General features: G+C 35.6%; 4 protein-coding genes and 2 long non-coding RNA genes across 17 annotated transcripts; 4 read left to right on the plus strand and 2 right to left on the minus strand.

Annotated features, from left to right (window-relative positions):
• Positions 1-4,360: 4,360 nt before the first annotated feature.
• LOC129117947 (uncharacterized) lies at positions 4,361-11,328 on the plus strand. The gene is made up of 2 exons (XM_054628962.2): positions 4,361-4,626; positions 11,215-11,328. Exons 1-2 carry the CDS (start codon positions 4,588-4,590, stop codon positions 11,308-11,310), a joined length of 135 nt encoding a protein of 44 aa, XP_054484937.1. The 5' UTR covers positions 4,361-4,587; the 3' UTR covers positions 11,311-11,328.
• A 297-nt stretch (positions 11,329-11,625) lies between these two features.
• On the plus strand, positions 11,626-18,104 carry PTP4A1 (protein tyrosine phosphatase 4A1). The gene is made up of 5 exons (XM_054628961.2): positions 11,626-11,764; positions 13,339-13,431; positions 13,806-13,936; positions 15,531-15,605; positions 16,683-18,104. Exons 1-5 carry the CDS (start codon positions 11,660-11,662, stop codon positions 16,798-16,800), a joined length of 522 nt encoding a protein of 173 aa, XP_054484936.1. The 5' UTR covers positions 11,626-11,659; the 3' UTR covers positions 16,801-18,104.
• A 7,498-nt stretch (positions 18,105-25,602) lies between these two features.
• On the plus strand, positions 25,603-78,530 carry PHF3 (PHD finger protein 3). 11 transcript variants are annotated; one of them, XM_054630576.2, is made up of 17 exons: positions 26,489-26,577; positions 46,378-46,494; positions 46,748-46,823; positions 47,082-47,243; positions 48,340-50,158; positions 60,729-61,053; positions 62,076-62,253; positions 63,753-63,924; positions 64,051-64,207; positions 65,240-65,356; positions 67,399-67,530; positions 67,952-68,084; positions 68,583-68,775; positions 70,393-70,540; positions 71,656-71,745; positions 72,908-73,103; positions 74,225-78,530. In XM_054630576.2, the coding sequence occupies exons 4-17, from the start codon at positions 47,102-47,104 to the stop codon at positions 76,393-76,395; spliced, it is 5,973 nt and encodes a 1,990-aa protein (XP_054486551.2). In that variant the 5' UTR covers positions 26,489-26,577; positions 46,378-46,494; positions 46,748-46,823; positions 47,082-47,101; the 3' UTR covers positions 76,396-78,530. The 11 variants fall into 11 exon arrangements, with proteins under 11 accessions (XP_054486555.2, XP_054486550.2, XP_054486547.2 ...); XM_054630574.2 differs by lacking the exon at positions 26,489-26,577 and adding an exon at positions 37,564-37,675; XM_054630572.2 differs by lacking the exons at positions 46,378-46,494; positions 46,748-46,823 and adding an exon at positions 37,407-37,675 and having other exon boundaries at positions 26,445-26,577.
• LOC143693507 (uncharacterized) lies at positions 28,796-35,638 on the minus strand. Of its 2 annotated transcripts, none has more exons than XR_013181238.1 (2): positions 35,487-35,638; positions 28,796-30,986 (listed from the first exon to the last, which is right to left on the minus strand). It is a non-coding gene; the product is annotated as an uncharacterized LOC143693507 (long non-coding RNA). The 2 variants fall into 2 exon arrangements; XR_013181239.1 differs by lacking the exon at positions 28,796-30,986 and adding an exon at positions 31,498-34,311.
• Positions 78,531-78,814: 284 nt separating the features above from the next.
• EYS (EGF-like photoreceptor maintenance factor) lies at positions 78,815-870,937 on the minus strand. Its single transcript, XM_054630570.2, has 49 exons — positions 870,800-870,937; positions 782,440-783,297; positions 780,177-780,290; positions 737,330-737,523; positions 735,377-735,504; positions 730,390-730,504; positions 716,404-716,563; positions 703,626-703,730; positions 703,225-703,364; positions 696,496-696,662; positions 688,562-688,815; positions 677,303-677,407; positions 604,320-604,433; positions 601,945-602,067; positions 589,432-589,536; positions 572,864-572,986; positions 571,581-571,694; positions 570,301-570,414; positions 569,734-569,847; positions 553,468-553,665; positions 550,981-551,102; positions 525,388-525,509; positions 506,476-506,735; positions 498,857-498,953; positions 497,619-497,726; positions 496,906-497,051; positions 488,322-488,493; positions 487,723-487,801; positions 474,942-475,141; positions 419,505-419,629; positions 415,754-415,878; positions 412,208-412,460; positions 342,547-342,737; positions 340,753-340,844; positions 324,968-325,118; positions 295,414-295,526; positions 270,909-271,138; positions 226,222-226,386; positions 218,739-218,892; positions 186,046-186,154; positions 182,973-183,193; positions 131,450-131,622; positions 121,963-122,145; positions 116,702-116,868; positions 116,367-116,511; positions 109,773-109,947; positions 101,844-102,016; positions 91,691-91,852; positions 78,815-81,603 (listed from the first exon to the last, which is right to left on the minus strand). Exons 2-49 carry the CDS (start codon positions 783,194-783,196, stop codon positions 80,405-80,407), a joined length of 8,856 nt encoding a protein of 2,951 aa, XP_054486545.2. The 5' UTR covers positions 783,197-783,297; positions 870,800-870,937; the 3' UTR covers positions 78,815-80,404.
• LOC143693506 (uncharacterized) lies at positions 694,457-729,328 on the plus strand. The gene is made up of 3 exons (XR_013181237.1): positions 694,457-694,591; positions 707,652-707,714; positions 729,256-729,328. It is a non-coding gene; the product is annotated as an uncharacterized LOC143693506 (long non-coding RNA).
• Positions 870,938-1,153,433: the final 282,496 nt, after the last annotated feature.

Below are 1,153,433 nucleotides of genomic sequence, written 5' to 3' on the forward strand. Positions count from 1 at the left end.
TATCACTCCATCTACTTTTTGAGTTAAACAGGAAGAGTTCTCCATATGCCTCACTGTTTCCAGTCTTTGAATATTTTCTGCAAATTTGCATTCTCAAAAACATATCACTTTCTCTTCTGTGACATGGCTGTGGACCTACCACTCAAGCACAAATTGACACTGCCCTGCAGTCCCTTCCACTGCATTATCCTGTTCACCAGAAGATCACAGAATCCAAGAGACCCCACAGTACTGAAGCTAATCTGAAGAGGGAGGCAAAAAAGGGCTAAGAGGTGGAGCAGTAAATATGAACAAAGAAGTAGGTAACAGGGCACATGAAAAATGCCACACACAGGCTCCAGATGCATTGGTTGGGATTTTATGTATATCAGAAAATCAAATAAGGTCTGTAAGTTTTGCACATGGTAATTCATTAGTGTTGATGCTATTAAAAAAAATAAATCCCTCTATTCCTCACAATTTCACATTAGATATCTCAGGATAACAGAATGATCATTCTTATCATTACCAAAGCACTGCCCTGGGAGTTCATATTGACTTGTCCATTATCATCCCTATACTCCTTTAAGAGTAACAAAAGTATTCTTGAAAACATATAAATCTTGCTTGTGTTCCTTGTTCTAGGTGTATGACTTTGCAAATGCCAGTACTAAACTGCATTTTTGAGTGAATAAGTTACTAAACAGCTTAGATTACTCTGAAGAACTATGCTGGTATCGTTGCTACTAGCTATTCATCAGTCTTTTCATCAGTCACACTTGTTTTTTAGACTGATCATTGATTACACTCCTTTGGTAAAACTGTTTGAAAACATGAACATTTAGTGCTACAGCTATGCAGTTACTTTTTATGCCAATCTTGTAATCTTATCAAAGCATTAAGTCAGCTTTCTTGGAAAACACTGGCTGTTTTCCCTAGAACTACATTGATTTGCATTACTTACGTTCTTTTTCTTTAATTATACTTTGTTTTAATCTGCTTAGTCATGTATGAGTTTTCTATTAGATGACAGTCTAACCCAGTGATAGTCAACTCACTTCACATTTTTTACAGATTGGCATGACATAGGCATTAGCACTACCTTCAGAAACCTCTACACAAAAGGCTACAGTAAATATCAGCAGATCAAAGATCTAACCAGTAGAACCTTAAGTGTATACATTAATTCTATACATACTGACAAGTAATAGACATGACATCAAGAACTATATAAAATCCCCAATTATACTAAAATTTAAAATAGGATTAATCCATATAGGCACAGTGAAACTAAGTCCAACTGAATAAATTCAGATTCTTACATTTCTTTCCAGTAAAAAATTGTCTGTGAGTTTTTGCCCCAATGTTATGTTACAGAAAACCCAGACAAACATTAGGAACAACTGACTGATTTTTAGAGGGACTGAAGAAGCTAAGTGTCTCCAAAAGACAAGGGTATTAATAACCAGTAATTTTATTTAGTCCTTGAGCAATATTTTTATAAGTTGTTATATAAAGATATATATTTAAAATATAAGACTAATGTTTTAAAGTTTAACTTCCATGAATCCCATAGAAGTAGCATTCTCAAAAAACAACATACATAGTAGCAATGAATTAAAACCACTTCAAAGCAATACATGGTCTTGGTGTGACTGCACGTTAACAACTACTTCCTGTTCTGGTCCCTCTGACTAAAAAAATAATATAATGGAACTTTTATAAATACAGAAAGGTTGACGAAGATGACCAGAAGTAAAAAACTTTGCCCAAATTATATTGATTCCCCTTCTTTACAAAAATGGCTAGCAAAGCATATAAAACATTTACACTTTTACATAAAGAATGTGAATAAGGATTTTTTTTCACTATTTTCACTATTCTTAGGAGAAAATAAAGTAATCATAAGGTATATTTGGATTTCTGAAACTTTGGTATTCTTTAAATTGACTGCTTTACTGCACAACTGCCTATTAAAACTTTCAAAAATTCTCGAGAATAGTCAGCAAGGTAAGGACATTGAGTTCATACCCACATTTTGTTTTTCATTGCCACTGCTTCAGAAATGTAATTCAAGCTTTTACCTATTACAGCCTCTTATCATAAAACTTGCATTAATCTTCCTAATACCACAAGAGGGTCATGATCACATCTTTGTTTCTCGTACTGGTAGCATCAGCCTCTTCTGATTATACCCCACAGATTTCTCTTTTCAAGCATTTATTTCTTTCTTATATTTAAAGTTCCCTTGGAGTGTCATCTCCTTCTGTTTCCTCAACCCGTTTTGTCTCATCAGTTCATTAACTGGCACCTTGTAACTATCCACTTGTCTCTCTCCTACACACATACCTCTCATTCTCCCTGTATTATATGAAATAGGAGACTATTGCAGTCTCCAAGTATCTCTTGCCATTTCAGATCACAAAATTCAGGAACTGCATAGTAAGTGACAAACTACTATGACATAATCAATCACAACTAGGGGGACCAGATAGGGTCAATCTAATAAAAATTATTAATATATTGTTTAAATGATCAAGGCATTCTTTACTCAAGAAGAAAAAAATCCTTTTATATCAGAAGTTTTCAGAGCTAAATCCTTTCTTCTTTGTGTATGTAATTTCAGAGAAACTGCCAGACTTATTTTCAGTGTAAACTACTGTGCTAGAGCACTCAAAGGATGTTGCAGCAGAAAGTAATTTGATTTTAAAATCCTGATCTGTTTATTGTGCAATGAAGCAGTAAACAAAACCTTGCATTGTTGGAGAAAAAACCCAAACACAAAAACCAAACAGCATGGATTAAATCAGGTAAAGAGCTGTTTAATCACTGACTCTGTGATTCAGAGCAAATTCCTGAAACTTTACTAATGGTAGAATTTATGTTGACTTTATTTCTTTATTCCCAAAACCTTCCTATCCTAAAGTAAACAATATTTCAAGCACCCATTCACCTTGGGATCTTATTTTATAGTATTCTGAGGACATTTTCAAGAAGTTTTATGTGGAGAAGTGGAAGCAGCTGTGAGTTCACCAGACACGTGCTCTAAGCCAGTAAATACTGACACAATGTAAATAAATACAGCCCAGATCTATTTATAGCCCGGAGAAGCTAAGTACATTATCCTAGCAGAGACACGGCTCCTGGTTAGATTAGCTCATGGCCTCCCGAAGCCAGGTGCAGTGAAAGATGGCATAAACATGCTGTGAATAGCACATCGCTCACGTGTCAGATACCGTGAAAACCTCCTCTGGACAAGCCACGGCTTATGCAGGTTCTACAAACCCAGGACATTAGGGCAGAATCACAAACCAGCCTTTGTACAAGGCAATAGTAACTTGAGGAGACTCAGATCGGGGCTGTTTATTTTTTATATAGAAAACCAACTTCTGCAACCTCTTGCAATCTGTAAAGCAGCAATAAAAGATCACGCAGAAGAAAGACTTAACTAGTTAAATACAACTAGAACATTTTCAGACGAACCCAAGCTAAAAATAGGCTGTTATTTCACAAAGCTGGCAGTGACCCACATGGAGGTGTTTCCCGGGCTGCCGGTGTCCAGCCAGGGACTGCCGGCCGCGCCGCTATCCCCGAGGCGCGGCAGCGATAGCAGCGGCGCTTCCCGCCGCCGGCTGCACCCCGCCAGTCCGAGTCTGCCTTTGGGGAACCCCCGGGAGCCGCTTTCCCAGGAGCGAGAGGGAGCACGAGGCCGAGCGAGCTCTGGTGTTTCTCACACCGCCACTGGCCTACTGGGCTGCGCTCCCGTCTGCAGCACCAGAATCGCTGTTTTCATCTCGACTTAAGAGACACGGGGTAATCTGCGGGCAGAACACTCTAAGAGCTTCCTGTCGGTATTAAACTCGCCAGAGCGGTTTTGCAGCCCGAGGGCGAAGGGGCCGACGGATTAACCCCACGCGGGGCCGGCGCTGCGCTGCGCCACGCCACCCCGCGTCCTACGACCCACACGGGAGCGGCTCTCCCTCCTCTCCTCGCCCCGCCCCGCCCCGCCCCGCACCGCCCCGGCGGGCACAGGGCTGCGGGGCGCCAGCCGGCCGGCCCGGCCCGCACCGCGGCGTGGCGCGGGGAAGGCTCTGGAACTCTGCGTCCCGCGGGAGCCGGGGCTCGCGCCAGGCGCTCCCCGGCGAAGCCACCGGCGCGAGCGGGCGGGGCGGGGCGCGCGGGGTGTCCCGGCGCGGCCCCGAGGAGCGCTCCCCGCGCCGGCCCCATTCACCAACCGGTTCCCGCCGGCCGCCTCCGCCTCTCGCGCCCGCCCGCCCCGCCTCCGCCCCGCCCCCCGCGGCCTCGCGCCCGCCCCAGACGCGCCGATGGCGCCGTTGATTGGGTGGGCGCGACGCTCGTCAGTGACGCGCGCGAGGGGCGGGGCCGGGGCGCTCGTGCGGGAGGCGGCGCCGAGTGTCGCTCCTGGTGCAGCCGCGTCCGCCCGGCGCCGCCCGCAGAGCCGCCCGCCCGCCGCAGCCGCTGTATGGTCCTTCCCCGCGCCGCCGCCGAACCCCCGCCGGCAGCTCCGCGGCCTCCAGCGCCTCCTCCTCTTCCTCCTCCTGGTTCTGCTCCTCCTGCCCCCGGCGGTGGCGCCCGCACCCCGGCTGTATGATCAGGCTACAGTCTTCAATGAGTAACCATATTCCTGTGAGTGCCGCTCGCCCGCGCCCCCCGCCCTGGTCCCTCGCCCCGCTGGCCTCCCGGCTTCCGCGCCTCTCCCCCATCTCCTCCATGTTGTCTCTTTGTTCTGTCGCCCAGGCCGCGCCGACTGCGGGCGGCTTCTCGAAACACCGGGCTGCGGCTCCCGTCGGGCGGGCCGCTGGGGAGCCGAGCCCGCCCGGCTGCGGCACGGCTCGGCCTCCCTCCCTGCCGGCGCCCCTCTCCTGCCCCCGCCTGCTGGCGCCCCTCTTCCCTTCTCCACCGAGAAAGGAGGAGGTGGCGACCTCTTCGCGGCTCCTGGGCGGCCCGGCCCGGGCACAAAGCCGCTTTGTGAGCTTGGCTGCCGCTTGCCCCGCCCGCCGGTCCGGCCTTCTCCCCGCCGGGCTCCGTGCGGCGGAGTCCGCCGGTTGGTCCAGGCCGGGCCGCCCGCCGGGAAGGGCAGCGCCTCCGCGCCCTGAGCCGCGCCGGGAGCCCCCTGCCGGGGGGAAGCCGAGCCGGGCGGCGGCTCCGGGGGACAAGATGGCTCCGCGTCGGGAAGCCTGATCGAGGCGTGATGCGAACCCGTGACCGCCGCAGTCGGGGCGACGGCCCGGCCTGGCCCGTGGGGCGCTGTCACGGCCGGGACAGTGTCTCCGCACCGAGGAGAGGTTGGGGCGGACCGGCCGGGAGCCCGGCACGTCGCGGCTGCGGGGCGGCCGTAGCCCGGGGCTGTCCGGACAAGCCGGGGCTTGCCCGTGGGCGGCTGGCTGCCAGACTTGGCTGGCGCTCGTCCCCTGCCGCGGCCCCACGTGCGCGGCTGCGGCCGGGGCGAAGGCGGCTGGGCGGCTGCTTTGTCTCAGCCGTACTCGGGCGGGGAGTCAGAGCCGGCTGCGAGCGAGGACGTGAGTCCTTTCCAAAATGAGCTCTATGCAGTAGAGGTGGGGTATGCCCGAACTCGGGTGTGCAGCCGGCATTGTTCGGCAGGAAAAGTCCGCAGACGAGTCATTAAGTACGTGTTGAAGCGGATGTTTCTGTAACAAGCCTCAAAAGCTTACGAATACAGTCAACTACCTTAATTTTGACCGAAACTGCTTTCAAGATCTTGCCATCTGTATTTTCAAGCAAGGCATTTCCTTCTGGAGGTGGATCGCAGTTCAGCTTTGGAAGATTTCGCTTGCCGCTTTTTGTCTTGTTTTCCTTTTTAAAGTCACCTAGTAATCTCGGTGCCTGTGCTGCGTAACATCTGTGACTACAGGGCACAGTGTGTATTTAGGCAGAAAAAAATCAAACAAGGCACGGCTTGCTGGTGGTACTATGCCCTCCGAAAGCAGGGAAGCAGGAAAGACAAAGAACAAAATCAAGTCGTCTACGACAATAGAAGCAGGATTGTTTGCTCACTGTTAGCCAGCCATGCACATTGCAAGTATTATGAGCTGACAATTGTACAGTTTGGGTGGCATGAAGGTCCTGTAATCTGGTGTTTCTTATTTCTCCTGGAGACAGCTTTCCAGTATGTCTACCTGCATCTGCTGAGTCTTTCGAAAGCAGTGACTCAGAAGTATGAACCCTGTCTCTGTAATCTCATAAAACTGCCAAATCAGGAAACCTGAAGATTACACCTAAATGTCAGCTCATATTATTCCATTGATGGAATAGCAAAGGGTTTTGAAATTGTCTTAACAGAGTCGTTTCAAGGGGAAGAGGTAATACAGAGGTGCTGTTTTTTAATTGCACAGCCGTGAAAGGAAATGTGAGAATGCGAAATAAAAATGTGTGATAGATATAAAAAGAGCCAAGGCAACAGGATGTCACTGTTTTACTGAAACTAAATGTGTCAGTAAGACAGTAAATAAATAGAAGTAAATCTTATCTAATAACTTCTATTAAGTGAAACTTTCCTGTTCTGACAAAATCCATGCCACATAAGAATGCCGGATGTGTCCCAGCGTGTAGGCTGACTGTAGGCAATCACTTGTTTTAAACGTTAACCAGAAGACCCTGATAAGGATATTGCTGAACCATAAACAACAGATTGTCACCTTCTTCAAAAAAAATTAAAACTCACTCTATTGGATGAATACAAGAAAAAATTCTGTGTTAAATGGAAGTCCATATTACTTTCTTCTCAGTTGAACTTATTGCTAGGCATTCATTACTTAATTAAACTTGATGAAATACATGCAGACATTTATTGCTGTATGTGCTATATTTCTCATGTTATTGCTTAAAACATAATGGAATCAGTTTTTGACAGGATTTATGTAGTTTGCTATTGAAGTGACAGTGTTAAGTCATTTGGAGATTCCTTACTTCTAGAAACTCAGGAGGAAGTGCTAGACAACAGGATGGATTAGTTTCTGTGATGTCTAATTTTTTCCAATATCTGTTAAGGCTTCTTTGCATGTTGTTTTTGTGGTCCAAGCAGAAGAACTTTGAACCAAATCACATGGCCTTGGTTTCATCATCTCTAAAAGTTGCAATGACTTGTTATACAGGAAGTTTTGAGATAATTTTTTCTTCCCCCTTCTTGAACCGCAAGAATATGCTTCCGGCACAGAGCATGTCACAGCAAATTTATGATAAACCTTTGGATTCTCCCTCCCCATTGGTGAGATATGAATGTATTTTCATAGGCAATGGGTCACTTTCCATGGCCTAAAATGGACAGTGTTATCACTAGATATCATAAGGACAGGCATTTATGTGCTCAGTAGATAGGAGGTGCATCTTGTCAAGAGTACCTTATGAAGGTGTGCCTCTACCTTGTGTAATGGCTTTGCAGTTTGTACCCCTTACCCTGCCCCTCTTCCCTGTCTGCTTTGGCAGTTGCTACTGAGGCCTTGAATAGTAAGAAGAAGTTGGAGGTATTTGTCATTCAGTATTTTTTTATTGGGTAGTAAGTTAGAACACTGGACTTCCTCACAGGTGTTCTCAAATTGTTGTGAAACCTAGTTTATTTTAGTTTTATAGTGTTAGTCCTGTGGTTTAGTAGGTGAGTGTGTGTAAGGTCTTGACTTAAGAGATTGTGAGACCACATAGTTGGTTCTGGGTATAAATGTTTTCAGACTGTGAGCAGGTGGATTGAGTAACCGTGAACAATCTTGCACATCTTCTGAAGGTAAAAGTGTCATTTAACTGTGTTAAGAAGTGCTTTTGTTTGCATGCTTTTCAGGACACTACTGAGTTGTGAACCAGTGTCAACAGCATGGGATAACCTTGCATCTCTCTGCTTTCCCCATATCAGTAATGAACAAATAGATTACTTTTGTAAACCGTTTTTGTCAGACATGAGTGGTTGTTTCAAGCCCCAAATAAACAGCCATGTGAATCTGCTTGTCACTGATGACAGATCTGTCCTCGAGAAGGGCATGAATTAAAGCCTTCCTTTTTCAGATGCCTTCCTTCTGCTCGAACAGTTTATTCTGTAACTTGTAACTTGAGTTGTAGTGGATCATACAATCATAATTAATGCAGCTATAATTGACAAGTTACCTTCTCTCAATAGGGGGTCCTGGCATATTAACCCTAGTTTTGTTTTCCAAATTTATTTTGGTGGCTCTAACAAAGTCTAAATGTTGGGCTTTTTGTTGGGATGGAAACTGCTACTTTTTCCAAAATCCCTCAGTATTAAATTTCCTCAAGGAAAATTTATATGTAAATTGAAAAGAACCTACTGGTTCAGCATACACAACTTGATGGTACAAACAATGAGTTGGTGTTACTCTGTTAAAGAGCCTTCTGCCTTCAACATTACATGTCTGAATTTCACTTATGCAACTTTTTGCTTTCATGCACTGTCTTGACTGTTTTGATAGCTTACTACCAAAACTGTATGAGACAATATAGTAATTTTAAAGCTGTATTTCTAGGCCTTTTAAAAGCTCATTACATCATTTGAGTTCCCTAAAAGCCCGAGGTCATCATAATTACTGCAAGATTATTTTTGTAGCTGATTTCTTGTCTTCCAGGTCTTTTTGCTGTAGCTGGGTGAAGCCTTGTACTCTGGCTTACCTGCATAACAGAAACAGCGTGCCCATGTACTACTCATCTTTAATTTTCATTTGACTCCCAGAACAGAATGAAACTAGGTTGGCAAAGCTGTCTTGGGATAGTACAATGTGTTTCTGCCTAAAGGTTGGTCTGTCTGTGAACCTTTCCTGCTAGATTGGTGAGAAGTGATGGCATTCACATCAAAGGAAACTGTGAGCTTTGGTCCTCTGCAGTGTGGCAGCAGTAGTTGCCAAGGCAAACAGCGAGGCTTAAGTACATGCTTGGTTAGGTCCTTAGATGTGTGAATTACTAAGGTTGAGATGTGTCTAATACTGACTGTTAAGTCAGTAATTAACAAAATTAATTCCTTTGTAAGGGTTAATAACACACGGAACTCAAATGTAATGTTGCATAATCTACTTGCTTCTGCTTTGTATAAGAATTTGAACTGTGCACTTTGTTTCTAAAATGTCATTAGCAATCTGCATTAAAAAGAAGGATTTTTTACTTAACTAATAATTTTCTGCCTGCCCTTTTCTGTTTTTACTGGTTTGTCTGGTATCTTGGGTACTCCTAGTTGCAGACTAAGGATAGCCTGCCTAGAGGACTGGATGAAACCTGGTTACTTCTTTCTTCCTACCTGCCCTGGCAGGGTGACATGTTAAGTGTTCTTTTCTCCCCAAAAGCTCCATTTTGCCAATTGAAAGGTTTTTACCCTAATGACTCCATTCTGTGTCCTCAAGCTCACTTGCATGCATTTGTTTCTGACAGCCTTCACTCCCTCATCCTTTAGCAGAGCAAGGGTCTGTCTATGATTCTTCTTAGCAGTCTTAAGAAGAGATCGACAGGAGATCTGCCAGTGCAGTGCAAAAAGCAGCACAAGACCTTGTGCAGCTATATCTGCTTAAAGCTGTCCTGTCCCTTTCTGTCATTCTGCTTCTTAAACTAATTGAAAGTGACTTTAAATAAGTTACCTTCAGTTCTTTTTTTCAGTTGCTATTTTAGCTGTTCCCTAGATCTGGTCCTAGGAGGCTTTTAAATGCACTCCTGCTACCTTGCTGGGGCATGCATGGCTGGTGAGTCAGATGATAATTCTTGGAGTTCCTCCAAGTCTGAATTCTTCTGGTTCCTGTTACTCTGTTGACCTTTGACTTAAGAGGATCCTTCTTACTCCTTTTCCACACCTATTATGTTTAGAGTTCTTGCTCTCTGTCAAGTTGTTAAAGGTAAATACTGAAGTAGCTTTTTTTACAAGAAGCTGGCAAACTTAATCCTGTAGTCTGCATCCCTACCAGGTGATAGTAGTATCTCTGAAGGGGCAGCAAAGTGGATGTGAAATTGTCATCTTAGTTTCTTTCTATTAACTTCATTCTCATGTTTGTTAGCAGCAGGTTGGGGTTTTATTGTGTGCTTCTTTGTTTTGTTTGTGTTTTACTAGTCATGCCTGTGACTTAACACACACGTTAAAACTCTTACCAGGAAGCTGTCTGAAAACATGAAAATAGGTTGACTGATCAACATAAATAACTTCTTCTGCTAAATATTTGTAGGAGTGATTGTGTTTCTCTCTAATACCTAAGTATATTTAGTGGATGTGGGGTTCAACTTGTACCTCTATTTTGGAAAACAGAACTCCCCTCTTCCCTCCTGTGCCCTAGGCAGGTATAAGCAGTAATACTGGTAGAGTAACTGGGCACAAAACTCATCTATCTTCTGTAAGGGTTTTACAGGTATAAAAAGCACGTATGGGTGGTTCATTTGCAACATCTGCAAATAAGTACACGACTTGGAGCAGTTCATTTGCTATCTTAATTCCTGGTTGCTTCTTCCAGTAATTATATATATAAATTCAACCATAGCTGAGCAGCATGCCAGTGGACAGGAATGACCTGTTCAAGAAACTTGCCTGTGTATGTTTTTAGCTAGAGCATCTCTGCTTTCTGTGTATATTAATGAAGTCATGGTGTAAAAAAACTGTTGAGGCATATGAAGGTTGCCATTGGTCTTTAGCCTTTAGTATGTGAAATGTTCCTTAGTTAGAAATATGTGTGTGTCAAAAAGCCCACATTTTATTGTTAGGCCACAAAGACTGCATTTGCTTTCAAGGCCTACTGTTTGAGCCAGGTGGGTTTATACCCATTTTTTTCTGTAACTTAAGGTACTGTAACTTTAGTAGATGTTGTGATGTCTCTCAATTCAAAGTGGAGCAGGCAGTTGTATAGGTATCCTGGAAGAACTATTCTTTTTATAAATACTGGGGTTCTTAAAACTTGTTGCTGTGTTTAGCAGTTCTGAAATTGGTATTTTAATACATTGCAGGATTTGCTGTTGCAAAAACCCTACAGAGAAACTTTGTAATAAGTAAATGTATTTGTTTTCTAGATTCCTAATTTTTAATGCAAATTTTTTAATTTGTAATCCATGCTAAAAAAGGTAACAGGATTCTTGCACAAATCTAATCCTTGGAATAAAAAATAAACCTTGTGAAATAAGGTTTATTAATAAAGCTTAGTTGTTGTGGTTTTATTTTTTCATTTGTTAAAGCTTGATGTCTTAAAACCTTGTTTCACCTGTACTCATTATACTTTCCCCCCCCTCTCTTTACAGCAGTTCTGTGGTGTTCTTGGTCACACATTTATGGAGTTTCTGAAGGGCAGTGGAGACTACTGCCAGGCACAGCACGACCTCTATGCAGACAAGTGAACTGTAGAAATCCATTACTACTCCACCAAGAAGCCCCCCTAAGAGTGGTTGACCAGGATAAGAAGTGTTGAATTGAAATCGGCAGAGCATTTACCAACAGAATTCAGACCTGGATGGGGTAAACCTCAGTGCACTGCCTTTCTTTTGCCTCAGTATTACTGGATTGAAGAATTGCTGCTTCTTGTTAGGAGGTTCATTTCATTTCCCATTGCTCCCAACATCATACTTCCAAGCACTGAGAATTTCACGTGGAGTATAGTGAAGTAGACTTCAGTTTCTCTACATCACTTCTGTATTAGAATTTTTTTTAATCCTTTCATAATCTTGTTGCATGTTAAACTAAATCAATATGGCCCGAATGAACCGCCCAGCTCCTGTGGAAATCACCTACAAGAACATGAGATTCCTGATCACACATAATCCAACCAATGCAACCTTAAACAAATTTATAGAGGTAAGGCCAGTACAGAATTCTTACTGATGTATTTCTTTAATCCCTGAACAGCATGCTATATTTATAGATAAATAAATATATATTTACTAGCTAATAACTACTGTAAAAGCCATATGAGGAGGTACTGAGACTGTATATTGATTTTTCCTTTCAAATGCTGGTGCTTTGCTTTGAAGATTTGTAGACAAATCTGTAGATATCTGCAAATCTGCAGACAAATCACATATACTTTGGCCTTCACAAATGTAATTCTGAGAGTGAACTAATAATTATACTGTCTAGTGCATAGTACATTAAGTACATTGTTTAGGTCTGAAAACAGGAATTACCTAGCAGAGTTATGTACAGAGCAATACAAACAACTCTTAGTGGTAGGAGCTCACATTGAGATCGGGCTGAAGTGGGGTAACATTTCATTGCACTTCCTGCATAGTGATACATAGTGTGGGTCAGAACCTTAGGAGCTAGTAACAGGATTGCAATATGCTTTGACTGCCTAGCTTCCTTCACTATTAGCAGATCGTGGTTTTTGTGTAGCTTAAGAGGATCCTCTGTGTCATAGCGTCTTCGAGAGTGAAATTTGTGGCAATAGGCTTGGTCTGCACTCAGAGCTGCTGAAGCTACTTCAAGTGCTTTGGTGCATGCTACTGACTGAAGCCAGTGGCTTGGCATAGATTGCTAGTACTGAATTCATCAGCTAAACCACGTATTTAGCATGTTGGAACTATAAAGTGCGTGGTTGTATAAAGTGAGTGTGTATGCTAATAAATTGCTTGCAGAGCTACTTCATGGGAAGGTCCAAGTTTGCTAAGTCCCTCCTTAGCAAGATTTTAGGTGTACTACACCTCAATTCTGTATTTGGTGCAGGATTATTTACCGGAAGCAGAGTGAGATAACATTTGCTTGCCTTTATATTCTCAAAAGCAGATCAGGTCTGCTTAGGCTGTGCTTCAGTCATTACCCTGGCAGTTGCAGTCTGAATGATATTTGTTGCAGGGAGAATGAAGAGGGATTGCTTTTTTTTTTTTTTTTTTCAATTTTAATGTAGGGTAATAGCAAAATGGAAACCTAAATTTTGTCATGACAGCTCAAGAATTGGAATAATTTATTGTCCTGTACTTTTAACTCTTAAGAGTAAGTGGTCTAACAAACCTGTTGTTTTAAGCAGAGAGAGAGGGGGAAGATATGAACTTTGCTCAGAATGCTTTTAGTGAAGTATGTAGCTTTGCAAACCAGGAAGCTTCATGTTCCTTTAAGATGAATGATCATTTGGAGGTGGACTACTTGGACTAATCAACGTTTATCAGGATCTCATTTTAAAAGAAAAAAGTCTGATTCAACATAACCAAACTTAGTCTGCACATAAGACTATGTTTGCAGAAAAGCATAAAGTATCTGGTGTTAGCACACGAGTTTTTAGTCATTTCAGCTATCTGTGTCTTTGCAGGATGGCAAGCATTTGCATGAGTTTTGCTACTGGGAATTTTGGAATGAGTTACTAAGTTAGTTTATTAAGAAAATTAAATGGTTAAGTGAAGCTGGTTTACTCTTACAGCATTTTTTCCACTCCTTAGGAACTTAAGAAATACGGTGTTACCACAGTGGTGAGAGTGTGTGAAGCTACTTATGACACTGCTCCGGTGGAAAAAGAAGGCATTCAGGTTTTGGTAAGTAGTGTAGAAGCAGAGTTTGGAACCAACACATTTTGCTGTTCACTCTACCCCCTTCCCCAAAAAAAAAAGATTATTTGACACCACTTTATGAGTGTATTCACTCAGCAACTGATGGAGGAAAAAGATGTAGAGACATCTTTTCTTGTCAGGAAAAAAAGTTCAGTTTTGAGCTAAATCATGTGATCAATGAAAACTGATTGAGAGGAATCTATTTGTAATATTGCTGTAGTTAGACTATTAGAAAATTGTAGGTTTAAGTGGTTTCCTCAGCTGTCAGCTCTTCGTCCATTGTGTCCCCTCCTTTTTTTTGCCTGTGCATACAGCTTACAAGAATTCTGTCTTTATGTGTTTGTCACCCTGTGTTCTAGGACTGGCCCTTTGATGACGGTGCTCCACCATCCAACCAGATTGTTGATGATTGGCTAAACCTCCTTAAAGTCAAATTTCGTGAAGAACCTGGTTGTTGTATTGCTGTACACTGTGTTGCTGGTCTTGGAAGGTGGGTGAAGTTTTAAAGATTTGTTGAATTTGTCATCCCTTGCCAGACTTGTTAAGATCTAGTGCAAAAGTTTACTTGAGGCAAATGTAAAATAGGCACGGATCCAGTATTGGAATGACCTCATGCTTAAAAGGAGTTAAGATGGCAGGAAACTTGTATGTATTTATTGAAGATCTTTAGGTCAAGAGATGATGCTTCAGAGCTCTCACAAAGTCTACAGAATTAAGTTAACAAGTGTATTCATCAACTGAGTATGTTGATGAGTGCCCCATTGAGATTTTTTTGTCTGTTTTTCCCTAATAGACTTGGGGTTTTGTGACTTGTCTGCTTTCTCTCCATCTCCATTTCAGCAGTATTGCCAGTCTCCTTGAACCAAGGGCATTGTAACTGTTAACCACAAACAAGTGGGTGGTTCTGGCACATCAAGACCAGCTTTCATCCACAACCTATCTGGGGCATGAAAAGTGTTTTCTAAAGTCCCAAAGCTGTTTGTCTCATTTCTAAGTGATATGAAAATTTTTAGGGATATTGCTAAATATTCTCCTCTTAGTCGGGTTCCTTCTGTCTGCTGCCACTATCTTGAATAGACTTCCAGAAGTTGTGAGAAAATAATAATGGTTTTACTGCTGTTCTAAACTGCTTGGGAACTAGATCTGTTCCAAAAGAAGTTGCTATATTCTAGCTATGGATTACAGCATGTCCAATATAAAATGAAGGTTTCTGGTCTTGTTGTCCCTAAACCTGGCTTATCCACTGCATTATGGCTTCACATAACAAGATTCACTGTAGTGAACTTTGTAGAGGAATGTTACCAAAACAAGTCTTCTTCTGCTGCTTAGAATGATAGAGGTTGGTTTTTCCTCAAAATGGGGTAGTTAATTAGTTGAAGACAGTCCTAGCTTTCTGTCATGTAAGTTTCCTTATAAATCCCTGAACATACAAAACCACTTAAAGTTACTATTATATGCACTAGTCTGTTGCTAGTTTGTGGCGTGAGGTTTTGTCTTGTGGTTTTTGGTGGGGTTTTTTAAATTGCTAATATATTTGAGTTTGATTTAAGTCAAGCTTTTGTAACTGAAAATTGATTCTGTCAAAGGAGGAACACCATGGCAAACAAGTAAATCCTCAGGGGAGTGTAGTAGCCTGTGGATTGCATCTGTTCCCAAAACTTGTGACACTAGTGTAGGATTTGTCACTTCTTACTGAACTCGACCTCTCTTCTGACTTTTGTTTTGGCATCCTGACTGCTTCTAATGGTGATTCATTTTGGAGAATAAAAACCCAAATGCAACTCTTCCTCAGAATCAATTTATTTGAAACAAATGGTTAAAGATTACTTGCATTTTGCTTCTATTGTCATCTCATGTACCTAAAATCAGATAAACGAAGCTAAGGTTGACCAGAGTTAATTTAAACCCTATTTAATGAGAATGGCTAACTCAAAATCAGGTGATATGTCTCAGTGAATGTAGGAATGGCCTTCTGCCTTTTCTGCTTTCCCAGTGAAGAAACATCAGATATGCAGAAAACAGAGTAAATGGTTTTTCTGAGTATGCTTTGACAAAAGCTAAACTGATTTTTTTTTTTTAACCAGAGCTCCAGTCTTAGTTGCTCTTGCACTGATAGAATGTGGAATGAAGTATGAAGATGCAGTGCAGTTCATAAGACAGTAAGTGTGACACTAATATGTAGCTGTTCCCAAGATTCAGTATGTTGATACATCCTTGGCCCTGAAGGAAATTCTGAATTACCTTTGATGCCTTTTTTTTTTGGTAAGGTTTTTAATTTAGTACATCTGAGATTGTAGTGCATACAATCAGTGTTGTAGGATTTGGATCTATGGAATGGATATTTTTCTGCTGAAACCAGAATCCATACATAATTACTTGAGGAGGTTTAAAAAAAAACAGAACAACCATTAACAAATCCCCTAATGTTCAGTTAAATTTGCAGAGTTCTCTTTATTTATTTTACATATGAAAGGCAGAATACCTTTGTCTTTTCTGGTGGTCTTCTGAAGGCAAATATGTCCTTGGATTTTTTAATCAATGTATGTAAGTCAGAGGAGAGAGTTTTAGTCTCAATATTTTAAATTCTCAGGTTTCAGCTATATTTAAAAAAAGCTGCATCCATTATAAACAATAACAAAACACTTCTTGCATAATTGCCAGGCCTTCGAAGAATTAAATTTAGCTTGTACTGGTTGTATATGAAAGGAGGAATAGGTAGCAAGGTACATACTCCAGTCAGCCAACATGTACCTTTTTTTCACATACATACAGTTTGAGAAAACAAAAGAAGATTAATTTCTGTTCAGCATCTTTATTATGGGGACTTTAAATGTTTATGTACCTTCTTACTATTGTCATATTCTTCATAATTGTTTTAAGAGAATGCATGACTTCAGCTCTCAAGAAGACAATCTTGCATCTTCTCTATAGCTTCCTTTTGAAGTTTCTTCCAAAGATCTTAATGTAAAATCTCTGGCTTTTGCTTATCATAAGCTAGAACACTGTCTAAAATGTTATGTACTCCTTTGTGCATGTGGTCCAGTGAGGTATTTATGAAAGGAAGCTACCACCCTCTTTCCTGGCACTTAACTTCCAATTATCCCTACTTTGGTTACAGCCTTGACTTAAAGGTGGCTTTTTTTAAGTGACCTGAAAATATTTTTCTCTGGTTGGTTATATTATTTCACTGGGCAGTAGATTAATGTTCTGTTTCAAATCTGTTTCTTTCCATCTAGGAAGCGGCGTGGAGCTTTCAACAGCAAGCAACTTCTGTACTTGGAGAAATACCGCCCCAAGATGCGTCTGCGCTTTAAAGACTCCAACGGTCACCGAAATAATTGTTGTATTCAGTAAAGCTCAACAGCCTATAGTACTTCTTTGGAAATAAAGGATGGAAACAGGAATTAAGCAGACTGCATGCCAAAGACATCAGTCTGGTATTTTTTAGTAGTAAAGGAAGCTTCCTTAGGAGTATTTATTAGGCTAAAGGCTCAGTAGAAATGCAACTTCTATGTTTAGATAAATATCTGTCTATTTGGAGACCCAGTAAATGTTTTTGCTGTACCCTGTTTCTGAGCTGTCTCCTTGTTCATTAATTATCAGATCAAATATCCTTTAATCATGCCATTGAGTCTTACTGACCTAGTTTCAACTACTATAAATTGGGGTACTAAAATAAATCTATCTGTAGAGAGATTAGGTGCCAAAATACCCAGCATATCAGCTACATGTTTTTCCTTAAAATGGGCATAGTTCTGATGATGTGAGAACTACCAGCTTATCTGGACCTTACTATCTTTTTTTCTACAGTCATTTCAATATTGAAGAATATGGCCTCTAAAGTAGTCTTGCCTGCTCACGGTATGTTTTGTCTCCCACAATCGCACTAGAATTATCAAGATTTGCACAGTCTGTCTTTTTAATACTATGAATTACAGCAACTTTTTACCCCTGCATCTGTACTTTTCTGTTACCTGAACCTCTCCATATTACAAGTCATTACTCTGGTTATTCATGTAGAAGATCTTTTAAATTGTACAGAAGCACACAAGTCTTTAATGTCTCCAGACAAAAAGCCTTACAGTAAAATTAATGTTGGCACTTCATGTGCAACTTAACAGAGGGCCTGAAAAGGTTGGGAGGGGCTATTTAATATTTCTAGTAAAATGTTGCCTTTGTCTTGTGCAGGAAGTATAGAATATGCCCTTTACTTTAGTAAATATTTTTTTAAAACGTAGAAATGCTTTGTTATTGTAGCTAAAAATTCTTAATCAGAAAATTTCTGAAAAATCTTGTAGTTTTCTTTTACTGTACCTATTGAGAGTTGTTTACCAACTATTGCTTTGTTGAAAGTGTGATCTTTTTCTTTTCTTTTCATTTTTCCTCCTTGAGTTTCTGCTATGACTTGGGCAGACCTCTGTAATATTTTGTATGCCTTTCAAGCTGCGTAACTTAATATTTGGATACTTGATAATTTGTTTTATTATGTAATTGATAAAATGGTGATGTGTATTAATGTTAGTTCAACCATATATTTATACTGTCTTGGGAATGTGTGGTTATAGTTCTGTGGGAGAAATACTTTTGCCAGTGTTCACCAGCTTGTAAAATCTAGTGCGAGAGCTTAAAACATCTAAATAAAGACTGAAATGCACTTACGAAGTTTGCTGAAATGCTCATCACTTTCACTTACTTTTGTGTACTGTCAGCAATCTGGAGGTGCCTAAGCTCAGAATCTAGTCAGGCATCTGTTTTCTTCTTTTTTTTTTTAAATCTGGGCCTGAATGTCCCCTTTGCTGTAATGTTTGCTGTTTGTTTTACTCATAAATAAATGTGGATAAAAATTAATGGTAGAAAGTACAGTATTTTTTCATGTAGCTTACTTGGGACTTGCTGTCCCCAGTACTAAAGCAGCTTACTTACTTAGTGTTCTTGAAGCTGTTTTTGCAGTAAAACAGAAGAGGATAAGCACCAGTAAAGCTTAGAGAACACTTGAATCAATACCATTAGAATTCAGGTAAAAATAATGTGATAGAATGCTTCATTGTCAAGACTGAAGCTATGTACAAACAAGATGTTCCAAAAAATGCGTGAGCAAAGACCTGTTATTTGAGTTTCCAAAGTGGTGACTAAACTTCCTGACAAGTACTAGAAGGTGCTCTTAGTAGGCAGCTGAGGTGATTGATGCTCATATCTGCTTAGAGTTAAACTTTGGTTAATATATCTCTTCCTTTCTAAACAGTGAGGTGGGATCATAGTATCAGTCAATGAGATTTCTGAAGGATTGCTTTTGGAGAAGTTATAGCCTCATTATAAAGAACACTGTATGATTTTAAAATGCCTAAAATAATATAATATAGCACAATCTTTAAAGCAGTAAAATAAACTTCGGATCATCTTTCCTGTGGAAGCTGAATGTGGTTTAAAAGGTATTTTGTTTAATAGAATACAGCTTCATTTGACTGAAGAAATGAGATGTTATGGAATGACATCCAAAGTCATCAATGTTTCTGTTGCCAAGATGGGCATGGAAAACAGGCTTTAATGTAACACTTAATTTTGGATGCTTTCAATGTGTAACTGCTTTGCCCCATCAAGAGGTATATTGTAGTACATTCCTGTCATCTGCTAGACTGGTTTGTGCTGTGGACTTAATGGCTTATGTAATGTGACACATAAATGGTGGCAGTGTTGACATCATTCCTTAGCATGTAGCAGAAATGTTCATGGGAAATGGGGTGAGAGTGCAATTAGTGCAGCAGAAAACTGATTAATTCCCTATATTGTTCTGTCATATGGTCCCTTAAAAATTTGGAGGAAAGGTAGTCAAACAAGGTACTTTGTTACTGATTATCCAAAATTAGGTACAAAATTGAATGTGATTTTCTTGACTCTGATTCTGAAAAGTGCTGAGCAGTCAGTTTCCACTTAAGTCTGTAAACACTTGTACTTAAATATACATGAAATTATGTGGAACTCTTTCTCAACAGTCCTGAGCCACTTCAGACTGTACTCAAAAGTAATTAATACTTCTAATCTCCCTGTCTTCAGTTCTCAGTGTATAAAAATCCATTCCAGTCCTTAAATTAGTGGGGCAGTTCTGGAGATAAGCAGTAATTTCTGAAGTAATCAGACCCATCAGCTTTATTGCAGAAGAAACAATGAGAAAATGAGTAATTTGGTATTGAGGCTGAATCCAAGGTTAGACTTAAGGTCTTTGGCAGTAAGAAAAGTAGTAAGGCTCTGCTCATTTATGTGAGCATTGTTTGTCCTTACAAATGGGATGGGGGAAGAAATCTTCTGTAATTAAATAAATGTATTTGAGAGGGCCAGACTAGGGGTTCATATATGATCTTACCTTAATTGTTTTTAAGCTTCTGAGTGCTTGACTGCAGTATTAATAATACTCTTTTTCCTTTTTTTTTTTTTTTAATATGTGCAACATTATTTAAATAATTACTGAGAGCACTCAAAACAGTATCTTAGATTTGCTGGGCTTTTGCTGTGTCTTTGTTAAGCAAGTATTTTCTGTCAGTATCGGGAAAGTTATCAAACCAGAGATAGTATTGTCCCAAGAAGATTACTATTACCTTTAGTATGTATTTGTGTAATCCCACTGTAAAGAAAAAATCAATTATGCTTCACAAATTGAATTCAGCTCTTAAAATCAGGCTGAAATTTGATGGGTTTATTAATAGCTAGGAGGGACTTAGCTGAAGAAATACAGATCTTTTAGTGAAAGGAATTTTGCTGTTAGGTATGTCTCAGCTCTCCTATGCTAAGAGATACCTAAAATAGGTTAGCTGAAGAGCTCTCTAAAAATGAGAGCATATTCTGTAAAGGGAACATGGGATGGCAAATTCAGCTTTTAGCATTGGTATGTACAGGCAGATTAAATAAATTTCACCTAACTTCGTTAAGTGCAATAGTTCAAAGTGTCAGGTAAAGTATTTCTTTCCGCATACTCTGCTCTTAATGTGTAATAACCATTGACAATTATAACTCAATTTATTCTTACTGATATGAGTTTATGCTATGTGTAACCACAGCAAGTGGCATTATTTTTGTCTTGATGGTCACCTGCATGACTGCTGTTAATTTTGATACATACTGTCTTAATGCATTGATAATTATCTCAATAACAACTCAAGTTCCCTATCAGTTGAAAGCCTCTTTGTGAGGTAATAGTGTTTAAATAGTGATCTGACAAGAAACGATAGGGACAGTGCCAGAAGATCAAGTTGCCTGCTTCAGTTTCTGATTCAAATGAGAACTCTGAAGAAAATCAGATACCAGTGTTTAGATACATAGGAATGCTCAAGGCAGAAATACTCACAAAGGAGAAGACATTCAATCTCAATACTACATGTAACCTGCGTCTGTAAGAAAACCTAGATGTACAGAATGGGTATTTTCTATTGGACTGGAGTCTTAATCTCACTTTATTGGTGGAGTAACGGCAATAGCTGATTTTTATCCTTTTTATAAATTTACACATGCTTTATCATTAAGTTCCACTGATGCTTGTTCTGAATAGGACAGAGCTTGAATTACCTTTGGACTCTGGAGGAGCAAGAGTTGCAGGTGATGAACTCTTCTTCCCCATTCATATAGTTTGATACAATCTGAACAGGACAGTGCTGCTCAGCATTGTTACGCACGTCCACAGTGCTAGTAGGAAGCTACACACATCTTAGTTTGCCTTCTTCAATTCCCCAGTAAATCTGTGTGTCTTTAGGTAGGGCATGCAAACCCTGAACTTGCATTTAAAATTTCAATTCAACTGTGACAAGTTTCAGTTCATCATAGTAAAAGCACATAAAGACAAGAGGGCCATAGCAGATGCGCAAAACCATGGAGTTCCCTCATACTGCAAGTACACTCATCTCTTTACACTTGATGTACAAGGTTTTCCAGAGTAACACGTCCCCTGTCTGTCCCAGGGATGGGCTGCCCTACTCTTCCCTCCCTGGTTTTGTACAGCAGGATTCTTCTCCCTGCCTTCAAAGTGGGAGTTCCTTGCAGGATGCTGTGGAGGATGGGTACCTGGCAGGAACTTTATACCCCTGATGCTCTCAGATGCTGCCTCAGGCCACCCTGCATGGAGTGTTTCTGCACTATGTCTTTATTCAATAGACAGAATTTTGCTAATGGGCAGACTTTTTTCTAGGCAGATGCTGGCTGTTTCCTATATTAATCTAATCAGTGAGACAATTTTATAATATCCAATCACTTTGTGTTGTTAAGGTTATCCTTCTGATGGAGAGCATGCAAACTTTCCCATATTTGTGTTAAATCACACCCCTTTTTACCTCTCCTCTCCTCATACTTCATTCAGTTGCCTGATCTTGAGTTAGCCTTTTGCTGCATAAGGTTTATTTCAAACACTGAGAGTCTTTACCTCCCAAGTTCTTGACCTTATTTTGTTCCTGTTTTCCCTGTCTAGAAATTCTTGGTCATTTCTATTTCGCTTGTCTACTTCTCATCCAAACTCCTTTCTGGACTTCTTTCATTGCTACCTGGTTTTCTTCACTGGAAAAAAAATAGGTACTGTTCAACAGCACTCGATGTTTATATGCCTGTCTCAATTGTCTTTCAGCACTACCAGAGTATTTATACTACTCTGAAGTTGGGTCTCAATAAGTTCTATTCCAAGCCCTTTGCCTTGGAAGCAGTTCTGAGCCAAGTCCAGGAAGGGAATTTGAGAGAATTATCATATATTATTGGGTTGAAGCATTAGGATATTTTTGAAGGAAATCCTCTAATTGTGCTATTAAGAATATAGAGTAATTTAGATTGGACAAAACATTAGAAGGTGATCTAGTCCAACCCCATGCTCAAAGCAGGGATAACTTCACAATTGGATCAGGTTATTTAGGAGCCTATCGAATCTAGTTTTTAATATGTTCAAGGATAGAGATAACAGCTCCTTCCCAATATCCGTCACTCAGCTGAAAACTTCCCTTGGGAACTATTCAGAATCTTCCCAGATGCAATTCCCCTGTTTCTCACATTTTTTCACTGTGACCTCCAAGACACTCTGTCTCTTCCTCTCTACATTCATCTGCCAGGTAACTGACAGAGGAAATTTGCCTCCTCAGTCTCATCATGAGGGTGAAGAAGCACAATACGGTCTATGCTCCAAGCCTCTAATAATCTCAGTGACCTTCTACCATGGTTCCTTCCAGTTTCTCAATATTTTCATGTACTGGGGAACTGGACACAGGCTACCAAACAATTGCCTTCATAGAAGCTAAAAATTAAGGTAAATAGTACTGGAGTGAAATCTCAGGTATTCAGAGAATTCATAACCAGCAGCAGTTCCATAGATACGCGCCCAAATTAGTTTGGGACATAAGTCTCAAAGGCATATTTTGTGCTGGCTATCAAAGTTTGTTTTCCTCTAGCACTAAAAAAGTTCATTAAAGCATTTTTTTCTGTTTTACACCAATCTCTGCATATAACTGCATCTCTGTCTTATTTTCTGGGATAAAATGTCTTTTTTCAGTCTTGAATCTGTGTATTGCATTGGGTAATTCTTAACAGCTTGTAACTTCTACACCTTTTACCTCTCTACAAAAACCTACCCTTAGTCATAAAATCAATGGCTAAACATCCTTTGTCTTCAGAACCTTGCCTTTGTCCACCTAGCTGTATGGGTAATTTTAAAAGCCTCAGTCCCTTTCACCTGTGGAATTGAATGTTTTTCTGCTGCTTTCTAGAGTAGGACACGTAATTTCTGTTTGATCCAACAACTGTCAGCTACTAGTGAGTCTTTTTGTGGGGAAAGAGAATGATCATGTCATAAATTTGGTGAAAAGTGCATACATGTTACTGTTCCTATACTAACTAAAGCAAGGAGGAGGTAGGAAATTAAAGAAAAAATAGTGTCAAATCAGATATTCTTAACCAAAATAAGTGGGTTTCCTTTATATGATTAGAAAATTTTAGATTATTGGTTGTTATTGTTCTGCATTTGAAAAAGTCAATTCTTATTACACAAGAAATAGAAAAGATCAGAGGAACTAACAGTTTTAAAGTTTGCTAAAGATATAATTCACAGTGACTTAAAATCAACTTCAAACGAGCTAACTATGGAGCCTCCTGAACAAGTGATACTGGCAAATCCCAGGTATTGTGAGCAGAGTGTCTGCTGCTCTTCCTGGAAAAAATCATGGCAGTAAGCTATGAAAAGCAGCTATCTAATTATTAAGGGGTCCCAATGTAGTATTTCTGACTCTTTCAGAAAACAGTAACCAGAAAAAAAAAAAGAGCTTGTTCAATATTGTAAATTCAGCAGATAAATGTAACTGGTGGTGTAGTACATATCAATTTATTTCAGAAGTCTAACTCTGCTTTGTATAACATTTTCAGTTATGCAATTCACAAAATAAATGCAGCACTTGGGTTTTAAAATCATTTAAATCAAGTATCTTGCAGACAAAAGAAAGATGTTCCTGTGAGACACTGTTTGAATATTTAATGGCCTACTGCTGTAACATATCTCAGCTTTTTGACAGTAGCAAATACTGCCCTACAGCAGGGCACCACCATACCCAATACATTCTTTATCCAGATAAGCACATGGAGCAATCTAACTCTTTTCCACATTTTGACAACCAAAGCATAATTAACAGTAAAAAGCAAGCCATGTTTATGACCAGTTTGATCATAATCTGACTGCACAGAGTATATTTTCAAAAATTCCATTTAGACCAAAAAACATGGGGAGACTATAAGGAATATAATTCACAAACCTCTTGGGAAGAGTTGTGGCTAAATAGAGGCCTGGAACTATAAGCAAAGAAACTGCCTTCTGCTTCTTTTTCTTGTGTTCAGGGCACTAGAAGACTTAAAATAAATAGGTAACTTTTCAATGGAAACAACTCGGAAGATCTGGCCTACTACCAAGTAGCTCATGTATAAAGGGATTACATGATAAAATATTGCTAGGGAAGAATGGCTGTTATTACAGCTGTAATTGTGTACACCTGGTGTGTCACTGTACACAAAGGCCTCTGTAATACCTACAAAATTTGCTATTGGGGTGCTCTTTTTTTTTATGCTGAACTGCAACACAGGTGCTTCAGATGGTCAAGTTCATTACATAAATGGAGCAGCACTGTATGGCCATGGCAAAAGAAAAGTGCACATACTCTTAAACTGAGATGGGTCACTGGAGTTCTGTGACTTTTGACAGTGTAAAGAAAAAACTGAATAGAGCAATGAACAATGATCAGATTACCAGCAATGCTTTGCCTGCTGCTTGTGTCAAAAGAAATGAAATCAAAAGGACTGAATGCTGGAAAATTTGTGCAATGCAAATTCTACTTAACTGAATTTTGCTTCAGAAAGTAATTTCATTTCTTTGTATAATATCAACAGTATTTTAGAGGGTTAGCACCTTGTTGAAAGTTCTGTGCCTAAAAAGCCTTTGAAGAAGTTCGTGCAACCAACCCAGTAGCTCAGTTCTGCACCATCATAAGAATTCAGGGTTTTTTTAAAGATGCTTGTTTTGGAAAGAAAAGAGTCCTTCTGAAACAGAGGAAGTACAGGAAGAAAACTGGAGAAAACCAACTTGTGGTAAAGTGCGTAAGTAGCTTTGGAAGGGCAGGGAGAAAAAAAATGCTGCATAGGTAAAAAACTGCTCCACTCCAAAACTGTTCTGTTGCAAATACCTTGTGTATTGCCTGTAAATATTGCTGTGTTACCATGCCTCCAGTTTAATGCTTCCTTTCTTAGTGTCATGGCAGCAAGAGATGCATTCAATGTATTTCAGCCTTCATGGCACCACAGAAAGCCCTAGAGAATACAATCTCAAAAACTCAGAACAGAACTGAAAAAAAGGAAACTAAAGGAAACACAATCAATTTTTTTGTCCTTACATCATGTTTGTATTTCGTTACAAAATACTAGGAATATGTAATGGCAGCGTTAATATAGTAATATATAAGGTAATTCCAAATTCGATTTTTAGAAATATTAAAAATCAAGTTTCTCTTTTGGAGGTGCTGAAACTTGGCATATGCTAGAACCAGCCTGCACTGCACTTCATGCCAGCCATCACAACTGAAGGCAGCGTAACGTATGCTGCATTCAGCTAATGCTGTAACACAAATTAGCAAAGAAAGTCCTGCTCTTTAGTAACATCATGTGGAAACCAAATTACTCCAGGTTCTGATGTCCCGACAACGCACACCGCGACAGTCCCCCTAGGTGTCGATTCGTGCGGATGTGCGCCACAGGTCCTGCAAGGCGCGTACACAAACTGTTACCAGGAAAAGAGAAGGCGAAAACGCGCCTGCACCAACAGGCAGCATGAGACATGTCTGCCCGGGACCGACCGACTGCGGAGATTTTTCTGTCCAACGTGTAGGAACCGAAGAGCTTGGCACATCGGGAGCTGCAGGAATCCGCCCGGGGCCGACGGCGCACAGGACAGATTAACAAACAGGTTGTATAATGCGGGCTGCACCGAGCAGGGGGGGTGGCAGCTGCTCCCCAAAGACAAAAGGCCACATCATTACACACGCACTAGTCACACCATGCGTGTCCTCAGCCAGGGTCTTACGGGAAAACCCGCGGAGCCGGCCGGCCGCCCTCCATCCACCCTGCCCTGGGCCCGGGCAGGCCCGTCAGGCCCAAGGCCGGGCCCGCGGCTGCCACCGGGCGCCTTGGGTACTGCGGCCCCCGACTCCAGCGAGGGTACCCAGGACACGCCCGGCTCCGCCGCGAGGGCCGGTTCCGCTGAAGAGCCCATCCGGGCCGGGGCCAGCGGCGCACCTCAGTCCCAGCCCGGCCCGGGGTCCCGCGGCTCTGCCCCGCCCCCGACCCCTCCCGCCCGGCGCCTGCGCAGCGCGCGCGCCCCCGCCCGTCCCCCATCCCTTCCCTCCAGCAGCGCCGTCACGTGAGCGGCCGGGCCCGGCGCGCCGGACGCCGCGGGGGCGCGCACCGGCGGGGCAGCGGGCACGCGGCCACCACCGGGCCGGGCCGAGCCGGGCGCGACCACCTGGGCGGGGGCAGCCCGCGCGCGCGCCCCCGCGGAGCTGCGCGCGCCGCCCTCCCTCCCTTTGGCGCGGCCGCCGCGTCCCTTCCCCCGCGGCCGCGGGGCAGCGCTGGGCGGCGGAGCGGGTGAGTTATTGCGGCAGCGACGGGGCAGGCAGGGAGGGCAGCAGCGGGGGTGGAGGACCCCGCTGCGCTGCGCGGCGCCCTCCAGCCTTCCCCGGGCCGGGCAGAGCTGGGCCGGGCCTGCGGCGGCAGAGCCGCGGCCTATGCCGGCCAGGCCCGGCCGGGTGGCGAGGGGCGGCCCGGCGGGACGCGGCTGCTTCCACCGCGGGGCCGCGGCACGGGCTGTGCGCGGAGGCGGCGCCGCCGCTGGCTCCTGTGCGCAGGCGACCTGCGGTCCGGCCGCGGACCCCGGGGGCGCTCCCCGGGGGTGCTCCCCGGCCGCCTCGCTCTGCCCGGGTGCGGCCCCGCGGCCCCGGCGCGGTTGTTGCGGAGGCTGCCACCCGCGGGCCCCGGGCCGGCCGGGTCCGGCCACCTGACATGGCGCTCTGGCCCCGGCCTCGCTGCCTGCGGCGGCCGCTCCCGCCCCGTGTCCGTGCGGGACCCTGCCGCAGGCTCCTTGCCCGGAGTCGTGTTGCTGCCGAGAGCTCTCCCACAGCGCCTTCCCTGCCCTGCAGCTGCTGCGTTTCGATCCTTCTACGTTTGCCTCTTCTCACCCCTTGAGCCACCGATGCCTTGTTGTCCCATACCAAAGAGAGAAACAATCACCAATTTAGACCCTGCTCTTCTTGCTCTTGGTCTGACCTGTTCCGGGCGCCTCCTCCCGTGTTTTAAACTTAGCATCACCAACAATTTCTGTGTTCAACTCCTGTGTATAGTACCCACTGTAGGAAGTGCGGGAGAAAATGTGGTCATCAGCAGTGCTGTGGGATGCAGTGGCCTGGTGGTATTTCCAGATCCTTATCTGGGATGAGGTGCCGTTTCTGGGACAGTGCGTTTATTGCTTGCTACTGGGATGCACGTAATAACTCTCAGGCTTTAGAAGAGGCATCGTTCATGTGATTGCGAGTGTTCATTCTGTGTGGTGTGCACAAGGGAGACCTGTTACAGCCGTGCAGGGTGCGTTTGGATGAAGAGCAGTCTGCGGCATAGTTTAAATTAGTAAAAATTGCCAATGGAGTGAAGCGTAAAAACCAGTAAGGAAAGACAGGAATGGGGGCTGACAGGAGCTACGCCATGCAAATTGTAGTTATGGTGTCTTTCATGTAGTTGTTAATTCATTATGCAGTTTTTATGCATTTGCTTTTATCAAAATGAATATTAGCATCACTAAACAGTGGAAATATTTTAGGATTAAACGTAAGGATGGTAAACATATGGCATCTCTTTATAACCACTAATTCATGGTTTGTTTTGCTTAATAAATTAATCTGTTGTGGTTTGGGACACAATGTAAGGGAGCCTTGAAAACGTGGGTTTTTACATTTCTTGGAGTAATTCCACTTCTGTTTACAGTTAGTGCGTGTCCTGCAATAAAACTCTTCTTTTTCCATAACAAGCAGCTTCTACTTTTAATTTCTATAGTTGGCTTTAAAAATTATGCATATAAATATGGAGTTCTGAGCACCTATATTTGGTTTTTTCAGCTATTGTTGCCTGTTACTCAATCATTCAGTTTTTATGTGCCTTTTACATTTGCAAAATGAAGGGGCACCTAACTACAAACCCTGTTGGCTAGATTTAATTCAACACAGTGGTAAGGTGCTTTATGGAAAACAGAAACTCTGAAAATGCTAATGTACTGTATTTCTGCAACCACTGTCTTAAAAAGAGGCTTACCTCTACCACTTGTGTTGTGCTCAGAGTTGAGCTGATGAATTTCTTTAGTTATTTTAATTTTTGCCATTAATTTTTCCTAGTCAACCTGGATATTGTTAAATACAAGCTTTAAGGAGAGAGCCATATTATATTAGAAGCTTTTTTTATGGTAAGGGCATATTTTTGAAAGGTAATGCTATGAAGTAGCGATGATAAAGTTCACTGAATTGGGGTATGAGAGTTCATTTTATAGAAGCAGAAAGTGAAAGATTCAGACAGCTTGTCACATTCTCCTGGGTGGTGTCAATATAGCTACATGATGGATGGCATATTTCTGTGAAAAACTTCACAAGGGTTAACTATTAAGCTTTTAACTGTTGCTAATAAAAATCCCAACAAACAAACTTAATTCTAATAGGTGTTTCCAAATGAATCTGTATGAGAGAGACACTGACAAAGGCAAAAGGTATTACAAATGAAAATATTCTCTTCAGTGACTGACAAATAATCAGTGTAACTTGCTGCACAGTTTAACATTTTTATTGTGTTCCAGCTGAAAATACTTGAAACAAGTATTGAGAAACCTGAGGGTGGAAGAGTTCAAAAGAATAGCAGTAATAATGGAAATACAATCTCTCCTCATCTTTTTACTTTCAGTGAAATGCCTCTGGGTAGTGAACTTACAAATTCCAAAGTTATATACAGCAATGGAGAGACTCAAATGGTCTTTGATTATGCCTAATTTCTGTGGTATTCAGGTGTATTCATTGGTGGGACAGTCCAGCAAGGGAAAACAGAGTATTTAATGTTTCACAATGTAAAAAAATTGCATTTTTCATTTACATACTCCACGTTTCACACTGTGAAGGTGTTTTTTGACATAACAGAAGTTTTAATGCAGCACTTTGTGCCTCTTTGAGCTATAAAGTAAGGGTGAGAGAGGTATTTTTTTTTAACATAACTGCTAAGATGATTTTCAGTGATACAATTTCATATTTTGTGATTAAGAAAAGGTTTCTCTATTCGTTCTGTATTTCTTTGTCTTCTAAATAAATTTTTTTTTTAATTTACTTTTCCTTTCTGTTCACTGAGGTACACACTGATGTACAGTTATGGCTGGTGAATGAGTTATGAATAGAGAAGGTTTAACAAAGTAAGTATCTTGAGCTGTCTGCTCTCTTAAATACCATGATAGCAAGTAGTAAGATACCTGCTCTGTCATTGAGGGGAGCAGCACATAACTTTAGATTTTAGATAGATTTTGGGAGGTCAGTATTATTATTATGTCTGTTGAGATTTTAGTAGCAAGGGGTTTGTGTCAGTTGATGTCTGAAGACTTCAGAGTGAGGTAAACACAAATATAGTATAGAAGAGCTTCTTAACAATTAACAAAATGCTCAGATTTACATTTCTTGTTTTTTAGTCTTTAGCAGGGCTTTGTTTTGATGGCACTAAAAGCTAGATCTTAAATTTTAAATGAGGAATTAAATTAATAAATAATAAGTAGGGGGTTTACATAAGGGAACAGGTGGCATATGGATACCTAATGGGTCGATGTTTCAGTGTGTAAGTTTGTCAGCAAAGTGTACCTGGCCCTCCTTTACAGCAGTATCGATGATTCAAATCAGCCTATTTGCATACATGTTCCTGTTAGGCAGGTTTTTGCCAGTGTCCTGTTTTTTTGGGAGATAAGTGAATGAGGAAGGTCAAATTTGATGATGCTTAAAGATTAAAGCTCAGTAAACCATATTCTATACAAGTGTTATACAAGTGTTATTCTATAAGTGTCAGCATCCTTTTGTTTTTTTGACAAAGGATGCTGAAAGCTTCTTTTAACCCTTTCCAAACATGTTTTTGTGGCTAGATGGCCATTCATATGCTCGTAGATCACATTGCTTGTTCTGTCAAAAATATTTTGTGAGTTAATTTAATTCTTGAAGACTGCCCCAGGTGATGGGATTTGAGCCAAAATGAACCAGAGTAGAAAGCACATTGGTGTGAGATTGGTAAACTCACCAAAAAGTTGTCAAGTTGATGTCTTCTTACTGATGCTGCCTCTGATGCACTGCCTGATATTGATTTTTCTCTTTAATCCCATGATGTGTTTGGACTGTGAACCCCATTGGGTAAAATCTCTAGCTGCAGATGTGGGTCTCTGTTCTGGCTTTTGATGCTGTAATATCTATGAACATAATGCATACAGCTTCTGGTGCTTAAAGCATGGCAACATGGATACATGGCTACTTAGCCTTAATTTTCCATTAGATACTTGGGAGCTTAAACTTAAAAGTTTGTCTAGGAGGAAGGAGGAGGATGGTAGTAAAACGTGCATCAGGGCTTTGAAGTAACATTGTTTGGTAGATGGGTTTTAAGTGTCAAGGTATCAGTGAGCCCATGGAGTGGTCTGACATCACAGCTCCAGTGAACAAAGGTAGACATTTCATACCTTGAGTGTCCCTTTTGGGTTCAGTAGTTGCCATACAGCAAGGAGTTGTTTGTGGTTTTTTTTTTTTTCAAGGTGCTTGTGTTCATACCTAATTGCATGCCAATTAAGATGCAGTTCTCCTCTTCTGATGAAAAGTTTTTGTCATTTATTGTTACTTTCTAATTCTTCTGTAACAATGCTGAATCAGCTTTTCCCATTTGTTTTGATGTCTAAGGTGATAGTTGTCCAAATAGTTTGTTCCTTTCATTTAGTCTCCTTCCAGAGTTTACTGCTTGAAGAAATAAATATAATATGGATCTTTTTAATGGAGTCTGGTAGAGTTATCATCACTAGTGCTTGCTGTTGGTCATTGGGTGTGCGTAAGCACAAGGTCCAGAGACCAAATGTCGTATCTTGAACGTTGCAATGTCTCCCACATAGTCCAGTCAGTAACTAGATGTACAAAACTTTTAAAAGCACTAGACAGATTCAGCAAATTGGAAGTGACAGACACTATTCAGAAACGTACTTCAGTGAAATGGAAGGAATTGTAGTATTGCTGTGCTATCTTCAGCAGTTTCAGACTCACTTATTCAGGCAGGTCAATAAAGTAGATAGGCTATTCAACATCTAGGATTCTGAATATCCTAAATAAGCAGTGTGAGGTTGTTTTTTGTTTTTTGTTTTTTTTTTTCCCCTTCATTAGGTTCCCTCATGTTTTTGCCTATCCTTGTCCCCAATTCAGGCAATTCTTTTTATGGCAATATTTCTTTGTAGAAATGGGTTTTTTTTTTAAGTCCAACTTTTGAGAACTTTAATAAACCAGATTTATTTTTAGTTTGACAATTATTAAACATACAGAAGCTTCTCTTTTATATTGCTAACTTTAAAATATAAGCTAAAATATGAAAGTCAAGTTTAAAAGGTAAACAGATATATTAAATTCACCCCCTGGCCAGAGAGGGAAGGAAAGAGAGTAATTACAGTGAAGCCTAACATTTGCTTTGTAAAATAAATGATGTGTGAATACTGTAAAAAAATGAACAAAATGAATGTAAAGGAAAATAAAGAAAAAAATAAAATATCAAGACAAATGTATCTAACATATATCCAAATATATAGTTGGAAAATTAAATTTAACATGCTACTTTTTAAGGTAGACTTAGTTTAAAATGCAGTCAAGAGTATGCTTAGCCTGTCACAGAATCAGAGAATCACAGAATTTCTAGGTTGGAGGAGACCTTTAAGATCATCGAGTCCAACCCATGTTTTAACACCTCAGCTAGATCATGGCACCAAGTGCCACATCCAGTCTTTTTTTAAACACATTGAGGGAAGGTGACTCCACCACCTCCCTGGGTAGATGATTCCAGTACTTGACCACTCTTTCTGTGAAAAACTTCCTCCTTAATTCTAGCCTGTATCTCCCTTGGCACAGCTTGAGACTGTGTCCTCTTGTTCTGTCTGTTGTTGCCCGGAGAAAGAGACCGAGCCCCAGCTCACCACAGTCACCCTTCAGGAAGTTGAAGAGAGTGATAAGGTCACCTCTGAGTCTCCTTTTCTCCAGGCTGAACAACCCCAGCTCCCTCAGTCGTTCTTCATACGGCTTGTGTTCCAAGCCCCTCACCAGCCTCGTTGCTCTCCTTTGGACACGCTCAAGCATCTCAATGTCCCTCCCAAACTGAGGGGCCAGAACTGGACACAGCACTCAAGGTGTGGCCTCACCAGTGCAGAGTACAGGGGAAGAATGACCTCCCTGCTCCTGCTGGCCACACTATTCCTGATACAGGCCAGGATGCCATTGGCCTTCTTGGCCACCAGTGCACACTGCTGGCCCATGTTCAGCCGACTGTCAACCAGCACGCCCAGGTCCCTTTCCTCCTGAGCACTGTCCAGCCACACCATCCCCAGCCTATAATGCTGCAGGGGGTTATTGTGGCCAAAGTGCAGGACTCGGCATTTGGACTTATTGAACTTCATCCCATTAGATTCTGCCCATCCATCCAACTGTTCCAAGTCCCTCTGCAAAGCCCTCCGTCCCTCTAACAGATCGACACACGCTCCCAGCTTAGTGTCATTTGCAAATTTGCTAATGAAAGACTCTAAACCCTCATCCATGTCATCAGTAAAAATATTAAACAGAACTGGCCCCAGCACAGACCCCTGAGGGACACCACTGGTGACTGGCCCCAGCTGGATGCAGCACCATTCACCACCACTCTCTGGGCCTGGCCATCCAGCCAGTTCCTAACCCAGCACAGAGTGCTCCTGTCCAAGCTGTGGGCTGCCAGCTTGTCTAGGAGTGTGCTGTGGGAGACAGTGTCAAAGACCTTGCTAAAATCCAAACAAACAACATCTACTGCCTTCCCTGCATCCACTAGGCGGGTTACCTGGTCATAAAAGGTGACCAGGTTGGTTAAACATGACCTACCCGGTCATGTGAAAAACATAAGGAATGCTTAGTGGTAAATAGAAATTGTGATCACCTGAGGTGGGTTTTAGATAAGATGATAGAAACATGTGGATGCAGTTGGAGATCTCCACTAAATTATTTTTCTCTGTTGTGATTAAGAAAATAATATAACAGGAACTGAAGTAATTCTTTGCCTCTTTCATAGACAAACTAAGCAATGAAAAAGCTTAAAGATGTGCAATATCTCTTGTCCAGTTTCTAGTCTTCCTTCCCTTCTAAGATTAGTTTGGAAGGATATGCTTGTTTGAGATCTCAGTTTCTTTTCTTAGCAAGTGATCATTCTGACTATTTAACTTTTAATTTTAAAAATTCATGTAGAACTGTTAAAGATGTAATGAAAATATGGTAAAGGGGGAGAAGATAAAAATTGCTGTGGCAGATTCTACAGCGTGTTTATTTCATACCAGATTTGTTGGGATTTGAGGCAATATTATGGCACACCTGGCTTAATAAACTAATTCAGCAGTGGAAGAAATTATTTCTTTTAAACTGAAAGAATTAGACTGTAAAAGGAAACAGTGTTGAGAGTGTGAAGAAATTTTATGGTAAACATAATGTGGGGAAAATTCTAGAAGTCATATTTGACTGTGGTCCTTTCCAGCAGGATTTATAGTGTTGGATCACTTAATGACAGGTATTGGTTGGTGAGTTACTTTGTAATTGTTGCATTGTTACTTCTGTAATTGTTGCTTCTGGTTTTGCAGTGGGGGGGCTGATAGAAGCAAAGAATTTTCGAAGGTGTAAGAGAAATGTATTTAGTGAACTGAGGAGAATGCTGGCCATACTTCAAGCTTTCCTTGATGGTGAGCTCTTCTCTTACCCAGATTCCTCCTGTATGTTGCTGTGCTCTGATGCTCCAGGAGCCAGTGGGTGGGAGTTTAACTGAGCCTGACTGGGACTTGCTCCTTTGCCTCATTTATGAACACTCCTCACTGGTTCTGTGTGCATAATACTTTTCATATTCTGTTGCTTCTGATTTTCCGCAGCGGGCAAGCCCTTGTGAATTGCCGTGCGATGGGAGCCGGCTCGGTGTGTGCGCGTCTGCTGGGAGCCTGGCCGAGGCACCGGCCGCCAGGGTTCAAGGGGAGGGCACAGCTGTGTTCCAGTGCAGTAACGCATTCTTCCTTTGAGGGGTTAGGATTATCTTTGGAAATAAGTCAGCATGAAAATCTTAGCTGTGATTTTACCTCTACCTCTGGCTATTTTTCCTGATGTTCAAAGTGTTTCAAATTCAAAATTCATACACTGAAGGCATTGTGCAGGGGAAGATTTTTTTTTTCTCGCAGCGACTGTTTTTAACAGCTGTCTAGCTAAAAAAGTTTATCTTTCATCCTCAGTCCCACAGATTTTACACTTCTTATGATAGGTAATCTAGTAATGTTAGAAATAACTTTAAAATAGCTCGGTAGTGTACCAATTATGTAAATAATTGCAGAATGGTTTTTTGAACTAGGCAAAGAAAAATTTTGATTTTGCTGGCATAAACTTTGTATTTTAAAAATGGTAGAACAAGTTCTTTAAGATTAGATTTTGTGCTAGTAGTATTTTTATGCAAGCCCCCTGACTTTTTGATGCAAAATTTGGGTAGAACTTAATACTTGATCACAGGCTCATGCTCCAGGAATAAAGCTTTCAGTAAAATTCCTCTTGAATTTTCTCTGCTAGCTACTTAGGTCTCATTGAAGGTCTTTGTGGCCACTGCATGCATAGTTACTTTGACAGTTACTTCTCAGTGCTTTTAGTGTTTCTGAATGGCTGCATGGTAGTCTTAAAAAACTGAAGTTATCTTTTTCTTCATCACATCACTGAAGACAGGTTAATTTCTGTCAGGGATTTTTGTAGCAAGAGCTTTGCTTCTTAACATTGCTTTTTATGAAGTGGTCATCACTGCTTTGGGAACCACAATATTTGAGTAACAAATATATAAATGTTCTCCTATCCAGAAAAAAAGCTTGGGATATGTTATTGTGTCTTGAAAGCCAATGCCACTTTTTAATGTTGGATGCAAAAGGTTTCTTGCATTCTCACAATGTGTAGGTATTCTATTGCAGTGTAATTGCAGTGTCAATAACTGACACTTGCTAATGTCAGGGTTCACCATAATTTTATCCTGTGGCTGTTACTCTTTTGCTCATGTAATGCTAATATGAAAAAATCTGTCATTACAGAAAGGTACTTTAAAGTACTGTATTGGGGCATTTGTAATTATTTTCTTACTTGGAGCCATTACATCTCTTGTAGGTTATCCTGTTGTATCAGATTGTGTAACTACTTGGTATAATAATAAAAACAGATTATACAGTGCAGCATAGTACTTACTCCATTAGTTTGCTTCTTCATTTGTTGCCAGATTTGGAACTTCAGAAACCATGTTTGCTGTTATAGATGCTGGTTTGCGTGGTGTATATGCAGATGCACTGCATTGCTTGATAAAAGAAGTCCATTTTTTTGGTGAGAGTGCTTTCAAATTACAACTTGCTGCTGAAGTCTGTTATCTCTTTACTAAATGCACGTGATTCCTAATTTTGCTAAACGTCACTCTGGCTGCTTGGTCAGTAGGACCTCGTGTATTAGACTGCTTTGTTGCGTAGAAATTGTGTGTAGAAATTGGAAAGATAACTGTGGCTCTGCAGAGACACAGTTCTATACCTGACCATCACTTTCTTCTGAGCTGCCCTATGGGAGAAGGAAGAAAGACTGGCATGTTTGAAAATAAAACCCCAACAACCCAAAACCCAACAAAACCCCACAAACAAAAAAAACCCTAAGAAACCCCACCCAAACAAAAGGAAACACCATTCGTGTTAAACCTGTAGTTTTTGTAAATTTGTGAAACAAAATGCGCAAATAGGGTCGAAATTGTAGCAGAGCCCTTATGTGTCTCTGGCTAGGATATTCCCAGTTGATTGCTAAAACAGAAATGCCCCATTAATGTGTCTAAGGAAGCATACTTAATGTTCTATTAAGCATGAGTAAGTACTGGATTTATTTAGTGGCGGGTTGCTGGAATAACCATCTAGAAAGTAATTCAAGCACTGCAAACTCCAATTCTCACTTGTCATTTTCCTCTAATTAGTGTGTTCATTCTAAAAAAATAATTATCTCATGTGGGAGAGGATGATGAAAGAAGGAACAGGATACTTATTTGTGTCCTTTTGCTGTTTCCAAAAGCTTTAACAGCCTTGTGTGCCAAAAACTGGCCTTTCAGACTATCCTGTTTGCTAAATTAAGCCAGGCAGTACTGCACTGCTCCATTTTCCTTACCTGTCTGATCATATTTATTATGGTTATCTTTCTCCACTTTGAGGATATGCTAAAGCAAAATTTCCAAAGTATTTTGCTGACTTTTTTTCCATTCTTAGTTTCCATGTTTAGTTATACATACTTAATAGTTGTCTTTGCTTCAGTACTTCCACTTCTGCTGCATTGCAAAGAAGATCTAGAAAATAAAGAATTCCTTGTAAAATGCAATTGCCATCTTTGTATACAATTCCTTATGTAGACTTCTAGACATTCATCTAAACTTCTTCAAAATTGAAATTTCAAAGGGTCCTCCTTTTGATGCCAGCTCAGAATTCTCATGTACCTGATTGAAATCAGATTTTTCATATAAAATTGATGTAATTTTATTGACTGTATTGATGGATGAAAAATAATAGAAATAAAACCTTGCTGTTTAAAAATACTATCTTGCTATGAAGTATCTGGTAGTTGCTCTTTGAACAGAAATATAGTTCTTCTCAGTAGTACACCATATTAATAGTATGGCAGGCTCTGGAACCTTATCAGCTCCATTGATGTTAGTGGAAGCTGACCTCACATTTGTACGTTTAAAATTAAGAAAGTCACGCTCACAGTGCTGCTATCTCCAGGTTCACTTGTTCTTGATATCCTCCTCCTCTGGTCTCCTATCTGCTTGGGCTGGTTAAGAGTTAAACATTTTAAAAAGAAGCTGTTTAGTTACCTTTGTTATTCACACTCTGTAGAAGTGTCAGCATTCAGATGCTGATGGAGGAGATTAGCATGGAATTTCTTTTAAAAATAATTAGGGAATTGATTTTTAGTTATGATTTTTAGTGGGCCATACTAAGCCATAAGCAGTTTTTTATTTGTTTTTATAATTCTTAAATACCTTAAGCATTCTTTATAAAACACAAGAGCCAAAAAATGTGCTGGTGTCTTAGGTGTTTTACAGTTTGTAGCTTATTTTCTTATGGTATTTTTCTTGTCTTTCTATAGGGCTGAAAGACACACAGGAGTCTTCATGGATGTAGTTGATACATTTAACCATTTAATTCCTACTGAACAATTAGATGATGCCCTATTTCTAGAATCCAACCTGGAGAATGAAGTCTGTGAGGATTTTAGTACAAGTCAAAATGTCTTAGAGGATTCGCTGAAGAACATGCTCAGCGATAAGGATCCTATGCTAGGATCTGCAAGTGCCCAGTTCTGTTTGCCTGTTTTGGATAGCAATGACCCCAATTTCCAGATGCCTTGTTCTACAGGTAAATCTTACAATTTTCTAAGATTACAATTTAAAATATAGTTTCACTCTAGTACCAACCCTTTTTCATAACTTAGAAATAAGAAGTTGGTATTTCTGTCACCTTGCTGCCCTTTTTCAATGCACTTCATACATGCCTGGCATGTAAACTATGTGCAGGAATTGTTAATTTTGTAGTGTAACAATCGAGGAAAGCTCCTTATGTGGATCAGAAATAGCCTAGGCCTTGTCTGTCAGTTACTTCCAACGAGAGTCAAGATTTGTTTAGTGTAGGTGGTGAGCCTGATCACTGAAGTCACTGGTTGGCTCAAAAAATACCATATTTCTGGAGTAGCAGTAGGTGCAGGAGAGTTATACAAATTACTGACCTCAGGGTTGCTCTGTTAATGCTAGGCCTTCTGGTAGTGAGCTGTTTCTGGATTCTGGGTGCTTCTGGTTGGCTTCAAGACCCTGGAATGATCATAAAATTATTTTTTACTGTTTGGAATACCTGATTTGGGAACAATTTAGACCAAAGTTTTAAATGAAAATAATCTTAGAATTTATTGAGTAATTTTAGAAAATTAAAAAAAAAAAAAGGGATGATCCAATCCCTAAAATGATTAATTTTTATGAAGAATTGGAATAATTACACTGAATTTGATGCTACAGACAAAAATATACTCTGTTCTTAGTAGTGTTCTTTATTTGACTGGAAGTTTAAAAAACAAAACTTTTTAGCTTCATTACTAGAAGTGTTGTAGATTATTGCAGAAAATTTTGCAGAATTTTGCATAAAATTTGCAAAATTAATGCAGAAATTGCAGAAAATTATTATCTCAATATTTAATTTTTTTGAGTAAGTTTTATAACTGCTTCTGAAAATCTTCATCATTTCCTTACGTATATTTTACTGTTACTAACAGACTAAATTTTCACCGTCACTAAATTAGGTGGTATTACATAATGGAAAACTGTAAATCAAAGATTATACTGTTTAAGGTAATGAAAAAGTGAGCTATCAAGCCAAAACAAGATATTTGGCATTTTTTTCCTACTTCAGAAGAACATTTTTGAGGCCATCCTTAATGCTTTGGTATACTCTTGCAATAGTCTGAATTCCTACACATTTTTCTCGGTAGCCTGCCAAAGAAAAATCGTATCCCTTTTAAAATGCATAAGGCCATATAATGTACATAACTAAACCAAATTCCCCCTCACTTGCAAATTTGTTTGTTATATTGCATCCTGTGCATCCTCCAGCAAACCTGTACTGCATTTAAAATTCTTGAATTAACTCATAGGGTACAGCTGGATATTTTGGAAGGTATGGACAAACTTTCAGGTGCTTCCTGGCATGTATTTGTCCTGAAAGTGATCAGTAGTGCAATAATTAGTACTATTACTACTTAAATAATCAAAATTAATCTTAAGGTCCTTAAAAATAGTTGAGTGAATGCATTTATTTGGGGGCTGCTTTTTCAGGCTGTCAGAAGACTAAGGGATTCAAAGCTGATTTGATTTATGAATTTAATGTTTTCTTTTTAAATCTGAAAGCGCCAGTAGAGCCACATTTCAGTAAAGAAATTAAAATGTGTAATTTGGCATTAATGTAGGTATCCAAAAGAACATGAAATGTTCTTGTTATTGCTTGCTCTTTGTAGGTCTTGATAAGAACTGTCCTTACTCTGACATGGTAGGACTTCAGTATGTGCTTAAAATTTTTTAGTTAAGAATAACGAGTATCAGTTCAAAGTATGGTTTCTTTGCTTGTCTTTTTTCCTTGAAAGTTCATATTTTGAAAGTTCATAGTTGTGATTTATTTGATTTTTCTGACACTGTTGGTGATCTAACACTGCTGATGTAGTCTGCTGGTAAGAATGTGGTTATTCAAGGTGGTAGTACCCTCTGTATGAATTAAGCCATGCAAAAGCTATTTTTCCCAGTTTAGATGGAAGCTCATCTGTATGCCAAGTTCAATTTGTCTAAAAAGTAAAAAAGCATAACTCTCCTGACAAAACTTGCTTTAATATATTCTATATTTTGCATAACCCATGCCTAGACTATTAAACAGTTTAACAAAAGGAACAATATGCTCATGGAAATTAATTCACAGACCAGCAAAAGATAGATTTATCATATTTGATGCTTCTTGTATTGTAGAATTCTGTTTTGTAGAAGTTTTAAAGTGGTGCATATTTCATGCTACGGCTTACTTGACTGCTGTGAGCAATCAGGAGAGATAAAGGTAGTAATAGTTAAACTGAGGACAGGTGTTGTAGCTAAAATAGTAATCAGGTCTTCTAGATAAAATGGAGGAGCAGAAGGCATGGCTCCCTAATTCTTCTTTGAAAGCAGATTTGAGCTGAGTTCAGGAGTAGAAAACCTAGGCACAAACAAAATACTATCTTTATATGCCTTTAACCCAGCTGTGTAAGTGTGAAATTTCTTATGTGGGTATATGAGTATATGAGCAGGGCTTGATTCAGGCCTACTTCTTACCCACATGGCTACTTTCTCAAGATTGTGACATTTTCTCTGCTTTATTTTGGAGATCATGTATTTTTGTTTTCAAAAGCAAAAACTCCTCTCTTGCTCTTAAGTTGGTTTTGAGTGTGGGTTTGCTTCCTGCTCTCTTTCTTACTGCTGCATGGGTATCAGTTTTTGTTGGTAGTTTTTACTGGCCTGATCCAAAGTTGTTACTCATCAATATGTTTTGCTCAGCTTTAGGGTTTGGTTTATTTTGTGCATCATTCATCAAGAACTAAGCTTTTTGTTAATACTAAGCTCTGGTTTTGGTGAGTTACCTCTTACCTGACTGTATGTGATGGATACTGGTAGCAATTGATTGTACGTCCTTTAGACAGTTCAAGTGCATGCCTATAAGAAATACAGAGACATGTATCCAGAAAACACATTTTGTATGTTGAATTATAACTATATCTCTTGGGGTGAATAGTAGCATAAGATCATAGAATGATGTGGTTTGCAAGGGACCTCTAAAGGTTGTCTAGTTCAGCCCCTCTGCAATGTCTGTGTTCAACTAGATCAGGTTGCTCATAGCCCAGTTCAACCTGACTTTGAAGGTTCCCAGGCACGGGGATCCACTGCTTTTCTGGGCAACCTCTTTCAGTGTTTCACCACCCTCATAATAAAAAAGTTCTCCCTTACATCCAATCTGAAGCTACTCTCTTTTAGTTTAATACCATTACCCTTGTCCTGTCACTACAGACCATGCTAAAAAGTCTGTTCTTATAAGCCCCTTCTAAGTATTAAAAGGCTGCAATGAGGTGTCCATGTATTCTCCAGGCAAACAACCCCAACTCTGCCAGCCTTTCTTCAAAGGACAGGTGTTCCAGCCTCCAGTCATTTTTGTGGCCTCCTCTGGACACGCTTCACCAGGTCCATGCCTTTTTTGTACCGAGGGTCTCAGTCAGCAGTACTAGTATATGACAAATAGAAGGACTGTGACAATGGATGTTTGTTGCCTATCTGTTGATAGGCAGAACTATATCAGTACCAATAAAGTAGTCTCATGTTTATCTCTTGGCCTGAATCTAGATTGTGCTAGATTGAGATAGTTTCTTTAGTTAGATGACAAACAAAGTTGGTCAGACAAAGACCAGCAGAAACCAAAGACAGAGCAGACCAAACTTGCTGAGCTTGCTCTGTAATTGCCACTGAGTAACAGAATGGGGTCAGAGTAATAATATAAGGTTATTTTTCAGCTTTGATTGAATAATTACATATTTAGAGAAGGAACAAGATTCTTTGTGGGTGATCCTGGTTATAGCTTTGAGCAGAGGTAGAGATAACTCTATGACTCTCACAAGCTGAATAGGGTAGAGGTCAAATTATGCTGAAATCCTTTTAGAATGTGTTAGTGAAGGGTGACTGCTAAACTATAAAGATGTAGTTAGGTTGCTGGTTTATGGAGCTAGACTGAGAAGAATATTGGTCTTACAGCACAGTTAAGAAGTTCTACTACCTCTGTGAATCAAGGTACAAACTATCCATGTCATATTCACTGCAGCTCATAGGAGCTTAGCAATTATGGAGGGCTCTTCCTGTCCTGAGGTAGGTATCAGCAGAACGACATTGTGTCGATAGTAGAAATTGATATAAGTGCTCTCCTTGTCACTTAAAGGACAGAATTGGACAAAATGAAACTTTTGAAAAATAAATGAAATCCAAATTCTTGAAGCAATCAGAAGTGTCCCAAATAATGTTTTAGGTGCCCCTCTGCTTCTTTTTGTTGGTTTGCTTGGGTGGTTGTTCTTACAAGCTGTGCATGAGCAATGTAGAAAATTATATTGAGTAGAACAGCTCTTGGCCATCTTAAATGTTTGAGTGGTGTGAGTGGGTGTGGAAGCATGCTTTTGGTGTTGTGTTGATTTCTTTACCTTATTGAGCAATTCATTGATAAGAAGTGGAAACTCTGAAGTTTAGAATATTACAGAATTATTTTAAGAGCAGCACACTTATTTCAACTTTGAATGGTGCCCTAGTGACAAGTTTTCTGTTTTGTTTTGTTCTTGCTGGAAGACATGTTAGAAGCTTATGCACCTGTGAACATAGCAGGTCATACTGGTTGCATGCCAGTGAGCTAAATAACTTAGCATTCATAATAAATTGGTAATTCTAGGTAAATTGAATTGGTATCACAAACTGTGTAGCTTTTCAGGATGTCATTTACTGGGGTAGTTTGATTTGTTATATTTATAATACAGGGAATGGAATTTTAATTGCATATAATCTGGAGACATTTCTAGATTTCATATTAAAATCAAGCTTTTAACTAATTTAGTTTATGGGTATGTTTATCAAATCAGGTACTTACCATAAATGATAAAGACTGCTGCTGTAAGAATCACAAAATGTGTTAGGGACATGTTTTTAATTGCCCTTTTTTTCCTGTCCCTCTGGATTGCCGCTGGGAAAGTGTTTCCCTAAAGTGCAGTCTGTTTTTTCTAGTTTTAGCCTGTGTTTTCATGTGTATTGTTAAAAGCAGCATTACCTCTGCTGAAATCATTATTAGCTACTGAATCTTCGAAGCCAAACCAATTTTTCTGACTACAAATACTCTTTTCTTTAGCTGGCGTGATGTCTGGCTGTGTTAGGCATTTTGGGCTCTTTTCACTAAAGCCAAATGTACATTTATTTTTCCTCCTACATTTGAAGTAATTTTGAATGTAACTTTGAGATTCCAAAATTTGGTTTACAGTTATTTCTCTGTTTTCTTACCTCTTTATGCCTTCCTTCTTCCAAGCTGTCCATATGAACAGCTACACAGTGTTTTATGACCAAGGTAGTAACTTTTCTGTATAAAATTTAAATTTATTGTATTGGTATTGAGAATCTGGAGAATATTTATCTTGTGCCTTTTTCTGTTTGTGGGTGGCAAACTACCTATATTCCCCAGTGTAGGTCCTTCTGAAGTATTTAGTATGCCTTTGGATCAGTTTCATGGGTGGAGAGAGGTTGGATCTGTACTAAGATTTGCAAAGCAATTTAGATTAGCTCTCTGATTTGTAAATACATGAAGACTCTTAATAAAATTAATTAATTTACATTAAAGTGCTTGGTTTGATGTGGTGTTTTTACTTTGTTGAAATTTGTTTTTCTGCTCTTTATTTCCAATGTAACAGGCTTGTGTCTCTAAAGAACCGCTATTCAGTAAGCTTGGGATGTAACTCCGTCTTTTTAATAAAACGGGCATGCAGGCCTCTGTCAAGATACATGCTGTATTAAGTTTATTTATCCTAGTTGATTTTCATATATCTTTATTCTAAAGACTGTAAAATTACCTCTTAACAACATAGACATTAATGGAGAGTGGGAGCAAGTGTTTAGTTAATATTTCCTGTTACGTACTGTGATTCTTTTCTTGCACTGGACAGTCAGCCCAAAGTACTTGCAGGCAAATTCTCATTTCAATAGATTACAGGCAAACTTTTGTAAAACAGTTGGAATTTGATGTTTCCTTATGTAAGTTACATCATCAGTCACATAATTTCTCTTGAAAAATATATCTTCTTTTAACAGAAAGTATTTTTAATCTTGTTTCTTGAACATATGCATCACAAATGTCAATAGTAAAAAGGTTTCTCATAGAAAGTATACCATCCTCATTTATGATCTTGAGACTTACTGACAAAATATCACTATCTTCATATGTTTTGTTGTTTCACTGGAGTTTATTAGCTCTTCTGAAGGCTTACCTAGATGTGCTAGTTACTGCTTTAGACTGTAATTGTTCTTTTCATTGTAGAATTATGTTACATCTCTGTGTTGTTATTCCCATGTAATGCAGAAATTTTACCATGTTCAACCATTTCCATATAATCTGTGATGTTTATATGGAATCTGCTGTGGATTTGCACATTCCTGCCATTAGTGTGATTCAGCTGGACATAGTGCAGAGCAGTGCAAAGCAGGAGCAACAGTGATCTTCTATTTGGTGTGCTTACCTAAGCAAAAGAAATCTACAGAGAAGAAATTTATTTGTACACTTGATATTTACCTTGGTCAGTGTGTCAAGAATCTGAGTATTTCTGTCTTAATTGTGGCTGAAAATAATGAAAGAAAGTCTTATGTTAATAAACATAAAGATTTATAAACATCATAGTTTTTGATGATGTATTTAGGGGTTTTTCCTTCTCCTTACCTCCTCTTTTACCAGAAAGTAAGGCTTGTTTTCTTAAATTTTACACTGCTAAAAAATTAAAAAATGGTCATACTTTTGTTTTAGCATAGGGAAAACATTGCTTTAAATTTGCAAGTGGACTGTTTTTACTGAATGTTGTTCTATTATGATATAACATATATAAAAGTGAGTCAGTAGTACAGCCCAGCAGTTTAGAAGTTTAGATACTTTGCAAGTAATGGAGAAACTCAAAATAGTAAGGTGAAGGTCAGTGGTGCCTTTTTCAGTATAAATATGCTGAAAGTGGCTAAATATGTTGAATGTGACTCGTACTTTTCTTATTTGCAATCTGTTCAGTTGTACACTGGTGTACAACTCTTCTATTCAGATAAGTTCTTTATTTCTTTTTTTGTTTTTCCTATTTTTTTTATTTTCTATACTTGATGCTGAGATAATATTTAGATATTTGTTACTAAGATCATCTCTGCTTTTTTGCTCTTTCTGATTTTGCTTTTGTTGGTTTACCTTTCTTAGGGGTTGTTTCTTTACCTCCACTTCTCCTTCATAATTTACTTTTCTAGTCTTCTTTGTATCTATTGCTGTTCTCTGTCATTTTTCTTTTCCCAGCAGGGTCTATGTGGAATGCTCCTCATCAGGGGCCTAATGAGACTGTCTTTACTAGCTGAGTTGTAGCTCAGGTGGTTTGAAATTAGCAAGATTCTGTGCTTCAATTCCTCTGTAAAATTAAAGCTACAGCACAGAGTCTTGTAAGTATGAAAATACTTTAATATTTCACACTGTCTGTCAATAATGGACTGAATGTGTCTCTTGTTATTAAGAAGGGAGGGTGTAGAAATTCCCTTGAGCAAGAACGTTGTAAAGCCCAAGACTAATGTCAGCCCTTTAATATGCTCAGAGTTGTTTCAGAAGCTGTCCTAGTAGTTTTTATTTTTCATGCTGTCTTCAATAGTTTAGTAATTTAGTTCTCACAGAAAGAACAGAAGTGGATGTGAAAGGAGTCTCTTTTGTCACAGTCTGTTCCCAAAAGCCAGTTTTGTGTGTTGCAGGAGCACTATGAAAACACAAATACCAAAGTGCAGGGCTGCTGGGAGGATATAATCTTTGAGAGCATGAGAATGGGCAGCTGGAGTTAGAGTGAGGGTCCTTCTCATTCAGGTTTCCATCTTAGACAACAGCTAGCATTAGATATTTACTGGGAAAATGTCTGATAGGGCAGTTACAATGTTATCTTTTTGCTAGTGTGTCCAGTATGTAGCTTATAGCAAATAAGGGATTAAGGAACACTCTTGAGTGGAGTAAGACCAAATTTATCAGCCTCATGCACCTTGCATGTGATATCTGTATGTTTGTAAACACACACAGATAAAAAGGTGGCTCTGTGGATTGGAGAGTGGAAGTGGACAGTAATTTCCACAAACCCTTTTCCTTGTAACTGATGTGTACAATGCAGTAACTAAAAATATTGGTTAAAATAAAATAAAATAAATGACCATAAATTGTTAGCCTAAGAAACTCCCTAGTTTTCAGCTCCTGGCACCCATCTGATTACAGAGGTTCAGAATGCTGATTGCCTGGTGCCATGATCAGCCTTCCTTAAGAGGCTGATAAAAAAAATTTGTAATATTAGAAATTCTAACATGTTGCTTGGTTACTTTGTTTTTTCATTGTTTTTTTAAAAATTGCAGTTATACCAAACTTGAGAAGGACCAGGAGTTGACAGATTTTCTGAGATGATCTAAAAATTCTAACAATTTTTAATTTAACTTCTTGCTTTTTTACTTTTCTGATTGATGTGTTAATTTATATAGTTTTAAGTGAGCAATATTTAGAAATTTTTAGATGTCTTATATGTGTTATGTGAGTTTATCTTAAAAATGCTTCAAGGTTTGTGTCTTAGTAGTGAAAAACAGACATACTTGATTGTTGGGAGTCACTGTTATATTTGTTAGACCTTCCTGTGTGTTTTGTAAAGTCACTTGGATGTTTGGCTTGATCTCACAAATTTTGCATCTCATGGGAACCAGGATTCATTAATCACACATAGGATCTTTAACTAGGAGAGGCTACCACTGCAAGAACCAAATTTAGAGCAAGTGAGGAGAATGGCTGGTGTAGTGACCTGACTGCCTCTTAGGAAACCTGTTTTCAAGAGCAACCTCTGGGACCTTTCTCAGGTTAGTGGAGGATAGGAGTTCACCAGTGACAAAGTTCCTGGTCTCTTAACATGACAATGTTCCCGGTCTCTCCTGGGAGGTTAAGTGCTTGCTGCACTTAAAGCTCTTCCAAAAAGACATTACAGGCACAGATATGGGATATGGGTGGGGCTGAGAGTTTTAAAATGGTATCCTGTCAGAAAACTGTGATTTTTACACTCCGCACTTCTGGATCAGCTCTTTCTGCTGTTTACCTTTCTTCACTTTCTCTTAGGTGGGAAGGGACAGTGAGGGGCAGCTGATCCTCTAAGACTGGGGACCTTCCTGTGGCAAAAAAACCCAATAAAAATGTGAGTCCACAAAAAAGCTATGAGGACTATCTACAGAAGTTTTAAGCTGTGGGTGATAGCTTCTTCTACACTGAAACTGCCTCACATGGGAATTTTCTGTCCTTTGTTTCTTCATTTTTTTCTCTTTTGTTTGATTTTAGATGGCCAGTTTATTTATTTTTTTAATGTCTCTTGCCCTGTCTTGCTCAGCATTATAGCTGCAACACTTTTTGATCATTTTAAGTTTTAGGATCTTTCTTGTTTGTTTGTTTTTTCCAGTTACTGGTCTTGATGATACTATGGATGAAGAAGGAGTTAAAGAGAGTGGTAATGACACCATTGATGATGATGAGCTTGCTTTACCTAATAGGAATTTGAGAAGCCGTGCTGAAGAAGCATCAGTCACATCACCGAGGAAATCACCACGTTTAATGGCACAAGGTGATTATAGATTGTGTTTGCACATTTGAAGTAAATCAAATCTTTAAAATCCCACCCTAACATTTATAAATTTAACTTGGTTGTGTGAATTCCAATATAGAAACTTCCTTTTTCATACCTTGCAGCTAGAAGCTGACATCCATAGGGTATGAGTCAATTAGAATTCCTATTTAATAAATATTTAGTGTCTTCTTTATGGTCATTAAACTAATTTTTGAGATTTTGATCCTTTCATGTACATAAGATTATTAATGTTGTTCTTCACTAACAAAAGCATGATGGAGTTGCAAAACAGCATTGGAATATTAGGTCAGCATGTCTCTTATTTCCAGGTAAAGTTTTGATTCTATTTTTATTTGCATATTCTCTTTTTACTTTTAATTAGGTTATAGTAATTGCAGTCAGAAAGTCTTTAATCCAAATATCTCAAGATACTTAATATTTTATTAAAATATTTTAATTCTTTCTGTTAGCTAATTTATTATAGTTACGGGATTTCTAATTTGTTGAACTGGAGTTATTTACTCCTCTGCTTATTCCCTCTAGAGCAGGTTGAGTTAAAAAGATAAAATTATTTAATATGGCAATTAGAATTTAAACAAGAGCCTGTGGTACAAAGCAGGTGATTATGCTGTTTAGAGAGCCACTGGAATAGTTACTTGTTTAGAAAATATGAAAGTTGTTGTCAGCTGAGAATGTGACTGGATCTCAGATTTGTAGACTGTTCTCTAAAAGATTTTTAAACTTCAGTTATATTTCTAATCACAATACGGCTTGTGCAATTTTTGTTTGAGGTAGAAAAGTAGAGTTAGTTTGGATTGTCTTTCTATCATCGCTTGTGTTTTGTATATACTAATTAGAAATTCCATGGCTTTTAGAATTATGGGATTTTACATCCAAACTATGTCCATGTAAAATTGAAATGCGAGTCGTTTAGTTTTGGGGAGGTTTTTAAGTTTAGTAAATAACTAACTTTTAAGTCCTCTTTGTATCCAGAAAGCTAAATTGAGGTAAGTCACTTTTGTTCTCAGCAAATCTTGTATTTGCAAAAAGAAGGAAGCAGAATAGCTAAGAGATTTTCTTTTTCCCTTCCTAGAACCAGTACGGAGTCTGCGGCAGAGCACGCTAGCCAAGCGTTCGAATGTTGCTCCTCCTCTTAATACCAAGAAATCATCCGTAAAAAGTGGATCTGCTCCAAAAAATGGACAGAAACAAGAGAGAAGTCCAGTTAAAGAGACAGATGTTGCAGCACGCTTGAAAACGGAGCAGCCTAGGGAGGTTAGGCGTAGTACAAGACGATCAGGACAGTTGGAAGGAGCAGCAGCAGCAGTAACAGCATCCCAAAATAATAAAAAATGTCTGCCTGGTCCTGAAGATGGGAAAGAAATAAAGTCTGAAACCCCTGAGCAGACAAAAGTTGAAGAAACACCCCAAGAGTTAAGTTGTGCTAATTTAACAGAGCCCTGTTCTCCTTCTCCTGGGGAAACAAAGGAAATAGTAGAGGTTGCAATGAACACTGACTCTGGGAGTGCTGAGTCAGTTTGTTCAGTATCTGCAGATACTGAAATGATTCCTGTTAAAAATGAAACAACTGATGTGATTGATTCAATGGGCTTGGAAAATTCTTCAGAAGAAAAGACTGATAATAAAGCAGAGGAATCAGAGAAGAAAGCAGAAGAACATAATCAAATTGAAATAACTGGAAACAATAATGATTCATCCAGTGCTTGCTTGAATACAGATGGAATTTGTGAGACCTTTTCAAATTCGTCCAGCTCTGTGAAAGAGGGGGTTGATTGCAGTTCAGGTTCCCACAGCGTGGAAGTTCTTGATGAAAATGCATTGTCAGTAAAGGAATGTGTAACAGAAGCTGGAGGTGATGACAAGGGAATGGAGAAAACTGAAACTCCATCTGAGAAACTATTGGACAGTACAGACTGTGATAATAAAGACTTGAAAAGCAAAGAGTTTACTTCAGCTGACCCAGGAAATAGCATTTTAGAAAGCACTGTTGTTGACCAGTCAAGCCAAAATGTACAGCAGCAGATCGACAGTACTAAAGTTGAAGGCCCAGAGGCATCAAAATTTCAGGATGATGAGAGACAAATTGGTATTTCAACAAAATGTGAAAAGAACATTAGGCCCCGGCATAGTAAATCCATAGTACAGAATAAACAAAATCTGAGTGCAGGTACTCGGCAGAAATCAGGTTCAGTGCAACAAGAAACGACTCGGTCAAGAACGAGAGCTGCTGTTGCTGTTTCGGGCCTTCACAGTTCCTCTTCAGCAAGTCTGAAGCGAAATGCTGATGAGCAAGAGAGTCATCAGCATCCAAGTAACCCAGTTAAAATTAGAAAGAAACAATCTGATCTGGGTTTGAAAGCAAAGAGTGGCATTTCAGGAGTGACTGTAAAAAAACAGACCAACACAAAGCTAAAGAAAATACCCCGAGTCCAGGCTTCTGGGCAAGCCCAGAAGTTATCAGTTCAAAAAGCAAGTGAGAAATCTCCTACTCATCAAAGCTGCTCTAAAGATACCCACCACTCTGTGCATTCATTGTCAGGTCATGTTTCACATCCTGGTCAGAAGCAAGCCAGCAAACACCAACTTGCAACTGGGCTAAAAGCTAATAACTCTACAAAGGAAGAGGCAGAGACTAAAGATCCCTCTGTTGTAGAACATCTGAAGGAGGATGATAAGGAAAAAAACAAGTCAAAAAGAAATGATAGAAATCTCCAACCTCGCCAGAGAAGAAGTAGCAAAAGTCTTTCACTTGATGAACCTCCTTTGTTCATTCCAGATAACATTTCAACTGTTAAAAAGGAAGGCTTGGAACATACCTCTGCTAGTGAAAGCAAACATATTTGGGTGCCCAGCAAACAATGTGGCTTTTGCAAAAAGCCACATGGTAACAGGTGTGTGTGCCAATGTGTTTTAGGAATTTATTACTGGTCTTGGAAGGTAATTTTTTTCCTTCCACCAAATGTTTTACGCTGCTCATGCCAAAACAAAGTCCTAGTCTGGCAATACAAGTCTGTATGTCATACAGTCAGTTAATTTCCTTTGCACTCATACACTTTTTTTTGATCATTTAAACTAGCATTAGAAACTAGTTTGGCCCAAAAGTTTGAATACAAATGTTTTGTTATATGAGTACATATTTTGATGACTGTATAATTCTTCTATGCTGTTTAATTATGCACTTTAAGCTTGACTTTTTTCAAAGAAAAAAAATTGGATATCTGTGTTCCGGGTTGTCATTTCCTTCTTTCCAGAAGCCTCTGAAATGGAAGGATCACCATAAACCAAAAAAATCAAATAATTGTTTGCATGTGACTTTTATCTAGTATAGGTCCAATCCTAATAGTAGAGATATAGAGATTTTTTTTTTCACTTTTTGTAATCAGTGCCCTGAGGTTTCATGTAACTGTAATTAAGTAATTACTAGGGAGGAGAGAAAGAAGAATATGGAAAAACCCCACAAAACTTCCACATGGGCATATCTGAAATTGCCTTTAAGCTTAATAATGAGGTTGCATCTGAAGTTGATAATAGCCCTCTGTGGCAAAACTTGTTCTGCACAGTAAGTGAGCTGAAAAAGACCATTGAGTTTCATTAATGATCTATTAGTCCAAGAATGAGAATTCCTTTATTCCTTTATCCTTTATTCCTTTAATACTGAAGTATTTTCTGTTGCTGCTTTACCTGCTAGCCTAGTTTTTGGTTTTTTAATGTCAAATTGAAGATATTTGTGATTAGCTTATGTGAGAGAAAGTTTTAATAGTAATTTTTAGTCATTGTGCTTTAGAACTCCATACATCAGAGTGAAATATGGAACAACTACCTTTGGCACCTGAGGGCTTTTTTTGCCATTTGTGTGTATCTAAGAAGCCCTTCTGAGCTTTATTGACTTATTGTATCATATTTGAAAAACAAATACAGGAAAATTCATTTACTGCACAGCTACAGTAACTGCATCATTGTGGCCTACTAAAAGAATTAATAAGAGGTTTGCTCTGCCTGGTGGCTGAGGATTACCTGGTTGAAGGGGTGCTCAAATTTAGTTCCATGGGGTTTTATTTTTTTAAAAAATTCCTTTTAAGACTCGTGTTATCTGTGTCTTTGTTAGAGTGTTTAATTTTAAGCAGGTTGCATTTCCTTAGTTTTTGTCATCTTAGGCATTACCATGACAGTAAAACTGTATGAGTAGCCTGTATTTCAGTAAATTGTTTACATCCCAAAAGGTCACTTTCTGCATTAAAAAAATGCTTCTGTAGATATTTTTAAAGCAAAATATGATATTTGGAATTTCAAATACTTGATAGCTGTTAAGAATGCAGCTTTGACTTGTGCTATATTCTTTCTATTTTTGCCAAAAAACCCACTGTGGTTTGGTTTTTTCCCAATGTCTTGTTAGAGTTCAGAAAGTCTTAATTTTTATTGCTAAATGCATCTAACCAGTGTGAGATGTGGCAATGACTCAGTTATATCTACTTATTTTAGTTTATAAAGTCAAAGTAGCATTACAGAAGATACAGGAATACACATCAATATAGGATTGAGTTCAACAAACTCAATTTTGCATTGCCAGTTCTTAGTGCTGCCAGAATAATAATAAAGTGTATGAATCACCAGCTGAGGTTGGAATGAGACAGCCCATGAGTTGCCACAGATGGTAATTATGGGTATCATCAGTTTTGTAATGTTTATCTTCAGCGTTTTAGGGTTTTTGGTTGGAATTGTGTTACTTTTTATGTCTGCATAGCAAAACTGTGGACACAACCAGCACTTTCGGCAGAAGATAATCAGATTTGCTAAACATAGAAAGATTTTTAGCACATAAACACAGAATTTTTGTATATAAAACAAAAAGAGAGAGAGACACAGTAGTGGAATAAGGAAACTTGCACTATTGAGCTTCATGCCTAATAACAGAAAATTTAAGACTGTCAGTGCATGACTTTTTGTTATTACTAGTCTAAGTAATAAAGTTTTATTTTTTTCAGATTACTTTACTTCATAGTTTTGTGCTACAAATAACTTAAACCTTGCAGATTCACTTGCTATTATTAAGATACCAGAGGAAGCAAAATTTTTATCTCCTGTGCCTTGGCATTTTGTCCTAATTTAATTATTCGAGCAAGAAAAAGAAAATACTTGTAGTACAGTGCAAAAGAGAAGAAGTGTATGATGATAAACTTGAATTCTGTCTCTTGGAAACCCATCAAAACTATCAACATTTACTGTAATGAAAAGGGGATTTTAATTTGCTGTTTGGACTACTTTTCAAGGAATTTTTGTTTCCCTTTTGAAACCACCTTGCTGGTCACTCTTACCCTTTTTTTCTCATTGTGTAAGAGAAAATAAGAAAGTGTGAGACAGAAATGCTGTCAAATGGCTGTATGTTCAATAAATCTCAAAGGCAGAGCTAAGATCTGAAACAACATTTTTGTTTATAGCTCTATGGTAATTTGAATTTTGGGACTTTTATTCAATGCTGTGGTTGAAATTGCTTATAGGAAAAGAAGTTAAACTGAAGTTGCAGCCCCAAATTGGGAAGTAATTTGCCAAGAGCTTTTCAGGATGTCATTGTAAAGTAACATTTAAAATTCAGTATGCAGAGTAGTAGTCACTAGAATCGTTGTGTATTTTCTCTAATAAATGTAAAGCCAGTTGTTGTTATTGTAATACCAAGCTTGGAGAATTGATTCAGGTTGAAGGTAATGTGTTGAAATGGTGGCATCAGCTTTCTTTGTGTACAGAATTCCCAAAGGGCGATGCTTACATAGGCCTTACACAGACCCAGAGTAATTTTACTCTGCCTGTTAGAACAGGAGTAGAAGGATGGTACTTCAATGTTGTTTTATTTCAGATCAGCACGTGGCAAATAGAATAAATTTATATCTTTAGGAACACATGCAGTAATTTGCTGGCCACATGCAAAGTCAAAGTATGCTTACCTTGTAGTGCAGATACAGTGGGTTTGGGAAAGGAGGAATTCTGTTTTATGAACATGAGGTGTGCATGATCAAAAAAGTTTACAAGTTAGAACATTTTGCTTTGTAAGAGACAATGTTTGCTTGGTTTCTATTAATAGATCATCATTGTTTGGCACCTGAGCTTTGAACAATGACTTCATGCTCTCTCTTCCATTTGTCTTGAAGTTTATGAGCTGTAACCGTCATAGCTGTTTTATATATATTTTTTCATTACTCAGAGAATGGGTTGCCAGTGTTTGCCTTTAGAACTCTCTCAGCCTGTTTGCTTGATGTATTGTGATGTATCTTTGCTATGTAACTAAAAAGAATTGCTCTTTCATACGAAAACTAAGCCTTGTGTTTCTGCACAAGTCAGATGACTTTTTGTAATTTTCAGCACATCTGAAAGTAAATTTTTTCATATTTTCAGGGTTTGAGTTGTTGTTGCTCATAGTATTTTCAACATGTTTGACATTGCCAGTGCGTTCCCATATTGCTATCAGATGTTTTCTAATCAGCTAATAACATAAATCCTATGCAAAAATTTTCATTTGCCTATAGATGAAAAGTGTGTGTCTATGGATATGCATATCACATTGAAAAATTTTAGATTGAAGTTACTACTCAAATTCTTAATGATGCTGAAAATACTAAGCTTTGTCACAAACAATAGTTACTTTTTAACGACAGATTAAAGGTCATTAAAAGATAGTTGAATTTTAAAAACAATACGTAATTTCTCAGCATAGTGCAAGATGGTAGCTCTGCAGACATTGAGAAATCTGCTAATGTAAAATTTCTCTGCTTTTCACTGTAGATGTTCAAATTCTCTGCAGCTGGAGGTCTGAACTGGTTCCTTGCTTGTACAAGTAGACAAAATCTAACACACATTTTTCAGATTGTCTCCCTTGTTTGTAGCTTATCTTCTTTAACAAGAAATTTGATCAATTTTGGATTAATAATTCAGTACAACTTGGGACACTCTGTTTCTAAGCAGATGTTCTAGAAAACATTACAGAGCAAGTTTGTAACTTTAATTTGGTGACTTGGTCTTGATTTCAACAATTCCAAGTAAGATTTTTTTAATAGCCTGTGGGAGTTAGAGGATTCTCTTCTGCTGTTGTTTTGTGGGTTTTTTTTCTGGTTTTGTTTTGTGGCTGCTTGGGCTTTGATAATCCAGTTTGAATGGTCAGACATAATTTTTCTGTGAGGTCTGAGGCCAGTTTAAGTGATACAGGAATAGATTTTACTTAGGGTATTCCTTCCCCCCACATTTCAATTATGCTTTTATATGGAGGAAAAGTTAGTAATGTTGTAAAAGGTAATTAATTGGAAAGTGCTGAAGTTGATTTAGCAAATGTACAGTATTCTTGATTTCTTGCTTATACATAATTGCTAAAGTGTTCCTTTAGAACTGTAGTACAAAAAAGTACTTTGGCTGATGGATGCAAACTGCAAACCATTTTTACCCATACCAAAAATTATTAGGAGATTTTTATTTTAAAAATAGTGCTAATTGTGAGTAAATTATAGTGGATCCAGGTTATCATACAATTTGCATAGCCAATACAAAGGAGAGTGGTTGAGAAAGGAGCTTGAGGCTCCAAACTTATAGCCATCTTTAAATTACAAATGCATATTTTTTTAGGGTGTTGATGCCTGGCGTGAGTGCATCATATACAACAAACAATTTGTTGTGAGAACATTCTTCACAAGGAACAGTAATTAGAATAATAATGGTGCCTGAGTTCTAGTAAACGTCCATTAGGTGGTATGAGTGTGTTAAGCAGCAGATTATGCAAGGTGTCATCAGTTTACAGTAATGGGTGATGCTTTTAAATTTTCTGCCTCTGTTACTGCTTTCTTCCTCTGTGAAAAGCCTTGCAACATTAAAAGTTATCGTGCTTTTCCACCCACAGCTGTAGAAAACCTGAATGACAGTATAAACAAAACAACATTGTAATGTATAATTAACAAAAGGAAGGCCTCCACTGTGATTATTTATGGTTACATAATTGTATTTGTAGATTTTAAATGGATTATGTTACTATGCTGCAGTATTGGCAAGATTATTATTAATACCAGTGGCATTAAGGAATCAAGCAAATGAATACCATAAGTTGTCTAAAATATTTTTATGAAAGATGAGCATAAATACAAGGTGCTTATTAATGCACTTTATAAAGCATATTATGCTTATCCTGCAACATGCAACGTGTGTAGAATCCACTGGTAATGGAGCTTCCCTTAATGATTATATATAATATGTACATATGTTTCTTTATATATGCATAATTTTTAGTGCAGGTTTGTAATTAATATTAGGAAACATACTCTTTTATTTTCAGGGTTTTGAGGAAATTTAGTGGTTTTGGCTTTGCTGTTTGGCATGTTTCATGAATTCATCTTTAATTCAAAAAGCATAGGGTTCTTTATCTTCCTGCTGCTTCCTATTTGGAGGGGGTTCCTGTAATATAAATAGCAAAGAAAACTATGCCTTTAAGAAAGAGGAGAAACATCTGGCATAAAAGATGGGTAATTGAAATTTAGTACTTAGGCAATAAGTTTGCAGTGTCTTTTTCATATGCTGCAAATTCCATGTAAGGACATCTGCTGCTAATGATTGAGATAGGTTTATGGGTTTTTTTCTAGAAGCTCAGACCTTGAAAAATCATGTCACTTGTGTTAGACTTTGTCAAAAAGGAAGCAAGTGGAACTGCTCATGTCTCTTACAAGGTAGTGCAGATTTTTTTTTTTTTTGACAGACCATATTTCATTTGAGCTTTGTATCAAACCATGCTACTTCACTGATGTGGAACATACATTCTGCTAAAGCTGCCATGCCATGAATATCTTGTCCCTGCTTTAACATTGGGTGGACTGCAGCAGAGAAACAGTTGAAATGTTAATGCAGGTTTACAACAGATCTGTAGAGGATTGGTGAACAGTGACATTAAGGGACAAAGTGCAGATGGGGGACTTGCTTTAAGGACTTGCTGAAGTCCTTAAAAAGTGAACAGTGGGTTTACTCCTCTTAGGGGAGTTTGGGGTTAGGGTGTTCTTTTGAATAGTTTGGTTTGGGGTTTTTGAGGGTTTTTTTTTGTTAAGATTTGAGTCCTTTTGTGGTATTTTTCCCAATTGCTATGTGCCACAAGCATGAAGGATTAAAGAGAAGCAATTGTTTTGAAACTAAATGATTTTCTGTGGCAATGCATTATTAATTAATCTTAAAATGCTGATTTTGTAATGCTGTCCCACACTGATGAATAACTCTTGACAGCTCCTGATTTTTATTTTGCTTCACTCAAGTATAGCTTTACGATGAAAAGCTGTTTTATGAGTAAGGTGGTTTCTGCCCATTTTACAATAATGATTTTCTCTGGAAACTTGCTGCTGTTACATAACTTGAATATGAAGGTAATTTTAAAACATGGTCCATATATTTAGAAAATAAATTGTCCTGACTTTTTCATCTAAGTAATGAATTTAATTTATTACAAATAACTCACCAAAGGAAGTATTCGGATCATAAGAGAGGTTGTGGCAGGTTTGCATTAATTATTCTGTCTCTTTTTATGTTTCATCTCTTACTTTCTGATTTTAAGGTGTCTCTTTTCATGCTGACATGTGGACTACCAAGGGGATTCTTTAAAGGGATGAAACTGTAGCATACAGCATACTCTATGCAGAAGTCCCAGTGAGCTATAGTACTGTGTGCTGTCACTTGTCAGCTTTTGAAAATTTTTTTCTTTCAAAAAAAATTTTTTATGTTAAAAGTCCAATGAAAGCAAGTCTCTCATTGAATGTGGCATGATTTAATATTTTAAAATAAACTTTTCTTTCTCTTTCAGCTTTACATCTTCCAATCCAGCCTTACAACATGGGTAAAAGTCCTGCACTTCAGATTTGAAGCAATCTGCAGTCAGAAACTTTGATGTTTTACTAGTCCAAGATACCAGAACTGCTTCAGTCAAAATTAACAGCTGTACAAAAGGACATCCTTGGGCCTTCAAACCAGGCTTCAGTTTTTCTTGACTCCCCTATTTAGATTGAACATTGCCCATTACTTAATTATAATTGCTACAAATCATAGCTTTGTGTGCAGATGAGGGAAGCAGGCAGAGATGTAAAAGTGGCCTTATGGTAAAAAGGATTACCTACATTACTGGTATCAAAATCAGTATGTTCTCTCCCAGCCTCAAAAGTTACAGTTTTGCATTTCACTAGTGTAGGAAAAAAGCCCCAATTAGTAGAAATAGTGAATTTTTTTAGGCAGGCAGCACCAGTGTTTTTATTACCATTTTGTATAACTAGGTTTAAGCAAAACAATTGTAAACAATACATTGTGTTGTATAGAACAGACATCATGGATATATCCTGATTCTTTTTGTAGTCTTGGTTTCTGAATCCTGAATTTTAAAGTTTTGTTGTGTGTGTTAAAATACAGTGTAACTGAAACCTTGTTGTGAAGACTGGAATGAAGCCAAATGAATCTTCCATCTTCAGTAGTTTGCTTGAATGACCTCTCTCCTGGTGTGTAGTATTAGTGAAGAATGATCTTTTCTGAGTGGAATTCATTGTAGGGTTGACTTTTAAAATTTTCATTATTTATTCGATAGACCGGAAAATAAAGATTTAATACTGGATGCCTATCCTGGTGCCTTACTTGCACACCCTCTCTATTACCCCCCTTAATATGTGTGAGCTAAGCTGAAAAATTCCATGTGCTGTCAATTTAAAGTTGAAGGTGTGCAGCATCTTGTGCATTTTAGTTTAATCTCTTCAGCAAATATCCATTTTCTAAATACAAATCAAAAGTTTGTTTTGGTTACTAGATGCTGCAATCCATCTTCCTCGTATAACAAATTAGTCTCTGATGCATGAATTTGCAAACTGAGGAAAAATTACATATATTTTAATAAAAATTCAATTAATAGCAGTTGTGGTTTCACGATGGTGTATTCTTGGTTTCCTTTTATTTTTGAACCACAGGCATTAATTCCTTAGGACACCAAAACACCCTTTAAGCATGATGCTTTGGCTGTGTGGTTTGAATTTATTTCAGCTTTTGCAGAAAATCTCACATGGGGAATTTTTGTAACCAGTTCCATTGTTCCCAGAGCTTTACTAGTATTTTATTGCAGAGGTACAAGATGTGTTCTGTGTAAAGCACCCACTGTGGACCTTTGCAGTTATGAAATAGGGACTCGCCTTATATTTCCTGCCTGTGCATGTTTGGCTCCAGGCTCTCAGAAAGGAGCAGTGAGCTTTGTGTAGCAGTCCTGTTGCTTCTTTCTTGTTTTTCTGTTGTGTTTATAAATGCTGTAGTATTACTCTGCTGAGACCATCAGAAGTAATTGTGCCCTAACATTACCTTTCTCGTTTTTGCAATTTGCTGGAACATGAATCTGAAAAGATTGAGGTACTGACAAAACATGAAGGAACCTCTGCCTTTCTAATTAAAATTATGAAGTAAATGGGCAGATGCTGTTTGCTAGTGACAAGTAATACTATTAATGTACTTGCAGCTCAGAAAAAGAAAATTCAAAAGGAGAAAATATTTTTCATCCCAAACTATTTTAAAAACCAGTTTCTTCAAATCTAGCAAACATCATCATAGGCTTTTTCTCAATCTGATGGACCTCTAAAACTTCTCAGACTCATTTTGTATCAAAATATTTTCTTCAGCAGAATGTAATCCTGACATATTTTGAGTAGGGAGGGACAGAACATACAGTTATTTCTTCTTTTGTTTCAAATGTCTGCTGTTAATAAGAGCTTTCATCTCTGAGGTAACAGTAATTTTTGAATACCATACCTGCATCAAGCCACCTGGAACATTGATTTACCGTTCTGGAGAATGAGAGTTGCTCTAAGCACATCATGTAATGTTTATAGGGTTCCACCAAGTAGGTAAGTCAGCAGATACCCTGAGTGGGGACATACCTAAGTTAGGTATAATTTTGCTTAGAATCACCTTATGGAAGAGATCTGTAAGGTATTAGGTTAAAGAAATAGGGTTTGCAGGTCAGCGTATTTAGCTCTTAAATATATTGCTGAAATGATCAGGTTTTCATGAGTTACTTTTAAGTCAGGTCTGTCTTCTGTGAAATTCAAAACCTAGGAATTCAGTAAATTTTTAGTGTTACCAAAGAACTTCTACTTTCTTTAATACACTTACAGTCTTTCTGGATTTTCTTCATCCAGACTATTTGTTAAAGTACATATCTTGAATATAGTTTATATAAGTATAAAACAAAATGAAAAGAAGAAATAAAAATTGAACAAAAAACCTGAACAAACAAAAATGCACACGAAAACAAACAAGCAGTCCCTGCCCCCCCACCCCCAATCCTTCAAAAATATGAAAGGGGAAAGAGAATGGAAATGGATATCAAAAGAGATCTTCCTGCATCATTTGAAAGCTATTCCTTGGTGCTAGGTTCATTATTTGTAAAAAATAATTCCTACCACATAAGTCTCCTGAAGTAATTGGTTTTTAGCCTGTGAAACATTGAAATTCCACATCATTCCCAAATTCTTGAACTGGAAATTGTACCTATCAGTGTAATTAGGTGTTCATTATACCTGATGAAGTTTTCAAAATGCTTCCACAAAATAGAAATCATGCTTTTGTTTTAGACCAGATGATCTTTACAGTGAAAGTACAATCTGTATTAAGGTTGATTCTAGTTTTAAAATAATGCAGTTAAGTGAGTTGAAGGGTGTCCATTAAAAGATAGTCATTTTGGTATTTGAAGCATTCTTTAAATAACTTAGCTCTGAATAAAATGGCAGAGTAGTGTAAAAGTGTGTACCACGTTTAAACAAAAACAGTCACTGCAAGCTAGACTGGTGGTTTTGGAAGCCAAACTCCTGGCCCCATATTCACCAGTAAAGAGAATGAAAAGCAGCTTGCTAGAAATAATTTAGTAATAATGGTCTAAGGAATGAGATGTAAGATACCAACTAATTTAGAATAGGTTGATATACCCCTTGTGTTTGTCAGAACATTTAAAGACCTCATACTGCTGTGGACGATTGCAGCTGCTGATGTGTTTGTGATGAATGATGACAATCATATTTGTAGGAAAGCAAGGATAATATCTTTTAAGAAAATTTTCAAGTATTTTCAAACAAATTGACTGTTTCTGAGAATTGCTGGATTTTTGGTTTTGTTTTTTAACATTCATAAGAACATTGATAGTAATCTGAAAAGAAGCTTGGTAGGATTTGGAAGCAAGTTACACAAACACAGTGAGGTTTGATAGTCTCTTGGACTGTTGTAAAAAGCAAAAAGGAAAAAAAAAACTCTTGGGAAGACCATACCATGTCGTAAGGCTGGAGATGGATGTAAAGCACCAAAGAAAATCACTTACTAGGTAAGAACAAATAATTGAGATGCACAGATCAAAGCAATTATGATATATCCTGCTGAAGGTGCTGTATCTTCTGTCATAGTCGTCTTTCACAGTTTTCACTGACTTTTATCTTACTTTGTTTTCAGGTTTATGGTAGGTTGTGGTAGATGTGATGATTGGTTTCATGGTGATTGTGTTGGGCTGAGCCTTTCTCAAGCACAGCAGATGGGTGAAGAAGATAAAGAGTATGTGTGTGTGAAATGCTGTGCTGAAGAAGACAAAAAAATGGAGTGCTTTGATCAAAATGTACCAGATAGTCAAGTGAAACTTGAGCATAAAGAAGAAAAAGCGATTGAGTGTGAAAAACTGGGGGTGTCAAAGCAAACACCTACTTGTAATCTAAATACAGCGACTGAAAAAACAAAGCAAACGGAGGACACTGGGAAGCACAAAGTCAAAATCTTCAGACGGGTGAGTCTTATTTAATGTTTTAAGTTCCCTTAATTTCTGAGGTTAGAAGGTTTCTGCCTGTGCCGTTGCCAATTAATAGACCGTATTTCAGACATCTTTGTGAATCTAATTTAAATTATTTGCAAAGTTACTTCGTCTTCTAGGTGGCTTGACTCTTTCAAGAGGGTATTGCTAAACTCTTTTTTTATATTGAGCAGGGATAAGTTAATGTCATATGCATATAGAACATCCTGAGTTGGAAGGGACACATAAAGATCATTGAAGTCCTACTCCTGTATGTGTATATAAACCTATATATACAGGTGTACAAAGAAATGGTGAAGAACCTAGTGCATTTTTCTTTCAGATTTCTAATAGGACATGTGTCAATTTGCTATGTATTATGAGCAGCAGAAAAACAACAGGAAACAATACAGCAACAGTGTTTTAGTTTTTGATTGGTTTTATTTCAGATTGTATATAGAAAGGAATGCCTAGTGCTTTGTTTGGAGTTTTTCTACTTTTTGTCTAATTTTACTAACCAAAGGATAATTTACAAAGATTATTGCGACAATTCTTCAGTTTGTTAGTATATAATGTCATATTCATGATAACATAATCATAAGTAAGCCTGTCTTATTTCTGAGTAGTAGTATTGAAATTCTGGAATATAAACTGTTCTTTTTAATTTACATATGCTTTCTAAACATCCCTGACCTTTGTGGCTAAAACTGGTTAAGGGATGTTCATCGGTATCCCTGACTTTTTAAAATAACTGCAAACTTAGTGGTTGTCAACACAGAGCTTAAATGCAAATTCTCTGTGCTGTATCTTGAGCCAATATTTAAAGGAGATTGTTAAGCAATGCTTGGCAGTAATTTGGGATATTGTTCAGTAATTCTTTAGAAAATTGTATGGTGACACACATCCAGGGGATACATTGTACAGTGTAAAAAGGAAAAAATGGGAAAAACACGTGGTAATTATGTAGAGGTTGATTGTAGCATTCAGTAGATGCTAACATGTGTAAATGTTTCTTTCAGGAATCTGGGGATGGGAAGAATTTACCAGAGTCCAGAGACTCAGATACTAAAAAAGGGCAGCATGTTCCTGCTCGGAAGGGATCACAAACTACTGCAATTCCTCGGCGGTCCCCTGAAGATAAAAATGAAAAAACAAGTAAAGAATCCCTTAGTACAATGGAAAGGTCCACAAAATCAGGTACCAAGGCTTGGGAATGTCCTCCATGCTGCAGTTCACATCAGTGTACAGTGAAGGATGATACCTTTCTTCATAGCATCAGTTTTTCAAATCACGTTCCATAGTGGAAGAGCTGTTTGTTTCCGTAACATTTATGATCTTTATTTCTCAATTTTTTTCAGTTTTATTTAGTAGGTAGATGTGTCCTAGATAGATGTATGTTTCTGTTTCAATAGTAGAGGATACTCACATTATCAAAAGTGTGATAAAAAATACACAGACATCTCTATTAAAGTTTATTTTATATTGTATGAGACTTTAAAATACTCTTTCATAAAATACTATGAAATGCTTTATATGCATAGAACTGGTTTAATTGTTGTATAAATTATATTTTGACTTACTGATGTCTTTTGATAATAATTAACAACTTGACAATCTTGTCAACTCATTTCAGAGGGGACATTATATTACTTGCTGAGTCATCAGATTTTCATCTAAACTTCATTCTAAAGGTTGAAGGGACATATTTACCCTCCAGCAACCTTTCTCCTCTCCCTAGTTCCCTTCCAGGAAGCATTTTTCTTCTAAGGTCATTATAATGTGAAGTTGTTGTTATTTGGGACTGAAATATCAGCAGCAAAGCTAGTGAGATTTTGTGTGAGAACTGTGTCTTTTACTCTGAAACTCAAGCTTTGAATTTTTGTCTAAAAATACATAACTTAGCTCTTCTGGTCTTTTGCCAGTGCTGGTGCATTCTAGAAATCTTTATCAATCTTTAATATATTCTTTTTTTTTCTGATTATAAGATGAAAAAATTAATTTTACTTAGTTCCCATTTCTTCCCTAAATTGAAGGGTGCTGCTCAAAATTTGTGACATGTTCACATGCTGACACAAATGAGCATTCAGTTGACTCTCTGAAAATTAGTAATTTTTCTTTAATGAGGTTTCTTTAATAATTCAAATAATGGACTTACCCATTATTTGAATTATTTATAACACAAACCTTACAATGACCTTGAATGTTACTTGAATCAGATGAGATTATTATAGTTGAAATAATTTTGATGGCTATCAGATGCAGTAATGCTAAGTTTAATGTAAAATGATATTTTAAAGTAAAGCTTATTATGCTTATATGTGCTTCATAGTATATTATTTCTTAGTTTGTTCATTGAAAAATGAATCTATGCTGTTACAAAAATTTAGAGTCAAAAATCATACTTAAGATCAAGCTAATGAGCACTGGCCATCCTTATTTGGTGCAGATGAAAATACTGCAAATCAAAGGGCAAACCCCCTGTTTCTGCTAAGGAAGTTTTTGTTCTGGGTTAATCTAAGTAACATAAAATCCAAAGCAAAGAAGAAAAAAACCCCAACCAAACACAAACCATCCATCCTAGGGGTCCAGTCCTTCTTCTTGAGGATCAATTCTTAGCAGTTTAAAAATAAAATTTCATTAAAATAATTCCATCAGCAGCAAAAATTTCTAAATAAACTTACTTGATTATTTTACAGTTTTTAACTGTGTTTTGGTAGGTGTGCATGAGAAACAAGAAATTAAGAAAAAGAAAAATGAGAAGGGATCCAGTAGTGCAACACACCTGCCAGCTGTGCCAGCTTCCAAGCCATCTGCTGATCAGATAAGACAAAGCGTTAAGCAGTCTCTTAAGGAAATTCTTATGAAAAGGTAAAGATATGTCAAGAAATGAAATTATTTATTTGTATTTATAAATATTTTCCTTTGGAAGGCAAAGGAAAAACTGTTAATTATTTGGATGCATTTTGTAATTTTTGCTATTGTGTCTTCTTATAGATTGACAGACTCCAGTTTAAAGATTCCTGAGGAGAGAGCAGCAAAAGTTGCCACAAGGATTGAAAGAGAGTTATATTCTTTTTTTCGAGACACTGACGCGAAGTATAAGAACAAATACAGAAGTTTAATGTTCAATCTGAAAGATCCTAAAAATAATGTATGTGTGATTTGTCTGTTGTCCTTTGCAGAAGTCCTTGATTTGCTGTAGATTTAAGGAACAATCTTCAATCTAGAAATGTTATCAACCCTCCTGCAGTTTAACTGGTTTGGGGTTTTTTTTGGGTTTCCTTGGTTTTTTGATGTTGTTTGTTCCTGGGCACTGAGTGTCCTCTGTGTTCTTCCCCATCATCAATTCTCCAACTCCTTGCTCCCAGTGTACAGTTTTTTTGTTTGGTTTCAAGCTGTAGTAGATACAGTTGGCCAAGTTTGTGTTTCTCTTTACCACTGATATGTTATTTAGATATTCCTGTCCCCCCCATAATTCTTTGCTGTTTACTACACCTACTCTTTTTCTGTTAAAGATCTCCTTACTGTGCTTTTTCACACCCAGATTTCTCAAGCTTGGTCTTCACTCTCTATTCTGCTTTCTGTGAGCCCATTATTTAACATCATTCCTCCTCAGCTTCTGTCTTTTGTTCTTTATCAGTTATTCTGATCAAGTCACTTTGTTTATAGTTTTTTGCCATTACAGTGAGCCAATTGTAAGAATTCTATCTTAACTTTCATCTAACAGTTAACTTCTGTTTTCTCTTTGCTCATACTGCTAAAGTAGTTGGTTGTCTTTTTTTTACCCTAGGACTTCATTTAGGCAAGAAGCATAGATATCCTCTTTGATGGCATCTTCTCTTTGTTGTGTAATGCAGAGGATTTGCACCTTTAAAAACAAAAACTGTGAAATGTCTGAGTTTCTGCTGCAGTGGGCATAAAGTCTTTCTCTTTTGAAACAGCAGTTAATTATATTTTTAATCATTAAGGGTATGTGTAGATACATTGTTATGTAGAATAAATGGAGCTCTGGAATTAAGCTTTTTATGTTATAAAATCTAGTACTGCTTCCTGGAGAGGAGATAATTACAAACCCACTCCATTTAGCTGTACAGAGCATGTTGTATGTTACTTCTCTGATTTATTTCCTGCTGTGAGCTATTTTTGTCTTGATAGCAACAGTTACTTTTCTTCTTTCTTCTAGATACTATTTAAGAAAGTACTGAAAGGAGAGGTTACTCCAGATCATCTAATAAAAATGAGCCCAGAAGAACTGGCTTCCAAAGAGCTGGCTGCTTGGAGACAGAGAGAAAACAGACATGTGAGATTTGTCAACTTACGTTGTTTATTTGACAGCCTAAGCATGTGTAACTTCTGTTTGCAGGTTAAGTGTATGCCCAAAGAACAGAATGGATGTTGCAACCAAGCAGGAGGATCTCTGTAATTCATTAATACTCAAAACCCAAAGATGTTGTCAGGACAGAAGTGAAAGGAGTGTAGTCAGTTTCTGAGGGGAGGCAAACATGCACTTTCCTTTGCCTTGCAACTTTGTTGCTGCTGGCTCTTCTTTCTGTCTCAAAGAAGGCTTCTTTGTCCTTATTTTCCACAAGATTTTAAAGTTGTTGCTGGAGCTTTACAAACACGAGTTTCTTAAACAGGGAGAAACGGATACTGGACAAACCAAACGGGAGCAAACTGGTGTTGTTTCTAACTTACTGCTGAAGTGTTACAAATCAGTCCCCAAGAAGTAAATCCAGAGCTGAAAACCTGATCTGCCAGTTGGAAAAGCAGCCTAAAGGAGGGACAACGAACAACAACAACAACAAAAAAAAAAAAAAAAAAAAAACAGGCAGCAAAAGAAAGCCAAGTGTAGGAAGTTTACTAGGTTAGTTTAGGCATGACTTCTCAAAGCAGAGCGTCACTCTGTGTACTGTGCTGAGAGTTTAGAAGGAGAAACAGGAATAAGAGGTTCTGTATTTTTATAAAAAATTCCTTTTTGTTAGACATAGCTCCATTTATTGGGCATTTAGTCTGATGATAACTGCAGCTGCTTAGAAATGGCCATTAAAAATTTTCTAATTTACAAAGTCTGGATTTATGTTGACAGGATCTTTGGTATTTATATTCCACATCATAAAATCTAAAAGCACATTGTTTGGGTAGTGTAAATTCATCTGTGTGCTTGGAATTAATGTTTGGTAATAACTAATTTAGTGGAGTGGGATGCAGTGTGCTTTGCAATAGTAGTAATTCCTGTGTTTTTTCCTTGTCATTGCACATTGTGGCTAGACTTGGTTATGAATCATGATAACTTTTTGCTACTTTCTGTGGAAAAACACTTGCTGATTATCTTGTTTCAAGGGACTAGAAAGCATGAAAAGTTTGTGTATTCTGTAGCTATTCCAAAGCCCATCTTTGTAGTGGAACTTTTTTACATTTATTTTTATATACATCAGAGAAATTCTAAAAACAGACCATGCAAAATAAAATTCCACTGCTATGAGAAATATCTTCCCAAAAAAGTGTATGCTGCTCAAAAAATTGCTGAAGGGTCCTAATTATTCCAGAGAAATGCTTCAAAATTTTTAGAAACATGTAAAATAAATAGCGATGTACCACTTGACTGTATTTTTCATGTTACTATTTAAGCAAGGCATTGAGACTGCAACTTAATAATTTTTTTTTTCAATTTCCCCACGATGTTCATAAGTATTGTTGGTATTTTTTAGACAGATAAAGCAATCATAGACTGCTTGTTTCCTTAGTAAATTAGGCTTGAGAATATTTGGCACAGCCAACATAACCTTGTCCTGGTGTAAGAAATGGAAATGTGCTTTAAGAGGCAATATTAGAAATAATGGTTTATATTTTATTTTATTGCAAGAAAGCAAAGCAGCAGTGCTATTGCAATTAGCATCTCCATTACTTTTAAAAATACCTTTAAGTTTTTTCTTGAGATGAAGCATTAGGTTTATGTACTAAAAACAAAATGTTGAAAAATTATACAAATTGGCATATATTTATATCCTACATTGTTGCTATTATCATGGGAAAATAATGGATGTATTTCTTTCTTTAGCTCTTGGGAAATCAGAATTACCAGTATTTTAATTCAGTGTTGAAGGTTTGCTTTATAACTTATTTAAATGCATTCCTGGTAAGTCCTTGCTGTTACACTGTAGGAGAAGTTAGACAGGCTGCTTCCATGTTTCCTTTATGAAACTACTTGACACTTGCAAAATAAGAATGCATTACTTTTCTTCCTAGAGGGTTCTCTAATTGCAATACCGTTCTCTCTTATATTTTTGAATTTCCAAATTTTACTGTATGGGAGTAATTACACATAACTACTTGTTTTCACAGACAATTGAAATGATTGAGAAAGAGCAGAGGGAGGTTGAAAGAAGACCTATTACAAAAATTACTCACAAAGGAGAAATAGAAATTGAAAGTGAGACACCAATGAAAGAGCAAGAGGAAGTAATGGAAATTCAGGTAGGAAAGAAAGCATGGCACTACAGTATGTTCAGTACATAGGCAATATGGTTGTGAGGTGTTTTGTTTATGATTCTGTTGTTCAAGTTTATAATTATCTGTTAGTTTTTCTTTTATCTTTACTGACTTCTTGGCCTGGTGATTTTGTTGGTTTCTTTCCTTCAATGTTGTGTCTGTGACTGTATGATGAATTCTGGCAGTAGTAGAAATTAGAAAATATTCTAAATGGTACCTTAATATATTTGAGAATTAGTTATTGTAATGAATTTGAAGATTTTTTTGATAGAATTTTTCACTATACAGCTGAAGGAAGAGCTTTATGTCTGAAGGGACGAAAATGCCATAAAACTTTTAAACAATATTAGGAATATTAACAGAGGGATTAAAAAAGCCTAACTGAAATGTGTTTGACTTTTCTTAGGAACCTAATACGAAGTTGTTTGAGAAGTCAGAAGAAGCTGAAAAGGATAAAGAAATAAATGAATCTGCATCTCCGGACACTACAAGTCAACATAAAAATCATCTCTTTGATCTAAACTGCAAAATCTGCATAGGTAATTTGGGAAAGAACATGAAAATAAATAGATGGCACTTCTATAATTTTCAGCCATAAATCTCAATATACCTCAAGAATTTAAATAAATGTGGGTTTTTACTTAGTTTGCTGACAAAGTTGTGGCAGGAATGTTTTACTTCATCATTTACAAAAGAGACTATTAAAAGGGTAGTCTATTGGCATAAAGTTGTTTTCTTTTAAAAAAACAGCTTCAGAGAGTGCAATCCCTATGGTGGATGTACATACTACTGTTGATTCCTCATTTCTTTATCCTATGCCATCGCAGTGCCAAAAATTATGTTTAGTACTGTATAAACATATACAATGTAATAATTTATGCAGGGTCAAATATGTGTAAATATGTATCCTATCCTACTTCAGTGGCAATATGTAGTATTTTTGGTGTGTCTTCCTTGTGTTCAGAGGAAGTTCAGAGGAGGTCCTCTTTTTGTTTCTCTAATAAAAAATGAAACCTCTTGTGCTTTCTTTCCTGCAGGCCGAATGGCACCACCTACTGATGATGTGTCAGGGAAGAAGGTGAAGGTTTCTGTTGGGGTTGCACGGAAGCAGTCCGACAATGAAGCAGAGAGCATTGCAGACGCACTCTCCTCCACATCAAGTATTTTAGCTTCAGAATTACTGGAAGATGATAAGCAAGACTCGTCAAAGTCATTCACACCTCTCCCAAAGTAATACAAGCTGTAGAAACAGTATTTTTAAATGAAAGACATTATTAATCTTGTTAAGCTATTATGTCTAAAGCTACTTTTTTAATGGTGTTTCATTAATCCATTTGGGTACTTGAAGTCGTACACAGTTTTAGAATGGAGTTCTCTGCTGGAGTAAATGCTGTTCATTTATATGCATAATAGTACATATATTGTTGTGATTTCAAACTTCTAATTACCACATAGTTTACTTTTCCCAAAAAGCCAATATTTTCTGGTGCAGCAAGGTTTATAAAGAGATTATATTACAAAAAATCAGTATATAAATTTCATATTGCCTTTTGCTGTTAAGACATGTAGTGTACATATTGTGCTGCATTTAAATAAGCGTGTCTTTGTATAAGCGTATATATAAATTTGGGGAATTTGATACTGCTCTAAACAGAGCATTTACACTGATAATTCAGGCTAGTTTGAAATTCCAAAGTAGTGCTTTTCCAGAAATGGCAGGTAACAGCATAACAGCAGCTTGTTTGATGTTTTGCTGTATTTGCTGTCAGCTCTCTCTTCATTTTCTTCCACACTCTCCTACTCACTAAAAAGGAAATTGCAGTTTATGAGGCTGTTTCTTTTTGGTGTGAGGGAGGCTTTTCGAGAAAAACATCCACTCCCAATTATTTAGAATTAACCAGAGTTCATACTGAAATTTTGCCTTTATCAGGACAGTGTGATCTTTTACCAAGGATAGTGAACTTTGGTTTTTGAATAGCTTACAGCAAGTTCAAGGTAATTTCCAGTGTCAACAGAAATAAACATAGGTTACAGTGTTACTGCAACAGCACAACATGTGGTACTACTGGGCAGCTTAAAACTGTTAATAGCATGCCGAGAATATTTTGATAGCAACACGTTGGGAAATGTTGAAATGTATAGTCTTTTTCATAAGGAAACTCTCAGGTTGAGAAACACTCTCCTGTGAAATTGTTTAAGTCATCCCATTAATTTTTTCAGCTGCTTTGTTGACAAAACTGAGGCTTTTTTTCAAAGGCAGGAAAAACAGTTTTTTACAGGTGGAATTAGGAGGAGGCACTCACAGAAAGTGTGGAAGTGGTGCATAGATGAGAAGACATGAGGAGCCAGCTTGTGGTACAAAGAGAGAGTAGGGTGACACAGGCATGCAGGTGGTGGACAGACAGTGGTGGCACAAAATGTAGGAGTTAGGAAAGCAGTATAGGCCAGCAGGCAGTGTGTTTTCATCTTTTACCTGTGGCAGGGGAACATCTCTCTGGCTCTGCAGCACCTGTGTGTTTTTGTGTCCTCTTCAGTATAGAGAATTATAGATAATTCTCAGAATAAACAACTTCTCTGTTTTTAAAAAATATTGACTAGGGAATTAATATGCTGCTCATCTGACTATTCCTGTACCATAGAGCTACTCCAATGGAAGATAAGAAATGTGGTTGTCTGCCTGTCTTTTTTCTTTAACCCTTCAGTATGCTTAACTGAAAGAGAAAATTCTTTATAATACTTGTGATAAAGTATTTATTTCTGTGATAAAGAAAAATTAGGATTTACCCTGTCTTGCATGATGTATCATGTTGTAAACTGAGTGGGTTTTTCGTTTGTCCTTTATTTTAGGTCAGAAACGCCTGGTACTGTGGAATGTGAAAGTCTGTTTCTGGCACGACTGAACTTCATCTGGAAGGGCTTTATCAATATGCCTTCCGTAGCAAAATTTGTTATTAAGGCTTATCCAGTTTCTGGCTCCTTTGAGTATTTAACAGAGGTAATTATATTTATTGAAAAGAATTAATGAACAATTCATTTATTAATTTTACCAACTTACTTACCTTGTAGGCTATAATTAGTATAATGATGGAAGACAGTGAGGCATGATCATTTTACTGAATGAAGTATTAGTGGGAGGACATTGATTAAGGTCTATATTTGTAAGTCAAGCATTATTCATTACGTGAACCTCTTGTTCATCTTCCCATCTATAACAAAAACCTGCGTAATGGAGTTTTTTTGTTGGTTTTTTTTTTGCCCATCTGGTGGCAGTTCTGGTCCTAACTTTGCATTGTGACTCAATTGTCCCTGAAAAAAAAGTTCATGTAACATTCTCTTCTGTGTCTGAAAGACTGGAAGAGCATGTAACTGCTTATAATAGTTGTCTTTGTGTCACAAAATAAAGATCAGAGAGCTCATAAGGCACAATTTTCCTTCTTGAGAGCTGCACAGGATGCATCAGCCTTCTAATTAAAAGAACTTAGGTCTTCTGTTAATAAGATGGTCTTTACTTTGCTGTAGATCTTCAGGGAAGTGCAGGCCATGCAGTAATCCTTAATACTAAACGATTGTTATATGAGTATCATACATTTTTCAAAGCTCTTCTATTTTATTCCAAAAGAATTATTTTTCTGAAAGTCTGTTTATTTTGCTTGGGAACAGTGAACTCAGTAGTATCCAAGAATTTACATCTTTATATACATGCACATGTAGGTTATATTTTCCCCTCATGATGAAGATTTTGAAAGTTTATTATGAACATAGATGTGGAGCTCTCATTGTGGTGTGATGTGATGGATAGCTTGAGTGTTCCCAGAGCACAGTACAGTTATGTTTGCCATTAATGTTACCAGAAAGGATAAATTTTGCAAGGTTTAGATGAACAGTATTGAATGATAACTAATTTACTATGTATTGGTAACTTCATACTGAAAATCTAAAATGTCCAAAATTTAATTTTGTTCTTCTGTTGTAACTTCTACTGATATTTTAAAATTACAACTTAAGAAATAAAAGAACTAAGTATGTTTTGAATTTAATGAAACAGATACTGGATGAAGGACATAGCACAAGATTTATTTGGATTCACGTTTCTGTTGTCCTTTCTCATAGGATTTACCTGATAGTATTCAAGTAGGTGGCAGGATATCTCCCCACACTGTCTGGGATTATGTAGAAAAAATCAAAGCTTCAGGGACCAAGGTAAGAATTTTACCTAGTAAAGACTTGCTGTTTAATATGCATCTTAGTCATCCTAAAGATACTTAGTTTATTTCTCTTTGAAACATTTGCAAAATATGTGAACGTTAGGAATATCTCATGGTTATGTTGAATGGGATGGGTGGCAGCTGCTGGCTTTTTTTTTTTCCTACCTAACCTTAAACTGTCATCTGCTGTTTGAGAATACCTGTCTTTGTTTTTCACAGTAACTCATCAGAAATGTTAGGATACCACTCCACATCTCAATTTTTTCAGTAGTGTTACATTGTGCAAAACCATCTCAGTGGCTCTTTGCTGGACTTGTCCCACTGTGTTCCAGTTGTCCTTATGCTGGGGAGCCCAAAACTTGAAGTCCTTTCCAGGTGGTGTCTCACAATTGCTGCATAGAAAGAAATAGCCATTTCCCTTGGTGTGCTGACTGCTTTGATTCTGACACCCGGATTGCAGTAGGCCTTCTTGGTATGGATGCATCACCAGTTCATGCTGGGTTTGTCCACCAGGATCCTCACATCATTTTATGCCAAGCTGTTTTCCAGCCAGTCAGTCCCCCAGCCAGTTCTGGTGCATAGGGTTACTTCAGCTCAAAGTGCAAGATTTTGCATTTTGCCTTTGCTGACATTGACAAAGTTTAGCCTGTTATTTCAGCCTGCTTAGGTGCCATCTCAGTTTTGCAGAGGCTCTTCTGTCCAATCTTCCAGTCTGTTCAGACAGCATCAGCTCCTGAGCTGGGCTTTGGGCATAATTCTGGGATCTGAATACTCATCTTCCACTATTATTAATGGACGTCTTGGACACAACAGACTACAAAACACAGCTTTCTAGTAATGTTAAGGGTAGAGAGTGGAGTAATTAATTGGAAGCTGGCAAGCTTCCCTGAAACTTGTTATTTAGCTGTCTGTTAAAATATTGGCTCTTTTGTCATGTACTTCAATTAATTTTTTCATACTAAGTGCTTTCTACTTGTTTTATCTAGCTCTGAATTATTTTGGCCCTGTTTCTGCTCCTTCTGTCTCTTCTGTTCTCTGCCATTTTGGCATAGCTTTTTCTCCTCAGCACCGTTCTTTTAAATAAAGAGCAGTCAGTAAAAAAACATTTCACAGAAAAATATTCTTGACCATCTTTTTCCCTCTCATTCTGTGAACAGGAGATCTGCGTGGTTCGCTTTACCCCGGTAACCGAAGAAGATCAGATCTCCTATGCATTGCTGTTCGCCTATTTCAGCAGTAGAAAACGTTATGGTGTAGCGGCCAATAATATGAAGCAAGTGAAAGATTTGTACCTCATCCCTTTAGGTTCCTCAGATAAAGTCCCTCATCACCTTGTGCCTTTTGATGGGCCTGGTAAGTACAGCTTGGAATTTGGAATTTTATTATCATAACGCTACCCGAAGAAGTTGGCAATAAGAGGAAATGAAATTTAAAAATGCTATTTTATTCAAATATGGAATGAGTTTTCTATAGTATTATTATAATAGTTTCCTTGAAAAGATAATTATTTCCCCTTGCTAGATTATGGTGATACTTCAAAGATGAAAATATTAGTGTTTAACAACCTTGTTTTATGTCTGCTACCTTCTTTCTCTAACACAGGAGGCTTTGTAGGTTTCAATATCAGTAAACTGAGTCACACAAGTAGACTGTGGTAGAAGGCATAAGTTCCAAATTGATACTCTCAATTTAAAATAGTATTTTTCATTATTTTAATTGTTTTTATCTTTTTTCTCAAGTATTCCAAAGTTCCTTACAAAAAAATACATTGAAAGTTTAAAACATAGATGGGCAAGGAAGAAAAGGTCTTGAAAGGGCACTCACTTGATCTGTGTACACCTGAGTTACTTATATCAGTTTATCTTAGTTATAAAAATCAGTGCATAATCTTTCTTTTTGAGATAGGCCGGGCCAAAATGAAGATAGAATGAGCTAGAACTCTTTTTTTTTTTGCCATTATATGGAACAAAATAGATGGTGAGGAGATGGGTAATAGTATGCCATGAGGGAAACATTTCTGAAATTGCTCCTGGTAAATCTTGGAAGAAGTATGTCTGATACAAACTGATGAGGAGATTTTTTGTTTGCAAGTGTTCTGTTTACTTTTTTTTCCCTATTATACGTTGCTACCACTGCTACCATGTTGTAGCTGAGTTAGACTGATGTTTAACTTTCGTGCTGATTCTGATGAGATTAGATATCCTATCTGTCTCATATTCTCTGTTTGGAAGTTATAGTGTACTTGAACCAATCTTAAGTGGCAGTGCTTGAAGTCATACTTTTAATACTGGAAATACATATTTTTATGATTTTAAGTATTGTTTATGTTTAACATGACAAGCAGAACAAATTCAAATGCCATAAGATTAATACTTTGATAGTATATTGTAAGTATATGGGGGTTATTTTTGTTAAAATTATTGCCTTAACCAAAATACAAAGAGATGATAAATTGCTGTTGCAATTCTGTACAGGGATTGAAATACATCGACCAAATTTATTACTGGGATTGATAATTCGCCAGAAGATGAAGAGGCAGATTACTGCTGTTTCAAGTGTAACCAGCAGTTTTGCAGATGAAGCTGCTGAAAGTACCTTGAGTAGCTTGCCACCAGAGAAGAAAAGCAAGCCAAGCAAACATGAAGTCTCACATCATGATTTGGCACTAGAAGAAGAAGAGGAAAATAATTTTTTTAATTCCTTCACAACTGTGCTACACAAGCAGAGAAATAAACCACAGCAGTCTAATACAGACGATGCTCCAGCAGTTATTGAGCCGTTGGTGGAAAGTACCAAACATGAACCACCAAAGCCTCTCAGGTTTCTTCCTGGAGTCCTGGTTGGATGGGAAAATCAGCCTTCAACTCTGGAGCTAGCAAATAAACCCTTGCCAGTTGATGATATTCTTCAAAGCCTGTTGGGCACAACAGGGCAGGTGTATGAGCACAGCAAGTCAGAAGCAGGTCCTAGTGAAGACATACCATTATTAAATGAACAGGCCACCTTGAAAGAAGAAACCATGGATGTTGCTGATGTAACTGCTGAAGCTGGTGAAGCAAAGACTGGTTTGGATGATCCTCAAGAATCCACTAATGCTGCTGCAACTGTGGATGCAGCAGCTGTAGGGACCTCAAGTTCTGCAAGAAGTACTGGTTCTTTGATAGGGCTGACTCTTAAGGGAAAACCTCCAGATGTCTCCACAGAAGCATTTTTAGCAAATTTGTCTGCTCAGGCACAGAATAAGGAAACTGAAGAAAGTAAAGAAAATGACCCAAAGCGACAGATACCAGACAAAGATAGTGTTGCACAGGAAGTTAGAAGGAGCACAAATTCCAGCTTTTCTTCCTCATCAAATTCAGGAAAAAAGCCCAGTGAGAACAATGTTAATGTAGGCTCTGCTGAAGGTACTACTGCTAATACCTCTAAATCACCACCATTTATTAATCTTAAAAGAGACCCACGACAGGCAGCTGGACGAAGCCAGCAGACTAATATTTCAGAAAACAAGGATGGAGATGTTAGCAGAAATGAAGACCGACAAAATGCTTCAGGAAATGATCAAGGAGAACCAGAGAATAAACAACTTTCTGGAGAAGGGGGCTTAAACCTGTATCAAAGTGAGGCACAAACCAATGAGACACCGTTCAGTTCAGCTGCAGCTAAGGCAGATAACACAGTTGCATCACAAGCAGAAGATACCAAACACTCACAGGAAGATGGATTGATGCAAAACATTGAAACAGTGAACTCATTTAGAAGAGGACCAGCCGCAACTTCATCTCATTTTGAAACTGAAAACTCTTCTCGTTCTGAATTTATTTCCAAAGTCCCAAGCCCTATTGCAAGTGGCAGCTTCTCATCTGTTGGACCTCCACAGCAGAATTTTCAGCATTCTAAATCTAATCCACCTGGATTTCAATTTCAGGCTCCTGCACCTCATAACTTCCCTCCACAAAACAACCCTATGTTTGGATTTCCTCCTCATTTACCACCTCCGCTTCTTCCTCCTCCTGGCTTTGGTTTTCCTCAAAATCCAATGATGCCATGGCCACCAGTAGCTCATTTATCAGGTCAGCCACAGTATGCCGGACCCATTGCACAAGGGCTACCAGTGGCTCACAAACAATCAAGATTTTTGGGACCAGAAAATTTTTTTCAGAGTAAAGACAGTAGGAGACCGGAAAGACGCCACAGCGATCCTTGGGGCAGAGAAGAACAGCATTTAGAGAGAGGATTCAGTAGAGGAAAAAATGATCGACAAAGACCTTACAGTGAAACCCATCACCAAAAAAAAGACAGACATGAAAAAGAATGGAGCAATGAAAAATACTGGGAGCAAGATTCTGAGAGAAACAGGCGCAGAGACAGAAACCAGGAAAAAGAGAGAGAGCGGAAGAGTAGAGAGGAAGGACAGAGAGACAAAGAAAGAGCGCGATCCCCACACAGTGATAGAGCTGCTGATGGAAAAAGCCCCAGAGAGACTAGAAATCCAGAAAAAAAGACAGAGAAGCCTAAAAGTGATGAACAGGCTCATGAAAAAGATAAGGAGAGGGAGAAAAGCAAAGACAAACATAGAGAACGAGAAAGTGAAAAGAACAGAGAGAGACATAGGGACCACAGTGACAGAACTAAAAGCAAAAGGTAAAAAGATGCAGGCAGTCTTTTAAAATCCTATTTAAATAAACTGTTAGAGTAATGTTGTAAAACTTTGTATGACAAAAAAAAGAGAGCCTGCTAGGATTGTGCCATCGTTTTTTATTCTGTGTTGGTGTTTTGCAGAAACAAGTCTGTGTTTTGGTACCACTCAACGTACCAATACTCATCCTTTTTTTCATTATACCAACTATCGCTAGAAGTAGGAGTTGAATATTTTAAAAATTTTACATTGCTGTATATTCAAAATTTTAAAGATTTCTTTTTATTAATATGCAATAAAGGCTTAGGAATTTTCTTAGCTGAGGAAGTTGGCTTTAGTCAAGTCTGCAATATAGTTGCTGCCTTTGGTAATTTGTGCTCTCTTCTGTTTTAAGATGCCCTGATAATTTTAAAGGTCGTTTTCATACAATACCCTTGTTTTTAAATTGCACTGTTTTTAAAGACTGCAGCAAAGCCTCAGAATCCACATGTTACAACAAAATGTAATATGTTCAGTGGTGTGAAGAGTTTGGGTTTTTTTTTAAATTATTCAGTAGTACAAAAAGACCTCAAGTATATTTGGTTATATTATATTTCAAGTTTTTCCTAAGCATCTGAAGCAGTTTGTGACCAGAAATTGGAAGGCTGAGCTGCTCGAATGTTACTGCTTTAAACTGCACTTGTTTTAATAAGAAAGCATTTCTAACCTAAATTCTTGAAAATTATTTGTAGTAGTAAATTCATTTCTCCCACCATTTTCCCTGCTTCAAAAACTTGAATACCTAAGCTTGTACATTACTTTGTGTTTTGCTATCCTTTTTACTGTAAAATGTAAATATTTTAAGGGATATTTTGATTCTAAAATGATAAAACTTTCTCACATACTGTGTGTGTTTGATTTCATAGCTGTGAAACTGTAGGCTAAATGAATACAGAAGGCTGAGTCACAGAATGCCACATTTGTTGTACACTTTATAGCTCGGTTTGTTTTGAGTTTTGGAGAACAAAGAGGGGGGAGAAGGGCAAAAGTGTTTGTACCCGTGGGACTTCTGGTAACTTGGTATTTTGTGGACTACCATCCAGCAGTGCCAAACAACATGCAAATGTGAAAACAAAATCACCTACTCTTATACTTTTTAAAATACACTGGGCCTCCTATTGAGTCTGTCAGAAACAACAAAAATATTCCACCATATAAAGAAAAACTGAGGTTTATTGTTCTGGTTTTCAGTGTTTTGTTTTTCCACTTTGAGTACACAACCTTACTATGCTGCTGACAGAGCATTTTGCACTTTGCTGTAGAAAAGACTCTTCTTTCCAGAAAAGTCTTCCCAGTTTAACAACATCATAATTGTTAGTTTTAATTATAAATATATTTTAAGGTCAATTTTTACTTGGATACCTTGCAAGTAACTTCATGGTCAAACTGGCTAAAATTTAAAATATTGCACTGAATAAAGGAGGTGGTAGACTTTTATTAAGTGATATTTTTTCAGCTCATCGTTGACAAGACTAATTAAAAAAATCCTCAGTAGCTAAAAGCGACATTCAAACATCTTTAAAATAAAACTAGGCTTTTCCAAATTAATTCCATGGTCTGTAAAGCAGTAGTGCTATTGAATATATCTGGTAGTAATATACATGTGTTTTGTTGTTTAAATATTTGCACTGAGTTCTGTAGGCACAGAAATGCACCAAAACATTGTTCTCATTTTTGGAGTAAGTTTTAAATTGACAGCTCTGCATATGAAGATTTTCTTTTGATCCATTCAAAAGTAGTCTACTCCAAGGTCACTGGTGATCTGCCTCTCACATGTGCATCCATCTCTGCTCTGAAAATAAACTGGAAGCAGTGAAAATTGCAACTGCCTGTATGGAAGGGATGGGAATGCTTTCTGCCAGAACTACCAGAAATAATTTGTTTAAAAGAATATGTAAACATTTTTCAAGTTTGCTGAGTGCTTTGCCACCTGCCTTGTGTATGTAAAACCTGAAGAGAGCCACAGTAAAACAGCTCTTGAGGGAGAGTTTTGTTCAGTGTTTAAGTTAACAAACAGCAAAAGTCTCCAGGATTTATTCCAAGGATGTGCATTAGTGTAATGGGAATAAATCCTGCTACTACAAGAATAAAGGATTTTACTTTTCCATTGCCTTCAGTCACTCTCCTTCCAACATTTGTGTTTGCTGGAAGTGCTCTGATTACTTGTTCCTTGTTTTACACCAAATCACTGCTCAGATCACACAAGGCAGTGTGGACTGCTGAGGAACTGGCAGTACACCAGAAGCCCCAGAGAGAACAGGATAAACCTTAAATATGCTCCCTTCTCCAGCATCACGTGGCCATAAAAGCCTCTACCTAGATGAAACTGAAAGAGAAGAATCTGGGACAGCTCAAATGTCAGGTGGGCTTCATGAGCTGCCTTTTCAGAAGAGTTGCAGAAGCTCTGTTGCATCAGGCTGATCACTTGAGGGCTCAGAGCAGCTGAAGAAAATAGAATGAACCTCACAAAGTTGTTCACAAATGCTTTATGAAACATCTTGGGGTAGCTCCCATGCACTTCAGTTATCTTTAAGTCGCCTGTAACTGACCTGACAGTGCTTTCATTGCCACAGGTTAAGTATGGTGATGTGGAAGCAAGTGTGTGTCACCCAGTTTTAGGTGCTTATGGCCTTTGCCCTATAACATACTCCCCATCCTCACTTCCCTCTCCACCCCAAAACAGTTACTTGTTTCTGACAGGTATATGCTGAAGACTTGCATTCAGAGAATTTCCATGCAAGGAGGTAATGGTTTGTTATGTGCTTTTTAGCAATAGTAAAGTGAAAACGGAAAAGATACAAATCAATCACTATTTATTTTTATTTAATAATTTTACTAATTTAGTAAGCCAGCAGTCAAATGAGAAATGTAGATGCCATCGTATATTATTGGTATAAGCACATTAAGATAGATAGAATTTTAAATTTTTGTTGCTCCCTAAAGCAGAATATAAGACAGCTTTATGAGAAGGAATTGATTTTTTGTATTTATGTATGAACAGCTCTATTTACTTTTGAGATTATCAATTAATGAAAAATATATTTGCAGAAATTTGGTTTACCATGGCCAAAACCTCTGTACTCATAAATTATTGAAATGTCATTTAGGGGCATATAAGCCAGGGTATAGGTAAAGTAGAACAGTTCTTGGACTTTTTAAAGTCTTAAGAATAAAAGTTACTCGTAGACAGACTGCCACATTGCAGTTATAAATCATTAAAGCCAAAGGTTTTCATGTAGTCAAATAGGGGAGACCTCTGCTGGAGAAAACCAGGAGGCCTGTTTTCTCTCTCTAAAACTATATATGTTTTTGCTCTTTAAATCATTCTTTAGGAGTAATATTTTAGCGGACTTAAGAGAGGCTTGACTTCTACCCTCTTACATATAATACATACAGGATGGACACAGATAGGGGAGTGAGAACAACTTTCTTACCTAATTAGAGTCTTCTTGAGCTTAACAAGTAATTATAGCTGTTGCATTTTTTAAAATTCTCATTACAATAAATGAGGGTTTTGCCTCAAGCACACTGTTTCTTCCTCCACCAATTTCAGTTTTTAGACTGGATCTTAACATTACAAAATAAACATTTTAATAATATTCAAGAGTTGGAGAAACAGGTAACAGTTTTCTGTTCTCATAAAGCAACAAACAACACTTGAATGATGGTTGGCTTTACAAGCTAATCCCTACCTCTTTGTTTACAAAACTATTTCCAACACAATAAAGAAAAAAAACCCTTCAGACTTTCCCATTATTTTAAGGTAAATGCTAAAGAGTATATATAAATAATTCTATGAGGAAAACAATTGATCATATTTTATATGTATATGTTATTAATACTCCACATAAATTTGTCCCTTATTACTTTTTAAATGCTATCCTGTGTTGGTTGCTGAGTCGTACATTGTCAGCTAACACAATAAACAGGAGGAAAAGGAATTTTACCTTTTTAATAGAGTCTCGGACAGTTTTTTCAATTAATTTCCAGAATTTCCATCATGAATGTTGTATCCTTCTGCTTTCATTAGCTGAATCTTTTTAGAATCTTGGAAGAGCACAACATCTTTAATCTTACCAATGAATTCCTTCTGGAAAAGCCCTGTAGTGACTATATTGACTTTCCTGCCAATTTCAAACCCACCAAAGTAACAAATGCCACCGTAGTTTAAAGCAGTGTATTTTCTTTGTGGGTCAATATCTTCAAAAAGGATTAGTTCCTCATCAAGATAAACCTTAACACAAGTTTGGTTTTGAACTACAGTAGTGAAATGCCATCTTCCATCAGAACAGGTTAAATACTTTCTGTGCATTAGAGGAACAGAGATTCTTTCTCCAAGATTAATTACAACTTTTAAAGTTCCATTGGCAAGACCAATGGCAAGGAAGTCATTATCTTCATCTTCACTTTTTCCCATCCACACTATTAAGCCTTCAGTTTGATTGGTAGTAAAATTTAAAGAAAGGCGGCTGTACTGGAGGTCTCTTTTTCCATAAAAAGGATCTGTGTATTTAATGTAGGAGTTACCAACAAACTTTGCTATATAAAATTTGATTTTGTTATCGCAGTACTTACCTGTCCAGCCTAGTGCACATGCACAGGTATATGAAAATGAAGAAGGTTGAGGAATACAAAGTGCATGAGACCCACACATGTTTTGTGAACAGTGAATGGATTGTTCACACTTGGTCCCTGTCCAGTCTTTTGGGCAAGAACAAGAAAAGCCTGAGTTTACAACTTGACACGTTCCATTATTTTTGCACATAGTGTAACCACAATCTGTTCCATCACAGTCACCAATGTTGGCTCCACCCTTGGGGTCAGTCACGGTAAGATTCAGTTCCCTGTTGTTTATAACCATTTCTCGAATACAACCAGTGAAACCTGTGGGCTCATTTTCTATTGCCATTGGATTAACAAGGTTTAAGGAGGATACCCCTCCAACAAAAAAATCTGAGTGTGTGTCTAGTGCATTCATTCCAGGACTGGCTTTTTGAGTAACGTTGATACCATCCAGGTCCAGGTAGCCTTCATTACCAACTCTTCCTGCATTAAGTAAGTGCCATGTATTTCCATTTGTGTGGACCTTCTGAAGGGTCTGTAGGATGACTGTTCTGTCTCCAAGGTTGTAGCGTAACTGTGTATATCCATTTACTAATGATATACATAGAAAATCACCTGTATAAAAAAACAGTATAAAATATTTTTAAGTTTTAGAGGGATGTACCAAAGAAAAACATATTAATGATTCTGATGCTTTCCTGCCTGCATTTCCTTGTACCATCATATCTAAATCACACAAAGGGAAATGTTCCCTGATGAGCTGCTTTTAGCCTTTTTTTTTTTCTTTCTCATTATTGGAAACCGAGTTCATGTTTGCCTCAAAGTAAAAAGCCCAGCCTTCTGGAATGCTCTGCTTTTGTGCAAAGACTAGGTAACTGAGATAGGAGAAAACAGGATCACTTTGGCATCTAGGAAGTGTGAATCAGTGTTCCCATCGAAAAGAAAAAGGTTTTGGCCAAGTTACAAAGGCAGAAATACTCTCAACTTCAGTATGTTGAATAAAGGCTTGATGGATTTGTCAGTTTAATGAACAGTTTTGTCTGCACCAGACATACTCTGCTTTCCCTGAAGGCTCCTTTTCACAACAGGGATGCTTTAGGTTTAATAATCTGACAACTGTAGGAACAGATATGCTTTTTATTGCATTGTTCTTCTAGAGGCCTTTGTGACAGGAAGTATTAGAAGGGGTTCTCTCTCTTGTACTATCAGTGTTTCTGGCCTTATAGGCAGTGTAAAAGGAGAGAGTACCACTTCAAACTGTACTTCCAAGCATGAAAAAGGAAAACTGGGAAAGGTTAGGAAATGGGAGACGGAGAAGTTTGTAAAGGCAACAGTAGAGCCTAATAGGGGAAGGTGACAGGGAGCAGAAGAGAACAGCAGAAAAGTCTGCAAATTAAAGTTTTGTTCTCAAATTTTTTGAGGTTTGCCTGTGCAATTTAACTTTTATATCTTACTTTTGGAAATAATAGGCATCAGGTTGTTATCCATTAAACTGGTAAATATGTTTGTTAAATTTGAATGCAAGCTTTCCTAATAGTTACCAGTCCAGTTTCCTTAAAGATTAAACATTCCTAAGGGTGGACCTATCAGAATGATGAAGTTAGCTTTCATGTGTGTTTAATTTTTGAGTATTTCTAATCCTTGGATTACATTGCCTTTAGTGAAATTGAATGGCTTAATTTACTGGAGGCTTGTGAAAGTTGCCGAAATTATACCTCCCTATTCAGGAGATGTTCAGGTTGCCATTTAGGCAGGCTAGAGGTGTTTTAGTTGTATTAGTGGCTGTAGAGCACATCATGCCTCACCTTCCCTGCTCCAGAGACCCATGGGAAGAACAAGAAAAAAGCTCTTCCTTCTTTCAGCTCTGGTTATAGCAGAGCACTCCCTTTTAGCTTGCTAGTTCCAGTTGTGATAATCTGGTTTACTTCCCTGTATTTAGTGTTCTTTTCCAAGACCTTCCTTGTTTCTTTTTTTCCAGAAAATTAATATGATTTCCTTCACTTGAGATTTCTCCTGCTTAGTGATGTGGCTTTGTGTGCTTGATTTTTCAGTGCATATTTTGAATACACTCATCTTGCTTTGTTTCAGCAGTGTACATAACCTGCTTGTCTATGTCTTTTATCAGGCCCTCAATCCTAGGGTGGGAAAGGAGCATGAGGAAAAGCTTCTGAGCCACCTCTTTGGCAGCCTTCGATCCCCTCTCCTTCCTGGACATGCAGACTTGTGTAAGGACACAAGTACTCATATTTTGCTGTCTAGGAAGGAGGAAAACATCTGACCAGGGTTGCTGTTGCATCTGACCTGTAACCAACACCCAGAGAAACTGGCAGTTCTCCAAGACTTCCTGGCCTGCAGGGGAGGGTTTTGGTGGCTTTGCACATTTGACAATAATCCGTTTTGGAATCTTATTTAATCTTATTGCAAGAAGAAATCTGTGTTACTGAATCTGCTGTCTACAGTGTAAAGAGGTTATTGCTGAATACTCTATTCTGGCACAAATTCGAAGCTTCACTTCAAACTGGAGTAACTTCTTCTGCTACTTTTGAACAAAAAAATTACACTTTCAATTTCACCTCTCCTTGAGGCCTTTCTTACTCCTCTGGTTAGACCCTATCTTTTCACAAATGACTTTCCATTTTAGTTGTTGGCAAGAACAACAGAGTGTTGAGATAAATTTCAGAATCTGAAAGTTGATCCTAGGGTGCAGTCAGTATTTCTCCATGAAGTTTATCATATCAGAGGTACTATTAGGGACAACTGGCTGAAAACATCTTAGAACTGTTGTGCAAAGTGCTGTGTGTTCACTGTCCAAGAAACTTCCTCTGAAAGTGAAGGGAAATGATGGGCTTGTCTTTGATGCTTTTCAATTTAGCAACCAGTAATATTTTCAACAAGGGATCTCCATCTGCCCTGTCTCTGAGGGCCAGATTGCACAGCTGGAGCCTGCGGAGGCCGATGTCTTCATAGGAGTTGTATCACCAGTTTAAACAAATTGCATTCTTGCCACTGATTTTCTCTTCTCGGTCTCTGTGTAGGAGACCAAGAAGCACTACAGTTTTTACTATTTCAATTTGATCATAGCTCAGACCTGCCTCATTTAACCTGTGGCCAGAGACCTTTCTGAGGAGATTGACTTTGGTTAAGCATGAAGGAGATGACATTCTTAGTTTTTCCAGCACTAGACTCTACAGCTGGTCCCTGCTTTCTTGAAAATACAATCTACACATAGGACACACAACTTTGCTTCTGGTTTTTTAGATTAGCAGCTCATTTAATATGGGCTATTAATCTCCATCAGTGGTGTCATAAAAGAAACAGACTCCTGAGACAGGCACTCACAGTTGTTCTTTTGTTCTGCATGCAAGTCTTTGCCCAACCTGTTGGATGCAAGGAGCTATAAGGCAACCTGTGTCAGTAAGGCTGAATCTTTTTTCTAAGTAGGCTGTTGTAGCTTAGCTGGGCCTTGAAACTGCAACATGTCAAGACCCTGGGCATTGAACAAAATTATTAACAACATTTAGTTCTCTTCTGATGCACCTTCTTGCCCCTGTAATACTCCCTGTTTCAGTAAAACAGTGATTTTTTTTTTTAATAGCCTAAATGCTAATTCCCTTCTTCTCAAGGGAAGGGAATTTGTAGCAGGTATTGCCTTAAGGAAGAACCTGTTCTGGAGATAAAACAGCACTTCTACCTGCAACTCCTAGTTCAGGGTTTTCACCAAGTGACTGAAGGTCAAAGTTGCTCTGCCTCAGAGTGGATTGTCTGTATTTCATATTAGAAGCCAGAACTCCAAAGCAGGGGTGAATTTTTCTTCATAACTTTATTTTCACATTTTTCTTATGTGTACAAATCTCACCTGCTCCTGTATGGGATGTCAGAATTCCCAGAAGGCTGGTCAGCCCTGTGTCTTGAGCAGTCAGTTCCTCTTTACTGGGAGATAATGAAAAGTCTCCTAAAAGTACCTCCAAGTGCTACTGTGAGATCTGGATTATCTGTAGTACTATCTTCTTGTATGACTTCTTATGATGAATTCTGAGTGCATCACAAAATTTTTCAGCTTGCTACTACTATGAATATGTATGTAAGTCTCTTCAACAAATTGGTTGCAGTCTCACAGTCAAATTTTAAATGCTTCCAAATGGTAATAATGCCTTTTCATGTTCAGTCTTTATCTGGAGATGCAGATGTGTCTGTATACCCCCATTCTAAGATCATGCTCAAGCAGTATCAACTCTCCATGCTTCTATGTTACCATAGGAAACTCATGTGCATCATAATTTGTCAAAACTAGGTACAGTTGGAGATGCAGATTTGTCTGTATACCCCCATTCTAAGATCATGCTCAAGCAGTATCAACTCTCCATGCTTCTATGTTACCATAGGAAACTCATGTACATCATAATTTGTCAAAACTAGGTACAGTTGGAAATGCATTCTAGGAAAATTGCACTCTCTTTGGAGATGTTCTATTCAGGCCAGAAGCACCGAAATAAAAAATGTAATTTTCAATTTACACAGCTGTGTTGGGCAAAGATCTCTGCATTTACTGCTGACACTACCGAATATGCCTGATACAGATGTATTTCCTAGGAGGGCTGAACACAATGTCAGCCTCTCAGCTGACAAATCAGCTCATGCTGAGCTGGAGCAGCATCCTGGATGGTATTTTTAACATTTCTGTTTCAAGGTGTCTTCCCCACAGTGACTTCAGTCTATCCTTGTACTCTGGGGTGTGTGTGTAAAGCAAGGCCTTTCTTAACCTGTTAAAAGAGTACCTGAGGTTTTTCCTATGGTCCATTGAAAATTAAGAAGGATTTCCCACTAGTTTGCATGGCCAAAGGAACTTCCAGAACATACTTTTAAGTGACCTTTGTAGTAGTGGATGTAATCTTGTACTCAGTGGCGTTCATTTTTTTGCTGCTATTACCATAGTCTCAGTGATACACAGATGCAAGTGTCTCTGAATGCTCCCTGTGTGTTCAAAGTCACTGATTAGTCCTGGAACTACTGAAGATCTAGATTCCTTTAAGCATGTGTTGTTCATCTTTTGTCTCATCCTGTGTTACTGAGCAGGAGCCTCTATGCTAAGCTGAAGACAGAAGCTTTGATGAGCTCAGTGTTTCAGCAGCTTCTTGCAGCTTAAGCATCCCAGGAGCCCTACACTGTGGTTTCCTGGTCACTGAATATCTACAGTCTTGGTTCCTTTAGTTGTTTCAGAGCTCTGAGACAGCACCTCTGGGTGTATGTTTGCAGCCTGTGCCTTCTGCTGGTTTTACCTCACCCTTCTGTCCTCTAGCTCAAGCCCAGAGTGCCCGTTTCTATCACTGTGGTACAGAGTAGCACTTCCTCCACTCTCCTTCCACCATTTTTCCAGAAGTTGTTATTGATCACTGGCACCATCTTGGTGGCAGGGTGAACATTTGAGCCTTTTATCCTCATAAGCAGTAACATTGATGGGAATCACTCCCAGTTAATGAAACCTTTTACTCTAGGTTCTGCTATGTGCTCATCTTCATTCCAAACTGACCTTGTTAGCCACCATAATGAAGTGCCTGTGTCTCGAGCAGTACTACTGCCTCGTATTGGCATGATACATCCTGTAACCATCACAGCTCCAAGAGCCATCTGCTCACTGCTCCTTCCTGCCTTGCTGAGCTGAGTTCACATTGCTTTCATTCTTCTTCTTCACAGTGTTCCTCTCATCCTGCTCTCTGTATGATTTTCCATGGACCTGAACCACAATCTTGTACACTGTCACCCCTTACATATTGTTCCAGGAGCAGAACTTTTCTTGTCTAGAAGGAGTTGAAATAGCCCTATCAGCCTCCAGCTGAATGGCTACAATCTGTGGCCAAGGAAGGTGATGCACTCTGGTATCCACCTGAGAGGAAACCTAACTGACCAGCAGTTGTCCTTCACATGCCTCCTGAGCATTTCCACTAGCCAGAGTAAGGCCCAAGGCCAAGGAGAGAAAAGGGAAGAAAAGAAAGGGCTATAGTGGGGTAAAATGAGGGAACAAAGAACAGAGAAGAGATGAGCCTTTTGCCCACCCTCTGCAGCTTCTGCTATTAATTGCTATCTGGTAATATGTCAATGTGACTGAAGCTGCCTTCCTTTAAGTTTGTAAACCTTGTCTTTGCCCTTGTCTGAGTGTGTGCATGCAGTTAGGTACCAGCTGGCTGACAAGGTAAAGGAGCTTGTTGCAGCTGTTGTAACTTGATCTTTCACCCAGGGGTGACCATAGCCAGTGCCCCTAACACGCATTTAAAGGAGTTACCTGGATATGCTTTCATGGATTATTATAATTGATTCTGCTCCATGTGTGGAGTTCTAGCTCATGCAAGACTGAAAACTGATGTCAAGTCAAGCCTGTATATTTCTCAAACCATTTAAAAAAATCAGTGTGTCAATAGGTAGAGTCCAGTTTCAGTTTGGAGCACCATCCCATAGCAGGAAGAACATAGCTGGGATCCAGAGCGACCTTGCAGACAGTGATGCCCATGTGTCTGCAAGGGGTGGGCACTTATCTATTTGTAGATTAGACTATTCAGCCTCATCTTTCCAAAACGTGTTTCTTCTTTGTGAAGAAATGTACTGTGCTTCCTTTAGTCATCACTGTCACCCTGGCACGTTTTGGCAGCTGGAAGGAGCCACCTTCCTTGAGCAGCCTCAATTTGCCAAACATTTTTGGTTTGCTTGCCAGTGTCAAATGGGTAACAATAACACTTCATATGCAACAGATTTCAAGACAGTGGGGATGTCTGTTCTGTCACACAGCTACACAGCTGGCTGCCAGTTCTGCTTCCTACACTGCTGATTTAGTCCATACAAATGATTCCAAAACTAGTAACAAAGCAGAAATTATGTCCCTGTCAGCTAAGAAAATATGGCTGCGAAGAGAAAAAGACTTAACCACTCAAATTCTTGTTTTAAAAGTGAGTGGATGATCAGTTTCTTTCTGATTAAGAAAATAATACCCCTGCCTTTTAGGTATTTAAAAGTTCTGAATATTTCCAAAAGATTTTAGTCCAGTTCCATTATTCAGTTTTCATCATAAGCAATGTTTTAGAAAATCATGCAGACATCACATACTTGTACTGGCATTCTCTTATTTTCATGTTACAGATTTATAAACTGAAATGCCTTAAATACCAGGAGTTAAAGTTTTTAGGTTTTTCAGACCAGGTAGGTGACATAATCTGGCTAAAGAGAGACAGAGAACTGCTGTTGCAAATGTTGAGTGTTAAATTTAGCATGAGTCATCCCATTCTGTTTATTGACCTGACTTCATTCTTAGTCACCTAGCATGACTGTTCGTTCACATCTCTTAGGGGAGCAAACCTTTCCATCACCCTGGCCTGAACTCTGGAATAATGCAGGCAGTCTATGGCATATTCCACTTTTGATAACTAAGGTAAAGCTTCAGTAATACTGTGACTCAACAAAAAAGCACGGCTGCTTTTAAACTGCCTTTCACCCAGAGTGCCAAGGCCTCCAAACATATAGAGTGGCTGCTGTGTAAATGGACTGACTTATATACCTCATTCAAGCATTTGATGGGCATCCAGCAAGCCCTGTCTGAATTACAGGCTGTTTAATCATTAGGAGTTCATGCTTTCATTGGTAAAAATAGAATACACTGCCCTTGAGAAAATGTGAAGTGAGCTGGCCTTCTACAAACAGTGTGCTGGACTCCACTTGAGTTCCATAGTGTTTGCAGAGTCCTTGCCCAGATGCAGTGCATAGAGCAAGTAGTCAAAAGGGAGGAAAAAAGTTCCCTTGTCTTCAAGTTTCCTATCTTCAAGTTTCTGAAGTCAACTCACTTGTTGGGTTGGGTTTTATCCCTAACTTGTTATTAATATTGCCAGCCACATAAATTTTGTCAGAATTTGGAAATTATTTTCTTAGGGCCTGCAGAAATCCATAGTACTATACTTAAAGTCAGGATGCACATTCAGAAATAGCTGACAAAGCAACAAAATAGATGACTGGCAATTATAGGAAATTAGGCTAACAGATTCACAGGATGCTTTCCATTTTGTGCCAGTTTCTGCGGTGTTTAAATCTGTGTACTGGAATAGTGATATTTTTAGAGGAATAGAAGCTGGGACCAGTAGATCAACGTCAAAGTAAGGAGACTAAGGAGACTTGCCCCTTCTAGAAAGTTCTCTTATGTTCTTTGGAAAGAAGAAAGCTGGAGGAAAATGTTTCAACAGACATCTTGTGTTTTTTTCTTCACCTACTAAAGATGTGATTTTATTTTTAATGATGGGAGGATTATTCGGTGGCACATGTCCCTGAAGGAAAAGTCCCAGTGTAGTGTTTATGTGGGTGACAAACCAAGCTGATACATAACTGTGCTACTCAGTATCATTGCTAAATTAGCTGTATAGTTAGCTCATTTCTTTAAAAAAATAAAATGCATTGCCTAGTGAGGGAAAAAATTTTGAATTATTTCCTATTAAAAAGGAATTTTAGAAATAAAATCCTGTGATTTCAGCAATTAATTTATTAACTCTTACATAACTGTCTAAAGAAGAAACTTTATTTGAGTTCTTTCTAAACTAATCTTCAACAGAAAGCTGTATCTCATCTGCTGGCAGCTAAGAATACTTCTAGGTTTTTCAATCTAATTCTGGCCTGGATTTGGCACGATTATATGAAGGCAAAAATAAAAAGCCAGGTGATTAGTTTTTCCTGAGTCTTTCAAAACTAGAGGACAGTAGAAATAAGAAATGTAAATAAATCTCTCTATATAAGAGGAATTTTAGGAATTTTATTTTGAAATTGAATTGCTATGATTCTAGAAAATGATTGAAAGAAAATATTCTTTCCTGTTTAAACTAAACACTCAGGAATGGCAAGAGAATGAGGGCAGGTTCAGGCTACACCACCCCTGACCCAAGTTAAACATACTTAGCACTCTCTTTGATGCTTCCAAAAGGTATTTAATTTCATTAGATACCAGCTGCTTCCATGACCTCTGACTATTCTTTCTGAGAGAGATCCTTTTCTTCTATTTGTCATGGCCCATGTAATGCTTTAGTTTATACAGGAGAGAACAATTCACCAAAAATCTCAGAATTTGGCCTGTAAGTGATAGAACTATAAAAGATTCATTGTAGAATACAGAGCTCTTTGGTAATACATGTATTTTTATTACAGATGCTCCATATATTTTTCTTTGAAGCTGCTTCTCTCTATGTGGTTGCAATTAGAATAAGGCAAACAGGAGGTGTCAGCAGTGTATGATGCATTATCAACCTGTTGAAACATCTGTGTGCACAGTAAAGTGCCGGTACATTTGGCATACATGTGTTTATATGAATTTGTGGCTGTTTATTGAAGTGTCTTAGAGCTTTAGACTTTGAACAAAGGAATGTAAAAACAAATGATCAATAATTAACTTGTTTTGTCATATAAAGCATAATTTTTGCATAAACTACTGCTCAATACAAGAGAAAAATCTGCTCTAAGATGATGTTATGGATGACATAATCCTTCTGTTTAAAAACCTGCAATCAACATTTAAATGCAATTGAGTATGGTAATAAAGTAATTACAAAAATGTACACCTTAAAGACTAAATTTTAGAATGTACTTACACTATCAAAGTATGTTTTCATGACATGAAGTTTTAGGAATGATAACTTAGTAAAATTTAAAGTACTTCTATAAATATTTTATTTAGATTTATTTGTCACTCTGCATATCTGAGAAATGCAGAATTTTCATGTTTTACATGCTGCACCAGCACACTTTTCAACATTATATAATAAATAGCTACACTTCTGAGAAGCCTCATTTGCTCTGTTCACTTTCACTTAACTTGTTTGATGAGTTTTCATATTGCTTTGGTTTTGGTCATTTAAAACACTGGTCCAGCTCCCTAAAGTGAGAATCTTAGTGTAGCTCCTAAAAAGCTGGCTGAGGTCACTTTCAGGGGGAAGTGCTTTCCTGAACCATTAAATAAGTTCACTAAGTACTTTTTGGCTTTGGACTATCTTAAACTTTGGTTTTGAATGTTTTTTTCTTATAAACTTGATTATTTACAGTTCAAATCAACTGTAAAACACAGTTCTGCATACAGTTCTGTCCCCAGCACAAGAAGGACATGGAATTATTTGAGATAGTCCAGAGGAAGGCCATAATATTGATAAGAGGACTGGATGAACTCCCCTACAAAGACAGGCTGAGAACATTGGGGCTGTTCAGCCTGGAGAAGAGAAGGCCACTGTGTGGGGACCTCACAGCAACCTGCCAGCATCTGCAGGGAATCAAGGAAGCCAGAGAGGGACTTTGTCAGGAACTACAGCACAATGAGTAATGAAAATCTGAAAGAGAGAAAATTTAGGTTAGGTATTAGAAAGACATATTTTACGGTGAGGGTGGTTGGACACTGGAACAGGTTGCCCAGTGAGCTTGTAATGCCCCATGGCTGGCAGTGTTCAAGGCCAGGTTGGACAAAGCCTTGAGCAGCCTGGTCTGGTGGAAAGTGTCCTTGCCCATGGCAGGAGACTTGGGACTAGATGATGTTTAGGGTCCCTTCCAATGCCTTAACATTCTCTGATTCTGTGATAAAACCCAGCCGCCATGGGCAGCGAGTTACAGAGACTGAATGCCTGAATCACCCCAACGTACTCCCTTTCTTTCTCACAAAAGTACCTGGCTGTGTGATAGCAGCAAGCTGGAATCCCCTTACCTGACTGAGAACCCAAATGCTGTGCAGTGTAGAACAGGATCCCATCTGGAGAGAGAGGCTGGAACTGCAGTTTAATATGGGTCTTGTGCCGGATATAAAAGGGTGCAAATGACATCCATGATGATTCATTATTTCTGAAGGATGCATCACTAATGGAAATATCTGAAAAATGCAAGAGGAAATGTCTTCTGAAAGATATTTTGAGAGGACTGCATTATTATGGAACCAGTTATTTTGTATGGTTTTTAAATGCTGTACATAATACTTCCCATTCTTCCATTTTCACAGAATAAAAATAACCTAGATACAAAATAAAACTTTTGATAATAGCAAATCAATGCCATTGTCTTCTGGGTTCCTTATTTTCCTCAACAATCAAGGCTGCAGTTCTAATGCAAAATAAATGTGAGCTTGTTAGCATTCATTTTTAAATAAGTATAAGTGTAAATTTCACATTGTTTAAAAATTGAAATGCAAAATACTGTTGCAGGAGTCAAAATAAACATTTCTTTTCTCACCATACAGATGAAAATCCTAGTGGAGGATTTGTAATGAGCTGCTTTGTGTGTGATAAGAATGTACCTTTTAAGTAGGAAGTATTCATTGATTGTTCCTGAAATTTGTTTTTAGGATAATCATACTGAGATGTTTGATAATTCAAATCGTCCTATCTTATAGTGAAAGAGAACACTCACACAATTACAGTTAGGATGCAATGTACACTTTTGAGCTATACACAACTTATCATTCTGTCTTACCTCTTCCCTCAGCGCTGGTTGTTCATATACCACTACAAAATCAGGCTGGTTCAGTTGCCTTCAGCCAACTGATAAATTATTATACTTTTCTATAATGTTTATGTGACTTGAAAATTTTCCAGTTTTTCCCACTGTAACATTGCATATTTGAGATATAATTATCGTAGAATCAAAGAATCTCAGAATGGGTTGGCTTGGAAGGGACCTTAAAGATCATCTAGGTCCAACTCCCCTGCTATGGCCAGGGACATCTTCCTCTAGGTCAGCTTGCTCAGGGCTCCATCCAGACTGGTCTTGGGCACTTTCAGAGATGGGACATCCACAACTTCTCTGGGCAGCCTGTTCCCGTGCTTCACCAGTCTCAAAGATTTTTTTCTTAATACCTAATTTCAACCTACTCTCTTTCAGCTTGAAGCCATTCCCCCTTGTCCTGTAAATACACACTCTTGTAAATAATCTCTCTAATAATGTTAGTTATTAGCTAATTCAAGATCATATTAGTAGTAGTTTCATGTAGATAAGGTAGTTGTTAGTTTACTGTATTTGGGGGTTCACTGGAATAATCAAGCTACTTAGATATGCAGGGTGTATTTAGACCTGTGTGTGTAAAACTGTTTTTACTGTTTAGTTAAACAGCAGTGTTAAATGCCTGAGTTTTAAGTCTTGCCTTCTCACTTCTGCATTTCCCAGCTGAAGCTGTGCTGTTTCCCTTCTAAGAGACCAAAGTCTTTCCTCATTTTGGTGCTCCCAATTTCATTGTTTTATGGTGACTTGCTCTCAGTCACATATGCCTTCAGGATGTCCTTGAAGTACATTCTGGGATACCTTTTGCTATCTTTCACACTCAGGTTTTCTGCCCAGCATCTGCTGGTGAACCCACTCACCACCCAGCTGCACCTTGCACTGCCTGCCACAGATGGGCCTCAGTTATTAGGCTGGAATACAGCCAGCATGATGCAAGCTCTTGTCATTTGTCTATTTGTCACACCACCTCCTTCAGAATAGGGTTCAAGGTGTCCCTGGTGGACAGTGTCCAGCAGGCAGATGCATCACTGGAGAGGATCCAGATCTCTCACCTGTTATCAGCATAACCTGACCTGAGGATGCCTCTTGAATGGGCAGTAACTGCACAGCTGACCTTTTTATTAATTCCCCCTGGTAGATTACAGATAATATTTCTGAGGAAGGTACATGGATTTGATGGCACAAAATCTCAGTAAGTCTAAAAGTAAGTTGTAATCACTGGAATATCAGTTATAATGGATTTATTTAATGCTTGAATGATCTGAATCAGGCTTTTGATGGGTTATTTTTCGATCTATATATATATTTTCTCAAACCACTCCCATCCTAAGTATCACAATAGCTGTTATGCATGCTATCAAGGCTAGGAAGTGTCTGTAGTAATATATTACATAATGTCTAAAGCATGAAGTTCCTGGCATCTATACTTAAGAGTTCACAGAAACAGAAGTATTTAGAATAGCAATTACCCTAGATGATAAATAGTAATAAAGATTGCTAAACAGATTTGGTGCTGTACTTTACATCACTAAAACTTATTAACACTATCAGGTACAAAAGACAGAGTAATACTTTTTATTCCATATCGATTTTTTTTTCAGTAGGTAAGACAAGGCTCTCCATTAGTAGTTAAAATCCCTATATCGATGTCTTCATATTTAAAAAACAATCAATAATAATAATTCACTTTGTACATAGACTTTTTTTCATGCATAATTTGTAAGTCAGTCTCCTCTTAGCAGAATTTTGCACAGTGAGACTTACATGTGGAGGAACTGTGCCACAGTGGTCAATCGTATGTGAAAATGTGCTGCTGCCTGAAAGGTCGCCTTAGGCAAAGTGTGTAATGAGGTATCTGAAAGTGTCTATGGCAGATGCAGTGTCACTTTATCAATGACTTTGCTCCTTATGGAGGAAGCCTGGACAATGACTAGTGTGAGAGCAAAATCAGCAGGATTGAAATGCTACATTGCTTGTCATTGGGAGGGATATGAAAGGAAGATTGCTGTGATAAAGAGCCTTGAAGCAGAGAAAGAGAACAAGGATAAAAGATGATTTCATAGTATCAGTCAGAGAAAGAATTAAGTCCATGGTTTCATATTTCAGATAGAGTATTAAAAAATAAGACCCACAGCTTCAGCAACAGATGTCAGAATTCTTTAGTAAGGAAGGTATTATTCTGATTTATAGATATCAAATACGATACTCTATTTAATATACTTCATTCTGGAACTTCTAAGATGCATATATTTTATTTTCATTATCTATAAAAAGTATGCTTATTCCCGATAAATGTATCTTACAAGTGTCAGAAAGTAACATATTTTGCCACAATGCAGCAGGAGTAACTATAGGAAGTACTAGAATAACTTATAATTTTCTTTTAAATGTCCTGTAGATCCTGCAAGTACTGATTATATGCATGGAAAAAATCTGCCTTGACAGGTGCTTGGAACCCATACGTGCACACATATCCCAAAACAGAATGCATTGACTCTACCACAGTGCACAGAGGTGAGCAGGATGAAATTTCATTTTTGCAAAATTGCTTCTATAGACAGACAAGCTTTTAACGTGAAGAATATGACAATTCAAGCTTTTCAATTTTCTTTTATGGCAGGCATATACAAAACTAACACATCAGAGGCTGAGGTACTCTAATGCTGTTTTCTTGGCAGCAAACTTTGTTTTTCACCTAAAATAAGAAAATAAGAAGCTCAGCTAAACTTGCACAAGACAACACCTGTGTCACATATGCTTATTCCTGAGAAACTCCTTGCTAAAACAAATGAGGTAAATGGATGCCTTTGCTGATCCTATAAGCTAAATGGGTAGGATCTTTGCTGTGTAACTACTGCATTACTCACTAGAATGCTTAGCACTGTGGGATGCATTGTGACTACAGCAGGCATTTACACAAATACCTCTGTATCTGATTAATGGCTCCGTTTTCTAAGCTGAACACTAGTATCTGATAATGCTACACAGAACCACAGCATGGCTGGAAGGGACCACAGTGGATCACCTGGTCCAGCCTCCCTGCCCAAGCAGGGTCATCCCAGAGCCCATGGCACAGGGTTTGTGTCCAGACAGTTCTTGAATATCTCCAGTGACAGAGGAAATGTGAGTCACTGCTCAAAGGACTGAGACCTAATAACAAAAGACATAGAAAAAGCCATGTCTGGCTCATTTTCTCACTTGGGAAAGCCTGATCAAGCCTCTCCATGCCTGATAGCTGAGCTAGGGCAAGTGAAACATCAGTTCCACAGTGACGAGGAAGGTGTTAAGGTCCAGCTTGCAAATCAGTCTGTGAGTCAGGGTCCAGATGAAGTGGATCTTGATGCTGCTACACTGTAATTCAGCACAGGATCATGGGGTATTTAAAGCTGCTCCTGAAGCAATGCAGGAGGAAACTCCTGCTGGGGCTTCTCAACAAAGCTGTCTTTGAGACTCGACACCAGCCCCATCCCTATGGGCTGAGAAACACTCTCAGAGCTTTAAACTCATAATAGGAACTTATATATTGAACTCATATTTAGACACTTTAATCTAGGTGCTTTGCTTTAAAACTAGTTCCCACCATTACCTACCTACCTACCTACCTACCTACCTACCTACCTACCTACCTACCTCTGAACACTTTCACAAAGTAAGGTGGCAAGCACATTTTCAGCATATTGCTCATGCTCATAGGGGAAGTCTAAGTTATTTCAGAGTCATCCTGCTAAGTGCAAGTTAGCTGGCTGGATCTTGTTCTTGCTCAGTTGGGGGAGTGGAGGGACTGGTAAGTAGATGATTGAATTTGTATTGGGACACCACATCCCATGATGACATGGCTGACTTGGTGTGGAGGGTATTACCATCTCCTTCATTTTATCATACATTACTTCCTCTTGAGTTTCTATGTGATGTATTTGAGTAGGTAACTAATTTTGTTCTACTTGGCATTTTAAATTATACAGATAAATATTACAAATGCATGTTCCCTTGTGCCTGCCATGAATATGAAGTTTACTGGGCTGTTAATGATAAACCTGAAGGCTTAGATGGCCTTTGGGTAAAACTACCTTTCAGGTAAAATTTTAGACAACACATTTTATCCTTATGCAACGTGAATGCTGTGGCTACTGCTTAAACATTTTCTCATGTTGCCACAAATTTTCAAAAAATGTTGCTGGACACAAAGCTTGATGGGATTGGCATTGCTCAAATGACTAAAAGACAATAGTGACAATAGTGACAATAATCACTGTGACTCAATAGCAAATTGCCCTTGTGGTTAAACATAGAAACAAAAGTGTCCTAATGGTAACTATGAAACTATGAGACTGTGCAAGTCCAACTGCATTGTCAGGTAAACTCAATGTAAGTGTACATGACTGTGTATATAAGGTGTCTTGTCATGTACAAGTTGAGCTAAACCTTACTGTGAATTAATTTATCTTACAATAGTAGTAAAAATAAGTCAAGTAACATTCTATACTGTGTAGAAAGTAAAAAAATACTTATAGTAAAAATTATTTCAAAAGTAAAGAGTTTTTTTTCTGTTAGTTTATCAGGTCATTTCAAAAATTTGCTATACTTTTATATCAGAATAATGGAACTTGACCTCAAAATAATATGTAGGAAATTTACTTGAGCTGAATAAACATGGCCCAAGGAAGTTGCTTGCCCTTTGTTCATCAAGGAAATGGCTTTATTGCTTGACAAGTATCTCTTTAAACCAAGGCCGGAACAATGAAAACTCTTTACATTTTCTTTCAGTTCTTCAAGCATTGTATGTTGACAGGCAATATTAGTAGCTATGGAATTCATAGACTAATATACAGTTGAAGAAGTCTGTTTATTAACTTGTTTCTTTGTGAAAAAGACAGTAGCATTCTGTTATCATGCCTCGAAGTCAAGAAAAATTATCACAATAGATTTTATGAACGTATGTGGCACAAACTATTCCTGCTAAAGAAAACTGCTGAATAATTTAAAATTCATAGAAATACTGTGATGAAAACCCTGTTTATTTTCACCACCGGCAAGTGTTCTCCAATAGTGCCATCTATAGAATCTTTCAAATATTGCACTGCTGTCCCCTTAAATAAGAACATTATCAGTCTCTGTTATCTCAAAATTAACTAATCTGAAATTGTAGGTCTTCTTAATTCCTCTACAAAATTCTCTGGGAAATAAATATACTCAGGAGCTATAGAAACTCTATCTTATGTGTAAATATATCTCAATGTATAATGGAATGTCAGAGGAACTTTATTGACTTAACATTTATTTTTGTTCAAGTTTTTCATAGCCTTTGGTGATGCTGCTTATGACAAGATTAAAGACTTGATTTAATCCATTAGGACAAACGGCAAGAAAAAAAGAGGTAAGCAATAAATGTTTAGATTCTAAAAGAGTGCTTCAGGGAGATATTGCATGTAGTTGCTGTGTCAATTTTCTCTCTAAACCTCCATTGTTGGCCACTGCTGGAGACAGGATTACTGGCCTCACACAGGCACACAGTTCTTATGAGAGGAATAAGCTGCTAAGATAGAATTCAGCAGAGATTAAAATATAAATACAGACTGTAATTAAGGATAATGCCTGTAATTTTAATGTTCACATATCTTCTTAATTACTATTTGTGAAAAAAGATATTGTGTTCACATATGTAACAATGTGCTGTATAATTAAGCTACCTGCTGTAAAAGGGTTTTACACTGTTTCTTCTTTCTCAGGAAGAATCATCCTTGACATTTGATCTTGGCCACTGTTTCTCACAGTAATAATCACAGTGAAACCAACAGGTCTACTATACACTTGCAGGGGAACTGAAAAAACAGGTCCTTAGAGACTTCTCCCTCCTCAGAAGCCCTTTGAGAGATCTAATTACAAAGGTATTCATTGGCACAAATGGAATAAGCTGGAATTTGGCATGCAAAGCCATGCGGGAGACTCCCCAGACAAATTACTGGAAACTCTTGTTAATTTTGAATATTGTGTCTTCTTGAAATAACTAAATTATCATGCTGCTGCGTGCTGAATCTTCTTAATCAGAAGAAAAGTTATAATTGTCTGGTGCTTTAGATGCAAACTTTAAGTCAAATGACCCAAAGATTTTATTAACATCATGTTTTGGTGTCATGGAAAACATAACAATTTTTAAAAAAAACCCTAGATAAACTACTTCCCCATATTTCCAATCCTTGTGGTTATGGGAGTGCTAACTAAGAATTAATGCTGGGCCAGATCATGGCAATGTTTGGATGCCATTTTTGCACCTCAGGAGCTGGGCTGGCTTTGCTGTGTTGCTGTCACAGCTGTGACCTTTTCAAACCAGTGGAACATGATTTGCTGCTTCATGTGTCACAAAGAGTCTTGGAAGTGGTTTGAGTGCAAGTGGCAATGTTAACACCAAGCAAAATAGGCTCCTCCATGAATCTTCTATTTCCTTCCCATTTCATTAAAATCACTTTTGTTTCTGGAGGTATAAATTAATAACATTTTTGTTTGTTTAAATCAGTGTTACCTTTCTAAAGCTAACACTCTTGTTTTATGAGTGTTAATGGGTTTGGACAGCACAGTGCACCCAAGAATTGGAGTTTTAAGTTGTTGAACAAATGTATTACTCTGCCTTGCATGACAAGGCTTTATTTCTTGGGCCCATTCTGATCTAATTTACAGCCCTGTCCTTCTTTCCTAGTGCTCATTATGGATGCTTGCCTTCCCAAAACTGGTCTTAAATTTCACAGGCATCTTCCTATTTGTCAGTCACCAGGGTACTGTCTACCTGCTGAACCTCTTGATCTTTCTCTGAGAAAAGCAAGTCCTGATACTTACTTTGTCAGGTTGAAATATACAGTGAAATATTTGCTCTCAGCATTTCAGCCTACAAAATATCACTGCACTACTTCCTGAATATGAATTTGTTGCGCACAGCCAATAGGAAATTAAGAGAAATTGAAGTTGCTACCTTCTCTTTGTCAAGTGGGTTTATTTCTTCTATTTCCTCTAAAACACATGAAATAATACAGATCTTTCTGCAATCTCCTGAGAGTATTGCTCAATTTACCTATTGGCAATGGTCACTGTGAGATATTCAAGTGAGTCCTGTGACTCTCGGGCCATGAGTGCCATGAAAACTGTGTTCTTTAACAGAACTTTCTCTCCCTGTGCTTAGTCTTGTTCTAACTTAGTTTTCCAACCACTGAACACTTGCTAGTGGAGCTCTGACATCTAAAGCTTAACAATAATGCACCCTATCTCTGTGCTGACAGCCATTGGATCCTTGGTGGCTTGAGTTGATGCTCTAAGCAAGACCATCACAGTGAAGAAGGGCATCATCCTCATCTGCTCAGATGCTTTCATCTCTCCTCTCTCATGTACATAGTTAAGAAAGAACCTCAAACATTTTTAGTGTTTGCCAAACAAGTTAATGCTTGTTTGTTGATGATTTAGCCTGAGTACACTTAATAGTTGTGTTCAGACTGCTCTTGTTTATTATTGTGGTTCTACCCCTATTGTCCTATTTTCTTGCTTCACCTGACCTGTTCCTGTGCAATCCATACTGTTGTGCTGTCTTTACCAGTTGCTATTATCTGGCAAACCCCTGTTTGTTCTTACCCTTTGTAATTCTACTCTATGCTTTTCTTGCCTCATAAATCTATTTGTCTTCTTCTCACACTTTTTTCCTTCCTTCTGGTACATTCATTAGTCTTCATCCTTTAATTACCCTTTGTTTCTCCCAGTCCCTTGGGCTGTTCATTGCTCTCTGTCTCTTTTTCTTTTGGCTCCAATAACCACCATTAATCCAGAGATGAGATATTCAATCTTGATAAGCAGCTGTTTTTTAGCAATTTGCTATCCACTAAAAGTGCAAACTGCTCTTTGAAAAATCTCATGATAATTCATTATTCTGCCACAGAGTAAGGTGAAATACAGGGCACAGAGTTTGGTCAGGATCCACAGTACCTATTCATAAAAGGAAAGCTTTTAAATAAAACAGAGAGGAGCCCTCTAATGTGTTTATCAGGTGAAGAATTACTGCAAGAAAGACAATCTGTAAGAAATACAATTTTCTCTTGCTCCAGTATAAGTTCTGTACTGATAATGTGGCCATCATAAGAAGACCCAAATGAATTCTGGAACCAGAACACAGGACTGTTTACCTGATTAATTACCTGCTTTGTGTATAGCACATATCCTGATGATCAGTGTCCTGAATCCAGATGCCATTACTTTTGAAAACCTCACTTGAAATGAGAATTCAGAATTGAAAAGTTCATATAAAGAGCCTTGAACAGCTGTTGCAGCAGAGGCAATAAAGCAAGCACGTTCTTACGTGGAATAAGGAATTCAACAGTAACTTTCCAGAAGCTATATTCTTTTTCATTTGTTTACCAGTTCCATGTGTAATGGGATTTAAGAACTATCCATCTACAGGGTGAGGAGGACTGCAAATCAGGTCAAATGCAGTTCAGTTTGTCAGTTTTGTGCTTCAAACTCACACAACAGGAGAGCTGGACCTTGACAGGCAGTTTGGGAAGGCAGCTATTTAACAGTAACTGGAGTTCTCCAAAAGTTTTACAGAAGCTTCTCAACAGAAAAACATAAGCTTGTACAAAATTAACATGAATCTAAGAGCTGTGGAATAGAGGGTGTGGACTGTACCTCCTTACACACAGAGTCACTTCAGGCACTTTCAGGAAAAGTCCCTGAGCTTGCAACACCTGTGTGTCCACATTGTTGAATATCTGCACAATCTCTCAGAGAAGAAAACAGATAAAGGATTCCTTTACATGAGGGTAAGAAATGCAAAACCTGCAAACTGAGGACATATTTTGAGGGTGGCATGTTGAAAAAAAGCCAGGGAGAATAATCACTTGTGGATTTTTACAGTGATGTTTGCATCTCTTGTCATCATTATCAGTGCACCCCTACCCAACAGACTGTGAAGTCAACAGGAACTTCACCATTAGGATCAGTAGAAATTGGATAAGGTCCCAGATGCTTCCCTCTACTGTGATCCCAAGTGTATTTCCCATCATACTTCATTATGATGAGCTTGGGAATTGAACTAAGCACTATAACATTGCTCTGCAATGCTTCCTGTCCCCTTGGTGCCTGACAAATCATGCTTGTGAATTTGGTTGATTGATTTGAAAAAAATGAAGGAAAAAATGGCATTAAAAATAAGCAAAGTAAGTAAACAATATCTAATAATTAATTGCTTTAAATTACTTTTTCCAACAGAAAGGAACATCACTTCCTTAAATCTACTTTTGTATTTTGTGTCTCTATGTTACATTTAACTGATATATTGCAAAATGCTGTGGTTTTACATCACATATCTGTGTGTACAATGCACTGTGCATTTGACATACCTTGTTCACAGTAGGTACCCGTTGTTCCAAGAGGACAGTGACACGTGTAGCCACCAGGCAGTGGCACACAGGTACTGCCTTGCTGACACAGATGTGGAGGATCATGCTCAGGATCACACACTGACACAGTTTCTGTGCAAAATGCACCTTTCCATCCAGTGAGGCAGTCACAGCTGCGGAGGGTAAATGAAGGGAAAGAATGCAACAGTATTATCAAAAGAAATCAACATGTCAGTAGCAATCTAATCAAGAGATTTTCAAATTTGGATACCTATATTCAATAACCTGATTCAAAATGGTTAACAAGAAAAAGGTAGTAACCAAGTTTCTCATTTAACTATTTGATATGTTAATTTTATTATAAAAGAAAAATGTACATAATAGGAAATATTTTATTTTGAATAGTAACATTACAATATTAGCATCTTATTAAAAAAAAAAAAAAGGCTTGTAGCTTTCATATGTTTGCTTTGCTCTACAAATAATTCCAAAAGGCCTTGGCTTCATAAACCAGGAGGAGTTAAAGTGGGCATTAAAAGGGAAAGGTAAGCAGCAAAAAACAGTCATAAAAATAAAACCAGCATAAGAGAATTGCTAACAGTGACAAATACTAGCTACTAAAATTTGAGTCTGTCAGCAACTGCCTTTCACTTAGTCATTGGTAATTTTCTAAATTCTTATAACTGGCATATCAAATGTAGGTTTGTTGAAGCACATGACGAAAAAGAGGATAGTGGGTATGGCCATGAAAGAGTTGGCAATCTGGGTTTCATATATCTATGATTGCAATCCTATACCAAAAATAAACTTTCTAAACTGACTGAATCATTGAACTTGTTATTGTCTGCTACACTTTATGCCTTTCTTTCATCCAGGCTGTGGAACAAACCCAAAAAAATCACAATAACGTATAAATTTAAAATTAGTATGAATTCTATAGAAAGTGTTAAATACAGAATACACTTGGGATTGATGTTTAAAATGGCCTCCTTACTGAAGAGTTAAAATTACATATATTAGACCTATTTTTATTCTAGTATTTTGTATCTCTTTATTATTAAAAAATGATTCCCCTGAATAAAAACATTTATGGATTTTTTTCACTGGAAGTTTTCTCTCTCAAGGCTAAGAATGAAAACTCATATTTTGATTGGGTTTTGATTGGTCCATGTTTGTTTGGTTTTTTTGCTTTGTGCAAACTCTGGAATTTTTCTTTGCACTAACTGACTTGCACATCCTCCATTAATCAGCCCACTGTTTCTGCATAAAACATAATGAGGAGCTTGGGAAACTGCTGTTTCACCAAACCTTCAGATCAGACAACATGTAAACAAAGCACTGCCAACAAACCCTTCAGAGCAATAAACAGACATTTGGAATGAAGGGGAAAAGAGGACAGGACCTTGCAAAAGCAAAAGCACCTCAATTCATCAAAGTCAGCATCAGAATGCTTTCTGTCCCAGCTATAAATGTTATGCTTTGATGCATGAAAGCTGCTGAGAAGGGGATGTGATTTAACTCCCTGAGTGCAAACAGCAGTGCCCCTTCCTTGTGCCATGAGGGAGGCTGCTGGAGCTGATGCTGCTGCTCTTGGGCATTGTACATGAGGCTTCTTCCCCTTTCCCTGGTTTATGTCTGCTTATGTCTTTAAGTTTCTTTTAATTCTTGTCTCCTATGACCTAACAGAAGTCAGGTATTTAAATTAATTTAAAACCATTTGCACAGAGCTGAACCTGTTTCCTGGCCTACAGTAGCAATGATCTATCACCAGATGAAGCCTATTTAACACACCTAAGCAAGCTGAACTGCTGTTGAGAAGTTTGATATAAAATTTCCTAATCTTTACAGAGATGAAAGAAGAGCAAGTGTTTTAGAAATTTTCCATCATACAGCCTGCAATGCTGGTCTACTTTTCTCTATGTCTTCCTGAATTTGGTTGCTTGTTTTTCCAGACCAGGAGAGACCAATAGCTTGCACTAGTGACTTGACTCAGGGATTTAAAGACCTATTTAGAATCACAAAATACCTCAAGCTGGAAGGGACTCATAGGGATCTTTGAGTCCAACTCCCTGCTCCTTGCAGAGCTACCTAAAAGTAAATTGTATGACTAAGAGCATCATCCAGATGTTTCTTGTATTTCTTTAGGAATAAGAGATGAGATTCACCTGAGATCAAGGCAGTTAATTTGATGTTACATCAGGTGCCCAGCTGGTTTCCACTTGCCCTAGAAGTATTTGAGAGAGGCAGCTGTTGGCCAGGGAGACAAGTTTCTGACAGAGGTCTGACAGAATGTTCAAGTATAAGCAATGGGATCCTCAAGGAACTGCCTGAGCTCAGCTGCTAATCAATCAGTGGTGATGGAGCAGGAACAGTCATGGGAACTGGGGCACTATCCACCCCACAAACCAGCTCATGCATGGCCCTAATGATGAAGTCCTGCATTCAGTGGCCTCAACACAGACAAATGATATTTGCCTTCTGATCCATGGTGGGTCTGAGAGATGTGTGAGCCAGCAGAAGAGCTGCAGAAGACTTGTTCTTCTCTGGAGTGCTCCATTTCTGTGCTCCTATGAAGACCAGAAAAGTATCCCAGGACCTGTGCCATTAGAATGCCAGTCTTTAGACAACTGGAAAGGTCTGGATCTCCACTGACTCTAATAGGATCCTACACATTTACTTCACCTGGAGACACTCTAAGTTTATGTGTCTTAGGAGACAACGTCACTGTAAGATACTTTCCTATTTTCAGGCTTTTTGAAGAACATAGATTAAATTCTGTAAATATCTCTTCTATACTAGAGATACCAGTATCTCAAGAGGAACTGCCAAAATGTCTTTTTTTCTTTTTTCTTGTTTTCTAAAGCATATTTTCAGGTGGAAAAGGATAGAGAGGCTTTCAAGTACAACTTTGATTTTGTGTCAAAATGTCAATGATTATGTGTCAAAACAAACTGTATAATCTTGAATCACCTGGTTTTGCCAAGGAATATTAATAGAATGCATTTCAGAGTAAGTATGGGGCAAAGTCAGTCAGTTCAGGAAGCAAAACAAACTCACTTTAAATTTTGGAAATTCAAATACCACTTCAAGTTCTGAAATATTTGTGTTTAGAAAGCTCAAGGATTAATTAATTTAATGGCATTTTCTTTTTTGCTTCTTGTAAAATGCTTAAAAGTGTCATGCAGTATTCATAGAATGGTTTATTCAGGTTCAAAGTTCCTTACCAAAGCCAAAATTAGCTCTCAAACAAATAACACAGTTTTTACATAAGCAAGGATGACAAGTGTATGTCACTGTTGATTATGAACCAAAACCCAAAATTTTTAATCAAAATTCAGGCAACAATAAAAAAAAGTAATGAAAAGTAATCTTACACATAAAATATGTAAGAAGTGTGTCTGTGTGTTACTACACAAAATCCTGATCAAACTTTCTTGAACTTTATAGTGAAATAACTAAAGATCCTAAAGGATTAATAAAGAATTGAAATGATTACTTAGCTCCAAAATGAAACAAAAAACATTCCTCTATTGAATATGGAAAATATGCAATTTAAAATGTCATTCTCAATGCTAACAAATATGGAATTTCCCATAGCTATGCAAATGTGGTGTCAAATCAAACAAGTAACCTTATAGCAGAAAAGGAGGTGTCCAGGTCTGCACATTCTGACACCTGAATTTAGGATTCTATATGCAAGATGGGCATATACTCAATGGAGATCAGAAGCTTAATTAATTTATCAAATTACTTAGAGCAGCTGAGATTAGGCAGATGTTCAGTGACATCTGAAACTCCCTAGGGTATCTTGTGTGACCTCCAAACACTTCTGCAGGAGGAACTGAAACATATCTCAACATCATTTAAGTGTGTCAGATGGTGCAGGACATCTGAAATCCATATTGGCATGTATTAGCCCCATCAAGCTGCCCAATCCACTGGAGATTTCTTGATACAGTTCTTGAATTTGTTTTGTAGTGGAAAGAGTCTGAGCAAGGAAGGAAATTTCTAAATAAGAGTGGTTTCAAATTCACACAGTGGAAGACCAGAGCATTAACAAAAAACAGTCTATCTTCAGGCTGGAAGGTAAGGAGGGAGCCTAAAGAAGACAAGATTGGAAGAGAATCAGCTGTATTTAAACAAAGAGGACCATGGAATGTTGCAAAAGTGTCCTATTAAATAAGGCAAATTGGATGAAAAATTTTAGACAGCAAATTCACCCCCCAAAACAGAACCTTGTATTGTTTTAAACCATGATTATTAAACAGAGAAATGTCTTTTTCCTTAAAGAGTATGAAAGTTATGTCCTTGTGTTCCATATTGATTCTGTCCTTGCACTGCAAATTTATTTTAATTGAATCTGGCCTAATAACAAGACTACAGAAGCTCTTTTTGTGGGCCGCCTCACACATATGGGGTATGATTTAATTTCTGAAACCTGAGTGGCTGTTCTTTTTGAAAGCTATAGAATACTGAGAAATCCACATGAGGCTTGGAGATATGACAGAAAACTTATTCAAGTCCCAAATTCTTCTGAAGCCACAGCTGATGGCCAAACATATACCCAGGGGTGTCTAAAGTGACACTGCATGCTCACATTCAGCAGATTGAATCCTCTCCATTTTGTCTGATGTTCTGTTCAAATAGCACACAAGATACATTTTTTTTCTTACTTCACAAGAAGTAGCCATAACACCTAGCAGACAATCTTGCTACATTAAGTTTTCTATTTTCCATAATTTTGCATCACAAATAAAATAATAGTGGATATTATTGTCCCTTGAAAATTATATTCTTCATTTTATTATTCAAGTAATTCCCCTTTGTTTTTTAAAACACAGCAGTTGTGCTCCGTTGCTGGCCAGAATGTAAAGATTAATGCTGCATATTTCTGTTTCTATTTAAATCAAAGCATTATCCCTATAGCAACTGAATCTACGGCTTAACAGCACTGCACACTTTCTGGCAGGGTGGTGAAAGCAAGATATAAAAATAGCTCAAAACAGCAACCAAAACCTCTGGAGAGATCTCATTTCAGCAGAGAAAATATTTGAACACAAATCCAGTTCCCTCAAGGACTCTGCTCTTCAAAGGAACATGGATGATTTGAAAATAGAAAGAAGTTCCCTCTGAGAAAATATATTGAGACAATATTGACAGCTACTGCACTTTGACAGAAATTAGATGTAAGCTACATCCATGTCTCTTTGGCAATGCTTCACTTTTTCTGTGAGAGGAAAAGGTGGCCATTACTGGTACATGCATGCACATATACTTGGTGTGTGTAGACCTAGCTGTGTGACCGTGTTCACAAGGGTTTTCAGGTGAGGGAAGGGACGAGAATGTTGGCTCCATGTTCAGAAGGCTTGATTTATTATTTTATTATATATATATTATATTAAAACTGTACTATAAAGAATAGAAGGAAAAATTTCATCTCAGAAGGCTAGCTAAGCTAAGAATAGAATGGAAAAGAATGAAAACAAAGGTCTGTGGCTCGGACAGAGAGAGAGAGCCAGCTCTGCCGTGACTGGTCACTAATTCCAAACATCCACACGAGACCAATCATGGATCCACCTGTTGCATTCCACAGCAGCAGATAACCATTGGTTACATTTTGTTTCTGAGGCCTCTCAGCTTCTCAGAAGGAAAAATCCTAAAGAAGGATTTTTAATGAAAAGATGTCTGCGACACTAGCTGTCCTGAGATATGGGGACAGGAATAGAATTCAGTAGTAGGTCACTATAAATTAAATGCAAACAAACAAACCACCAGAAAAACCAAATTACACCCTCCTTCCATCCTTCCTCCCCCCTTCCCCCAGTGCCCCAGAAATCTTAGAATTATCCCTAAACTAATCTGGAATACTGTAATGATGAAAAAGAACTTTGTCTATAATACCAAGCTTGCTATGTTTTCCTGTCACCAGCAGCCATTCTAGCCTGCCACCTGCTTTCCAAATGTGCTTTAGATGCTGCTGGTGGTGGTTCATCTTATGGACATGAAGGTGACTTAGCACAGCTGAGTAAATTGCTGAAGCAAGGATTTAGGTGGGTGGATGGGAGTGGGATGTTTCAGCCCACATTTATGCTTTTTTTTGTCTTGCAATTTTGGTTTTGTATTGCCTCTAATATGCTCATGAGGGGAAAGATGACCATTATCCCTTCTTGTTCCTCAGAAAGATCAAATGTTAAGGGTTTAACAGCTCTGGGAGGATGATGCAAAGTGCAACAGTTGTGACATGCAGCAGTGCAACAATCAGAAAACAATTCCAAATTATATTTTTTAAAGCATTTCCTTCATTACTGTATTTAGAAGATTATAAAAAGACTAATAAGGGGAATGGGGACCAATCTGTGTGCTAATCTTGGGGTCAGTTTTCCAAATATGAGTACAGTTTACTAGCTTTAGAAGCAGGTTTTTTGTACAAATTTTCTTACAGGTGAAGATTTGTGTCACAGGCAGCAAAACCAATTACCATATAATTCTCTCTCCAATCCAGAGTTAGTAGATTGTTTTTGGTTTGACAGATATGCAAATGTTTTTCTTCATAGCACACAGAAGGACAGATTTTTGTTGTTTTAAGAAGCATCATACAGAGGCTCCACAGTGCAAAGCCTTTTTTCTCATTCAAATCTGTCTTGCTGTCTGCAATGTTTCCAGTGAGTATCTTAACAAGCTTTAAATCAGCACTTTTCCCTTTTTAAAAAATTTATGCAAATCTGTGGAAATAAATGAGCACATGTGAAAGCACATAAGGGGAAGCAAGCATAATTAATCTTGGCAGATACTCTTAAAATAAAAAAATCCTCATCAGCAAAGGTTTTACAGCTGCGTTACAAAGTGAAAACAAAATTTATTACAATGGAAGTGTTGACACTCAACAGCAATTTGGAACTGCAAATGAGCTTCCTCCCTCAGTGCATACAGCCTGGGCACTCAGCTCCATCTACACTGAGACACAAGGCATGATAGACCAGAGACTCATGTTTTGGGCAACCTCTCCTGGCTACCCCCTCTCATCCCATAGATCAGCCAGGTGAGCAGCTTAGAGATGAGCTGACAGACTTTGAACAATGTTTGGAGCTCCTACAGATTTAAACTGGCTCAGAACTTTCTAATGTTGGACAGTCGGTGGTTTATTCCACAATGGGTTTTTTAATGAAAAATAATAATTCCCAGAAAACAGACATCACCTGTTTTTGCCCCATCAGTCACATTTGGACATAAACACAGTCAAGCTCTCCTCTTTATTACTTTTTCTCTGCTATTCACGCTGCTCACTTAATTTTAAAAAAAGGTCACACATCTAATTCTTCCCATGCATTTCCCGGTAAGTCTGGATGCCAGTGACTTAGTGGAGCAGAACCAGCCCATGGAATTTGTTAAAAATATTCCCCAGAAATAGTCCTAACATTATTTTAATATTAATGTGTTTGTCTAACTGAATGAACTTTCATCAGCTTCCTTCCTTCCTTCCTTCCTTCCTTCCTTCCTTCCTTCCTTCCTTCCTTCCTTCCTTCCTTCCTTCCTTCCTTCCTTCCTTCCTTCCTTCCTTCCTTCCTTCCTTCCTTCCTTCCTTCCTTCCTTCCTTCCTTCCTTCCTTCCTTCCTTCCTTCCTTCCTTCCTTCCTTCCTTCCTTCCTTCCTTCCTTCCTTCCTTCCTTCCTTCCTTCCTTCCTTCCTTCCTTCCTTCCTTCCTTCCTTCCTTCCTTCCTTCCTTCCTTCCTTCCTTCCTTCCTTCCTTCCTTCCTTCCTTCCTTCCTTCCTTCCTTCCTTCCTTCCTTCCTTCCTTCCTTCCTTCCTTCCTTCCTTCCTTCCTTCCTTCCTTCTTCTGTTATGAACACAATAAATTACCACAGTTATTAGTCTAGGGACAGTCTATGCTGTGCCTAAAAACATATATATAAATATATATATATTTACTTACTAAACAGTAGAGCCACTTTCTATGCACTTGCCACCATTTCTGCATTTTATTAAACTGCATGGGGAATCTTTACATTGTCCAACACTGCGACCAGAATTGGGGTGTCCTTCTGGAGTTCCTGGTGATTTAAATCCTTTATTAAGGCTGGTGTGAACTTGAACATCAAAAATGCAACCTCAAAAGTAGAAAGAAAGAAAGAAATTAAGTTTAAAACAGATAGTGAAAGGCAAAACAAACTGAACAAGAGGGCAGTGTCAACCCTCAGTGAGTGGATTCCTCCAGAATATCTTCAGTGAATGGGCAACCATACCATCTACAGAAAATAAAGGTAGGCCAGCTACTTTCTGTTCAGGCAAATGAGTAGATGATCAGAAGTCCTTCATTTAATGGTGGGTAAAACAAAGGAAATATTTTCTTAAGGAATAGACAGTATATAAAGTCAGTGACTAGATGCAATTTTGTGTTTACACTAAATTTGAGTTTTCTCATGCTCTTACAGGAATGTTTCTATATCAGATAAAAGCAGTCACAAATCCCAAAAAAATATAAAGCACCAAAAGGACAGCCAACCAACCAACCAAAGCCCCAAAAACCCAAGAAAAAAAAGAGAAGGACAGCAAGAAACCTACTTAATATAAAATATAATAGAATCCAAATGTCATCAAATAATATAATGCAAATAAGGAATGTGGACTTGAATTTCCATAGGCTGAAAAGGACCCTTTCAGGTAATGACTCAAATTCTTCCCTTCTCAAGTGAATGCTTCAGTCCTTGGTACATGCAGATCATGTCACACAAGACATTTTTAGGTTGAGGTAGACTGCTTCTTCAGGCCCTTAATCTCAGAAAATAATTTTAAAAATTAACACATACTAGTAAGGTAAATACTTCTGGGTCTGTTGCTAGGTCCTGTGGCCAAGTGACCTGGCATGGTCACAATTTTATTATCAAACTTTTATTACTTTCCAGAAGAGTACAGCTGCATGCAGACTGCCACTGGGAAATGATCCAAAGATTATTCTAAATCCCTGAACACAGTAAAGAATTGTTTAGGAAAACAATAATTGTCATAAATATTTGTTAGGGAATATTGTAATAATTTATTTGTAAAAATGTTTTGTAAAGATGATTGAGTGCCAGTGCCTGGATCTATGCTCTGATTTTCCTTTAATGTCATAATCCATTGATATCCCAAGTGAAAGGAGGAGCTAAAGCTTCTGAGTGAAGCAGAGGTGTTCCCTACTTGCTCCTTCCCAGCAGCTCCTGCGCAGCCTGTGAGCTTTCCAGGGACTGCCTCTTTGGAGACACTTTGCTCTGCCTGGTGGTGTCACAGGATAGTCAGCCTTATGGGTCAGGCTGAAGTCACCAGTATTTCTGGATCATGTTTATGACTCCATGTGCTTATTTCTATACAGCAAAACCAAAGATGATGCCATATAATTATATAATATAATATATATTTTTTTTATCAAATCCTAAATGGCCTTTCAAAATGTACCCCAGCATCCAAGTGATGTACAGTCACATTTAAAGGTAGCCTTAAACATTTTTGAAATGTCATCCGGATCTATACATAAATATATGTACAATTTCAAACTAAAAACCAGGTTTTAAACCACATTAGTTAAACTAGTACATAAATGTATCTGAAAATGCCCAGAGCTTTCTAAACGTGATTTATAAAATTTAGCTGAGGCGGAGTGAATTCCTACAGTGCCTGAAATCACAAGAATAGTTGGAATTCAGCAGTGCATTTCAGAGGCTCTCAGCTTAATATTAGAAGCAGGGAAAGGTTATGATATGGAGATGGCAAGTAATCATTACACTGATTTTAAAAGCAACACTTAACATGAGTTTTTGCATGATTCACTGAAATCACAAAAGAAATAGACTTGCATCTGAAAGACCCAATGAATATACAATGTGGTTTTTTATAGTTATGTAATTTTTTAAAACAAAATATAAGTAATATCTATAAGCAAGATAACTATTCTAACCACAGTTTCATGATAGTGAAAGTAGCTTTCTTAGGCTATTTCCATATTTCACACATTTTGTAGCTCTGTCTATATTGACACATAACTGTTTATTCATAAACTCTTAATATGTAATTTAAAAATAACCTAGTTTGATGATTATTTGCAATCTTTGTATTATTGCCTCTTTGCTTTTTACAGGGTTGTTTTTTTAGGCCACCTTATGCTTGGTAAATCCTAGCTAATGTTTCATCTCTATCAGTAGCAGATAAAGCATGCTCTGTTCTCCTGGGTCTTGCTGGAGTGCTAAGCAAAAGCAGCCCAGAGCTCTGAGTAAACAATGGAAAGCACAGTGAGTCCTCAAGGACTTTCAGGTCATCATGGAAAATAAACTGGCATTTGTGTTGATGACTAGCTTGAGTGCACCAACCACAGTTTAACTGTGCCATCTAGGTTAGGAACAGTTCTCGAGCACTGGTAAACAAAGCATGGAATAGGTACAAGAGTGTTTTGGCCCAGCTAAGTTAAACTGAATCTTTTATTTAATGAGTCAGAGCAGCAATTTGAGCCTGTTGTAGCAAGCACTACACAACCTTCTGCAGAGGGATCAGCTGATGAATGTGCCTTGTTTCTGACCTGAATTTCCTTAGCTCTGCCAGTTCTGGGCCCCTTTTAATGAGAGACTGCCAACTATTCTGAATAATGGAGAGGTTTCCTGACACAGCCAAGTTTGCAAGAGGAACTCAAAGTTCCTGACTTTGTGAGTTAAACTTGGCGTGATTTTGAACATCAGTTTTATGCAAGTAAACAGAAATCAGACACCAAGACTGTACACTCACAGATGGTATACTACCCTTTTTTTGTAATCTTTTGAATTGTGGCTTCTTAGACCACACCTAGGCCTTTCTATTACCAACCTTTTTTAGCATCAATTTATTTTATAGCTTTCACCCCCAGTCAAGCAGAGCTCATAAATCACTAAAGAGCCATTAAGTAAACTTGAGGGATTTTCATAAAATATATTACTTCACTGGTCACCTTTACTTTTTTAAAAATTTTTTCTGATATACCCTTATCACACAAAAAATTTTTCTTATAACTTCTTGCTAGGATCCCTTGCTCACTTCTAAGCACTTGGTGCTAATTTGACTAAAAAGTACACAAAGCAGGCATTTTCAATATGTACTAAAAGTGCAGCAAGAGAACTGACAAATAGATACACTGATAAATATTTTGTATCTGAATGCAGTACTGAATTTACAGATTTCTTAAATCCTACCTATCCTTAAATGCTTTTCTTTTCCCCTGTCTTTCTTTGCTGTTTGTGAGTGCTGGTCTAAAGAATGGCCCTGACAGTGACTACTCAGGTCTTCTCAGAGCTGTGACCCAAACACCCAGAGGTACCTGTATGAATCATACAGCACTGACTAAAAGCCTGTTCAGAACTCACTGTCCTTCTGTGACATCAGTGGTGCAGGAACATAAAGATAAGTAGTCTTAACCTCGGCAGTCTTGTAAGGTATTCTAGCTTATTATGAGCTTAAACTTTGACTGAAAGGTTATATTTGTATCTGTTTGGAACTCAACTGTGTTCTGGGCTTACTCTATTTTTAAAAAGTAATTGCAGTACCTGCAATTTTATTTACTTTGCAAAATCATTTATGTGAAGAGATGGCTCTTTCAGCATGAAAGAGGTTCTTCAACAGTTCAGCTTTGTGGTAAGAGTTTCTTTAGCCTATTTACTCCTTTTAATAATATTTGCTGTCAAACAACAGATAACTTCTATAGCCATGCTTCATCCTGCTTAGGAACAGGACCACAGGAACCATCAGTTGCTACTCTTTCTCTGCTCCTCACTTATTTCTTGATGCAAGCCATGGCTCTCCATCAGCTGGATTGATGGCTAGAGACTGAATCCTGCAGTCATGGTAGCACAGAGCATGAAACATCAGAATTCTCCCTCTTTTGTCCCTGACACCAGATTTCTCTCTGCCTCTTTCAGAGATGGAAGGGCTGGAAATGCAGCTGTAACTTCTAGCTTTTCCCAAATAATTTTCTGTCTCATTTTGTGTAGATGAGTCATAGTACTGAGTTGTGCAGACCTTTGAACATGAGTCAGTTGGTTTCACACTCCCTTTTCAGATTGTCCATTAATGACCAGGCTGAGTCTCTTTGGCCACAAGACTTTCAGCTACCTAAACCTCACATTTGACTTTTTAGAGCATCTGCAGTGTACTCAGAAAACTCTCAAGGTCCCTTAGTTACCCTGTTATAGGAAATAGAAAAAAAGCTGAGCCCTAAAGTAAACAATCCCATTTACAAAAAGCTCCAATAAGCCCCCAAGGAACCTCAAATTCAGATAAAGTGCAAAGAACCTCAGAGTCCACGTGAACTTGGCTGCTTCATCTGAGCTCTACCAGTTTTCAGCTTCTCATAGGAACTGAATGAAAGTTTGCAAATTGCTTACAGTACCATCAAACATCCTTCAGCCTTTCAAAAGAATCTCTAGGTGCTGATTTCCTAAATTAAAAATTCCACAACTTTTGATTATTAAATGATAATTTATTAAAAATATTTGTGTTCAGTTTCCTCCTCCTCTGTGGAAATGTCTTGTACAAGTGCTAAAGGCATGCAGGTCATGGTAGAAATAGTCTGAAACTGTAATTGTACAGAGTAAAAATCCTAAATTATTGCACACTGACACTGGGACATTTAGTCTGCAGCAGTGAGGCTGGTCTCAATGTTTCTTCATCCAGTAGTGATCTCTTACAAAAGAAGAGGTACATTCCTTAGAATTAGAAGCAAAATGGTTTTAATAAATCATGTCTTTAAAAGGAGTCAACAGCAGGGTTCCAAAACTCTGAGTGGTTTAATCAACTATGTCCTAGATAAATTTATCTTGGCTGGCACTTCCAGAGTTTCTGTGAGATCCCTTCAGCTGCAATTTGGCTGCAGTAAAATAATTCAAAATTTTCTTCTCTCACAGTGGTATTGCAGTTCCCACTCTGGAAAAAAAAAACCTATGGAGGTTTATTTTTTATTCTGAAGATCCTGAGAACTGAAACTGGGGAGATTTCTGAGCTAGAAGAACAAATGAGATGCTGACTACATAAGAAAACATTGGAGGAAATTGATAATAGCAAAGTGTAGATTCCTTGAAAGCCACTGTGCATTGGAGAACAGAGACAAGCTGCTGCTGGGAACAGGAGCATGGAATTAATTAGCAAAAAATAATAGTCTCAATACTATAAATGCTAGGTACATAGAGAAAACTGTTTATGTGCTACATGTTTCCCAAAATTTTGCAGTAATACTTCTTTTTAAAGAGCATGAAAAAATCAATAAATAGTATGGTAACTAACAGTACATGAACTTTGTGGTTTCTGAAAAATTATTGAAAATATTGAATCTGTAGAAATTTGATCCTTACAATACATTTGTAACATGAGGAATCCGGAAAACTCAAAATATTTGTGCTTAAGTAAAGCACTAGATATTCCTGTCAGTCACCCCTAACATTAGCACATCTATAAAAATGCCCAAAGTAGTTCACAGATATTGACCCTCTGAAAACAGTCGCACTGACATTATGTTTTATGATATGCCAATTTGCAAGCTGCTTAGAGGCCATGAAAGGTATAACCATACAATCCATGCTTCCTGAAAAGACAGAGACAGAGGAGATGTTAATTCATATGACATTCTGACTGAGAAGTTGACTAAGAAATGACAATATGAAATTGAATTTGAGGAAATGTCAGTGTAAGAAAAAAACGTGAAGTAATGGCTGGAAATAAAGCAGGTACATGGGCTTAATGGAAATGCAGTGTTTTAGTGCATTAAAGTGAGTTTTATTGCTATGCTTGACTTTCATAACATACCCTCAGTTTCATAACTGAGAACCCACACTCTGTTTTACTGTTGCAAAATGTTTTCTTTTCGTTTGAAAGGCTTTCCAGTGCTTAAAATTAATTGGAATTTTACCTTGTAAATATCAAGAACATTGTTTCTTTGGAAATAAAGAACAAAAATAAAGTGTTATGAACAAGTCCTTTGCTTCATTGCTGATCTGGTAGGAGTTGAAAACAGATTAATAAAACTTCAATATCAGTTTTGAGGTAAAAATTATTATCTGCTTGATAAATATTTGCAAAAGGAATTAGCTAAGTCCTGCCTCGAGACCTAGGTCATAATGCCAGGAAAAAAAAAAATCTGCTGTCTTTCAGAAAGAAGTTTTCAGTGTGCAATCTATTACCCAAACTAGCACTGCCAGTCACAGTGGAAGCAGAATCTAAACTACTTCAGAGAAAGGAAGTAATTTTGAAGTGATGCTGTCGAACAGGACACATAAGAAGAGGTTACATGGCAAACATTACAATGGAAAACTTCCATTTTAGCAGAAATGGAAAGTATTAAAATTATTTAGCAATGCCTCTTTTTGCATCATCTTAGTGATCTTAGTTTCTTAGTTCTCAGAGTGAAATAATGAAAAAGCCACAGGAAATTCAGCCAAGGAGATTCTAGTTTGTTTCCTGATAAAGCAGAGATTGCCTATGAAAGAAAGATAAACAATCTGATGCATGTAATAAAATGAATTGAAAATTGTGCAATCTTTACCTTGAAAGCCATTCTTAAATCTGGGTCCCTTTGGTAGGAGCTCTGGAGTGTACTCACGATAGCCTCCTAAATAAAACTGACTGAAGACATTGAGTCCAACCAGCCTTCCAGGAGAAGTGACAGTTTTATTCTTCTGATCATCCACCTTTCAATGAAACATTAATACTTGTTACAAAAAAGGGGTTTGCCTTTATTTAGGAACTTCTAGTGAAGAAAATCCTCCCAGCTTTACAAGGAAGCACAAAAATAATAATTACATTTTCCATGTAAAATGTGAAAAAACACAGAGAACACTTTCATCTAAAGGCTATCCTAAGGATATCCTTCTTTTTTACCTTCAGCCAGCCTTTCTGGAGATTTCTGCCAAGATGGATGACATGAATATTGAGTGTCAGATCGAGTGGTTTGCTAATGATTGTTGCTGTGCCAGAACCTAGATTGTAGCTATATACCACTCTCCCATTACGGAGGCCTAGCTCCAAGAAATCATCTCCATTCAGACCTGAAAAAACAAAAGAAGGATAACTACTTATTCCAGGATTTAGTGAACATCAGTGTGTAAAATATACTCCAAATCCACTGAAAAATTAGCAATTTAGCAAAATAATAGCCAGGAAGCTTATGAGTTTACTATATATTTCTAATATTCTCTGTTTAACTTGTAATACTCTTTCTAGTATTATTTTGCATTTAAAATAGAAACTGCAGAGATTTTAAACATTTATAGGATTTTTGACAGAAGATTTTTTTCATACTACAGTTAAGTGAGTGATATCCACAAAACCTGTCAACCCTTCAGCCCTGGTGGATTTAGCAGTCATTGCTGTTCCTTCCCCCTGGAACATAAATAAATTTCAACTTCCTCCAAAATCTTAAAAAAAAAAAAAAAGAAAGAAAAAAAAAAGTTGAAATTTCAAGTTGCAGGTGAGAACAGGCCCTGAGTTAGTCCTGTTCCAGGATGCTTTCAGCTTTCATTATAGGTACTTCAAGAGCCTCAAAACCAGAGGACACCTGCTGCTTTGAGGCAAGGGGAGCAACAGGGACATGGCTCTGAAGAAGCTTTTGCAGCTTCTATCAGGCCCTTCAGCTGCCCTTGACTCAACAGCACCTGGAGATTTATTGCACCTGCCCCTGATTGAGGCAGCTCTAGGATGTTCATTGATGGAATTTCCTTGGTCAGCCAAGTGCTTTAATTCTTTAAGCCTTCTTTCAGGTTAGAACTGATTGATTTTCCAGTTTGCAGTAAATAATTTAATTTCTTTACATTTCGGCCTGCATGCTCTAAGTGTTGTTTGTGCTTTTAGTAACTACAGTGTAAAATGTCATTTGAAGGAATTTCAGTCTGACATAAAGCCCATGAGTAAGAGTTCAATTTCTGGACCTGGTCATGCAAAATAAACACATTTTTACACTGTCATCTTTAAAGAGCATTCAGTCTCTCTCCTCATGCAGGCAAGGGAGGAACCACCATTGTTTAGAGAAAACCTGATCAACTTGTTTTTTTATATCAACCCCAAACTTTCTTTGTTTATGGTAAAAGAATCAGGATACAAACAATGGTGAAAGTGAAGAATGTTCTCACTTGTGCCTTAGGATGACCCAAATTGAAATTCAAAGCCATCCATTTCTTTTTACAACTCTCCTGTGAATTCAAGCAATTCAGTGCTCAATTTCATGCCCATACATGGTATTTTATTTGATATTTTCTTCTGTTTTCATAAGGTATTTGTTTCAGGGAAGGTCTCCCTATTTGCTCCTCCAGTGTCACATGGTGGCTGCCATTTAAAATGTGTGTTTTGATGCCCCTGTCTCAAATGCATGGGAAATTTTCTTCATTTGCAGAAGATAAAGTAGTCTTTTCCCCAGGAAACAATGCTACTTATATTGACCTCCCACTAAAGCTCTGCACACAGCTGCTTCACAGCCAAAACTGCCATATTCCCCTTATCTCATATCCTGGAAATGAATCTGGGGTTTACTGTGCTTTTTCTATACAGAAGTTTGTTTTTTCTATAGAGTTACTATTCTGATGCAATAGGAATCTATAGAAAAAAGAAAAGTAAATCCTTATTCCAAAGAATATAAATCCACTGCCTCTGTAGAAAGTGTGCAGCTACATTCAGTTGTATAGAACACAAACACTATTCATTTTTTATTACAATGATTGGTTCATGATTTATTCATAAACTGAATGAAATCCCATTGCTTTCAGTTACACTGGCACATTACCAGTGAAGGACTTCCAAACTGAAAATAGCAATTCTTTTAAAAAAACCTTTACTAAAGTTTCTGTTTTCAGCAGTGTCTAAAATGTATTTATGTCATTTGACCAGCAAAACTAGGGGAAGCACATTAAAGACAAACTGTTATTTAAAAGGCTTTTTGATTTTTTAAAATGCTTTTCAGAATTAAAGTGTGTTAAAGACATGCAATGTAGCAGTGTCAGTACTCTACAAAACTGACTGGATAGTGAAGATAGTCATAGAATCATAGACTGTGGAGAGGTTGGAAGGAACCCTAAAGATTATCTAGTCCCAACACCCACTGCCATGGGCAGGGATACCATTGACTAGATTGAGTTGCTCAAGGTCTTATCCCTGGCCTTGAACTCTGTCAGGGCTGGGGTAGAATAAAATAATGTTAATAGTTTGCATAAATGAGACAGCTTTAAACTTTAGCTATGTATTGGGACAGAATTTTATAGTAACTCACAAGAGGTTAGCTATGAAATTGATGCCTGTGGTTTGGGCAGAGTCAACACTGGAGGGGAATCAGATAGGGTGCTGCAAGAGAATGTTGACTACAAGAAATTGGATGAAATGGAGAAAGGGGAAAATTTCAAATTAAATATTAAAAAATGCTTCCTTAGTGGAAGATCACTAGCTGTGAAAACCCTCATGCTTCTCCTGTTGAGAGCGCTATTGCTCAACACTCAGGAAATTGTTAAAACAAGAGCATCTTTGGTAAGAAACTGCTTTTGTTGTTAAAATGTGGGGTGCTCAGTCTACCCAACCATTAAAACTAAGGAGAAAATCACAAATTATCAACAACATTTTACCATCACCTCATTGTTCTGTGTTTCTTGAGCCTTGCCCTTGGCAGGTGTGCTGCTGCCCACCCGTTGTTCGACGTGGGGATGCAGCAATGCCTGACTGCTGTACCACAGTGCTCACACACACAAATCATATGCAAAGTAATAAAAAGCCAGGTTTCTGCCTGGCAACTGCATAACAAGCCCAGAATGCTAGTATTCTCATTAATAAAAATGACACCAGTAAAACTTTTTTTAAAAACTCGGTTCAGTCAAATATGATTCCAAGACCTACATTCCACAATGACTTCTGACAGTTCAGGGTACACCCTGCAGGCAGGCCTTTTTGAGACAAATTTTAGTGCAATGTATCTTTTATACTTAAGCAATTTTTTTGGAGTTCTCCTTTGATTGTTGTAAAAAGAATCAGATTATTTCATACCATTGGTGTTCTACATATCGCATTTGCATTTTCTCCATCCTGAATAAAGACAATGAATTAATTGGTATGATTTTTGTTTGGTTACATTTCTTACAATTGGAAATGTTTCAAACAGGTGTTAGAAATTCAGTTCCCAAGGCTTCAGAAACATGTTTGAATGTGGTGGTTCATTCTTGTTGTTGAAAAGAACTTCTAATGATTTCTTTGTGTTCATATTACAACAGAGCTTCTTATAAAAATTTAATGGTGCAGACATTGGCTTTTGAATGCTGTTTTCTGAATGATTAGATGGAAAGGTTTTAGGTAATTACAACTCCGTGCACCATTTCTGCTCAGCTACCCAAAAAAGAAAGACAATATTTCATCCATCCACAAAAATTAATAACAGCTAGTGACAGAAAAAGCTGCCTGCGAGTGAATGGTGACTGTCACAGGATTAAAATGTGGCAGGATCAGAGCTCTACCTGGATGTAGTTAAAATGATGGGAATGGAGTTCAGTTAGCAGGATCAACCAGGTTTGATCAATCAGTCTCTTGCTGAAGTTTGGGAAAAAACTTAGCAAATTCTGATTTCCACACAGATAGAAGCAGAGCTAAGTTTTGAGTTTAAATCCATTCAGAGTGGTTAATACCAATCTGTGTAGGCTAATTTGGGTAATCAAACTGATAAATTAAGTACCAGGGTCTCATAGCACACTAAAGTGCTGCTGAGCTGCACTAGCTAAATTTGACAGGATGTTTGCAAATGAAAAGTAGCAGATTTAATTATATCATAGATAAACTGCTGAGCTGTCCTACACTAACAATTTTTCATTTGCATTGCAATACACTAACAGTCTGACTCCTGCAAGTCTGCCACAAGGAGAAAGGGGAAGAAGCCTCAGAGGGTATAGGAGTTTAAATAAAGAAATTTAGTAGAAAGAAAAACCTAAGAAAATATCAAATGTATTAACATAGCACATGAGGTATCCCCTGTATCCTATTGACATGGTATACTGCAATAGCTTTGTTAGATATATATGTAACTGCATAATGCCTCCCCAAAACTGATTTTTAATAATGCATTTTGGGACCTCAGTATGTTAAAACAACAAATAATAATTTGTCCCCTACTTCATCCTTCTGAAACATTAATTTTCTGACACTGTTCAGCATAAGTGTAGGGTTCCTGTAGGTCAAGGGCCATATCTGCAAAACTTGTGTGATGTTTCAGATATGGTAAAATACCTACTAAAGTAGTAGAGAATTCTATCACACTTAAATCACTCTCCTGCTGTGATAGGTTTAGACATAAGACACATCATCCAACCTCCCTTCTCAGCTTCAACAATTCCATAGGACAGCTCCAAACCCAAAAGCTAGGTCATGCTCCAATTGCAGAAATTATTAAGATAAAAATAAATTTTCCTTCTTATGAAGTATCTATGACTGGTTTATGTCTGCATCAAATTATATAAACTTTTCCTCAACTTTCATTAGTATTATGGCTTTTGTTTGGAGTAATGCTGAGATGGACAGAGCACAGGTATTGTTACCCATGCCCTGCTGACACCATGCAGGCTGCCACAAAGGGGTGCTGTGGAGAGATACCTTAAGTATTGATAAAGTCTTAGTACAAATACTCTAAGTAGATTTAAATAACTTGCTTCTCAGCTGTGTTAATCAGACCAAATTGAATGCTTTGCTACACAGACTTTAGCTCAAATTACTTGTGGCTAGCTTGGGTTAACTTGCATTGAGAGATCTCAGGGTTTAGGGTCTCCTATTTTATGTGAATAACACAGAGTTCAATGATCAATAATGAAATTTATGTTAACAACTGAAAAAAGGGAACCTTGGCCTTCAGGTTTCCATCAATTTTGTTCAGAAATACATTACCTCAGATTAATTGTTGACTTCAATTACTGGAAGCAATTATATTTCTCCTTAATAAAAAGAAACATTTCTACAACCTGTTAGATTTCTTTGTCTTTACAAAACAGTACAGTTTTGAAGGGATTATTTTCCCACTAATTACATTTTATCTTAAATAGAATCAAGAGAAACCTGTGCATATTTTTTATCCTATTTGTTCAATAAGAATTTGACAGCTTGTAAGGATAAGTGATACAAATAAAGCCTACCTTGGCCCTTCTGTCCAGTGAAAAAAATCAGGTTATCTTGTAAAGCTGACTGGTGGTTTGCCAACTGAAATTTCAAGCGAAATTCATAGTAGAAGGTGATATTTGGGATTGTAGAATAAGCTAGGAATGAGGTATATCCAAAGACATCTGTGCCGCTGAAACTTGGCTGAGTAATATTAATAGCTGTATTAAAAAAAGAGTAAATTCAGTGTTAGGGCAAAAGGTCCAACAGACATTTTAAAAAATGAATTTTTGGCAACTACTGCCATCTCCTGGATTCTAGGTAACATTACTACAAATAACAGTAATATTTAATCAAGACTCAGACAGACAAAAGAAAATACAGAAAGAAATTTTCCTGTTAAAGGAAATGCCATCTCTAACAGGAATTTGAGTGAAAGTGAGTACAAGAATGTGCTGACAAGGTTATGGAATGATAATTCTTCACAGGTAGAAGAAATAAGAAAAAGAAGCATCATACAAGTATGAATTTGCAGCACAGTGAACAGGACCCACATGAATTGCAAATAAAATCAAGTCTATACCTGTCTGTACAGAAAACAGAGCGCTGGTGCTGAGTACCCACATGGCTCCTAGGGCTGGCAGCCAGTAGCCAGACTGCTGTAGTCAGTTCCTGGAGCTGATGCTCAGAGATCACATAGTGCTTGTATTGACAACATGGTTCAGTAAAAACAGGAGAAAGGAATGACAGCTTAATCCTGAAAGGTCTGGGACTAGATTTAAAAGATTCGAGCAGTTACCTCCAACCAACCTGCACCCCAAACGTGACTGGACACAGCTTTATTAATGAAGGCAGTGTGAGGGATGGGGGGAGGAAGGAATACAAATCTGCACCATGCACAAACCACATGGGGAAACGCTAGTCAAGGATTATAATACTCCCCAGGTAAATCTATATTAGCCTAAGTTCATCTAAGCACCTAAATGCTTACAGGGAGGGAGAAACAATACCATGTAATTATGAAAATGTCATCACCACCTCCAGAGTGTGGAATCTGTTTCTAAATTTGCAGCCTGGGAAAGCTGCCATATTTGCAATGATGTGGCAGGAATTTCCTTGATACCTGCATCTGAGAAAAGGTGCAGACACAGGCATGGAAAACCTTTTCTAGCACAGACTTGGAATTTGCAGCAGTACAGAGTGTACTGTCCCATTTATTGAGCACTACTCCACACATGTGGCACATTATGCCTTGCTCTTGATCTTAGATGGGAGCCAGAAAATATGAAACAGTGGTTTTGTCCTAATTAGCAGGACACTGGAAATGAGTCTGAACACAACCTCAAGCTTCAGACCTCTGTGAGTCATGGACTGAATTGGAGGCACAACACAACTCCCCCATATTTAAATCTCATGTTAGTTTTAATCCACTCATATTCCCTTAGATTACTTGAACATGAAGGAGTCTCAAATTCTGTATTTTTGCTAATTTAGAAAAATATGACACACAGACTGCTTCTTTGATGCAAAGTATTCTTCCTTTCTTTTTTCCTTTCTTTCTTCCCCCTTCTTTTGGGTGTCTTTATGTTTATTTAATAAACCACAAAATGTTTAAGAGACGAGAAGATTTTAAAATAAAGAAGTCCTTTGTGCTTATTGTTTTTTCCTGCTTCGATTTAAAATGGGAAAAGCAAATTCTCTCATGTACCTTCGCAGAGCCAGGTAATTTGGTTTGCTGGCAGACATCACTGAAGAGTCTATTCCTGATAAGTTATTCCCAACAGGGGATAATTCTTTATGCCCAGGATGAGGTATGCCTTTGTGTCAGCTGTTTCCTAGGAGCATTCTAAGTGGGGCGTTATTTTCTTGCCTTTCTTCTTGCTCCTTCCAGTATTCCATATAGAGCTGGATTAAAGATTGACAAAAGGCCTTCTCAATGCAAGGAAGCCACAGACCTGTTGGAACAAGTCCAGAGGAGGCCACTGAGTCAATCACAGGGCTGCAACACCTTTCCTGTGAAGACATGGAAGAGTCTGAGAGAGCTGGGGCTGTTCAGCCTGGAGAGGAGCAGCTCTGGGGAGACTTGTAGCAGCCTCCCAGAACATAAAGAGGGTTTACAAGGAAGCTGGGGAAGGATTGCATGAAGACCATATGGAGCTATACCTCCATCAGGCACATAGTCCTGAAGGGGATAGTACTTTTTAAGGCAGTAAGAGTCCTGTGGGTATTTTTAATGGAAACTGTGACGCACTATTTTGGTTTACATATTCACAGTTTTCTCCACTGTGCTGAAGAAGTTTCTCACACCTGGTAGAAGTCAGATGCAGTATTAATTAACCACCCTATCCTTAGCAGGTAGGCACATGTTTGCAAATAGTCCTCCCTATGCTGGTCTCTGGAGAGTAAAATGTATTTAGAAATGTTAATTAGTAACGAGTCAAAAGCTTATATTTCTGGCTGACTCAATCTATCTAGCTTGACAGCTATTCCATATTTTGTCTGTCTCTGAACTGCCACTTACAGATTTTATAGCACATTTTTAATCATGTTTCTTGTCTACACCAAGTATTGTTTGTCAAAAGATCTTTATCGAATCACATAAAAAAGTGAAAGGTCATCAGTAAATGTGCATCAGTGTTTGAGATTCACTTCATACAATGATCTTCATTAATTTGACTTTAATGCAGACTAGTTTACCATAGTGGTACATATATTTAACTTAAAAATTGAAAGAAAAAGTAATAATCCTGTATGAAAAATACAGCATTTGGCAAAATCATGTGAAACAAAACAGGTCCACCTTTCTTATAATTCTCTACCTTTTCATTATAAAGCTATGGAGCCAAGACTGCAGAAAATTGCATAATCTTTTCCTTGGAACACAGTCCTTCTAAACAGTATTTGTAAAATGTTTGAGGCTGGTTGAATTAGCAGAGGGCACAGCTATCTTCACTGGGTTATTTTTCTTTTCCAGTCTGGACATCATCCAAACTGATTTCTACTCTTGCTCTTGTAGTGTACAGTCTGAAGTGGTAGAGAGCAGAGATGTGTCCCAAGAACTTTGATTATGAGCCGTGCTCGCACACTCCAAGTAAACACTGTGACTAAAATACACATTGCTCTGACAGAGTACTGAAGTCTTTTATCAACTTTTTGTCCTTGATCTTGTCCTGTGTCTCCCTGTCAGTTCTATGTCATTCATCATTCTGCTTTTCTGCATTCCCAGTATTGAGCAAGTAATAATGAATGATATGTCCCATTGACTCACAAACAAATAATGACAAATTATCCCATTATATAAATGTATCGATGTGGTTGACTTCTTACTTCCCTAATATTGTATATCTCGTCAGAGCTGAGCACAAAAAATGGGAGATAGAAAAAATCAACTATACTTTGAAAAAAATCTTAGAGGCTCAATTTCACTTCTGAATCCTCTACCCTCCCCCCCCCAACTGGCACAAGGTGATGGGGCACATGGGTTGTGGATGAGGCTACTGCCATTCCCCCCCCTCAGAGAAATACTTCATACTCTTTCCCCATTCCAGTATGGGGTCCCTCCTATGGGAGACAGTCCTCCATGAGCTTTTCCAACATGAGTCCTTTCTATGGGCTACAGTTCTTCACAGCATGGGTTTCCCACAGGGTATTGAACTGCTCCAGTGTGGGCTCTTCTCTTCATGGGCCCGCAGGTCCTGCCAGACCCTGCTGTGGTACAGGCTTCCCATGGGGTCACAGCCTGGGATCCTCCATGGCCTGCAGGTGGATATCTTCTCCACTGTGGGCTCCATGGCCTGGATGGGGACAGCTGCCTCACCATGGTCTCAACCCTGGGCTGCAGGGGAACCTTGCCACGCAAACCCACTTTGCTCACTGGAAACTCTGGGATGTCCAAGGAGGAAAAGATAAGGGGTGTTAGAGCTGCAGGGTGGTGCAGTGCCAGCTGAGGGTTCAAGGTGGTAGTAAAATACTCCTCATGTCTGTAAGACTGTTGTATCAAGAGTTAGTGATCCACTTAATGGCTCATTCAGGTGTATGACTTTCCCTCCCCGCATCCAGGACTTATGGAATCCTTTTGTCTGTCTTGTGGCATCAGTAATTATGGAGTCATCAGTTTTACTCTGGGAACTGAAATTTGAAATAATAAAAGTGACTTCACTGCTCAGAGATGAAACTATGATTGTGAAAAACTGCTAGTACAGCAGTGACATTAATAGTGTATGAGTGTGCCTGTATGTGTGTTTTACAATTTTTATGACATTCATCACATTGGAGGTGCGGGGGAAATAAGGGCCCAGTGAAAACAAAATAACTGAGAAAATAAATTCTCTTAAACAGTAAGAAGAGCAACCCTGCAGTTTTTTTAGCTGAGGAAATTCCCTTTAGGCATCTGCTACCACCAAACTGCACAACTCAGTCTGCAGACCCAAACAACTCTGAAGGTGACATTGAGTGCCAAACATAGCTGCACAGAAACAATTCGCTTGCAGGCTGATTTTCACTCTACAGAACTTGAAGCAAGTGACTATTCCCACTTTAACACTTTGAAATTAATTTTATACATGGGGGAATACATCCCACAGAAAACCTGCTGGAATTCTTGGGGCTGTGAAACATTACTATAAGTGTTGCTCAGAAATGTTTCAAGGAAGAACCTTCCAGATTGCAGCGAATGACCCTTTCCAGGGTGTGTTTGCTAAATACAGTGTCACAGTTAGGACTCAGCTTCATGTTGTCACATATGTGAACATATGTGAAACTAAACCACTCAAGTTTGGTCTAAAACACTGCAAATGACACAATTACTCATTTTAGCAATGCCCATGCCTTTGAAATCCTTCTCCCTTTAAATCTGCATTTGTACTTACAAAGTGCTTGCTCTTGATTCTCGGCTCAACAAAAGGCTTCATGTTATGACCAACATCTCCCCAAAAGAACCCCATTTCTTGTGCAACATCATATTACCAACAACACCAGGTGTACATTTCCAGTCCTGGTGAATGAACCATTCCTGCTTCACTTGCATTTAGAAGGCCATTACCATCCCTCAGTACAATGATACACTGATATTTACTATTTAGGAATTCTGCATCTTATATATCAAAATTTCTTACACTCAGATATTTCAAATGTTGTGATCTTATATTTTACAGACTTTATCAATCTCCTGTACAAACCAGGAAAGGCTTCCATTCTGTGATTAGATAGAAGTGTAAAAAAAAATAGACAAAAAGAAATAAAGGCTGATTACAGGGACGGTAGCAATTTAACAACTCTAATCAAGTCTGTGATACTAAACACTGGAGGAGATATATAGTGTGCAAAAAACAAAATGCAAGCAACTTTTTGCTAATTTAAATGTGAAAGGAAATTTGTCAAACTAAGGGCTTGAATGCTGGCTGCTTTCACACGAATCTACTGAGAAGCCAGAGCTCAATAACTGGACTCAAATTATATAGATCCCTTTATCTGCAGTTTAAAAAAGCAAAGTCATTTGGGGGAATTAGTCAATCTGCCCATGTGGACATAGGCTCTATAGTCTTATAGTCTCTTTTCCAAAATGTTGGGTATCGATGGTGTTTTCCTCTCCTTCCCTTCACCCCAACCCCCCAGCCAAGTTGGAGGCATTTAACAGAGGCATTTAACTCTGCAAATCAACAGGCAAGCCCCCCCTGCCCCAGGAGCCACCAGGCCATCACAGGTCCATCTCCATAATCCCAGAGCACAGACCACCACAGCAGACAGGACCCAAAATAAGGATTCAGAGGAAGGAACATCTTGTCCAGATCCCTCCCAGGGCTGTCAGGATACCCCAGCCCTAGTGGCAAGGTGTGACACTCCCCATGGTGAGTCAATAGTGGGTCACCTTTTGGACAGAGGGGTGTAACTATCATGGGGTATGGGACACATTATGAGATGTAGGTGAAGAGCATTTTGGAATAGCACAGGACTTATGGGGGTCTAAAAGAGAAAATTAGGTGATTTGGGGAGGAATGAGTGAGGAAAATAGAGGGATACAGAGACAATAAGGGCCAGGCACGTGTAAATAGATCAGAATGCTTGTCTGGCCATGTCCTCCACCTGATCAACGTGGCCTGTACACTCTTCTGTTTTATACTAACATTCCCCCTCCCTTTGGCCCATTATGCTGTAGCTGTGTAGGTTCCTGAGAGACATTTCAATGTATAATGGTCAACTTGCAGCCAAAATAACATGGTCATCTAATGATAAAAGCAAGAAAAATGTGTAGTGAGAGATAATGCATCTTGTTATGTATGTTTGGAAAAATGGACATGCTTTTGGAAGCTTTCATTGATGTCTGAAACAAGCATAGCATAACAAATAAACTCAGAGCTGTCACCAGCCTGCTTAGACAGCAGTATGCTCCATCTGATTCAGAAATGTAAGAAAAGTCCTTGTTAGTCCCAGACCTTGTGTATTTTTCCATATTTATATACATTTGTCTAACAGAAATTACTATCTGTCCTTACATTTTTGCCTCATTTGTCATATTTACAATTGTCCTATAATTTTCTTCACTTTTTGAGTGTTATGCATTTCACATAAAATGATGCACATTAGCTTGTCACAATTTGGTTTTTCTTAGTTTTTTTCTATTTTTGTATTTTTTTTTCCATTTAATAGTGACAATAATTTTATTATAACTTTTCCTTACTGTCACCGACATGTTTTATGAAAATCCTTTCACTAGGATTTTTCTCCTGAGAAGCTGAGAAGCCTCAGAAAAGAAATGTAAACAATAACTATCTGATGGCTGTGGAATGTGGTCTGGAGATGGTTTACCAACAGGTGCATCTTTGACTGGTCTCATGTGAATTGTTTTTACTTAATGACCAATCCCAGTCCAGCTGTGCCACACTCTCTGATCGGTCACAAGATTTTATTATGAATTCCTTTCTAGCCTTCTGATGTCTCCTTTTTCTTTCTTTTGTATAGTTTTAGTATATGGTTTTCTTTTAATATAATAATATCATAAAATAATAAATTAGTCTTCTGAAACATGGAGTCAAGATTCTCATCTCTTCCCTCATCCTGGCAACCCTCAAACACCACCACAGTGTACATAATTGCTGTTGTTCTTAGCATGACTTCCAACCCTTAGCAGATGGCAATTGGAGCTCTGATAGGGGGAAGATCTGTATCTGTGGGCTCATTTATGGCTCTGTCCACATCTTTATTTATCCTTACTGTGTCTTTTGCAAATAATCTCTATTGTTAGGAGCAGCCAAGCTGGCATGAAATTGCAATTCTATTTGGTACATTAGTTATATTCATTTTTTCAAATAATCACTGTGACATCTCACTTGTTCTGTGTTGATGAAAACCAACTATTATTTGACAAACATTTTGATAAACAGCTTTTCTTCAGTGTTTCAGACATAAAGTATCAAGCATTACATTGTAATCTGAATAGTAGAGACAATATTATTGTGTATCTTAAACAAAAGATGATTAATTTAAAATCTGTGCTTCTATGTTTTAATTTTTTATGGATCATTTCTTTCTATTAAATTTATTATCTGGGACACACATTTTGTCATAGTAAACAATTAAGTGTGCCTTCTGCTTCTAAAATAATTTAAATTGTTCTATCATTTTAATTAGGCAATCTATCATTATCTTTAAGTATCTCCCAGAAGCATGGCTTTAATGCTGCTGGGGCTATCCATAAGGATACATCCAGATTCCACTGCTGTGTGGCTCTCTTTCTCTCTTAGTTTAAGAAAATGGGATAAAGGGGCCTCTTGCAACTCAAGACTTCTGTCTGTGTTCAGGTTATTTCTATTCCTTCTAAATTGTTAAGATATGGTTCAATAAAATAATTTTTCATATTTCAATAATAGATTTTTATGTTGTCAGCTGATTACCTTAGATTTATCTCCTGCAAAGCTGAACATTCTTTCCCATTTTGCTTGTTTATAGTGATGTTCCAGACAGTTTTACCTTTCTACTTATTAAAATTAATTCTTTCTCTGCTTCCAAAGACTCCAGTTTTGTAGACCAATCAAACTAATGAATTTCTGTAGTTTCTCTCAATTTAGGCTCTCAATTTTTATGTGGTCTCTCAGTTTAGAGACAATTAAATACAAAGATCTGCAGAAGAGCCTCATTGAACAGCTACAAGGAAAAAACATTAGATGATACTCAGTGTTGACAGAAACAGTCCTAGCCTTAAATACAGAACAGTGGGCTCTGACCTCACCATCAGCTTTCCAAGGAAGAGGTGCTGGAAATTTTAATAAGCACTTTCCTGAATATGTCAGTGTACTCATAAAAGAAAACAGAATGGGAAACAAAGAAAACAGAGATGGGTTAAGTAAGGGCAGAGAGTAAGATAGAAAAATGTCAGACAGCACTGTATAAAGCAGTGGCATTATCAGACCTTGAATATAGCACCCTGAATCAGCTCTGGAGCCTCATTTTAAAAAGGATGCAGTGGAATTGAGAAGGAACAAAGAAATGCAGCTTGGATGACTAGAGATGCAGCAAATGAAGTCCCAGTGTATTTCTACTGTAAATTAGGAAAGGTTACCAAGAAATTATCATACATGTTTCATATATTCACTTCTACTATTTGCTATCAAGTATCATGATTAGATGAAAACAGATAAAACATATTTGTTCATCTACTGAAAATTTTGGAAATAAAAATTTTAAATAAGACTTAAATATGTGTATGATATGACATACACCAACCTGATAATTGTTTAATATTTATTTGAAAAGGCACTTCATGTGCACCACTAAATAAGCTCAGAACCAATGATTATTTTCTATATGTAGGTTTTTCAATCTTTTCTGCTTGCTGCATTCGCTGTTAGGGGAAAGAATTCCTCGGATGTTCACACACAGGAATTCCTGACCTAGAACAATCATTATAATCAATGCTCAAGGAATAAAAGTCCTTTCTTTGACAATGTTAGTCAAAATGACCTATTTCCTTTGCTTTATTATTTTCACTTCATCCTGTCTCCTGTTCCACAGCAAAGCACTTAGTAAATTTTAAATTGTCCTTCTTTTTGACCTGAACAATTAATCAAATTATTCTATATGGTGGTATTTTTGCAATTCAGAAAGTATTACTTTTACACTACTTTAATATGCAAAATGTACAAAGTAATACTTCTGTAAGCAGATGAAAAATCAAACTACAGGAGAAATTGATTTCTCCAAAGGAACTCTCACTTGAATCTCAGTTTTTCTCCAGGTGATTTATTAAAACTTCAAATGCTACCTGATATTTCCCAGCTTCTCTGAGTAAAAACTCTCAGCTTCTTTGATCCCTCTGTCTACCTTTCTCTGGCTGGAACTTTAATGAAACCACACACGGGAAGGGTGATCAGCTTAGCCATTCTTTGTGTGTGACTGGGTTTTGGGCTGTATTTTTAGGTGGGGAGGTTGTGACTTTCAGTGTTTTACCTTCAAAACCTTTGACATGTTCCTTACCACAGCTTCTATGAATGATAGAAACTATGACCAATGCATGAAAAAAATGTTTCTTACCATCACTGCAGAGGATGCCGGACCTTCCATATGGACACAAGCAAACAGCATCTCTCTTGGACTTTGGAAAACATGTAGCACCGTTTCCACATGGATTTTCATCACAAGTTGCAAACTGGCAGAGTTTTCCAGTGTAGAGTTTAGGGCATTCACAATACCAATTTTCTTCATCACTGATAAATTTAAATTACAACAAACAAAAAAGTGTAAGCACCAAGATGCATTTAAAACAAGCAGAATAGGATTTACACGTAGAAAAAATCTGTGACATCTGACTTATGGTTGTAATAGATCTCTGCTTTTACTAGTGTTCCTGGCATTAAACATGCCAGAATGCCTTACTAGGACTTGAAATAACAGCTTCTTTTGGGTTTAATTTTAAATTTTATTTTTCTTTATTTTGCTGGTGAGATTTGTGACTTTTCTAATGTCTCACTAGTTGTTAGTGCTGCATCTTTCATAGCATAATCAAAATAACTGCTACAGTCTTCTATTATGTCTAAAAAAATGAAAGCATGTGAGAACAAAAAATGAAAGTTACTAGTTTATTTTGCAAATGGAAACATCATTTGTATATTCAGATACTACATACAGTTTGTATGTATACAGTAGGATGCAGAAAATCCTGAAATATGAACACTTGCAGTAGGGATTATGTTGAACTTGAAACAGAATAAACAGAACATCTCTGCTATCATATAACTTATGTTCTCAGTCTTATAAAGAATATTAGAATAGGCAAGGATAAAAATAAGTTGTAACCAGACAAAACCGACATTTAGAAATGTACATATTCTGGTTGTACCAATTTTTTTTATAGTACACAAAGATAGCACAATGACAAATATGGCAGGAGAACCAAAGCAGATAGGAAAACAAAAGAGTGCAAGACATTCCCATCTATGACTTATTATAAATATAATTTCACAAAAGGTCTTATTTGATTTTCCCCTTATATTATGGCTAAAAATAGATGACAGCTAGATAGGTCAATTAATGTGGTTGCTCAGTATTCATGTACATCCTCAGTATTGAACAGAAACATATCTGCCTTTTACTTGAAAAGGTCACATGTGCCCTTGGGTATAAATGCAGAAGACATGGTGCATGTTGTATCAAATCACACTCATTGTGGTTTTCCAATAATAGCGTAATCATTAGGATGAGCACTGATAAAATTTCAAATACATGTGGTTTCTAAAAATTCATTATCTGCTTATAATAGCCACACAATCAGGTTTAAGAAAATAATCTGGATCTGAAAGACGTCCTGTATTTTTTAAAAGAGGGAAATAAGTAAGTCTTGTGACAGTCCTTGCTCAGAGCAGTTGATTAGTGTGTTCCTAAACTGACCACCCGCAGAGCTGGGGAGTGAGGATCTCAGCTTGAGAGTCTACCAGAATGAACCTCATGAATAATGCCTCCAGACACCTTTGCAAAAGAAAATTGCTATCAGCTGCAATAATAAATTTCTGTGTGTAGCCTATTCTATTTATGGATCTGCTGCAGACAGCACGAGAGGAATCTAAATGAGCTACTGGATTGCTTTCATTTGTGCAGTACTGAGAATCCTGCTTTCACGGGTTTTAGTATCAACATTACGCTGTTCAGCTAATTAAAAAAGCATTAATAAACTGAATTACTCCTGGAAATCTACAATTGTGGGTGATGATTTTTAGTTATCAAATGTATTCAGTTTTTTTATGGAAGAAAAGGTGGATCATCACTGCTGACTGCCATAAGACACAGACTTTAGTCCTCACCCTTAAAGAAAAAAATTTCATACATTCTTTTGGGACCTGTATATGCAAACATTGGCCATTACTTTTTATAGTCTTAATTTTGCTATTGTGGAGAAGATTAAAAATAATAGGTTTCATAACAAATGGTGAATAGTTTATGGTTTACAAAATGAGCAATGTTATGACATTTCACCATTGGTGCTGTAAGAGTCTAATAAAAAAGAAGAGTGATTCCTGATAAGGCAAAGAAAACAGTTTTTAAAAAGTTCTACAAAATAATATAAAACTTGAAAGTATAACAGCTAACCACAGAGAAAGAAAATAATCACATCCATTTCACAAAAATTAGTATACAAAGCCCCAAATAACTTATTATTTTTCAAAGCACGCTGTAACTGTACTAGGTTAAGAGAGGGACAAGATCTCCCATATTCTACTGAGTTAATCTCAGATGCAAGAAACACATAATGCTCGAATGGCCAAGAACTTTTCCCAGGTAGATTTCACAATTTCATGATGGCCTGCTACCCTTATAAATGCAAGAAGCAAATGAAAAAGGGCAGAAAATCAGAACAGTAATATCTTTTGTCTATGTTATACACCTGTGAATGACTCCAAGAAAAACTTACTGGGTAATTACATACATGAGCTGAAGAAAGTGAAAAACAAGGAAAATACCAGAATTTTGAAGCTGCAGAACAATAAACAAATTTGGAGTGTTCTGTGGAAATGTGTTATATGACTGTATTAAGGTTTGAGTTCAGATCCAGAGCATGGTTTTGCAGAAAATCTCCTGTTTGTCCCCTGTTGAAATGCCCTGTTCCACATTGTGTCTCTAGAGTACATGAACTAATTTCTTTTGGATGAACCTGCACCAGAACATTGTCTTAGAGGTCAGGTTGCTTCAGCTGTATGGACTCGGCATTCAGACCCAGACCAGGTCTAGTGTGAGTCAAAGCTTCTTGAAACATGAATAATGGGAATGTTGGGTCCTCAGCACTAATTGATTTGACCTGAAAATCCATGCCCGTTGAGCTACATTACTTACTAATGTGGATGCAGATTCATAAGCCATCAAAAGAAAATCATGCAGCCATGGTATATGTTACACAAAAAAAACCCCTCCAGATTTTACATGAGAGCACTGAAGAGCCCCAGGAGTAAATAGAGAAAAAAACCCCAAACAACCCCTAACTATTCAGAATCATATGAAGGAAGAAAGACACAAACAGTGAAAGCAAATGGGAGAAAATATAGAAATAGTGATGAAAAGGTGTGAAAGAGACAAGAGTGTTTCTAGAGCACCATCATCTCATGCCTCCAGGATTATGATACAGGGAAAAAAAGTGGAGGGGAAAAAAAGTGGAGGGAAAATGAACTATTCCCTGACATTCTTAAAGTCCTCTGAAATGGTAAGGGACGTATTTTGTATTACCATTTCCCATGTTAAAATATTCTTTTGATCTTTGGTTTAGATATTAGATTGGAAAGAAAGTCACCAAGAAATATTTGCATGATATGACATGATATTGGTAATTCAGTAATACAATTTCTCTCCTTGAATCAATGTTACATCAGTGATCTGATTTAATGAAATCAAAGTTTTCTGTAATATTGACAGCTTTGGGATACCAACCCAGATCATGGTAATTTATTTATTTAAAATATTGCACAATACAGAGGAGACTGAATTGTGTTACATTAGTGATCCAGTCACAGCTGTATTTAACCAGCTGTTAAAACCCTGCTTTTGACTTAAACCAATTCTGTTTTTGAAAGGAAAGTTTATAATCCCTCTTCACAGTGTGTCACAGACATCATCTGTACTCTATTGAGAGTGTTTTGTTTGACCAAAGAAGAGTATAATTTTCCATATCCCTGTGCTTTTTCTATTTCTAAAGTGGGAGTACAATGAGAGCAAATGCCCTTTATGTAGTTTTATGCAAGAGGGCTTCCCTGAAAGGAAGCACGCTCAACACCCATTAATAATGATTTTAAAGTCCCTTCTAACACAAAGCATTCTATGATTCTGTGGTTGTACTGTGTGTCACAATGGGTTCAATATTTAATGACATAGATTCTTTTCGTGCCTTCATTATATTATCTGTAACAAAGCTATGGAAGTTGGAGGGAACAGCTCCTTCAGTCAATAAGTAGTAGATGTACTTCAGTTTATTTTCAAGTTGTTACTATTCTGTTTTTGTAGCACTCTTGTTTTAAATTACTAGAAAATGAAAGGACCATCATACATTTTCAGTTTAAGCTTTAAGTTGAATTATGCTTCATGCAAAGATTCATTAAATTGCTTTCCAGAAAACACCAGCATAATGTAAAGGCAATTACAATCTCCCTTTGAAAGCTTTGTGTAATAGACAAATCCACGGAAGCTCTCTGCTGCCAGAAGGACAACCTTATCTCATCAATAATCTTAAAAATATCAAAGGACAATATATAAAGGAGGTGTTTCTTCCTTGTGCACAGCAGGTGTTTTTCAGTATATAATATATCTGCCAATCTTTTCTTCTATTATACAGCTCCCAAAATCAATTCAGCTTTCATGCTGCTTTAGTACTTTTCACTCAGGTTTCCTCAATTATGGTATCTTGTCTAGCTCTGAATGCTTTGTTATCTTTACTGTTTTGAATCATTTTTTCCTCTGTCGGGAAGCATTATTCTACAAGTTCTGTCAGTTTACTTTAATTTGCTTTGCCTTTCACTCAGAGGATTTTTGTATTGGGTTTGTGTGATTGGGTATTGGTAGTGGCAGGGGACCTACAGGGGTGGGAAGCTGCCAGAAGCTTCCCCCATGTCCAATAGGGCCAGTGCCAGGTGGCTGTGAGATGGACCTGCCACTGGCCAAGGCCAAGTCCATCAGCAACCATAGCAATGCCTCTGGGATAATGTTGTTAAGAAGCAGAAAAAAAGCCCTGGCAGCAGCCTGTGCTGGAGCAGGATCCTGGCAGGGCCATGGCCCCATGGAGAGAGGAGCCATGCTGGAACAGGTTTGCTGCCTGGACTTGTGTCCCTGTGCCCTGGGACACACACTGGAGCAGTTCTGAAGTACTGCAGCCCATAGGCCTTCCCACACTGAAGAAGTTCATGAAGGACTGTTTCCTGTAGGAGAAATCCCACACTGGAGCAGGAGAAGAATGAGGAGCCCTCTCATTGAGGAGGAGAGAGCAGCAGAGACTTGTGATGAAATGAGACTTGTGATGAAATGACTGCAACCCACATTCCCCACTCCCCTGTGCCACTGTGCGGGTGGAGGTAGAGAATTTGGAAAGGAAGTTGAGGCCAGAAAAAAAGGAGGGGTGAAGGGAAGGTGATTTAAGATTTGGTTTTATTTTCTCTTTGCCCTTCTCTGATTAGATTGGCAATAAATTATTTTTTTCCCCAAGTTAAGCCTGTTTTGCCCATGACAGCCTGACCCTTGAGCCTTTCATTATATTTTTCACTCCCTTGTTCAGCTAAGGAGGATAGAGCAGCTCTGGTGGGCACCTGGTGCCCAGCCACGCTCAACCCAGCACAATTTTCTAAACTGCTTTTCTTTATATGAAGGCTCTCTTTAAAGCAAGACCAAATCACTTGTGAATTAAGTTGGTTTAGAAAACTCATAGGGAAAATGTTTTGAGATTGGTTGGGTGCACTCATGGAGGAACTATTTTGCTTAAAATTTTCTTTGGGGCAGCCTTAGAGTTATACTGGTTCTATCACAGACTAAATAGGCCCTCACTTTTAAATGATGCTTCTGAATTATTTGATTTAGATTCAAATATTGGAGTGGAAAGATTACAATACCACTTCAAAAGGAGAACACGAGGGACAAAAAGGTTCCAACGCTTTGCTTGCCTTTTGTCAACACAGGAAAATTAGACCATTGTGTATAAACTGATTGAACTCTAGCAGCAAATTAATTTGTAGGACCCAAATAAAGGTTTATCCATCCCAGTCTGACAGAAATGAGCATGTGCTCTATCTTACCATTAAGCATATGCATTTCCTTGAGCAAGAACACACTCTTTAAACAATACCTAAACTGTAGAAAGTTTCCTGCATTTTGATTTAGCTGTGATTTAGGAAGGACAGAATTTGATTTATGGAAATAATGAAGGAAGAGAAAGTCTTGCTTATTGGCAGATTATCTATTTCAGACCTTCAAAAATGCCATTATTTTCAGGAGTTTAGGATGGTTTTAATTTATTTTGCAGTGTACTAATCGAACTTACTAACACAGCACTAACTTTTCAGGATCATGAAGCCTCTTCTGGGGTCTTTTATAAGCACTCTTTAGACTCCATTTTCCACTCAGTCAACATGCAGGATTCCATAACCATTCCATGAAGGATACATATCCATTAAAATGTATGATGCATGAAAAGTTCTGCCTGGTAACATGTCAGTTATGGCCATTCCTGTCACAAGAAGATGCACAATTGTGGTATCAAGCACCTCTAGATGTGTAACACTTAATGTGAGATGGTTAAGGATCCCTCAGAAAAAGTACAGCAAGTAATGGCTAGTAAAAAAAACAATCTATCTGAACAGAAATCCATTCCCTGGCCACATCTAGGAAGAGAAATAATGATCTTTCAGGCTGGATCCAGTGCTAGGGCTATAATTAGTTCTGACATTACTCCTTTCCCCAGTCTCAGTCTTTTCAGTTAAATCTACATTTTGTCCTTCCTTGTGTTTATGTGAAAAATAGTCAATAGATGTTGACATATGAAAATGTATTTATAAAAATTACTTTTTTTAAAGCTGAAAGGCTATGATTTTGACAATAAAAATTTTGGACTATATGAAATGTGTGCAGGGCAACATATAAATATTTTCAGCAGCATAAGGTTGAAGGCAGATCTCCACATCTTACTGAAATCATATGCAGACTAAATTCTGTTTGTCCTTCAAAAATCTATCATAATTTCTTATAACAGAAGATTTCCAATTGCTCTCAGTAGTCCCTAAGGCTCTAAACAGCCTTTGCTTCAATATATCTACTGTTTGCAGTAGGACTTGGGAATACCATACCCAAAGCAGTGACATTGAACATTGGCCTGCACCATACTGCTTGTTGCACTGCTTCCACTAAACTTGCATTGTATACTATTATTAATTTCTACTAGAAATTTAAAACAATCTTTAAGCACAAAACCACTAATTACTTCAATTTTAGATGAATTTATAAGTAGCAGAACTACATGACAGTATTTTCCAAGATTTCAGCCTCATTACAGACCAGCTGTAGTTTCCTAGAGTAATCATGAGGAGATGGGTAACAAAATTGCAGGGCAAAATCTTTAATAGTTTGTAAAATAACAGCATTTACTTTAAACACACAACATAATAACTTTGAACTATGATGGCTATATTCTAAATCCAGAACTGTCTACCTTGTAAAGAGGAAAAAAATATAGTGCAAATCTAGGTGGTCATTATGTTTTTCTCTCTTTATCAGTTTCTTACTAATTTCTTTTCCTGTTTCTAAAAGAGAAACAGGAAAAGAAATTAGTAAGAAACTGATAAAGAGAGAAAAACATAATGACCACCTAGATTTGCACTATATTTTTTTCCTCTTTACAAGGTAGACAGTTCTGGATTTAGAATATAGCCATCATAGTACATGGCTATATTCTAAATCCAGAACATTTTTTATTTATGTATTTATTATTTTGAACTTCCATAGATGAAAACTATTCCATTCTGAATTCAACTTACAGAAAGAAGCTTCCATAACCAATTCTTGATGATGTTGTCACTAGTTCTACCAATTTGCAACTTTAATAATCAGTGGCTCAGCACCTCTTTCATGTTTATTTAGCACCTGTTACCTTTTCTGTTTTAAAAACATTCTGAATCACAAGGGCTTGATCATCAGCACTTTCTTTTAGGCCTGGTCTATGTACAAGGCTGGAAGACACAAATCTCTTAAGAGCAGACATAAAGGGTAAGTAAAGCTTTGAATTTGCAGGGCATCATCACCTTCCTATGGTGATTTTCCCTGTTCAACTAATTCCCTATATCCCCTAGTAATTCAAATTTAGAGCCTTCTCTTCAATCCTAGGTACCTCCTCATGTCCTAGTTTCAACCCAGTCTCTGAGATTTCTGTTTCTAGCTCAACAAAATGGAGATATTTTTTCCATATGCACATAACACAGTGTAATATTTACAGATAAGAATTTATGTTTATGAACATATATAATATATTCTAAGCTATGAAAGGAAACAGCAATTACTAAAGTCTCTATGAAAAGTTAACATTGCAAGTGACCACGTAAATCACAGCTGCTTTGAACTGACAAAACCTTTACCATTCACTTTGGATATTCCCTTTTCTAACTATCCTAAAAACACCACAGGAGAGAAATTCTGAAGGAATAAATTTCATAGAGGAAAACCTGAATAGAAACTTCTTTTGATGGTTCATCTTTCCACATTAAATCTTCAACTTATTTTTCTTAGTGAGTGCCAAAAGAACATTTGTACATTGCTTTTTCATTTCTCAATGAAAACACAAAACTGGGCATGTGCTTGGCTTTTTCTCTGAACAGCTAACAGAGCCACGAGGTGGATCAAGAGCCACAACTTTGAAAGAGCAAGTCCCCATGGACTGTGCTTTTCCATGGAAGGGAATGAGTATGAGTCATATTTTCACAATATTCTAGCCTCAATGAGAAAGTTGTATCCCTCCACTTTGCCTGTAAATCTTTTACATAGTTTTTAATATTTAAATTCTATTAATTGTCTACCTATGGGCTTTGGGAGCTTTTTTTTCCCTCCCGAGTCTTTAAGTTAAGGAAGGGGAAGATAATATTCCTCTACATAAATCATGCTTCAAACCAGTAGGCATTTGCAGACTAGCATCTGTGTTTGCCCAGTGGCCAGTGAAATGTAACCTCTTCTTTCTTCTGACTATGCATCACAGAAAATTTGATTCTCTAATAACATTTACTAATGTATATTAAAAAATGTACTTGTACAAATCATGGTAGTTAACATATTAGAAATATGCCACTGATCTAATCAGTAAAAATAGCACTGCAGAACCCTGCCTGGACTTCTACACGTTTTTTGAAAGAGTATTTGAGCTATAACTAAAAGTCATTTGCCAACAGAAAATATTTTTTCAAAATATTTATTATATATAATGTTTTTTTAAAAACCTCCTTTTTTCAACCTCAAATGAAATTGATTACTATCTATACAGCATACCAAACTACAGCCTCTAAGACATGAAATACTAGAAATGTTTTAGGCTGAGTTAATTTCGATTAACTTCTATTTCTATTATCTAGACCTTATTATATTATATTATGAAGATTAAGGTGATACATGAATGACACAAGCAATTGCATTTGCCCTATATTCTACAGATTTATTGCTTACAAAAGATGGTAGATTAGCCAAAATTCCTTGGATGGTGCAAACTAGATAATTTAAGTTTCCTTGCCAATGACCAAGATGATTTCTTTCCCTCAGAAGGTAATTGAAATCTCTGTGCCTTTTCAATCTGTAGTTTCTTAGACTGTCCAGGGCTTTAACTCTAATACAGATAAGTCCTAGAGTTTTAAATAAGACTCTGGACATTTCCCAAATAGCTTTTTACAACCTTCAGACTAGCACATCATCAGTCACACGATGTGGCTGAATTGGTAGGTCATGTTTGAAGAACATTGGTTTTCAGGAATCACCTCACATATACTGATACATAAAGTCTAGAGTTAAATCTTATCTCAGCCCAACAGTGGTCTTTCATTACTGCAGATCTATCTAATTACAATGTAAGCATGGAATATGTGATGCTGAAATCCAGAGAACAAAAAAACCCTAAACACCCTAGACCTTTGTGTTACTTAGAACAAGACTAGTAAAAATTGGCCTGCAACCAGTGCATCAGGCATTGTAACCTGTGCTGAGTGTAGTATAAAGACTTCCCACAAAAATAGTATAGCATTTTTCTTTAGTTCCCAAAAAAACCCATCTCTTAAAGCTCCTGGGTATCTTTCCCCTGTCTGTCTCTCTTATCTCTTTGAGATTCACTTTCTTCCCTGTGTAGTTCAGATATTTTCTTCTGGTGTTGGGAATAAAAGAGGAAAAGAAAGCCTCAACACTGTTTTCTTTTTCATCCTTTCTCTGGAGTACCACCAGCTCTCAAAAGGAGCAAGAAATTCCTGCATCATAGGACTTTTGTTTGTACCTTAATAAAAGTGTAGGAGGTTAAGGACAACTTCATAGAGTCCATTTGTCCATGGCTCTAACCAAATTTCTACAATAAATTCAATCTAAGGTATTTATTTAAATGGCATCAAAGGTAGGTCGGGAAAATTGAAAGTAAAAAGCAGCTAGAGAAGTAAGTGTGTATGAAGGACCAAACCTTGACCGCTCTGTCAGTTTCCTCCTACTAAAACGAAAGGTAATGTATAGGAGAGTGCACAAAGCTTTTACAAAGAGTAATTGCTTAAGCTTACACAACTAATTGAACATGAGAAGGACAAAAGAAGTACTGAGTACTAGAACTACAAAATATTGTCTGAAGTGAAAAGTTAGCTATCACTGTGTGCTTTCAATTTGTTACAATATGCTTTCTATCAATAGCTTGGGTTGTTCCATCTTGTAGGTTGACCTTTTACTTTGATTGCTGCCTCAGCTCTGAATTTCACACATTCCTGGATGATGGCTATGACTTATGAAGGATATAAAATGCCCTAAAAACTGTAAAAATCAAATACTATAAAACTGAGTGTTGGCATTTTTCAAATGCACAAGAACTGTAACTGTTACAGTTGTCCCATTGCTGAGAATTAGCACAGTTGGTGACACTGTGAAACTGATCCAAAGTGCAACTGAGGAAGTCTGATTCGCAGCTGATCTTTATAAATGTTACAAAAGCCATTTGTGTACCATTTTCTCAAACAGACCTATCTTTAAGTGCTATGAGATTAGTCTCTCTCGAGCTTGTACTCAAGTGATCAGATGAGTCAGGTCATCTGACTTATTTGCAGCAAAAGCTAAATCATTATCTTGAAAAAGTAAATGACAGGAGAATATACAATAGAGGGAAACAGTTGCATCATGACATCATTAGCAGTACTGTTATTCACTTCCAGATTCCCTTCAGAGAAACAACTCAGTTTCTCTTGATATCATGATGTTGACCCATTTCTTTACATTTATGTAGAAGAATAACACAAAGTTATTCTGTCAGTCTGGCTCTATTGGCTATCTAACCTTGCAAATTTTTGGAGAATGGAAATGAGTAGTTCTTTTAAATAAGACACTTGAACTTATAAATCCATAACTAAAATAACCTGAATCAAGAAAGCATATGTAATGATCTGCATTTAATCATAGAGGATTTTAGAGTAGTTTTGTCAATAAAGCAGACAAAAGATTTCATGTTATTTTCTGGATATAGAGCATCTATAACTAGGATTCACCAGGGCAGTGCCTGTGACAATATTAGCTTTTGAAGATAAAGGAGTTTCTTTAAACCTTCTGAAAACTTTTCATTTTCCAGTGTGCATCAGTATGATGTCTGTCGATGTAAAATGAAAGTACTGGAGCAATTGCTGGTAACAATCTGATATTGCACTGTCTCATTCTAGTGTCTGAATATTTTACAGATACTGCTCTTCACTGCTGGGTGGAGTGAGTGGTGCTTCAACCTCTAATACATGCTGTACTCTTCTGACAAAAACACTTCTGATTCAGTAGCAAGGAATGGTGATTTGAAAAATGTATCCATATTTTTGCCATAAAATTTGAATGTGTCTGTGTCTACATAGCAAAATGAAGAGATCATGGAAGTGGAATTAGACATATTTGACTTTATTCTAATTAGCACTGCTACCGCCTGCAGTGAACACATGTGGGATGTTTCATTCTGGCTGCTAAGTCTTCTAGGAAAATAGTGATTTTTTCAGTTTACTAGCATGTATAGATATTGCTACTCATTCTATCTTCATGAAAACTACCATAGTTGTGCCTTTTCTGCAACCAAAATCTCTTTATTTTACTCTATAGGGATGTCCGCAATGTATCCATAGAAACAAGCACAGAATGAACTGTGATGCCTTGTGGTCACGTTTGTTTTGAAGTTACCACATAAAGGAAGTAAGAATGCCCTATTTAAAAAAAATAAAAGAAAAGAAAGGATTTTAAAAAAGAAGACAGAGCTCTAATGCAGCAAGAGGAAAGAATTAATTTTAACCCTTCGTGTTTACTTCCATTAGTCAATTTCTAACAAATACATTGCAAAGCCATATTGGCTGAAATATTAATGAAGGAATTCCTTCCTTCCATTCCTTCCTAGGCATTGATATCAATGCTCCTGTAGGTGAAATGCACATTACAGCTAATAAGGGCAACTAACACCTCAGTTAGGCTGTGAAAGAAACAATCTGTTTGTGGCTGCAGAATGATTTAGCAATTAGAGTAGGTGCTTGGAGTTTTCCCAGGCTTTCAGGTTCACTTGACCAAATTATGACAGCACTACTGAAAACAGGTGATCTTGAAAATCACAGCTTTTCATACACTGTACCACGAATAGGCATAATTAAAATTAGAAATTTAATTTAAATTCTCAGTTGAGAGAAGGTGAACTGGAATTCCGTTCTCTACTTCGGGACTTTGCTTTAATATTAAGGATTTATTGGCAAAAAGTAAACTCAGAGTACCAGCTAAACCTCAGTTCTCCCAGTATCTGTTACATGCCTCTTCAAAGGTAGGGGTAGATTATACCAATTATTCTCGTTATACTGATTATTTCTGGTTCAGAACAACAGACACTTTCACACTTCCACTGCTGGCTTCAACATTCCTAATTTCTAAAGAGAAGGTGAAAAATGCTCCCAGAAAGTTTCCAAGACACTTGGATACTTAAAGGCTAACCTAAAGCAGGGCCTGCAGTCCAAAAGTTAATTCAGACCTGTACCATAAATTTCCCTAGAATCCTGAAAACTTGAGAGAATCTCAGGTTTTGTAGCATTCTTATTTTACAAGTGTAAAATTTAAAAATACAAGTGTCATCTGTGCTATCCAAATGAGTTACTCAACTCAAAAATGAAAATATTTTCTTTGTTAACTGATTCCATTTTCTGATGTGCAGAGGTTTTCTACAGCCTTTTTAAGACATTCAGAACTGGAAGGTAGTTCCCTGCAGTCAAGGTCCTACCACATCTGAATAACTTTCACATCAAAGAATGTTTGTCTTGAAACTCCCGCCTGTAACTGAGTTTCCAACACAGTATTTAATGTGTGGAGGGGTTGGACCACAGTGTGAATGTTCAGCTTGTCTGAACCAGCTGACTGGTTCCATGAGGATCATTACCTTAGCACATGCTTTAATGCAGACAATGATAGGATCTTGATGAAACCACTTAGGAACTACAGAAGCTGGTAAAAGAGCTGAATTTTTTGGCGCATGTGTTTCTTCATTTTGAAAAAAGAAAAAAGTTCTTGCTTTACTCAAGGCCATTCTTGAGTAATTCTGAAAAGTTAATATTAAAAAATATATTGTTGTGTGACAAATCAGGATGTGATACAAATCAAATGACTCCAAAATCAAAATAAGAAATATGAGATTTGTCTGCAGAGTTGATAATTAAATTTTGTTGTGTATTGGATATTGAAGAAAAGGGTGCTAGAAGTTGGGAAGTCCTACTGAGGCACAGCTACCATTGAACTGTTTACTCTGCCTATATAGCTTCTGTACTAAACTGATGGGCATTCAGTGGTAGAAAAGCAGTAAATGAAATACTGTCATCAAAGACAATATAGTTTTTAATTTGCTTCCTTTGAAAATGTTTTAAATTAAATGTGTAAAATCCTAACTTCATTAACATTCACTTAGAACATTTTATATGTCATCAATGTAGTAGTGGAATATCATAACCACTAAAATAAATAGGTCAGTTTGACATTGTATCATCTATGAGATAAGCTCTTTAAGAGATCTTTGACTAGAACTGATATAAACCACAGTAGATTATATAAACTCATTAGTGTTTATTATTTTCTGCTGAACTATTTCAAACCTAAGATCAACACTGGAGTTAACTATTGTCTTCTATTATATGACGAGCAAATTCCTTTAAAATCTCACTTTCCTATTGTACCTACATTATTATTTATTTTTAAAGGTGTTAAAGAGAAGAGTAACGGACATATTTTAAAATATGTTAATATCCATCATATTTTCATTTGTTAAGCTGAAGTAAAAATTATCTCACAGTGATGTTTGTGGCATGGGGATCTCTGGCAGAGGTTTCTGCTAATGCAGCTGAACAGAGAATATTTCCATTGGGATTGAATCTGCATGATAATTGTGGAGAAAGCAGAGTAAGAACAGTTTGTGTTGCAGTTGTTGGCCTGAGTCCTCCAAGATTTTACAGTGCACAAAATAATTTCTGGCAGAAATTCCTGTAACTCATATGGCTACCTCCCCTTAAGCGTATTTTCTGTGTGTAATATAATTCTATGTCTTCTAGTATTATCTAAAGCAGTGTTTGTGCCAAGGTATCATTTATGTGCTTCCTGTGTTCCAGCACTTTCTGTGAGACTGGAAATTGCAGTGCTGGAGGAATGGAGTGATTCATAGCTCTTGTGTTTCTATGGTAAGATTTTCTGCTGCTGTAATTGTTCAGCTCCACAGGTGGTAGCTATGGCAGCATCACTTGTGCAGAGAGAAAACCATGCAGCTTCAGATGTTTTAAGGAAGGTTAAGTTTTTTATGTTAAAAGCAGTACTGTACAGCACACTACCTATATATGGTATTCATTACACTGTTACTATTAAAGACTAGCTCATGCACAATGGAATTATCTGTATTAAATGCTAAAACCAGAAATAAAATAGACATGGAGAGAATTTACTAAACAAAGAATACTTGAAGCTGTACAAATAGAAGTTATAAGTGAAAGATACATAAAAAATGGTTGACATGGCTTTAAAAAGTATATAATATATGCAACAGCAAGAAAGATATTGATATATTTTTCCACTTTATCTAAGGGTCACCTTTATCTCCACAGTGGTGCAGCTATGCCACAAACGGGCAAGCTAATCCATTTAACACAGGATTCCATAAATCTCAAATTTTAGGGAAGACAAGAAAACCAGGTTTTTGAATCTCCTTTAGCACTCTCTTTGCTATTTATCAAATATTTTTGTATATATAGCTATGGAAGTGTGATTCAGTAAGATGCAAAGAGCACTAGAACCATGAATTCATCTATGAATCACGAGCATAAATCACACAGGATCACAAAAAGTACATTAATCACTCCTTCCTCCTACGTCACTGCCTGCCAGGGGATGGCCACGAATGTGCACTCTCATTCTTAAACAGTTGCAAGCAGTGCCTGAAATAGTATTATGTCCTATTTTATGAAGGTTAAGTATCCTGGAAAAAAGGCATCATCCCCTTACTACCCAAGTTATTAACAACCTTCATCCCTCATTCATCATAATTTCAATGAATACTTTGCACTGCAGTTACTGTGCTCTCCTGCCTGCCAGGAAATGCAGCCTTGTCTGAAGACAAGAGTGTAACCTCAGCACATCCCTACCACCTCTCATAGTGCAAGAGCAGAGCGTTGTGAATGCACATCAGAGACCCTGTGAGAAAGCCCCCTAACACAATTTATTGCAGCCAATCTGATGCCAAAAAAAAAAAAAAAAATCCTTTCCTATTGTCCCAGAAGAAATTAACACTCAACGTTCACAGAGGCTCTCAGGATGCACAGCTGTGCTCTGACCTGTCAATGAAAACCAGGGATCTCCCAGCATGAGTTGTGGCTGATGAGGCAGTATCACACATGCTTTGCTTTATGAGATGTGAAAAAGAACTGGTGATCTATCTGAGTAATTTTTGACATGTCTTGCCAATTCACTGGAGAAACTCAGAACCCTTCCTTCAGGCAGGCAAAGCTATACTCTCCTTTAGCTTACGTGACATGAATTCCTGAAATGGAATATTTTTGCTTCAAAGAACTGACCTGTGGCCAAGCACAGTGACACCAGGCTATGTCTTCTCCCCTGACACAGTACAGGGTAGTAGAAGCACATACCATTTTTCTCTTTTACTACACTGGTAACGTTTCCAATTTTGCGTTATTATGAGCAGCAAAGATAAAAGAGGTGAAATGAGGTGTAACAGAGCATCAGGCTCTCAACATTTATTCCAGCTAGCTGTATTGGAAAGAGTTAATTTTCTGCAAAGCAGAAGGTGTGGTCCTGTATTGTGGATTTGAAACTGAAACTGTGTTAAGGTGTCAATGTTTATCTACTGCAAGCAGCAATTGCACAGCATAAGGTTTTATGTTTTCTCACTCTGAGCAGGCTGGGAGTGAGCAAGAAGGTGGGAAGGGACTCAGTCAGGACAGCTGACCTGAACTGGTCCCATAATCTAAGGGACTGTGCTCAGCAGTGAAACCTGGGGGCTCATCTTTCCTAAGTAGCTGCTGCTTGGAGACTGGCTGGGCATTGGTCTGCAGGGGGTAAATGATTGCTTCTGCATAATTTGGTTTTGTCCTTTGTTTCTCTTAATTTATTAAACCGTCTTTATTTCAACACACCAGTTTTCTTGTTTTTGTCTTTCCATTTACCCCATCACTTTGGAGGTGAGTGAGTAACTCAGCTGGGGGTTACGTGCTCGCCAGGGTGAACCCACCCTGTTGAGCAAGTGACAAATTCCAAATGTGTCTGGGAGCTGCAGGATCAGGAACTGCAATACAGGCACTCTACAGAAGTTTGCATTTGGCTAGGTACTCAAGGACAAATGATCTGGCCCAAAGACTGGAAAATCTGGACTTTGCAAGGGACATTAACTTCCAGCAATTCTTTTGTGTTTTGATAACAACAGACATTTGTCAGAGTGAGTTCACTAGCAGGTCAAGATTTGTGTGACAACCAGGCTGCAACACATTTAATCAAGAAATAGAGAGTAGAAATGATGCCTATCCCTAAAGGTTTTCATACTCAACTTTGAATGTGTTCCTGCTGGTCCACAGCAGACTCTTTGCCCAGGTTCTGTGATGGTAAATGCAGAAAACCAGAAAACCCACTTCCCTGGAATCTGTACAAATGTCAAGAGCATTCCCACAGAGCTGTGAATAAGTCCTACGAATACAGAAGTGCAACTGAGGGGGTCTGAGCAGCTCCCCTGGGCTGGAAATCTGTGGAGATGATTTTGCTTTTCCTGGTGTAGTCCTTGAAATCCAGGAACAAAAAGGACCACAAGGAAGGAAGGCTGCATGCTATTAAGGGATACAATTATCCTGTCTCTGAAAGTGGACATCTCACAAGAAAGGAAAGTTTTAATGCAACATTATGTCACATTCATCATCCCATGACCTGCAGCAAATGACTTCTTGAGACAGATGTGTTTCACAGTCCGTAACAGATATTCCTACGTGAATATGTCTGATCACTTTACAAACCTATGTCAACATCTACATTGTGTTGCATTATTCCACTGCTTATGTATGAAATATTTCTTATCATCTACCTCTGCTCTCTTTGAATGTGTTTCTCCTTTTTTTACATGATGTACACAAGTTTTTCCATTAGAAGGCAAATAATTAATGTCTGTTTGTTTTATGTCTCTCCTGATGTTGTAGACCTGTCACTCTTCAAACATCCCTTTTCCACACCGGAAAACTTGAAAGTAATCTGGAAAAATTCCATTTCTTCCATCATCCTTCTCTCTTCTTTTATTTTAACCTCATCACTAGTCTTTTTGAGAATAAAATAACAAAATTAATGAGAAGTATTGGAGCCTTATCAATTAATATTTCTGCATCATGACATTTCACCCCTTACATTCTAAGGATTTGCTCTTTACTTTCATAGTTGTTACTGAGCACAGAGATGGTCCATTTAATTGATTATTCAGAAATTGTTTCAGAGAATATTAGAACCTATAAAGCTCCTTTTCTGAAGGGTAGCTGCTGTATACTGTAAAACACTTCTCAGTATGATTTACTTTTTAATAATTTTCCATACACATTTATTTATCATATTTATTATCCCCAACATGGAACCTAGATGAGATCAAACTCTTGCTGCTATGGGATCCTGCAAGAATCTTTGAATTGGTGAAACTTGTTGGCAATGGTACCTACGGGCAGCAGTTTTTCTTCCAGTCAGAGAAGGGGAGGAAATGAGGACACGTGATAGAAAACAACATGGTGGCACCAAGGTCAGTGGAAAAAGAAGGGGAGGAGGTGCTCCAAGCATTGGAGCTGAGATTCCTCTGCAAGCCATGGTGAGGACCATGGTGAAACAAACTGTCCCCCTGTAATCCATGAAGACCATGGGGATGCAGAGATCCACTCAGAGCCATGGAAAAAGTGCTCATGCCAGAGTGGGTGGATGCCAAGGAAAGCTGTGATCACCGAAGCCCCCTTGAATAGGCCTCTCTGGAAACCTGGACCTTGGACTGTAAGTTAAAACACCACAACGGGAACTTGAGATAAGATAAAGGTACTATTGTCTGGGTACTATCTCAGACCTAGGGAGAGGTCAACAAGATTGGGGGAGAAGAATTTATCACTCATAATGGACACAAAGAATGTAGAATTTAGGGGTACAAGGAAAGTCAACTCAGGAACTGTGCTGAATTAATCTGATTGATTAGATGGTAATTCCAGTGAGGGGAGATCATGGTCACCAACTCATGGCCCAGTGACCCAATAATGAATTAAATCAAGTTAAGAAAAGGCCATTTTCTGTATAGTAAAAGCAGTGAAAATTAAGTCATGCATATTATGTCATGCCCTGCCTGTTTTACAAATCTGCTAAGTATAATCTAAGATGCTTTGAAGTAAATAGTGAATAAAATAATATTATGTCTGTTTCTGATTGTGTTTCCATTCAAGGCAGATTAAAGCAATTTATCTCAAACAGATGTTGTGCAGAGATGATGAGGTTACAAACATAGCCTAATTGTAAAGGGCCATTGGCCATTTCTGGAATATTAAGGAAGACATTATTTTCAGTTAAGCTTGAAAATGATGATAAGAAAACATGACATTCACCTGGAATTTTGTATATGTACATTTTCATCTATCATGTCATTTTTTTCCTAGAAATCAGCTAATAGAGCTGCCAAGGCAGACAAAATTGCTAACATTTTACACAGAATTTTTGCTGTCTAGTCTCAAAGTGTCAGTAGCAATACATTCAGTGTTAAAAATTTTCTATAGGCAGAAGAGTCTCTTGTTCTGATGACTGTGATATGTGTCATTCCTTCTGGTGGGAAGTTACAAATGAAAATTACGTTTGAAAACTGGTAAGAAACCAAAGAATGAAGCTGCCAAAAACTGGATGACTGCTGGTCATCTGCCTTTTGAATAAATGTTTCTGAGGCTCATTAATGTTCACTTTCTGATAAGTCCTGCTGTATTGATGCTGAAGATGAAGTAGGATTAGAATGTGCTACAAGCTGTATGGGAAAAAATACTTGCTCTTGCCCAGATTTTCAGACCTTGGGCAAATCTCTCAGATGTTTTCACAAAAGAGAATACTTAAGACAGCAATAGCTTCACTACAACATGCCACCTGCAGAGCAACCTGATGAGATCCCTCTGCTATCGCTGCCAACTTGAGTTAAGAAAACCCCATATGAAAACTTTTGGTAGTAAAGGAATTCAGGTTAGAGGCTAAACACAACTTTGAATCTGAATAATTTTTCACCTAAGGGAAGACAGGGTTTTTCTCAATGCTAAGGCTCTTCAGCCATGAAACCAGTATAATTTTGTTTTTCTGGGTGCATTAAGAAGATCAGCATGAAGCACTGTGGAACTATGATCCAGATGAGCCCTTACTGAATATTTAAAAACAATTCAATTTTAACAACTTTTGTTTGCTCACAGACCATCCAACACTAGTGATTCTGTGGAATGAACAAATATTTCTTCTTCCATTTAGCAACATTTACTTCTTGGCCTTAGTTTCAGAATCTTAGTGCACTGGCTGGAGAGAAACACTATTTTATTGTCTTTCAACAGGGAAAGATTTCTGTTTGGAATGAAAAGCTGAAAATTGCTGAATGAAAAATGACCCTTTTTATTCTGAATTAAGAAAATTACTATGATTACTTTTGCATTTGTGTTCAAAGCCAGGCTCACAAATGCAAGCTTTCAGAAGCAAAACCAGTAATATTGTAGTTTATTCCTAAAGTTTTGTAAGGGAAACTTATTAAAGTTATTTTCATGCAAATGGATGTGTGACTTTCTTTCATTAGCTTGCTGAAATGGCCTTAATGCCAGCCAAACTAGCCAAACACCAATGATGTGATAATGGCTTCAGAACATTCTCTATAAGCCTGCCTGAGTTCTAAGTATGTTCCCACATTCCTGGAAAACTTTTCCTTAAAATAGTATTCCCTTCATTGAAGTTCATGCACAAGCTTTTCTAGCTTTGATGTGTCTGCTTGTTTTGCTACAATAAACTCTTTTTTCAGCAGAAACATATTTTTTTCCCTTAAAAGAATAACTGGAGTTATTAGGAGAAATCTTTTTACAAAAATAATCTTACATAGAACAAGATAGTCGTGCTTACAAAAAAATCGAATGCAACTCCCCAATAGTCTGAGACTTTTAACTTCAAGCCACTGCTGATATCTAGGTCAGATCAGAAAGGACAAAAAGGACAATAAGTAGTTGACAGGTATCACTATTACAAGCAGACATGTAAGCTTATCAAAAACCCAAGCAGATTAACAGAAGGTTATACATGATGATATACTGGATGTAACATCTTAGGAAAAGGTTCTCATCCACTGCTTTTTGAATAGCTGTCAGTCATTTAAAAAAAGAAACCCACAAGGGTAGTTGTTTGAAAAATGCCATAATTCCTGAATGCAGATGATAGCAAAACCTCTATAAAAATAACTTGCAAATAAAGATTGACCACCCAGCCAGTGGAATAAAAATGGTCACCCCCTGAAAGGATACCAGAGTTCATCTTTCAAAAGTCTTAGTTGGGTAAATTCAAAGTAAAAATGCTGCTGGAAGAAATTGGTTTACCAAGTCTGTTTTCAGATTCTCAAAACTGACATAAAATTATATGTGAAAGACTGTAAAGTCAACTAAAATCATTGCAGTTTGTATGGAAATGTCACACTTCTATCTACTTCACTCCAGTTTTTCTGTTGAGTCAACATGAAGACTATTGGTTCCATGCCCACTTAATTCCTTCTGAGAAAACTGTGAGATTGTATGTGCCATAATAGCAAATCCACCTTGTAACAGCCTCTTAAAATTGCTAAATATTGTCTTTATACCTTCATTTTCTTTCTCCTTTTCCAGATTAAAAAAAAAAAAAACCAACAAAAACATGGCCCTTCCCCCCGGAATCTGAAGTGATGCGTCCATTAAAATGTGTTGGCATTATAGATTAATAATCACTCAGGCAGTGCCTTGTGAAACCATTGAGGATTGGGTCCTGTTATAACAGATATTTAACACACAGAAGTATTCACATTGGGCAATATAATGTCTGAACACCACAATAATGGCTCTGTTTGAGCAGTTGCTGAATTATGTGGCTCTCAGTGACATAAACAGAAAGCCTGAATATGTCAATAGCTTGTTAGCTTTTACAATTCATGTGCTTCTTTCTCTGTAGTCTGGAAAGATGCAGGGATTCATATCCCACTCCTCAAATCTGTGTGCAGGCAGGAGTGACATACCTCACCCACAGATTCCTTAATTGAGTTCATACTGCTGAGCATTTTTTTTTCATCTCTTCCACATCCCAAAAGGCTTTGTACCTCTAGACCACGACCTGCAACATTAATTCCTGGTGCTCAAATGATTGAAAAGTTAAAGTCTGGTAATTTCATTGTAGATACAAATGTGGAATGAATGAATTTAGCAGCTGAAAGTCTGCCCAGCATGTTACAAATGCTTTGTACTTTTGCAATTTGGTATTAGAGTGCAACTGACTGCTTCTGACTTTGGTATCCACAGCAGTAGGCCTAAGAACAAGACAGCACAATTGAGAGTCTTCATCAGTCAAGTTTCAGGATCGTGTTATGACAATTTACAACATTTATGATTCTGGCAACTGTCTGTAATGTAAACTCTGTGGTCATCTAAATAAAATAATGCTCTTATGCTAATACGGTAAGGCAAAACTACTGTATAGAATTTATTACATATATTATGATGCCCTTGGTTTGGCATTATCTTAATGTACTTCACTGCAATAAGACTCTGCACATTTGCAGTAATATTCTGCAATTTTATACAGTTACATAAAAGCTTTATTGAAATAATACTGCACAGCTTTTTATGCAATTCCTAAAATAGCAGAGGCATAATGTAACACCAGAATCATAGGCTATTTAATAATGCATGAGATGTTAAAATTATGCCACTTTTGTATTTTAAACTGTCCATTTTTTCTTCATCTTAGTGTCTCAGATGTTCTCTTCTACACTATGCTGCTTCACCCTTCTTCTCTGATCTTCATGCAAAGAAGCATCATTTTCTAGCATACTAGTATTATGTTTTTCCTGCCAATCTGTAATGCATTATAAGAAGCTGTTAAAGAATAAAGGACTTCCTGTTGCCCCACTTCTCAAATTTCTTTGCTTCATTTGCAAACATCCAGAAAAAGCTGGAGTAACCACCATGTTTGTCTTACTGAATGCTATTTCAGACCTTGTAAAATCAAAGGAAATATTTAGGGATGGTGCTAATGTCATATGTAGTTTTATTGTCCTTTGGACACCCTTAGTTGACAAAAGCTGTGTTGGTAGAAATTAGAGACTCTCTGCAAGACTAGGAGTCTGTTTTCAGTCAGCTGGAAGATATTGCTGACATCAGTGTTCACACAGTTTACCAGAAAGGAATACCCTTTCCTCTTAACTCCTGGAGTAGTCAGGCATTGTCTTAATGGTAAAATGCATTTCTGTCAAAAGGAGGACCCTAAAACAGTGCAATCCTTTTGTTTAGCAATATCAAGCAAACAAGATTAAAATCAATTACCTTCATCCTATTTTCCTCTGCCCCACACTTGTTACTTTTCTGAAATATTCACAGACATTTGTGGTTAAGCCATACTAAGCTTATCTCCAAATTTTTTTTAAGTATGAAAAAGGCATCTTTATGAAATCCTTTAATAGAAGTACCAGCCATTATCAAATGTTTAAAATTATTAGACTGCTACTAAAACAGAATAATACACTTAACAAAAGCAGCTGTCCTATTCAGATTCCTTAAAAAGTAGGGGAACCAATACTGTACCAGAAGCAGATTTTATTGTTCAAAGATGAGAGAATCTGAGAATGGTTGAGGTTGGAAGGAACCTTCAGAGGCCAGTCCAACCCCTCTGCTTAGAGTCACCTACAGCCATTTCCCCAGGACCATGTCCGGAAGATTTTTGTGAAATCTCCAGGGATGGAGACTCCAAACCTCCCTGGACAATGTGTACCAGGAGTACCTTAGCTAATAACGTGATACAAAGCAAACTATAATTTCAGGGTGTATTTTATTGTTCATTTGTCTCCTTATTAAGATAGCTATAAGGAAAAATCAAGAATGCTGGCAACCTGACAGACAATCACTTTAATTTCAAGAAAGATTTTAGCTATTAATAATTACAGCAGTCAGTCAAATGGAAGTTGCTTACACAGGTGAAATAACATTAGATCAGGCCAAATGGACAGTGAAGGATATTCGCTGCATTTTGAGCATTTTCAGTGCTGAAAATGCTCACTTGTCAGGTGGCAAACTGGCATTCATAATCAAATTTTCAGACTTGCTGTGTCTTGCAAACAAATGCCAAGCAAGATATGTTTTTCAGAATCTCTAACACTCAGCTATTGAACTGAATGCTTGTAATTTCAGAATGTTCCATTTCCCCAGCATTTTATGCTTATCAAATAGTTCAAGTTATCTTATTTTGTATTCTACAGGAAGATTAAAAGAATATTCATAAATGTATACCTAACACCTGAAAGATTGCACAGATCACTGATTAATCTAAGCTGTAAAGTATTGAAAGGAATCTTTTAGATGAGGCAAATGATGCAGGGTCAAAAAAACTGAAAAATGCCCAGGAGATTATCCAGCATATAGAAAGAGCTATTTTACGCAGAGAGAAAGTCTTTACAGTGAGAAAAAAAATAAATACACAATATTTTTTCTCCATTTTTAATGATAAATCTCAACACTTTGAATGGTGTGTCCCCTTTTACAAGTATTTCCAGTTTAGCTTGACTATAAGCTATAAAATGCACTAGATGGCAGCAAAAAGTAAGAGAACAAATCCATAGTGTAAAGGTACACAGAGATATGGTACAGACTGAATGATTCTAATGCGGAATGAAGGTGGAAGAAATTCCTTCATTCTTTTGCTTGTGTTTTCCATTAAACAGTGCAATGCCTAAGCCAGCTGTCCATTGCACTATTTATTAATCTGAGTCAAAACTGAGATGTTCACAATTGCCTTTCAAAGGGGGTGAAATGCAGAGTCAATATGTGGCTCAGTGCAAAGAAGGTGGGTACCAAGCTCAGTGGTGTTCATAGGTGCACAAATGACTGTGTCATCTCAACACTTTGTGTCGAATATTTCAGTTAAAATGATACTCCATATTTAAATATAAGAAAATGGCAAGTACCTATTCCAATACAAGATTTTTCTTTTTCAAATTGTACTGTTGCCTCCTCTCCAATATATTTGAGTTTCTATAATTAGGATTTCAAAATGCCATCATGCACAAGGTTCTCAGAAGACTTATGGGTTCACCAGTACAATCTGATTAAAAGTGGATCTTTTCCCTAAAAACTCCCAAACAACAAAATCCTACATAAAGCTGTACCACCTAAACCTTGCCTAAAAGGGTTGCCAGAATATTGGGTATAGTACAGAGGACCTTAAAGAGTGTAATGACATTACCCTCTGAAAAACATTTTGAAGCTGTCATATTGTACTTGCCATGGTTCCCTTTAAGGCTAATTGTGCACACTTAACTGCTTGGTTGCTTCTACAAGAGATGCAAAAAGTTACAACTATTTAAAAAAAGAATAATATAATTCTTGCTATTTCACAAGAGGGAATCCCTTAAAAATGTTTCTCTACTAAAGGAAGCAGGAAACCTGCAACCAGAATAAAGGTTAAGAAGGAAGCAATACTAATGCAAATGTGTAAAGCAAAGAACTTGCTATTTATGTGGATCTTTATATTTTTATCTCCTCATATCTTCCATTCTGTCACGGTGCTACAGACAATGAACCATTTTCAGTAGCTCACAGTTTAGATCCCAGCTTGTTCTCCTGAATACTCTACCCCCACAGGGATTGCTTTGTTTAGGAGTGGAGGAATAGGGAAAAGAAAAACAGAACAGAAGGCTCTGTTTAAAGATCATGCAGTGACTTATTGAATTTCAGTTTCTTCAGTATATACTGTAACAGGCATTAAATAGTCTATTGAATAATCCAGGATCAGAGATGATAAATCTTTGTTGCAAATTTGTATTATTTAGCAAATTCATTATGTGTAAAAACCACGACTATAATGAAATGTTCTCTTTTGGCCACCACATAAAATCTCAATTAACCTGTAGACTGTAAAGTTAAACTATAGAGCTTGATGATCATTCTGTCAAAAAGTAACAAGACCAGAAGAAAAATTTTCACTCCAAGTGTGTGCATACATTAATAACAGGTCTTATATGTAATCTTTAATACTAAAGAACATAAGTTTGAAGCTCCCATCAGGCTAATGAGGGTATCTGTCTATCTAATGAGGGTATGAAAATCTTTTCATATCCAAAGAGGAATTTAACCTGTATTTATTTATTGTAGCATTTTTCATCAACATATTACAACCCTTAATACTGTGATTATCCATTTATGTTTTCAGAAATGTTGATAAAACTTTCCTACAATATAGACAAAACTGTTCTAATTATAACAGAATCAAATGGCTTCGGGCATCTCTGTTTTCATGCGTGTGGATATAGACCTATGTTCTCTGTCCCTTCCCTGAAGTTTACATAACCTTTCCAATGAACAGAGCTTGCTCTTCTCTATTTCCCTTTCCCTCTATTTTCTGAGGGAATTTCTTGTTGATGCAATTTTTGCTGAATTCAACAAATTGAAAAGATATTTCTGTTGAAATAAGTAAACACACAAACCCACATTCACGTTTTTTTCTAAATGGCTTCTAATTAAGATTAATTTTCATTAATTTTATGCAGTACAAACTGGCATTATTTAATTTTTCTATCTGAAAATCTAGTTTTTCAGTGAGGGCTGAAATCTGTAGAAGCTTTTACAGAGAATTCTATGTGAAATTTTCCTCTTTTGAAATGGTTGTTATATCTTATATCTATCTGGATGAAGTTTTGCTCTCCTCTGGAGAGATAAAGAATACCTTTTCTGCAAAAGGCTGCCAGGAATTCAGAATCACTAAACACAGCTGATGATGGTAAAGAAATTATTTGTGTATTTGAAAAAAAAGTTATTTCCCTCAGCTGACGCTCAAAGGAAGATGATCACAGGCAGTTACAAAAAAGAAAAAACAAAACAAAACAAAAAAACCAAAAAAAAAGGAAAGCTTTTACTACTACCTCTAAAGAGAAGTAACTCTTCAAACACATTCAAGAGGGAAGATTTCAGCAACTTCTATCTGACTAAGAGGTTTTGCAGCATTTGGAAAAAATGCTCCAATACAACAAATGGCACTTCTCAAAAGTTCCATTTAAACTCCTTTAATTAGTGTGTTTAATTTAGAAAAAACCCAACAGAAACCAACAAAAACCCCAACTGAATAAACAAACAAAAAAGTCACTTCTAAGAATTTGAGATGGGGATACAAATTTGGTCACACACTGTATTCTGACTGTACTCTGTATAATAAAGTGACTGAGTGCCTTACTAATGTGTGAAGCTCACCATGACTTAAGTTATTGAATACCAAAGCACAATTCTTGAAGATAATAAATCAAATTGAAAAATGTCCTTAAGGATCCGTTTCTTTACCATTGAAGGGTAGATTTTTTTAGGAAGGAAAACAATAGTGGCCAAATGAGGGCTGAATATTTAGACAGGAAATGATCATTTATTTGGGTGTGCAAGCAGAACTGCAACAAGCTCTTTTGTTTTTCAGACAGTAGGTGACTCGTATAAATCTGCCATAAGTATTTTTGAATCTAGCAAATCTATAGCAAATTTCTAAAAGTTTTGCAACTAAGGCAACTAAGACTCATGCCCAAGTTCTCATTCAAAAGAAAATTGCCATGTCCCTTAGCATCAGACAAAGATATTTAACTAGAAGTGATTTAAGGAGATGAGTGTTCCTTGCTGAATCAACAATGATGATTCTTTGCCACTTGGGTCTTCTGAAGAGGTTTCATATTTGAGCACTAAACCAGCATCACATAGCTTAAGAGTTTTGACAGTTTCCCTGCAAAACACAATATGCCCACGAAATACCTGCACCTCTCATAATCTCCTATAACTTTTCATTCTAAAAGAAAATAGTTTTTCTGTTCCTCTGCTTCCCCTTTTTAGATAATTTGGAACTCATTAAGATCCTTCACAGACATAGTATTGCAAACCACAATGTCTGTTTAGGTAAACACATTTATAAATGTAGCTTTAAAAATGCAGTGTCTAATTTTTTCCACATATTTCAGAGGCTTCCTTGGAAACAAAGTATATAGACCTGAATTGAAGAAAATTTATTTTTCTAATGTTATAAATAAATTGTAAGGAAGCTGTTAGGAATGATTTTATAATCATCCTTGAGGCAGAAACCATTTAGAGCAAAACTGGTAGCATGAAGGCTACATAAAAACTCAAGAAAGCATTAAGAACATTTATGATTGTTGCAGCAGAAGTCCAATTTACATTGAGTTAAAGCATGATGGAATTACCAAGTGTGCACATAAGTTGAGCAGGTCAGAACAGGATCAGTGTCACACCTTCAGGTATGCCAGATGTAATGTGTACTAATGTATTATTTAAAGGATTTTAATGAAAACTGAATCAGATTAAGTGAACTGTTTCTAATCTGATTTTCACTGTATCAGGCTCAGCCCTACTCTGAGATAATAAAGCCAATGAAAAATAAAGAAAAATAAATAAGCAGTGATCAGCAGAGTGTAAAAAACTTCAATCTTTAGGACAGAGAGTCAAGCAATAACTTTCTGTTATTAGTTGATTCCCAGCTTGCCAAAACACTTACACTTTCAAGACAAATTAGCAATTGATAAAAACCAGCCCTTTTTCTCTACCAAGAGCTGTCAAGAATTACAAGCCCTGGTTAGGATTTCTCAAGCGGAATATGCATTATTATGTTCTTCTCACCATCAAATGCTCCCTCAAAACTGGCACTTCTCATCTGTAATTAACAAGCAGAACACAAGGTAAAATGCCACACCTATCAGTGGTGCACGTAATGATGTGAAATTGTTTCCACAGGCTCCAGGTCCTTTGAGAGGAATAAAAAGGCTCCACTATATAACCCTCTTCAGACCATTTCAGACTCTAATCCTGCTACTCTCCTAAAACACAATCCTCTGGGGCACTGGGAGATCGTGAATTAATAACATTGATTTCTTTTTGCAGTAGCCAGTTGATTCAGAAAACTGCATCAATCAAAATTCGTTTTTCCTATGGTCTGTTAGTAGTTCCACAGACGTTTCAAGCAAGTTGCTGTGAAGAAAAAATAGCCTCAAGAATGCAACTACATTATGCAGGGACTAATAAACTGGCATCTACAAAATAAAAATGTGTTTGCAGCCTGGGGTTAACATTTGGCTACATTCAGCCAAGATAAAGGAATATTTTGACTTTACTTGACCTAGTGACTTCCCAGACTGAACAGTCTAGAAAGATTTTGCTAGAACTGATCACTGACCTTGGCTGGTGAAAATCAAATATTGATGGCAATACTCCTTGTAACATTTCATTTACCAGTTCTAAATTTTGAAACCTGTTTTACTGCAGTTGGTAAAGTCAAGGTTAGAGTGAATAGTATAGGTACCTCCAACTCTTAATGCCTTGTCTAGTCTTAGGAAGTATATTCAGAGTGTTTCTAAATTATGAAGGAAACAAAATATTTCAGTTTCCCAAGGGCTTCAGTTTATGTTTTACACAAATTAATCATTATTTGTCTTAGACCATTCCTTTTTATCTGTTATGCTGGCTTGTCATATTTCAGCATCTTCTCCCATCAGCCCCAGAGAAGCTGATTCAACCTTCATGTTTTAGCACTATGTTCTTTTAAATGTTGCAGCTGGTAACATAACTTCCAATTATTTTTATGCAAATGCATATGACAACAACCCACATCTATCTTACCTCTCACTAATTAGGTTCTAAGTTTTTAAAAACTTTTTCAGCTTTTAATATTTTGCAACATGCTTGAAAAAGTATTATTTCTGTAACATTGCTCTTCTTCAAACACTGCAGCTTGGTCTTTCTAATAGTTTCCAGATAATTCCTCCTTGACATATTTCTGCTATATGATATGTCTTTCCCTCTGGGCTTCTAAAGGAAAAAATATTCTCCACAAGAAGCTCAGGAAGACATTTACTGCATAGCTGCAACTGCCAAAAAATTACTATTCTTATCATATTGCTTCTTCTACAGAAAGGGTATAGCACTTCTTTCTATAAACTTAGATGTGCCAGTTAAAACCTGAATGTCCAACTTTATTTTTACTTTATTATTTCTTTTCTGTTTTATTATCCTTGGGTCCCAAGCTAAAGTTTGACCTTGTTCTACATATTTATAAATGCATACTATATGCTGTGCCATGAATCCTTGATGACTATATTAAAAAAAAATCTCATTAATGTTTCAAAACAATGGTAGAAATTATTTAACATTATATCTATTTTATCCATAGTTTCAAGGAATATTTAGAATATTCTTGGCACAGAAAAGACAAGGACGTGACCCAAGGTGGCCAGGATGCCTTTACTAAGGGCAAATAGTGCCTGACCAATTGGGTGGCCTTCCATGGCAGAGTGATAGCAACAGTTGTCAAGGGAAGGCTAACAGATGACATCTATCTAGACTTCTGTAAGGTCTTTGAGATCATCCTTATCTCTAAATTGGAGAGGAATTGATTTAATGCATGAACTGTTTAGAAGGTAGGGACTAGCTAGATAGATGCAACCACAGTCTGTGGATAACCTCGATGACCACACTGGAGCTGTGGTCAGTGGCTCTGTGTCAAGGTGGAGGCTGGTGAGGAGCAGTGTCCCTCAGGGCTCTGCTTGGGACTGGTGCTCTTCAGTGGCTTTATCAGTGACACAGTGAGAACTGGGAACCTCATGAAGTTCAACAAGGCCAAGTACAAGGTGCTGCACCTGGGTTGGGGTGATTCCAGACATGAGGACATGGGGTGATTCCAGACATGAGAGCCTGGGAGAAGAGCTGCATGTGAACAGATCAGTGGAGAAGGACTTGGGGGTTCTCACGGATGAAAAGCTGGACATGAGCCAACAGTGTGTGGTCACAGCTCAGAAGGCCAATGGCATCCTGGGCTGCATAAAAAGAGGAGTGGCCAGCAGGTCCAGGCAGGGGAGTCTCCTCCCCTCTGCCCTAAGGATTACTGCATCCAGGTCTATGGTCCTCAACACAAGAAAGACATGACCTGTTAGAGTGGATCCAGAGGAGGCCACAAAGACAACAAGAGGAGAATACTTCCCCTACAAAGACAGGCTGAGAGAGTTGACATTGTTTAGCCTGGAGAAGAAAAGACTTTGGGGACGCCTCACTGTGGCCTTTCTGGACGTTACGGGCACCTATGAAAAGGAGGGAAAGGGTCGTTTTATATGGGCAAATAGTGACAAGGGGCAATATTTCTAAACTGAAAGAGGACAGGTTTAGATTAGATGTTAGGAAGAGATTCCTTACTCAGAGGATGGTGAAGCACTGAAATAGGTTGTCCAGTGAGACTGTGGATACCCCATCCCTGGAAGTGTTTAGGCCAGGTTGAATGGGGCTCTGAGCAACCTGGTCTAGTCACTAGCATTCCTGCTGGGTGTAGAAGAATGAATGCATAATAACTCGGTTGCGTGGAAAGTGAGAAGTGTAGCCTCAGGGTAGGGGAAAAATTATCTATAAAAAGCCCTGGTGGCACCCCCTGGACTGTGGACACCTTGTTGGCCAGATTGATGCTGGACCCAGGACCAATGATATCCTTTACTCTGTCTTCCCCCTTTAATAAAAATTATTTTATTTCTATTACTATTAGAAGATAAGGGACTAACTTATTTCAATTTCCATGATGTATATCATTTACTTATAAAACTTTGTAAGGTCTTTTTTTTTTGGCCCTCTGGCATTTGTTGTTCCTTTTCAACCATGGGCATTCACAAATCTTGAATGCTTCCTTCCTCTCGGGAGTGGAGCACCACAAATATGTAGATTAGAACAGTATTTAATTTCATATCTATTACTCTCCATCTTTCACATTATATGAAAGAATACCAGACTATACGCATATGACACCCTTCTTCACATTTTACATGAAAATAATTAAAAGTTATTGTCAGAAAGGAGGAAAACCAGCAAGCCAGATGCAATATTTCTTAGCAGACACAAAACTTCAGCTTTTAAATGCAATGCTGAATTGTATTAAGCTATGTCTGAAAGCAGAATGAAATGTGATGCATCATCAGAAGGTTAAACCCTTGGCTATACCAGCTGCCTCGAGAGAAGAGTGACACTGCTCCATCTCAGGAAAGACAGAGATACATTAGTGAGTTTCACTGACTGCAAATATTACCTGTCAATACCTTCTTGCTGCAAATGTGTCAGAAAACACAAATTCATGTTGGAACAGTTAAAAGGACTGAAAATATTTTACGGGATATGCTATAGATAAACAAAAAATAATAATTAAAAAAAACCTTAACAAAAAACTCTGCTAAATCTAGCAAAAACCCCCAACAACTACAAGGGAAGGTAAATTACTGTTCTGCTTCTCCAATCTCTGGCTTTCATGTACTTCATTATCAGTCAAATTGGCCAGGAGTCTCAAACCCTCGGTGTAAGTACCATCCCTTATTGGAGGCAGCACCACCTCAGGACAATCTGTAGGACAGAATGGGTAACCATGGTTCAGTTGCTTCTCTTCACAGCTCACTACCTTAATACAAATCCACCTGGCTCGCACTAAAATGCCAAACTGGGTGATGAGATGCAGGCATATATTCCTTCCTCCAACACAGAAGTGGAACAGACAGCTTGAACAGGCACTGCCAGCATTATCTGTCAGAGCTTTGAATGAGTTCATCTAGAACTGGAAATTTATACCAGACAAGGGCAAGTTTATGTGACACCTTTCTTTTTGAACTCTATGTGTGTATCTAATTGGGAAAACAAATATGACAGATACCTTAAATAGTAATGTTTATGCAAGTGTATTTGGCTACAATTTGTCTTAGAAATGTTAAATTATCATTTTCTGCATGCTTTCTGCAGCTATACATACATAATTTGATATGTCAGACTATGTTTCTCTGGTCCTTCTTGTGGTAGTTTATTGCACCGTTACGCTATATGTGATGCTACAGTTCTTTTTAGAAATGTCCTTCAAAGTTATTTTTAAACAATGGGCTCTTATGAGCAGTTTTCTTCATAAAACTTGATCCTGTACATACTCATTTTAATGCCCACAAACAATTTTTGCAGCTCCTCGATTGATTGTTAAGTGCAATTCTTCTTCTGTTGGTTTTTTTTCAATAGTTGTCCAATTAGCAAGATAGTACTTCAAAACTAAATCAAATATTACCAAGATGCCTTGCTTCTGATGTTTTGTATGGTGCACATGACCTGCCAAGACATTGACTCCCTCACTACACCATCAAAAAGGGTGAGAATTCTCTTTTTTTGACTTGAGCAGGCTGTTATCATTCTCTACAGCTTCCTGAAGGGTGGTTGTAGTCAGGCGGGGGTTGGGCTCTTTCACCAGGCAGCACTGACAGAACCAGAAGGCACAGTCTCAAGCTGCATCAAGGGAAATATAGGTTGGATATTAGGAAAAACTTTTCTACAGAAAGGGTGATAAAGTTCTGGAATGGCCTTCCCAGGGAGGTGATGGAGTCACCATCCCTGGATGTGTTTCAAAAAAGTCTGGATGTGGCACTCAGTGTTATGGTTTAGTTGAGGTGTTAGGGCATGGGTTGGACTTGATGATCTTGAATGTCTCTTCCAACCTTGTGATTCTGTGAAATCTGTGAATTCTGTGGAAGTTACACAGCTAGACCAAGCCAATAATTCACCTATGTTCAACAGTCAAATAGGCAGAAAAGTACTTCCAGAGAAGGATTTAGAATCATAGAATGACGTGGGTTGGACCTTAAAGTGACCTTTCGCTAGCCCAGGTTGCTCAGAGCTCCATCCAGCCTGGCCTTGAAGACTTTCAGGGCTGGGACATCCACAAGTTCTCTGTTTCAGGGCCTCACCACTCTCACAGTAAAGAGTTTTTTCTTAATATCTAATCTAAACATACTCTACTGAGGATTATGGACATTTCCCCTTGTCCTGACATGCTCAGCATCCATATCTCCACAGGAAGATCTGGATGTGGCAGACCCACACTTCTCAGTGTTTGCAAAATCCACTCCACCTGTGAGGGACTGGGTGTGCACACCCTGTGTGTGGGTGTGTATAAATAACTTACAGAAAGTTTCATGGAAATTTTTAGGTGTTTATTAACATTCTGCAGTGTCTGATATTGTGGTTTATCAGTGGTATTGCTGATACTGATCCTAAATTCTTACTTCACTTATTGTCACTCATCATTAATAAATCAATAATTATACTCCATTGATAAATCAATAAATACTTTTATCCCCATTTAAAACACATCAATTAAGCAGTTTTCCTCTGTGAAGAATACCTGTCAAAATTTGAAGGTAGAAAAAGAACTGCCAGTATAACCTGCATCTAGCTTCTTATACTACATTATTCTGAACATGAACAGATTGTTGTACTTATGCATTTAGGAAAATCCATAAGTCAAAATGAAAGTACCAGCTAATTTTGCACACCACTTGGAGCTAGGAAGCTGTTGAAAGCAAGCAATCTGAATTACTGTCTACGACAACTTAAATTTTGTGTAAATTGAGAAAATAGGTGGAGACAGAAAAAATTGCAAATGTTGACATCCGAATAATTATTAATATTGTACTGTGGCAAATTTGTTTCCAGCTGAGTCAAACATAGATGAAAGCACTTAATAGGAGAAAATCTTTGAAGCATTCAGGTGTCTAAAACCAGATGCAAAGGTTCACAGTGACATTCTCTTTAGAGTAAAGGAGAGCCCTCCCTTTTTCAGAGACTCTGACTTTTCAGACAGAACTAATTGGTTATTACATAAGATTTCTGTTCTCTGAAAACTATCAAGCCACATTATTTTTTTCCTTGAAAAGGAACTGTAGTCAAACCAGAGAAAATCAGGCAAACATAATGCTATTTGCCAGTAGCTATGGTGACTGCTTGTAGGAAAAGGTAAAATGTTCTCAGGTGAAAGAAAAACCCTCACTGTTGCTTCTGTAGGATAAAACTGAGCCAAACAAAACTATTTAATTTGTTAATATATATTTCTTTACCCAAGTAAGCAGAGTGGGAAGGAAATTAACTTCCTATATTTAAATGCTTTAATTGGAAAATTCTTCTAGGAAGAGTGTTGTAACAGTTCAGGAATGCTATCATTATATCAACTCTCTGTGCTAAAGATCTGTAATAGCTGAAAGCTTTGTAATAATTAACTCCTTCCAGAAAGCAAGAAGATAGTGAAGAGGGAAAAATGTTAATAATTCATTAAAAAAATCAGGATTATTGACACACTATCATTATAAATAATTGAATCAAGTAAGTCTCCCCTCGGTAACATATCCTAGAGGTGCTGGATTCTTGAACATATTGATGTGGCTCTGGGACATAATATTGATTAAATCATCATTATTAAATTATTAAGTCAGATTGGGAAACCAGGCCAATTTTGTACTCCTCTATGTGTTCATTCTTAAATAGGAAGGCCTGGGAATGTTTATTTGCAATTGTCCTCCTTGCACTGCATTAATTCAGAAGCCATTTTAAGCTGGAGCACAAAATTGCTGGATTTCTTAAGCATGAGCTAGTATATATTCAGCTAAGAGGGGGCTCTAAGGAGCACATCAAAGCATTGTACTTAGCTACATTAAATACATGTTAATGCCTAAAATATTGAAAGACAGATGTTACAGAAGTAGCTTGATATTAGTTTACAGCTTACAGCCTATCCCTGCTCTTATTCATCAGGCCTGCATGGGTCCCTTAGCCACTCTATGGTAAGGGTTGCAGGGTCATCTCATGGTGAAAAGACTTCTTTTTTCCAAAGGATGAATTCTCAGACTTCTCAGCAACACAGACATTTAACTATGACTGCCATCACTAGAGGTACAACAGGTTTTGCCCTTTTCTTTGTTCCAGAAGTGGGAGGCAAGTGGATTTCTCTTTTTCCTGGTTTCACTAAGTTGACATCCACTGGTATGACACGCATAGCGATAGCAGCAAGCTAGTGGCACCACAGCAATTTCTGTCCTACAGAGAATTAATCTAGCTGTCAATTTTTACTTGTTTGCCCTTTTTTCCTTCTCTTGTTGTACCACCCTTTCTCTTATCTTCTAGCTGGCTATACTCTGAAAGGAATAATTAAATTTGGACAAATTTTTAATCAACAGGACAGCAGTGGTTTTAGTAGTTCCCCCTCTACCCCAACTCTTTGCCTTCTATCCCCAGAAACCACTTTAAAAGTTCAAGACATTTTTATCTATGATTCTGACTGCAGGTTCTTCATTGATTTCTGAGGGTGATCAAGACAAGTATGGCAATGCAAAAAATGCCTTAAGAACTTTTACTAGGTTCTAATTGAGACACTGTTTTTCAGATTTCCCTCCTGTTGTTTTCTCTTCAGTTCTATAATACAGATCAATACAATCCAACGTTATTCTGTGGGAACAAAAACTGTTGAATGTTTCCAGCTGTGGTGCTTGATTAGATTTTCATTTCAGTGGTATAAATCAGAGTAACTCCACATAAGGCAAGGAAATCTCAGTACTCTCAAATGGTGTAATCTCAGATGTAAAACCAGAACAAAATTCCATTTTCCTCCTTTTTCAGCTGGCAGTGTTACATCCCAATCCTGCATCAGAAGATTAATCTCCTTTATATGTAAACACAGAATTGTACAATTACTAATTATTAACTAATAGAGTATTTAGACAGAGAGGAATATGCTCTTAACATCCTCTGTCAAGAAAGATAATTGGAGATGCTGCCTGAAAGAATATCATCCTCTGTGACTCAGATATCAGTGCATAATTTCTGTTAAAAGGAAGATAATTTTTCTCAAGAAATGCTGATTGCAGGCATAAGTTAGCTCAAACAAAAAGCAGGCTGGAGGATGAAGCATAGCTGGAATACGTTGATTTTATTTTTTAAATAACATAATGTGTTCCTGCAGTTTATTCTTATGCCCATTCTGCTTTCAGAAATGAAAACTAGGTCTCAAGCCTAATTTCAATATTATAAACGCAAGATTAAAGAGTCTGTTTTCTGCACTGCAAATGAAAATAAAGTAGCAGTGCTGTGCAGGCTCTTGCCTATGTGCTCACACACCTCACTATGAAAGAATACTTCCATGAACACAGCATTTCTCCTAAAGTACATAATTTGCTACATCTCACTGGGACTATCTGCATAAGAAATCCTTTATGGGAGTGAAGCAGCCTGATTGGTCCACACAGAGCATTCTTTGTTGTTGCATAGAAAGTGAAAGGAAATCAGGAGAGCACAGGGAAAAAAACCCTCAGATACCACAGAAGTAGTGAAAAAAGAGGATACACTTGAATGGAAACAAGCAGCAATTTCCCATCTTTCCCATACACACAGATCTTGTCATGCCAATACTTACTAGGCTAAGCAGAACAGAATAATGTTTAGATGGAAGAAACCCTATATTTTCCTTATTGAAAAAATACTGCAATAAAGCTCAGAACAATAAGTGTTGGAGCAGTCCCAGAAAATGGCACACCACTGGGTACTATTATTCCTTCTCTCCTGAGGTCTTAATCTAGAGTGTGATTTTTTTTTGTTTTTCTTTTTAACAGCTGGAGATACATAAATGCAAGGGGAGGAGGGATGGAAGTTATAGGGGACAACATTCTAAGCATCTTAAAATATTTGCAAGACACATATCACGGTGACTAAATATACCCCAAGAGAGTATAATCTTTCTTTCTTTTTTTTTTTTTCTTTCTTTTTGGTAAATCTCAGAGCATTTCAAATGTTAACTGACACAAGGTTTGTCAGAAGCTGAGTTTTTTTCTCCTCTCTATGAAATTTATTTCTGCAAGCTACTGCCAGTAGAAAGATGCTTTTATGAGAAGCAAATTGCTTGAATATGCTACTGGGGGATTTTCTTTCTCTGTACCCCCAGTTTTATTTAAATGTCATAAAGAGCTGGCTAAACCCAATTACTACCAGCTCTGCAGTGTCTTCCTTCAGCTCAGGTCTGTGATCTACTGCTTTTTGTCCAGAGGGGCTTTAGTGCTGGGTCCATTTCTCCGGCAGGGAGCCAGTGACACTCGAGCTGTAGGTGGCAGCAGCCCACAGCTCTCCTCTCTCACAGCCTGGTGAAAGCCTAAAACCAGCCTAGAGACACAGAGCAGTGTTTTACTCAAGAGGCAGCAGAACAAAATATGGTAATAAGGATTTTTCACAGCCAAGGATTGCAGGGTTTTCCTGGCAAAGAAAAGCAGTTTATGAAGCACCCATTTACTTAAGACTTTGTTTGTTTATTTGGTTTTTTTTTCCAGGTTTTTTTTTTTTTTGCCTTTTTTTTTTCTGGAGAAAAGTGTTATTTTGCATACACAGGCCCTTGGACAGTGTATAATTGTATAATAAAATGTCTCCAGAGCATAAAGATGAGATTTGACACAAACCCAATGTTTCTCATTTTGTTTCCATTTTATTTTGATTTTTGTAAGTTGGAGCATTCTTGTGATACTCTGTTTTTTGGGTTTGTGGCTCAGGTTGCAGTGTTCTGGTCTAAGGAAAGCTAATTGCACATGTACCTGGCTTTGCAGCACAACTTGATAGAATACATATGCAATCATTGTCAAGGATATGAGAAATACATATATATTGCCCAAGTTACTAAAAACACATATTATCAAGTCTAGCTTACAGAAAATGCTTGCCAATTTAAACATCCAGGAATTAGGAACTGCCCAATTCATACTAAAAAAGCCCACCCAAAAATATGGGCAAAAACATGATGATAAACAACATCAATGTATAAGCATGTATACCAATTTGCCTATGAATATACCTTATAAATATATTTTCTCCTATATACATATTATAAAGATATAATAATACCCAACTGGTTTTGCTACTACCGAAATATTTACCCATGAAAAAAATTGATGGTTTAACTAAATGAGTAGGCAGATTAAAAAAACCAAAAAGATATGTTCATTTCAATTACCATTTTTTACATATTCTGCATCTAGCAAGATTAGTTCCTAACCACAAATGCCATCTTGTTCATATTAAATCACAGCATTTTACTATCAAAGTACAAAACAAACATCCTCTCATTTTAAAACTGAGTGTTATAACTCTACATCTGCTCTTAAATCATTGCCCTAGCTTTAAAAACCTGATTGAACATGAACAAGCACTATCCATAAATAAAGTGTCCAGATATTGAATCCTGCTCCATCTCAGTATTGACTCTTGCCTTGCTGTAGCTTCTTTGTAAAACATGCTCTCCTACAGATGGAATTCACTCGTCCTTGCTACTAAGTGAAACACAGCAGGACTCAGCATTTGCTGAAGCTGGAAACCAATGTTAGAATTCAGCCTTGAATTTTGAGCTGGCATAACTACCACTTAATAAATCTGGATGCTGAGTTTCAACACTTGTAAAGCTAACAAAATATGCTCCTGATTGCTTTGTCTTTTTATTGCAGTTTAAGCATTCATACTAAAGTAACATTTCAATGTTAAAAATGTTTGTCCACTCCAAGAATTTTAATGCCTAACAATTAAATAGGTATCATTGTTCTTTAAAGCAGGGAAACAGTAATGATACTCAAAGACTGCAGCAAGATTTTAAATATGAGTGGCTACTTTTAACTTACTGCATGTTTATAAATTGCATTCTTGCTCTATCATCCCTGAAACAGTGACAAAGCAATGAGCTGTTTACTGTGTCCTGTGTCCCACTTCAGCTGTGCTTCATGGTTTAAGTGAATCTTAGGTAGGCAAATTTCACCCTGGGGAAGATGAGGGTATAAGAATTGTACTGCCTGAATCAGAAACCTAGAAAAAGCATCAGGAAAAGGAAATGGTTTGGAGCTCTTTTTCTGTGCATTCTCCAAGGTAGGGAGTGGGGGCATTTAGACCTTCTGACTAATTTACAGGTTTGGTATTAATCACCAGGGAGGATTTGTTGTTATTGTTGTTGTTGTTGCTGCTGTTTTTTAATACAATTTTTTGGATAATAGGAGAATACATTTGTATTAGGCATGATCTGAGAGGAAAAAGGAATTCATTAAATTAACAGCTCTAAATGTATCATAAAATTTGGAGTAAAACCGTCTTATGGACTGTGTGCCTGAAGGAGCAGAGTGGGAGATTCCAACCATTTGGCAAATTTTCACTTTAATTTCTCCATGAAATCTACTTGAGAAAAAGCTAAAAAGAGTTTAAAAAAAGTAATCCCCTTTACAAAACACAATTTATTTGTTAATGGTTCTTAACTGCAAATGATTTTCAGTTCAATTTACCCTAGGTTTTTCTAAACAGTTTGTTCTCTCCACTACATTAGTATTTTTTTCCAGGTAGTGACTCTGATCCATGTAACAATATCCTGAATGCTAATGAATGCAAAAAAAAAAAAAATCTGGCTTGCACAAAATGAAAACATGATGAAAATGAGCTTAGTGTGAATTTTGGGATTTAAATCAATCTCTGAATATTTTGGTAAGATATGATGTCCATAATTAATCCCTGAAGGTATAGAGGAAAGTGCTTAAGTCTGGGTTAATGAACTACCATGCTTAGGCTCCAATCTAGAAATATTATGCAATATTTCTGGAAATGGTTTACAGAATGGAAAAATGAATGAATTATTGGGCATATCTGACAACTGAAATACAATCATGGTAACATATTATGTTCTACTGCAAAACAGAATAATTAATGGATATTATTCAGGCTACAGATAACAGTCTTCATGTTTTATTTTAAAACTTGAGCTCAAAATGCTAACCATTTGTAACTCAAAAGCCCTTGCTGTGAAGAATTTGTTCAGATTGAAAATCTCTGTTATTGATGATATACCATTCTCTAGCTTATTTCTGTGTATTTTCCTTGGTCTTTTCTAGACCCCATGATATGAATAATCCAGAAGTAAAAAAATTAATTAAAGCTGTAAATAGGAGCCAGCAGTGTGGCCAGGTGGCCAAAAAGGCCAAAGGCATCCTGGCCTGTATCAGCAAGAGTGTGGCCATCAGGACCAGGACAATGATTGTCCCCCCGTACCTGGCACTGGTGAAGCTGCACCTTGAGTGCTGTGTTCAGTTCTGGGCCCTCCCTCAATACAAGAAGGACATTGAGGTGCTGGAGTGTGTCCAGAGAAGGACAACTGAGCTGCTGAAGAATTGGGTCTAGAGAGAAAATCATAGGAAGAGCAGCTGTGATAGCTGGGGTTGCTTATCCTGGAGAAATGGAGTCTCAGGGAGACCTTATTGCTCCCTCCAACTCCCTGAGAGGAGGCTGCAGTCAGGTTGGGGTTGGGCTCACCTTGCAGGTAGCAAGTGACAGGACAAGAGGAGATGGCCTAAAGCTATGTCAGGAGAGGTTCAAGTTGGATGTCAGGAAGAATTTCTTTACTGAATAGAAAGGTGGTTAAGCACTGGAATAGACAGCCTAGGGAAGTGGTAGAGTCACCACCCCTATCAGTGCTCAGGAAATAACTGGAGATGGCACTTAGTCCTATGATCTAGTTGGCAAGGTGGAGATTGGTCAAAGGTTGGACTAGATGATCTTGGAGGTCTTTTCCAACCTCAATTATTCTATGATTCTAATTGCTAAGATTGTCACTGAGAAATATAGAAAAAAAGTATGTTATTTACAGGACAGCACTCATGCATTTTGAAGAAGTGCTGTTCTTTTATATTTAATTGATAGAATTCACTCCCAATGTACTCCAGTTCATGACTTTTTGGGATTTTACCTGTTTTCTGTGTCCTTGTCTTTGCAATTGGGGTGAGATATGAAATTTTAAAAATTGCCCTTAGCACCCTCACCAAAAATACACTGTAAAACCCAAAAGTATAATGAAGACAGGATGGTTTTGGAGAATGGAACAATACATATAGCACAGTTATAGTCCGCATATAATTTGTTTTATTGCATACATATCCACATGTGTTTCTATCTGTGTTTTCACACAGATATTACACACTTCACAAATTCCCCATGATTACAGCAAGCTCATGACATGGTGACTCAATAATGAAACTTCACTATCTATTAGTAGCTTTAAAGGCTGTTTGGAAACAGAAAAGTGATGTCATGACCAGAGCTTCTGAAAATGAAGGCTTACACATCCCTCTGCAATCCCAAGAAAATTTGCTGGGGAACGTAGAAAGAGAACTCCAATGTAAATAACAGTCATTGAAGGGATCAGTGATAATCGTGGTCTAAGTTGATGACGAGTGCTGAACCAGAACAGAGGTGACTCATCCACACTTAGTGCACATGAGGGTTCCTGAATGTTCCAGCCAGCAAAGCGAGCCTTGCTGCCGAGCTCCTCCTCAATTCCCAGCAGCTGGTTTTACTTGGCCAGACGCTCAGAAGGTCACAGGGCACCAGTTTTGATCTGAGCACTTCAGACAGCCACTACTAGATCAGTAAAGAAGGTGTCTGCTGTCTCTCCAGAGCAAAGACTCACCATCACACCCCAGCCATTGGACTGGGCCAGCTTGCCAGTGGAGCCCTTATGACTGGCAGTTTCAATAACTATTTAAAACAGAATTTCTGCCTCTGAGTAACTGGTTTCCATCTGTGATTTTTGCCTTGCAGCATTCTTGGGGTGCCTGCTCCCAATGGAATTTTTTAGAACCAGATCTCATTTAGTATTACAACCTATTCATGAGTGTGAAAACCTGCTAGCACAAATGTGTTCTTTTAGGTACACAGCAAAGTAAAGTATTCATTAAAGTACTCTACATGTTAACATATTTGGGCTTCATGTATGGACATGAGTAGGATGTCCAAAAGCTCATATGACTATGACATCATATATATGAAATATATATCCCATATTATCATCATGGTAATGAAATCAGGTTTCAGGGAGCAGTGGTATAGTGATTTGTATTGTTCCACAACAATGTTAGGCATCTCCACTAATTATGGAGGGAACTAATGACCCAGGTCTTGTTCTGACTTCTTCTACTGTGAAGTAACCTGAGAGAGGTCCTGGTAAACAACAAAAGGATTTTTGTGGTTCTAGGGTCATTTTCCCTTCATATTTCCAAGGATACAGATTTCAGAAAACCAGCCTTCAAGAGTGGTTGTTTCATACATATTTTTTATCCAAGACAGTCTTTCCTGAAGAGCAATGTACTAATTTTCTAGCAAGACATCAGGTAATTCTTAAGTCTCTGGATGTTTTGAGAATAAAATAACATATTGATCTTCTATGTTCCCCTTCACTTCAGAGTAATACAGAACTTCTATAAGTTTTCTCTAGTGTTGTTAGTCTATTTCTAGAGTCCCATATTGTTGTTAGATTTCTAAAGTCCATACCTCCTTGGTGTATTCTCATGGCTGCAGATCTTCACAGCACAGACTCCTTCTTCTACATACTGTTCTCTCTCAGTTCAGGGCTCCTTCACAGCTCTCCCTGACTGGCTAACCCACCCCCTTTTATCCCAGTTATCTTCATTGGTCACAGCTGCAGCCCAATTAAGGACATTGCAGCTGCAGCCCATCAAGGACAACCGGGACCTCTGGGGCAAAGCCTCTATACAGATATTCAAGTACAATACATTTCCTCTACTCTAGTAAAAAAAATAAAATAAAAGGTCCCTTCTTCACAACATGCAAAACCTAATATAACTGGAGCCAGTTGTGAGGAAGACAGTATAAGCACCTCATTCCAATGGGCTCTGAGAAAAAATTGAAGTACTAGTTACCTTTGCCTTTGAATAGTCAGCTGGATACTTAGGGATCTTTTGGCAGAATGTCTCCTCTATTTCTGTCTTTCTGCTTCCTAAAAGCTGTCTTTTAGCTAGGTTTGGCTACTTAAAAGACACTAATCTAAATTCATTATATGTATACACATGGAGCATGAAATTCTCGTGACTATCATGGTACCGCTATGTATATTTATCTTTTCAGATGATCACAAAGTTGGCTAGTTTTATTAAATCCAAAAACCATGGTCTTCCATTAAAAAAAAACAAAACAACAAACAAACAAAATAAAATATTTTTTTATATTTCTAAAAGGCAAACTTTAAGTGCTTTCTGAGAAAGAAATAAAGTACAAAACCAAATCTGGTGTCATGATAACCTTCTATATCAAGATGATACTTCATATCCAGACTTCTCAAATTCTATTTGAATACTAAGCATGTTCCTCGAAGCTAACAAGGTACCAAAGGCAAAGAAAGCTTCTCTAAAGCATAATCAAAACCTGTTCTGTTCTGTGACCTCTGATAAGCCTCACTGTTTTATTTCAATGATAACCTTCCAAGCAAGGTTTCAGAACAATGAAGTTCTAACCTATTCAACCTCCATTAACTACACTAGTGGTTCTCTGTCTGTAATTTTCAGTATTTGAAGTGTAAAAATCTATAGCTAGTAAGTAGGTGTGCATGTTAGGTCAGCAGCAAAGGAAGAAATGTTCTGACATGTATTACAGATACTGCAGATTATCTGGTGGTTTGACCACTTTCCTGGGCAGTGTGTTCCAATATATAAACTTTTTGGTAAATTTTTTCCCCTAATATCCAACCTAAATCTCCCCTGCTGCAACCTGAGGCCATTTCCTCTAGTTCTGTCACTTATTAATTGGGAGAAGAGGGAAACACTCACCTTGTTGCAACCTACTTTCAGGTTGTTGTACAGAGTAATAAGGTCCCCACTGAGACTAATTTTCTCCAGGCTGGAATGCCATGTCCACTGCCCTTCTCTGGACACACTCCAGCACCTCAGAGTGTCTTTCTTATAAGGAGGGCTCAAAACTGCACACAGGATTTGAGGTGTGGCCTCACCAGTGCTGAGTACAGGGGGACAATCACTGCCCTGGTCCTGCTGGCCACAAGATTGTTGGTACAGGCCAGGATGCCATTGGCCTTCTGGGCCACCTGGGCACACCCTGGCTCATGTTCAGCTGCTGTCAACCAGCTATTCCAGGGCTTTTCTTCTGGGCAGTTTTCCAGCCATTCTGTTCCAAGCCTGGAGCTCTGCATGGGGTTGTTGTGACCCAAGTGTTGGACCTGACTCTTGTGTTATTGAACCTCACAAAATTGGCCTTGGCCCATGGATCCAGCCTGTCCAGGTGCCTCTGCAAAGCCTTCCTGACTTCAGCAGATCAACACTCCCACCCAGCTTGAAGCTGTCTGTGAATTTACTGAGGATGCACACCGTCCCCTCATTCAGATCATCAATACAGATATTAAACAGGACTGGGCCCAGCACTGAGTTGGGAGACCTCACTAGTGACTGACTGACACATGAGTGTAACTGTTCACCACCACTCTCTGAGCTTGGGTCTGCAGAAGAACTTATACTGAAAGCATTACCTATGTGGGATTTTGGAAAACCATTAGTTCAATGAATATGACACACTAGTCAGTTTTCATACATATATTACGTGATATACCTTATAGCAAACAGTCTGAGCTCTATTATTTGTCAGTATTAACAGTGAAGTGAAATTCTTGTTAAGAATCTGCACACTACTTCTCCAATTGGAGAAATTTGTATGAATAGTGTTTTGAGTATTTCTACTCATGCTTAAACATCTCATTTGCCTTGGAAAAGTATTCCATTAATTTTGCTGCTCTGTTGTATTTTAAAACTTCAAACTAGATACCCTTTCTGGAATTAAAGCTATCAGAAATGCTGATTTGGTTCTGCTGTAATTTGCAGAAATAATGCTACATAGAATTTCTAGGCATTCAGTCAAAACATTCCAAGATGACTGGTATGATAATGGCATTTACTGGTATTTCAATACCCCCAGTAAAATTTAAGCAATGGCAGCTTCTCTGATTTAAGTAAAATTCAATAGAGATTATATATAATATGATGTGTAAAAAATTTTGTGCACAGCCTGCACATTATCTAAAGAGTCAGGAATTTGAAGCCCTTTATATTTTTGATCCTTGATTTTCTTACATGCACTGTTTTCAGTGTGCCACTTTTCACACTAATCAGATACTAAATCTGTGGATCTGAGAGCATAAAAAATTGATTTTCCCACAAACATTTTTAAGAGAATCACTACAATACCACCTAAATTAGAAGCAGAATGCTTTATGGTTTGAATATAACTTTTTCTAACTTGCTTGTTTTGATTATTTTTCAATTGTCAAAATTTGTTATTACAACAATATTTCTAAGATTAAATTATGTTCAGAAGCAAACAAATTCTGAAGAGAGTACCTCATTTTAATCACTAGTAAAGAAGTTCTATATTTTAAAAATGCTTATTTGAAAAGAACAACAGTTCAATACTAGTATATCCAACAAAATTTATGATTTTATATTTTGCTGTGTTCCCATACATTATCATCATAAACTTTCCTGAGGTCTTATAGATGTTTTGTTTAAAATCTAAAACATCATCACTTCATGCTGTCAGCTTAATGGAATATGGCTTTGATTTCTTTGTCAAATCTTTCCTCCATGCTACTATAATCTGAGGAATACAATGTCCAAGAAATTAAATATGATAAAATGGGAATCTATTTCTGATGCAAAGAGTGAGACACATCTGGTTCAATTAATTCAGTCTTGAAACAGATATCCTAACAAAACTGTAGATTAGAAAAATTTTACTGTTTAATCTTCAAGGGCTAGAAGGCATTAAATTTTAGTTTTCTGTTCTTATTTAACAAAAACTAATGTAGGAGAAATTAAGATTTTATCCAGAAAAACAATGTGCAGAGTTTTTATACAGGACTTAACCCAAATTAATTCCTTCCACCAGAAAGATCAATCTAGAATTCTCTACCTCTTTACACTTAGTGTTAGGAAAACTAGAAATGAAATTTTTCTTTTTGACTTATTTGACTTTCTTGTGAGAATACAATGCAACAAACACACATCCATCTGGATTTTTGGTCATTATGGAATTATCTTTCAGCCTCCTCAAAACTTTTATTTCTTGATAAGAATGGCATTAATTTTTCCAAAGATCATGAGAAACCAAAAAGGATGAATAATCTCTCTTCCAGAAAAAGGAAACAGCTTGGAAATAGATGTAAATAAATTATTCTATTCTCCAAAATCAAATTTGAAGTAATAGAAAAAAGTAATAGATTTCCAAATGTAAATCTCTTAAGTACCAAACTCCCACTAAAATATCTAATCTCATAAAAAAAAGCAGGACCCCAAAAAATCAAGTCTCCCAACTAGTCGTCCTAAATAATGGTATGTGTAAGCATGAATCATCATCATCATCACCATTATCATCATCCCAACATCCACTTCTGGAGTTGTAAAATGTGGGCATCTTTGGTATTGAGAGATCTGCCTAAAAATCACCCCTTGAAAAGGCAGTAGTTTATCTTCTTCATACAGATCAGCATGCATAACTGCATTTGTTGAAATTTCTGAAAAGTTATAAGGGTAAACAACTCCCATCTGGAAATTTTCTTCATTTGAAGATCAACTAAGATGAATTTTAATCCCTTTGGTTAATCTTTTTGCAAAACCTGAATATGGTGGAACTTAAAGTACCAATTCTGAACTTAAAATGGGTGTTAACTAGGATTTAGATTGGTAAAAACCCCAAAAAACGGATGTTCTAGCTAATATATTGGCCTGAGTCTCTTAGTCTACAAAACACGTCTATAAAAAGCTTATTGATATATGATAAATTCCATTATTTATGACTAGCTGGTACCTTTCTTACCCAAAAACACCTACAACTAAAGCAGTGAGAGAAAATCCATGAGCAATTCTAAATATTTAACCTGCCATACTCTTGTTAGTTTTGGAGAAACGCTTCAGTGTTTCTTAGTTTGAAGGAACCTGCATATTCTAGGGTAACAATTCTATCTTTAGGTCAAAAAACACACAAACCAGATTTTTCAAGCTGGAAGCAGACTGCAGCTCTGTGCTAAAAATGTGAGAAAATAATTAATAAAGGCATACAAGCCTATCTTTAGATTAATACTTTCAGCTGAAACCTACCATAACACACAGTTTTGGCTTATGGGCATAAGCAAGCATAAATGCATTTTTGGCACATGGCTGGAAAAGGATCACCAGGACTAGCCTTTGAAATGAAAAAGAAGATGTAAAAAAGTTTGCAAAGAACATTTTAGTATCTCCAAGGTCTACGGTTTAAGGTCTTTCTTTTTTCTCCTAAAAATTCACATTTCTACTTTAAATTAATATTCAGGATATATACTAAAAGGACACCACAAAATTTGTTAAATCACTTCATCTTGTCTCCTCATCATCTACATCATAAGATTGTCTATCACTTAACCATGTTAAAGATAATAAAATTATCTTGTTCTTACAAGCTAACCTAACCCTGAACTCATTCTCCATTTTTTTTTTTCTAAAAGACATTCAAAAGGTTATCAGATGAACTTTAGAAAAGAGTTTGGATGAAAATTTTCATTTAGTGATCTGTTCTTTGAGGCTAAAGAGGAATTGCATGATTTCCAGAATGCAGAAAACAGGCAATTTCTGAAGTATGCTTTAGAATATGTATTTCTCTATTTATAGATAAAAAGGTACTATTCAAATGAGACCAACATATCTAGGAAGGTATCTCTTATATTATTAGGATATTAAAATTGAAAATTTAAATTCCTCATATATTTTGTTGATTACAGCATACATGGCAGCTGAAATCTGAAGATAAGTGTCTCTCTATTGAAATTTATTGCTAATTGAGTTTGATTTTTCAGTCTTGGTTAATTGATTAACATTAATGGACCCATCTGCTGCATCAATACATGGGGAATAACAACAGTACGAATAATCACTGTGAGAATAGTTTGAGACACTGCAAACATGATTGTTTGTGGGAGCAATTAACTTTGAGATTGCATTCTACACTATAAAAGCTAAGCTTGTGTATGTTTACATTTTTGAATCTTTATAAAATTTAAAACAAATGCATTAATCAATTGCTACTAGTGTAGTAGCTGACATAATTGTCAAATCATTGGTGAGGAAATTTTGTGAGTTTATTTCCCACACACAGATGTGTCTTTTTAATTAACACTAAGCTTGGTTTGCAACATCTGGTTCATATGATCAGGAGGCCACACAGAATATTAAGAGCTTCCTAGGTTAATCTTTCCATGCCCATTTCAAACACATCCAAATCCAATGAGCTTTGTATGCCACAGAATTATGTGGCATCAAACCCTTAAATTTACAGAACAGTTGCCATTTTCCCCCCCTCTGAAATTACTCTGGAATTCTACCTTAGCATAAAGTTAAAGTGCTGTAAAGAGCTAGAGAACTTGGAAAAGTGTTTTTTAAAGGAGTAGAGCACTTATATAGTTAGACTGTTTTGGTTTTTAATCTAATACATAATGAGTATGTAAAGAATTAAAAATTTAGATTTCTTTTGAAACATTCATCTGATGAAATATATGCTTAAACACTTTTGAAACCAATGGATTTTGGTCTATTGTGCAGGCTTTGGCTGGGATAGAGTTAATATTGTACTGGTGGGGAGCTGTGTTTTACATTTGTGCTGAACATTGGATTGATAACACAATCAAGGCCTTTTTGCTCCTCACCCCACCACAGCAGTGCAGAGGCTGGGGCAGCAGAAGGAGTTGGAAGGAGACACAGTTTACCCCAACTGACCCAAGCGATGTCCCAGACCATATGGCATCATGCTCAGGGTATCAAACAGGGGGTAAGAAAGAGGAAATGAGGCACATTTGGAGTTACATTATCTGCCGTCCCAAGTCACCATTACCCATGCTGAAGCTCTGTTTTTCTGTCACCATTGCCCTGCCTAGACAATTTAGGGCTGTGTCTGGCCCTTGTTCCCCTTTCTGAGCTTGATCCTGATCCCCTACCAGTGGACTGATGTCCCAGTCCTGCCTCAGCATGTCACTACACCCAGAGATATCCCCAAAGTCCAAAGGCTGGGTCTGTCCTGATGCCCTGCCTGGTGCAAAGTCTTGCCCTGACAAATGCCAGGGGAACACCTGATACAACCAATGACCAGAACTAGGGGTCAGCTGCACCCTGAAATTTTGTGTCTGAAAACTAGGTACATTCTAATCCCTGTCTTCTTCTACTAAAATGACAAAGAATATTTTCCCCGTTCAAATAAATTTCTTTTGCATAATCATCGTAATTAATGGGTTGAACACTACAGTAGTATTTTTTTCTCTAATGATGAGAAAAGGCAAGTAAATATCTTTTCAGAACCACTGTAAAAAATGTTTCTTAGAAACACACGTCTCTATACTCAGCAATATGAGTTGACAAACTCCAGTCTTCCTTAAAAAAACATGACAGAGATATTTGCTACGTAATACTTCATGGTCTTTTAGAAGCAAACCCACTAACTAGTTGCCAAGCACCTGAAGAATCAAATGCAATGAAAAATATCCGTTTTTTTTACTTTTCCCATTAAGCAGTGTAATTGAAACACCTGGCAAAAATCTTGCTATGACACCAGATAGTTCCCTCATCACTCTCACGTGTGACTCCCATCCTGTCCCACGGATATATGTCCAGTTGATTTAAAAACTCTCTAATCTGATTATCATCCACCAAGTGTAAATCTTCCTTTCTTCAGACTTTCTCCTACAGGAGAGGAATAGGATTCCTGGAGCCCAGTTATCCATAAAGACTACGGCAAAGAAGGCACCTCAGTCTTTCCTGGATCCTTTGTCACCAGGATTTTTCCCCATTCAGCAGCAAGCCTACATTTTCTGAGGTCTTCCTTTTGCTGCTGATATCCTTGTAGAGGCTTTTGGTTTTGCTCTGCCCATCCCAGCCAGATCATTATCCAGAAGGGCTTTGGCTTTCCAGCTCCATATCTGTGGAGCTGGATTTTTTCTCTGTACTCAGTCCAGATCACCTGGACATGTTTCTATCTCTTGTATACTTCTTTTTAATGTTTGAGTTTTGTCAGAAGCATCTAACTAATCTGTTCAGCCTTGCTGACAGTTGATTTCCTGCTTATTAGATTGAATAATTCTTGGGTTTGGAGAAGGTGATCCCTGAAAATCAGTTGGCTGTTGTAGAAAATTATGAAAACTGTGCTACTGAACAGCCACTTATCCCTGGTTTGCACATGCCCAGTCTTCCATGACACCTCTGGGCAGAAGAGAAGTGACCTATTTCAAAACAAAAACATTTCTGAAAAGGGCCCAGGCCAGCAGCTGGAAAACAGAAAAGCAGGAAATAAATCCAATCCTCATGAATTATTCAGGACACAAATTCAAATGAAACAGTATTCCATAATGGCAGCTGACAGGCCAAGCAGTAGAATGGCAGAGATACAATAAAAACCAACAGAGAAAAAACAGGTTCATTACTCCAAAGTACACACTCAGTTTCATCAGACTGGTTGGCAAATTGTGTGTTCTCATAAAACTGCCTTGCTTTCATTTGTGCTCTAGTCAAACAAGACTTAGAGATCAAAGACCTGTTTCGTATTTTTTGTGTGTTCATATCAATCAAGAGGCAGAGAAGTCCCTCAAAAATTTGTTCAAGATCTCCTCAATCTAAGAAACACACAGTGGCCTAGAACATCAAAAGAACTTTAAATTGTTCTGTTCAGCATTTGCCTTGAAGTGAAGTACAATTTTTTAATAATTTGGGAGCTACTTCATAAATTCGATAATTTCTAAACAGAAATGTGTTTCTAAATGCTGAGTTCCTTAGATAATGATCAAGTTGCTATGGCTTAAAAAGTTACTGTGCTCCTACTGAACATCATTCAATTGAACCATTATCCTCTGTTCTTTTCACTCATGTCTCTTTCAGACTCCATTTCCTCTTTCAGCATAATGCACCTTAGCTTTCAAAGGTTCTTTGACAGCATCTTTTCACATATGCTGAAGGTGAACAAGAAAGTCACTTGTTAGTGTTTCCATAGCATGATGATGAACATTTGCACGCAGGAACACACCATGAAAATGTGTGAGGGTACACAACTAAGATATGGAGTTGTTAGGAAAAAGAATGACCTCTTATGGGCCTTCTGTCCAAACTGTCTATAGAAAGGTTCAGATTTAGTTTTGTAGCAGTACTGATCTGGTTGGTTGCAAAGGAACTCTGCCTTCGACAAAACATATAGCCTGTGTGGAAAATGTCATTATATTTTATATCACTTTTCATGCAAGCAAATAAAGTGTAACATCTCTCTGGCTGGCATGAAGGTGCCACATTTTCTATTTGAAATTATCAGGACAAAAGATTGGTGATTATTTCATTACAGAGAAAATTATAGTAATTTTTCATCAAGAATGAATGATAAAATGGTAAATAAATGCCTCTTACCTAGTGCAGGTGCCCCGATTGTGACATGGATGATAATCACATATTGGAACATTGCAGTTCTCAACATTCCTTCCTTCAAGAGCCTCATCTATGATGAACAACTCTTTGTGGTTGACTTGAAAATCCCTAATGCATCCTTTAAAACCATATATCTGCCCAGCACATCGATGAATCTCCTCATGAACAGGAACCTTTCCAAGGAAGATTGATCCAAAGTTGATCTGCAGAAACAAAAAGAGACTTGTCAGAAAAAATATGATTTGTGATGTTATTGTAAACAATGAAAGAATAATAGATACTGATAAAGGAAAGGATTACTTGAAGATGAGCAAAAACTTTGATGCTTTCGGAAGTGATTATTTTAAAAAAGTTCTCTTTTTTTTTTTTTTTTTTTTTTTTTTGTTGTTGTTGTTGTTTTTGAATAATCCTTACCAAAAGGATAGTTTAATTTGTTTTCATATTTTCAAATATATAAGACAACATACATTCCACAAAACCCAAATTGGAATTCTCAGCCTCAATGACAGTGAACATGGTAAGTTTTTTACATAGATACCCTCATCCTATATGATGAGTTGAACATTCATGGCTGAAGTTTGGTGCAGGAACACAGGATAAGCTGTAGAATTGAAGACATTTCCTTTAGGACCTGGGACCTATGGGATCTCAAGATAAGGGGAATACAGAAAAAATATTTTAGTTTTTTAATGAGTGACAGAAAACAGACTGCTATACTGAAGCCCAAGGGGGAAAAAAAAGGAAATTTTCAAATTTCCAAAAGTCTAGAACATCCTTATAATGGTGCAAAGAAACAATCACAACTTTTTCACACAGGGTCTGACCAAATCATATTAGTGCTCACTACGGTAATTCCTCTGTTGCCTGACCTAGGATTCAAGCCCTTAATCATCACATATAAATGATCTGTGGCTCATTTAACACTCTGAATTCCCCTCCTCAAGCTAATTCCTGACTTTCTGGAATTCTAAAATGGGACTACATCATTCCTGAGTTCATTTGCTAAGTGCCTGCCAATTCTTAGGAATTGAAAGAAAACTACACTTGCATCACACAACGATGCATTTATTTGTACTATACCATTAGTCCAGAAAGAGGGTGACACCTGGCCCCCTCAAGTCAAGAAATTGGAATCAGAAATTATCACAGCATATGTAAAACATGTGAGGGGGTAACTTATAGTGAAGAGGCCATTCGCTATCATATTCAGACACCTGTTAAGAAATAGAAACAGGAGGAAAACATCCCATTGATTTATCTGGAATTCACACATCCATATGATTTTTGCTTTGTTGTTTTCAGTATTACTTTTATCAGTCCTGGAGCTATGTTGACAATTTCAAGTGAAATTTTGTGATAGAATGAATGTGAATACTGCCAGATATTCTTCTACTCAGCGTCTTTCATTCTGAAGTGAAAAAGAAAAACACCTACTTCCTTTAGAGCATGGATAAAATTATATCAGATTTTTCATACCAAAGGAATTCAAAGACACTGGCTCTGCACTTGTTGGATTAATTTCAGATCACTTGACTTTATCCCCTTTCAAACAAAGCTATGAAACACCACAGTGATAGACAAGATTTGTAAGTAGTGTTTGCAAACATTTTCTCTCTGCCTGTGAATCTCTTTCAAGAATTAAGCAAAGCATTGGACTGCATGACAAAGTATCTGTGATTAAGAGAACTGTTTTTAACACTCCACTGGCAAAGCAATCTCCTTTATTATCTGGCTTATTTTACAAAAGCACTAACCTTGGGGACAGATCCAGTGTATCACAGAACAACTTCAGTAGGCTTTGCTCTGTTTCTAGCACCACTGGATTTTCTCATAACGTATTTGATTTTCAAGCTCATGTTACTACACCATAATTCACATTCTTTCTATAAAGGTCCTGTTCTGAATTTAACTGACTTAACCAGAATATATTTTAAGGAGGCACAAAGAAAAAATTCCTGAAAGTCTTATTAATAACATAAAAGGTTTAATATAGCATTATATCAATAACTTATGGAATACTTATGTTTAACTTTTCAAATACTAATTTGAAAATATCCTTCTTCACTTTTAGCCTGAGTAGTGAAAAGGATTATCTTGGGCAATAATGGGAAGATATTCATTAGACCTCTTAGAGATAAGAAATGTCTTTTTATTCTTTCTTTGATTGTGTACTTTGTAAATAGAGGTTCTGGGAGATTAGGAGCAGATCTGTAAAGTGTAACAGTTAGTCATGAGGATTTGACATTCATACTTCATACCACACAAGAGAAAAAATTCTGTTACAAACCAGCAGTGCGTACTGTGAGATGCACATCAAGATTAGCATCTCTAAAGATAACTGACCTGTCTTCAAGTGAACAAACTTATAAAGCAAGATGTCAATCACAGTTCAAATTCTTGTCTAAAAATGTTCAAAAATGTTTCATGCAGAAATAATCTTGTGATGAGAGAATGCATAAAAAAGGCAATAAAATGAAGACAAAGAATAACTGAAAAATTCAAGATTTGGGAAAGCTGGCCTCTTGTCCATTCAGAATGAGTCTTCTGATACCACTTTCAAAATGGAGACAGATATTTTCACAATACTATTCAGACACCAAGTCCTAGCAAAAATACTGAAACCAAAATAAATCACTGATGATTCATAACTGTCCTCCACTAGACAGTGTAGCTTGCAACTAAAAAGTAACTAGAATTACTGCTTAATAATATCTGAATTGTTTCTTATAACCCCTTGGCCTTAGGTAAATGACACTGCTAATATACTTTTTCTAAACTCTCATAGCATCCATGTCCTTTTATGGACTTTGTGCAGCAGGCATAGAGGCTTTAGAGTCGAATAAAAGAAGAAATTAATGGATATGTTGTGGTTGCTGGATGCAAAAACACCTATTAGAAAGAAAGTAAGTTCATATAATGATATCTGAAGAGGAATTATATTTCCTCCTTTAGAAGAAGTTAGAATAAACTTTTTCTCCTTTGGAAATAACTGTAGTGCATATGCTGAAGAAATGTTCAAAGCAAATAGCTATTTTTTGATGTTTTGCAGACTCACCTGAGATGCTCGATGTGAGAAGGAAAGTCTGTGCTGTACAGGGGGGTTTCCATCTGCAGCCACTTCAATCATGCAGTAACCTTCAGGACTGCCCACAGGCAACATGTAGCTGTAAGGAAACAGGAGATCCCATTGCTGCTTATCCTGTTGGTCACGGAGTATTCAAACCTCACATGGCAAAGGTAAAGTGAAAGAGATGTTCATACTTCCAAAGAGTATGAAAATCTTTGGACACTACTAATTTCAGTTTCATAGCTATTGAATTACCCAGGAGACAAAAGATGCAAGTTTCATCAACTAACATCCCTCTTCTGTTTCCTTTCTTGCTATTCTTGACTAGTGTTTGAAATATATACAGAGAAAAGAAGAAAAAAATCTTTAAATATTTAAGTGAGTATTGATAAATTTTAAGTGCTAACTGTGGTTGACATACAATCTCCCTAGTATCCTCTGATTGTTGGACAAGTGACATCAACATTGAATGATGCTGAACAGCCTGGGTTGAAATTTCTTTTTCCTGACCTACAGAGGGAACATAAATGGAATAAGAAATGAAAGGCTGCATACCTCTGAGCAGAAAAATTACACTGCGAGGCAGTTATCACTACTTGGAAACTGTGTTAGTGCAAACTCTGGTACTGAGCCTCAGAGATAAAGAAGATTGTAGGATGAAGGGAATTTGTGCAGTAAATACTACTGAAAATTCAATAAAACATGGAGAATTTCAGCCAAATCACCATAATTAGGTTTCTGGGGTACAGCTTCTAACAACAATGTTACATTTTTATGTAATATTTCACAAATGCTAAACAATGAACTTTAAAAAAGTTTCTAAAAAAATTAACATATTTATATGGACTACCAAATTTTCCATTTCTTTTAGCTGAATAAATGATAAAGGACAATAATAGGAATCTCAGAAATTGTTTTTTGTTGGGATAGATGAATTTTTTATGTTATGCAATATACATATGAAAGAGTGAAAATATTTTAAAGCCCATTATGATCTGTACATTAGAAGCATTGCTAATCATAGAAATCACTTCAGCATTGATAAGGACAAATTTACTCCTGGAGAAAACACATCAAGATGTACCATAGTCTCAAATGGTACCTTTTTATATATCACCACCTGGTGATTTATTCCAGGTTATGCCTTGAGCTTTGTGCCTCTGCTTCTGTTTCTAAAGTCTTACTATTTCATCCTTCTCTCTCTAGATTCATTATGAAATCTCAGAAGTTGCTGGGAACATTGTATTGACATAAATGGATTTAGTATTTTATAGTATAGGCCCCAATGAATATTTAGAAATTCACTGCAGTGATTTCTGAGTGAGTAGTGCAAAACCAGTGCATTTACTCACTCACCTTACAGCCAGAACATCGACATCAGCAGCTGATGCTTACATATTAATAAATCCCACCTTTCCACTGGTTATATCACTGCTGGTTCACAGCTAAATCAGTCAATACTAATTCATTGACTTTCCACTGTACTCCAATGCGTGGGGTTGAAATGTGCTAAATTATTTCTACCTCTTAAGTATGCAACACATTTCTTATTTTTGAATCTTTCTTTAAAAATCTGGGCTATTTGAATGGCATTTTCTATTATCACCCTCTGAAATGTGATCTAGACCCCTAGACTATTTAAATGAGTTTGAAAAATACTCATTTTTATTTATAATTTTAGGCTAAAAAGAGTCCTGTTGTTAAGGTATTTTTCAATTGCACTCCTTCTTGAAAAGTCTAAAGTTAGCATAATATTTTGATTTTAAATAATGGAGCTAGAAACAGTGCCTGCTGTTTTGAAGACCATCTGATTTGCACAATTTCATTATAAATAATGAATTCAATAAACAGAAGTTTCTCCTTAATAAACAATGGAGATATTGACAGATAGTTGGTGATTTCCTTTTAGATACTTTAAATAAGGAAAATTTTTGAGAAAATGCCTCCACTGTTCTGTTTTCCAACCAATTCTTGAAATATAAAATATTCTTTGAATTTGATTTATTATTCCTGCTCATATTTCAGTTGCTGTGAATTGTCTCAGTAAGTCAGAGTGTATAAAGATAACTTTCTCAGATAATAGAAAATCAGGTCATTTAAGATTCTCTCTTGGGGGAAACAAACTCATAGCCTTTCCTTGATGCTTTCTACTTTGAATGGATACTGTAGTAGAGACCTAACACACTCATATCAAAGCCCACCCTCTGCCCCTGCCTTGTCCCTTCTTTTCAGAAAGATTTCTGAAGTCTGCATGTTTCTTTTTCTAAATAACCTCTTATACCATATGTTACAATGGTCCAGCCCAAAAAGAACAAAAGTTTAAGTGAAGTGGCAAAATTAATTAATAGGAATGCTCATCTAATGAAAAATAAAAGAACATTGAGGTCTGTGTCAGTGTGACCATCTTCAAGTAATTAGCCATCCATTCAGCATAGTAAACTTCCATTGCAAATGCCTGGTTACACACATCCTCACTGTTTTCTACACATAATTTATATTGTTTTGGTCCTTTACTGTAGGAAAAAAGTGGAATATTAAACATAGGTGCAACTAAAATAAGCCTTAAAGACTGTTTAATACTGACAAGTTCTTTACTTTAGGAACCTTTATTTAGACAAGCCCAAGTATCATAAATTCATTTAGATAATAACATAGTCATCCCTACTCAGGCATACCTGGTAATCCATTCTATCTTTAAATAAATATATGAGGGGAAAAAAAAGAAAATCCAAATAAAACCTCTCAGTATCCATAAACAACAGCTTATTATACAGTGATTTTGATCATTAGATCATAAGTTCATAAAGAACATAGAGGTGTTTTCCTTTTTTTTTTATTATGCAGCAATGAAATCTCAAGGAGCAGAACAGATTTGTTTGATGCCTGCCAATAGATTTGTGACTGAGTTGTGAGAATAAAAGCAGAGGCTACAAGCAGAAACCTGCTGCCCTGTATTCTGGAGTGCAGGTTTGGAATGCACTCAATGCATGCTACCACTGTTTTCTTCAGTATTTGCTTCTTTCTGTGTAAAGATTTCCAATGAATTAATACTTGGAATTTTTCTCTGTCTTGTCATGGGAAGGAAAACCTGTCATTTGAAATGTGAACAAAATGGATATTTTTCATACTTATGTTACCACAGAATTAGAATTGTTTGAATTTGCTAGATTACTTAAATATGCCTAGAATAGCTTTTAGAAAGAGACACACCATGAAAGTTACAGTCCAAAAGACAGATTTCTTAGAATATTATAAAAATATGAAAAAATGGAAATTGAACCACAAATGCTGTCTCAGTCTTTATTATAGAATTTAATTCCAAAAAGTGCTGCAACATAGACACATGCAAAATATAATAATATTAGTTTTTTAAAACAATGGTGGAAAAAAGAAGGGACTTGAAATATTGTGTCACAGAAATTACTTGAACTAAAATACCATCAATGTTGCTCTATAACCTGGTTATAGTTTTCTTATAATCTATGTTTAAATCTGTCTTAATCTTGCAATTGAATAAATGCAGTTGTATTATTTCACACACCTCACAGAAGATTGAAATCCATTAGAAAAGAGAAAATGAAACTGATGATTTATTCTCTTGACATTTTTTCTTTATTTTTCTAATTAACCTCATATTATGAGATACTGACCTCACATTAAGAACACCTGAGATGAAAGTGGCTAATCACTGACATCTTTAAATTTTGAAATATTTTTAGTTCAGTGGTGCTTTTTCACTCGTTTAGATGCTGAAGGCATTTCAGTCCATCTGCCTTGCATCTCAGTGGCACATTCTGGCTGCACTTAAAGCCAGCATATTTTTCCCTCCAGAGACAGTGACAGGAGAGAATGCAACACGATTCCTCTTGCAGTATGATTTTGTCAGGCAGCAGAATTGTGATTCATTCATATCACACTCATAACCATATAAAAAGGATTCACAGAGAAGTAAAGAATTGGGTGTGTGAGAAGTAGTTATAGGAAATGTGTATATGTGGAGGACATATGGGTAAGGTTATGCACAGTAACCTTAACAGGTCTGGAGCCATGTGAAGCCCAGCCTGTTCCTGGAGATGCTAAGATATAGGCCTGATGAATTCAAATATTTATTTCCACAAATTTGAAATGAGAAGATGTTCAGCCTTCCTATTTGCTCTAGGCTTAGAAAATCATGATTCTTTTTCATAGTTGCTGTGGATTTTATATAAAGAACAAGAATCACAAAAAATTTACTATTTTGTTTGCAAAAGACTCATGAGACTCAACAGGTGCAAAACAGTGGTTATAGGCTGTGTCATTAATAGTTGCATGTTGATTAATTATGTGCATGAACACTGGATTTCTAACAAAGTGCAATGTGTACCTCACACACTCATGACCATTGGATTACTTTAGGTCTGGAACTGGTAGTCAAATAAATCCTCTTAAGATACCCAAGATTGGGGCACCTCTAAATCTGGTATGATCTTGCTCAAGTAAATGTTTTAGCTTAAATTATCATAGATTTCTCCAGTTGGAAATAAAATCATACTTTTTTCCCTGTCTAGCTAGTCACCAGGTGGCACTAAAGGAGCACAGTAGAAAGCATGAATGCACAATCCCTACTAATGTCTCTTCTAATAATTGGAAAGACTGACTTGAGCTCTAATTGATAGCATGATTGCTTCAGCTTCCAGTTATATCAAGGGAAACATAGTAAAGTGTCTAAAACTGATTACATATTTGACAATACGGATGAGAATAGGTCCAGAGACTGGAACTTCTGGAAGACTTTTAACTGTTTTTATGCAGTATAACTATGCAATGTAATCAAGTAAAAATGGTGCATTCATGGTTATGTAAACATACTTAAGAAAGTTTAGTTTATAGCAATTATATTTTCTATATAATGCTGAAGATGCAGCCATATTTCTAACAGATTAGGGAGAAGTATAGCAAAATTAAAATGTCGTATCAGCAGGTATGAATAACTCCAGGCATTATAAAGAGAACTTTTGTTTTTATCCAAGCTAAATAATCACAGTAAAACTGTTTCTGAACAAAGACCTCACACTGCTATCAGTGCAGGGTTTCTGGTCTTCTGAAAAATTATTAGAAATTAGCTACACTATTGTCCATTTTATAATGCCACAATTGGAGGACTACAATTAGAACTACTTGCTATTTTTCTCCCTACATCTGAAAAATGATAGCCCAGCTTAACAGTTAAACATAGGAAAAAAATCCCTGCAAAAATCCCTTTACTAAAAAAGTATTGATATTAAAGACATAAAATAAAAGAGTCCTGCAAAACACTGAAATAGCAGCCTCATTTACACCCTTGATTTACCAGAGCAGTTGTCAAGGGAACAACTAACCAACTGTCAAGTATTACAGGTGATTTTTCAAGAATGGTGATTTTACTTTCGACTGAGCATATTCAATTCACAAGCGTGAAAATATGTATTGTGCCTTGCAGTTTTAATAATCTCTTCACTCTTTTTCAAAATTCTTGCACTTACTACCTTTTATCCCCTTAAAAATATATTTCTAAAAAGCCAATTGCTTTAAAAACCATACCTTCACTTCCCAAAAATTAACTTTAGCGTACTTATTCCATGGAAATGTTGTCATGTCTCTTTATCATCTTCTATTTCAGTAAGGTCAAATTTTGGTATTTCTTACCAACTTCAGTTTCAACCCTCAGAAGTGACAATTATAAAAATGAATGCTGCATTTTATGTCTGACATTTTATTTGAAATCAATGAAACATATTTCATAACCCCCAGCAATTCAACATCAATTTTCAGGTTTTCTAGTTGCTGCAAAGTGACCAAATAGTAAAAGTGTTCAGAGAGGGAAAGAGAAAAGGAGACCAAGGAGAAGAGTAGATGAAAACAAGGTAGATGGAAAACCTCAAATTACTTTGACTCCTGAAGTGTCTTGCAGGAGTCCCTTGATGGCCATTTCTTTAGGAAAAATAAAACAAACCACAGACAAAAAGAGGTGTGTCAACTTTGGGAATACATTATAAACTCCAGCTGACCCTGAAATTTTTTGAAATTTGCTGCTGCAGCTGTATGTACATAAATCTCTGGGCCCTGATGGGACTCATCCCAGAGTACTGAAAGATATGGCCAGTGTCATCACAGGATCTCTCTTCATTAGTTGTCAATGATCTTGGGAGTCTAGAGAAGCCCCAGCTGACTGGAAGCTGGCAAATTTTGTTCCAGTTTTCAAGTAGGGAAAGAAGGAAGGTCCTGTAAATTACAGGCCTATCAGTCTCACTTCAGTGACTGATAGAATTAGGGAGGAGCTTGTTCTGGGAATGACTGTAAAGCATCTGAAAGACAACACCCTCACTGGCCACAGATAGCATGGGTTCATGAGGAAAAAGTTTTGCTTAACCAATTTAATGTCCTTTTAGTACTAGGTCAGCCACCAAGAAAAGAGAGTAGATGTGGTACATTTGGCTTATAGCAAAGTTTTCAGTACTATTTCCCAGAGTATCCTTCTGGATAAAATGTACAGAGCACAGAGAAATCCATAACACGTTGGCTGAGCAGTTGGCTCAGAGAGGTATTAAATGGGTTTGCATCAGGCTGGCAGCCAGTTGCCAGTGGGTTCCTCGGGGCTCAGTTTGAAGGCCAGTGTTCTTCAACATTTTTATAAAAGATTTGGACACAGAAATTAAATACACATTAAAGTGAATTTGCTGATGACACCAAACTAGAAGGAACTGTGGACTCCTTCAGGGGCAGAGAGGCTTTATAGAGAGATCGGGATAGACCAGAGAGCTGGGCAAGCACCAACCATATGAAATTTAACAAGAGCAAGTTCCAGAGTCTTCACCTGGAATTGTGGTTATGTATACAAACTGGGGGATGAGAGGCTGGAGAACCACTCTGTTTGAGAGAAATCTGAGGGTTTGAGTTCATGGCAAGTCAAATACAAGCCACCAGTGTACTCTGGCAGCCAAAGGGGACAACTTGGGGTGCATTAGGCACAGCATCATGAGCCAGCTGAGGGAAGTGATTGTCTCACTCTACACTGTAGTGGAGCAGACACATCTCAAGTACTGCATGCAGTTTTGAGGGGTCTCAGTAAAAAGAAGGCTGCAAAGTGTTACAGTGCTCAAAGGAGATTGACTAAGATGGTGAAAGGCCTCGATGGCAAGACTTAAAAGGAGTGTCTGAGGTCACTTGGTTTGTTCATCTCGGAGAAAAGAACGCTGAAGAGTGACCTCATTCTCAAGGGAAACAATGTAATGGGAGATCCTGCTCTCTCACTGGTGACCAGCAATTGGACATGAGAAAATGGAATGAGCTGAGCTGCATCAAGGGAAATTCAGATAGAACATTAGGAAAAGTTACTTCACTGAGAGGGTGGTCAGTCACTGGAACAGGTTCCCCAGGAGAGTGGTCATGGCACCAAAGTGCCAAAGTTCAAGGACTATCTGGATGATGCTCTTAAGTGTATAGTTTAATTTTAAGTAGTTTTGTAAGGAGCAGGGATCTGGAATCAATAATCCTTAGGGGCCCTTCCGATCTGAGGAAGTCAACAATATTTTTTTATCATAGAATCATAGATTCATAGATTCATAGATTGAGTTGGGTTGGAAGTGACCTTACAGATCATCTAAATCCAATCTCATTGCCATGGACCTTTCCGTAGATCAGGTTGCTCAAAACCCCCTTCAACCTGGCCTTGAACACTTCTACAGATGGGGCATCCATGAATTGTCTGGGCATCCTCCTCCAGTGCCTCACCACAGTCATAGTGAAGAATTTTTACCTTGTATCTAATCTACACCTGCCCTCTTTCAGATTGAAGCCATTTCCCCTTGTTTTGTCACTCACTGTGTGTGCTTATAAAAAAGAATCTCTTTTCTCTTTTTGCTATGGGGGTACTAGTAGAATTGAAGAAAATAAGGAAAACAAATACCCTTTACCTTCCCAAATACTACTTACTTTGCACAGAAGATGCAATTTCTTTGCTTAATATTGGTACACAGTTTTTTTGCATACATTTTACAGAATCTAAAAAAAACCCCAAACCCAATGTTTTTGTATAAGCATATTAGTAGCTGAAAATGGTAATACCTACATTAGGTGAAACAGATACTGTTTATGTTACATTCTACTTAGCTTGGTTTATGCTTCATTTACTCCAGCTCTGCTAGTCCAACTGTCAAGTTTATGATCCTTTAGTAGACTGGCTAATGGGACTCTTTCTAATGCATATATTGCCAAGCATACTACAGGCAGCATACACCCAAGGATCATTTATTTCAATGGAATGCTTTTCTTCAACATATATATTTTATGAATCATGACTTTAAAGATATGTGTTCCCAGAAAGGATCTTTAAAGGAAAGTATAAATTCTGCTTTTAATCATATCTTTGAAATCCCATTGACTTCATGGGGACTTCACTGGTGTAAACACAATACATCACTGTGCTGTGACAGCCAACTGATAGACTGTGACACCTCCATTTCACACATGCAAGAATGGGAATAACATAAAGATACTGAAATAATTAGCACTAACATTTAGGCAGAGTTTTGAAGTTACAACAAAATTGAACTTTTATTATAATCATTACCATAGTCATAATTGCTGTTCATGATCATGACAGTATTGGAAGAACAGATTGTTACACAATTGATCCTGGCAGAACGCACCAAGTCCTACAAAAACCTTGTGTTCTAATTTGAGTTTCAGGACAACAAGTTTGTATATAGAAGAATACAACATGTATACTGTACTTGTGCTTATGTCTGTTGGATCATAAGGCTTCATAGTGCATATTCTGGGCTTTTTTGTCTGTTAGGTGAATTCATTGAGATTTCACTGCTGATAAATACCCTGTGTTTCTAAACCCAGTAATCCACCTTCAAGACTGAATACAGGTGCTTTCTCCTGCTTCTGACTGCATTGCCTCAGGTTCATGTACCAACTGCATATTTGCTGCACCTGAACAAGGCTGTTTGATTTTTGTTATGGTTACCTTTACCTTCTCTTTGTGTCTACATTATATCAAAGAGAAAGGCTTCTACTCTTCTATTCTTTGGTGCTACAGAGATGAGCACTCCTTAGGGAAGGTGCTTGTGGTCTTTTGCACAGCTCATTCTTACTATGTAATCTAGCTTCTCTAATTCACTGATTTTTAATATAGATGTAATTGCATTCAAACAATTTTATTAAAAATTGTGTAATGTCAGAAAAGAAAGTTGGCCTTCCTTTTTCAGTAAAAAGCCCCCAGCTAAAGCTTATGCAACAGCTAGTACAAAATATGTAAGACATGAAAATCCAACTATAATCTTCACTGAAAGAATATGCTGGTGTGAAAATAGAAAACCCTTTTTATGAAGAATCATTAGATAATAAGCTTTGGACAGTTCTTCCCTTAAATGGAGATGAAATAATTTCAACAAACAAAATGGCTAAGCTGACCTATTATCTCAAAAGTAATATGCCTTTGTCCCTGAGAAATGGGAAAAATTGTCTAGGGGTAATAGGTGATACTAGGAAATTAATTTTGAAAAAGCCAAAATAGTCTTCAAGTGCAATGATGCAATATGACACCGATGAAGACGAAGAAGTTGGAAGACTTCTGCTAAATGATAAATAAAATTTGATTGCATGGAACATATGAATGCTAATTAAAAGAGTACCCTAAAAAGGTACCAACTCAGAGGTCTTTTAGTCTCAAGCAAAATGTGACCACTACCAAACCACTCTGACCACTATCAAGCATTTCTTTCTCTTTCAGTACAAGATATCTTGTAGGTAGAGTGATTTTGAACTCACTGAAAAGGATTGTGTGTTTGGATTGTGTTTCTGTTTAAGAAAACATTAATATTGGTAGAAGCAGAGTATAACTTCATATAAGGAATATTCAGTATTTCCTCCTAGTGAACAAATAAACACTGTTGTAAGCCTGGAAAAATATGAAAGAAGCTCTTGGTAAAACTTCAAATTTCAAAACTGTCTACATTGTTGCTTTGGTATCACATCTTAAAACTATTTTTATGCCATTTATTTATCTGCCAGGTAACTGAATCTCATGGATATGAACAGGTGAAAATAAAGAGAAATAAGAGAACAGTTTATGTACATATAGAATCAATGGTCTCATGTGAAGTGGATATGAGATACAAAGTTTGAAGAAAATACACATATACACATATTTCTGACAACAACCAACATTTAAGAATTTTTCTTATGCATACACAACTTATGCATAAGTTGTGCTTTTTAGAATGGTTAAACCAGAACTAAAGAGAAGAATAAAGGAAAATAACATATCTAAACCACCATGTTTTGAGGGGGTAAGTTCCCCTCAAGACATCAAGAAAAAAAGGTAAAATCATACAAATGCTGAGAGTTCAATTATCCTAACACCTCACCAAGAAAATGCCACAAAAAAAAAATTAAAAAAATGTTTGAAGAGAGACATAGTAGGCAGTCTTCAAATTATGTCTCCCCTTCCCTGAGGAGGGCTATCACTCCCAGAGCAGAGAGACTCTTCTGGTGCTAGCAACAGCTTGGTAGTGCACTGGAGCATAGGAATTAATTATTATGTTTAACTGCCTTCAGATACAGTCTTCCATCTATTGTCTTACATAAATCTGATCCTATGAATGAAAATTAGGAAGCCACTTGACATGTGAATAAAGCTCTATCAATGCAGTCCTGTACAGATAATTGCAATACTACAATGATCTCCTATTGAGGATCTTTTCTTACCTATTACAGACAGAAGAAATACAATGATCAGTAACATATATTACTTCTACCAGGCAGCACTAATTAATTTTCTTTTGCATACTCTGATGGTCCAAAATGAACTGTTACCTCCCCTCTACATGGGAAAACTAAGAGAAAAATAGGTTAAGCAATGTGGTTAATGAGAAAGTGACTCTTCAATTTGAACATCAAGAGAAGGAACAATTTATATACTAGCGCAGGAAATCCTGGGTAGACTGGAGAATAAAGACCTTCTATTACCAATTAGTGCAAATCCTGAGGTAGTGGCTGGTATTAATACTCAGGACCAAGAGACATCCTGCTGTATTTCAGTTTTACACATATAAGTATCAATTGGAAAAAGAAAAAAGTATTTTGCTTTCAGACTCTTTAAGGTTTATGTCTTTTAATCCTTCATAACCTTAAGCCTTTTGACCTTGGATCTATTGTCACATTTCTCTAATTATGACTTAGGCAAAATTTATGTGCCAGCTTCTCATAGTGATATTCAAACAGCCTGTTCTTGGTCCCTTCTGGTAACATTCTCAGAAACATCCCAGTAGACAAAAAAAAAGAAGTAGGCAGACACATAATCTCTCTTATAATTCAGCCACAACTGCTGAAACAACTATATCCTCTGCTCAACTCTTCCAAAATGGTCTATGAATGCCTAATTCAGTTGAACCACATTAAGATCCACTATAAATATGGCAAGAGAAAGTGAGTCAGGGCATACGTAGCTAAAGGTAACTTCTTAAAAGAGGACATTTAGTTCTCCACTGTATTGCTTAAGAATAGAAGGTACAAACATATTATTGCCAAATAAAAGTTTTCTATTTATGATAAGAATTAGCACTAACATATTAATTGTGTTAAGCATTACTTATGCTGTTACAAGCAAAGGGCTATGGAAACTGAAGAGAAGGGTAATGCACCATTTGTAACCCAGCTAAAACTGGAAATGAATAACTGATCTTTCATATTAAGCCATAACACCACTTAAGAGAGTTATCTCTTCACCTCCAAGCTTCACCAACTTTGTGTCTCCCCCTTTGACGCCATCAGTAAGAAAGAAAGTAAGGCCTTGCCATCATAATTCCTTCAGGCCCTCTTCAGTACAGGTAAGAATAACTGATTTTTGGAGAAATGAGAGGCATCATTGCCAAAGTGCTGGTCATCTTACAAATCTGCTTTCACAAAGAATGAACAACTCACCTGAAGTCAATAATACAAGGCAGAAACATTAAATAACACTCCCACTTGCCAGACTTCAGATTTATTGATTTGTGAAGCCTAATGGCCACACAATGTAACCAGTTCATTACATTATAAAAAAAATTGGTTTTTGACAGATACTTATTGCTTTGAACACACAAAGGAATAGAACAGAGCAGACTTCTGATTACAGAATACATTCATAAATACAGAGTTGCACAGAACTTAAAGCTTACTGTTGTCATCTAAACTGATTAAAGTTCTGTACTCATCTTTATCTGGACCAGACTCATTAAGTGTTTTGTTGCAGTCTGCTTTTGATAACACATGTGCTGTGTTTTCCCCCATCAGAACAAAATTGCTCTGTCAAAGAAATTAAGATTCTCATAATAATTTCATGTACATTTTGTACTTGAACCCATCTAAATCAAAGCATCCAACATGAACAGCTAAGAACATTTTGCTAAGCTATAACCAACTATTTTTAAAGAAAAAATAAACTGCTTTATGACGGTATGTTTATACACATTTTAGCTGCAATCTTAAACATACATGAATGTACAGGATGCTTATTGCCTATTTGAATATCAAAAGGCATAATATAATTTATAATGTCATTTGGATGTGCTTCAGCAGAACCTACCTAAATAGCCAGATGTATATTTCCTAGTGTATTAGAAATGTCTCTCCTACTTTTTTTGTTCACTTTGTTTAGTGATATATTTGAGCTGAAATGTATTATTTGGAAAATGAATGCTGCACAAGATTCGTAAGTATAAACTGCAAAAACGAAAAGCTAGGTAAATATAATACATTTAGTTTGTAGATGTAAATGCATATTCACAGACCATCTTTTAGGAAGTTTTTTTGGTTTTTTTAAACAAGATAGATTACTTTCATCAGATTGTAGAAGCAAAAAGTATGAGGTATTCATGGAAAAAAAGCAATCTTCTATGATGTGAAATGGGCTGCATTTCGTCATGGATAGTCCAAATTTTACATAGGCCTTTCAACAAGATTAAATTTTATGAATGTAAGTCATTAAGGAAATTGTGGAAGTCTAAAAAAGGGCCACAATGCTTGTTGCTGTGTATGTAAAATCAGGTTTTGCTTATAGATGAGGTTCTTTATTTCTTGATTTTGATGTCCAATTTTCCACTTATATATTATAAATCCAGCTAGACGTATATTGCATTTGGAAATATTAGAAATTATTTCACTACAAAACTATCCTGTGATTAACTATTTCATTTCAGAGAGATGCATGGTTGTATTAACCATGTAGATACTTTAGGTCAAGATTCAAGCACTGAAAAATGTATCAATTTATCAGAATTAACATTTCTAATTGACAAAAATTAACTTTAGATTAAGCTGTCTCTAATTAGCAACAAATGAAATCATGCACAACCGGGGTTTACCAGTTATAGTCTCTTCTTTATAGTGTTAGCCCTAATGAAAAGCATTTTATATCAGTATTTGCAGAGTGGGAATCCCTGCAGACTGGGAGAGTTAGTGTTTATTATCCTGAAAGGTAGGGAACTCCATAGTGTGTGATCCAGGCCTGGCTCATAGACTCTCCTGCTCCCTACCAGCTTATATGTAATGTTGCAATTCACCACCTGAGAGTGTTTGGCAGCCTCTGCAATCAACAGTAAAAATAAACAAATTGCTGAAGTGGCCTGAATGAGCCTGGACAGAAAATTTTTAGGTACTCTAAGTGTCCTAACAGGGTGTTAAGAGCAGACACTCTTCTATTTTGGGCCTCCATGAAGCCAAAGTTATACACCGATTTTCACACTTCACACGGAATCACTGAATGGGCAGGGTTAGAAGGGGCCACTGGAGGTTGTTCCAAACTCCCTGCTGCAGCAGGATCCCCTAGAGCATGATTCTTGTGTTTGCATCTGGATAGCTTTTGAGTATCTCCATAGAAGGAGAAAATGCCCACAGTCTCCCTGGGCACTCTGTTCCAGTGCTCAGCAATCCAATCCAATCCTTACAGCAAAGATGCTCTTCCCCATGTCAGGTGGAACTTCCTGTGTTCCAGGTCCTGGCCATTGCCTCTTGCTGTCTTCTGTATGTTTGTATTCATGATAATAGATGAACCCTTCACAGCATTCCCTTACTAAAGGTTTTTTTATGGGGTTTGTTTGTGTGTTTGTTTTTTACTGCAATAGGTAAAAGAGTATTGGACTCTAGAAAAATGGATGGCAACAGGATCACATCATAGGTGTCTTTTGGTTCAGTGGATTCAATACTGAACAGTAGTTGAGTTCCATCAAATAGATTGTAAAACAAGAAGTCTTTCTTTAGAACGAAATAAAGAGAGTTGTCTTTCATTTCAAATCACTCTTTAAATCTTCAAACACCAAAATACCAAGAACAAACCAAGCTTATTAAAAAGTGATCAAACTAAATATATCAACATATCCCAGCCTATAGATCAGATACTTGCAAAGTCTGGAGAACAAACTTGTCCTTCAAATTTAAATAGAAAAGGAAAAAGGGAACAATTTATGAAACTTGTGTATAGCAAAACCATTTCTAATGTGTTCAGAAGAGCATTCATGGGCTGTACTTCAGACATGCCTCTGAGGCAAACCCTAGGAGGTCATGCTGGAAGATTCTTTTCCTCTGAAGGACCGAGTGAGAAACTTCATTATTTCTCTGGCTCACACTGAGCACTAAGGGATGCCATGGGTAACTGACTGCCAGATATACAATGCAATGCTCACCAACAAATTTCCTGCCCACTTAGCTGATCTTGATATGAGGGTGTTAGTAGAGCCTTGAAGGGAATGTTCTATCTGAATGGCAGTGTATTTTAGGAAAGAGTTTTACCTATCCAACATAAGTTATTTTTAGAAATTATTTTAGTCTTCATCTATGTACCTCAGAACCCTGTGATCAATAATGAATTTTAAAATAAAAAGATCTCTGTAAATCTTGTATCACAGGGAAAGACCTGAAGGAGATGAACAGACATGCCCAAGATGTTGTCTGAAGAATGCCAAATATGTAAGGTAATGAGTGCAGGTTCTGTGATTGTCATTCTTTTATTGATCTCATGTGAAGTTGCTAGAAATTAGGATGAATTAATCTAAACAGAAATTGATTTTAAAGAACATACCCATCACACTTATTAAATTGCAGCAGTCAAATAGTTGCCTGTTTTCAGTCAATATTAAGTGATTTGCTTAATGATGAACCTGGAAAACTTTGCCTGCTATGCATCTGCCTCTCATTTGTGTGCCAGAGGAAGACAGCTGGCAGGAAGATATGGTGAGCAGGATTAGGGCAGCTAATTCTACCACTGTTTTCATTAAACAACTACTGCACTGTTTTTCCAAATTAAAAAACAAAACCAAAACAAAAAACCAAAACCAAACCAAAAAATAAAAACAAAACCAAGAACCAAATAAAAACCAAACAAAAATAAAAAAACTCAAAACCCCAAAACCAATCAAACAAACAAACAAAAATCCAAACCAAGCAAGCCAGTTAACAAACAAAACCCCCAACCAAAATAGGCTACTGTTTGGTCAGGAAAGAAAAAAAAACCCCATACACCTGTGCCTGACATATGAAAGGCAGGATACCTGCTGGTGATTCAACTATAATATGTGCTGCACATAATTAGATAAGCAGAATATATTGTGTGGGGAATCAGTTATGGAAAATCTACTTTGCAAGTACTTATTTCTTTTATTTTCCCTGTCTTCCTTTTATCATTCTTTCTTATTCAGGAAGGGTTGAGGCAAATGAAGTTCTGTGTTTGTCCTCTATTGTCTGCTGCATATTGATACAATAGTTTGGGCAGGTAGGGAAGGAACAAACCTTATTTGGCTTGAATCAGATACAAACCACACTGACATAAAAAGAGAGCATTATTATTTCTAGAGGGAAAACTGAAAAGGAAAGAGGAAAAAGCTTATTAAGCAAAGTATTGAATTCTCATCTTTGATCAAGTGAACATTTTGGAATCTTCTAACCATGGTAATGATTTAAGACACTGTTTTTTAATAGGACAATGTGGTGGTTTGACAGGAAATGTGTTTTTTGGGATGCTGTGTTTTTGGCCAATGGATATTCAGACTTTAATATTGGCATTTAACCTGGCCATTGGGACATGGACACGCCTCTGAGAACATGGGGTTAAAAGCAGAGCTCTCCCCTGGGAGGGTCCTTTTGGGTTTCCGGCGGGAAAGAGTTCGGGTCTCTGCCCCGGCCCAGCTGCTGGCTGGGCAGGGGGAGGGGAAAGCCATGTGGCCGGGAGAGGTAGGCCTGAGCCCCGGGGTGGAAGGGTGGAAGAGAGAAAGAGAGAGAGAGACACCGGGAGCCATCGGGCAGCCCCCCCTGAGAGACAGAGAGAGAGAGAGAGAGAGAGAGAGAGAGAGAGAGAGAGAGAGAGAGAGAGAGAGAGAGAGAGAGAAAGAGAGAGAGAGAGAGAGAGAGAAAGAGCCACTGCCTGAGACTGTAACCTTGAAGCTTGATAAACATGGGCCTGTGCCGGCAGCACGGCTGGGATGGAGAAGAGGGGTGGGGGTTCAGCCGGCCGCTTGTAGGAGCTTTTAACCCCTTTTTGGAGAATGAGAACTTTACAGAACATTGACCTTTCCTAGAAGATAGAGTGGAAGATGAAGAAGGAAATGGGCCAGTGTGAGAGAAGTCTGGGCGAGTGAGAGATAGTAGAAGAATAGAGAAGAATCCTAGTGGGAAGAGATGATGGAGTAGCTTTTGCTGGACTCTTTTTGTACAGCCATGGACAGAACCATGTTCCTTGTGATACAGAGACTGCATTCTAGGGGGAGGCAATGGCCTCAGAACCAAGAGGGTTCAGTGTTGATGCCCCTCGGCCCCAGGGGGTGAAAAAATATGGGGGGGACAGATGTCCCAAAGGAGAGATTGTGGGGACAGGTGTCCCAAAAGAGAGACTGTGCCTTTTTTGGATCGGGACAGAGCATCCTTAAAAAGACAACCCTAGAAGCGGTTCTGGTCCATGTTCAGTGGTGAGAGCACTGGACATGAAAAGGAAGAAGTCACGACGGCAGATGTACTTCGGGCGGTGCCACAAGTGACACAGGAAACACACGAGGCTTCAACTGTGTTTCCAGGGGAAGCCCATGGCACAAGAAGGACTCCTCTCCTCTTGATGAACTGAGGATTGATTGTCTAAAAGGTGGTGCAGGACTGAGAGTTGGTGATTTGAGGAACAAATGTATTGTGTTGGAAATTTGGTGGGGGGAGGAGGAAATGCATTTGTGAGGTTTTCATTTTCCCTGTGTGTGTGTTTCTTTTTATCTGTAGTTGTAGAGTAGTTAATAAAGTTCTGGTTCTTTTTTCCCTAAGTAGGAGCCTGCTTTGCTTATTCCTGGTCACATCTCACAGCAGAAACCAGGGAGAAGGTATCTTCATGGGGGTATTGGCATTGTGCCAGTGTTAAACCGTGACAGACACGTTCTTTGGAGCCCATAGAAAACCATCTTCAGCTATCTGGGATTAAAATGAGCAGGGATAGTCTCAGCTACTGACATGTAAAATATTTCAACAACTCAATATGCAGTTTGGAAGAATAAAATATTTGAATTTTTGTACACTTTTTGTTTAAAGCTATGCAATGATAGTTTAAAATTATAGAATATGTACATAAAGTTTTCCTACTTACTAGGCAAAGTAATTTATTTCATCATTTGAAGATGCAGGAGTACTATGCTGTAAAACTTGCAGGTCACAAAATATTGTTCCATGTTTAGTTCAAGAACTTGTGTAAGGTGAGATGAGATATATACTAGCTTCTTGCAGATCATCTTGAATTTAAACTGAACGATTCTGCGCCACTTCATTTCCCACTCGATGTAGCTGTAAATGTTTTGGCCCTTTGGTTGTCTCAGTACTCAACCTTTGGTGTACTTAACTGTCTTCCTGCACATAACTCAGAAAAATGGCAGCAGATTTTTAGTAGCTTAAAAATAAAAAATACAAAAGGAAAAAACACAAAATATCATAGCAAGAATTCTAAATGAGAGCAGAAATGCATGTTCAGCATTCACTACTATAATACTCCATGACCAAGGAGATAAAAGCTACCAAAAAATCTCACAACCTTGCTGCCAACCTGTCAGAAAACATAGTCAGCTATGATAAAATTGTATGGACAAATTGTGTAATTACTTTAAATCACAAAGCAATGATATGAACTAATTATGACAGTGTTGGATACATTGAATAATGTTTCTCTTTGCATTAACTCCTCAGAGTAAGAATGAGAGGAATTTCCAAGATCTAGGCCTCTCTTTGGATCCAACTGCCATAGTTGCTTGAGTGGTAAAATATTTACTATTTAATCTACTGTTAATAAGGGGCAGTGTTAGTCAATATGAAACTACCTTGTGTTGCTACCAAAAAGAACGGTGCCCAATTGAAGAAATTGCTCAGGGAGTGTAACTAGTGATCTGACCTGACTAAAAAAAAAATTACCAAATCCCTCAAAAGATAATTTTGTCATCAGATAAGCAGAACTTCTACAGCAGTTCACAACTAATCAAACCAAGTTAATCACTCTTCTGTTTAATTGCCTGCTTAGTAAGACTGACATTATCTTCCTGAACAAAGAGGGCTTTAATAAGAGATATTAATTCCAAAAGCTGTAAGATGCTGACCAGTGTAAAACTCACAAGAAAATAAAACATTGCAGATGTATACTGTCTGAAAATACCTTATATGAAATGTAATATATGCAATGATAGAGAGCCATTTACTATTCAATATGAATGAATGTTCTCGTATTGGAAGGTGTGAATACCTTAATACTATAGGATTACTTTTTAGCATTTTGAGACTCTTTGAAATTTTTATTTAAGACAAAGGAAATGGTCATACTGACAGGGTTTCTTTATCATTAAATAGAGACTTTCACAATTATTAGATATGGGGGTTTTGTTCTGGAAAAAATAGAAAAGAAAGAAAGAAAGAAGGAAAGAAAGAAAACCCCAAAAATGAACCCCAAAAACTTTCTGGTTAAATTTGAAGGTTAAAGTGTTTAAAAGGAAACAGATGAAAGTATATGGGCTTTAGAAAGTATTCATAGTCCCTGGAGTACTTAGCAAGACCAACAATACCACATCAACCTCAGTATCACCACACTGAGTTCTAAAATCGAAAAATATGGATGTACATTTGGCACAGGCTGCTGCTGAGATTATTTTCTGCATCAAGCAATCAGCAAACTCCACTCATATGTTAACTTGACCCTATTTTTCCTTATATATCCCCACCTTAAATTTCCAGTAAAACTGCTTGTGTGCCTGCTTCCCCACATAAGAACTGAAGAAATGTCTTTTAAAAAGCAATAAGAGAAAAGTTCCAGATTCACTACCTCCATGAAATAGATTAAGAAATCTTGAAAGATTACAGGTTTAAGTATTTGATTGAAATAAATCCATTAAAATAAATCAATGTGTTCTTTTCTGTTAAAAGTGAAGGAAAAACTCAATCTGAATAATCAATACCTCCCTCTTTGGCTGGTTGAGGATCAGTACTCTTCAGCCAAAGAAAAAACTGCTCAGAACATACCTTGGCTTGTGTCAGGCACAGACTGCTGTTTAGTTTTGTGTTTTTCACAACATTTGCTGTTGAGCAAAACTTATACCTGCCCCAGAAGGCAGGCAAGCATAATCCTGTTATTTTCCAGATGGATGAACAAAAGAGGTTGTAGAAGATTGTTTCTGACAGTGTTGGGAACAAAACCCAGGGGCCAAACCACATGTCAGATTTACATAAAATGTATTCAAATCAAGAGAAAATGCATTTTCTGAAGGTGTTTTGAACGGCTGCTGAGTAATTTAGTAGCAACACAGCATGCTGCACTGTAGCTCTCACATTCACATCTTTCATTACTATTGGTCTGCTAGGTGCTGGCAGCTCCGACAAGACAATACAAACCGTAGGGGGGATGAAACCATTTCTGTGACGATGTATAGATGCCTAGCTCCTGGTGTTCTCACTAAAACCCCTCAGTGCAGTAGAAGTCACATCCACTGTTGCTAACAAACAGCAGAGCAGTGCTGCAAATTGCATGGAAGCTGCAGAAGAAAGGCCACAGAGACACAAATCCCAAGGCACAGGTGTGACCCGGTGCCACATAAACACCATTTGCCCAAACAGGGAAATGTACAGCAAACATGTGATACTGCACTTGAACAAAGCCTCCAGAAAAGGCAGTCCACAACTGGAATAATATTTTTTTTATGTTCTCCAAACCTCTAACAGTTACATGTCTGTTTAATATAGTTCATTTTAAGTGTGAACTCAAAAGCAGATTTGGCATTACATAATGTTTTGCTATTTTATATCAAAGCACAGAAAATCTGTGAGACAGTTACTTTATCTGGAAATACTCTCTAATGCAGCAGATATTTTTCACACCTCTGGAAAGGCCATAGCACTAGCAGTGTGAGACAATAATTACTCTTCTATGTTCACTGTATGCAAACACAATGTGACTACAAGAATTCTCCAATATACTCATATTTACATTGTGTTGAACAACAAAATACAGCCTTATCCAACACAAGACAGCACTAGTTATAATTGAAATAAACAGAAGAGGTCACGTATCTGTTACAAAATTTGCCTGCACAATTACACATGGAAGGAATGCAGGAAAATCATGTTCAGTATCCCTTCCCTGTTCCTTCTGTGGTAAGTTGACCTCAATCAGCTGCCAGCTGCTCATCCAGCTGCTCTCTCTCCCCTCCCTCTCAACATGACAGTGAGTGTGGGGAAGCACAATGATGAAATTCCTGGGCCAACATAAAGACAGGGAGATCACTTAGCAATTATCATCACAGGACTCACATGATGTCAGAACCCAGGACATCCCTCTGGCTGTCCTGAGCAGCCAAGACCCCTTCCAGGGGGCTCAGAGACCCTGGCACAGAGCCCAGGATGCCTGTGGTTTTGATTATGACCCATGGAGCAAGTTACCAGCCTTATGTGAAGATCTGCAAGGCACGACAGTTTAAGAAGAATGATAGTGAATTTATCACGGGGTGAAAAAGTAGATTTGGTGGCTTTTAGAATGTTCAGGGGGCAAGATGGAGGGATCTGGGCATGTTCAGCCTTTCTCCTTCCTCTTCTTGGCCTCCATCTTCTGCTGTGATGTTGGCACTTTTAGATTGGTTTAGAGTAGAAGCTCACTGTCTAACATAGGTGATAGGTATTGGAAAGTAATTGTAAACATTGGATATGTAGTTTTTAGTATAAAGACATAACGCTGCCCCGGGGGCAGGCAGAGTGCCTCTGTGCTGCTGAGTGGACCTCAGCTGGACAGGAGAATATATTTTATAGATAAGGAACAATAGAAGAGCTCTGAGTCCTTCTTCGAACGCTGGGCTGGGAAAAGAGACCTTCTAACTTTTCTTGGGGTCACTCTGACCAGTGAGAGATCCCGAGACAACATGGGGAAAATTTATTTAATTTATTGGCCATTAAATAGGTTTGGATGGTAAGAAACAAAGAGAAAAATTAACCCCCTGCTCCCAACCTCCTTTTTTCCAGGCTCAACTTAGTTCCATTCCCAACTTCTGTATCTCCCCCACACAAACAGGGCAGGAGGAGGATGGGGAGTACAGCCCAGTCTGTAAGAGCTCCTCTCTGCTGCTCCTTGCCTCTCACACCTTCCCCCTCGTCCAGCGTGGGATCTCTGTGGGTCCCAGTTCTTTCAGGAAATACCCACCTCCTGCAGCCCCCAGTGCCAGTGCCTGGGCACCTACACTCTGTACATCTCCTTTCTATAACCTCTGTAGCGCTTTGCTAAAATATTAAATAATCAAGTAATGGTCAAAAAATGACAAAGCATCTTTGGATAAAGCTGACCACAGATGTAACAGCAGCATCACTAACTCCACAGAAAATAAATCAACAAAGGTAAAGAGCAAGGGACAGGAGGTAAGGGGTACAAAATGGTGAGCAAGCAGAGAAGAAAGTTTCCCAGACAGTTTACAGTCTAAGAAAAATCCAGGTTAATGTGTACTTAAAAGAACAAACTAATGATAGTGGCAATCAAAGTGGTGGAGAGATAAATAAAATAACTTCTCCCACCTGAATTATTGATACCAAAATATAAATTCCCTATGGAATCGGGGCACTTCAGTTAAAGGAAGAGAAATAATTTCCTTCCTGTGATGTGTTCCACAAATGAGTTTCTTGCAGACTCTCAGAAAGATGCAGTGGATGTTTCTCTCTCTCTCTCAGAAAGATGAGGTTGACATCTCTCTCTTTTTTCCTCTCTCTCTTTCACAACTATCAAGGAGGACTATTTAATAAATGTGTGCGTGAATTTTACTGAATATTCTCTTTAATCAAGTGACTCAATTTCCAGCACCAAATTTTCTTACTGCTGCTATGCAGAACTAGGCCTAAACCGGCTATTCTTTAAACAAAGAGCTGTCTGATGTCCTGTCTTGTTCTTTCTTCTCTGCCTATTTGAAAACTATATATTAAAAATCTACCTGAAATTTATTTAGAAAGCAAGAGTTTAGAAAAAAATAAGATTATAGCTATTACAATTAAATAATAACCATCTCTATTTCTTCTTTCCCTAAGCCCCCATGAAAAAGATTATCCAATGAAATATATGAAAGAGCAATCTCCAGGACACCTGATGTCTTGTGAAAATTTCTGGTCACAGAGATGGACTGAGTATAGTGAAAAATACAGACCATGTATCAGAAGCTCAATGTCACATTTTTAAAATTCTTTGCCTCAGAAAATTTAGTCTTTTGAATATGTTTTGGAGATAGGTAAATAGTATTCCCACTTTGGAGTTGTACAAACTAAGCAACAAGCTAAGAGTAACCAAACTTTTTGAAAGGATATTGAAAATTTGCTGCTGAGCTAGGAGCTGGTCACCTAGACCAAGAAGAACTGCTCTCTTCTCTGCAAACAGGAGAAAATTCAGCATAATCCCACAGCAGTCTGGACTGCACGACTTCTCTGCCTGTTTCATTGTTTGTGGAGCTCTGCCTTCTGACTCCTCTGTGCTTATTGGTGCTCATGAGATGAATCAAAGGGAGCCAAACTGGCTTGTTGAGAAATAGATACATTTTCTTGCCCTTCCCTCTACCACTGCTTATTGGGCTGACTTCTGGTTTTTATTTTCTACTGATTTTCAATACCTACAGAGCAAATAGTACTTCCTATTGCTCTCAGCTAAGGCAAACCTGAAGAGAATTGCCAATTGTTACAAGCACACTGAACCAATTTTATTTCTGTATTGATCTTCCACATACAGAACAACAGATTGGAGGAAGAGAATTAAAAAACTGCTTGCTCTTCACAGTTTTATTTTGTTGTTCAGCTCTTCAGAACTCTCAAATACAACAGTGTAAACTACCACCTCACTTAGGAAGAAGGCAACACAGCACCTTAATAAGGTATTTGGCTCTATACTCCAATGCTATTGCTCCATGTGCTGTGCCAAACCCACAGAAAGTAAACTGCTGTCTGAAAAATCTTCTGTGTAAATCATTGGGTGACCAGACATAGATGGTGAATTTTAGAGAATTTATATATATTAGAAATAAAAAAAATAAAATATTGAAATGATAAAAATATTTAACAATATATCATATTACATTGAATTTTATCATTTCATTATTCCTTCTGTAATCCAGTGACTCCTTTTTTTTCCTTCATGTCAAAGATATCTGCACCGTTTCACGCATCATGCCTGGTGTCCCTTCAGCAGTACTGAAATCCCTTCATACTAGTCTGTATATGAAATAACTGTTATTCCTTCCAAGCAGATCAGAAGGGCCATGCATCCCACTTCCTCCTTGGAGCAGTGGGAGCAGCCAAATATTTTGAAATCTTTGCTTTCTCACCCAGCCTGACTCAGGCCCAAGAAGATGGAAAAGTGAATCATATGATATCACTGTCTATGTAGAGAAACCACAGTGAGTAAGCAATCACATCAGCAGTTCCTGGAATGCAATGCTTATTCAGCACACAGAAAAAACAAGACTGTCTACCAGTCTGCACCATTAAAGCAGTGTCTCCTTTAATACAGAAAGGGAGGGTTCTAAAGAGCTTAGCAAATTTTGGAAATTTAGGTTAAATGCAGTTTAGAATTTCCATGGTATAATAAAAAATCTCTTACATATGATTTATCTGCAACAATACTGAAGGGCAAATAATATAATTTTCAAAGCAGATGTATCCAGAAAATGGAAATTGGGTTATACAGACTATTAGAACTTTATTCTTCCTATTTTTCTTGCAGAAACTCAGAGATTCTTTGGATATTGGAATTTTAAAATTATAACACATAGCCAAATCTAAAAGTAGAAGACAAATAAATGTGCATTCATTATGCTTTATAAGGTATACTTTAATTCTGGTGAATTCACAACTCACTGTCTTTAGAAGACCTGATAAATTATGGCATAGAGATTCAGTAAAATCTCATAGAGAAATAACTGTTGTTAACAGCATCACTCACTAAGAAAGTAATAAATAATTACTGCAATTGTCAACAGCACACCAAAACTGTTTTCTTAATATGATTATTAATCTTACAACTTCCTTTGGAAAATGAATTTTTCTGGTTATTCTGAAAATTACACTAGCTATTATTTTGTCATGTTTGATAAAAGGGTCTGATGAACAGTGAGGTTTTAGAATTTTCTGAATTATATAATACTTTAGTCATGCTTTTGAAAGTTATAGCATGAAAACCTAACAATCTATTCACATATCTAATTACCAGCATATCTGTAATATGCTTAACAATGAAATAATCAACATACTTTGGAGATTACCATGGTCATTAAACATCGGATTCTGTTTAAAAATGTTAAAATTGATATGACAAGGTTTTCTTCATTAGCTTTTTTCATTTTATCACTTCTGTAGGAAAAAAATGAAAAGTAAATATACTGTCTTGAACCACTTGGTTGAAGTGGACTTTTTTAAAATCAATCACTGGAATCAATGAAATTCAGAGTATGAGTATGAGGGGTACTACTGAAGTGTTTGGATTATCCTAGGATAAAATGGACATAATAAAAACATTGCTCCAACCCAATAATATCAACATTCATTATTATTTTCAAGTCTCGTCCTCTACATTAGAGAGGGAGAATGGTGGGAGAACAACATAGTAGTTGGGCAGGAATGCACCTTAAACACAAGAAAGATCAAAAAAACCTTTCCATTCTACCTCTACTCTATACAGGCACTCTCACTGGGACAGTCAGTACATAAAATATAAAGTTGTATGTAAAATGTAAAAATGACCACTGACATGACAGAATTTTCTTCAGAACTATGAAATTAGTTTGCTCTGCACCATAAAACTTTTTTTGTATTTCTTGCAGATTAATGGAAAGTTAAATATTCAAGTCTTTGTGGTGAATGATGGATTATTCTGCATAGCTGTGAGGGAGTTATGCCTATCAGCATCTTTTAGGATGAGTTAATTTATCCTACAATGCCAAACACAATCCAAAATAAAATACTGTCAAGGTTAGTGCATTTTTTCTTTGCTGCTTGATTTTGCTTTATTATGCTAAGTTGAACTCACTAATAAATACAAATACCCTTTAGCAACATTGGTAATTCAAATGAAATATGTTACATTCTTAAAACAGATAATATGGTTAAAAATAAAAGCTATCCTTTTTCCTATAGGAGATACACTCATCTCTAGCATCTCTTATTCTATCCATTAAAAAGTTTAAATTCTGGTAGATACCTTCAGGAATAGAGATTAAATTATGCTTTCTTATTTTTTTCAGGATATTGAAGTGTAAACAGGAATTCAAAATGTAAATCCTAAGTTCATGATTGGAGCATCTGTTTGATGCATCTATGCTAAAGTCAGCATTTGCCCCAAACAGAATTTTATTTAACAGAATGCCTGATTTAGCAAAAAATTTAAATACAGAAGATTTCCAACAAAATTTAATTTTTCAAATTCTGTGTTCAACAGATTGGAGGGTGTGCCCTGCTAGCAGGACTTTCCAAATAATACTTTCCAGTATTATTTTCTCTGATATTAGAGACATTTACAAAATATATTTATTTTATCATTAAGATTTAACAACAACAAAATCTTGAGTTTTATTTATGTTTGAAGCTGCAGTAATTGTAACAGAAAAAAGGGTTTATCAATGGGATAAAAGATTGTGAGAAACAAATAAAGAGTATTTTGCAAACCAATTTTTCTACTTTTTCAGCTTGTTTATAATTTAACACTGACCACTCAGGGAAGCAACCTAGATACAAGCTGTCAGTTTTCAGTTGAGTGTCAAAAATTGCTAGTGAGCAATAAATGTCTGAGTACTGCATTAATTTTTAAATTTTGCCATAAATCCATGTACTTATACAAACTCCTCTAGATTAATACCTTACTTGAAAGTAGGTGAGGTTAGATGGAATAAATATGACTCATCAGCATTTTTCTTAAATAATGTAAGTAATCAACAGCCTCATATTTTTTCAAAGCTTTATCTTTGAAATATGGTAAATATACATTGCTTTTCTGTTGCTTCTATGGTTGCAGGTAGTCATAGCACTCCAGCTGTGACTCAGAGCTCAGTTCAGTATGGAGCTCTGGATGCCTGATGCTACTCTGTATTATTGAGCTGCTAATACAGTTCACACTCTAACATTTATATAGATATGAATAACTTTGAAAAAGACTGAAGAAGACTCACACCTAGCAAGAGAACCTCAAACCTTCTTTAATGCATTGGTTTTGGTCAGTAGTTTTAGCTTTTGGAATGCACATCCATGTAGGAGCTCAAACAGCATTTAATGCAACTCTGTAATTTGTCCATAAGAAAACACAGCAGCTATCACTTATTTTGTGACATAGCCTTTTCATCTGGGATAAATGTAAAATGACACAATATGAATTGGAAGATGAAAATATTATGACATCATATACTGCGAACTGGCCTGTGGTGAGCCACTTTGCAATAAACCTTCCAAAGCCAGTTAATGATTTTTTTGTGTACCTCCTTACAGACAGAGTATGAGACATAAAGACAGGCCCTTGACTTATTGTAAACATGAATTAGCAGCAACCATAGCATTAATGTGTTATTAACCTAACCCTCATATTGAATGCAAAACACAGCACTATAGCAGGTACTGAGAAGAAAACTCTACCCCTGGTGAAACCAGGACAGCCGGCTTGAGCAGGAATGTTGGAAGGACCTCCAGAGGGCCTTTCCAGCTAAAGAATCACTTGACTCTGTCCTTCTGTGTTCTTGGGTCATTCCTCTGAGGGCAGTTAATGCAAGAAAATCTAGCATAAACCCAGAGCATGAAGGGTACAGGGATTCAAACATCTGTTCTTCAAGTCAGTAGCTAATGAGCTTGAACAGCCATAGCAGTTGGTTTGTTGGCTTTGACAGATCACTGATGAAATATTGCATACTGCTGATGAATGAAGGAAGAAAAAAAAGTTTCAGAGAGTGGCTTATGTTTCTAAACACACTGAATGTTCTGTTCATACACAAAAGCTGAAATTGAAATGAACACAAAAGGTAACCTTCTCTATATTCTTTGTGACAATCCATTTCCTTATTTGAGTTCTACCAGATAACATGCCACATGGCGTTATTTCACCAGCTGATTCCAATGTTCCAAATTTTTGTTTTAAATTTTAATTATATATACAAGAATTTGTATTCATTAGCTTGATTTAATGTATCTCTTATGGGACTATTTTTAAAATGAAATAGATGTAGTGATTACTTGTGTAAAACTGTAACAGCTCGATTAATGAAACTGGGATTAAGGTTTTCAGAGAACAAACATTACACTGGTGTACAGGGCAAAAGCATTCCTACTTTATAGTGGCAAATATGATGATTTTATGAAATTTTCAATTGCTATAGAAAATGCAGCAAACATAAATTCATTCAGTTGTATATACGTCCTTCTGGAAGTAATAAAAATTTTTCTTCAAAATCGATTAAATATAATTAATATCCTACAGCATTTCCAGTTCTATGCAACACAACATGGGTACAATTCATCTACATGCTGACTTAAAATTCAAAATTAAGATAGAGAGTATGTAAAATATTTCTTTTTAAAACCACATCTAAATGTTTTTTCCTTAACAATTTTATAAATTCATAAAATAAAATTAAAATTCTTAAATCTATTTCAAACTGCTTTCACTGTTAATCTTCAAATAATTTTGAAAAGATGAGATGTGGTAAGATGACAGCGATATTGCATGTAGTTGTCATTTACCAAATCACCTTTCCATTTCTCATTCATAACATAATTAATCATGTTGGAAATCAGTATGGTATGTATGAAATCTAGGCTACACTATGTACTTGCTGAGATATAAAACCTGCTGCTCAGATGTTTCCAAATCATCAAAAAATATCCTATATTTCTAGGTAACTGGTAATATTGGAAGCAATAGCAAGACATCAGATAATTGAGTTTGGGGTTTGTTTTTTTTTTTTTGTTTTATTGATTTAATGTAATTTTAAGTAATACTTTCACACTATGCAGGATACCCAACACCTGTAAATAACAATAAAAATATGCACTAATATGAAAACCCATATATCTCTGAAATAATGAAATGAAATAGGTAAACACCATGACTGAAAATGAGAAAACATATCATATGGATTGTGATTTACATATTGTTTTAGAAACACATTTTCAGAATGCACATGCATGAAAAAGCTTTAGAGAATAGTTCAAGCAACGATTTTTTATTCTGTGGAAAGGGTGGAAGTAGAAGTGGAAAAATCATGGACACTGATAATATAATAATGTAACTAGTACTTAATACATTACACCTTGCCAAAGTTTCCAAGTGGAGGTACAAAAACATGCTGAGGACTTTTGCTGTTCAGAATGTGCCATCTGCTTTTGAAGCTGGAAGACCAAATAATAAACTTCAGCAGCTTCTGTACCACTGCATGGTCTAGGTGATAGTTGGCCAAATTAACTGGGTAAACAAGTTTAACAAATAAACCCTTTTAAGGACAGCTAAAGGTGCCCTTCTCAGCCATGAGTAAATGCTCACATCCATAGTACTGATTAAAGTGTGACAGAAGGCTGGAAAAAACTGCTTTCAATATGTTCACTTGGAAGGTACATGAAATGTAAATGTACATAATAACATGATATAGCTCTGTGGGGATGGGCACTATGTTCATTAAATTCCAGAGTAAAATTCTGCAAGTTCTGCAGGTACATAAGACTGAAGAGTGATGTTGTCACATACAGGGAAGATTTTAATTAATGCTGCCTTGGAATCTCCTAAATGGAAAAGGACCCGCTGTGTCACATCACTGTGCAGAACAGACAAAAATATCATTTAGAGACAAGAATCTAAGATGTCTAAAAAATATCAGTACTCATATTCTAAAAGTGACAATCCACCTTACCATCTAGATAAATCAAAATCCTGATGACCTGGGTATTTCAATCTCTTTGTTAAATTTACCTTTTTTCAACCACTGAATTGAAGAAACATCATTTGCCCCCATGACAGTAATATCACTTTAACCACAAAGTAGAGCAAATTTTACATCAGGCAAATGCATTTCAGAACCTACTCATGGAATGAAATGTGTTTGGATTAATGTTCTTTGAATAACTTTAAAGAACAAATCTATAAACCAATCCAAACTACATTTCAAGTATGTGCTCAAAGCTTTAACTGAAAAAACCAATACATTTTCAATCATGATATCATAAAAAATTACACTCAAATGAATGCACATTTTCAAACCAGTAATCAAATCATCCTAAAATAAACAGAAATAGAAACACATGAAACTGCATTGAAACAGGTTTCTATTTTCTTTAGGCAAGGCAAAAAAAGTAAGCAATCAGAGCTTTATTGACTTTCTTCTATAAAGCTGCCATTTCACAAGTATCATAAAGACAATGACTGAACATTTAAAACTCATTTAATCTTCATCAGGTTTGAGAAAATGGCCATTTCTAAGGAAACTAATCATACAGTTAAAAGAAAGCAATAGCTCTAAACTATGGGAATGTATTCGTTTCTTGCACATGTGGATTAAAAAAATAAGTTTGAAAAGGAGAAAGTCTCTTTCTATAGATCTTGGATGTGTTATTTGTAGTGTTTAACCACTGCAGTCATAGTAGCATCCAAAACCAGAATAACTGTCAAATATGATCTTCCAAACTAATTCAAAATCCAATACAGCAAATGTTTTGTTCCCCTTTTGGAGACCTTGGAAACAGTAACAAAAAGTGATCATTTATTCTACTCTTTGACTCTTTTCCTGCATTATAGGGAAAAAAAACCCACAGAATTTTTCAGGTAAAGCATACAGATAGAATTATCTATCTCCAACAGCCTCTGAGAACACAAATCAACAGTTTGTCATGGATTCATATTTTATATCTTATGATGCAAGAGCTTGGGAGGCTACAACTGCCTTGTCAATTTTGCTTTTTCCTTTGACAGAGGTTAAGGATGATTGCTGAAGGATTACAATTTTATTGCTGCTTGGTGAAGGATATACTGCTCTCTCTACATTTTAGAAGGACTCACAAGAATAATCACAAGTCATTTTGAAGGCCAAGCCCATAAACTCAAATTCATGTAAATCCCTACTAGTCACAGTCTACAATCACACCTTGCAAGTTATTTAGTATGCCACTGTTTCAAAGATAGCAGTATAAAATTCTAGTAAACAAAGGAAATGTGTAAATTGAACTGATAGTATTTTGTAGTGTAACAACAAGAAGAATGAGACCATAAATACAGAGGGTATTAATATTAAGGTAGAAAAAGAAGGAAATAAAATTTTCAGTGTGAACTTGAACTCTATACCTAGAATCAGTTTTTAAATTTTCGTTTAGCTGCATTTGTTGCTACAATATTATTAGGCTTTGAAATCTGTATGGCATTTTAATGGCTTAAATGTATGAAGCAAAGACAATGCTACCACAGCTGAGGCAGTGCAATTATCTGACCAATGTCTCATACAAGAGAAGCCTCTGGGATTAAAAAACAAACTTAGAATAGTTTATTTGTATTGAGCTGTATAAATCTATCGAGTATTTTTGGAGAGAAAAAAAATCTGCTAGATCAAAAGGAGGGGAAATGATCTGCTCTTCTTTGTAAATTTTATGTGCTTTTACAATCTGTACAAAAATCCTAAAATAAATACACTGCCAGCTAATAAGATTTGAGTGTATGCTCTGTGACTTTGTTCCATTAATACTAGATGTTAATACTAAGCATAAAAGGAAAAAACCCCTGTTTTAAATGTAGAAAAAAAGTAATGTAAAGACCTGTGGATGAAAAGAAATAGAAGATAGAAATGAAACAGTTTCTTAAATGGCAGCTCCTATTAGCTTTCTGTGTATTGAAAAAAGGATTTATATTCTAACAAATGTGTTTCTAAAAGAATTGGTACAGCAGATGGGTTAAGCATACAATCTAAGAAAATAGGCTGATATGCTGAACATTCTCTTCTCCCCTTATCAATCTACTCTATATAGTGAGATCAACAAACCTCTGTCATTTCAGAATTGATCAACATTTACATAGAGAAACATATCATAGAGAAACAGCTCAGAAAAAAACCCACAAAAACAGTCAGATTTTGCTTTGATTTTTCTTTTTTCATAGTAAAAGGCAATTTTGAGAAGCCTAACATGCATATTTCATGGTAACTTTTGCAGCAGTCTCCTTCACATACCATCCTCTAACAGCAAAAATAGTCCTAGCTAAGGCTTCCTTTAATTTCATAATTTGTGCATTACATTCCCTCACAGCACCAATGTTTACAGTTCAGGTGCAGCAATTAATACTTAATAATACTTAAATGATGTAAAAAAAATATTATCTTAATCACAGTAATATGATATTTTATATGGGTCAGAATTATTTCTAAACATTTCTGAAGTAAAGATTGAATACTTTACCATTATTTAACCTTACTAATATAAATATAACAAAAACCCCTATATTATTTCTGTTTTACTTCCTACCTAGCTTGCACATATGAAATTCCATGACTGGAAAAGAGTTAATTCATTACCAAAGCATGAAACCAATATCCATCTCAAAATGATAAATGAACCACTTTGAGAACTATCATTTGTACAAGATGAAAAATGACAGCAGTGATTAGCCACTTGTATAATCCTGATAGTACAGTGGCAAATGTAGATATGACAACTTTTAGAATTGTAGTTGTTTGAATAAGGCTTTTAAAATCTCCAAGTACACCCTTGTAAGATGTTGTTAGCATGCCCATTTTTAATTTATCTTAAACAATAGATTAGTCTTATATTTAGCACTAAAATGTGATGACAAATATAATTTATTCAACGTGTTAATTAATAAGCATAAAATATGAGACCCCCCACCTGTAATTTCAAAAATTATGTTTAAACTGTTTCAGTTCTCAAACTGAAATAATCTGTATCTGTAAATGCATCTGGACTTTGAAGACTTTGAATGATTCATAAGTTCTCCAAAGGACTGAAGTAATCTGTGTGAACTAAAATGTATTTTCAATCAAGGAGAATCGAAATTGAATTATATTTTCAACTTTATGAAAAAGGTTTCCAAATTTGCTTTCCAATTTGACTTGCCCTTTTATTGTCAAAAAAAAAAAAAGAATGAAATTACGTTTTATTGCTCAATATAGATGACTAAAACTCTTTTAGTGTAACCCAGTTCTTACCTTACTGTGATAGGGACGAGCATCCCCTTGCTGACAGATTGGTTCAGGGATACAGTCAGAATGTTCTGAGAGCTTCCACAGCCTAATCGAACTGTTGGTCTTCCCTCCACAACATACAAGTGAAGAAACTGCTCTCCAAAATTTCTTTCACCAGCTTGGAAAACAAAAATGGAGACAGTCACACTTCTGAAAGTGTAGGACCTCACAGAACTAAATCACACATCTGGAACACCATCATCAGACATGATGCCTATGTGACCTTGGGGACCCTTCTGTACATATACAGGACTCTTCTTGAGTGACTGTGAGGAAGAAAATCAGACTGTAAATGTCTGTATTTAGCTGATAATAGTTAAAAGTAAAAGAAAATAACTAAAAGACAAAATTTAATACCACTGCAGTGGCATCAATCTTACAGAGATCCTACATTAACTGAACTTCTCTCTATATCCAGCAGTATCATTAAGGCAATGAAGGTGACAATAAAAAAAGAAATTCATATTCATTCAGCTTTTCAAATAAATTATAGAAAACAAAAATTATAAGATGACAGCTCTTCCCAATTCATGATGTATTTCAGACTTGAGGAGAAGAAAAATTATTTACAAAACATCAAACATACTGTTACTTGAACTCTTAAAAATAAGAATGAAAAATATGCTTAAGTTCACTTCCACTAAATAGTATGTTATACATTGCAAAAATGACAGCAAAATATTTAAGTGATGAATGATACAAGGCTCTTCTAAAAAAAAGGACTGACACCTACAGTTTCAAATGCTATTGGGTGAATTTGCCCTTTGAATTTAACTGTATTTACTTTTTATAAAATGTATGACAGTTCCTGTTTACAATTTTTATTCACCTTTAAACTATTTGTCACCTTTAAGACAAATAGTTAAAATGTTAATCTGTTTATTTCACTGTATTCTACTATGTTTAACTGAAGTAAAAAAGACTCACTAACTGGGTCAAGAAACTGAAAATACTGCATGCATTGTTTGATGTACCACTGCCTCTGAATAGGAGGCTCTGGGTGCTGGCATGGGTGTTAGACAGGGAGAAATCTCATGCTAGCATTTGGGGGACCCTCAGCTGGGGAGTGCCTGGGTTTGGATGTGTGAGCCTCGAGTGACTCTGCCCATGAATCACGAGCAGGAGTCCCCCAGAGTGGGTCAGAAGGGCTGGGATCAGGGCTGGGTTTCATCTGCTGGGTTTCATCTGCTGGGTAGGAGCTCCCAGGCCTGGAGCTGCTGCAGAGGGCCACAGGTCAGAACATCCTTTATTATTTTTATTCAGAAAGGTAAAAAGAATGAGGGCATTATTGGGACTTTAAAAACATAATAAATTGTAAAAAAAAAAAAAAATCAACTTTATTTTGGAGGACAAAACAAAGAGCAATAAATGATCTTTTAGGTCAGAGAGACACAACAGTGCTTGCAACTGCCTGATCATTTCCTTTTGTACAGTTCCTAGCAGAAACATTTCACAATGTAAACTCCCTCCTTGAGAACAGCTTTCTAGGCAACATTGCATTTCTTCAGTCTGTTACAAATCCTGATGACCTACTGAAGCCTTTTATGCTTAGACATATTTTGTATTCTGAATACCTAATTAACTCCAAAGCTATTTTAATTTGACTGGATTTCATGCCTTTGGCTTTTACAATTTCCTTCTACAATAGTCTGATAATTCTCTTTCAAAATGTATTGCACTATTGCACTGCTTTTTAAACATCATGTAACTGATATATGTATATATTGTACTACCTGTTTCCTAGTCTTCTCCCCTCCCTGTACATGCCATTCCTGGCATTTCCAATTTTTACCAGTAAGCAGATCTGTAAGTCACATTGATTCAGAGAGAATGAAGTGGATGTATATGTGCTTGTATATAACAGGTGTTGAAAAAGTGAAGTTACAGATGAACAGCTTGTTGTCCTTCTCCCAGTGACTCTGTCTGTCTATTCACTTTGCCCACTAGTAAAAACTTGTAAAAAAGTCCTCATTATTACCAGTAAAGTAAAAAATCTGGGACAGCTCTCTCAAAGGCAGCATTACTTCTTGAAACTTCAGTGTGTGTTGCTGCTTGAACTTCAGTCTAGGGAGCACTTTTAAGTCACACTTACAGGTGACTAACAGCATTCTTCACATTATTTGCTAGGTGGTATGAAATCCTTTGAAAGGACAGTCCTTTAAATCTTTCTACAGTGAACATGAGGAGTCAGAGAATTTTGTTCTGTCAATGGGAAAGAGCATATACTACCTAGTGCATATGATGGAAGTTACCTTCATAGGAAAAGCTTGAGTCATAAGCAAAACAGACAGGTTCTGGGAAGAGACAGAGATCAGGAAATACCTGAGTTAAAAACCATGTTGGATATTAGGGGTAAATCATCTTGACCTCAGTAGAGGTTGTGTGAGGGTTCCAGCAAAAGAATCTCAGCAATCGTCCTTTCACAGAAAACAGTGAGCTGGAAGGTTATTTTTGTACATCAGTATGTCAATAAGCAAATGGCCATTGAGCTTAAATGATTGCCTATCTAAAAGAGAGATTTGAAGTCCCATTAAAATATGGGATTAACTTTATTAAGATAGAAAATAAATTTTGACACAGGAAGGATACTGTGAAATGCTTTACATGAAAATGAGAGCTGAAATAAGAGACAAAGAGACTGCAACTGAAATGTCTGAATGGCCTCTAGTTTCTTAAGGGTAAGGGCAATATGGGAAGATCTGGGGAACAGAGCTTCTAAGAAAAAAGGAAATAATTTATGAGCCCAGCTTATGAAAAGGGAGCTGTTGTCCTTAAGGAATGCTATAAACATGGGCTGTGATATCTGAAATCCAATTGTCAGAAGTTATAGGCTACCATATATAGCAGAAGCTAAACTACCTACCCTTGAAGGGATTGTGAGCAGCATTATGCTGACTCTCTTAAAAGTGAAAATGATGAAGTAAAACTTTACAACTGTATCAGGTTTTTATGATTGCTAGCAATTTATTTTGCTTTGTGGCTTAATATCACAATTTGCTTTGACATGTTGATGAAATTTAATCATGCTAACAAATAAAATAATTAAAGAAGAGAATAGAAATTTTATGAATGCATTCTGTAGTCAACAAATAAATCTTCTCAAATGATGGCTAATCTTTATTGGCACAAATGTAATTGTCACATTCTAACAACAATTTAAACATAACATAACAGCAAAAATTCCAGGGATTTTTAGTCCATTTACTGTTAACACTCTTTAATGTGTGTATTTATTGAATACATACTGAAATAATTAGGGAAAATTTCAATATTAAGAATGTAAATGAATTTTTCTTTGTATTAAGACAGATGTATGTATAGTAATTTTCTATATATCATACATAGACTTCTACGACATATCTCCTTCCCCTTTTTTTTTTTAACAGAAAACCTATTTTTGGAAGCCTCTACAAGTCCTTAGTACTTGTTAGTTTCAACTAATCATTGATAAAATTTTTGGTAATAAAGGCATCAAATAGGATTTTTTTTAACAATGGTATGGTATGATTTACTAAAGTGGCATGCCTAGCACATGTAATGGTTCTCATCTTCTGCCTATTGGTCAGCCTATAAGCAAGCTTATTTGCTGTATTCTCTATATTTATTTTATTTGTCTTATATATATTTGCATATATATAATTGTACTAACTGCTAAAAGGTATTAAAATATTGCATTGATATTTCAGTGCTCTGTTCTTTTTATTTAAAGGCATGTTGACATGAAAAAGTGAAGAAGGCACAGATCTTTTTTGCTCTTCACTGGCTAATGTACTAAGCAAAACAGATGCAAGTTTTAATCCTTTTATATTATCCTTATGATTTTGACTTAAATAGTCTTATGCATACTTTCTGATTCAAATTCATTTGTGTATTAGTAGCATCATGTCTGAGAGTTCTCCCTGTAATTAAATGTCTACTAATTATCTACCAGAAAAACAGATGTAACCTCACCACCACCTGGTAAAAACAGGTGTGTTTGTAAAATGTGTAATCTGAAGTTGGATTAATTTAAAAAAAACTAATCAAAAATGTGTAACAATTTTCTAGTAAAGTACATCTGAAAGAAGCAGATAACTGTAATGATTTTTCTATTTTAAAAAGTTATTTTGACAAATAGAAAGGTTTTTGCTTTATGAATGTGTGAAGCTAATTGTAACCACAATTATTCAACCATTGCTAACATGCATAAATTGACAGAATCTGAAAATGTTGGGAACATTAACCCTTAAAAGTGTGTGCTTCTTGTACCTAGTAAGTGCAATAGCCTCAAGTTGGCTTTCTGCTGATGGTTCATTCCTTGGATGTTTGATGGTCACACAGCTTCAAAAAAGCAGAGTAAAGGCAGGAGTTGTATTACTATTAAAAGCAGAAGAGCTGACAGCAGCAGCTTCTCTTTTGTAGTAGTTAGAAGTGAAAATGAAAGACAGAGTGGGGAGAAAAAATGGGGATGAAGGAAATACAGAGAAAGCATATGAGGGAACTCACAAAGGATATTTATTTGACAGAAAAGTGTACAGAAATAATTAAAAAATTCTCAATTATCTGTATATGCACATGGAGTTCATTCATAAAACACTGGAAAGATTTTTATTCATGCATTTATATAATTTTTTATTTTACATTCATGTAAAACCAAATAAGAATATTGATCCGAACCATTATAAGAAACATTTGTAATATTTGGAAAGTAATCTAATTATCAGGGAGACACAGAACAAAAAAAAAAAAGTGTAAAACCAAGGAAAAGTAATTGGTGTTATAGAAGGAGGGACAGAGATCGTTAAAGTGGAACTGGAAAGCAAAGATCTATCTAATGCTTAACACAGTATCAGAATTCTAAAAGAATTCTGATAATAAGACACAGAAAGTAATGGATGACTTATCAGAATTCTTGCAGAATTCTACAAGAATTCTGATAAGTCATCCATTACTTTCTGTGTCTGTGTTCCACAGCCAGGCAGAGATCCAAAGTTTTCCTTATTTACTTATCTATTTATTTAGCTTAATAGAAACCCTACTGATCGCTAAAAGAGCGGAATATTGCAAATCAGTTAAAATTCCATTTTAGGGCTAACACAAGGAATGACAATGCAAGTATGACATGGTACTGAGAACTTGTGAAGAAAAGGTGATTTTTCACTCTGAGAAAATATACAAAAATTATCCCGAGTTCCTAGAGCTACCCCAGCTCAATTTTAGGGTGAGAACTGAACTTGTACCACTAATCCTGATCCACACTGACTCCTTTTTGGAGGGACAAGAAGTGAGCTGTGACACTGCTCATGGAAGTCTCAGATATGGATAACAGTAAAGCAAAAAATGTCAGGGTTCTCCAGTAATGACATTCTATCATTCCAGAAAGTGGAAACATTTATATTCTAAAGAACATGAAGTCCTCAAATACTGCTAAAACAAAATATCTGCAAACACCTGAAAAATACCATGTTAACAATTTTCCATAGACAGTATGAACTAATAGCTGAACAAGTTATATAAGGTTTAAATATCTAATTCAGTTAGATGCAAAATAAGTACATTACCTAGAAAAGAAAATGCATAGAGTCATATGAATTGGTCATCTAGTTCACCCCTTGCAATGAGCAGGGACATCTTCTACCTGAGCAGGTTGCTCAGAGTCTTCTCAAACCTGACTTGGATGATTCCAGGGATGAGGAATCGGCCACATCTCTAGGCAGTCTATTCCACTACCTCACTCCCCTCATGGTAAAAAAATCTTTATATCTAGTCTACATTTACACTCATTTAGTGATTTTTGGTTTAAAGACATTACCCCATGTCCTATTGCAACAGGCAACTAAGAAGTTTAGCCCCATATTTCGAATTATAAGCACTCATTTAGTACTTAAAGACTGGAATGTGGTGTCTCCAGAGCCTTCTCTTCTCCAGGCTGAACAAACTCAACTCTTTTAGCTTCAAAAAACACCACTTCGTCCTGAGTTCCTCCTGAGTATAGCAGAGAGAATCCTCCTCTTTTTTTCTTTTTGGTTTGGAGTTCTTTGAGATTTTTGGTTTACAGAGATGCTTACTCAGGGCTTATGTGTAGATAGCAAGATTAACTTTGGCTGGAGCCAAATTAATCTGCAGTGATGAAGCAAACAAAATCACTAAATGTCAAATATATTCAAAATACTTCCAATAACCTTCATTGAATTCTTCTTCAAGGGCAAATAACTCCTCTTGAGATTGAAATAACTAACAAGTATAAAACATTTTGATATAAAGAACTGCCACATCACCACTTATCCATGATTCTTGGCAAATTTTGCAGTACTGTAGCTTAGGTAGCTGCAGTAACAGCCCAGATATAAAATACAAGGACTTAAAATACTATTTTGAAAAGAAGTAAACATTAATTTTCAGTTTGGGGCTAGAGTGTTTCACATCTAAAAAAAATCCAGTACAGATAATAACAAAAGGCATAATTAAATAATGCCACAAAGCTTATATTACTTTTAACCTTGTCTTATAAATATGTACATAGTTCAGATGAATTCACTGAACTATGTACATATACTACTACCAGATTAATATAAATGCAAAACAATTTAATCAGAATTATTTATGCTAGATCAACAACATTTCTTGTGTAGAGTAACTCTAGGAAGTTGCAGTGAACTGAAAATGCTCCTAATGATTTTGTCTTTGTGGAGTAAATCTATCAAATAATCATATCTTTCTAGCTCTTCTCGGGAAGAAATCACCTCACTTTCCATGTTTTCCATTTGCAAGAAATTGCAAGATAAAATATATAATGAAATACTCAACTGGCAGAGAAGTCTATCTTTTCTTGCTGACTAGTGAAAAGTGTACTTCTGTCTCAGAAGTTTATGCCATATATTGAGGAATGAAATATGCAGGCAAGAAGCAACTTTTTTATGTAGTATTAACAGGCATATATCCAAGTCTGCACGTATACTCTCTGGGGATCACAAAGGAATTCTCTGAAGTGTGAAATCACAGTAAGTACTTCAAAATATGGCAAAACTGCAGAACCTAAGATAGTTCTATAAATCAAGAATTTGGAACCAAGATCACAATTATAAAAAGCGAGACTCAATCCAACTACAGAGAAGTTGTTTCTCTATAAGTTGTTGAAAACTTCTTCAACATTTGTATTTCAAAGCTGTAAAACTTACAACTAAAGTCATATGCTTACTGTGTTCTTTCTTGTCAGGAAGCAGCATTTTCTCTTGTAAGTTATGTTTTCCTCAATGAGTCATAAATTAAAGAACTTTCCAGAGGAACACAAGGAACAATGGTTCAAATTTTATAATGCAGCATGCATTAGAATACCAAAAGGCTTCTACTGCATTTTAATGACTCATTTTGCTGTTGAAGAGGAAATGCCAGCTGATGTACACTAAAGTTAATAAGGACCTGAAGGAGCTAAAACTGATACTTAGCTTCAAGTATCTTTGGTACTCACTGTAAAGAATTGTGCCATTTAGAGCAGTTGTTTTCACTGTCAAGTACAGAGTCGTCAGATTGCTTGTTTCCTGCCCAGATGCAGTCCTGGTATCAGATACAGATGTCAGAGAAGGTAGCTCCAAATAAGAATTTCCAGTGAAGGATGGAAAAAACAGTGCTATGTCTGAAATGAACAACAAAAAGCTAATTTTATTAATTTATTACAAAATAAAGTAATAAAATTCAAGCACTTTAGAGAGATCCATTTTTTTATACCTGTGAATAGCATCATCAACTATATTATTTGCTGAGCATGCATATAAATTTCTTTAATTTCAAACGTTCAAATCAAATACACAGAAAATGAAAAAGTTCTAGCATCTGCCCATTACCAGAAGTGAAAAGATCATTATAGGAGGTACTAATGCTAGAAGATGCATGTTAAAAAGACTGTCATAAATTTTCTTCTTTACAGATGTGTCAGTACACAACTTTTGTCCTTTGACATCTGTGTGAAGTACTTTTAATTTTTATTTCTAGATGGGAAACCCAGTTTTTCTTCATTTTCAGAATACTTACATTTGTGGGGTTTGAAATTATAAAGAGAATGCCATTGAGCAGAATATGCATTTTTCCACTACACTAGTCTGGAAATGAATAATTTTTAAGAGAAAATTTTTAAGTGTGAAGGCTTAACATTTACAATGTTTATTGCATTCATTACTTTAGTCATTATGGCTTTTGGGATTTTTTTTACCCTTTAGACATGATAATAGTATCATGAATGCAAGAAAAAATAAGCTAAAACTAATTGAGGTTAGGCAGAATGTCTTCCCAATGCCTTAAGAAACCTATTTAAGCAAAATACCTTGAAGATTTCCCAGACTGATCACCAGTGATATGAATAAGGAATAAGCATAAAAAAAAATATTTTGAGTTCAGATCATATTTTTGCAAAGAAATTTTTAGTTTAATGAACTAAAACTATACAATGGATCTGTGAATGATGATTACACATGGGCATGACTAACACTTAAAAAAAATTGTATTCACTTTATTAATTTTTTGTGAATTTTGTTGAATTTTTATTAATTTGGTTTGTGAATCTGACCACTGTTTATCCTCTGCTGTTTTTATTTGACATAAGAAAAAAGGACAAAAGGAAAGGCCTAGCTAAATAAGCATATGCAGAAGGACAGTCATTAAAAAACACCACACCCTGACAGCAATAGAAAAACAGCAATGACTAGTCGTGTTTCTAAATCATAGGTCTGAAAAAGTCAGGATTGTTGGAGAAAGTGGAAAAAGATATGAGACGAAAAAAGGTCAGTGGCATTGCAAATCAGAAGCAGATCTACATGATTATGAGGGTTTTTTGCCTAATTAAATTCATACTTTCAAGAGAAACAGTACTAGGAGGTCAGCAGTGTAGTGCAGGGCCACAAACAGGATTAAGTGCTGGGTTCTCTTTCACATGAGGGAAGGCTGAGAGAGCCAGGACTCCTAAGGCTGCAGAAGAAACAGCTCAGGTGGATCTTAACATCTGTCTGTAAATACATGGGGATGACAAAAAGGGAGCCAAACTTCTCTCAGCAGTGCACTTGATAGCAACGGGAACAAATCAAAACCCAAGAAATTACCCCTGAACACATGGAAGCTCTGTTTCACTGTGAGGGTGGTCATCATTGGCCTAGGTTACCCAGAGGGGTTTGTCAGGTCTCAGTTCCTGGAGATTTTCAAAACCAGACTGGGCAGGGTTGTGAGAAACCTGTTCTAGGTTATCCTGCTCTGCTTGAGCAGGGGTTTGGACTTGATGGTCTCAAGATGATGGTCCCTTCCAACCTCAAAAAATTGGTGATTCTGTTATCCTTCACAGGGAGGCTCTGTGCACTCAACTTTTATTATTCTTGAAGTGCAGTGCCTTTAGAAATCTCAGTGTAGTTCAGTACTCACGATGTAGTGGTACACTGAGCAACAAAGCTGTTAAAATGTCTTTTATTAGGTAGTTAAAAAAATCCCAACTAATCAATTTGGAGAGTAACTGTCCACAATTTATATTCTAAGTTAAAATTGGTCTGTGAACTTTCTTTCAGCTAGGTGAAGGGAAGGGGGAGAAGAATGAGGAGGGGAAGAGATCATGGTATATCTGGGCAATCTTGAAAGGAAGGACAATCTCATTACTCCTTTAGGAAGGATAGCTCCCTTCAAAGGAGGCATCTCCCCTAAAGATTTAAAACTTTCCAGGGAGTCCAGCACTTGCATCCAAAGAAGTCTTTGCATTGATGTATAGGAAAAACTACTGAGAAAAGATTATATTTCAACAGTCCTGTCTACATCTGCAATGCTGTGCCCAGAGCAGCCTAGGCTTCCATCACCAGTGCTGTGAAGTCCTCTCAGAAATCAGCAGAAGAGACACAGCAAATACAGCAACTGCATCAGAAACAAATGCATTCCTGGCAAAAAAAAGCCATCCAGAAATGCCAAGATGCAGAGCACATCCTCTTCCCTATGGTGCACAGGCTATTAGCCCGCTGATCCTTAACAGTCATTTTCTGCCCTAAAGCTGTACAACAGCTGCAATCTGTTGCAAGTCTACAACATCAGTAAAGAGGTCATTGAGAGCACAGGGATTAGTCTTCTGCTTGGATGAAGGGTCTAAGTGGGAGAAAACAGATTGAGTCTGTGTATTAAGAACCTAAAACCTATGTTTGTGATACAGTACACAGAGAGAACACTATGAGCAAAGCTGCCAGTCGGGACAAAATTTTTCCACTTCCCTCATTCCAGTAAACTCTTAATTAGCAGAAATTAAAGTCCCATGAAGCACTGACCATGGCTGCACACATCAGATCCAAAGAAGGGCATCTGCTGAACTACAATAACCTAATTCACTACCACATCATGACAGTATTTTAGTACTGCTTCCTAGAAATATTTACAGTTCTTCATATTTGAAGATGATTGCTGGCAAAAAATAATTTAGTATTTAATATATTTCACAGGACAGGCTAACAAGAAGAACCCAATTCTGCCCTGGGTCCACTATCTGAGAATGTCACCTCTGTCTCTGATCACAAGGACTCTCTTCCACTGAGGCAATGGTCTCCAAGTGAGTACATGCAACCTAAGGGGTTCTCAAAACAATTAACTAGGATGCAGGAAGAAATAGAAAATTTCTCATATTTTTAGGATAAAAAAGATTACAAATAAATCCAGAGAAAAAGTTTGTAAGAGACTCCACAGAGTTGGGTCTGAATTACCTGACAAGCACATATTACTAAGAATTCTACTTTAACAATTTAATGGAAGACTCAAATTTTCTACTGAAATAAATAGATTAGCTGGGATATTATTTATGAAAATTTTGACAATAACACAGTACAACAAGAAAAAGTTGAGAAACACCAGTAATTTTCTATTATGTCCCTACCTGATTTTGTCTTAGTCAGAAAATAAAGCGGAGCAAGGGGAAGGATATAGGTTTCTACTGCTACTAAAATGGAATCAATCTGTTTCCACTCCTACCTCTAATTTTCCCTTTGCATTCTTCAGTTTTTATTACAAGACTGGCTTAGCTTGAATTTGATTAAATTCTGTTGAATTATTTTTAAAATATATTTTTCAGTCCTGAAGACATTAAGAGTCATCAACTGCACCAACCATCACTAAATAAATTCAAATGAGAACCAAGAAAGACTTTTAACATCACAAAATCCAAGAAAGAGAAGAAATGCATTCATCTTCTGGTAGGAAAATCAGACCCAGCATCTGACTAAGCTTGTTTACAATCTACAAAGTAGAAAACTTCATTGAATGTCCCTGGTCCTCTTTAATAATTGAAGTAAATAGGTAACCCTAGGATGTGATTATCCTCACCCAATCATGACTTAAACTGACCTATTTCTCAATTTGCTATAAAAGGACTTGAGAGTCAATAGTTTAGGTGCAAACATGTATGCAGCAATATCTGAAGGCAGATGAATAATTCTCATTCTTGTTGCTTATGCATCAGAGATAGACACCCTGCAGAAGGATTTTCTTTAGGCAAAACCAAATTAGTACAGTAGTTTTGAGTTGAAATGTTAAAGATGTGAACTGAACAGGATACCAGAATATTTAGTCAGGGGATTAAAGTCTGAATTTGCTTTTTATATCTTTCAATTACAATGGTAAACATCCTCTGAAATCTATGGACAGATTCTGTGCTTGTTCTTCTTTTCCATCAGTCAGAGAATGTGATAGAAGCACAGGTGATAAAAACTTTTACAAGCAGTGCAGCAAACCTTTTCCATATTATCAAGAATGGAGGTGTTCCCAGCAGGCAGAAAGTCAGTTAAGAATCAATATCAAGGGTCTGATGAATGCATGATCTGTTCTATCCATGTCATGCTCACAGAATATCCCAGGCAACCAAATTTAACCACCTTAGAGTATGCATTCTTTTATCTTATGTTCATGGTGTGAAGAAAATCAAAGTGAATTAAATATGATTCAGAAAATTCCTAGGGATTATGTCTGGTACACATGAAATCTGACTTGGGTGTTTCATAAAGCATCACACGCACCTACACCAGTACAGAAATACAGTAACCATTTCCTATGAAATAATTGATTAGCTGAGTTCAGCTGTTTCAAGACAATAAAATATGAAACAAAATAAATCTTACCCATGCTGCTTTCATTCATTTGTCTCAATGCACAAAAGCCTCCTGCCTGCTCTAACTGAACTTGAACATAACAAAGCACAAAATCCTTACAAAATAAAATGCACAAGTGTTCCTCTATCAGGCCAGCCTGGTGCCTTTTTGATAATGCTCTCCACTGCCAACTGGGAGGTCTGAAATCAGATCACTGACTTAATCTCTTACTTTGCAGACTGCTAGGGCCTTTGAATGGCAGAAAGACAGTACATTTAATTGTGAAGACTCAAGAGAAAAGCACTAAGGGCAATGGGTCATATAAGCAATCCTTAGAGCAGGACATCAATTCATTTTCATTGAAAGAAACTGCCATACAAGTAGAACAGTAATAGAAGAAAAGACTTAAAAAAATTAGGAAAATAAAGCAGAAGATATTCAGCAAGCATGCATTTGCAAAGGTACAATGAAACACAGAACAGAAATAGGGATGATCAAAGGGATGGCATTGCTTCCAGATGGAGAAACAGAACAGGCCTATTCAACATGCAGAGGAAAATGTGAGTAAGAAATGACAGCTCCATGTCTTGGAACACAGCAGGTAAGGGAATTCAATTACTCAATTATTGTTACTATCAGGTCACAGGCTTGCAAAACAAAAGGAAATTCTTACTAACTTTTTGCAGAATGTCTGGGGTAATTTATTGCCAAAAGATATTATGTAGGTCAAAAGTATATAAAAATAATGAAAAATTAAGAGCAATACAAGAACAAGGGAAACTAATCCACCAGCCTAGCAAATACAATGGAACCACAGGTCAGGAAACCTTAGTCTCGTTGATTGGTGGAAGCTGAAGTAATGCACTTGGGGAAAAATCTCTGTTGTCCTGTTTTATATATCCATTTTAAAGAGTGACTGTTTTTTCTCTGAGACAGGATATTGAGCTAGATGCCCTCCTGACTTGATCTGGCTTGTGATTTTTGTGTGACTTGTTCTGCTCTGTGTATCACTACTAAGACTGCATGACAGAAACTAAGAGAGATGCAGACCATTTAACATAAAGGAAATTAATGATTCCCTAGATATCTGAAGCATACAGCAATTGTCATCACCTAGTGCCTAGAGTTACCCATCTCCTTTGATGGCTGTATTTCAATAAGCAGATCAAGTCAATGAAAATATGTTATTAGATTTATTGCAAGAAAAAAAAATGTTGATAATTTTAGCATTCCTTAACTACAAAGAATTTGAAGAGTTAGCTGCATGTCTGAAAAAACAAGATCATAGTAAATCAGTTTGATGTTAACATGCTTTGTAAAAAAGCACAAAACAAAGACATAAACAAAGAAACAAAACAAAGAAATAAATATTTTCATATTCCTATTTTATAGCTCACAATATTCCTCTTCCAATCTCACATTTTAGGAAGGAGGAATATTTTTTTTTCCCTATACCCTCAGTCCAATTGATTTTAATATACAAAAACCTCAGTCGATTTACATCAGCAAAGTTATAACTGCATTCATTTACAGAAGAAGAGAATTTAGTCAACTACTGTGTCTGTGTGAATGGATGAAAATTACCTGTCTCAGAATAAGAAGAATTTTATTCAGTTAATGGGCAAGAAACATTATAAATGTCCAGGTGAGATGTGCTGTGTAATTATTAAGTTCTGTAAATTTTTCTGGATGTTACACAGACATGTAAAGTCCAGATGTGTCAGCAAGTACAACAGACTGACATGAAAAATAAAAAAAAATATTAATTCATATTCAACTCAAGATTTTGTGAAAATAGAAATGACACCTCGGCATAAAGATAAAAAGTAGTGAAGATGTTTTGTGTTGAAAAAAATCCCAAACAATCTAGTTATTGTTAGCCCAAATCCACAAACAGAATTAGCCTCTTACTGCCTGTTTTTTCATAGTTTTGAAAACAACACAGTGATTTGTCTTTTTCTGTTTGATTAGTTTCATCTCCAAAATTTATTACTTTTCTCCTAAGTGCATTGGATTTTGAAGCGGAAAGAATGTTCTTAATTGATACTTGTACCTAATCAGATGTGTTTTACCACCTGCATTCAAAATGATGCATAAGTGCTTCTCTTTTCCTGAATTTGACATGGAGGAAATTGGGAAGCTATTATCTAATATTTTTTCAAGCTGAATATATTTGACAGGAAATATGATCTTCCTGCAAAAACACCAGAGTTTTATCTATTTTTAAAAAGCACCCCATCTAGGAGGGAAATGAATGCCCTTTATATCTTAATTTAAATACTTCTATCTTTCCCAATTATGGGAAAAAAAATCTAAGACAGACTCTTAATATGAAACCATAATTTAAACTGGAGCTGTCATATTGCACTGCTATATTTGGTGCTGAAATGCTGGTTGCTTTGAAGGTCGCTGTGACACATATTATGGCAAAATTTAATGAAGCAAGACTTGTAAAAATCTTTTGAAGCTCCCTCAATAATATATTTGTTCTGTAAAATATCACAGAAGATCTACTTGAACATGAGCTTTCACAGTTTTGATTTACATCTAATGAACTGGTAAAAGAAGAAAATGAAATAAAGTATTGCTTTTCAGTGGGAAAGAGGCAGCTGTCATAATATTTTTGAAAACTCATACTTTTCATAACAAGTTGATGTACTAGAGATCATCATTGTAATGAGCACTTTTTGGTTCCACAAATGAGTGGGTCAAATGGCTTAATTTTCTATTGGTTTGTGGTGAGTCTCAGTTAAATGTGTACATATTTTATTTGTATGTTATAATTCTTATGCTTATCAAAATTCCAAGGCCTTTTTCATTTTATTTTATGGGGTATCAATGTGTTTTCAGCCACTTTAATTTTATCTCTGCCATCTAAGTTTAATTTTATTCTCTGCAATGGTGCTTGAACACATAAACAAACATTCCTATCCCAAAGGATCTTAGAAATACTTGAAGAGTAATTGGCTATAAAGGTTTAATTTGGAAAAATATTCAGATTTTTTTCAGTGTGTGTCATACTTAGTCAGTTGAAGAGGAATCTTCCATCTGGATAACATTGCAGACTAATTTGTCATATGGTTGCCACTAGATATTAGATGATCAATATTAAAAGTGAAATGCAAGCTGCAGTTTCAAGAACACTAAATTTAATGTGCTCATGTAAATAGCATACTTTCTGTATTGCTACATTGTGTATGCAACAGGTTTTTATTACTTTCCTGGGAGATTTTAATAGCACTTTCCTATTATTATTTTAGCTATAGAGGTACATAGTTTAAAGAATTGTGTAAATCTAATCAGACTTTTAATCTGAGCTTGTTTTCACAGGTTCAGGGTGCAAAAAAAATGGGAATGTGAAAGCAATTTTTCCTCCATCTCTTAATTATATTAACATCTTGCTATGGCTTCCTTTGGGAATCATGTAGCTAACTCAAAGGCTTGGTGGGAAAAAACCAACAAAAACAGGCATAAAAGGATACTTAAGGGTTAAATTCATTAAAAAATTAAATTAGTATCAGAGTATGGATTAGAAAACCATGTATTTTCCTCTGTTTGCCCTTTCCTTTGAGGATTCAAAAACCGGTAGTTTTCAAAATCCCCAGTTTTGCTAATGCAATTTTTTTTTTATTTTTAGCCTAAAATGCAAAGTATAAAAAATGGAGAATTATCTATATAGACAGCTTGCCTATTCCTTTCCTTTATTTCCTACCATTTATCACTGTTACATTAGTTAGGAATTATAAAGCTAGAAGTAACACTTATATATAATGATCACTTTAAACATTTACACTGCAACAGATGCACTGTTGGTCTTGGAAAAGTATTTTCCAATTGATTTTTAATATATTTACTGTGTTAATATTTAAGAACAATGAAACAATAATAACAAATTGGAATTGTAGTAACTTTGATTGTTTTCTTGGCATTTGCAAGACAGCAATTGGGGAAGCATGTTCATTTACAGATATTTATGTTTGCTTAATCCCAAGAGCACTAATTTCAACATATTTTAGTTGGGCTCAGCATTGTGGGCACACAAACCAGTTCAGTCACATGAAATTCCTAAAGAATATTACAATCAAGAAAGCAAACTTATCTGGATTAAAACAATCAGGTGGACAATTGAAAAGGAATTAACTTCCATAATTCCTAAGTTTTTAGCAGCCTTATTCAGCCAAGTTGTAATACTCTGACATCTTAGGTTTTATCTTGGCTATAGTCTTTAACTGTAGAATCCTCATTCTCCCGCTTCCAAAATATAACTGGTAGAAGTTCCCGATGAGATGGATGTTCAGAATTAAAGCTTTCAGTTCATCTGCTTGCTTTTCTTCCATTGATTTGATGTGAGAGCATTAGCAAACTTTTACTGTGAGTGTAGGTGAAACAAGGAGAGAACCTCTTCAATATATCTGTACATTGCCTTGTTTGTGCCAACTCTGGCATGGATTTTTAGACCGGGCTTTGAGCAACCTGTTCTACTTAAAAACATAACTGCTTTTTTTATGGGGAGTTCAACCAGATGGCTTATACATGACTCTTCAACCCAAACCATTTGCTGATTGTATGATTTTATTAAAGCAGAAGTGACTAAACAGGAGACAAGACCCTAACTGCCTTCCCATAGCTGCTGCTTCTTGGGTCAGCGCAATCCTTCCTGAGGAGGAAGGGGCAGACTGCTTTCCTGAGGAACAGAGCAAGCTCCATTTGGAGACAAAAGAAGCCTACAGCATGGCTCTAAACAAAGCATTCCCAAAGCCTTTTTCCCCCCTTTTCCATTCTTCATGACCAAAAATGCGTGCTCGAATTGATTCCCGAAGGTAATAAAAGGCCTGTGAAGAAAGCCACCAGTCTTGAACAGATCTTTTTGCAGCCTTTTTTGCTTAGAGAGCAGATCTTACTTTTGTCTATACAGGGAGTTAGTGGTTTGTGTTCCATGCAGGATAATTTGAGGCCAAGATTTCTTTCGTATGTTGGGGCTCTATCTGAAAGAGCAGCAAAACAGCCCTTCAACTCTAGCTTTACTTGGGAATCTGAAAAATGGTTGCTCCAGACTGAAACATCTTTTTTCAAAATCACTTCTGGTACTCTTTTTCCACTTGGTGCAGAACATCACATGCCTACTGATTTCTTCACATGCCAAAATCTTCCTTTTGTTTAACTGTACAGAATTAGATTTTAGCATGTACAGAATTAGATTTTAGCACTACTTTTGCCCTCTTTTCATTGGTGTAGGTAGATCTACTCCAGCAGGTTGTTGAACTTAAATGAATAGCAAGGTGGTCAGTGAAAGGATGGAGATAATTTTATCCTACAGAAAAGTATCTGCACAAAAATATTTCCTTTTCTCTGTGGCTTACTGCAGATTTAAAATACATTAATTTCAAGATAAACAAGACTTCTGCTTGATAGCAATTCAAGTCCTGGTGTCCAAGCTACAACACTAGAATATAGTTTGGAAAATGCACTGATTGAAATGACACAAATGATGGAAAGCAAATGACAAGTTATTTTCCAGCATTTGCCAATTGTTAAGAAACAATTTCTTGTGTACATGCATATTCCTATAAGGAAAGGACTCCAGGAGGTGAATAATCATGTCTTACCGGCAACAATACAAATACAGAAACATTTTTCATGGACTAAAATAATCCTTGTTCCTCAACACCATGTAAAAGAGAATTTCTTAAGCAAGGTATGAGGCAGCAGTAGATCTTAAGTATACCTAGCTTCATTATGAAAAACACAAAGGTACTATTAAGAATTGCTTGATTATTTTTTTCCTGTTGTTTTATTAATTGTTGAGCTAAGGAATTCATCTTGTGGTATCTTATTTTCAAATAAATATCTATTTTAAAATAGTGTGTTGTGTTCTGTCAGGGATTTTCAAACTGACTATTTCTTTCATTGATATCAATGATATTCTTGTGTAGAGGGATGACTTTTGCTTTATTTTTAGGGAGAAAAAGTGATAATTTTGGTAGTTTTCTGTTATGAGACAGAAAACTGTCTGTTGAACAGTTGAGTAGCAATTACAAAAAAGTCCAGCACTGCAAAGCTGAAACGGAACTCTTTGTGGAACAGAGAGTGAACTTAAAATTTAAGATTTTAATGTAATATAAACTCAGGACAGTCTTCCCTGCAACTTGATAATGAAAAGGGTGGGAGATAAATAATCATTCTTTTATAAGATTTAGGAAATTCTACATATTTTGGAAGTGAGGTCAAGGTAAACTAAGTATACATTTGAAAAATGGATGACCCCTTCTGCTACTTAGCCAAAATTCTCCTCCTCACGTTAGTACAAATGTCTGTGGATAGTCTGAGAAAAAAGCCTATCATAATAATGTGCACCAGCACAGTTTGCTGCTGGTAAATATAACAGCTGAACTCACAGGACAGAAGCATGTTTCAGATAAGAGATGCTTAAGTACTGATTTACACCATGTGAAGGAATCGTGCTCCCTAGCTAGAAGGACAACTGACTAACAAAAAAAAGGAGAAATGACAATTACATTTAAAACATGACTTTTAAGAAGTCCTCAGACAGGCTTTCATCCCTCACACCTGTCCTAAAAAGTGACCTGCACTGGGATGTCCACCTGTTTCCCCAATAACCCAACACAGAACAGGAAGAATTTGGAGTCTGTGCTGTCCACTAGGTCAAAGTCCTTAATTAGTATCCAGAAATCTGCAAATGCCCGGGTCTCCAGGTCTGAGGAAGGAAATCCTGCACTTCTGGACACCCATCAGATCATCCAGAAGTTTACAGATTATGGTCTACTTGCTCCAGAGACTAATGAATTTCTGCAAGAAATTCATTGGATATTATTTCTTATTCCTGTAGAACCACCTGTCTCAAGCTTGCGAAAATCTTGGTGAGTTTTTGATGGTAATAGTCTCAAAGTACTAGGTCCCAGCAACCATCTAATTTTGGTTTTATTGTTCCAAATGGAAATAAGAAGGAAAAACCCAAACTCCTAAATTTTTTCCCCACAGTTGAAGAATGAATTTCTTCAGCAAAGTTTAAAAACTATCCATATAACACATTGTGAAAGTACTATTTTACTTCTAATTTTTTTTCTGCTTTATTTATTACTTTTCACACTGCATATTTTTATATATGCTGCTTCCATCAACCAGGAGAAGATAAAATAATCTACATTTTTTTTCATTCTTGTCTTAAAAATGGTAATTTTCGGGCCAAAAGTTTAGATAGGAAATACAGGCATAAATCCATCCAGTACATTCCAAGATTAAAGAGAGAATGGAATATTTTAGTATAAATATTAAAGAGAGAATGGAACCAACCATAAGAATTTATATGAAATATATTCATTTACTTTCCATATTTAGACAGAAATGCTTTTGAAGTTCATAGCTATAAGTTATTTGATTAGGACATCTTTCCACATAGCAGCTTCTCAAGAATATCCTTGATGTATTAGAATAAGGAAACAAATGAAAGTAATGCCTTCCTTTTCAAAGTAAACACTTCTGATTGTCTTCTCTTGCTTCCATGATGAGTCCAGAACATATATTCTCACCCATTCCAAGACTGAGAGATTAATACTTCACCTCAGGTTTGATATAAATTTCAAATTTAGCTTTGATAGTCTTTCTATCAGCTGCCTACTAAGGCAGACAGAAATATGTGAAGCAAGATGTTCATCAGGATTGTGTGATACCAGAAATCCCATGGTGCTGGAGCTAGAAAGTCTGCTGCCCTCACTATTGGAAAGCTAAAAACCCTTCTGGGTTCTCAGCTGGTATATTTCTGTTTCTGACCTTAGAGCTGCTGACAAAGGACATTATATGCAAGAAAGCTGGTTAGCAATTTTTTTAACTCAAAAGCACTGATGTCTATACTGCAGCAGGAGTTTTTTAGAAGAAAAGGTTTGAAACTCAAATACTTCTAAGTATGTAATACAGTATAACTGGCACCTAGCAAAATAAACCTCAAGTACTGATAGCAAAATAACCAATCTTTTACAGATAGCTATTTTTTACTTTGTTCCATTTGTCACTGGCCTATGGCTGATACCTTTTAAATAGCAATTTATCTACCATTTTACACTAACTTATTTCCATTACCTAAGACATTGGAGCATACTATCAAAATATAAAAAGAGTAAATTTCCTTTTGTATAGCTAAAATTAACCAATAATCTGGAACAGAATTAATTGTTGAATAGGCCAGTCTTTTGCAGCATTAATTATAATGTCAAGAGCTACTTAATTAAGTTCAGTACTTTTCTTCTTGTTGTTACTTATTAAGTTATTTTTTCAATTTTAAATCTCAGAGGTTCCACAGTAAATTTCAATGGCATGACTGCACTGTTTTTAGCTGTGATAGAAGCAGAGCTGTGTGGTGCTATATTTTGGTTTTGTGATGAAAGCAGTGTTCCTCATTCTACTTCCATTTCTCTTCCCCATCCCACTGGGAAGGAGGGAGGAAGGGAGGGAGGGAACAGCTGTACTGGATTGAGCTGCCTCCTGGGCTCCTTAAACCACAACAGTGTTCCAGGAAAAATACTTTCAGGCCCTCTAGAATGCATTGCAATGCAGGTTGTTGTCATTTTATAGAAACCAACTATCAATAATTCTGAAGAGGGGGTGAAGCTCCTTGCTCAGCCTTGGATACTGAAAATAATATCTGGGAAGTATGGATCTGCCTACAGTAATAAGGCTGAACAGCAAACTTTGAAAATCTTCATTAATTGGTAAATGCAAGAATTTCTAAAAACGTCTGAAATGTCTGAGGTAACAGAATTTAAAACAAGAATTTCTAGATTAGAACTAATTGAGGTATCACTCTCTTGACAGTCCTCTTTGTATACCAACTGTTTTTTTTCCTCCAACAAAATCTAAAAAGTCATTGAGAATGACAGGCCTGGCAAAATGCAACGTGAGGTATTGAAAAGGAGAAATAAAGGAGGCAGATAATATTTCTGGGAGCCATCATTAAAAAAAAATAAACCACACCATTTTAAATGCATCACTGGTGCAAGCAAAGAATAGCTAGAAGTTGCACCAAGAATTTACAATAGTCAATTTTTGGTTCACAAGCATAGTCCAAGTAACACTTTTAATTCTTTACCTCCAAAGACTATGGACCTGAGCTGTGCAGAGAGGAGCCTCTCCCAGGCTCTGCTCCTATAATACAAAGCAGTTACTAACAATTCCTTTCTGATAGGACATGGGTCCTTAGGATGGGAAATCTTATTTAAAGCCATTGGCAGGACTACAATTAAGTTTCATCTTGAGAACTATCTGCACTACTGTAATATTCATTTTCTGTATTTTTTTCCCCCAGTCTAATAAGCAATTACAAAATAACCTCACAATGTCACAGCTCTGCCACTAATGTCACACAATATCATGGTTCTCTGGTACATGCAAAAAAACCTACATGAAAGCAGAGAATAAAACAATACTGCAATCATATTTACTGCTACTTTTAAATACACATTCCCCATCTGCCTTACTAATATCTGCTAGGCTATAAATAGTAATGTAGGAAACTACTTATTTTTCTAATCATAGTTGAAAAATTGGGATGAGAGGAAGGAACAAGGTTTAAATGAACTATCATTCGGCATAGCTCAGGTGCAGCTTAGAACAGTAGCAGTGCTGATTATTCTTTTGGAATAAACACAATCCCAAGACACACTGAAAGGGTAATAAAATCAAAATATGCTCAGAAGAGCATGTCCCAGCATAAGGAACATCTGCCCTTTCAATTTGTGTTATCTAATTATTAAAAAAAAGTACATTTTGCATTTTAATGCTGTTTGAATTTTCATCTTTGAATCTCTGTTTTACATTTAGTCACACCTCAGATATTTTCTCCCTAACAGTCTCCGTGCTGATGGATTTCATATTGGAAAATGCAATTGCTTTTCTGGATTTTACATTCATTTTGTAACAAACCTACTAAAAAGTACCACAGTGGGTGAACTGCAGGTAAATGATCCAACACAGCTTTAATCTAATTTATCTGCTAAATCACTTTAATTAGCTTTGGACTGTCAGCTATTACTTCCAGATTTTTACAATAGAAAGATGAATGAAAGCACTTATTTGAAAAAAAAGTACTCCTACGCACTTTCCTCAAGTCAAATAGCCTCCCACAAAGTAAAAAAACAAGTGGGAAAAAACCACATGTCATTAGTATGGCACTTCTATTTTATTACTTGGATATAAGGCACAAAATAACTAACATCTGTCATTTTGTAAAATGCTCTTCACCTTTATTATCTAATGTCTAGTAGAGAGTGAGCAGTCTTGTTTAGACTGATTTAAATTCATGTATATTTTAATGCATGCTTATAAAATTTGAAATTTGCCATTTGGCTTGTTTTTCTACTGTGTTTACTTATGTCAGACTCAGTAGGATAAATCCAAAATAAAGTCTGTAAAGCAATGTATGATAGTGACTACGAATGAGCAACCATTTTTAATAATATAAAATATCACAAAAATAAACTTATTCTCTTTTCAGATGTTGGACCAAAAGAATGAAAACTTGGGTTTTTTTTCTTTATTGCACAGCATGCAAATAAACAATAAATGTTTAAAACCGCATTATATAGTGCATGTTGCTTTGTTTCTGAGCAGCAAATGTTTTGAAAGTAGTTTCATAATGATTATGAAGAACAAATTGTGTGAAATAAGTGAACACTTTCAAAATGATATCCAAATATAAAATTAATTTTAAAATCATGCTGGCATTGCTAAGAGCACACAGTAGTGGTCTTGATAAGAGACCAAGTTGGCTTTGTTAGACTTGTTTAAAACTGTAGAAGAGAAACAAGGGAGAAAATGATAACATGAACATAGACGAGCACCTTACCCAACCACCTAAGTCTTACAAGCTGACATAATTGCCTTTTAATCTATGGGAAGTTTTCATATATATTAAGAACTGTGTGGCCTCCTTTGGCAATAAATTAATTTATCTGCTACTATGACATACAACTCTGCCATGAAACAGAAAGTGTGGTGACTAAACTGAAACTACTACTGTAAAAATTTACTGTCTGGTCTTCAATTAAATTCTCATACTTACATAAGGAGTTATCTGGAGCCAAAACCTGTTGATCCTTCTTTGCCTATGTTTATGTGTCAAGGTGACAAAAACCCAAAGTCCTGATCAACAAACTAAGTTAATAATTTTTTTCTCTTCAGTTAGAGAAGAAATCCTTCTGCTTTCCTTGGAGGGGTGGGAACCAGCCACTGAAGGTCATAGATTAAAGCTCTGCTAAGAGAAACATCAGAAATGGGATTTCCAAATGGAGAATTATGAAGGAGGGATCTTAAATTCTGTGGCTAGAAATAGCCAAGCTGTAACAGAGGTGAAACTTGCATATGAATTGAGCTGAAATCTTGGTGTCAAAAGAAGTTGTGCAGCCACAGCCTAACTTAGGATTCTTTTTATGAAGAGGCTGAGTGGATGTCACAGAGAAGACAGAAACATGGCAAGTACACAGTCATTCTTCTGAAAAGTATTCTGCCAGCCTTCAGTGGTTTGCAACTAGCGGACTTTATGAGACAAAGGTTTTGTCTTTGCATTTAATGTCTTCTAAGAAACCTTTATCTCATGAATTTATACATGTTGCTCTTTGAACCTACTTGTAAGGAGTCGACCCTGGCTGGATGCCAGACATCCACCAAAGACTCTTTATCACTCCCCTCTGCAGCTCAGGGGAGAGAAAATGGAACAGAGGGTTCGTGAGTGGAGATAACAACAGAGAGAGGTCAGTAACCAAATACTGGCATGGGCAAAACAGGCTCTAATTAGAGATACTCATAGAATATTACAAAAAAAAAAAAAAAAATCAAAGCAGGATAATCAGACGTAAAATAAGACTTTAAAAATAACTTCCCAGCTCTAACTCCTCCCCCTACAGTGGGACAGAGAAACAGGGAATGGAGGTTATGGTCAGTTCATCACAAGGTGTTTCTGCCACTCACTGCTCAGGGAGAGGAATCCTTCCCCTGTTCCAATATAGGGTCCCTCCCACAGCCAACAGTCTTCTACAAACTTCTGCCACATGGGTCACTCTTCCATGGGGTGCAGCCCTTCAAGCACAGGCTGCTCCAATCTGGATATCCCATGGGGTCACAAGTCCCACCAGGAAACCTGCTCCAGCATGGGCTCCTCTCTCCATGGGTCCGCAGGTCCCAGCCAGGAGCCTGCTCCAGCACAGGCCTCCCATGGAGTCACAGCCTCCTCTCAGGCATCCACCTGCTCCAGTGTGGGCCTCCTCCAAGGGCTGCAGGTGGATCTCTGCATCCCCATGGCCCTCCATGGGCTGCAGGGGCACAGCTGCCTCACCAGGGGCTGCAGGGGAATCTCAGCTCTGACATCTGGAGCATCTCCTGCCCCTCCTTCTGCACTGACCATGGTGTCTGCAGAGCTGTTCCTCTCACATGTTCTCACCCCACTCTCATCTGGCCACAATTACATCTGAGCAATAATCTTTTTTTCCTTCTTAAATATGTTATCACAGAAGCACTACCATAATTTATAATTGGCCAGCCTTTGCCAACAGTATTCCACCCATCACCTCTGTGAATCACATATATAAGAATTATCATCAAAAAGCCACATTCATCAGAGAACCTACTCTCACATCAACAAAACTAACCAAACAAAGCAAGACAAAAATTCCACATACAAAAGCAAAATAACATAATCACAGTACTTAATGAAAATGGACAAGTTACACAGAATCTACCCCTTGTCCCTTTGGTGCTATTACTCAGATATCATGTCATTCACACCATGACATAAGTTCTAGTATCTACAATTTCCTACAAATAAAAAGTCCCACTGCTTAATTGCACTACATGAAGAATACAAGCAGAAGAATCTCAAATAATTTCAGTTAGGATAAGGGTTCCTTTCCTCTCTGAACACAGTGTCTTTGAAACAGCAAAACAACTCAAACCTGTGGGAAAATATGGATTCCATGAAATAGTTCTTTGGACACTTTTTAGCAGACAAGACATTAGCTCCAGAACTGATTTTTTTTTTCCTGAAAAACTTCACATTTATCTTCAGAATCTGAAAACTCAAGAAACCTATTATAACTTTCAGCACATTTGCTGAAGATAATGAGAGAAAGCAAAAAATTCCACTGTTGCCAACTGCAAATTAAAAAAAGTCTTGATGACTAAAAAGTATATAGTCATAGCAAAAGTTAACAAACTACCATTTCTAATGTCAAAATAAATAAAAGACAGTATCATCTGCTATGAAACTAGTTTCTACCAGCATAAATTTACAGTCCGAGCTCAAAAAAGCCCTGGAGCCTGAGTTATTTCTTCACAGACTATGCATTCTGATGTCATGGGAGAAATTCCTGGTCAAAACCCTCACATTCATCCAGACATGTCTACTCTTCATCACTCTATCTGTAAATGAAATTTAATTCATGCCCCAATTCATTGCATTTTTATTCTTCTCAATAACATTACCATCTAATGAAAGAATTGAAGTTTAACTAACTCATCTGAAAAAAGAATATCAGAGGACATACATAGAGAGATTAAGAATTTAATAATTTTTAATTGAAAGAAGGAAAATCTTTTTCCAAATGAGCTACAATTTTAGAAGTAGTGGAAATGCTGATATTATATTCATGTTCATTTATGAATAAGATGTAGTAGCTTAAAATGTTACTGTTCTTCAATTGCTCATTACTGTGCTCTCAAATAAGATCTAATCATATGAATGTGATTCCTTTGAGTACATTTCAGTGCACAGTAAAACACGTTAATTTAAATCATACAAATGAGAGCATTGCAGAATCAACTTTTATCACCATGGATTACAATAATATCCTAAATTAGGATAAATTAAGAGAAAAATTAGACAGTAGACTTACAGTGCAGCAAGTCTGAAAAATATCTAAATATATGTCATTTACTTCATGCATTCAATTTCATGCTTCCAAAAGCTAAATAAGCATTCAGTCTTTTAGCAAAAAGAAAATTTTTGAGATTTAAAATTTTATACAAACCATTGAATAAATATTGCCTTGGGCAGGCATGTGGAAACCATGGACTTCTAAAGAACTAGGTGCCCTTGATAACTTCATTAGCCCCAAATAAGAATAATGATAATAACCCCTAACAAACAGTCAGCAGAAGCTTCTATGGTCTTTGTGTCCTGTTCTTACTTAATTTATGCTTTTTCTGCATTATATTATATTTTATATTATTACAATCCAATGGCTATCATTGCTAAACTTAGTTTTTTAAGGGTTCTTACTTTGTCATGCATAAGGTATTTTGGAATGATCCTGATCAGAATTTTTCATACAAAAAAACCCACCAAACACTCAAATATGATGAGGTTTGCATTGGTTATATTTGAGATAATCAAAAGGGTACTATATTTATGTGAGTGTACTGTCACATAAAATAACAGGAATAAATTGCAACACTTTTTTTCCCAGGATTCTGTGTTTTACAAAGAAGTGTTAGTAGCATTACTTTGTGTGAGAAAGTTTCTGTCATCGTTAAGGGACAGCTGATGTTGAAGTTCAACCTCTACAGGTATGACATTGAGTATTGACGCGAATTGACTGCTAATATTTGGTATAATAAATTTTGTACCAGACTGATTCTATTTTCTTACTTCTACTTACACATAAACATGTGATAGATATTGTATCATGATATCAGTGGGGCATTATTTCACATTTACTAAAAATACAGTTTCAGTTGTTCAACACTTTGTTAAATGAAAAAAAAAATGAAAATTTTTACCATGTAAAATCTGACTCATGTCCAAAAGATGTTTCTAGAATGCTAGGATTTAGCTGTAGTGATTTACAGAGAAACAAGGGAATTAACATTTACAGATTAAGTCTGGCTAGACTCAATTGGCTTTTATTCCTCAGAAGTAATAATCATCATCCACACTTAGAATCATAAAATGGCTGGGGTTGGAAGGGATGTTTAAGGCTCCATCTAGTTCAATATTCATCACCTGGGTGAGAATTGTTGAGGAATGTCCAGACAACTGACATTTCCATGTTGTACATGAGGCAGCTGGGAAGTAGCATGGACAATACCATACATTCATGCTTCAGGGAGGTAGGGCTCTTGTTGCCACACACTCACAGCACCAGGAGCTGCCCAATCTCAAGCTGCTTATGCACACCAACTAACCATGTAAAACATGGCAATAGGGACATCACTGAGCTTTCAATGAACTTCATAAAAATAAATTAAAAAATTGTGGTGCTATCTAATTTATGATTCAGTGTCAGTATCACACCATAACAAGTTGTACTATGAATAATTTTAAATCCATCGGTTAGCTTGCAGGCAGATTTGCCATGTGCTAGAGATAAATGCTTTAAATGTTACTGTCAGTAATTGACTAGGATGCTAGTATTGATGGTGCACCTGTTAAAAGTGTTCTGCTCACTCACAAAGAAGCAGGAAACTCATAGTTTTGCTACATGAAACTTCAGTCCTGAAAAAACAGCCTGCCATTGCAAAGGATAAATAAATTTTAAGAATGATCTGTTTCTTAAAGATCATCACAATTTCTTTTCTCTCAATTTTTAAAGAAATCCACTAAGTACACCGATTTTACTATTAACAGTAAAGCCCAGATTTCTGTCATATAAATATATGACTGTGCCAGAGAAGTACTAGTTAGGACTGGAATTAGCTGTTTGGCTTGCAGACACTGCCAAAAGCTATTGAAGGTACACTTAAAACTCCTAATAGATTTTCTTTTTAATTTTTCATCTCTTTTTGACCTAGATGTTTGGTCAACTTGTGTGACAGTTATATTGGGCTGCATTGTGGCAGCAAAATTAACTGGCTACAAATAGATAGGTTCCCATCAACAGAACAAAACCTGCATTTGTTCCTGAAGAAGAGTATATATTTTTGATCAGTACTCTTTTCAAATTACTGATAGATTCCCTGAAATGGAACCTAGCACCTAAGTATGCAAGCAGTAGAAAATGTGTTGGTAAATTCAAAGTGTTCATCACTGTATTAAATAAAATGCACTTTACCCCACCAAATAAATAAAAATTGCATTCTAAGGCAGAAATGATGATACAGAAGACTGAAAACAAGTGGAAATAGAATAAAACAGTATGGAAAAGCAAAAGACAGCAACTGGTTCTGTTGTTTTGTCATTCTTTTAAAGGACATATTTCATGGATATTTCATACATATCACTTTATCACTTTGTAAGTGTTCATGGGTAAATCATAGGCCAGATACATAAATAATGAAAACAATATGGCAATTTATATATGAAATATATGCAAGTGATGACAAACACTGAGGTGCCTTAGGACAGTCAGCAGGTTTTGAATGCACTCTGCATGGTAGTATTTTTTTCTTGTTCAAGTAAAAGACTTTTCTACATATTAACAGCAGTTGGGAAGTTCATTTTCTGGAAAGTTTTTATGATTAAGTGATGGCAACAGAAGGCACATCACAAAATCAGTTACAACATATTTCATGGTACATCATTTACTGGGAGATGAGGCAGTTTCCTCCTTGAGTGGAAATCTAAGGCTGGGGTTCTGCAATAAGTTCTTTTAATAGAAACTCTGTCAAAAAAATTATTCACAAAGTGTCCAAAGCAAAAGTGCACCAAGTTTTGCATCATAAAAATGGGGAATTTAGTGATAGAACATTTAAAAATATTACTGTATCATATTCCCCAAAGAGTTCAAGTGAAAAAATTGCTTGCCAAGGTTCATTTGATGGCCCTGAGTCCTAAAAGAGTCACTACAATTTTGTAAGAATCAGCAAATCTTTCATCTGCATGGTAGAACCTGATATATCCACATCTTACACTAGAGATCCCTTCATTAGGGATGGACCTGTATTTTATTCTTTAACCATCTATTTCCAACTGTTCAGAACATACTCTAAAATGTACCTGTGCAGACAGAGTGAAAATTTTCTTCAAACATGCAATACTATAGGCTGTGTTCTTCTTACCTGAAAGCAATTTAGAAATGCTGGTGAGACAATGGATTCCTTTATGAAGTCATGCACAGCTAGCTAACTTTGGCATATTTGTAAGGTGAAATGTCACAGAAACTTTATGAAAAATGACCTATGCCCATGAGTGAAAAATGGCACAACCACTGGAAAGAGAGCAGTGATCCACAGGGGTTGAAAGACTTCAGTTTTGTTTGGGCTTCACTATTAAGTGAAGATTGGCTCTGACAAAAAGTCAAAATTTCCCAGCAGCAGCTGCATCACCATGGGATAATCTAAACCTGCTGTATTTGGCAGCCTGGGCTAGAGTGACAACAAAAGTAAAGGGAAATGCAATTGGGGAAAGTGATTTTAAAAGTAAGGTGACACTTATGAATCTTGTTATATAAGTAGTGATAAAGCACTTAGAGATAATCCCTTTTTGCTTTTTGCTATAAATTAAAAACTTCACTTTTTATCTGAAATGTAAGAGTTGTGCCTTACATGAACCTCAAATATGTTCACACCTTTCTTTATCTTTTAATCCTTCTGTACATCTCAAGTCTTTAAAGTGTATCTGACGACAAAAAAATTCTTGTTTCACTGCATCTTTGCTTCTATTGACTGTTCCATTAAAGTAATAATGAAAAAGTTCTGTTGTTTTTGCCTTAGGCTGATGTTGCAGCCTCAATGAAATGAGGGCTCATTATAAAATTTCCTGGTTTATTATTTTTAGTGTTAAAGGAATCCAAATAATTCCAGTGTGAAATATATGCAGACCTGGGCTAAACAAAATCCAACGAAATAGGACAGTTAAGACTCACATATGAGTTTACCATTTCAGCATCATGAAACAATAGACAATTTCCAAATAATCCTCTTAAATAAGAATAACCTTCCTAATTTAGTGGAGAAGCAGTGTTCCAGCTCAAGTGTTTACACTGATGAAGAGCCGTCAGTCCTGCACATCAGGGCAGTCAGGAAAGCTACACCTTCAGCAATGGCCGAATGGGCTCAAACATAACACACTACTGTCTGGATAACAATTACAACTCAGTTCTTGGTTTTAGCTTTGAGTTTAACTCTCCATTAGACAGGTTAAATCCTGTCGACTCTCAAAAACCCTATCCTGTCTCTCAGTGCTAAAGGCAGTTTAATTCTTGTGGAGAATCCTCCAGAGTGAGAGGCGGGGAGCAGCTGCCTGCCACCATCTGCCTCGGGAACTTGGCTCAGTCAGAGCCGGGTATTCCCTCTCTGTTTCTGTGACTGAGGGAAGCTCTGCTCTGGTCACTGAGGGACAAAGAGCTTTGGGACTCTGTCTGGCTGGGAATGCTACCCTGACCTATCACACCTCCTTTCCAAACTTTATTGCCCAGACACCACCACCACCAGCAGTACTGCTGCCAAGGGGCCAGAGCTTTCTGTGAGGAGCACTTATTCTGATCTGCCTGGCTCCTTTCTCAGGCTGTCCCATCTCCGCCACCATGGGCAGGGAGGCTGGTCCCTCGTTAGTGGTAAGGACAGATCTGCACTAGCAGTGCCCCTGTGTCTGTATCCATTTGGTCTCCACATGTCAGTTCAGTCTCAGATGCTTTTATATCCCAATTTACTGCTTGTTTATAGTGCTCCCAAGGAAAGGCTACTAGAAAAGGACCTACCGACAATTATAAAGTGATTGTTTATACTCCACTGATTGTATCAAATTCTAGCATAATTAAGTTCCTTGCAAAGTGTGTTTTCAGCAAAGTCCATGATCAGCGTGGCATCACTACAAATGTTCTGCTTTCTGGGCAAAACCAGATTCACACTCAGCTCTCTCCATGGTACAAGCTTGACTGTAGCTTTAATGGACTGCATAGACACATGCTGTATTTAATATTGTCAAATGAATTATTTTTACTTAAGGAATAATAATTTAGAATCATATCAATATTTTCAGTGTTTGAGCCTGGTTTTTAAGTCTTGATTTGGACCTCCATCACATTCTGTTTCTCTAGTTTTCTGTGCAGTTGTCTCACAACTGCCTTCCCTCAGGCTGTTCAGCAGAAGCACAGTTTCAATGACAGAAGACGCTGGTCTAAATCTTAGCAATCAAAGCCTAACATCTTCTGGAGAAGTGTTCAGTGTCCTGCACTGTTACAGCTAAAGAACATTTACAGTTTCTATGTTTTCAGATTTGAAAAGAGTATGTATAGACAGACAGGTAAATAAATAACTTTACTCACACTTTTTTGAGTTACAATGTTCATGAAAAATAACCCTGTGGTGATTTAAGACTGAGCACCTTCATATTTCCTAAATTCCTTTAGTGTCTTAATAGTCTTATAAAAAATGCTTCCACTTCTTTTGTACACTTCTAGGGTACAAACAAAAGTGAATCCTTTCTGCCAGTGGCAAGCAATGACAAAGGTATCCAAGCAGTTAAGCAAGCAAACATGAAAGAGTATATTGGGACAGTTACTTCAGAAAACTCCTCAGTTTTAAGGATTTTAAAATTGTATTACTTCCCAGATTTGCAATGCCTGCACAACAAAGAATGAGGAAGAGAAGGAAAGAACTGTACTATCTGCTGTCCCTTTTGGATGGGCACTGATCCATTCAGAAAACTGGCCCTGCACAGTGTTGCGTGAGTCAGAACCACTAAGTTTACAGAGGCTCCAGAACTACTGAGACTGCAGTTTTGGTGATGCAGTGAAACAGGAATGACCTAACTGATGAGATCAATTACTGAATATTTCTACTAGCAGGTAGGACAGGGGCCTGACAGGCACCTAACTGACTATAGATGGCTTGGAATGCAGTATGGTGAATAAAGTACCTATGTACCTATGCAGAGGTAGGATGGATACACAAGAGGATGGATACACAAAACCACAATGTACATTCTTAATTAATTGAAACCTGTCTTTTGGCACTGCATGAGCAGTAGGAGTAAAATATATGCAAGCTATCACTCAGTGAGGAGCATATTTTTCATATATTGGAGGAGTAGAAAACATTGGAAAACTCATGCTATTGTTATAAAACTCCAAGCCATTGAATTTTATTGGTTTAAGCCATTTGAGTTTTTAATAAAACTCAAGCCATTCTCTTGAAATCTGATAAAGATAGCTAATGTAAAATACATCACTAATTCTAATTATCACGAGACTATGAGAAAAAATAATCAATGCCTGTAGCTGCAACCCCTTCCCTAAACTATCAAAATTAAGCTACTTAATCATGAATCAAATTGAAGGCCCCTCCAGAGTTTCGGTTAAGTCTTTTTTTAATTAAGGTAGCAGGCTTACAGGTTTCTGTTTGCATTAGTGAAGACTTAGCTTAATATCACAAATACAATCCTAAATATCAGAAAAGCAGAAGATATTCAAGCCTGAGAGACTAAATCTGTGGGACCTCACTGCTTCTTTGAAACTACTCTGAGAAATTTGACAACATTCGTTAAAGCTGCTGGTAGGTTTAAACTAAGAAGAGAAGAAAATCACCCTCCCTCTAGAGCTCACTTTCACAATTACACCTTTGCAAAGAGGGGCTAGATTGATTAACTGCATATGGTCAATATTTATATATATATTATATATAGTCATGCCTAAAATTGAGTTACCATGGCTTGTATTGTGTGGTACTGTGCTACCACAGGTTTCTACCTATCATAAGGAAGCACAGGTTTTATAGATGAACTAATTAGAACTGAAGTGTTTTAAAATATTATTGTTGCTATTTTCTGGACTCTGTTGAGAAAACTCAGTACAACATTGCACAAGAGCCTACTTCAAATGCAAAGCTTTGTGAGGAAAACAAAAGAGCATGTTTAAGAGTGATGCAATTCTTTTATGGTACATTTTGGCATATTAGAAAGTCCATGGATCTAAGCAATGTAAGAAAGTATTGCCTGCAACTTCACACTAGTGTTTGACTAAATATTATCCATCCAGCAGTTCAGGCTAAGTATTGCTATGACAAATTACATGTTTGATCCAAAAGAAGGAAGCACTAATTTTTGCATTGTTTGAACTAAGAAGTATGTAAAGCTGTCTGTGATTTGAGGACAGGATGTTCATGGGGAGACTGTAGAGGAATGCATGCTGAAAGGTTCAGCAATAATTTGTTACATGCTTAAAAATTTCATCACATGGTTTCTGTAACTGTTTGCTACATCAGTACAGCTATAGACATCTTGTGTCAAAGAAAGATGCAACTAATATAATTGTTATATTAAAAAGATGAAAATTAATGCATACTGGGGAAAAGTGATCCGATCATTTTTTCAATATGCTTTTTCAACCCTCATTTATTATTTGTTTCCTGAATCCTTCACACCTTGAAATACAAAGACTTGAAATATTCTTCTTGCTAAATGAGTCTTATTAGGAAAATGATTAATGTAGGAAAGAAGTTGCAGTACATTGCAAGGTTAGTTTGATCAATTGGTAGAGCAAGCACAGTCTTCTAGCCAATTTTAGAGCTGAAGATAAAGAGAGAGACATTGTTCTTTTAAACTTACAGACTGTAGTCTCACTGGATAACAGCCACAAGAGATAAGTCATGTGGCTGCTCACAAAACACCTCATCTTAATTAGTAGAAGAGACACCAACACACATCACATATCTTCACTCTATGTTCCCTTGGTTCTAACTTAAAAGCAGTGCAACTCCAAAGCCTGTAAAGATCTCTTCTTTCATATGTAAACAATCTGAAAGACAAATACTTACTTCTAAAAAGCCAGGAAAATGTGCTGTCAGGTTAAAAGCTAGTCTTCTCCCATTTTGCTCTTTTTTTAGAAGATAAAGTTTCCTTCCTGTCAGGATACATAGCACTGCACATCAAATAAAAGTATAATTAAAAGGACAGTGGCAGTAGTGACAACTTAGCTACTTACCCTGCTGTCAAGTTTAACTTTATCTTCCAACTGCTGTACTTACAAAATTGCTGGAAAAACTGCATTACTTTACCTGCTAGTGAGTAATGTTTGCAGTGTTTTAGTTATCCCATCCTCATGCATCTTTTTTGCCTGGCACTCTGGTTAAAATAAAACTCTCCTATATGGTTTTCCAATGCAACTTTCCATTTTTACTGGTCTTTTTAAAGGGCATACTCTCTGAGGTAATGGTTTTAAGTGATTTACTTAGTATTAGACCAGGGGGAAGAAATCCCTGTGTTCCCTAGAGCAGCCACACTTTTAATCAAATATAACTCATAAATCACATTTACAACTTTCAGAACTCAATCAATAAGATACTTTATAGTCTGTAAAAAAATTATCTGGGAAGTAGTAGAAGTACAAGAGGGATGTTACTGAGGGACCACACACATCTAGGCTCTGCACACTGCCTGTCTTTAGGGACTAAAGTGCCAATTTTAACAATGACTGATTTGTCCCAAAACTCTAATGCATTTATAAGCAATGCATAGTTGGCTGATAATGAAGCATTCCAGGAGGCCATAATCAATAGTACCAAAGCAGAATAAGTTTACTGTTTCACTTTACCCTAGTTTGGTGACTATTACTAATAGTTTTCTCATCAAACTTTAGCTAAGGACTTTTGTTCTCTTGGGCAGAAGTTTTCATGGCTTTTCTCTGAAGCAATCTCCAAGTAAGTCACAGAATACCAAGGGCTTTTCAATGCTAATTCAGTTACATGTCTTCCTGAAGTTTAATTTGCATATTTAATATAGCAAATTCTTCATCAAGTGTTTAATTTGTATACATAATACTGAACAGTCTCCTGTAGCAAAAATTACCCTATTAAACAGTACTTCATCTAGGACTGATACATAAGTCAAAAACAAGTTCTGTAAATTACTGCTCTAATATCTGCATAACTTCAATTATATAGTAGATAACTTTCTCATAATTTCTTGACCATGCATTACAAAAAAAGAAATTAATCACCTCATATTAGAGGCTTCAAAATGTGTTGCCTGTTTGTATATTCCTCTAATGACTCAAACATAGTGTGTATATCTTGTATGAAGATTTATTTGAACTTTTTTTCATGCAAGAGACACCACAAAATTGTTGTACTCAATGCTAAGAAAAAAAAACCCCAGAGAAATATTATCTCAACCTTTTGAAGATCCAATGACAGCAGCTTTCATGAAATATAAACAGATGCCTGCAGCTGTTGTATCAATATTCAAATTGAACACATACTCCAGTGATACTAGAGAGTGGTGGCTAAGAGACTGAAGTGACAGACTACTCAATAGCAAGTTTTCATTCAGATGGAAATGATCTTATTGGACTGAGTTCAGACAGCTTCGCCTTTCATTCCTTTTTGAGACATCTGCAGAAAGTACTGGCAAATATCTGGATCATTTCAGTTTTTGGAGCCAGTGACTAGAAAAAACCAGAATATGTGAGAGCTGTTACCAGCTCTTACAACACAGACAGAAAAAAAATTAGGGAATAGTACTGATACATTAAGACTTTGCATTAGAATGTATTTCCATTATAACTGTCAACAACTTAGATGGCAATTTTGTGTAAAGATAAATGACAAGAAAAGTGCAACCACAGCTTAGAAATCTATTTTCTAACCAAACTGCAAGTGACTTTTAGTGTTAGGTCTATGAGGGATCATGTTGTCACTCATTTAAGACAGTTCCATAGGTTGAAAATATTAAATTAAGTTCCTAGTAGTGACTGGGTCTTTAATAGGTTTAGACACTTTGCCTTTTAAATCAAAACTGCCAATAATTTTACTTTAAGAAAGAATGGGAGAAATTTGTTTGACAAAAACAAATTCACAAATAGTGAAGTTGGAAACAGCCAAACAATCTTTGACCAAATTTAATGCCTAATTGCTTTATTTCAGTTTTAATAAGCTCTCTACAATGGAAGGTACCAAAACCTCACTGGAATCAGAAACAGACTGAGATATCTCTGTAAATAACATGAAAAGTATCCCTCATACTGCATGTCCTATGGCTTTTTAATGGACACAAGTGAACCTGTTTGTGATGTTTGTAAAAGATTGTCTATTTGTTGAGCTGCTTTGTTTTGTGATTGATCTGACATTCGAGTGGAATAGCAGAATGCTGAGGAGGGGAGCTGAATGGATTTGAACTCTAGGGAGCAACTATTTGAATCCTGCGTGGCATCCATATTTTAAGAAATAATCAGAGCCTAAATATATACACATTTAAAGCTATGTCCAAGTCCTTAAAATATATGTTATCATATAGAGCCTTTGATTTTCCACTGATGGTATGAGGAGAGTATGTCTGCTAAAGTTTTCTACACAGTTTTCTGTAGACCTGATGTGCGAGTCAAAGGAAACATGATCTGGCTTGGGGTGGTCATCTTCCAGGCAAAATCTCTCCTTGTCCACATGGAGAATTTATCATATAATCAAATTACTGTATTTATTTATATACTATCATAATCAGAATCCTCTGGCATGAAGTCATATAGGAAAATGTTGACACTAGCATATTTCTGGTATTCAGCAATTGGTACCAGCAATTGGATGGACATACAGAGGCCTGTCTGCATGATCTTTTGCAGAAAAATACTGAGAAATTCAATTTCTATTCAAACTTGGCAGGGCATGAATCAGATCTGATCTACAAGGCATGATGCTGCACTAATGCACACAGATGGTAGTAATTCTGCCAAATGTGTGAATTCCTATGCTAATAAAATCACATTATTTATGATTTCTTCACACACTGCTTCAAGACAAGTGATTTTTCAGATAAAGTCAGAGCATGACCATCTGTCACTGATCATAACGACATGCATAGAATGGAGCAATCATGCAGCATCTGGTCAAAGTATGATTCAAAAGGCTAATGAGGAAACATAATCTGGAATACGATATGAAAAAGTTATTATAAGTAAAGTTTTAAAAGTATCATAAACCAGACATATATTTTAGCAAGTCAAATAACACTTATAGTATGAGATCTGGATTTTCTTTCATTGTAAGAATCTGAAATCTGTACCAAACCAGATAAACTCTGAATTTAGATTTCTCTCCAGAGAAATTACATATCAGGTTCTATAGGTTTCATAATATCTTGAATATATGCTGTGTATCCAACTTGTAAGATGATCTGTCTTGTGTAAGCCAATCACCAAGGAAGGATGCACTAAGATAAAGGTTTAAAAAATTATTTGTGCAATTGATTCCATTGAAACTGAAAGAAAGTGAATTTATCTAATTACTGGACAGGCATATTTTCCATTAATAACAAAAAGGATTTGTTGCCAAGAATGAATTATGGATACTTGATATATATGGAGAGTGATAATATAGGAAAATTTATATTTAAAAACTGTTCAGTGCAAATGAATCCTAAAGTTACTTTTTCTCATTAATACATTAAATTTTAAAATTCTTGAGGAAAGAAATTTTCTTCTGGGAAAACAAAGAAGCAAAAAAAGTCACTGATGACATACATGTGACTGCTCCTGAGAATTCCAGAGAAACAAAACTAAAAGCTTGTGTTCTGTGAAACTACATAATGAATCAGATCCTCTGTGGCTGGTCTTAGGTACTGGGCAGTGGATTTAAAACTGTTGATCAGAAGTACCTGTATCCACAATCTAATGTTTCTATTGGCAGGCACTGTCAGAATGAGTGTGTCTGTGCTGATGGTCACGGAGAGTTGGTTTGGACTACAAGAACACTGACTCCCTCTGGGTGATCTGCTAATTATTTGCAGAAAAAAAATGGTTTAGAATTAACCTTTGTGAAATGTGTTTGGTGTCAAATATGTTTTATTTGACAGATTACAGCACCTGTTAAGTCATTGAGCTTCCTGCTCTTTATGATATTGTATTAGCTTTCAAAGGAAACGATGTAAATAAGGACCTCCTTGAGACAATCCTAGAAATTTGAAAATCCATCTAGATAAAGAATGGACAAGTGAATTATTAATTAACAAGCAGAATCACATCATCATGATCCCACAAAAAAACCCCCAAAAAACCAACCAAACAAAATTACAGAAGAAAATGCAGGAAGAATTGCAGTGAGGGAACAGAATTCCAAGGTCTTAGAATGAGTCTGAGTCTAATTCAAGAATACAGGTGAACTTGATTTTTAGTCTCCTATGCTATTTAAAAGAAAAATTTCTGTGTCATGCACTGTATTTTTCAGACTACAATAGAAAATAAAATACATCCACAACTGGAAAATCAGTTATGACAGAGCATGCATTGAGCTGCTTCTAATGTCCTGACATAGTCTGCCTAAACTGCTCCCACGGATAGGTTTTCGCCCTATGAAATTACTTTAGGTTTACTTGGAGATAGAGGCAAGGATGTTCTTTTCACTTTATCTGGTTTTTCTTTCTTTCCTCAAATACACTCTGTTGACTGAGAAACAGTGGCATTCTTTGATTTGTGACAGTTCATTTTGCCTTTCTTTCAGAATATTTGGCTTTGTTATTTCTTCCCTTACACTGAACATTGTCACTGCAAGTACCCCTTCTACTATTAATATCAAACAATTGAACAGTTTGCTTCAGGAAGCTAATTCTGCAGTGCTACAGGACATCATCTATCTCCAACATTTATCTCTTTCAAAGCAAACTCTTTCTCATATAATCCAATTTCATGAGGGTATTTTTCTTTGCTACCTTTGATTCAGCTTTATAATCCACTATGTATAGCCAAAGAAAACTATTTTCGTGGTCTCTGAGTGATTCAGTTCATCTCAGAATATACGTACTCTTCCTTCTTAAATCCTTTCCCCCTTTCCTTTATCCTTATTGTAGCTCTGATGTGACATGTGCAGAGAGCATCAAGTTAAGTTGGGTGGTGGATTCTATTCTCTGCTGTATCATATGTGTGATGGTTGAGTGGTCACAAAACCAAGGAAAATAAGCAACAAGCTCCTGCAGATTTCCAGAGAATGGCTTATGGAACCATCAGAACAACAAAAAGTACCGGCCATAGGTTTTATGGTCAAAGAGAGAATGAATAAAGCACAGGAATTGCTTGTGTCAAATTGTAACACAAGTATTTGGATATACTTCCTGAAATAATGTGAAAGCAGTGACCATATTCAGCTTTTTATTCAAATTCTGCAATTATTTCCTAGCATTGTCTCTTTAGGTGATGTAGCTGTCAACAAAATTTCAATCCCAAATTTTCATGGAATTTTTTCCTTCCCCTGCACAATTTTTCCCATTAAAAAAAAGAAAATTTGAAGATCACAATGGCTGCTAATTAAATTGAACCCCTTGCTTGCTATGATAGTATATTGGCTTTTATAAGCCAATGCTTTGCATGATCAGAAATCCCAGGATTAGAAAATGAAGTAAATAGGATCTCACAACACTACATAGTGAAGTGTTAACTGGAAAACTCACTTTTTCCAAAAAAAAACCCCAGTTTTTTTTCTACACATGTTGTCCAAACCCATTCATTCTTTCCACAAATAAAGAAAGAAACTCTATAGTTCAGTCTTCATTCAGTGATGATGATAGGGAAACATAAAAAGACTTTTAAGAAAAAAGTCTGAGTAGGACTTTGACTAAATATTACTAGTTCTGAAATTGCACCCAGATTTTTACCAAGAAATACTACTAAAAGTTACCTGAATTCAGGTTTTGTTTAGTAAGTACTAAACAAACTACTCATTTTCAAAGTTACTTTCATTATCAATTATAGATAATCACAGAGAAAAAAAAAGTGTCAATAGCACACAAAACCAAGAAGAATATTGAAGGAGCATTTAAAGTAAAAGCATTTTATCCACTAAGCATTCAGTAACACATCAGTAGCAAAGAATCTCACTTTCACTTCTAGTCTCACCTACATTCCCTGCTAAATGGGGTACACAACAATTCTACTGACCTGCCCTCCCCACCACAAACACCTGTAGCCACAACCACGGTGAACACCTTTATCACAGAATGCATCTCCTGCTGACTCATGCAAAATGAGCAGGTTAGTTCAGAGAAATGCTGCTCTAGGTGGGTGCTGCATGGCCCAGACTGCCTCTGAAAGCAGTGTGGCAGCTGGTACACGACCTGCTCACATATGCTTTGCTGCATCTGTAAAATTAAATTGATTTTTTACTAGTTACTTAAACTGGTCTGGACTGGAAATCAGAAATGTTTTCCATGTAGCTGATTAGAAAAAGAGTGATTCAAGTTTGTAACAGTGGCCACACACCAGGAAGGAGACTTCTACCTGAATGGAAGAATCACAAAAGAAAGAGTGACCCAACTTTAGTACCTGGACTGCTGTGTCTGCTTCTGGGCTTCTCAGTACAAGAAAGACCAGGAGCTACTGGAAAGGATCCAGCAGAGGTCACAAAGATGATTTGGGGTCTGGAGCATCTCTCTTATGAAGAGAGATTTCAAGAGCTGGGCCTGTTTATTCCAGAGGAGAAAAGACTGAGAGGGGATCCCATAAATACATATAAATATCTCAAATGCGGGTGTCAGGAGGATGGTGCCAAGCTCTTTACGGTGGTGCCCAGGGATAGGATGAAAAGAAATGATCATAAACTAAAACACAGGAAGTTTCATCTCAACATGAGGAAGGACTTTACACTGAGAGTGGCAGAGTACTGGAACAGGCTGTCCAGGGAGGTCATGCAATCTCCCTCTCTGGCAACATTCAAAACCCACCTGAGCATGTTCCTGTGTTCCCTGCTCTAGGTGACCTTGCTTTGGCAGGAAGGTTGGACTGGATGATCTCCAGAGGTTCCTTCAAACCCTAAAGGTTCTGTAACTCTGTGACAAAGAAATTGTCAAATAGAAGACGATAAAAATGTCCCTTTCTTTATACTGGGGCTCGAAAAAAAGGAGATGCCGAGTCAGCTTCTTTTATTTCTGCTCACACTGCCCTGGGGAGGTTGGCAAGTCAAAAAGACTGTAAAAGCTACAAAAAAAAAAAATGAGGGAGAATAAACAAACAACAAATGGTGGCAGGAAAAGATACAAAACAGTCATGAAGTTGAAATATAGAAATTCTTGTGTTTTCTATAAATATACACAATAGCATATAAATAGTTTATTGCTATTTGGAAGAACAAAGCCAGAAAATAAAAAAGGATATCAAATAGTATTATGTGTTCTGCAACATAACAGTAAGGAAGAAAAGAAGGAACAGCATTGGTCAGGGTCAGTAAGAAACATTTCTGGTTTCAAAAAAGAATCTACTTTTAATGACATTTCCCAGTATTCTTATAGATGCTTTTGGCATTTTTCTCCTTCACTTTTTGTTTTTAGTAGACAGATATTGATTATTACTTTCTAAAAGACTCATGAATCAAATATTTAGGGGAAAGACACTTTTTGTTAGGGGAGCACCCTTTAGAGCAGAAAATTAAAATAGCCATGCTATGAGCAAAAAATCTTGGCATAGATAAATGAAGATATTGCCAGAACTTATAAAAACCTTAATGTCATGGAGAGTGACTAGGCCTTATTGATTATTACAAGTAAGCTTCATCACTACTCACAGAGTCCTGTATGTTTTTGGCAAGTTGTTCATGTGAAAAATAAGCTACAGCAATATAATAGGAAAGTATTAATCTACTGCTTCTGAAACTGTAACAAAGCAGTAGGATTTCAAAGTTCTGCCACTGGAGCCAGAAGAAAGAATGAAGAATGTTGTGGATCTGGAAACACAGCAAACATGTGGTGTATTTTTCACAGGCAACAGAAAATGCAAACAGGTGCAGGGGTTGGTAAAGCTCCATTTGAAATCTCCTTTCAGCAACTACAAAGTGGCAGACATTCCCTGCTCTGAGACAGGATGATTAACACTGCAAGCTGAAAGAGTTTGTGGAAAAGGCAAATATAAAACAGTAATTTTCTTCCTCAGAGAGTTCTGAGCTTTTATTAGCATTCCTGTGACCAAGAATTTTTTCTTTATCCTTCTAAGAGAACTTCAGCTAGATTAAGTACAATGCCAATGACTACTTTTCTTTATAACTGCTCATTTTATTTTCCTTTTCTAGATTTGTATTTAAAAAATATTTTCATTGTTCAGCTGCCCTATCACACAACCTCACAAATCTGTCCTGCCTGCTGTTAAGTGCACAGTAGTAATTCCTTTATCCTGTTCCCCTCTCATTTTCTTAAATGTTATCAACATTTTAGCATATCTAACTGGGAACAAAGGCTTAATAACCTTTTTAACGGATCTAAAATCCTAAACAAAGCAAAACAAACAAACAAACAAAACCCCAGGATACCTCTTAAAGCAGACACATTTTGAGCCAATATTTTGGATCAAAATGTTCATTTCTGATAAAATTTATTGTTAGTGTTTCTTTTAAATCTTTTGCCTCCCAGCATCTCTGGATAAATTTTAGACCCACATGCATCAGTGGCTGGATTATTCATGGGAATGTTCAGGCTTTAAATCCAGGCTGACATTCTTTCTCTTATTCTCAATGGCACTCCGGTTGGTCTCCAGAAATGTCAAAAAATGGAAGACTGGTTCTGATCATCCAGAAATTAATTTCATATTCTCAATTCCGCTCTTGAGTCTCTCTGAATTCGACTTTAAAGGAGGAAAATTATGCAGTCTGCTGGATCTCAAAGAACAAAGAATGAAAGGCACCTTCATACTCTATTTTTTAATGCATGGAAATTTTTGATTTTCTGCACCTTTCCTCTACATTAATATTTTTTATGAGTGGTTAAAATGCTTTTATATCAAGGGAAGAATTAATTTAATAGGAGTTTCTGTAAAACTCCTGTATAAGAATCTCTAAACAGAGAAGGCTGTGTAGTGATTCTACAATGCTTTTAGCTAGAGATTTGATGAAGTACATATATATTTAGTAAGAACACTCCCATCTTATGTGGTTTTTTTCCTATTACAACAACAACTCCATAATTTATACCTCAGAATAACCTACAGAGATAAAACTTTTAAATTTTGCAACTGTGCCGCATAAAACCCAAAACTCGGTAGCATTCTCCCTTTCACGCAAGAAAATGCACGTGAAGACATGGATGTACAACAGGGTCTGGGCTTCTACTGTCAAACTCTAAAAGGTACTTAAAAAGCTTGTGGCTGTACACATTTTACTCATATAAATATTTGATTGAGTTTTGCTCTTTATTTTGCTGACATTCACCAGTTGCTGAAGCCAGCTGTACATATGAGAAAAAAGAAAAAGCCATTAATTTACAATTTACATAAGATAATATTAAGAATAATGCCACATGATGGAAAACAGCTTTGGCTGTCAGATGATTCTATAGTTTTCCATTTTGGTTGGTAGATGCTAATAGGGCCTTTGTCTTTTTCTTTTCTTGAGTTTATTTTTTCATACTTGCATATTTTCTATAGTATTCTATATACAACTGTCTTTTACTATTTATTTATAATACTGTAGTTTTATTTTTGTCTTATATAGGGCTAAAAAATCTATTTATATAAGAAAATTCTTGATACAGAGAAATACAAGTCACAAAGGAAAATTTTTTCATTTCTGGAAGTCATTGTTTGAACTACGAATCTAACAGAGTATCTGTTTGGGCAATGTATCAATCCTTTGCTCTGTTTGATGATGTATTCACTATTTTCAGTAATTCCACTAAAACACAGGGAGACTCTACATGCTGACAAGTTTTGAACCATGTTCTGCACAGAATTGATTTACATCCATAGTATTTAAGTATATAAGTATATCATGCTACTAGGAAATTCACCTTCTGAATCCTAGATTTCCTGGGTAACTAAAATGCTAAATCACTAACATGTTTTTGCTCTATAATTACTTGCCTATTTTATCACCACAAAATGTCATTACAAAAATATAAAGAAAGTACAATGGTGGAAAGAAAACCAAGATTTTATTTTACATATAAGAAGTGGCTTCCTCACAAGGAGGTTGGAGGCTTGAGGAGCCTCACAATGGTAACTTCCTAATACCTATGTTATAAATTTTCTTCCTCTTTAAACATCAGCAGTTTAAGATTTTATGCAGGCAGCAGTGTTCCATGCAGATGCATGAAAAAGAACATATCAGGCACTCTGAATTAGAAATAATATGGGGTTTCATGCTTGAGTCAGAAATTTATGCTTAGGCCAGGAAACAGCAAAGCCATTTTCTCTTTAGTCACATTATGTAAGTAGCCACCATCCTTCCAAACTGGCTACTGGCCTTGGGAGGTAGCATGAAAGGATGGGCCAGGTGACATGGTTCTGAGCAGGACACTTTACTGAGGTCCCTAGAGAATCCTGATGTTCACTCCATTCTCTCAGCTAACTGAAAGTTCCTGAGTGCTCTGGGAGCAGAACCACAGCTTACACCCTGTGTGAAGGAATGAAAATCCCTCTGTTTTCAATCACAGAATTCTTGAAATCAAAATGTCAAGGTAGTAAAGCATACTGTTATCCTAACTCAGTACCACAGATGATTTCTAACTAACTGTTAAATTAACTGTGATGTTGAAGCACACACACTCTTCTATGTCTCTTTCTTACATAATAAAGCTCAAAAACATTATTTAATACCTCACCTGCTTTATTACACAGTATCTCCTGGGGAAGAACTCAAATGAGTCAAGCTCAGAAAATAAGCATTGCCAAACTGCCAGGGGAGACACAGGATTTTTGCAGATGACTTGATTATCAGCAAGTTAGCACAACAGAACAAATGGCTTCAATTCAGGAGTTACTGAAAGAAGTTTTTCCCAGAAAATGCCATAAATGGAGAAGTAAAGCAAGGAAAAAAACCAAGTATTTGCCACTTACATGACAATGACTACCTTTGAATGAAAAATTACTCAAAGGACTGGGACATTGCAGCCTAACACCTAGCAAGATTAGAAAGGACCAACTTTATATTGATATTTTCAAGTGGAAAATGAAGGGGAGAAAGCTTGTTCCCTGCAAATTGTAAACTCACCATTATTTCATTTTCTGCTATCTGTTGCCCAGAATAGAGTTTGTTATCAAATTGTTACAATTCTCATAAAAATTATTATGACAAGAACACATTCATCCACCCACATTAAAGAAACAGTGATTCAAGAGCCAAATGCTAGAAATGGTAAAATTTCACAGGTCTGGTCTATGTGATGAGGAGACATAGATTTTTCTACTGCTTTTATAGATTGTTTTTTCCAGAAATGCAAATCCTTATAGCAAAATGCTACAGCTATTTCATTTTTAATAAAATACCTATAAAAATAAGCAACTTTAAACCAAAACTTAAACCCAATACTTCTTATTTTAAATGGCTCATGACTGACTGTGAAGGGATGTGAATAACAGACAGAGGATGTACTAGCAAAGTGACAACTCTATAAGAATTTTCTATAATTATTAACTTTTTTCATCATAATCTCTCAAAACAACTTATGCCCAACAGGCTCCATAATCTATTTCACAGAACAGACTTGTGAAATATATATAACAACTCTGCTAAATAAGGGAACCCTATAGCTCTACAGTATAGCATAGAACTCTATATTATATGCTATAGCAGTAGACTCTACAGCTGTTGTGGAGCTCCTTGGTTGTGGGTATATGACAGCTGCAATCATAAATAACTTTACAGACACTGGGACAGCAGTTTTTAAGACTTTGTTGGTGCTTTGAAGAGCTCTTTCTACATCTCAAAAAACCCTTTCTTATTATCTTATTATTAGGGGGATTTTCCTCCCCCTAGGTATAATTAAGGTTTAATCACATATTTAGTCTTAACAATCATAGAAAACTGTCACATCCCTTTAAAATTCATTAAGTTCTCTGGAGGGATTTGAGATGAAGGTTGATTTTAAGTAATAAGCTTATATGAATGACCAGACAAGTAACAGAATGGAGGGATCCTAAATCAGGGTCTGACATAGTAGAATACCTGCATCCTGAACATAAATTCCATGAATCACAGAAGTTTCTTACACTCTTAAAATTAAATACATGTAAAGCTTACATGCTTCACTGAATCTGGGACATAATATCTAAATTGGATGAAAATGAAATATTAAGTTGTATGAAAGCTCATACTGACACTTGTTTCTGAAGTGACAAAATTCATTCAAAATGTCCAAGAGGACATAAGAAGGATTTGTCTAAAATTGCTTCACCTCTTCCTTGTGAACTCTGTTTCTTTTCCGTCAAAATCCTGTTTATCTTTGATTTCAAAAACACTTCACCAAACTAACCCACATAAAAATAAAAATGATAGAACAAGATGTCAGTGGATTAAAGATATTTCAGATACCTTGAAAAAGTCTCCATAATTTTCTGAACTAGGAAGGAAAAAAGCAAGGGCCATAAGCTCAGTCCAGGTGACTGTGAAGCTAATATGATTACTAAAATCACAGAAACAGGGTATTATAAAGTGTTGACAAGTTACACTTCACAAGGTTTGCATCGTCTGATATCAAAGTGCAAAATTATATCCTCAAGTGAAAGTGCAGAGAAGAAAATTAATTTATAAAATTCCTTTTTGCATTGCTACCCAAATAAATTTTCTGTTGAACTATATTGAATGGAACAGACTGTGGGAATGGCTATTTCCTATGAAAATTGCTATAACCTCAACTAGTGTATAAAATCCAGCATACAAAGTTAACTACTGGCTAAATCCTTGACTTTTCTTAACGAACCTACTGTGTTCTTGATTTTCAACCCCACTTCCTAAATAAACAGTCTGAAGGGAAATCTTACTACATTTTTTAAATCTAGTCCAAAAACTAGAGAATTCATTTGAAAGGTTTACATACACAAATACCAATAGTGGGATATCAATAGGTATCTCACAAGCCTAGACATAAACTGAGGTTAATGACATCAAATTAATGACTCTGGGAATTTATAGAAATGTCTAAACACATTATTTTTTTCCTGCTCACAGAGTCTTACCAGGTATGAATTATTTTGAAGGAGGACAAAATGAATGAAAGAACACTTGAGCCCTGGAAAAACAGAGGTTTTGGGGTAACCACATCCCATTTTTTCTTTCTGGGTGCCTCAAACTGAAACCTAAATGTGGAGATGAAAGTGCAAGTGTCTTTCCTCAACCTTTTTATGTAATTTTCACTGTAATTTTCTTTTTGATGGAAAATGTCACAGACTTGTTTTAAATTATAAATAGACGGTATAAATGTTATTAAGGAGATAAATAGTTCTACTGGAGATATGAGATTGTTCTAAATATGGTTGAAATCAAAGAAATTGGACCAACTTCATTTCTTTTCAAAGCCAAAGACATAAAGACAAAACTCCCCATACTTGTCTGAGATGAATTATGGTATTCAATGACACAAGCTAGAAATGTTAAATTAGGAACGACATCTAGAAAAGCATCTGTAAAATAAACTTCAAATGTTCAGGGTGATATTATCAAATATTTCTCAACAAATCAGGAATTCAACAAGTGTATCCTGGGGAACAAATGCAGCAAAGTCTTTAGTGTGACTGTTCCAACCTAAGTGCCTGCAACAGCCTTCCATTTTACTGCTATTTTTGCAGCTTTGCCCAAGGAGTTGACCTTTAAGTAATGTACAAAATATACACAGGCAACATATCAAATTCAACAGATTTTCTGGTTTTAACACATGACATTTAAATACACTTTTTATTGAACAATTTATAAAACTTTTACAGAATACTAAAAATTTTGGAGACTTAAAAATGTTAATCTTATAATTAACAGTCAAGGATATACCATCTTCACACATGCAAGACAGTGATATTCCCAACTATTGCCATGAACTTTCCAGTAATGCACCACCATCTGCTTTCATGCTAAAGCAGAGCCATAGCAGCTTTTTCTACTCGTGAGGGAATTTCACAATGAAGCAGATAACACAGCTTAGCTAATAAAGAAAAAATGATACATTTAAAGTTAAAGTAAAAAAGCTTATTTATATAGAAAGGAAATAGAAGAATGGGCAGTGCAGAGTACACTATCTACCTTTCATACCCCATCGATAAAATCCTCCCTTGCTCTTGGATGAAAGCAGTCATGTAGCGCTCACCACTGATTAATTTTATGTGACAAACATATTTTCTATGCCGCATTTTAATAAAGATCTAAAATTCATCTTGTACTAACTTCTAATTTCTTATTAACTTTGGTAATTTGGAATTTAAAAAATAGAAAAGTGGAAATACTGAAAGCAGTATTAAAGGGAACAGAGGCCTCAGATATTTGCCCTTCCATGCTCTATACTAGATCCTCACTTTGGCCTTGAATATATAACCAGTGTTGATAACTTCAATTTGAATTTGGCAAATACACTGATTTGTACGTATACTTTTCTATTTCATTACAAAAACGGAGATAGAGTTCCATTTTCCAAAACTGTCATTTAGAGATATTTCAGAGGTATTTGCTTACAGTAAGTACACAGTGTATTTAGATAAACTGCTATGGTCTAATATATCCATAGGGACAATTATGAATTGAATGTATTTTTTGTAAAGGCAGAACAATCTGCTAGAGCTTACTAGTCAAGGAACAAATTAATAAAGCCAAGAAATTGCATTTAATAACACTCATTAAGTTAAAACAGATAACTGATAATGACATTCACTTGCTCTCCCTCTAGAAGGTGTTCTTATACACTGTAATAAAAATAGTTAGCAACCAACGAAATGTATGTACCATAGCCATTTAGTCAACAAATTCACCCATTCTAGTGAAGCTAAGATACCCACGGAGGGTTTGTATGTAAAACCCTGTGGCTTTAAAACCATGTGCACTGTTAATAAAGGTGAGTGTACAATGAGTTTTCTTGCTGAAATTTAGTTAAGGGTAGGTAAAAGGCAGATCACAAAGATGATTAATGAAAATATATAGCTGAAATGTATAGGTATACATAGTAGCATGTTATAACAGATCACATTAAGATAAACAGAAATCATTAAGGAGTCAAGAGAAAAATTCCTTGATTGTCATAAAGTTTCTGTATTGCATACATGACAATTTACTTTCTCCATTGGGAGGTCTACGGTAAATAATTGTAAAATTATTGCTGATTCTCTTATCTCCTGTAATTATGAGCTCTCTCTAGATTTCTTGATGAACAGGTCTCTGAATATCAAAAGTTTATAATCATAGCTCAGTTGGGGAATTCTGGTTTCATTAGACTAAATTATCAATCTCATTGAAAATTTAGGATTAAATAAGATCACTCTAAGCTGTAGTTACTTTTCAGCTACTAAATAAAGGATTCATCAACTCAAATTCTGATCTCTCTAAAGATGCAATGTGACAGCATGAGCTCTGGGATGCAGCTGCCCCAGTGAGCTCCCAGCCAGTGAACATGTCAGATACAGCAGCCCAGGCTCACCCAGCAGCACTAGCAAAAAGGAGGAGGCTGTTCCCTGTATTGAAAAGGGGGTTTTAGAGGGTAAAAGCAGAGCTCTGTGAAAAGAGAACTTAATTCATCTTCTCCACACAAAAAAAAAAAAAAAAAAAAGTTATTCTTCTAGTGCTAGGATTATTAGACAACCTATGTGGAAATATTAATCTCTGTTATTATCTCAACATCATGTAAGGTGCAGGAAAGCAAAAGGCATCTCTTCCACTTTTAGGAAAAAAAATAGATACATTGTGGAAACAGGGTGTTTGACCATTAACAGGATTATATGGTTGTACAGCTGAGGTTATGTTCTCCAAAGGAGCTGCTTGCTTCAGGGTTTCTTTAAAGCTTCTATTCTGTTTTATTGAACGGAATGGTTACTGGTGTACCTTATGTAGAGTCAGTCCTAACCATCAGAGATTCCGTTACAACTGCAACTAAGTCCAAGAGTCCTATGCTTTTAATTTGATCTTGGGGTAGTCCTAATTCAGTCATGTTTTCACACATGATTTTTGAAACAAAATCACAGAAAGAAAGAGAGAAGTCCCCTTCATTTACACAACTAAGATAAACTTCCTTGGAAGACAAATTTTCTTGGAAGTGTAGTTTGCAGTCAACTCTTTCCAATGTATGAATTCTGCTGGGCTGCACTGGCTAAACTTCAAAGGAGAAAATTACTCTGAACACTGTATTTTTGAAGGAGCAACATAAAAATACTTTTTTCAATAAATTAAACAGAAGATACTATCCCTAAAGTCTACGGCACATGGAAGTACTCAGTCCAGATAATATCATTCAAACACAGATCATGACAGTTATCATCAAAAACATGAAACCATAGTGATGCCTTAAGTTTTAAATTTCATATTTTTCAGATCCTGTGCTGCCTTGATGGTTAACTCTGAACTTCATATAAAGTGTTAGCAAGTTCTCTTCACAGGGTAGTTAGACAAAACAATCCTTTTCCAGCCTGAGAACCAAGGACAGCCATTACAGCCTCTGGCCCAAAAAGCATGAACAAAGGTTAATTGATGAGAGCAAACCGAGAGGATGGCATTTCATAACCTGAGGCTGTAATTGGACAATTAACTCCAATATGCTAATGGACCAAAACTTATAAAAGTGTGAAACCTCGTGACCGGTTCTCCATTTTGTGACCATTTTGGGTCCATCTTGAGTGTAGCCCTGGTCAGGCTCTTGCTGCCCAAGGTGTATCCTTTAAGGGCTTTTAATAAATATCTACTTTATTCTTTAACTCTGTCCAGTCTCTGTTCTAGGTCAGCCTCTCCAGGCATCAATAGAGGACCCTTGGGGACTGATAGATCAGCTGGAAGGTCAGAAGAAAGCAGCAATCAGACACTGGTGGAAGGAACCAGTGGTGTGGAGTCCCACAGAGTGGTTATGCACACATACTGATATGGCCTATTATCACAGGATGTCTGTCAAACTCCTGCTTAAATTGAACATTCCCTACTCCTAGCATAACCCTTGCAAAAAATCAGAAAGTGCCCTCATCCGAAACAGCACAGCTGATGCTGATAAAAAGGATGCCAACTGCATTCTTTGGAACACAGAAGGAAATTCTGGCAAATGAAATGTATGTGAATAAATAAAAAATTTTATTGAAATGTTGAAAATACTTCATTGAAGGACTAACTAACTATTTCATGTTTTATGGAACACCCTTTTTTAGTTTCATTATTTCATGTTGCAGTTTCCACATCTGCAATGTATTGTAAGCAAGTGCAAAGAGTATACCCAGAGACTAAATATGTAGAAAATATGGGACTCAATTTTAACAGTGCAAATTTGCAAATATATGATTTATTATAAACTTGAAAAGGCTACATGGTAAAATAGTCTCTGATATCTTAGCAACATGACAATTTTTTTTTTTTTTTGAGCTGACAGTCAGTGACTGCTTTCACATATAGGGAGTGCAATGACCTATTTTTAGACAGTAATACAATGTGATGCTAGCTCACATACACTAGCAGTCTGGCAAAGGCAGTCTTAGCTCTAGCTGCTTTTACTTCATACTGTGGGAAGTTCATTAGGAGGATGATACAGTTATATAACCATATTCTAGACATTTTTTTAGCTCTTTTCCTGTACACCAGTAATGCCCTTTATGAGAATTATCTACTGCAATTCATAAACCACAGTACCATAAAAGCTAAAACAGTTTTTGAAGCCAGCTATGAAATGTGCTTTAAAAAAGAACTTTCTGAAAAGCAATAATGAAAAGCAATTACAATTACAAAACAGAAATATTGATCAGTTTGCCTTATAGCCTTGATTCATTTTACAAAGAAACTGAAATTACTAAAAGAATTATTTTCTTATTCAAATTCCAATTATGTTCATTTGATTGATCTGTGCTCTATGAGCAACAGTAGTATAAGTATAAATGAGTTACAGAGAGAAAGAAAAGCCTTTTTGAACAAAGGATCTTACACACTGATGGAAAAAACCCAGTCTGTAGAAATGGAAAACATAATCTTTTGAGGAAGTCAGCTTACTTCTGTCCCAGAAATAATACAGTGAAAAACATACATTAAAACTGTGCACTACAATTTTGCAAAAATAATGCTATGTTTTTTTCATTAACTCAAATTGCAACCCTTAGGAGTGTGCCTGACTCATATCACCTAATTTACACTGCAAATAAGTATTATTCTAGTTACCTCAATGAATTTGCTCCTCAGTTAACTAAAAGTAACTGGGATGAAAGCAGAGAAATATGACAATCAATACCTCTTCCCCCTTTTCATATCCAAAGCAGAATAAGACTTTCATTTCATAACTAACAGGGACAAAATTAATCACCGTTACCTTTTTCACAGAATCGCCCAGTGAAGTGCAGTGGGCAGTCACACTGGAATGAGGTGGCCCCAGTAGGCAGAGAGAGAGGGTGACAAGTCCCTCCATTATGGCACAGTCCTTCCTGGCACACAGATGGCAATGCAGGGGAAATCTGAGAGGCCACACCAGGGTCAGGCAGGTGAGGCACATCAGAAGAAACCACAGGGAGTGCTGTTGATAGATGTGTGGGTACAGAGATTCTGAAAGGAGAGAGACAACACATCAAAACAAAAAAAACCCTGTGAGATCTAATTTTTGTTACTGCACTTGAGCTTCAATTTATATTAGTTTGTTGTTTTTAAATAGAAATACAGACTATACTTAAGAAAATATGAATACATACGGAATTCCCAAATCTAGTTGCCATCCAAAAAACTAGCAAAAACACAGTGAAGGTATTTTTTTCCTGTCAGGGAGCAAGAAATAGCCTTCATGCAAGAAGCACAGTTTTATGGGCTCTCAAAAATCATTTTTGGTGGATGTCAACAACAGTTAAAAAATAAACACAGGCTTCACTTATTAAATAACTCATTGCTTGAAGTTACCAAAACTCATAAGGCAGTTATATAAGAGATTCCATACAAGAAGATGAAGCATGCATAGCAGAAAGGGAAAAAGCTGTAGTACAGAAACACAGTATCTTATAATTCACAGAAATATTGGGGAAAAAGGGGAAAGGTAAAGAAAAAGCAACTTTTTTGGTGCAGTATCACCTGTTTGTCAACTCTGTTTGAAAGAAGCCCATATATTGGCTCCTGCTGTGCTCTTTCCTTTCTCTTTGGCACCTACTCTTGTATCAGCTAAAAATTTTGCTTCACCATGTTCTAGAGTTGAGAGTATGTCCTAAAAAGAAGCATTGGAAAGTGATGACGCACCAGTAGATTACAACTGCAGAAACAAGATAGGTAGGTGGGGATGCATTCAGTGTGACATTGTGTTCACCATTCCATGGATCTGTTTAGCTTCTTCTTAAGTCTAGCTTTCAAATTTTTTACATATCCCATTTACATGAAAACTGATTTTAAATAATTTACTTTTTTGAAGACATATTTTAGAAAGCACCAAACTTCATAATATTCTGAAAAAAACTCTGCCCAACATAACACATCCCAGGTAAGTAAGTTGTCTGTTAATGTCGCTATTAAAAATCTGCTTCTCTAAATTATCAATACGGCAAAAAAAATAGGATACATGCCCACAGGCAGATGGAAAAGAAAGGTGGACAGAGGAAGGAGATAAATAATTCAGGGCAAAGTAAATATCTAAGGGGACTCAAAGAAAGGCACAGTAACTGAGAAAGGAGTGGAGCCTGGGAATGAACAAAAAGGACGCAGGGCTTATATGACAATAAAGAGAAGATGTGCAGAGCCGTAATAACAAGGAAAACATTAGAATGGGATACTTAAGCAGGGATGCATCCAAAACACAGAATAGCCAAAATACACACACTGTGGTGCTTAGCAATGAGGATTTCAAGGCAGCTATCTACTTTATATGAGAGAAAAGCATCCAAAAATATGGCAGGCATCAAGGTGGCTAAAAATAAATCCTTAAAATATTTTTGATGCAGAGCACTTGCTAATAAAAGGCTTGAAACTTTTAGAAATAAATTGACTTACTGTTTATTTCCTTTTAGATGAATTGTATAATAACATTTTCATTTATACAAATACAATGAAAACAACATAATTGCTGGATTTATAACAATACTTTTCTCCTAAGGGAATTGACTCTGTTGAGCTTCATGTAGGCTATTCCATTCAGAGCAGCATTAAAGGTGCATTAACAGGTGTTATCTTCTATCAGCAAGCACAACAAATCTTCTATTTGCTAACACAGCAAATTAGAAATACTTAGTCACCTGCAGGGTTACAATCTCTGATTAAAAGTAAATAAACCGAAAATCTTGATTTTGTCCCCAAGCATAACCTAAATGTTGTAGAAACTCTGAACTAATAGCAGGTTTACATAAAGATTTAGACATTTACAGGAGAAATTTATTGGGAGCAGTTACTGGTATTTGTTGATTTTTCTGTTACTGCTGAAAAAAACCAGTCCACAAAAACTACATAAAACCTGGGGAATTAACACAGTATAAACTAAGCTCTTACTACTAGCTATTAGAGAGACCATTTTTCTAATGACAGATAATCCTATTTGACCACTACAAAATTTACTCCTCTGAACGTGGTCACAGCTACTGTCAGGGGTAAAATGCTGAACAAGAGGGAGAGCTGTCTGACTGGCAGGTGCATTCTTGTCTCTGCTGAAAGCACTGATTTCCAGCTGTGGAAGTTTCACATCCCCTTTCTGATGGGAAGCTACTATTTTTTTCTAAAACAGAATCACAGCAGTGCGCTTTAAATGAAATTTTATATGAGCACAAGTAATGCAGCCTTGCTTCATTTTTTGGTTGACATTCTAATCTGCAGAGGAGAAAGGAAAGCTACTTGGTAGGCTGATTTCTCCCCGGTTCATTTGCTAATTTTTCACAGGATGTCAGCCTTTGCAGTGTTGTTCTGGATGTTTTGCTTCTAGATGGTGCCTGACTGTGTTGGTGCCAGCACAGCTTCCAGGCACCCCGCAGCTCCCTGCCTTGCCACAAAAGCAGGGAAGGGTTTGCTGGGGCTGGTTAGTGGGGCAAACATCTGCAGCTGTGCTCACAAGCCGTTCAGGCTGCTGCTGTGAATAAGCAATGACCTCGGCTCAATGAATTTTAACTAAAACACTATTTGAATATAGAGCTGGGAAGCATTTAAAGTAAAATAGTAATTGAGGTGTTGAAAGTTTTGACAAAGTGTAACAAAAATATATCAAGCAAAACTTGATTCACTGTTACTCTGCAACAAGGCCACAATTTTATATTTGTTTTTATTCTTTTCAATTTCCCAGCCTGTCACTGCTTCTCAGGTCAATAATGCACATGAAGACCTTCTAACTTGCTGCAAGCATCAACACATTGTTTTTAATCTTACAATGACCTCAGAAAGCTGTGTTTTAAAGGCCTGCAAGCTTGTGCTTCATAGCTGAGTGCATGTAAACTTGAAATGCTTGTCTAAACATAGACATTACTGCAATTTAAAGTCTTGTTTATTTTATATTACATTGTTGCCACTCATGAGATGTATGATGAACTGAATGGCAGGAATATAGTACTTAGAGGTCATGTTCAACATTATGTTATTAAACTAAAAGCACACATACCCAGACCAGCTGCGCTTTCCTCTCCCATACCATCGCCTTTATCCAGTAAGAGCCTGAAACTATCAGTGTGTGAAGTTAGAGGCACTGCAGCCTCAAAAGCTAACAAAACCCCTGGGATGCCCTGCTCTGCGCTGACCTGGCAGTGAGGGGCTCAGCCTCGACAGGGCTGAGCTGTGTGCTGCCAGGTTAGCCCCTGCACCAGGGCCAGGAGAGTTGTTCAGCCTGAAGAAAGGAAGGCTCTGGGGATTCTGGTCGATTTGTAAAAGTACCTGAGGGAGAAGGGAAGGGGTAAGAATGGAAGCAGATACTTCTTGCTGGTGGCCAAGACACACAGCAATGGACACAAACTGAAATGCAAGAAATTCCACCTAAATTCAAGAGAGCTTTTTTTTTTTTTCCCCAGGTCTTTTTATATAATGGACTTCAAACTGAGACCTGCAAAGAGAGCAGACTTTTCCCCCAAGCAATTCATTATCAGGCTGATGGCAGATGTGTCTACAGAAGCACTCTGACATTTCCCATGAAGCAGGTTGATGAGACAAGCAATGGCACGGGAGTCCCCATGATATGATAACATCTCCACTGCCTATATCTTCTGTTACTTATGCACTTAACATTTTATTACTGGAGTAATGGATTTAGCCTTATCTGATATGAGTGGGATAAGGCAGTTTGTATTTTTATCTTGTCAATAAAGTAGTTTGTGCTGGGAAGCAACTGCTTTTATTTGCAGTTTTCTTCAGTGTACATCTGCCATTTTTCTTAGGTTGTGACAGAATATTATTTTAAGTGAACATTATAGAATTTGGAGCCAAAAGAAGGATTTTTCAAGAGCATCAGCATGCATGGTATAATTTCAAAGTTTATGAAACTGAAAACAACTGCACTTCATGGAAATGTTGGTTTAAACAAGAATAAATACCTAGTACCTTGAATGTAATTTGGCAGGAATTAATAAAGCCTTTTACAGGCTGTTTATTTCACTGTTCACAACCATGTCAAGCAGAGTACTTTAAATGGCATCTCACTGATTTCAATGAATCCACAGTGCAGTGTATCTGTGCACTTACCCTCCTGGAGACACCATTTACATCACTCAACACAGTAATTGGGAAAACAATTCAAGAGCTTACCAGATATGGATTGTTTATACTCTGCAGTTTATATGTGAATCTGATTTCCTCACTCATGACAATTTTTGCTTTAGTTGGAAGTGCTGGGGGTCAGTTTTCTGAATAGAGATGATATATGCTCAGGCATATCTCTTAAAAAATTAAATTTTCAGTGTATGTTCCAGACTGTGAGCCCAGCTTCCTCCTCCTACAAGCCACAACATTTGGTAGCAGAACTCAGTGATAATGTTGTTGCAGCTTTCCATTAAAAATTCACAACTAGAATAACATCATTATTTGCAACTGCTTTTGCACACACAGAATCTCATTTAATGGTGCAAACTCTTAGCAATGCAAAAAATATATTTAATATACAATGCAGTCAAGGATGTGAGAATGAAATTAACAGATATAATGAAGCTGATGAAAGCTCTGTTTACAAATATGAAGGAAAAATTTAAACTTCAAGATACATAGTGGGGCTAGATATGGGAAGAAATGTCAGTTACGGACAGATGAAAGCAGAAAGAGGAAAAGGAAATACATGTACTGAACCATACTCCTGTTGTTTCCTCCAAAGCATATAGATTCCATGAACTTTCCAATGGATAAATAAGTTATTGTAGCAACAATATGTTGAATTTAATAGAAAAAAACCTTCTAAACAAGACATTGAAGTGAGTGTTCCTTAGATGATACTTGCAAAACACCCTTAGTCCCTACGTTTAGGACAATTGTTAAAACAATGGTTTTGCTAAAACTGAAGAACTGAATTTCTGTACCAAATTCAGTCATGTTTTTACTTGGCTTGCTTGAAGAAATAAGGGAGCATTAAATCTTTCAGTTCTTCACACTGATCTTTACTTAAGCGTAAAAGATTATGTGTGCCAATGATCCAAACATTAACTCAAAAAAAAAAAAAAAGGTAAGAAGTCAAACTACTGAGCACTGAGTGGACCAGTGTGCAAATCTTACTCTTTCTGAAATTAAACAAATCTCAAATTTGTGTGAACTTCAGCTTTATCTTTTACATTTAGTCAATAATCACAGTTGGAAAACCTCTTACCAGTTTCATCTTAGCTGCTATTTAGAAAAAGAGCACTTGAGAGGCCTAAGCACTGCATCTTTTTGTTGATTTCTGCAACTTCTTTTGTTTCTTGGAACTGGTGGTTTTGAAAGGAAATAAATACGTCCATTCTCTCTTTGAAGATTCTTTCAGCAGATGAAAAATATTATTTTGTTTTTTTAATATGACACTGTACTTTTCCTTCTGAAAAGGCTCTGTAAAATTAGAATAAAGCATTCTGTTCCAGTCCTAAATGGCTGGATAAATTGAGTTCCTGTAACAGAGATGCTATGACAGCTATCTCAAAAATCACAATTCCAGAATGGAGTCACTACTGTTTACCAAAGATTCTATCTAAGTTCAAGCAGTTCATCACCTCATTGATGCCATCTATAATTTAGACTCCAAAATGCATGATCTACCTATGCAATATTATTGCACAATGTGTCTGTGAGGGATTAAGGAGGAGCACCTCTAGATCCTGAATATGCAATTGATTTCCTAAGCAATAATTCATTCAGGCAAGACTTCTGCATTGTAATTTTTGGGGCTATATTAGCCAAACTTTGTTCTTTGCTCACAATGAATATTCTCCAGATGGGTAGTACCCTGCATTGACAAAAAAAATTCCTTACATGCTTCAAGACACATGCTTAAAAAACAATTAACACAGTGGAAAAATACAAATCTGTACTCAGGTAAATATTCTAGCCCAAGGGATGGGGAACCATATGTGAACACTTTTCCTTTATCTGTTCAACCCAGTCAATGCTTATTACATGCAGGACAGAACAGACAAACAGACTGCTTTGGGGAGTTCTTACAGCACTTCTGGAAGGTGTTTATAATTCCACCAAGCTAAGGATAGAACTGAAGTCAAGAATCTGATAAACCAGAAGAGTGCTCTTATCACTGATCTGAGGAATAAAAACAGAAAGAAGGGATGTACCAATAGTGGACCTGTCTTTTACAGTCTCATCTCAACTTCTTCTGGGAATATTTAGGAGATATTGTCCTTTCTGAGACACTCCTGTAAAATAGAGGCATTCTCAGATCCTAACATGTGTGAGGAAGACTCTTAACACAATCAAGATGATTCCAGAAATGAATGGCAGGCTGGAAAATCAATGTACCCTGATTGCATTAGAGATAAAGTGCAGTTTTGAGAGTATATGCTTTGCTTTTAGAGGTCTCACATAAGAATAGCTAACGCCTTTAAATTATTTTTACAGATGAACTGCCTTATTTCTTTTAGGATTAGCTTCCCCATGTGCTGAAAATAGTTCTTACCAGCTTAATAAAAGTAGGAGAGATTTACATGTGTGGTTTTCACTGGGATAGAGTTACAGTAGCAACTGTGGGTCTGTGTTTCGGACTCCTACTGAGAACAGTGTTGGTAATATAGAGATGTTTTAGTTGGTGTCACACAGTGTTTGCACACAGTCAAGGCCTTTCCTGCTCCTCACCCCAGCACACCGATGAGCAGGCTGGGAGTGTACAAGGAGTTGAAAGGGCACATGGCCTGATCCCAGCTGCCCAAAGGGACACCCCATCACAATCAGCTGATTGTGCTGGGTGACAATCAGCACATAAAGCTGGCTGAAGAAGAAGGAACATTTGGAGTGATGGCATTTGTCTTCCCAAGTCAATGTTGCAAATGATGGAGCAGTGCTTTCCTGGAGATGCCTGAGCCTCCACCTGCCTGTGGGAAGTGATGACTGAATTCCTGGTTTTGCTTTGCTTGTCCATGGCTTAGCTTTACCTATTGAACTGTCTTTATCTCCACAAGTTTTCTTACTCATACCTTTTGATTTTCTCCCCCTTCCCACCAGGGAGTGCTGAGCAAGTGGCTGAGTGGGGGTTAGTTCCTGGCTGGGGTTAACCATGACATTTTATAAATGTTAATTAAGATTCCTTTATAGAAAGCATTTTTCTATTAAGGACTCTGTTACTGGAGAGAAATAGGATTTTAAAAAAGCATTCTGTTTCACACACTATAAAAATTAACATACAAGTTGTCCTGAAAGCAAGAAGAGAAGGATATATAGAAATTATTAGTACAGAAAGAGTTAAAAATGCAGACTACTGTTATGTATCATCTAGTCTTTCTTCCAGACTTCATTTCTAATTATATCTTAATGCTGGAGAATGGCTGACATGCATAAACATAAACATCATTTATTCATCAGTAATTTGGCATTTAATTAAAATATTACTGCATTCTCATTGAATGCATAAGAAAGAGTGTTGTAAATATGACAGGTCAAAAAAATCTCTGTAATATTAAATGAGAGAATGAAAAAATACAGTACTTGAGACACCCTAAATAGAATTTTACAAGGTATTTTACAAAATAAGGAACTAAAATAATAGACTTCATGTAATTTTTTTCTGTGAGGAAGAAATGATTTTACAATCAATAAAATGCATGACAGGTGAGAGAGTAAACACCAGCCCATAGTTAAACTGGATATAAGGGTTTATTTAAGAACTGATGAGAATAGAGCTGTAACCCTAGTTGTTTCTCATACACTCCCATGTGCCCTCAGTTCCCCTTGCCCTGTTATGTTCACTGGGTTTCCACTTTCACTTCTAGCAGGGAGGTTGCTGGTGGTTTGGGAAGCTTGAGTGAAAAGTCATGTTGACTCACATTGAGCTGCTGTCTGTAGTAATTGGTCTTGACTGCTGCCAGCCATGGTCTCTGTGCATCCCCTGGTATTCATCTCCAGGCAGCTCTCTTATCTTCAGTATCTTCCCCCACTTCCAGGATCTTTCTTCCAGCCAGAAGGTTTTCCTTCCTTCCTGGCCAGCCTCAAGTCACCTCAGACCTCAACTTTTAGCCAAAACTGATGATAAATGATGAGAATGACTGTGAGCTCTTATGTCACCACTCTCAGTGCCCTTGGGTGAAACCCATCTGGCCCATCAGTCTTCAGAGTGTCTAAGTGGCTCAGCAGGTCACTAATTACTTCCTCCTGGACTACAGAGGGTCTATTCTGCCCCTACCAGCTCAGGCAGCTGGTTGCCCTGAGGATAACTGGTCTTTCTGTTAAAGACTGAGGTAAAGAAGGAGTTAAGTACCTCAGACTTTTCCTCTTTCTAGGTGACAGTGTTCCCCTCCAAGGAAATGGAGACTTCTTTTTTCTTTTGCTGCTAATGTATTTATGAAAACGCTTTTTATTACCTTTCACAGCAGTGGCCAGATTGAATTCTATCAGAGTTTTTGCCTCTCTAATTTTCTCTCTACATGACCTAATGATATCCTTGTACTCTTCGTGAGTTGCCTGCCCCTTCTTCCAAAGGTCTTAAATGGTCTTTTTGTTCTAAGTTCCTGTGAAAGCTCCCTGTTCAGCCAGGCCACCCTTCTTCCCCACTAGCTCATCTCTTGGCACATAAGGATAACCTCCTCTTTGCTATCAAAGAGGACCACTTTGTTATTAAGTACTGTTTTCTAAGGGACTTTCTGAAATAGAGTACTGAAGAGGCACCCAAAGTCCACCCTCTGTGAGTTCAAGGTAGAAATTTAGTTGATCTCCTACCTTACATCACTGGGAATTTAAAACTTTACCATTTCATGGTTGTCCCAGACAGCCTCCAATCACCAATAGTCTCTCTGTGCAGAAATCTCACAGTGTGAGATCAGCCTCTTAAATGATGTTTTATCTCAAGTCACTTTAATAACTGCAGGCATGAGGGTCTGCTACTAATGTTTGGTCCAGATATTGTAAAAGTGTATTGATTGAAGTAGGAGGTGTCTGTTTAAGAAATAAAATGTTCAATTTTGGATATTCATATATGTGTCCTTTTATCTGCTGGCTGCTATTGTTTACAATTTAATATTTTTTTCCCTACAGCACTATCATATTTTAGCTTGTCCCAGTGTAAGATGCAATGCTGGTAAATGACTTGCCCTTCTTAAAATGACTGTAAGGGTAACTAAACAATGTTATGTTCTTACTAGTAGGATTTTCCAAAGGAAGACTGTTAATGCTGGTATAAGTAATATTTATCTTTCATGCAATTGGAAAACTATTTGAGTTTTGCCCCAAATGTGTTTTTGTAACAAACACTGACTTTACATGACAGTGAACAAATACAGCAACTACAATGTTGAGAGCACAAAGGAAAACCATCAATAACAAAGTAATTAAGAAGTTTGATACTTATGACTTCATGTTCAATCTCTTTTCAATTCCTAATTCTCCAAGGCATCAAAATGACACCTAATATAGTATTTTTCCTCCTAAATATTTGAAGAAATTTCATCTGCAAATAAAACTATAGGACAGAATTCACTTTGTCAAACATTATCTGCCTAAGAGATTTGAAACTTGACTGAGATGACCACCATGGTTCTCCCCATAGACAATCTATATGCAGAGAGGTATCTCCAGCTCATCACATTCTAAGAAAAGTAACCAACTTTCTACATCGACTAGAAATGGTACTAACTAAAACAACTGTGATGAGTGAGGAACATTTCCTACTTCTGCTTACTATGTCACACTTAAAATCATTTGTGTTTTGATTATACAGCTGAAAAACATCTCAAACCACTTTTATGTATTGAAAACACTTCCCAAAAATATTTCCCATAAATCATATGTCTTTACAGCAGGGAATGGAGCTTACCTTACCTTTTCACAATCTAAAGTAATCTTTGTAACATTTTAAGCAGCTTAAGTTTGCAATGAAGGGACTGCTGTCATTTTACATGTGTAACAGAATGTGACTTTAACCTAGGAAAATCTTAAAACATGGAGCGATAGTAACAGGCAACATTATCAAGACTGAGAAGTTTTATTTTTAGTGTGAAGAACAGGAAGAAAAAATAACAGTCCACAAACAAGAAATAAGGAAGCTCCAGATGCCTTTTCAGGAAATTTCTGTCTTTCCTTCCAACAGGTGAGCAATATTCAAAACTGCACATTAAATAAGATCAAGTGCTGCAGAAGAACATGCCACTGCTCTGCATTAAACTATTCACTTTTGATTAAGATTATGAATAATTAAGGAATAGTTAAGGAGTTGAGTTACATTGATGTGGATTGTTTGACAGAAAAATGTTATAAATGGATTTTCACGCCCTCCCATCTTCTTATCAACCCAAAGGTTGTAAGAGGGCAAGATCACAGCGAGGTAGAAAACATAATGAACTAAAACTATGTTACATTGAAAGTATCAGGGGATCATGCTGTTCCAGAGTAATACTGGAAATTTTAGATATTTTGCATCCATTGATCCTAACAGCTTTTGTTTATCTTAAGCACTGCCTGAACCCAACTACTATGTCATTGATGAGTTGGGTACCTGGCTGTGACTTGGCATTAGGCAACACCACTTGTAAAACTAATTGTTCTTTCCAACTACAAAACAAGTCTCAAAACAAGTCTCAAAACAAGAGTGAAAAAGAAACCTGAGGAAAATCTGGGAAATTATTCTCAATGTCAGAGAATACTTCTCATTTTTACCTTCAAACTGAGCTATATTATTCTTTCTTGAGTAACTAAATCATGAAGAGCAGCTATTAGTGATTTAAGAGGGTCATTGTATCAAAGCAGGTCAGATTTAATATCAGCCAAATGCTCATCATTGTATCAACAAAACAACCTTATGAATGCAATCAAGCAGTCAAAAGATGTAAGATGTATGTTTTGCTTACTTTCTTAATTAAATAAAAAACAACTTGCTTTCCTTGTGAAAAATTTAGACAACTCATTTGGTAATCAAGACTTAAGTATCTAAGCTATACATTTAAATTATGAAAATAAAATGCACCAAGGCAAGTGGACTGTGCTTTGCCATTTGCAAAGGGCTTAGGAGGGCTTAGGAGGTACAAATATACCTTTTAATGTAAAAAAATAGTAATTTTATTTAATTAATTCAACTTGATAAAAATCTGTCAAAGGCTGCAGGGCCATATTCCCAAATTAGAGAGTTTATCTTCGTCTGTTTATATTAGCAAGTTATTCTGAGGGGAAAAATTATTTATTGCAAATAAAACTAATCTCACTTGCAATCAGAACTATCTCACCACTTAAGAGCTCTGAATGCTGCCAAATTTTTTTCATATACTTTAATTCAGTCAAGAATACTTTATATCTTCTGGTTTATGAAATGGATTTTATAATTGATAAATTCTGGAAGCCAGTTACTGATGTCACACTTGTGTTTATAGTGCTCAGAAGAGATTTAATCATTTCCTATCATTTCCATACCATACTAACTCAATTTTATAACATCAGTGAACTATGTTAGACAGTTAGTTCTAAGAAATTAATGCATTTTCAATTGACTAATGTAATTTGGCTTCCAGCCTTCATCCTTACAGATGTAAAAATTTCACATTATATCTTGCTATTTAAATAAGGATTTTTTTGGCAGTAAAGAAATGCCAAGTCACTTTTTTTTGTTAAGTAGGACCTTGTATGGGTTCTAGCAGTGCAGCATCATCTCCTATCTATCGCTTAATTTTAGCATGGGTATAGAAAGGGAAAATGGAGAAATCTGGCTTCAGAAAACAGGTCAAAAGCACATGTATCAAAAAAAAGTAATGCACTGCATAGAGAAAGGTGTTTTCTTAAAATTGATTTTATTTATGTTCATATTTTCTTTTTGGCACTGTTGGCAATTTTAACAGCTCATGATTTTATGAGCTGGAAATCTTCCTTCTACCCATACCTAGATAAATTACCTTGGATTCCTGCTATTGCCAACCATTGCTTTATTGAAACTTCAGAGTTTCAAAAGAAATCTGCATACCCATAACTAATACTGTGTCTAGAAATTTGCCAATGACTTTAGAAGTATGTGGGTAGGAGCTGAATGAGAGGAAACCAATCCCAAACTTATCTTTATTTTCAATATGTAACTTTGAGCAAATTTTCAAAAATATACATGAAAATGTAAAAATACCTACAGTTTAGCACAGATGAAGCAGCATTTATTCTCTGTACATCCTACACATTACAGAGCTTGGCCTTCTGAGAGTCAGAGTTTCTTTCTTTTTTATAACTATTCATTTTAAAGTTTACACATATATTCTCAATTTCTTATGCTTCTGATTTCTGCTTTTCATACACGAGTGTATTTAACGTAAAAAAAGGGACTTTTCCTTCTCACAAATATATCAAGGTCTGTCTTGAGTTTTAGGCTACATTTCTGAAGAATTTCTTCTTTAGCCAAGAGCTGCAATTTCACTTTTAAAGAAGGAACGAGAGAAAAAGGAAAGGATACAACAGGATTTAAAGCTGTTCTTTTTCCGAATAGGTATTTGAACAGCCATCAATAGCGTTGGGGGTTTTTGAACTGTTCTGCTAGCACTTCATGGCTGCAGGGGGCACTGATGCACTGCTTATCTACAGCACTGCAGAGCAAGAGTCAGACAGGACATGATTAAACAGTCGTGCAGGTTACAGATTCAGAAAAAAATACATAAACTATTTATAATCAATTTAGGTCTTGAGAAATTAGGCAATTGTAAAATATTTATATGAGTTTTGGAGGGAAATTCACGTTTCTTTTACTGGTTAATATATTTGTTTTTCTGCTGCAATCCAGTGGTTGTGGAGATAAGAATGTTTTCTTAACTTTACAACCAAGGTCCTTTGAAGGATGATATATCTTTCTAGTCTTGCATTACTTAATATTACAACCTTAAACAAACAATCCCTGTCCTGCACAGAAAATAAAATTTTGCTTAGTATCTCCTCAGAGAAACCTATTTATTCACTGTAGGCAATAACTTCCTCATATATTAATCAGCTAATACATATACTACCTGATTCACCAAGTCACTTAGGTAAGAATTTATTGCAATAAGAAATAATTATATTTGTAAAGAAATAATTACATATTACTTCAATTTATTTAATATTTTATGTTATAGAACCTAGGAGTGGGGGCATCTAAGATGCAGAGATTTCTTGATAATATGAATGTAAGACAATTTATGACTCAGCAACACAGATCAGATATGCAGCCATGTCTCATCATGTGTTTTGCATTTATTCTTTACAGCTTATTCATTCTTTAATTCCTTTCTGCACATAATCACTTTTTTTTTTAATGCAAATTACATTAGAGTTCAATCTCTTCTGTTCTTCTCAGGTCTTAGCATTTCCTGCATTTTCAACTGTAGTAAGGTATGGGTGCTTAGAGAACACTTTCTAGAAAGACATGAATTATAATCTTAACAAAGCAACAGGAAGAAGCCACCACTTCAATTGGTAGTTTGCACCAATTATCATCATTTATACCCACAGCTATTTTGGGGGGTTATTATCAATACAGACCCTCAGTTACAAATTTCAGCCATTGGTTCTAACATGCTGGTCTCTGCAGAGCTAAAGAAACCTACTGTGCATCCTGTGCTTCTCTTCATTAAAGAAGGATGATACCATTGTATACACCATAATCCACACAGTCATCCTTCAGCAAAAATCTGACACACTGATTTACTCAAGTATCTTTCTGCTTCCCTTTTTATTAAAAAATATCACCAATTTATTTGAGGGTTTTTGAATTATATCTTTCATCTTTTATGGTTTCTAGGTTCTGCTGCATTGCACATCAGGACACAATGAAATACAGTACAACCAATATCACAATCAATAGTGTACACAGAGAGGAAATTGTTTTCCTCCTTTCTTGCTCACACACACAGAAATCACATTTATCATTTTGATCCAGAAGCTTACATTGAGTTGCTTGTCTAATTAACTAAAAGTAACTCTTCAGGACATCGCTCTCCCTTTGCAGTTTGGCCTGCTTAAAGTAATTCAGATATGAAGCTTTGTACAAAATTACTTTCAAAAAAGTTACTTATATTGCCTTTTTTCAGGCTTTTCAACTAAATCTGCAATGTTTGAGCAATTTTAGATGAGCTTTATTTTAAATACCTTTTATTAAGTTAATTGCATATTAATATATAAAATTGTGATTTATAGAATATAAGAGACATCTTTAAAAAAAAACCTGTTTTAAAAATTTTGATTCTTGATAATTTTTTGCCTTGAAATAATCCATTGTTATAAAAAGTGCTCTGCCAAAGAGAAGTTCAGTCTTTTTAATTATGGAAAATACACAAAATAGAGGAATATTATTTGTGATGGATTTTATTTTCTACAAATTCACACAAGGTTATATTTAATGATGATTGTTTCACTTTTAGCTTTGTTAAATGAGATTTTTCCAAAGCCACAAATACTTTATAAGTCACAGAGTCCATGTTCTATTCACCAGCACAGTGAAGGACGTAGAATGGATACCAGCAGAATGCTGCCAGACAGAATTTAAACTGAACTTCCAAACTTTTCTCTCGTCATTCTAGCTGTTAGCAGTTGAAAGTAACTCTGAAGATTTCTTATTACTTCTGTACAAAATTTAAAAGTCAAAGAGAAAGTATTATACCAATTCAAGTTTGCAGTAGGCAAATTATTTCTTTCAGTGTGACTTTCATTCTCACTGATTCTCTCTAATATGCCTCTCTTCACAATGCAGCCTGGTATAATACCAGGAGCAACTGCAGCTCCATTATGAGGCACTTTCTGCACATAACTCGGAAGTCATGGAAACCTGCTCCAAAGTTTAATTATTTCTGAGTATATAACAAAACATTCCTCCATTTCCAGGTTTCTGTAATTGGAATGACAGCAAATGCTAGCACTAAAGTGAATTGTGACTGTAATTCAATAGAGAAAGCATGCAAGATAATTTCTTTTTCCATTTGATTGTTTTTAGACAATTCATCATCTTATATTCTTAGCCTTTCTTAACCACTGCTTATAATAGATGCAAGACTAGATATATAGGGGAATATTCTTAAAGCCAAATTTTGTCAAACTATACCTGCACCCATCTTTAAAACCAAGTTTTAAATGGACAGAACACATTTTTTTTCTATTCAAAGAAAGTAGAAGAAAATGATTTTATTATTCACATACCTGCCTGGCTAGAAGCCCAAGTAATTATTTCAGGAAGCTACTGAACCCTATCACTTTATGTGTTGTGCCACTAACATAACTTTTCTTAAGAAATAGATAAAGTTTTCAAAGATTATTTCAATGGCTATGATGCATGCTATTATTAATACTGTGAAAAACATGTAGCAAAATTTTAAGAACTTTGAAAAATGGCTTTATATTTAGCTTCTGTGAATCTGCACAAGTTTTATGGGAAAGCTGGTATGTTCTCAACCTGTTCTCAACCAAGAATTAAAATCCTTGTTTTAATTCTTGGAAATACCTTCTATTTTCACATTAATGATATTATTTTGTTTTAGGGGGAAGCTGTGCTGAAAACTAAAATGAAAAAGTTACATTAATTAACGAAAAAATATATAAAAATATATTTAAAGATCATAAATCTTTAAAATATATTTTCCTGTGCTTTTCTATGCTTTTATATTTCAAAAGCTAATCATGTTCAAGCAGAGTGCTTTTTTGGATGACAGAATTTCCAGGGAAGTATAGATATTTAAAACAATTTGGCAAAAGGAAATGAACACTCTTGATAACCTAGAACAACCCAAATGTTGTATCAATTTGTAGTGTTGCTGGAACTATGATCCTTGATGTAAAAACATTCTCCTTTACTGCAGCTAAAAATAGCTGGTATCTACATCTCTCCAACCATTAAATAACCACATAATCCACAGGTAGGAAAGGCTGAAAGATTGCCATAAGGCTTTTAAACTATCTCAGCAGCCTTCTAATTCTGATCAGTCCTGACAGTGAGGAAGCTCCAGGTATGGAGGATCCATTCACTGTGCTGTCCTTTGGACTGCAATGCCTCCCAGAATTTCCCCATGCTGGTCCACTGAGCTCTGTCACATCCTCAACTCTCTTACTTCCTATGTAAGAACTTGTGATGACCCAGTGAACAGACATCTGACTGGCCATCTCTCTCACTTCCATGATCTGGGAATGTGCTTCAGACAGATACAACAATTTTATACACCGAGCACACTTGGTGGGGCTTTGGATCTACTACTCAATGTAAACAGGCCATAGCAGACAAAGACTCTCGCTGTAACAGAAGTCTATAACTCATATTTTTCCATCCTAAAATAGTTAGAATTGGAGTCATAGAAGGATTTGGGTTGGAGGGTGTCTTAAGGACCAGTTAGTTCCAGCTCTCCACTGCCATTGGCCAGACCCTCCCACTAGACCAGGCAGCACGAAGTCTGATTAAACCCGGCCTTGAAAAGATCCAAGATGGGGCATCCATGGCTTCTCTGGGCAACCAGTTCTAGTGCCTCACCACTCTCACAGAAAAGAATTTTTTTCTAACACTTGATTTAAATCTTCAGTTTAAAGCCAGTCCTTCTTATCTCTACATGCCCTAATAAAAAGTCCCTCCCCAGCCTTCTTGGAAGGACCATTCAAGTACTGGAGGCTCCAATTAGGTCTTCCCAAGGCCTTCCTTCTCCAGGCTAAACACTCCCACCTCTCTCAACCTGTCTGCATAGGAGAGGTGATCCAGCTCTCTGATCAATGTAGTGGCCTCCTCTGGATTTGCTCAAATGGGTCCATGCTGTTCTTGTGTTGAGCAGCCCAGAGCTGGATGCAGTACTGTGAACAAATTTGGTTCTATGCTATGAGTGTTCTGCTAAAAGTGATCCACTGTGGTCCCTCTCAGCCTCACCCATCCTGTGTTTCTGTGAATGTGTGATTTCTCATGAAGGCACCAGTTTATATGCAATGGTTTCGCATTTGAGGTGAAGGAAGCTTTATAAATTCCATTAGTAAATTTGGTAGTCTAGAGTAAGAATCACCTATAACTGGAGACATTAATTATTATATAAATGAACAAAAATAGATTCAAAGGTATGACTGGAGTGCAAAAGCCCTCCATCAGTGGAGCCTTTTTTTTAGGACATTAAATCAATACCTTATAAAATAATGAAGTACACATGAGCAGTAGCAGAAAGACAATTTCATTTAAAAAAACAGCTGTGAGTCTTGTTAACAAAAATATTTCCTTTTTCACAGCTGTGTCAGAGTGTTTTCCAAAATATTTAACTGAGATATTATTTATTTTTAGTAACACACTGTCTCAGGCATTGTATGCATACATTGACATATATACTTGCAAATGCCTCCTTGATAAAAGTGAAAGGAAAAAATGCATGGTATCCTTTAATGCTTGTCTTATTTGTTTCCATGCAAGTACCTGGCAATTCCAGCAGAAATCACAATCTCATTATTACTGGTCATTACAGACACACACTAATGGACAGTAACTGCCACTGAATTCTGTTGACGAAATTAAGAAACAATTTTCTCTTGGAATAAGGCATATGCATAGAGCTACAGAGGGATAATTAAAGTCAAGATAGCCATCATCAAGTACTATTATTAATCTAAAAATAGAGAGCTTTCCTAAAGAACAGTAATAGTAATTTTGTGATATGCTGATTACTGACAATCTTTTCCAGAAACAAGCAGAGAAATGTGATGTTTATGAACACACATTATCTCACCTCCATACATTTGACACATGGATTTATCTAATATCCATCAGAAACAATTTTCACAGAACACTTGAAAAGATTGAGATAAAGGGTTTCTATAACATTTTACAGTGATTTTGAGTATTTATAACAGTAGCAAAGATTACATATATGACTTCTTTTTTCTTCCTTTTTTTTGTTTTCTTTTTTTTTTGTAACACCAAAGTCTGTCACAATAAAAGTCATTATCTAAACAGGAATGCCAGAAGAAGAAGAAAAGGTAACAGAAGAATAGAATTCATATATGTGCAGAGAGCAGAAAGCAAATTGTACAGAGCAGCAAAACTCACAAAGGAAAAGAAAATATTGCAAACAAATGCAAAAGATGAAGGAAATCAAGAAGGGCAAATCAAGTAAAGAGATGAAAGCAACCCAGGCCCTGGAAAAGGAGTAAGAGGCAAACATAGAAAAGTTACCAGAGAGCAAAAGCAATAGATGAGAGAGGGAAAACGTAACAAAATAAATGCATAAAAAAGATCAGATTCTTGTTATCATTCTCCATGTTAGAATTGTACAGAAATGTTATTAATGTAATAGCAAGCATGTGGTGAATACAAATGAATATTTCTGAAGCTTTAACTTCAGTTCTGTATTTCAGAAACATTTAGTCCAATCTCCATGTTAACCAGAGAAAACTCATAAAACCTCTTGAATAAATAAAACTAAGTATTGTCAGTATTCTTCATTTAATAATTTTCTTTTATAATGTTGATGGGCACTGCATATTCTTCCTTGTCCTTTTTTTTTGGTGTTTCAGAATTAAGCACATAACTTTAAACTCTTGAGGAGAAGATAAAAACCCAGGTAATGTAAGTGAGATGCTGGGATGTAAGAATTTATCTGGTTGTCTCTCACATATAACAGAAGCTCAATGCCTTTTATAGGATCTTGCATTTATTAATAACCTAAGATGTAAGTGGACAGAAGACCTTAAGCTTGAAACTCTATGATTTTTCTTTTGATTTTGAGCTAGCCTGTATGTTTGATTGACATTAAATTTTTCAGTTCAGGTGGATTCATATGAAGAAACTCTTCAAGCTGACTTGAGTCTTCTATGGACTCTTAGGATGTGCTCTAACATACAGGCTGTACCAGCATAAACACTTTCCTCGGAAAGTGGAATGGTAACAGGTAACAGTAGGACTTTCACAACTGACTGAAAAATAACTTTCAGCAGATGAACTTTCCCCTTTTTAAAGTATGCAGGTCTTTCCAAAGACAGAAGTCAAACACCTTCAGATGCCTGGTGTCAGATGCTCTGAGTTGTGATGTTTTATAATATACCGAAAAACAGGAAGTTCCACAGTGGAAAAAATGCTGAGAAATTGCACAGGAGACAGACTTCACAAAGGTGTTGTGGTCTGTGGGGATTTTTGTAAAATATCACAGAAAACTACAGAATGGAAAAGGGAGTAGTCACACCTGAGGAAAGGGATTTGGAGCTTGTTGGAAAGTGCATGAGTGAGGGGAAAGTGGAACGGAGGGCTTACTGAAAACATGTAGAGCTCTCCAAAGTGTATTGCATAGCTCCTGAGAAAATTGCCATATATCAGGAAACCCATGAGTCCTCTTGATAGAATGGACCTTGGGTAATGCACTTTCAAGAGCCTCTTTCAAAAATGCAATAACAATCAGAGTTTTTGCTGAAATAAAGCTCAGTTTCAGCCTGGAAACACATATTAAGATAAATGAATAAGAAAGCAAAATATTTTAAAAAATCTACCACAGTTCTGTCCAATGGGCAGTAATGAAGAACTTAGCTTACTAGCTCCTCTCTGAGAGTCCAATTCACTACTGTACATTTGCATCCATCAGTAAGAATTCTCTTAGGAAAGCAGTAAACAATATTTTTCTGTTTCATAGGTAAGATTTTTTTTTTCTAAATAAAAAAACAGAGCTTGGATAGGTACAGGTATATATGTATATGTATATGTATATGTATATGTATATGTATATGTATATGTATATATTTTCTGTGTGTGTGTTTGGAGCCTTTGAATTTAGTAGATGCAGTAAACTGTTACAGTAAACACTTACAGCAATATATAGCAGTCATAGTTCCCAGACACTAAAACAGAAATGAACTGCAGTAAACACCAGCTTTTAATACTGGGACTCAAAGCTTCATTTATATCTGTCATCTGAACTCTGTCTGGAAGTGATAGTCATTTATCCTGCAAATCTATTCCAGTAACATTTTCTGAAACACTTGAAGAAGCTTTATATTGCATTAAGACATCACAAGTATCTTCCTTCAGAAGAAGAAAAAAAACAGAGATTTCATTTCTTAAAAAAATGTTATCAGAGATGCTTTCTTTTCAATTGTCCCTTTACTACTACTATTGGTTGTTCTATAATCTTTTTCAAAATTACCTATATATTCATAACTCTGAGACAGGTATAATTTAAAGAGAATCATAACATAAACTTTGACAAGATTTACATAACTATATAGTCTAGCATAATTCTAGGAAACTACCGATCGGAGGATTACCTTTACTAATTGATACAATTCCAGTATAGCCTCTCTTGAAAACCAAAGCTGCATAGCTCAGAGTACTTCATGGCTGCCAGTCTGCTCTCAGACAGACAAACTCCTCCTGCCTACACCATTATTCTGCCATTTCGGTTTCACCTTGGTTACACTGAATGGCAGAAAGTTCTGATGAGCCCTCAGGGCAGTGCATCCCTCCTACCTGCTCTCTGTCCCTGTGGTATCATGTAATAGTGCACTTATAAACACAATGCTTAAAAAATGATGCACATAAATAGCAGAAGGATCTGGGCCAGATTAACTGGGTTAAAGCCACATATCTGAAATCTCAGTGCTTCTGAGCATGCACAGAAATCTTGCATTTTCCAGAATGATAAGGTTTATTGCAAGTATTTGGTTTTTAATCATATCCAATTGCCTGGTGCTGCCTGTATCAATAATCTTCTTGAATTTAAGCAAAATTTAACACCTATTTCCAAAATGACATAAAAGGTAATTTCCATGATGCCCTCATTTCCAATTTAGTTCTACCAAGTTAAATAATCCTCTCTCCCTTGTGGTATACGACGTTCACATTAAAATATAAGAATTTTAAAAGAATAAATAATATTCTTGCCATAAATATAGCATTTTAGACTGTAGATGGTCAGATATATATGCCAATGAAACTAATGTTATGGGGCAATTTTTTTCCTGTGAAAGGTTCTGTCTTGTCTTGATGTAGTGATTTCAATAGTTTTGAGAAGGTATATGAACTATCTCTAAAATCCATTTTTGAAAGCTCTTTATATTTCTTGCATGTATTAGATCATCCTTTTGGTATTTTAAAATAAAAATAGATCCAGTTAGAAAATGGCAAAACACATTTGAGTAAATTTCAATCCTATGAAAAAATCATAAGCTTAAAATTTACTCACAAACCCATACATTTTAAGAAGTGTCAGCATGACCACAATAATGAAGTAATCCATGCAGCTGGAGCACCAACAAGGACAAAACCCAGCAGGACAACTGAATGCCACTAGAGCATGCTAAATATGTAAAAGTAGGGCATTCAAAAGTATTATAAATCTACAAATAGGTAATGATAAGTAGAAGGTCAATTAAAGAAAAACTACCACAGTAAGAACAGAAATAGTGCCTCTGAGTGACTAGTACGGGGATGTTCTTGCATAAGAAATTGGATTGCTTTGTCTGACACACTGCAGAGTTCTCTGCTGCTGTTAGGCAGCTCCAACTGTAGCAATACTGCATCTGCAGAACCATGCAAATTCTGAAAATAAAATATAAGTTAAACCACGTAATTTAGTAGTCACTGCTACTCGTATTTGCAAAGTATATAATCCATTATTGCCCTATTTAAACAACTTCCTTCAATCACTTTCTCCTTGCTTTTCAAAACAAATCCATCTTCCCCAGAAGCATGTCTTGCAAAAGGGGAATGACCGCTGAGCTTCATAGGTGCTTTTAGGGAAGCAGACTACATTTAAAGGCTGATGATGTCAAGATGAGTGTGGGTTATACCCAAAGTGAAAAGCAAACCATGATGTTAGCTGCCAGGTGTGAGCAGCTATGAAATTTGTGTGTCACAGGGCAGGAATGAGTAAAGAAAATGTCTGCCAGGCTTCCAAGTAGTCCATTTCTATGGCTTTCCCTCCCCACCAAGGGAAATTCAGAAAAATTTCAATTATCTGTTGAAATTAATCTGAATTTCAGCAGACTAAGTACAATAATTTCCATTGTTGAAATTCAGCTTTTCCCAGACAGGAATAACTGTGATTTGGACCAGAATGGTGCAAGGTCTGTGTGGACTGCATGGGGCTGGACACTGTTGGACTCATCTGCAGCCTTCTGCAGAAGCAGGGAGGTAAAAGGAACATGTTGCTTAGAGCATTGAGAAGGCTCATCATTCTTTCAACAACCTTTTATGTACAAGATAATATCCACAGTTCATCTATACAAAGTAATGTCATTTTACTCACCTAATCAGTAACATATGCACAATAAGTATTTGCAAGAAAGAGTCCTAGACTGTTATCTCTGAGTTCTGATTCAAATAAAACAATCTTTAATGTCTGTATTATACAATATAAGCCATATTTTATGCTAATTAACTATGAAGGGGAGTATCAGAATCAATACAAAATTCAATAAATCTTAGTACATAGTTCTATAGATTATAATATAACAGATAACACAGCATTCTATAATAAAAAAATTTAAAAGGAACAAAGCTATTTTTTTACAAGCCACCTCTTTCAGGTCTATATCCCTGTCCATGTTATGTACACAGACTGGACAAAGCTGTTCTCATTTCTTTTTTTTTTGGTTGTTGAAGGCTATTGACATTTAATAGAATGGTTATATAAAGTGTTCAGTAGGAAAAACTGTAAAAAAGAATAGTGTCAAAAAGCTCAAGGGTGTAAGCACTTGTATCAATGAGAGTATTTTTAAAGAGAATGAAAGAAAGTAGAAAAGACAGTAAAAGTCCTGATTTTTAAGTTATCCTGTTTTTACCTAGTAGTTTAAAAAACAGAACCACCTCTTGCCTATGATTTAGGACATCAAAGCTCTAATGCATATGCAAAATAGAGAAAAAATTCCTAATCTAGTAACCAGAGGAGACAGCAGAGATGGTTTATGATATTTTTTTCACCATGATTCTTAAAAGTTAATACCTGAATGAAAGACATGAAATAGCATCCTCGCTTGCTTTCAACCTTATGAATTTCTGTTTTGCACAGAGGCATATTGTCACACACAAGAGTACATGCCCTCATTTGGAAGGACACCATAGTTCTGACTAGGAAAATTTCTGATGAAACGCTGTACAGAAAGACAAGAGAGGAGACATTGTCTCTTTGTTATTCGGGGGTTTATCACAACAGTGGCCAGTGTTTTATTTTTCGTGCAGGATTTAGACCCACGACCATTTGCTAAATGTACTTAGAGAACATATTCCAAACAAAATGCTGTGGGGAACTTGAAGGGTGTGAAGATTTATTTCTTCATCAAGCTTGGACAAGAAGATGACACTCAGCTTCTGTTGTAAATAAAAATGGTGGCAAGTCTCTGCGAGGATAACAAATTGAATTTTGTGTTCAGAGTAAGTTTTACTGGCAAAAGCTTAGATGCCTGGGACTTGGGGCAGATAATTCATTAGACAGTGGGTTTACTGTCGTACTTTTGTAACTTTGAGTGGGATGTGTGCTCATTAAGGGGTTAGTGGTGGAGGTGAGTGCAGGGTTCAGATCTCATGGATCTTATGATCTAGTGGGTTAACACCAGCTTTCGAGGATAGTGTTTAAACAAGCACATGAACATTAGTTGACCTATTCTATAAATTGCAGGGAAAAAAGTCATATGTTAAAAGCCATATATAATATCCTCCAGGAATCTAGGACATGTATATCCTATGACTGAAATGATATTCTCTCCCGAAAGACTTCATTATCTACAAATGCAATTCACCTCTGTTTTCTGTTGCTTTCCACTTTGCCATGTTCAAAACTATCATACTCCAGAACAGAATCCTAATGTACACCACTGCCCCTGTATAGTTTTTATTTCAATCAATGCATGACCAACAGCAATGTAAATATGCAAAACTGAAATCAACTGAGGTTTTTAAATGTATTCAGAAACAATGCATTCCAGCATTTTTCACAATCTCTTGTAGAGTAAATGTGGCACTAGCTCATCCATATTTGTGACAAGATTAATGGAAATCTCAAAGTCACAAGTAAGACACAACCACCATATCTCCCCACTTCCCAGTCCTGTATTTTCCTGCAGATCATCTTTCTTAGTACACTGTTTCAGCATTCAGGGTGTGACAACTCACTCCAAATAAGCTGTCAAGTTTAATTGAACTACTCTGAAAAAAAAAAAAAATCTTCCATTAAGAAAATGCTTTAAAAGCATAAAAGAAAGCAAGGTATCTGTCTCTCTAGGGATTTTTGTCCTTTTTTTTTTTTCTGTAACCATTGTTGAAATCATCTAAAATGGTCACCCTGTGTAAGGAAGAAAGCAAAATCAGCACAAACAATTCCTTAGGATTTGAAAAGACATAGAGGGCAGTTTACCTGCAATTGTCAACATTACTTCTTCCCACAGCATTAGAGAAGCTGAAAGGTCCGACGTTATTGATTTCTACGACTTTTATACAGCCAGTGAAATTGTAGACAGGTCCAGAAACCTACAAAGGAAAAAATGCATACAATTCTTTTGCTTGTTGGCATTATGATCAAGGTGTTTATTTTTCTATGAAGGAATACAAGTCATGGGGAATGGTAAACAGGGAAGATTTGAAATTTGTAAGTGTATTACTTCCCTGCTTAAAAGATTTCTAGTACCCTTAATCATGTTTCAAAGATGCCTAAGGACCTACTAAAAATGGGAATCACTGCAGGGGCACTGAAAACACAGAGAACAGTAAGTTGTTATGCACTGCCAAGGACCCATTTTTAACAATGAAGTCAGGTTTAGATAGTTGCAGAAAGAAAAAAAAAATATTTTGAGGAACAATTTGCTGAAAGCATAATGGAAAGCATTAAATGCTTTTTAAAGCCCAACAGGAGCATTAAGCCTGCCAGAAAGGCTTTAGGGATAATAGACCAGCTAAGTGTAAAGGGAGTGTTCAAAGAGACAAGGCTCTAGCAGGAAATGTAAATGACTCACCAAATCAAAATTTAATAAAGAGTAGTTCTGGGAGGTTCCTGTGACTGAACCCCTTTTTAGTCTGGGTACATCAGAGATCTGTCTTAAATTGAATTACTTCTAGAAAATGTTTTAAAAAAAACTCAAAAAGTGAACAGTGGCAAAAAAAAGGAGAAAGATGTTATGTTTGCCTGGGATTCTTATGGGAATTTACTGCAGTCATCACTTAAAATGGAATCCAAACCATGGGAATGGTAGACGTGGATTTTTAGGGCAAGGGGAAGGGGGGCTTGGGATTTTGCTTTGTATGATTTTGAAAATGGGGACAAGACTAGGGCATGCAAGGACATACCTCAAACTACAGATCAGTAAGTCCCAATTCCATCAAGACAGTGATTATGAATTACACTGAAGAACAGAATTAACATATATGTAAATGAATGTAATGTACGGGGGAATAGTTGAGAGGGTTTCTGAAAAGAGAAATTGTAACTCACAGGAGGAACACTCACTATGAGAAAAAGGATGCCTTGGCACATAGTCTTTGATTTCCAAAGGAATTTAACAAGTTTCTGTGTTAAAAGATTTTAAAGTAACTCAGTCTCCCTGGGATAACAAGGAAGGCCTTCAATAAATTAGAAGAATGGTTAAAACAGAAGCAGAAAAATTGTGAGCAAATGGTGAGGTTTCTCAATATGGAGAGTCCCTAGAAATTCTCTCTACAAGTCTGTATGAGGGTCTGTGGTCTTCAATGTATTTGAGTGGCTCAATGTTTTCTGAACTACTCAGGATAGCAGAACCAAAATCCTGAGAAAAGGATTTCACAATGTGTAAAAGTGTCACGATATACAAAATTATAAGGCATGTAAGGATGATTATACATATGAGAGTTTCTGAACAGAGGAACGGTACAGACCAGGGATCTTCAGTCAGGAAAACTCACTGTCAATGAGAGACAGAACAGAGCAGTATGCAGATGAATAAAGAGCTTTCAGTTTCTCAAAATACAGAATCAAAAGGACATGAAATTACATAAATTAGTGCAAAGATGAAAGTAAGGTAAGGGGTTTGCTTTTCATACAACTCAAAATTAAATTGTGGAACTCTGTCATAGCATGTTGGGGATGGTACAAGTGTAAATGGGGTTAAAAATCAATCATATTAAAGGGAAGAAGAGCTGTCTCTCTACCCACAGACAGATAGGCTGCACAAATACAATACAGTTGAAGCAAGGAGAATTGCTTTTCTCTGCACTGCTCAACCACTCTGGAACATAACACAGCGTGCCATGCCATACACTATAAACAGAATGAACTGGCCTTCCAACCCATGGGAGGGCTCAAAGAGTTCACTAATAGTTTATTGTTTATTTCCTTAGCAGCAAAGGCTTACAGGAATTTAAGAATTTAAAAAAGATATGTTATTACACTGCAAAAATATGGAAAGTTATGTAACCATATATAAGATGGCACTTAAAGTCAACACAGTTCAAATGTGGCAAAGGGAAGATGGTTTCTCTGTGGAATAAACACAGAGGATTACAATGAAGCTTCCTGGATCTTAAAAAGAAAAAAGAAAACCTTATTCAAGAACTGGATATGAACACTCTGCTCAAAGTTAACTATGTACATTAAGAAAACAATACTATTTGATATTTCACAAGGTCTGACAGAGGTAATTCATATGGATTACAGACAATAGAACACTCTATTCCTCCTCTTCCAGCCACTCTGGCTTGGAAATAAGTGTGATGGACTGCCAAGATGGACATACACTCAGCAGCCTGCTTTTGCTGCCATCATTATAATAAAATATACCAGGTAATCTTCAAAGATGTCTTACCCTACTAAGCTTCACGTTTTAATTTTTATAAGAGATGCTTGTTATTTTTTTTCCCAGCCTTTTATAAATAGTAAGTAAAATAATTTTCAATTTAACAGGATGAAGGATCTGTTATAAATTTATTATGAACACAGACAGAAATGGTTACAGGATTCTGAACTGGAAACTACAGACATTGTGATCAAAGTATTTATTTTATTATATTTTATTATAATATTATATTAAAATTATGTTATATTATTATTTTATATATTATATAAAATATTATTAATTTATTACAACTTATAATTTATTATAACCTGTAACATTCCTCCCCCCCAACAAACAATTGAACAGTGTTTTAATATTGGCTGCATAAATCAGCTTGTTAAAGCTGTGCTCCTTTTTTTCTCCCTGAGCCTCATATGACTGTCTCAGTCATACGATGCATGTGTTTTAACAAAAGTCCTCTTTCTCAGGATTGTAAAAATGAACAAACAAAATAGAAAGCAAAAGAAATCAATAAATGCAAAGAGCAGACACCATACAATTTTATGATAGCTACTGTGCCAAGCTAAGTTCATCCAAGATGCTGGTAGAGGGAAAATTCACTATGTCAACCTGTGGTCCATTTTGCACACTGAAGAGCAAATTATTTTGGAAATCAACATTTAGCTGCATATTTCCTCAAACACTCTATTGTGTGAATATTTTAACAACCTCGTTTCCTTCCCCTCACTACTGGCTGGCTGCCTAATAATTTCTCTCACATTGATATATGTGCACATTTTGAAGGTAATGCACTCCTGTAAATCAATCTTAAAATTATTACTTCTTTGTTTTTTACCTATAACTACATTATAAACATTTTGGTCAAACAATTACTTGCATTTGTTCTGCTATGCTATCTCTACAAAAAAATCAATATCTTAGAGATATATAGGAATAAGAGCTATCGATATATATAACCAAAAATAAGCAGCTTTTATTCTTCTACTTTTGAGAACAGATACCTTTTGTGTTTAGCAGAATATTAAAATGTAGACTTCACATGTAGTTGATTTCCCTTCAGTTTGCAAAAATGCATTAATATGCTGACAAACTGTAACACTTAAATTGCCTGAAAATGTCAGGGCCAGAGCAACACCAGAAATTTAGTTTAATAAAATTCGCTATTCACAATCTATTCAGATATGTTTGACATATAGTAACCATGCTCTTTAAACGCCCTTTATACTTGACAAAAATGAGTACTGATACTTACCTTGTAGGAAAAGTTCACACATATATGCCAAATAATTTATTAACATCCCTTACTGACGAGCCCAAATTAAGCTGCTGCTAGATAGAATTAACCTAGAATGAGTTCCTAATGAAATGAACTTACCTGCTGTCAATTCACTACAGATTCATAAATAATATAATGAATTTTTGTCTTATGATCTGAGCATTTATTTGAAAAGTATGATTAACTAGAAAGAAAACAAAGAATAGCACAATCTTTCCTCATTTGTCTCCAGTCAGGATAAATGTTATGTACCTTAAATATTCTCACTACAGATATTACAGTGTACCAGAATACACTATTTTGGAGTCTTTCACATCTTTGTGATTCCTGAAATATGTCTGATTTTGGAGTCTGATTAGTAGAACTCTCTTCAATAGACTACAAAACTTTTTAAATGCAGTATTTCAAACTTAAATAAAATAACTCAGGTGAACAGTTTTGAATATACTAATAAAATTTTAACTTGTATTTACTAAAACCATGGTGAACCATTTGGAAATTGATAACTCAAAAAGCACCTCAACTTAGATAACAGCTTCTACAATTTTGTTTTCTGCTAGTGATTAGAATCATATGAAACAGTCATAATGAACTCTGAAATTCTGCAAACCATAATCTCACTTCTGTATTTTCTTTAAATTTGCCATGAAAATTTGGCTAACCATCTCAGTTATAACCTGCCTGAAGCCATCTGCAACTGAACTTCAATATCAATCCCGCTTAAGAAAAATATGAAAATCAAAAGAAATATTTAAAAAAATCAAACCAAACCAAACCAAACAAAATACCCCATGTCTAAGTTCCATGGGTGGTTGGGGTGGCAATGCTTCCCCCTAAAGAATAATTTGGAATTTGTTCTTTAGAGATGTCATTTTAAAACCCATTTTCCTCTCTTAGATACTGAATTACATACAACAAAAACCAGAAATATGCAGACTATCAAATTAGCAGTAAAACAATCAGAGTGGGCTTATTCCAATAAGACAGCATTCTGCCTTTATATTTCACTTACTGAACACTGAAACTTGCCTCCATTCAAGGCAACATGCTATATATGGGACATGTACTTTGTTCAAGCCCAAAAGTTTTCAAGACTTTGTTAAAAACCAACATTAGTGACTCAGACATCACCTTTCTGAAAAATGTTTCTTTCTGTCTTAATTTTTAAAAAATCAATTAATAAAACTTAAACCTAATTTGTTTTTACTCTGGTAGTTCAAGAAAAATGGACAAGGCTTGTCTGGTTTATGTGTAGCTCCTAATGAGAGAAAATGTACCTCACTTTGAGAAGTCCTGCTGAAGTAGACAGTGGCAAGGGAGTGTGTGTCTTTGATGTATCTATACTGTTCATTACTTCACTTCCTAATATTTACTTTTAATAACACTTTCCATACTCAGTTCAAATTTTAAATCACAAGCATTTTTATTGTTAGATAACAGAGTATATGCCAAAGAGTTTAATGACATTTCAAAGTGTGTAGGAAAATGAAAAGTAGTATTAGCTCTCAAACAAGAGTAATAAAAGAAAACACTTAAAATATGGGAGAAGGAATATTGCTTCAGCTTATGTCCTAGTACTAGTGTAGTAATGGGAAGGCAAAATGGGAATATGCCCTGGTAAAATTGCCTACATGCTATCATATCAATAAATTGGGTGAAACACAAAGGATCTTCTTCATCCTGACTTGTATTGACTATGAAATGAAATACCACATCAACCTATACATAACACTGAAGTTTCATTCACTTCATATTTAAATATAATAGATGATTTTACACTGATATTGTGACTCTGAGCCAAGCATCCCAAAATAATTTTAATGAAGTTATACTAGTGTAACACAAAAGGAGCTCAAGTGGTAAGTTAAATTCAGATTTTTTTCATCTACCTCTACAGAATCTTTTAAAGAATTTACCGTTATTACCCCAAATCTGCTTTTAGTGTATCTGCCATGGATATCAAATCCTATCACTAGAATTTAATAAAACAAGAATGGTAAAGGATAATAATATAGGCAGAAGAAGGGGAGAAAATAAATCCCTAAACTGCTTAGTGTAGTAGAGGTATACATTTCTGCTCTTCATGTCTCATTTGTTCTAGCCACTGAAATCAGGGGTTATAGAAGTAGCAACCCTGACAGTTCTGCTATGGGAAACCAGCAAGTCAATAGTCCTTCCAGCCTCATGTGCTGTACAGCAGGTAACTGAGGCTATCCTCTCTCATTGGGTCTGAATTGGCAAACCATCTCCTGCACTGCTGTGCTTCACAGTGGAAACCAGACTGGTCATCTGCCTGGTCCCAGACTCAGGGGCAACCAGCTCACCACACAGCTGACATCTCATTCCTCTTGCACCATTTCTTCATCTAAATTGACTGGCAGTCTAAATCTTGGGCATAAGAGCTTCACTGTACATTCTCCATGATCCTGACAGTTCTAGCTCAGAATGGTTCATTAAACCACGAAGGATTAATTAAAATCAGTAAGTCTGAAAGATTCAAGAGTACTGAGAAATTCCCTTACCGTTTTTATGAAAGTTCATCTTTGGCCAAGATCCTTATCTTTTAAACTTGCTCTTGGCTTTCACTGTAACAAGTTCAATGCTGCATTTCAGAAGGGATATGAAAACTCTGATTGGAGGAACAATATTCCTAAGCTTTGTGGCTAGCAATATCTGTCCCTTTTGTAAACAATTTCAGTGTTTATGCTTATAACCATAGTGCATCTTTTGCATACTCCATCTGTTATTGCAATTCTTAATAAATTCAACTACTGTAATTTATCTTTTCTCAATTCTCTCTGGTTAATGTGGTAAAACACCTTGTCCCTAAGAAAGCTGGAAAATATATTGGCCTGAGAGGACTAGAAAATGTAGAGTGAAATTTGGAAAATGGACTTACCTTTCTTGGATAGTGCAGACTCTATCAAACTGTGGAAATCAGTTCATCTCTCCGCATTTCACCTTTGCAGAGTGACACTGAAGTCACATATGCTGAACATCATGCTAACAAATTACAGTACTCCAGCACTTAGGGAGAGGTGTTCTGAGCTCATCACCATGAACTAGTTTTCAGTCCAAGTCATTCAGCTTCTCTAGTTCTGGTTCTTGTTCAATCAATAGCCAATTACTCAAATCTACAAACATGTAACCCAAGAGATGTTTGCATCGAGCATATGTGCTTATATGCTGATGGATTTGGTGATTCTCATGGGTCATTTTCAAGTTAGGATATTCTATTTCTAAAGTGAGATTCAGTATGAAACACTTGGTGAATTATAGATGTTGAGTTATGAAAAAGGGAAGAGTTCTAACAAGAAGTACATCTGTCTGAGTAGAAGAGATAACACCTTATCTAAAAAGCCAGGGTGTCTTCAAAATGAAAATATGCCCATAAAAATGAAAATGTTCTGATAAAATAGGCTTTTCTTTAATGTATATATATGGTATATGATATTCAGAAGGGCCTAATTTTGTCAGACTCCTAAGAAAATTGAAGACTCTCTGCTGAAGAAGAGTGAGAAGAGAAAAATTTCTTCATGGTCTGTGCTTTCTTATATCATGCCAGTACACCTTTTAGAAACATGTAGAACTGGTTTGTCTGGTTTTGTACATCTTAAATACATCTTTTTCTTAGCACAATTTCTTAAGACAAGAGGTGTTGCAAGATAACAGTATTCCTCACACACTAGGTAAGGAATATATCTATCAGCTGGCACACTATACCTTTCAACAAATGCCTTCACTTCCCCAGAATACTCCAGATATTCCAACGAGGCATATATCAGGACCAGGTAAGAAGTAGGGGTTTACAGGGTTAAGAACATGGTAACAAGGAGAGCTGCCAGACACATAACAAAGATTTTAGGAGCATGTGGGCATTCCAAGGTTACCATGGTGTTAGACACATGTATTTATGTGACCAGAGGTGTATCTGCAGTAGACAGATCACATAAAAACATTTATCATGATGCGCCAAGAAGATGATAAATCCACAGACTTCCAAAATGCATTTAATTATCTTACTATAGTAAAAACATATGAATTGTTGTGTTCTAAACCAAATAAACTCTAACAATAACAAAAAAATTTAAAATTTTGCTAATTTTTAATGGAACGACTGACAGGTTACCACTCTTTTTTGTCTGCTCTGTCTTTCAGTTAGGCATTACTGCCCTTGTGACAAACGTAGCAGAAAGTGAAAGTGTATCTATAATTCATCATATTAACATAGATTTAGATTAATGGCAGTTTAACTTGGCACAGCTGAGAAGTGGACATATAATCTGGTGGTTTATATCTCTGAGAAAATAAAAACTTTCAGTAAGCAGCTGGATTTGGTTACCTAATTCTTTGGTTTATGTTGAATTTCTGTTTTGAGAGATGCAGTCCTGAGACACCTATGACAATATGTGTTTACATGGAACTTTGAATTGTACTACCTACTCACTGCCAAAGGCTGGTGTTGATTTTTGTGGAGCATTTCCTTTTCCTCTAGCTCTAAATATATTTTTCCCTACCTTGACTTGTATACTATTCATATACTTGGCAAAAGACACACCTAATTCTAAAATCCTTATACTTAGCCTGAGTTTCATGCTCTTTGACTCCTTGCCTAAAGCATTTAAAAATATTATTTGGAATTTATAGTCCCCAGGAAAACCATAGTAAATAAAAAAGATCAAGGTCACATGTAACTACCTTATGTACTATATGATCTAGAGGAGAAATCAAATGTTCTAAAACCTGGAAGTTTAAAGTAAGTTCTTCACTTATAAAAAAGAAAACACATATTAAAATAATAAAGCAGGCATGGCAAATTCTAAACTGCTCCTTTACTTGCTTCCAACACAGATTCTGGAAGTGACTTCCCTCCTCTCCCTCCATAAGATTTCTCTAAGCCTCAATGCTCACCTGTTTTACTCTTCTCAAGATGAAATCTCACCTCTTTCATTTTTACTATCAACATACCTCAGGCTGTTATGCAGGACAAACACCTCAAGGTCAGTCACTTGCCCTTTCCAGAGATTCAATGCATTTGCATTCCTTCATTCAAGTATATTCCTTCTTATTGAAAAAAACTTTCCAAAAGTCAAAAAAAGTCAATGCTATTAAAACCCCTTTGAATGAGGTTAAAAAAACCCCCCATGTTAATGCAATATGCATGCTATTAAGATAAAATTATTTAATTTTCTATTCAGTCTTCAGAAAGATTACAATTGTCATTAATAACTGTATGAAGATCTAGTACTCAGAGTACTCAAAACCCTCCTTTCCACTATTCTGCATGAGGCTTCTACTGCCACATCAAAGTGCATCTGACCATGTGAAATAATTCATATTTCTTCTCCTATGATTCACTTAGACATATTAGGTGAGGGTAAAGAACCATCTTCAGCAGACACTGAACCTGTATCCTACATCTCCATAGTAGCAACCAATACAGGATGCTAGGAAAAAGAACAGTAACAGATCACACCATCGCTGAGGATGGAAGGCCCCTCTGGTAGGTTGCTTCATTCAACCCCCTACTGAAGAAGTGCCACCTAGAGCCAATTGCTTGGGATCAAGTCCAGACAGGTTTTGAATATCTCCATGAATGGAAACTCCCATACCAATCAGAGCAACTTGTGCCAGTGCTCAGATACCCTCACAGTGGAAAAGTTCTGATACTCAGATGACACTTCCTGCGCTTCATCTTGTGCCCATTGCCTCTGGTTCTGTCACTTGGCACTGCTGAAAAGAACCTGCCTTTGCCCTTTTTGCAACCTTTCTTCAGATGTTTGTAGAACATTTGTGAGTTTTCCTCCAGAGCTTTCGCTGGGCTGAACAGTCCTGGCTCTCTCAGCCTTTCCTAACAGGAGAGATGTTCCAGTTCCCTCACCAGCTTTGTGGCCATGTGCTGGTTTCTCTCCGGGAGCTCCACGTCTCTCGTATTGAGGAGCCCAGAACTGGACACAGAACTCCAGATGTGGCCTCAGCAGGGCTGAGCACAGGATAGAGATCCCCTCCCTCAACCTGCCAGCAGGAGCACATGCCAGCAGTGCTCCTCCTAATGCAGTCCAGGATACCATTAGCCTCCTTTGCTGCAAAGGCACACTGCTGGCTCATGTCCATTTTGCCCTCCACCAGGACCTCCTGGTTCTTTACTGTAAGAAATCTACATACTCTTTCCTGTAAAACTGTACAAATCACAGGATGCCTGCTGATCTCAGATATTTCTTCATTCATGCTAGTAGACTTTCCACGTGATGATTTGGCTATTAGAATTTCAGCAGCCATGATGAATAAACTTTCATATACGAATACACACACACATGCAGATGTGCATGCACACACACACACAGTGGCACAGAGGTTTGCATTCATACACTCAATTATGCTACAAACCAGGAATCTCTTTAAACATCTGGGTAATCAAAATCCCTCTCTTCCCAACCCATTAAAGGATTCCAAAGTACTTTGCTGTATGGACATACCGGATGGACTGTAGGTTAGAATGGAAAAATAATTTTTATTTTCACAAACTGATTGTAAGACAAAATCAGTAGCATTATTTTTCAGATCTGGCTTACCTCTGGGCTCACTAATGTCAAAGATCATTAGCTTATGTGAATAGTCAGGATATTCCTATTATTTCAGGTTTGCATTGGCATTTAATCTTATAATTAACTTGTGTTACTTTTTAAATACATTCTATATATGTCCTTTGTTTTAATTTTACCTCTCTTATTTTCTTCCCACACTATTCAGCCCATGCTGTAAACAATTGTCTGTAAAGCAGTATTCTGTAACCTGGTATAAGAATCAGTATAATGAGATGTGACACAATCACATATAACTTTTTTCTGTTACTATTATCCACAGAGAAAATGGCTTGCTGTATTTCTATATATGGTTCTCAGAAATTTGTAATCACAAACACAGTAAAGTAAAAACCAGGTAAAGAGAGATTTTTTAAACCATGGAAGAGAGAGACAGGCATCAACAGAGTAACTTATCTTTACTCATTTTTGCTTTCAAAAAATTACCCTTAATAATGATAAAATTGGAAATTAAAGATTTTGTGCTAATGTTCCCCACAGTTCCATTTCATTAAATGATTCTTCCTCCTACTCTATTCTTTCATTTCCAAATCTCATTTCATTTAGGTGAAAAAGCACAAAATAATAGTTGCATTTCCAATGTAGAACAGCTGCCAGTTCCTTTGTTCTGCTCTTTTTTTTATGTTGCACACCAAGAATCACAAATTTACAATGTGATCATCGTGTTCTTCTCTTAATAATGACTCTTTATATTACAGCAGCTTTGTCAGCCTCTACCTTCAGAGCAGAGTGCATTTCCTGCTGGCTTGGCAAATGTGTTGTTTGACCACTGCTCAGGCTGAGATGTTCCCTGCATGCCCAATAGCTACATTCAGATGCTTAGTTTAGAGTGAAGCCATTAAGCAAACAGCACTGAAGGGCTTATTTGCCAGGGATCAGGAATGGCCTCCATTTACTGCAGTTTTCTATAAAATCTGCCTCTGCTACATTGTTTGCTATTGGGAAAAGGAATGAAACAACACAGCAAAATGTCAAAGCTGTCAAGGAACACAAAGTCAATTTATTGTTACTGAAATAATGGAAACTGCTACGTAGAAGATCAATGAGAATGGGAGATCCTGTACTGAGAATGAATGCAGAGAGAGATTGCTGATATTATTAGAGTAGGTTCTAGGCAAAATCACATAGCTGTGAGACTAACTTAGCATGCATAACAGGAAACCAAATGCTTTTGAATTTGGTAGTCTCTATTCCTCAACAAAAAGTTTTATGTCTTTTTATTAATAAACTAAACTCTCAGCCTAAAAAAAAAAAACACCCCACAAACCTTACACTGTAGATTGATAAATGTCAAGGACACTACAGAAACACTAATCACCCAGATTAACTCTGGAAAGAGCAAACAGGAATCACCATAATTTAAACAGAGTCTAGACAAACAAAACTAAATCTTCAGTGATGGTTTTCTTTTTTGGAAGGAAAAACCACAAAATTAAAGAGATCAGATAAAGAATTGAAAAAATCAAAGATGGAAGGTGTGAAATTTCCTTAAGTAAAATTGCATGAGTGTCTGGCAATCACCTGCTGGAAGAGGGTACTGGGAATAATGAATACACAGAAACTCACACACAAGGAAACAGCAAAGAATATAATATATATTGGAAGCAGAAAGCATAAAGAATACAATGTACATTGTAAGTAGAAAGCATAAAGAATACAATATATGTTGGAAGTAGAAAGCATAAAGATTAAACAAAACTTGTCAAAAACTCAAACTGAGCTGGACCTTACACAAGTTTCAAACACATGGAGGAAAGAAGAGTGACAGACTACAAATGAGAAACAGGACCAAGTTACAAATACTGCAGCTTTCACCAAAACCCTTTGTCTTCTTAACACTGGAAAAACAGTGCTAAAACTTCCAGGGTCAGGATTTTGCTAGACAGTTGTGTATCAGTGTGATTTTGTAATAGGCTGCATATTTCATTTGCTGCTATTTAAAATTAGCATTATGGTCCCTTAAGCATAAAAATTACACTGTTAGAAGGATAAAATAAGATTGGTTTCCATAATGAGCCAAAGAGTGGGCTCTGATTAAAAAATATAAAAAGTTTCTGGGTCACAACCCAGATGGAAGACAATAGGCATCACAGGAGACTAGCAGACTGCAGCTTCAGCAGAGAAATTGAAACTACTCTTAGGAGAAAAGAGCAGAGAATCTGGGCTCAGAGATAATGAAGAAGAAAATAGGATCAAAGAAGATGCAAATTCACTAAATTTCACAGAGGAAGTGAGAAACTAAAAACCCACCTGCAAGATCATGGTGGGTAGGTGATGCTTGTCTAGTCATTTTTCTTCCACTTTGTCTGACTTCATTCTAAGCTTTTATTATGAAGATGCTAAATGTTCTAGTTTCTATACTATTCTACCAAAACTTGGGATGTTACTTATTTTGAAGACTTTTGTCTTTGGTTAAACAAAACCATGCATAACATAGCCAGATAACTTCCTGCAATTTAGGTCAGATCAAGAGACTACCAACTGTGAGGGTATTTATGCATCCCTGTGTTAAGATTCCAAAAGAAAACCCCAGATTTCAACATTCATTTCACTTAATGATTAGGAAAGTTATATAACCTCATATGACTATTGTCATACAAAATATGTAAAGGGGACTTTCTTCTGGCTGTCCTAGTATTTCTTTATAAAGAGGTTGTTAGTTCCTTGCAGAAGGAATGCTTCTTTACCAGCTAGTCAGAAAGGGCTCTCACTTCTGAAATACCTTTAGCACACTGAGTAGTCAGGCCTACAAATCATCAATGACACCTAACAGAAGTATAAGAGAAAATACTGTGTATGATTCTTTGTGAGCACGACACGAATTAGCCACAGGCGTCCCTCTGAGGTGGCAGTGCAGTTGAGGGGATATAGTGGGTAGAGCCCATCTGGAATATAAAATCCCTCCACTCTCTTGTTCCCACCCCCCATCAGGACGATAGAGAGAAGAAGGGAAAAAGTGAGGAAACTGGTGAGATGTCATTAAGACAGTTTAGCAAATGAAGAAAAAAAACAATGCAAAAGCAATCACCACCAGCAGGCAGGGGCCCAGCCAGTCCCTGAGCAACAGCTACTTTGGAAAAACCTCTTCCCATTTTATCACTGAGTGTGATGATACATGGTATGGGATATCCTTTTGGTCACCCAGGATCAGCTGTCTCAGCTGTGTCTCTTCCTAGGCTCTTGACCACACCCTGTCTATTCACTGAGGGGTAAGAGCAAGCAACAGAAGAAATCAATGCTGTGTAAATAGTGTTCAGCAACAGCCAAATCTTCCCTATATTGGCAACACTGCTTGGGTCACCAGTTTGTAACACAGCACTTACAAGCTGCTGTGAAGAAAATTAGCTGCATCCCAGTCAGATCCAGTTGGGAGAATTAATACATATTGACTCATTGCATTTATCACATAAAGTTTCACAGATAAATTATAATGGAGTTGATGCAATGCTTACTGTGAGTCATTGCATAAAAATACAATTGCCACTAAAGAGGTTAGAGAGATGCAAAGTCATAAAAATGCTAGCAAAAATGGTGAGAGAGGTAAGAAATAAAAATCCAAGATACTGTACCAGAATACTGTAAAAAAAACTGCTGTGAGAGCAAAGATTTTTTTTTAATTGTTAACAATTCAGGAGGCACTACATGGTTATGGAAAATTAAATAAACTACCTTAGTGTACCTCATAGCAACATGGATGTTTTTGGTAACTGAGTTTGTATTTATCAGAAATGGCAACAATTTGCTTCACTTCCCATCCAAAGCACAGAAGTTTAATTGGTAAAAGTAATTTTCAATGGGATTTAGCAGCAAATTGTCTTTTTTTTTTTTTCTGAAGAGAAACTCATGGATTTGCATTTTAATGGGATGAAGTTATACACCCAAAGCTTCATGTTTGTGGCATAAACCTCTCTACTGCTGAAAGAAGTTTGAGAAAATCACACATACATAAAATAGGAACAGATGAATATTCAGATCAGTTTTTATCTATTAAAATGTGATAAGAATTTTGCATAGCATGCTTTTTTTCTCATATAGATTGAGTATTGTGGTTAGATTGCTACAGGCGATGCCTCAAAATTTACCATTATCAAAAAACCAAGTAAACAGATGAGTAAATTGATAGTTAAGGACGATCAGCTCTTGATTTTAGCTGTATGTTGTGGAGAATGCATAAAGAAACTCAAGGCAATATTTGTGCAGTCTTGTCAATTGCATAAAGAACCAGCCTTCAAGAAATGAACCTACAGTTACAAATACAGAATTAAAAGAGTGGGTGACAAATCTAGGCAACTGTTGGTTGAAACTGTTGATTATTGTGATTACTTTGTGTAATCACTGCATTAGTTGCCTGACTAATATGTATATGCTGGCAAATATATCTCTGACTTGTCAAATGTCTGGTTTCTCCTGAAGCTGAAAGGGTCCTGCCTAAACTACATGGAATTAATTGCTCTTGCACACACCCTTTAGGTTTACACCAGCAGGTTGTATCACCTCAAGAACTACAAAGGATGATTAGAGGCCATGACCTGGCGTCTGTTGGTACACGGTCAATACAACTACCTTTTCCAAGAGGTAAATTCTAGCTCTTTGTTCTTCTTCATTAGCTATAGGGAGTGTAGTGGCCAATATTCATGACCCTTAGATATAATTCTACCTTGAAAAAGAGACTGAAAGGAAGGGGTAAACAAGACCGATAAGCCACACAAAATTTATGTGTGAGACCCTTTTTTAAGGAAAGTGTGCCTGTATACATTTTCAGTACCAGCAGATAGTCTGCCATCAAGCTTGTTACATAAGATCCCAGAGTACACTTATTCAATGGATGATTACAGCCTTTCTACCCAGGTGTTGGGACTCTGCTTGGAAACAGTGCAATGTTGAAGTCAGTGTCTGGAAGGAGCTCAAAGTGTTCAGATGACAGATGTCTGGGATCAAGCACTGAAGAGCATTGCTGCATTAAGTCACTTCACTGTAGTTTAAGCTTTAAGCTTTGCTGGAATGGACTGATACCAAACACATCCTCTAAGGGCTCATGAAAGTTGTCTGCTACCTGTTCAAGCCTTACTTCTTACTTACATCAACCAGGCCTTCTGAAACTTTTAAAAAGGATCTCAAAGAGTCACACAGAGAAATTAATGAAATGCCAACCTCACAGATCATGCCATCTGTTGAGATCCATTTCTTCCAGAAAAACAGCAATTATTTCTTTTTGTTGTTTGCTTAACATGAGGTCATAAACCTATACCCACAACTCTCAAAGGTATATTCATTTTGAATTGCATCAACTTTTAAGACATCAATGTAAAGGCATAGCTCCATCAAACACTACAGATCCTGTGTAGCAGCCTGCTTGAACATGCTGTCCACCCCATAATGCTGCCTGCTGCCAATTTCAAGGTAGCAATCATCTTTTTAAAAAGAGCTTCCAGACTGGATATGAATGATAGGCAAGCAAAGGTGAAGTACCTGACATGCTTCCTGAGAAGATCTTATTGCACATACACACTACCACATTTCCAGGAAAATCTGGAAATTTGGGAACATGAGAAGCTATTGGATAAAAAAGGCTGAACATGATCAGCAGAAAATGTCATCCCAAATGTCTGTAACTGCCCCTTTGGCACACTAAATAGGAAGAAGAGACAAATGGTTAATGTAACTAAGGGAACCACAGCTGTCAAAGAGAGAAAGCGTCAAAAAGACACTGAGAGTTTTATCTCAGGACAACTGCCATATCAGCGCACACATCAAGATAAGGTATCAAGGAGATGTCTTGCCAACAAAAATGGGCTGTAGCTATTGCCAGGAACCTGTGGTAATGTGCAGGAACTGTGGAATAATGAAGTGGCAACATCAACCAAAAACTGAAGACCTTAACATCTGATCAACCTGGCAGCTATGGGAAAATTAAAGTCCTCAAAGATTAAAGACAAAAACTGATCTTGCATGCCTGCCAATATCATTCAAAGACAAATGATCACCTGGATTTAAACATTCAAATTCATAAAAGCAATTTGCATGCAAATTCGAAACAATGCTATCCCTTTTTAAAATGTTCTTCAAAATAAGGAAATAATCTCCACAGAAACAGAATAATATCTTTGTATATCATCAAATCATCTTTTTGCATAGCACTGAAACAGCATCTTTTTTCTGATAAAGTTAGGGTACTTTTGCATAGGGCCCCTGTGAGAGTTGATGAGCAAAAGGCCTGGGATAATATGACAGGAAGGCTTTAAAAACCCAAAAGAACTGTTACAGTTCTTTCAGTCTTTTCCTATATGAGAGATGTTCCAAAACCTTGATAATATTTCTCTCTACATGAGATGCTGCAGTAAGTCCAGTTGTTTCTTTTACTGGATGGGTACAGAATGGGTCCCATTAATTCATATACAAGCTCACCAATACCGAATAGAGAGGATGAATCCCCACCCATGCACTGTGAGGATGCTTAACTGGCTCACAGACAGCTTGCTGCCCACCAGAAATCCAAGGTTCTCCTTTGCCAAGCTGTGCTCCAGTCAGCTGACACCACAATGTGCTTACACATGGGATTATAATTCCTCAGTTGCAGGATTTTGCAATACCCATTTTTGAAGTTCAAGAGATTTCTGTCAGCCCATTTCTCCAGTCTGTTGAGGTTCTTCTGGATGGCAGCACAGCTCTCTGGAGAATTAGCCACCTTCCAGTTTTGAATCAACTTTAGAATCTTGCTGAGGGTGCATTCTGTTCTGTCATCCAGGTCACTAATGAAGATGTTGAACAGTATTTGACCCACCAGTAAATACTGGGGCACCTCACTAGTTACTGACCTCCAACCAGACTTTGCATCACTGATCACAGCACTCCAGGCCAGTTCATTCAGACTTTTTTAAAGCCACCTCACTGAGGACTTCCATATACACCTGTACTTTGTCAGTTTTTCCCATGATGATGTCATAGGAGAAAGTGTCAAAAATTTTACTGAAGTTGTAGACAGCATCACTGTTCTCCCTTGTCTACCAAGCTAGTTACCTAACACTAGACACTGTCTAGTGGGCTGGTCAAGTACAATTTCCTCATGTCAATAACTTCTAGTTACTTTCTTGACCTCCATGTGTTTGGAAATTGTTCCCAGGAGGATTTGCTGCATCACCTTCCCAGTGACTGAGGTGAGGTTGTCTAACCTACAGTTTTGCAGATCTTCCTTCTTGCCCTTCTCAAAGATGATGATATTTGTTCTTTTCCAGCTTTCAGGAACCTCTCCTAAGGTTTTGCCATGACCATTCAAAGATAATTAGCAGTGACCTCACAATGGCATCAGACAGTTTTCTCAGCACTCCTGGGTGCAACCCATGAAACCTCAGAGACTTACATATGACCAGCGTGTTTAAGGGATCCATAACCAATCCTTCCCACAGAATCACAGAATTAACTAGGTTGGAACAGACTTTAGACATCAAGTCCAACCTATGACCTAACATCACCTTATGAATTAAACCATGGCATTAAGTGCCACATCCAGTCTGTTTTTAAACACCTCCAGGGATGATGACTCTGGCAGTGTTAAGTATTCCTTGCTCCAGAGTTTCCCTCTGGTCTTAGGGACCTTCCACTCCTGAAGGATGGTTTTATGGTGTCCTAGTTTTGGCCAGGACAGGGTTGATTTTTGCAATAGCTGTGGGGGGCATGGCCAGAACCCTAAAGTTATTCCTTACCCGCTCACATCATTACCAGGGGAGAGGAAAAGCAACTCTCTCTCATTTCCCAGGAGAATGTTCCTTCAAGCTAAAAAAGCTCGTGGGGCAGAATGCTCTGGTATTTGTCTATTGTTGAGCATTTCATCTCAGTGCAGTACATTTTAAGTGGTTGCAGACATTCTTGTGTTTTAAATTTTGACTGAGAGGAAGAGCTTGAACAGACTCCCTAAAGGTACTGGAATAGAAAAAACTTCTGGTATCACACAGGAATACATGACATGAACTTTTTATCAAACAGATTTTTTTTACAGTATATCTATTTATCTGAACATGCCCACCAGCTGTCTTTAGAAATTGAATTATATCATACTATTTTCCTTTAATTTATCTTCTGTTTCCCAAATTCTTATTTCCCTCTATAGGAAATACTAATAAAAAAAAAAAAAAGGAAATATTTCTTCCATACTAAACAGAAATCTGAATTCAAATGTCTTATTAAATTCTCCAAATACAGAGTTTGTTTACATCCCTCTACCCCATATGTTTTCTAGAAATTATCTCAAGAGAACAAGACCGAGAAATTTTCAGTGATGCCTTGGTATCAGTCTTTTAATTTGTTGAGGTTGCTGCATGGTTAGCTTCAAGCATTTAGTACACACAAGTCTGAGTTCAGGCAGTGAAATTATGAAATAATTAAAATGCTTTTGAGAAAAATACTCCCATAAAGCCAAATTCTGAGGGGATTTCTGTGAGAGTGGCACAACCATCATCATTAAAGATCAGCAAAAGATTTGCAAAGATTTTTTTTTTTTCTTTCAGACTCAGAATCTTCGGGAGTTTGATTTTCCCATGCACACAGAGCTTTGGTTATTTCTAGCTGCATAAAAGACCTTCTAGAGGACACAGTTAAAGCCATGCATATCAAAATCTCATGCAAACAAGAAACAGAAATAAACTATTTGGCTCAGCATAGTGATTCTGCTGAGAGTTTTGGAGCACAAACTCATTGCTCTTAATGTTCTGATCCAGTGTGGCTGCTCTCAGCCAAAGCCCATTGCAGAGATGGCCCTGGGCCATGAACTTCTTAAAGTTCAGTGGCTTCTTTTCTGCAAAAATTTAGTGTAGCTATAATATCACCAGTTTGAGTGATTTGCAGGTCTGTAATAAGTATAATGATCTTGGCATTTTAGCATTATCTAATGAGAGTGAATTACATTTTTAATCTTGGTTATAGTAGTCAGTTTATATTGTGGACTGCTGATATATTATATATGTGGAATGCAAATGCTTTTTTTTTAATGTAGAGATGTTGATATTAATAAGATTTTTGCACTTTTTTGAAGCACAGCCTTGTCAAAGTGATTCAATATTTATAACCTTAAGTGTCCCCTTTAATTTGATGCAGAAGATAATCAGTGAGAAAAAAACCCTTGATTTCTCATCCGCAATAGTTTCTGGTCTGTGGACTTAACACAGTGAAAGATATTTCTTGCTTTCTCATTTGAATTTGTTTTGTTATGGTGTTAGGAGACTTTATTGAAAAGTTTACTGCACATTTTTTTTAATATAATATCAGTATTGGTATTATATAATAATATAACATTAAATGCATGCATATGTAAATACATGTGTGTATAGTGCATAAGTGAAATTCTAACTTTGCTAAACCAACTCTGGTGAAATTTAAAATAGAAGCAATAAAAATATCACGGCATACAGCTGGAGAAATATACATTTTTACAATCAATAAGTCTGATATTATAAACTTCAAAAATACTCATCTTAATATCTTCCTAATAAAATATGAAATGCAACCTATAACTAATAAAATCACCCAAATTAACATAACTTTTCAATATAGAGTTATCAAGAAGTATTCAGGAAATAGTATTGAAAATCTTTATACTTACTTTTATGTCTTCCATTCTATATTTTTAATATTATAAATTTCTAATATATTAGACATACTAGAAACACTTATTGTTTCTGACATTTAGATTAATGTTTCTGACATTTAGATTAATAGTCTAGGTTTAGATTTTATAATAACTAGCAAAATTCAAGATTTTTGTGATCTGTAAAGCTGTTCTTGTTTAAGAATCACACAGTTCTAATAATGATCTTCAGCAGGCATTCAAATTTTTTTCAAGTAGATAAATCAGTAATGAATTATCCAAAACACTTACATGAACACACCCAGATATAAGAAAAAGTATTAACAAATCCATAAAATGACTATTATCATACTGAATAACCTAATTAGAAAAAAAACCAATTAAAATGTGTCACTCTTCACTACAATGCTCCCTGTGCATGCCTCTTTCCTATAAGTTAATATCTCAAATGCTGCAGTGTCCAAAATCATTGTCTGCAGCCTTTTCAACACAGATGGACTTGAAAAGAATAACACGAGCCAGCAATCCCCTACTACAAGAATGTTTTAGCTTTCCCTTGATGGTGTCACTTCTCTGTATTGTTTAGGCTTGAAGACCTAACAAGAACACATTTCTAGAGGGTAAAGGCTACTGGCACACTAGTAACAAAGAATCCTACAGGGCAGCATTGGACACTTTCAGCAAAATATCTGAAGTCTTAAATCTATCTATTTTTCGATTGATGGATTAGGCAAGACTGTCTATTACCATGATATAGAAGACATAATTACACTACATTGAAATTAGAATAAAGCTGATTTGCTAATGTAATTCCATGACATTTTTCTCTTTACCTGCAAAAACCTTTTTTAAAAAAAATTATATTCAAAATATACATGACAGAACCAAATACGTTACAGAAATTGTAATATGAACATTTGTATAAAAACATCTCTTCTCTGCCAAACCACTGAATCATTATTTATTTTCAGAAGAAAAGTAACTGCCTATGGAAAAATACCTGGGTTCTAAAAAAGGGAAAAAAGCAGTAAAACAGCAAGAATATGATAAGAATCTTGACGGTAGAAATATAAATACTGGGATGTTATGATGCAAGAGTAAAAATCTAGAAAGGTGTAGGCCGCACCAGAAAAAGGCAAGATAATAAAAGTAGTCAAACAAATATACACAAACTTGCACAAATCATTTTGCACTAAAATTTCATGCAAAATGAAAAATATTAAATTAGAGCTATATTATATAGCACCAAGGTGATGATAGTGTTTGTTAAATACTATAGCAGGTTAGAAGGGGTAAGGCAGAAAAGACAGTAATAACAGAGTTTAATTACTCCAAGCAGTCTGGTAAGAAATCATGACAAAATATGCTGAAGGGACTACATTTTTACGTGTTGTAAATAATGGCTTCTTGAAGCCATTAGAGAAACTATGAGAGATAAAACTCTAGGCAAATAATATGTTTCAATATTTCAAAATATAATAACTAAAAAAACCCAAAACATTAAAAAACCCTGACTATAATATACTCAACCTCTGTGTTCTCCTGGGAGGAAATCACACTGAAAAAGCCACCAGAAAGTTTAACTGCATTAGGACAAGGTTATTAAGGACATAAAAAATTAGAAAGCTCAACGGGTAAAATGCTTGCATGTTACAGAAGAACACTTCTATTGAGTTCAGTAACTGCATATGATCAAGTAGAAAAAAAAAATTAAGCATGACTTACAAAAAAATAAAGCAAGAAAGAGAGATTGATTGTCAAAGTGCCAGAATAAAGAAGACTATTAGTAAACACTTTTCCAGCCAAAATATAGGTACAGGTGTAAAAGGGTAATATCTGGTAAATTAAATCTACTATTATGCCTATTTTAAAATTTTCTGGATTATATTTTAATTTTGGCTGAAAAAAGTATTTAAGCCATAAAATCATAAAAAATCCTTGGCTGGAAGGGATCTCACAAGATATCTGGTTCAACCTTTCATGTAAAAGGGAGTTTAGATAAGATTATCTAACACCCTCTCCAATCACATATTGAAAACCTCCAGGAATAGAGACTATCATCTTCTTGGGGAAGTTGTTCTATGTTCATCAAAACTTTATAATATGTGAAAGCTAGGAAGCCTGGAATTGTGCAAAAATGTTATATAACTTTTTAATTTAATTATGTTTGGTAACAATACATAGAAAAGCGGCAAATACGACACCGGCATTTCAAAAGGGACTATGAAAGGCCAAAATGATTGAGGCAAACTAAAACCCAGCAAATCTATATTCAGAAGAAAATTCCTGAGTGTTGTATTGAAGAATGCAAGTAGCAAAAACATGGGAAAAAATATCACATAAAGAATCTAAAATTTTGTTTAAGAAAGTTATGCTTCCCCAATTATTCATATCCCTTGAGTACATCACTGGTCTTATATAAGAGGATCACCCAAAAACTGCACCAACTTAATTTCCAAAGACATTTTGACATTGTTCCCAAGCAAAAGTTCTTCAAGAAAATTAGTAATTGTGGGACATACAGGAATGGGGGTTTCTTAGGTGGGTGGTCAACAGACTGAATAAAAGAAAAGACAAAAATTACCAATACAAGTTGAGTTTTTACACTGGTTAGATGCAACAAATATTGCCCACTGAGTCTTATGCTGTTAAACACATTCACAAATTATCTAACAATGTAAGAAGTACTGATGCAAAACCACATGCTGATCAAAACAAACTATTCAGAACAGGCAAAACATCTCTCCAGTCAAGAGACAGGACCCCTGACTTCAGAGTAATGCTTAATTATAGAAGAACAGAGCCTTACCATGACATACCAATCTAAAAAAGAACAAATACCAGAATATGTGATAGTAGCCAATTAAACATTGATATGTTGAAGTATTTTTGATGATGTGACAAATATTTATTTAGTATATAAAAGTGAATAAATATTTACAATATCTTGAGTAACAGTAAGTGGTGCTCTTAATTAAGATAAGCATTCAGGTGATGCAAAGACAGAGTCAAAGCATATCTATCCTAAGTAGGACATTAGAAAGTAAATACATGTCAGGATCTAAGGCTGTCATGCCAAGATTCAAAAAGAAGTCAGATTCTCCTCAGGATGCAAAATGCATTTCAAATCAACAAACACCCTGAAAGAGCCTTTCTGAATATTGTAAATCACAAACCTGACAACAGAGCAGACTTAGAAGATGTATAATGTGTGTAGGGAAAGTCAAGTTAAAAGGGAGAGGCATAAATATAAGGACAAAAAAATTTCATCCCATTTTTTGAAAAATAAAGATTCTGGAATTCATGCAAATAGGAACAACTCACAGTTTCAGAAATGTAGCACTAAAACCACAATGAGATTCTGGATAAAAGAGTCAACAATGTTAATTTTAATTTTCTGTACAACAGCAGAACCTTAAACTCTATTGCATAGCTACTACAAACTAAACACCTATATTTCACTATATCGAGAGGGAAGACTAATGCTTGGCAAGTGGCTTCCACTTAGTCTATCATGAGCTAGATCTTAAACTGATGGATCAGCTAATTCTTTAAATTATATAAAATATGAAATATTCTTTGGATAATTCCTAGGCAGATTCATGATCTAATGAATAAAAACCCAAAAACCTATAACCACTCTGTCTAAAAAATTATTAAAAAAACATATTATTTTTAATAGTTGAATATGGAAATTTCAGATATGCTGTGGAACAACAGGAAATGTATGGACATTCAAGAACTGCCCCTCTAAGGTTTCAAAGGTTTCAAACTCCCCATTCTTGCTTACACCATTATAGCAAACAGTTGCAGCCATGGAACAGTCTAGCATGCCTTGCAATCCTGTGACAGATTGGATGTTCTTTCCTTTGTTGGCTTCCCCAGAATCTTCTCAGGCTGAACACTGCAGCCCAGGGAGCATTAATTGGGTCAGGACTACTGTAATTTGCTCACATCCAATGATTGCTGTAGCAGGATGCTAAATAATCATGTACATATTATGTTATTATAAATTATAGCATGAAAGCTGCTGTCAGAGCCCAAGATTTATCAGATAAGGTGAATGCCAGATAATCAAATCTAAAGCACTGTGCACAGATTGTACTAAATTCTCCCACTGCTTTGCAATGCTCTGGCACGGGAAATGGATCATAAACTGCTTCTAACTAGACAGTTACAGAGGGGTTACTGTTGTGTTAGTCTATGGAAGCACAGCAGCTGTAACATAGAGCAAATTGCTTTTGGATCATTCTAAATTAAGGGTCTGATTCTGTATTTTGTAACACCTGTTTCACATTGTCCATTTCTTCATCAATGCCACTGAATTCTGTGGCATTGATTATTAAAATTATTAAAAGGGAAAGAAAGTTATTTTGCATGTTTTAGCAGTTGGTTATTGAAATGTTTAAAATATTTTTATCTACATATATATATACCTGACAATATCTTAAAACTGGGCAGTACATATGATTGTGATATCACATTATCTCTTTTTCACAGAAAAACAATATGTGTTCTTACATATGCATGGTGTACTTTACACATTTGTATTTGAAGTACAAGCCTGCTAGACTACTGTGTCTGAGTCTTTACATATATAATGATTTCCACCTCACCTTCAACGTTAACACACTATGATCTATGATCCTGAGCATATCACTCAATTATCTGTTGCCATTTCCCCATTGGTAACATATTGATGCACACATATGTATTTGCACACCTTCCCCTTAATCATTTATTTTTATTTAGAAGATTGCTCTCCTGGTACAGAAGCTTCCTTTCCTTCTAAGACTTCCCTGTTTTAATGCTTGAAAGGTTTAATTATAGAGAATGGCTTGAGTTGAAAAGGAATATGAAGATATAATGACATTTCACATTTTCAATACGAAAATACTATTAAGTCTAGAAATATAAATTACTGGAACAATTATAGCAGCAGAAACAACAGTATTACTGCAATCAGCTGCTACTGCTGTAGATATTTGAAAACAATATTTAATTTCCCTTTGAGTGTACCAGTCTTCTCTGCAGAGAAAAAGCTATTGTAAACAATTAACAATACTAAAACTAGCATGAAAATAATTATTCTGAAACATGTCTTGAGATTTCAGAAACAATACCTCTTCTCAATTTCTGATCGGAAAGGGTTTTTTTCTGTGTGCAATTTGGTTTCTCTTCCTTTCTTTTTATTTTTATGTCTTAAAAAACAGTGATCATAAATAGGTTTAAAACCCCAATATTTTAAAAAGATGATGCTATTACTGTTCAAATTATTTTGCCATTTACCTGCGGCAAGTCTGAGCTATTCCCATCATATTCTTTATCAAAGAAATAGGATAGAATACAAAAATAAGTAATAAGCTAAGCTGGCACAGAACTGAAGAGGATTTTATTCACTGTAGTGAGGCAACAGGACAAGATGTCTGCCAGCCAGCTATTTAGAGTTTAGCTTTCATTCTGACTGCTTAGCAATGGCTTCCTAGACTGTCAGATGACTCCACTAAACTATGCAAAGGACAGTTTACAGAGTCATAAAACCAATTTCTTGCTGTGCATGAGACAGGTTGCAGTACTTGAACTTGGATGAATTCATTTAAGGTGTTTCCATGCATGTATCTGTTACCTTGATTTCTACCCACATCTTCAGATCCTCCAGAATTCATACTGAGCCAAATACTTTTTCCATCTTTAGCCTGTGGATAGCTAAGAGAACTGTAGATGTGTAGGAGGAAGAGGTGGTGAGACAAACTGTTATGGTCTGACTATTACCCCCATTTCCCATCCTCCTGTGCCACTTAGAGGTAGGAGACAGTGTTGGGAGTGAAGCTGTCTGGAACATGAAGTAAGGATTATTCACTGCCCTCGCCTTGCCCACAGAGCCAAGGAATGCAAGCAATACTGGTCAGGCAGAGTCTCCCTTTGGTAAATCCATGGTTGCTCTGAAGGATGTGCTTGTCCATCATTTGTTTCTATATTAGTACCAGGAATATAGTGGTGCCATTGACCTGAAAGGCTCATGGTTACCCATCTTCCTTTTTTGAGATGAATATAACATCTCATTTGTCTTTTTCTACTGTCATCAGGGGCTTCCTCAGATTGCTCTAAGCTTTCAGAGGGAATGGAAAGCGGCCTAGTGATAACATCAGCCAGGGGTACATGCTTATAAGTGTCTCTCTGAATTCGTGGTACTTTATGTCTGGTTTACTTAAGTAGTCCATAACTTTATCTTGCTCTAGTGTTTCTCACCATCAATCACAGGCACTAGGACTGAGATCTGGGAGGTCTGAGATTTTCTGAATACTGAAGAAATCTATTGAGCATTATGACATTGCTTTCCCAGATAGCACAGATATTCTTTTAAATGCATCACTGCTTGAGGGTAAGGCTCTGATCTCCTGAAGAGACTGTGGCAGAAATGAGAGAATTGTACCTTGCCTTACAGAGTGCTAAGTGCACTCTGACTCTAAGGAATACCAAATAATAAGCATACAGAAAACAAGAAGAAATATGTGGGAAGAATGCATGGACATTTCAGAGCTGATTAGGAAAAATGTATAGGAAATCATCAGAGGAGACAATATTTTACCCTGAGGGCTTTTAGGTCATCTCAAACTTCAATCAAAATGAAAAGTAGAGGAATCTATCCTAGAAATGAATCATTTAACATGAGCCAATTCCAGTAATACGCGACTCCCATGTCAACAGTTTCTGGTACTGACAGCCAAAAGTTCCTATTAGTCAGAAACTGAAGAAGTCTGGGGTCTGAAGTCACTGTTCTCTGCAACTTCCACAATATTGGCAGGTAGGAGAGCCAGAGCGAACAGCAGAGTGAACTAGTCCTACGAGAGAAGGAGCTAAAACAAGACAATGTATTATTAGGTGAATACTGCAGATATCACAAGGGTCATTATCAAACCTGACTCCAAGAGTGATCAGAGCACTTATCAGAAAAAGCTGAGTCTCAGCTAGAGCAGAATCTCCCTTGAAGCAAACTGCAGGATGAAGGTCAGAAACAGACCTACACTGTTTCAGGGATGAGGAACATTTTACAATAGAAGCCTGACTGCCTGGGTCTAAAGTGATGGAAAAGAAACTATCTGGAGTGGTTTCCTACTGCTGGGGTTGAAAAGCCCACATAAAGAGTACTTGGACAGGCAGTTCTCCATCCCCTGACAAAAGAGAAAAACCTAGCCTTTATAGACTATATTTGTCTTGGACCCTACAGTCTTTGACAGGGAAGCCAAGGAAAATTGAACTTCCCTGAAGCTAGAAAAACATAAAAAATAAGAAAAATTCGATACTAAGATCAAAGTAAATACAAAAATCACAAATATACAAAGAAAATTAAGTGAAATAAAGGCTGAGGTAACCTCAAACAGAAAGAAAGCTGCAAGAAAGCTCAGTGGAAAACTAGAGAGGCAACTGAGAGCAGAGGATATATTTTTGCCTTTTTGGGGAAGTTATAGGAACATATGCTTTCCAAGTACTAATAGAGGTTAAGTATCACCAGCTTGAGCACTTTTACATGTCCCACATCTATTACCTAATTTAGATAACAATCACGAACCACAACATCTCACCTATTAATCCTGCACTAAGAATAGAATTGAACTGCAACATTCTCAAAGAAGGAAAGCCCATGCTGATATGACAATCCAACATAGGCAGGCAAAATTTTTAGCCATTTAAGCCATTGTGTTTAATTTCTATTTGAACTTCCCTAATGTAAATTTATTTTTCTGGATTTTATCTGGCCTTTAGCTAGTAAAGAGCTATTTTTCATCTCAAAATTCATTCTCATATACACATTATTACTATATCCCTCAAAAAAATTGCTTGTTTATCTGCTCCAAAATATACTACATGAACTGAACTTTTCTAAGCCTTTGTTATAAATTCTTTGAGGTATCCTCCAAAAATTTCTTAGAAGAAACGTCATTTAAACATTGAAAATATAATTTTTATATATCTCATTGGTATGGATACATTTTTGTAATAAATAAAATTCTATATACAACTGAGGATAAAATATTTCAGATGAAGGTATAGTTTGTGTATAAACATTTGAATTAAGGGAAAAGTTGTATAACTATGAATACTACTTGATGTGTTCTTTTAATGTCAGTATGAGCTACTTATAAGTACACTTTTTGTGAAATACTTTACAACCTAAAAAGCACTTTTTCACAAGAACTTTTAAGTTGGATTTCAACAGTCTTGTCACATCATTGATTACTGTGCAATTTATTATAAGGTGAAAGCAATCTAGAAATGCTAGACTACAGTAGTAGTATCAAAAACATGCTGGTGCTTGAAATGACTCTATTTGCCTCATGATAAGATGACCTTCAATTACTGAAGAATGGAACAGAAATCAAAAGGTTAAATAAATTGCACAGGGTGATGCCTACCCTCAATATGGCTTAAAAATGAAAACTGGAGTGCATATGTCCAGTTTTTGCAGTGCACTGGAGAAACAAAACCTCTTCAGTCTAACTTTGCTCCAGTTATGAGGTGACATCAATCCAAAGATGCCTATTTGGATAAATGAGACTTGCAGTGCACCATCTCACTGCTAACAGTTTAATTTATTTCACAACATGGAAAACACAAACACTCAAAGATACTCTTTATTATGTAAGGATGAACAGTTTTACATTCTGGAAGCATATTTGAGAATGAGACAAGAGAGTTAAATAGTCCAGGTAGCAGCACCCGTTGGCGTTGGATAAGCGAAAGTCAGAGACCAACTTGGAGCTATGTAAATACTGAGGTCACCGGCACCTTATGTCAAAAATTTAATTAAAAAAATTTGTACATACCTCTACCATAGCCCCTTAGATGCTGAGGTGCACTCCATACTTAGACACCTGAGAAGATGTAAAAGGCTGAACCAGCTGCACTAGGAGCTGTGCTGCACAGGGGCCATGATGCTGGAAGCTGGCCTAAGTGTGCCCTGGGTGTGTGGTGCCATCTCAAATGAATTAGAGGGCCTGGGGCTTTGATCTGTGTTAGCACAAGTTAGAAGAGTTTGAGTGTCATAAACTGGAATAGAACTTGCTAACTACACTAATCCTGCTGTGAAAAAAAAAAAAAAATTGGAAATCACTTAAGTGATGTGTATCTGTTATTGTGACTACTCTACCCCAAAATCCTCCATAAGAACAACTTAGTAATGATCTGCTTGTCTCCAACTCTGCATGACTCTGTGGGTATTCTTCTTCCCTAACTCTGTACAAGCCCCACTGCACATTACTGCTTATCCCTGCATACATGGTTACCTGAGCTGCATACAGACCCCCACAAATTCAAGCTCCTGTGCTATCTCTCATTCCTTAATGCAGTTTCTTTCATGTGTTAGCTTTCTCTTGCCTGGTCCATTTCTTCTCTGTTTTGGAAACCATCACATGGTTATACTTTTCACATCCTCATAGAACCAGCACCTGATGTAACAGGTACCTCCTCTAAATTTGATCTTATGTGTTCCTTCACTCTGCCTACTCAAGGCAAACATTCACCAAAGTCCCAAACATGGGCAATACTCTACAAGGGACCAAATTCATTCCTTATATGTATGTGACTCTCAAAAAGTTGTAATTTTTATTTTTTGCATGGTTTAAATCTCTTCAGTTATATCATATTCAACATAATAATTCAAATTTTAAATTAAAATAAATAAAAATAAATACCTGTTTTGCTGCATAAGGATGAGGCAAACCACCAACAAATATGGATCCTGTTTCAAGCCAATAAGAACTGGACCAGAAATTTCTAGTTACACTTGTATTTGAAGATAACTTCAGGATTGACATTTCTGCTTCACATGGTACCATGCCTTGCCTGCACAAATTCAGAAACAGGCACATTTTACCACCATATATTGTTAACATTACTATCTGACAAATTAATTAGGCTGTTACTAAACCAACAAGGAAAGAAAACCAAATAAATAGATGTTTTGTATTATAGAACTATAAATGTAAAAGAAGCTGTTTAACAAGCTCTAAGTTGCCTTGTCTTTGGGGTTTGAAATTCTATTAAAATGAAGCCATATTGTAAATCTGGGCAGTTTAATTGCTAAAAAAAGCCAAAGCACATAAATGACTGAATAAAAAGAGTTAGAAAATTTTGAATAATAACAAGAAGGCTTCATAATTTGCAAAAAATGCATCAATTGAACTGAAATATTTTAAATATCCCTCTTTCTCATCACACACACACAAATCACAAAAGCAATTTCAAACAAGCTGCATTTTAGAAAGTGCAGAGGTACTATAATAATCTGTATTACTTATCTTCAAAAGCATCATTCCTAAAGCTGAAGTCAGTAATATTAGGCCCTGACATTAATATATACATTCCCATTTCCCTCCCTCACTCACATACCCTCTTAAAAATGCTGCCATTAACAACATGCATAAATTGGCAACAACAAACAGAAGGTACCAAGCAAATAATTTGGTTTCTTTCAATTCTTTTAAATGATGTAAAGGTCATTTGCATTCCAATAACCAGCTGGCAGCAATCATTTTATCTTCATGTAAGAAAGCACAATAAGAAAATATCAGAACTAAACCAGTCTCTCATGGGGGAATTTCTTTTAGCCTATCCTTCTCTCTCTACATGAAACAAATCAGAGTTCTATCAGCTATATATTTAAAGCTATCCAAGTGCTTTGTAATATGGGTGCCACAAAAAATCTATGTGAAAATAGCAAATACAAAAACCCCCTAAAAAAACCAAACCAAAATCCACCAAAATCACAAACCAACAACTCACAGCTCTATAAAAGCAATTTGGGTAGGATGCAGTAGGTATTGTATTAATTCAGTTTATGTCTGACAATGCAAAACAAAATTTGAAATTTCTTACAAAAAAGAGCAATAAAAGCTTTCTTAATTATATTCTGTCATATGGTAATATATGGATTCTCACATATAATTTCATGAAGTCTTCTATGTGTCTTTAACAGACATATTGGGGAGCTAACATTAGTGACATTTGCAAACAGTTCTCTATGTTTTCCATGTAGTTCTGTTCTGAGATACTTTCAGAACAATATGCAAACATGGTGATACATATTTACAGAAAGGCCTATAATTATTTGTGTATGTAACATGGCCTGTCCATCCTATGGCAAATAACTTCAGGTGAAGAATAAAAAATTTTGGTTCGTTGCTAAAATCAAGAACGAAAAAGATAAATAAATTGGGGTTTTGATTCTGTGGACTGAAAACTAGTGTCTTAATGGATTGATTCAGGGGATTTTTTGTTCTCCCCTCAAATTTTTTTGAACTTGATAATAGCTAACATGAATGCAAAAAAGGAGCCAAATGTATCTAGAGTCAAGGAAAGAAATGTTTTTCCTACCATGTTTTTTGGATATTATACAGTGGCTGTATGTCTAAGAACACACACAAGGTTCTGTAACCCACCATTTTCATTAATGACTTACAAAGGGAGTTTGCTGATAATGTGTGTAACTGCCACAATCATTCTCTGTAGCTCTATTTGCAATGGTCAAGAAATTTTTACTGCTGTTTGAACCCAGCATGTATGTCATTCTACAGAAGAGTGGCAGTGAGACTTCAAACAAAAAAAAAAATATGATTTTGCAAATATCTAAAATTACTTCTCTTCCTGATAAAATGATATTGTAATTATGAATAAAAACATAATAAAAAGATAACAATATTTCAGAAATATTTAAAGTCAGACTTGTTTTAATGCAGCGCAATTCTTAAGATGGAGTGGAAGAGGGTCAGGGAGGAACTGCCAGGCTTTTCTTTTTAACTATTTGACAGATGTGCTAAGTGAAGTACAGCTGCTCAAACAACTTCTGTTTTTCTCTTAATTACTATTTCTTCTACATGTTTTCAGATGTTAACACTGTAACTAGTCATATGACCATGTACGTACTTCTATCACACAAACACCATATTGATGTTGTTATTTCCACATTAGCTTTAGACATATTTTTTAGCTTGTCCTTAATAGCTTATATGATTGATATGTGAAAGTATTTTGTGTGCATATATTAAAAGAATATTTTGAAAATAATTCCCAGTATTTGGTTTCAGAAAACAAGTTAATGCAATTCAAAGCATGAGCTGCCTTTGCCCTAAGCTTGTTAGAATGTCAGCCATGCACCTCTGATTGTGTTTGATTGAATCTAGCAGGGTCTGGCCAAATTAGAATAATGACTTTAAACCATTGTTTAGCATTTGCTGATGATACAATCACTGGGTCACATATGCACTCTATGAAATTTCCATCAGGCTTTTAAAATACTTTTTCGACAATCAGCACATTGGGTGCTTTAAAGGTCAAGTAAGATGACAGGGCTTTTCGCATAATTATAAATGTGGAAATGCATACAGCAACTCTCAAGCACTTTTGCTGGGTAAGCTACCAGTAATTGTGCCTCAGTCCAAGCCAGCAGTAATAGTTCACAGTTTCCTCATTTTTAATCACACAAATGTAGTGATTAAATACTGGCCTATTAATTATAACCTGAAGATGAATTCTGTCTAAACAGTACAAAACCCATTGCTCAATGCCTTGCAGGTTGGAACGAGGGAAAGGTCAGGCAATAATTTGATAACTATTGATATAACAGTCCCTAAACATGGCAATGTCTGTATGAAATCCAAGTCCTTTTACATAATATCTTTACCTTCTGACATTTTTTAGTGATGATTAAAAGACATTTTTAGGATTATCATAAAATGGTAAAAAAGTAACAAAACAAAGGGTAGAAGCGGAGGAGGGAAAGGGGGATGTTCAGAAAAAGTACTTTGTCAGTCATGCTGTGCAGCCTTGATAGGAATAAAAATTCTTTTACCTGTTTTTTCTGATGGAAAAAGGAAATCACTTGTTCTAGAAACAAGATTGAAACTTTCACTTGTGTCTAGAAATTTCACTTGAATGTGGCCATGCTAAACAACAATAAATAATTCACTAATAACATTGAATTGTTTAGGTTGTAATATTAGCATTCACTTTTTTTATACAAAAGCAACAAGATATTTAAAACATCTATACCGAACATGAATTGTGAACCACCAGAAGTAAAGAAATTTTATTATAATATATCATGAAACAATCCCTAATTCCCCAATTGTATTGAAGACAATTTTTTAAATTAAAGCTGAGAACATATTTCACTTTAATTATATTTAGTTATTATTTATAGATTTATTAGCTTAAAAAAAGACAACTTGTTTTTCACTCAGTAGTGGAGGTTTACATTTTCTGGTTTTGTACACAAACTGTTCCTTGCAGTAGAATATTTATTTTTGTAAAATTTTGATAAAACAATAAACCTACTGTCACTACAATCAAGAGAAACTTTTTCTTAAGGCACATTTAAAAGGCTGGATCAATTTTTACCTAGCACTGGTTTTGAAATCTTTACAGCTTTTCAAAGGTGTTTGAGGCAACTTTAGGAATTGATCATTTGGACCCCTCTACTCAGAAAGTTTTGCAGGTTTCAGTGTTGGAGGTTTACAAAATCTGACTGAATAAAGCAGTGAGCAACCTGTTCTGACCTTGGCTGGCCCTGCTTAGAGCAGGAGGTTGGGCTAAAGACTTCCTGAAGCCCTTTTTGGCCCAAAATACCCTACAATTCTACAATCCTAAGACACCTTCCTTCAGCAAAGAAAACCCCAGAAATTCCATACTAATAACAGTTACAGAATAGGGCAGAATCTCTTATTACCTGCAGTAGATTTATCTAGATAGAATATATACCAGCTCACTCCCCGTCATTACATTTTCACTCTGCAGTAAAATGCATAATTTAAGAATGCTCTCATCTGTTGTGCTGACTTTACCCTACTGAGACACCAGGTAACACACATTTCCAAATTGTAGATAAACCCATTAGTCAACATCTATTTATTCTCATTTTTCTGATAGCATATCTCCTGAGCCTGAAGCTGATTTCTTGGTCTGGTCTTACATTTAACTGTCATTTAACTAAACAAATAAGAACAATGAAACTAATGATGCAAATTTCTCTAAAAATACAAGAAAGGAAGGAAATGAACTTTGTTTCTCAGAAATAAATAAATATAGTACCCCCTTTTCTTTTCACAGAAATTACACTTATACTACTATGCTAAAGTCCACAACTTGAGTTCAAATCCTGACATGGAATCATCCATATTTTTACAAAGTCATCACTGTTTCTGTTACAGTTACTATGGAAGTTACACATTATCTTCAATTCTGAAACTTACAAAATTCACTGGTTAGTGCAATTCAGGAATCATTTCAAACTCTCCTTACCAAACTTTTTTACCATAAATTTTTTTATAGACATGATCTCAGACTTGCCAGTTGGTCTCAGTCTAGAGACCAGCCTTCAGATTTTAGTGTAATTTACTACTTTAGCTATAGCTAAAGAAAAAACAACTATCTATGCCTCTGGCCCTTTCTGTCTTTGCAGTTTCCTGCTTCTGGTTTCTTGCTGCTCACATCATACCAACCACAGATACTAATTACAGAAATTAAACTTAGAAAACTGTATGCACTTATTTAAAGTTGAGGCAGATATATCACTTAGGGAAAACTTTGGCTCAATTGAGAGTACTGTATTTAAGTATTCAGAGAGCAGGAAGTTTAGAGTTGGATTTAGACTTGGAACACTGTAATTTTCAGTGATTCTTACAGACTGTTTATAATAAAAAAATGGTTACATTGTGGGAATTCATATTTATGTCAGCTCTGCTGGCCAATATTATTTCTGATCTCTATACCCTATGTGTGCTCTCCTTAATACAAGTTCTATGCTTATGACATATGGCCAAAGCAGCCACAGAACACTGAACCCACTTTTAGTATCCATAAGTACCCTATGATGTTCCATAGAAAATAATACAGAACACAGCCTGATGTATTGCTATTGGCCTGTTATTAGAGTCCTATTTTACTGGTTTCATGTTTCTGCCCCTCCAATAAGATGCTTCAGAAGATAATGCAGAAAATTTTAATTCTTATAAGTGACACTAATGATCTCTGTTGACATCCAAAGCAAAATAAAGTAGCTATGACAGAAACATTTCTAGGATTTTTTAAAATTAAACAACCTGAAGAAGAAAATTTCACAATACACGACAGATTTGTCACTTGCATGATTCTAAATTTTAATGAATGTCTGCTTTAAGGTAGAGTTCTGAGAATATGTAGAATGTGATTTATACACAAGACGTAGCATGACTAAGTAAGCTTTTGTTTTAAAGAGGCTGTAAAACAGCAGTTTGTATCAAACTAATTGGTGGTATTAAATCACTATTAACTGTTATTAGGATCAATTTAGTATAATTAAATCCATTGCGTTCAATGATATTACAAGAAAAAGGCAGTTGCTTATTCTCTGTTGATTCATTAGAAGTTTGTGAAAAATAGCCAGTCTGGAAAATTAAAAAATATGTGCAACATCTTAAATTTCCACTTCATAATGAGTTTTGATTTCAATTAGGATTTTTTTTAACATTCCATTGATGCAAAGTAAAATAAAATTACTTAGCTGAAAAAAAGTCCCTTAAGTTTTAAACATTTTTTTTAGTAGAAGACTTGATCAGTGCAAGGTAGGGTTTTTTTCCTGTACTCAGACAGCTATATAAGCAGAAAGACTACTTTAACTATTCTTAATTTATGGAAACTAAATGCAAGATACAAAAAATATTAATGCCCAGTTTCTCTGACATAATTTCTAGGTTTTATGCATTTCCAATATTCCTTTCTCTGTGGAATCTTAGCTCTTGCTGAATGAATAAAGTAATTGCTGTAGTGACTTTAGAACAGCAAAAGGTATTCTGCCATGTCTGGCAATGCAGGACTAAGATCTCTCCTACACAGTTCAAAAGGAGTATCATCCTGTAGCATGAGCAGTATAACCCCATGATTGTTTGCTGGCAGAAATTGTTTCTGAAACAAATTGATAATTTTAAGAAGACAAACTTCAAGCTAACATTTTAAAGAAACTCTGATGTTAGTGGAGGGCTGTGGGCTCCACCATATACAGTAGCTATGGTGGAGCCTGGATAATCTGACTGGCACTTTATATAGTTACAGGTGTGGTTTGAATGGCACCTTAGGCAAAGGACCCTATATGAGCCCTGGAAACATGGGTCAGCAGCCAAACAAAGAAAGACGAAGAATAAAGTGGTTTAAACATGGAAAAAACAACCAAGACTTTTGAGATCAAAAGTGTCCCTTTAACATTCAGGCATTCTGAATTGTCTCCCTTCTGTTGGAGTAACTTATGCAAAAAGTCATGAGCCCCCTCTTTAAGGATAAACTTTATTTAGCACATAAGATAACTAGATTCTTCAAAGATTATGTTTTTTAATAATGCAAATGTAGCAATAAGTACGATTAAATAAAATCCTTGAAAGCAAATTTATTCTCTAACTTGAAATAAATTTTCTACTAGATATAATTGGTCCTAAACAAAATCTCCTTCTTTTGTCTGTCCTTCGTCTTCTTTTTTTCAGGATTTTCTGTGTTCACTGTTGCCGCAGACTCTCTGCAAGCTCCATCCTGCCCTTCAGGGAAAAAAAAGCTTATTTGCTTTCAGAAGAGGTGCAGTCTCCCTGCCTCCAGATAACCCTGACTGAAAGGGATTCATGTGGGATAAAGTAGTAAGCCAGCTTCCTTCTTGCTGTGTAGGAGTTCCAGTGCACAGAATTCACACAGCACTGTCTCAGTAAACAAGACTGCTACACTGCCTGTTGTGCTTTTTGCATATCCTGCTCTATTCAGAGGAGAAAAGGATTGCTTGCATCATCTTTCAAATACTCATGCTGTCTCATATCTGCTGCAGTACAATGACTTAAAAAAAAATGCATGTCTTCAGGTTTCTGGATGCAATGTGCAGTGCCTATCAGCATTTTTCTCCCACTACAGAACCATCTAATTATTTTCATTTCTCCATTTTCTGGACATGTCTCAAATAACAGAGCAGTGAAAGGGTATATAGCAGACAAAAAGATCTTTGAGGCGAGAGTGAATTACACCTCTTATATGTCTGCACTGCTGGCTCAGTCCTGAGCATAACCTCAATACCTGAGACATAGGGTTAGCAGGGGTAAGAAGGGAATCTTTATCCACCTTTTATTTTCAGCTTTTTACTGAAGTACTGGCTGGGGTTTGCCAGACAGAATGATCTGTATACATAAACTGCCCACCAATGCTGTGGGTTTAGGAAGAGGTGACCATAGTAAAGTGTATTTTAGGAAAATATTTAATAGAAGGGCTTGATTTAAATGAAGTCTATATTTTTCATAGACTTCAAACAAAATATTGATCATTTAAGATATAGAAGTGGTCAAACTAGTGGTCTCTTGGTGGTCAAATAATGTTCCCTTCTGGCCTGAAAATTTAAACCCAAGAAATTTTAGAAATTTTAACTTAGATAAAAACAGTAGCTTATCTTACTTTATGCTGCTATGTTTAAATCATGATATACTTTCAGCCATAGAAAGAAAAGAAGTTCTATAAATATTTTTTAAAACCTACATTGTTTTTTCTCCACTAAGCTTCTTTTATGATAGCTAGTATATTTACTCCTTATTAATATGCACAAATTGTATAAAATATATTGATATCATACATGAAAACCAGAGTTCTTAAAATTACTTTGATTACAAAATCAAAGTCCTCAGTGCATTTAAGTGTATAAAAGGAAATACTAGATTGTGTGCATTATATATATTATGTCTGCTTTTCCTAAAACCAAAATCCATTCAGAAATAGGATACTGGTACATTCAATTACTTTTTATAATGAAAAAATATTTATAATGTATTTAAAAACTCAGCTGATAATATTATTACTTTATTTTAAAAAATAGCAATTTGAATTATTCTGGTAAGAAAATTTTAAATGTTCTGTGAAATTAGTAATGTGAAAAATAGAGTTAAGAACTATTGTATGGATCACATGGGATAGAACAGGATTTAAATACTCTTAAACAGACAACCAGCTAAAGACATGTCCTGAGGAAAAGCCTCCAGCAAATACATAGATTGTTTAGACAATATCTCTAACAGATATGGCACTTGGTGATATGCAGCAGTCAGTAAGAGAGGCAAGTTGTTTGCTTTTTGTGATAAAGACAAAGAAAGGCAATTTCTAGTAATGAAAAAAACCCCAAACAAATAATTTCTGAATCTAAAATAAAAATATACTTTTGTTTTTCACAATAAAGACACTTCAAACAACAGTGGAACCATTTGTGTTGTTGTGGTACAGTAGTTCTACTATTGAAGCTTAAGATGTTTTCTTAAAAAAATTAGTTCAGCCTAACTGGTATTTTAAAAATACCTAGGATTAATAGAACATGATTGCAGAGATACACTGTACTTGAAACTTATTTCTGGTATTTGTGCACAAAAATGATCTTAAGCTACAGAAATCTATGCTTATGCACAGAGGAAACTGGCTAAGTATAAATTCATGGATGGTCTCTTTCCTTAATAATTGTTCAGCAGCAGATATAATAAATGCATTCTCCTATCCAACCTATGTATGGATCAACCTATGTACAGATCAGTTTTCTTATCTGTGTTTTATAGTGAGATGCTGTTGCTGCTCTCCAGCATCTGCAGAGTCATTATTTCCACAGTGTTTTAAGTCATTAAAAAGAGAGAACTATCACAGAATAATACAATAATGAAGGTTGGAAAAGACCTCTAAGGTCACCAGTCAAACCATTAACCTAATATTGCAAAGTTCATCACTAAACCATGTCCCTAACTGCAACCTCTAAATTTTAAAAAAGTACTTCCAGTGAAGGTCACACTTTGGGCAGCCTTTTCCAATGCTTAACAACCAATACTGTGAAGAAATTTTTCCTAATATCCAACCTAAACTTCCCCTCATGCAACTTGAGGCCATTTCCTCTCATCTTGTTACCTGGGAGAAGGTACTGACCTCCACTTGTCTACAACCTCCTTTCAGGTATTTATAGAGAGCAACATGGTGTCTCCTGAACCTCCTTTTATTCCAGCTGAACAACCCCAGCTCCCAAATAGAAAGATACATTGAAGAAGGTTTAAGTTATAAAGTATTTATGAGATAAAGTAAAAAATAAAAAAAAAAAAAAATAGTCACAAGAGGGAATATTATTGGCTTAGTTCCTCCTCTACTAACCTGTGAAAGGACTAAAATCAAATTAACTCTCTCTAAATGTACTGTGCACATTAGCAGAATGAACTGGAAAACACATGTGTTCTGACTAGAAAGATTTCAGAACTTTTCCTCTATTTAGTGTTTTCTGATAATTATTTTGCTTCAGTTTCACAGTTCATAAATCAGAATCTCCTTTGATTCTGTTGCTTCAATCCAGCATTTCCATTTCTGTGGCACTGTTATGCTCTGCTAGCGGGCAGTAATTGTGTCATCGTGTAACAGAAATCTTCAGCCCCAGATATTGTCCAACTTTTGAGCTACTTGTGCCAATAGTCAACTTATGCTGTTAAAAGTTAGTATCTTTTTCCTTTCACAAGTATTTAATAATACCCTTTTTGGGGATATTGTTCATTTTTCCTGCTCATCTGTGTGATAGTTACCATATCTATTCAATGTTAAATTTCTTTATCTTTGTCCAAAATCCCCAAACCAAAATGAAAAAAGAATCCTTCAAGTTTTCTTCACACTTCATGATCAACTCATTCCTATTTTCCACTTTACAAATCCAGGTCTTGACATCAGTATTGGTATTTCCAATGTTTTAATTATTTTCATTCCCTATTAAATGGAAATGCCTGCATTTCTAAACTGTATTCTCAAACCCATTTGTTTTCAGTGACTTGGCATCTCTGCAATGTATATTGGACATTAAGTAGTAGATATAACCTACTTAGGATTTAAAATACAGCGAATTTAACAAAATGCAAATGTCATTTTCTTACCAGTGTTAATACATCATAAATAAATTGAACTAAGTAAGAAAACCTGTACTTTTTCCAAGTAAGCTCCACTGATCTGGGAAAAGTTTCAGATCATACAAAAATTAGAAATTATTAGATAAGTCAGCACATGTATTTCATTCACCCCTAGTTTTACACTAGGCACTTTAGGAGGAACTGAAAAAAAGACCAACAGAACCATGGCTGAGAAGTATGTCTGTGAGGACCCTGTCAATGGCCAGTTTAGAGGTCCAGCAACTTCCTAAATCTTTTGTATTGGTAACAAATACAAAACAGGCTAAATACTGATGGATCCAAGTACTTAAACTTCTTGCAGCTGATGCAAGTCCATTGACAGCTTTCCTGGGAGACGAGAAGAAAATTAAAAGACCCTGAAGCTATTTTATATCAAGAATATATTTCTCACTGCATTTCATAAATATTGAATACAGCTCTCTAACTAAACAGCAGCAATTGGTAATAATATCTTTTGATTTACACTGCTTCTTGAGGATATGGACCATTAAGCATGTTTTCAATAAGTATATGACATTTACATGGTACATGAAACAACAGATGAGTGACTTCTTCACCCATATGCTGTCATGCTAAAAATAAAGGTCAAATTCTGCACCTTTGTGATAAAATAAAAACAGGAATTTACAACAAAAGTGAAATAAAAGGAGCAAAAAAAAAAAGCAAAACAGAGAAGCATCTGCAGGATTTGCTACCCACTTTATCTATCATATGCTTATCTCACCTGCCTAAAAGCCCTAGGGAAAATATGAGGTTTTTAGCATGTTGTGAAGGATAATAAATACAGGATACTTTGCACCATATGGATTATCTCAGACCCTCATAAAAAGCTGTCAAAACCAAGCAATATAAAAGCTCCTGAATGAGCATATGTTGCATTTTGGCATGATTATAAAGATCTTTTTCTGACTACAGGAATCAGAAAACTTTTACATCTCAAAAGCAAGACAATCAACCACTAAAAGTCCTATAGGTTACTAGTGCAAAACTCAAATTAAAAACAATAGAAGTTAAAGTAGAGGAATAAAACACTCTTTGAAAAGCAATTGCCAGATTTTACAGTCAGTTTCCAATGGAGCACAACACCAGATTATAATCCTAATGACCTCAGACAATTAAAAAAATTCAAACACGATAGACTCATATTAAAGAATGAAGTTGCATTCATGACATCTATTGCATAATAAATTTATAAATAGACAAATTTGCTAAAGCAATTGACAAATATAATCTGAGACCTCAATTATACAAAAATATTTTTTACATAATTGAGGAAACTATTTGTATCTGTACTGAAATGAAGAATACTGGGGCAAGAAAAGGCAAATTTCTAATATTGCTGCTGCAGTTTGGTTTGTTTCTGCAATACATATTGTTTTATCAACTTGTTTTGATGACAAAGATTGAGGAAGAAAAAGCTTAAAGCAGTTAATGTAGGCAGTTTTATGAAGGCTGGAATGAGAAGATTGTGGTTGAACATGCCCTGCATTGCCAGTAAGAAAACTGTATCTTCACTACAAACCAAATATGTAAACCTTCCAGCGCTTGAGTCTAACATTTTCTTCTCTTCACAACATCCTGCAGTGATCCAATCCCTTTGGGATATTGCCCATATCCATTTTTCACTGTAGCTCACTCACTTTCCTGGTAACACTCTTAAGAAAACCAAAACAACAGTCAGAAATGTGAGTGAAACAGCTGCAATGAAGTTTCATTAACAGGCTTAGTACACAACCACAGTAGTTTACACATGAAATGGAACTTTCAGGCACTGCTCTGAGGCAAACCTTGGCAACGTTGGTTTTAGCAGCCAATGCCACAAATTAGACTAATCTGATGCAAAAAGTTACATTCTAACCCAAATTATCCACAATATCCCAGATTTTGAAGCAAATACAGTCCTTACATTGTATCAAATTTATTAAATTATTACAGTTTTTGTAGTCACAATATTCCATCATCAGGAAAAATGTACTTCAGCAATGCTGCTACTTTTCTTTCAGCATGAATATCATGATGAACCATGAGAACTGGATAAAGGACATTGCTTGACAGCAATATGCACATTTCTTGCAAACATTAGATAGTGTGTCATTTATTTTATTTTTGTGAGGAATTATTTCTGTGGGATAAAGGAAGCAGTAAAATGTTCTCTTGTAAGGAGAAAAGGAAGATACTATCACTATCTAATTTTCACTGTACTTAAACTTGTATTTAACAGCAGTCACTACTTTTAAGTCTACTTTCATTTAATATGATATTGTAGAGGCGTCACGCTCTTTGAAGATGGCTTATCTTCAGCAGCTGAAATGCACTGCTTTTCCTTAATTGAAAAGACAAAATCCTTTCCATCACAGGACTACATCAAAAGAGCTCCAAAAAATTAAGATAACATTAAATAATTAAAATTAGCATTTTCTTTCAAAAAAAAATTTATTGTTATTATCCACAATATCTGTTCATAATGCTTAACATATGCACAACAAAGAAAATCTTGTGTGCATACCCGCTGTTACAATACGCAGTATCTCCTGCATTCCCATTTAACTTCACTGCTTTCCCAGATACCATTGTTCAAAACTTAACATATTTATCTCACTGAAAATCAGTTCTGCGAAGATTAAATATTTGCAAGCCTCTAGAAAGTTGCTGAATAAGTTACAGAAAATTTTCACCAAAGTTATTTTAAGTTTTCTTATGCTGTATTACACTGCAGTTGATTAAATGAAATGTTAACTTTATAAAACAATTAACTCATATTTCAAGATTGACTCTATCAAACTTAACTGTCAACAATATATATTTAATTGTCAAGATAGGAAAAAATGTAAAGCATATGTATACAGGATATATACTTTATAATTAATTCAAGCACATATGAAAATGCATGAGATGACAATGAGAAGCAACTCCAAATCTTTCTGACATCTACATTACTAATATTTTGAATCTTAGAATCATAGAATCACAGAGTTGTTTAGGTTGGAAAAGATCTTTAAAGCCATCAAGCTCTACTGTTAAACCAGCAATCCAACACTAAACCCTAGCTCTAACTTCCATGTCTGCATGTTTTATATATTTCTCCAGTGATGGTGATTCAGCCACTTCCCTATACAGCCTCTTTCAGTGTTTTATAACCCTTTTTGTGAAGATTATTTTTCCAAATATCCAACCTAAACATCCTCTGGTGCAACTTAAGGCCATTGCCTCTTGTCTGATTTTTTGTTAGTCGGGGGAAGAGTCTGACTCCCAGCTCACTATAGACTCCTTTCAGGGAGTTGTAGGGGGGCCATAAGGTCTCCTTTCAGCCTCTTGTTCTCCCAGCCAAACAGCTCTGGCTCCCTCAGCCACTTCTCATAAGCCTCACACAAGTGGCCTTGACCCATTGATTCAGTCTGCCCAGATCCTTCTGCAGAGCTTTCTTGCCCTCCAGTGAACCAATGCTCGCACCACAACTTGGTGTCATCTGCAGAATGTCATCTTAAAACAACTATTTCCAGAACTATTTCCACACTTCTAAAGTGAGTAGAATGATTAATTATTAATTGCTCTGTAACTAGCCTGAGTCTCATAAATGGTATGCATGCCTTCTTTTTCAGCAGGAGAAATAAGTGTGGCCCATTTCCTGAGCTGTCCTGAAATAATTTCCTGCAAATGAAAGAAAGTTCCTTTCTTTTTTATGCTCAAAAGGAAAAGCAAAATAAAGAAATTAGGTTGGTTTTCTTTTGTCATGGGCTATCATCATGGGCTGATTGAGAGACTCAAGCGTTTTTCTGCTTGATGGAATAGGGCAAAAATGCATAGAATAAGTGTATTCCCATCATGGTAATTAGTGGATCTCTGAGGGATGACAGTGACATCACAGTTTGAATGCTACAGTGACAGGAGAAAGGCATTGTAGGGAGTTCCACATTACTGAGGGTTCAAGTGTTCCTACTTTTGCTGTTTTCAGGAGCTTAAATCTTTCTTAAAATGAATAACAAAGGAGTAACAATTGAATTATAATGGATTTCAACTATCTTAGTAACTAGAAATTTTATGTCTCCACTTATCCCCTTTCTCTGTCACTTGGGATTTGTCTTCTTTGGGATCCTCTCTTACTTGTATTTAATGGGCTTGCAGAGTACTTGAGTATTTAGTCTCTATTCATATAGAAGCTGCTTAATGATTTTATCATCTTTATATCTCTTCTCTAAAAACTATTTTCCAATTTAATTTCTCTATTTTGCTATGGAGAGGGAGTCATAAACAGGAAATAAACAGAACTCCGTATGTTACTAGTTTTTAGAGAATCCCACTTTTATCAGTGTCATCGAGATATTGTGTTCTATTTCTTCCTGGTCACAGAGGAGCTCACACTTGCTTTAGCTTCCATTAGTATGGCTTGGTTTATGCTGCTCCTTTTTGGGTGATAAGCACAACCACAGTGGATTACTGGCTTTTGCTCCTTGCATTAATTTGTGTATGTTACTGAGCAGTCCTAGCCATGAGTGTGGTTTAACCTGCTGGAAAAAAATTATGATAGCAATGGTAACCGAAATGCAGAAAAAAAACTTTGGTTCTCCTCACTGAGTACTCACTGCCACATCTGAGGCAGCAGGTACAGTATAATGGATACACACTGCACAATATTTCCCATGGAAGGAACGGGAGACAGTTTTGCCCTGCAAAAATTCTTCATTTTACAATGTTTGGACAGATATAGCTATAAAAGGCCTATTCCAGTGAAAGGTTTGTATTCCTTCTGCACTCCTCCACAAACATTTTAAGGACTAACTTACTCCTGAGAGACAAACAGACAGCTAGCTTGCTTTCTTCTTGCTGGACAAGATGGCTGGATTTTACCTATTTGAAGCTACTTAATAGGAACTAGGCACCCAGAGAGCACACTAGGTGCCTAACTTTCTTATAAAGTCAACCCAAAACTTTCACTTCCAAGGCTGTGGAGTCTATGAGCACAGATATTTGGTCATTAGATACATCTATGTACAAACACCATGGAAAGCCTACTACCAACCTCATTTTCCTACCTCATTTTCTTTTCATTTTATTCTCCTTCAGTTGCATGTATTGTTACTTTTACAGGAATAATGTATCCTATTACGAGCTGCAAGTCAGTGACAGCAATGAAAGTCATGGTGCTGCTTCTGCCTATCTATTTATTTTCCAAGATTTTTCTATAAATCACACTCTCATTGTTGGAAATTCAACTATTTCCTGGACTGAGTAGCTTGGATTTACTGTGCAGCATCTTCCCTGACTGAATGTTTATGTTTGCTACAGTAAATTACTTCAATAAGAATAAATTTATTTCCACTAAGCACATCAGGGATGTGATGAGCACTGTCCAACTGTAGATTTAAACATTCTTTCCAAGGATGTGTTGTGGCCCAGACTACCATAATATAATTTTACGGTACCTGTTCAGGTATCATAGTTAATCAGATATAATATCTGTGGGATTTGCTAATGGTCCAGACTATGTGATCTTTGATAAAAACAGAAAACAGTAAACTTACCTAATTTGCACACTGTACCAGTATCCATCATCCACTCTAGCAGTGGTAGAGATGTTTTTGACTTCTGCTGTGTCATCACATAAATACTGGTACTACAGAGTGAGAAAAGGTTTTAATTACATTATTTCTAATAATTAAACAGTTTCAGGCATTGAAACTTGAATTTTAAAATGATAAATGGTTTCAAAAAAATCCTGAAGGATGTCATGTGTATCAAGGAAAATAAATGTTTCATTGAAAGTTCTGGATAAGGAAGCCTATTGTACCAGAAATATGTACACATATATGCTTCCTAATCTGCATGAAAATGCTTTAATCTTTGTGTATTGTACAATCAGATATTATGGGTCTGATTTGCAAAGAAGTCGACCATCTGCAACCCATCTGAAATTAACACTGGCCATGGGTGAATTTTACTTAACATTTTATGGCTTCCTTACACTTCCAAACATGTAATGTAGCGTGCAGGCTTGAGCATTTTGGAGCACCATTTAATTTCCTATACTAATGTGAACAAGCACTTGATTTCATGGTTTGTCTACTTGTAATTGTAGCTTGATTGTGAGCTTAGAACCATTTGTTCATTGGGCTTTAAATCCACATTTAATTGACCAGCTTTGTGAATGATTAAGTGAATTCAATTAGTTTTAACATGGCACACTGGGATCTCTGAATAGATTTGTGTCAATTAAAATACCTTCATATTTTATGGTGCTTATGATATGTTAGAAAAATATTTTTCCGCATCATTACTTTACCATGAATACAAGTAAGATGAACTTAAAGCCATCACCATTTTCTAAAGGTTGGATAATTTCCTCCCCGTGACTAATCTCACCTTTTTTTTTTCTGGACAAAGTCACAATATAATAAAAGACAAAAAAATCACAATATAACAAAATAAAGTAAAAGGTAATTTTCTCTTCTTTTCTATTTATATTCAGTTTATGTATCTGTTTAGTATGGTCATTGTCTTAAAACATGAGGGTGAATATAATACAAAATGCTGTTTCTAACAGATATTTCACAGTTCTTACAAAAGAATATATTACAGGTACTTTAGGAAACTTTTAGCAGAAAATTGGGAGATTAGTAACGAGAAAAGTAACTTTTCTTTTATTATCTTTTTATAGCCTCTTTAGTTTCTGCCTATCTCTTAATAAAGCTCTAATATTACCTCTTCCTCAAAAAAGATGGAATAATTTGTGGAAGGTAAAGATATACCACAATAAACACTTTACTCTTTAAAGTTAATAAACAAATATATTCCTTGTTAGTCTGTCCACAAATAATTTTTTTCCTGATCCTGTGGAACTGAGATTTAAATAATAGATGGATTCAAAGATTTCTACTCATAGATACATGGTAAAAAAGATACACTCTATTCCCTAACATGATAAATTTTCCTATAACAATTCATTCAATTTCTATGTCTACACCTACGCCATAGGCCTTCCTTATGACAATTTTAATAAAGTTCCATGTGAGGAATTTAAGTTAGTTTAGGTATAAAATACAATAACCTAATTTGTACAGCATGTAAAGATAAAACCTACATTTTTTGGTTTTGTATTTTAATGTATACTCTTGTGAGTCATATTGACTCTATTAGCCAAGAATTGGACAAAACAGAAAGCAAGTTTAACAATTATCTTCTTTAAACTACTGAAGATGTCAAGAATCTCCATAGCTTTATTTACTATCTTCTACAGTAAGAAAATTTAAAAATATTAACATTTTTACAGATTCAACTTTTATTTACTTTTCCTTCAGTGGGAGATTTTGATGCCTTACCTGCAAGGTACCATTATTGATGACAAGTCGAATTAAAAAAGGTCGTATTGTTTCTGGGCTCTGTTCAATATTTAGAAGAAGTCCATGAGGATCATAGGTCTTAAATTCCAGGTGGATGAAATTTTGCATGTTCAAATGTAAGCCTTGAAATTCCAGGTAAGAATCGCCATAGTAGCGAGCATAACTAAAATCTGTGAATAGAATTTTGAGACATGTAAGAATACAAAGACATTTTCTTCTTCACACACTGCTTTCTTATTCTGGTAGTGGTAGCAAAGATACAGCATAATTGTTTATATCTTTCAAGGATTCATAAATGAATCTGAAAAATGATATTGGTTTTCTTCTGTCAAAGGTTAACACTGAGAGTTTATATAACTAGACATAAAGGTTTTTGTCAAATTATATTAAGCAAGCATATAGATCAATCCCTGAAAGACTAGGCTACAAAGATGAAAGAATTGGTACGTATCTAGCAGCTTTGGCTCGACATTTGCTTCAAAGTCGGTGTTTTCATCAAACCTAGATGCAAGAACGAATGGGTTTGGAGTCTCTACAAAAACTATGCAGTATCTAAAGGGAGGAAGACATTCTACATCCTAATTATGAAGCTGGCATCTTAATATATCAAATCTTTTCTGGTGCTACGGTGAAAGATGAAAATTTCCCTTGGGTTTACATCCATCTTGTCTCATTTATCTATAAACCTCATAGCATTCAGCACCCTATGCAATACCTGGCAAGGGCAGATGCAACACTTTTTTAAATAGAAAAGGTATGTGAATACATGGGTTCAAGCCCACTAGGTGACACTTAAAAGGGGCTTCTTTGTATTTTTTATTTCTTCCTGTCCCCTTCTTTCTTCTCATCTTCCCTTTCCCTGCTCCTCTCCTCTACTTTTTCTGCTCCCTTCCCTTCCCTTTCCTTCCCTTCCCTTCCTTCCCTCCCCTTCCCTTCCCTTTTCCCTTCCCTTCCCTTCCCTGTTCCCTCCCTTTTCTCTCCTCTCCTTTCATTGCTCACTTTCCCCCATTTTTTCCCCTTCTTTTTCTCTCCCTTATGGTGTGATTACAAGGGAAGAGACATGCACATAGGTACCTATTCATACACAGCTGCAGTCTTACACTTTGTTTTTTCATTTGCCAGTATTAAAATTGAGATCACTACATTTGTCTGCTTGTAAAGACTAAAAAATATGGGTTCTCTTCCATACTTGTAACATAGGAGTTAAGTACTTTAATTTTTGTAGAAGCAGGTACATATGCTTTAGTCTCACAGCACACAATTATTTGTTTGATCAGCTTCATGAGACTGATAAATATTTAAAGAAATATTAACAATTCAGCCATCTTGTGAAAAATATTGGTGCAACACTATCAACCTGCATACAATACACAACACATTAGTGAATGATTCCATTTCCCTTTGGTCAAATTTCACTCAATCAACTCTACAGGGGTTTAGGATATCTTTGAAGGTCACAGATCTCTTTTTATTTTCCAAAACAGGTAAAATTTTAATCTCTTGTGACAACAACTCCGATACCAAATGCCTCACTATATATGATTAAATTCTGAACAAAAATGATAGCGGGATAAAACAAAAACTGTTGATGCTGAACTTTCATGTTTCACTGTAAGGGTATGCTGAATTTTATCCTTTCACGACTTTGCATAAACTTATTTACAAAGTCCGAGTCACACTGGTCAAATCTCAAACTAAGCTCTTAAGAAATTCTCAGTACTATATAAGAATCATCAACATATGCATACATACAACATAGAATAACATAGACCAAAAATTCCAAGCAATACCAATCAATAACCAGTGCTGCAATAAAAGAGATTTTACAATTTTAAGCGTATTTAATCCTTAAAAACTCTTTTTTGAACTATAAGCCTGTAGGTGTAAATTTCAGAAATTAAATTAAAAAGAAAGGCACAGAAAGCTTTTTACATTTTATAGACAGGGCAATTTCTCAAATAAAAGGCTTTCAAGAATTATTGCCAATCGCTAACCCTTGTTTGTTTTCCTTCCTGAGCAAGCCACTGAGCTCTAAATCTTTCTCTCATTCTGCTTGCCCTGAATTGCCCCTGAATAGATTTTGCTTATCCCAAGGAACCACTCAGTTATCCCCACACTCCTGAAAGTCTGATATCTAACCATTTCTTTTTCTTGATCCATTTAGGAGATCAGCTTGGCTAAAAGTCAGCAAATTGTACACAACCTCCCCTTCCTGCAGTCCTAAATCCTTCTGCTACCTTTCCAATATTTTGGAGGTGGGTTGTTTTTATTGTTGGGTTGTTTTTCTCTCCCACATTGTTCAGTGTATAACAAAGCTGACATGTGAGAAAGGTCAAAACTATGTCAGCTCATCAGAGATTTGCTAACACAAGACATTTGAGACCCCAGATCTCACAGAAGAGTAAAATCTGTAATCATAAGGAGAAAGAAATAAAAAAAGGTAGTTGTGAGAAGAGTTTATTCAACGATTCCCGAAACTGTAATTTAACTCTGATAACTGAGGTCAGACTGAATTATCTACTAAAATTCAGGGAAGACCAAACAAGCACAAGCTAGTGGCATCTACCTTTAGCTTTCTCCATGTAATTGTAGCTAGTGCACAGAGCACTACAGACAAAACTTGCGACTTTATTCCGGCCAACATCCATTTATTTTTATCTTCATATGGCAGCACGTGATGAAGCCTTGCAAGACAATACACTCCATGCCTACTCGACAGATTTGAGGCCAGTTTGGCTTCTTCTGGGAAATACATTCATGCTGCTAAACAGAAAACTTCTTAAACAAATCATCTGCAGTAAAATTGCTCCAATTGCTCTAGTCCACAAATATGGAAAGAATTAATGAGAGAAAGCACTGAAGAATATTTAGCAGGCTCCAGGTTTCTGTAAAGTCCATAAAAATACTACTTCAATAACAAACAGGCTACATTCCTTCCCACAACAGCTATTAACATTAACTGCTGGTGTGGTTTTACTTATTAAGATTCTCACATTGTTTGTAAAAGTACACAATTTCTTTTTATAGAACATAAGCTTTGCTTATAATCCTTCTACTGCACTTAGATGCAGTTTTTTTCATTTGACCTCTGGAGTTGGCATCCTAGATTGCTTTTTGTCCTAATGGAGAGGACTCATCCCCCAAGCCTTTAGAACAAAAAAAAGAAAAATTGAAACCATATCTTATCTTTCCCTAGGAATGCCTAACACTTGCTTTCCTAAGAAACAGACAAGCCCTTTGGTCTATAAAATCCTCTCAGCTTTAGCTTGCTCCCCTGTGTACATCCAGCTCTCTGTGGCTTTGTGTTTACTAGACTTCATATGAATGTTAAATGTCTGAATGTTAAAAAATTTGAGATTCAGCTGTAATAGTAAGCAGATACACAGGCAGGTCTGAACCCAGCTGACAGGCAAGCTTCATTAACTCTTGCCACTCCCTACTGGTTTTCTTTATTCCAGTGAGTATCAGCTACATCAGCTTCAGAATGGAGGCCTGCAAATTTAAAAATTTTTGAGAGCTACACAATTGCAAGAGCTTGTTTATAAAGACAAGTAGAGAGAGATAATAAAACCTTTTTAGATGTTCACAAGCATGCACTCCTGGCGATCAAGCTTTTGCCTCCATATATTTCTATGTATAATGTAGCCCCTGCAGTTTGCATGGACTCAGGCACAAAGAGGATTAAAATGATGCTCCTCTTCTTTCTTCTGCAATTCTTTTTGTTATGTTACACCTGGGAACAAAATCCTCCCGTTCAAGCTCTTGGTCTTCCATTTCTCATGGACATATATTTCACATCTTTTGTTATTCTTCTAGTTAGAACTATCTTACAACATTCAAACAGAGGGCATTATTGCCTATGGAAAGGACCTGTCATGAAAAAATCATAGCAATTAATTTTCTATTTGAAATTTTATTTATTTTATTAAGAAGGAACACATTTATTAATAGCATAAAAAACCATCGTCATAAAAACCACTTCTGTTTGTTTAAAATCAGATAATGGCGAAAGAAAAAACAGAAAAGCAAAACAAGAAATTCAGAGCAAGGACTGTTTCACAGGGCAGTTTGCAGACCTCTTGAGCCCAGTTGATGACTTCCAGTGGATGTCCATGTCCCAGGTTTACATAAACAGCATTCAAGGAGCTGTGCCTCCCCTGGGACAGCTTGTCAGCTTCCTCCATACAAACTGCCATGGCTTCCTCAGCCCTTCCTCAGCCAGGGTGTGCTCCTGGCCCACCACACTGGGCATCCAGCCCTGCCAGCACCTCCTGTGAGCCTGGCTGGCAGGACCCAGTGCCCTGCCCCTCCAATGGCCACACTGATGGATGGCTGTGCCATTGTCTGCACAGTTCCCTCTCACTTCTTGCTGCTGCTTGTGGTGAGCTCCCTCTGTGAGCTCTGAGAGTCTGGTGACAGAGCTGTAGGGACAGAGAAGGCAGCTGCCACCATCAGGCAGAATATTGCACAAGCACATGTGGAGAAGAAGCTGAGAAAGGGCCAGAGGCCATCACCCCACAGGTAGGGATGGGTGGGCTGTTGAGACAGGAGAGGCTGGAAACATGTGATGGACCAGCAGACATGCAGCTGCTCAGTGAATTGCTGAAGGCAACAAGGTTCTTCAAGAGACCCTCAGAGGCAGCTCAGCCCAGAGCTGGTGGAAGTTGCTGGCTTGAAACATTTCAGGCACACGTGTGGGGAAAGGGGCAGGTCAGGTCTTGCCCTGGCAAGGTGCTGCCCTGCTCCACACACCCTGCACCCCCAGGGGCTGGATTCCAGCAGTGGGGCCAAACCCTGGCATGTGGGAGGCAATGCTCCACACTCCAACCCTGGAGCCCCTAACCCAGCTCCCAAGCGGCAAAATGACCAGAAGTCCCTCCTAAGGGAAGGGCCCAGGAAAGCTAATGGGTATGTAAGCCAGAGCACAAGGCACACACAGGTCTTGGCCCTACATCCTCTTGGAATTTCTCTCAGGTGAACACCACTGGAATCAGAAGTGGTACCTGTATTTGTTCTTTTCTATATCTCTTCTCTCTTTCTTCTAATTCCTTCTTCTCAAAGTTTGAGTAACTTAAAGTCAGATGGGTTGGAGTTTGCTAAGTGGAATGGGCTTAGAGTTTACTAAATTAACGCTTTGTGAAACACTTTATGTTGATTTAATGCTGCTCTAACATTAAAAAGTTCCCAGATTTTCTGAAGTTTGACAGTAAAGTTTTTGTTTGCCCTCTTGAGAATATCTTGTCAGTGTCTCCCTTGCATCTAACTCAAACTGCAAAAAATAACCTTAAATCCTTGCAAAAGACTCATTGAGTGAGCTCCAGGGCCTTACACCAAACCAACCTGATGTCCTCAGAGGCTTGTCTGTCAGCTTCACTGTCAGAGCAAGGATCTGGGATTCTATACAGGGCCCAGCAGGCTTGCCCAGCTCACAGATGTTTAACCCTTGTTACTCTTCCCTATGGGCACCAATAATACTGCAAGGGTAGCCCAATGCACCAAGAGTGACTGCAGAGCTCTCAGTGTGGGAGGAAGGCATGGGGGACCTTCAGTCCTGCCGCTGAGCAGGAAGTCTTACAAGGAGGTTATTGAGCCTCCAGTCAGGCTCTTTGTAGATATTAATGACAGAGGGATAAGAGAAAATATACTTAAACTGAAACAGGTATCTTACCACTGAAGAAACATACTCGTTGTCCTAATTACAAAGAACTAATCTCCCTATTATTTTTTTTTTAATTTCACAGAATATAAAAGCAGAGTTAATGGATAATATTAGTCATATGATGATTTTTTTTTTGTTACCACTTCTAGAAATTTCTGTTTCAGATAGCCCATGCATGTAGGAGTGGGATTTGTTTTTTTTCACTCTCAATGTGCTTAAAGCACCTCAGCTTTCATTTACCTTACACCTGTTTTCTCTCAAAAAATCTAATTTCTTTGAAGTTTCATTTTTAATGAGTCATTTCAATCACTCTCTTTTGCATCTAAAATAAGGTCAATCTTCCCAGCAAGTCCTGAAAGACAGCCACTGCAAAATAATCCATGAGTTTTACTCTTTACTCCCTTAAATACAATAATCTACTTCCTATTTGTAACCACCATTTAAAAGGCTTTTGTTTATTTTCAAATTAGTCTCATTTACTTCCATAATTTCATTTAGTCTTTTCAGCTGAAACACCTTAAAGGCAGAGCAGAACAATGTTCTCCAACCATTATTTCTATTTACAGTTGCAAAGCTATTTCACTGAAATGTGCTTCACCTTTGGTTCCACACAACAAACCCACAATTACAGTGAATCCATGTTTTATTCTGTCACAGAACTCTGTGCTGCATGACTAGCAGGGAATTATAGTTATGTTTTTCTCTCAAAGTTGAAATGTTCTCTAATGTGGCGTGTTAGACAACAATAAAATGTGGTTAACATCCAGAACGGTTGCCAGTGCAGCCCACAAGTAGCTTTCAAGCAAAGAAAAACAAGCTATGAATAAACGCCCTTCACTGTTGCTTTTTCAAGCTGACACATAGCCAGGGATTTCAGTAGCCTTTGAAATTCTTCTGAAAGAAAAACATTACAGTTTAGAGCTCCTATTACTTCACAGTATCTTCACTACTAGCCTAAATATACACACACACACGCAGAAACGCATATGTAGAATTCAGGCGCCCTATAGGTATGGAACATCAGACCCTAAATCCCAGGGAGCTCCTCCTATTTCCCTGAAGTTATTACACACCTCTCCTTTCCTCACACATGTGTCAATCATGTCTGTTGCTCCAAGTTTTGATTCTTAACTCCAACATGTCCAACAGCCAGTCTGTAATGTTTTTGAGTGAGGTCTGTACTCACCTTTGCTACTCACTCCATGAAGGGGACTCCATGAAGTAGGCTGCACTTTCTATTAATTTTCAGTTTTTTCCTCATTCTCTTCAGGAGTTACAGTTAGAAGCAACAAGAAAACTATACATATAATATTTTCTTACACAATTAATTTTTCAGATTTTTTAAAATAAAAATGCTGACTGCAAAGAACTGGAAATATCCTCCTTGAACTCAGGGAAAAGGGAGGCAGTCTTCTAGCAGGAATCCATTTGAATTATAGTAGGGACCTGGAATGCAATTAGTGCAGGAAATTGTTTTGTTATGGTCAGAAAATTATTAATAGTTTCTAAAGCAGGATTCTGTTTCCTGGTGAAGTGTAGATTTTAAATTCAAATCTACTGCCTCTATCTATTAATTGCAGTAATAGCTTAGTGAGTTAACTGATCCTTGCCTGACTGCTGCCTGCTAGTCCCAGAGGGGATTTTTGCCATGTGGGCTAGCTCATCAACATACAGATATATAGATAATGGAAAGAGGTGTTTATGTTCATGGCAGTCAGAAGGGAATAGAAGAATTTCTCTCACTGAAGGCATAAAACATACATACATACATACATACATATAAATCAGGAAAAACATCAGCAGCTTGTGGTTCTGCTTCAGCTAAAGACTGTTTTTTTTTTATTTTTATTTTTTAAATGTACTAGAAGAGACACAAAGAGGATCAGCTAGTATTACTGCAGAAATCAGGAGCAGCTCTTACCTCAGGGATAATTTGGCTTGCTCTCAGCAGAACTTCACAAGTCTTGCTAAAATCTTTCCCCCTGCTGCTCTTTCTTACAAAGCACTGGCATCTGGAACACAGCCAGCACCAAGCCCAGTGCCACTGCCTACGTGTTGATAACCCCCATGGCTAGAAAGCATTAGAGCCACCACTGGGAGAAAAGCAGTTCTATCCAAAGGAAACCAAGTTTTTTGCCCTTTACTCATAAACCAACATGCTGTTTTTCAGTCTCTTACAACTAGACTTTGAACAAACAGAACTGAACTATTTTTAGCATATAATAACTGTTTTAAAGATCACAACAATATTAATGGTCAAAGCAAGAAGAGTTCATAATGTGAATTTAAGATATCCTTTATAGTACACATTATAACTCCCTATTCCAAAGGGAGTTATCTTCCTATTATTCAAAATAAAAATTCACGTAAATAGCAAGATAATAAAGATCTTGCAATGTATTGTGAGAGCTGCACAGTTAAAGCAGAAATTTTTAAGCCTAAGATAAAAAAAAAAAAATCAGTAATCATCCCTTACCCCCAATACAAAGTCCATAATACAAGCAAGATTATTCCCTGATTGGAAAATAAGCAAATAAACCATTGTGAAATTCAGAAAAAGACAATATTTATATCTGGCCAAATCCACTGGTAGAATAAATAGATTTTTAAAAATTTGTTTCATGGTATTCTGTTTTTCTAGTGCAGTCAAAAAATCACCATTAGGAAGGTGCATGGACTATCCAACCATGGGTATTGCTTTAAAGTGACACACACACTAACATTGTCTATTCTGTGCATTTAGTTGAGGATGTATGCATGGTATCCAGCAGGAGTATAATGGAACTCTCTGTGAATAATTTGTTCTTGCTCCAGATCCAAATATGCAGATAGCCAACATTTTGATTTAGCAATTCAGCTTGAATTTGCTTAAGATTATGCAGCTATGGGAGAAGTGAAATTCAGGTGATTTGCTGACAAGTATTTTCAGGAGTGTGCTTCTTCCTCTTGAAGGTTATTATATAAATGCTTGTGAAGGCCTTAGATTCAAGCCATGTTTATCGTGAAAACCACCTCTGTCAGTGATGTCGCTGATGACCTATTGTAGCAAGATGGCAATCTAAGGTTTGTGAACTAACTGTGCTTGTTCCTTGTAATTTATAGTAATTACTTTTACCTATTAATTGTGCACATGCCTCACTAAATTGACAACGAAATTTTATCTTGGTCTGCATTTTTAAGTAACTGCTGTTGTATTTACCACAGTTATGATTTTGCATAAGCTCCTAACTGCCTGGTGAGTTGCAGTTAAATTGTTCAAGGGCATATTTCTGTCTTCAGGACGCATTGTTTTGGTCACACCTATGTATGACATCTCTCAGGCTGGTGGCAAATGGGCAGGCTAATATCAGCTGCACAATGTCTTCATCTTGGACACATGAAGCCTGAAAACATTCCCAACTGAAGCTGTACTTTCAGATATGAACAGTATGCACAGTATTACTGTATCAAGCTGTCTTATACAAATTGGGATGAAACTCATGACCCTGACAGCAAAGCTATGGTGCTCTGAAATAATACTTAATTCATCCTTCTGGTGAAGTTGTGACTAATATCTTGCATACAGTGCTGTGTTCAGTATTTCTATATACCCCTGCTTTTCTTTCTCCCAGTTACACAGTGCAAAAATATGCAGCTGTCCTTTGAAAGAAATACCAAAGCCTCAATTAAGAGTCTAGTGAGCATTATTTCTGCTTCCTTCATCTTAAATAATGTATTAGAAGCCTGTAGTCTTCTAATGCATTCTTATTCTAATGCAATGGTTTTCTTTTTAACTTCTAATGAAGACCTGCATGCACACAAAGCATCAACAAAAAACACTCAGCGAATGTTAAAAACGTGAATCATTCACAATATTAACTTCTTCAATGATGTCCAATAAAGAAGGCAAAAGATAGAAAATAACATGTCTTATGCATCTATTTCACTTTCTGAACCCTAGTGGTCTAGGATCTGCTAATGTGCATGAGAACTATGGAAAAAAATGTTGCCATGAATATTAAAGAATACAAGTAAGAAGTGAAACATTAATAACATACCACACCAATATTCCAACACAAAAATCAGTGAATGTTTTGAAGATCACACAAAAAAACTTTGATTGAAAACAGGATCAGAAAATTTAGTAAATATAATTTATGACACATAACCTTGTAGAGAAACCCAAACTCAAAACTTCCAAGAGATGGTTTATAAATTGTAGATATAACATACAATACTGGCTGTTCCCCCTTTCTGTTTTGTATGTGATTTAGTCCCTTGAAACATACACACACAAAATTCTATTTTGGTATCTTTTTAATATAGGAACTGACAGTCTAAAGGATGGAGAAGGTTTAGAATAATAGTGCTGCTTAGGTAATTTATTTCAAGATATGCATTTGAAGTAATTTATATGCTTAAAAATTCAACCTTACATTTGGTGTCTTAATGTAAGCACTGCAGAATAATTTCCCCTGTGTAGAAGAACTTACTGTGTAAAAGAAGGCCTTCACACAAATTTTCTATAGCACAGATTCTGTATGAATCATGACAAGAAAATTAGGTGTGCAGATGCATCACCTTCCAAAATAACTACATGCATGGAATTTGTTGGTGATAATGAAAAATTCCTGTTGCTTCATAGCAAATATCTGGGTTTGTATAAAGCTTGACTAGTATCTTTGGTTAAGTGCAGATGGGACCCTGAAGTAACTACACCATGGTTGAGATAGAGACTTCTTAAATGAGAATTCATGAAAAGATCCCCACTTTTTATCCTAAGATCAAGTTAAACACAAAACTGACTGCAAACCTAAATGAGGGGACATGACTGAAAGCTAGATGACTTAAAAATGCTGCCTAGATAGCAATCAGGGCTGCAAAACAAATGAGTTACCCATGCACCTTTATCTGTGATGAAAAAAAAAGCAAATAGGTGAAGATGTCTGTTATCAAGATGACACAGACAATTAACATGGCAAAACCAAGATTTTCTGCTTCTGAAGAAGCCATGCAAAACACATAATATTCAACTGTGTTAAGAAGCTGTATACTATACATGAAGTTTTCCTGTGTGCCCAGAAATTGAGATGGCAACATCAAAAGCTGGAAAAATTTAGAATACATTCAAAGACACATATAGAGCAAAGAAAATGGTGGTGGAAGATAAAAGGAGGTAGAAGATAAATGGTGGTAGAAGATAAAACTCCCTCTGGGTTGTACACTAGTTAACAAACTAGGAATATATTCTGTAGCAGTTTTGGTTAAACTGGGCAGAAACACCAATTAAGTGTAGTGGCTTTGGTTCACCAATCTTCATTTCCCAATCAACGCACCAGTTATTGTGGTGGGTGTAGCACTGGCCAAACACCAGTGCACCCACTAGAATCATTTACTTATGTATTCTTCACTTATGTATTCTGCAGTGCTTACATTAAGACACCAAATGTAAGGTTGAATTTTTAAGCATATAAATTACTTCAAATGCATATCTTGAAATAAATTACCTAAGCAGCACTATTATTCTAAACCTTCTCCATCCTTTAGACTGTCAGTTCCTATATTAAAAAGATACCAAAATAGAATTTTGTGTGTGTCTTTGAATGTATTTCTGCTGCAAGATAAGGATTAGGGGGAGAGCAAAGCAGGCCAAACCTTTAGGAGGCATAAAGAAAACTTTAATAACAGAACTAGAAGAAAATTAATAAGAAATCAGAATAAACCTTCAGAGCACTTCTCCTCCCCCGCACTTTTCTTTCTTTTTTCCACTGACAAAATAAAAAGAAAAATTTGGTGTTTTCAATCAGTTCACCACTTATAAAATATGTTGCTGTCTTATTGCAAAAGTTCCATACCTTCTTGGCGACATCTCACAGGCAGCTCCTCACATCACTAACTCCTTCTTCACAATACAGCCAACAAACTGCAGCTAGCCCACTCTTTTATAGCACTCATCATTGTTGGACAGAGCTGTGGCCTATTAAGGGCAGGCCTGTTCCTAATCTTTGGTGATTAGTACAGCTGCAACTCCTCAGGTGTGAGACTACCTTTTGCACTATTCTCTTACGTTCTATGTCTCCACAAAAATAATCTTTCTTCAGTCCACTTAGAGAGAGGAGTCTCTCCTGCCATGCCATGAAGACTTTTCCACAAGAAACAGCTCTCTTGTGGTTTTAATTTTCATTAATAGCAGCTGCCCAGAAATCTTCAATCGTGAAGTCCCTCCCTCAGTTTTGGGGTTTCCCCACAACTAACACCATGGGTCATTTCAGCTTGATGAGCTGTTCTAGTATAGAAAATAAAAACTTCTTTTATCTCTGGGAACAGAGGTTTTCTTGTTTCATCCCTGGGGCAAAGTTTCTCATTTCTCTCATATCTTTCTGTTCAAGCTTCTCACTGGATCACAGCTACTTCAACATCTGCTTGCTTCAACATGGGTGCCTCTGCTCATAGCTTGGTTAGAATGCTACATGCCCCCAGAGCATTCCATGAATTACAGGGAAAAAACCCGAAGTCTGATATATCAATTGTATCTTCACCATAGCCTTACAAGAATATTTCAGCCCAAGACTAAGATACTGCCTCATTCTCCTCCCATCTGGGATTTGACTCCTTCTTCACTGACCTTGGTGTCTCCATGGTTTTTTTTCTTTACTTGTCTGCATCCTTCCCTTTTTCTCTCACTTGTGAGAGAATGTCTTCAAGTTTCATCTGTGCATAGAGTTACTATCTTGCCTGGGCCTGTGGATGTTTATGTGATCTCTGCTGGGCAGCGGCAGCAGCCACTGTGGCTGCATGGCTGTTTTCCAGCCCCTGCCAGTTCAATGGCAGCCGCAGGGCTGCAGGGCTGCCTCTGTTCTCAGCCGCATGACTTTTCCATGGCACCAGCAGAACGGTTCGGGGGCTCGCTGCCAGAGTGGAGCCTGGCTTGGCTCCACCCAAAGCTGAGTGGAGCTGGCCTGGCCCGCCGGCCATGTCTGGAACTCGGAGGGTTGAGCCGAGCTGGCTGTGCGCAGGAGCGAGCGCGGTCTGGCCGGCGCTGCAGCAGAGCAGGGCCCGGCCCGGCCCCACATGGCCTGGCCCGGCCCCACATGGCCCAGCTCGGCCAGCATCCAGTTACCTGTGCAAAGGGTGGAAGCCAGAGTGTTTTTCCTGGGGTTTGTTCCTTTTTAAATGTAATCGCACAGAGGCATGTTGACTAAGTTTTCCCAAACATATTTCATTATAAAGTACAAATTAATTTAAAATGTGAAAGACGACCTATTTCTCTGTTTAGATTTAGCCCTGACTTTTACCAGAGGTATAGCAAGACTCTGTTGCTGTCGTTATTAATCAGACTAATTCTCTTCCTCTGTTCTAGTGTGTAGATTTAGACCACATTGTCATCCTGTTCAGTCAATAGAGAGGAATTCCCATTTCACTCAAAGGCAAAAAAACTTTCTAAATGGACAGAAGGAAAGTTTTCTAAAAAACCAGGAAGAAAACTGCAAAGCTGCCACTGATAAAATATTCTAGATCACCATCCTATCTTGGTCACTTGGGAAATTACTTATGTCTATATGGAAATTGTCTTGCCCTAGCAGAGAGCAGGAATTTTTGTTTCGTTCTATAAATCTCTGTGCCTGCAATAGCAACACCACTTAAACTGTGGTCTGCTTTAGGAAGGTCCCTTTAGTGTTGTGAGTTTGAAAGGACCAGATCTCTATAACTTTGGGTCTTGTATTTCCTAATATGCCTTCATCCTTTAAAGATAAAAATTAGATAACGAGACTCTGGGTACCGAGGAATCGCTTTTTAAAATTTATGTTTCATAACTTTTATATAATTTTCTGATTATGACTGTTTTATTATGTTGAAATTATATGAAGTAGGAGTAAATCCAGTATATTTTTACATCTTGTGCATAGCTCTAAAACCAGTCTCCATATTTATATTCTAACAAATAAAAAACTTTGTAAATGTGGTGAATGTAAAACACCAACTAATTTGCTTTAGACATCTCCAATATCCATGAAATGTAAACAATCAAGACAGAAATATCTGAGGAAGGACCAAGGTACAAAAACATAATTTGTATAGGAGCTGGAAATAATCTAATTTCACAGTCAAGCCTTTGCAAAATTCTTAGCTGTTGCTTTTCTGCTATTTGGTCTTCTGCATAATCTGACGATATGCCAAGTACTTTCATCTAAATGTATTTGTTAACTTTCTCAGAAATTTAAAATTCACCTCTGGTAAGCCCATGGTTTACCTGGTCTATATAAAATACAATTTAAGAAAAACAATATTGTCCTCTATGCCTCCAAGTAAAGATTACTCAGGAAAATCAAACTACTTATACCCACTTATACTTAAATACCACATAGCAAGAATCACTGAGAATTTCTTGGCTGTGACAGTGTTCACAGGGGTTTTCAGGATGAGGGAAGAGATGTAGATCTGACTCCATATTTCAGAAGGCTTGGTTTATTATTTTATTTTATATATATTACACTATAAGTATACTAGAAGAAATAGAAGGAAAGGTTTCATCTCAGAAGGCTAGCTAAGCTAAGAATAGAATAGAAAAGAATGATAACAAAAGCAGCTGGCTCCGACAGAGGGAGAGAGCCAGCTCTGCCATGAATGGTCACTAAATCCAAACATCCACACCAGACCAATCACAGACCCACCTGTTGCATTCCACAGCAGCAGATAACCATTGTTTACATTTTGTTCCTGGAGCCTCTCAGCTTCTCAGGAAGAAAAAATCCTAAGAAAGGATTTTCATAAAAAGATGTCTGAGACACTTGGCAAACACTGAATTCTGTTTTGATAAAAAAAAAGCCAAAACGCTTCAAAAATAATTATTCGGGAGCTAGAGCATCCAAATTTAATTTCTTTTGAAAGTTTGATGGGAATTGACAGCACATATTGATAACAAATGAAAAACCCCTTATTTACACCAAATAAAATTTGGAAAAAAATGTTTATTATCATTTTGGATACAATGACATTTCATTCATCTAACTGTATTTAAAATTTTCTTCCAAATCTTAGTTAGATTAATTAGTAATGTTAGGCACATTAAATGCAGACAATTGAAACAAGTAATTTCAGACACATAAAATGTAAAAACTGAGAATAGCTGCATCTGATAGCTATTTGTATGATTTTCACCAAAAATATTCATGTGGAAATCTCTTTATTAAAGACAAGCACTATAGTATTTAAGATTAATTGTTTTCAATTTCTAATATGCCCAAAGTAACAAAATAGTTGCAATACGTTTTATAATAACAGGAGCAGGTGCTGTGCACACTTTGGAGAGGAACAGATACTAATGAAAACCAGAAAGACCCTGAAATACAAAAGCTTTGTCCTAAAAATTGATATTAGCTCAGCACAAAGAAATTTCAAGTGTAATCTATTGTATGCTGGTACACAATGCATGTATTACTTAGGATGGTGTTTAGAGTGTTAGAGAAATATTGATTCTAATTGGTGATGCCATTCATTGTGTCTTCATTGATGGTTTTGTAAAGGTCCTTTGTTTCTTTATAGGATGGGAAATTTGTAGTCAATTTGGTTACCTTGAAACTTCAAGCTAGCTAATAATGACTATGAAGGAAATTTCTTTATATCTAATACTATAAATAAATATTGGAGAAAGATATTTATTATTACAATATTGGAAAACCTATTGAAATACTCTCCTACAGTTATAAAGAAAAATTAAACATCTAGCTTGTGTCTTTTATAGCCCACTCCTAAATTATTTTTTTTCAATTTAATACTTTTAAATTAATTGTTGCTTTGTGAATCAAAACATCAAAAAATCATCTTATGTCTTTCAAATGTTCAAATTCAATGTTTTACATGAAAGTAAAATCTCAGTATTACCAATTTCTAGTATTAAAACCTTTATTCTCATGAAGAAAACTCCATGGCTTATGCTTCCATGAGCTTCATTTTGAACCTTTTCGTTCAGCATAGTTTCAAATTTTATCAACTTTCTAAGGAGAGTACCAAAAATGACCTGATATTTATAACTTGACTTTTGTTAGTTAAGTTTAATGAAAATCAGCTTCTGTACAGGAAATGTGTTAACACAGCTCTAAAACAGCACACTGAGCTTTCTCTGAGGACTTAGAATTGTCTCCCTTATTTAAAGTACAAAGCAGGTTTCTCATCCCTTAGGAGCACAATGCTAAGCCCCCTGAAGGAATTAAAAGCACTTCTCTTACATGTAGCAGGCATATTGAATCCATGACAACTCACAAACATTTACAAGCAAGGCAGAGACATACATATTACAAAACCCCTCTGCTTGGAGAAGTTTAACCTGCAGCTCCCATCTTCCTTAAGCATGTCACATATACATGTCTCAATAATGCCATTCAGCAGAAGTGAATGCAAAATCCACTGGGACAGAGAAAAGGAGGGAGATGTGCAAGACTTCTTACTATGGCCTAGTGAATAAGGCTGTCACCCAGTTAGAAACCTCAGAATTGTAACAGGATATTGACTACAACTGAACCCCCTATACAGAGAAGAATGGGATTTAGGTCATCTTTAATATTAAGAAAATCTATGTTATAAAAGAAATGCATCATTTTTGGATGCAGGCTGAGAAAACATTTGTAAGAATCAAGAAGAGGAGGTATGTTTACAAATGAAGTATGTGAAAGGCAATGGTCATTTAAATCATTTGCATTATGCCTAGAAAGGCAAAAAGAAAAAAATAACATGGCTTTAGTGGCATAGACCTCTTACTTAGTCTGACAAAAAAAAAATCAGGTATACAATGCTTAAAATAATCAAAACTACTGTAAAAATACCTATCTAAAAATTCAGTTTGCTAAATAAAGAATATCCTTTTGTTTCCTTATATAATTCAGGGAATTATTGATTAAACAGAATCTCCTCTAGAGTGATCATGACCAAATCCCTACACTTTGTCTTTCTGCCCCTCAAAATGGGACCAAGAAATATGCAGTAATTGTGACATTAAGCATTTTGAAGCAATAAACCACACCAAAAATCTCCTTCTGAAAATGAAGTAGGAACCTATCTAACACTAGATAATAGTAACCAGGGAAGGCTGTAGCTGGGATGCTAAGCCCCTCCTCAGGTGCCAGGTATTGGATTAAGGATTGCATGCAGATCTGTCCACCTGGATGCTGAAGGCCAGAATTTTATCCTGGGTGTTGACATGCACAATTGCCCTTTCAAAGAACTAAACAGGGATCATTATTCTCTTTTACAGCAGTTCCACAAAGGTGGTAGTAGTGGCACTGTTCATCTTTTGTGCTACAAAGCAATTATTATACCGTTCAGCCAGCAGGAGACCCAGGTTAATTTTTTTTCTAGGTCTGGGACTCAATATCTCTGTCCTCTATGTATTAGCAAATGTTCCAGCTACTAGATAGAAAGCTAGCCCAGGGGGTATTTTGTCCTTCGGAGTGGCAAAATTCATGAGAAATGTAAGTGAGGAGGAAAGTATAGATTTTGTAGCCTTAGATGAGGGCACTTATCTGAGAGAAGGGAGACACCGGATGACTCAGATTTACTTTATGGTGGATGAGGAGAGAGGAACTTCTCTAACATGATTTACCTGAATAATTTTAGATGCATTTCTCGAGATGAATAACATCCTAAAAACATCTATTTCTCTGCATAGAGACAGTCTAGTGTCAGACTCCAGATCCTGCCATAGGCAAAAGAGAAAACAGCACTTAACATGGGGACTAGACATAGTGTTTTAAAGGTCTCATACCATATGCTGTGTAATTAATATGGAAATGCTGTATTAACATTAAAATTGTTATGTAATAAAGTCTTCCTTTTATCTGTCCTTTTTCTTAGCTGTTATGCTCATCCTCCCTATGTCCTGCTGGATCCTATGGTTGACACTTCAGTCTTCCTCAGGAGTGATGGGGGTGAGAGGTTGCAGGGGGTCATAGTCAGCTGTCAACATCCTCAGGTCTTCACCAGAAAAACTGTCACATTTCTTTGTCCTCAAGCTTGGTCACTGCTTTGGGTTCTTTCTAAATGTTTCCCTGTGACAGCCCTTTTCATTCTCCCAGAGTGCCAGCTCCAGCCTTACAGTGGCCTGCAGCCCCACACCAGCCCCATGCACACTAAGGGCTGTGCATTGTCAGGCAGCAGTGGAGGTGGGGGTGTCACTCCTTCCCCAGTGGGGCCACCACGGGGCTGGAGCGGAAGCTGGAGCAGGGGAGACAGCAGCCACCAGCTGGCCCCAGCACAGGAGTTGAACCAGCGACACCCAGGTCAGGCCAGAGCGAGTCTAAGCCCCTGAGTTGCCTGGTCAGGGCAGACAGCATATTTACTGGGCTGCACTGACTACCTAGAGCCCATATGGATAACATCATTAATCTCCAAGGTAAGTCATGATGATGTCTAAAATCTTGCTAAGGACTATGGTCTCTTAATGATCTCTTAAATGATCGAGTGTAAGATGAACAGTATCTCTTCCAAATTTTGTCAGCAAAGCTGACTTTTCCGATTTGATTAATAGTTACCTTAAATGTCCTTGAAAGCCAGGGAGAGTAAAAAAAGGAGCTGCCTGGGGCAATGTTGGCCCTAAAACTGATAAAAAACATACAACAGCAAGGTTCTGAGAAGTATCTATTCACTCGTGCAGAACAAGAGAAGCTCAATTGAATGAAATACTGACCTTCATCTTCCCTCACAGTTCCTCCAAATCACCTGATCTCACAGAGAATAAAGCTTCAAATTCAAGAAACGTGAGATGACCTCAAATGTAATGAACTTAAGAATCAAGTACTAGTACAGCTTTCTAGATTAAATAAAGTAAGTTGTACTACTGCTTTTCTGGACACTGAAATAAGAATGCAATGCTCAATTTGTCTCATATATTCATTCAATACATTCCTCCAGATTTTATATCACTGATTTGCTCCCCCATTCTTTGCTGTTTATTTAAAACTCACCTGAAGTACTAAATTGTGTAGTTGAATTTTGATTAGTGAAAATTCTGTTTTTTCTGCTCAGCTGAAGGACAGAAGGGATACCACATCAGGATTTTACTCATCACTGAATTGTTTCTAGTCCTAGTTTCTATGTTAACCCAGAAAGTAATAATATATGGTAAAATTTTATCCACTGGTGATTCCAAACAGAAGCCTCTGATATTAATGAACCAGTAATATTATAATTTCATATTCTATGAAAAATAATCTCTTAAGGCCAAGTTCCTTGCACCCTTTCTTCTGCTGAGAAAGTCCTTAAAATTTTAGGAAATTGAATGAACAATTTTTTCAAAGCCCTAAGAGACTGTTTACTTTTCACTCATCCAAATCTAATGGAGTCTGTCAAGAAATTTCACTCTAATAAATATATACATTTTAAATATACATTTTAAAATTGCTAGTAATGCCAAGGTAACAACAAAGGTTGCTTCACTCCTGGAAAATATTTTATTATATGTTCAGTTTCATCTATAGATTATTAAGGAAAAGCTGTTTTAAGGTTGATTCCAAGCTAGCAGATTCCAAGAAGCCACATATTTCATGTTTTAACTACACTGGGTTCAGTGTTGCAAATTTTCTTTCAGATTTATCAAATCAGTCACAAGAACTCCTCAGAGGTTTGAGTATGACAAGTTCCAACTTTTAGCTGTATTTTGATCTCAGATATGATTTCTAGTAGAAACCTAATCTAAATAAAAACACTGTCTGATTTACCAGTGCCTCATTAGTTTGTGCAAGTTAACATATCTACTTTTCTACTATCAAAAGTAGCAGCCTTCAATAACAGTTTAGTGTTGACTTTATGTATTTTACATCCTGTAAAGGGGAAGGGTTACATACCGAACTAACTTTATTGAATTTTTCTCTATCCTCATCTATTGCTTACTTCCTGACAGAAAGTGTCTCAAAAATTTCATACACATAATACTTTAGCAACATTCAATTTTGTCATAGAAGCCTTTCATTTATGCCTTCTCTTGCTCTTAGGACTTCTTTCACACAGATTGTTCAATATGGATTATCTGTAATGCTAAGAAGAACCATGATGATGAACTCCATTGAAGCTGATGAATTTTCTCACAAATAATTTTAAGATAAGAAAAAAGAAAAGCAGTAGTAGTTCATATTGAATACATGTAACAAAATGGCTGTGGTTGCTTGGCAACCAGGATCAGATTTATGGGAAAATAATAAATACCTACAGCAAGCTGTAGAGATTTTCCTGTTAACACAAAGATGCAGTTGAAATTTCTTGACATGTTCATTTACACACTATGCAAGTTTTTTCTGTGCATCTTTTAGTGATGAAAAGTTTGAATTTATCTGTTTAGATTAGTGATAGTGTTATATTCACTTTATTTCTTCTTCTCAATCTCTATTGGCAAACAAGCAACCTCCAGGTAAATCTGTTGAGCAGATTTTATGTCCAGCTTCCTATATGACTTTGAATGTTTTTTGGAGCATTTTCATTTGCTCATTCAAGAAGTAACTAACTTTGGGACATGGCTGCTGGGGAGACTTTTTCAGAATGGTGTCTCTTAACCATGGTAGTGTAAATGCTTCTGTTTGCTTTTCCAGCACATTTCAGACATTGGTGTGTAAAATATGCCCTAGGCCAAAACTCTGTTTTCTGCACTGTGTGGACCAAAGGCCATTGCAAGTTTCAGACTTGGAGAGCTGCAGAGAACTATAGACAAGACCTGCATCATTGTTAAACTTAAACCAAGATGTGAACTCACCTTCAGTATGAATGGCTGGGATACTCTGTGCCTGGTCTATGTGGCAGATATTTTGGTGGCCTTTGCTCTCCTCAGCATGAAAGAGTCCTGAACTTGTCTACTGGAGAATTTAATGGGTGTGGTAGACAGTACTTAAGCAATATCTATAGCTGCTCTCCATGAACTGCAGTACGCCCTTAAAGAGCTGAATCAAGAATACTGTGAACTGAAACTTTTTCCTGACCTAGCACTTCATCATTAGCATAGATACAACTTTTCTTGTGACATTAACTACTTCAGAGTTTTGGAAAAACTAAAAAAAATTTTTTTCAGCAAAAAATACAATAAATTCACTTGGAATAACTTCTTTTCATTTGGAGTAACTGCAAAGATGCTCCACTGCCTCCTGTGTTCCAGATGATGCAGCTAATGTGCTGGTAAAGTATTCTCTTGCCTGAAGTAGCTGTAGATCATTTCATGACAGAATAACCTTGTAGCTGCTGTTGGCTTTGTCAGGTGTGATGCAATTGTGCTTACATTTTAAAGGTATGAACTTCACTGAAAATGTGGTGGGATTTTCTTTAATGAAAACTAAACTCCTTCTAAAGTAAGTTCGCATCATCAGTGCAATGGAAGCTCAAAATATAAAGGTTAAAAAAAAAGCAATCATGGTGCAAAATGACCACTTTTTTTTTGAGGTTCATTTCTGTAATCAAGTGTAGCCAACTCAGAGCCAATGTCTATCATAAAGTCTTCCTTCTGTTTTATCATTATTCAGAGCCAGCACGGGTGATAAACCTACCATGGTACTCTGGTACCTGTAGGTAAATCCTAACTTTATTTTTGCTTTGTTTAAAGAAGACTACTGTTTCTAAAATTGCATTGTTCTCTCACAATTTTCAATATTCCCTTTCAACTTTTACTTTTAAGCTACTGTCTAAGGTTCAGATTGCTGTGTTTTCAAGAAAGATCATTAAAAAGGAATGAGAATATGGCACCACAATCATGAGAAGAGGGAAATTATTTTAAAACCTAGAGCTATAACCTTCTTTAACAGAATTTCCTCAGCAAGTTAATACTCCCATCAGGTAGACAGGTTATCTAATGATAAAGGACAGGAGTTTAAATAACACACTTCTTTCTCTTAGACACCAAGGCAAAACTCAGTAACTTGCACGACTAAAGATTCTTCAAAGGGATTAAAACAAGACACAAGAGTGTAATACACTGCAGAATAAGCAAGTGATTATCTTTTTTTTTCCACCTGACTACAGTGGATGAGTAAATCTAAGGTAATGCCATTTGATTTAACTGTCAGTGGAGAATAGTATGAAAGTAAAGGAAGCCATAAAAGAGTAAGCATAAGTTTAAGTTTTCTAGTTATTCTGACACATACCCATATACCCCACATTTCATTAGTGCATGAATAAGATTCTGGTAGATATGCTGCAACACATTTCTTTTCTGTTTAATACTCTTACAGCAAAACTGTTTTCCATTAATGGGCACATATAGATTGTGAGAAATTCCTTGTGGCTGTTTACAAGACTAAAACTATTGATGGGACTGCAAAGGGAAATTCAGAATTAGTTTCTATGTACTAATTCCAAATAATGCACTTAGTTTTTATTATCTCCCTGGAGTTCACTCTACCTTTGGTTCCTCATTTAACATGATATCACTGAGCTGTAATACACTTCCACATATGAGAGGTTCAGCAATTTAACTGTTTTAGTGGTCTTAAAGTGATTATACCTATAATGCAGAACTAGAAAAAGCCTTTTGATGCTTAAAACCTATAAACCTGTCGTTGTAGATCACAGAAAATCTATTATAGCAGTGAATACTTTCTGCTTCAAATTGAGATGAGCAGGCAAGCTTTTTATGGCAATTTGAGAGGCATTTAATGGAGTGAATCGCTATTCAGAAGCTTTTTATACATGTATTAAGTCCAATATAATACCTGAGCTTAAGAAGGTGACAAACATTAGCTAATAATTCTGTCACTTCTTAGGTTGTACCAAGTGTTAAGGAAAATTGTATTGGAAGACTTAGCAGAAAATAAAACAAAATGTACAATAGCTACCACATGTCATTTTAAAACATCACAGTTAAATCACATCTTAGAACATTACATACCATGTCAAAAAAGGCAAGGAATTGTTATAAAGGACACTGGTAAACTTTGGATTCATGGAGGTGGCCCCTGGCCAGAACAGCAAGAACAGATTGGCTGGATATGCTAGATCAACTGGAGAAGGAAGGCTTACAAGGCCATGACCCCTTTTTAGTCATTGCCAGTTGTCTAAGGGGTGCAAGTTCTATTTCATGCAATAAATGAGATTGATTCATAGCAAACTCTAATACAATTATACATGTAAGTTGCATGTCAGTAACTAAACGTACACCTGTCAGTTTATCTCTACCCACTTCTTTCAAAATTCACTCTAAAATACACCAAATGTATTTTTAAAAAGGTGATATTTCCCTGCATAATTTTTAAATGTGTAGTTAGCGCAAAAATAACAGTTCTTAGTTAACAGATCAGCATATCAGGTATCTATTAATAGTTCTGAAAGAGCTGTTAGTTGTGCTGTAGCTGCCATGGTTTTTCAAGGCATTGCACTTGGTGGAGGTTCTACTTTTGGCTATTGTTGGAAATGTGGTGAAACACTCTTTAAAATGGCAGTGTCCACTGGGCCTTGAGGCCATCTCACTTGACAGAGATTTCACAAGCTCTGAGAGCCTTTTCAAAACAGATAAGAAATATATTAGGGACAGGCTCCAGTTCAAGATGTAACTGCCTAAATGAAACTACAGACATTCTAAATTCTCACTATAATCAGTATCATTGTTGCAGCTAATAATGAAGGGGTGGGACCATCGTTGCGCTAAGAACGATTTGTTTCTCAGATAAACATCAGTCTCAGAGGCTGTGAGATTTTAGAGGAGCAAGCAGTTGGCCATAGCTCAAGAGTAGTCACAAGTTTCTTTGTTACAAGGTAATATATAACTTTCTTACTCAAGAGAAAGTCGCCACAAGGTTTATTTTGCTTTTTTGACCTATCACCTTTTCTTAATTTTGCTGCACTGTGGATACTTTTATCTAATGGGCTTGTCTCAGGTCTACACATATGCTTCTATTATAACTTCTAAACTCTTAACTTTATACAAACACAGCCTTACATTATAAACCTTTACTTTATACAACCACAGCCTTACATTAAAAACCCTTCACCATCTTATCAATACAGTTTCTTACTTACTTAAGGCATATTTTTACTTACAAGTATAGAAACATAAGTTTATGATTTTTCTATTTAATATATGTGAATTGTATTTTTACATCAATCTAAGCTTCTTCCAAAGCTACAAATCAAACTCTTCAGTGTCTGTAGAATTTTATATTTTTCTAATTCCAACAAATCAGTACCTACCACATTTCAGTCACTTGAAACTGTTAGCAGTACCCTCATTTACTTTTCAAAATTGAACTGAATCTCAGTCCATGAATGGCAATCTACAAATTCTTTCCTTTTATTCCTAGACATCCTATGAAAAATAGCAGAGGCCACTTAGTTTAGACCTCGAGTATAATTAAATACAAAACTGAAAATCCTTTAAGCAGAATCCTATTTTCTATTTGGAATGCCTTGATTAAATGTTGATGGTGCAATATGTGATCTCTGTTGATATACACAAGGCTACCCTAAAAATAGATTTTTAGAATAGAGAAATGAAAACCACAAGCATCTCAGTGAAGAGATATCTATGGGAATTGAGAGCTGTCACCCTTCCTAGATATTCTCTAGTAATTCTCAGAGTTGAAATGGAAAACAGATTAAATCTCAGTATAGGAGGTCTACACTCTCATGCAAATGGATTGGCTATGCACAGTGCATCATGACTATAGTATCAAGAATGTCACTGGTGTTTTAGAGCTACACAGTGCACTGAATCATTGTCTCTACTTATGACTTTCAGCTAAAATTGCAAATCATACTGGGGTCTTGTAAGAATACTTAGATCTGGGAAACAGAAAATAAAGAGAAGATATTTAATTTCTGGGACATTCAAATCCAACCTGATATTTATGGTAGGAAATTTTCCAGTTTCCATTTTCAACCCCCTATTTCTGAACCTTTGTAATCAGACATTCTTGAGATAGACACATAATACAGAAAGGCTGAATCCTACTTGGGAGTCTTTCATTTCTATACTTAGTTAATCTCAGTGATGAAGTACCATTAAAATTCAGCATTTGTAATAATTGACATCTGAGGCTATCAATGTTCCCCCCTGGGTGTTTTCCTAAGTAACACACCCAAGCCAGGTCTATCATATTTTCATACAATCTAACCCAGAATGTGTTCAGAATTTTCCATTTACATTGAAGAATGTCAGCAGTGTTCTAAGATATCATAGGCTCATTATCTTGTCTTACTAGATCTCTGACATTCAGGAATAAATTCAGGAATAATCTGTTCAATCAATCTAATTTAGTTGTTAGACTACAGTAGTAGTTAAGTATTAGTTGACTACTATTTGCATAAATACATAGAACTAAATCAAACATATGGAACTAAAAAACTAGGTGCCATTAAATCCAAAAAAATTCTTCAGCTTAAAGAAAAGCTTCATGAACCACAGCTACTCACAATTAGACAGGAATGGCATACAGAACTAATATTCAGTCAACTGTCCTGGTTTTCTCATGGGTCATGTGCATCAGAAATTTAATTTCATTCAGGCACAAACTTGTTCTGTCTTAGTGAACAACTATCAGCCTTAGTAAATATGTGATAAATATTCAGGGGTAAATAAATGTAACTTCATGGAAGACTGTATGCAAAACAGCATCAAAGAGATGAAACTACAACCCAAGATGAACATAGCCAGAGAAGAAAATTAACTTCATAAAGGTGGCATTAGTTGAGGAGTGTTCCATTCTCAGTGTTAAGTAAGTGTTAAAGCAGGACTTTGCTATAGAGACAGACACAACAATTTGTCCACGTGTAAAAAGGGGTACTCAAAGAATGCATGGCTGGAAAAACCCCACAACTGATAAATTACAATGCAATCCACATCCCATAGGCTTGCACCCCCCTTCTCACTTTGGCTAACACTGTTTTCTGGCCCCTTTTTTTTTTCAGTTTTACAAGGCAAATTGTCCTTTACAACACTGAATAAGTTTGTAGAAAGCATGCAGGCAAAAGACCCCTGATATAACTAATTAATATCAGTGTTATAGAATATATTGCTTCAGGAGGTGAATTGGAAGGTTGATTGAAAAAGTGTTATAGCAAGCTCGTAGAACTCCATCATGATATAGTGTTGAAAACAACAATAAAGCACTGCTGCCAGTAGGCTGTTTACACAACTCAGGTGCCATAAGAAAGTGGAGAGGTCTCATAGTTGCAAACTGTAGTATTTTCCTATCCAAGCCCTACTGGTGGGGACAAAATTAAATCTAAATTCTCCTCGATTGCTTAAACCATGATGTTTCAATAATCATATTAGTCAGTAAATTGAAATACTTAGAAGCAACAGGTTGTGTTGATTAGAATTGTAATAGCAGCAGCTTTCCTTTATTCATCACATTGCATTTTGAATACCAATCTTTTGATAGACACTCATCTGCATGTATCAGAAAAACTAGAAAAATAAATCATAATTTTGCAGTTCAGCAAGGAATAAAAAATCAGCTGGGCTATCTCCCACGATATTAATGACCTGAAAAAAGAATATGTTGCAAAACTATCCTCACATGTACACAACCTTTATTTGTATTAGACAAAGATGATTTTCTTGTGGAACTTAAGTAAAAACTTTAAACATGGTCATTATGAGCACCATAAGTTGTGAGGAAAAACATAGTTTTTGCAGTGAAGAAAGATGAGGAAATCAAATTCTGTCATTGATATGCCTGTATTTTTTTGTTGAACCTGAATAATTTTTGCAAAGAATGATGTGCACATCCACAGGAGGAGAAAAAAAAATCCATTTTACTTTAGTGTGATTGTCCAGCTGAGTAGGACCTTTTTCCTGACAACAGCATGCTTTAAAGCCATGTTGCCAAATGTCAGGTTATTTTCATGACTAAGACACAGAGTGAGTAACTGAAAAAACATACTGTTCTGTGAGAGACTGAAATGTTGATGTTTAATGACTTCTGACTCCATTTGTGGAGGCAGCAGGGTGCTTTTCTGAGGCCAGGTTTGCACTCCCTAAGATGAGGAGGTGAATTTTTGGGTGTGTAGCAGCAGTTGGTGGGGGTTGACCCCTCTGGGGTCATGACAGAGGGGTCAACACCCACCAACAAAGGCGACAAGCCAGGCTTTGAGGCAGATAAGCAGCAGATCCTGTGAGGTGGGTGGGATAGTGCCTTTTATCATGCCACCTGTTCTCCCTCACACCCCATTCCCCTCCTTGGGGAAGGTCACATTCACACAGAACATTCACATTTGCAAGCAGCCCTGACATTGTTCATCCCTTCTAATGGGACATAACTGGCTCACCCGAGCTGAAATGACAGGCAGCTGTCATGTCTTAGGAAATGTCATAACCCATAAAAGACCCCCAAAACACCCCCAGACTCATTTCCAAAGCCTTCTACCAGAGGACTTGAAGCTCCTTCCCTCAAGGGTGGTATCTGGGTGTTCCCACTGAGCCTGAGTGTATATTAACCCCTTGAATTCTGTATGTCATGGGCTTCCCCTACCTTCCACAGATGAAGACCACAACCTTCACATTGACAAGACTGTGGCCATCACTTTTCAACAATCAAGTCTTATCACAAATCCGTGGGTGGTGGTATTTTTCTACTCTTATCCTTTCTTTCTCTTTTTTCCTTTCATACATTTTCTTAAGTGCTATTTTTATGTGTTTATGTTGCTATCTTAGTATAGATAATAATAACCAAAATGGCTACATACCTGATTTCTATTGCAACCAAATTGTTCTAAAATAAACCCTACACACACACACACACACAGATATATATATATATAGTTACAAACACAATCATTCAGTGTCCTTTCCCTCTAATCTGCCCCAAGGGATCTATTAACAGCCTTTATTACCCTCGCCTTTGGGGCTGCTTGTAACACCATCTTTCTTGGAAATCTCAATTTCCCTTTCTTGTCCCAAGTTTGCTGATCTCTTGTATGTGCTGACACATTTTCTGCCAGCTGTGTGGGGAAATGGACCATGTTTCCCTGTGTCTGCAAAATGCCTATCTCACTTTTTAAGTTTCTCACTTAAGAAACTGCACAGGTTATAGGAAAAAAAAAAACCAAACCTGTGTCATGTCAGTTGATTGAGTTGCATACTCTTATGATTGATGCTGGAAGACATCCAGTTGCAGCTGGAACTAAAGCAAGCAACTAAAGAAGCCAAAATATATTGGAGAGGGATTTAGGAAGAGGAGAAAATGTGTCCTCTTCTACAGTGTATCCTGTTTCAAAGTTTTTTGGGATTTTTTTCATTTCTTATATAAAAATCCCTACAACCAATCAACAAACAACAAAACAAATTTCTGTGGAGATCAGGGTTATAATTTATCTTTTATTATTAAACACTTCATTATGGAATCTCTACTTCTAGTCTGACTCTTAGCAATTTTTGTCTTCCACTTAAACATTCAAAACCTCAACATATGTAAAACCATTCCGTCAGCTAAATGCTTGAATTATTGCATCCCCATCTTTCCATGGTTTACAGAAACTCACAAATCACAGCTCTATCTAGTCTGGCCCCTCCCCACCCTTTGCAATTGTTTCCTGATGACAACAAACTGTAAAAATCCCAAAGACCTACTTAGAAATCCAGTGACTCTTTTATCCAGCCACTGGATTTCTCACCAACCTTATAGATTTACTCACCATCTGTAAGTCTTGCAAAATGACAGATTTTTCCAGGTTTGAGTCTGCAAAATTTTACCACAGAAATTCCTATTCCTATTTTTCCCCACTAAATGTTTTTTCTCTTCCCTAAGCCTGACCGGTTCAGGAACTTTTTGCTTGACTGTAGCTGTATCACAGCTCAGGAGACAATGAGGCAGGAGACATTACAGACTCTCATAAATCCTATGATTGTATCCTTGAGGGAAGAAATGATAGCAATCACATGAGAGGCACTACATTTTACATCTTTCTTAAATTCAGCAAACCCTGAGGAGCAGTTAAACACAGGTAGTTTCAGCATTCTTCATCTAACTTTCAACTGGAATAACTCTGAAAAGAGGAACATGTTGTTCAGAGAGAATGTTGTATGCTTAAGGAAGCCCCTGCAATCACTGTAACATCAAAAAAGGTTTGTATCCCCAGAAGCATACCCTTTACACACCCACACCAGGTTAGGCATGCCTGCCTTGGAAAACTCAGGTCATTCTTGACGATGAAGATGAACTGAACTGATGTTAACCTCAGCATCCCACTTTTTTACATTTTATTTATGGCACAAGGCCAGATCATTTGCTTCCCTTGCTTTTGCAAGGTGACAAAGGCTGACTGCTGGGAGAATCTATTCTGCCTGACCAGTCATTGTAACTCACTAATGGATTACAGAAAGCATTGTAAAAAACCAAGAGTATATCAGAGAAATCTGAGTAGGGCTTATGTTAAGGGTATGAAAATCTGCAATAAGAACATAATTTCCTTTTCGATTGTGGTGGGAAAATTTAACAAATCAGCATGGGTGATGCTTTTTTCAAGAAAAAATACAGAAATAATTTGTAAAAATTCTTGAGAAAAGTTCTGGATTTTTTTTGTTGTTTTTTTGGGGTTTTTTGTGTTTTTTTTTTGTCTTTGTTTTTACTCTCTAGTTTAAAAAGGAAGATCTTATAGGCAAGGTAAGACATAGCTAAATGCATCTGAAAACCTATTTACATTTAAAATCTATTTACATTTTTAAAAGTTAAGTTTCTGCGAATAAATAAATAAGATCAAATCCTTTGTAATGCAAAATGGTCTTTTAACAGCTAACTTAATCTGGAGATGAAATAAGCATCAGCAGAGAAACAAATTGTTGCATAAAGGATCAGAATTCATATAGTAATCAGGTTACAAAAGACAACTGATGCAATCAAATGTAATAAATGGACATAAATAAAAAGAGTGAAGAATGAAGAGTAATCATGGTTTAGCATTAAGAAAATAGTTAATAAAATGCAACACAATAATGTAAAGCTATTGGAATTCAGCTGTTGGAATTTATAAGCAAAACATGGCAATTCTGGTATCAGTTTTTCTGATACTAACAGGACACCTGAAGAGGACATGGAGGTAAATTTACTTGTAAATTGCATTTAAATAGAGTGTACTCTCTAATTTTTTTTAAAGTGTGTAACCTAAAAGCTTAAGATTTAATATAATTTAGTTTTAAACCTTTGCTATTTTATCTAGACTAAAATAAAACAATAAAATTTTGAATGCAAAATATGCAAGTGAATCTGCATAGTTTCAGATTGTGGAAACAATATACATTAAATTTCATTAATCTCAAAACAGATTTATTAACTCTACAGTCATTTGTAAGCATTTTTCCCACAGTGCCATGTTTTCTAATTCTGTCTATATTAATTCTTTCTATAGAATATATATATATATATATACCCACACACACACATATACACATATATCTCCACTATAACATATCACAGGGTTTATCCAGAGCTGACACATGCACATAAGTGCCTCTAGTATAACAACAAGCTGATTTTACCTAAAAAGTCAGACTTTTGGAGTATGTTTTGTTGGTTGTTTTGGATACAAATGCATGATTTTTCACTTTGCTATTACAAAACCTATTGGATACATAACTAATACTGTCTTTACAGCAGTACAGCTCTGAATGTTTTGGGATTAACATGCTGAATATGTATCATTCCCAAATAATACCTGGCTGGTGGTATCACAATGTAAAGCACCCTAGTACACATTGCTTCTCTTGGAGCCTGAAAATCTTCTAGTGCTTTTATAACAGACCAGGAATAATTTCATTCAGAATCAATTTTATTAATTGTGAAAGTTTATTAAATGATCTGAATAGTTATTAATTTTAAGTTATAATAAGTTACTAATTAATTATTATCTGGAAAATAATAACAGAAAAGTGGATATATAATTTTCAGCCTTATTTCCAAACAAAAGGCTTGGGTTTCTTTAAGATATAATATTATGTGCAGCATTATCAGGTTTGGAATGCATGTGTAGCTCAATTTAGTACTCATATGCATAGAAAACTTAATTTCTCCTTCTCTTACTTTGTTTCAAATTTGGCTCAAATATCCTCATTATAAAGTACTTATGTGAAATCTCCTCACAGATATACAGAAGGCAACAAGGCATACTCAAAGCCTTGCCCTGACCAGGAGTACAGTGCAAACAGAGGTCAAATTTTGGAACCTTGTTCAAAAGAACACCAGGAAAATGAGAGTACTATGAGCCTCAGCACGTGCCATGGACAACTGTCAGGAAAACAGTAGCAGAAACTACTGGAAAGGTGCATCACAACAGTATTCCACAGTGATTTGATTGATGGGCTGTGCTAAAATCTGTCTATGAAAACACCACATACACCCCTTGCCATCCCAGTGATTAGAGAGGTAACCTATAATAAATTCAACGATGAGAGGGAAACATTTTTACGTGGATGCAGAGGACCCGAGATGCAACAGTTTTGTGTTTGTTCCAAGCTGCTGGCCAGAGCCCAGAGCTGTGGACACAGAGCTCAGTAATGCCTGCTCATCACAGCAGGAGAGACGCATCTCAGTTAACAATGCATCTGTGTATGTGCACAATGGTTTCTTTTTTCTGTCCCCTTACCAAACCCAATGTCTAAGTGGCATTCTGTGGTGTTCCCTTCTTCTCTCCTTATGGCAAAGGGGTTCCATGTTTTCCATCTCTCAAAGGTGGAAGAAAATAACTATTTACCTATGAAAAACCCAAAGGAATTAAGAACACAAACTGATTTACTTCAGTCCTCTTGTGCTGTATCTGATGTAAGCTCCCACAAAGCAAGAATCATTAAGAATATGATTTTTTCTGAAAACTTCTGGACATCCTGAAGGCTAGAGACAGAAAAATGTCTCTGTTCGCTGCCTGGAATAAACAAAGCTCTGGGAAGATTTTGCTGAGGCTTTTCAATACTTAAAGGAGGCTTCTAAGAAAAATAGGGACAAACTTTTTGTAGCAATTGGACAAGGGATAATGGTTTAAAACTAAAAGAGGGCAGACACAGACAAGATGCAATGAAGAAACTGTTTTACAAGGACAGTGGTGAAACACTGTACCATGTTTGCATCACTGGAAACACTCAAAATCAGGTTGAATGGAGCTCTAAGTATCCTGATCTAGTGGAAGATGTCCTTGCTCATTGCAAGGAGGTTGGACCTTTAAAGAGTACTTCCAAACCAGACTATCTATTAATGATTCTATGATTCTATTCTGTTTCAAACCCAGCACAGTGACTTCAATAATGGAACCAGGTATCACATGTATCACAGCCATCAGTACAAGAAATACTGATTTCCTCTACATCTCCTTTGGAACAGTACTTACGAGAATATCAGAAGAAGATTTAAAAGATATAAAAGAAGATCAGAAAGGTTTTTTATAGGTAGTGCTTTCCTTCCAAGCACTTTCCTTTGATAAAGAGATATGCAATAGCAAGTTACTGTATTGTGTGTTCCTATTACCAGATCTCAAAACCCTTTGCTGGCAAGATCTAATATATTAGGCACACATGCCACAGATGGAGAAATGGACACATGCTAAAATTACTTTTATGAAGTCAACACACCAGAGGCAGGAACTGAAAACAGAAACAAGGCAAAAACTATAGATATTTTCACTGAAAACTGATTGATATTGTCTTTTCTGAGAACCTTACTAAGGCAGCTGACTTATTGGCTTGTACACTGTAGGATTTCACTTGACAGTCCTCAGATATCATCATTTGTATGAGGATCCATTCATCTACTCTTCTTTTCCCTATGAAGCATGACACATCTAAGAGTGTATTCAATCACACCTCTACCCCAGCCACCAATACAACTCATGAGACCCAGAGCAGAATTTTTTTAAATGAATCAAATAAAAAAAAAAGTCTGTGCTGCCAGACACCATGAATTTATACTTATTACCTGCACAATTCTTGTGGAATAGACTGTATTGCATAGTTTTTCTCTTTTTCTAATACATCTTTATGTAAATCTAATTTCTGCATGGGTTGTTAAAAATGTCTAGGATAAAAGTTATCAATTATTGAACCATGCAATTATATTTTTTATTAAAAAACAAACAAATAAAAAAAACCTTTCAAACTTTTTAATTTTTTTTTGTAAATTATATAAAAAGAAAATACCATGAGTGTAATTTTCTCAATTTAGATATTGAATATGCATGAAAAACCAGTAAAAGTAGGATTATTCATGTTTGTTAGTAGGAGGCGGTTTCTGGCTAAAATAAATTTATGCAAACATTAAAAATATGCAGCTAATGCATAAAAAGTGCTTAAAGACAAGCCTAGATGTAAAGTAATGCACATTAATCAGGGCTTAGTGAAAAGAATTAGAATTGAGTGAATCCTACATCATCTTATTAATGAATCTGTTGATTACCATTCAGGATCATGAGAAATTTTCTGAATTAGTAATGATTTGAAATTTTTACCCCTTATAAATAGCTAAAACACAGAATTGACCATCAAATGAACTTTAATGTCTGTCTTTTAAGTTTCTTCTCCATATAAACTGCAGCTGAAGAGAGAGTGAAGTTATAACACTGAACTGCAAAATAATCAAGAACTAATTAATAATTCCTCCGGTAGGTTTGCTGTGCTACAGGTATAACAAAATTAAAAATAAAGAAAATATGTTCACAGGTAGTATTTTCCCCTGGAAAATATAATGTGTTATTTATATTCTTGTGGGGTAAAGGTAAATTTGTAATTCTGTGAAGGAAAAAAATGGTTAATAATATTAAATTATTTAAGACAGCAACAAATGAGCTTTCTATTCCCTATGAGCAAATATTAGTATCTAAAATGAAAGAGGACTGGGGAGAATGGAAGGAGCTAAAAGAACACTTTTCTCAAATTACTCAAGTATCTGCCACATTAATTTTTTCATTACTTTAATTCTCAGCTGCTCAAATCCTGCAGTTGAGGTGGACTCTACAGCTGTATTGCACTCCCCAGGTGGCATATCATGTCCAGTAAACAAAATATAGGAAGCTCCTGTGGGCATCCAATAATATCAGCCTCAGAAACAGCTATTTTGAAATTGAGATTCTGTTATTATAAGGAAAAGCTCCTGTGCATTTCATATTCTCCTTATCAGTTATTTCTGCCCATACCTTTTAATAATATGTTCTTTGAATTGTAAATGTCATGAAAATCACAGGCATTTATCATCTCAAGAAGAAAAAAGTAAAAGAATAAGAACATAGACAAAGCTTTTTAATATCAAATGTCTTAACTGCCAGGCCTCCTTTTTCCTGAAGGGAAGAAGGAGGGAAAAAAGTTAGCATGGACAAACATCTATATATAGCTTTGGAGTTTTTATTGATGGTTAACAGCAAGCATGAGAAATGAAGCTTTAAATAGGTTGCTAGGAGTCCACGGGTATCATAATGTATCAGAAATTTGTCAACTATCATCGAATTTACCAGCTGGCTACTGTAACATCTTTAGACCAGCTATAAAGGGTGCCATTAGTTCCTACTGCTAACACTATTCTCATGGATTCTGGTGTTTCATGGAAGAAAGGTTTTTACATATGAAAGTAACTTTTCATATGTATGAAAACATGTTTGGCATTATTACTTGGTCCTGACACAAGCAGAATTTTTGCTGTATACGATTGCGCCAAAAGCCTTACTCAGTGCAAAGCTTTCATCAAATTATCTACCAGTAAAAGCTGACAAGCTGATTGAAAGTGTCAGTGAAAGGGGGAGGTGATATATAACAACACAATTTTCATGGCACAAAGCGGTATTTTTAGCCTTTGCAATTTGTACTGAAACTCATTATTCTTCTCCATTATGGGTAAAGAGGAAACTCAATAAGTGCCCAAGTCTGTGACTTCTCTAATTTTAAATCTAGCTCAAACGACTGTTTTCCGCAGGGAGATGACTAAATGATATACAACCACTCACCAGGCATTTGTCTCCTGTTCACATTTAGGGAAAGCTATCAAGAATTAAACTCTATGCAGCCATTACACTGGTAGGGATATTAAAGCTATGATTGTGCTACATTAGATGCAACATAATGAAGGATGTTTCATTGCAGTCAGTCTAGAATTGATGACACAGGACAAATGCCTGTGTCACAAACACAGAGAGGTACAGCACCATAATTAGGTACCTGCACTAGGTTGAACATTTCTTGGCACAACATAATCACTTGCCATCCCTTTAGCCTCCTTTTGGGAATCCAAACAGCTGATTTTTATTTTTAATTTTTTTTTTAAATAAAAGCAGGATTTTATTGAACTGCCTGGCATACTTGTGCACAAAATGATTTAACAGTACTCATAATATGCACGTAGATGACAAAACTATACTAGCAGCTGATGGGAACATGTGAAGCCATTTGAGAAGCATAAGAATTCTTTTCTTTTTTTTTTTTTAAGTTAAATTTAAGTAGTCAAGTAGTAAATTCAAACCAGTAAAATCAAAATCATAGAATCACAGAGCATCCTGAGTTGAAAGGAACCCACAAGGATAATTGAAGTCCAAATCCTGTCCCTGCACAGGACAGTCCAAGAATCCCACCATGTGCCTGAGTGTGGTGTCCAAATACTTTTTGAACTCTGTCAGGTTTGGTGCTGTGACCACTTCCCTGGGAGTCTGTTCCAGTGCCCAACCACCCTCTGGGTGAAAAACCTTTTTCTGATATCCAATCCAAACCTCTCCTGACATGACTCCAGGCCACTCCCTTGGATCCTGTCACTGGTCACCAGAGAGAAGATATTAATGCCTGCCTCATATGCCTTCCCCTCTGGGCCCTTCCCATTATCATATCCCTCATTTGGACATGGACTATTCACTGACCTTTTGTTAGTTTGAGGGGTTTTTTTTACTGATTATTATATTTATTATTATTATTTTATATCTGTGTGCTAGAAATAAATTCAAATCAAGGAATTTCAAACAAGTATTTTCATGAAAATATATTTCACATTGTAGAAGCAATGAAGCACATCTATGAATTCTCTATTTAACAAGAAATATCTAGGTATAACAGATGCCTTCGATTTAAAATAAACAATATTTTTAATTAAATTATTTCAAAGTAATTTTAATTAATTGCTTTTTTATTTTAGAGTCAGTTATTTGAAGTATTTACATTAAAGCCACATTATAGTAAGACTGTAGTGAAACAAAGTAACATTTTTGACTCTGCAGCACTTTTCAGGGAATAATCCCCTAAAGCCACATGGCCACAGAGGATAAAGAAACATCTAATCCAAGTTTACACAGAAACCAAGTCCTGTACTTGACTTTTAGTTCAGTGAACTCTTTGCTAGACTGTGCATTAAAAAATTTTCAGGCCTTGCTTAGAAGCAAGAAATATTAGAGGTCTTCCCCCATGTATACCTCTATGTATTCCTTCAGCAAAACCTGTATTTCTGTCTCAACTTCCTCATCCCAATGCAAAGTGAACTGAGATATGTCTGTTATTCAACTGCAAAAACAAAAGTATTTTTGTGGGAAATGTAGTAAGGGAAAAAAAAAGCTTGCTACTTTCTCTCCTCTACCCTTTTCAATATTTCAAGATTGAGACAATTCAGAACAAGCATATACAGATCAAAGTTAGTAGCACACACAAAACACATTCAATAATTATCAGAAAGAAAATAAAGGTATAAGTTACACTAGAAGGAAACTGCAGCAAATTCTTTAGAAACTAGAAATTGTTTAAGGAAGGAACAGAACCACCTTTCTTCTTTCTCCAGGGTGAGAGCACTAAGATCCAAAATTGTCATTGAAAACTTGTGCTTGGTTTGTAAGTATGAATTTGAAAACGTGTTTTCCACTGATGATCTAGAGTCTAGCTGGAATCTTTACAGACCTTTTTGTAACACCTGTTCAATGATAACAGCATCATTTGATCATTTCATAGGAATATTGGAACTCAAATGTTTGTCTCCTGGTTCTATACATAAGTAGACCATATACACATAAAAACCTCCCCAAAACACTGAATAGCAGGACAAAATCTAAGACTGTGTAACTTCTTATCTTGCAAAGACAGAACTGAAATTCCCTTTAGTCCACATGATGGGGATCAACAACTCTACCTCTGGAACTGCAAGACGTAGTTCATAGTCTTGCAAGTCAGATATTCACCATGGTTTACTTCTATAGAAAAAGAATCCAAAACACTGAATCGTGAAATGGAAATTTTGTTTAGATTATTGTACACTTCCAGGAAGCAGTTAGTGGGAAAATCCAAATCCCTTTTGGCTTTCTCCCCCTTTTCTCAGTCCATTGGCAGCATTAAACTCAAAAGAGCTTTGCAACACCTGTCACCCCAGCAGGCACTTGTGGCCCTTAGAACAGCTCTGGCCCCAGCCACACTGAGGGAGTGACTGCAGTAATGGGTTGTTGGTTGCTTCTATCCCAGTTCTGTGCTCATCCTCAAATCACAGTCAACTAAATGCAGACATGAAATACTTAAAACTATTTAGAACCTCATGGAAATTTTATACCACATATGCAAGTTCTCTAGCAGTAGTTTGTGGTCATCTGAAACCTGTAAGGGGACTTGAGTACTATGGAATTACATTAAATATTTGGGTTAAAGATCATCTTAACCCATTGTAACAGAGTGACTTAAATGTAATAGAAGAAATAAAGACTCCAGAACAGTATAAGTTCAAGATTTTAACAAAATCTACAGCCTATTATTATTATTATTATTATTATTATTATTATTATTATTATTATTATTATTATATTAAGATAAATCATTTGCTCAAAGCATTGCCATTTAGAAGAATGTATTATTTTGTTATACATTTACAAAATTGCCTCTTAAAAATTCTGAGTTGAGCAAGTATGTTTGCTAAGATACTAGTATGAGGAGGTGGAGAAGCAGCACACCAGATCCACCCATATTGACTGCATTTAGTATTTCCAAGTGTTTTTACCAGCAAAAAGAAAAAAGCTTTTTCAGAATGCTGAAAATCAGTGGCAGCACTTAGGTTTTTTTCTTATTTCATAGTGTATATTATTATTCTAGTCCTGCCTAAAGCATCATACAAGTTGTACTTGCCATTTTATTAAGGTTGATTAAAAAAGGAAAAAAAAATACTGAGACAGGGCAGGCATATTTCAAAAAGAGATGGCTAAATTATCTTGTAAATTCTGTGACTGGTGGTACATGAGTGTTCAAAAGTTCATAAGAAAATTATTTCCTTGGTGGAAAGAGATCAGGATCTGAAAGTCAACTTGATACCGAATCAAGAAAAAGAACAAAATCACTAGTAATAAAGTTTCTGCAGGTCAAGCATTTCCTTGGGCAACTTCTATGGAAGCTGACTATTCCCAAAATAGACTTTAAATTACATCTTTACAATTCTATTATCTTTAGTATGGTAGAACTTGAGGATGCAATTTGATGAGAAATCTGTTTGATAAAAGACCTTGCAAATAAAATGGAGTTCTGATGCCTATAAACAAAATAGTGTTGATTATAAAACATCAGAGACCAATTCATTAAAAGTGTGCCAGTAATGTACGTGAGAGCATATAAACAAGTAAACATAAAAGCAAGTTCAATGACTTTTTTAATTACAGTCATTTCAGGACTGAATTCTGTATTGAGGGAAAGGAAGGGCTTTGTATTTTTTTCCTCTTGTTTGTCCTTTGCCCCAAGTACTGGGCATATATTGCTCAAAAATATTGTTACTTATCATTGGTAGACATTCTTCTGATTGAGAGCTACAAGGTACAGACACAGAGGGTTACAATAAGGGATGTTTTTTAACCATCAGCATGTTTTAATGATAACAGAAGGAGCCTAGTCTTAAAAAAGAGGATTGAACAAACAAAAGCAGGGAATTCTTAGTGCCATTTTCTGATTTCATGTACCTGTAGATAGGGATGAACATGAAGGAAGAATTGGTAGACAACAAAAAAAACTAAGCCACAGCTAATTAAGATAAAAGAATGAGGTGTGCAAAAATGAAAGACTGCTGCCAAAGAAGTGTAGATAAAATGTCTCCCCATTAATATAAAAGGAAAATGAGACCAGTGACAGGGGGAAAAAAAAAAGTAAGAAGATAAGAAAACAAGTAAGAAAACTAATGTATGTCTGGAACAAGAAGGAAGTCAGCTGAAAAGATTAAAAACACAGTGGTAAGAGAGTGTCAAAGACAAACTTTCTAGGGCAAGTGGCAGTTCGGAAGCATTTGTTCTCTATCTTGGAATCCTCTGGCAGAAATTGCCATGCATCCTTTAAGAGATCTTCCTTCTATCACTGGGTTCAATGAAAAAGCAGTCAGTATATTGGTTTTGCTATCTCTGTCTCAGGACAGTTTTCTGTTAAGACATTCTCAGTGAACTCTCAATGAAAATGAAAACTTTAAAAATTGGAAAAGATTAATTAATGTTAACTTCTGAATTATTTTTTCCAATTTTTATTTACCATGTTTTAGGGATTTGATTGACAGTACTATTCTAAAATTCAGAAATTCCATATTAACTCCAAAGACTATTTTGATCATCTTAGTAACTTATTGTTTTGCTTATAGAACTAAAACTACACAATCAAGTGTGTTTCTCAGTACAAATTTGTTTATTCTGTCCAAAACTAAGAAACTGTTTATGTATCTATATCTATCTATCTGTCTATCTATCTATCTCAAATCATACTAGTACATGGATAAAGTTAATGGATACATTCAAATTTCCTGGCTGAACAAAATAACCACAAAATAAACCTTAAGCATACAAGATGAAGGTACAAGAGTATAAGGATTGCCAAAAGACACTTCTTACGGAGAAAATTGAATAGAAGCTTTAAAAAATGAGTCAGATTAAGTATGAAGATCTTCCTTGGATGTTCAGCTGAAATTCTCTTAGGCTCAAGGTCTGAGAAGAGGTGTGTAAAGACTTCCAATACATGCAAAGAATTTTCTTTATCTTGTGACAGCCCCATCTTGGTCTGATTTTTTCTGGTTCATGAAAGCCTTTTTTTCCTTCTGTATTTATGCAGTAACTTTACTATGAGCTTCAGCAAAGTATAAGATGATATCTTTTCCTCTTTTCCTTTAGTGAGAGTTTTGATTAGCATTTTGTTGTTACCTTTAATATACAGCTTGTTCACTCTGTTTGCTCTCTTCTGATAACGCACTGTGTATTTAGTTTTTCCCAAAATAATTTTTATAATCATCTTAAGAAAATAAATTCGTCTCTGTATGTATGAATCTCAGAAGGATAACACATGAAACAGAAAATTTTAATATTCAGAAACTCATGCTAGGTTGAAAGAAAAAAGATACCTAAGACACCTATTTCTATGTAAGCTTATTTTTAAGCAATCCTGCCAGATGTGGAACACTGCCTTGGATTCAGTGTATCTTATAATGAAACTTCAAATTACTCAGAGACAAGTTAGAGATGTTAAAATTAGCATACAGAGATCTTAGTCCCATGTCCACTGCTGTAGACTGTTAAATCTCTCCAGAGTGACTCAGGTAACAGCACATAAAGCAAGAGCAAGAGCAAAGGACACAAGATACTAGAACCTCAGTACCCTGAATTATCAAACCTTAAACTGCTTAAAATTTTGTGTCACTTTGATAAGGACAGGATTTAATTCTTCAGTAAGAGACAGAGGAATCCATTCTGTTTTACAGAGAATTGAGTACTTTTTGCCAGAACAGTACAGAAGAATCCAAACAAGCACAATTTCCTGTTTCACCAGACTGCAGTGATTTCACTGGAGTTTCTTGTCAAATATCTATAGATATAGATCTGCAGAGGTTCATACATTTAGTCTATGCAAGATTTTATCCAGTCATTTTCCTCACATGGGTAGCATCTAATGACTGAAGGAGATTCTGTGACTGTCACTATCCTATTTAAAACTTTATATCTATGATTACTTTCTATTATGCATCAAGATACACATTTCATATATCCTGACAAGCTTCTCAGAGTTGTACAGATGCATGCCTTAGAAATTATTTTGTTGCTTAGATTCCTTTTACTAATCTTCTGGGTTCTTTCAAAGGACCAGATTCACATAAAGATGCAATAATCTAATCATTTGACATGACACTGTTTAATGCTTACCTTTCTGGTTTCTGGCACAGAAACCAAATTCTCCTTGCAGGTAAATGCTTTATGAGGGCCCCAAGCCAATTAACGGAAGAATCACAATAGGCACTGAGGAGGATCAGTGCAAAATTCATTTCCTGTCTCATTTTGTCTGAGTCATGAAGCAGTGACCTGAGACAGAACACTGGAAAATCACTGTGATTCATTTTTCATTCAGCATTTAAACCTTAACTGAGATATTTCTAACAGATTAATATATAATTGTTTTAATCTGTAGAGAAAAAAAGTTCTTAGCAAAACAAATTCAAAATAGAATTTGGAGTAACTGACAGAAAAGGTTCTGGTTTTAAAGCCCAATACAACCTGCTGTGATCAGATACTAGAGAACCATTTACCTACTCCCTATTTAATATTTTCTTGAATTTTATAATTAAGTATTAGAGAAGTGTAAGTTCCTGTGAGAGCACAGAAGCACCTAGCTGTATATGGCTGTACTGATGAGACTTTTACTAGGACTACTTCTTTGAAGAAATCCCAGTTTGCCAGTCATCTCCCTTAAAATGAGCACTCTCTTGTTCCAAACTATATTTATAACTTTCTTATTCATAGCATTGGAGCACATTTTCTTTACTCTTCCTGCAATTTTGAATTGCAAACACCAGTTTCTGTGGCAATTTTACATCTCGTGTAGGGCAGTTCTGTTCCATACCTATCCCCCACCCCAAGAATATGACTGATAAACAGTTTAACAGGAATTGTTCTTGAAAGTTCTGATACAGCTTTTACGTTGCTGATTGCAGCTGCCTGAAAAGATTTTGCAGCCGTGGTAGAACAGAAAAGCTACTGACATTCAGACACCAGGAAACTGCAGGAACCAGCAATGACAGATTGTGAGCATGGTGCCATTTCTCATGTAACCTGCTACTGGGATCATATCATATGAGCAGAAAGCCTTCAGTTGATAGGTCACTGTATTTTCAGAATTTCCAAATAACAAAAGCCATTACAGAGAGCTTAAGAATGGTGTATGTGTTGTTTTTTTGGTTTTTGTTTTTTGGGGTTTTTTTTACTACAGTGTGCATTAGAAGTCTAAAAAGTAATGGCCAACACATTTATTAATAACTACCACATTCCAAGAGTGCTTTCCTCTCCTAAAACAAAGAGAGAAACACATTTTATTGTCACAGGAGAGTATAAAGCTGTCTATAAGCCACGCATCACCAAAACTGTAAGTTATGTACATTGCTTATAGCTCTATCTTTACCTTTTACTGTGATTGACTGCTCCTCTCTTTTACCAACACATCTTTTAAAAACATTTCTATTGATCAAACTTTGCCTTCCCTTTCCCTCTTCTAATGAAATGTCAGACTTCTGTTCTTTTTTTTCAATTTCTCTCTGATCACCATTGTCTCCTGCTACATCACACTTATGAAATTTTCCCCCCTGTGCTTCTTGCGTATAAAATAGATTTACATTCTATGTGTTTATACAGTGATGGTGCTGTTTTACTGATATTAAATTCTTTACTGGATCTAATCCTTGAACAAAGGTCCATGTTTGCACTTAAGTTCTTTCCACAAAGCCCATGAGGTGTCAGGCATCAAAAAATGTTCTGAAAACTGATGAAATGTAATTGGTAAGATAACCAGAATGTACAGGTACTTTTGATTTACTGCTGCTGAATGTCAACTCTATCTGTCAGATTGCTTCCTGAAGAAAGGGGTCGGTGTCTTCCTCAATGTACTTGGTAGTTATTTTGTTCTTTTTAAGAACAGCAGTGCTAGAGGTATTGTAGCTGCTACCCACTTTTCATATATTTCTGAGTTTATGAAAGCGATTTCAGTCTTTGTGAGCTGAGAATGACTTCAGAAGCTTGAAGTTATCACCCAGAGCTAGAAAGAGGGTAGCCAACTTAGGCTGAGTCTGAAGACTCATATCTTACTGATGTGTTCTAAACTGTGAATGCAAAACTGACTAAACCCAAGAGAGTAGATGAAGAGGAATCCTGGAATCATTACTTTTATGCAGTGAGATGAGGACTAGCCATGAACTGTTAAAGTGCTCAGTGCCAAATCTCTGGTACAAAAAGAAACCCGATACAAGTTTCTCATCAACTTGAAGAAGAGCGGTACTGAAACTGGACCATTTTGGAAAAGCCAACATTGAAATGCTTCTAGGGATGATCCAACATCTGATTCATGACTGGAGGACATACATAAAACACAACAGGGCTATGATCTAGTATGTTCCTGCTTTAGTATCTTCCAGTGGCTAAACATTGTTCAACACTAACTGTATTTCTCTCTTTTTCAAGAAGCTAGAAATGCTATCATTACCTCCCACAGCTTCACTTGTGTTCTGGTTTGAACACTTTTCTCTTGGAACTTTGATCTGTGTGGATGTGGAAGAGGGGAAGGAGGCAAAAACATTCTCTCTAGTTTTGTTTTTCAGAGCAAGAAGTCAGTTGCCCTAATTGAAATCTCTCATCCTATTTAAAGGCTGCTTTTAAACAAACTGTATGCAAATACTTGCATCAATACTGATTATGCCTGTCTTTGAATTCTGAGAGCTTAGATTTAAATCTCACTCTTCCTGGGACATTGTATTGCTCAAAATAAAGAATCTCATGTCTATCCTGCCTCTAATAAAGACCTGGAAATGATAGAGTCACTGAAAATAATGGTCTGATCATGAGAGCAAAGGATTGGGAGTCTTGACTGTGAAGAACCTGATCCTGACAAAGAGAGGTTGATAAATTGCATAATGCCTACTTCTGTGTCCTTCTGGAGGCAAGAAAAGAAAAATCATTTTCTACACATGTGCACACATATAATTTACCTAGATTTATAATAGGAATTATGATTAAGGAGAAATTTGATCATAAACATTGTCATAAACCAGTAAAACCTGGCATAAAACAGTTACTAAATATATTTCTACAGTGAATTGTAATTTATAAAGTGCAGTAAAAGTCACAGTGAAAAAAACAACTATGAACTTCCACTTTATTCTGTTTTTAAGATCAGATGCCCACTATGACTCTTCAGCCTTCGCAGTAAAAGCTAAAATAACTCTCAACCCATAGAGGTACCTTTACCCCTTCAGTTTTAGCAATGGTTTAAGCTCCTGAGCTGATGCCTATTACATCAAATGAACTGAAAATAATGTAGAAGGCTTTTGCGATATTGACTTACAGAACAACAAGACAAAGAAACAGAAAGGTCTCATTAGGCTCATGTACTGGTGATGTCCCACTACTGTGAATACTCAGTGGTCTGGTCCAGCATCTCATAGATTGGCAGTATAGAAATGGGAAAACAACATAGAAGGATGAACCCCTTCTTACTAAATGGAGTAGGAAGAATGGAGGAATAGTAGGAGAAAGGTCTAGAAAGCTATGGGTGACATGAAAAATGTTAATAATGCATTCACCATTTTCCAACAGAAAAAAAAAGGGCATTATTTTAAGTCTATATCTCCTAATCAAGGAAAACTAGTAGGAAATGCACTAGTTTAATTTCTACATTTTAAAATATTTCTAGTCAATATCTACTGTTCTATTCTCCCAGGATAGGACTTGCTATGGTAGATATTAAAAATTGTCTTTGGGAAGATGAGAAATGAACTTTAGGTTCAGTGTTAAATCTAAACAATGGAGTAATGCTTTTTAATTGTCCTGAGCCCATACAGTATACTCATTTTGTAATTTTTTTTATGCACTTGAAATGTAAAGATTATAAAGTGCATTGAAAATGGTACGGATAAAAAAAATCACAATAAATCAGTTTTTCTCACTTGTGCAATTAAGAATCTGCAGCTACTTTCTTCAGAAGCAATACTGCACTTTTATTCCAGTAATTTTCTCGAAATAGAACCTGTGCACTCTTTAAGACGGAATGCTGTCATATAACCACGACTGCACAGAAAAGCCACAATTCCAAAGGGTGAAAGGAAAAAAGAAATTACTGAAGAAATACTTGGAATCTGCACAGTGATGGACAAAGACCAGTATATTAGGTACATATCTGAAAATTTTACCTCCAAGAATGTAGACTTAACACATGCTCAGATGAGCATCACTCCTTGGGCATCCTTTCCATTGCATAAGCTTTACCACAATAGCCATGCAGTTTTCATTAGGAACTGCTCACACTCCTTATGGATTGTTCATGCTGATGATGCTGTTAGCATTGACTAGAACATGCTCTGGTCATGGACAGGTGCTGCTCACTAACTGGTTAAGTTGTGTATGTGCATTTTATTGTGCACATATATTTACATATGCAATATACACATTGTTGTTCTCTAATGCAAAACAAAAAATACAACTGCTAGGTTGAAGAAGGGGTGAGTGGGGGGGGGGGGAATGAGGTGATAAGAATGCCATTGGAATTTTCTCCCCAAGAGTACCCACCATAATGACACCATCAGAATTTTCAGGAAGATGGACATGAGAGGGACAGCACAAGAACATGGGACACATACCACCACCAGCAGCACACTGCTGGCTCACAGTCAGCTTGCAGACATCCAGGTTCTTCTCAGCAGAGCTGCAGCCCAGCGTGTTTTCCTGTTACAGGCTTTAACAATAATTTAATTTCACTGTTTCTACTTTACATACACCAGCACACTAAGTGGAATGGCAGCACTACTTCTTCTAAGTGTGTGCTTCTTTTGACTTCTGCACAGCCTTGTATTCAAACTCCCTCCTGACTAATCTAGCTACCTCTGTGTAAAACACAGCCAGCTTCATTTACACAGCCCTGCCTTTCTCTGTAATTTCAATGTTTATAGCAAAACCTCCTCAAGCTTAAGTTTTAGCATTACTTGTATGGTTATAAGTTTGCTCCTCACAATTGTATCCCTTTTTCAAAGAAGAAGGTCATTCAATTTGTTCAGCCTAGAGAAGAGGAGCCTGAGGGGAGACCTCATTGTTCTCTTCAAGACCTTCATGAGCAGAAGCAGAGGGGCTGGTACCATCTCTTTACTCTTGTGACCAGTGACAAGAGTCAAGGAAACAGCATGAAGCTGAGTCAGGGAGGTTTGGACTGGATATCAGGAAAAGGTTTTTCACCGAGAGGGTGGTTGGGCGCTGGAACAGGCTTCCCAGAGAAGTGGTCACAGCAGCAAGCCTGACAGTGTTCAAGAAGTGTTTGGACAACTCTCAGGCACATGGTTTGATTCTTGGGTGTCATGCACAGGGCCAGGAGAAGGACTTGATGATCCTGATGGGTCCCTTCCATCTCAGCATATTCTCTGATTCCATGATTTCTGGAATTCACACTTTTGAGACATTTCTGGACATGTAAAACCTCCTAGAACTCAAATATTAAGCAGACCTACCACACTATTTATAACACAAAATTGTTCTGTCTTTTAAGCTGTAACAACAGTTGTTAAAACTATGTTTTTCACTCTGACTACATGTAATAATATCACCTCACAAAATCAGCAGAGCTTAGCTGCTGATTATGGTGCTGCTTATTATGGTGCAAGAAAGGCATGGTGCAAGAAAGGAAAGATAGTCTGGGCTTTTTAGACTGCCCCCCTTCCGCACTTATTTATTCAGTGTTTCTATCCCTTGTCTCTGTCTCTCTCTCTCTCTGAATCTGTCTTTTGCTACAACTTTCTGATCAAAAGTTAATCAATTTATTCTCAGTATAGAGTATCTTAAAATCATGTAATTTCTGATACTGATGACCCTATACCCCTGTTGCAAATAAACAAGTGGTCCTCCTTCAAGAGTCAGCTGAATTGGCTTTCATTTTGAAGTACATTTTAGCATCAGGATGTGCCATTCTTTTTTTTGTGCAATAATGCTTCAAAGTGTAACTCTTTGTAAAGTACCATATAAAACTGAGATTGAAATTTATTGTCAACAACTTTAAAAAAGTCAACAAAACCCTAAAAAACCCTACACAGCAGTTTATTTCAGAGCTATGAAACACTGATATTTATCCTGTAACCTTCAGATCCAGCGGAAAGCACTTTCATATCTTATTTTTTATTATCCATTGGCTTTAGAAAAATTCAGTAAATATTATATGACCAAAGAATATTTGTATAAATATTCAGATTCTCTTTGTATGTTTGTACATAAAGGATGAACTACCATTTGTCCAAACATCTAAACAATGAAAAAATCCACTCATATTCTTAGCATTTGAAAAAAACCCACAGCTATTGCACTTGAATAGGCCATTAACAATTGAATTAATTTTTAAATAATTTTTTGAGAATGCTACTTGTGTAATTTTCAATTTAATAGAGACAACAGGATTGCATGAAAATGTTCAGCCAATCAGTTGCCAATACCTACTTTATGCTGCCCAGTAAGTTTAGATTTAGATTTTTTGTTTTACATTTCAATTGCTTGCATATTTCCAGAGAGGTTTAGTTATTCATATTTCAGACTTACTCACTGAAATGAGAAAGTATTAGGATTATGTCAATGTTAAGTGACAGTAAATTATATTTTTTGGCAAACACAGTAAAATTCTATAAAAAGAACATGGAGTTGCAAGGGCTTTTTTATTGTTTGTGATTTTTTAACTTGACCTAATTTCCAGGTAGCATCTATCTTTTAATAGAAAACAACACAGAGAACCCTTTAATATATACTGTTTTCATTTTTTTGTTATTTTTTCACAAGGGTAGAGGGAAACAAACCTCCCTTCTAATAGCTCAAGTATCACATTCTGTGAATGCTGTCTTTTCTTGGTTGCTTAAAGCAGAAATTGTGATTGCCAGCAGTACCATTCTTTTTTCCCATTTCACAATACAAGAATGAATTAGAAATGGAATACTCAAGCAACTCTAGTTCTTACTATTCTTTCAATTTATATGAGATGATATTCATCACCCTAGTAGAGCTCAATACCTTTACAATCTAAATAGGCCTCAACTAAAATGTAATAATTTATGGCATCTGATATGAAAAGGATTTTGAAACCTACATAAATTTGCTAGTATGCCTGTGCAATAATGCTTCATAGATCCAAAATTCTGAAACCTAATTTGTTCTTTACTTTAGTTATTGCCTTTAAAAAAGGAGGGGGGCTGGGAGGAGATGACTATTTCCAACGGTATTAGCTAAGGAATACAAGTAGAAATGTATTTAGGAGAACTTTCCAAACTTCTTAAAATCAGTTTCATATAATGCATTTAACAACTCTGTAAATCTGAGTGATAGATTGCAGTTCATTATTTTTCTCAAAGTACGTACTACCATATTTTTAAAAATATATTTTAAAGCTTAACATGTTGGAGAATAGCCATGCTACTGCTTAGGTCCTGGAAGAGGTGAGGGAAGTTTGAAGAATCTGTGGCTTTGATTACCTCTGGAAAGTTAGATGTGGTTCCATGCAGGCAGAGGACATAATGTTACATACTGTCCTGAATGTTTTGTAGCCATCAGTTACCTTCTCTTTTCTACAACAGAGAAGAACATTCATAAAGAAAATGTGTCACGGTGATACTGAACAACATCTGAAAAACTACAGTTGCAGTGGCCCAATCAACAATTTTCTGGTTGCAAATATACGCAGTAGAAATGGAATTAATGTACACAAATTGTTTAAATTTCTTATGCCTCTTTCCTGTGGCAGAGGAGATCATTACTCTGACTGCAAGTAAAGAATATTAATTCAAGATTTGACTAGTGTACTAAAGAGGCGCCCTTCTCAGAGGATAAGCTCTCTAAGTATCTGTGGGATATTATGCAGAAGACTGGCATAGGCTATATTAAAAGAGGTTTTCCTGGCACCATACCTTTCTTTACCTCCATCCTATCTGCCCCCCAAAACCCACTCATTCACTCTAATTAATAAGTCTGTGAGCAGATAAAGCACTCAATACTTCTCCTTGACTTCCAAAATACCACTGAGAACATCCACTTGAGAAAATATATTGGCTCAACTCATAGCTTGTTATAAGTCAAAACACTATCTAATTTCTCATATTTTTCACTCTGCAGGATCCCAAGAGTACTTAAATTTCTATATTTTGGAGTATTTTCCCTAGTGATTGCTTACATGAATAGCTTTTTTCATTTAAGTCAGTGAACATTTATCCTATTTCCCTGACATTCAGTTTGTCTCCTTTCCCTCTCTACCTTCAAAAAGAGTTTAACCAAAGTTTACTGTGCTCAAAGACAGGTTCTTTAATGTAGAGATTAACTTAGTGATGACAGAGGCTTCATCTTCTTTGTTCATAGTTTATACTTAGAGGGATGACTCCCAACAGCAAAGAGGAAACATCCATAAGCTTTTGCCATTCTACTGCACTACTAATGAGCAGAAACACTGCAAGGAAGGAGGAGTTCCACAAATAAAGACTAACAAAAGTCAACCCTGTGAAAAAAAAATTACTAAGAATTTGGGCATTCATGAAACATTAATGATATGACAAATATAGAGTAAAGAAGTATTGCAAGCACAGAGCTTCATAAGAAGCTTTCAACAACTCCCAGCAAAAAATAATTTCTTCTTAAAATGTAGGTTTATACAGTGGGTATTCACTGCCATATAAAGATGCTGTATTTTCAAAGCCTAAACCAGGATTTCTATGTTGAGCAAAATGATCCATGATGTTAGCGGTCTTTTATAAACAAAATGATTCTACATTTCTGTGGTTTCACTTAAATTAGAATTTCAATGTAACATTACGTTTGAGACAAATTCAGATTTTTTTTTTACCTTTCTGGTAGGCAACAAACTTTATTGGAACATCAAGAAATATAGCATAGTGATGATTAGGGTTTACTAAACTTTTCCCCAGCATACATGAAGCCAATATCATGAACTACTGCTATCTTCTCCCTATGAGAGATTTAGTAATCATCCTCTGTTACTGTGTGGACCTGGAATTATTTACATTCTGAGCATTTTCACATTGACACTTATTTAAGGAGCGAAACAGACGAATTATTTTAAAGATGTCTGGGTTTCAATTGCTCATGCATACAGCTAATTAGCCATTAGTTGCATTTTAGCCCACTTATTAACCTTAAATTATCAAAATCTACTTCTGCTGCCTGTTGATGATCAGATTATATGGATACTTCTCACCTATCCTATGAGAGATGTGAAATTGCTGTAGCACAGAATACACAGTCAACTCCCTTGTCAAGTCACACAACACTAAATATTTCAAAGAGTAATGCTCTTTAGAAGTTCACAAAGAAAGATTAGAGCTGGCACTACAGTCTGGTGACTGAGTCTAGGGAAGAGAAGCCTGAGAGAGGATCTCACTAAAGCATATAAATATCTCAAAGGCAGATGCCAAGAGGATGGTGCCAGACTCTTTTTGTGGTGCCCAGTGACAGAATGAGGAGCAACAGCCACAAATTAAAACACAAGAAGTTCCACCTCAGCATGAGTAAGGACTTCTTCTCACTGAGGGTGGCACAGCACTGGAACAGGCTGCCCATAGAGGTCATGGAATTTCCCTCTGTGGAGACAATCAAAATCCACCTGCATGTGTTCCTTTGTCACCTGTTCCAGGTGACCCTGCTTTGGCAGTGGGATTGGACTGTATGATCTGCAGGGATCCCTTCCAGCCCTAATGATTCTGTGAATCTGTGATTCTGTGACAAGCACAGCCACGTTATGAAATAAACATAAAAGACAAACAGGAAAGCAGTAACTTTTCAAATACGAAATAGACCAAAAAAATCCTGGAAGAGTAGGAACACTAGAGTCTTTTTTGTTAGGTGTGGATAGTTTGTTGGCTGTTTTTAAGAGCTACATTTGCTTTTCATTTTCCAAAGTGTAGAAATCCTCAAACCTTGAAGAAGAGGTTTGTGTTTGACTGAATAAGCCCTTTTCATCTACAGTTCTGTAACCACCCTGAGGGAGTTCAAAATGCTCATAATGATTTATATAACAAGGTTTACTCACCTCAGCTGTCAAGGACAATTTCAGAACAAATACTGAAACCAGAATAGCTACATAGCTAACTTTCAAATCTGACACTGATGATTTTATCTTGTTCCTTATTTTTAAAAAAAAAGCCTAATTGGCATATTAAATGTGTGACTTTAACTGACCAAACATATAAAAATTTTCTGTGTGGTGTAATTCTTTCATTCTCCCTGCCTTAGTTAACTCTCTGTATTCCCTTTCCACTAGACAAACCTACTCTGCAGGATTTTCTGCAGAGAAAGAGAATATGAGCTTTTTTTGACATTAACTGTATCTCAACAGCTGTCAAGACTTGGGACAAGTACTACATTCTTGCTGTCACAAGGAAGCCAAAATTTTAAGCTCTGTTTCTCTAACAAGATCAAATTTTTAGAAAAGGAAAATAAAATAAGTCCCAGGCTTCATGACACACTTTTCAGTTTCCTAATCATTGTATTGGTTAAGAGCAAGACTCCTGGAACACTTGTTCCAAGTTTTTGCAAAAATTATCTCTTGCCTGGAAACCTCTGCTCCAGGGGCTGTGGGAGAGAAGAAATCAACTTGTGAAACAATAAAGCCATATGCCCTGCCATGTGAAAATCCCAAATTCAGAAGTTATCTCTAGGAATAGACTTCAACTGATTTTATGCCTTCTTTGAACTACTAATGGAAAAAAAATAAAGGTAGGGGAGAGTATTATATAATCAGTTGTTCACAGCAGTGTTGCAAGGATCTTAAAGGAAGTGAGTAACAGGCTTTCAAACAAGTCTTCTTTAAAGCAGAAGCAAAACTATAAAACTATTAATGTTACTGTAAAAGGGACAGACTATGTTAGCATGTCAAGGTAAAATAAATCAACTACTGAATTGCACTTGGACAAGCCCAAAATTGTTTGTTTGTATTTTTTGTTTAACACTGATTTATGAAAACCAAGATTTTTGTCAAAATGAAGATGAAACTCCAAATTTTATCACAAGAAGTGTGACAACTGTTTGATTTCAGGAGTTTTCATTCTCCAGAAGTCCTTTAAATGAATGTTTATAGAAAGGCAAGAACAGACCAAACATACAAATCTCTCTGCTAGTCTCCTACTATTTTTCAGCTCTGATACAGCTTTGATGCCTTTTACACTAATAAATTTGATCTTCTCTGATCAGTCACTATTCTATTCCATCTCTGTAAACAGAGATGGGCAGACAGAAACTTCAAGGAAGATACAAACACCTATACTATATCTTTGATACTACAGAATATTCAAATAATTTTCTTAATAGTTTCTAACACTTGACTTGGGTTTTTTTTTAATGATTACTCCATGCTGAGTTGGCACTTTATATAAATATCAGGCATGAACTCCAAAAATTGTTCCTTAGTCTGTCACTGTAAAACAAGCCAGGATTTTTTAATCTTTCTTCTGTACCTGTGCACTATTACAAACATTTGTTCAACTTCATTATGCCATTTCATAGTACAATCCCACAGTGTCCTATTACTCTTTCTACTAATCTAGTTAATCAGTTCTTCAACTGATCAACTTGATTTTCTCAGTGAACTGTTTTTTATTCCACTGATTATTCCATTTTCAAGGCATTAAAAATCTTACTGGCTTATAGAGTTTCACAACTGATCTTCAGCTACAATAAACATTTACTGTTTTACTGTTTCCTACCCTCTATCTGTTCCTTCTCCTTAAAAATCTGTTTTATGGGACTTAGCAGCAGACTTCTGAAAATTTAGAAAGCTTCCATCAATCCATTATTCACACAGCAGCTAACTCTTCCAAATCTGCCAAGAAGTTTTAGGGTAGAATTTCTCTTAAAAAAAACCCCAAACCAGACATGTTGATTGTTCCTAACTAGGCAATATTTAGCTGTGCGTTCACCAATTCTATTCTTAAGTATTTTTTCTATTACCTTACTTGATACTCAGGAGGACATCAGTCTTATGGCTTGTAGCTTCCTGGAGGTATCCTAAAACCTTTTCTGTCATCACACTTAGTCTCTTGCCTGAAACTGACTTGTCATTGAAGATATCAAAAATTTCTAATGCTCATTTTCTCTGTTTATTCAACTATCACTCATATAATCTATCTTCCAAAAATGGATTTTTTTAACACTCACATGCAAAGAAGGAATCCAACCTAAATGTTTCCTCAGTTTCTTGTAAGTGAAGAGAGAATAAATTGCAAAAAGATGTAAAGTTTTTCTGTAATGTCTCTGGCTTCTCGATTTTTTTAATCAACCTTGCTCACTGACACCCTGCTCTTGAAATACAGAGGAAAAATGTGTTAATAGATAAGACACATTGTGCTGGTTGTTCTTCAAAGCCTTTTTGATATGCCTTATATTTTTGTTCAGAGTAACAGTTTCAGAATTTATCATCTTTAATTTTCTTAATTTAGACAATACTTAGACATACTAGTTTCGTGTAGCACTTTTTGGAGTCCATTTCTAAGTACTCCATAATGAGAGATAATCTCCATCATGGCTGCTTTAGATCTGTAAAAAAAGAGCACTAAATATTCAGAGAGGAGGGCACCCAATTTTCTAGTTCTGTGAATAGAACAGTCAGAACAGACTACTGATTTCCATTTCTGCTTCCAGAGCTGTTACCACAAATCGTAAATATATTTTAAATGCAAATGTGAATGAGATAAAAAGCATGGCCAGAAAAGCCTTAGCTGATGAGGCTCTATTCTCCTTCCTTCGCTGGCATATTCCAGCACATTGCACTGCATAGGAGTTCCTAAATGCTTGTATTCTTTTTAAGTGCAAATTTATACCTTGACTGTCTGTGATACTTGATATCTGCTAAGTGAAGTGACGGGAGATTAAATCAACACCATGAGGCATCACAGTCGGTGTGCCTTATAAACAATAAAACATCAAGCAGACTTTAGCTAATTTGGAGAGTGCACTTTGATCATACTGAGCAGAAGAAAGTCATAAGGAACCTAACAAATAAGTTATGGATCCTGACAAAAAAAACAAAAACAAACAAACCAAAACTCTCTCTCATTAAAGCCTTTGCTTTGCAAATACTTGAAAGATGCTTGTGTTTTACTTTAATTTCATAGTTAAGTGCCTTTCTTATATTATTCAATAAATATGCCTTATATTACACTTGAGTTTTCTTAAACCATATTTTTTTTTGTGCATTAAAAAAACAGAAAGTATGCAAAATAGAAAGTTATCCTGATGACAACTTCAACTCTCAAGGAATTGGTACCACCATTGCAGAACCCCTGGCTAACTTTGCACTTTTCAGCTCAGATATTGTACACACTTGTTTGCAAACATTTTCAGACTCAGTAAGAATTCAGGAAAAAAGACAAGGTTTTGTTAATTGGAACTCTCTAATAAAATTCTGATAGAGTACTTTTAAACTATGCATTTGTGCTTAGATCATAGTCAGCAATTAAGAAAATCTATACATTGCTACTATTTGATTTTTTTTTCTGTTAAATTTAAGTGTTGAAGCATGAAGGATTAGAAATCAATTCAGTAATGAGGGCTGATATCTTGCCTAGGAAAAACAAAAGTTACAGATGCTCTTGTTAAGGAAGCTGCCCATCCCTCCAGGAGCCGCTCTGTCAGTCACAGTCACACACCTGAGCCGGGACTGAGGCCCCTTGGCAGCTGCACCCCCACACAGCCACACCAGGCTTCTGAGCTGGCTCAAACCCGGGTTCCCACAGCAGAGTCTCAGATGAACCAATCCTTAAAATAATTTAATCTTGGTCCAGTAACTAAATAACAAGACAACGAGCTTGAGCTGGTCCCTCTGAGGAGGAGCCCCAAACAAAGGACCTCCATGACTTTTATCCTCCTACTGTCCAAGCATAGGAAAGTCTGGAACCCTTGTTCCTGTAGTGTCTCTGAGTCTCTGTTCCCCTGGCCAGGCCACAGGTCCCCAGGCCCTTTGCTGGGCAAAGGGTCAGAGGTTCCTGACCTGTCACCTCAGGCTCGTGGTCCCAGAGCTCAACCTGTGGCTGCTGCTGCAGCTGCCCACCGAGCTACTGGCACTGAGTGGATCCCTCAGCACTTCTCATCAGGACATTCTTCCTTTTCTTAAGCAAACTCAAAAGTAAAAAAAAGTTCAGAATGAATTATAGTTTGGCTATGTAGTGTTTTTATAATCAGCTTCATTAACAACCTACTATCACATTTTCAAGGGCAATTTCTCTTCTCTTTCTGTTTCATACATTGTCCGAAAAGAATAACCTAGCATTGTGATTGGTGTACTCAGAGAGTCAATATAAAGTCAGGGTCATAAAAGGCAAAAGAGCCAAATGAATAAACCAAGAACTCACAGAATAACTAGACCATTCTAATACAAGAAGTAAGAACCTTAAAAACCCTGTATCAACAATATGTGCAATTATTTTGTATAAATTTAAGTGGGAAAAGCAGAATTTCTAGTTTGATACTATGACATCATGACATTGCCAATAGGTTTTGCTAACTGACACATAAATCCTTGTTCAGAAAAAAGCAAAGAAAACTTTAGGACCATCCAGGAAAGAGATATATATGTGTTTGATAACAATCTAGAGAAATTTTTTTCAAAGAATAATGCAAAAATCTCATCCAAATTTCACAAAGAACTCCAGGACTACAATATCATTTTTAACTACTGTAACATATGAAAACTATTGTCTTGCCAAAAACAGAGTTTAAGATTCTAATAAGTATTTTCTTGATGGGCCTATAAACTTTTTTTTTGTCTTTATAATGCAAATATTAGGAGACCAAACGTTAACATGCAAGAAAATTAATTACTGATGAGTACTGTCTCTAGACACAGCAATTTTAGAATATGTGGTAGGTGTCACTTGCAGTGATCTGTAAGGTCAGATGTTTCATTCAGTTGTAGACTCAGGTTGTATATTTGGAGTTTAATTGAATGGAGTTTAATATTCTAATTAAAAATAATTTTGCTCATGAATAAAATAAAAGCCAATGTGATTAATTAACTTAAATACTACTGTAACTTTCTGAGAAAGGGCAGGAAAGTTTCTATTTGATTACTACATTGTAGGAGGTTTGTTCACTTGATTTTAATTTTACATTTAGAAGCATGCGTTATCTGCCTAAGAAAAGCCTGTTAATCTAATTTCAAGTAAAATGTAAAGATACTAAAAGCAAAAGGAATAGGGAAAATCCCACAGTATTCAAAGGCAGTTTATTCTGAAAAGACACTCAATGTAACTCCTTGTTTTTCTCCATCTAATTTCAAAAGTTTTATTTCACAGTCTCTGAAATTCTGTCTGGGTTCTGAAGGTGGGAAAAAAAAAAGTAGAGTTCTGATGAAGCATTTAAGACTCAGCTAGTTTTAAGACCTTTAAAGGCACTACTGCAGACTAAGGCAGTGGGAATGGCTGTACCCACACAGCAACTTTCTGTGTTGATGAGTAGAACTCTATGCAGTTTGTTACACCAGCAGAAATCAATGTCCTTTACAGATAGAACAGAAGCATAATTTCTTACAAAATCTGACCTTAAAAATAACATTTATGAAATACACATATTATAATGATTGTAAATATAAAGTTACCACCTGTTCCCAAATGGAAAATGCTATTTAAAAGTTTAGTATTTATTTATTTATATTTAAGTTTGAACCTTACGGTTATGCATCTGAATTTAAACGAATCAAAAACTGACAGATATTAAAGTACATTAGAATATTTTTTCCCCTTGAAACACTGCACTGTTTTTCTTTTGAGCCTGCTGGGACTTTCAATTATGAAATCAAATCTCACCTCATCATCTGTCATCTCCAGGGAAACAAAAACATGTTGACCTTACCTCCCACTGCTTAGAAGGATGAGTCATTTCTTTGCTCCATTTCCACAGATGAAATGCACCTGCGTAAGCAGTTGCTTACATTTAATAGGCCAATACTGTACTACGCCCAGCAAACTACACTCCCAGACATTACCCTATGCATTAGCCAAACACTTCAGTACTTGAGGAATTGCTATTGCTTTTCTTGTCACTCTTACTGTGTTTTTTCCTAACACAAATCTTGGTTAGTTACCAGTAATAACCTAATCAAGCCCGTATCACACTTGCATCATAAAGGCATTTTAACTGATTGATAAGTGAAAGCTGCATATAATAGTAGTAGCCTGTAGTACTAGAAATCCAAAGTAGTTTTTAATGTAAGGCATTATCTAGAAGCAAAGGTTTAGAAAAAAATATTCAGAAGTTTTATAATGAACATGTTGATTATGGGTGGACGCTTTGCAATCTCATCAAGGTAATGTTTTATTAGTAAAACTAAAGTTATTTTACTGCAGTAAATGCTGGTATTGAGATGTTTTCATGCGAAATTAGTAAAGAGCAATGATTAACCATTCATTACAACTGTAGTGGATTAAGCTTTAATAGCTCTAAAACATACAGAACAATGTTTATCGTGCTGGAGTTCAGTGAAGTGGTTATTTAAACAGCTTTTACAAATTAAGTCTGAGAATATCTGTATCATTTGTATGACCCACACTTGCTTACCCTGCAAACAGGGCATGATACTTTCAACAGTTGCTATAGCAATAACAGTAATGACTTTTAGGTAGTAAAGAAGGTGCTTCAGTAAAAATCACTTGAAATAACCTTATCTAATGATAACTCACTGAAACTTCATTTGCTCCTTTTTCCTAATTAAAAAAAAATACATTTTATAAAGGCAATTTTTAGTTAACTACACTAAAGCCCTGAAAAAAAAAAGTATATAAGAGTGATATATAATATACACAAAGAAAGTATCTACATTTTTAGAAAGAAAAACTTATACAGCCTACAAAGATTTTAAAATTGGTGTAACAAAACATATACAGCTAGCTGAGGCTTAGATTCTGCAACTTGCATACAGTAAAATCAAGTTCATGACCAGAAGCATTACACCCATCAGCAAATACTTGTTGGACTCTACACAGAATTTGTTGTCCTATGAAATGTATATCTACAGAAACATGGATATTTATAGATATTTATAGGCAGTCTTATAACACTGAGGAGTAAAAAAAAAAACAGCCATGCCTTTCAGATGAGAATTCTGCTAATGGCATTGAAGCAGTATCTTATTATTAACATTGGAGCTCAAGTGAACATTGCTTATATTTGGTGTTATGGATATGTTCCAGAACAAAACAGGCACAGACAACCAAAACAAGAAACCTAAATATAAAATTAAAAATATCCAAAATTAATGAGTGCAATACCAGCCTTATGTGGATACACCAATAAACTTTTTATGCTTACTATATGGGAGACTCCCAGGGAAAAAAAGTCACTCTTGGAGTATTATTTATTTACTAGATGGGAACTGGCAAGTTTAAAAGTATATTATAAATAATCAGAACAATTAAAATAAGTACTCATTGTTTTACTTGTACCTTGATAAATATTTTATTCAACTATTCAATGGAAGTCTCACTTATGCACACAGTTGTACCATTTATGTTCAAATCTAAGTAAATATTTTAGTGAAGTCAACTGGTTACAAAGAAATATAATTCTAAAATTTAAGAGACTTAAGTAGAACCTTATTTACAGTTGAGAAAGAGCAGATTATAATATGTACATATTTTTCTCATTTCTGAGCCCTTACTGACTCTCATATTAGTAATGATGAAGTAGGTTCAACCTAGCAGTTACTGACACAAATTTAGAAATGCATATTGTAGCCAATATTTTTTAGATGTCTGAAATATTTGATAATATGGTAAAGAAAGGAGGTTCTAGCTATCTTAAGAAAATATACAAAGGACCAGAGCTGTTACTGCACTAAAGACATGGCCCTTTACATTTATTTTCTGTGCATTTCCAACACTCATTTTACACAGTTACACAGCACAAATTAGAGACTCAATGATTTAAGAACCAAAAAAAGAAAGATCTTTAAAATCCAGAAGAAATATAGAAGATACTGTAACCATAATTATAAAAACTGAAAAGATAAAAAGAACTCTTTTCAGAAGTTGGGATGCTGGCATTTGCAATGTTTTCTAATACTTCAAAATTCATAAATGTGTTAAGATGCCCCAAAGCACAAATTCCAACTCAAAAGATGGAAAGCAACAGCATTTCATTTTTTGAAAACCCAGGAATTTCTATGAGTCCCAAGATGTCCAAACAATGTGTTTGTTCAAGTGCTTCACTGTACTGCTCTGTCAGACATGTTAGTGTGCTTTTGAAGAGAATAGGAACAGAAAGGACATGGCTTTAAACCAGAAGGGTGTCTACAGCCATTTCTTTCCCGTGGTCTCAAAGACCTCTCCTGTGACCCCAGCAGTAATTTGGGGATGTAGGCTGGAGTAGGCAGACAAACAAAACCCAAAGGTGACAAAGCAGACATAAAGAACATTGTGTCTCATTCTAAACCAAAATTCAATGCACAGTTTCTATGCCAGTAGTGCCAATTCCTGATCAGCCATACTAGCTCATGGAAGAATAACTGAAACAAATTATCCAACTGATTATCTAAGAATACACTTTGCCTGTAGAAGCAGCTCAAGTAAAATACAGTGAATTTATACCGAAGTGCTCCATACTCAATTAGGTATAACTTTCACTGCATACTGTGATTGGAGGATTCAGGTGGGTTTTATTCCTTAACCAGGAGCTGGCAATTCTAATACATATAAAATTCTGTTAACAATCTAAATCTTAAACAAAATTTTGAAGGCTGAATTTCTAACCAAGCAATTCTTCTATTTTTTATTTATGTGAGCTACAGAGGTTCATCACCTGGACTATTGACCATATAGGAATGTAATTTCTAAAATTTTGCTAAGTCCTTGTCCTCACATATTGTTTTATACAATTCCTGAAGCTAGTATCTTTAAGTGAATAGGAGATAAATAACAGAGTTTAACAGTTCTTTACTCGATCTTGAGAAAGTCTATTCCATGCGGAAGAAAAATCCAGTAAGGCTACAGTGAAAAAAATCTCCCATAACTAAGGAATTTTGGATGAGTCAGTATTATAGAACTTGGCTCTATTTTTCAGTCTTGAACAGGAACCTATCTTTCAATGTGATGGCTGCCCAGTAGTCTTAAATAAAAGCTGTAAGATTTAATGGTTCACAATTTTAGAGGTGGTCAGGATTATAACTTAGCACCAGAGCATCACTGATACTCTATTTCCTTTCTACATTTGAGGTTAAGGAAAAAGGCAGAATATAAAAGGCAAACAACTACTAGAGGAAAAAAAATAACATAGATAGAAGAATCAACTTAAGAAATAAATAGAATAATAGACCTATCTGCTTCAATGAATTGTAGGGGAAAAAAATTAAATCCCTTCACTTCTTTTCCCCTACTGCCTTTTGATATAGACCAATGAAAAAATAAGTAGAGTAAATGAAATCTATTTCTAATCCTGATAATTAAATTCTTAGTTTATATTCTTTAATTTTGAAATTCAAAATTTTTAATTTCAAAGAGCTAAAATAAATTCAATACAAAATAAATATTTTTTTGGCCTAAAAGAACCTGTGTTGTAACCACATTCACATAAATCTAGTCAGCGTGTGAAGCTTGTTTACCAGATGTCATTCAGCCACAGCTAAAAGCTGCAGTTGGGTGTCTAAACAGGTACTGATTCTCCCTCTTCCAATTATTATAAGTACTCATGGAGAAATAGATGCATCTTGGAAGAGTTCTATATTTTTGGAGGCTGATGGTCTTTCAGATTTGGAAGTCATGGTATTTCTAAAGGTCTGAAACATACTCTACTTATATGAAAAGGGTTTGCAGAAGCCACAGAAACCACAAACATCAGAATAACTGAAACACCTGGTGCTAAAGTCAAATTTCAGAGGAAATACTAGAGCATTACATAATATGAAATTTGAAAAATGCCCTTCAGAATAAGAAACGTGTAGCAGATTGCCCAGTATCAGAGTTTTCTTCTCTCTTCAACAGAGAAAAGAGTGTATACTGCCTAGTTCTTACCCCTCAAATCAAACATAGATACTGACAGTCATGCTGAGGTTAATTCTTAAAAGAATGTTTAGATATCTTTCTTTTTTATATTGAGGTGTATCAAAAAAAAAAAAATCTATTTTTACTTCCATTCTACTAGTAATTCTACCTTTGTTTAAAATTCCACTTCCCTCATAGTGCTTCTATTTTAAAGTATAAATGCAATTAACTTCTGGTCACTAATAAAAATAACTATTATTTTTACTAATATTTACAAAGATAAATATATTCAAAATAATTCATTAAAATTGATGTTTTTCAAGTGGTCTTTGGAATCCAGAGTTTCCAACTGGAAACTAGAAAATGTTGTCCTGGTTTTCAAGGAGGACCCTGGAAACTACAGGCCTGTCAGTCTCACTTCAATGCCCACTAAAATCATGGAAAATACAGTTCTGGTGAGTATTGAAAAACACATGGAGGACAACACAGTCATCAGTCACAGCCAGCAGGGCCTCATGAACAGGGAGTCCTGCTTATCAAACTTGATTTCCTTCTCCGACGGGGTGATTCACCTAGTTATCTAGGGAGGCCATTAGGTGTAATCTTTTTGGACTGCAGCAAAGCTTTTCATACTGTCCCTCACTGTATCCTTCTGGACCAAATGTCCAGCATTCAGCTGGACAATCGTGTTGTACCATGGGTGAGAAATTGGCTCCAGGATTTAAAGACACAGTGTTACCTATGATAGAAGCACAGCACTGGAACTGAATTGCTGTTCTGTGTAAGGAAAATTATTCTTTCAGTCCTGCTTATATCCTGAAAGACTGGATAGGAACTAATATTTTTAAAGTGACTACCTTCAGTATATTTTATCCCCTGCAAACTTTCCTGACTTAATCATTGTGATACTAAATAAATTCTGAACAGCAAATAGTTCTAAAAGGTCATTCTCAAATTATACTTTTAGAGTTAATAGTGTAAACCCTGCTTATGATACACACAATGACTGAACTGCCATATGATTTAGTGTTTGTGACACTTTAAACTGCAGCATTTCTTTGGCATTTGAATATATGACAGTTTGCTAAAAAGCAAATCATGATCTAAGTAAGGATTAACAACCTTGCACCTGCCCAGCTTGGAAGAAAAAAAAAGAACGTTTACAATAAATCATGCCAAGATAGGCTAAATCATTCTTTGTTCTTTAGTCCACAAAATAGAAAATAGTGACTGAAAAGCTGTAAGATACAAACTTTAGATGGAGAGCAGCCTTTTCCAGCACATAAGAACAATTGAAAATTTTTCATTTGGTATATTCTTGATCTATTTAGATATGCAGAATAGGCATAGCCTTTCTCTTCTGCAAACAAGCACTTAGCAACTGCTTAGCTATACATAAATGGACAGTGTTAGGAACAGTCATTTAAAGGTATTTAAGGCATCTCTAATTTCTGAAGCAGAGCTAAGAGTACAAAGACTTGAGAAAAATTGTTCCAGCTCCACATTGTGTACTTACTAATAATGAAAAATGTGTTTGTGCTTTTCTTTTCAAGAAGAAGAAAAAAAGAAAAGCTATATATGAGAAATTGCTGGGAGGCCAAGCCAAGTCACAGGGCAGATTACTGCTAATCAGGCACAATTATCTCAAGAGTATTGAGTAATCAGTTTAATCTTTGTGACATGTTGACCCATGTGACATCAAAAGAAAAAGTAGGTTTGGCTTATGAAGTCATTTTATGTTTTCCATAACTGCACATAAAGATTTACTGGCTACCTGAAATAACACAAACCCTCTGGTCAAAGGTTTGAGGTCCAGAAGCCACTGCTGCTCACAACTCTACAAGGCTGTTAAAATTTGAGATAGTGAGAAGGTGAAATGGTGAGGCAACATGACACACTGTAGTAGGGATACTGCTTTACTCATGAGAAGGTGTTACTTCTTGTTTCTACCAGAGTAAATATGGAAATTTTTAAGGCTTATACATTGACAGAAGCTGAGGAAGAGTACAGGCACTTTATCTTTCTTCAGGCCAATAATATGTACTATTTCAAGTCTTGTTCCTAAACGTGTCACCCTGAATATCCTATCTCGTTACCTCACTGTGTATACATTTATTTTGTCTTGTCCTGACCCTACAATGTTCCCGTCCATCTACGTCATACAATTTTTCCTTTTTACCCTCCCCATCCCACAACTTGCTTCATTGCAAACACATGTAACAGCATTTTGGAAGATTTGGTTTTTTCCCTTCTTTTATTTTTCACAGCACATTAACCTCTTTACATCTGTACACATATGACTGATCTGAGAACAAAACCGAGACTTATAGATAATGGTTAGCCAACAGTTCCTCTATTTTACTAATATCCATGTAAGCTGAGATCCCAACTGAAGGAAAATAACTATTTTCCTTTTTTTTTTTTTTTTTTTTTCTGCAGGAATTCACATTATTTAAACTTCACTACAGGGGTCAAGTTTGCTAAGATTTTGAACAATGCTTTTCAATTACAGAACTAGAGACCTTGCACTAGAACCCAATAGTGCAACCCTCCTGTTCAGATCCCAGTCACTATCAGAACTTACCACTGCCAGTGAGCAGTTACTCGCTCAAGGGAGTCATACAGGAACCTCTCCACTTCCTCAAATAAGATGAGGAAAAAGCTGAACTGACAGTGTTTACACTTAGAATGCTGCTAAATCATCCCTAAGGATTATTTAACTCCAGGAAATGTAACAGTTCCTCTGAGGAACAATCTGTGCATTTGGGATACTTTTCGTATAATACCAAATAATAGGTTTTCCATATAAATAATAAGAGAAAGACTTGGAGGTTCTCATGACTCTAAAATCCCTTCTATTTTTAAACTGCAGAAGTTGATAATTATGATTTATTTTCAATATATTCAAAATAAGGTTTAAGGGCAAAGCATAATTAATTCAATCACTGCTCCGAAATGTAAATGCAGTGTGAGCTACATGGAACACCTCATATCTTTTATTTGCTGTTCTTCAAAGAAAAGCAATCCTAATTGATTCAGGCTCCTCAGAACCTGCTACACAAAAGACATTTTAAGATTTTCAAAACAGTACACTTTCTATGCTGATGAATCTTAGCCCACGTTATATAGTTTGGTTGGTCCAAAAATCTACAATATAAATCAATCTTAACATAGAATGCTGATAGTATTCAAAAAATCAAGGAAAATCTTTTGAGTTACAGGAAAAAAACTTCCCTAACCCCGAAATACTTGTACTAGTAAATGTATTTTTTGTTGTTTTGTGTTTGTTTTTGTTTGTTTGTATGTTTCCAATCATATGGAAGTTAACTATGCCTGCAGGAAGTTTCTTAGGGTAATATTTTTCAAACACAGAAGATGCTTTTGAATATTTCCCTGTTCCCAGAGCAGATGATGCTCATAGATCTCACTGGCTTTGAAACTTCAAATGACAGGAGATACTGAGTGGCATAAATACTGTTCTCAAATTACATCATACCTGAAACTCAACATCTGTTGTCATTGGCAGGTATGCCAAGAGTTTTATTCACAATATCATGATTCTTTTTGCTTTAAAGTAGCTGGGAATATTGAGCACAATGAGTCTCTGAGCAGATGGACAATGCATAGTCTAGAAGACATTTAGATATTACTAGAACACTTTTCATGATTGGAAAGCAGAAGATATTTGTCATCTCAAAAGGTAATTTAAATTTATTTTAATACAGAAATCTAGAAAATGTCAAATTATGTATAGTTTCTAAATGAAAGTTTAATTTCTTAATTTTTTTTTCTTGTTGTGACAGCCATTTACATAGAATTCCCACAGATTTCACTATTTACCTGGCTTGCTTAGAAGTCTGAGCACAAAGCAATCAGAGTAAAAAATACACTTAAAAGTTGCAGACTATCAAGATTTTTTTGCCTGCAGAGCAGCAGGTTGCACTTAAGTAAAACCAGAAGTAGGCCAGGCTTGTGATTATTCTTCCAGGTCTTTATCAGAGCTCTAGGGAAAATGACTGCTTGTGAAAGAGGGCTGGAAATTTACCAAGTTCAAGCTTCTAGCAGTTACAAATAAAGTGCAAATAATAGATCAGTGTTCAAAGCACTGACTTTGCATGAAACTCCATGCTAACCTACATAGCTAGTAACTTCACTATGTCAAAAGTAATTACCTTCTTGATGTGGCAGATATAATAACATGTGTTTAAAAACAGCATATGATTACAGATACTGAGAACAGGGAAATTACAATGGAATGAATAGTAATATGTCTGGCCGAACTGATGAAAGACAAAGCTTAAAGGAATAATGAGAGTGATGACAAATCCAGTGAATATAACATAAACAATTCAATATGATAAAGACAGATTAGGAGGCAAAGGCATCATGTAGTTTCAACATTTTTCAGAAACCAAGTGTACCCTGCTGTAATTGAATAGAACTTGATTAAGGAGAAAGCTGAAAAAGCATTACATTATAAAGAAAAGCAGTATGTAAAATCCAAAACCCTGAAATTTGCTTTATGCTAGGGGTGTTTAACCAATAATGTAATCAAAACTGGAATTTTTGCAGAGCAAGATTTTAAACAAAATAATACTGAACAGGAAGAGCTTTCTAGTAATGTACCAATTTGACTATTAGTGATATGTTCAGAACATATTTCATATTTTAGGCAGTCTTAAGGAAAGGAAAGTCTTAAAGGAAATAATGAAATATTGAACACAGGCAGTGAAAGTAGGTGACTCAATAGGGGAATGAAAATCCACTTCAGTAGTGTATTTTTTTAATGAAAGTTTTTCTCCATAATTAATGGAAGTAAATCCAGTTAGCTGCTGTGTAATAGCAGATGTGTTGTTAACATTCATGTCTGGTTCTGCTGGGTTTTGTCTTTCAAATGTCTTTGTGAGCTCTACGATCCACATACATTACAAAAATAGAATATTCAAGGCAATATTCAATTTCTTTGCCAAAACCAAAAGTACAAAGAAGCAGAATAGTACATATTAAGAAAAGGAGAAAAGTTTGCATCCTATCCCAGAATACACATCTAAAGCAGATGGTGCAATTTTTCTTCATTTATTACAGTGATACGGTTTACACAGATTAATGAATGGATAGCTGTAGGTGTGATGAATCCCACTCTTGGTGACTAACTAGTTACTTGCATAGAAGTAAATTCTAAGAGTCTTTAGAAACAATGTCTGAAAGGCAATTCTGTCCTAACCATTACATGGTACCACAGAATCTCAGGATAACTGAGGTTTGAAGGGACCACTGAAGTTTATCTAATTTAACCTCACCTGCTCACAGTAGGGTCAGCTACAACAGGTTTCTCAGGAAATTGTCCAGTTCAATTCTAAATATCTCCAAGGATGGAAACTGCAATCTCTCTGGACTTGTTTCAATGCTTGACTGCCCTAGCAGAGAGAGAGAGAGAAAGAAAGAGAGAAAGAAAAGAGAGAAAGAAAAGAAAGAAAGAAAAGAAAGAAAAGAAAGAAAGAAAGAAAGAAAGAAAGAAAGAAAGAAAGAAAGAAAGAAAGAAAGAAAGAAAGAAAGAAAGAAAGAAAGAAAGAAAGAAAGAAAGAAAGAAAGAAAGAAAGAAAGAAAAAGAAAAAGAAAAAGAAAGAAAAGTTCCCTGCATTCAATTTGTGTTAAAGGTTGCTTATTGGGCAATTACTTGGTGGCAGAGCATGGGAAAGTGAAAAAATCATGCAGAATTTCACAGAGTGCTAACAGAAATATGGTTAAGAACTTAGGTCATCCCCTCTGGTCACATGAAAGCATTTCTATAAAAATAAATATTTTTTTTCCTAAGAATAAATGTATTTACAAAACGTTATTTGCTGCAAGCAATATCATGGCAGTTGAAAAGCACATCTGGAGACCAGATCAAAAATATATTTTTCTGCAAGATATATCTCATCTCTCACAGCCCTTTACTAGAGATCCCTCCTACTCTAAGGTATCTTAGAACTTGCTATAATGTATTTACCGATTGTCATATGAGAATAGCTATTCTAAAATATATGAAAAGTATGTAGTTCCCATTTTTCAGAGACTGCAATTTATCCAGGTCGGTCCTCAGTATTTTTTCTCAAGTTTTAGTAATAAAGGTTATTAACAAATACACAAAATCTGTAATTATAGACAAGTACAACAGGTTTAACACCTCGACACATTTCTTCTACTATGGATTGTGTATGAAAGATTTTACTCATCCAAGAGCATTTCTCACTTAGCTTTTTAATAATCTCATTTCTTCCACTAAAAAAGACATAGATTTGCTTATGCATCAACATAAGGGCAGCTATTACTTTTGGGGATGCATTTTTGTTCCTTTTCTATTTTTTCCACTATAAAACCCAATCAAACTAACAAAACTCCCCAAAACAACAACAACAACATCAACAAAAAATGTAAATAAAATTCCTTTTAGGTCATATGATCAGTTGGAAATCCATAGTGGTATGCTCAGACAACTTGACCTCTTGACTACAGGCACAGTATCAGGAGGCAGTTCTGGCAGCATGAATTTGATCTGTGTATTTATGTTTGTGTACTGAGAATGAAATCTATTTAGACAAGCATTCACAGGAAAATAACTGTATTCTATACCCAACAAAAATGGTTTATTTGTCTTTTGGCACCTTTATACATATCTTTCCTGGTCTGGAAATACTTTTTCCCCCCTAAGTGCTTTAAATCAATAATATAAAGTCATTTTTTCCAACACAAGCCCTCAAGCAAAGAATGAAAAGCAAAAAAAAACTCTCCTTGGCTTTATGGGTATTCATTCTGTTTTATAAAAGTATAATATAAAAATGTAGACCAAACGAATCAAAATTCCCTAATACTTAATTCTAGAATTTTTAGGTTTTCCTGTGTCTTTTTAATTCCCTGAATTTATTTCTGAAATGTTGCAATGTTCTAAAAGTAGTGCTGCTTTTAAAAAATGCAGCCATCATTTGTCTCATTGTGAAACGAGAAGTGACAAGTTAATTGTACTACATACAAAAAAAATTACCTCAAGAGATATACACTTTTCTCTGTACCAATTTTACATTAAAAATGTTGATTATACTTATATACTATATACTCATATACTATAACCTATACTATAATGCTATAACTATGTACTCAAGAGGTAGAAATACCTCCTGAGTCTATATGTAAGTATGATAAAAGAAACACCTGAAATCCTGAAAAGATTATTGTAGTGAGGTGAAACTTGTGTTGCTGATTTCCTGTCAGCATTGCAGCAGCCTCCAACCTGCTCCTCCACTGCTCGAGTAGCCTGTGTGGCAGAAGGTGAGGAATAGCCATCTGTGTCAGGTACAGCTGCAGGTGCCATATCAGCTGCTGCCTGGTGACAATAAATCTCTTCCAAGCACCTGGAAACTTTGACAGACACTTTTATCTTTGTATAAAAACACCCCACCACCTCAAAAAGGTTCTCTGAATAGAAATGAGGAACTTGACAGAACACCAGCTGATAAAGGCCAGAACCTACTCCACTGCAGATGTTGTGTGCAGTCCAGGTAACAGGGTGTACTCATGAGTTCTTTATTAGGCACAGCAGTCATTTGTTTCAGTACAGTATAGCTAATATACTTGTATAAGGCAGAACTTGAAGCAGGATAACAGGTATGTAAAAATAAATGGTTTGTCATTAAAATTTTACAAATTTCTGTTTGCACAGATGTGACTTGTGCCAATAAAACCAAGTAGGATATCTCATCATTAGGGGTTTCAAACAATGACAACTTTTCAGTATCCATCAGTAACTTTATACCTGAAGGTTTTGTAAGAAGAAGATATACATAAGAGCACTTGATCAGATTGTTTTAAAAATATTTTAAGAGTCTCACGTTTACAGATAGATGTGTTTTGAACTCAGAACTACTGTTAACTATGTCAGTGAAAAGTCATTGTTGAGATACACTACTCAGCTGAATGTTTCAGAAAGTACCCTGATTTCATGAAGGACTGATCTCCATGTCTGGATCATGCAGTTTTGTCTCCAGTATTAGTTGAATATCCTCTGTGGTCAGCTGTTTAACATCACCTAATCATTTTGTCAAGTTTATGTTTGTCTCTTTAAAGAACATAAGTGATGAAAATGATGATTATTAGGAGACAGTCTTTGAAGAAAAATAGTCAGACAATATCAATCGAAAAATGGAAGATGAGTATGCAATTCTTGTGAAGGAAAAGGCAGAATAAGCAGTTCAGTCAATCAATCACTCAGTCGATCCCAAGAGAATTATGTAAACCAAAACCCAACATTCTCTATAACTCATTCACCCAAATAAAAAGCAAAACAAAATTTAAAAAAACCAAACCAAAATAAAACCTAAAACCAAACAACCCCCCCCACCAAAAAACCCAACAAAACAGGACTCAGCTTATTTTTTATACAAGTAATCACTTTGAAGATGTGTGTAAGCAAAAAATTCTGAAACTATCTGTAAAGAGAATGCCTGTGTAATACTATTTTTAGTAAAATGAAGAGGCCACAATGTAGATACAATCTTCATAATAAAATGTTGCACTTCTGTTACTTTCGACTTTTTTGTGAATGTTTTAATATAACAGGATAGGCAAATTATGGCATCCCAAAAACATCACTGCAAACAATAAGAATGGCAGAGACTTTGAGAGGCTTGTCCAATATGTATTTTAGACTAAAAACATCTAGCTGCACAGAAAAAGAAGCACTCAGAAAACATGTGAACTAGGAAAAAAGAATCAAAGTCCCCATGGAGTAAGGCAAATTATCTTTCTCTCCTGCTGACTAGCCAAGGAAGAAGGGAAGATTGGCATTAGAATCACAGATTACTGAACACAATATGAGGCATATGAAATTGTACACTCTGGAAAACTGAAAACCCAGGTAAATGAAAGTGGAGTTTTCCTTATTGGATGTGAAAGATGGTGGGAAAAATTCTTTTGAGAGAAAAGAGTAATTTTGCAGTTACATATAAATGCAATTAAGAAAGGATGTTGCAGTAAATACAAGAAAAATAGAAGGGAATACATGAAATAAAAAAATCTTAATAATTAAAATTAATATATCTCCAATATTCTTACCATTTTAGAAGCATTAACAAGGAAAGAAGTTTGATATATGCATTGTTCAGAAGCTGTTTCTACTCACCTTGGGACACTTCTCCTTCATGTAAATCAGGAGAGACATGTTTAGACCAAAGTTCCATAGACACAGCCAGTGCTGATGGAAGGTCATTGTCTAAAATTTCAGCAGGAAACACTTCAGCCACTTCACTGAGAATTTTCTTGCTTTGGGGCACGGTAGGTAAACAGGTGATATTGTTTATTCCATCAACACAAAGAAACCCAGTGGAGCAGGACTGTATAAGACAATCATTGTAATTAAGCTCACAGCTTCGTCCCTGAAAGAGAGTTTTCAAAAAAAGGACATTTTTTGAAGACACTTTACATTTCATAGTGACGTTAGTTACAATTATTGCTTTCTTTTGATTCTAAAATATTTTTTGCTTATATTAAGCTGTTTACACTTTCAAAAGGAAATACCATCTGGAAAATATTCCTTAACTAATATAATAGTATAGTTGCATATTTTAAATTTTAACTGAGTAACGTTTTGACTCTGATTATCAAGAAAATAATTTCTCTACAGACTTGTAATTGCATAATATCAAAGACAATGTTGTTACCAGTATTAAAAACTGGTTAAAATAATGATCTTCATGTAGAATCTAGGTTTGAAAAATACTTTTTACAGAGGACTTAGCTGACTAAAAATCTATGGCTTGCTCTGACTTGCAAGCTAATGTTCTTTCCTTTTGTACACTGCAGTCCATTGTTTGTTGTCTGTTGTTACCAAATCTGCACACAGCTCCCTGTTAATACCTTGCATTCACAGATAGCGCTTAGAAAAGAAAAAAATATAGTGGCAGTCTCAAATTGGACCAGGCATTCATTTCCTATTTTTTTATGAAGAGTAACAATTCATGGGAAGTCTGAAATATCCTCCCTAGTAATAAAGCAAAAATGATCATATTCAGTGGTCTGTAAAAAAGGCAAGGAATAATTATGTGAATTAAATACATTCTTGAAGTGTGAAATAAATATATTCTGAAGTCAGGCCTGGATTCATTTTATTTTCACTTCTGTTGCAGTGAGCTAATAGACTACGTGAAGGGAGACAGCGAACAGCTATCCTAGAAGGATACTACATATTTTCATAACTATTTAAAATATGTACATTTCATCCCTGAAGACATACATCTCTTACAACATATCATCAGGATATTATTTCTAACTGAATCTTCTCCTGCAATTGGAGCACATGTTAAAAAATCCAAGCCTTCTCTAGAGCTCAAAAAGCATGTATTCATTACACACTTTCCTTCAGACAAATACTTAAAAAGTCTTTCATGTCTACATAGCTAACTATTTACACAGAACTTGGGACAACTTGTATTTTATGAGATCTCTTTCAACTCTATTACATTAATTTATGATATTAAGAAACAATAGGAGGGACAAGAGAGAGAGAGAGGAAGAAATGCAGGCATGAAAACTGAAATTACTTTTTTTACAAGTAGTATAAATTATTCGGGGTTTAAAACAGAAGAGGTTAAACTGATGGGTTTTGAGTAATTTTGATACATTCATGTTTGTTTCAATCAACTTCTTAATTTGTTTTGGCAAGCAGACAAGCTATCCAGTAAATTCATGGCATCTTATAAAATCACTCACTGTGTCAGTATTCCAAAGCACAAAGGAAAAACAGGCCAATTAATATGTCAGTTCCCATGCATTTCCTTCTTGCTCTTTTCTAATTCCACACATAGAACAAATGATCAGTTTGAGCAAGCTCATAATCGTTCTTAATCCTATAAAACTTATGTTTCATTCTGACTTTCCTGTGACAGATTAGTACATTTTTATGACTACTACATTTAATGGCAAAGAGCATTTGATTACGATTTTATGACTCATAGAAACAAAGCAGATGTGGATAACCTCCAGTGTGCATGAAGGGTACATTAAGTATCCATAGATAAATTTGATAGCACTGAAAGTGCCTGTAAATGCTTTAACAATTTCCATGCAGGGGGATGGAATAATTTAGCTTGTGCAGATTTGTATTTTAAAGTAGGTATATATCTATAGATGGTTCCACTTAAAAAGTAAACTCTTATTTCATATACCACTGACTATGCTTTTCTTCTGAAAATTTATGAGAGATTTCACAATCTATGCTTTATGATCCATACTTTGGGTAACAGTACAGACACAGACTACAGAAGATTTACATACACACTGTAGCTGGAGTTCTTTGAATACTTATTTCTCTGTGAGTTTTGCTGTTTCCACTCCATACCTACTCATGCTTAGGAATCAGAACCCATTGGGACCTAACAAATATACCTCTTGAGGTGTTTAGACCATAACTTCTTATCCTTGACACTGAAGATAGGTATATTAAAAATGTTTCTGTGGTGGTTCCCCCACCATGTTTTCTTACTTTTATATTCCTTCCCAAATCATAGTGGAATTGGAGGCACTGAAGATGGAAAGATGAATAATGGAATAAAAAGCAAAGATGATACATCTTAAATTTCACATGCTTCAAAGGCTTGCTACTTTTCCTTCTGCAAGGGCTTGCTTGCTCTGCAACATAATGTACAATTAATACTCAAGCTATGTACTAATAGAGAAACTGCCCCCATGGGTCAAATATCTATCTAGCTCCATCATCAGTGACCTGTTAATGAATACTTTGGGAAGAAAACAGGAAGAAAACAAGCAGAGCTAGCATCTGGTAACTCACCAAATATACCATTCTAACTTTTGACAATAAGTAAATCAAAGACTCCCTGGGCCAGGATAACATTCAGAAGAGTAATTTGAATAACAATTAATCTATCCTCCTTCTAACCCATTTTTGGGTTTATTTGTACTTCTGGTCTCTACAGTGTCACACAACACTGACTTGTACCAATAAATTTTGCACTAATTTAAAAAATAATTTCTCTAAATAGATTTTAATCTTTCTCTCTGGTGATTTTATTTGGTATTCAGAAGTTTTTTGGGTTTTTTTTTGGTGAGACATAAATGGTACAAAAAATTGTGAACCTGATCTTCTCCATTACAATTGTTCATGTAAGATAAGTATGAATATTTAAGGAAAAAATGAGATTATTGTAACATAAGGATCAACTGTTTTCTGTATAAAAAGACTATGGCCTTCAAGTGATGTATCCTTCATCACTACTTGACATTGTTTTGAAAGCCAATCTGCTTTAGAAGACAAAAAGGCAGCAGTTACCATGCTCTGTGGGAAGTATCAATGTTACCCATACTACTCTGTAAAATCCACCTTTCAAAAATGCTATTAATTTTTATGAGATAGTTTTTCCTTCTCAGGATAGTCAGTAAATTTAGTCAGATTATTTGCATTGTTCAGATCTATTTTTACCTACCAAGCCCTTATGGTAAATACAGACTTTACAAAATTGTAGACAAAGAGTCACTGGGACAGCGAGAAATTCCTGGTGAATTCCTTGAACAAAGCATAAGTCACTTCTCTAATTCCATTTAGTTCAAGAAGTATATCAACAATTCTGAGCAAGCTTAAAAAGAAAAAGTATTTTCTGTGCAGTGTTGAACAGCCAGGTAAAAGGAAAGATAAGAAAGAATTTCAGCATCTCACCACAAATCCTGGCTTGCAAAAACAGGAATAACCAAAGCTGGGCTCCTTCTGAACACAGATACCATGTATGCAGGGGTTGGATATGCACTCATCAACATCCAACTCACAATGGAGGCCTTCCCATCCTGTCAGAAAAAAAAAGCAAAGCAAACCCCAAAGAAACTCATTAAAATCTACATCCATTTACTGAGTGTCAATGGAACAACGGTATGGGTAACTATCATCCATTCTCACATATATGGAGATATATATTATGGGATGAATATGAAATTTTTGGGCTGTGGTTTCTCAGAGTAGAAAAAAGTAAAGGAAAAAAAGTTAAAAAGAGAAACTCTGAGATTATTGTACCAGATCAATGAGGAGGACATTTTCTGAGCAAATACTTTATGTTTGAACTCTATGAGATTCTGTCTTCTCACAGTTCATTAGTCAGATTACTGGATATTTTATTGATATACATTTCTTACTAAAATCTCCTTTATTAGTAAGTGCACCATAAATTAGAGGCTAAATTCTCATCTTGAAGCTGTGTTTTAGGTCATGTAATTTAAGCCTGTCCCGAACTTGCTCCTTGTAGACTATGTTGAAATGGAATCAGTCCATTTGCTTGGTAAATACAAACCCAGAACTCTGGAAAATATGGCTAGTTAATGAAGACCACCGACTTTCTGCCATGATATTCCCACTGCGCATTACAGATTTGATTTTTCTCCATTTTACTATTGCTAAAGAAGCTAAAAAAAACCCCCAGCAACCCCACAAGCTCCCTAGCAGTCTTTGGCTGCTACAAATCTAGTTGCCACTGTTCAGACTTTGCCTCAGAGTATACATCAAATGGATTCACCTGTTACATTCCAGTCTTGCTTTAGTTGCCCTGGTAGAAGAGCAGCCTGCCCAGTTAAAGACTTAACCATGAGCCTGTTATTAATTCCAACAGCTGCTGTTGTTGCTTTTGAGCTGTCTGAGGTGCTGTTAGAACACAGTTTACATCTCTCCTTGCTGCTTCTGCACCTGAACAGCCTGAAGCTGCAGGCACAGAACCTGAACGTGCATCTATTATTCCAAGGGTATGGGGCTGCTGCTGGGACAATAGCTGACAAAACTCATGATCCATTACAAAATGCATTTGTCAGAGCTAAATCCATTCCCTTTCCTGGTATCACATGCTGTCACCACATGCTTCACTTTGTTCTCTGGAGGTTTTTGGAAGGCTGCAATCATCTGCCTTGTTCCTATTTCAGTCTTGGTACCATCCCTTTTCCATTTCATTAAATTACAACAGGGAATCTGTTGAGGGGTCTATCAGACTATCTGCCCAGTTGTCTCCCATTGTTGCCTTTATAGACCAAAAAATCCCCAATCCCAGCTCCATATTTCTATAGGTGAAGCTAAGAAGAGAAATATAAGATCTATTATATGTGAACAGTCAAAGCCTGCAAAAAATGCCAATTTTTTCCCTATGTATTTCTACTTTTTCTCTCTGGATGATTTTTTTTTCTAATTCCTTTCTTCAGATGTGCAACTTTGAAAAAAGTTTCTCCTCTCAAAGGTTCCCCTGCCTCTCCAAATTCAACTCTTTTCAGAGCTGTAGCCTTCTCATCTCTTCAGCCATTTTAGAGACTTAAATAACACTGAAAAATACCATATTAATTAAAAAAAACCTCCTCAATATATGTAAAAATTATGTATACACTTAATGCATGTGTTTTTTATTCTGTGTTTTTTACCTAATGGAAGAGTGATTTACAGATCTTTCACCCCTACTAGCACATGGTATTATTAAAAGGAATATAAAAGAAAGTCAGCCATGCTTGGGTTGGGAGGTATTTAAAACATGTTAGCTGTAGGAGTGAGTTCCAAAGCCCCGAGAACTTTCTCCTACTTATACCAAGAGTTTCCATGTTGCACAGAGACAGCAATCTCAGTTCTTAGCTACCGAGCAATTTTTAAATGTCTAGATTAAAATATCTTTGATGTATCATTTTAATAAGCTTTAAAAATAAGGAAAAAAATGGACTTGGCAATGTATTCTGTGTGAAGCACTTTAATGATTAGAAAAATACATCTTTAAGTTTTTAAGTCATTAATATTGGTGGAGGGGGATATGGCCATATGCAGTACCAGGTGGATATGTAGTACTGAGGTTAGGCCATGACTGATTTTTTAAGATCAGAGAGATCTTTATTATCATGAATTCTGCATAAAAAAAATCTTAAAAAATCACTCATTGGTTCATACATCAGAACTATAGTGTTTTTCTGAATTATCAAGTATCTCTTTGACATTAAAAGAAGTTGTTAAAAAATATTAAGCTGTAATCAACATAGTCCTACTCATAATTAGCCTTTAGTAAGCCAAAGATACTTAGATTTGTCTTTTATTTCAGAAAATTATTCCTTATTATCAATTAAATAAATTAATAAACTGCCTCGTTAAATCTCATTATACACATGCATGTATTTGCTTCAGTATCTTCCATACTTTTTTGAATAAGATCTCTTACATATAGTTTTGTAAGCTTCATTAATTATTCAGAATGAAAAAAAAAGCAAAATTTATTAATATTCAATTTGCTATGTGCTTTCTTTTAAATGTTGAACAAGATTGAGTAGAAAGACTCTAGAGAAGTGTAATATATATATGGTCATTTAAATTCAGGAGAGTTTGCTAACATGTTTTTGCTTGTAAATTGAAACCAAAAATGTGAACATATTTTGGCACAAAGTAACTAGATCAGATATATGGAGATAGCATGGGTTAACAGAATATTAATCATCCAGAATATATCTAAATTATCTCTAAAATAACCAGTAAGAAAACTCGTTCCAGTACTATCACAGAAATCATTCAGCAGTGGAAGTGAGTAAAATAGTAAGTAGATTTAAACTGAAAAATTAGAGTTTCAGGAGCCAGGTACTTAAATATTTCTTAATTTAAGAGTAATTTATGGAGCAAGATCCTACTTATGTATATGGATTAGAAATCCTACTTATGTTGAGAAATGGCTTTTTATTAGCAGACATGACAGGAGATTGTAAGTAGTCCTGAACAGATTAAATTTGTGATTGCATGACAATTCAGACTGACTGTGACCTTTGCTTTTGTAAAATTTTGATAAATATTTGTAAAATATTTTGATGAATACTAAATCTCTTATATTTTCATAAACCACTAGACCTGTTTTAGTTGATCTCTGTCAGAATTAGGAAACAGTTCCCACTTTTTAAGCAAGTGCCTTTTTTTCATTCTCTTTATAATATTTAAAAAAATTTCTCTTAATCCCGGCCAGCAGAATAAGCTTGTAATCTTGTATTGTAATACCAATAAGGTATGCCTTACAACACCAACACTAAGGATAATAATAAAAATCTTAGTTAAAGTCTTCAGAATTTCTTCTCAGTCAATCTCATTCTATAGGTAGTGAAATTACTTTGCTGTTAAGCAGTGACTATTTGACAACTTAGTCAGTAAGTTACATTAGTAAAGATCATAAACAATAAACCTGGGTCTAGATAATACTTCAGACTCCCTCAGTGAGCTGGCCTTAATTTGAAGGCTTTCTCATATGCTTACTGGAGTAGTTAATCCTCTTTAGATTTCATTCAAAAATCTTGCCAAAGAGATAGCATTTTTGCAGCTTATAGTTCATATATAACAAAACAGCATGATATGGTTTACCAATTTTCTCACTAGTAACACTGATAATTCAAAACTAACATTGTTTAAGATTGCTCTGTCATATGGCAGTTACCTTGTTGACATTTACAAGTGTATCCATTGATATGATCAGCACAGGTTGAGCCATGTAGACAAGGTGATGAATTACACTCATTAATTTCTATTTCACAAAATTGTCCAGAAAATCCAGCAAGACACCTGAAGAAAACAACATTTCAAAGAGTTATACTATGCATAAACATCATATAAAATAGATCTTGTGTGGAAACAATGTGTCTAAAATATGTGCATTAATAAGACATCATATATTACTTTCTGTTTCAAGGTATTTTACTGGAACACTTCCAAGCTTCATGTTGTGATACATGCTGATCTTGTAAGGGATTTATGATAGCAAAACCCGTCCAAAAATTTCACATGTGGACCATAATCAAGCATAACAGTCCCAATTAGAGTGCACTGGTTCTATCAAGGTGAATACAAACCTTTCTTTATGTACTCTTGGGAGATTGTCTACTAAAATAATTTAGCTAAGTAACTGCAGCCTATATTTGAAAAACTGCCTGCTGACAACTGTGTACTATCAAATATAAACTACAGCATAAAAGCTAATCTTCAGGACCCAAGCTTTAATTATTATTTAGGTATAAAATATTTGTTTTCTTAAAAAAAAAACTCTTCTGTATTTTTGCGGTTGTAAATTCTATGTGATAACTGATATCAAAGTAGTTCCATATGATTTCAACATATAGCTTACAAGACTTACAAGATGTTTAATGAAGTGCAAAAATCCTTCTAATCTCATTATTAAAACATGTCTTTGTGTATATACACACACAGTTTTATGGATATATGCAAATATGTTTTAAAAAACAGGGTGCCATAATGGTTTTAATAAAACTTACTCTTTTGAGATGTGTTGTACATGGATATATTTCACATGAGACAATGTTTTCAAAAACTCCTTTTAGTAACTGGGTCATGCACACCTTGTATGTTGTCTTGGGTCTACTGAAAAGCATAAAGGCTTTTGTCTCACTTAAGAGGGAGATGAGTACATTAGCAAAGCACCTTTGAGTAAATCCAAGTAGCCATGTCACCTACTCCTCAAGGCACCACATTGAGTGAATTCAGCATTTATAATTAGAAGGAGGTACCTGCAGTGCCTACCTTAGCTTTCCAGATTGTGAAGCAAAAGAGGAGGATGGACCATGAAACACATGTGTGAGACACCTCCTGAAGGATTATTACACTATGTATCAGGAATTATACTTTGGTTTACTTTTGCTGTGACTATTAGACTATGTTTGTTTCATTTCATATGGAATACACTCTGGGTAATGACAATTTGGAATCTACCAAGAAAATAACAACAGCACAGATTTGTCAAAGTCTACATCAACTACAGATGACAGCTATGGCATACTGCTTGGAAAATAAACTGAAGCACACACTATTATTTTTCAAATATCTAATCATAATATATGAGACAAAAATCATGAGAAATGCTCCTTAGTGAGTGTGCCATAAGCCCACCTGTTTTTTGGTTGAAAAACATTTAAAAAAATTCACTGCGAAGATACAGTTTGGTCCATTGATCCTATATGTAAATGTCAAAGCCCAGTAGTTAGAACACAACTTCACATGCCCAACATTAATCACCCTAGCACTCTCCTATGCTTGGTGGAATAAGAAATGCAGAGGATGATTCTGCTCATGGAAATCTTAAATAGTTTTCTTCATATACCTTTGTTTTTAGACTGTCTACAGAGCATATTAATGAAAAGAAAACGAAAAGATCAAAAAAAACCAAATTGAAGGGAGAAAATTTTCCCAGATATGAAAAGGATGGAGACAATATTCTACAAGGGGAAAAAGGCAACTAGACACAGGGAATACTATGCCAGTTTAAATTCAATTTAACTTTAACTTTATGCTTTGGTGCTATTATAGGTATTTTATCTTAACAATAAAAAGCATTTACAGAATAAACTGGGAAAAATGTACAATTATGTAAAATATCTAGACAGAACAACTACATCTATGTGTATCTAATGTATATGAGCTTGATATTTTAGTCTGTAAAAGTCAAACATTGAAAAAAGGTCTTTTTAAGAACTCTCCTGTTGGCTGCTTCAGTGGGGCACATTTTTATATGTGGTGTGTATCCTTGCTGAGTAGTAGACACCAGTAAAGACTAGAACAGTCTTTACTGATCTCCTGTGGTCATAACTATTTGGAGCCAGAATGATTAGTGGAGCAGGTTGCTATAACTCCCATGGAGAATCAATAGTATGGAATCAGCTAGATATTGCAGGTTACAGCCTGGATGAACTCTGTGAAATTTCCTACTCTGAAAAGCTTGAGACTTCAGAGACTCAAGGCTCTACAAAGCCTTGAAACTTCAGAGATATAAACTATATAACTATGAGATATAAACTACATACTCTCACTGAGGTAGAAAAGTATATATATTTATATATGTGTGTGTAGATATAAATGTTTGGCAAAATAACCTATTTTGTACAGCAAGCTTTCCAAATATTTATTAAATTTATAATACCATATAAAGTGATTGTGGCACCACCAGAAATAGAAAAGTTTTGCAAATAGGACTTTGCTTTCAAATTGAAATTTAGATGAAAGGCTTAAACCCATGAAAGCACCTAGATATCCAGTATATCAAGTCTTACATATATCAATATATACAAGATGCCATTTTTCCAATGTCAGGCACTCATTCAACTTACAGAATACTTTAGAATACTAAAGTATTCTAATATTAGTAGAATACTACTATTCTAATACTTTGGAAGCATTTAGCATACTGATGTGTTATATTTTTTTTTGGTAAAAACTGAAATATCACAGTATTCAGTTTACCTCTGTTTAAAAAGCATGATGTGATATAAAAAATGCTTCATCACTGCAAAGACAGCCACGCTATTAACTAAATTATTCTGAGCAATTATGAAGCAACTAAAAGTAAGCTAAAACAACAGCTTATTATCAGCAGCTTTCACAAATTTCTCAAAATTGCAATAAACTTTACACTTAATTAAGAGTTTTAATGAAGTTAAATTTTCTTAGGATTTGACAAGCACTCCAATTATTTCTTAGCCTTTTATTCACTCCCACCTTCCTTCATATCTACTCCTCTAAAAAAAAAAAAAAAGAAAAGTGTTTTTGTTCTGCCTTTCTACATTCTTACTTCCTTTTTGTCATTTCTTCTAGAACATTGGAAGGGACAGAAACAGTAGAATTTAAATACAAATGATATTAGAAAGTTTAGGTGGGTATGAAATACAGTTCTGGTTGCTATAAATAGAAGTAAACATATCTGAAACACTTTGGAACATATTTCTATGTGTTGTTTGGGATATGAACATTCTACAAAAAAACCCCAGAGGCTTTTAGATAGCTTTCATATGAAGGTATGATCACTGCAAATCTTGTATGTTGATTACCATCTAATAGAAAACAATGTATGTCTTTATAAGTAAATACATATCTAAGTTTATCAGCAAATAGCTCCAAGGGCTTACCTAACAAAGTAAGCTAGTGCACTGGGAAGTCTGAGCTTTTAAACTTACAGGAGAATCAACATAAGATCAATAGTTTTGTTCTGAAAGGCAACAAAAAAATAGTGCTCATTTGCTGTAAGAATAATGCATTCACAATTTATTTATGACCAGTTATAGGGATGTTGACAAAGATCTTTCTCTTTTCTGTCATTCCCCGCAGATTTTTTTTTCTCATATAAGATGCTGACATACTGTGGTGCAAATATAATCCCTTTTATGTTGTGCCTTTATATCAATCATTATCAGGAGTAATTATCTTAATTTGAGCATATGCCAAAGCAACGGCTGAACAAAAGACTGAAAAGAGAGAATTAAATGAAGGATTTTGATCTATGACAATTCTTACTACAGTCACAGTAATTTTTTTCTTTGTTAGTATACTTTCAGCCTCAGAGAAAATCTAAAAAAATCCAAACATCAGCCACATTTTTCTCTACAACATTGATTTATATCCTCTTGTAACTCACTGCTCTTTGAGTCTGTTTTGTATCTCATCATTTGAGTCTATTTTTTAAACCTGTACCCTTTTCCTTCTCTCTCCCTCTCTTTCTTCATCTGCCTTGTGACCTTTTACAGCTTATGAATAATTTGTGTATCAGTGAGATATGAGGTTCAGAAAAAACATGGTTTCTACAACACAGAAGTTTATTAGGTTTATCTGGAGCAATGATTAACAGCAATTGTACTTAGAAGAGAATGTTTATGCTGTAACCTTTACCTGCTTATGTGACTCAGTCAACCTGGTAAAATCAATGAATTTTGTGGACCAGTCCACACTATGAAATTTTTTGGAGACATCAGTTTTTCTTTGTGAGTGTTAACCTTGATGACTTTGTTAATGTTTTGCTAATACCTCCAGGTTAGATAATTAGGATGCTGGGCAGAATAATAGACGAATGTGAAAAGCACATCTCCTGAGCAAATGCCTTAGCTAAAATTGTGTTGTAAATGTGCAATCTCTTTTGACATTAGTCATGATTTTTTTTCTAAATCTGCATTTTCTGTCCAAAATAAATCTAGTTAACTGCTCTACTGTAACAGGCCAGATTTGTCACTGCAAATTTACACTGGATTGCTATACATTATTAACAAGCTATGAAAAGTCACTGGCTAAATGTCATGGACACTGAGATATAGCAGCACCTTGGGATTCATATAGCAAACAGTTTAGTTTTAATCATCTTGGATCACAAGGTGCCTTGACATTTGCAAAGCAACTTTTTCCTTTTTAACTTCCAGTGGAATCACACCTCTATTATCTCAATCATAATTCTTAACTTCAAATGTGATAGAAAGTTTTACTGTCTAAATTAAAGAAGTGAAAAATCGATCAAACATGGACCTCATAATTCATTTAATCGATGCTCATATGCCAGCTTGGAAAGGAAAAAAGGAAGAGCAAGGAAAACCAGATAATTTAACCAGCTTCAGAATTATTAGAGACATTTCCTGTGAAATACATGACCCTTAGCACTACTGAGGCACGACCTTCATGAGAAGTATTAGCACTGCAAACTTCTGCAGAACCTTTATTATTTTAAAGAAAAAATGAGTAAGAGCACTGATTAATTTTAAATATATCTACCATTATAACATGATTTCTTAAAGCTTTAAATTTTTGGCAGGGGGGAATTTTTCTAGAGTGATAAATAAAAAAATTCAGTCTTTATCATACTTTACTCTCTAACAGCTAATCTTTTGGATAGTAAATTTCAATTTACTGGAAGCCAATGCATCATTTTTGCCCTTTTAAGTAGGGTTATTCACAGACAAAATATAAAAAACCAAATATAATTTTATTTAAGTGATTTTTTCTCTCAAGATATACAAGAACAAACCAAAATCCTGGCCCTATCAACATTAGTTTGAAAAATGAAATGTCTGATTTGAAAGTTACAATGTGACGTTCATAAAGTTTTGAATGTTCAGATCTTTTTATTTCTTTCAAATTAGTTGCTCTAATATGTGTGTTCTTTTTTCTTATCTTACACATCTGCCTGTCTATATTAGCTCAATACACACGTAAAAAAATTTGCCTCATAAATGAATATATATTCATATATATATGTGCAGTACTCTCATCAGATTACACAATGAATGACCACAACAACACATTCCTCATTATCCCTAAACCACCTGGGGAAAGGAGAAGGAAGTACAGGAGTTGGGAAAAAGGAGTGAACTTAAGCCTTTACAAAAGAGATCGATGGAAATTGGAGCAAAGATGGTTAATTTTTGGTTTTTTTGGTTTGTTTTTTTTTTTTTTTTTCTCCTGACCATCCTAGTCTATTTGAAATTGGCAATAAATTAAATTTTCCCCAAGTCAAAACTTTTAGCCCGTAGTTCCCTGTGTTTATTTAGACCTCGGAGTTTCTCCACCTTATTTTCTCTCCCCATCCTACTGAGAAGGAGTGAAAGAGCAGCTGGGTGGCACCTGGTAACTAGCCAAGTTTAAGCCACTATAAGGTTCTATGTTTTTTCAATGATTTCTACATAAGTAGAGAAATTCTCAATTTATTTTCCTACCTCAAGAATTAATTCTGTTTATGACAATTAAGACAAGGCCTCTTCAGGGTTTGCCAGAACCTTGGTAAGGAACCTATCTCAGAAAACACTAATATAACATGAATTTACTCATTAACTGATCTGTACTTAAGACATATTCTGTAAAAACTGAAAAATCAATAAATAACCTTAAAGCAGAATTATAAAATATAATTCTCACGAGTTATTTTGGTTTGTTTTTTCTTTTATTTCTCACAATATCACAGTTTATTACTATACCATTGAACTTGTTCATTTAAAAATCTATTGGCAGTAGAATCTGTTATAGCATTCTCATTTCATCTGTCAGGTTACTGAAACTTTTGCTGTATTTGTTTCATTAAAAGTGAGATTAATAGCTATGGGTGTGTTACTTTGAAGCTGATAGAATAGTCAGAGAGGAGGTTTTTGTAATTATCTAATAATGGCCAAGCTCCTCATTGCTTTAGAATCAACTTTTATAGGCAAATCACTTCAACTGAGAAACCTTTTTTTTCAAATGTTCCACTATTCCAAGCTTTGCATCATGCATTTTAAACTTTCATAGTGAGCTTTACCATGGCCTTCAATGAACACAAAAAGTGCTGGACAAGTCATATAAATAAATTTAGCTTGGTAGTCACTGGCAGGTTTTACTGGCTTCAGATTTTGGGTTTTTATCATATTACACCCAGATGCAGGAATTCCTTAAGAAACACTGAAAAAAGGAAGGTATCACATGAAAGTAGATTGGCTGCTGTGTGGTCATCCATCCAGTCTGAAGAGTGTGGATGCTGATGATGAAGCAGCAGACAGCCCAATCAATGTGTATCATGTTAAATAAATACATAAATAAATAAATATGTGCTCTACTGCTCTTGGAGTCTGAAAAATTGAGAAGAGAAAAAAGAACATTGACTTCTGTGTGCACATGTGTGTGAACTCAGTGATTTCTGGGATCCTATGTTGGATCAGCATGGATCTTTTTGGTACTGTGGTTTCACTAATGGGTTAAACTAATTGTCTTCCTAAGAAAAATGGCTCTGAGTTCAAAGTAATATGAGTCAGCTGCCTTATCACTAATACTACTGAAGTTTTCTTCTCCTGATGTACTTTGAAGCATGTTTCTATGGAGAGAACTTGAGAAAGCAGCCACTAAGGAATTTACACAAATCTCCTGAGAGCTTTTCTCAGATTATTATCTCTAAAACCCTTCCCAAAGGTGATGCTGTGATTGTTAATTTTAGAACACTGACAATGAAGCTTTCCCCAAGCTACAAGTGTAGCATATCATATTGCCTTTTTTATTACCTTTTCCTCCTCTGTATTCTCCTTGGATGTGCTGTCTAGAATGAAGCAAGTTTATTTACTCTGAAGAAAAATTTCCCATAGAATGAAGTAAAAATACATTATAGCTCTCCATGGTGGTCAGGAAATGGTTTTTTTGTAATTTAAAGAATATTCAGTAGATATCAAAAAGAAAAAATAGTATTAGCATGCTTGAGTATATATTTTGTTTTAAAGGGTATCCCACTTATTCATCTAAAGTTCTGTTCTTATCATTTCAGAATCAGAGTCCCCACTACAGATCTATAATCTGAAATAACAAGATATATCTTTTTTTCTTTCTGTTGTCTTTCTTAGATTATGGGAGAAATCATTCCATTATTAATGTAATTTATAGTGGTATGAAAATAGTTATTGTTATTAGTGAAAAATTAATTTGAAAAGAGCAGTATCCTATATAGTCCAAGAATCCCAAGTTCAGATCTTGTAAACATTCTGGTTCTGATAGTCAGGAACCTCTCCATATTCATCATTAGTTCATATTGGATATCTTTGTAAAGGTAAAATGAATTTTAAAAGTGTAATTCATAGTGCCATTCTTTTGGAGAACTTCTTTTAGAACAGGAGCTACAAACCACAAGGTTGGAACTTTATCCATATGTTAACTTTTAACAGGTTCATATTTTCACTAGCATGAGATCTTATCATAGGTTTACAAGAGCGTCTCATTGGTTTAAAGATATCAGACCTTTGATATATAATTATAAATGTATAATTACCTATGATTTATACTCACAGGGGTAAATGTTAGAAAGAATGAACTGATACATCATTCCTTACTTTGTAAGGAATGAAGGAAACAGAAGAAATTTATTCTTTATCCCCTTGGAAAGGTGACCCTATCAGCATATTGAACTGGATATACTCTAGTGCAAGGCATCTTTCTGCACGCAGGAGGAATGTTGCATGTAAAACCCCAAAACAGATTCAGATTGTTTAAAAAGGATTGGAGTTGGAAGATTTGCAACTTTTCATCTTTCTTTTTTTCAACTTTCTAAATCTTTCTTCTTAACTTGTAAAAGAGTTAATAGAACAGAGAACTAATTATGTCTACAGAAAAAAAGAAAAAGACCATGGAATCAAAGGACAGTTTTAAGAGCTTTATTCCTGACTATAATAATATAAGTGCAATGTGGACTATATAAAACTATTTTTTAACTAATCTCAACACACAGTGTTACCCTGGAAATTTTTGACACTTTAATTAATTAAATTCATTAATGTATGTCAAATTAGAGTCTTTATTTTCAAAGAATATTTTGGGACAATCACAACAGATACTAAACATTTGCCAATAAAAAGTTCCATTCTTTCTAAGGTCATTCTCATTACAAGAGACGTTAAACTTTCTCAGTCCACTTGGATTCAGTCTTTATTTTCCCTATGAGAAAAGCAGATTTTACTGCCAGTAAAAGCTCCCACTGTGCTTAACATGGACGTTCTTATTAAGTGATAAATTATGTACTTGCTAAATCACAGTTGGTGGGGTGTGACAACGTTAAAGGAAAGGTTAATCTGTGGAATATCAGGCTACAATGAATACAGTAAAATAACCAGAATGCCTAAGCCTTGATAAAAATATATTAGAGCTAAGACACTCCTTTCTTTATTTTATTAACCTACCCAGTTGGAAACTATATGCATTTTTTCACACACCAGTAGTGTGGGCAGAATTAAAGGAGGAGCAGGAATGTGTGTGGGTGTGTGTGCTCGTGTCCTTGTAGAACTGATGAAAAGCCACCATTCAGCTGTTTGCTAAAATGATCCATATTTGCAGTGAGATTTCATACAGAGGAAAGCTAATATCTGGTCAATCCTTTCTCAAATATAATCTCTCTAAGCTTTTTACTAATAATCCTTATACATAAAGGAATAAGTTAAGACAGGTCCTTAGTTGATGTAAACTCCCATACTATCAGTCTTGACATACCTCTCTGCTATCCAGGCACTCATTCAAACTCCAGGATACAAAACCACCAGATTAATATCAGACACTATTTTCCTATTCTCCATTTACTTGTCCAATATTCTTGGTTTAAATTAGCTCCTGTGTGTGTGACAGTGTGCACATGACTGTGTTGAGAACCATTCACATTAAAATGAAAGATTTTAATTAATAGAGTTTACCAAATCAGTAAAGAGCTCACAAAATACTACAGGAGAACAGGAGAAGGGAGCTGTTAAACACAGTTAATTCTTCTGTTGTAAATGTTCTGTACCACTTTAGTTTAATTTTTTAGTTATTATTTAAGACCTCTGCCCTTCCCAACTCTGATAATACAGATAAAACAGTCATAGTGCAGAATTGTGAGCACCTCATTAGCAGCCTGCTATTTCTTGTCAAGACCAACCTCCCTACTCCCCATAGTTTATTGCTAGAATCCCCAGGGATCATTTCACAGGGGCTGTCTCAGCTGATTATTACTGTTAATCATTTTGGCTGTGAATTGTTAAAAAACAAACTGAAGTGTAGTAAATTCCATTTCAGCATATATTCTCAGTTTTTACAAATAATATCAACACAGTTCTTCCTGTGTCTCACTTTTGTAGTCGTTTAGTTCAGTAAATATGGTATTGCTGAACAAGAAACCACAGGGTTTGTTCTTACACTTCAAGGCTGTAGACTGGAGCTTATCAAGCCTGATTTGTCTGGACATGTGTTCTTGCCTGGAGCTTTGTTTTAGCTTTTTTAGGTCTAGTAGACTCATATCTAATTTGAGTTTTGATTTTCATTGTAAAATGGTATGCTGATATGTCTCTTTTTATAATAATTCCAATATAGCTCAGACAGTGATAGCAAGTACTATTCCAGTGACACTTTTTTTTGTGCATAGAATAAATTATGGACTATTGTAGAACAAAATACTGGATAACAGTTGAGATGATACATTTGAAACTGTGTGAAAATGTCTTTAGGATAATAAAAGATAAAGTAATAAAAACAAGCTTCCAACATAAATAAAACACACTTTCATTAAAAAATTCAGCTGTAACACAGAAAAGCAAAAGAAGCAAGGTATAGGACATGTTAGAAAATGCTTAAAAATGTCCCCTAGTATAAGCCCCTCAAGTACAAGAAAGAAGAAGCCCCCACTGCATTCCCTTGGCAAAGGATTCAGGATGACAATGCACCATAACTCCTTCTCCCTGAATGAAACAAATGGAAGTATAGAGTTTGTAAGTTTCAAGCCTTAAACTATTATTATCATGATTGAAATTCAGTATTTGGATAACTTGCATGGTAAGTTTTAGTGCTTCTGTAACTGGATTCATATTACATTTTTGGCAAGATTTATGATTCCAATTAGATCTACAGTAAATTTTTGACTTTACATACAAAGCATGTCTCTTATCCAGTTGAGACACTGAAGTTTTAATATGACATACTAGTAGAGTCAAAAGACCTTAAAATTTAATTGAACCTTTTTTCCCCTCAGGTCTTTCTCATATTTGTAGTGCTTTCTACACCTATGGGCTCTGCTGGGTGCTTCTAGTATTAAGCGCTACGAAATTTGGAAAAACTGTCAAAAACTAATCCCTTCCTAACACAGACTAACTTACAAAAGTGAAGCAATAATGCCACCTGGAAAAAAACGTGACTTCACAGAATACCAGGTTGGAAACAACTTCAAGGATCACCTGATCCAAGATTTCTTGGCAAAACACTCTTTAGACAAGATGCCTCAGCTTCCTGTCCATTTGAATCTTAAATGTATCCAATATTGTCCAATCCATCACTTCCCTGTCGAGATTATTCTGATGGCTGATTTTTTTCATTGCAAAAAATTGTCCTCGTGTGTCCAACAAGAATCTCCTCAGGAGCAACTTGTACTCATGACCTCTCATCTTTTCCATGTGATTCCATGAAAAAAGAATCTCCACATTCTTTGTAGCCCCTCTTTGGATACTGGAGCATGGTAATAAGGCCCTGTAAGCCTCTCACCTAAGCCTTTGTTTCTCAAAACTGACCACACTCCATTCTCTTAGCCTTTCCTCCTAAGGCAGGCTTACCAGTCCACAATCATGACTAATAAAACACTGCTACTGTTTCTTTGGCTGATGTGAGAAACACTAAACTAAAAGTTTTCCCATAGTGGTGGTCAGGGGAGAAGGCTGGTGAACTACCACAGCAAGAACAAACTGTGATATATAAAAAAATGCCTTTAATGACCAGGAAAAACTCATTTAAAATGAAACCTGTTCCTTTAGATTTCCCAAAAGCATGATGAGACAACATTGCAATCTATCCACATTACTAGTATACACAGTGATTTCTGTGGTGCAGACATTTTAGGAGAGCATATAGCTTCATTTAATAGTAGTAGAGAACACTGTCAAGTCAGTTTTTTTTTTTATCAGGGGACACATTTGACTGCCTTCAATGTGGTTAAAACTCTTAAAAACAGCATTTCCACAGAAAAAGTCAGAGCATCTTTGTGAAACAATGGCCAAAGCTATAATAGTTCTTGGAGAGCTAAAAACACAATAAAAGATATTAGTGGGAAAAGAAAGAACTGGGAAAAACCATCTTAGTGCAAACATTCTATTGCCTGTGTTATTTATTCCTTATTCCAGATGACTGTCAAAGAATCCTGTAGAACAATTTTGCTTCTTGGAAAGATTGTACAGGTGTTAATGGGGATGAAGTAAGAGGTGATTTTTAACTAAGAGGTCCACATGATAACTAGAACCTTAGGTGATTTTCATCTTATACTGTATAATTGCAAGACCCTGCATAGAAACAAAAAAATCTCCAGACTTTGTAAATAATGTATACCTTCCATAACACATGCACAGACAGTAAAGCTCTTGGTAAAAGCAGGAAGCTAAAGCAGATATTAAGGATAAACACGAACATGTATTAAAACTGTTACTTGCAATTTCTAGTGTAGATGAAACAAAACATGTCACTTTTCCCCCCAGATTTTCAAATCTGTCTTTTTTCTTAGCACAGGATATTTTCCTTCAGGGCAAGCATACCTATTACATAAGAGAAGGAAAAATTTGTGTCTTACATTGTCTAGTATCTTAGAAATATTAATGACTATCTGTGCTAAGTTACCAATGCTGCTGAAAACAGATCATGCCTAGCTCCTGATTAAAGCTAAGAATTGGATTCCTTTTCCCATTCCCATTCTCTCACCCTGAAACGGACGGAATGAGCACAATCGTAAAGATAGTGTTACATAGTGTTCAGTTATAAACTGCATTTGTAACATTTTTCATGGAAATAATGTCTTATCTATCTTAATCCATCCCTTTTCACTACCATTGACATTTATGTTCTCCTGTCTACTTGAAGCACTCCTATTACAATGCAACTATTTTCCTATCTTGGACTAAGTTGGAGGTTCTTTTCAAATCCTTGTCTGCCTAAGTGCATCTCCAACATTGATATCTGCCTTATCTGCTCAACTTTGTGCTTTCTACTTGTTAAACTCTGTTTAGAACATTCATACTGACTAAAGGTTTAATTCTTGCCATCTGTGGTGCGTAGTGCCTTGTACTTATTTTTGTTTCCTAGTGTTTGGTTGCTAGCTATAATGTTACGGGTGGGATCCAGTCACCTGCATGGAGATACCAAGGAGCCATTTCAGCAGTCTAATGTATTCCATCAGGCTTTCTGCTACATTTCCAGAAGTGCTTCGCTTTCCCAGAGGTCCCGTACCATAGTTGCCACCCTCTGTGTGTCTCAGATTCAGAGATTACACAACACCTACTGTCCTGCAATTAATGTGTTTTGTGCCTTTAACAGTAGAATACAGGCCCTATATTGACCTGGCACTGCAAGGTCTCAAGATTTATCTCACTTGTTTGGGTCTGAACTGGATTTGCTTTGTTGGAGCATCTATGCTGTTCTCAGTGGCTGCTGCTTCCCCCATTCCAGCTCCAGCTCTGGGGATGCTCTCTGGGGACAGTGTCATACTCTCCAAGTGACTGCCAGACAAATCACAGGCTTTTGTGTGTGAGGGGCTGCATTAAAGAAACCCAAGTGGACCCAAACAATGAGAAGAAGCCCTTGCCAGCAGCATTGTGTTCTTCCTCACAGAGAAGTCATCAGCATCCTCATGGCTTGTCACAGCCTACACCACATTTCGCATAAGAAAGACTTTAAATGTCAGCCTTTATTGGAGAAACATTGGGAGTGTGAGCATAACACCAAATAAAAGGCCAGCTATTAAAAAGAAAAAAAAAGGAAATTATACAACAACTCTAATTGCATTTGCTAATGTGTTTTTCGGTATGAACTAGACAATTCAGGGCACCAGAATGATAAAACTAGCTCCACTACATATTTTGTGCTCTTTTTCTAACCCGACACTGATTGGAAACCCTTCTAGACAATGAAATGATGCCCACAGGAAAGTTCCCGTGCCTTCAATCACTTCCATTGCACTCCACAGCTCAATCCACAGTCCAAAATGCACTGCTATGCCTGACTTTATCTGATGAGTTGACAAGCTTGAAGCTACTGTAATACCATCTCTGCAGAAAGTGAGATTGGAAGTTAAGACCTCATGATTAAGTACTCAGGAACAACAATCAACATTTGCATCCAAAGATTTGATTTAACTGATACTCTGTACCTTTATTCATTCTTTCCTGGTGCTCACAGAGCTATCATAAATATCTGTTAAGAAAGTCACCCAACACTGCTTTTATTTATTTTATAACTTCTTCAGGCCTCAGTCTCTTGCCTCAGCCATGTCCTTGGTCTGCAGTACTCATGAAGGTGAGCCACTTCTCAGGAATACTGTGAGTTCACAGAAGAGAGAAAAACATAGGCGTGACTTAGAATTCCCTGATAACATTCAGGAAAATGCTCTTTAAACATGTCATGGCCTTGTAATAAAATTTATTTTATGAGTAGCAAGTTTAATGTGTGTCTGTCCACTATAAAAACTGGGGAGTGAGTGGGGAAAAGACTTGGAAAAGAGGGGCACTCTCCCCTTCCCCAGCAGCTGTCCTACCAGGGAAGAGCTAAGAAGCAGGATCCCGCCTATCAGGTAGAAGTTTGGAGAAGCCATTAGCCATGGAAGGCCCTGGAAGCTGCCAGAAGGGGTGGATAACCACAGCTTGGATCCATGTCATGGATCCAGAGCAAGGGATAACCTGCCTCAGCAGTGTGGGAACTCTGCAGGGGAAGGAAACAGAAAAAAACCCCAACAAATGGGTTGTTTGGGTTTCTCTGCAGAGGAAGGAAACAAAAAAAAAACCCCATGGGTTTCATGGCGGATGAAACAGAAAAAAACCCCAAATGAGTCAGCCTGGCCCCCAACCTCATCTCTGAAAAAAAAAGCACAAAAAGAAGACAAAAAATAAAATAAGTATAAATATCTCCCACAAACAATTTGGGAGGAACACAAGAATAAAAAAAATTAAAAAAATAAAAAAAGGTAAGTAAAAAGTTATCTGGCATAAATGCTATCTAAATAAAAAAAAAAATCTACAAAATGCCTGAAAATGGGATGTCCACCCTAAAAGCTGTTCTCATAAGAGGGGAAAATCCCGACACAAACTTGCAAAAAAAATTCCCTTTCTGCCCTTCTGCTGTACCTGGAAGCACTACCTGGATGTACCACGTGGAGAGTTAATGCCATGTGCTTGCACAAGTAGGGGTTGATGAAAGAGCAAAGACCTTCCCAAAGCAGCACTGGAGGTGGAGCACAAATGTGTTGAGTCCATGCTCTGGTGCATCCCCAGAGGAGTTTTGACCAGATGTCAACCAGAAATGTCCTGCCTTTTCCTCACTCTGTGCTGAAGCTGAGCTAGGTGAGTAGAGACTGAGCAAAGTTCAGATTCTGTAAAGTTTCCTCTGGTATTGCCACAAACATAACCATTTTGGGGACACGTTTTGCCAGAAGAGAACACTAACGTGCTTCTTCCTCCTTATGTCAGTGAATCAAATTACTGAAAACCATATGTCCAGCTCTGAACTCAAACCCTTTTTTGCCATCTAAACCCCACACCAAACTTCAGTCTCCCCAAACCTTCTACAGTACATTTTTCAGTTGTGTAAAATAGGCCCAAGACACATATTTTATTGTTTTCTCTGACTCTGACACTATGCTGAGACATATAGAAAGGCCCAAATTGCTCCAACCTTTCCAATGTTTATGCCTGCCTTACACTACTGTTCTCTTACTCCAGACGATTCGGAATGCTGGGACCTTGCACAACTGAACAGATCTGCTCGTTCTTTTGAAGTCAGTAACTGCTCACTAGATAGAAGCCATAAATAATATGTTTCTCTTTCTGCCTCTTGCTGACAACAAGAAAAACATTAATTTAACTTCTTTGGCTGAATGTGAACTAAAGCCTTAAAAAGAAAATGACTTTGCTGCTGTTGCCCTACAATTCTCAAACAGAAATGAAATACTGCAGGGATTCTACAACAGTGACTTTCACAGAAGAGAATAATTTCAGATACAATGTGCCAAGCCATAAAAAAAATACTAGTTCAGCTTTTATGCATATTATGTCTCCTTTGACCCTGTTCAATTCTTAAAAGGATACATATATTTACAGGACTTAACAAACACTTTATTTCCATCTGATTTCTCTCTGGCAAAGAAACCACTATTGAAGTGTTACTTTTTTTTTCCTATAGACTCAGAATCACACTACTGATAGATTTATTGCTGTCACTGTTATTATAATTTGTATGAATATAACATCAAAATAGCCAGTTCACAATCTGTGAGTCTGTACACATGATAAGAGAAAATGCTAGCCATATAAATAGATGAAGCCAGAGGAATGGGAGCACAGTCAAAGAGAAGTGAGATACTCAAGGTCATGCCAAGTACAAGTGAGAAAGAACTGAGGTTTTATCCCCATAAAAATTTCTGAAGCATTCCATATGGTCGCCTTTTTGAAAGTAACGTAAACAAGTTGCCAAATTAGAACAATCTAAATTTAGGGTGTAATTCTACATAATGTAATGTAGCTCTAGCTTAATTTTTTCAGTGAATCTGTAGTGACTTCCTAATCTGATCTGACATAAACACAGAATAATCAGAAGTAATAATTAGTAATTGATTAAGTCTGATGTTGGTGTAAGATGATTTATATTTTATTTCATAACAGTGCCTTACAGAATATTCAGCAGTAATACAAAGGATTAACCGACATTAGAAGAGGGGACATTGTTGTATAAATGAACTTCTGCCTTTTTTTCAAATTTTCTTTTTTTTACATATATAGATAATAGCGCAATAAACACTGAACTAAGTAATAACTGAGTATATTTATTAAGATATGTAATAATTCCAGATTTTTACAACTGCTTTTCTCATACTAATTAACAGGAAAAAATTAAACCATTCCTCTTGTTTTCAGGTGCCCTTCTTAAAAACATTCCACAGATGGCATTTTTGACTAGTGCTCTGCAGTAATGATTTATAAAAGTTGCATAGAGCCTTATGAACCCCAATTAATATTTAAAGAATGCTTTCAGTGGCAGCAGGAAATGATCCATCTATGTCAATAGTAGAAAATAGCAGCAACAAAAGTTTCCTTGGGAGTTCTGCCCTTTTGAACACAGGGCAGTTCACATGTCTTGTAGAGAACTGTTCAATGAGTACCCTGGGTGCACACAGTGACTCCTCTTTGTTTAGACTCTATTCATCACACCTCAAATTTTCCATATATCTTCATTAAGTGTAATGTGGTTAACCTGAGTGATAGTTTGCACTCTCCTAACCTGAAGAAGAAATATCTCTAACTGCCTTAAATTCTGATTGTATTTGTATACCTGTTAATCAAGTTTTGATAATAGCTTAGGTCTTTTACAAGTTTAAACAGAGAGTATACATACATATTAAGATTTTTTGATTGAAGTAAAAACAGAAACTGGCAATTTGGCTTGAAAAATATCTCTGCAATCACTGTTTTACATTTTTGGCTCTTCTAAGTTCAATGTCTCAGTAGAAAAAGACCCAACATTCATTTTTCTAAATGCAGGTGTCATTCTACATTGCTATGTCTAAAAAGCAATCAACAAAAATTAATGTATATATAACATGGGGATAAAATAAATTTCTTGCTACAGTAGAATTATACTGTTATTAATAAATGTTGATCTGTTGAAGACAGAAACGGAAAATAAATTTTAAAAGGTGGAAGTTCATGTTTTTCAGTGTTCCTTCTCTCTTTGAGGAAATCAAGTCTTATGTGTGTGCACACATAGGCTTTTAAGGTAGAATAAGTCCCTGCAGGTACATAGGCTTTTTCAGGTAAACATTCTAAAACAGGAAAGTGATGAAATCTTTCAAGAGTAATCACTTCCTTAAAAAAAAAAAAACAAAAAACATAAGCAGAAACTATATCTCTTTGTATACATTATTAATTCTCTTTCATTTTTAAATACATACACGCACTTACATCCATATAAACACCTGTGTGCATATTTAAACTGACTCTATACAAGGAAACTGATTTGCTATTACAAATGCTAACGTTTGCAGATGTCTGTTACAATTTTAGCACTATGTGTCAGAAGAAGTGCATTTGAAAGAGTTTATTTCCTGTTCTGAGTGTTGACTTCTGAATGAATTACAAGTTATCATTCTATGCAGGTTCTCCAGAAATGATTAAGAAAGCGCCTCAAAAATTTTAATACCTGGACATATCCAGACATTAAATCTTCTAAATTCATGAAACTTCTTTCTAGGGCAGGCACTTGATTTATGTATGTAAATGTCTGCAACTTGCAAAGTGCATGTGCATGTTTAAGCAATGCATTATTGCTGTGACCAGATGCTTTGATTTAAATTGAATGCTGGATTTCCATTTGCTTCTGAATGAAGAAGTTGCAGAAAACCAAGCAGCAGTTGTCTAAAAAGACCAGGTAAAATGCAGCTGAGATGTAAATCAGCAGAGATATCAGTCTCAAGCACCTTTGCATACACAAACAGGAGACACTGCTGTGGTTTTATGACCAAAAAAAAAAAAAATTCCATAGACAGTTGTGTTAAATCTAGTAGTTGTCAATTATAAAGTTGCAGATGTTTCAAAATCTGGTTACAACTGACAGACCTTTTGGTTTCAGGCCATTTATTTCAAGTGTGTTTAGAGATTTGCTAGAAAGCACAGTGTGCAAATCTATATAATAAAAGTTCTGGGAAATTGCTCAGGGTATTAACTATAATCTCATAATTCAACTTTTTTTTTCTGGGAAAACAAAACGCTTGATGTGGCACTCAAGTTTTCTATAAGACCAGGCTTAGCAAAAAATAAATATTCTGTAGTCTTCTTTTTCAGATGGAAGATTGAAACATATGTATTTTGCATTTATCAGAAATTATTATTTCAGGGTTATAATATGCAAGAGTCATGATTGTATGTAAATGAAGAAAATAGTAATGAGAGTAGTATTATAATGTAAATAGATATATAAGGGTTCAAAAAAGAAAAAGGAGATATGGTTTAATTTAGTAATTCACTAACACTTATATTTCTATAACCTCCGTATCACATTAAATCTTGGTAATAAATAAAATTTGCAAAGTAGTAAGTGTTACAAGTAGTTCTTTGTCAGGGAAGCTGTTTCCAGGTTTCTTTTCTTAAAAAAGAAAGACTGGGTGAGGAAACAAACTATTATTTGGACCTGAAGAAATAGTGAACACGTGTATAAGAAAAGGTAAACAGCCAGAACTGTAATCCAAGCATGAAATATGGATGCCCAAGGAAAAAAGTAATTTCAGCACTCCTTAATAATATTTTCGCCTATTAAAGATATTAAATAAATAATTGTCATACAAGGAGTTGAGTATATCTAGATCTATGTTGCAATAGGTTAAAAATTAATTTCATCATGATTCATAATCCCTAATTACATTAACAGTGAACTCTTTTCCTTTCTATCCAACCTTCTCTGTAAGCCCTGCAGACTAATATGTTCTAAGCTCAGAAGGATTGCAGCCATTAGTTGTTTAGATTTGTGAAAAAAAATCCAAACCCAAAGCAGATCACGAAACTGCCTCCAACAATTTATTTATTAAGCCTATCAATTTCTGCTTAAACAAACTGTGTACATAAAGCCTCATTTTTTAAAAATATTTTATGTTGGGTCCACTGTTCTGCATTCAGCAGCCAGAAGGATCACTACTTCAAGAACCTGATCAAGCCTCACAGTTATAGACAACTACATCTGTTAGAAAGTTCCTTTTTCTTTCAGCTGGTTTTCTTTATCACTTGTAGAATAATGTACACTTAAACATTTTTCTTCCATCTCAAAGAAGAAAAAAATACCATATATTATGTTTTAGAAATTATATAAATTATTATGCATTTTATTTTAACTTGATTACTCATATACTGTTCTGATCAGCTAATAATGTATTCTGCTCTGCTCAGATGTTTTATTCTGCTAGTAATGAAGAATCCCAAAGGAAGACAATCATCATTCAAGACTATATCCTCTCCTGAGCAAGGGTTAAGCCTAATTTACTTGTTTTGCAGTGCTAATAGAAGTAACAGGCAAATAGATTAGTGTTTAAGTATTCAAAGAGGCCATATAGTTCTATTTTCAATATTAAACTGTTTGCCACCTAACCTGGGTATAGAAAATAATTCCATTTATTTCCTCTGACCTCGTGGATACTTTTGTGGGTGTGCAGGGAAGGAACATTTTGGTCACTCATGACTGTGACTAGCAATAGAGGTGGTGATGATGATAGACTGCTGAGGAGCTATCGAAATATGATAAAACTTAGTTTTGCTTCTATTTTCATTATATATTCAATTCTACTATACAGCAAGTACCTCTCATCAATATTCAGAGAGAATGACTGAATGACTAGAAAATGTTACTAAGAGAATCATATGTGGCTATACATGTAAACATAGGGGTATATTCCTTTCTATACAAACACATACATATATATATATACATGCACACATATACTCTGTATATATTTACACAGACACTGGAAAAGGTTAGCATAACAGAGAAATGTTCCACATATAATTTACTTGAAAGAAATATATAAAAATTTAAGAATAATGTATTAATAGATAAAATCTATTTCATTATCTGAAAAAAAATGGTAAGTAGTGTTTTCCAAGCATTTTATTTTCATTTTGCATTTAAAATACCAATGTAAAATTACTGCATTCATCGTATGAAATAATGAATCATTCTCCACTACAGTTTGTGGGTGTTGGTTTCTTCTCAAGGAAGAATCAGTGAGAAAAGAGGAATCAAGGTGTACAGGGGAGTTTTAAATTGAATATTAGTAAAAATTTCTTCACTGAAAGGCTGGTCAAGCATTAGAACAGGCTGCCCAGGGAAGTGGCTGAGTCTCTGTCCCTGAACATATTTAAAGACAAGCAGATGTGGTACTTAGGGAGTTGGTTTAATAGGGAACTTGGCAGTACTGGGTGTGTGGTTGGACTCAATGACTAGGAAATGATGGCTTATTGGCTTAGGAGGGGAGAAACCTGTGAAGATTTATCCAGGATGACTTGACCAGCAAGGCCACTGTCATAACCACTGAAATTAAAAAGCAATGAGTAGTGAAAACAGTGGTCCCTAGGGGAACATGTTTGCAAACAAACAATGCTGCAGTGATGGTTGAGCCTGAAATAGAGAGCTGCAGGTAAAGGCCAGATTGCCAGCCAGGACTGGTACCAGCCAGGAATGACTGTCCTGCTACTCCAGGTCCATGGTGCTGGACACAGCCACACCAGAGGATCTGGAGCCTTGGTGAGTATGAATCTGTGTGTGTGTGTGTGTGTGTGTGTGCTGTAGAATAGGAACTGCTGTACAATTGCTATACTCATCCCACAAAGTAAATTAATCTTTTGTGTTACCGAGGAGTGAGGTTCTGTTCTTGCAGCCACACCAACCTTAATTCCTCTGTGACAATCTGTTTGGGTCAACACTACACCAACAATCAATACTAATCAAGAATGCAGTTTGCCTCTCTGATACAGCTTTAAATCAGTGTTAAACAAGGGTACCTAGTAACAGAAGGTATATGGACACTAGTAATTAACTTTTTTTTAAAAGCACAGCCTCATTACTGTACTGAGAAAGAAGCAACAACGTTTTTATAAGGTTCAGTATAGGTCAGAGTATTGATTATAGCATACAGAGTCTATAGCTCTTAAAGCTGTTAACTTTTTCTCTCAAAACAGATGATATCAAATTTTTATCTCTAAGATGTCTTCTCTGCCTTCACAAATTGAAGTATGCTTAATCCAGTAGATAGTGTATACTTGGTATTAATATATAAAGCTAAGATCTAAATTTAGCAAACAAATATGCTTAGGTACCTAAGGCTCAAACTGTTGGCAAGACATGTGATCTGATAGGAGAAGAATTGAAGATCAAACCATTTGATTCTGAGGATCTCACATTCTGACTGTACATATTTCATTATTTTTTTAAACTTTAAATTAGTCATGACCTAGTCCTATGGGCAAACCCATTGCATTCAGAGCTGTGGTTTTGGAACTCGTCTTCTGGTTTAGTTTCATCCAAATTAATCTTATTTGTGTACTTTGAGACAACTTAATTTTATGAATTAAAGCATAGTAAATCATTCAATGAAAAGATATTTCAAAATTGCAATCTACATAAATCAAAATATAATGTATGTCCTTTCTTATATCCCATAATATCTGATAAACACCTAACCAGCACAATTAGTGAACCAGCTCAGAGAGACATTCAGTTGACATATGTAGGGACTCATGTCCTGAGGGATATGAGTCAATGACCCATTGCTTTAGAGGCTGAAGACCCAGACTGCTACCAGATCTTCCAGAGGTCTGTTAGGCTGTTGTGAAAGTTTTGGGTACCCTAGGGCATTGGCAATGGCATTTCTATGAATGCTGAGGCAACAGAGCCTGAACTGGACACTTGATCTCCAGGTCTCCAGGGAGGGCTGATTTGCCTTTCCAGCTGCAGTGACTGCACTGTATTTCATTGACTACAGCTGGCTGGATGTATGTAGTTTAGACCTTAACAGAGGGACATGGAAATTAAAATGTATGTGCTTGATTCTGGATATAAACACAACAACTGTCTCCATTGCACACAAAAAGATACATCATCTGTAAGAGTGTCTTGCCACTTTCAGTACCAAACCCAACGTCATTAATACAGCAAGCTAATTTTTTCTTGTACTCAAATGGCTGGTCTTTGCCAAGAGGTAGGATGTTATTGCTAGAGTAATATGCCAGATTTCAGAGACTGGTTTGTGTGGATGAGACACTTTAGTCAGAGAGAGAAGCAGGTAGCTTTCCCAGGCATTGTCCTAGGAAAGCAGTGGGAATGCTCAGAGAAGGAATTAAAATAATCTGCAGCTGGTGTTTGTGAACATGTGGAACGTGTTACACGTGATATTATGGAAAGATGATGTTGTTCCTAATGAACCAATGGCATGACAGGTGTTAGTAAGAACCAGTCAGGTTCTGGGTGAATGATCTTGCCTATAAAAAATGTGTGATGTTCTAATAAAGTTTGCTCTTCTTCCTTCTGAGCATGGATTTAAATGTCACTTTCTAGCAGCCATCCCTAACTCAATAGCAACAGGTTTGGAATAAAGGGGACCCTCAAGATCATCTTGTCCCAACACCCCCACTGTGGGCAGGAATACCACCCCCTAGTCTGGGTAACTCAGGATATCATCCAATTTGGCCTTGAACTCTTCCAGAGATGAGACATCCACACATGTACAGCTTCTCTGGGCAACGTGTTCCAGTGTCTCATTGCCCTCACAGTGAATCATTTCTTTCTAATACCTAACCTAAACCTACATTCTTTCAGTTTAGAAAGAGTCACTACATGTCTGTCCTGTCACTACATGCCTTTGTAAAAAGTCCCTCTCCAGCTCTCTTGCAGGTACTGGAAGAGTTTCTGTTATTACTGCCTAGTCTATCAAAGCACAAAAAGGCTTTTTCTCCAGAGAAATCTGCCTGACTAAGAAACACCATATGAATGACAATAGGTTTTACAAAGCGAAGTTTGTGGCAGCCTCACTCTTAAGTTAATGCAGGAGTCTTACCAAAGCACAGGGCTTCAAATAAGATGTGTTGGGGAGGGGGGTGGGGGGGTTGTTGAAAGGCTGTGCTCAGCACCTTATGAGAAACACTTCAGATGGAAAGATGACATAATCTGTTCATAGCACCTGTGCTTAATCTCTGGGGGTCCGGGTTCAAACATAGAACATCCCTAATGGAATGAGATGTGATCCTGAACTAGTCTGTAATTGAAATTCACTCACATTTGAAGCACTCACATTATAGAAGCACTTATTATAGCTCGATAGAAGTAGGACTTTACTTAAAAGCACTGCACCCATTAAATAATTTGGAAATAGAGAGTTATGGAATACTACTAAGCATCACAAGATGTCACATTATATTAGTCACTAGAAATATTGATGTAGACCAGGTGTGGAAAAATGTGTATATGATATAAAAAACTATTCTTATGGATGCTTATTTACAACTGTCTTATATAAAAACTTATGGCAAGAATAGTAAAAATAACACAATTTAAGCAGAAGTAGAAAAGTTCTAAATTATTTTTTCTTTGATAACATTTTTCCCTAATTTTACATTAAACTGTAATTCTTTCATTAAACTGTATTCTTTCTGTGAATTCTGTTTCTTATATTCATTATGCTTTTTTTCTTGTTCCCAGCAGGAAGATAACTCTTCCATGGAAGAATGAGTAGTCTCCCAAACAAACAGGAAACTTCTGTGGTCTGATTTTTAATTATTCTTCTGCTATAACTGTGTTTCAGTGTGCAGATATTTTAATCCTCTTTCTTAATGTCCTTTTTAATTTAAAGACCAAAATATGAGAAAGGAACTGGGTTTGGAATTGACTGAATAAACATTGAAGAATGCTTAATTTCTAAACAGAAAGTAGAATAAAGGAATTTCATCTGACATACCTTGTGTCTAGGATTTGGCAACCAACTTGATATTTCATTGTCAGGATTTTCATGCCATCTGCATGATGCTTCACAAAAGACAATAGGATATTCCATTTAATTGTCTTGCATTTTCAACCAGACATTATTTTCCTGAAACCGAATGGGCTATTGAAGAAATGTGCCTAAACATTTAAATAATTTCCCAGAAGACTGACCCTTAAGCATAGATATGTGTTGTTCAAGGAAAATCAATATGGATTTCAGGTTCTTAAATTAAAAAAAAAACAACCTACCAACCAACCTCTAGAAAAAATAGTACACATATTATCTATCATAATCTAGGAACAGTTCTCTGAGTGCATTTGGGTGCACAAGATTGTGATAACAGCAGTGACCTAAAACTGCTGAATCATAGCTTACATTTAATGTCTGGGTAAAATAATGGAAGCCTTAGTTTCTGTTGTAATGTGACAGGGATGTCAAGGGAGAACAAGTAGGAAAAGAAAACTTGTCAATGTGGCCCTTATGCTCAACTGCTTTCCAGACATCATGTTACACTGTACTATTGTTTGCCTTTCAGTGTGTGATCTGAGAAACTGTCTGACTGCAAACTGACGTGTAAATCTTCATAGATGAACTTGCTTTTGAACACCAAATAATGCTCTAAAGACTGTTCTAAGGCTGCCTGGGTCTATTTTTTGACGCTCTACTTTTGCAAAGCAGGTGTATAACCAAAGAATCATCCTGTGGGGTTTTCCTCAAACAAGCAGGTCACTGACTAGAGTAACCGGAGCTCTGAAGTGCCACCTCTCTGATTTTGACAAAAAGTATCCTTTTAATCTAGTAAACCCCAGTTTTTAGTCTGTACTGATGACTAACCTACTCTCACAGAATTGACATCAAAATCTTGGAAGGCCTAAAATATCCGTTACAGGCCAATACAGATTTTGCTTTCATATCCTTAAAGTGGAATTTTTTCAATTTCCCTTTTAAGTCACAGTCACTATTTTTTTGTACACTTTTAAGCCACCCTTTTGGTTTGTGTATTTTTGTCCACAGCCTCTGTATTTTTCTATTTTCCTTTCTTCTTCTTTTTTTAAAGGATTGATGCCTTTAGAATTTTTTATTGAAAGAACATGTGCCAAATGGGGGGTTGCATTCCCTTTTTACGAAGTATCGAGGGGGCAATCCAGTGTTACCAAATCATCTACTCTGAACCACCTCCAGGAAGCACATACTTGATGTTGTTATCAACAGTACTGTGTAGTGTGAACATCTCACCATCTCACTCTCCTTAAACAGACATCACTTTTATATGCCAGAAGATTTCTACATGGTAATTGCATTTAGTTCTGTTGCATCATCATCAAAAAAACCTTCATAGATAAGATACAACAGATTGTTTCTTCTTTGTTAAGTCCCAGAACAAAGTATTTAAAAAAATCAGTGGAAATATTTAAAAAATTTTCTCATAACAGATTGACTCCACCAAAGGCAATGATTTAAAATGAAATTTATTGAATTTTCTCTATTTGACTTTAAATTGCACCTGCCTGTGCAACATAAATATCATTCTTTGTACCTCACTCAACCAGTTCAGAAAGATACGTGAAATACAGCTAGGATGGACCGAATTAGAACTATAATTACTCATCAACTGACTAATATCATACATACTTTATCCATTAATTTCAATTATATTGTTCTTAAATAGAGTTTAAAAAACAGGTTTGGTTTTATTCCTTGGCAGCCTATACGAGTAATAGAATATAGCAGGAATAAAACACTGTAGAAAATTCTGATAGGAAGAGACAGATAGCAGAGCTCATTTGCCAGGTAGCCCATAATCCACAACTGAGCCTTTTTCATGGAAAGACAAATAAAAGTAAAACAATAAAGTAGTTAATATCATGTGAAAATAAATCTGTGGAGCTCTACAAAATATATTTTCTAACACAGTATATTGTGTTCTGTCAGACAGACTTTTATCAGCCCCTGTCTCACCAAACACAAGTGCTTTTACATTTATTCACTGGTTTTAAATGACATGGTTTTTTTTCCTAGAAAAAGAATAGGAAAATAATAAAATATAAATATATAATCTGTCATTCTCTTCATACAGTTGCATTTTTTACATATAATCCAAAATAAGTTACTTTGTCTTTTCTAAAGTATTTCAAGTTAGCAGCTAAATAATTCATAATTTGTGATAACTAGTCTTCTTTATTTTCTTTTTAAAACTTCATCCTATTTCCAAATTCACCTATTCTCCAATTTTTTTTTCCCTTCTAAATACAATATTCCAACAGGTTTCAATTGCTAGGAATGATGAATCATGGACCTGCAAAAAACCTCATGGTGGGTCAGAAAGGCACAAAGACAACTCTCAGCTATCTCAGGATTTTAGAGTCTGAGTAGAAACTGAGTTTTTTCTCTATGCATTTTTGTAAAATGGTTGCCAGATCTTAGACTTTAGTAACATGGGATCAGTCAGACGTAAACTAAATTTTGCAGAAACAGTTGCAGGTAATGGTAATGCAGTTGAGGGAATATGTATTATTCCATATGTTCTTGGTGTTTGACCAGGTAGACACCTCAATATGAGCTTTGTGAAAGGTCACTGTCTTGGATGTTCTCCAGGATACACTGGCATCCATTGTCAGTTGGCTGAGAAGCTAAATTTCACAGTCCATTAATATGCTACATCTGGAGGTCTTTTTGTACATTCTACATAGCTGTATTCCTTGCAGTCTACAGATGGGGCTAGAATAAAACAAAAGAAGGAAGACCCTTGTTTTTCAGAATGAAAAAACCAAGGACTAACAACTCACAGCCATCTTTATTTGGACATAGGTACTGGTAAATATTTTAGCATCATAGAGACCAGGAAGAATTAGTGTATTTTAATTAAAAAAGAACCCAAACAAAGCAAAAAGGTTTAAACCCCCTCAATATAGTCAGCCACTTAAAATAGTGTCAAGAACTTGAATAATATATAAAATTGAAATAACTGTGCTTTTGATTCACTGCTCTGGAGTCAGGTCACTATGTAGGTGCATAGCCTATTTGAATTCCCATGGAAAACAAAACTGCCTCCACATCAGTGCTGGAGCAGATTGTTCCCACTGGCTTGGGTGTGTATACTAACTATTTGAGACTAGTTTTTCCACTGACTAGTGGCAAGTGCCACTGAGCTCAAAGATTCAAAAACAACTCCAGTGTAGAGAACTAAATCCTTTTGAACTTATAGAATACTTAGATGACAAATCTAACTCTCTTTCTAAAGACACAGTTATTTACCTTAACCTTTTAATAAAAAAGTCTTGTTTGAGCAAAAACAACCCCTGCTTTTTAACCTACTTTTATTCATATGTGGAAAATTTTCAAAAATCTACCCTATTTTGTTTTTAAAAACATAATTGTGAAAACATAAGCCAGAAAAGATGCCCTCTTGGTAAAAAATATTAATGACATCCAAGGCTGCATTAAGAGAAGCTTTGCCAGCATGTCAAGGGAGATGATCCTTACCCTCTGCTTAGCACTGATGAGGCCAAATTCTGAGTGCTGTTCTGGGCTCCCCAGTGTAAGAGAGAAATGGACCTACTGGAGAGAATGCAGTAAAGGGCCACAAAGATGATAAAAGCACCAGAGCATCTCTCTCCTATGAGAAAAACCTAAGAGACCTGCAGCTGTACAGCCTGGAGAAGAGAAGACTCAGAAGGAGATCTCATTAATGTCTACAAATAACTTTATGGAGGGCATGTAGAGGACTGACCCAGTCTCTTTTCAGCACTGTCCCGTGACAGTACCAGAGGCAATGGGCCCAAGCTGTACACAGGTGGTTCTGCTTGAACATTGGAAAACACTTTTTCACTGTGAGAGTGATTGAACACTGAAACAGTTTACCCAGAGAAGTTGTGGAGTCTCCGTCCATGGAGATATTCCAAACACGTTTGTTCTGTTTCTGGCAACCAGTTGTACGTGACACTTCTTGGGACATGGCCATTGGAAAAGATAACCTCCAGAAGTCCCTTTCAAACAAGACATCCTGTGATTCTGTGAAACCACTATAGACAAAATGCTGTGTTCTGTATAGTAAAAATTACAACCCCAGTCTACAAGAAATAATACTACTTTAGCTATTATAATAAAAAAAAAACCAAAAAGTCTCACAAACAAACCCAAACAAAAAACCCCAACAAACCAAACAATTCAGTGACACTATGTCCATCAAGGTAGTTAAAATAGGTAAAATATTGAAAAACATTTTAAAATAAGTAATTTTCAAAAATGTGTCTTGTTCAAAAAATGTAGCAGTTATTAGCTATCTATTTCATACAAGTAAAATATCAACCTTAAAAATATAATAAGCCTGAGTTCTGCCTGTTGGAAAGGAAAAGAAAAAAACAGGTAAGAACCATAGCAACTGAAAGGGCAGGCTAGCAGTAAACCATTGATTTATTTCTGTATGTAAAATAATCCTGATAGAAAAGATTATCTTACTATAAAGGTCTTATACTATACATAAGTAAATTTATCTCTAAAGATTAGACCTTCAAATAGGAAACTTTTTATAGTCACATTTACAATGTAAGGCTTGTTGACTATGCCCTTCTAAGTGAATGGAAAAGTAAGCACTGACTTGTACAGAAGCAGGATTAAGCTGTATTACTTGAGGCAATATTTACTATTTCTGTGGGGATAATTCAAGTGGCACATTATTATAGCAGGGGGAAAACAAATTCTTCACTGAGCTTTGCTGTAGGCCGTTCATTTAAATGTAGCTCAACTCCAGCTTTTATAATATATGTTTCAAAAGTAAAGTAGGGCATCGGTTCAGAGTGAAGCTAAAATGTTTGTCATGTGAATTGTAAACAACAAGCAACAAGAAGAAAAATATAATGGAAGCAAAATCACACATCTCCACACTCCAGTCTTGCTACAAAAATTTAGTTTAAGCAGAAAAATCACTCACTTTAAACAATGGAGACTATCTAATAGAAACAGCACATATTAATACTGTCAGTGTGACAGATGGTTCTGCAGTACATAATAAAGTAAAAGACATTCTGACGAGAAAGAAGATGTATCTGATAATTTGCAAATCAGAATCCTGGCAGCACAGCAAGGGGAAGACAACTGAGTGCACTTTATGTTGGTGCATCTTTAATGCTTCACATTTCAAGACAATAAAGGAATGGAGGTGAATACAAGTACTTGGAGAACTGAAAGGGGAAACAAAAAATATGTTTATCTGCTGCAAACAATACACTGTAGCAGATTTTGGTTTGAAAAAAAATTCTACATTTCTAAATAGCGCCATATTACCTGTATGTGGGCATAGGTACACATTGAAAATATTCTAATGAGTAACTTTATTCTAAAAAAAAACTTTAAAGTTGATCCATTTAAAAAGTCAAAGGTTCCAAGTTAGGAACAAGTACATTTAAAATGTGCTTAATGACAAGAATTTCTGTGTCTAACACTGTTGTTTTAACTTACAATGTATACAGAGATGCTCAAGATTTTTTAATCAGTGTTTTCTCCAAAGGGACTCTCTTCCACGAAAATACCAGATAGACTTGAATTATATTTTCAGATATCTAGAAAAGGTTACACTTAATATATATTTTTACTGCATACTATATTCCAGTACATATCTTCCTTCTCCAATGACAAATTTCAGGGTTCATGTCTTCAAAATATACATTAGCCAGTGAGCGTTTTGAAGAAAAAAAAAATGCTATGAACAAAAAATTATGTCTGCGACATATTTCCTGAAATTATCAATTTGTACTGTTTAGTAAATTTATGGAGCTCTATTTAACACAATTCTTTACAGACTAATCAGTGAGACTCAAGAGAAATGGATAATAATGACTAATATTTTCTTAGCATTTTTGACAACATCTATATTGTTTTGTCTGTAGACCTACACAGGTATTTTGTTATGAACATCTGCTATGGACATGGATGATGAAAAATGGTCAGATCAATGAATTTGGCTTTCATCCTGAAAAAAGGAGGACAAAAAGGATCAGAGAAGTTCAGTGAAGTTTCTAAAATTTCTTTTTTAAATTGTGTGCATATATACATGTATTAAAAATAATAAAACACTGCTGGCAGTTGTGCAACAATACAGAGGTAAAAAATACATAACCTCAGAAGAAGACAGAAACAGCTGCTACTGAGTTTCTGAATGGAGTATACAGCTCTCAGAAAGATTTATGTTGACATCTGAGACTGCGAATTTCCATTAGAGTCAGACATAGGGACACAACTCTCATTTACTCTCCATAAAAATGTATGAGTCCTGCTAAAGGCATTTCATGTATCATAAGGATATGGGATAAAGGTGCTCTGAGAATTACTGCTCACTTGACCATTTTATGATTACAAACTAATGGCAATTGTTAGGCTGTAAACTTGTAGTTACATTAAGTAATTTATAAGCTGAACATTATGAAGTGCTGCTCTATCAAGCCTGACAAAAAGGTAGAGATGGTGTATCTCTATCCTTTGCAAAATATTCAAGTGAAGATTTCAAGGAACCTGCACATGAAGTTATTAAGTTAAGCCTCTAGGATCCAAGTCTCTGTGCATGTATAGACACCAGAGGTGACCCATGGACTTTTTTGTGAAGACAAATACTTTTGTTGCAAGTAGCTTCAAAAACATAGAGAAAAATGGATGGTGCTACAGTGCAAAATGTAAAATTATATAGAAATTTATTTGGTTTGTATGAGCAGGTTTTGCTAACCATGGAGGTTACAGGGTTGGCTTCTGGGATTAGCTTCAAGAATTTTCCTCCATGACTGGAAGAGCCAATCCCAGGCAGCTCCAAGACTGCTGTTGGCCAAGGCTGGCCAATTAGAAATTATGGTAATGCCTCTGTGAGAACATATTTAATACAGAAAAGAAGTTATTGCTCGGATGTAATTGCGGCCAGAGAAGAGTGGAGTGAGAACATGGGAGAAAAACAGCTCTGCAGACACCAAGGTCAGTGCAGAAGGAGGGGCAGGAGGTGCTCCAGGTGCCAGAGCTGAGATTCCCCTGCAGCCCATGGTGCAGCCCATAGTGAGGCAGATGTGCCCCTGCAGCCCATGGAGGACCACAGGGATACAGAGATGCACCCACAGCCTGGGGAGGAGCACCATGCCAGAGCAGGTGGATGCCTGAGAGGAGGCTGTGACCCTGTGAGAAGCCCATGCTGGAACAGGGTCTTGGCAGGGACCTGCAGAAAAGAGGAGTGTACACTGGAGGTGCCTGTGTCCCTTAAGGATTGCACCCCATAGAAGAGTGACCCCCATTGCATCAGTTTGTGGAGAACTGCTGCCCATGACATGGACTCACATTGGATAAGTTCGAGGAGAGCTGTCCCATGGGAAGGACCCAGTACTGGAGCAGGGGAAGAACTCTCCCTGTCATCAGCAGAAACAACCTGTGATGAGCTGACCATGACCCCAATTCCGTCTCCTGGCACCTCTGAGAAAGGTGACTGAGCTGAGAAGGAGGAAATGGTGCTGAGAAGGTGTTTTTAAGGTTTCATGTTACTTCTTATTATCCTGCTTTGATTTTGTTGGCAATAAATTCAATTAATATCTCTAATTTGAGTCTGGTTTGCCCATAAGGGTATTTGGTGAGTGATCTCTCCCTGTCCTCATCTCAACCTGTGAACCCTTGGTTATATTTTCTCTCCCCTGTCCATTCTTGAAGGGGAATGATAGAGAGGCTTTGGTGGGTATCGGGCATCCAGCCAGAGTCAACCCACCACAAGAAAGTAGGCACTAACTAGATTTAAGTGACTACATTTTGAAGATAGTCTAGTGAGACAAGTGACATAAAGATACAATGGAAAGAAGAGCCTGCCTATTCCATTTGATAGCATGTAGAAGCTTGGTGGAACTACCTAAATTTAATTAATTTCTTCAAGTAATCTATTTTCAGACATGGGACTTTTCAGAGCTAGGAATTAATACTCTAGGAAGTCAAAAATGCAGTAAAAATGGCCGCATACAGTCAGGTTTAAAACTTTGCTGGAGTTTGTATAGACATCTGCTGGTTTGGCTTTGTCAATTTACTTCCTAGTGGCTGTTTTGGTGCTACGTTTTGGATTATTGCTGAGCAGCTTGCATAGCCTCAGGGCCTTTTCAGTTTCTCCAACCACCCCACCAGGGCACAGGCTGAGGATGCACAAGTAGTTTGGAGAGGACACAGCTGGGACTGCTGCCCCAAACTGACCAAAGGGACATCCTGTACTGGCTGGCATCATGCTTAGCAATGACAGCTTTGGGAAGAGGAAGAGATGGATATTTGGAGTGATGGTGCTTGTCTTCCCATGTCATCATTACATGTCACGGATCCCTGCTTTCCTGGATAGGGCTGAATACCCACTTGCCCACAGGAAGTGGATAATTAATTTCTTGGTTTGCTTTGTTTCTGTGTGCAGCTTTGTTTTCCCCATTAAACAGTCTTTATCTCAACCCACAAGTTTTCACAATTCTGCCTTTCTGTTTCTCTTGCCATCCCAACCCAGGGCAGTGGGAGCCACCGCATGAAGCTCAGCTGCCTGCTGGAACTAGCAGGCAGAAATTGCAACAAAGCGTTCTTCTCCAGTAAGCATTAATTCATTTTCAATGGACTGCTTTCGCATTTAAATTTACTATGATGCATAGAGATATTTAAAATATACAGCAGAAAATCTATCCTTGAAAATGTGTCCACCAGCCTTTAGTAATTTGCACCCAGTACATGATACTGATTTTTATTTTGCTAGTGAGTGAGATAAAGCCAGTCAGAATCAGTCAGAGATAAATCTAACTGGTCAGCTAACTGCTTTTTTTCAGTCCTCAGATTTTACACACTGTATGGTATTAGCTAGTTCCATGACTAACCACCTGCCTATTGCTGATTACTGTTTCTAAAGAAATAGTCTTTATCGTTAATATTTCTTTCCATCTGTGGAATAGAACTGGCATTTGATTATCTTTTTATATGGTATCTCAAATATAAAATTATTAGATACATTTTTTTCAGGATTTATTAAAGCTGATGCTGGCATTCTGTATTAAGAATGCAATGATCCAGAAATAATCTTACAATATATGAAATAATCTTTCAAGACACTGAGGCATGTCAGTCAGTGGGTAACAGCAGTAGCACACCAAAACTCACGCAAAGAGGTGAAAGTTTTGCCAAAGAAACCAAACATGAAAAAGAGGATTTAAATTGAGAAAAAGGTAACATTAGAACCATAAAAATGACACATTTCTAAAGAACTGGTTGGTCTGTGTAGCAAAGTATTTTCTCTCCTAGATGGAAAAGTTAGTTTCGCAGTCCTGTGTGACAAGTTTTAAGCTCAAATAGCAAATATTAATGTGTGTATTTTAACTCTTTGCATCCTGAACTTCAATAAAGAAACCAAATTGGAGTCTATTAGAGTCTAGAGTACTAATATATGTACTTGACATCTTGATCAACTATACCATATTTGTGCTAAAGGAAGAACTTTAAGAAACTAGCTACATGAAGAAAGCCTGAGTTAAGTAATATCCAGAACTGCATCTCATAAGACATAAACTTCAAATTGTGTAGGGAAGATGTTCCAAATATTAAACATAGATTTTTATATTTCTAGATAATTTAATCTCTACAGAAACACATATAAATTTTTGATTGTAGTTCTAAATATACTTTTAAGCTTTCTGTTTTCATCAATAAAACATCACAAGTAAGCACTTGCAAGTCAGTCCCCACTTTCCACCAGAAACACACACACACAATTCTGGGGGAGATTTAATGATGATAGGGTGAAACATAGTTCAATTAGGGGTCAGGAAAGGTATTTAAATGGGCAGTTAGGAGTTAATGAACTGAAAAATTCCACAGATAATGAGCAATTCTGAGAGAAAGATACTCCAAAGTTATCTAATGAGATGGCCTTAACAATGAAAGTGATGGTACTACTTATGTGAGACTAAAAAAGATTTCAACTTAGAAATTGTGGAGAGAAAATAGAGAAAAGATAAGAAAAAAATAGAAATAAATCAGAATAAACTACTATGGTGGTACTTCCAAGGTATCCTTATATAGAGGAAATAAAGCAAGCTTTTAACACTGGAGATGTTTGTATCATTTATATTTTTTGTGAAAAACCTTGGGCTTAGGGTACACAGCTGTGCTGAAAATCTACAGCAAAGACAACAGAACAATTATTCACTTGATCTTCATTAGAAGAAAAAAGACTGCTCACATACATACAACTTTGCTGAAGACCAAGCAAATATAATTTCTACAGTAATGCAGGAGAAAAACTATAAGGAGATATCCCTCCAATATCTCTCCAATATTTCTCAAATTAACTGAAAAGAGGGGTTGTCACTCAGTTGTAGGCAGTGACATGTATGTCTGTTTTGACCTAGAAATATGGTTTGACTGCAGGAATATCACCCTACATTAACAATAGTCAACATTAATTTCAAACAAGGAATTATTCTATTTCAAAGATTTATGAAGAAAAATATTATTTATTATGTAATTTAAAAAATGTAAATTTGGAAGAAGTACAACTGTATCCCAGATACAGATAAAACAAAATTATTTTGTCTTCAAATATATGAAGATAATAAAAGCAATCACTAGATTTGTGAAATAAACATGAAATATAAAGTAAAATTAAAATATATTGATTTTGTGCTTTATTTAGCTTTGAATATGAATTTAACATTTTAAACTTAAATTTAACATTTTAATTTCAGTCTTCCAAGGAATATCTGCTTTTGATATATTAGGGCCAGCATTTCTTCCTTTTAATATTAGACAATAAGCTATTCTTTCAAAAACTTTTACCTGATACAAGAAGGTAGTCAGCAAGGAAATGCAAAAGGATGAACTGAATAATTTAGTCAATGAGAAATAAAGAATTATTCAAAGACAGAACCTGAAATTAATTGCATCTGTCCCCTTCTTCATGACACCTGTTTTTCAGAAATTGAAACTAAAAGAATGAAGGTAAACTGTAGTTTTCCTCATTGCTACTTGGATAATTTGTTCAGTGGTGCCCTGTAGTATCATATTCCCCTCAACACAATATTCGTAAATATAAAAACACTGGAAAAATACTCCAGGTATTTCAACAGCTTTTCTGGCCTTACAGCTTAATCCAGTGTTTCAAAGGTTTCTTTGTACCTGTAAATGTTATCCTTAATAGCTAATGGCTTCTTTGGCTTTTATATTTCTGCAGAGGCAAATGATTTTTATAAGCGCTTAAGTTGGAGAGGAACTGGGACTGAACTAACTGATCTTTTTTAGTCAACAAAACATAAGAAAGAGAGTTCTCTTAGTTGACACTAAAAAATCCCTCACTTTTGGTTTAGGGTAATACTGTATCTTAGGGCAATTTATAATGAAAATAAATATTTAATATTTAATTTTAAAGATATATCAACACATAAAAATATGTATTTAGAAATGGGAAATATTTTTTCTGTTTCTCTCTTCTAGAAATATATTTTGTTTTCTAGTGTTTCTCTAATACTCCATGGAGTTGGGAAGAAACTAGAATACAAAACTGTTCATTTGAGAGGCCATGAATAGAACAGCTGACACCAAGTTCTTCTGTTGAAAACCACCCTGTGTTACTATGAAATGAATTACCAGAAGACAAAGAAGAAAATCTCCTTCAGCAGCCAGTTAAAGGTAAGTAATGCTTATGTACCTACTTATTGCACCATTTTGCACCATATCGCACCAGAACATGCACAGTTAATGATACCATTATTTAATTTCTGCTCTCAACAAAAATGCTCCCAATAACAATGAACATGTTGTTATTTATTAATAAAGTTTTTGGAAATTCAGTGATCTTAATTCCACAAATATAGTTCAAATGTATATTTTTATCTTATTTGAAATATGTCACACATCTGCTAATTTGCAGAGAAAATAAATGATTTTATCAATCAAAGGTAAATCTTTGGTCAAGTACAGACCTATTTAAATAATTCATAAACAACCTTAGCTCAGGATATGGATTACCATCAACACAGGAGGTAAGGACAGGCAGATACTTACTGTGACAGATCTATGCTTAGAACCTATGTGGTTCACTTTTCTTCTAAGAGATTTATTAAATATTTGAACAAAATACTGTGATGATTATTTGATCTGAGAAATTAATAACTGAATGATCCTCCAAAGAGTTCTTAGTGAATAGACTTGTTTTTAAAAATGAAACAGCAAAAAGGTTTTCTTGAGCATTTGATGATGCTATTTGTCTACTACTGTGACTGCTGAATACTGAAGCAGTACTTGGTTTTGTGGTTGCAGATTTACCTGATCACCATGTAAATTAAAAGGGAGAAGAGCTTAAGTGTTGCTGTGAGTCCTGAAAGCAAAGCTGCACAGTGGTATAAAAAGATGGGGATAACAATGAACATAATTTGAACTGCACAATCTTTAAAAGTGGAAATAACTTGTGACAAGATAAAATGCAGCTGGGCAAAACTCCATATGAATACACATAGGACAAATGATCTCACATGAATTTTTAATAAAATTGACCATACACTTTGAAGAAAGCATGGAAATCAGCAGTGTTAAAATTGCAGCAATACTTCTGTATTTGTATGTTTCTTTTGCTGCTTCCATTTTCTTGAAAAAATTGTTTCATAGTGTTACCAGTGAGGATCCATGTCACAGAAAATGCCATAGTGGCAGTAACAAGGCCTATTCTAGCGGGAACATTCTTACTGTACTGATGGCTACTTCACACAGAAGGGAACTACTTAAATGTGAATGAATAAACATCAAAGACTAATAACACAGCAGGACTTGTTCTTTACACCACCTTGTGTAGTTAAAAACTGCTATTTCCTTATGCTAATCATTTAATTCCATCTGTTGAAATCCTGCCAGCCACATGTCTAACATAATGACAGAATTTGTACTTCAGAGTGTCATTCACATGTCTACCATGCCTATGATTTTTTTCCCATGGATAATGCTATAATTGTATAAAATAAACTGTAATGCATTTCAAAATGGTAGTTGAAACATATCAATGGGGCAGCTATATCTTTTTAGGAGAAGTGACACAATATCTTAAAAAAAAAAAAATAGGCCTGTGCCAGCTCTGCAGACTGCAGACAGTTAGAGCCAGGTGTCTCCTCCCCTCAGCAAGCAAAACTGCTCAGGCAACTCCCAAGTATTCCCAGTGCAACATATGCTGCTGCTGCAGGTGCTGCTTTGGCAGCATTGTGAGCTTAGCTCTTAAAAATGTTCTTGCTCAGTTATCATTTTTCCAGACGGCCAACTTTCTTCCTGAGGAGAAAAACAAAATGGTTGAGGCTGAACTCCAAATGTTTTGCTAGCATAGATTGAATGAAAGTGAGGGGAAAAAAAATCACATTTCCAACCAACACAACTAGGGGTACAAATATATCAGTGTCATTCAAGAAGGCAGTAAGTCTGGTGAAGGAAAAGTTTCTTTTGCAAGCAGGTATCCCTCCAGCAGAGGGCTTTATTGGTATGATTATCCTAAAACTTACAGTCTCTTCAGCCATAATACATTAGGATTTTGTAAGAAAGAAAATGCAGCAGATTTTTTCTTCCTTAACATTGAAGGCTAATTCAAATAAATGTTATTAAAGTCAGAATAACCTCTAATACCAAAATTGGTCAGTGTAAATTAAGATGTTGGTTTCTTTGATAATTTTATCATGTATGTATATGACCATGTTTACAGAGTACACTCTTCCAGATTATCTGTACAGAATGGTACAGATAGCTGATACTCTAAAGAGCAAATGCCAGCTGCTCTGTACCCAAACCAAAGATTTAAAGAGGTGATTTAAACATCAGTAAACTTTTTAACATTTTCTTTCTTTATAAAAAAAAAAAGAGAGAGGGATTTTTTTACCTGGGTAGATAGTGATAGGGCAGAATTTTAGTTTACGTGTTAGGAAGTAACGTTTTACTCAGAGGATAGTGAGATCTGGAACAGGTTAGACAGAAAAGTTGTGGATGCCCCATTCCTGGAGGAGTTCAAGGCTAGATCAGATAGGACCCTGCAAAACCTGGTCTTGTGGGAGACATTGCTGCCTGTGGTGGAGTTAGGGGCATTAGAATAAGATGATCTTTAAGATTCCTTTCAACATGTCTTTTTTTTTTAATGATTCTACATTGTATTGCAAAGGGGGCTAAACTGAGAAAAATTCTTTATGAAGTTTATGTTTCCTTCTTGTAAAATTTGCTTAAAATTTCAAAATGAAAGTATGTTTCTTTCAGATGTCTATGAGGTTGGATGGAACACTCTTCTCCTCCCTAAATATCTGTATACTCAGGCTCAGCTAGAATGAACAATTTTTGTCCCCCAAAGTTCAATAATAGGTCCAGTAATGTTTAGTTTATTCATCAGTGACTTGGATGAAGGAGCAGAGACCTCCTCAGCAAGTTCACTAATGACACAAAGCTGGGAGGAGTGGCTGAAACCCCAGAGGGCTGTGCAGACCTTCAGAGGGACCTTGACAAGTTGGAGAGATGGGCACAGAACTGTCTGAAACTCAGCAGAGGCAAATGCAGGGTCCTGCACCTGGGCAGCTCCACACAAAAAATTAGGATGAACTCTTTTTTGTGCAGTGACTGAGCACTGGAATAAATTGCCCAGAGAGGTTGTGAAGTCTCTCTCTGGAGATATTCAAGAACTATCTGGGCACAATGCTGTGCCATGTGCTCTAGGATGACACTGCTTGAGCAGTAAGATTGGACCAGATGATCCTGTGTGACCCCCTCCAACCTGTACAATTCTGTGATTCTCACCCTGACTTTCATTCTAACCCCCATGATAATAAGCAAGGAGGAGATAGGCAGGAAGGAGTGGAAGCTTTGACAATATATCAACTACTATTCCTGAGGCAGGGAGGTGAAAGGATGCAGGCCACACCTAAAAGAAGATTTGTTCACCAGAGGACTCAGGATGCTTCCCTGTGTGAGCACAAAAAAAATGGATCTGAATGGTAATAATTTATGTGGGAATACTAGCACCATCCCAACGTATTTTTCCTTATTTGTGCTAGCTTCCAAACTCAGACCATGGCTGTGAGATGTTTTTCCTGCAGCATTTTCTTACTATTTTCACAAGTTTGGATTAATTGCAAGCTTTTGTTTTGCAAGTCTGTGTGCATCACATAGGTCTCAATAGACTGATGCTGCTACATTTTAAACAGAGTGCTATATTGTACTTCCCATAGTTTTATTAATTTCTGTGCTTTCACTTTCAGTTCATGTTTGTGAACAAGTAAAAGGTTCAGAGTGTGGCCTATCCTTAATAACCTCAAAGATCTGCCTCTAGAAAATTCAGTGTGTAAAGAATCTAAGTTAATAAGATGTATAAATAGTAAATGATAGGGTAATGCATGAGAAAACTGTTGAGGGCAGAATAGATCTAATCATGGAGATACTAAATGCTTTCAGAGAAGTACCCAATATTCAATAATGCTTATTTTGGCTGAAATTCAGTCTTTGATACCTTTTACAATAATATCATCTATCAGTGCTTGTAAGCCCTCAAGAAGTCTATTGAAGTGGCTTTGTCCTCTTGATTGGTGCTTTTTTCTTTTGGCTATTCAGTATATTGTGTGAAGGATACAAGGTCAAACTAACAGGAACTTCTGAAAGAAATAGAAGGATCTACTTTGCTTGGGGGAAACACCAATTCAAACTGTAAACAAAGATGAATGAAAATTATAACAGAAATTTATAAACTTTGATATTATTTAAAAAATGAAGTATTGAATGTGTGTCATGTTAAATGATAATGGTAATGGTGTCAAAAACTTAACATTTAACATCCTCTTTCAAGCTGCATATATCATAGAATCATAGAATCGGAGAATGGCCTGGGTTGGAAGGGGCCTCAAAGATTTGCAATGCCCTGCCATGGACAGGGGCACCTTTCATTAGACCAGATTGCTCAGAGCTCCACCCAACCTGGCCTTAAACATTTCTGAGGATGAGGCACCCACAGTGTCTCTAGACAACCTGTTTCAGTGTCTCATTACTCTCACAGTAAAGATTTTTTCCCTAATATCTACTTTAAATTTACCCTCTTTTCAGTTTAAATCCATTTCCCCTTGCTATGCCACTCCATGTTCTTGTAAAAAGTCCCTCTCCAGCTTTCTTGTAGGCTCCCTTCAGGTACTGGAAGGTCACAATTAGTTCACTCCAAAGCCTTCTCTTTTCCAGGCTGAACAATTTCAGCTCTCTAAGCCTTTCCTGATAGGAGGGGTTTTTCATCCCTCTGTTGGTGGGCTCCTCTCGACTCAGTCCAACAGGTTGATGCCCCTCCTGTGCTGGGGACCCCAGAGCTGGATGCAGCACTCCATCTGGGGTCTCACAAGAGTGGAATAGAGGAGAAAAATCACCATGTCACACTATTTCAAAGTTATTATACATAAAATAAATAGTGACAGTAAATAGTGACATTGAAGAACCATTAACATCTGCTCTACCTTCAGTTTATGCTGTTATATTTTAATGCAATTTCTTCATAGCCTACATTTTCAAAAATAAAATTCAGTAGCTCTGAATTGAAGACTATATATATTTTCTGAACAGCATGAAGATTTCTTGTGTATCAAGTCTTCTGCCCACAGATTTGTAGCAATGTACAAAGTCATTACTCATCATTTGCTTCAAAAACAAAATTTGTTTTTTCCATGTAAAGGCACATTATTTTTTTACTTCCAGTGATAAGGTTTAATATAATAATTTAAACATATATCTTAAACTCTGCTTATACAACTTTAAGCACTGGAAATGTGGATTATTCATTTATTTCTCCAGATAAACAGTATTTTTGTAACAAAGTAGTGTACATAAATATGCATGTATGTTATACAAATATATATGTAGTCTTGCTGATGTCAGTTTTCATAATGGGATTTTACTGTAGGAATCATGAAAAAAGGAGATGTTGGAAATAATACAGCAAAAGCAAATGCAGAATTCTTCCACTCCCTGCCAGCTATTGTTGGTCTTCTATTTGAAGGATGGATATAGCTTGGGGAGGATTTTCTTTATTGTTTTGAAGCAGCTGGCTCTGAATCTAAGGAAAACATCATGCTGAGCTACCGGGAGCTTCATTCATTCTCATTTGAAAGCAGGTCATGCATTCATCTTTGCTCTCAATTTCTGAATAATCTCAGCAATATGTGCCACACATGCTGCTTCAGCTCTCTGAAAAGACTCATACTGGTAGCATCCCTTCACACACTTATTAGTGGTCTGGGCTTGTCTTCCTTTTACTTCAGATTCTAAGTTTGCACACCTGCCACAATGAGGAAATTGCAAAGTCTGCCTATGTCATTAACTGGTTGGTTTTTTTTCAGGTAGAAACACTCAGCATTTCCCCCAAAACAAAGGGAAAAAATAGTATAATCACTGCTAATTCTGTTATTGCTTTTCAAAAGGTATCCACAGATTGAAGCAAAACCAAATGAACTGTCAGCATAATACCCAATGACAGATTTAACAGTGTGTTTTCATCTTCAACAGGAGCTTCATTACGGAGAACTCAATCTGGGAAGCTATTTGGATCCTATCCCCAAAGGTGTCTATTGTTCTGTATCAGTCAGTGACATACACAAATTAGTGCCCAAAAAGCTCTCAAAATTAGGAAGCATTGATTTTTACTTTTAGGTCTTTTGTTTCTGTATTGTACATCAACCAAAGAGGAAAAAGAGAGTTAGCAGCAGCAAATGGTAATTTAGCTTCATATGCTTGGTATATTCTACTCTATTCACACAGCTCTAAAGAATAAATTCAGGGAAGACAATGGAAATTGGAGGCCACTAAAACATTATACGGACTACTCCATTTTTTGCAACTTGATTGTATAACAATTACAACAGTGACAATTAACTAAGGTGGTATGATGCTATTATTTGATCTCTCCTACTGATAGCAATTCACTGTCTGTATACCTATGCTTGTGACTGAACTAAAAGACAAAGCTCACGTTACTGATTTTACCACTGTATCCAAGTAAAGCATCTATTAAAATATTTAGAGACGATCCAGCTGGATTTACAGAGTGGGAAAATAACCATTTCTAGGTTCTACAACCTAGAATGTTAAGCATACTAGCTGTTGGAGGCAACCTAGAGAAAACTCAGAAGATGAAAAAGAAGGAGACAGACTAAACAAGTGCTTCTGGAAGACATACCTTGGAGCAGCCTCTTTGCAAACACATCTATTTAACATTTCATGAAATAAATGTCAGAGACAAATCAAACAAACAAGCAAACAAAATCAACAAAAACAAACAGCAAAACCAAACTCACAACCGAAAACAAAACCACTCAAAAACTAGGAAAATAAGCAGTGGCTGCTTATTCTTCAGAATAAGACATGGATTCTTTTATGGGATCTTATAGGCAGTATAATCCATGAATCCAAAGAAAATAGTAACTGATGAAATACACTTTTCCATTAGGAGACATGCTACCATGATCATCTGGATTGCCTTCATCTGCTGTTCACTAACCAATAGGACAAAGGTAGTGAATTGTGCAGCTGCTGTAAGAGAACAATTGATATGCTCGTGTGTAAGGGTTATTGCTACCATGTTTTATAAAGATTGTCAATTTTTAAAAAGTGTGTACCTGAAGTTTCCTAACTGCTTCAGTGTAAATGAAGGAATCAGCAATGAAAATAGATACTTCTCTATTGTGCTTTTATCAGTGGTTAGCCGTTCACAGTAAGTAAAGAAAAACAAAGATAATTTGTGAGGAAAATATAATGACTGTTTTAGTACTTATAACAACATAGAAATTAAAGGTGTCAGTGGCCTTGGGTGATTTATTAGCTGGAAGAATATTAATACTATGTTTACCTTTAAGAAGAAAAAGTGGAATGGAAGACTGCACACTATAGGCCAATTATCTTTATCTCTGTCCCTGGAAAGGTCATGGGCAAGACTTCCTGGAAACCATTTCCAAACATATAAAGGACAGAAAGTTAATTAGGGGCATTTAACAATTATGAGCTCCTCAGCTGCTCCTCATTGGACTTACTGACTAGACCCTTTTTCTGACTTCTTTGGACAGGCTCCAGCACTTCACTGTCTTTTTTATCATCAGAGGCCTAAAACTGAACACAGAATTTAAGATGCAACCTCACCAGAGGCAATGGCCCCTTCCCCAATCCAGATGGCCATGCTGCTTCTGATACAAGTCAGGATGCCATTGGCCTTCTGGGCCACCTGGGCATACTGCTGGCTCGTGTTCAGCCAGCTGTCAACCAGCACCTCCAGGTCCTTTTTCTCCAGGCAATTGGTTCCCGTAACAACTGCAGTTACTGTTAAAGACTAAGGCAAAGAAGGCATCAAGTACCTCAGCTTTGTGTGCCTTGGTTTCCACTGTTTCCCCCCCCGTGTCCAATAATGTATGAAGATTCTCCTCATCCTTCCTTTTGTTGCTAATGTATTCATAGAAATATTTTTTTATGCAACTAGGAAGATTAAGTTTTACTTGAGCTTTGGTTCTTCCAATTTTCTACCAGCATAACCTCACAGCATAGAAAATCATAGAATGGTTTGAGTTGGAAGGGAACCTTGAAGATCATTTAGTTCCAACTGCCATGGACAGGGACACTTTTAACTAAACCAGGTATACATCCTTGTAAGTTTTCCTGAGTTGCCTGCCCCTACTTCTAAAGGTCACAAAAGGTCACAAACTCTCCTTTTTCTTTTCCTGAGTTCCAACCACAGATCTCTGTTGATCCAATGTGGTCTTCACCTCTGGCACATCTTTCAGCACATGCACAGTATGAGACGGTTTATCCATTTAATTAAGATTTTAAATAAAAAAGGAAAGTTTGCATTTCTTCAAAACAAGTGAAAACAATATTTGTTCCAAATATTGGCATTCATAGAATTTCTTCCACTGTCTGATTTTCCCGACTATCTAATTTCTCTTTTGTCATTCAACCACATTGTACCAGAAAAATTCTCAACAGTGCCTAATGTACCACATCTGGTAGCCTTCCCATTGAAAAGAATTTCAGGAAACAAGCCTGTAAATTGTTGGGATTACTTACCAGTAAGCTATAAATTTAATTTCTCAGTTCAAGCTGTTTTTTGTTTGCCAAATGTGGCAAGACTTAGAGTGAAAAACAGATGCTTCTCATTTTGTCCCCAGTGCCTGTAACCTCTCCAGACAATGTATTACAACGATACAACTAAGGCATTATGGGTTTATAGCATACTGTTTTTTTAAAAGTTTACTATTCTAACTTTACTGCTCACATTGCCAATGTAGTACCTAGAGTGCATCTTAATTTCTTAATCTAGCTAGCTGCAGATATTTGAAACTGTTGAGAGATTTACAAAACATAATGCAGAATAAATTTTTTTACCAGCATGCAAGTAAGAGTGGTGTCACAGACATCTTTTCACGAAAAATCCTTTCTTTAGGATTTTTCCTTCTGAGAAGCTGAGGCCTCAGAGACAGAATGTAAACAATGGTTATCTGCTGCTGTGGAATGCAACAGGTCCACCTGTGATTGGCCCATCTTGGATGTTTATAATTAATGGCCAATTAAGGACCAAGCTATCTCGGACAGAGTCCGAGAGAGCTGCTTTTGTTATCATTCCTTTTTTTTTCTATTCTTAGCTTAGTTAGCATCTGAGAAAACCTGTCCTTTTTCTTTTTAGTATAGTCATAATGTAACATATATATATATATATATATATATAATAAAATAATAAATCAAGCCTTCTGAACATGGAGTCAACGTTCTTGTCTCTTCCTTCACCTGAAAACTCCTGTGACCATGGTCACAGAGTGGGATAGAAAATTGGCTTGCATCTTACAATTGCACTGTTAACCTTTTCTGAACCTTGGATCAAACATCACAAAATAGATGGAAGAAATAAAAATAGTTTATTGCTGTTTGCTGGTGAAGAAAATAATCAAACATAGTCAAAGAATTGCTGATGACTGCAGTCTCTTCCCTCTTTTTTGGGCCTCTGCATATGTTATTATTTTTAGTTTTTATTACCCTTTCCAAATCAGTGTAATATTTAAAATAAAAAATAAATATTTTCATTCCAACAGACCACTGGCAGTAAAGAACTATGTTTTATGCTCCTTACTTTCATAGCTTTGCAATTACTTACTGTTGGTCCTCTACATTTACTTGGAAAGCAAAGATGGCTGAGTCTGTTTCCTGAAGTCTTTTTGTTCTCTTTATTTATTATTTGAGAGAAAACAGCAATTAAATTTCTTACTGTAAGGCCATCACAAGATTGTTGATGAGAAAATGAGAAAAGTAATAGGAATATTTCGTAGGAACCAAAGTACCTAGTATCTGAAGAACATGTTCTGCAATGCTCACAGACAAGAAGTCAGAGCACCTGCAATCATGCAGTAAACAGTGTTTCGGGGACACCGATCCAGAATGACTTATACTCACCTTGGATAAACTGAGTTCTGGAAGAAATCAAAACAAGGAGAAATATAAAGCAATATTCACAACCTACATAACACTATTAGAGATGAACAGATGAACAATTTTTATTGGTAGACTTGTGAGGGAAATCTTAGAAATGTTTTGAAATTATTGAATGCAAAAATGTTTTAAAATAACCTTTATGAAGGATCTTGAACTTATGCTTCAGGGAAATCACTGCCTCCAACCAGTTAAAGTGAGACCTATTTGTGATGATAGATGAAGAGCTGGGGAGAAAAGTCTTTTTCTACTGAATTCCTTAGGCATTCCTCTGAAATCAATACAAGATCAGATAGAGAACAAAGTGAGGCTGAGGTCTGACACTAAATGGCAGTTCCTATGTTCCATTTTCTCTCCCCTAATTCTCTAACACAATAATGAGTACAGAGAACTATGTTTCAATATTAAACAAAAAGTTATTGAAAATTTTATCAACAATGAAAATAAACTATTACTTCAATTCTCAAACCCTGAGGAAGATTATTTTACAAAAGTTATTCATCTTGTTTCTAGCATTAGTGCTTCCTAAGTTATGGTTACTTCAGCATGAACTAATTCAGCTGTACACAGAGAAAAAAATAAATCTGTAGCTGGTAATACCTAGTACTATGTACTACATTATTTTCTTAAGAGAAATTATTATTCCCCTGGGTTGAGCTCCCAGGAAAAGCACCTAATTCACCAGTGCAGATGAATAGAAACAGGGTGAACACTGATTTTTAGCTGTGTCCTACAGAAATGGAATTGAGATTTTTCAGCATGAAGCCTTCAGGAAATAGCAAAGCATTTTAGGTAAATCCATAAAAAGAAAGAATATATGAAGAATATATAATATGTAATAAAGAATATGTAATTCCAGTTACATTAATATACACATTTTGTGACACTTAAGAGAAATTCTAGTAGAATTACATTGTGTATTGAATTCAGGCATAGAACACAATGCCTTATATATATTTATATATATATATATATGTATTTAAATTTGAGTAAATATAAATAGTATTTGCAATTACTAAAGGGTTTTATGGGAAAAAGTATCCTTCCAGTATTACTACTCAGTTAGATGCACTTATTTATATTTATTCATAAATATAGAGTAAAATTCTAAGGTAGTAAATAAAAATATTCATGCATACTGGCATATACATGTGCTTGTAAAACTTTTTATGGCTCCCCTGGAGACTAATTCTGAAATTTCCATTTTAAATTATGAACTTAGATGGAAAAAGCATTTTTATTATTATTATGGGCTTTAAAATGACCAATTTACCTTGATACCCAATTTACCCTCTTTTTTTCCTTTCTTTTTTCCTTGTCTATGCCTTTGCCCATCTCTACAAGCATCAATCTATACATCTGAAAGACAATGCTTGCTCTTTAAGAGAAAAAAATTAAAATATGCTCTAAATTTTTTCAAACTTACTTCATTTTCTCACCTTTTTAAATGCAGACTACAGTAAAATTAAATAGTCATAAGCTACCCTCCAACTTTTTCAATAAATGCGCTTTAAAAAGCAAAATCAAAATCAATCATTCAATCCATCAAATAAAATCTGCAGAAATTTTGTTGTTTTAAGCAATGACCTGAAATAGACAGGCTTTAAAATTTTTTGTGCTACCAAGGTCAATGGACAAGTTTAGAAGAAGCCTTTTTTATACAGACAAGTTGAAATGGTAATACTTCTATCTTGGTCTTAAAATAAGGAGTAATGTTTTTCATTGTTTTTTATATTTCTTGTAACAATTTTTTTTGTAAAAAGTGAGCATATCTGCCTAATTATTAAAAAATACCCTCAAGGATTCTACTGTAAACTGTTGTCTTGTAGTCTGAGTTAGAAGACTCATATGAAGCACAACCTTTTTTTTTTTCAAATTGAGGGCTGTCACTCAAGATACAATTTACTCAAGGTAGTAAATTTCTTATGTTTCCAAAATGCCAGTAGGTTTGAACTTTGCCAAACAGTAAATAAGGGATTTTAAACAATAACATATTAAACATTGTCAACTGTCATGTTATACGACTTGTTAATATAATGTACCAAAGTACAGTAATCTTATTTTTAAGCGATGTAAATTCTGATAGGTTTGTTGCTGCTTTTGTAAACAGTCACCATAAAATGCTCAGTCAGTTAACTCTTAGCAGTATATTTGTCATTTTTGTACATGTGCTTAGAATATACATTTTAAAAAGAAAAAAAAAAGAATGCCACAAGTATCACAAAGTTTTGAAGATTAACAGCAAAAATATCAATAGTGACATGTCTTTGAACCATTGTGTAACATGCTTTAGTCTTTCACATGGTATGCTGAATTAATGAGCAGCATAATATATTGTAAAGCCCTGTGAAATTTTAAATATTTTTCTAGGTCTTGGATTTTACTTAGGCATTCATGTTTTGGGTAAGTTTGAATTAAATATTCTCTGTGTATAACTAGAAAAAAAATGAAATGTTCTGTTACAGGTACATTCCCACCTGCTCAGTCCCTTGTATAATGAGGATGTGAATGTGATTCCCACTAGCTCTTTTTATTTGGCTTCCATATCATAAAATCACAAAACAACTTAGCTATAAAAACAAAGCCAAAACCCCAAAACAATACATACATAGGGTAGAGGCATCCTGTGTCTTTTAAGGCAATGAATTTTTAAAAGGTTTGCTTAAAAAATAGAACATAACAATTGGCAATAACTATTCAGATGTAAGATCTAAAACGGTTTTATTCTGGGACTGGACAGATGGGTGATTTGTATTAGATTTGTGTTTTGCTTTTGGGTGTGTTCTTATTCCTACTAGATTTTAGTGCCTCATTTCCAGACACTGCTGTCTGCATTTTTGTAGACAATGCTAATTCTCTAGCAGATTGCACTTTATGTTGAATTTTAGAACAGTAAAACGATAAGGAGAGTGGATAATTTTAACTAGATTAGGTGCTGCCATTGTAAATATCACTGGTAAAAGATGAAAAAAGGTAGAGCATGCATTTATTAAAATAAATAAATACATACAGTCATGTTTGGCATATGTGTCTTAATGCCTTGCCGTTCTTCATACTCCACTTTTACAACTTCTAGCCATTTTCAATTTTCTATATTTCCCTTTCCTTATTTAATTAGCTAAATATCACAGTGGGTATTTAAAATTGTTCAATATGTTTGAATATCAAAACATATAATCCACTTGAGTGACAGAATGAAAATATTCATCTACCTTTGCCCAGAAGCTCTAGGAGACAGGTATTCCATCAGGTATATTGTACACATTAAGCACCTTCCAATACATTATTTGTTAGGTTTACATGCTTATTCCAAATCCTTGACCTTCTGGTTATTTTGCTAATACAGGCACAACCCCTCTAGAACAGATCTGTTGCCTCCTTATGACTGGTAGATTCCTTTACCCTTCATGCAACATCATACAAAAAAGAACAACGGATAAATTCAATATTCTTCTCAAAGATATCTCTAAAGTAATTAAAAAAATAATTCACTTAGAGAACTATTTTTTTTTTAAATTACATGTTAACCTTCTTTTGATTACAATTCTGTTTATGGTTCAAAGTGTAGGAGCATGTTAATAGTTATTAAATGCAGTTTATTAAAGTAATTTTTTATATTAGCAACTATCAAATAAAGACTATGATGGACTTGTACTTTTTTCCCTTATATTCTTGTCATGTAAGTAAGAAAAATACAGGACACAATGTGCATTTTTATTATACTATTTCATTTGATAGTGTTACAGCTAGTATTTTTCACATGAAGACACCAGCATTTGTCATTATAAAATGGATAAATAACTATTAATTATGATTAACATAATTTTCCATCCTTATTTATCTGATGGTAAGAATGAGATTAGATTAAATAAAAGTGTGATATAATGAAAACTAATGTATACACTTTTTTTTATATATATACATATACACATATGTAAAATAATGATAAACACAGTAGTATAGACATGCATAGCATGCTAAATTTGCCTAACTATTTTCTATGAAAACTACATTTTAGTGATCAGCCAGCTAATAATACTGAAACACCTATATTCCCTTTCCTCACAGCACCAGTGAAAAGTTAGTTGCTGTTGTTATGGGAGGAATAGAGAAGGAGAAAAAACCATGCCATTGTATACATCACAGGTGGCCCACAGCCTGGATACTGTGTGTACTTCTTGTCCTAGTGTGCTTCTTGTCCTAGTGTCCTTCTGTGCTAGTAAAGGAAAAATAGTAATTAAAGAGCCTTGGAAAAAGGCAACAAGGATGACTAAAAGTTTTTGATGGCTTCTGAAGGAGGAAGGACTGAGAACACAAGAAACCTTTCCCTTGAAAGGAAGAAGCATAGAGCAATGTGTTAGTGACCCACAAAAACAAGGAAAGCTTGGCTTGGAATCATCTTTTCATTCTCCTTTTCCACACTAGATATGGGATAAAGCTGGCAGCAGCAGTGGTTATCATTTTAAAAAAGGGAGTTATTTTTCCATGCAACAGATGAGACCTGTGGGTCTGTTTGCTGTACCATATTGGCACAGGAGAGCTGATATGGGCAGGTATCTGTGGAGATTGCCTAGTCAAAGCCCCCTCCTCAGAGGAAAAGGGAATATTTTTTATATGTTTATATATGTTCAAGGGAAAATGGTGCTAGCAGACACCCACTGACTTTTACTGAACAAATCAAAACATGCTCAGGAAAACCCCCACTTGAAAGAATATAAGAAAGTACTGGAGGACAAATAATATGTGCACATTTCTTTTTTTTCCTGCCAATCCCCTTATGGCCACTGCTGGAAATAGCATACAGGGTCATATGGTTCTTTGATTGAATCCATACACAATTTATTTTGTTTTCATGTAACCTAATACATACACACAACACAAAAGCTAAAATATTCATGCTTCACTAAGTATCAAGAACTAGGCAGTCAATTATGAAATCAGCTAAATCCATCTTGTTATCTACATATAAATGGAGAGGCATCTGTTCTCATAGACAAAACAGAGTGTGCTGCATATATATTCATAGCTCATACAAATGTGAGAACCTATTGTTTTACGACTTGCCAATTTTAAGAGATTCTAATGGTCCAGGGAAGTTGCTTCTTCCATATTAAAAAATGTCTTGCTTCTTACATTTATTTCAGCGTGCTGAGGAGCTCAGAGGCGTAGTGTGGGAGGATGGATTGTAAGAGAATTGAGATAGTGCTGAAGGCAATCTTACCCCTGAGGAGCTGCAACTGTACTGATTACCAAAGAGTAGGAACAGGCCTACCCTTAATAGGTCACAGCTATGTCCAGCAAGGATGGGTGTTATAAAAGATCAGGCTAGCTGATCAAAAGCTGGAGATTGTTGGCTGGGCTGTGAGGAGTAAGGGTTATGTGGCTGTATAAAGGATAGGAAGGTGTCAGCTGGCTGTGCAGAAGGAAGAGAAAAGGAGTCAGTGTTGTAAGAAGCTGCCTGTGGGAACTCACAAAGAGAAGGTATGAAAGTTTCATAGTAAGATGGTAAACTGATGGTGACAGTTAGATTGGTGCCAAGCACCAATGCCAATAATTGGTAGCCTGTATGGGGATGAGTCCTGACCGCATAGTGCTGTGTAATATGTATATTCTGCCACTTTGGTCAGACCTTGCAAGCTGTCTTTCACCATCTAAATGAAATGAAGCTTTTCAATTAGCCCTCTTCCAGCAGAAGCATGTTTTTTCTCTTACCCAGCATATAAATACTTTACCATTAAGTCACTTTTTTGAGTTGATAGGGGCACACAGCTGTGTAAGTGTTCCCCATGTTAAGCCTTTTGAAATACAGGGGAACTTTTTGTACACTGCCTGGAGGTACAGTTGACATGAACAAGTCCAAAGAATAGCTCTATTTCCTTTGGGGTAAAAGACTAAATGTACAGTACTGATAAATCACATTTCTGCTTAAAAATACTTAACAAATCGTAAACAAGTTTGATTCTATAAAAAATTTTTTTGATACAGTTGCCTAGGTTGCCCTACAAGACTGTGCTTCTAGGGTCCCCCCACAACTGTTTGCTTCATACTAGTAGTATATTGTTTGTCTTCTACCAGCTCTAAGACAAACCGTTCTACATTACCATTTCTTATCTTATATGCTGTCTGCATATCACAGCCACAGAATAATATGTCTTCAAGATTCCAGTTTTTTGCTCATACAGCCTTTCCATGCTTGAATTATTTTAATCGCTTTCCTAGATCCCTGTAGAGGTCCTAGCTAATTATGAGGACTGCTGCTCCTTGCTCAAACAGATCAAGAAAATTAGAATACATAGGTACCTGAAATAAGATGCTTTAAAATCTAAACTCTGCTTCCTTATCAGTAGAATAAAAGAATAGATAGGTGGATATCATAATGAATGTTTAAAAATAATTTCACTTTATTTGGAGGAAATGTAGAATAACATATTCCTATTTTAGACTTTTTTCTAAGATCTCATGAGCTGAAGGAAGAAAAAACTTGGCATTTTTTTGGTCATTAGTTCTGTCGATCAAATATTCACACTTACCTGTCTTGAGTATAAAATAATCTTGTAAAGATGCTGCCAAAAAAGCTTCAGTTCTGAAAAAAAATTATGTTGTCAAATATAATCCAAAAAATGGATTTAAAAAGCACCAGTCCTCCTTTGTGAATCAAAAGATAGGGTCAAACTTACTTGTGATGCTACACATCTCTCAGACCCACAAACAATGAATACATTAAATTATAACAATAATAATAAATTAGGAAAAAAAGATTGAAAAAGAAAGAATGACATCAAAAGTTTCCTCATTTTTCCCTTAAAAAACCCACATTTACAAACCACATATATTCTATAAAACACTGAAAAAGTACAATGAAGCTATAATATTCAAGAACATAATCCTAGGGCAAGACCTGACATAGGATTGTTGATGTTATTTTCACCTGATCAGGCTGAAACCACTACACATGTAATCCTTCCAAGACACCATGACTTCTGAACCTAATCAGCAGGAAGTACTTGAACATTCGAAAAAGGCCAATGCAAGTATTAGAAAGGAAGGAAGAATATTTTTTTCTCATTATTATGCTTACATTTTGAAATCACAAGTTAAACAAACTGGATGGTAGGGGACCAGAAAATGCAAAAGTGGAGATGAGCCACCTGTGGATTAAATACAATGAAAAATTTCAGAGTATTTTATGTAAATAGTTTCTCTTTCCCAGAATAATTGGAACATTCCATGAAAAGGCTTTGGAATTCCTATTATGTATTCATTATATCAATCATATGAATATTGGATTGAATTGTCTTCTGAAAGGCCCCCTGAGCCCAATGTTATCTTTATTATTAATTTGCTGATTCATATAGTGTTTATTGCTGTGGCAGCCAGCACTTTTAATTGAGAAGACTGAAATAGAAAGGAAGGTAGGTGGGCATCCTTTCAGATGGTAATCTGTTTCCTGAAGCACTGATTCAGTGGCAATCTGCCCAGGATAGAACTGAATTACAACTCCCAGCATCCCTCTCATTTCCAATGAGTTGTTTTATGTTTAAACCAGGGGTTTGAAGACAGAAAGATATTTCATATAACACACAATCCAAGAACTATCTCAAAGGGTATTTTTCATATTAATTTCATAAGAAGACTGTAGGGTTGTTCATGTAATTGATTCACGCATAATTCAAGGAAAGTTCAAGTGTTCATGGCACTACTGAGTAAAATATCACATACATCATAGATGAAGCTGGCAGTGGTGCTTACAGGTAAGGCAGCCTGACACTTGCCCATTACTGGACCATTTTGTCTACTTCCTATTTTTTGATCTACTACCTACAAAATTGAAACATCCCAAGACATATCCCCAAAATAAGAAGACTCTAAGCAATACTGGATTAAAGTCCTTTTGCTGCCCATTCCACAGTGGGTAACAGGCAATAAGACTCATTATTTATTTGAATGTTTGTGTTGTTTTGCTAGAGTAGGAGATATTTCTCTCTTCCTTTTTTTTTTTCTCAATTCCACTTTTCTATCCTCCATATAACTCCTATCCTCCAGTTTGTACACGAGCATTGTTCAGACTGCTTAGAACATGTGAATGGAAGGGTACAAAAGGACTAGGGTTCATATTGTAACATTCATAGCAGAGTAGCAAACTTGGCTTTATGATCTTTTTATGTTTCTTACTTCTAGTTGTAGATAGCACTTGGAATCGTAGCACCTAATGAATGATAAGAAAGGGAATTATGTCTGTTTTCTAAAGCATATCAAGAGGAAGGAAATCATATAGGAGTGGAAATCAGCTGAAAAAAGTCCTTTCCCTGGACCCCATCAGAAGAGACTTATATCAAATATGTCATTTCTTTTTATGGGATCACAACCATATCTTACATCAACCTACCTTACTGTACTATTACAACACTCATGAAAACCTTTGTAATCTTGGCAGCACTAAAAATTCTGATTATAATTACTTTCAAGTTCCCTGAATCTGGTTCCATGAAGTCCTCCTGATGGTCAATGCTGGGCTCAGAAGCAAGTGCAAGGTAAATAGTCTTACAATGTTTGGTGTAAAATCCCAAGCAGAAGAGGAAAGAAATATAAGCAATTTAATTCAGAGGATTCATCTGTGAAAGATGAAAGGGTACTGCAGTACTTAAGCTTGAAAAAAGGAGCCTAGAGTGAAAATGAGCTAGGAAAGAAGAAACAGGAGAAAGCACAGGATTGAATTTTCAAACTGGCCATCAAACAATAATGAGCAAAACAGGTTATGAGACATCTGAGTCGCAACAGAAGTCTTTGTGCAGGTAGTAGCCCATTGCAGAATCAGGAGAGTGTGAATTACTTTAGCACATATTGGAAGGTCTAAGCTAAATGATAATATTTTTTGAGTTGTCATGATATAAACACTATTTAATATCTTCATCAATGACATAGATTGTGGGATTAAGGGCACTCTCAGTCAGTTTGCCTATGACACCAAGCTGAGTGCTGCAGTTGATTCACTGGAGGAAGGTACTCAGAGGGATCTAGAATATATAAATTTATAGGAGTAGATATCTATTTTCTCTCTTAAGAATGTTTATAAAATAAGTTCTAGGTATTTAATATTTCTACAAATGTAGTAATTGAAAAGGGACTTAGATATTAAGATTTGTCATAATAATATAAACAGTCTATAAAGTAGCCTAATTTTAAAACCATATTACAAGTATATAAGGTATAAAACTACATGCTTTTAGGCAGAAGTCTAACAGCTGGAGAATAATGATGATGGATCTTAGGACATTGTTTTGGATATGTCTGTGCACACAGAGCATGTAAATTACCTGTCATCTAAATTTGAATGCAAGTTCATATTCCCTTTGAGTTTGAAACACACGAGTACATACATAAAAATAACATAATAATTTTAAATATTTTAGGGTCACTTTATATTAGACATTTCCACACATGATTCTGAAAAGCACTAGAAGATAACTTTTCAGATATGAGTCTGATGTTAAGCAATGAATAGTTTAAGATAACAATATTTTTGACCACTAAATTGAGCACTAAATCCCTTTGAGTTCATATAGTGCACATGGTATCAGTACTGCCCTGAAATATTTACAAATCAATGTGTATTAATTTAAGCAGTTATATGACAATATTCATACTAACCTGCAATGAAAGGTTCTTCCAGGTCCATCAACACATACACCTCCATTGTGACAAAGAACTGAGTTCAGCGTGGACTCTCTGCAAACATCAACATCCACTTCACAAAACCTGCCAGTGTAGCCACTCAGGCAAACACAAACAAATGCATTGATGGCATCTTGACAAGAACCTCCATTAATGCAGGGAGCAGATTCACATTCCTGAGAAGAGAAATAATAATACAGTGATTACACACCTTTAAAACACATTAGTTACTCATTCAGCTCAACAAGTGCAAGAGACTGAATCTGGAGATTAGAAAAAGTATTGGACGTTTTTACTGTCTGATAAACAGAAGTCTCTAATTTGATACAATGTTTTGCTATATAGAGATCCTTTGATTACAGCTCACACTCACTATACTTGCTCCTACTCATTAATCTTGCGAAAATGCAAATATATCTTTATATAAGCAACCAAAAGTATGCAATCCCAATCATGATTAAATTTTAAAGCATGTTTTTGAGCCACAGTCTTACAATTATTCCTTCCAATTTTTTACATTAGGGTCTACTGCTGTAAAAGAAACACATTAGAAAGGCAATTATGGACAGAATAAAGAATTACTTATATAAATGAATGCACACAAGCCCTTTATTAGTATTTCCTGATAAATGTTTTCTCATTATCAATTTATGCCTAATACTGCAAATAGAAACATGTTTATGTGTTCACATAATAACAATTTCCTCTGATAAGGCTAATGTAAAAATCATCAAATTTAAACCACACAAATTAGCAGCAAGTTAATATTTCTCCAGAATTACGAGAGAGTTTAGTTGGTGCAACAGACAGTGCAAGAAATATGTGTTTACCCTTGATCACAGAAATGTAGGTTTTACCTATATCCCAAAGGAGTTGTATTTTGCAGCTGCAACCCAAATAGTCTGGCTAAATCCACTATTTTAAATTTATTTTCACACTCCTGTAACTTTAGAAGGTTTAATTCTTTAAGGATATCCAAGGGCACTCACATTTCCTGCAGGTAATACTGTAGCTTTGACAGAATGTAAATGCAGATGTCCATGGGGAATTGTGAGAAAACAACTTATTTTCCTATAAGCTCTCCAGCTGGGTATATATAGGATGATTTATTAGTGAGCATTACATAAGCTAATTGAATTATATATCCCACAGGAAGATGGAGATAACTCTACAGACTGCCAAAATTTGTGTCTAGGTTCTAGAAGTAATCTTTTGCTATATTAATTACTTTTTTCTTATTGGCAGACAGTAGTGTTCTATTTTGTTTAAAAAAAAAATCTCAATTTTCAGTTCCAACTCTCTGATTTTTTTCTATTCCATTAACTTTTCCAATCTTCCTAATTTGTATTCACTTGTATACCAAACTACAAACCCGAAATTTATTTATTCTCATTAGCAGAATAAATTAAATCTACACTAATTAATGGATCAAATTTTTACTTAATTGTGATTCTAAAGTTAAATTCCAAAAAATACTGAAATCATCAAAGTAACTAAGGATAAATTCAAAGCTCAGCCTAAAGTTCACAGCTTTGGTTCATTACACTATCACAGTTGTACCAAGTTTTGAACAACACAAAACCCTTTTATTTTCTCCTGTGAAATGTATTGTTCTTTTAAAATTTTACAGTAAGATAAATGTCAGAAAGTTTGTAGGAAAGAAATCACACCTATCACTTTCCAGTACATTTTGATGTGCTGCTGTTAAAAGTTTGTCATTAGACTTGCAAAAAACCAGAGTACACTATTACCAGAGACATGATAGTCTGCACTGCTCTTAACTCATGCAAGAAAATTGTGTCAGCATAAAGGCAGAACTATGTTAAAAATGCCACAAATAACTTTATTCCAAAGTTGATGAGCTACCACACTACCACTAAATGCTGTAGATTTTAGTCCAAAGAACAAGAACACTAGATGACAAACTGAAGTTGTAAGACAACTGTTACCAAGTTTTGTATATCTTGGATCCCACCAGAGGCTGATTTTACAGCTGGCATTAGAGAATAGCTGGCTCTGCAGAACATTCCCAGCTACCCTGATTATCTGAAGACAACTTCATTGAAACACCAATGCTATTTTCATTTTGTCTTCCTTTATATAATATGAGATTGAATCTTAACTATGACCCCTAACCAGACAGCTGCCCAATCAGAGAAACAATAGGGACTCGCAGTCCTAGAGTCCCATTGCCTCTCTTTTTCAGTACAGTAGGAGAAAAATACTTTCTTGGTCACCTCAGCTGCCCAGTTCCCAACCTAATAATATAAAATTTTAACCTTTCCTTCCTTGGAAGTGATCAGATAAGGAAAATTGCCTCTGAATAACTAAGAAAAATGACAACTACAAAAATAACTTTCACAAAGATGGGTCATTTTAGCTTTTCCAAAACACAAATTTGTTGATATATAGGAGTGTCACAATTACTGACTTATTTATATTTAAATTTTTAGCTTCTTATTTTCATGGGGTCTTTTCAATCTTTACTAAATTTGGAACTTTAATTTGAATGGGAATTTAAAAATGCATAATTTTTAAGCTTCAGAGACAAAATCTTGATCTGACAGCAAACCTCTTAAGAATTTGTGCAACTTCTACCAACAATTTGCTAGCAATAAATATTTAGGAACAAAAAAAAAAAAAGAAACAAAGCCACACATACACAAAAACCACCCAAAACCCAGAAAACCAACCAACCAAAAATAAGCCACCGCAAAGAAAATAATACCAAAATGAAACTCCTCCCAGAAGGCACAAAATTACTTTCAGCTCTGAGTTGGATTTCTCAACAGAATTATTCCATTTAAAAAGCAGAGAACATCCTGAGACCTCCAGAGCCTACTGAGCAGTTGTAACACTGAGAGGTCATGGGGCAATAACGGCAACAGCCTTGGCCCCCAAATTGTTTCCTTCTTCAGGACTTTCTACAAACATCCAGTACTCTTTTTAATTACTATTCTCTCAGATTTCTTCATTTTTTTAAAGCCCTACTTTCATTTTTTGTTTCCTCTGAGAACATTGAAAGTCTCATTGTATGAGACTTTTTGTCTCATACGCCACCAGGCCTCACTGCCCTGCTACGTTCTGGCCCAAGCAGCAGGCCTGGCACACGGCTTTGTTTGACATAAGAGATTGAGATAACACAGGTTAAAAGAGCTGTTAAAATAGATTCATTTGGCAAGGTTTTGCTTGCAGTGGGCTGCAGGGTGGCAGGGGGCGCTCTGTGAGAGGAGGCCAGGCCTGCCCCAGTCAGACAGAGATGGTTCCAGCCAGATCCAACCACCCACCACATGTGGGGTGTGGCTGAGTCCAAGGCCAGGGCAGCTGAAATGTGTTTACAAAGTGTATAAAAATGTGCAGAAAAGCATTGGAGACAGTAGTGAGGAAAAAGTGTGAAAAAAACCCTTGCAGTTTGAAAGGTCAGAGAAGGAATGGGGAAGCAGTGTCCAGCAGGGATCCCTGGGAAGATCCTCAAGAAGAACATTGGGAAACAGTCTGGCCTCTTCTAGCCCACCAAGGACCACATAGGAGCAGGTATCCACACTGCCACATGTGTGACCATCGCACCACGGCAGGTAGATGTGCCCTGAAGGAGATTGCAGCCTGTGGGAGAGCCCATGCTTGACCATGCTCCTGGCAGGAGCTGCAGCCCCCTGAGAGGAGACTCTGCAGAAACATGGTTTCTGGCAGGTTGGAAAGAAAGTCTTTTAGTTTTTCATTAACAGTAATTTAAATTATTCTTTCCTAGGCTGATTGACAATAATTGGTGACCATGACCGATCTCCCAGTCCTAATTTTGACCCACAAGCTTCTCTTTTTATTTCCTCTCTCTCTTTTGATTAGGTGGAGGAGTGCAGGAGTAGCTGTGTGGCAGCCAGACAAAGGGAACTCGCCACACCTGGGTATTCATAAGCTGTAAAACTTTTTTTTCTGTCCTATCAGAGCAAGTAACCTGTCCAAACGGAGCTGTGATTCCCAGCTTTCCTGTGGCCATCATTGCCCTTTTTCTTTTTCCCTTCCTGTTTTGTTTGTTCCGTTCAAGGACAGCTTCAGTCAAACCAGGGCTACAGCCACACACAGACAAGGAAACTAGGACAGAAAACTGCTCCTAAGGCCCTACCTTCTCATCTTCTTGTTCTGAAGGGTTTTGCTGCTTGCACTGTTACCAAAATATCCCAAAATGCCCCACACTTTTTGACTTCAGTTGAGGTGCTCTGCTTATTGCCAAACCTTCCTCACATGCATAATGGATGCCCAGTACTAACACTTTTCAGCATACCAATGCTCCCCTGCCCAGCTCATCTTTCAAAACAGGGATGGCTTTCATAAGCTTCAATGCAAAGAAAATAAAATATTTAATAAAATAAAAAATTATGCAATTGTAATTATTTGTATAGAGTTTTTATCAACTCTTCACTAGTCTGACACATTTTATTCTCATCCAAATATCTTTTGAATTTTCTTACATCTGACCTCCTAGGAGTAAAGAAGGAGGGGTACCTTTCTGAGTTTGTTGTTTTTTTCTGTGAAGCATGGACTTTCTCTACTTTGACCTCACATGGAATCCTTTGAGTTTATGTGTTGTTAACAGGCAATGAACTTGGAGAAGATTTAAAAATTATAATGGACAAGCTATCAATATGAACTTTCATGGGAATGCTTTGGAAAAATTGCTAATTCTAACCTTAAGTGTTCAGAGATGGAACTGTGACTAACACTATGACTTACCAAGACAGATCATTATTTCTCTTTTTATGGTTAGTGGAAACTGAGACATTGTGTCAAGTTCTAGAATCTGTTTACTACAAAGTGTGTCAAAAAATGTAAACTATAACATGACTTAAGTACTAGCTAAAATACTTCACAGTAAGTTAAATCTAAGAAAAAATAACACTTAACAGAATTTTTAGGATAGAATTTTTTTCAAAACAATTATTACATCATATATATAATTTTCACATGATAATGCTGAAAACATAGTATATAAGGGTTAAAAATTATTAGACAAATTTATGGATTATAGATCTGTTTCTAGCTATTAAAAACAATAATTAATGTAAGTTCTTTGCTGTAAGAAGTTCCAGAATTCTTGATGGCTCTATGAGTGTTCTCAGGTTTACATAGTCAACAAAAAAATTGAGAGAGAGATAATGGCAGTGAACAGTTATTTTCACAAGAACTATTATAAATTGAGTATTTAACTCCCAGAGATAGTTAGTACAAAAATAACCACCAGAATTCCCCAAATCCAGATATATCCAGCAAGAGAAAAGGTTCAACTTGACTACTGAGAATCAGTCACTATAAAACTGCTAAATGTTGATCTTCCACCTCATTATGTTTTAAAATAAAGGCTTGAGGCATCTCTAAAACATACTCCAGGCAAATAAAAGCTAAATACAAGTATTAATTTCCATGGAGATGTAAGTGAATGGAAAATACATACTTCTAACAGGAGCACAGAATGGTGATTTTCTGGATTTATTTTTACTAAACTATGTTTACAGTAAATATAAGTCCTTATTGATTTTTCTAGCATAGCAAGGCAATTTAAAAATCAAGGCAAAAAAGTGAAAGACTACTGAGATTTCTAGTGATGCAGCTCTTTTAAGGCTGGATTTTATTAAGAATTCTTAGTTCAAACAATGTCATACAAGATCCACTACATTTATTAGAGTGCAATAATTTATTATTTCTTCTTGGTGTTTCCTGTTCTCTGAATGTCATGGTGTAGTAAATCTTGTTTGTACTAGGAAGAAGATGACTGTCCCTTAAGAGAGTCCACGTTGGCATGGCACAGTTCACTGGTTCTTCTGGCAGGGAATTGTTCTGAAATCTGGACTCTTAACAAGTGACCTAGAAAGGCACTGTGCTCAAGGCATACTACTTCCATGTCCAAATCTGTGGGTCCATACTGACATCTGCCTTTGGAAGTGAGGTTATTCTGTCTAAGAAAGCCCAGCTTTCTACATATTTCATTATATTATTTCCAAACTCACAATCCATAGCTTGAAAAATTTCTAAGGGAACACATTTTGGCAAACTAATAAAAATAGTAAAAATCTACTATTTTTCAAAATAATATGTCTGTTCAACACTGTTTCTTAAAAGAAAAAAAATCTAGTAGTGCATTTTGGAAGCTAGGATTTTTTTAAAATTTTCCAGCAGAAAGGACTATTTTCCATACTCTGCCTTGGAAATGCTGATTAGAAATACAAAATTATTTCTAACTAATCTTTCAAATCTATTTCTATAAAAGAGCTTCAATGCAAAAAATTGTAAAATGTAGACTTATTTTTATTTAAGTGAATTTTTACTGTGTATCAAAAAGTTAATTATAAAGTGGAATAATTCTTTTGAGAACTAATTCAAATCCACTATGGTGATTGCAGGGGGCAGTAAGGGGAGAAAAGAAAGGGATAAGAAAGGAATTTAAAGATAAATATTGCACCACCAAAGAAAGATGCTTTCAAGAGGCATGCTTCCATTCACTTAATGATAGGACAACACTATTCTCAGATCAAAATTGAAGGTTTTTTAATAAGCAAGATCCACGTGGCTAAGGGTTTAGAACGAAATAAAAAAATAAAGGATGGAGAGAGTAAAAATGGTTGTAAATAAATGCTTTAGAAGCTAATTCATGTTTTAAAACAAATTTTTTTACATACAGAATATAATATGCATATGGTTTTAATGCATGCTTAATCCCGATTTAAAAAAAAATAATCTAATTTTACAGTGTATATATATTGGGTTAAATCTCAATATATTGATGCCATAGAAAAGTATGAGATTTATATTGAGACCTTTAGATGACTGGTCCAGATATATTTCTATTTGATGCTTAACAAAACTATACATAAATTGTATTTTTCTATTAAGTAAAATTATTACACTATTTTTTGCAGTTAATATAATCATGCATCCATTTTGTTTAATTATTTACTTCCCAAAACTTTTTAACTTTTGTTTTGGTAGATTGAATATATATACAATATCTTGAGGACTGAACAGAGAAAACTTGGGTTCACCTTTCAGAAAGTTGGTTTTATCCAAAGTAATTCAAAAGGAGTTCAAAATTATACGAATGGGGATTTTGCCTTGAATTTTTTTTTTGTTATGAGCACAAGGAGAAGAGAAAAAAATAATAAAAATAAATCTAATTTTGAGACAATAATAGAAAGCAGGGTCATACTGGATCAGACCAGCGCCCTGTCTGCCCCAGTATTCTGTCTGTAGTAGTGATGGAGGGAAAGCCACTTTAGCAAAATCTATGTCCCATGCTTCCTCCCTTCAGCAAGCAGAACCGTCTAATCAGACATGATAAACTGTATTTCCCTGACTGATTCATTTATCATTCACTTATGAACCTGGTGTCTGTGACATGCCTAATTTTTCCTGACCTACTAAGAGATGACCTGACTCCCTAGCCTTTGGGGCAGGAAGTTCCAAGTGTTCTCTGCTTCCTCTGAAAGAAAGTAGTTTATTTTCCTCCAGATATTTCTCTGTTTATTTTTATCATGTTCCCCCAAATGTCTGTTCCTTACTACAGAATTTGGGGAAGTGATTTTCCATTTATCTTCCTCTGCAGCAGTTTTCTAAATCTTAATTACATTTCCTTCCAATTTCCCCTCTTTAAAGGGAACAATTTCAGGCCTTTAAATATCTCCTTATGTAGGCTAGGCAATTCACATAATATTTGTTACTCTCTGTAGCTTCTCTAACTCTCCTTAAGGTACAAGGTCCAAAACTGTCCACAATAGCCAATGTATGAGCCCACCTTGGTTTTATGTAGCAGGGAAATCATGTCCTCTGTCTTGTTCCTCATACTTTTCCTGATCATGCCCAGCAAGATTTTTTTGCTATGCTTTGCTGTGACTGTAGATTGAGACAATGACTTCAGAGAACTGTCAATAATTGTTCCAAATCTTCTTTCTTGAATTGTAACTGATGGTTGAATTCAGTTGTATGAGGCTGTTTCTCCCTGGAGTATTACTTTACACTGAAGCTTATCTGCCACCTTTTCCCTCTTTCCATTCTGTGAGGTCCTTCTGGCATTTGTCAAATACAAAGAATGCACTAAGCTTCTCTCAAACCCTGTTTGAGTGCACATTTTGCACTTTCACCATCAAGTAATCCCACCAATTTCCTGCTTCCAGACTTTGATAGGTGTAAATAAATTTTTATAGGTTAGAGTGCTCTTTAAAAGACACGTTCAAATTTTTTATTTAGGTTTTTGAAGTTCCTGCCAACATTTGAATTAAAATGTTTTGAAAACTTTTCTATTTTTTCCATATAGGCAAACTCTCCATTTATTAAAAGGCCATTTTGTTCCTTGTGACAGTCTAAAGTTTCCTTCTTAAACCAGTCAGGGTTTTGAACCACTTTGTGTTCTTCAGCTATAGCACACATTTTACCTGGGCTTTTAACATTATTTTGTTAAAAGAAACAAACAGCTATTTGTTTAATAGCTGTTAATATGTTTGTGGGCCTCACTATTATAAAGTTTATTTTCCTGAAACTGAATATAATAATTTAATATTCCTGGGGTTTAGGATATACTCTGTTGCTAGAGTATCTGTGATGTAAGATCATACTATGATATCAGTTGATAGGATTTTCTCATGTCATAGATTATAAAAATGCCTGTCAGTTGATTGCCCTCAGAGGGTTTAGCACTTTGGGGGTGAAACTCCTCTTCAACATTTTTGTAGGTCTCACCCATTTTTTTTTTGTTTCACCAATCTATATGATCTATTTTTCCTATTACTTTCTATTTAAAAGACTCTCTAATTCAGTCGCTCTGACTTAAAATAAACTTCCTATGTCATGGCCAGATGTCTCTGAAGTATTACACACACTGAAATTGTCCTGTGGGTCTGCAGTTACAGATAGTGTGTTTTACAGAATAAAGTGGGTATCTCCCTTTCTTCTTACTCTTAGATTTACCTATCTGTATCTTGTGCATAAACCATGTTTTTTGGGGTTTTTTTGTGAAGTTAATCTTAGTTTAGCTTATTTCAAGAAATTACTTACTTTACCAAATGCTTTTTAAACTAGTTAGCAATAGGTAAAAATACCCAGGAGTGTGAAAAAGTCTCAGAGAGACATGAAAAGCATCCACCTTATCTGAGGTCTTTGTACATCCACCAATGTTGGCCATGCCCATGTCTTTTGGGCAATCTGGCTGGTCCTGATGAATAAATATTTATTTACTTGAAGTAGCCTCTGCATGTGCATAAGCTGTGGGGCTTTTAATATGGAAAATTAGCTGATTTTCCTGATTTACACTTGTTTCTATCTTTTATGAAAATAGAGATAAAAGATCAGTAAAACCAGATAAAATAAAACAAATCTAGGATGTAGTCTGATCACAGCTTTCTACCAGATACAAGCCAAAATAACAACAAACTGAATATTCTCCTGTGTAAAGACTCAAAACACTTTTTTGCTTCTTTTTTGACAGGATGAGCCATCTTAACTGAGCATGGAAGAAGCACATCTGTCAATCATGTCTCATCCATCATAGCAAAGAAACAAAAAGCCAAAAAAAAGTAAGAAGCAATGTCTATTACTAACCATAATTGCTATTACTGCACATATTATTATTCTATGTTTATCAGAGAGGAAAGATCAATTTTCCATTATGTACATTCATTTTATAATTTCAAAAATATGCAAATGTCAAAGGGAATTGTGTGTATTGAAATTGATTCATATAGTGCATATGTTTTTACTGTTACTTGTTTTTGAGTGAATTCCATAAATGAAAAAGCAATGAAAACTGTAGTAGATAGGGAAGTTCCAATATACACACCCCATAATTGATATGCAAAAGTTATAGGCTATAACTACAAAGATATATAGTGCTTATTTTGTACCTAAAAGTATTAGACATTCAGAGAAAGTTTTGAAGTGTATTTTCTTGAAACTCTATAGCCACATAGGCAAGGATGAAAAAATCAAGGGTAAAAAAGAGAAAATTCAAGATAAAAAAGTAAAGAAAGAAGATCCAAGTATGCCTAGGGAAATACATATACACACATAAATATTATTTTTAAGCTGGTTATTTGAATCATCTTAGTTGCTGACCTTGTAATGACCACTCAGCCATTCTCTCACTCTCCCTCCTCCTACATGACAAGGAAAGAAAAGAAGATGACAAAGCTCCTAGATTGATAAGGACAGAGAGATCACTTACCATTTACTGTAACAAATCAGACTTGACATTGGTAAAATAATAATTTACGTTCAACTACAAATAGACCAGTGAGAAACAGAAAGAAAACATAAATCCACACTCCACTCTTCCCAGGCTCATCTTCACTCCTCTATTTTAAAGTGTTCTACTTCCTCATTTCATCCAGAAAAGTTTAGATGGGGTAAGGAGAGAGGGATCTTAGTTCACATCAGCTCCTCTCTGCAGCTCCTTCTTTCTCCCACTTTTCCCCTGCTTCAGTGTGGGGCCTCTTTATGTGCTGCAGGATGAAACTGCTCCTGCATGGGCTTCTCTCCATGCATCACAGTTCTTGCCTACAGCCTGCTCCTGTTGGGGCACTCCATGGGCTGCAACACTCTCAGGCCATATTCACATGTTGCAGCATGGGGTCTTATGTGGGCTGCAGTGCAGATGTCTCCTCTGGCATGGTTCTCTCCATGAACCACTGGCAAATACTTGCTCCACCGTGATTCTCTTCGTGGGCTACAGCTCTGACAATCTCTGCTGCAGCATTTTGAGCTCCTCTGCCCTCTCCTTCTTCAATGACCTTGGACACTGCCTGATTGTTCCTCACAATTCTTTCCCCCCTCCCTCCTTTTTCTGCTGAACAGTGTTTTCTGCTCTTTCTTAAATACGTTTCTACAAAGGTGCCATCATCTTAAGTGAGAGGCTCAACTCTTCCCTGCAGTTGCTTGGTTGGAGCTGACTCAAATGGGTTGTTTCCACCATGGTGCAGTCCCTGGTCTGTCTGTTCTCACAAAAGCCACTCCTGTAGACCCCCTTCTAAACAGAATCTTGGCTCCTGCACCAAATGAAATTGCATAGCCCTTAATACAAAGAAATGTACCTTCAAGTTACAAAAGAAAAAAAAAATATATTTATCAGATTAAATAATGATTATTTTATAAAATGAAGAAGTGGCTGAAGCTACTCTAGAAAAAAACAAATAGAGAGCATAAGCCTACTACAACTATTGTGATATGCATACCCCAACATAGTCAGAAAGCCTAGCTGATCACTGTAAGAGTTGCATAGGTATGATATATGTCTGAGCATTATGAATGCAACGATAGAACGTTTAAAATATGACATTTGCAGCATAGTATAATCTGGGAATCATACTGCATGCAAATCGAAAGACTATCAGAAAATGAAGTTGTTACTCTGACAGACTTATCTGTCAAAGGTATATGTATATTGTTTCTTCCTATGAGTTTCTATCTGCATTTTCAAACATCTCGCTATGAAATATGATTATCTTTTGAATATAATTTTATGATGTTGTCTACAGGACATTTAATCTCTTGTTCTCTTCAAATGGAGAAAAGTGTAAATCATGGATGTTCAGGAGAAAATATTACCCAAGGGTATTCTGTATTAGCATTTGCAACAGCTGATAAACATACAGATTTGCAATATCATATCTTATTGTATCATGTTGGGCATTCTTTAGAGCTGGATTAATTATTTTCTGGCTTTTACTTTCTGTAAAAGAGTTTGGAATCTAATATACCAGCTAGAATTACACCTCATTTGAGACTTGGATTTTCAACAAAAAAATTATGGACCATACTTCCCTTATGTAATATGACACATTTTTAGTTATTTAGTACTTTAAGCTGTAAATAAAAATTATGAAAAGTCCCTGCATTAATACATAAGTTAAAAAGAAGTTTTTGTAACATTTTGGAATGTTTTTTGACAATTCAGTAGCGCAATATTAGAATCCACATAGCCTGAAGGAAGGTCCATGCCAAACTTTCTCACGCCAGGTTTTCTCATGAGATCAAATGCATTTGAAAGGATCATATCCCAAGATCATATTAAACTCCGTTTGGCAGAAAAATTAAAAAGGTCTAAATCAATCCAATACTTTCTGCAAAGGGTAGTTAGTATTGAAAACTCTGTTCATTTTTTCTGCCAGATATAGTCACTTTCTACAAATTGATTTGCTGACCAAGGGAATCTCCACAGCACAGACTTATATATATGGATCCCTTCTTGACCACAGCCATTCCCCATGAGAACATAAAACTATTAATGACCTTCAGAGGACTAAGTGGGCAGTATATTTAGTACTCCATGGTTTTATACCATAGAATTCTATTATTTCATGGTTTTTGAAATTTAAAGACGAGCAACTTTCAGTGTAGAACATTGTACCTTGAGGTTTACTATTCAAATGTGCAGCTAAACTACAGCAAATGAGATTCAAATACACAAATTAGGTAATTATACTATTCATCCCAAACTGAGGGACAAATGATATTCAGGTAATGTTGCCTTAGCTTGTTGTGGCTTTCCAGATTTATCATTCACACTTCACCTTTAAACTTCTTTCGACATTTTTTTAATGGTCTTTTCTAATGCACTGTCATGTAAGCAAAAAGTAATGCACTTTGCAGAATGGATTTTAAACAACTGAATTTCTGTCATACATTTTCGATGTACTGACTTCAGAGGTTAACTAAATAAAAATGAGTTTCAACAACATATTACCCTTTCTCCTATAATTAAAAAAACATTTTGAAAACATACATTAATATTTATCTCACATCTTGAGCTGGTCCATCCAGGTTCACAAGAGCATTGATACCCATCAATGAGATCTATGCATCTGAAATACAAAAGAGTGTTATTTAGCTCTTTACTTATTTAGTTCCATGTACAGCACTAGTAGTATCATTCCATACATTTCAAAATAGTAGTCTGATGTAACCTACTGTAATACATGGTACTTTTCAATAGTTTTATAATGGATTTCAAATGTGCCTACTGTGGGTGCTGAGGCATTTTGTAAGGATTTTGATTGTCACATTAGGACACATCTCATTTCAACTGCTGGCATGTAACAGCTAAAGATTTTTTCTTAAGTATATTAAACATTAATTAATCCCCACTTACTGAATACTAGTTGTGGTAATGAACAAAAATGCAGGAGAAATTGAGATAATGTCACTATATTACATTAGATTAAGCAGGCAACATCTGTCATCTTTAAGTGTGCTTGTACTCTTGCTTTATGGAAGAACATTATTAAAAGTATATTTATCAAACATCCCATATCATTAAGTCTTGAATATTGTTAGTTAGGTACATTATCATGGAGATAATAATAGTTAAATAAGAATAGGCACCTTCCGTGAAGACAAGGATTTGGCAAGCATTCATTAACATTGATCTCACAGGTTGTTCCGATGAAACCTCTCTTACAGTGACACTTGTAGGAACTGATGCCATCAATGCAACTTCCATTGTTGAGGCAAGGAGAAGACATACATTCATCTATATTTACTTCACACCTATCACCTGTTTAAAAATCCAGAAAATGCAACTAAGTTTTAAATTCTAAACTCAAACCAACACTATATTTATTAATATCAATATTTTCACATAATTGCTTTTAGTTACATAGATTGTTCATATAGTTCATGATATTCATCAATAAAAAATATCCATCTCGAATTTCCTATAGTGCAAATACCAAAAGGATGGTTATATTGACATACATAATGAAAAATGACAAATATAAAGTGATGACATCTGATTGATATTTGATATTTTAGTGCTGCTTGAGAAGATTAAAAATTCAAGATACCAAATTATGAGAATTGCGTAGTTTGAAAAGACAAAAAGGAAGAACACAGAATTTTATGCAGCAATAAAGTTAAATATTTTCTACCTCTCAAAGAAAAAAAATTGCATGATAAAAAGCAATTGATTGCTGAGAGCATACTCAAAAATGGAAAAGAATAATAAATTAGCATGCTATACTAATTTACACATGATATAAAAAAAGAAAGTTGGTCTTCTGCCAGTAACTGAAAATTTTATATCTTTTTGAAAATAGAAAGAACTAAGAGAAAAGGTGAGATTTCCTTTCAGAATTGCTCAGCAGCCCCTAGTTCCCTTGTTCAAGTCAATTTTGGTATCAAATATTAAAAGATTATTGACGACTACTTGTGACCATTTCATGAGATTTTAGGATAGACAGATGTGAATCAAAAGATCAATTAATAGGTTTATCATTTGAATAACCAATAATGAAGCCAATTATGTATAGTAACAAAAAATCTATAGCATAAATCTAAAAAATTAAAATTAACAAATAAACATGAGCAGAAATACTAAAAAATATATTGCAGAGCATATTCCAGTTACAGAAAGAAAATCAATTATTTGTTAAATAATTTCTTACAAATCTAAAAACATACTTAAAAATAGTAACTGACTGCAAAGAACAAGTACTCATTTTGTCACATTGACATTAATCTTGTGAAAGGCATAACATCCTTTCAACATCATTTCAGCATTGTCTCATTCAGTCTGTTATGAATAAATAATCTGTTAAGAAAACTTTCTAAGAGTTGTGCATGGAAAACTAGGGCTGAAAAGGTCACTGAGCTTGTTTTTGTTGATTTCATCTTAAGTAAGATTTATTACAACTTAGTGACTAATACCAGAGATTTAGATTTTCTATTTCTGTTGTACTTTGTGTCAGTAATAGACTTATTTCAGGCAATTATTTCACATATATCAAGTCAAATTCAATTGGTGCTGATTGGACTGCAGTAAATTTGAAAGGTTGACACCTATTTTGAAGTATCTTTTTCTTTGTTTAGACAAGGTTTGATTTCCACTACAGAGAACTTTAGAAGATAAGATTAGACCACAGGAAACAAAATAATTAAAACAATTAAAAACCTTAATTTCCTCACTTTGAAACTTTGACAACCTTTGTTTTCATTAAATATCAATTAGGGACCTTGGATACATATGCATGGCTCTTGAGAACTATATTTTCCCATTTAATTGAAAAGTGAATACAAGAACCAGAGGGATAGAATATAAAAATATCACCTGTAGCTTGTACTGTTATTTAGATTTTTGAACTTTAGACTGGAGCATGATTTCTTTCTTCTCTTTGTTTGAAGGAATATGATACTGATACTTTCTTATTCCCCTAGTCTTGGGCTCTGCTTGGATTCCCCTTTATACTTTTGCTGCTCCCAGGCTGCCAGCATTAGCCTGGGAGTGGTGCCCAGACACCCTAGCACAGAGCAGCCGCCGGCCCCAGCACAGAGGTTAAACCAGCGACTTGATAGGCCATGGCAAGGCTGAGCCTTTGCACTGCTGGATCAGTGCACAGCTGGGGCATCCCCCTGCTCAAGGCAAAAGTATTTACTGAAATCCAACACGAAGAAATCAAGCCACACCTAAAGATATAGTAGTCAAGAATTAAGATATAGTTGGCAGTTGAATAAACTTACAAAAAGGGATATAGAACAAGATAAACCTGAAACCATGCAAGTAAGTCTATTAATTAATGTCTGAATATAGGAAACATCATAAGAAAATTAACATAGTTGTCAATATTTCCAGAGGAGGCAGTGTCACATTGTCACACTATAGCCAGGCAAGCTGCAAATATCAATTCAATATGTGTGATTTCTTAATTTTGACTTTAAGAACATAGGATTTAGTGTGATCAATGACTTTGTTAAAATTGAGGAAAACTTTTAAAACTGAAAGATAAATGAAAACTTGTAAGTGAAAAACGAATTTCTAAGAAACAATGCATATCTCATTTGAACTAATGCAGTTCAATATGGAGAAAAGAATTGTATTGGTATGTTGTACTAAATATAATACGGATAAATTTCCTGTATTTCCTATATTAATGTAAGCACACTCACATATCTTACAGATAAAAAATATGTTTTATCCAGTATAGTTATTGTTTATTATTTTAACATTGTGATATAAAATAACATGTAAAATAAAATTGAAATAAGGCAAATTTGAAGATCTGTACTGTGTGTTAAAGGCATAAAGAAAAAAATGTTCTGTCACCACTCTAAAGCAATGTAAGTATAGCTTTGTGTAAAAAAAATATTCATATTTAATTCCAAATCACTCTATAACATGAATGCCTCCAGGATACACTAATATTAAAATTATAAACCTATTATTATTATTACTATTATCATTAGTAGTAGTAATAGTAGTAGTTCTGATTTTCTTCTCCATTAGGCACGTTTTATGTTGTATTTAATGGTCTTATTTAAAACAGAAGCAGTTTTACGCATTTTTCAGAGTCAAATGACAATAAAAGACAGTTTGCTGTTCAGCTAAAAATTCAACTTCTCTTTCTCTTCTTGGCATACAAGAAATCCCATTTACTATGAGTAAAGCAATGTATTATCCGCATTAGAGTTTAAATATTCTATCAGATATGAGAACTGTTCTGTGCTTGGAGGTTTTCCAGACCCAACTGGACAAAGACTTGAGCATCCTGGTCTGACCCCATAGCTAAAACTGATTTCAGCAAGCAATTGGACTAGAGACCTCAGAAGGACCCTTCCAACTTGATTTATTCTGATTCAAGAATGAAATTTTCCCTGTACAGCTTGATCCAGTAATCTAGTCAATGACAAAATGCATAGGATCAGAAGTATGACATGGGTACAAGGAAGCAGATGAAAATGCAATAAGAATGTGATGATGGTGTATGAAAAATTTCTAGAATGTAGAATAGAATACATTCTAGAATACTAGAATGTATTTTATTATACCCTTGTAATTTTCTTACACTTTTTAATAAAAATCTGGTCAAATTCAACCTCTCCCATATAAATCCAAAAAGATGCTATCATGGCTATATTTTCTGGGAGTAAGAAGCTCATCTTTATAGGAACTGTTTTAACATAAAGCATGTTGTGTTCTGCAAAGTGAAACCATCTGTCAGCATTCATTGCTTTAGGTATTTATTGCTGTGAGTGATTGAAACATCCACAGGTTCTTAAGTGAATAATTGCTTGTTTCTATCTTACTAGTTATATCTGATTAATTTGTTTCTTTCTTTCTAGCCCCAGTTGTTGTGGGTTAGGAACCATATTCCCCAGTTCAGTGCTGCCAATAGAACCACACTTCCTCTTTCCCCCTCCAACTGGAGGCACAAAAGGCAAAGATCAGGAGTTGAGACAAGAAAAATTTACTGGAAACAGCAATGAGATAAGGAAATTAACAATAACAACAACAATAACACCAATAAAAAAAAGAAACAATTTACATGGAAAGCCCATGAAAATAAACAAATACTGGACATTTTCCCCACCAGGTTTTCTTGACTGGAAGGACCCCCTCTCCCCAGAAGAGAGACTCCCTTTCCTCCTGCTCCCGACAATGACCTGAAGCGGTATAGAATAGCATCCCAGCCTTCATCATACCCCTTTCTAGCTACTACAAAATTTAACCCTGTCCTGGCTAAAACCAGTCAAGAATTTTTCAGTCCACAGTAAAACAAAATGCAGCATGAGAAATAGTTATTGAAATATTCTTATATAATTTAAAATATTTTATTTTCTAAATACTACAATAATTTAAGATGAAAGATATTAACTACATTTACAACTTTCACAAAGCTCAAAGAAATATCATGGAGTCACAGAAGAATACACTGGTATTATGATATGTAGTGTTCCTTTGTGGTGTTCTCACATTAGAGCTGCTTAAATGTTCCTTTGTCTCAGTATTTGTAGCAGAGCAATTTGTGTGGAAATTGAGATTTCAATCCAAGAGTTTGGTAACTTACAAAATAGAGACTCCTTTAAAGCATGCACAGTAACATAGCTTAATACATTCAAAAATCCCTCCAAAGTTACATTGGACGAAAAGTACAAAGACTCTCCTAGTTAGCAGTAATAGTTAGGGAACAACTCTCACAGCTCTGGAGCTCCTAGGAGTGTATGCCATTTATCATGATTTTAGCGTGGCTTTGACACTGTCTCCCACAATACTCCTGTACACAAGCTAGGACTTTATAGGCTGGAAGGGTGGACAACTAGATTGGTAAAAGGTTGGTTGTGGTGAATTGATCATATTCTATCAGGAGGTCTGTTAATAAAGGAATATCCTCAATTCTACCACAAGGCTTAGAACACTGGAAGCCACAAGGCTTAGAACACTTAAGCCTGATCTTTAGTCATAAAAGCAGAAGAAAACTGCATGCCACAGATTCTTCCATGCCTTTTCTCACAAGGTCCCCCACCCCACTGAGAAATAGGTCCATTTTTTTATTGGCCTTCCTTCTGCTCCCAAAATAGATATATTTTGGGAGCAGAAGGAAGGCCAATAAAGGTATATAGAAGGCTTTCCTATGGCTTTGCACATGTTCTCTATTCTCAGCTCTAGTTTAGCTTTTCCTTTCCTAATTTCAATTCTACACACTTGGGCAATGACTTAATATTCCTCCTAAGCCCATGCTTGCTCCTTTCACTGAATGTGTGCTTCTCCTCTGCATCTGAGCTCAGTCAGGTGTTTCCTATTCATCCTGTTGGCCATACCTTCTTCAACACTCTCTTCCATGAACAAGGAGGAGCAGCAATGAAGCAAAGCTGCCACCAGACAAAGGCTTAACTGTTTAAAGTATGTCTTAAGGCTCTGCTTAGTAGGCCATAAGTCACTTCAGAGGAAAAAGAAGGTTTGTATCCTGACCTTGGCTCCCAGGAGAGACAGCTAGCAATCCTGATTTGTCACTTCAAGCCAAATACTCAATGAGATTACACCTTACTGTTCTAGGTTCTTTCTGGCCTATGAAATCTTTGCTGAATAGTGTTCAAGCTCAACAAGTCCAGCAAAAGTGTCCCCTCCTTTCCTCACAAATCAGAATACAGCACAGACATTGAAGCACTTCTCAGAAAAATGCATAATGCAAATTTGTGGTGTTCTTATGGTGTGTTTACCAAACCTAAAGTTTTTCTAAAGTTCCCCAAACTTATGTGTACACTCTAATATTAAAACTAAAAGACAGACACCACAAACTCTACATTAAGTACAGAAATTAAGATTTATCAGTCTGCATGTTGAATTTGTTCTCAGTGTGCCAGTCAGTTTTGATGTCTTTATATGTCAGCTGTCTCTTGCTTTAATATCTCAAGGAGCATGCCATTAGATTCCTCCTAGCTGACTAAATAAGTGGTTACTTCAGTTAGAAGTGTAGTTACTCTTCTTCCACTGGATATCAATAGCAAGAAATGCCACGAGGCTTGAGGAGTGCAGATGCAATCACTACCACAGCTGACTGGCAGTACAAAGCTGTAAAAGCAGCTGGGAAGGTCAAAAAGACAAAGTAAACTTCTCTCCCTTTTAACTGATTAGAATTTGTGGGACTTTTTTGTTGGGTGAACCTATTGTATGAAAAGTGGAGCAGTTTCCATTGTCACATAGATAAGATGAACAGCAGGGTCTGAGGCTGATGATAAGGAAGACTGGGCCTCAAAACTGACATAAAAGATAAAATACAAGCTGAGTTATTTAAGCCAAGATTTTGACTTCATTTAACATATAACTTAAGTACACAGTCACTTCCAAATGTCAGTTTGTACTCATAGGGAAGATAAGAAAGAGAGATCTGTGCTTAACAGAATAACTATTTAAAGCTAAGGAATAATTACTGCTCTGCAGAAATGACTGAAATCAGTGACTTCATGGTACTTAGTCATTTTTTGGCATCTTTTGGATGATAGCCAGCAATTGGCCATTTGAACAAGGATTTTGAATTTGTATAGCTCACTTAACACACATTCTATTTTAGCCACTGAAATCTTATTTTTAATAATGACTGAAGGTGAGAAAGTGTTGATGGAGGAGCTGCAAGGCACCTTCTGTGAGAAGAGAACAGGAATTGCCTCATGACAGACACAATTTCCTCTTTTAGCTTATAACCATTCCCCCTTGTTCTATCAATATGTGACATTTAAACAGTCCCTGTGTAGGTTTCTCACAGCCCCCCTGTACACACTCTAAGGCTGCTATAAGGTTCCCTTCTCTTCTCCAGGCTTAACAGCCCAACCTTTTTGGCCTGTCTCCACAGGAGAGGTGTTCCAATCCACTCACCATTTTTTGTGACCCTCCTCTGGACTTATTCCAAAGGGTCTGTGTTGTTCTTATGCTGGGACACCTGAGCTAGACACAGGTGGGGGTTCACAGGAGCAAAGCAGAGAGGGAAAATCACCTCCCTCAACCTGCTGGCCATATTGTTTTTGCTGCAGTCCACAATATGGGTGGCTTTCTGGGCTGCAAGTGCCATGCTGACCTGACTTCCTTGTCAAACAACAGTTCCAGTTTGGGATTGTTCAGACCCACATGCAAGACCTTGCACTTGGCGTTGTTGAGCTTCATGAGATTCTCACAGGTCCATCTTTCCAGTGTGGCAAGGGCCCTCTGGATGGCATTCCTTCCCTCCAAGTAAATCAGCTGAGCCACGCAGCTTGGTGTCATAATATTTTAATAGTTGATGATTAAAGTTGTCAGTATATTTAAACATTTTTTTAAATTTAACTGATCATTGGAAACAATTCATGCTGTCATCTGTCTTTAAAGGGGCCTGGTCTTTGAAAGAAAAGTTCTTCCTAAATTACAGCTAATTGGAAAAAAATAATTACAAAAAAACCCAGAACAAAACCCAGCATCTTATCCTTTTTGGCTAAATATGTTAGGGAAACACTAAAGTCAAACTGCTTTGTCAATAATGAAAAATCAAGACAAAAGCACACCTGTGGATTGCTTGTTCCTTTTCAAATTAAAATCTCCTAAGTGCTCATGTGCAGATGTCTTGTCTTTTATAAACATGACAGGGAATTCTTACAGAAACATGTACATAAAGTTTAATACAACTGTTTTAACATTTATTAGAAATTACATCTGCAGCACCACTGCCTAATTAACAGAAGTTTCTGTGACACCCAAGAAGTACTACTTAGAACACAGGCCATCTGAAGAATATATTGCAGGGGGAGGCTTTAAAAGATTTAGGCAGGAAAATTATATAGATTTTTCCATTTTTTGCTGAAATTTCAAGGATAATTTTGAACAACAGTGCACAAGTGATATGTGGACTTAGATTTGTGGTGAATGGAAAAAGGATATACAGCTATATAGAAATTCCCATAACTGTACTTGTTCTTTGTTCTGTGGAGAATTACATTCCTCTCAGTTCAGTGCATGCAAATTGCATCCTTTTTTATCTTGTACTTTATGTGGCATTCATCACAGGCTGGGATAGATAGGAAAAACAATTTTATGCATAAAAAATGCAGAAATTATTCAATTTGAGGAAACAACTGTAAATATTTCTGCAGTCATATGATCCCATGTTTTCATGTTGCTTAAGATGGATCTATCAAAACATTGTGTATGAGCTAGCTCAGCAGCACACTGAACATTTAAATAAAAGTCAACATAATTTTAGGGAAATTTTACTGCATCTCTACCCATTAAATATTTTTTCATGACTCTGTAAAAATGTGCAGATTAACACTAAAGCCAGTGGTGTCAATCAAACAGGTCAAAAGTCAAGGTGTTTCTATGGTTCTGTACAAATTCAAATGACAAGGTAGCATATTCTCGTTTGCAAAATTTTCTCTGTATCTATGGTAATAGTTTTTTTCCTGGCTGAATTAAAAAGAATACACATTAATTTTCTTTATACTATACAATAACTCATTTCAACTGAATGTATGGGTGATTAAAGAAATTATAATTCAAGTCTTAATATCAATAATTTTGAGCTACTTCAGGAGAATTAGATAAAACTAGTTTTAAGTTAGTATTGATTTATCCTCCAATAGGGAGATTAATTTTTTTCTTGCTATAATATTAAAACAATGCAAAACCTATGAAATAAGCTTCTTGGCTGAAAGAGTAAATCCATAATCATACCTGTAAATCCAGGTAGACAGAAACACCGATAGCCTCCAAGCCTGTTGATGCAGCTTCCTCCATGTAAACAAGGCAAAGTTTCACACTCATTTACGTCCATCTCACACAGAGACCCATAGTATCCAGGTGCACAGTTACAAATGAATCTTTAGAAAAAGAAAAATCACGTATGTCAATGGAAGTAACAATGGGATCTATTGCAATACTTCAAAGCCATATGAATCTCCTTATGCCAAGCTGGTGTCCCTAATCCTCATCCATATTAAAATAATGAACAGAGTTTTCTCATTTCCATGTTTCTGAAGCAAAGAGGGTGATTTACTTTTTGTTAAATTAATAGAACAATTTGGCACAGTAATTTTAACTGAAGATATAAGAAATGACTTAAGGGCTACTGATCTTCTGGCATAAGTCTCTGAATAACTTGTGAAGTGCTGTTGAGCAAACACAGGGTTTGTACCAATCTAACAAGATCAATTTTCTTCTATTTCAGTCTTTTTCCAAATTAAAAACAAACAAACAAAAAAGTAAGGAAGAAAAGTTCTGCACAAGTTGTGCAGAAGACATTTTCCCTTCTATCTTTCTTTAATGTCACATAGGAATCAAAAAACTGAGCACTAGCATTTGCTTAGTTCATTTATGGTGAAGGTTCCATCCAAATCCATAATTAACATAAAGAAATCAGGGAAACTTGTCATTTAGTAGTGACTAACCTGTTTATAAGATCCAGGCAAGTTCCATTGTTCTTGCACGGTCTTGATAAGCATTCATTAATCTCCACTTCACATAGGGTCCCAGTAAAGCCATGTTGGCAGGAGCACCTAGCAAAAAGGATGTCACTATATTATTTTTTAGGTTATTACAAAAATTCAGGAAAAATATGGCAGATGTTGAGAGGTATTAATTAAATGGTACCAAAATCATGTTTGCTTTTTACTGGTAATTGCAGAGGGCAGTACTTTAACAAGCACCAACAAGTAGAGTGTCTGAAGCCCTTGGTTACCATTAGCTAAAGGCCACAGGCTTTGTGCTGACCCCACTGTGCAAGGGCTTACTGAGAACTTGCCCTGGCCTGAGCTGCATTTCACTTATTTGACACCTGCCCTGCAGCCAGCTGACTGATGCCTCTCATGCTATAGCTTCAGCTCTGGAATAGCATCCGTAGTGAGGGTGTGAGACACTGAGATGACCATGGTGTTACAAATAATAACCTTTTGTGTTCCACTCCTGAAGGATGGGATGACATCCAGAGGGATGAAGCAAACCTTGAGAGGTGGGCCCTTGGGAATTACATGAGATTTAATGAGACCAAGTGCAAGCTGCAGCTGGGTCAAAGCAACCCTGATATCAACACAGTCTGGGGATGAGCAGATTGAGAGTAGTCCTGCTGAGAAGGACATGAGGGTGCTGGTGAGTGAGGCCCCAAGAAGGCTTGAGACTGAAGATGTGAAAAAACCAACTGTGAACATCATAGTTCTCCTGACAAAGACTTCCAGAGGCCAGTGACCTGCAATAAGACTGCCAGTTCTCGAAGAAGAACAAGATCACTGACCACAGGATGCACACAGACTTTTTAAGGATTATCAAAGAGACAGAATTGCAAGATTTCTTATATAACAGCTCTAACTATATTCTTCATTAAGTTTTTCTATTGATTTCAACTCAGATTGTTTGTACTACTGTAAGTGGACTAACAACAACTCTGCTTTTTTAAATTGGATCCTTGTGATTTTAATTAGTCCTACAAAAAATTCTTGGCGTCATACTTATGGTGTATATGTATTACTTTTTGCACACAAGATTTAGACTATAATGTAACTGTCAAATACATTACAAACCCTGCCCCCCCTTCACTGAAGGTCAGCAAACATTAGACATTCAGAGTACAAAAGGAAAAGCTAGATGATAAAAAGCCATGTATCATATCTGTCATTCAAGTAATGTTCCTGACCTGTAGTGGTTGACCCCATCCACACAGAGACCTCCATTCTGGCATGGGTGGGAGATGCACTCATCACTGTTAACTTCACAGTAAGTGCCCTCAAATCCTGAAACACAGATTTTATTAATGGTGAATGAATGAACTCAACTACTTCATGTAAATTAAAAGGTAACAGATTCTCGTGGGCATTTGGCTATCTGAGCCTAGGACTAACTCAGACAATGAAAGTGGCTGGCCTAGAAAACCTCAGCTGCACTCAAAGCTGTTTAAGAAAAGCCTGAGAGAAGCATCAGCAATGGCTACCTCTTCTCTTTGGGGTGTTTAACCTGCAGCTCTTTGTCCCTGGTGTCTGACTGAGCTGTGTTGCAGCCATGGCCAATGCCTAGCTGTGCAGTATGCTGACTTTGGCCTACAGACAGGGGCTCCCTGGCTTGGCCTTGGAGCTGCCCCATTCCCTGTAGCCTTGACTGGCCCCTCTGCTGTTCCTGGACACAGCCACTGGTGCAGCCCGGCCGTGCCTCATTCACGTACTGTCAGACTTGTGGCTGACTGCTGCTTCTGAAGGAGCCAGCCCTTACTGCTCACTGACCCTAAGATCAGAACTACAAGTAGAAGTAACCCCGAAAGAACTTTCTCCAACTGTATTTGTTCCTTAGCTTCAGCTAGTTGATTTCCAGACAGTATATGAAGTCTCAACATACTTTAATGAACCAGAGAGAACAGATTTGGGTAGAGCATCTGGATAAATATACTGGGGAAATGCAAGCCATTTTAAAGGACAGAAAAACTTCCTTGGAGAGTGTGGGACAAAATCAGAAACTAAAAGCTGTCAGTAATTGATATATTAGAGAGTAGTGGAAGTTAGAGGACCACATTTATTCAAAGCAGTCAGTAGCTGAGAAAAAAACCCAACTGGGTTTTATATTTAAATGAAGACAAAATGTGGCTAAGGTCTTATCTGCACAGTACATCACTTGCATAATACATTCCATTTGCTTGTGTAAGTGTTCCAGAATATGTACTAAAATGAAATAAGACACTTTTTAGTGATACATGAACCCTATTTTTGCTCTTAGACAGCATACTGCATCTTATAACATTTGCATAAATAGGTGTCCTCCTAAATGTATACTTGTGGTGAAATTCTATACAGACCGTGGAGAAACTATAGCTACTCAGTTGAATTTCACAAATTCAATATATTTGTTTACAACTGATGGAGAAATGAAACCATTGCAATGAGCAAACTATTTGCATTGTATGACTTATATGCGAGTGCTGATTGCAGGTTGCCTATTTTTGAACATCACTGATATAGAAAAATTAAATTGAAACAACTTTAAATTTAGCTATTGAAATTCAGTATATATTGCTATAAATATGACAAAGGTTCTACTGCACTCTTAATTAAAACAATAAGCAAAACTTGTCAACTTTACTTTTGTAGATACCCGAATAAGAATTTTTTTTTTTTTTGTTATGTTTTGTATTTGCGGTTTTCAAGTACTTAATGAAAGTGAGGAAATACTGAAAGACCACTGTTAGAATAGTATGGCTTATTTTTATCTAGAGAAAATCTTGACTGGAAGAAATAAGTGTCTTGGTCAGAGTTCCAAAGAAAGCTGTAGAAAGAAATCTCTGCTGGTACTCCAGTATATGATCTAAACATGAGCCCACATCAAAGCAGTTGTTATTTTCTTCTTATCAGGATTATTTCTGTTCAATAACTTTTGGGCCTGACTGAAATGAACTCTTAATATTTGCTGAAGATTTCACAGCAATGTTACTATAAAGCTGGGAAAATAAAGCCTGGAACATTTCTCAAACTAGCCTTTCAATTATAGTCATTTATGCTGTTATGTTGTTATTTTTTTTCCAGAAATTTCTTGAGCATGAAAGGATACCCTCATTTAGTTTGTTTGTATGTTTCACAAAATTAAAACCCAACAATAAAACCAAAACCAAATCAAAACAAAAAAAGGTCAAAACAAACCAGCAAAAAAACCCCACTAATCTCCCCCAAAAAACTGTAAAAGAATGGTCATGATAGCAAAAAAAAATCTGTCTCAATATATTGTTTTGAAATATATCCCTCAGCACAGAAAAAATTGTATTCTGAATGGTTTAGTTTATTATGTGCAAATGAGCCTGAACCAGAGCGAACCATCCAAATACTTCTCTTATCTGTGGCATGTGTAATCTGCATCTTAATGCTCCTGAACCTTCATCTATTCCTGCCTGTATTTTGATTAAGGAAAAAAGAAAGATGAAAGAACTATAAACTAGTACACCACACACCAAGTTAGGTACTAGGCCTGGTTGTGTGAGTAGGCAGAAGTCATTGACACACCAAATATTCAGTAGGTGTTTGATACATGCCATTCAGTCCCACTGAGTAAGAGCAGAAAAGTTGACAACACATTTCTCTAACTCTGGTTTAATTAAGAAATTGGAGGGCATTAGTGAAGACACTAGGACTTATAGGACTATTTGTAGTCAGCTTCCTCATCTGTAATTTCTCTTTTATTTGTAATGTTTGAAATTTCTAGAACTAAATTTGATTACTGAGTGGAAGGCTGTCAATGGGCAGGGAAAATGGAACTTTACTGAAAAGGACACACTGAAGGTAAACCAATGTAACATTATAAATAACTCACAGATATAGATATATTTTAGCTTTATAATGCTATTGCAATTAGTTTAAAACATTTGTGAATGTATTGAATATGTATAGATATATTTGAGGAAGTATCTCAGTAAGGTTAATTTTTGTAGTAACATAAAATATTCAAGACTTTCAGAAATTAACAGAGATGAAAAACAACTGAAAATTATTACAGTTCCTTATTACAGTGTTACAAAATAAAATCTTATTTCTCTCTAATTTTAATTGTTCAGGTGGCGTGAAAGTTACTTTAATGATATGAGGTATAGGAACATCTGGAAAGCTGTTACTTAAGATGAGACAGATGCTGATTTTACTTCTGTTTCTCTGAAATATAGGAGATCCTGCATTGGAGTTTGTCAACTCTGTCTATGGGGCTTCTGGGAATTGCAAAGTGATGGAATATGCAGAATACAGAAGCTAAATATCTGCTGTCACAGTTATGGTCATTTCCATCTCCTTATTCCATTGCAGAGAAATATTACGAAATTGACCTCTGCAGGTAACAGGGTTCTAATGGGATTCTTTTGCCCTAATCTCTCTACTGTTTCACTCATCAGAACAGTACCATAGATGTTTCTCTCCTTACCATGAACTATTTATGAACCAATGTTTGCAAACAGCAGAGATATAATAGCAGTCCCATAATCATTAGTTCAGGTACTTAGGTTGTTCAGCATAACATAAGTAGGTACATGAATCAAAATCAGAGGTGTGTAAAATATTAGGCACTGTAAAAAGGCTATTTCCCTCTGTAAATTATGTATGCGTATGTCTGAAAAAGAAACTGGCACTGAAGGACTCAGAAATTTGACAATGGCAAACTCCAATTTGAACAACTTGTTTTTCATCATCCGTTTATTATTTCTGCTTGGTATTATAAATTTTCTACATTATGATAATTTTCACTTAGCCTTGTTTCAGGCATTGGCTGAAAAATATTTTGCCTTGGTTCAAATTTCTAGCTATAAGGTCCTATAGACCAAATAAAAATGATCACTAACATCTAGAACAAAGAGTAGGTGTCATGGGAAAGCTATTGACAGGAGACTGATAAAAGAGGTGAAAAAGTCCAGGGAAAATCTGTTTAAAACAAGGACTTCAAAAATTACCTTGAAGCATAAAGAATGTATTGCTTTTAGAAACGACAAAGAAAAAATAAAATGCATAATTCCAGTAAAATTAAAAACTGTTGCTATTGTTTCTCCTTAGAGATGAGTCCTTTTTATAATTTCCCTGGAACAATACACATAATTTCATTACACCCTAAAACTGATGGCTTTAACCTTAAGCCCCATGCATAAACCAGTTTTTCAACTTCTCAGTTTCTAGCTTTCTATTTTTAAAGCTGCAATGAAGATAAATAAGATGACAAAGCTTTTGTGTACTTGTGTGCTGTAATGACAAATGTTGCTACCCCCTGCTCTTTTTACTCCTCTCTAAAACGGTGTGCTTCCAAAAGCTATGAAATTTAAAAAAACAAAAACAAAAACAAACAAACAAAAAACCACAAAAAAACAAAAAAAACCCAAAAAACCAACCAAACAAACCCAAAAAACCCCAACTTTACAGCAAAACCACATGAGGCAACTGGTCAAGAATTCAGCCTGCCTATCACCTGAAAGATTTTTCCTAAGCTGCCTAAATAGTCGGCAGAGCGACATAAGCATTTCTACAGCATTAGCCATTTCACTTTATATGTCTACTTTTGTGTGAAATGAAGTACATTAGAAAATAATACGTCCTTAATGTAATACTGTGGACATCCACAATCCAGACATTTCCAGTTTATGTCTTTCAATAATACATACATTATTATATTGGTCCAATCTCCCTTCTACCATAACTAATTAAGATGTTACTGAGTTAACACAAATGCTGGCTGTCCAAATAATCCATATTTCTGAAAAGAGTAGGTAAAGCTTTAATATGAACTCTCTCTATATGTATGCAATACTTAATGTAGAATATGTAGCATTTCCTGATAATTTTTCTATCAGAGAACGTTTATGGAAAATTGTTTCCATTGTAATAAGGAGAATGCATGAACATCCTGAGGTTATCCTATTTGTATTACTTGGACTAATGAAGGAAGTTCTACATCTAATTTTAATGAGAGATTATTTTCTACCTTCTAAGAAGCAGGAATTCTAGGAACCACTTTAATTCAGCAATCTTGGCCTTCTCTTCCTCTCTTTATGTCAGCAACAACTCTATCTGCCTTTCCTACTAGCTTGCCTTGCTACTATATAGCTACTATACTAATAACTACTAATAGTTCTCATAAAAGAATAAATCACAGTTTAAAAAAGTCTTATTAGAAAACACTGGATATTTTCTGGCCTGTAGTTTATGGTTGCAAATTACTTTTTATCTTGTTATTCTCTGCAATATTTATGCGCTTATAATTACACAGGTTTCACACTTTCTTAAAACTGTTATCTTTTATCTCTATTTCATCATTAATCAAACTTGTTCATCAGCTCCAGCAGAGAGCTGATCTTGCACTCAGTAGTTGTATGCCTTCTCATAGTTTTCCTTGATTCTGAATACATTTCTTCAGTATTTTTTTTTTCTTGGAACATAATTCTTAGCAAGCGTCACTATTTTTACCAAAATGTCCTATCTCTCTTTCGGGTTGCCTCTAAAGCACTAACAGTTTTGTGCTTGCCATTATCTAGAAGAGCATGGTCTAATGCCTAGACTCTTGTTTATTTACATTCTATTTTACTTATATATGCAGTTGAATTGGTCTTTGGATCTTTCTCATGTAGACCTTTTGGGGAATTTACAAATAGTGGCCAAGACTCATCTACAAATATTTCAACATTATTTAAATTATATAGTCTTGCTTACATCTCCTGCCTAGCTTTTCTGTTACACTAAATTTTCAGTTCTATTATTAAGATTAATTCTAAGAATGGAGTTTTCTAATACTGGAAAGACATGTTGATAAATTAAGCAATAAAAATTCTGCTATTTGCCCTAAGTTTTCCATTCCTTCTGTTTTCTTTGCATTTAGTCTGTATTATTTAAGGAGATCCAGTGCTGGCTATATGATTAACAGCTCAAACCCATATGTGCCCACAATTGTCTTGATCAAACCCTTGCTTATCAATTACTGGCAAAGTATTTGAGAGGGGTTTTCTCTACACCTCTTGGGAAACTTGTTCTACAGCAGTGATTCTTAAGCTTTTGCAATAATGGCCCTCCCTTCAACATTTTTGCAACCTTGAATATACCATTGTGCAATTGTAGAGATCATAACTTTTTAAACTGTTTAACCTGCTTCTGTGGACAATTTGACTAACACTGTTCCATGATCTATGAGATGAGAGCCCAGTTTTGTTACACAAATATTATAATCTATCTCTTTGAAGGAAGAAAACCTCTGTATCTAGGGCAAACAGCTCAAGAGGAAGTTTTACATTAACAGTATTTATAGAATTTTAGAACTCTTTATAGCAAAATCAGCTATAGTTCCCCAATGTACATACGGGAACAAAGATGCAACTTTGTTTTATACTACATCTAATCATGACTTAATCACCTTCCTACCAATTTGCTGTGGTAATTCTGTCCTAAGCTAACATTTTACATCAACTTTTATTCTGCCCAATTCATACTCTATCAGCTTTTATCTTCTCTGACCTAGCCAACACAAATCCTCTTTTTCTTCTAAATATGTACCACTGGCAGTGGTATAATTTATGGTCCTATTGTACCCATCTCAGATATGGTGTTCAATGATATGGTGTTCTCAGATAGTTTTTAAAATTTGGTAAGCACTGCTACATTTTGTGATTCCTGTTATACCAGACTCAACCTTTCTAATGACTGGACTGTTAGCTACTGGCAAGTTTAATCCACATGCCATTTACTACTAAATCAAGTGTTTTGGAGTAATCTACCTATATTTTTGAAAACCAGCTTTTCTAAAGATGCTTCACTAAGCAACTTGCATACCTCCCCGGTGATGTTTGGGTTTTTTCCTCAGCAGCTTGCGGTAACATTTACCGTAATAGTAAAAAAACCTAAGGTTTTATATGCTCCTCCCTCCTAGATTTTATATCCATATCTTTTTGTCACTTATCCATATCATTTGTCACTTAATAAATGACAAATAATAGCATTTTCATGTAACACTGCAGTTATCTGCTAGCCTTTGTCCCTAAGAGGCCCCTATGTTTATAGGCATAACAGTGAAAACTTCAAAATCCTGCTCCAATTCCAGTTTCAGTAATTGTACTCCCCCGCTTTTCTAACTTTTCTAACTTTTCAGTACAGTTGTTAATTAGTTAATTTATTCTTCAATTCCTACATGGATGTGTATAGCAATGTTCTGCACAGTTAAACTGTTGCTCTGTTTCACCTTGGCAGTTCTTGTACATTGAGGGTGAGATTGTGTCTTTTAAGCCATGGCCCAGGGAAGCTGTCAGCACCTGCTGTGATTTGGTTCCTTGTGCATACAGGGAGAAACCCACTATATCCATTAAGCAAGGGAAGATTACTTCCCTGATGTGCCAGGCCTTCCTGACAGCTCAGCAGGAAAAGAAACAATTTCCAACTTGCTCCAATTTTTATACTTCCACCAATTTGCATACATTTTTTCTAAATCTGCCTGTCTGTTTTGTCAATTTAGTTTGTCTTTGCTGGCCAGGTGCATGTCTATCTCTATGTCATTGTAACAATTGACTGAGAAATACTGATTCTGAGTGCTGAATTTAAGACACCATAGATTTAATAAGTATTGTAACATAAGAAATTAATAATAAGTAAACTGACAGCTATCTTCCCAGTCTTTTAACACAACTGATAAACCTGCTGCAATTCATAATGGTTTTATGTTCTTTGAAACATATTCTTTGCCACTTACACTAAAGATAGTGACAAATTCAATATATATTTGCAATTTTCCAGAGCACAACAGAAAATGGAAGAAATTAACTATTCCAGTTCTCACCTGTTCTGCAAATGCACATTGGATTTCCATCTACTTGTGCCAAGCAGGTTGAATTGTTTATACATGGATTGTAAGGCAGCTCACAGGGACTGAAGCGCTGGTGGCAGAAGTCACCAGTATAAAATGGAGGACAAATGCATACGAACTGCCCCGGCTTCACAGATTCGAAACACGTGGCTCCATTCAAGCATGGTTCAGATTCACATTCATTTATATCTTCACTGCAGTCTGGCCCTGTCCACCCTGCTATACATGTGCATCTGCAGGAGTGAAAAAAAAAAAAAAGAAAAAGAGCATTGACATGGCAGAATAAAAATTAACAGCTTGGCCCAATCACTTCCAACCCTTTCTATTTTAAAAATAACAAAAAATTTAAAACAATATCAATAATACATTTCTGTGACTAGTTTTTCTTTTCCTGGCAATTGTATCAGAATGCATTATGAATAAAAGTTAAAATTAAAAATGAAAATTAAACATGAAAAGTAAAATTTCTAAATGTTAAATGAATTAAATGAATTAAAAATGAAAATTAAACATGAAAAGTAAATTTTCTAAATGTTAAGGATTAGAAGGACATCTTTTCATATGTATGAAACTAATAAGTACACCAGTGTTTAGGGTGAAATGCATCAGGTAGCATATCCAGTACATTTAAGAAAGTAGGAATCATGAGGGATCCTAATTTCATTGTATTCTTTCTCTTTTTTGAATGCTTTTGTGAAGATCTGGTAATTATAATACAGGAGAAAAAACTTCGACCAAAATCTAAATTACATCTGAATGTAAGTAACCTATCTACATGAATGAGGTAAATATCTTTTGTTTTTCACAATATACATAAGATGTGGTTCTGTAAATTCAAAGGAAACAATTTGCTAGTGTTTCAAAGCTTGCAGGGCCAAATTTCTTCACTAGCTGCAATAAAAGAGGCCTCTATGTACTTTAAAAGTCATACATTCCTGTTACTTTCACTGTAAATAAAATTGAATTTAATTTTATTTTTGCAGATATTTGGCAGGACAAGATCCAATATGAAAGATGAACTATTCGAGCTCTTGTCTACTTTGATCAATATTGATTTCAGGTATTAAATCATTCAAATATATCTTCATTGTTATAATTGGATAAGAAAAATTGTTCTTAAATAACAAACAGGTCGTTTAATGGAGAATCTGTTGTGTAGTTCTGTTCTGTAAGGCACAGGTATTTCTTGCCACATGAAAGGCAAATTTTACCCCTTAAAAAGATCCAGTCTTTTCTTTCAGATTTTTTTGTGTTCTGTGTTATTTAGTTGTGGGATACAATCACTATGTCACATAAAAAGAAATGGATATTACAAAGGAATTTTATTTATACTTTTAAAGGCCTGAGTATTTTAGCATTAAGGATTTAAAAATCAGGTTACTGTATTTTTCTCATGTTAAAAACTAATACCCATTGCTATAAAAAATCATTCAGACATTCTTAAAATAACTGACAAAAATCACATTTCAGAACTCATAATTTAAAATACTTAAGACATACTTTTGGAAATATGGTTAAAAACAATTTCTTTTTATTCTCTGCTTATGCATAACAAACATACCTGCTTTTGATACACATGCCAAAATGCATTTATTATCTAGCAGCAACATCCACTGAATAACACTGCATTCCCAATTAGTGCTTTACTGAATTTTCTCTTAAGTAGTCAATATATAAAAGCATCAGACTCTTACAAATTAAGCATCTCCAAATGTCTCATAGTGAACATAGGAGAACAGTGACCCAACAGATGTTAATTGTTTAGCAGCTGCTCTTTTTTTTGTTGACTTCTTTTATGAAGTTGTGAATAAATTACTACTGATGCAGTACTACAAATTGGTATGTAGCACTTGGCTATGCTCCATTTTTAGCTTAAAAAGCTCATTAAGTGGAGAGCCTTTCACTTTGTATTAGGAGAACATGGTTCAGTTCTGACCTGGTCCAGCTTTATGGATATAACTGAGGTGCAGAGGAGCAAACATTAAACACATTTCATTCCCTTTTTCCCCCTAATGAGTTTCATAACTGCCTTTGAGTTATCAAAACTGTTCTGTATGACTACAGGGAACACTAGGTCACTGAAACACAGCAGTTATCTACACTGCACAACTAGCCAGTCCTACCCTGGCTTCATGCCAGCTCCCCGCTGAGGTGCAACAGTCAATATTAATGCAAAGGAGACAATTAATAACAGAGCTTTTTGTACTCCTTTCTGGATTATTAAAAAGAGTTACTGGAAGCCTCATTAAATGTGAAAAAAAAATAAAATACATAGAAGCATCTATCCTGAGGCCCAGTTTTAAGAATCAAGACAAAATTTTGTGTTAATGAGAACTGTTATTTAAAAAAAAGTAAGGGGGTGTTAGGACCATTAAAAGTGAGTTATAAATTAAGCTATTATAGCTGTTATTCTTGGAAACAAACTGATCAAAAGGCAAAAATCCAAACACTTTCTCAAAATGACTAATTTTTTTCACTTCATTACAAAAATCAAGATGATTTCTAGAATTCTCAGGGGGAAAAAAAGGCTGATATATGCTTTTAAGAGTCCATATAAAGATAGCCAAAGCTGAATTAATTTCTATTGTTTTACCAACTTGCCAATATCAGTATTTTTCTTTCCAATAACCAAATCCAAATACACCCATTGATATTAGAAAACCAAATCATGACTGTTTTGTGTAAAATATTAGTTTTAACAAGCCCCATTAACTGCTTAGATTGTGACATGTGTAGAATTCCTCCAACACATATGAATCAGCTTCCCTAAGTATTATCTCTTTACTTTCCATACATATCTCTATAAATTGAAAAGCTTTCTATAGAAAAACAACCAAAAGGAGGGGGCAGTGAAAATACACAAATTATATTTATGGTTTTATATTTTACCACCTGTATTAACATTAAAGTCAGAATTAAAAAATGCAAAATCTAGTCATGAATTGTATCCAGAGAAGTAGTGTTAAAGTAGTAAGTTCCTCTGTCTCCATATGATGAGTTAAGTATTAAATTTGGTTCTTAGTTGCTTGAAAATCCCCTTTCTACTTTTCATATTACAGTGAAATATAGGTGTCACCTGTCTTATATCCTACATTAAAGGTATTGAGGAATTAAAAAACAGGGAAGGGGTTTAAGAATACCTGAATTGTTGATTTTGGAAAAAAAGTTTCTGAGGTTCATCTAGACTCCCCTGCTCAAAATCAGTACAACTAGAGTTTTCTCAGGACTGTGTTCAGCCTGGTTTTGAGTATCTAAAAGACGGAGACTCCACAGCCTCTCTGGGAAATCTATTCCAGCACCTGACCACCCTCACATCACAAAAAAGGAGCATTTTTTTTATCTTCATATGGAATTTCAGGTAGTTTGCCTTCTGCCCACTGCATATTTTCCTGACACTGGATACCCCTGAGAAGAGTATGCCTCCTTTTTTATTGCTCTTTTTTATCAATTTTACATATTGTCAGGAGCTTCTGTGGGCCAACAACATTCTAGCTGCAGAGGCTGTCTCTCCTGAATCTTAAGAGTTCTAAAGTGGCCGTCTGTCAATTAGAAAATCATATTGGGGGGTTTATTCCAAATTAGCTCAGCTAGAAGCTCTGGAAAATGCCAAAGCTTAACAAAAGCACATGGTTGACTCTTGGGGATGGTCCTGTGCAGGGGCAGGAGCAGGACACAATGATCTTTGTTGATCTCTTCCAACTCAGCATCTACTGTGATAAACAGTAACAGTAATATTCATATAGATGAATATTCCAGAGTAGAACAAATTTCAGAAGAAGCTATTTTTTTCCTTTAAATATCTTTCTTTATAGCATAAAAATACAAGAAACTGGTTTTTTTAGTCTTCTGTGTAGAAAGCATTTCAGAAAATATCAGTCAGAGTACTTACCTTTGCCACAGATAAAGGTTTTACAGACAAAATTACAATATTTAAGAAGAACCAGAACTGCTTTTTCCTCAGTGGTTCAGTCAAAGGAACAGGAATCCTAAACTGAACCCTCAGCTACAGTGTGCCCATCATTCAACTGCCTCTTTGACAGATTCTTGATGAGAAATGGCAAGACATTCAGTGAAGTTTAGGTCAGTCTGTTAGCCATACAATGCATGCAACAATGGGCCATTCTACAGTAAGATTTATGCTGTTTAGTGCATTCAATCAAATCAACTAAGAGCCTGAGAAACCACGGTGCTTAGTGACAAATTTATTCCTTGTAATCTAGAGGCTATTGGACCATCTGAAGTAGAGAAATAAGAGCTTGCTTTCTATACACACACAGCTGGAAATTTAGGGCACCAACACACACCACAAAGCTCCAAGAACATACACTTCCAGTCACTACAAAGGCTTCAAACACTCGTGTTTCTATCTCTTCTTTCCTTCTACAAGCATGTTTTTTTCTTTCATACTCTGAAAGTTTATTATGTTCTTTTTTCCACAGAGAGCTACCAGACCTCTTTCACCAGCTTCAACCTGAAAAACCTGTCACGAGTTTATCTCTGAAGTCCTTGTGCTTCTAAATACTAAAATACTGTAAGTTCTTTACTCTCATATACCACCCTGAGATGATCTCAAATTTTCACCTATGTCTCTCCTCCTCTCCCCTAAATTCATTTGAGCCTGCCTTTACAATCATTACCATAATTCATTCTGTACTTTATTCCTTGAGCTCTCCGTTTGTAACCAATCAAATGTTTGTAACCAATCAATCTGATTAACTGATTAGAGAAAACAGTAACTTGGGCTGCAGTGCTTATGCTCTGATGGAATTAACAATCTTGAAGGATATAGGACAGCAGTGGAGTAGTCAGGACCCTGAATTTTAGGAAAGGAAACTTTCAGTTGATTAGCAGTTTAGATTAAATTTCAGTATTTGGGTCCATGGGATCCCCTAGGAAACAGCCTTCAGGGAAAAGGGATCTGAAGAAAGCTGGCAGATCTTTAAGGACTTTTTTTTTTAGAGCACACTTCTTGATTTCGCCATGTAAGAAATCAGGTAAAGAAGGCAGAAGACTAGCATGCCTTAGTAAGTATCTCCTGGGTAAACTGAAGTACTAGAAGGAAATACACAGGCAAGGAATAAGGGATATATACCCTTATTATGGTATATGAGATGACATATGAGATTATGGGATGTCATCTGGATATGTAGTAGTGGTATTAGGAAAGCTAAGGCCCATTTAGAGCTTAATTTGGCAAGAGCTGCAAAGAATAAGAAAGGATTTACAGGTATGTTTGCCACAAAAGTAAGGTTAAAGAAAACATACCGTTGCAATAAATAAGACAGGAGAACAGGCGGCAACCAACAGAGAGAAGACTGAGATAGTCAACATTTTTTTTTGCCTCAGTTTTTACTTTTAATCTCACATCCCACCTCTCTGAAGCTCATGCCAGGTACTGAGGGACTGAAGTCCTTCCCATCCTGGGAGAAGGTCAGGTCTGAGGAATCTGAATATACCTAAGTGCATGGAACTCCATGAGATGCATCCCAGGGGCCTGAGGGAACTGGCTGATGTAGCTCTCTCCAAAGGATTAAGCAGTAAGTAACCAATGACCAATTTGTCCATCACAGAGTAAATTGATAGGTGGACATAAATTGAAAAAATTCTACGTTAAAGAAAGTCCACCTGCCTTTATCTGCTGTTTGGATAAGGACATGAAGCTAAAATTAGGGGAAAAAAACCCATTGTTATCTTTGTCATACACACACATACCATTTTTTAATTTAACTGAGATGTAGATACTGGCTTATGAGAACTATATACATCACCTGAAGTCTACAAATTGAATCTGAAGTGGTGGCTAAGAAAACATAAATTAAGTACTTGGGGAATGGTACCAGGTAATAACAGACATAAATGGATATTGACCCCAAACTGGAGAAAAATTAATTGGGAGGTATATTGTTGGGAAGAGAGATAAAAAGATTAAGTTTCTGTCACTCTATTAATATTGTCTAAGGGTGTCTTTTGCATGTTTGATGCATACAGAAAGCCTTCAAAAGGCTTATGTTTTTATTCCCTTCCAGTTCAATTGCTTCTGACTTTTATTGCTCTTTCTTTTAATTTTAAAGATATACTCTATTTGTTCTGTATGTTTTCCTCCCATAATTCTCTGCTCATGTTCTTCCATTTGGTAACAGTAACTAAAATTTATTCCCGATATTCTGTGTATTCAGGAACATTACATTACAAAAAAACCCCAAACAAACATATTTTATAGGAACAGATAGAGAAAGTTGTATCTGTTTGTTTTCCATATATTTCTTCCTTAATTCTCTATTTGAAGCTATGAGTTCACATAATCACAAGGTAGAATTCAGCTCTATGAGACAGCAAGCTACATTTCAGCTTCTGCTTTAAGCTCTGTTTGAGATGCAATGCACACATTTCTGTTTCAGGAAACAGAATTTAACATGCTACAAAGGGTATTTATACTTCCAACTCTTTTTTTTTCATGCTGCTGCTTTATTTTTTCCATTTTCCTGAACCAGAATATAAGATACGTCTTATATCAGGCTGGATACAACTTTCAGACTACTGGACCCCAGAGATGAGGTACACACTCATTTTCTTTTTGTATCAAACTCTTTCCTTATTTATCCCAATAACAGCAATTTGTCCTGTCTACAAGACCAGATAAATTTACATTGTTATCTGTTTCAGCCAGTGAACATTAAAATATTTAAAAATCTCTAATCAAACTGTCTCATTTGAATGTTTGTGCTTTAAAAGCACAAGTGCTGAATACTTTGAATACTTTTAATTAAGAAAGACAATAAAACAAGTAAAAACTACAATAAGCAAAACTGAAGATTATTTCTGTCATGTGGGAGGATCACTTGGGTCGTATGGCCCTGAACCAGAAAATAAAACATGTTTGGTATCAACAGTCTAGTTCATAGACCACTACCATGGGGAAAACCATTGTTGAAGTTCCTTCCCATTAGTCTTGCCTACTTAAATTCCTATTTTAGAAGCAGTAGAAATTAATTTTAAAATAAAAAAAAATACCTTCAATGTTTGGGTGCACTTTTTACTCTTGCTTTATAGTTTTGGTTATTATCTAAGGTGTTAGAAAAACTGTTTGCCATCTTCAAGTTTTTTAAAATAAATTATAATAATAGCTACGAATACTGAATCATCCCTTAAAATTTAGGAACTTCCCTGTCCCAAACTTACCATGATGTACAAAAAGGATATCATAGTAATATGACAATTTTGGAATGTAGTTTAGCAAGTTATCACACAACACAGGATGAAGAGAAAGAAAGGTCTGTTTAAATTTGTGTCCTGTGTGTCAAACAATTTTCTGAGTAGCAGTATTAATTTCTTGAATTACTGCAGACCCCCACAGAGAATGTTTATGCATTTTGGCATGTGAAGCTGCTCTTTGAGTAACATTCTCTATTAACTAAACCCACATTAGACTTCCTTCTGTTCCTGACAAAATGCAAAGGGAAAAGGACATAAATGCCTTTTTGTCTTACCATCTCTGGTCACTAACACCAAGAGCTGCATTCTTTGCCTGTGTACCTTTCATCACTGGAACAACAATCAGTACAGCAGCAACAAGGTAATTCAAGATTTCACCATACAGTCTGAGACAAAATATGTAATTTGCAGCCTTTTTAACAGGCAGCACCCCTACAAAGATGTGACAAGGAGAAAGCCCTAAATTTGTGAAAAGTGAGCATCAGTAAATCAATGCTACTATAAACAGTAAGTAAATGATCTGCCTGCAATATCTTGGGTGGTACTGATTCACTTTGGTAGAGAAAAAAAGAGTACTATTTCATTCTTTTAAGAATCAGAGGGAATCAGTTGTCATGTGGCTTCCAAGTTACAGCAGTTAATCTGTTAGATTCAGATGTTGAATAAATCAGCTATCAGGATGACACTCCATCTTTCAAGGATTTTGAATAAAAGGCTTCCTTCTCCCCAGTTGCCTGTGTGCTTGTGCTCCTCTCTCTTAATTTAATGCTGGTCTTTGATGACAACTGGGTTTATTGCTGCACCTGTGGAAACTGGTATCTTCAGCACTATTTCCCCTTGGAAATCTCTTCCTCTACTCAAGATTGCTGTGCAAAGAGCCTAGTTGTTATGGAAAGAAGCTCAATGCCTTTCCTCGGTTTTTATTGCTCTGATATTCTCTGAGAGTTACAGGTAACTCTTACAGTATTTTAGTATTGATTTTGAGACAAGTCCTCTTTGACCTGAGAAATCAGAAAAGAAGAAAATTGCTGCACTGAAAAAGTAGGAGCTATCACCTGAATGCAGGTAACAGCTCCTCCAGGAGAAACATTTGTTAAATTTCGGAAGTTTAGCAATGCAGCTGTAGTTCTGTCAATTGACCTCAAAGCTCTTCACCCTTTATACAGAGATTACACTGATTGCAGAAAAGAAAAAATGAACTCTCTGGGTAGAGTGCTCACAGTGGAAGGGATTTTGGCTCAGGGGGAGTAAAGGAGAGCATTTCTGGTCTGTTCCTTCCAACACAGGCAATCAAAAAAGGGCAAATAAAGGTGATTACAATTGCAATCTTTATTAGCAATAATTAGCATGGCAACATGAAGTGCTAGGTAACATGCTCCAACTCTGCAATTTTATGAAGCATGAACAATACAAATCTAACTGTGAAGATAGATTACCTTGACATTTGGAGAATTGGACATGAGAAAAAATTGAACATAATGCACACCAATCCGAAAGTCTGTGCAAATGACCTTGCATAATTATTTGAATGGACGAGCAAAGAGATGTTTATCTCCTTCATATTGGAGTTTTGAACTCTGCAAGTCATTTAAGCAAGACATCTCTATCAGTTTAGGGGGGAGGGGAGGCAACTGCTTCCAATAATCTACGGAAAATTGTTCAGAATTGTTAAATGATGTTTACTTAGGGTCTACTCAAGTTCCAAGGAAGAGAATCATAGAAGAAAATATTTCTATGGCTCAGACTGACACAAAGCACTATCTGATCCAAGAAAAGAAGCAAGAGTATAAGAAAATATTTATTTGAACAAATGGACTAATATATTATTTCTCTTTTTTTCCCTTTTTTCTTTTGATTTATTCAAAACATAGAAGACATTGAATACTTTATGCCTAGAACCAATTAGATGCCTATAAAAAACTGATGACCAAGGATAGATATAGTATTTATTATGGTAGAATATATTAGATCATCATGACATAACTTAACCATATAGTATCTATGCTTATATATTTGAAGAGAACTATTGAAACATTTTCAACACTCAGCAGCAGTCATGCTAACTTCAACATTATAACTCAGATTTTCAAAAGAGCCTGTAGAAAATAAAACTAGGAAAGGCTAGAGAGTGTCATAATTAATACTGGCAGTCTAGAAAATACTTTGTAAATAGATTAAGAAGCAGAGATGTCTCTGTTTTCATATTTGTTATTAGAATAAGAGAAAGAAAAGAAAAAAGGATTTGCACAAACTGCCCTTCATTAATATGCCAAATTATAACCTTTTACCATTCACCTAACAGTGCAAGAGGATTGTAACCTCAAAAAAATACCAGAGGCAATAACATTTCATCTTTCAAGACTAAATTTACCAAAAATCACTGAACACAGATCTTGATTAGTTTAGCCAAAGAATATTTATAGTAGCAAACGCTTGAAAAATTTTTTCAAGGAGTGCTACAATTTCGAAGCATATAAATAGTAACAAAAAAAAGAAAAAGAAAAAAATTAAGCCTCTTGAAGCAAGGCAGTACTTCTCAAAGTTATAAAAAACAGACAAGCAAACAAACAAATATATCTGCACTGCTCGAATACTGCAGTAACACATGAGGTAACTATTTTTCTACTCCAGATTCTGTTAAAAAACCCAAATTTGACTTGTCGTGTCCTGACAAATAGCATTTTAAAAAATAGCTTTGTCCTTATAAAGATTATTGTTTTGATATAAACTATAAAAGCAAACAACAAATATTATTTTCAGTTTGTCTCCAACAGTCAGTTATATCTTTATCTACCTTTGATATCTACTGTTATATAAACAATCCAACTTTCTCCTACGGGTGTCTCACTGAGTTATTTCAATAGGGCAAACCTATGAAAATTTTATGACTGTCCCTTCCTGACAGGGAATGAACAAGTCCAAGAGACCTACATATAACAATGCTTATGGATGCTCATAGAGAGCTGTGATTTTTTGTATTCATAGTCCCTTTTCTCCACCTGTGACCTTCAAAGATAAAGGCTCACTTCTATAACTCTGATAGATTTTTTTTCATATATCCAAACTGGCATTTAGTAGAAGAAAATATGATGGTTACTGGTCCCGAATTAGTCTGCTTGCTATTGCTGAAGAGTGAGCACTGGTTTATAGAGGACCTCTAACAGTGCACAATCTGTAATTTCAGTCTAAATAAATTCCTATAATGCTTCTATTGATCTAACAGAGCACACACAGTGTAAATCCCAGACAAATCCAAAAAGACAATTAACTAAAATTTTATTACCTATAGAAGCTAGTGGTGGGGAAGCCAAAGTTGATTTTCTAATTGTGTTTAGTTTACTTATACTAGAACTATTTAATTTTTAATTTTTACACGTGTACATGTGTTTCATATTATATTGCCATATACAAGCAATTATTTCTAAAATGCAACTGTTTTATCCCACTCATAATTTTTCAAAATTGTTTTTTCTAAATATACAATAATGCTCTTCTCCAAAACCAATTTTTTAGTTCCCATCACATTCTAATATTTTTTAAGATATTGTGACTTTTATACTCTGAAAATAATTCTCTACTTCAAAAGAAAATGCCTCATAATTGAAGTTGAAACCTTGGTATTCTTTTGGCTGTGAAGTAATTTCAAGACAAAATAAATACATGTAATGGCTTGACATTAAAACTGACACACATTTAATTTACAAATATTTTGACCCTTGACCACTTTAGAATTTCTGTAAGAACATAGGAAAAAGGAACAATGCCTATGAAACCAATGAAAAATCTTCCAAGAAGTGAAGCATAGATTTTACTAATGACCTCTCAAGTCAAAGGAAAAAGTACAGTTTGTATAGTAATGAGAATGGGATCTACACCCTGTCCTTTTATGTGGAACTGTTTATTACTGATTCTCCATGGTTCAAAAGGATATAATGTCAGCAGCAATGCCCATAATCCTTGAAAAATTTTGTTCCTTTGTACATGTATTAGACATTGCTGATGCATGAAATATCTAATCTGTAGCTAACAAAGACAGATGGTTTTTTCCATTTGTTTCTAATGAGCCATTTTTAAAGTGTCAGCAGCATTTTTTGTTTATTTGCTTGTTTAAACTTCCTTTTTTATTAAGGTTTTCCAAATTAAAAACGTGCATTTTCTTTAAGGGAGCAGTTAAAGGAAGGGCAAAAGAACAAGCAGGAATGAGTCTATTATGAATCATGTGCAACAGAAGCATTATAATATTAGGATTAGAAATAATGAGGTAGTGAAATCTGTCTTGAAAACTTTTTTCAGACATTCTTTTTGTGCATTGTCTATCGTATTTCTATCCATTCTATTTTTAATTCTCACTATCTCACACATCATCACACCCCACAACATCTCATCCAGGATTACTATGTGGTGGCAGCATTTTTGTTGTTGACCAGAACTGTAGCTACAAAAGACAAGCCATTGAATTTCAGTTTTAGTGTCATTGTTACATAATGTGATGAGAGGATGAATTATGTTGAATATGGTCTTTGTGTCCAGCAATTCATCATGTTTTGTCTATGAGGGTGTTATGGTAGCGTCTGAAGTCTTGCTAAGGTCAAGTGAAACAGTCCTCTCATTATCTGTCAAGCCAGCCATCTCATTGAATGCTATCATCAGGACAGCTTTCCCCTTTGTGCAAACATTCCCCGTAGCACCTTCTTTTCCATCATGTGTATGGAAACAATTTCAAGGGTTATTTGCTCCATCATCTTTCCAGGGACCGGGGTAAGGTTAACTTGTCCACAGTTGCCCAGATTCTCCTTCTTGCCTTTCTTGAAAGTAAGTAATTTTTTCCATTCCTAGCCTTCTTTTTTTTCTTCCTTTTTCCATTCCATTCTCTGACATATTTCCATAACCTTCCTTCCGATCCTTAAAAACCTTGTCACCAAGATTCTTTAGAGATAATCAAGAGCGGCCTCACAAGGTCTTGAGCCATTACCCTCAGGACTCAGGATATCTCCTATCAGGAGCCTGCAGCTGAGAGCGTCCCAGTGTTTGCCATCACTCATCCTTCCTTCTGGTGCTGCCTTGTGACTCAGGTTAAGCTGATTGAGATGCTTCACTGGACAGAGCTTCTAGTTCATGCTCTGGTACCACATCACTGAGCCTACTCTGTAGTGGCAGAGCTCAGATAGGACAGGAACCCTCATCCTGCTGTCAAGGTTACAAGCTCCTAGCCTTCATTGTAACTGAAGCCTCCATTTCCAAAATCATATGCAAAGGTTCTTCCTGGTTCTCCTTCACTCTGTCTGGGAGTTCAGGTTCTTGTAATTGTAGGGTCTTGGAGAGTATGATATTGTCCCCATCTCAGCTTCAGAGTGCTGACTGCCTCCTGAAGCTCCTTTACTTGGCAACACAGATCCTCCTCCAGCATACAAGGGCTTCCTCCCTCGTATGCTGGACAAGGCAAGGACACTATCTTCTGATTCCCAGCCTCAATAAGAGGTTCCAGATACTTCTGCAGCTCCAGACCTACAGAACTGCATCCTCCCTGAGGAGCTCAGACTGGTTTGAAGTCTCTGTTGGGCTGATCTAGTTATTCCTGTGGATGGTCAGTGACAGTGCCCTGCAGCACCTCACTACCTAAGTACACAGTGTCCTCAGTGGAATTTCTGGCCTCTTTTACACTGTTGGCTGTGCTCTGGGCTTGGCAGTCACATACACTCTTTCTAGCATTTGCTGAAAGCATGCTTGGCTGTCCTTAATGTGGAGTGAGCTGGAAACAAAGAGCTTCAAGTCCCCATAAATCAAGGAAAGTTGGCAACAAAGCTTGTGGGACACTGCTGCAGCTTGTTAGCAGTCACAGCCTTCTGTAGCTATCCCTTCTGGGGAGCACCAGGCACCCTGAAGCTCTTCAAAGTTTCACAGTAGTCCTCTGATGACCCCAGGGGTTCCCAGGAAGCTTAGCACATCACAAGCTAGAGCCCATAAACTACTGTGCAAACTGCTTTATTTTTAGCTCTGCTCATGTATTATTAGTACATTATTTGCAATGGAAGTGTTTAACTGCCCTACAGCAATGATAAATTTGAGTAACTTATATTGCATTTCATATACTCTCAAAGCTTTGCTTGAGGTACCTTATTATTTTAGAAGCTGGTTTAAACTACCTCCATTTAACCTGTGAGTTCATCAAATGATCATTTTGTGTCTCTGGGTGTTTGTAAACAAAATACATTAAAAAATTATTCAAAATCTATCACCTAATGATTAAATATACGAGGTGGAACAATGCTACTGTTCAGGAAGAAAAAGTTGATAAGCTAATTTTGGAGGGGGGGAGATATTTTCCAGGTACTCACTGTGTTTTGTTTCAAATTTTAATGTTTCATAGGGATTTTGAACAAAAATGTTCTTGTTCTTTGAGAAGATTGTTGAGTTATGGCTAAAATATGCCCTAATGAGTGCAGAATGTCAATGACTGTTAGATAATGCTGAGGTGGCACAGCAATATTTTCTTTTTTTGCTAAAGGCAATAGAAACCCTAAAGCTCATTTCACTGCAGTATAACAAGAAGCACACTACACATTTCGAGTTGTTAGCAGTATTACCAGAGAAGAGCTATAAAACACTTTCTATCTGTAGAGGAAACACTTGTTTATGCTTTCACACATTTCTTTAGTGAATTCATTAGTAAATTTCCTGATTGTCCATATAAATCTTTTAAAGATGATTTCGAGTAAGAAATATGTACATAACTTGGCACTAGGATGATGGAAAAAGCCCTACAAATCTGAATGAAAGATAAGTCAGAAGTGCAACAGACAAATGTTTTGGTAAATGTCTCTATAGCAATAGAGGAGGAGTTGGCCAAAGAACCCTGAAGAAATGACACATAAGAGCTGCTGCTTGCAATAAGATACTTAAGCATTTGGCATCTGGGATCATTGAATAACAAGGTGATACCCATCTATGGGAAAAGCTGCTTCTTCCTTTTGGGGGCAAAAAAATTTAGGAAGTGTATAGCAGTAGTTCAAAGGAATGTGAGTAAAAACAGAAGGCACACTGAACACAGCATTAAAATTATAATCATATCATGACTTCCTTTAGAATTCCATGATAGTTTAGAACTCATTCATTTAGAGATGAACATATCTTTAAAATGCTCTGTGTAAATAGGCATGTTTTTACTTATAGATCTTTCAGATATTTACACATCCCAAACTTAGGAATCACCTGCTTCCACAACCCAAAATAAATTCTTTTCAGAAGGGGAAAAAAGAAGCAAAACAGTATGCTAATTTTCTGTAACAGTATTGTAATTTAAGTATGCATGAGACTGAATAAATCCTAATGACTTAAAACTGGTCTTTTTTTTGAGAGCTTAGCACAGGTTACGCTAACGGAAAACCATGTTATTATTCTGAAAAGATGTGGCTTAAAATGTTAAGTAGCAAAAAGGGAAGCAATAGGGCAAGATGTTGTACTTGGAAATGTACTGAGAAAGTAACAACAAGGAGGCAGGATAAGCTAACTCTGGTTGACAGCATGGTTATCCAAATTGTCAGCTGGCATAAATCATTATCTAAGTAAAGACAAAGAAGGATGATCATGGTATGGTTACTAATTGAAGAAGCATTGCTAAAGAAGACTAGCACAGTTTGAGATGAGTTCTGAAATCATGCAAAATAGCCTCTTCTATGAGCACAAATTATTCTTTCAGCTGGAATCCAAAGGGAGATAGGAAAACTATGGCCTCCTACAGGACAGGATAAAGTACAGAAGAGTTTAAAAGGAGAGAATTTAAATACAGACAATTGTTTTTGCACACATTAGCAGTAATTTCTCAGAAGTGCTTAAGGAACTTGAGCCTCAAATTTTAAGGTGACGTTGGCAGTTACCAACTTTTGTCCTTGAAGAACTTAGTGGGAAGGAGAGCTTTCAGTATTTTATAATACAGCCAGGTTTATGATATCCATAACTGTGAAGGGTAAATGGAGGCCTGTAGTATTTTCCTTATTGCATGTTTTCTTACATCCTATTGCACAAACAGGATGTAAGAAAACATGCAATAAGGAAAATATCAAGGATAAGAATGAGCAGGCAGGAAAAATGTCTGTTTCCAAATCAAAACAAACAAACAAAAAACCAAACAAAATAGCAAGGGGTCTTGATTGCAAAAATAAAATATCAAGAATGGATAAGATAGCATGAAGAATTGACTTCAGTTTACACTGAGATAATAAAAAGGTGTCTTAGTGGATGGATTCAAGTGCTGACAAGGATAACATTTCTGTACTCAACTGAAGCAAACACTGAATCTTTCATAAAACATAAAAGATAGATAAATTACATAAGAAAATATACTTGGGTAGGTCTAATTTCCTGTTTAGTCTAGAGAAGTATATTTGCATGTCATAAACAGAAAAACAGCAGCAAGGCACCATTTTATTCTTTATAAAAAACAACAACAAGAATTGACAAAATGAATTTGTGGATTCTAATGTGAATATACAGAAAGAACTGAGTACTTTGGAAAGACATTTGATTCATTCTCCAAGTTCTAATATCATAATTATTATAGACAAGTAACAAACTATTCTAAATTATTAGAAACTCCAGGTCATTCATAAAATTATGTTGCCTGTTATTTGGCAAGAGAGTTGAAAAGATTTTCACTCAAAAGTTGGTAACAGCAAAGGAGACACAGGGACTTTAATTAGGGTTTAATTAGGGCTAAACCTCAGAATTATCGATACAATAGAGGAGAAATAAGGAATTCAGCTGATACTAGATGAATCTGTCCATAAATGTTCAGAGACATAGTTTGAGATTTCATGTTATCATGAGAATTAAAATCACATGGCTCTGGAAATATATGCATGAAATATATGAATGAATTTTTTCTAAATTAATTTATTTGCCATGTGTCATGAGCCAAACTGAAAACTGAGAAGGAAGAAAAAGATATTTCTCATTTTATCATCTGAACATAAATTAAGTCAAGTGAAAGGGGACATATTAAAAGCTATTCACATCCAACAATTCAAGCTTGACTACTGGTTCAGAATCTTTCTTATCTGATTTTTTAAAAATTAAAATATGCATCTGAGAAGGCCTTATTTTCCTTTTTTTTCCTATTGGGATGTGATTTACTTTTCTGTGATGGAATCCATAAAGAAAGATACTCGTGTGACAGATTTGTTGATACTTCAGTTTTGCCAGATGGTTTTCATTTAAAGATTCAACAATGAATAGCCCCAGATAAAGAAAATCAACTCCAAAGTGAAGTTTTAAATTAGTAATTATGTTTTGAATATTTATTTTTTTATCACACATTTGACTTTGGTAGGAAAATGTTTCATTTTTCATTATATTCACTTTCTTTGTATACAAAAAATATTTTTAAGCTGTTGCACAATAAATTACTTAGTTTTTAAGTAACTGATGTTCTCAGCTGGACTTGCAAATATTTACAGAAAAGTAAACTAATGAAGATTATCAAGGCATAAAAGGAAGCTAAATTTATTATCCCTTACATTAATTTAAGTTGTAAGGGGTATCCAGTACCAGTCATGGTGTGGCAAATTTCAAAGAAATTCAGAATAATCTGAGTATTGCTGTCAGCAGCTCAACTTACAGCAGGAAAATAAACAGTGCCAAAACATGGCCAGAGGGAAGAAAACTTCATTGCCTATCACTGATGTATTCTCAGATCATTGCTGGCCTGACTTTGATCCAGACTAATGCCGTCCAAAACAATGCCTGGGCACAGATCAAGAACTGTAATGATCTTTTCTGTTAGGCAACTATAATCCAGTTATCCTGTTTTAAAAACTACATTTAAGTTTAGAGGCATGACTGGATTTCCTCAGGTTCAGGTACCAGTTACTGCCAATGCTTACCTGCCATAACACAAACACTTTGCCTTGTTGTTGTAGCTTTTAAGAGAAAAGTATTAGTAAAGGCAAAAAGAAAAAACAAAAAAACAACACATTTTTAAAATTAAGAGTAATCATGGTCTTTTAACATCTCTGAATACAAACAAAGACAGCTCTAATGATTGAAATGAAATTGCTTTATAGTATAAAAATAAAACATTGAGCTATACTAATTGTCCTTGGTATTGCCAAGTCTCAGAGTCATTTTCAACTCCAGGTATCTTTGAAGATGTTGTTTTGTTCGGTGTAACCTGCCCCTTTTATATGATGATTCAATGGTATGTGTAATTTTCCTGTTCTGTAATGTCAACTAGGACAAATAGCTCTGAGAAAAAATATGCCTGGTGCTTACACTTCAAACCAATTTTCTTGTCAATATTTTCTGTAACAGTTCTGTATTTGCAAAATCCAGAAAAGTACTTCTTGAGCATATTTATTCTCAATAAAAAATAGGAAGTCCTTGGATTTGTGCATAAGTAGTTGACCCAGCTAGGAGTAAAATCAGAAGAAGCCCTGTTACCTTCTGCAATACATATAATGCTGTCTGGCTGGAAAAATTGGGAAAATGAAAGGACAGGTAAGGATTCATGGCTGCAAAATTGTTCTTGAAGAACCTAGAATTGTTCTTGAAGGTGGTAGACTATAAAGAACTAAAAATATCAGAAAAATAAGAACCACAACAATTAAAATATTTCACAATTATTTTTTACATTCCATCAGGCTTTAAAAAGTGGAAAAATAGCAATTAAAGAGATTTTAACAGGTTTTCTCAAAATTGCTATACTTTCTGTTATTAGAATAAAAATATTTTACCAAACTAAGACATTTTATACAACATAAAAATATAGCTCTAAGATATCACAAATCATTTTGGTTAAGTTCTGAACAAAAAATACTTTAAAAAAAAAATATATATATATACAATTTTATTTGACTTAGTTATAATTAGCTATTTGGGAAATCATTTCTCCATTGTCAGCTGTGGTTAGTTTCCTTTCTGATTATTGTCTATATTACCAGGAATATAATCCCTGTACAACAGCTAGACTGTGTACCACGGACAGTTATTACACTCAGCTGTATATGCAGCCTCATCAGTGTCCATTAAGAATTTACAGGACTCTTGTAGTATTGACATCCTAATATAGACAAACCCTGGCTTCATGGAGCAGAAACTGATTACTGGATTGTTTATGGGATCTTAATCCTCATGCTACTGAAATAAAATAATTTTTGAACCATAAATGCATGCATGAAATAAAGATTAGGGTTTAAGTTAAAAAAATAGGGTTAGCATCACATCCTTATTCTTTGTCTGAGGGGATATAAATTTTAGTTAAATTACTCTTTTGTTGGTATTTTAAGCCACAAGGTGGCAGCAATGATATAACCTCCTCATCCAACTGCCCACTACCACTGCTTTTACTCTTTAAATCATCTCTTTTATTTATAGGGCAAATATGACAGAAAGAGAAACTATATTTTCTTTGACAAAACTAATTTCCAAACTTAGTTAATAAATATTTTTTAAATAATACTTTTTTCTTTTCCTTTTTTTATTTTTAATTTTACATATACCATTTAGTATATCTGCTGGCTTCACATGAAAGAGCAGTGAAGCACTATGTCCATGACACAAGTCCTTTGCCCATTTGTGTAATAACTTTTCCTTCCCAAGCTGGGAAACAAAATAATGGCTGGATACAGAAGCCTGCCCTTCCTGGAACACGATCATAGAGTGAGGAAGTGCAATGCTTACCGATAGCTGTTGAAAAGGTCCATGCAGGTGCCATTGTTTCTACAAGGCTCTGAATTGCATTCATTTGATTCTTTTTCACAAAATCTTCCTTCCCATCCAGGCAAGCAATCACACTGGTATCTCTGTAATACATTTAGTAAAATAAACAATCTGTTACTCTTTGTATTTTAATGCAATTACAAAAGTATTATTACTAGTTGTTGGAAGACATTAACAGACAGCAAAAAAACTTTTGGATTTTTTTAAAACCTGAGTACATAAATAAATTGCCACAGCATGATGGTGAAATGTGTAACGTACGAGCATTGTGGCATCTACAGGTGTTTAGAGACTGCAAATAACTAGATTTTTTATTATTGAAATTTGGAAACAGAGACAATTACGTTTCAAAGATATATGGACTATGTTCTTCATATAAAAAGCAAAGGGGATTTATTTAATAATATACTTTAAAAAATATAATAAATTAAGGGTCAGAACTCTGAAAGGAGTCCAGATTGAACAGTTGACTCAGATCTTTCTGTAATGATACTCTTACACTCTCCTGACCAATTAAAAGCCTGAAATATTTTATTGGAGCAAAGATAACAAAAAAAGAAAGGAAAATAACAATTTAAAGTTACACTCAGTATGATTGTCCTGGAGTGTGGAACAGCTCCACTGATACCAGTACTTCAAATGAAGTTATTTATATGTATATTCTATCATATCTGGTCAAATCAATTTTTGCACCAACCAACTTGTACGTAGTATATTTGTGATTTATATTTTCTCAAGCTGCATTCTGCTTGTTTTGTGCTAACCTTGATGAATATTGCTGCTATGTTTGTTTGGGACGCACCCACGATTTCCATGACATGGATGTTCTAAATTCACTGAGAAAAACTCTAAAAGTCAGGAAATACAATGAAAGAGTATCTTTGTGTGTTAAGATAGGGCATGGAACATGGGCAGATAAAACCAAGTTTTGTGGGAATGTTGGTCTGCTGAAGGATAAGGAAGGCTCTTCAGAGGGATCTGGACAGGTTGGACCAATGGGCCAAGACCGGTTGTGTGAGGTTCAACAAGGCCAAGTGTTGGTTCCTGCCCTTGGGCCCAGGCAGTGCCATGGGCTGGGGTAAGAGTGGCTGGAAAGCTGCCCTAAGGAAAAGGACCTGTGGGGGGTGGTTGACAGCAACTGAACATTAGCAGTGTGTGCCCAGGTGGCCAAGAAGGCTGGTGGCATCCTGGCCTGTATCAGCAATAGTGTGGCCAGCAGGACCAGGGCAGGGATTGTCACTCTGTACTCAGCAGTGGTGAGGCCATACCTGGAGTGCTGTATCCAGTTCTGGGTCCCTCACTACATGAAGAATATTGAGGTGCTAGACTGATTCCAGAGAAGGACAACAAAGCTGGTGAAGGGTCTGGAAAATGAGTCCTAGAGGGACTGGATGAAGGAGCAGGGGTTGTTTGGTCTGCAGGAAAGGAGGCTAAGGGGAGACCTCATGCATCTCTACTACCATCTGAAAGGAGGTTGTAGCAAGATGGGGATCAGTCTCTTCTCCCTGGTAAGAAGTGACAAAACAAGAAGAAATGGCCTGAAGTTGCACCAGGGGAGGTTTAGGTTGTATACAAGGAAAAATTTATTCACTGAAAGAATAGTCAAGCTTTGGAACAGAGTGCTTTGGGAAGTGGTTGAGTTACCATCCTGTAAGTGTTCAAAAAACATGTGGATGTGGCACTTGGGGACATGGTTTGGTGCTGAACATGGCGGTGCTACATTGACAGTTGGACTTGGTGATCTTAGAGTTTTTCCAATATTAATAACTTTATGATAGGATACAGAAAGATTTGGTTCTTTTAAAATGTAATACGGAGAGATGAACTTGGAAAGAAATAATTTGCTGTGAATTGTGCTAAAGAAAGAAAAAACCATACATTTGAGACAAATTACATTACTAGTCCACAGGCTGGTGTTTCCCATTACATATTGACCCCGAGATTAGCTCAGTTGTTTACAACATGGATTCCCATAAGGGAATAGAACCTTGGTGCTAATAACACCAAGGTTCTATTCCCATATGGGATATTAGCTTTGGAGTTGGATTTGATGATCGTTGTATGCCCCTTTAAACTCAGAATATTCTGTGATCTGTGATAATAGCCACACCCAAATATCGCAGTTCTCTGCATATTTATCTGTGTCAAATGGGAAAAAATGGGCACTACTAATCCATACCCATGAGTAACCATCAAACACTTCTTAAAAATTGTTCTATTGTCAGGTTAGGTTTTCACTTCCTTGTACAATATGTACCACAGTTTGCTAAAGAAGAGTGGATTTTACCAGCTAGGGTAAAAAAATTTCTGACCCCTTGCACACATATCTAGAACCACATATGCATGTGAGCATGTCTTAATGCAATTTACATTGTGTGCTGTAAGAAAGCGCCATTTAAGAGTAATTGCATATTTCCCCTTCCCAAAACTGTAAATGAAGAAATAATAATTTTCTTAAGCCCTAGTCAATATTACTTCACTAGGAAATGGCAGCTGAACATCTGGTAAACAGAAACTGCAATGAAAAATGTTCATTACACACAACAAAGATCTAAATTATGAACAAATCAAGCCTGTCCTGTGTATATCTAGGTTGATAGATATTTTTATCATACAGAACATACTCCAGATATGTTTTCCATGTCTAGAGAATAAAACTGAATTAATTTAATTTTTAAAGATACCCATGGAGTTGGAGAATTTTTGGGGGGATTTTAAAGTTTTAATTCATAGAAAGAACAAAAAATACCTCACCTGGAGACAGAAACACACAAAAGGAAACATAGAAACATCCATTTGTTCTGTGTTCCAAATTATTCTGCCAGACCATTTCTTGGGATGCAACCCTTTATCCATTAAGGCCAAACAAGATAAACCTATTGTATGACTACTTATCATTGGCACAAAATTGGAGATGTACTCCAGCCTCTATGGAAAACTCATCACAAAACTCTTGTCTGTCGGAATCAGGGCTTTTTTTCCTACAGAAAACCTTCATGACACTTCATTTTGTTAGTGCTAACAGCAGTTCATTTAACCTTGTGAAATAAATGTGAACATAAAAATGTAAGCATCTGTGAAATCATATTTGCAATTGCTCTAAACCATATTGAGATCCTTACCATATTTATGCACCTTTTTTAATTTCAGGGTCTTTTCTGAGTTGTAGTAGTAAAGGGCTTTACTTGTAAGTTATTATTGATTTAACTATTTACATAATCGTACATATTAACTGACAAAATTAGATTGCTATTTGTCATTATGGCATTGTTTTCATTGTGCAAGTCTATTTGCATTTATTTCCTAAATAAGCAAGCTTGTTTAAAAACAAAATAAAACAGAACAAAAAGAAAACCAAGGTATCTGTTCATCTTCATTTGGTTTAACACTTACTTTTATTTTTACTATAGAAGTCTGAGCTAAAACAAGACCTATGCCAAGTGAAGTCCCAGCAAATACACTACTTTTCTGTCTTCTGATAATGAATTATTTACCTTTTCTTCACAAGTTATGGGAAGAGTGAATGTATTAACCGTGCTGCTCCACAAATTAAGGAAATTTGACTTCTGACACAAAGAAAATCTGCAATTAGCTCTGTTGTTGCTGCTCTAGAAGACATACATGGCTTGCTCTAATATTAGTTAATAGCGCTGTAATAATCAGATTGCTTAACTCACAGCAAAGAAACACCTCTGGGGCTGAGTGTCATGAGGTTTGCTATATGGTTATTAATACTGATGTTAATTGGAAGAACGACTATAATAGGTGATACAAAAGAATAAGGTGGGAAAAAGTGTGAAACATGGATTCAGAAGTAATGAAAAATTACAATTAAAAATATAATTTCTAAACAGTAATACAAGTGATTGGTTCTGATAAGACTACTATTTAAAAATCACCAAAATTTTTTACTGAATCTTATTATTAGAATCACTAACTGATGTATTTTTATCTATTACTTTATTAAAAAATAAGACTTTATTTTACTCTAGCTATGTAAGTTACAAAGCCTATGTGGTGTTTTGTTTTAAGCACTTAACATTGTGAAATAGGAGGGTAAATAACTTAATATTAAGTACTAGCTATCGGCAGAAGTTGAGGTAGCATTAGGTAATGCTAGGTATTTTAAAAGACTTCTAAATTCTCAATTTTTATTTATATATCTTTTCCTATACAGTTATATCATAAAGATGCTGACCAGTATATTTATTTGTTCTTCCAAACCACTTATATCTTTTGTAACCTAAGTTACTGTAAATTAGATAACATCTGATATAAAGGATAAACCAGGTTTTCTTTAATTCAAATTTCAAGCAAGGCTTACAGGAGAAACAAGGAACATTTTTAATTTGCTCATCTCTCTAAGATTTTAAATAATGAATAAGTTAAATGACCAAGAAAGCATATTTAAAACAGCTGGTACAGGTAAAATTAGGTAAGTTTTAATGAGTTTTTGCTTTACATTATAATAATTATTTTTATATTAAAATAATTTAATAAGTTTATGCAAAAAAGTAAGATTTTCATCATATTTGAATAGCACACCATTAGAAAAGAGAATCTTACATTTTCATTCAGTGCAACTTCTGGCTTAAAATATGGCTGGCATCTAGACATGCTGTGTATTTATAACTCTAAATGAACTTCACTGTAATTTGTAACCACAAAGAAAATTATCTTAAATGGGAACACTTATTATTTGCACTGCAGGTCTCTATACACAACCATTTTATAGAATGGTGCTTTGTTAAAAAAACCATAATTATTGCTGTATTTGATACTGATAATTTTAAAATGAAACTTTTTGTAAATGTGTATTTTCGTGAAACTTTCGTTCTCTCCAAATTTAAGCACACCTAATGCTAGTAACTGGCTTCTCTTAAAATCATTTTAGATTTCACGTTACATTTAACATGCAAATAAATTCTGGCCTATACATTTAAAATTTAATCAATTATTTCCATCACTGCTCAAACAAGATAGACAGTTCTCAAAGTCCAGCGTAAATCTTCTTGGGGTTGGTTTTCTGTGTGGAGATTCACCCATAACATGCTGAGGCATGCAAACATGCAACATGGCTTTTACTAGTATTGACACAGATATTCCATTTGAGTATAGACAATGTTAAACATTATGTATGTATTATTTTTGGAGAAAAAAAAATGAAAAATACTCAATAACAAATCCAAATCTCTGTGAATTTATGCTTTTAGTAAATTCAAAATGTTATTTTATGAGATGCTACAAGAAATATGGACATAGAAGACCATAAAAGGTATTTAAGAACAATCATTAATAAAAACAAATGTTACAGTCAAAGTTTTAAAAGCTGTTGATATGAATAAGGAAAGATTTTTCTAAGGAAAGATGAAGGATTTTAGGGAAAAAATAGGATTTGGTACTGGTCTTATCATCAATAATTTTATGACAACAAAGCAAAGTCAGTTGGAGACCTAATTAATAATAGGTGATAAGTCTCTTTTTGTCTTTGCTTCCTGACTGCTGCCATTTATTCTCTTTATACCTTTCTTTTGTTTCTCTCCTAGAGAGCTTACTAGGAAATGTGCCAATCAAATCATCATCAACATGACAGGTGCTGAACAGTACAGAAAAACTAATGGAAAGCAATAGCCTTAGGTTGTTTGTGCAAAATAAACCAAATAACTAATCCAGCTAGTGACAGACATTTGAGTATCAGCCTTTGGTCAATGTATCTGGGTTGATGTTTAGCTCAATTGTTCAATGACTAGAGAAAGGTCATGAACACATTCCTGTTAAACCAAAGTACTGACAGGAACGTGACCCCCCTAAAAGCTTGTCCAAAGCTTTCAGTTTGCTGTTAGATCTCAGATAACAGGAGAGCTGTGGGAATTAACTGTGATATTCCAAAGGAATAGTCCAAGTACTGACCAACAGAAATAACATCTTGCTTTTGAATTACAAACCTGGTGTTGCAGCTCGTAACTTTTTAAATAAAGTAAGAAAATGCAGAAGATCAACTACCGGTTTCCATAAAACAAAGCTGTCTCCTCCCTTAACATAACAGCTCATTCAAATTCAGATCTTAAGTGTGCAACCAGAATCACATCAGTAGACTTCAGTCACCACAAAGTGCCATTTTTGCCAACCTCTGGCTCTAAAGTAGGGGAAAGTTGAAGAAACAGAGTGCTCCAAAAATACTTCAAACTAAATGTCCTTAGAAGTACCCAGAGATTCAAAATATTATTTGATGTCAAGTCTCCTCTTTTGAACTTTCACTCATCCCTACTTTAAATTTATAGAACATTTCATTATAATACATTACAGGAAAGTAATTTGGAAGAATGAGAACGTGTATCCCCACTCACCTGAATTTGTAACTCTTGTGGCTTGGCTGTGCTTGTTTTCAGAGATATGCCATCAATCTTTACTTTTTAAATTAGAGCAGTAAGCAGAGAAGTTTAAAATATAGTGAAAACTTTCCCATGTATTTACCTCATACTTCTAGACATTTGCTAATGCCCAGGTAATGTGCATGTCTTTGTGAGACTTGCACTTTCTCTTTTGTGAGAAAGTTCAGCATCTTTTCTATCAAGAGTTTTGCCATTCTGAGCCCAGTGTCACAGCTCCTGGAAGGACATTGGGTACCTGGAACCAGACAGGTTGGGTTTCTCAAAACAGAAATTCCAGTGTCTCCAGATTCTGAGGCACTAGACACAGCCCAGTTTTCTAGAATTTACTCCAAGATAAAATGGAAAAATAGTGTTTCAGATGTTTGATACATGTTCTCTGTATTGGAAACTAAATCTCAGCGCTCTTGGTTCATACACTAAAAACTTGGATCAGTCTGTTTATCAGTGTTACCTACTGATAGCTGCATCCACAAATGAAAAATTCATATCAGCTTCTGATTGCAAGGGAATTTCTGTAATACTTATGATCTCAGAATGGCTTGTTATAAGAATCAATACTTTCTGGGAAAAGCACAAATTGTGTCCAACAGTCTAATTTAGTTGTTGCATAACACAATTTAGAAATAAGTCACCAAAAGTCAAGTACAAGCACACTTTTGAAATCCAAATTATTTAATTGAAAAATCGATGAGAGTCGACTTTTAAGGTTTTTTCTTAAAACTATACTTCACTTAAAAAATTTAGAAATAGGTTGTCGGACAAGAAGTAAAAGAGATGCATTATATTTTCTCAAGGGTTGCCACCATTTTAAACATGCAGTTTCCTACAAGAAAAAGAGAGAGAGAGAGAAAAGGGAACTGTAAAAATAGAAACAAACTAGATAAACTGAGGGATAAGAGCATTACCAGCCCTCCTCATTTTTCTAAAACTATACCAGTCTCAGGTTTTCCCTCTCTGCTTTAGAATGTCTTTGTTGCACTTTGTCTTGAAAATCAGAACACGATTTTAAGAGCACCAGCTCAAGATTTTAGTAATGTGTCTCTCCTTTTCCTGAAAATTACAGGTTAATTATAGATTTTTCAGCATACTAAAGGACTGTTAAGAAGAGACTTCCATTATGAAACATTTGTACGGATAGGAGAAAAGGGAATAGTATTCTTAGAATAAAATCCTAACTTAATACTTCACATTCAAATGTTAAGAGGTGTTTTCTCCTCTTTCTCTATTTTCTTAATACAGAGTTAAAATTAATTTTAGTATTATTTTGGATGAGGCAATAAAATATCAATCATTTTTGCAGTAATTTGACTATACTTTGAGCTTAGGGAAGTAATACTTTAAGAAATTATTACTTTGGATTTTATGGTTCAATCTGTATTTGGTATGGTAGAGGTTAACCACTCTTTACCTGTTAGCTCATATTTCATGTGAGAGAAAAAAAGGCTTTTCTCTCTGATAGCAAGAAATTGAAAGACTTTTATTCTAATCTTGTAAGGCTGTAAAAATATTTAATCTTAGCTATAACTTTTTCTGTCTCATTTCCACTCCCTGGGAGAGCTTGATCTTATTAAGGGCAATCTTTTGCAATTTGCATTTTTCTGGCCTTCCTGGAGTTTCCCTCTTATTACTTTAATGAAGTTCTATTTCTGGATATTGAAGGTGCTTGCCTACAAGACTTCAGGAAGCCCACACTTTTTTAATGGTATTGCAAACACTGTACCCACCAGTCCTATTTATTAAATCTATTACAATTTATGATGGTGGTGCAAAGTCAGAGCTTTTCTTCATGCTTTGGATTTCAGCAGCATACGGATGGGATCAGCAACTCATCAATAAGCCGCACAAAAAGATAATTTGTGACTGACATTTTTATACAAATGTGATATATTATTTTTCTTTTCCTATTGGTGTGATTGCAATTTTGTCATTATTAGACACTGACCCTCTCTTTCTTTTTCTCTCTTCTCTCTTCTCTCTTCTCTCTCTTCTCCCCTCTCTCTTCTCTCTTCTTTCTTTCTCCCTCCTTCTCTGCACCCCTAAAGATGTAGCATGTTCTTCTACTCATGGAATTCCACCCAGGTCCTGGCAGGAACTGGATGAAGGGTGGGATTTGTGCAGCCATTGCAGCTAAGGGGATGATTCTGAAGGATATTATAAGCCAACAGGATTAAAAAAAAAAAAACAAAAAACAAAACAAAACAAAGAAAACTGAAAAACAAACCCCACATTTGAAGTGCAAACCTAATGGAAATGTGAGGAGACAGTGGTAGATCCTGGAGGGATAAACTGAATCAGAGAGATTTAAATAGGGGAAAGCATTAGAAAAATAGGACAGGCAAGACAGATAGGAAATTGAAGATTCAGAGCAGCAAGAGTATCAAGGGATGTAAGCTCTGACTAAACAGTCTTTATTAGCATTTTTAGATCTTTATCAAATCTGATTTTGATCATCGTCTGTTAATGGGTTAAAGTAAGAATTGAGGAAAGCTGTGGATAAATGTGTTTCCTGCAGGGTGAAAGAAAAGGACTGCAAGAGCACTGTGAGAACTGGAGGTAGATCACCACAGGGTATTTTCTACTGGCCATCTCAGGCATATAAATATATGACCATGGTTTGTCAAGACTTATATGCAAGATCCCTACTCTTCTTTTGTCATCTACAGTGTCATTTCTTTTTTTTTTGTCCTGAGGTACAACAATTCTATGTGAAATAATATTAAAATGCTAATATCTGAAAAATCGAAACACATACATGCATTTAAATATTAGAGAGTGTCCAAAGGAGGGCAAGGAAGATGGTGAAGGACCTTGAGGGGAAGCCTCACGAGGCGTGTCTGAGGTCACCTGGTTTTTCAGCCTGGAGAAGAGGAGACTGAAGGGAGACATCATCACAGTTACAACTTCTTCATGAGGGGAAGAGGAGGGGCAAACACTGATCCCTTCTCTGTGGTGACAGTGACAGGACCTGAGTGAATGGCCTGAAGTAGTGTCAGGGAAGGTTTGGGTTGGACATTAGAAAAAGACTCTTTTCCCAGACAGTGGGGAGGCTGGAACTGGCTCCCCAGGGAAGCAGAGACAGCACTAAGTCTGACAGAGTTGAAGAAGTGTTTGGACAATGCTCTTGAGCACAGGGTGTGACTCTTTGGGACAGTGCTCTGCAATGCCAGGAGCTGGACTTGGTGGTCCTTGTGAAGCCCTTTCAACTCAGCATGTTCTGTGATTCTGTAATTTACACTTCCATGTGGTCTAAAAAGAAGGAAATTAATTCTCTCAGTGCAGTCTCAAATAAAAGTTATCCAAAGAATACATTGCCAATAAATGTTATTCTCACAAATTACTTATTTTTCAGGAGTTTCTCGACATTTTTCACCATTTGCAAACATAATAACCAATGCCAGTGTCCTCTTTTTACAAAACTTTCGTATAAAGTGCTTGTTGAAACTCATTCCGCTTGTTTGTAACTATATGGTTTCAAAATATTGTTTTGAAATAATGCCTTAAGTTTTACCTTTTATATTTTTCAGATTCTGTGCTGCTTTAGTGTGTAGTTCTGATCTTCATATTAAGGGATGGTAAGCTCTCTGAAGAGTCACAGAGTAGGGAGACAAATTAATTCCTTCTCTAGCTGGGTACTAAGGACAAACAATCCAAATTTCAGTCCAAGAGCATAAAGAATGGTGGATTGAAGAAAGATAAACAAGAGGGATGGGACTTCATGGGCTAAAGCTACACTTGAACAATTAACTCCAGTATGCTTATAGACCAAGACTTATAAAAATGTGAGACCTCGTGACCGATCTTCCATTTTGTGACCATTTTGGGTTCATCTTGGGTGTAGCCCTGGCTGGGCTCTTGTGCTGCCCAAGGTGTATCCATTAAGGCCTTTTAATAAATATCTTCTTTATTTTTTAACTCCATCTAGCCTCTGTTCTAGGTCAGCCTTCACAAGGCATCAGTTTCTGGTGGGAAATCAGGCATCAGAATCAGAGAAAGAATGAGACAGAGGGGACCTTTCTGCATGTACAGCATAACTTTTCTTAAAATATTTTATTTAAGATATTAAGATACAAAAAAGCAAAGATTTACCTAAATAAACAACATTTAAAATTCTTTTTACTTTCTATATATCTTACTAAATTATAGGTTCAACTCTTTCACTTTGACTCATATAGAGTTGACCATAAAACTCTAAGCTTTGACCATAAAACTCTAAGTTGAAGCGACAGCAAAAAATTTAATTTTTGATATTAAATCAATACTATTCTGGGTGTAGGTTTTTTTTTTTTTTTTTTTTCCTTAACTTTTACTTAAAGCTTTAGTCTAATATTTTTTAAAGTGTAATATCAAGGTTAACTTAGTGGGAAAAAATTGAACCAGTTTCTTAGAACCAGTTGATTTACAAAGGAAGTGTATGGTAGTATAATTGTTAAAATACAAATGTAAATAAGTTATTTATCTCTGATTAAATGGTTGTTTCTGAAAAGTGTATGAAAATGTAGAAAATATTACTGCTTTAAAACACTGAACATTAGAAGTTACTTTAAAAATAAAAATTATTTCATGCATTGTCCCTTCTCTTTTTTCACTCACATAATATGTGCGTGATGGAAAGATAATACAGCTGAAGAAAACACAGCAGAGCTCTCTAAAATTCTGTGCATCTAGAAATCATAAAGTGATTGATAAGAAGTGCACCAGATCATCTTGCTGTTTTGGTATTTCATTAAGCATGCATACTCTGACCAGGAATAAAGAATATTTGTTTACTAATATATATGGAAAAAATCAGTACAAGCACTCTTCTGGATTAGCTGCCACAATTGTACTCAATAATAGATGAAGAAGGAGGTTTCAATTTTCTAAGACAAACAGGATGGTACTTATTGAGAATACAAAACCTAAATTCATAATGAATCGTCCATCTAAAACATGAAGATGAGAAGCCAACTGGGACTTTTATGTTAAAAGGAAAACCTAGGAAAATGTTTGGAATGATCATTCCATTAGAAAGAAATTTCAGCATAATAAAAAGCACTTAAGTAATGAAGCTAGTGAAGGGTCTGGAGCAAAATTCTCATGAGGAGACATAAAGGCTCAGGGGGGACCTTATCACCCCCTGGCACTACCTGAAAGCACAGTTAACAATGTGGGAATGGGTGTCTTCTCCTAAGTTACATGTGACAGGAAATGAGGAAATGGCCTCAGGTAGCATAAGGGAAGCTTTTGATGGGATTTTAGGGGGGAAAAAAATCGTGGAAAAGGTTATCAAGCAGGGGAATAGGCTGTCTGGGGAGTAGCTGAGTCACCATCCCTGCAGGTATTTAAAAGTTGTGTAGATGTGGCACTGAGGGTCATGGTAGAGGACCTGGCACAGCTGGATTAAGAGTTGGACTTGAACTTGGAGGTTTCTACCGTAGCTGATTCTATGACTCTAACCATGGCCTGGAGACATCCCAAAATACAATTTCTCAGCTGTAACCAGGCAAGCATTGCTGTGACTTTTACATTTCTGGAGAATGATGTTTCCTTAGTGTCTTAGTTTGGATGAGATAGCTAATTTTCTTCCTAGTAACTGGTAGAGTGCTGTGTTTTGGATTCAGGATGAGAATAACATGCATGGCATTTTAGTTGTTGCTGAGCAGAGCTGACATTAAGTCAAGAACTTTTCAGCTTCTCATGCTCTCCTGCTACTGAGTAGGCTGGCGGGCACAAGGCTGTAAGAGGACACAGCTGACCCTGATTGACCAAAGGGCAGCTGTGGTGCCATGCACAACATACAAAAATGGTGAAAAACTGGCCAGGGGTCCACTGCTTGGGTAGTAGTGCAGGCCACAGGGCATCAGTTTGTTGGTGCTGAGCAATTGGTTTCATTTGCATCACTTATCTTCCTTGGATTTAACATCTCTTTCTCTCTTAATGATTTAACTTCAATCATTAAATTTTTCTCAGCCCCCAAGTTTTCATTCTTTTAGCCCTCAAATTCTCTCCCCTGCCCCACCAAGATGTGGAGTGAGCAAGCAGCTCTCTGGTGCTTAATTGCTATCTGGGGTTAAACCTTGACATAGAAATTAAATCTGCAGTGCATTTTCCTCTTAGCTACATGTTAGAGACAAAAAGAGATAACAAAGACATTGTGATATACCCTTGCTAAATAAAGGCTGTGTTTGATGTGTTCTGCTTATCTGACAGTTTAGAAACTAAAGGAAATTTTGGGGTTGAGAATCAACAGCATCATAAGAAAAAAATTATACATCTGACAGTAGCAATGAAATAATTGGGGCAATTCAAAAAATTAAAAATTTAGACAACTATTGTAAGGAGGAGATATATTCAGTAAAGACGGGAGAAAAGCATAGACTGTAAAAGTCTGGATTTTCTTAGCATCCATGACATTCAAGACACTTCAACTGGATCAAAACTGGTTTTATATCAAACAACTATTGTGTATTAATTACCCAGTTTTAAAATCAATTTCTGAATATTTTTTTCCTGATATGCATTTATTTGAGGTTTTTTTTGTCTAAACCCAAATTTAGTCTAAATTTCTATCATGCTAAGTAGGTGGGAGTGGAGATGGAGACTCCATAAACTCCACCTAAATTGGTGGGGTCTTGGTGCACCTCTTGATTCATTCTTCTAATGCTGAAAGCCGTGATTGGTATTACAATTTTTCCCCAGTATTTTTTTTTCTTTTTTTCTTTTATTTTCTTTTTTTTTTTTCAAAGGGATGTTTTTATTGCTAAAAATCGCACTAAAAACTTGAAAAACTTGCTTCTTTTGCACAGTTCCTTTCTCTCCCTTTGATCAGTTACAATTCAGCATTGCATAGAACAAACCTAAGATTCTTTTAATCTCTCTTAATGAAAGGCACACAGTTACTAATAGAAATAGTATAGATTTTTCTATTGACAAAGGTTTAGTGGAGAAAAACTGAGAGCCTGGAAGGTAGGAAAACAAACTGGGAACACATCCAAAACCAACAGAAGTAATATAGAGCTGGGAACTTGGAAGCTACAGATGTACATAATGAAGGCTGAGGAGAAAGATCTGAGTTTCTACATGGCAGCAGGTACTGTGAGAAGGTGTACTTGGCCTACTGTTCATAATTACAGTTACTAATAAAGTTGACATATTTAAAGCATGTAAAAAACACTGTCTCAATTATTGTTCATTCCTCAAGCATGAAACAAGTATCACAACCTGACTAAAAAGCATATGTCCACAGCCAGAGGAAACTGGGAATGCTGCCTAGGTAATAAAATGAAAATGCCAGACTCTTTGATATGCCTTTTGTGTCTTTCCCCTGTGGATACACATGCAGAATGTGCATTTTTGTTCTTGATAGCACTGGGACTTTTGCTTGCAGATGCTTTTCAGTTTTGGATGTATTCAGAAATCATTTAGTCATCTCAGATGTATAACTAAGCAGCAAGTGGCAACAGAGTAAAGCAGAAAGCGTATTATGTTTTTCTCTGCTGTACAAAATACATTGTTTTTCCTAATAAAAGACACGAAAAAAACCCCCAAAAACCTAAACAAAAAAAAATCCACCATCCCCCACTCCCCCACCCCCAAATCAGCTCAATAAATGAAACTCAGTCTCTTACACTATATTTGTATTTTCAGACTCAGCTAATTTTAAGATGAAGTTTGATATTTCTGAGCTTATTAGTAAAAATAATGCATATATTTTATTACAGTTTGCAAACATTAAAATCAGAAATTATCTGATAATATTAATCTTACATGAGAAATTTCTAACAGTTTTGTGGACTCTAAAATAGTTCTACAAAATCTGTGAGGTGCAGATACTTGTTTTGGAGGACATTTCAGATATAGCTTACGCACTCATAAACTGAAAGAAGCCAGACCAGTTTGAAAACTTTTGCAATCCTCCACCAGTGATCTTTTTCTTTTATCTTCATTGTTTCTATATCTCAGTGATTGCATTTGGGCAAGGTTCTTGAACACTACTCAGCACCTCAAGGAACACGTATCAAGAAACAAAATATCTTTGAAGTACTCAGAATTAAGGAACTAATAACTCTTTACTAGGCTTGTATTTCATATCTCTAACTAAACTACATCAAGACAGATGTTACACTAAGATATAAGTCAAGTTTATCATATGGTGAAACTACCTAAAGCCTCTAGGCACTCACCTCTCAGAGAAAATGGTACTTTCTATGGTATCTGTCAGTGCAGTGCTAACAGCGAGCTGGTTCCTTCATGGTTCAGTTCAGTTCAATAGTATACCTCTGCCAACAGGCAGATTGTCAGTAAGAACAGCCTAAATCGAGTTTCTGACATCTTTTAGGGCTTGGGACAATATGCAGAGTTTATTCAAAGCACAAAACCTGGGTTTCATTGAAGTGGTATGACATGCACTGTTAAAGACCAGCAAGAGTTAAACTCTTTCAATCACTTGGCACATTTTGTCTGGCTGTGTTAAATGGATCACTGATTTTCCAGTGGGCACAAAACCAGACAAACATATGGACAACATTTATAGGCAATCAGTACATTTACACTTAATTTGAGTATCTCAGCTGACTAATGAGGGGCAGACTTAAAGCCAGAGATTTCCAAGCTGTTGTCCATACTGAGATCACAAACTGCTGTTTCAAAAGACTTGTCCTTTATGAATGTGTTGGCCAAAAAAATTTAAAATCGACCATGTGTTCATATGCTTCTCGTTGTCACAGTTCTTATGGTTCTGACTCATTAGTGTTTTAGTTTACCCAAGGACTAAGCTTTGGACATGAATTTCTCATTGGTCCTCAATTAAATGTGCTTTGTCATACAGTGGTCTCAGTGCACACAAATCCAATCACTTTTGAAAGAAACTGAAACAGAAAATGTGCCCACCTAATGCTCTTCATAAGTCCAAACAATAGCAAGCTTCTCCCTCCAAACAAGTATATAATTTGCAGTCAGCTCTCAATACTCATTTTTTCACTCTGGGGTTATCTATGTTTCTTGCTAATGTAGTATTACACTTAATTCAAGTAATACTCTTAATTCAGTAATACCCTTAATTCAGGTATACTATAAAATATGAGTGAAAAAGACAGAATTTTTCCTTTTTAAGTTTTGGAATCTGAAATGGGTTTGGATTTATGTTGCCTTGTGCTCTGACCAACACATACTATGTTTACACAGAATGTCCCCACTGTGACTACTTCACGCTTTCAGTGAAGTACTTACATAACTAAATTTACAGATCCATTTACAGAACACTTTTTGTTTAAGTAAGAAAAGCATAGAAATGTGACCTTAAGTCACATATAATCTAGTGACTAGTAACTAAAAGTCTGATTCTATCCTCACACAAGTCAATCTTAAATGTTTTACTCTAAGATTGTATCAAAAGCACTTGAGCTTCCTATCCTTGTAGGAATATCCTCATTTGCTCTCAAGTTGAACAGTTGTTAAATAAACTACTGCTGCATTTTCTAATGGAAATATTTTAGTGCCACTTTCTGATGACATAATTTTCTCCACCTAAGTGATTTCAACAAGTGTGAACCACCTTTCTATCAATTCTCAATGTAAAATATTTCAGCAATGCAATTCTAGGACTCTATTTTTGGTTTTTTCTATAGCTGTAAACCATTCCCATAAAGATTTATATCACTGTTGTGAAAGGTATTTATTAAACTGTAGGTGTTTTGATGAGATACATGTATCAAGTTTCTGTACTGGAAAATCATACAGAAGTAGACACTGGAAGGAACCTCTGGAGATTGTCCAGTTCCCCTGTTCCATTACCCTGTTTACAGCAGGGTCAACTATAACAGGCTGCTCAGAACTTCATCCAGTTGAGTTTTTGATAAATTCAAGGATGGATACCTCACTTCGAGGCAACCTATTTCAGAGTTACCTTTATAGTAAAAAAATATTTTCTTTACATTTTAATAGACCCGGCATTATTTCAGTTTGTGGCCTTTGCCTATTTGACTGGGGACCACTGGGGACTGAGAAAAGTCTGGCTCTGTCTTCTTGACTTGCTGGGGTACTGCAGGGGTTAATGTATTGGCACCTCAGATGGGCACACAGTCAGACTGATTTCTCAGAAAAAGTGTGATAGTTTTCTTCATGACTCTGTCCCCTTGGCACCTCCTTTTTTTTTGTTCATAGAGAGAAGCGGGCCCTCTGCAGTCCTAACCTTTATCAGAAGGTCTCTCTAAATCACTTGCACCCTTTGCTTGACAACTGAGTCTGTCACTTCTTCACTTGATTTTGGTTGGCCAATATGTTGTCAAAGATACTTCTGTCACTTTTAAACAACTCAATCCCATATCTTCCTAGCCTCAGTCCTGTGGGAAAGTCCCATGGTCCTGAAAGATTAAACTCTGTTATCAATACCAGTTATGTAAGCAGTTGTTGACCAGCAGGATTTATCCACACTCTCTCATGCACTTCCTCTCATTGTCAGGATTGTAGAGAAAAAACATTGGAGCAACCTTTATCATGCTTCTGGAGACCTGGAGTCACCTATGGTGTGCTCCAGGTCTACTCTGGCCATATCATTAGTACCTACATGGAAGAGCAGCAAGAGATGAAAATCCCAGGGCTGGACAAGCCTAGTTAGTCTCACCACGGCAACCCAAATCCAAGCCCTTGGAAAGCATCAATCCTACTTAAACAGCAGGTAGCATTGGCAGATGGGGGCCTTCATCCCCAGCATGGAGTCCCCCCATACTGCCACTTGCTGTTCTCTGTTGTGCTGCTGAATGCTTCAGGCTCAGCTGGTTTGGACACTTTTTTGGCATAACTCCCAGTCCCTCATCTGCTGCAAGGACAGTGAACCTGTTCCACATACTCATTAAATAAAAATACATAATGAAATTCATAAATTCTTTTCATGTTTTGTTGCTTCTTAGATTCACCTCAGGGGGAGTTCTGATGAAATTCTCTTATATTTTCTTTCTTGGTTTGTTCTTGGGTTTGGTTGTTTGTTTGCTTTTTCATTATTCTCACTACAGAAGGTCTAGCAATTCCTGAACAAAAATTGTGGCAATAATTGGAATTTCCTCAGTTAGAAAAAAAAAAAAAAGGAAAAAAAGGGGACAAAACATAGGTGGAATGCAAGGAATTACTTCATGTCACCTCTGTACCTCAGTCATTCTTGTTCTCCAGACACTTAATGGTTCATTCCACTGAGCATGTGTGAATGCGTGAAAACCAAACATGAAATTCAGAAATTTTCCCAGGAAAATTGCAGAGGTATTTGTACTTCAGACTACATTATAGATATTTGTTAAGAAAGCGAGTCTACATTAATGTGGTGAAGCTTTTGTTTAAAATAATCTGCTTTACATATAAAAAGAGACATATTTCTGTACAAATTAAGCTCAAAACCAGTACTAGATTGAAATATGAGAAATACAGTGTCTGATAAGAACAGAATTAATCTGGATAGAAATACATTTTATTGAGACATCCAGGGTGTGCTGGCTGGTATTAAAGGTGTACTGAAACAAACATAGTAAAGCATTTATGCAATATATCAAGTCTTTGCCTTAGCATAAAAGATTAATGAATTATTAAAAATATTACTAGAGAACCCTAAATAAGCTTTCTTTTTTTACAACAGATCCTAAAGGTGATGAAGATGCCTAACTATTTGAGAGCCTTGGCATCATGTCTCAAAGAAGAAAATGCATATGTAATTAGTGCTTCAGAAAGCTTCTGGTTAACCACTAGTTCTGATAGGTGTATGTGCAGGGGTGTCCCTACTTAGGGTTTCAATAGCCCTTACGAGAAGTACTGTGGGAGAGTAATGAGGAAATATTCAAAGTCTATCATGATTATTTTGAAAGGAAATTTTGGTCAAGAGTTTTGATTTCAGTCCAACCACATATGACATAATCTTGCATTTTCACAATTCCTAACAGACCTGCAGAAATCAATTAATATGATTGCTCACTTAATGAATGAAATGCTTTCCCAGTGCTTTCCGAGTCAATTCTCCTGTAAAAGAACAAGCTATTAGAATAATCTTGAAAATTGCTTTCTTTTGGAAACATCTCAGCATATTTCAGAATTTTGTTATACAAAAAAACAGATTCTATACAAACACGGTATACCTTTAATATAGTTTAGCTTTTTTTTCTTTCTCTGAAAAAGGTTAGCTAAGCAACAGAAACAAGAGCAATTGACTCTTACAACGAGTAACTCAGTGCCTAGTAGTAAATTGTCACAGGTGTTCTTCAGCTCCCTCTTTTCCATTGTCATAAGTGAAAAAGGAAAGGGGTCAAATGATAACAAGCAAACAAACAAATAAATAATACTGTAAGATATGGTCCCTGGGCAGGGTCACCTTGCACTAGATCAGTTTGTTTCCAGGGATGGGGCATCCATTGCTTCTCTGAGCAACCTGTTCCTGTGACTCATCACACTCACAGTAAAAAATTTTTATTTTCAATCCTTGGAACAGAATATTAAAATCTAAAGGAGGACAGATTGGAGAACTCTAAAATAACTAAAAGAAATGGGATAACAAGTCTTTCTCTGGGCTATTTTCTTTTCCAAGTGCTACATAATTTTCCCAAGCCTGAAGAGGTTAGCAGCTAAAGAGACCTAATGAAACTAGAAAATGACCTCCTGGTCTTTGGATGACAAACGCGAATACATAACTTGTCAGTTGTACATGTTTTATGCGAATTATTTCATTTTTTTTATACAAACAGAAATAAGAGACTGTTCTTTATTCCTGCAGAACTTATTTTGTTGTGAAAGAGATACCATCCTGTAATTCATAATTGATGGAGTGGGAGTAACATTGGCATTTCCTCTAGAAAAGTAAACAGGTGCAAAGCTATTTAATATATTTTAAGCAAAAGAAAACACCCTTGCTGCTATATGGAGAATTTATTTCATATTTAATTAATTCTTCCAGTTAATTATTGTGTGTTGTGTTGCAAGGACATATACGTGGGAAGCTTTCAGAGAGTGGCTGAGCACCTATGGATTTCACCATTTAACTTGTTTCAGAATCATTTCCTTGTGGACCCGTACCTTTCCATGACCTTCTGCTCTCTAAGTCTGCTAAGTACATGCCATTATGTAATTCTCTGCAGCTAAGTGTCCTTTTTCAGAATTCCCTTCCTTATGAATCAATGACATTTTGTAGTTTCAAGTCTCTGTAATACCACTGCCAGTCTTTTAATGCCTTCAAAGGTACAAACCCTTAATTTCCCACCTCAAGCGAAGGATTAGTCTCCATAGAGTGCACAAATCGAATTTAGGGTTATGCTTTCCACAAGTAGGCCACAATTCTCCAGCTTCTTCCTTATGTTGTGAAGTTCTTCACTTCTTTCCCTGCTGTCACTGATTTTGTGTGTCCAGCCTCCTCACTGTGGGCAAAACTTAAAGCACACCATCTGGGACTACCTTCCTGTATCTTTACCACATTGATTTGCCTTCTGTTCACAAGTCTCATTGGAAAGCCAATCTTTAACTTCCTCTTAATCTCCATTTCCTCCACTCTGTGACAGTTTTATTCATTATGTAGAGTATTTAAAATTCAGTTTATGAAAAAGATAATAGAAAGCTTTCACTCCTATGGTATTTAGTGGTAATGTTGGTTGAAGTTGCAAATTTTTATATATATCAGCATCTTCTTTCAAAAAGATCAAATTAAAACATATTAAAATAATGTCATAAATAAAACAAATAAATGGAAATATGATACTTGTTTGCCAAAATCATCTTTCAATTAGACGAGTAAAGCATAAATATCATAATCACTCTATCCAGGTAATGTATAATACCACAGATCAATACCAAGGACATTATCCTAAGTCAGTAAATCAATAGTTAATTTTGTGTATTCCAATGTCTCTGACTCAACTGGACTTATTAGACCATAAAGGAGTACACCAAATAATGACTAAATTTTCAGTCTTTTTGCTGTTATATTCGCTATAGTACAAGGCAGAGGAGGGAGGCATTTCAATAGTCTTAAAAAAACCTTTTATTGAAGGACTATGAAGAGTCTGTTCCTTTTTTTTTTTAGCTAAATATACATGGAAGATTAAATATTTCAGGGATAGAGAATTAAATCTTTAAGGCAGCACAGTGAGTTGTATCAGCAGCAAAACTTAGCAGAAGAACTGCTGCAGTTGCTAGTTTTTGGGTGAATTACAGCTGCTGTACAGCTCTTCTCCAGGATGTATAATTGGCAAAATGAAACTTATTTGTCCTGCATTCACAGTTTCACCACATGGGTACTCTCAATAAGGTCAATGCATAAGTTTAAGTCACATAGAAGTCAGCTTGAATTAATTTGGCCTGGGAACCATTAAGAGCTTGTCATTTGTTATGTACACTGGATGCCATTCATGGTAAGTGGTCTTTTAGTTAAGTTGAGGTTTCAGACCAACTTCTATGGCAGTGTTGTTTGCTTTGTTTAAAGCTTAGAGAATTTCCACTCCCACAGAAATCTAGAAACTTCATTGATGCAGACCTAACTGCAGACCTTTTATTTCCTTCCAAATGTCAGATCACCTGCTCTCATCACCTAGGAAGATCCTCCTGAAGCACTTTGAGTGCTTCTCGATGTTTTAAAATAAGTTATAGGCTTTAGAGATCATTATTGTTCTTTTCTCTGTTTAGCATAAAGCACAAAAAATTCAGTTTTACACGGAAATAAAGTGTAGTGTACCAATTTAAGAAATTGTTTTAAGTTAGTCCAAAGACCTGACTAATTTCTTTTTGGGTAACTTAAGCTGTTAACAGTTAGCTACCATGTACTTTATTCCTCAATGCCAGAGCTCTTTCCAAATCTTTTTCACAATTTATGCAATGAGCTAATCTACTTGTTCTTGAAATTTAAACTGTCAACTCTATTTGTTTTTGTTATTAAAAAAAAAATCTCTCTCCACCCTTCACACAAGCCTTCCATGCAACCCAGAAAATAAGTTCCTAAAAGACCTGAATTACATGATTTCACTTTGTTATATGTACTTTTTTTTCTCCCTTATCGGTTTAAAAACAGAAACCAAACAAGAAAATATTTCTTCTTCCAGTTCAAATTAGCATTATTGTCCATTGTTTTATTGGAAAGCTCATTTCCATAACATTAAATGTTATTGAAAGGGAAATAATTGCCTTTAAATTCAAAAGGATAGAGAGTTAATGACAAGAAGGACATGGGACTGCAATGCAAGCATTATCATATAACTATAACTTTACCTACAGTTTATTTTCTTTACTTTACTATGTGGTAAGTACAGAGAAATAATAGCTTCGAGAAACAAAGCTCTAAAAGAAACATCTATTATAATTTTCTGCATGAGTCTCCACATACAATAAAGTGACAGGATTTGCATTATAATTTGACATACAGAACAACACAAGCAAAAACTAAATTCCGAGCTATTGTTAAGATACTATTTTCTTTTCTTTTTTTTTAAATGCAAATACCCCAAAATAATGTTTTGTGTTATATAGACTGTATACATGATCTGATCTTACATAAATCATTAGGGACAACATACCTTTTTGTCCCCCAACAATACCTTGAATTAATTATTTTAACTTTTTAAAGAAGAATTTGAAAATTACTCTGGTGAAACTCTACCATAAGGTAGCCCTTATTCAGATGCTGGCTGGGCAGCAGTGATCACTTGGAAGTTCTGAGCCATTGCCTTTGAATCACAGGATTTGTTCTATTCTTTTTTCCTCCTCTCTCCTTTGCTTTTTAAACTATCTCAACCCACTATTTTTCTTCTGTTTGCTCTTTTTCTATTGTCTTCACCATCCCATAGAAAGAACAGAGTGAGTTAGTGGCTGTGTGGTCCTTAGCTGGCAGCTGGATCAAGCCCTCATGAGTGTCATTTCTTGTGCCTGCTCTTTCTGAGGCATTGCCAGTATAACATTGTTATCTAACTTCAAGGCTCTGTATTATACCACATTACCAACACCAAAAATGAAGGATACATATTGCAAGTGTCATTCTGACAATGGTAATTCATCCTTACCTTGAAAAAATGCATCAAAGGTATTCAAGCTGCTTGACTGTAGAATGAAACTTCTATAAGGGTAGCTGATTAATTATTCCCAAGCCACCAGAGGGTCTAATATGCTCTATATTATGACAGAACAAGCCACTGACAGTGGCTTGTTCTGTCATATAATAACTTGCTGGTATATAACTCTTGGAGAACTGGAATATCTTTGGTCTTGGACTTGTATAATAAGGCTGCTGTAATATAACTTTGAAAGAAAATGGTATCTGATGCAGAAATTATGAAACTCCTGAGATCTCCATCTGTTTTTAAATATTCCTTTACTATGCTTCACTTACTTCCTATCATCCAGGTTTTTACCTTTTAGAGGGTGAAGAGAGCCTGTGTTGTTAAAAATTAATTTTCTAGAGGATTGTTAATCCATTATCTGTTATTTTATAGCTGCTGAAAAAGAAGGGATGAGTCTTCTTCCATTTTTATGAATATGTGTTAATTTATTAATCCTCTTCCTGTTGATCACTGAGGAAACTTGATGTATAAACAGATAATATTATTTGGAAAAATTTTGGTACACTTTGATCATGAATACAATAAGAAGGACATAGTATGTGAAATAATATAGTCACATGTAACTGAATAATGCAATAATTTAGTGAACAGGTGTTTTAGGTCCCGTTCTAGATTCAACTTAAAAGATGATCCACATGAAAGTTATTTCAAAAATGTATATAATAAATGTTAGTTTAAGTAAGTATACTCTGCAGAAGAATAGAGAAGGAGAAATTTAAATATTGAATAGAAATCAATTATTATTACTATAGCAAAATAATACCATAAATTAACAATTTATTTTCAAAATAACTTACTTTTCTACTTAGCAAAACCCATTCTGGCTGGGGGAGGGGGGGGTTTAAGAGTGAAATTTTGTTGTTCTTAAAAATGCCAAAGAACAATCCTGTAATGAAAAAAAAATACTGAAAATTTTGAATGTGTATTAGCCAACATCAAAATGAATCCTTTCACATAAATGGTTGCTGTAATATTGACAACATAGGCAAAAACTTTTGAAAAATCCTGAAAAGGATCAAACACAGAGTTTAATATGACACCTTGCTGTTAAGTTTCTGCAGTGTTTATTTTCTGTAGATACTAACTGTATCCACATTGATGTTTTGAATGTCATGCTTTCTCAGAAACAGTAGTTTGAATGGATCTCACTGATTTGCTGTGCTGTGTTCCATTTAAAGCAAAATTGCATAGGTCTGTGACAAACAAGGTGAGAAATATATAGGAACTACAGAACAAAAATAAACACAAATAAGTCAAGGAAAAACAATGGATGAAAGACATGTGAAGAAAAAATTAAAACAGTGTTTGAAATTGCAGTGAGCTACTATCCTTTGTCATGCTAAATTTTGCCCAAATGATTAAATTTTCCTGGCTCAATATTTCAACTCATTTGGTGAAGCATAGCCAAAATTCTCAAGGGGTAAAATAGATTAACTTTATTAAAAATCTGTATTTTTCTCCATTTCCAGCCCCTTATTTTTGGGAAGAATGTTGTTTAAACTGCATACAAAACTCCATTTTGTCAGTCTCAATTAAAAGATCAGCTGCAGTTAGGAATAATACCTGTAATGTCAACATTTGCAACACACTCTCCTACAGAATAAGACAACACATGAATGAGAGGCATAACATTTATTTTGTGGAATGCTCTCTAGCATGACTTTAAGATGGCAATATGTGTCCAGTATGAGATCTTGAAATATTAACGGCAGTCTAGTGGTAGAAAAATATGCATTTACAATAGTATCCAAAGACAATAACAAAAGCGCCACAAACTGTGGTCTCCATATCAAGCACTGGATTTTGTCCAAGGTGTTGACTAGTCCTTGAAACATGTTAAAAAACCCCATCCAAAATATTGTACAGTAAGAAAAATCTATGGAAATTAGAGAATTCTAGAAAATTCTTTTGAAACAGCTAAGTTTGGTTCAAGTTTAGGAAATAGTGACAATTGCTGGTTACCCTCAGGATTTGTCAGAAAAAAAATGCAGTTTCTTTATGCATGTACTAAGACAAGCAAGCAAGCAAAAACAAACAACCAACCACAAAAAAGGCAAATCAACCAAAGAAACCAAGCAAGGAAAACCCCCAAAACCAACACCTCTCATACACTTCAGGGTTCCTGAAATTGCAAACACTTTCAGCAATAGTGTAGCAGTCAGTGGTACCTACAGGGTTGTTCAGTTCACCCAAAGTGAAGATTCAAATGGTGGGAAGCTGAGCTGGGGATTGTGCTGCCTATGTCCTCAGTGATCTTTGACCAGTGATTAGTTGTTTAGTTCATTCCATATAAAGTCACCTACATTTAAGCTTCATAATATAATTTGAATTCTACATTTATCAGTTTAGTATTCTCACAAATGTGGTGGTAGAAACTAGAATAAGAAAGAAAAAAGCTAAACTTTCTTCCACTTTTTTTGATTTTTTTTAACTGGTAATTTCTCTGACAGCCTGAATGCTTCTTAAGGAAAATATTCTTGCTGTATGATCTTAGTGTCTCTGTTGAGTACAATGAAAACAAATTGCTTCTTGACAGATTCCTGGAACGAGTGACAGAGAACATGGGCCACCTCTGGTGTTGAAGTTTACACCATGTGAATCTCTGTCATCTTTCCTCTCATGCAGGAATCAGGTGATAGAATGATTTTATTTCTAAGACATGTTATTTTTAACACACTTCATATCTCTGAAACAAATATATCTGTGTAATTTTGAAAATAAATGCTGAAGTACTTGAAGTAAATCAGTTTTCTTGGGGAAGATACTTTTTAAGTCCCTTTGAAGCCAGTGCAATTGGTGTAAATGAGTATTCCTGTCACTTATAATGAGGTCACAAATACACCTAGTAGAAAATTTTCTGTGCCTTTTGAATTCCCTATATAACCACCTTGACCTAGTAACTGCATTTAAATGATAAAAACATTCCTCTTTCCCACTGCCTATAAAATTACAAATAAACAAAAATACCAGTGTCTGGAAAGTAAGATTATAAAGCCCTTGATATGTGGATGTATGGATCAAGAGGACATTTAGAACTCAGAAAAATATTGCTTTAGGTTTTATAATGATAGTGTAAAAATCATTATAATTAAAAAAATTGCTAAATTGCTACTCACCAGATGTAGATCAACACATGTAGAATTGTGTTCACAAGCGTTGACTATGCAGTCATCAATGTCTTGGTCACATTTCAATCCTGCATATCCTGGGTTGCACAAACAATAGAAGCCATCGACAACTGCAACAGAGATCGAACTTTAGTACTGAGAGTCATAACCACTGAATGTAGTAAATTTACTAAGTTCCAGTTAAATAGTATCTGGAAAAGATTAAGACCAGGTTTACTTAAATGGTGTGGACATGTTAAAAAAAATTGGAATAAATAAAATGTCATCTCAAAATACCTTTTAAATATGGAAGCAGATTCATGTACTGAAATATTTACACAATGGAAATATTTTGATTCAAAAGTTGTAAATCAATGAGTTAAAAAGTGATGTTATAAGTAATGAGTAATTTTCTATCACAAAACTATCACAAAATGCATAACATTCTATCTTTAAAATTATATCAAAATAAGATATGGCAGGTAAACAATGTTTGGGTATTGGCTGCTTTTAATGTAGTCATTGCTATTGTAAGGAATGCCTCATATTATACCACTATATAAAGAGAAAACATACTTGAGTTGAACTTTTCTGTGATTCTTGTTAAGAATAACAAGATAATCGTAAGAATTCTGTCTCTTTTTCATCATTAGTAATCCAAATGGTGAAGAATCTTTAGAGTGCTCCATCCATATATGGAGTTCATGACAGAAGAAATCACATTTCTTGCAGGCCTGCATTTATTTTAACCTCAAAGGGGTCCCTGGGTTCTTCATTATCTCTGAGATTTACCATAAATCTATTCTACCATCGTGTCTGCACACACAGCTGCTACTGCATTCATTAAATGCTTTTAGTCCTTCAGCACAGGAGCATTATTCATATGCTAAAAGCTTCCCAACTTCCTTAGGATTCCAGCTTTCTGCAGCCAGTGCACATGGGGTAGAGGAACTCAAATGTCCGCATGACAAAACCCAAGCCAGAGGACACAAGGACAATCTGTTCCCCTAAAAGTTCGCACTTTGTCAGCATGATGAACTTTAATATAGCTCATCTGAATTACAGTTCAAAAATATCTCTAAACCAATGTAGACCACATAGAAAACATCTGTAAATGTAATAGGAAATAGTCTTTGCTAGATAGAAGATGAAGTCACCTTATTCCCAGATAAGGAAAGACAGAGTTTTTAAGATATTTTATTGAAACTGATTTATATTTTTATTTTAACCAGAAGAGTTTTAGACAATGATGAATTTAGTAATTTGGGCTCAGTTCTTTAAGATCTCATCTGAAACCAGTAGGCTGATTAGGTCTTCTGCAAATTTTTCTAAAAAATTATACATTTCATGGAAGTTCTTAAATCATTATTATTTTTCAAAAAGGATGTGAGGAAAAAAGAGAGAGATGTAGAAGCAGACAAACATGGTTACTCAGTGCTTAAAGTGTGGACCCTATGAGGAAAAGTTGAGCAGGCTTGCTTAGTATTAGACCTTTGAGGAAGTGTTCATAGTGAGAGGACTATTTAACAATAGCTTGAAGGATACTTGCACAAGAGACAGAACTGAAATCCCTTAGTAGTGCTAGAAGGTATTATGAGGCAATGGCCAAAAGTTGCAGCTCAGGAGATTTGGATGGGACTGGAAGAGTGTGAGAATTGCCAGAGTAGGTAATTGGTGGAATATGCTGTCCCAAAGAGTTTGTGAAATTTCTGTCCCTCTTTGAAGGCTTTCAAAACTCAGCTAGAAAAATCCCTGACTGACCTGTTCTATCATTGTTAAATAGTCTAGCTTAGTGCAGGGTTGACTACATGACCTTCAGATGTTTTTCAGCTTTCCAGTCAGCATTTTAAGATCCTCTGAAGATTACTACTATTTTTTTTTAGTTTTTCTTTTTTTTTTTTTTTAACAAGTATAGAAAGTGTCAGTTGGATATCAAGAGCCCTATAAAACTTTCAAATAAGTACTCCATACTAAACTTGGCCTGCCAATACAGACAAAATATAGTAGGGTAATCAAGTTGCTTTTAAAACCTTTTAGTACATCTTGCAATGAAAGAGTAAGTTACACAGTTACATGCAGAAGGTAAACAGGTACACCCTTTTACATTAGTTTAAAATTAAACAGAATTTTTTCACTTATTAGAATTATGACATATAATGCCTAAGTGCTCCGTGAGCTCTTTTTCAGCACCTGAATATTCTCTCATGAAATGCGCAATATAAGATGTTTTTGGTTAATTTAGGTATCAAAGGAGACAGCACAAATCTCATTAAAATTTCTCATTAGCTACAATTCCGACCCCCTGAACACAAAAACCCCAGTGCTGGGAGTTGAGGCATTTTGACAAAAATAATCCTTCTGGTACAGGCTGTGAAGCTTCAGACAAGCTAAATTTCAGTAAATTATCCACTGATCTCCCCAGAGCAGCTCAGCAGCTACAGACACTTCAAGAGAAAGACTACCCTACATTAAAGTGAGTAACCAGACTGAACTGACTGTCATAGCAGTATCCGTGGAGGCAAGGGTTAGAGCTGCACTCATTGACATTGATCTCACAGCGTGGACCTGCAAAGCCCTTCACACACTGGCAGTGGAATCCAAGGGGAAAAACGTCCAAATTCATTTCTTCTATGCACACAGCTCCATTCTCACAGGGATTGCTGGCCTCACAAGGCCTAAACTCACAGTTCAAACCTGAAAAAGAAAACGGCAAAGCTGTCAGTGTTAAACTAATGAATATATCCCTGCAACTGCCGCCTATTATGAGCTTTATTTTCTTTACAACTCTGGTTAAAATCGAGTAGGAGGGTCTCAGAGGTACATATATGTATATTACTATGCAGAAACATCTATTTTCTTGGTATCATTAAAAAAAATACAATTTATATTTTGTTTATATTACTTTATAAGTAATATAATAATAATTATTATTATTAATAATAGTAATACTTATATTACTATTAATATTTATATATTATTAATTAATAATAGTAATTTATAAGACAAGACATTTTAAAATCTAATAGCTATCTTACAGGTTTTGATAGATAGGTATATCTTCCATCTTTTCTCTTAACCCTTGTGGTTTGAACAGCTCAAAAATGAAATTTTTTAGAATGTGTTTAAAAACAATAAATGAATTTTGATTGAAGCTTGCTGCTATTTTGTCTTGATAACCTGTTGTCACAACTGTCATGTGAATTGTTCATACATTAACCTACAATAGTGAACATGAATTAAATATATGTAATATTGTATAATAGTTCTGCTTACCATTCATGACTGAACACAATTTATTTTACTGAAAATATGTACTTATTTAATCATGAGTGAATGCCTCCTTTATTTATAAAAATTCCATACAATAGAAAATCTTGCACAGTCTCATTGTACTCTTTCCTTACTAACACTCTCGTATAGCAAATTATGTACATTTATCTGGCCTACCCAAGGAACTGTGTGATTGTGGATCTTGGGTCACAAATGCCCTCATCAAAATTTTTAATTTGCAATAATTAGATTAAAAGAGATTTAAAGGTCCTATAAATCGAGCCTTAATTTGTTAGAACTTAAAAACTGTTTCATGTTTTCCAATACTGATAATGGAAAGGAGGGTGGCAGAGACAACTGATGTCAAATGGTTTAGGTTTGTAAATCTGCCTGCATTTTCAATCTTGCTGCTGGAGGCAAGTCTGTTCTTTCAGGCTTACTTTCCAACAGTGCTTAGTGACTCTCAGGGCTGTAACAAACTGTACACAAGCCCCTCTGAATCCCTTTGAAGCCTTTCCATAACTACTAAAGCTGTGTCTATCCCGTGCTTTCTGGTGGAGCTTCCAAGGGTTTGCTGTGCTCCGAGCCTTCTGCATTTCACCAGTGCCCTTGCCTCCACTATGGTTGTCCAGCCATTCCTTTCTGCAGCTGTTTCTCCCTGTCCCAAAAACCTCTGTGTTCCTCAGACAGGCTGTAACCTTAATCCAGTGATGGGCAGTGTCATGGACAAAACAGAAACAACTTGAGGAAAACTGATTGAATTAACTGCCAATTAAAAATAGCACAGGATTGTAAAAAGCAAACACAAAGATAAAACCACCTTTCTCCACCCCTCTTTTCTTCCCAGAGTTAACCTCACTCCTTCATTTCAGACTCCTCTACCTCCTCCTTACCCATGAATAGCTTAGGGGGATGGGGAATGGGAGCTGTGGCTAGTCCATGACAGCTCTTTGACCCTGACACCTCTGTCAGTGTCAGTGCAGACCCGCCCACAGGCCACAGCTCCTGCCAGAAGCCTTCATAATAATGAAACAAACACTGTCCAAAATGTCAGCAGGATTGTAGGTGAGCTGACTGCTTACTGTAAGATGGTCATTTAAGGGATGAATTCTAAATGCTTTTAAAACAAGTACAACAAGTAGGAACAGAACTGAAGTTAAAAAAAAAATCCAGCAACCCTTTGACCCCAGTAATGACGCTGACAAAAGAGGAAAAAACAACGCAAGTTGTTCCCTGTCTTTATGCTTATGATCTCTCTGATGCAGGATGATCCTGCTAAAGACAGCCAGCACTTTCAGATCTGGAATTCATAAAATTGCACAGCAAAAGAAGCCATATGGCTCATTGAGATTTTGCCCTCAAGTTTCCATATTTATATCACAACAGCTTGACATGAGTGAAAACCCTGCTGATTCCTAAAGTGGAATAACACAAATAAGCTTAACACATGGCTCGCAATCCTAAATGGAACTGACAGATGATCCAGTAATGCAGTACTTAATTTTCTTTACCTGGAGAGGCAGCTTTACCTTTGCATCTACCTTCTGTGCACTTCCTTTTCTCTTTACACTCATTCAAGAACCCATTTATCTGTTTTTCAGCCACACTTGCTTGAGTTCCTGCACATTGGAAAGAACTGTGCTTTGAGGAAATGGTCTTTTAAGATAAATCAGTGGGCTCAAGACAAATCCTTTTTCCCCTCAGTGCAATCTCTAATGGGAGCTTGCCAAACAGATTTCTGAGCTAATGAAAACCAGCTCACTGAAGTTTGGAATCATTATTGTGGTACTTGAATTTTGCATTTCTCTCAAGATTATGAACTCTATCATCTCACTGCCATTATTGCTATTAGTTTCCTACCTCTACATCCTAAGCTTCCTCTTGCTTATTCACAAATACAGAGCATAGTTTTCTCACTCCGCAATTGCTTAAAAAAATTGTCAGTATTATCAATTATTTGTGTCTTTCCATGTTGTCTTTTCAGCAGAAGTCAGTGTGGTAATATCCCAAGGAGAACTAATGTTCCTAAGTCTTTTTTCCCATTTCTTAAAGATGACTTCATAAACTTTTCTTGATCAAGCTATCTGTAGAAGACATCCACCACAATATTTCTTTAAATGGTTGCCATTCCACTCTGTCTGATCTACTTGAATGATGTATCAATGAAGTTTTGCCTGTGACATTAATCAGATGCTTATCTTCCTATCAGCAGTGCTGGGAAAACTTTATCTGGGCCCCCACTGTTTTTGCCCCTGCTGCTGGAGTCGCCTAGTCACCTTTGATATGCTCTGGGTATCTGCTGGAACTGTCATTGGTGCTGTCATGGACAAGCAGCAAAAGCAAGCAAGCTCTGGTAATCAGTCAAACTCTGCTAATATCTTCCCCACACTAAGATCTCTGACATGGAAATAAACCTCATCCAAGATCAGGTCTGGTCGCCTGGTACCACTCTCCCTCAGAGAAGTGTGTTATCTGTCAACCTTTGCTTTGTTTTAGTGGTAGTGATGAGGATGCATGTGTCAGACTCAGACAGCTTACTTGGCCTTCCAGATAAAACCCCTTATCCAAGTAATCAGAAGGAATCCTCTTCCAGCCTTCACAGCTGCAGAGTCTCTTTCTCCCCATGCCTGAGTGTATCCTCTGCCTACCCTGATCTTCTCTTCCCATCTGCTGCTGTGGATATCAGGCTTTCTCCCTTCAGGGAGCCTAAGAAAAACTTATTCACCTTTGATTTTGTAATCACTGCTCCTGTGTAGCCTATTCTTATTCACCAGGTCCTTCCCCTGGCCATATGGAGACTAAACCAGGATGCATGGAAATTAAACGAGGATGCATGCACCTTCCTCCCATGGTGTTCTGCAAATAGGAGCATGACTCTTCCTCAAGGTAGCTCCCCAGAGGGTATGAATTTCAGTGAAATTTGAGTAGATTTGAAATTACATCAAAACTATTTCCTGACAAAAAATAGATTTCTCCCTTTTTAAGGATTTAGGGAAAACAAATTGCTTCTTTCATTCTAATTAAAATAGAGTGAAAAAAATTAAATTAACCTGAAATTTACAAAGAATGGTAAATGAAAATATGGCCATAAAGAAGTTTACCAAATCAGGTTAAGCCACATGGAATTATGTTAGTTGCTATTAATATTATAATCTTTTTAGAGCCTTGTTTCAAACAATATTCACCACTCTTTAATTAGATAGTCAATATCCTTTTTCTCCCACCCAGCTTTCATGCATAGCATTGCATGAAAAATCTTTTTGTCTGCTACATTTGTCAGAAATGGCAAAGGTTTTATTTCTATTCTAACTGGAAGACTGGTAAACCAAAAAGATAATAAAATAACAAGACTCTCCATTTCACTCAGTTCTTTTCCCTGAATCAATTGATTTTTGACTGTCAGTGTTGAGATTAATAAGTAAAAAGACTATTCCCTTACTCAGAGAATCACAACTGTTGATATTATCTTAATACATTTTTGTTAAGTAATTACTTATTAATGCTAATCGATACAACAAGCAAGAAATCAATAAAATAAAATTGGATGAATTAATGTAGAATTTTTTTTTTTTAAATGCATATTCACACAAAAATTAAGGGTGGATAGGAGTAGGCAGTGGTGATTGCACACTTGAAAAACAAGTTCACTTACTGCTGTTGCTCTCATGCCAGAATTTTTTTACAGAACTGTAAAAAAGAAGTATGATAAATCAAAGAGCAAACAGGTTGCAAGTTAAATCTTTTAGTAAAAATAGCTTAATCATAAAGCAGTTTTTATGTTTTCAGCTTTTTCTCTCACTTCCAAATATTTGTGAAAGAATTTCTGTACAAATATTTTTGTACAAATGTTTTACTGTAGCTGATTAATTTCAATACATCTATTTTGCTCTAAACATGAAACTTCTCACTTGATCTGAAAAGTTTCTGAGAGAAAGGAATGCTGTGCCAGGAAAACAGTTTATAAACTGTCTTCTCTCCCTGACATATCAGAATTTTTAAATTCAGAGTAAAGAGTTAATGTTCACTAAACAGTTAAATGACAAAAAGAGAATGTCCAACAGATGAAATGTGAAAGAATCCATCACAGAAGTTTATAGTAGAGGAAATGTATTTGAATATCTGTATAGAGGCTTTGCCCCAGAGGTCCTGGTTGCCCTTGATGGGCTGCAGCTGTGATGTCCTTAATTGGGCTGCAGCTGTAACCAATGAAGATAACTGGGACAAAAGGGGGTGGGTTAGCCAGTTAGGGAGAGCCTTGGAGGAGCCCTGAACTGAGAGAGAGCAGCATGCAGAAGAAGGAGTCAGTGAAGAGCTGCAGCCATGAGAATACACCCAAGAGGTATGGACTCTAGAAATAACAGAACAACAACAGTGGTGACCCTGATGTGATAGTTAACAGAAGATAAGACAGCCGAGAGCTGTGGCTGCCAAGAGCTGTGACAAAATAAGACGGCCAAGATCTGTGACAGAACATAGCCTTTGGGTCAGGGAGCTGTGAAAGAGTATGGCCTTTGAGCAAGGAGCTATGTGGGTTGTACATGGCCTGTGAGTCATGAGGAAATGTATGTATTGTAATTGAACATCTGTACAACTGTTAACTTGTGTAAAAGAAAAAGGGGGAAATATAGTAGAGGAAATGTATTTGAATATCTGTATAGAGGCTTTGCCCTGGAGGTCCCGGTTGCCCTTGATGGGCTGCAGCTGTGATGTCCTTAACTGGGCTGCAGCTGTGACCAATGAAGATGATTGGGATAAAAGGGGGTGGGTTAGCCAGTCAGGGTGAGCCTTGGAGGAGGCCTGACCTGAGAGAGAACAGCATGCAGCAGAAGGAGTCAGTGAAGATCTGCAGCCATGAGAATATACCCAAGAGGTATGGACTTTAGGAATAATAGAACAACAACAGAAGTTTATTAATTAATAAGTTCAGGTAATCTTCACAACTGTGCTTATTTCCTTTAGACAGATTTAACCTTTTTGCTTGTTTAATTCTTGGCTACATTTTATTGATTGCAATAATGGATCGTCTTTAATGGGCAACTAAAGGCCTCTCTATTAGAATAAACCTGAACAAATCTCAAAAGTATATGCACAAATAATGAAATTAAACAGCCTGAAGGACAATTTCCTTTACAGTTGCACAATATATTGCAGTAAGTATTATATGTATTTATCTAGATTTAAGCATATACTAATAGCATATAGTATGGTTCTCTATGAGCATACTATATATCAAAAAATGAATAGTTTATTTAGAAAATAATATTTTTTTTGTTTAGAAGTGAGAAGCATATTGCATGTTTAGAAATTTCATTCAGATGATAATAAGCTTCCTTTTCTACTGTATTTGCTTATAATACTTCTAGGGTGGAATTTCTAATTACCATAAATGGACGCTGAAAAAAGATTTTATTTTGCTGAAACAGACTGTCCTTTTAAGGCTCTTGCTAAAAGTCAAAAGCCTAATTTATAAAAATTACATAGAAAATAAATTGCCTGATATAAATTTCTATTTCTTCATGTGAAACCACTGATATTTGTTTTATTTGCTCAGCATAAATGTGTACATGAAATGTTTTGATGTGCAGTATTGAAGTTTCCTATAATCAAAAGTGACATCTCTTCAATGTTGTCATTTTTTAGGAAAATATTCTAATAAATAAAACATTTGCTACTAACATTTTATGGAATGAAATCTGACAACAGTTTTTCAAATTCAGCATTTTGCTGTAAAAGTATGGCCTGCAAAATGCATCTCATTTCAGACTGATGGTAAAATTATGACAATATAGTGAAAATAAAACATCTACCAGAAAAACAAGTGTGTCATTTGGATGGCAATTTCCTAAATTATAACAAAAAGTCTGGCAATGGAGTTAAACACACATTCATGAGGACAAGAAACTTTCAAGAACTAGCAAGCAGGTAGCAGCACCCGCACTGTGGTTTTGTGATCATAATGTCACTGCAATGGCATTGTTTCAGTCCTTTTAAACTTATCTTTTAACAACAGAGCTGAAAGACTCTTCTAACACTGAAATCAATCACTACTCTTTTCCAAGATAAATTAGACAATTGAATTCTTTACAATAAAAATAGATTTAGTTATGGGAAATAACCCAGCGTTCAAAGGCACTATAAAGTTACATAATGACATTCCTGCCCACGCCCCCCCAATCCCTGCCCCCAATCTATATGAAACTTACTGGTTTTCCCAAGATTATTCTTTTGAAATGAGTGGATACAAAAACTTTAATTCAGAAGTTATTTGATCACTTCAGAGAAATATGTGGTTTTGTTTTCATCACCTTTACACAGCTCAGTAGCTCTTGCTCCCAAAGGCTTTCATAGACTTTCCATAAAATCCCAGGAACACTAATGAGCAAGAAGTTCGATATCTAAAATCCGAGTTCCTTGCAACTGTAAATATTAAATGTCTTAATATTAAAGATAAAATTGTCTCTACTAAAAGTTCAAAACTTTGAGAAGCTTAGATGTACCTCTAAGCTTGCCATTATTTTAAAAACTGCCTGCTTGCCCTTATCTGCTACATAAGAAAACATTTCCACAACTGAGATGATTAAAGACTAGTAAAAGTAAATAAAAAACCCCCAAAAGTACCCTGAAAATGGGTAGGAAATAGAAAAAATAGGTGAAGCATGCATATTTTTATATTACTTGAAATTAAGCTGAGTATTGTAATATTTTAAAAACTTAACAAGTGTTTTCTTATACTTCATGTTTATAGGAAATCCATTCTTTTCTTTGGAATCCAAATTCTACTTTCCATTAAAGGAATTGCTTTGAGATTCTATGTATAAAGAATGAAAAAACATTTTCTCTGAAATCCATACTAATTGAAAATCATATACTTTTTATTTTTAATGGAAGAATATTTGAAAAAAATACTTAGCACTTTTCAAGTAAAAATGCATTTTCTTAATTATATATGATAATGCAGAGCATGCAACAGTGCTTAAAGAGAGTATGAGGAAGACCCACATCACAAATTTTAAATGAAGATCACACAGAGGTGTATATATTATTGCTCCATACCTGTATAAATTTCTGTAAAAATAGAAGAAAGCAGAAATTGAATATATTATTTAGAAACAGTTTTTTCTTCAAAATATGCAAGTTTATAATGTATAAACAATGAAGATTATATCTGTATCCACATTTGTGAATTTCACATTTCACATAAAAACATGCTTCACTCTTTCTAAGAAACCAAAAGAATTCCACAATGGAAAACAATTAATAAAAATCTATTTCAGACTGAAATATATGGGAATACTTTTCTTTTCATTCTTTATTTTATCTGCAATAGCATTCAACTGAAATTCATATTAGGTGTGGAAAACTTACAGAAAACTTGTGTCAAACTTATGTTTTCCTTATGGCTGAGGACTTGTGGATGTCAATAATGAATTGCAATAATGGCTGCCTTTAGTTTTGGTGGTCAAATTCTTCTTTGTTCCAAGATCACACTTTCATTTTCTTAAAATTTGAGTGGTTAGAGAGATATTATTAATAGCATTTGATACCAAGATTATAATTTTATTACTTTTAGTTTTTGTATTAGCAGATGACCCTATGCCATAAATAGGCTCACTATGTAGAAAAATGAAGCTAAAAACATTTGCATCAATGGTCAAAAAAACCCCTCTGAAATTCGGTAAACTGATCTTTGAGAAGCAGCAATGCCTTCATAATTTGCAGGGCAGCCCTGGAAAAGGTAACCATGTTTTAAGTCTTTAAAAATGGTGGTTTGCACATGCTTTCTGGAAAAATATGGGCCAGATTTCCATTTGCAATGAATTGAACTTGTATCATCTCCATAACTTAAATCTGCTTTCCAAACAGAGATCTTGAACACCATTCTCACAGAATGCATGATGAAATTCAAACCTCTTATCAGCTGTAGGTGACCGGATTTACACATGAAGTATTCCCAGATTACTCATGGCTGTAAAGGTTTAGAGAATTTTTCTTGTGGATCAAGATGTGTCCCAAGGTGCAAACTAAAAGCAGAGTTGAGACTGCAGCACTTACCTCGCTGAATCTGTATGGACAGAGTTAAGCAAGCACAGTTTTTAGAGATGCTTTTGTGTTCTCAGGGCTATTCTGAAAGGCCACAGATCTCCTACAAACCTTGGCATAACTACCAGACCCTTGTGGATATCTAACATACCCAAAAGCCCCTAAATAGATACTAGAAATGGCTAGGAAAAAGGTTTTCTCTCTGAATTGTTTCATTTTGGAGACAGAAGCAGATGAGAGTATTCATTTAGATGGCAGCTTTTAGGAACAATATAAAATGGAATAGAAATATCTGAAAAAAAATCCAAAATCCTGCAGTGACTTCATAAATGAGCCAAAAGCAAGTCCCAGCTCATACTGATTTCCATTCAGCCATTACATATCCTTTATTGTTCAAAGGCAATACATGTTTTTTTGGTAATATAGCCCAAATATGGACACCCTGCTTCTCTTCCCTCAAAAAGCTCCTATGTGATAAAGACTGCCCTTCATATATCTATGCATCAGTTTCATTTTTTCCCCCTAATAAAATTTTATTTGGCTGCTCAGTGTCAAGAGAGTGGCAAAACAAGATAAAACCTGATGTTGAACAGAGTATAGTGGTTTATGGTCTAACACACTGTTATGCTAGAAAGAGCCAGAGGTCTTGCAAACCTGCCTGTTTGCATAGGGCTTGGCACAGGAGAGACTGAGGTTTGGCCTATGAACACTGGAAAAGTAATTGCTCCATTATCTCTACTCCAGCTTTTTGCCTTCATGAGCACTTACATTTCTTACTTATCTGTTTTGTAATTAGCTGTTCTCATAATAGAGTGTCCTGTGATGAAATCTTCATTATTACTCTTGTTTTTTGATACACTTAAGCTTTTTTTTTCTGCTGAGTTGCCTTTCTTACTAGTTTACTTTCTTTATAACATGTTTGATGGTCAATTACCATTTTTGCTTTGATCTTAATTGGAACACATTTGGAGACGTGTCATTAAGGCTGCAAGAAGTAAGTAGACATTTCCTCAGAACTGAATTTCAATTTTCCTCTACAATTGTGTATATTTGGTTTAAAAGGTCATACCTATTAGGAACCAGACAAAATACATACAGTGCAGTTTTTGAAATGAGTCATGTAAATAATTTGGATCAAACAACAAAAATCTTTGCTCCATTTATTAAAAACAAGCTACTAAACAACTGCTGGTTTTTCTCTTTTTTTTTAAAGACAAAATATCATGCCAACTCTCATAGGACTATCACATATTCAATATACAGTCTCTAATTGAAACTAGAATTTTCATGCTTTCTTCCTTCCTGAGCTTTCTTTGGGAAGAGCAGATTACTGGCTCAGTCCGTGTGTTACTGAACTGAGCTGCTATGTTAGAAATGCTGTTAGTTTTGCCTTTGCTTTAAATACAGGTGTAGAAAATGGGGAAAATTTGCAGTCCTGGTGTGGGACTGCAAGATGTGCTCTTAGAGTTCAATAATACCAAAGAAGAAGAAAACAGCCTTTTAAGTCTTACTTTATCTTCTGTAAAAATAAGCTGGTCTAGAAACTGTAGTGAGATCATTCACCTTGTGCATGATAAGAATGCTGAAAAGCAGCTTGCCTGATACAGTGGCAAACTCGCTCTGCTACATTCTCAGCAAGGACTGTTGTCTAATAGTTGTGAGTAACTTCATTGATGTACCTTAAAAATGTTGGCATTTCAAAGCTCTGAACAATGAGGTTCCATAAATCACTATGAACTTGACAGTTAAAAGAATATTTGAGTATCCTCAATGTTCTTACAAAACACTAAAACCACCAATAAAAACCAGCATGGATAGGAATATAGACAAAGCTATAGCTTTATTAATTGCAGTGGTTTTGGATATGTTTGAATTTTTAATGGGACAGCTCAGTGTTTTCTGACAGAGCTATGGGAACTTTCATTCTACCTTCTGTGAAGTTGTTAGGACCCCTAAATGAGATACAGCTTCATCATGTTTCTCACTCCTTCTGATCTCTGCCAAGGACTTAACACCAATTCTCTAATAACTGTGATTCTTTTATAGAACGACTTCAATTTTAGAATCAATATCATAGTCAAAAAGTTAGTATAATAGCTTCCCAGCTAGGACAGTCTAATGGAATCAAACTCTTAATAATATTAATAATATTAAAATATTTTATTTTTCTAGCATCCAAATCAAGTTTATCTTCCTTCCTTCTCCCAGTTCCAGTTGCTTGTCAGCAGCAACAGCTTCTCTCTCCTCTGTTTCTGAAGAACTTCAAAATGTCCACTGATACAGAATTTCTGATATACACGACTATCACTGTTGTACCTCATTTATGATACAAAAGAGGTGGAAGTGGAGTCATTTATGAAATGTGTATTTTCAGGTACTAATATATTACAACCAAGCAGAAGCAACTGTACCAGACATATTAAGGATAAATCTTATATATAAAGAACATCACACTGCAGTGAATGTAAGTGGCAGCACAGCCATTTCAGCTTTAAAGCATGAGGTGTAATAATGACTTGTACTAAACAGCTTAGTGGCAGAACACTGCTGAAAGCCAACAGAAGCAAAGAACTGGACTTTTAAAAGTGTATTGTCATGTTTGATTAATTAAAACATATTCACAAACACATACAGTACTTCTGCCATAGATAGCTATTATAAATGGCAAAAGCATATTATACAGACCTAGATGCTATATTTTTTTCTCTGTTTACCTTAGTCACGGCACAGGCTCAGAGACGCTCACTAACCTTTAGGATTTCTGTGGTATTACACAGGAATCTCTTTCTCTTACCAGATTAATAACATAATATGGTATAGATTTTCTTCTGTTAATCAAATCTTGAGCTTCTCCAAATCAAGGTCAAAAGAATTATGATGTAAAAGTACAGGGATATTAAGTTCATTATTTTGCACCATTTCAGGACTGCAGGTAAAACTGAATAATTTTGGAAAACAGAAAATCAATTTTCAACTCCACAAGGATAAGGAACTTTGCTGAAATAGGATGAAAATACTTCAGCCATTATACTTAGTAATTAGAACATTATTAGATGTTGACAAGGTTGTTATTTCATATCTGAAAGTCTTATAGGTTCATTCAGTTTTCCCTTGAATTACACATAGGTGGACTGCTAGTACCTTCAAGCTGTTAGTCTGAACATTTGGAAAGTCAAAGGTAGTAATTTCAGTGGCAAAAATTCCAATGAAATACTAGAATTTATAGAAAGACCATGATCTACACTGCATGGGAGGAAATCTACTCTCAGGGGAACACTGGTAGAGAGGAATGCATTAGTTTTGTTAGGGTTACACCAGCAGCATCAGAAGATATAATTCTCCAGTGCTCTGTATTCACATTATGAAAGTTGGATTTTCTAAAAAAAGAGTTGGTGCCCACAGGAGAAGTAGAACTTCATTCACATATCAGACTTTTACAGTTAAGTCTCACAACCTGGACCACAGACATTTGAAGAAAAATTTAGCTATAATTCATTGTCCAAGTATCAATTTTCTTAGAAGCCTTTGATGACTTCCATTATTCTATGCAACCCAATGGAATGAGTTAAAACATTTTTTTCTTAGTAGACAAATCTGTGCTTTGAAAAAATGAAACAAAGAACCCCACTGCTCCTCCCAAGAGAAATACAAGAAACTATGAGTACACAGTAATACCTTAATTAAATTTCTGATGAATTTTCATATGTATATAAATTTTTATAAAAGTTTTTAAAATATGAAAGTATTAATTCAGGATATTATAAAGTTTACCAAATGTAAAAAATGAATAGCAGCTATCTTGCTCTCAGAAGACTTGAAATGGGAAGAAAGCAAAAATTTGCTTAAAAATCATGAGGAGATGAAGGAGAAGAAAAAAGGAAAAAATCAAAACTTTCTGGTCATAATCTTCCTTAGTCTCCTTGTTAAAATAAAGAAATAAAAATAGTCAAGGAAATTAAACCAAAAGCAAGATAAATGTATGTAAACCAGTTTCTACATATAGAATCAATTTCTAGCTTAATCTGACAGACTATCTTTTGTATGAATGCACCTGAATGCCCAAATCATGCTCTGAATCATCATTCCTTATTTCCATGTTTGATATAGTTGGCATATGCTGTACATCTTCTGATCAACTGGTACATGTTCCTGATTTATGTTCCTAATAATAGTTCATGCCCTTCAAGTCAGATTTTGTAATGGGGCAATCAAATCATTGCAATATTCTATGGAAATATATCTTCAGATTGCTTTCCAGGTAAATGACAGCATTCATAATACAGCATTTATTGTTTTCCGCTAAGAATATCTGAAGCAAGAAAATCTGTGAAAATACTCAAAACCAAAACAGGTGTTCCTATATAATTTTTGCCATTAACATTATGCATGTACCTTCTTAACTAAGTGATTCTGTAATCTGTAATTAGTGCACACAAAGCTATTCATTAAAATGCCCTGAATATATCCAGACAATTAAAAAGCATAGTTTAACTAGACATTATGTTGGCTTACTGTGAATCTGTTAAAGGATACATTTACAGCAGTTTAACACTAAATAAACAGATGGTGTGCGACAGAGGTAGCATTTTCATATAAACCTAATCTACTTTTATTTATACCCATATAAATCCAGACAAAATCAGTATAAGAATTTGATATTGGAAGGTGTTGACTAAAGCTGTAAAAAAGTAAACAGCCTCAGACATCCAGTACCAGAAATATTATCATAGAATGGAGTCATAGAATCATTTAGGTTTGACCTAAATGACCTCCAAGGTCATTGAGTCCAACGTCTGACCAATCACCACCTTGTCAATTAAACCACAGCACCAAGTGCCATTTCCAGTCTTTTCTTGATCACGTCCTGGGATGGCAATATTGGTACTTTCCTCAACAGCCTATCCAATGCTTAATCACCCTTTCAGTGAAGAAATTCTCCTCGTATTATACTTGAACCTTCCCTGGTTCATCTCTTGTCCTGTTGATGCCTGCTTGGGAGAAGAGGCCTACCCCCACCTTGGTACAATCTCCTTTCAGGAAGTTGTAGAGAGTGATATGATCATCCCTGAGCCTCCTCCTCTACAAGCTAAGCAGCCCCATCTTCCTTCTCCTGGTGAGACTTACACTCCAGAACCTTCACCTGCTCTGTTGCCCTCATGGGCACACACTCCAGCCCCTCAATGCCTTTCTTGCAGTGAGGGGCCCAGAACTGGACACGGGATTTGAGGTGGCCCTGCCAGTGCCAAGTACAGAGGGACAATCCCTGTCCTGCTCCTGCTGACCACATTATCGCTGATACAGGCCAGGATTTCCCTGCCCTTCTTAGCCACCTGGGCAGACATGTTCAAGCTCTGTCTACCCCAGGTTCTTTCTGCTAGGCAGCTTTCCAGCCACTCTGCCCACAGCTTGTAGGGATGAATAGGGTTTCTGTGTAGGACCCTTCACTTTGTCTTATTGAACTTCATAACACTGACCTTGGCATACTGAACCAGCCTGTCCTGATCCCTCTGGAAGTTAGCCTTTCTAACTTCCAACAGATCAACAATCCCACCCAATTTGGTGTCATCTGCAAAGTGATTGAGGGTGCCCTTGGGCCCTTCACAAAGATCATTGACAAAGATACTAAACAGGACTGGACCCAATATTGAGTCCTGGGCAGCCCCACTAGTGACTGGCCATCACACAGATGTGACTCCATACACCACCATTCTCTGAGCCTGGCCATCCAGCCAGTTTTTAACCTAGTGAAGAGTTCCCCTGTCTTAGCCATGGATTACCAGCTTCTCCACAAGTATGCTCTTGGAGACAGTATCAAAGGCTTTGATGAAGTACAGGTAGAAAACATCCACAGCCCTGATGTCACTCACCAGGTGGGTCATCTGGTTAAAAAAGATCAGGTTGGTCAAGCAGGACCTGTCTATCCTAAACCCACATGTCTGGGCCTGAACCCTTGGTTGTCCTGTATGAGTCATGTGATCACACTCACGATAATCTGTTCCATGACCTTGCCAGATACCAAGGCCAGGCTGACAAGTGTAGTTCCCCAAACCCTCCTTCCAACCCATCCTGAGAATAAGCATCACACTGGTCAACCTCCAGTCATTTTTGACCTTCCCAGTTAGCCAGAACTGATGACAAATGATGGACAGTGTCTTGCTGAGCTCTTCTGGCAGTTCCTCAGTACCCTCAGGTGGATCCCATCTGGCCTTATAGACTTGTGAGTGTCTCAGTGGCACAGCAGGCCATTAACTACTTCCTCCTATAATGTTCTCAGAGGATCTCAGTTACATTTTATGAGTCCTGCCAGCAGGACTTACCTTTTCCATAAAGCATATGAGACACTGCTAGTCTGTTGAAGGATGACTACAGAAAGGTTGACTTTCTGAATTTTTAATTACTTACTTAAATAGCTAAATGAATACCAAAATCTGCTGGAAATCCGGTTCCTTTTGCAAGATGTACTCAAAAGACCAGTATTTCTAACCATGTACTGAAAATTATTTTACATCTTCCTGCACAGAGGCAATTCTGATAATGCAGTATTCATTTACTTGTTACTGTACTGGATTTTATTCAGTAGAGCATAAATAAAAACTAACAAAAATGACAAACTAAATTTTGACCATTAATTAAAATAATAAGAACAAACATGAGTGCTTGTTCATGAGCTCATGAAAAATGAATTTTATTCAACCATCTTCCCTATAGGGGAAAAGTCCTGCTGTCTCAACATACCAGGAAAATTGTCTTTTAATGATTGTTCTGGAATCCTTAGTAAGTATCATTATATTGAACTGCTGGAGGAAAAATGTGTTTATATTTAATTTACAAATCAATAGGTGCTTTTAATTGAGACTATCACTTGAACTATATTTGCTCAAGAACACCACACAATTTGTTTCTTTAAATTATTTTAGCAGTAAGTTTAAATTTAGCTGAAAATTTTATTTATATGAAAAATTTATATGAAAACTGTCGCAATAACTTTGCAATTTAAGTGTATTTCTTTTAAAGCATCATAAGAAATAATCACACAGTTTGTGGATTCCAGGATAGCTATAAATTGCTTTCTAAAAATGATAAAATAATGTAGAGAATGCCAATAGAATTGGAGAGAAAACTGCGTAGAAAATCAACCAATCTTTGTGATGGCAGCTTAATGGGTACATACCTCCTATTACTTATGTAAGTAATTTTATTCTGTTAACAAACTGATTTTAAAGTATCAATTTTGTTTAATAAAGAAACACACCTAGCAGATGTATAAACAATGATCCCTTCACCTTAGTTGCAGCTGAAGGCATATATAGGGCTGGTCACTTTGAGAACTTTGTTTGGGGAAGTGAAGGACTATTAATGCTGTAGGAACACTGAAATGCATTTAAACAAGTGATAGAAATGCCTTATAAAGTTAATTATGTTTGCTTTCCCCTCTCCCTTGGTGTTCATTACCTTTAAACGGAGCCACACATTGGCAGAAATAATTACCAGGCTGGTCAATGCAGGTGGCTCCATTCTTGCAGGGAAATGAAGCACACTCATCTATATCTGTTTCACATCTTGCACCTTTGAAAAGATGAAAATTTTCAACACTTACTAAAAAATCAGGTGCCAATTTCTAATTAATTTGCACCATAAAAATCTCTAGCAACTTGTGAAGATAAGCTAACATACATCAGCCAAACAAACAGCCACACTACTAATTTCAATATCCATTTTGTTTTTATAACCACAAATACATACCGACTTATTTCTGAGTTACTAAATGGTAACTAGTTTTCCTTATGTGTCCAAGCTTTGAAGGCCTTTTTAAATGCAGACTAATTTATCTTGTGCTATGAGGTTTACAGATGCAGTCAGTGTTCCAGTTAGTTGGAATGCAAATTAAACATTAGACCAGGGCAGATAAAGAGAAATAACGATAAAACACAAGCAAATTAGTCAGTAATGTCTTAATGGATGCTTTGTGCACTACCTGGCTGTGGAAAAAAAAAAAGGTTTGCTATGAAAACAACTCACCAGTAAAACCAGGTAGACAGACACATTTATAGCCACCAATAAGGTCTGCACATGATGCATTATGAAGACATGGAGAACACTGACATTCATTTATATTTGCTTCACAAGTTGTACCTATAAATATAGAATCAAGGAAAGGGGAAAGAAGTTATTCCATGGCACCTTTAGGTAAGGACCAACATTTATTTTAACTGAATGTAACTCACATATCAGAATCTATTTGACACCTTTTTAATATTCAGATCTGGGTGTTTATGACAGATGTTAATCTTCTGAATGCTTAATTTGTTCACTAATTTTTCAAAAACGTTAAAAGTACAGTAATCAAACAGTTAACTAAGGCTTAAAGCAGAAAATTTTCTTATTATATAAATATAGAAGAACAGAAACCGTATTACAGTAAGTATAATAGACAGCATTGCAGTGGTATTAGAGGAAATGCTTCTTATGTTCATGATAAGGCAAAAGATGTACTTCCAATAAACTATGAAAAAGAAATCTGTTATAGAAAAGAAGAAAATTTATTCCAATGTAGACTATAAAAACCCCCCATAACTACTCAAAGTATAAAAATACTTCATTGCTAATATTTGTCAGTGAACCAAATTCTTTATCATTTGAAGAATAATTGAAAAATTGCATCAATTGCATGATTTGGGAAGTTAAAAGCATTTAAAGAAATAAAAATGCAAGTGATAATTCTTCTGAATAGATGAGTGGTAGAAATTACTATTTTGCACTGGGACATTTGAATTATGGATTGATTTGTATTTTAATGATTAAATATCTATGATGTTTAAAAAATGAAGCTTTAAAAAGAAAATGGATACACTTTAAATTCCTGATCCAAGCTGAAAGGATAGCTGCAGCTATTAATGCACCCACTTATCAAAGCTAATAAATTTTTCATGTAAATTGTACAAATATGACAAAGCCAAAACCTTTACCACACAGTTGGATTTTTTCTCAATTTGAGGATATTAAAGCTTCGAAATATTTTAAAAGCTTGCAGAAAAAAGTATCCCCAATTCTCAGAATTCACTGAACCCCACAGATCCATTTTCAACAGCCAAGACACCAGTTAGCAGAAAACACCTAGTTCCATGCTATCATGAAAACAAAATGGGTAATTTAGTCAAGATATGCTTCTTCTAACTGACATGTTTATGACTTCATATGACATCCATGTGTGAATACATGTGTTTCATCTGATGCTTAAAAAAATGGTGTAAAACTCTGAGTAGGTTTACAAAATTATCATTCTGTGCATTTTTTTTTACCTTCAAATCCATCCTGACAGATGCAACTGAAGGCATCCAGATGATCAACACAAGTAGCTCCATTGTGACAAGGGTCACTAAGACACTCATCGACTTCAATCTCACAGTTATGACCTGGAAACAAGTGGAAGATTAATTTCATTAGAACACGCCACTGGTGAATCATCAGCACAGGCAGCAACAACAAAATGAAATAACTGAGTTTAGGTACAGGGAGCTTTTAACAATGAACCATAAATTGTCTTTGGGGAATTTATTTCTTTTTGATTAAAGGAAAAAAGCAAAATGAATATAATGTTGAACAAAGATTTTATAGACTCCTTACAGATGTAATCAAAAACTTGCATATTTTCATATTTTAAGGGCAAGAAAGCCTTGAGTTTTCATAAAACATTGCAAATGTAAATATGGTTTCCAAGGGAAAAAATAAAATAATATGCTCTTTCTCTATTATATTATTTTTTTCATTAATTTGTGGCTTTGTTTTAAAGATCAGAACAGCAAGTTAAGAGATATTCAGTCTTCTCAAGATCTCAATTCCTCTGGTTGTCTGTGTCCTCCTTGACACAGGAGGACTCAATTCCTCTGGTTGTCTGTGTCCTCCCTTGAGGGAGATATAAGTGTCATCTTATTCCTGCTTTTGGAACCCTCTCAACGTCCGTGGAGTTAGACAGGATGGATCTGGGTAGCACAGCTGATCTGCCACTCAGGGAATTCCTACTGCCCTTGATTATTTCACCATATAGTTGATCAAAAATATCTGTATATGTATCTAGAAAGATTTTTTTTTTCTTTTACACTGGCGTCTGAAAATACTATGTCAGTATGCTGACATAGCCAAAATAATTTTAATCTAGTCAGTGTATTGACAATGGCCTGCAGGGTAGATGCAAACATGAGTAGTTAAACCTGCCCAGGATCTTGGATGTATGTTTGGAGTTGAGACCCTCTTAGTTCAGCCTTACTATTACAGAGAGCACAAAGGAGTTAAATTGAGGCCAACTTGCATATGGCTGGGAGTTTAAATCACATCAGTGTAAGACAGACACTGTGTCTAAAATAGTATAAAGAGTAATTGGAGTGGAAATAGTCCCTTGTAGTCAGTATTTTTACAGCTGAATACTTTTACTCAGCCAAGTACTTTTGTGTGTCAGGAAACAAAAGCTGTTTCTGCCTGAATCAGAGGCACAGTGCTAAATTATCTGTTGCTACTTTTGAACAAACTTTTATTCTCTGGTTTAGGACTGACTGAAACATGTTAAACAGCACTTCTATGAACTTACCTATAAAGCCAGGTGCACAGAAACAGAGATAGCCACCCACAGTGTCTTTACAGATGCTGGAGACCCCACATGGCTGTGATAGGCAGGCAGCAACACTAGCTTCACACAACTCACCAGTAAAACCTGTTGAAAAATAGAGTAACAGAAGACTTAGGAAATTTATTAAAGTTAATCTGAGGAAACAGACAAGTGACAGACCAATTAAATGTGTACTGTTCCTATGTTTTAAAATCTTATTTAGAATAGCGTAAAATATTCAAATTTCCTTGAAAGTTTAAGTTTCATATACAAAACAACTCTAAATGGAACAAAGTCATGGTTATAAAGTCAATGATAAAGCTATACTTCAAATTATAATAAAAACCCTTCAAAATACAATGGGCATCAAGGAAATAATAATTTTCATTGATGATAGAACTTTTGTTTTTGAACATACACAATAAATAGTTGCAAGAAAATAATCTTTGTTAGACTGATTCTTTTTCAAACCACATTAATATATTTAACTATGTGATATAAAGCAGTTGAAAAATCAATCGATATGTGTGGAGTTAGTATCCAAATGCTGAATATAAACAAAAAGTTTCAAATTTTAGACATTTCGGTTTGGTCATAAAAACTTTTAGTGAGTTAAAGCATAAGAAGTACAGTTTTCTGGTCTCCTATTAGCTGAGCATTTAAAATTTTCTAAATATTTTTAGTGCAACAAAGATCAAAACAGACTAGACCAATTTATTATAATTTAACAAGTGCAGCACGGAAAGCCACTAAAGACTTAAACCAGAGATTTGGTTAAGTGAGTTAAACATAATGAATTCCAGTGTCTTACAAACTTAGACACTAAGTCTGGCTGAAGATCTGAACTTCACATTTAATTTAAAAATATATTTATAAAGAAATGCCATGCTTCAGCAGCATAGGTATTGCCATGACAGATTCCAGTGTACCTTGAGGTTCCTCATATCTGACATTGTGTTAGTCAAATTTTTAGACAAAGAGGAAGACTCTTTGGTCAAAGATGTTCAAATAAATCTGCATTCCTACTGTATGCTGTGATAGCTTTCAAAACTAAACATAACCTAGTTTTAATAGTGTTTATTAAATGCAGTTGACTATAATAAATAATTACAAAATTTCATAAGTTCAGTACTGCATGGACCTAGTCTTTAAATGACAGGAAATGGAAACCGTGTTCTTAAGGCATGACTGAAGACCTTCTGATCTGGAAGAATTTTTAACTTTAGAATATCTTGTTACATGAGGGAAGACAGCAGCTTCTGACCATCAGGGTAAATTGCTGGAACATGCTGCACTTTACAAATTCTGGCTTGTTGAACAGCCCTTTGAGGCATAAATACAAGGCAATGCATATTAAAACTGCCCTACACATGCAGTCATTTTCGTTTCTAAATCAGTAGATGCAGAAAGGTGACTTTAAGCTGTGTTTCAATTCCATCCTAAACACCAGCCATGCAACATTCTTGCACAGCTGAAGTTTTCCTTCTTGTTGAGTGCCATTAAAAATTTAAGTCTCTCATTTTGCCTTTGTAAACAGCTCTTAACATCTGCATAATGAAGTACTACATAAACCTAATATAAAATATTAGTATAAAGAAATAAAATGAAAATGTTGATCAATGATGGTATCAGCTATGCACAGATATAGCTATAGTTGTTGCATGTTTAACTTTTATCAAAATAGAGATAATGAATATAGAAAAGCCAACAGGTATTTTTTCCTTGATGAAATAAAAATTATTATTCATAACTTTATAGATTTGAAATAAAGGTCTTAACCTATGTGTCTTTTTATTTCTATGTTTTGAATTAATTATTGAAGTATTTCAGCATGGATTATTGGGCTTTGAGAAATCTGATCTACTTTAAAAAGTCACTATACTAAGTTGAAGAACAAAAGGTAGTGGTTTCAGGGCTCAATTTTAATATTATACATCTGGTTATGTATAAGGTTTCTCTTCAAAACAGATTCAGTCAGATTGCTTAACAATACTTAACATTTCCTAGAAAAAGAAATGACCACATTTTGATTTCTTTTTTTTCTTACAGATATACAAAAGATACTTCATAAGTTTAGATAATGAAAATTTCACAACAGAATATTTTTTTTTTAATGCCACATTTGCATTCTTGAGACATTTCTTTTTGACAAACCCAAATGCCTCACGACAAAAGTGATTTTTACTAGTCAGGCTGTGACACTTAAATTCTCCAGGGAGATCACTGAATTGTGATCCATTCTGACATAGTCCAGCCACACAGTGATTTATGGCAATTTCACTACATGGCTCCTTATATTCTGGATGGCAGGTACATCTGAAACTATTAACTGGAACCTCACATTAAGGGTTATTGTCAGAGCCAGCAGGATTTGATGTGCATTCATTCACTCTTATTGAACAAATAGTACTTCTGGGGAAAAAGTTTTATGGTTCCTGTTAAAATTAGATCTAAGAAAAGCTTAAACAAAAGAAAGAAAGAAAAAGAAAGAAAGAAAGAAAGAAAGAAAGAAAGAAAGAAAGAAAGAAAGAAAGAAAGAAAGAAAGAAAGAAAGAAAGAAAGAAAGAAAGAAAGAAAGAAGAAAGAAAAAGACAAATGTCAGAATTTAATAAATTCATGTAAAACCTGGACAATATTTTCATTGTCATTAGGATTCATACATAATGGGTTGCGAATTTATCCTTATATGTACTGAATGTGATAATAATTATATATAAAACCATTTCATTAATTTGATTTTGGGATAGAGTGGTTGTTTGTCATTCAACACCTATCATAGTGAAATTCTGCTTGTGCTTGGGTCCTCTGGAATTTCAAATATAAAAATTGCACTTACTGAAAGAATTACACAAAATGTGAAAAATTTAAGAAATATGCAATTAATAATAGCTGTGTTGAACAAAATAAGGAGTAATAAGGAGGGAAAATCATCAGCTTGGCATGTGATTGGGTTTGCTTGGCCAGGTTTTGGTAGCAGGGTGGGGGCTCACAGGGCTGGCTTCTCTGAGAAGTTGCCAAAAGCTTCCCCCATGTCTGACAGAGCCAATGGCAGCTGCCTCCAGGACAAACCCCCGGCTGGCCAAGGCCAAAACCATCAGCAAATGGCAGTAATCCTTCTGTGATCATATTTAAGGAGGAAAAAACTGATTGCACAGAGGTAATTTTGGCCAGGGAAAAACGGGGTAAGAACCAGAGGAACAGCTCTGCAGATGCCAAGGTCAGTGCAGAAGGAGGGGCAGGAGGTGCTCCAGGCCCCAGAGCTGAGATTCCCCTGCAGCCCCTGGTGTAGCCCATGGTGAGGCAGCTGTGCCCCTGCAGCCCATGGAGGTCCATGGTGGATCATGTTACCTAGGCACTGTCAGATTTTTGTTTGCTTCAGATGCTTTTAAATAGTTCAACTTCCCATTTTCTTCAGATTTTTTTTGCAATACCTCAAGTTAGACCTGACAGTTCTATACTTCACTTCTGCTCCTTTCTACCTTTCTGTAACTTGGGCCTAACCACAAGCTACAGCTCTGAAATTGCTCTGAATCCTTTCTAAATACCACAGTTGAAGCTGTAGCCAAACAAACAGATTTTAGAGTATGCATTTTCATTTGAACACTCTGGGTTCTTCTGTGACTGATAAAATAATGAAGACGATTATTCTGGGAGTTATAGAAAAACACCTGAAAAACAGTACAGTATTGGTCATGGCTTAATGAGGGGAAAGTCCTGTTTATCAAACATCATTTCCTTTTAGGACAAGGTAACCTACTGTTGATCAAGGGAAGTCAATTGATGTAATATTTCTGGCTTTCTGCAACGCTTTTGATACTGTTTCTCACAGAGTCCTTCTGGACAAAATGTCCAGCACACAGCTGGGTAAACACATCATGTGGTGGGTGAGCCACTGGCTCAGGGGTTGGATGCAAAAGGTTATAGTGAATGGGGTGACATCAGACGGGTGACCTGTCACTGGTGGGGTTCCACAGGGCTCCATCCTCGGCCCTGTGCTCTTCAACATCTTCATAAATTACTTGGACACAAGAATTTAAGGAATACTAAGTCTGCCAATAATACTAAACTGGGAGGAACTGTTGACTCCCTCAAAGGCAGAGAGTCCCTGCAGAGAGAAAGAATAATTAGGGTACTGGGCAAACACCAATCACATGAAATTCAGCCAGGGAAAGTGGTGGGTTCTGCATCTGGGTCAGAGAAACCCTGGATGAATGTACAGATGTGGAATGAGGCACTGGAAGCAGCACTCACAGAACATGAGCCAGCAGTGCTGTGGCAGCCAGGAGAACCAACCCTGTCCTGGGGGGACATCAGGCACAGCATGGGCAGCTGGGAAAAGGAGGGGATTGTCCCACTCTGTCCTGTGCTGGGGCAGGCTCACCTCAAGTTCCATGTGCAGTTTTGGGTGACACAATATAAGAAAGACATTTAAGAGTGTCCAAAGGAGGGCAACAAAGATGGTGGTGAAGGGTCTTGAAGAGAAGCCATTATGAGGCGTGGCTGAGGTCACTTGATCTGTTCAGACCATTGCTTTTCAGAGGTTCTTCATCTATTTTTGAATATAGCACAAATCAGCAGAACAGAAGTTCTGATCAAGGTTCTTTCAAAAGGAGTAAATCTGACCTTTCTGTAACTTTTTCTCTCTCTATTCTTCCCCATCTAGAATTTCTTTCTCCCAATGAGGGCTAGTGAGTGCACCATGTCTCTTTTAGCTAATTGACTTCAATGACCATTTCTACTGCTTTTTGGACAAGCTGAACCTTAAGCCATACACTTAAATGAGAAGATGTAAGAGAACTGTTGCTCTACAGTGTTTTTCTTTAAAAAAAAAAAGCCCTTTAGCCTATGCAAAGGGCAACAATGGCTAGATACATCTTCCAATACTCTAAGAATATTTTTTTCAGTTCCACTAAAAGATAGATTAGAACTAGAGAAAAAGGATTAAGGAAAACCAGAGACATACTCTACACATTTTACAGTAATTCACCGGAAGACTTACAGCTATTACAGAAGAAGTTTGATTACTGTACCACAGCAGGCATCTTCAGAATCTCTCTTATTTACACTAAGAAAACACAGAATAAGTTTTTACTCTGACTGTGATTGCTGTCTTGAAATGTGTCAGGCTATCTTATAATTTTTCGGTATGATGCGTTAAAACAACACCTAATGATGCTTTACACTTGCAGAATAAAATAACTGCAAGAGTAGGAAAAAATATGAAAAATTTATGAAATAATATCTCTTATCAAATTTCATTTTCCCATGATGACTGTGAAATTGTCAATGTTTGCTGATTCTTTTGAGATGATGTCAAGAGCTGTTGAGAAGGTGATACATATTATATAACATAATTTGATTGTTATTAGGCATGGGTAATTTATTACCCTTTCCTATATAACATCTTCCTGTAATTAATATGCAAATCCTGTGGTATTTACAATTCTCTTATGGATAATGAAAAATGAGAGTAAGAAATTGCTTAATTGAAATAGTTTATGCCAGTTAGAATTGGGGTAAAAGCATTGCTGCTAGCAGATCAGAAGGGAAAAAAACCCAACAAACAAAACCAATGACAAAAGTATAAAGAACAATAGGAATCATTAGTATGAATTACCTAACTTATGAATTGCACAGATTTTCAGCTTAACATCTCTGAAAAAAAGTTCAGTGAAATACAAAGCTCCCAATAAAATCAGCCCAAGCAATGGGCAATGTTGCTATTCTTCCTCAGTTACATCTGGAGGTATTGCATGCTTTCAGACTTTGTGTGTCGAGAATAAGGAGATAAGAGGACGAGCTGATCCCCCATTGCGTAATATGACAGTGGATTAAATAAAGAGCTCTTCAGTTCAATATTCTTATTTTAGAGTTGAACTAATTTGTTACAGAAAGTAAGTTCAATGACTTTATTAAAAAGAGAATGACTTCAAGTGCCACACAAATTCAGGTATGTATTTGCTCAGGACTGTAAAAGATTTTTAAGTAAAATTTAGGAAGACAAATATGAAAATAAAAACAGACATACATTGGCTTGTTATTCATGCCATTCATAGAATTAAGATTGGCAGGCAGTGGCAAGCAAAATTTTTGGGTTGAACTACTCCTTAGAATTTGCTGATAAGCAATCTGTTGGACAGAGGCAGAGTACATAGACATTCCCTGTCATCTATCATATATTTTCTAGTCTCTCTTTTGTAAATTTTAAAGATAATATGAAATCCAAATATGATCCTTCATTTCTCATCTGATTAGAACACCATATGGTACTAGAAACCTGGGGGGGATAAAAAAGGGATTGATTTTAGTAACAGGTAAGTAAAGGAAAAAAAAACGTGATTAAACCACATAAAGCAACAGCAGTGGACTTTGCTGAAGGTCTGGTAAAACAATTCTCTTACTTGTTGAGAATTTTCTATATAATATTTTTACTCCTTATTAATGCAAGTAGAGACATAGATTATGAAAACTGAACAAATACTAATTATTTTTCAGTACACTGTAGGACCAGAGGATTACTTGGAAAGTGAGTTGTCAAAGAAGGAAGTTATTTTAAAGAAGGGTAGAAAACCATGAAGACAGAACAAAAATGTAGATAAAAAATTAAATGAGTGGAAATTTCAAAGAAAAAGAATAAAGCATATCCAAAATAAAGACTGTTAATATTTCTTTAGAAATGGCAGTAGAATAAAGAGTGTTTCAGTTTTGGCTATAAAAATACACTTCTGGAATTTATTTTTTTTTAATCAGAGGTGGCTAAACAACATAGCAGACCATAATTTGAAAACCTTTATTAGAAATTTGAATGTATTTAGACATGTGGTGGACAAATAACCTATTAATTATCTACTTTTCAGAAAAAGAAGTTTTGGAATAAACAAATTTTAAACATATAAATCAAACATAGAAAAATTATGTTTAGTAGGCGTAGCATACTAACATCAGAAAAAGACAATAGTTTGATTATCACATTAAGTTCTCCACAAAATGTATGATTTTAAGCCTATTGACCAAACTTTCAGCAGTTTTCTGGAATGTGATGTCTGAAAACAAATATTATTTACATTTCTCATGTCAGAAATGGAAAAAGGTAGAGAAGAGCCAGAGATTACAGCATTGTAAATCTTATTAATTTCTTATTAAAAGTGAAGTGAATGGGCTCACTCTATAACCAAGAGGCACTTAACCATGGGAACATATTCCAATAATGCATCAGAAAAAAAGAAAAATATAGAGATATGAAAAATAAGAAGCAGAAAATTAAAATTAGTCACAATTGGCAAATTAAATCCTTTATAAAGAATGTAACTCTGGTGAATTTTGAAATACAGCTATGATGGTTTTAACAAGTCTTTAAAATAACTGGTTAGTATCATAATCATTCCTTTCCATCCTGTTACTGCCATTACAGTACTTTTAGAAATGAATAGACTCAAGCTAAAGGCTGTCACAGAGATATTTCCTGACCTGGGGGATTTGTAATGGGTTATTACAGTGTTCCTTAAGACATCACTCTTTTGTGTCTGCTTTTGGTAGCAGTAACTCAATGTCTTATTAGACACTTTGAAATAAACAGTGTTGTTTTTATTAGAAAAATGTCAAATTTTTAAGTCATCTGCTAGGGTTGGTGGATTGAGTTGGCATTACAAATGAGCTATTAATCAGTTTTCTTCCCTGTATTTTTAGCCTCATAAATGACAGCACATTTTTTTAAAAAGGAGAGGAAGTTGACAATTTTTTCTTGTTCGAGTGCAGGAAAATTTCTTTTACCACTGACATGAAGCACTATACTGAAAAATTGGAAAACAGGTAGAAAATTGGAATTATAAAAAAAGAATCTTTCTTTATGAAGCTATTGCACATAATAAAGTATCTTTTTACAATATCTAGGAATTTTCCATGTAGTCCCTTCACCATGATTGCTTTCTCTTTCTTCATCACAGGCTGCCTTAACAGCAAAGTCTTATAAGAGACTTTTTAATGAGATTTTCAAAGTTTGTTGCTCTTCTCATTTGTCCTTTCTTCCTTCCTATTTTTGGAGGACACTTTTGGATTCCACCTTTTCGTTCTCCTACACTTGGGGACAAGTTTATATACATAGTATGTGTTGATGTATAATGAATGATTTTCAGTGTCATTGTGTGAATTTTCTTCTTCCTTCTTCATTTAATTATTTTAATTTAAAAACTGTAATTAAAATGTGTATCTATTTCAAGAGTTTTTAAAAAATCATTGTATCTTGTTTTACATCTTCTTAATTTACCAATCTTTTATATATTTGAGTCTTTCAGTGCAAAAACTCACTAAATGCTTATTTCTATAAGAATAATATAATGAAATCTCACTGAAGTAGAAATTGCAGAGCTTTATTTTCTCCTAATACATTTATGTTCAATTTCTAACAGATAATAAAGATTAGGTTTAAAATTTTAAATCTTACTGTGCCTCTGGGAGCATTTTGAACAAACAGAAGGTACAGATGCCAGTGTATTACAGAATGCACAGTCAGTATTACATCATGGTGCACAGCTTGAATACACAATGTCTGAACAATTACATGTCCACTAGAGGAATGAGCTATTATGCACTTTTCCAGCAGCATTTTTATTTACATAAATCTCAAAGACTTTTGTCTGCATGTATATTAAAGTTAGCATTACAACTTCAAACATGCATGTCAAGTTAATCCAAAAGTAAGATAATTACAAATGAGGAAACTTAAAACTTTTCTGCACTGTTCTCTTGCTTTTCTAGAGAAAATCATGAAAGTAGAAAATGGTATGTATCTCTTGAAATTTGATATACATAGAGAATTGGAAAGGAAGATGATAGAAAACTGCTGAGTCGTGATAAGGACAAATTAGTGGATTACAAAAAAAAAATAAAATAATACACCAAGTAATGCAAAGGCACTCTTCACTGTCGGGTCCGGCTGCCTGTCTCTGCCCCGACACGGGTAGAGTGGTTCTTGGGTGGCACGCGATGCAAAGGACAAGTCTGGACTCTTCAGCTTTCGGTCTTCAGGTTGTTTATTATTTCTTATCTACAAAATTTTTCTGTCTGCCCAACAGAGGTCTGATCTGCAAGCAGTCACAGGCACTCTCTGACCACCCACGGGGCGGTCATGTCTTTTTATACTAAAACCTACGTATACAATATTTACCTTTATTTCCCAATGCTTTTCGCCCATGTTAGCAAGTGCACCTTCACCATAAACCAATCCCCAAGTGCCAACATCATCACAGGAGATGGAGGACAAGAAGAAGAAAGAAGAAGGACAAGACACGCCCCGATCCCTCCATCTTGTCTCCATAACCCCCCTGTACCAAAAACCTTAAAGTCTATATCTCACCCTCTAAATGTGTCTCTTTTACACCTTGTACTCTAAAGTGATTCTCTTGTCCTCAGACTCTTGTTACTTCTGTGGATGGATCAAAATCAAGCCACCAAACACTCTTGGCAACATTCCAGGGTTTTCGAGACCCCCAAGAGTTCTCCTGGCATCTCTGGACATCGGGAACGATGTGCTGAGATCCCACACTTCACCTCCTCCCAATGGCCATATGGTCTCTAGCAACAGCTACTTTAGAAAACTCTTTCCAGGATTTTATGGCTGACTATATAATTGCATATGGAATAGAATATCTCCTTGGTCCTTTGGGGGCAGCTGTCCCAGCTCTGTACACTCCAAGGTGTTTTTCCACTCCAGCCTATTCACTGTCAGGGGAAAATGAGAAACAGAGATGGCCATGATGCTGTGCAAGCACTGCTCAGCAACAGCCAAAACTTTCCTGAGTTAGCAACATGGCTTTGGTCACCAATCTAAACCACAGCACTGTAACTTCTATGAAGAGGATTATTTCTATCTCAACCAGACCCTGTACATTGATCCAATTAATTCTTATTTTGGGGGAAATACCCATTAAACATTTATTTTCTTGTGTATTATCCAGTCTTTCTCTTCTGATAATAAGAAGATCAGGGGCTTTTTTCCAGAGTGAAAAAGCAAAGAATGGCCTTCAATGGTTTTTTTCTTCTTCCTAATGTTGAAAATACTGTAAAATACTTTGGAATTCTTTTTCTTTATAAAAGGAAGCTCCCAACTTGTGTCAATTTTAGAATTGCTGCCTTTTTCAGCTAGGTAATTTATGAATAAATTGCTACACGTTATGTAAAAAACACTTGAAGTTTAACTAATATTGTAAAGGGCTCCACGAAAAAATGAAGTAAACAATCCTACCTTCAGTGGTAAAAAATGACTAGATATGCTTGAGATTATCTTTATTAGAGAAATATCTTAATACACTAAGAGTCTTAAAACCACAGAAGAATCACTGGGGTATTAAAATATATTTAACATTTCACAATTATAAGAGAAAAAACTACTAGTTTATGGATGAGCTACAAATGTAAGTAAAAACTCTTGTGAAGGACCCTTAAAAATGTTCCCTGTCGCTCACTGTTTCCAGATACTGCTTTTGCAAGGGGCAGTAACAATGTCAGGTCCTGGAGAACCATCTGCATAACCTCTGCTCCTCCAACACCTCTGACTTTACATGGCCTCAGCCTTCATCCTGGATTAAGAGCCAACACAAATGTCATGGATGTGACTGCCTAAAGAAGTCTCAGTATTAAGATTTTGCAAAAAAGACAACATAATACAAATATATTGACCTCGGTTTCCCTATAATATTGAGCCCACTAACTACTGCTACAAGCAATTCTGTACTATTTGCTATATGAATGCTCAAAGTATCTTCTGTGTCAGTCTGCTGAATAACCTTTCTACAGGTGATTAGGTGGACTTGTTCAGAAAGAGTTCTATCCCAGTACAAATTAGGATGTTAGGTAGAAGAAAAACATGATTTAAAATTGCATAAGTGAATTGTGACTTGGAGCAAGAAATAGAGAATTGGAATTTTAAGCTATGCACCAGGCAGTCTTTTTGGCAAGCAGAGCAACAGCTTCATGTGAAAAATGCTTCACTTTCTGATCAAGCAACTTTGAAATCAAAGCAAAAAATATCATTACAAATTCTATGTTAAGGATCATTGTGCAGCAGCAATGTGAAGAATTGAATGATTTTGTAAACTTTTTTCATTTGTAATCTTGATGATTCACTTTATTTTTTGAGTCACAGCATGCAATAGTTTTTCTAAGGTCTCTTCCTGGCATAAAAACTTTCATGTATAAGCGTCTACTTCATAACAAGGGTTGCCAGAAAGGTTTGAAAGAAAGTACAGTCTTATTTCATGGTACACTAAACTTTAATAACAGCAATACCTTCCAAAAAGGAAGAATTTGATTTACAATTTCTCTGTGTGCATGTTTACTCTTAATCAGAAGTACTGCTCCTTTGATTCAGTGTATTAAGTTGAACAAAAATTGATTTTATCCATCAACTGATAGGATTTTCTGCTTCAAAATCAGTCTCCTTTAGCAATCATGCTAATCATCCAGTAATCCCATTAAAAAAATAAATGTATTAAGTTAAGTATAGCAGGGATATACATCACTGAGGCAAAAATAGGGATGGGAAAGAAATTGTGTAGTGGATGTAATGTTTTCTAAAAGAGAAAAATTGTGCATCCAGCCTACGACTGTCTGAGAGCAGAAAAAGGGAGACTGTTTAGGGAGAGATTATTAGTTTAGCAAATTCTAGTTGTCTGTTCCTTCTGAAACCTTCAAACATTGCAGTGTTTTAAAAGTCAAAGGATTCTTTAGTATTGACTTACAAATATTTTGGTTGTGAACTTGTCTAATCCTTTATCAAAACTTCCAAATAAATCCTCTAGTTACATCCCATTCTGTGGTAACAAATAGAGAAATGCAATCCCAACTGTTAAAAGTTTTTTTATGTTTCTAAGATTCCCTCATGCTTGTCGTCTATAAACTTAAAAGGACTTCACTTTTCCATAAGGAACTTGCTATATTCCACTGAACACTTTTGATGCCTTTTTGAATATATTGTAAAAAATCCAGTAGCTTGTAAATTAAAATTTCTTTAAATATCACAAAAATATTGCCCGTAAACACCTTATAAATTTTAGAAAGAGGTTACTCACTTCTTTCTCAAACTGTGTTTCTCTACTTGACCATTTCAAGGCATGGTTTCCAGATGACAGACTACTGTTGTCATAAAATGTCATAAAATAGCCCTTGTTTTTAACTCTGTTTCCCCCCTTTTCTAAATTCAATATACATAGGTATCCATTTTCTAGTGGAATAAAAAATTAATATTCATGAAAAAAGTGATAGTTTATAAATTCTTGAATGCTCATAAAAAAATCGGGTTTTGGAAAAACATTTCACATAAACAAACAGTTTTATTCTTTTCAGCCACAAACTTGATAAAATGTAACTTTATAATTAAGAATATGCAGAACTTTTTTAGATCTGGTCAAAATGCTTACAGCCTTAAAGACTTTGTGTAGGTACTGGTAGTTCAATTCAAATTCACCTTAAAGTATTATATTTATAAAGTAAAACTGGGCTAAGATCCCTTATTTAGTAATAGAATCATAGGAAAACTTGAGTTGGAAATGATGTCTTGAGGCCATCTAGTCTAATACTCATTCATAGTAATCCCAGCTTGATCAGGTAGCTAAGGGAACTGTCCTGTCAGTTTTCAAATGTGATTCCATAGATGGGGATATCACAAGCTTTCCAGAAAGTATATTCCATATGGACGTTAACTACTTCCATAGTGCTGTTGGTTTTGGGGTTTTTTTTGCCTTAATGTTGAATTTTCCTGCATTCTGACTTGTGTCCATTAACTCTTGTCCTGAGAGAATTTTGAGTTGTAAGAAAAACTTTGTTCTGTCCTCCCTGTATCCTTCCAGGAGTAGTAGTAAACTCCAACAAATTCCCTCAGCCTTTTCTTCAGGGTGAGCAGGTCTGATTACTTCAGCATCTCTCTATATATCATGTTCTCCATTTTCATGGTCCCTTGCTAGACTTGCCTCAGTAAGGAAATGTCCTTCTTTTAGCAGAGAATGCAAAACTTAGATACAGTAATTCAGATGCAGTTCCACAAGTCTGTAGCAGGCTTCTCACTCTCCACAAGCATTTATCAGGTTGTTAAGAAGTCAGGTAACTCAGTAGGACAAGCTGCCTTGTAGTGAGTTGTTTTGGTGCCATGGGGTTAACACTGGTCTGGCATCTCCCAGCTGCCAATGAATATTTTAATATTTAAGTGAGATCTGGGACAATAAATCAGATTTTTGACTAACCTTTTGAGACCCCCTTTTATGACTTTAAAAGCAACACCAGACTTTCACAAAGCAGAAACCTGTACATTTTCCTGGAACTATGTGGAGTTTCTCCCATGAGTAGGGATGCTTCACCATTACTCCCAGGGATGAAGTGAAGGAAACTGTGCACATTATTGTCATTTCAGTAAGTCACATTCGACTTGTATTTCTTTCTCTAGCTTTAATGTTGGTCCCTTGATATAGTGCATTGTTTTATGTTATGCTGTAATCTACTCATAGTTCATTAGTTTTATACTAAGTAGTAAGTTATCCTGATTAAGGTCTTTCATCTGTTGTCTCTGTAGCTCCTCAGCTCTCAAATTCTGGCTACACAAAACCAGAATGGTTGAAGTCCTCTATGAGGACTAGGGTCTGTGAATGTGAGGCTCCTGCCTTCTCTCTACAGAGGGCCTCAATCACTTGGACTCCCTGGTGGAAGAGCCTATACCAGACTCTCAATGAAATGTCACTTGTCCCTGTCTTTTCTTTAATCCTGACTCATAAGCTCTTAGTTGACTCCTCATCCATCACCAGGCAAAGCTCCATGCATTCCAGCTGGACATTGGCATAGAGTACAAACATTGCCACCTCATCTGCCTTGTCTGCCCTTCCTAAAAAGCCTTCATCCTTCCATTGCAACACTTCAGTCATAGGAGTCATTCTGTTGTGTCCCTGTGATGCCAATAGTATCATAGCCATGCAGGCATGCATCCATCTCAACTCTTCCTGTATATTCCCCATGCTGCATTTGCAGAGAGCCATTTAAATTGAGTTCCTGATAAAGCCAATTTATTAGCTGAAATTCCTTTGTGCTGTCCTTCAGGTGCTATATTGCTTTTCTGCTGTCCTAAATACTGTCTAAACCATTGCTTTTCATCCTGCATTTCGCAGATGGGTAAATTCTTCACAAAGACTGTATCTAACAAGTGTTCAAAATGGTAATAGAAAATTTTTAGTCTGATATTTTGTATGTGTACTTCTTACAGCATTTCAGTATTCATTTCATGCATATGATTTCACTTTTTAAGTATAACAGGAAGATGTTTTCATACTTATTGTTGTGTTTGTGTTTTCACAGAGCAAGCTACACTGACAAAATGAGATATGACATTTGGTTTATCCACAGTGGAAGGAATGATGAAATATAGTCACAGTCTTTGCAACTGAAAAAGTAAATTTAACTTATTACAGCACCATATAAGAATTCAGCCTTAAAAAATTAGCCAAAATTAATAATAATAATAATAATAATAATAATAATAATAATAATAATAATAATAATAATAGCAGTAACAATAAACCTTTAATTTTCTGCATCTTCAAAGTCTATTGTAAGATAGTATGAGTATGTATATGTATGCACATGTATAATACACAGATACACATACTTCTATATATAATAATATCCACAAATATTTATACATACATTCAAATTCTATTCATGCCCTTATACTATTACATAGTGGCAGTGCTGGTTGTGAGTTCCTGTATTCTACACATCAATAACTTTAAAGGTATTTGTACATAAGGCTTGAAATAGCTTGTATACATTTTAAAAACCTATATAGCTCTTATAGCCCCTTATTTTGCCTATCTACTTTAAGTAAATATTTCAGTCTAAATACAAGCTTGATCATGTTATCCTTACATCGTTAACTTGACATTGTAGAATAAGGTTTAATGCAATGTAACTGACTTAAGAGTATTAAAAAACTGCAAGTGAAAGGGTGCTTTTGCTTCATGTTTTGCTCACTACTTTCCAATTGGCTGACAACCAGTCGGCCCACAAAAAAGACAGCAGGGGATAAAAAAAAATAGTCATGTTATGCAAGTGTCACATATTAAATTAGCTGGCTATATTAAAAGAGACTACATTTAAATGTGTAAATTCTTGCCCATAGCACCAATCCATGATGAAAAGCCACACTGAAGCATATATGTTCACATCTCAGTAAGATACTGTTTATTTGTTGGACTCTATGGTCTCAGAGGGGTTTTCCACCCTGATTCTGTGATTCTGTGAGTAAAATTATGTATGTGTATGTCACATAAAGATAGAAAAGTTGATCTACTCTTTTTTGACAAATTCAGATATTGCTGGTGCCTCTCATCACTGCAAGAAACTGAACTGGGTTTGCACGGCAATGTTATAGTGGGGGCAGGTACAGGGGTGGCTTCTCTGAGGAGCTGCCAGAAACTTCCCCCTGGTCTGATGGGGTCAATGCCAGCCAGCTCTTGGATGATCCACTGCTGGCCAAGGCTGAGCCCATCAGTGACAGTGGTAATGCCTCTGGGATAGCAGTCAACATGAGGGGGAAAAAAACAAACTGGGCAACTCCAGATAGAAAAAAGTGTGAGGGTAGCAAGAGAAACAGCTCTGTAGATGCCAAAATCAGTACCAGGGAGGGTGGAGGTGCTGCAGGCACCAGAGCAAGATTCCCCTGCAGCCTGTGGTGAGGCAGCTGTGCACCTGCAGCCCATGGAGGTCCATGGTGGATCAGAGATCCACCTGCAGCTCACAGACAACCTCATGACAAAACAGGTGGATGTCCAAAGCAAGCTGGGATCCTTCCAGTGGTAAGCCTGAGCTAGAACAAGCTTCTGGCAGTGTCTGTGGCCTCATGGAGAGAGAAGCCCATACTGGACAAGGTTTTCTCGCAGGAGCTGTGACCCTGTGGGGGACCCACACTGGAGCAGGCAGGTCCTGAAGGACTGCACTCAGTGGAAGGGAACCATGCTGGAGTAGCTTGTAAAGAACTGCAGGCCATGGAAAGAAACTCATATTAGAGAAGTTCTTGGAGGACTCTCTCCCTTGGGAGGCAGCCCACACTGGAGCAAGGGAAGAGCATGAGGAGTCCTCCCTCTGAGGAAGAAGGAGCAACAAAAATGATGTGCGATTAACTGACTGCACCCAGCTCCCAGCCAGGGTCAACCCACCGCAGCCGCCCTTATGACAACTGCTGTGTAGCTTGTCCACATTTTCTTTCAGAAATTTTAAAAATAACTTTTGCTAGTAGACAAGATGGAAACAAAATCATGCAACTGGCAGAGTTGGTTGATTTTTAAGGCACTCTATTCATAAGTTTGGAAGGCAAGACTTCCAGAATACAAGTTATATTCTGTAAACAAATTCTGCTGACACCACCTGCATAACAATTGTAGCATATGCTTCAAGAATACCAGTTCATCCTTCTCTCTTTTCAAGCATAATAAATTACTGCTTAGTTGTGTGCTTATGAAAAAACTCTTTTTCTTTTTTAAATACCACAGAACATTTCTCAACTAAATGTGACTTACCTGGCAAACAGCTACAGTAAAATTCACCAATCAAATCATGGCAATGGCCTCCATTTTTACAGGGCTTGGAGGAACATTCATCAATATCCGTGGAACAGTTTTTGTCTGACAGAAAAGAAAATTAAACATTAAAACTATAAATCATGCTGGGAAAGTAGAAAAGCTGCTTCACAGTGCAAGTGACAACTGCATAGTTTAACTTTTCCAGGTTGGAAACACTATTTCTGCTTGACAGTTTTAAAACTAGAGATATTCATAGATATAGCTGGTAGTCAAGAAATTAAATATTTTAAAGCAATAAATATGAACAGCATTTGCAAAAATGCCCTTTGTATATTCCAGCAACACAACTCAATACCTTAATTACTAGAGCTATATGCTACTTTGAAAAAAATTGTTTTAAAGATTTAATAACCTTAGTAACATTACCAAAAAAAAAATATTTCTTGAGGTCGCATTCATATTTCCAGAAGAATAAAGACATTTCTCAGATCCAAACAAAAACCCACAAGTTCACTCTGGTATTTCTTAATTTTTCTGCTTTTAAAAAAATTTAATTGATCTGTAATTCAGATTCATTCAAATCTGAAAAAATAAAAATATATGTGAATATGCAGAAGATACATAGAGGGGAAAATTTAGAAGGCAATGGAATGGTGGCTTATGAAAACAGTAAAGTCATTGGACATACCAAATAAAATCCAGCCTCCTGTTTCTCTGTTATGCACTACATTAATTTAGGGCAATCCCTACCTAGGCTATTATAAATAATACTGAGGCCTTTCTGATCAAAAATTGATCAAAAATAGATGGGACAAATATTTGGACTAAGAGCTCACATGAATACCAGAAGTTAAGCCAGTTATAGAGAAGGAAAGCTGTAACTATCACTGATGTGAACTAGCAGAACTTTTGTTGATGTTCTGTGTAGAAATTATGGAAGGTTCCTTGTATCACTCAAATCATCTATACCAGACAGGTCATGAATCCCAGGGGCCTCAGTCCAAGGAGCTGAATTAAAGGATCCCGTGGGGTTTCTGGGGTCCCTCTTGGAGAAACAAAGCTTGGACAACTATAGATTCATTACAACAATAAATGCATGGATGGCAGAGGGAGTTTTATCTTCCTTAACTGTAAGGCATACTTTCAGCTAATATGTAAAAATAGAACGTATGCAAAAATCAAACTAAATGGGAAGTGGAGAAAGTGAGGAGAAGACAGAGGAAAGAAAAAAAAACTAAATAAAATTAAGAAAAAGGTTTAAGGGGATGGTAGCAGAAGGTCATAGACAAGGATAATTATAGAAACCAGGTAAGACTTTGACATTTTGTGGAAAATACTGCACAGCCACATACAATATGCTGTACTTAATGATTAAATACAGATCAAAAATCCAGTAGAATCAGTTTAAAGGAACCTTAATTTTTTTATAGCTTGTGGGCTTTTCTGTTGCTGTTTTGTTTTGTTGTTTTTAAATAGCTAAAACAACTAGCTGAATCCTTAACAACACAGGACTTGGACCCATAGAGTATTTAATTGCAAACCCATAATTTTTGAAAGGGATCATCATTCAAAAATTCAAAGATATTTGAGTGTAGTATTGGTAATTTTTCATGCCATAGTGAAAAAGGTAACTGCAAGTTACTTGATTCAAAGTTAAAGGGAAAAGTACTCTCTGACTATAAGGAAAGAAATGTGAAAAACTTGACTGAGAGCAGTCAAAAATCTATGGAAAAGGAGAGTGAGGAGGGTGAGCAACATAATAAAAAGGAATTCAGAAGAACTGCATGGAATTTAGAGAAGTTCTGATTTGAGACCTGCTAAAGAGTGAACATTTTACCTTAAAAAGGTAATTAAGAGAGCTGCTGATTGCTATAAGTACACAATGGCAAACTTTCTTTTTGTCGGAGAAAGACATTGGGTATTAGGGGACCAACACGGCACTTCCGGGTTTTCAAAGCATGAAAAAAGCTCAACTTACAAAAAAGCATGTCAAGTTACTATGGATAAACTAAAAAGTACAACACAAATATGCAGACATGAAATTGGACCAGCAAAAGCATGTAGCTATTATGGCATGGTCAGGGTAACAAGAAATTGTGCTGTATGTACTTCATATCGAAGGTGAAGGAGAAATGCGGTTTGCCATCCAGTGAAGAAGGACGGCTACTGATAATGGTAATCACACAAAATTGTTCAATGCTTCTTCTGCCTCAATCATCAGTAAAAAGACCAGCTGTAAAGCAGGTCAGTATCATAATTAATACTTATGATTAAAGGGCAAAACTTCAGTGTTGAATAGAGAAGAAAAGCTGTAGAATTGTCAGAGGAGTTAAATAGTCAGATAGGCTGGTCTGATGAGCTTATACCCTTGGGTACTAGTGACAAAAACTCAATAGTTTTCTTTGTGAACTTTTGAAAAATAGGCAAAGTACCTGAAGACCCACTAAAATCAGCCTTCAGAAAAAGAATAAAAGGCAAAAACATGAAATTATAAATCCATTTGTGAAATTCCTGATCCTGGAAGAAATATTGGGAAAAGCTTTAAAGAGTTTACTTGCAAGAACCTATAAATAAAAAACAATTCATTAAAAAATGGGCCTTATGTAAGCAAATTTATTCCCGTCTACATTAAATTTACACATTTTGTGGATAACAAAACCCAGTAGCAAATGTCATGCTCCTTTTGTTCACTACTGCTATTTTTTGTGAAATCCCAGTAATGGGTCTACACAGAAACTATAAGAGCATATTTTCAAATGAGTAAAACTTTATGGAAAGCCATATTCATGCATTAGTTATCAGTGGTTTTGCTACCAGACTGGATAAATGAATTGCAGAAGTTTTGAAAGAAATCCACTGTCCATTCAATTCCACTATTTTTTTTTCAACAACCTAGATGATGGGTAGCAAAGTAAGCTCACTGATGGCAACACAAAAAGGTACATTGAAGAACAGGATTAGAAATCTTCATGAATTTCAATCAACTGAAGATAGAGTTTGATATAATCAGAAGAGAAGATACGATACAGAAAATCACAAGTAGGAAAAAACACCAGAATTTTGTTTTAAAATAAATAGTTTGCTGGCATACATAAAAAAGAACATATCCAGTTAGAAGTTTTACTTGAGTAAAGCTTCTTTTGGAGTGCTTTGCATTGTGCAGTGAGGTGCATTTAAGAAAATTTTGAGAGTCCATGTGAGCATGTTAGGAATGAAAACCAGCTCAAAAGCATGACCTTGTAGGATGAACAAAATAAATGGGCCTATAAAGCCTAAATAAGGAAAATTTGAATAGAAATGTGATGGCAATCATAAAATAAGACAGTATTCTCACAAAATTCATCAGTTTGCTGTGTTCATAGTAGACAGGGTGAGAAGTAATGCATTTAAACTGCAGTGAAAAATTAGACAATAAGGAAATCCTTGTAGTGGTTAGTAAAACATCACACTGGGAAGATTCCACCAAGAAAATAAGGAATTATTGGATTTCTTTAACAAGATACATAGGCAAGAAAGCAACATAGTATATTATATGTTTTCTGCTGGGATAAGAATGAAACAGGTTATAGTTAGTATTTTATTGTAGTGTTGTGATTATATAATTTACAGGGTATAAATTCTGATTATCACACTGAAGGATGTCCAAAGACTTTTGTTTGTGTAATGAGTTGGATTGTCTGGAAATTTGCTTTGTCTTATGGTAAAGGTCTTAAGTTACTTGGTGTGTGATAACTGTGCTCTGATTTTGGAAGGGCTCCTAGGGCTCCCATCCAAATCTGTGTCTCTACTCTATTTTTCCATCAAAACATGTTTCTACATTAGTGGTATAAAAGAGAGGTAAGACCAGGCTTTCAGCAGACAAGAGAAGTAGGATAAAAGTGCTAAGAGGAAGAGAAAACCACATTCTTCCTGCACACCATAAATGCACATGGTTGAAATTACAGAGTGACAGGTACTAAGGCCTACTCTTCCAAGAAAGCAGTACAGCTTTTGGCACATTCAATCTGAGTTCAGCCCTCAAATCTTTCTCATGAAAAAACCATAATGAAGCAAATGAGGCATTTTATACTTCCACGAATCTCCTTTTCTGTAGGCAAATGTGAAAAGTCCTTAGTCTACTATTTCAACGCTGACTTTTAAACAGATACTTCATTTCCACTCTCACTTCTTTTTCTACATCTCCTTTCCACAGGGGACCAAGCCTATGCACCAAATGGAATCTTGGGATAACTTTTGTTTAGCTAAACAGTACATTTTTAAATGTACTGCAGGTCACTTCTGGTCACTTGTAGTTTGCAGATACAAGCACAGAAAAAAACACGCAGATTATAGCTACTGAGCTGTTGCTGAGCTGTATGTGGGGAAACAACAAAAGCAATTTGAAAAGGACTGCTGAAGACCTCAGCATATGAGCACTATTGCAGTGCTGCGAGAAAAAAAATCTCAGACGTATTTAAATAAAACAAAAAGCGAACATTGATGTGTAAAATACCTCTGTATAAAACATTGATTAGAATGTTCCATATTTAAAAATAAATGGGAAGGATGCAAGAAAAACTACACAATTTATTCAACGACTGAAGAAAGCATGCTGTTGGCAAAGGCTTAAAGAGCTCCATCTGTTTCATTTAGAAGAAACAAAACCAAAAAGTGACTTGATTACAGTGTGCAAGTATCTTTACAAAGAGAAAATACTTGAGTAGCAAGAGCTTTTTTATTTTGTGTAGAAAAGGTAATGAGATGCAATAGATCAAAGTTGAAGACAAAAATTTAAATAAAATATTTAATATAAACTTCTAAATCTGATGGTGATTACTACTAGAAAAAATGCCAGTGAAATTCTGGCTTCTTTTCATTCATTCAAATCAGGATTGAATGCTTTTGGATTCATTGTGTGCCTTAATCAAAACTAGAGTAATTAGGTTCAGTACAAGGTGGTTAATGGCCAACATTAACTTCCTTCTGGTACACAGACCTAATATAGAGCATACAACCAGCAATCTGTGGATTGTTAGAAGACTTACAGAACATATAAATTCATCCTGTAGCCCTCTCTGTGTCTTTCCTGGGAAAACATCACAACAATTTAGTGAGACAGGTATATTTCTGTGATAGTAATAGCCCACCCTGAGGCACCCGGGCTCTGTAGCATCACTCTCATTCACATGAAATGTATATGTCCTGTAACTGGAGGTTTTGGAAATTAATAGGAAAACCAGGTGCAAGGTGTTACTCTATTGTTACCAGAGCAAACAGCCAATGCTATTCTATTTCTTGCCTGGCTACTAATGTGCTAAGGGGAAAAAAAAAAAATCTTTTTATGATAGTTGTGTAAACAGCTTTAAAAATCATCATTCTGCATTTAACACATTTCCCCTCCTGCCTCAAGGCTCCTCAGTAATCTCTGGTCAACTCACAACTTAAGTGAAGAGAGTGAAGTTGTGGTGTAATGTTCCCACTATCACCGCTGCATCCTGAGGCCCAGTACACATGGCACTGGCAGTGCTAGCCACTGGCCAGGTACCAAGCTAGGAGCAAGGGCCTCAGGACTTGTCTAGTGGCCAGGTTGATGATAGATCCATAGAATCATGGTGTGGTTTGTTTTGGAAATGACCTTACAGATCACCTAGTACCAACACACTGTGATGGGCAGGGACACTTTCCATGAGACCAAGTTACATAATGCCCTATCCAAACTCATCCTGAACACTGCTAAAGATGGGGTATCAACAGAAAATAAATAAAATAAAATCATGACAAAGAAGAAAGCCAAAGAGTAAAGAACAAAAATGAGTCAACAAGACGGTACCAAATAAGACTCTATTTAGTGTGGTCATACTAAAACTGTCAGTGTCATACTCCTTATAGTATGGCTCTATCAAAGCAAAGGATGGCAAAAAAACATTGTTTCACTGTCTAAAACAGCAACCCAGTATATACTGGTAAATACAATTTAGTATCAAAAACTCCAGTATTATGCTAGGTGGTATTGCAGAGGGAAGTGTTGAACAACAGGCCTTTTCCAAAATCAATGATTTGGTGGATTATTTTCAGAAGAGGAACTATATACCAGGAAAAAAATTAAGCACACCCTAAATATAACCATTCTTATCTAAGATGCCACTTTTGTTTCTCAAATTCAATTACAAAATGTCTGTAAGGGATGAAAAATGTGCACTGGGGTAGTTGCTTGGAGGTTGATTTTTTTATGTCAGGGTTCATTCACTGATTGCTTAGGTTGTTACAGAAAATTAATTCCTAAGAGGTTTCTTGAGGCAGTTATAACAAAAATTTTGATTGAAATTGTGTCTTGATAGCCATATGTTATTTTTCAGGTGCACTTAGATGTGAAAAGTAAAAGTGGTCCTCACTTTGCTGGCATATTGCTGTTCATTGTACGGTGTCATCAATGACATTAGCATAGGAAAAATATGGAGTTCAGGAAAAATTAGGTTGATTTTCCACAGTAACTCAGGAAGACTAAAAATTTCAGCCGCATGTTCCAGTGTCTTCTCTGTATGAGCTTTTCTAGACATGATTGTTTTTCCATTTTTTATTTGATAAGAGCCTCCTTGCAACTGGCAACAGTTTTAAAATTGAAAATCAAGCTTATTCATATAAAATGATTATTTTCCAATTTATCTTAAAGTAATTAAGTACATAGTCATGCCCAGAAAGATATTAATGGGTGTTCTACATACATTATGTTACGCATGACAGTTGGAATCACTACTAAAAAACCCTAGCATTATACCTGAAATAATGGGGATGGACAGGAATACCAAAAATTCTCATAATAATCTTCCTTCAGAAGAGCAAAGATAAAGTAAATTCCATACAAGCTAATTAAAGCTATGATTGAAGAATTAAGTTATCTTTTGTCAGGTGGTTCCAACTACTATTATTCACTCTCTAATTTAAACCAATCATGCTTAGTATTTGCAGATGGAATACTATTGGAGAAATGTTCCATTTGATTTTTCACATAAAAAAAAAATGAGCAACTTTGCTTATATTTAAAATTACTGGAAAAAACCAACTGATTTGCTTTTCTTTCATGCAATTCATTATTTTTTATGTATTATTTTATCAAAATTTTTATGTAATGAAATTTGCAGCATGATGAAACTTAAACAGATTTTTCTGCACTCAACTGATTTTCTTTTCCCAAATGTCCTAACCTGAATTCCTTCCAAGCAAAGCAGGTACACTTACACATGACATGACAATAAATATTCTCTAATGACTCAGAAGTACATAGTGAATACATTTTCATGTAAGCATAATAATAATTTTCATGTAAGCATAAATTTTGTTTATTTTCCAGCATGTTAAGTTTGCACACCCCACTGTGGGAAGCCTGCCCTCAGCAGCCTGCCATTTACAGTGTTTGTGGCAACCAGCAGCCCATCTGTGCTGCTCCAGCTGAGCAGGGGAAAGGAAGTCAGCCCTTCACTCCTCCATGGCCTGCTATGAGCCAGAGCTCTGCTGGCCAGGAGCCTGGGGAACCATCCCTCTCTCTGGCTGTCAGCTTCCAGGTTTTGTTTTGGTTTGAAAAATCTCAGCGCTTTGACTAGCGCTCAGACAGAGGAATGTTGTTTAAATGAACTCGGTCATTAGGGGACATCACTGAAAAGACCTGGCTTTTGAGCTGCTTCTGTGCTGGCCATAAGGGCTGACTGATGTGGAACAATTATCTGATGCATGAGATGCAGGCAAGACTGAATTTCTGTGGCTGACTCTAAGGATGACTGAGGATCCATAGATCACAGGATCAATTAGGCTGGAATAGACCTCCAAGATCATCGAGTCTTGCCTTTGACCAATCACCATCATGTCAACTTAAACCATAGCACTAAGGGCCATGTCCAGTCATTACTTGAATATCTCCATTGTTCTTGACTCCACCACTTCCTTGTCAGCCCATTCCAATGCTTGACAACCCTTTCCATTAAGAAATTCTTCCCAACGTCCACCCTGAACCTTCCCTGATGCAGCTGTGTCCTCTTGTCTGTCACCAGCTGTCTGGGAGAACAGGCCAACCCCCACCCTTCCTTTTGGGTAGAGGTAGATCTCTCAGGCCAGTTTTTTCCTTTGAATTGTTGGGGAAAGTACTTTTCATAATTAACAAGAAAAAGAGAACATAGTGACTCAATAATTTTGTACTGTGCAGTTGTTCTGATAGTAACTAAAAGCATTTATGTCAAGCAAAATGTGTCTAAAATAGACCAGCTTTTGCAGACTTACTGAAAACAAAATTTAGAATCACACTGGAAAAGAATACACAGGAAAGATTTTTGAAAGCCCAGAGAAAGATATTATCTTATGTCTTGTGATGGCTTGAGCTGAGCTGCAAGACCTTGCTCATCTTCGTATAATTTTGGTTTTCAAATTTTCGGTGTTGCAGTGTCCACTTGCTTAGCCACAATATCTACTACAGGATTCCTAAAGCCCAATAGTATGAGACATGACAGAGGAAACTATATAGACTTGATCTTCAGAAAGCATATTAAAAGGCTTGCATATTTATTTAGTCTCTTGTGTAAATTTAAGTCAAATGTGTGACTGATGGTAGATTCTGACGGTTGATTCATACTGTCCTGTTATAATGGTAAACATTAATGAGACATGGGCAAAGCTTAGAGGAAGGATCATTTTACACATAGAGGATTCATAAGGACCTTGATATAAGTGAGGAAGTCAGATTAAGAATCTCATGCATATAAACTACAACTACAAAATTCAGTGCTAAATGATGAAATAAAAATCACTTTGAAATCAAGTTTTTTTCTACCCAGTATTCACTGGTGTAATATTACTATCATAGGGCTTATCCATATACATGAACAGCTCTGAAACCCTTTTAATTAATTATTAAATAAATAAATGATTTAATTCATCTCTTCCAACAATTAAAAAAGGAAAAAGGTTTACGATGGAACAATATAATCCCATCATTTATTAAAGATTAAAAACCCATGCTTTCTCATCCAAAACCACTGAATTACAGAGTTCTTTAGTTCCAATTACTTATATTACCAGAGAAAATCCACTCAAATGATGAAAATGGTCAGTAGTTGCACCTCATAGAACTGCCTCTGCCTTCTCTATCATTGATGAATTCAACACCCTCCCATTGATGTTTAATTTGAAGTGTCTTACTACCCAATGGACTGAAGGTGTCCCACTGTTCGATATTAAAAATTCCCTACTTCACCTATCTGAAGTATGTGCTTTTATGTGTTGAACAAGTGGTTTGTATGTGTTGAACAAAATGTTTTCTAATTTTTGAGGCTAGCCAGTTTAACAGACTTGGACTGCCTTTACCTATCTCAACTTCAGATGTTCTCAAAACCCCTCTAATTGGCAAAATCAAATAAAACACTGTGAGGGAAGGAAGTAGCAGTTTTGCTATCTGTCCATTTGTCCATTAGCTCTTTACTATGGGATAATTACCATAATCCTGTGTATGCAGATTACTATGGGAGGGCATTTGAGAGCCCTCAATCTTTTATTGTAGAGAGAGTATTTTCCTGGTCTTTATCAGGAACTGCCCATCTTGGACAGAGTAAAGGAAATTCTATGCAGCAAGCTCCAAAGGCTGCCAGAATTCTGGTGCTCACCCTTTCAGCAACAAACAATTCAGCTGGCAGCAGAAGCTGCAAAAGGGCTCCCTGCTGTTCTTACAACCCTCTCAGATGATTTGGATGTTCCTGTCCTGCTGTCTTTCCTCAGCAGGAGAGAGTTGTTTCCACCATCCAGCCCTGCTCCCTGTTGCACATGTTGCACTGCCTCTCCCCACCTCTGTTCTCAGGGAAGGACAAAGATCCAGCACCTGTGGAGCACCACAGCCTGGTTCAAGGGGGGTTCATCCAAGGCCATTCATGGAGGCCCTCCTGTCCAATGCACCCCTTCCATCACAGCTTTAGTGCACGAGGCATGTGATCCCAATCAGAATTGATGCCACTTCACACAGATAATAAACAGGAAAAGAGGCAAACAACCAGCCTAAGACAATTTTGTACCTGACCAGCTAAGATGCTAAAGGTAAACTTTTTCTGAAATTACTTTTAATATGATAGGAAAACAAAAGTGTGCTTAAAAGAAAATAAAAGGTAAAAGTCAGTCTTATACACTTAGTGGACTTTTTCAAATGTTACTTGCTTGAGAAAGTCTCATCAGAAGACTACAAAATGTGATTGGCAGGATGTTAGCAGATCTGTTGATGAACTTTTTAACATATGCCTTCATCAGAGCTAATTGTTATCAGCTAACTACTCTGTTTATGATGTTTTTCTAAATTAATGATGCAATTTCTACATTGTTTAAATATTAAGTGGATAAAAATTGTATACATATGCACACTATGTTTCCTTTAGCCCTTAAATATCTTTTGAGTGTATCACTGCTGCTATAGCAATATCTATGAGTACCATTTATATAAATCTTAAAACTCAGAAGAACATGGAACACTCTTTTGCTGTTGTTTGCCTTTTGTATAAGATGGAAGCCCAAATATCCAGTATTTTGCATCACAGACTCATTCTAGAGAGGTTGAAGCAGTTTTTGGAAGGCTTGGAGAGAGCAGACCTAATGAGATCCACAGTGACTGACTGTGAATTAATTGTACAAAAAGCATGACCACAAACTAAAATATTCAGTGCAATCAGGAGGATCCTTATCCCTACTCCTAATTCCAGTCAGTAGGCTGGTTTACTTTTTTTCTTGTGGGAGTTGTCCCGTCTCACAAAAAAAACCAACAATATGAAGTGAGATCAATAGAACATTCGTGATGGAAAGTCTCTCACATAGGAAATGCAGGAGAAAATTGAGCTTTATTTCATATTAGCCCATTATGCAGTCATGTGAACTTCTATGACTTCAATATAGGCCTCAAGGTATTCAATAAAATCTACTTATAACTCACTTGTAACTTTTTTACTGTTGACAGATCCTGAATCCTGCTTGTCTTGGAATGAACAAGGATGTTACTGGCAAGCTGTTTGCATCAGTATGATGCATATATATCCAGAATATAGGATAAAGAGTCCCTGCTAAGGAATACATACTCTGTCCCAGGCTTCCTTAGTGACACTCACACATTAATTTGTAGTTCTGGCTCTATAATGTGGCCTCCATCACATCCCAAAATAGTGTTGCTGTATTTTCAAATGAACAGCTTTTCCCACATTACCCAGTTTAAACTGACTGTTGTCAACCAACTACAGAAAATTTAGACATTTTCTATTTGGATTCTAGCAGTACAGGAGAAAGTTTTAAAAACTTCTTATTTTAAATTTTTTGCACTAAACTTCTTCTATCTATAGTAACTTTGTAATCACCTCTGTTATTTTCAAAATTGATGCAAAATAAACACAGTATGCAAACTCATGAAAGTAAAGCCAGTTACCAAAGTAAAAAGGAGAATAAGATGTTACAGAAAATATATCAGATCTTGGTTTTGTAATGCTGAAAAATATAAGAATATGTCTGCATGAAAACTCACAGAAGTTGGTGGCAATTGCAACTACTATTACTTCCACAGATTTAAAATATCTGTATATTGTCTTAGATTCCTTTTGTCCTGTCTTCCTACATTTAACCATTGACAAAATATGAATGAAGAATTTCTAAACTGAATGTCACTGGTGTTACTACGGACCTGAAATGCTCTACAACTAACTTAATTTTGCCTCCTCATCCTTCACAGTTCTACTTACTTCTTTAACTTTTCATTTCTCCTTAATAGAGCTCTTTCATTTTTTTTTTCCTCTCCTCTCCTCTCCACTGGTCCCCACTAATTTTGAGCTCTTTGGACAAACTTGTTCGGCTTTTTATTACAAGATCCACTAATTGCATGATTTCTTAGACTGCCACTGCTTGTTTTCCTGTTACTACTTATAAATAAGGCTGCTCCATTTGCCTCTCTGAAATCAGCAGCTGAAAGTCAGTGTTCAGTGCCTGACATTGTTTTTTTAGATGGCATATATTTGGAGACAGTTTTATTGATTTCCTGTTAGCTGCTTCTGGCAGAAAATAGAGCCTTGAAGACTCTCCAGGATGCAAGAGCTATTTTCTCAAACCTTTTAGACATGCAAATAATTGTGCAACTTACGAGAATTTATCATAAGGATCTGATGGCACCTTTGTTAAAGAGAACAAAGTGTAATCTTTCTAAAATTGTGTTCTTGTTATCATCTCAATCAAGTATGGCTGTGATAAAATCTGAGAAAAATAGCTGGTGCTACCTGTTCACCTATGTTTCTTAGACTAGGTGGTTTCAAGCAATTTTTTTCTTCTATGCAAAATACAGTTTTTCTTTCCATACACACACTGCTTTCATTTTTTATCATATTAGGAGGGAAATTAAAACATTATCAATCGCACAGAACCCTAAGTTGATTTTATTTTTATTAATGCTAAAACACTGAACAAAGTGCAATTAATTTCAGGAAAGAAAATGAATAGTTTAACTATTTAACTTCATTTCCAAGTTAAAAGAAATCTTACCAGTGAATCCTGGAGGGCAAGCACAGCTGTAGTCTGCAACCAGGTCTAAACAAGTTGAATTGCTTTTACAGAAACCATAAGTGCACTCATCAAAGTTGATTTCACAGTTCAGGCCTTCAAATCCTTGGAAATAAAACCAAAGAGCTATGCATTATTCAGCTATATCAGTGTCTTATTTTTCTAAAGCAATGTCTTTAGGTCCCTTGTTTTCAATTTACTCTTGTAAAAAATGATCTTGAATCCTTATGGATTCTCATTCTAAAAGTTTTGTCTCCACTGTCATTAATAGGAAAATGCTTTTTTTTTCCTGTCAGATATACTTTAAAAGGAGTCAATAAATGAAAGCACAAATTTAGGATTCAGTATGTTCATTAAGACTTAAGAACTTATGAATTACGTTTCTGCTGATTTTGACAACATTACAGATGAAGTGAAGCTGGGTTTTGGATATCTGCTGTCAAAATAAAAATCAACTCTTAAAATCTCTCTTAAAATCAATTCTCAAATAGTTGCTTTTCTACTTTTTTCTTTGTTTGTTTTACAGAACCCCAGAATTATCAAGGTTGCAAGAGGCTTTCCAGATCATCCAGTCCAACTGACAACCCAGCATCGCCCCAACTTCCCCTGAACCATCTCCCCAAGTGACATATCCAGACACCTTTCTCTCTCTTCCAGAGATGGTGACTTCACTACCTCCCTGGGAAATTATTCTAGTGTCTAACCACTCTTTCAGTGATTTTTTTCTTAGCTAATAATATCTAATCTGAACCTCCCCTGACACAGTTTAGGGCCATTTCCTCTTATTCTTTCACTAGAGACATGGCAGGAGAGACTGATCCCCCCACTCAATAAAACCTCCTGTCAGGCAGGTGTGGAGAGCAGTGAGGTTCCCCTGAGCCTCCTCTCCTCCAGACTAAACCACCCCAGTTTCTTCTGTCAGAATGACTTTTAGCAAACTCAGAGGTCCAACAATGTTTTTTTGTAGTTGAAATTGCTAGAAAATCTCCTCTCCAATATCTGACTTCTCATGCTCTTGTAAATGTATTCTAATTCATGGTCATGCTACAAAATGAGTGTCATTAGTGCTGTCACAGGCCATGGCTGCAGGAAGACCATGACTAATGCTAAGCTATCGGTATCCTCAGTGCAAACTATACTCCTATAATTTCTCAAACTGACCATGGAACCAATTTCCACTGATCCTTAAGTCATAAAACTTTAGAATTACCCTTAATTCATTAATAATGTATAAAATAAGAGCTCTTATTTGCATTTAAAGTTTAATCAGACCTATGTCTCACAGGTAACATGTAAGCCACAAAATTAGCAATGTGGATGGCAAAATTTATTTTTGTATACGCTGGTCAGGCAGTTTAAACAGCAAAATGATCTTTTCCAAGGTTAATTTCCAGCTACCTTCCAATATCTGTTTTGGCTTCTAATTTAAGCTAACTAATGACAGAGACTGTACTTATGAGAATTATTTGTGGCAATTTCATCTCTTGTGATGAGTTTCTGAAGTTATCACCACTGGAATGCCTGTATTAATACATAAATGCCTGAAATATTGTCAGCTATGAAATCAACTATCATGAGTCTATATTTAGAAAGTAGTAGAATTTGAAGATTAAAATAAAAAAAAATGAAACATAGAATGTATCAGGTTATAATTTACAACCTTGGCTTTATTTTTAACTAAAAATGCATTTAAAAATATTTGTAAGGAACCCATTTGTGAAAGCATTTTAGAAAAAAACTGGAATTTTAGTTGCTTTAAAACATTTTAGCTTTCTTTGACTAATTTTTTACTGCAATCCCTATTTTTTTCATACAGTACTGATAACAAAGAGGAGAGTGCATTTTTAAAGAAACAGACCACAGGTGCTGAAAATCATATTATTTTTCTCTGTTAAAATTCTAATAGGTTTTTTTAGCTATGGTCTATTAAAATCATTGTGACCATTGTAGCTTGCCATGATCAGTGAGAAATATGTATGTTATTAATGAAGGTAAAAATACTTTTTTAAGCTTATTGATGATATTTTCCATGGAATTCATGTACTGCTCATTTATGTTTTCTCCACTGCTTTGAACTTTGATAAAATAATTACATTCTGTCTGAAAAAGGTAGAATTTAGGAGGATATCTGCCTCCATTCTTAATTTGTCTCCAATCTTAATGATCATGGTTGTTTTGGTAGGCACATTGACTTGGTGGACAAAGATGCCAAGAAGACTTTGGAAAGGAATGAATGACTTTCATAGAAAGGAAGTTTTAATGATGATTTGATGCCTGTCAAGAAGATGTTTTGCAAACTGCAGGCAGTTTTGAAAATTGTCAAAGATAATAAAAATAAATTATTTTGAACAACTTACCTTCAGGGCAAAAGCAATCATAGCTGTTGACATCATTCTGACAAACAGCACCATTCAAGCAGGGAGCTGAATCACACTCATTCATTTCTGTTTCACAGTACTGACCTGAAAACCCTGCAAATGAAGTAAGATAAGCTTTGATTTTCTTTGTCATTATGTAAGCTATTAGCATGAAATGTGTATTTCAAATGGTGGTCTTTAACTAAAACCCAGAGATCTTACGATCCATATTCCACTGGAAAAGGAAAATTTAGGTCAGAGTTTCAATATTTTATTTACAAAGAGTTAAATTTTATTAATTTCTTATTCAATGTTACAAATACATCTTTATTGATGGAATAAAGCAATAAATGAAGTAGGGAATTCCAGAATGAAAGATACTCATATCTGTAAGAAAACAGGGTAGCAATTTTCAAGTGCTTTTCTTGTATTAAAGTAATTTTAGTATTTTTGTGATATAATTCCTGAATATTTTGGGTTGGACTGACCTTAAAGATTAACTAGTTCCAAGCCCTCTGCCAGGGGCAGGGACACTTTCCACTAAACCAGGTCACTCAATATATATTTTTTTAATTTTGCCACATTAATATGAGAAATATTATATCAATTATATTCTATCTACTATGTTGTCCTTATTGATGTGGAGAGTAACAAAATACAGAGTACAAATGTACTGAGGCATAGCAAAGATGTGCTGTGCAAGTCAGGCCTCAGGACACATACAATGCGCAGCTCAGTTATGGTACATAAGGCTGTTGGGTTTGTTTCTAAAAGACAGAAGGTGTACATCCTTAAAACAAAAATCTGAAGACTAATTAAACTTGCATAAAGAAAGAGTAGCTCAGTTTTTTTTCATTTCTTACAGGTACTTTGAGACACAAGTGCTGCAGCACCAGCAATGGGGGCTGCAAGGGGGTCCTGTCAGGAGAAGAACACAAGGATAGAAATTGTTTAGTTGATCTACAAAGCAAAAAAATATTGAATTAGCTTTCATTGTAGAGAAACAGGGCAGAGCTACCCACTTGCCCCTAAGTTATATGTGCTACACGAAGACAAGATGAATTGGTATTTTCATAAATAGCAACTAAAGGTGAAAGATTTAATCTGAAGTATAATGAAGAATTATTTTAAAGGGCATATAATGTGAATCGAGACCTATATATTTTAATTTGTTTTGATGATATTCAATATCAAAGCAGCTTTGTGGGGGGCAGGTTAGAAAATTACTGACACCAATGAAATGAGCTCGTACTTTATACACTTAAAATGTATGTGAGTGTATTAAAAAACTGCAGGAAATATTCCTTCTGCCACTGTTTCAGAGCATTATGACCTTTATGAAAACAAAAGTGGTTAGGTATGCTTACAACCTACTTTGATTTAGCTGTTACAGGTTATTTTTTTAAGTTTTAACAAGCTAGAATTGTTTTCTAGAAGTTATGTTCTTTTGAAAATGTTAGCTTCTAACACCTGTAACTGAGAACTAGCTACCTAGATGGAAATTAATTGAGATTGGAAACTTAACTATCTGAAATCTGGCCTAATAAGTTTGTTGGTTTTTGTTTTTATTATAAAGACAGAAAATTAACAAATACAGAAAGACAGAGAACAGCACCCTCATCCTTAAAAATGGAAAGAAAATACTTTTCAAGCTGTTCTTTTTTTTTTTTTTTTAGCCTTTATGCCTATTCATAAATTATTTTTTGAAAACAATACCTGGTAGAAAGCTTCTTAAAGGAGCTACTGGGAAGCATATTAGGTCATTTTAGAAATAAATACTTAGAATTGTTATAGGTCTTGCTGATAGAGTTAAAATGTTTTAGGAACCACTGCTCCCACTTCAGGATCAGAAAAATGCCCACATTTAGATCCTACCATGTGAAACAGTATGAAATCTGAGAAGTGACTCAAGAGCTCCCAGCTCTCAGCAGGTCTGGCAGTGATGTTGCCAGAACTCCCTGTGATGAGCTGTGACCAGGTCACCCTTTCTTGGGAGCGGTGGAAATACCCAGCAGCTGCACCTGACATTCTGGGGATTTACAACAGGACTAGCAGGCAAGTGGAAATATCACAGCGGCAAACACAGGGCTGCAGGTAGTAGAAGCTAATTTATAAAGTTTTTCATTTACTTAGTTTACCTCATTGCTGTTTTATAAACTTATGGATTGGAACAGAAAAAATTAAAGGCATAACTAGAATCTGTCTTTAATAGGATTTGGTGCATATGGTGTGAATTATCCACTCTGAAAGAGCTGAAAGGAAAGCATATAGATAGAGATTTATTTCTTCTTGTCATATTTTTAACTGAATATGTCCTGCAGACAGAAAACAATTTAAATGCAGTTTGTATCTTAAATTGTTTCTGCTGATGTAGAATTATTAAAATATAGTATAATATACTATAATATAACGTAATATACTTTGATGATGTTTATTTCTTGCTGATCAACATACCAACAAATAACAATTCTTTCACGAACATTAAATAACTCATGTAATGGGCTGAAAGAACATGAGGGAAAATAAGCTTCGTTTGTATTATTTTTAAATCAAGAATGAATTGAGGAATGCTTTTAGTTACATTATAATCCATGTACTCTTACTTAATTACTTGTGATATAACAACATTAATGTAAACAACAAAATAGAAGAAATTAGTCAATTAAAATACAAATCTTTATGCATTTTTGATATAATACAGGTTAATCAGTTCCATACATTTGAAAATATGAAAATAAATTTCTCTGTATGAGTGCTCCAAACCATTGTGCTCTACCCTCTGATCTCATAAGATGACTTTGGCAGAGCCAATACAGTGCTCTATGAACCAGGAGAAAAATTCCATTCCTTCACCCATCCAGCTCCTCTCTCCATCAGCCAATGATAAGGGATATCCTGAATAACCTGATATACTCCTGAATAAATATTTCCATGCAGTCAAGTGAAAAGAAGTGTGTCCCATATATAAATCCTTTCAGACAGTTGAGAAAACATTTATGGGAATCTTTCATGTAAAAATGTCTTGATATTATTTGTGGTTCAATCTAGAGCACCCCTTAAAAATAATATAAAATTATATAATATACATAGACATGTATAGAATAGTACAGTACTGCACAGAATAGTACAGTATTTTTTTTATCATATCACATCAATCAAAAGTAAGTTGAAGTTTATAATAAGTAATAGTGGTTTTATATTAGTACAAAAAGTAGGTAAACAAATTATGTTCTCCAAAAATGTTTTGTTATTGCACTGAGTGGCAAATAGCTATCATCAGAGAATATAATAGATAATGCAGCTGCTACACAACTTTCTCTACACTGAAAATGCAAGGGTAAAGCACATCTAAAAGATGAATTAGAAGTATTAAATTATCTTGTTTCAATTATTGCAAGGAAGGAATTCATAACTCAGATTTTCTGGGGTCAGAACTGGAAAAAGATATCACAATTATTTACTAGGGATATGATTTCATTATTTTTTTTTGTCAACACACACTTACACTGCAGTAAATATTTTCAGCTCTCAAGCTTTATAGCTCTTTATTTGGACTTCCTCCTCAGGTGAGGATGAGATCTTTATTTCCACTGGCACCTGTCATAGTTTCCCTATCTAATGTAAATGCTAGATAAAACATAAACAGTCAAGAAAAGTAATAAGATTTACTGCAAAGTAATTATGTGAGAGCAACATTGTTTTCAGGATTCTTTTACATATATGAAGTTGTTTCAAAAATAGAGTAATTTTCATAGAGTTGTAGATATTATCTTAAAATATGTAAGCAGTTATAACTCATAAACATACTTCTATGTAAAAGCCTCAATGTTATTTTCTTTCCTGTAGCCTAATATTGAGGAATAAATCACATATAAGGAAAAATATTTTCTGTGTGTCATAAATAATTCTAGAAACGCTAGGTCAAATCTAAAAAAATAATTTGTTTCAATAAAAATATTAAATAAATATGTTTCTAATATTTGTTAGATGAGAATTATAATTCCACATTCTCATTCTTAGCAGGACATCCTCAATGAAAGAAAAGGGAATCTGCATTATCAATATGTCATAAAAGTGGGACACATCCTCTCTGGATGCTTAAATCTACTAGATTTAATCCTTACTCATTACTGGCAAGAAATATTTACTATTAAGTTTTATTTTTAATAATACATGTGTTTGTAAAAATGAAACAACATATGTCTAGCTTTTGTATGGCTCTATTAGCTTCTAATAAATTTTACCAATACAAATGTGGTCTAGGATCATCTAGGGGTTTGAATGCAGACACTTTACTTCAAAGTCATAATTTTACATAGCAGTAAGACTCCTAGACATTTTTCAAGGATGAAAGCATAAAACTGAAAAATATTTTATGTTGCAGTCTTTAAAGTATCAACTCTTAAAATGTCAAGTTAAGCCAGTTACTAGAGTAGATTATATGTGAATCTCTTGCACACAGGTTATGCATTGAAAAATAAAGTGCATTGGGAAACCGAACTGCCTAAACTTCAGGTAATGATGTGTGAACTCTGCTTGTTGAGATCACATTTTTTTATGTCTTTGTTCCAAAGGAAGGTCATTACTTTATTAAAAACCTTCTCTGAGGTTAAACAGCATCTCAGACCCCAGAGCTGGTTGAATTTTAGGCAGACAAATGTCACAGTATTTTCTATTTGAAATGCATATTGGCAAAACAAAAGGAAGGGTCTTGTTAGAGAAAAGCACAGCTTTTTCAAGAAGATGTAAAGAAGACATGTCTTACAGTGAGAACCTTCTGGAACATCCTCCCAAGGGACATGGTACGTTCACCATCACTGAAGGTTTGCAAGAGACAATTGGACAGGGTGCTAGAACCTCTTACCTAGGCTCCTGTCTAATCAAAAGGGATCTTCTAAGGTCCCTTTCCTACTGAATTGTTCTATGGTTCTATAACAAAATCCAAAGCCTGTAAAACAGGCTGGTAGAATGACCAGAGAAATAGAAAGCCTGTCACAGAACAGAGGACTCAGAAATTCTAGTTTGTCTGGTGTAGCAAAATATAGGCTGAAAGGAGATAGGAGTGTTTCTGTAACTTTGTCAATGAGAAAAATCGCCAAAAAACGTGAACAGCAACTTAAGTTAAAGAATAAGTGTCACAGGTAAAAAGTGACATTATCACAAACAAATTTAAATTACATAGTAGAAAACCTTATCAACAAAGAGATTCTATACATTCATTAGAGGTTGTTATAGAAGTACTCATCATTCTCATGAGCTTCTTAAATTTGCATATATGAATTGTGATAGCATTTAAAATTAAGGAGTGGATATAAAATTCCTTGCACAACAATTTTCATAAGATAACATGCCAACTTTGTATTAAGAACACATATTAGTAGCCTGAATTTGACTAAAAAAATTCTCAAAAAATCAAGATTACATTTATAATTGAACTATCACTGCATCCAATATTATTATTAATAAAAAAGTCTCCTCAACTCACATAATCCAGCAAAAAGCAGAGAAAGGAGTTATTACCACTTAATCTAAAATCTTAAATGATCTTCTAAGCAGAAGACACACCCAGTATTCTGGAATTTAACTGACATGTAGGAATATTGGAGTACATGTATAGAGACAACATAATGTAAGCAAATTGTTCAACTTCAGATTATAATGCATTTACACAGAGAGGAACAGAGATGGTACAGGAAATCACACTGGCAACATTAATTCTGGCTTTTCCACATATTGAAATGTTAATCACTCTTTTAATATGGTTTTTGGGTATATGCATAGTAGGTGCATTCAAGTATTAAGAAAGAAATAATAAAGTCATGCAAGAGATACAATATAGCAAACTGTTATGCTTTTATGAAATTCCACTGACCTAGATTAATCTAGCAGAGTTAAAGAACAAATCTCATCTACCAGATGTTTCAGTGTTCTAAATCTGCATATAGATGATTTGTTTTACATCTGGCCATTCAAGGTTAAGCCATTACTGTCTCTATGGGGTGAAGAAGAGAAAGGGGATATCCATAATTTAGTTACCTTGTCTTCTGTAAACCACCCTGCATCTATAATAGGGTTTCACCTAATAGTTTTATTTTTTGAGCCTTCAGTTGCCTGAACCTAACATGAAAAACCACAGAAAATTTCAGAATAAGGAGAGAGCAGCCACATTAAAGTTATCTTGCACAAGTGTCAGAATTATTTGTACAGGAGACAAAGCTTTCTTGACAGCCAGTTGAAGACTGCTGAACAAATTTCAATAGGAATTAAGAACAAACATATAGCAGACAGTACAGGTGTTCCATTATTTAAAAAAACAAAACAAAACAAAACAAAACAAAACAAAACAACACACCTGTATGATTTGTCCTTGCAGAGAAAAATTAAGACAGACTTGCAGGTGGGAGATGCTAGTCACACAAAACATACAGTGGGTCTGAATAGAAAACCATGTCCTCTGACAGGATGATTTTATAATAAACTGTGCAAGCTGAAGCTTGCTGATTTTACTTATGCTACAGCAGAAGATCTCCCAAGGTTTTCTTTCAATCTATTCTAATTTTCCAATGCTCCATGAAATATTTGTTTAAAGATGAAAAGCATTTTGGTTTCTTCCATTCCTACAAAAAAACTTTCGTCATTCCCCCCCCCCCTTTTTTTTTTTCTTTTACAATTAGTATCTGTCTTTTTGAGAGGATGTCATTAGGGCAGACAAATTTGCAAAGCCACATCAAAACCAAGGGCAAAGGAACAGCATCTGGATACCTCCTACAGATAAAAAGCTGCCATGACAGGACAAAGAGCTGTATTCCAAGACTTTTGTTAAACATAGCTGTCACCACAGGAAGCACAGGGACAGCTATTGTTTCATTTATATCTCAAGGCCTGAGGAATCTCTGCTTACATTCGTGATTTTCAGGACTTACAGCTCGGGTAAGAAGAATAGCAAGATTTATAGTGTAAATATAAGGAAAAAATTATTAATTTGTGGAAGCAGTTGTAAGAAAGTACAACACATTTTTTACAGTCAAAATTTGCCTTAGTGAAAATGCATTAGAGGCAATATAAAAGGATTTGAGGAGATGTTTTTACTTGTCATTCTTTCATTTGGGTTTCTGCTTTTCTTTCTCATTGGGGTTGTTTTACTTTTTTAGTAGATGTATCTTACTCTATTTTTCTAACAGATTTTAAACTGACATCACTATAAATATTCTTGATCAATTCATTGTAAAAGAAATAGAATGGAAACATGGTATTAGAAATAATAATAGTACATTTGGATTTCTGTCAAAGAGGCTAAAATTCTCATGCAAGAAACTGTGACATTCTCATTTCCCAGCAGATGCACAACATGGATGTCATTTTCTCCCAGGTAAGTATCTCAGAGGACATGGAGCATTGTTAATTTCTTTTAAATAATTCAACAGTCCATTAATGAATTCACATATCCTTAGATTCCTAAGTCTATTTAAATTTGCTGTCATTATGAGCAAATTTAAATAAGGACAAAATTTTACACTAGTAAAAACCCAAATAGAAGTTTACAAATAAGCTGAAGATTAACCTTAAATCTAAATGATAAATAGATCATAGCATTTAGTATTGAACTAAGTTGAATGTTAATTTTTGCCTCTTGCTGGCAAATTCTGCATAAATTCTACATTGTAAAGAAATAATGGAAGCTCCCTAATTTTCCATAATTTATAGAGACAAAGTTGCTGAGTATGAATCCCAGTGAAAATGGTTGGATTGACATCCCTGAAATTGGGTAATCATTCCTCAAAATAGAAATCCTCAGTGTGACTATCAGAGGGAAAAAAAAAATAAAGCTTAAATCATAAATGCTAGCAGACAGTAGATAATTGGTGATTTGGGTGTAGGTAAACATCTCAAGCAAAAGTCTGCAACTTTTTATCTTAACTTATCATGTGGCCTTATTGTAAACCTTGACCAAATAAAGATTGCATGCTTTGAATCCAGTAAAGATGCCATGAGAGCATCATCCATTTAATCATATGTTGAGACTGAGAGAACTGGAGAAGGGAGAGCAGTCCAAAGTTTCAGAGAGAGTTAGTTGGTGCTGAACAACAGTAGCTCCTGCAAATGAGACATGGTGTTGAAGAGAAAAGGGGTGGTGAGAAAAAAGTTGAAGATCTTGACTGGAAGAAAGATCCTGGAAGTGTGGCAGGAGCCTGGAGATCAGAGAGATGTGTGAGGGAGGAAAAAAAAAAGCAGGGTATGCACGAGGACTGTGCTTGGTAATGCTCAAGACTGATAACTTTGAGCAGCATCTCAGCATGGAGCAGCATGTACTTCTGCCTGAGCTTCCCACAAAATCAAACCAATGCAGACAAAGCACTGAAAGGGTGGGTATAAGCGGGATAACCAACTACAGTAAGAGCCCTTACCTGGATTGTTCTTAAGAAAATCCCATTTTCCAGATCCATTGTGGGCAGTCATTTGCATTGTTGCCCATGACCATGGCTTGATTTGCACCAAACAGGTCATTTTGAATAGGCTCCAAAAATTTGGCTTTCCTTGACAGAGAATGTTGCTTTGCTTACAATGATAAAGGAGCATACTAGATATTCTATAACATTCTCATAATACACTTATCTTTAGCACTCTTAGATGTGTCATTAATACATCAAATATATTTTGCTTGCTAAGTACTCAAAGTTAGTCCAGCTAATTATCATACCTTTCTGGTACAGAAAGATGCTGCTTTCTAGTTGCATAATTAAAATGGTAGTTTTATTAAACAAAAAAAATGATTTGACCTTAGAGTCAAAGAATTTGAATCAGTGCAATTTTTTCTCTTACAGAAACAGGATAAAAAATTTCTCTTCCATCTAGGATTTCAGTGAACTGGTGTGCAACTATGGTCAAGAAAAAAAAAGAGGGAAAAAAAGCCATTGAAAAAAGAATATCCAAAAAATTTTTAAAAATTAAGTAATTGTCCTATGAGGGGAGTACCTGAGCTGTATTTAAAATGAGAAATTTAATAATCATGAGTAAAAAATTTATGTTTAGAGTATATTTAAAAGGGCTTAAAAATTAGGGCAAGCTAAAGTACAATAAAAAAAAATTGCTTCAAAATTCAGTCATGGAGTTGTAAAATGTTGGTATGATCAATTTGAGAAAGCTAAACAAGCAAAGAAAATGTTTAATTGCTACGATCACTTACTATTGAAAAATGTTTTCTCCTCCCATATAAATAAATGAGCAATCTGATTTTACAGAGGCACTGAGTATGGGCAATGAAGTCGTTATTTTTCACAGCACTCAAGATGTACTGTCACCATTTCCTGAAACAGAGGATTTTAACCGTGATGTGACAGTTTAATGCAAGACCATGGAGACCAACTGCTTTCGGTGCTGTTACAAGGTGAGATAACCATGACAAAATGATTTCTGTATGTGTCTATAGGGAGCCCATTATGAGTCTATCATTCTGGCACTACAGTGTGAAATTATGATGAGGAAAAAAAAGTCATTCAAATTTGTACTGCATGACAGTGATGCTCCAGCACAAGTTAATGATATATAGCAACTGAAATTCAAGCCTTTTTTTCACTGTATACTGAATAAAACTACTTAACTACAAAGTTTTTATTTACATGTAGTGCAAGAGAACTGGATATAAAATAAATTATTAGAATTATTGTCAATTAATCTCTACTAAGTGTAAAAATTCTGTTTTTAGGCTGAACTTAGATGTTTCTTTGCAAATTTATCCACTACAGAAATTCACATTGTACAGATAAAGTACATAAACAGACCCACATAACTAGAAATCAATTATTTCTGTCCCCATAATCTAAAAAAATAGAGTATATTCCCCTCATTTACTTAAATTTCCATTTCCTTTCTCCAATCCAATTATTCTTACACATTTCCAACTTGGAGTTCGTTAAATAAAATAATTTTAGCCTTGCTCTTTCAGGTATACTAATATATCTGTTTATGCATATATTTTCTAATATCTGATTATGTGCCCTTTGTCATCAGTGATTTTCTTTAAAGAACCATTAATTCCTTACTCAAAGACTATTTTCTTTTTTCTCATAAATGCTTGATGTTTGGTCAACATCAGGCATTATAGGTAATTAATTTATTAATAGACATATTTTTCTAGGACTTTCAATTAAAATCTGTGCTTCGTGCTACTTCTAAATTGTGAATTTTCTTTATCACTCTTCTGTCCTTTTCCATTTTTCTAGAGTTCATACTAAATTTCACCTCTTTGCATAATTCATATTTGGTCAATTTTTTTTTCTACTGTCTTCTCTTTAGTGAAATACTAGCCTGAATTTCCTTATTTACAAAAATGAAGAAAATGGTAAGAAGTCTGTCTGTTAAAGATAAATTTACACAGCATGAAGACCTCATTTACCATTGTTTCATATCTCTTGTGCCAGGTAACAAAGTAACTTCCTGACATTGGCCGCAAGGATTCTTGTTTCTGCAGTAGGGATGAGAATATGGCAGAAAGCAATGGAGTTTGAAAAGCCAATACTTCTGAGTTTTCTTAGCTAGGTAGTTAGAAATTTTTCATTTAAAAAAATGAGCATAATGCTAGTAAAAACATCAAACAAACATTGTCTAAAATAAAAGCACTTAAGTACAATGATATCCCGCAGGAATCCTAAACAATGTGACTTGTTCAGCCTTTGGAGGGACCTGCTTTGAAAGTTTAATTTAATTTCATTTTCCAATACATGTTATATTTTATTATTTAAACTACCTAGTGGGAAAGAATGACATAGTAAATTAAGAAGGAAAGCAAAATTAATAGCTCTCTGGTAGAGTACCAGAGAGAAAAGAATGGCTTGAATATTAATGTAGATTTGGGATGTGATGGATGAAACTTAGCATATTGTTGTCCACAAACATCCTACAACTAACTTTAAGTTTAGCATTTTAAGTGAATTTGTAAAAAAATATAGAGAGTCCATAATGCAGACAAAAAGATCTTCGAATTGTAACCAGTTTTGGCCTATACAAACTGAACATGGATTTCTATAAGTTGCTTGAAGATTTCTGACCATATCCTACACAAGTTTTGAATATAATCACACTAATAATATGCTTCAATTTAAAAATTAAAAGTATGTTGGAGCTCATAACAGACGTTAGAAAGACAGTATGCCTTTCTTCATGGAAACATTGTGGGAATCAGCTAATTTCAGAAGCACCGTAAGTCACAGAAACACATGGCTGTCAGGAACTACTGAAGTCCTTGAATCAGTCACCACCTCTTTTCTCACTCCTGAAAGCTTCTGACTGTGAAAGAAATGCTTCCTTTGGAAGAGTTAACATTTTCTTTATATTTCCCTCAGAAATATTTCCAGTACACTGTCATAAAATTAGCACCCGTGACAAAAAAATCAATTGCAGGGAGAAGGGAGGACAGCAGAATTTAAAGGTCAATAGGCTGGCTAAAATCTTAGATAGAGCAACAGCAGACAATTTATTAGATAAAATGGTGTGTGTTACAGATAAAGATTAAAAGTATTTAATTTTTATATAAGAACCTGACACAGAAGAAATCTTCAATACAGTTAATAAATTGAAGTACCTAAATATGTGATCTGTGGTGTTACTTTCAGTAAAATTTGGTAGTTCTCCCCAACCTACTTTGAGCGGGGGAAACCACTGTTTAACTGCAATTAGCAGTGAGAGGAAATCAGGCCTTTATGACACCTTATGACCTTAAGGTGTTTAGGGAATTATCAACTTGAAGACAGAAAAATGAAAAGATTTCATTGAAGTATTTTTGATAAAGTAAATTCACATGGTTAGATGTAGCATTAAGACCACAGAAAAAAAAAGCAAGGATTAGCTACCGAGGACCTAGTGTTTATTATCCACATGCTTTTAAAAAAAATTATTTTGAGAATTATCACTATGGTGTATTTTAAGATAAATGAAACACTCATAAAGCAAATAAAATCTGAGGTCATGTCAGACCTCGACTAGTCCCATCCAAAAGGAAGTGCAAGAGATCTGCCAGCAAATCATTTATTTATTGAATCCTTTGCACAGGGTTTTGTCCATATTCATGTTCACTTCCTATCACTGATCTTCTTAACTGCAGTGTGAGAAGAGTCAGTGTGTTATACAAATAAAGTAGGAAAGCACTGTATGAGATCTTGAGATCTGCTTCAGTTCCTTTGTACTTCCATAGTCTAACAGGATGTAAGAATTTAGCTTTGTTTTACAAGGACTTAAACCAAATCCCTACATCCCTTTTGCTGATTTCCATGAGCATTGGTTCAGGCATAAAGCTTATCTTTCTGATTCCTAATTTTTTTATTCAAAGAGGGTGTACTTTAACCTACTTTTCAGTAGGTTATATATATATTTCAATAACCTTTTCTTGTGGGTGATGAAGTGCTGCCCTGCTACCTGACCTTTATTTCCCATAACTCTGCTCAAGTGATAACCACCAGTAGCAATTGTGATGGTTGCACCACACTCATAATGTATGTGAGGGAGACAGATAACAGCACAATAGCCAAGAGCCAATCTGAGGCCCCTCTTGTTGCTCAAAAATAACACTCTTCAAGATCTGGCTCAAGCCAAGTGTGATAGAAATTAACTTCTGTGGGCAGCGTGAAGGTATTGTTGCAATGCAATTATCTTCCTCTATAAACATTTGAGCTCTCTTGCATGAGTCAACTGCACAGCAGGATGTTCCCCTTAATAAGGGCACCTCTCAAGGTTATTTCACAAGTTTGAGACACTCCTTGTTGCAACAGATCCTTCATAAGTGATTTATTGCATACTGAAATTTGAAATTTGAACTGATAAAATTGATAGATTGTGCACCTATAAACCTTTAGATATAAACATTGAACAAGTTTCGGACTAGTAGAGGATCATTTGCACCCAAATTCTACTTTGAGAAAAATTGTAGAATTAAAGGGTGTCCTTTCTGAATCAAAGGGGATATCTCCCTGATAAATTAGTCTGACTTTATTTTCTATATAATAAATAATCCAGCATACCTTTGCCATTTAATCTTGTTAAACCACTGTCGTTTTTACTATAAACTTGGTCAAATTGCTGTTTTACATCAATAAGCATATTTTTGCTTCTCTTTTATGAGTGAAGCCACTCCATGTATGACACTGTCATACCAGGTTTTTTATGAAGGGGTTTTTGCACCTACTGAAACAAAACAGGAGACCCTACAATTTTTAGTGAACATTTTTTTTTTCTCAAAAGCTGTATTTTTTTATTCAAAGACAAAATTTATTTCTAGGGAATCAAATCTAGATGCCCATTTCTCAGTATTCCTACCATAAACTTGAGAGTAGTTGGGACTAGAAATTGCTGTTTTGTCCTTCTCAGTAATCCATTCCATCAACAAGTGCTTACACAGTAACTGACCAAGAATATAATAATAGCTTATATTGCTCTTGAACAGGTGTTCAAAATTGTGTTTGAATAGGCAATATTTATTTACTTAGAAATTATCAACACAGATGCTCTCACCCACTGTGCACATTCTTTGTTTTCTTCAATGATTTAATGGTTTCTTGTACAGAAGTAGTCCAAGACAATTAAAAAGCTAATAAATAGTCACAGTGGAGGGTAAATTGCCTTTCCTGCTTTCAAGAAGCATGTGTGCAGCTATAAGATAAGATGTTGTCAGTCTGGTAAAATCTCAGCGTAATCTTTCCTCATCAGATGTTTATAGCAGAGCGCACCTCAACTTATTAGAAGTACTGAAGGTCATTCTTCCACATAGTGTCATGTCTTGAGAGCATAAGCAAAACAGTATTACTTGTGACACTACAAATGCAAGTAATAACCTTAAAAATCTATTACTTTAGAATTGACTAATAGATCACTTTTAATTCATCTAAATTAAATTACAAATACCTAAAACTAAGATTAATATTAAATTAGTAATACGATAATAACTTAGTGAAAATAATAAAATACTGAAAAGGAAAATGTTTTAGATATGGACATGCTACAAAATGATCTTAAATGCATGCAAACTTATTTTACCCTATACTTTTTAAAGCATTTGTTAAAAATAATGTAAAACTCAAGAGGCAAGACCAATTTTTACTTTTAACTTAGAAATTAGTCCTATTTATACAGTAATCATAAAATATTGACTATTTCCTTAGTCTTACATATAATATTAAATGACAAGTATTCAATTTGCTACCTTTTATAGTCCAGGAAGACATGGAATCCTCATTTAAGGTTATGAAATTAATTACCTTAGTCATCCCTGATAATTAATACTAATTATAATAAAATTTAGAATAACACAAAATCTTTACGAGTTTGAAGGGAAGAGACATACATTTTACTGTCCCAATAAGAGGGCTCTAGAGAAATTGATATTTGTTACCTTGGCAGTATTTCCAGAAAACAATTAGAGCAAGATTTGGAGACAACTTTGAGACAAATTGAAGGACAATGATATAATTGAAAGAAACTATCACTTTTTTTAGGAAAATAAGCAATATCAAATAAAATTGGCATTCATGGCATCATCACAAGTACAGTTAAGAGAAGGCATGATGACACAAAACCATCATAGAATTATAAATGATCAGTATTGCAAGGGACCTTAGTTCCAACATCTCTGTAATGGACAGGGAATTTTCCTGCAGAAAAATGTTTGTATTTTTTGTTTGTTTTGTTGGTTTTTTTTAACCTTGAGAATCATAAAATATTCCGGAAAACACTTCAATGCCATCCAGAGTATGGAGTCTCAAGATTTACTGAAATTAAAATTAGCTTACTGAGACACAAGTGATTCTGATTGTACAACTTCTCCACAGCAGAAATCTTTTAGTCAGATATGGAAGAAGTTTTTTCTTGGTCTGAAGACATTATGTATTTTAATAATAAAAAATAAATAGTCATTAGCTAAATTTGCACTTGGAAGTAGGCTGGAAGAGAATAGTTATTGATGTAGATGTACAGGTCATAAAATTCCATGGATTTGTAAGATGAGTGTCTGAACAAACAGTTCCAAAATCAAATGCTTAAACTAAGAAAGTAGGCCACACTTTCAGGTAAGGTTTAAAACATAGTTCAGAGATACCTACAAAGAGCTTAAGTATAAAGAAATGACATGTTGTATGTAGGATGTCAATGTATGAAGAGAGAGGTTAAATGTGAAAGGCAAGGTACCAGTGAGACAATTATAGCAATCCTCTAACCCAGTGCTCCAGTTGGTATTTTTAAAATTATTTGGGAAGGCTTTGAGTCTTCTGAATTTTTTCCTGCAAAGACAATCTTAAGCTCCACAGTCAATCTAATCTGAACAGTTTAAAATATTGCATTCAAAGCAAAGATGAAAAAGACAGCCTCTAGCAGCAAACTTCTTATCATGTATACTTTTTGCCCATTCCAGTAGTCAGAATAGCTTTTGATTGTTACTGATTCTGTTTACTTTTCACTGTTTATTTCTAAGATGTAAATTTGTAGTTCTGCCTTCCAGCCAAGCAGCAGTTCTTGCTAGAACTCAAAAAAGTGGCAGTAACAGTAAGCTGTATAATTTTCTTCAAGTTTAAATTTCACATCATAATTAATCATAATTCATGGGAATATGAAGGACAATGTAGAAACAAATATTAATTAAATATGTCCACATTTTTAATGAAAACAGGCTTCTCAAATTATTTAAAGGAAATCAATAGACATATTGAATTATACTTTGTTTGTTTATAATTTTTATTAATGTGATCCATTGACTCAACCTGACCTTATAAAAAGAGCATGCATCTGAGATGTGAACGTTTTACAGAAATACACCTTTATTGCTATGTTTCTCTGAAATATAAAGAGACACATTTTCTAATGACAGTATTTTGGGCCTGAATCCAAGAAAGCACTTAAGTAGGGGTACAATTTAGGTGTGTGAGGAATGGCATTGATTTTAGAGGAGGCACTTATATAATTAGAGTTACTTGAGTGATTAAAAATTCTACTGGACTTGGAGCCCAATGACAAGGCATAGAAATCACCTTTATGCAGAAATTCATAGGCAACAGAAAAAAAAAAATCTCATAAATATTTCAAAATAAGGACTCCATTGTGAGCTTAAACTCAAATTTTTAATTTCTGGAGAGAGAACACCAGCCCAGCTGTAAAATAAATCACATGGATGAAGAGGGATGTGGCTGAGTAGTATCTGTTTTTGTTTAAAATAACCCAAATGTCTCCCCCCACGGGCCACTCCCAGGGTAAACCAAAGAATAGTCTGCACCAATGATCTTTCAGAAGATGCTGAAGAGTACAGGAAACTGATTTATTACATTTGAAAGTGGGAGACTTTGTATGCTGTGTTCTGTCAGTGGGTGAGTGGGTTGGTTGCACACTAGAAATACAGATATTGGTGCCCTCAGGAAGGTGCTTATGAGGCTTCTCAGATTCTGTGAGGCAGCAGCACAGTGCCTCAGATTTCTACTAAAGAGACAGAGCATGTCACTCAAAAATGGGGCCAGAAATCCATATATGGATCCTTCAAGACTGAAAGGGAGGTTGTCCTGTAAGACTGTGCATAAGAACAAGACAAAGGATTAGCAGCAGAGTGGTCTGGGGCAGGAGCTGGCTGTTCAAACCTTGCTCACACTGTGGGATTTGCTCCATCCTCATGTTGGACACCATAATCAGTTCACCATTTCTCCTAATCTAATATTCATTCTGGTTCAAAGTGGGGCATAAAGATATAGCACAGGCATTGTAGTAATTTGCTGTCATTTGACATTACTGAAAAGAGGTGAGAGATGCCTGTGTTTGAGGCCTCTACATCTCTGCATTAAAAAGATCAAAAGATTTATACAAACATTATTAGTGGCATTAATTTAGAATGCTATAGCATTTTAGTACATGCCTTATAGTTCTTCAGTATACATCTGTAGAATTTACCCAACAAGCTTCTCTCTGAGATTACCAGAAAATCTAGATTATTGGGATTTTACCCAATCTGATTCAACCTCAAATCCCTCTACCTTTTTATTTTCTGTTTATAGAAACACTTGCAGAATGCTTTATGAAGTCAAATAATTGCTGAAGCAGTTTGCTACAGCAGACTCATTTAAAGTTAAAACATGCTTTACAATTCAGTAATTAAATTGTTCTGATATTTTTGATTCTTGTCATTATCACTAATTTACATGATTACATAATTCATTATATGAGAAAATTGATCCACACTACTTCTTTAAACTGTTATTTGACACAACTTTAGTGCTAGATTACAGAAATAACTACACTGGCGCTAGACTGTATTTACTCTCATCTAGTCTATATGCATTTTTCTTAATGTGATTAAGAACTGGTCTAGAACTTAACATAAATATCTATACTTACTTTTGGAATTTAGCCATTTCATGCCTTAATTTTTGGATCTTTTTATTTAGTATTTTGGCGTTAGAATGATTATCTGAAACACTTTTCAAGAAGTTCTACTTAAAATACATTATCACTCAAGGATTGACTACAATCCATTCACTCTTCCTTTTTTTTTCAGTTTTGCACCATTACTTGTATTTCTGTTGGTTTTTTTTAATAACTGCCAAAACTGAGGAAGTATTTTGAAAATTCTTCCATGCAGTTTTCACATCCAAAGAAACAATCTTGTTGATGAGAGATTTTTATGTTTTTTGCATATTTAAGCTTTCTCTCTCTTACAATATTGGTCTCCCATTAGTAGTTAATCACGACGCTAATTCCAGTTTGTTCAGATGTTTAAATTAATTTCCCTAAATGAAAGTGATATATTAGTAGGAAATATTAAGAAATTACTGTGAGGGTGTTGGGGCACTGAAAGAGTTTGCCCAGAGAAGTTGTGTATGCCCCATACCTGGCAGAGTTCGAGGCCAGGTTGGATGGGGTATTGAGAAACCTGGTCTAGTGGAAGGTGTCCCTGCCTATGGCAGGGGATTGAAATTAAATGGTCTTTAAGACTCCTTCTAACACAAGTCATTCTATGATTCTATGGTTCTGTATGTACAGATGGCCCCCACAAATATGGCAGTACTAGTATCTTAGAACTCACACAGACAAGACAGAAAAAAGAGAGAAATGGAAACAGGCACACAAAAAAACAAACCTAATTTCTCATATCTTGAGAAGATTTGAAAAGTCAATCCAAGCTTCACCTACATTATTCATAGTTTTGACGGTGTTGGTTCTTTTTTTTTTACAAATGAGAAATGAAATGAGAAATGCAGTACAATGGCTTCAGAGAGAAAAGAAGAATCTGAAAGCCAGTAGGTTACCCTGCAGCTCATTAAACACTGATGCAAATGTTGCAGTTGAATGTCTGTGCAAGATGCATAAACATAACAGGGGAAGAAAAGGCAGTTTGCAATTTCTGTAACCTGAAGATGAATGAGAAATAGTTCAAATATTGTTCTCCATGTCAGAGTCTTCAGAAGGGCAGTATTCAATACCTAGCCATTTGCAGCTAGACTCTGGACTAGAGGTGGCTTACAGCTTTATGCAAGTGCCAATATAAACGGTGCCCAGCAAAAATCAGTATTTATCAATAGGTAAAACACCTAGCTGCATAATGTACAACAATTGGTTTTTATTTGGAGAAAAATGAAGCATAGGTCATATATTGCTGTGGCTATATGCTATTAAACAAGGAATTAATTCTCTATAGGGACAGATTTTTTAAAGGTTTTACAGCATGTAAGCATTACAGAGTCTGAATCATAGTTGAACCACATGATGGATTGTAATGTTGGATTTAGGGAAGAGAGTCCTCAATCGTATCAGAACAGCTATAAAATTAGGATTATTGCTATTTGGTAACACATTTTATGAAGATATAAAAACATATTTTAAGACAGATATATTAATCTTAGTCTGATTCCATGAATATCCACAAATAAACAGTCTCTTACCACATGTGACTAGCATAGATCTTTCCAGTTATGCTGATAAGTCATTTTAGTCTTTTATTGTGTCTGAGCAATAAGCAGTTTGAGATGCCCAGAAGAAATCTATCAAACAAAGACAAAAAGCAGTAAGGTCCAACCATCTGAAGAGTTAAGATAACTGAAAAGAGTTTCTAACCTGAAGCATATAAAACAAGGAAGCAATCCAGCAGGTTTTTGAAATATTTTTTTTTATTGTCTGTGCAAGAAAACTGACAAAATTACCCTGTCTGACAATTCCAGTGCCAACTGGCTTGTGAGTGCCAGCTAGATGGTTCTTCAGGAAAACAGCAGCTCCAGCCTGGACAGAAGTGGATGCTGTGGGTAAACTGGCTGGAATTGGTGTCCTTTAGGCTGCTCTCCAAGGACTTGATCCCACTGAAGCCAATAGGATTTTCTCTTTTGTTTTAAATTGGCTTTGGCTCACACCTTAACTTCCCCAAGCCAGGGTCTCCATAGTGAAGATTTCACTTGCTAGTCAAACAGATAGCCAAAGCTCAGCAAGGTGACACAGTACTTCATTGTGAGGTATTTGTTAAGCTTTGGATAATAAGGACTGTTCTCAACTTAAATTTATCCACATTATATTAAAATAGCTATAACTGTGCATAAAGTCATCTGTCTCACTATCAGATATTTCCATAATTAAATGTTAGAAGATGACTTGTCCAACCACAACTGCTAAGCTTTTAACATTTTCCACACATTTTCATATTTATGACAATTTCTGTGATAACTCAACCTAACTCATTCAGCAGAATCTAGTGAAAATGAAATAAGATATAGGGAAGTTAGCAATTCAATTAATAATGATATCAGAATAAAAGGATTTGTTATAGAAAGAACTGGTCTATTCTTTATTCATAAAACTTGCTGGAAGGATCATTATTTGTGGTTACATTTAAATGCTCTTATCTGATATACCTTATAGATATTTTATGTTTAAACAAATACTTTCTTCAGTTTCAGTAGCTCAAGTATTTTAGTCTCTTCTCTATGGGTATCAACAGAAATTCATCTTAATTCCTCCTGACAGTTCAGTAGCAGATAAGTATCTAGAATAATCACAGCTTTTGTCTTTTAAGGCATTGTTCTGTATTCCCTGTTCACATTCCAGTCTATTTAGGTCTCCATTGTGTGATGACAGTAAAAACAGTTAATTAAATACTTTGCCAGGAATTCTTTTTTCCTCATTTAATTTTATTTCTATATTAAATGTGCTTAATCAAGGGTGGAAAGCATTTTGTGAAGAGTTTTATATTAGAAAATCAAAAATATCCAGCAAATTAACTGCAAAGCAGGCTGTTCCAGTTCCAAGTAGGAGTAAAATGTATGTGCATTTAAAGATAAAAAGGAAAGAAAACAATGAAAAGAAAAATCTGTGGCTATTTATCTTCAGTGGGTACAAGGAGGATGTGTCTTTATTTAATTGTTTGTATGAGGAAAGATAATAGATGATTGCAGTATGGATATGCAGGCTGTCATATTTGCTTAAAGCCAAATACATATAATAAATGCACTGAAACTCTATTTATGAATTTTCTTGATCTAACAGTAAATCAGGTGTTATAATACACTAAATGTTTATGGTATGCTGCATTTAAAAATTTGTGTGACTAATTATGTAAACCATATGACTAATGACTTCTCTACTGTAATTATTTAGCACATAAGATACAAGGCTTTCAAACTTTTAATGTTTAGGACTAGTAATATTTATTTAATGGGCAATAGAACCAAACATTATTATCAATTAATAAAAGATAAGTATTCTAGAAAACCCTTCACTGCTGAAAGTCAATGGATCTTTTTTGATAATGTTCTTCTGTCTTTTTCAAACAGATGTCTTTTGATTTGTTTTTAATTCTAATTCCATTTAAGTTTTTACATTGTATTAATCAAATTCTTAGCATTGCGCTAATTATCAACATGTATTTTATCTTGATGCTGTTATTATAACTAGAAACTATAAAATAGGTGTATATGTCTTCCACCAATGTGAATGGGAAAAATCTACATTTGAGTGACAGACCTGATCTGAATTTAAAGTCACCTGGGGGCTCTTGTATAATGCTGAATGTCTCTGAACATCTGGGTAGGCTCTGCAACAGAATAGAATTTAACAACAGAGATCAGCCATGAACAAATCCCATGAGCATGTGTGAGAAGCATCACTAATTTAGGAGGGCTCTTCTGGGGCAAAGGGCTGTCAAAGGTGTAAACAGGTGTAAAGGTCATCATGGTGTAAACAGGAACTAATCTGCTGTTGTCAGGAAGCAATATAATTGCACCTTTGTCAAAATTATGACAAGTATTTGCTGCGGCGTAAATTAATTTGACAAATTACAAACTATGCAAGTTAGATTTATTAGTCATGCTCAGCAATTTAGACTGGCGTGGTGACCCTTTATCCCTGCCCTGCTGACATCAATTTGTGCCTAGGTCTCAGGATGGGAACCTGTCTTTGTTGGATACACTTTCCCTACACAATGCATCTAGATGAGTTACAATGGCCATTAACACATCAGCATCTAACTGGGAGAGATGGCTTCAAACATGATGGGCTGAAAAAACCTGTCTGTGCTCACTTACACTAGTATAAATTATCTGGAATTTCACTACTATCAACCTACAATTCTGAATGAGAAATATAAGTCTCACTCTGTACGGGTTATGCCTCTGCAGATTGTCCAGATCTGTTTGCTGCTACATAAAGAAAATATGTATAAGATAGAAATCAGTTCTACCTTACTGATCATAACAAAGGGCTAGTAGAAAACATACCATATTGTCACCAAGACCTGTTAGGTTGGGGAAAGAAAAGACAGGACCCCCATATTCTTTTCCCCTCCTTTTGCTGTAATAAAAGGGAAAAATAATGAAAATAAAAGAGGAACTATGCAAAAATTCAGGCCTTCTCTAAACTCTTCTGTTTAATTCAGTTCCATTCCAGCTGTTGGGGTCAGATCACACCAAAAGTGATGGCTTGGGCTGAGACCATCTGTGTTCAGCAGCCCAATCTGACTAAACAGGGCTATCTGAACTTTCTCCCCTGCTTTTCTACTTTGTACTAGAAGGTGAACTGAACAGAGTGAGGAAAAACTTGCATAAAGAAAATATTATGGGTAGTCTCTTAAGACCACCTTAATGCAATACTGATTGAGGCAGCAAGGATCCTTCCTCATAGATATGGAAGATGGTTTTTATTAAGGATTGTTGGTATGATGGACAAGGTTTTATATTGGTAGGGATTATACTAAGAAAGCTGAAAAGGTTCAAATGAGTCACACAAGATGCTTCATAGTCACTGAAGATTGTGACTATGAAGAGAATCTGCTCTGGAATATGGGAGGAAGAAGGGAGGTTTGGGCTGGACACCAATAATATCAGACCCATAACAGTTGTGGAATTGGGATATATAAAGGAAAGTAATATGGATTATTTGCACATATTTTTGTTTGACCTTGCCCAAATTATTATAATAAAGAAGTAAGGAAATCTAAAAACCATATGATATCATCACATAAAGTAGGAGATACGTCAAATCTCTTAGGTATATTTATTCAATGCAGACTGAATTTTCATTTTTATCTGAATTGTAAAGTGAACTCTGTTTACTATGAAACTAATAGAGCACATTTCTATAATTTCTAAATTAGGCTGTTTTTCACAGGAGTTGTTCATGCTTCAGCACTGCACAAACTGCTTTTGTCTACAGAGCTGAGCAGAAAGTCTCCCATGTCATCACAAAGAGACCCACAATATTATTGGACACAGTGTCAGGAGTCTTGAATATAAACCCAAGGAAGAACAGCTGGTGCCTTGAAGCCAGCATCTGGATGGTTTTTTTGGATGCTTCAAAGCAGGGGCAAACTGAACATAATCAGGAACAAGGACTAAGGGAACTTCAGGACATCTTTTTTTACAGAGCCATGATTCTTACTGGTTTAAAATATATTAAGGAAAAATATTGAAGTTTTCACCCCAGTCAGTGAAAACTGTTCTGCTGAGGACATTATTTGTGAATCAATCTTCTCTCAAAGCATATTCTGATAGACAAACCCCATTTATAGAAATATTTCAGTAGAGTTAGATTACTTTGAAAAGAGAGAAAATATATACAGTCCATTACTCCATAAGTTTACTGAATTTTCCATATATCTGTGGGTACTGTGCTCAAGGCAATGTAAGTCATTCTTGGTTACATTACATAGATTTACAGTAGAAACCCACTTCATAATATTTTTAAAAATTTAAAGCAGAAAAACCAAATGTCCAGGTTGCTGGAGTCTAGCCATGCCAAACTCATTGAAACCATGCAATCCAGAGTACCACCAAGAGCTATTTATATATCATTTTTCCATATAAACGATATTGAAAGACATTATTCTCAATGTATAAAATCAGCCTTTGTTAAAGACTGTTTGAGACCATTCCTACCATTTTATTCTCTGGGTACATACTTTCACTCATTCCAAAATATTAGGTATTCTGCAGACAGATTCAGGCTAAATATAAACTGGGTGAGGAAATTATAGAAAGAATAAAGAAATAATTGACACAGAATAAGTGGTTTAAATGATCAACTAGTATCAAATTTTCTTTATGTTCTCAGAATTTTAGTTTGAGGGAAAGCCTTGAATAGGCATAGAATCATAGAATCATAAAATAGGAAGTGTTGGAAGGAACCCATGAGAATCATCAGTTCCTACTCCTAGCCCTGCACAGGACACCCTAAGACTCACAGAAGATGTTTTCTGAGTCTTTCCTGTGGGTTTGTTACAGAAGTAAGAAATAGCAGTTGCTGTCTTGAAGTAATAGAGTCTGCTTTAGTGCTGGGATGTGAGTGACCCAGGCCTTCAGGAAGACACAGCAACAGAACTAAGGCTAAATCTTCCTGCCACATAATCTTAACTCCATGTAAAAATCTGAGTGATATTTTAACAGTGAAACCCGTCTCCAAGCTCCATTCTTGTTTTCAGAAGAATCTTCTTATCTACTGCCCTGTTGCTCCTTTACTGAAATGTTTAAGTGTTTGCTTAGTGAGACAGGCGAGCTGCTGTGATAATTCTGTTTTCTACAGACTTTGTTTTGGGAAGAGGTGCCAGCCATCCTAGCTGATACAGATTGCTCTGCAAGCTTGAGGGAAGAAGGGTGTCATCGAAATACCCATCCAGACAAATCCACTAATTTCCTGATGACCTCCAGAGGCTGTCCATACTCTCCTGTTCCTCATCTCTCATCAAAACATGGGCAGAAATTTATATGTATATATTTATTTACAGAACAAGAAACAGGGAGCACCAAAATCCTTTATTGCTGTACCCACCAAGAAAATCCTGTATACATGCTAGTGGTCAGGTTGATCATTGGATTTGTATTTGAGAACAAATTTTTCTCTACTCTACATTGCCAGGGATGTCAAAATTTGTCAATTGTCTTTTACATTAGCTTTTTTTTTTTTTAATGACACCAAATCAATATATTCCTTTTAACATGTTTACATCCTTTCAGGAGCTTAAGAGTGTTTTATCTATACATTTCCTTTCTGAAAACAGTCCCCTACAACTGTACCAGAGGACTGTGATGTTAAATCTTACTGATTAATATCAAGATGTTGTAGGAAGATGATAGCTTTTGATATGAAAGTGGAAATAGATATTTTTATTATACCTTCTGGCATAAAACTCTGTATAGCATTTCTTCTTCACCACTTTCTTATACAATAAATAAAATAGATCATCAGGAATATTTGACAGAAACAAAACTCCTAGATCATCACTCCCACTTAACTTATGCTTATTATCTGTTCTGGATAAACTTATTCTCATTTAAATAGCTCTCATGTAAGTGTCCTTGTGCACAACTTCCAGACTCCTACTTGAAGCTAAATTTAACATTTTGAGTCATTCTAGACATATCTTTGGCTATTCCTGTAACATTTGTTTTCTTTTTCTTCTTCTTTTCTTGTTGTTTTTTGTTTGTTTGTTTTTGTTTTTGTTTTTGTTTTTGGTGTTTTTTTGTTATTGTTGTTTGTTTAGTTGTTAGATTTGTTGGTAGTTTTGGGGTTTTGGGTTTTTTTTTTTTGTTTTGTTCTGTTTTGTTTTTGGTTTTGGGGTTTTTTTAACGTATCTGATACACATCTTTTGTGCCTCAACTGTCTGCTACCAATGATTTGGAGAGGAAAATTTTTGTTTTACAACTTTAAAGGTCATCTAAAGTAGAGATGCCAAAATTTAAAATTGATAATCTGCCTATAAATCATAGGATTGGTAAGGTTGGAAAGGACCTCAAAGATCAAATCCAACCATTAACCTGACACTGCCATTTTCACCATTAAACATGTCCCCAAGTACCACATCTAGACATTTTTTGAACATTTCCAGAGATTGTTATTCTACCACTTCCCTATGCAGCCTGTCTCCATGCTTGACTACCCTTTCAGTTAAGAAATTTTTCCTAAATGCAATCCATCCAAGACTAATCCCCTACAAGAGCCATTTGATGTCACGCTAGACAATCTGCTTCGTAACCTTTCCCAGCACCAAGATCAGACTGACAGGCCTGTAATTCCCTGTAATTCCCTCCTTCTGGGCATTCTTGTAGATTGGCCTCACATTTTCTCATCTCCATTCATCTGTGGTCTTCCTGGTTAGCCAGGTCTGCTGGTAAATGATTGAAAGTGGCTTGGTGAGCCCTCCCAGCAGCTCTGTCAGTGCCTTTGGATGGATGCAATCCAGATCCATGGAATTTTGTGTATCTAAGTAGTGAAGCAGGTTACTGACTGTTTCCACTTGGGTTATGGGGTCTTCATTCTGTTCCCTGTCCCTGTGATAATTTATCTTGTAAAGACAAATAGAATTACCTTCATTCATATTCTGCTATTTTTGCAGATGTTATTTACATAAATACTCTTTAGAAACATTTAAATTTGTCTTCATCAGATTTGTTTTTCATTTCAATAAGGTTTAATCTTTATTTCTCACCTCTTTGTCCTGAATTCAGAGCCTTGAAAACTTGTTTGCTGCTACAGATACCAGGATATGTAGCAATTACTATTACGAACAACCTTCCTTTTTCCTCTTACAAAGCTTGAGTGCCCCTTGGCAAGGTCTCTGCATTCAAAATGTTATTCAACACAAAGTGAACTTGATTATCTATTACTTAAAAGCTTGTAGAGTCATTTCTACTTCTGCATAGTGTGTATGATGTCCTGAATTATTTTTCATAGTTTTACAGGGAATATATTCACACAGGGAATAGATTGTGCCACAGATAAAATATGTTTAGTACAGAGAGTAGAAAATTTGTGTCTAAGCTCTAAACATTAAAAACTGAAATGTAATTGGAATAAGAAAAAAAAAAAGGTTGAATGGAAGAAAAAAAAATCTAATAATTGATAACAATAAATTATTAACACGCTACTTAGGTACTGCTAGTATCATAGAATCATAGAATTATTTAGCTCGAAAAGGACCTTAAAAGATCATCTAGTCCAAGCCCTCTACTGTGAACACTGTTACCTTTCACTAGACTGGATTGCTCAAAGCCCCATCCAACCTGGTTTTGAGCACTTATAGGGATGGGGCATCCTCAATTTCTCTGGACAGAGTTTTTCTAATGTCTCACCACCTTTGTAATAAAAGATTTCTTCCTTTTAACTCATCTAAACTGACAGTTTTCAGTTTAAAATTCTCACTTGTCATATTGCTACAAGCCCATGACAAAAATATCTCTGTACGTTTTTTATAAACCTTCTTTAAGTATTGAAAGGGCCCAGTAAGGTTTCCCTGGAGCGTTTTTTCTTCCAGTCTCAATAATGCTATCTTTCTCAGCCTGTCTTTACAAGAGAGGTATTTCAGCCCCCCGATGATACTCCTGGCCAGCTCCCAGCCTGTTTTACCAGGTCCTTGTCTGCTTTGTGTTGGGGTCCCCAGAGCTGGGAGTACTCCTTATGGGTCCCATCCAACCTGGCTTATTCTATGACACTGATTCTATGATTCTGTGATGTTCCAGGAGAGTATTCCAGGTGGGGTCTCACAAGAGCAGAGTGGAGTGACAGAATCACCTGCTTTGGCCTGGGGACCACTCTTCTTGTTATGCAATCTAGGGTCATAGAATCATAGAATAGTTTGAGTTGGGAAAGACCTATAAAGTCCAACATCTCTGCAATGAACAGGGCTATTTTCAACTAGGTCAGATTGCTCAGGGCTCTGTCCAACCTGACCTTGACTGTCTCCAGGGATGGGGCATCTGCCAGCTCTCTGGACAACCTTTTCTAATGTCTCATTACCAAAAAGGATACAGTTATCTTTCTGAGATGCAAGTTTCTACAACAATCCCATTTATTCATCCATGATTAGCCTCAATTCCTTCCCTGCAAGGCTGCTCTCAATCCATTTGTTATCCACATTGTACCAATATAGATTGAAGACAATAACTTATGTCTCTAGGGAAATCCACATATTTGAAAAATATTTTTACTGGTAGATACTTGACCTTGAACAAGCTGTATTTCAGCATTCACTGAAATAGTTTGTTTTAAATTTAAGTTAAAAATAATTCCTTCATGCAAAATAATTTTGAATTTTGACATACAATCTTATGATTTTAATAAAATATTCAGTCTAGCTAAGAAAAGAATATAGGCCAAAGCATCCATAGGGAAGTAATTTCGTATCAGACCAGAAGATGAAAGAGAAAGCAACAAAGGATACCAGAATGGATAAAAATACTGATATTCTTTAACATCATCTTATTTTGTAGCTTTATTTAAAATTACCATCTATGCTAATTGTAAAAAATTAATGGTATTGATACTTTTACAACTGCTTCCACAATGAAAATTTTGGGTTCGGTAAAAGTAAACACAATACCCTTATTGCTTTTTGATATATGTGAAACTATTTATGCTTGGCTATAACTATAATGATATCAGTAAAAGAACCTGAAAAATTTTAAACAAAATAAAACACTAAAACACAGAACAAATGTCATGACAAGATGATGAGGTAACATACTTTTTTCATTAAAATTAATCAATCTCATTAAGCTAGAACATTAACTGTATCACTGCTGTGGCAGGTTTGAGGGTTTAGGGTTTTTTTGTTCCTTTTAATTATTATGCATTAACTCATTTTGATTTTTCTAGTAAGTACTGAGTAATCTCAATTTGCTCAAGGCATCCAAAAGGACAAAAAGATCAAGAGAACAATTTGCCAACAAGACACAAGAAAAAGGCTGTTTCTCATTCATGCTGAGAACAAATGTCAGCTGTCAACTTCAATAGTTACAGCCACAAGGCTTGTCAAGTTAGGGCTAGCTGTGAAAATCAGGGAGCACTGAAAAGTCCAAGCTGGATGCAATATTCTGGTGCATTCCCTGACATCTGTAGATGAGCTAATTTTGCCTCCAATTTCTAGCTCAGAATTAAAAATTCTGAGCTATGAATCTGGAGTTTCATACGAGAAGGTGAAATACTGAAAGCACAGTCACACGAGTGTAGGACGGGCCACAGAGCAAGGCCAATTCCTGCACAGGTACTGTCTCTGAGTTCTTGTGTGACTTGGAAAAACCCTTCTCAATTTTTTTCTCTGTCCCTTTTTATTTTTTTTCCTTCACATGTAAATCAGTGGTTCCCAAATACACTTGAGGATTCTAGCCAGAAGGAAAACTTGTTTAAGGGCACAATAACAGCCACATATATCATTTATATGCTAAAAAAAAAAAAAGGGTGAAATTTGCCTGTGCAAAACTTTTGTGTTCTGGAAAAGAAGCTCAAATTCTAGGCAACATCTGGTAGGGCAGACAGCAGGCTTAAGCAGGGAGCAGGTTGACAGGTGATGAGTTAGGTCACACTAGATTATAGATGGTCTTGGAAGATAAATCAATTTTAGAACCTTTGGAATAGAAACCTGAAAAAAAATAATTTGGGGAAAAACTGCTCATGATGTTTATACACTTCTGTGAATGTTTTCAAATAAAATTTTTATCTTTTTTTTCTATTCCAATCAGTTAAAATTATTAGATGATACAGCTTTCCACTCAACTGCAAGGGCAAAGGAAGCTGGATAATCAGTGAAATGGGATGAGAGCTGGAATTTTCCATGGTCATCGGAGCTTTCTGACTTTGGGATCTTTTTTAGGGCTTCTGGAACCCCTGGAAATTCAGTTCAAGCCACAGACTTTGAAACTTTCCTATTCCAGAAGAATAGAACTCCAGGAAAATTTCACAATTAGACAGAAGTTTTTTAATAAAGATATTTCTATGAAATGCTTGGCTTCTACAAACCTGAATAGAATACTTAAACAGACCTTTACCAGGTAATTTCCAGCTAATTCTTATGGTGATTAGTCTCATAAGTTGAGAGCACTTCAATATCTAATTCCAATGTCTAGACTGAAATTGAAAGAAATGTAAAAGGTTCACCATTCCTTAGATATGGTTCCATATAAAGTCTATCTAGTAGAAATAAACATTAATTCTTATAATCCCAACTCCATGTTTTTGTGTTAAATGTTTTTTCTTTCAAATTACCCTTGGGTTTGCTGTAATAGTGTTGTAAAAAAAAAAAATCAACTTTTCAAGATGCGTCATTCTGACCACTCATACAGTAAGAAGTAATTCTCGTCATCATATACTGCAAATTTCTCTTGAAATTAGCCTTTTTGTTTTAATGCTTTAATAAACTTCATGGAGAAGACCCAACTGCCAGTATTTCTCACATCAAAATTCAGATAAAGATTCTAATGGTCTCATCTTGACTATTTGCCAACTGAGATCTTAAAAACAGAGTGTAAGTCTCTGAAATTTATTATTATGCCTTCATCAGATTATTAGTTACATTTTCTTTACTGGAATCTGTTTTAAGTCAGAATTTATCCCTAAGTTTATTCTGTGGGAGACAGCACAGACTAAGACACAGCATAGATCTGATTTGGTAAGATTGTCTTCAAACACTAAAACTACAGCAAAGTAGGAATTGAATTACAAGCAGAAAAATTTTCTAAGTCAATACGAAAATTTTAGAAAGTGTATCACTGACATGAAGAGTCATTTAAATGCATCTTGTCCAAACAAACACAAAACCAAAATCAAAACCAAATTATTTTCTCTTGTACAATGGCACAAGCACATAAATATACATCAACTTAGGATGATATTAAATCACTCAAGACTGATTTTTTTTAATGAGGTTCCTTTTTTTTGCCAAAGATTAATGTGACAGTCATTCCTTCATAAGAGAAAAACAGATACATATTCAAAGCTCTCACTGCTTACCAAAGAATGTTGAATCACAGCCACTTTTCAAAATCAGAGAACAGTAGTTAGATACTACAGAAAAATAAGTATCAGATAATACCTTTACAAATCTATGGCTTTACTTTGAAAGGCATTAATGTTTGCTCATCCAGTGAAATATTTGAAGCATTAGCATGTGAGATTCATTATCTGAAAAAGACTTCAGAAAGTAGCCCTACAAGCTTTTTTAAAAAAATATTTAAAAAAGAGAAAAAGTGATCACATTTTTACTCACATCTTACAAGCTTCATTACACCTAAAATAAATATTTCAAATGTCACATGAAACTCAAGGGGTGCTGCAGAAAATACAGTAATATAGTACAAGAGCAGCAGAATGTAGCTCACTATGTCTGCAATTTCAGGCAAAGTAGAAGTTGCCTCTGATTTTTATCAGGTCAGATACAGTTATTCCTATATTTCTGTGCAATGCATTACACTGAAATGCCTTTCATTACATATTTCTGTAGATAATTTGATAGATATGGAAAGCCAAGAGAGATACAAACCCTCCAGAAAGTCCAGAGAGCATCTTAACTGAGTTTCATCTCTGCAGAAAAGGATGAGGCTCCTATAATTGAGACATGTTTTTCTAATATATAGCCAAGAGAATAAGAGAAAGGCTACTTGGGAACTATGAACAATTTCATCATATTCTTGGCTCTACCAATCACATTCTACTGTAAATATGGCCAGAAAGTTCGAGAAGCAGCAGCTATCTTTTTTTTTTCAAAGTTTCACTGTGTGTCTTCCAGCTGCTCTTTGGACTTAATATCCACTTCAAGAAAGTTCCAGGGCAACAGGCACTTTAATAGCCCAAAGAACACTTAGTCTACCTGTGGGGTGCAGTTATAAAGTCAATTCAGTTGAGATTCATTGAATCTGAATGTAAAAAACACAATAGGAAACATTATTGGTAGCTAAAACCAGCTGCACAAGATTTAAGTTTAAAGCCAAGAAATCCATTTGCTCATACTGACTTACAGTTGTTTTTGTCATAAAAATAAAGGACCCCCCCCCCCAGTTTTATATGTGATTAGGATATGACAAAGATAGAGAACAGTCCTCTCTCTCCTCATGCAAAATCCATTTATTTCTTACAGTGCTAATTTGTCAGCCTTTTAGTTTAGCTGTAGGTAGAATCGAGGTACAAATTAAAGACCTTCATCCATGAGAGTAATGTTTATTTCTCATCATGAGTCCAGTTTGACTGGCTCAGTTGGCTACAGAAAGTACTGGTAAAATGCTCATCCATCCCCGTCACCCCTGTACCTAAAAATGAAGGCAGCATCTCACTGAAGGAGTGCATAAATCTGGGCTGTGTGGCAATATGTGAAATTATTTAGGCCTTTCTGAAGTGCTTGGAGGGACAAACAGGACAAGGCTGAGAGCCCCAACTTTGTGTCTTTGTTGTTTGTTTTGAGTTTTGGGTTTTTTTGTTTTGTTTTTTTTTTTGCTATGTGGTCTGGTTTTTTGTTTGTTTGTTTTTGGGGTTTTTTTGAAGTGGGTTTTGTTTTGTTTGGTTGGGGTTTTTTTTGTCTATTTGGTTTGGTTTTTTTTTTTGGGGGGGGGGGGCAGGGGCACAGGTTGTGGCATTTTTATTGGTTTTGGTTGGGCTTTTTGGTTATACAAAGACTTAGGGAACCCAGATAGAGAGAAAGCAGAAATTCTTGTGTGGAGTTTGACGACAGTAGACCTCCAAGGGTTTGGAAATTTAGCATTTTAGTACAAAATATATGCAACAATATGTGTAAAAATACATATGTTTTTGTGACACATGCACTTGATAATAGTTGATGAGTTTCTTTTATTCTAATTGTAATGTTAACAGGCAATTCAGGAGAACAGCTCAAAAGTTTGTTGTAAAAATGTATTTAAGCTATAAATTCTGAGAAAAAGGAAAGGATCATTAACTGCCTTTGTTATCATGACTTGCTCATGCTGTGAACATGTGAATGAGTCTTCAAATGTGCTTGTGCTTAAACTGTGTAAATGTCCTTTTTGGTCTGTATAATATTCTGTCATTTTCTTTGCTTCAGAAGGTCCATTTTCTAAATATCTCTTGTTTTGCTTTGACGATATGAAAAATAATGAAAATGATGGAAATACTTTTCACTGTTTAATTACAAAAAACTCCTTTAAGCAACTCTAAGAAAAAAAAAAAGGAAGAGTGAACATAAATCCCCTGAGATTAGTGCTTCTACAAGATCTGATCATAAATATTATGCATTGCTGCACACTGGTATATATTTCTTAACAGTTAGAATTAGTTTGCATATATTAAATGTGTTGAGTATGATTGAATATAAAAATATTTTGCAAGTAACTTTTCCAGAAATGAAATACTGGGGCTTGATAATAGGCAAATTTCTTAATGGAACAAATAATATTTTTAAAAGATGGAATTGTTTTAAGTACCAATTCTTCAGTTGTATTTGACAACAGCACCTTGTAAGTCATACAGGATAATTAACAAATTGTCTGACAAGAGCTAGAGAGACAAGGGTTGGAGAGACAGTGAAAGCAATCTACACAAGAGCAGTGTTCTTAATAGCTACAATGTGTAACAATAATAAGGACATTTTGACAGCAAAATGTTTCTTTATAATGGCTTTATATTTAGTTCCAGGTACTTAATTCATTCAGTAATAGGTAGCAGAGAATTTAGTACTCTTTTCGAAATAAAATTCAATATGAATTTTAAAAACAACACAATGAGGAGAAGAGATAAAGACAAGATAAAAAGTAATTAAGGGGAAAAAAGAAAAACAAACAACAAATCAATATAATTTAACTGTTCCCATTTTTACAATTGATGTCCTACAAGCTGAGTCACAACAAGGTGAATAAAAATGCCTTTCCTCCTGCCCTGACTATGGCATGCCTTGGGACCAGGATACGATCTGACTCTTCTGACTCAGAACACTTTAATGTAAAACCACTGTTATTTTCTGAGCTATGTGCCTTCCAGAATATTCCTGAATCCTTTCTGTCTTCTTCCAGAAGTAAATTGCATGAAGCTTTTGGCAGAATAGAAACTGAAAAGCCACTGAAGGCTTTTAGCAGCCTTCAAAGTCCACACACCTTTGAGTGTTACTCTGATGAACTTTATTGTTTTTACTGATGTTTTTTAATTGCTATGCTTTTTGCTTCTTTTCTTTTCACCTAATAAACACCTAAAGAGAAACAGTGGCACAAAACCCAAAATATCTATTAAATGTTTTCATCTTCATGGTGTTCTAATCTTCATATTCTCATCCACCTCATTCTCATCTACTCTCTTTACTTAAAATCTTTTTCTCAGTGTCAGCTGAGGCAGCCAAGTTTCCTATTCCAGTTCCTCCAGAGGCTAGGACATACCCTTGGGAAAACAGGAGAGGGTTACAGATGTCTAGAATTCAGTGCCTGCAGGTTCTTGGTTTGTTGCCTGGCTGTCTCCAGCAGAGTCTCTCTAATCAATACTCAGGTTTAATTGTTGGAGCAATTAATTTCAGGAACTGCTCCCAAAAAGAAAAACTAATAGAACTGAACCTGTTTGGGCTCTTTCAGCCCTACATAATCCTCTGTAAAAACAACATAATACTCTGCTCTCAAATGTGGCCTCATGTATTCATATTTTATTCTAAGTTAGGTAATACATATTTCTAATTTCAAGTGATTGTACCACAATATTTTGTCTGGTTAAAGTGCAGCTTTTAGACACTTTGAACTGAAAAATATGTCCTATACATGTACCTTGAGAAAATATAACCAAGTTCTGTGGAAGAAGCCTGTCTATTTTCCCATGGATCTAGCCCCACCCAGGGTGGACACAAGTGTGTGGTGTACACAACAGCCCCAAGGCTGACACTGGATCAGGTGAGGCAGCAGTTGCTGGTTGGGGTTAAATCAAAGACATTCAGCTCAGGCCATGGCCAGGCTGAGCCCCTGCACTGCACCCCCTGATGGGGGCTATAATCATATTTACAGGGCTACAACCTGTGTTCTGGCACTGATCTTTTGTTATGGTGGCGAAACATCAAATTAATAAAGACACATTTGTTTTCATAGACCCTTTATCTGCATAAATCCCTATGCATTTAATAATTTTTCAATTTTTATTGAATGGAAATTCTCCTACCTCCTAAACAAGTTATTTTGCTTACATGTGCTAAATTTATAATAAGTATTTTTGCCTTTTATTATTTCTAACTTATTATGAGCCATGGATTTGGGAAATATGAACTCCAGAAAACTAGATAAATATAGGTGAGATGAAGCCCATAGTAAAAGCCCATAGCTTAGTAAAAGTAACAGAAAACCAGTGTTGGTAAAAAATTATCTAAACATCCTCATGTGGGTGGTTTTTGCATTTTAAATATGCTCTGAGGGACAGAAATAATAATAAGTAATGCTTTGCACTTACATGTGACCTATCATCTGAAGATTTTGAGTTCTGCACATTATTATTCCATTAAACCTTACAACACCCTTGTGAAGGAAGAAAGTGCTTTATTATAGATACTTTACAGAGGTATTAATTTAGGGAAGAAACATGGAAGTGCTGTAGAAATATTAACCCATATTGCCACATGAGTTAGAAAGTAATGCCACAATTTTGCCCCTTAAGAAATAGCAGAAACAAGTAAAAAAGTGATTAAAACTATTCTCCTAAAAAGTAGATAGGCCTTCATTTAAATTAGTTTAACAGCTTTAAATAGTACTTTGAAAGGACTTTTTAAGAAGGCAATGACAGAGAAAGGGTTGCTCAGAAAAGTTTGAGATGTTCTATTCTTAGAGATTTTCAGAAATTTACTGCACAAAATTCTGAACAACTTGTATGTAGTTCTCTTTTGATCAGAAGTGGGAAAAATTATCCCCTAAAGATTTCTTCAAACCAAATTGTTTTGTGATTCGTTTATAATCAATTATACACCTCAGATATTGAACTCTGAACTACATAAAATTTTTGATAAAAATTCATCTATGCTAGCCATTTACCAACTACACAAGAGTAAAGAAATATCCTATCATGATTTTCACTCCAAGGAGAGAATAAATCATAGATTTCCTGTGGGGTTTCAGCCTCCTTGGGGCACATCCACCTGCTCCAGCATGGGCTCTGCTCTCCCTCCACAGGCTGCAGTGGATCTCTGTTCCCTGGGGCTGCAGGGGCACAGCTGCCTCACCATGGGCTGCACCACGGGCTGCAGGGGCTTCTCTGTTCCAGCACCTGGGGCACCTCCTGCCCCTCCCTCTGCACTGACCTTGGTGTCTGCAGAGTTGTTCCTCTCACTTATTCTCACTCCTCTCTCTTGCTGCAATTGGCCCTGCACAATAACTTTTTCTTCTTGTTAAATCTGTTCTCCTGGAGGCACTACCACTCTCACTGATGGATTCAACCTTGGCCAGTGGCAGATCTGACTTGGAGCCAGCTGGTTTTGGCTCTGATGGACAGAGAGGAAGCTTCTGCAGCTTCTCAGAGATGCCAGCCTCGTAGCCTCCCCTGCTACAAAAACCTTGCCACACAAATCCCAGGAAATTCTTACAATTTAAATTATTTAATTTAAGCTTACAATTTTTCTTTTTTATCCTTTTAACTTTTTTAGCATTATTTTTTAGCATTTTATCTTTTAGCAGACAAATTGTTTAGACCTTCCATTTACCCACTTACTACCCATATAAAACTGCATATGTCCACTGAACAGTTTGATTATTGTTTTTTTTTTTAGTAAATTTATAAGGATAATAATAAACAAAGCATACAATGGATAGAGTTTATTGATAGAAGGGACTTCAACCTATCTGTCTCGTTGTGGACAGAAGAGCAGTACAGTTCACTTGATCCTTCTAGAAAGACATATAGCCCTATTTACAGATAAGAAGATAGAGAATACAGAGGAATTTCTTGCATCTTCATCACTAAAGAAACTACTGCTGCCTGTTTTCTACAACAGAGAAGTTTACTTACAAGCTATGACACAACGCTCCACTATTTCTTCCTGATAAACTGAACCCTTACATCTTCATCTATAAACTGCTTAATCAATTTTAGACATTCAGCACTGTCCACTCCAATTTTTCATCAGACTTTTGAAAATGAGCAGACAGTGTGCTGTCCTGACAATGTCTCAAGTGTAAGGGAAACTGAATGTCCATACTAAACAGGCTTTAGTTTGTCTATCTTGTCCAGACTAATAATCATACTTCTAGTAGACTGGAGAACTTCATTACAACATGGCTATGCAATGGAGGCACAATGCAAATAACTTCCTTTAGCCATGCTTACTCCATCTTTAGCACTGGCTACTGGCATTATTTAAGTTTTTATATGATGTATATTTTTAGCCTGTCCTCTTTCATTATAGAGAATAAGGGAAAAGAAGTTGCCATTCTTTTAAACTTAGTTTTGAAGCCGATGAACAAAGACTTTTAACAATAGCAAGAGTTATTGCTTCTTTCGAAAAAAGAGACCAAATAGAGCATTAGATCACACATTAAAAAGTTCTATCCTAAAGTTAGATTTCTAAAATATATTTTCCTGGTTAAAACAGTAGCTTCTAAATTGCATAAGTGCATTTGACAATTGCCTTTTTAAACACCTTGAGATTAATCTGCTTATGAATTATTCATGGTGAAAGAGAAGTTTCCCTGTGATAGACTGGTCTCTTAAAATTGCTGTTTGCCCAAGTGTTTAGGCCATAACTACACAAATACTAGTCTCCCCACCCTAGAAAAGAATTAATATAGGAATACAGGAAATGAGAAATATCATTAGTTTTGAAGAACTTTGAAGCACCTAATAAAGCAAATGGATATACCAGGTTTATATTGTGAGGGTTTTTCCCAGTACTTCTTTTAAGAGTGTCAAAGTTTAATGCTAGTGTTTCTCCCAAAGTACTAAGAATAAGTGAAGACAGGTAACAAAGGAAAATAATAGAGTAATGAAATGAATCCAAAATTAAAATTCAGAGACTTCATAAATAAACCAAAAGCTCTCCTAAAAGTATAAAAAAATATTTTCAGGTGCCAAATTTTAAAATGGCTAGTCAATTGAAATTATTTTCTTCTCTTTTCTTTCTTTAATGTGGGTTTATTTTTTCAATTTTCCTCAGGGACAGGTTAAAATTGTTGTGCAGGTAAGGAGTAGGAACATTTGGCAGATGGAGAACCTTTTTATTTCAGTCATACTCAATCCTACTCCAAGGACTAAATTATTATGTAGTCCCATATGAAATTCTAGACACCCTTTGCTGACTGAAACTAGACTATACATATTTTTAATATGATGAAGCTTTTTTTTTTTTTTTACATCTTTTCCATTAAGCTCAGTCTTGAAGCCTTTAAAACAGGGGAACTTACCAAAGATTCCTGTAAGAAGAAACACAAAAATGACAAAAAATGTCCTTCATGAGGCCTCAAAATATTGAGTAAAAAAAGACATTTTACATCTCTGCTACATAGTTTTTGACAGAACAAGTGAACGATATAACTTAAGAAAACAACAATACTTAAAATAAAATTAGAATAATGAATCTATAAATGTGCAGCTTTCTGTACTTTAGATTATCCTGCTTACTAATTATCATAAATACTTTAAATTGTATATATATTTTTTTGCTTATTATGTGTTCTTATAGATAAGCCCAGACTCCCAACTCTAACCATCACCTATACAAGTTCTGAGATTACCAGTGGATGAGATCAAGGTTCCTTAATAATTCTCTTTGTTCCCCTGCTTCTTATTTTTCTTTCTATGACAACATTGCTAAACTGTATAAGAAGGAAGCTACATTGCTTCTACAATAAAAACAAATAAACAAACAAACAACAAACCCCATCCAGTCCTTTCTTTTAAATGAGTTTTGACACTGTAGGAAAAAATAGAAGAAAAGGCTGCTGTGACAGGAAGGTCAGCCTCATATATCAGTACATATAACTTCAGATATATTTATTCTTAGCTTTCAATTACAAATGTTGTATATTGAAAATATATTGAGTTTTTGAAAATATTGAATATTTGCATTACTTTTAAAATAGAATGTTATTGAGGTCTAGGGCTTCAACCTAGCTTGCTGCTGACCTTGAACAATCTGTTTTTTTGGCTAATGATGATATGAATAGAATAAGAAGTAAAAGGTAATATAATTTACCATTCTTCTTTATCATTGTTTGCAATACAGTGGAACAATCTTTTCTTCTTATTTTAAAATGAATTATGGTTTGATCTAAACCCTTCTGAAAACAGCCCTTGCTTTAGAACAAAAGGAAGGCAAGCTAAATTCCATTTCATTTAGTAACAATCAAAATAATAGAGGTCATTGTACTCAATTTCAGCTCCCTGTCATGATTGAACAGCGGCTTAGAGACTTAAGGTACTTTCCAGGAAATTATATAGCAAGCTGAAATCTAGTATATAGATTTGGCACCACAGGAGATGAAAAAGTTTAGAGAGAGATAATGTAGTCTGTTATAAATCTTGGAAGAATCTCCCTCGTTTCTGTATAAGGTTGATATAGCCCCTTGGGTATTAACTGATATTTGGCATAACTGCAGTAATTTTATCACTTTTAGTATGAGATATTTGCCACTGTTCCAAACATCTATATCTTAATATATAAAGATGCTGTGAGATAATGTGAGCAAACAAAATGAAAGTTACTAAAAATTACCTTTATAGGCAAAAATCTCAAGGGGTGTTATTAATGAGTCTACTCATACTCAAAAAATTCTTGACTATATAAAATATTCTGCTAAAACCAAAAAAGCTAATTACAGAGGTAGCTCATAACCAAGATTAATAATGACAACCACATAATGGGTTTATATTAAAAAGAAAAAAACGTCTACTGAGCAGTGAGAGCAAAAGGGACAAAGAAGTATTGCAAACAGAGATTACACAGAAAAGAGCATTTGACATTTATAAAAACTTCATAGGTTTTAATCCCAAGCAGACTTTGTCCTTTTTCACATAACACTGACATTTTGTCTGACCACAGCCTTCTCTTTGCTAGACATCTCTTCTTGACTGCATAGGCATGAAACAGAACTAAATCCAATATTTATATAATAAATTTGTGTTAGTATAGAATTTGAAGAAAAATCTAAATTTCTAAGTTTGAGGCAGTAGCAATTAAGAAACATTTTATGATCTATCATTTTAGCTCATGACTCAATTCCTTCATAATCTATATGCAGTCAGATGAGCTTACTAATTAAAAAGAAAATAAGTCTGAATTCTGGCACAAAGACTGCTATGTAACTCTTGTAAGTTAATGCATTTGAAATATAAGTTATGCATTTAAAAATATGCTTTATATGCTTAACTTTAAAAAAATTGTGCAGTATTTACAACTAAAAGTAATTGCAAAGTATGCAGAATTAAATGAGAAGTCTGTTGTTGCCACTAGTATTTTACTCTTAGTCAATTAAAGTGACACTGTATTTTTTAAGTGAATGGAAACTTCAGTCTTATTTATTTTCTGGTTTTTTTTTTTTTTTTTCTTTTTACCATTTAAAACTAGGAAAATGCCTTACCATTGTTTTAGAATGGAGTAAATGTTTGGGGAGGAAAATGGGCATAATTCTAAATTTTTCAAGATACCACATTCCTCTTGAACTGATAAGTACTCAATGCAAAAGAGCTCTATTAATAGAGTATGACTTATTGGAAGTTAAAAAGTCAAAGCAAATCAGAAGACAGATATTTTTCACCCCATTTTAATTTAGAATATTTTATTATTGAGTTCATAGCTTTTAAAAGTCATGTTCTCTACTTTAATGAAAGGTAACTGAAAAAAGGGTACTTCAACTGCCTTATTCTGTTCTTGATGCAGTGTGACAATTTGTGTGTATCTTCAAAATGCTCATGCTTTCCATCTTGAAGTGTCTTCAGAAAGTCATCTGTTACACAGTCTGATAAATGCCCTCGATGTTAAACTCCCAAAGTGAAATATGAGAGTTCTCATACCGGGATTTGGGATGACACTGGTACTGTGAATAGGCAGTAATCATATGCCAAATGGGAAATCACCTGGAACTGGATAATAAGAATTATCTTCAGAAGGCCATGCCTTGAACCCCTTTCATCCCTAATATCTGCCTCTACCCTCTTCGAGAGTAGAGTCTCTAAAGTATCAATACCTCTACTCATCTTTCAGTGTTTTAAGTGGTAAGACACAGGAGATTCATCAATACCTCTACTCATCTTTCAGTGTTTTAAGTGGTAAGACACAGGAGGTTCATTGGCAGAGCATTGTGGGCGTGAATAGATTTTTGTGACCCTGCTCAGCCTCTTTGCTGCTTCCTCTTTTGCTTTGACATGGCTCCATGAACCCCATTTAATCCCAGTACCTTGTTGTGGTCATGCCATAGGAGACACCGTGTCAGTGGTGTCTCTGTGCTGTGTCTAGGATGGACTTTAGCCCTACAACATAGGTAGGTTCACCCCACAGCCTACTCTGCAGTCCTGTCTGCAGTCTTTCCACTGTCCCTGTTTGCTTCTGGCTGAACTTTGTCAGAGAATTCCAGACCTGGTTCATTGCTCACTCTGGATTGCCCTCTGCTACCAGTTCCTTGCACTGACCACAGTTCTCAACCCCAAATTGTGTAGCAATTGTGTAGCACACTCTCTGTGCTGCTCTCTGAAAATGTTCCACTTCCTTTATAGCTTTATAGTTTGAATCATCACCAATTACATTAAAGAACATGATTTACATAGTTTCAGATGCTGAAGTTATTTGCACTGACATAATCTACGACCAGGAGAGTGTCTCAGTCTCAAGGTCATCAGATGTCTTGTGAAAGATGCAACCTTCACTTTTTTTTTTTCTCGGTGAAGAAAGAGTACACAAAATAAAGTAGGGAAATGTGGAGATAGAGACAAAAATGAATGGATTTTTAGCCTAATGATTAAAAAATTATTAAGAGAGAGTGCTCTAATGGTTTTGACAAAACTCATGTTTTTCAGGAAATCTATGAAAAACACCTTGCTGGTGTGAGTCATCCAACCAAAAGGCTGCAAAAGCAGTCCACTTTGGTTCTCAGGTTATTCAATCTCTTTGAAACCCTATGTTGTGGCTGATGTGCACCTATTTTGATTAAGTCTTGCTTTAAGATTGTTGCAGAATTTAAACCTAGAGCCAGTTCCTTGTATTACAGGATCACAGAAAGGTTTGGGTGCGAAGGGACGTGAAATCAGATCCAGTTCCAATTCCCCAGCCATACTTGGCACCTATATTCCAATTTAAGCAATATAAGAATGGAATTGTAATAAAAGCAGTAGCTGTTTTACATGTTAACTGAATACTCAAGGTGGAGCAATTTTAAGACCAAGCCTAAAGGTTCTCACTTCCCTAAAGGCATCTGAAGTCTTCCAGGTTAGCCTCTTAACTAGTTTGTATCTACAACGAGCATCCCAGATACTACATATCACAGTGTACTTCAGTGTAAGAGGTTAATAAAAACATATTAATATGCAGTGTAAATTACCACCTCTTCTATCAGGTCAGCCATTACATATGATAAAACAAGTTCAAAACAGTTTAGAGTATCAAGTCATTTTTATATTGAAAATGGAGGTTCTTACTACTGTATTAAATTGTTTTCTGTGCACTTATATGAGAACTATAGTGGTCTGAAAACTCCATATCAATAAACTCACAGAAAGTTGAAAAGATGTACATTACAGACAGAAAGAGTGAGAGGGAGAAAGAGAGCATCAATTTTATAATGCATTTGTTTCAGAGTAGCAAATGTGTTAGTGGTTACTGGTGTGCTAGTGGTTACTGATGTGTTAGTGGTTACGGATGGGCTGATAAGCATGAGGTACTCCAGAGCAAAATACATCTGTATCTGCTATTCATGCATACACATCCCTATAGGTGCAGTCTTTCTCTAATGCATGGGAAATATTAAAGGCTCATGGAGAAAATGCTCCTTTTCTCAAAAAATCCCCTGTGAAATTATAAATCACGCAATATTAATATCTGCAGATAGAGAAGTGTGGAATAAAAATTACCTAACACAGACATTAGCTCTAAGCAACATCAGCTAGCAAATCATCCACCTAAGATGCAGTGGTAAGGACATAATTTCAAGCTACATTGAATATTGCATGGTATAATACAAGCCATTTTGAAACAAAATTAGATACATAATTTTCTATACAGACTGCATGGGAAGTCCAATCAAACTAAATTTGTTGCTATACTGACACATTTTTGCTATCTGTAGTGTCAGTTTCCTGCAAGTTTTTCCTCCCACTGTGTTATTATTTTTGGTGAGGAAGAGTGCCACAGCGTCATGAGGTACATCTTGCAAAAATCAATATATCAGAAAAGCTATGAAACTAATTTACAAAAGAGACTACATAAGGTTTGAAGAAGAGACAGTAGTGGGAAGACCCATACATTCAAATTTTTAGGACTGCCTCTCACTTTTCTCATTTGCTTTACATATATTTTAATTTATAACAAAGGCAGAAATTTTATGAGATAGAGATGATTGAGACATTTATAATCCTGTATTAGTGATGCCAGAACTGAAAAGGTCATATAAACTCTACATTCCTTATGAAATATAACAACAAAAAGATCTTTCCATCAGGCTTTCAATTCCTATGTCTTCAATATCTTTTTCTGATAAATTTTATTATACATTCCAGGATCAAACTTTAAAAATTATGCTGTTCCAATAAAGCAGCATTGTTTTAAACCAAATCAATGGGCCTTTTCTCCCTCTCACACCATTATGTGCGCTTACATAATTTGAGAAGACGTCATTGAAGGTTACTCAAATTATGTTCTTCTTGCTCATGGTGACAAATATGTGTACTTTATACTAAGCATAGTTAATTAATTTCAGTATTCATTATCTTCATAGCTCTCAATAACCACAGTTATAACTACAGTTATAAATTTCACATAAGTAAGCCTGCACATGTGGACTGAATGCCATTTATCTCTGTGCTCTGTTTTCTTCAAATGATGTTCATTCATTATGTCTCAAGGGAGTGTTTTTCAATTGTGGCTTGTTTGTTTGTTTGCTTTTTCCCCACAGGTACAACAACAACATTATGTTATTCTTGAGTTTTGCTAGGTTGGGTCTTTGAATATCTGAACTTCCTCAGTCACACAATAGAACCCACTGCTCAAAGCAGTTTGTTACCCTGTAAGCAGGAATTGAACAATCTGTAGCTCTCAGAGTTCCAGGCAGCAAGTTATGACAAGGAGTCAATAGGAAATAAGTGATTTCCCTTCAGATATGAAAGTTCCTGTGTTGAACTGAGATATGCATACCAGAATGAGCACGACGAGGGCTGAAGTTAAAGGAACAAGGACTCTTCAGTCCCAAAGGACAAGGGCTCCGTTAAAAGGAAGCATATACTATGTATATGCATTATACAGTTTTGTAAGAGAGCACTCATGGGGAGAAAGCATCATGTCTTTTGTCAATTAAACATGCTTAAGCTTGACTTAACCATGTTTAATTGACAAGAGATGATGCTTGCAGTAGCAAGGCTGTACAGCAGGGTTACTCCGAGATTCCTCTGCTCAGCTTCATGCTAGGAATGAGCAGCAACAAATGCAATATTTGTGAAATAAAAATTGAAAATATAAGCCTGTGTCTGATGGTTCACACACGGCTTTTATTATACCTATTCTAGGTCAGACCTGTTTCAATTGGAGTACAGAAACATTCTTCTGAACAAGAGCTGAACACAGCTGAACACATAGTCTCAGCGGGAACACATCAGCACTAGGCTGCTGAGAATTAGCACAAACTCTCTTGCATGCTTTTCTCACACTTGTGAACCCTGAATCCCTCACTGTGCAGTAGAATGGTTGATACAGAAGGGGTTTACACATCTTACTCAACTCATATGCTAGTCCAATAAGTAAGGCTTGGCATTGTTCTCAGTAGTGGGAGATGTAGGCTGAGAAGGGAACTGAAACCTTGCATCCTTTTTTTCTGGAAGAATGGATGGTTGCTTTAGTAAATAGTGATGTTACAGAAAAACAAAAACACCAAACAAAACAAAAACCCCATACTTTTTGCTCTATTTATTATTAAACAAAACCAAAAAAGATGTAATTTTTCTTTGATTGATGAATGTTTTCAGTCCTCATCCATCAAACCTACATCCTATCTGTGCACTTTCCCAATGTTACTGTCTAAACATTAAAGCAGCTGAAATGTTAAGCAGGGACTCGTTTGAAATCTTGCTTAGTCTTTCTGATAGGAACAAGAGTCTTTGGAGGTACTTATATCTGCCTAATATGACAAAAATTATACAAGAATGTTTTTGTCAATATGATTTTTTTTTATTAATTTATTTCTTACCATTAATTTCTGCATCTACTGGCAACCAATAACAAATACACAAACACATAAAAATGACAAACGGAATGAATTTACAGCACTGATGGCTTTGGTTTTTTACAGTAAATACTGAGAAATAGAGTGCTTCACTCAATAACTCACTAGATGTACCGTATTTCAAATTTGGCAGCAGTTGAAGTTTCTTCATTCTTTTTGCCTTTGTTTATAAACTTTGAGTCTATGTGTCACATTCCTTTCAGAGATACTTTGCACCAGAGAGAAACTACTTCTACTTCATCTGAGGTACTATATGCTACTTTTCTACTACAGAATGTGTCAAATTGAAATAATTATTCTAGTTGTGCATTTTCAGTTTCTGTTTCCTAACTATGTCATAATTATATCCAGCAAATGACAAGTTATATAGTTTGGTTCCTTATCACCAGACACACAGAAGCAAAATATCTTTATATGTACATTGTTCTCTTCTGACACCCCTCACAAATCTGATTTGAAACAGTTCTCTACAGGGAGCCCAGAGAGATGATAATATAATTGTTTGCAATTGGAATGTAAAGAAAATTACTGATAGGTTCATGGATGCTGCTCATAAAATGACTGCACTTCTCATTACAGGATTCAGCATTTATGAATGTGTTCTGACCTAGTTTGATATACTGAGTTTTTAAAGCAAAGACTGTTACATAATGGTACTTTCATTTAGGACCTACGGGTTGAGATATTCGAGACTGTAAAAAACAAATTAAAGAACTCACTACTAGAAAAAGCCTGGAATACTATGGTTACCTTTATGTAAGTTTTAAGATATCAACTGGGTATCGTATGGCTGAACCAAGCGTCAGCTGAAGGCACTATGTGATGGCAGAGCCACTTGCCCCATTCTGTGTCTGGGAATGAATGCCTTTTGAAGAGGGAAAACAGGGGAGACACATTCCCTAAATATCCACCCTAAGAAATAATCTGTATGCAGAATAGAAACTATGAGAATAAACATTCCTTCATCTTACTGCTCTTTTGCTGAATGACAGTTGAAATAAAGGCTCTATTAACTATTTTCTAGTGGAAGGGGCATTCTGTGAGGTAGCATCTGCATATGGCCTTAATACATTTATCTTGTCTAAATTTACATGGGTACATATGTGGATTCATAGGTCTGCCATAGCACAGACAATCCCCTCCTGCTGCAATCTAAATCCCAGCACTAATATCCAGTCTTGTATACAGCCAGATTAAAGCATACACAGTGTTTGCTTTCTTCAACACACCCAAATAGAAATCAAAACAATTCTGAATAAAGAATATAGGAACATGTTAAAAAATGCAATAACATATCTGCAATTCATGTTGCAGCACAGTGAAGCATTTGCACAGGAGTACTACTGCATTTCATTCTAGCACTCCAGGGAGCAGCCAGGCTGTGCCTAGCTCAAGCCAGCCCCCACACACTCACATTCATTAGCTCCAGCCATCTCTGTTCTGGGTCTAGGGAGAGTATCTAGGAAATGAATCCAAGCCTCCTTGGCTCTGTGTGTCTGTGAAACAGTACTATCCTACTGTGCCAAATGAAGAAAAAGTGTTAGATCACCGCACAGCACTTCTTTCTTTTACCTAATTTCATGCATATCCCTATTTCATTTTCTATTTCCCCCTTTTGGGTTTATTTTTTACAGAGATGCTTTCTGGGTTCAGTCATGCATGGACAAAATGAAAATGTATTAAGACCACTGGGAGCTCTATACTGATTGAAACAACAGCCATGTAGAACTCTGGTTGCCACTAAAAAAACTGTTGATTTGATTGCCTAATGCTGGCTGAGCAACTCATTATCTTGTAATGACAAGTCTGTGCACCCCCTTCACCAAAATTCTGGATTTTGAACATTAAAAAAATGTGCAAATGACAATGGAGAGATATTTCTCCAGTGCTTGGATGCCAATAAAGAAAAAGTGACACCTGTTGTGTCTACGACACTTTTAATAAAAATTATGCTGATAATATTACAGCAACTTCAAAGGAAAGAAGAGCCTACCATTAAATTTGTGCACAATTATTGGTTATAGGCACCTTGTAAGAATAAATAAAGCCACTATTCTTGAAAAACAAACTTAAAATGAGAACTCCGTGAGTCTGTACTGGGCTTTGTTCAATGTTTATTTTATAAGCCTGATATCCCTGTGACTTTGGTAAGAAAAAAGGTTTGGGAAATTTTTAAGTGGGATATCCATTTGCTTCAGAGCATAGATATTGGAGTTTTCTGCCTATTTTACTAAGCCTTCTATCTGCATGTTTATTAGAATAACTCTAGTGAAATAAAATAGAATTCTAGCAAACTAATCCATCTCTAGATTATAATAACAATCTGCCATGGACAGGCAGTACAGATATACACAGCATTTCCAAAGGAACATTTTCTGTACAGACTTGAACAGACTTTCTTTAGAATGAACAATCCTTCCCACCCTTGCCCTCCTTTCCCCTCCCCTCTACTTCCCCCCTTTCCTCTTCCTCTCCCCTCTTCTTCCCTTTCCCTCCCTTTTTTTTCCCCAGCCATTCCCTCCCATTCAGTTACTCTTCTTAAATGTCCAACCTCAAGCTTTATTATAAATGAGCACATACACCATATTTAAAATTAAACAAATAATACTAAGATTGTCAGAATTCTCAACCATGCAGAACTGTACACACGGATCCTTTAATGTACTTATTCTGAACACACTAAAAAGATTAATCAAAGAGGGATATACTTGTTACTCCCTCCTGTATGGATTCTTTTCTCCTATATGGTTCTACACTTACTGTGACTGATGGCAATAATTTATTATCACTCTCTAAATTCTGTGAAGGGAAAAAGCATGTGTTTCCTGGATTTAATTTACCACTGTCAGATTGAAAAGGTATGTGAGATTATAATAGATGCTTCAGAGAGTCCCTATTACATGAATAAAATCCCAGTAAATTAATATTGGTATGATGAATTCATGAATATTTACATTGTCCTTGGAATTGATTACAAGAACAAATAATCATTTGTGCAAAATTTATCAAAACAGACAGGTGCAAAAAGATGATAAAATGCATTTTCATAAATATAGGAATATATTTCAATGTAACATACATTACAAGATACCACTTTATTCTTTTGACTAGAAAGTGAAATTTTCATTTCAGAATATGTTGATAAACCTGGCAACAGTAAATGCCATGCTGAAATGCAAAACCAATGGAAACTGTAGAAGAGATGTTGAAGCACCCAATATGCAGTTATTCTGACATACAGCAAAACAAATATGTGCTGAGTGTTTTAAAGTACAACTCAGTGAAGTTTATCAGATACAAAATAACATATTTATGAAGTATATAAATGGTAGCACTGTATGGAAAAATACAGCTGTAAAATGCATTTCAGAAGTTTTTCTAAAAGTCTATTTTTCTTGGAAAAGCCAGAAGTTGAGTATTTTATGACAAATAAACAAAACAGGAGCTTTATGAATTAAAACACTTATTTACCTCCAAGAATTTGGTAAGATATTGACTTTTACAGTGCATAAAGAGCTAATCAGCATATTAACATCTGAAAAGCGTACCTAGTTGATGCTTAGACAAAAATTCAGAGGAATTCAAATTCACTTACAGTAGTTAGATTTTAGAAAAATGAAAGTTGCCTAGTGAAATCCGGAATGGATTAATCTGGTACTGGCAGGTGAAACTGGTCATCTGCAGATGGGGGGGTTTTCAAGAAGCCTAAATCAATACACTTCTTACCACTTTATCATCTATTAATTACCAAATCTTCAGTCACATTCATTTAACAAACAATTCTCCTCTTCATATGATGCCTTGTGAGTCACACAAATCACATATATATGTACCTTTTCCTTTTGTACTTAAAGGCATCATTTTTTTCATATATATGAATCACATATACGAATCTTTTCATTTATATATATTAAAAGTTATGTTGTTCACTATAACAGGACATAAAAAGTTTGGGATTTTTTTTAAACAAGAGATAGGAGCATCTATCTATGCATTTGCATCACAAAACATATTTCCGTTAAAAGAACAGTATTGGTAGACAAATAAAGTGGTACAAACTGGTTGTGATTGAAAAGAAATAAGTTGTAAGCCATAAGAGTGATTGAATTTTCATACTTTTAAATGTAATTTCATTGATGTACTGGGGCATGACCAGGTTTTGGTAGCAGGAGGGCTACAGGGGTGGCTTCTGTGAGAAGGTGCCAGAAGCTTCCTCCACGTCCAACAGAGCCCATGACATCCAGCTCTGAGAAGGATCAGCCCCTGGCCAAGGCTGAGCCCATCATCAGCAGTGGTAGTGCCTCTGGGAAAAGGTGGTTAAGAGGGGTGCACAAAAACTGCTTCACAATGGCAACAGAAGAGAGGAGTATGTGAGAGCAACAATTCTGTAGATACCAGGATCAGGGAAGGGGAGAAGGTGCTGCAGGTGTCAAAACTGAGATTCCCCTGCGGCCCATGGTGCCACAGCTGTGTCCCTGCAGCCCATGGAGGATCCCACATGGGAGCTGCTGAATGTACAAAAATGGCTGGGAACCCCTTCTGGAGCGAGTTTGCTGGCAGGAGCTGTGTGACCCCCTGTCCTCCTGTGGGGGATCCATGCTGGAGCAGCCTGTTCCTGACAAACTACACCCCCTGAAACAGACTTGTGCTGGAGCAGTTCATGAAGAACTGTAGCCCATGGTGGGGACTCACTTTGGAGAAGTCATAAGAGAGACCCTATGCTGGAACAATTAACTCACAAAATGTGAAAATGGAGGCAATGATAGGAATTTCCAATTTCATGTTGTGTTTAGACAAAAATAAAAAGGTTTCAAGTATGATTGTGAAAAATAGATTAATTTTCAAAAGTAGGCTTCTAGACGTAATGATACAGCTCATGGGTAGTTCAGTTTAAACTTAATCAGTGATCTGAATTACTCAGCACAATTTTAAGTGAAGTTGTAATTTACTTCAGTCTCTGGGATACTTGCAGAGCTCACAGCTACCTTTCTCTGCATTTTCATGCCTTGACATTTCACTTTTTTTCCCAGACATTTTCTTCTCACTGTCTTTCTGTCTAGGTTGTTTTTATAACTACTGGTTATTCCACAGACTGAATTGGCTGACAGGCAAGTCCAACCCATTATTTTAAATTAAGCTTATATTCAAGTACATTCAAATTTGTAAGTATATTCTAATAAGTATATTCAAATTTTTAAAACAAAATTAGAATGCATGCTTTTTGACATATAAGGTGCATCTGTAATATGATTTAAAATGAGTTATAAAGTTCTTGGAAATTAAGGTTAATAATGAAATCATGGAAAGAGACTTGAACACAGCAATAGTACATAATGACTTCTTGACATATAAAAGAAAATTCATATTCTCTTTTAAAATTCATAATGATTTTTCATTACGCTTTCTCAGTATCCCTGAAGTACAGCTTCATACCCTTGAAGTACCATCCAATAAAGGCTTCATCCTATCACTATTTGTCATAATTTAGAAGGTGTCTCAGAAAAAAACATATTAAAACATTTTCACTTCCTCTCACTAGTTCAAACCTTTACAGAAACTCAATTTTACAGAAATTGTATTTCAAAAAATTTATATCTGCAGTGTTACAGCAAACAAGTACTTTACCTCAGCAGGTAGCAAATCCGAATGACTCATATTTACTTACACAAAGGTTTCACTTCAAACATAAAAGGACAAGGAGTGTTCTTTTATTTTCTTAGCTCCCTTTCAAGGCCCTTAAAAAAACTTTTCTTTTTTCTCATTTTAAAAAATAGTATCTTCAAATGCTACAGCAGAAAAGTACTAACATAAACATGTTCCCTGAAGAGATATCAGTACACGTAAATTAATTCTGTATTAAATACATACAAGGGAACTGCTTGTTAACTCTGTCTGAGAAACTGCATGAAATGGCTGGGTTTTGTGCTAATTGTAAGAAGCAGATCCATTATGGGACTAGCATCTGAAACAGTTCAGAAAGCTTCACAAGAGGCTCTGAGCTCATGTGTTTACAGTCATATTCTAAATAATTCAGGTAAGAAGCTCTTTAAAGTTAAGAAGACAAAAGGATCACAGACAGAAATAAATCATGGATTTTCTTCCAAACTGGTTTAGCGGGTAATAGGGAGAAGAAATAGCCAGTCAGTTGAATTGTGAAGTAATTTAGGTTAGAAGGAGAGGGGTTGTCTAATATAAGCCTCCTGCTTAAAGCAGGTTTACCTTCAAAGGCAGCTAAAGGTGCTTAGGACTGTGTCAAGTTGTATTTGAGAAACTCAAAGGATGTCAATTCTGCAATCTCTGGGGAAGCTTTGCTACAATTTCTGGCTAACAGCCCCTGCCCTTCTGTGGTACATGTCAGTGAAAAGTCTGCTCCACCTTCTCTATTGGACTGGAATTAAAGCCTCAACTGCTTGACTTCTCTTCCCTGAGCTAAATAAACAAAGCCTCTTGTCTCCTCTCAGGTTATGTATTTCATCTGTCTAACTGCCTTACTCATCTTTGGATGGATTTGCTTTCCTTTATGAACATATTTCTTTCCCTGGGACCCAGAAGGAGACATATTACTTCAGCTGTGGCCTCCTCTGTTCAGTAACAGCTCCCCTCAGCCAGCTGGCAATGATCTCACTAATACAGCTGTGCTGGCCCTGCCTGCCATGGATGTGATCCCATTCATAACATCTCCTATGGTGCTGTTTTGATTTTCTCACCAAGCCAGTGTTAACATACTGGCACAGCTGAGCAGTGCTTTCAGTGTCAAGACCTTTTCTTCTTCCCAGTCTGCCTGCTCAGAGAGGAGGCTGGAGGTGCACACAAAGCTGGGAGAGGACACGGTCAGCACAGCTGACCCCAACAGAGCAAAGAGATATTTCCTGCCACATTATATTGTGCTCAGAAGTAAAAAATCAGAAAAAGAAGGTAGAAGTGGGGCCAAAGCACTTGTGGTGTTTTTTATGGTGTTTGTCTTCCCAACTTATATGTGCTGAGGCCCTGCTTTCCTGGAAGTAGATAAGCATCTGCCTGTGATGGGACATGCTGAACTCATTTCTTATTTTGCCTTGCTTGCACAGAGCAAGCTTTTCTCACTTTTTCCCTTTCGATTCTCTCCCTCATCCCCTTGCAGAGCAGCCAGTGTGCACACATGGGGGAACTTACCAGCTGAGGTCCAACTACCACAGCAGCCTTGTCTGCGTTTAGCCTTCATCACCACAAGAGTGCAGTCCTGGCTCATGCTAATTGGTTCAAGACACACACCGAGGACCTTTTCTGCAGCCCTCTTCCCAGCTCATCAGCCTCAGCACTGATGCTAGGGGTCCTTTATCAGAGGCTGAACTTTGTTGTCTTTGTTGAACTTCCAGAGGCTCTATTGTCTCATTTCTACATCTTTATTAGCTACCATGACTAGAAAACCTCTTCAATATACCAGCTGTTTATCCCAATTTGTGGTCATCCATGAACCTGCTGAGGAAGTCAGATGTGGGTCTCTGAATTACTGGAACAGGCCTCTCAGAAAGGCTGTGACATCTCTGTCAAAACTGAAGGTTTTTCAGCTCTTTACTGGAAAAGCCCCTCAGCAAATTGATTTAACTTTCAAGTTAAATGCTATTCTGACATAGATCACCTCTTGAGGGCCTCCCACAACCTTAATTATTGGTAGAAACAGAAAATACAGCACAAAGCCTACTTTTTCTCAGTTTTATAAAGTTGTATCAGTTCTCGAGTAACAGAAGGAATAATTAACTATTTACAAAAATAATATTCCAATTTTGGCAATGTTTTCATTATATGTCTGGTAGCTTTTGTTTCTATAAAATTGATTTCAAAGAGATAAGACTTGGCAAATCCCTGGGAGAAAAAGTGTGTTTTATAACAGGAAGATAGAAGAAGCAAGACTCCATAATCATTTTAGAAAGGCCAGCTATTTCAAATGTTACATGAATTCCATCATATGGCAGTGATGAACACCACACTGTAAAACAAATTATGTTATTTACATGATGCTGTCAGGAGGCTGTCATTCTTCAATATCTTCTTAAGATGATCCTAAAGATTAACATGTACTGGGAGTAACTGGCAGTGGTATACCAGAAGTTTTTAAGCCTCTCTGTGTATTCTCATCATGAAAAAACCTTTCCAATTCAAAATTTCCTTTACAGTTAAAAATCATACCCAAAGGCATTTGTATAACTTCTTGTTCCTCTTTCACTATTCAGAGATGTTAGAGTTATGGTTTTATTCATGAGGGAAGGGTCCTTATAGCTCAAAGGATATTCTTTGAAATTTTCTCAGTGGCTCAGAGATTGAGACATTCTCAATATCTGAATTAATTGGCTAAATTGCACACTCTCTTATCTTTGCAGTCCTGTTCCAGAGCAATGGAAACCCAGGGCAGTCCAAGCTGAATTATAATTTCATATCTAGCACACCCACACAAACACACAGGATGCCTTAGGAGAAAGTTCAGATAGACAGAAGCAGATAAAATTATTTTCTTCCAGACATCTACATTTTCTGAGAAGAAGTTGTTCATGAAGTTTTCAACTGGAATTGATTTAATAAAAAATAGACATGTAAAAATTATTAAATGAATCATTCTCTAAAAATATCTCTTTTTTCCCTGCTTCCTACACAGCTATGTAATTTATCCATGACTATTTCAGAGGAAGGTAGCTCAAGATAAATTAAATTAATACCATCTCTAGCTAAGGAACCCATAATAGGTACTAACAAGATTGTTATTAGAGACTCTCCATGTGTGAGACTCTCCATGTGCTTCCAGCTTTTGATGTTATCTACGAGGTCTGGTGTTCTTTGGGATATTCCACGAGGATGAAAGCCTTATCTTGCTGAAGATGTCTGTACTATTATCATTACCATTTCAAGGAAATCCAGCAGCAGCTAAAACATCTGTTTCTTCTTGAGAGAATATGGAATACAAACAATTTTGTTTCTAGTACACTGTAAGATAAAAAGGATTCCATGGAACTTTATACTTGTATTCACATTGGCTTAAACACATGCTTGCCCAGAATCTGATTAAGGAAAACTGAAAATCTTTTAACTCCTAATGTTAAAAAATCCTGCACTATTTTATATAATGTAAAAAGACTGAAGCTATTAATATCTCACACATTTACTAGATTGATGTTAACATGACGCAGTCAAGTACTTGATAATTTTTTTTTCATCATAGTACTTGAAAGATCAAAGTATCCTTCTCCAGCTCAAAACAAAAATTATTTTAAACTTATATTGCCTGAGAATTAAATTTTCAGGAAGGAGCTCATGTATTCTGATTTTCCTCTGAATTGCCTTGGCATGGTTAGTTACCAATGAAATTAGGAGCAAGAGCTCAAACATTCACAGGTTTATGCACAAAACTTTATTTGTCTTGCAAGATTAAGGAAGCCATATATTATTATGATAAAAATCTACTTTTGTTGATGATAGTGCACAAGTTTGGATGCACTGGTTTCTATTTTTCTTTTTTTACAACTCCCAAGACTAGAGTCTATGGAAAGAAAAGCTTAGGAGTGCAAGATTCAATGCAAAAAAAAAACCCAAACACAGATGCACAAAATGCATCCCACCTTCCAAGCCTGATCTCAAAAAATCCCTTGTTGCAAATGTTTTGGAAGGTTTTTCCACATCTGTGAATAGGAGAGAAGTTTGGTTCAATTTGTATTCTTTGGCTGATTTTCTGTTTCCTGTGAGGGCTGAAAAGTCCCTGTTCATGGTCTAGGCAATGCTACAAGTTGGGATGCTGGTATGAGAGGCACTGTGCAGAGGGAACTGGGAGCAGATACTGGCCTGGCTATACCAGAACTTACTTGTACAGAGAATTCCTAGTGCACGATGCCTTCTTGCTGAGCCCTAGGGCAAAGACTGCAGTATAAATAGTGATAACAGATGTGACCTGTCTGGTAGACCACTATAAGAGCTGATCTTGTACATAGAATAAATACTCACTGTACCTGATATTTTTCCAGATCAGTTGTAGTATTCCCTTCTGTTTTCCTTTGTTTATCATTAAAAGAAAAAAAACAAACCAAAAACAAACCAACATCAGCATAGCTATTGCACCTAATTTGCTTTGCCTTTTCAATTGAGGAGTTATGTTGGGTCCTTCCTTTATTAGCCCTATGGAAAAGGAAGATGGAGGCACAGGGAAGGGGGAGAAATGTCTCTCCTGGTGGAAGATTAAAGAGAAAAATGTGCAATTCAACCATTTCTTTCCATGCAGGATGTATTTCCTGGCTAATGTAATGGAAAATATTGTTACTATATTAGCCTATTTATTGGATAGATTTCTTCATTCATATTTCCGTGAAATTTGTGTACTTACATGCATTATGTATAATGAACTGTCAGATTATCAGATCCTCTCTAGGAAATGGCTTGATGTAGAATGCACCAAATAATAATTCACATTGATGATGTTTATCCTTTATGCCCAGTACTCCTCCTCCATTTTTTATCTGTATTATTGAATTAGTGTATAACATTTGTACAGTCTTTAACATGCTCACTATTAAAAAATCAATGAACTTTAATAAAATTGATTTTTTTAAAATACGGTATACAGGGTATTCTGTAAGAAATTATACCTTGTCTTTAGATTTTTTAAAAATTTTTTTTCACACTATTTGGCTAGGTGTAATGATTGGAATTTTGTTTTATATAAATAAATGTTTTAGTTAATAAGGAGAGCTGAGAAATCACCTCTCTTGATCTGCTCACCATCTGCTAGATGTTGCAGTCCAGGATGTGTTTTCTGGCTCAGGATGTCCATTTCTGAAGTAGGAAAGCAAATGAAGCATATGCTGAAGTATGTCCCACAGACTCAAGTGCAGTTTGCGACGCACTCTGGTCCCAGTGCCTTCCCAACAGAGAGATATTCCCATCTGCTTGCAGGGGTAAAGACCCCAGCTCATGCTGCTCTTTGGGATAATTCCAGTTACTGGACTTTGTATTCAGCCCTGTTGAACTTTTGTGAATCTTGCTGACCCAGCTTTTCACACCTGTCAAAATCTGTCTTTAGGGGTGCTCTTCCTTCCAACTAAATCACTTCACCCAGTTTATTGTCATGCACAAACTTGGTGATGATGCATTCAGTCATATCATCCATATAGTCTAGAAAAATATTGAATAATATTGAGCCCTAAACAAACCCAGCCATGAGTGGGTTCCAGTTCAATTTTATCTATTCTCCTTGTGCTTAACAGTAAAGGCCATTTTGCTTCAATATTGGTCTATCTGTGCAGTCCATTTCTTCACCAAATTGTCAGAAGGGATATTGTGGGAGGCTGTGCCAAAGTGATTTACTAAAGTTAAAGAAGTAAATTCACAGCTCTCTTATAATCCAGTGAACAAACTATTTCATCACTGAAAGCAATCAGGTTGGTTAAACTCAATTTACCTTTGTTAAATCTGTGTTGGCTTTTGCCAACAAATCTGCCACATAAGAATGTAAACCCACACTGCTCAGTAGTCAGCCTGTCTACAAACAGCAGTGATGCTTCCAGCAGGGTGAAAGGCTGTGGTTCTCAGTCTCTGTGGACAACAAATATAATTAAAGTGATGGTGGTGGCCTCAAGGATTCTTTCAAAACACCATATAATCATATATATCATATGACGTTTTAAAATCTAAATTACAGTTTTTCACTTTCACTGAAGTGGATGGGGAAATAATTTAGCTTTATTCTGCACCTCAGTATCTCTCATATCTCTGAGAATTTTATTGGGGTTCTTGAAAAGTTTCTTCTCTTATAATATTAACCCTCAATTCCTGAGGCAGGAATTAAGGCTTTAACATTACAAATATTTCTATTGATCACTATGATCAGAATTTAGTATTAATTAAATTGTAAAAGTTACTATAAACTTAAAAAAACCCCAAAGACAGTAAAGAGGATTCACTTAGTTAAAAAGTAAGTAATAAAGCAACATCATGAAATGTTTTGCATATCATTTTAGGACATAACTATATTTTAGACCATTGCTATATCACTCCATGTCCAGGCCAGCATGTTCTTTGGCAATTAATCTCTTTGTTCTGATGCGTATGTCTTTATATCTTTAATTGTGTTCAAATATAATTATGTTCAAATCAAGGTAACTTAATATATAAGGGTCAGACTCTTGATCCTACAGTCCCCGTGTGCCTGCCAACCAACTCTTTAATTTACATTCCATATTTTCAAATAGCAGTTGATTTCTGTGAATATTAATATAATTCATGAGTGATGGACTACTAAACATTGTGGCAATTATACACTGTGATTAAGTAATCATTGAAATTCAGCTAAAAGGACAAAATTTCCTAATAGCATAAAATACATTTTGATTAATATCCTTAGTATTATGAATACATAAATTGTCCTTTCAAAAATGTGTGTATCACCCAATTGTAAGGAAATACTGGAGCAGTATGGTATTTTAGCGTTTTCATCATGGCTAGTAAACAGCTTGATCCACCTGTTAACATGCAGGACACCATAAAGCAGATGTGAAATAAATTGATTTTCAAGTCATCTTAATAAGAATAGGTACCAAAATATACAACTAAAACCAGAAATATTTGGAGAAATTTCATGGTTTTCTTCACCGTATTTCTATTTATTTCTATTTTGCACAGATCATGGACCTCTGTTATAATTTATTGTAATATATTTTTTTAGTTTATAAGCTATATTTATTAAAAACACTATGTGCGATTGATATATATTTAGATATATATATGAAGAACAATTACTTGAACGACAATAAAGCTTTTTCTTGTCAGACTCTTCTGTCTGCCATTTAGACAAAAAGAGCATCTATCAGTAAAACTGAGTGAAGAGACAGATCGTTTAGAGGGAATTGGAATGGGTATTTTGAAGCAAAAAGACTACAGAAATAGAAATAGTTCTATCTGCAGATGCAAACTATGTAAGATTTAACTGATTTCAAACATTATAAGCCATCTTTCCTGTTAATACACAGAAATTTTGACCTGCATCTAGTCGGTGTAGTCACCCACCAAGCATGCTACCTTCTCTTTTCTGCAGAGAAACCTTAACACAACACTGTCTGGCTCATAGTCTTAACATTTTAAATAAAAATATTTTGCACTCTATTTTTACTATTACTTTCCTCTCATGTTCTTTCCTCCTCTTGAGGAAAGTAATTGTTTTGGCTGCCTAGGTCTAGCACTTTTCCCAGTTGAATGCATTTTCAGTGTTAGCATGCTTTAGCCTGGCTACCTCTATCTGCTGATGGCTGTACACTTCTATCCATTCTCCAGCTCAGCTCTCTGTGGTTTTTTGAGACAACTTAACACCACTTCAGCCAGATCCATACCCCAGGCTTCACATGTACTATTCACATTCTTGTTGCTTTCCTCAGACCTCTCCCTTGTTCTGCACTGTTTGTCCAGCCAATTGCTCACTCACATTTTGACAATACACAGCTCCCATTTGCTTCTGTCATTTTGTTGGGGCTAGCATTTCAATTTTAACACTCAATCGTTTCAGCAAAACAGCCTAATTTGTTGAGAAAGTTTGACTTCAGATGACTGTGAGATGTTGCTGTGAGACTCAGAAGATGCAACATGTATCTCACAAAACATGAACATTTTAATTTAGCATTGAAATACAATCAGAGATAGTAAGTTATGAAAGAAATATAATGAAGCGCCATGGCAACACCATTTTTTTGTTGCTGTTGTTTGTTTGTTTGGTTTAGTTTTGGTTATATAGCATTTTTCCTCCAAAACAATCTTTTCTATTAGAACATTCTTCTTCTTTTGCTTCTCAGGAAAATACAGATGAACTGAACACAGCTTGACAGCCAAGACATTAAACACACTGATATTTTTCCAGTGATTCTAAAGCTAGCACTTCATAAAGTATTCTCTTTTTCAAAGCTACATTTATCTTGAAAAATGCATGATTCACTGTAAATAACCAGTAAAATCCATAATGTTTCACCAGAGTCAAGATTTCAACTTGGCTTTCTGAGGCATTTCTAGTAAGATGCCACTTGGTAGCTACACCTAATTGCTGAACAGTCACTGTATTTTTCCAAAAAAAGTATTTCAATAAAAGCAACTAGCTACAATACAAAAAAAAAAAATCCCAGGACTTGGGAGCATGACTGTGTTATTTGGTCTTCTGTCAGCAAGAAATTCCCTTCTAATATTACTAGGGGTTGTTGGGTTTTTTTTTTGGGGAGGGGGGAAGGAGGACAGGAAGTAGGAGGTAAGCGCATATTGCAGAGTAGTTATGATCTACATTATTTCCTGTGGACTATTCTTTTTGTGAAATTCTTTAGAAAAGCAGACTTTTAAATAGGTTTTGAGTGTCTCAGAGTATAGAAGTGAAAAGCTGTTCGGACCTTTTGACATTTGTGATACTAATTTGAAAATCTCCTAAACCTCATAGTACTGTAGATATAAAGAATAAAAAACTCTAAACATCAGTAGAAATCTAAAACTCACTGTTATTCTTTTCACTACTTTTACTTGATTCCTACCTTAAAAGTAGGAATCTCACATACATTTTACTGAGTAATCAGGTTTGGTTGGTAATGACTGTTCTTTGGGTGATCTGAAATACATTAATTCTTTTGTAGAAATGAATAATTAGAAGACATTTAGTGTAACTAATTATTTTTCAGGATTTCATTAAGTAGGATAAATAATTATTTAATTCATCACATGCACAGCTAGCAAGTGCAATTATCTGATCAATACACTTTCATAAATGATAGTGACGTTATAGATCATTGGCACATTTGCTGATATTCCTTGAGATGCTCTCAAAATCATCTACCTCTATAAAAGGCAGCAAGATAACTGGTGTATTCAACTTAATACACGTAATGATAGCCTATCTTTTATAACAGGTATAAATCTTCCTGAAATGTATGATTTTTCAATTTTTTTCTCTAAATTCTAATAAAACTTTCAATGAAATATTGCCTCATTATTTCTTGAAACTCTTGACTATTAATTTCTCATTCTAAAGCCAGATAATATTTCATATGCTAAAATGTATGCAAAAATCTATTATTTTTAACTTGTTAAAAAGTTCTGTCTAATAGTCATATAATTAAAATTAGAAAATGGAGACTAAGAAATGGTACTTTAAGCATTTAAACAGTTTATTATATTTATCCTAATACCTTTAAAAATAAACTCTGTGAATTTAAGTTTATGTAATAAACTTAATAAACTTTTTGCATGCTAAAGGTCATTAAATTCAGTGAATAATTTCAAATTCAAAAAAGTCAAAGGTTTAAAAGTTTTATTTCTGTCTACTCCATGGATGGTAAAGTTGTGTTCTGATGCTTCTAATGACTGAAAAGCTCTGTCATTAGCTCTCCTTTTCTATCACAGTGGAGAATTCCCAATAGATTTTTGTCTTAAGGAGGCTAAAATTGAACGTTACCTTAAATGTAGAAAAATTCAATCTATGATAAGGAAATCACAATATTAAATATGCAATTACCACTGTCAGTCCTTCAGCTCTCAGTGATAACTTCTCTGTCCCAAGCAAAAAAGGGGAGAGGGAAAACTATTTCCTAAAATACACCTTTTCAACATATGTTCTTGAAGAAACCCCAAAAAACCAAAAAAAAACCAAAAACTACTAACTCAGAGATATGAGGGAGGAAAAGAAAACTTGGATAAGTAACAGCCTATGTTACACAAATGTCATTTGCTTTATCAACCATAACCATTTACAGCACGCATTTATATCATATAGCTGATCTAGGCCTCCTTTGGATCCTTGTGGATGAAAATCTGTACAAGAGAGTGCATTCAGAGCCCAGAAGGCCAACCGTAAAAAAAGCCCATAAACCCTGTAACAGACCCCAAAAGCTGATTCAAAATAGGAATGGACAGTAGGCCAAGGAAGGGTATTCTCCACCACTACTCTTCCCTCCTGAGGCTCACACTTGCATTACTGCATCCAAGTCTGGGGTGCTCAAGACAAGAAAGACTTGTTAGAATGGGTCCAGAGAACAGCCATGAAAATGATCAGCTCCTATGAAGACAGGCTGAAACACTTGGGGTTGTTCAGACTGGAGAAGGCTCTGGGGACACATCATTGTGACCTTCCAGTACCTTAAAGGGGCTTATTAAAAGGATGGAGAGGGATTTTTTATACAGGAAAATAGTGACAGGACAAGGGGCAATGGTTCTAAACTGAAACAGGCAGGTTTAGATTAGACATTGGGAGGAAATTCTCCACTGCAAGAGTGGTAAAGAACTGGAACAGTTTGTTCAGAGAGGCTGTGGTATGTCCCATCCCTGGGAGTATTCAGTTCCAGACTTGATAAGGAGTTTGTCTAATGAGAGCAAGCTGGTCTAATGAGAGGTGTCCCTGCCCGTGGCAGTGGGGTTTTGAACTAGATGATCTTTACAATCCCTTCCAATCCAAACCGTGCTGCATTAAAAAAATGCTAAAACAATAAGTTTATGATGCTGTGTTCAGTTTACTCAGTTACATTAGAATAAGTGGAGAAAAAATGTTCAAGAAAAAGGTAAGTGTAACTAGTGATGCTAAACTCCCAGTGTTCAGTTCATAGCTATGGCTATATACATTTACCACAGCAGTGGATAAAGGTAATCCTCTTTGCACTTTGAAGAATACTTGGAATTCTTTTATTACAGCAAAAGTCCACAGGAATGAAATGAGTATTCAACCTCATAAAGTGGAGAAACTTCAAGAGAGAGATGGCTTTTTTCTTGTAGTAGAGTATGTGGGTGGCCATGGGTGGCAAATTAGATATGAGTTTGCAGTGTAATATGACATAAAAGTGCAATTCAACAAAGGTAACAAGTCATAGAGGATGAAGGCAGTTGTCATTCTATACAGCTCATGTGGTATAGAATCACCCAAACACACCATTTCTACTGCATGTAACTTGACATCAGAGAAGTTGTTGATATACAGCTTGAGAAGATAATTTGTGTTGAAGGACTGTATATTTGAAGTAAAAAAAGGAAAAAAGAAAATAAGATTAGAAAGATGTAGGTGCACAGAAAAGAGGATTACTCACTGATAATTTCCTATATCCCCGAAGAAAGAAAATTACTGGTGGGATTAACTATTTGTTGTGCTACTGGAATGCTACTGCAGCTCTGCAATAGCAGAGCTAAATTTATCTCAAAGCCTACCAGAATATGCAACAAATCTATTTCACTAAAATTTTGATATATTAATGTCTTTAATTATCTTTAGACTATAATTGCATCTTATTTTATGGAATGAAAACAAGGAGGAAAAATATGGCAATGTGATTAGTTAATGCCGGTGGGCAGTTGAACCCAACACAGCTGCTCACTCAGTGCTCCACAGTGGGATGAGAGAGAGAGAATTGGAAGAATAAAAGTAAGAAAAACTCATGGGTTTGGAAACAGACAGTTTAATAGGGAAAGAAAAGCTGTGCATGCAAGCAAAGAAAAACAAGGAATTTATTCACTGCTTCACACCAGCAGTCAGTTGCTCAGCCATCTCTAGGAAAGCAGAGCTCCATCATGCCCAACGGTGACTTAGGAAGACAAACGTCCCTCACATCCTTCTTCCCTCATTTTTATGTGCTGAGAATGATGTCATGTGGAATGGGATGTCCCTGTTATTGGTTGGGCTCAGCAGTCCAGCTATAGCCTCTCCCAACTCCTTGTGCACCCCCAGCCTACTTGCCAGCAGGGCAGTGTGAGAAACAGAAAAGTCCTTGCTGTGCAAACACTACTTAGCGAGAAACATTAGTATGATATCAACACTTATTTTGTCACAAATCCAAAACAATGCATTATATGAGGTGATATGAGGAACATTAACTCCATTCCAGCCAAAATCAATAGAAATTTTTTAAAAAGTAAAGGTTTTTTTTTGGATGACAAGGAAGTTAATTTCATGAAAAGGAAGCTAAATGAACTTGCTTGACAAAAGGAAACTTGAATTTGACCAAGAAGTTCAACTAAAGTTTAACTAAATCCCAGTTAGCAAAGCTGAATAATTCTCTTGGAATTATGTGCAATCTGTACTATGCTCTATTTCTCTCCTGGTTGATGTACAGACTCCCCATCCAGCTGTCAAATCATGCTTTTCATACTCTGAAAGTCCAGCTGACACAGTTGGCACAGTCTGAGTTACAAGCTTAAGGAAGAAAGCTGCTGAATCCTCTCAGGGAGTACTCACAGATTGGTTTTGGGCTCGAGTCCTGTGTAGTAAGTAGAAAGAGTAACCAGATATTCAGTTTCCTGTCTAACCACAGTTTATGCAAAACAGACTGGAGAGAATAACCATGCCTAGTTATGAAGGCAGACTAGAACTTCATACAGGTCTTCTGCACTGCTAACCACAATGGATTATTATTTCATTGTGTGACAGTGATCATCAGTAATAAATTTGTCATTCAGTTGGTCTGCAAGGATATCCTTTTTCTACAAGGATAAGTGTCTTTTCTCAGCCCTTTTATCAATATCAATATCAATACCAATATCAATATCAATATTAATTCATGAACAGTAAAGAAGTAAAACACATCTGGCAGGGCTGCACTAACATGTAGAAGTAAAATACATGGTACTAAAAGAAGGCATAGAAAAGATAAAGAGTGATAACGTATTCCCACAAAGTACAGCATGGTTTAACCACATTCAGGCAAATAAGAATATCTTTCTCATTCAACTAAAAAAATAAGGAAGACAAGAGAAAATTATGCACAAGGTAAATAAGTAAGTTTATGTGGAATTTAGCTAAAGAAACCTTTCATAAAGTTTCTTGATGAGAAAAATTCATCACATATAGAAAGGATTAAAAGTCAGTGAACTTTGTATTGAAATATTTCCCTGAGAAATTGCATACAAACCTTTTCCATCAATCTATAATTTTGTTTGTTTAATCAAATAAATTTCCACAAGAAATTTTGATTACTTACATGAACAGTCATAAATATATATTAATAATAGGCATCTAGAGAGATATTATTATGTATATTTTAAGTGGTATTATTATGAGTTTTTGTTTATCCAAATGTGGTTTTATCATTGATATGTAAATTGAATTTCTAGGTATCATAAGAAATCTGCAAAGATGAAACTACACATGTAACCAAGAAAGTTTATAATGAACTTATTTAACAAAAAATGTCAGTAAGATGCATTCAATGGCTCAATGTCCAAGTTGAGATCAGTGACAAATGGCATTTCTCAGGGGTCAATATTTGGACCAGCATTGTTTAACATCCTTTTTGGCACTAGGACAATGGAATTTAGTGCAACCTCGGGCAACTTTGCTGACTACACCAATCTGTGTGGTGCAGTTGAGATGCTGCAGGGTAAGGATGATGTTCAGAGGGACTTTGACAGGTTTGAGAAGTAGTTGTAAAATGCAAGATTCCATGACTGGGACAGGGCAATCCCAAACACAAATACAAGCTGGACAAAAGTTTGGCAGAGGTTTGGCAAGGTTTGCAAGAACAGGACAGAAAGGACAGAAAAGGACTTTGAGGTAGGAGGGTGTGTAGTGAGAGGACAAGAATGGGGATGGATTATAGTACTTAAAGGAGGGTTTATGAAAGAGGGACTTTTTCTATGAGGAGATAGTGACAAAGACAAGGGGCAATGGTTTCAAACTGAAAGAGGGCAGATTTAATTTGGATATTAGGGAGAAATTCCTTACTGCAAGGGTGGTGAGGCACTGGAGGAGGTTTTCCGGAGAAGTTGTGAGTACCTCATCCCTGGAAGTGTTCAAGGCCAGGTTGAGTTAAAAAATCTGGTCCAGTGGAAGGTGTCTCTGCAGGAGTGATGGAACTAGAGGATCTTTAGGGTCTCTTCCAATCCAGAACATTCTATGATTCTAGGATCTAGGTGCAGATACTAGGTTTATAAAAATATCTACACCAAAGAAAAAACATACCCAGTACAAGGTGCATAGATGACCAGGTTGTCTCAAGTGTACAGGCCATATGTAAGAAAAGACATACAGAAGAGTAATTGACATAATACATAATATTCTAGAATTAGAGAAAATAAAAATTGAAGAATCAATGAACCTTGGAAAAGAACCTTGACTTAACCATGTAGATCATCATTAAATTTGATCCTAATTAGGATCATGGGTAAAACTGTCCCTATATTTGATACATAATGTTGTATTAAACTCCACTGAGTTGTGCAGGTGTTCCTTTATTAAGAAACAGTTATGCAAAATTGACCATTGGTGACCCTTTATGTTATTGCTAATTACATCAGCTTTTCTTTATTGTTTTTAAAGTGAACTGTGAATCTGGTCTCAGAACTTTCTGGTTCTGTTTGGACTGAGTACTTGATTTGAGGACTGCCTATGGAGGTTGGATGCAACAACAGATTAATATTGTGGGCAGCCTAGACTACTCCAGACAAGGTGGCTGGAGTATTAATGCTATTAATTCATTTAAAATTTTATTTTTAATTGCTGAAGTCATAATATGTGCAGAGAGGGTGCCATTTGTCTCAAACAGTGTGCTTCAATTTGGGCAGCAGCTTCACTATTTTCAGTCCTGAGTAATCCTCTAAAAAGGACTGCCAATTATGTTGAACATAATAAAATTGTGTGGTAGCTTTTGTGAGGTTTCATTTTATTGAACTTTTTAATTGTGCCTTATTACAGCTAATTTTCACTGTTTGTACAGACTGCAATCCTGCCCTTATCATCCTGCTACACGTATCATCCTGCTACACGTATCATCCTTCCTGTTATTTTTTTGATGATTCACATTTAGTTATAATGTATACACATTTTCCACTTGTCCTTTTTAGGTCCAGATAGCGCATTAAAGCATAGCATTCCACTTTATTAAAATAGAGGAACTTTTTAAAGAATCTTAAAGGTATAATGAGAAAAATATGGAAGAAAATTATGCAAATTAAAAAAAACCCTCCAAAATTAATTTGTAAAGATGAAAAATGTCATCAGAATAATGCTAAGGAGATCTCTGTCCACTTTTACTGCAGTGTCTTTAGTCACAGAGTAAATCGCATCAGCTGGCATTCATCTCATCTCATCTCATCTCATCTATCTTCTGCTGGCTAAAACTTAGTTTTCTGAATGCAAGGTCTCCCAGTTTAAACTCTGATACAAAAGACTGGTACGTCTAGCAAAATGTTCATCTCATCTGTATGAATGCTTTCTATGCAACTACAAAATAAGGAAAGTAAACCGTGGTATATCCAACTATTTCCTATTTTGTTTGCATCAATGAGGATTGCCCTTCAAACAAACAAACAAACAAACCAAAACCCATTGAACTTCCTGAATTATATTAACACTGAAAATGAAAACATCATAAAGAGAGCATGTCATATAAGTGCTCCTAATATAAATCAGGCATCATGACACTATTGTAATACAAATAGAACAAGACTTTCTGTCACGTGTTTCATCCAATATTCTACATGAATACATGGAAACATTTATCAATTTAAATAACATACAACAAACATGATGAGTAGCACAGGAGTAATGCAGAAATGTTTTTGAAACCTAAGAAGGGAGGTTGTCATGGAAACAGCTGGATTAGAAATCTTTTTGTTGCTACAATTTTATTCAGCTGCTGATGCTTATTTTTTGTGTTATTTTAATAGATTAATCTTCCTGAAGTCATCAATGATTTTAATTTTTCAGAATAAGGTGTTAGGTTAAGAACTTTTCAGATGTAAGGAAAAGACTAATGGCATATTCATGTGCACTGAAACACATAAAAAGGAAAATTTTCAGTTTACTCTTACTCTCATCTAGCTGAAAGACTAAAAGGAAAGGTGACTAAAAGAGTGAATCATTCCCTCCATAAAAGGCTATCATTACACTCTACACAATATTTTGCTTCAAGTGAACTAAAGGAAGAAGTAAACCTGTAAAAACAATTTCACCAAATTTGAAAACCTTAAAATATTTACCTATATGAATAAAAGGGTGGACTGAAAAGTTCAACTAACAGAACTCATGTATAAAAGGAATTTAAAAACAAAAGAAGTTTAAAATAAATAAAATAAACAAGTAGCAGGTTAACCAGAAAAACAATACACGTACTCAGTGACAAAAAAGAAAAATTCTTGCTAACTAGCCTGTCTGCAAGAAACAGGAATTTAATTAGTCTTTATGAGCATACCTGCAACAAATACAAGTTTCTAAATATTTGTTTTCATTAAGAAAAAAAAGGTGAAATACCAATGGAAGCAGAATGGAAAGGGTAACAAGTGGCACATCTTCATAAAGCAATCTGAAGATGCAATATAAAACAAATTTGAAAGCAAACCCAAAGAATTAATAGCGTTTCAATGAGCAGTATAAATAGCCAAAATGAAAAAACCCATCAGGGACTAATAAAAACAATCTGAAGACTGAGCAACATAAAAGAAGAAGAACGTACAAATAAACTCCAAGGCAATAAAACATACAGGGAATGAAACCATGGCTTTGAAAATGTACATTTCTTGGAACAAGAGCTGATCTAAGAGTCTCCATGGATATTTTTTCCTTGCTAAACACGCTGGTTCACTGATAGGTTAAAAGTTTACTGGATACATTAATCTTAACAAAGGTTGGAGCACAGCACAGGTCCTTTAGGACTTTCTCATCAGTTATCTTCCCTTCAATTTTTTGATAGATTGTGTGGAGAATTACATTCACTCTATATTGAGCCAACACCATATTAGTTCCAACATCACATATTAAATCAAGTATCAAATAGTAGCTGCATACATATCATCACTTAAATTTCTTTGGCCATTGCCTCCATCACTGAAGATGGTATTAGGTTACACTTTTATTACACTGAATTCAGAATACCTATTAATCAATACTGATCAGTCCTTATGTTTCTAATGATAAAGATCACATGGGGACAGCAAGTGATGGCAAGAGACAGTGCCTACCATTTTCCTCAGTATGTTTGGTACTGATTGGAGGTTTTCTCTGCTCCAAGGAAAGAGGCTGGAGTTTCTTCCAATAAAATTGATGAAAAACATCAGATGATACTATTTAGCAACACAAGATGCCTTGCTGGGTTGGAACACAGGTTTCAGACTCCTTGGAATACCTTGGTTTTCCAGTGTCATCTTCCAGCCAGAGCTGCTATAAGTGCAACACTTGGCTCTATCACAGTAGTGAGCAGAAGGTTTATTTAGGGTCTTTCCATCCTGCTTATAGGACTTATTGTTACAGTGCTTTCCCCATATTTCATGAATCTCATAAAAATTATCTTATGTTATTTGTATCAATGAATAAATGAATTTAAATATTTTAGAATTTTCTTCCTGCAAACTTCATCTTTTGTTGCACGAGAGACTAGAGGATGCTAAAATAATGAAGGTTCCTATTTTTACTTTCCTTTTCCTAAATCTGCTGATTTACAGCATTGACGCTTTGGGTGTGTGGTGGATTCACCTTGGATGGCTTCCAGACCTCTACCCAGATCTCTGCTTTCTTACTGCCTCTTGTCAGCAGTACGGGGAGAGAAAATTAGATGAAATACCTCATTGGTTGAGATAAAGACAGTGAAATCACTTGCTAGAGAGAATTATGGGAAAAACAAACTCAACTTGGAGAAAATTGATCTAATTTATTGCAAATTAAACCTAGAGTAGGATAGTGAGGAGCAAAGCAAAAGCTAAAACATATTACACTTGACCTGACCTACCTAAAGTTCAGAAATAATGCCTGTAAAATCTCCTATACAAGGTCATCAGTATATAGCAGTAACCCGTCACCCAAGCTATATAATTATACAATTACTTTCCTGAAAAACAGTTTTAAAGGATGTACACCTGAAAGCCATGCATGTCTTTTACTAAGAGAGAAAAGGACTTAGGTAATGATTTCATGCAATATCTAAAGATATTGTCTCATTCTATTTGAACTATCTGTATATTACTCCCTCTTATCTTGAGGTGCAAAAATAAAGATCATGTTCTGTCACAAAAATCTGCAAAACTAGACCCTGAAGAGTCCATTACTGAAAGTAACCTATACCTTTTGATGCATGGGCTGCCTATGTTGTGTTAATAAAATTAGAATATTGTACAGGGGAATGAGAAAAACTAAACCAAAAGGAAAAAAAAAACAAACTAACCAAACAAAAACAAACAATCCTCCCCCCCAAAAAACCCCAAAACCAAAAACCTCAGCATCAACCCAAATTGCTTACAAGGAAATTATTTTATCTAGTTATCTACTTTTAAAATTTGACTCTAGTTATTTCAGGTTTCCAGCAAAGCTGAGATACATTTATGTGAATTAATGATCTGTATGATTAAATGACCTCATTTCATCCTATTTAGTGACAATATCTTATCAACAGCAGGATGGACTACTGGAATAATTTCTAAGAAAGGTCCCAGCTGTATTACAGAGAATTTTAACGGATTATTTTTAAAGCTGCTGAAAGGGGATTTGTCATATAAAAATAACAGTTTGAGTATTAAAATTGACCACATATGAAGAAATTGAACTACTTGAAAGTAATTAATAAAGCATAAGATATATTTTCATATAATGAGGTCATACTATTAAATGCATTTTTTTAGATTTGTTAAATATATAAAGTTCTGATTTATTGACAAAGAAAAACAATTTTGCTTCTCAAGGATGGATGAACTCTATATGTAAATTTGAAAACTTTAAAAAATTGCAAATTTTGGGTCATTTTAATGGACTGTGTAGGCTGCAGAAGCATTTGGGGTAGATCTGGGTAACTCTTTAGAAGAAAAAACTGTCTTGGAAAGTTAATACAGACATAAATATATTTGATTGATTATTGCCTTAATATAGCATAGGTCAATTTGCACATTCTGTGTGCTTTTTCCACTTTAAGCTCTAAATAAAATAAAACTGGAGGACCACAAGTCTCAATCAAAAGCAAGCAGTTTTATCAGATTATGAATCTTCTCTGACAATTTAATTTCCTTAACTCCCCCCAATGGCAATATGCTAGTTTCTGTGCATTTCTTAATCACTCTACTTTATAAAGACACAGGATCTGAAAGATCCTACTTATTATCAGAAGCAGCCTAAGTATTACCATAACATTCTTGTTGAGTTAATGAACCTTGTTTATTAATCAGGCTAATCTTCTTACTGTCTTCAGATACAACCAATTATCTACAGTACACAGTATGGTGAAGAATTCAGCCTTACATTTTCATGTATCATGTGTATGATGTGAGAGCATCATCCATGTTCTCACTGGGCCAGGTATGCATTTTCCAGATGCAACACTGCATACCATGGGTAACCAGATGAGCTTTTGGAAAAATAGGTATCTTTATAACAAAAAGTGCTAGTCTTACATTCATTTTGCATGGAAATTCTATAAGATAAAAGATAAAAAAATATCTATTTTCCTTTCAAAACATATGTTTACTCTGTGTTTACTATTATACAGCATCTCTTCATTATGAAGCCATGTCAAGATCATTAAACTGTCTGCAACCATTGCTAATGCAAAGCCCCACATCTGTCTTAGCTTAGCATTAATGTTTATGAAAGAAAAACTAAAAAGAAATTAATCCTTTCCTTCTAAATTGTACTTTAAGATGACTTATGCTTTTTTATATTTAAATAAATAACAATATTGTTATGTCATAATTTGAAGAAAAAACTATTCAATGAATTTTAATGTATACAACTACTAACTGTGATTACCCTTTAAATGTATGTAACTTCTAACTGTGGTTACCCCTGAATATTTAGTAAAAGGTAAAAAACAGTGCTGCTCACTTTTGACAGGGCAGAAATGTTGGCATATTTCTTGCCCAACTAATTTATTTTAAGATGTATCTGGTAAAACAGTTACTATTACTCATAAAATAATAATCTAAATAAAATTAGAAACAGAACCTCCACTGAAGACAAAGATTTTTATGTTCATTTTTTGTAACATATTTGATATCGAAAGTTCAAATTTGAAAAGATATCATTATACATTTAAAATAAGGTGCAGATACTGCTTTAGACAACAGAGGCAAAGCAGAAAAGTGCAAAGACAGCAGCTAATGAATAAAAATGTTATTGGTCTAGTCAGACAGTTATAGATACAAATTTTTTCATTTACAAGAACTTAATCATTAGGGAGTATCCAAATTCTTTGTGTTCCCTTGTCTATTGCTATTAAATACATGTGATTTATTAAATATTTTTCTTTTTTATTTACTCACTATTATTTAGTTGATAAAAAGCCAATAACTACTATTCCTCTGAGAAGCAAAACTTATTTTTTCCAGAAATCCAGTAGCACACTGGCTGTCAATGAGAGTATGGGGGAAAATTGTCTTTTTTCACTTAAAGATTAACTCAAGTCAGCTGTGTTATCTTTTGAAGTGACACTCTTGTTAGAACTGAGCTAGCAGTAAAAGCATCCAGTAACAGCGCTTCTTGTGATTTCAGGCAATTTACAGATATTATTTAATCACAGCAATATATTTGAAATGGTTACATTTGTTTATCTGCACTTTCACCTAGAGAATATGAACAGGGATATTAATTAATTTGGCCAAGGGCACAAATAGAATATGTATCACATTTAGATTAAAATTCTCCTCTTTTTAGCTCATTGTTAGGTATTCACATCAGTACACAATTTTTCCCTTCTCCAATTCAGTTTACTATCATATTAATAATGTAGCTGCAAATTACAGCAAGTCCTAACTCTTTTCAGAAATAACTGATCATTTCTACAGATGACCCCTGGTTCACTATGAGGTTTTTTTGATCATTTGACTGATGATGATGAAGAACCACTGCTATATACAGCATTTCTTTAGAGTCACTAGAATGAAACTCATTTTCCAGATCTCACGCACACTGGCAATTATTACAGAAATTAATTGGGTAAGGAAACCTTTACAAAGTGACTGGCTTTTCTTTGAAGAAAGAGACATGGACAATTACGAATACAGTGCCGCAACAATTTTGTTTCCTGTCACTGACATGCATTCTGCTGTGTGAAAGGGTTCTCCTTTTAGATCTGTGCAAAGAAATAGGTGCAGCATGCTGCTGTGTAAAATCCACTATAGATAAAAGTTTTGGTGAACACCAACAAGAGTCAAACACATGATAGCAAAGTGGTGCGTTGAATGTGATAATGTCTATCTCAGAAGAACAAAGGAGATAATGTTTGTGCTAATGTTTTGCTACAGCCTTTATTCAGTGAAACACCTGGCAGGCTTACTTTTGTCTCAGTGAAGCAACAAACTTGAAAGCATTACTTTATCTTTGAAGATATAACTCAGTATTGTCTTCAATTCCCAACTCAGCAGATACCGACCTTAAGGCATTTAAGGACCTTATGTTATTAAATACATTAAGGTTCTCTTTTAAAAAGTTGTTCATTTTGAGAGGGTTCATTGGAGACCTGTGTTTCAGTACTCTGACATTTCCAGGCTTTACTGATCACTATAAGTTTATCTTCAAAACACTACAGTATCATATGTACTTCTTAGTCCATAACCGTATAAAATTTGTTTTCTTGACCTTATTTTCCATAGTAACAATGAGCTTATAAATGCACATGTAAAAACAAAAACCATTTTTGAATTTATCAGTAATTTATCATTCACATTTATGAATGAACTTACAAGTTGCAAAATCAGTACCCCAGGCTCCTTTGGTCAAATCAATTTCTAAGGTTAGGAGTTTCTAACCCACCTTTTTCTACGTTTTCTTAGTCAACACAAAATAACATGTAAAATCTCAAATTAAACAATATATATAAAATTAGCAAAGCAAAACTTTCAGTATCATATATCTTTCTCCCTAATTTTGATTGGTCTTTTTGTGTTGTTCTTAGTTCATTTGCTACCTGGCCTGATGCATTTTGGATGTCCCTTATATCCTCTAGCATATCTTCCAGCCTTATACAATACCTTGGATACTTCAGGACATTTGAGATACCACAAAGATCAGGCAACCAGACTGAGGTCATACAAACTTTAGAGCAATGTTCAGTTCCTTTGGGAATTAGTAATTTGGCTAGTGGAGTGAGATTTGAAAGATTAGGGTTTTTATGTTTGCTAAATTTCAACATTTTGCTGCCTAAACCCTACATTTTTTGAAAGAATATATTGCTGTAAGGTGTCTATACATATATACACTAAATAATTTAAAATCTTCAGTTCTGTCATATTTCTTTCCCAATATGTTCAAGTACTACAAGTACTTTTTTATTGAAGTAATCTATAATTTATAAGATTTTCTTATGACAAATTAGAAAAAAAAATCTTTTTATTAGTCTAAAAAACTAGCTCTGTACATTTCAAAATGCAAGCAGAATGCTTGCACTATACAAGATTTTATAGCAGTTGAGTAGCAAGTACTGTGTCATATTGTGCCAACATAGGAATTATATAAAAGGGATAAATGCTTACCAAAGGGGCAATTGCATTTGAAGCCACTTATGTTGTCTTCACGGGTTCCTCCATTCCAACAGGGTCTGTCTTCACACTCATTGATGCAAACAGAACATGTTTCTCCTGAAAATTTCAATTAAAAATAAAAAAGGACAATTATGCTGACATGTTGAAATCATAGAGATACATTTGCAATGAAAAAGTCAATGGGATTGTCACAGTCTACATGGTGACCCCACTGGCCATGGTACACCATGTACACAGGACTACTGATAGACTCACTGTGTGTCATGAATTTTTCTGCTTCATTGGTTACAGGGCAGTCAATTTTGAAAGGCAAAGTTGGAAGCATTACAACCAGGAAAATAGAAAGCTTTCTTACTGAGATTATACAAAATCCTGACACTTTTTTTTTTCCAGTATACAAATCTACAGCATTCAAGCAATTCTTGTCCAGTTTTGTCAATAATTTTCTTTCATTTTGCTCTCTGACACCTTTGAAACAGAATTGTGAAGTATCATTGACTGTGCAAATCAGGCCAACACTAATTTACAGACATTTATGTGTCATAGAAGAGTTCAGCCTATGTTCTACAGCAAGTGGTCAGTACTGTAATATTGGACAAAGGAGGAGTAAGACCAAATCACTAAAGAACATTTAATGAGACAAAATGCAGATAAAAGGGGATTAAATAACTAAGTGCAAATCTAGGAAGTATATTGAAATGTAGATTTGTAATCTACAAAAGCGATTGCTTTGATGTGTAACAGGAAAAGCTATTTCCAGTGTATTGGGTTTTTGTGGCCAGATTTTGGTAGAAGGAGGAGCACAGGGGTGGCTTCTGTGAGAAGGTGCCAGAAGCTTCCTCCATGTCCAAGAAAGCCAATATCAACCACATCCAAGATGGACGTGCTGCTGGCTGAGGCTGGCTGGGCCAATCAGAGATGGTGGTAACACCTCTATGATAAGACATTTAAGAAGAAGGAAAAAAAGTTCTTGCACAGGTGAAACTGCAGCCAGAGAACAGCTGAGTGAGAATATGTGAGGGGGACAGCTCTGCAGACACCAGGGTCAGCGTAGGAGAGGCAGGAGGTACTCTGGGCACAAGAGCTGAGATTCCCCTGCAGCCTGTGGTGCAGCCCATGGTGAGGCAGCTGTGCCCCTGCAGCCCCTGGAGGAGATCCATGCCAGAGCAGGTGGTGCCTGAAAGGAAGCTGTGAAGCTGTGAGAGGTCCATGCTTGAACAGGTTCCTGGCAGGGACCTGCAGACCTGTGGACAGAGGAGGAGCAGGGTTCCTGGTATGACTTGTCGCCATGTGGGGGACCACGCTGGAGCAGCCTGTCCTTGAAGGACTGCACACCATGGAAGAATGACCCGTGTTGAAGTAGTTTGTGGAACCTATTTCCCGTGCAATGGACTCATGTTGGAAAAAATCATGGAGAACTATTTCCTGTTGGAAGGATCCCATGATGGAGCAGGGAAAAGACTCCTCTTCCTGAGCAGCAGGAGAAACCACAGATGATGAACTGACCATAACCCCCATTCCCTGTCTCTCTGTGTTGTTGGCAGGGATGAGGTAGAGCTGGGCAGGAGGGATGGGTGGGGGAAGGTGTTTTTAAAGGTCTTATTTTACTTCTCATTATCCTTCTCTGATTTTATAAATTCAATTAATAGCTCTAATTCTAGTCTGTTTTGCCTGTGATGGTATTTGGTGAGTGATCTCTCCTTGTCTCGACCCATGAACCCTTTGTTATATCTTCCCTCCCCTGTCCAGTTGCAGAGGGGAGTGATAGAGAGGATTTGGTGGGTGCCTGGTGTCCAGGCAGGGTTTACCCCTTATATCCAGCCATAGGAATATGGAGGTGAATCACGTTCAGTGATTATAACAAGTCAGCAGTATGGACAGCATGCTGGGCTTTCTGTGTATCTTACAGCAGAAGATAAAAAGAAACCAAATGCTGATATTCCTCTGAATTCTTTCCATGGTGAAAATAATTTGGTCTCTTCTCTGCAGCACACCTGCATGCCCTCTCATAGAACATATGAACCAGGACTCTTGGCTCTCAAAATCTGTATCTACTAGATATAAATGGTCTTTTTTGGAGAAATGAAGAACCAAGATTCTCTTCCACACATAAGCTTGTGATAAAAGGGCACCTACTAGGTTTTTTTCTGCCTCTAAACATGCTCTGCATTTTCTATAAGATTTGAAGATATATGTATGAAAAGGGGGAGAAAAAGCAAAATCCAGGCAGAGTTCAGGTAACTCAGTAAACTACAAAGCTTTCTGCTAAGAGCAGCTGCTGAACGCTCTCTAACATATGTCATGGCACCAGTGAGCATTACAGCAAGGACTGGCCAACATATAAATTAATTTCTAAGTTCTTCAATATTTTAAAGAATTTTCTTTGAAGTTCTGATAAGGTAATGGCACTATATGCAACCTTGCTGATCTAATTCTGGTATTTTGCATTCCTTTTTCTTTCCAGTTCAGGTCCCTGATTATGGTGGGATTATTATTTATCTCTTTTGAGGGAGATAAATAAAAATGCATTGGCATCTGTTCCTCTGGATAGGAAGGTGGAGAGTAGCACAAATACCACAAACAGAGTTTCCTGCAGAAGTAAATTGTCTGGCCACAAGCCATGGGCAAGCTGAAACACGTACTAGAAAAAACTCCTTGAAACAGATTCTTCCACCTCCCTTGAATTGTTAAAGGTTAAAGCAAATGCAGTTTTGAGGGGAAATAATAGAATGAGAGCATCATGATATACTGATGATATCTAAGATAACATGCAAGGGGGAATTTAGGAATTCATCTTCTCAGAGTACAAAGGTAATATGTGGGCAGTATTTAAACATATTTCAGAGAGAATCAAAGAATCTATGAAGCTACCGTGAGACCATATTTTCTGAGTATTTGAGACATGAAAAAAGCTGGACAGATACAGAGAAGCCTTTTTTGTTTTCAGTATGCAGCTCCTCTCAACTACGCATTTGAAATGTATGATGAGAACCTTCTTTGAAAGTCAGATAAAAATTGTTAATTGGCTACAAATTACTTTCAGCATCAAAGTATGTTAATATAAAAATTTTTTTGGTTTATGCTTTTAAGGTTAAAATTAATACAACACATTCCAAACATAATTACTAGTAAAACATAATATTTAATTAGCTATTTAATAAATCATAGCTTTAGGTCTGAGGTCCTATACATTTTAAAGGCATCATATCACCAATCTGAAGTAAAAAGAGAATGTTAAAAATGACTGTGAGCCAACTATATTTCTATTAATGCTATAGAATATTTTATGCTGTTTAAAATTACAGTGTTCTCAAATATATAACAGATAATTACAGGAAAATCTGTCACTTGCAAATTGCATTGCCTGATCTTTAACAGCAACAGTTTCTACTGGCACATTAATGATACATAAGATGTTATTCTGCAGGAGCACAAAGGTGTTGAGAAGAACATAGGGAGCTGAGAAAGTGAATACTAAAAAATTATCAAAGATGTTTCATCATCCTCAGTGCTACTAATATCACTTACTCTCTTTAAAACAATCATGCTACTTTAGCAAATGGAGGGACTCTGAAGTTCTCAGGTAAATATAACTACAGATGAAAGACAACAAAAAAAATTAAGTTTCATAAGTCTAATGGATGAACTCTCATTGAATATTCCTTACATTCAGAAGTGCAGTTCCATAAGATCACTAGATTGAAAGTTTGAACTTTTCAAAATTTGGATGTCTTTTTTCTGCTTAACTTAAAGACATGAACTTTGCACTTTATCTGAACTTATCAAATTATTGTTAGATTTTGTAGAATATCCACAAAATTGAGGGGTTTTTTGATATCAAAATAGCTTCAATTTCAAACTGTTCTCTAATATAATATTGAGAGATTAGAATAAATATCTGAAATTCATTCAGAAGTTAGAAGAGAACTGAAATAATTTGAGAGCTTCTTTTCTTAAGGTAATACACATTATATTTAAAGTATCTCTTATTGAGCACCACCACCACTATAACATTTCTGTCTGAATCTCAAAACACATGCAAAAAGATCAAAATATGAAGTTTCTTTTAAATACTGTTTATACCAACTTTTGTTTTATAGGCAAAATGAAATATAAAGTTTGACCATGTAAAGGCACACAAAATGACCACAATGAAGGAAAGGATGTGTAAGAATATTTTTTTAAGTAAAACTCCTTACTTGAGATATTAAAGACACAAAATTCATCTTTCTATTCTGAGATCAGATGAAAAGCAAATGATTTAACATTTTGCTTAATGTAATCTTAATCTTAATGAAGTACTATTAAAAAAAAAAAAAAAGCAAAACACAAAAGTGTTTTAAAATTCAAGAAGTAGCCAAAATACTAACAGTGCATTTGAGGATTGTTTTCACAACACCCTTGTCTTACTGTCCACCATTTTATAAAATGTATATAATTGCAAAGCATTCCAGTCATGTACCTGATAACGAATTGTGAAATTTTGTTGCTTGCTAAGCAATATAAGCTATTCTGTTAGATAAGAGATGCATCAAGCTGAGTAATGCTTCTGCTGACTTTGCAGAAAATGCAGTTATGAAAAAGAAAGACAGACGGTCCAGGTGAGGCTTTACTGAACTTGTCAGACATTTCTTTTTCTCAACTTTGTTGTTCTACACACTTGCTCATTTTTAAATTTAGTTTGAAGTCTTTTCTATGTAAAATATTGTAGTAGTTAAAAATCCAAAACAAATCTAATTTTTATTTACCTCATACAGAGTAATCCTTTCTGTGAATGCCTATTACAGATTGAAAGTTTATATGATGTGTCAAACCGCTCCATCCTCTTGATGGAGTTTTAACTCAGAGAAAGTCTGTGACTCTTCAAATGTAAACTGCCCTGAGCCCAGCTCATCTATGTCCATGGGATTACATTGTACATTTGACAGTCTGCTCTGGCACAATGTGCCAGCAATAATCAATCTTCTGTAGCAGAAAAAGCCAGCCAGAGCCCCTGAAAAGGTTGTACTACGCAATGCCCTGAGCTGGAAACCCAGCCCAGCCTTGAATGTGGTGGAAGTGTGGGAGCAGATATGACCTGTGCTTCTGGGATGGTCTAGTCCTATCCTGATATGAACTGTATGAATGGAAATAGAAGCAGGTGTTTCAAATGCAGAATGGATGTGAGAAAAAAATGAACCTGATTGCCTTTCTTTGTCAGCAAAAGGAATGATTTCATGCTTTCCAGATGACCCTGCTTCAGGCAATTCCTATAAAGCAGCTATCAGAGCCCTGAGAGCATTAACATACCCAAATTGTCTGCAGCAGCCTCACCGAGGTGCTTCCTACAGACCCTGCCCATTGTTGATGAGTTCAGCTGTGGGTACTTTGATCTGCCCTGAACTATGCAGATGTTTTAATTTCCAATTCTGCTTCCCTCCTTGTCTCAAGAGTGATCTTGAAAGGGTTTTTTTAGTTTTTTTTATTTTTTGATGGATGCCTTGTATGTATATTACAGATTTGTCTCTGGTTCTGTCTCCTACTGCTTCTAACTTGCTTTCCTAGCTGGATCCTGGATTTGATCCATTGCTTGTGCTGTCTGGGGCTTGTCAGGGACCCTGTAACCAGACACTGGTTCTGACTTCTCTTTGTAGATGCTGCAGAACTGTTCTTTTCTTAGTGATGGCAACGTTGCACTGAGGTTAAACTTGGATTCTAGTTTGTGATTCCTCTCATGGAGCAGCCTTGATCTTGCTGCTCCCTGTAAAAAGGTTCAATCTTCATAATGTGTTAGGGTGTCCATCACCTGTTCTAGACTTGATTTGTATGAGGGATTAAGCCCTAAACTTACTTGTGTAAAAAAGGATTGGCTTTCACATAACTTCAAGTACTTTCCTTCAAGATTTGTTTTACATGGCAGCATGGAGGATATACCATCCACACCTTTTACAGAAGGGGGAAACTATTTTAAAACATCCAATGAATGCAAAACCAATTAATAATGTACTGAAAATACAAACACAATATTTTTTCAGACTGCAGATATCACATGGACTTCTCCTGTGTATTTGTGAAATAAAAAAAGAAAAAACAAAGCCCAGAAATTTAAAGTCATGGAATGATTTTAGAAAGCCCACATGCCATGTTTCTCTTCTTGGGCAGAAAGAAGAATGATCAAGAGAATGTAGAATATATGAATGTCAAACTCAAAAAGTCACTGTGAGGCCTACATTAATAATGAGCTTTAATACTGTTATTTATTAATTACACACAGGTGAAGCAATGACAGACTGTATTTTGTTATGTGGGGTACAGTATATATTCAGAATGAAAAGATTTCCCAAATCTTAACTCTACAATCAATATTATATAGATACAAACCCTCGAGAGAAACCAGCGAGGCATCATTGCCTATCTGTTTAGAGTTAATGCCTTCACATTTTTGTGGGCATCTAAACAGAAGAGTTTTAGTGAATGACATGTTTAGATAAATTTTTTTTTGGGGGGGGGATTTTTTCCAAATAATTCCAAGAAGGGCTTCCTTTAAACCAGAAGTAAACAGAGTGCTATTTATTTAGACATACTAGTAATCATGAAAGCTGGAATTATTTGATGCTGAACATTGATGTATCAAGATATAGTTAACACAAAGATATGGGAGAAAGGACAGACTAGGAATTAATCTGAATGTGAACTGGGAATTTCTCTGAAGCATTATGCTACATTAGACGGACTCAACCAGAAGATGGCAATATAGAGGGTCACCACATGACCAAAAGTTAAAAAAAAGATTGAAAAATTATTAATTTAATTTTAAAATCATACTGCAAACTTCCAAGTTTGAAATGTGTGAAGTTTTCTTACAGGCAGAGGAGGGTACTTTAATATTTAATCTAAAAGTGAATTTACTATATATGAAGAAAAAGGGAGTACATCTGGATTTGTTAAAAAGCTAAATTACAGAGAAATAACAAAGATGCAAAAACAAGATAAGAATAAATATGCGGTTTTTAGTTGTACACAGAGATACATATCACTGATTCATAACATGGAGTTATGACTGAACTTAAAATCTGTTTTGTACAGGAAAATATCCCAAGATCATAAACCCTCAGAGGTTATGAAAATGTAATTGCCAGGGTGGTGATAACATTTTTATAAGTTTAAACAGTCTTTTATTAATTGTTTGTGGTTTAGAAAATATATTCAGTACATGTGGTAATGACTTACACCCAATGGGTAATACTGTGACATTTCTCTTTAGATTTGCTTCTATGGAAATGCCATTATATAATATCTCACTGCATGATAAAATAAAGATTCTTTTAAAAAGTTTTCCAGCAATATATAATTATGTCATTTATATAAGCAAGTCCTCACAGTAACAGTTACAGAATGGTTGAGGTTGGAAATGACCTCTGAAGGTCATTTTGTCCAATCCCCCTGTTCAAGCTGGAACACCCTGAGCCAGTTTCATGGAACCATGTACAGATGGCTTTTGAATATCTCCAAGAATGGAGACTCTATAACCCCCGTGATCAATGTGTGGCAGTGCTCAGTCACCCTCACAGTAATGAAGTATTTCCTGATGTTCAGGAATAATACTAGCAGCATCTGTGTTTCCCTTTGTGCCCATTGTCTCTGGTTCCGTCACTGAGCACTACTGAAAAGAGCCTGGCTCCATCTTCTGTACATCCTCCCTTGAGGTATTTACATACATTGATATGATCCCTCTCTGAGCCTTTCTTCTTCATTCTGAAGAGTTTCAGTTTCCTCAGCCTTTCCTCATAGAAGTTTAAAAGGACATGATCCTCCATTGACTCCTGGAAGACACCACTGGTTACTTCTGGAAAGGTTGACCCCATAACAAACATTTCCTCTGGGCTTGGCCACTCCTCCAGTTTTCAGTTCACCTCACTCTCCTCCAGCCTATATTTCATCAGCTTTTTCATGAGGATCTTGTGGAAGATCACACAGAAAGCTTTGTTAATGTCAAGGCAGACAATACACACGGCTCACCCCTCATCTACAAGCCAGTCATTTCACTTTGGAAGTTTATCAAGTTGGTCAAGCATGACTAACCCTTTGTGAAACCATGCTGATTACTTCAGATAATTTTCTTATGTTCCTGATTTCCAGGATTAACTGCTCCATTTCCTTAATAAGGATCAAGGAAATGGTGAGCTGCTCGAAGTTTTCCAGGACTTCATTTTTGCCCTTCTTGAAAAGTGACATTTTCTTTCCACCATTCTTTGGGTGCTTCTGCTATCAATATGATCTATTAATGTTAAATGACAGTGACTTTGCAATGACATATGCCAGCTCTCACAGAATTACATATTTAAAGAAAGGCAACAAAACTGATGAGGGCTCTGGACCACAAGTTATATGAGGAGCAGCTGAGGGAGCTGGGGTTGTTGGGCTGGAGAAAAGAAGAATAAAGGGGTACTGTATTACCCTCTTCAGCTACTTGAAAGGAGGTTGTAACAAGGTGGGCATCAGTCTCTTTTACCAAGTTACAAGTGACAGGATGAGAGGAAATGGCTGCAAGTTGTCCCAGGGGAGGTTAAGAGGAGATATTAGGAAAAAAAGTCTTCACTAAAAGGGTGGTCATGCATTGGAAGAGGTTGCCCAAGGAAGAGCTGAAATTGCCACACCTGGAACTGTTTATAAGGTGTGTGGATGGGCACATGGGGATATGGTTGAGCAATGAACATGGTGGTGCTATCTTAACATTTGGACTTTTAACTTTAATGACTATAAAATTCTATGATGCTATGATTTGTGAGTGCATCCCAACAGGGCCCATGGGCATACATATATCCAGCTTGCCCAAGTGTTTCCTGGCAACTGTCTCACCCATCAAGGGTGTACCTTACTTGCTTCAGACCTTTTCTCTGGTCTCCAGGATGGTGGATTTTTGAAGGACAATTTTTCCAGTACAGACTGAGACAAAGGCTGTATTTATGACCTCAAACTTTTCCATGTCCAGTCTCATTAAAAATGGGACAACATTTTCCTTTCTCTTCCCTTTGTCACCTACATACTCATAGAAACCCTTTTTGATGTCTTTCTCATTTCATGTCATATTCAACTCAATCTTTGACATTCCTAATCTTATTGCTGCATGCTCAGATAGTGTATCTCTATTTCCTGCCAGGTTACCTGACCTTGCTTCCACCCTCTGTCAGTATACTTTTTTTTTTTTTGGTTGAATTTGGCCAGGAGTTCTTTGATCATCCATACAGGCCTCCTGGTATTTTTGTCTGGTCTTTGAGACAAATAGCTCTTGAGCTTAGAAGTTATGATAGATTTTCTTAGGCACTTCCCTCAAGGGTTTTATCCTATGGGCCTCTTCCAAGCAGATCTTACACTCCACAGTATTGTCCCTGTAGAAGATATCAGAGTGGTTGAAGTTCTCCATGAAGTCCAGCAAAGTACAAAATGAGGCTTGAAGTTTAAGCAGCAAGATGGAAATACATTGTGTCAGATTTTGCACAGGTGAGCCAAGTACTGTGTTCTTCACTTCTGTTCAGACATACAGTTCTGCTATCATAATGGAATTTAAGTCACTTCAGGGACAATTCTCTGGTTTATTGCACATTTATTAATAAATAAGCATGAACAGGAAGTAACATCTTTTATTAAATGTGCAAGAAAATGACCAAGAGATTATATAATCAACTAAAATTGAGGACAACAAATCTGCAAGTGTACATCATGCACATAAACGTGTAAATGAATATATGTAAATGAAATATATAAATTAACATAAACATATTTGACATTAAAAGTGTTAGTGCTTAAATGTTAAAAGTATATGTATGTGGCAGTGGTCACAGGGGTCTTCAGGTGAGGGAAGAGATGAGAATGTTAACTCCATGTTCAGAAGGCTTGATTTATTACTTTATTATATATATATATTACATTATAACTATATACTATATACTAAAAAGAATAGAAGGAAAGGTTTCCTCTCAGAAGGCTAGCTAAGAATAGAATGGAATGAATAACAAAGATCTGTGGCTCAGACAGAGAGTCCAAGCTAACTGGACTCTCTGTCCGAGCCACAGATTGGCCATTAATTGTAAACATTCAAGATGGGCCAATCAAAAATCCACTTGATGCATTCCACAGCAGCAGATAACCATTGTTTACATTTTGTTGCTGTAGCTTCTCAGCTTCTCAGGAGGAAAAATCCTAATGAAAGGATATTACTGAAAAGATGCCTGTGACATATGTAGCTAGCCAGAATATAATATAATGAAAATATAATGAATATAATGAGTTTTTTCATATAATGAAAAAATAGTATTGAAATTATTAATACTTAGTATTCAGTGGTTTAAATAGGATTTAAAAATCTAGTACTACACACACTCTCTGGACTAAAGCAAAAGCCTTCAGCAGCTTGAAAGAAGAAGCTGTAAGTTAATGTCTAGTTAGTACAAATGACACCATGCATACTATGCTATTTATTTTTGCCTTTGTTAGTGATACCACAGATTGTCAATAGAGAAGTATTTGGAGCATTAATTGCCTGTTCTTGATTATATAGATTAAAGGCTGGAAATGCAACTCTTTGGTATTACTGTATTCAAAATTATTTTCTGTCTCCCACATTTAGTCTGAATATTACTATTATTCATGCAAAACAGAAATTAGTACAAAAAGAATTCATAGCATCAGGTTGTGTAGGATTTATCTAATGCAATGCAGAAATCTAAAGCCCACCTCTTCCTAAAAAAGATGGCCAGGACAGACATATGCCCTATCTCCCTCCAGTTTATAGAAGGGGAGTCTGAGCAACTCAGTCAAATATAGCTGATTATATTCTGTACATGCAAAGAGATGGTACTGCTGATCTCATTCCTCCTCAAGCTCACATTTTTCTGTTCTGTATCAAAACATTTGTTGTTTTCACCCTGTGTATGGCCGAAGCCATAACATGTAAGACTGCATAACTGTGAAATTAAAAAAATTCAATTAAAATTGTATTTTGGAACTTCATTGATTTTTTTTTTTCCCAACAGAATCAAAGCTAATACTCAGAATTGTGCATTTAGTGGAGGGAAGGTCAGATGGGGAACTGTTAGGAGGGACAACATAAGAATTTTAATGCTAATTAAGTTAAAGCTCCAGTCAAACATACAATCAGAAATGTATGAATATTTATATATAATTGTAATTAAACAGTCACATAAACATTGCTTACATAGAGTGGGACAAACACATCTATAATACAAGGCACTTCAAAAGAACAAAACTTACCTGTGAACCCAGGAGCACAATGACAAGAAAAGTGGCCACTTAAATCCACACAAGTAGCTCCATTTTTGCAAGGTGAACTTGAGCATTCATTAACTTCAACTTCACAGAAGAGTCCTTCATATCCAGGCACACAGGAACAGCTGTAATTATGCAAGTGGTCCTGGCAGAATCCATATTGAGAGCACTGGTTTCCAATGCAGTTGTCTATATCAAGTTCACAAAATGTGCCAGTGTAACCAAGGGGACATATGCACCTGTTATGGAAATGAGAGGAGAGGAGGGGGGAAAAATCCAGCTAAATCACTAGCCTGGAATATATAGGTCAATTATCACTAATAATGTTAACAATACTCTGCCTTTAAATTACCCACAAATGAATCACAATTTTTTTTCCATCTTCTTTCCTTACCTTTAATTAGTCACTAAGTAACTTCATTTCACATGCACTGCTAGCAATAATTAAATTAAAATCTTAGCTATTTACATTGGAAAAACTAGGAGCTATATTCATATTAAGCTTCAAATGAAAATATTGAAAGATAAAACTCTTATAAATATGAGTATTATGCATTTTAATTGTTTTTTATGAAAAAAATTGTTAGCTGCTACAGTATCTCTAGGAATAAGAAATATTACAACCTATTTGGATATAAAATCAGTACAAAAGTGCTTTATTGTTGGCAACAAAAGTTATAATTTCTGTCTAACAAAAGAAAAAGTATCTATAAAATGCTATAGATATTTTTCAGTATATTTTTATAGAAATTTTTCAGAGTATTTTTTTCCAAAATTTAGACAGACATCTAAATCATGTAAGGCTGGAGATGACTTTTTCATGGCTACCCTTTCTACCTTTTTGTTTTCTTTTTCTGTATGAATGAAAACAAATCTGAATTATCTCATAGCTGACCCCCATCTCATAAAATTAGAAAATCCCTTGTACTTGGCAATATATTCTTAGATTGATTCTCCCCTCCCCTCCCCTGTCCAGAGGTGTCCTCACACATGAGGTAATTTTACTATAATACATCCAGAAGATGGAAAGAACTAGCAAGTTAAAGAAGCCTTGATTATAGTAATTTTCTCTACTGATCCATCTGGCAGAAAGAGTATTTTTTCCTTTATTTTTAACACAAGTGAATGCCCATGTAGCTCTTTGCTTCTGTCCTTGTTTACAGTGCCTGCATTTTTTATGGTAGACATATGGAAACTAAATCAGGAGCTGTGTGCCTTGGAGTACAGCTAATGGACACCAACTGCTGATGGGCTTTTAGTCCATGGACCAAAATAGAGCTTGCTTGAAGTAAGCCCTCTATTAGTCATTCAGTGTGGTTGTGAGTCCTTCATCACTACCATTTTTGCTCTACAGATCCATTGCTACTGCAGTAATGACTCAAGTATAAATAGCTGTTGTATTCTGTCTTCCAGCCTCAGTCACTTAGTACATGAGAAATCTCTACCTTCTCTTGAGAGCTTCTCACACAAGTTGATTCTGTTTCTCATTTTTAAGGGAATGCAGTACACAAAAATATCATACCAATTTTACTGTGCTGATTTTGGATGGTGTGGAGTTCATCTTCACAGTGGCTAGTACTCATATTCTCTTGGACTTAATACACTGTTTTGGATTTATGCTGGAAACAGAGTTAATATAGAGATGTTTTCATTATTGCTGAGCAGGGCTGACACAGAGCCAAGGCCTTTTCTACTTTTTGCACTTCCACACTGGTGAGGAAGTCGGGGCTGCATGGGAGGTTGGGAGGAGACACAGCCCAGACAGGTGACACAAACTGACCTAAGGGATATTCCTGACCATGGGACATCATGCTCAGTATATCAAGTACAGGGAAGGAGGAAAAAGGGAGGGACATTTTGACTCATGGCATTTGTCTTCTGAAGTAGCTGTTATGTGTGATGAGCCCCTACCCTCCTAGAGATGGCTGAACACCTGCATGCCCATGGGAAGCAGTGAATTAATTCCTTGTTTTGCTTTGCTTGCATGCATGGCTTTTGCATTTCCAATTAAACTGTCTTATTCTCAACCCATGAGTTTTCTAACTTTTACCCTTCCAATTCTCTTCTCCATCCTGCTGGTGCAGGAGTGAGTGAGTGACTGCATTGGGCTTGGCTGCAGGTGGTGTTAGACAATTATATTTATAACTAAATATAAATTTTGACTTGCATAAAATTTCATTATGCATAAACATTAAAAGCAGGTGTGCTTTTAGCTACCTTTAGTTGCATATTTTCTGAATCTATCTCCAATAATATGGTAAACAACCAGACATATTAATCTTTCTGGTGCAGTTAATCACTTTATTGTCTTTTTTTTTTTTTACAGTAACAATTAGTGTGTGCACTGTAAAAATGTAACTATTCAATCATTCTTTGAAAATATGGCTATTATCATTAGCATTGAATGGAAAATTTAACTTAGAGCTCTCCTTAAGAAAAACTTGATGATGAAGAATTTTCTGTCCTTTCCTGACTATTACTAGTTATAGAGCTTATCTTCAGAGACCACAGAAGAGCTACACAGAAACAGATGTGATGTAGAATCTTCTCGTTTAGGTTTCATACTTCTGATTCCGTACTACAAGCAATGATGTCATGAATTTTTCAGATGTCAATATATTTTTCAGTGCTTTGGTGTCTGAAGAAATCAATAACAGCTAAGAATGAAATGCACTTTGTTTTTCCTAGCAAAATTATACCTAGATGTCTTTTAATTTAGTACAGGTCATCTCCTACAACAGTGTATTTAAGTGCTGTGTTGTTGTTGTTGTTGTTATTATTATTATTATCATTATTATTATCATTACTACTACTACTACTATATTTTTATTAAAATTCAATTTCTTTTATTATCTTCAGCAGTACTAAAATACTGAGCATGATATCAGAAGTTTTGACACAGATTGATTTTCAGTCTTATTTGCTTTAAAGCGTGAATGTTTCTCTATGATAAATAAAAGAAAAAAAATTGTATACAGATATATACAATACCAGAATTTCCATTTGTAAGTATATTTCTAGCTCAGGGAACTTGCATCTGGGTGTCATTCCTTGTGCTGGAGTCAGTAACTCCTCCCTCTCCTGCTCCAGCTTCAGCTCTGGGATGGCCTGTCTGGGGTGTGTGGGTGTGTGTGTGTGAGATCTCCCAGCAGAGACCAGGAAATGCTAATGACACCTCCCCAGCCTCTTTTTTAAGGGGGACTAAAATGTCAGCCTTACAGAATGGAGAAGAGTGAAAGCAGAAGCATGGCACCAGAGAACAGCATATAAAAAAGTTTTGTGTTTTTATTAATGGGAATAACAATATTTTCTTAGCTTCATGTATGTCCTTTCATCCACAACAAAATTTTGAGGGTAAGAGTTACTTAAAGAGAAAACAAATACCTCAATGCTTTTGCTGCAAACATGGATTTTAGTAGTGAGTAGCAAACACAAGTCATTTGAGGATCACTGTGCTCCCACATATATCATGCAGATGATTGTATATTACTACTCCAGAGCCTGAACATTGTTAATGTCACAAGGTAATTTGATATACTTGTGAAATAAATGTTTAGTGGAGATGCTAAGACAGGCATGGAATTTAGTCTAGGAAGGAATGTGTTGCTAAAATGAGAATGGTTATGGCAGAGATGCAATGTACTTCTACCAACTTTTTATCACTAAAGGTCTCAAGCAGCAGATGTGTGGGCAAATTGGCTGGTGCTGGTTTGTCCAGGCAGTGAAGCTGTCAAGCTGTCAGCACAGGCTGCCTGCACTAAAGATGTAGTGTGGCTTGGGTTATTGAGTAAATAATCATGTACATTGAATGAATCTTTAAAATGACTGCAAAAAGCCAAAGACCAGTCTGAAGACTGAAGGTATGTCTATGGTAACCTGTGCTGGGAGATGACCTTGCTATTTTCTGTATTGATACAAGAGGCATATAGGAACACTGAAGCCTGGAATTAGCAAAGATTTCCCAGAATCCCTCTACTTTATTTTCTTAATATTTATCATTCTTTTATATATATACATATATGTTTATTAGTATTTGTCCAAGTGTATTAGCTGCAATTATTCAGTATTAATTATCCCTTTTTGCCATTGAAATGTGAACTGCACACACATAAGTGGTTGAAAAGGTTATTTAGTTTCACTTTGACTTTTTATATGCATCTATATTCTCTACAGAAAAGCTGTTGTATAACTTATTGCATAGGGATTCCCTAAGAAATTGTGACATATATTCACCCATCTTCTGGAGTTGTACAAGTGAGGAAAAGTATTTATCCTCTTTCTCTAGTGGAAGAAGCCTATTACTGCTGCAGAAAACTGTGTATATCACAGTATTAACTTTATATGGCACTGTCAACTAGGTCCTCCAGTCAAATTGTATATATAGTATAGTATGAATAAACTTGTAAAAAGAAAATTAGATAAAAAAATATTCTAATCAAACAGCTCAATTTACCCAGCTGGAGGAAAATGGAAAAAGTCAAGGATGAATAAAATAATAGGAACTTTAAATTTTGTGATACTCAGAAATTACCTAAATTATATTTACTTTTCACAATCTTGCTGGCATCATGCAAAAAAGTGTTTCATATTCTAAAGCATTTTACTCTACAATGTATCACTTTACTCTTTTGTATGGAGATTAGTTAATTATTTAATTGTGTGCACTGAAATTTGAATACTGAACACTGAAGAATGTATTGGCAATTCAAGTTTTACCATACACCAAACTTAATTTCTTAATGAGACATTTTCCTGCATAAAAACTAATGAAATGTTGATGTCAGAGCTATAGTTATTGACTAAAATACATTTTTGAAATATATTAGTTTATCATTACTTTTTAAACAGGGGTAAATACTGCAATATAGTTTCAACATTCTCAGTCCTTCTTGCTGGACTTTTCTGGGGTTGTGATAAATGTAACACTTCATCTGAACACGCTGGACTGAAGAAATGGGAAACAGGACAGGTAATGGAAACTACACTGAGTTTTAAATTGGGTGTTTTCACTCTGTTGTTCCTTTCCACTGAATAGACAATAGTAAAGTATCTACTGTTATTGTCTTATTTCAGTTAGGATCTTGGTTGTCCAAAATTGATTTTAAAAAAGAAAAAATTTACAAGGGTGAGAAAATCAGAGTAATAAATTTCTGCTTGTATTTCAAAACAGGAGGTTATACTCCTCAAAGATCTCTTTCATTTTAATTATTCATTAAATGCTTCTCATTGAGGCATATTAAATCAGTTCTCTCTCTTCTCCTATGCAGAACACAATCAAACAATGCAGGTTCTTTAGAAGAGAAAAATTATTATTCTTTTCTTTGTAATCTAGAAACATTTTCTGTTTACTGAGGTAATGAATCTTATCTGTTGTTTTTTCTCTCACATAAATGTAACCAAAGGTCAAGAGATTCTTTTGGCGTGTGGATGCAATTACTCTATTGCATGGTATCTGCCAGATTCATATTGACAGCTGCACCATCAACCCAGTGGCAAGAGCAGCAATTCTTTGAAGTTATCATTTTAAACACATGCTGATTGACTTACTTCATGGTATCACAAACAGCACAGACTCAGCTGGCAGTGCAACAATTAATTTGAATTAATTACAGGTTTTGTGTCACTGTGATTGGGGCCACTTTACTTGTAAGAAAAGGCTCACTAAACCAAAGGAGTAAAACTCTTAAGACTTACTGTAATTATGAGGATCTTAGTATGCAGCCTTGCTGAGAATTACACTGTATGAAAGTTTAAAACTCTCCCTCCTTCATTTAGAGCAATTCCCCAATCTGAACTCAAAGGAAATGCTTTGCATATAGATAAATATACCTCTAGGTGACACTACAGTCTGGAACAGTTTTTCAAAATGGGAAAAGAAAAAGAACATGCCATGGTAAGGAGACAAAAAGCTAGAAACATTTCCTTCAGTTGACAGCTTATTCCCCATCTGGAAAAATAAAAAAATGATGGCTTGCAAAATGAGATCTTACAGGAGGGGATGCTCCTGAATCAAAGGTGGGTATTTTCTATTATTTCCTAGTGTAAGCTTTATATATCAAGCTACCACTAGAAAAATACATTATGACCAAAATTTAATAATCTAAAATTTAAGATTTCTTAACTAGGAGAAAGGTCTAGAGTTTTATAGTAATTTTATGTAAATAAAATCTAATATATATAAAATTTTGGCATATCTTTATCTTCTGCACTCATTAGGAGACATTTTGAATGGCTGTAATAGTTATAAAAATGGATCTCTGTAGAGTTCTTAATGGCACTTATACATTTGATTCTCCATATATTCTGCTGACAGTTCTCTTATGTCTTCCTGAAACTAATTTGCATCAAATACAGTTCCTGATAAATACTTTGAATAAAAAATATACTCATTTTAGGACAGAAATGCAATTAAACTCTTTAGAAAAGGTGTGTGCACTTACATGCAGCATTTTCTCTTGTATTTTGTTTTTTAATCATGTATTGGAAAGGAGAAATTGGTTTTGTCTCATTTGCTAACAATAACTTGGCAAATAGAATTCTTTTTAGGGCAGGCATAATTTAGGCATTTTAAAAAATGCTTCACTGTCATTGAGAAACAACCACGCTCTCTCAACAGAGCAGATATTATAAACATGATACACTTTGTCGTGACAAAATAGCCAGTTGTGTTCTTTTGGGGTCAAGTTCTCTGCTAAGAAAACTCACTCTCTGAGATTCGGATCTTAATGGTGTATTTTTCCGTTCCTTAGATAAACAGACTGATCTGTCAATATAATTTGTCTTTCAATGACTGAAAAAGTAAGAATTAAGTGCTTGCTGTCAGTAAACTGAGTCTGGATTAACAAGTAAAATCAAAAGTTCTTTATTACCAGATGTCTTCAGAACTACTAATTTCTCAGTAAATGCTAGTGGATTTTGTAACATAAGCATAGCTTTGTACTTCTATCAGAATTCTTTTCCTGATAAAGAGAAGAAAGCCACAGATTTAACAGTTAAATAAGGTGCAATATATGGTCCAGTATAATTTGATACAAGAGTTGACTGCAAAGTGGAAAAAGGAAGGATGTTTACTTTGTGAGGATTCTTTGACAAAAACTCCTTTAACTCTGATATACTGAGAATCGATCATTTTTCACCATTTGTGTGCCTGTTTAGTGATTTCAGTTAATTTTACAAAAGATACTTTGAAAACAGAACTGAAATTGAAGACATCTTTAATTGCTTCTATTTCTATCTTGAGCACAATTGCAATCTTTTCTAAGTAGAAACATTAAAGCATACTAATTACAGTGCTTCTAAATAGAGCATGGCACAGCATAGAATAATGTCTTTCAAAATACATTTACAGATATTATGGAGAAGTTTATTTATTCTGGATTTTGTAGAGGAAAAATAAATAATTCAAGTCAGATAGTTGAATTCTGTTTATTGAAGAAAACCTTTCCTATTTATTTTTTCACCATATTTTATAAAATCTCATTTTAAATAACTTCAGCATGTTACAGTTCGCTAAGGAGAACACATAATTTATGTTTCTTTTAATAACTGAAATGATAATAAATTATTATTCAAATTTTTGTAAGACACTTTGTGACAGAGTCCAGGCTCAAAAAGTGTTTGCCACTTAAAAAAATTAGATTATTTGTTCATGTGAGATTCTGCATAGCTGGTTTAACTTCTTTGACCAGCAAAGAGGAATATTTGTGATTCCTTCCTACAATGCTTCAGAGTACACAGTTTTACTGAATGCACCTTTATGTGCATTCTTTATGAAAATTTGTATTCCATGGCATTTTTTGACATGAAAATTATATTAGTGCACTAACAACACCTTTTTTAATTCTTTCTGAAAGTCAAAATATCTTCATATGGCATAAAACAATTTATGAAGCCTTGCACAGATAGCAACATTTTAGTACCTGTATTTATTAATTCCATCTTCACATGTGGCTCCATGTTGGCACTGGTTTATCTCACAGTCATTAATATTCTCAAGGCATGTTTTTCCAGTCCATCCAAGGGCACAGATACAGTGAGATCTCTGATTTTCTTCATCGTAGAAGCAACTACCTCCATTTGCACATACCTGAAGATAGGAATTACAAATATGTTGTATTGGGTTTTATGGTCAAGTTCTGGTAGTGGAGGGAGTGTTATTGAGCTGTTTTCTCTGAAAAGCTGCCAGAAGCTGCTCCCATGCCTGACAGATGGCAGCCAGCTCCAGGATGGACATACTGCTGGCCGAGGTCAAGCCCCTCAATGACAGTGGTAGAGACTTGGGGTAACAGATTAAGAAGAAGGAAAACACTTATTTCACAGAAGTGCAGCCAGAGAAGAGCGAGTGGAGAGAGAATACATGAGAGGATCAGCTCTGCAGACACCAAGGTCAGTGCAGAAGGAGGGGCAGGAGGTGCTCCAGGCCCCAGAGCTGAGATTCCCCTGCTGCCCTTGGTGCAGCCCCTGGTGAGGCAGCTGTGCCCCTGCAGCCCATGGAGGGCCATGGGAATGCAGAGATCCAGCTGCAGCACCTGGAGGAGATCCACACCAGAGCAGGTAGATGCCCAAAAGAAGGTTGTGACCCTATGGGACACACATGATGGATCAGCCTGTTCTTGAAGGACTGCATCCTGTGGAAGAGACCCACACTGTAACAGATCAGGAAGAACTATAGCCCTTGTGAAGGGCTCACGCTGGAAAAGTTTGTGGAGGACTGTCTCCCATGGGAAGGAACCTACTGTGGAAGGGGAAGGACTCCTCTCCCTGAGGAGGAAGTGGGGGCAAAGCTGAAGTGTGATGAACTGACCATAACTCCCATTCCTCATATCCCTGCACCGCTGTAGGGAGGAGGAGGTAAAAAATGGGAATAACAGTAAAGCCAGGAAGGAGAATGGAAGGCTGGAAGGTGCTTTTGTTTTACTTCTAATTATCTTGCTCTGATTTTGTTAGGAATAAATTCAACTATTTTCCATAAGTGAAATCTCTTCTGCATGTGATAGTAATCATTAAGTGATCTGTCCCTATCCTTATATCAACTTATAATCAATTTTCTCTCCCCTGTCCAGTTGCAGAGGGCACTGATGGAATGGTTTCAATGAGCACCTGGCAACTAGCCTGGGTCAACCCGCCACATACATAGAGTTTTTTCTTTAACTATTGGATTTTTTTTTCCCCCAAAGAGTTTAATGGAATAAGCCATTGGTAATAAATACGGTTATTTATTCTTTTTATGTTGTAATATTAAAAAGATACATCTCCAAGAACCTAAAATACTGAATGTTATTAAATCAATATATGAATTTATTGTTTAGTTGGCAAAATGCATTTGTGTTTTAATTTAACAGTAACATTTTTACAACTGCCCTTAAAATGTGCTTGTTTTAGGAGGGAGAATAGTAAACTAGACTGGTTTTTTTTCATTGAGAGAGTAGAGCAATTGTTCCTATGTTGTATAATTTAGCTTAATACATGTCTATCAGGAAAATACTGATTTTTTTCTTTCATTTTAATTATAATGCTGATTCAATCTGTCCTTGAAACTTCATATGTTTATAAATTACATCTATGTTGTGGGAAAATCAGAAGCTGCTTTGTTTTCAATTTGCAGATACTGAAAGATTGATAAATTTAGACTGGAACAGCTTTTTTCCTTTTTGCTTTTAATTGCTAATATTACTTACTAAACCAGTATTTCCTGTATTCTTCAAAAATTACAGAAAATTATAAGTCTGAATTAATGCTCCTTTCCTCATTTTCCTTTTTAGGCTTCATTTTTATTTCCATGAAAATTTTGCCAGTATGAAGACAGATAACTACATATTCATTCCAAAGCAATTAAGACCCCTCCTTCTAATCAATTGGTTTTTAAAGAAAATGGTGTCTAGAATATGACTTAATGCACTAGTACTTCAGTTTGATTGAGTCTGAATCTCTTTAAAATGTCATTAAGATTTGTAATAATAACAGTCCTTGGCAGAAATATTTAAATATTCATTTGTCTTTGATTAAGTTTTAAATTGACCTTAAAATGGAGAGATTTTTGTTATGCTCCCTGTACTGAATTTTAGATTTACCTTGGGATACTTATTCATTATAACAACATAATGAAGGAAAATGCAGTTCAACCTAAATGCATTCAATGTAAACCCCTTCTATGATATGGGAATTGTTATATTTTATTCTTTTAATGTGTTTTCTTACTTTTGTGTTTATGTTTTTGCTGGATTTTATCCTGATGCTTACTATTTTCTCAAAGCTCAAATAGGTCAAATAAGCTCATACTCAAGAAAATCATCCAGAAAAACCTTAGGCAATTAAGACAAATATTTCAATATTGCCACGTTATGTTTAATTTATTCTTATGTCATTTTGATACTTTATACTGTGAAGAAAGGTGCCACCCTTTAAGGTGTTAGTGTAATCTAAAGATTTAAATTGAAATGAAAGCTATGGAATGTATTTAAATACAAATCTTATGTTTCAACAGACCATAAACAGGCCTATTCTTGTCAGTCTGACCATCATACTTCTGTCTACGGCAAGTACTTTAAACAAATCTGCCTTTTTATGTAGTTGTGATAAAATGTAAGAATCACTTTCTTCCAAAATCAACCAGCAGACTTTATTTCAGCTAAGAAATATAATTAGACCTTAGAGGATTTTGTTCTTCTCCTATCTTTCCTTTGCAGGAATTGAGGGATATAACTGTATGTCTGTCTCTTCTCTAAGTATCACGTTGTCAAATGCTCAAAATAAGGCAGCAATCATTATTTCCAACCCCTCTTTCATCTTAAATTTCATGGAATTCTCTTCAGTTTGAAGGAAACTGCAGTTTACATAGATAAATAACCAGACACATATGTGTATTTTCCCCCAAGCGTACAGTTTTACTATAGTCTTCAGGTTTTATTATTGAAAAGTCAATTGTCCCTGAGTATTCAAATTTTTCCAGATGTGCAATTTTATTTAATCTGACCTATATTCTTTCCTAGACTGGTGGTACGCAAAGCAAGTAGATAAAATGTTTGTCTTAAAAATATTGAAAACAGAAACTCCCTTACTTTTACAGATGAGGAAACTTTGTAAAGTTGTATATAAGGACCAGAACAAACATGGAAGTGGCAGCTCCTCTAAACACTAAATATGTACTAAGCATATACATATTTCCATTGAAAAATTTGGAACTATGGTCTTGACTGCAAGTGCAACATGGGATCATGGCTCATAAAAAGAGAAAATTTTCAAGTAAAATATGCAAATGGGGCTCCATAAATTTCAGTATTATAAAGGTGTAGATAGACTCTGAGAGGAACTTTCACATTTGGTTTAGTTCCTAACTCATATGGGAATTATTTTTGACAAACCAAGTTGATGTCTGCTAAGCAAGTCTGTTTACATCTTAAAACTGAAAAGAGAATGAAAAATAATTGTAAAGTAGTTTTTAATTCCTATTCCTTATTTCCTTTTAAAAACAATAACTATTGGTCAATATCTTGCAGTTCCCATAGTTTATGGCTGCACTTTAGAATTTTTCATAGTAGGAGCTAAAGAAAACAATGATTTTTTAAGATTGTTGACAGAATCTTGAAAAATAAGTGTTTTAAGGGAAGCAATAAAATTCTTAAGATGTAGCTGTACTCACTAAAAATAATCACACATAGAATCATAGAATTAAGGCTGAAAAATATGTTCAGGATCATTGAATCCGAAACTTGATCAAACACCACTCTGTCAGCTAAACTGTAACATTAAGTCTCACATCCACTTGTTTTTTGAGCACCTCCAGGGATGGTGGCTCCACCACCTCCCTGGGCAGAGGGAGGTGGTGGAGCCCAAAGTTTAACAGTCCTTTCTGGGGAAAAATTCTTCCTGGTATCCAACCTTAACCTCCTCTGGCACAGCTTGAGGCTGTGTCCTCTTGTCCTGTCACTGGTTTCCTGGGAGAAGAGGCTGACCCCTACATGGCTACAACCTCCTTTCATGTAGTTGTAAAGAGTGAGAAGGTCTCCCCTGAGACTCTTTCTCCAGCCTAAACAACCTCACTTCCCTCAGCTGCCTCACATAAGACTTATTTTCAGACCCTTCACCAGCTTTGTTGCCTTTTTCTGGACACCCTCCGACACCTCAATATTTTTAATGAAGTGAGGGGCCCAGAACCTCTTAGGATGCCTCTTCATTTGTGATTGTTTGGGTCACAGGTGGACTTTCCTGTGTATATAAACAGGTATGTAAAACTATTTAGGGATGCAGTGCCGCCATCACTGGAGGTTTTTAAAATGTGATTTATAATCTAACCAAGGCTTTCTTTTCCATGAAATGTTGGACTAGATGGTCTTATGAGATTCCTTCCTACCTGGGCTGTTTCACGGTTCTGTGATTCTGTTACTTAGGCCTATCATGTTGCACCACAGTTATTTGTTATTATGAGTGGTCTTATCAATTCTCTATGAGATCCTGTTAATAAAAACACTAAAATTTGTAGCATGCATTGAGCATTCAAATGGAAAAAGTGATTTTTTTTTTTAATTCCTTTTCATGTCTACCTGAGTATATTACAGAAGAAAAGGTGTTATATCATGAAATGGCTAAATTTGGTCCTGATGGAAGTCACTAATTTAAAGATGAAAAAATTTTTATTTATTTAGAGTTCTTTCATAATTCTTCGTCCAGAACAAGCAGGCATTATCCTAATTACAATGTTAAGATTCGATTTTAAACTTTAAAGGAAGATATCCCCTCTTAAACTGTTCACTTCAATTTTTTTAATATTTGTTTGAAAAAAAAGAAATTAAATACAACACAACACAACAAGTAGTGCACTACTTGTTGGGCTGGGAAGGAAAAAACCAAACCCTAATGCATTAATATCATTATATATTTATACAGAGATAGAAGAGCCCCACTTAATTACATCTATTTTCTGTTCAATAAGAAAATATTACAAATAGTAGCATGCTTTTCAATCTATTTTTCTGAATACAGAGCTAAAGCAGTTCAGCATAACAGAGATACCACTGAAAATGTAAATAAATGAAAGGATGCAAAAATGTATGCTTATTTTCTATCCACAAAAAATAAATTAAGAATTAAATGCTGAATTATGAAATTTATTGAATAATACTAATCTTTAATTTCAAATTATTGTTTACACTATTTCAGAAATGCACTAAAATATTTGTTTGAATACAGCCTTTTGTTTTTTCCAAGAAGGAAATTATATCATTTTAATGATGTGTAAGCTAAGAAAACAGGTAAACTCAAGTATATAAATCCATTATTTTATTTTCTATTCTTTTTCCCATTAGAAAATCTACTAATTATTCACATTATGCCCAAATCAAGCATCTCATATGGTGAGTGTATATTGGTACATTTATATATTCACATGTATATATATAATTACTTTTTTCCCATATGACATTTATTATAGTCTTTGAAATGTTTGTATGAATAAATTAAATTTGTCTGCGGGATTTTAAGTGAATATTACAGTAAAAGGTTTTAGTAGCTCCTGTCAGCATCCTTGGCACACCATCACTTCATGCTGACTAGCCATAATGATGAATGCACCATTATGATGCTATGCCGTGTACCTGCCAATATATTTGCACTCAGTATGACACTTTAAATCATAAAAATGTTAAAATTTACCAGATGTTGAACAATTTAAGTATAAACCTTTGAGCCGGTGAGTTTTTCAGTGCTATATTTCATGTTCACTAATAAGTGTCCACTCATGGACTTGAAGGTGACATAAATATTGATTGTTCTTTGTAAATATGTTACTTACTAATCATAGTATATTTTTATGGTGCTATATTTCAATAAAAGAATTAATAAAGCCTGTAAAACACTTATTATCATGTTTGTGTACTGGTTTGGAAGGCTAAATAGCATTATGTACAGAACTTTTAAAATAGCTATCATAATAAAAAGTGCAACAGTATTTAAGTTTAACCTATACCGAAATCTCACAGTCCACCCTAATATGAATGAATCCTTCCCAAATGCAATTTAAAAGGTCATAAAGGACTGTGAGAAGGATACAACAAATACATTTCTTTTACAAAACTTTGAAAGTGTAAAAGTAGTTTTCATTTCCCTATGATGTGAGCATTGAAGAGTAACTTGCAGGGCAAATTTGGATTTTTCTAACAGCCTTTTCATCTCCCATTGCAGTGTAATTAGTCTTGCCTTTTTGTTGTTGAATATAATTTGTTATTTTTTGTTTGTAATGAAAATGAAACTTCTATAATTCTTTCTGTGCATTGCTGTACCATCAGCCCTCTGTCTGGTAACTTTTAAACATACGAAAGAATGCCAAGAGATTTTGCCTAAAATTCTTCAAGTTTCAGAATACAGCAGCAGCAAGTAGGGGACAGAAGGAGACATCAGTGACAAAACCTATAAAGAACAAGAAAGGCAGAGCTCTGACATTACATGGCTTGTTGGACAGTGACCAGACTAGTCAGATCATGCACTTTTACATGCGTATGTTTCACAGGAAAAGGAAAATTAGCATGAGAATATTTCAAGAGTGAGTACTGTGTTTAGGAAACCAGTGCAAAATGAGGCTTCATCAGCTCACTGCTATTAAAATAAGTTGTTTGATTTTCCAAAAATGCTGGGGGGAATATATCACTTTATCCTACCTCTGTGTTTCCAATACATGGTGATAAACATGTGTAATTAAATCCATGAGATTTATCCATACACACTGCTCCTGGGGCACAGCTTATATTGTTGAATAAGCAGGCATCAATATCGAGTTCACATCTTTCACCTTCAAAACCTGCACCACAAAGAGAATGTTTAATCACAGTTCATTCAGAATATTGACATTATGTCTGTTCAGGGTGTTAGCAGTTAACACCACTCTAGTAGAGTTATTTGGCAGTTTTATTTTGTGAACAAAGAGAAAAAGTGCTTTTCTTCATAAAAATGTTCACTGCATTTGTTGACATACAGTGCTATTTTTATGGTGCTATTTCTTAACAGAAATATTTGGATGGCATTTTATTTGTTTTGTCAGAAAAAATTACCAATGGCTCACCTATAGGGCAAGTGCACTTAAAATGATCTTCATAGGCAATACATGTTCCTCCATTTTCACATGAATTGGAACCACAGCTGTCAATTTGCACCTCACAGAATTCTCCTGAAATAAGAAAAAAGTCCTAAGATTATTAGGAATTAATATCACTTTCTTAAGGAAACACTGGAAGTCATATTAGTAATATTGATAGAATAACTTCCTTTAAGTAAGATCTCTGGGATATTGGTTAAAGATTTTGTGTATGTTTGCACAATTTTTTTTTTGCTCCACTTATACATATAAAAAATAGATTTCAGTGTTCCAAAAGGTCAAACCAAAAATACTTTTTCAGCATTTGAAACAATTTAGGATGTACCCAGAAGGAGATACAGAGCAGAAGAGGGGGGATTTTCCCCGGAAATAATTAGCTGAAATGGAGGTAATGCCCTATTATTTACATTTCACTATGCATTTTCTGAGCTCTGTTTTGGCTAGGAAAAATTTATCACATTTATTTGAGGTAACCTTTAGTGTGATTCACTGAACAAGTTTCTCATTTAGCTGAAAACTGCTTTTAGCCCAGCAGGAAGAATAATTAAACTTGTAACTGGACAGTTCTAAAAAAAAAATGTACTGAAGAGATGTAGATCTCATGGAATGTGATATGAATCAATAAGGAAGACCATCAGGTTTACCATTAGACTTGAAAGACACCTAGATTTGACAAAAACAAAGCACTTTTACTTTTTATTCTTGTTCTTTTTGGTATTGAAAACAAATTCATGAACTCTGTATATACATTCTTGATTTTTTTTCCTTGTTATTGGTGTGCTTTCCTTGATTATTTTTTTAATTTACTATTTTTACAGCAGGAATTTGGAGTGGGGAGGGGGGAGAGGGGGAGAGGCGCCAATTTCCAAATTTAGAAAAGATAAAGAATAGGGAAAAGAGGAAAAATCTCTACTGCTGCGAAAGGTAGAAGAAGGTTCAGGAGTTTTGAGATATTTTGAAGAGGAAAACTTCAGAAAATGCAATAAGTGTAAATTACTGATGCTTTTACCACCAACTTGTTTGTAATCAGTGTTAGTTTATGGCTTAAGCAGAAAACATAGAAGAGCTGTACAGGAGAAAAATGTTTGGAAGGAATATACAAGAAATGTGGATAATTTCTTAAATCAGATAATATATCCTGTAAAATTTCAAGTCAGAAATTAGTATTTTATTTGAAATTCTTCATATGTCAAAAAAAAGGGAATAAAGTTACTTCAAATAATGAAATTGTTTTAAAATTTTTAATATCTATCCTTTTGATCTAAAGCTAGAGACATCAGGAAAACACAACTTAATAGGATAAAATTTGGTAAGAAAATACTATGTCTCTTCTTCAATATTTCCTGCCAATTTCATTCACTTTTATTATGCTGGAATGGAGTCTCAAATTACGAACTAAAGAATGCTTCTCATGGACTTCTGCAAATTCAAACAAGAATATGTTGTGATTTGTTGGCCAAAAATCTCTATTTTGGGCAACAGGTGCTAAACCACAAGTGCAGTTTCATGTTTATACATCAAGGTTGACCAGCATGCTTTTAAGGATTTTTAACTATTACTCTATCCTTTCAGTTCTCAGTTAAAAATCATCCACTAATAACATCTATCTATATTTTAATAGCCAAGATTATAATTTATTATAATTATAAAGTTTACTGAGTTAAAAATGTTGTCAATAATATGTAATAATAGAGAACATAGGAAAATAGGAAATTAGATATTTCCTGCTATTTATTATTATTATAATATGTAATATTACATGGAAAACTATGGGCAACCTGACCTTCCATATTCAAGATTCTCATTTGCTCTGTTCATATTGACTCTAATGGTAATTCAAAGTATCTGCATTTCTTGGGAGATTTCATCATGATGAATATTTTACAAAGCCACTTTTCCTGTAATAGTGGCCAGCAAAGAGGCAGGCTAACACATAAATAGATATTTTCATTCCAAAAGCAACTGGATGTGCTAAGGAAATTGCAATCTCGTAGGAATTGTGGGGTTTCATTTGTTTTGTTTTTCTTAATGAGGTTTGGAAGGCAAAATCAGGAGGAAAAAAAAAATCTGAGAAAAAAACTTTAACTCAATATATATTTTGGATCAATTTTTTTCATGTTTATTCATGAGGATGGAATTGTCTTGTCCATGAAACCCTTATGAATAAATATTAGTGCAACCCAACAGGGTTGAAGAATTATTTTGCTATAAATCTGAAATTCTTATAGTGGCTGTATCCTTTAAGCAAACTTTATGACTTTTCCCTGCCACAATGAGGTCAAGAAAACCTAGTAAATTCAAACTGTTATAGAATTTATTGGAATCTGAATACTGCTGAGAAATGCATAATTTATGGTATTAAAGTCTGATTAAGTGATAAATGGATATCAGGAGAGATCTCCACAGTAATCCACTTAGCTTTTAATGCCTAATTATCACTTCATAGTGAGTAAGGGCTGAGTAATTGAGAAATGCAGTACTTAGAGAACTCAAGATTTTTGTGCACAGTTAAGCATGTTATTCTTCTGTCAGGAATAGGTTCAGTAGGCCCAAGGAACAAAGGGGAAAATAAAGAAATTTTACAACATTAGGAGGAGGGAAAAATTTGATTCAAGACTACTTATTAACTACTGTTGCACTGTTTATTTTTGTAAACGACCTTATACATTATTTATCTAAGGATGTGTTCTTAAAAGTTAAATTCTTTTATTATTTTCCTTAATTTTCTTTTACTACCAATATATTTAGAGGAAACTTTCTTTTCCTCCTTGGTTCTTGCTCTTTTAATTCCCATCTTATCTTTTGCTTTTCTAACTCCATCCATACACACAGATGTAATTTCTCCATGTTCCTTTTATGCAGCTTCCAACTTCCACTGTCTGTGTATGGTGAAATGAGACATTTAATTGCATTAACACATTAAACCTAAAAGAATATACCTTGCTTCTCATTTGTGTATTTGTTAGCTTAGAATCCATGATTAGCTAAAACAACTGCATAGCTCTGGGGTTCATACCAGCCAGCAACAAAACAGATAAATTAGTGTACTTACGTCTATACCTGATAATAAACTTGTATACTTATATTGTATATGTATATTTAAATACATAACCACAAATAACCTAATTCAGGTAAAATTCACCAAAGAATTCTAAAAAGACTAAAATGTGACATTGTTGAAAAAACATCAGTAGCATGAGGAATCTTTTAAATGCACTTTGGGACCGGAAGAAAGAAAGGTGGCAAATTCAATATAAATTCTAAAAGTAAGCTGAGGGATTTTTTCCCCATAACCCTGCAGAACAAGTCTGCCTTTTCTAGCAATAGACCATAAGCTTTGCACTTAATTTGCAAGAACTGAGGGTCATCAGACTTTTCTGCAGTGATGTTTTACTTGGCCTATTTTTGAAAATAGTTTTTTTCTTCTGATTTGCTTTAGTTTTTTTATCTTTACATGGAATAACCGTAGGTTTAAATAAATAAAAACAAGTAGACGTTATAACTATGATTGCATTTACTAGCCTAATGCAGTGCTGTATACAAATAGAGGGCTGGTACCATAACAAGAGACCTTAAGAATAGAGACACAGGATGTGATGTGAGGAACACTGCAGTGATCAGAGATGGGAGACCCCATAACAACAGGCAACTCACCAGTGCCCAGTTAAAGAATGAAGACCTCTATCTGGACAAAACTGGTCTGAAGGCTAACAAAAAGCACAAAGAAATTTTGTTTAATATACTTTAGACCCACCATAAAATGTAAATTAAGATCTAAAATAGAACTGCAGTCCAGTGAAAAAAATTGTGTAAGTGGACAAATAGAAATGACCCCAAGTGGATCCTGGAGATGCAGCTGGCATCAAAAGGAACATATTTATCTACAGTGGATTTGAAAAATAATCTAAAAATATTTATTTTGTTGAAATTTGTAGGTTTAATTATATTTTTTCTGTTGTTTTACTACTAAAATTCCTTTGTATTTCATTTTAGGATGGTGTTTCACAAATCCCTGTGAGGAAGAGTTATGCTTCTGAGAGAAAAAAATTGAATAAGGTAAACCCAAGAACAACGCAATAATAATATTGTAATGACACAGCTTTGCTAATTAACATATAAAGGAGATAATTTCCATTATCTCATGAAAAACAAGAATTTATTGGGGTTGGAGATAACAATTCCAAGACTGGAACTCATCATGTACTAAGTCTGATTAGATTTTGATTAGGTGTAAGTGGTTAGGCATATTTACACCATATTATGGGCCAATGTTCTAGTAAACTATTTCCTTTTTTGGGAAAGCAACTTAACCTTTTCAACATAAAGACATACATGTCCAATAGGTAAAGCAGCCAAAGTAAAACACCTAGGTTCATTAGGTACTGTCCAAGCTTCATAGACTAAGGGGATACAAACTATAATAGGAACATTTTCCAGCTCAAGTAAACATTATTATGCTTATTCTCAAAATTTACCAGCTATCATAATTTATTGACATGGAGCTGAATTTAAAGCTTTTTAAAAAGATCAAAATGACTTTCACTGACCACAATCAGCTTATGGCTTAGTGCAGTTGTCTACTACTGCATGAATTATACACAGTCAAATGAAAAATATGCAGTTAAAATTTTACCTTCTCCTCGTTTAGAATGCAACTAATAATTTAAGGGCACTTAGGAATAGTCCTTTCTGAAAGTCCTTCTGCAGCTGTTGGTTAAGCACAGTCTTTAGCTGAGTTGCTTTTTACAGAATGTCTTTAAATTTGTTTGAGATGTATTTTAATAACCTTGGCTCCTAAATGAACTCATTATTCTGGAACATGCAATTAGACTTTTGACCATTTAATAGATTATCTGTCCTTTCTCTTAGCTGCACTCAGGATTTAGATGGAAATCTGGCCATAAAGATTCATCTCTTGGCAAAGTCTTTTGCAGACCTTTCTTTCAAAGATTCGTTTATTCTTTTGTGAAGGTTTTGTTTGTTTCTTTGTTTTGTTGTTGGTCAAAGTGCCCTTTATATGTCTCATTAAAATCTGGTTCGTATAAAAACTACAACAGGTTACTAGGAGAATATGCAAAACAATTTTCACGCCTGGAACACAGAATTTTCATCTAGCTTGATCCTTTTTCACTCATCCTAAGTGAAATATGAAATAACACAGAACAGTCATTCACAGAGATACCCACTGAGAGAGGGCAGATTACAGAAAGAGAATTCCTACCTAGCCTGGATAAAAAAGCACCATACTTGCAGGTCCCTCTGCTCTCTGTAAGACACTTGAACATCGCTCTTAGGTTCCAGAGAGGAGGTGGAGCTTTTTTAAGTTTTGGAAAATATTCCTTGGCAAATTAGGTCTAAATATTTAGATACAGGGACTCTGGATTGAGAATAAGATAATAGTTTATGAGCCCGGAGTAAAGATAAATATCAGTGCACTGAGGCAACAGTCCAAATTTGGGTGGGTGACATAAAGATTCCTCGTGGGATAGTAGAATAAATTGGGTTGGAAGAGACCTTTAAAGATCATTTAGTCAAAGCCTCCTGCAATGAGCAGGGACATCTTTAACTCAGATTACTCCGACTTGTCCTTGAATACTTCCAGAGATGGGACATCTATCACACCTCTGGGCAACCTCGTCCATTTCACAACTTTCATTCTGAAAAATTCCTTCCTTATATGTACTGTAAATGTATTGTCTTTCAATTTAAAGCCATTACCCCTTCTCATTGCTACAGACCCTTGTAAAAAGCTCCTCTCCAGTTTTTTTTTTTGTTTTGTTTTTGGTAAGCTGCCGTATTGAAATGCCTCAATAAAGTGTTAAGAGATTCTTTTCTCCAAGCTGAACAACCCCAACCCTCTTAGCCTTTCCTCACAGGAGAATTGTTCCAGTCCTCTGTACTGGCTCTGTGTCCTTCCTGTGCTGAGGACTATAGGACTGGATGCAGCACTGTGATGTAAATTCAATATTATTTAATGTCCTTATCTGAATTGTTCTGATCTGAAATGTAAATTAAACCTCCGATACAGAGTTTATACTAAATTGGTGGCAAATGCTGAGAAGAAAGGTATCATGAAAACAAATCTAAAGTCAAATATTTTGAAGGAACACATGTGCAAAGTGAGATATCTCAGTAAATAGAAATGGAGGCAAGTATATTGCAGAGAAAAAAAACTTGAGCAATTCAGAGAGTCCCAGAGTGAGAACAGAAGTACATAAGTTGTTGCTGAATGTAAGTTTCTGATGTGATTCAGGTTAAAAAACCCAACTAAACAAGACCAATAGAAAAGATAGTTCTTGAAGTGCCCAAGAAGTCTGTTTATTTGACAAGAGAAATATACATTATAAGATACATCACTAACACAGCTGAAGTCATGCTTTAAGTCTTTAGCAAAGTGGTATTGTATATCATATTTCAACAGAATGTACTTGGGTTGTTTTTCATTTTTTTGGGTTTTTTTTAATAGGAGGAACAACTATTGAGCACAAAGGTTGAAATATAGCATAAGAAAGTCTAGATTATTTAGTTCATAGATTAACATTATTCCAACTTCAGTGGAGATACAGTAGGTTATGCCAGCTAATGATGTTGTACATTGTGTCTGAGAGAAAGGAAGTAGTATAGGATTTGCCTGGTTATCCATACTTTAAAGAGGATATTTGATATTCAAAGCTAAAAGATGTAAGTCTGAGGTCTTTTAAAGAACTAAAATAGAGCTACAGAAATCAGCTTTGTAATGAAAACAGTCACTACATCTACATTATAGCATTATTTATCTTTCCAATGCATTATATATTTTAAACATGCTATAATTATATCTACACTGCCTGCCTTGTCATGTTTTAAACCCATTAGTGTGATAGGTGATTTGTAATGCTGTTGACAGTTTTTGTACCTTGGCAATATCTGAAATTGTGTACTTGGCTGAGTAAACACAGGTTCAGCTGAGAAGCAGAAAATAATGTCTCTATGGTTATTATAGTAAATTAGCTTTTTTAAGCACTTCAGCTTGTTTAGAAGACTTTTTTTCTGATTTTGCATAAAAGGCCTACATCACTCATGTTTCCTATTGATGATGTGATGGTTTTTCCAGGGTGATATATAGCTATTTCAATGTTCACTATCTATCCAGCTACCTCTCTGAATGTTTGGGGAAAGCTACAGTTTCCCTTGTCACTAACAGCAGATTTATATATTTGGGAATATGAATGAATTATGCAGTGATGTTCTCAATAAGACACTTACAAACTATCCACAAAGAAAAATAAAAAACCAAAAATCCAGCCTTTAAATTTTTACTCTGAATGAATAAAAAAGGAAAAATATAGACATCGATAGCTGTAAACCCAGAAGAGCCAGACAAACTAAAGGAAATCAGCACAGTTCTAACTCCTTGACAGGTAAATCTTTGAGTTGTATGCCTTAGTAAAATGAGGCATGGTAGGTTGGTAGGAACTGGGAAGCAGGAGAATAAAATTGTAAGCTGTGTAACATGCACCTGCACTGAGGTCAGACTTTCACAGGAATACATTGTGAACAGGAAACACTCCTGCTATGTCCCCGAAACTTTGCTACTTTTAAAATATTCAGTCAGTTATGTAAATTTCTTCTTTAGTTTGAGTTCTGGGCTAATAGTCCCAGAAAGTCAAGTACAAGTCAGCTGGTACTTCCCTTAAAAAATACAAGGTTGATAAAGATGGGTGAAAGTCATTTTTGGAGTTCATGAACAGATGTAGCTCTCTGAAAAATTCCATATGCCAAGTTTAAGGGTGTATTTTAAAGCATGTCTTTTAGTTGAGAACTTTACTAATTATATGCTTAGAAATCCAGACCTTGATACAGCCATGTTTCTTAAAAATACAACAGCATCTTTAAGATAACCATAGCTATTCTTAATGAACAAAAATTCCATTAAAATTCCTACTTACTCAAATGGGCAAAATATACTGTGCACAGCAAATTAATCCAGAAACTGAACTATTAGGAAATATGAACATACTCATAAATATCCGCCTGCACTGGGAGCATTTTGTTCCATTTTAAAAGCAGGCAGAACTTAAATACTGATATTACATTTCTCCTTGAATTTTTATGTAGAATGTTTTTATAGTCTTTTGGCTTTTCATGTGATTGCTGCATGCCAAAATATTAGAAGCATTTCCAGCACAAAATTTCAATAGCTTTAGTATTTTGTGTGGAAATTAGGACCTGAGAAAAAACTGTTGACTTGAACTACTGTAGATCAGAGTCTGCTTGGAGTAGTTACAAGTGTGCTACAACATCAGACATTTGCCCTAGCCCTCATTTATTGTCCAGGAGTTTATCTGCTTCATTTTAAATATTATGCCAGTATGGATGATGTGTCCTTTTTATTTTTTCATTGTTTACTTCTCTATCCTTTCATTGCAATTAGTACTGTTGAATGCCCTGGATGGACTGAAACTTGTGTTTTCACTTAATTCATCTTGCTATCATCTTAGGTGAGAGTTCTTAGTACAGATCAGTGTCCTTATAACACACTTTCCGGTGAGGCATCACCTTGAGTCCTGGGTGCAGTTTTTGCTTTGGGTGCCACAAGATGAGATGGATACAAAGCTATTGGAGAGCATCCAAAGAAGGGCCACAATAATGTGAAAGGGCTTAAAAGGGAAACCCTATGAAAAGGAGCTGAAATCACTTGGTCTGTTCAGGAGACACTGAGGGGAGACCTCCATGTGATTTGCAGCATCCTCACCCAGGGAAGACAAGGGCAGGTACCAATTTCTTCTCTGTGGTGACCAGTGACAGGTCTCAAGTGAAGGACATGAAGTAGAGTTGAGGAAGGTTTAGGTTGAATGTCAGCAGAAGGTTCTTCCCCCAAAGGGTGGCTGGGCAGTTCAACATGCTCTCCAGGGAACTGGTTACAGTGCCAAGCCTGACAGCACTCAAAAAGTATTTCTAAAATGTTCTCAGGCATGTGGTGTGATTTTGGTGTGGTCCTGTGCAGAGCCAGGACTTGGGCATGGTGATCTTTGTGGGTCCCTTCCAATTCAGTACATGTTATCCTTCTGATGTATACAGTCAGTGTAACTCATGTTTTTTCTTGGACTTTTACTGGCTTTGGGAGAGACCTGCATTGCAAGCAAATTTGAAGGAACAGACAAGCTAAAATAATATTCCTTTCACCCTAACTAATGCTATATGGACACACCTCCTAAAAGGCATTTTAAAAAGCAGGTAAGATTTCTGGGCATCTGCTGAAGAGGATTAGAATGAGAAGTACTTTGGTTGTTCATATTGCTTTCTGTCAGTTATCTCTGAAATTTCTTCTTTGATAAAAAACTGAGTCTTCTGAAAAGCAACAAGCTGTTCCCTTTTTATTCACCTATGAATGTAAGTATTCTGAGTGAATTCCTGTAGCACTCCTTAACAAGTGACTTCTTTTATTCCATTATTTCACTACATGGTCATTGATGTTTGGGATCTATGTGCCCTAACCATTTCTCTTTCAGAAGTGACAATCACAATAACATATAAAGCGCAATGAACAAAGCTTAAAGTGGCAGCATTTGTTACTGAGACAGATACTGATGTGTAATTCCAGTATGCTCCTGTGATATAGCTACCTCCCATGATGATTCAAAAATTCCTTTATTTGCTCACCTTTACTATAGGGATTAGAGCTGTGGGAAAAAAGTACTACTCTTTTTATCTATTTGAGTTTTAAGACGTAGGAGATTACCACTGTACTTTGACATGAAATAGAGATCTTCCCCAAATATTCTAGAAATGGCAGAACTCTTGCCTGCTAGCAGTAAGTATTGAATGAATTCCTTATTTTGCTTCCCCTATGTGAACAGCTTCTGCTTGACCTAACGATTTATCTTTATCTCAACTTTTCTTACTTTTCTGCTTCTGATTCTTTCCGACACCTCACTGGGGAAGAGTGAACAACCAGATGTACGATACTTAACTGCCCACCAGGGTTAAAATATGTCAGCACTGTATCCTTGAGAACAAAAGAATTTAAAAAGGTGCATTTGGCCAGAGAGAAGGATTAAAATAAATGTTGCCTTATCAAGGCTTTGAAAGACGTAGGAACTTTCATATCCCATAGCTCGTTCTCTGGGACATGAGTTATTCTGGCACCAGAGATATCTTCTACAGAATATTGTTTCAAGTATCCAACACAGTTCAATAGGGCAATCTTCATCAAAGCATGCTTATATATATTTCCCATATACCTGTAGAAATTAGAAGATCTGTCTCAATAAAACAATGGAAGAGAAAAAAAATTGTGGATAAATCTAGGAACAATCTTAATGAGTGTTATAAAAAGTTTTAAGATAAGGAAAAAGTATGCAATTGAAGTAGTACTTTAAACTCTGGTTGGCGAGTTTTCTTGGGATTCAGATTATTTTAGCAGTAATAAGATTATTTAAATTAAAGGACTTTTATGTGAAGTGAGAATGAAGTGTCTAACATGCCAAATCAATTCCTGCCAATATGATTGCTCTACTCACAAGGAAAGAGCAATAAATTAGAGGAATTTTATTCAAGGACAATTAGTCTACTGTGCAGGACCTGAGAAATTGCTGATATGGATTGTTTCAATGCCCTAAGACATATTACTTACAAGCACTGTTGTAGAGTCAAAGGTTTTTATCCACTTTCAGAGAAGAGAAAAAATAAAATGAAAATAATAAACTAACAGTAGAAGCAAATTGAAAACACCAAAGTAAAGACACCTATTCAACAAAAATAACTATATATTATAACCTTTTATTCTATGAACATTTAAACTTAACATTTATTTTCTGAGTAAATGACTCAATTTTTTTAAATATAAACAGAAATAAAATCTATAGTTTAAAATTTCATGTGTATACATCAAGTTTCTACAAGATTTTTTTAAAGAGTATGGAACCAAACTGAAGTGGGTTTATTACTTTTTAAATCAAAGTTCTACTTTTCACAGCTGAGAATGTTACATCATGTCATATTTTGTGTTCCCTAAGATGTTTGTTCCAAATATGATTAGAATGTTAATGCAAATGCTGCAGCTGTAGTGTTTATAATTTAAAAACACAATTAAGAACCAATAGATGTGAAACTACAATAGCTTTTCTGGTTGCAGAAACTTATTTAATTCAGAGTCAAGTAGATGTACCAAAATTGCTACTACATTTCCCTTCTCTTTCTAAATACATAAATGAAACAATAAACAGGTATAAATTAATTTTTTTTAATGGATCAAGATTGAAGAAGTAACTGGCTATGAAAAAGCAGAAAAAGTGGAAAAAAAATCAATTGCAATATATAGAACCCCTTACCAATGATAATTTACAAAAATAGAATCTTGGCCTCATAGAATAACCTCAAACAACAAAGTTGTTTCCACTTGAATTCAGCCATGACTCAGCGTTTGTCAATGTTTAATTCTATTAATTGCATATATTTATTGCCATTTATTGTAACCTGTTGAACTTTTGTTTCATGATCATATTGTACACTAGAAACTTTAAATATCTCAAAAGCTTTGAAGTATCGTGGTGAAACATTACTTTTATTCACAAATTCATAATTATAGGCATCACACCAGTTTTAAAAAGTCAAGCATAGATTGAAAAACTAAAACCCTAAAGGGAATAATGGAGAAGTGAAAAGAAACGTTGATAAATAAACTCTGGGTTATTCAACTGTTACTTCTTTTTTAATGGTAGTAGATATAAAGTCTGTTTTCTCTGTGTATTGACATCAGTTCTTTAGATTAATTTTCATTCTTTAGGTAATAAACATTGTTCCTATATTTCATATTGTTATTTTTAAAAAGTTCTCTTAATATTTCTGGCACTTATCTTTAAAGTGATGTAAATGTTGTTAATGTCTCTCTCCATAATATTACCTAAACCTACAGTGAATCACATCTGAATCTTCTCTTTCAGTTCCTTCTCTAGACAAAGATTAGTGAAGGATTTTAGAATCCAACTTCAATGAGCTTCTTTTTAAAGGATAAGGCTGGAGGAAAAAAATCAGAAATTATTTTCTTTGCCACTTAAAAAAACCAAAACACCAGTGTGTTTAATATAAGCTACTTTTTTGGCTTCTCTTGTATCTAATTAAAAGAGAAATACTGCTGAAGAAATTGTGTCAATCACTAACAAATATCTGACACAGTGGTTATAATCCCCTCTAAAAAACTGACTTACTGACAATACAGAGAACCTCGAAGACTAGCCTTTAGTTAAGTAAAATGAATTAGTTAATCCCACACCAAATAAAATTTCATAAATCACTGGTGGTTCACTAAGGTATTTAAATAGAAGGTGGAATTCAGCTCTCAAAAGCTGAGTAAAGTTATCTGAGTAAATACAGACTGATAAAAAATAACAAACTTCCTGAATCCCATTTCTCTCATTAATTAGATATCCAGGAACTATAATTAGACATCAGACATGTACCTCACATGCAAAACTTTTATATGTAGACATACACTTGGTCTCTTAAACTGAAGCTAAAGCTTATTCTAAGAATATTATTATTGTAACTTTAATTGGAAGATTCAAAAGTAACCTGTAAATTCCATTCAGATTTTATAGGCATCGCAGCAGAGGGCAGAAAATGCAGAGAGGTGTGATTACTCTCCAAATACTTCTTTACTTCTTTATCCTTTTTTTTTTTTTTAAATACAGCATACATACATTTGAGTATTTAAAAGGAAATGAAACCAAATTATTTGTATCTACATAATTTGTATATGCCTTACCTGTAAAATCACGAGGACACAAACACTGAAACAAAGGTTGTTCTCTCAGTTGACTCACATCAATGCAAGTTGCTCCATCAGAACAATTATTTGGGTAAATTAAACATGCATTTTCAGCAAATTGGCAAAATTCTCCTGTCCATCCAGGTGCACAGAGGCACTAGACATAACAAACAAACAAAAAAAAACAAACACAGAAAACCCAAAATGAAAATGCAAAGTGAACATTCATAGAATTTTCTTTGGGTCTTGCATTTTACTACTGATTAAACTGTGGTAGAATGCAGCATGGTAGAACCCAGCTGAGACTATTCCTCATGCCTGTACTTGCGGATGATAAAACAGTTAAGAGAGGCAAAACTTATCTACCATCTGTTGAAAAACTGGGGGAAAAAAAGGATGCATGAGTTGGGGGAAATGGTGAGATAATTACTGGCTGTAAGGGATAAAAATACCATCAGGAACAGAAGAACTGACTGTCCAAAAAGGATTTTAGAGGTATAGACATGAGGGAGAAATTGGGTAGTGAATGATAACAAAGCTTGCAAGACAAATATTGTCACAGACCAGTAATCAGAAAACATACTACAGGGTTTCTTTTATACATGCACACTCTACCTGTTAAATAAAATAAACTAAAATTGCTTATTCAGAGGAAAGGGGGAGATCTGAAGCTTATATTAGCTTCTCGAAAGAGTCCTGTGAAAGTCATACAAGTGCTCTGATCAAATATAATCAATACAGCTTGCCTTGAATCCCATTCCAAGGGCAATAAAAGACTATAGCCAACAGTAGTATGTATTTCAGAACACTGGAATGGTATACCAGATTCACAATATATAAACATTTTACATGAGTAAGTGTACTTGTGACCACCAAAGACAAATAGATCTGTTATAGTGATTCATACAAGTAAAAAGAAAGTTGCCAAAGAACAAGATTAACTTAAGGCACAGAAAATAGGCAGAATATATTGCTGACTACAGAAAAAAATTACTGTAAAAAGCCCCAGGCGAGTAGTACCAGGAGGAGACCATCATTTTTTGAAGGGTGGGAGAGTGCTTGGGGGGAGATAAAATATTGCAAACCATCAAATCTATAGAAGAAGGATGGAGACAGAAGACAAGCTCAATTCAGTAATGACTTCTCTCATCAAAGAGCTCATGAGAGAGATTACCTTGACCTTTGTTGTTAAGTACCAACAGGGACCTCAGCTGTCAGCACTAATTCTTCGGCATCAAGTCCACAGCATTGTGTGATCACAGAGAATTTAGAATGTAAATGTTACAGAGTAACAGTACATAGGGGTACTAAAAATGTCTAACAATCTTGAAAACTACTAGCATTAAATATGCTGTTTGTGAATTAATTCATTCAAGTTTGTTTAAAGTTTAAAACAGGCCCTACCTCTCAGTCTTTTAAACATTCCCTTTACAGTGATCTCTGATTCCCTACCTGACATATATACTTTGTAAAAATGAACAGTACTTAGGTGGTCAAGTGAAGGCTTTAAGGGAACTGCACTGATGGGAATTCCTTACTGTGAATCTCTGCATTCAATGATTGAAACAGCAGATAACTAAAGCAGATTGCCATCTCCAAAGGAGCGTGATAGCCTATGGAATAAGTGTGACTTACCTTCCAAGGCCCGGAAGAACAGAATGTTCTCCAGCAGTATATTCCTTTGTATTTTCTGCATTTTTATTCCTGCATCACTGTGTTGTGAAAATACCCATACACATCCCTGACATTTCCTGATTGTCTTCCCCTCGATCTCCAGGAACACTTTCCACTGCTATGTACTGTCCTTGTCCTTGATGTTATATTTGATTAAATACGACACTGCTATGTGAAAGGTAATGAGAGGTAAAAACAAGATGGCATGTTTTAGGTAACTGAATCTATGGGTTTGTCTGTGTTTATTAATGAGTTCTCGAAGCTTATCCCAGGCAAACCTATAGAAATATGATTTATCCTCTATGTCAATATATTTTACATTCATAGGACTCCAGAATTATTTAGGTTGAGAGAGGCCTTTGAAGGTCATAGAGTCCTACTCCTTGATCAGAGCAGGTAAAACTTCAAATACAAGTTGGTTGCTCAGGATCTTTTCTACCTAAGGTTTGAATATCTCCAAGGATGACAATTCCACAGCCTTTATGGGCAACTTGTTGCAGCACTTAAGTGCACTCACACTACAGTTATGAAAAATTTCTTCTTACTACCTAGCCATAATTTCCTTTGTTGCAACTTCTGCCAGTTGCCTCTCATACCAGTACTTCTGAGAAAAAAAATGTCTTCATCTTGTTTATGATCACCCAATAAGGAGCTAAAGAAAAAAATTATGTCCCCATTCAGCTCTCTGTTTTCAAGGCTTAAGACAGAACCTTCAGCCTTTCCTCATATACTGCAAAGTTTTCACAATGTTGGTGGCTCTCTCTTACATTTGTTACAATTTTTTCAGTCTTATTTTTTGTACATTGAAGTTCTACGCCTCAGAGTACTCCACAGGTAGCTGAGCAGAAGGGACTGATGACATAACTTGACCTGCTCTCTATGCTTTTACTAATGCAAGCCAGTATTATATGAAGCAACCTACACTCTATCATAATTTGGTTACATTGGCCCACTCCTTCATCTTCCATGGATGTCACTTGTCGAGCCCTTTGAACATTTATAAATACCCTGCTTGCCTATGGTCCTGGTTCGGCATTTCTCTTCAACTAATGGTATTTCATTCCTCTAAATCTTGCCACCTGGCACGGGACTTAGGAAATTTAAAGGCACATATTGTAAGTGAAAACCAAAGCAAAGTTACTGAATGTCATCCACCTCAATCAGCAGTGGGCATACATTTCCCTTGATCTCATTTTTTCTGCCACTGTACCTAAACAAATTTATAAGATAGTTTCTCCTTTATGAGTATTTTTCATGAGGATCCATTTGGAAATTCTCCTTGACTAGACTCAACCTTTTACCTACCCAGTCACTAAACATCACTATTTATTGTATTTCCTTTCTTTACACATCTTAAGTCCATTCTGCAAGAAAGAATTTCAAATAAGTTCACTGAAGTCTAACCCTATTTCTAGTGGATAAACAATAACTTAAATATGTTCTCAGAGATGGAATTGTGACAGTAGCTGTGAAAACTACATTTCCTTTCCTCTAGAAAAGGGACTTTTCTGCACCTGCAGTGAAAGGTATTGCTGTCAAGACAGCATTCAAAATCTGAATGGCTATTTCCAGACTATGCCTGAATCATTTTGAGGATAATTGAAGGACAAGTCTTAGGGATGCTTAAGCCAGCACTTTCCACAAACATTAAGCAATTTTTTTAAGCTTAATTGAAATCACCTCCATGGTATACTGGTACCATAACCTTTCTTTTTTTCCTCCACAGTTTTCAATTGCCTGGCAAAACAGCTTGCAAAATGATGTTCATGTGCTATATTTCTTTGCCCCTTTTAAAGTACACGGAGAAAATTCCAACTCAACCCAAAATTTAGGCATTAAACTGGGTATGAGTGCTTTCAATTTTTGATTTAACTTACATTATTCTGTTATGTTGTTTATTCCTATGTTCAGATTTTTTCTTTGCCTACCCCTCCCTGCTACCCCCCATTCCACAAATATAATCTGAGTTATGTGTACATCCTTAGAAGTGTTTCTATTTTCAAATTTTTCTATAGGTAGTTTTGATATTAGGAACTGGAGTGACTGGTTTGTGACAAAAAGGCTTCAAGAACTCCAAACCTGCTGTTAGGCTGGCTAAATGCTTAAAAATAAATAGTATTTTTATTTTTCTGTATTGATGGAGCTCTGAAAATTGTTTAAATGAAGAAAAAAAATCCTTAATTTAATTTTAAAAAATCTGCTTTCATTTTTTGTAATTAAATTTTGTTCCTAACTGAAATTCTAGAAGTCACTCACACTGGAAAAAATAACTTCAAGAAATATATAGAAATTTAGCTCGTAACCAACAAAAGTGTAGCTTAGTGGGGATTTATTTGGGGAGAATGTTTTACTCACTTCCTTATTTGAACTGATAGATTTTAAAACTTTACAATATTGATCATTAACCTACAATACACCAGGGCACATAAGTGACTTTAAACCTTAAAACAGAAAATTAATTGGTTCTAACTTACTATATCTGTCAAATTTTCAGAGGACACTAAGCTGAGCATTGCAGGTGACACACCTGAAGTATGGGACATCATCCAGGGTCCTGAACAAGCTTGAGTTGTGGGTCCATAGGAACTCACAACAAGTTCAACAAGGCCAAATGCAAGGTCCTGCACATTGGTTGGGGACACCCCTGGTACCAACTTGGGCTGAGGGGAAAGGGATTGACAACATCTTAGTAGAGAGGGTTGGAGATGATGGTGGATGAAAAGCCAGACATGAGCTTGCAGCCCAGAAAGCCAGCTGTAGCCTGGGCTGCATAAAAAGCAGCATGACCAGCATGTCAAGGGAGGTGATTCTGTTCCTCTACTACGCTCTGAGGAGATCCCACCTGGAGTGCTGCATCCAACTCTGGGATCCTGAAAAACCATTGACCTGTAGGAGTGGGTCACCAGATGGGCCACAGAGGCCTGGAGCAGCTTTCCTAAGAAGACAGGCTGAGAGACTTTGGGTAATGAAGCAAAAATAATTCTGGGGAGATCTTCCTGTGACCTTTCATTAAGGAGGACTGTGGAGAGATGGCTGTCTGTAAAATTAGAGGAAACTGAGAAGTTATATCCACATCCCAACAGAAGTTAGGTATGGAAATTATAGGATAAAACACAATTGTTACTCCCTGGGTGGAATGCAGTTGGCATGCTCAAAGCCTCTTCTATGATAATTCCCAATTCACATGATCTGGAACTATAGGCACCTGCTAAGGGGGGTGGAATGGAGGGTGGAGCAGAGTGGAGACACCACAGCCAGGTGCTGCTGAAACCCTTGCAGGGAGGGGAACTCGGAGATGCTTTGCGGCTGAGAAACTGCACAGTAACTGTCAGCCAGGGGAGATATCCTGCTGCTGAGCCAACAACTCTGGGAAAATCACATTCCTCAGATGAGCGTGGTTCATTACAGCCTAATTGTAAGATTAATCCACACCTGCATCCCAAAGTTATCCCCCTCCAGCATATGACCCCACCCCACAAGGTGTGTGCTCTCTATTTTTTTTACTCTATCTTTAAAAGTGAAGTGAGAGAATTTTACGCCAATCAGTAACAAAGGTATGTATGACTAGAATTACTCAAGGTCCACCTAAACATAACAAGATAGTATAAAAGTAAGTAGAGAATGGGAAAAAAGTTAGGGAAGACTCTACCATAACTGCTGAGATCAGTTGATGGGCTTAACCTGTCTTCTCCCTCATTGTCACAGACATGTTTTGTGAAAAATCCTTTCCTTAGGATTTTTCTCCTGAGAAGCTGAGAGGACTCAGGAACAAAATGCAAACTATAATTATCTCCTGCTGTGGAATGCAACAGGTGGATCTTTGATTGGTCTCATGCAGTTGTTTCTAATTAATGGCCAATCAAAGCCCAGCTGTCTGGACTGTCTCAGTCAGTCACAGGATTTTGCTATCATTCCATTGTTTCTCCTTTGCTTGCAAGCCTTCTGATGAAATCCTTTCTTCTATTCTTTAGTATAGCTTTAATATAATATATATCATAAAATAAGCCTTCTGAATAACAATTAGCCTTCTGAAACATGGAGTCAGATCCTCATCTCTTCCCTCTTCCAGGGACCCCTGTGAACAGCACCACACCCCATAGGGTCGCTTATTGGGTAAGAACTGTACTCTCTCCATGCTGAATGTTTTTACTGGGGATCTTACCTTTTCTGTGTATTGCTTTGAACATGTTTTTGCAGTCCAATACTATCACTGACAATGCTTGAAACTTAACCTATCACAATTTTATATTAATCAGGAATGCTGTTCTGTGAACTCTTGGTGTGAGTCTTTCACAGGCAGTTGCAGCAAAAGGCAACATCTTCAGTGCAGTGGAAGACCCAGTGGGGGATCACAAGGTGGGAAGATCTGCCAAAGGATCTCCCTCATGCTGTTGGTGTGTGCCCCTGATTGAGTCAGTCAAGCCATTCTCTGATCTAGCAGGACTGCTCAGTGAAGGATTCCCATAACAGGGCATTGACAGACAGGTTGGACACAAGAGTCTTGGCTTTCCTGGGGTGCTGACAGACAAATTAAACACTGAGGGCCAAGTAATCTCCCCACACTAAGGGTCGAGGAAATCTCCCCTTTTCACACAGCAAGGGCTTATAAGAAGGAGGGGGACAAACTTTTTAGCAGGTTACATAGAACTAGAAGGGATAATGTTTGTAAAGTAAAAGAGGGTAGATTCAGTTTAGATAGGAGGAATGAGCTGGAATAAGTTAGCCTGAGATGTGGTAGATGCCTCGTGTCTGGAAATATTGAAGGTCAGGTTGAATGGGACTCTGAATGATCTGATGTAGTGAAAGATGTCCCTGCTCATTGATGGGGATTTGGAGTAAATGACCTTTGAAGGTCAGTTCAAACTCAAACCATTCTACGACACTATGATTACTGCTATGACATGCTCCTTCATATGAAACCCTGATTCTAGGTAAAACAATTAGAAGTCTCCACAGAAATATATCATAACTTGAATTAAATAATTTAAATAAAAATATATTCTTTCATTTCTCAAGTGAATATATGGGTAAAACAGAAACTAGAATTCTATCCAGGTACATCACATAGGGAAGGTGGGAAGATGAAGTTATCTATCTTTTGTGTAGTTTGAGAAAGTGCCATCTCTCTTTACATATGATTTCATTAAAAAATGAAATTTTATTAGTATTTAATTATAACTTAAAAAGGGAAATTAAGAATGTGCATTTTTGAGTTTTTGGTAGTAGATGACAAAAGGGCAAATACTGAACAATGAAAAATAAACATTAAGAATCTCAAACTAGAAACTTACTGTACAATGTTAGAAACAACTGCCAAAGACACCACAAAGTTTATACAGCACATGGAGTGTGTCTGGTCTTACTGGCATTAATAAACAGGCAAAAAATGATTATAAGTTATGTGCTTCAGAAATCTATAGTGCTGAGTTGGCTGAGTGAAATTTTATGGACTCTTTCTACAGACATTTTCCTTATCTCAAGGGGCCAGCTCCTTATTAGATATGGAAGTCACAAAGAAGAAATTTGGGGAATTTCTGTGCCTTTGAAAAATGGTTTGAACTCGAGCACAGGCTTGATTTTAACTTCTCAGAGGTTGCATTTAAAAATAAACCAGAATATTTCTGTTGGCTATATCTAGCGTGTTTTGCTGTCCATTTATATTTAATTATATGCTCTTCTACTATATAACTTCAGATCCATTGTACAAAGATATATGAAATGATTAGATGATCATAGTTTAAATATTTTTCATTTAAATTTTCTCTTGAAAAAGAAGGACATTTAGTTTATTACATGAAGATTTCTACTGTTTATTAACTTCTATACAGCTCAGAAATAATTAGCAGCACATATGAAATGTACCTGGGGTGCTTTGATGGTGTGTATTTCAATAGAATAAGAAAAGCAGGAAAATTAATTTTGATAAAGTCCAAATTAAAAACTAAAGAAGGAAAAAACTGTTTAGAACATTTTAAAATTTATGTGAATGGGTCTGTAGAATTACTGCTACTGTGTGAAAGAAAATTGACTAATTAACTTGTGTAAAACTAGCCCCTAATGGAAGTATCTGACTTTGAACTACTGCTGTTTTGAACACTCAGCTGGAAGGACAAACACAGGAGAGACATCAATAGAATTAATGATGGTGACAAAATGGATTCACAGAGATGAAATTATAATGTTCTCATATGGTCCATGAGGAGAAACAGTAGGAGAGACTGTAGATTTTTCTTAAAAGGAAAATGACAATAACCTATTTGATATGTTGTACATAAGTATAAAAATCCCATCTGAGAGCAGTAGATTTTGCAGTGCCAATTTTCATTGCTTCTAGCATTGGTTGTAGATCTCTTATAAATATTCATAATAGTTTTATCATGCTAACCAACTGTTTTAATATATAAAATGCCCAATACATTAAATGTTTGTTTCTTTATAGCTTTTTTTATACTCAAAAAACAAACAGTGATAGATGCAGTGCAGAGGGCTTTAAAAAGCCCTAGTGCATTTTTCTTAAAGAACTGAGTTTTTTCAAACAAGGTAATGCTTTCTCTCATCTTTACTGCCTTTTAGTTCTGGATATGTGATGTAGAAATTATTTCTCCTCTCATGCAATAAATACAAATAGCTTCTCTAAGAATAAGCTGGAGGCCTGTCACCACTTATGCCACAGTCAAGGAAGCCATGATGCACAGAATAGCACTATACAATTCCAGAAGGCTTTAAGCATTTGCCCATACAGAGTAACACCATACCACATCAGAAGACCTCAGGCATCCACCCATCCAGACCAACACCATATCACCTCAGAAGACTGCAAGCATCTGCTCCTTTTGTTCTTTAGCCCAACCTTTTATACCCCTGATTGTTCATGCATTGCACCTGAGTGCCCTCTGTTCCCTTTGGTGTTGGTCAGTGCCCCTGGGCACTCCCTGTCTCATTGCTGTCAATGCTGCTCACCTGCTGCTCACAGCTGTGCCCATTGGGGGTGAGGCTTGGCCACAGCCCCACTCCCAATTACCACAAACTGTGTGCCTACAGAGGCCTTAGGGCTGTGAGATCTAAGCAGTGTGACATAGCTCCATTTTGCTGATTATTGCTGATTTTGCATAGAGGTGCTTTGTTTCTGTGCTATAAATTCAGCTGGACTTCTAGGGATAAAGCATTATCAAAAAGCATTAGGGCTGAGATTGGCTTCTCAGAGAAGAGCTTACTAAGAAGATCTGAGTAGCAGACTTTCCACAAAGGTTTTTCAGGTAAGTTTGTGGGGCTTGGAACTGCTCTTCTGCAAAGAAGCAATTTGATCCCCAGCCTGATAGCTGGCTGATGGGCCTGATTCTGCACCCACAAAGAAAAACCTCATCTGGAAGGGATGAAACCTGGACCTCTGTCTGCCTGATTGCAATTTCTGTACCAGTTCTGCTGAATGAGGGCCACGCATCAGCTTGACATGGGGGAAAAAATCCCAGGAGAAACAAATGTTCCCTCCTCTATACTCCTTCCCACATTGCCTCAGAAGGAACATGTTAGCTTCAGTAAAGACTGTTTTCTGTGTTAGTATACAGTCTCCTGCTTTGCCAGAGAACATGGTAGTCTTTGGGCAGAACATATTTTCTGGGGTTTTTATCTTCAACTACAACAGTGTGACCCATGGGTTAGTGACTATTAATGTATATTCATTTGGTTGACAAACTTTGTCAACCATATATCCTCTTAGTGTAGTTTGTTGTTGAAATATCTCAAATTCACCATAAAGCTTCAAATATAAAAGCTATGGCTCCATTATATGGATGTGAGAAAAAGATCAAGAGCATAACATGAACAACCACAGAGCCATTTGCAGGGTAAGATTTTAGATACCAATCTTTTCTATTATATTAATTTTTGTATCCTCTTATGGTGAATCATACTATTAGATAAACATTATTAAATGTACATCCATATAAGAAAGCAAAATTCTGGTGACTGGGAAAAATTTTCTGAAGGGAATTGACAGAAATGTCTCTGTTATCGTTAATCAGTGTTCTCCAGGCAAATTACTTGTAGAAGTTAAAACCATTACTCCTTTTTGCTTAGTTTCACTCTCCCTTAAAAGCACAATCTGCTTCCACTGCACTGTAGGAACACTATTTAGAAATCAAAAGCATTTCCTGTTGTTTGCTCTTTCTGAAGGTACCAGGGCACCCACTGGTAATTTTTCCAACACAAAACTCCACATGCAAGTGTCAGTACAGCTTCTCAGAGAAATTTCAAACATTTTCTTTGAATGGCCAATGGTGAAACCAGAATGATAACAGAGATTGTTTTCTCTTTCTTTAATGCTGTGTGCATTTGTTTGCCAACACAGCTCCGCTGTTCAGGCAATATATATAATTTGTTTAGACCTTGTCTCAAGTGTAGTGCTGGCTAATGGAAATAGACCTTACAATGACATTGCTTCCTCTTCATCTTTCAGCTTCAGTTTTTGTGTCTACATTACTCAATTTCTTTGCTGGCTGTAAGCACACAGCCTTACAAGAATTAGTGGCTTGTCAGGATGATAGGAGAAAGGCATATTGACAAAATAGACTTGGATACAGTATGCAGACCATATAAGTTGAAAGATACTTGCTAGTAGCATAGTAAGGAGCTGTTAGGGGAAAAAAAAAATCATGAATGAGTATTTTTGCACTCTACAAGAAGTGGAAAGCAAATTTGCCTGCCCTTCCACAGGAAGTGTATGGCAGATCACGAATGGGAGAGTGTGCAGCAACCACTGTAGAGCTGCACTTTCTTGTGCATCAAATGCACTTCTGTAGGTAACCATAACTGACCTGTAAATTCTGTCATTTTAATGCAATTCAATGGTTTCTCCCTGGAAAGTAAAGACAACTAGTATGCCAAAGACTTGACAATTTTCATACCTCAACTCACTACCATGTTTTCAAAACTGTGCTCCTTTCCAGGCTTGTAAACTCCAGTAATATAGAGTTCCATTATCATCCAAATTTGCACTGGATTAATTTAATGTATTTTTTCAGTATGTTCACTTTGTTTGTTTGGTTTTGAGGTTTGTTTCAGTTTAATATAATGATTCAGGAGGAAACAGGGGATCTTAAGGAGGGATAATACTTGTTGCCATGATCTAAACTACTTGCTGTGAATAAATAGATAGTAAGGTACTCAATTCACCCTTGGGACCTAGAGGAAAGCTTTACATCCACAGGTGATTTCTTGTTTGTGTACTCTCTTTATCAGCTTTCACTGCCCACTTGTGTGCCAGAGGCTCTATTGGAGCCATTCTAAATCACTGGGTGAACCCTACTCAAGCCACTCCATACCCTGAGGTGGTTAGCATCTGGCAGCAGTATGATTAGCATGAAACAAACAACAGCTCTTTTTTCTCTACCACTTGCCTTTTGGGCATTGCTCGTATTTTCCCTGTCTTCAGGTAAAGATAAGGAAAACAGATACCTACAGCCATAAATTGTTTAAGACAATCAGATTGAAAGCAATGAGAAAATACTATCAGCTGCAAAACAAGAACACTGACTTCTCACTTATGAAATCCATTTAAGAAAAAGAAAAGCTGTGATGAGAACAGAAAAATCTATTGAAAAGTGTATCTGTGGGCAGATGTTTAAAAATATTTTTAAGAAGAAGGTTATTGTATTGTCAAAATAATGTAGTTATGTAGTTTTATTGAATAAAAATCTGCTGAACTCTGAAATTGGTTCACACATCAGTAATTGTGTAAGTATGATTTATGCTCAAACTGTTTTAATTTATTTCTTTTCTGACAACAGTGGCCCCTGTCTTCTAAGTAGGTGGAGTTATTTATTATAAAATTGACAAACCAGTCCATTAATTAAAAATTTTCCTATGGTATGGATATAAAAAAAGTCCTATATTATATTTTCTTTAGAACTTTAACAATTACTATATTTATTCTTAGAAGCAGTTGCAACATTGTAGCTGCAAATCAGGAGAAATTCAATTGCAGACTTCTTGCAATAATTGATAAATCAATAGTAAGTAATAGAATTTTTAATATCAGTACTTTTTGAGAGAGGAAGATCTGTTCATGTTCAAGAATTGTGTTTGTCACCTGTTAAAATTATATGTCCAAATGACAACCATATTTCTCAAACTGAGTCAAAGCTGCAGTGTTGTCTTTTTGTGCTTTAGAAACCAACAAGGTGAACATCATATCTTTGATCTTCTTCAGAGCCCAAATAAAATGGGGGGATTTATGCTTTCACTATTCATGGCAACTTTGGAAAATACAATCCTTTTCCTAACCTTTTAATATCAGTGAAATGTGTGTGCTGCATTGACTACTAGAAGCAATCCACAATAAGGCCTTCAGCCTTCTGTGGGAATTATGGGGTTTGGATCCCACAATAGTAGATATTCATGAAATTTAATGTCTGGTGAAGTTATTCACAAGGACAGGACAGATGTGACCTGGCACTGATCTGATGGGAAACTGCTGAAACACAGCACTGGACCATATTACCTAAAAAGCTTTTGAAAATGCTCTTGCTATAATCAATAGTACATAGAAGAAGCAACTACTCAAAACCATGCACAATAATTTTATCCCTTTTTTGCTATTTTTGCTTCAAAATTTTTGCTAGGAACAGCTGAATATTTTAAATACAATTGTTCCTTTTCTTTTTCTTCTGAGAAAAACTGATAGACCACCAACTGTTTTAAGATTGCAAATCTGTATGTACTTTTGAGAATATAATTTTAAATTATTTCTTTATTTTATTTCATAGACTTCATTTTTTAATAGAGGTTTCCTCATTTACAAACTTTTAAAACAGTTTAGATGATATAGCTGCCTATGATGACCTTTCACTGACAGTCAAAGAAGTATGGCTACTGAAAAATGCTTCTATATATACAAGTGCTTATTTTTGACTACAGGGATTGTCTGTCTGTCCTCATCAACTGTGTGGTGTCACATTTTAAAATTCACTTTGAGCTAAAAGTTGCCTTCTTTGTCACTGACTATCAGGAACACTCAGTACTGGATAATTCATATTCTTTTTTCTATGCATACAGCATTGAATTTGCCTCTCATAGAACACATGATTTCCTAAAGTAGTGCAGTCCACCTGGAAATACTTACCACATTTGTGTATTATTAACTACTCTACCATTTTCTGTGGTCATCTGCATACACAGGAGAAGGAGACCCCAGAAACTACAGGCCTGCCAGACTATCTTCAGTGCTTGTAAAACCATGGAAAATATTATTCTGAGAAGTATCCAAAAGCACCTGGAGTGTCTCAGTCATAGGTAACAGCCAGCACAAGCTTCCTGCCTGTCAAACCTTATTTCCTTCTATGAATGGAAACCGACTTAGTTTATCTAGGAAAGTGAGTGAGTGCAATCTTTTCAGCAATGCTTTCAATACTGCCTGTCACAGGACCCTCCTGGACAAAATACTAATAACCAGGTTACAAGATGGGTGGGCAACTGGCTCACAGGTCAGGCATAAAGGGTCATATTGAATGGTGTGACACCAGTCTGGTGACCTGTCACTAGTGGGGTTCCACAGGGCTCCATCCCCAGTCCAGTGCTCTTCACCATCTTTATAAATGACTTGGACAAAGAGCATAAAGGAATACAATATAAGTTTGCTGGTGACACTAAACTGGGAGGAGCTTTAAACTCTCTCAAGGACAGAGAGGCCCTACAGAGAGACCTTGACAAATGAGAGGGCCAGGCAATCACCAACCATATGGAGTTTAACAAGGACAAGGGCCAGATTCTGCACCTTGCTTAACATTTTCAGGAGCAATTTAGAGAGTTAAAACAAGCCGACCTGATATTTTTTTTCCCAAACTCTCAGTTGGAATGAATGTCACCACACTACAGTTTCATCATCAAAGTTTTAAACTTGTATTCATTCTAAACAAGTTCATGTGTAGACAAGTAATTTGATTCTGGTTAAAAGGATGGCAACAGATGGTCTTAATTCAAGCAATGTATTTTTAAAGGCTGCAACACAGCTGTGATTATCATCTTGGTGGGAAATGACACTGGACCACAATTAGTAATATATTCCTTTTACTATAAAAGTACCCCTCAGTTCCCTTACTTGATATAGTACTAAACATGATCTCAGTAAAAAAGTAATAAAAAAATCCATATTACCCAAGAGAATTGCCCTTGTGTTATCAATTAAAGTAAATAAAACCTATAATATTGTGCCCCTCTTGTCTCTTAGAGTAATGAATGCATTTCAAGTTTGCTTGTCTGAAGCTTTTATACTTTGGAACACTGAATTAGTTTAACATGTATTAAATTACTTACAGTGAATCCTCCAATTACATTAAGACACAATCCTTCATTCAGACAGTTGACGCTGAGCAGCCTGCAGTAGTCAATTACTTCCTCACAGTTCTTCCCAGTGAATCCTGGCATGCAGCTGCAAATACACCAGTGTATTTTAGAGAACTTGCATTTTAAAAGTTAATTGTATTTAATTATGTTCCATAATTCTATTAAATTATGTTCTTGCAGTAACAAAACAAATCTCTTATGCTATTTAAAATAAATAGAATATGTTTTCAAGAAATTAAAAATCCCTTGCATGATTCTGAATAATTTTGCTTTTTTATAAATAATTTCTTTAATTGATTAAAATATTTTCTCGCTAATATTTCATATAATCTTCCAGAAAAAAAAATCTATAATGAGGTAATATTTAATAAACTGTTGACAAGGTAACAAGATTTTGGAAAACTGTTAGAGAGGATAGGTCAATTTAAGCATCAGAGAGATGCTTTAATATAAAAATAAAAATGTGATAAGTGAGGAATAAACACCAATAATTGCTAATGAATAAAGAGTGGTATAAATAGTAAATAATGACATGCTTAATTATGTAAATAACAATCTAGACACAACAATGCATAGTTGTTTACGTGTTTGCTTAAAAGTAGTTAATAATAATAATAATGGAACAATGTAGAAAAATATTTGAATACTTATATCTTGACAGATAATCCTTGTAAACACTCTCACTATGTTCTTACAGACACAGCATACTCCCCTGTCTAAAGGCCATTTCTGGTATCATGGAAAAAAAAGATTTAAGAAGACAAAGGAAATGGTTCAGTTAGCTGAAAATTTGTGTTTGTGAAAGAATCCAAAAGTAATAGATGGAAATTTCTTTAGCTCTTTCTAAGAAGATTTTTTTTCAAATTATTCAGTCCAGAAGCTGGAAATTATGAAGATTATACAGAATTGCTTCTGGTTTTCCTATGTCCTTGCTCCTAAGAGATATGGCATCTAGATGTGTTGCTTATGTTTTTTCATTTAGAAAAAACCTATCCAATTCCTGGTTTCAAAATTCATGGAGCTTCTCACAATGATGCAATATACTAAAGTTAGAGATATATTTTCCACAGCAACTTCTTGGGCAGCAACATTCAATAGAAAGCACCTGAGTTAAACAGATTTCTAAATCAGTTCAAGATGTTTATCTGTGGCTCTGAGTCTAAGGAATGGACAGACACATTAAGCATGTCCAGAGGATGAAGTAATGTATTAACCTTAGTGAAGTGTTGGATTTAATCAGAAATTGGATTTAATCAGAAATCTCTAGAAACCAACCAGAATTCATGCATAGGACCATGTGGGCAGAGGTAAATGAATATGGAAAAACCTTCTGTAAATGGATATATGCTTTGAGGCTGGTATAGACACAACCACCTAAGAACACTCTAAGAAAGTTGCAATGAACCACATAATCCTCACCTTCTTCTTAAAAAAGATGCTACATGTGATCATATTTCTGCCATTTCAAGTACTTCACTTCAAAATTCTTGCAAACTCTATTCTTAATAAAGTTCTAGTTCATGTATTGTAGTTAAAAGGAGTTTTTAGTAAGAAAAATTAAATATGAAGGAATGTAAATAATAATAAAAATATTTTGTATTTTTCCTTATAATTTCTAATAACATCTAAAACCAAGTCAGAGCAACTCAATTACGTTTGCTTTGATTTGTTTTTACCAATGAGCTGAAGTGAGAGAGTTCCTAGATTTTTTGCTTTAATCTATGATTATTTCATTAACTAGATAATCTAGAAAGACAATTTTAGAAGTGGCTTCTTCTAACTTTTATATTTGCTCATTTTTTCTGGTTTTGGGGATTTTTTGGTTGTTTTGCAATAAACATACTAATGTAAGGAAAGGGAAATGGAAGCTAACAGGAAAAAAAGTTGACAGTAAAGTTCTAAAGACAGCACGAATAGAACGTATTTTCTCAGAACACCCTTTCACATTTTTTGTGACTTTTTATTATCATAAAGTACATGGATAATAGAAGAAGATAGAAAGCAAACAATCATAGTTTATTTTGATGGATATGCTTGTTCACTGCCTATTTGAATTCACCTTAAATTTTGACATTTAGGAAAAAATGTGACTATTAGATTCTTAGCACAAAGTTGTGTGTGATATCAAGACTGAAAGGATGGAATTAGAATACAAGATAGTCATACATCATAACTGAAGTGGGGAAAATTAAATTGTTCCTGTTTCGTTTTATGTTTAGAATGGAAAATAACTGCTTTTCCAAAGAAGGAAGGATATGTTGAGAAGAAGGTGGGATTGTGTAGGATATAAGAATGTAGTTTGGGCATAAGGAGAACAACATAGCATAGGGGGAAGCAAAATAAAAAGTAATGAAGTAAAAAGTTCAATTCAGCTACTATTTTAACTTGTATGTGCATCTGACCTAAACACCATTACATTTATTTATGATGTTAAAATGCTATAGAAGTGGATCATGTTGCAGTGTGACATGTAGTATTACACCAAATGTAGTATGAAACACATGCAGTTGACTGTGGAGTGGCTAGACAGAGAGATATAACATGCAGTATTTGACAATGATTACCAAAAATTAATCAAATCTTCATTTAAAATGTTGATGAGCAGCTCCAAATCCCTCAAATTAAAGCAACATAATTAATATTAGATTTCCTTTGGGTGAAGTGAATTAAAACATGAATCACAAGCAGAAAGTGTCCAAGCCTGTGAGTTTAGAAAACTGAAACTGTCTAACCACTGCCTACTCTGTTAGCCAAGTAGCTAATGCAGAATATGGTTTTAAAAAGAAAATTTTGAATTCTTAAAACAGTGAAGCCTGCTGACTGTTGGACTTCTCTATCTGTCAACACCTCCTTTGCATTTCAGCACTCTGGCAAGATTGCAGCTCTCACAAAAAAAAACTACTGGATGTGATCTCCTTGCATAAAATATGCAATTCATACTACTTAATAATGCTTTCTCTCACCTAAATGCCTCCTTTTTAGTACAGAGGCATAAATACTTCTATTAACTATTTCCGGTTAAGTGGTAATTAAAACTAATTTTAATTTCACCAAAAAAAATGAGAACAATATTTTTAATTTATTAAAAAATAATAATAAAAAATATTGTAGTCAATAATTGAAGCCTTTGGGGACTGAATAGCAAAACTAAGGCAGAACACTGGAGATTTTCAACAAGCAATTGCACAGCGTAACAGAGAATCTCATCTAAATCCCCTTTCCCATGAAAGGTTGGACCAGAAGATACTTCTGGTATCTTGGCTGTTATATGAGTCTCTGAGAGTATTGTATATTTATTGTGTTCTAATATTCTGTTATTGTATTGTAGCCCTCTATCTTTGGACAAAGAAAACTGCAAACTTGTGTAAGATGTGTCAAGTCACCTGTTCTGGATATTTCTCTGTGGAAGATATGAGTCACTTTCTGGAGTTCTCCTTCACCAAGAATATCTGGTGGGCAAATTGATTGCTAGGGCTCACTATGGGGATTGAACACTATTCACAGTGTTCTTTTCTAGGTTGTCAGTCCCCCTTTTAGAACATTCTTAGTGTTAATGAGCTTATAACCCCCACAATGTAAAATGGGTTCTTAATTGTCCATTTTCATGTTCTGTTATATTGATCTAAATAATGACTTCCATGCTTATTCTCACATGAGATTATCAAAGGTCAACCACAATGTTTTCCCATAGACATTTTTATTAAACAATTCCTATGGTACAATGAGGTTCCCGGTACAGATCATTTCTACAAATACTTTGTGGAACTATAAAATATTCAATATGAATAACAGGGCCAGGATAATATTTTATGACTTCTTTTTTAATTTGGTTCCTGTTAATAAAGGTAATGTACATCTGGATATTAATTTTTCATGTTATGCATCTTTTTAAATGTAAACTTCAACACATTTCGTACTAATATAGACATATTGTGGGAAGACTGGCTATATAATAATAAATTATTAGCTTATATCCCAGTTTAAAGAATTGGAAAATTAATGATCGCTGTTCAGTGCTTTACATATCTATATGGGAAGATCTAACTGTATATGAGCTTGCATATGTGTGTTTGCATGTATATCTGTATTTAGGAGTGAATAAGAATGAAATTGTTTGGATTTTCTTTTTTGGGAAAAGTGTAAACAGTTCTACTTATATTTTTATTTTAAATCTTCTAAATTGAATCTCTGCTGATGCACTGTAACTCTGTGTTCTATACTTTTATATTTTTATGAAGTTTCTAAGTTCATTCATAATATGTTGTCAGGCATTTTTGTATCACAGCTTTCAATTTTCTGCTTTTATGAATATCTTAAAATTTGAAAAATGTTTACTTCAGTAATGCTTATCAGAATTTACTCAGGCAGCAAGAGAAAAGCCAAACAAAGGGGAACAGGATAAATTGTACTCCTTACTGATATAGAAAAAAAATCTAAAAATATATTTAAAAATGAAATTAAATTATACATTGGGTCACTTCTGGTATTTTCAAATGGATAATTTTTAGTGTGATCTTTCTGAATTAAACAGTTTTTCATATGCTGCTTGAAGGATCAATTTAAAGTCTACTAATGTGTTCTGTGAACTATAAATTAAATAGGTTCCCTTATCTTTTCAGAAACAACATAAACTTCATGTACCCTAAAAGGGAGTGGCACATGTTGCATAACTACCTCAATTGTCATCAGTGTTTTAAAATTTATATATGTTTTTAATAGTATTAATAATGAAAAAAAATTATAGCCCTTAAATGCTTTAAATCTTTTTGTATTGCTCCCAGAGTTAACAAGAAGCCTAACAGAGTAAAGCACAAAAGATAAATATATATACTTTTAAAACATAAGTTTATAGTTTTCTGTGCTCTCTGTGAATGATGATGTCTTTTCTTTCTGCAATGTGTGTGATATCATCAAGTGAACCAACAAAGGATTGAAATAAAGGAATATCCAATCTTACCGGCAGTTATAGTTTTGCTGTTGAGCTACACAAGTTCCATTATTTAGGCAAGGCAATAATTCACATGGATTCTGTATTCTCTCACAGAACTTGCCAGTAAATATTGGCATACAGATACATGCCACATCCTATAAAAGAAAGGGAAATTAGAAATAATTATTAGTTGTACCCAAGGCAGTACAAAATTTAGTGTTTATGGTGTTTACATCCATTACCAGAGAGACCCTAACTAAGACAACTTTTCATTGTACAAAGCAGTCTTCAAAGACACAATAGTTCTAGTCTCAGGTTACAAAATTAATTTAGGACAAGAAGAACAGGCCTTCCAGCACAGATTATACCATACTTGAGTTTGCTAGATGGAAATATACCAACTTCAAAATTACAGCTTCTCATAACTGAATCAAGAAGGAGTTTTATAACTAATTTGGGGTTTTTTCCTCATTTCTGGTTTTGTTTCAAGGCAACGTTTGCATCAATTAGACACTAACAGTACACAAAGTACATCAATAACCAAAGCATCACTAACTAGAGGAGGAAAGAAAATTATGGATATCCACTTTTTCCTTCTATATAAAGCACAGTCTATGCTTCTCTTTAACAGTTAAACACTGTCAGTTCCTGCAATCTGTAATTTCAACAGTAAGAAAAGTAAGTTACTTTACAAAACAAAATATTTCTTAGGGCTGACAGACACCCATATTTTCTATGCTCTTCTTAGGCCTTTTGAAGTCTGAAAGTAAAGGAAAAAGTAAAGGGGTTTGTTCCTCTAATGAAATTGGAAGGGCTTAGGTCCTTCTTTAAAACTGGTCTTAAAGATATAATCAGGAAGCTTCAACTCCTACTGAGACATTTCTATACATGTGAAATAAACTACTACAATTGTTTGCCTATTGCACAAAATAGTTTGTGCTAGTATACCTAGTAGACAAAATATTTAGACAGGTAGCATAACTCAGAAATCTATCTATTTATTTAGTAATTTAGATGTCTCTTTTTCTCTCTGTATGAATATGTATCACTGCTATATGATAACTAAGCTTTTGAACTCTTCTTTCACTGTTTTGATTCTGTACAATCCCTTCTATTTGCAATAGACATGCTAGTGAAAGGACATCAACAATTTATTTTGACAGACTACTGGTATAACTTTAGCATTAAAACTCCATGAGTTTTGCATGAATTTATTCTATTTTATGAAAAGAAAAGGGAAAGAAAAAAAAAGAAAAAAAAATTATGCTGCATGAAAAACAAGAACAAGAAAACAAAATAAAGGTCACATGATGCTTCATGTTTGTGTCAGATAATTTTATTAGGGAGAAGGAAAAAAAATAACATGGGTAGTTCCTTAAGTGATCACCATGCAACTGATGTGAAACGGGGAGTTTGGGGGTTTTTATCATAAAAATACTATAAACAGGACACATTGAGAAAATGGTATGTTTCTTCATGAAGCACGCAAAGCTAGTTTGAAAATTCACACTGGAATTGTTTTGACACTTTCATGGAACAGATCCTCCTGTAAGGTATGTCAAAGCATTTGGATGACAGCAAGGTGATTAGAAACAGACAATATGTCTTCACAAAAGGTAAATTATGTCTGACTAATGGTGTCTTTCAATGATCTAGTAACTGCATTGATGGGTAAGGGAAGAGCAACTGATACCATTTACCTTGACTTCTGTGAGACCTCTGACCTCACCCCACACATCACCATTTTTGCTAAATTAGTGAGATGGCAGGAAAGTTGTAAATGCCCCATCCCTTGAAGTGCTCAAGGTCAGGTTGGATGCAACTTCCAGCATCCTGATCTAGAGTCAGTCTCTGCCCACTGCAAAGATGTTGGAAATAGATCATATTTAAATGTTCCTTCCAGCCCAAATCATTCTATGATGCAATGCTGCAATTCTATGATTCTCTATTCAAATAGGAATCTCTAACACTTATACTTACATTTGGCAAATTGATACATGTGCCTCTGTTCTGACATGGCCTTGAAGAACATTCATTGATGTCAATTTCACAGTTGTGACCAAAAAAACCTGAAGGGCAATTGCAAACATATCCAGACTGATTATAATGGCATATACCTCCATTCAGGCATGGCTGAGAGGCACAAGGATCACCAGATTCCTCACAAAATGGACCTAAAATAAATAAACATAAAACAATACAGAGTGTTGGAGTGATGCTTGGCATGCTCTTTGACATTACTTTTTTACTATGTCGAGTTTCCATATTATTTCTCTTTGTTGTTGTTGTTGTTGTTGTTGTTGTTGTTGTTGAGGGATTGAGAATCTTTTATTGTGTTTCTCTAAATTCTTTTACACTGTGAAGTTCCAGTTACTGCCGGGGACATCTGTGAGCTATCCACCACCTAAAAAGCAAAGAATTTAACATAGTCCCAAATTCTTTGTTTGTTTTTGTCAATTAACGTGGTAGGAATCTCTGGGAGCAACTAATCCCATCTGTAGCAAAGGAAGGATGTGACTGGAGCCATGGTCCCATGAGATGCTGAATAGTCACTGAACATCTCACAGCAGTTATTATTAATGGAAGCTGAATCCAGTGGATTCCCAGACCAGGAGGTTTCTTCTCATTCTTGTTTACAGATCCAGCCAGTACTGAACCTGAATATGCTTTGAGTAAGCAAACACACAATCACACACATAAACACAGTACAAATCTGCAGGCCATGTGAATCATCATCAACAGTGTCTTTTTCCTTAGATAAACATGAACAGCAGACAAATGAGCATAAGCACCAATGATGGCTCAAACTTTTTCCTTATCTCTGACTAGTTAGTATTGAGGTTCAACAATGAACATACACACCCCTTCATTTTCTAAATGTAATAAAGACAAAGCCTCATTAGTTGATGCCTCAAGAATCAGCATAGATTTTAAGTCTGTCTGATTTCCATACCCAGATCCTGAACCTCTTGCTGATTTGCTGGCTTGGAGCTTGAGTTGTTCCAGATCTAGATGCCATTCTAGTTTCTGGCTAGTCTAGTTCAAATATCTATCACTCCCCACTATGAGAGGCGTTAACACAAAAGTAGTAAAGAAAGATTGTTACTCAGTCTCTGTTGGCCTTGCAAGAAAAGAATCTGTAAAATTTCCCCAACTCACCTTCTTTAATTGTTTGAAATTTCCATGTCTCTCACAAAATTCTCCCTTAAATGTCTGTGAAATTCAGTGCTTGCTCATGGTGGTCTGTGTAACATTTGTGAGCCACTTATCCTGTTACTTGTTGAACTCAGCAGTTTCTCATGTTATGTCCAGTAGCTTCCCATGTTCTCCTAAATTCTTGTAACCCTAGGCAGGATTTACCTGATCTTTCTGCATATCTTAACATTTATGAACTGCCTAAGTATTTTTGACAATTAGCTCTTTTTAATCCTGTGACATGCAAGATAAAGCAGAATTATAGCATCTAAGAATTTATTTCCATTTACTTCTGGAAAATTATGTATCAAATGTGCTTTTTGAATACATTTTACTTTGATGCTCTGTTTCAAACCACCTCCCTAATACATACTTACAAATTACATCAGAAGAAATTTTTAGCAATTTGCTGTAGTAATAATGCAGCTTTGTAATAAGTTCCTTGTGAAGCAGTAATATGTATTGATTCAATATTTTGTTAGTAATTTGAATCCACTGACTTAAAAATAGATATTCATAAAAGAATAAATTATTCTTTGCAACAAGATGTATAATTTCTAAATGGTAAACAAAATACTTTTACTCAAATAGTAAACTACAGGATAAACATAAACAATTAATTACAAACCACTTAATAGATAAGTATATGAACCTCCAATAATTGAATTATGAATAGAATAGCTATCTAAAGCAACTGAAAATATGTGGAGCAACATTTACCAGAGGAGTGAAATATCACACTCTGTCTCCATTATACACCAGAACTGCTGATATGACAGGGTCAAAACATTTCCTTTTTTAATTCAGTTCAGTAGAAATAGTTATTCCAATAAGGCAAAATGAATTGGATCTATCTTTTAAGACAGATTATTCACTTGCCTTTAGCATCAGAGGACACTCAAGCATCTTTCAAAAAAATTTTTGCTATCTGTCATCACCATAGTAACCAAATTACAGTACATTGCAAATTCCAGATGTTAGGGCTTGCTAATAGAGCAAGCTAAGGAGGCTATTCCTCAGGAAAAGGTCATTAATTGCTATTAGTGCATATATATAAGACAATATTTGCAACATGACGTGAGGGGGATTGGTGAATTCTCTCTTATTACTCAATTTACTGTCTAGCTGTCCTGTTCTACTTCAGTGCAACACTGTACCCCAGCAGTACTCATAGATGAGGGTATATATCAAGGCTCACCTTATTTTTTCTCCATTATGAGCCACATTTGACAATAATGGGTGCTCCTGTCCCATCCACAGTAACAATCAGAAGAAGGAAAATGAGCAAAACAATGACCCCATTTGCTCTACCCAAAGGAAAGCCAGAAAGTGAAATCTCACTAGGTGAATGGAATAATGAGGTTTTCCTGCCATTGTTTCTACCCCTGAATCCATTCACTCCTCCATGGTTTTTTATGCCACTATTACCAAGCATTTCTTAGCCTCTTGTTAAAAAATGGCTCTTAATGGGATTATTAGAGCAAAGAAAGACTAAATGAACAAAACAGGACAGAACAATGAAGACCAGTGGGGAAAACCAGATGAAAGAGATGCCTTTGGTAATGTTATGGTCATCTGCAGCAAAACTAGGAAAACAGTATTGCTCTGCTAAAAAAAAAAAAAAAAAAAAAAAAAAAGTGATGGTGTAACATTCTTTTAAGAGTAGACTAAAGTAGCTAGAAGAGGAAGAAAGAAAAGCCTGAGAGTGGATAGAGAAACACTGTCAATCACTCCATGAGAACTATATAAAGGAAAACTGCAGGTTTCAAGGATGGCAAAAGAAAGGAAAAGATATTTAGCTTATTACTTTTGTCCTTGGCATTTCCTTGCAAAGTGAGCAATTTTTATTTTTTTTAATTTGGGAAAGAACAGTGCATTTAATGGAAATTGGTAGCCAGTTATCTAACTAGATGAAGGGATATTAATTTAAATGAAGATATTAACTCTTGGTCTAAAACACAAGTCACATCTACCAATGTTTTTTACAAAGAATTCAGTCTTGAGCTAGAATTTTTCCTTACTCATTGAAAGTAATTATATCTTTTATATTCCTCTACTTTATAATTTCCTGTGTTCAGCATCTTATGTGAAAAACAAGAGCAACTTTCTTTCACCTGAACACCCATTCCTGATGAGTTTGACAAATCAAGTCAATAAATGTAATTCTGAAGAATGAGTGGTTTGAGATTTTTATTCTATCATTCCCAAACCTGATGTCACACTCAATCTATTTGCTAAATAAGATTAAAAGGTGACTTGAGTACAGCTCTTGGATAGGGAAAATATTAAACACTAAAGGGACCATTAATTCAGAGTGTAAGAAAAGCAAATGACTGAAAAGAGAAGCAGAATGCTATGATGTGAGAAAAACCTCACACATTTTTACCAGAGATCTCTTTATCTGACTGCCATGAAAGAATTGAATTCTAGATTTGCTGTCTTCACATCAATGTGTTTCAAAAAATACTTCTTTAACTTCATACAAGACAACTGCATAGAAGAAGACATATGTAATATAATAAGCTTTGGTCAGAAAAGATGAATGACTGGTCCTCTAAATTTGCAAATCTGTTTATCTACTTTGACTCAAGATGTATACAAACCTTTTCAAAAGTTGTGAAAATCAGAAATTATTTCTGAATTCTTTTACTCAAATGTACACGTTTTGTCATTATCAGTGGCTCTTGTTGCAATATGTTTAAATAAATACTGAAATTCATATCCATGTTAACACTTACTGACTTCTTGAATGTTGTGGTTAGAAGCATGGTAAAGGGGAAATAGGCCAAAAATAGATCTTTATAATCTGATGTCTAATGCAAGCCCAAGAAAAAGGACAATATTTAAACAATGCAGCTAGGATCAACAAATCAGTCCAACTAGTGTATGCATATTTGAAATTTTTGTACATCTTCTGAAGACCTGAGACTAAAATTTAAAAAAAAACAAAGGCAAGGCAAATTTTCTTAACTGCACAGATTTGATATATAACCTTCAATTTTACTTTGATATCAATAAAAATATGGTATAGGCATAGTATGTGCCCTAGATGCTGTGCATTTCTGTTACCAACAATTTCAACAGAAGTAATTTTTCCCTCAGTGAGACCCAAAAAGAGACATTTGCTTAAAATACTGAAGTCCCATTAGTATTTGCTGATGAATGATCAGCTACTCAAAGCTTATTCAAATTCTCAGGAAGATAAATGCAGAAACCATGTTCTAATGGGAGTTGGTTGATTCCTGAAACTTCAGAGTGGAAAAAAAATAGTTGTCAGCCTGATTGAATACCCTGATTAAAGAGGAATTTCCAAGAAATTAAAAGTATCATCAGTAGGATCAGTTCACCTTTGTCTTAAATATAATGAATTCCTGTTTGCTTTACTTCAATAAAATAAAAATTGTGAAAGATTAAAAAGCAGGAACAAATGAGCAAAGATTATCTGATACACCAAAATGTTAATGAATTTTAGTTTAAGGAACTGAACCTTATTTCCCCCATCCTCGGTTGTTTTTACACATGAAAAGAATAAAATCTTCCACCAAAACAAAACTAATGACAGAAGAACCCCTGTCACAGACATATTTTATGAAAAATCCTTTTGTTAGGATTTTTTCTCCTGAGAAACTGAGAGGCCTCAGAAATGAAAGGTAAACAATAATTATCTGCTGCTGTGGAATGCAAGAGGTGCATCTTTGATTGGTCTCATGCAATTGTTTTTAATTAATGGCCAATCACAGTCCAGCTGTATTGGACTCTCTGGTCAGTCACAAGGTTTTATTATCATTCCTTTCTATTCCTTGCTAGCCTTCTGATGAAATCCTTTCTTCTATTCTTTTAGTATAGTTTTAATAAATCATTTTCTTTTAATATAATATATATCATAAAATAATAAATCAGCCTTCTGAAACATGGAGTCAAGATTCTGGTCTCTTCCCTCGTCCTGGGACCCCTTCAAACACCACCACAAACCCCAGCTTGTCCTTGTTCAATTTGACTGTATCCAACCTAGCCTTCCTTTCTATGGTTTCATTGCCATGTTGTAGTGATAACCCATTTAAAGACAAAGGACATTCCTGATGTCATTGATAAACGTCACTCAATTTGTTAAGATATCACATAGTGATACTTACATAAATATCTACATTTACTGATTAAAATAAGTAGTTTCTATTTCAATTGCAGTATTTCTGGACTTCACATTTATGGAAACATTTCTCTTTCCAAGCAGCAAAATATGTTAAGAATCATAGTAGCATACTACACTTTATTATGATATAAGTACTCTCATTTTGTTGTTCCTCTAATGAAAAGTCAATATTTTCTAGAGCAGTTATGCAAAAGGCAGAGTAGACTGGTTCAGGAAACAGCATATGTTATTGTCAATTATTTGTACTTGTCTCAGGGTTATTTCAGGGTTAAGATAAAAAATTAAGTATGTAGTAGGAGAGAGATTTATTTGGAAGAGAGATTTATTTTCAGTATAATTGAAGCAAGTGACTGCCACTTGATGCAATCAATGATACACAATAGGCAGTAGACTGAATAAAGGCTGAGTATGAAGACAAGTATAAAAATCTAATTTTTAAAAACTACCATTATTATTTTTATATGTTCAGCTTCTATCTAGAATTATAGAAACCTGCACAATGTCCTTACACATGCCACTGATACGTATTATGCAAATGAACAACTAATTTGTAAACAACTCTTTTAATCTGATGACCATCAGATTTCAATTTATTCAGTTGTGAAAAGATTTCTACTATTAAATAATTCCTATCTTTTTAGTTTCATTTAAAAAATTATTAAAATTAGTTTAGTCCAGTCCACTTCTTGTTTTCACCTTCATGAGCTTCGTCAGATATCCTTCATTTTAAATGTAAAACTGAAAAGTGTCGCAGACATCTTTTCACTAAAAATCCTTTCTTTAGGATTTTTCCTTCTGAGAAGCTAAGAGGCCTCAGAGACAGAATGTAAACAATGGTTATTGGCTGTGGAATGCAGCAGGTCCACCTGTGATTGGCCCACCTTGGATGTTTATAATTAATGGCCAATCAAGGACCGACCTATCTTGGACAGAGTCCGAGAGAGCTGCTTTTGTTACCATTCTTTCTTTTTCTATTCTTAGTTAGCTAGCTTCTGAGGAAACCTTTTCCTTTCCTATTTCTTTTTAGTATAGTTATAATGTTATATATATATTATAAAATAATAAATCAAGCCTTCTGATCATGGAGTCAACATTCTCGTCTCTTCCCTCATCCTGAAAACCCCTGTGAATATGGTCACAGGAAAGTGTTTTTAAAATTTTTCTCTGTAGAACGATTCTATTTTTTTCTATTTAAAAGTATCACTGAATCACAAGTTCTTGTCTTATATATCTGGACCCTGAAATATATCAATTCTTCTATTACTGTGCTAAAATAATTAATCTTTAAATTCTTTTAAATACAGTATTTGCATGTTCATATGCATTTCTAATCAAAACTGATGAATGATACCTTGTTTTTCATGTAGATGAAGTTTCAGTAGGTCTTTCATGGAGTAAAAATCTCTGAAAGATTGTAAGAGCTATAATCCTAATTTTAGACCAAAAAGGAAACAGCAAAGTTCACTGATGTTCTTTATAGAAAAGCTCCAATCAGCATATATGAAAATGGACATTTTAGAAGTAAATGAATGAGAGGAACATTAGCTTCCATCAGAGGGAAGCCTATTAGAGAAAAAATTATAGTACTACTGGAAAAACTCATCAAGAGTCCTTAAAAACTTTCAGTTTTACCTCTTATCTTGGCTAACCACACTGTTCAAAAAATAGTGTGAGCTAATAAAACTGGTCTGATCCTGAGCAGATGCCATCCTGGCTGCTGCTAAGGCAGTGTGCATAGGCTGTCCTTGCTTCTGGAGGGCTGTTATTCCCTGGGCAAGAGCAGGGCATCACCCTAGGTGTAAGAGATCATATACCATTCCTCACTTAAAAGCACTTCCTAGTGCCTCCGTCTGTTGCAGAAAGGGGTGTTCAAAATGTTGCTAGAGGCATCAGGATAAGAGCTATAATGTTCAGATTGACAGTTATGACTTTTGTCAAGAACACCAATGCAGCCCAATCACTAAATGCCCAGATTTAAAATGGTCTTTCTCTTTGCAGCTAGCTGAGGGTGTTCACCACACAGAAGAATATCTGAGTGTGCCCATTAGCAATGAATTCACTTCATGGGGTTTACTACAGTAAAAATGATATGATATCTTTCCAAACATTTTTTAGAAAGGTGGTTTCAAAAATGTAGTGATTAAACAGTGTTTTCTCTGAGGCAATTTTCTACAGAAAGTATTAATTCAATTCCTCAACTGCTCATCAAGTGATAAGATATTGTCTATACTCCTTGTCTATACTGTTCCTGATGGCTCACATACTTCTGTGAGAAGCTCAATTTGTTTGAATTCTGAGAAATTACCCCTCTTAGAGATGAGATCACCTGGGATTCATGGACTTGCATTGTGCATGAGGTTTCTCAACATGGTTTCTAAAACTATGAATGGGAAACACACTTCTGATTAAAATCCTAACTGAAAACAGAGCAAGTAAATATGCTAAGCAGGACAGCCTTTTTCTTCATTAAAATTGAAAAGTATATGTGATTCCAAACTAAACTAGGTCAATAAATAAAAATTTTAGAAAGTAGGATACATATGTCAACCATATATTTTTTAAAAAATTATAGTTAAATCTGTGCTAACAGGTTTACTTTGCATAATAATTTATTCTGAGTGCCTTCTGGACACACTTTTCTTTGGCAAAGTGATATAGATTATATTTGTTGCATTATTCTTAATTCAGTTATGCAAAATTACATGCCTCTCATATTTTTGGGCAGTCATAATTGTAATTATTTATGATTTATCTCAATGGAACCTCTGATAATCTAGTGTAAATCAGAAAAAATCCCATAAAACATGTTGGATGGATCTAGACACATGACATCAACATATCCATTAGGCATACTTATCAAATTCCTTCCTTTCTTTCTTTAAGAGGGGAAGTCAGCAGATGAAGAGTAAAATTTAGATATTTGGACACCATAACTTTAGGCTAATACCTATTGAGAGACAAATAAAGGAGCTGACCTGCAATTGAAAGTTCCATAAAAAGCTTTTAAAATTTGGCTGTAACATGTCTGTACTATAGACATCAATATTCTGCAATCATGATTATGTCATAATAAATGTAAACCTTTAAGAATTCTAAGACTAGTTGGAAGCTTTTTTGCTGTTGACAATGATGGTGATAATTGCTATTATCCATCCTATTGGCAGTAATATTTTCAAGAATTCCTCTGACACTAGGATAAATTAAAGATGCAATAAGTTACATAATGACAGTGGGCAGTTCAGTTAGTTATGTGAATCCAGGAAGAAGAGAATTAAATAAATCAGCCACCAGAAAGTTGGTATTCTTTTATTCCTCTGCTAATATACTTTTTAGAACAGATGACAGGTGATTAACTTTCTCTTCTCTCCTCAGTGTTACCAGCTGAATGATGGCAAAAGATGTTTGGGCTGAAAAATCATGTAGTTTCATGAGAATACCCAAACACTTTCCTCCATAACAAATTATATGATTTGTGGCTTGGTCTTTTCTCCTGTTTGCAGTCAAAACTGTGTGAGAAGACAAAAAAAGCTTGTATAAACATGTGCCAAGCCATGTTGATACATCACCTCTAAATAAACAATATACAGCTATGAACAAATGCAGCTCACAGCAATAGCATATTATACACAGCTGCAAATACTGAATTTAAAAATATTGAAAAACTTTCACTACTTTCAAATTTTCAGATGAGAATATACAGTTGTTTAAACCCTTTAATTTCCTCAAAACAGCTCGAACCTTTGGAATTCACTAATTTGTATGAATTCTTATTCCCTTAACAAAATTCTTTTCATAATCGGCTTGATAGATGTGAATAAATGAAGCCTGTGATTCATTTGTCTCCATAGTTTCACAGCTAATTATTGTTAAAAATTATACATCTTCTTTTTATAATCTGTAGTAGTGTGGAAGCAGTATACAATTACTCAAGAAGCAAGAAATTGACATAGGGAATAGTCTTATCAAAAGATAATTGATTTTTCAAGTCTTTGACAAAGGAGTCTCTTCAAGATATATACATTTACTTTTGTTTTATCCTCAGAAATCACAAGTCTAAATGACAAGATACTTCTGTTACAGTGAAAGAGGATTTTGGCTGAGATGAATTCCTACTAAATTGCTTAACAATATTCAGAAACATGACCGTAGGCTTGAGGCAGCTACTAAAGACCTGGGAAATGGGTCTTCAGGAGATATAGCCACTTGAAATTCAATAACCAAGGTAAGGGTTGAAAAGAAAGGTAAATTATAGGAACATATTCTGGGAAGGTGTGCCCTTGGGCAACTGCAGAGTACAGGGACGTGTGCTAAATAAGGGAAGTCTGGGACAGCACAGGGATTGAATATTTTGAAGAGAAGCAGGACACACCATGTGATATAGAAAGTGAGACCAAAAAAAGGCTTGAATCTCAGGATTAGAGAAGCACATCACAGCAGCAGTAGGATGGGCTGAGTAATTACCAATAGACCTGTTTTGATACCTTTTGTATCCTAGGAGGAGGGAGAGAAAAAAATGTTGAGGGTACATGTTTAAATAAAAATAGTTTATAACCTGTATGTTGCTGGTGAGGAAAATAAACTGTTGGTGTTTTATCTTGAGTATTTTGATACTGCTGACTTTTTTTATCCTAGCTACAAAATTTTAAACAAATCAATTGTCAAAAGGTCTCAAGAGAGTTCCATTGGGTTAATGTCTAAAATGCAGGCTGGTCAAATGGATAAAGTGTGGGGTATGGCTTTATATTTATAGCATTTTCTCCAAAATCCTGCCTTTAAATGTCAATACATAATGACACATAATGATGTCTAGCAAGATAATGGCAGCGATATAACAAACACAAATCTGACGGAAAGTGAAAAAAAAAAAAATTAATGTAGAAGACACTTGCTGGATTAATGAGAAGACCCCTTCAGCAGTAAGTGAAAATTCTACAGAAGACTGTGTTTCTCTCCCCATTTTGGAGATTTCTGCTGAGTAATATATAAAAAAGCAAGCTCACATGACCTAACTCAGCAATTTAAAAACTAGAGGTACACTCTAACCCCTGTTAGAACCCGCAGTTTAAACTGGACACCATTAAAAGATGCCTCATTCCATCCAATTCCATCCAAAAACATATCTAGGACTGATTGTTCATGGGATGTTTGCTTTTCTTCTAACTAAACATGGCAAACTAAATGAGTATTTCAGGTTAGATACTAAACTCTAGACATCTGATGTTTCATAATATGCAGTCAGTCAAAGTTTGCTAAACAAATGGATTCAAGCTCATAAGATAATAGACTTTTACAACAGATTCATCTTCAAAAGCATTCCCATTCTAGCAATCTCCGAAGGCTATTTGATAAAAATAGGTTTCTTGAGTCTCTCACTTTTACTGCCAAAGTGGTAAAATGTATTTTGAAGTGATTGGCTTCTGTTTGGAAGAAGGTCCCATATCTTGTAAGAAAAGCAAATACAAATATGAGATATTCCTATCTATTTAGGGATTTCATTCACACATATACTTACTAATAAATTAAAATGGGCAATGATTATGCAAGCTTCCATTTTCATATATGGTATTTTTATCTGCATCTATAATTTTGATTCATTTTGAAAAATGCCCTAAATTTAAATTATCTAAGTTTTTGCTTTTATTTATATGAAGTTTGAACAGTGCAGCAAATAAGTTTTATTTTTTTATAATAAAGGGTTTTAAATCTATCAGCAAGAAAAAACAAAGGAATTCTCTAAGATTTCTCTAAGATTTGAAAACCTTTTGAAATAGTGACTCTGTCATAATTCACTGGTGGTCATTATCTCCTTGTAAGATAAATTTGGCTTTTGTCTACTTAGTAGTCTAGAGATCATGGATACACAGCATGGAATTCCTTTTAAATTAAGACAGACATTATTTTACTTATATGTTTGAAGCAATATTGATTCTATACACTGGGCTTTATCCCTCCTGGAGATAGTGATATTGTTTGTAAAACTCTGTTTTGTTGCTAATTCCATAAAATAAGTAAATGAGTTTTACTAAATTTGAAATGTGTATAGCCATCAGCTTTTCAAAGTGAAAAAAAAAGAACTGCATGCAATCTCTGATGTTTTCTAGTGTTTGAATTTCATTCATGAATTAAGTGGATTATGTGTTGTCTTCTGTTGACCCATGGTAGGATGTCAAATAAACATTCAGCTACTTTGAAGACACATTGTGTGAAACCATCAATTTCCAGAACTTGAAATAAATCATATGATGCTATTATAGTCTGTAAGCCCTATGGTCCTTTGTATTTTAATTAATTATTAAAAATATTATAGTGACCACCGTACTCACATAATTTTGAAGTGATTGCCTGCCATGGAGATTTTCTTCCTTCAAAAATTTTTATTAAATATTTTTTGAAAGCTCTTTGCTTACCTTCTTGCATATGGATGTTAAAGCTACTTGCTTTCTTTGTGCTCATTCACATCAAAGAACAGAAGACTGCAGCTATGATAACAGTCAGGAAAGGGTACATTGTTATGGATGTTGCCTCTGGGTAGGTATGGATCTGAGGGCATTCTGAAGTATGGAAGAGGAATTTGAAGTTGAGATACTATTTAGAGTGGGAAGACAAGCCAAGTGAGGTCTGGTCTTGGGAAAGTGATCTTTGATATGAGGACAAAGGTTGACTTGCTTGGAGTGCACTGTGGCATCACAGATCCTGCAGCACAGCGACCCTAAGGTTTCAGGACCACTGCTCACTATAGTGAACAAGCTGCATTTTCTCAATAAAGTCCTGACTGTGAAATGCCATAATTTGTAAATGTAAAAGGTCCACTATATATTCAGTGTCTGCCATTATTAACTAAAGCTGCAAGTGTTTCCTGTGCTGCCTTTTAAACTGTGTTCCAAAAAATATAAGTTAACTATTTACATATTTACTAAGCAAGAAAGTGGATAAGTGGATAAGATATCAGTAAATATGGCTTTGTTTTCTAGTGTTTAGAGAACTTATATAGCAGCTCTAAAATGCATGATGTTGTTAAGATTCTTGTTCCTTTCACAGATAAAGATAAGGATCTTGTCCTTTTGTCTAGAGTCCAGAATCAAACATTCTCTTTTCCTCTGTACTAATAATTTCCATGAAAAATGAAGACATTGCAAAGCATCGTTGTACAAATCTCATGTTAAACAACTGTAGATTGCTCTTAATGACACAGATTTGCCATGTGTTTAACTTTTGGGCTTATTTCTATCTAGAAACTAAAAATGGTTTGTAATATTGTTATTCACACTTAGTTTAAGATAATTTCACCACAGACATAGAGTGTAAGCACAGGGGCACTAGGAAGACTTTAGTCCAACCTCATGCTTGAAGCAAAATGAACTATGAAGACTTTAGTCCAACCTCATGCTTGAAGCAAAATGAACTATGAAGTCAGACCAGGTTAGTCATGGGTTTATCTATCCTAGTCTTCTAAGTCACTTAAAAGGAAGACTGTAATCTCTCTGGGAAACCTGTTCCAGTGTAGGATATCCCATTGTTTCCTTCCCAACTTCCTCGGGCACTCACAGCCTCCTTGCTGGTAGGGTGGTGTTTGAAGCAGAAAAGGACTTGATGCTGTGCAAGCCCTGCTCAGCAGAAACAGAAAACCCTCTGTGTTATCAGCACTGTTTCCAGCACAAATCCAAAACAAATCCACATACCAGCCACTGTGAATGAAATGAACTCCACCCCAGCCAAAATTGGTACATCTGCCTTTATGCAGAAAGAGGCGCTAATAGGCCCTGCCATAGGATAAGATTTTGAGCCAGGACTCTAAAGTGTTACATTTCAAAGATAAAACTGCAAGAAATATTGAGTAATTTGTAAATGCTAATGGTAAATCCAGATGTGATGTGGAACTGCAAGTCTAAATAAGGTCATTTGTTTTTTATTTATATGACTTAATATCTTGTACTAAACCCTATATTTTGAGATTTTAAACATCTTTCTGTGCCAATCCTGAAGACTAAAGAAATCTGTGCAATGAATTCTAATATCCTTTCACCATCAATGGTAATTAATCACTACCCTGGAGAGAAAGATCGGTATACTCAATAGTGGTGTTATCAGTCTTGTGACTTTGTGCCTAGAAATATTTCCCAAAGCACAAACTTCTGGTGACGTCATTATGCAAGGAACTTCACTTTAATTCTTAAAGGAAGTTTGTATGACAGGTGAAGAGAGTTCCAAGTGAAAAGGTTAAGTACTTGTTAGATCATTTTGTCACTAGGTATAAAATGTCAGTATAAGCTAATATATATTAAAATATTTTTTAAAGTATGTGAGTGAGCAGTATAAATGAATGCCATCTGTCTTAATTTTTAACTTCTTTTTTTCTTTTTTTTTTTTTTTTGGTCACAAAAACCTTTAAAAACAGCAGAATTAAATATTTAAGAATTTAGAAAAAAAACTCCAAAAATCTGGTAGCACTAGGGAATGGACGTTTCTTCCCAAGTACTTTGCTTATAGCTGATTATCTGATTTTAAAACTACTCACTTTTCAGACTAGAGGTTAAGATTAGATATTAGGATGAAATTCCTTACTGGGAAGATGGTGAGGCACTGGTATGGGTTGCCCAGAATAGTCATGATGCTCCATCCCTGGAATTTTCCTAAGCCAGGTTGGATAGGGCTTTGAAAAACCTCATCTAGAGGACTGTGTCCCTGCCCATGGCACAGGGCTTGGAAATAGATGATCTTTCAAGTCCCTTCCAACACAAACCATTCTGCAACTCTGTGATTCAGACTGAAAAAACCCAAATACAATCTGAATTAGTGAATTCAACCTTACTCAACATGTAGTATTGTCAGGCCAGCTCTATTGGAGCTGCTATGCTATTTTTCATTGCATGAGTTTTTGGAAATTAACTGAGAATCGTAAAAATTAGCTAGATGAATTTTTGAGCTATTTAAGTGCTACATGATAGTATAACTGTATCTCATGCCACAGGACTAGAGCTACATCTCCAAAGACACTGCTCTTGAAAATGGAACCAAGAAGAAGGAAAGTTTCTAAATACTGCTTATTGTCTTACTTGCTATTTTACAACTAATGTTATCTTTTCCTTGGTGTTTAGGCTGAGGATGACCTGGAATATCAAGTGATAAAAGTAGTGATAAAAGTAGTTTGTATATAAAACAAAGAACTAAAGAAAGTAACAAAATGGCATAGGGAACTCAAAGCTCCATATGATGTAGACTTCTGGATTACAGCTGTGATGTTTATAGAAGGCATTTCTTCCTCCTATGTCTCAAGTCTAGAGTTTACTTGTGTGTATATTTTGTTGCTGTTGCTGGTTTGGTTTATTTTTATTTTACATTACTATTTTTATTTTAAATACATTTTTCTAATCACAGACTACTTTCTTTTCCCAGACTGCCAGCTGAAGCCTTATCCCTCAGGCATGAAGAGTTATTGTTTGCCTGGCAAAGACTGAAGGATGGAAGTGTGCCCTCCTCCTCAGGGGCCATCTCCAGAGATGTAGCTGGGGCAGGGGAGGCAGCAGTTATGAAACTTAGCTCAGATCAAGGTGAGTCTGCACTGCTGGGCCAGTACAGAACCTGAAGGGCAAAAATCACATATTCACTGCACTACACAAGCCTTACAGTGTCCCACAGGTGGAAGAAGCTGCCAGCCAGCTAATCAGTAGTGTATTTACCCTCTAACTGGGAAGACAAAAAGGCAATCTGGTGTAAATACACTGAAGAATTTATGGTATCCTCTTTAGAAAGCACTTCAGATTATCCATCAACCTATTGTCTTGTTATCCAAAACTGTATCTTCTTGATTTTATTCATTCTGCTATGGAAAAATGTTCAGTTTTCATTTTATGCAGAACACTGATTTACAAGATAAAGACTTGAAAGTTTCATCCATCCTCAAAGCCCACATGATCCAATAAGCCAAAAAGCTGGGGGGCATAATTCTGACATATTTTCAAATTTGTCATTTGTTCTGTCTTCATGTCCTTGCTTTTTGCTCATTTATAAATATATTCTGTTTATTTTTAATTCTTACTTTTTATAGGATAGAGTTATTTTTCTTCATAATTGTATGTATGTGTTAAGGGTTGTGCTAAAAACAGTGTTGATAACACATGAGGGTTATAGTTATAGCTAAGCAGTGCTCAAAGTGTCAAGGCCTTTTCACGCTGTGCAGAGAAATTGTGGCTATCCCATTCCTGGAAGTGTTCAAAGCCAGGCTGGATGGGGTTTTGAGCAACCTGGTCTAGTGGGAGTTTTCCCTGCTCATGGCAGGAGGGTTGGAACTAGATGATCTCTCTAGTCTCTTATGATTCTGTGCTTCACACAGTGCCCCACTGCTGTAACAAGGTGTCCCTGAAGGGGTAATAATTAGCATTGACTTCATGATTCTCAGAAGGCTGATCAATCACTTCATTACACTAAGAAACCCATTGCACTCACCAACAGTTACAATACAGGTCGACCCAATTGGTCCTTCAATCTAAACACCATCACCATTGGCCAATTAAGAAATCACCCTTATGTAATTGTTTCTCGTTCTTTTTTCTGATCTTCTCACAGCTTTTCCCCAGGATAATGCCTGGGAAAGTTGTGTGTTTCTCTCTGTGGCCTGAGAGCTGCTACCATCCCACACCAGTGAAGAGGCTGGATGTGCATGAGAAGCTGGGAGGGGACACGGAGGGGACAGCTGACCCCAAGCCTCCCAAGGGATATCCCAGACCATCTGACACTGTACTCAGCAAGAAGAAGTAAGGGGAAGAAGGCACTAGTGGAGGGACATTTCAACTTTCTGCATTTGTTGTCCCAAGTAACTAACATACAATGGAGCCCTGCTTTCCTCAAAACAGCAGAACATCTGTCCCCTGATGGCCACTATTGAATGAATTACTTGTTTTGCTTTTCCTGTGTGCATGGCTTTTTTCGTTTCCTACTGAACTGTCTCTATCGCATCCCATGAGATTTTTCACTTTTACCCTTTCAATTCTTTCCCTCCTTTCCACTTGGATGCCCTGTTTCTGGGTTTGATTTTTTGGCAAACAGTTCAGTCATCCTAGCTCCTAGAAAGTTCCCTCCAACACCACTGACTCATGTCTATCTGATGCTTACTCCTCTCCAGTAGTATTTTTCATAAGCTGCTGTATATTGCCTTTTTCTCCTCTTTCCTACACTGCCATGTTAAGGCTTCTACCCCATGTCTGCACAGTTTTGACTCTGGAAGAAATAATCTTTAGTCTTATTTTTTGATAAAAGGGCATGTTAACTGAGATCGAAAAACAAGAGTAATTATTTGTTACCCACATTTTTTAAGTGTCCTGGTGGATAGGTGCCACTATTACATAGTACTCATTTTATTATTTTAAAATGATGCTGCTGGTGTCGATAACTCTGACTCATTTATAGTCTGCTCTCCAGCCTGGCCTGTGACTGCCCTGTTGCATAGTGTCATTTAAAAAATTTGAATATTTGAATACTTTGAGTGCTACAAAAAATTAAGAAGCTACTGCTGATCTTGCATTTCTCTAAACATGAGATATATTTACAATTAATATTTTTTCTATAAATAAACACATGGAAGATGTTTTTTAAAGAATGCTCTCCTTATCTCTCTAAATCTCTTATTCTCAGAAGAGAGGTGTGTGGGCATTTGTGTAGAGGCTGATTTTAGGAGATTCTCTTAAGCAAAGGTGCAAAAGTGCTGTAGTTATTGATGCAGTACCACAATCGAATATACAAACAGTGAAAACTATTTATGCATTTACAGGTATTGATTATGAGCTTCTACTTATGAACATTGAATAAATTGTGATTCTTTTGACCAGGTAGACAACATCGTGAAACATTTAGAATGTTAATACATGTGATAGGTTTTGGGTTTTGGGCTCAAGGTTCAAAGTTACAGTTGCTTTTTTGTGATCATGATCAGTGCTGGAAGGCTTTCAAGGGATTTATATGCTCAGAACACTGTCCTATTATGTGTATAAATCATTATGAAGAAAAATTAAAACAAGAACTGAATTCTTGGAAATGTGTCAAAATTTCTAGGGTCTTTTTCTCCCTGAAGAGTGATAAAAGATCTGTATTAATGGCTTGTTCAGAACTAGTGGAATTATTTTGAAGCATAAACCAAATAATCAATCAACTATCATTATCTGCCCTGCTTTGAACTTTGTCTGTTTTGCAGGCAAGACCATCAGTGTCCAGCATGGATTCCAAATTAACCATGGGTTAAAAGCCATTTGCAAACTATCAAAAATTCTTTATTTGGAGCTCCTGACATAAACTACTGTACAGAAATAAAATGTATAATCATGAATATGTAGACCAATAATTTGTCGACATATTAATTGTCAAAGCATTCAATTCTAAATTGAAATAGCATGGTAAAAGACCCAAATGTATTACAGTCTTTAATTACATAATGTTTCTTAACATCATATTTCTAGAAAAAATAAATGTAGTTCCTTTCATTTGCAGAAATGCTGGTCTTTCTAGTTGTATATGCAATTTGCTTTTTGAACACATAAACTTCAACCAGTCTTCTGTTCTTTTGAAAGGATATAAAAAGATTTTTTTTTTAATGACAGACTGCCTGATATAAAAAGATAAGTGACTTTGCTTTCAAAAGGCACAATTCTATATTTTCATGACCTTGATTCATTACTATATGGACAAAGTTAAAGAAAAGATAGTGCTGAAAGGTGTACTATCTGTTAACTTCAGAGTGATTAATGACAAGACAAGTTATCAGGTATCTCAGAGCTGAGAACCCATTAGCTTGGAAGAAAGCTGTAAAGCCAGGGGGAAGAAATAAGTCATAGTAATAAAATGAGATGAAGAAGGAATGTGGTTCTCTTGACTATAGATTGATATGCTCTTGTAGCCATACTTAGTGCCAAAAGGAAATTCAAATTACTTCTCATGTTCAATCTGGCTTTTAATTCAAACAAACTACCACAATTTGATCAATAAGCAGTAAGTGCTTAAGTAAGAGAAAAATAACAGTTTCCAGCAGCAAACCAAAGAAATTATTCTCTAGAGTGAGTTCATAAAACCAACAAGAAATGTTCAAATATAGGAAAAATTTTTATTTAGTAATTTTTCCCACTAACATAATTACGAAAAGAAACCTAGACTGTATCAAATAGAATTGCAAGCGTACAATATAATTTAAATCAATAGATGTACATAATTTCTTTTACTTCAGACTCTAGAGTTCTTCAGTCTACTCAATGTACTGCCTTACAACTATTAAAAATTTGCCTTTTGCAAGGATATCCATTGAAGAAAAGGAAAAATATTTAGAATAAATTAATCTCAAGAGGAATTGTATTACATTTGCTTTACATTTCTAACTCCTTTGTATTTGCAATGATCTCCATAATTAAAAAAAAAAATCCATACAGCATATAATTTCTCTACAGGAATGAACTGTAGTATGAACTCCATGTATGAATTCTTGTGCTAATAGGCACCCTCTGAAGTTTCTGTATTATAAAATAGTTTAACACAGTTATAAAGGCTTTCTGTGTTTTGAATAAAAGTGGTTTCAGGAACAATTCTGGTTATGTTTTCTTTTTATAAAACAATAGCAACAAAAAACCCACTGATATAAGCAAAACATGCTTTAGTTGTCAAGTGTTGATAAAATGATGCCTACTCAGTGATATTCTATGAAATTAATTGAGTAAAGGCTACCTGCTGGCTTTAAAGGGCAATAATAACAGTAAGAAACTGTGAAACTGCAGCTTTTTGTACTGAACACTTATTAAGCTCTTTATTCCTGCAGTGAAATAGATTTCTTTTGGACAAATCAAGTGAAGAGTGCATGCCTGTGTTCTACATCAACTTGCAGTCATGGAACACCTAAGGGTGCAAATGATCAGGTCTTTCACATGCAGGTCATGGCAGTGACAAATCTAAGCAGGGAAGACTGTGAGTATGGAGAGGAAGCAGGCACTACACCCTAGAGCTCATGAAAGCTTCTAGATTGGTGACAGAACTTTGGAAAATAAGTTATATCTATCGAAACTGTGATAAAATACCCCCAGAACAAATACCACCTAATCATCAAGGCACCCACACTCTATAATTATTTTGATATTCTATAATTATCTAACATACAGTTGACATATTTACGTTCAAGTCTACCCAGTTTGATGTGTTTGCTGCCTGTCTCCAGTGAAGTAACTGAGATAATGGAGTTAAATGATATTTATTCACTTCCAATTAAAGTAACATACTCTAGGGACATCAGCTTATTTATTTTTTGACACACTACATACACACATGATACATACCCAAACTCAGTGAAGTTACAAGAAATAGGAGGCTCTCTAAACTACCCCAGAAGTTTGACAGGCTATAAATGATGAGGGAAAGTCATGCATATCATCAGCCAGAAAGAATTCACTCCATGAAAAACAACAGTTTTGGGAAATCACAATTAATTTTATCAAAATAGAGCTATGCCCACTTATTGTGGGGAAGATCATATTAATTTCACAAAAACTTACTGCACAATGCATGTATCTTAGGTCATGACATTTTGCCTTGTTAAAACCGATGTATTCAGAGATATCTTTATTTAGAAACACAGAGTGATCTAATACTATTGGTAGATTTGACAAATCAGTGAGGAATTAAATCGTTTTAAAAGGACAATGATTAATAAATGTGTATAATTAAATCCAGTTTAATTTGTGCAAAATAATGAACCACAAAGGAAAAAAAAAACTACATTGAAAGCATGAGTACACAGTGTGTAGATGTGGTTTGACTATTTTTGTTTTTATTCATAAAATTACATAAATGCTTAAGCCTTTTGCTCCTCTTGTCCAATAAATCCATGGTTATCTTGGAGTTGCAATTCAGTACATTCAAAACTCATTTCTTGTGTTTCAAAATATGTATTCATTTACAGAATGCTATTTGACTTGAGGTTTTCAATTTTTTGTAAGTGATCACTGAACTAAATCCATAAAATTATGTTGGTCACACTGGAAAATGAGTCTGACACAAATGAGAGCCTGTAATTACAAATTATTGAAATTTGTTGGGGACAGCTTTTGCTGTGGATGGGTTTCAAAATACTACAGAAAAATAGGATGTAATCCAGTGAAATGTGCAGAGTACAATTAGATAAGAATACTCATATAATCATCTATGCAATAACTGACTAAACAGTATTTGGAAATTAGTTCTATGCATTTACAGCTTAACAATCAAAAATGTGAATCAGTAATTTTTTGTCATTCAAAAAAAAGTTTAAATCAAAATACTTTCCTTATAAATAAAAAAATATATATTTTCTGTAACTTGTGAAATGAATTCTCCTCTAATTTTTTTTCTTTAGGCATAGATACTAATTTGAGGCCATCAAATCATAGACTGATTTGGGTTGGAAGGGACTTTTAAATGTCCTCTTGTCAAACCACCCCTGCAAAAAGCTGGGACACTTTAAACGAGATCAGGTTGTTCAGAGCCCTATCCAACCTGGCCTTGAATGTTTCTCCCATCTAGCACCTACCACCTGAACAGATAAGTAAAAGCCAAAGATAGGAAAACTGAAATGGGAGTATGCAATTCGTTCTTACTATGATCGCATAATTTTCCATGTATTTTCTGCACTCTTCCTTTTGTTCTTGACTATATGAAGTCAAGCAGTGCAGAAAAGTAGAAAAAGTAACATGCCAATGCTGTAGGTAGAGTTTAAAGTATTTGGCCACCTTAACTGGAAGGCTTTGGGTTGCCAAACTGGAGGAAGAAAACAAACAGTACATGATTACTAACATATCTTCTTGTACCTAAGGAACTGGTAGGCCAGCTACAGGGTACAGAGAGGCAGCTGGTCGTTTTACTCCTATTAAGGGTAATATACTGACTATGAGGAAAGAAACAAAGAGGTCAGAAAGCTGCATAGGGTCACAAAGTTGATGGCATGATATGGCAAACCTTGAGTTCTTATTTAAAGAAAGGACCTAGATAAGCATAGCTCTAGGACAGAAAACAAAAATAGTATACTACTGAGTTTCAGAACACTGGTCATCATTACTGTAGTACTTTAATCAGCTGAGAAGGAAAAATATACCTTCATACATAGTCTAGGCATAGCAGTTTTCTAGCTAAATCATTGAGAGGTAGTGTAGATGTTGCAGATGTCAGAATTACCTATGTAACATGAAGCTTGAGTGCACATATCAACCTATAGGTTTCTACATGTCACAGGATGCCTGACAATTATGGTTTAAATACCAATCATAACACATTAAAGGGTTCAGTCAATTAATCAGAAGAACAGAGAATAAGAAATTAATGGAAGCCATTCTTAATGTTTAGCTTTTTAAAAGATCAAATGGAAAATGTCAAGTAATCAAGTTATTTGCAAATACCTAGAAAACAATAAAGATACCATAAAATAGCAAAAATAGACAACACAAGTTGTAAGCTACAAATCTTGTCAAACCAGTCTATGTATATGGAAAACAACAAGTATGTTAATGACATTTATATCACATTTATTGTAATATACCATTTGGCATTGCTTTTCATAAATAGTTGAATAAAATATATCCTAGTTCTGTCTCACATTACTTGTTCACTTGAAAAAACAATGTAAAATAGAAAGGGAGTCATTATAGGAACTCCTGCTTAAAAGAAGAAGCAGCATCAAAATTTAAATGAGCAGGTTTCACAAAGACAATTTGAATAAATTTGAGTTCAATATAAAGAAAAGAAAATCTTGGAATAATGTGATGGCAGCTTCCAAACACAAGAAATATTTCATTATTTTCCCTCCAAGAAAATCCTGTGATAGCATGAATGACCAAAATAGAGTAACCCAATCCATTGACTGAGTCAGCATGGCAGTCTGCATGGTGTCTTGAGGACTGTTCAATACTACATAATTTGGAATTACCAGAATCTATACAGATAAGATTGTGCATATTATTTTATTTTTTTTACTAACATTATAATTTTGCTAGGCAATATAGATATAATTTAAAATTATCATTTAGCATAAGGCTTTACAGAGCCTGAGTGCCATTCTTCTTGGAGTCCTAACAGACTAGCACCTACTAGCAAATACTTTCATGCTAGGAAGTGCTACCAAAAAAAAAGTGAAGGACAATGACTAGAAATCACATGCTGGTTGTCTTGTTGCAGCCTAATAAAAGAAAGTACTTTTTTCTTATAGGGAGTGTTATGGGTATCCAGCAGTGGAGAAGAGGGGTAAAGTAGATAACACTGGTATTAATTTAATATTTCACTTCTTTGATTATTTTTTCAGTCAGCATAGAAGTCAGGCAGCATACACTACCTCAGAGGATGCTCTTTGCTTTGTCAAAGGCAAATGTGAGATGTATTTGAATTCTTTAAAAATAATTTAATCAGAACACTCCTAAAGTATAAATGTAAAACAGAGCTAGAGTAAAATGTAAAAACTGGCAAATAAACAAGCTGCTTACCATAAATGCTAAAATGTTTTAAAATGCTAATAAAGGAAAGTATAAATGTCAACAAAATGCAAAATGGTATCACATCAAACATCTTTCAGTGGCTTCAAATTATATATATCCCTGTGATGGTGCTATTGCACAACAATTTAATGGAGACGATCAAATTCTGTCAACTGATGGAAAAGAAATCCTAAATCCTGGTGCAAGGCAAACAATTCAGGACCATTAAATCATTCATCTATCATTTCTGACAAAACGCTAAATGAAACTTACGCTACTCATCAAGAAGCAGATAGCAGCAGTATCACCTTTGTGATATGATTAAAACTACTTAACAGCTGCAATAGAGTCGTTCAGCAGAAACTTGCAGTGTTCCCACCAAAATACAGATATATAGGAGACATTACTGGCTCAGAAAGACTGTGCTTCTGACAAAGTTCATATAAAGAACGTTTTTTCACTTGAAAGATAATGTTCACCTCTTCAAATAGAAAAATGACTCCTCAGGCATGATAATGACCATACTAATTCTCCCAGTGATAAAAATATTATTGGGAGAATTATGCTTGACAGTGCTGATCCTAATAAATTTCTAGCTACTCTGTTCAGTTTCTGATTTTACTGGTTTTGGCTGGGATCAAGCCAATTTTATTCCTAGTAATTAGTATGGTGCTGTGTTTTAGATTTGTGATAAAAACTGTTCTGGCATGTTTTAGTTGTTGCTGATCAGTGCTTACACACAGCATCAGGGGCCTTTTCTGCTCCTTGCCCCACTCTAACAATGTTCAAGCTGGGGGTGCAAAAGGAAGTGGGAAGGAACATGGCCAGGATAGGTGACCACAACAGACCAAAGTGATATTCCACACCAGATTGCACCATGCTTAGCAACAAAAAGCTGGGAAAAGAAGGAAGAAAAGGAGGATATATGGAATGATGATATTTGTCTTCCCAAGTAACAATTACATGAGATGGAGCCCTACTTTCCTCGTGATGGCTGAACCTGCCCGCAGGAAGTGGTGAATGTCTTCCTTAATTTGCTGTTCATGTGTGGACTGGTTTACCTTTAGCTATTAAATTGTTTTTTATCTCAACCCATGAGTTTTCTCATCTTTACCCATTTGATTCTCTCCCCCTTCTCACTGGTGGGGTGAGAGTGAGGCTGGGTAGGGCTTTCCTGCCTACTGGGGTTAAACTATAACCCTGATCAAAGATGCTATGATTTTTGCAACAAAGGAAATTTTAAAACAATATGCATCAATACAAACCACTCAGTACTATCAGCTATCAGATTCCCTGAATGCTTCAGAAAAAACCCATTATACAGGCAAGTTTACAAATATATTTTTTAATTCAATAAGGGTGAGACGCATCCTTGTTTAGCATATACTTTACGTCTTTCAGGGATAAAAAGTTACAATGAAATAACTTGTTTGATAGTAAAACCTGTACATTGTACTTAGGAATCTGTATTTGTCAGCAGAAAGGAATTTCTATTTGTCAGCATACATAAGAGAGAGTCTTTCTGTTAAATCAAAATTTATATAATTGCTGGGTTATAGACTGTTCTTTGCCAATCATTATGTACATATTAGGATATATGCCATATATCATCAACTCTTTTGATCAAAACAAGAAGTGATTAAGTCTTCACATCAAAATTGAGGAAATTAAGGACCTCATCCATCTTCACAGTACTGAAGAGCTAGAAGATGCTGAAAAGTCACTTAGATCTGTGCATTGCTACTGAATAACAGAAATCTGTGTGGGAATTCAGCTAGGCTGACAATATAACTGATAAAATATACGTGGATAACAAAGAGATGAATTTGAGCTCTGTTTTTGAACATTAAAAACTCATCATTCATTATTTTGAATTCAAGTATGTTCTACTCATTTTTCAAAAACAGTTTTATGTAATGTGTGGAAGTTAAGAAGCTTGCAGTCATCATAATAAGCATCTCAGTGTTTTCCATATGAGTCTGTATAAATTATTTTGCTAATATAAAGTGACAGAATATAATTATCACTACTGAGAAATACAACACAGATGGATGTTTTTTTCACAAATACACTTATCCAGGTGTCTCTGTGTCAGGTAATAGACTGCTGCAACCTATTTTCACTGACCAGATAATATATACATACATGGCTGAAAAGAAGGCCGATGAAGCATTGCATGGACATGCCGAAGATGAATCTGAAGTGGAATGGCAACAGTACCACCCCAATGTATAAACCGAAAGGCTAAGAGTAATGTATTGTGTCAGAGAACCTATGTTGATCTTTCTAAGGCCTTCAAGCAAAAAATTGATTGAAAAAAGAGACTGCAGTGAAAAGTTCAAAATATTTTTATGGCATTTCTTTTACTAATTGGCTAGAAAATAGCATGATAATTTACAGTGGCTGCAAATTATGATGCCTTCAAAAAACAAGATTAATTTTTTATAAAGAAGACATAAAACTGAATTTTCCCATATTTAATTAGTAATGGCTCTGTAAAAACATGACTGAAAACACAGGAAACAGTTTGAGATTTAGACTATTCTGAAGGAAATCTGGGACTACAGAGCTTTGGAGTGAGGGGGAGCTGAGAAAGAATGAGTAAGACTTACAGATTTATAGGAGTTGTGGTGGTAGCGATGTGTAGACAAAAGTGTCCCAATTTTTTGTGGAACAAAGTGTTTGTGCACTAGTTCCATTTTTATTTTAGAGATATATTTTAAAAATATTCTTCTGGAAAAGCCTAGTAACATATAGGCTACAAATAATTTAGCTAAGCAAATATAACTACTACCATTTCCATCTGGATGTCGATGATGTGATTTAAAGTTATTTTTTTAAGTTTGACCTATTATGTGAAGACAGCCAGCACAATATTAATTTCTGGGGATGAAGCCAAGTGAAATAACACATGTTTACATTAAGAAAATATTTACCTTGTAATCATCTGCTGCTCAGCTGTTTAATCTCACATAGATGATAGGTAATTTGGTGTAAAGGCCTTTAACTGTATAACTTACTTCATTGCAACTTATGAATATGATACAGAGACTCTCCTGCCAGGAAATACTAATTTATTGATTTTACTGCTGCGGACAAGTCAGCAGTGACACCATTGCCTTTTACGTCTTATGGTTACCTTAGCAAGTATATTACCATGTTAACCTTCTGCTATTATTCATTTCTTTATTTTATGTTTTACCTAGGGATATAAATTCATTTTATGCTTCTTCATTAAAAATTATTAACTTCTTAAATAATTCTTAATTTATTCTTAAGAATCAACAAGTTCTTAGAAAATTCTTGGTTTCCTCTACAGCACTCTATTACAGTTTTCTTAAGTTGTATAATTTAGTCTTCTTTTTCAGTATTTCTTTCTTTCCAATCATTTTAGCTGCAATTAACACTTCTGTTTCATATCTCATTTTTCCATTTAGTCTGCCTTTAGACTGCTATTGAGTGAGATGAATTGCAAATATTATATGGTATTAGCAGGAGCACATTATACTATATAAGCATATAGTTCAGCCTGGAGGAGACTCAGGGGAGACCTCATTGTGATCTTCATTGTGATGATCCATCCTCATGTGGGGAAGTGGAGGGATAGGCACTGATCTCTTCATTCTTGTGACCAGTGGAAGGACTTGAGGAAATGAAACGAAGTTGTGCCAGGGGAGGTGTAGGTTGAACATCAAGGAAAGGTTCCTCACCCAGAGGGTGGTTGGGCACTGGAATAGGTTCCCCAAAGAAGTGGTCACAGCACCAAGCCTGACAGAGCTCAAGCGGTGTTTGGACAATGCTCTGAGATGCATGGTGTGATTCTTGGTGTGTCCTCTGCAGGGTCAAGAGTTGGACTTGGTGATCCTGATGGATAACTTTTAACTCAGAATATTTTATGATTCTATGATCCTGAAAATATAATGCTACTTGGTGGCAAAAATTTGCATTGGTGATCCTAAAGTAAATAAATCAAGCCAGAATGAGTAGTTATTTTCTGGTTGTTTAGTTGCTACTTATGCAGGAATGTAACAGCCTTCTATTGATACAAACAGATTAAATTTTCTCCACAGGAATACATGAACTAAAAAGCAATACATGAGCTAAAAGGCTTGAACTGCAGAGCCCCATAAATTCTTGAAAATACTATGTTGTATATTCATTTTCATAACAATAAACAAGCTACATTTTGGAAGACATGGGATCCTTTTAAACAGTCAGGGCAAAGGTGTTATTTCCAGAATGATGATTGATTTGGATTTTAAATTAGAAACCAACAGAGGAGAGAGAGGGTTACCAGCAGCCTGTAAGGGAGTGACAGACAAGGTTGACTAGAGTCTGAAGTGATGTGAAAGAAAGGGAACACAAAACCAATAAACATGGCTTAAGCAAGACTACCTCCAGCATTTGCATGAAAGCAAGGAAGTGCCTACAAAACACTGTTATGGAAAAAAAAGAGATTGTTTTTGGAAATTAGCATACCAAAGTGTTTTATTTCAGGTACCTCCACACACAAAAATAACATGAGAAACGGGAGGTCTTTGTGCTATTGTAAGACTATAATCTAGTTGGTATCACAGAGACCTGGTTAGATGGCTTGTTTCATTAATGCTTCAATGAAACAGGCTCTTCAGGATCAGCAGGGCAGAAAAGGATGAGAAGTTGCTCTCTATGTGAGTAAAAAGCAGAAATGTGGAGCTGCAGATGGATATGGATGACAAGCTGACTGAGAGCTTTTGTGTGAGGATGAAAAAGCAGAGCAGTAGAGTGACAAGTGTGTGGCTGCTATAGACTGGCAGACCAGGAAGAACAAGTGGGTGATGCCTTCTTTGGAAGGAGAGAAGCAGTCTTGTGTTCACAGGACTTTGACCTCCCAGGGAACTTCAACTACACTGATATCTGCTCAAGGAACAGTCTAGCAGGGCTTTAGCAATCCAAGAGGTCCTTAAGGAGCGTTAATGGCAACCTCCTGACCCAAGTTGTAGATGGGCAATGAGATGTTCTGGTTGACTTCATACTCACAAACAAGGATTGGCTAACTGGGGATGTGAAGGTTGAAGGCAGGCAGTCTTTCAAACAGTTTATGGTTTTAAGAGATTCTGGGGTTTTTTTAACTCATTACAAGTATAACATTTAACACATTTATTTCTTTAGTCTTCCAGATCACCCAAGTCTTCCTGTAAAATGTATCTAATTCCCCTTTTTCTTGAAGGAACATTCTAACTGGTAAACTTAGCAAATTTCATTACTACAGCTTTAACTTCTTTACTCAAGTTGCAACCATTGTTGTTGTCACTGTTGATCATCTCTCATGCATGTTTGCACATCTCACTTTCCTAACAACCAGTCTTCACCAGTAGGTGTTAATTTCCAAGTGCAATCACCTTCCTATGGGGGTGTCTGATACAGACCTATAAATCACAATATTTGGAACATTTATAGATAAATATGTTATTTGATTGCTACAGGGTTTCCACCAGAAGTTCTTAATATTATGCAAGGTGAAGCTTATACATTTTCCTCTGAAAAGATGCAGTAAACTCTGGGGATATAGAATAGTTGAACTTTGTAACACAAATTTTTACAAAAACATAAGCAGTCAGGTACTACGATTTCTATTGTTGTGCATAACATTTTTGCTACTGTAGGTCCAATCAATAAATTCCTTTTCATGAAATCTGAGTTTGATTATTTTTTGTCACTGTGTCCTTCATATTATAATATGATACATCAATGTGATGTCTATCACACAACTCATTTATGCACACAAAATTCCAGTGAGGCTACAGTTTTCCAGTGAATAAGCAGGAATTTGTGTCAAAACACCTGAGCTGTATTCTTGTCTCCTATGATGCCTGATGAGTGACTTAGGAGGTTCCGTTATGATTTCCTGGAATTCAGCTGACATTATTTCAGTCATAAAATCTTTGAAGAATATATATTTTTGCTTGCACAGTGACATACAACAATGACTGGAGTTGCAGCTAGAATTAATGTAAGGGTGATATCTTCTATTTTTTTTCAATTTCACAGTATTCTATCTTATTCTGGTTTTTTCCTTCTCTGTTTGAATTTCATAAGCTATTATTGTCAACCCACTGTAAAAGAGTAACAGTAAACTTTTATTTTTGCTCATAAACTAGGGATTTGATTTCAAACTTTTTTCTTTTAGAAATTTGTCACTTGCTTAATGCTGAGAATTTTAAACAGTCTCCTGTTCAAAGTGGCAGTAACTTTATTGCCTATGTCAATTTCATTATTTCCTGCAGAATTTGTCTTCTTTCTAGAATGACTATTATTTTTAATATTTGCTTTGTCAGAGTTTGTGAGATATCAGTATGCTCTCTAAGCTTTCATATCACCTTGCGGGTTTTATTTTTTCCTCTTAGTAAGTGTAATTTATAACTCTGTAAGTGAAATGGCAGCACAGGCAGAACCAAAAAGAAATATTACATCTCTATTTTTTCATCAATATTAACCCAATATATTGCATTGTATGCTTTGTCTTCACCAATATAATTGTGATTGCTAAATATGAATAACGACTTTTAAACCATGAGCAATCTCTGTTGTATTATCTACCTACCTGTCTATTCATCCATCACCCCACTACCCAATCACTCCCATAAAAATGAATAGTGATATATTTTATGGACTTAATGGAGCCTTTGGCATGTCTCCCATTTCAGGCCCAGCATTGTGCTGAGGTAGAGCTCTTTTGTGCTTGGTATTTGCTGTGGTTTATGGTCAACAAAGAATGCCATATTTCAGCAGCTTTCATTCATCAGCCTCATTGACTACCCTAGATTCCCAATCATAAGCAGTATTGAGAACACTCACTTTTGCCTGTTTCCAAAGAACATTTCTGGTTTTATTTCAACCACTTCCATTCCTCTTATTTTTCATTATTTTATCTCTTCTTTTGCTTTTAGGGATTTTTTTTTTCTCTTTGAATAGTAATCAGGAAACTTAAACTGTCTTTCCCTAAATCCTCATTTCTACTCAGTTTATTAACTGATACCACCTTCTGAGCCTATCTTCTGTGAAGTATCACAAACACTCAACTCAGTTTTAGAGAAACAAATCTCTTTTCCCTATTTTTTTCTTTTTTTGCCACTCCTCCACTATGTCCTCTTTTGTGGTCTCATCTTATATTCTTAAATTATACAAAAAGTTATTATTAAATCTTGGCTTTAAATGCTTTGAGTTCTACACTGATTAGAGTTACATGAAACAGTCTGGATAATGTATCTGTAAAGGTCTATTAAGAAAAGAAAATACATGTGTGCTTCTGGTCATATGGAAATGCTCTAGCTGCTTCCTACTGCTTGTCATATTTCATATATATATATATATATAATTAAATAAAGATTATAAGATTATTAAACTGGTGTGTTTTAAAGTTGTAAGAGAAGCAGCATTCTTTCCCAAGAGAACCTTTTACAGAACTGTCTACTTCATTAATAAATACTATTGGTGATATTCCCCTTCATGAAGCACCTAGCAGATGTTGAAATAATAAACTAAAATTAACAATTAGCTAGCATCTATGTCTAAACATTTTCTCATTCCCTATTTCCCCATTTATTTACACCATTTGGTTAATCCCCTTTTATGTGCTAATGAAATGAAACTTGCAGAATTTCTCCATCATATTTTAGGCATTTAGCTGAACCATGCAAATTACTATCTCGCTTACTGCGATATCTTTGTTGTCAGTGGAGAGATACACAATTCTAGAGCAGACCAAGCAAGATCAAAATTAATGTCTCTACTGACTTCATATTATGATTTTGCTAAAATTTGAAAAAAAAACCACTGTTGAAAACATACCAAAAATTTCAATAGTGACTCAGATGCTAAATATAATCACTTGAGAAAGTGCTACATATGCAGTGATAAGCTTTTAAACATCAGTGCTTTTCATTGTTAGCTATTGTAGACTAGACAGGTATGTAAATTGAATAAGCAGAAGACTTTGGGAGGAGTACTGGACAGTTCAAAGCAGAGGCTTTGAAAATAAATAAACAAATCTGACTGGAGTGTGATGCACACAATTGGCCAATTAACGATATAAAATTGTGTAACAAGCTCATGGAGCTGTCCATAACTTACAGCATGTCTGGAAGTGTCTACAGTACATACAAGACTACATAAAAAAGAATTGATTCTGCAGGTGTTGTGCTTCACAACTGTATAAGCAGACTGATCACTCTGGTATCCAACAACGTATTACTACGTACCTAAATATTGTTCTATTGTCCTTAAAAAAAACTTTATTTAGTACTTTTCTAACTCATTGGTCTTGTTACCCATTTTTAATGCCTGTTTAAAATATACATAATAATTTATATAAGTAGACTCAAAATCATGTAGCTAATTTTACCTTCCTCAAAAAAGAAAAAAAAATATAAGCGTCTTGGGGTTTTTTCATCTGTCATTGTCTTTTCTTGATATACCAAAAATAATAATACACCTGCACTCAGTGCCATTCTGAGTACACTTTTCCTCTTCCCTTTCTTAGGCCTCACTTCATTCCACTCCAGACTGCAACACACCCTGCAGGGAAATACCTGCTCCACAACAGCTTTCACCACCAACTGCAAGGGAATATCTGGTCTGGTGCCTGCAGTACCTCCTCCCCCTTCCTTTACTGGTCTTTACGTTAATTGAGCTGTTCCCCACTTTTTTAATTTATTCCTCTATACATGTGCAGCATTTTGCCCTTTCTCAAGTACCTTTCACCCAAGGTGGCCCTACCTCTGCTGTGGGCTTAGCCATGACCTACAGTGGTGGGTTGGAGCTGGCTGGAACTGCAGCCTGAATTAGGCACTCTATATGATGATAAATATGGCTAAGCATCCTGAAAAAAGGGGATGGAGTCTAGATTACTTTTGGATAGCTTATCCTCTTTTTTTTTTTTTTTAATTTTACATCCTCTTAAATAATAATGGTATCAAATAACAGCCTCTTTTGCACATATGAAAACTCTTCGTAAAGATGGTGTTTCCTTTTATCCTGGTCAAATGAGATTCTTAGAATAATATAATCAGAGAATATGCTGAGTTGGACCCATTTGGATCACTGAGTTCAATTCCTGGCCCTGCAAAGGACAGCCCAGGAATCCCACCATGTACCTGAGAGTGAGGTACAAATATTTCTTAGTTCTGTCATGCTTGGTGCTTGACCATGTCTCTGGGGAGCCTTTTCCAATACCCAACCTCTGTGTGAAGGACCTTTTCCTGATATCCAACCTAAACGTCCCCTGTCTCAGGTTCAGGCCACTTCCTCAAGACCTGCCACTGGGCACAAGAGAGAAGAGATACCTTCCCCTCCTCTTTTACTCACAAGGAAATTGTAGACTGCCATGAGGTGTCCCCTCAGTCTCCTCTTCTCCAGGCTGAGCAGACCAAGTGACCTCAACCCTGCTCACACGGCTTCCCCTAAAGGCTCCTTACCATCCTCATGGCACTACTTTGGACAGCTTTTTGTATTCATCTGCACTGAAAGCTGTAGTTGCATCACCTGCAGCACCATTATTCCCACTCCTCTTGCTTTAGAAGGTTTAATAATGTTGATTTCCTGTTTTCTATCATACATGGAATCTGATTCTGATCAGATTAATAACAGTAATAAAAAAGTTAATTAATTATGCCTACATCTAAAATATCCACCAGTTTTGTGCTCTTTTTACATACTGCTATGTATTTTAGCACTTCACAGGTCCTGGTATTTTCCAAAGTCTAAATTTAGTGTAAACATAATGTAAGGTTTCTTCAGGAAGGTCTGTTTTCCAGAAAACCTTTGTATAACTGTTGGTTGTATAGTCATAAAGAGTGTTAAGATATTAACCACATCCTTCTAATTCATGCTTTTGAGGACTCACAGTAATATTTTATATAGTAAGGCCTTTATCAACAAGCGTCTCTTTTAATTCACGAGTGAAACTATTTAAAATCACTTATGCAAAAAATATAATTTAAATATGTATTTTAGTCCAAAGCACATCATCAATGTCAAGTGAAATAATTCTTTCAGCATACCTGATTTATTTTCTAAGTTGGAAAAGAAAAAGATGCCTAAATTATCGGAATGTAAAAGAAGACACAAGAAAAACAACATGAGATTTTTAGAGTATTTAAAATATAAAAGAGTAAATGGGCCTGACCTTATTATGTATACTAAATCTATTTTATTTCTTTCATTAAAAAATAGACCTTTTGCATACTTGAATGCACTTGCTATGGAGTAATTTGCAAATTAAATTTAAAGATGGGATATTAACTGTTCAGATGTATAACTCTGCAAAGTCATAATTAATGAAACTATGATACTGTAGTCATCACCAGTTGATATTTGTGCTGAGATTCTTCAGCCACTTGTTCAACTGGAACTGTGTTTTTTAGAAATAGGACTTCTTCCCAGCAACATCGAGGATTGCAAAAGGTACTTCATTATACAAATCTTGTATACAAGTCTTGTTACAGGATGACAAAATGAACAATGCAATGATCTGATGAACAGATGGGTACCATTAGCTTGCAATCAGCTTTGATGCCATAGTGAGGCCTCTGAGACATCGCCTAATCTTCCCAACTTTCTTTTCTTTTCTTTCTTTCTTTCTTTCTTTCTTTCTTTCTTTCTTTCTTTCTTTCTTTCTTTCTTTCTTTCTTTCTTTCTTTCTTTCTTTCTTTCTTTCTTTCTTTCTTTCTTTCTTTCTTTCTTTCTTTCTTTCTTTCTTTCTTTCTTTCTTTCTTTCTTTCTTTCTTTCTTTCTTTCTTTCTTTCTTTCTTTCTTTCTTTCTTTCTTTCTTTCTTTCTTTCTTTCTTTCTTTCTTTCTTTCTTTCTTTCTTTCTTTTTCTTTCTTTCTTTCTTTCTCTTTCTTTCTTTCTTTCTTTCTTTCTTTCTTTCTTTCTTTCTTTCTTTCTTTCTTTCTTTCTTTCTCTTTCTTTCTTTCTTTCTTTCTTTCTTTCTTTCTTTCTTTCTTTCTTTCTTTCTTTCTTTCTTTCTCTTTCTTTTTCTTTTCTTTTTCTTTTCTTTTCTTTTCTTTTCTTTTCTTTTCTTTTCTTTTCTTTTCTTTTCTTTTCTTTTCTTTTCTTTTCTTTTCTTTTCTTTTCTTTTCTTTTCTTTTCTTTTCTTTTCTTTTCCCTTCCTTCCTGCCTTCCTTCCTGCCTTCCTTTAGCTCAAAGAACCAAAGTCTATAAAACAAGTTATATGTTGGTGCCTTTTATAACATCAGTGTCACATTTAATTTCTTTGGATATCTAGCTGAGAAACAGACTGGTGCTAAATGAGATGAATCTGCAGAGCCTTGCAAGTTCAAACACGATATTTCTGACAACTTTTTGCATGGGAAACCACAATATGGGTTTACAGGCTTAGCCATTCTGCTCAAAGTGTTTATTAATGATGATGGACTAGTATCTTTGAACAGGCTGACTTTTGCTCATTTAGGGCCTAAGAACACCATGATAAAGTCCTGCATCCCTACTTCAGCAGGACTAAGGCATTTGGTGTCCTGTGAACAGGAAACACACATCAGGACTTTACTTCAGAGCCTTGAGCTGCTCAGTATCATGTCCCAAGTGTCTTCTCACAAGAGTTATTAGATGTCATTATTTCATTAGAGGATGAATATCTCATTCAATCAAAAACCACCAAAAATGTGTTAGAAGAACTAACTACAATTCCAACAGCAAGGAGTTGTTATTTCCTTTCTTACAACTAGTTACACTTGCTGAGTTCTGTTTTTCAGATAAGCATAATACTAGCAGATAACTAATCAAGTGGAAAAATGTTTGTGTTTTTTTAGCTGGCAGAAGGAGTGTGCAGAAAAACAGGAAAATCAGGGGGATACAATTATTTGGGTATTTCACTACCTCATACCTCAGAGTTTCAGTCTCTTTAATATCTTCTACAGATTATTTCTACTTGTGTTCAGTATTATCAGTATTTATTAGCTGACAGCATCTGTAAATATAATACATCTTTTCTCACTGTCTTTTGCAAGATCATGAAAAAGCATTACTTTGTTTTTGTTAAAGAACTATAAAAAAATTAATGTAATAGAAATTTAAGAATAACTAGTGAACAACTCTAGGAAAGGACAGATATCCAAAAACTGCCAAGACTTTCTGTCTGTAAGGAGATGGGAAAGATTATCAGTCTGATTTGCAGCTTGATAATACAATCCTATATTCTTAAATCTCTCATGGGTTAGAATATAAGAAGTCAATAGAGTCGAGATGCTGTAACTTCACAACAAATAATGATTTAATGTAGTTAAGATTTGGCAAGAATTACATTGCTTCTCCATACTGAAATAGCACAATAACTTATTTTAAAAAATAAAATTAATTTAATAGAATTAATTCCAAAGAAGTTATTCAGTTATAATTTCATTGCAAAGTATGATATTAATAATCTTGCTGTGAAAAAATTCCTTCCCTGAAAAAAAAATTTCAGAAACTTATTCATATGCAGAAAAGTAAACTACAAGAATCATGCATACCTGGTGTTTTCCCAGAGTAATTATACTCATCAGTTTTAAGGTGCTATGAAATATTCAGTCATTACACTGTTGAGTTGATATACTCAATAAATATGACAATTACTTGTAATTCTAAGTAAATCTATTAATATAAGGGAAGAAAAGATTGTGATGGAAAGGTTATCAAAACTAATATGAAGTTTTCAAATATAGACTACGGAAGTGTGTAATGAAATCATGCCAGGAGAGTACATTTGAGAAAACTATCGATTTAGGTCAGACAACCTAATTCACATCATTGGTGCAGTTTTGACAAAATCCTTTCATGTATACCTTTGTCACTAGCTAAGATGAATTGATCTGCATCATGTCTGGAAGACTAAATACTAGTAGTAGACTTATCTAGGGCTGAAGTGAAAACATATACAAGTAGACTAAGATAATCCCTTGATTGATAGGTGAGAAACTTCCAGTCTGAATGAAAAACTCCTGTCAATGAATACCAAAAAATGCTGATGTCTTGCTGCAACTGTTGTGCCCTCTTATTGAGGGAAATGGATGGATTTGACCAAGATATGCACTGGACAGCTGAGCTTAATACCAAAGTAAAACATAGACAGTAGAAAAGCTTTTTACATAATGTTTTTTAGGGGTACTATTAAGAATCCTTTGGGTATTAATTTGGGCAATGAGTGTTAGTATTAGACAAATTTAACTATGAGGCTGTTAAAACAGTAATTGTGCAAACAATAAATTTTCTTCTTTTATATATGTGTAAAAGTATCTTTCCATTAGTGACCTTTTTCAAAAGAGCCTGTGTGTAATTCACCAATTAAGCAAACAGATTGTTTTAAACTAAAGCACCTGGATGATAGAAGCTCTAGCATAGTGGCTCCAAGCAAACTACTTCATTCTCATAGTATCTCCTGTCCCCCAAGTGAGGATGGAACTCATTATTTTCTGCAAAGAGGTCAATTGGACCATTGGGGAAGGCAGGAAATTCAAGTCTCTCTTACAGGAATGTGTGAAAAAAACTCAAATAATCTCAGATGCTCCACAAGGGGTTGTTTTTTAATCAGTCCCATCTTCCCACCTAAGGAGCAAAATGCCACAAAGATTCAACAAACCATATTCAAATGAAAAACTCCTTCTCTTAATGCACTTAATGTTAGCTAGGGTAAGCAGATTGAGCAGTACCATTACAGAAGTAGCTAAGATATTGTTATTTCCTGCAGTTTATGAATGAGTCACATTAATTATCTGTACATCTTCAGAACAGAACCATAACATCCATCAAAATTGTTGAGACATCCTCTTGCTCTGGAGCCTAGAGAACTTCCTTCCCAGCTGCAAAATCCCAGCTCAGTGAACCCAAAGACCTGGGAGTCCCATCCATCCAATGACTGCAGCTGCTGCTTTCCTGTTTGCAGGCTCAGCCAGCAGCCAAGATGAACATGTATGCCAGAGATGTGCATAGGCAGAGGACACTAATGCAGCCAGCTACATAGACTACCCACAGATAAGGCATTGCCTTTGCCAGCACCCACCCAGAACTCACATAAAACATATGTACAAGCAGCCAAATTTTAGTCCTCTTCTCTGACTGATAAGGATGGAAGTTTGCTAGTAAAGATACACAGCCCCTTACCCTTTATTTCAAAAGCATTGACACATTTGTGAACCCCTTAAATACACAGTCCCTTATCCTCTGTTTCAGAAAGACCAACATTTTTGTGAATCCTTTCAATAGCAGTGTGGGACCTTCACTCATCTCATATTGATGCCCAGATCCTTTGCCTCCACTTAAGGGACAATCCTGCCTGAAGGGTGCTAATGAATTGCACATGTACACACACATGTGCACATGCAGATCTGCACACACACTCAGAGACTGGCTTAGAGGAAAATATAAACATTTTATCTTCCAAGTGGCTCCTGCCAGTGCACACAGGCCCTGGCACCCTTGCTCCCCTCTTCATTTGCTGATGCTGGACCTCTCACCTGCTCAATTGGCACTAGGCATGTGAGCCACCATTGCCCAGAGTCTGATGCCCTTTGCTGGCACAAAATTGACTATGTTCAGACACACACCCCTACAATCTGTGGTCTCCCTTCAGCTTGCTGATGCTGAGACCCTCATTTACTCCAAATGCTGGCACCAAAGTTATTAGGACCACTACCACCAGTGGTCTAACTCAAATTGCAGGCACCAAATTCAGGCACTTTTTCTCTCCAGTTCTGGCATTGGAACCTTAGAACACATAGATGGGGAGAGATTGAGATTATGTGGAAAGAGAGTAAAGAAAAGATTTAATAAAAAGAATAGGTAGACTACAGTGATTTGGTGCAGGTCTCAGGCAGACAAGAGTACTGAGCAGCAACTGCTTACACACTACCAGCCTTCCTCTCTGCACCAACCTCATCTTTGTTTTACCCATATTTCCTTCCTTTAAATGTTTCTTAATAAGTCTAAAGATGCAAATTCTGTTATGAATCAGAGTATTCAATCATAAGAATACTGACAGCCTAATGCTAGCTGTTTCCTGTTATGTTAAAAATCTTCCTTCAGTAAAGAGTAAAGAGAGTTTGAGAGCTCAGTGAATGAATGAATCAGTTAATAAAAAAGAAAAATATATAATTGAAATGAGAATTTACACTGCTTGTCTAATAGACCCATTCTATTCTTGTGAACATAACAACTTGGACTCAGCAACCTTTACTTATTTTGAATAAATGCTTTCAGAGCATTTTTACTTTATTATAATTTTATTTATTTCCCATCAATATAGACTAACACATATATTTAATATTTTTTTCAGATCATGTGAACTAGTTAGTGTCTTGACTTGGAGAAGCTGGTGGCTGATTTTTGCCTGTTCAAAAACATTTGGGAGAGTGGCCATCACTGCAGGTGCAGCAAGAGCATCTGCCCTTCTGTTGCCTTCAGTGATAACCCTGGCAAGTCAGTGTGTGACCTGACGTGCATCACATAAAATGGTTGCTCTCGGTGAGTGACCAACTTTACAAGTTTTGAGAGCAATTTGAAAAGTCCGATGTTAGACACTTCTTGCAGTATTGCTTGATCTGCCCTGGATACTACTCCTGCCACATATGCAGAATTTGTAATCAGATTGAATGGTTCTGAGAACCTTTCAGAAGTTCTAACAACTGCAGCCCATTCAGCAACCTGGGGTGCACCTTCCACCTCAGCAATGTCTGTCTCCCACTACTGGGTTTGAGGATCCTTCCAAGTCGTAACAGACTTGTGGGACCTCCCGGACGCATCTGTAAAGACAGTCAGAACCTTATTTAAAGGTCTCCTACTTTGAGCACCTCTCAATTTGAGAGTAAATTGAACATCTTGTTCAAACATTTTGTGGGCAGGCCGGTGGACAGAAATTTGTCCTGAGTAGGAATCCAGAGCAAACTGCAACACTTCATTTTCTTGAAACAATTGTTCCAATATTTGGATAATATTTTGACCCAATTTTAACTCAATTGGAATGTGAATGCACTTAAAGTACATCCTGCTAACTCCCTGATCCAGGTCCTTGCTTTCCAGATCAGTTCTGCTACCAGCTCCTGAGGCTTTGTCATTCTCTTGGACCTTTTGTGACTGAGGAAAACCCATTCTGCGATCAAGGGAGGGTCCCTCTGGTCCTGGCCTTTTTTAGGTGTTTCCTTTGCCTTAGGTGTTTGTTTTTCCTCCCACTGGAAAATGATTCCATGGAGGTGTGGCGACTTACCTAAGATGATAAATTTGAATGGCAGGTCAGGCCGGCATCGGTAGGCCTGTCTTGTGGACATTGCAATCTGAACCTTTTCTAGAGCTTTCTGTGCCTCTGGGGTAATAGACCTAGGAGCACCCGGGTCCTCTCCCCCTTTCAATAAATTGAAAAGAGGGGCAAGGTCTTCATTAGTCAGACTGAACCAAGGCCTTACCCAATTTAAAGACCCACACAACTTGTGGACATCTGCAAGGGTCTAGAAATCTTTGGACTGATTTCCAGTTTTTGAGGAACAATGGTCCTATTTCCAGTTTCTAAGCCCAAATATTTCCAAGGTGGCATCTTTTGAATTTTCTTTTCCTGGAGCTCGAACCCTGCAACAATCAATGCATTGATCATTAGGTCAAGCACATATGTGAGTAAATCATCATTGGGGGCACACACAAGGATATCATCCATATAATGATAGATGATGGCCTTTTCTGCAGCTGCACGCACTGGGGAAAGCAGGGAAGAGACATACCACTGGCAGATAGCAGGCAAGACCTTAAGGCCCTGAGGGAGAACTGTCCAATGGTACCTTTTCATAGGGGCTTCCATGTTGATGGTGGGGACCGAGAATGAGAAATGCGGTGCATCGTCAGGGTGTAGGGGAATATGGAAAAAACAATCTTTTGTATCAATAACAGCCAATTTCCAATCCTGGGGAAGCATTGTTGGGGATGGCATACCAGGTTGGGGAGAGTCAATATCTTCAATGACATTATTAATTTGTCAGAGGTCGTGGAGGAGCCTCCATCTCTTTTTGTCAGCTTTCTGAATGACAAACACTGGAGAGTTCCACGGGGACGTGGTCTCCACAATGTGACACTTTTTCAGTTGCTCTTCCACTAGCTCCTCGACCGCCTTTATTCTTTGTTTACTGAGCGGCCACTGTTTCACCTCAACTGGTTTGTCTGTTTTCCACTTCAATTTTTGGGTGTAGCGCTGTTGTTCAATAGCCGCTGTACAAAAATGCTGTGAAGAGTCTGGAATATCAATTGTGACACCCCACTGGGCCATTAAATCTCTCCCTAACAAAGGTTCCAAATAATCTAACACAAATGGATGGATATTTGCCAATTGTCTGTTTGGTCCCTTGATTTGTATGATGCTCATGGATTGTCTCGCCAATTGCAGGCCCCCTACACTTCAAATGTGACCAGCAACATTTTGCAAAGGCCAATATGCAGGCCAGTCTTGTACTGGGATCACTGTGCAGTCTGCACCCGTGTCTACAAGCATCTCAATGCGTTTTGACTCCCCACCCCCACTGGCATTACACCATAATTTGGGTTTGTCTTTCCCAATAACTTGGACCCGGGTGACTGTGGGCCCTTGTTTTTTGGTGCCTTCAGGTAAAAATGGCACAGGGTTAGCTTGTGCAACTATTTGTCCTTTGGGAAGAAACAGGGGTGGGTGGAAACAATGCAGCCCGAAAACGAATTGCTCAGGACCTGATGTTGTCATTGCTGGAGCAATTTCGATCTCTTGTGGTGTGTGTTTGGTGTCCCCACTGATGATGTACTTACAACGAATTCGGTGCCAAATACCCTTCTGATCTGGATTGACAGAGACAAAATGCCAGTCAGTGTCTTTCAGGTGGAGTGATTCTGTTAGCTGCAACCTGTAAGGCTCATTGACAGAAGACGTGGTTAACATAGGTTTACCTAAATCATAACAAAGGTTACTTTGTTTCACTTTCAACAATGGACCAGCAAACATGGTCTTTGAAGCATCTGCTTGACTTACAGAAACAGTAACATTACCGCACATTTGGTTTGTTTTGGTTCCCTTATTCCCTTGGCCTGCTCTTTTTGTGTCTGCTTGCCTGGCAGGCCGGTGCTCCCTTTTCAGTTTTTTTGTTGTTGTTGACCCCCGGGGAGTGCTTGCAGTTCTCCTCCCCTGCCATTTCTAAATTCATCAAATTACCTTTTTAGGGGGCACTGGCTACTCCAGTGCCCAAAGTTATTGCAAAGCAGGCATGGCTTTGTGGGGTCAACCACTGGTGGTCGTCGCTGCTGCCCAGGGTGCTGCTGTGCTGAGGGAATGGGCGCAGGGCTGGCAACGGCGACACGCTGAGGTGGTCTTGGCAGCAGCCTTGGTCTGGTGTCTTCAGCCACACTCATCAGAGGGACTTTCCTGTTACAGACTAGAAGCATCTCTTTTAGTGTAGGGGGTGGTTCTAGAGGAAGGCTCAAAATTGCTGCTCGACACTGTTCATTTGCATTTATACTACAGAACCAGAAAAAAATTGTTAAAGTCCTTCTCCTCCTAAGATACTTATTCTTAGAAACAAGAAAGGATTCTCCATTTTCTTTTGGCTAAGGGGAGAATAAAAAGGCAGTTAGCTACACTCATAGACTCCTTTTTTTCCTTCTCAATCCTTACCAGCTATTAGAAAGTAGGTTGCCGTGTATCTTGCCCTCTAGTAGTTCAGAATATTAAACCATTTTCATATCATTATGGATATGTATTTACTGCATCTGGAGGGGTGTTCCTCCTGTCTCATTTCTCCCATCCCTCACTATGTCAAAATTGCAAGGATAAAAAAGATTTTTGTAGGGAAAATTTCAAAAGTGATGTTTCTACACAATTTGTGTGAAAGGACAAAGGTAAGTGTTCTAAAAAGATATGTTCTAAAAAGATATGATGGGCTGGAAAACCAGTTGTAGAAAACTTTACTAATGGATTTTTTTTTTTAAACAGTGAGGTTTTTTTCAGTTTTCTCAGAATTATGCTGACCATGATGCCTCCATAGTGAAAGAAAGGGAAGAAAGGGAGAATAGCAAACAGATTTACTAAGAATTTAGAATTCAGCAAGTCTATCCCATTTTTTAAAAATGTATTTCTATACAGACTTAATTAAAATATCAACAAGGATCTTCAGTCTTTCACTATGAAAATAAAGATTGGCTCTTTGATCCCTCTAACTCCATTATGTTTGGTTTTGTTTTTTTTTAACTCTTCATTTCAATGTAATGATTTCTTTATATTCTATAATTGACAAGATAAGTGATGCTTCCAAGAAAGATACATTTTGAAAAATTTACTGTCTTTGGATATTCAAGAGCTAGCTTTATACTTAGCTTCTTCTTAAAGAATGTTCTTCTGAGTGTTACTACTTTTCTCACATCCATACAGTGAACGTCTGTTGTGAAGCACAAGAATAAACGGTTTTTCACTGCTATCCTAATCCCCCAAAAAAGTGTTTACAAGAGGATGGTTTTAGATGCATTTTTTCAGCTTTTCTTATGAAAGCATCTTATTTGTCCTATATATAGTAAATAAACCACTTATCTTCTTCCTTTTTAATCAAGTTGCACCCCTTAATCATTACATTATTGACTCTTTAGATTATTTCCATCTTATATTTCTAGTACCTATAAGAGGATAATGAAATTAGAAATACAAATGTATTCAAATTCATCCATCCAGGAAGAGTTCTGAATCTTGATAACTCTGTATTTGAGAACCAGGGAGTCAGTGATTATGAGTCTTCCTCTGCTATACTGCCAATAGAAGAAAGGTACTTGTGGATGGCATCTGATTATGAAAAGCTTCTATCATTTATGTTTTTACTTCAGTACATGAGTAATTTGGAAGTCTGATTTTTATATTTTACAAAGCCTATTTTTACAAAATCTAAGGATATGTCAATCTGTGCAATAATCATCAAAAATAACTGTTTTAATAAAGCAAAAGTTCATACCATTACTATAACAGATAAAATTGTTATTGTAAGACAGGAAAAAAAGATGTTTCCTACCTGTAAAGCCCTTGTCACACTCACAAAGAAAAGTGTTTGGAGTAACATTGATGCAGTTACCATTGAAACATGTGGATGGCTGGCATTGTCCAACTATTTCTGTGCAATTTTTACCTGTGTCAAAGGAATAATAGGAACATTGGAGTTTAGTAAATATTTAGGGAGTTTGGTGAACATTTTATAAAGGTCAAACTTATAGCTACAATATAGATAGGCAAATGGATAGAAAGGTATTTATGGCAACATTGTTCATTAGTTTGCACCAAACTTACCGAACTTCTAAGGAAAGGCAGAAAGATATTAATCTACTTTTGTGCTCACATACTGTGCTTAACCTCATCTAACATATAATGACAAATTCACATATACCTTAAAAGGCAGAAGAGCTACTAGAACTGTAGTATTTATTTCTTTTTAACATGAATCTAACTTACAGTTTCTTTCAGCATTGAGAACGAAAGATGTCCTTATGCGGAGTGGATATGTGAGATTATTTTATAATATGCAGCTTTCTGGGAATTACAATTCCAGTTATAAGTTGTTTACGCTATTATAGCATGCAAGTCTAAATACCATTTAATTATGCTTGCCTCTTGAATTATTACCATGACATTATTCACACTTCAAAAAGTGTTCAAATTTCTAATAGACTTTATGTTATGGGAGGAACTTTTTCCTCCTTTACTCTTGTGTAGCCCTGCCCATAATATATGGTGATTTAGTCTCCTAATTCTTCTTGTTTGCAGCCTATTTATGAGACCAGTATTGTCAGCTGATGACATTACCTAAAACTTTCTCATATAGGCTAAAAAAAATATTTTAAGCATTGCTTGTTGATAGCATTAAACATGATGTTTGTTTTTAACAAATTGCTTCCAAATTTTTTTCATTAATTTGAGTTCAATTAGTACCAGACGCTTTTGGTACTCTTATTTTCAAAGCATTTTACTCAGCCTCCAGTAACGATAAAGGAAATGTAAAACATACTGCATACCATCAATGTTTTCCACTATCTTATTACACTGTTCATAATTATAAAAAAAAATTTCTCACAACATTGACTTATTCATACCTGCATAATCTTCCATTGGCAAATGCATTAGTAACCAAATTATTATGCACTTTGAAAAGCAATTAAAAATAAATTACAGCAATCTTTATGCAACATAAGCTTCATTTCTATGAAGTGTATTCTATGAACCTCACTCATTCCTAAGCCATCTGCTGTGCTTCATAGCATAGCATCACTATTGTGAGATCATAGAAATTCAGTCGACAGAGGAACATTTCAGGAATTCTGCTCCACAAGTACAAAAAGAGCTACAATTATTCTTTTTTTATGAGAATGAATATTTCTGATACTTTCTATAACATACCCAAACTCTATTGGTTTGAATGCAGGAACAACATCCCCATAATTTCCTTAATCCATTTTTTTCCTCCATGAAATAAAAGTAATGGTTAGATAAGAGTTTACCCAGTTATGTTGTATTCTCTGGTATGGTAATCCAAACCCAAATTCAGTTTGTTCTGATGAGTTTTGGGTAAGTGCTGCAGTATTTCCTAGGAGGATTACTTGATTTTTGTTTTTTCATTTGTGACAGATTTATTTGATAATAACAGTATGTTTAACAAATTGCCTTTGAAAACAACTTTAGGGGACAGAACAATCTGGAAGAAAGTGCTAAGTATTTTATTTTTCTTGTTCTTCTAAGTTAAGGTTTGACCTTTCAGTTAAACTAAATTTTGATATAAAAAAAAATCAGTAATGTAATCTGAAAGGTCTTTAAATGAAAATGGAGGGGAGATCTGACTGGTTGAATGAAATCATTATTCATTTCAACAAAATCACTCTTTTCTACCAGTTTGATTAGCCAGCTATTTTAGGGGGACCTTACGCCAAATGATTTATGTTGTTTGATCTCACAATCTGAACTGCAGAACAAAAAAAGTAAAACAGTTACTTCTGTAAGTCGAGAAGCATTTATTTATGTCTCATGCTTAAGTAGGAAAGAAGCACGATAAGAACTTTTTTTTTTCTCTACAATGTATTTATGAATGTCTGCAAGTACAAACTGTCTTCAAATGCCTGCACAGTCTCCCATAAGTGACACCATGTAAAAGAGATCCTGCAGGTACGGTAGCAGCCATGGGCAATCAAATGATACAAAAGTCTTCCTAGTGTTGTTCCTATTGTTTTATCACCTGTTAAGTAAAGTGTAAGATCTATATAATGATTACCCCTAGAGGAGAAAAGAAATACCTGAAAATTTTGGAGGACATGTGCATTCATAAGAATCTCCTGAAACTTCTGATTTCTCAGTGCAGGAGGCATTGTTGTGGCAAGGTTTAGTGGAGCATATATCAAACTTCTGGCAGAACGTTCCCGAATACTGTGAGAAACAGTGGCAATTATATGTTTTCTCCCAAACGTGGCTTAGACATTTTCCATGCCCAGAGCACAGTGGTGCACCCAGAGACTGTTGGCAGAGCTGCTGCTTCACGGTAACATTCAGACGAAGGCCCATGTTGCACAATGGTGGACCTCTCTTGTGAAGTTCTGCAAAGTAGTGAGTTCCAACACCAAGCCAGTTAGGGTCCACTTGGTGCAGTCCTCTTATCTGGCAAACAAAAATCAGCTGCTCTTGAAGAAAACCAGCTTTAGGGCAGTTAATAAATTCTTCCTTGGAGACATTTACCAGATTCATTCCGTAAGACTGAAAGGACGGCTCAGAGGAGATGAAGAGACTATCACCTAATTGAAGCTGTAAAGGGCATATCTGAGGGATACTGAGGTTATGCTCTTCAGAGATTTCACCAATAATACTTTTATTCATATTCCAGCATTCAGTGTAAAAGTCTGAACAGACATTTTCCCTTGGCGTCCATTTTATTACAGTAGGTTTTGGTTCTGTTCTCCATTCAGTAATCATTTGTCTCTCACATCTTACCTGCCCATTGACAATGCAAAGTTGAAGAAAGCACACTACCATGCAATATGCTGATTTCATAGTCATCATTTCACCTGACCAACGGAAGTTTCCTTTCACATATGCTGCATTACTGAGGATAACTTCAGAACACTTGCTCCTGAATGTTCATGTGTATTTTCCACGGCACCCTAGGAATTCAAACAGAGGAAAATATTTCTGTTTTCATACCAAATACAGTTGAATATTAAAACCACATTACAAAACAGAAAATGTACAACAAATCAAGGGCAACATCTAGCAAGTAATGGGAAACTGGAATAAGTCAAATGAACCGATCAGAACTCCAACACGGTAAAAAAAGTCAGTTTTTTCCTATTTTTATTCCTGCTAAAAAATTGATATTTATTTAGTGCATTTCATTGTACTTGTGTACACAAGAGATTGAAGGCATACTTTTCATGTTCCCTCCCTCTGATGATAAAATTAATGGTAGTAAATTAAGATAGGGCATCTGCAGCAAAACAAAGAACTAAACAAGAACATCTAAGTTCTAGTCATAAACTTTAACCATAAATATTTTTCTAATAATCATTTAACAGTTTATTATAAAAGTAGATATTCCAAAGATGTAGGCCTGAGAATTTTTGCTTTTTAAAGCAAACATGCAATCACTGCTCAACTCTTTTCTGTTCCTATACATTTAACAAACCCTTCATTAAATCCTTACTTTTCAAAGAATATATTTGAAAAGCAAATGTCCTTAATCATATGCTTGAGACTTTTACTCATTACTGTCAAAGACGACAGATTACAGAGTCCTCCAGGACTATTTAATTTATAGACTAGCCTTTTCTATCCCTTGAATATATCTAGCAATTTTTATTGCATTGAGATGAGTGATTACAGAAAGAAAACCAAAATAAGATTATGAAGCTTCTGCTTGGAGTAATAACGAAAATGATGAAAACCCAATATTATGTTCATTACCTTTGAAATTTTCAATAGCTTTACATTAGTAATACCTTAATTTGTCTTAAATACAAAGTTTTTTCTCTCTTTTAGTCTTTTTTCCCTTCAGTATCCTTATCTGACATTCTCAGATATTTATATTCCCCTTTAAGATAGTGGCCGCTAAACTGATATTTACAAATGAGAAAGTTATTCTAAAGAAAACTTATCTTACAAGAGGAGCCGTTCAATGTAAATAAACAATAGCATTTGCAGTTTGAAATTTGTTCCCATTGCTTTCATTTTTGCACAGCACATGTAAAAATAATGTGGATGCATATTTTTCTACACCTACACACATGTAGTTTTATTGGGTTTGCATGGCCTGGTTTTGGTAGGGGGACGGTTAGAGGGGTGGCTTTCTCAATGTCCAGCAGGGCCAATGCTAGCCAGCTCCAAGATGGAAGTGATGCTGGTCAATACTGGACCAATCATAGAAATGGTGGTAAGATCTATGAGATAAAAGTTTTAAGAAGAAGAAGAAAAAGTTATTGTGCTGTTGCAACCGAAGCCAGAGAAGAGCAGAGTGTGAATATGTGAGAGGAACAGCTCTGCAGACACCAAGGTCAGAGCAGAAGGAGGGGCAGGAGGTGCTTCAGGTGGCAGAGCTGAGATTCCCCTGCAGCCCCTGGTGCAGCCCCTGGTGAGGCAGCTGTGCCCCTGCAGCCCATGGAGGGCCACAGGGATACAGAGATCCACCTGCAGCCCTTGGAGGAGACCCACACTGGAGTAGGTGGATGCCTGAGAGGAGGCTCTGAACTTGAAGGACATCCAGGACATCCATGCTGGAGCAGGATCCTGGCAGCATTCTGCAGACCAGTGGAGGGAGGAGCCCATGCTGGAGCAGGTTTCCTGGTAGAACTTGAGACCCTGGGAGGAACTCATGCTGCAGCAGCCTATTCCTGAAGGATGGAAAGTAATGGAAAAGTATCCCTCACTGCAGCATTTTTTAGAGAACTGTTGCCTGTTGGATGGACTCACATTAGAGAAATTTGTGGGGAACTGTCTTCCTTGGAAACTCCCCCTGCTGGAGCAGGGGAAGGACTCCTCTTCTGGAGCAGTGGCAGAATCAACCTGTGGTGAACTGACCATAATCCTCATTCCCTCTCTCCCTGTGCCACTGGGGTAGGAGGTAGCGCTGGGGAAGACAGAGGGGTGGGGGGAAGGTATTTTTAAGGTCTTATTTTATTTATCATTATTCTGCTCTGAGTTTTTAGTAATAAATTCAATTAATATCTCTAATTCAAATCTGTTTTGTCCATGACTGTATCTGGTAAGTGATCATTCTCTGTCTTTATCTCAAGTCACAAACCCTTCATTATATTTTCTCTCCTCTGTCCAGTGTGGAGGAAAGTGATGGAATGTTTTTGGTGGGTGCCTGGCACCTACCCAGGGTCAACACACTACGCTGGTTTATCACAAAAGGACATGTGGATTATGATGCAACAGTGCATGATTTCCTTAAATGTCCTCACTTTCCCCAAAGATCTTCAAGTGCACTTTGGTCCATTCTCTGGACTAGGCTGAAAGATCAAAGGACTTTCAAAGGACAAAGTAAAGATACTGAAACCTTTAGTTGAAGAATTTTAAAAAAACTTAATGATCTGATGGCAATTATAGGATAACATTAAAGGGTCATATTCAGTCCTAAATTGGGATGAAAACATCTAAAATGTAGCTATGTCCTATTAATAATATGCTGAACATGTGAACCTGTCTCAGTGACCTTTGTGCAGCAGAGTGGCCAGCACTGTTTAAGATATCAGAAAAGTGTGGACTCTAACTAACTTGGAGATTGGAGTTTAAAATATTAAACTCAGAAGGGGTACAAACTATATTTTGATCCTTCTCCCAGAATAGTTTTCATTTTAATTTAATGACTGAATCCAAATTTTACTTTCAAAGGATTTCAGTACTCTAGCCACATAGCTCCAAAGTTAGGCAAGTATGTTAATATTAATTTCCTCTCTCTGCCTCTGTATTTTAACCCCTGGGAATTAACTCCCCATAGAAAGAAAGAAAGGACACAGATCAGTAACAAAACTACCATTATTGCTGCTGAATACTCATAATCTTTCTATTTGGAGACCACTCCATTATCTTCATAATCTCATGATGTTCAAAGATACCATTACAGAAAGGTGTATCAAATGTGTAGTTTGGGTAATTTAGCTTTTTTTTTTTTTCTTTTAAGGTAGCATTCTTGAACTATTATGTTCATTATAACTGCTATTACATCTGTTACTGTTATCAGGTATAGAAGTCTATGGTCTGTATTATTGCATAGATTTATAAATCCTACATTCAGCAGCCCATCTTTTCATACCTATTTCATAATGAGATTTTCTCAGGTGTTACTAAAATAGGCCTTTACAAAAGGTTATTTTTCCTTTTAGACACTTCAAAAGGAAAGTTGTTGCATGTCTAATCTAGAAGAATTCTTGCCCACTTACATTTTGTCCTTCATTCATGTAATTATGCATCATTCTGGTGTCATATACGAATTTCATTTTTACTAGTAATGAAAATGTGCTTCATTACAATATTTATATGGGATAAATCTGAACTATTTAAAAATAAGTGGTTGGTAGCATTTTAACAGGTTTTAATCTTCACAAAATCATTATTAGTCTTCATGCAGAAGAAAACAAAAAAATATTTCAATAAAAATTATTAAGGGAGCCCTATAACTAATAATAATAAACAAAAACATCTTGTAAAAGCAATTAAAAAAACCTGAAGAAATATAGAAAATAAATACCAAGAGATTGATTTTTAGCAATAAAATCATGAAGGAAACAAAATTATGGAGTGAAGAGTATAAAAAGTAAAAAACTCTGTATGAAATACAGTTATAATATAGAAAATCAGCAAAGAAATTAAATAACTGCAAAATGCTGATGCCATCTCATGAGATAAAATGATGTCATGTGATGAAATTTGAAAGGGATTATGACAACTGTTATACCTTACACCTGCTTTTGGCAAGGATAAAATCCTCCTATTTATAAGCCCTATTTATTTACGTGCTGGCTCCATGTAATTGATGAAGACTAAGAAAATTTCAAGACTGGGATTTGCATTGACACAGAGATACTTGAAGAAAATCTAACTCTTAAACTTATATAAGGCTGGGTGAAAAGCTGCACAATGCTTTATTTTGCACTAGAGGAGAATAAAGCAGGTAGATTTATACAAAATTTCAACAAAAATTAATCCCAAATTATCTGCATTCCTGTCTAGCATTTTAAGGCTTATGTGTTCTTTCTATTAATAACTGGTATTACATACTAAGAACAAAAATACAGTGCATTATAAGTGAGATTGGAGAAACACCCACAGATGATATTTGACTTTAACAACTTCTCAGGAAAAGAAAATCTGTCAAAAAAGAGAATAACCAGGAAATGTTTAACAATATCATGCCACCATGTTTTGGCCAGGAATGAACCTCCTCTTTCCACCTTCCCACATGTTACATGACCTCTTTGTTAAATTCCTTCCTGTGCTTGCGCAGCTTTGGTAGGATGGACTGCAACCTTGGATCAAAGAGATATGAAGTAACTGAGAGGGTGCTGTTGGGGAGGCAGGCGATGCTTTCTGGGTGCCCCCCTACCTTCCTCAAGAGCTGCATTTAGGCTCAAGTTCTGATCTTTGATACTCATCTGGGCTATGCTGCAAGTGAGCAGGTACTTGCCCTTATACCTTGATTACTTGGGCCTTGACTCTATCCTAAATATTTGACTTACTCTCTTCAGTGCCTGTCTCCTTGCTGTTTATGTGTCTGGGTACCACTGGACTGTTGGCTGCCTCTGAGCACCCTTCCCAGACACACTCTTTCCCACATGGATGCTATGGGATGGTACCTCTTGTCGCTGATGTCACTGATGTTACTCTCCCAGCACTCCAGCCTTGCATGGCAACCCATGTTTTCTACTCCCCAGTACTGTGATTTTTTTTTTTTTTTTCTGGTGTGTATTTAAAACCATCAAATTTAAGCATGATGTAATAGGTATATATAATAAAGGAAAAGCCATAAATTACAATGCCTGCAAAATTTTACTTCCACTCTCTGTCTTTGCAATATGCACTAATATTCTAAATGATATACCAAGTGGTCCTTTGTACCTTTTTATTTTTCATCACAAAATTAATAAATCTTAGTAAATTCTGCCTTATTTATGCCAATCCTAATTACTTGCAAATGATTCCTTGTTTACTAGACAACATTTAAAACATATGGCATTTGTTTAAACAATATTGAACATGCTAGATGGTGAATTTGCCAACACCTCAAAACACAGAACCGTTATTTCTACCTTAGAGTTGTACTGTAAATATAGACAGAGTAGTGATGCAGAGAGTGTTGAACTTGCTTATCAGGGTTTCTAGTAGCTAGTCTTTAATGGCAGGCATAACAGTATTAAGCCAGGGAATCCTACTTTACTCTAGTTTACTGTTAGCTGCCATGGTTTAAACCTGTCTGACAACTAAGCCCAACACAGCTGCCTGCTTATTTCCCCCTATTGTGATGAGAGACAGAGTCAGAAGGGTAAAAATGAGAAAACTTGTGATTTGTGATAAAAACAGTGTAGTAGGTAAAGCAGAGACTGTGCATACAAGCAAAGCAAAGCAAGGAATTCACACCTTCTCACAGGCAAGGAGGTGTCCAGCCATCCCCAGGACAGCAGAGCACCATCACACATAGCGGTGACTTGGGAAGACTAACACTGTAACACTAAATATGCCCCTGTTGTCCTTTTTCCCCCAGCTTTATCTGCTGAGCACAACATCCTACACTGTGTATGGAATGGTATGGAATATCTCTTTGGTCACTTGGGGTCAGCTGTCCTAGCTGAGATCCCTCCCAACTCCTTGTGTACACTCAGACTCCTCATTGTGAGGTGAGGAGCAGAAAAGACCTTGGCTCTGTATAGGCACTGTTTATCAACAGTGTTTTCATCACAAATCAAAAGCACAGCTCCATACTGACTCCTATGAAGAAAATAAACTCCAATCAAGTCAAAACCAGTTTACCAGCCAGCCTAAAATTCTGTTTAGAAGTTCTGATAAGTGAGAAAAATGATCACCAAAACAACACCCTACATAAGCAATCTTTGTGCCCACACTCAAGTGTCTGGAGTCTGTCCCAGTTCTTCCAGATACACAGAGGAGGTTTTGGTAGAGTATGTAACACAACTTTTTCTGCTGCCCTGGGTTTAGTATTTGTGATACTTGTTTCTACACTCCTGGGACATTAAGTCTCTTGGCTGAAGTCTCTGAGGATGTCCGTACCCCCATGTCGTGTCTTTGCACAAACCTCTCCAGCCCCTACGAGCTGCCAGTGCCTTCCATAAGTATGCCTGAAAAGGGCCAGGAGTTCCTCCAGCTTGATGACAGCTTTGCACAGATGGGTTTCCCCACCTAGAGACTTCAGGAAGCATCTATGAGGAGCAGAAGGTAGTTGGTGGCCTCATTTCACAAGAACCCCCTACTCAAAACCAGTCCCCTATGCCTGTTATACCTCACATGGCTCCCATTTACTTCACTCACAGTTTTGCGTGCCCAACAAAACAGTATAAGGACTAAAAATCTGCCCAGAAAAGCAGTTGAAGATGTTATAGAAGAAAAACAGATCCTAGAAAAAGTGTTTCAAGTGGCATGGCTTCCCCTAAATAAATCTATATACACACTCTTTTAACCTGTTTTCTTTATTGTAGTTTTCTTTCTAAGACCATGATGAAGCCCCTATGTTACCACGAGTGTGACCTGCAGAGGTCAAAGAGTGAGTAAAGAAAATTATCTCTAATGGGAGATTGCAGCTACGATGTACATTAGACAAACAGCATGACAGTTTAAATAAAGATTAAATTTCTATGTAGAATCTATTACTGTTTCATGGAGCAGTAGGCTGAAGAACACAAAAGGCAAAGCAACTTTTGATGTGATTCTAGTTAAGTGTGTCTCTTTAGCAGTGGCCATCATGTATTTGAATTCAAAATGCCTGCAGAAAGAATTAAATTGAAAGAAGGTCAACAGTTGTCCTCAGTTTCTAAAAGAGAAACAATTAATGAGTTAATTTGTTAAAAGAACGCTTAAAATTGGGCAATGCTATTAAGTGCTCCGGGGAAAAACAGAAATTATATAAGGATACTGTATTAAAAATAAATTTAAAAATTGGTCAGGGCTTGAAAATAGATAAAAAGGAGCTGGTATATCTAAGAGTGTGGGAAGGAAAGCAAGAAGCAGACGTTACAATCTGAAATTTCCTGTAAATAAACTAAATAAAAGCATCACAGAACTTTATAGGTGCAATGCAAAAAGAGATTCATATGCAAACACTAGAGGGGAAAAATATTCCAAGAGCAAGTAATAGCATCAAAATCAACAACAAATCTCTAAAAAGACAGCAGTAATAGAAATTCCAATAGAGACTCTCCATAACCAACAAACATTCTTATGATGGACTTATTGTTCAGTTATGATACAGTGTCATACTAGATCATATTGACACTCAGTGGTTGCAGTACAAATTAGAGAAGAAAGAAACGCTATCCCATGCTACTCAAAATTACATTCTCTCTTGTCCCACTGATCCCTCTGCTGAATTTCACAGCTTTGTTGAATTCACTCATGGTGCTTATTGTGCCTGTGGATAAAAACAAAAGCTAGAAATATTAACAATGGAAATTGTTAAGGAAAATACTGTGTTCTTGTCGTGAAATTTCTTTCTATTGTTTCTTAATCTACATACTAATTTATATAGGTCATATTTAGTTTATTGCACTACAGCTGTATTAAAAGGGAGAAGGCAGAAGTAGTTTTAAACATGTTTTGTCATTTAACACTGCTGTATTTGACAACACAAGGTCCGTAACCATGGACAAGAAATCTTGAGCCTTTATTAGTTATAGCCCAATCACAGAACAAGGTCCTGGAAGTGACCACCAAGGATTATGATAAAGAGCATTGACATTCATTGAAATATGTATGGAGTATTTACTTCACTTAAATTCCTTCAAACAGTTTGTCTGACTAGTGTTGTATAAACAATGAAGTCAAAACAGATAGAACAGGATACACATTTCTCATGTCCATCATCATGCTGCCTTTCATTTGGTTTTTAAAGTTTGAAAGTATTTAGTCATGCCAGTAAAGCATGTACACTCATCTTTAAAGTAAAAACAGGATTTTCAAGGAGAAGGCATGAAAATTATGATGGGCGAAGTAAAACTGCAAAAGGATTCTAAATGCAATAGAAAAGTTTACTGCATTTTCTTGTCTATAAAAGCAATATGTATATTTAAACTGGATTATCACTTTGTTTCCATTTCTTTGAGGTTTTGGAGTTCCTACAGCAGGTATTTCAGAGGTGCATTTACAGTAAACTTTTTGTTATGATCAAAAATACGCTTCTTAAGCTATACTTAACTTTAAAATTACCACCACATAGCACGCTTTAGTTTACTTAAGGCAGCAATCTCAAAATAAGTGAATCTTCAAATGGAACAAAGCTGAAAAAAATGCTTGAAGAATGTCCGTGATACACCCCAGTGAGTATGGATGGTTGATCCATATGTGTAAGGCTAGTTAGCAGGAAAACCCCTAAATGAACAATAGCATGAATATAGTTTAGTGGTATCAGGTAGCTTCACAGCTTCCTGGCTTCACTGCTAAAGTCCTCTCTTATCTCTCCATACTGCTTGAAAACATAGGCAAATCTGTGAACTGAATGTGAACTAAAAGAGAACTAGTTTCTTAACGTATTCAAGGAGTTAAATTCTATTGTATTCAAAATAATTGATCCTTAATTAGAGCAAAGGAATTAAGACCAATCTCCCTGAAAAATAACACAAATCTTGAAAGGAAAATTAATTTTTATCAACTCCAGATAATACAGGCTAAGTGAATTCCATTCAATACTCTGTTAGAGAAAGCATTAACTTGACTTTTTCATGCTTAAGGAGCCATATTATTTAAGGATGTCTTGACTATTACAGTCCATTGTGTCCAACTTCAGTTGAGGCTAGATAGAAAGGAAGAATAAGATAATTGGAGAGTCCTAGATGGCATGGAATGAAAGAATGCCTTTGATTGGAAGGCATCTTAAGGATCATCTAGTTCCAACCTCCCTGCTGTGGGCAGAGACACCTTGCACTTGACCAGGTTGCTCAAAGCCCCATCCAACCTGGCATTGAACCCTGCCAGGGTTGAGGCACCCACAATTGTTGACAATCTGTTCCAGTGCCTCATCACCCTCAAAGTACAAATTTTCTTTCTAACATCTAATCTAAACCTTCTTCTCTTAGAATCCATTACTCTTTTTCATATCACTACAGTTCCTGATGAAGGACCCCTCTCTATTTTCCTTATAGGCCCCCTTCAGATACTGGAAGGATATTATGAGGTGTCCATGCAATCCTCTCTTCTTGAGGCTGAACAGTCCCAACCTTATCAGCCTACCATCACAGGAGAGCTACTCTAGTCTCCTTACCATGTCCTCTGTAGAAGCTCTGAAGACAAGGAGCTAACATGCATGTCTCCAAACCAACAGCCAAATAACTATGGAGGCAAACAGGGATTGTTGGCAAGAACATGCTGTGAGAAAGGACCAGATGTGCCTGGAGAAGGAGCCCATACAGAGGCAGGCCAGCACTTTTCTGGGACAAACTCCTTGAATTGGCTCCTGGAGAAGAGCACAGCAGAGGCCGTGGGTTGAGAAGTAGGCATGGATGGTTGACCAAAGAAAGACCCAGTAGGGACCTCAAGACCACCAAAAACCCTCTAAACCCAGCATGATAATGAATTTGAATAGAAAGAGATAAACTCAGCCCTAGGGCAGGGAAGACTTAGGTGTAAAAGGGCATCCCTACGAAGCCCAGGTGATGTATCTACATATGGCCTTGTCTGATACAATGGCCATTCTTAACACCATGTGTAAACAGAGTTGTAGAATCATAGAATCATTTAGGTTGGAAAAGACCTTTAAGATCATCAAATCCAGCCATAAACCTAACAGTGTAAAGACCAACACTGAGTGAACACAGGGAATACATACTCACTATAAATGACAATATTTACAATCTATGTTCCTAATAGGCCTCTTGAAATACACTAATATATTTGACAGAAGCTTCTGTTTAATGATAGAATTAATAAAGTCATTCCATAATTTAATATATTTTAAATTAAATATACAACAGTATATCTAGGAAACAAGAGAAATTGAATAACTGGTTTATTGTTGCTAGGATTTTGCAAGTTAGTACTTTGCAAGAATTAAATCATCACCGCTCCTCCAACTACTTTTTCACTTGCAGTGACTTGGAGGGATTGTCACTACTCATAGAGAATTTAGCTAAGGCTTTTTACTTAGCTGTATTCTTAAAAGAATTGAAAAAAGAAAAAAGAAAAAGAGGTACTTAATGCTGCGTATTAGAGTTATAGATAATTTTCTGTGGTTTTAGTTACCTCCACCATAACTCTTATAGGAATTCACTAAATTAAGAATTGGGGCAACTATTTTTCAGGGATAATGAAAAATCAGAAAAGCTCACAATTTTCACCAATTGTATTTTGAAAAATATGAGTAAATAGGCAGATGAGTCAATCCTTCTAGATCTTTGGAAATCACTATTAGCAATGAATATCAGGCAAGTCCTGTCAGTAACCTGAGTTCTAGCCATCTGAGTGAAGTTGCAGCAGGTATATGGGGAAAATCTTTTTCACATATGGCACAAAAAAGCAAAGTAAAACCTAAAGCCAACCCTTCTATTAGTCAAGGTGAGATTAATAGAATTTTAATCTAAATTTTGAAGAAGGTGTCATGTGGTTTGTATAAGAGAATTTCAGTCTTGATGTCAAAATGAAAAAGCTAACAAGTATAATACAGAAATGAACATGCAATTCTCCTAAAACATCAGCAAAACTGTCTCTTGGGGAGTAACCAAGACTCTACAATAATCCTCAAAAGAGGATTTTAGCTGATGGTGGGAAAAAAGCAAACTGTGTATAGGAAAAAATAATTGTATCAACATTATTCTCCAGATTCTCATCAGAAATAATGAACACAATGTGCTATATTTTGCTGCAATAAATGTCTTAGTGCTCCTGAAAGAGTATTCAGACTTTTTACTTGGGAGGAAGCAAGTATCATCACCTGTTTCAGTTGCAGAAAAGCAATACAGCACAGAAAGTTTTATGAAACTGATGAGGTTATGCTTGTATTTAATTGCCTGGAAAGATCTGGTTTGGACCTCATACTGCCTTCATTCAAGTGATGATTTCATTCAACTGCACTTGCATTAGCAGTCAAAGCTGAAATACTTCTTGGCTCAGAGGTAATAGGATACTGATGCATCAAAATTTATTTTCATTGGTATCTGAAATTTGAGGGAGGTTCTCTTAGAGCAGCACTGCTCCAACAGTAGATTTTGGATCAGTAAAATACATTAATTTTATTCAGAATCTCATAATAACCTCAGAAAATTAATTTCTCACACAACTGTGAGAGATTCCTTGCTGTTGTCCTTATTATTCGTGAAAAAGGTGGAGAGCTTTTAACTCTGAGGGAAGCATGCAGACTGCAATTTTCAGAGCACATCAGAAAGTGGTTCAATGCTTCCTGCTAAAAGCACTTCATTTTCCCAGTAGGCTTTGGCAAAACTCAGCAGAGCTCACGGGTAGAAATCAAACCAAACCAAACCAAACTACAAAAACAAAAACAACAAAACAAACAAGCAAAAACAAAACAAAACAAACCAAACAACAAAACACAAACAAACAGACAAAACCCCCCACAACTCTCAGAACACCTGACAAAGATGAAAACAATTTTTCCATAATTTGTGAAACCAAAAACTGATAAATGGCTCCTGACCCCAATCCACTTGCAGCTTTGAAATAGGTAAACCACCTTTTCAGGGTTTTATTTAGGAGTGAAATGGTTTTGAATTTCTAGGATTGCTAGAACAAGATATGTAGAAGTTAAGATTTAATCAGACAAGAGGTATTTTTAAGCAGCAACACTAATACCCACATGTAACTGAATGGTGTACTCTTTTCTGTGATCCAGCAATTTTCAGAGGTATTCAGAGGAAAAACTACACTATTGTCTCTAGATAAGCTAAAAAAATCAGTATTTTCTGTAGTCACTGAAACCTCCTCTTTTCAAGACCTCCCTGGCTCTATTCATGCTTGGCAGTCCTTGATACTGAGGTTCTTGCTCACCACCTGCATTGTAAGAGCATCTTCAAAGCTCAGAAATGCCATTGAACAAAGCAGCATCTTTTCCTCTTTCCATAGAGATATCTGTATCCATCTGTTGAGGCAGGAAATGCATATAACTCTATTCTCTGCTGCCCAGCCACACTTAGTTTTGTATATCTTGAAAAAAACAAAACAACAAAACACAGGGAAAAAACTAAAATTTTCATCATCTTCCAGAAGCTGAGGGAAACAGAAGTAGAAACTTATAAAATTGATTGGTCAAGCTGAGAAGTTTGTAAGTCCCAAAAGAAACCAGATGATATATTGTCCCCCTCTTGATAAGAGTAAAAAAAACTATTTAATCTAAACTGTATAATTTAAGTACTAAGGGAAAAGTTTCTGGGTTTTCAAGTTTTATAATACTTATTTTGGCATTCAAAATGTTATGCAACATTCGTAATGAAAACAGTGGAATTTCTTTTCCCAAAGTTTTTAAGCTGGAGTTAGTAATAGCATCAGTCGTGGTGTTGCCTTTAGCATAGAGAGTTTTTAAGAAGACTTAAAATCAATGTTTAACATAGAGAGTTTAACATAAAATCAATGTTTAACATAGAGAGTTTAACATAAATTCCATTAAATTTGGAATATTGTATTAACAATTCTGCAAATAATATCTAAAATTAATTCAATTTACAGTAGTTCAAGTGTTATCCAAAGTTTTTCAAAATGTTTAATCAACATTCTAGAAGCTATGACATATATGTAAGTCACATTAACTGCTTTTCTACAATTATGTAATGAAAAAGGTATTAGTATAATATGCATTGACTAACTCATCAGGAACTTCACCTCACATAATTGGGATTTACAATCTAAGTATGTTTTATTCTCACTTCTGTGTCTTGTAAGTTTTCTGGTATTTTGTCAGCTTGTTTTGTGCATAAGCATTCTTATTCAAAAGGCAGGATCTGTTTAAAACATTTTGTCTATTGAATTCCATTATATTGCAATTCGTGAGCTATTCTTGGAAATTTGAATATCCGTTTGAGGCATTTGCAATTACTTTTAGTTTATGTATGATTTAATTCATGATCTTGCATTTTTCAATAGCATTACTCTACTTTTCCATCTGTGAAATTCAATTTTCCCAAATTGTTTTCACTTCTTATAGTCCTTTATCAGAATTAAGCATCACTGTCTCTTAAAAACTGCATATCTGAACAATATTTCTTATTTGGTCTCTCAAAAAAGTACTGGGTGTGCAAGTTATTTTATATAAAATAAAGCCAATTTTCTGCATTATACAAATAATGCCAGCATATATATTTCTCAAATATAGAATATGTCACCTTTCAGAACACCTAGTCTAGGAGTTGCCTATTATTTTATTAATTCTTCTTTGCATAGTCTATTGTCATGCGTCATGTGTAAGTGCAGACAGAAAAATTCTGAAGGAAACTTGGTTTTTAATTAATACTGAATATTCCTGAGAATATTTAGGCAATTTTATTTTGTGGAATGATACTGAATTTTTATTGGCTCCTAGGTCATCTGGAAGACTGAAGTGTTAGAACAGGTAAGTTATTTCATTGCAAATTAAGATCTGTAGCCCTTGGGCTTGGCTCCTGTGGAAAAGACCATCTATAAAAATGACACCTAAGAGAGGGAATCAAAAATCAAAGTTGAAGTATTACAGTCAAGGAGGTGATACTTATGTCAACCTACAGCTGTAAGTTGTTGATAATAGAATTTCCAGTTCTAATGACAGAAATGTAATTTGAATTTACTGTTCTATATTTGGCTTTCACAGAATCTCAGTATGGTTTTGAGGACCCCCTGAGATCATTCTGTTCAAAACTCCTTCTCAAGCAGGACAGTCATGTTTTGAATATGCATGCACAGGGGGGAGATTTTCACAGCCTCCCTGGGCAAGTCTCCCAAGTATTTGACCACACTCAGAGTAAGAAAAGTGTTTTCTTTTGTTTTTCTAACTTAATATGTGTCTTCTCTGTGTCATTACTTTTATTAATCTCTACTCCTTAGTTATGAGGCATATTATTGCTATAGATGATGATAAATGAGATTTTAGCCCATTGACTTGCACAAATGTAGAAAAAATATCTATTGCCATGTATCTTAAGCTCAGTCTGTAAATTAAAAAATGTTACAGAAAATATTTATAGCTGAGTCAGAAAGTTACTAACTTTTCTAGAAAGTCATTAAAAATGTATCTACCTGCAGGCATTCGGTGTCATCCCCCTTTCCTCTCTCCCAATATTATTTCTTCATATTTTTTCATGTGGGACATATTATTCTTGAAAGATTTCTGTATTCTCACCATATAGTGTTTGAAAGCCTCCTAATTTCCTTACTATGTCTTACTAATTTCCCCCATTTACTAATTTCCCCAGCTGTTTTTTGAGTTGTACATTTGATATTACTCTATTCTTAGGCCTTGCCTTGGGGATGTACCTTCCAACTTCCTTTGTGGAAACACTTTGCCATTACAAAGGGACACATTTAAAACTCTTGATGGTTTGACTCCTAAAACTGTGAAACCAAGACCTGACAGAATTAAGGCTGAAACTCTGGCCTGACAGTGGCATCTTAGTATAAATCCCATCACACAAGTAATCCTCTTAAATAGTTCCTTTTTCCATGATCATACTTGTAGTCGAAATAGAAAATTATTTTAATCCTTTAAGCAGTAGAAGTACATTAAATTAAATTCTTTCATATTTATAGTGAAATTATGTAGATATACGGGATAAGAGAAACAAGAGAAACCACCTGATTTATTACAGAGCCACCTCAATTTTTTTTCATAGGTTGACTGCAAATAGAATATTTATAGCAGTACTGATACACTCCAGAGTGAAATGGAAATAAGTGGACTTCTTAGAAAAGAAGTCCAAAAATTCTGGTAAGTCATTATTAGCACCATAAATACACCTGATTTATTAGCAGAGTTGACCCAAAAATATTCAATTTCTTTAGACATTTGGAGGAGAATTTTCTTCAATAAATTTTGTTAACTTGTTAGGTTTCTTTGCATAAAAGAGGAAAACTTGGGAAAAAATGTAAAAAAAAGGATATTAAAATATACCATTTCATAGTATTTTCCTTTTTCAAATAGTTGTTTCATTTTTTGGTTTTTTTGCATTTTTTGCCCCTTTGTCTTCTTTTCCATTTAAAAGGGGAGAAAAGAGAAAATAATATGAAAAAAATAAAATCTTTTTTGTTTTCTATATATTTTATTTTCATCTCTTAATGAAATAACTTCCCGAAATTTAGATTTTTTATTAATTACGAAGCATTACATATTTCTGTCAGTACAATGCATGGATATGTTTTCTGCCAGCTCATTCCCAAAGCTGTCTTTGGGTTCTAACCATCATCTCACCCCCACACAATCAGTGTGAAGTTGAATTAATTGAGAAATTATGTACTTCTACATTTTTCTTTGCAACACTTAATGCATTTATCAATTTTTGGTTTAGAATTTTAACCTTTTTTTTTCATTATATGACAAAATTTCCTTAGTTTTTTGCTTTTTGAATATTTGAGTAGAGAAACAATTCACATGACTTCTCATTTTATTTTTGCCAGAGCTTACTGTACTTTGCCTTGCCACAATGCACTATCTCTGCACATTAGAAAACAGGTAACTGTTTCAGAAGTAAATGAGCTACCCTTACTTTGAAAGACATATAAGGTTATTTGATATTCAAATGACACATAAACCAAACCAGCCAACCAAACCGAAGAAAACAACCAAAAACCCCCAAAACAAAACAAAAAACCCCAACCAAACAGTCCAATTTAATAATTCAATTTAGTAGCATAGTAAAGAAATTAATGTCCTAAATCTAAAACATAACATCTTGCTGACTTCTGTATAAATTATTACATATTCCCTTTTCTTGTTGTCTTTTTCATCCTCCCTCCATTTCAAAAATAAATAGGCTTGTGAGAAGTCTTTTGTGGCTCTATAAAAAATTTTTGCAATAGGAATTTTTAAACAGACATACTATTCTTATATTCAGTTTTTTGTTATTTTCTATTTATGTTATTATTTCCTGTTTCTATTTCAAGACCTATGTCTCATTCCAATATGAGGCATAGAGCTTGTTATCTATGAAGCACATTAACTGAGCCAGGCAGCTTCTCTAAAATAAAGCTTTATAATAGAATTGTATGTAGGCATATGTTACATTTGGAAACACTCTTAAACTGATGCTCATTATCTTAGACTGAACATTTAATGCACTCAAATAACCCTGTAGCTTTTTCATTTGAGCTTACTGAACAGATGTAATACTGCATTGCCATGCCAGAAAGAAGTTTTAACTTGATTAATAACAGTAATAATAGTGTGGAAATATTTGTGGCAGTTCACATCTTGATGACGCATATACAATCTTATTTTTTCCTAGTATTGAAATTCCATGGATTTTTCTTAAAGATTAAGTTTCTAAAGTAATGTAGACAGAACATTCTTCAGTGATAGTAGGGGAAAAAAAACCCCAGAAATTTTTATTTTTCTGCATAAATAATTTTACAATCATAGTTGGCAATCAACGGACCATTAAAAATATCACAGGAAAAAAACAAAAGAATATTACACAAAAGTCTGCTACTAGCTGACTGTCAGGATAAAGTACTTCAAAATAGTCATATTTCCTCATAAGGTAGTTCAATTAAACATCTAATTATTTAGACTTATTGGTTTGACAGTAATTTTTGTTACAGGAAAGGCCAGTATATTATATTCTATTTTGCTATATATCTTTCTTGACTGAAATAGTCAAGCATAAACTTACTACCTATTTTAAAATTCTGATTAATTTATTTGTGGCGTGGAGCAGGCACTGCATAAGAGCAATCACAATAGCTACTTAGAGGCATTTGTTACCATATAGAATCCCTATCTTTCCTGTTCTAAGAGAGAAATTCCTAGAATTAGGAACTTGGTGTACAGCTAGTAAATTTCTTCAGGAATATATCAGCGTTAGTTCTTCCTACATTTGCTAAAGAGGGCAGCAAACAAAGCCTATGTGAATAAAACTCTCTCAAAGTAAAAATGGAGATTTGCAACATAGGAGATTTTTGTCTGGAGAGGAAAAAAGATGTAAACTTAGATGTAAAATACATATAAAACTAATAGGAAGAAAAAGATGTTCTTTAAGAAAAATCTTGCCCAGGTAAATGCATTTGTGGTGTGCAATATTTAGGACTCTGTGTTTGCTGGTCAGGTCTCCCCATTGACAAATCTAGTAGCACCAGTCTCGGTCTGTCAACAGCTCAGCATTTAAATGGAAAAAGAGAGAGACAGAGAGAGAGAAAAAGATTTATGCTCTGTTTCAAAACTGTCTATTCCAGGCTTTAACTGAGTAAACTTCTGGTGTAGCAAGCATAATCTTTACAGAACTCACTTTCTCATGAATGTCTGAAGGAGTGCTAATGATATCTCACACATACAGGAGATCACTGTAAAAGATGGGCTTACAGAGGTAAGTTATAGGCTTTGGGAAAATGAGATTTGATCATTCAAGCATTTCAGATGATGATCATGAGAACAGTTAATGAACTTGAAAAAAGGTGTTAACTCTCCTGAGACAAGCTCCTAGTGGCTGGGCGGTAATAAATACTTATTTGCAGAAGCAATTGTGATAAGGCATGGCAAAAGGAAATTCAATTATACTAATTATCAGAAGGGTTCATATATGTTGCTGTATGATAAATACAAAAACTTATTACAAAAAATTTAAAAAGAAAAAAAAACCTGAGGTTTTATAATTTCTTGTCTTAAAAATATGTGTCTGCTTATAATGTCAAGGTCATGTGTTCAATCCCCTCATTTCAGTGTTGGACTCATTGATCCTTGTGGTCCTTTTAAGTCAGATCATTTATTTACTCTGTAATCTTTTCCCATCCAAGCAAAAAATCTTTGCAGAGTTTAATTATTTCTGTTAGTAGAGTACAGGTATCAATGTACCATGATTTCAGCATAATTCTGAATTCTTGAGTAATCCAGACTCAATGATAAGACCTTTGTGGCTGCTCAAAAATTTCACAGATTTTAAAACCTGTTCATTTATACTTGTGTTTATGGACCTAAACTGAATAAAGAGGATTTTAAACAAAATTTTTAATATCTTTCAGGCACAAGGTTTCTGATTCCTATAACCATGGAGCTCATGAAAGTCCAGTGTTAAAAAGAGGGTGTGCTTGAAAGTTTTCTTAACAAACTAACAAGAAGATAAGGATTTTTGGCAGACAAAAGAGATTGTCTATCAAAAGAGAGTTCTTTAGGTCTATATGTGGAAAGGAAAATGGCCTAATTAGTCAAAGCAGGATGGCAAGTAACAATTGTATCCCAGGCTTGATTATGTACAAAGAAGCTCAAACTTGAGAGACACAGCACCTTTTTTTTTTTTTGTTGTTTGTTTTTTAATTGATTTCCTATGTTTCTGGACAAATCCACCTTTCTTTTTCCTACTATGTTAAGCTGAAGTGCCTGTCCATCAGTGAATGTCATTCAGTTAAGTTATATTTTGTCCAGAGGCTACTTCTAAATTTCTCATTTTTACAGGGTAACTGGTTGCCTAATGTAATCGTAAGTTGCTTCAAAATGAAAAGATGCAGCATGCCCCAAATGTTGCATATTCTGTTCATATCCATACTCTATAGCAAAACATTGCTTATAGTTGTGTTCTCAGTGTACAAGACATTTCTGCACTTGTAAGATGGTCCCTACCATGAAGGCATTTATATTCTAATGATAGAGATGGAAAAATTATGGGGGAAATTACAGGCTAGAATTCTCAAGCAGGATCAAAAAGAAACATAAGTTCACTAGACTGTGTGCCTTCAAGCTTACAGAATGAAAGAAATGTCTCCTTAGAAGGCCTGAAACACGATCAGTGTAGGGGCCTTGCACAACAGGCCACAGGATCAGGTGCAATGCATAAGGAGCTGAGTGAGTGAAAGCATGGGGAGATTCTGTGAGGAGCTGACAAACAGGCAGCCAAGGGTGACAATCAAGAGGGGAGCTCTTTACACATGGCTGAGCAAGAATAAACTTTACAATGAAACAAACATAAAGAAACTGACAGAATCTAGAAGTTTTTATACATTTTTTTCATAAACAACATTGTCATGAAAAGTTATCTAATTAAATAAATATTGAGGAAAACTGTGAGTAATATACTTTGGTTTTTCATAGCTTTAAACTACTTGAACCAGACTGGAACAAGAATTAGTGTTAATTTATTAGTAGTGGTATTATTTCTCTGATTTGCTAATACTTGGCTATGCTAATTTTATTTTCTTTATTAGCTTCTTCAGAAAAAAACCCACAATTTTAAAGAATGCATGCCATCAAATAATAATTTGAAACAATCTAAACATGTATTACATATATGAGAATAAACTTGCAATCCTTGATTCTGCTTTGAATAATAGTAAGAAAATTTTAGTTATTTGCTTTTGCAAGCTTGTAACAGATTTCGTTTAGTGTTTGGATCTAAGAACAAAGGCTTGAAAATTTTTCTTTTCAACGTCATATTATCTTATACATTATTTGACTGGTAAGCCTCATACACACAGGCCTGGAACACACTGTTACTTTGGGATTCTCTTTTTTTATGCAAGTAAAAAGGCATTCCCTCATAAAAGTATTTGACAGGAATTCCTCTCCAGCTCATTTAGGCTGGGATAGAATAAATTGTCTTCATAGTGGCTAGCATGGTTCTGTGTTTTAGAACTGTGCAGAACACAGGATTGATAATAGAGAGATATTTTTGTTACTATAGAGCAGAGCTTACACAAAGCCAAAGGCTTTTTTGCTTTTCATAGGGCCATGCTGATGAGGAAGTTGGGGGTGCATGGGAGTTTGGCCAGGACAGGTGACCCAAACTGACCTAAGGGATATTCCATTCCACATGACATCAAACTCAGTATGTAAAGAGGGGGAAGAAGGAAGAAAGTGGTAATTTTGGCTGATGGTGTTAGTCTTCTCATGTAGCTGTGATGGGCCCCTGCTCTCCTGGAGACGGCTGAACACCTGCCTGCCCATGGGCAGTGCTGAATGAATTCCCTGTTTTGCTCTGCTTGTGTGCAAGACTTTTGTTTTCCCTATGAAACTGACTTTATCTCAACCCACCAGTTTTCTAGTTTTTACCTTTCTGATTCACCTTCTGATCCCATTGACTGGGGAGAGTGACTGCATGTGGCTTGGTTGCTGGCTGGGGTGAAACCCCAACAAAACCAGAAGTCTATATAGAACATTCCCTAAAGCCAGCAGTTAAAATTACAACTTTTCCACAGAGATAGTTAAAACATATTAAATATTTGAAATTTATATTTTAATAATGCTGACTTTGAAAAATATTGTAACTGGAAAAGGAATTGTTTAAATAGGAATGACACTTAGGACCAGAACTTAGTGTAAACTTGTTCACTAGGGACCAGAACTTAGTGTAAACTTGTTAGACACTGACTTTCACTTTAGCACCTACTAAGGAAAACCAGCTGCTTCTGCATCTCAAAATAGACATTTTCTCTGCTCAGTGTGACAGGTAGAGCAGCTGTTCAAGGACAGTAGTTTCCCTAGGAGAAATTTGATTACAGAAAAATGTATGATCCTAAACAGTCCATGACATATAACCAAAACTGTCACTGAAGTGTGATCAACAAAGCCTGCAAAAAATGAACATGAAATTCTGAGCATTTTTGTGTAATTTTATAGTGTACCTTAGTCAATTATAACATTTAAAGGAAATTATATCATTTTCCCTTGTCCAGATCCAGCTTTTCACTGTACAATAAGTATATGTCTGTTTACATCAAGGACTCATTTATGTTCACTGAAGTATTAGGAGTAAAATATCAAACTTACTATTATCTATATTTCTGTGAAAAGCCTATCCTACTACATTTGATCAGCAGTCTTGAAATGACAATGTCATCCTGTGGTACCTGTTGAGATTTATCTGAGGGTACTGAGGGAGCTGGCAGATGAAGTTGCTAAGCCATTATCCATAATTTTTGAAAAATCATGACAGTCAGGTTAAGTTTCCAAAGACTGGAAAAGGGAAACATGAGCTCTACTTTAAAAAGGAAAAAGTGTAAGACAGGGAATTCAGACCAGTCAATTTCATCTCTGTGCCAGGCAAGATCATGGAGTAGATTTTCCTGGAAAACTTATGCTGAGACACATGAAAAAAAAAGAGGTGAATGGTAATAGCCAACATGGTTTTACAAAGAAATCATGCCTGATAAATTTGATGCCCTTCTGTGAAGGATCTACAGTATTGGTGAATAAGGGCAGAGAAACATTGTCTACCTGGATTTATGCAAAGCATTTGACACTGTTCCCCTCAACATCCTTGTTGCTGAATTGGACAGACATGGATGGATGGACCATTTTGTCCATAAAGACAAGGAGTAAAGAACTCACTGGATGGCTGCATGAAAAGGGTTGTGGCCAACAGCTCATTGTCTGCACAGAGAGCAGTAGTGAATGGTGTCCAGGGGGTCACTACTGGGGCTGATACTCTCCAACATCTTTGTTGGCAACATGGACAGTGTGATCAAGGGCACCCTCAACAAGTTCACTGACAATACCAGGCTGTGCGGTGCAGTTGACAAGGTGAAGGGAAGGGATGCCATCTAGAGGGACTTTGACATATTTGAGAGATGGACCGATGCAAACCTCATGAAGTTCAACAAAATGAAGTGCAAGGTCCTGTACCTGGGTCATGGTAATCCCAAACACACCCATGGGTTGGGCAGACAGGTGGTTGGAAGCAGCCATCAGAGAAAGACTTGGATGTGATGGTTGATGAAAAACTCAACATGAGCCAGCACTGTGTACCTAGAAAGCCAAACATATCCTGGGCTGTGTCAAAAGAAGCATGGCCAGCAGGTCAAAGGAGGTGATTCTCCCCGTCCACTCTTCCCCTCCCGGTGAGACCCCACCTGGAATACAGTTCTGGTGTACAGTGTACAGTTCTGGTGTCCCCAACAAAAGAAGGACATGGAACTGTTGGAACAAGTTGACAGGAGGGCCAAGAAGTTGAGAGAACTACAGCACATTCCCTATGAAGACAGACTGAGAAGATTGGGGCTATTAAGTCTGGAGAAGAGAAGGTTGTGTGGAGACCTGATAGTAATCCTCCCAGAGGGAAGCTTGAGAGGGACTCTTTGTCAGAAACTGCAGTGATAGGACAATGAGTAATGGGTACAAATTGCAAGAGGGAAAATTTATGCTAGATTTTAGGGAAAAATTCTTTACTGTAAGGCTGGTAAGATATTGGAACATGCTCCCCAGGGAGGCTGTGGATGCCCTAGCTCTGGCAGTGTTGTAGGCTGGGTTGATAAGGCCTTCAGCAACCTGATCCAGTAGGTGTCCCTTGCCCATGGCAGGGGGTCCTGGGACCAGGTGATCTTTTAGGACCTTTCCAACCCTTAGCATGCTATGACTCTATGATTCAGTGTGCTTTGTTAAGACTAATAATGTCTTTACAAACTCTGCAAAGTAAATCTGCACTAGGAAGAGTTTAAATATCCATGTTTTTAATCAGAAAAGCAAATCGAATATATTCCATGGTCTGAATATCACAGTTACAAATATAAATGAAATGTATTTACCTAGCTCTGCTTATATATTTGAAGTTAAGTTTTATTTGTTTGCCTTCATGAAACACATCTGTTGATTTGAACTTTTTCCTTGAAAACACTCCATCTGTTTTCCTGTTCTATGCTAATTCATAAAAGTGATCCAGGAAGCAAGTGCCCGGGAATAATCCAGCTTCAGTGTTTGTTGACGATGATCCTTCTGCATTGGATTTCATGGGATTTGGAAGACAATGTCATAGTAACCAGGCCCACTAAATTTGTAGGTTGTTGTCCTTTTTCCACAGTGTACACAAAAAAATTGATTAACTGGGATATGATCATCACTCTCTGGCATCTGCTATTAGTCTTTGTATTGACAAAATAAAATTTACTCAGTTGATAATTAGGCCAAGATTATAATATTTTTCAGATTAACTATAAACTGACTCTTGATAAAGATATCATAGACATCAGATATTTGGTATATATAATTTTAATTATTTGATATCATCTTGTCAGCAAGGTGTTCTGCCTTTTATGTGGGCAGTGACCTTAATATGATAATGAATAATTGTGTGTTCTTAACAAAGAATGTCAACCTGATTTAAATCTTGGAATAAGCAAAGCTGAACAAAGATGACACCAATCACAAGCCAATTGTGATAATCAAATAAAAACACTGGTGGATTATGAATGATAACTTCATTTTTACTACACCTCATTGGCTATAAGGTTATTTTATTTAGAGCAGAGCAGTACTCACCAGCCCTTGGGTAGATCTATGTAAATTGTTTCTTGACTTTAGTAGAAGCCAATAGTAAATACCTAGGAAACTGCCCATTAACAGGGCTCTTTTTGTTTCAGAAACATGCAGCCAAGGACCAGCCTGAGACAATAATGATAAACTTTGCATCTCACAGCTTTCAAAAAATTTCTTGATTTATGAAAGCAATTTTTTAGTTCTTCAAAGTCTTCCTAAAAAGATAGAAATATTTAGATATATATATATATATATATATATATATATATATATATGAAACTAATTTTATAATACTCCTCTGTGTTTTCTGTACAGTTTAAAATGGAGCTATTTAAATTTTCAAATGAAGCTATTAAAACTCTCAGGAAAACATCAGAAAGAAGAATATCAATGTGTCAATCAACTAGTGTTTTTTTGGGGTCAGAACATTTGCCTCCCAATATAAAGAGCTTTGAAAATAAAGCTCTTTATTGACCAAAGCACAAATACAATCAGAAACTCCACACCTTTAGATGCCTAGTAACAGTCATTGAATTCATATGCCTGAAATAAAGATAGAGCATCTCCTGAAGAAATAACAAAATATAAATATTTCATTTTCTTCTATACTCTCTACAGGCTTTATACACTGCATTTTAAACTCCATTCTAAATAAGTAAGCATGTAAGTTTTTGTACTGCATAAGAAATCAACTCTGAATTTAAATCTGAAAATGAGATGCACAACAGATAGATAGTCTTCAGTTAAAGAAAGTGTGACTGAAGACATGAAAGTAGACTGTCCACTTGTCTGGCCCAGACCTTCACATCCTGCATGAAAACCTTCCAGGTAGTAGATTAGATTGAGATCATTGGAGAGTGCTCAGTTTTGGAAAAGCTTCTATAAATGGGACAATGTGTTCAAGAGGAGGGCCTGCAATAGAAAGGACAAGGATATATAGCTGGTAAGAAATTCAAAGCTAAGTCTCAGAAATTATGAAAAGGAAGAAGTTTTCACGGGAGTAAATAACTGCACATTTTAGCATATAGAGCCTCTTAATTACTAAAAGCTTTCTTGGAGAGCAAGAAGGCTGGATTCCATAAGAGGAAAATTATTTTTAGAGTTAAAGTTAGTCCATTTCACCCAAAGAGATGAGTATTTCACTATTTAAAGTGTCATCTTTTCCCCATGTATTGATCTCAGAAATCAGAAGGCTGTTGCTATATGGTTTAAGGTTGTAAGGAACACAACACCCAGAACTTGGAGCCAGCTGTTAACTTCCCTGATGATACTACTTAGGTTGTAGGCATGTGTCAACCTATTGAGGTTGGTCCTATTATAGAATGAGGATTCTGGAGCAGGTTTATTTAGGATAACATAGGATTGATGACACAGGATTAATTACATAGTGTAATTCCCTTTGAAAATCTCACATTTACTCAGGAGGTGATTGAGGGACAGGTCAACTCCATGATTTGAGTTGACTCCATATGATCCTTGAAGAGATTGAAACTGAACGTTTTCAATTTCCACTAAAAAAAAAAAAGTCCCTGTGCTGCCACTGCTAAAACATCTCTAAGGGGGATTAGTTATGCTTCTATGCTACAGTTCTATATGATAAAAAATGTAGCACTTTTAACCTCAAAAGTGAGGTCTGTGGTCTGTTCAGAATTGCAAATATACTACTAAACAATATCAAAATGTCTACAGAAGTATTTTGCCAATTATTGCCCAGGACATTCTGAAAAAGGGTGCTAGGAACTTTATCCAAGATTTACTATTAGCAAGAGTAGAACAAACACTTTCTCGAATCTTCAGAAGTCTGATCTTCAAATCTTTAAAACACTTTTCTTTTTTTCTTTAAAACATTTTTCTCCCCTCTTGCTTTGGATTTGGAATTCATATTATACACTTAATCTTTGCATGGAAGCAACATTCTTGCAAGTGGTTACATATTCTGTTCTCTCCCTTCCAAAAAAAAATAATCTGCATCTACTGGGAAAAAAGAGAAAAAAGATCTCTATTGAATAGAGCATGTAAAATCTGCTCTCGGAGCTAGTTTTGCTACCCCTGCAAATTATATCCCATTGTTAAAAGTCCTACCAAAAACATACTGGCTGTACATTTATGAATAAACCAGCCTAGATTTCCTTGATAATAGGACTTTGGGAGTTAAAAATTAAAGCCAAATTCTTATAATTCTTCAGATTTTTAATATAACTTAAAAAATTTCCTATATAAGAGATGTAAATAAGAAATACTATAAGGAAAACAAATTCAAACTAAAAATGTAAAATTAAAACTATAGGACAATTAAATCAGAAACAGCAAGAAAGAACAGAATTTTCTTTTCTTTTTTCTTTTTGAAAATTAATTTAACCTACACTTACTGAAGAACTGTCACTCACAGATTGTTCCAGTTAACAGACTGTCACACTGAACACTATATGCAGCTCAGGAAAACTGGCACTGCTCCATAATTGAGACACTGGTTTTTAAACCTCTTTCAATTATATAATATCCTCAGAGTCAATAATATAAAAGCAGCAGCTTTTCTCATATGGATGAGAACTTTTACCATGCCCTAAATTAAGTAATACGCAACACGCTCTTGCATTTTAAAATCCTCAATAGACAAGTAACTGGATTAACTGTTCTTGCAGTGAGATTAGTGTGGATCAGGTCATAAAAGTAACAAATGGGTTATAGTGTATTCTTTGTATGAACAATTCATGAATTATATATCTCAGATGCAAAAAGCATACAAAACATAATTTAGTTACTCTGTATTTGGGAGATTGTATTGAAGCCTTAAAAATTCCTTGTCTGCACTTATTTCTCAAGAAATCACATTTAATCAAGAACTACATTTAGTTAATCCTATTTATATGAAATTGAGATTAAGAAATAAATTACTATATGGAACATGGCAATTCATGCTCACAGAAAAAGAAAAATGCCAAATTCAAGGAATAAACTTGCATATACATATCAGATGGCATTGTTGAAACTATTTCATATAAATGACTTATACTATTGTCAAAAATTAAGCGCTCACCCTACTTCTCAATGTGCTCATTCCTCTGATGTTGCTTTTCCCAGAAAAGTTGTAAGGCACTGGTTATTTTTTTTTTAAACTGTAGAGATGTGATGCAAAGCATTCAACACAGAGCCACACAGCTAATTTTTCTGAAGTTGGAGAATGAGGGCTGCAGTTGTAAGGAGTTTTGCTCCAGACTGAGAATAATAGTATTCAAAGGGAAGCCACCAGGATAAAAATAAATTCTTATCCTAGGGATCTCACTAATAAGAACAAAAATATAGCAAAGTATTAATAACACTTCCCTAACTCAAAATATGGAAAGCATCATTCATAGAAAGAATCAGAACAGGAAGAACTAACTCTGAGGGAGCATAAATGGAAATGGAAAATGAACTATATTAGTACAAAGTGCATGATTGCTCATAGTGAAAGTTTTTATGCACGGAGATTCTGAGTTGGAAATGGCAAAGGAGGACAAAATCCTGCATTAATTCAGCAGCTAGCAGTATAATGGAGACATGAAAAAGTCATTGAGTTTTGTAGGGCTGATCAGACCATGCACTTGCAATAGGTGAGGAGCTGGGCCAAAACACAAGGGAAATTTCACCTGAAATATTGGGAAGAATTGTTATGACCTAATTTTATGTTTCCAGTTTGAACATCATTATTATAAGAAAAGTAAGCCTATGCAATTAACAGAAAGAAATAAGCTCCAGACTTTGTCAACAGTACTCTGAATTCTGATTCTAAATGGCCTGTTCTACAGTTTTATCACATGAGGAAACTATCTTATATTCCTTAAACATATAATATAGGCAATATTTGCTGTATACAGTATGGGTCTTGTTTTGAACAGATTTAATCAGATGCAGAAAAGTTATTATCATAGAAATAGCTTAATTTAGTCAAAATAATGAACCAGATTGACTTACTTATCCTAGTGAAATGAAGGTTATTCAGGTTTTTAATTTCTCATAAATACATTACAGAGCTAAAGTGCAAAGTTGGCACAAGAACAAATTGATATAAATGCAGCAGAAATAAATTTAGGAGAAAACCAGATATTTTTAACATTCAATCTGCCAATGGTGGAGAGTAGTAAGTCAGTAGACTAAGTGGGACAAAAATATATTGCTAATTTTATTAGAAAGGTGAATCAATTTACAATATGGTTGCTAACATTATGAGGGGACTGGGTTCAGTAATATATAGAAATGTACAACTCCTTCCACAATAAGAGAGACTTAACCTATAAGACACTGAAGGATTTTCACATTTATTTTGGTAAGAGTAGGGAAGAATTGTCTCTTTTAAGCTCATGACATAGTTTTAGCTAATATGATTCTTATAATCATAAATAAATAAATAAATAAATATAGTATATATAAAATAAATAATATTATATATATATATATATATATATAAATATATATACCTTTCAAGATAAAAGAATTTGCCAAAGGCTGATTTTTTTTTCCTAGTCATATATAAATTTCCACAATACCCTTTGTCATTCCAAGGAGGTGAAATGAAAAAAATTATTTTCAGCTAATAAAGGGTTGAGATATGTAAGAGCAGTAGTTATTATTTTTTATTATTATTTTTAGTTATTACTATTACTTAATTGTCTTATTAAAACAGTAATCAAGAGAATCTTCATGAAAAATCATAGTTTTAATTTACCTTTACAGATGCTGGGTGTTAATCACTACTACCTGTTGACATAAATAGCCCCATTCTTTCAGTCAAAACACAGATCTATTTTTTAAAAAAAAGGTCCCAGCTTAGCATGCCATCTCAACGTTCTTACTACATCATAAATAATTTCTTTTCTCATTCTGAGATTCCCTTCTTCTATTTTTTCAAGGTGATATGAGAAATACAGTTTGTACCAGATAATCATGATGTTGCTTGATAGTTTGAACTGCCAAAAAAGGCTGCAAACCTCAGCTATTCAGAAAAAAACACTGAAGGTACTTTTAAAGAAAACAGATTTCTTTTACATACACTACTCTAGGAAATGTGTGCTTAGGAGAGTCTAGAAGAAATCAAAGTGAAATTAAACATTGACAGGTTACAGATCTTATATTATAATGATGCAATTATGCATAATTTTAAAACTGCAAAGTATATAAAATAAACATATGAAATAGCTTTATGACTGTGTTTCCCCATATTAGCAACATTCATCAGTCATGTGCTACTATTAAATATGCATTAGTTATATCAGTATTAGTATTACTTCAGTCATGAAAGTCAAGGAATGCAACATAAAAAAATTCTAGGAAAGCAGAACATACTTTTTGATCCTATTTTACATGCCTTAGCTTTCTCTGAAACCAGGTATAAATCTTTGTATAGCTAGAAACAATGCATCCTGGAGAAATATGGAAAAAAGAGAAGCAAGAATAGTTTTCAGACACCAAATATCAGCCAGAGTGGGTGTACTGCTCAGTCCTGCTGCAACAAAGCTGCATCAGCCTCAGCAGTCCCTGCTAATTTGCTGTTTTTCATGACGAAGTACTCAGACAGTCTAACAACCCCCTGCCAAAGGAAGCTTCACTGCTGCTTACACATTGCTCCAGCACAGGAGTTGTGCTTGAACTGCTTGACAACATTGTGCAGCTCTGTAGTTCAGTATTATTTCACTATTTCACTATTCTATGGAGCTTATCAACTATTAAACTTGGTCTTTGTGTGTTCATGTGTTTATTGGGGTTGTTGACCTTGAGCAGCTGATCTGCTATACAGATAATTCTCAGATAACTCTCAGAAAATAAATTAAGGTTTTGAATGAACCTCTATTTCATGGGGTTCAGTAAATGTTTAAATGTTTATATGCAATTATACCCACCAGCCTTTGTTCCCCCATGTAATCCAAAATGGGTGTACAAATTACCTTCCTTTCCAAGGAAGGTAATTTAAATTAAAGGTCTACTTTCCTAGTGAGTACTTAGACATATATCATTTAATGGCAGAGCAACCACTAACAGATTTTCAAATCTAGTCTCAATTTGCCTGTGTTTCTTTTGGGCAAGATAACACTTCTTAGCCAATTGAGTCCTCTAAAAAAAATTATATTTTCATTTCTATTAAAAACCAAAAACCAAATACTGTTTCTGCCTCATCTGATTTAATCAAAAAGGATCAATTACATGTGCAGATTTGAACTTTACTTGGCTTTCACTCCTTCTTTATTTGTAGCTCTTTCAGGGAGTCATAGATTGGTCATGTGTTAGAAGCACATACATCAATTTTTTGCAGTTGTTGTTGGGAGATTTCTGTGTACCCTAAAATAAGTAGGAGTTACATTTTTATGACTAAGTGAACTGTTTTCAACATCATGAATTCTTAAAAGTCATTAATTTAATCTCAAATTCTGTATTCTTCATTTGTAATTATACCATTCGGTCCTGTCCCACTACCATTTGTAAAAATGTTGACTATCAAATTATATGTACAGTTTCTTATGCTAAAAGATTCAGTTAAGAAGAATAAGTACTATTCATTGAATTTATTATACTGTCACTGGTTATATTCATTCATCAGTAATGTGCTATTAATTATCCTATGGCAAAGATTATCAATCTGTACATAAACTGCAGAGTGTTGTAACCTACTTTTCTACTGTTTATTTGTATTTGTAAATACAAAATTTTATATTTAACAGTATTTTAGACTTAATATCTCATGAGTGAATTCAACTGGCCTTAAACTGACCAACATTTCTTTCCTGAGCTCCAGTTTAAGATGTATCTGCATTCATCTTAAGGACTAAGATTGTGTTACTTTGTGTCCTCCTCAATCACCTTGATTTCAATTGAATACAGGTTGTCGACCTCAGTACGAAGGAATTTAGAAAAACGCATGAGGACAAGGAGATTTCTCTTTAGTCTCCTGCTCTTTTGTAAATGATGAGAGAACCACTTTTCTCTTCTTCTGTGAAATAACCTCAGGCTTTTAATGGTACTGTGTGAACAAATCCATTACAGCTGGTAAATACCTGCACACTATGGTAAGGGATAGGTTAGTCAAAGAATAACAGAGGAACCCACCATTTTACAAATATGCAAATAACCACAGGCTACTCCTCATTTAATTGTTTCCATTTAAATGTTCTTTTACTTGACAATTTAGTTTCCCATTTCCTTACATGCTGTCTGTCAGATGTCTTCTTTTTTAACAAATATTTGATTTTTTTTCAATATTTTATTTTGCTTTAATCAATTTTTTACACTAATTGACTCCATTACAACTTCATAAACTTCCTATTTTCCTCCACAGTTCATACAGATATTGTTTAATTTCATTTCCTCATTTCTGATATACTGTGTTTTGTTTTGAAGATTGTCAAAAACCTACTAAATTTATGACAATTCTTAATATCAGAAGACAAGGTTGATAATATCTGGAATGCATGAAACGTTGCTTGTTTCTTTAATTATTATTGCATTTAGTAGTCAAAGTCCACATGGTTCCTCAAAATGCATATAAAGGTAAAATTCAGAAGCAGGTAATGACAAGATATGCTGATTTTTTTTTAAATTACATCACACTAAAGTTAGGAAGATAAACAATAGAAATGAAATTGCATTCAAAAGCACTTTAATTGCAAGTCAGCCAGCAGATGGCAAGTGACGTTCAGTAAAGAAAGACAATAAGGCTGAAGATCTTGCTTGTACTGTGTAAATATTCTATGAATTAAAGATCCAGACAAACCTTTTTTTCTCATCTGCATAATTATAGAGTATACTCTGCTTCTGTTACTAGGGGAAGGAAAAAGACAGTATCTCATAGATCCCAGCATTCTCAAGGGAAAGGCATTGAAGTTGTAAAAGGATTCCATTATAGTGAACCTGAAGGGGATTTTTATTTCTTACTGAATTCACCAATTGTTAATTTGTTTATATTATTGGAGTATTTAATCCCTGAGGATGCTGAGGGAGATGTAATGTGAGAAGAGAAGCATCAGAAATTACTGATAACAAATGCAAAATAATACCTGTAAAACATTAACACTTCAGCAAGGAATCAGCAAAGAAAGCAAGCATAGCTGGAGCATGAAGTAATACCTCAAAAAATGACAAGTGACCAGGAATGTGGTCAAAAACAATGTAGAAAAAATAAGGATCAAAGGCCTTTTTACTTTTTATAATCCAGCAAAATCTGTTAAATTTAATGTCAGCATTAGAGAACAGCTTTGAACCTAAAAATATAAATTACTCTATAAATACAAAATGTTTGATAGTAATGTAGTTATATTGTTCTTGGTGGGGGTTTTTTTATGCCATATAAAATCAGTTTTCAAATAAGGATAATGCCTTGAAAAGGCAAAAGTCAGTTAAATTACCACAGCTTCTACCCTCTGTATGTGACCAAGCACATTGTGACATATGCTTACACCACACAAAGAATATAAGAGAAAGATTTTCACAAATAAAATAATTTCAAACTGTCAGCCAAACAAAGGAAGAATCATCTAGATAAAAGCATGTTGTATTTTCCTTTCTACAGGGGAAAATGAAAGTTTTCACCTGACTTCTTCCCACATTTCTCAAAACTACTAATTGATGGCTAGGGGTATAATGTTCTCTTGGAATTCTCTATAGGATGCTCAACAGTCCTCTTTTTTAAAAAAAGCAGTCAATCCTAGTTTTTAAACATTCTTTCTAATAGAATGTATATTAGAACTGCATTAAAAATTACCATTAATATATGTATATATATATATATAATTATCTTATGAATGGATACAAGGCAGGAGAATATAGAAAAAAACAGTATTCAATTTTTTTTCTTGTTAATTATTTAAAAAAAATAATTTTTCCTTTTTGTAACAGTAAAACACAAATTCTGATGTGAATACAACAGTAAACTGCATGGAGTAGAGTCAGAAGACTGAAAGTTTGTAGAAACTTGATGTTAATTGGTTTAACAAACCTGTCAAAGCAATTAAAGCAGATGTGGGTGGTTTGAGGATGATGCAGATCTTTGATGGCCCATCAAAATTAACACAATCACAGACATATTTTGCCTGAGTAGCTCCTGAGCAAGCCACCCACACAGGACAGATATTTCAAAAAACCTCTGTTTAAAAGATTGCAGTAATAAGTGAGTCACAAGAGAATGAAATGTTGAACATTTTTTGGTTTCTAGCATTGGATATAGTATTAAAACTTCAAAACTTTGAGGAAGAAAGAACAAGTCTTGTTTTTATCGTGATCAGTAATGAAAGAAAAAAAAAAAGAGAACTTGTATTTGATGGATTTTATATATGGTGCTTCAAGACAACCAATAAAGTAAAAGCAAGATTTTTTTTCAGTTATGTATTTTGAAGCACAGTTTACATTTTAGTCATATTGCCTTTGACTGAAAACACACAGCTTGAACTTTACATTCAAAATTTTAAAACTGTATTCAATTTGTGCAAAGATATCAAAGCAGAGTTATTAACACTCCTGTATCAAACCAATCTACCAGTAGTTGTAGGAGATGTCAGCATCTATCTCAGCTACTTAAAGAACTTGCCAACATTTGCAATCTCTTCAGTTTGTTTATTCCCATTCTGCTTAAATAATTTAAATGAAAATGTCTTTGCAATGACTTTAAACAAAGTGCAAACATTTCATTTAAATGTTTCCAAACATTTCTAGCCTTGTACATTGTATTTTTATTTTTAAGTATGCTGATCTAAAATCCAAATTTATGGCCTTTAACATTTTAAGTAGAGAAAAAGGAATTTAGAGTTTGGCTTTTGGGACATATTTTGTCTTTATCTGTTCCATTAGTCATCCTATTTGAGGGCCAGTAAATCGGGAGAGATTTCAAATAAATGGTTTTCTGAGTCCAAGATTTTGCGGGGAGTATTCGCTGTGAGTTAATAGCGCTCTCATTTTTATATGCCTCCTGCATGTTGTATCATAGAACTGTAAAAAATACTTTGGAGTGAGCCTAAAGCTAGCTCTATAGTGAAAAATTTACTCTTAATTAAATTTTTGAATTTTTAAATTTTGTTTTATTAAAATTAAAACCTCAGTCTTTTCATCCAGATACATCAAATCTAATAATCAAGCTAAGTGTCCACAAAGAACCTGGGAAATTTTTTATCTGTACATATTCCTTGTACGAAGTATAAAACTCAGATAATTCATTTGAAAACCTAATTTTGCTGAAAAAAAAATGTGGCTTGCTGTCTTTCTTGTCTATTTAAACAGAATGAAAGAACTATATGCTTAATCTGTACTGGGATCATTATCATGCTGAAGCTAACACAAACCCTCCCACATCAGAAATTTCTTTAGTTGCTTTGGTTTTAGTTTTAATTTTTTTGACAGAATTTTTCTGTGTTTTTTTTCATTTGTTTTTGGTATTGGTTTTGTTGTTGTTGTTTTTTAATGGATTTCACACGTGAACTCTTTTTTTTATGATATTGCGTGCCTACAAACAACTCCTTACTTCTCATCCTTAGACCGCGAATAATGGAAATGCACAAAAAACCTGGAACTCATGACAATGAGAAAATATAGTTGCTGTATACAGTAAAAGTAGATGAAGCTGATATATGCTGCTCAATTATAAGATTATCTATAGAGAAATTATTCAAAGTCCTTTGATATACATATTTTCCCAAGCACTTTGTTTTTGAGGAAGGGTATTGTTCTCTCATGTCAAGTGCACTTGTTTGATAGATGTTTTTATAGTTGCACATGATTAATTTTTTTCTATATAAGCTTGCAAGCCTATGTGAAAATTGCAATTAACTTTACTGAAGCACAGCAGTTTTAAAGGTAGATGGCATTGAACCAGGATTTTTTGAGAAGAGCTGGACTTCAGTTTTGTCTACCATGTTTAGTAAAACTTTTATTGTAGTCATAGCCAAAGATTTTACCCTCTTGCTGTCAAAGCAATTTACCTGCATCTCTGTTTCATGAGGCCAGGGATTCTGAAGCAATCTCTAACCTGCTGTAGCAAATAAATAAAGTCCTATCATTTTACCAGCTTAGCAGTATAAATAACGAAGTTAAATCACACATTTATTGATGTCATGAAAAATGAAGTCGTTTTTTATTAACTACTGCATGCATATTAAAGCTTAATTTTTTTGTATTTTAGCTTCTTCACTGACAATGCACTTATGACATCTGCATCTCCAGAATTTACATCATATTCAAACTCCCTTAATTATGAAATGTATAAGTCACAAAGGTTATGTATATTTAACTACTCAGTTAAAATATAAAGTTTAGAAAATTTAAAATGAACATATATTGCTAAGATTTTAAAGACTTTCTATCTTTTAGTAGAAAAGATAGGCTCAGTTGCTAATTTTGGTTTTGTTCTGTTTTTTTTTATAGATGCAACAAAAGTCACCTAGACCTTTGATGCAAGTGTCATGTAGATTTTATGACTTTGTACTTTGAATCTATTTTAGGATGTGAATGGTCATCTACTTATCCTAATAGATTTCCTTTCTTTTACAGAAGATGTGTTAGTTAAAGCTAAATAGATTAGTATTTTCATGTATTTACTGTTAATTTCTGCTCCTTAGTCTAGGTACTAAAGACGAGGAGTATAGTGGTTATAAAACTGAGTCTGTCAATCAATAAATTGCTGTCAGCACTCCAAATTTTTATAGTTCCTAACTGACCTTTCAGCACCAATTGCTTGCTACAATTCAGATTTTATATGTTTTTTATGGGAAAGGCAGGAAATGACACAGTTGCTTATTGCTGACCACAGTTTGAGAAATGATAATTAGACTCTTGTGAATCTTTTGAGTCTAACAACAATGCATTCTTCAGCAGGCTGGATAACACGAACCTCCTAGATGGCTTCTATGTATACAGTGATACCTTTAGAAAAAGTATCATTTTGAAGCCCATCTTTATCAGTGAAGGAGTTTAAAAGAGGTATGAAATAACCTCTACCTCAATCAGTATTTAAACATACAAGATTTAAGCTTTGCCTTTTAGGAATACTTAATTTCAATAAGATTTTCTGTTTATTTTTTCCTCCTAAACATAAAATGTGGAGTGTTTGAGACTTCAATTACTTTTTTTTTTCATTTCAGTGTTTTAAAATAGTATTATGACTGCAACCTTGTCAAAATTCAGCTTTTTAGCTTTACATCCTGTACCTTAGCTTACCTTTCCTTCCCTTCCCTTCCCTTACTTAATCTGTTTTAGAACCAGCTAAGCTTATCTATTTTTTGGTGCAAAAGATGCAGAATGTCACTGCAAAGAGAATTATTTATGAAACTTCAAAAGCTATTTCCTCTGCAATGTGTATTCAAATGCACAATGCAAAAAATAGGTAAGTGGTAGAGGCAGTGCTGTTATTCAGGGACACAAAATAACAAGCGTTAAGGAAAATCTTGGAAACCCAGAACACTTATAGACAAATTTCTTCTTCTGCATTTAGTTGGAGCATTTAACTGTGTTAACATTGTCTGCCAGGTGGTATCAATCATTCCACTATCATTGCTATGTGATTATTTTCTGGGAGTTTTGTTTGTTGGTTGGTTTGTTTTGTTGTTTGGGGTTCTTTATGCACTCAGATTAGGAGTTTGATGAGTAAAAACAAACCTGTCTTTCTTGGTAATGGTGGAAGTTTATACCTTCAAAAAGAAGAAAATCTATATTGACATAAATATCTTTGCATTTTCACAAGATTTTTCTGACAGGGTTCCAAATTCTATTAAAAATTTCTATGAAATGTTTTGCATCTACTTGAAAGGTTCACCATCTCCCACTCTGCAGAATGCTTTACACATGTAGATATTGTTAAGATGTACTTTTTTTTCTTTTAACATTGCATTGCACCATGGCAATCATCCAGAGTTATACAGTAGTAACTTGATAGTTGTGATATTTTAAAATACTGCACATTAGTTTTAAGAATCACTGACCAGTTGATTGCCTACTTCCCTTACTGTCCTGAAGGTGAATTTACAAAGGTAGTTGAGCATGTGGAGACAGCTTCCTCAACTTCCTTTTGTTGTAACAGCTTGCTTGTTCTTGACAAGATACAGCAAAATCATTATATCTCCTGGATGAAGATCAGAGGGAATTATTGGTAGGAGAAAAGGAGAGGCATAAATGACAGAAGACAATAGGAATTTTCAGCTAAGATTTCTGTAGAATAGATTCATGTAGAGCCTTTGAACACATTTTTTTTCCAACTCCTGCTCAAATATTTTAAGGTGATTGAATACTGTATGATTTTAATGAGGGGAGTAAGATTTGTTACTTCAGCACAGGTAGTACTGAATTGGAAAGAGTGTATTGCAATTCTAGTGTCTGATGTCAGCAAAGTCTAAAATTCTTACTTCCCAAAGGAAAATATATTAACTTTGTAGGCATTAGACAACAGCAAAAGTTTCTGAAGCAGAAATACAAGACTTTATCTTTCCATCTCCAAAAATCTCACAGCTTAGTCCTCTGAACTTCATAAAATTTCTGCTTTCCTTGTACATCAGCCAATACAGAATGGAAAAAAAAGCCACATATCCAAAATGTTTTGACACTGTTTTATTTATGCTCAGATAATGAACTTTTTACTAACTTCTACTTAAAATGTGGACAGAAGTGAAAAATAAGAATACACGGCAGCTTATAGAATAAGTCAAACTGATAGAAGAAATGAGTTACAAAAGTAATCTCTATCAGTAGTTCTAATGTTGATGTTAAGGCAAATATAATGGCAATGGAGTTAAGCAACAATGTCATTCAGATCAGGGACTCCTGATTAAAAAAGTTAAAATAAAACCCACCAGTAACCAGATTAAGCTTTTTTATGCCAGAATAAATCAAGTCTCAAAGACAAGTAATTTTTCCCCATGTTTAGATAGGCTGAACTGCAATAATAGGCTTCCAATAGCAGTGCTAACTGTATTTCTAGTTTATCTGAAGCACAAAGGATTCTCTGGCCCTATACTCACCATTAATCCTTAATGCAGACAGGTCAATACATTTGTTATTTTTCTAAGGGTGAAAAACTTGCTTTATCCTACAGATTACATTTAGACATTGTTACAAATAGTAACAGTAGACACACAAAAAAAGAACCAATATCTTATAAAAAGCTATTTAAGATATGGGCAAACAGGTTAATCCACTATCTGAAATATTTGCTGCAAAATTCATAATCCTGAAGACTGTTAGTTCCTTCTCATTGTGGAGGTTTTATTAAGGCTTTTAGGATGATGAACTCTGTGTTGTTCAATTTTACTTAGGTTTATGGCTTAGTGACCTCAAATTTTATTTTCATAGTCCATATCTTCACACTTTAAGCCCTGGTTTCTATTTTTAAAGGGATTAAATTTCTGTGAACCATTATTCTGCTCCCAACGTTTTTATCGAGACTAGAAAATAGATTGGAACCAAGACATTCCTGCATTCCCTCCTGTCCATCCTTCTTCTCCTCCTCCCTGAAGCAGTTTCTATATTCCAAGAAATGATACAATTACAACTTTTTGTGAAATCCTACAATGGAGTTTCACCCTTTGTCACTAGGGTCCTCAGTAGTCAAATTACAGAGGTAACCTGTTTTCTTTAATATCAAAGTATTTCAAAAACTTGGAATGAAGAAAGGAGAAAAGTATGTATGTATGTATGTATCTATCTATCTATAACAAAATCCCACAAAAGACAGAAAAAATATTAGCAATTAATATTTTGAGGTCTTATTTTGTCCTGTAGGTTAACTGCAGATGTTTGTTCTCTCAATTCTATCATAGGTATCTTATGTTTGATAAATTCTATTGCACCAAGTAACTTTGGGGTTTAGTAAGAATTTGTTACTATGAATTTCTATTATAAACTCGGGGTTCTTAAAATTTCAGAAGAAAAAGACAAAATAGCAAGATTTGTGTGTCATAGGATGTTTAAGAGCCAACTATACAATATGAAGGAAAAAAAATAAAACTTCTAAGTTTTGGATGTGCAGAGTAGCATTTCCAGAAGCAATGGATAAGTAATAATGTCATTGTGCAAGACCTCAGCTGGCATTTTTCCTCATGAATGAAGAAATAAGTCAGGAAAAGTTAACATAGAATTCACAGATGTGATCAAGGACATGGAAAATTGAACCATGAATGGAAAACAGAGGCTAGTTTGTTAGTTTTAACTTAGGTAAATAAAAGCTGAAAGGGATATGATAGATGTTTTATAGGCATGAAGATAAATATTAGGCAAGATAAACCTAGTGTTGGAAATAGATATACATGTACTGTAAAAATAATAAAGCAAAATTTAAAAAAAGAAAATTAAGAGGACAGCCTTAACAGCACAACAGAAGAAAACTCAACAGGTTTATTGAAAAGATGAAACTCAACATAGAGCTGACATCTTCTTTAGATTAGAAAAAGCATGCAACAGCATGCAGCTTGATAAGGTTTCTCCTGGTTTTATATTTCTCAGTATTGCTGTCCCACTTTAAGTTCCATTAGGAAACCATCATTACATCTTATACAACTTCTTAGTAATGTTGGAGCTGTATCAGAGGTATAAGAAGAGTAAACAGTATGTTCTTGTCTTTAGTCCTCAAATTCTGATATGTACAGAGTGCTCTCAACATGGTCTTTTAGGTCACTTTGTTTATACTTCTTTTTAAAGATAAAAATTCTAACATATTCAGGTATTAATAATGCATCATTTTTTTAAGAAGTTTTGAAGGAATCTTAACCAGTCTCTTGTATTTGACAGTTTGAATTGATATTTCCAGTAAATATAGATTTTGCTAAGTATTCACTAGGAAATATGTCAATCCACCAAACTAGGGAAAGATTTCTAATAATTTCAACATTAAAACTTTAGATTAGATTCTAAAAGGAAGCAGAAATTTTGCCAGTTTTCTATGTGCAGTTATTGGACCTATTGTTTTCTTTATAGTTCAGTAGCATTTCTTTCTATATATTCATTCAAAAATCTATTTTAAAATCTATTATCTAGGTGAACCTTTTCTGAGTTTCATATTGACCATGAACTTTGAAACTATGCACAGTACCAAACCCATGACAAAAAAACAATAACCAAAAAAAAAAAAAAAAAAAAGAAAAAAGCCACAAACCAAAAATCAACCAAATCAAAACAAAAATCAACCAAGGAACCAAGGAACAAGGATAGCCTGAGAAAGGAAAATATACAATGCAGGACTGCATTGCAGATACACTAAAAATACTAAAAAATATCTTAAGAGCAATTGTAATGTGTTAAACTGTCCTCAACCTAAGTCAATCAATAATATATCATTTAAAGATTCAGCGAAAAAAAAAATCAAGCTGCCAGGAGGTTTTGAAAGATGGTGCAACTGCCATGAGCTCTAATGATGTTTTAGAGAGGTAAAGTAAGTTTTGTCCATCCCTAAACTAAAATACCCTGTAACAGGTCCAATTCAACCTTTTGCTTTAGGTGGAGTCATTTTATTTCCATTAAGTTTGGATCTTCTCTGTATAGATAATTGCATTTTTTGAAACTAATTGTCACTTAGAATTAATAAGTATTTTAAAAGGAAAGTGTCAGCTGTTCAGTGAAAACCTCCATTTCCTGTCTGGTATTCACATTAGCTCTTTTAAGACAAGTGCAAATTTCTGAAAGAACAGAAATGTCATGTGGGGCAAGAGGGGGAGAAAGAGGAAGAAGAGATGTTGTGGTGTTGTGAGGGTCCTCAGGATGAGCTGAGAGTTGAGAATTTGACTCCAGATTCTCAGAAGGCTGATTTATTATATTATGATATGATATTATATTAAAAGAAATTATACACTAAAACTATACTAAAGAAAGAGAAAGGATATATCAGAAAGCTAGACAAGAATGAATAATAAAAACCTGTGACTGACCAGAGAGTCTGACACAGCTGGACTGGGATTGGTCATTAACTAAAAACAATTCACATGGAACCAATCAAAGATGCACCTGCCACATTCCAAAGCAGCAAAATAAAGGGAGAAGCAATCAGATAATATTGTTTACATTTCTTTTCTGAGGCTTGTCAGCTTCTCAGGAGAAAAATCCTGGCAAAGGGATTTTTCAGAAGAGTATCATGGTGACAAGGAGATATTTGCACTGATGATGTTTGTCTTCCCAACTCACTGTTAGAAGCGATGGAGCCCTGCTTCTGTGGGGACAACTGAACACCTGCCTGCCACCTGGAAGTGGTGATTAATCCCTTCCTTAGCTTCACTTGTGTGCATTGCTTTTGCTTTCCCTATAAAACTGCCTTCATTTTAACCCAGGAATTTTCTCACTTTTACTCTTTCCAGTCTTTTCCCCTTTCCAGCCTCTTCACCATCACCCTGGGGCTAGTAAGCAAGCAGCTGTGTGGGTCTGAGATGCCTACTGTAATGTTAGAGATTACAGTCAGCCTGAAACTATTCATAACTATCCTTCCCTTTGGTGGCATGGGAAGTATGTACTTCTAGTCTAAAAGACATAATTTATATTTAATTTTACATATAATATAAAGGATAAGCAGTAGTGTTGCAGGAAGAAAATGCCTGTAAAGATGCCTGTAACTAGTAGGGTTAAGAATGTCTGAATGTCTTATTAAATTTAATTTAATTTCAAAGGGTATCTGAAACATAACTGAGCAGGTTAACAAATACATAAAACTATGACTGTATATACTTTTAGAATATTTACAGAATAATCACAATTTCAAAAGGAGGAGTGAATAAAATGTTTTTAAATGACAAAATTCAGAGACTGATATATGTTTGGGCTGACTTCTTCAAGTCAGTTTGAAGATGCTTCAAAACCCAAAATACAGTGCTAGGAGAATGCATGAATTAGAAGAAGTCAGGAGTCTCATAGCCTCAGTAGTTCTGAAATCCCATTACTTTTATAAAAACAAGAAGGGTTTTTAGAAGGGTTTTTTATCATGTAACCAAACATGATACCTAGAAAAGAAATATTAGAAGTTCTTTCTATTTGATCACAATGAAACATGACTTCAAAGATGAAAAGCATAGATTTATTTTACTGTATCCAGTTTATGTTTGAAAAATATATCTATTGTATAAAAGAAGTGTGCTCTGGAGAATGTTTATTGGAATTTTTTTTTCCACTGGAATATACTTCCCAGACAAGTAACTTTGAACTGTAGGCTATATAGGAAGGAATTAATATTTCAATAAATTTTCATTAAAATACCTTTTGATGAGGCTTGTGATGGTAAGACAATATGACACAAGGGAATCCTAATAAGTTGTGTGAATTATCTCTTGCTATTGTCACAATACATTTAAAGGAAGAACATAAAATCATCTTAAAATTGAAACTTAGGGAATTCAGTAATTAAAGTCTATGTTCATGGGAAAGGATATGATTAATAATAAAATATCTGCCCTTTTTGTGCCAATGAAAGTTACTTTAAAATCCATGATTTTCTGCTGTAATTTTCAGGTCTATATTGATATATTATTTTAATGTCTTAGACATGCAACTTAGGGGGTTTTTGTCAAAAGCAACTGCATTCTACAGCTACAGATATGTATATTTAACTGCAATTATATTCTGTGTAGCCAGCACTATGTACAGATGTATAACATTTTATAACTTTAATCTTTTATCACACCTTGCTAAATAAGGAGGTATGTTGTTTTCAAATAATAAAGCAGAATCCATCGTATAGATTGATAAGTGAATAAGGATACAAAATTCATAATTGCTGTTTTCCTAATCCCTGCCAATGTGTTAGTATTTTCTTTGCACTGTAAAGTTTAGGTTTTGTCTTCCATAAAATTTAAATCATTGGCACCTTTAAAAACAATGTACTAGCTGGATTCCTAAAAGTTTAGAGGACATCAATGATCATTAGATTACATGGGTTTAGTACAGAGTAATTAAAGACCAGAAATTAATTGCTCATTACTTGCAAAAATAAGGACATCAAATATCTTTATGTTTTATTTTGAAAAGAAAAAATCAACCAAAATGTACTAAATTCTACATGTGTAGTAAAGTACAACTAAAGAATTAAATGTTTGAAGGCTCGTTTAACATTTTCATCATCACTAAAATAGTAGTTATAAGAATTGGATAAAATGTTCTTTATTTAGATTAGATAGGCAACTTCTTGAATAAAAAAGTAGAATATTGAAGTTTGAGCTATGATAACCACCTAAGTGGAGCCAAAACTTAAATCAATGTGAAAGGAAATATATTTAAAAATACCAAATTTACAAATAAATAAATGTGAGTATTAAGAGTCTTTCAGAACTTATGCGTCTAATATGCCAGACTTGAAAAAAAAAGTTTTATGTATTCAGTTAAAATACTCAAATACTACCAATAGAATTTAATTTGGAGATGTATTGGGTCTGGCTGAGAAGGAGTTCATTTTTGCCCCAGCAGCCCTCACAGTGCAGTGCTCTGCATTGGTGGCTAGAAAGGTGCTGGTAACACACCTTTGGTTGGTGTTTTGGGCACAGCTGAGCAGCCCTGGCACAGCATCAGTGCTGTCTCTCCATCTTTCCATCACCATCAGTGGGCTGTCAGTGGGCAAGATCTTGGGAGAGGACAGGACTGGGACAGCTGACCCAAGCTGACCAAAGGGGTATTCCACACCATATGATGTCTGCTGACATTAAAAATCAAAGAAAAGGAGAATTAAAGGGGAGCATTCATTATTTATAAGTTTTGCCTTCCAGAGGAACTGCTACTCATGCTGAAGCCCTGCTCTTTGGGAAGTAGCAGAACATCTTTCTCTTATGCTTTATTAAACTGCCTTGTCTCAATGCACAAGTTGTTTTCTACTTTATTTTCTTTCCCTTGACCAGCTAAGAACGGGAAGTGATAGAGTGGCCTTGTCAGACATGTGGTATCCAGCCAAGGTCAACACACCACAGAAGATTAATTTAATTTGAAGCTTTTTTTAATGATGTAATGTATGTTCACACTTATGGGAAATAGGTATTTTTTCATTTCATTATGAATCATAAAAAAAAAAATAAAAGAAGGTCATTGTCAAAGAAATTTCAGGGAACATTGTTTTTATTAAAACTTCCATTTTACTTCAATCTGAAACATTTTGGAGAACATCAAGCTTTTATCTTGTCATTGGAAGTGACATAGGTATATTAATATTTTTATAATGGCTTGACAAGTTGGAATTACCTCTATATGTATTGTTTAGATTACTAGTATTTTTCAGTATCATAACATTCCTTAGTCTATGTGGAAACTTAACTGATACTGTAAACTAATTCCAAAACACATCTATAGAAAAAATAACTCCTAGCACAAACTCCATGCAATGCAATAAAATAAGACACTATATCTTTAATTTTTCATACCCATATCAGCTGAATTATTGAACTAACCAAATGTAGTTACGGCTTAGATAATTTTTAATCGATCTTCAATTAAAAATTATCTAAAGGAAAAGAAAACACCCAAGGAATTATCTGAAGATAATTCCTAGCTTTTTTTCTATTTATTTGCCATTACAAAATGACAGCTCAATGTCTGAAGTGCTACAACCTTTAGTCTTTACAAAGAGAACACGGCAGTTTAAAAACAATACTAATAAACTCACATAAACACAAACCTCAACCACACAACTCTATACAAGATTAATACATCAGCCTCTGCTCCCATCAGTGACCTATACATGTCTCCTTAAACATCTGAGAAAATAGATAGAATTTGTACAATGCAAAATCAATACACTATTAGTTCCTTATCCTGACCCACTGTCACACCATCAGGATTGATAAACCTTGTCCATGAAGAGAAAATCCTAGCCTCTGAACTCTACTTCCACAACAAAATATTTTTTTTATTTTCAACTTTTCTGAAACCCATTAGAGTTAGATAGAACAATAATTTAAATTAACACACCTATCAGTGCAATCACATACATTAATTTCTCCCCAAATTAAAATCTTTCCACTATGACAGTGTTACTTGCTTAAGAAAAGGGGAAAAGTGTTTTCTGCTTCTGCCTACCTGCTGAGTTTTGTTGATGAATGACATTCAATTTTCCTCCTTTCCAGATGACATCAAGCCTGCTTTATACAGTACAGTGAGGATGGTTCCACTTTTGCTGGTATGTGCATATTTCAGAATAAAGTGAGTTTGTAGTCTCTGTGGAGTATATTTAGAATACTCTCTACACAGTCCATTAACTAAAAAGTTGCATCCATACAAATATTTTAAATGGTAATGCTTCATAGACTGACTTCAAATGCAATGGAAAATACTGCTAATAAACATTGAATGGTGACATGACAATGTGGAAGATGAAGCTTCTGTTAAACTAGATAACAGCATGCAGGAATTAAGATATTGACCTCTGGGAAATTTTTAATAGCATGGTACTGTGTTTCATGCCATGTATTTTCCACTTCTCAAAAGCACTGGAATAAATACATGCAACAATAAATTTCTGCCTATGGAGATTGAATGTTTTTCCACGTTTTCCCTTTGCTTTTCTCCAAGATGGGTTTCAGTTACGTGTGGAACTAGAAAGTGTGTTATATTTCCTCACAAAATGTAATTCTTACATAATTTAAGATTTTCAATGAGTAAGCTGGTAAAATAGGTAAATGATGCTATAAACAGCCTATACTATGCAAATTCAGTGTATTTAATTAACGACCAGGGGTAAAATATTTACGTCACATAAAAGATATTGGTGTTTAAAAGAACTAGAAAGATAGATAAATTATGAAGTGTCTACAACATGATTAGCTGGTGCCAATTAAACAGAAAACTAAATCAAATAAGTATACTTTAAAACAGGAAATGAAACTGATATTTATAAATATTGCATTCATAAAATGCATTGACTTTGGAAGTCAAGTCAGAATACAGAAAAAAGCCCAGAATAATTTTATACAAAAAATATGGACAGAGAGTGAAATGATTTTCCATTTTTAAGTTTTCACTAACTCTTTTATGACTACATTTTTCACATAAAAATTCAGGAAAGACTGCAAGTAGAAGAAAAAAACCCATATAAAAGCAAGAAAGAAAACATATATCACAAATGAATTAAATGAATTCAACTACTCCAATAAGAAAAAAAGATCCAAATTAATCATAGTTTTTTAATTCATTTCATCAGAAAAAACAAATAAAACCAAACAAATTATAAAGGGCTTACTAGGTTTAGAGAAAGACACAAAAAGAATTAATTACTTTAACTAAATTCAGATATCTTTACTGAAGAAAACATATCCAATGTCTAACTGATCCTTTATTAAAGAAGAAATTATTCTATCCACTTTTCATATAAAAATTACCCAAAGCATGTTTGTCCCAGTAAAAAAACCTGAACATATTTAGCCTTATACAAATGTAAAAATAATCCATTTATTACATTAATAATTTTCCAGCAACTAGGAACTTAAAGTCTCATCTTTTCAGAAATATATATATATATATATATATATATATATATATATATATATATATATATATATAATGGTCAGCACTTCAAATACTACCTGGATCACAGTATCACATAGGAATATGTTGATTATGATATACTGCTATCCAACATAAAGATTAATAGGGGGTGCCAGAAATACGCACTTTAGTCACTGGAGGCTTAAATTCAAATCCTCATATCCTCATCAGTTCACAAATTAAATTCTATTACTTGGGCTTGTCTTAGTCCCTGTGTGCCTACATCATTAAAACAATATGTCTGCCTGAATAATTGGGTTTGGAGAAAGGAATTTGAAATAATGAAACTGAGAGTGTACTTGTCAAGATACCTATTCTCTATTGAATAGAGTAAAATAAAATAAACAAAAGAAAAACTGAAATGTTTCAGGTAATATTTTCCATAGAAAGAGAGATGGGAACTTTGAACTACACTGTCATGTACCTCCAGACACTCTCTTGTTACATTATTGCTTTGTCATTTCTTTTAAAAGGTTGTAATCAAAGTTCTGTGTTTTTTCATTTTATATATGTGTGGTCCTTTTTAAGAGTATGACATGACAAAGTTAATTCCCATTTTTACCTAAAATTATTATGTCAATTCTTGTTGTAGCAAGTATCCAGCTGTCATGGAAAACAAAATTAAGATTCATGTGACAGATGTTTAAAAAGCAGTAGTTTAGTACAGACTAGAAAACAGATATGGGATTGAGCAATATAAGTTAGAGTCCCAGAGGTAAGAATCTACTTATAACATATAAATTAATTTAATAGGAAAAGAGAGATTAAAATAGTGGCTAAATTACTGATCATTTATAATATCTATTAAAAGATAGTCACTGAATCAGAGAATCATTTAGTTTGGAAAAGACCTCTGAGATCATCCATTCCAATCCATGACTGAACACCATCATGTCTATTAGACCATGGCACTAAGTGCCATATCCAGTCTTTCCATAACACCTCTGGGGACAGTGACTCTACCACCTCCCTGGGCAGCCCATTCCATGTCTGATTATCCCTTCTGTGAAGAAATTCTTCCTAATGAATATCCAGCCTAAACCTCTCCTGGTGCAGTTTAAGACTGTGTCCTCTTGTCCTGTCACTGGTTGCCGGAGAGAAGAGACCGACCCCCTGCCTGGCAATTGCCTCCTTTCAAGGAGTTGTAGAGGGATAAGGTCTCTCAAGCCTCCTTTTCTCCAGGCTAAACACCCCCAGCTCCCTCAGCTGCTCCTCAGAGCACTTGTTCTCTAGAATCTTCACCAGCCTCTTTGCCCTTCTCCGGGCTCATTCCAGCACCTCAATGTCCTTCTTGCAGTGAGGGGCCCAGAACGGATCACAGCACTCGACATGTGGCCTCACTAGTGACAACAAAGACTAGGACACCCTAGTCCTCTGGCCACACTGTTTCTGATACCATCAAGGTATTTGGGAAGGAAATCTGCTAAGTCAAGAAATCTACATCACTGACTGAAAGGTAAGTACTGTCAGGGAACTTAAACTTGATATTAAAAGTGCAATGGAAACATAAATAGATTATATTCTGTGGGTAAAAGGTTAATGTCTAAGTCATTATTGAAGTCATAAGGATTGCAGTTGTTTCTAGATAATGTGACAATAACCAACAAATTGTCTAACAGGCTTCAAAAAATGCTGACACACTAGACTTCAACCCTTCCTTTCAGCATTGAGTGTCAGTAAAATTCTTGAATAGTGATATAATTTATTTTAAAATGCTGGCTAGCTATTTAGAGGAACTTATATGTAGTATATTCACATTAATCTATGGCAGCAGTATATAGCATTCTTATATAGTAAATTCATTTTATTCTATAGATTTGTGAGAAATATTCTTTTTATGTTCAATGCACCAATTAACTAAAGTGAAAACTAAGAATTTTACTCATGATTTAGTGATTTGAAGATGTCAGATAGTTTATAAATTTGATGAGTATTCTTAAAATAAATAAATTCTTGAAAGCACAAACCTCAGGAAAATAACAATTTTTTGATGTCTCTTTCAAGATATTCTTGCATTTTCTATATACTTTGATATATGTATATACATACATTGAGAAACCAGACCTTTTTTTAAATTTGGAAAATTGAAAAGGTATTATGTAGATGGAAAATACATATCTATTATGCATGTGTTTACATTTAGAAAAATACAAGATCAAGTTTTCTCACTGCATTTCACTTAAGTTATCTAAAAATTAGCTTCCCAGGTAAAGCTGTCCTTACGGATCTCCACCATTATTGTAAATAAATAAATGAATATCCACTTCAAGAAGGTGCTAACTTTTATTTTGGATATTTACATCAGAATGAACTGCTGACTAGAGGTGTCTCCTAGCTATACCACCTTTCCACAAGCTTACTGACTATAAGCAGCTGCGGACAAAAGTCTGATATACAAACTGATCATGGAATTATAATGACCTATCACTGTGGATCAGTGGATGCAAAATAAATTCCAAGGTACTTCAGCTAAAACTTCCTCCATAAAATACCCCAGTGATTCAGCTTCCATTATATTCCAAAATGCTGAATATGATTCTCTTTCCTCATGCTCAAGACTGATAGCATCAAACTACAAAACCTGCTGACAAAAGCAATGACAATGATAAAGTGAGTACAGAGCTAATCTTAGAAGAGGAAATGGAAAAACATGGCTTGCTCAGTCTAGCATAGTATTTCTAATATACTGCTGGGACTCAGAATTCCAGTGTTAGAAGCAGCTTCCTGTAGATATGAAATGTGTGGACTTCCCATAAATATTTACATTAGCCAAGGAACTACTATTTTGCTAGAAGCTAGGCAGTGAAGTTCTTTGTATCAGAAACAATCTAGCAAAAAATACAGAGGAGTATGATAACTCTTTAAAAACATATCAAGGTTAGAAGCATCAGCAAATAAAAAAATACTGTTTAAGCCAGAAATCAATACCAACACAGTAGTAGAGATTATATGTTGGCTGTGGAAACATTTGAATGACAAATTAGAAAAATGTCTACTAGTTATTAAATATGTCTAAGCAGTGGTCTAATACAAATAGGGTTGGCAACAAGAAGAAAGAAGGGGAAAATCAATATAAAGGAAAACCCAACAATTTTATATCTGGGAGGTGTGAACGCTGTAATCACACAGGCTTTAGTTCTGAAGCCCAGGAGCTCCTTTGGAGAATTGTTTCTAAATGTGTGCTGGAAAAGCTACCTTGCTGTCTCAGGGCTTCTCTTTTCTTGAAGAAAAACCCTAAACCAAATAATTTTTTAATTATGCTGTGTTACTCTTGTACTTTGATTGTGTGGTGCAAATGAATTCTCAATCTTTTTAGTAGCAATCTTCTACAGTTCAACTACTTATGAATACTTATGAAGACAAAAAAATGAGAACAATTGTGGACAAGAAAAGAAAGAAAGAGTCTTATATTGATGAAAACTATACAACACATCTCCAGATAGTTTAAGGGATGTTCTCAGCGCACAAACTCTTTGCTATGACAGTGCAGCAAACACCTGGACTTATCAATTAAAAAGTGTAATATATTATCATTTCTTAATTATCAATTGTTGTAATTCATGTCAAGTAACTGTTGAGAACTAATTTTTTACTCTTACATTAGCTTTTTAGTCATAGGTAAGAAAGTGATCATTATGTAAAGGCGTTGTAAAGAAGAAAGAGAGGTGAGATAGCTGCAAAATAAGCAATAAAACTATTGAATTTCATCTGCTGTCCATGGATCAGTCACTTTTTACAGCATTTTAATTTCTCCAAATTCAAAGATTTACAAAAATATAACACTGTTCATTACAACCATCTCTAATACTGTCTCCATATTACAACTTGTGATTGATTCATCTTATTTGATTAGTTTCTGACTCAGATGTTAAGAAAAGGTCTGATGTTTGCAAGGTTTCTGTTTCAATTTGCTATATATATTACATATATATATATGTAATATATAATATATAATATATATATAATATATAATATATAATATATATATTACTCTCACCAAACCCCAACCCAAGCCCCAAATCCAGCTACATTAGAAACTGGCCATGCTCTAATACTGGTCACTAGAAAGCTAAGCCTCAAGAGTTCCTCATTGAACCTTAGCCCATCACATCCACCAGAATACACAATAGGATAATAATTGTTTACCTAATCAGCCTTATTTTGTATAGCTGCTATTGATGTCTGTTAGCAACACCAGCTAGCATTACTAAAAATGGCTAACCTTTGTGGAAATATATACTCTTTAGCAGATGCAACTTCAGATTCATGTTACTTTCCAATTAAAATACTATTACCTGAATAATTCAAGTATTGCTAAAATGTAATCTCAAAAACCTACTCAAAGCAAAAATGTGTAAAAGTATCACTGTAAGCCATTTACATTCTGTAATTTTTGACTTGACCAAGTTTCCTGAAAAGTTCCTTATTATAATAGTCAGTAAAGATATAAAACTGTTAATTTAAGTGAAGGCAAAACAGGAACTCAGTTATTTCGATGCAATTTAACAAGAAGACTTTAGAATTATATTATTCTCAGTACATATAACCAATTTGACTATATAATATAAGAAAAACCATAAAGGATACAAATGGGCCTAAAGTATCAGTGAAATGAAAAGATATATTATACTTCTATCTAAATAAATAGCTGAATTATTAATTTAAATGAAGAATGAAATATAAGCTATTTCATCATTCATTTCAAATTAATTCTGCACAGCTGATATTTAATGTACTCTATACATAACCTGAACTACAAGTACTTAACAAGCCTCATTGTCTTGTGTTTTAAACTCTATCATAACTATAGTTACAAGTCACACATGTTATAAAAGTAAAATGTGTATTTGAACCCAACTCCGCTTATGCATAGCATTAATCAGAAATTTTATGAAAAAGAATTGCTGTTAAAAAATTCTAATTGCTTGATTCTGAAGAAATAAGTTTGAAATATGTTATATCTAATCACATTTAGTCACTTGAAAATAGAACTTCAGGGAGCAGAACAGAATGTAGCCCAGACAGATCAAATGTTTTACTTGCTGAAGTGCTTTTGAGAGCTGTAGCCCAGAACATCCAATCCTGTTAGGATTTCAATCTGTCAGTTACCAGCTTGGATGATGATCTCCTTTGGGGGAAAAGAGTGAGATAACATTTCTGAAATAATCTTTGCCACAATTTCCGGGGTTTTAAAGTGGGGTTTTTGATTTTGGGTGATTTTTTTTGTACTGTAATTTAAATTCAAAATTCTTGAGATGATATTTCAAAATAATCAAAGTCCATTAAAAAATTTCTTCAGATCAACACCTTCCAGGTTTTCTTGATATTCTATTTCGTAGAACAAAATTATTGATTAGCATTTTATGTGCATGCTATAAAACACAGGTTTTTAAAAACAAAAATAATTATGACCTTAAAGTTTAAGTCTGTGCCAGCAGAATAGTTACTACCACTTATATATTGATAGTTAGGGATATATTTGAGAAAGTGAAATCCAAAATTTTCTGATGATATACAACATTTACTTAGGAGATAACACTTTTTTGGAAAAGAAGACAGTAACTAATAGATTTTGAAAAAGCAAAGGAACATAATGTACTAAGCCTGTAAGAAAATGAGAGAATGGCTAAGAGTCAGACCTCAAGATATGTGTTCTAGATAGTACAAATTACTTGCTCTTGATAATATTTCCTCCTCTCTGAATTCTACAAAACAATTTTTTACAACTAAATTCTGCACAGTCATGGGTGAAAATGCAACAATGCATGCCTAAGCCATTAAATATTTTCATTTTTTACATTAAAAAAATGGCTGAGATTCTTTATTGTTTTTCACTAGGTTGCAGGTGCATTTTACTGCTAGAGAGAAACAACTTAGTTCAAAGCTGAACTCAGAGGGGCTTACATTTCTGTTTGGTAACATCTGACATGTGGTCAATGCCATAGAAAAACTAAATGCTGCCTAAGAGTTTGCTATAGTCCTGCAATGTCTAAGTCAGTCTAAATTACCAGACTAGAGCTGGCCCTGAAGGGAATTTCTGAAGGAAAAATATTTTTTCCTGCTGTCAGCATGAAATGTTGACAGAAAAAAAGAGTGAATGGTCTTTTAGTACCTTAAAGAATTTGCTTTGTAGTAATCTCAGTAGTCTGCTGATGAATGAAGAGTGGGGCCTATGCTGGCTTTTCAAGGCTCACCTGTGGATTCGTGGAGATGCACCTAGATGGATCCTGTTGGTATTCATGAGTTCTGATCTCTGCTTGAATCTGAGAGTCCAGGGGTTGGAGGAAATCCTCCTAGGGAGGATCACTGGTGCCAATGTGGTATAGGATAGGATTTCTTGTGCAAGGATCCTCAGATTCAGTGCATCAGCTCAACTTCTCCTCTTTGCTCTAGAACATATTTAGGGCTGGAATGTCTGTTGATCAGTAAACATTCTGCACCAAAGTCTTACATTACTACAGGCAATTGTAAAAACACATTCATCTTACTAGTTGCTAGATGTTGGGGTTGTTTTGGGGTTTTTTTAGGTTGGTTTGCTTGTTGGTTCTTTGTTTGTAGGGTTTTTTTCTTTTTCCTAATAATTTTTCATTTCTGTAAAGCTTTGATATGGTATTTTCCTTGGTCTTTGTCTAGCCAAGACTTTAATGTTCTATTACTTGGTAAGTACAATTTGCACATTAGGTCAAATATTCAGTAATTTGCAGAGATATTCTTCTTCCTTCTTAATTAACTATTTGACAATTCCATGGAATCATAGAATAATTTAGGTTGAAGGACAATCTGAAGAAGTCATTTAGTACAACAACCATGGCCAGGGCAAGGCCATCATTATTAAGCAGAAGTTTATGATTGAATTTCAGAAAAAAACCTTTTGCAAAAAGGTAATGGGTAGGAACAGTATCAGGAAAAAATGCAAGATCACCTTTCAAGTATCTGGGAAGAAGGATGCTGTGAAATAGACAAACTTAAGTTTAAAATGTACATATGGGTGTCAATCTAGTTGTTGAAAGAACTAGACTAAAAAGATCTCTGTGCCATAAAGTCAATAAGGGTTGCATAATACAAGTAAAGACAGTGATACAAAACCTGCTTTAAGACCTCAAGGTAATGTAAATGTAAAGTGATATAGTTGTAAAGTGATGCAAAAAGCACGTAGCAGATTCATAATGAAAATGACCTGGAATTTATACAATCTATATATAGCTGGAATAATTTGCTAATATTGCTAATAGAAATAATAATATTTCTAAAAGCAATAAATTCATGAATAACAATATTATAATATGCAGATTGTTCCAGATATAGACATATTGAAATAAATAAGTTTTTGATGAGAGAAGAGTTGTGGTCTGAAACACAGATGCCCCTTTTTTTTCTATCCATCATCTTATATTCTATTTTGCTTTGAAAAAAACCCAAGAAAATTGAATTTGACAGAAAAAACCCCAGATAATTTACTATTATCCTTTTATAATTTTTAATTAACTCCTAACAGCTACATAAGTGAGTAAAAACCTTGAAATATACTGTAAAGGCAGAAAATGCAAAAATTTCCTTGTCTAAGATACTTGTGGTGTTAAAATAAAGCTGTTAATATTTCTTGAGTTATGCATAGCAAGAGATTCTGCAAATAACCAGAGAAAATGAAAGTACTGAAGAAAGTCTAATATGCATGGTAATTCTTGTGGGGTTTAAGTTGTTTGTTTTTCTCATTATTAATTATTTCACAGAATAAATAAAAAAATTCCAGGAAAAAATAATATTCAGCTGAACAGAAAATCTGAAATATCTGAAGATACTGAACAAATTACAGATGCTGAATTAACAAAGGATGCCCAATACTTTACTCTTTTGAAAATCTAAGCAAAAACTTTCTCAGAATATCTTATTTAATTCACTGCAATTTATAAGTAATAGAGTAAAAAATTTTTTATGGATGTACACTTTCCTGTAAACTGTATCTGAAGATCCCTCTGCTTCATTCCCCCTCAAGTATAAAGAACATTTTTAAATGCATAATTTTTTTGTCTTACTTTAAGCCATCAGTTTTTGTATGATAGCAATATTTATAAATGTCATTAGAAAGCATGTTTATTTTAGCTTTAAAATACAAAAGACTAAACTACAAGGCACTTTATCTTTGGAAGCAACACCAATAAGGTTTGGATATTACAATAATTTCAAAATAATCTACTTTGTAAAAGAAACCATCAGTATTTTTAATGTTTGGATAATAAATTATTGTGTTATTGTATGGGCTTGTAATTCAGGCACAATAAATTCCTCACTAGAAAAAAGTCTCTTGGGAAAAATGTCTACATAATTAAGTAGTGTTATTTCTTGACAAGGAATTAAGGAAGATGTTTCTAGTTCCTGTCATAGCTGTGGTAGATCTTATATTCATATATCCTTAATTTGGTGGTTTTATTCTTTTTACAGATTACATATCCAAGTCTGCAGTATAATCAACAACATTACATCTGTTGATTAACAAATGAAAGTTCCTGAAGAAAAACAGCCCAACTTTTTCCTCAGAAAAGGAAAAAAAATTATAAAATATGTTATATTCAACATTGTTATCTTTCTTATTCTGAAGGAGACATTTTTCTGGGTCATCTAAAAATACTTGACAAGCTACTTTGTTACAAGCGCTGCAAGCTACTCTAATTAAAACTGACTCATTTTTTGTGTCTTTTTGTGGGTGACAGTGGTCTCTTCCTATATCCTGGGAATGTGGGGCAATGAGAGTTCTGTTGTTTATGAAAGACAGGTGTACTGAACCACCTGACATGAACTCTGCACAGATACTTGAGTTCTTTCATACTCCAGAATATGGCTTCTTGACATGCTGTAAACTACATAAATTGCTCAAAATATTTTGTTTTAATAATTGTATTTAAAAGATTCAGTTTAGTTCTTTTCTTGCCTGTAACAGGCACCTACTTTTTTTCAGTCAAAATGAAACCATGATTTGGAATATTTTAAAACACTATGGAAATAAATTATTTTCCAATTTACATATTTTACATGTAGTCATTTGTTAATGGACATTTTTATTTTGAATAAATGTTGAGGTAATCTTCCCATTGCTTAGTAAACTGCTTTAAATTTATGGTACATTTCTCAGATAAGAATATAAGATTATTGAAATCACCTCATTTTGTTTACATATCATATATAGAATATCAAGGTGTTTATCTTTTGCTTGAAAACATCATGTTCTATGGCACTGATATTGAACAATTGAGTCTCCTGAAATGTGATCTGTTCTCTTAATGTTATGAATTTTTCCTTTTGCTCCCACATCCTTATCCTTCCAAGAACAGTGCTGAATAGCATGAACTGGTAGATAAAACCATAACACTTGACATTATAGCTATAAAAAGATAATATTAATTCATGCTGGCATGCAAAACAGCTTTTAAAAGAAAAGAACAACAAACACCTCAGTTGTTACCCTTTCTTAATCAAAAACAAGATGTTTCCTGAAAATTGTTTTTCCACAGGCAGACTCAGAAAAGGACAATGCATATAAAACAGCTGTCCCTCAAGAAGTGTGGTGTGAGAGATTGGAAGAGATTGCTGGCATTTCAGCTGCATGTGTGTGGAAAACGGGCAAGTTGAGCCTTGCCCTGGTGAGGAAATGCCCTGCTCCTCCCAGCCCACCCCCTGTAAAGCCTGTATTGTCCCCCAGTGGCCACCAGTCCCTGGGAGGCAATGCTCCACACCCTGACCCTGAAGCCCTTAACCCAGATCTTGAGTGGCCAACTGAATGGAAATCCCCTCTGGGGACAGGGCCCAGGAAAGCCAAAGGGGACTTAGGCCAGAGCACAAGGCACACACAGGTCTTGATCCTACTGTTTCTTGGATTTTAGGTCAGCTGAACACCACTGGAATCAGGATGATAGCTGTTGTTCTTTTTGTTGTTATTTTTTTGTTCTATAGCTATTTTTTAAATATTTTTTGTCTTTCTCTCTATTTTTCTTCTAAATCGTTTTTCTCAGTTTTGAGTAACTTAAAATCAGATGAGTTTGAGGTATGTTAAGTTGAATGGATAAAGTTAATAATTCCTGAAAAGCTTTATGTTGATTGAATGTTGTTCTAAACTTTTGTCAAAGCTCTCTGATTTTCTGAAGTTTACCAGCAAAGCTTTTGTTGTTTTGACATTATGTATTTAAAAATATCTTGTCAGTATTTCTCCCTTGCATCTAACTCAGGGTACATAAAAAGAAGAACACAAGACCTCTTAAGAGATTCATCAAGTTGAGTTCTGTGGTGTTCCTTCTAATGTTCCTTTACCCTGGTCTCCTGGGTCAGAGATTTCTGAGGGCTGGTCTCGTCAGTGAAGACTAATGCAAGCAAGGCGTTTAGTAGTTCTTCCTTTTCTGCAACTTCTTTTCCAGGATCCTCCTTCTATTTAGTAATGAGCTTCCTTACAGGTGTTCCTTAGTTTTCCTTTGGTTATTGATGTATATGAAGAGGAATTTCTTGTTTTCCTCGACATCCTCAACCAGATATAATTACAGATGGACCTTAGTCCTCCTTGTCTCACTTTTACTTATTCTGATCTCTCTATATTTATTCCAAATGGCCTAACCTGTGTCCATCTCCTGCATATTTACTGCTTAGGCTTCAGTAATGACAGGAGTTTTTATTCATCTTACCCCTTTTGCCTAATTTCTCTGCTTATTGGGATGTATCATTCTTGAGCCTGGTGAAAGTGATTCTTGAATATCAACCAAGTCTCCTGGACCCCTTGTTCCTGCAAGAGCTGTTCCAATGGGTTTCTTCCAAGAACATCTCTGAAGCAGAAAAAGTTAACTCTTTTGTAGCCCATGGCTGCAATCTCTCTTGCTGCCCTGCCTCCTCCTCACCTGACACTGAATTCCATAATCTCACTGTCACTGCAGCCAAGCCTGCCCCCAGCATTCACATCTCCAATGCAGCCTTCCCTGTTTGTTTGTATGAGGTCAAGCAGCGCACCAATCCTTGTGAGATCCTCCACTAACTGTCAGAGAATTGTCATCAGTCTCTCCAGGAACCTCCTGGACTGTTTGTGCTTTCCTGTGTGGCTTCCCCAGAGGATGTCAGGGTAGTTAAAATCCTCCACATGAACCAGTGCCTGTGAGAGTGAGGCTGCTTCAATCTGCCTGTAGAAAGCCATATCCTCTTCCTGATCTTGAATCCTACAGTGCTTAACCTAGCACTCTTATGACACTGTTTTACATGTATTGTGTGTGCATATTAAGGTATCTACCAGAAGTACAGAAATGTTTATCATATTGCTGCCAAGGCAGTAAAACAAATCTAAAGCTCTTAGATTCTAAAACTATTATCTTCATGGTTAATTAGAAAAAAACCAAACCAACCAAAAGACAATGTCTCTGATTTGAAAGAGCTTGCCCTTGTCCTTTCTGTGTTGTGCTACTAAAAGGCAAATAAATCTTGCTTGGTGAAAAAAAAATTAAAAATTGTAGTACTATTTAAAAGTATAGATGGATAGTTTTTTTCCAGTCCTCTAGTTTCATTAAAAGAGTTAAGCAATGGCTTGCCTTAAAGTGTAATCCAACAGAACTATGCCTCTGTTTTAAGCTAGCCACAGATTTAAAGTCATGTCTAACTATATATATATATATACAAAGTGAAATAATAAATAGGACTTCTTTATAGACAAGATAAATTCAAGCATTAAAATCCAAAAAAGGTGAGTTTTCTTGTTCATTCTTTTATTTCTTTGTCCCAGTAACAATATGGAAATATTTGCTGGTTTAGGAAGGAAAAATGAATAAGAAAGTGAACATTTGAAAATGAAATAATAACAATGAAATGTAGAGGCTGAGTTTAGGAAGAAAAACCCGAATAAGTATGAATAACATATTATCCTAAGTTACGTAGTATTTCATTATACAGCCTTAAAAACATTGATGGTAAGTATTATGTTGCATTTTGCAAGACAGCTCCCAATTATGGCCTCAGAGAAATTTAAGAAAATTTCAGAAGAAAAAAACAATATGAGTCTTCTATCATTTATATTTACTTAATGATACTTTTTCTATATTCACTGCCTACAACTGTGGGTGTTCAGTCTATAAACAAAAACCTCATTTTACAAATAGTGCAATATAATGAGACCTTTCCTATAAACTTCCCAGAACTAACTGTAGTGGCAGGGGTTTTCAGCTAATTAGGCTGTGCTAATAGAATGCATATGCACATTTGCAGTAGCTCAGCTGGTGGGCAATAGCTTGTTAAACCACCAGCACACAGTTGCTTTTGTCCATGTCAGAGCCTTAGGTATAAAAGCATTCATTTCCAAATTTGAGATACAGGATTTTAACATCTAACTCTCATAGAATCATAGTGGTTAAGGTAAAAAGGAACCTTTAAGATAATCTGGTTCCCACTCCACTGCAATGGGCAGGGACACCTTCCATTAGATGAGTTTGCTCAGGAATCCATCCAATATTTCCTGGAACACTTCCAGAGGTGAAGTATCCAGTACTTTTCTGGGTATATTGTTCCAGTGCCTCAGCATCCTCATAATAAACAATTTCTTTCTTATACCTAATAGAAATCTACATTCTTTCAGTTTGAAGCCAATACCCCTTGTCCTATCACTACATGCCCTTGTAAAAAGTCCCCATCCAGCTTTCATTTAGGGCCCCTTTAGGCACTGGAAGGCCACTATAAGATTTTGCTGGAGCCCTTTCTTCTCCAGGCTGAAGAGCCTCAACTCTCAGTCTGCACAGGAGATGTGCTCTAGCCCTCTAACCATCATTTTGGCCCTCATCTGGACTTTCTCCACATCCTCCTATGTTTGGAACTCCAGAGCTTACTCAGTAGTCCAGGTGAGTTCTTAGGAGAGCAGAGGAGGAGATTTCACCTCCTTTAACCCACTGGCCACACTTCTTTTTAATGCAGCCCAGAATATTATTTGCTTTCTGGACTGCAATTACTCATTGCTGAGTCATGTTTATCTTGTCATCCTTTAAAACCTTTCAAGTCTTTCTCCTCAGGGCTGCTCTCAGCCCATTCTCTGCCCAGCCTGTACTTGTGCTTGGGGTTGCCCTGACCCATGTACAAAACCTTACACTTGACCTCATTGACCTTCATGAGGTTCACATTGGCTCTTCCCTCCAACATGCTGATTATACCACAGAGCTTTGTGTTGTCTGCAAACTTGCTGATGATGCTAAGGTAGACCTTTGCCATTAAATGAGCTTAAGCTATTGAACAGTGTGTGAGAATATTTTTTCCTTTTAAAACAGGAATCCAGATTAATTATTTACTGTAAATTTGTAATAAATCAAGGTACATAGATTTTTGAGGAAGCCAGGGATACTGGAAGACAAGGAAAAAGGTCGCAAATTTTGGTATTGGATGCAGGACAAAATAGACCTAAAGTGGATGTCAGAGTCTATATATTGAAATGTGAATAGTACATTGAATACTTTTTAAGGTTGGCTAATTAAGCTTTGATATGATTGGGTTACTTCTTTATTTTCTTTATAAATCAAGGAGTTGCTTAACAAAATTATGCAATCCAGTATGCTGGCTTGACCCCAAAGTAGGTGCCAGGTGCCTACCAAAGCTGCTCTGTCAGTCCTCCTCCTCAGGTGCACAGGGGAAAGAATACAACAAAAGGCTCATGGGTCAAGGTAAGGACAGGGAGAGCCCACTCACCAGTTACTGCCACAGGCAAACTAGACCAAATGTGGGGGGAAATTATTGAATTTATTAACAATAAAATCAAAGTAGGATAATGAGAAACAGAAAACTAAATCTGATAAAACACTTTCCACTCACCAGTGCTTTCTTCCCGGGCTTAACATCATCCCTGAATTCCCTACCTCCTCCCCATAAGCAGCATAGGGGAACAGGAATAGTCATTGGTGTCAGTTCATTGCACATTGTCTCTTGCCCAACCTTTCTCCTTAGGCAAAGGACCCCTCACACCCTTTCCCTGCTCTAGAAGCCACTGCTGCAGGCCCCCAATTACCAAAACCTGGCCATGCAAACCCAATACATCCAATCAAGACAAAAACTAATTTTCTATGCTCAAAGTTTTGGGACAATAAACTGTAATTAATTAGCAATCATTATAGAGTAATACGTGTATGGCAGTTGTGGTTTCTAGAAATGGTTTGATTGTTTACACATCAATTTGCAGCATGCTTTGCAAGCACCTAAGATGGAAATATACATTAAGAATGTCCATGGAATATGCTCATAAGGTACTGTGTACTTATGATGTTGCAGTGTGTCTCTCTGCTTGTCAGCTCCTCTCAGTGCTCTTGATATTTCAGAGAGACCTCTAAAAGCAGAAAGGAGGTCAGAAAGGGGTTGTGCATTTTGAAAACACATTCTGAAATTCTTCAGTTTAGTAGGAAGAAACTTTGCATTATTAATCAAAGGTTTTTAAATGTTTTTTGTACTTAATGGTTCACATCACGTACAGCATGGATATGTTAACGAGTCATTTTAAAGTTCAGAGAAAGAAAAATCTCTAAATAGTAAAACATGATTTCTTAGAAGAATTTTGAACCCTGGATGTCTAAAATTACACCTGCCCTAGCAAAGCAGAACATATAGCCAGAAGATTCTGAACAATTATGTTACAATACTTGTGGATTTCTGGAAACCAGAAGGGCTCTAAAATTAAGATTACATAAGACTCATAAAGAGATGAAAGCAATTTTGAAGCTAAATTCTTTAGGTTAGAGAAGACATAATGTTGTAGAATTTCTAGAAGTACAAAAATGTAAGATCTCAGATATTCCAGGAGGACAAATTTCTCAGGATTCACAGAAACAGGTGGTAGTTCTTTGTTTAGCTTGTTTGTTTGTTTGTTTGTTCTTGTAAATGTCTGACTTTAAAAGAATATTGACAGTCCCAGATTTGAGATAAATTTTTTATTGCTGAAGAAGAGAAATAGGCAGTAGGTACCATCATCACTGACTTAGTGAGGCTTAGTGCTCAGTGAGGATTACGGTCAGCTGTTGCAGTGAGGATATCAGCAATACTGGAGGCAGTTTTTCCTTTAAGTATGAGTGTTTGGTCTACAGGCATTTTTTCAAAACCAGATGCCAGGCTCCTTACACAGAAATGCCTTCAAGTCCCTGGGATTTGGAAAGTGGCTTTCTGCACTATAATGAAAATGCTAAGGCACATATGATGGAGATGAAGCCAGGCTTACTACAAAGATCCTCTGGCATAATTAAGCCAATGCAAATTGGATGTCTCTTAAAATAGGTCTGCTCTTCCCTATTTCAGACAGAGAAAAGAAATGAAAACATTACTCATGGAAGAGTGAAGCTATATTTAGAGAAAGGCACTGCCATAGGAAAAAAAAAAGGATTAAAATAAAAAGTTATGAAGATATCACATAATCAGAACTGATCTGACCTTTCCCTTCCCGCTTCTCAAAATTTGAATGAAAAGTATACTATCCAAAATAAATAAAAAATAAAATAAATCAAGGCTCTTGCACCAGTAATCTAAGTTAAGATAAAGGTCAGGGAAAAGTGTGAGTACAGTTTGAAAAGTTGTGATACATGTGCCTAGAAGGCAAACAAAGACTTGAAAGAGACATTTGCTAAAGGGAAAGTCCCCAAAGCTGCATATGCCATAGTAGCTTTATGCAGCTAAACAGCTTTTCAAATACTTTATTTATAGATTAAAAGTGTGGGGCATTCAGCCTGTACATTTGCTCTACAGGCTGTCTCCTCATACAATCCAGCAATCCATCATACAACAGCCTGGCCAATACACAATTTCTCAGCAGGAATTGATAGAACAACAGGCTATGATAAAGAAGTAGTTATCAGAAATTAGTGTGAAAAGTTACCCAGTCCTGCTCTAGAAGTCACATTTCATTGACTTAAAAATGTCAAAGATTACTTGAAAGAAATATTTACTATAGTGTTAAGAACATGGGAAATAAATGTAATTCTACTTATTTCCTTCATGTAGTACAAAAGTCCCTTGAAATTTAATGTTCAGAAATATGCTGCTGAATTTAGAGATCTATACAACAATAACCTGCTTTTATTTAATGCTTCCCTAGCATGGTAGATACATTTTCTTTGCTACGACAGATGTTAATCTTTGTTCTAACAATATTTTCCCACCTAATCAGCATTATCTCTTCTTTCAAAACTAAAACAAAGTTCTTAGTCTTTTAGTAAATCTCCATAAATTTAGATTTTATTTATGACCAATCTAAACAAAAGGTGCACTGGCAACTGGTGAATGTATTTCCAGTCCCTCAGAGAAAATACCTATTCTTTCCTTTAGTTATGAAGTCTGAGAGTTTTAATCCAAATCTATCTGAAATTTATTTTTCCTTATTAAAAATTAAAATGCCTATAATTATAGCTACAGAACTTATGAACAATTATTTAAACATTTATGTAATAAAGGTTTTATGTTAAAAAATCCTCCTTTGACAGCAAATAGCTTAGTTAGCAACAATAAAAAAAACCCCTTGATATCTAGCTAAAAGTAAATTTTTAATATTTGACTGTCTTTTTGAAATAACCAGTTATTTATTAATCAGTGTTAAGAACACAAAACTGTTGAATCATTTCCAGCAGTGGGCAGAACTAGACCCAGGAAAGATCATTAAAAAAAAAAAAAAAAAAGGAAGCATATGGCAATGCATCTTCACAATAATCCCCTAATTCCCACTTCTCTGCAGTCATGAACTTGCTGAAACAGAGATCATAGCATAGCTGGTATGAACGGCCGCTTCTATTCTTAAAGTTTAAGTAGCTGGCAGGCAGAAATGTGCCTGAAACTTCTGAGCTTCATTCTGGTTTTGGGGGAAAAAAACCTGTGGTGAGCAAATTTTCTTAAACTCAATTCTTTTACCTACTTGGTCTTAATTTAGCCTTTGAGTTTTACTCCAGTAGATATAACCTTCTGTTAAAACTGAATCTATAAAAAGAATAGGTATTTCTAATCTGTTTCAGGTGTTAAAGGTTGTGAACTCTAACCTAATGCCTTGGGAGGTAATTGAAGATGGAATTGATCTGAAAGTCCAATTAAGTAACAAAGAAAGAAAATGAAGAAAACTATCTATTCTCCTGAGCCTGCTCACATGTAAAAATAGAATGTGTGCATGTGTAATACAAAAGTTAATCCATTATTGCATTAACTAATTAAAATTTACATGTATATATATATATATGCAGGTAAAAGTTCATGTCTTGTTTTGTATTAGAGTATGTTATGTAATCCCTGGTTATTTAGCGGTCACAATTTCTGAAAAAAAAAGACTGCTGACAAATTAAATCTTCACTGCTACTGCAGGAAAACCTGCAGTTACAGATTTCAGAAACTGATGGTATTTAATTGTGGGTGTTAAAAGACTTCCATGACAGAATTATTTGAAAATATTCCTTTTGGGAATTTTTTGCGTAACTGGAGGCATTTTCACTCTGTCATTCTAGTTTTAAGTTCAGGTGGTCGAGTCAGGAAAAGCTATGGGCTCCACACTGGTTTTCCTGGCTTTCTCACCTCTCCTCTCCAGAATTACGATGAACTGTGCTACAGAGAATTACTGAGTGAAGGAAAAATAGAATCCCAATTACACAGTAATGCAATTCTTCCCTGAAATGGGACACTATCCCTTAGCAGTTTTTTACATGCCTGCAAGCTCTATTTGATCCCCAGGTATAGATGAAACATACTGATTTTCTTAATTTGTACAGAAGTCTGGCCCCACTATTTCTTATCTACAAATTAATTTGTGGCAGTATTGTATGTGAGTGCATATTTTTGATTTTTTAAAAATTTTTTCTCAGAGGAAAGAACCAAAGAGATGTAGATGAAAACCAGAAAGCTCCACCTTTTTTCTCCCACAAAGCTGAGAGACTGAGTGCTTTGATGGAGAATTGAGAAGAATTTAACTTGAAAGAATAATTATTAACCCATCAACTTGTGTATGCACACTGACGTGATTATAGTTATATTTTCATGCTGAATATGGGGTTGCAAAAGGTATTTTTTAGCATTTTATGATCTTTGAGAATAGAGCATGACCTTAAAAACAGAGATAGAATACAAAGATTTTCACTGTAATCTCTGTTCTTTTTCTGTTTTTCATGTAGTTGCTGCTTGGAAATTGTTTTGGCTGGTAAATCACAAATGTCCTGTGAGGATAATGCTTTGTGTACTGCATTAGATTATAGGGACACAAGTTGCACTAGATTAAAAATAAGCCTTATAACTAAAAGCCTTGGTCTTCTAACTACTAAGGAATCTAATACCTCAGTCAATTGGTGTTGTCTCTATTAAACTCCATATTGATTTCTTAGATTAGAGAGCTATTTGAACTACCCCGGGAATTGTTTAAAAAAATTCTTGAAGCGAATGGGTAGCAGTTTGTTAATTAAGAAGGCAAACCTCGTTAAACCTCTTGTTACAGCATTCACACTATCTTAAAATCTTTATTTACAAAATCAATCATTGCATACTAAGAACCTGGTCTAACTTATAGACTTACTTGAGTACATTTACAGCATGAAACCTCTGAGATTCATGTATAAAATGTGTACTCATCAGTCTTAATAGCAACAATAACAGCAGTAAAGTTAATGTAGAAGTCGTTAGAACAGAAATTTCTTTATTCTTGCTTGGTTTTCATCATCTGGATTTAGTTTTAACAGTTAAAGGAAAGAAAAGCACCTGAGTACACAGTGGAAAGCTACTTGGTACTCACAGTTCTTGCCCTAATTTCCAACAGAAAATCAAGAACTATGTTGCAGGGATGTTAAAGACTTTTTCATCCAAAAACCATGTGCTGTTATTTGCAAGAAATAGCTTAATTTTCTATCTATAAATGCTGTCACCTGACACCTTTCTCATGAAGATTAGTTCTCTTCCATTTGAATGTCTTTGTGCGGCAGATGAATGGCATCTTCAGGAAATTACCAGAATCTTATTCTTTCAAATTAAAAGTTTCTTTAAAATTTTCTAATATCCATGCTGATTTTAAGGAAAAACTGATATTTGTGGAAAAATTTTGGAGAACAATAGCAATTTTGCACTTTAAAAGTATATTTTTTTCTGCTTCTGCTTAGAAGCATGATATAAAATGTTTGATACATATATTTAGCTGCTGTACCACAAGCAAATATTGCTTAGCAAATATGGGTACAAATCAAAGCCAGAAATCTACTAGGGTATGCAAAATCACAGATTTATATAGTAATCTCTTATGTGACTATATCAGTAAGAAAAGAATCTGAAAGTGTTTTTTGTTAAGGTACACAAGTATAGAAATTAAAACTTTTTTAAAAAGTGTGCAAAAAAGGAACAGATACAGTATATGTTTTATATTCTATATTTTGTAATGAAAAGTGAAAAGTAAAGGATAAAAATATACAGATTTCCACTGGTCTTTTCCTCAGTGTTGTATGTACACTAAAGGAATTTAATTTTTGCTGTTCAGTCAGAAAACAAACAATCATTGCTTTACAGAATACTTGAGCTTTTGATAGGACACTGAACAGACCATCAATACAAAAATGAAAAATCTGTGAATATTAAGATATTAAATGATTATAAATTATGGTATATCCACTTTATCAGAGAATCAGCATAACTTATGAAGTATGTAATAAAATTCATTTTTCTAGTCACTGTAGAAATAGTTCTTAATTAATGAATAAATAAGCTAAATTATCACACTTTTAAACAAGTAAGTTACTTTTGAACTATGGTAAAAGTAATTCAAGACTTGTCTCTTGTTAAGAATCAGGAAATATACTTTAAAATTGTTTTAAAAAGGGATTTGGGTTTATTGAAATATAGTTAGACTGAAAAAAAAGATGTTTCCTCATGGTTCCTCAGGAATAGATTCATCATTTATGCCACATGGTAACTTTTTAATTCAAATATTTTTAATAACCCTAAAAGATGATGTTACTTATGTATCTCATATAATAGCATATAAATACATGTCAGTCTAGAGTCTTGCAAACACATTTTAAAAAAACTTACAAATACAGTTAGATTTGCAATTTCATCTAGAAGTTGTGCATTTTTTCATGTCATCTAAGTCACTAATTCCTACATACTGAAAATTGCTAAGGAATATGTTCCTATGGTATGGGATCAAAAAAATACTTTATTGTCCAAGATCTTTTTTTTAAAATAGTTCTTTGGTACCTATTAAATATGCTCAACTTACCTCTCCTTGTAGGGATAAAGTGGCATTTTCATCTACTGGGAGAAATATTTATACAGAAAGTACATCTAAAGTACTTTGAACATGAGAAACTCTAACAAAGAGGAAAAAAAATACATTACATGCAAAGCATTCTGTACAAACTACTGAGTACTTTTAGAAAGTACTGACAAAGGGTAGCAGGACCTATATGGCCAGTAGTGGGAATCCAGAGCCTAAAGACAATGAAGAGCTGTCTGAGTTTAGAAGTATAGAAATGAGAGTTATTCAGAAGGAAAAAGAACATGACTGAAGCAGACTCAGATGACATAAACTGCAGGAGAAATAAAATTCCTCTAGTTCCTCTTATAAAAGCTGTCTGAGAAACTTAATTAGATTACTGGAGGGCCCAGCTCCTCTTTTTTATAAATATAGCATTTTACAACATATGTTTATTATATTATATATAATAAGCATATGTATAATTTTTAATTTCCTCAAAGACAGTATCTATTATATCTCATGACTTTGAGAACTGAATCTAAAATATTTAGTTGTGTCTTTAAAACTACCATATATAATTCCTTTGGACAGAAATAAAAAAGCCTATGCTACTTGTGGTGCTTTTCTAATACAATAGTTAACCATGATTTCCCCACATTACTTTTTTAAAAAAAGACAGTCAAAAATCCCTTTTGTTCTCCATAAATTTATATGTACCTCCCTGCATCATATTAAAAAAGTACAAAATCTCTACGGTACGATTACTAACAAGTATATGTGTTTTTTATAACAAGTTCTAACAGATAGAAAATTAAAATAAGAATAAATTATTTTTCAGATTTTTTTTTCTAATATTGTTATTTGGAATACATTACAGGTTTGATTTTTAAAAAGAATTACCCTGCAATATAAAAATAATTTTGATAAAATATCTTATTTGAAATTTTAATACTATTAGAAGTTCCTACCTCTAAGGGCTTAGATAGATAACATTTTGGTTGCATTAACAGGTTTATTATAACATTTAGCAAGGATACTAAAAAATGAAGGAAGAAAGAATATTACAGAGCTGTGGCTCATATATGCACAGAGAAAACATGAAAGGCTAAAACTCAACTCAAAGGTGAAACTGTATTGTGTCAGACAAGAAATGCTTTTGTATTTGTATTCATTTTGAGTAGAACCCTTTTTTTTTACACATTGTTTTTCCACAAATGTTAAATTGTTTTAAATCAGGCTAGGAATGACACTGAATACCCACAAAGAGGTCTCACCTTCGAGAAATAAAAGATTTGAATAAGATCTTTATCTCATTTATGAGTACAGATAATCTCTAGTAGGCCATAGACCTCATTACAATGTTTATATTTGTAGATGAAACATTAAGAACTGAAAAATGCAAGAAATTCCATTATTTGAAGATACTTAAATATTACAGATTTTATACTTAAATGAACACTAGTTTCTATAGTATGCAATCTCTTCTGGTAATATTATTTCATATTTTACATCAGCACAGAATGATTATGATCCATAAAAGGGATGGAAAGGTTATACCTTTGGTAGATGCAATGAAAAATAAAACACAACTATTATAATTTCAGAGCAAACTTCACTTTTGTCAAAAAGTCTTTGCTCATAATGAGACCTTAATCAGGTATTTATTATGTTGCCATGATTACAGTGTATGTTCCATAATTTTAGCAAACAGGTTTATTGGATTAAATATTTTATGAGTAATACATTTGCAATAAAAATTGGTACAATCATTTGTGCACTTACATAATTACTTTCAATAACCTGAAGTAAATTCTGTAATCATGATTAAGGCTCATCAGGCAAAGTTATTGGTATAGTTTGATTATATGGAAAAGTTGAAACAAATGGATTTGATTTTGCAGAACACAGTCGTCCACGAGTCATGGTATTATTATTCTTATTTCTGCTGGTATTATTTTTATTATTATTGTAATAATTCTACTACTACTATTACTACTGTTTTCCGGTTTATATCTTTTAGACTAGAAGGCAAATTTTCTTCAAACCAAACCACTAAACCCCAACAAAAACAAGTGGCAAAACCAGTCCCCTCGAAAAACCCACTACCCTACTTAACATGTGACTCTATCTATATCTATTAATGTAAAAACATCATTAAATTGCCCAAGTTTTTTAATGTCATCTTGCCAATCATTAGCATTAAATTAACAATTAAATGACACACTAACATTTGCTTATTTATCAGAAATACTGAAAACTTCTGAACATTATATTCACACTGGACAATTCAAATGTATGTGAGTATGAAAGACGGTAGGGAATTGTATATGTAATATTTCCCACAATGGTTAAGAAATATAAGAATTTAGAATTTTTCTGAAACAGCTAAAGCTTTGGTTGGGGGTACTTTAGATAAATGCAAATGCTATTGGAAGTATACAGCAAATCTGTTTACCCATGCAGAAGTAGTGAGAAAATGTCATTTTATGCGCTAAACTTTTCTAAGAAGCCCCTAGATTATTTGCAGAGTGACTGTTTATTTCTCTGTCAGTTCTAATACACTGTAGGCATTAGATTTATTTTGTGTATTGTCTACTTTCATATTGTCTTACCTACTTTTAAGCCCTTGAATCATATTATTCCAGTGTCATTAAAATGGACAGTTTCCAAGTTTCATCACTATTTGCAGGAACAAACATAGTCATGATGACCTTCTTTGCAAAAGCTCTTTGAAATCTGAGTTCTAAAAATATCAGCAGATGTTTTGCATCAGTAATATAAAAAACTTGTGTATATTGGATTTTTTTATCTAAAAATAATCTGTTAGAAAGGCAGTTGTTTGGACTACTCATATATTTCTCCAAAATTAGTAAAACCCTGGCTTTGCAGATGATCGAAAACTATCATAATTTGCATTCTCTCATGTGATATAGTAACACTGTTTCATGAAAAGAGTAGGAATGTCAGTGAAGGTTATTAAAGGGGAAAGCCCTGCATCTTGTGTTTATTTTGGAGTTTTTCAGCACATAGCATCAAAATGTGCATAATATAGAATATTTTCTTCAAGCACTGCCTTGGAATGTGAAGCTATTCCTATTTTTTTTTTTTTTAATACAGACACTTTTACTACAAAACCATCTCTTATATTATGCTCTGACAACACATGAATGTTATACTGAATAGTCACATGTGTAATGCAAACAGCCTTATTTGACAGCTGGGAGTTTAACATTTTACAAACAAATGGCTCTTTAGTAGTATCAATATGGTATTAATAAGCAAAACATGCCTATGCTTTTAGTCTTCAGTGAATTTAAATTTAGGAAGATGAGAGATTACTGAATAGTCTAACAGCTGATTTTCAAAGGAAGTGATTGAATCTTTTTTGAAACAATTATCCTTTACAATAAAATCACCCACTTGAGCATGTAACATCAGAGTCATTCTTACCTGCATAGAAGTTAAATCTTTGTGAAAATAAAAGCCACTATAGTAAAAAACTTACCAATCAGTCACTATATAAATTAAAATCCATGAAAAAATTAATAAAGGAAAAGTTGTCATCAGTTTTCTTCTGTACTATGCTAATTGACAATTAAACACTAAGCCTGCATTTCTAAGTATTTGTGTAATGAATAAATAACAATTTCTTATTAAGAATCCAGGGGTCTGCAAAAAAATGAAAAAGAAATTAGGCAGATGACCATGGACAATGGTACTCCAATATGCAAGAGAAAAGGAAAAAAATTGTACGAAGCTATATTTTACTCTAAATGAGATATCATTAGGCTTCTTTTCCATTTCTATTTTTATGTGTATGGAATGCTTTTTAATTAACAGACATTATGAATACAATACATTAACAGATGTAGTTTCTAGAGAATCAATTCATCTCATATGAAAAGTAAATTCTACCATCTGAAATAGAATCATTCTGTTCCATACAGCAATTTATCTTGAGAACAGCTGCACCTCTCTAGTCCTTGAGAGAAGAACATCCTCAATGTTATAGAAGCAACCACTGAACCTTCTTTTCAAATCAACCTGATCCTAGACAGGTCAAAACAGAATGAGGCAGCCACTCCTTGCATAAGTGAGCATGAAATGCCTCTGTTCTTCCAGTTTATGGATGTGGCACCAACTGTAATTGTCATCCATGGTAATACTTCAATTCCTAAGCAGTGGTCAGACAATCAACATTTTACCCCTTTATATTTTCTGAGATCTTACAGTCATCCTGTCTGATGGAACAAGTCCACAATTCCAAATTTTTTCTTGGTATTTGTGTCATGATAGTGTCTTGAAGCTTCCAGTCATTAACCACAATCCCATCAAACCAGCCAAAAGGGGAAAAAGTGAACAGACAGGTAGGCATTTCCACAAAAAGCTCGTGACTGAGGGATCATTTGAACGAACCACGAAGATGAACAAAGGCCTAACTTGAACAAAACTCTTTTCACCTACAATATCTACTCATTTAAAAGGAAGACAAAAAAAATTTGGAAGATGCCTTTCAGGTTGACACAGAAATGTTTTCTCCGTTCTTTTCATCACCTGACACAGTCTGTTTCCTTTGACTCATATTACACAGTAAAGAGGAAATTTGAACAGGCTGTAAGAGAGGATTTTTTTACAGTGGGCTCTAAGGTCAGATCCCTTTTGCTGAATGTGCTTCACAAGTTCCAGAAAAGAAGACATTTCTCACACTTTTACAAATGTGATTTGTGTTGATCCTTAGTATTTTGGGATATGAAGTCAAGGTGAAAGAGCTAGGCAAGAGGGTAAGAACATCAAGAAGGTTGCAAATACACAGGAGCTTCAATGAAACAAAAGTTGAAAGATGAATAACATCTACAGACACGGAGTGCTAAAATCTATGGTAGACATTCTGATTCTATTCAATCAATCTGCCTTTAACGAGTGGGTTATGTAATTCATTGGCATCTATCTGAGACGCTGATAGCTTCAATTTTATGTGTTTATTTTTAAAATATATAATAATACCTTATGCACAAAAACAAATACGTTCACCCTTAAAGCAGTCTAAAACAACAGACTGTTGATAGGACTAATCTTAGCATCTCCATCTACTTTGCAAATGTTTGTTAATTAAAACCCATTTACACCCAGGTGAAAGCTTTCTATTTGATAATTTATCTAATATGCAAATAGGTATTCTGTACGTGAACCCCCTTCAGATATAGCTTTGGTAAATTAAGATTTTGCATTGCTTTTTCTATACAATATTTTATACAAGAAAGCCACACAACTAACTGGAAAAAATAGATAATAATTTCATAATGTCTATGAAAACATTGAGATCACTCTTAAATATACACTGAATAAGGTATTTGTAGCTTATTTGCCTGTGACAACATCCTCTCTCCTCAGGGGCTTTGGAAGCTTTTCAGCTATTTCCTAGATTTTTTTATGTGACACATCAGATGTCTTAATATTACTGGATTTTTCACTTAAGTCATATTCAATTCTAATAAAAAGTCATAAGTAGACCTATAATGTGATATGTTAAACATATTAAATATTATATTAAATATATCTAATGCCATCTAAAAAAGTTGTTTATTAAAATACAAACAGATATTTGTTTCTATTATAAAAAGCAATTTTTTTTCTTTTCAAAAGAAAAGCCCTACAGAATGCTTTACCAGATTTATCTCTGTCTGAAATACACTACTTTAAATTAAAAGTGTGTTCCATGTATTTCAGACGAGAAGTTACCTCTTGATCTTATGGACAATGATAATCCTGCACGCATTTAGTACTGCATTTTACTGGGGAAAGAATATGAACTAGTCTTTTTGTACAGTTGCTCTGTACAAAAATATAATGGCTTATGGTTAGCCAGTCTTGTGACTTCAGCTGATTTTTATTATTTAGTTTGCAAAATTAGAGACCTAACAAGTCTTTTGTATAATTTTCTATATATTCAGTAAAATCTAATATCAAAATATCTAATATCTAACATTCAAGGAGAAATTAGGAAGATGGAAAACTTACTAAGTATTTATAACTTAGTATTTAGGAGAAGTTCTAATCAGTATAATGTGTTTGATCAGCTTATTAGAACTCTAGTTCATCAGCTGATTAGACATGAATTGAGAAAATTACTGATAAAGGGAAAATTCCCTTTTCTGATTATTGCTTGTGCTACCATCTAACTTTTTAATCTTTTTTAACTAATTTAACTTTTTAAACTAATTTACCAGAAGATACTGTAGTAGGGATAAAGGTATAGGAAAAAGTAAAGCGTTCAGATGACTTTTAAGGGCATTTTTGTTTCTGAACAAAATAGCTACTATGTCTCTCAAAATAATTTGGCTGCTAAAGGTCCATAGAATTCAACAGATTTTTTCCATATTCAGGTTCTGGTAAAAGCATTTCACCTGTGGCAGTTTCACCAACTTGCTATGGATACCCAGTACATCATTTTATTTAATGGTCATGTTCAGTCTTAGTAAAAGAATGAGGACATTCCTTTACATGGACAAAGAGTTTCATACATTTCCACTGCTCTAGTTAAATTACCATGTTATTTTCTTTCTTCTTTCAGGACATAATTTGCAAAGTGAAAATACATTCGGGTTGTAAGATATGTAATTTCAATGTAGCTATCTTGTAAAAAAATCATTACTAAATATGTCATCTATATATCTAACATGAAACATAACTACATTATTAGGAGAAAAATAAAAAAATTAATATGCTAGTTCAACATTATAGTCGAATAGTGTAATGATTTATCACATCAATTAATAATTTTCTATACATACATTAAAAATTGTATTTTTCTTGAGGTACTGTCTTTGCCAGTACACCCTGTATTTCATTACAATGAAAACCTACTGGATTTTAAGTTTGGTTGTTATCAATACATTATTACTTATTTTAAAAATTTCAGTGTTTAACACAATTATCTATGCTATGGGTATGAGGGTTTGGCTATATATCCCTACATTTGCTTGCATAGGTAAAACTAGATATTAACCTATCACTTTTCAACTATTCCCTAATGTCCACTGGTATTACAGTTGTGTACTTTTGACTGTTCCCGCTACAAATGACAGCAAGAAAAAAAATCTTCATATTTTGTCATTTTCTTGTGCTTTCTGTGCTTTACTGTTAGTGCATTAGTAAGCATTACCTAGGGTCAAACTATCACAACCACCAAAAACATCTTGAAGCCTGCAGGGTTGTAAAAGTTTTACATACTTCTGTGAACTCAAAAGGACATGAAAAATTTGATGCACTTCCTTTTTGACAAAGATTAACAGGAACAGAAGATGGCTTGGCATGAATCCATTTTGTGACAAAAATTGCCATGAGAGTACAAAATAGTACAATATTAATTCATTTTCATGAAAATGATGGTAATGAAAATGAGAAATGGCATCAGCTAAATCCATTTTCATTACTCTGTTATGATTGCAATCTTGTAGCTCTCAGCTAGTGGGCTGACTGAAGAGATCTATATTTTAACCACATTTTTAATGTCTTTGATGAGAATCTCCTTGCCATTATGTACCATTTCACTCTATAGTTTGAATTCTTGCTTTAAAAAGATTTTAGATCAGTTTTAGTTATCTAAACATGACAGAATATTTATTAATGAACCTTAAACATAGTTCATAGGAAGCAGTCATGGAACTCTGAAGAAAGTGGCATTTCATGACCCGATCTGTGAAAATGCAGAAACCCCCATATTTCTAATATATTTATGTAAAAAAGAAAAAGCAGAGTATAGGACTGGAAATTCTTAGCTCAAAATGGTTTTCCTTAAAAAAAAAAAAAAAAAGTATTGTTTGGATTCCATAAAATTTAAAATAATTTTGTTACAAGTTAAAATCAAATTTCCAAGTTCATTAACATGGAATTATTTTTAGTTTCTTTAGATTTTTTCTGAGTAAGCATAGAAATATTTTCTCATTTCTGTAATATTAAACTTTGCTGGGTGTGAATTAGGAAGAAACAAGTCAATAAATGGCATTGCTAACAATAAACCTATTATTAAGTTTTTGTATATTAACACAGAGAAATTCATACCATTTATAAAAAATATATACAATTTAAAATCCAGAAAGATCACTCAAAATAAAGCTCCAAAGAAACACATTCTGATTTTAACTATCCTACTTATTAACTCTATTTTTTTTCCACCAGCTCATTTTGTACAGTAAGATTGCTTCAGCTGTATCAATAGTTTTACTCAAAATTACGTCAGCATTTGGTTTAAGAATGTGAAGATAATAATCATGTAGTTATTATTTATAAAAGAAATATATCAATTTGTATGTATGCTCCACTCTTTAATATAATCATATCCAACATATTTTTAGCTTTACATTTTTCATGCTTTTTGGCAAAGCTTAAACAACTCTCTCTGCTTCAAATTTCCAAGCACCATAGAACCTGACAGTCCAAGAATAGGATAGACTGTAGTCTGCAAATACAGCCCAGTGTTTCAACAGAAAAAACTGAATAGTCCAGCAGATGCACAGCTAATTTAAGCATTCCAGCTTGACATTCCAGTTTTTGGCTTTTTGAATGAGCTTCCTTTGTGTCCATGGTCTCTTAAGTTTTCGCCTTCTATCACTGCAGGACAATCTCTGTAAATGAAAAATCCAGGATTTTCAAAAAAATCCAGGACTCTGTCATTTTGTAAATAGAGAGAGAAAAGTGCCTGACTATCAAATTGCTTCAGCAAATAAAATCCTTTTTGTGATTATGGCTAAAAAGAGCCTTCCAAAGACAGAATAGAGACCTATGATACTCTCTTTTCACAGTTCTCCCCATAACATCAAGAAAGCTGGTGACCAGAAGCTCTTGATAAAGTGATAACAAGAACTTTCTGCCATGGTAGTGTATCACAAGCCTGCCTGAGACCATGTGACACGAAAATGAGGTAGGTCTATCTCAACCTGGCCATCTCCTGCATCTCCTTTCTGTCTGGCCTGTTGAATGCAAACTGACCAACATGAAATCAACTTAAAAAGTAGGACAATAGAGGTTAGTGAAAGACCTCTGTGGAAGGTTTTTCCATCATGCATTGAGCTTGTGAAAACAAACACCTTAAAGTTTTAGAATACAATTTATTTAAAAAAAAATATTTACTGCAGTTGCAGTCTGGATGCATATGCTCTTCTAACATCTGCTTCCCTTTTTATAAAAATAATTTATGCAAGTTTTGTTCTTAAAAGGCAACAACAGTATAAATCTTTGCACTATATATCCATGTCTTTTTGTGTGTCTGAATTTAATTTTTTTTCTTTATGATAGTTTCTGTGAGCTATGGATCATTGTATCAGTCAGACTTTTTATTAGCCTGAGCACTGTTTGCCTTCTCTGCAGTTGAAAGTAGTGGTACATTTGCATCAAAACAATATATGGAAAACCAGGAAAAATGCACAACTTTTAAAGTGATTTCACATAATTTATTGGCTATGCAATTCTTCAGAGTTCTCATGACAAAGCACCTAATAAGAATAAAACCTAGCTAATTAAGCTACTCATTTCTCAAATACATAATAAGAGTAAAAACAACCTAAGAATGATTAACATAGTGCAATTTTGAATTAATCTTATTGTCTTGCCTTCTACCATACACCTTACCCTACAACATTAAATCTGACTTTTTATTCTGAAATCCTAATAATATTCAGAACTGACCCATTATCTTCAAAGTGTAATCATGGTTACTCTTCTTTTTTCATCCTTGCAGTTTCTAAGTTTTAAAGTAAAAGAAAGCAGATAAAGTATATTGATTCTGGATGGTATTAAGCAATAGTTCTGCTCAGTAATTTATATCATCTGAGGATTTATCTATTTTTCAAAAGAAAGTTGTTCCATCTTTACTTGAAAAGTAGTTTACACATTCAATTGCCGGGACTTACCAAGGGAGAGTAAAATTCTAATACACTATATAATGCCCATTTCAAACTTTTATTCAAAAACACCCTTGAAATATTAGCTATGTTGGCCTTTGTCTCTTTTTTTACCCATGGAGTCTTTGTGTCATGTCTAGGTATCTATCTGCTTAAAGATGTCAGGGTGCTGCCTCACAGGAACCAGCTGATACAGTTCCCCTAATGAACAAAATGATCTCTGCAGGCAGTGACATCAGACACTGTCTTCAAGGTGATTCAGGCTCTCATGAAGAGTTAGTGCTATAAAATTGCATATAACATTTCTTGAAAATCATATCTAGGGCAGTTTTTGAAGAGAGCTGTGCCAGTGTAGACAGCAGGGAATAACAGCACTCAAATCTCAACGCAGTTAAAATAGAACTACTTGAACCAAGCAAAAGCTGACTGGTCTGGACCATCTGAAAATTGGTCCTGAACACCCAGTATCTCTAACTGAACTTCTTTGTGTAGGTTCAGTGATTTTTCCAAGGACAGATGCTATATTAAGTTGTAGTGCCCTTCACAAGGGTGCTGTGAATAATACTTGACAAAGAACCATTCTTCTATTTCCACTGTATATTTTAACACTCAGCTGGTAGCCAGGAGACATGATGGCTCCTGGCTAAATTCACAGGAAACATACAATCTTACAAGAGTTGGGATGATATGATTGAAAGAGAAACTTAGAAATGATTCTGTTATTAAATCTAAAGCATTTAGTAACAGATGGACTTAGGTCTGATACTAAATAAAAACCTAATCCTAAAACAAGAGCCAAATGAACAAAAAAGAAAAAGCAAAAAATATGCTTATATATGCACATATGTATATATATATACACAAGATTCCAATCAAACTAGAAATGAGATTAACATTAATTTTCAAACATATACTCCCTTAATCCTCATTAGGAAAATAGTATTCTGTATAGAATATGAAAGGCATTTCACTGGAAAGGAATTACAGGCTATACTAATAACCTCTTACAGCAACGCTTCTTTAGCAGATATGAAAAAACTAATTTCCGTGTCAATTTTTTTTTCTGTTTTTACAATTTGGGGAATTAACATGTGCTCATGCGCATCTGATTAATTATTTCTGATGTAGTGAGTTCTTTTTGTTGTTTTCCTGTTCTCACATCATGCATGTTTTCTTAGATCACCTGTTTTTCCAAACTGCTGGTTTTGTATGACTGAATCATGCTGCATAGGCTTTGTCCCAGTGGAACAGGTACAACAGGCAAAGCCACTGGTCTGTAGGAAAGAGAAATGAGTAGCTTTGTGTTTACAATAAACACATGTAAGAGTGTCAGAAATACAAGAACTGAAGAAAAAGGACTTGCTGCTTTTGAGCAAAAGCAACTTTCCGCTGTCATTCTTGTTGAAAGTGATGGGAATTGGTCAAAGGTTTAAAAAAGGCATCGCTCAAAGGGAATCTAAAGAGCCAGGTTTCTGTTCACCTTGAATTCTGTAGCAGTGTAAATACCTCTGAATGCAAAGGAAGAGGAGTGATATACATATATACTTGACTATTTTAGTAGCTAAGTTTTTTGAATTGGCTATGAGTGTACATATATACATAGATATATACATATAGATACATAGATATGTATCTATATGTCTGACATAGATATGTCAGAAAATCTACTGCAAAACTGTCTACATAATACTGTTGCACTATAGCACCAAAAGCTTAAAGCAACATTCAAAGGTAACAAGAAAAATAGCAACGAATGTGTTTTGCTACAGCAAAATTTCTGTAATTCTTTTAATTTGGGAATACTGTAGATTACTGTTTCAGACTGTGTCTGACACAGGTAAGAACTATGTTTTATGTCTGTTTAACAGCAACTGAGAGGACTGTTCTTAAAAGTGGCAGGCAAATTATGTCCTGGTACACTGGTGACAAGATCTCAGAGACTTTAGTTGCTCTCTGTCCTGGTTTTCATTACTGAATCTCACAATTGGTTTACCCTTAGCTGCAATAGTGTTAGAAACAAAACAGACCTTCTGATGCTGAATAACAGCCTTGTTCTGCAGCTTTTATACTATACAGGGTCTAAATTAGTCTCTGTAAGAATACGGTTTCCACAAGTATACAAAATAATTCCCATCCTGCTGATGTGATGGGTATAAACAGTTTACACCTTGGTCTCAAGTACTACCATTCTTATAGGTCCAGAAGTACACATATCCTCTTTGAATAGTCTCATGATATATGTACACAACAAAAAAAACAAACCAGATTTCATAAAAGCAAGAAAACAAAAAAAGAAGATTATACCAAGTGGTTGCACTAACACCATTAGTTCACTGTGTTCAATTTTCATCTGACACAGAAATAGATTAACACTGACATATTTTATCAATTTTTGTTTTAACATGAGATGCTGCCAGTAACACAGCATATAGATGCCTTAAAACACAGTGTAATGGACTTTCTATATAAAATAAAATCCAATAAAAGAAAATATTTCAGTGTCCTGCCTTAAGTACAGGATTTCCTTGTGTCTTTTTGTGTGCAATCCTTGTATCACACAGTTTCTGATTAATGTGCAAGGCACCTTAGTATGGCATGGTTGTTCTGTTACTTCAGGCAGCCCTCCAGCTGTGGGCCAGCACTTGGTCAGACTGATTTGTTCTTGGCAGGAGGCAAAGAATATTGAACACTTTCAGTTGTACATCATGACTTTGGGGGTTTGCTGTGGGACATAGACAAAAGTGTTATTTTAATCATTTCAACAGTGTACAGTTTCATCTGCTAATCAGTCACAGCCTCTGCTTTTAGAAAGGGGCAGATTAATGACAGTTTCAGAAAATACTGTTAAAGTTTATACAGTGATTTGGTAGTCTTTGATCAACTCCATACTAAATCTTATGATTAATTCTTATTCTTGACAATTATTGTAATCTAATCAATTCCATACTCTTATTTTCATGCAATCATTGTAATGAGAAAAGAAAATTGCACATAATCTTTTCTTGCAATAAAGATTACTGCAAGGATTTGACAGGGCCAAAAATTAATCCCACCCACTTAATCTTAAAATTGTCTTCTGCTGTCTGATTCAAATGCTGTAAGGGAGGTGACTTCTTGGACATTATCAGTCACAAAAACCACACAAACAAAAAAACAAACAAACAAAAACCCACCAGGCCTCTGTTTCCTTCAACAGAGAGAATCATCATTCACAGATGATAAGTAAGTGATAAAGGCTTCTATTATGCAAATTAACAAAGAGGTAAGAAATTAAGTCTTTTAGGTTAGCTGAACAAGAAGGGGAGTAGGGATGACCAATTAAACTTTAGTCATATTGACATGTTTGGTAAAAATTCCTCTTCTTTGATATTGGGTTGAAAATTGTTTAGTAGATCAAAATTAAAGATGCTTAATTCATCCTGCCAGTCTTAGTTCTAAAAAAGATTTTCTTTTTCCAACATGTAGCTGCTTTTCACCCTCTTCTCTCACTTGCAATTAAGGTTGCTACCTGTACTATGTTACAAAGGTAGATGGAGAATAGTTTTTTGTTTTTTTGAATGAAATATGTTGGCAGTTTGTGTAAGAGACAACATTTCCTCAAGATAAAGAATATATTAAATTATTCCAGTTACTAACATAGCGTGAATAACATACCTTAGTCTTTTGCCAAACTAGAAGATAAAAGTTCTGCAATTAAGAGAAATTTCATGGCACAGAAAGCATCCTCTATGTTGTAGTCATGGGCTTTTAGGCTCTGTAGTATTTGTCAGTGAGCATAACTTAACTAATTTAGTCACATTGCTGTACTGATTGATTAGAATGCATTAATGGAAATGGGCTAAATTTACAAAAGTTGATAGAGGTGGTTCACAACTGAGTTAGCCTGACATTAGCTTGAAATGAGGAAACTGAAACGAAGAATTGAAGAAGAACTTGACTAAATACACCATTATTTAAATAATCATTCAAGTATTGTTTCAAAAATGGAAACGGAATATCCTTTCTTTCTTTGTTTATAACAAATGCACATCTCACAGGAATATGGAAAGCAAGACCGCTTTTCCTGTACATCACAACCTTCAGGTAGGTTTTTCATGTTTACAATAGCTAATGGTTTTTAAATGCAATTCATTGTACTTTATATGAAAGTCAGTGTGTTCAAGACTATATTGTTGCTATATTGCACTTGTGGTTATAGAAGGGGAGATGACATTTAAGAGCAAAAGAAGACTATAGAGTTTTATAGCTTTTTTAAACATATATTTTAAGACTATTGGTGTAAATGAGGCACAATAAGCAACTCAAGAGTTTCAGAGTCCAATTCCAAAAAAAACCAGTTGCCTCAGACTAAATAGCAATATTATAATCTAATTTTAAAGCAAGAGAACCATTCAAGACTCTGACAAGGTCATAATGTCCTAATAATTTTCTCCTTTAGATTATAAATCACTATTTAATTTTCACAACATAGATTCAGCCTGTACAGATGCAAAATCTGACAATGAATGAGAATAAATTATTTCCTGGATGACAAGTGAGGAAAATATGGACATATTTGTAACAGAAAGTGATTCATCCATGTAGTTGTACAATGATAAGGAGATTCACTTTTTAAATATTAGTTAACCTAAAGGTGTCTTCCACACGTGTACATGAGTATAAATAACTACTGTTCTTCCAGCAATGAATAATTTATTTTTAAAGGGGAAAAAAAAGTGCTGTAAAGCAGCAAGGACAAAAAAGAAATTCTGATCAATAACATTGCATCAGAGCTACTTTATAGTTTTCAAAATGTCAGGAGTGTCCAATGAGGTTTTCACCTAAAGTGTACATAGGGTAAAACTGGCAACACAGAGAGATCATGAGAAGAGCAGTGAATATCTGTCTATACACCAAGTTTAATCCCCCTTCCATGGACAACAAATAACAAGTTGAAGTTAATCTGATGAATATAGAGATCATCATAAAAGGAAAAGCTGATATTCCTATACAATGACAAGCTCTTTGCTTTAAAAAAAGATACTTTTCTAGGAAAACTTCTAGGAAGTATTGTCCCCAAAATTTGTAAAGATTTTCAGACCCCTGATTTCTATAGGTTTCATAATCTTTCCCAAGAACGCTGCATTGAATAGACACAACTGAAAAGGATGAAATGACAAAAGAGGAAAATTACAAAGGTAATTGGTAGTGTTTTTACACTTCCTAATTTTCATGCCCCCTTTATTTTTTCTTTTTTTTACAGTTTTCCCAAAACTGTATCCCCATAGACAAAGCTGCAGCAAATATAGGGGGAGAAGGATGTAGTAAAAACAAGGGCAAGTATGTGACTTCTGATGTCCATAGCTGTTAACTAGCCACAAGTTCATGGCAAAGAGGGAGCATGGTAACAACTAATAGGCTCCAGAATATCTCTCTGCAGCTCTGCAAATGAAATTTTACAAAAAGAACGTAGATCAAACAGAAAGGTGCACTACTCAGTAGAAAGACTGCTCAGCTCTTCATTTTGGTTTTCTGAACATGATTTCAAACACAGTAGTGTATAAAGCAATGGGAAAGTGCAGGGCTAAAGCTATAGCTAAAGGAGGAGCTGTGCTACATAGTCTTTACTGTTGGATGAGGAATGTGGTTTTTAAGTGAATATCCTAATTGTTCCTCCTTACAGGGCTTCAGATCACATCACATAGCACATGAATAGGATTCCTTTTTAATGAAATTAAACCAGAACCTGCACTCCCAGTGTGTAACTAATAAATCCAAATGCTAACAGGCATTCAATCTCCAGGTAGAAACTAGAGTTAATCCAAAATAAAAAATCCTGAACTGCATAATATGAATACCAAGTCTTCCACATGGATTGTTTTTGTTGCCAAGAACCATTTCAAAGCTTTCTGTGTTGTACTGAAGCTTGCTGAACAATGCTACCAGAGACACAAAAAGGCAGAATGTCTGACATTTGCACACAATTCCCAGCACACTCTCCCAAATTTCTTTTGAACAACTGCTGTTTTCATCTGAAAAACAAATATTTCTCTCAAATTTCTGTTTCCCATTAAAGAGCTGAGAGTAAGACCAGACAGAATTTGAGTTGAGACATTCAGAACTCTATTTAATTTCTATTTTCATCTGACAAGCTCTATTAGTAGCACTTCTCCTATGAATATTCCTTTTTTGTGATTGAGCAGTAATTCTAAAGTATGAAACTATGTAAACATTTTCCTCTTTGAATTGTTATCAGTTTACACTGAAAATTACCTTACATAGTGGGCTAAAGTAATGTTTTCATATTAAAATTGTCAAAAATATAAAAAATTCTGAAGATATTAAGAAAATATAATTCATTCTTTCCTTTTTCCACTCACAGAAACCATTCTTGCTCTTTGTGCGAATGTGTTTTTTTTAGGAAAGCAGATAATCTTAGCTGATTTCCTGTTAATGTTGCTTTACTTTACATTTCGGTGTGTACTTAGAGTTGCCAAAGTCATGCTTTGTAGAAAAAAAAGTCCTGTCCTGTGGTGGGCATCAGGTACTGGAAACTCCATTGCTTCCATTTCTTTTTTCCAATTTTCCATATTCTAGCTTTATATTCATAGAAATATATCACTTTCTATGTTATCCACTAATAACAATGTTCTATATTATTTGAAAAATATTTAAAATATGTGAAATAGTGAAATATTTCTATTAAATATATTTTAAGGCAACCTTATAGTCTTTAATTTGAAAAGTTACATTCACAAATTCTGTCACATACAGTTATGTTCAGGATTTTTGCCATTATCATCAACTCCCTTTCCAATGTTCAGCATAAATGAAATTATATCATTGCTCTCGCCAGTGAGAATACTCACCCCTCCAACCTATTTATTGTTAATTAAGGTGCCATCTAATTCTTTTTAAATTCAACATTGAAAGACTAATTTTGAATAAGATTTTTTTACTTTTAAGTATCCCATTTTTTCCATGGCATTTATATGATGATCACATTTATTTAGACATGCTAAATAAAAAGAAAATGACATGAAAAACAATCACAAGCACTTTCAAAGATAATACTGCAAAAATATAAAAATTAAATATGTAATAATTTGGTAGTACAAGCATTGATGTCAAGTTTACACTTCTGTCCAGTATTATTTGGCAATAGAATGTTGCAAATGATAGATACCTAAGTACCAAAATGAATTTCACTGACAATCTGCAAAAAAAAACCTAACTTCTTGATTTAAGCTTTTCACAAACATTGTATTAAAGAAAAATTTAAGTTTCCTGGTAAAATATGTAGTTACATAGGAATAAAAGAGCATTCGTCCAACTGGCTTAATGCAGGTCTAAAAGAAGTGGAGAAATCATTTTGTATAAACTAGAAGGAAATAAATCACTGACCTTTTATTTAGTTTTCCTTATTTATGCGTATGGTAACATTTTTGTTTTCCCCCAAGAGAAATCTGTCAGCTCAACAGGCTAGGACCAGGCAATGTTTTACACAGACTCAATGCATTTACAGAAGACTGATAATATCTCTATTAAGAAACCAATACTTTTATACCCTAGTTCACTACAGGTGGACCTAACTGGCCCTCCAATCAAAACACCATCACCATTGGCTAATTAGGAAACCACCCTTTGGGTAACACATCTCTATAACAAATCCTACATGTTCACAATGCCAGGTGCAGCAAATTAAGATAAGAATTGTTTATAATTCTTTTCTCTGGTTGTCTTACAGCCTTTCCCAGAATGATGCCTGGGAAAGTTGTTTGTTTCTCTCTGTGGCCAGAGAGCTGCTCCTACAGTAACCCATAATTCTGTCCATTTTAAGACAGAGTATGTAATTTCTACTTCAAAATTTGCAGGGTAAATGCTATTTCATGAAAGAAGAAATGTAGCCTTTTAACCTAAGTAGCTCAGGTGTTTGCTAAATTTTCTGCATCCTTGTAAAAATTTTTAAATACCAGGATTTGAGTTTTTCTGGGTATTTTGTTGAAGCTAATTTCATAAAATACATATGCTCCACTCAGGGAGCAAGAAGCGAAAGGCATAACTGCATAAATTAAAGTCTAAGACCCTCCTGAAGAAAATTCAAGAAGAAGCTTAGACCTTGCAGGAAGCAGAAGACTCCTGCCATGTTAATTTCTTAACTATAAAAGAGAAACAGCTCCACAGTTTCAAAATTACTGCCTATCTTTGAAGAACCTATTATCACTTCTTTAATTTGTCACTTTAAAATCTTCCAGGCCTCTTAAATTCCCCCTTCTGATGAAGGCCAAGATGCATAACTCTTGTTTCACACCTAATATCTTTTTCTTTTTTTTTTTTTTAATAGTATTCACTTGATTCCTTTTTCTTGGATTGATAGTATGCCGTGGCAGTGATCTATCTGTATGCTGCTAGACATGCAAGAAGCATCCACTCAGTCTGTGAGCAACTGGTATTTAATGAATGAAAACTGGTATTTAATGAATGAAAACTGGTATTTAATGAATGAAAAAAGGGGCCCTATATTTCCTACCTTGCAGCCACTTACTTGTGTGAGTAGCTTTCCACAACCACTGCTTTCAGGCTCCATAGTGTAATTACCCTGTTCAAGTCCTGTCCTATTGAGACATAAAATGAAAGCAGCTAGCATCTTCCAAAGGAAGATTTCCAAAAGAACACACTCCTGGGAGTCATACAAAAGCAGGAAAACTAGTAAGAGTTTGGGGGCTCAGAAGGGTCCTATGAGCACAGCAGTGTCTTGGCAATGTAAAATATGCCAAGATATTTTACAACCTTGATCAATTAATATTGTTCACACACAAAAAAAAAAATCCTTGTCTCTTTTAATAAATATTTATAATTGTTGCAATGATTGGACCAATGCAGAAAGTCAATGTTGAAGATATATTTATAGCTAATATCAGCTTCTTCATTCTGTACCTTGGAAATCTTTATAAACCCTAAATATCTTTCACATTTTAGCAAAAAAAGTTATGCTACATTCATTTTAGGATGAAGGTGACTTTTACTACAATTCTTGTCTGAGGCATGCTTTGCAATATACACATGGTCATCAGAACTTTGAGTGACAGATTATTATCTAATCTGGCATTCCATTTGCACAGGCAGTTTTCCAGTAGATTTGACATTGATCATCTGTCCATTTGATTTGTTAACTTCATAAAAATGTGTTATTTTACAAAATGACTAAAAGCTTGCAACTCTCTATAGAAATGCTGTTATTTTATATTTTATTTCATCATAAATTTGTTTTCCAGAGAAATTATTTTGGTTTGTGAAACCAATGGCATTATTTTTCTTTCTCTATCAACTCTCTACAGCTAAATAAACCTCTGGAATTTGGGGTTCAAATGTGATTAACTTGACTGGCACAAGAAAAGGGAAGCAAGACTGACAGGACGGGGAGATAAAAACAAAATGCAGCAGTATGGACATGAAATCCTCATATTACAGCATGTATCAAAGTCAGTGTCTGTCAGCATGCTCCCTCTATAATAAATCTAATTTTCTTCTAGATCTTCTCTTTATATACCAAATGTTTATGAAAAAAAAATCAGAAACCACAAATCAAGACAACATATGACACTAGAAATTAAAATCAGCTCTCCCAAATGGTTTTGGGAACATGAAATGTCTAGGTTTATGTTTGTTGAATATCATACCATGTAATTTCTAACATTCATTACACAGCATTTTCACAAAGACAATGTATTTTTAAAAGAGGTAAATATTACAGTCTGCCTATCTCTTCCCTATTCTTGCAAAAGCTCACTGATATTATTTAAGAATATGCATAAAAATGGATGGACCTGTGTGCAAACAGCCACACATTTTCTGCAACATAAGTGCATACAGGAAGGAAATTATCCCAACTTTGGCAAATGCATTCATAATTTCTTAAAATTTGCTCATAATTCTTTTCTAGTTGTTTATAATCTTAAAAAAAAAAATACTACATAATCAAGATTAAGATCAATCCAGACCAAGCAGTATAGTAATGATAAAAAGATGTATAGTAATGATAAAAAGATGTTTCCATCTAGCCTCAAATACTCAACTGTGCTTCTGTGGGCAAAATTATTAATAATTATTTACGTGCTTTTCATGTGATTATCTTCTCTCTTGTATCATGTCATTCTTTAGCAAAAGTCAGCTACCACTTATATTAATTGGAAAAGGCCCCTGGAAAATTAACATGATGGTCCTGATTTCTTCAGAAAAGAGGTTTAACCCTGAACTGGATGAATATTGTCTGTTAGTGAAACTTCTCAAAGGCTTCTTACTAGTCAGCAGAATTATTTAGCAAAATACTTAAAAATTAAACATGAAACTATAATTATATTTTAAATGGCATTCACAGTTGTATAAAGATTAGTCTAATGCATAATGGTATTATTTTAGTACAAAAACAAATATAGAAATAATTTATGTCTGGAGATGCCTCAAAAAAGTTAAAATTATCAATTCCATGAAAGTTCTTGATACTTGCTACAGTATCTCTTCATCTCAGATATGTCCCTTCTAAATAAAATATACCTAAACATATTCTCATATGTGTATAAACAAAAATGTGTACTATACCTGTGTTGCCTTTTTTTCTTTAAATCTTCAGAAGTATAAAGGCACAATGTCCTGGTTTAACTTGAGCAATATAGGCACAGTAGCAGCTGCTTGATTCAACCTATGCCACAGCTTTTGTACTTACCATGATCAAATTTTGTTCACCAAAAACTACAGTAGTTCATGCCTATTTACAACAATGTTTTTAAAAAAGTATCAACTACATTTTGAGTTGATATTGCTTTCATAAAATGGATACTGTATCTAAGTAAAATTCCATAAAACAATCATGCATATTTTGAAATCAAACATTGCAACAATATTATAAAAATATAATGGGAAAGAAGAGATAATTAGTAAAATGAAACCCAAAACTCCTCTGATATGGGAACTCTCCTTGCTAGGTGGTTGGGCTTCTAATGGCTTTCAGTAGATTTGTCTGCCTTAGAAATGAAAAAGATACTTTCTTTGGCTTTAGTGAACATAGGAAAGCTTTTATTTAGAATATGCTGCTAAGTAAAAACATTCAATTTCTAAATTCCTTTCTGAAACATTTTTCTTTTTTTTTTTTTTTTTTGTAAGAAAGCCATGTATTATTTCTGGTCACAGTTTTTAATTATCATTGCTTATTTTGAGTCAAGGATAGTTGTCTGTTCTGTGATCACTAACTCCTAAACCAAGCAAACTTGATATAACCTGTATATGGTTTGCTATCATTGGCCTGGAGAGGGATAACAGAGTAACATGAAAACTAACTTTAAACACCTTGGGAATATATTCATCCTGACACATCTATAACAAAATCAAAGTAAAGCTTTCCAAGATTTGCTATTTTAAATAAGCACTAAAAGCTATTATGCATTACAAAATAAACTCTTAAGCTGTGTGTGGGCCTACATATAGCCCAGACTTTATCTTTCTAATCTGGTGATGAATACAGCAGGCCACCATCTGGTGTGCATGTACATCAACAACTACAATACAGCCCCACAATTTAATAATCACAAACTTTAACAGCTACTTACCACTTATTTCCAGCTACAGAAGGTCTCTGATTTAAGCTGTCAAATAAACGTAGAAAAACAACATATAATTAACTGTTTTTGTCCCAGGTTGGGTTTCTCATGCAGACAGTGGAGCAGAGAGAGCTCTGCTGTTGCTACGGAAACCTGACGCTGAGGATTTAATGACAGCATCAGATGGTATTGTACTAGAGATTGTCTGCTTGAGGGACTAGACAGCATGCTGCTGATAAGAAATAGGAATGGATTCCAAATGTTTTCAATTTGCTTTATCAGAGGAATCCTTTCATTGCCTCAAATATATTAATTTGATAGCAGATACAAAGAATTTATATTAATGTTAAAAAAAAAATTTGAAACATAATCTGTCTGGAAGCTCTCAATGCAGGTAACTAATCTTCCTAAACCCTTATTCAATATGTAAAAATGTAAAGTTTATAAAATTAATACTGTATTTTAGTCTGATAAATATTTAACTCATATACATATATGATTCCTGAAATAATTTTTTTTAAACTGACAACTTATAAAAATGAAAACATTTTAGGTTTTTTTAGCATTTCAAGATCATTAATTACTGTAAAAAAAAGAAAGAGGAAAATTTTCCAGCAAATTCCAGATTCACAGGGGCCTGGAACTATTAAATTTCACAGGTTTGCTTCATATTCAGTAATTTAGTTTTGTAAATACTTTTATTTTGTGATAAAACTTTTAAAATACTATTACAACTCAGAAACAGTACTTCTGAACACAGGCAGTATGAACAGTAAAGTATCACCAGTCAAAATGCATGTATTTATCTGGTCAACATGCTCTTCTATAAAGTCTCTTTCTACTTCACAAATCTTTCTGAACTTCATGTATGTCTGTGATTAGCTGACTGTTTGTAGATTAACAATTATAAGAGAAATAGTCTCTGAAAACAAAACCCATGATTCTTCTATCAAATGTGTCTCTTTTTCTGGTAGTCCATCTGAGCTCCAGGATATTAGTTCATTGCAGAGCTTATATAAATACACAGAAATAATATTTTTATATTAAATAAAGGTCTTCTGTTCCAAGGAATTTTGCAAACACATTTCCCACTACATAATATTGGAAAGCCTGTTGATAGTACTCACCAAACCAGCTACTTTCCTTCAAAGATAAGGCCACTGCAACTTTGCTCTCCCAATAGAGCAGAAAGGACTGCCATTTCAAAGGTCTAAACCAAACATCACACAAGACCATTTGATCAATATGGCTTTGAAGGTTAAAAATTGATTCAGTCCTACTGGGGTTTTAGACTGTATCTCCTGGAGCCTTAGGTATTTTAAACATGAAGATAACCCCATTAACAGACTTCTCCATTAGCATCAAAGGGAATTTCTGATTATGTCAATAGTAGTTCCAAGCATTCCCTCTACCTACTATCCACAAAAAACCCTAACAAAACAAAACTAAAAAACAAACAAACTGAAAATCAAAAAAGTCTCTCACCAAACAAACTGGTCAGAGCAAGGAGAAGCCTATGAATTTCCTTATTTTGAATTTCCCCATAATATTTTCTCTTTGGATCCAAAATAATACTGGGGAAAAAAACTATTAATTGTTTACCCATAGTCAAATTAAAACTTCATTGCTGATGTTTTCGCTCTATTGGTTTTGAGCAAGATTTAGGAAGTTTAAGATAAAGAGTAGGGTTATTGTCAATAAAAAAGAAAAACCAACAGAATAATAATAATTTGGAGTCAATATAGGTAATCTTGGCTTAAATGCACTAATGCCTTTTGAAAAACATCCAAAAACAATCAGTATAAACATTTTGGATTCTTTTTAAATAAAGTGTTTTGAATAGAGAAAAATTTCTTTTTGAATAATCAAAACAAAATATGTTAACATTTCACCAAGGAACTACTTTCTAACTTTTTGGAAAATTTCCCTATATTCTAGTCCAAGCTGCTCACCAATTTCTTTCTGAGATTTTTGGTTTAGACTGAAACTTTTCCCAGTTCCTTTTTGGGCATATGTAATACTTGTCAAAGCCAATAAAATATCCCATACAGTGTACATTGTGAAATAGCTTTGAAGACCTCCTAGCAAAAAAAAATTCCCACTACAGGATATAATATTTAAAGGAATATATGGTATTTGAACATAAAATACTGCACGTACATTCACCTTTTTCATCTTAAAGTTTGAAAGAAGAGCTTTGAAGAGGCTTCAAGAGAAGGGTGCAGGAAAACATTAAAGAAAATTATTCTAAATATTTTTGAACTAGGGGAAATTATTAATGGAAGTTACCAAGAAAAACAAATGAAAAAAAATGACATGACAACATTTTTTATGTTAAAATGTAAAAGAAATATTTTTAGAGTAATTTCTCTAAAAAACGTGCATCTGGTTTTTGAAATCTCTTTTAGTTCATCATGTTCAAAACATAAATCACAGAGAGGCTGAAGTTATTTTATAATAATTTGTGGTTTTAATCTTTGTGACCTGTGGTGTCTTGATATCTTTTGTTTTCTTCCTTCTGATTTTCAGATTGCATGTGTCATAAGAAGTGTTAGAATGGCTTTATCACCTCTGTGAAGACCAAGGGAACTCACTTCTTGAAAGCAACCAGGTATACTTAGACAATGGCCCAGAGACCACAGGACTCTGCAAAAAAAGAACATGAAAGAGTCAGAGTGAGACAGTGGAGGGATGAATTTTAAGTGGAGTCTGAAAAACTTCTGAGAAGACTGAGAAGCATAAAGGCCTCCTAGGCCACAAACAGGCCAAGGGAAAATCATGCAAATGTCACTAGAACTCAAAAAGTCACTGAGCAGTTGAAATTAATCTTAGGAAAGAGAAATTCTTAATGATGATATGCACAAGAAGGGGCAGAGCTGCTTATAAATACTTACATTTCTATTCTCTTTGTCTCTTTGAGTTTGTTTTTATTCAAAATATTCACTGCATCGGAGACCTTTGAATAAAGTTTTGCTCTTTTTAGGTGATAGATGTTTGCTGTTGTGTTGTTGTTGTTGTTGTTTTTTATGGAATTTCTAAATTCCATAAAAAACATTTCTAAATTTCTTTCTAAAGGAAAGATAAACACATCTATGTTTTTAGTCTTGAACTTCAAAGCCTGAAAGATCCTGAAGTAACTGTTAGGTGAAATTCAGATCCTGGTCTTTAGAATTTTGCCAGCAATGGGTCCCATAATGCTTTTCTGAATCTAAGTTAATCACTGCATTCTTGCTTCCACTCTAAAGATGCCATACATAATTGTAGTGGGACAGTGAGAAATATGACATTAAAAAATATGTTGGAAAGGGTATGACAATAAAGCACACTAAAACATTTTGATTCTTATTGTGACTATTATGGCTAGATATCATGGCCGGAATGTAAATTGTGCTGCTTTGAAAAAATTACTATTGTTTATTTTAGATGAAAGATCGTTGTGAGAAATATTAAAAATCTCAAGTATCACTAAATTAATATTGAAAAGGATGACATGGAACACAGTATAACAGAATTGTTCTCTTTTAAAAGTATTGTACTTTGTAAAAATATGTAAAAAAACTAAACTGAAAAGCTATGTTAAACATCTTTAAATGTAATTTAATCATCTATGGGAAAACCAGAATTGTATCAAATTCTCTGATGCAAATCCAGAGGAAAACCACCAAGCTTATTGGAGGGATGGAGCACTTCTCCAATGAGGAAAGGCTGAGACAGTTGGGATTGTTCAATCTTGAAAAGAGAAGGATTTGTGGTAACCTAATTGCAGCTTTATAGTACCTTAAAAAGCCTGTAAGATGGAGAGAGACTATTTACCAAAGTATGTAAGGACAGGGGGGAAGGCTTAAAACTAAGAGACAATAGATTGAGGTTAGATATTGGGAAGAAATTCTTTACTGTGATGATGGTGAGACACTGGAACAGGTTTCTCAGAAAAGTTGTGATGTCCCATCCCTAAAAGTGTTCAAGGCCAGGTTGGCTGGACCTCTGAGCAATCTGGTCTAGTGTTGGAACTAGAGGATTTCTAGAACTCTGGAACTAGAGTAGAAGGGTTGGTACTAGAGGATTTCTAAGGTCCCTTCCAACCCAAACCACTCTATGGTTCTATGATCATATATTTGGCTCATTTTAGCAAGATAGCTTTCCAAGCTGTATGTTGTCCTCTTAGGAAATTACTTCGCTATTAATTCCTAAGTGTATCATGTTATGAATTGCTATAATTCAAAAACTTTTGATTAACTGAATCATTTCTCATTTAGAAACTTTGGGGAATTCAGAACTACTACAGCACAGTTATACTAGCCATAGATTAATGTGAAAAATGAAAGTAATAGAGGTATAATCAAACTCCCAGGATAAGCAAGATAATTCAGATACTTCAAGTTTTGAATATATAGTGGCAGATGATCAGCAGTTTGTGAATAAGACAAATCTTCTGATCTAGAACTTTAACTTGATTTTGGTTTATGTGTTTCAGCTCCATGAGCACAGCCAAATATATAAAATGCAGTATAGAAGACTGTAGTTTTCCAGTACTGAAACTCACAGCCAGTGCTCTATCTATTATTCATGTGCTATATCTATTATTCAATTTCTACTGTTATAGACACTATAGACACTAAAATAGATAGTAAATTACATGTGTGTCTGTGTATACATACTACTTACATTTGGTCAGAAAACTGGTAAAATATATTGCTATTTATACAACAGAATTACAAAAAAAATCTTTATCAATGTACAGTTATAGTACCTATGTCAAATTAATAGATATATTAAGGGAACATTAAATTCTTTTGGTTGAGTACTGTGCATTGTGGGTAAAATGGGGAGATATTTAACATCTAAATATTCTCACATGCATAATCATTTTTCTGAAGTCTACCTCTTTATTTTAAAAAAAGATAGATAGATAGATAGATAGATAGATAGATAGATAGATAGATAGATAGATAGATAGATTTGGTGCTTCCCAACTTTCTGTCATGAATAGTCCTACCCTTGGTTGTCTCCTGCACTGGGTCCTAATTAAGTGTGATATGCAAATTTTGCCTTTTTTTTTCCATAGAGGTGGGCAAATTGTTTGAGGCTTGAGTCATTCTAGTGCCAATGAGACCTGCAGTTTGTTTATACACCAAAGGAAACCATGGCTCTCACAGGAATCATTGAATGACCAGTGTGTTCAGGTCTACCACTGATGACCACACAGCAACTGCAAGCAATGAAAAACCATTGTTTCAGCTTCCCACAGAAATGCTGCATATTTCAACAAGACAGAAACATCCAGTTCAACATAGTTTACAAACTAATATACTCATATAATATACAAATATACTACAATGATCTCCCATCCTGGTTAAGTCACACTTCTGAATATATTAGCCTGTATTAATTCAAATTTTAGAAAAACCCAAAAAAACAAACAAACAAAACAAAAAAAAACCCAAAACAACAAAAAAACTCCAACATTCTTTTGTTCTGGGGCTCAGCTTTAACAGATCAACAAGAAGTTTATCAATGCAGTTATCATATGAAGAAAAATTCTCTCTGCTCATCCATATTGCAATCCATATTGTCAGTCCTGCGATTTGCAACAGACATTACTTCTTTCATACTCTCTCTTTAAGTGCCCCACACCTGGACTATCTATAAGTAATTCTATTCTCACTTTAGTATGCATCATTTCTTTCTGTTTCTTTGTAAAAGCTGGTCTCTTTCAGGCAAGTACTATATATTATCTCCCTCCACTGCTACATGCATATATTTGAAGCTACATAAAAATGTTAAATAATGAACAATAGAAAGCAATTCAGAACACTGTTTTACCAAAACTTAAATCTGGCAAGATTTCAAGAAAACATTATTGGAAGCAGAGTAGAAACAGACATCAGTGAACAATCTATAGATTTATCATTTTTAGGAATTTAGAGCAGACAGCTCTTTATCTATATACATATTACTTCACCTCATCTCATCTCTGTCCTTCAGTATACATACTTACATACAAAGTACAATAAATAAAATAAGCACTTCAAGGAACCTTGGTTCATGTTGTCATATCCCATATTGTCATGCCTATAACTCAGACATTGTGTAATAGATATACATCATAGTGCTCTAGTATTTTATATATGTAGCATAGTGATTTGCATTTTTGTACTCTGTTTAGTAATAAGTTGAAGATCTGACAACTATCAGTTTAGTTATCTTACAGTAAATAGAGTTGCACCTTTTTATGTAAAGCCTGTAAGAAAATATTGAATATTTTGCTGCTGGGCATGATTTTTCATCCCTGGATTGCAATTTGCTTTGGGTTGGGTTTTTTATAAAAACCCCTGTATCATTTAAATTTTACTTTTGTTTCCATTTCCTGCAGAGAGACTTTGACAATTTAGAGAAATGGAAGCATAGGGCATTTTGTTGCAATCTCAGTTTGTAGTACTAGTGTAAGCATGAAAGAAATTAGAATTGTTCTTTTCCAGACAGATTGACACAGAACTGGGTTTATTGTTGCTATTTCTTACACCTATACTTGGCTACACCACAGAGAGCTAGAGAAATTGAGTCAGAAATCTCATCTCAAAATATGTGGAGTTTATAGATTTTCCCTAAAGCAGGTTTTCTCCACATTTAGTTCCTTAAATAATAGTTATGCTTACATTTTCCAATATCCAGTTTGGATTCTGGTTTAATAGGCCAAGATATTTTAATTTACATATGTGGCCATATGTGGATGTGCTACCTCAGAAAAAGAAAACAGGATGTGCTATTGCTTGGTTTGTTAAAATAAAAGAAACTTTTGGTGTTACTTACTCAAAGATAAGTAGATGATCTCTCTGATGTCATCTTGTGGCTTTCTAGAAAGTGGAGTACTACAGCTATTAATTAATAACATTTTTAAGATTGTTATTAAAATAAATATGTAGACTTAATTTTTTTTTAGTAAAATATCTGAACCATTTCTCCACAGCATGGATAGGTTTATTCATATTGGCTTATTTCTTCTGAATAATAAGCAGTTAAGTCCTTGATAATAAGGGATCAAGAATTCTATATCAAGGTATGAAAATACATGCTAATTTGTTTTTCCAAAACTCCTTGCTTAATGCTGGAAAAATAAAGGAACACCGTATTCCTGTAGTAATTTTATCAGGTTGGATTTTTTTTCAGTTACAGATGCCTTTTAGCAAATATGTTCTTTTCTAAATGGAAGAGATTTACACTTTTTCTTTGGTGTGTTTCAATAAAAGAATTTAAAACTTTTTTTCTAATGAAAGGAAGTAGGTTTAGTCTCTTTTCCTATTCCATCTACAAGCACTCAGAATAGTTTGTCTTCCCCTGTGGGATTCCAGTGCACATTTTCCAAATAATATCACAAAAAGAAATAATATTAAAAATAAAAAGAACCTAGGCCTAGACTCCTGGGTGTGTTAAGTGACAGGTTTGAACTGCAGGATACTGAATCTTAGGCAGTCTCAGTCTCCAGAACAGGGGATTGTTTGAACTACACTATTATTTCCTCCCTTCCAAGGAAACAAGGTTGCACACTGGGGTGATGCATATCTAGCTTTTATCCTGAAATAGATTTAGAATATTTTTAAGGTGTAGCACTGAGCATAAAAGGCATACCTAAAAGTGTGGATACCATCAATTTAACTCTGAAGACCTGTTTTTGTTCTCTATGCCTCTTCTGTTTCCTCTGCTAGAAGTCAAAACAACCTATATGAGAAACACCAGTCACCTGTTTGTGCCCTTTTTGCACCTAAGGTCCAACATATTTTACCAAATAAGATTTTTCCTACTAATCCTATCTACAAGATCTTCCCTGATGAGCCAGGAGTTCAGTTCTAAAATATGAAACCACTGTCTCCAATCTGATTTCAGCTCCCAGAATTTTTACTGAAATTTGAACTACTCTCAGACAAAAAAAAAAAATCTTTCTGAAAACTTGTATTACATATTATAATTATTTGGACAAAAAAAATTATCCTTCTGACAACTTGTATTACATATCATAATTATTTGTTCTGTTGATTAGTGGTAATTTAACAACTTTATATTATGGCATGACATCAACAGAAAAATACTGTTTCCTTTTGTACTTTTTCTAGCACTGTAGAATGTGCTGTAGCTAGATTATTTATCTGTACGGAGCAGATATTTTGCTCAAATATTTACTTTAACAACATGTTTAAGAGATTGAAAATGCTGTCTTCAAATCTCTTTTTATTTAGGAGAATGCCCTCATCAGGTAGTAATTTTAGGAACTGCTCCTCTTTCTTTTTGAGAAAGAACAAATGGTTATATGTTCCGGGTAATGAATAAAACCAGCTTATTCTTTACTTTTGTTCTAAACTTTTAGCACAGAGAAGGGACTGAAAGTCTTCCGGAGCTGGGACGTGATATCCAGATAAGATTTTGTACCTTATCCAATGTCATTTGGCAAGTTCACAATAGAATGAATGCAGGCTGAACTTAAAATATACATTCATTTGTCACCATCTTTCATCTAAGCTCAGTTTCACTTGGGATGAATTCAGACAATTACCTTTTCAGCCCCAGTAATTTCAAAAGGGAAGAGAAAATATTATTTTCTGAGAGGCTTCATTGTTGTTTTGCACTTCCTCTAGTTCTACAGTATAAAACACAGCCGTGCCATATGTGTTTACAGTCTTTTTTGTAATAGAACTTACTCCAGTTAGAGTTATATTTTACCTGTTAAGAAAATAAAAAACCTGTTTTTTTAGAAAATAAAAGAAAAAATGCAAATTCTCTATTTACTAGATGAAAGAAAGATGTAAAATACAATAAATTGTAAAATGTGATTATTAACATTCATCGAGTACTATTTTAGCAATCCAATTTCTTGCAATATATGCTTGAATAACAACTTGAAAATGTGTGAGTAAAAATGTAATAGAACTCTTTATATCTATATAGCACTTAAAAAGACTGACCCCGATATCTAGGAGATTATTCTCTCTTTTCAAATCAAACCTTTGGACACCATTCCAACTGTGAGGAGACTTGAGTGACTGCCATTAATGATTCAACCTTAAAGAGTACCCCACTGTTTTGGAAGGACAGGTATATTTCTGCCTCATTTTCTCTTTTTTTCAGTTTCGCCTCTTGGAACTATTATTCTGGCCAATGATATTAGGCTACCTGCAAAGAATGCTGAAATATGATAAAGTGTCCAAAAAAATTCAGGCATATTCAAAGCTTAGAAAAGCAAATATACAGCTCATGCACTAGTACAAATAGAGTTTTTAATTTAGCTTTTAAGACAGAGGAGAGAGTATATGGTCTCAAGGATATTTATTTGTAAAGAGATTATGTCATTATAGACAACAACATCAGATTTCTTTTTATTCCATTAACTTCAAATTTGTTAGTAAAACACTAAAAAATCCCAAACAGATAAGAAATTTTATATGTGCTTTTTCATACAACCAATTATACAAAATATACTATTTAAATTTTTTCTTGACATGTTATTCCTATCTGTACTTTAATTTTTGCTATTTAAAAAAAGCACTTATGAAAACAACGGTCTGTGATTTTTGAAGTTCAGAATCATAAGATATTCTGTTAAGTTGCTCCTTCAATTCTTCTCTAACTAGTTTTAATATTTTTAAATGCAGTAGGAACTATATTATGGAATATTAATCCCAATATTTCCAGGTGGGACGTGCCTGGCCTCGTCTGGCCCTTGCTGCTGGACCAAAGGCGGCAGCTGTGGTGTTTCACCTCAGAGATACCTTTGGCCGGCTGGGTGCTGCAGCTGGGCACTCGGAACAAATCCAGGCATAGTAGGAACTCAGTTTACCTCTGGTGGAAAAGGTTCAGGTGACGGTGAAGAGAAAAAGGAGAGGATTCTGCCGTAGAGTTTTAATCCAGAGTTTTATTCCAGGATGACAGACCTCTGAATGTGGTAACAGCTCCCAACAGAATCCCGGCCGCATGGTCCCGTCTCCTTTTAAGCCCCGGGGACAGGGGGAGGGGAAGGGACAGGTGAGGGCCAACCAGGTGTGAGGAGGGGAAGGCTCAAGGGATACAGACACTTGGACAGGCCAATGAGCCCAGACCTGAGGGGCATCTTTTGAACTTCTGCCAACCACACGACGCCCTTGCTGGAATGTTAAGATTGATGGACAGCTCTTAGCAGGAGGGCAAAGGGGAAAGGAAAGGTTGGCACACCTGAGGGGTTGGGATAGGTGAAACAGGAAATCACACTGCAACACTATATGAGGCTTGAATCTCATTTAACATGATCCTTCTTCCAATCGTTCATAATTCTTCTGCTTTCATATCAGATCTTGTAAATGAAGAGTCTTTTTATATATAGACATTGGTCCCATTAATTTTAATAGTAAATGCACCTCTGCAACAAGAAGAGAATATAAGCTAAATCTTTTATTTCACTTTCTAGGATATATCTCTGTAAATTCACAGCACACAAATGTCTGGTTGATGAACCTTTCATTTTAAATTTAAGTGAACTAGTACTACATAATGATTTTAGACATCCATATAACTGTCACAAGACTGGCAGTTTTTTCCAAGGTATCTTCTAGCTAGGGGAAGCCACTTCCCGTCTCTTCTGCCTGCATGTTCTTAGATATGCACACATAGCTCCTGAAAAAGAGAGCTCAGATTTCAGTTGAATTTAGAAAGTCTGGTAGGAAAAAACCCCAGACCCTGAAGTATTATATTTGCTGTGGTTATTAATATTCAGTAGGGAACATGAATACATTGCTAAACAAAACTTGAAAAGTTGTGGTTTTAGTGACAGATGAAGCAGAAATGGCTATGACAGAGAAATCTAAATAAGCAAACTTGGTCATGCCATGATTCTAATGCACATTTTCTGGAGCCAATTCTTCATTATCTTCATGTCTGGCTTTGATCACTATGAAAGCACTGAATATAAATGTCTAGTTTGTAATGAAGCTTTATTTCTCCCTGTTTTTTTTTAAAGCATCAGCTGAGTAGAGTCTATTTGTTGGCAGCAAATGTCATTTGCATTTTTTCTGTGGGTGTATCTGGAATAATGAGGAACAACTCACGGGTGTATTCCTCTATAAATTCTGTTAAACTTCAAGACTTCAAAACCTCAAGAAGCTCTTCCATGCATTTTACCAGATTAACTATTTTTTTACAGGAAAAAGAATTGTACATCTTGAAAATGTTTCCTCAGAAGTGGGGGGCAGTGTGTGTGTTTATAGAAATTGGAGTTATTGATTAAGTATTCCATAAAAAAAAGAAAAAACCCTTTCATTTCAGGAACAAGAAAAATGAAAGCCAAGAAAGAAGTATTTTTGTCTACAACTCCTAAATATTTATGTGATACTATTGATGTCAAACCTTAGGAGAATTCTATACTCAGTGCCTCAGACTGTCATTCTCCTCCATGGATGAGACCCTCCAGTCTAGTTGTTAGCCTATTATCAACTAGATTTAAGAGAGGGAAGTTTCATTTTTCAGTATGAAATTTGCTTTATTTTAGTGCAGAAGTTTATTGTAGCCTTCCTCCACACAGTTTATTTCCCATTATTCCTTTCCACTATCAAAAACACATTTGAACCCTATTTATATATGCCTTTTGTTGATGGAAGTGTTTCTAGAACTGTTATTTAAAATTATCTGATTCACTGCCCATGTAAGTCAAATGAAATCACCTTTCTACAGAACTAAGAAAGATGCAATATCTACAGCCAAATAAAAAAAGTTTTTGGGCAAGTTAAAAGCTGTCATGTTGTTTATTTCATTTGTTTCGTTTTTTTGGTTTGGCTTCTTTGGGTTTTAGGGGTGTTTTCTTGTGTGTGTGTTTTTTGGTTTTTTTTTTTGGTTGTTTTGGGGGGTTTTTTTGTGGGTTTTTGTTTGTTTTTGGGTTTGTGGTTTTGTTTGTTTATTTGTTTGTTTCTTCTTTTCAAGAAGTATTATTATCTGTAAAGAAGGAATGTGAAAACTACTCGGATTGTTCAACAATCTACCCCTTTTATACATCCAGTAACAAACAGAGATGAAGATGAAGCTGCTAAACTCCATGGCCAGGTTGGATGGGGCATTGAGCAACATGGTCTAATGTAAGGCGTTCCTGCCCATGGCAGGGGGTTGAAACTAGAAAATCTTCAAGGCTCCTTCCAACCTGGTCCATTCTATAATTCTATAAAACTCTGTATTTGCTTTAGAAGGATGGCTTATCTTCTCCATCCCTCATTCCCTTTTTATCATACAGGCATTTAGCTTAGTGGGACACAAAATATCTCCAGCCAATATAGAGAATTTAGAGTTTGTTATTCTTATACAGCTTCTCAGCAATCAGCCCTTTTTTGATCCTCTTGCACTTTTGCTGTGAGGTGAACGTAATACACTAAAATGACCTTCAAAAGCAACAATCAAAGCAAAGCTCTTCCTAAACCAGAAGCCTTTCTGAGCTCCACATACATGACTTTTGTGAGTTGATTTCCCCTCTCCTTCTTTGCTTCTTTGCTATTTCACTCTTATTGTGACTATAGTAGCTTTAGAAAAATATATTTGAGAGTGAGAGAGGGTTGGGAGGATGAGGGTTTATTATGTAATACATTGAAAACCTCAAGGAACATTTCTTTATGTTTCTGTCTATACAAAATGCAGAGGATAAGGACTCTGGATCAGTTGCTGGGTTACTTACAGTACCATGAATTAAAAAAAAAAAAAAAAAGAAACAAAAAATTAGCTAAATGACAGCTTCTTTGGACTTTGGAGAGAGTGAAAACAGGTTTTGAACTAAAGCTGATCAACCAATATAGAAGTACAGAAGCCTGGACTATTTTATAACTGCCTGTAATTCATTTTACCACATTATTTTAGATGGAGATAAATTTGTAACTTATTTTCCCAACAAGCAGCAATTGGGTACTCTGTAGTTTCTCACAGGCTGACTCCAAATGCAATTCAGCCTGTGCAGATGGCCTGCACAGGGATGACACATCACCTAAGTCTCAATTAGCTTCTCACTGCAGAATTTAAATGGGATTACGTGATACATAAAACCTCACTGGCACTGTCTGAAAAGTGGTGATCTACAACCCCTGCAGTTAAAGGCTAAAATGTAATGAACCAGCAATTTAAGTACTCTATCATATTTTTTTCCCCTAAAATGTAATTATGCTAGAATAAAGTCCTTTTTTTTTTTTTTAAACCTTATTGAAAAATACTTTGGTACATTCAGAGAGAATTCTAGTTCTCAAAATCTGGCAAATGACCAGAAGCATCACATCCCTCCTGATATGCTTCTAATCAGTGTTGTTGGAGAGGCAGGCATTTGCTCTGCAGCTGTAGGCTGCATATTAGTTATGCATATATATTAGTTACCTTTCTTTTTTGTCTGTTATGGTATTTTTAACCCACAAACAGCAAAACTGAAGCCATCAGAATTTGCTCAACCCAGACTAAAGATCAGTAATGCTAGCTGAAATTTTTGTTTCATGTTCTACTAAGGACATACATCTCCAGTCATCAAGGTAGCTGATAGTCTTATGGTCTTTCTAGACTGCTGTACTTTGACACAAAATAGTTGTAACAAAAGGCAAAGACTAATTAGCAGAAAGGGGTTTTTTGCATGTTACATTTATAACATTTTTATTTATGGCAAGAGTTCTACAAAGGCAACAATGAAAAAAGAGCATTTCTATTCATTGGAAGCTGGATAATATATTGATTTTTAAATTATCCTCATTTCTTTCAAGATGCTTTGCAGACGTATATTATTGACTGTCTTGTTCCCCATATAAATAACTTGCCCCTCTATTGAGGTCTACTGAAACAGTGGGACTTACCCTTAAGCTCAAAAAAGAAAATCTGTTTGCATGTTCTTGTGTGGTAGAAATATTTTCTGGAGGAATTTAACTACCTTTAGGATATATACACCTGTTTAACCCTGGGCAACAAAACCTCTGTCTCTGCTTCCTTTAAGCCTGTGATGTTCTCTTAGTCTTCTTATAGGTTTATTTTTGGTGCAAAAATCTCTAGTGGTAAACATGTTTTGAAGAAAGCTTCTAAAAGAAAGAGTTGGTCAAATGCTATGTGCATCCAGCTTGAATGGGCAATGAGGTTTTGAAGGAACTTAGGAATAAAAAGAGGATGTATCATCTTTGGAAGGAGGGTCAGGTCTCTCGGGAAGTATTTAAGGGGGTTCCTAAGGCATGTAGGAAAAAAAAATAGGGAGGCCAAAGCTCAATTCAAACTCAATTTGGCAACTTTTGTAAAGAACATTAAAAAATGTTTTTACAAATATATTAACAGCAAAAGGAAGGGTAAGACAAACATTTGTTCTCTGCTGCATGTAGGAGGGAACTTAGTAATTGCAGATGAGGAGAAGGTGGAAGTGCATTAACACCTTATTTGCCTCAGTCTTTAATAGGAAGACAGCTTGCCCTCAGAACTGTCCTCCTGGGCTGGTAGATGGTGTCGGGGAGCAAAATGGTCCCCCTGTTATCCAGGAAGAGGCAGTCAGAGAACTGCTGAGCCACTTGGATATTCATAAATCTATAGGACCAGATGGGATCCATCCCAGGGTGATGAGGGAGCAGGCAGATGAGCTTGCAAAGCCACTCTCCATCATTTACCAGCAGTCCTGGCTCACTGGTGAGATTCCAGATGACTGAAAGCTGGCCAATGTGACGCCCATTCATAAAAAGGATGGAAAGGGGGATCCTGGCACTTATAGACCAGTCAGCCTGACCTCAGTACCCAGTAAGTTAATGGAACAGTTTTTAATGAATGTCATCACACAACACTTACAGGATTAAGAGTATCAGACCCAGCCAGCATGGGTTTAGGGGGTGTAGGCTATGTTTGACCAACCTGGTCTCCTTTTATGACCAAGTGACATGCCTGGTGGATGCAGGAAAAGCTGTTGATGTTGTATACCTGGACTTCATCAAGGCCTTTGACACTGTCTCCCACAGCACACTCCTGGAAAAGCTGGAAGCCCACAGCTTGGACAGGAGCACTCTCTGCTGGGTTAGGAACTGGCTGGATGGCCGGGCCCAGAGAGTGGTGGTGAATGGTGCTGCATCCAGCTGGCGGCCAGTCGTCACCAGTGGCATCCCTCAGGGGTCTGTGCTGGGGCTAGTTCTGTTCAATATTTTTATTGATGACATGGATGAGGGTATTGAGTCTTTCATTAGTAAATTTGCAGATGACACTAAGCTGGGAGCGTGTGTTGATCTGTTGGAAGGTAGGAGGGCTCTGCAGAGAGACTTGGAATGATTGGATGGATGGGTAGAGTCCAATAGGATGAAGTTTAATAAATCCAAGTGCTGAGTCCTGCACTTTGGCCACAATAACCCCCTGCAGCATTATAGGCTGGGGATGGTGTGGCTGGACAGTGCCCAGGCAGAAAGGGACCTGGGGGTACTGCTTGACAGCTGACTGAACATGGGCCAGCTGTGTGCACTGGTGGCCAAGAAGGCCAAGGGCATCCTGGCCTGGATCAGGAATAGTGTGGCCAGCAGGAGCAGGGAGGTCATTCTTCCCCTGTACTCGGCACTGGTGAGGCCACACCTTGAGTGCTGTGTCCAGTTCTGGCCCCTCAGTTTAGGAAGGACGTTGGGATGCTTGAGCGTGTCCAGAGGAGAGCAGCGAGGCTGGTGAGGGGCTTGGAACACAAGCCCTGTGAGGAATGACTGAGGGAGCTGGGGGTGTTTAGCCTGGAGAAAAGGAGACTCAGAGGTGACTTTATCAGTCTCTCCAACTTCCTGAAAGGTGGATGTAGTCTGGTGGGGGCTGGTCTCTTTCTCCAGGCAGCAACTGACAGAACCAGAGGACACAGACTTAACCTGCTCCAAGGAAAATATAGGTTGGATATTAGGAAAATTTTTTTTTAATGGAAAGAGTGATAAAGTATAGTAATTGTCTGCCCAGGGAGTTGACGGAGTCACCATCCCTGGATGTGTTTAAAAAAAGGCTGGATGTGGCACTTGGTGCCATGGTTTAATTGAGGTGTTAGGGCGTGGATTGGACCCGATGATTTGAAGGTCTCTTCCAACCTAATGATACAGTGTGATTCCGTGGATTCATTATGCAGATTATCCCAGCTAGTAAAGCTCTTGGAAGCAGTGTCTTTAGACTTTAAACACTACACTAGCTTTAATTCCTTGTTTTTTGGAGATTCTTGCTTTTGGTATCTGAAGAAGAGTGTCACAACACTTCAGGGAAAAAATATCAAGTTGACCTTCTGCAAATGCTTTTCATTTCAATATAGTCAAACAGACAGTGAAAATACATTATTCTGGAAAAGGATTAAAAAAAATAATCATGGAAGAACAACTACACAAGGCAGCATCAACAGTTAAAGAATGAAGGGATCCTCCATAGAAGTATGAATTTTTAAGCAGGAAAAAAAAAGAGATGTTACATGTGTACTCAGCATTGATAAGATCCCTGTTAGAATTTCACAGTCAGAAATTCATTTTAAGAACTGAATGTGTTTTAGAACAATTTGCAAAAGTGATAAAAGAACGAAAATACATTTTCACAAAAGTTTGGATTTAGCCCTTGCAAGTTGGGTTGCATTGGATACATTCATGTACAATTGATGTGTCTGTAATGAAGATTTCTACAAGTGAACTAAATGATTAAGCTTACTTTATATTCAGTATGTATTTTAGGAATGACTGAATTATCTGTGTGTATTGCCCTGTAGGTATCACTCTAGGTGGTTGTGTCTCTCCTGCGTGTCTTGTGTAACATCTGCCATTCCCACATGGGTATCTCAGATGCCTTAAGGTGTATAAAATAGCATGAAATACTTATAATTGTACAAATGGTCTGGGGCTTTGATCAATATAATTGATGCACACAGAGAGACTTTTAGTTCATTCTAAAATAGACACACCTCTATGAAGACTTTACTAGGAGCATTTGTGTTGATTAGACGTCTACGGACTGTGACAAAAACTTAGACATCTATCAAATCTACATGCAGATACCTACATAACAGATATCTGGGTATAAATGTCTGAGTTTTAGAGCTGGATTTCACTCCCTGTTTGCATGGGCATTCAGGAGAGAAGAGAAAAAAATCATAACCTATCTAAAAACACATAGAGGAGGATGCATCTGTGAGAAGATTTCTCAATGCAGAATATATGAGCAATAGCAAGACAAGTATAAAGCAAAGTATGCAAAATTAATTTAGACAAAAATAAAACTTGAAATTAGACACATTTTAAGAGCCAAAACAATAACTCTTGAGCCAGATAGGAGTGATAGTGGATCTGATGGTGATCAATAGAAGAAAGCTAAGAGGGGACATCAAGATTGGAGGCGGCCTGGGCTTCAGTGATCATACATTGGTTGGGTTTGCAATCCTGAGGAATATGGGTCAACTAAGGTGTCAAGTTAGGCCCCTCAACTTTAGGAAACCAAACTTCCACCTCTTCTAGGAGATAGGCAATAGGATCCCTGGGGAGACTTCCAGGAATAAGGGAGTGGAATAGATCTGACAAATCTTTAAGGAAGTCTTCCATAGAGTGAAAGAGCTAGCAATCCCCAGGAGTAAATGCACTGGCAGTAGAACAAGTAACCTGGGAGGAATATAGAAGTGAAATTCAGTTGTGTAAGGAGGAGGTGAGAAGCTGGAACTAAACCTGGCAAGGGATGCAAACAACAAGCTTCTGCAGGTATGTTAGCCAGAACAGAAAGGTCAAAGAAGGTATAGCCCTGATGAAACAATGCTGGAAAACTGGTAACCATGGATGAGGAAAAGACTGAGGTACTCAACAACTTTTTGGCCTCAGTCTTTTTAGCTTCAATGTGGCCAACTTTCTCACCTAAACTCTCGAGTGGATGGAGATTGAGGGAGCAAAGGGCTTCTCTTGTGAATGAAGATCAGGTTCATCACCACCTGAAGAGCTTAAATATACATAACTCTGTGGGACCTGATGAGACACATCCCAGAGTCCTGAGGGAACTGGTAGATGCAGTTGCCAAGCCACTCTTCATGACATTTGAAAAGTTAGGGCAGCTGGGTGAAGACACAGTTACTGGAAAAAGGGAAACATTGTACCCATCTTTGAAAATTGTAGAAAGGAAGACCCTTGGAACTATGGACCTGTCAGCCTCACCTCTGTGCATGGAAAAATCACGGAACAGATCCTCCTGGAATCTGCTGAGGCACATGGAGAACAAAGAAGAGATTCAAGACAACCATCACAACTTAACCAAGGGCAAGTCTTTGTTTGTGAATTGGAGAGATGGATTCAATGGGTGGAGCATTACATGGATAAGAAAATGATTGAATGGTCACATCCAGAGGGTTATGGTCAACAGCTCAGAACTCCAATGAAGATGAGTGACAAGTGGTTTCCCTCAGGAGTTTGTATTGGGACCAGTGTAATTTAACAACTTCATTAATGGCATGGACGAAGGGATTGAGGGCACTCTCAGCAAATTTTTAGATGACAATGAACTAAGTGATTGATACACCTAAAGAACCGGATGTCATCCAGAGGGACCTGTATAAGCTCAAGAAGTGGCCCATGGGAATCTCATGTGGTTTAACATGACCAAGTTGCAAGGTCCTGAAACTAGGTCTTTAAAGTTCCTTCCAACCCAAGCCTATCTATGACTCCATTATGCTATGATTCCATGATTCCATAAATCTATTATTCTATGATTCTATGAATAAAGAACTCAACAGTCGAGGCTTTATGGCACTGCCAGTATGGGAAAAAAACCTGAATCAAAATTCACTTGATAATTTTTTGCAGGTCTGAATGCTTTTTTAAGAAATATGTAATAGATTAGTAGTAAAAAGAATGAATAAAAAATTAGTTGCTTCCTGCCTAAAGGCCAGCATTAGGCAAAATGAAGAGTGAATTATCATAACAGGGCTTTTGGCCATAAATTCTATTGCTACATCAATACAAGTTAATAAACAGAAGCAAGAGATTGAGCTCTTGGCCATGACTATCCCTTTCTTTGTTAACATAATCTCTGTCATGGCTTTGCTTCAGGCCAAACAACACTTTCCTAGACAATATGGAGACCCAATTGAGGAAATAACATATATAAGCCCTCTGTTTCAAAGGCACATTTGCATGTATTAAACATAGACAGTCTAAAATGTCTAATTTCTTTTTTCCCTGTAAAGTTAAATGAAAGAGCTGTTACTTATCAGTATTTCACTTTATATATCTTCCTTACCAATTTATATTTTTTTAATAACTATTAAACTATTTTCTTCCAAAATGCAAACTATCTCCCAGCAGAACTGTAGCACATCTTCTACATGAGATGAAGCAGAAGTAACAGTGTGCAATTATTAACAAGTCATGATCAAACAGCTCTAATGGCCATAACAAAACATGAACTGGTGACCCATGAGTGAGGTCATGATAGATGCAAGAAGGCTAAGGCTAAGCAATGAAATTTAATGAATTTTCTAACTTCTGGTATTGCCAGGTTTTATATGAAAATATAGAAAGAGATATATTTCTCTCACTTATTAATATAACATACTTTGAGTCCAAGACAATATTTTCCTCAAAAATTGTCCACATGGTGGGTCTATTATATTATAAAAAGATGCATTATAGCATGCATTTTAAATTACGTGTTGCAATTTCTCTGTAAAATATAAGCATTTCATGCTTTAACAAATGGTTTTCATTACACAGTGTGTATAACTTCTTTATGTGTATCTGCTACATAATGTGATTTATGATCTTAATGGCATCTATTTTCATACTCTTCCTTTCATAAAATCAAATCAAGTACTATCTGTTTATCTGTATCTGTTTTTTCTCATAAGCAATAATAATTGGAAGATGTCATGCAGGTCTGGGAAATCTCAGGCTGTGCTGCTCTCACACGTTGCTGCATTTGGATCTCAGCATTTTTCATCTTTATATTCCTGTGCTTCCTGAGTTTTGAATGGACAGGAGCAGTGCTCCTTCCTGTCACATTTCTGCCTGTTAATCCTTCTCAGAAGTGAGACCATGATTTCTTGCCCCTCAGATTAACAAATTTTCAGGAGAAGAACATGAGCTCTTGGCTCTGCAGTGGTTGAAAATCTGCTGTGTACCACAGCTGCAGCTGGTGAGGGGAGCAGATAGCATCACTCATCAGGTGTAAATAAGATAGGGTGGCAGCTGTGAGGAGATGTGAAGACTCATGTGAACTCATATGGGGGAACACAGGAAAGGAGAAACAAGCTGAAAGAAGTGAGGAGACGCAGCAAGGAAAGCTGTGAGAGGGACACAGGTAGAAGAACCAAAGAGAACACCAGAGGAAAACTGTGAGGAGGCAGAGTTTTGGAGAAAATGAAGGAGGAAGCAGAGAGATATAGTGGACACAAAAAGGACACTGCTGGGCTTACAGCTGGATGCACAGTCTTGGAAGGAGTTCCATGCTATGAGGACAAATTCTTCTGAGAGGACTGGAGTAATGGTTTACCCATGCCAGAGCAGGGACACCCCTGAGGGGGCTACAGCACATAAAGTAACCCATACCAGTACAGAGGAGGAACAGAAAGCAAGGAACTGTAGACATGTACTGGTTTTGAGTGGTAAAGATTTGGTAGTGAGGGGAGACCACAGGAGTGGCTTCTGTGAGAGGCTGCAAGAAGTTCCCTCCATGTCCAGCAGACCCAATGGCAGCCAGCTCCAAGGTGGACCTGCCACTGGGTAAGGTCAAGCCCAGAGGAGACAGTAGTAGTATCTCTGGGCTTATGTATTTAAGATGGGGAAAAAAAACAACAACAAACCCTGTGGCACAAACAACAGCAGTGAGAGAGGAGAGCAAATATGTGAAATCAAGGGCTCTTGCAGACACCAAGGCCAATGAAGAAGGGGCAATATGTGCTCCAGAATGTGAAGCAGAGATTACCTCGCAGCCTGTGGGCATGCAGATTGTTCCTGTGCAGCCACAGTGGAGCAGAGATCTACCTGCAGATCACTGAAGACTCCAAACCAAAGCATGAAGGGTATGGATGTGAGGAATTTCAGACATAATGTGTATGGGATGAATTTACCATAACCTCCATCCTGCTGCACTTCTGTAGGGGCAGGGGTAGAGAATTTGGGAGTGAGGGTGAGCCTAGAAAGAAGGACGGGTGGGAGAAAGGGTTTTAAGATTTAAATTTTATTTCTCATTATCTTACTCTGGTTTGATTTGTAACAAATTAAATTAATTTTTCCCCAAAGCAAGCCTATTTTGCCCATGAGATTAACTTAAGTGATCTTTCTATGTCCTTACCTCTACCCATAATTTCTTTTATAATTTTTCCTTCCCTTTCCAGCTGAGGAAGGGAGTGATGGAGCAGATTTGGTGGGCACCCACGCCTAGCCAGGATAAACTCACCAGGAGGAAAGTAAGTAGGAAGGATTTAACAGAAGAAGGATACAACCAGGTCCAGAGTCCAACTTCCTGTGCTACCCATCACCTCACTGAAGGTATTGAGTGGCAGAGCATAACAGACTCTGACAAGAGATTTCTATCAATTTGGGACAAACATAGTAAGAAAACATGTTAAGAAACAGAGAAAAATGCCACCTTTTATCATCCAGACTTGGGTAGGCAGGGGAAGAAAAATAAAAAAAAAGCCAGTCTTTTTTCTACAAAAGGACTTCACCTGGAATAACACACTATTAAAGATCAAGAAATTTGCTACACTAATTCCTGCATTAAAGAGTGATGAGATTTCAATATAAAGTGGGATATAAAGAACTAGAAGTGGAGTTTCTGGTTAGACTCTGTAAGAACTTTTAAGTCCTCAGTATTATACATAACTTGCAAACTGTACATAGAAAGGTTACACAGAAGAATGTTAATAATTGGTTAAAATTACAGTAACACTTTATAATTTTTTTTTCTCTGAAAGAAAAATACAAGCCAGAGACTGAACCTTTCTCTTAATTTTCATAAACCTGCAGAAAACAAAGCCTGAAACATTTTTTTGACTTATCACCAATTTTTTCATCACTGTACAATCTTTCTTCCAACATACCCCTGTGAATATAGTAAGATTTTTTCAGAGTTTTTGATAGCAACTAGCTATCTTCCATTCTTTAGAACAAGTTAAAAACAACTAATCTGTCTCATTTTCTAATGCACAATGAAGAATTCTTTTAATAGAATTGTTTTTGTTCAATGTGGATTAAAAAAATCTTGTGCATAGCTGCAAGGATTTAACTCAAAAATGGTTTTAATCAGGAAGCTGCAAGTGGTCTTTTATATTCAGAACCACTAGTAGTAGCATTTTGAGAGCCATTGTGAAATCATGAGTTATTTGGTCAAAGTAAATAACTTTGATAAGAAGAAATGCTTGTCAGGGATGAACAAAATGTCAGGGATAAACAATGGCTTATCGTTGATTCTAATGCTATAAAAGAAAATATGAAGGAAAACAATAACATGAAATTGCAACAGACTTTTGAGTTCTGTATCTTGTCTTCCCCTTCCAAAGGAGGAGAAGAGCCTCAGTCCTTAAAGCTACACATAATAATCAAAGCTCAGCCTTGTAATAGCTGGAGTACTAAAGCTTTTCTTGTTCATCATCTAGTGCTGCAGTTCATGCTTATTTTATTACGTTGCTGTTGAATGGTATGGTCCACTGTTCCTCCTCACCCCAGGTATCTCCTAAAGTTGGTTTGCCCCTAAGTTGTATCCACCCCGAGTCATCCTTCATTGATTCCCCCAGCCTTTTTTCCAGCACCTTCCCTGCCTGTCATTGTAACCCACCTTTTGTTCTCAAACTATCCCTGTCAATCCTTCCTTGGACCAATCCCAGACTGTACCACCCCTTTAGAATTCCCCTATTCCTCGAGGCCCCATTGGACCATGTGACCTACCATCTCATCCCACCTGTTTTAATTTGCCTCGAGGAGGTGACTTAATCCCTTCAATCCTCCTCTAAGGATCTCCTATTGGTTAATTGTTTGTATCCACCCCTTGACTTGGAACTGTATTTAATCCCGTGCACTCAGGCTGTTAGGGTTTTTTATTCTTGACCTCTTCAACTGCAGTCCGGTTCTCCCTGTTAGAACCTCAAGACCAGAGGGCCTCCTTCTCCTCTGCCTTGATCCCTGACGTGGCTGTGGCACTCTTCACCATGGAGCAAGCTGTGTTCAGGTGCAGGTACAATCCAGACCTCAGCTGTTCTCCACTCCTGGTGTGGTGCTGGAGTTTCTCCAGGGCTAGCCTGGGCTCTGATGGCTGCCTCACTATAGCAAAGAACACAAGGTAAAACTGTGAGAAGAATGATAGTGAATATGGAGTATGTTTGCCATTTTCAAAAGGGAGATAATGGCATATTTTTAGTCTGTTTTAAAGGCATTTCTGTACATTTTTGAGTATAAATGTGAAAAAAAAAATCTTAGACGTATAGATATCATTACCATGCAGAGAGATTTAAAAGAGATTTTCAAGGACACACTTTAATTTCCAGGGTACTTACTTTTTTGTAATGCAGAGATCATGACATCTAAATTTTTGGAACATTTAATCTCTCATAAACTAGCTATCAGTCTCTTTCATTAGTCACTATGATAGAGAAGGCAGTTCATGCAATTTATCTTGGATGAAAAATAAGGAGTGGATTTCTGTTTTTCACTTCTAGAATAGTGAAAATTGGAACAACACAATTATATTAGCTGCCTTGAAAAAACGCAGAAGTAAGGATGAACCAGATAAGGCACATTTTAAATAAAATCTACATACCAGGTTTTTCATTCACATTCTGACTTATATGTGTTTATAACAACATTAATTGTAAAGAGAGGAGAAAGTGATGTTCTAAAAACACTTTTTAAGAACACTGAAAGATTTTTCTGAAAGATTTAATAAGAATTGATTTTCAAAGTTAAAATATCCCTTTAACGATAACAGAGGGTTAAAATGTGTTTTGACATTCCTAATCTTTTGAATCCCACAAAAAGCTGTCCATGCACTCATAAAGACCTGACCATTTTATAGCTACTTCTGCTCAACACCTGTTAAAACATACCTGGTTTTTTCCATATGATCTTTTGTATTATTGCATCTTTCATTTAGTGCAATCTGCCATTTCATAAGACAAATTATATCTCATGAAACAATATTAGCATACATTCAATTTTCAATACTTACAACAGATTAATTTTTTTCCCAAATTAATTTTTCCCAAGTTATTCCCCAAATTATCTTAATATGGATTAGTTTTCTGATTATACACACTGCTAAAACAGCAACATCAGTGAGAACAGGTTTTTTCTAAGACCTGAGTATCTGTGAGTTCTCTCATAGAGGAAAAGTTCTCACTGCAGATTAATATTTTTTGTATATTGCTTGCTAGGTCTTCTTTGCAGTATATAATATGGTTCTTCCCTAATAAGATTCTAGGATTGTATTTTAAGTAGGGAGGTTCTATTTATTGAGCTATCATTTCAGGTCAGAGCTATGGAGGACTGTGACTATATTTGAAATACAGCCTTGAAGGGTTTGCTTTCTTCCTGCTTTCTCCCTAGAAATTTTTATTTATATATATATATATATAAATTCTTATACTGAGAGTAACTCTTTGAGTCATGACCTTCAGTACACTATACTTTCAATATTATGCATGCCTAATACAAAGAAAAACAGCCTTTAGTGGATCACAAAGCTTTCTGAAAACCTGACATTTCTTTTTTCTTGCTAATGCAGACCATCGGTAACTGCACAGAACAGTAAATGCTGTGCTACCCTCAAACTAGAGTGGAAGCAGACTCAAACATACCTTTCAGAGATTATCATCACCTACTTTATATCAGACACCAAATCAAGCCCCAGCTTCTACCATGTGAAACCATTAAACAGCTCATGGGATTTTCCGTAACAGTAGGACCTTTAACCACAGTGTCCTGGACAATTTCCAGCAAAAGCAATTGCACTGTGCCAGTAAATCCCCTGCATTTTATTTGGACACTCTATTTCTTTCTCTTCTAGTAAAATGTTATGTGAGGTTTGCTGTGTATTGTAAATAGGTGCTGAGTTTTATCTAAAACTGAGAGGATGTGTGAAATGATCTCTATAAGATGCAGTAATGGCTTTGCATATGAATTTTCAATGCAATTTGGTAGCCTCTACATTAGACATTATATGATGTACCTGTTTAATTATTTTATTTTTATATTTATGCAGAGGAGTGCTAAAGAAACAAGTGTCTTTACAGTAAGTAGAATGTGTTAAACTGTTCTTCAGAAATCATTTTACTGATTTTGAATTGCATTGGGCTGATAATTTTCTTTCTCTGCATATCTTCTCAGTATCTCAGCAGTATTCCTGTTTTGCGGTATAATAATGATACTGCCTGAATAATTTTACTTAGAGAAAGTAAGAATGCTTACATGGTAGAGTAACTAGTATCTTACAGAGAAGCTCACTTTTTCATTTCAGAGACTGGCATTCAGCTTTCTGCTTATTTTGAACTAGAGTAAGGGTTTAATCTCCTCTCACTGTATCTCTTAAGCTGCTCAGTTTGTTCAGTTATTTAAGTTCTGGGTATTAGTTGCTCAATTCTGAGTTTAAATCTTCCCCCCTGCAAAAAGCCTTGAGGAGGTAAAATTCTAAGGTATGTTATTTTGGGATATTTTAGGGTTTTTTTTTCTTTCATTTTTCTGTAACCAGCTTTATTGTCAATACTAGAATTATTTACCCATGATAAATATTTTCAGATGCTTTATGACTGTTTTGCAGTGTTAACAAAAAAAAATTTCAAACTGTTCTCAGCTTGTATAGATGCAACAAATTAACAGCTCAAAATTTGTTACCAATTAGCTACTGATCACACAGTGCTTTGAATATATAAAATATTTTTGAAATTATAGGCATTTTTGCATAGGACACAGTTCACTGCAGAGATAACAAATGCTTTTACTGTGTGACCTGTGGTCACAATCTTCTGTAACAGCTTTATATTATCGTGCAAGAACAAGAAAGTTTGTATGATTTACAGAACTACTTCCTGAATGCGTTTCACTGTATCAAAAGTCTTTGAATCATATAATTCCATTCACTTTGAAAAAGGTAAGTCTAGAATACCAATTGCAAAGAAATTAATCCATAAGTTTTACAGTCCCAGAGAATTTTGGTAGGAGATAGATAGTAAGGTGTAGATAGTTTTAAAACTTTTTTTTGCTATTTTCAAGCATAAGTGACAATAGGAATTTCAGAAATTGATTAAAAAAATATTTTAGTGAAATTCTGAAGAAAAACAGTTCTAGTTTGCAAACTGGCTGCGTAGGTGGGCTAAGAAACAAGATTCATCCCTGCTTCCACCTCTTGCTGCTCTGAGGTGCTTTGCTTCTTAGTTGGCTTCATTAAAACCTGGACTCAGTTTCCAGATTGATTACTTTGGCTGTTTAGTGAGCTGAAACATACAGTTTCTTATCCACTCTATGCCTACAAAGGACACTGCTGGGTCCTAATTCCAGCTACATGATAAATTCCAGGACTTTCTAAGTTAAACTAGGATAAATTCTTATGCAGTTTTCTGATGTGCTCAGTTGTTTCTGAGAAACATACTATTTCTGCTGCTTTTCCTCCTCAGGGAGGATGCTCCTCACACTCTTAGCCTGCTCTAGTGTGGGGTTCATCCCATGGGAGATCAGTACCCCTCTGGGTCCCAATTCCTGACGGAAAACTTGTTTCATCCTGGGTTCCTCTCTCCATGGCCACATGGGTCATGACAGGAACCTGCTCCGTGTTTTTCTGGGCTCCACCATGGACCTCCATGTGCTGCAGGGGCTCAGCTACCTCACCATGGACTGTAGAAGAATGTCTGTTCCAGCGTGTGGAACACCTCCTTAGGCTTCTTCTCTGGCTTTTAGATCTGCAGTTGTTTCTCACTCCTGAGAGTCTGAGTTGCATTCTCCTCTCTTGACTGCAACTGCTTCTGCATAGTACGATTTTCCTGCTTTTTGACAATTTTATTTCAGAAGTGCCCATCTCTGATGGGCGAGCTGATGGGCAGCAGTTGGTCTGTTCTAGAGTCACTTGGCTCTGTTGAACAATGGGGAAGCTTCTAGCACTTCTCCCAGAAGCTCCTGCTCTGGCCTCCTGCTGGCCCCTCCCTCTCTTCACCCCATCCACCAAATTAACCTTTGCCACCCCATTTCAATACAAGTCTGAAAACCTCCTGATATTGTGGTGTGGTTGGAGGGGGGTGGGTGGGGAAGGGTGGTCTTAGCAGTGAAGTAGCTCTGGGAGCATTTCTATGTCTTACAAATGAAGCAGAAGTTTGCAATTTTTGATGTAAAAAGGCATTGGCATGATTCAACTTTCTCATTCACCCTAGTTTGAATTAGTTTGTGACTTCATTTTGGAGTATTTAATGGAAGGGAAGTTTGAAAGTTTGAAGCAACCTCTAAGTCCTTTTTAATTTTATCTTAATTAAAACTAATTTTTAACCAAGGTCATTAGGAAACATTTTCACAGGAATGTGTTGTGGTTTTACACACTTGTTAACTGATACACAGCCTCTATATTTTTTCCTTTTTATCCTCTGAAGCATGTGCAAGAGATACATTTGCTTCTTCTATTTAATAGTGTGATGTAATTGTTCCTGAGCACATTTGTGTAGTACTCCTGGATGCGTTCTTTGTGCATGCAATGTCCTGCAGGATGAATGCCTGCAGCAAATACCATGTGTCCTTTGCTTTGTGTACCCTGTAGTTTACCCCACTCCTCTCATTGCATACTCAAGAAAGTGTGATGCTGGAAAATGGCTTTTTGTCTTCAGTGTTTGACTTCTGAGGTACATTTCTTTACACGTTTTAGTAAAACTACTACTAACATTATGACTATAGCTGTGATTACTACCAGACAGAGCTGATTTAGTAAAATGCAAAATATGACTAAATCATTTAGTGTCACACTATGTTGCATTCTTGAAAAATTTTATAGAATTCCAGGTCCTCTTCATTTGTTACTTATTTTCATTCTGCAGGATCTTAATTCATCTATACTGTTCAAGAAGACAACATCAGAAAAACAGACTTTTCTGTGTGTACAAGTAATTATACTTCAAAATATGAATACAGAAAATTATCTTCCATCAGCTGCAGGAGTGAATTAAAATTCACATTTGCCAAAATTCAATAATTTTCTTACATGAATGTGAGTTTTAAATCTGTAGAGCTGTCAGTCAAAATAATATAAAAACATAGACTTAATTTATGTAGTCATAGTGCATGAAGAATAAATAACTTGGGGAATTATTTATCAATCAAGGAAAAATATGTCAAGCATAAATAATGGATGCAGATTTTTTTATTTCTTCCATACAACATAAACCAAGTGTTCCCATTAATTAAGTCTATTGTTTGATGTAATCTCCTGTTTTAAAAGTATATTTCTCCATCAAGGTGGAATTAAAGACTTTCCAGCAAGTGAAATGCAATAAAAGGGTTCATGCCACTTCTGGTGGACTTTCTCAATGTCAAGAAAAAAATATTTCTATCATTTTGTTGCTGAGTATGCTTATGCTGCCTAACTTCTTCCACTTAGAGGAACTCCTTTATGTAGATATAAAATATATAATTTACTTAGAAGGTTTTCTACATGTAGCCTAGCCACAAAAATCAAAATGGAACACAAGAGACTCCAGCATGGATATGGATCCAAGAGCCAGTGCATGACATTAGAGAAGCATAGCTCACAAATTTCAACAAGCTTATGCCAAGCTACCCCAGCTGCAATGTTGAAAACCTAGGAATTCTCCCAGTGAAATTTGAAAGTATTCCAAGTAAGCAAAAATAGCAGAGTAGAGTATAAACAGTTATCTAAACATAACCATAGATTTAACTAGCACTTCTTTGAAAGAACAAAGAAGCACTCAAATATAACTGTAGTACATTGTGTACATTTTATGTTGCATTTATTACTGTTAATGTGCTCAAAGTGACCCTATATTTTGAATGTCTTATACTTTTATCTTAATATGTTTTCATTGCATATTCAAATCATATCATTTCCTTAAGTGATTTTTCTTTGTTCTTTTTTATCCTATTTTAAAGTGTGTTTTACGTATCCGGTAAAAAGTAATTTTGAAATTATAAGTAGATAATATCTCTTGATGAGAAATAAAATTTTTCACCATTTAAAATTTGCTTTTAAATAATTGTAGGCTTTTAGCAGTGGGGAAAAAATTATCATTATTTCATTTTCATCTGTACTTCAGTTTAATTAATAAGAATTAGGTTAATTTAGTTCAAATACTTAGGAAAATGTGAGGTAATAGTTAGTATTTTAATACTCACTTTTTCTAGGTTATTTGTTGAATTCGTTTAAATTCTCTATTTTTATTCTGTATTCACAACATGGATGGTAATATGAGAAGAGATGCATTCTAGGATAAATCTTAAAATAGAGTGGTTAATGTAAATAACTTGCTCAGCATACCTTAAAGTGAACTGTGAGTATTACATGTATGGCATGCTGTTGAACTGCATACAAACTGAGAAATCAATTAATATATTTCTAAGCAAAACAACCTGAAAACACTTGGGCATGGTGAGAACATTACCAATTACAAAGCTGAATATTGGTCTCGCTTTTCAAATCATTGAACTCAGATAACCCTCTTTGCAGGAAGAAAATGATGGAGTGACAGAAGTTTGGGAAGCTCCTTCAGGGGATTTCTGTATCAGAGGCACCCATACAGTAATGAATCATTATGACAGCATTATAAACAATGACATGCTGAAACATTCTCTGATTCACTGAAGCATTTGTTACAAATTTGAAAATTTCATAACCATAGGATACAGGCATAAGAAAATCTATGCATATAGTGCTGTACAAAGAAAAAGGTCTGCTCAGCAAAGCCATTGAATATTTTCATCATTACATATGTGGCAAACCCAAGGAAAAAGTTCCTGTGGAAACAAAAATGTTAATGTTACCTCATAGAGACCCTTGGCCATTCTCCAAGTCTTACAAGTACAAAAGGAATTTTACAATAAATAGCATTTATGGCAACAACAAATATCAGAGTATGATAAATAGTCAGATTTTAAGACATTTCATATGGCATGACTATTAAAAAACTATAATTACGTACTTACTCAAAGAAATACTTCTTTCCTGAATCCCAGAAATATTGTAGACAACATTCTCAAAAGTACCCAATTATTTTTATTACCATCATTTTTATTTAGTGACCTGGTATTTTCCTTTGAGACTGAGAACTTGGATTTTTTTACTAAAGAACTTGAAGTATATGTTAACTGAAAAATATTCATTGGAAGTGAAAGTACCTTAAAAACTCAAATTTCGTAACTAAAACTATGTGGAGGAATAGTTTTTATTTTCGTGTTACACATTTTATTCCACTGAAAGAGACAAGAAATATATTTTTTTAGTTGTTATATAATCATGTTCAGTTAAACATACAGAATTTAGCAGCATACTTGACTTATTTGGTGAAGGTTTGAATGACTATAACCAAAAGCTTTGATTGTTAGAAGTAATTATTATAATAATAAAAAAACTTTTGGTTTAAATACTGTTAGCAGGGCCAAGTTATTCTCTTGTATAGGCTATAATGACAACAAAAACCTACAGTGGGATTGATTTTGCTATGTGGGCTAGCTGCTTGTGTCACCCTTGCTTCTGAAATCAGTTCAGTATCTGAAATGTTCTTCTCAGTCAATTTTGGAGTATTTTGTAACCACATTTACTTCTTCAAATTGGAATCCCCTGATGAAATTTGGCATGTGGTAGAATATGAAGATTTATGGTAGTATAAGTCACCAGAAAGTCTTATATGAACATAAAGAAGTCTTACATAGACATAAATTATATCAAAGTAGCTGCAATTCCAGCTTAAGTAGTGATGCAGTCTCTGACTGTCCAAGCTGCATAACATTTAGGATGCAATATTAAAAATTTGAACAATTAACCAATGTATCTCTTTGGTCAGGAAAAAAAAAATCCAAACAAAAAACAAATGACCAACCCAAACTTGTTTTGCTTCTCAGGGAGACTGACTGGCACAATTCTCTAGAGACAGGAAAAAACAAACTACAACATTCTGGTAGTTATTTTTTGCTAAATTTCCCTGAAATTACAGCAAACAGTAAAAGTTGTTGTCATTACTGATATTCTCTCTGCCCCACAGCCATGTGGCTCTGTCACACAGTTTGGGTAGCAACAAGATAATGAGGATAAGGCTTTTCAGAAATCTATGCCAGCATGTACTGAAATGGAGACCAGACACTGTAATTGATACTGCTCTGTGTCCTACTGCACATCAATTCCTTCTATTTATTTTCCAGTACTGTCTTAGAAAAGTGGATATGATTACCACTCAGTATTTTCAGTGTTACAAAACACATAACGTAGACCTGGAAAGGAACTTGAGGTATTATGTAATTGAATTCTGTTCCTAGGACAGAATCATCTGCAGATGAGGTATTCCTAACTTATTTATCTGTTTTTAAGAAAATGTCAATTATATGATTCTAAAAGCTGCTCGGACTGTGTATTACAAAGCCTAATTACCCTTAACAACAGATAAAACCTTATCTTTTTTTTTACATCTAACTTAAGTATCCCTCCTTGCAAATTAATCCCATTACTTTTGGGCCCACGGAATAAAGAACAATTACTTGTCTTCCTTTTTCCAATAGCTTTTTATTTATGTGAAAGCTGTTACCTTGTTTCAAGGTCTTTAAATTTTCCTGTACACAGAAGCAATATAAGAAAATAGAGCTTTGGGGCACATTAAAAAACCAAATTGTTGAGCAAGTGGTGAAGATATTTTGGAGTAAGAAGTAAATTTTCTATGCATTCACTGTGCTTAGCTAAATAGTTATTGGTATGAAGGGTCAGTAGGTTGAAAATCACATATACTCATAGATATGTTGAGGGAGATTCAGTTGTATTTTACTAAGTTATTGAACATATTATAGAGAATCATAATCTGTGAAAATCTTGTATCAGATTGGAGTAATTTGTGATGATAAAAGGTTGATTTTTATCATAGTTGCATTATTAGTTTATTTTATATAAGGAAGACTAAGAAAGCTAAGGAAGAGACAGCTAATTTTTCTAATGAAGAAGGATTTTGTTCTGTTGCTCAGATGAGAATAATTTTAGAACACAAATAAAAGGTTTGAGTTTTCCAGTATTAAAGTATGTTGCCAGAAACATTCTGTTTTTAAAAGCCTTTAAATCTGAGGAAAAAATCTGTTTACAACAAACATTTTTAAATACTTAAAACCTTTTTAAAAACAAATTTAAAAAATGGAAAAGCTTTACTTGTTGACTAGCTCTTCAGGAAACAATTTTTTCAAAATTTTTTTAATCTCAGCTTTGAAATCATGTATATATCCAAGTTCACTTTCTCTTTCTATATCTCACTGAACAGATGCAGAAACAAAATATTCAAAAAAAGCTTTCAAAAGTCAATTCAGGAAAGCTGAGGGAATAACACAGATCTGAACAATTAAGCAAACCAAACAAATCTAGAATAGAAGAGTCATAAGAACTCTCCCTTTCTTTTTATGCAAATAAAATGAAAAATAAAGAGCACAGTGTAGGTAAAATTAGCATTGGTACCAATAAGTTGTGTTTTAATCACCTGACAGAATGTAGTTTGATTTGATTATCTTTTCTTTTCTTAAAATTACAAATGTCAGGGACTGTGTCACTTGCCAGGTCATTATTATGAAATGGGAAACTTTTTTTTTAATACCCTGAAGCCATGTTTTTACTTTGTGTCATATTCACTGTATTTTAATGTATTTTTTCCTTTTTTTTTTTTTTGTAAACAATCAGAATGACTGTAAAATCTTTTTTTCTCACTGATGCCTTCAAGACTTTTCCTGCAGAGTTGATCTAAAATCAATCAAACTAAGGACCTATTCCTTTAGAAATTCTTACTTTTTTGATTGCTCACAACTGAGTTTAGTAGATCATTACAAGAAAAAATTGAGAGAAAACATAAATGAGAAAAACTCTTTCATCTGATTGAATAGTAGAAAATTTAGCTCAAAGACAATAAAAGATCAGCATGATTTGGGGTTACTGTTCTTGGGCTTACTGTTGTGTGCAGTAGAAGGCATGACTGAACTTTATTACAGGTGCTGGTTTTTGAATTGTTCTTTTCTAGTTTATTTATCTGTCTGTTTATTTAGTGGGACTTCAATGCTAACTGACATCATTGACTAGCTATGAATGTAGAAACTGTTTCTGAGCTAAAAATGATGGCTCTTTGGATCGTGAAGGGTGACTGTGGTGAGCTGGGGCTCGGTCTCTTTCTCTGGGCAACAACAACAGAACAAGAGGACACAGTCTCAAGCTGCGCCAAGGGAGATACAGGCTAGAATTAAGGAGGAAGTTTTTTACAGAAAGAGTGGTCAAATACTGGAATCATCTACCCAGGGAGGTGGTGAAGTCACCATCCCTCAATGTGTTTAAAAAAAGACTGGATGTGGCACTTGGTGCCATGATCTAGCTGAGGTGTTAGAACATGGGTTGGACTCGATGATCTTAAAGGTCTCTTCCAACCTAGAAATTCTGTGATTCTCTGATTCTGTGATATTAAGCAGCTGAACTTCTACGAAGGACACACAAGTTTCTCTGCTGAAATCACGTCTGAGTTTGACCTGAGGACTTTTCATCCATAAAAAAATGCTTTCATTTGATCTTCAGGTTGTTACAACTACCCATCCTAACAAAGAAGAGCTACGTGTGAGGTACGTGTTAAGACATGAAACTGCAATTCAAAGGAATTCTGAGTATGAATCCCATGGCACTGTGGCAGCGCTTAAAAGCCTTCTCTTCTAGAAAGGGGGAAATGGTAGGATTTGTGACTTTCTTTAAACCAAGATCTGAAGCAAAACGTGTTGGCTTCTCTCAAGGGGCTTCATTCTCCTACAGGTGGAGGAATTGATGGTTATAAATAGTCAGTGAGGACAGGAAGTGTGGTCAGAGCACACTCATCAGGGAAATACAACTGTATTTGTATTCCTATTGATAGGAATTGTATCGTCTTCCTATTGATACTGAGTACAAAGTGAAAAAATAATCCATGGGAAGCATTTATTTATTATGCTGTTTCCAGACTTCATGCATAAATCAGTGAGCATGGCAAATCAATATAGGACAGAAATCATTAAAAGTGTGATTGTAATTGGACAGGGAACGATGAAAACCTTGTGTGGTAGTTCATACTGGCTTGCCTTCAAAGGCATCCCTGTCAAGTTTCCTTCTATGTGATGAATCTAGCTGTTGAGCCTGTATTTCTTACTTGCAATTTCAGCTTTCTTAGTTTTCATTCATAATCTGTACACGTCTCGCAGCTGAGTGAAAGATGTGTTAGGCATGTACTTCCTCACATGTCTTGCTCTGGAGCACAGTCCTTAAAAAAAAAAAAAGCATCTTATCCCCTAAATTGTGATCAATTACGCAAAGTCTTTGTTTTGTCATTTAGTACAGGTAATAATTTATTTAGTCTACTCTTCAAACACAACATAATTATTGAACCAGAACAGGTGGAAGGCAAACAAATGCAGGACTAGCGTATATAAATTTAAAAAAACGTATTTTTGTCTTTACACAGCCATTTTTATAGCTTTTAAGTTATTTCAACTTCTGGTCACCCCACAGGCTTACCAGAACCAGGACAATAGTATATGGGCTATGAAGTTTGGAAGGGTTAAGAGTCAGGCATACTATGCGTTTTTTTTTAGTCTCCTTCCAGCGTAATTCAGTGTGATCCTGTGGTGGGGTCCTTGAGAGCAAGGGAGGCAAAAGGAGCCCAAGTATCCACACAGCTGTTTTTCACAGATGGCTGTGAAACTTTGTCATGGCACTTGCCTGGATGGGAAACATCCACGATACATGTTGGACAGCTGTGTACAAATGTAATAACTGTTACTCCTTCTGGAGCTGTATGGGATGTCCCACACAGCCGGCTGCAGGGGCTCTGTGAGGGGAGGCCGGGGCCGCCCCAGCCAGACACAGCCGGTTCCAGCCAGATCCAACCACCCACCACAGGGCAGGGCTGAGCCCATGGCCCAGGGCAGCCAGTTCCAGCCAGATCCAACCACCCACCACAGGGCAGGGCTGAGCCCATGGCAGCCAGTTCCAGCCGGATCCAACCACCCACCACAGGGCAGGGCTGAGCCCATGGCAGCCAGTTCCAGCCGGATCCAACCACCCACCACAGGGCAGGGCTGAGCCCATGGCCCAGGGCAGCCAGTTCCAACCACCAATGTAGGGCATGGCCAAGCCCACGGCCAGGGTGGGAGCACTACGGGGACTGCGTGTGGAAGAAGGGCACAGGAAGATAGTGGGGTGCGGGGAGTAAAAAGGAATGAGAAGCAACAGGGAACAGCAAGGTGAGGAAAGAAGGAAAAGGAAGAAGGAGTCAGTGGTGGAGAGCTCTGGGGCAGCAGGAGAGAGAAAGAGAAAGAAGGATGGACATGCAGAGGGAAACTTCTGCCTCCTGAGCTCAACACACCTAGTGCCCCTGATTGCTCAACAGAGAGCCTGAGTGTTACTTGAAGTCATATAAAAGAAGAAAAGGGACCTGGGGTGATGAGAAGTATTATAGATATATATTACTGGCTTTTTGCAAATATTAAAATGGATTCTATATGTGTGGTGTTAATGTAACTTTATAACAAAGTTTTTATTTCTGTTTTTAATTAAGTTAGACATAGTATTGAAATAGCTGATACAATAATGCTGGTGTTAAAATGCCTGCTTGAATGGGCTAACATCCAATGAACATATGATGATGACACCAGCTACAGATATGCCAACTGTCAGCACTCACCATCTGAAGACAGTGTGGGCCAGGGCCCAAAACTGGAGGTGATGATAAGAATGGACTAAAACCACAACCAAGAAATATGCATGCCCTAAAAAGGTGGGACCCAAGGAGGAGCTAAACAGTTCTAGAAATTGGTAAATTAGTTTGGGGAAAAGTTTAATATGCATGATTGTTAATGAAGATCTGAAAGGTTGATGCAATAGAAATGGTATGTAAAGGGTGTTTCCAAAATTGCAGGTGTCCTTTTGGCTGAGTGCCAAGATGCACACAGCCCCATATCTCTGCTCTGTGGTCTTTGTCTCCTATTGTACTTTAATAAACTGCCTAATTTTTACAGGAGAGTCAACCTTGTTTTTACATGGAGCATGGGAAAAGGGGAGAAAAGGTGCTTTCCCCAGCTGTGAAATGTTTGGGTTTTTTTTCTTTTTCTTTGATTTCAAATACTTCAATCAATAATTAAACATTTATATTAATTAACAATAAATGAAGCTAATTCCCCAAAGCTGAATTTGTTCTGTCCATAAGAGTAATTGACACTTGTCTTTTGTCTTTATTTCAGCTCTTTGCCTCGAACCAGGTGGGTTCTTGTTGTCCTGTTTTCTCCCCAGCCTCACAGAACAGAGGAGTGAAAAGCAGCTGGGTGGGAGTTTGGCTGCTAGACAAGGCTTACCTACCACAAGCACAAATCTTGTATCTGTGTATAGTGCCAATTAGAAGCAAGAAAATAAATTAATTTGTGTGTAAATATTGATATATCTTCATATGTGTTTATATATATTGTATATAGTTAAGGAAAACTCAGAATGTTAATCTCAGTCTGTGTTTCTTAAATCCATAGGACAGTTTTACAAATACTGCTACAAACAGAAACAATTTATGTTTTATTAGAACCAATAGAGGAAAGCAGTAAAAAGTATTGTATCTAAGAAATAAGATAAATAGAAGTTTTTAGGTTTTGGGGTTTTTTTTATAGATAGTGTAGATGAGCTGCTCAAGGCTCATGGTATTAAAGACTTCATAAGAAATACCATCTTGCTTGTGTGATGATATCTTCACAGCAAATATTACTTCAATTTGGAAAATTCAAATGTTTGCTTCTTTCCTGCTAGGTATCTTTCTTTTTTATTCGTAGGCCAATATTTATAACTATGAACAAATTCAGAAAAGTTACCACTTCTTCAATATAAATTGTATTTATGTTGATTGTGGATGTACTTAAGTCTAAAGTTTGTCACAGTATAACCTGTAAGCATACTTGCTAGTAAACCAAAATATAAACTTTGAAGCAATTGTAAAAGCAAAGGAAGCCTAAACATTATCTCATTATATTTATTGTCATAAGGACATATGTATCATGGAAAGAAATATTTTGCAGAACATGCAAATGTTTTTTGACTACACATTGTTTCAATTCTGGAATATAATTCAGGTATTTCTTAATTCTTTCTAACTAAAACAAAAAAAAAAGGCAAAAAATCTTTTTCTAGATAAAACTGCTGTGTATTGCAGGAAGAAAGAAGTCTTCCAAAATACTACTTTTGGGAATTACTTTTTGAATTTAAGTCTTCAATTGTAGAAATACGCCTGGATATATTTTTTTACTTTAAGGTCATAGAAAGCAAGATTAGATGACTCTTCTCAGAAATCATTTGACAGTTTGAATATGCTGCCTTAGCAAAAGATTATTCAAAGCTTTTGCTTGGATATGTAAAATAGCACATTATGAATAGTTTTAATCTGACCTGTTTCATGCCAAATATAGAAGACATATTGGAAAGACTTGGCAGTCTTTGTATTGTAGTTTCCAAAATCTTCCAACATACTAAATCCATAAAATTAGTACTGCAATTCCAAGTTACTGAATGGAAGAATCCATCCCCATTCAATTCATACTTAAAAAACAAAACCCAGAAATGCCACATTTCATGCATCCCATTAATACAAAATTCAAAATTTTACCAAGGATGAGAACTGTATTTTCCTTAAGGGAAAAATACTAGGTTCCACAAAGAAAATGAAAGCTTCAGGAAAAGTTTTGTGTCAGTTAAAAATTACCCTGCAGTCAGTCTATGACTATGAACATCAGTGTCCTTATTTTATAAAAATTATTTTTAGCAAAGTCATGCTGTCTAATATAAAGGTAGCATATAGTCTATTAGTCTAATAAAAAGGTATCACAGTGATAATGATTGTATAAAGTCAACTTCACATCAATTATTTCTAAGAAAATATTAATTTTTATGTTTGAAGATTTTACTCATTTATTCATTGATTCAATTCAGCTTTAATTTTTTTTTCTTACTTAGTAAAGCTGGACATCTTTTCATATTTTCCTTGCCTAAACAAAAGTGCAGATGGTGAGACCCAGAGAGAGATTTTATGCAAATATTTTCCCACAGTTTATAACATGGAATAGTAGTTTATTTTCTAGTTGTTTAAAAAAAATAACGTTATTGCTTAGGTTATTAACTTCAAAAATGTGCATTATTTAAGTACTACAACAGCAATTATGACTTTTATGTGAATATTTCTTATTTCATACAATCTGAAGCAAATTTAATGGTATAAATAAATGTGTGAATTACTGAAAGGGTTGAGACACAAAAATCATGTGCAAATGCAATTTATTTTAAGTATGGAAAGTTGATTTGATCAGAAAGACAGCTGAAGAAGTAGCCATTTCAGGAAGATGTTAAAGGCCAGACATATTAGAGAGATGAATATTACATTTGATCATTGTTTTTTGAGTCACTTCACTAGAGCTCAGGTGATTGTAGATTTTAGAAGTGTTAATTAAAAAACCCCATCAAATAGTTACAAATAGACCAATCTCTGTCATGCACACTATCAGCCAAGGAGTGGAGATTTATTTCTGAACCTGTTTTGGAGGTTTTGATTCTCACAGCAAGAACATCAGCTGGGAAAGAGGCCTGCTTGGAGAATAATGCTTACACAGATCATAGTTACTATTTTTCTGAAATGAGTCTGGGTTTTTGTTTACCCACATGCTTCCAATCTAGAACAGACCAAATAAAACCTTGGCACATAATTTTTGGGGAAAAAAGCAACAAATATAAAAATTTTGCTTTGGCCTACATTTCAGTGGGACTCAGACAGGGCCCATCAGGCCTGGCCTGATCTCTGTCTGCATGAGTTCACATTTAAACACTTCTCAAATCAGTCCAGACTCTGCCAGGCAAGAGCTGTCATGTATAGGTACTCTAGAAACTAGGGGACAGTTTTCATGGGATTACCTGTTACTCCCTAGTAACTTGTTCAGTATGAAATCAGTTACATTCTTTCTTAATTTCTTATCTGCAGAAATACAATTAACGATATTTATTTATCTTGTGAAAAATATGTGCAGATAATACTCTTAAAATTTGTAAAATGGCCCAGATCAATTATAAACCAGAATCTGTTACAGAACCTAAGATAGCTAAATTCTTCTTCCATGAAAAACATGAAATAGGCAATTTTCATGGTAGACAGATAGAAAACTTGGTAGCTAAAATGAGGGAATAACCTTCTTCAACAAATGCGAGATTGTGAGATTTATATAGGGAATGGATTAGCAGTATCAAACCTTACTGCTTACTACTATGTTGAAAGTAGTCACCCTCTTAATACAGGCATAGTCTGTTGGCCTTCTGTTTGCTTTATAAAGAAAATAAATTACAAGAGTTCTTAATTTTATTCAAGAAAAAAAAATGCAAAATCTTGAAAGCTTTTCTAAGGAGAATTTTTTCTGACTTAGTAGGTTAATGATTGTCTTCTAAAATCATAATTGGATACTGCACATTACCTTGTGAAAGCAAGTATACCTTCATGAAGGATCCTTCCTGGGATCAGTTAGTCTGTAACCATGTTGTCATCTTTTTGCAAAAGTTCCCATACCTTCTTGGCAATTTCTCATGGGCACCTCCTCACAGCACTGACTCCGTCTCCTTCTCAGCACAGACAACAAACTCCATCTCACTCCTCACCCAGCTAAACCACTCTTTTGTAGCACTCTTCTTCTTATTGGACACAGCTGTGGCCTGTTAAGGGCAGGCCTGTTCCTAATCTTTGGTGATTAGTACAGCTGCAACTCCTCAGGTGTGAGACTACCTTCTGCACTATCTTTATTTTCTTACATTCTATCCCTCCACAAAACCACTCTTGAATTTAGAATGCTGAGTGACCCGAGGCAGAAAAGCAAAGGAAAAAAAAAGGAGAAAAAAAATTGTACTTTAACAATAGCACTGGTAGCAAAAATACTGGAAAAATGCTTATGTGGGACAAAAATATATTCAGAACACTTCAATTTAGATAGGAGACTCTATAAAGGTTAATAAAAGTAAAATATAATAGTTCAAATATTTAAATAATGTGATTCTTGTAAGTATCTGAAGAGGAGGTAGGAATATAGAATATAAATTCCTTTTTATATATACATAAGATACAGAAGTATAGATATTAATATGACTCATGTAGGCAAATGTTTGGAGTATATTATTAAGTAAAAGGACAGTGGAAATGGAACACAATAATTTTTACTTAGATGATAATTTGAGAGAGAATTGATCCAAATCTATAACCATTACATAATTTTTTATTAAAAAACACATAGTGTGGTCAATGAAATAAAACCAAAACCAAAAAACCAAGCCCAACTTCTAATCTTTAATTAATAAAAACTTTGTGGCATTGTAATTTGTAATGAGAGTTTAGATGGATAATCTTAACTTCCAAAGGCTCTGAAATGATCAGAATCCAAATCAAGCAAGCAGGCTTCAAATAACTTTTCTCTTAGTAGTTAATTTTTTTAAAATATAAAGGTAAAGCCTCAACATCAGTTCTTTTGCAAGGTCTCTATGACAATAGTAAATCCCACTAATGTCTGAAGTACTTCAAACAGGCCATTTTTTTAATGATTTCCAGCTCTTCAAAGAATAAGCCTTTCCTACCTGAAAGCTCTCAGAGAGCTTTCATATAGTAAACTAGCCAGTTTTTCAGGGAGCCTCTGGCAGCAAAATGTGGTTAAAAGGGGTCACCTTCAAAATATGGAAAAAAATACAGAATCAATTTCAGGTGCAAGAAATTATACCAAAAATCCCTTAACTTATTAAATATTTGAGTAGAAATTCATCTCCTTTTCACAGTAATCTGCTCACTCACTCAGGAATAAGGAATATTTACATGGTAATGAGGTAGAAATTGTTTCCCCAAGGCATTCTCAATTATATTCTTTAGGCAGTGTGAATTTTCAGAAAAAAAAATCTCAGCCAGTATAAGGGTTGCCCCATGTTTATACACCTGACAATTTTTTAAAATAAAACAGTATCTGGAAATGAATGTTGGAAATCCACACAGATGGCAAAAGAATAAGTCTAATATAATTTAAAAGCATAAATATAAATATAAATATATAAATATAAAAAGTTCTACTGTCAAGGTAAATTTCTGGGACTTGCATAATAAAGTGTTCAAGGGTATCTTGGTAAGAAAAAGTAAAATAAATTACCCTTACCATTCTTATTGCTGAAATGATCTAAATATGCCAGTAAGGGAGTGTGTGTAGAAGCCCCAGTTATGACACAGATTTTCCTAGTAAAGAAAAATTGAGAAAATAACTTTTAAAATACTGGAAATTCCATTTTTTTAGTAAGAATTACGTATTCCGTATTATTATGTGCTCTTTTTTATTCTTTTTTTGAGGCAGTCTCTCAACAACAGTAGAAATAAAACAAGACCAGGAATCTTAAACTCTGATACCAAGTATACTTAAGATATTTTGCCTGTGGCAACTCAAGATAGATTAACAGCATAAATTAGTTTAAGAAAGGAGAGGCTACAGTTTGATGGGTGTGATTTCTTTGCATAAACTGATCACATCTGTAGAATATGAAAATATAAATTTCCTTTTAAACAAAAAAAGTTTAAAACATGGAAACAACTGTTGGGTTGTGTTCCTTTTGTCACACTAACATGGTATAGTATTCTGTGTACTACTTGCACTGTGCCCTTTTTAAACCTGGGTGGACTTTCTGAATGGTCTTAACTTTTTGAGTGGGATATATGGATATAAGAAGAAGAGAGATTATGGCTATTTCCCTACAGAGAAATGAGAGAAGAGATTAATTAAATGATATTTCTGTTTCCCTTTTGTGCATAGTTTCAGACTTTGGAACAAATCTTCTCTTTCTGTTGACAACAATTAACAACATTAACAAGAATCCCTGGAGTGGGCTTTTCAAATTGAAAAGACCACATTTATGTGAAAAGAAGGTTAGTTTCAGGTTTTTGGTGTTCATTGGTTTGGGTTTTTTACAAAAGCATACATCTTTTTACAAAAAAGATGTATTTTTTATGCTTTTACAAAAGCATACATCTATGGAATTCACCCAAAGAGTCATTCTCTGTATGTGAAATGCAGAGATCATGGTATTATTCTTTTAAAATGAATAAAACTATTGTTCATGTTAATTTTGTGACAAAATAAAATATACTGTGTAGCATGGAGTATCTTAAGATAATGATAAATTCTGCATGCTGAAGAGTAGAAAGGGGGGTAGTATGAAGGACAGGTTCTTTGTATAGACCAAATTAAATTATTTCCCAAGCATATTTAAAATACAGATCTATGTGACAGGGTCTCCCTGGAATGATACTGCTTTGGTTCCTAATCAATAGAGACTGTTCCTATCTGATTGATTTACTAATCTCATTTATGTGAAATTGGTTTTAATTTGCTGAGGATTTAATTGCATTTATTATATGATTAATTGTGGCAGGGTGCTTGGAGCTCTGGACAAGCTTTTGCAATAATTTATATCTGATTTAAAGAAAAAAAACCAATATAATATTTTAGGAACTCAAAACATTTCTTTTAGTCTGAGGGAAAAATTACATCTCTGCTCTGAGAACGCTTCTCCATACAAAAGACATGATGCTCCTAGAGCAGATCTATTGGAAGGCAACAAAGATGATTAAGGGACTGGAGCAAATCACTTATGAAAAGGAGTTGAGAGATTTAGGCCTCTTCAGTCTTGAGAAGAAGCAACTGAGAGAGCGTCACAGTGAGGGAAACTTGGAGACTCAATATGAGTGTTTAGCAAGCTTCGTTTATTGAAGAGAGCATCAGACCTTTATGCACAACAAGTAATAAGCTCATACATATTCTGCAAGCTAAGCAATCTATTGGCTATACTACAATATCAGCTCTTCCTCATACCTTAGGGGTTACGTCTTTCTTATCTCATGTCTCTCTCACTACTTGTTATTGTACCACAGCTGTGCTCAAGGACACAGTGTTTTGCAGGTGCAGGGACCCAGATTAGCTGCATCCTCCCGATTCTTGGTCCAGAACGTGGCCCCTGTCACGTAGCCATTCTTCCACAAGAGAGGACCTCATCCCTGTCTATAATAAGGATCTGGAGGAAGGGTGTCAAGAGGATGTTTCCAGGCTCATCTTGGTGGTGCCAAGCAATAGGAAAAGAAGCAGTGGGCAGAAACTGATGCACAGGAAGTTCCACCTGAACATGAGGAAGAAATTCTTTACTTTGCAGTGACTGAGCACTGGAACAGATTGCCCAGGGATGTTGTAGAGTTTCCCTCACTGGAACTATTTAAAAACAATCTGGGCACAATCCTATGCCATGTGCTTTAGGATGCCCCTGCTTAAGCAGAGAGTCTGTAACAGATGACCCACTGTGGTCTACTGTGGTCTCTTCCACCCTTATCCATCCTGTGAAACACATTGTTACAGAATTTTTTTTTTTTTTTTTAATGCAAAGGTGGTAGCTAAGCTTGTGTTGAAATATTTGCTGTCGAAAAGCTATTGCTACTTAGCAATCATTGAATTAGCATAATGTTTTCAGGAGCCTTATGTTTTCTTAGCTGTCCTTCTACATATTTATTATTCCCCCAGTACTTCAAATTCTCTTTAAGTGGAGTGACTCTGCCAAACCAAACATGTATTGACAAATATGCATATGGCATCAGAACTGGCTGGGATGTGGTTAACACTGCTCATAGCAGTCCATATAGTGCTGTGCTTTGTATTTGTAGCTGAGATGATGTTGATAACACACTGGTGTTTTAGCAATTGCTGAGTAGTGCCTGTGCAGCATTTATGCTGTCACCCACGTCTCTACACACATACACACACTCTCACAGGCGAGCAGGTGGTCAGGCAAAAGTCTGGGAGAGAACATAACTGGGACAGTTGAGCCAAAGTGACTGAAAAGATACCCCAAACCATATGATAACATTCTTGGTGATAAAAGCTAAGGGAAACAGGTGAGAGGAGGTCACAGAACATTTCGTTACTAAGTTTGTGGTCTTTTGAAGAAACTGCAACATGTACTGAGTACCTACTTACCAGAAAAAGTCTGGATATCTCCTTCTGATCACAAGTAGATAATCATTTTTTTTGGCTTTGTATCTTTGGCAGCTTTTGTTTTCTTAGGGTAAGTTGTCTTTCTCTTGACCCATGAGTTTTTCATCTTATTTTCTCACTTTCTTTGGCTGAGGGCAGGGAGTGAGAGAGTAGCTTTTTGGGCATTTGGCAGCCAAGGTTAATCCAACATGTTGGTCAAAAAAATGCCAAACTAATATCCACCTTTACTTCCTACATGAAATTCAAAGATTTAGGATGACCCATGATATCAAAACTGGAGCCCTTTGAGGATTAGGGGGCACAGACCGTCCACCTCCATTGTTCTGTCCACTAAACACATAACCCTTTCAAGTATCAGAAGCAGCCATTCATGAAATTGGAAATCCACAGAAAACTGTTCAAGATATGAAAGTTAAAAATCAGACTAAAATCCCTGCCATTTCCATTCTCTTGTTTCCCCCTGCTGGTTTAATCCAGCAGGCAGCTAAGCACCACACAACCACGCCCTCATTCCTCCACCCTGCTGTGAGATGGGGTGAAAATTAGAAGGAAAAAAAAAGCCCTCACAGTTTGAGATAAAGATGGCTTCACAGGACAGAAAATGAAGGGAAACAATAATTATGAGTATACAAACAAATTATGTACAACGCAACCGTGTACCACCCACCAGTTGATGCCCAGCCTATTCCCAGGCAGTGGCTCAGCAGGCCCAGGGTCAGCTTTTGCTCTAGTTTATACACTGAGTGTGATACCATATGATTTAGAAGATCCTTTTGGCCACTTTGGGTCTGCTGCCCTGCCTGTCTCTCCTACCAACTTCTTGTGTACCCCCAGCCTCCTCTGTGGTGGTGTGATGTGAAAAGCTGCAGTCTTTGACTTAATGCAAGTCCTGCTCAGCAACAGCTGAAATATCAATGTGTTATCAACATCATTCTCATCCTAAATGTAAAACACAGCAGTTTCCTGTACCAATTACAGGAAAAGAATTAACTCAATCCTAGCTGAAAATAGGACATCTGGTCATACCATAGTTGAAATGTCTTCAGTAAAACCAAATTTGATTGTCAGTATGTTTCTCACCTCCATTCTTTATCAGTGAACCTGTTCTGACAGCCAGATGAGACTGATTGTGTAATCTCTTTCCCACCTGTATCAAATGAACTAACAAAACTTTTCAATTATTTAATTATTTTTAGTCCAGTTAAATCACATTTTGAATGAATATCAAGTCTGCATTGACCCATAGAAAACACAGTTTAAATTTTTTTTTACTTATCCCTTTACAAAAGTAAATAGTACATACTTAACTTCAGCACAAAAATATACAGAAAACTCTACATGCATTCCTAGAAATTCTAACAAGGAATACAATATTACAATTGTCATGCCATGTAAAGTCTCTGTACTTTTTGATTTTAGGTCCAAGGCACCAACAGTTTAATCCCTTGAATGCTAGAGACAGAATGCACTCAGTACAATAAACATATCTCAAAATTTCTTATTATGCACGCTCATTCACTCAATTATTCTTGTTAACTTTCCATAACTTTATACTCATATTTTCTTTTATTTTTTTTTTATTTTTAGTGAAAAATGTGCTGTGATGCAATGTAAGGCTGCAATTTTGCCCAGTCTTCCTTTTGTTTGTAAGAGTAGTTTGACATGTCCCTCCTATGAATCTCTTTGTTATGGGTTGCAGATCACACTTGCCTATGAAATAATTTTTCCAGTGTTCTATCTTGGTGTTATAATATGTATGGACATCATGTGAAGAGGTAAAATAAGAGGGTAACAAAGACACTTACTCTGGTGACATTTCTCTCCTAAACCCCTTTAAAACAATCCATCCTGAAAAAGGTAAAAAAAAACAACGGACAAAAAAGAGAATCCCACAAAAATATCAAAACCACAGGACTAAAATGGCTCTCTACAGAAATTATGAAGAAATTAATACAACAGTAAGTAAGAAATTCAGATGGCATTTTTCTTCAAATGCAAACTGTCTTTCATGTATCTAATATTAAAATCTGTTTTATTATAACTTTCTTTGGTCTGGTAACTTTGTATATTGTGGGTTTTTTCTTTATCCAGATTTTATCCTAAAATCTTACTGGATTTTAAAATGGTCACAGCATTTTTGTAAGTCTTTAAAAGTGTATTAGTTCCTGCTTAGGCTCTTCCCCAGTCTCCAACATCCATATTGTTAAAATTTAGGTGAATTCTTATGCATAATGGCCCAATGACATCTTTTCTATGGGTCAATCTCATGAGTAACCTTGTGAATAGTTTCTCATCTTGATCATCTAAAGCCTTGTTTACACTTATCCTCATGACATGCAACCATGCCTTTCTGATAGGCAGCCAAAAACCTAATACAAAGCTTTTTTTCCTAGTCTGTCACTTTAATTTTATAACCCTCTTCTACACTGTTCTATTGGCTGTTTTTCTAACAGAGGAATAGAAGTTGTCCCAGTCAGGGATCTTAGAGATTATATCAGCTCCCAAGTACTATCCAATATCAAGAGGATGTCTCTTGTCTATGACTAGCGGTTTAGTTTAACTTCATTAATTCAGGAAAAAAAAAGAAAGGAACAATGATAATTATTATGAGAAAGAAGATACAAGAGTTCAAAAAGGAGGTGGGAAATTACTCTAACCTACTTTGCTGATGTTTTAACAAATGATTCCCATGAGCACCTGCCAACACATCACATAGAGTAACTCAGTAATGGGTTTGACTTACCTTCTGACTAATTCAGTTTTCATGAAATGGGAATTTAGTCATAAGAAATATGCAAGCTCTTTGATAAGTAAAAATAGTTTAATCTTCACCTACTTTTAAATCAACTGTGGCAGTACATGACCCATAAGATACCATTTGCTGAAAAATGCTTCATTTTTCTAAATAGACTTTGTGAAATGGAAATCCTTTCTACTGCCATCTTAGAGAAAAAAGAATTCCTGGAGGGATTGCTCTAGTTCTTTTACCTATCCATTATTTATTTTTATTAATATTATACATTTAATTACTTATTTAAAGAAATTATTTTTCTTTCTTTTTTCCCTTTACAGAGCCAATAGACTGGCATAAAGTACTAATGCCCTTTATCCATACAGGTAAAGTGCTAGTTGTTGACCATGATCATGAACTAGAAAATACTCAGGTGCTGAAAGTATTTTCCCCTTGAGATTTAAAATGTCAGAAAAGTATATCATCTGTGTACCAAAAGGAAAAAACAAGCAAAAAACCCCCCACCCAAACTTATTCCCCCCAAACTAGCCTGAAATTTTAAGAAAATCCTCCACCAAATTTACTATAAACATAGAATATAGACTTTTATATATATAGATCATTTTTGATTCTGGTGACTGCAGAAATAAGGTAATTTTACCAGAAGCACTTCAACAAAGAGCTACTGTTAGTTTAGGGGAAATTTAAATCCTGACAGGCAATGGAGAAAGAAAACTTTCTTACTGATTTTTCTCAAACAGAAACAAAAAACCCTCTGCATTTTTTTTTATTTTGGTAATCATATAATTCTAGAATCACAGAATATCTCAAACTGAAAGGGATCCTAAGAATCATCAAGTTAACTGCCTGTTCCTTGTAGGACAACTAAAACTAAAGCATATGACTAAGCCTGTTGTCCAGACACTCCTTGAACTCTGACAGGTTTATTGCCATAGCCACATTCCTGGGGTGCCTGTTCAGTGACTGACTACCATCTGTCTCAGTGAAGAACCTCTCCTTAATGCCTGATGGTCAATAGAGTAGCTGATACCCTACTTGTGTAAATCTGTATAAAATATTCTTAGATATTTTTCTTTTCTTAACTGGATATTAACTAATAAAGATAGGTTTTATAGCACACAGAATGCTTTTCAAACTACTCTATTTAATTTTTAAAGGTTATCACTCCAGTGGCTATTCCACATCTCATAACTGACAAGTAAGCATCTGACTCCTTTGCAGGAGGAAAATGTAATTTTCATAACTTCTGGAAAAATACAATTTTCAATTTTTTTTTCAAGCAATGGTTGTTTTATGAATTATATGTGAATTATTATAAATAATTATGGATTTTAATGCTTTGCTGTAACTGGAACACATTTTTCTTAAAATTGAAAAATCCCTGGGAAATGAATACAAATTTCTAGTGATGAAGTGTGATAATAAGGGAGGCACAAAGGGTGTTTATTAGAATTGTCTTTTTCTCAAACTTTAATATTTTAAATCCTCATAACAATTCAATGTACTATATTTATTAAGGGAATAATTATAAAATGAAAATTGCATTTTTACTTTAAACTGAATGCCGAAATTTTCATCAACCTCAGCTTTCAGATAATTTGAGCATCAAGAGTTAAAAGTTCATCATTTGTTACACTAATTATTTTTAATAATTATATTCCTGCTACAGTACTAGAAAGGTATCCAAAGGGAGCTTTTATAACAAAAAAAGAAAATGAGCATAATCCTGTACTGGAAGGTGCTGTTCCACATTTATAATCGCTCTCTGAAAATAACTGTGAATCACTATATTGTGATATACTTCACACACATAGGTGTGTGAAGTGGCATCTAAAGGTATCTGAAGTGCCATAATTTCAATTCAGCTCTTCCATAGTACCTCAATAGTTTCCAGACTCTTAGCTATTAAAAGGGGACAATCAATTTTTTTATGTAATAAGCAGTCATTAGCCCATTAGGCCTTTCTTGTGCTGTAAAAAAATATGCTTTGTATTACATCATGGGTGTGTTGTAGCGCTGAGACTAAACTGTTTTTTAAAGAAGTGTCATAAACTTTGGCATAAGCATTAGGTTCACTGACAGCATGTGTACACCATAGAGTATGGTTTGGTGTCTTTTGTTGTCTAAGGTCCAGTGAGGTAACTGGAATTTTAAAATTCTGCTTTTCATTTTCTAAGTCATCAAAATTTTTTTGTAACATCAGATTGTTCTGACTCCTAATGAGTAAGTCTCTATATTTTATCAGAGTGAAGAGTTGTCACAGTTGAATACCAGCCAGCAGCCAAACCCCACAAGGCCTCACTAGACCAGATTGCTCCAAGCCCCATCCAGCCTGGCCTTGAACACTTCCAGAAATGGGGCATCCCCAGCTTCCCTGGGCAACCCGTTCCAGTGTCTCACCACCCTGAAAATAAAAATGTCTTCCTAATATCTAACCTGCATCTAACCTAAATCTGCCCTCCTGCAGTTTTAAGTCACTCCCCTTGTCCTGTCACTAAATGACCTTGTAAAAAGTCCCCCTCCATCTTACTTGTAGGCTCCCTTCAGGTACTGGAAGGCTGTAATTGGCTCACCCCACAGCCTTCTCTTTTTCAGGCTGTATAGTCCCAATTCTTTTAGCCATTTCTCAAACAAGAGGTATTCCATCTCCCAAAGAGGCACCCAGAACAAAGAAATCCCTGAACTTTTATACCTTTCTAGTCTATGCACATGTTCTTGACACCTCTTGAATGCAACCTGCACACACCTCTTGGTCGCATGGTGATTTTTGATCTCGGGTCTTCTTACACCCTGTTGGATTCTTTCTCCACCCTGTTGGATTCTTTATCCATGTCCATGCAGGCAGGTCATTAGCTGTTCTTTTCTTCTGAAGTTATAGCTTCTAGTGGTGACTGTAACCTCTTTATCATCTGGCTTGTACTTCTTGTCCACTAACATAGTTGGCAGCACATGGAAAACTGAAAAGTCCTTGGTGTAGAATAGACACTATGTAGCAACAGCTGGAACATCAATGTGCTATCAGCTTTATTCTCACACTAAATTTTAAATATGGCACTGAACTAGCAACCAGGAAAGTTACTAAGAAAATTAACTGTATTCTATCCAAAAGCAACTCTAGGTGAAAGTTCACAGCTTCCAGCATAAGGCCTCAGCAAATCTACTTATTGATGCCAAGCAAGTTAAGCTAAGCTCACAGCATATTAAGCCACAATATTATAACTCTAAGTCACTTACTTGTATTTAAAAATAACTTATTAATCCAAACAGCTAATATCTCTCAAGACTTGCCAAACTCTCAGTGTCTCACACTGTTACTCCTTAAAAATATGCATTATACCATAAACCTCATTATTGTCATCACTGACATTTCATCTTTTGCTTTGCAGGTGTGAAACCCCCTTTGTCTTTCATTGTCTAATCAATTGACATTAATGAAGTTAATTTATTAACTTTATTACTAATAAAGTTAATAATAAATAATAAATAATTAAAAATAAATTAATAAAGTTAACTTTATTATTAATAAAGATTTTTGAGCTATATTCAGAATGGGTTATGTATCATAAAATTTGAGTTGTAGCTTAAATATAGGATTGCAATGCTTGTATGAAGATAGTGCAGTATATGTGAATATCTAGAATACTCTGTGTGATTACTTCAGGTAATTTCTACAACATTGTGGAGTAAAAATTGAGTTGCTTTAGAGAAGGAGGAAAGCATTACATATTTCTCAAAAATTATCTATGTATAACAGAAGTAATCATGAGGGATTAATATTTTGTAGAAATAAACAAAAAGTGAAAAGAGGAATTAAAGACAGTAATAACAAAAATGACAAAAGAAGAAATACAGAAGCACCTTTTGCAAACCTGTCCCATTTTGTCAAATTCAAAACTTAATCAAATTATGTGGGTTAAAAACACTGTGTAAGACAAAAAAAACCAAAAACACACAAGATACTTACTGTAAGATGCAGAGATATTGCGATAATCAAATTAGATGATAAAAGAAATGTCTGGCCAATGTTTTGCACAAATTGGAGTGTGCAAAATCATTATCAGAACCTGAGAGACAAGTAATAAAATTGTATCAACATTAAGCATTACCAATATCTATAACCAAAGAGCTTCCTGATGCTGCAGAAATTATAAAACTTAAATTTTCAATTCTAAAAAAGGCCTGCTACACTAGGCACAGCAGAATCTGTTCACATCCACTACTTTATTTTTATTGCATTTTCTGCATTTGCTTCTGCTTTCTTTGACATGATTGATCTCAGCTTTGTTATGCTGAGATTTACATTAGTGGAGGATTTGGACCTGAACATTTTACAGCTGGCATACAACCGGAGAGGTGAATACCATAAGATGGAGAAATATGTTTTGTTTTCATTAAATAGCAAAACTGTCACTGTTTGCAACAGTGATCCAAGGCTTTGGTCACAGATAAGTTTGCCTTATCAACATTATTTCTATGAATAAAAATCACCAGAATGTGACATAACAATACCTGTTAACAATGAGTGACACATTACAATGAGTGATTAAAGAATGGCCCTTTTTTAATCTTCTTTCTCATATTGCATTCCCAATCAAAAGTAAGTGTCTTTGAATTTCATAGTTTGTTGGTGAAATGATCTCATTTTTATAGAATTGTTTTTTCTATCCGTTCTGGAAGTTTCCCTTAGAAACCACAAAGTAAATGTCTGCTGCTCAGTTAAGAAATCTACACTTGTATTCTGCAGGCATCAGTTTTGTTTTACCCTCAAATTCCTAATGGAGTTTAAAATTAAAATTAATGTTTCTGTTTACTTTCCAGTATATTCGAAATCCTAATCAATGATGTCAACACATCTCAGTAATAGTGTTTCTCTATTAATGTCTGATATAGGCAATAAAGGAAGCATGGGGCTCTGTTCAGTAGGCCAATCACTGGAGGATATTTTTTATGTTGTCAGCTGTGAACCAACTGAGCTGTAATAAATAGTACAATTAGTGGAAATAAAATAGCATACTGACAAGACTGAAATGATATTGAGCAGGACACTTTGCAAATGCATAATCTTTTACCCAAGATGATTAGAATACAAATAGAAAGGGGAAAACAACAGCCTACCCAGAAATTAAAGACATTCCCATTCTCTCAAACCCATTTTACTTTATGTCTTCTAAAGCTCTTTATCTCAATAAAAATGCAGTGTTCTACCTTCCTGATATTTTCCTGAATTCCAGCTTTTGATACATTGCAGCACTCACAAATGTTGATCAGTTATCATTTAAATATTTTCTTTAGATAATCTTTCGTATGTACTTCTCCTCCTGAAGCTGTCACTCCATCATTTAAACTTGATAGCACTTCATATGGACCATTATGTCTCCATTGACATTATTATACAGCAGCTGTTTTAAAGGAGTCTCCTTTGTTCTCATGGTCTTTTCTGTTACTAGCACAGCTGTCTTAGTTGTACATTGCCTTTGTTGATTTCAGTTTAGTGAATCTGTTTAAATCAGTTGATAATCTGGATCTAAACCTTTGTGATCAACATAGGACAAATATTTTCCAGGGAAAAAACAAATAACAGGTACTTAAGCATAAGCCTTCCTTTTAAAATACAATTTATCATTGAATTTCATTTGGAAAAGAGAAAAAAAAAGAGAAAAAAACCTTCTCCCTCTTTTCTTCTAGACAGCAAATTTAAATTATGAATTCCGAGAGAATTTGACTATGTAGTGTTATATGTACATAAGAAACATTGTAAATTAGATTTTACTTCATTTTGTGAGTTAAGCATTTACATTCTTACCATCTTAAGTACTACAACTGTACCTGCAACTTCAAATAGATTCCTCTGTTAGTTTTAGGAGTTGTACATTTTTTCCATTAATCTAAAGTTTAGAGACCTTTTCATTTACTGATACAAGTCTCCTAGAAATTCTATATATGAATCTATACTGTACATCAGATTCAGTTTGTGGTATCATTTCCTGAGACATATGAATATTGTGCAACATTCTGAGGACAGTAACAGAATTTACAAAGTCAGAATAGTATTCAGCTGTCATGATGGTCAAGGAAAACAACCCCCATGAAAGTACCTTTTGAAAGTACAGAGAATTTAATTAATGCAGTGTGCTCTTGACCAATATGCCTGCTGACCATAAAGCCTGAAATACTGCTACCAGTACATTCATTTTCAACCCTATCAGAGAAGTCTTACAAAAATTTTCTTAAATTTTCCTTCAGTGGACTGCAAACAAATATCCAAAACCAATGTAAAACTTAGAAGATGACTATTTGTCTTTCAATGCTGAAGCATATTGATATTATAATTAAACAATAATGTAAACTCACTTAAAACACAGAACAACAGCACAAAAAATTAATTACTTCTCTACAATAACTAATTGATGATAACTTATATTTTATAGTAAAAAATATTTATAAAAGTATAAATAATGTTAAAAATATATTCAACCTATATTAAGTTAGTATTAAACGGATGCCTACTAGGATTGGATATTTATTCTGAAAGAACATACTGCAGCACAATACAAAATAAATCACTGATACTTTTTATCAAGGTATTCAATATAACTGGGTTCTCAGCATAACTCATATTTGTCAGACCACAGCTGACAGAAGAAAATAGCATAGATCTCGAATCTGTGGTAGAAAAGAAAGTTATGAAGTGAATGTTAATAGGAAAATACATGCAGCACTATTGATACTTAGTGAAATTTTATAATACCATACATTAAATATTTCCATTTTCCATTTTCAAAATAGACCTCTCCTAATTTCAGTCAGAACTGAAACACATTAGAGGAGAAGGAGATCAAGATTAAGTTGATACTGTGAGTCCCTCTTGCAGGTCCAGTTTCCATCTGTAGCAGCAGGGAACAAAGTGATGTGGACCCCCATCCGCATCCAAAGGAGATCCCTTTATTGTAGAAATTAATAAGGCCCCTTTTTATACCTTTAATATTAACCTGACAAAACTGAAACCAAACCCAGATGTAACAGAACTTAACAGAAAGAAGGCACCCATTGGCTGGCTCAGCTTCCACAATGCTGACTGCTTGTCCTATCATCCAATCAGCTTCCTGCTCATACGCTCTCCATGCATTCCTCCAGCCAATCAGCTTCCTGCTCATACGCTCTCCATGCATTCCTCCAGCCAATCACAATCTCCCTTCCAGCTGACCCTCTCCTCATAACTGCCTCTCACTCCATAGCTGGCTTCCACCTGTCCAACCGGCAGCTGTGCCTTTCCCATGGGGCCTTCTGGTGAGCAGAAGGCTTAACCACTCTAATAATTATTACCCCATATCCTATTTCCATCCACATATTTTATCATCAAGGTCACTTGTTAGATACCAATTCTAAAATTAGTTTGGTAACAATTATTAAATCTGATCTTGTTTTACTTGATTATTGCCCAGAATAAATTCGAGTGCTTTCAATAAACGGAGCTATTCCCTTGATTAATGCGCAATGCCTGTGATTTGTGACATGCTTTACTTGGTAGCCATGTAAGCAGAACTAAACATAACAGTTCTGATTATTGCACAAAGAAATCTTCTTTCTTTTTTTCTGATTTTTTAAACTATTTTCTATTTCCTTTGCATTTGGATTAAATCTATTTCTTGTGATCACAAAAAAATTGTTCTTATTAGAAGAATGCTGCATCCTGTCAAAACAGGAATGTAACAAGAGAAATAATTCCACCTATGTCTTTGTCACCCAGAGATAAACCAATATATTGATTAGCTGGGAAATTAGCAGCCAGCCACCAGCAGTCAGCAGTAATTAGTTGCATAATTGTGACTTCAGTGCCCCAGATTACTTTCCTTACTGTATAAAAAACATTTCTTCATGAAGGAGAGTGTTTCTCTCAGTACTCTTTTTAGATATTATGTATGAATTCAGTAACCCAGTATCCCTGAGCTCTGCTCACTCCTTTTGTCAATAACATGTGCCACTCATGTCACAGAAGCTGGGAGCTCAGCACCTTTCTTCATTTTATTTAGATCAAACTGAATCAGTCTGACCAAAGAGAAGAATGACCAAAGAGAAGAATGCAGTGGAAGGGTTTATACTTTACAAATTATTGAAATCTCAGCCAACTTTATGGATCAATGATTGACAAGACTTAGTTAGATAACACACTTGCAGTCTTACAGAGACAAGCCAGGGCCTCATCTGTTAAGAAAAGCCAAAAGGGAAGCACCAGAGAAATATTGCAAAAGATTTAAGGGTTGCTCCTCTAGGAATGTGACACAGCCAAAGGTCCAGCTTAGGTGCCTTTATACCAATTCATGCAGCATGGGCAGAAACAGATAGAATTGGAAGCTACCACCATGCTACTAGAAACCTATGACCTTGTAACTGAACTTTGCCATTCCTGAAACTTTGATGGAACGAATTCCATGCCTGGAGTGTGACTATCGAAGGCTACAGGCTATTTAGAAGAGCCAGGGAGGAACGAGAGGTGGATGCCCTCTGCATTAAGAGGGGGATTGAGTGTGAAGAGTTGTCTCTGAAGAACAGCCATGAGAAGGTCAAAAGCCTGTGGGTAAGAATCTGAGACTGTGGCAACAAAGAAAACTTTGTGGTCAGTGTCTACTACAGGCCCTTGATCAATGGGATCCTACTGACGAAGCCTTCTTGCTCACAGGCTCTTGTCTTCCCAGGGGGCTTCAGCCATCCTGACATCTGCTGGGAAAGTTGCACAATGAGCTGTAGGCAATCCAAAAAACTCTGGAAAACACAGAAGATAACTTCCTGACCCGGTAATAGACAGCCCTGCCAGAGAGAATGTGATACAGGATCTTATGGTCGCCAGTATGAGAGAGTCAGCTGGGGACACCGAGATTGGAGGCAGCCCAGGCTGCAGTGATCATGCCTTGGCAGGGTTTGCAGTCCTGAGGGGAGCAAGAAAGAAGAGAGATTATTTACAAAAGCATTCAGTGATAGAACAAAGGGAAATGGCTTCATACTGAAAGAAACTGGGTTTAGATTAGATATTCTCTATTGTAGAAGTGTTGAGGCAGTGGAACAGGTTGCCCAGAGAAGCTGTGGATGCCCCATCTCTGGAAACATTCAAGGCAAACTTTGATGGGGCTCTGCAACCTGATCTAGTGAAGAGTGTCCTTGCCCATGGATTAAGGGTCAAAACTAGAAGATATTTAAGGTCCCTTCCAATCCAAACTGTTAATGTTAATGCCAGAAGGTCAGATCCATTTAGACTTACATGGTTATTTTTATCTTACAGCCCTTATTTTTAAGGTAGTAATTCTAAGAAATAGCCTTGAAAAAACGTCTTGTCTTCTACACACAGTGCTGTTGATTTACAGTAGCAATAAGTTTGGATCTTAAAAAGCCCAGGAAGTTTATGCTATTAGCACTAAGTTTTCAGGAGAGATAATAAACACTTGCTTTTAAATGCTAGTGAGTGATTTAAAAATCTCAACAAAATAAAATACAAAATACTAAGTTAAGCTATTCATTAAAATCTTTATTGAGGAAAGACTGAAAACCCACTTCCCATATACGCAGGCTTGACAAAGATTTGGGTCTGAGCCAGAGGAAATCTGTTCTAATAGTTCTGAAGGAAATAAAGTTGTCTAGAAGTGTTTTTCTTTTTTGTTTGTATGAGTTTGATATTACAAGGCAGTAATCTCCACTGAATATCAGAAAGATAAATTGGTCTTATAAAAAAAAAAAACAACCAGAAACTCTGGATGTCTAAATAGAGAAATTAATCACGTGAATTCCAGCTCGCTTTAAATTTTGATAAAAACAATTACTGTTATTATTAATTCTGCAATTGTAATTCTACTTTTTACATATCTTTATGCTTGATATTTCAGAATGATGACTGTTACAAGATTTTTAGAATATCCACTATTGCAACCTAAGAAAATTACTCATTTTGCACTTGAGAATCTTTGCATAAAAGCAGGATAAGGACAAGTAGCAGTTCCATAGAAATTAGTATGAGGAAATAATCAAGCTACACTTAGGTCAAATTTTTATTTACCCCCATAGAAACACAATCAATTTATTGATAGATAATTTGGAAAAAAAATTTCTACAAGGTGTGGAAAGGGAAAATTCTTCTCTACCCTCCATTGCTGGGGTCTGTACTGGGGAACTACATTCAGATCTGAACACTGTACACCCCAGAAGAGATCAGTTCATGGATCCAAATGAGACTAAAGTAAATTAGCAGTAAATAAAAATTAAATGTATGAGGGCAGGTTTAGAAAGGAACTTATTTAATTTCTAAAACTTAAGATTGAGTACAGGAGCATTGATGCTCTCACAATTCATCAAAGACTATTGCTATGAGAAAGGGAATAAAATGTTCTTTATGTCCATATTTAACTGGGTTTCAAACTGAGCACAGCAGATTCAGGTTACAGTCTAAAAATAGCATTTTGATGGTAACAATAATTAAATAGTTTGATATAAGTAGACTGTGGAGACCTTTAAACAAAGGTTAAGTAAACACCTGTAGGTAGGTTCACAGCTAGAGCTAATATTGCCTTAGATCTTGAAGGTTAGCTAGGTGACATACCAATCCTCTGTCATTCCATGCAGGCCGTACAGAAACCTACATAGAACAGAGGTTTGCCTAAGTGTATTTACAACAAATGGGGTGAGGGGAGAGGGGATGAACCAAAACCAACCTTCTATGTATCATGGCTCATATTTCCTTATCAAATTGTTATGCTTCTACCAGTGAAAACTGGTAGCATTGGTGACTTGTTTGAAATGTAAGAACGTTTATAATATAATAGGCACATGATGATAAAATAAGAAAAATATGTAGGGATAAGAGCTATAGCAAAATAGACAAGGTTCCATTGGCAAAAGGATTAATGGTAAGATACTTAATTTTTGCTAGGGGTTCTTGCGTTCACATAATTTTTTAAAGCACTCTATTTCATCTAGATATGTAAGAGCCTTATTTTTCTGTAGAAAAGTGTTAGACAACTGCATTTTCCTTTTCCTTTATGCCTTTGAGGATTTGGCCCAATCTGCAAATAACTATAAATCTTTCCTACACAACAGTTAATACAGCTGAAGCACAAGTCAGGGCCCATGCAATGGTAACTTTCAGATGTTTCTGAAATGCTTCAGCACTGAGCTAGAGTTTATTTCAGATATAAAATAGATAGAACAGGTGCTATCAAACAGTTTTATTTCCTTTATGACATAAAGCCTCAATCCCATGAATGACAGCCTAGGTCTTTCCAAATAGTAAACTTGATGAGAAATGGATTGAAGAGTTTTGCAGTGATAACCTGAAGGCACAGAGGAGACAGTCCTACAGAGAGAAATATGGAAAAATCTAGCTAAACTTAATGTGCAAACCAAATGGGAAAATGCTGTATTTTAGATGGGTTTTAGGGAAGACACATTTCCCTATCATACAATTTTTCCTGATAATGGTAACTTTAAAGAACAATAAAGCAAATTTCACAATGAAAAATATTTACTTTAAAAAAACCCCAAAGATTCTAAATGTTATAATTCAAAACGTTTAGAGCAAGGTAAATAATTTTTCTTTAGGTAATTCTGCTTTACTGTTTACTTTGATACCTTAACAAAAATGTATAGAATAAGAAATTAGTTCTTGCTGTTATTCTTGATCCTATCCCTGAGGAAAAAGGAGCAGCAGAGACAATGTGTGATGAACTGCAATTCCCATTTCCTGTCCCTCTGCTGCATGGCGGGAGGAGGTAGAGAAAATCAGGAGTAGCATTAGGCCCTGGAAGAGGAGAGGGGTGGGGGAAAGGTGCTTTGTTGTTGTTGTTTTTTTTTTTTTTCCTTTGGTTTATTTTTTTTTATTTCTAATTATCCTACTCTGGTTTTATTGGCAATAAACTCAATTAATTTCCCTAGTTGAGTCTGTTTTGCCCATGACAGTAACTGCTGAGGCTGAGTGCTCTCTCTCTCTTCATATCTGGACCCACAAGTTTTTCATTATATCTTTGCTCTACTGTCCAGCTGAGAAGAGGAGTGATACAGCAGCTTTGGTGGACATCTGTCATCCAGCCAAGTTAAACTCATGATAAGGTAGCTCTGCTTTTGGTAAAGTGCTTTTTGGTTATGCCCAAGAATTTATTCAACTTAAGCAAAATCAGCAATTTAACAAGGTAAGAGATTACTGTGTCACTCCTTCCAAACTTTTTAAGTGCCTACAGTATTTATTCAATAGCTGGATTTTGGTTTTAAAAAGACCCAAAGCAAACAACCAAACAAAAATGAAAAAAATTTAAAAATGAACAAAAAAGAAAAGTAGGGTTTTTTTCAGTTATAAACACTTACTGCAAGAAAATAAAGTCTAAAAGCTGACAAATCCAGAAAACTCTTGCCTTTAAAAACAAGAGAAGCATTCTCTTTCACACTGAGTAAAGATTTTAATGCTGTATTAGATGAAATAGGAAAAAGAAAATCAGAATCAAATCTGAAGGAAAAAAACCCCAAACAACCTGAAGAAATATGATTTATCTTCTTGTTTCCAGACAAAAAATTGAAATAGTTAAGTAGTGCAAGACATGCAAGATAATGAAAATCTATACAGAGACCCATATTCATCCTATCTAATTTTGAGTACATAAATAGTGTACAAACTTAAGAAATTCTATGCCTAAGGTTCTGTACAAAGTCCATGTAGAAAGATAGACTCCTGTACACGGTGCTTTACTTCATTCCAAATCTTAAAATGCTTCATGAAAACTCTTGCAAGCTATAGTGAACAAGTGGGACAACCAGTATGATCTAAGCATAATGGAAAAGAAGGCCTGCATTCAAATCAGTGAGAGCTAAAGAGAAAGGCTAGGAATAAGGTTTTTAGAGCATCTTTATCAACAGGGATGAACAGAAATTATTCCCAAAGAAGGAAAAAAAATAGAATTAAGCTTTACTGAGAAGAACAGATGCCTCTATGTAACTTTCAACTGTAAAGGTTGATTTACAGAATCAGATTTAGAGTTGTGGCCCTATTAATTGAAGGCAATTAGGCTTTAAGGATTTAGTTTGAGTATTCAAAGTTTTTCTGAGTTTTATGGGATTTCTTTGAACTGCTTAAAATGTCTCACACCTTAATTTATGAATTTTGAAAATGTGGGAGAAATATGATCACAAATAATAGGCAAAACACTTGTCAATATTTTACACTCTAAGTTTATAATATAAAACTAAGTTATAACTAAGTTATATTATAAAACTAAGTTATAATATAAAACTTATTCATTAATTTCTATTCTGAAAAAAACCCAACAAAAATACACAAAAAGAATACAAAAGAAATATGGACATGGAACCCAAATTTTAATCTTCAGCTATTTACATTGTTTTTGGGGAATTGTTTGTTCTGTTGGGTTTATTTATTCCCCACATTTATATCTGATAATTGTGCTAGATCTGCTCTTTGATTCTCTTCAGTTTACAGCAGGTCCAGCAGGATAATTGGACTGTTCAGTAGATAGCTAGGACTCCATAATTTCTTCCCCTTATTCCAGTTCTGGCAAAAAGTGAATATTTTAAAGACTATCCACTGTCATCTACTGACAGAAGTTCACAAGAGGGTCTCCACTGCACTTCCTTTTTCCTCTAAAATAAATGACAATTCATTTTTGAAAAGTGAAGAATTTCTCAAAGTGGAAGAATCTTCATCTCCACTTCCTTTGTACTACTGGGATATAAATAATAAAGAGCACTTTTATTGTCCCTATACTGGGGTTGCATGACTAGGTTTTGTGGGGGAAAGAGGGAGCACACATGGTGTGCTTCTGAGGGAAGCTGCTAGAGGCAGCCAGCACCAGACTAGAATCCCAAACCCTCCCTCCCTGGGCAAAACCATTACAGAGATAAGTGAGAGCTCTTGCCAACCCTTTTGTTCCTCAATCAGCTTGAAAACAAGCCCCTCTTCACTTGTCCATCGTGCAACAAATGAAAAGAAATTAATTTGAGAAATCTAGCCCACAATAGCTTTTCACATTTCTTTTATTTTACCTGGTTTCATATGGAGGACTATTAAGACTAATAAGACTATTCCCAAGTATACAAAATTATGATAAATCATACCTTACCAGTGAATTTGAACTATGAAATTAGTTTTCTGTTTGCAGTGATTTCCCCTTTGAAACATTTTCTACCCATACTGACAAATTGACCAGTGACTTTTTAGGTGACTGTGACCTAACTTACATGGCTCCCAATACAGTACCCCTTTTAAAAGTATGATGATAAGAGTTTTTGAAAAATACTCTTACTTTTTATGAAGACACAACTCAGTACTTAATATGCATATATAATATTTCAAACGATATTTCATATTAGAAATGGTTAATATTTGCAATATTTTTGACAGGTGAAGAAAAAGAAGGAATTATAGGGAAGTATGTGGTAAATGCAGCAAGCACAAGCAAAAGAAGAAATACACTGCTTCATCTTGATTGTACTGTATTTCTATATATAAAACAAAAAGGAAAAACAACAACAAAATAAGCTAAACTTTCTTTGATGGCACTGGTGAATATAAGAGACAGAGAACTAAACTTTATTTCTTACATGAGTACAATTTCACCAAAGTCAATAAGAATCCTGTTCTGTGTGGATATTTGGCCCTTAGTGGCTGTGAGCAAAGTATTGTGTGGCAGTGATGCTCAACAAGTATGGAAATGACAGCTGGAAGATGAATATAAAAATAGATTGGAAGGGACAGTGAGTCTGACTATATGCACAACCTTTTTTGTAGAAATGAGCTAAAAGTAACATCTCAAGTTCTGTCACTTTTCTTGCTACTAGCAGCTATTTTTATGAATCCATAATAATCAAAGTGGTCTGTGGGTCAAATATTTCTATGGAGAATAAAAATGGAATTATTTCCTGAAGCTGAATATGATATCCAATTTACAGTACCAATAACAAAACCATCTGATTTTAATGCAGAATTTTGGGCACTAAGATTCTCAAGGAAGAATACTAACACTATCCATCATTTCTTGCTGGCTGCAAGCCGACTCCTGATTTCAGTTTGGGAGAAGAATAAGGAAATACTTCATATATATATATACATAAGCAATGGAAGAGAATCAGAGTTTAAGTGGCTTTAGACAGTGGCATTCACATCATTTGGTCTGGAAGTAGAAATATTTCTAACATTTGCTATTCCTGAAAATGTCTGAAGGGCAAGTTATTTTGAGTACTTTAGATATCTTTTTTACTTTGTAATTCAAGTGTTGTATAAGCTTAAATTAGAATTTCAAACAATGTCTAAATAGTTTTGGTCCTGTTTAGATCCACTGTATTGATAGCTAAATTAATTTTCATTTAAGTTATGTGGGTGGCTTTTTTGGTTGGGGATTTTTTGGTTTGGTTGTTGTTGTTTTTTTTTTGGTTAAAAGATAATGTGATAATTTTGGAAAAAGGATTCCCTCTTTAGAATTTAAGTATACATGGTATACCCATAAGTAGCCTAAGATGGCTAATATTGTTGAGCATCTGTACCCTTCATTTCAGTTTTACTGCATTTTGCAACTAAGCAAAACTAATTATTGTGAAGAGAATCAGCAATATAAATTTGGATGGGAATAAAAGTCTCAGACTTTTAGTTTCAAGGTCTCACACCTCTTAGGAGACTTATTAAATTAATATTTACCTGGGGCATTTTGAATGCCCATCATAAATCATTAAAAGAAGAGACATTATCTACTTCATGAGTAACAAGGGAAGTCTGCTTTTGGAAGGTTAATAGTTCAGAGAGGACCTTTGAGAATGAGTAATTTAAAGTTTTTTTCTAATTCTTGAGGAGTCAATTAGATCAGAAAGATTAGGATAGACAAAAGTCAATGATCAGGCAGTGTGGAAGTTGAGGTTCTTGAGAAGATAGGAAATAGGACTTATCTTCTTCCTTAAAGAGCAGATCCTTAAAGTCCTCTTTAAGACTGACCATAAGGCTAACACTGGATCAATGCTCTTGTTCCACAGTTTTTCTCAGCATTTACCGTAATTACAAGAAAATAAGAGGGCATGTTCAAAAAAGTGTGAAAGCAGTTTTAATATTGAAAACATAAAAATGCATTTCAGTCATAGTACTTGCAAGAAGTGAACAGAATTTAGACTGTTAACATCCATTATTAAATCATGAGAAAGTAGACAGAAAAACAAATCAAAACCCCCAAAACAACCAACCAACCAACCAATAAAAAACCCAAACCAAATAAAAAACCAAAATGCAACAAAAACCCAACAACAAAACAAAACTAGGCACTGAATTTCCAAAGGGTTTTCAGGAAATAATCTCAGCCACAAAATAATTTCTTACATTAATTTTAAATGCTGAGTCTCTTTGCTTTTTTTAATAAACATTAAAGATTTCTTCAGCTCTTTCCTAAAATGCTGCAATGTGTGCTCTTTAATAAAAGAGCTCTGGAATAATATTCCAGTTGGCAAATTTAATAAAGCTCTAGGGTGCATTCTGAAATCCTTCCTCCCATATGCAAATAAATGCAAGCTGTTCATAAAATGCTAAAAACCACAAACCTGGAATGACACTGTATTTGAATGGCTGCTGCTGAAAATAGTATTTTACTTTAAAAATATAATTCAATTTGTACAATAGAGAACACTATAGTTACTTATTAGCTAGTAAATTATAATTTTGCTTTGTAGTACACCACCTCAGAAAATATATCTGTTTCCTTGGCATAGGTTCCACAGATTCATAGAAATAACGATGTTTTTAGATAATAGGCAAAATCATTATATTCCAAATTTAACCCAAAAATATAATATTCTTTTCTGGATAACTTACAAGAATTGCAGAATCAGTAAGGTTGGAAAAGACCACCAAGATCATGGAGTCCAACATCTGACTGAACACCATCACATTTACTAGATTATAGCACTAAGTACCCTGGTCTTCCCCGAGCCTCCTTTTCTCCAGGATGAAGGACCCCAGCTTCCCCAGCCATTCCTGATTGGATTTACTCTCTGGACCCTTCTCCAGCTTCACTGCCCTTCTCTGGACACACTCCAGCACCTCAGTGTCATCAACTGGAAAAAGGACTTAAGGTGTGGCCTCACCAGTGCTGAGGACGGAGGACAGTCACTGCCCTGGTCCTGCTGGCCACACTATTTTTCATACAGGCCAGGATGTCACTGGCCTTCTTGGCCACCTGGCACACTGCTGGATCACATCTATTGGGATGCTTAAAGACACCCCCATGTTGTTTTTCACCAGGCAGATTTCCTGCCACTCCTTCCCAGCCCTGTACAGCATGTAATGCTGCCGGGGAATGTTGTAACCCAAGTGCACTTTGCCTTCTTGAGCCTTATACAATTAGCCTGGGCCCATCAACCCAACCTGTCCAGACCCCTCTGCAGCATCTTCCTACCCTCAAGCAGATCAACCACCCCACCCAACTGGTTGTTGTCTCCACACTGAGTGAGGGTGCTCTCAATGCCCTCATGATGGTCATCAGTACAGATATTAAACAGGGCTGGACTGACTCCGTTCACCAGAACCTTCTAGGCCATCCAGAACCTTCCAGCCATCCAGCAGCTGTAACCCAGCAAAGGTGCACCTGTCCAGTCTGTGGGCTGCCATCATCACAGGCTTTGCTGAAGTCCAGGTAAACTCACAAGTCTGTGGGGCTGTTTATGGTTGCTTTAGCAACGCCCTCACCATGTCAGCCTCTCTCCCTGCTCTGTCTTTCTGCTTTCTCTCAGCTTGCCCTGACTCCAGGAACCCACTGCCTAACTCCCTCAGGTGTTTTGCTCCAGAATTGACCATAGTCACTGCTGTTGCTGCTGTCACCGTGTTTCTTGTTAACTTTCAATGAATTTATGCATTTAATGGATGCACTATGATGTACTTAATGCATCCTAACTTTTAAATTATTGAATTTGTAACCTTTACAGCATTTTGATCCTTTTCTATTTACAAATGTTTAATCATTTAAAAATATGTTTATGTTAAAAGCTTGGAAGTTTTCAATTGAACAATATTTTTTATTATAAATTGAAAGTACATTATTTTTTTTCCTTTCTGTAACATTGCATTTTTAGGTCATCTTTGGAAGTTATTGTTTATAAGAGGAAAAAATAAGATATACTTCAAAAGAAAAAAAACCCCAAACTAAAATAATATAACTCCCAAGGAAAATTAATCTAAATCAGTTCAACAAAACCTATAGGCCATTTTATTCCATTTTATGAGAATTAAAATAGTTGATTTTTGAAATGTCTGCATCATAGTGCAGATTTTTACACTGAAGTTTTAAAAAAAAAGAAAATATCCTTTAGAAACTCATATTGGTCCCTATGACAGATTTCCAATTGAAACATAAAGTCAGAAAAATAGAAACTTAATATAGATGTCTACAACCATTCTACTCTCTCGAAACTTCCCTTTTTTTAGATATCAAGATGCACTTCAAGGATGCAGTTTGTCTAACTTCTTTCAGACATCTGTTTAGGTTGAAATTAATCACATCATAAAATTACTTAATTTGCTCTATGACTATAAAGTCAGTCTGCATGTATAAATTCCAGCCATGGGAACCTGAAACAGAGGTTAGTGTTTTTATTAAGATCTACCCTTTAGCAAAGTTAGTTCCCTGATTTTTGTCTCAGAAAAGCATATTTTACAGTTTCTGAATTTAAAGCTAAAATCTCTTTTTTTTTATAAGTCAGAAAAAGGTGTATTTAACACAATCTTAGTAAGACTATGTCTTACTAAAAATTAAGTGTTTCTAACTTTATGAAGTTCAGAGGATAGCACTTTAATTTCATTTAAAAGGTACCGTTTATGTACTAATAATACTTTCTGTTGCAGATACAGTCAAAGTTATGAGATTACATTTTGCAATTATCTTTCTTGTGTCAATTAACAACCAGGAAAAACAAGGAGAGCTTTGGAAAGACATGAGAGTCAAAATGCTGCTGCTAGAAATTACTAACAGAATGAGAATTTAATCACACCATCACTTTGGAGACAACAGTTCAATACTACTATACCTCTATTCAGTGGCAGAAGTTGTAGAATGCATAGAACAGAATGTATTTTAGACAAAGACAGCCAAGTCGCCATGAGCCATCTCATGTGTTAGGACTACTCTAACACAAAATGATTTGAGGTTACACTTAAATGGGTTAGGAATGCTCAAAGGGTTTCTCTATTGGCTTTACTGTGGGAGTGGTAAACTCCAAGTAAGTGATGGTCATCAATAGCTGTCAAGAGTAATGTGTTCCATTACACATGTAGCATTCACAAGAAGATATGTCCCTTTTGCTGTAAAATCCTGACAAGTTACATTTATTTTCTACCTTTGTTAAAAAGCTTAGCATAAGTTGCTACTTGGTATTTCAGTAAAGAAAGGATATGTCATTCTGTGCTAAAACTTGAAATGATTTGACACTGTATTTAGCTCTGTGTTAAATAGAAGTACTTTTCATCAATGCTCTGTGAATAGCAGTTCGGGCAGTAGCACATGACAGCCTGAAAAATGTAGCTTTTAGGTAAATCTTAACATAAGGTATGGAACACTTAATTGTTACTGCAAAATGAAAAAAAGAGTAGAAACCTAACTAGCCATAATTGTTAAGTACATTTTTCTTTGATGTTGAGCACCTGAAGAAAAACAAACCGAAACTTTTACTAACTCTAGTAGAGCAATTTAAACAGTAGGGATTAAAACTGATTTTGCAATGAAACTGTAAGAGCTTTGAGTTACAAACAAAGGTAGATTCTCATAGGAAAGTAAAGGAGAAACTATTAAATAATACAGTTAGTCTTTCTGTTTCATCTTTCTTAGTAATGCTTCCTTGGAACCATCACTTCCAGATTTATAATAATGAAATTTATTATAATTTCCACTGTTTGTCCCTCCCCATCTATTTTTTATGAATTTTTGAGTTTTGGTGAGTAGGCCAGAGGTGAAAATTGTTCTACTAGCACGTAGTACTAGAGAGTGTGATGCATTACTATGCATACCCTGAAAGCATGAAGGGTATGCTTCACTTGTTTGGTGAAGTATTAAGAATTGTCAGAACTGCATAAGCTTTTATGCATATATGTATGAGTTGATACATATGTCCAGTATCTAGACACAACTGTGATGAGAAATTTCAAACATAATTTTTTTTTCTAAAATTATTCATTTACATGTTATGCAACTTACATAACATGTAAGTTACTCTTACATTATATTAATTAATATTACTGCATTTTAAAAACTTTGTCTTTAGCACTTGCCACCTAAATAAGATCTTATAATACAGTGGAGCTGAAACTATTTCGTTATCATTGATATCTACAGTCCTTGGTGACTGTTGGTTGTGAGGCCCAGGAGATTGGTCAAGGGAGCTCATCACTGAAAGATGTCAGATCTGAAGTGAGCCTGTCCTCTTTCTTCTCTGATTTTCCTGATTTATACCTGAGGTTTCTGTATTGTTGTGCCCCCCACAAACAGTATATGAGGAAGTTTTATCTGCTCTGGATACTGCTTTTATAGTTTTTGAATGGAGCAGTATTTTTGAATGCATCTTTCTTGTATATTTGAATACAGAATATATACAGAATGCCTTGCCAATTTTTAATCTTTTCTTTTGCTTATCCCATACTTTTACTGATTTTTATTACTTGAATTTGTTGCCTCTTTGGTGGTCACACAGATCATATGCAAAATGTTCCTACATTGTCTTTAGCTATGCCATAAATGTTTAACAGAATGCTTATATACTATTGCTGTTTACACTATTTTATACTACTTTACTATGCTTCTGTTCAGCTATATCCTGGCTAATGTAGTTACAATTTATAGACCTTTTTTTTGTCAATGAACTCTCTCACCTAAAGAAAAATCATAGTAATAACAGAAATTACATAGACTGAATCTGCTTCATATTTACTTCTTACGAGCAAAATTGTGCCACATTTCTGATTATTTTGTGTAAGTACCATTACCCAGTCCTTCATTTTAGAGGCCTGATGCATGAGTTCATTAAGGTTAGTCAATTTTTAAGCCATTTTTAACAGTAAGTACACTATACAAGTTAGTGAGGCTTGTTATAAAGTTAAACCTTTACTTAGGTACTTTGATGTGATGAATTTTGAGGCCACATCTACCCTCTGAAATAGTGCACAGTAGAGGCATCTTTACACCTTTTTGATCTGTCAGCCTCCAGGATGAAAATTCACATATTCTCATGAATGTGAATTTTTTCTGATTCAGAATGAAAGCTCTGTAGCCAGTGTGAAAAATGACATCAATGCTTACACTGAGTTTGAGAGCCTGACTTCAATCCCTGCATAGATCTGAAAAAGTTAAATGTGTTGGCTGGTGTCTCAGAGCCAAGATGGAGTGTATTCTTTCTCTTGAATAAGATAAATAATTTGAAATCATTTTATCTGTCTGCTTTATATTGTTTTTGGTGGAAAATACTATTTTTATGATACTATAAAAGTAAGTTTCACTAGAAATGCAAAGCTTCTCTCCAGCACAAAATTCCTTGGTTATACCCGGGTAATAAGTCTTTTCATGGCCAAGTGGAGGAATAAAAACTTCAACAAGTAACTGTGGTAAAATGGAACACCAGGTTAGAGATCTCAAAAACCTCTCTGAACTAGCTGTATTTTGGTCAGTTATGATTGAGTCTTTTTCCCCTCAGTTGCAAGCTTATCAGCCTAAGTTAGCTCTAATACTGGCTATATTAAAAGGAGAAAGCCAAAAAAAAGATAAACGACAGACAATTATTTTATGCTGTAATCTCTATTCAGAGTATGGGAGATGGTAGTGTTGTAAGTCTGACTTTACCTAGGAAACAGTCATGAGTGCAGTACAATTATTCTTGTTAATTACGTCAATATAAAATGTAATCTTGTAATCTGCATATCAAGTACTTAGAGACTGCCATAAAATTTACTTGAAAGTACAGATTGCTAGTCCATGTTAAATTTTCTGCTTGTTCATTTCACAGATTAGCAATGATCATTAAAGACAAGAGAATCAATGAAGTATGAAAATCCCACAGAAGATGTATCTGGAACATATAGAAACAGTCTTAGCTTTCTATTAAAATCTTTCTGGCTCTTTGGCAATAATTTAAGTCTTTCAAAGGACTAAAATAAACAACAAAAATCACATCCTCATTTGTTTGTGCCTTAAGTTTAATTGTTTAGTAAAGCTGTGTGTTTACTCAGTTGAAAGACTAGATGCTTAGAGATTGTTTTTACTCTGTAACAATGAAGATTTGAGTATGTCTTTTCACATGTAGTTCTGGTTTGGGCTAGAGTCCTAAGAATAATGAAGAATGTTGCTATTGTCTGTGAAATTGTAATCTATAAAAAAACCATGCTTATCACAACATACATTTTCATAGCATTTTACTCCTACAGTAATATCAGTGAAAAGTTGAGGAACTCAGTAAGAAACATTCCTTTCTTTGCTTGTTTATTTCCAACAGATAATAAACTGAGAGTGCTAGGGTAAAGGTTGTGCTGATATGTTTTGAAGGCAGTTATATCTTGCTATGCAATTCTATAAATCCTAGTTTGGATGTTTCAATTTCTCAGAACTAAAGTCTTGAAAAAAGTTCTAAGAGTGCTAGAGCAACAGATTGAATATCTGCAAGAACAGAATCTAAAAGAAGTGTTACTGGATATATAATAGAAAGCAGACTGTACTTCCAGGTATAAATGTCTCTAAGGGACTGAAGAGTACAAGAATATGGATGAAAAGTAAGTTGAGTAATACTGTCAAATTTTAATATAAAAATGATTAATTTTTTTAATACACTAAAAATAACTGTAAACTGATAGTGAGAGTTCCATAGAATGTCTGAGATTCTACATTAGTTAAACAGTAATTTTAAGTAAGATTATTTCCTGCTGAAGGATAGTTTTGCTCTTTTTTTTCCTCACTCCTGTTTAGTGTCCAGTTAAACAAGAGATTCCTTATTGTTATTTCAATAGCCTATTTGTTAGCTCTTCATTAACATTTTCTTATACCATTTATGTTATGGGTTTATTATTTCTGAGGCTTATTAAGTTGAGTTTATTATTTACTTTTAGCACAGAAACATCCTAAGTATCTGTACAGCATCATGACTTTGTGCGAAAAAGAATAAATTTAAAAAGATTTGTACAGAAAATAAATTAAATATTCTTCAACTTAGAACTAGGAAAAGATAGTTGACAAGGGATAGTCAAAAGCTTAACAACACTTATACAGCATGAGCTTTTAAAAGTACACAAAATTTATGTCTATATCTTGTTTTGCTTGATAAATTTTTTATTGAGTAGATAAAACCACACTGAACATAAAAAAAATATTAAAATATTACCATATTTTTTAATAGTCTGAGGTAGTGAGGGAAAGCAACAAGAATGAAAATAATCATAGAAGAGGAGAGAGAGATAATGGGAAAAGGAGAAAATATACAGTGGTATTACTATGATGCAGAGAAGAAATTAAGAAAAGGGAAAACAGAAACCTTTAGAAAGTTGCATCCTGAATTATTCAGACCTATATATTTATCTGTACCTTATTATTGTGATAGCTATGAATACAGGAAGTCTGGAATGGATCTGCAAATGATTGTGATTCTAACAAACTAAAATATTTGGTCACTGCATCATCTAACTAATTTACCTGATGCATAGAGTGATTACAGAAACCACAAATCTGACAACCAATCAACAGTGGGAAAATATAACATAGAATAAAAACTGTAGATTTATTTTGATTTATTTCTTTTTATTGCATCATACATCTGTTGATACAGGTTTAGGTTCATGCTTAAAAAAGCATTTATCCCCTTGGAACACTTTTGGTCCTCAAATGAGTATTTTTATTCTTAAGTTCATATGGTTTAAAAATTTGTTGTTGTCTTCCTGTGTTTTCTGTGCAAGGTTATTGACAAGTACAGAATAAGAGGGACAAGTCTTTACATTCTGTGTTTGATGAGAGGTAAAAAACAAGGTGTGTGTGAGAGTGCTTTGTTTTATTCAAGGTCACAGACAGTTGTCAGAGATCTTGTACACAAAGCAAATTTGCTAATGTCAGAGGCAGAGCATGGGGCTCTGGAGGAGATTGGCATCTCAGAATTTATCTGCCATTTGCCTGGAGTTGCTTTCTTCATTAGAAGACATGCCAAGTGAGGCCTAAGAAGAAAGTGTTTCTAGATGAGGTGTTCTACAAACATACACACACACACATACAGAAAAAAAAAACCCAAAGAAACATTCAACCTCTGCCTGAAACAAAAAAAACCCCACAACCACCAAAAAACAAAACCAGGGAAAGAAAAGGTGCAGAAAGGTGCAGGAAGGAAAGGAAAAGGAAGAGAAGACAAGGGAAGAAAAGGAGAAAGGAAGGAAAAGAAGAGAAGGGAAGGGAAGAGGAGAGGAGTGCTCTTGTAAGTGAGCATTCAGCATCTTTCTCAGCAGCATCCTATGATGAATGGACAAGAAAGAGAATCAGACATGTATAGGGTATGGGACAGCCTGCACACAGCCTAATAAGAAAGAATCGTGCCTGCCTTCATGTTACTAAATACATGCATGCATTTCATTTTGTTTAAATTGAAAAATGTTCACAATTCAGAGGCTGGTCATTAATGTGCAGTGATCTCAGTATCTTGAAAAGGTGTACTTAAATCTGTGACTCCAGGTAGAGGAAATGACAAAAACTAGCCACAAGGGTGTTTAATGGTTTTAATATTTTAATTTGAGAAAACTTTCTTCTTTTGATGCAGTGAGAGGATAGATATGAATGAACAATAACGTAGGTTTAGAAATTTTGGACACAGTAGCACTAGACTTCATCCAAAATAAGCATGAAAAATAACCACATGGCAGCTGGAGTCTCTAATGAATAACAGCTGCAAATGTAATATTGTGTACCATAAAAAAATGTACCTAGGGAGATTAATAGGTAAGAAAATATACATCAGAAGCATGATTTCATCTTGGGCTATCATAGACATGAAAATTATTGGTATGCAACAAGTACATTATAATTTATGCAGTGGTAAGTACTCTTATACCTGAAACTTTAAAACCTACCAGGTTTCAGATGAAAATTTCTACCTGAAGGTATCTGCTAAATGTGTGTTTCTTCCTCCAATGAATGCAATCTACAGCACAATAAACTGAATACTGCTATTGAGCTATATTTAGTTTGGCCTAGTTTTATTAATTTTCCCATGTCAAGAAGACTCACTACATAGCAATTTGCCTCTTAAAGAGGCATTGACAGAAGCAACCCTTGTGCCACTCCTAGAGCAAGAAGGAAACTTACTATATCATACATTTAATTTTATACAGTCACCTCTGTATTAACTTGACAGGGATGGAAAGTATGCAGACTGCAACAATACTCTAATAAGCTTTCAAACATTAGAAATTAAGTTCTGAAGATCACTTGTTGAATGACAACCTAATCAAATCAAAGTCCTATAAAACTCTATTACATCACCCAACTATATGTCCTCTGGTAACTTTTAAAGGATGTATTTATCTTTTTGTTGTTGTTGTTTTTTGTTGATTTAGTTTTATTTAACTTCAAATGCAGTTTATCAGTGCCTGAAATGAAGACACTAACAAAGTTAGTGTGGAATGTGGTGAAAAAAATGCAGTTATATTAGCTGCTGGAAGAGTAGCCTGATTAAGCTGGGAAATTCTCCAGTTTTAGCAAGAGAAAATAAACAAAAAATCAAATTAATAACTCCTGATCCCACCCCTTAAAAAGAAATATATTGAAAATAGAAATTGATGGAGCTTGATAATGATATACACTACCATAATCACTGACATAATTAATCTAATACCATGCATTTATCTTGAAAAATAAGAAGTTCTGTCATTACACAATAGTTTCCATGAATCCTGATGACATTAAATGATAAGGCAAATCTAAGCATTCTAGCCACAAATAACTTTAGATGGGAGAAAATCCTCAGAAATTAGTTCCTGACTTTTCTGGGAACTCATTTTCAACAGCTATTCAAAAAATCAAGTTTATTTTCCAAGTTACTCTCACAGAGTCAGATAATTCTTTCCTAAGTTTGGTTAGTTTTGTGGTTGTTTTTGCTGGACAGAGATACTTTGTATGTAGATATTGACCCTGACTGATGAATGAAAACAGACATTCACAAACACATACAATTCTATGTTCACATTTAAAGTGCCTGCCTTTGACAGCAATTGTGCTCATTATTGTTGGGACATACATTTTCTAACAGTAACATTTGTGCTGGGCTTGTACTATACTGTCACTGCACTGTTACAAAAGAGGTAACAAGAATGATTCTTTAATGTTCGTGACTTTTCCTAGATAGATAAAATACATCAAAATAAACTTCAGGGAAAAACATTCCCTGTATAGTACTACATGTATACAAAAAATCTGTCACCTTTTCAATCTTTGTGGAAATTACAGTTTAGTTGCAGGGCTAAAAGTATTTATTTCAATGGAAGAAAAACCTACTAATGTATTAACTCTCTTTATGATTATTATTTGAAAGCCATTACAAACCTGTCTATAGAAGTAGGAAACATTGGGTTTTATTTAACTTTTAAAAGGTAAAATGCTAAAAAATTTAGCAGTACAAGATGAAGTGCAAATTTCAACCAATGTATTTTTATTAATTTGGTCAGATCTTAATGTTTATAGGTGTGCTTCCATGCCCTGATTATGTACTAATACCTTTAAACTATGTCTTACAAATACTCTATTTCAGCATTACTCAAGGTCATTTCCCTAATAATTAAGCCTAATAAATATGCCAGCTTCAATTTTTAAATTATTCTGTTATTTGACATGTTACTAGCTTTTTAGCATCAAATATTTCATACAAGACTACCAGACTAATTCTAAAATAAAGCTGTTGAAATTTTCCCCAGTAATTAGGATAGTAAATTTTTAAATACTATCTAATTTTGAAACATCTGTGGAAAAGGAGTGTGCAAAAAGATTTCTTCCTTCAGGCTTTAGAATTAGGCACAGTGCAAAATTCTGTCTCATAAAGTAATAGTTCTAATAATTTATTTATTGAAGGAATTAAAGCTCTAGCTGGAATACAGCAAATTACTACCAGTGTTGAATCTTGCTTCAGTGAAACAGTGCATATAATACTGCACTGTATTTCAGTAGTAATATTTTTGATGAACAAGAAGCTTTTCTGAAATATTAGGAAATTACTTGGGCATTTGTGGTATTGGTGTGGGAAGTTTCTTCTCTCCACATTGTTTGTTGCAGGACTAAATTTTAATACTTATACTTCACTAAAGCTGGTTTGCAATGGCCTTAACAGCCAGCAAGCAAAGAATCATTTCCAAATTTCAGGAGAAATCTCCTTGTGTCCTGAAGTCATGACAAAGGTCTGACTGCAGAGGAATGGGTATCTCATCCAGTGTGTATATTTCAGGCCATTCTGCTGTATCAGAAACATCCTGAAGTCACAACACCAGGATATCAAACCATTTGGATTGCCAGGCAACATAAAGAAAATGGGCAAATTGGAGCATTTCATGCAATGACAAAGCAATGCTGGCTTTCAGTGATGGTATTTATTCATTGCTTGTCATGTTACCATGCTTTCATCTACCCTATGTAATAGTTCCCAGTTATTAAACAGCTAAAAAATAATCACTCACATGTTTGACTGTTCATTACACTATGCCATTAAAAGCAACTTTTTTCCAGAAAATATAAGATAAATGAAACCATTGATTAAGCAGACAAAGTGATGTTGCCAATGATTCTTCAGTAGTGTATCTGTTACTTAAAACAAATTTCAGGAACAAGTGACCACAGACAAGCATCAAGCTCACAAAAAATGCTAATTTTCCACTAAATTAAAAGGATTGGGTGATTGCAATCTTGCAATGTGGAACAGGACATCCTGACAGCTGCTCTCCTCTGCTGTACTTGCATCATCCATGTAGCAACTGATGACACCTGCTTGCAGCACCTGCTTTCATTTACTTTCTTCAGATGGTGGTTGGGCAGGTTTCAGCTGTAACTGAATCTTTGGCCAGAAATTATGTGTTTTGAGAAAGAAAAAAGAGAACATTCTCCTAGAATTGAAAATTCCCCGTTTGCATTGCGAAATGTAAAATTACCAATATTTAATAAAAGTGATTTAATAAAGATGAGTGAAATTCCTGCCCACAGCTAGAGAGTTGGACTAGATGATCTTTAAAGGCCAAAATCATTCTATTATTCTAGGACTTCAACATGCTTTGGATATTTAGGACTCTCCCTCTCTCTCTCTCTCCTAATATTTGCATATTTTTCCCAGGGATATTCCTACAGCCATTTAACTCTTTCTTAAAACACTTATGTTCATCTTCAAAGGCAGAGTCTTTCTCCTGGGTTTGCTCAGCTCAATGATTTTACACATTCTTTTTCCTCTTCCTTACACCACTCCAATCTTATGGTATCCTCAGTCAAAAAGGACTTAGTTACTGATGAAGTATTTTTAAGAAACCCTGTACTGGAGACAGAAATATGACATCAAAATAAGCTGAAAATAGAAGGGCAACAAAGCAGTACTATGGTCCTTATGAAGAGTAATTTTCTCTGTACCAGTCTGATTGCAATCTCTTGATAGTGTTTGGAAAATGCAAAAAACCCTACTACTCGGTAGGTAGTATGCCCAATCAAGTGGAGTAAATGCATTCCTAGAACTACCCACTTTATTGTTGGATTTAATGCCTTATTGATTGAAGCACTGTATTTTGACAAATTCTCATGATGGTGTATTTAAAGCAAAGATCTGCCAACTGCTACACACATTTATTTTAGGGCTAACACAATGCAGTTTAATGTCCATAGCTATAGCTGCTGAAGCAGGAGAGAAAAATTATTCAAGTACTCAGGGTTCTTTCTAAAGATCATGTGGAGACCAAGGCACTTGCCTAGGACAGGCACAGTAAAACGCAAAGTGCACCAAACCCAATTCATTATTCTGCAAAGAAGTGCTATGATTACCACAGGTTCTGAACACCACAAAAGGAAACATGTATGTGACTTCATGTCCATCTCCAACAGAGCATGTAAGGCAGGTTCAGATACTATGTGATAAAAGCAGATGGCTGAAAATAATTGTTCTTTGGACTGAACTGATTATCAAACTACTAATCAAACTACTAATTGGACTAAGCTGGAGAAGGAACTAAATATGGCTCTTCAAGTCAAGAGGTCCAAAAAATCCACATTGTAACCTCAGGAAAGTCACTTAACCTTTCTGAGCCTCCAATTTTCCAATTACTTCCACTATCATGTGTTCTCTATATTGAATATAACAGCCAAGCATGATAATAGTTCAATGAGCACATCAGACTTTTAAATAATTAATGTTATCAAACTTTTGAACTCATCAAGGAGGAAAGAGGTCAATCAATCCTGATCATACAGGTTGATATTCCCAGCACATTGTGAAGCCTTGTTTGCCTTTTTTTTCCCCTCCTAGATGCTACTGAATAGCAACTTTTTTATTGAGAAAGTGTGTTAATTTAGGGGACCCTGCTGGAAATGCTTCCTGTGCATACCCCCAGGTTTTAAATGTACACCTGAAAGTTTTACATTGAAATAATTACAATTTTTCTTCACTGCATCAGCAACACTACTTTCATTCAAGTGATAAAAAGAATAGTTGGTCTGCATGTATATTCATCAGGTTTTTTAATAATTGCTTTGTGATTTATTTTACTATAATATTCTGTTATACACAAAAAAAAAAAAGCACCAAAAAAACAAACATCCCACGTAGCAAGAGGAACATTATAAAAGAAAGACAAAACACTCAATACAGTTTGTTAAGTGTATTCATTTATGGTATTTGAAAAATTACCTCTCTGCATTTTGTGTATAGAGCTTCCTGTTCTGCGCACAACACTTCCTCAGTTTCATCACTCGGATGGTAAGTTTATGATTTCATATATTACTTAAACATATTTTTCCAAGGAAAATATTTGTGTTGGCTGTGTGGGTTTTTTTTTATTAAGAGTGTAAATATGAAAGATATTGAATGAAACTTGATGATCAATTCTGACTGCTTTTCCAGACGATTTTGAATATATTTCAGATTTCAAGAGAAAAGAAGCAGGAAAAAAGTTGGGTAAAGTTAGCAAAGGAGAATGTGAAGAAAGCTACCATATTTTTAATTAAATTTTTAGATTATCTTAACTTTTTATAAGGTCTTCTCACCATATTCTATGAGGGAAGCCTTAAACAAAATGAAAGGAAAATAGGAATATAGGACAGAAAAAAAAAAAGAGGACAAATGATAAATTTACCTTTTTTTGCCATTTTCTTTTTATATGGTTATTTCTGTTTCTTCTTTAGTTTGGACCTAATGGCCATGTAATTAATGATACTTTTCAACTAAAACAGAAAATCTCAATAACCACATAATTATAGTAAGACTGCTTCAGTAAGTACACTGCTTATAATATCCCTAATAAAGCTAGTAGTCAGCAAACACCTATATCCTTAAATCCTAGATTATTATATACCATCTGATTCAAAAGAAAGAAAAATCTAAATCATGTAACATTGGGGGGCGTTGTTTTATCTAGAAATTAAATCAGTGGATGATGTGCAACTACATGCAGCAGCTCAAAGTTAACTCCTATAAACATTTATTGTGTTATTTTGGAATGGATATTAGTCACCCACCATTAAGCCAGATATATTTGTGTAGAAAATAATTCTTGCCACTATAATCCTTGAAGTTATAAAAATGGGAATTATTCCCCTCTGCATTTGAAAGACTGTGTATATTAAAACAATTGTAATAATAACTATTTAGGAGCTCATACATTATAGACTGAAATTTCTGACACACATATATTCCCATCAAGCTGAATATTATGGGACTCCTATGGTTAAAAGGAAAATATTTATGCCAAGAGGAATCCATCAAAAATTTTTGAAATCTTTTGCTAACGTCCATCCAGGTCCTGATGTAAGGTAAATGCAAAACACTTCTGGATATCAATGGCTTCTTAAAGCAAGTCACACATCAGTTTGCATTAGTTACATCAACTTTGCATTGGCATTTTTGGAAAAAAAAAAATCAAAAACAAAACATTCAGTAAAAGCAAACAAACATCAGCAGTTACACTACATAGTTACAAAATCACTGATGTTACTCAGCCAAGGAAACTGTCTATAAAATACAGGATGCTCCCCCAAAATGGTTATATCCTACTAAAAATAAATTTACTGGATTTGAAAAATTGCCCTAAAAATAAAAGAAACTGGAATAGTTGACATACATTGGTTAGCCTCAACAGCTTTTCCACATTATGAATAGAAAAAAAGAAAAATAATTCTATGTGTCCGCCTACACTTCTTTGTATGTGACTCTCATTGGATCTTTCCAACAAGCTTATGCTTGGGAAAAAAAAAACCCACTTCAGTGGGAAAGACCTTTGGCAGAACCATTAGGATACACAGAAGGGGTAGTATTGGCTTTCCTTCTCCCCAGCTGAGCAGATGACAGGGATGTCTCTCATCTGCTTGAGAACATGTCATAGGTGACTGAGAAAATTTCTCAGATCCACTTTTGCACCATAGACTGTGGAGGTCTTGCTGCAAATTTCAGTTAATTAGTAATCCTAATTCTGATTTTATGGTGTGAAATGGTAGTTGAGGGATATCAGGTGTTCATTAACAGCCAGGGTGAATGTTTCCAATTGCTTTTGGTGCTTTAAAACAAAGCCACTAATTACTTTGTTGTTACTGTATTTACTGTATCTTCTTTATGGCAGTGTAGTTGGCAATTTGCAAACAATTATTATCTTCTATCAAAGGATATTAATTCTGAATAGGTGAATAACTTTTAAGTAAAATGCTTAGCGTGGGAGCTGATCAAGCCTAAAAATTCCAAACAAATAATAATTTTTTCCATACTTTTTAAAAATATGCTTTTAAAATGTGCTATCATGTCTTACAGTACTGTAAGTCCCTTAAAAGTTCATTATTTTCAGAATGAGCAAAAAGAAAACTGGAAAGTTGTTGATAAACAAAACCATTAACCCAATTTTTCCATTTACTTTGAGGATGCAGAAGCAGGTGCTGCAACACAAACCCTCAAACAGCTGTTTGTTTCATTTCCAGTAACAGGATAACCACACTCCATCTCAGAACTGTTTCACTGTTATGCAATTTAGTATAATTTAGGGAATAAATGACCATCTCTTTTGAAAAACTTCAATCTGAATGGGAACACATATTCAATGTGAACATAATAACTAAGAGACTGGTCAGATTCTAATGTCTTTGCACAGTGAGCTGTCTACAAATTCCAAGTGGTACCTAGTTAAAGCAGTGAGGTTGCGTCATCTCTTTTGTTGGAAGCTGGAACTAAAGCATATTTTGACATGGTTTTTTGTTGAGCATAATTTTTCATCCTCTGTAAGGTATACTATAGCATGTAAAAGGGATGCCCCAAGAAATCCAGACTACAGTATATAATGAAAGATATTCTATATTCATTTAAAGGCAGGCCTACATTATTTTTTTAATTTTTATTTCTCCACTTTTACTACTAATATATTGTTGTTACAGTTACTCTAGTGGTGAAAAAATCATAAAATTTGCACAATCTCATAGTAGAATTTTCACTAAAAGAATATCTTATAGCACTGTTTGAAAGAACTGGAAAACAAGACCTATACAGGTGTTGTCTGGAGAAAACAAACAAGTGGAAAGAAATTCCTATTCAGTAATAATAGTTGCAAAAAAAAAATAATGAGAATCAGTAGCTTGTGTCAACTCTTACTAATATAGATAATGTTTCATTTCTAAAGGCCTCCTGCCTATGGTAGACAACACTATGATACATTTTCAGTTGCTGGCTGCTTACAATTGCTTTTTGCTTATCTAAATGCTGAAAGGGGAAAAAGAAAAGTAATAAAATCATCAGGCAGAAAGAAAAAAATATAATTTATTTACGTACAAAATATAAATGTGAAGCCTATATTGGATTAAATATTTGTTCAGACCACAAATAAATATTATACTAGATAGATGATGGATAATTTGTACTCCAACATTAATCTCCTGCCAATGCACAACCTCTGGGGAAATTTGCTATTGCAAAAAATTTTAACCTAACTATTTTTCTACTCTGGAGTTTCTTATTTTCTCCAAGTATATGTTGACAATAGCTAGAATGATACCAAGACCATAATAATGGCCATAATTATTTCTGTTTTCTTTCTTAGCTTTCAGTTTTATTGGATGGATCACACGAAGAAGCTTGTTATGTTCAAAGAGAGCAAATAATACATATGAAGCTAGGAAGTTTTTGTTAGTCCAATTAATGTTTTAATAGCTTCATTAAAATATAGTGAATGGATATTGCTGGTCCACTTAGTGACACTCACAGTCATGATCCAAAGTACTGCTCCAAGTCTCAAGAACATAAAGATTAAAAATGTTTCACCAAAACCAAACCAAACAAAAAAAAGTCTCTTCCTAGCAACTGCCCATTTCCTCAGATGTGTCACCCGTCAGCCTTCCCCAGACACACTGGACTAAGGTTTGCCAGGCAGGGACTGCAGTGGGTGGGGCTGTCATCCTTCTGCTATCCCAGGGATGAAGGGCAGACAGCAATGCTGTGTCAAAGCAGCAACACCCAGTTCAGATCATGGAGAGGGGCTGAGTCCCTGCACTGCTGGGTCAGCATGCAGCCAGGGGCCTCCTAACAGCAAAATCATACTTGTGAAAAAATGGCACTACAATGTTTTTTATAAAATACTAAATGTAGAAGACAGACAAACACCTATCTGACTTGAATAGGAACATTAATCTGCCTCTCTTGTACAAAAAATATCAGTACCTCTATACTGATAAATTGCAATTTCATTTTCTCCTAATCTTGCTTTCTGCCAAAGTTTTCATCATTTATTCACTATCCGTCTATTGGTACTTTGGTCTTTAAATTTACCTATAACCCTGACATAACAATAACACGATAAACTGTAACTTTTAGTAATTGAATTAAACTGATGACTATCTGGTGACAATTTCTGTGCTTTTGTTCATAATTTTCTCTAGCTCTAGTTAAAAATACACTGGAAAAAACGTGAGCTTGCTTTTAAAAACACCTGCCATATTCCCATGAGGTTGCTGGGAAAGATTTCTTTGTAGGTTACAATTCCTGGGGGACTGGACCCACAGGACACAATGGAAATCTGGAGGAAGCTGTACTATCCACTAAGTGTTGTGCACAGGTCAGGGCTCAGTTAGCCAGAAAGAGAGGCAGTGGAGAAGCAGCCGTAAGATCTTCATGTGACCTGATTGTTAGACACCCCACAGAAGGCTGTTGCTACAAAATGCTCCTCAGTCACCTTTGCCCAGTTCTGACAGTAAGGACAGGGTGTGGGCTAACTTCACCCCTCATGCTACTCACGGCACCAATAGCTTGTGTGACACCTGTGGGCACGTCTGCATTAAACATCATGCAGGTCATTGGCATCCAGCCTATCCATGATTACTGTGTTTTATGATGTAGCTTCACATTGCTCTGGTGAGAGTGAGTGCTAGTTACCTCATTGTTATTGGATCTATTTAGACATAAAGAGACAGTAAAAAAAAATTACCACTTCTTGTGTAATAACGGCCACACCCCTTTCTTAGAGGTCAACCTGTGGCTTCATTTTTGTTTGCCTAATCTTCAAAAGGAAACAATTAAAGAAAATGAGAATATCAGAATGGAGTTAAAATTAAGTAAAACTTTATGCCATCAATAGCCTAGGGTTTCAAACCACATGTATTTTATTATATCATGATATTATATCATTCCTGTAGATGATGACTAAACAGCTAATATCTGTAATTCATTAATCTAACTGCCTGAAAATGAAATTTATATTCAAACACTGTGCATGTCTTAGTGACTGCTCTACTGGTATCCCAAAAGCCAATGGACTCAGATGTCTTCAGTAGCTAAGACTCAATGGAGCTACTTTTCATAATGTCTCTTTTCTATGCTGGCATGCTAAATGCTGGTAAGAAATTGCTTTCTGCATTCACTGAGAAGAGACTAGCAGTCTTCTGTACTGAAACTCACAATTATTATCATTTTGCCTAAGTGTCTCTCATTTATTCCCACACGGCTGGCAATGGTAGTTGACATAAACAGAAATTGCCTCTGCTTTAAATGTCAACGGAATGGGGCCTTAGAAGAGCATAGATATCCATTACTGTACTAAGAATATCTACAAAAAACATGTATCTGATGCTGCAAAAAAAGGGCTAATTATAATTAGTGCCTCATGAAAGCAATTAGAATGCCTACTGGGGGAAATACAGAAAAGCTTCATTTTGTTGTTTAATTTTTTCATGTATTTACCCTTTGTAGAATGATTATGCAAAACATCTGTTGCATTGTGAGACATACTGGAAAGAAAAGTAAAGTATGAGAGAAGAAAATATGAAACATTTCCATTTTTATATTTTTAGGTATGCTTAATTTCAAAACTACTCACAAAAAGCTCCATTCTCCCTAACACCTTGACCAATGATCTCTTAATTTGCAAATGATAGTCAGCCAGAAGCAAAAAGTATTGATGCAAATTTAACAAATTAAATTTCTCAGCCTGCAAATCAAAGGAGAGGGAAAAAATGCTCTTCATCCTCTTTTCCCTGGGACATAGTCTATATTCCCTTAATATATTTGAGCCAGGATTCAGCATGATAGCTAACACTCTGGGACAAATCTCTTTTGGGTATAGACCACCACTAGCAGGGGATCATTTCTGTAGTGTTTATTTGGTTGGGTAAGGGGACTATAGCATTGACCTGTTCAGTTTATCCCTTTAATACCAAACTTATTTAAAAAGATTATTCAATTTAGTGTAAAAAGCTTGTTAGCCCTTGGAAATAAATCCAAAGAAAAAAATGCAGCTTTTCATGGATTTTTAATTGCATGTGAAACTGCAGCATTAAACTGTAAGCTTTACATGTTAGGAACTTTTAGCCTGATTTTCTAATCTAGTGCACATCTGAGCATTTCAAAGAAGGGAAAACTAAACAGAAAATACTACTGTATTGATTTTGGCAGTCTTTTGCCTTTACTTCAAGCCAATGGAAATGCCTTTATACAATGAAGGAAATAATAGAGAATCAAGCCTTCTATTTCTTGTGTTCTTTACAATTTCTAAACCAATTTTTCTTTGGTAGGGATGGGCTGAAAGCTTCCTGTGCTTTTATGAAAAAATTGTCAAGAAGCAGACAATTCATCTCAACACTACAGAGTTATAACATCACATACCTCAAACACACTCTTGCAAACTTTTACAGAATTTAATAGAGTTAATGGAGGGCTTTAAAATATAAAACATACAGCATTCAGGAAAAATATACTGAAAATGGAAGCACTCGCTTCTATCAATTAAATGCAAAAGATATAGAAAATATAAGTCAACATAACATTAAGTATTTACGTGTGTGTTTTAAATAAATATTTGGGAAAACCTACTTAGATAACTGTTAAGATGAGTTTACATAATGAGGCTACTAAAGAGTAAATTAAAATAAGCAAAGAAATTCAAGCTAAAAAACAGCATTATGAAACACCAATTTTTGCCCTAAATGTCTGGGCTCATATCTTTTTATGTTATTATACCAAGAGATTCATATACCAGCATTGATTTTTTGAGGGCAAATATTTATAAAATCATCTAGAACAGGTGGTTTGACTGGAAATAACCATTGAAAAATATGGCTTTTCAGATTTCACTTTGGCAGTTCCGACATTTCTGATAAATCAATGGATTCATACAAATTACAAGATCTGTTCTTTAGAAAACTTTTTTGAAGGTTCTAGCTGAACATTTTTCTAAAACAATAACAACAGGAAAAAAAAAGCCAGGCAAAATTATGTTTTCATCTGTTTTCACAAAAAATACCCCAAAATACAATACTACTGCTCTAAATGAATAAAAAAAAAAATTTACAGAAAGACATGCAAAATCACAGCTCAGAATAATCATGCTGAATTCATCAGAAAATTATATTTAAATATTTCCCATCTGAAATATGTATTTTTAAAAATTACTATTATTTTTATTTACCTACACATTGTAGGCTTGACACCGATATAAGATTTCTGGTCAGCTGTATTATTTACTTTTAATAACACATATTTTCCAAAAACTGTTTACTGCTACTGTTCCAACATAATTTCAAAGTGAGACAGACAAATTGTTTTCCCATTTTATTAGAAAAAATTATCATTAGAGGAAGAAGCTTGTTAAAAACCACAGTTAGTGTGAACATATATCTTTATACAATCTTGGTAAGCACATGAAGATACCTTAGATATGGAAAAAAAAGGGGCTTGTAGAAGCAAAATTATCTTCAGGCATCGGGTCTAGAAATTTTTTTTTTGCACCAAACTCTTGGTTTTTTAGCCATTCAATTAAAGCTAAACAAATAAATGTAAATAGGGTTGGATTGTTGTGATCTTATTACAAAGGTCCCATACCTTCTTGGTGATTTCTCATGGGCACTCCTCACAGCACAACCAACAAACTCCATCTCTCTCCTCAACTAGCTAATCCACTCTTTTGTAGCACTCTTCTTCTTATTGGACACAGCTGTGGCCTGTTAAGGGCAGGTCTGTTCCTAATCTTTGGGGATTAGTATGGCTGTAACTCCTCAGGTGTGAGACAGCCTTCTGCACTATCTTTATTTTCTTACATTCTGTTCCTCCACATTGGATCATAGAATAATTCAGGTTGGAAAGGACCTCAGGAATTCTTTACTTCAATGTTCTGCTCAAAGGAGGGTCAGATATGAGGTCAGATCAGATTGCTCAAGGCTTTATGCTGCTGGGTCTTGAAAACCAGGAATGGATACTATGACCTCTAAAAACAACCTGCTCTAGTGCTGGGCTGACTTCATAGGGGAAAAGCTTTTCTTTACAAGCCAGCCCAAACCTCTCTCCTTTCAGTTTATGACCTTTGTCTGTCATCTCCCTGTCAGAGCCCATCTCTCTTTTTTTGATATTGTCAAAACATCTCTTTTCCAGGTTAAATAAATTTGCCATCTAAACTGAACCTCAGCAGAGTGGCTATAAAAAATATATACTTTGTTCATTTATGGCCTACGTATAGGCATAGGTCCAGGTCTGTATACCTCTTGCCTCCTTAAATAAAACTTTATTTTCTCAGTTAACAAAGAAACAACAAATGGAATCTAGCCATTCTTCCAGCAATATATGAATATTGTTGAAAAAAACAGCACAACGAAAAACCAAAAAAACTACCTATATATAAAAGCGTAAGATTAGCACTGTTCACTGAAGGATGAAAGACATATCTGGTGGTTTTTAAAATGAGAGTCCATCTGTTTTTAGCAACAATAAGTCTATTTCACAGCCCTGTGAAGGAATTATGGCAGCCATGTGACAGAATTCTTCTGTTCTTTCATAGTATCATACCTTTGATATCTAGAGTGTAGGCAACTACACAGAGCAAGTATTTCTGTGTACTGTTTAAAAAGAAATAAATACCTCTAAGGCATAATTCATTCAAGCTGTCTTAGAGTGTTATAACAGCCCAGAGACCCATGGATTCTTGCATTAGAGATCTAGCTTACAGAGGTCAGGTGATTCCCAGCTGGGGAGTATATAACATATATAGGTGGTATGTCGCAGATATCTTTCATGAAAATCCTTTCTTAGCATTTTTCCTTGTGAGAAGCTGCAGTTTCAGCAACCAAAGTAAACAATGGTTATCTGCTGCTGTGGAATGCAACAGGTAGACCCGTGATTGGTCTCCTGTGGGTGTTTGGATTTCTTGACCACTCGTGGCAGAGCTGGCTCTTGCTCTGTCTGAGACACAGATCTTTGTTATTCATTCTTTTCTATTCTTAGCTTAGCTAGCTTCTGAAGAAACCTTTTCCTTTCTATTGCTTTTTAGTATAGTCTTAATGTAACATATATCATAAAATAATAAATAAAGCCTTCTGATCATGGAGTCAACATTCTCGTCTCTTCTTCATCCTGAAAACCCTTGTGACCACAGTCACAGGTGGTATCCACATGTACCATCTACATGCATAAATAGGAGCCTATGACATGATGTATGCAATCAAAGGCATATTTCAAGACCAACTATAAAGTGTACCACATTGTTTTATATCTACTAACATGAATATGGTTCCATGAAATGGAACCATATTCATGTTAGTAGATATAAAACAATGGTTCCACAGTGGGCGATATAAAGTGCATCTTTCCATTCTTAAAAATACCTTAAACAGGAAAACAGTTTGATTTAATTTGTAATGCAAATTGTTTAGAGATCTGGAATGGGTATCATGCAACAAATTCAGGGGCATTTATTTAATCTCATTTTCTCCTGAAATGTAACTCTGTGTAACTGTTAAATTTTAGAAGATACATTAGTAAGACAGCAAATATAATTACATAGTACATGAAAACATAACAGGACTTCTAGTTCTGTAAGTTAGTAGTGATTTATATCTCCTTTTTTTTCTATTGGAACCTAACATATATCATTCACAGGACTGATGCTGCATGCTCTTTAGTTCTAGGGAGAACATGATTTCCATATGGAAATATGTGGATATATAAAATATATAATTTATTAAAAAATAATGTGCTTATTTATGAAAGACTGGGACCACCTGGTTTTCTGGTACAGAAGCTGAATCACTGAACCTGCTGAATCAGAGTAACTGAATCAGAGAAACACTGAAAACACATCCAAATGAAAATAACTTATTTTTCTGAATGAAAGAGCCTATCAAAATTTTTTTATATAAAACTCGGGTTTAGTTTCAGAAGAACGCGATGTATTATACACATACTCTTAATATGCCACACATTGCATTATTTTTCCCAATCTGATTCTACTTTGTTTGTTATCAGACTTGTAACTGGCAAGTGATCTCCCTGTTTTTATCTTGACCTATGAGCTTTTCCATCTTATCCTCTCAAACGTTTCTGCTGAGAAGGGCAAGTGAATGAGTTGTTGGTAGGGGTCTTTTCTATCACACCTTCACAAAGAGACCAGGACCTTTCTTCTCCCAGCTTCAGTCTGGCAGTGGCTCACAGATGCCCCCAGTCCCATGCACACAGAGGGCCATGGTTTGTCAGGCAGTGACAGGTGGGGGTGTCACCCCAGAGCAGAGCAGGCAGCAGCCGCTGGCCCCAGCACAGGGGTTAAACCAGCGACTAGATCAGGCCATGGCAAGGCTGAGCCTTTGCACTGCTGGATCAGTTTGGGCATCCCCCAACTTGGAGCAGAAACTGTATTGACTGGGCTAGAGTCTAGTTTGTCACATAGACGTAGTTTCTTTTTTCATAATTCTTGTCTATTTCTCTTTAGCTCTTCCATTTCTATTATATCCTTTCAGAAAGGCCATAACAAAAACAATACTTCATACAAAAGATGAGAACTTCCACAGCATCAAACCACCCAGTGATATAATGACACACTAAATTGTAATTCCTATTCCTTTTGTAGTAATTTCTGAAATTCTTCTTACTTTTTTTGAATTATTTGTAACTTTTGACTCTGAGACACCTATTCATAATGGATCAAGGAAATAATGTAGGAATGTTACTAAGATATTTAGCACATTTTCAGTTCATTTTGTATGTATAATTGGAATTTTTTTTCCTCATATAAATGGTTTTATGCCAATTCTAAATATAATCAGACATTTCATTACCCAGCTATTCACCTGTCATGAGATCATCCTACAACTCTTCATAGCTACCTCAGGTTTTCTACACTGAACAGTTGTGTACCAGTTGCAAACTTTGCATTTTCTAAATAATTTTCAAATAATGAATGAGAGAATGATAATTTTTCATCATTGAACAACAAATTGTCCATTCAGTCCTCTATATTCCTCTTTAACCAACTATGAAACTATTCAATGATCTTTCCTTATGGTTATGAATCCTCTTTAATGAGATGATTTTTCTTTTGTACTTTTAATTATTAAATATTTATTAATCAATACTATCATTTACTTCTTCAAGAACATTGATAGGCTGGTGAAGCATGACTTTCCTTCACCAAAGCTGCATGGATCTTCTCATTCTATCATGTGTGACAGTGCATCTACTGATACTGCTCTTTATTATGGCATCTATTATCTTGCCTGTTGGAGAGTTAGATTTATTCATCTACATTTGCTAAAATCATTGTTAGAGGCCTTTCTGATAACTGGTATCAGTTTAAATTTTCAGCTTACATTCCTTTGGTAGTGAAACTGATCTAGCTGAGGAGTTACAAACCATAGTCAATCAATCTTTCAGCAATTTCATACGTGAGTTTCTCTGCAAGTCCTAGATGAATATCATGTGTCTCTACTGATTTATTGTTTGCCATAACAGTTTTTCCTAAAATTTCTTATCTTGACAGTTCAACTTGAGATCATTGCACAATTTATCCACTCAATTTATCTGAACTCACTTCAGCACCTCAATGTCTTTCTTGAAGTGAGGGGCCCAGGACTGGACACAGGATTGGTCGCACCTCACCTGTGCTGAGTACAGAGGGAAAATCACTGCCTTCATCCTGCTGGCTACACTATTTTCACTACAATCCAGGGCGTCACTGCCCTTGTAGTCACCTGGGCACACACTGGTGTATGTTCAGCAGGCTGTTGACCAGCACCCCCAGGTCCTTTTCTGCTGGACCCCTTTCCAGCCACTCTGTCCCCAGCCTTTAGTGCTGCCTGTCATGGTTTGACACTGGCTCAATGCCAGTGCCCCATGAAAATATATGCTCCCTGGTGTCTGCTATGAGATGTGACCAGGAATAGAGCAAAGCAGGCTCCAACTTAGGAATGAAAAAGAAAAAACTTTATTAACCTACAACTATATATAGAAAGAAACACAGAATGAAAACCTTCCAAAAACATTCCTCCTCCCCCCACCAAATTACCAATACATCCACCCCTCAGATCATCAACTCTCAGTCCATCACCACCATTTAGATAATCAATTTTCAGTTCATCAAGGAGTGAGGAGTTCCTCTTGTACTATAGGCTTCCCTTGGAAACACAGTTGAGACCTCTTGTGTTTCCTGTCACACATGTCATCGTCCAGAGATCATTTGCCATCGTGACATCTTCCTTCCATGCCCAGTGCTCTCACCACTGCGCATGGACCAGAGCTGCTTCTAGGGTTCCCCTTTTAAGGGTGCTTTTCCCAGTTCCAAAAAGAGCACAGTCTCTCACTTTCGGGACACCTGTGCCCCCCAAATTTACCCCCTGAGGCTGAGAGGGTCTTGAGAACAGAGATCTTCTTCTCCCCCGAAGACGGAGGGCACCACCACCACGCTCCTCACCCATCGTTTGTGTTCACACACTCCTTTACATAACATCACTGCACTCTCTTGGCTCCAAGCCATTGCCTCCCCCTAAATGCAGTCTCTGTGTCACAGGAAAAAAAAATGGTTCTGTCCATGGCTATACAAGAAAAAGTCCAGCCAAAGGCCACTCCATCACCTCCTCCCACCCAAGATTCTTCTCCACTTCTCTCCTGGCCCACTTCCTCTTATCTCATTTCTATCTCTCTTCTCATTCAACTCCAGGAGGATCTGCATTTGTAAGGTTTCCATCATCCAAGAAAAGGGTAAAAAAAACTCAGTCTCTGCCTGTCCATGAACTCTCCCACGCTGCCCTACCGGGCACCTTCTTGCTGCCCCCCCCCCCGCCCTTCTCCTTCTCAGCCGGCTGTGCTATCCAATTTCAAGGTGGCACATGCACAGACACCAGCTCTCTCTCTCTCTCCCCTGAGGAGGGACTTCCCGATGTCTCTCAGCGCTCCTCCACCCTTTCATCCTGCAAGGGCCTTCACCTCCTTTCTCTGTCCAGGGCCCCGGCTCACCTCACCCGGCCGCATGGCTTCCCCTGCCCCGCCCAACCCTCAGCCGAGCAGGGGAGAGGTCTGAGCCTTTCACCACCGGAACACAAGAGAAAGTTTTCCTGGGAGTTCTCTGCTTTTAACCCTCTGTGTTCTCAGAAGCATATCCATATCCTCAGTGGCCACACCAGGTGCCAGTATTTAAATCTGAGCAGCCATTGGTTTGACCATAGCATCCCAAAAAACTCACTTCCTCTCAAACCAGGACACTGCCTGAGGTTGTTGTGATCCAAGTGCAGGACCCAGCACTTGGTCTTGTTGAACATCATAATGTTGACCTCTGTTAATCGATCCAGCCTTTCCAGATCCACAAACTTACTGAAGGTGCACTTAATTTCCTCATCCAGATCATCAGTAAAGACATAAAATCGGGCTTGGCCCCAGTGCTGAGCCCTGTGGAACCCCACTAGTGACTGGCTGCCAACTGGATGCAGCACCATTCACCATCACACTCTGGGCCTGGCCATCCAGCCAATTTTTAAGTCTGAAAGAGTGCACATGTCCAAACTGTGGGCTGCCAGCTTCTCCTGGAGAATTCTGTGGGAAACAGTATCAAAGGCAGCACACAGACATACCAAAACAGACATGGAGACAAAAATAGGAAACAAACTCTGCTGATTACACTAATTAATGGGCTAGCAACAAACTAAAGGCATCACTTTGTGGAACATCAGCTTTGATTCTGGTCAGGCTGGGGAGCTGGCAATAGTCTGCCCTGGCATACTCAGGGAGACTTGAGCACTGTTTGCTGGAGAACACAGAAATGGACTGACCAGTAAGGGACACATGGGACAGGTGGGAGGCTCTAGGATCTGGGCATGAGTGCCAGATGGACATTGATGCTGTGCTCAAGGCACCCATCAATGCGTGTACTTGTGGAACTGGAGTGTTTTGTGTTCTGTCTCTGCCAGCCCAACAGAAGAAGAAGGAATGGCTGTCTGTGTTTATGTATTTAAGTGTTATTGAAAACAGTACCTTGTTTGTGGTAATCTGTGTGACCAGCCACATCAGTGTCTTCTGTGTGTGTGCCTCTGGGACTTATGCACATCTTCACTACTGACTGAATCTACACATGGAAGAAAAAGCTGCATTCCTCAACATGCTCAGGTCCCCAGGGCATTGTCCTGGGCTGTGTGGCCAGGCAGGAGGGATACCTGGATCAGAGCACCTGGGAAAGACAGCCATGCTCCTAATATCTCTCAATATTCTTAGGTGACACTACTTCTGCTTTGTGAATTTTGGCAGGTTTTTTGTTGGGTTTCTATTTGTTTGGCTGGGGTATTTTAGTCTGCTTCCATTGCTCTAGTAGTTAGTTGGAAAGGGTGGTTTTTAATTGCAATTGGCAAGTGATGTATTTATTGTATGTGGGCCTCTGGTTTGGTACTTTTTGATGTCCTATTTTATTAGCTTGTCTTAACAAAACCAGTCAAAAAATTGGAAATATCAGTGTAGGCCTAGGCATAATTAAAAAAAATAAAGAGAAACTGAAGTGCATTTTCCTTTGTAAAACACTCCAAAGGTAAATACATTTATTGGAAATGAAAGATCAATACTGGAACTCAGTTTGAGACTAACAGCCACAATGTAGATGGCTCTTAACAATGCCTTCTTATTTAAATTCCTATTTTAAACAAGGGGATCCTGTGGAGGAAAAAAAAAAAACAAACAGTGGCTCAGTTCATTTATTTTAGCATAGCTTTTTGGTGCCATACTGATGATTTAATAGGATAACCTTTTACAAAGGCAGGACTCAAATCTACAGAATTGGATGGCAGAAGAGGAAATCTAAATCTTTTTCCTAGCCCTGGAACATTATGCATTATAATCTCTTAAACTGTTAAATTAAAGGGCAAATTCTAGTGGATTTGGAGACTAAAGAAAAACACCAGACATATATGAGCTAAAACCCTACAGAAAATGCAACCTAAACTTTTGTATATTTCAAAACTATGTAAATGCATCTTTTTTCAGCAAATAACCTGATTTTCGAAAAAGCCTCATTCCTATTGATCTTCAATTGTGGATCAGTAGTTCTGATTTTTTAACTTACAATTTCAATCTAAAAAGATTTTTATTTTGTTTTATTTTTCTTTGTTTTGCCATTATTTCTGTTTTACGGCAAAAGAGAAATTCTTTTTAGTATGATATAGGAGATGACACTGTAATTTTGCAAATTTGGTGTGTTCCGATACTAAGTTTTATACAGTCAAAATCCTTCAATGGAATTATTTTTATCAGACAACTTTTGATATTAGGATTATATTTTCAGTATCTCTACAGTATGAAGAATTTAAACTCTATGTGGTGTACAGCATGTGGTAAAGAACTTCTTTAGTAGAAGATTACTTTCAGCCCTAAGTACTTACATTACTCAGAGGCTCCCCTAGCCATTATCATATAAAAACAATACAAAGGGTAGGTTTTTCCAAAGCCAAGAACCATAAAAATGACTTTTTAGCCTGTGGATTAGTTCCTTTTTTAATGATACACTGCATATCTTTGCCAGTAACTTCTCTATTTCACACTTAATTTCCTTCACAACCCTCAAATGAATATTATCTGGTTTTAGTGATTTACTACACTTAATATTTTAAGTTGCTCTTTAACTTCCTCCTTGGAGGCTATCATTTTGTTAAGGCCACAATATAATTTCCCATGAAAAGTGCCCTTGGAAGAGTGATTTCCCTGTAGTCCTAGATAGTAAAGATGGATGCAAAAAATTAATTTAACTCCTCTGCTATTTTACCATCCTCACTAATTGCTCCCCTCACTCTTTATTCCAATACATCCAATGTCCTGAATCTTCCAACTTGTTATGTGCAGCATAAAGTTTTATTATTTATATTGTTACACCTACCAGTGGAACACTGTGAAGTGCATGCTATGGAAAAGCATGCAGAGCAATTTTGGTGTTGCTCAGCAGAAAACATCTTGTGCCTCCTCAGTGACCTTGCATTTGTATTGACACCTAAATCCTTCCAAGGAGGGCAAAACACTTCAAAGTAAAGGTAGCATTTTATAAACTCTGCTGAATTAATGTGAGTAACTGTGTGGAACAAAGCAGGAGAAACTCTGTTGTTGAACAAAACCCTTGTGGATTTAATAGTAGGAAAAAAAAGCTTGACCATTAAGTATCCTTGTCTGAATAGGAGAAATATGTTTCACAGTTCCTTTTTCCCAAAGCCCTTGCTGACTGACTGCTAAAGGCACCTTCTCTGAAGTGCATTCAGTGGGGACATGGTAAAGCCTTCTTAATGTTTCCTTACTGACTTCTTACAATGTGCCTCCTTCGTAAAGAGTACAGCAGTGTGGAGGGAAGAGTGGATGCTGATGAGAGATGAATGCTGAACTAATCAATATTCAGTCCCCCCATTCTATGGTCAAGACTATGATCCCTGGACTGCTGTCTCACAATGAGACATGCAGCCAGGAGAAATCTGCCTCTTCACTTGCAATGAGTCCTGATAAGCAGGACAGATGGTGGAGTCTGTAAATATGTATGTTTGTAAATATGATGTCTGCCCTTATCAGGGGGGTGCCATGGCTGTGTGTGCCACCAACCCTGAGCTGGGTGTCACTGGTTTAGAGCCTCTGTCAGTGCCAGTGACTGCTGCCTCCTCTGCTCCAGCTTCCCCTCTGGGGTGGCCCAGCTGGGGAGGGGCTGACATTCCCAGACACAGGCACTCTCTGCAAACCATAGCGCTTTGTGCCCATGGGGGTGGTGGGGATGGAGGCTGGGTAGAGAGAGAACCCAGCACAGAGACCTTACTCTCCTGGCAAAGCAGATACAGAATGCAGCAGTTATTTTGTGCAACAGTTCATACCTCTTTGTTACTGAGGTTTTTCTATGTCAGACAAATAGGACTATTCAGTTATGAAAATGTTAACAGGACCAAGCATTTGTTATTCTTGCCTATCTGGTTTGGTCCCTTTGGCCCATAAAATCCCTACCCTAATCAGCTCTGTCTTTTCATCACTTGAATATGGCTCTGATATTAGGGATAAGATCTGTGCTGGTTGCAGTGATGCCTCAGGTTTCACCTTTTATATTTTTCAGATTCTATTTGGCTTTAGCATGTAAGTCTAGGCTTCATATTAGGGGATAGTAAGCTCTCTTCACAGAATGGGTAGACAAAACAATTCCTTCTCTTGCTTGGGACCCAAGGACAGCTGATCCAGATCTCTGGCCCAAGAGCATAAGCAAGGGTGGACCAAAGACAGGAAACAAAAAGGATGGGACTTCATGGGCTAAAACTATAATTGAACAATTAGCTCCAATATACTCATGGACCAAAACCTATAAAAGTGTGAGTCCCCATGACCTGTCATCCATTTTGTGGCCATTTTGGGCTCTGCTGCCCAAGATGCATCTATTTGAGACCTCTTAATAAATACCTACTTTATTCTTTAGCTCTGTCCAGACTCTGTTCTAAGTCAGCCTTCACAAGGCATCAGCAGGATGGGAAGGACAGTCTGATGATATGTGTACACTACCAGCTGAAAGGCTAAAATTAGCTCTGGAAAAATATCTCTATGAAGAGTGTGGCTTCAACTTAGATATAAAAACCAGTGGTCATTATGTCATGTTTGCTTTATGCAGAGAAACTCTGTGTACTCTTAGGGAGCCTGCTTTTAATCCTGAAGCATATTAATACTGCATATTAATTTCTGCTGGCTTCATAGTTCTCTTCTTATGCATATCCTTCTTCAGAAGGGGATATTAATTACTGAGTATGAAAATAAGGATCAGATAGGCTCATGACACTGTGAAAAAATTAATTTCATAGATTACCATGAAATCCTGTTGAAGATGTGAAGTTAATTGAAGTCTGTTGACAGGTTCAAGCTATAAAGAAATTAGAAATTTTGAAAGAGAAAAAAACTGAGATTGAGTCTCCTAGATATAACTGTAACTTTTAAATTAGGAATATATGAAGGAAAAGGTTTTAGATAAATTCTTTAGCTGTTTGCCTCAAAACACAGTTGGACAAAGTCCCAGGCAGTCTGATCTAAGCAGATCTTGCTCTCATTATGGAGTTGGACCAGATAAGCACCCGTAGTCCCCTCTAGTCCATATAGTTTTATTGGTTAATGCTATTATTAAAATACTCTTTTTTATTTCTTTGCACCTAAATAATGTTTAGAGAAACACAGACGAGATGTTAAGGGATGTGGTTCCTCCTGCTAGAAACAAATATTGCTGCTGGTTTTATCAACACCCCTCTGAAAAAAAGAAAGGACAGGCCATTCCAGAAAAATATTTCCCCATTGTGCAAGTGTTAAATAAAACATCCAATAATAACAATAAAAAAAAAAAAAAAAAAAAAACCAAAAACTTACAAAAATCATAGATCACCTGTAAAAATACTCCTGTTAATAGCTTTTTTTGATCAAGGTCTTTCATAATAGACCTATTTAAAATTAATTTATGACTGATGAGTTGAACAATTTTCTGTAAATGATAATTCTGTAATCTTTACTATCAACCTAAATCACCCACTGGATATCCCCTTCTTGACAGATGAGATTTGAACAGATTCAATTGTATTTCTGCACTAATTACTATACTATTAACACAATTATAATTTCATTGCTAATAGAAAACTTTTATCATAAAAGTCAATCTGGTCCTTCTAAAGACAGGAAGAGGATTGAACTGTAAATCAGTCATATACACTGGATTTCTGATTATCATTAATAAATTCCTAAGTGGAATTGAAAAAGTGTTCTTAGCATTGTGTATGACAAATGTAAAGCACAGAATCCATTGTGTCCAATAGCCTTAATCTTTTCTTTAATGGCCACTGTTAACCATAGTGCAATATGTGATATAATTTATTGTCAGTCCAATGCCAAAGAGATAACAGGGTTGTCCTGTTATGACTAAACAACCAAAGCTTAGGTAATGACAAATGGTGAAACACTGAGCAGAAAAGTCAAAAGACAATGCAAAGCTTTCAACAATAATTGCTTTCCTGCTAGTTTAATGCATGCATGTTTATTAAAATGAAAATAAATTAATAATTATGATAAGGCAAAATGGGTGTTTTAATAACACAGAAAAACTTTAATGTAGATATTCAAGATTACAGCAAAATGAGCTGTATTTCAGGCTTCTCCCAGATGAGGGGCAATTGTAGTGTGTCAAAGACCACATGACTTGGAGAAATAGATAAAAATATTGGAGAAGGGCAAAAAGCACATAGCCCACTTTTCCCAAACCCAAACTTTAAATGTTTCTTAGGGCTTTCTAAAATACAATTATCAACTTAAGAGCAACCACAGAATGGTCGACAAAATTTGATATCTCTAAGATCTACATTAAAAAAGTACTTCAGGAGATACTATTTCTCTGTATCAGTTCCCAGTAGAGTTGATGATATGTATTACATATATTTATCCCAAACTCAATATTTGATCAAGTTTTCTGAAGAAAAAAGAGACCTTACAGAAAGTATCCAGCTCCAAGAGATATTTGATGTACCTTGTAACTCTGCCACTTGCAGCTGTATGGGCACATAGGAAATTTCCCTTTGGCAACAAGGACAAGGAAGTGCCACAAGATAAGCAGTACTGTAAAAAGACAGTTATTTTTGTGTCATTTGAATAATTGTAGTAGCAGTACTAGTCAGTATTCATTGTCTTACCAGCACTGATGTAAGGAAATGCAGGAAAATTGGCCCTGCTGGATGAGTCCAAGGGTGTAGTGGAAAAGCATACATGGTGCATTAAACAAGATTCAGCAATGTTGCTGCCACAATGAAAAGGAGGAGTTCTTCTTCAACATTGGTGGGTAATCCACTGAGTGTGATAAACCTTGAGAGGGATGGAAAAGTCTATTCAGATTTACATCCATCTATAGAGAAAAAAAATTTAAAAAATCACAAGGTTAAGTTCTCTTGTATTAGACCTTTGCAAGCATCTCTAAGACTGTGTAACTGAGCATTGTGTATACACAGGCACGTGCACATGAAAAGACAAAATCACTAAATATAATGTTACCTCATTATACTTCTGTCCAGCATTTACCTTTAGATCTTGTCTAGGCATTTTCAGAGTAGAGCAAAATGTTAACCCTGAATTATTGCAGATTCAGTTTATATATATTCTGGCAAACTCTTATGCATAGTAGTGCTTGTGGGGCTATTTTAATACAGACTTTAAAATGAAGTTTAAATATCCCTTTGGGTAAAATGAAAGACATAGATTAAAACAAAATTATTGATCTAATTTCCCTTACCTTATCCTTTTTTGTATAAAAGAGAAACATAAAGGTCTGTATCAAATGTAAATGTGAAAAAAATCACATCTTAAAACATTAGTCTACTAAACTATAAGCTGGTAATGTCTAACTTTTCTAATCACAGTTTAATCAAGTCAATTATCTATGGGTGAGAGAAAAGCCATTCAGTTTCTCTCTTACATCATGTTTTCCAGCCTGTTATTTCAAGAGTTATAAAATTTAGATAGATTACAGCATTTATTGGTAGAAGTCTGATATATTCTTTCAAAATTAAATGTATATAAATGTTAATTTGCATCTATTCCACTCAGTGCCCACTGAAATACTGGTCCTTATCAAGATCACTGAGTCCAGTTCCTGGTCAGGCTCAGTATTGGGGCCAGTCATAATTCATATATTTATTGTTGATCTGGATGAAGAGATTTGGTACACACTCAGAAACTTTGTGAATGACACTAAATTGGGTTCACCTGCTGAAGGGTAGGGAGGCTGTGCACAGGGATCGGGACAGGCTGGATGGATGGGCTGAGGCCAACAGTTCAACAAGACCAAGTGGCAGGTCCAGCACTTGGGTCACAGCAATCCCCTGCAGTGCTACAGGCTGGGGACAGTGTCTGGAAAACTGCCTGCTGGAAAAGGACCTGGGAGTGCTGGTTAACAGCAGATGGACATGATCCAGAATGTGCCCAGGTGCCCAAGAAGGCCAAACTAGGAAGTGATTGTCCCTCTGTACTTGTCACTGGTGAGTTGAGTCCTGTGTCCAGTTGTGAGTCCCTCACCAAGGACATTGCGGTGCTGGAGCAAGTCCAGAGAAGGGCAATGAAGCTGGAGAAGGGTCTAGAGAGTAAAACCTATGAAAAGTGGCTGAAGGAGATGGGGTTGTTTAGCCTGAAGACAAAAAGGGTTCAGGTGTTTTCATTTTATTGCAAAAGCTCCATATCTTCTTGGTGATGTCTCATGGGCAGCTCCTCACAGCACTGGCTCCTTCTTTACAGCACAGCCAGCAAACTCCAACTCTCTCCTCAACCACCTAACCAGCTCTTTTGTAGGACTTGTTGTCTTATTGGACACAGCTGTGGCCTATTAAGAGCAGGCCTGTTCCTAATCTTTGGGGATTAGTACAGCTGCAACTCTTCAGGTGTGAGATTACCTTCCTGCACTAGCTTTATTTTCTTACATTCTATCCCTCCACATTCAGGGGAGACATTATTACTCAATTACTTGAAAGGAGGTTGTAGCAAGGTGGGTCAGTGTCTTCTCCTGGACGAGGGTATGGCCTCAAGCTGCGCTTGGTGTGTTTCAGGCTTGTACATGAGGATGAATTTCTTGTATGATAGCATGGTTAGGTATTGGGATGGACTATCCAGGGAGCTGGTGGTGTTACCATCCCTGGAAATGTTTAGGAAATGGCTGGATATGTCACTTGGTGTTACACTTTTAGTTGATAAAGTGGTGTTCAGACAAAGAGTAGGCTTTAAGATTTTGAAGATCTTTTCCAATCGTAATGATTCTAAGATTCTATGAGTTTTGTAAATTATATTAAAAAGCATATTATATTTTTTGGGTCAAATTTGGAGTATAGTGAAGAAATTAAAAAATATTTCTTTTGATGTGAAAAAGGGAAAATCTGTTGATTTCTGCAGTTTTGTTTGCTGGGGATTTTTTTCCTGTTTAGTTTGTTTGTATGTTTTAGGTTTTTTAAATTTTGGTTGGTTGGCTGGTTTTGTTTTGTTTGTTTATAGTTGGTTTTGGTTTTGTTTTGCGTCAGTTTGGCCTTTGAGGTATTAGTTTAATAGCTGAATCTGAAAGATTTATGTGTTCATAACTCTTATGTATACACTGTCTTCTCCAGGTATTGATGAGACTTCCTTTTAATCCCTTCCATACAGTGAAGGGCTATGGCTGGCCTAATTTTGTCTGTTTTGGCCAAATGATTTAAGCACACAACTCATTAGAAAAGTCAGTAGTGATAGAGAAATCAGGAAAAAAATATATATCTATGCACCACTATTTAAATTAAATGATAGATCAGGGCAGATCCTTCTTCTAAATTACTGCTCATTTCTAACTCAATTTGAACTTCTCTTGCTGAAGACCCATATTATAGTGAAAATTACAACCTTCTAAATGTCTTTCATCAATCACTCTGTAGACAACTATTCAGAAAAATGTATATCCTCTGATGTTTGTGCTTTTGGTACTGACAACAATTTAGAAGTCATAATGTTTTTTCCTTGAGTCTCTAAGTGAAAAATTATCTTGTAGTTCTTTTCTCGAATGTAATATTGCCATTGTCAGCTGAAGAAAACACAATTGTGAATTTCATATGGATAATAAGGTACTGCTGAATGAATAAACACAGCTGGAAATGCTGTAATGACCTCTCACTGGGTGTCCATGACATTTCCATTTGAGATAGTCTTCTTACATTCCTAAATCTTGGTTCTTAATCTCTTTCACATATACTCCTATCTGTGCAATCTTTCACAAATACTCTTGTCTGTGCAATCTTAATCTCGTTCACATATACTCCTATCTGTGCAATCTTTCACAAATACTCTTGTCTGTGCAATCTTAATCTCGTTCACATATACTCCTATCTGTGCAATCTTCATATTATCGTTTTCTTACCTCAGAGATAGATGTGGTATGCCTCTGGCTTTGGAGGATTATATTGCAGTCTGAATCCTACTCAGTTTATCCAAAATAATTCCCTGTGGCTAAGCTTTCTCACTGTTTCTGAGTATTGTAAATAAATCAGATATTATTTTGGTCTCAATACTTACTATAATTTGAACTTCAATTGTCATATCAAGTCCCTAAATTTGCATATTAGCCAGTAGAAGTAGCCTCTTCTCCTGAATCCCCACTTAGTTCAGTGGAGCTCTGCATAGACTGAAGCCTTGGTTAATGATAAGATCCTTGCTAGACTGCTTTCAACTGACACATAACTAAAATTTCATTAGACAAGATCTGGTTTACATTGAATAGTAAACATGGAAAATTTGAAGTATCAGCTTTAAAACCCATTCCTCAAAAGTTATTACAAGTGTCTAAATGGTTATGATGCCTCATTTCTCACCAGTAACTACTTAAAATAGATAAAATTTGTTTTTGAACAAAGCCTCCTCTTATTGGCAGTATAGAAAGTTTAGCAGTGCTTTAGAATCAAGGCATTTTTTATGGAGGGAAAATGTATCATTAAATTTTCATAGAGGATATCAAATGATGGAAGGCAAATTAGTTGGCAATACTTAACAAATAAAGAAAAGTGGAAACTTGTTGTGGTTACTTTATTATTTAACATTAAATGATGTAAGAAATTGGTGAATTTGATTTAAATCCCATGTGGGGAGGATTTAAAGTCTTTTGTTCTTAAATACTTTAGCTACAAATAGATATGCTAGATTGGAAATTTTAGAAATATCATTTGTAGATTTCCTCTTGAAGCTACTTTAACTGTAAAAAATGGAAACTACATCTTTCATGAGACAAGAAAAGCATAAATATAAATAGCTAATGAGTGCACCTGAATGGTAATATGTAAACACATCTACACAGGCCTTACATTGTAAGGCCCAGAGAGTGGAAAACCACCAAATAATAAATTTGGACTGCTCAGGTACACTATGGCATGTGATATCTGGGAATTTGAGCCCCATCACACTGCAAAAGCAGTTGAAATTCCATTTCACATAATGAGTGAATGCACTAACTGCAAAAATGTTTAGCATGTTAGATCAGAAGAGGAGGATGATCCTTCTACTTTGTTTCAGAAGACACAACTTCGATTTTATATGCTTTAAAAAAAAGTTGTTTAACTTTAGGAAAAATTTAAAATTAGGAATCTAAATTGGAAGGAGATAAAATACTTTCAGATACTGACACAGTGGCTGTCCCTTAGGGTTTAAAATTTTTAGAATATTTGTATAATAGTCATAATCATAAAGCATATAAAAGAATAATTTTCTTTTTATGGGCAATGATTGAGCTCCCATTTTTATTATTGAGTATTATGCTCAAGATTATGGCTAAGTAATAAGTAATTTTTTTTTGCATATTTGAGAGGTATTTCCTCTTCTTTTGCGACTTTTTGGTACCTCAGACATATAAAATTTACGTATACAATTTAATGATGCTATTAAAAATACAGTAATTTGTTTCACTTTTTAGCTGTACAAAAATATGAAGTAATCTACCATACAAATGAAGAATGCTGTCACTTAGACCTTTAGTTCTGAATCAATGAGCTTAATTCTGTGACGTTTTCTTCAATATCAATCCATTTACTATAATACAATTTTATGAGAAATAAATGAGAATAGCACTGCACTCATTATATTTGTGCAAATTTCAGCAAGGTTAGTTCTTTAGTGTTTGGAATATTACCAATTTTCCAGACAACTTATTTTCTCTTAGAAAGAAAAATCACAGTAGAAATATCTCTTCTTGATAGCTGAATTCTTCATTTATAGTTTTGGTCAAAAGAAATAAGATACTAAAGAAAGATGTAAACTAGGGTCAAAATTTTTCCATTCATTCAGCAGCCTTTCTAAATGTCAATGCTAATCTCAACTTTCATACATTTTGAACCAGAGAATGTTACCAATTCTCTCATTGAGGACATAGACTCAAAAATGTCAACTGATTGTCAGAGATGTAAGTTCCTTAACATGTCACCCATAAATGTTATATCCCTGGGTGCTGCTATATTGGATTAATCTCTTTTCTAGGATAGAATAGACATGCTTCCTCCCCAACGAGTCCAGCACACTACGAACCATAAAATTTATACCTCCTGTAATGCTTTGTTCTTTACTGACACAATGTCTCACCAGAGCACAAAGACAAGCAGTCCTGGGAGAGTTCTGTAACTATGAGCAAGTACCTAATGCGGTTCTCTTACAGATTTCACTCACAATCTGCTGCTTTCTAGATGGCAGACAATTTTCAAAAAGCATAAGAAGAGTGACAGTATGCTACATTCAACATATTACCAGCTTTTAAACAGCATCATAAAAGTGGCCTACAACCCTTGATAAAAATCTCTTTCTCAATTCTGAGAGTAATGCTAGCAGTCGAGTATATTGATTGTCTTCAGAATACCAGAGAAGCACAGGTGTAAGAAATCAGTAACAAGGTGGCAACACGTACCAATTGACAAATCAAGTTGAAATGTATAAATTAATGTTTTGCCATAGGAGAGGTAATTTCACTTTTTAAATTCTAGTCTAAAAAAATACAGTAGCCTTGGAGAATTAATAACATTGTATAGGGACTATATTGACAAATATTTAAAATCTTTGCCCAGGGGATTTTAAGCATTATAAATTACAATTTCAAGGACTACGGGAGAAGTTTTCCATATAAAATACTTAACACATGGTTGTAATTTTTTATGAATGTCCTGTAGTATTAAGTATTTTTCTGTAGTGATGACGTGACATATTCTATACCTATTAACTATTAGAGAAAATTTTGTTTAATTTTTTAGCTTTTAATTGCAGGACCAAACCATATTCCTGGTGAAGGAAGACAGAGTAACATAACTATTAGGAACTTTGTAAATTCAAAAATGGGATTTATTGTTAAGCATTCCTGAATATTTAGTGCCCAGAAAAAGAGTATCTTTTCTGACAAAACTAAATACTAGTAATATTTCATGGTCTGAAAATTATTCATTTTCCATTTAAAAAAATTACTCAAATGTGAGACTATAGAGTTAGGAAAATATTCAAATGCATTATTTAAAATATTTGTTTTTAAATTATCTCCATAAATGGAGTTTCATCAACAAAATTTCTTGTGTTCATAAATGAAAAAGAGATGAGTTATGCAAAAAAGGTGTTATAATTTAGAATTAAACATGCAAACCTGTGATTGCACTTGTGATTCTTGGATATGTAAAAAATTTTATAGATAAATATGTGGTTTTCCTAAACTTAATACATGTAAAGCCATTTATTCTTTAAATGCATATCTTCATATTAGTTTAAATGTTCACTAAACATCTTGGCACCCTTTTACAAGAGAACAAATTTGAAAAACTTTGCCAAATAGATTAATATTTTACAAAAGCAGCAAATAAGAGATATTTTCATCTTTTCACAGCATTAAAAACTATTCAGGCAGTAAACTGCAGGCACTTGTATTAAATATACATGAAAATATCGAAAACATTTGAAATGTTTTGAAAACTGAAGTATGTTATCCACTGCTAACAAAAAAAAAGAATGTAAATTAGTTTAAAGCTGGGGTGGCGATGAAGATTTAACAAAAACTTGTTTCTTAGGTTCTTCCACAAAAAAAAAACCACAGACAGAGCAACTGAGGATTGCTTCTCAAACAGAAGTGTAAACACTAAAATTCTGAAATGCTAAGAACATATCCATCATGTAAGCTAGTATGTGAGGTGCCTGGACTTTGAAAAGATTCTGAAAGTTCTAAAAGTCTGAAGAAGCTAAAAGCAACCAACTAACCAACCAAAAAAAAAGCAAAAAATATTAGATCTCATAAATTTCTCTGGGACTTTACAACTCAATTGACATCTCCTGGAGAATATTTTGTTACACTACCTGACCTTTTTACATACAATATTAACCAACCTTTTCATTTTATCCAGTCACTAAATACTTGAAGCTAAAATCTCTTTTCACTAAGCAAATGAACATAAATTTCTTCATTAAATAGCTATTTTTAAATATTAAATATTTAAATAGCAATCTGGGCCCATAAAAAATATCTTGAAAAGCTTTTATAGGTGTGCTTTCAAGGACCTAATTACATCATAATTCATACATAAGAGTATTTAAAGTTTAATTACAAAATTTTATAATATACTTTTTATCTTACTGTCTTTATAATTTCATCATGTTTTCAGATATTTACAGGACCAGCACTTCTTCTCTGAAAGAAGCTTTGAGTATTCTTAAATTTTTCTTTTGTATGCAAGTGACTGTAGATCCTAAGGAAAAGCCTGGCTAATTTTTAAAATACAAAAAATATTTTGTTAGATGTCGGGTCCGGCTGTCTGTCTCTGCCCCGACACGGGTAGGGTGGTTTTTTGGTGGGCGCGATGCAAAGGACGAGTCTGGACTCTTCAGTTTTTCGGTCTTCAGGTTGTTTATTATTTCTTATCTACAAAATTTTTCTGTCTGCCCAACAGAGGTCTGATCTGCAAGCAGTCACAGGCACTCTCTGACCACCCACGGGGCGGTCATGTCTTTTTATACTAAAACCTACGTATACAATATTTACCTTTATTTCCCAATGCTTTTTGCCCATGTTGGCAAGTGCACCTTCACCATAAACCAATCCCCAAGTGCCAACATCATCACAGGAGATGGAGGACAAGAAGAAGAAAGAAGAAGGACGAGACACGCCCTGATCCCTCCATCTTGTCTCCATAACCCCCCTGTACCAAAAACCTTAAAGTCTATATCTCACCCTCTAAATGTGTCTCTTTTACACCTTGTACTCTAAAGTGATTCTCTTGTCCTCAGACTCTTGTTACTTCTGTGGATGGATCAAAATCAAGCTACCAAACACTCTTGGCAACATTCCAGGGTTTTCGAGACCCCCAAGGGTTCTCCTGGCATCTCTGGACATCGGGAACGATGTGCTGAGATCCCACAGTTAGAGTTTGGTTAATAAATGTCTTGTATTTCCAAACTTCTGAACAAATCATTACTCTATATCTATCTGTCATAACATTCTCAGAATAGACCAGAGACTGCTTATTTTTTTCTTTCCTTATGTAAAGGAATTCTAAAGAATAATGTTGAATTGCAAAAGTGTGGAATATCTACTATGCTAGACCTTCTGAACTATGCAGAAAATACCCCTATGGCAACACAACACAAAAAAGTACCACATATCAAAGACACTCCTGCTAGATGTGTGCTGTCCTCCTAAACAGAAAGCCTCCCTTACATGACCTAACAAACACTTATAGGTCAAGAGTCACCAGTTGTTTACCACTAGTGTATATGATGGGAAATATAGTAAGAGAAAAAAAATCCTAGATTATCCTGTCCCGCACCTTAAAATGAAAACTTAAAAAAAAAAATTGAGCCTTAATCTGATTAATTAGATTAGTGTTTGAGTTAGAAAGATTAGCTACAGTAGTATTTCCTTATAGGAAGGTTAATATCTACTTTACATATCTCCTTCCACCTCAATTTTCAAAACTGTGTATTTTTTAAGGTAATTATAAAATTCTGTCTTACAACAAAATTTGCATTGTAGAGAGTATAGAAGAAATAGAAGACAATAAAGAGAATCTTCATCTTTTAACTCTAAGTTCTGTCCATGTTTTTATGAGCAAAGTACTTCATTCTACCCTGCAACTGCTACTATTTCTAGTGAATATTTAATGTTCCTTCCCTTGTAAAATCAACCATATTACATCGAGAAAGCAGAGGAATGCAAAATCCATTTGTTGCTAATGGGAGTCATGAAGCTCTCTTCCACTGTTACCTTTGACAAATAACAAATTTTAAAAAGGAATTGTAATTATATTGATCCATCCATAGAGGATGAGGATTTGCATTAAATAGTAATATAGGTATGACTTCTAACCAAGTCTGCCACATAATCATAGTGTGATTTTGATTATGAATATTTATTTTATAAAATTATTTTTTGGACAGAAGAAAACAAAACCAAGAAAAGCTATCATCACTGTCATTAACAACATTCAATACCATTGCCATAGGATGAGCTAAGAAAACCCAAACCTCCTCAGAAAAAGAAACATTTATCATGAATAGGATTTAGCATTAGGTCTGTATAAAACATGTAAAAGTTCTTATTCATAATTCTATTTAGTAGCTGATTGGTTGAGTTACAAATGTCTAAAGCTAGTTTTCAAATGTAAGTGTTTTGTTGGGTTTTTTCCCTCTTAAAACAAGCGAAAACTAAATTCAGCTGAGTATAAAAATTCATTTTTTTACACAAAAGTAAGAAGAGATTTCCCTCTGGAAATTTTGAAGTTTTACCTGAAATGAGTACATGAAAAAAAAAAAATTACATTTTTTCCTAGCAAGCAAATCTCTGTTTAAATTCGAATCCTGATGCACCCTTATTTGAGTGAAGCATATGTTACTGCTTCCATCTCCTCTTCCATATTAAGTCATGCTGGTATCTTCTCTTTCTCATCATTAGCCTGGCTTCATTTTGTCCTTAAACCTCAAGATAAGAAGCACCTTTATTCTATAAACAGGTTGTAGTTGTGATCAAAAATACATATATGTAGCATATATACAAGCTGCACTATTTTTTCATGGGAAATGTCATAGACTAGGCTAAATTTCATGCTAGCCCTTGCTTGGAATATAATATTTTTTTCTTCCTTTAACACTCATAAATATTTTAGAAACTTGTTCAGATGGTCACCTTCTTTTATAACAAGATTAATTGGAAATGTTTTGTGTGGTTTGAAAACAATAAACTTAATCACAATTTCTTGTTCTGGTGATATGGAAGTAAATAATTCTTTGTTTTTTTTGCTTTTTGAGCATTTTGTAGAGGTTTTTGTTGTTTTTTTGCTACACTCATACCTCACTGCTCAATTCTTTTGTTTAGTTGCTAAAATAGGTCACCTTAACAGTCTGTTGAACTATGTATCCTGGTGTTAATAACAGGGAACACACAAGAATAAGGCATGTGGATAGTTATACTTACCATGAATATTCTCCCAAAGATCAATGAATCTATAATTCAGGCACTGTTTTAGACAAAGGTGTTCTGACAGATAATACCACTCTCTAGCAAGAATAATTCTATTGGTCATGTCATCTCCATATTCCTTGGGACCTAGAATAACATCAATGTAGAAATTGTGTCATTTCAGATCAGATCAAACTTAACTGCTATGGAATAAGTGACAGAACATTTGCACAGACATGGAAATTATACTTGCTGCATTTCTTTCTAAAGATAATAAAGTATGGAGTTGTTTGAAAAGATTAGGGCATGTCTAAGTGCCTAATAGAGCTGATCATTATCTAATAAAGGAAACCAAAAAAGTGTCTGATGACACAGATGGTATGGAAATTTACATACTTTGTGAGCTTAGTTTTTCCAGGCTCAGTTCTTCAAGCTGATGCACAGACTCAAGTCATGTGTAACCCTTTTAGAATGTAGTCAGAACACAGGACCATCTGCATGTTCCTGTATAGAAACCTTTTCTATTTGTACAGGTCCTTCGGACATGCAATATTTAGTTCTTTCTTAAATATCTCCTCTATTCATTGCAAATATAAAATTTAGATTGTGTAAATGTGTTTGCACATTTAATTTTAATGGCAGTTTTAAAAGATGTGTCTTTTTACAACAACTGTTCTTTAAAAAAAAAGCTAAAACAAACACAATAAAAAAATTTTCCTTAGGATTAGTTTTAAAGATACTCTTCAAAAAGCAAGCAGATTATAAGAACTAGTGGATGAAGATAAGGTCTTTCATGTGTCAAACTATTTCCCAATTTTTATCAGTAATTTGGAGAGGTGTAATGTGGGCAACAGAAATCTCTCTTGGATATTGACACTGCAGAAAAAAGTTTAGAAGAATATAAGAAATCCTGTAAAATATATATTTGTCTTTACAAATGATGCCTCTGTGCTGGATCACTTTTTACGCTGACAGAAATATTTTCTTAATATTAATAAATTTGGAATAGGTTTAGCAATTTTCACTAGTATTTTTTAGAGGTGGGTGATATAGCATGGTTGAGGATTTGGGATCAAGGACACAATATGATTCTTCTCTGTCACTTAGGTATTAAACATGAATTATAGAAGGTGATTACATCTGTCAGCCTTGCCTGAAGCAATGATATTAAGGTTTTACAGAGCTATCAAAAACCTGCTGTGTCAGAGATTAGCATGATTTCAAATTATTATCAAGTGTGGGAGGATAATACTTTGATTCAAACCATATTTGAAGAAACATGGGAAATATAAAGAAGCTTCCTTGTTGTCAAAATTCTACTTAAATGGCAGCTCTTATGAGAAAAGCGGGGTTATTTTCATTCCTCTTTTTATGCATGCATAACTTTATCTAGCTGGTATAGGAAATGAAAATTTTCATCAGAATGGTGAAAACAAAACTTTTTAGTTAACCTAAAATGAAATAAGAATGTTGTATAAGATAATCGGTAAATGAGACAGCAGTAAAACTGGACATCTGTTCACTGAAGTAGTTTAATACCTTTCCACATGTAATGACAGATGGACATAGTTTTTATCTGAGCTTCTGTGTCACCTTTCCCTGAGCAATCTGTAAAGAAGCAGGTAAATAAAAAGTATCTAAGATAACACAGCAACATACTTTTTCATCTTTCTATTGATAAAATAGACCTAAAGTCCAAACATATCTATAGGCTAGCTCCTCTTTTCCACCTGTCCTGGGTAACCCAACAAATGTCTATTGTATTCCATATTTTTTCTCTGCTAATCTGTCCAAGAGTGGGACAGTCACTTTAAGACACAGAGGACAGAAACAGAGCCAGATTTTCTTGCCCTGGGTTTGTGCAGGTTGTGGGGTGCCAGGGTTCTTTAAAAGTCCCTTTAGGAATTTCATAACCCCCTTTTTTTATCTACAGTTGCTGAGGACATCCCTGTCTCTGGAGCTGGGGAGAATATTATCTTTGGACTTTTTTTCACTGCAGCTGCTCAAGACAACCACACCATGAAAAGTGTGACTCCTGCACCCTACAGTCCACCAGTTCCAGCTGCTGACCTAGTTCCAGCTGCCACTGTCAATGGAGCTGCCACCACTGGGAGAGGCTTTGTCCAGTGGCACAGAGCAAACAGCTCAGCAGCATTGGACTTGTTTTGGACACCAATAGTTCTCCAAGTTTCTTTTTGGTTTTTTTTGCCCTTGTTTCCCATTGGTTGTTGTTTAGGGAAGAGGGAGTTTTGTTATCATTGAGGTTCAGTTGCTGTGGGTTGTTATTTTTCATTTGTTCTCTTTTCCCGCCACATGGTCAGGAGAAGGAGGCTTCTCTGCCACATTGTCTTTGTCCCCTGGAAAATGCAGTCAGCTATGGAGGCCACCATAATGGGGGAAGATCTTCCCCACATCTTGTTTCCTTTTCTCCCAGGGAGTCCATGGGGTTTAGTACATTTATATCTAGTGATTATTATTGTTTTCTTGGCTATAGCTGTTTTGTGCTGTTTTGGTTTTGTTATGTTTTAGACAACTGTTTGTTGTTGTTCTTTTTTTCATATATCTTCTTGTATTTGTCTCTCCTTATTGGTGAAAAGAGTGTGGTTAAAACTAAAAGGGGAGTAACTCCTTCTGGAGTGTCTGCCCCATATAAATTTTTTTAAACCACGACGCTACCATACAGGTGAAAGCAGCTAAAAATACTTAAAGGCTTTTCAGAAATTGAATGTCTTTGATTTTGAAGTGTTTTAGTAGATCAGAGTAACCATTCTTATTTTACAGACTGGAAAGAGAACATGTGATTCTTTTCAGCTAAATGTACCTACCTGAAAGTTAGGTTCTGAGACTAAGTCCCATAATCTTCTTTTGCATTACTCCACTTGGGAAAGACAGAGGATAAAAGATAAGAAAATTTTATTTTCTGTGTAAAAGACCAGTGAAAGATGTGCTGGTTTGAAACAATGTGAGAAAATTTAACCCACTCAAGCTTTCCCTTTTCCCCCACTTGTAAGGTCTCCTTTGCTGAATGAGACACTTTAAAGTGCTCACAGTTTTTCATGTAATCTGAGCTAGACACATGGGAGAAATACCAACAAGATATTCTCAAGAGGTCAAAACAACAAAAAAAATGTACCAGCAACTTAAGAAGATCAGAGAACTTTAACAAAAGTTTTAGAGCAGCATTCAATCAACATCAAATATTCCACAAAGTATTATCTTAGCCCCATCTCTTATGTGGGTAGTATGGAATTAAACAGCACTAGAAATTCCACTCCTTTCCTCTACAACTTTGACATAAGCACTTTTTTCATATCTAACATAAGCTGTTAGATATGAAAAATAGGGCAGGTCTGTTGAATAACATAGGTCAAGATCAGAAGAAACACCATCAATGAATACCTTGTGGTATTGATCTGCTATCTCTGTACAGACCACACAGTAAGGGAGGATTGATGAGCAAAACCTTCCTCAATTCAAAGAAGCCTTAGGTCTTCATGCTCTGGTTCCCATGAAGGACTTCAGTTATACTGTTATTATATTTTTATTTGCTAGGAAAACAATACAGTGGCACATAAGCAATTCGGGAGATCTCTGAAATGTATCAAGGACAATTTCCTCACTCAGTTGTTAAATATGCCAGCCAGGAGAGGTTCTTCTGGACCTAAACATAAAGAAGAGCTGTTTCAAAGCATGACCATCAATGGCAGTCTTGGTTGCACTGACCATGAGATCACAGAGTTTTAAGATCTGGAAGATCATGAGGCAAATAAGTGGACTAAAGACCTGGATTTCAGAATGACACAACTTCTTCAGGGAGTGACCTCTGGGAGTCTGTGATAAGGAGCAAATGAGCTAAGGAATACTAGGAGAATTTCAGAAATATCTTTCTTAAAGAATCAGTCGACCAATTCAGCCTGAGAAGGAACAAGCATAACATAAAGACCAGCTCAGTTAGAGGCAGTGAATGAATTTAAAAACAAAACCAAATAAGCAAACAGCAACAACAAAAGAAAAGCAAAACCCAATCAACCAAAAAGCCCAAACCAAAACCCTAAAACCAAAGCAACTGTGAACCCTACCAAAATAAAACAAAACCAAACCAAGAAATAAGTACAGAAAGGCTCCAAAAGAGGTATATAGAAATAGTGATTGAGCATTCACAGGTGACATTGAAATGCCAAAATCTCAGCTGGAGCTCAAACTTCTAAGAGCAATTAAAAAAAAATAAAAGAGTTCTCTGCCTATGTAAGTGGACAGCACATGTGCAAGAAGGACTGTGTAGGTCCACTTCTGAATAGGACTAGCAAATCACTCACAAATAGCATAAAAAAGTTGAGGTAGTTAATGCCCTCTTTGCATCAGTCTACATAGTTAAGGTCAGTTCCAAATTCTCTTTGCCAAGAGCAATGATGAAGCAAAGAGCAAAGAATGATCAAACACCCGAATAATTTGGATATATACACACGTGCCGGCCTGACAGGATACGTCAGGGTGCTAAGAGAGTTGCATGACATCCTTGAAAAATCTTTCTCTGTCATCTCTGAAATGGTTATAGGGTCCAAAGGGAATCCTGAATTACTCTGGAAAAGAGAATACATCCATCTATGCACAGGGTAAAAAAAAAGATCCAGGAAACTGCAGGCCAGTTAGCATCACATCAGTCACTGTGAAAATTAATGAATAGGTTCTCTTGGAAGAAAATTCCCAGTACATGAAGGACAAAGCAAACAGTAAAAAGTCATGGGGAAAGGCAACACAGATTTACCAAAGGTAAATTGTTCTTGATCGCCCCCATTGTCTTTGATGTTTGGTGGATGAAGGCAGAGCAGTGGACACTGTGTATCTTGATTTTAGCAAAGCATTTGACATGGTCTCCCACAACATTCGTGTTGGACAGCTGGTCAAGATAAAAATTGGAAAGGAAGACCACAGAACAGATAGAAGACATCCTAAATTGCCAGGCTGAAAGGATGGCATTTCATACACCAGACAATAACTTGTTCATGAGTGGAGTTTTTCAGAGATAGATACTGCATCTGCTAGTATTCAGTACCTTTATATATGGTCAGGTTGATGAAATTGAGTGCACCCTCTAAGAAGGACTCTTCCAGTACCTAAAAACAATTAAAGAGGTGGAGAAAGATACTTGGTGATAGGTAAGATGGAAAATGCATAAGCTAATTCAGGGAAAATTCTGGGAATGGGAAAATTCTGTCTGAATATAAGAAGGAATTCTTTTTCATGAAAACAGTTATTCATAAGATTAGGCCACTCAGAGAACTGGTGAAATCTTTCCTCCAGAAATTATTCCAGAATTGCCTTGATGCTGCATGACCTAATCCAAGGCTTTTCTTTCAAACAAAGGTTGAACCAAATGATTTTCTAGACATCACTTCCAGAATAGACTTTTTTATGATTCTTGTGATATCTGCAAGAAATATCTCTTTCAACTAAAGATGACAAGACGGGGAAAGAATGTGGCTGACAGAGGTGACAACCCCTGGTCATAAATCCATTTGAAATACAGAATATACTTGCTCAGATTTGGTTTCACATTATCTAATTTTTCATGTAATTGCATCTGTGGTTCAAAGGTAGGTAAAGTTGATGGGGTTTTTGATATTCTTGTAAATCACTATGGTAACACTACTACATAAAGCACCTTTGTGGTGGCAAGAGGGAAAATAATCTCTTTCTCTCTTCAACTTTCAAAATGTAGGTATCTAATCTAAACTAGCTTCCAGGATCTCATCATAGTCAGTACAGAGAAACAGATGTCTCTGGGAAAGAAAGATCATAGACAACTCCTGCAAGCAAGATAACTATCAATTAGGCATGGCTAAAATTAAGCGAGATGAATTGCTTTTTTAAGTAATATTCCCAAGTCTTACAATCAAGTTTAAATCCAGAAAGGCAAAGAAAATTAAGTCTCTGTGTATAAATTGGAAAGAAAAAAAAGATTAAAACCAAACAAGGTTAGATGTTGTTGCCAAAGAATTTATGTATTTTATTTAATAGTAAAAGAGGCAAAGAGAAAGAAAGAGAAAAGAAATAAAGAAATAGAAAAAGAAGTGTGTATGGGGATATGGGGACAGGGAGACAGATAAGGGGACAGGGATTACATGGAAGTTTATCACCCATCTGAGGGTGCCAGCGATGCCTCATTGCTCCCCTCCATCTGGTTTTCTTGGTGGTGAGGATCCCCTGTAGCCACCTCACAGGGCCACATGCCACACAAAGCACCAGGCCATGCCAGAGTACAGAATTCCATGGATTAATGCACATATTTGGCAGGTGGGAATGCCCAGGTGTCTCCCTTGCTAGGGCCTGGTTTGACACTGTCCCTTGCAATGCTGAGGGTTTGTTGCATCCTCTGCTGTGCTCTGGTGTAGGGTCTGGGGACCCCTTTGGGGCTCTTTGATGGCCCATGTCACCCCTCTGCTGTGGATAAGCTTTTCCAGGGGAGAAGGAGCCCCTCAGCTGGGCACCTCTGCCCATAGGAGGATGGGTGGTCACTGCCTCTCACCACAGGCTTTCCAACACACTCCAAAGCCTCTCTCCTCCACTCTTTGGTGTGAGGGTCTGTTGGAGCCTGGCAGCTGATAAACCTGGGGCTATAATTTCCTCCCTGAAGGTGCTAAATTGTTCTTTGTGAATGTCCCCAGACCTGAGTTTTACCTAATCTTCATCAGTGAACTCTATAGTGTCTCAGTCCAAAGGCCTGTTCGGGGAGTGGTGGTATTCTGTGCAGCTTTTTTGTGCAGTTCTGTTATAAAAGACAAAAGTCTTTCATGAAAATGTTTAACTCATAACCTATAGTTTTCAGTCTCTGACACCAAGGAAAAGTCATTATGTCTTCCAAAGTAATTTACTCTGAATTTTTTCTGAAAAGGAGTAAGCTCTAAAAGGGATGCACCATGTACGGATTAATGTTCTGACTGAGAAAACAAATGAGTTTAGATATTTAGGTGGTGTTTCTTATAGGGTATTCAACACAATGCTACTAAGACATTATGGGGCTGTACAGAATCTGCTAGTAATGGAAAAAGAATCTCATCAGAGATAGAAAGATAGCAGATTTAAGTCTTTGACAAGATAAATGTGTTGGGACTACACAAGAAAAGAACCTTCAAATATTTTGTGTGAATAGTGTCCCTAAGTTTAATCACTGCTATTCCAGGCCTTTATGTCTTTTTTGTAGGTTTTTTTAATACCTAATATAGCAGAATTTATCTCAGGTTAATAGTATAATAATTTTGGTTGGTTATAAAGGAATATTCAATTTTTTAATGATCTGTGACTTGCTTAAAACTAGAATAAACAGTTTAACACAGAATAGTCCTTGCCTTGAGAACTACTTGATTTATTCCTTGCCAGTAGTTCTGCACCTAAGGTCTTATTTAAAATATGTTGTCCACTCTTTCTGCCTTCACTCCTTCGGTTTATTTCAAGAGGAGCCAAAATTGTTTGCCTTGGGCTTTCCACATGATTATGGTCCTTTGATTCCCAGATCAATTCCTGAGGCAAGACATATAACCACTGCAAATCTTTAGAAACAATGCTTTATTGGCTCCAGAACAATCTGCTTTATTTTCAGGAACAAGTATAAGGCAGAACCCATAGAATCTGTGGCTGCACAGATCAGTTAGGCTTAAAGGACCATTATTGCTTCTTATTTTTAGAAGGGGCTTTGGAACATGGACAAATTGACAAAATGAGATCTCTATGAACTGGAAAATTTTGTAAATCATTTGCATCTCAGTTACCTAAATGGTAATTTTAAGAATTATTTTTAAATTATACCTGGTTTATGGATTCTGGGCACTTGAAAACACAGTTCTGGTTTTTGTGATCCACATGCAAAACAGTATCTAAAATTACATCCATTCTGTAGTTCTCTTAGATACATGGATATTCTCATCCTTGTTTTTTCAAGTCAAATCATATTAAGCAAAAGAAATGATATCTGTAAATATGAGAGAAAAAAAACCCAGTACATTTAGGTTGTTCAGCTTCTTAACCTTTCTTGGCTCACTTTTTAGCCAAAGTGAAGATTGTATTATGATCTATTTTTACATGCACAAAAATCTTTTGCAATCACAACATGCTTGCATTATGCATTATGATCTCTTTTACATGCACAACAATCTTTTGCTACCTTACTTCTATTGTCATCTGAACTGAGCAAATTAGTTGTGAGTAAACATATTCTTGATTGATTTATTCTTATAACAAATCTTATTAAGAAGTACAAAAAGGAGGCAGAATTTAGTAATAATAACAAGAACAAAACTTTCCAGTTATTGTGATGTGGTGTGTTGACTTCATTGGCCTCCAGGTGCTCACCAATCCACTCTATCATTGTCTCTTCTCAACAGGAGAGGGGGAGAAAATATAATGAAAAGCTTGTGCATCAAGATGAGGACAGAGAACACATACCAGCTACTGTCACAAGAAAATATGACTCAGCTTAGGGAAATTAATTTAATTTATTTCCAAATAATCTAAAAAGGATAATGAAGAAATAAACCCAAATATTAAAAACATCTTCCTCCCCCTCCTTCCTTCTCCCTGTGTTCGACTGCCCTTTTGATTTCTCTACCTATTTCCCTCTGAGTGGCATGTGTAGATGAGGAATGGGGGGTGTGGTCAGCTCATAACATTATCTCTGCTGCTTCTTTCTCTTCACACTCTTCTGATAAATTGTGGGGTTTCACCCATGGGATACAGTCATTCGTGAACTTCTCCAGTCTCAGTCCCTGCCACAGGCTGTGGTTCCTCATGAACTGTTCCAGTTTGGTCTCCTCTCCATAGTGCCACAGGTTCTGCCAGGACCCTGCTCATTTTCAGGCTCTTCAGAAGATCAAACCCTCCTTTGGGAACATCCTTCTGCTCCAGTGTGAGCTTCTCCCTGGGCTGCAGGTGGCTATTAGCTCTACCAAGGACCTCCATGGGCTGCAGAAGGAAAACCTCCATCTGTTTCCAGTGTCTTCTCATGGAAGCAGCCTGCATAGCACCCCCTACTATCAAACTGCTACATAAACCAAACACATATGGACACTGCATAAGGACTGCAACAAGTCTTTAGACTGTAAGAAAGTGTAATCCTAAGTCTGTAGACTACAGCTGACATGTAAGATATAAATCTGTGTACTACCTATTCAGCCAATGTCATATCTGCTTTGGTTTTGCAGCAATACAAAATAAATCAAAGTGGTTTTACAAAGCAGCACTTTTCAGTTAAGAATCTCCATTTTTAAATAGCCAATTTGCAAGGAACAAGATATATGGGCTCCAGGTCTCTCAGAGTCCTATCACCTCTTGTCTTTACTATCATATCATCTTCACAGAAAATGAATCCCACTTAGAGTGATCAATGCTTGACAGCGTAAAAGGCTATTCTATAATAGGGATTGGTATTCCAGTGACACTGTAGAATGGCTTTCTGCTTTGCTTTCCATATTTTTTTACATATATTATGTTCAATACATTTCTGAAAATTTCATGGTGTTTTTTATTATGAAGTAAAAGAAATTATTATTCATTATAAAAAAGAGAACTGAAAAGCAGAAAGCATTGTTTTGGTTTGCATACACCAAAGATTAAACTCAGAAGCACAGATGTGAACTCTTACTAGCAACAGATCATAGTATTTTTATGGACAAATCTAAATCTAATGCTCAGCCTAAATATGATTATGTTTGTTTTTTCTGTTGATTGCATCTGCTACTTGCAAGGATTTTATTCTCAAGTGTTAATTTACATAAACAAAATAATTCATAATTGTTGTTGTAAGTTATTTGATAATATATAACATTGTGTTTTGAGTTTGACACAGCCACCCAGTCCTGGATGAAACTAAATATCTTGCATCTGTGATCCCAATTTATGCAAATTGTACAGGCTTCTACAATTAGATGTTTCTAGGCCACTTTATGTGACTACATGGGCTGCCTTTCTTGTGTGTGTATTTGCAGAAATGAGTGACAATGCATCTCTACTTTTCCTTTCTGATACACATTAGAAAACAGAGGCATATTGTGTTCTCTCAAATATAACACTGACAGATGCAATTGGGTACCTCTTCTTTTTAGTTCTCTTGTTCTAGCTGCTAACAGTTAAGTGTTAGTATTTGTCCCGGGGTTTAGGGCAAATTTGGGGGAAACCTCCAAAGGAGTCCCTCTAAAAAGTAATTTCTGAGAAAAGTGGAGCAAACTGTTTATTTATTAAGCAAAGTACTCACAAATATGCAAAAATGAATAATATTAAACAATGGAACCTCACATTGTTCTAAAGAGATGGCAAATTCAGAGAGAGAGAGTCCTTTTTGTGGGGTGTATCTTGGCTCACTCAGTCTCTTATCAGTCCCTCCTGTACTGGAAAATGCCACATCCCAGCCCCTGATGGGCCACAGGTGAGAGCCCACAGTGATCTGTGTGTTCAGTCCAGAGCAGGGCTGATCAGTTCCAAGAAAAAGAAAAGCCACAGTCCAGGGACCTCTGACTCAGCTAGCTAAAAACTAACTAAAAGCAAAGGAGAGCTTTCTCCTGCTGTTCCCTGCAGACAACACAGTCCAGGAGCAGGAATGGCAGGGAGCAAGTGCAGTTTCTGATAACAAACTCTACACTCCTTCTCTCCCCCTTCATTCTTGGAGCCAGTCTTAAAGGTGCACAACTTAATATCCAGCACAAACAGAACAGACAAGTGGGGATACAAGGATAATAAAGTCACCCCAGGACATAATGATATAAACTCTATTAAAAATTATAGTTATATATATTTCTGTTTATACTGTCTTTTATGTTAAAAATCTATAAATGCATGTTCTAATAATTTCTTGAAGTTGGCAGTATAGCCATAAGAAAAAATTACTTTTGGAGCAAATAATCTCCTCTGGTTTGGTAATACATATTTATGCTTCTAAACTGTTTCTTTTATTAGTAATTTTTTATCATCTTACTCTATTTAGCTTAGGAGGAAGTCCATTTTGTTGTGGAGAAGAATATGTTCTCGTCCATTTTGTTTTTTCCTCTTACAATATTTTCATTCTGGAATTCAGTAGAAACTATTTGCTTTAATATTTTTTCAAACAATATCATTAAAATCTAAACTTAATTAGACTTTGATGGAAAGTTAAATAAAACTCTAGCCAGTGTAGAAGGTGTAACAAGGTGATGGCAGTGGTGCCTGGGGCTGTCCCATGCTGACCACAGATGTTTCAAGTCAACTCACCCACCACAGGACACAGTTGAGCCCACAGGTGAGGGTGTACTGGCTTCAGGAAAACACAATTAAAAAATGGAAAATAGAATGTTAGCTATGGAGGGATGACAAAATAAAAAATAATGAGGAGAAAAAAAAAAAAAAAAGAGGCAACACCAAGAGGAGAGAAGAAATCTGGAAGGCAGTGCTCCAGGCACTAGAGCAGAGATTCCTTTCAAGCATGTGGGAAGACCCCAGATCAAATCTTGTTTGCCCATGACAGTAGCAGGCAAGGGACCTCTATGTCTTTATGTGAGCTCAAGAGCTTCATCATCTCATTTTCTCCTCTGCCCTCCTGAGGATGGAGAGTGAAAGAGTGGCTGAGAGGGAATTTGTCAGCCAGACGGCATCAACCCATTACGCACACACTAGATGTAACAGAAAAGATGTAGGTAAAGCAGAACGTAGAATAAAGAACATAAAATACCTAATATATATATTTCCAGAATTACACTGATTTCAAATTCAGGCAAAAGAAAGCCTTTATGGCAGCTCTAGGACAAAAGAAAAGGCAGCTTTGATGCAAGGCAGGACGTTTTGATAATAAAAGAAAAATATATGTTCTTCAGATTGTGATTGAAATAATGAGTGAAAGAGTGAAATTGCCCACAGAGACAACTTTTGTCAGGGCCTCAAGAGCAGTGCTAGGACACAGTGTCCCTGTTCAGTGCCTCTCCTCACTGCCCACAGCCCCTGGGGTGTCAGCTGGTGCTGCTGGGCCCTTGAAGCTGTGGCAGGGCAGGCTGCCAGCCCCCACAGCCCTGCCCTGTCCCCAGGCTTGGGCCCTGCTGGGCTGGGCTCACTCTTTGGCTCAGGCTGAGCTGGGCTCACTCTTTGGCTCAGGCTGAGCTGGGCTCACTCTTTGGCTCAAGCTGAGCCTGCCCTCAGACTGTGCTCAGGGATGTGCCTGATGCCCAGAGCTGAGGCTTCCTCAGTATCCCTCCCACTGTCTGGTACCTGGCTGGGGTGCCTTGTCCCCACCTTCCCAGCAAGTAGGCAAGATTTTGGGAAGGAGAGCTGGAACTGATATGCAAGGCCAAAGGGATATTCCATATCACATGACATTGTGCTCAAGTATAAGAGCTCATGGAAAGGAGGAGGAAGGTGGCATTTTCATGGCTGTATTGCTTGTCATACCAAGTAAGTTTACCCAAGCTAAGATGCTGGTTTCAGGCATAGGCTGAGCATATGCCTGCTGATGTTAAGCAGTGAATGAATTCTTTCTTTTTCTTTGCTTCTGTATATATCTTTACTTAACCTGTTAAACTGTTTTTGCCTCACTTTTGCTGTTCTGGTTCTCTTCCTCATCCCACAGGAGTGGCATAACAGGATGGAAACAGCTACCAGCTGGGGTAAACCCACCATAGGCACATAATTGTCCTGGCTACAGAAAATAATTTACTATTGTGCTACAATGAGTATAAAGCTACAAAGTCTGCACAAGTAATATATGAGTTTAGAAAGGTTTGTGGAGAAACAATTAGATGGTATCACGAGCAAGAAATGAGATCTCTTAGTACAAAGTGATATATTTATACTAGATTTTATAAGAAAATACTTTTATGGACTTGTACATATTGGCAGACCCTTGAGATCTTTTTCTAATGATTCACATTCTTGTTTTACTTATGAAGTGGAAAATACATATTTTCAAGACAGTTTGCTTCCTGTTTTTTTTTTAACATATGTTAGCTAGCTTATGATCTGCATGCAGGATATAATTTTTCTAAGGGATGAATTGGAATGCATTTTGCCTTCTCCTCCTAGTGCAAGGAGCCCATCACTATTTGTTTACATGTCTTTGTAATTAATAATACACCCATCCCTTGTGGGCCAGGTAATTGAGATTCTTTTTAGTACAAACCCTTGGGGCAGATTGGAGTGAAATAACAGTGAATGGCCAGTGCATATACACATATCTATCAAAGAAAGAAAGAGAAAGATAAGATAAGCATAGATAGTGCAGAGGAAAAATGCAGGGTGACAGGACCAAGAATGCTCACTGACTCAAACAGATTTGACTTCTGGGAACTGACATTGTTTCTTTGACTTTAAACAGGTATCTCTCATCCTACATTACTTAACTTAGCCTGACTACTGACTGCTGTTCATCCTTGTAGTGCAGTTATTGCGACCTTAATGAGGCCAAATTAATCATCACTGAAAGGATGCTTACTTAGGAAAAGGGCATGTGTGGAAAACTTTAAAACCTTTATGAATATATATAGATATATAGGCACTTTATATGAATAATGTTTTCTGTAGTATTGCAGATGATAAAGTGATAAAAGGAAAGCTAAAAAACTTTAAACCTCGACTAAAAAAAAAGAAATTTGGTAGTGATGTATTCAGAGACAGTATGTTCACATGAGTTTTTTAGCTTTCTAAATACAGTTTTCACAGTTGTCAAGGTCCTATATCTTTCTGTCCAAGGTGAAACTCAGGAGCACTATTGACCTAGTTTTTCTGGATTCAGTTTGCACACATTCTGCCTAAAATACCAAGATCTGTATGCCTATCACAAGCCATATTATTCCCACAAATCTTCATCTAAAAGGAATGATGTGTAGAGATGAGAAAGAGTGTGCTAATCAGGAAGCAGAATAGAATCATAGCAACAGAACATGCTAGGTTGGAACCCATCAGGTCATTGAGTCCAACTCCTGGCCCTGTGCAGGACGGTCACCAAGAGTTACATCATGTGTGCCTGAGAACATTGTCCAGATGCTTCTTGAACTCAGGCTGGTGCTGTGACCACCACTTCCCTGGGGAGTCTGTTCCAGTGCTCAATCACCTTCTGGGTGAAAAACCTTCTCCTAATCTCCAGCCTAAACAGCTTCAAGCTGTTTCCTCAAGTCTTGTCACTGGTCATGGAAATGAAGAGATTGATACCTGCCCTTCTGCTTAAGAATCAAAGATATGACTACACAGAAATATAAAATGGAATTCAGGTTAATTTTTCCTAATCCAGCATTCAATTCCCTGCCCACTGGAGGTACAGTTTCATCAATATCCTACTGTCAGAGTCTCTGTCTGAACACTTCTTCCTATATGAAGATACAAATGAAATGTATTGCGATTTAAGGTTCTTCCAAAACATCCAGTTTGATAACTTATTGAAAGAAGTTTGGTTTTATTTTGGTGTCTGTGTGATAAATCAAAAAGAAGGAGTGTAATGGTGTTCTTAAAATTTATAAGCTTATATGAATGGTTGTGATCTGTTTCACTTAATTTGTATGTGCTTCTTGTTAGGTGCTATTTCTAAACAATGTATTAACATCCTTCAAAATTATTTTTTACTGACTGGGCCTGGGAAGAGTTTAAATAGATTGCTTGTGAGTCAGTAGACAAGTTTTTATTTTCATGCAGTAATGCAGCTTCTTGTTTGTTTTATCTCACTAGTGCTAGGATACATATTTCAAAATAATCTCCAATGACTTCTACATGCAAAACTCTAATACAAAACCTGAATAGCATTAATGTGATGCAGTATACTTTTACACGTCAAAAAGTCACATAGCCATTCCTACAAAAAAAATCCTACAAAAATGTGGTTCAATTTATTGCACTACAGGTAAGTTACTATTTACTTATATTTCATAGCATCTGGCAGTTAAATTGACTGTTATATCTAGGTCTCATTTGAAGAAAAGAGGAAAAGGAAAATTTGTCTATTTTCATCTCAAAGGAGTAAAGGAAAGAAAAAGATATATAATTCATGATATCAGTTGCTGGTCTTTTAAAAAAGTAATATATTTTTCACTCTTTAGAATGACAGTCTCTGATACAAATGCTAGCATATTTTTGATTCGTAAGATATTTGGCAAATACATTTTATTTGCTTGTCCTAGTAGTCCTTGAGAGCTAGATCCTAAAATAAAGAAATCCTTAGTCATATGGAAACAGCCCATCTACATATTCTTCTACAATAACTTTTTCCCTTTTCCCCAAATTCACCCAAAAAACTGTTCTGAAGACATGAAAAAATGTCTCTATATGTTTTTCTGACCTCTATACTTTTGTCAAATGGATATATTAGTTCATAAATGGCAGGTAAATTTTAAAGACTAAGTGAACATTTTGGTTCCTAATGGACAGCAGCAAAGCAAAAAATTGTTGTACACTTTGTTTCTACAACAAAGGAAAAATAGCATTCACTGGCCACATGGTCAGTATGCTTGGCTGCTCTGCAGTACAGATGGTGTATTATGGTACAAACAAGATTAGAAAAGGTTAGATGACTTTTTTTCCTCAAGATCCCCAATTTGGTGCTTTACAGTAAACAATAAAAAATATCATAAAAGCTTTGAATGAGATTGACTGGAAGAGTTTTTATTCAGAGCCTTATTGGTTCAAGGTGTGCAGGGAGTTCTCAGGAAAATGGTGTTCCAAATATTCAAAAACATTTTCTCTTTCTATCTTGCATGCTTGCTTTCTCTCCCTATTTCTATATCTTTCTCTCTCTCCCTTTCTTCCTTTCTTTCTCTCTTTCTCTAAATTGTATTCTGTAGCAGCAAACAGTATTTGCAATGCTTTTTGCATTGTCTCCATGTTAATTTCTTTTTATTTCTCATTGCAGCACACAGAGATTTAATTCAGAGATAATACATAGTAAGGTGGCATACCACCAGATAAATTAGGTATCTGGAAAAGATGTCATGCCAAACCATCCTTTAGCACAAAGTTCTACCTTGAAGGAATGTCCAAGTGTTTAAAAAGCTTTTCTGTTAGCTTCAGTGAAAGTACATCTGAAGGCAAGACCTGCTCTCAGCAGGTGCTTGATACCTTGCAGGATGAATCTTTACTGAATATTTCATCAATGATAGGAGCTCTTTTTCATATAGTATGAGATTTAATACCTGCTTCTAACAATTGCTCAGTCCATCTATCTGACCATAGCATTTCTGCAGTTGTGACTATGGACTGTGATTACTTCTTTTTATGGTCATCATATATCTTACCATAAGTCACAGAGTGCCAAATAAATTGTTCTTTTCGGATGGTTTTCTTGGCTTTAGATTTTTCTAATGTATCCTTTTTGGTTCACATCTTCTAGTATTTTGTTTACAATATAGAAAATATTCTAACTCCTACATTTTTACTTCATCAAGAAAAGGCTACATTTATAAATATAGATTATTAGGCTACATATATAAATATAGATTATTCATTGTGTCATTATAAAAGGAGTGGGAAAGCTGACACAAGGAAATTAAGGCAAGGAGTGTTGCAATAAAAGATTACATAAAAGTGGTGCTTATTTCTACTTTCAGGGCATTTAAAGAATCCAGGGTTCAATATGATCAATTCAAACTGTGGTGCTGAAAATAGTGAAAGACACCCCACAATCAGTCAGAAATATTGATTATTGGAGTTTACTGAATAGTGGCTCAAGCTTTGTCTGCTTGAAAGCCCTGTTCATTCTATTCTAAACTCTCCAAGTATGATACTATTCCTTATAGAAAAGTGACCTTTAAACCGTATAATACCTTTAAAATTATGTGCAGAGCTCTCATTGACTTGAAAGGGAGTTCTGAGTGCAGTTGAATGTAGCTCACAAACATGGCAGGAGACAGTTAGCTGGGGCTTCTTAGTGAAGTTTCCTTAATTCAGATAACACTTCGGGGATTTATATGCAGATGCAGAGATAGATGACAAGCAAAAAATATTGAAATAATTTTTGCTTTGTTCTGGTTTGGGTTTTTTAATGAAAAATAGTATCATCTAAAAAAAACTAATGCTCAAAAATAAGAATATTATCATCTGTTTTATAGGATGTAATTAACCATTTTTACCATTGCTGAGCTTCTTTTTTACCAATACAAATGAAATTGTCACAGAATGTCATGGTTTTATTGCAATTGAAAAAAGTAATGATTGTAAAATAAAGATTATTAACTTTGTTGATCTGAATTTAGCATGACAAAAAGCAATGCAGCATGATGGTACAAAAATATCAGTTTGTGAATCCTAAAAATACATCTCCCTAGACATATGCTTTGCATTCTATTGTATTCGCATTATTTATTCATTTTTAACATCTTTTTGCCTTATTATGACAAGATTTATTTTAAACATTAGGATAAATTCTTACATATACATATATGGTAGTATTCTTACCTGTAATTCTTACATATATTTCTTTGTGGTTTCAAATTCACATCAGAGCTTACTGTGTAACACCAGTGATAGCATCAAACTGCAGTTTGATTTTCTATTTTCTTATTAAATAAAAATATTTGTAGAGAAGATTTCTAAGGAAAAAAAAAACAACAACAACAACAACAAAAAAAAACCAATCAACCTTTATTTTTCTTTTTAATTGGCAAACAAGGTCACTAAATTTTCAAAGGAAAAATAAACTCTGCATACCAGCATACCTGCATTACAATTCTTTTACCTCAGTCTTAAAAGTCCAGAACTTTACTTTCATATCTTTGATGTGAAAGTAACTTGCAGTTATTTGTGAAACACCAATCCTTTCCATGGGAGAGCAGAAAAAGTAACAGAGAAAGCCTTGAGAGTCATTGGATGGTGATTAATTGATTCCTACTAAAGTCACAAATCCTGTTAAATTTGGGGAAAATTTTGCTTTAATATAAGGAATCCTATCATACACTACCATACTTGGAGAAACTTGGCCAAAACTCTTGATATCCGGATAATATATTTTGTCTTTATTGCTTAAGTCCTACTTGTCCTGTAAAATGGGGATAATATTTCACATGATTTGCAGTTTATGATAACAAATGAAGTACTTGAACTGTAAGGATGAATGGCCCAAGAGAAACAGCATAAAGGGACTAATTCTGTGGATATGCCAGTGGTTCTTGCTTAGGCACCAAGTTTTCCTAAAATTTTAGAAGCCAAGTGAAATAATTCTCCTTGATTAGGTGTTTATGTTCCTTATAAGATTGGTTGAGGGAACTTGACTGCACAGAACAGTTAAGAGAGGGCTCTCTTAACTGGGCTCTCTTAAGAGAGGGCAGTTTTTGATTTTCTGCCTCATTTTTAGTTGTTTTGTTGGTTATTCCTTTTTTTTTTATATATATTATATGGCTTTTCCTGGTATACAATATCACAGTTTACAAAATGCATATTAATTTAATGTGCCTCTGTCTTCAATTTTACTACTCCATTTTATTACAGAAGCACAGCTGGAGTTTGAATGACTGAAATTGTGAAGGATTTTAATGTAATGCATTGCTCTGTACAATAATTTAATTTATGAAACATGACTCACTTATTTTTTAATTTAGCCTTTCTCTGAAGAACATCTTGATGGAAAGACAAAGCCAGATTGTACTGTGTTATCATTCATAAATCATGATTTCTTTTCAGACCTAATTAAATATGAAGTGTCACAAGAATATTGTAAAAAGCTTATTTCTTAGTACTTACACATTTTCTTCCTTTCAGTTATCATTAAAATATTTTTATTATTTTTATTTTTTTTCTAGGCAGTGACATTATAACTTTTGCAACATAATCTGATTATTGGAAATTTTTTTTCTTGTCTCTCTTTCTATGTTGAGTCACAGTTTTCCAGCTTGGAAATTGGAAATCATCTCTTTAACTGTTCATGGGTTTTGTTTCTTCCATTTTTTTAAAGTATTTTTTTTCCTCCATTTCTCAAATGGAGTATCAATGTTATGTTGCTTGACATTTTTATAACAAACCTGTAGGTTCATTAAAAACATAAGATTTCACCTGGATGTAGAGATCCTCTCCATCCCTTGGTATAACCTGTTTTCTCTCATCCATGTGGCCATGAATGATATTGCCAGGGGAGACTCGGAGAATATCAGCAGGAAACACAGATTCCAGGGGGCTAGTGTGAAAGGCAGGGGAGCCCAGGTGATGGTGGGTTTGGCCCCAGGGGTGAAATGGAGAAGCTTGAACAGTGCTGGATGCATCTTGTGAGTCAGTGCCTGGCTACCCAGACATTGCTGCTGGAACAACTGTGGCTTAACAATCACAACATCCTCACTGAGCAGCAAGAACGTATAAAGAGAAATGGGATCTAGATGACAAACAGGGCCAAAACCCAGTTAATTAGTCAAAAACTTTGGAGAGTTTTGTAATGGGTTTGTGAAAAAATGGTTAACAAATACTCTTTAGTGTTTGTTATTAACCACTAGTTATATATATATATATATACTAACCACTCTTTATTGGTTAATATACCAGAAGCAGTGAGAAAGTAACTAGGAAATGGTATTATGTAGGTGGCTGTCACATTTCTAAGAAATTAGTGTAAATAAACACTCATCTTTCAAGCCTGCTTGCAAATTTATAGTATAGAAAAACAAAAAGGTGGAATTAGAGCTCTGTATGTGTGTTTGTTCAGAGCATTCCTCACTTTCGGAACAGAGAGACGTGGTAGGGTAGACTGTTAACAAATGTGTTGATGTGGATAGATTTAAACTTTATATTTAAACTTTTGAGAAAATACAGGCAGAGGAGATGAAGAGTTGTTCTGTTCCATTCCATGCATGGGTACAGCTTCAGTGTGTTCCCTTTCTAAAGGGTGCTGTGAGAGTTGAGAACAACTACTTCACTTATAGCTGCCTATCTCATTTTGAAAGTACTCAAGTTTCAGACTAGCAATTTAGATCAGATATTAGGAAGAAATTTTTTATTGTGAAGCTGGTAAGGCAGTGGAACAGGTTGTCCAGAGAAATTGTGCATGTCCCATCCTTGGAAGTGTTTGATGCCAGGTTGGATAGGGCTTTGAGCAATCTGGTCTTGAAGAAGGTCTCCCTTACAATGGCAGAGGGTGGAATTAGATGATCTTTAATGTCACTTCCAACCCAAACCATTCTATGACTCTGTTGGGGATGTCTTCATAGCCCACTGATGGTAAATAACCTGGATGACAATGGCTGATAAGGATATGAATTTAATTTTAAATTTTAATTTTTTTATGTGTTTACCCAGAAGCAGTCAGGTTACAGAGGAAGATGACCACTGTCTGGTTTCAACCAGAAACCCTATAAAAAAATGGGAAACAAAAGTTTTTTAAATGGCATAGAATAAAATAAGCACATTTTGCAGAATATTAGAACACAGAAATTAACATTTTCTTTACTCTATAATTTTTTCATATAGCAGCAATTTTTCAGTGAATGAAAATATTGGATTCATGGAACCAATTGTAAGACTCTTTTAAATACAATTTTCTTAAACAAGTATTAACAGTTGACTATATGTCCTTTCATCAGAAATTCTGTCAGATCTAGCAATCCAAACAAATTTTTTTACTCAACCTAATAAATGTTTAGACTAATGCAATGCATGTTACAATTATTTTTAGGCCATTTACAGTGAGAGTCATTATGGACATGGAGTCACATTTGCTCTCAATGCCAATTGTTATCAAATAACAGCTGTATTTCTTCAATGGAGAGAGGAATATCTGAGTTTTGATGCTTTTCACATCTTACAACACCAAGAAGGATACTATTTGATGTTGGTGGTTTAATGATGGAGACACCTGGTTGCTTTCAGCTGCTGTGGATGGATAAAGCCCCATAACTCATTAAGCTAGGCTAAGGTCATATAAGAAGAGAGTGACAGATTCAAGCACCAAGGCACTTCTGAAAATTGGATGATATTGATTAACATTGAAAAAAGGACCAGAATACCAGCATATATCTTGCTTTTAAACAGTAAAAAGTAAAAAAAAATACATTTCAGTGTCCTTAATTTGGTGAAGTTAGGAATAATATATTAATGTTTTATTAAGGAATGAAAGAAATTACTTTTTTAGAAAACAAGACAACATTTTTTTTTAGTCATAACTATGTGGGCTATAGATGCTCATTTTCTGATAGAAAACAAAACCAAAGAGAAATCAGGGTGTAGACAACTTCCTGTAACTCTGTATAACATCTCCTACATTGAGAAATTAATAAAAGTGCTTAAAGGGTGTGAATTTTAGGATATGATTTGAGATGTTAAGTCTGTAAAATATGAAGGCTATCTCCAGTTGATGGAGCAATTTTTCTATCAATGTTGCATTCACATCCACAAGAGGGAAGTTCAAACCTCCATGAATGACATTTTGAGGTCTTATTAGAGAAGTAACAAAGTTTGAAATATTAAGGAAGTAAATGCAAATACTTCTGAACCGAGTAATTATCACTACTCAGAAATAATAATAATAAAAGAAAAGACGAGAGACTCATATGGGTAACTAAGTAATAAAAGCTATCAGGATGGGGGAAAAAAGGCATCAAATTACATAAAATAAAATATAAAGACTACCGAGAAGATTATCAAGTAAAGCTAAGCAATTTATAAGAGCTAAAAGTGGCATGAGAGGATTGCCCAGGAAAAGAAGTAAATAGTCGAAGATTTTTCACATATAATGTGTTTGACAGGGCAATACAGTCAGCATGCAAATCATGGGAATCCTAATCAGGATTCATGGACAGCCCTCAAAATCTTTTCCAATACAGACATTTATCCTCCCAGAGGGGTCCATTCTGTCATAGAGAACTCTTCTGTACTTTTAATTTTACTTCCTCTTCCCAGTGCATTAAATATCTCTTGGAATTCTTATTTCTTATTTTGCTCTTCACAGACAAGTACATAACAATATTTTCAATGCACAAGGAAATTAATAAACAGGAACAAGTCATGTTAGTTCCTCTTAAAGTAAGAATAAAATTAATCTCCTGTGTCTAGAACATTCTTCCATAATGGATTCAAGAGGAAGATGACAGCATGTTTTCAAGAGATCAGACAACACATTGATACAGTAAATGTGATCATAAATATAATATTGCGAACATAAGTAGGATATTCCTCCAAAAATTGCAATTCAGAGCTCCAATGAACAACCAAGGGCTGTGATAGTAATCAAAATGTAGACATGCTAAATTTATTAGATGAATTATTATGATATTTTTATTCATGTCCATTTAGATTTAAGGCATGTAAGTTTTTATTTTGTTTATTATTTTGAATGCTAAATTTAGAGAATCAAAATAATATTTTGTTTGCATACTTGTAATAATAATATTGAATCCCTGCCCAATCAAAAAATGCCTGCAAAAATGACAGGCTATATAAGGGAAAGAAAACCCAAAATAAATCGCATGGAATATTTATTCTAACACTTGTTATCTGCATGTTAGAAAGTTTTCAATTATGAAATTAGTGAGGTTGATGCAGAGACATGAAGCAACTTCTGGGACCAGTTTAGGAAAGTAATTCCATGAAGAAGGAAAGTTCTTGAAGAAGACATGATAATGGTAGTAGGTGATGAAGACGGGCAAGAAAGGAGTCACATAGAACTTTGCTAGTACAGCAAGGCTGGAGTGGGGTAACATAAAAGCTAAAAAGGTCCTTTACATCAGGACCACCTTATTTAAACCTGAAGTAGACAGGTGAATTTTTCAGAACAAGTTCATGAACACAGTTGTTTTGCTGCAGAGTGTGTGCATGTGTGCATGAGCGTATTTATCTCAGTTAACAATTCCTTTTGGCGTGGCACAAAGACATACTGCAGTAGAAAACATGGTCACAAGGATTCCTTGAAGAACTTAGATCTTACAGCCATTGTTCCAGTTTGGAAGCATTTAGCAGTATAGAAGACTCATACATATGACTAGTTGAATTGAATTTCACAACTCAAATAAAAATAAACTTTACTAGCAAGACTGTGAATGTAGGAGTCCTGATGAAGGGAACAATTTATTTTGTACTAACTATCTGGGAATTCTAGTTGTTTAAAAATGTTGGTTACTAGTCCTAAATCTGTGAACTAATTCCTCCCTTATGACCTATTGTGAAGATTATTTAATCCATACTGTCAGGACCTTTTACACTTTCTCTTATTCTGTAGTGTATAAAATGTCTGTAAAAATAGTGAAATAGTGACAGCGCATTTGATACCAAGAGAACCTTGGGCTATTCTGCTTGATTATTGTGCACTCAATGTCCAAGTTTCCTTTTTGTGAAACTATTTTCCTTTTTTTTAATTTTTTCACACTTTCTTAGAGAAAAAATTCAGTGGGGTGAAAGATAAAAATTTTGTCATTGAAGATCCTAAATCTTTAGATATTATTACATGTTATCTAAAATGTTAAATAGGCAGTACAGCATTAAAGTTTTCCAAATATGTTAAGGTAAGAAACCATTATTAGAAAGAAATTATATGTTCAAATGCAGTGCCTTGTCAAAATTATGATTGGCTAAAATGGAAATAATTTTTTTGTGAAACTGTGAAACCTTATGATTTTATAAGGCTAGAGCATGGCATTTGACATACATGCAGGTATGACACATCCAATATCATCAGCCTTGCCGGCACTGTTTCACAGAGGTGCAAAAACTATTTAAATTATCATTAAGACTGGAACCAGCATGTCTGTCTGTTAACATGTGAGTTAGCATGTGTCTGTACTACTTTACTGTTTTTATTAAAAATACCTTATATTAAGTATGCAGTAGTCATTTTATTTTCCATATAATTCAGGCCTCTTCCTTGTCTTTTAAAGAAGCTCTATTTCTGTTATACTTCTAACTTCTAAGAGTATGTACGATACATATATATAATTTTGTCCAGTTTATTTTATTTCTTTTTTTTTTTCCTTGACACATATTATATTGAATGGAAATTAAAAATTCTTTTATGGAGCATGAAAAACAAAGGCCACTTGTTCTGGAACATGTGATCTTCCTGCATCATGTGATTTTTTGGTGTTTATACGGATGCTTCTCTTCCTCTCTCTTCCTGTTCCTTACTCCACCCCTTCTCTCTCCTCCTCTCTCCTCTTTCTTGATGATGCTCTATTTTGTGGACCTGTAAGAACAGAATGTATAAGACAAGTTTTGCTTACTTATGAAATCTTGCTTTACTTGAGATGGAGTGTGGAAAGTTGAAGCTGGCATTCTTGGAACACAAGTAATTTTCTGTAAGGGGCTCCATCTACCACCATGACATATGTGTTTAAAGACACCTTTGTGTCTGTGTGACTTAATCTTTTTCAGAGATATAACACTTTTATCTTTTTCATTCTGGTGGGTGATATAAAGTATATAAGACAACTGAAAGTGAGTAATGGGTTCATGTTTTGGTTTTTAGGCAACTTCAGCATTTAGCACTAGGCACCTCCAAAACACTGCTAGAAAGAATTATTGTAGGGGGAGTTTTTATTTTTCTTTAAATATATTGTTTTCCCTTTCATTATAAGAGCAGCACAATGTCTTACATTTCCTTAACTGGAGTTTTCCCATATTGTTTTTATCCACATAAATTGACATAAAATTGGCATTACAGATAAAACCCAAATACTATAAGTCAGTTCAACAAATACCTACAATTAACAGAATATCCAGTGCTTTACTAGATTAATTGCTTTTTCTAAAAGTCTGTGAACAGCTAGTGTACAATTGCCCTACTATGGCCTCTGCACAATTAAGCAATTTATCTGAGAACTCTTGCAAGGTAAGAAACACTACATGAAACAATAAAATCCTCTCAAAACCAGCTTGTAGATCTTTGTGACTCAGGACCTTGCTTGTCTTTTCTACATGTGAAGTCACATTGGGGAAGGAATTTGCTGTTTCATTAACTTGGGCAAAATTGGAAGTAAGATAATAGGAAGATAAAATTTAATGTTGATAGGATCATGTAGGCATCCGTACATGGTAGCATTATGCATGACAATAAGATTAATGTGACCTGACCTCAGTAAGATGGAAGATTAAGGGAAACTTGATTCAGAGGGAATACTGGAAGAGGTCTCATAAATATCACATTATTTTCCTGCTAGTCTTCACAAAGGCTATAGGAAAAAAAATGACCTTTTATTTACAATATCAAAATCTGCAGATACATAAACAGCATCATTGCTCTATTTTCTGCTGCTGCAGGAAGTTTAGCCATATATTCTCCACCAGTGCCTCATTATTTCTTATTTTCGAAGGAAAAAAATGTACATTACCCCCTAATTCACTCCTTAGCAGAGATAACTTACTCAGGACCCTGAGCAAGACTCAGGTGTGGTTCATAAATTGGATATGGGAATGCTGTTGCTTTGAATTAGGAAGTAAATAATTTATAATAAATAATCTGAAAGCCGATGACAGCCAATTTCAATATTGTTGGATTTGTTTTTCTAAAGTAATTTACAGATCATACTCATCTTCTGTTGCCTGTTTGGAAGTGGTTGATTAAATTTTTTCAATACTTGGATTTTGAATTCAGTTATATAATTTATTAGTAAATAGAGATGCAACAGTATTTCTGTACTCACAGACAGGGGAAGAGTTTGGAAGCAAAAGTGAATGAAGTGAGTGCTGGAGTTGTAAAGTTTATGATGGTTGAGGAAAACGTCTCAGAGGTGAGAACTCAGTAAAAGGCCTGAGTGAAAAGTGCTTTCCTATTGCTGCTCTTTCGTTATTAAAATTTTTCTTAAAGATTCGCTGTTTCTGTAATAGACACAAAATTAGATTTTTATATTTAAGACATGAAACCTGTGGGATATAGGGCATTTTCTACATCTACTAATTATTTTGCAAGCTATTTGGAAAATATTTTTTGTGTTTGTTGTGAAATAATCAGAAATAGAAACAAACCTGTTGATATACACGGTCTGATAGTCAAGATTTGCTTCAATTATGATCAACTATATAAAGAGAAAGGTACCAGGGAACCACAGTTTGCTCACATACTGTAGCTCATAGTATTCAACTGTATTTCTTGACAGTGTAGTTAATGGCTGAGAATTAGTGAGAAGTTGCTGTCAAGGAGATAGGCACCTAAAAGAGGATTTCACAACCCTGTTGGCTACCTCAGTTAAAGAGCAGAAAATTAAAAGGATCAGATTAGGCATATTTTCTACTCCTTTTCATTCCCAAGCATCCAAATCCAGGCCAAGTGGAAATTTCTTCCTCCACCCAGCTGTAAGACACCTCAACTATAAAGCAGATAAAATGGGTATGCAAGCCTAACTTTTTAATGTCCCAGATTGGTTGTAATTGAAGAGATTTTGACAAGTGCATAAAAATGTAATCAAGAACGTGGCCATGTACTTAACTGCATTTGTATGAGGCTCAGTCAAGGCATGGTCTTATAAACTGTAGACAGTGTACTGAAAATGGAATATCTGCTAGGAGCACCTTGGACAAGGGCTCTTAATAACATTACCAGATGAAAAATTGTCTGCACCTGGTGAACTAACAAAATGCTTATTCTTCAAAGCTCACTGGCTCACAGAACTGCACAATGCCCATTGTGAGAGATGGAGAACTGGAAGGCAACCAGGCCCAGTTTTCTGCCCAATTTATGAGGTCAGAGTCAGTCAGCTATAACTTTGGGGTCCCCAGCCACTAGGGACCACCAAAGAGATCCGCAGGACAGAAGAATGCATTCATAAAGGGGAGGGAAAATGTTGGTGTTAAAATGTTATTTTTTGTTTGGTTTTTTTTTTTATTTGTACTGAATTTTTGGTAACACTATTGTAGGGATGGGTGTGACTGGATCCATCTCCATCATTAGCAAAGATAGGAGGGGAAAACATTGCTGTATAGTTTTCATTCTTGTAATGATTATAAGAAAGACCATTAAACCACATGGCAGCAGTGGTCAGACTAGAGTTACCTCATAAAAATTGCAAATCAGCACTATCAGAAACTTAGGTATCTAAAACATTACAGAAACTATGGGGAGAAACTATAAGGTTGGTGCATTTTGGTGTTATATACATCTAAGTCCTTCTATCCATTAGCTTTGAAGTATCGTTTTAGTTAGGAAAGTATATAATGGCTCAGAGACACAGTATATTATTCTTTGCAATAACTATATGTTTTTTCCTTTTATTTTCTTCTTCAGCCCTTGGAATAGGATTCCCAGGAACATGGTTGAGACACCATACACATATTTAACAGACATGTAAATGTGACACAAAAGGACATGGTTTAACAGTGGACTTGACAATGCTGGGTTAATGGCTGGATTCAAAGGTCTTTTCTGACCTAAACAGTTCTCTGATTCTATTCTGCTCTGGGTATTTCTTCTTTATACACACTTTAGACTGGCTGTCATTGTTTAATGGAAAATGGAAGATACATAGATGAAGTAGTAAATGGAAGGTACAAAAATGAAGCACAATCTGAATGTTTGCTAACATTCAGATCATTGCATTTCCTGCAGTTGCTCTTTTGGGTTTTTACAATCCAGGATCACAGATGTTGATGTGTAGGCACTTCACATGAATCCAATAAACATTTCACCATTACAAGAGAAAGAAATCATTGCTCAAGGCTGCATTTCCAATGGTCTGAATCATCTGTATGCAAGCCAGCATGCATATTTCACTTCCACGCTTTTGAAAACAAAAGGGAAAGTATTTCTAATTCTAAATGTGATCTGCATTATTTAGAAATACTGTCCTAATGAATCTACATGTATTAAAAGTATGACTACCTTTGTACCATAGTCTTTGGCCTTACCCCTTCCTTCCTTGCTGCTGTTGTAACTACTTTTTCCACTATATCAATCACAACTACTTATCACTTTTAGGCAGATTTGGATTATCTTCATTGTACTCTACATTTATTTGCTCCTTTTGATGGGAAAATTCAGCTGGACTATAATACCTCAAAGCTATGTTTTCCTCCTACCACACAGACAGCAAGCAATTATTGCATGCTTTATTTGTGAATGAGGGGGAAAAAAATAAAATATGCTGTGGCCTAATACCCCCACAAAAAAAAGTGTATCTAAAATACAAGTGTCTGTGACATCTACATATAGTAGTAGTAATCACTTACTATTCTCATTAATAATAATGACTGAATTAATTTTTGGTTCTATATTTCTAGCATATAAAATGCTTTTGTGTTGTAAAATAGATATTCATATTTTCTCATTTTGCAGTCTGTGGGAAAACAAGACTTCCCATTATAGCTACACATTAATGTATTCTCTTATTTTTAATCTTCACTGGTGCTGAAGGCAGAAGAAGAATACATTAGGCAGAAAAAAGAGGGATTAGGATCACATGTTTTGCAGTAATGAGGATTTAGATCGGTTTATATTTGGCTTGAAGTGGCATTTCTTTAGTCTGCATTTATTCTACCCATGGACTTTATATATCACTTGCAGATGTATGGAGTATTATGACATTTTTATTCTTTCTAATTTATAGTCCCCCTAAAATTCTGCCATTAGGATATGGAATATTCTGTATCCTAAGACAGATGAAAAAACAATTAATTTGGTCTGAAATTGCATCTAAATCTTTCTGTTTCTAACTTATTCTAATTTACCTGTGAGTGTAGCTGATCAGAGACCCAGAAATATCTCTCTCATTCATCTGAGGGAATGTAAATAAGTACTTCTGTTGAAGTCATCTGAAAGGTATGCTCTAAGAACAAGAGTTTATACATGCAAAGAAAGAAGCTGAGCATAAATTTAGGTTCAAAACAAGATTGTGTATGTACAGCTGGCATTGGAGCCTGATAAGACAGAATAAACTACAATGTTTCTCATATTTTTCAGTTGATTCATTTTTAAGAACCTTGGCTTACTGGATAGGCTATTTGTTAGCAAGCCATTTCTATTTTTACTTTAGTTTGATTGTGAGCTATATCTTTTCCCACCCACTTTTCCCAGGACAGTATGATTAAAACCTAGCTAAATTATTTTCTCTGTTGTTTTCAGAATTAAATTCTGGTTGCACCAAAATGACCGCAAGTTCAAAGATATCTATAATTGGTAAATTATTAGGTCATGCACAATAAAATAATGTCTTTTCCTGTGTTCAGTATAGGATAAAACACATTAAGTTGTAAAATTTTGGACAATAATTTGGGGAGTGAATTAAAAAAGAAATTGCTTCTAAGTTTAGTTGTTTTAGGTTTTGCTTTATCAGCAGATTGATTATGATTTTTTAAATTTTTACCTAGGTTGTCACTATCTTTCATGAGCAGGATCTGGAAATATTTCCTGCATCCTCACTGACTTCCTCTATATTTTATTATTTATTAGTGAATGTCTTTTTGATTCTTAAGTTGGTCTCTGATTGTATTAAATTTGGCAATGGTGGGCAGAGTATGAAAACTCTCTTTTTCCTTTCATACCATCATGTGTCTTAAGAAATGCCAAAATTTGTGTCATTTTTTCATTATATTTGAGTAAGAAGATTAAGGATTCCAGACACTTCCACCCAGCTTACTTCTGCTGCCAATGAATGTTAGACAAAATGTTTCTTGTGTGGTATACTATAGTTTTCAGAATGGGTTCTTACATCACCTCTCAACAATTAAATGAAAGTTTTTGAAATCAAGTAATGTTTCAAGACTAATATTAAAATCATCTTTACACAACTGTGTGTGATGCTCTAGTTGCTACAGTCGTAATATGGCCATTGTAAACACAATCAAATGCAGTATAGCACATAGTTATAAACTGCTTGGAGCTGTCTCTATTCTTGTATGCTGAAGAAGCTTCTCAAATTCCCTTTGTGCCCTTCCAACACTCCTTTTCATCATGATTCTGTTGATATAACTATTTGATGAAGTGCTTTGAATTCTGAATGAGCAGATGTTAGCTCTATGGAAGTTATGTTATCCTCCTTGGTGGTTGGACACATAACTTCTAAAGGGAGGAATTGTTCAATAAATAATTAATAACAAGAAGCTTTCCTAGGTAGATGAGAGACAGATCCTATTTAAAATGATTCTGTCTCAGTGGTTGATCTGTCTAACTCCAGGGTTATTTTATCTCAATCTTGTATTAGTTCTGCTTCAATTAGCATTTTAGTCCCCAGTGGGGCACTGCTGATTAATTAGTTATTGTTCAGTAACTTCATCTTCTGGCCCTGACTCCAGCCACTCAGTCTAGTGTGCATTGATCAGCCTCTGGATCTGTGGCATGTTCTTTTCAAGACTGCTAAATGTCTCATTGGTCTAAGTGAGCCAGATATTGACCTTGATTTCAAGTCAGTAATGTATTAAAGCACATAACTATGTCTAAGAAGGAAAATAATGCAACACATTCAACTAAACTATTTCTTTCTGCCTAAAGTTAGGCAGATACTTTAATGCTACATTGCAGTTGGATCTTTAGATATTTGAAGTGCCCTAGCTGGTTTAAAAAGTGAAAACACTGAAACTTGGGCAATTTTTGTCCATCTTATCTATCTTAAAGTCGGAGTCATATCAAATACCTCCTATGTACGTAAGAATGTCCAAAAATCTTTGCCATGGACAAATCACTTATAGGAGTTTGTTCTTTCTAAAAATTTGACATCTAATACTTTATGAAGGCCTCAACACAAGATGCTTTCAAAAAATACTCGTATCATTCCTCCTTATTGGTGTAAAGGGTTTAGTTAAAACTACAAGGGTAGGAAACTTATTTTACAGTGTCTACCTCTTGAATTGTCTTAAATCAAGATAAGAAGAAACAAAGTTTTGATCCCAGGAAGATTAGACCTCATGTAATTTGTTTTTATGAACTACCTCGGGCCCGTCCAATACACCTATGGAAATGTGATTGAGGATCTCAGTTAGGAGTCAATGGTTCTGATTCCTTATACAAACAATGCAACAAAATAAATAAGTGCTCTCGAAGGGTGGCAGAATTTCAGAGGAATATATTTTGTCCATAAGTGTATCTTCCTCCATTTGTTGTCTTTAATAGTAATGAATTTCTCTCTTTTATGTGCTTTGTGTAAGTGGCATTTCCATAGCTTTGGAAAGAGAAATTGTTGCCAGTCGCCAGCAAACCAAAGTGAAGAAAGCTGTGTGCTGAGAAAGCACTGTCTGAAAGTTTCCATAGGATTTGTAAGCCCAGAGGAGCTGCTCATTCTGCAGGAATGGATAGTCTTGGGAGACGAAGGGGCTTCCTCCACACAGTGGTTGCATGGTTGTGCAACATAGGCTGCATCTATGTCAGGGACTGCTTGAATGCAGGTGAAAGCTGTAGGTCTATGAGTGGTGAAACAGACCTCTGAAGGCCTTTATAAACACCTCTATACAAGACGCTGGTGTGCCTGTAACTCTGTCCTTGTGTCTACTGTTCAAAAATAAAGTCCAGACTGGTACCTGGGCAGATAACCATGAGAATACCTGTGTAAGTGAGCTTTATGTGTGTGTATACACACATACACATTTATTCACTATTGAGTGAATAAATGCGCATGGGTGTATGCGTGTTTTTTGGAGGTGTAGGTGTTTTTTTAGAAATCACATTAGTAATAATTCTTTTGATAATAACAAGTTAGTGTTTAAAAGCTTTCATAAGAAATATTGTGATCTGTGCCTGCCCTTTGACTCAAAGGAAATAAGATGTATACTATGGGAGCCTCATAGTTGCTTATTAGTTACCTAATATCATGGTATCATATAGTTACCTATGACATCTAGGTAGAATGGTTTTGGGACAATTTTTCATCAGTCTTTTTCTGATCTTTATAACCCCTATTAATTTAAGAAAATACCTTGCACCTTGAAGTGTTAATGGAAGAATAACTTTTTTAAAAGTATAATATTTTCATAATTGGGCTAGTAACAAATACTGGACATATGTGCTATCTATCAAAAAGTTTTATTTAGCCTGAGTATTCCTTAGCAGAATGTGATATTTTTAAATAAATTAAATTAAACCATACTCCATAAAGAAATTTTGACTGTATATTTATGAAAACAGCTTTTTCATGTCCAAGAATATTTGGGAATGGAACCTAAAGAGAGTAATTAACTTGTTAACTTGATTTTTTTTTACCTATGAAGTGGAAAATTTAGCAGGTATCATAAAAAATTAAAAAGCAAATATAATTTTATTAACCTTTGAAAAATATCCTAGACAGCTGAAGTACTGTTCTTTTTTGGGATTGCCTTCACTGATTTTTTTAAAACTCTGGAATTAAAGAAGGGGAATGGAAACCTTGTCCAGGTGCAGTCCAATTCCTGTCCAAACTTTGGTGAGTCATTCAACACAGTGACTTTCTGAAGTGATGGATTCAGAGCCCCATCCTATATTAGCATTTGAGCATTCTTCATTCTAATTTCTCCATCCTATCCTTTGTTTACACATTCCATGTCAATTTTTCCTGCTAAAAACATGTTTTATTGGATGTTCTTAAAGAAAATAGTCATTAAAATCCAAGAATTCTCTCAAATCTTTAACTGAAATAAAAGACTTTATTGAAAACATCCTAAGGTCTAGTTAGAAGGTTATGTAAGCAGACATAACATTTGTTTTAAGTAATTAAAAATTTCCATAAATAAAGATTTTTGGAGAACAATTTAAATAATTTTGTTTTGTAGAGATTTAATTTGATTTTCTCATTTTGAATATAGAATAAATTATATCAGGGATACACACAGCATATTAAAAAAAACCCTAACTTAGGGTGTGATAGAATATTTAGTTTCACAGTTTAAGTTATAATACTGTACTGAATAGGATAGTTTTCCTTATTGAAGAAAATGAAAATGCTGTAGGTCTTTTTCATGTTATTATGTTTTGGGTTTTTTTTCTTAGGTAATCATACTTGAAAACCTGACTAGCAATAAAGAGTTCCAAGTAAATGTTGCTGTGAAGAAAACCAAGAAGCAGCATGATAAATAAAAATCATGTTGATTTAAATCAGTGACACTTAACCTGGAACTGCTGCAAGGCACACTAGCATAAAAGAGAACCACCCAAGAATCGCAATATCTGTTTTAGTAGAGTACTGCACAAAAAATACATGTAAAAATTATTATAAAATAAAGGTTAGAACATTTATCCATTGAATTACATATAATTTGCTGTACTAACAGGATTATTTATGATTGTCTCAAAGTAGTTTCTTACATAGTAAATCAGAAGTGAAACTCAGCAGTGATGTTAGGTGCAGGTGGTTAGTTGTGTGGCTGGGCAGTTGTCTGATATCTTCAGTCTGCAGAGTGCCTGCAGACAGAAATATTAAAGTGGGCATTTGGAAATTTCCTTATAATGAGAAGCAAATTTCTGCTACCTTGATGGTCAGATTCTTAAATGTTATATACTGCGTTTTGGTGAGAATTGTCTAGTGAAAAATTTAGGGCATGACTTGTAGGTCTTATCATTAGCATTGTGCACACTGCTATGTTTGTAGTAATTGTTACATTGTTCTGTGATGTGATTACTTTCTGGAGAGCAACAAGCCACAAAAAATCTCTCTTAAACCACATGAATTCTTGACACCTTGTGGACTTAGAATCTCCCCAAAGTGTTACCAAGGAAATAACATTTCTGACCACCTTTTCTTATCTTTGATGTATAAAAGCCTATTAGTTTGAAAAAAAAATCAGAAGAGTTATTCACGTTTCCTCTTCCATTGTAAAATAGCCATACATGTTCATGAACCTCTCAGCAGCTGTAATTGCTCTGCTTTAACAATGGGCATACATTTTCTGGCCTTAGTTGTTCTCTCATTCATCAAAAAGCTAATTACATCACAATTATATGTCAGCACATACTGATGCTGAAGGAAACACTGAACTCTTAAAAATTATAAGAAGGAAGAAGTTATCCCTATCATAATCAATATCCTGAATTAATAACAGCATAAATGGCAAGCCAAGAAAACACTGCTGGCCACACTCTTTCCACACCCATAATTCAAAATTTTTCCTTCCTAAGTGTATGTTCTTACTTCAGTTATATTCAATGGTTTTAACCAAGTTCTCTCTCCTTCATGTCATTTTTCTTCTTTTCTGAAGAGAGTAGTCATAATGGGTACATTGAGGATAAAGGTGCCCCATTGTATTTTGCAGCATGTAGTCTGCAGGTGTTTTAAGGAGACTGAAGGATTTGCATGTGTCAAAAAGAGCAAGGTATTGATTCTTGGTCTTTGAATGAGACTGACTAGATTCCAAGTTCTGGTGACCACAAGATAAGTCCCTAGAGAATCCAAGTCCTTTCAAATGTCTGGATTTAATTTCACCATTACCCAGAAAGCCATGTTTATTCTGTGTGCTAATTATTGGTTACAGTCATGACTAAATTATTTTTTGGCTTACACATTTTTCCAAGGAAATCCAAGCAAAATTTTTTAAACTAATCTTGCTAAATTTTTCACTCTGTCTCTGGTGTGAAGTCTAAGAAGCCAAGTTTTTTGCTTTTTTTTTTATTTAAAAACACTATTCTTAAGGACAATCAAAAGTGAAACATATCTGCTAGGTCTGCACTGACAGTATTTAATTCTGAGTAAAGCAGCATGAGGTGTCAGTGTTTCAGAACATCACTGTCATAAAGGTGGCTGCAGATAGCATAGGCAAGCATAGATACAATCAGTATTAACATATCTTATTCATGAAGGTTAGTGCAGCACTTTACTGAAGGGTGCACAGCTCTTGATACAAGAGGAAAAGACTCAAGCAAATGCAGATTGAACCTGAGGCCACCTCATTTCTCCCACAGTCTTTACAAACCATGAAAATGCACTTTAATGAAAGCAGACAGGTACTGAGTTTCTCTGTCTCCAGGTAAGGGAGTATGAACTTTTAATATGTGCATTATTTACATATGTACTTGTTTCCTTTCTGATGGATGTAGTATTCTTGAGGTTGTAAAAAATTCTCTGTTACTGCTAGTATGCTCTTCATAGGAAAAGTAAAATCCATTAACATGTCAACTATTTAACAGTATACTGCGGTGTATATGTGACTTCAAATGTTGATTGAATTCAATGGCTTCATTTCACAACCAAATTAGGTAAAAAATGCATTTTCTGACACTTTCTTTGTTAAATTCTCTTTAAAATTATAATTTATGTCTCTTTGAGACAAAGATGTACTTCACAGAGGTGGTGTGAAGGAGAGAATTATTTCTGCAGAACACAAATTTAAGCCAAAAATCTCTAATAAAAAAAATTATTTCTTGATGAATTGTTCAAAGAAGCAGTGCTCAAAGACATTACAAATAAACTTCTGCGCTAAATCCAGTAAGATTCTTTATCTAAATGAGAAAGAATGTGTGTGTATCCTACCTGTATAAACAGATAAGGGAGATAACAAAGAAAAAATTATACAGGTAAAAGGTAAAGGTAAAAAAAATAATAAAATTTTATTGAACTATATTGTTCTTTAAAAGTAAAAAAAAAGAAAGTAAAAAAAAAAAGACAACCTTTTGTCTGTATGTCATCAGGCTGCCAGAAAATTCCTTCTGTCTCTTTAGTAATGCTAGTCAGTGACTGTGTATCAATATAAGAGAATTTGTTACTCCAAACTGAAGTTGATTAAAATTGAATGCACAGTGTGTTGGTAAAATCAGATGACAATTCCTGGTTTTTAACAATGTGTTTAGATGAGATGTTTCCATAAAATTGGGTATCCTGAAAAAATGTACCAGAGATGCAATTCAGCTGCACTGTTGGACAACACTCAGGAAAGTGGACTGGCATTTGCTTTGAGAGCCCTGGTGTTTGTGAAATACATCTGACTCCTTCAATAATGATTTGTTCTTTCTTCCTATATTGCTGATGATGTAAATTACTCCTACCAGTTTTGTAAATGGCATCTAAAACATTTTAAGCACCATTTTAAAGCATCTTAAGCACCAGAAAGCTTAAGGCACCAAGGTCAGAGCTCAGCTGAACTCTTGCTTAACCACTTTGAGACAAATGAATGCACAAATGTACCATGTGTAGCAAAGCAAATATGTCCTCAGATAGCTTTTTTCAATCAAGTTCCATTGAATTTCACTACACAGTATCCAAGGATAACCTATCCACATGTTCCGGACTGTTGGTGTTCTCTAATGGATATTGTGATTTATCTGTTTCTAAGTCCATGTACATCTAAATGAGAATGACCTGCAGAGTCATTTTAATTAAAACTCTCATTGCCCACTTGTTGGCCTCTATGATTCATGCAGCTTACTAGTCCTTTGACAAGATAAGTTAGATACAGGTGTGATTGCAGTTTTTACAATTTAAATTTCACTGAGAGAAGACTTGCAAACAAAAATCTCTTTCAATAAATTCACACTACTTCCAGTCCTATAAAATATATTGATTTACTAAAAATTGGAGATTTTCAGCACTGATTATTTTAGTGTTCCTTTGAAGATATGTATCTTCCTTTGCTTTTGTTTAAAATTTTCATAAATAGAGTACCTTAATCAATCCTTTCATCCTGAATGATAAAAATGTCAGTCCATTTTAATTATCAGGTTCCTTATTCCAAAATTTTTCAAAGGGGTAAGATTGAAGTAAAATTAGTACCACCTGGTTTAAAAGTATTTCTACATGTAGAAACAAGCAGCAGATAATAAGCCCATTCAAAAACTCTTTCAGAAGAGAAATTATTTTAGAAAAATTATGTACCTGAGTAAACAAAATTTAGAGTCTATGAAGAAAGCAAAAAAATTCAACTAGAAGCTGAGCTACAGATAAAAAGGAGACTTCTAACTATCATTGAGGTAGTAGTTTTTATAATAGCTGAAGTGCTGTTCCAGCAAAATATCATCTGCAATGTGGAGCTTTTGTGTGTAACTCTTTTTGATGCTTAAAAATGGATTAAACATCTATATGAAGATAAATTAGAGGAGAGTTACAATTCACTACTCACAAACAGACAGTTGATGTGCTGCCTTATTGAGAAAAAGATTATGTAATTAGTCTTGTTCAAAACTGCAGAATAAATCACTTGGCGCATATGTTAGTAAGCCAAACCCACTGATGAGGACTATGCTTTAGAAATAAAAGTGTATTTAAAGAATGTTAAACATGACATTATGAATCACACACAGATTCATATGTCTGTGATTCATCTATATGAATCAGCACCAGAGCAGGAGGATTGGACAACTTGACCTCCAGATAGTCCCTTCCAATCTCACCTTTCTGTAATTCTGAGATTCTGTATGGGTTGATGGAGTTGACTTTTATGATTGTGGGGTAAAAAAAACTCCAGTAAAACCTGTGAGGTTTTCAAAGTCTGCTTTTGTGTGGCATTGAAGGAAATCAAAATCTTGAGTGTTCTATTTTTCTTCCAAAATAAACCATAGTTAAATCAAAGGGTTGGACACAGTGAAAAATTTCTTATGGGGACAGACAAACTCGACTAGAATTAGGCCTCTTGTATCTGACTTCAAACATTCAGAAAAAAATATTGTACAGAGCACCAAGAAACCAATCTTGTACTGGGCAAAATGACCAAGAGTATCCAATTGTTTGATTTTTCTACATATAATCATATTTATACTGATGTAGAGTTTTTCTTCTACCAAAACTCATTAAAGAATGCAAATTATACCTAAAGTCTATACATTTTGATAGTAATCTTTCATAGGCAACACACATGCCTTTAGTGGCACTCCTACCTTATCTAATGAAAATTCAGATTCTGTTTTTCTTGTACTGAAATTAAACTAGTTTCTACTCTTCAGTATTAAAGAAGAAGTCTTCTTAATAGAACAGCTTACTCTTTGAGTGCCACATAACACTTGCTTAGTAATATTTGATAATAAGTTGGAGATCTTTCAGTATTACTGAAAATGTTTTCATTACTTGAAAGGAACAGCAAATGCTGTTCTGTAACAGGATGCAAAGGATTCTCATATCACTTTCTGATAATAGGACCTCTCCAACTGATCTCCTGTAGCTTGATTATTAACATAAGGCATTTACAGCTGTGGCTCAATATTGCCAATGAAGATGAAGAAGCTTTAAAGAGTTAATGTGATTCACTTTTCACAAGTGAAGTATCTCGCTGAAGGCATGTATGGAACTGCATAGATGGGAATTGTCTGTGTGGGAAGGCAAGACCCTTAGTGTAACCATTTTCAAGAAGATCTATTAATGTTATGCTACCACTGAGAAGATTTTACTGGAAACATAGCTTCTAAATAGGATTACAGACTAAACCATTTTAAAATTTTGCTTTTCATGGAGATGAAAAGGAAAAAAATGGTAGAACAACCTGAATTACTGGATACTTGGATCTTTACAACGTTTTTTGTTTTCTGAAATTCCTTGTATTTTAAGTCTTCATTTTCACTCCACATTGTCTTGCATGTCCCTTCACTTTAGTCTTTCTCATGGTAATATCACAATATAATTTTGTTTTGAGAATGTTCCCTCAGTTGTCTCCCATTTTCTACTTAAATTTCAATTTTGTTGCATGCAGATAGTAAGCAAAAAACCCTTCTCCCTTTGCCTATAAGAGTTAGTATTATCTAAAAGAACTAATGGTGACAAACATTCCTCTTGATTTCTCTTCAATTAGAAGTTTCGTCAACCTAGAGCTCTAAAAAAATATTCCTAGAGGAAATTTTAAATCCTACAGGATTTCCATATATTTTTCCAGAATATTGTGTGTCACACATAGGTTTAACAATACTTCAAAGATTAAAAGGTTGTTCTTGCAATTGTGAACTACTATTTATGCTGAATCATGTTTTTGGGGTTAGGTTGGGGTTTTTTTTGGGTTTTGGGAATTTTTGGTTTTGGTTTTGTTTTGTTTTGGGTTTTTGTTTGGGATTTTGTTTGGGTTTTTGTTTTGTTTGGTTTAGTTTGGGTTTTTTTTGCAATAATGCTTAAGAATGTTTTAAGAAAAAAAACTGTTTTAGGCAGTTAGTGAAGCATTTACATTTAAATAGTCCCATCTGAAATAAAAAGTATGTTCTATCCTCTTTGTATCATGTAAAAGGAAAGTAGTGAAATAAAATTTAATAATAAGTATATTTTTGACCATACATTTTCTTCCCAGTATGCTTGACTGGAAATAGAGACCCAGCACAACTAAGTAAAGATCAAACCTCCAATAACCATGCCTTTCACTTGTCCAAGCCCCAACAAGTATATGGCACTAGTGTACAAATACAATTCTTAAAGAAATTAAAAAATTATTTGGTATAATATAAGCCATGATTTTCTTTTCCTGAACATTTTTTTTCATTCCTACCCAAGCTACACTCTTCTGATCATTGTAGACTTCCCTTTAGCAAGGATAAGTGCGTAGAAAAACTGAAATATTTTGCTTAATCTCAAGTAGGAATTTTACAATCCTAACCAAAGTAGGAATTTTACAAGCACTGCTCAAGAGACAGATTCCTCTAAGCAAGGAGAGTGATAGAAAATATTTGGTCCTGGAAAATATCAGGAAAAAATTAGAAGCAAGGGAGAAGTGCAAACTTACTAAGTGGTAGGTATGGTAATGTAAATGATAAAATAGAGTATAAACACTTAAGAGACCAATGTAAAATAATATGCTCTTATTTTGATCAGTCTGTAAAAGGACAGTAATTCCTTCCCAATTAGATCTTGAACATGTTAGTGCTGTAATCTGCACACAATGAAATTGTCCTTGTCAGAGCCCGCGGTCATTCCTTGGGATCTTCGGACAGCAAATTTACTGGACCAGAAGCAATCTGTGGTACAACACTGACAGAAGGAACAGGAAAACCCCAGGGAAACCACGGACATTAACAGAGTACACAAGACTAGTCCAGGGACTGCAAGTCACAAATAGGCATTACAGTTGCTGTTCTTAAAACAAGCAAACAAACAAACAAACAGACAAACAACAAAACCCATCAGCTCACAGTGCCCTGTTGTTGCAAGAAAACCATTTCTTTTAGAACAAGGAAGCTGCTCTTAAGTACAATGAAGAAAGATACCTTTTTACTGTGCATAAATATATATAGATAGATTGTCTTTTCTCCACAGAATATTTCTATTTTTATCCCTGAGGATAAATGTAACGTTTACTTGGTCAGAAGCAGAATTACTAAAAAGTAGTTTTCTTATAATAAACACAGATGAAAAAACTTCACTAAATTTTTCTAAACTTTTTAAATGTGCTTCTCTATTGGCCCATACTTTGTATAGCTTACATCTGAACAAAGACAGTGAAAAGTGTGTATAATAAGCCACCAAAATTAGACTTCTCATATTCCTTTGCCAAAATGACAGCGTAAATAATAAAGGAAGCCTGGATGCAAAGTATAATTTTTAATATTCTAGCTCTGGTTCAAATTAATTATAAATGTGTGATTCTAAATCTCAGTTCAAGAATTGTAGATTGTTTTTTGTTCTTGTGTTTGTTTTTTTTTTTTTTTTTTTACCTAGGAAATAATCTAGGAAGAAAAACTGAACCTTTTTTTTCTCTTCCCTTTTATGATCATCTCTGCTTCCTGACAATGCTTTGAGTAGAATACTAACTGATTCAGGATAGAGTCAAATATTTCAACACTGTTTGCTGCAAATTCTGTTTAAGCAGTTGCCCTGTTCCTTTGCTTCCCCACCCCTCCTATAAAAATAATATTTGGACTAATTCTGGCTTGGTTACTTACATAGAAACCTTACAGTAATCAAAGTTCACAAGTTACACTCCAGAGGACTTTCTTACAGTTTATTTTTATATGCAAGGAAAGTGGTTCTCTCTAGCAGGATACTAGGATGTATGGAGTTGAAGGTGCATGGAAGTGTGTATGACTGGAAATTTTAATTCAAACACTAGGATTTCATCTGAAATGCTAATGTAGTAGCATCCACAAAGAGTGCAGAGTGAAAGTAAGAGCTTTAAGTACAATTTAGCTCCCAGGAATTGATTCTTCGCTTTTCTTGAGAGAAAAGTTATTCCATTTGAGAATGCTAATGATTATTTCATGGAACTGTCTTTCTGCCTTAGTGTTTGTACTTTGTAGATTCACTATTTCTTACTGTCAAACTCCATTTCATTGATTTGCTCTAAGGAATATCTGCACTTCCTTTCTGGGGAAGCTACAAGAGAGGGAGAGGGACTTTTTAGAAAAGCATGTAGTGATATGACAAAGGGGTAAGATCTTTAAACTGAAAGAGGGTTGGTTTATACATTAGGAATTACTAGGCAACCCGGAAGGTGTCCCTGTCCAGTGCAGGGGGTTTAGAACTTGATGATCTTTGAGGTTCCTCCTACTCAAACCTTTCTATTATTCTCTGATTGAGACATCACTTTGTATCTTTAAAGTATTCTTCAAGTAATTGCTAGTTTAGTCTCATAAGACTTCAGTGATTTTTTTTTCTGCATTTTTGATACTATTATACAAGTTTTCTTGCTAAAACCTAATGACTGGAATTACAATAGGGATTTAGGCACCAAAAATTTCTTCAGGCACTAAAATTAGTCACTATTACTATTCACTCTTCACCTTACCCTTTGAAGTTTAATAGTTGATCTTAAGTACCAACACCCTCAATTTAATTCTTGTGGTAACTTAAAGAACACAGGAACAAATACAGTTAATACAATTTTAATCAGCCTGAGAATAAGTGCTTAATAAACTTTTGTATTTGGGCATAATTGCCTGAGTCCTGAAGACTGTCAAAACTCTGTATTTTTGCTAAAAGGACCTAGCTTCACTATTTAGGCTGCTAAATAAACATTCTAACAGCAGAATACAGTAACAACTAAGATCTTAGATTTAAATTGTTTATCTTCTGTGTCACAGTTAAGGGATAAATTGCTGAAGAGCAAGAACACTCTCGTCTATCAATGCCCTAACTACTGGAGGAGATGATTATTTTAACAATCAACACACTTCTCCATTGAATACTTATTTATTTCAGGACTTCCTTGCCTTCTATTTTCTTAAGTCTTCTGAAAATTGGGTGTAACAACATATGAATCTTGCAAAATCCAGTCATCCCTAGATAAAATATAGAGTTATTATTTCTTACTAAAATTAATTTTCTTCACATAAACACCACTTACACTTATCTGCATGGTTCTACATTACATTTTCATGAGAGGAATTTCATGTTACATACAATCCAACTTGAAGGACAATAGTTTTACATAATGGAGGTTTTTGGCCTTCAGCGTAAGTGTGAGGAAAGTGAAACAGTCCCTTCTCACAGCTTTGACTCATACTATCACAACACTGTTGGATCAGAAATATGCAAGTGGACATCATAGATAGTTTGATCTGATTGGGTACAAAACTAACCTTGGCACTGGATTTCATAAACATAGATTTGATACTTCTCTAAGCCTATTACTGACTGACTGTTGAATGCCATTGTCTAATAGATGATAAATAATGGCTTTGAAATATAATTTTATGACAAATCCAACTAGAATATCTAGTTCTAACCAGAAGTTACAGATCATCACTCTTGCTTCAGTGAAGAGCAGACATTTATTTTCACATCCATTGTGTCCTTATCTACTTTTGTTCAACCTGAATTGTCCCTGTAGTTAAAACTTTTTTCCTCATTTGTTATATAACCTGTCATCAATATAGTTCCTCTTTAATACTATCAGATATTATTGTATTGGGAAAATTATCGAATGCTATGTAACAAATTACCTAAAGGCTTAAGCTATAGCTGCTCAAAATTGAATCTATTACAGTTTTTTTTGTAGTACACACCCTAACAGTTTTTAGGGGCTTCATGTACACTTCAAAAGACAAGGTACTTACTTTAGGTTGCATTTGAATTGGGCACTGGGATAGCAAATTGCTTTGGAAAAATAAGGCAAATGTATAAGTTGTGTGGTCAAGCATTTTAGGTCTGCATGCCTTGTCATGTTTCTCTCAATCCATCAGTTTATGATAGACAAGTCAGTGACTGTCTCCAGCTTGTCAATTTATTTTTTATGGTCTGTAATCCTTCCTCCTCCCATGTAGAAAGAGAAAGTGAGTATTTTTTGTCATATTCAGACTGATATTTGGCCATTCAACTCATCTAAAGTCAACAGTTCAATCTTTTTTTATTATCTACTATAGTAAAAAAAAAACAAACTAGTAATTTTATTTTACTATAACAGAGTAAAATTTTACATAGAGTACTAGAGACAAGTAGTCAAGCAAATAATGAGTATTTGACATAGACTTTTGAGAAGAAATAAATGTGCACTATACATCAAATAATTCTTAGAGCATTTATTTTGTTGATTTTCCCCTTTAAACCTTCATTCATCGTCAGGGGAGAAATAATAAAGATAATAAATCAGTAGAGTGATAAATTATCCATGACATTTTTCATTAAACTCTTTAAAATCCTTAGTCTATAGAGAAGAAATTATGTTTACATCCTTTTGTCAAACACACATAAATAATTATGTTTAGATTTTTATTTCACAGTATCAATCTCATTCGGTAGTAAACTATCCAAAATTAAACTAGCATTTATATTCAATGTGTTATTACCATTTAGACACAATCTTATATAATTTTCCAATTGGCTTTTTGATTACATAGTGATTTCTGTCATCTATTCTGTGCATATATCTCATACTTTTCAATAGCTTTGTAATCCTGTTACTGTCATGAAATCCTACAATTATTTTCCCTAAAATATTGATCCAATCTGTTATAATCTTATTATTTACTCATCTCTTTGTGAAGCAGGTCTTGGACAATAGAGCTTCATCTTTGTTTTCACTAGTAACTTCCTATCTGTCTTATAATGTTTCTGCTTCTGTAGTTTTTCAGAACCTTTTTAGCTCTTATTTTCTCCCCTTGACCTCTCCCATTTCTTTCCTTGTATCACCACTCCCTAACCTGTATCTTGAAGAAGATCTGTTCCTCCCTTCTCTATTTTTGAGAAAATTCTCAGAGCCTCTGAATATTTTGGAAATAAACACTATGACCTTTTTTTTCCCACTCTATTTTTGGGATGTTTTTTGTGTTTGTTTTTTTTTTATTTGGTTGGAGTTTTTCAGTCTTGTTTCTATTACTATCCACTGGACTATTTGAGACATAGCACATCCAAAAAAAAGGTAGAAACTCTGGATAAAAATAGATTAATGTGATGGTAGAACTCCAATATTCCTTCTATTGGAAAAATCTCATTTCTCTTTTGGAATATGAAATTAGAACTAATTTCCTTTGGTGTTTATGTGGATAAGAACCCAAGAAGATGAGTTTCTGATCCAGAAGAAAATCTAGGCAGTAAATGTCTAACTTTCTAGCACCTTCTATTTGACAAAAATGGAAGCAGTGAGGACAAGTTATTTGTATCTTTAGCTTAATCTAAACCTGAAGATTAGGATTTCATCAAAAGTTATTTTGAAAAATAGAAAAAAGTGTAAGTCAATCAGTGCATATGCCTTTCCTATTTTTTGATGAAATAAAATGTAATTGAAATGAATGGCTGAAAGTTACTTGGCATAGGTCTTGGTATTTGTTTATATTCTGGAGTCTATTTTTCCTTTCCTGTAGTTATATCTTATTTATCATCTTTAGTTCAACTGAAGATCAGAATATTTTTATCTCATATGCATGTCAATTATTTACTTCAGAAAACTCATTTAATAGTATCCAGCAACAGATCCATTATACAATCTACTCATGTTTTGCTTCTACAGAAAAAAATTTATGAAAACCAGTTATTGGCAGATTTAAATTGTTAATGCCTTTTGGGTCATGTTCCTGAATAATTCACAGATTGAACTAAATTTTGAAATACAAAGTTCTATCTGAGCACCAGAGACATGAAAATACAACATAAGAACAAAGATGTAAACATGCATCTGAGATGAGCTGCAGACAGCAGCCCTTTTTCCATTCCAGAAAGAGTTCAGCATTCACTAGAGGACAGCTCTTCTTTTCTGTACTTTGCTGTAATGTCTTGTGGTTGAGGATATACATATATATGTATATATATATGTATATATATATATATGTATATATATATATATATATATATATTCCCATAACATTGTAAAGGAAATAATACATGTTTACATCATTTATTGGTTACAAAGATTTTGCTGTATTTCATATTTTTTCACAGGGACTGTGAAGCCTCAATAAGATGAACAGCAGTGGTGGTGGGGCTGCATCTGGGGTTACTTTGCATCTGCTATACTGAGCTACCACTGTGAAAAGCTTTGAATGATGTCAGACAAGTCCCAAAAATGACAACAAAATAAAATTCTCTAGAGCTGGGTTACTGTAGACTATTGTTATGTCATATAGAGAAAACAATTATAGATATCTAAAGTGAAAAAAATTATAGAAACACCATTGACAGTTCTATTAATTAAAAAATCTGCCTTCATTGCTACCTTCCTTTGGAGAAATAAAAAGAAACTGTAAAGATTTCAGACATTTAACATTTCAGAATTTTAATAAATGCTGCCTCCAAAAGTGCCTGTCATCTTTATGTTTGATATTTCTATTGCTGTTTGCATCCCCATGACTCCTTTTTTTGTATTCTTTAACTTCTGATGGTTGGTTGGTTGGTTGGTTGGTTGGTTGGTTGGTTGGTTGGTTGGTTTGGGGGTTTTTTGTTCCTCTGGTTTGATTGGGTTTTTTTTTCTTAATTTGTCCCTAATTGTGAATGTTCTGAGTTTAAGTGTGAGTCAAGTTCATACACTTAAGAGTTCTTAAAAACTGTAACACTCAATATACTTTCAGATTTTAATAGACTAAAAGAGCTCACATGTTCTTCTCTGCAATTACTGTAAGACAGTACCCAATACCAAAAAGGTACTGCAAAATTGTCTTTGAGGTACTGCACTCGGTACTGCAAAATTGTCTTTAACTTTGTCTTTGGCTGCCCCTACATCTTTCTAATTTCAAAACAAACTGAACAGTGGTTCATGAGGACTACTGTTTACACAACCCATGAGGATATCATACCCATAGTTTCCCTTTCCTTTCCTAGTTCACAGATAATCAGTTGTATGATTGATAATGAGTAGTTCCTCATACTCCCTTATTCCAGCAGTATCCTTCAAATGATTAATGTGTTTTTTTAACCAAGGCTTCTTTTCCTCAGTGAAATCAATGAATTCTTATTCTGAGGAATACGAAATTCATGGAAGGTGTACCTTCTTCTGTTGTCAACTCTACAGACCTGCAAGTAAGTTGTTTTTAACTACTGAAATATTACTTGTATTCTAAGTGCAGTAGCATGCTAGCAAGTAGAAATTGTACTGTCTACATAATCAAAAGAGTTTTTAATTAGCAGTTTCATATTTTAATGATAAACATTTTCAAGAGGGTCTTAGTGAAGGGCACACTCTTTGTGTTTTATATCCACTCCAGAAGAATTGTTCTGCTAGTAGTATTCTGCTAACTACACAGTGGAGTGGGAAAGACTATGTAATATAAACTGCAGCACTTAAATGTGGTATAACATCTCTTCTTCAAACTAGATTGTTTTCCAACATTTCCAGAATTTATCTTTGCAATTTATTTTGAATATCTTACTAGGAAATGTAGAGATAATGCAATGTGACCATATTATTAAAATTTCATAATGAAAACCATGCTATCCCACCAGTTTAATTATCCTGTTTGTGGGGAAAAAAAACCCAAAAAAACTGATCTTGTTCATGTGAATTAAATTATTTGAAAAAACCCAAATCCAACACTTTAGCAGTATGATAGAAATATTTTTTAAATTTTTTTTCTGAATTGGAAAATGTAATGCAAATGCTAGAGATAAAACTGTTGAACTTGCCAGTTCTGAAACACACTGCCAAGAGGAAAATTCTGCTCTAGGCAGAGAAATATATCTCATGGGAAGGAGGTACTGTATGCCTTGCCTCAATTTCAAGAACATGCGTTTTTAATATGCTGCTGAAGGGTAAAAATATATCTCCCAGCAGAACACGACATGATTCTGCTCACTTTATTTTATGCTTCCAATCTACTGCTTCATAGACTGTTAAGAATGAAGCCATGTTGAAATTTATGGTTTCACTCACCTGTAATTTTAAAAAAGTAGCTGGTTGGAGGGATTCATTCAAGCATGAATAAATATGAAATACAGCAAAATCTTTGTAACCAATAAATGATGTAAACATGTATTATTTCCTTTACAATGTTATGGGAATATATGTATAATATACATATTGAGCATTTTATAAAGGCACCATAATATCATAATTTTTCTGTTATGATAATTTGGCATGTTTTGTTTTTGTTAATAGAAAAAAAATGCTCATAGCACAGTGCTGTATTTTTATCTCCAAGTTAAGAGGTCATTAGTAAAGCATCTAGTGTAAATTAATATTTCTCTATGGAATAACTAACAAGGATAAATGCTAAGAACAAACACCTTGATGTTTCTAGACCTGTGATTAGTGAAACTTAATCATACCAATGAGCTTCACAGAATCCTGATTAAAAAAAGCATTATGTGAAAACAGGCTATTTAATTTAAGGTATTCTTAGTGTCTTTGGTGACTCTTGTTTTAATACGATAGAAAATGCACAGAGTTAAAACTGAATTGCACATAAACAGTTTGATAAACCAATAAGATTTTAAGGCTGTCATTTCATAATACTGATGCATATTAAAACACAAAGAAACCTAAGACTTAGAAAATTACTACATCCAATATTGTGTCAAGATAAAGGCAGCACAGGAATAATGCTTACTTCCAAAATAGCAATACCTTGGTGAATATTAGTGAATCATCTTGGTCAGATTACATTTATTTATCATCCAATATCAATTAACAACTCAATCATGCAAAAGCTCCTGAGACCAGATCTGGGGGCATACTTGCATGTGGTGATATCCACTGTTCATATTGTCAATAGTTACACATTTTCTATGGAAAACATTGCTAGAATTAAGGATTGTATTCCAGTGTCAAGTTCTTCATGGTGAAGTAATAATTTTTCATTACATTAGATAACATATTTGCAAAACCAGAGTAATTTCTCTTTAAATAATCCCATGGTGTAAGAGGCTTGAAAGAGAAATGGCCAACTTCAAAATGAACCATAAGTAAAGAGCAATTGTTCCAAGTTTAACCAGATGAAATTATCTATCTGCCCAATGAGAGAAGAAAAGTTAGTCCAAATGACAGGAGCAAATGTGGATTCATAGCATCACTAGTATTGACAATCTCCACAAAATTAATGTAACCAGCTTGGGTCCTGCTTTAGTCTATGAAGAGACCAAACACATTGTGAAGCGGTCCAGCTGGAGAAGGATTGTCCTTCTCGGACATCCCGGCCAGCTATCCAGCACCGCTAGCAGTACGGGGGCTCTATCCCGATCTCCGTGGCTCGGGACAGCACCTGAGGCAAACGCTCTGTGCTATGACAGCAGCGTGACCTTGTGGTAGGACGTGGCTTGGCTTGTGGCTACAGGCAGCAGAAATAAGAGAGCGCTCTCCAGCTGTGGAGAATCCAGGGTTATTGGGCCCCAAGGGAATCGACAGCCAAAGAGGTGAAGTTGCAACAGCTTATAAGGAGGGAGGGAAACAAGGGAGGAGTCAGTCCTTGGATGAATAGGGTTTCAGAGGGGAGTGGGATACAAAAGATTGACTTAGGGAGAACACCAATGGGGAGAACTTGAGGGTGGGGCCCCGGCCCCTGATCCAATCACTCGCCGCTCTAGCTGGAAGTTTCTAGAGAGTTCTAGAGAGAAGGGTGGGAGCACCGAGTGACGGACAGGGCACCAGGAAGGGATTTGAGAAAGGGTACCTTGATCGCCAAGGCAACTGGGGAGGAGTTGGGATAACTGGAAGCATAAAGGAGGGAAGGGAGAACCAGGGCAGAACCATTACATGACAGGGGGAACAGAACAGTCCAACTTATACAGACACAACATAACAACATTGTTGCACTTTTTCTAGAACTCAGACTTTGCTGGAGATATCTCTCTGAACACTGTGTTAACATATTCCAAATTTTAATAACACTTCTGGCACCAGTTCATCTATTTTGGGTTTGCCTTAAGACCAAAATATTTTCTCATGTTAAAAACTTCCCTTTAAGGGGGTCCCCATGAGACAAAATTTTGGCTTTAGTGCCCTGATTTATATTCAGTATTATGTTTAAGGCTTGAAATTTTAGATATGGTTGGAGGTAAGATATTTGTGTTGAATAAAGAAAGCAAAGATCTCTTGTCAACAAAGCCTTTTCCTGGTACGCTGCAGCAGCAAGAATTTCTAAGTAGATTGTTTACTCTGACTGATAGAAAAGGCTTCCATAAAATATTCTAGTCACTTCTGTTCTTACAAGGCTTTGAAGTGACTTCTCAATGATAATGTTTAGGAAAATATTAATTTATCCTATTTTATGTTTTATGTATGACTTAAATATATCTAGTTTATTTCTTAAAAAGATTTTTAAAGAAATAATATTTCTTTATTTCATATGTATATATATACATCTATATATATATTTAAAGGCATTCTTTTCTGAAATGACATGTATTAATCAATGATCTGGAAAGAATCAGAAGACCAGGTGACCATTTTATGTTCATTACATTTCTTAAGAAGAAGGAAAGATTGATGGTTATTCAGATTAATGAGGAATATCTAGTAGTCATAAGTAAATAAATAAAGTGCTAAGATGTTAGTTATTCTACAGTTTTTCATTCACTGTAAAAGCTGTCTTGGTAGTAGGGTTAACAGTAACCTATTTCATAAAAAATTACCTCTGATATAACTAGAAAAAAATGAAAATCATACTAGAGCACCTTCAGAATATTTATATTGAAGGTGGTTATGAACTAATTATTTAGATGTCCTATGAAATGTAAATCTTACCCAATTCTTAGAAAAGGGATAAAACACTTCAGTATTGAAATATACAGGAAATACAGCTATTAAATGATATTTTTGTCAGTTTGAAAGCAATAAATATATTAGCTCAAGAAAAAGAAGACAACACCAAAAAAATTCTAAAATGGTTAATATAAAAAGAATGTGCTTGTATCTGTAAAATGCAATAGATGGCTCAAGATTTGTTCTCTTGATGAAAATACAGGTTTTTTTATTGTTGGTATGGTCAGTATAAATCAGCAGTTCCATAGAGGTCAGTTGAGTAGATGAGGCCTTTCCTCTGCTAATACAAGTTTATTATTGGACTTTTAAAGAAATATTTGTTGTATAAAAAAATTTCAGTGTGAGCAATCTGAGTCCTGTGTATGTGATCCTTACACCCCGTTTTGTTTTGATGCTGCTATCTGAGTCTGTAATTGTGGTAGGAGACCAGATACCAGGTAACTTTACATGAATGAGCATCTTTAGAAACACAAAGCTGTAATCCACTGTGAAGTTAATGTTTTGATACTGAAGCTACAGTGTTCTGTAAAGAGAAGCATGTTTTCAGTTCATGAGATCAATATTAGCTTTTATTCAATCTTTATTGGACCATGCTGCCTACAAAAGTTATGAAGATTTGCCTCATTTTAAATAGTTGTTGAACAATAGGATTTATATATCATATTGGATTAATTAACACATTAGAAGGGATAAATTATACCTTGAATGAGTTCATGGGGAATATGAATGCAAAAGAGCATCTCCTCTAAAGAGCCTCCATCATTGCAACGATCAAGTATACCTTATGTCCAAGGAGCACAAAGACAGGGATTAGTTCAGCAATTCTTAGATTACTGTTCTGTTGCCTTGTGTAGCCCTATTAATTGAGCTAAGGATCCTAATTTTTTTTATACAGACTAGTATTTTTGTGACATTCTACCAATCCTGGAAGAAGCTATAAGAAGTAATCAATAGCCATTTATTCCAGTACATAGTAATGCATAATTTTAAGATGCACGGGTTTTGCGGACTCTAGTAAATGAGAGACTTCAGGCACTAAATATGAAACCACCTGGCACATATTAGCTTGTGTTTGCACAGCTAAACTCTCCTTCCAACCAAAAGAGAGTGACTATATCTAAACTGCTTTTGAGAATTAAATCTGTCCTGTCCTGAGCCCTGTCTGGACATTGGCTGAGAGACAGCTAAAGAGCCCAGGCTAAAATACAGCATAGAACATGCTCAAAGCTCGCCAGTCCTTGTGTCTGGAACTGTAATCATATCAAGAAATTATCATAACACTGAAATCCTAATTTTGTTTTCAATAGTTCTGCCTCAATCTGTGAGTCTGGTCCTAACACAAAGAATTAATGAGTTACTTCAGTCATGAAAGAAAAAGAGAAAACTCTTCTTCTTAAAGAACAGCTTTATAAAAGCAAGTCTGAAAACAGAAAATTATTAGATCTTTGCAAGGAGCAGAGCAAGATTCTGCAATGTGGTAGACGTGTCTGTGAGAATTTGCTGTTAAAACTTACTGATTCAGGGATTCTCCGTAGTAAGGTAATTATCTATTTGAGAACTGTAGGGATGTTAAGTGTATCTTTTCAAACACAAATTCAACAGAACTTTGGTTCCTTCACTGACAATTAAATCTATGGAGAGAAAGGGATTTAATTGTCGGCACTAATTTTTCATGTGAACACTGTAATTAAATTAGTGAGGCAGTAGGAGAAATGACATATGCAAAGCAAGGTTTCCATTAATTTATATATTTACACATTTGTACATTTGTATAAATTCTAAAATATACCCTCTTTATCATGAATAATTGTGAAAAAGAGCTATATATTTTTAATTTTAGTCTCAGAGCCAAAGGGGAAACTGCTTGTCACAATGGAGTTGCCCTGCTTGCAGTACAAGTGTATGAACACTCTTTACACAGAAGTGAACGATGATGACACAAATTGGGCAAAGGCAGGGAAAAGTGCTTAAGTCAACAGAGAGAGTGAACAGCCATGTGAGTGACTTGAAAGTACGCTACATCCTTGAAAAATATGTTCTTAATCCTGAGATTTAGAAAATTGGAGATCAGAACTGTTGCTAGGTGATCGCATTTCCTTCTGAGACAATTTATGCCACTACTGTACTTCCATAAGGAAATGATAAAGTCATTCTCACTATAAATCTTTCTGCATACAAGTAGAAGGATGTTATATAGATTTATAGAGTTGATGTTCATTCATGAGCACCCAACACTGTCTTGACATGCCATCTGTGGAGCTTTATCTTCCTCTTCAGAATGGCATGTCTTTCATCCATTGTCAGCAATATGTGGATGCCTTGAATGCCTTTACTGTTTGAGAAAATCAGCTGAGCTTGGATAGCTAATGCACATGACTGAATTTTGTTCACATTGGATGATGAAGCAAGAACAATCTGTGTTTTTGATAACCTGTGGAAGTCTCTTCCAATTTTACAGATTCTCCATGTTCTTTGGTCTGCTACCTGCAGGAGACATTTGAATGATTAGCTAGAGATGTAACCTATCCCTCACGGCTGAGCATGTCTACCAAGATTTAGAACCAGCACCTGTGATCCATAGATTTTACTGGAGAATGCAACTGTCTTGTTAAGTATTACACAGAGTCTGACAGAGAAGTAATTTATGATGATACAGATTGTTCTTTTCTTCTCAAACAGAAACTGAAAATATTGCTGATGGACTGTCATACCTCTTAGCACAAGCAAATCATATTAATTCCTTTGGTATTTTCTAGTGGGCACTTTCAGCCACCCATGAGTCAATGGAAAAAATTCTTGTGTTTTCAGAGAATGTTAAATGTACAGGACCCTATTCATAGCAGAGCTTCTGTTGTTCCATGTGTCAGCTTTTCTGATCATTGTTAAGAGATCTCTGTCTGACCAACATACCCACAAGCTGCATAAACGCCATAGGGAGCAGGGAGCAGTTAGAAATGTAAAGATATTAATTTCACAAGAAAAAGATAGAGAAATGCCTTTGAATAGGCAGTAGTCTGGTGAACTTTACTGCCTGGCAAGCTGCTGTACTCAGTTACAAAGTCTGTATTTAATACTGTATCTGCCTGAATAAGCAATGCTTTCTAGTCTGCAAAGTACCTTCCACTATAATACAGAGGGAAATGGCCTACATTACATAGCAGATATCCTGTAATCAGGAAAGATAAAATAACATTTGTAAACTGAAAATTCGTAAGAACCTAGGTTTGGGAAACATCTCTGGTTGAGAATTTTAAAGCCACCTGTCTATCTAAAATTAACTGTATATGCAATAACCAATGTTCATACACAGAAAAGAATTGCCCCCAACAATTTTAATCTGAATTTTTCTTCACATTATTTTTTCAGGCCCTAACCTGAAAATTAGGACTGAAAAAAAAAGAAAAAAAGGCTGAATTTTGTAACTAAGTATACAGACTTTAGAGGCCTTCTGAGAAAAGGGAAAAAATGTTCTTTGCATTTGGGAGAGTGAAAAATAAAATATCACTGAACACAAGTCCTGGAAAAAAAATCTTCTTAGAGTATTAATTTCCAGATGAGAAAAATATGCTGAAATAATGAATCAAAATTTCTGGTGGGCAAAGTAGAATTGTCCAAAGAAAATGAGGTTAGTTGGACAACTAAGTTTGAAAATGTATTATGGGACTTTAACTAATCTTCTTAAACGGAATTATTTTTTAACATTTTGTTAAATTTATAATGCCTTACAACTTCACCTTTAGCATTATTGTAACAGTAAATTTCTTCTCTTATTCTCCCTCAATAGATGAATGCACTTAAGTAGCACCCACCAAGACAGAACCTTTTCCCATTTCATCTACCACCTTTTTTCATTTGCCAGAAGCAATACTGCTGCCTCTGGATGATGTTTGAGTTTACCTAAAACAGGGAGTCATCATGCACCATTTGTAAACGCCTTGTGCTGAACTGAATAAAAGTTTATTTATGATTCTGAGACTACATTCATACATGGAAACTTTTTATGCTTCTACTTTTAAAAGTGAAAATATTACAAAAATACAAGACTATTTTCTATAATGGCCTTTGGGAACATCAAGGAAATATGCCCAAACAGATGTACATCTGTTAGGTCTCCAATAGCATGAAAATCAGAAAAATAATCTGTCTTATTGTTTTGCTTTTTAGTATTTTTCTGGGTAAGGGATTGATTCTAGAGTCTTCTTCCTGTCATCAGGAAATTAAGTTCTAACATACTTCTTCAGAATTTATAGAAAATTTTTAAGATGTTCCATAGCAACCTTTTGAAAATATTATCTTCCCTATAACTTCAATACATATTGAAAAGTTGTACTGAGAACTAAAACTTAGAATATTCAGTGCACTTCTAGCTTCTCATATGCTTTTTACTGAATACAGTCATCAAGTATCTAATAATTTATATGAGCAGCTAAGTATTCTGTTAACTTTATTTATTGTCTGAGTGATTGGAAAGTTGAGCAATGGAATTCAGTGTTAAAAAATTATGGAGAAAATCCCTAATTTAGGAATTCCTAAAGTAGAATGCTTCCATTAAAACATTAATGGAAGCTCTATCTACTAATTTGAAATACTGCCCTTCAGGGACTGTCACATCAATTATTTTTATTTTTTTATCCCTCATTTCTTGTGTTCATCTATTAGAGTTACACTTGCTCAGCAATTTTCCCAGAACTTCCCACAACACATTACTTGTCAGGGTCTAGAGAGAGTCATATCCTGGCAGTCTGTGCATTTAATTCACAGACTGCAGAAACTACTGCAAATTTTTGTGATCACTGCTTACTTTATTTTAAATTTAACTAAAAAGTAATGTCAATATGATATATCTGTTTTAAGATGACTTTGGCTGCTTGTTGATCATGTTGCATAAAAGGGAACTGAATTGATTTTGAGACAGATGGACAAATATTCCCTGACTGATAAAACTAAGAACATATTTTGTGATACAGAGTTCACCTTTCTTTAGTTTCTTTCTAAGATAATATTTATGAGAAGAGAGGTAAGACTTTTTGCTCTGTGAAGGAGTAACCATGCATGAAAATAAAAATATTTGAATGATTGCCCAGTACTTAGAAATATTAGACTAGCTTTTCTGTAGAATTTATTCTTTACTTCAGTATTTATTAAATATTCAGAGCTGTATTGTGTATTAGGAGTTTTATAGCAGAATGTTGCTTCTTTTATGATTGTGTAAAGACCCCTGGGGGACTACTTTTGTGGAAGGCCATTTTTAACATATAATGAGCAACACATCAGCTAAAACTGATTGAGAATTAATTTTATCTCTCTCTTTTTTGTTGCAAGGTCTTTTTCCTGTATATGGTCTTGTAAATTCATCATATGCATCAGTTAAATTGTCTTGTGCTGATCACATCAAACCAAGCTTTCTACTGCTTTTTCATTTCACTATCCAACCATAAGATATATTTTATATTCTTTGCTAACATTTTCCAGGTTATTTTTTTCCTTCTAGCAGTTGCTTTTCTCCAGTTCATGCATTAAGACACTTGCCATGACATCAGTCAGACTGTTTCACATTCTCTATTTCTGAGCATTTTAGCCAATTGCATCTTAATTTTAGTGTCTTTCAAAATTGCCTGGCTGGGGCATTATTTCAGCACTAACTTACATAGAAGAATGTCTCCCACTGAGTCAGTAGCACTAAAAAACTTGCTACAACACTGAAGTGTTCCTTAGAGGTCTCCCACTCCTCTATTAATTCAGCCTGAATGTGCTTAGCTTGTTAGGTCTGACAGGATTACAGTCCATGGTGGCACAACCGCCTGAGTTCACAGAAGACTGTAGGAGATCTGACAGTGCTTTTTTTCAAGAGAATATCTTGACAGTGTAAGACTGGTCATTCCAACATGGATTGACTATGAATCCCAAATGAAAATAAATTACTTTATAAAAAAGTTCACAGTAATAATTTATTTTTAAGATGTGAAATTATATTAAAAATATTCTTTACAATATATTTATTTCACGAATATCTATGTAATTGAAATTTAATATTATAAGGATTTATTATCTTCTTATATATTGCATACCTAAATATATCGATTTTAGATGAAAAGGCATGAAGAAAACCTCTTGCAAAACAGAGGATTCATATTACATCTTAAACCTCCAAAGTCTACATTCTTTTATATATGTCTTAGTATTTAGTGATACATCTGAATTAAGTAGTTACTCTGCGGAATGCTAAGAATTAGTACAAATTAGGTCTGAATAGTCCTGACAATCTAGCTCTAAGTAATCTAGTCTAAAAAGGTATTTTCCCAGTCATTTTACTAAACTGAGTCATTAATGCACTCTCTAAGAACACAGATAGTCTTAGTGATTTCTATATATCTAAAGATCATTGACAAAATGTTGTAGAAAACCTTAATGGTTTTTGAGGAAACCTTAAAGATTATTGAGCATAGAAATATGTGAAGCAAAATGAAAAGCAGTAGCAGCAGTAGTAGTCTTGATTGTGTTGATTCTTGCTGGAACAAGAAAGGTAAATGGCATCCTAGACCTAAGGTATGCTAATTGTATTTGTTAATGGTTATAACAGATCCATAATTACCCTTCTGGAGAAGGACTCATTCTCTGTTACATCTGCTATGCATGATAGAAGAGTAATTTACCATTATTTTGCAGAACTCATTCCCTGAACTCAAGCTTCTTGGGTATTTTGAGATTTATGATAACTTTTCTCAAGTACATGACAAAAATGCTTAAACTACCTTCAGAACTTCAGTTATCATCTATAACCTATAGGAGTTCATGTACCTTACAAAACATTGAAATCCAGTCATCCTTTCCATCTGTAGTGGTAAAGTTACAATGCTTACATCTTATATCAGCAGTATTTATCAGAATGTCTCAAGGTGTATAACAGAGGAAGCCAGCTTTAGTTCTGTAAATAATTGTTGTACAAAATGTATTATTGAATTTATGAGCAAGTGGAAGCTTTTATCTCCCACAAAAGTGGTTGTTACTGCTTTAGAGCATTGACACATTGGTTATATGTTCTGTAGAGCCTTTTTCAGTTGTTTTTTCTTTTCATGAGTTTGACTAACTATCAAGAAACTCCAGTTAATGCCACTCATTTAACAAAGACACTCTTTTAATAGCTGCTCTGACTGCAGCTGCTTTCCAGAAATGACATACTGTAAACCTTAATTTATCTGACATTATGGTGGCCTCATACTACTTGATTTCACTGAAATTAATAAAGGTACTATACCTCCAGGGTCACCAAGTCATTATTTCTGACTGATGTAGAAGATAGTATGTTATAAATGATCAAATCGGAAACCAAATTTATAAGAAAATTTAGCAATGATTTATTAGATCTTTAACAAGAATTCCGAGAAAAAAACCACCACAGCCAAGGCAGCGTCAACCCTGGGTGTCGGCGCCGGGTGAACCCGGATCCGTCTGACAAAGTGTCAGCGTCTCCCCGGTGGTTCACCCTGACTGCTTCATGCAGCAAGTTTATATACAGTTTATTCTGCCTGAGGCAGAGATGACCGAACGTTCCTTTGTGTCCCTTCACAGGTAGAACTGGGGCCATACATGTGCAGGAATAGACAAAAGTGAGTCCAGGTGTCCAGATGGATGTCTGAACACTTCGGAAGAGTCTGCATTCACATGTAGCAGAGTGGTGCCTGTGCTTGAGTGAGGTAGATGCAATCTCCCAGGTGCAGGTCCTCCTGAGTGGTCCGGACATTCCAGGGAAGTCAGCAATCATGGCCCGGGAAGGTTTCATTCGTACGTTAACAGACTTGATATTATCTTAACATTATCCGGGAATTAATTGAATAAACATCAGACTCTGCTCCCAGCCAGGTGGTCAAAGACATAGCTTGGATTTTACAATATTTTATACATAAATAGCATGAATTATCTCTACTATATACTACAGTATGTATTATCCCACTCCATTTCTATTTTCTGCTTTGTTAATATGTTAAAGATTTGAGAGTCAAAAGTACTTTGTTAAAGATTTGGGAGTCAGAAAAAGAAACAAGCACTATAAAATGGCCTTTCTTCTATATAGAGCTAAAACCCAAATTTTTCAACAGTTTATGCTCAATTTTTTTGTTATCATAATAAATTTCAAATTTCTAAAAAAAAAATTGCTATGCATGTCTAAAAAAATGTAGTGGTCAAAAGACTTTGTTCCATGTTTGCTCAAGTTTCACATCACATACTTTTCTTTAGGTAAAATTTTTAAAATATTTTTGGAGCTGTCATAGTCTAACCCCATCCAGCAACCAAATACCACACAGCTGCCTCACTCACTCCTTTGCCAGTGGAATGTGAGACAGGGAGTATCACAAAGGTAAAAGCCAGAATTCCTATGGATTGAGATAAAGATACTTTAATAAGGAAAACAAAACTTCACATGCAAAAAAATTAATTCACTGCTTCCCAAGGGCAGGCAAGTGTTCGGCCATCTTCAGGAGAGCGGGGCCCCATCATGTATAACAGTGACTTGGGAAGACAAACTCCATCACTCCAAACATTTCCCCTTCTTCCTTCTTCCCCCTCTGTAAATACTGAGCATGATGTCATATAGTATGGAATATTCTTTTTGTCAGTATGGGTCACCTGTCTTGGCTCTGTCTCCTCCCCAGCCTCCCATGTATTCCCAACATCCCTGACAGACTGGCAGTAGGAAAAGCAGAAAAGTCTTTGCCTCTGCGTCAGTCCTTCTCAGCAATAGAAAAACCCTCTATATTATCAACCCTGTGCTCAGCACAAATATAAAGCATAACCCCATACCAGCTACTGTGAGGAAACTTAACTGTACCCCGGCCAAAACCAGCATGAATGGCTCGACCTTCTTATTTCTGCGTTTTAAAATGTTTGGTGGTGTAATGCCATAAACAAAGTTTGTATTGCTAAAGGAAGATAAGAGCAATGACATTGCTTTTGAAGTCCTGTACATATATGCATGTCTCTTCTCTTTTAGGAAGCTTGCTATTGCTTTGGTAACATTCTAGCAGTTGCCTGAAATAAAAAGAAGTATTTTTTTTTTCTGTATCTGTATATATTTTTTCTGTTGTTCAGCTCTTGTTCAGTTGCAGAGAGAACTGATGAAAATTTCATGTTTTAAAATAAAGTTGTCAAAACATGCACAATAATACATTTAACAAGAACCTCATGGACTTAGGAAGTTACAGGTTTGTATAGCAATTATCATCTTAAATTATGAATACACAGATTATGCAAAGAAAAGGATTGCATCTCTATTATATAAAAATGCTTACATTAAAACCAGCTTCTAATTTATCGCTGTCTGTGATAAATTTTCATTGCAAGCCAAATCATCAGTCTACACATATTTTTGCCAATAGCCCTCAGCAAAAGGTCAGATCTCTGTTGTATAATGCTGAGCTCCTCCTTCTCTAGCATAAATGTATGGAGTTTGTATCAGGGAGATTTTTTTCTCTGGTGCTATAGGTCTGAATAATTGTCTGAACAATGTGTTTCCATACTATATATATTAGAAGCAGATGTGCTAGAGGATAAACTATTATTTTATTTACATTATGCTAAAGTGAAGAAGGCAGAGGTAAGTAGGAAGTAAGATATGTTTTTCTATGCCTGAACACTCAAAGTGAAGTTTCATGTTCTCCTTAATCTGACATCCATTCTTGAGGGTAAATTTAAGGTCATTTGCATGTTGATTATCTGGTTGTGGGTGTTGCTAAAGATTTACACATCTACATTCTTAGCTAAGGCAGGAAATAGCTGCTGGCTGTTTGGAACCACATTGCAGGAAACTGGTGGGACCATTGCTTGGAAAAATCTGGTGCTTTGTGCAAAGTGCAATGATAGAAGAAAAAATAAACTCATAAAAATATTAGAAGCTCATAACTAAACACTGATTATCTACCACAGATAAGGCCTTAGAATCGAGCAGAATAGGAACCAGTATCCTTACAGGCCTACTCTTCTGTATGTCCATATGAGTCCGTAATAGGACCTAAGAGCTCCAGTCTGACCTCACACTCCAAAGCAAGGGCAAAAGTCATTACTGACCTTATTATTTTATTGTTTTTTTTTAAAGTTAACATCTCAACCATTAATACTACAGATCACACAAGGTTGCTAGGAGCTCTTTGTGGTACCAGCTCATTGGAAAAGAAACTATAGCCTGAAATGAGCACTTCCACATAATAAGGCATGGAGAATGAAGTTTTCCAGAACAGGATTACAACAATGATGCAGCAAATAATGCATAAAGCTGCTCATTTGCCAGACAAGTAGTGTTGACTAATGATCCTATGCTATCTGTTGTTTTGCAAAGTAACTCTTAAGTAACAGGATCACATTATTTAAGACTCATATCTTCCACAGTTGTTTTGAATTAAGCTTTGTTACCAAGAGCTAGTGAAATTAGTAGTAAATTTTAAAATATTATTCTCATAAGGAGATTTTTTTTCTTCTCATTTTATAGAATTACACAATTTTAATAGAGCTGGTAGAAAGGAAAAGTCTTAGAAACAGAAATTCTTATATGCTTATAAATTTCCAAACGCCTTTTACTCATTAAGAAATGTTCTTTGGAAAACCCCATTCTGTAGTTCAGTGTGCCAATCTCTAGCACTGGAGGTACATACTAGTGCAGTCCCAGTAGGGGGATTTTAATGAAAAAATATGTGTTAGAACAGTATGCAAACACATTTTTATTCTTAGTTCTTTTTCCTTTGACATTAAGTTTTACTGAGAAACTAGGTCTTTGTCTCCTAAAAGAGTTCATTTAGTATTAACTCTTTAAAATTCTTCAGAAAAAATACTTTCTTTGAATCCGAGTCTGTGTCTATGATTAATGAAAGCTGGATTCTAGTGGTATGTTTTGAGTCTGCATATTGGAATTCATTGCATATGTTTTTCCTTTTCTTATTTTTATTGTTTTGCATAATATGCTGTTTAAGGTTTTTTACATTATTTTTAGATACTTCCTTCAGCAAAGAAGATTTTTTCTTTCTCTCCTCCTTACAGAAGATTTTTTAAGTCTTGAGAATTTTAACACTTTTATAGTAATGAAGATATTGTGTAGTGACTAAAAAAGTGCAAAAAAAAAGTAAAGTGTAAGGAAGTATCAAGTATAAGATAGGAACATGCATTAGTTGCATGGTTATGTGACAGGATGTAAAAAATGGTGTGATGTTGTTACATAGATATTGATAATGCTGGTGTATTATGCCAATCTGTCTGACAGCCACAGTATGGTCGAGCTGAAATTTGTCACTGCTTACAGGGGCAAATTGTCAGTCACAGCAAACAGGTGTCAAAGCAGGGGAGAACACTGGACACCAAGATGGTCTTTCTGTGGCACATCAAGGCAAATGCAGGAATGGTTTCCTTGGAGTGCTGTGAGGGTACAAGAAATACTGCCATGGGATAAAACTGTGACTGTGTTTAAGGACCGATGAACAGTACTGTTGGAACAAAATTGGAGTAAGGCAAATAAAAACCAGATTCAAATATGTGGTGGGAATGAGTGCATTCCATAACGTGCTGTAGATGATGTGGTTTCCCACCTTCCACTCGGTTAATTCCATACCCTGTTGCCTACCTGAGTCTTTGTGCAAATGGCCCTTCCAATTTTTGTATTTTTACATTTTATGAACTTCCCCACTGTAGAGCTTGGGCAACATTTTTATTAAAAACATTAAGAACATATTGTTTTGTTAGGTATGACATAATTTCAGTAACACTTCCAGTCAGTAAATACCTGTGACTCTTCAAGAGCTGTTCTTTTATCTTTGATGTGGCCAAAGTGTTTTAGGATATTTACCAGAACATGACCTCTGCAACACAGGTTCTCAAGCTAAATCAGAACCCAAGTATAGGTATAAGTAAGCCAGATCCAAGGCATTGCAAACTTGCTATTCTGTGGTTTACTATAGATGTCATTTAAAGCAGGTGATATACCCTGAGTTATTGCAATGGTCATCTTGATATTAACCTTTTATTAGAATTAGTTTAACAGTCAAAACCAGATCCTAGGTCCTGATTTCACTTTTGGTGTTCAAAACCTTAGAAGATAATACGGATTTAAAAAAAAAAAAAAAATAGATGCCCTAAAATATCTATTTCTGCTATAAGAGACTAATTTTCTACAGAAAGTCATTACCACTTTCCACATAATATTGAGAATACTAAAGAAAAAGTAAATATTTGTCATGGAGCCTGAAGAAGCCAGGTTCAACTTTTTATTCACATTTCCCACTGTCAGAAGATATTCTACACAATGAGGTTTTGTTTTAATATTAAATGTATTTACTGGGATTTTGATTTAACCATACAGCAGTTCACTGAAATTAAAAAAAAAAACCAAAAAAAACAAAAAAACAAGCACAACACAGTCTTTCAATATATGATTGGATCAAAACACAAACCTGATTCTCATTACTGGTCTCTGTGATGAAAGAATACATGGTCTGAAGTCAGCTCAAACCCACTCTCCTCTTCAAAATTCTTTCTGCTGATTGTTCAGTTTTATACTCTGTGTTGGACTGAACCAGTTCCCCCATGCTGGTCTGGCTCACTCAGGAAACTGTCACACTCTGATTAAGCCAGGGAAGGCTATGTACAGAGCCACCTGATCCCAGTCAACCTATTCAGCCCTTTATCTAAAGCAGAGATGACCCTTTGGTCCTCTGGTCAATTTTAAGTGCATTAATAATAAGGTTGTCATGTATTATCCTGACAAGTTAGACCAGCTTGTTAAAATTCTATGCAGACTAGCAACAATTTTATAGATCAGTATATGTGTTGTTTTTCATTTTTTGGCCATAATATGGCTTTGGTGTAACAGATTACTGTACACTTTTATCATTTGACATACAAGTCATTATTGGGTTAACAGGTATTTAGTGTCATAGTAGTCATAAAAATTAAAATTCTATGCTTTTTTAGTGCTAAAAATTAAATTAAGCAAAGCAATCTGAATACTAAATTTTCACACAGCCTTTCTACATAAAACATATGTCTGAGGAAGTGAAACATTTATTTTTTTCCAAATGAAATCTTATCTGAAACAAATCCAAAGTAGTTCTGGAAACAATTTCTTTTTTATCTAGTGAAGTAGTGCATTATTAACCATTGATTAGATAAAATATATTAATCTTGATTTTGCATCCAGATAAGGATCTGAGCCCCATTTTAATAAGTTCTCTGCACATTCATAGTACATATTTCTTTAATGCACATATCAATGACAGAAATGAGTTAGAAAAACAACAGAAATTAATTAGAAAAATGAAGATTAAAGCCATCTGACCTCAATGGATACTCTAAGGGTATATTTACTAACTCAAAAGCTTAAGCATATATAGACAATTATAAAACAATTGCAAAACTGTTAAGAGCAGGCCTGTTTACATGACAGGAATAAGGACCCAGTTTTCTCCAAGGATCAGTATTAATAGTTCTAAATTGTGTTAGGTGAAAGTAAAAGAAATTCCCTGCACTACATGCATTTAGGATTTATTTCTGTTTGTAAATAAGCTTACATAATGTAAACACTGACATTGGTGGAAATAATTTGGAAGTGTTTTTATACCAGCATGGTATAGTCCTGTGCTCAGCTTACTTTGTCACTGCTCTCCTGAAACTAAAGCAGTTTTGTACTATGTCCTATTATATGATTTATTAGCTATGTTTTGCTTGATTGGAAGAAAGGGGATTTAATGTATGTTGCTGAACTCAACCTTTAGCATGATTCCATAAGAAGGTAGTGCAGTCAGCAAGAATCCTGAACTTCTAACCCATCCCTTTGCTTTTTTCCATCAACTTAACTGTATCCAATAATTCAATCTGTCAGAAACTGCCGAACAGCATAAATCTGTGTCCTGTGTGACTAGTAAGTTAAGTTGTCATCTTTCTCTGTAATAATTTATTAATTAGTTGGAAAAACAAGTAGATGAAAATGAATGTACTCAGGTTTCCTGCAACCAAAAGCAGATGGTAATTTAACTCTGCTTCTCTCTTTTTAGAATCAATTTTTTAGAAAAGTGAAGAGAAAAATAAGTGAAAATCTTCATATTCTGTGTAGCTATTCTACAGCAACCAACGAAGACTTTACTAGCCTCTGAAGCAAGAGTATGTCAGGATTTCTGGGAGAATATCAGCCATGACAGGTTTGACAATTATTGCCTGCTACCTTGTACTTGATGATTTATTTATACACTGACAAGATTCAATTTTTGAAACTTCAAGTTAATATAGGGAAGAAAGGTAACAAAAGGACACTTCTAAGAAGTTTAACGTAAACATACAGAAATATTTGGGATCCTAAAAAGCACCAAGGACTTTTCAGATACTTTTGAGAGTTAGGTAATTAAAGATTATATCAATTTTTCATTGCAAGAGTATATGGGTAATGAAACAAAAGACCTGAAAAATTTTTACTCTATTAATCTGATCCAAGTCAACAAAGTTACCAGAAGTAAAGCTTTTACTGCCGATTTCAATATGTTTTGGAACATATATTTCCATATATATGTTCCAAAAATATATACCATATATATTTATATATGTTTATATATATAACATATATATAACAAACATATATAATTTGATGTCCATTTCAAATTATGATGTAAGTTAAGAAGCAGCTCCATCAGTCCACAAAACTCCCACACTCTTTTCATTAAACTAAATTTATTTTGACCAGTCTTGTGTAGTAGTAACAATTTTCTATTCAGAATCTGCTAAAGAAGACTAACTACTGAGAATACAAGCATCATGTTTTAAAGACTGCATAACTTCTTCAAAAGCCAGCAGAAATGTGTAATCAGAATAAAATTATCTTTTCATTATTTTTGAAAAATCAAATATTGTGACTGCATGTAATCATAGACAAAAGACATTGATTGCTATGTCTTATATAATGGAAAATTTGTTGGTGTAAAAGAAAGGGTTAAAGTAGTTGATATTCAGGAACAAGGACCTTGTCAATGCTAATAGGTTGCTATGACATTTACTTAGTGCAGAAATAAGACAAAGAAGTATTTGCTTTTCTCAGTAGCCCAGCTACCAAGTAGGACACGAAGTGAGAACAGCTGTGATGCTGAAAGTGATATGCTTTCCTGATTTATTTTACTTTCTTCACACTGAATAGTTGGCTCTGGCTCAATAAGCTTTCATGAATACATGTCACTTTGAGCAAGGGTAAGAAAATAACCCCTTACACTGAAATAAATATTAATATGCTGTTAATGACTGCTCCAATAAAATGACAATTGTTCTCACCCCATCATTTATTTGCTTCCACATCCACAATAAAATTTCACAAGCCATAACCTCCTAATTTTACTGATTTGCAGGTTTTGGAAAATGAAAATGGAAAAAAAATCAAGAAACTATTAAGTATTAGGAGGAATGGGAAATACATTTTTGAATCAGAAGAATGAGAGAATACTATAAGGAGACAGACTGTGTTGTGTGCATTGGGACTCAAACCCCGTCTCAAAGGTTGAATTACACATACAATCCTTCTCATACCTATCAACTTTTGCTGTCATGAGGATGTTCATTTTCATTAGCTAAAATATGTTCCAGAATGCAGAAGGCAAAGGAGGAAATCTGACACTGGCATTTGATCCTGCAACTTCTCACTTTCTACTCTTAACAAAGAAAAATGCAGTAAGGAAATCAAAACACTCATCTGAAAACAAGCAGATGTTTGCTCCACCTTCCTGAAGCTAGGTAGCAGTAGTTTCTTTCCCATTCCACGGATCTGGACTGCAGAATAAGAAACTGGAATTAAAAAATATAGTAATAATACAAAAGTTCTGCTTGAACAACTTCTGACCCAGATAGATATGTTTGTAGACATTTGGAGAAAATATGTGATGTACATATTCCATCAAGAAAGCAAAGAGAAAGAAAGATACACAGAAATAATGAAAGAATCTGTGGAAATTAACCACGTGATACACATAGAAGCTGAATTTAATAAGCAAATAAACTTCCAGGATATCTAGAAAAAAATAAAAAAATATTACTAAGAAATACCTTTACATAGTGGTGAATTTATTAAAAATTGCATTTATTGATAGAACAATTAATTTTTTAGTCTGACACTCTCTGGCCAGGTTCTTTGATATATTCCACATGTGGAAGGTTTAATATTTATTATCAAATTTTGTTATATGAAGATAGTTGGTATTGCATAGGATTTCTGATTTATCAGAGTGATTAAAATATACTGCAGAAATGAATACAAATATTAGTTAAATTGAACAAAATAAAGACATATCAATAGAGAGTTGAATCACAGCACCAATGTGTTCTCCATTATTGGTATCTATAATACTTGTACTGTCAGGATGCTGGAGTCCCCAGCTGCTGGAAAGGAAAATGTGGGTTGAAGCCATCTCAAACTTATTGCTGTCTTTTAAATTCTTTTGACACTTGTCTTGTTTTATACTCTATGTTTAGCTGAGCCTCACATTCATTACCCCCATGCTGATCTGGCTAGCCCAGTGAAATAGTCAAACTTTTAGTGAACTTGGAGAAACATTTATAGAGGCAGCAGATCTGCTGAACTGTTGATAGGTGCTCATCTAAAATAAAGGGTGCCCTTTGGTCCCCTTTGTGATGAGATGAAGTCAGCTTCCTTGCAAACACTGTGGTCAGTCCCACCCTGCATAACTTTCTGCTCTTCGTGGATACATCTCTCTTGCTTATCATCTCCTCTGAGTCTTTTCCCATTTTAAGGGTGTATTTCTCAGTCACAGAAGTAGAATGCTACAAACTTCTAAAAAAAAATTAGTATGCTGTGTCAACAACACCAGAATCTGACAAATTGTTACAAGCCAACATAATAATCATTGAGAAAATAACAAAGAATAAATATTTCTTAATAATAAATATTATGCAAATATATTTCTTAATAATAAATATTATGCAAAATATTTCTTTCAGATTTTTTAATCTAAGTTGGGAATGTTATTAGTCCTTATCATTTTTTTAGAAAATTAATAATCCTAGAAATTTCAGCTGGAGGTGACTGAACTGTCTTCAAGTGAGCACAGCAGAAAGATCTTAAAAGGGAACACTGCATTATAGGTAGTTAATGGCTATGAAGAACTTCTCATAACTTAATTACCATAGTCATTAGATTTTTTTTGTCTTTTTACTGCATGATATCAAACAAAAAATCCAGGAGTTCATTTTAAACATGAGATTGCATGTTAAGTCATAGTGATTGTGAGATGTTTACAATGCAATATTCATGGAAGTCAGTGGAAAGTCCAGCAGCGAGTAAGGGTCTCATGTCAGCTGGTTAAGGTATTCACTTGGGATGAAAAAATTCTAGGTTGCTTCAAGAGCTACTTACACGTTATCCAGTGTCTGTCTCATGTAAAATGTATAGTCTTTGGAATACAAAACAGAATCCCAGTCTCTTTTCTCAAGTGATATTTTGAACCAGCAGGCTACTGAGTTGTCATTATGCTTGCTCTCTTACTGATCCTATAAATTTTAATTATTTTCTGCACAGTGAAACAGCTTCAAAAAGAAGAGGAAAAAATATTCTTAACCCCAGTATAGCCTACAGCCCAGATATCAAGTTGAGAGGCTTGGATGTGATGTTGAACCTTCTCCTTACTGATTATTATGTCTCTGCCAATATGTGTATATGGGAACATATTTTGGGTAGAGCACATGTGACTCTTTCTCCCAGCTGTGCTCCAGAAAGGGAAGAGACAATGATTTTTTGAGCTGTATGTACATCACAATATATTGAACAGCTATGGGAAGTATTTGGAGAAATCACAAACTCTTCCATTCTCATTGTACTTATGTATTTCATGAATTCTAAAACTTTCGAAAGATCAGGATGTGTGTGTTTACACAAAAACCAGAATGTGAAAATACATGGGAAAATAATTGTCAGAACTTGAAGCCTATATTGAGTTTCACATTATGACTAACAGGCTGAATTATGTCTATAGTTTACGTGATTCCTTTGTACATCTCAAGTGAAAGCCTTAACTTTCTGAGTGATGAGCTTAGAGTTGAACTTTCTCTGTTTTGTTTTTGTAAGGGAAAAATTGGTTTAGCTATTTTTCAACCAATAGAGTTTTTAATTTTTGAATGGCACTACCCATAGGAGATGCATATTAACCTGAACACATAAAATTTTTCATATCACTTTGAGATATAGTGAGAGTGAGTAAAGTGCATAAAATTTTATTCATGATATTTTACCAAATTTCTTCTAATTTATATGGACAAGTGTGTATCTGTCCTTATGAACTCGACATTGTGTGATCATACCCACTGTCATAAACAAATGTACAATTAAAAATATAAACATTGCCTTTTAAAATAATCTGGGTATTTTGTAAACTCAAACTGACTGGAAATAAATTTTTAGTTATTAGTTGTGATCAAATGCTCATAATTTAAAATCATGAAGTTCCACAGAATTACCTGGCACAGGAATCTTCTAACTTTTTTAACTACAGTTGTAATCTTCCTATTCTAGAGTCTAATGAAGTTAAAACCCCATTTAGTAATTTTCTTGCCTCATGTATTATCCTTATGTTTGTCTTATGACCACCTATTTTTAATTTGTCTCCTTACCAGGGCATTTGTTTGATTGCGAGGGCAAAGACGAAAATAAAGTCAGAAACCACTGAAAAGAAAGAGGATAAGTGTGCCTGCTTTAGGATTCCTTGACTACTTAGTGCCAAGCTTACATGAAACCACTTCTTGTTGTCATTCATTAGGTAGAGGAGCAGAGAAAATTTAATTTCTCAGACTGAAGGCTCTCAGTCCTGCTTTACTGTTAACAACAGTGCAGTGGACCCAATGGAATACTGGGTAAATGAACAGCTTTTACATAATACCCCACTGTTGCAAAAAATTGGCACTGAAAAAATAAGGGCACTTTTGCAGGTGAGTCTGAAACTCAAAAGTTGACCAGCGGACCTCTTACACGCTAAAAATCATAGAATAATTCAGGTTGGAATGTACCTCAGTGTATAAACCAAACTCCTGCTCAAAACAATGTCCACTACAGGTTCAGATCAGTTTGCTCAGGGTTTTGTCCCAGTGCATTTTGAAAATCCTCAAGGACAGAGATGGCACAACCTTTCTGGGAAACTTACTCTGCTGCTAGAAAAATTGGTTTTTACTTCTATCTAGTTTTATATTGGATCCAACCATACAATCATTAGCTGTTTCAGCAAACAGCCAAACAAATAAAAATCCAAAAGGAAATTTTATCAGTATTAAAATTACAGGATAGGGTTGCAGAATAATTGAGGTTGGGAAAGACCTCAAAATGGAGCCAGTCATGTAATCAGACCAGGTTTATCAGTGCCTTTGATTAGTTGGGCCATTTTCTCATTTGGCAGGCATTTGCTTTCAGTAAATATCACAGAATTTCAAAGAAAACACACAATGCTTTCTGAGTGCTATGCCTTGTGTATTTTATTCTGGGAAATTATCCATATGATACTGTACTCTTTATGTTTAGCTGCTTAATTAAGTTGAAAAGGCACAATGTGTTATTCAGTTAACCATCATTTTTCATCTCATCATTTGGATATCTGCTTGCAGCTGATGTCCCTAATGTCATTTAGTTATTGGTTTCCACTTATTCTTCTATGATCAATTTGTTAAATGGAAGTGACAAGTATTAAGTATAAAAGTAATGGTATTTAATGGTGACAGTGGAGAATGAACTTGTGGAGTGGGACAGATTTGCAGAAGCAGTAGCAGTGTAGTTGTCACTTCTTTGTGCTTGTTGTTTCATGCAATTAATGAGGAGATTAAACTGTAGTAGTAGAGATGATCTTCTGAAGCAGAAATTTGAATTTGAAATTTGAAAAATTTCTTGATTTTAAAAATTCCTTGATACTAATTTTAATATATCTTTCATATGGTATATCTTTAATTCATTTTCTCTTCCACCAAAATAAGCAAGCTATAATTCTGTAACCCACTCTGTCCTTGGGATTTTAAAAACTGGAAATTCTGAGGTCTTTTTAAGTATTTATGTCCTATATGAAAGGGCAGAATACTGCCAACATATCAGCCAGTAAGTTCACACCTGTTTTCAACAGAAAGGATGCATAACTTCCCTGCTGATTTTGCCTAAAGCCTTTTTAATTCTTTTGACTTTTTACCTGTGTAAGTTGATAATTAGAAAACAAGATAGCAACTTTTTTAAATTAAAAAAAGGCTTAAAATAATTAGAAAAATAAAAATAAAATGTTGTCTTTTTATTTTCTGTCTTAATATGTTTGATTTCAGATATTCTATGATTTTGTAATTATTCCTGTGAGGTGCAGTGTACAAGCTGTTTATATGAGATGAATGGAAGCATGAAAGGTAAATGCTCCATTACACTCATAGTGTATTGCTTCTTAATTTATATCTTGCTTTGGGCAATGCAGGGGATTATTTTGGCAATTTCTGTACGGCTGTTTCAATTTCTGTAGATTTATCTCCCAAGGCTGCTTTTGTTTCTGATTTGAAAAGCGTTTGGTAGACAGAAATTTCACCATGCGTTTGTCAGATAAATTTCCTACTTATCTTATTTTGCTTATGGCAACATAGTGGTTTAAGGGGGGAGAGAAGCATAATGACCATGAATTTCTTTAATGGGACAGGAAAATGTAGAGCTTGAAGACAATGAATATAATTACATTTTTATGAGCAATCATATAAATATATTGTTAAATTTTTTCTCTTAAGCAACATACTCAAAATGAGAATAAAAATTACTAAAATCAGCCTGAATAGATCTTCTGTATATTTCCCAGAGTATTCCTTCTGCCTAAGCTAAACCCAGTACCATTGGAAACCATTAGTTAAATGAACCTTAATCGCAATAGGCAAATACTTTTGTATACAAAGCTGTTTTCTCAGCATGAGTCACCGTTAGATGTGAAAAACCACTTTGAGAAGAAATAACAGCCTGACAAAGAAAAGTGAGCTACTCTTAAGATTTGCTTTCTCCATTTGAAGCAGAATATGTTGTATATCTCTAGCATTCATATAAGTAATATTTGTCCAGAGGAATTAATCTTTCCTCAACGTATTGAAAGATCTGGTGGAGATGGAAACAACAACCACTCCATGCCAGGCATACCAACACAATAGCTGCTTGTGCTGATTTTGGGTGGGATAGAGCAAAATTTCTTCTTAGAGCCCACTTCTTAAAGGAAACAAGGAAAGAAACTTTCACACTTGTTTAAAAGCAAGTTTTTTGTGATTTTGTCCACACTGCAACTGTACAAGGCATGGGAAATATATTTAGTGACTTTCAAGGTTATAGGATCTGGTTTTGAAACTCAGAAAAGTTCTCATAGATAAAATAGCTACTTACATTTTTAATAACATTATTTACATTCCTGTAGGAAATATTAAAAGCCAGAAAGTAATCACTTCCGTTTTTATGTACATATCTGCATAGAATGTGTAACGTGTAACATGTCTGTGTCCGGATTCTCTTCCAGATGGAGACAGACATGAACAGAGATTTTCAGAATTACAGAAAGGTTTATGTTCATGTAAGTATAGAGATATCTTGAAGCTGGAGCTGTAAACATGAACAAAAGCAAGGACATTTTAAACAACTATTTGCTAGTAACATTTTTTTTTAATAATCCTGGAATTTCTTTCAAGTATATTAACTACTTTCACCATAACTCATACTGATATAAGAAGAAACCTAATGGATAATTTTCTTTTATGCAGTAGATTACTGACCTGGGCTCCTATATAGAGAGGTTTTGAAAACTATTTACATCTAATTTAATATCAAACCATAGTCAAACTGACTTAGGTACTCTGTCCTTATAGCATCTTTCAGTCTTTCAGACTGTCATACTGTTTCATATCTATCACAATACACATAAAAAATAAAACTTTTGTAATGGAAACCTAGAGAAATAGTTTCTTAACTGCTCAGCAGTTCCGATGTTACAAGTAAGGACTGATTCAAATACCATGTCAAATCAGAATAAAAGGTTCAATGAGTACGAGTTTCTAACATTATTGATGAATGCTTCAGCTACCATGAGTTTTGATGTAAATCTTTCCAGCACCAGATGTAAGGATATATATAACAGAGAGAAACTCCATTTTTAAAGACAGAACCCAAAAGATGTATGATGTTTCAAAATGAATGTTGTCTGCATCACTGTGCCTTCATGCTATATTACCTTGAGATAATTGAGCTAGCTTGGACATGACAGCAGCAAAGACACATAAGTTAGGTATATTTGCATGGGTAAATATAGCCTGGTAATTCAAATTAAAAATGAGGTCAAATTTTATCCTAAAATAAAAGGGATATGATGACATTAGGTATGGCCTTGTGCTGTACATAGCTGGACATTTGAACTGTACAGCACCATTGGAAAGACCCATATGTATAAATAAATGTGTATATATCTCAAACATATATTGCTTAAAATAAATGTTCAGTTATAAAGTTTTGGTACATCTTTGTTAATATTATGCATTTGAACTGATTAGCTTGAAAGGCTTAGATTTAATTTTTCTATTTTTTAAAAAATTTTTGCTATGAGAAAAAACCCAAAAGATGTCTTTTTAAAGAGCAGTGTTCTGCATTTTCCTAGAACATTTAAGTATAAAGTTACAATACATTCAAACCACTCAGGAAAAAACACTGCTACTGAAACTGAAAAGGCCTGTTCCATTTCTAGGCTTGTAAGGCTTCTCATTCATTTTTCTTCCAAGGAGGAAATAAGCAGGAAGATGTAAGGAGGAGAAAGACGAAAGCTGTCAAGAAAATATAAGTTGAAGATGGGATTATTCTTTGATTTAGGTTTTGTATTACTCGAGGACTTAAGGAGCATTTTTAATCTAAATTTTAATATATCAGCTATTATTTTTCTTTCAACTTTAATTCTTTTCTGAAGGCAGAGGAATTAGACATCAGTCTTATATTTTGGCTTAGAAACTGCCTGATTTTGTAAGTATGGCATAAAAGTAGCACTCCACTTTGCTCCTCATTTGTAATTTAACTCTGAAAGGGCTATTTTGTGTTTGAATATATTTCTAACATTTCTGTAAAACTAATACTAGGATATAACATTCAGAAAAAAATAATTTAAGCAATAATTTCTAATGTAAGGTCATGACAAAATTAATTTTATGAAATCCAGTCTTGAATTGTGTTTTTAGTGATTGACACACTTGTCAGTGTCAACTGAAATTGTACTGATGGCACATGTAGTTGATTTAATTTGGAAAGAGGAGAGTCTTCCATTTCATATCCAGAACATTGTGTGTATACAGCAGCACTGAACATATTGAAAATGTGATTTATTGAAGAAACATAATAGATCTGGGCCACTGGAGGACCACACAACAGAAGCAGAAAGATAGAGACCTCAGGACTGGATGTGATACCAGGCTGGGTCTCATGAGAGCATAGTAAAGGGGGAGAATTCCCTCCCTCAACCAGTTGGTCACACTTCTTTTAATGCAGTTCAGGCTACTGAGCTGCAAACAGATTTTGCTGGCTCATTCTCTATTTTTTCATCCACCAGTACCACAGGTAAAGAATTTGAAGAATTTGCAACCCATTTGTACTTCCCAAGGCTCAAAGAGTAACACAAATTTTCTGATCAAATTGATGTGCACTCCTAAATAGTGATCTCATCTAGCAGAAAGGAAAAAAAAAAAGAAAAAAGTATTCCTAGCATTTCCATCTGGCTAGAAGATTTTGGCATATGATGAGCTAGCCTTGGCCTTTGTTACTCACATTTTCATCAATCTCTTGGCCAGATTACAGAAATGTGATATACCTGGGCAAGAAGCCTGGAGTGTTTAGGAAACTCCAAATAAATACAGAAGTATAGACCACCAAAAACACATCAAAGCTGTGCTGTATTTTCTATAGTAACTTCCATAAAATTATGTTCATGACACATTGTGGCTTTACTCCAAGGTATCTGAAAGACCTCCAGAAGTTCCAAGATAAAGATTGACAGTTTGGCTCTTCTAACACAATAGACAACATCTTTTTAGAGGTAGATTCTTCTTAGGAACTTCTAGTCTATAGAAAGAAGAGATTATCACTGACTACTAGTTGAGCACCATTATCACATTTTGAAATGTTTTACAGATAACTGATAGCAATTTAATCCAGGGCAATATTTAACTATTTATCACCATAGAAAAATTTCCTATGAAAATATTGAAATTCCCCATCTGTTGTTTCAGCAATTAATCTTCTAACACCACTGTCTCCATTTTTATAGATATATCTGTATATTAGAAGTCTTTTGTGTTACCTCTTCTTCCTCTTCTCTAGTCTCTTCCCTTCCAGCCTCTTTCCTTACCTTACTTTCAACCTTTTCCAGAAGATTATATACTTCTAATCATTCTAGTCCTTTGCTTGTTAACAATTTATTAACTTCCTTCTTAAATTGTGATTCTTAAAGCCAAATGGTGTAACCCTTTTCTCTGTGATTCCTGCTGTAATTTCTCCCCCAAAGGATTTAGCTGTCATTTTACAGGGGTCCAGCTTTGATACATTTCAGCTGTGGAACCTGGACTCAGACTGCTGAGACAAAGCCATGATACCATCTCTAAAGTGATAAGAAAAGTCAAAATTACATATCTGCAATCATTGTTGGACCAAAAATTCAACAGAGAAAACACTGACAGAAAAGATAAAATCTTAAATAAAGCAATGCATAGAGGGTGGCTGGAGGGTGACCATTCCAGGATAGTCAGGGTCAGCAATGCTGGGTTCAGGCTATCAGGGCTGTCACTGCTGATGGAGCTGTGATGATGAAGGTGCAGCCATGACCACTGACCCTTCCCTCCTCACCAACCTGGCCAGTGAACACTCTCCAAGTGCTGTACCATCACACTTAACTTCATAGTTTGCTAAATATGATCTGATTTTAATGTGCATTATCTACTACATAATTGATTTAGACTTCTGAGTTACATGTATTCTGCATGAAAACTCTTTGTGCCCAGCTAATGATGCCTGAACAAAGCCATCTTAAATTACTTTAACAGCTGTGTCCACAAACAGAGATCTTGCAGGTCTTGACTGGGGGTGGCTAATTGCAAAACACTGCATCTTTCAACTGCCTTTGTCTTTGTCTCCATAAATCTAAATATTTTAAAACAAAGATAAATTGAACTACATATAAAATATTCACAATATAATCCACACTTTATTTTAGAAATGTAGGCCCTAATACTGGCAAAAGGACTGTGATAAATGTTAATCATGCTGTTCAATAAACTCTAGGTAAAAGAAAAGCCTGTTAAAAACATTAAATATTAGATAAAATAAATTTTAATTATTTTAAAGGAAGATATAGATTTGGCTGTATAAAGAAGTAAATAGAAAGACTGTACACAAACAATTCTGCATGGGTGGTGAAATGAATGGCCACCTTTGGATCCTCATTGACAGTTACTATTAACTGCTAACTATTAACTATTGGCTGCTTTTTGGGTCTCAAAATTAAGTTCTACTCATTTTTAATTTTTCTTTTAATTGTGAGGTGTCAGGGAAACTCCTAAGCACTAAGGAAGTGCCTCTCTTCTGTAAAGGCAGTTTCTCTTACTCCTATTAACAGTGATGGAAGGTTTAGGCCATTTTGATAAAGGGCATTTGTAAAAGCAACTGACAGTTTTCATAACCTCTCTGCCTTGAGAACAATAGACATTTTAAGAAGAGTGTCCTTGAGGGAATTAATTTTAGCTTACTCCCCTGCTGTTAAAGAAAACAGAATACTAGTAAAGATACTTGCAGAGCTCAATATTGACTGAAAAAATACTAACTGAAAAGTCTTTCTTGTTATACAGAGTTTTTTTTATTATATTAGGATTTTAGGTATCTATAGAGGTTAATTGCATTTGAAATTAAAATAACAATGTATTTCAAACTGGTGGGGTTTTTCCTACTAATATATTTTTAATTTATTTTTTAACAATTGGTTTGCTTATGACACTTCAGGCAATTCTTCCCAAAGACTAAATGCAGTATTCATAATATTTTGTATTCTTTTAGTCATTATGTCAAAATTTAGGGACCTCTCTTAAAGGCATTAGCAGTCTTTGAAAGCTTTGTTTAATCTGTTAAAATCATGTTGTGACTTATATATATATATATATATATATATATATATATATATATGCATTTAACAAAACCAGTAGAATTCTATACAAGTTCATTTTGGGATGATTCATGATCTACTCTGTCATGACTCCAGACCCATTTCAAACCCCTTTGTTGTTTGAGACTTGTTTGGAGAAAACACCAAATAGCTGAACACCTTTCTGATCCTTTAACAGTTTTTGGGGAAGTTTGTCTTCACTCCTAAACAGCAAAATGCAAGGTTTTCTTTTATTATTTTCACGTTGACATAGTAAATAACGCATATTCTAGATTGCTGAATTTATTATTCAAATCCAATAACACCTTGCTCTTAAAAAATTAAAAGTTTATAATTTTTTTCTGTTTTCTTTATTTTCCTGTACCTAGTGACAGCTTAGACAATTGCTATATTAATCTTGTGTATTTTCATTCCCCTTTTAAATAACATTTCAAAAGTAATCATGAAAGGATCTTTGTACTGTCAGCTTATACTACGGCAAAATTAACATCCTGAAAAACTACTCTGAATATTAAATTACATTCTCATGGAAAGAATTTATAGGCTAAAAATCTAGTCGCAAGCACCCCATAAAACATGTCACTGCAGTCAGCTGGCTTTGAATTGTCTCACATGGAAGATAATGATTCAAATAGAGCTAGTTTCTGTTACTGGGTATGAAACTGATGCCAGATCGAGTCAAAAATATAAATTTGACCTAAATCTTGTATTTTAAGTAAACCTTAAATGTGCAATATAGTATGATCTCAATTATTTTATCCAACAAAGAGTGATTTCACTTCAGATATTTGCTCAAGACTTAGTTGAACCACAGGAACTCTTTTTTACCTGAATATTTGGTTCAGAACTCTTCCTAGGTCTAGTTTTCAGCTTGATCACATGCTCAGAACTCTACAAATCTGGTATCTTGCACTGCAGTGGCAACTGCCCAAACCCATGGTTTATGGAGTCATATCCAAAGTCTAGGAATGGCTAGCCTTTCTATGTAACTATTGGTCTATTAGAAAGATTATTCCTTTTTCCACAGGGCATATTAATATCTAAATGTAAGGAATTAAATAACACAGTGCTTACACTTTTCTTTTAAACAAAGGAGATACCTATTTAAGGCAAAAGTTCCTTAATAAAACTGAATTCTCTCGGGTATTAAAGTTACTGTAACAATAGCTGGTTTTTTTATTTATTTATTTTCAGATAGTTACAGTTACAGCTTTTGTGCTTACCTGCAAAAATGTTCACAGTTTATTTACTCTCAGGCTCATATCTTTGAAAATGGTCCACTGAAAACAGCCAGTGGATGCAACACTATGTTCAGTTAAGTCTTTTATTTGAACAGAAATGTTCTTCCCAACAGCAGGAAATTCAGGGCTTTATTGTTATTGTCAGTGTTCTGTAATTTTGGGCCCTTCTGCCATTGTGTATTCTGCTATTTTTCTTCAGTCCAATGATATACTGTGCTATTTTCCTTTTTTTCTCTAGGTAACTATTAGAACCCTTGTAAATTCAGCTCTATATACTATCATTTTCACATGGAAAAAAATATTAAAAAACAGAAAAGTAGGAATTTCCCAAATGTCTGTTATCATTCCTGTTACAGATGGTTGAACAATTGTGGCAGACTGTGCTGATTCTGTAGTATCTGACTATATGCAGCTTGAAAATTATTTTTGGTGTTTGTAATGATAGGAGCCCTCACCTAGAATCCCTCATCAAGGTGGCAATTGGAACTCTGATAATATTCTGGAAAATGTCAAAGTGTATAAAACTGATCTTTTACTAAGCAGCTCTGATGAGAACTATTATTTGTTCTTTAACTCCAAATATTTATGGAGTTAGAGAACAAAGGAAAAATGGCTCAGTCCTAGAAGGATGATTTTGTTTGTCAACACTGCATGAATACACCTTGCATTTGGAGCCAAATATTGCTAGGAAATGTACTGACTTGAAATGAAGTAAAATGGCATGTGTGTCTGGAAAACAAGAACAGTTTAGCCATAATATTTATCATAGAATGTGAAACCAGCTTGGCTGGAAGTCAACCTAGAACACAGCTAGAACATGTAGTTAGTAAGCAAAGCCAGAATCTGGAAGTGCTGAAGGAATATGACCTCAGGACAGAGCATATTTTAAGGTGATGATAAGAACCATGAAGATTGTGAGTTTGCTCTGTTTCCTAAGTAAAAAGTACTTTATTTTAGACTCATGGTAAGCCTGCATTATATATCTCAACAGTTATGTATCTTTGAGGATCTAAATTATACACTTAAAGGCAGGTTTCAAGGCAGGAGTCAGCACAGCATTTAGGAGATCTTCATTGTAGAAATATTGGCACACAGGTTTGTAGGTCTCAGTTTAGAGGATGTAGTAAAGTAGCCAAGGAAGAAAATTTAAAAAAAATTAAAAGAATACAAGCCTATTACTCATATGTACCCTTCAATGAGAATAAAAAGCAGGTGTAATAGCTATTTTCTTAAACCAATGGTCTTGACATTCAGATGAAAAAAGACTCAGTTCAAAAGATGATACTAATCAGGACACTGTAAGAGTAATTTGTGAAGAAAAGGCAATTGAATGTCAACCCAGTAAGATCAACAACATATACATTTTCTGCTATAGACTATTATGTCTTCTCTTTGATCCTCACATTCTACAGCTTTCTACATGTGGGTAGGTATTATCTTTTACTGTTTGGTACTATTTGTCTTTTACTCTATTATATAGATTTGTCTTGCTAAAGTTCTTAAAAGTAAGAAGTGATGAAGATATATAGATGTATGCTACACTGTGTAAGAGCCTTCAGGATGCCCAGGTTATGAATTGTGATTTCCTACACATGGATATGTTATGACTCGTCTCTGAGGCAGAGTAAATGAGGTTCCTGGTAATAAAACCCTTGGGATCCCCTGGAAACAAAGTGAAATGACACTGAATGACTGGTGCATACATATGAGGCAGGGCTATTTTAAAACAATTTAATTAAAGTTTGAAGGAGCTGCTTTGCTTCTTTACTACAAAAATATAAAATTATAAATACAGGGGAAAGAAAGAAAGAAAGAGAAGTATAGAGTAGAAAGTTGAGAGGAAAGATATCACCACCTGTGGATTCAGCAATGAGTCTTGATTGTTGACATGTTGATTTAAATGTAATTTTGATGTCTGTGAGGAAAGTAATGGTTGCAGACTCGATCTGTGTGTCAGTTTACACACATTCAAGTTGGCATGGGAATGCCTAGATCCCTTTCCAGGGAGGGGATTCTTTGTGTGTGGTGTTAATACCAGGGGGCAAGCACAGCCTTCTGATGGAGAGCTCCTGAAAAGATCTGAGAGGAATTTTTGGGTCCTTGGTGGTCCATAGCCCCCCTTAGGGATATCACTGATGTTTGACACCACCTCTAGTGACCATGCAGGGTGTCTTATGATGAAAAGGGGGAAGCTGAATTTGAAAAAGCATTACCCCACCTCCAATCTTCTTAGCAGCTGTTCCCCTAGGTTGGAGAGAATGTGTTTAAGACATCACCATCCCAATTGTCCTGTATGTTTTCAACCACAGAACAACCTAGACAGTGGTTAGGTTGCCACAGGAAGGAAATCATGTATGCACACAGGCACATACATGTGTACATGTATTTATGTGAATAACATTGAGTGTAAGGTGTTCAGCCAACTTCGTGTAACTGAGGAAAATAATTTATTTGCATATTTTCTTAAAATAGTAATAAAAATAATAGGAAAACTAGGATACTAACAGCTGCTTTGGTGTGGAGTTTGCCTTGTGGTGGCTGCTTCTGACTCCCTTTGGTTTGTTTTGGCAGCAGGATATCCTGGTGGATGTGGATGCCTCTTGGCTTGTTTTCTCTGTCTTAATCTTGAGATTATGGCAAGACACACAGTCCTGCACAAACTTCTGCTCTAGTCTTGCACTATTTATAGACTCCTTTATGTGAGCTGATGTCAGAGCTGATCTCACTTTGAGCTGGAGGTTTGATTACCAATCTTCTAGTGTCCCTTGCAACACAAATTTTATGTTCCTGTGATGATACATGATTGTGATCTTAATATTTGCCTTTTGACAGGACAGTTCTGCCAAGGTTTGATGGGCTACTGAATCTGCCACATCATAACTACATACCAAGGATGCAGACACCCTTGAATAAATATGGCTATTTCATATTATCATGTACTACATAAAGCACATTTTTTCCTTTATTTCCCAAATAATTTCCATTTTTTTCCATAATTTCCATAACTTCCATTATTTGCCAAATGGGGAATTTTTCTTAAAATGGTTGTTTTGGTTTAGCCCATGGCTAGGACAGATTTAACATTTCAGCATGCATCCCTTCACATAAAGGTAAATATTGTGCTTCTTGCCATGACTGTCATAATTCATCATCACTTGAAGAGGGGCAATATAAAAATGCAGAACTCTATTTTAAGATTATTGTCCTAACCAAAGTTTATGGGGAACATTATGAAATATGTAGTATGAAAATCTCTCTTTTACTTTTCAAGGTAATTTACCATACTGTCCCTAGGATAAAATTTAGAATTACAAAACTGGGTTTTTTTGAACATTGTTTTTCAGTCTGGTAAGATCTTTTCCTAAGGGTATGAGAGTAGGTTTTGGTGACATATGGCAGTAGGGGTTGCTATGGGAATTACTTATTGTTACTGAACTGTAGGGTCATAAAGCAAATTCCTGTGAACAGCTTTAATTCATGTGCTTCTTTTTCTTTGAGATTAATCAGACTTTGCTTTTAACACGTGTGGTAAAACCACAAAGTCAAAAAAGTATTTTGAAGATAAAAAATGTATCTGTTCACTGAGTAGTTCTGATTGTTTTTCTGTTCATTTACCTTTCATTCGTGTTCTGAGTTCAGAATTAAAGGACCAAAAGCAGAGAATGTGTAAAATACATTATGGTGCTGATAAATGATAACACTACAGCTTTGATGAGCTTTGATAGCTTGGAGAAGAATGATCCAGACTAAAACCCAGAAGACACAAAAATACTGTAGGCTCAGAATCATCCTATAGGAAAGTTCTCTTTTTCGTACAGTGCATACTTCTAATCAGTACTTTCAGAGATTGTGTTGTTTAAAGAAATTCACAGTAAATGCCACAGAACTAAAATTATTTTCATTTACAAATACGTCTATTAGGTACTCATTTTGAAAAATTTGCTTTCCTCAAGTGTGAAATTTATTTTCTTTATGACAGACAACTGGTGGGGGAGGGGAAAAAGCTTTTAAAAAGTTGTTTCTATTTTAATAAGAAAGATCTTTTTCCCGTTATTATAGTGAAAATTTATGTGTAGTAATGAAGTAATGATATGTCATTTTCATCATGCACCTGGCTCTGGTATTTTTTGTGACAAAATGATACACAAATTCTCCTGTCTCTAGCATCCTCAAAAAAAAAAAAAAAAAAAGGAAATATTAATTACATTGCTTTAGTTGTCATAAACTGTGGACAGCTTCTCTTGGATTATGATTACATTGTCCTCCTCAATGCAGGGCTCTAAAATGGTGTATATGGGTTGAAGTATGCAAACCTATTGTTCCCATATGAAATTAAACAGCTCTGTGGAATACTATTTTTTCTGTGTGCAGGACCAATTTTAAAATTTGATCAAGAAGATTGTTCTAGCTTTAGAACTGACACAGATTGCAGAAAGAGGAAGGAAGTAAAATTATTATGTAACTTTACAATCAATAAATAATGAATAGCAATTATTTATTGGACAGTAAATCAATGAAAGAAGATTGTGCCCATTTTCATGTTGTCACAAACACAACAGATAACTAGGCATAATCGATTCAAAGCTGATTTCTAGACACAGAAGGAAATGATTGATTTTATGAATATTTATATGCTCAATGCATCAAAGTGGTATAAACTCCTGAGCAAGTTAAAATTTTTAAATTGCTCATGCTTATTCTTATTTCAATCATAGTCTCTGCATGATAAGATCAAACATAAATATTTCTAAAAGAAATTCTACAACATTTTGTACTTTTTTTTCCCATTTGCAACACAAGTAACAGAAAATATGTTATTAATAAAGGCTCAGCTTCCAGTTAAACCTACACTTTTGCTCTTGTCCACTTATTCTATTGTGAAGAGAAGTTTCTGTCAATATAAATTTTGACACTTTCCATTAATCAGGGATTCAACAATTTTTTTTGAAAACTTTTATTAATCAGTAAGTAACTGTTTAGATATTGGTTAAAGGAAATCATAACATGGTCATGTAAAGAGCACTGAGGAAGTGTTCTTAATAATCCTTTAAAGTAGTCAGCAATGATACTGCATATTATCTTGCCTTTTTTTCCGCTATCACATTAAGGACATGAAAAGTCAAATAGCACTTGCTATTTTTAAAAAATGCGGTCAGAAAACATATTTTCTTTTATTTTCCATTTTTTTCTTTAATTCATAGATATATAGAGTTCCACAGCAAGAAATGCAATTTACATAGCAATATATGGCTGAAAATCACTATACTGTTCTGATCCTGCTGGTTTGTATAGACATCACTGTGTATATTTCTACAGATTACCAACTTTGTAGATCATGTCAACACATTTTCCAGCTGTGGTATAGACAAGACAATGTGGTGTGGTGATCTTCCATTAGCACATTTCTTCTGAAGATTGGACACAGAATATAATCTAATTTCTGGAAGTATTAAATGTGATGGTACTAATTAATGACTTTTGTCTAAAGGAGTTCAATGGGTAATTTCACTTATTTTTTCAATGGCCCATATTCACTGCTTAATATATGAACTGTGTATGTGTATTATACACTTAATTCTGCAAGCTAAAAGAATTCATGTGCCTGACCCACAAAAGAAGAGAAAGGTCAGTGAGATGGATTGCCAGACCATGCTTTGCCTTAATATGATTGAGAAAATAGAGTGCACTATTTCAAACTGGTTAGAGACATAATATGATTTGTATACCATGCTTATATCACTCTTCCAAATTATTTGAATGTGTTAGGCAGTAGGTCATACCTAAATTGTAATGACTCATTTTGCATTTACATCCATCTAGCTTGCTAGCTAGGAGTCATCACCATTATATTTCAAGGGCTCTCAAACATAGTGATTAAGAGGAGAACATTTTTATGTGCAAGCAGTGATGTAGCTTTGCAATAAAAAAAAAAGATAGAATGAGAATTATCCATAACACATTTTCCACTTGCCATAAGTAAAAGCTCCAATCCATCAGCAACTTATTGCAGAGATACACTCGTGACAAGGCAGAATCATACGACCAGCATCAGGAACTTGCTTCACTGCAGTTTCTTCAGAAACTGATGCCAAAGGGAATATTCTTCCTAGTCAAAGTGCCATAATTAAATTCTATTCATATGTTGCTTTCAGCTGTTAATTTACCTATATATAATTCTACAGTGAAGTCTGGAGATTGCTGGAAGTGCTTCACCCTCTAATGTATGCTAAAAATACACCATCACTTTATATGTGCCAGATATACAGCATAGTAACTGGGGTGTGATTTCATCAGGACAGTACAAAGCAAATGGAATATTTTGTAGCCCTAAAGTGGATGTGATTTGCTGCTCCTATCCCTCTTTATAGAGATGGACACACAAAGAGAGAACATAATCTTCATCTAATAACAAAACCTTTCTAGAAATTTCTTACCCTTTAATTCTGTATCTCAAGTCGAAATGGTAACCTGGATCTTCATGCTTATTTCTATTAAAACAGTAATAAGAGTAAATTTAAAATACCGCCTCATTCTTTTTTCCAGACAGAAGTGTATTGTCCTTTGTTTTAGTATTTTAGTTGCAATGTTGTCTCCCAAAGCACTGTACTCCACAATGGAGATAGCAGTGAACAGAAACATGAAGAAACAAAGCCATGAGCAACAGTGGAGGGAATTACTTACAACCTGTTCCTTCATTGGTGAAAGCATTAATGTAGTTTGACTGTAAATTGCCAGGGCATTTTAAACATAACTTGATCTTAGTCAGTGGTGGGCACAGCAAAACAAAGTACAAGGTGTTGAACCTAGTACTTACAGGGATTTGTTGTTAGCTCACACACCATTGTCTGCCTACCAGGTCCCCTAACAACCAACACTGTGATACTTTTAAAGGATAAAGAAATGCAATCAGTTTTACATTCACAGGAATTAATTTTAAAAACAAACAACAACAACAAAAAAACCCAGACAAACAAACAAAAAGTAATTTATAAAAACTCCAACAACAACAACAAAGTGTTATGTTTTCTCTACATAAGGTCCACAAGATGTCCAATATATAGACGAAGGGCTGCCTGTGAGTTTCCACTGGATGATGCCTAAATAATCATATGAGAAAGCAAGGCTGCACATTTCAGCTGCAGACAGTCCTTAAAAAAAAAAAAAAAAACCAGTCAGTTGCACACAAGATTTTATTACTCTGTATAATGATATTGCTTCTAAATTTTGCCATTCAACTCCACAACTACTCATGACATCACAGAAAAGCTAAACAAGGGACATTACACTTAACATTTCTGCTGTCTTGAGAATTTCTGAGGGCTTAAGAGATATTCAGGAAACAGATTTCTAAAAGCAGTATACAGTGCAAATTTTAAGACATACCTATACCCTGAAAAGCCTATTCAAGAAATGTCTTTGATAAGCTAACTGCACCTGTACAATTCAAAGGCAATGCTTACAATATACAATACTGAAACAGTGCAGAGTGCCTAAGGCTTCTCTCGCAACATCCACTTGATATAACTTCAGTGTATTGTATTTTTACCTGCAGAAAATGAGAAAATAAAACACTTGCCTTCATTTATAAAGTTAATGAGTAATAAATACAAGATTCTTGGAAGCATCTTGTACAGATAGTATTTTCAGGATTCAGGTCATCATCTCTCAGATGATGAGGAAGGAACAAATTATACTTGTGAGGTCAATAATGTATTTTTAGGAACTTATCTGCTTAGTTTTCACACCAAAGTATTCCCAATTATGTCAGTAGTAATAATAATAATAATAATAATAATAATAATAATAATAATAATAATAATAGTAAATCATTATTAAACTGTCATTACATAAACCCAGTATTCTATCTATTTCTGATCCTACTCCCCATCTAGCTGGGCACCAAAAGAGGGAAATGAGCAAACGGCTGTGGGGTGCTTAGTTGCTGGTTGGGGTTAAACCACAGTAAGGCAGAACAGATACAGAGAAAGTTTATACAGCGTCAGAATTAACACTTTCATGGTAATAGATAAATTTGGACTGAAAAGGAACCTCAAAGTTCAAACCCTGCTGCAATGAACAAGGACATTTTCACATGTTACATAGTTATTAACAGAAGTCCACAGGTTGTACCATCCAGAAGTCAAAGTGTAACATTGACCTTTTGGAATATGCATCATAATTCAAATGTGAATTTTAAACACAGATAGAGCCAAACATTGTCTGACTGAAACTATATCTCTCTTTCTTGTATCAACAGATTTTTCAGCATTTGATTTTTTGTTTGTTTTGTTTTGTTTTGTTTGGGTTTTTTTCTTTCTAAGCTCAAAGTTAAGCACCATATTACTAAGGAATGATGCAATAAGGCATAAGAAATGTAAAGCTATTCTTAAAAAAAGAACTGAATTTGAATAAATATGAAATTTTAAAAAAATAAGTATGAATGTTATAAATTCTTCCTTTCATTACTGTACTATGTGCCTTCAAATATATAAAACAAAAAACGTGACAACCATATAACAAGAAAACATGTCCAACATAATTTGATAAAATAAACAATTCCCCAAATAATGATTTTCTTGAGTCAAAGAAACAGGTGACTTACAGGAAAATGTCAGTTATCAAATAACTGTGACTTCAGTGTGGCATTTTGAGTCTGCAGTCTGTTTACAGTTTGTGGATTCACCCAAGACTTTTATCCTGGACTGAATTACTAGGTAATATTTAAAAGTATAAACAGTGAGCAAAGCTGACCTTTCCCCTGATAGGTTCTTGTGATGGTTTATCCTTGGCTGGCTGACAAACACACACCAAGCTGTTGCTCTCACTCCCCCTCTGTAGGTAAGCAGTTAAACACCACACAATGGCTTGCTCACTCCCTCCCAGTGGGATGGATGAGAGGACAGGATAGGAAAAGAAAATAAGATGGAAAAGCTCATGGGCTGAGATAGACACATGGAGTTTACTTAGTAATTATCATCAGGCCAAGACAAACTTAGATTGGGAAATCTTAATATAATTTCTTGCCAAATAAAAATAAAGTAGGATGGTGAAAACCAGTCAAAACTAAAAGCATGTTCTCCTTGCACTTCCCTTCATCCCAGGCTCAACTAAACTGATCCATTCCTGACTCTTCTTCCTCCTCCAACAAGCAGTGCAGGGGGATGGGGAAATGACACTTATGATCTGTCCACAGTAGTTCCTTCCTGCTACTCCTTGCTCCTTGAACTTTTCCCTGGCTTCACCATGCTCTTGCCCCCAGGCTGCAGGGGAATTTCTGCTCCAGCAACTGGAACATGTCCTCCCCCACATTCTTTGTAGCTGTTGACATCTTCATGGCAGTTTCTTACATGTATTTCTCATGCCTTTCTCACAGCTGCTGCACAGTATTTTTATCCTTTCTTAAATATGTTGCCACAGGGGCACTGCCAACATCATAGATGGGCTGTTTTGGGCATCAGTGGGCTCATTTTGGAGTCAACTGAAACTGGCTGTTCAACATGAGGACCACTCCTCATCTTTTTTCATAGAGGCCACACCTGAAGCCTTTCCTTATCTTGCCATGTAAACCAAATACAGTTGTTCTGACACCTTAATGATCCAGAGATTTATTTTGAGAAACTTGAAGTCTGAATTTGAATTGTTTTGGTATTTTAATGACAAAACCCTGAGTTTCCATGATAAAAGTATGGTCTCTCAAAATAGAAAAGAGGCAAGTAACTACTGACTGTGAGACTAAAAAGTGGAAGGATGATTATGAGAAAATTATGGAAAGGATCTAGTAAAAGAGTTGGAAAGACATGAGATTGTAGATCAAATATATGCGAAAGATTCTACATTTGCATGCCTTTACATAACAGTTCACCATCATTATGATAACGGAAGCAAAGGATTAAAATGTGTACAGTACATAATGCTGTGTTATTATCTCTCAAATATTTATATTGTTATTGCAAATTTTGTTGAATTTGCAACTAATAACATTAAATATAGGGAAGAAAAGAGATGGGAAGGATCAGGGAGGGTAGGACCCAAAAGCCAGCATGCTGTGCCATGGATATCCCAACAGGATCAGGTCTCAGTGAAATATTCAGTGAGTATTCATTAAAGACACTTAGTTTTTCCATTACTCACTTTTTCTGTTGAACCATGTTTTTAATGAACTTGTAAATTATAATAGAAAATGCTCTAATTTTCTACTGAAAAATATTGTTGACAAATGAACGTAGTACTTTCGATGTCCAGCATTTTTTATGCCAAAGTTCTTGTTCTATTAAACCTCCTGCTCTGACTGTGTTATGGAGGAGGTAGAATATGGCATGTGGTTCCCTCCCATATGTAAATATTCCCAGAACTGTCCACATATGAAAGTGCTTCCAAGAATCATGATGAACACCCTGTGAGGGTACTTTGCTGATACTAAAATAACTGGGGAGCAATGATATAATACTTCTTGGCTTGTTTTGAGTTACCTCTAACCTTCAAGTGGCAAGAATACCCTCATTAAAATATTCTTTAATCTGGTGCCATATATTTCCAAAGGAAAAGATTGTGCATTAGAGCATTAAAATTCTGTGTATTCTTTTGTATTCTGCTACAATGAGAACACAATGTTTTAGAGGTCTGGCATTGTTGGTGAAATCTTTTTGTATCAGAAATGTAGCGACAAGGAAGGAAGAAAAAGCCTGCCTCTCCTTTTACTCTTTTGTGAATTTCCTTCATGTCTGATGGACAGTTCATTTTTCTGATATTTAAAAAAAACAGCAATGAGCAGCTGAGAGAGCTCTGTGTTCAGAGGCTAATCAGACCACTGGTGGATATGTGGTCACTCAAGCTCTTTTCCCTAATGACACAGCTATTTAGTTTCACTGGAAAGTATCCTCCATCTAATATTCTCCCTGAAGTAGAAGGGTTTCATTAAAACACGGCTAGATGTGAAACTAAAAGTAAACAATTTACATATTAAACCCACATTTTTTATAATTTATATTGCCTTCAAAGCATCCTTCATGGATTAGCAGATTTAATTATTTACAACTGATGATACTGGTAAACATTTTTGGAGACAAAGTGGAAAATGACAACCTTAATCTGTATTTTGGGATGGCTGCTAACAGTGTTCAAGATAATTACTCTGCCTTAATTCCCAGATTGTGTCCTGTAATTCAGTTTACACAGCTGCTGAGGTTCCTGTGAGGTGATATGGTTCAAATAAAAGACCAGACTTATCCCTAATTCAATTCAGCCACCGATGCTTGAACTCACATAAAATACGTCAAATACTAAATCAAACTAATTCTATAACTACCAGCTAATGGATATAAATTTTCCCTTACATTGAAAAACATCTTAAAACATATACTACTGCAATTACACTTTCTGCATCTATAATAAATCATTCATTAACAAAATCCATCAACAAACCACAGTAGTGGAAGTTTAATGTCATCATCTGTGAGTTACCAAACATGCATAATAGTGAGTACCAGGCTCTGCAAGTGGAACCAAACAATAATGAGTACAATGGTCTATTTAACTCAAAGTCATCACCAAGGATGACCTACACCCTACAATAAAACCACTTCCATAAAGGAAAAAGACAGCTCATTCTCAGAGGAGACTCTCTGCAGAGTGGAAGAGAAAGTCCAAAATGCAGACTGGAACTACTTCTTAGGGAAGTTTACTGCCTTCTTGGGGCCTGGGATAAAGAAGGGAAGAAAAATCTTTCTAGCTTGGTATGGCCCTCAACTATTACCTATTATCTATTATCTATTATCTATTATCTATTATCTGTTATCATCTATTATCTATATCACCCTTAGGCTGTTAAATGGTCCTATGATTAGCTCAGAGATAAATGTCTAGATTGTGGGTGTCTAAAATGTCTCCATCTTATCAATGGATTTGAATGAACATGTAATAAATTTATACCTCCACCACTCACAAATAAATTTTGATGATCCTTTTCTGGTTTTGCCTAGCTAAAATTCTCAGCCTGATAAGTAATCCTTACTACTCAAATCCATTCAAAACATTTGGTTTCCTGAGTTTTCTGCTTTGCCTCTATCACTTTTTAGCATTCACTTATTCCCTCTTACCCCTGGTATCAAACATCACCACTCTCTTTCAAATTTGTAGTCTATTCCCATCATCTTTCTTCAGTTTGAGTAGGCTAGCTACTAAATCTGATCAGCAAATGTTGCCACACTCTATATTGGGTTCATAAAAATTGTTCTCTTCTCTCTCCCACATTGCTTTACATTCTGGAGAGGCTAAAATCTTCCATCTTTTTGAAGAGAAATTTTAAAGAAAGAAGGTGATATTAGAGTATTAAAAATAATACTCTAATATCACCTTCTTTTCTTTAAAATTTTTCGTCAAAACTTTTTAGTGAGCTTAGACAGGCCACCCCAAACCCAAGAAGTTAGAAACTATTTGTCTATAGATATAGTGACACTAGAGTCTGTCACAAGTCATTTTGTCTTCATACTCCTTTACCAGCTTCTCTTAGTTCTTTATTGCTGTACAATGAGAAAACAGCCACAAGGCACATGTTTTATTTCTGCTGAATATTTATATGGCAGTAAGGAAAAGAATTTAGCTCCTTTGTACAAACACTACTACTACTACTACTACTACTACTACTACTACTACTACTAGTACTACTACTACAAATGATTGATAATTAATAAATGAGAAACTAATTCAGTTCAGTGACAGGGGATCTTGATTCTACGCTGCAAAAGTGGAACAAAAAAACTTAGATATTGAGTCTGAACTAGAATCAATGGGACCTGAAGTGCATTAATCCCCTTTTCTTTCATCACCTCTTAGTCCTTAAAACTAAATTAGTAACTCTTAAAAGGATTTTTATTTTGTCCCAAATAAATTTTCTTTTGCTTATTTGTCCGCTTGTAACTACTAGATGTTAGTTTAAATTAATGTCATTTTTCAGAACAAATTATATGAAGATGTTTTTTATTACCTTTGGAATAAGGCTTTACAGACATTGGTATTCATTGTAGGTTTGTAATCCAAAATGACTTGTGCCACAATCAACATTTCTAACAATGAAACCTTTGTCTGGCAGTGGATTTGGGCTATTAATAAAGCAGGATTATGCATTTGAATGGCAATTTCTTGTGTGAACACCAATGGCAGTACTAAACCAAGGTTTTGTATACGTTGAAAGAATTTCAAAGCTTTAAAAATAATTCTCTCCTACCGAGTCTTCTGCAACTTCCTATGACAAAGATGTAGCATGATGCAAGCAATGCCTAAACGTTACCCTGAGTTTCATGTGTATAGATACATGCTCCCCTTGCCTAGAAACTGTGGAAAATCACTTATTCCATTGCACTCAGAAAAAATTTCCTCCCTGTTTTGACTTCAGGGGAATTTTGAAAATTGTGGACAGTCAAGGATGAAATTAGGACATGCTTTAAAGTTTTATCATGCCACAAGTTCCTCTTTTTGACCCAAATTCTTATCATTTATGCCAATTCTAATTTTCTTTTTGTAGATAAGACAGAGATAGGGAAAGTTGCTGCTGATGGCTATGAAGAATTATTCAGATACAATCTACAGCAAACAGCTGCAAGGGGGAAGGAAGGAAGGAAGGAAGGAAGGAAGGAAGGAAGGAAGGAAGGAAGGAAGGAAGGAAGGAAGGAAGGAAGGAAGGAAGGAAGGAAGGAAGGAAGGAAGGAAGGAAGGAAGGAAGGAAGGAAGGAAAAGATTCTTGCAGATTTAGTCCAACTAGCTCCCTTAAATGGAATACAATAACTTTAATAACAGTAAAATTGTTATCTAATAACTAATTCAAGCCTGAAATTTTCTCTAGGAAATATTTTTTGATAGAAAGTAAGTTTGAAGTTGAATGTATCCAAGTCACAAGTTATGAATGCTACTATTTTCAAAAGTAAATATAAGAAAAAAATCTCCTTATATTTAAAAATTATAACAGGCTGTCCCAAAACCAAAATATTTTAACATGTGCTTGTTATCTTTCAGGAAATCAAAAATTACAAGATGATTTTGACCAACTAGCTCCTCTGGCCTGGACAATTTGCTACTTGGAAGCACCTCTATAATGCATTTTATGTGTAACATATCCCCACAATAAGGCAGAAGATGATGTATATTCTCAATATTGTAGTTCATTCAGAAGGCTCAATCAGCACAGGATGAAAACACAGGTCTTCAAACTAGACTTTTGATTGGGTGGGGTAAAGGCTTCTGACAATTTTAAATATAAGTAAATAAACATATACTTCAATAATTAAAGATTTTCAAAGACAGCAACAAATTTTTTTCTATTGTAAGAATTAATATAATTCAAAGCTATCAAAATATGTCTGATGAGATAGTAAGTCTAAAACATATTTAAAAAATTGATAATAACTACAAAAATGCCTATTGCGCTGCATCAGAGAAGAATAAATGTATTAAGATAACTTAGAAATACATATACATGTGTTTAGTTTCTTTTTGGTCAGTTGCACAAACCAGAAATATGTAACACAAATAAATAAAATATATAAATATATCAATATATAAAAATATATTTGATATATGCTGTGATATCATTTATTAGGGAAAGGTTAAAGAGAAGAAATACTTTCTGAGAGAGAAACTGCTTTGCTGATTCATGTCCAGCATTCTGCCATTCAATGTGTTATGCTACACATATCTTCCCTGTGCTGCAGTAGACTGTGTTTCAATTGTGTAGATAAAGGGTTTTCAGTGGGATTCTACAGAGAGTGATTGCTGATTTGTGTTCTTCTGTGCCTAATATTCCTTGAACAATTTTTACAGATATGTGGTGTCCATCTGTTTACCAATAGTCATACTACAAAACATAAGAAATAGAAAACTTTGTTACTTAGTCTGCAGCACTCTGTTACATTTTCCTTTCTTTTCTCTGTCCCTTCCTCTTCTTTGCTCTTTTAATTTCTTCATGTATATGTGACTATTTTCCTAGCAGAAAACTTAGATGTGGCAACGTTGATAGAAGTAGCTTGTGTTGCTTTGATGCCAAAAAGCAAAAAGCTTGGGCACATCTTGAGGAGAATGATGACCCCATTTCCTTTTACATCAATTGAATGCTGCTGAGAAGATCATACATATTCCTTACAACTTTTCTCATTGACGACTAAATCTTTGACCATATAAATATACATGGTATTTGAAAGAATATAGAGAAATACATCGATTTTGTAATACATCAAACATTTTTCGAGAACTCCCAATTCTCCCTATGCTGCTTCTGAACACATGAATTGGCTCACAGGAAATTTTTGAGGCATTTAAAGACACCTTTTTGCTTCAGTCATACACTTACATTTACATAGATGAAACTGGACCAGAAATGTTTCCAGTTTGAAAAGACATAATATCACCAGGCAATTAACTAATTCTAAATAAAAATGAGAGATCTCAGAGGAAACATGATTTCTTTTTTAAGAGAAGTTTTGATTAAACAATATAAAAATGTTTATTATAAATGTGATCAATAGATATTTGCAGAGGAAAATTGCATTTAAAATATATATTCATTACACTTAATAGAGTTGCACAAAATATTACAAAGCACATAAGTCAAAGGAAGTTAAAGGTAAAAACAAAGAAATATTATTTATTTATGTTTGATGATGACTGAAATTAAGTAAGAAAACCAGCATTCAACAGGTGTTGTCAGAGAATTCTCTTAAATTATTAATGAAGAAAAAATGTTCAATATTTTTCTGATCAGTTTTGAATCAGTTTTTTGATTTTTTTGCTGAATGCACCAGGACATGGAAAACACCTAAAGCTTATTAATAACACCACAATTTCAATATACTAAAATCAAATGTGTGAGAATAGTTCCATGAGGAAATTGTTCTGGATGTACTCCTGCCCTGGGGAGATACAGTTGTTATATGCAACTAACAAGGTCAAAAACAAGAAGAGAAGAAAAAAGAAAGTAGATGACATTAGCCCAAAGGGTTACCTGAAGCACACAGATGCAAGAACCACACTCATGAGACCCCTTGTTTGCTCTCAGTGAATCACTTACAGACAATTATTGCTCCCAAAGAAGAATATTTTGTTTTCTTATAAGAATAAAGGAGGAGGGAAGAGAAAGTGAACCTTTTAATGTTAGTTTTTAAAACTGTCCATCTATCCGATATATAGGCCAGTTTTAACAATAAAAGATGCCAAAAGTATCTCTCATCTCTGGTTTCTTGATATAAAGACCAATTTCTGGTACTGGGGGAAGATGGGGAAAGAAACCATACTGGCTTTACTTTTAACTGCAGCAATAATCCATTACCTGCTTTCTGGAGACCATTAATGATTAGATCCTCCTCTAACACTTCTCATCAAAAAACCAGTGGGAAACATAGAAAGTGTGGATATCCACTGAGTTTTGCTGTATTTTAAAATGCTGGAATTCTTCCCTCTAGTTGGATTTTTTTTATTTCTCATCATGTTTCCATGAAACCATAAACAGGAAACTGAACAAAGCTCAAGGTCCATCTCTTAAAGGAAGCTGCCTGACTAGTTTAGTTGTCTGATTTCTTTATTTTGTCACCTTTCGTGATATTTACTTCTTAAAATGGAAATCTATTTGGCCTTGAAATAAGTATATTAAACCATTTTGTTTGCTTCAGTTTTTTAAAATGGAGTTCTACAGCTACACAAGATGATGTTTAGGTTGTCCATTTTCTTTTTTTGTAGGGAACAACTACCAAAACTGACAAAACAAACCACATTTTCTATTAACTAATCAGTAAAATTTATTGATTTTACTAATATTTGGCTTTGATAACAAAACATTTATGAAGATACATCCTATTACATATAAGGAAGCTTTAAGATTTTACTACGAGTAACAGTTTTTATGTAATGCCACTTATTACTATATCAATGAATAATTTATATCTTGCACCCGAGTTTCCTGGTTCCTCTTTATTGGCTATTTTAGTATATGAACTCTAGAAGGTAAAGATCTGACAGATTACATAAAAATTATGTTTATTAAATTAGAATCTTTGGTTTTCTCTGTTTTACTCTGTTTTTTACAGTACATTTTTCTGAAAGTAGCTGATACAGTAATTTTAACATTAGTGCCTAGAGTAGGAAAAGAAAATTATGGAAAAGATATTCCAGCACACCCTCCCACCTCCCCCCAGAAGGAATTTCTTGTCTGTAAAAGCAGCCATAATACATAAAGCCGAGTTTATATTTCTATTGTCTGTGCATATTCACTTTGTATTCTTTGAAGAAGCATGATTACACACTTTCCCTTTACTTGACAAAGCATTTATGTTTCATTTTATGTCTCTTTGATAAGTGGAAGTAGGAAATGCAATTCTACTAACAAGCTATTGCTGCTATAGGGTCACATAGTGTTTTCTGTGGCTACTTGCCAGAGTTTGACATATGAGATATCGACCCCATCAGTTGACACAAATTGCCAGACCAGTCATGTGGTCTCACGGTAGGAATATTTGTATTGCAGCAAGTCAGAATTTTACATGCTTAGAAGTAAGTGTGCCCTTTATGTAAAACCTTCATGTATTTTTGAATCAAAGTTTTTAAAAAATTAGAAATCTACATGAATACTTATATTCTATCTTATGTTTCATCTTGATTGCCTGAATGTGGTTCTTAGGATAACCAAGTACTCCATTTGTACTCTATGAGGACATTTTTATTCCTAAGCAGACTTTTGACTTTAAATCAGAGACACCATGTTGTAGTATAATGATTTCAAAGACATGCATATTATGTATATGTGTAATAACTAATGAAAATATATGTTTACTATATTGGTAGAAATGAATCTATTTTATTTTTTATTTCCCTAAAATTTATGAAATGCAGGTCTTTTATTAGGGTTGCAGGAAATTTTATCATACGTCCTTAAAAAAGATTACTATTTTTTACACATTCCCTGGATAGTCATCTATTTTGTATTGGTTTTGCTTGCAATGCTTTTTTAGATCAGGCTTTCTTTTCTTTACATTATTTGCTAAGGAGTAATTTGTGGTTTCCCAACAAATATACTGGTTTCAACTTTCAGCTTCAAATGTCCTCTTCTGATCTATTATTACCCTCCTCAAGGGTTTGACAAGCATTACTGCTCCAGCCTCAATCCCTTTCCTCATGGCCCTGCTCCAGCATATCCTCTACACTCAAAGCTGCAGGCAGAATAACACTTGAAAACAGCTGTGCAATGTTACTATATTTATTTCTAAATCTTACAAAAGACATTTTGAAGTCCAGGGTATCTTTGGCCCTGAGTAACCTTCTGACACATAGTGGGGAGGATGAAAGAACAAAGGTATGTGGCAGGCACCACTCATTTATTGCTTAAGTCATAGAAATATACATTTAATGATTATTGGAATGACAACTTATTTGGACTATTAAGGCACAATCAGAAAGGAAAGGAATTTCTAAATGTAATTATAATAGATTGGTGTTAAAATAGATTTAATGACAATAAGACATAATCCAGCTTTAAAACTGTGTTCTGATAAGCATTCATATGCTGGGAAAAAAGCTGGGGTATTTACTCTGCAGGATTGACTTTATATGTTCCCATGAAAAAACCTGACTCTCATTTTGAGTGATATATTACATGACAGTAAAAAACCACCATTTCCTGTTGAGATGACATATTTGATCTAAAGTATATTTCAGCTGCCTGAAAATACCTATTGTCATTTGCTCTGTCCCTCAGTCTCTAACTCATCCTGATGACACAAGGTTAAAAAGAGATGTGTGCCCTTCCGGACTAAGAATTTGGAGCCAGAAGGGAAACCCCGGGGCATCTCAGCTATCCCTACCTGCCCATCAAATCAGACTGAACTGTCCTGGTAGAGCTCTCTCTTGCCCATTAACATTTCAGAATGAATACTTAACTTATTTTAATATTTAGTAGTTTCAAATATCCAGGTAAAATCCTGACATTGTTAAATTACTGAGAAATTTGCAATTTTAATGACTGATGTAAAACCCACTGTTCTGAATAGTTGGTTCCGAAATATTAGCTATTCATGAAAGATTAACAAAGTAACTATGGTGCAGCAATATGAGTACAAAAGAAATAATTTCATGTGTAAAAGGCCGAGTTTAGAGCTTACCTTTATTACACAGAAATAAGAACTTGAACAATGTTAGATAATTTATGATGTCAATCAGCAACTGTTCACAAGCAATTAAAACGGCAAATAAAATATTGAGGTGGTATAAGAAACAAGTAAATCAGTGAACAAAACAAAGAACATTGTTATTCTGCTGTAGAAAAGCATAGTTCCCTACCTTTAATTATGTTGCACTGTAAGTTGAAACTTTGAAAGTTGAAGTTCTGTCAAAAAGTTAGAGGCATATAATGTATTTACAATAGGAATGGCTAAGTAGCCTGTAACTGTTTGTTATAGAAAAAAGGATAAGTGAAAGGAAATGAGACAAAGAACAACAAAAAGCAGCAGGAGTGTTTTGGAGACATGATAGAGATAACTGTTTGCAGTCTTAGTATGCAAACATTGTATCTCTCAACTCTTTTTCTCCTGGTTACTATTGCTGCAGAATGGTGCTAGGATGGGTGGACCTTAGGACAACCTTGATAGATCCTGGGGATTTTAGTGCCTGACTTTATTCTTTTATTCTTTCTTTATACGCCTTGATGAAAATGTAATTATTTTCAAATTAATATGCAAAAATCAAAGATCATGTGCCTGCCAAGAGCTTCTCAACATTTTATATTGATGGTGTTTCAGGACAAAGCAAAATTTAATAACTGCTACACAATATCCACCTACTATATTCCTGATTTCTGCTCCTTCTCTTAACGTCTCTCTCACAGAGTCGTAGAATAACAGAGTAGTTTGGGTTGAAAGGGATCTTAAATCTCATCCCACTCCAATCCCATTGCCATAGTCAGGGCCACTTTCCCCAAGATAAAGTGATTCAGAGATCCATCCAGTTTAGCCTTGAACACCCCCAGGGATGGGGCATCCAAAATTTCTCTGAGAAACCTTTTCCAGTGCCTTACCAGCACCACAGTAAAGAATTTATTACTATTATCTAATATAAACCTATTGTCTTTCAGTTGAAAGCTGTCTCCTCTTGTCCTAGCACAGCCTTGTAAAATGTCCCTTTTCAGCTTTCTTGTAGGTCCCTTTAGGTACTGGAAGGCTGCCATGAGGTCTCCCTGCAGCCTTCTCTTCTTCAGGCTTAACAAGTTCAGCTCCCTAAGGCTGTCGAAGAAAGAAAAGCATGAGAGGCAAAACCTACATTCTTCTTTTCAGGCTATTGCCAGTTTTTCAGACAGAAGCATTCAATGACACAACAAGCAGGTGTTTTTCCAATGTATTTTCCAATACAAGCACTGCATTTCCAATAACATTTTGGTACAGTTTCTTAAAAGAAAATAATTATTTGCTTTAGAGTCCTCTTATTTAGCTGGGATTTGGATTTGTTTTCAATTAATTTTTTCGTGAACTTTACTTTGGGGTTAAAACAAGTAAAACCATATTTTAGATTTTAGATACTTTTTTTTCCCCCAAGAAATTAATATTACATTTTTAGATCACTTTATTTGTCTTCCAGAAGAGTATGTTACTACTCCCATTTGAGAAGCCCTGCAATTTCAATGTAGAAAATACTCTAAAGCAAGTCTTGTCATTTTTCTTATCTTGCAAAGAAATAAATAGAAATTTTCAGTTTGAAAAATTCTAGGAAAGAATACTTTCTGTATTATTATAAGGCGTGTGTAAAAATGGATTGTTTTGTCTTCTGTGCTTTATTGTGTTACTAGAAATAATTCTCATTAAATGAAGTGTTTTAACCTAAAGAAGATATCACAATGCTGTGACATTAATAAATATTAAAAGCATTCAACACTTATATCACGTTCAGTTTTTCTCACAGAGATGCGCAAAATAAATATGCTACATGTATAAACTTAGCCTCCATGGCATGCCATGAAAATGATTTTGTAAGAGCTATTAAAGGAATAGGCAGTAATTACATGTAAGTTTTATTATCTCTGTCATCATTATTGTTGTATAGTTTTTTCATACACAATGCAATTATTAAATTTGAATTATTTTTGTTAATGTTGTTGAATAAACAGAGAAAACACACAAGAAACCTCAAAACAATAAAAGAAGGACAAAACCCCCTTCATTGTGTGTTTTTGAAGTTGTACATCAAATTCAGTAGTATTTTTTTGGTAACAATTTCTCAGAAATCAAATATTTGTTCTTTTAATGATAGACAAAATACTTTTCCTACTTTTTATGAGTATTTTTTACTGGCTATGTAAATCATAATTGCTGCCAAGAAGAACTAGCAATTCAAATGACAGACAAAATATGGGGAGAAAATGCAGTCAGGAAGGATATTTTACAGTAATGTATTTGCAGAAATAATATTGATGCCAGATAGAAGAATAGTTCTTAAGGAATACTAAAAAGAAAGAATGAAATATACAAATTTTGTAACATGACATGCAGACTACTTTTACAGATAAAATGAAAAACATCAACACTTAAAGTCAAGAATTTAACCAATTCGTCTCCTGACAGTTGAATTGTCCAATCTCTAAGTAAAAAGAGAAGTCTAATCTATAGTAATGTTAAAATTAGTAAAAAAAAACCCTCCTTTTGTTTCCTTTAATGCTAATACTATCAGTATGTTTTTGAGTCTCGAAGTCAACACCTCTTTAAGAAGAAAGGAGTGGATTGTAATGATGAATTATGTCCAAAGGTCATCATTCTTTTTGGAATGTGATATTCCTGGAAAGTGATTTCTTCTTACTTGGCCTTGGGTCTTTTTTTCTTATCACAGTGTCTCCTTCTCTTGGGCTTTCAGCTGCAGGTTGACAATGGCCTCCAAACTGTTGGCAGCCTCTGTCACATCCCCAGAGCTATCCTGGAGGAATCCCCAGGACAACCTGAGGAAGCAGCAGTCACTAGGCCCCAGTGCAGGAGTTAAATGAGATGAACCAAGATTGGGTCAAGTTGAGGCTGAGATTCTGCACTGCTGGGTTGGCACAGAGCCTTCACTCATTTCATGGGAGTAGTGAAAGCCATCTTTTGCAGGCTATAGTAAGTGCATTATTGTACTGCAACACTCTGTACATTACTATGAAAAGATTGAATCATGAAAAAATATTTTTAATCATGACAAGCAGTCAAAACTTGCAAATACTATTGAAAAATTATGTTTGTAAATGTGCTAGGAGTAATGATGAAAACTTTTTACAAAAAGATGAAGGTAAATAATAAGTCTGTCAGAAAACAATTTCTGAGACAAAGACAAAAAATCTCTTGAAAGCACCCTGCTTAGGGCATTCAAAACTAAATGTGAGAAAGTACTACTGTAATATTTAATACAAAATACTCAAGTACTATGTACATGAACATGTGTCCATGTAGGTGTATATGTGAGTATTTGAGAAAAAAAAAGACACAATTTTTCATTGTCAAAAACATAAACTGGGCAGCCTAAAGGAATCTTTTTAATCCCTGTCTTTCATGGTTTTCTTCATGTCTGCATTTTAATGAAGCCTTATTTATCACCCCATCATTAATTTAGAGGTTGTTAAATAATTGCAATGCAATTGATGAAGTAAACAGACAATTGAATTAGAAAAAGCATTATTGAGTTGTTAAGAAAGGTCCTTTCTAAACATCTGGCTGTATAACAAGTAGCATAATCTCATTTCTAGCTTTAAAATTTTCCATCTCTTATATCCATCCTCCATGCTATCTTATTTATCATAAGTTTGGCTCAAGTCACTCAACTAAACACATTTAGAATAGCATCTAAGATCCTATAGGATATTTTATTTGATTTCCTGCCACCAGACTATTATCTGCATTGCGACCACAGCATCTGCCAATCATATGTAAAGGTCTTTCATACCTTAAGATATCTCAAATGGCATTAAACACATTAATGTGACTGAATAAACTTTATACCTTGCTAGAAAGTGCATATCTAATGTAATGTAACTTTCATAGCAATACAGTATTTTTGTGTTATATGTGGCTTTTCCCTCACACAGATAAGTATTGTGAATCTCCTTCTTTAATGAACTTCTGTTTGTCTACTGATGAGACAGAGACAAATAACTTGGATGAGATGTGTAGCTTTTAGGTAATTAAATTGAATCTGCTAGAATTATGTATTAAACTTTGTAAAGTAGTTGAAACAGCAGGTGACTGCAAAGGTAAAACACTGTGCTGAAAATAAGATATGTTGTCCTTTTTTTGTCGGATAGTTTTGCCAAATTTACACGAGGAGAGATATATTCAAGTTCTAGATTTATTCTCCTACTCCATGTCTCAGGAATAGTGTGGCTATAAACCTACCAAACAAAAGTACAGTATTTATGGTTTTTGAAATTTCAGGCTGTGAGTGGATAGGCCTGACTTGGAAGAACATAGGCTCATATTCACAAAATACATTCTGAAATTTCACAGACTTTGGTAATTGAGCAGATGAGCCTCTGCAAAGAAGAAATAAGGGAAGAAAATTGTACTATTACATTTTAAGAATTAAATTAGTAAAGAAAATAAAAAAGAAGCAGTGGTGAAATAAGTGTAAGATAAAACAGTTTATTATACATATACAGACTCTTACAAAGGGTCCAGTGAGTGAGAGACACTTACTGAAAATTAGATCTAAAATACGCTGGAAGTTTGCATTTTATTTACAAACAAAGACTTTCTAAAAATATCTTTTAACGGGAAATTATTATGAAGTTGAAGTTATTAAGGAAGTAACAAAAGTCAGGAGCTTGAAGTCTTTTTCCCTCTGTAGATTGCAAATATTGAGTTCCCAAGGAGATATAATGAGAGAATTGTAAACCAGGCAAACCTTATTAATCCATGAAAATCATCTACTCTTTGATTTAGGTATTTTAAGAAGAAGTTGGAAAAAAGTTTTGGTTAAATATGAATTCCATAGAATCCAAATGAATTTTAGAGGCTTGCAGATGAAATAGATACATTACTTTGGTTCTTCACTAAGAAACTATTGATTTGTCATGAAATGTCTGTGGTATTTCCTAAAATTTCACTCTATTGGGTTTTTTTTTTTGCTATAGATAAGAAAGCAGTATTTTCACTACTCTTACTTCAACAGCCCTTTTCAGTATCAGTGTCCAGCCAAAATGATTAATTTTTTCCACTAGTGGCTATGTATAATAATTTTCCCAAGTATCAGTTGCCAGTTACTGAATTTTTAGAACAGAATACTATTGATTTTATTAAAATGACTCAAATATTATTTTTCTCTTTACATTCAGTAGTAAAATGCTTTGGATTTGGAATGGGGCTAATTGTGGGATGGGCTTTGGGATGACCTAATTGTGGCTTTCCAGTACCTGAAGGGAGCCTACAAGAAAGAGGAAGACTTTTTACAAGGGTGTGTAGTGATAAGACAAGGGAGAATGGCTTCAGTCTGTAACAGAGTAGGTTTAGATCTGCTCTTAGGAATAAATTTTTTACACTGAGGTTGGGGAGGCACTACAACATCCTCTCCAGAGATGGTCTTGATATCCTACCCCTTGGAGTGTTAAAGGTCAGATTGGATGGGGCTCTGAACAACCTAATTTAGTAAAAAGTGTCTGTGTCCTTTGCAAGGGGGTTTGACCCGGATGGTCTTTAAGATTTCTTCCAGCCCAAGCCGTTTACGATTCTCAGAAGACAGGAGTTATAAGCATTTCCCCACAGTTTGCGGGAACCAATTCATAGCATTGCAATCCACTTTTCTCCCCCTCAACAAAACCAAATATGTTCAAGAGAATCTCAAAAAATTTAAATGAAGGTTCCCTTTTTACCTCAAAAAATAGAAATCCATAGGAGCCTAAGAAAGAGCCATGGTCTGGGGTTTTTTCATGGCATGACCATAAATGTTTATTCAGTTCTGGAGTCAAAAGTTAATTTCCATTGGACTTTAACACATCAGCAGGGGTGTAATTATTCCTGTAGATTAAACAAAATAATTTAATCCTGGACCTTCAAATCAGTATAGATTTATTTAGATCTTTTTTTCTTATGTAAGATGAGTCTTGATGAACAGCCTTGTTCATGGGTGAAATATTTAGATGCTGTGAGAGTATCAACTATAACCAAGTAGGAAATACCAACAATGATGAGATTACTATTACCAATCACATTGTTTTTATCTTGACATGAAAGAGATTTACAATTAATAGAGAATCACATTCTTACATCGCATTTTATTAAATGCAGCTAAGACATATATCATACACTTATACTAACTTTGACTTCAACTAGATAGCTGTAAAAACGGTTTTCAAAAAGAGCTAGAAATATAGTTCAGCTTCATCAATTTCAAAAATCGTCAAATAATTTTTTATACTATTTTTTAGATTATTTTTAGTCTGTGAAGGAATATAAACTGAACCTAGAATTGCATCTGAATATCTGATTTCTTTTGATTTGTACTTGTATTTTCACATGACTATGCTATTCAAGTATTCTCAACACTCCTCTTGCTAATCCTTAGTAAATTAATATGGAGCTGGTTACTATTCTTTATCTCCAAACTGAATTAGCAAAATTAACATTTGCAGCCACCATTAAAAGTGATTATAAATAAGCATACTTTACAGATAGTAATTTCAAATCAAATTGTATTTGTCTTACTTAGCATTTACTAATTGTCATTTTATAGAACCAGTTTTTGTAAAATAAATAGTTCTACTCAATTTAACTTAATTAATTATGCACTGCATAATTATTCCTTTCCCCCTTGAAAGAAGCAACAGGTGGAAAGCAGGAGTCAAAAAATCAAAAAATCTTTCTATGGTAAGAGAGGAATCAAAAATGAAGCTACCTAGTAGCAATGATGACTTAACCATTCACAGATTTTTACAAATATTTCTTTCCAAAAAAACCATTTATTTTATTATCATTATGTTTGACCTCCAGCAATTTTCTTCATGAAGACATAATTAGCATTTTGAATCTATATTTAAAAAGATCTTCCAGCAACCAAAAAAGTCTCATTTGAAGATGTTGGATTTCAGCTTTCTGGTCACCATGCATATACATTTAAATAATTTTTACATTAATAATTAAATATAATCTGATGAAAAACTACTCAGTTAATTATTTACAGATATAAATATGTAAAATTGTGAGTATCTTGAAAGTTCAATATGAAGATGATTTTCCTTTGAAGGACAGTTAATCCCTCTGATGCCAATTGCAGTGAAGTCTTTTTTTTGAAAAGTGTGTAAATTATGGGGATTATATTAAGTGAAAACCTGCTTAATTAGCCTAGCTCTTGAAATACATATTATTTTCACAGATGTAAAGGAAAGACATATCACATTCAATAGTTCTGTGTACCATCATATGGAACTGTTTCTTTGTCCTCTCTCTGTAAAATTTGCTGTGATGGAATTGTAGAATCTCAGAAAATTTAGATAAATATTCAGCAAAGGATAAATAAAACATCTTTTTCTTTCCTGGTTTGCCAAAACTTTATACAAGTCTCTGGGGGAAGGGAAATAAAAAAACCTCAAAAAAACCAGAGCCCTATCTGTATATGCAGAGAATTATAACTGTTTTCCATTGAAACAAATATAGTCATTTATAGAGTTATATACCTGTCTTCTGTGTATGTAGAAGAGAGATGGAGTTCACAAAGGAATACCTGTCAAAAGACATGTGTTCAGCAGATTTGTGGGTATTTGTGGGTATCCAGACAAGTCATATCTCCAAAAGAAGATATAAAGGACAGAGAGATGTTTGGGTGGAAGTATTAATGGGCAAGAGAAAAAGAAATCAAAGTCCCTTCAGGGATACTTATGGGCAGCACACCCAACACTAGAATAAATAGATCAGTTGTTGTCTTCTGGGATTACCTCTACCCAGAGAGCACAGGAGAAAAACCTAAACCCCAGTTGATGCACTGGTCTTGGTTTACATGACAAAGTTTGGGGAGGTGAGGGCTTTGGGGATGTCCTCTGTGAGAAGAGTCCATGGGACCCCTGTACATCTGAATAGCTGAATTCTTTTGAATTAATTTCTTCTTTATATGTACTTAAGAAGCAGTAAAAAATACTTCCCAGTCCAGTGAAGCGGTGCAGCTGGAGGATTGTCCTTCTCGGACATCCCGGCCAGCTATCCAGCACCGCTAGCAGTACGGGGGCTCTATCCTGATCTCCGTGGTTCGGGACAGCACCTGAGGCAAACGCTCTGTGCTGTGACAGCAGCACTGCCTTGTGGTAGGACATGGCTTGGCTTGTGGCTACAGTCAGCAGAAACAAGAGAGCGCTCTCCAGCTGTGGTGAATCCAGGGTTATTGGGCCCCAAGGGAATCGACAGCCAAAGAGAAAGAGGGGGAAGTTGCAACAGCTTATAAGGAGGGAGGGAAACAAGGGAGGAGTCAGTCCTTGGACGAATAGGATTTCAGAGGGGAGTGGGATACAAAAGATTGACTTAGGGAGAACACCAATGGGGAGAACTTGAGGGTGGGGCCCCGGCCCCTGATCCAATCACTCGATGCTCTAGCTGGAAGTTTCTAGAGAGTTCTAGAGAGAAGGGTGGGAGCGCCAAGTGACGGACAGGGCACCAGGGAGGGATTTGAGAAAGGGTACATTGATCCCCAAGGCAACTGGGGAGGAGTTGGGATAACTGGCAGCATAAAGGAGGGAAGGGAGAACCAGGGCAGAACCATTACATGACAGGGGGAACAGAACAGTCCAACTTATACAGACACAACACAACAATCCAGTCTCTCTCTGTGATGGTTATGGTCATTTTCTTGTCTTTCTCTTGACCCAGTAGGTTTTTTTATCTTACTTTCTCACCTCCCCCTGTAGAGAAGGGGCATATATAGCAGCTGGATTAGCTGTCAAATCATCCAAAGTCAACCCTCCATATGCACATTTAAGTAAAATGTCTGCAGTATAGTCACCATCTTCTTCCTACCACATTAAGGTATATGATCTTATACAAAATAGTTTACAATTGTTACAGTCTTTGCAATATGTCTGTCTTTGCATTTTTCCCTATCACATCCCCAAATCACAAATAATAATAAAGATTGCTAAGAACCTAAAATGAGCATAATGAAATATGGGTTAAACCAGAATCATCTTGACAAGACAGAAAAAATTCCTCAAGCTTGAAAACTAGACTTTCTGGCGCAGACTGTCACACACACACACAAAAAGAAAACTCTTTGGTACTACTCCCACCCCCCAAAGCTGGTAATCCAATGGACTCACCTTTGGAGACTCCAAGAGTCTCCCGGAACAGCCCTGTGAGGAAGAGGAACAGACTGTCCATTCCTCTCAGTCATTTATTTGCATCCTTACATGACTCTGGGCTCTTTGCTCCTCTGGGCTTGTGAAGATGGGCCTTTGATGGTCTGGTGGCTCCTGGGATGGGTCTAGGAGGAGCTGAGACAGATTTTTATATGGATTTTCCCTACTACTCATTTTCTCTGTGTGCTCCTTTGTGAGTATTCAGGCAAGTTTTTAATCACATGATCTAATAGAAAATATGAAAGTCATACATCAGAAAGTGATGTAGATCTGACCTTACTTTCATTAAAGTCAAAGAAAATTTGTTGCTGTATGTTGTATAGCTGAGATGAAAGCATGTGTAATCAACATTTAAAAATGGACAAAAGAAATTTTTGGCATATGAAATTAACCTTTATACCTATAATTACTTTGGCACTCAAAAGAAGAAAAAATAATCAAACAAAAGTATAACAGAAAAATTGATTAATTTTCAATTTTGAGGAATAATTTGTTGTAAAACTTGAATGTCTTTTAAGGAACAGTTAATCTTAAAGTAGTGTGCTTATTAAGACTTTTAATTGCTACTTCTATGAAGATTTGTAAAGGACGTTAAGAGAATTTCATGAGCGAAATCTCAGGTTTTTCTGATCATCCTCACATCACATAGATAGAATTTTTTCTTCCGGGTAAGGAAAGGCATTAAATGACACATAGAGAAAAGAAATTGCAGCTGTTTGACCCAAACTGAACTTCAGAATATTGGTGACTTCTGACTGGCTGGTGGTTCCATATCACACTCTTTTTCTACATGTTGAAGTATAGTCTCAGAATTTAGAAAATTGCAAAGTATGAAAAAACTGTAATAGGTAGTTTTGTAGAAGAATACTGAGAAATATACACTCTACCTAATCATAAGATTTGCTTATTCTTTGTATGATGCAATAATTTTCTAACCCTCAGTCACAGGACACAAGTACTTAGTATTGAATTGCTACAGTACTTGGCAATGTGAGTAAAAATTAGAGTATGGGGACACAAGTCCTTGTCCTGGGTTCATATTACTGACAGTATCAGCAACTGACTGGAACAGCCTAAATTCTTTTATGTGTGTATCCTCTAGACAGAGAAAGTTGGTGCTCTTTCTTTATGGTTGGGTAACTAAGCTAAAAAAGAATAAGCTATTTCTAGCTTTCTAGAGTATAGAAATGTTGACTTATACTTGCTGGAGTACCTAGTACTAGACAATTCAATACAATCCTTTCTCAGTGTGTCCCCTTTCAGGATTAAGGATTAAGGCTGCTCATCTGATCCTGCTGGTGAATGACATGGTGCAACCCACAAACATATGGTGCTTTTTTTCTTTAACCAAGTAAATTTTGTTTATAGGACATTTTCCCCAACCTGTAATGATTTAAAAGTATGTTCAGACATTATCTGGGAGGATCTTCCTTGTCTGAGTCAAAGTCATCATGAGTGCTAACTAGAAATTAATAGACAAGCATGTGTCAGTACATGGGCCCATTTTCTGGTCTTGGTATATTGTGTTAAATTAATTTTGTGACAAAACCAAAGAAAGGTTTGGTGATCATTTTTGTTTCTGAACAAATCAGTCTTACTGAGAGAGATTTTCCTAGATATGTATTCTTCTGTTGGATGTGTTGTATCTATTTAGATATTGTACCATCATCAGGAATGATCTTTATAAACAGAGCATTACACATGCATTAATTATTGTAATTTAAATGACTGCATTCAAAATGTACTTATCAAGGCCAAAATACTGCATTTCTCTCGTGTGTTCATGTATTATTAGCCTCACATATGTCCTCAGGAGCATATACAGATTTTGGAAAAAAAAAAAACATCATTAGTGTGCTCTTTTGAACAAAGGTGCTTTTCTGACCTAAGTATGCAATTTCAAACCATCAAAGCACAAACAGACCTGTGTTTTTTCTGTTATTTTCTCACATGTTAAGGTACTTGTTATCATTAAGGTAGGACTACTACCAGATGTTGAGTTTGATAGGGTTCTTTTCCATGTCTTAACCATATCTTGGCACCAGTAAGTAGCAGCAGTGATAACTTTTGCTCCTCATCTGTTTTCAGTGTGCTTATTCTTCTGTCTCCCTTGTGATTTCCAGCCACGATAAGACACAAAAGCTGCAAGAAAATGTTATTTTTCAGTTTCCTGTTGTTTTACCTGGGTTTTTGCTGTTTAACCTCTGTACTCTGCATATAGGGCTAGTGAATTCAACTGCAGTTTAGTCAATAATACTAAAAAAACCCCAGGGTAATGGTCAAATTCTTTGAAATCTGAGGTTAAATTTTAATAAAAATGTTTTTGTCAGACCCTGACTAGACTCGTATTTTGGTTGACAGTTATTGCATTTGATTTATTTGTCTATGCCCTCAGAATGTAAGCTTTCAGGTGTTTCCAGTGCACACAAGATAAAAATTTTGCTGATTTACACCTGGAAGTGTCTAATGTATGTCTAAGATTACATTTCACGGCTAGTACCATTTGAATTAATACAGTCTTCCTTGTGCTTAAATTCCGACATGTATTTAAATATCAGAATTAGGATGTCCAAACTTGTCACTGTAGCCATTTAAAATACTGTGTAAATGTTATGGTAGGAGAATTTTTAATAAGAAATCACGTGATCATGTTTAGTCTACTCTTTTCATATCTTATATTTTGTTTCAGGATTTATTATTTTTAAAATGCATCAACACTTTCCAGCAAAAATCCAGAATACACCCACATACTAGCCACTGTGAAGAAAATTAATTCTACCCCAGCTAAAACCAGCACCAATACAGAGCACTGGATGTACTTTAATGTATAATTCCTGCTTATTATTCCCTGTGAACCTAAAAATACACTGTTACACAAATGAAAAATGAAATACCTTGCTGGTTTGAGTTGCTTACACGTTCAAAGACAAAGGACAAAAAGAGGCCACAACATTTCAGTCTGTCCTTTCCTCTTCACATGGCAGATGACCTTAAACAACAAATGTATTCTTTACTTATGGAAGCAAAAGTTCCAATTAATTATATAAGTGCTTGAAAACTAGCCTTTTTTGTCAGTGTTCTTGCAAGACTTTTCAAAATTCTTTTCTGTCCCTGAGTCTGCAAGGTTTCTACTAAGATATGTAGTTCATCACCCAACTTATTTTTCTCATTTTGTTTTCTACTTATTTCTTATAAATGTCATAGTCTAAATATATGAGGCATGACAGAATGTACTTTATTCTCTCACATTATTTTAATCTTAATATTGTATCAAGACTATATGGAGTTTTCACCTACATTAGGCTCACTAAATTGAATAGAAAGCTGACAACTTGCTCAAGTCCATTCTTAATTTTCAGACATTATATCCTGATTATTTCCAGATTTCCAACATCTACTAGCTAGCCAGAGAAGTGATTGAGAGCAGCACTGCAGAGAATGACTTGCAGGTCATGGTTGATGGAAAACTCAGGGTGAGCCTGTAGTGTGTGCCCAGAAAGCCACCCCTATCCTGGGATGCACCAAAAAATGTGACCAGCAGGTCAGAGGAAGAGATTCTGCCCCCCTACTCTGCTCCCATGAAACCCCACCTGTACCTGTGTACAGTTCTGGTGTTCCCAATGTAAGAAGGACATGGCATGCTTGGAGCTAACCCAGAGGAATGTCGTGAAGTTGATAAGGGGACTAGAGTGCCTTGTCTATGAAACCAGGCTGAGAAAATTCAGTCTGTAGAAGAGAAAGTCATGTGGAGACCTCACAGCAATCCTCCAGTATCAGAAGGGGACCTGCAAGGAAGTCAGAAAGGGACTCTTAATCAGAAACTCTAATGATATGACAAGTACTAATGAGATCAAACAAAGAGGGGAATTTATGTTAGACATAAGGAACAAATACTTTATTGTGAGGGTGAGGACCCACTTGAATAGATTGCTCAGAGAAGGTGTGGTTGTCCCATCCCTGGAAGTGTTCAAGGCCTGATTGGATGGGGCATTGAACAACCTGGTCTAGTGGGAAGTGTCCCTGCTCATAGCAGGGGGTTGGAACTAGATGATTTTTATGGTACCTTCCAACCCAAACCATTCCATGATTCCACAATTCTATGATGCCATGACCCTAACTTATATATATGATATATTTTACTATCAATTAGCAGTCTTAGGATGTTTAATCCTGAATTGAATGAAGTTTATGTTACTGTTAACAGCCAGCTAAATAATTACATTTGAAAGTGCCTTCAGATAAAATATATTTTGTCTACTGAAGTTTTTCAATAAAATCTAGATTTCAAAGTTAATCACTTGTTTATAGGGTATCTGGTCCTCTAAGTTCCTGCAGAATCCATATATTGTGATTCCAGTGAAGACTGCAGGAAATAAGATGGCTCAAACTTTTGCATAAGACTCAGAAAAATTTAGTTTAAAAATTAAATTTATTTTATTAATCTATCTTAGCAAATAAGATCAGATTTTGCTCTAAAAACAAGTAGAATAATTTATTTAAATTTCATACATTTTTGCTGCACTGGGAGATAAAGTAGTCTTAGGAAAATCACATTTATTCTTTCCTTAATTAAAAAAATATATGTGCGTATAAAAAATATATGTGTATATAAAAAATATAGAAGCAACCTGACAACTATCCAAGTTTGCATGGGGCCCTAAGCAATCCAGTGTTGTGAATGGTATCCCTTCCCATGGCCTTGGAGTTGGAACTATATAAAGTCCCTTCCAACCCAACCATGTTTCTATGATACTATCTCAATGAAGTGTTTCTAACAGAAGGTTTGACCATTATATAGGACAGAAAAAGTAGAGCATAGAAGTTGTGTTGGTACTTTAGGAAAGAAATCCACTGAGTTTGAATGCATAAGTAATCACAAATTCCTCGAAAGGCAGTGTCACAACAAATAAAACTCAATAAACTCTGGCAATTACTAAGGTAGACCTTTTATTAAATGCTATTTTGAATCACTGGAGAGTACACAATTTAGAAGAAGCATTCCAAGGTCTCCAGAGTTAGAGGTTTGAAAATGTTCAGCAAGTTCATCAATCATGTAAATTTACATTTGCCTTCTGCAAGTAAATGTGCTAGAAGCACTGCAGCCTCTCTCTCTAAGGGCTCATTTGCAAGCTAATCAACTGTCTGATGAACTATATTTGCAGTGTTTTAGATCCCATAATAAGAAATATAAGACAAAGTATTCTGTGAAATTCATAACACATTAGGCACTTGCAGTTTTGGGTTACTGTATTCCTAAAACTGTTTAACATTCTGGTTATTTATAACAAAATTTGTTACACTGTACTATTTGAATAATACACTCTAATAGTCTGTCTTGAGTATGAGTTGGTGAGTTTTGTCTACAGTCAGATAATGCAATCTAAATAATTGGGTCTGGATCCAGCAGAGAAAGTTAGGAAGGCAGATTTCAAGATGGGACTTGGGGGCAGGCCTGAACACAAGTATCCTGTAGCATGGGCTGCCTGAGCAGGGCCTATGACTGAAGGTCATTCAGATGTCAGTAGTCCTTAGGGTCCTGCATTATCCTTCCTGCATTTGTATGACCGTGTTAACAGGGGTCTCAGGTTGAGGGAAGAGACATGGGTTTGACCCCATGTTTCAGAAGGCTTGATTTATTATTTTATTATATATATTACATTAAAAAAATATTAAAAGAATAGAAGAAAGGATTTACTCAGAAGGCTAGCTAAGAATAGAATAGGAAAGAATGACAACAAAGGCTTGTGGCTCGGACTGTCTGATCCAGCTGGGCTGTGATTGGCCATTAATTAGAAACAACCAACATGGGCCAATCAAAGATCCACCTGTTGCATTCCACAGCAGCAGATAATCAATGTTTACATTTTGTTCCTGAGGCCTCTCAGCTTCTCAGGAGGAAAAATCCTAAGGAAAGGATTTTTCATAAAAGATGTCTGCGACACATTTGTCTTTCAGAAAGATGTGGTCATTGGTATTTTGTTCCTTGGAACATCTTTTGTTGGCTAAAGATGGGTGCAATATTTGCCTTTTTCCAATCCTCAGGAATTTCTTCAGACCACCAATTTTTTCAGATCAACCCCTGAAGAGGACCATGGCTGCCTGCTCACAGTCCACAGAGGTTTATGGTGGAGCAGAGATGCATCTGCAGCCAAGGAAGGACTCCTCACTGGATCCGGGAGATGCTCAAAGATTCCTGTGATTCCATGGAAAGGCCATGTAGGAAGTAAGAGACTCCAAGCAGGACCTGTGAACCCATGGAGAGAGGAGCCCACACTGGACCATGTGTTCTGGCAGGACTTGTGACCAGGCAGGGGACCCATGCTGGAGTTGATCCTTCCAGAAGGACTGCATCCTATGGAAGAGATCCGTGCTGGAATGGTTCATGAATAACTTCAGCCTGTGGAAGCACTCACACTGGAGAAGTTCATAAAGGGCTGTTTCCTCTGTAGAAGGGAAAGTGTGTGAAGAATCATTGGGAGGTTGGTAGGTTAAATTCAAAATGTTGCATCCAGTCTTTGGAGTGTCATTTGTTTTCTTGAATGCATCAGGATTTCCTGCAGGGCTCAGGGAACTAGGGTAACAGCCTGTGGGTCCAGGTGATGTCACCCTTAGTCCTGCTATTGGGACAAGAGGCTTATGTGAGAAGGAAACTTACAGCCTCCCAAAACTGTACATCTGGTCAGCAGATGGATGTCTTAATCTCCCACAGTGTCCATTACAGTCATACATGGCTTTCTCTTGTTTCTGACACATGGATCAGGTTCAGCCAGACTAGATACCTTCCCAGAGGGAACTGGTTAATTTCTGCTGCCACAGCTTTCTGAAGGAAGCCTTCTGTAGATCTCTGTGAGGACTATAGCTATCCAGAGATGAGCACCAGAGGCTGCCATAAGTCACCATGTAGGGAGTCTTCACTGTCTGCCCATTTGACTGTAACCTCTGACTATCTTTTCCTGCTCTGAACTCTAAAAACAAACTGCCAATCTGTTATTCTTCTTCCCTGATGTCAAACAAAACCACTGGACATAATTGTAAATGGCTTACTGTTGCTCAATTTCTTCTTTCCTCAAAACTTTTTTACTGTGCAAATACCTGGGCATTCTGATTTTGGCTGCAGTAATGGAAATTTTCTTCACAATTACTGGTATGGGGCTGTGTATTGGATTTGTGCAGAGGGTTGATATTATGAGAGATGCTTTTGTTATTCAAATGTGCAAAAAAGAAAAACAGAAAGAGTACACAGAAAAGAGTAAATATAATCATTGAGAGAATGGTTAACTTGGAAATCTTGGGAGCTTATTTTAAAACTTCAATTATGCAACATATTGAATTGTTCATTTTAAATTGTACGCTTTCATAAGTAAAAGGAATATATATTATTCAAGCCTTTAAAGGAGAAATTTTAAAGCACTTTGATAGAAAGTTCCTATATTTAAATCTGTACCTCCACACCTCTAAAACTTTCTCAGTAGCATTTTGAGTAGCAATCAAATGGATGATTACATAGAAACAATAAGAAATAAAATAAAAGTAATTTGATAGTCTCTTTAATTTCAAATCCCGTAGAGGAAAAATTTTCTTTGACTAGAAAGCATACAGCATAGTCACAGCTGGAAGTTATTCTGCTGAAAGTATTCTTTTGGGTTTGTTAGGATTTTTCAAAGGTGATAAGTATGTTTACTTTTTCTAACACCCATTGTGAGATCATTAAATTCCTACACTGATCAAGAAATGAGAACAAGATAACTGTCAATATGTGTTTGTACTCTTACAGGTTAATTAATATAAAAAGGATTATTGATATGATGCAGAAGAATTTACAAGTTTAAAATATTGGTTTAGGTTTTTTTCCCAAAAGGAATAGAATAAATAGGAAATGAGTAGATGAGACAAATGTGTTTGTTATTCTCCTTTTTTTTCACCCATGCATTAGGTATGTTGGTAACAAAATTAAAGCTTTTGAGAACAATGTTATCTCTGTTTAGTCTTTCTTTTCAGCTTATTTTTTCTGTATGTCAGGTACAAAGGAGAAGCAATTTTCAAAAGGGTATATGCTGTATTTTGGTTTTTAACACTTTTTCATAAAGATCATGGTTCAATTTGTTCAACCTGCAATAAGATATATGAGTATCCACGTCACCTAAACAGTCTCACTGAGGACCTAAATGGCCTTTGTGGAAGACAGCAAAAAAATTTAACTGAAAATAAAACAATTGCACTCATTCTTCCACTGGGAGCTGGAGTTAATTGCTTGAGGGGAAAGAAGACTTCATCTCTCTCCCTTTTACCTTTTGGGGTTGTTCTATATCTAAACTACTTAAACATAGTCTCTTTAGAGCCTCTAGTCCAGAGAAGATAAGGAAGGATAAGAATACAGTTACCTCTTCTCTTTTTACATTTTTCTGACCATCCAAATGAATGTGAGAAGTGCTGCCGGTTTCAGAAGTAGGTCGAAATCACCTATATCACATCAGAAAGTGACTTTATGCTTTTTTTCTTGCAGAGGAGAAAGTTCACAGAAGGAAATCACACTCTGTGCAATACTTATCTCTTTTTTGAGACAATATTCCAGGGTCTGGGAAGCCCTTAAACTCATCTTCTATAGTGCCTATCTATTAAACAACATATACTATGTTACTACATAAACAACCATAATACTATTAAACAAACGTATACTATGCATCACCTTATATATATATGTAAGCTATTGTCATGTGACACACACCAACTGAAAATATTCATCTCCCTTACTTGTGGCAGCTATGTTTCATTAAGTTCTTATGTTTCCTCTAATTCCTCTTTTAACACATCCTATTTTATGGTGGTTTAGACAGAGACAGTCAGAGTCCTATATATGTCTAGAGTTACTAGTAGAAAAAACCCCATGACAACAAAGTATATTACTACACTTTCAAGATGAACAGAACTGTTTTCTCACCTCTTAACAATTCCATTCTCACCTGATCACAGAATGCAGACAAACTTGTGGCTGTGAAGTTTGTCATATATCAACCTCTGGATATTTGCAACAACCTACAGCTTAAAGATCCCATTTATTTTTGGGAAGTAAAAATTATCTTTTTGGTCTGTGGTTTTCTTGAACTTTTTTCTTTCTCTATTCCATACTGGAAGGTTCTCTGCAACAGTTTTTGGAAAGTAAATCCTGTCTTTCATGATACAATTCAGCTGAATCTTTTCTCATGAAGTCTGAATTTCAAGTGTACCCATGGGGATAAATTTGATACTTTATGGGAAATATTCCAATGTTAAGTATTAAAAAAAGATTGGGGGGGGGGGTGAAATTAAGCAAATTTTCTAAGTATTCTTTACTAGTGAACTTTAGTCTTATGCTCGTGTGCATGGGTATTTTATCTTTATTATACCTCTAGTTGAAGATTTTTTTAAGGAAACTTCATTTCTCCATAGCTGGAGAAACAGTATTGAATCTTTAAGCAGTCTCTGAGAATGCAATTTCATCTTTTGCCTCCTTTTTCCCATCCTACCTCTTTCCTCCAGCTATTAACAACGGAGTTATTAGAGGGGAAAAATAAAAAGCAAAAAGAAAACTCTAAATATTTTAATTTTAATATTCAGTAAGAAAAATTTCTTAGGTAAAAAAAGAGCATAATTTCTGGTTTTTAAGGTATGTGATTATTATTTTATTACATTTTTAACTACAATCAAATATTTAGTCCCTAAGTTTAGTAATTTATAGTTTTGCTGTACTTTTTACAGATTTTCTTTCCTTCAGATGTAAGAGCTTTGTAGTGACTTGGACACTGGAGATTGAGCTTGAGAATATTGAACTTAGGAGCAGAAGCAGAATTGTCAAGTTCCCTCAAACAGTGGTGGAGATCCTATTTTCAAAAGATCCAAATGCTTCAACTTCCTTTTGAGTATGGCTCAAAATTCAACTGTACTCAACCCACTGATCTGTATGTTAACTATCTCAATCTTTTGTTAAGAGGTTTCATCAAACATAACGGGTAAGGTTTAAAATCATGCTTTCTTCTAGAGAAAATATTAATTCTTTTAGAAAGTTTAGTACCATAAAACCCTAATCCATAAAACCCCATGGAACTTTATGCTAAATACTGTGAATACTTTTGTGACATGATGTATTAAAAGCCCCACAGTTTAAGGCACAGAGTGTTACCCTTTGCCTCATAAAGGACGTGACTAAACTAATTAAGTACTGCTATTACATGAAGACAAGAAATCCATATTTGTTGGTCTTCTAAGATTAGGTTAATTTTAAAAAAAGTGAATATATAGGAGTTGTAGTTGTAACTCCCTTCTGATGCATTTATTTATTGTTTTAAAGGCTTTAAAACTATTTTGAGTGTTTTTTTCTTTTCATAAAAAAATAATCTGTTATTCTCATAGAGATTCTCAACCGAAGGATACTGGGTCACGCCATGAGGAATTTCACTTCAGTAGCAAGTGTGTATCTTAGCTCTCATGCAGCTACTTTACTGAACTTCTCTGTAAGGGCAAGCATTTGGTGAATGGGAGATCATTTTAGTACTATTTTGAGTGTCGCAGGGCATCTTTCAAAAATTAAAACGGAGTATCTGCCTACTACCACCAGCAGAGGTCAAAATAAAGGTCACGTGGGGACTTGCAGGAGAAAATCACTTGATTTTTGTATTTTCCAATGAGAAATTCAACATCAAGAGGAACAATACCATTATTGTCATTAAGTCATACATTTGGGTTGCTTTTTTCACCCATTTGACTGCAATTTTTCTAAAATATGTAAATTACTTCATATGTATAAGAAAACTTGTTCAATAGCACGTGAATGCCTTGTAGAGTGCCCTGGAGATACTTTGGTTTAATGTTCTGCTGTCTTGAATTTACATTTAATTATTATGGAAAAGTAGAAGAATATACCCTGAGTTCCATTAACTGAGATTTTACTTGAAAATCTTGAGAGATCTTTCAGATACATTGCTTCATACCTTTCAATAAAGTGCTAAAACTGTACAAATTTCCATTTAGTCAAAACTGAAGCATCTTACACTATTCTTCCCATGATCCCTCCATGGAATGATAAAATCATAGCAAAATGGAATATCATCAGTTGAAAGGGACCCACAAGGATCATCTAAGTCCAAATCCTGGACCTGCCCAGGACAACCCTAAGAATTGCACCACATACCTGAGTGCATTGTCCAAATGCTTCTTGACCTCTGCAACACAGTTTGGTGCTGCAATCACTTCCCTGAGGAGCCTGTTCTGATGTGCAACCACCCTCTGGGTGAAGAACCTTTTTCTAAAATCCAACCCAAACCTCCCTGACAAAACTTCAGGCCTTGTCCTCAGGTCCTGTTATTGGTTGCCACAGATGTCAGTGTCTGTCCCTTCCCACCATGAGAAAATGGTAGACTGCTATGTCTTCCCTCAAATCTGTGGGCTGAACAAGCCAAATGACCTCAGCTGCTCCTCATAGCTTCCCCTCCAGACCACTCACCAACTTCATTGCCCTCATTCAGATGCTCTCTAATAGTTTAATGTCTTTCTTATATTGGGATTCCCAAAGCTGCCCCCAGCACTCGAGGTGAGGCTGCCCGAGTGCAGAGCAGAGCAGGACAATGCCCTCCCTTGCCCAGCTGGTGATGCTGTGCCTGATGCACCCAGGACAGGGTTGGCTCTCCTGGCTGTCAGGGCACTGCTGGCTCACATTCATCCTGCCATCGACCAGGACCCCCAGGTCCCTTTCCAGCATCTCATTCCCCTCTCTGTACATATGTCCAGGGTTATGCCATCCCAGGTGCAGAATCCAGCATTCATTTCTCTTGCTGAACTTCATATGGTTGGTGATTTTCCAGCCCTCTCATTAGTCAAGGTCTCTCTTGCAGGGCCTTTCCACATTTAAGGGAGCCAACAGCTAGTCCCAATTTAGTATTGTTGGCAAAATTAGTATACTTTAGAGCCCTATGTCCAGATTGTTTATGAACACATTGAAGAAAATTTGTTCTAAGATGGAGCCTTGCAGAACTCCTTCCTGAACATAAAGGGCCTCCTCTTGAAGAAAAAAGCCATAATCTCTCTTTATGAAATCTCAGCTCTGAGCATTTCCTGATCAAAAGAGGCAAACTAAGGCAAACTGTTAGATGTGTTCCACCTGTGATGTTAATCATGTCCTAAGCATTGAGCAGATATCATCAAATTTAAGTAGGGTTTTATTCAGTAGATAGGTTACCAAACTGGAAAGGTGGAAGGGTAGTGCTTGAGCAAGCAGGCTACCCTGCTTCTGAGAGATCAAAATGTATTTTTTCCCGTAGACCATCAATAGTGACAGTAGAAAGTGAAGGGACAAGAAGAGGATGTAGCAAAATTCCTGATTAGAGAATGTTAATTCTTGCTTTCCTTTTGCATGTTTAAAGAATGCATTTTCTTTATTTTGTGATTAAGTAGATGACACCAAACAGAGAATAACATGTAATTTCAGTTAATAGCAAAAATCCAGATTTTTTTGTAGCTCAACAGATTGTATTTATCTCTATACTCTAATTAAAAAGTTAAACACTAGCATTTTGTTGCTACCTCAACCACAAGATTATGCAGCTTGAAAAACAATAGTTAAGGGATATCCTAGTGGTTGATATTTCCAAGCATGACATGAAGCATATGTTCCCAGGATTTCAGTCTCCTTGAACCATCATTGGCTGCAGTATGAGCACATTCAGAGAGATAACTATATATTCTGTAATGCTTGATGTTCCTTGTGTGCAGTAAACTGTTGGTAAAATACAGATTTGTCAAGAGCTATCACAGCAACTTAGAAAGTTATGTTCAGTGTGGAGTATTTTTTATTGCTGCCAAGTCCTATAGAGGAATTTCAACTCTCTTCCCTGTTACTATTCTTCTCTAACAAAGAAAATATTTTTATAATTTTTCCTTCTAATTTTTTCCCCAATTTCATGACATTTATATATGAACAGGCACATTTTGATGAGAGAAATTTTACTTTTACAGAGTACATGTTTTTGATTAATTTTCAATATGTTGCTTTGATGAGATTTCCTGGACATATAGATCACATCAGATCTTAATTAATTTCACATTTCAAAAATAACATAGAAAAGGGCAACTAAAGCAAAGGTTTAGTTTTTGGTTTTGGTTTTGGTTTTGAAGGTCAAGGATAAAGAATGCTTCAGAATTGCCATAACACATTGCCCAGCTCACCCAACAGCCCTACTAGAATAATCAGAGAAAGATGCAGAAAATTCTGAAACACACAAGGAATGACTTGTCCAATGGAAAAAAATTATTTCTCTCTACTGTCTGCTTGTGGTTAATTTATATCTTAGAGCTTATGGGTTTATATTAATCTAAAATATTTTATCCTCTACTATATAATTATTATTTTTCTTACTTTCTGTATAGAGTTTCTATATGTAACAATACTCCTCCAGATGCCAGTATTATCATGTGGTAAGGAATTACATCAATTATGTGTCATGTAAAATTATATATTTTTTTCAGTTTTAAATGTCCTGCCCTTGACTTTCATTGATTGTTTGTAATCCCAGTCTACCTTGTCAGCAATATTTTTATACAATGTGACATACATATAATAGCCTTTTTCTGGTGTATCATCTTAAAATATAGTCTGACTCTTGTTTTCTTTTGTTCCTATACTCTAGTAGAGCTCTTGGTGACCACTATTCATATCAGTGTTGGGATCCTACTACTAAAAAGCCTTGAAAAGTCCAAAGTAGCTACGAGTTTGCCAAACATAGGCAAGGGAAATAATAATATCTATCTCATTTTTCATTATCAAGTTAGGTGGCAGATAAGTTGTAAAAATGATAAACAAGTGTTTTCTTGGGTTTTTTTCTAGATTTGTCTTGTTTTTTCTTATAAGTCTAACTGAACAAGAATAGCTTCATCTTCAATCACATAACTTTTCTTTTTCTGAGACATTCTAAAATTCAAAGGTCATCTGCCTTGAGGTTCTGTGTCCAAACAAGGTCTACATTTCAATGAAGGCAGAACATAATAACGAAAGGATTTAAGAGTACAACAGACTTCCTGCAGAAGCTGGTAACCTAGCTCCAATTCAATCTCTTATCTATACTTCCCTGCTGTTTGAATAGCATGACAACAGTGGAATTAGTGTTTAGATTTATGGAGTAGGATTTTCATATAGGAGGTGAATCCAAGTTTCTTTATGATTGTTATCTTATTTTAGGATGCTACATATAATTCTTGGAACAGAGATAAAATTTGAATGCCAACAGTTTTTTTTTCTTCCTTTTTGAAACAGACAAATACAGTTCTAAATAACATAGAATAAAAGGGGGTTTTTTTCTATCAGTATAGTAGAACTTGTGTTGATGACTTCTAGGGTATATTAATTCTTATCATCAATGAAGATCAGTTAACATAGGTTTGTATATTCAAGCTAGGTGGAATCTATTTGCTACTTGATTATTGCTATGGTAACTACTTATTGCTGAAAAGTAAGAAAACTGTGGACTCTGTCAAAAAAGTAATGGCTTATTTAGGATAACATGATATATTTTTATTAGAATATACTGTTAAATGTGGGGTTTGAATGAAGATAAATGATTTTGTTCATATTGTTTCTTAATCTGAAGAAACCAAAATAGTGAGAGCAGATTATAACACTAACTGAATTCATAGATGAGTCACAAGTAATTGTTTGTCACCCAAACATACAGATTAATTTCAGAATACCTAATTAAATTATTAAATAATTTTCCAGATAGTTAAGAAAAAATAAATGTATTGTTAAAGAAAAATTTTTTAAAAATCTATTTTACTGCATCTGTTATTTTATTTTCATTCCCTTCACTTTAATTTTTCATAGCATAAAACTAATATCTTTAATGGTTTAGTCCATTGGAAGACACAGTCTATCAGGATTACAAAGCAGATGCTGACAAACAATATCAATAGCAACAAAGCTGCATGGCTCTGAACATAAAAGAAATCTGTATGCAATCATACATAAATAATTACTCATTAAATACATTTTATAAAGAATAAAAGATTTTAATTTGAACATCATCTAGTCATACAAAAATGAAAATATTGTCAAGACTTATACTTCTTTCTACAGATTTTGGAACCTAAAATACCTATTGCTCTTTCTTTTGTATGTAGAACATCCTGCATTTAAAGGCAGAAAGCAATGGGGCAATTATTTTTGCTTCACAGGGCATGTGATGCTCAACATTTGGGCATATTCTGCCTTTCCTATTTTTCATCTTTTTTTGTTTTGTTTTGTTTTGTTTTGTTTTGTTTTGTTTTGTTTTGTTTTGTTTCTATGAAAAGCAAATGGTTCTTTCACAGATCAGCATATATTTCTTCAATCTGACTGTTAGGATCACTGATAATTTTCTGATAAAACATACCTTTGATATCATTGCATCCCTATAGAGGTGTTCTGCTTTATAAAAAAAGAGAAATATTAAACCTTGACTGAATTAATATCACAGACCTGGGCTGTCTGCTATAGATAATTACCTATGTGAATACTAAATTCACAAAAATTAAAACTGTGATTCTCTCCCTCTTGGCCCTTCTAAAAATATGCAAATTGCTGTGGGTACATTTTTTAGACATTAAAGCAACACAAATTCCAACAAATTGCTATATAGTAGAAAGACTCATACAGACACATACTTTTAACCCATTGTAAAAAATATACTTTCAGTGAAAGCAAACAATAAACCTCTAATTTTTCCTATTTGCAGAGGCACATCATAATTACTATGGAGTAGCTGAAACAGTGTAAATTGGCACCCTTAGTCAGTGTGAGTTACTAATTTACTGTGCCCTGAAACTAAGACTGGGCAGGTGGCTACAAAAATGTCAACACAGTAAAGTATTTAAAAAATGCTTTCTAAATCAGTATACTTCAAAGTTGGGTACTATTATTACTGAAAGATTATATGTTACTAAAACTAAAACACCATGACCCTTGAATGTGAAATCAAAGGAAATTGAAAAAGTGATACGCTGCAAGATATGGTGTTAACTAAAGTAACAATAAAACTGACAGAGCTGCTAATCTGGCGTCCTCAGTAATATACAGTTTCTCTACCAGCTAACAAAACCATGGGGAAATGAGAAGAATCTTGAGAGGGTTCCAACTGCAGTTCGAAATGTAAAGAAAATGAGAAAGAATTTATTTAGAGACCACATGCTGTCTGAAAAGAACTGTACTGCCACAGTTCTTGAGTTAAAATAAGGCATGTTAGAAATATTGCTATCATAGAGATCAGACTGACTTACAGAGACGTGGGGCAGAAAGACAACACTCTTGTGAAGAGCCCAGGACTGTATAATGAGCTAATGAGTTTACTTTGTTAATGATTACTGTTGCCTAAAAAACTTCCAAGAGCTTTGCACCCAGGAAGACTGTCCTTGAAATGGTCTCATCTTCTCAGGGTAACAAAACAAACATACTGGATTTTTCTCAGTTTTAAGCATATTTAGATTTTTATTTATAAATTAGTCATCCACCTTTGTCTACTGAAATAAATTAGTATTTCTTCATGAAAGTAATCTGAAAAGTGTCATCCTGCAATGAGCAATCTTGTTATGGACCACATATCTGAAGAAAGAGGCACTGGTATATTCATGATGGGTTATCAAATTCAATGGCTTAAAGCACCCTAATTATCCCCTTTTTAGAATACTGAGAGGGCAAAAGTCTAGATCTATGGTAAGGTCATACAACTTTATTTATTACAGTATAGAGTACAGTGAACTGTACTCTTACGAAATCTAAAGACAACCTCCTACTGACTAGTTTTTGTCTTCTTACTTGCTGAAAAACTATTCTGGTATATACTGCTAAGGATTATTCATCACAAAACAAACTTTCAAACTACACTTAGGATGGAAAGTTCACATTTGATACTAGAAATAAGATTTGCACATATCTTTAAAAGAAAAAATAATGAAACCTTGATTTATCAATTTACTTATGTATTCATTTCAAGAATTAAAATGATGTGCAAACTGAGAGACATAGCTACAGTCCTCACCATGAGATCAGTCCCCTCCTTTTCAAAAATTTCAGGAATGGTGTTTCTACATCTATTATCTAATGCTGACTCTTAGTTTATAAACTTCAAGTATAAACACATGGTGTATATATCTTTGTGTACTTTAAAGCATCTTGTATTTTTAAACACTGTGACTTTGCAGGCAGTTCCAGGATGGGAATTCCCTTTCAAATTCAGTTGAAAGTTACCTTTCAAATGTACCTTTTAAATTTGAAAGTTACTTTTCAAATTTAACTGAGAAAAGCTCCATCATCTCCTTTCCTTATAATTGCTGCCAGAATAAATTGTACACCCAATTGAGAAGTATATATGGTGCAGACTTGTCTATAGCTTCCATATTGATTAGCATAAGTAAAGGAAGTGAGAGTTCCTATCCTGTGGATCAAGTTGTTGATGCCTGAGCCAAATTTTGTCCGTGATGACACATACTTAAAATCTCACAGGCCCAGGGCTTGAAATGATCTATGGGAAGGCAATGCCAAGAATGCAGAACATTGAATTAACTTATACTAGTCAATGTTTTGAGAAAACAAAACATACTTTTTAAATAATTGAAATACCTTTAATTATTTTCTGTTCAGAAAGAAAAGTAGCTTCTATAGCAGAGATAATATTCACAAAGTTTTACAGGCTTTAAGTTTACTTAGAAAGACTGAAGATTGAGTTATAGATTCACAGTTTAGATATATAGAACAGACTGAGATAGGTATTTCCCATATAAGAAGAAATGTTGGACTGTCAGGCTATAGACTTCAAATTTTGAAGGACCTAGGTAAGCAGATAAGATAGAAGTGGTCTCCAATAATTTTAGGAATCACTACCTTAGTGTAGGCCTGAGGCAGTAGGTGAAGTTTAGTTACTTGAACAATAGAAAGCCATTGCACAAACCAATTTTTTATGGAAATATTAAAACCTATCACACAAATATAATCAGACTTATGCAGAATCACATTTATTCCATATGCCTCTTTCAGCTGTAGAAGATGTTAAAGAAAAGAAAGCAAAAAAATATTAAAGCCAAAACAAAACCTCTCAGGAAGACTTGATGCACTACTGATTTTCTTCTTTAAATATTTTACAGGTTTTCCCTATTTTAAGGAATCATCTTGCATAATTGGAATTACTGCCTCCATAGTTATGTTGTGGGTTTTTATCTTTCCCTTAAAGCTCTAACAAAACAGTATTTGGGGTTTGTTCAGCAGTTGCCTGCGGAAAGCTAATTGTTCCAGGACACGTGAACTAGGTACTGTTTCCAGGAGAGCTGACCTTCAAAAAAACTACAATTTTTTTTGAGATGCACTGTGTTATTTCTTTCCATTTCATTGGATTATATTTTAAATGCCTTACAAAGTTTTTCACTAATTACACCAGTAGTTTCAGAGTTAAACATTAAAAGTCCACAGATATGCAAGTTTTCTATATTATCAGTATGGATGAAGGTGAGCTTATCAGCATCCAAACCTTTCATCTGTCTGCACAAGGTAAGTGTTGTCAAGGGAAATCGAGAGTGATATGCCACTCATGTATTATGGAATAGCTGACAGGCACCATTTAACAACTTCCAGATGAGATCAAGCTTGCCATTTGTTATAGACAGTGGAGATATACCAAAACACCAAGAGGCACACAGCTGAAGCTATATTCTTTGATGTGGGGTGATTTTTCCCAAAAGCAAAAAACAAAAGAGTTGTTACTGATTTTCAGAATTATTTTTCCTTACTTTAAGTTAGAATTCTTGTCTTGTGTTCCTGTATAACATACTAAGAAGAGATGACTCTGTTCCAGTTATGGATTTCAAGGTATTTAGTTGTCGCCAGATTCTTTTATTGGCATTTAAGAAGTTTGGAAGTGCAACGTATCCAGACATCAATTTTATTTTAGGGTATTTTAATATGTGTTTGAAACAGTGCTGGTAAACAGCATAATTCACTCAGAGAATCTGAGATATAATAACCCTGTTAATTGCATTCCCCCAAAGCTGCTAGTAATAAAGTGTCTTTCCTCTAGCTGGGTTCTTGAAGATTTTCATAAGGTTTGTCACACCAGATGAGGACATTTACACCTTAACCATGTAGCTTTCATTTATAATCAGTTATCACATTTAGAGTGTAATTCAATATTAAGATGTCTTAAAGATATTCAAAGAAATTTTTTGGTCATCATTTTACTGTCAATTTTGATTGAAATGGGACAAGATGTTCTACAATTATATGGCCCTGCCATAAAAAGGGATATAGAAACACAGAGATGCTGCAAAGAGGACAGCAGTTTCATCTGCTCAATAATCAGGATTAAACAAAAAAAATCCTTCTCTGTAAATATTATTTTACAATTTTGTGATATTCTGACAACATATTTTACATATATTCTTTAAATATATAGGAATTACTTTGCAAGGTTCAAAAATTTCTGTATTTTTACTCTTTGATTAAAGCTATATATTATTAAATATCAAGTCAGCACACAAAACTTATATGGAAATGACATCTTTTATATAATACAAACCATTATATTGGTTTGTATTATATAAAAGAGAAGGAGAGGTTATTCACTTTATTTTTCTAATATCTTCCAAGTCTTTATGTTGGAGCAATTTCAATGCTGATTCCCCAATTTCTTTGCATGTTACGTAAATGGACTCTTAATGATTCATTGTATTGCCATTGAATAGGAATTAACTAGGGAGAGGCAAAGTGTAAATATATTTGTGTTAATGTATTATCTGTTAATGTGTAATGCTGTTGAGTTTTGTTTTATTGTATAAGAATAAATTTTTTAGCAACCTCAGGAAAATACATATGCCATATCTTAAATGCCTTGCTTAGAGCTTTCAGCATCTTACTAGTCTCTTCTAAGTGTTTTCTTGTTCTAACAATGCATTAAAGCTTCATGCCAATTGAAGAGTAAAACCCCTTTATCTGTATAGGGGTTTTGCTAGTTTTGATGAGCATTATCCTTAGATGAGTTCCTACTAGAAATGAAGGATTTGTTCACAGTAATAGGGTTTGTTACTGAATTTCTCAATGCAGTGTAGTCTTAGCATAGAAAAGCGAAGTAGTACCAGGAAATGATCCTGGGAAGATAAGCTGTGCCAGGTTTTTGGATAAATTAGTGTGTTTGGAATGCTTTTGTCCAGTGCTGGTCACTAATCCACCCATTTGTGACTTTTGCTTTGATGCTAGTATGGTTCTATTTTGAAGAAGTGGTTTTGATGCATCTTCTCCACTTTAAATGAGAACAGAATTTATTAGCATGATTTCTGCTGTGCTGGTTTTCTGCAGTGTTAGTTGGCTTCAGTGTAAAGACATGATTGAGCGCGTTTGATTAAGCAGCACAGACATACACTGTGCATCTATGCAAGGAGGAAGTCAAAGCTATCTACTTTCCTTGACCTTCTCCCTGTGTCCATCCTACTGCATCATATTTTTCATCAAGTATTTTAGGAAGCAGTCTGAGTTCAGGCTGCTTATTAATTATGGAAAGATATGCTGTCACACCTAAGAAAGACTTTTTGGAACAAGGCACTACTCTGCTTGGCAATATGCATGCAACTTGTTTTGATTCAATGCAATGTTGAAGAAAGTTAAGCAATTATTTCATTTCACCTCTATGGATGGAATTCTACTGACAACTCAAAATTTACAATACCAAGATATGCATTTAGATCTTTCATCTAAGTAGGGGAAAAAAACCCATTGGTATGTGGGTACGTTCACCTCAAAGTTCTTGACGAAATAACCCTATAATAGCAAATTCAGAACCACCACATTGAAGAACTCTCTTTGGCAACCAAATAAAATACAGTGGAATTAAATGTAGGTAGATTTAAAATACCATCCATCTGCAAGATCTTGATATTTAATTCTAGGTTTCTTTACTTGACTCAAATTTTGGTCCTGATCTTCTGATCATGAGATCTCTTTCTTTTCAATATACAGCTGTTGAAAATATAGGAGGGTCTGGTCCTCTTTCTTCTTTTTTTTTTTCCCCACTTCTTTTTATCCATCAGATCATTCACTTTGATACTTTTTCTCAATGTGGATATTTTGATGCTATTTTTTTACAAAGCATGCTGTGTTTGAAGCAAGGTTTCTATGGAACCCAACTGTGTCAATATATAACTCTTAATATAATTTATTACTCTTACATAGAAATATATTTCTATTGAATTAGAAAGTCTGTTTGAAAGGCCATTTGTTATACTTCCTTCTGCTCTCAACTGTGCTTTCAAATTTCTACCCAATAATTTTCTATTGAACTTTCCTACTGTATCATGTTTTCAATGCTCAAATATTACCATCCATATGCACATTTATTTTATTTGAAGTGTAGTCTCACACAGGAAAACATAAGTTTTTTTCATCCCAGATAAAGCTACGAAAGAAAACATAATGAATCTCTCTTTGTGGAAAAAAATGTTTTTCCTGCTAGAAAATTCTTGTTTTTGTAACATTCAAGGCTTTAAAGTTCATGATAAAACTAACACAAATTTTTTATTTGTTTGACTGGAAGAAAAAATTGAAATCTTTAAAGGCAGCAGATTGGGGGTTTTGTTTGGTTTTTGATATACATAATATATTTTCTGAGTGTGGTTTATCTGAAACCCTGTATAATTTATTTTTCCTTCCTTGTAGGTTCTCATCCAAGTAGATAAACATAATAACACAAATAATACTGTTTTCCCATAAAAATGAATCCATAAATTCCATCTGAGTCATACATAGAACTGAGGAAAATGAGGTGCAATAGATATAATCTCCTATGAAACAGCTTGACATGATTAGAGAATACATGCATGAATGTTGCTACTATTGATCTATTCTTTTCAACTAGTTTGTTAAGAAAATATACACATTCCAACACGGATTAGTTCTTTTTTTATTATAGACAGGAAAGGTCAATTTGCAGGCAGACTACAATAGGACAAAAAGTTTTCATGTATTTGTGGCCAGCAAAGGGTGATTGCAGATAGCAGCTACTCATACATTGAAAGTGAGATAATTGGCCCTAACTGTGCTGAATTACTGTGAATGACTACCTGGACAATGCTGCCAGCTGGGTAGAAAAAGCAGTCCTGTGCAAACACTTCTGTAGAACTGAAAGTTGTGTAAAGTATGTAATGTTGCTTTTATATTTAAAGTGGATTGTTTAATAGACATCTGAGAATAGGAATAAATTCTTAGAATATATTGATTTTTTGTTATAATTTTTCATGTGGTTCTGCCATGGTGAATACTCTTTATGTCCCTCCAAGACATTATGGAAGAACAGTCTTTTTTTTTTTTTCTCTACATTGTAGAAAATTACTTTTATGTTTTTCTTTGTCCTGTTAACTTAAAGGATTTATGATTTCTTCATAAATCTCTGTTACCTGATTTTTTTCCATCTGCAGTTGAAATCTACAAGCACAGCTGGAAAAAAATTAAGTGTTTTTTTCCACTACTGTGGAATTTGTAGTGCTGCCTAGTACCAAAGAAAGTGTACATGTTTTATAAAAAAAAAAATGTTGAAAATATCAACCCATACTATACGTTACTCTAATTGAATTCATACATTGCAATTTATTTTTTTTATATAATGTTAGTTATAACATCAGGTTCCAGAGGAATGTTGCATAGGTTGATCTGATCTACTGACTGAGGAAAGTCACTGACTGTCACATAAATACAAAGCACTGCATGTCAAAAACTAATACTGTTCTGTTTTATAAGAAATTTATGTAATTTGATACATATTATATCCATTAATTTGATGTTGACTGTCATGGATTTCAGCAAGAATAGAATCAGCAGCCAGCAGTGAAACCTAGCAACATATCTAGTCAGAGGCCTATCACTGCTGATGTCCCCCAGGGTTCAATATCAAGCCCAGTATTGTTAAAGTTATTCATCAGTGACTTGGATGAAGGGGCAGATGCCTCCTCAGCAGGTTTGCTGATGACACAAAGCTGGGAGGAGTGGCTGATACTCCAGAGGGCTGTGCAGCCCTTCAGAGGGACCAGTACAGGCTGGAGAGACGGGCAAAGAACACTCTGAAACTCAACAAAGGAAAGTGCAGAGTCCTGCACCTGGGGAGAAATAATCCTAGGTAGGCATGTCCCTGATGGTATCCTGGGGTGCATTGGGAAGAGCATTGTCAGCAGGGTGAGGGAGATTTTGCCATTCAGCCTGGCATAGCCACATTTGGAGTGCTGTGTTCAGTTCTGGGCTCCTCAGTACAAGAGGGATATGGAGATCCTGGAGCAGGTCGAGGGGAGGACAACAAAGATGATTAAGGGATTGGAGCCTCTAGGTTACAAAGAAAAACTAAAGGGAGCAAGGTCTGTTCAGCCTTGAGGAGAGATTGCTGAGAGGGGGCCTCACCAATGTCTATAAGCATCTGAAGGGAGGATATCAAGAGGACAGACTGAGGTTCCTTTTGGTCGTGCCAATCAATGAGTTGTAGGAAGGCTGCTGGCAGAAGGACTGCAGACTCTGTCATCTGCTGCCACCCTCCATCCCCTCCTGTTTCTCTGAAATGCAGCTACAGGACATGGTGCTGCAGAAAAGTGGTGAAACATGATACCAACATGATGCTGAAGGACAGGGCCAGTGGGGCAGGCTGTTGCAGGCAATGGAGCTGAGGCAGGGAGCCTTAATCCAGCTGAGCCAAAAGGAGTGCAGTGAAGAGGTAGCAAAATGGCAGCACCATGCAGGACTGACCCCCAGCACTCTGGAGCATTCTGAAGTGTTGCTGGAAGCACCAGCACAGAACTGAGCCCATCACAGTGTGTCTCAGATGATCTTGCTTTTGGGAATGTGTTGTTTTTCTCTGCTTTAGGGACAGGAAACACTAGCCACAGGAGTCCCTCCCCAAGACCTTGTCTTTGTGCTGGCAGACATGCAGAACTAAGTCAAAGCATTGAACCATTGAACACCTTTTTGTGTGTAAAGCACCTTCTCTTTTGTTAATAATATTTTTGTTGTTACTGTGCCTATCTCATCCCACTGCTGTTTGCTTTCAGTAAGTTAACTTCACCCCTAATCTCTGCCTTTGTCCCTCTCCTACCACAAGAGGTGGGAGAAAGGAAATGGCCTTTTTGGAGTATATTTTCCATCTGGTGTTAAACCACCATGGTATGACCACTACATGTTTTGGTTTGTCCACAAACAGGTTAAGTTGGAGACTGAAGGTTACTGTGAAGGCAACTGGTGCTGTTCTAAACAAGTGTTTTAAATTCTCTTCCCTTATGCAGATGTCAGAAGAGCTGGGTGGGGATGTCAAACAGAGATTTCATGTCTTGTGGCCTGACTAATAATAATAAAAAAAAAGGAACCCTGTTGTCAAAGCTGGTGTTCCACATGTTTCCATGGTAACTAGAGCATTCACTGACATCAAGCTTTCTATTTTGTTATCTTTTAAAATTCATTTTTATTGTTAGTATATTTCCCATGTTTTGACTTAGAAGTGATAAGTTGTAGCATTTAGCAAATTCTATGTTGGGTGTCTCAACAGACCAACTTGAAAGGAACAGTTATTTAATTTCCCAGGAGTAGTTTAGTCATTTAACAAATAACAGGGAGAAAAAAGGTATGATTTCTTAAAAAAACACAGCTCTGGAATAATTACAATATTACAAAATAGTTAGACCACTCATTCTGGGATTCCTATGTTTGCAGTGTCTCAGGGTTGAAACATTTGATCAAAAGGCCAAACACATTATGGCACTATTACTGGTAACTGGATGATGGGAAAAAATAAAGCTCCCAATCTTCATATGTGCAAAGAATCTGCCATTGTTACCTTCTGTTGTTAGTACAAACAAAAAACTGTCACTGCCTATGAATGCAGTACATTTTTTTATCTGTTTCTTAGTGCGTTTCAGGATGTCTAACATTTAACCTTGAAAGCTTCAGATACCAGAGAGGAGCCTTTTTTATCATCTTTTTACCATGTGCTGAAATTTGAGAATGTTGATGAACTTTTTCTTTAATATTCCTGATTTTTTAGAGGATACATTCACATTGATCACATAAGGGGAATTGTGAGACAGAAGGCTGATATGACTTCTAGGACTAATTCAGAGATGATGGCAGTAAATCTCCATAGAGACAGTGGCTTCTTTTGTTCCAAAATTACTTCACCAGTTCCTATAAAGCATAACTCCCATCTTTGATCTTTCCTGATCTTCCTTTGTCTATACAATACCTTTTATGAGTGCTTTACTCAGCTGTGTTCCCTCTCATTCTGCAGGGATAAAAAATGTTAACAGGTGTTCTGATATCCTATGACATTGGGCATTACTGTTAGGTATTGCAATGCTGAATTTTAATTAATTTCTGAATCTAGATTAGAGTTTTTTTTTATATGATCTCCAAGGGCTTATTCAGTGATAAAAATATTCAGAAACGTAGAAAATATTTAATAGAAAAATAAAACTTCCATTGATAAATGGCAGATCCAGTGATAACCAAGCTTTCATTGTATATTTTATTTTTGGTATTAGATTTTTCCTATGCCACTTAAAAAACACTTTATTTCTCCTCCACTATGTACTCAAATATAACTGCTTTCCAAAGAGGCCAGATACGGGTGTTTTTTGTGTGAGCTGTGCATCCAATCAAGTCAGTCATGTTTTTCTTCTACACAGAATATATTATGATAGCCACTAGAATATATTATGATAGGTTTATTTACATGAAATGAACCAGTGTTCATCTGTTTTCACTCATGCTTTCTTCTTGAGAAATAGTACTTTTAAAATGGCTATGCCAGTGTTTACACAAAAAAGCCTGAAACCTGAATATACATGAAACCACAATGACCATGTCAGGGTACAAACCACTATTGTTATCATCATCATCATTACCATTATTATTACCACTACTATTGCTGTTATTTTCTATTCAGGCCAAATATTGCTATCAGATCATGTATGTGATGATATTGTGATTTCTGAAGATTCCTTCAAATTAGAAACATGCAACTTCCTTGAAAGTTGGGTTGACAGCTTTTTATATTTGTCTTATAAGTTCCTACTTCAGGAAACTTGCTACAGTCACAGAATGCTCTGTCTCTCTCTCTACATGTATATATGTATTCAGTGAAGTATATAACAACATATGTATGGATATATTTATGTGGTAACTATAAGCCTTTTTCCTCTTGGATATATGAAACTAATCTTGTTTCTGTAATTGAGACATGACACCCATCTAACAGTCAATGAAAAAGGCAAAATATTAAAAATATTGGTTAAGAATAAGGAAACTTAAAATTTCTACAAATATAATATTGTATAGAAACAGGGACTTTACAATTGTATGTGTTTATTTTCCAATTTCTCTGCCCAAACTCTTGTAGAGAATTTATTATTATCATAACAGAAAGTCAGATAGATTGCCATCTTTTTCTGTATCAGTTGCTGGCTTCTTTTAGAACTGATCATTAGTTTAACTTGTATCAGGCACAATGTTTCATAGTTTGGAAGACTTACAGGTTTTATGAATTTTAAGCAGGACATGACTTCAAAGTTTTCCTTTGAGGGAAATTGATAATAATATAATTGAGTGACTTTCTTTATGCAGTTTAATCATGCATTATCTGTTAGCTTCTTAAATTTAAACGAATCAGTCACATTTAAGCTTTTTTAGTGGCTTTATTCCTTTAAAATCAGGTGCTTCTAAAAATATATTCTCCTATTTTGCTATTGGAGACTTTTAAAATCTGTTTTTAAGTTTTATTAATAACTTCAGAGTGAGGAGCATTGCTAATGTTCTGATAGCAATATAAGAGAAGGGAGCACTTTTTGATATGGAATTATCACTTCTTAAATATACTGCTTAAAGAAAAAACATATAACTGCAAAGAATGAGGAGAAAGAGCAGAAGAAGGGGAAATATAGGAGTTGAACATCATAATGACATTGTAAATGATGAAAAGAGAAAGGGATAGCTAAACTAAACACATGACTGAATATTCAGGTGTTCTGTTTTAACCAAATAAATAAGCGTAGTAAATGAAACAAATTAGGCAACATCAATGGGTTCTTAAAGAAAAAAGAAAAAAAAATTGCCATAGAAGGCCAAGGTGACTTCAATTAGAAAAGAAGTAAAGATGGTTTTACTTGTTGTTGCAGAAAATGCTATTCCCCACTCTGAAACAGTGAGTCAGTTAACAAGAGAATGGATAAGATATACTACATGTAGTCTGCTTTTGTGACTTCATTCCAAGAGATCATACATAATCGAGTAGGTTTCTGTAGGAATTCTTTGTCAACTGGGTTCTGTTGTTCAGCAAAGATGGGGCAGAATTAAAAGTGCAGTTGCTTTTTATAGTGTATTGAGGAAGATTCCCTTCATTTAATGTTTTCTCTGGACTTTCTATTCAAGTCTGAAATAAAGTGAGCTCAGAAACTTTTCATGTAGAGAAGTTATTATTCAGTGTGCCTTTTCAAAGCATCAGTGAACTCATTCTTTCCCTTCCTTCCTGTTTCTTCCTTTCATTCTTTTTCCTTCTTTCTTTGAGAATTTTTATTATTCTCCATTTTTTAATGCCTGTTTCTTGTCAGAAACCTGTGGTAGGTAGCACCTAAGTGCTGGGCATTCAAAATGCTCTAAATTTGTCTTTGTTCTAAGTAGATAGTGCTTTTTAAAAAAGAAAATTAACTTCGAGTGTTTTTTCATTACTTTTCCTTCTTTTCTTAAATTTCAGGAAGACAAAACATTGCATCAGTAAGTCTGCCAACACATTGTTTAAGTCCTTCAACTGTTTGTCATGTGCAGCGCTGAGCGGTGTTGTGCAGTGTTGTACGGTGCTGTCATCAGTCGATGTCTGTAACAAGTTGTGATTTTTTGCTGACCTGTGTTTTGTCACAAAGGTGAAATGAACTGTATTTTATTGTGTACATACAATAATAACTTTCATCATTGACTCCATCTTTCTATATTTGTTTAACTGCAGGTAGATAGAAATTAAACTCAACAAGTTCATTTTCATCTCCCTCCAGTAAGACTATCTTAACACATAATATGCATCTGTGTCTGTTCTTTCCTAATTAACATATACCTTCAGCACAAAATATTTTGGATTAATGTAAATACGTACATTCACATATAATTATTGTGTAAAATAATTATGTATACAATATGTCTATTTGATCTGGTCAAAATAATCTCTAGTGTCAATAGTTTTCAGTTGATTATATCTTCATCTGGTTTGGAACTGTCAAATTTCTTCTTGATGTCAAAACTACTCAGATTTATCATTTACTAATTAGTACATGATCCTAAAGAAAAATTGAGGGTAGAGGTCCTTGTTTGTTTTTAAAAGAAGGATGCACTTTTGGCTCATATGGACATGTTTTGTTTGGAAACAAGTGAACTCTAGTCTGTGTAGCAATAATGTGGTAACTGCACAGCTGAGAGCAAAACAGATTGCTCTATCTCTGGCCTATTTGAATATGCAACATTCTGGTGTATCACTGTTGTCAAATCCCATTGAAGTCAATGATGCAAGTTCCTTTTTTCAAGTCAAGGGAATTTTGCATCATATAAATAATAGGCAATAGAACAACTGCCCAAGCTGCTCCCTGAGCAACAGACTGATCCTGCAATGAACAAGAGTAAAAATTGTATCATTTTTGCTCAGCAAGTACTATACCTAATCACACAATTTAACATTATGCAGAAATTTTCATTACAGGAATATTATCAGAATATTGCTAAACCTTGCTCACTGGCCCTCTTTTTGAAAAATGCTTGAGAATAGTTGACCTAAGATGGATATCAAATGGATAAATTTTGATAATTCTGAATCACTAACATATGGAAAATAAATACAGAACTAAAATGAGTTTTATCTTGGAAAAAATCAAGTAAGCTTTTTAACAGAAAAGCCTGTTGCCCTAAGACTGATGGATGTAACTGATCTTGCCATGAAGAGCACAGTTATCTGAACAATTAATGTTTATACTTTACTTTCCCAGCCTAGAACAACTCTATTTACAGTTTTCTTCAGTGATTTTATTTTTATCTTAAAAGCATTAACTTCTCTTTTCTTTCATTTGGTCTATCCAGGCTATCAACTATGCAGAGCATATTATTCATGCCACCTGCAAAGTATATCATTAAAACCCACGGCATCATCATTTGATTTTATAACCCTTCACTGAAGTTTAATTGCTTTATTTGACTAGATAAAGCCTTAGCTGAAATTCAAAGCTTCAAGAGTATTGTATTTTTTCCAAGAATGCTTATTTCCTAGGTATCAGTTAAAATACATTACAATGTTTTACCATCAGAGAGATGAATCAAACTGCCTGGATTATACAAATTGCATAATCAAAGCAGGTATATTTAGATCCATAGCACACTTCTTATGGCAAGCAGTGAATAAAATAATCCACAGGGAATACGTGAATAAAAAAATCCATCTGTGGTGTCTGAACACCAATCAGAAAAAAAATCTTTAGAAAAAAGATCAATTTTACATTAAACTAATCTGTTCTCTCTTTTTTTCATGGCATTTTGGTAAACCACTGGGGATATGGTTTTTAAGGGAGAAAAGGAAGCATAGAGACGGTGCCTCTTTGTTCAGTTTCTGTACTTGTGAATTACACTTGCCTAACTAGTGAGATAATGTACAAAATCTTTGTGTTTAGATTATTCGTATGAAGTTACAAAATAGTAATAATTTAATTTAAAATCCTTCAAATTCCAATGTGATGATATGTGAGTGGCTGTGCCCTTCAGATAGATTTTGAATCCAGAAATATTTATAGTCTCCTTTTCTTCTTTAACCTCTTGGTATCACACAGGCACATTTAAGAAATGATACCAATTTCCCTTTTCCCCCCATCCCTTTTTTTTCCTTCTAAGGAGAAGGGGCAAGAACCTTGCATTTTTCCTTGATTCCTTTTTTTTTTTTTTACCTATTCCCTATACTAACTTGTACTTCTGTATTAGATTGCACCTGCTGAAATGTTCAGTTGCAGAAATTACTTTGCTTCTGTGCTCTGTAGCATGGATGGGAAATGACTGGCCCCGCCAATCTCCCAGAATTGATACTGAGTCTGTGGGCATGTTGCCAAAGACTCTCCACTTTTCTGAGCTTTACCTTTGAAACTGGTAAAGTCATGATTTCTTGGTAACCTGGATGATGTGACAAGTTTCCACTTTGCTGAAGCTGGAACAGGCAGCAGAGTCATGCAAGGCAGGTCCATAAAGGCACAGAAAATTAACATTAGTATTGTCTTGTGTCAACATGATGAGTAAATGTCAGTTTTCTGTAACAAAAAAAAAAAAATCCTGACAGATTTCTAGCCACATTGAATGAAGTAATTGAAAGCTGATGTCACATACATATTAGATTTTCAGTTGTCCCTCTTTGCAATCTCCTAGCCCATTGGGTGTGGAAGTACTAGGACAGAAGTTGTGAGCTGAAGAAGACTCATATTCCTTGGTTTAGCTAACATGAGATAACATCTCTTAATGGTAATGGCAAAACCAGCAATTTTTGTTTGAAAAATGTTTCTTATGTGTAGGAGGACATATTAACTGGCTAATTTTAAGCAAAAGTCAAGTCAGAAACAAACTTCCCTCTACTCCCTTAACAAAAGAAATCTCAGGCTATGACACAGCCTCGTAAGAGTGGAAGTCACAGCTGTGTTAAAAACAGGTAATTCTTGTCTTATATTATCTATTCTGTGCTAAGTTGACAGTTTCAATAAAGTATTAGAGCTCCTGAGAGACCAAGTGTTCAATCTTGAGGTAATTTCACAAAATTATGTTTTAAAATACATATTGTTACATTGGAACAACAAGAAAAACATTAAATGCATTTGAGGATCTGTTTTGTACGAATATCCATTTTCAGGCTGGAAAGATTGTGATTTAAATTCAATTTATTTTGGTCTGTTGCCTTTGGAGTCTTGTTTTGTACTCTCTTGAGAAATACTGGGGTATTGACAGTTTTCCTAAGAAATCTTCGTGTTTACAATTCTTGTTGAAACTGTTACGTCTGTAAAATACATCAGCTTCAATAAAATTTCAATTTCCATTCTAAGCTAAGTACCTTAACAGCTTTAGTGACTACGTGGCAGCAGAAAAACCTGTTTCTTCAAAATTCCTTTCCTCAAAAAGCTTTTGTGCTACTTTTTAACAGAAGAAAATGCAGCAGCGAAAAAAAAGAGCCTTGCCAAAGTTTCATATAAAAACATTTTAGCCTCTAAAATTTTTAGATGAAGAGAAATTTTGGAACAGCTGGAGTTTCATTTGTTTTTTTTCATGGCATTACAGAACACCTCAGGTTGGAAGCCACCTGAAAAGATGATCTGGTTCAACTCTCTGTGGGAACAGGGACTTAGATGAGATTATCTAGTACCATGTCCATTCACCTCTTAAAAACCTCCAATGATGGCTTCAACACTATGTCCTCAGAGAAGCTGCTCCAGTGAGTGATTGTTCCCAGTGTAAAACAAATTTTTTTCTGTAGATATGAAATCTTTCCCAGTGCAACTTTTACCTGTAACCCTTGTCTTCCCCATGTGGATCGCTGTAGCATCCCCTAAACTCTCTCCCCTTAGCCAAATCCTAAGCCCACTGCCCTGGAAAGACCCACAGAGTCATTCCTCCTATGGGAAAATACAAGACTCCCACATGGACTTTGTCTCAGTGATCCCTGTATTTCTCACCTACCATGGTTTCTCCTTTCCCTGTTCCCTCATTGGTTGGATACCCGTGGGGACTGCCCCCCTTCCTCTGGAGACCAATCCCGTTTGCCCCGCCCTTAGCTCCGCCCCCTTCCCCTTTTTAAGCTGCCTGTTCCACATGTCTCTCTGTTGCCTGCTGTCTTGCAGCTGCTATGCATGATATCTCACTGAAATAAAACCTCACAAAGGGAACTTTTTGCATCTCACTGAGGCAGCTGTGGTGAGTGTTGTGTGTGGATCTGACTGTGTTTCCTGAATGTTAACTCAACCTGCTTTTCTGCAGGAGAGGAGATAATAGACAGCAGCACCCACCATCCAACTATTGCATTTTTAGCTCCTTGTGAACAGAGAAGCTGACTGTATCTTTCTTGAACTGTGGGGACTAAACATAGCCACCACACCCCAGGTGTAGCCTGATTAGCACTGAGGAGATCGGGATGATCACATTTCTAGCTCTGAGAGTAACAACCTTGCAGGTGCAGCCCAGGAACTGATTTGCCATTTTAGCTGCAGCACCGCATGCCAACCCATGTTCAACTTGTCTACCAGGACTCCTCTTTCCCTTTCTGCTTCACAGCTACACAGATCCTAACCTGTAATTTGATCTTTGGTTATGTTGCCTCAGGTGCAGAACTTCGCTCTTGTCTTTGTTATACTTCATACTGTTCTCTCAGCCCATTTAGGTCTTTCTGTAAGATAGCTTTCCCTTCTAGCCATCGTCTAAGTGAGGTGTTCACCTCACCACCCAGCTTTAAGATATCAGTACATGTGGTGAGGATAGCTTCAATTCTCGAGGTAGACCCTTTTTGATAGACTGCCAGTCTAGTGAAAAACATTCAACGCCACCCTCTAAAGTGTGGCCAACAAATTGCTATCCAATTTCCTACCTAGAGAATCTGTAACTTGCTAGTTTCTTTGGTTTTCAATTAAATTAGTTTTTAAAGTATCTGAAATAAATTCCTTCTGTCTAAGAATGTGTCATAGAGAATCTCTGCCTGAGAGGTGTCTATGAACAAAACAAAAGTATTTGACTATTTCATTTACCTGTGAGAATGGTCCTGGAAGGTTTATACAACTCTAGTACTTAACTCAGAACTGCTACTGAAAAGTGACATTGTATTTAAAATTTACATTTACATTGTAAATTCTTACAAATAAATGGGGGGGGAAAAAGGGCACACTTCATATTAATATGAAATACTAGCGAAGCTAAATTTGGGTTTTCATATTTAATTATTAAACATATTTTCACTATGTAAAAACTACTCATTTAACTCTGTGCAAATTATATTCAAAGTGAACAAGTAATTTAGGATTAAATAGGTTCCAGAGTTTGAGCATATGTAGTCTTTGCCTAAGAGCTGATGAGAGCATCTATTAAGTACAATAACTAGCATTTACACAGGACAAAGGCATTCAAAAACCTGCATATTCAGGACTGCACAAGCAAAAGTTTTGCAGTCATAGAAAAGCCCTTTCACCTATAGCTATTTAAAAATTATTTATAGCACTGCCAGTAAAAATAAATTTATAGAAGAGGAAATAGACAAAAAATCTGTAAATAACATTTTAGCTTTCATTGAAAATAAAACAAAGAAGAAAAAACCCTGTACACTTCACAGAAAACAAAACAAAAACAACCCATTAGAGAGTATTGGAAACAAAATGTATTTTCTGTGTAATTTGATTGTTTAGTTTTGATAGTTTAGTTCTTTCCATAGAAAATTATTTAGTTTTGATCAGGTTTGTTGTGTCTTAAGAAGCTTATTTTCATGATAGTGTTTAGAGATTTTGACATTCTCAAGTGTTTTCATATTTATATATTATTAAATTGTATTTAAAGCTTTCAGTTTTATCATGATTGCACTTCACTGGACTAAGCTCAAAATTTTGCTCAGTCTGTTTCTGTTTGTGCAAATGAAGTTAAGAGAGCTGTTATTAACCCCAGCTGACAGCTCAGCCCTGCATAGCTGTTTGCTCATTGCCTGGCAGTGAGTTGGAGGGGAGAATAGGAGGGATAAAAGTGAGAAAACTCTTGTGTTCACAAAAAGACAGTTAAAATAAAGCAAAAGTGGCACACACAAGCAAAGCCAAACGTGGAATTAATTCCCTGTTTCCCATGGGCAGGCAGGTGTTCAGCCATCGCCAGGAAGGCAGGGATCACCTAACAGTGATTTGGTAAAAAAAATGCCATCACATAAAACACCCCCTGCTTTCTTCTTCTTCCTCCCACCTATATTCTGAGCATGATGCTCTAAGGTGTGGAATATCCCTTGGGTCAGTTGAGGTCTGCTGTCCCAGCAGTGTCACCTCCCAACTCCTTGTGCGCCCAGCCCCTTTACAGGAGGTATTGTGATGAAAAAGGCATCAGTGGAGTTGGGTGAAGAGTAGAAAACACCTCGAGCCTGTGTAAGGGCTGCTCAGCAATTACCTGAAACATGCCTATGTTGTTGGCAATGAACAAATCCATAAAATAGTCCCAAGTTAGCTACTGTGAAGGAAAATATCTCTATACCAGCCAAAACCAAAATGGGTTACTAGGTTAGAATAAGAAACCATTGGTTCTTTGCTGAGTCAAAAGACTTGTGTGAAGACACAGTCATATATATGAACACATGTGGATTATTGTTTATATTCAACTGGGCATAATAGAAATGAAAATAAGAGAAAAAATCAACAAAAGAAACTCTTGTGTTATTAATTACAAGTCTATAATTTGAGTTAAACTCTTTTAGCACCTTTTTTTTTTTTTATTCCTTCCAGGAAAAGTGAAAAAAACACTTAAAAATTCTTGCCAAGTAAGCCAAGAATACCAAGAGCCTTTCCAAACTTATTTTGTTTCCATTTTCTAGTCTAAGTAATCTCTTTCCTGCCAATCTCTAAGAAAACTTCACCAGCAGAGTACCAAAACAAAGAGATCTGAATATTTCCCGCTGGGTCTTGTCTGTCTTCAAATGCAAATATTTATTGATGCCCAGGGAGATGTGAAGAAAGAAAACCTCTCCAATTGTTCACTGTGGAAAACAGGCTGGTCCGCTCCTAGTAGGTAGGTGAAGCATTAGATTTAATTATAATCATTATCTTAATGTAAAGCCTCAGGTATTATGAGGATGTTGAAGCAAGTGCCGCACTTCGTGCTCTCTCCAACATGGACAGCGGTGAAAGCATCATCTCAATCCAGAAGTCATCACAGCCAAACCACCTTCACAAACATGCTTCAGAATTTTTTTCTCAGAAATTGAATCAAAATGTATTTAAAAAATCTCCAAACAATGATTAATTGGTGACCTGTTTTTTTGACACTCATTCAAAACTGGAGAGAGATCTTTCTCAGGGGATTTCCAGTTCTGTATCCTAGCACATGACAAGTAATACCAGCATGATGACACCTCTCATCACTTAGATCATTTTCCTTTATTAATAGATTACAGACATGGAAAGCTGTTGCTATGCTTGTATTTTTAGCTATGTTTTTGTGCCTAAACTTGCAAGCTGCTTTTTTGTATTGTTATTAGAACCCTCAGTAATGGAGAGATTGTCTCACTAACCTCTACATGATGTGTTGGACTGTTTTTCTCACTTCAGAATCCTTAAGATTCCTGTGGCAACAGCAGCAATTGCTTACAAGAGAAAATAATGTTAGAGAAGTATCTAATATATTTTTATCTGTCTTTAGTGCAATATAGAAGCTGGAAACGAGGAGGAAATCTGCCATCCTGTACCCAGTCAGTGCTCCCTGGGACAACATCAAGAGATCCACGGTTCACTGGCACTCCACAGAGTGCCAGTGAGCAAACTCTAGTTTGCCTTAGGAAATGAATGACTTGTCTCATTATCCTGGTAAATGCCTCAGGGCAATGAAGAGTCAAAGAATCATTCTCTTCAAGCAATGCATTTTGGGGAAACTATCTCTAACTGGAGTACCTTAGAGTCCTGAGAAAATCCTTTCCTCAAGAGACTACCTCATTACCTTTGTGACTGTACTGTCACTGAATTCCAGAGAGAAGCCTGAGCTGGAGAATTGATGAGGAGTAGAGAGGAGTCAGGACCCTGCCCCTTTGAAATACATACCTTTATTAGGAATAAAATGGCCTTTATGTCGTGAATGTTTGGCTTATTATAAAACTATACTTGCAAAACTACTGAAAAAACACACATGTAAAATGGGCTAGATTTGATAGGATGTAAAATTATTTGAAGAAAAAAAAATTATCTGTGCCTGTGTGTAGGAGGTTTGTCATTTTTCTTCCTGAGAGAAAAGTGTGTGGAATAGCAGCACTGCTACAACTTTAATTTTACTAAAAATGTGCTATCTATAAATGAAATCTTTCACATTGAAAGTCTGAGTTTGGAAAGTTATACAGGAAAAAAAAAGAAAATTTTAAGAAATTTATTTTAGAACTTCCATCAAAAATTCTTCCACCATGGATGGTGGGATCTTTAACTTAAATATGATTAACTGCCCCCATTCAGAATTAAAGATATCAGAATTCTTTTTAGCTACATTTTTGAGACCTTGATTGCTGGATGCTCCTCATTGCTTTCCCACTAAGGCAGAGTAAGACCATTATGGAAACTGCGAGCTCATACTCGCTCCTGTATTTAAATAAATAAACAAACATATTCCCATACAGATGTGAAACTAGAATTTCTTATGCAAGCCAACGATCTATTTCTTTATCTATTTTCTGAAACAAAGTCTCATGATTACTTACCAAATTGTTAAGCCTCAGAAATGGAATTAACCTGACTGATTTAAAAGATTATGATAATGAGGATGAGCATGTAAGTAACCTGGTCATTACCTGTAAATGTGCTGAGAGATCCTTTGCTTCAGGTTTCTCATCCAGTTTCTGTGGTATATTTTTGGCATATTATATGCTGTTATTTGTGATACAGTAATTTACAGTTAAGAGTCCTTTGGGTTTGATTTTGTTGTTTTGTTTTACTTGAATTTAGTTGGAGTTTTTTTTTTTTGTTTGTGCTTTGGATTTTTTTTTATTCATGTTATTTTTCTTGTATTTTTTCATAGCTAAATATTCAGGCATTTAGAATAGAAAGTTCACCCATTCTTTGTAATACTGCTGCTCATCGCCCACATACCCAACCCTGCTAAGCTGCCTTGGATAAATTGGCAACAAAGATTTCAGGCAGAATCTTTCTGACTGTAATCCCCCCTGCCACTGTGAAATAACTTCCTAGCACCTATATCTCAAGGGCATTTTTCATCCCATACTGGAGAGCACTTGCCGATGTAGTTGTTGAAGGAAACTGTAAGCCACTTCAGTCTAAGAGTTTGATTCACAAACCTAAGTAATTTCTGAAATCCCAGACATGTTTCCAAACTACTAAATTGTAGAACATGCAAAGAGTTTCTGCTCTCCACTCCGTTGTTAAAATCAGATGGTTACAAATGAGGATTGAAACACTGATGTGTCCAAACTCTGGACAGCTAAACTCATTTTTAATAATTACTGAACTGAGATGCCAGTTAGTAATCACACACTAAAAGAAAACCACACCCTAGAGGCAAATAATTGTTTATTTAAAACTTAGATATTAAATTATCTGAAGTATCTGAGCTTGATAAGTCTGGTTTTAATGTTTTTATTTTTGTCCCTGTGTGAATTTATTAAGTTCTTCTAAATTTTTAGGACCCTAAATTGTGGATTAGAATCTAAAATACTCATTTCATAGTAGCACCTACTGAGATAGGGCTCTTAGGCAATTTCAGCTGCCCTTTGTCTGACTCAGAGGTCCCTCTAACTCAGGACAATGCTGCTGTCATTCCCCCATATGGGAGCCAATCTAGTATTATGGCTACAGGAACTGGGTATCTAAGCCAACATTATGTGCTTCATTTTGGGATGGGGATCTTTCATTTCTGGGCAGTACATTTTTAAGCACCATAATGTTTTATCTCTTTGTTTATCTTTCAAGAAATTTAGAGTTAAATTCACTATATATATAGAAAAAGAAATAGATATGCACGGGAACGTCTCTTAAGTCCAAGACCATATAGAAAAGAAATATCCTCATTTTGACTGCAAAAGTATCTCAGTAGGAGAAAGAAGAATTAAAAGGCTGTGGTGCTCAATTATACCAGTCTTCAATCTGAGAGATGATAGTCAGTTTGAAATGTGCAACAATTCCAATTCAGTAACAACCATCAGTGTAAGGACAAGAAAAAACCCGAGGAATTTCAGAACTCATACTCTACTGCTTTAGGAAAGCTTTTTTTGACTTCATCTCTCTAGGAATTTGTGAGGACCATGAGTGTATTCATACATCTTTGTGAGAAAATAATGCCTTTCATAATGCTCCAAAAGTTAAAGACAAGCATCCAAGCCTTTCATCTGTAATAATGAGTCCATCCTGCTCTTAAAATATCTTATGGAGTTTCTATCCTTTGGTTTATTAATAAACTTTAGGATAAGCCTTTTAAAATTCTGTGCTACTGTGTGTGAAGAGGGGACTAAAAAGAGCAGAAAAATAACTTTCTGGCAGCAAGAATTAAGAAGAAACTGTTAAGTGGTTCTTGTGTCCATAATTTCTTTATTCTAATCAAGATAAGTTCAGAGTCTGCTCCAGGCTATCTTGCTCAAAGAGCAAAGACGCAAACAGACATTGTGTTTTCCAATTACAGGATTGCAACTATATTAATTGCCAAAGGTTATCTGAAGTCTAATAATAATATAAAGCATTTGAATTATTTAGAAAACTTAGATAGTTATCTCTGATTTTAAACATTAAGGGTTATTAAAAATCAGAAAATGTTAGGGTGCATTTTACTTTGTTTAAAATTATTTGAATAGGGTTTCCTAATAAAGAACAAAAGCCCCCCAGTTTTAAAATGCAGAATAGCTTTTCTGCCTGCAGTCAAAGAATTTGCACCAACTGTCAACATCAGATTTGCAAATCTTAAACTTCTATATTTTAGAAATGTGTTCATGTATACATCTTCTGTGGAAACTAGGCTCTATTAAAAACTGTTGTGGTATTTTCAATTGGAAAATTCTGATGAATAGAAAATAATTTTTAGGTGTTTCCTTGGACCAGGAAAGAAATCCAGTCAAAACCAGATGGATTTTGTGGCTGCCATTATCTAGACTCTTATTTGGTATAAAGAAAAAATAATGTAGAATTTGGACTGGGTAACAGTTTTACAAATACCATGTAATTTTTATGAATACTTCCCTCATCTAGGTCCATTTTCCAAAGGTCTTCTGTTATAACTGTTCTATTTAAATAGATAGTAAAAGAGTAAATATAATACAGAATCGAACCCTTCCTCTTACATAAATCTACAAGTGCTTTATATGTTGAGCTACTCTAAGAATGTTTTCCTGGAAGAATTTTTAGCACAAGACTTCTGAAATTTTGTTTTCCTCACAGTGGCAACAGAAACATGTTTAAAATCTGTTCAAAGAAAGAGAAAATATCTCTTGATCAGCTCTACTAAAACCTAATATCTTTGGCCTATAGTTTCTTTAAATGAACTGAAGATCCGTTTGGGTTGAGGGTATGATCGCAGTTCCTTGAATTGCATATATTTACAAGTGTCAAATACCTAGCCAATAATTCTGGAGCTCACAGTTGAATTACTCTCCTCTGTTCAGAAAATGACAAGAAGCCAATAATTAATTCAGAATTTCTTTGCCTCCCAACTCACTAATGATTTGAAGAGTACACATTTTTAATTTAAGCAATACACTTCAATGTCAAAACAATTCCAGTGTCACCCTGACAGGTATTATCTTATTTATGTACAGTACAATAAGGCAGAAATAAAAAGAGTTATTGTATTCAGAAATTGTGTGACTCATTCTTATATTCACTGTCTTTGGATTAATTGCTTCCTTGAAATATAACAATGCTGTTCATGAAAATGTAAACAAATATTGAATCATTTTCTTAATATTGCAATTCACAATGCTTTTACACTGAAGAATGTAGAATAAAATATGGTGATCTAAAGTTCCAGTTGTCTTAATTCACTTAGGACAGTAGTGACATTTAGAGGAAATAAACATTTTACAGAAACATTCACAAAATGTTTAGGATAGAATCTTTGCAAGTTTAGGATAGAATAGAATAGAATTAGAATAGAATAGTGCAGTTACAATGATCACCTAGTTCAAGTGCCTGACCACATCAGGTGTGACCAAAAGTTAAGGCATATTCTTAGGGGTGTTGTTGTAATGCCTCTTGAACATTAACAAGCTTGGATTATCAACCACCCTTCTAGGCAGCCTAGTGTGTTTGACAAGTGTTTGTCCAACCTCTTGGTAAAAATAAAATGCTTCCTGATGTCCATTCTGAATCTCCCTTGATGCAGCTTTAAAGCATTCCTACATATTCTGTCACTGTATACAAGGGGAAGAGTTCAGCACCTCCCTTTTCATCCAAAAGTTCACCACCTTTTCCCTCCTCAGGAAGATCTGGAGAGCAAGAATCTAAATTTGGTGTTCAATCAGATCCATGAGTATGATACAGCATAATAGGATCCAAGAGATTAAAAATTACTTTAGTAGTTTTGATATATAATATAACATGTCATTAGACATATACCAGAGGAAAAGAAAATGTCCCCCTCCTTTCCCTCAAACTTGTCATGAAGGATGGAGATGAGGGAATCTTTTTTCTCTGTTTGCTATGCTGCTCTTCTTGAAGGTTTATTGCAGTTTTTGGAAAAGCAAAATATTTATACAAAAGGAACAGCAAAGTATTTCACTATCAAAAGACAAAGGTGAAAGGAGAAAGTGTACCTCATAATTTTCTCAGTCTTGTCTTCTGTTCAGCTATCTAAGGCACAGTGGAGTTAATTAGAATGTTTTCACAAGAGAGTTGAGAAAGGTGGATCACAGGGGGTATGGGTTTAGAAATGTTATTAAGTTTGCATTCATGCTGGCTTTCTTGGTATGATGTGCCTTTCTAAAGCTTTAGTTTCTAACAAAACTGGAACTGCAGCCACAGCAGCAGCAGGAACAGATTTCTGAGTGTAAAACAGTCTTGCCCTTCCCTGATCACAGCTGTGTGTTTGCTGGTTGTAGTACTGTATAGCAGTTAAGTGAACAAAGATGAAGAAAATATTAAAAGATCAGCAGCTCAGACTGTAAGCAGCTCATTGGAAAATAAGGGTGTGTATGGAAAATCTGGAAATTTGTGGATAATATTCCTTAAAAAATGGGTAATATCACTTCAAGAGGGAGCTGTCACCACAGACCTACAGAGGACAAAAGTGTGTCAAAAGGCCTCAAAGCAAGGAAGGATTTACAAAGAAACTGACAGGTCCCCATCTCCCTGACAAAGAAATGACAGGTCCCCATCTCCCTGACAGACTGCTGGCATCACACACATAGCATTACACCAGAGAACCTCTGTTTCCTCAGGGATTGTGTAGGGCTGGCTGTGCTGTGCACATATGACCACTGACTTCCTGTCTGTGTTGGGAAGGACAGTAGTCCCATGGCAGCCTGAAGCCCTGTGACATTGAGATCCAGTTCCCAGTTCCATAACCCTCCTGTCTCATTCCCTCAGAGGGAGTTTGGGAGCCTGTTCCTATCAGGGCTACTGTGGCTGCAGAGATTGCTTTTATTCTTCTGCTATTCTCTCCTCCAAATAAACTTGTCTCTGCTTGGTAACTCCTGAAGGAAATGCCAATTGTTACTGAAACCTTTGAATGGCTATGGAGTGCACATTCACTGAAGTCTAAAACAGAAAAAAGAGAAAAGAAAAATAGAACTGAAAAGCAGTGCAATACACTAGTACAAAACTGAACTAGAACAAGAGAGACAGATGCTTGGTGACATTCCTCTGGTCTCAACCTGACTATTTGCTGACTGTTCTGACATGTCAGACAGTCACAGTCAGATCAGAGCTGGCTAGGTCAGAAGTAAATTCAGCCAGGAAGCCATACAACTGTATTACCTCGAGTTCATGTATCTTGCTGCTCGATGAGGCTGATTAACACAGCATCTGATGCTAAACCAGCCCAGACAGTGAGACTTCAGGGCATGAACAGTAGCAAAATTTCCAGTGTTTTAAATGAGTTTTCATGTAAATGCTTATGCATCCTGATGCTTCTTACCATTTTTGGAAGGTTTTTCTCGATTTCTCTGTTGGACATAAGTATATAAATCCACCTAATTTATACTTTTATTGCTCAATGCTGATTGGCTCTAATCTATAGCAAATTGTTTATAGCTTTTAACTGCACTGTATATCATCTGGAACATAAGAATACCATTTTGGGGTTGCATAATAAGAATATAGCACACAGTACAGCCCATGAAGTACTTCTTGACCTTGCTTCGAACAAGCTACATCCGGAATTTGCATCACTGACAGTAGCAGCAGTTAGAGTACTCAGCTGGCATATCAGTTGCCTCCTAAGTGCTTTCCACTTGACATGGTTAACTGAACTTAACCATGTTAACTTCATGCAGTGACTTTGGATGTAAGTGATAAGATGGCTGTGCTTCACTCCACTGCTCTGACATCTTTAAACAACCAAAGCTGATACTGGAAAATCAAATTAATTTGTTTTATGCTCAATTATTTAGATATGAACTTTTCTGAGTGGCCAGTGTGCCACAAGCATCAATGACTGCTATTTTTAAGCAAGTCCAAAAGAACAGAATAATTTCTCAAAGTGGAAACTTTAGGGTAATTTCAATATGCCATGAAAAAATATTTACTAAAGCAAATGATCAGAAAATGGCAGTTGCTTAGTGCAACTAAGTGCAGCTTCATACCTGACAGAGGTTATATATTTTCCTTGGCAAGTACTAGAAAACTTCACTCTCTGTGTAACCCAATGACTTTGGTAATTTACGATGCAGTTAAACTCTAAATTCGGGAATGAAAAGAACCAACTTCACCACATAGCTGAAGCATTTCCCAGTGATATTTTTCCCCACTCGTGCACTGTTCCTTCAGGAAGTTTTATTATTCCTTCCCAATTGCATTATTTCTTGTGCTCCCTTCATTTTTGTGTGTTCCAGAATATTGATTCAGGTTAATGCTTTTCAATACACTTTTATCTATTTTCATGTAGCTTTGTGGTTTGGGGATTTTTTGCAATCCTTTTTTTCTTGAAGTCAGGAAACATAAACTTTCCAGCATTTTAAATCCAGTATTAAAATACATATTATTTTCATAGCTGAATGATTTTTCAATATAAAAAATCATCAAATAAAACTATTTTTAAAACCATGTCATAAAAAACTTCTAATATTCCCCAAGGCAATAAAATTATCCCTGATACTGTCCCTATATTTTCAGCTGTGATTGTGGGCAAATGCAGTAGACACATGCAATTACTGCCCTCTTTTTTAATTTCCTATGTAATCCTAGTCCCTATTTGTCCCTAATTTGTCCCTATTAAGGAAAAAAAATATTAATTTGATACTTAAAATGAAGCAGACTGATCTTTGCCAGCAGCGGCTACTCTGCCATTCATGTGTGTATAGTTCAGATTAAATAAAGCCCCTTGAGAAGAAATAAAACAAATAAACAAGAGGTCCTAACATCTGACAAACTTCCTGAGGATAATATTTATCCTATGTGACCTAAGCAAAATCACTCAAGTCTTTCATATCTCTTTCCCTTACAGCAAAAATAGGATAATTGTATACATGGACTTGAACAGAAAAAGCACATATTTCAGTTTTCATTAAGAGGGTAGAGAGGGCAAAAGTCTAGACAGAAATAAACAGGTGCAATGTGTCTAAGAATTAACTTGAAAATTGCAATAAGTGAACCTACTGCTAGTATAGGTCTCAATAATATAACGACTGAAATTTAGATTGAGTTTCTTACATAGAAGTCACCATGAAATATATTAATATTGATGAAACATCACCTTCTGCTTGACCTTAACTATAGCTGGTGACTAGAACTGGGGAGCAGAAGTATGGAAGTTACTTAAGAAGCAAAGAAAAAGGTAAAAGGACAATTTGGGTGGTAGGTTTAATAAATAACAGCCACCTTAGAAAACCTGGAATACACACAGTACTGCAAAAGTGCAACATCATTAGCCAGAAGTTTCTGAGACACAGTGTATGCAAAACTGAGGTTTTGGAACAGATTATATATATTTACAACATCAAAAAGTTTGATGAGACAAATAAATAAGAACATTTGATGCTCACAGTCTAGAAGTGTAGCAGCAGACTGCAGATATTTTGGAAGGGACGCATTAGAGTTCTTCAAGGAAGAGAGGAGGGAGACCTGGAATAGAAAAAAGAACCAAATTGATAAAAAACCTCCAACGTCTAAAATAATTGATAAATACTTTGCAATGGCAAAAGTATGTCAGGCTTTTGAAAATCTTTGAAACTTATTTGAAAATTATAGCCTATTACAGTGATAATGCTACAGGGCTAGACTTTACATTGGTAAGAATGGAAGGAAAATAAAATGCATAGGCATAATGTGGAATATGTGACATGTATAATAAAAGGTATGGAAGTACTTTTTCTAAATAATATCATTATTGTCAGGTGACCATTTTTTAGCCCCTACAACCATAGTATGATTGCAAAAAATGTGAGAATTACATAATGTAAAAGAGACTGGAGGTCAAAAAGCACTTAAATATGTGATAAACTGAAGCAGGTGGATACTTGAGGCATAAAATAATTTTTTTGTCTCTTCTTTCAGTTGAGCAATCCAATCAGTATGTTAGACCTAAAGTACCTACTGAGGAAATTTTCTTCAATTACATAATTTTTATGACTTTTGGAGATCAATCAAGACTGTTTATCAAGTTGAGCAGGAGATATGGTCAAACAGCTCACATTATAAAATGAAAGTTTTCAATGAAAGTGTTTCATTGTCTAGACATCGGAATGCCTGATTTGTAGAAATATCTGAGATTCCAAATTTTCATAGCTTTGGCATTGAATTAACTTTTGATGGTTCCAGACATTTCTTTAAAGCCCAGGGTTTTTTTAATTTAGGAATGTATAGCATAACATAAACTTAGAAATAAAATGCTGGTTACCAATGAACATGTTCTACAACATAAAATATAGCAACAAAGTTATCACCCACCATGGAAAGATATGGTTTCGTGGGCTATTTTCCATTGAAATTTTTTCAATTACATTTTATATCCTTTATAATGTCAGTGCAATAAAGAAAAAAAATAGAGAGAACTAAATCCATATCTATTCATCTATTAATTGCCTCTGGAAACTAAAATATCCAATTACTCAAATAAAAAGAAACAGACAGCATTTCTGACAGCTAAAACTTTTCAAGGAATTACTAGAAAAAAAGCAATTAAATTGTACCTCAAAATCTTGAGCAATACCTAGGCTTCAGTAATCTGTACTTTCTTTAAGTCAGGGCAATTTTTAAGATATTCAGATGAGCAAATGGTTATGAAGTTTTGTCAAACTGCACAGTAAATAAGTCAATAAAAAAAACCTTATGAAATAAATGCTTTTGCACAGTTTCTTCAAATAATATTTACCTTATTTTCTTGTTAGTAGTTACAAAGCTATTTATTCCTGTGCCTCTGCTGGAGTAGTTAACCATTCCAACATTTAAAAAGAACACCTAGGCAATATAGCACAGATATGAAGGAAGAAATGTATTTTCATGAAAGAAAAAAAAATATGAATGTACAGGCATTATAAATATTGACTGGTTAGAAAGTACCATAATTATATTTAAGAATTTGAGGAAAAGTATCCCAAAGACAAAGGAATTAACCAAAGAAAATAAAATGAGGTACAATTTAATTTAAAAATCCTTGTTCTTGATTTCACAAGTAAAGATACTGTGATTAACACTGTCTTAAATGAAGTTCCGTGGAAGAGGGTTTACATATCTTTAAGAAAATTACATTTTTTACTGTTTATCAAAATATCATATCTAAATATTTATCTTGAGTTTTCAGCAAAAGCTTTTTAAGGTAATTGATCAGAGAGTCATAACAAGAAGTAGGAGAGAAAAATATTATTTTCTCCCTAGAGGTCCCATGAAGTAAAATACTGTTCAGTTATGACAAAGAAAAACTAAGATTTTTACATGCAAAGCAGATTTTACAACACTTTTTAAGAATTACCCTGAAACAGGCTTTATAATTTTTGTTGCATGCATTTCAAAATAATAAAGTTAGGACATGAACTCAAACCAAGACTTTAATTCATTAATGGTAGAGCACTGACAATGTTTCATTCCAAATTTATTATCCCAGAATAATGGAAAGATTGCAGGATGCACCCTCACAGCCCCTGCTCCTTGTGGGTTTGTATATCTTGATATTAAGGAAATCAGGGAAGGAACATTATGTGTCTGATAATCATCAGCAAATAAAACACAGTTTTTAAATAATGGACATAAAAATAAAGTTGGACAAGGCATACTTAAATACAAGCATTTCCTGGGTATTATTTGTCTTAATAATAAAAATGGGAAATTTTGACTGCATCTGTGATATTACAAGGTTTGGTTTTGGGTTTTTTTGGTTGGTTGCTTTTTTGTTGTTTTGGTGGAATTTTTTTGGTGGTTTGTTGTTGTTGTTGTTTTGTTTTTTGGTGGGTTTTGTTGTTTTTTGGTTTTTTTTTTTTGGTTGGTTGGTTTTTTGGTTTTGAGACCATGGAAAATCTCTTTCTAGTCCTACTGGGTATAGTTCTTTGTTGTGTATGGCACAGATCTGAAATGAAAAAGATCAACTTTAAGAGTCAACAAGAAAACCCGCAAGACAAGAAAACTTCCACAGTTTTAGTTTTCTATGAGAAAATTGAAGTATTATGTACAAATTTGATATCCAGATGGTGACTCATAAAAATCAAGATCTTGGCTATAGTCTAAACTTGAAAAGAGGTTTAAAACACTTTAGTACTTTATAAATTAACAGATAAATGGGTCCAAAGGAAAATTTATCTCTCATAAAATAGGGCCCTAAACATTTGGGTCTGTCTAAAGCAAACAGGAATCATGTGAAATAATTTGCCTCAGCTGCTTATTAACATTGTGGTTGATAGGCAAAAATTAGAGATAAGAGCAGGGTATTCATTACATTGAAAGTAATCTTTGGGGACTTCAAGTAAATATAGATTTAGGACTATAATTCTGTGATTTAAAGCAAAGGAGCTTCACTGGAACGAGAATTTTAATATTCTTCAGAGTGGGCTACAAAAAGCACAGCTATGGAGTATAAGAGAATCCATTTCAATATCTTAAACTGAAACCTAAACTAGAAAATTGGAACTGTTACACTGTTAGAATTTACAAACCTTTGGGAATGATCTCAGCAAAAATTTCAGGGACCACTACATATCCAGATTTTAGGACTAATTAATATATATTCAAGTATTCATCAGTACAGTGTTAAAATTTAGGGAAAGTATTGAGTTTGTGTGTTTTGCTGGCAAATTCAAAGGGGAGAAAATGAAATCCAACATTTACATGAAAATTATAAAACCGTAGCAAATCCATTTTTCTTACAATAATAGATCCAGTTAGATATTTTTCAAATAAATATTTTTGTGAAAAAACCACAGCTTTTAATGAATGAAAAAAATGAAGGCAAAGTGAAAACTGTTAATGGTAATAATTTCAGTTTCCCATTTAGCTGATATAATATTAGAAAGATTAGCTTTCATAAGCTTGAAATCTTTAACTTCTTTATATCTCTCAACTGGCTTTCATTCCCTTATCATATAGAGAATGAGTTATTTTTGTTTCCTTTCATGTTTCTCTTCTTACCCATAATCTATCACAAAATGATGAAAGGTCAACTTCTACATCTGTATGGTTATGATATCAACATTTATCACTCACTGGTTAAATTTATAAACAAACTCTTCTGCAGTTTCTCCCACTCTAAGCTCCTATAACTTAAGCTACCTCATTGTTGTCATAGAGAAAAATTGTTCAATTCACATAGCTCAAATCAGATCAGGACCAGAGAGGTAGTAAACCACACATAATTATCTGGCAGACTACATATTCAGGTTCATCAGCAATACTACCAATAATACACAATCTCAGAGAGTAGGAAAATGTTATTACACCTAGAAATTTCAAAATATATTTCTGTAACTAGCACCTGGCTATGGCACCAGCATGGACATGTGGTCCCATGTGATCCCTGGGAACATGGAGGAGACTTCCTCTCCCGCCATGGGACCTGGTGGGTGCCATGGAGCCTGGCTGGGTGCTGGATCTGGCCCAGGCAAGGCTGGGGCTGCCACAGGGTGATGCTTGGCAGTGCCTAACCATGGTCACTACTCCTCTTGTTCCAAGGGGTCTTCCCCACTAGTATTAAATACTTCCAGGAATCTGTGACACTGCTTACCTTCAGATCGACCACTCCTGTTGTTTCCTGGGCTCACTCCAATGCCTATCAAAGTGCTTTTTTCTCTCTTGTGCTGTACTTGGAGGATTCTGAACAATAACAATCATTCACATGTATAAGATCCTACACCCAAACTTGTATCATTGCCTCTGGAAAAGTAACTACTACAATATATATCTACTTTTTAGGGATTTTTTAAATTTTATATGCCAGTAGGATTGTAATGGCATTTCAATACACTTCTCTTATAGAAACTGTGCAGATATATAGTTTAACTGATATTCATGTTATTACATTAAGATCATAATTACAGTGAAATCCTGTATCAAAATGGATAAGCTTAGTACTTGAACAGCATGTTTAATGATTTGGTTTTTTTCCCAGTTAGTATTTTCTTTCAGAATATTTGTGCCAAAGGGCACAAAAAATATTTTTTTCTCTTGTATTTTATCCATTTTGGGGGAAATAGACAACTTTACTGGTAGAACTGGTATCTACATTATCCACATTAGAGACTTTAAACAATTTCTGATTTGGTTCCTTGAAATTAGTGGTTGTCAGCAGTTGATGTCCATTAGATGTAATCCCCTGGAATCATTCTTCCATGTTATTTTTACCTAAAAGGAACTCAGCTTTAGCAGTCTGGAAGCAGACTGCATGGCACACCAGGGTGTTGGTGAAGATAATGGGGAAATGGATTTGTTTCTAAACTATGACTCTCATGAAGAGGCACCCCTTACAAAAGACTGTCTCTACTATTTAATTTTATTTTCCAATTAAAATACCTTTTTTTTTTTTTTTTTTTTTGTAAAAGTCAATTAATTGCTTTAGACAAATTTCTGCAGCTACAACTGCATTTTTTGGAAAAAGCCCAGAATTTAGATATAGGTCATCATTACGTAGATGTCGTGCTGGTGTTAAGTGCATCTTTTCGAAATTCCAGGCAACTTTTCTATCATCCATTAGAAGTTTGTCCACCAATAAGTGGAAGGTGTTTAGAAGGGAAAGTCAAAGGATCACAGACAATTGATTACATGTGTTTAAATTAGAAACCTACATGTGAAGTTTCCCCTGCAAGGGCATCATAACTGATCTTTAATTGTTTGGAATTTGTTGCTAAATCCTAAAGCAAAACAGACTGATAGAAAAACTAGTGAATATAATGAATAATAATTGCTTATCACTAAGTAGAAAACACATTTAGTTACAGTATATTAAATCTTTGAAGAAGTAATATGAAAGAATAAAGCGATTTTAGGAAGCTTTTAATAAAGAAATGGTATAAGGTGTTTCGTAGCAAAGTGCAAAAGCAGCAGCATTATATTTTTTGTTCATGTACTTAACAGAAATTTTCAAAGTTCATGGTTAGAGATGTGAGATGACTAAGTGAATTACCTAAGTGAATTACCTTAGTGTCAAGCCCAAGGCAGTAGTGCTACAGCACCGTGGGAATGTAAAAGGTGCACAGAGGAAATAGTTCTTTGTAAAACCTATGACAGCTGTAAGGACAATAATAGTTCCACTGAAGACTCTACAACTTGGAAATTTCCTGGGATATAAAAGTTCAAATCCCCTTATACATAATAAAAAATCAACCATTTTTCTAAATAAACCTTAGATTACAGGTGGTTTTGAGATACATAAAACTACATTCTTTAGTGATTTAAAAAAACATAGATCAATAAATAGATAAATTTTACAATTATATAATGTGCTTATAATGTTTTATTTAAAAACTGCCAACAGCTTCTGCTCTCATTTGTATAACTCCAAAATTTAAGAGTGTAGAATTCATCAAGCTGAATGTGAAGCATGCCTTTATACATCAAGCATGAGAGGGGGCTTAGTACAGAAAGTAATTGCAAAATAAGTTAGTTTCACTTAAATCTTATTTCACCTTGTGAACTCCAGCTGTGACATACACAGGTATTTGTAATTCCTTGTAATTCCTATGGAAATTATCATGTTCATTTTAAGAAAAAGCTGATTACACACAAAAAAGCAAAAATATGTGTTCAAAAGGAAAAACAGCATTTTGGTGGTTGAAGTAAAAGTAGTTGAGGTATATTATACTATGATATATATATTACTGAAAGCACATTTTTCACTGAACACAGTTGGTGATGGAATTGCTAAATGATGGTTTCAGTCCTCCTGGGCTAAGATATTATGGGCAAAGTGTTGGTTCTTGCCTGTGTACATTCAGAAGATTGTACTAACAGTAAGATGGTTGAATTCCACTTTTCCAGTCACAAAGTTTCTTTAGGACTTTATGGGTCCTTCAAAGCAGAGGAAACCATTCTCTGACCATGAAGATATTTTCAGAAGATTTTTTTTAAGCAAGTAACCTGGAAGATACTGAGTCATAGCAGTCTGTGGAGGCAATTTTGTGGATGCTGCCTCCAAAATATTTTAAATGCCACAATACTTACTACTGCTATAAGATAAGACAAAGAAATGTTCAAGAATTTAAACATGTATTTCAGATTATATAATTGTGCATCTTCTGGGGGACTGTACAATAGCTGTTATGAGGGGTTTCAGCTTGGGCAACCAAAAGAAATTTTGTAAGTACTGAAGTGTTAGACTTAAGTAGGCATGAAAGCACTCTCCAAAACTGAATCATGATTCACACAAGGCTGAACACTAAGATATGTTATATTGAAGTCATAAGAGTCATAGCATCATAAAATTATTTGAATCAGAAGGGCTCTTCTTAAAGTTCATCTAGTCTAACCCATGCCCCAGCCACCACCATAGAACATTTTCCCTAGGTGTCAAGGTTGCTCAAAGCCCTCATTAAACCTGTCCTTGAGGACTTCCAGTGATATTAGACATGCTGCTAAATGGTGTTGCATCTGACATATGTCTCTGAATTTAATAGCGATATATATGATTGAAAATTTGCTTAAAATTGTTCAAAGCTGTAGAACTAATTTTCAACTCTGCTTTTCTGTTTTTCTATTCCACAGGGTAAGACACTCTGCAATCAACACCATTTATTGAAAATGAAAAATATGTAAAATTGCAAATTCATAAAAATAGACAGCAAATAAATAGAGAACATCTGCCCATTTCAGTTCATGAACCCAGCTCTGCCAATCATTAAACTGTTTGATGGCTGCAATGAGTGTGGGATGTGATGGCACGGAGTGAAGTGCTCTTGGCAAAGCAGCTGGGCTGAATCAGGGCTGTCGACCTCTGGTCACCAAGATGAGAGGATCCTACTGCTGCTATCTATCCTTCCTCTAAGATCTCTTGCATCTATCATCAGAGGACATTTCCTATGGATCCTTCTTTCCTGATATTTTGAATGTGTGCAGTGAGAATATACTGTCATTTACACTGTAAATTAATTTTGCTGTTTTCTTAGTTTTCTTAGTTAAAGCTTCAAGGCATTTTCAAGTATTCTTTTTGTCAAAAAACACACAACTGTGATTATTTCCTTCTTTGTGTAAAATACTGTGGAAATTATATTTCAACTGATAAGAAAGGATAAGAAAAGAAAGGGAAATACAATTATATAGTAATACGTTTCTTGAACTAATACAATTTTTAATTTAAATTTGATAATAGTTAAAGTTTCTGTAATTTTGATCCAGTACTGTACCATGTGAAATACACAGTATTATAAAGTTTTTATTTGCTTTAGGGTTTCTTTTGCCATAATGAGCTCTTTGTAAGTAATACTCAAATGCAGTAAGAACTCTGACATGATATTTCTATTACAGAATGCCACTTTGTAATTCACTTTATATTATTTTTTTCCTAACCTTTACTTGCTAAAATGGTCCCAAAAGTTCTTCTTTTATTACTAGTTGGTTTCCTAATTCAATACAGTTGTTATGCCATTTACATATTTTCCTGTAAATGGAAATGTCTAGACACATGCTTTGATTTTCACTACTTAAAGAATTGAAAGTAGTAATTCCAGTGTAGTAAAATGTTTTTAAAAGTTTTTGGATTTTTTCATTTTTGTCAAAAACTTTATAAATTTAATCTATAGAAATATGGATATTTATGAAAAAACAATAATCTCTCTGACAAAATGAATTCATTTATACTGTTATATTGCATATGAATATGAAATGGCTTCAGTTGAGACCTACACAGTTTCAAAACCTAAACCACAAGCCATCAGACAGGAAGAGAAAATACACACATTAAAAATATAGTTTACATTACCTGTGGACTGACAAACCTTTTGTCCATTTGATTTATACTATAGCACCTTAGAATTTTCAAAAGTTAATCCTTGACAAATAGTATAACTAATCTAGAATGATAGATGAAAAACTATAAAGTGTCAGCAATGGTTCACTTTAAACTGAAAGGACCTACTGAGATGCTCTTCTCCTGGGTTCTATCCAGTACTATTCAATACTATTCAGTACTCTATTAATATTTATTAAATCTGTATACATTACCACAATGGAGGAAATTTCAGTAGCAGGAATGGATTAGAATTTCAATCATTTTGAGACTGGAAAACTGTTAGGAAGAAAAAGGTTTAATGAAGTCAAAGGCATAATTCTGCACTTATGGAACAAATGATTTCAGAAACGGGAAGAGCGGAGTGAGGGTAAATTGCAATCACCAGAGCAGGATTTGGGGATTAAGATACAAAGTAAACTGTGGTGAACTACTATTGAACTAGTTTGCTATTCTGAAAAAAAAGATAAATATTAGGTTGAGGTGTACAATTATGTGGTGTCTGTAAGGGTAATAGTTTTTCTGTACCTGAACTTGTTAAATTATAGTGTATACTCTGTCTCTAGTGTATAGATCAGCTGGGGAAAGCCAGGGCTATAAAAATGTAATTTACAAGAACAGTTTGAAAGCATTTGACTTACATGGGTGGAGAGGCAAGGAGGAGGTTATAACCTTTTTCAAATACACAAAAATATGGTTGCAAACACCAATGATAAAAATTAAAGTGTTTTGCATACTCACAGTCAAGCAAACTGGAAGTAATGGATGTAAATTGCATCAAATGGGACTTTAGGTAGAGATTAGGAAAAACATAAGCTATTTTTAAAACGTGTGATAGATTGCCTACATGCATTATGGATTTTTCCTCACTAGACCTTTATAAGGACATGTTGATCCATCAAAAACCATTCAAGCAGATGAATATTTTGTAAGCCATTTGTTTTCAATTATTTTTATCACAAACATGCTAAATATGGATTTTTCTTGGCTATTACAATGCTAACTGATAGGAGGCACCAAGATACGGAGGTTGAGAATGAATGTGATTGATAAAAATTATTTTCAAGAATGTGAAGACTTACAATGCTGTTATCTTTGGGATTGAGTGAAATGGTTGAGAATCAAAATGGATGATTTAATTGATTTGGTTTCTAAGAGTATATGGAGAGAAAAAGACATTACAAATTCCACAGCCTGGGGGCTGGAAGATAAAAATATACATACCTGAGAGAAAACTCATTCAAAGACCCTAGGTTCAAAAATTTAACTTTCTAAATTAGGAGAACATAATTTGCCAATAATTTTACAATAGTGAAAAATCAGTATTTACAATAGATCATGGAGTAGTAAGTTTTTTAATTCATAATCTCTGCTTTTTTTGTGTGAAATTAATTTCTGTGCAGCTTGTAGTTAAAATGGGACAATATCTTCCTCTTAAAATGGTGGTATTTTACAGAATATTCTGAGTTGGAAGGGACCCACAATGATGATCAACTCCAACTCTTAAGTAAATGACCTGCATGGGGCTTGAACACACGACCATAATGTTATTACCCTGCTGTAGCCAACTGAACTACTTATAAGGATATCAGTGCATAGAACATCTAGCCAAAGATAAGCGACATATAAACCAAAGTATTCAGGAATGAATGATAATGCTATCTTTCTGCATTCTGTTAGATAAAGGAAATTTAAAATCTTGCCACGATAACACAAAGCTATAAAGGGTTGTCGTTAAATTCTGTCCAGAAAGGTTTATCTTCTCAATACATTTTTCTTGTGGATGGAAAATTGTCACATTTGGCCTCTGAGATTGTGATATTATTTCTGTACCTGAGAAATACACTAAGAATTTTAACTTGTCTAGGCAAAGGAAAGCCTTGACCTTTTTTCAGATGAAGTACCTCAAAAATATGGTGATGAGGACCACAAAAAAAACCATAATGCAAATCTTCACTTTCCTGAGGGGAGAACCGGATCTCACAGGTTACTTGTTCCAGATCAGAAGAGAAAATAAGATAAAATCTTTTCCCTTTCTACATGTACTTAGCTCTCTCCACAGTAGTTTATTCTGTTAAATATAACTTTTTAACCTGAACCTTTAACTTGAGACTTTAGGTACTATTAAAGACTCCGTCTTGCAGAATTTTTAATGGAAGTGTACATCAAAATTTTAACCCTTTTTTAAAAAATTCATTGTTCATGGAATTTAGTTCATGTTTTACATAGATATGCAATGAATGAATCTGTGTTAACTAAAGGCTTCCTAACTGCTGATATTGTACTTTGGATGTCTGTAAATTTATTACATTCATGGAGTCATTCACTAGAAGTGAGTTGAAATAAATTTAATGCATTTAATCCTTTCCCCGACTTGAGGAAAACAATATGGTAATATTTGTATTTTACTTTTTAACAATGCTTTTCAAAAAACAGTTACATTGATGAATTTGGTTACCTGCACACAATAGAGATATAGTATATTTTACTATTCAGACTAAAAATAAGGCATTTATTGATCTATAACACCAATGAATTTCGGGTCACTGGCTTTATAGTTAAATTTGCAATGTTTTGTCAGTTTCATTTCCTAAACTTTTTTAGATGGTTACATTTTAAAATTCTTTTCTTCTTTCTAAATTTGACTTATACCCTCTACTTTATTTCTGTTTTATGTAGCTTATGATAATGGAATGAAGAATTATTAGGAAGTTTGTCAGTATCAGGGGTGAGAAATGGCTACAGATTTCCTAGAAAACTTTGGGTGATAATAACAGGCAGTGATTGCAGCAATGTAACAACATTTTGGGTTCTGTGACACTCTTCAGCTACTGATCAGAGACTAAATTACATGTAAGCTATTTGTTTTTTATCACCTAGATCTAAATATGCCTTTAATATGATCCAGGAAAATCTAAATTATTTTATTATTTAGTATTAACTAGTCTTCCCCAGCTTCCAGAAATCTGGTTCTTAGGGCCTCATCTTCCCTGTAATCTATGGTGGAACTAACGTCAGGGGCTCTGAAGCAGTGCAGAGCAGCATTTTCTGTGTGTCAGGCGCTACCATGGCTCACAGCACCAGCTGGGCGGGCTCACAGTGGGGTTTCTTCCTGTGGAATAAGCATCCTATTACCCAAGGCCTCCTGTGCTGCTCTCAGTGATTCAGAAACCTCTAAGCAAAAATTAATACCAAAAGAAAAAGTAGTTAAAGTCCTTGCACCACTCTACTCATGGAAAAGAAATTTGATTAGTAAGAGGGATAACAGCAATTCCATTGGTATGACTGAATTTCCTTTAAAGTCATATCAAAGGCCTGGTATGTTCATTAGATCATAGCATGAGAAAAAGATGAAAATGCAAAAGAAAGCAAAATGATATTTACATTAAAATTTGATTTTACATGTTTCACCTGGAAGTAAACTACCAAAATTAAACTGAAGAATTTATTTTCTGAGTGAAAGACACATAGAAATCAATGTTTGCATCAAGTATTCTTTAGGCTTCTTTCTGCATTATTTAATCCAACATGATCAAAGTTTGCTTTTATTCCCTTTTAGTCTTTTAATAATAGGCCATGTGTCCATAATATATAAAAGACAAAAAAAAAAAAAAAAGGTAGAATTCAGTATTTATAAATATTGCAAACACTTTTATTGTAATAAATTGATCTACCTTTCTGAAGTCATAGATGACTGCAAAAAAAATTACAGAATGCGTGTGTATTTAAAGTGTTGTAGAAAAAAAGTTTCTGACTCATTTGCACAGGTAGCAGCAAAGACCTGCAGTATATGACAGGCAAAAAAAAACCCCAAACCAACCACAAGCCACACATGTACTAAATTGCCATAGCCAAGGGATGAGTGCATACTAAAGTAACTCAGCTATTAAAAAATAATTTCCAGCGATTTTAAGATATTACATTCTTGGTCCTGTACATATGTGGATGTAGCCCAAATGCAGGAAATCCTGTTACTTCTTGAGGCTGTGTTACTGTTCTAGTGTCTTTGAACAGTGTAGTAGGAAGCAGAGATCAGAAAGACTTCTTGTACTTTTCTCTTCACACTTTCCTGGAACAGTTTATCATGACTGAGTCATAAAGGGAACAGATTGTAATATTGTCTTGCAAAAATCCATTGACCTTGGTAGGGATGCCTTGTGATAGAGAACTCAGCTTAGTAGAAGACATAAAAGTGGGGGCACTGAATGAGTTTCCTACACAGAAAGAACAGATCAAAAGGGTGACCTTTTTTCCTACAAAAGAGTAACCAACTAGTAACTTCAAATAATTGAACTATTCTGAACTTGATCCTAAAAATAATATATTTTAAAAATTTGACTCCTTTTTGGTCTCATAAAGTCAAATATGCTATTTTTGGAAAACAATCTATCAGATAAATAAAACTGTGAATCTTGTAGCCTGAAAATAGTTATTTATTTAAATTTTACTCTAAATGAACATAAGAAAAATACTTCCCATACTAAGCATAAAGTAGGAGAAAATAAAAGTCTTTATTCAACTCACTAGCGGTGATTAAGAAGTATGTAAATCCTGATCTTCAATCAGTCATTTCAAAGTTAAACCTAAAGCAAAGTAACCCAAAAACTGCCCTGCAAATTTCTCATTACAGTACCATTTAGAAATGAGATTTCCAGCTGAACTGCAATTGTGTTTTGTTAAACAAGCTGTCAGATTGCAATTGGTATGTGCAATATGGAAGTTATTCAAGGGTAAAATTCTGAACATATGCATAATGATCAGAAGAAAAGATATGTGATATATTAATTTTGTTTCCATTAGAGAAAAAACAAGCATAAACTGCTCACTGCAGTAAATAAATGAGCTGGACTTGTCCATATCTGGGAATTTCTTATCTGAAGAAATGAAAAGACTACATTGTGTAATCTTGATTTTTCTTTAAAGTCACCAGTCATGAGTGTAAAAGACTGCCTTGTAGGAATCTGCTGCAGGAGAACAACAAACAATGTACATTATAATTCTCACTTGAAAAAGTATCTGTTTTACTGCAACAGCAACTATTTAACTGTTGGATTCTCTATCTTCTTTAGGTATGTAAAAACACTGGAATTTTTAATATGCTATTTCATTGAGTCTTATCAGAATTGTCAAGCACATTTAGAATACAAACTAAATAATTTATACCAAAACAATTCCAGTTATCTAAATACCTGCATTTTGAAATCTGGATGTAAAAAAGCAAACCAAAACACAAAACTAAACCCAAAAAACAAAAACAAAAATCCCCAAACCTTCAATAAATAGGTGTATAAAAACAATCTTTTTTTTAGTGGTCAGGCTCAAAAATGGAATTATTGGTCTTGAGAAAACTTTTATTTATATAGTTGCAGAAAAGAAAGAGTTTCTCTGATTTTTTTCATCTTCCCTGTAAGATAGAGGTAGTTTCAGTTTCCAGGTGAAGTCAGTAAAACAAAATCTATATAAAAAAGTAAATATATAGTTGAAATTAGTTTTTTTGTATAGGTGTTAAAGTCCAAACTTTTTACTTTTACAGTGAAGAAAACTCAAATATTTTATCTATTTCTCACAAACTCATAAAAAAATTTCCTATTTTCAAACAAATATTCTCAGCCTTTCAGGAAAGAGCTTCTTAGAAATTTTCCCTAAATCACTGGAACAATTATTATCTGTGCTTCTTTTTATTTTCTTGCTATTTTCTTCCTACCTGTATTTTCCCTAAGATTGCACTGTTTAAACTATATTATATCTATACCATTAGTTTCTAGCTAAAACCCAAGATTGTCAGTTTTAAATACTTACTGAAATTTAATACCAAAAGCTTAGTGGTTTTCTCTATTTCTTTTTTTTTAATTATTTTTTTCCAACCTGCAGCTAGTGTTATTCAGTTTAGGGTTTGATCATCCCAGGTGGCAAAGTAAAATTTCAAAGACAGCATATAGTTCTCTCATATAGCATAAATACATTAAAATTTATCAATGACATTACTAAGGTGTCTATAGAAAATAATGAGTATATGATGTTGTTACTAGGTTGACATCTTAGGAGAAATGGAGGATGTTCATAGTGAGGGCATTTGTCTTCCTTTGTCTTCCCAAGCAGCCTTTATGCATGCTGGAACTTTTCTTTCTGGGGATGTCTGAACATTTGCCTGCTAATGGGAAGCAGTGGGGGAATTTCTTGTTTGGCTTTGCTTGCATGTACAGCTTTGACTTTATGTATCAAACTGTCTTTATGTAAACCCACACATTTTCTCACCTTTACCCTTCCAATTACCTCCCTCATATCTGCAAAAATCCAAATTCGTAGAATCCCAGAATCATCATGATCATAGAATGGCCTGGACTGGCAGGAACCTTAAAGGTCATTTACTTCCAACCTCCCTGCTATGGGCAGGGACACCTTTCACTAGACCAGGGTGCTCAGACCCCATCTAACTGGCATTAAACACTTGCTACCATGGGCAACCTATTCCAGTGTCTCACCATCCTAACAGGAAAGAATTTCTTCCTAATATCTAATCCAAACCCCTCTTTCAGTTTGAAGCCATTCCCACTTCCTGCCACTCTGTGCTCTTGTGAAACCTCTCTCTCCATCTTTCTTGTAGGCTCCCTTCAGGTGCTGGAAGGCTGCAATTAGGGCACCTGAAGCCTACTCTTTTCCTGAACAATCCCAATTCCCTCAGCTTTTACTCATAGGAGAGGTGCTCCTTCCCTCTAATCAACTTGGTGGCCTTCCTCTAGACTCACTCAAACAGGTCCATGTCCTTCCTGTGCTGGGGACCCCAGAACTGAGGCAGCAGTGCAGGTGGGGTCTCATAAGATTGGAGTGGAGGGGCAGGATCACCTCCCTCTCCCTGCTGGCCATGCTGCTTTGGGTGCAGCCCAGGAGTGCGCATTGCCCATCCACCACAGCCCAGGAGTGCCCATTGTCATCCACCCAAGCCCTTCTTGGCAGAGCTGCTCTTGATGTGTTCATCCCCCAGCCTGTGCTGATAGCAAGGGTTGTCCTGACCCAGGTGCAACATTACGTATTTGATATTGCTAAATTTCATGACATTCCCATAGGTGCACTTCTCAAGTTTGTCCACATCCCTCTAGATGCCATCCCATCCTACAGATCTTGTTCACCTTGGTGTTTCATTACTCAGAAAGTTACAGAGTCAGTCTGAGTTTTGTTTGTTTTATTCGTTTTACTGACACCATTATAAAACAAAAACTGGATTTACTTTTGTCTGAGAACATAAAAGGAGAGGTAGACAATGTGAAATATAAAAAAAAAGCCTCTGACAGCACTTATTTTGATTAATTAGAAGAAGCAGAATGTTGTTTCCAATTATCTTCTGGTATGCAAATATTTCTTGTCTGAATCTAAGGGTTTATTAAATAGTGATGGCCAGAAAAAATATTATAAAAATATCAGCCTTTTGACCATGGTCCTGAGATATCTGAAAGTTTTATTTTTAAAATCAACAGTTCTGAATTTTGTGTAAAGTTCTACTTAAGTGGGACCATGCTCACATAAGCATCATTGTTGTAAAAATGTTCCTAAAATTTCTCAGAAGAGGATGAATTAACTATGTAATTACAGGAAGCCATGAGTAAACAATCCAGAAAGATTTAAAATATAAGAAACACTGAAATGCACTGATCCTGTTTGTCGCGTTCCACTGTGGGAAACTGCGAGGAGTTCTTTTAATAATAATGGATGGTCAGGAATGAAATTAAGCCAAACGAGGCAAGCATTGTATTGAAGAACCATTTATTGGTAATGAAAGAGCAAAATAAAAGGGAGCTACCCCACTAAAAAGGGCCAGAAAAGGTAGAGCAAGAGAAAGAGAAATGGGGCAGGGAGGGGTAAGAAGAGGGCTTTACCACTGGAGGTCAGGGAGTGCCGTTGATGTCCTGAGGCAGGGCTGTGCATGCTGCCTGCCTGGGCACGGCTCCTGTGGCAACAAGTGGCCGGACACCAGGTGAGGGGACATCGGGCAAGAGGGCCAGGAGCCTGGACCGGGTCATGGCAAGGATGGGCAGTGGGCTGGCATGGGGCAGCTGGATCACAGGTGCCTCAGGCAGGGATGCACAGATGGAGCAAGCAGGGACACAGAGAGGCAGGACAGATGTAAGGGTGAGCAAGAGCCAGCCAGGGCAGGAAAGCTGAAAGGCAGGACTCCAAAAGCAAGTTCGAAAAGCCCCCAAAAGAGTCAAAAGGCAAAGGACAGAATGGCCCAGGGAGCTTGGGGTGCAGTTACTTTTTATGCCCCTGGCTCTTCCCAAAGTCTGCCTGCTGACAGGAGACCTTGGGCCCTGTCTGATGTCCCAGTGCAGTCCATTGGCAGAGACCTTTTGCCATCTGACTGGAGAGCATCTCTGGGGTACAGGGTCTTTGGTGTTCCCCTGCTGACTGCCTGTCCCATGTGAGACATGACATGGTGGCCAGACAAAGTGCCCCCAGAGACAAGGCTTTGCTCCATCTTCTCCTGGCTGTTTCCTGGATGTGGCACGTGTACAACTCCTCCCCCACGTGCCTCTGACAACCATTGTTGAGATATAAAAAAAGTTATTGGCTCCTCACAACATTATAATTTATAAATCATTTATGAACAGGAAGTAAGGATGTTTTCAAATTGTATCCTTTGTCCAGTATCTTATGCAAAGTAATAACCCTAATAATATATATCTTCAATATAATATGTCCCTATAATTTGCATGTGATAGCTTTATAGCAATTTCTCTTCATGGAGAAAATAAGTGCTTACAATGTTGTTGTGTTCTTGCTGTGACAGGCCAAATTTACTTTGAGGCTTCTTATTTTATTACCATGTCCTTTGTTACAGAAATTATTAGCTTAGACTGTTCCAGCTCTGTTTTCCTACAGTGGTATTGTTTATTTTTATTTGAATAATGGTTACAATGTTTTATATAAGGCTTTCATTTGAGTCAATTTTATTTCATGGAGACTTTATTGACTAGTATTGGGTTTTTTCCTTAGCATTAATTATTCTGATCCCTGAAAGATAGGCTGTAAATAAATCATCATAGACTGATGTCTATAGAGCAGGTATTTGTTTATTGCAATGCTGGTGGTGAGAGGGATATCTCCATTTAACTCACCCACCTTTGTCAAGTGCTGTGGTATATTTATACAGAAAGCATTGCTTAGTGTTATTATGTTGCTATAACATCATCACATAATGCACCAGAACTAATTTACATAGTGTGATCTCATGGTTTTTAGATAGTTCTTTTGCACTGCACTTATGCCTCCCCAGTTTGGGAGTCTTCAGGAGTCATCAGGGGTCTTTGATGAAAGCTTCCAAGGTCTTTGCATCTGGACTTTTCAACTTTGTCTTCAGAGCATGTGCAGTCATGGTGTTCCTTGGTCTGTCTGGACTCAACAGGTCTAAATTCTTTTTTTTTTTTGTGGCTAATGGGCTTTGCACTTGCCAATTTTTCATTAGTACTATACTTAGCTATCTCTAAAGCTATTCACCTGGTGAGGTTTTTTTGTCTATTCAGCATTAAGCATTAGTTAACATGTACAAGCCATTACATTGTAAAAAAAGTTATTTATATCATGTTATATAGGTACAAAAGTTATGATTCAGGTTATATAGGTATAAAAAACTATGATTCAGGTTATATAGGTTTCAGGTTATATAGGTATCAGGTTATATAGGTATATTGATATCAGGTTATATGGATATTTAGAACTCAAGCTATATAAGCACCTTGTAACTTTGGTCTAAGTTATATAGACATCAATTTATACAAGTTTTTAAATGCTTCTGAAGAAAGGAAAAGAGATAATTTGCTTCTGTATAATAAGATCAAGACGTTTTCCACAACTCATATAGGGTTTTTTCCTATCTGTTAATAAATTAAAAATAAATTTTAAAAGTAATTAAGCATAATTGGCTATTCCATGCATGTTTTGAAGACTGTGTTTCCTATCTCTGTGATAGTTTTCTTTGGGTTCAATAAATAAATTTCTTTGTATTTAGTAGTTACACAGTTAATGGCAGATTAGCTTTTGCATTTTTTCCCTAAATGAAATTGATTATTCATAGCACTAGAAGCCTGAGTGCGAAGATCAAAACACCAATATTAATAGCTAAGTGAAAATAAATTTTTGGGGTTTTTTTCCAAATTGTTTTTTCCTTCATGGGAGTAATGTTTTATATATTTTCACCAAATTTCAAAAAGAGATGTTTCATAATTCTATCAAATATACCTACCAGCTGGAAGTCTTTTTTTAGGGAGAATCCCCTTTGTGTCTTACTATGCATGTATATATGCAGTGTGGAATACAGATCTTTATTGGAGCTTTTGTTACTTGTTAATCCAGTATCTGATGCATTACCTGAATTTGTGAACTTGGACATTCACTTTGGAAGCAAGTGAAATGCACAGTGGGTACAGAGCTTTCTAGAGGAAGGATATCTATGCTGTCACATGAGCTGTGTAGGAAAAACCAAACAGCTTGTAAAAGCACGCACCACTTCATTAATAAAAGAAATTTCAAAAGGTGTTCATCCCTTAGACTACAACTTTCAGGCTTCTGTCTATAGGACATTATGTTATTTTCTTATGTTTTAATATTTTGTGGTGCTAATTCTCCTCTAGAATACTTTTTTGCTTAGTATTATTTTGATATCTCATATTTTCATTGAATCCTAATGATTCATTTAAGAAAATATCAGGACACCAATGCACATAACTCTTATTTGTCCCAGTGATTATGACATTCAAATATACTATACTTACTTTATAAGAATGGATGATCACCAGAAACTGTTTCCTCAGACATAAAATCCATGTCCAACTACACATACTTACACCTTTAAGAAATTTTAGAAAGAAGAAAATACATACTTTTTATATCAGCAGAAAGAAACACTATCATTTAGGATAATGATTAATCTGACAAATTGAGATGAAGACCCTTACTTTAATGTGTTTTTGCACAAAATCTCACTGGACTCATCAATCCTGACAACGTTAGTAGGCTTCATTAAGGATTAGTTAAATTAGCCATTACTTCTTAACATTATTGGCTAATTGCTTTGTGAATCTCTGGCAGCTCTAGAGTATACTAAATACATATCAATACAGTAAACTTTAACTTCACACTAGGATATCACACTATTTAAAACTTGATTGATGGTTGATCTTCAAAAGCTGAAATGGGCTTTATTAAATTCCTAAGTAGGAAGAACAGAAAAGTAGAGTGAAGATTTGTCTGGTACAAATATAGTTTTTAATATGCTGAAAATATTGGTGAAGATGACTGGCTAAATTTTCAGCTGAGAAAAAAATCCCACAAATTCTACAGATAATTCTACCACCTTACAGTATTTCTTGATTTGAATACTGTAGTCCCCTTTACTAGAGTCCCCTTTTTACTGTAGGCCCCATGCCACATAAAAGCGTGGCATGAATTACAAATTGACATTTAAAGCAGTAAAATGTGTTAGTTATTTCTGGAAAAATGTATTGTAACCTTGTCCAGATGTGATCTTTAAATATCATCTAGTTCAGCTGCCTTGCTGTGGACAGGGGCTACTTTCACCATTGCACATGGCTCAAAGTCCTATTCAACCTAGCCTTGAAAATTTCCAATGATGGGGCATCCACAACTTTGTTGGGCAACCTGTTCTAGTGTCTCATCACCCTCACATTAAATACTTTGTTCTTAATATATAATGTAATATCTGGTCAAAATCTACCTTCGTTCAGTTTTAAAACCATTATTTCTTGTCTTATTCATACGAGCCCTGGTTAAATGTCTCTCCCCATCTTTCTTATAGGCCCCCTTTAAATATCAATAAGGTCTCTCCAGAACCTTCACTTGCCGAGGCTACACAATCTCAACTCTCTCAGTCTCTCTTTATGAAAATAGTCTCTCTGACCAATTTTGTGGTCCTCCTTTGGACCCACTCTAATAGGTCCATGTTGTGCTAGGGGCCCCAGAACTATATGTGCTGTGCAATGCAAGGTCTCACAAGTGTGGTACTGGGAAGAATCACTTCTCTCGATCTGCTGGTCATGTGTCTTTTTATGCAGTCCTGGGTCCATTTACTTTCAGGACTGTGAATGCACATTTTCAGCTCATGTCTAATTTTTCACCCACTGGTATACCCCAAGTCCTTTTCTGTAGGGTTGGTCTCAATCCCTTTCTAATGCAGTTTGTACTGAAGAAATATGAAGTACCTGGTTGATTTGTCCATGCCTCTTTGTCATTTATGAAAATAACTCATGACTGCAGAATTTATGCCAGTCGATATGGTGGTCTTCTCCTCAGAACAGGTACCTATCAGTGCTTCCAAATAGTAATAGATCCACTTTGGAACAAATTGACAGCTTGAAGCCTACTACTCTACGAAGAATACATTAATCAGTAGTAAAAATCATCACTTCTCTGTTGAAGTTCTGTCAGGATTCAGCAGAGAATTAAAGCTTTGTGACCTGTGTGTAAAAAAAAGAGCAAACCTATGTCTATTGTGCAACATTGAACATTGGGCATTTGGGAAAGGAATAATCTTCCAGTCCTTGGTTCTAGAGTAGTAATGCAGGGTATGAACATTTTTATCAGGATATAACTGCAGCTGGGATAGAGAGGTTTCATTGCATGTTGCTCTTTTGCTAAGGAACAGAAAATCCTGACTTCTACAGCTGCAGCACTGCAAGGCCTGGAAGACAAATCCAAGGAAGAAAGGGCACAAAAAAAGCTGTGCCTCCTGTAACTTGTGGTAAATCACACGTTGGCCTTAGGTGTCCTCTGGTACCTGGATTCCTCTATTCTTGAAACAAGCTGACACTACATTTAATCCATAGGGGAGGGGTTTGTTTCCATATAATTTGGAGTTTTGTGAATTTTCATCATCATCATTGTGTCTGGATAGCAGAGGGATTTCAGATAGCTAAATAAGTCCTGCCAGGACTCTGGGCTATAGAAACAGCTTCCCACTAGGAATCAGAGAGTTTACCCTGACTACCCATGCCTCAGGAGTCAGAGACCAAAGAGGGGGTAGGAATGTCCCTGCTTTGGTGATAATCTTTGTAGTTAAGAAGACAGATGGTCTCACATGAAGATAAATGGTCTCCTAGAAATAAAGGCTAATTACCCTGCTGGGAAATGAAGAGTGGAGAGATGAGAGAGCCAAAAAGAAAGCTGAAAATTTTCTCTGCTGTTTTTTTTATTCTGTAGATCAGCACCTGGGTTTTAAGCACTTCCAAGTGAAGGTTCTTGTGGCAGAACTAAGTGAATGACTCTGTCACATGTTAAAACAGGGATGAGATTAAAGGATGTGAATCAAAAACTGTATGATATTACAGAAAAAGAAGAAAACCAAACCAACAAAAAATGGAACTCTGTCCTCAGAAATCAGATACATCTCATCAGAGCTCTAGTGCAGGGAATTGTTCTTTAAATGAAAGTTTGGGGTTCATAACTGGAGTCTGTGAGCAAAAGACCTTGGGAGGTAATCCTGTGAGACTTCTGTCTGGAAGTTGTGCCATGTAGGTGTGTTAGCTGGCACACATCTATTACACCAGAGTCTGGCTTCACAGGTAACATACATGGAATAAAGCTTTGGAGCTAATATCCTGATGGTTTTACATCAGGGATAGGGAAATGTAGTTTAGGAAAAAAACAATGGAGATTTCTGTATGACAATTACTGTCTCTTTTGATCCCACAACACTGGGCTACTGACAGGCATTTCACATGCACAATACATTTTCCTGTAATTGAGGTGCATGTGAAGTTGCACTGTTATTGTAGTACCATGCTAACATCCCGTGTCTGAGTCCAAAGCAGTCAAATTCTTTAAAGTCTCACATCCTCCAAAAGATAAATATGTGACGTTGTGTTGGGTTGACCTTGGTTGACTGCCAGACTCACAGAACTCTTCTTCCTAAAAAGAGCTCAGAAAGAAGAATGAAAAAGAATATGGGTCAATATAAAGATTGGGAGATCGCTTAAGAATTGCTATCACAGCAAAATAAACTTGACTTGGAGAATTTTAAGTTAAATTAATCTATTAATGAAATGAATTAAATTAATCTATTAATGAAATGAAGTAAGATATATCAGGTGATGTATTAGGACAAAATCAGAACACTTTCTCCTGCGCGCCTCTCTTCTTTCCAGGCTTCCTGTGATATTAAATGTGTTAGCATTAGGCAAGAAGACAAAGCTATCTAGGTGATATCATGTTAGCTTTAGTATAAGAATGACACATACTAAGATTTCATTCTCAAAACTCATTGCAAAATCAAGATTAAGTTAGCAGAAGGGATCTAAACCTGTGACACTGATGGGTAATTGGGCAAGTCTCTGGACATTGTTGTGAATGAAAGGAATATTACTAGTGAGAGATACACTAAGCTGCAATTTACTTTCACAGAGAAATAATTGTGTTTGAATGGTGCATTGTCAGAGATAGAAAACAAGAGCTGACAAGCCCTCCTACCTCTATTGAATAAAACATGGTTAATTTGATTCAAATATGGTAGCCCAAATTTGTGTTATCTTTTCTCAGTATTTCATTATCACAATTAATGTGGGCAGAGAGAAATCTGGTCAGTTTGTCCAGTGGTGGTGTCACAGGCAAAGTCCCTCATGTTTTTTTTTTAATCCAGCCTTGCATACTTGCAGTTTCTTCTTTGAAGCAATAATGAAAAATCGGGTTTGACACTATAATTGCTAATACACTTTGGGTTTTTTTTTTTCCTTCTTTAGATGTGAATGCAAGAATGAATTCAATACATGGCTTCAATACATGTTACAGCATTTAAAAGTGAAGGTCTGGGGTTTTTTTCCTTAGATGACCAATAATTCAGCAAAGTATCTGGACCAGCAAGTGTGTATTATGTCAGTAAATACACCTTTTAAATTACACACAAAATGTGTTACATATATATCCAATCCCACACATAATTCCAGTTCTTATCACAAGCTATTGTTCATAGCACCTTTTCTAGTAATATATTTTCTGACTGTTATTTTCATGTATCCACATTCTCTCTACTAAGTGAAATTCCACATAAATATGTGTGTAATCTCAGAAATATCATGAGGCTTTTTATATGTTTCACTATGTCACCACAACTCATATTAGCTACTGCTATAAACAGAAAGTTCTGAAGAATGCTTCAAGCTAGTGTTGATGTTAAAGGTGCACATTCATAGATAAAGAAAAGTGATATATTTATCAGCAAAGGGCAAAGAAACAGAAGAGAATCTGGCATTGTTCTTAGGTATTTTCTGGCAGTGTATTGAGAAAGCCACAAGTATTTATCCATTTAGAATGAAAAATATAAAAGAAGTTGAAAGAAGTGAAACTTTGGAAGATTCAGACTAGTAAGTGGAAAGAATTTATCACTACTGCTGACATTGGCCACCTGGGCCACCTGGGCACACACTGGCTCATGTTCAGCCGCTGTTGACCAGCACACCTAGGTCCTTTTCCACAAGGCAGCTTTCCAACCACTCTGTCCCCAGCCTGTAGCTCTGTATGGGGTCGTTGTGACCCAAGTGCAGGATTTGCCATTGGGCACTGTTGAACCTCATAACACTGGCCTTGGCCCATTTATCCAGCTTGTCCAGACCCCTGTGCAGAGCCCTCTAAGTGCTGTAGCAGGCCACCATTACCTGCTACACCACTTAGGTGCTCATTCTTCCTGTACCTGTCTTCCAGCTCAGGAGACTGTTCTTACTATTAAAGCATTAAGTCCCTCAGCCTTTTCCTCATCTTTAGTCACTATTTTTCCCCCTGCAATATGTCATTATCTGAGCTTCCCTGAGGTCAGTATTTTCAATAGATCTTCAGTCTGAGCTTGTAGATAATAGAATTCCAATAGTTTTTGAGACTGGGAGGATTAGTGGATTAGTGCCCAAGTCTTTTGACACAGAAGAGCTAGGTTAAGAGATCTGCTTTGGGTCAAAAGAGAAATGAGTTTGATAATCTCTGCTTAGTCCCAGGGAAACATTTGTACAAATCACAGAACGACCTTTAAACATTTTCTACTATTGAAATTCTTTACTTACAAAGGTCAAATCTGGTGCTACATGCAAAGAAAATCATCCAGCAAGGCCATGTCTTTCTCATTGAAACTGAGCTATAAATCCAAAACATACTGAGACTCTCACCACTTAGCAATCATACTCAGATTGACTATAACAACTCATATGATTCAAGTATCTCTGATTAAATATTCACATTCTTTTTTTTCTTTTTTAAGCTATCCATTTCAGTCTTACCACTTTTCATTTCATGTAGTGAAGCAGTCAGTGGAATTCCCTCAGACTATAATCCAATATAGAACCTGGACATTTCTATTTTCCAGTGTAGACTAAAACAAACACAAAAAACCACCTCTAGTTCTCTGTATAGGGTGCTGATGGACAAGTGCTGGCAGCAGCAGTGGCTGCAGTGAGCACTGGCTGGGACTGCATTTTGCTGGACATGGCCATTTCCAGCTGGCTCCAGCCCATCTGCAACAGGGCACAGCTGAGCCCTGCCAGCTGAGGTGAGGGAACCTCTGAGAAAATATGTTAGAGAAAGGGGAATAGCCACACAAGCAGTGTGAAGAGTGAAGGTGGGAGAAGAGAAACAATGGTGATAACATCAATGCCACTGAAGAAGGAGGAAAGGAGATGTTCCAGCACCAGAGCAGATTTCTCTGCAGCCCGTGGAGGGCAGTGGGGTCCACTTGCTGGAATGGATGGCTGTTTGCTGAAGGAACTTGGCTCAGGTAGTTCCACACAAGAACAGGGCTAAAGGACTAGAGCCTGTGGAGATGACCCTTGCAGGACCAGGGAAAAGAGTGAGGAGGACATAGCAATAAAGATCAACTGTTATGGACTGACCACAACTCCTGGACTGCTTAGTGTGAGGAAGCAGAGGATTGTGGAGTGAAGAAGTGAAGCTGAGATTGGGAAAAAGGGAGGACAAGAAAAGGTGATTTTAATTTTGTCTTCATTCACCTTCACCACCTTACTCTATTTTAACTAGCAATACATTAAATTTATGTTCCCCAAGTAAAGCGTATTTTGCCCATGATGGAAATTGGTAAGTGATCTCCCTGTCTTTACCTCATCCCAGGAGGTTTTTGTTCTCTTTTCTCCTGTCCAGTTGCAGAGAGGGAGAGAACAGTTAAGCAGGGGTCAGCAGCCAGTCAAGGTCAGCGTGTCACAACCTATTTTTGAACTTTTTAAGTCCATCTAAAAACATTTAAAGACCATGGCTATGAACATAAACCCTATCCAAGAGCTGTCCTCAGCCCACTGTGAACTTACTCAAATGCTCTTTTATGATGGAATGCCTGGATTGCAGATAAAGATCAATGAGATTAAATTGTAACCTGACTAGATTTGGAAAAATTTCATATCTGCATATGGAATCTATTTCAAAGTAAATATATTAGGATGAAGTATGATTTTTGAATAACTATTGTTATGTTAATAAATTTGACAGCTATAGAAATGTCCTTTCAGGCCTACAAGAGACAGGAATGAATCCTTTAATCGGTAATTAAAAAAGTGAATACATTAAATAAAATTTGAAGTATAGTAAGGCACAACCAGTTACACCAAAACAGGATTAATGCCAAAACTGCATTTTTTATCTTCACTTCAAGTTTAGTGAACATGTAGGGCCCATACTAAATGCAGGAAATGCATCAGGCCATAATCCCAAACCTTTCTGAAGACATTGCCTTGTTATTAATTTAACTGGACACTGAAAACAAGTGATTCTTTCACTGTTACAAATGTTTATTGCAGAGGGTAGCATGCATTAGCACTAGAAACAATTTAAACTTGTTCCATCTTAACAATAAAACATCAGGTACCTTATTGTTTTTCTTGAGAGATGATTTGTTTTCTAGCTGTGTTTATGTTTGCAATTCAGTATGAACTGAAATACAAATATAAAGTTAGTCAAGGCCTAAGAAAAATATTCTGGTACTCTGAGCTCCCTGTTGCACCCTTGTGGGCTAGAAAACATCTTCAATTTTGAATCCAAATAAGTGCTAAAATACTATAGAAATGGAACTTGGAAAGAAAAAATAAAGAAAAGAACCCTTACTTGTGTGGAAAAAAGACCTGTTGAGTT

This window comes from Agelaius phoeniceus, chromosome 3 (genome assembly GCF_051311805.1).
Source record: "Agelaius phoeniceus isolate bAgePho1 chromosome 3, bAgePho1.hap1, whole genome shotgun sequence".
Lineage (NCBI taxonomy): Eukaryota > Metazoa > Chordata > Aves > Passeriformes > Icteridae > Agelaius > Agelaius phoeniceus.

Coding starts and splice junctions, on each gene's coding strand:
- PTP4A1 (XM_054628961.2), top strand. CDS start 11,660: ATGGCCCGAATGAACCGCCCAGCTCCTGTGGAAATCACCTACAAGAAC. Junction 13,937..15,530: donor TGTGTTGCTGGTCTTGGAAG/GTGGGTGAAGTT, acceptor TTTTTTAACCAG/AGCTCCAGTCTTAGTTGCTC. Junction 15,606..16,682: donor GCAGTGCAGTTCATAAGACA/GTAAGTGTGACA, acceptor CTTTCCATCTAG/GAAGCGGCGTGGAGCTTTCA.
- PHF3 (XM_054630572.2), top strand. CDS start 37,432: ATGGATGTAGTTGATACATTTAACCATTTAATTCCTACTGAACAATTA. Junction 62,254..63,752: donor GGAAAGGTCCACAAAATCAG/GTACCAAGGCTT, acceptor ATTATTTTACAG/TTTTTAACTGTGTTTTGGTA. Junction 65,357..67,398: donor GACAGAGAGAAAACAGACAT/GTGAGATTTGTC, acceptor TTGTTTTCACAG/ACAATTGAAATGATTGAGAA.
- LOC129117947 (XM_054628962.2), top strand. CDS start 4,588: ATGATCAGGCTACAGTCTTCAATGAGTAACCATATTCCT. Junction 4,627..11,214: donor CAATGAGTAACCATATTCCT/GTGAGTGCCGCT, acceptor CTCTCTTTACAG/CAGTTCTGTGGTGTTCTTGG.
- EYS (XM_054630570.2), bottom strand. CDS start 783,196: ATGATGACTATGAAATCAGCATATTGCATGGTAGTGTGCTTTCTTCAA. Junction 498,954..506,475: donor AATGTGCATTTGCAGAACAG/GTGAGAACTGGA, acceptor TCTGTGTTTCAG/GATTTGAGGGCACTTACTGT. Junction 412,461..415,753: donor TTTGCAAGCCAGGATTTGTG/GTGAGATGCTGA, acceptor ACTCTCTTTCAG/GGACGAAGCTGTGAGCTTAA.